Source organism: Pipistrellus hanaki (assembly GCF_964339955.1).
Source record: "Pipistrellus hanaki genome assembly, chromosome: 2".
Lineage (NCBI taxonomy): Eukaryota > Metazoa > Chordata > Mammalia > Chiroptera > Vespertilionidae > Pipistrellus > Pipistrellus hanaki.
Window position 1 is genome coordinate 167,832,026 of NC_140504.1, and position 1,098,850 is coordinate 168,930,875.

The window sequence follows — 1,098,850 nt, forward strand, 5'->3', positions numbered from 1 at the left end:
TAAGAAATGGAAGGGTGTGTGTTTGAGGAAGAATACTTCTTTCTCTGATGGAAGCATTATCTGTGGGGCTTGGCAGTAAATTCCCTCTCACACACAGCACTTCAATTTTATATATATATATATATATATATATATATATATATATATATATATATATATATAATTGATTTTTTTACAGAGAGGAAGAGAGGGATAGAGAAACATCAATGAGAGAGAATCATCGATCAACTGCCTCTTGCACACCCCCTACTGGGGATGTGCCCGCAACCAAGGTACATGCCCTTGACCGGAATCGAACCTGGGACCCTTGAGTCCACAGGCCGACGCCCTATCCACTGAGCCAAACCGATTTTGGCACAGCACTTCAATTTTGAGTGCACACATCACACGCCACTGACTGTTCAGCACAGGAGCCGTCTTCCCCACGCCCCGTGCGCCATATTCAGAGGGAGCCATAGCCCTCCCAGGTCCAGCCTGACGGTCTGCAGAGGACACTGCTGCACCTGCTTTGTGAAGGGCCCATGATCCCATACCAGGACACAGGCCCCCAGGAGATACCTCAACCAGTATGAAGTGCTGCTGCCACTTGACAGTGTGGAGCCAGCCCGTCCTTGTACTTTGCAAATATTGTCAGGCTGTAATGATGTAAAGCACAGATGAAGTTTATTTTTTTCCACTGACTTAATGCCAGAGAGGGCGCTTTGTGCCAGATGGGGTCAATGGAACCAAAAACAAATGTCAAAAGACAAAATACTGAGTCATCAGTTCTAAAACCTCTTCAAGTTCAACACACCACAATTTTTTTTTATCAATACAACCAAGTCCCTTAATCTTACAACTGCTCCAGTGTGTACTAGCCAAAACCACATTGCCTTGACAGTCCCCTGTGCTCCTTTATCTTCTCTCCATCCCGATTTCTTATTCCTTCTGGTCCTCAGGCCATCTCTCACTCCCTCCTGACAGTCACTACTATGGTGATCTGCGCCTAACCCAGCCAGTTCCTCCCCGCTGCTTCCGGTCAATCCAGCCCACACCCTGATCAGGGAGCAGCACTGCCGGCTTAGAAGTTCCATTCCCGATGGTGTGAGAAGGGGAGGGCCTGGAAGGCGGTGCTTATGAAACCTACAGTGGACAGTCACGTCCTAGAATTCACTCCCCACTCGCTCACGGACTCACGCAGAGCAACTTCCAGTCCCACAAGCTCCATTTCAAATAAGATGTATGGGTAGTTTTATTATTACTTAAAGTTTATTGTTCTCATAGTTACAGGTTACAATTTAGAAGTTTGAAACATTAGAGAAAATTCTATTGAGAGAGAAACCTGAACACGTCTGTAAAGATAGTTAACACTTTGGAAGTGGTACCACTTGCTCTCAGGATGCTTATCTGTCCTTTTGAAGCACAGGCTGTGGAGCCAGAGTCAACAGTGTAAAATAGAATCAAAAATGACCCTAAGACATTCATCCTACACGGGTGAGTGTAAAGATAGAGATATATATTTATATTTATATAATATATACATAGTTTAATATAATAATGGTCCACTGAGTATACATATTTTAACAAAAGATAAGAATCTATGTAATCCAGTTAAACATACATAAGATTAGGGTACACTTATTACATTAAAAGGTGGTGTTTATAAGTTACAGATAGTTAATATTTTTCAGAGTGTTTTTTTTAATTAAGAAAAATATTTTTCAAACATCTGTTCATTTTCCCAGTGCAAAAAGAAGGTTGTTCAAGTCAACTTACCTTTTTCCTGAAGTGTAAGGGGAAGAAAAACACCCAAAACTACAACCTATCACAACTCCCACTACTGCCTTCTCGGTCAACTTTCGCATATGTCCTCAGTCACTGGATTAGTTTATCAAAACGAAAGCCTGGTGATCATGATTCAGCCCTTGCTTCATATGTACGTCTTTTATGCTGTTTCAATTTACAAAAGTAGAAAAAAGCAGTGCAAGAAAGTGGTTTAAGTTTGTTTTAAACTCCAGCAGTTCAATTGTGTGTGGAGGGGGGGAAAAAAGCACCATTTCAAGATGAAATGAATTGGGTATTTTAGAATTTATTCATAGGCTAAGCAATGTTACTCTGATTAACACAGACCAATATCACTTGGATTTGGTAACCAGAAAGACTTTAAATTCATTTTTAGATGCATTTTTCTTTACCTTGGTAAATAGGTATTCAATACATTACCTAAGTCAGTAACTGATGTTGAGAAAAAATTACAATTAAGTTGTATGGTCCACTTCACAGTCTATTTCAAATTCACCTTGTATGCTAGGTCAGTTTCACAAGAGACGGGCTTTTCACACATGAAGAACTTTATAATTTGGCAGGTCTCCTCTCTCCCAATTAAAAAAACAGGACTTTTCCTTTCTTTGCTAGCCTACCATTTTCATGGTCAAAAACATGAAAAGAACAAACTGCTTTAAACCACAAAGATGAGCAATATGATTTAATACATGCCACTTTTTTCATTCGTATTCAGTGGAAGTTTTTACATTTCAAGTAACTGAGCCTTCGTTAAAGGAAACAAAAAAATATGTACAAAAAAATTAAAGTACCTTCCAGTTCTAGCTTGCTAACGTTTCTTCTCCAAAAGTACAAAAATAGACCTGCCATGAACTAAAGAGGACAGTGCCACAGCCCTGCAGAGTGACTGCCATGTTACCATTTTTGCTTGCCTTATACTGACGGGTACGTTTTAGATGATAAATTTTCTCCACTGTTTAGCACTTAAAAGTATGGAGAGGTATCCTTCTATCTAAAAATCTTTAAATTCAGAAAAAAAAGTTAATGTTTCACACGAGGCTTTAATGTTTTTATTTAGGAAGAGATTGAGTCTGAAGCTGTTACGGTTCAATCTAAAGCATCCCCTTTTCAATAGTGGAGTCAGTTTATTTTCCCTTGTCTATAGAAAACAAATTAAACAGTCTTCTGGTTCTATGGAAACACTAACATGCATTTTAAACTAGCCAATCTGCACTATCACAGAAGAAATAGGATGTTCTTTCCCTTCCCCTCCCTCACCCATTAAAATCAGAGGAGAATACTGCAAATGTTAAGAACCCCACTGGCTATCATCAGAGTAACTTCAAAACAAGAGTAGCACAGGGGTGACACTATTTCTCTATGTCCTAGCAGGCAGAGGCTTGGGGCTCTAGCTTTACAAGTGAGAGTAGCAGAGGCAGGCAGAAGCGCACAGTAAATGCACACGAGAACGGGGACCAGGGTGAAGCTGTCGGACTGCGTCGCTGCTTTTCTGGGGAGAAGACAAGTCTTAAATGAATTTAAAAAAAAACAAGTACACTTTTGTCACATTTACAGGAATCTCAAACCTATGCTCATAGGTAGTTTTGATATACACTGTAAAGAGCTTCAGTATTTAGGGAGAAGAGTACAATAGGGATGACAAGGGACAGGAGAATTCCTCATGCTTCCGAAATCTCAGATTTGCTCAGGGCGATGGCCAGTTCTAAGTCTTCTTGCTCTTGCTGATTCAGTCGGGCAAGCCTCTGCTCTTCCTCTCGCTCACTTTCCCTCTTGGCCCATTCGATCATATCTTCTTCAGAGGGATACTACCGTGTAAAGGACAAATGAATGAACAAATGAGTAGATAAAACAAAAAGAAAAGAAGGAAAAATAGTTTCTACAAATGATATTCCTAATTGTGACTTTATTTTTAGAAAGTAATGCAGTTTACAGATAGCAAGTCTAAAAAACAAACATTAAAATTATTTTAAAAAGTATATGCTTAAGGCACATGTGTCAAACACAAGGCCCGCGGGCCAAATCCAGCCCGCCAGGCCTTGCAATGTGGCCCGCACCGAACTGTCATCACTGCACTCCGCTGTCAGTTTATGACATTGTCAGTTTATGACTGTTCAGTAAACCATTCGGCCCGAGATTTAGGCTGGATTTTAGATTTTGGCCCCTTCTCTGATTGAGTTCGACACCCCTAGCTTAAGGTGACGTAAGTAGATTTAACAACAGGTGAGGATTAGCCTTTTTATCTACTACATCACCTTCATTGAGCATCCTCACATGATCAATCATTTTCAACTTAATTCCACCGGTGATTCCCTCCCTTAATCTAACCTTCAGGTACAGGAAAACTATAAAGCAAAGAATGTGATGACTCTGCTATACATCAAATAAGAATACTAAACAAGATGTGGACCAAATTTTCTTTCAAATGCATTATAAACATTTTTGGCAGGCACTGAGAACCTTTTGACCGAATCTAAATAAAACCTTAACACCAATAATTAGGCCAGGGAAATAGTTTTATCTACCCAAAAAAGCAATCTTGGCAGATACTAAGTAAAAAAATTCTCCTTGCAACCTCCCAGGATTGCATCTGGAGAGTGGCTAATACTCTGCCAGGAAAAAAAAAAATCTCCTTGCTTTCAAGTTCTGTCACAGAGAGGAATACCACAATAGGCTAAATACCACAATAAGATGAAATGATAGCTTTTTTTCCTTAGGAATTAGAGGGACTTTAAATTTTTTAATACTTAATACATTTTTCGTAATGAAAAAAGAAATTCTTATGAGCTGCTTTATATTATGCTCTATTGAGATTTTGGAGGATGAAATAAGCAAAATGCCTCAGCTATTGTTCAAGAATCATTCCAAACAGGTTTTGTTTTGATGAAATTATATTTATATATTAAATGCCACAAACTGTCAGAAGGTTATTTTATATAATATTAAGAGGATTGTAATCTCCTAAGAAGAGCAATTCTTGATTCTATGCTTGAAACAACTCAAATTTCATCTAACAAAAGTCAGGTCAGTATAATCCTGACATTCCATTTTTCAATAATCAAGATACTGATTCCTATTCTGCTCCTTCACATTCCTAAGAAGCCACTGATGCTTAGAGTACAGATTTAAAATCTAGGTAGCTCGGTTTCATTCATGTGACTTAGTTGTATGCAGACTCCTGTCTACCTCCTTTATAACTAGAAGTGGCTGCTGGGTGAGTGACCCAATGCTACACTGATGGAGACATACAGACTGCGGCCAGGGTCTCAATCTCCTATTTCCAAAATCATCTCAAGGGCTTAAAGTGATAAGTAGAGGAAAATTCCTTTGTTATAGAATCTGGGAAAATGAAACTTTGTTAGCTACTTTAAGAATTTTATTTTTTAAAAGGCCTTGTTTCTTATCAAATAATGGTAGAAAAGATCATTGCTTTATGTTGCTTCAGAGTGACATCTCCATAGCTGGTTTTCTCAGTTCTGGGATGTTACAGGCCCTGACTATGTATGCCGTTATCACCGCTTCCTTCCATTTATTTTTACTGTTCTACCTATTTCAGTCAGTTCTGGGAGCAGGCAGAGCAAATATGGAAGGTTAGTGAATTAGAGTCCTCCAAATAATTAAATATTTGTTTAACTCTTGACGATTGTATTTATTTCATAAAATTGACATTAAAAAACACAACTATATAAAACCAGAGTTTTACTTTCTATTCAGAGAGTCCTTGGCCCTATCCTGTCATATCATAGTTGCTGACTGGTCTCCAGAAATCAACAAAGCTTTATACACAAACACATAGTTACAAATACATGAGCTCATGATTGGCATTATTTACCCAGTGGGCAGAGAGCAGATATCTGTCTAATGGCCCATCATCCATAACAATTTACAAAATAACAACAGTAAGGATTTTATTTACGCTGTTTACCAAAACGAAGAGAAGGGTTTACAACATCTGGTATATATCACAAGAACTAAGACTACTGAAACCACTTGTGCAATGGAGTAATTTTCGAACCATCCTAACAGAAGCAAACAGAGGTTTCGGTTGGGGGAAGAATAATTATCACTTTTAGTCCATTAGTAAATTTAATTGGAAATATACAAATTTGGAAGATTCCAAAATAATCTTTAAAAACCCTTCAAACTATAAATGAAAAGATTCTCCCCCAAACAGCCCATTCACAGTACTTACAGCACTGAAGTTAGCAAAATTGCCTGGGTCAGCCTCTTTATTGGTAGTGGTAGTGGTAGTAAATGGATCGCAAAACATATCAGGATCTTTTTCTTTGGGGCTATCATTGCCTGGGAAAGGCTGAAATGGATCATTCAGTTTAAAGGGGTCGGAAGAATCCAATTTGTTGGTGGGTCTTTTCCCTGGATCAAAATCATTACAATTAACTCAACTAGTAAATACAGCAAACACGAACACACAAGAACATGAACACGGGAAGCATAAAGCCCAAAACACATTCTCAATTTCCTCTTAAATGGCCACACCAACAATCTACCTTCATATTTTTCACACATAACCTCTCAACTATATTGCAGCTGCATGTAGGTAAATTAAAAAACAGCAAAGGGAAATGGGATGGGTCAGGAATCCTATTTCTGCCTGGAGTAAACCCTTTTCTTCCCCAAAATAGCATGTTCCCAGGAAAAGAGAGAAGAAAAGATAACAGCAGAAGGACAAGGAATGTCAACAGCCTCAGCTATTAGCACCTCAGCCTGATTCAGTTCTTCACTTGTGGCAGTAAAGGCAAATGACCTTTGAAAAATGCTGATATTCTTCTGATTTTTCTCTAGATCTAAATATAACATCTGGGAACATGAAATCAAAAATTTACTTTGCCACCTACAATACATCAAACTGAAGAATAAAGAGAATGTTTTGAAGCACAGGGCCTAAATCTTCGTGCTTAAAATCTTTGACCAAACAACAGCATCCTCATTTTCAAGCAAGTTCTCAAATTTTAAAGTTTAAAATTTAACACTTCTTGAAGAAAATTAAGAGCAAGTGTTAAAATATCTTCAAATATATATTTTCTTAAAATGTATATTCAGCCTGCAGACTGAAGATTCCTGGGTTCGATTCCTGCAAGGGCACATATTTCAGTTACAAGCTCCATCCCGGGCATGTGCAGGAGGCACTAATCACTGTGTCTCTCCTCACATCAATGTTTCTCTGGTAATAACAATCGTATCAACAAATTCTTTAATAGCTTCCAAAAGATGTTCATATTTCACATCTCGGTGGAGCCTTCTACCAATCCTGCGAAGGCAGGGGAATTAGAATTGCTGCCACCATCTAACAGCTCAGACAGCTGGGGCTCAGAAATTACACACTCAAGATCGCCGAGCTCGTCAGAGCATATCCAGAATTAGAACTCAAACTTTTGAGCTCTCAGTGAAATACTCTCTCCAACAAACCATCCTTTCCTTGATCTTTCTATAGTGATATGCACTCACTCTGCTGAAGATTTAGTTAAAGCACTAATATGTTATTTTATTTAGAACTTAAAAAATAACTTCACTATTGGCATTATATAGTTCTAAAAATCAAATGAACAAATTGACTCTTATTTGTTTAACATACAGACTGGATAACCTTACCATCTAACAATATATGATATAGGCTACTTTTCCTTAAAAGATAGAAATCACTCGTTTACCTAACTTTTCAACAGATAATTGAGTATTAACAATTGAATATGAAATTTCTTTAAATCAAGGAAGAAATAATCACCCCAAGAAATACCATAGGGAGGTTACTGTGAAAAGACAAGAATCGTAATCGAGCCTGGCTGGTGTTGCTTAGTGGTTGAGCACTGACCCATGAACCAGGAGGTGACGGTTTGATTCCTGGTCAGGGCACATGCCCAGGTTGTGGGCTCGATCCCCAGTAGGAGGCATGCAGGAGGTAGATGATCAATGATTCTCTCTCACCACTGATGTTTCTCTCTCTCTCCATCCCTTCCTCTACCTGAAATCAATAAAAATATTTTAAAAAAAAATAAATAAAAGCCCTTGCCAGTTTGACTCAGTGGATAGAGTGTCAGCCTGCAGACTGAAGATTCCTGGGTTCGATTCCTGTCAAGGGCACGTATTTCAGTTATAAGCTTGATCCAGGGGCATGTGCGGGAGGCAACTAACGCTGTCTCTCTCTCACATAGATGTTTCTCTCTCTGTCCTCCCCCTCCCTTCCACTCTAAAAATCAATGGAAAAATATTCTTGGGTGAGGATTAACAACAACAAAAAAGAATAGTAATCTATAGTTCCTGTGCTCAAAATTTCCCAAGGAATGATATATGATTAAAAGAGCAATATACCAGATGTGTCTTCTCACATAACAACCTAGTAGCACAACTACTCAGGGGATTAGCCTTTTTTTGTTTTATTTTGTTCCTTTTCTTTGTATAGTACTAAAGACTAAAAAAAAAAAAAAAAATTATTCCCAGATCCCCCCAAAAAATTACTTTTATAAAACAAAGGCATCTCTCATTAAGTGAGGTAAAAGACTTTTCTTCAAGAAAAAAAAATAATTAATTTCTTTCAAATCATTATATTGCTAAATTCTGGGTACCAAAAACCATATATTCTCACATTACAGAATTTAAGGAGTACATTTGGCAAGAAAAGAACAGGACTTCAAACTAATCTCTTATAGAAATTAATTAAAACACAAAAGTGCAGGAAACTATTGTTCAAGTAGTAATCAATGGGCTCTGAAAAGCAAGAGACTTCATCGATACTTTCCTTTTTCCATTTACTGCTTCTCTAAAATGATTTTAAAAGAAGTTTGCATGTGCCAGAAAAGTAGTTCATGACAGTTACACATGCTGGGTTCTTAGCATGAACACTTGTCTGTAATCCTGTATTGAGGTCAGAACAGAGAATAGCAGCAGGCTCCTGCCATGCTTTTGTTTTGTTCTGTTTTCTGCCATGTTTTCTTGACTTGCTTTGTTAAAGGCCCTTTAGGTAAGTCTATAAATAAGGCTCGCACAATACGTTAAGAAAAAAAACAAAACAAAATGCATCTTGTTGATTTAGGTACTCTCATACCAGGTGGTGGTGGGCAGGGTCTTGTTGGAGTTCCAATCTTCGGTGGCAGTGCTGGGGGTACATCTTCACTTTTGACTGGTGCTTCCTCCAGCACGTTTTTTGTAAGGACCACATTGTTGGCAGAGTTCAGTGGGGCTGAACTGAAAGGATCTTCATTGTTAGCCTTTGTTAGAAAAGAAATGTTTATGCACGGTTATATACATTACTAGATGCCTGGTGCATGAAATTCGTGCATGGAGGAAGAAGAGGGGGTGTCTCTCAGCCCAGCCTGCACCCTCTCCAATCTGGGACTCCTTGAGAGATGGGATCCAACGGATCAGGCCTAAATGGGCAGTCGGACATCCCTCTCACAATCCAGGACTATTGGCTCCCAACTGCTTGCCTGCTTGCCTTCCTGATTGCCCCTAACTGCTTCTGCCTGCCAGCCTGAACATCTCCTAACCACTCCCATGCCAGCCTGATTGATGTCTAACTGCTCCCCTGCCAGCCTGTTTGCCCCCAACTTCCCATGTCTGCCAGCCTGGTCACCCCTAAGTGCCCTCCCCTGCAGGGTTGATCGCCTCCAACTGCTCTCCCTTGCAGGCCTAGTTCCCCCCAACTGCCCTCCCTTTCTGGCCATCTTGTGGTGGCCAACTTGTGTCCAAATGGGGACAGGATCTTTGACCACATGTGGGCAGCCATATTGTATGTTGGAGTGATAGTCAATCTGCATATCATGTGGGCAGCCATACTGTGTGTTGGAGTGACGGTCAATCTGCATATTACTCTTTTATTAGATAGGATAGAGGCCTGGTGTATGGGTGGGGACCAGCTGGTTTGCCCTGAAGGGTGTCTCGGATCAGGGTGGGGGTTCTCTTGCGGTGTGGGGCAGCCTGAGTGAGGGGCCTGGAGTGGTTTGCAGGCCGGCCACACCCCTGGTGACACAAGCGGAGGCCCTCAAATCTGGAATTTACCTTCTACAATTGAAACTTTGTAGCCTGGAGCAGAACCAAGCATTCTACTTGCTCCGTGGCTGCCACCATTTCTGTTTGGATTTGTTTACCTTCTATAATTGAAACTTTGTAGCCTTGAAGCGGAGACCTAGGTCCACAAGGGCAGGTGGAAAGGTTGGCTTCCTCCGTTGCCTGGGAAACCCAAGCCTCCCTCCTGCTCTCTGTGGCTGTAGCCATCTTGGTTGGGTTTATTTGCATACTTGCTCTGATTGGCTGGTAGGTGTAGCGAAGTGGTGGTTAATTTGCATATTACTCTTTTATTAGGTAGTATACCAATTAAGCTATACACATAGCATTTGGAAGAATAGTCTTCAGTATTATGCAGTTTTATTTATTTTAATTCTTTTTTTTTTTTTTTAATATATTTTATTGATTTTGTACAGAGAGGAAGGGAGAGAGATAGAGAGTTAGAAACATCGATGAGAGAGAGTCATCGATCAGCTACCTCTTGCACACCCCCTACTGGGGATATGCCCGCAACCAAGGTACATGCCCTTGACCGGAATCGAACCGGGTCCCTTCAGTCCCCAAGCCGACGCTCTATCCATTGAGCCAAACCGGTCTCGGCATTATTTATTTTAATTCTGAGCACTGACATTTTAACCTTTGCATTCAGAGTCAAAGGGGGAATATTTTTTAATTGCTCTATATGAGTAGTGATTATAATATCGATATTTATTAAGAGCAAAAGATCATACCAAACAAGCCATCTGGGGATCAAAGGTTTGTCAAGCTTCAGGCAATACGAAACTACCAGAGGCCATTTTAAAGTGACATCTTGTACATTAAAGACAACTTGAAAGTCAGTTTTTTTTTAAAGCAAACTGATCTCATGGAATCATAATTTTAGTCTTAATGTGAGTCTGAAGACCCTGTCCTTCTAGTACATGGAGTAATGAAAGATTCTGTTTTCTATAATGAATCAGATGTTAAGATATTAGCTCTAGTTAGGCCAGTGTTTCTCTACAGTAGCACTACTGACATTTTGGGCTGGCCATAATTCTATGGTGTCGGGGTGTTGGGCAGAACTTGGTAGGATGTTTTAACAGCATTCTTTCTCTCTATCCACTAAATATAAATAGTCCCCCTACCCAACTGTGACAACCAAGAAGTATCTCTAGACATTGACAAATGTTTCCTGGGATAGGCAGAGGGAAAATTATACCCAGTTGAGAACCAATGGCACAGACAATTTCACATATATTCTAATTTTATTCTTTGGCTTCCACCAGTCCTGGAGCCACCTTGAAAAATAGGTAGGAGACATGTAAGTGCTGGACTATGTGTATTAACATAACCCTAGCAGCCTCAGAATAAAAAAAAGTCAATTAACCAATGCAGAGGATGGAATGAATACCCAGATTATACAACTATTGACCCAGACAACCCAGAGGAGAAAAATGCAGTTTAAAACTACATAAGACTCTTAAAAATTAAGGTGTTGAGCAAACCTGTCATAGAAAACTATAATTACTTATGGTATCACCATTGTCTTTATAAATAAAAATATGTACATCTACTTTAATTATATCTTATCTTCCATTTCTATTTGAAACCAACATTTGCTGTGAATTATTGAAATCAAATTGCAAAGACTGTTGAGGGGGTTATATAATTGAAAGGAAGGATTGCTCTTTTGGTAAAAACAATGTATTTTTTTACCTTCCCACTAATCACTTCAGATACCTTTGACAATGTGCTGAAGTCAGCAAATCCATCTTCAAATGATTCATTTCCAAAAACAGAAGCAAAAGGGTCTGTGGCTGAAAAGAATAAAGAACATCAATGCAACAGGACAGAAAGACATCAAATTCCATGTCCTCTTTTGGTTGGTAACATTTAAGATAGGTGAAAAATATCTAATCCCAAATATTAGTTCCTACATTTCTGGCTTAAGTCCAAGAAGACAGTGAGCACATTGATATTCCTACATGATAAATGCATTCCTTTATATAAATCAACTGATAAATAATTTAAGATAAAAAACAGGTAAACTAACTCTAGGTAAAGCATTTAGGATTCTAGAATACATGTCACATAATATAACTCCCATGCACTTAATATATTCATAATAACGATATCAAGAAGTAAAGGAAGCTAGACTACATTAATTCCACATTTCACACCTATTCTCCAAGGCCCATTTGAATGCTACCTCATCCACAAGGCTTGAAATAACCGAGGCATCTCTAATTCCAAGAACAAGAAGTGATTTCTTCCTTTTTGTGGCACTGACTGCATTCTAGTTTGCACTGTAATGATCTATGATTGATATATCACCCTCTACTAGATTTTAAGATCCTTAAAAATAGGAAATAAGGCTTAGCCAATGAAAAATGAATGGTCAAAAAACATGTTGACTAGCACATCTAGGAAAATAAGAAAATAGAGTTCCCACCTCTGGAAAGCTCACAGTCTAGTGAGGTAAACAAACTATAATAAAACCATCTTACATGAGCTATTTGAGATATGAAAAACATGCCGGAGGAGCCACTGTCTGGGAGAATTGGGAAAAGTATAAAGAAAGACTAACATTTGAGCTAGGACTTTTAAATAAGGGATGGAATCTGCCGAATGGATGAAGGTAGGAGAGAGCAAGCTATTCCAGGCAGCAGGCACAGTAATTGCAAAAGCAGTTGTGTAACCACTGCTCCACAGGCATGACACATTATCTGTTCCATCAGGTACATTTCCCACATGGACTAACATTTTTGGCCGGATTGAACTGATCGACTTTGAGATAGGCTTCACCTGTTCAGGCATTGGGCCACCAATAAAGTCAAAGAATGTTTATAGGAATTTCTGCTTGATATCAGAAAGCAGAAAAAAGGCAAAAGAAGGAAAGAAATCTGCAAAAGAGAATGTAAGACAGAGAAAGCAAAGAGGTGCAGAAAAATCTCCTATCCTTCCTCACCTCTTCATCTTTATATCAAATCAGTTTTAGAACACTGTGCCCAACCACTCACTGAAATGTGTAAATGTGCCTTTACTCTAAAAATGAGCATACCATGGGCATAAACAAGATGGCAAGGAACATATACAGGGTTGGGGAAACCCTGTATATGGTTTGAGTACACAAAATATGGAGTTTATTCTTGTATTATTATGTATTATTATATTATTTATTTGTATTACAACTGTAAACCTACTTTTGTCCAGCCCTGTATATTATTTTTGTTTGATTTGTCCCCAAGATACTCATGGGGTGGAGGAAGTATAGAGGAGTAGTGAGAATCATAGACAAAACCAGTCCTTTAGGGATACACCAACAACTCTGAGCCTGAAGAGGATGTTGAAATCCAGAGTTACAGGAAATCCTGGAGCTTTGGCTATGAAACATGCTTTATTATTACTACATATCTGCTGAGTCCACAGCTGGGGCCCAGCCTAGCCATGGCTCGTGTTTCAGGCTTTCCTTTCCTTTTCCTCCTCTTCCTGTTATTCCTGATTCCACAGCAGCTGAGGTACAATCAGGGTGCAGACGCTCTCCTGATTGGTAGACAGGTAATGAGGGAAAAGGAGCTGAGCTCATTTCACTGGAGAGACTGAGAAATCAGCTTCATGCTTTTTCTCTGCCACTGTCCCACAGCTTTTACAAGAAGTCATAGCATTTGGCAATAGTGCTGAGTTAGGTCAAATATGACTGAAACTTTGTGAAGCGACTGAAATTTTGTGGAGTATACTTTGGGAAAGAAATAAATTAAAAAAACATAACATTTATGTATGAAGCATATGCTACTGTAGCCTATTAGAGTTTTTCTACACTTTCTTCATCAGAATAAATGATCTATTCAGCATTGGTCCAAACACTGGGAAATTTACCCTGGATGAACGACGAAGCATTTTTGCTCAAACTAGGGAATTAATACGAGTTTGGCTAGAACTTTCTCAGCTATTGATCACGATTGATAGGAAGCAGAGGCCCACCCAGAAACTGGAAGGAGCCGCTGAGTGTGAACTTGTTTAGCTCATGTGTGAGACACCTGCTGAGGGGTCCCAGGAATAACACGTGGAGAGGAACTCAGCAGGTGGCTTTCTTCCTATTGATGCACACAGGAGCTATGAGCCAGCAAAATCAGGCTTTAAATGCAAATGGGATCCTCTTCTCCCCAAGAATAAAGGTAATGAACACTGTGGAAAAATACATGAAAGCATAATAAAAAATGCCATCTATAATCTCATTTCCAGAAATAACCCATAACAATATTTTACGTTTTTAACAGTTTTTTTTACTGGAAGCTAATTCCAGCATGTCAGCAGGGCTGAATCATCTGGAAATGGTTAAAGGCATTTCCCCAAACCTGAAAAGGATGCATGAATAATTGTTTGCTGCCAGACAGCTGAGAGTATTTCAATCTACATGTTATTGCCTCCTCCTCCTCCTCATCGCCAAATACCTAAGAGCCAGAGGCAGTTCCCCCAATCTGACAATGGATTCTGTATACTAAACCCTGGCTTTTGATATGTGTATCTACCTTACTTTAGGACAATTTGTGTTAATAAAAAGCAAGGGGTCCAGAGAGACAGAGAACTAGGTTTCTTTAGCTAAGTTTTCTCTGGCTCCCCAAAATGCCTTCCAAAATTATGTTTCATCTCTGGACTCTTTTTTTTTTTTTTTTTTTTAAATATATTTTATTGATTTTTCACATAGAGGAAGAGAGAGGGATAGAGAGTTAGAAACATTGATGAGAGAGAATCATCGATCAGCTGCCTCTTGCACACCCCCTACTGGGGATGCGCCCGCAACCAAGGTACATGCCCTTGACCGGAATCGAACCGGGGACCTTTCAGTCCCAAGGCCGACGCTCTATCCACTGAGCCAAACCGGTCCTGGCTCATCTCTGGACTCTTGATTAATTTACACACTGCACCTTCTCCAGATTCCTGAACCCTTCCCTTCTACATGCTGGATTAAGACCATTGCCACTTTTTTTCCTGGTATTTTTTTTCCCATTACATATTTGAGATCAGACTATGTTGATATGCTTTTTTTGTGTGAAGTGTGATTGATAAAGCTACATTTTAGGCATGTCACTTTTTATCCCCTTATGATTTATTTTATAGCATTCATAAGTACCTAACATATTATATATTTGTTTATTGTCTATCTTTCCCATATAAGCTCTATAAATACAGGAAGTTTGTTTTGTTCACCACTGTATCTTCAAGGCCTAGAACAAGGTCTGGCAAATAGGGGATAACTTATATTGTTGAAAATATTGGGGGAGAAAAGAGTACAGAAACTGTCTACTTATTAGGAATCTTCCAAACAGATATCATAACATTTCTTAGCACAAGCAGATGAACAACAAGGAGTAAGTGAAACCAGTTTTAAGACTCACAAATAATTCCCATAAAGCAGCTGTCTACCAGAGAATCCTGGGAGAACGAGGAGGAAATATTTTCTTCCCTGATGACTCGTTTATGACCCACAAGATAATCAAGCTCAAGCCAGTCACAAAAAGATAAGTATTACATGATTCCACTTATATGATGAGGTACCTAAAGTAGTTAAGTTAATAAATGCAGAAAGTAAAGGGTTGTTGCCTGGGCCTGCAGGAGCGGGTAATGGGGAACTTTTGTTTAACAAGTATAGAGTTACAGTTTTGGAAGATGAAAAAAAAATGGATGGATGTGATGATTGCATAGCAATGTGAATATACTGAATACCACAGAACTGTATACTTGAAAGTGTTTACAATGGTAAATTTTATGTTATGTATATTTTACCATAATATTTAACAAAAAACACTTATCAGAACAAAATAAACAATATGCCCCATCCCCAGGATTTTCATCCACTGGGCTCCTATCATATACTCTGTGATTCATCCATTCATTCAGGAATAATATGTGGCCAGGCATGGTTTAAGGTTCTTGAAATACATCAGTGAATACAAAACACCAAGTTCCTATGTAACTTAAAATTTAATGGAAGGAGAAGTCAGATAAGAAAACAAAGCCATTTATCTGCCCTCGCTGGTTTGGCTCAGTGGATAAAGCGTTGGCCTGTGGACTGAAGGCTCTGGGGTTGATCCCCAGTGTGGGGTGTGCAGGAGGGCAGCCAATCAATAATTTCTCTCTCATCATTGATGTTTTATCTTTCTCTCCCCTCCCTTCCTCTCTGAAATCAATAAAAATATTTTTTTTAAAAGAAAAAAAAAGTCACTTATATAGTATGCTGGAAAGTAATCAGCCATAATGGAAGAAAAAAGAGTAGAGAACAGCAAGGTCGGAGTGCTGGGATGGGTGGTGGTGCCTGTAAATGTTAAATAGGGTGGCCAAAGCATGCCTCACTGAGTGACATTTTGGCGAAGATTTGTTAGAGGTAATGGAGATCATCATGTGGACAGATGAATAAGGAACAGTTAAGGGCAGAGCCTAAGGAACACCATCCTGTTGTTAGAGCAATAGCACAAAGGCTATGTGGCTGGAGCAGAGAGTAAGGGGAATGAATGATAAGAGAAATAGTTAGAAAGGTACCCATTGTACCTTTTCCTGGATATAGTTTGAAGACAGAGCCAGTAAGATTTCCTCAAAGACCAGGGATAGAGAGAAAGAAAAACAAGAACTAAGGATGATTCTGAGGTTTCAGGTCTTAGCAATGTTAAAGATAAATTACCATGAATTAAAGCTTTAAGAGAAGCAGGTTTGGGAAGGAAGATTAGGTGTTTGAAGATATTAGACATGTTATGTTAGATTTATCTAGAAGCTAATTAAGTGAAGATGTCAACAGGTAGTTGGGTGTATGAGTCTAGTGTTCGAGAAAAAAGATGTGGCTAGAGATATTAATCAGCATATAAATATGTACATCCATGAAACCAGGTGAAACCCCCAAGGGAGTACAGATAGAGAAGAAACAATGTCCCAGGTCTAGGACAGCACAACGTAAAGAAATTGGGGGAAAGAGGAAGAATCAGCAAAGGAGTCACAAGGAATGATCAAAAAGGTCAGTGGGAAACCAGAGACATCAGATGGGCCCACTGTTTCCATCTATTACTCCATCTTGAACCTTGTGAAATGGCTTCACATGTGAGAATTAAATGAGACCAATTATGGAAAAATGGTTAGCACATAGAATGCTGGAATTATGCAAGTGCTCAATAAGTGGTATCATATTATGATTAACAACAATAAATCTTAGTCCCTGCCAGGCTATTATAGTCATTTATTCTATCACTTTACAGGAAATAAGCTTGAAACTGAATTGAAAGAGAAAACCAACAAAGGCAAAAGAAACCTCCTACAGTAAGACTGCAATCTACCCCTTCAGCCTTAACTATCCATATATATAAAAGCCTAAGCCACAGGCCCTCCAGCCACTAGTTATTATGTGCACTGACCACCAGGGGGCAGACGCTCAACGCAGGAGCTGCTGAGCTGCGGTGACTTGGCAGCTGCAGTTCTCAGGTGACACACCCAGAACCAGAGAGGTGGGAGCCCGATTCTGGGGTGCCATGAACTGCCCTCTCGCAATCCAGGACCCCACAGGGGATGTTGGAGAGCCAGAGGCCAGGCCGAGGGACCCCACTGGTGCACGAATCCATACACCAGGCCTCTAGTTCCTTTATAAATGTGCTTTATCAAAAGGTCTGTTTTTCCTTAAACATGCCCTATCTATCCTACCTCCATTCCTTGTTCATGTTACTCTCTTTGCTTGACATAGTCTCTTTCCATAACTACTTATTAAAAACCCCAGACCATTCTTTAAGTTATACCACAAAAGCCATCTTCTGCTTTTAAATCATTCATGATTTACCCTAAATGGAGGTGGTCTCCCTTTCTTTTAAATTTTTACAGTTCTAATGAACTCTCATGGCACTCACCATTCTTTAGTGTGGGCAACTGAGAGTTAAGTATAAATGTATTAACCTTTCATTTTATTTTCTTAGGGTATCCTAATTATATAATATCCCTAGAAATATATGAATTCATCAGTTCAATAAAGGAAATCTAAAAAAGCATATGTATTTTAAAAAGATATAATTTAAACAATGTTACTATAATAAGCCTTTTAAAAATCATATTTGCTGTCATTTAAAATTTTGGTTTAAATCAATACCCGATACAACATTAAATCTCATTTCCTCCTTCTTCCTACTCATGTTGGAAGCTAATTTTCAACCTGAAAATAAGTAATGCATAGTGCTTTATTCCATTTTGTTACAATTTGTACAATACAAGAAATTCAAATTGTGAAGGCCTTTCTATTATCTTTCTCTATGCCCATAATCCTTAATTTGTCACAATCAACAAATTTTTTGAACTGAACAGCTCACTCTATTTCCATATGAAAAATAAGGCAGTCTATTTTCAGCATGATATTGAAGTACTGACTTGTTTCAGTTCACTTTACTCTAATTTCCTGCTCTCCTACATAATAGCTGGTTTATTTGTAAATGATCAGTGAGAAAGCAGCAGAGTTAGTTGGTTAGGAAAGCTTTTAGACTCTGTCAGACTTAGCTTTTCTTTTTAATATATTTTTTATTGATTTCAGAGAGTAAGGAAGAAGGAGAGAGAGAGATAGAAACATCAATAATGAGAGAAAATCATTGATGGGCTGCCTCCTGCATGCCCCCTACTGAGGATTGAACCTGCAACCTGGGCATGTGCCCTTAACAGGAATTGAACACGCGACCCTTCGATCCACAGGCCAACATTCCATCCACTGAGCCAAACCAGGTAGGGATGTCAGACTTAGCTTTCAATCTCAGCTTTACCTGGCTCAAATCTAGTAAGCAGTATTATCTTAAGTTACTCAGTGTTCTGGGTCCTCAATTTCTTGATCATTAAAATGAGAATATTACTTAAAGGTTATTAAAAGGACAAATGGAAAATTAGGAACCATAAACAAAGCATGTCTTATTACAGGACCTATCCACTATTTGGAAAGTTATTGTAATTACTTATTGGAAGCCACACATTTTTAAATATAGGCCAAGATCCCTAAGAGTCAATGCTGACTTTGAAACTGCCAAACAACACTGCTGTTATAAGAGGGGGGGGGGGGGGGTAAAGTTATTGGTTTTACTGACATTGGCTAGAATACATATTAGAATAAAGATTTTCAACATGAACAATAAATGAGAATAATAAGGAAAGTAGAATGTAATAAACACTTGTCATCATTATTATTATTGGAAGATTACAATTGGATATGATTATGCAATAATTTTAAAGCCATACATAAGGAAATAGGACAAATACATTTGGAGACCAAAGAAAAGAAGCTTAAAGAAAAAGGGTAATGCTTTTACTGTTCAAAGAGGTGGATGTTTTCTTACCTGAATCACTGGCTGCAACAACAACTGTTCCACCGGGAGCAAAAGGATCGTTGTGTTTCAGTGTTTCTACCTAAACAAATCACACAGAACACGACTGAGAGAGGCAACACTTCAAAGCTGAAACCTCATTGCCACACCGAAGAAAATATTCTTTACAGACTCTACATTCATTAAGGAATACGGGCATTAGGGACAAATGATACCCCTTATTAATCTGCAATCTTATGAAATCAAAATGATACATATAATTTTCTAATCCTTTTATTGCAAAATACAATATCTACTCATAAAACTGTATTAATCATATGTACAGTTTAACAAATAAGTATCAAGTGAACACATATGTAATCATCTTCCAAGAAACTGCCAACACCTCAGAAGTCATGTGTTCTTCTCCAATCCCTATGCCAATTACCTGTAGAGGTAATTATTAACTTGACTTTGGTAGTATTAATTCCTTTTTTCTTCATAACTTTGACACATGTATAGATGCACACTATTTTAACTTTTTATTTTGAAGTAATTTTAGATTTCTAGAACAGCTGTAAGGATAATACAAAGCTCCCATAATCCCTTTACCCAGCTTCCTCTAATGGTAATATCTCATATAATCATGGTATAGCTATTAAAACTGAAGAATTAATACTGGTACAAAACTATAAACTATAGATTTTTATTTGGATTTTACCAGTTTTTCCATTAATGTCCTTTTCTTATTTCAGGATGACATACTGCATTTAGGATATATACTATTCTCTTAAATATCCTAGTACTTAATAACAGAAAATCCTAGATTTCCATTTTCTATTTGTCATCTAAAAATAGTTTAGCATTCTTCCCCTTAAAGAAAATATGGACTTGTGTACTGGGCATAGGAAAGGAGTGGGAAAAGAAGAGGAAAAGGGAGAAGGAGAGGGAGAGCGAGAGGGAGAAGGGGAGGGAGAGAGAGAGGGAGAAGGAGAGAGTTATATTCTCTGTTTATAAAAGAGGACCCATTAAAACTACTTAGCAGAGCCGAAACCGGTTTGACTCAGTGGATAGAGCGTCAGCTTGCGGACTGAAGGGTCCCAGGTTCGATTCAGGTCAAGGGCATGTACCTTGGTTGTACCAGTAGGGGGTGTGCAAGAGGCAGCTGATCGATGATTCCCTTTCATCCATGTTTCTAGCTCTCTATCACTCTCCCTTCCTCTCTGTAAAAAGTCAATAAAATATATTAAAAAAAAACAACCACTAGCAGAAATAATTATTACTAATGCAGGTTTGAAATTGAAAATGACAGTACTTATTTTAACTGATGCCAATGATATTATTTATAAAACTAGCACATTAGCTTACATGTTGATTATATCTGCTAAATAATGAATAGCCATCAAAGAAAAAAATTAAGCTAGTCTGTAAAGGAAATATATTTCCATGATTCCTAATATAATTATAAAATATTGGTTTGAGACAGTCACTGGCATGATAACTTAAATCACCAACTATTAGTGCCCTTCTCTTGACTTTGAGGGAGGAAAAAACCAGGCATGTTTTTAATAGTAGCTTGTTAGTTTTGTGTACTATTACAGAGAGAAATGGAAAAAGCATGCCTACATGCATGCCAGGTTTAATTTCTATTCCTTCACCGAACACTGTGCAATCACCCTAAAAGGGCAACAGGCTAGCAAGGGAAACAAGATGGATGTGCAGCCCATCTATCTTATATAATAATCCTACCTAATAAAAGGGTAAAGTGCAAATTGACTGAACGGCAGAACGACTGGTCACTATGACGTACACTGACCACCGGGAACAGATGCTCACAGATGCTCAACACAGGAGCTGCCTCCTGGGGGTCAGTGCGCTCCCACATGGGGAGCGTTGCTCAGCCAAAAGCCAGGCTACAGCTGGTGAGCACAGCGGCGGTGGTGGGAGCCTCTCGGGCCGCTGCAACAGCACTAAGGATGTCTGACTCCCAGCTTAAGCCATCCGCTGGACTACAACAAGGCCCCCGGACTACAACAAGGTGCAGGCTGGGCTGAGCGACTCCCCCCTGCGCCATGAGTGCATGAACATTGTGCACTGGGCCTCTAGAGTGTGTGAGTGTGTGTGTGTGTGTGTGTATAAATATATATATACAAAGTGTATCCTCAGGAGTTTGACTGGGAGACCGGAAGTTCGAATTGTGAAGATTAAATAAGATAACACAAGAAAAGAACTTTGCACCATGCCTGGCATATAGAAAAGATTAGATAACCAGCTATTATTATCAATTTGTGGGTTTTTTTTTGTTTGTTTTTTGTTTTGTTTTGTTTTGTTTTTTTAAATATATTTTATTGATTTTTTACAGAGAGGAAGAGAGAGGGATAGAGAGTTTGAAACATCGATGTGAGAGAATCATCAATCAGCTGCCTCTTGCACACCCCCTACTGGGGATGTGCCCGCAATCAAGGTACATGCCCTTGACCGGAATCGAACCTGGGACTTTTCAGTCCGCAGACCGACGCTCTACCACTGAGCCAAACCGGTTTTGGCTGTTTTGTTTTGTTTTTAATGGAGATATATTAAGCGCAAGTACAAGCTGCTTTAGAAATCTGGGGAGAAAAGAGGAAAAGTAAGAATAAGTGGCAGAAATATTTCCCCAGAATAGAGGAACAGGAGAAATTTGTTTATTTTTAAATTGGTAAAAGCTGCTTTGGTTTTTTTGTTCTTTAAATGATACAAGTGAAGAATGAGAGGGTAGAATAAGGTGAGAGGGAAAGAATTCAGGTTACAGCCAATTTAAGAAGAATCTGGCAAGTGGGTTTACACTGCAAACTATGTGTTACAGAAAAACACAGTATCCAGTAGCCTGTGGAAACCACAAATATTCAGTTACGGAGGCATTTGCTCAGTTTTACATCAATGGAAAATACCAGTTGTTGGCCAAATACTAGTAGTTCCTTACCAAATACAGTAAGGAAGCAATTCAAGAACACCAAAGTCTATTATCTTTAAAACAATCAAGTACTCTTGTAAGAAAGCATTTTCCTTTTTTTAACATTTTTATTGAATTTATTGAGGTGACATTAATTAATAAAATTATATAGGACTCAATTATATAATTCCATAATATATCCTCTGTATATATTATTGTCCTTATCACCCAAAGTCAAGTCTCCTGTCACCATTTACCTTTCCCCACCCTTTTATCCTCTTTTACCTCCCTCCACCCCTTCTTTCCTTTGGTAGTTACCATACTGTAATTAAGAGGTTTTTCTTAGGATGTCTCTTTTTCTTTTTTTAGTCCTCACCTGAGGATATTTTTTCATTGATTTTTTTTAGAGGGAGTGGGAGAGAAAGGAAAGGCAGAGAGAAATACTGATGTGAGAGAAACACATCGATTGTTTGCCTTCTGCAAGAACCCTGACCAAGGCCTGGGCTGGAGAGGAGTCTGCAATCGAGGCATGTATCCTCTCGGTCCACAGGCCAATGCTCTATCCACTGAGCCAAACTGGCTAGGGCTTAAAGAAATATTCTTCATCTAAGAGTACTGAAAGACAAAATTGTTGCTTCAAATGCCTGTCACTCAACTGATCCTTTCTGGGTCTGGTTTACTCATAAACATGAAAATCCTGCCTCAAAAAAAACAGGTCTCCAAATAATTTTTTTTACAACTCCAAAATTACTCATAATTATTGAAATTAAACAATAGCTTCATAAAAGTTTGTTAGAATATTTAATTGCATTATTCTATTTTAAATGTTTAAATATCTATGATATAAAGATTTTGTTTTCAAAGCCTCCAGAAGATAAACCACTTAGTTGTATAACCATGGCTGTGCTAAGTTAATTTTTCTGAGTCCCAGTGTTCTTATTCTTAAAGTAGACACATCAACAACTACTTTGCAAGGTTGATGTGAAGATTAGGAATGTAAAGCACACAGAAATATCTGATCATAGTATGTGGTTATTAAATAATGATTGTTGTACTATATATGTTCTCAAGACTGTCATTTACTGAATTTGTACTTCTTTGTCAGACTAACATTCCAGCTGTGTCTATAAAATAACAATTATTTTATTTTTCTAAAACATCAATGTTGTTCTTTAAATTGATTTTCATTATTTCAATAAGCATATCAAACATTTCTAAAAACCTTTACTTAACACATTGCAGACCAGTAGTTTTATTGCTAGTTTTATCCAGTGGCAAGATAAGTTTCTACTGAATGAGTACAAAAAATGTTTTATATAAATGTTACAGTCACACTTTAAAATTAAATACCCATTGCATTTTGAAGTTATTTATTACATGTTCTTACAAGCTAACATCTTTTTCAAGTATGATACTTTGTAAAACACTGTGTATCATGAAAACACGAGAATTCTTATGATCCATCCACAATGTGTTTTAAGATTGGTATATGGATTTCTAATAATTTATTGTAATATTAGAGGCCCAATTCACAAAATTTGTGTATGGATGGGGTCCCTAGGCCTGGCTGGTGATCAGGGCCAATCAGGTTTCCCGCCTCCTCCTTCCCTTGCTGCCCGAATCTGCCACCACCCAACCCCAGTTCTCCATACCAGCCTGGGCTCAGTCCTGATCGGGTGATCAGGGCCTGCTGCCCAGGGGTAGGGACCAAGAGGATGGCCACTGGCCCCGAGGAGGGAGCCAACCCTCAACCCTCAGCCTGGGAAAGGTACTGTGTCTGCCACCACCCACCCTTAGTTTCCCGTCCCAGCCCGGGGACCCAGCCCCAACTGGGCGACCGGGGCCTGCTAGCCAGGGGGAGGAACTGGGAAGTCGCCCAGCAGGCCCCATCTGTGATCGAGGCCTGTGGGCTAGTGGCAGTTCCTGCATTGAGCATCTGCACCCTGGTGGTCAGTGGGCGTCATAGTGACCGGTCATTCTGTTCATTCCAGGCATCCTGTCATAACAGTTGCTTAGGCTTTTATATATATATATATATATATATATATATATATATATATATATCTCCAATGGGATAATATTTGGTCCTTTGAAGAGCAGACTTGATTTTTGGATGATATAAGTTATCCCAGTTAATTCCAGTGGTTGATCAAGCTCTGAACCAAAAACTAGATGGACTGAATGAAACTAAAAATCCTACATGGCCCATCAGAAATAACCTAAAACAGGATTCTTTCCCCTGTATATTGCAAGAAACTCACAACACTTGTTACCCATTTAATAGTTTTTAATCCTCCCACTTACCGATGTAATACTGCTATTGCTGGCTGCACTGAAAGGGTCAGTACCGGAAGTGACAAAGGGATCAGTAGAAGATTGTTTGAAGAAACTGTCAGATGCAAATGGATCTGAACCTTTGAAAGGATCACCTCCAAATGGATCTAAGAAAATACAGCATTATTATGAGACTAAAAAACTATTACACTGAATTTCCTGTCAAGTGAAGGCATGACAACTGCAGTAATAAGAAGATATTCTGTTATTTTTTTCTATCAGTCAAAATGCTTTTTTTTTAAATTTATCTTTATTGTTGAAAGTATTACAGATGTCCCCTCCTTCCCATCCCCATTTTGAACTCCTACAGAATCTAAGTTAAGTACTTTCTATTATAACTATTGATCTTTAAAAAAAGGTATAGACAGTCCCATCTAGTTAAACAGCTTTAATTAACATTCTTTCCTACTTGTTCACCATTCACCCAAAGCACACCAATAATTCCAACACTTGACATACAAATGTTTCCTGTATGCTAGGTTCTACTAATACCTCTAAGTTGGTTCTAATTGGGGGTGCTTCTAATTGAAGGAGGGGGGACTAGAAATTCCATAATGATTTTGATAAAAGGTAAGTGTCCTTAAAAAAAAAATCCTCACCAGAGGATATGTTTATTGATTTGAGAGAGAGAGAGGAAGAGAGGAGGAAACATTGATATGAGAGAGAAACATCGATCAGTTGCCTCCTGTATATACCCCAACCAGGGACTGAATACAGAACTTTGATATGTGCCCTGACTGGGAATCAAACCAGCAACATTTTGGTGTATGAGACAACTCTTGAACCCAATTGAGCCACCCAACCACAGCAAAAGGTAAGAGACTTTTACATAATAAACTTATTTATTTAAAAAAAATATATTTTATTGATTTTGTACAGAGAGTTAGAAACATCGATGAGAGAGAGTCATCGATCAGCTGCCTCTTGCACACCCCCTACTGGGGATATGCCCGCAACCAAGGTACATGCCCTTGACCGGAATCGATCCCGGGACCTTTCAGTCCCCAAGCCGACGCTCTTCCATTGAGCCAAACCGGTTTCGGCAATAAATTTATTTTTTAGAACTAGCATATAATTTCAAGGGATCCCATTTTAAGACCCTTAACTTATGCTATCATTAACTAAAACAACAACAAAAACTATTAAATGTCTTTCTCTAGCTCAAGGGTAAGAGCCAATATTTGGAACAGGTTCGCAAAGCAAAACTAAATGGTACAAATGATTGGCTTGATTCTAATGCAAAATCCCAGAAAAAGAGTATGTGAAAGCCTGGCTAGTGTGGCTAAGTTGGTTGAGTGTCATCCCATGAACCAAGAGGTTACTGGTTTGATTCTGGCATGGCACATGCCCAGGTTGTGGGCTCAATCCCCAGCAGGGGGCATGCAGAAGGCAGCAGATCAATATTTCTCTCTCCTTGATGTTTCTATCTCTCTCCCTCAAATCAATAAAAACATACTTAAAAAAAAATAATATCTTGCCCTAACTGGTTTTGCTCAGTGGTTAGAGCATCGGCCTGCGGACTGAAGGATCCCAGGTTTGATTCCCGGTCAGGGCACATGCCTGGAATGTTGGCTGAATCCCCAATAGGAGACATGGAGACAGTCAATCCATAATTCTCTTTCATCATGGCTGTTTCTATACTCTCCCTTCCTCTCTGAAATCAATAAAAATATATATTTTCTTAAAAAAAGAATATCTTAAAAAACCTGACATTTAGTAAATCTTTAAGATGTTTCTTTTTGCCTTAGCTGGTTTTGCTCAGTGGTTGGAGCGTCAGCTCTTGGACCAAAGGGTCCTGGGTTCAATTCTGGTCAAGGGCACATATCTTGGTTGTAGTCTCTATCCCAGGTCCCAGTAGGGACTGTGCGGGAGGCAACCAATCAATCTCTCTCTCTCTCTCTCTCTCTCTCTCTCTCTCTCTCTCTCTCTCTCTCTCTCTGTCTCTCTCTCTCTCTCTCTCATCGATTTTCTCTCTCTTGGTCTCTCTCCTTCCCTTCCATTCTTTCTAAAAATCAAAAGAAAAATATCCTCCGGTGAGGATTAACAAAACAAAATAAAACCAAACCAAAGATATTTCCTTTTCCTCCATTCATTGGAGTAGTGTAAAACGAAAGTTCTAAGCCCTGTAGTGTAACTCATTATACTTCCCTAATCCTTGTAATAAGGAGAAATCAATTAAATATTACTAAAAGCATCAAAGTATAAACACTAATGTCATTTTTTTTTAAAGTATAGCTAATAGTTAAGTAAATTCACAAGAATCTACCTCTTTCTCTCTAAAAATACCAGGCACACACATCTTAGTGAGACCTTAGATAAGTTTCAAAACTAAATAAAAAAGGAAGTCCATTTCCTATAACTACCCATTAGGATCCCTCATTCCTAAATACAACATAAATTTATAATATACTGACCAATTTTCCCAAAAGGATCATCCTTGAAAGGATCACCTGTGATAAAATAAATAAGCAGAAATCAAAATGATATTCACTATGTGGCACCATTACTTAAGGATCAGTGCCGGAAATACTTTAAAACTTTAAAACAAAAGCACAAAGCAATATTTGTTTTATTAATTCCACCTCAAAGTAAACAAAACAGTGAATGGCATCCACCTTTAGGAAACATGTAAAATAATAAAGAGTAAAGGTAGAATACCAACACACCTCATAAGAGAGACAAATTTGAATCATAGACAACTATACTTATCTCTTGATCACAAGTTATAGAAGGATGAGAAAAGACAGGCATGACAGCAAGAATTTTACTAAAAAAATCTCTCCTCTTCACAACAGTAGGGAATGAGTATTACCATCACCACTAGACTCATTACTGCATGACTCTAAACCAGTCACGCTTTGAGTCACGGCAGTATGAGATCAGTCTGCCATCTGTAAAACTGATATAAATTGACCTATCAGTTTCACAAGGTGATTTTAGAAATAAAATGCAGAAAGAGCTGTAACACAAGTAGTATTTAAAATAGTTTAGAGTGACATCAGATGTTTAATTTATTAAACTTATGTTTCTTCTATAAGACTGTAGGAACTTTAAGGGCAGGGATCAGTATACTAGTATAGCTTCCATTACTTTAAAAGAATGATATTGGCACTTTTAGTAAATAATTGCTTATTGACTTAAGAGTGCTCATTATCTCTCCTTCTGATCCCTATTATGAAGAAGAAAAAGACTCTTATTCAGAAGTTTCTAAAACATAATCAAAGGCTTAGTCCCAGAATTTAAAGATGTTGCGTAAAGATGACAAATACTAAAATCTGAGCATATAAAACCTTACTCTCCACTCTACCTTTGTTATAACAAATAGGCTCTCAAAATTGAAGCCCTAATTCTTATACAGTTTATATATTTAAAAGCCTTTTTTTTGATAAGTCTATAATATAAAAATAAGAGTACTTACTGCCAACAAAAGGATCAGACTGGAAAAAATCCAAGTTTGTATCCGCAACTGGATCTGTCAGGGAACCCGATTCTACAGTAAATGGGTCTTCCTAAAAATAATTTTAAATAAGAAAAAAAATTTTTAGGAATCAAAGTTTTAAAAGGTAACATTTTAAAATAACATGCTTTGAAAAATCTACTGATGGTAATATAACAAATATTTCTGTAGCATAAAGTTCATTTAACACATTTTTCTCTTTCCTTAACATACAGGAAACCACCAATAAGGAGCATTTACGTATACAATTATTTTTTACCTCTTTCGAATGGCTGTCACTGTTAAATTCAGGACAAACTTTTTCATTAACAGTTGCAGTCACCACTTCGATTTCATCAGTCACACCACAAGGCAGTGTTTCAGGACTACTTCTTACCTACAAAATATTAATGCCACATGAACTAACAATGTATTTTCTATTTGGCAGAGAAAATGACAAAGAAAACCCCAAAATTACTAGAAAATAAAAAGACAAGCAGAAAATATTCACTGAATCACTGAAATATTCACTGAAAGATTATTCTCCATAATCTTTCTTGGGAAAATGGTACCACCAAGCAGATATGTCACTGAGGTCTTCTTTAACCACATCCCTTTGTCATCCCTCAGTTAGATTCTATCTTTTACAGTATCTACCACCTACGTTTTTCTCAGATTCTTCCCTTCTTTTTCATCCTCACTATCACTATCAATCATTTATATAATTTCTTATCCAATTATTATAGTAACTTTCCAATTTATCTTTCCTTATAATAATCAAAGTAATAGATTTAAAACACAAATCTGATCTTAACTCTCCAATGGTTTCCCATTGCTTTCTGGATTTATAATAGTAGATAATAAAGCTTAATGCCCTGGCCAGTTGCTCAGTGGTTAGAGTGTCAGCACATGGACCGAAGGGTCTCGGGTTCAATTCTCAGTCAAGGACACATACCTCAGTTGCAGGTTTAATCCACGTCCCTAGTCAGGTGGGAGGCAACCAATTGATGGGTCTCTGATCTCTTTCCTCTCATTCATATTCTCTCTCTCTCTCTCTCTCTCTCTCTCTCGTCCCTTCCACTCTCTCTAAAAATCAATGGAAAAATGTCTTCACTCCTTGGGTGAGATTAAAAAAATAAGTGTCAAAGGCAATTCTCCATTTAACACCACTTTATATCTTTGAAGAATAACCTAGTAATTTTACCTTTTGTGCTTAAAAGAAAATTCTATAATATGTCTAACACTGTACTGTCTAAACAAAATCAAGTGTTAATTTTATATCTCTTACTGCTTAATTTAGACTAAAGCAACTCTAACATAGACCATTTCCCAACAGTCTTAATATGTGTCCAATCCCACTCTCCAAACCACTTTTCACATTTCCTAAAAGCTAAGTTTAACCCTTAGAATTTTTCTTGCTTAAAATTCTTAAATGTCTACCTACTTTTGTATGATAAATTCTCCAATGCTTCAAAATAAATTCAAATTTCTTCTTTTTAAAAATCCTCATTCAAGGACATTTTCCCATCGATTTTTAGAGTGAGGAAGGGTAGGAGAGAGAGAAACATTGATGTGAAAGAGACACATTGATTGGATGCCTCCCACGTGTGCCCCAAACCAGGGCCAGGGATTGAACCTGGTATGTGCTCTTGACTGGGAATGGAACCCTCACCCTTGGGTGAGTGGGAAGACACTCTAACCACTGACCTGATGCTAATGCTGCTCTCTCTACCAGGAATGTACCACCTCCTTTGCTTACGAACCCCTTTCTCACTTTGAAGGCCACTTGTGAAGTTTTCCTACAACATCTTCTCTGAGCCCCCTCCATGCTGAATATCCCATGCCTCCTTTGTCACAGCCCTTTCACACAGTGTTACATTACTAGACTGTGCTGCTTGAAGGCAGAGTTCCTTTGCCTTTTTTCTCTGTAGCTCTCACACATAACACAGCAGTACTCTATTTTTTTTTAAAATTGATTTCAGAGAGGAAGAGAAAGGAAGAGATAGAAACATCAATGATACGAGAGAATCATTGATTGGCTGCCTCCTGCACGTTGGACCGAGCCAGCAATCCAGGCATGTGTCCTTGACCAGAATTGAACCTGGGACCCTTCAGTCTGCAGGCTGACGTTCTATCTACTTAGCCAAACTGGCTAGGGCACACAACAGTACTCCTGCACACAGTCAGTGCTCTCTAAATAACTGGTAAACAACTGTCCTCAACATTAGGAAATAAAGCATTACTTTCAGCTCTGGGTGAGAATATTTAAAAACGATTTCTAAAAGTTATTACCTACAGAGCTACTGTTTTGAAAACATATATACAAATAGACAAGTTAAATTATGTTTTAAAATTATTAAAACTCTTATAACTGTTGGATTAGTTCCCACTCTGCCTCTCAAAGAAAGAAAATCTCAATTGTCCTCAGATAAGGCAAGGCCACATAGTTGTATCAGGTCTGATATCAACAAAACTTTGATCTGAATCAAATTTTTTTTTCCTGAAGTTGATTTTGAGGGTTAGGGAACTATTAGACTCACCGGAGACTCCTGGTGTATGGGCTCAGACTCTATGTTGCTCGGGCCTTCAGCGTGTTCATTCAGGTTGGCTGTTTCACTGCTACTGGTGCTGAGGCTGCAATAATCTGTAGTGCCATTTACAAGAATGCCGTGTGGGCTACTGCACCAATTTAATTGATTATTATGGTTTTCCAGCTCTTTCATTTCCATCAATTTCATTTGTATCTGTCAACACAAAATAGAAGTACAAACAGAATTTGTTACCAGAAGGACATGCAATGTAAATATGGCTATACACCTAGACTTGGTCAAAGACACATTTGCTTCTTCTATAAGGAGAATAGGCTGGGAATGATGCATGATGTAATTCACTTCTTGAAATTCCAAAACATATGGATTTTGAAAGCTCTAAGAATTTTAACTCAAATATTTGCATACTGGCAGACCTAGGCTATAATTAGAAGGGTCAGGGTAATGGGAAAAAGAGAGCAAAGTGACAGAGCTAGAGAACATTTTGTAGTGAAGCATTAGAAGAGATAAAGGAAGTTGAGGAACAGTACATGAGGTTTTGGACCCATCCATACTCTTGTTGGGAAGGAGAGGAGTGCAGACAAAGGTAGTATGAGCTTTGGAATTTCTTATTAATGGGCTAGAGCTCCAGGAAGTAGTCTCTAAATCGGAGGTGGGGCACAGTTTTTCTGCCAAAGGCCATTTCAATATTTATCATCATTCGTAGGCCATACAAAATGATAAACTTAAAAATTACCCTATTATATTTGGTAAAAATTTTAATTAACTCACTCCTCATGCCTTGGCAGTGGCAGATCAAATGATTTCATGGGCCTTTTATGGCACTCGGGTAGGGTGTTCCCAAACCCTGCAAATCTAAACTAGGTAAATACGCTAAATAAAAGGCACTCGAAGTTTTTTTTATCCCAATATCCAAGTGACTTTATACTCTTGGGACAAAGTGGGACACAATAAATTTTAATACACACACACACAAATGTTGGGGCCTACTGGCAAGAAAAAATGCTTATTTATACTATCATGTTTCCCGAAAATAAGACATCCTCTGAAAATGACCTAGCACATGGAAAGATAAGACATCCCTTGAAAATAAGACCTAGTGCAACTTTGGGAGAAAAATTAATATGACACTGTCTTATTTTTGGGGAAACAGGGTAACATCTTTAAAGAATTTACAAATATCTTTAAAAAAATATATATATATATATTTCATTGATATTTTACAGAGAGGGGGAAGGGAGAGAGATAGAGAAAAACATTGACCAGCTGCCTCTTGCACACCCCCTACCGGAGATGTGCCGCAACCAATGTACATGCCCTTGACCGGAATCGAACCTGGGACCTTTCAGTCCGCAGACCGACGCTCTACCACTGAGCCAAACCGGTTTCAGCAAGAATTTACAAATATCTTAAAGGCAGAATAAAAAAATGTTTCTGAGTGAAAAGGAATATTCTAATTTTTCATAAAGTATATTTATTTTAAATGACATTAAAATTCCCTTTATTTATGCTTTTTGCTTTTAGCAAATATAAAAATATTTTTAATGAAAGAATAGAAAACATCAGAGTGCATTACATTAGTAAGGATAAGTATTCATGAAATTTGTTTCACCACTGTATAAGCATATATGTATATGTGAAGTCATGTATAAACTACATATGATTATATATGTGTCTATATTATATACTAGAGGCCAGGTTGAGAAGGCAGAATAAAAAAATGTTTCTGAGTGAAAAGGAATATTCTAATTTTTCATAAAGTATATTTATTTTAAATGACATTAAATTACCCTGTATTTATACTTTTTGCTTTTAGCAAATATAAAAATGACCCACTGACATTTCATAAATCCAGGCTCTGTTTGTGTGAGCTTCTTTTCCCCATAAGGTTGCTCAATTTGAAATCTGTAATTTACCACAGATCTTTGGGGATCATAACCCTGCGAAAGATGATTTTGGATTGATAGACAGATGTAAACCCAGCTCTGTCAATTTCCAGTTAGGCGATCTTAGTCAGAGTAACCTCTCCAAGTCTGTTCCTTAATCCAGAAGGGAGTAATAATCACTTGTTTATATGAAGCAAAGAACTCTGTGAAATGTAAAGGACTATGTAAATAACGTGTAAAAATGTGTGTAAAAGTTCCTAGCACACTGCATTTCCTACTACTATAGCAGATTTTTCCTGTTCCTATTCCAATAATTCACCCATCTTTTAAAAGTTAAAGACCTCTAGCTCTTTGAGGACAGAGACCACACTTTTTGTTGTTGTTTTGAGACCACAGCTTTTGGTATCAACTTTGTACCTCCAATGATGCACACTGTAAGTGCTTAATATATGTTCACTTAATGAACACTAGTATTGTGCATATAAATTTAAACAGTGGGCATCAGGAAGCATATATATATTTACCAATTTTTATACTACAAATTTGTAACACACAGCATATATGTGCCTTGTACGTTGCTAGTGCTAAACAGCAGTGGCTTATAAATTTTTTTTTTAACTTTAATCCATAGAAAGAAATATATTTTACATTCTAACTCAGTAAATATATATGTATTTATTTGGGTGTCTCTGTGGATATATCTATAATAATAAAAAGTATAATATGCTAATAGACTAGACATCCTTCTGGAAGACCTTCCAGACTAAGCCAGGGCTGCAAGGAAAACCCAAGTCCTGGGTGCATGCTGGCGGCCAGAGGGAAGCCCAGGTCCTGGGTGCTAGAGGGAAGCTGGTGCCAGCAGCCAGGGGAAGGAAGGCCTATTGTGGCACGAATTTTGTGCATCGGACCTCTAGTGTATACATAAATATAAACATATTCTATATATTAAAAGGCTAATATGCAAATTGATCCAACAGTGGAATGACCAGTCACTATGATGTGTACTGACCACCAGGGGAAAGACGCTAAATGTAGGAACTGCCCCCTGGTGGTCAGTGTGCTCCCACAGGAGGTGCACCACTCAGCCAGAAGCTGGGTCCACAGCTGGTGAGTGCAGCAGCAGTGCAGGAGCCTCCCCGGCCTTTGCAGTAGTGCTAACGATGACCAACTTATGGCTTAGATCTGCTCCCTGTGGGAGACATCCCCCAAGGGTTCCTGAACTGCAAGAGGGCACAGGCCAGGCTGAGGGGACCTCCTGCAAGTGCACGAATTTTGTGCACCAGGCCCCTAGTATATAATATAGACACATATATAATCATACATAGTTTATACATGACTTCACATACATATATATGCTTATACAGTGGTGAAACAAATTTCATGAATACTTAACCTTACTACATGTAATGCACTCTGATGTTTTCTATTCTTTCATTAAAAAAATTTGTGTGATGGCAACCTGGCTAATTTGCATATTATCCTGTTAGATTTTTTTATTATGACCATTTAATCAATTTCCATACCTACTGCAACCTTGCCATCAATAATTTAAAACCTTAACACTAAAATAATACCCATCATATAGATGCAGTAGTAAGTAGTAAGTAGCTTATTAACTCTATTTAAGGCAGTTTGTTCCCTATGGTTATATCCAAGACCATAGAATCTTAAACAGAACTAAGCATTCTTGAGTCTGGCTCTCTCATGCACTTGTCACTAAGCCTGTGTTCTTCCTTAGTCTCTTAGTAAACTTAAGGTGATATAAAAAAAATACGTCATGCAACACAAGCTCTTTGTAAATTGTGCAAGGAAAGTGCAATAAACTATTAAAACACCTTTAAAATACTTGTATAAAAGCAGCATACATCATAAAACCACAAGAAATTTAAGGTCAGAGGTTCTTTGTAGGTTCTTTGCTTTTTTCCTGCTGTAAGTACTAGGTAAGAAATAAAGATGAGGACATGAGGTCAATTTGCATATTACCTCTTTATTATATAGGATTAGATGGCCAGCGCATGAAATCATGTGCAGATAGGGTACCTAGGCCTAGCCTGTGATCAGGGCCATCTTCTGCCCATTCGCCAGTCCCCAGTCCCGCCCCACCGTGCCATCCACCCCGGTTCCCCTGTTCGCCATCTGCTGATCCATCGGAGCCTGTAGGCCAAGAGGAGGGACCAAGAGGTCTGCCTTTTGCCCACTCGCCTCTCCCCAGTTCTGCCCCGCCACCAGCCACCTGGTTCCCCGTGGTTCTGTTCGCCATGCTGCAATCTGAGCCTGTGGGCCAGGGGGGGAGGGACTGAGAGGTAGTCAATGCACCTCATAGGGACAGGTTGAGTGGTCGTTCTGGTTGTTATGGTTGCTGGGCTTTTATTATATAGGATAACCCCAAAGTAGGAAGACTCCAAATGTTCATTAACTTGGAAGGAATAAACAAAATACCTATGAACATTCAATGGAATACAGTGTTGATACATGTTACAACATGGATGAATCTCAAAAACATTATGTTAGGTCTGGTCAAATAGTGGAATCGATATCCCCTCCCCTGGGAAACTGACCATTAGATCATTTTATAACCAACATTCCCTTTGGCTTAGACCACATTCCATGTGCTAAGAGCAGTAACTTTACCCTCTGAATTTGCCCAGGATCTGGGCCTGTCCAGAAAATTCCCCACTGAAAAAGCTCACCTAGAGTCCTTTAAAATCTGTGGTTCACTGTCCCTGAATGCTAGCACCATTTTGGAGCTCAGCCAATTTGGTTTCTACTTGACCCAATAAATTTATAAATCTTTACTACTTTCAGCCTCTTGTGTACTTCCTTCGGCGACCCTAACACAATATAGTTACAGTTTGTTCAAATTCAAAATAAAAGGAATAGGCTATGTCCAAATAAATAAATGGAGCCACTTTAAACGGAACCAGAGCTGTCATGCCAGAAGTACTGCTTTGTACATCTTATGACTCAAATTTTTGGAATGTTAAAACAGGGGTGTGGCTCTGTGGTCAGAGTGTCACCATACACCAAAGGATCTCGGGTTTGATTCCTGGGTTGCAGGTTTGATCCCTGGACACCAGTTGGGGGCAAGTGTAGGAGGCAACCAATCGATGTCTCTCTCTAATATTGATGTTTCTCTCTTTCATTCTCTCTCTCTCTCTGCCTCCCTCCCACTCTAAAATCAATGGGAAAAAATATCCTCAGGTGAAGATTAACAAAAAACAAAACAAAACAACAAAAAACAAACAAACAAAGAATGACCAAAAAACATGGCAAAATAACCTTTGGACTGGGTCTAGGGCAACACTGTGTCACAAAAAACTGCAAATGAAAAAACAAACAAACAAACAAACAAACAAACAAAAAACAAAACACACACAAACACAAAAACAGATATTATGACTGTTGGGACTAAAAATTAAAAATGTTTAAGGGGAGGAGGTGGTGGGAACTGGGTGGAATTGGGCAAAGGTGGAGAAAATGGGATTTGTAATAGTGTCAACAATTAAAACAAATAAACAAAAAAAATTTAGAATTAAGCCGAGACCAGTTTGGCTCAGTGGATAGAGCGTCGGCTTGGGGACTAAGGGGTCCCAGGTTCGATTCCGGTCAAGGACATGTACTACCTTGGTTGCGGGTATATCCCCAGTAGGGGGTGTGCAAGAGGCAGCTGATCGATGACTCTCTCATCAATGTTTCTAACTCTCTATCTCTCTCCCTTCCTCTCTGTACAAAATCAATTAAAAAAAAAATTTAGAATTAAGATCACTATGTTGTATTTATCTGAACCAACAGAAATGTCTTCCTTTAATCAATGTAATTGTCCCCCTTCTACTCATAAAAACATGATATGGGTTTCTGCCTAGTGTGTCCAAATAAGCTATACTTATTAATCTCAAATAAATCCTTGTTTGTTTGTTTTTTGCCTCTCATTTCGAAAGACCCTTCCTTTTATTTTTAAGTTAATAGCTACATGATCTCTATGCTCCTATCTAACCATCATACTATCATTCTATAAAATATTCTCCATTTAGAAAGGCCTAGAAATAACAAAGCAAAGGATCTACAATATATGCTGAACTCATCACAACACTGCACATTTATCTATATAAAAACCAGTTTTCTATTTTAAAAATTAAAAGTTGCTACATAAGCAAGACTGACTTCAAAATTAGAATCACAAGATACTGGGTTATCTATTTATATAAAGAGCCGATGGCCCTAATGCCCTAACCACCAAAGACTGACACGGGTGGGCAGGGGTATGGGCACACTCGGGTGGGCAGGGCCTTGCAATTTCGAGCGCTGGGCTTCTAGTTATTTATAAAAACACCCAACACTTAGCATCTATGTATCAAACATTATGATAAAATGTCTCACAGGTTTTGCTTCATTTAATCCTCACAGTAGCCCTGAGAGGCAGAGGTATTATTAATTCTCCAATTTTAAAGATGAGGAACCTGATGCTAAAATGATTCAGATAATAAGTGGCAGAGCCAGCACTTAAAGTACATCTTAACCATGACTCTAATTATTATTATCACATGTACAAAATGAATGATAGTTTACAATTTATGACAGATGACAAGAAACCTGTTTGTATGAAATTATTGAAAAATGAATAATAAACTAGGCAGAGAGAGAAAAGAGCAGAAGTTGAGAAAGTATTTACTATAAGGATAGGTGAGGGCCCATCTGAGCATATTTCTCATATTTCCTGCAGCTACAAAGACTTACTGAACTAATTTCTTGCTGTGAATCTTGCAGTTGCTGCTGAAGAGGTCCCAGCTGGGCCTTCCCTGACTCCACACACTCCTCCAATTCTGTTGTTTCTTGCTGCAGGCGACTCAGCTCTTCCCTAGCTTTGGCCAGCTCTTCTTCATAAGTGGAGATCTGCGATTCTTGACTAGTTAGTTCAGCTTTCAGGGATGAGATCTATAATATGGAGGTGAATGAGAAGAAAGAGGAATAAAAAAAAGAAATGTCATTAAAATGTTTCATAATACAATACAGTTATTTGTTTAGCTTACTATTTTGGTATTTTTAAATGTAAACATTTGATAGAAAAGACAATTAGGGAATAAATAGTTAAAAGGCACAGGTACCGTACTTCCAAATAAAATTTGAAAAATAGTACATTAATTGCCCTATTTTCCCTAAGGAAGGCCTGTAATTTCTGAGTGAACTAAGTTCCATTTCCTTCATGTGCATGATGTTGATTAGAGATTGCCACCTAATGACAGCAACAACAAGAAACAGAGGATGCTTCCATTTTAAGCCAGGGAAAGCAACTAAGGTGTAAATACACAGCAGTAAATGGCCAGTCTTTACCAGCTGGGCCTCCTCAGAGCATTTCTTTCTGACTTCCAGGAGTTGTTCCTCCAGCTGGGCTTTCTGCTCATCCAGCCCATCGAGGAGTTCCTGTACTTGCTGTTTCTGGGCCTGGAGGTTTTGCAGGTTAGTACTCTCCCTTTGAACTTCATCTTGAAGATCCTAAAATATAAGAAAAGGAACATATTTATTTTCTTTGGAGGCAGGGGAAGATTAAGCCAACAATATCTAAGAGCCTATTTAAGGGAAAGAAAATAAAACATTATCGTATTAAGTATATTATATTGATGGATTGGAGGACTCATAGCTTTAAATACAATCTTTACTTGAGGACCTCTTCCCTAGATTCCAGATTTAGACATCCGATTTGCTTACTCAAATCTGCCCTTGGATGTCTGATGACTTTCACAAACATGTCAAAAACTCCTGGCATCCGCCATCCCCAGCCCCCAAATCTGCCTCATTATCAATCTTCCCCCTCCTTTTCAGTTTGCCTGGCCAAAAAATATGTCATCATCTTTGATTTTCTCTTTCTCTAACATCTCAGCTCCAGTCCATCAGTTTATTTTCAGTACCGCAGCCATTGTTAAAAATCTATGTCAGATGATGTCATTCCTCTACTCAAAACTCTACACCGTCTCCCCAACTCCCTCACGGTAAAAACCAAAGTGCTTACAATAGCCTTACATGATCCCTCCTTCTCTCAACTTCATTTCCTACTGCTCTCTTTCTTGCTTGCTCAATTTCAGCCATACAGACCTCACTGTTGTTCCTCAAACATGCCAGAAATGCTCTCTTCTCAAGATCTTTCACTGATTATCACTTTTCCTAGAAAGTTCCTCCCCCAAGAATCTATATGGCTCAGTCTCTCATCTCTTTCACTTTTTTTGCTCAACTACAATATTTCTCAGTGAGGCCTTCCTCAGGCCTACCACTACTACAGTCCTCCCTACCTCTAATTCTCCTTCACATATAGCATATAATTTTATTTACTTCCCGTAACAGTTTTATTGAGATAACTCACATGCCACATAATCCACACATTTAAAGTATACAATTCAATTGTTTTTAGTATATTTACACAATTGTGCAACCATCATCAAAATAATTTTAGAACATTTTCATCACCTCAAAAAAACCCGAAAAAAACAAACACCCCCCCAAATATTAGCAAGTCACTCCCATTTCCCTCTTGGTCAGTCCAAATGAGATCATATAATATGTGATTTTTGTGACTGGCTTCTTTATTGCTTAGTATATTTTCAATACTCATCTGTGTTGGCATAAAATAATTATTTTTTAAAACTTTATTAAGGTATAATTTACAAGCCCTGATCAATGTGGCTCAGTTGGTTGAGCATCATCCCATATGCCAAAAGGTATAATTTGTATACCATAAAATTTGCCTAACTTGTTATTCTTTCTAATTCTTTAAGTTGTAGGATCAAATAATTTATTATTATTATTATTTTTTCTTTCTTTCTTTTTTTCTTTCTTTTATTTTAAGGTAGGCCTGTAGTGCTATGAACTTCCCTCTTCGGACTGCTTTGGCTATGTCCCAGATATTTTGTTTGTGTGTGTTTTCATTTGTTTGCAAGTTTTTTATTTCTTTCTTGACTTCATTGATAACCCATTCCTTGTTTAATAACTTGCTATTTAGCCTCCATGTGTTTGAATGTTTTTGAGTGTTTTTATTGTATTTGATTTCTAATCTCATTCCATTGTGATCTAAAATGATTGATGTTATTTCAGTCTTATTTTGTGTCCTAACATGGGTCATTGAAAATGTATATTCTGCAACTTACTGAGCTGAAATGTTCTATAAATGTCAATTAAATCCAACTGATGCAGTGTGTCATTTAGAGTCACTGTCTCCTTGTTAAATTTTTGCCTGGAAGATCTAGCCAGTGAGGTCAGCAGGGTGTTAAGTTCCCTTCTGTGACTATATTGCTGTCAAATTCTAGAAGTTTTTTTTATGTATTTAGGTGCTCCTATATTGGGTGCGTATATATTTATCAGGTTAAATCCTCTTGTTGGATCAATCCCTTTAGTATTATGTAGTGACCTGTGTGGTCTCTTGTGATGGCATTCATTTTGAAGTCTATTTTGTCAGATGAGTATTGCTCCCCCAGCTTTTTTTTCCATTTCCATGGAAAAATGTTTTATATCCCTTCACTCTCATTTTGTGTGAGTCTTTTGTTCTGAGGTGGGCCTCTTGCAGACAGCATATAATTGGGTTATGTTTTTTCTTCAAACACGTTCTCTATCCCTAGCTCACTTTCTTCTTCTGGCTCACCCATTATGCAAATATTGTTACATTTCATGTTGTCTCACAGTTCCCTTAAGCTGTCCTCCTGTTTTTTGTTTTTAAATATATTTTTTTGATTTTTTTTACAGAGAGGAAGATAGAGGGATAGAGTTAGAAACATCGATGAGAGAGAATCATCGATCAGCTGCCTCTTGCACACCCCCTACTGGGGATGTGTCCACAACCAAGGTACATGCCCTTGACCAGAATCGAAACTGGGACCTTTCAGTCTGCAGGCCGACGATGTATCCACTGAGCCAAACCGGTTTCGGCTGTCCTGTTTTCTTAACTCTTTTTCTTTTTGGTTCTCTGATTTTTTCCTGACCTGTTTTCTAATTCACTGATCTGATCCTTGGCTTTCCCCAATCTGCTGTGTATTCCTTTCAATGTATTATTTATTAGTGCTATGTCATTCTTTATTTTGACTAGTCTTTTTTCATAGTAGTATATCTTTTCTCATGCTGTTGAGCATCTTTGACATCATTATTCTAAACTCTGTACCTAATAAATTTCTTATCCATGTCGTTTACCTCTTCTTCTGGAGAATTCTCTTGTTCTTTCATTTGGGGGTTGTTTCTTTGTCTGCCTATTTGTGTCTATGTATTAGGTAGATCTGCTACAACTCCCAGTCTCTAATGCAGGACAATGTCAGATGCTGTTTCTGACTGGCCCTGGTCCTCTCTTTGGAGCTATCAGCTATCCACAGTTTGTGGCTCCCTCTGCTGGGGCTGGGTGCTTTTGGAAAGGACCAAGATGTACAGCAGGCTCTGCTTTTCCTAGCCCCAACCCCAGAAGGAAATCAGGCAAAGACTCAAAGCCTCCAGAGATCCACCTCGGTCTGAAGTCTGTTATTCTCAGAGATGTAATTTGCCTCAGGCTATAGACCATAGGGTTGTGCAAGAGGGCTTCCATCAAGGTGGGGGCAACTGTCTTCTCCCCAGTCAAAAACCTTCTGGATAGCAAAGGTTCACCGGAGAAAGAAATTCCCTGTAGCATGAGGGAATGACTCAGCAAAGGAAAACTGAGTGACTGTCTTCTGAGCTCAACTCTAGAGCCCCCAACTCTGGGCTCTCCTCACACAGCTCCAGTCCACTCGGCCCTCCCTGTGCTGGAGCCCAAGGTAAGTGGCTGCACTGAAATTTTGTGCATTGGCCTTTTAAGAAGGTGCCTGTATATCCAGGCATCTCTGGCTGGCAGACAGCAACCCTGTTGCTTTTCACAGCCACATGTTCTGTGGGGATCCTTTCTCAGTTCTGGTTCTCTGGATTGGGGTTTAGACTCCAGAGTTTTCAATGTGAACTCCTCATGGCGGAGAAAAACCTCCAGATATTCAGCTGCTGTCTGTGGAATCCTGCCGGCTCTTTTGTGCCTCCACACTTCCTACCATTCTCTATGTGGTCTCCACTTTCCATCCTTGGTTATCAGGGTTCTCTCCAGCTAGTCTTAAGTTTATTTTTCAGGGTGGTTTGTTCAGTATTTTATTTGTATTTCCAGTTTGGTCCTGGGAGAGTGTCAGTGTAGCTTCCACTTACTCCATTGCCATTTTTAATCTCCCGCAAACACTTTCAATAGTGCTTACAATGTGCTAGGTACTCTTCCAGGCTTTTTATGTATAACTAATTTATAACCTATATGACAGATCTACAAAGGTAGGTACAATTATTATTCATTTTACAGATGAGAAAACGGAGGCATACACAAGCAAATAACTTGCTCAAAGTTTGTTAGCAACTGATGGATTCAAACTAGGTCCAGAATCAGCTTTTAACCACTATGCTTTATACTAAACTAAATGTCTCACACATGTGTGCCACTATTTTTCAAATACAGGTATAACTGAAAATATTGCAGGTTTGGTTCAGACAACTGCAATAAAGCAAATATTGCAATAAAACAAGTCACATCATTTATTTACTTATTTATTTAGGTTTCTCAGTGCATATAAAAGTAATGTTACTACTATACTCTATTAAGTGTACAACAGCATTATCTCCTAATAATGTGTATACCTTAATTCAAAAATACTTTATTGCTAAAAAAATTCTAACCATCATCTGAACTTGGAAAAATGGCACCAATAGAATTGCTCAATGCAGGGTTGCTACAAACCTTCAAATTATAAACAAAAAAACTATAAAGCATAATAAAATGAGGTATGACTGTAAATGTAGATGCTTCTGTGATTAAATAAAACACTAAAAATGCTTTTTATAATTGCTTTTCATCTTATATTTTCTCTGCCACCTAACTAAATCTAAATTATAATTATCATTCTGCTCTTTTTAAAATTTTTCTTTGAGCACACAGTCAGGATCCGAGATGAAAACCTTCATGAATGAGGACTGAGGAGTCCACCCACCACAGAATAGTGTGAACCCCTTAGAATCCCACTTTAACCCTGATGTCATTCCTGGGAGACCCTTTGCAGGGCTGTCAGGGTAAGTAACCCTCCCCCCTCATTTCCAAATCTGGGAACCTGGAAGTAACCACCTTAATTAGAGAGAAGCAGAGTCAGATTTGCCAAGGGAGAGGGTTCAGGCAGTTCCGGAAGTCAAAGTGATGATCAGGTGGAACAAATGAACTGACTTCCCACCACAGAACAGAACAAGTCCCATCCTGTTCTGAGCCTGCTTTCAGCCCAAGGAGGCCCTACGCACGATCCTTGAATATAGTGTTCTCGAACTCTGACTTTTGGAGCCTCATAGAGATAACCAGAATCAGATCAACAAGGTGAGGAGTCCCAGACTCTGTCAATCACCAAGGAGTCTGAAGAAGGTGAAGCTTAGTGGCAGCGATGTGACATCAGATCAGCAGAGGAAGGAGTCCCAGGTGCTGCCAAGCATCAAGATCTTAGGAGACAGGCCAACAAAGAAAACAATCCAAGTGACAACCGAGAGCACCTCTAAAGAGGGCATAGCGGACATATGGTCAATTTACATGTTTGTCTATTATTAGGTAAGATTGCTGAAGGACAGAGCCAACCCCTCATCTTTCTTTGAGTTTCCACAATCTAATGCAATGCCTAGCACATTCCAAAGAATAATTAAGAAATGATTGATAACTATCATAAAGATTTTAGTAACTGGGAGGAACTATTAGGAAGTGTGCCTGAGGTTGACAGAAAGAAAGGACTTGATCTTTTAACATACTGTGAAAAGCTGCACTCTCTATTCAACCTATGGCTAAATATTAATACTATCCTCAAACTAATCTAATGACGAAATGCCCTTTGTTAGGTTAAAATACTTAAAATTTCTATTCATGATTTTTATAGCGTGTAGATTAAGATTCATCTGACATTTAAAATTTCCATTATGTGGAAAAAATCTTTACTGCTTTAGCATGTCACTGTGACATATATCTTTCTTGTTTTTAAGTTTATATATTTGTATTATACATTATATTATGGGCTATTCTTACTCTTCAGGAAGGCGGAATAACTGCTTCACTTCAACATAGTAGCTTGAGTAACTACAATAGTTTGAAAAAGTCTTATAATTAAGTATTTTTTTAAAATGCCACTCATTTTGAATGCCTTATTGTTTTATTATACTTATTACAGATATATAGTAAAATACATGTCATATAGTTTGTACATAAAGATATGCTGGCCTAAAAAGCAGTTTTTAAGAATACTGGGAGAGCCCTGACTGGTTTTGGCTCAGTGGATAGAGCCTTGGCCTTCGGACTCAAGTGTCCCAGGTTCGATTCCAGGCAAGGGCGTGTACCTTGATTGCAGGCACATCCCCATTAGGGGATGTGCCGGAGGCAGCTGACCGATGTTTCTATTCTATAAAAAAAAAAAAAAAAAAAAAAAAAAAAAAAAAAAAAAGAATAGTGGGAGAAAAATTTTTTTTTCTTTTCCTTTAATTAAAAATGTTCAATGGCGTGGCTCAGTGGTTGAATGTTGACATATGAACCAGGAAGTCACTGGTTCAATTCCTGGTCAGGGCACATGCAGAGGTTGTGGGTTCAATCCCCAGTCCGGGGCATGCAGGAGGCAGCTGATCAATGATTCTTTCTCATCATTGATGTTTCTCTCTCTCCCTCTCCCTTCCTCTCTGAAATCAATAAAAATATATTTTAAAAAATGTTCAAAGGCAGGAATAGAAAAAATATGTTAACTATTTCCATCCTCAGATATTCTAGTCTAATTTCCCATTCTCTCCTAAACTCCAAAGAAAAACATTGGACTTCTCATATGTAATGATATATAGTATTTATAACTAGATATAACTTGATCTCTACTTTTACTGTAAATCTAATAAAAATAAAATTTAACTTGAAATTTATATAAGAAAATGTCTAGGACATAATGCTAATTCTGAAAAAGCTGAACACAAAGACAACATAAATATAAAGCCATTTATGTATATTCATAGAAAATACAGCAAAAATGTTAATGGTTCTCTCTCGAATGTGAAGTTGTGAAGTTTTTCTTTTTATTGATTTTTCTATATTTTACAAGATTACTCTGAACATTACTTTTTTTCATATTACTTTTATAATCAGGAAATGTCAAAAATTATAATTTCCACAGCAATATCAGTATCCAGATATACTTGGCTATTTTATTTTGGTACAGATTTGCTTATCCTGAGACTAAGTAAAGGCAGCAAATGCATATCTCCCTCCTCCCATGACTAGGACAGTGGCAGGTACTCCTAGCAAACAGTATCTTCCACTAAACTAGGATAATTTTCTCTTTCCCTTATGATAGATAACTGTTCGGGAAAATCTTCTGCTGAATCAGTGCATAATCTCAGCACTATCAAATGTCATCCCGTCAAGTGAGTGACAGAAGACATTTGTCAATACCTTTGTAGTTAGAGTCTATTTTATTCTTTCTCCCCAAAACATTTCTTCATTAATTTTGTTTAAATTAGTTACTTTCTTATTCATCATTCCCTTTCCAGTGTATCTGAGAGTTGTTTCCATATTGTGTTGTACAGCTATAGAAGTTACACATTTTTTACCTTGCATTTTCTTCATGTAACATTTATTTCATTCTATTTTAAAAATTTCTTTATTGATTAAGTTATTACATATTTGTCCTCAACCCCCCATTCCAACCCCCCACCCCCACCCCCCTCATGCCCCCACCCTTGTATTGTCCCTGACCACTGGTCAGGCTCATATGTGTGCACATAAAGTCCTTTGGTTGATCTCTCCCTTTTATCCCCACCCTCCCTTTGAGGTCCAACAGTCTGACCCATGGCTCCTTATCTCTGGGTCTGTTCCTGTTCATCAGTCTGTGTTGTCCACCATTTCCCCTAAATTAGTGAGATCATGTTATTTCATTCGTTTGTACAATAGTTTATATTTTGGTTCCTGTCTTGTGCTATTAATATCAATGAATTCTTTCTTAAAAGAGACCTATGTGTTTCAGGTGAACTTAAAACATGGGGCTTAGAATAGGCTGACACTGATAAGCTGATGGGCTTTGAAGATTTATTTTTCAGATATTACCACAATTCGTAAATATTAAAAGGTGTTTGTAAAACTGGGCTTCATTTTTTAAGTCTCCTGCCCCTTCTGTCTTAGCTGTTTTGCTATTCTGATAATTTAGAAAAGTGAAATGATGTAACTAAACACATTAATGAAATTCATAATGCCTTTACTTTTCCCCCTTTCTCTTCCCCCCTAAACCCCCCCCCCAACCCATTCTAAATGAAATTAAGCTAGATTCATCAGTAAAAACTTGCCTGGGCAAAACTTGCCTCAGCAAAAATAATTTTACAAATTGAATTAAAGGTCATAAAGGAATCCTATATGACCTAAAATGACCACTCACATATTTTTTCTTTTTTTCTATTATACAAATTTTATGTAAATATTCTCCTGCTGTACAAAAAAAATAATTTAACAGTAGAGTTAATTACATGTTCCCTTGATCATTCTTCCTATCCTACCCCCTTTCCTAAAAGTAACACTGGTCAGTAGTTATGCTCTATTTTCCATGACCATGCTCTACAGCAAAAGGAAGGACAATAGAAAGAAAGGACAAAAGGAAGCACTCAGAGAATGGCAAAGATGAAGTGAACAGACTACTAAAATACAGTGCCAAGGTTCGTTTTAGAAAATACCAAAGCTAGCCATAGCCAAGGTTCCTAATCCAGGGATGAAGGGATCCTTGAGCTGGGATCTTGGCTTTATTTAAAAAGAAATATCAAGGAAACTGTCTTGTTTTCTAGAAATTACACAAGTTACTAAACATGATAAACTCATCCCCATTCCTCTATACCCCATGAAGTACTACAGGGGTACAGAAAATAAAATTTTAAAAAATACATAAAAACTCGTATTTATATTGAAGAATAAAATAATTTTTACAACCTAAATCAGTTTATATAACTGAGAAAAGTAACTTAAGTACTAAATCTATGAAATATTATCAACATGAATATGCTTGCATTTGTTCATATAAAATACAGAGTAAAAAATCAAAAAGGACAATAATTTATGGATAATACACTTATTTATATTTAACTGGTTAAAAAACTCTATAGATTAAACCAAAAACTAAAAATAATTAGATACATTCTCAAAACAAAAGTTACAGAACTATTCTTAATATAAAAAATACCAATTGTATAGCAAGGTGTTTAAGTCAAGGAATAGAAATATTCTAGGATGGGTGTTAGAAAATCTCACTAACAGATTGCCTTTATTTCCCAATCATATGCTTCCCAGCATGTTCTAAGAGCGTTATCACTAGAAAAAGAATGTTGAGCTCATATATCTAATTTTATTTCCACCCAAAATAAGTCAATCTCTGAATTAAAATGAAAAAAAAAAGAAAAACCATGGATAGTTACTATGAATTATTGAACTTTTACTGATAAAGTATAAATAATTAAGAGCCTCTTTTGCATGAGGGTTGTATGAACACTGTGAAAAAGTCCGACTTTTCATGACGTACTGTGCTACCAAACCTATCTGTAGATTCTGAGTGGATCTTCACCGGTTTTTAATTTCATGCACAAAATTGAAGTTTATTGATTTCTGTTCCCAATGGCTTCCTTAAAATTACATCCATTTAACAATGTCTTTTTAAAAATTAATTTTAGAGAGAGGAAAGGAGAGAGAGGCAGAGAGATCAATGTGAGAGAGAAACACTGATTGACTGCCCTCCTGACCAGGTAGCTCAGTTGGTTGGAGCATTGTGCCATTCACCAAAAAAAGTTGCAGGTTCGATTCCCAGTAAGGGCACATACCTAGGTTGGGGTTTCAATCCCTGGTCAGGGTGCATACCAGAGGCAACAGGTCAATTTCTGTTTTTCTGTCTCTGTCTCAGTCTCTGTCTCTCCCCCAGCCCCCTTCACTCTCCCTCCTTTCTTCCCCTTCCCTCCGCCCTCCCTCTGTCCCTCTCTCTATCTCCCTTCTCTCTATAATCAATGAACATATGCTCAGGATTAAAAATAATAATATTAAAAATAAAGTTAGTTTAGGAAGAAAGGCAAGAGGGTGGAGTAAGCACTTAAATTTTTACATGTTGGGTGATAAGAGTGGCAGTAGTGAGAAAGAAAAGCACTGGCAGAAATAGGAAAGTTCAAAATTGAAGCTTTCCCCACACCACTACAAGATGAAACTCATTTTAGACATAGTGACCTTGAAAAGATAAACACCAAAATGCCTAAGTCGAGAAATTAGGAAGACTGTATAAATCCAAAACAGACAAAAATAGTCTTTTGGCACATTGGTCACACATTAAAGAGGATTTGAAAGTTTGGTTTAAGATATGAGCTCATATAATAATCATCTGTGACTCTACATATGGAGAAAAGCAAGAATACTCAGGAAAGTCAAGTTTGGATTTTGGATTAGGCAGACACTCACTGACAGGTAAAAATTCCCTTACTTCTCCCCTGAGGCCTTCATGTTGGCATTTCTCATTAGCATCTTCACTAGAAAAGTTGGTAATAAAGAAGCAAAATCCACTTTTTTAATTCTGCTACTGATTAATAAATAGCTCCAGTAAACTGCCTTTTGCCAGAGAAATTAAAAAATAAGAACTAGGAGTTGTAATTACTTACAGATTTTAATTATCCATGTTATCACTAGTCTGTACCTCATTACCAATGGGTAAATTAGAGTTAATTCAATAGATAATGAACTCTACATATTACCACTTCTAATAAGTTGTCTTGTGCTTCAGAAAATTGAAAATGATCACTAAAATGAAAAGTTTTAATTATTTCTAGATGTCAAATATCCATGTCATCTTAGTCTAGTGTCTCATTACCATGGATAATACTTTTATTGGAATAGAATAAGTAATGAATCTACTAATGGAAAGTTGTGTTTTTTAAAATATATTGTTATTGATTTCAGAGAGGAAAGGAGCGGGTGAGAAAGATAAAAATATCAATGATGAGAGAGAATCATTGATCAGCTGTCTCCTGCATGCCCTCTACTGGGGATGGAGCCTGCAACCAAAGCATGTGCCCTGACCAGGAATCGAATCAGCGACCTCTTGGTTCATGGGTAGATGCTTAACCATTGAGCTACATGGGTTAGGCTACTAATGCAAAGTTTTAATCCACCGTTCTTTTTCAGTGAACTTATGTTTGACCATTACAAACAACTTGGTCTGTTCCAACCATGCTCCAAGATGCCTTTTATTTATAGCACCTAATGCAAAAATTCAACAATTAGGCTTTCTATGCTAATCATACATCTGGATTTAACAAAACTTAAGATTTAACATATACCTTACCGTCACCACTAAATAATAAAGGATGAGCAAATCATGAAGAAATTTTGACTAACAACAAAACCACAATGATAAGAAATCAAATATTCAAGGACTAGAGACCCAGCACAGGAATTCATGCACCAGTGGGGTCCCTCAGCCTGGACTGCAGGATCAAGCCAAAACTGGCCTTCTGGCATCCCCTAAGGGTCCCAGATTGCGAGAGGGTGCAGGCCAGGCCAAGGGACCCCATCGGTGCACAATCAGGGCTGGGGAGGTACACAGGAGGTTGGCCAGCTGGGGAGGAACGCGGAAGGGCTCCAGGGCATGCCACGCCCATCTCGCTGAGTTCCACTCAGTCCCATTCGGCCAGACCCCAACAGCAAGCTAACCTACCAGTAAGAGCTTCTGCCCCCTGGTGGTCAGTGCACATCATAGCGAGCAGACCTTTTGACTGGATGACCAGACTACTGGACACTTAGCATATTAGGCTTTTATTATAGAGGATAGTCCATTTAGCCTAAAAGGAACAAAATCTTAGTTCAAATTGGCTATTTAAATTCACATCCTCAAAAGATCTAGTAGGGAAAACAAACATTTAGACAGATACAAATAACAAAAAAATTATCTATCATAAAAAACTTTGTACTTTGAAATATTATCTGGTTAAATTTAGAAACTATCCAAGATTATATCAGAAACTATATCTATTTCTTCAGATTGAGAAAACTTTTGTAGATTGCTTTATCTTCTATCCTTAAACTATTTTTAGCAATAACTGTTGAAGTCTATGACTCTTTTGCATTTCTTAATAAGTTCAAAAACAATGTAATTGAGGTAACCCCACCATTCTCATTACCCCAAAGAGAAAAAACATTAGTGATGATCTCTTGACGTCTGCATCATGTTTGGGAAAATCCCAGTGTATATAATGAATGCCGTCTTCCAATATGAACATCAACTTTTAACAAGAAGTCTCTCTGGGCCCTGGCCAGGTAACTCAGTTGGTTAGAGCATTGTCTTAATAGACCAAGGTTGCAGGTTCGATTCCCAGTCAGGGCACAGATAAGAATCAACCAATGAGTGCATAAATAAATGGAACAACAAAAATCCATGTTTCCCTTTCTATCTCTCTCCTTCTCTCCCACCTCTAAAATAAATAAATAAATAAATAAACAAACAAACAAATAAATAAATCTCTCTCTCTGGCCTCTTCGTTAATCCCTCAATAAATCATTCTCCCCACCTTATCACAGTCCACCCGGTAAAAATCCCTGCTGAATGTCACACATCAGAACAAATCAATGAATCTAACCATTTAGAGCTTTTACCTATTTAAAACTGAGATAAATAGGGAAATCCAACATACAAGTAACATGTTAAGAAATGCCCATCCTTAGCTGTTACTGGCAACTGCTACCAGTGTTTTTACACCCAACCTCCTGTATGTACTGGTGCAGCATTCAGGAAATGATGCCCCAGTAACATGGTCACATGCAAGGCTTACTGTTCTCACTGCAGCACTGCCCAATTTTCTGTATTTTTAATGTTTGAAATACCCCTTTCTGTGTCATTTCCCAATCAGAAACTGAGGTTTGTCTTTTCTATTTTATTTTTAAAATGAAGTTACTTAAAATAGCATTTACTGAAAATGAATTAAATCTCTTTATGACAGTTTAAGATATTGTGACTACTAAGCAACTTATAAAAATATTATTTTAAAATATTCCATGTAATTTACCACCCTACCAGTATTTTGCAAAATGCTCCTTTAAAATACCAGGTCTCCTAGCTAACAAAATCTCACATCTTTGAAAAAGCAATTTGTGTTTTCAAGATGATGACGATGTTGATGACAATTTCACTCATTTAATTTTATTGGTGTAATAATATTTATATCGTAAGTCATTAAAACTTATCTATAATAGTATAATATACAGTGAAATATTATCTTTAAATACTTTCAAAACTAGAAATTTATGTTGAAAAATACTGCTTTCTCATTGCAGTGTGATCTCTGCAGGCCAGAATTCAGAGAAAAACAATCATTTTATAAAGAACAACTATTTATATTACATATATAATAGACATTACTTGATCTATTCACCAACACCACAACCATCACATAGTAAATGACCCTATACATTTAAAATATATTCTCCTAAATCAGAAATGGAATATTGGATTTCATAGCCCACATACCTGAACCTCGCTTGTCCTCTGTTTAAGAGTATCTTCTTTCTCGTTAAGATCCTGTTCCACATTATTCTTTTCCCTAGAAGACCAGCAAACAATGCAAGAATATTTGAGAACATCAGCTACACCCGGTATGGTTATCCAGCCTCCTAATCCTGAATCGCTTTTTAAATACATAGTGAAACATTCAATTTTTAAATGAAGGGCAGACCTTTCTACCCTCTTTTAATTATTTATGGAACAAATAAATACAAGCTCTGTTTGTTAAAAAAAAAAAATCGCTTTCTCACTAAAATGTGGTGAAAGAGAACAGATTAAAAAAGGAAGAGAAAAATAATCAATGAAACACTCAGGTTTCACTGACCTCACTGTTGCTATGGAAATGCTGTCCAATGAAAATTGCTGGTAAAGAAAAGGAGGGGTTGCATCAGCTTTGTAAGCTTAACCCTTGAGCACCACTGTTAAATCAAATGAAAATGGCTAATAGAAACAGCCAACAATATTAAGAAAAGGACATTTACTGAAGTGTTAATGTCCCCTTAAATCACTAGTGTGTACCAATTTTAGAATGAAATATAGAGAAAATGGAAAGAATCGCCAATACATGGGCCATTTGCTCTATAAAATAAATCTGCTAAAAAAAAAAAAAAAAAAAAAAGCTATTTTAGATCACTGATAATTTCCAACTGATCAAATATATAAAACAGTGTATACTAAGTGAAAAAAGAATCACAGTAGCATTTATCTTTCTACTCAGATCGAACAAGCTAGGATCCCCTTTTACTTTGAAACATCATTATCTAAATTCGTACATGATAGAAAAATAAGAAAATAAATTTGTACATGATCCATCAGAGCTGGATTTTTAATGAATGAATCCTAAGCAATCTTAGGTTCAGAATTACAAAATAAAGCTATTTCTTTTGATGTTATCAATTTAACTGCTGTTTATACTGAAATTCTCTCTCTCTCTCTCACACACACACACACACACACACACACACACACACACACACACACACGGCTCCCTTCACTTTCTTTTCTACAGAATGAGAGAAAAAGCTATAGGATTCTGCAGTAATACATCTTTGGGATAGGTAGGGGGAAGATAAAAGAAGGCAACATGAAGAAGGGAGGATGGCATTCAAGAAATCCTCCAGATTAGTGCTGCCAGGTTTCCCCTCAGAGTTTCATGGTGGAATTTCAGTTTCTTCCCAGACATAACCCAAACATAAGTGCAGGCTCCATTAAACTGCAGCATAAAGGAGAAATGAGACAGCTATACCAAAGAAGATGAAGATACGTAAGGGACAACTGCATGTTACATTTATATTTCTCATTGCAGGTGAGATTTTAAATGTAGACAAAACTCAACTGTTCTGGATATGTAGGTACAATGTTTTTAAGATTTGTATGGCAGAAAAAAGGCACTAGAATAAAGCTATTTGTATACTGTCACTTTTAAACACTTGAGATGGGCAAGGAGCTCACTAACCGTTTCTCAGGTGGGTCGCAATGTGGGTCACGATGTCTCGGAGATTTTAAACAGTCCCTTATCATACGAATCATTGTGGCAGTCCGCTTCTCCCTTATCTATTTACTATGCAAAGGCCATACCCCACTACCAATCCTTATAAAATTAGGCAAAGTTGAAAAACAGAAAAACACTGGAAGAAAAATCTAAATATACTCCACAAATTCTGCAAGCTCAATCTTGGAATTTTTCTCTCCTCTGTATATGATGAGCAGAAGAGTGTTTTCAGTCCCGCTGCAGCATGTCAGAGATAAGTCACATGAAAAACTAGCCCCCTCCCCCATTCCATATCCTCAGAGGCATTCTACACAAGCACAATATTAATTCAGCTCCTGCTTTCTCACAGTAGATAGTAAAAATAGAAAACATTACACGGTATCATCGATCAGCATTACACACAGTTTGGAGGGGAGTGCTCTATCCAGGGAAGATGGCACCTGTGTGTGCTTGTACTTAATCCTTTCTGCTCCGCTATTAACTGCTTTATTGGCTGTGTCTGCTCAAGTGTATGTGCATAAAATAGGGCTGCAAGAAGGCAGTAAGTCAACTTAAAGCAGCAAAGACACATGAATGGGAGAGCCAAAGGAAGAAGCTTACTTGGTGAAAAAGAAAAACAGATTACAAAGGACTCTCAGCTCTAACAAGCAAACACAGTCTATGTTTGGGTAAACTAAAGGAAGCTTAGAAAGCACAAATTTCTCTTCATAATTCTGGGTGTGGGAGGGGTGGGGAAAAGGGCAAATAAGATATGGGAATCTTTAGGCATTAATTTCTCTTAGTACTGAAATCAAATTTAATTTTTGGTCTACTGTTATCTAGTAAAATCCTGGTCTCATAATTCCTTTTTATCATAAAAGCCAAGTAGTATAACATACACTATTAAACAAAAAACTTTAAAGATGATGGATGCATAAATAATGCAAAGCATTCTGTTTAGTATGAGTAATTTAAAATTTTAATTATTTTCAAGATTCTGCACAAAAAAATGTTACATGCAGTTTCCTAAGAAGCTCAACATATGTGGATAAGACAGATATAAGATATATTCCAAATACAGGTATGTGAGCATCTTGCTTAGAGCAGCAGTCGCCAACCTTTTGGACCTCATGGACCACTGAGTGGCAACCACTGGCTTAGAGCATTACTCACCCTGGATGGCATGCCAGGAAAGCTATTACCTTCACCTCAGTAAATTCCGGATAAGGGAAATGTAATGATCCTCTAGCTTTGACTCTCTCTCTGGCCATATTCACTCCAAGATACTGGTACAACCCAAGGAATCCAAGAACACCAAAGCCATAAAGAAAGGCCAGGGATAGAGCTCCCTGGTGTTCCTAAGGTTGCCTGTTCTGATTCTGTGGAAACTAGTATCTGAACCAGCAAGGAAAGCAGAGCCCAAGTAAGGCTTTCAAAAGTATAAAATTGATAAACACATAATCCTACTATGAAGCAGTCAAAAGCTATTCACAAAGACAGTCAGGCTCAGGACCTTGACTTTATGCAACTCACTTCCATTCACCCAGTCTCTGTTTATAGAGAGAAGGGAGTGAGCCATCTGCCCTAGTTTTTATATAATACCAACATTTTAAGAAAAACAGTATTAAATCACCTTCAAAGTCCTTTCCAGATAGTTTTGTCTTTTTTCCCTAAACATGAGCATCTATTATTTTCCAACTGTAAAACAATAAAAACTAGAAACCAGTTAAAAACTAGAAAGTTGTGAAAATCATGAAGATATATTTTTCAATCCTAAAACTCATTTATAAAAATCCTTTAGTGCACACTTAACCTTAAATAGCTCAATTATCAATAAATTTCTCTAGTAACTGAACACAGAAAAGCACGCTACTCTCATTATGTAGTTTTCAGTGATGTATGAGGGTTTATGGAAACAAGTAAAATAGGCTAAAACTGAGAGATGGATTCTAATCTGACTCTGCTGTGAAACAGGTTTACTGACTCAATTCAGGTCACATTAACTTTCATTATTTTATTTTTCATTATGCAAACGCTAATATCTCTACCATCTTAAGATTTGCAAGGCAAAATTAACAAGATGGCATGTAATTAGGAAAAAAAGTAGGCTTTGAGCCTATGCTTTGATTGCTTTTTACTTATACTAAAATTATTTCTAATTTTAAATAATGCCAATGGAGTAATTTTTAAATTTGTTAAAAGGAATTATGAGTTACAAAAAAAATGTTTAGAAAATGATCTGTGACACAATTGTAGGACATGTAATCACTGAAATCTCTACTCCATAATCTTGTCTAAATATTCAAAATAATTCAAGGACTCTCTACTATTAGCAACTCATTGAATGGTTTCAAAGCATAACATCTGGCTATGAAAACCAGTGGGTATTCTGTCCACCAGCGAGAATCCGGATTCTGCTAGAAACCCAGGTGCCTTCTTAAAAGGCCAGCACACTCACCCTGGGCTCCGGTGGAGGGGCGGCAGATCAGAGAGGACTGAAGTTAAGTGTGGACTGGGTTGTGCAACTCCAAAAAAAGACCTAAAGGGACAACCACCAGGTACCTGTTCTAAGTCCCTCTCCCACTCCGACAACAGATGCCATCTTCCCTGGATAGAGCACTCCCCTCCAAACTGAATCAGCCTGGAGAAATGCAATAGCCTCACCCTCCCACCCAGCCTTTTATGTGAAACTGAATTAAATTGCTTCCTTATCACCAAATGTACACTACAGCCTCATGCTTCAATTACTCAATCAGTAACACCATTCTTGAGGTAGTCATGATTAAGACCTTCTAGTATCAGTACCACAGATCTTTACAGGGCCAGAAACAGATTAGGTTGAATTATATAAACAAAAGAGCTCCAGATTCAATATTATAAGCAATGTTTTCTCCAGAGATAATAGTTTCTAAGGGTTCTTGAACTGAACTAAACAAACAAACAAACAAAAAAAACATTAAAAAATTTCAAACTGTATGCCTTAAATATATATTTTAAAATCAGCTCTCAAACATAATTCAGATAGAGATCTATAGATAGTGTTTAGGAATATAGATCCTGGATATATAGCTCCTGTCTTTCTTCAGCTAGGGAAAGAGTGTTCATTCAGCTACTCCAACCAATGTTTGCTGAGCACTTATTCAGTAAATGCTGTGTCTAAGTGCTGAGCTGGGTGCTAGGGGTGATGATGATTACTAACATGTATTGAGACTTTACCATGCTCCAAGAACTACTAGGCATTTTACATGGTATTAGTCGTATTTCCATTTTACTTTATACAATTGAAGCACAAATAATTAACTAAGAAACTGAAGCACAAAAAATTAACTAAGTAACTTGTCTAAGTCATACCAGGAATCAAACCAGTTAGGAGACCCATGCTCTGGAATACACTGTATTGCTTTATTACAAACAAGAGGCCCAGTACACAAAATTCGTACACTGGTAGGGTCTCTAGCAGGCTGGTCCCACACCCTAGTCAAACTCCTGGACAACTCCTGATCGAGGGGACAATTTGCATACTTCTCGTTTATTATATAGAATAAGAGACATTCTGTGTTATCACACAGAGCTCAGAGTCTCCTGTGGAAAGAAATAGAACCCAGTATTGTTAAATGTTTTGAGGGGAGGAGATTGAGTGCTCCTAGCTGAGGTGGATATCAGGAGAGGCTTCTTAGAAAAGACTGGCCCATTCCTCACCTGAAACACTGAGACAGAACTACTTACCCTTCAGCAACACTTCAAGGATTCAATAAAAGAATTACTATGCAAAGCAGGCAGAGCAAAATGTCTGTAATAATAATAATTATTATAACCTATCCTGTTTACTGGCCCAAGACCAGGATAACAAAACAGCTTGACAGGATGTAGCTTTTACTTCCTGATGTTTTTGCTAAAAGGACAGAGACAGGAAGGAAGAAGCTGGTTGAAGACAAACCAATATTAACTCCTGCCTCAGCATAATTCACCACCACCACTCTAAGTGACTGAAGCAATTTCTCAGTACGTTTTGCATTTTCACTTCCAAGAACTTCTCTATTTAGCCACTTAACTTTCAGAGCAAGGGTTCTTCTTTTTTTTCTTTTCTTCTTTTTTATAGAAAATATTCCTTTATTAACTTTTGGTCGAGAATATGTTTGTATATTTTCAGAAAACAACTCCGAGACCATGTGGATTCTGGCAACAGAGAGGAATTGATAGGACTACTCCAACCATGAAGACAGAAGAGAAGCAGTCCAGAGATGGAAGACGCTGACATTGCCTTGCCATAATAGCAGTCAGCAGCTGTGTAGAGCAAGCGTTCTTGAAAATGGTTTCATGGATAATTTTCAAGGGTCTGGAAACTCTTGAAATAAGTGCAAAATGATACACTCAGATACACTTTCTCCCCCCCCCCCCCCCCCCCCCGTACTCAGTTTACTAGTCTTCAACAAATTCTCAAAGGCGCTGCTTGAAAACAAAAACAGGTACCGATACTCAAAATATGAAAAATCAGCCCACTAACCTCATGTCCCTGTGAGAATTAAAAATCCTTTTGTCTATAAAATTTTCTACTATAGTCTTCAAAATAAGCTATTTCTGAGAAGCTTTTTGTCTTATTTCATCATTTAACATATGGCCTCTAGTCTTCCATAAACTTTGTGGAAATTAGTATGGGAAATATTTTAATATTTATAGCATACTCTGACTTATTCAACTAACTAACCTAAACTGAGACTCTATGGTTTTAGAAAATGAGTGCATTAATTTTTAAACCTATCCAAATGAATAAGACAGAGTTCTTGACCTGAAGGAGTTTAAATTTGTTTAAAAGGCATATTTTTAAAAGATCACAATAAAATGCAGTGAATAAAAGTTTCTAGAAATAGACAGGAAAGGGCAACCAGCAATCAACATTTCAGGGAAGGTTTGACAAAAAATATGGTATTTAAACTGAAACTTGAAGCATCAGTGAAAGTTTCCAAAGCAAAACGTATCTCAGGCAAAGAGGAACAGCAGGATCAGAGGCAAAGAGAATAAAAGTAGTGGCATGTTGAAGTGAGAAGTAATAAGCTCACCCACCATTTGGCTGGAGAAGACGGATGAAACTGAATAGCAGATTAGTGCACTATGCTGAACACTGAGAGTACAAGAGCAAACATACTGTGACTGCTACCAAAATACTTACAGTGTTATCAGTGTTTACTACCGGGGATGGCTACAGCAGAAGAATGGTCAGTATGCCAAAGGAATACCACGAAGGAAGAGCCTTTATGACATATTCAGAAAAGTGAACTGGATCCAGTGGGAACGAGAAGTCCCTAAGGGATCCGAGTTGTACTTTATAAATCAACTAGAGGCCCAATGCACAAATTCGTGAGGCCCCTTGGCCTGGCCTGCAGATCTGGCCAAAACTGGCGGCTCTCAGACATCCTCCGAGGGGTCCCAAATTGCAAGAGGGCGCAGGCCAGGCTGATGGACCCCACAGGTGCATGATTGGGGGGGGGGGGGGGGGGGGTAGGGACATGGGAGACTGGCCAGCTGGGGAGGGACCACAGCAGGGCTCCAAGGTGTGTCTGGCATGTCCTGCCTATCTTGCTCAGTCCTGATGGACTGAACCCTAGCAGCAAGCTAACCTATCAGTCAGAGCATCTGCCCCCTGGTGCACATTATAGCGACTGGTCGACCAATTGACTGACTGTCCCCTGGTGTCAGTACATGTCATAGCAAGCAGCTGAGGGGCCTTAGGATATCATTAGCATATTAAGCTTTGATTGGTTGAAGAGCTGACCGGTCAACCAGACACTTAGCATATTAGGCTTTTATTATATAGGATTGGAGGTAGGATGGCCAAGCAACCTAAAGCAGAGAGTCTATTAGGAAATTATAAGAGTGGTCCAGATAAGAGATAAAGGCTAAAACTAAGAAACAGAAGAAAATATGGACATATTTCAACAAAATTGAGCCAATTATTTTCTCTTCTATTACATAAGCTAAGCAATACAAGCAAATAGTCCTTATGCTTAAAAAGCAGTCCAGTGAGAAATCTAAACAAAATAGGAAATTATAATAAAGTACAGTAAGTATAAGACCATGTACAATAATAGGCTGTTACATAAGATTTTACAGGTGCAGGTTTGGGACATAAAAGTAGAGAGTGCTTCTTCTTCTGGAGGAAATTATGTCTAAGGTGAGATTTGAAGAATGAGGAAGAGTTAATAAAGCAAAGGAAATGGGAAGGTGGGAATGATTTCAAGAAACATTTCAAGATAGAAGAATAGGAGGAGAGGAAGAAAAATCTCAAGTTTGTATAATAGTTTGAGTGACTAGATGAATAGTGATGTCACTGAGAAAGGGAAATAAAAGAGATAACGGAAGTGGTCAGGGAAAGATTAGAAAGTCATATTTAGAAAGTCATATTCTACTAGATATTCAGATGAAAACACTGGTTGGCAAGGAAAAATATAAATGCTCAGGTGAGAGATCTAGGTATTTGATATGATTATTACATTACTATCTTTGCTTTTCCTTTTTTAAGTTAAAAATATCATACTAATTTAACTTGATTGACATACTTAAATCCCTATGCAGCAAAAGTTGAAGGAATTAGTCACCTAATACAAACAGTTATAAAAGAGAATTTTAACAATCATAATTTTAGCTGGGTAGATAAGTCTCATTATGACTGGAATTGACAGATGATGAAAGTTTATCTACATTGTAGATCTCACCTAAATAAAAACCTAGGGAAAGTATTTTCACAAATGTCAAATCATGTATTCTACATTTATAAAACACTAGAGGCCCGGTGCATGAAAATTCATGCACTGGGAGGGGGGGTCCCTCAGCCCGGCCTGCCTCCTCTCACAGTCTGGGAGCCCTCAGAGGTGGGAGGTGACTCGGCAATCAGGGGAAGGCAACGCCCCATCACATCTCTGCTGCTGCCACTGCCAGCAGCACAAGCCTCGGCCGGCACCTGGTTACCTGAGCCTTGGTGGTCCCTGGGAGGCTGGGCAGCCATCATCCAAGGCTGTCTGTGCCTTGGGCGGGCCATGGGTGGCTGGGGGGCTGAGGAGACTAAGGAACTCCGGAGGTAGGCGCATAGCAAGTCCAGGCCTGAAGGGACTGGGCACCACCATTTTGTGGCTGTGGGCACTGCCATCTTTGAGGGTGTGGCCGTCAATTAGCATATTCCCTCCTTATTGGCTATGGGTGCTGCCATCTTTGAAGGTGGGGTATCAATTAGCATATTCCCTCTTTATTGGCTGTGGGTGCCGCCATCTTTGCAATGGCATGAGGGTCAATTAGCATATTCCCTCTTTATTAAATAGGATGACTACAATTTAAAACCTAAAAAGATTTTGGAGCTATATGATTTCTTAGTAAGACAGTCACAAAATGTTAGATATGTTTTTATGTTAGCTGGGATTCACTAAATAATATTGCCACTAGTACAACTTAACATTAGGGTTACTAAAAGTTAGTGAAAGCTCAGTTGACCAAAATGTAATTAATAATTGCAAATATCTGCACTGGCAAGAACATTTTATGATGCGCTACTTCCTACTAAAACACACAATAGAACATTTCATATGTTAAATAACTACTGTTGAAGTCAAACAAGTTGTAGAATACTGGTGTCCATTTTCATAAGCCTGCGAGGCATAGAAGACAAGTATTTTTAAATCTAGATAACATTTTTTTTAATCTAGATAACATTTAATATATATTACCTAGAAGGCAAAAAAATTTATATTAATGGGCCATTTATGGACCAGTGATCATGAAAAGTCTACACACCATTACAGATTCAGTAATAAAATGTTTACTTCTCCTATTCTGAACCACAGTAAAAACTTTTTAAATCTTAATGAGAGGCAGACTAATAGGAAGAATACAGAAGTGAAACTTATACAACCAGCATGATTGATGATTTGATGTGTGAATTTGGATGTGACTTTTTTTTTCATGAGTAAGAAAAAAAGTGGGACTATATGATATCCAAGGGGGTTTTTCTTTTGCTTTATTTTTTACTTCCAAGATCAGAGGCTTATGTAATAGGCCAATTTATTAGCAGGAAATAAGAATTTGTAGAAGGCAGATGTGCTGAATACAATGACATTTTAAAAGGTACCCAGACTGTTTACAGAATGTCAAGTCATTGTTCAAAGAGGCTGATCACTGAAATTAATAGTGATTTAAAGTTATACTGTCTTCTGCAGACATTTACCTCCCCAGAATGCATTTTTCCATCTTGCAGAATTTTCATGTGGGGATACCATCTCCTCTACTTCATATGGTATCAGTGACAAATTACCACCTACCACTCCCAGGATAGAGTTCATGAAAAATCAAACTCCAGTATATACATCCCTCACCCAATTGTTTCAGGGGTGGGCATGGCACTAAGCCAGTACAATCAGGTTAAATCTTAGAGGACTTTTCCAGGAACTGCCACAAGAGAGACACATCACTAGATTTGAAATTATAAGTACACTAGAGGCCCGGTACACAAAATTTGAGCATGGGGTAAAAGGGTTGGTGGTGGTATCCCTCAGCCCAACCTGCACCCTCTCCAATCTGGGACCCCTCGAGGGATGTCCGACTGCCGGTTTAGGCCCGATCCCATCGGGCAGTCGGATATCCCTCTCACAATCCAGGACTGCTGGCTCTCAACTGCTCGCCTGCCTGCCTTCCTGATTTCCCCTAACCGCTTCTGCCTGCCAGCCTGATCACCCCCTATCCACTACCATGCCAGCCTGATTGATATCTAACTGCTCCCCTGCCAGCCTGTTTGCCCCCAACTTCCCTCGTCTGCTGGCCTGGTCACCCCTTAAGTGCCCTCCCCTGCAGGGTTGATCACCTGCAACTGCCCTTCCTTGCAGGACTGGTCCCTCTCAACTGCCCTCCCCTGCTGGCCATCTTGTGGTGGCCATCTTGTATTCACATGGGGGCAGGATCTTTGACCACATGGTGGCTATCTTGTATTCACACAGGGACAGCTATTGTGTGTTGGAGTGATAGTCAATCTGCATATTACTCCTTTATTAGATAGGATAGAGGCCTGGTGCATGGATGGGGGCCAGCTGGTTTGCCCTAAAAAGTGTCCTGGATCAGGTTGGGGGTTCCCTTGGGGCGTGGGGTGGCCTAGGAGCCTGTGGTGATTTGCAGGCCGGCCACACCCCCTGGCGACCCAAGTGGAGGCCATGGTATCTGGTATTTATTTACCTTCTACAATTGAAACTTTGTAGCCTGGAAGGGAGCCAAGCCTCCTGCTCCCTCCATGGCCAACAGCCATTTCTGTTTGGATTTGTTTACCTTCTATAATTGAAACTTTGTAGCCTTGAATGGAGTCTAGGCTGGCAAGGGCAGGCAGAAAGCTTGGCTTCCTCCATTGCCTGGGAAACCTAAGCCTCCCTCCTGCTCTCTGTGGCTGTAGCTATCTTGGTTGGGTTTATTTGTATACTCGCTCTGATTGGCTGGTGGGCGTGGCTGCTGAGTGCATGGAATGATGATTAATTTGCATATTACTCTTTTATTATGTAGGATGAGACTAAGTACTGTATGCTTTAGCCCCCTTGACAACATAATAGGAAAATCCATCTGAGAATGGATCAAACCCAATGGAAGTGGAAACAAGAAATGAAGAGAGCAATTCTAGCTGGTTTGGCTCAGGGGATAGAGCATCAGCCTGAGGATGAAGGATCCCAGGTTTGATTCCCACCAAGGGCACATACCAGGGTTGTGGGCTCAGTCTCCAGAGCGGGCGTGGGGGGGGTGGGGGGGTGTATTTGTGCAGGAGACAGCCAGTCAGTGATTTTCTCTCATTATTGATGTTTCTATCTCTCCCTCTCTCTTCCACTCTCTGAAATCAATAAAAATATATTTTTTAGAAAAGAAAAAAGAAATGGCCCGGTCAGTGTGGCTCAGTGAAAAGAGTGTCAGTCTGCGGACTGAAGAGTTCCAGGTTCGATTCCAATCAGGGCACATGCCCAGGTTGCAGGCTCGGTCCCCAGTGTGAGCGTGCAGGAGGCAGCCAATCAATGATACTCTCTCATCACTAATGTTTCTATCTCTCTCTCTCTCTCTCCCTTCCTCTCTGAAATCAATAAAAATACATTTTAGAAAAAAGAAATTGGGAGAATAAGAGAACTGATTATATTATTTGAGTCCGAGTATAAAGCTATCACTACCTCTAAGAGGTCTTAATTTCAGAAGTCAACAAATTCACTCTCACTTAAGTTAGACGGGGTTGGTTCTTTCTTGCAACTGGAAAAAAAAAATCACAACCAAGTTTTTCTACAACAATCTCAAAATAGTCTCATGGATAAGGAAAGATCATTGCCAAGTTCTTGACATATAGTCCAGATAAATTATTTAACTACATATGTCTCAACACTATCAATAAAATAAAGTATCAGTCATTATCTGCATCAAAGTGTTTTGAAAGAAAGGAAAAATAGAATTTTTGTAAACACAGTGATATTTAAATACAATGCCTTATACATGGAAAAATTGTCTCACTTAAAAAAAAAAAAAGTAATTTTAGAAGGTCTATTTTTACAATGAATATTGCCATAAACTTTCCAGGGAATACAGAAATTAAGAAAATCAATAATACTTGTTATATTTGTTTTGTTTTGTTTTAAAATATATTTTTATTGATTTCAGAGAGAAAGGGAGAGGGAGAAAGGAGAGAGAGAAAAGGAGAGAGGGAGTGAAAAAGAAAGGAGGAAAAGAGAGAGAGATAATTTATGTAGTCATCTGTAATTTTACTTTACATACCTTTGTAGGTCAACTAGTTCATTGTTAAGGGTATCTAGCTCCTTAATAGCAGAGAAATCTGCAACAGGACTTGATCCTATGTTCTAAAAACAAAAAGTTTACAATTACAGATTATTACTATAAAATTACATATGGCAAGGCATTTAAAATGTTTAAAAGCACTACATGCATATAGGGTATTACATTTTTTATGGTATTATTAACAATTTGAATTCATTTAAGAACACTATATCTAGTGCAATTTTTAAACACAGACTCAATTATATACTAAGACATTTTCCCTTAAATTCTCTAACCTATTGTTCTATATTATGTACCATCACTTCAGATCCCAATGCCTTTGTCATTTGATCCTAGCCTGTCCAATACTTTGCGGTATAATAGATATCAGATTTATATTTTTTAAATCTTTTTAAAAATATATTTTTATTGATTTTAGAAAGGAAGGGAGAGGGAAAGAGAGATAGAAATATCAATGATGAGAAAGAATCATTAATCGGCTGCCTCCTGCACATTCCCTACTGGGGATCGAGCCTGGATCCTGGGCATGTGTCCTTGACCAGAATCAAACCCGGGATCTTTCCGTCTACAGGCTGATACTCCCAAACTGGCTAGGACAGATATCAGATTTATAAATAATTTCCTCCACTGAAGTATATATTTCTTGTGGAGATGAATGCTGATTTATTTGTAATTGTATCATCTGGCACAGTTAGTACACAAACTTTTTAAAATATATATATATTTTATTGATTTTACACAGAGAGGAATTGAGAAGAATAGAGAGTTAGAAACATCGATGAGAGAGAAATATCGACCAGCTGCCTCCTGCATCCCCCGCAACTGGGGGTGTGCCCGCAACCAAGGTACATGCCCTTGACCGGAATCGAACCCAGGACCTTTCAGTCTGCAGGCCAACGCTCTATCCACTGAGCCAAACCGGTTTCAGCAGTACACAAACTTTTATTGAGTATTTGAATTATAATGGTGGTAAGTTTACTCAATTCAACAAATATTTGCTTTTGCTAAATACTTTAGTGACTACTCTAGTTAAAGTAAAACATACTGCTCAGGCATGTTCCATAGTTAATATGAAACTGTCTTCATATAAAACAGCCTTTACATATGGTTCTCTTTCAATAATGAAGGTGTCAAAATTGGTTTCTGAATGGTACTTGCAGTTAGAAAATCTAGCTGGATTTATTTTTGGTTCTGCTATGATCTTCACTGTAAAATAGAGAAATAATTTCTGCCCTGCCCACCTTAAAAATTAAATTTTACATGTGAAGTCATTCTATAAACTTTATATTTTATAAATGTAAGCTATCCTTATAATTAACTTCATCAATAGAAGATGCTCTTAAAAGATGGATGGCCTCCCAATGAGCTGCTTCCACCTTGGCTCAATCTTCTTTGTGAAATAACTTCCACACCTCTTCCATCATCCTAACACAAAAAGAGTGACTCACACCTGACAGTCATCACTGTTAAAAATATCATCAAATAAGAAGAGTGAGAATAACAATTTTAACATCAAACAAGTTAAAAGGTGATACCACAGATGACTACAGAGGAAGATTAGTATATTATAGTTGGTACACAGCTTGTGTCAATCCTCAATTGCTGACACAAAAATTAAACACCCATACTATAGCAATAAAATGACATGCAACCAGGAAGCATAAAGTCCAGCTAAACATTTTATGAAGTATAAGAAGGGCATATAAAGAAAAATGTAGCATGTCCCTTTCTTTCAAAATATTTTCTCTCACCCTGTTTTATAGTACACACAAAAATTCCACTTTGGTGCGTTTAAGTAGATTAGAGAGCTTAGGGAAGGCAAGTAAAATGCACACAAAAACCAAGTGATGACCTGGGACAAAAGCATGCTGTTTAAGTATTTTCTCTGCATCAAGTTTGCTGCAAAAAAACCCTCTAACTTCAAAATGTATCTTGTAAACCAAAAACTGCAATGCTAAGAAGACAAAGTAAAGCTCTAACTTGAGAGTAAAGAAACTGACAGTACAAGAAAGGCAAAAAGTAGAGTGCTGCAGAATGGAGAAAGTAGTCCAAACTCAAAAAAATACAGAAAGGAAAGCAACATTCATAAAAGAATTAATCACAGCTACAAAAAAAAAAAAAAAAAAAAGCAATTCTAAAAAATAATCAGATTATTAAGAGAGACTATTTGAAAAACAAAACAAATGCTAGTTTTAACTTTTAAGGTTAAAAAATTTGGCTAATAGATAAGAAACAGTGACAATATCCCATTTTGATGAACTGTACTGATATCTGACATAAACAAACAAGTGTGTCTATACTCCAGTGAATGGACTTCAAACAAATCTGTTATATTAAAAACTCTGTAGAGTAGATAGAACTTGAAGTGTTTAGTAATGATTAGAGACTTCAATGAACAACATAATCTGCTTTAGCAAATTCTTTCATATCTGTAATTTGTGTTGGGGGAGAGTGGGTATAAAATGATGGCAGCAAGGGGAAAAAACAGTCTATTTAAGGGGAAAAAAGGGTGAAACGATGATTCCAGAACTGAGATAATTATAGCAGAGGGCACCAGTACAGACTCGTAACGTTTTATCTTTATAGGTGGCATCATTTTTAGCCTTCTCCACAACTTAGGGAACCCACATCCTACATCATAAGAAATGTCCAAAAATTCATAAAATATTCCCCCCAAAAAACTCACAAAGCAGATAATCAAATATTTATTTTATTTAAAAATAAGAACAACAATTCTTAGAACCAACTTTTGTACCTGGTGGCTATAAATTTCCATTTAGATGACTTAGAAAGTACCCAATTTGACTTTAATAAGATTTGTTTAAATGAGATTTTTCATCCTATATGACAAAATTAATGCAAAACCAAAATATTCTACTGACATTTTAAAGAATACTTTCCTAATACCACACACTTAACAACTATAACCACAGCAATGGTTACTTTATAGGTCACAAGAAATTTGCAGATTCAGAGTATGTATTTTTAACAGCAAATCCTTTTAAAGCTCTTTTAAGGCCAATATATCGTAAATGCATTATACTTGAAGGGCTTATAGATGAGAGAAAAACCAAGACACAACATGGCTAAACAATGTACTTTTGAAAGCTCCTACTGCTGGCCAGAAAACAAAACGGCAAAACCTGTTCCTAGCTGTACGGGTATGAAACTTGGCTGTCCGCTCAGGAACAAAGGGTCATGTATATGGTTAAAAAACACAGATTTCTCCACAATAAAATGTTTTTTCTAGTTTCTTAAAATTTAAAACTGATTTTGTTTTCAAAATTATATTGTTTTGTAAGAATAAATCATCAAATGAAACCCAATAATTTAATTTCATTCGAATTTTATACCCTATTCATAAAAATTAATCCACAGATCCAGGAGGGGAAGAGTAAGACATTTTTCTAATTTTGAGACTGAAAAATGTGGTTGCCACATGTGTGATGAATGATGGGGTAAATGAGGGACAGCCCAAGGATGTCATACATGCATTCAGCCTATCTATAGTTACAAACTAAACCACAAACAGAATATCCTCTGCTCCTAGCCAGATATATTTCTCCACCATTCTGTCCAAACCGAGTTTGCCATCTGACATAGGTCTTATTCCTTCCTGTTAATGCATTCAGGTTTTCTTGTAAGTTGTCTTACCTTTTGTAAATTGGCCCTGTCTGATGGTGGAATCATCTCAGGAGTAAGAATATGAGGAGGATCAATGCCCTTAACTAATTTCTGATTGATTAAGTGAAAAGCCAAGGCAAACTGATCCTTTGAAAGCTTCCCATAGTTCTTTGTGTCACATAATGCCCTGTATAAATAAACAAAATGAACAGTATGTAAATGCCACAATTACCACTCTAAAAATCTAATGTGACTATGTAGCTATTTAAAAATGATTAGTTAAATTTAAAAAGGTCATACTAATTTATGGCTTGCCCAAAACTCACTCAAGCGTTAGAAGCAAGAGAACAAAATAGATTGAGACAGATAGAATGTTGGTCCTGGTGCTGAGCAAAGGCCTCTGATCTGAGTTTGTTTTGTACGTTTTCTCATCCATTTCCACAACACCTGCGGAATAAGAGTTGTACTGGACCAAAGAATCCTAACATTGTCTATTCCCAATATTTCAACATAAAAAGATATAAAAGAATGAGTCCTAACTCATTCAGTTTGGCTCAGTGGATAGAGCATTGGCCTGAGGACTCAAGGGTACCAGGTTCGATTCTGGTCAAGGGCATGTACCTTGGAGGCAGCTGATTGATGTTTCTCTCTCATCGATGTTTCTAACTCTCTCTCCCTCTCCCTTCCTCTCTGTTAAACATCAATAAAATATATTTTTAAAAGACATTAAAAAAATGAAACGTAAGTTTCAACAAAATTGGTTCATTAGTGGAATTAGAATGATTCTAAAACAAGCAAAAACTTCCATGTCAGCTTGCTTCCTGCAACTCGGAGTAGGAGGATCACCAAGTCAAAGCAGAAACAACAGCTGCAAATGGAGATCACATGTGAAGAAAGTCAGCAATCTGGAAAGCTTTACAAAATCACTTGAGGAGAAACAGCAAATGTTTTATTCTATTCTATTTTTTTTTTTTTTAGCTTAGCTTTCTGAAGTCCTGATCTGTTTGATTCATTGAAAACGAATATGGCCTGACGGAAAGACTACAGGTTATAGGTTACAGTGTCAAAGAAACATTGAATTTCAGCTTTTGTACTTATTTATTCTTTTTATTTTAGCCAAATTTTTAACCTCTCTGAGCCTTAATTTCTTCATCTATAAAGTGGAGATAACATCCATCTCGCAAGATTACTATGAGAATTAAAGACAAAGCACATAAAAAGTGTGGGCATAATGCCACTCCCATGACAGCTGCCATTTTACTGAGCATTGTGCCTAGCTTAGGCACTCAAAAGTGGCAGCTATGCTTAGTTATGCATGTAATTTTTTCCAGTCTTGGGTTCTTGTTCCTTTAAAGGTAGATCTACTGCCCTCCTCTGTTCAACCCTCTGTACATGTGCCAATGCTCTAATCACTTAACACACCAGTCAGGGCAAGGCTTGTCTTTTTTAAGGACCAAGTATGTAATTCCAATGTGAAGGTATAAAAGTATACACATATCCTACAGAATTGTACAAATATGCCTTAAAAACACTTTAAATACAAATTTTGTATTCTCCCTTAAAAATTTAAGATGGCCCCAGCCAGTATGGCTCAGTGGATAGAGCGTCAGCCTGTGGACTGAAAAGTCCAGAGTTCGATTCCAGTCAAGGGCATGTACATTGGTTGCAGGCACATCCCCGGTGGGGGGTGTGCAAGAGGCAGCTGGTCGATGATTCTCTCTCATCGATGTTCTAGCTCTCTATCCCTCTCCCTCTCTGTAAAAAAACAATAAAATATATTTTAAAAAATAAAAATAAACAAACAAATAAATAAATAAATTTCCTATTGATAAATGCCTAAAAATAAGAATGCACAAAACACTGAAACCGTTTTTGGCTCGGTGGATAGAGCCTCAGCCTACGGACTCCAGGGTCCCAGGTTCGATTCCGGTAAAGGGCATGTATCTTGGTTGTGGGCACATCCCCAGAGGGGAGTGTGCAGGAGGAAGCTGATCGATGTTTCTTTCTCATTTCTAGCTCTCTATCTCTCTCCCTTCCTCTCTGTAAAATCAATAAAATATATATTTTTGAAAAAAGAATACTTAAAAAAAAAAGAATGCACAAAACTAGATTTAACACAAACCATATGTTTTTTAAAAATCAATTAAAAATTTTTATTAATTTGAGAGAGATAGGAAGGAAGAGGGAGGGAGAGAAAGAGAGAAACATTGATCTGTTGTTCCACTTATTTATGCATTCATTGGTTGTTTCTTGTATGTGCCCTGACTGGGATCAAATCTATCTTCAACCTTAGTGTATTGAGACAATGCTCTACCCAATAAGTTACCCAGCCAGGGTAAATCAATTTAAACAAAGTCTTACCAAATGTGGGCTAGTAAGGCAGAAGGTAAACCTGTCTTCAGAAAGATTTCACGGGCTTCCAATCCAGAAACAAATCCATCCATATCTTTATCAGTTTTCAGGAAGATTTCATCATATTTAGCTTTTTCTGAAGGTGATACAACCCACTACACAAAAAATAATTATATATATACTTATATATATACACACACACACACACATATATAGTATTTCTGCCAAAATAAAGCAAACTTTGAAGTGACATCTTTCAACACATGACAGTATCTGTCACAAATTCTGAGCAATTTTACTCCAATTGCTAAGAATAGCAACAGTATATATTGGGTCGGCAACTAAGTAATTGCGGGTTTCACACATATATGGCTTCAGTTGAATTTTTAGGTTTGCAGACGTAGTACAAATGTAAAACACATTTTGTATTTGATAGTTGGCTATTCAGCTGTTAATCAGTAAAAAAAGTTTTTTGATCTGTTTTGTAGTTTTTGTTTGGCGTTCGTTGAAAAATGGAAAATCAAAAGGAACATTTTCGTCATATTTTGCTTTTTTATTTCCGCAAAGGGAAAACGCATCGCAAGCTCATAAAAAGTTATGTGCTGTTTATGGTGACGAAGCCTTAAAAGAACGGCAGTGTCAAAATTGGTTTGCCAAATTTCGTTCTGGTAATTTTTCACTCAAAGATGAAAGACGCTCTCGTCGTCCAGTTGAAGTTGATGACGCCCTAATCAAAGCAATAATCAATTCGGACTGTCACAGTACAACACGTGAGATTGCAGAGAAGCTTCATGTATCACATACATGCATTGAAAATCACTTAAAACAACTTGGCTATGTTCAAAAACTCGATACATGGGTTCCTCACGAACTGAAAGAATCACAGTTAACGCAACGCATTAGCAGCTGCGATTTGCTAAAGAAACGTAATGAAAATGATCCATTTTTAAAACGACTGATAACTGGCGATGAAAAATGGGTTGTTTACAACAATATCAAGCGGAAAAGATCGTGGAGCAGGCCAGGTGAACCAACTCAAACAACATCAAAAGCTGATATTCATCAAAAGAAGGTTTTGTTATCAGTTTGGTGGGATTACAAAGGAATTGTCTACTTTGAACTCTTACCACCCAACCGAACGATCAATTCTGATGTCTACATTGAACAACTAACGAAATTAAACAATGCAGTTGAAGAAAAGTGGCCCGAATTGACAAATCGAAAAGGTGTTGTATTCCATCATGACAATGCAAGGCCACACACATCTTTGGTCATTCGGCAAAAATTAATGGAGCTTGGTTGGGATGTTTTGCCACATCCACCATATAGTCCTGACCTTGCACCATCTGATTACTTTTTGTTTTGATCTTTACAAAACTCCTTGAATGGTAAAAATTTCAATAATGATGATGATGTCAAATCGTACCTGATTCAGTTTTTTGCTAATAAAAAACAGAAGTTTTTTGAACGTGGGATTATGATGCTGCCTGAAAGATGGCAAAAGGTCATTGATCAAAATGGGCAATACATTAAAGAATAAAGTTATTTAGTTCCATGAAAAAATTGTCTTTTTCTTTAAAAAATCCGCAATTACTTAGCTGCCGACCCAATAATTTTCATCAGATCCCTGACTAAAATGTTGTGGTCAACAAAAAATTACAGAAGAGCTGAAACCGGTTTGGCTCAGTGGATAGAGCGTCAGCCTGAGGACTGGGTTCTATTCTGGTCAACGGCATGTACCTGGGTTGCAGGCACATTCCCAATAGGGGGTGTGCAAGAGGCAGCTCATCGATGTTTCTAACTCTCTATCCCCCTTCTCTCTTCCTCTCTGTAAAAAATCAATAAAATAAATATTTTTTTAAAAATTACAGAAGAAAAATATAGGTCAGTGGGCCTACAGTTATAGATGCCCATTTTTTTTTTTAAGTAATAAGTAAATTCAAGCATAGTTAACTCTTGACTTATGACCAGATGAATATGGGTAAGTGGAAAGTTTGTATAAACAAAATATTCAGATAATTCTCAATCTCCAATTTTCATAGTTTCATTCAGCATTACTAACCACATATAAATTGGCTGACATTATTTTCCTTTATACAACCTGACAAAAAGCAGGTTGGAGGAGAAAAAGGCCTTGTACAACCCAAATTGGATAATTTGAACCCAAAGAATCAGGAGTTAACTAGAGATTAGACAAATAAACACACCTATTAACTATGTCAGGGCAAGCATTCCAGGTTAGTACAGAATATCTGCTACCTCCAACTTTAATTCTAGGCAGATCAAGTCAAAGCCAATGAACCATCCATATGATGTAAGGAAGGTCAAATGCAGGATTACCTATTTTCTTTGGGGCATCACATTATGCAGATTCAATAAAAGGGAGCTCTAAATCTTGATCCCTTTGATTGCTCCTTCTATCTTCATCAGGCAATCAACTGTTCAATGCCATGCAGCTTGTTTTTCTTAAATAAAAGTTTTTGAACACTGATAAATCTATACCTGTCTTAACGGTCCTTTGGTAGGTAAAATGCCTACACGTGGTAAGGAGTGGTAAGATTCCTTTGCTGCTGAAGTGGGGATCAACCGCATAGAGCCTGATATACTGACCGTTTTCCTCTTTGAAGGTGGCACCAAGGCTGGAGGCAAGGACATTGGCACAGGTTCTTTCTCAAGTGCACAGTACACCAAAAACATGGCCTTCAAAACAAATAAACCAGAGTCATACATATTAAAATAATTTACTATCATCAGCTCACTGAATTGATAACTATTCAATAACAAAGCATTTTCAAACTGTTTGAAATCTTTTTAAAGAAATAGGCTTTTTTTTTTTTTTAATATATTTTTATTGATTTTTTACAGAGAGGAAGAGAGAGGGATAGAGAGTTAGAAACATCGATGAGAGAGAATCATCGATCAGCTGCCTCCTGCACACAACACACTGGGGATGTGTTTGCAACCAAGGTACATGCCCTTGACCGGAATCGAACCTGGGACCTTCCAGTCCGCAGGCCGACGCTCTATCCACTGAGCCAAACCGGTCTTGGCAGAAATAGGCTTTTAAGAAAAGATATCCAAGACACAATGTTAAACATGAAAAAATTATAGTGTTGAACAATATGTATACTGTGTCATATTCTGTATTAAGGGGGTAATAACTATTAATATTTGCATTAAGACCTCTAGAAGGATAAAGAAGAAACTAAGAAAAGTGGTTCATTATGGAGTAGGTATAAATGGAGCAGTTGAGGGCAACAATGGGATGGGATTGAGATATGCTCCCCACTGAATATCTCCTAATATTGTACTGATTTCTGAACCATAAGAATGAACCTATTAAAGTTATTTTTTTATTTTTTATTTTTTATTTTTAAAAAATATATTTTATTGATATTTTACAGAGATGAAGGGAGAGAGATAGAGAGCTAGAAAACGTTGATGAGAGAGAAACATCGACCAGCTGCCTCTTGCACACCCCCTACCGGGGATGTGCCCGCAACAAATGTACACGCCCTTGACTGGAATAGAACTCGGGACCTTTCAGTCCGCAGGCCAATGCTCTATCCACTGAGCCAAACCGGTTTCGGCTAAAGTTATTTTTAATTATTAAATACATAAAGCACTTGCATCAAGTGAAACAACCTACATAGTGACTGTACCAGGATATTCCTTCCACTTTGAATCTAAGGCACCTTCAATACTTTCAAAAGATGAAAATTTTCCGTAACTATCTTTAAGCATATGAAATTACTCAAAGCGACTTGGAACCTCCCGAAGTATTCAAATAGCAACTGGAAGGAAGCTTTAATATTTCTTCTTAATTTTTTTCTTCCATTAAAAATAGCAATTCTCCCCAAAATAGGTTTTTAATTCTAAATTTTGTGGAGCTTTCAAATCAATACTCATTGAGCACTTAATACAACCCATGATTTCTGTGATTACCAATATCATTTTGCAAATGAAGAAACTCAAGCTATGATAGTAACTTGTCGGGTATATTTTTAAGAAGTGATAGAGTAAAGCGCAAACCAGGATCTTCTGGCCACAAAGCTCTTTTTTCCAGGTTTGATCAGCTTTATTAGGAGTACACATAACTTTACAATACTGTGCTCTCTTCTTTGAGTAGTAAAGCTAACCTTTAACCCATTGGTATCCAGATTGTTGCAGGCATCAGAACTGCTTGGACAGCTTGATAAAGCACAGATTTCTGGGCCCCACTCCCAGAATTCTAGAATCAGTAAAGTCTGCAATTGAGCCAGAGAATTTGCATTTCTAGGTTGTTCCCAGGTGATGCTGATGCTGTTTACCCTGAGACCACATTTAACCATTTGATACAAACCAACAATTCTCTTCTCCCCATTCACTAGTCAACTTAAAAAATTCAATTTACTTTTTTTTTTCTTTTTTCTTTTTTTCAATTTCGGTTTTAGAAACTCAAATTTTCAATCTCCAAAAGCTTGGAACTCCAGAAAGAAACAATCTGGCTAGCAGATACTTCCAACCAAATACACAATATGTGTACTATTGTCAGATTGACACCAAACTAAAAGAAGGGACCAACATGCACATTTAAGGGTCAGCATTCCTCTTGCTGCAGATGGGAGTCATTTCCTGGAAAAGAGAATGCTAGAAGCAAAAAAAGCAATGTCAGCCATCTGCTGACAATGGACAACACATTTTTTCTGAAAGTAAAAAAAATACTATATTATTAATTTCATGTTGCCTTGAAAATAGTTTCTTTGACAAAGCTGAAGTCAATTTTTCTACCAAATAAGACAAAAAAAGTGAACAATATAATGCTGGATTGTGACTTTGTTTTCTTATAATACTATACTTTATCCTAAACAAAGTCTGCCATCAAAATTAGTACATCATCAAAATAAATACAGCAACCAAACCAAATACACACACAAAATATCTGGCTGGTAACTAGTTTTTTAAACTAAAACACATTTACACAGCTAGAAATAGACACTTAACTAAGAAGCATTTTACATTAATGATTTAAATGTAAAAATATCAAAAATAAACTTAAGCTTACTCCAGGATAGCAGAGAAAAGGACAAAGAGAAACTGAAACATAGTAAAATCAATGTAGTGGATTTATAGAAGTCTGAAGTATTCTGAACAGAAATGTTAGTATAGGCAGAGAATATATGTAAAAACAGGTCATGAATTTAGCAACAAAAGAAACCTTAACAATATTTTTTTTAAGTAGAGATTTTAAAAACCACATTCTCAAGTCATAATTTAATCAGCTAAAATTATATACAAATGGAAGAAAAACCAAACACACTTAAATACTTTGAAAGTAGAAAACATTCCTAAATAGATGATCAAAAAAACCTAAAAATTATCTAAAAAGTAGTGAAAAGGAAAATACTTTGTACCAATATATAAAATCTAGCTAACTCTGTATTCAGGTAAAAAATGTTCCATAAATGCTTTGAACATTAAAGATAAAAAATAAACAAACTTTGTACTCATCTTCAGGAATTTTTTTTAAAAAGTAAATGAAAAGAAATTAGGAAGATGTAATTAAGATAAAAGTTGAGCCCTAGCTGGCTTGGCTCAGTGGATAGAGACCTTCAGGCCCACGGACTTGATTCCAATCAAGGGCACTTACCTTTGTTGCAGGTTCAATCCCAGCCCTTCTTAGGGCGCCTGAGGGAGGCAGCCAATCCATGTGTCTTTCTCACAACGATGTCTGTCTCTCTCTGTCCCTCCCTCACCCTTCTACTCTCTTTAAAAATCAATAAAAAAGTATCCTCGGCTGAGGATTAACAAAATAAGAGAAAAGTTAAAAAGAATAAAAGTCAAAACATAATAACAGGATAAATAAATCCAAAACATATCTCTATCTAAAGATCAATAAACTAGATAAAATTCAATTAAACAAAAAATGAGAGAAAAGAATACATAAGATTTGGAATGAAAAAGAGATACAATCATAAACCCAGAAGAGATTAAAAGAATAATGCAAATAAATCTGTGGCAACAAGTTTGAAAGTCAAAGAAATGAATAATTCCTTAGCAAAAAGAAAAAGAAAATTTGAACAGACTAATATTCAAATAAGAGATAAAAGGAGAATTAGAGATTCACCATTCATGAGTTCACAGAAGAATTTTATTTAACTTTTAAGAAAGAGATGAATATCTCTATTTTAATTTAATTGTCCAATTACTAAGGATAACATGTCTTCAGAAAAGACATAAAAACTTCCTCAGCTTATACAATGAAGCAACGCTAAAGTGTTATTCATGTCTTCCTTTAATGAAACAAATGTGAAATTCTGGGGGTATATGTGAAATGAAATTATTCCAGAGCAGAAGCAGGTACGGAGATGCTTGGTCAAGTCGGGATACAAAAGATAACATTACTCAGCATCTTTACAGTGCATCATCCAAAGGATATATCTGTATGTACTTTAAAGTCAAATAAAATGAAGATAGCAAACACATATATTTTCTATTATCCATTTGTTTAAAAATATTTATTGATTATCTACAAATTCTAGGTAAAAATATTCATACCAACAATATTAGGGAAATAAGTTTTCCGATAAGGATGAACTAAAGGAAAATATCCATTTCAGAAAACCATTCAGATGTTTAAGATTTTTAAATGATTAGGTTACTTACAACTGCAAACTCATCTCTGTCAAGCATTCCATCATGGTCAATATCACTCAACTCCCAAACCTTAAAAAGAAAATAATTGAGAAAGATAATGTTCTTTCATTTACTGTGCTACATGTAAACACCAAATACAAAAACAGAGGAAAAGTTTTGCCTAAACATTACATTTTTTTCTGAGAAATTTCAATTATGCTGATTATTTTATTATATCGTTATTATTTGCTATATTAACAATTACTGTAAAAGGAAGTAATGATTCACTTAAGTATTTTTAAAACAGAAATTCCCTTACAAAATTTTAAAAACTATTTTCTTCCTTTCAAGTCATAAAACTATTATGCACATAGTATTTTCAGACAATTACAATGTTTTCACAAACATCATCTCAGTTAATTTATGCAACAGCTCCTGTTTTAGACATGAAACTACAGGACTTACCTAGGACCATGCAACTATTATTAAGTAAAGGAATCAATTTTCAATGTGAAGTCTTCCAACTAAGTCCAATATCGTTTTCCCTACACTACAGACTCTAATCAACTAAAAGAAATATGTAATGAATACTGTGTAATGAATCATCAGCCAGCTAATGTGCAGGGCTTACAAAGAAAAATAAAATCTGAAAGACCCTGGTAGATTTGGCCTAAATTTAGAATAAATCACATAGCTTTAGACCAGCTACAAAATTATGTTAAATCCTTGAGAAGAAGATATTTAAACATTCAACAAAATCTCACTTGGGGGCAAGAAGAGAAAGTGAGCTGATGAGAGACAGGAGTGGAGATAAGTAAGTGCCTGGTAACTAAGTGCTTTGAAAGGAGTTTGGACTTCATCCTGAATGCAATGGAAAGCTAAGAGGTGAATTTTATGTTTAAAAAAAAAGAAAAAAAGAAAAAGATAACAGGATTATATTTATAGATTAGAAATCTCACACTGCCGAAACCGGTTTGGCTCAGTGGATAGAGCGTCAGCCTGCGGACTGAAAGGTCCCAGGTTCGATTCCTGTCAAGGGCATGTACCTTGGTTGTGGGCACATCCCCAGTAGGGGTTGTGCAAGAGGCAGCTGATTGATTCTTTCTCATCGATGTTTCTAACTCTCTATCCCTCTCTCCTCCTTTCTGTAAAATATCAATAAAATATATTAAAAAAAAAAAGAAAAGAAAAGAAAGAAAAGAAATCTCACACTGGACCCAACAGTGGAGAAATGATTCATAATAAGCAATAAAAGGCTTTTAAATTAATATATATTGAGCACCTAACCAATGCAACACTGATCCAATAGTAACACTGCTGGTGGTGTGATGGTTTCATTATCATTATCATCATCATAGTAGTTTGAATGCATAGTAGTTAGCATTCAAAGAGTATGTGCTATAAATGAAATCATACTCATTTTAAAGATTAGAAAACTGAGACATGATTTTCTAATGATTCGCCCAATGTCACACAACTAAGAAGTGGTGCAGCCAGGATTTGACCCTACAGAGTAGGATTAAGCAAGGGATTAAAGAAAGGACTGGAACCCGACTGGTGTGGCTGAGTGGTTGAGTGTCAACCTATGAACCAGAAGGTCACGGTTCAATTCCTGGTCAGGGCATAAGCCCTTGTTGCAGGTTTGATCCCCAGTGTGGGGCATGCAGGAAGCAGCCAATAAATGATTCTTTCTCATCATTGATGTTTTACTCTCTCTCCCTTCCTTTTTGAAATCAATAAATGTGTGTGTGTGTGTGTGTGTGCGCCTGTGTATTTTTTTTTTTTAAAGAAAAAAGAAAGGACTGGAGGTTTAATGAGAATATGTAAGTTTTGAAATATAAGAGAGGTGGAGAAAAATCACTATGGAAACAGCACAAGAGTGGCTGGCAATAAGGAAAAACCAGCTAAAGTAGATGATGATGAAATTATGATGATACCTATCTTTATTAGACTTCCTCAGTAGTCCATATGCAACCACAGAGAAGGTAAATAATTAGCTTCACACAAAACTGGATTTTCACCATGCAATCAAGAAGTTAAAAAAAAAAAAAAAACGGTAAAGGGAGCTAAGGATACTGACATGAAACTATGGACCATAAAAATCCAAGATGGATGAGGAAAAAAGGAAATTCAAAAGATGGAGAAAGTAAAGGAGTCGAGATTTAAAGATCTTGATGAAGTTACAGAAGTAGTCTTGCAAGTATCTAGGAAAGTTCTAGAAAGATAAGAAGTTCTAGTTAGAAGGTAGAATTTATGATTTCAGAGATGAAACCGTTCCTTATAACAAGGCCCCATGATATAGCTATGGAATAGGTGGCAGATGAAAATTACTGATGGTCTTTGGAAATTAAGTCAAGGAATTGAGAGATCAGAATGGACAACACAAAGAAAAAAAAAGACCTATTTAAAAGATTTCTATTATACATATAGCTAATTTCAAACACTTAAAATTTAGGAGATAACCAAATAAATTGACAATGATTTCATATATTAAGTCTGAACACAGAAAAATTCTATAACACAACTTCAAAATAAGATCTGTGCATTTTTTAACAATGAGCTATAAGTGCTCCTGGTAGATACAAAATTAAAATACATAAAAATTACATTTATAATTTAATAATATCTTACTCTTCCAAGAATATCCACAGGTAACTTAGAGTTGAGCAACACTGGTTTCACTTTATCACCAGAAAGAAATCCATTAACTGGACTTAAACTATCAAAAATTGCGTCATATTTGGCCTTATCTTCAGACTGTAATATAAAAAAGATTACAAATCAAAACAATAGTGAAAAGGATTGCAATGCAGTTATAAAAATCAAACACTCAAAGAACAGTGTATTTTTTAAACTCATCATTTAAAAAACATTTTCACTTTTATCAAAATATTAGGTCTAGTAATAATTAATGTCGTTTTCTAATACTTTTTTAAATCGAATTTATTTAAACAATACAACAAAATTTAATCAACAATATAGTTGCCGTTGTTTTCTACTACTTGTGCCCAACGCTCAGGAAGCATTTTAATCCCTCTGTTGTAAAATTCTTGTGATTTTGATGCAAAAAATTCGGTCAATGCATTTTTGAGGCATTCTTCATTATTAAATTTTTTTCCAAGAAGAAAGTTTTGCAAAGAACGAAACAAATGGTAATCGGAAGGGGCAATATCAGGAGAATATGCAGATTGAGGGAGAACTTCCCATTCCAACTGGCGCAGTTTTTCAGCAGTGATTCTTGCAGTATGCGGTCGTGGGTTATCGTGAAGAATTACGCCCTTCCGATTAATCAGCGCGGGTTCTTTTTCTCTTAAAGCTTGGGCTAACCTTTCCAATTGGGCACTATACACTGCACTTGTAATGGTTTGGTTAGATGGTAAAATTTCATAATGAAGAATTCCTTTAAAATTCCACCAAACACACAACATCACTTTTTTCGCATGCAAGTCAGGTTTTGGCATGGGCTGCGGAGCCTCATTTTTGTCCAACCATTGAGGCCGCCTTTTCAAATTAACATACAGCACCCATTCTTCATCTCCGGTAACAATTTGCTCTAAAAACGGCAAACGGTTTTGACGAGAGAGGAGCGAACTGCAAATTGTGACTCTTTGATTTCGGTTGTTGTCGGTCAACTCATGAGGAACCCATTTTCCAAACTTTTGGACTTTGCCAAGTGCACGCAATTGATTGGAAATTGTTTTTTGTGAACAATTTAAAGTTGTCGCAAGCTCTTGTTGGGTAATTTGAGGATTTTGCACCAAAAGAGCTTGAAGAGCTTCTTGATCAAAATTGGACACACGGCCTCGAACACTCTTGTCATCTAACGAAAAATTTCCCTCGCGAAATTTCTCAAACCAACACTGGCATTTTCTGGCGCTAATTGCATCTTGACCAAGAGCACTACAGATGTTTTTTGCAGCCTCACTTGCTTTTCTTCCAAATTGGAACTCATAAAGCATGCAGTGCCGAATATGCTCTTCATCCGCCATCTTCTTAGCCCTAGTTTTGCAACGAAAACCAAACCAAACACAAACTTTTTCAAGCAAAACTTGTTAATTGCACTTCACACATTCTGTAGATACCACGTGTTTGAAGGTTATGTCAATACAAGTCAACGCCAAGCAAGATTTTAAACGAATGTTTAACAACGACATTAATTATTACTAGACCCGATATATTAAAGTAAATGATAATTTAAGTTCCTCCACCCCACTCCTTTTGTAGCTGGACCACTATCTTTGCTTTTCTGTTTAGATTAGAGTCACAAGATTTCAGTGATAGAAGAAGGGCTTTGAGAAAAGCACCTAGCCCAATCCTCTTACTTAAACAGATCCACGGTAAGGAAGTAACTTTTATAAAAACACTCAGCTAGTAGTGACATTTCATGACTTTCTAAACATGGTGTTAGTCACATTTCAAACTCAAACACCTTTAAGAAAGAAAATCACTTCCAGAGGAATAAACATCAAGTTTTCCCCCTTTCCCCCAAAGCAAGATAGCTTATCAATAACAAGAATTTTCTAAAATCCTGAAAAGTTACTTTTATATCATAAAAACTATGTTTTTGATTTGTCAAGTCCAAATTCCTACATTTTAAAAAATTAGTTAAGCCAAAACCGGTTTGGCTCAGTGGATAGAGCGTCGGCCTGCGGACTGAAAGGTCCCGGGTTCGATTCCGGTCAAGGGCATGTACCTGGGTTGCGGGCACATCCCCAGTAGGGGGTGTGCAAGAGGCAGCTGATCGATGATTCTTTCTCATCGATGTTTCTAACTCTCTATCCCTCTCCTTTCCTCTCTGTAAAAAATCAATAAAATATATATATTTTTAAAAATTAGTTAAAAGCACACTAGTATACATAAACAGACCAACCAAAGTAGTTTTCTGAAAAAATGGTATATATATATATTAAAATATATATACATACATATATACATATATATATTATCCCTTTTTTACAGAGGGGAAGGGAGAGGGAGAGAGTTAGAAACATCGATGAGAGAGAAACATCGATCAGTTGCCTCCTGCACACCACCCGCTGGGAATGTGCCCGCAACCAAGGTACATGCCCTTGACTGGAATCGAACCTGGGACCCTTCAATCCTCAGGCTGACCCTCTGTCCACTGAGCCAAACCGGTCAGGGCAAAACGTTATATATTTTTATTGAAGGTCATTGATCTGCTATATACTAAAAATATTTTTTAATTATGCTTTTAAAAATCTATAAGGCCCTAGCCTAGGGGTGTCGAACTCAATCAGAGAAGGGGTCAAAATCTAAAATCCAGCCTAATTCGCGGGCCGAATGGTTTACTGAACAGTCATAAACTGACAATGTCATAAACTGACAGTGCAGTGCAGTGATGACAGCGCGGTGCGGGCCACATTGCAAGGCCTGGCGGGCTGGATTTGGCCCGCGGGCCTTGTGTTTGACATATGTGCCCTAGCCAGATAGCTCAGTTGGTTAGAGCATCATCCCAATATGCCAAAATTGTGGGTTCGATCCCTGGTCATGGTACACACAAGTGATCTATCTATTTCTTTCTTTCTTTCTTTCTTTCTTTCTTTCTTTCTTTCTTTCTTTCTTTCTTTCTCTCTCTCTCTCTCTCTCTCTCTCTCTCTCTCTCTCTCTCTCTCTCTCTCTCTTCCCATCTAAAATCAATTAAAAATTATTTAAGTAAATAAACTGTATTTTTAATCTGAAAAGATAGTTATAACTAATGTGATGTTTCCAAATACCTATAAAGCAAAATATCCATTTCAGAAAATAATTTCTTGAAAGAATAAATAATTGTTTTATGCTCTAAAAACAGTACTATTTAACCAGAATTTTCAAGTCAGACATAATATCAGTAGGATAAACTAGACATACCAGTGGGGTAAAATACTCATCAAATATTTTAGTTTGTACAGGGTTACCATTTTTAGTTTACACCATAACAGGAATGAGATAAAACCAATACTAATTGTCACAAAATGATTGCTAGTGCTGTAAGACCCCTCCAAAGATTTCTAGTACCAGTAATTCCTGAACAGTAAAAAATTAAAGTCTAATGAAGATTGCAATATATTATGGAAGTAGAGGAAGAGATGATTTGAAAGAAAAGCAGGAGTGAGAGAGAATAGTTACAAAGTTTACTTACTTTTACAGCCCATGGGAGCTCGGAGGCAGAAGTTCCACTAATTAGCAAGGGACTATTGGTATCATGCTAAAAAAAAAAAATATATAGCACATGAAGGGCTGAAATCCTCACATCAATAAACAATGAAGAAAAAGAGGCCTTTGGACTTAAATACAATCGTATAAAATGTTAGATCTCAATAAACACATATACTCTATTTTACATTAATTCTATTAGACCATCTAAATACAAATGAAACAAAAACTGCATAAATGACTGTGGAGCACTAAACAAAACTTAAGTATTACCTATTGTAAGCTTAAGAAACCTATTATAACTGACATAAAAATAAAGATATCTGAATGTAATAAAAATATTTATTGCCCTGTTAACTGATGATTTTTTTCTCAGCACTCTTTAAGGAAAACTGACAGGGACAAGAACCAAACTTAAGATTTATAAGTTAAAATTACATGAACCTATCAATAGCATGCCCAATTAATTCTACCTATCTGCTTATAGAAACAGATAAATATATTTGAATAAATTTTATGATAATATAGTTAGGCAACAAATCCCTAAATTATCTTTCTGATTCCATGACTCTAAGCCTAAACTCAGAAGAGCAGAAATTTCTCAAAACTAAAGTTAAATTCATAATATTCAGGCCAAATACTTCTAGAACACTGAATTTAAAAGTAAACATGAAGAGCCACAAAACTTCTGAAAACAAGAAGTAGGGTGGTGAGGCTTAGCCCTATCAGATATAAAAATAAATTATCAAATATGATCATTAGAACAATGGGAGATCAGCATATAGATAAACAGACCAATGAACAGAAAAAAAAAGAAGAAGAAAAAAAAAAACACCCAAAATACAGATGAGAATTTACTATGTGATTGAAAAGGCATTTCAAATCAGTTAAGGAAAAGATGATTATCAATAAACTGCATTAGATCTGTAAAGTAGCCATCTTTAAAAAACATAAGTTTTAATCCACACTCATACCTTACATATCTTATATCAGGACTAATATAAAGGTGAAAAAAGAAACCATAAAAAATTTTAATTCTAATAATTAATATACATAAAAACCAATGACACCTTTATAGAAGAAAATAACCATAAACAAAGTCAAAAGACAAGTGACAAACTGGGAAAAAATATTTGCAACTCGTACAGACAAAGAGCTGTTTTCCTAATATATAAAAAGCCTATAGAATTCAATAAGAAAAAGACCAAAAGCCACAAAACATAAGCAAAGACTATAAATAGGCATTTCACATAAAGGCAATGTAAATGGATGATAAACATGAGAAAACTATTCAACCTCATTCCATAAAACCAAAAGGACAAATGAAAACTACACTTACACTCCATTTGTCACCTATCAAAACAACAAGAATCCAAAAGTTTGACAACAGTATGTTAGCAAAAATGCACTTAACCAATTGATGATGGGACTGTGAACTACTGCAACCACTATGAAGATTATTATATGGGAAAATTATAAATGTACAAACTTTTGAAACAGCAATTCCATTTCTGAGAATTTACACATATAAATACATTTCTGCATATGCAAAATAATATATATTCAAGGTTATTATGCACTGCAGCATTTTTTTAAGTAAAAGGTTAGAAACAAACTAAAAATCTATCAAAAGGAAGTTAAATAAATTATGGTGACTAGAAATAAAGAAATAGAATGCAGCTATAAAAAAGAACGAGGAAGCTTTTGTGTAATGATATGTACAATCTCCAAAACATATTAAGTTATTAAAATAAGGTATAAAATTGTGTGTTCAGAATACTACAATAAATATAAAGTGAGAAGATAGATATTATTTCTTTATATACACATATAATAACTCTGGAAGGACATACAAGAAACTAATAAGTATTAACCATTATGAAAGAAAAGTAGCTGGGTAATAGGAGTTGAGGGAAGTTATTTTAATACAGCAATTTAGAAAAGAAAATTTAAATTTAAAAGCATTTCTTACAAATCTTGGTGGAGGAACAGCCAGGTTCAAGTTACTCAGTGAAACATCCAGTCCATTCTGGGCACATGCCACAAGACGCAAAGCAACAAAGAATTCCTGAGAAAGAAAAAGTATGACTTTTAGAGCATTACCTATAACTTGAAAATACAAAACAATTCATAATTACTACAAGGTTTTTATGTAGCAATATATAACAGCACAGTTGCATGAATAACACTTGCTTTAAAATTGAGAAAAGATCTATGTACAAAGATGTTTGCAACATTATAAATAGAAAAAAAAAGTGTTAATAAAATGAGAAAATACTGATACATAAATATAGTGGAAATTAAAAATTAGTAATAATGTTTCAAAGAATATTTAATGGTGTTAAGAAATACTTTTTATCATTTAAATGAGGAAAAGGCATCTGAAAGAAAAGCCCAGAAGAAAATAACTAAATGTTATCAAAAGTTATCTCTGGATTTAAGATTATAATTTTTGAAACTGGGTCAATCATTCGAGTGGCTCAATCATTGCTATTCCAGAAGGAGAATAACTGTGCAGCATCTAAAAACAATTATATAACTGCTTGACTTCAAAATACTTATAAATCTCTCCCAAAGGTCCTTGGATTTTTGGCATTTGAAGTATCAATCCAAAATTTAATAAATAAATGCAAAGATGTTGAAGTAACTGGTGTTCAGCTGTTTTAGTTAAAGTCGGGTCTGGGAATAGCCACAACAAAATATTTGACTCCAGCTATATAACTTACAATTTGTCAATACTCTCTAGTACAGTTACTGGTACAATCAATCCTTCACTATTTTTCTCAAACCTATTCTCACTTATACCCTTTTTATCCAATTCCTAACCTATTCTTGGAAACTGTATCTGTTGTATACAATACCTTGCCTTCAACCATAAATTTCTTTTAAAAAATGCTATTTTAAGATCTCCCTTCTCTTTTTATTCATTCCACAAGCTCCTATGCCATCTGACTTCAACTACAGAAACTACTATGTCACAAATAACATCCTAGCTATCAAATGCTCTTAAAAGAAAAAAAAGAGAGAGAGCCTCCTCCTACTTGTTTTTTTGGTGGTCTGGGAAGCATGATCTTCCCTGAAGCTTTCCTCCCCTCACCAGCATAACTTCATAAAGATCTCTCAGTACTCCTCTGACCTTTCAAGTCTCTTCTGCTGAAGTCAACCTTTAAATCCTCCAACCTTTAAATGCTGGTATTCTAGGTATTCCAACATTAACTCTCTTTTTCTTCTCATCCTATGTGAGATTCAATTACTCTTAGGTAATCTGGTCCACTGCCAAAGTATAGATGGACTCTGAAGTGAAATAGTCCTGCAATAAATACTAGTTTTGCTACTTAAAGTTGTAAGGCCATGGGCAAGTAAAATAAAATTCTTCCATAAAAGGGGAGACTAATAGCTACCCTGTAATTATTATGAAGAACAAAATAAAAACTATATTGCCCTGACTGGTTTGGCTCAGTGGATAGAGCATCGGCCTTCGGACTGAAGAGTCCTAGGTTTGATTCCGGACAAGGGCATGTACCTTGGTTGTGAGCACATCCCCAGTAATGGGTGTGCAAGAGGCAACTGATGGATGTTTCTCTCTCATAGATGTTTCTCTCTTTCCCTCTCCCTTCCTCTCTGTAAAAAAATCAATTAAAAATATTTTTAAAATAAATAAATAAAAACTATACTATAGAAAGGAAACACCTACCGTCGTTTTTGACACATAGAAACTCAGTAAGTATAGGTTTCTTTTTCTTTCATGTTTATTAAGTAAACCATTCTCCCAGTGCAACCATCAAAGTTTAACTGCAGACCCATAAATCCAGCCACCTAGATGTAACAAGACAACTTAAACTCAGCATCCAAAGTCCAGGAATATCAGTGAAGAATTTAATAAATGGTAAACTCATGAAGATAGGAACCACATCTGTATTTCCAAAGCTTGGCTCTAAACAGATACTCAACCAATAGTTGAGTGCAGACTCTGGGTGCCCAAATGAATTTAGTGTTCCTGCATCTCCAATGTACCAAACTGGCCCTTCTGCCCAGGAGCTCCAATGGGGACTACAATCTAGTCCTGGAATCCTATATAATAAAATCCTAATATGCTAAGTATCCAATCATCCAGTCATCCATTCACCAATCAAAGCATAATATGCTAATGATATGCTAAGGCAGCTCAATCACTCACTAGGATGTGTACTGACCACCAGGGAGCAGACAGTCAACCAGTCGCTATAACGTACACTGACCACCAGGAGTCAGATGCTCCGACTAGTAAGTTAGCTTGCTGCTGGGGTCCGGCTGATTGAGACTGAGTGCCCTGGAGCCCTTTCACGGTCCCTCCCTGGCCCCAATCATGCACCAGTTGTGTGTCGGTAGGGTTCCTAAGCCTGGCTTGTGCCCTCTCACAATCCAGGTTTTGGCCTGATCCCAGGCTAGGCCAAAGGACTCCACTGGTGCATGAATTAAATAAGAGACATGGTATTAGGATCTTCTAAAAATGTTTCCATCCCTTTTCTGATCTTGATCCTGCTTCAGCAGTCCCCATGAGGGTTTGGGGGTATTAGCTTTTGCGGGGAGAGGGAGAGAAGGGTATTAACTTTGAGTAGCAGTGCTCAACTAATGTATCAACATGTAGCAAGCTTTGATTCCAATCCTGAAGAACTCTGAAATCCATCTCCAACAATCAGAACTTCAAAGTACACTGATAATGTCCAACACCAATAATTACTTTCACAAATTCCTGGTCTAGGATTTACACATAACCTGTAAACCATTTTATGGTTTATATGCCAGTGGTAAGATCTAGACCAGAATACTCTGGTTTGATCAGCCAGGAATTTCCTTCAAATGTATGAGGCATACCATCTTAACACTTAACTACAATAATAAAATCCATGTTTATGTATAAACTCACTATCTGTAATAAATTCAATTAATTAAGATACAAAGAGCAAAATATCTCTGAATGACTGAAAAAAAAATCCATGCTATTTATCTGATGTGTCCTACAAAAGTCTTATGTTCAATTCCTAACCCCCAAAGATAAAGTTATTAGGAGGTAGGGCCTTTGGAAGGTGCTTAAGCCATTAGGGGGAACCTTATTAATGGGATTAGTGCCTTATAAAAAGGCTCCAGAGAGATCCCCAGCACCTTCTGGCAAGTGCAGATACAACTAGAAGTCTGCAATCAGGAGGAAAGCCCTCACCTGACCATGTTAGCACCCTAATCTCAGAATTCCAGCCTCTAAAACAATGAGCAATAAATTTGTTTATAATTTCTGTGGTATCCTATATAATAATTCTATATAATAAAATGGTAATATGCAAATTGACCCTAAAGGCAGAATGATCAGAATGACTACTGGACCAGTCACTATGAGGTGCACTGACCACCTCTTGGTTCTTTTCCCCCACTGGCAGGTTCTGATTGCCTGATGGTGAACAGGGAACCTGGGATGGTGGATTCTGGCGACACCAGGCCAAGGCCCTCACCCCGCAGGTTGCTCCACACAGAAGGCATCCCATGGCAGGGGCAGGGGTGGTGCGGCGAGAAGTAACAGCTGACCTCTCAGTCCCTTCTCCCAGCCATCAGGCATTGATCACCCTAAGGTGAACAGGGAACAGGGGGTGGGTGGCGGCGGGGGGTGGGGCCAGCTGTGGGCAGCCAGGGAAGATGGCCCTGATCACTGGCAGGCCTAGGGACGGTACCCACACACGAATTTTGTGTGCTGGGCCTCTAGTTTTGTTATAGCAGTCTGAACATACTAAGATACTCAGGTAGAACAATGTTACCAAACTACCATTAACCTTTGGAAATTAGTTACTTTAATGCCTACTTATTAGAAGTATTTTCATTGTCTTATTAGAAATATTTTCATTGTTATTTGCCCTTGCAAAACCTTAATTTTGATAAAAAGCAACTCTTAGTTTAAATATACAAACAAAAAACTGCTGGCTTTTTTTTATTTTGAATCACTGAAATATTTTTTTCATATGAATCTTACTTGTTTGTTCAGGAAACCTTTGCCATCTGTGTCAGCTAAATCCCAAATCTGAAATTCAGAGGAAAAAAAGTATCAATCTATATTTTAAACAACAATCATCTTAAAAATAAATTAAATCCCTGCAATTTACAACCTTGTGCTGTTTGGTAATCAGATTTAAGAATTACAGAATTAAAAGTGGAAAGAAACCTTAAAGACCATTTAGTTCAAATACTAAGGCCATTAAAGTTACTCAAGAACATTTAAGGCATCATGAAAAGAACTGAAACCCAGACTCTTAACTTCCAATCCAATGCCCTTTTCATTAGTCCAAGTTCTAACTCCAAATCTCTTGCTCTTTTTACTCAACACATACTACTTTGATTTTAGATCCTTACTAAGATGATACCTTCCTTATGGGAAAGTGGAGAAGTTGTTTATTTGTGAATAATTAAATTATTAATGATAGTTTTTCAGGGTTTTGAATACATATCATGTATAAGGACTTGCCAGGAGATCAAGCCGGCAGAGGGACTTTCCACCTTTTTGTGCTTTTTCTTAAGCCTCTCATCCCCCACTGTATTCACCACATACAAAGCACAGTTGGAGACAGTTATAATAGAGGAAGTAGAGATAGAGCCAACTCTCTGAGTGGGTGGCGAGGTTCCCAGTCTGCAGCACTGTTTCTCCCCACAATACCCAAATGTACTATTACTTCATTTCATCCCACTGAAATGTAATTTGTTTTCTAAACATCTGAAAAACACCTTACTTTTCAAATTCTCTCCATCGCATTACTATAACTGCCTCTATGACTCAGTTCTAACTTCTAAGTTTCTTAATGGGATCTTTCTGAATTTGTATTCAATTTATCTACACTGCCAACTACTCATTATGATCTACTTATAATATAATAAATAAATACTACCTTTCCAAGTATCAAGTCTGGAAGCCCTGATTTCTTCAGGAAAGCAGCAGCATCAGAAGCTAATACCCTTCCAGTATTGGCTGTATCAACCTGAAAAAATACAAATAGTAAGCTGACAACAAACACACAGACAAAATTATTTGTGTTCCTTACTGAGATTTTGGAACTGGCTTTTTCAAAAAGGGGATGGGAATACATGCATAGCCATCTAGACAGCATTGGCAATTTATAAAGTGTTTTTTATCGTGTCCATTATACAAATGAGAGAACTGAAGCTCAGAGGAAATAGAGCAAATTAGTGGAGTCATAACATTCATACATTATCTCCTGACTCCAAGTCTTCTATAGCGCCTTTTAAATTCCAACAAACTTAAATGGCAATAGAAGGAAAAGAGAAGCATTTCCTAGAGAGGTCTTAGCTGCAAGTGTTACCTGTTTTTTTCAAACACTTTAAAATCATTAATTTCTGCTTTGAAACTTACTGTTAGAAACTACAATACTTTATTAAAAATCAAAGCTGCTCTAAAACCAGCAGTGATTCCACAATAAAATTAAAGAAACATTTTAAAAACTCTTAAGCTCCTAAAGCACATTAAGGCTAACACACCATTTCAACTAAGGGGGACTTTCCTTTAAGACAGAATGAGGTCACCAAGAACAGAAAAACAGCTTTAAAAAAATCACTCTCACTTCTGTAAAGATTTCCTAAAGTAAAGTTCAATTTTTAAAAATAAAAATCAAGTTTTAAAAAGGAATGGGAAAGATAACATGATACTACAATATTTATGAGCTGTTTTTCCAGTTTACTTAAGAGACTAATAAGTATGTTGTAAACACATACAAAGCATTCCAGACAAGCCAATCCCAGCAAAGAAGCAAAAGAGCAATCCTTTCTTTCAAGTGCTCAGCAAAAAAAAAAGAATTACCCAATCCAAATTTGGGGTAACAAGGAAGTACAAGAGCTGGGAAACCGGCCTCTAGAATTTTCCAGAACTCCTTTTCTTTCCCCACTCTCTGACCATGGGGGGGGGGGGGGGCAGGGGCGAAGAGAGAACACTTATCCCAGCATAGTCTAAATATAGAGGCACTCAGGGAAAACATTAATTGATCTCTTATGAAATATTTGTGTACTGTATTCCAATTAAGAATTTCACTATTTTCCATTCTTCTGGTTACTGAAATAAAAGCAGCCGTTTAGTAACAGTCATACATAGGTAGTTTCTGTTGTACTCTGATGCTTGCCTAAAGGCTGTATCAGATACAACTGTCTTCAACAAACTCTCAGAGCCTCATCTAAACAACCATATCTTGTACTCTGAATTGTTAACACTTCAAAATACAGACTTTTGGGTAAAGACTTCTGAGATAATATCCCTTAAACAACTTTCAGACTGTACTGGTGGAAAGTCAGAATTTCCAGGACTCTTTGCAGTCTAGAAATACATAACTATACTAATAAAAGGGTAATATGCAAATTGGTTGGGATGCCCTCATGGTAATGACCAAACAGCAGGATGCGTGGGCAACCAGGCCGGCAGGGGGTATAGTGAGGGACGAACAAACGACTGAACAGCAGGCTGCATGGGGTGACCAGGCCGGCAGGGGGTGGTAAGGGGCGACCAAACAACTGAACAGCAGGCTGCGTGAGGCAACTAGGTCACCGGAGGTGGCAATAAGGGGCCGGCGAGGGGAGGGGAGAGAAAAGCCGTTGGCGACCAGGCCAGTGGGGGGGCAGGTGGGGGTGACTAGGCCAGCAGGGGGGGCCAGTTAGGGGCAATCAGGCCAGCAGGCAAAGGCAGTTAGGAGTGATCAGGCTGGCAGGGTGGACAGTTAGGGGTGATCAGGCTGGCAGGGGGGCAGTTAGGGGAGATCAGGCAGGCAGGCAGGTGAACAGGTAGGAGCCAGAGTTCCTGGATTGTGAAAGGGTTGGGTCCCAGATTAGAAAGGGTGCAGGCTGGGCTTGGAGGATCTCCCTCTCGTACACAAATTTTGTGCACTGGGCCTCTAGTATTTTATAAAAGCAGACCCCTGACCCAAGATGAGGAAGAACAAGAATTATATAGGACTGAATGAATTGGTGAGAAAAATGCAATTATGGTTATTTACTTGAAATACTGTTGGCATTATTTTTAATATTGTATTTTGTAATGGATATATGGGAAAGCGCCTTTCCCCCCCTTCTTACACTATCTCTAACCCTCAATTTAATAGGCTCTGTGTTTGTAAAGGGAATGAAATAATTTTCAATGGTATCTGATTTCACTGACTCTTCAGAATTCAAAAATAAATCCTTTGCCCTGGCCGGTGTGGCTCAGTTGGATGTGTGGCTCAGTTAGGCGTTGTCCAGTGCACTGAAAGGTCACCAGTTGATTCCAAGTCAGGACACAGGTCCAGGTTGTGGGTTGGATCCCCAGTAGGGGGCCTACAGGAGGCAGCCAAGAAGTATTTCTCTCTCACATCGAATTTTCCCTCTCTCCACGCACCTCCTCCCGTCTCCAGTCCTATCTCTCTATCTCAAATCAAGAAAAACATATTCTATATAATAAAAAGCTAATATGCTAAGTGTCAGGTTGTCCAGTTGTCTAGTCATCTGTTCAACCAATCAAAGCATAATATGCTAAGGCCACTCAACCACTCCCTGTGACATGCACTGACTACCAGGGGGCAGAAAGCTGACTGGACGACCAGTTGCTATGATGTGCACTGACCACTGGGGGCAGATGCTTCAACCTGTAGGTTGCTTACAGTTGGGGTCCAGATGATTAAGAATGAGTGAGACAGGCCAGACATACCCTGGAGCCCTCCTGTGGCCCCACCCCAGCTGGCCAACCTCTCGCATCCCTCCCCAGCCCCAATCGTGTACCAGTGGGGATCCCTCAGCCTGGCATGCGCCCTCTAGCAATCTGGGACCCCTTGGTAATGTCAGAGAGCCAACTTCAGCCCAACTGCAGAACGACCAGTCGCTATGATGTGCACTGATCACCAGGGGGCAGACGGTCAATGCAGGAGCTGCTCCCTGGTGGTCAGTGTGCTCCCACATGGGGAGCGCCACTCAGCCAGAAGACGGGCTCACGGCTGGCTAGTGCAGCAGCGGTGGCAGGAGCTCTCCAACCTCCGTGGAAGCGCTAAGGATGTCTGACTGATGGCTTAGGCCTGCTTCCCATGCGGAGCGGGCCTAAGCCATCAATCAGACATCTCCTGAGGGCACCCGGACTGTGAGAGGGTACAGGCGGGGCTGAGGGACTACCCCCCAAGTGTATGAATTTCATGCACCAGGCCTCTAGTATATTTTATAAATCCTTTAAGTGAGTATCCTTACTTTTTATGGCAATAGAGTAATTTTTACATAGTTTAAATAAAAATTTGGTCTCCTTATTATCAGGATATAATTGAGTAATTTGATTGTACAAAACAAGACCATATTTTATTCAGACAGAACAAGCCACTATTAAGGAACAAGAAGTGACCCTAGCCACCTTGGCTCAGTAGATAAAGCATCAACCTTTGGACTGGAGAGTCCTGGGTTCACTTCTGGCCAAGGGCACATGCCTAGGTTGCGGACTCGATCCCCAGGAGGGGGCGTGCAGGAGGCAGCTCATCAATGGTTCTCTCTCATCATTGATGTTTCTATCTCTCCTTCTCCCTTTCTCTCTGAAATTAATAAAGAAATATTTTTTTAAAAAAGGAACAAAAAGTGACTCTATGTGAAGTCAATGTCTACAGAGTCCTCCCAAGTAAAATGGCCTGCAACTTGATTTATAAGGTGCCGGTTTCTTAGAGAATAAAGCAATGTCACCTCACACATAGGAACTTCAGCAGATATGGGAAACCTCAAGATAAGATAAATTCACTCAAACTTGTATGTATTGCTGGTGAAATATGGGGGTAGAATTTCTAAGGTTGGGAGCCTAGCCTCAAAATTGAGGAACAAATAAAGAGGCTTTATAAAGTACAATCTGAGATTCTTTAAAAATTTTAAGGAGAAATTAATCTCTGGCCTTAGTAGTTGTTAAATAGTGAATGTATGGCTCTAGATTTGAAAGTCACACACAAGGAGATCTATAATGGTTCATCAATGTGTTTGTTTGTTTGTTTATAACAAAGGTGGAGATTTATTGAAGAATAAGTACAGACTACCACATGGTAAAGGGGAAAGAATCTCCCAGCACAGACTCCCACGTGGGGAGGGGGAAAGAGTCTCCCATTAATGTTTGCTCTAACTATGTAAATAGCCAGGTCAAATATAGAGACCTACCTTTCCAGTGATTATGATCTAAAGGTGAGAGGATTATTAGGAAAAATTACCCAATATTTGGTAGTGGGCAAATGAGATTGTCTACACCCTCAAGAGATTATCTGATCTATGGTATGTACTCTAGATTGACTTTCCATCAACTAGGCTATTTTACACTCTGTAGGGATACTGGTTTAATTATTATAAAATTGATAGCAATGCAAGTGAACCTTCTCCATACCAATGAAATGAATTTTGTCTGAAGAATATAAATGTCTATAACTCATATTCTCATTTTTACATTTTACTAGTTATCCCAGTAATTGAGTTGAATAAAACTCTTGACACATGTTCATTTTACATTTGTATGAGTCATGGTTTTAACTTTATAAATATTAAAAACCTTAACAAGTCTTAAAAACAACTACGTATAAGTCATTTCCATTTAACTTATATTATTATGGATATTTATATTGGGATGAGTGCATCTAACGTTATATGGATTTTTAAGATACATAAATATTTGACACAATTAAGTGTTTGGCCTTAATTATCTTTCCTTCATTTCTGAGAGCTTTTAAAAAGTATTAAGTACTCAAAACATGAGGCAAAGGCACAAAAAGTTGAAAACAAGACATGTCAAATTTATCCAGCTGACTCATAGTCTGCATGTATATAATTGAGGGTGAAAGTATATTTTATGTTCAATCTAAGAAGACAAAGAAAAATCTTACCTGTCTATAGTATTTTTCATATGTAGGATTCCCACTTGATAACTAAAATAAAAAAATAGAAATTAAATTCTATTCCATTATTATTAATATGTTCGCATTCATTCAATAAATATTTGGAAATGTAAAGATAAACAGGATTAAAATATCCTTAATTTCAAAAAGTTAGTTTTGTTTCTTTTGGTAGGAAAATGGGAGTGAATAAAGACAGCCATATATAGATTACTAAGAATCAGATACAAGAAATAAAACAAGAATTTTTAAATTATTCTTGACATCAAAACTCTTTTCCTCATGCAAAATTTTATCCAAAACCCAACGTATAAATTAGGGGTGAAATGCTTAAAGACAGTTGAATGGCCCAAAGCCTTAAGCAGTCACCCTATACTCAAGTGCCCAAAGTACCTATAAATACAATTCAAAAACCACTTCAATCTTCTACATAATAAAGAGGCAATATGCAAATTGGTCCTAATGTGTCACAGTAACGACCAATTTGCATATTGACAGACCAGCATGAGGCTGTGCGTGCAGCAAGGGGATGCGAGGCTCGCTCCCCTGCCCCCTGCGAGTCCGGAGTCCTCTTTTTCTCCCTGGTGCATGCGCCTGACAAACACCCCCCCCCCCCGCAACACTGCGCCCTGAACGAGAGCACTCTGCCCGGGGTCGCCACCAACCCCCCAAGTGCGGGGGCGCCAAGGGGCTACACCCACACGGCAGAAGGCCGGCTCTTGGGGGCAGTGGGCAGGCTCCAACTGGGGGATGTGCGTGTTGGCGGTGACCCCCGGGAGGGGTCGTGCATGCAAAGCGAAAGGGTGTGGACCCAACACAAAGAAAGGGCCCAGGCACGACGACAGAGTGGACGTCGAGGTACGGCACCGGACCTGGACTGGCCACCAGGTAAACAACATGGGGATCCCACCGCCACGGACACACAGGGCGGCCTGGCGATACCCGGGTCGCCGGTTGAGCCTTCCAAGAGGACAACTTTGAAGCCTCCTCCTGCCGCACAGACCCGCCCCGCCGCCACCTTAAAGACCACAGGCGACCCTCACACCACAGGGAAGCCACCCGGCTTTCTCCAGCCGTCCATCCATTCATCTGCCCACTCCGACCCGGACGGGGGCTTCATCCTGGGCGGAACCCCAGGACAAGCTGGACCATAATGGAAGCAGAGAGCCGCTCTAGGCATGAGGAGGCGGGAGGGGGAGGGAGGAAGAGGGGGGAGAGGGTGGGAAAGGCCTCCGGGTACCCCCACTTAAGCACTCAATGGGAGAGAAGCCTCGTTCCAGCATGGGCCACGGTAGGCAAGACCCAGCAGGCTGCGTCCTTGCTCAGCCCCTCAAAGCTGGTGCGAGAGGGGCCCCAGTGCCCAAACAGAAGCGGCTACGGGTCCCAGAGAGGCAAGAAGTCAGTACTAAGACAGGACAAAAAGCATAGAATTTTTAATTAGCTTGTAAAAAGAGTAAAAGAGTGAGGGAAGAGGGGGGAGGATGAGGAAGAAGGGAAGGAGGGAGGGAAGAACTTCATAAAGGAGTCAGTAGAGAGCAGAATTAAAGAAGGAAAGAGGATGTATGAGTGAACTGTAGCAGCTATAATGAAAATCAAGTATAGTTGTGTACTGGGTACAGATTTTAAAAGTAGAGTCAGAAAAGAAAAAAGATAAATGATAGTGAATAATTAGGCAGATAGATATTAAAGTAAGTAAAGAAGTAAGTAGAGAAGAATGTATGGGAAAGGTCAAATGAGAGAGAAAGAGGGAGGGAAGAAAAGTTTTAAAGGGGAGCTGGTAGAGCTTAAAAGGAGAATGGGAAGAAGGAAGAAATGGGGGAGGGAGCAAAACAGGTCCTAGGGAGGAAGTGAAGAAAAAAATTAATGTAGGAAGGAAGGAAACGGGGAGGGTGGACAGAGGTAAAGATAAAGGAAAGAAGGAATGTGGTCAGGGATGGAGGGTAGGAGAAAGATGGGAAGAATGATAATGGAACAGGTAGGAAATGAGGAGGAAAGAAAAGTTTATAAATGAAGAGTCAGTAGGAAAAAGTGTTAAGGAGAGAGAAAAATTGTGTGAGAGGGAGAAGCCAATAAGGAAGTCAAATACAATTGCGTGTAAAGGGGATAAGATTTTTTTAAAAGTTAATTGGGGTGACCAGGATGACAGGGGAGGGCAATTAGGAGGCTCAGGCCAGCAGGGAAGAACAGTTAGGGGGATCAGGTCAGCAGACAAAGTGGTTAGGGCAGGCAGGCAGGTGAGCAATTAGGAGCCAGAGGTCCTGGATTGTGAGAGGGATGTCCAACCGCCAGTTTAGGCCCCATCCCACCTAAACTGGCGATTGGACATCCCCCAAGGGCTCCCGGATAGGAGAGGGTACAGGTCGGGCTTAGGAACCCCCCACCCCCGGTGCACAAATTTCGTGCCCCGGGCCTCTAGAAGAATAATAAAATGGATGTACAAAAAAATGATACTATCACCAGATCTGAAATGCTTTGTACCACAGTTCAAAGGGTTCCTTGGTCAGCTGATGAACAGACTTATCATCTCATCTGAAAGGCAGTTTAGGAGTATCAGTGTTTGAAAGCTCAGGTTCTCTTATACATGAATGTGTAGGAATGTTCTGGAACCAGGAAGGGAGTCCAGGAAGGCTTCATGAGGGTGATATTGGTGTAGGAATTTGAAGTATGAGTGGGGGAGAGGGTGATTCTATACACAGGTACTAGCATGCAACAAAAGCATGCATGCAACAGAAAGCTCAATTATGTTGAAAAGAATCACAAGGAGTTCTGAATAGTGGAACAAAGTAAAGACAAGGTTGTAAAGTTTTGTTTCAGACAACTTATGAAGGACTTCAGCTGCATGGTAAAAATAAGGAAAAGGAGGGTGGAAAAAAGGGACAAATTCAAGAGTTATTTACTTAGTGTTAGTTCTAGGTGATTAGTTATATGTGAAAAGGAAGAGTACAATGGAATGTAGACTGCTACTTAGGAAATAAATTTAATGGCCCAGGGTAAGACCCAAACACTGGCAATAGCAAAAAAGAAAGATATGCTTTGAAGAAAAGTTTATAAGATGGATTTGTCAGGGCTTATTAAACAGATAAGGGGGCAGGAAAAACTTAGAAATACAAAGATAGAGAAAAATATTTTTAAGCATCAAGATTGGGCCCATAATCTTTTTTTCTTCTTTTTTTTTCAACGTGGCCTATGGTCTTAATGGGTACAAGACTGGATTAAGAAACCAACATTCACTGAGTGCCTACTTTGAGAACATATTATGCAAAGTACTTTATAAATACTTCCACACTTAATCCTTGTGAGCCACATATTAACATCCTAGTTTGCAAATGAGGAAATTTAATTTGAAGGCTAATTATATGTGTCAATTTGGCTAGGCTAAAGTAACCAGTTGTTTGGTCAAACACCAGTCTAGATGTTACTGTAAAGGTATTTTTTTAGATGTGGTTAATATTTAAATCAGTAGACTCTGAGTAAAGCAAATTACTTTCCATAATGTGGGTAGGCAACATCCAATCAGTTGAAAGTCTTAAGAGGAAAGAATGAGGTCCCCTGAGGAAGGCATTCTGTCGTCAGAATGCCTTCAGACTCTCAACATTAATTCTTCCCTGGGTCCCTACTGGATACCCTGAAGATTTAGGACTTACCAGCCTCCACACAAGCCAGTTCCTTCAAACCAATCAGTGTGTGTGTGTGTGTGTATTTGTGTGTGTGCCCCTGTGTGCCTGTGTATTTAGTCCCTGCTGTCTCCGTTGAACCCTAATATAACTAGTCTCAAAGAGGTTACTTGTCCAAGCTTTTAAAAGGCAGAGACTGGACTTAAATGCAGGTCTGTCCCACTCCCAGCTCCATGCTCTTTCACAACAGCATGCTGCTTTCCCATAAGCCATGGTTTGCTCAAGAAAGTCTTGATTTACAATATGCTGTCCCAGTATCCCATCCAGTTTACTATTTGTCTCAGATTTCTTATTTTCTTAAATGAACAATTATTATTAATCACCACATTAAAATAAGCCAAGATGGATTCAGTACACTTCTAAATGTATACATCTACCGTGTTTCCCTGAAAATAAAACATCCTCCGAAAATAAGACCTACTTACAGGTTTCCTTCCGAGTGAAATATAAGGCATCCCCCCGAAAATAAGGCGCCCCCCTAGGCTCTGTCTCAGAATGCTATTGCTAAACATGAGAGATTTGGTCCACTGATTCTGAAAGAAATGACGTCACAAGAAATTCACCAGGAAATTCAGGAATTGGATTGTTATGATGATGTTCCAGAAGATGATGACATGATTGTCATTGAATAAATGAGTCAATTCTTGATACTGTAGGATTCACAGTTTGTCTGGTTTGTGTTGACACCTACTGTACTACCGTACCATATACAGGTAATAAATTTCCTTTATTTTCATTTAACAATAAATGTGTACGGTATTCTTCTTCATGGAAAAATAAAATATCCCCTGAAAATAAGACCTAGCGCATCTTTTGGAGCAAAAATTAATATAAGACACTGTCTTATTTTTGGGGAAACAGGGTAGCTTCTGGCCAAGGTATCAGCTAAGCCTGTGTAAGTGCTTTAATCACTTGAACAAGTGATGAAATCTGAAAGAGAACTAGTGATAATTTCACCTTTCTTTTCCTGAGTCTACAGACATAATGTAACTCTTTCTTTTCAAAGATAGCATGCAGAAAACTCACTGAGTATCCTCAGAGGCAAGCAACCATGGACTGCTAACTGCTTACAGCCTTTCCAGCTAGTGGGAAAAGTGTTTGACACTGGTGCTCCTGCTGGCTATTTGGTGTTCAATGACCTGCAAGAAGCACCAGGCCACCAGCTGGCTGTCAGTGGGTAATTCCAAGTTAGGTGGGAGGAGTCAAGTCTGATAACTCTTGAGGTGGTTTTGTGTTTTTCTTATTTATTGTAAAGCATAAATCTACAATTGCTTATTTATTTTGTTGTTTGTCAATCATTTATTATCTAATATGTCCTTTCAGTAGCAATGAGCTAAAATGAAGAAATTTTATATTTAATACAAAATTAAGTACTAAATTTCTATTTCTGTAGAAAGCAGATAAACAGACAAATTGCATAAAACTCTTGAGGCTATTTCTATTTAAAACAGAGCTCTAGTGACATCATTGTTAATGAGTTAGCTGCAATTATCAAAATTTACAAATGTTTTCATATATCCAAAGTTAAACTTTTAAGGACAAAAAAAATTATCAAATACAAAAAAAAAAAAAATCAACATGGCAATATGTGTGCTCCACTTGTATCATCAGATTTTAAAGACTGGAATCTGAAACACTGACTTTACAAATTAGTATTGAATGTGCTTGAAAACAAGTCCTCTAAAAATTGGTTGCATTTGTTGAAAATCAGCTGGAAATCTTTAATCAAAGATTAAAGTTCAATGAATAATGCTAAAAAAACACACACAAAACACAACAACTTTAACTTTGAAGCTTTTAGAAAATAGCAATTATTATAAACAACATTTGCCAAAACACTGAAATGCATCCTTTAAAATCAAGGAAACCCCTAGCTTATGTGGTTCAGTTGACTGGAGCATCATCCCATACACCAAAAGATGGTAGGTTTGATCTCTAATTGAGGTGTGTACAGGAGGCAATGTATTGATGATTCTCTTTCACGCTGATGTTTCTCTCTCTCCCTTCTTCTCTCTAAAATCAGTGAGATTAAAAAAAAAAAGCAAAGAAAACTGAATACATTAAATGGTGAGAACTCTAATAGTATAAAAGACTGAACTTTTAAATTCTATAATTATACTTTGTAGTAAATTGTAGGAATTCCAGCAAAAGAGTATTTCTATTTTTAATTGAAAAAATTTATACTCTGTACTGAAATGAAATTACAAAAAGCCTACAATTTTGCAGCATCTAAATTTCATAGAATGTGTAAAATAATCATATAGAAACAACTTACATGAAAAGATTTATTTTCTAAAAATATCTATCAAAAAGCGTACTTTTAGTAGAGGCAAAAAGACACTGCCTGTGAAAATATTAGGGCTGATAACTATAGTTTTCAATAAAAAAATTAGAATTAAGAATATTCTCCATTTAGCAAAAATTTTCCTCAACTAACCAGGTACAATGTGTACAGAAAGCATATTAGCAATTAAAAATATTACTGGTCACAAAGAGTCAACTGTAAGGATTAACAATCACAATACATAAAATGTAACTGGAAAATACTTCAGGCAGTTTTATGAAAAAATTAGAACTAGTTAAACTATATTGGAAAATAATTACATTGTTCAGAAAAGTATTAGAGACAGATATGGCTAAGAAACTGATTTAAAATCTGAATATTACCAAGAATAATTATTCTGCTTAGGTTTTTCAATATTCTGATAACCAATGTAAAGACTTTATATTGTTGTAATACAGAACAAATGTTTTAGAAATGTTTATTTTTGAAAACAGACCTTGAATAGAACTGTTTTACTTATCTACCAATGCATTTAAGCCATTTTTATGGCCAAAAGGTATTGTTTTAAATTTACAGATTTGAAAATATAGTGACTCTTTCTTTCTCAAAATTGGCCCAGTTTCAATGAAAAATTACAGATAGGGGTGTAAAAGTTTTATGCTAGAGAAAGTAAATGCAATGTGTTCCCTAAATAATGAGCTAATTTTTATTATTATTATTATTTCAGAGATGAAGGGAGAGGGAAAGAAATATCAATGATGAGAGAGAATAATTGATCATGCTTGCTATTGGGGATCAAGCCTGAAACCCAGGCATGTGCCCTGACCCAGAATGGAACCATGACTTCCTGGTTCATAGGTCAACACTCAACCACTGACACGGGCCAGGCAATACTGAGTTACTTTTTAAATACAATTCAGTTGAATTTTAAGTGCCCCCAAAAAACTCATACATAGTAAGAAATCCTGAGTTCCATACTACCTTATTAATCATCATATTACAAACTCACTGGGTTACTACATAAACACATTTGAGAAGGCCTGAGCTCACTTAAGTGTTCTAAAGTACACCTTGTACTTATACGATACAGCTAAGTGAGAATGGAAAAAGCCATTTAAATTGCCAATTCACTCATCAAGCAAAATGATCAAAGAGTGTTTTTCAAGTGTCTCAGTAAAATTGGCTTTTTAAAAACTAAAATATAACCATTTTAGAGTTTAAAAAATCACAAATACAACAACACACATAATGAATGCACAAAGGAAAAAATGTGAAAGGTATAGCTAAAATGCTAACAGTAATTATGTCTGGATAATGGGGTTACAATTATTTTTATATTCTTTACATTACTCTGTATTCCCTGAAAACTTTTTTTTATAATAAGCATGCCCTACTTTTATACGTAAAATTAAACAATAAAGCTATTTTCAAATTGGAGGAAAATATGAAACTCCAAAAATTTTAAATCAGTATGCAAAATTATATATGACTTTTTGACAAGGAAAACTTTTAAACTAAAGTTGTCAAAATCAAAATCTGACCTCTTAAAATTCTAATATTATTAGAATTTTAAAGTAATTATTTATCATTAACTATATCATAAACTCTGATCAGTTGCCACAAAGTAAAGGGGGAATGGGAGGCTGCTAGTTTCATTAAGAAAAGTCATAGTTTATCATCCTACAGTCTAGTAGGTTGTATTATAATTCTTAATCATTTATTCTCCTTTTATAAGAGTACTAGCAGCCCAGTACATGAAATTTGTGCACAGTAAAAGGGACTTAAATAGAGGAAATATTTTAATATTGCTATTTCCCCTTTCTCTATAATAGAAGTGTCAGAGATGAAAGAAAATTAGTAAAATGTGGGACTGGGTACACTGCGGAACCTAGAGTCAAGTCCCCACCCACCACCCACACACACTTCAAAAATACTGGAGACCCAGACCCAGCCGGCTCCAACCCCGTCAAGCCCTTTCCGGTGTGGGGCATAGTCACACGTCGCCTGGCCAGGCACCAGGCGGGGGATGCAGCCTCAGGTCTCCCATCAAGCCCTGCCTGGCAGGGGTCACCGGCTGAGGTCACCTGGCCCAGCATGGTCTGAGGTCTCCCAGCCAGGCTCCAGCGCAAGGGTGCGCAGCCTGAGGTCTCTGGGCCCAGCACTGGGAGGGGGGCATGACCTAAGGTACCCCACCCAGCATCAGGGCCGGGGCACGGCCTGAGGTCCCTCACCCCGCCAGGCAGCCAGGCGCCATGCAGTTTCAGGTCCCTGCTGTTAAGGTGTCCCAGCTAATTTGCATATTCCTCTATTATAAAGATAGATTATATAGATAGATTAACAACCCTCCCTGTTGCCATGTGACTTGTAATGCCTCTCTGTGGATACCCTATTGTAGGCTTGGCCATGCAACTTACTTTGGCCAATGAAATATGAGAAAGTTCCAGTTCCAAGGAGAAGTTTTAAGAGCTTTGTGTGTTTCCACCAGCTCTTGCTCTTTTCTCTCTGCCAAGAGAACAGTATGTCATAAATAGGGGGTGCTCCTTCATCCTGGATCCTGAAATGAAAAAGAATTGCGGAGTAGAACCATAATAGATTACTAGAGAACCTATAATGTGAGCAATAAATAAATGTTTGTTATTGTAAGCACTGATATTTGGGGTTATTTCTTAGTGCAGCATAATCTAGCAAAAGTTAACACAGAGGTAATCTAACACTGAAGTGTACCAGGTAGTTAAAAAGAAAAAAAAAAAGGGAGGTCCTGGTTATTGGAAATTCATAAGTTGATAAATGAATGTTGAGTTGCTTCATATAAAACTTTTTATTTAATTTTTTGGGGGTTTTCTGAAGGGGGAGATGCTACATTATATGACTTCAAGAGCCTCTGATTCTATAGTGAACAATATAAACTGAAACTTTAGTATTAGGCTTATTGTAAATGGTTATAATATGTTGAAAAAAGGTAAAAATAGAAAGCATTCTCTAAAATATAATGCAATCTTTTTCCATTAATCACAAGGTTAAATTATACAAAGAATAACCAGTGAATAAATAAAATGACAAAGGGAGTTATAAAGGAGTAGCATGGAGGCTCTTTGTGATGAAAACAGTTTATCTTAATTGTGGTTATAGTTACATGAATCCATACATGATAAAATTACATGTGCATAGTATATACATACAAAACCACAAATGACTATTTGAATAAGGTCTGTGAATATGCCAATGTCGATTTCCAGGTATTCATCTTGTACTATAGTTTAGGAGGTGTTATAATTAGGGACAACTGGTGAAGGGTATAAGAGTACAACTTTTCGAAACTTCCCAAGAAAAGGTCATGTTGAAGACCACTGTGAAATAGACAGAAAGTAGTAATCCAGACAGAAATAACACTGTGTATGAAGGCAAATAAATATAGAAGTCTAGGTAGTGAAAAGGAGACAATGGAATAGATTTCATTCTTTCAAATAAACCACTCAAAATCTTTTTAGTTTTGCTCTCTCTAAAAATGTAAGATGATGAGTAACAATTCAGTATTAGTGAAAATAAAAAAATAGTGTTATGATGCACATAATTTTCTGAGTAATTTGCCATAAAATATTTTTGACATATCAACATGTAAAAATTAAGCTTTTTAGAATTCAGCTTTCTAATACTCCATTATCAAGAGAGCTGAGGAACTAGAAGGGAAACTAGTGATTACATGCTTGGAATCTTCCCACAGTTTTAGTTACCAAAGGTCAAACACTGTTCAAAATATTAAAATGGAAAATTCCAGAAGTGAAAAATTCATGTTTTAAATTGTGCACCATTCTGAGTAGTGTAATGAAATCTCGTGCTGTCCTGCTCCAGCCTGCCCAGGATATGAATTATCCCTTTGTCCATAATATCCACACTGTATGTACAATAAAATGTTTTGGGAGAGAGAGAACACATTCACATAACTCTAATTACTGTATGATGTTATAATTGCTCTATTTTATTATTAGGTATTATTGTGCCTAATTTATAAATTAAACTTTATCATAGTTATGTGTGTACAGGAAAAAACATAGTATATATAAGGTTCAGTACAATCCATCACTTCAGGCATCTACCAGGTATACTGGAACAATGTATTCCCTTGTGGATAAAGTGGACTATTACTGTACATCTGTGTGTCAAGATACTGCAAACCTATAAATATAAAAGCCTAAGCAACCATTCAACCGTTCAGCTGGTAGTTATGATGTGCACTGACCACGGTGGAAGACGCTCAGTGCACAGGCATGGAAACATGGAACAGACTGATGAATCTCAGAGGGAAGGGGGAAGGGTGAGGGCGGGAAGAGATTAGTCAAAGATCTTATACGCATAAAGAGGCCGGTACATGGATCCGTGCACTGGTGGGGTCCCTCAGCCTGGCCTGCAGGAATCAGATCAAAACCAGCAGTCCTACATCCTCTGAGGCGTCCCGGATTGTGAGAGGGCACAGGCCAGGCCAAGGGACCCCAGTGATGCTTAAATCTGTGCACCAGGCCTCTAGAAATAAAATAACAAACTATAATCTCTGGCATTTGAGAACTGAGACTAGTGGGAAAAACAGACAATAAAACATTGCTGTTAACTGCAATAAGAGGGAGCAAACACAGATGCTATGGTATCACAGATAACTGAGGGAGACAAGAGGAAAAGTCATGTCGGAATTATATAACAAATTAAGATGGGAAAAACTCAGCAAGTATCTTACAAGTCTTTTTTTTTTTTTTTTTTTGGTGCACAGGAGGGCACTCCAACCAAAAGAGCCACCTGGCCAAGGCCACTAACAAGTCTAAAAGGAAGCAAACAACTGCAAAGTGCACTCCCATCTTAAGGCCCCTGCACTTGTTGTTGTCTCTATCTGGAACATATCCATACACACTCATATGGATCATTTCTTATTTCATTCAAATCCCTGATCAAATGTAATCTAAGAGGGGCCTTTCTAACCACCCCATCTAAAGTTATATCTTATGGCATTCTCTTCCCTTATCCAGCTTTATTGTTCTTCCTAGCTTTTCTCATTATCTGACATTTATACCTGTTTGTTTCTGTTGGTTTCCCTTACTAGAGAACAGTGACTTTGTCTTACTACGTATGTAACAGTACACTGAGTGGCCAGATTATTATGATCTCTGAACACATAATAATCTGGCCACTCAGTGTATATCCTTTATAATAAAAGGCTAATATGCAAATTGTTCCCTCCTCCAGGAGTTCAACCAGCAGGCAGGCTAGCCAACTGCCCTTCCAGAACCTACCCATGCACAAATTCATGCACCAGGCCTCTAATATGTGTGTGTGTGTGTGTGTGTGTATACACACACACACACACACACGCGCGCGCGCGCGCGCGCGCGCGCGCGTATATAGTGGCCAGATTATTATGTGTAGATAGCAGTGCTTTGCAGATAGTGGGTACTCAATATTTGCAAATGAATAAAGCAAAGGAGAGGAAGAGAAATTGAGGCATATCAAAAAATACATATAAATAAAGATATGAGAAATGGGCCATGCTGGTGTTCTTGGTCAATAATAATTGTAATAGCAAATATATTTACTAAGGACTCATTTATGGACCAGGCACTATTCTTAGCACTTTACTTATATTATCTCATCTAATCTTCACAACTCTGTAAAGTAGATACTCTTACTCTCATTTTATACATGAAGAACCTAAAACACAGATTAAATAAATGCCCAAATTCACATAGCTAGTAAATAAATGGCAGAACTAGATTCCAAGCCATGCAGTACAATGCCAGGACTCACTCTTTTCACCACTACCCCAAAGCACTGAAAATTCCCAACTTCTCTAGGTTGTTTCAACATGTTTTTTTTTTTTAAAAAAAGGGGGGGGGGGTGAGAAAAGAAAGAAGGAAAGAGAAAATACCAACTATAATTCATCTTTGTGACTATTACATGCTTCATATACTTAAAACCTTATATATGTTACTTGTTAGTAGTAATGGTTTCTTAAAAATATGAACTACATTTACCAAGCAAATGGCTAAATAAATCCCCCACCCAAAAGTTTCCAATTCTGATTCAGAGTAGGATTGGGGTGAGGTCTAAGAATTTGCATTTCTAGCCGAAACCTGTTTGGCTCAATGGATAGAGCATCGGTCTGCAGACTGAAAGGTCTCAGGTTCGATTCCGGTCAAGGGCATGTACATTGGTTGCGGGCACATCCCCAGTGGGGGGTGTGCAAGAGGCAGCTGGTCGATGTATCTCTCTCATCGATGTTTCTAGCTCTCTATCTCTCTCCTCTCCCTTCCTCTCTGTGAAAAATCAATAAAATATGTTTTTTTTAAAAAAGAATTTGCATTTCTAAGTGCACAATATAAACTGAATTCAGGTGATGCTGATGGTACAGAATCATGTTCAAGAGTCCCTGAGCTACATAACCAAAATGTGAATTAAACCTCTTTCAAATAATACTAGGTTTCTGGAATATCAACGGCTGAACTAGGCATCTTCAAAGTACTGAAAATATATATGCACTAGAGGCCCAGTGAACAAAATTTGTGCACTTGGGGGTTGGAGGGGGCGTGGTCCTTCAGCCCAGCCTTCACCCTCTCACAGTCCTGGAGCCCTTGGGGGATGTCCACTGGGAGCAGGCCTAAGCCAGCAGACAGACATTCTTAGCACTGCCGTGGAGGCGGGAGAAGCTCTTGCCACTGCTGCTGTCCTTGCCAGCTGTGAGCCCGGCTTCTGGCTGAGCTCCCCCTGTGGGAGCATACTGACCACTAGGGGGCAGCTCCTGCATTGAGCATCTGCTCCCTGGTGGTCAGTGCACATCATAGCAACTGGTCATTCCACAGTTCAGTCTATTTGCATACTAGCCTTTTATTATACAGGATGTTTTCCCCTAAAGACTAGGAATAAGTGTCCACTCTAGACACTTCTATTCAACATTGAACTGGAGGTTCTAGCCAAGAAAAGTAAACAATAACAGGAAACAAAAGGCATCCATCCAGATAGGAAAGAAGGACATAAAACTATCTCAGATGACATGGTTTTATATATATATAGGAAATCCTAAGAAATCCACTAAAAAAAGTTATTAGAACTAATAAATGAGTTCAGTAAAGGTGCAGGATATAAGATCAATACAAAAAAATTAATTGTACTGCTATAAACTTGCAATGAATATAAAAATTAAATTAAAATTCCATTAAAATAGCTTAACAATAATTTTTTTAAAACCTTAATTATAAAAGTATAAAACTTAGACTCTAAACATTACAAGACATTGTTGAATAAAATTAAATCCTATATAATAAAAGGTTAATATGCAAATTGACTGAACAGTAGAACAACCGGTCACTATGATGCGTACTGACCACTAGGGGGCAGACACTCAACGCAGGAGCTACCCCCTGGTGGTCAGTGCGCTCCCACAAGGGGAGCGCCCGCCACTCAGCCAGAAGCCAGGCTCATGGCTGGCGAGTGCAGCGGTGGTGGCGGGAGCCTCTTCTACCTCTACAGTGGTGCTAAGGATGTCTGACTTCTGGGGAGTGGGTCTAAGCCATCAGTTGGACATCTCCCAAGGGCTCCTGGACTGTGAGAAGAGGCAGGCCGAGCTGACCCCCCCACCCCCCACCGCCCCCAAGTGCACGACTTTTGTGACTGAGCCTCTAGTCTATAATAATAAAAGGATAATATGCTAATTAGACTGGGAGACCTATCGGAAGTTCTTCTGGACAAAGCCATGGTGGCAGGGCCGAGGCAGAGGCAGTTAGGGGCGAGCAGGCCAGCAGGGAGGGGCAGTTGGGGGTAAGCAGGCTGGCGGGGGTAGGGGCAGTGAGGGGTGAGCAGGCCGGCGGGGGGTGGTGGGCAGTTGGGGGCGAGCAGGCTGGCAGGGGGGCAGTTGGGAACAAGCTGGCTGGCAGGGGGGATAATTGGGGGCGAGCAGACAGGCAAGGGGGTACAGTTGGTGGTGATCAAGCCAGCAGGGGGGCAGGTAGTTGGGGGCAAGCAGGACTGCAGGCAGACCTCTAGTAGATCTTAAAGTTATTTGATGGCTCATATTTCTAAATGCAGGTATAGTTTTAAAAATTATCATTAATTTTGACATATGGAATATTTTTAAATTAGTACTAGGAATTAACTCAATAAATTTAAATTTGCAGAATATACTTTTCCTTTCCTAACCTCAAATACATGTATAAGTATACAAGTCATGTCAATTATATACACTAATTTTTAAAATAGAATGTTTTGCGAAGTTTTCATTATGAGTTTTTTTATGAGGTTATAAGGAAAAGTAAATTTTGTCCACTTAACCTAAGAATACTGGTAAAATTCTTGTATTAAAATAAGGAAGAACTTATTAGTGAAAAATTGTGAAAATATATAAGAAAAATCTGCCAAGCACAGAGACAAATCAAGTCATTTCAAGCAAGTCTGGCTCAAAATACAGTAAATAAAGTTTTTGAACATTCTAAAGAGCCAGATGGTCCAAAATCCACTCCCTAAATCTTACAAGGCTCTGCATAAAAGTATGCCAGAAAAAAAACAAAAACAAACACAGAACAGAATGTAAGAACAGACACAGAATGAAAGCATCCCAGCCAGCAAAGGATAAAACTGTAAGCAAATTAAAATTATCCATCTTTAAGCTCAGAATATTAATGCCAATTTCCTATACTAAGTGAACTTTACAAATTAAAAAAATGGCCTTTGTAGCCAAATTAAATATGCTCATCTTAGTTTCTTCACAATAGTACTTAGATATTATTGCTGCTATCTGAGAATATTATTGCTGTCTGCTTTGCCATTCAAAATATTCAAAATATAAACTAAACAAAAATCATTCAAGTTTAATTTCAAAACTCAAAAGTATCAGAGAAAAACAACTCAATCTTGTAGCACCATTTATTGCTCTACAAAAAAGGAATTCAGCAAACAGTATATCTAAGGTTATTCTCAGGATAGCACTCCTACCAACTCACATATACTGGCCAGGGCGAGAAAACATCATGTTTGAAAGTAAATATTTGTATGATATACACTAACCTAGACAGGCTTAGGTTTTCATGAGTTACAAATCTCTAGAGTTTGCAAAATATAAAACTACCTTCTATCATGTTTACAAAAACCCTTCACTATAACTTGGTACAACAATCACTTTCTAGAGATGTATAATACTATATGCCAGTGGCCGCCAACCTTTTGGACCTCACAAACCATCCACTAGTGGTTCGTGGACCACCGGTTGGCTACCGCTGGTCTGTGCAGTGAGTTGATTTTCACATAATAAGTTGCAGCCTAGAACATATGTTCAGTTATAATCAAGGAATAGTATAATTTGTTCTATCATAACTATTTTTCCCTTAAAAATAAAGACTCGTTCAATTTATGAGCTTTATACACTATCTGAGTTATAATCCTGGCTCTACTATAATACTTAGCAGCAGCTTGACCTTAAACAAATTACTAGTACTTCACCTCTGTGCCTAAGTCTTCTCTCTCTTTTTTTTTTTTTTTTCCACATTCATGTTCAAGTTTTTAATTAGTTTTTTTCTGACCAGATAATACTTTTTTTTTCTTCCATCTTTTTATTAAGGTATTATACGTGTACATATCTTACCACTGCCCCCCTCCACTAAGTCTTCTCTTTTTATAAAACAATATTAAGGATGATCCAGTTAACAAGGATCATAAGGATGATCTAGTAATCAGATTGTAAAGATTACTGAAAGCAGTGTCTGACACATCATAAATGCTCAATGAGTATTGTTGTTATTATCATCCTAATATTGATTTCCTCTCTCTCCCTCACTCCCCACCCCTCTCTCTCTCTCTACACACACACACACACTCACACACACACACACACACACACACACACACACACGCTCTGAATAATCTGTTACTTTAACATAACAACAGAGGAATGTAATATCATGTGGATGTTCATTTTCATTCCAAACTTTGTCTCAAATATTGTCAATGACTATTTACAGGAAGCAGCATTTAAAATGAGCTTGAGAATAGATGTGCCTGAGTTCAAAACTAAAATATACCATTTATAATAATCCTGATTAATAGATTAACTCCTACTTTAGAAAGGCTGTGCAAATTAAGTGAAATAAATATATGTACATCACCTAAAAGTATCTAATGCTTATCAGGAGTTTGGCATCAGCTCATAACAGTGACATAGAATGTTATCCTTCCAGGATCTTTGCATTAATACTTAACCCTCTATATAGAATTGTTCCACAACTAAAATAAGAGCACTAAGAAAGGCAGAAAAATTACACACAAAATTAAGTTCACAATTTCTGGTTGTCTCACCATTTAAGTGTTTTAAGCTCAATGTCTATGCACTGTTAGTCGTTCATGTCTCATGGAAGGTCTAGGAAAAATATAAAGATAATATATTCCCTCTGTCCCTGTCTAAGAAAGCTCATACTTCTGTAACTCATATAAGCCTTAATTAAGTTTAAAAAGTAACCATTTAAACCATTGATTCTCAACTAAGGGCAATTTTGTCTCAGGAAACGTTTGGCAGTGTCTGGGAATACTTCTGATTGTCCCAACTGGGGAGTGCTTCTAGAATCTCATGGATAAGGACGCTGCAAAACATCCCACAATGCACAAGAGAGCCCCCACACCAAATAATTACCTGGCCCAAAATGTCAACAGTGCTGAGGTTGAGAAACCATGATCTAAAAATATCCAGAGAATTATGATATAGAAGTTTTCCCAGAAAACATAAGTTCTTGGCCAAATTCTTATTTTACTGAAAACAATAAACAGTTTGATTATTTCAGATGGAAAACTCTTAGTATCATTAAATTGCCACTACAAAATCCCCAATCTAAAGGTGGAGGATGTGAGGCTAACTTTTCTCTGTATATTTGTACCATAAAAAAACAAGTTTTTAAAAGAGCTTTAACTTTGCCCTAGCCAGTTTGGCTCAGTGAGAGTGTCAGCTTGCAGACTGAAGGGTCCCAGGTTTGATTCTGGTCATGGGCACATGCCTGGGTTGTAGGCTCAATCCCCAGTAGGGAGTATGCAGAAGGCAGCCAATCAATGATTCTCTGTCATCACTGATATTTCTATCTCTCTCTCCCTCTCTGAAATAAAATAATATATATATATGTTTTTTTTAATAAATAAATAAAAGAGCTTCAACCTTTACTTTTTTAACTAGAGGCCTGATGCATGAAACTGATGCAAGAGTAGGCCTTCCTTCCCCTGGCTTCTCTCTGGCACCAGGGACCCGGGCTTCCCTCCGGCCACCAGCAGGTACCCAGGACCCGGGCTTCCTTCGCAGCCTCGGCTTCCTTCGGAAGGACGTCCAGTCTAATCAGCATATTATGCTTTTATTATTATAGAAGATTGCACCTCAATTCATGAAAGCATTATTTATATCATAAAGATATTTCTTTCTTTTTTAAAAAAATATATTTTATTGATTTTGTACAGATAGGAAGTGAGAGAGATAGAGAGCTAGAAACATCGATGAGAGAGAGTCATCGATCAGCCGCCTCCTGCACACCCCCTACTGGGGATATGCCCACAACCAAGGTACATGCCCCTGACCGGAATCGAACCCGGGACCTTTCAGTCCCCAAGCCGACACTCTATCCATTGAGCTAAACCGGTCTCGGCTATATCATAAAGATATTTCTTACATTTCTTTCTTACTCTTGGACAAAATATTAAAAAGTTCACAGTTATGTGATAGGGAAGCACAATAAGAGGCCAACTTTTAACAAATATCATTTTTATAAGGTTGACAATGATCCAAAGTTTGATAATATGCTATGTTGATAAAGCTGTGGAGAAAAGGCACACTCAAACACTGTTGCTGAATACACATTAGTATTATCTACTCAAATTAAAAATATCCTGCCCTGGCAGGTTTGCTCAGTGGTTAGTGTCATCCCTAGGACCAAAGGGTCATGGTTTTGATTCCCTATCCCCGTCTGGACATGTGCTGGAGGCAACCAATAAATGTGTCTCTCTCACATAGATCTCTCTCTCTCTCTCTCTCTCTCTCTCTCTCTCTCTCTTTCTCCCCCCACCCTCCTCTCTCTTTCCCTCCCTTCCACTCTCTCTAAAAAAATCAATGGAGAAAATAGCCTCGGGTGAAGACAAAAACACGTGTGTGTGTGTGTGTGTGTGTGTGTACACATACATATACATATTTATCTCCTTTGGACCAAAATAATACCTACTTAAAACTAATGCACATACTCAGACACATGTAAAAGATGTGAAAAAGAGTATTCATTTCAGCACTGCCAGTAATAACAAGAGAATGGAAACAACATACTGGTAAATGTCCATCATTACATGGCTAAATAAATTATAGCCTATTCATATAAGGGAAAGCCCTAAAGTTTTGAAAATAATGAGAGAAATCTATATGTGTTGGTATAGAGCAATCTAAATCAATTAAGCTTTAAAAATAATAATGATAATGAGCCACACAACAATATGGAGCTTACTAAAAGTAAAAAATACATATATAGCATAAATATGTATGTATTTGCATATACATCACAGACTATTGCTGGAAATACACACAAAAGAAACTGACAAGAATGAATACCTCTAAAAATGGGACTGAGGGCCCAGAACAGGAAGGAGACTTTCACTGGTATTGTTTGAATTTTTTTTAATATGGGTTAATACTGGCTCTTTTATTTACTGACTGTAAAATTTAAACAAATCACAAATTCTGAGCCTCAGCATTCTCCAATTTGAAATTATGTTAATAATAGCCTAGCTCATTGGTTATTACGGATCAAATGAAAGAGCATAAAGTGCTCTGTAAATTATAAAGCAGAACACAAGATTATAAATTTGAACGAATTCCCAAACCAATTACAATAATTATTATTATTATCATTCTTCTGACCAATTTCTGTAAACCAAAAGATGGGAATGTTTAACATGAAACCTGAATGTAGATGCAATCTTAGAACACACATTTTTTTTTTTTTTACTTTACCTATAGCTATTGACTTCAATTTAAAAGAGTACATTTTCAAAAAGTTGTCAGAGAAATGCTAAATCAGCTGATTATAGAAAGAATACGTGCACACTATTGAAAAGGAGGCATATAAAGATTACAACCATGCTATTACAAAATCTTGGGGGTTTTTCTTCCAGACTTTTTTCTATGCATGCTTATCTGACTTAGGTCATTTGTCTAAATAAAATGTTTCCACTTTAATACACCATTCAAATTATAACATTCCTCAGATTATTACAAGCTTCTAATAAACATAATTTTTAATGCAAGGCACAATATCTTATCTTCTTGAGTGTTAAACCACTTTAAAATAAAGTTCCAGGGTGTGGGTTTGCCTAATGAACTCTGCCTGGATTAATTTTTCATTTCTTTCTCCAAGTAGCCAGATTACCTATCTTTCTCTCTGTCCAACCCCAGCTTCCCTCCCCCCAGGCCATTTTCCTGCTTTTGGTTTTCCCAGAGTTCCAATTTTACTAAGTCCAAACCTCACAAAACTCACAAAACAAAATAGTATGTAAAGTGCTTTTATAATTCCTTGAAAAATAAGTACACCACCTTACATTGAGCCCTAAATCAGATTATTAGTGAGAGAAGAGATTAGAACTATGATTTGTTGCTAAATAGATCTGCTCAATCTTTTCCTACCACATATTTGTCTGTTATCATTCTGTCTGTGTCTGCTGAAAACAGAGGAATACTCTTCTGTTATTCCTGGGAGACCTGCTATTGGACAAACCCAACTGTTCCTAATTAATTTCAACTATGACAACTCCTCCCAAATGCTAAACATTCCAAGCCATTTTTGAGAACAGTTAGATATCGCTCAATGAAAGAACAAATTTCCTGAGAATATGAGATTGTCATTTTCACACTCTGCCCTGTATTTACTGTTATAATTGTTAAGCCAGTCTATTATGGTGATATATTTATTAACACAACTATCAATATATAATTTTTTAGTGAAAATTGAAAATAAAATACCAGAAACTAAAGTTATGGGAGATTTCCCCCCCCCTCCAATTTTCAAACTTTTTATAATGCAGTTATATCACTCTTGCAATTAAGAAAAAGAATTAGAAGGAAAAGTATTCTCATAGTATTTATTATTTTAGACCACATACTAAGATTATTTTAAATCCCATTCTAAGGACTTCGTTATTAAAAAAATAATTCTTATTAAGTTAAAACAAGAAAACTTCTTAAATCCTTATTAAATAAAAACAAGAAAACAGCTGAACTGCTGTAAGATTATTTAAAATACTCATATCGGCCAAGCCAGCATGGCTCAGTGATTGAACCAGGAGGTAAAGGCACATGCCCAGGTTGGGAGCTTAATCCCCAGTGCCGGCATGCAGGAAGCAGCCAACCAATGATTCTCTCTCACCATGGATATTTTTCTCTCCCTCTCCCTTCCTCTCTGGAATCAATAAAAACATATTTAAACAAAATAAAATAAAATACTCATGTCATGCCTATTTAAATAAAATAAAACCTTTATCATCAAGAGCACTACTAAACATCCGCATGAAAGTTGACACACGAAAGACACCAGAGATTCAGAGGCACAAGACATGGCTTCCATCCTCAAGTTTTCTACCTAATTAGGACAATAGGACATATATTGAAATAGAGAATAAAAAATACAAGGGAAGATTGAAAATGCCAAGCATCTAGCACACAGAAAAGTATAGTGGAGTCCTACAGAGACCTTGGTTCAAGTCTTAGATCTACCACTTACTAGTTGATGTAAATTACTTCCCTCATTTGTAAAATGTTAGATTAAGTGAAGTAAAATTCTTGGCATATAGTAACACCCAATGAAAAACGTTATTGTTATTATTAGGGATACAGGTTTGAGGAAGAAATGGGCAACTGTAAAATGTTTTAAAGAGAATTATTAATATCTTTTTGTAATGTCACCATCACCAAAAATCACAAGATCTTTCTCAAGTTTTACTTCTTATTGACAAGGAAAAAAGTGAGCACCTGGTGAAAACAACTGAAATTAGAAAACACTAAGGCTATCCAGCACTGAAATGCCCTGGGAAAATCACCACTAAATCTATAAATCATAGAATATGATCTATAAAAAAGAATGTTAGTTGGAAAGGTCCTCAGATCAGCTAATTCAAACTCCCCTACTAAAATGTAAGCTCCAAGTTTTGTCTCCAAGCTCCAAGACTGTTATTTATTTTGTTCACTCGTATATCCTCAATACTTAGAATAATTTCTAGCATATAGGGAATGCTCAACAAATATTCATTGAATAAATATTAAAGTTAAGAAAACTAAGGCCTTGAGACTTAACTCAGTAGCATACATTGTCATACACTGAGTTAAGTTTGGCAGAGCTGGGACTGAAACTAACATTTGATTATTCGAATAGTCTATCCTCTTTAGAATCTGGAGTATGCTCATTTATTTTGGTGGTTGGGGAGTTGGAAGGTTGGTTGGCAGGCAGGGGAAGAGGAAGGAAGAAGTAAATTAAACATTTTTCACATTTCCTCTCAAATGTCAGTTTTGCTTACTTGACAGAGGCAAAAAAAAATTAAAAAATTAAATTAAAAAATACACACACACACACACACACACACACTAATAAAAGGGTAATATGCTAATTAGACCTGGAGACCTTCCAGGAAACCTTCCAGACAAAGCCATGGTGGCTGGGCGAGGCAGAGTGGTTAGGGGCGGTCAGGCCAGGAGGGGAGGGCAGTTGGGAGCAATCAGGTTGGCAGTAGGGGCAGTTGGGGGCAAGCAGGTTGGCAGGGAGGGGCAGTTGGGAGCAAGCAGGCGGGGGAGAGGGGGGAGTTGAGGGCGAGCAGGCCAGCAGTGGGGGCAGTTGGGGGTGATCAGGCCGGCAAGCAGAGTGGTTAGGGACAATCAGGCAGGCAGGCGAGCAGTTAGGAGCCAGAGGTCTCGGATTGTGAGAGGGATATCCAACTGTAGGTTTAGGAGATGGGGCCTAAACCAGCAGTCGGACATTCCCCAAGGGGTCTCATATTGGAGAGGGTACAGGCCAGGCTAAGGGACAACCCCGAGCCACTAATATATTATAAATAAGAGAATCCCAGTACAGTGCCTAGCACTTGATAAGTACTTAAACAAATATTAGTTGAACAAATGAACCTACTCCAAAACCATTATTATCTCATAACCAGAAGTGGAAACTAACTTCAGCATCTGTTTAATCTTTGTAACTGTCAAAGAGCCCTTTAGAATTTTCAGTCATACAGAGGACAAGCTTATTAATCACCTTCTTCCACATGGGCACTGAGGGAGGAGAGATGAATTAAAAGGCAAACCAACCCTGGAGGCTCTCTTTCTCTTGAGTTTACCTATGTCTGTCTGTCTGTCAGCCTCTCTCCCCCTCTCTCTTTCTGTGTGTGTGTGTGTTGGGGAAAAGGGTTGACATAAACATATTAATAATGAATGTGAAACCAAGTTGCATTGTTATCTCAGTTTATTGCCTCAAGCAGTTAAAATATTAAATTAAAAAACACAAGTCAGCAAAGTTTTAGAATAACAAGGAGGCACACTAGAGTATATTAACACTTGGGAAGATTCTTTATCTTGTGCCTTTACAAATATCTTATTGCCTCTTCATGGCTTAAAAAATCAAAATATTCTAAATTGACTTATTTGAATCAATGAATGTATCAGGATAATATCCCTAATTCAGTATTTATGTATGTGCATGCTAATATTTAAATATATAAAAACCACACAAAAACATATTTAAATTATTTAACTGTCTATACCGCTGACAGAGCCTGAAGGAGGTTTTCTCCAGAGACAAGTGCTAATAAATAGAAACTAAAAACACAGTATTACCCAGGGAGAGAATAAAGCAGACAACACGGCTAAGAAGTAAATCTATAGGAGTCTTCAAGGGAACAAAATCTTCAAGAGGGGAAAAAAGTCCTGCCCAAAGTGGCCGAGAGAGCCAGAGGGCAACAGCCTGCCAACCAGATCTTGTTTAATGCAAGTCACTCACAAGCCTCCTAAAAAGTGAACTCCCAGGAGTCAATGCTGCCATTCCTTGAAGGTGGGTTTCAGGGGGACCCTTCCAGAGGGATTCACCACCTCGATGACATTGCCACATCCCAAGGACTCTTCCCCATGCTTGTCCAAATAGGATAAGCAACACTGAACAAATTAGGAAATAAACAGGCTGCATTTGTGAGACTGGTAATTCCTGCAAGCTGAAGCTAGTTATTTCACCGGAGACACATGCTTACGTGTGATTCCTGGGTCCGGGTGAGGACATCTCTCACTCAGTCTATCCTAGAGTTCTAGGAGGAACACCCCACAGCCTCTCCATCCCAATAACTGAAAACTCTCCAGCCCAAATGCATACCCTACACCTCAGTGTTCAAGTCTCATAAGCGCTGACAAATCCAGGCCAAGGAGACGACAAGGTGGCGGGAAGATACTACCAAGCAGACAGGAAGGCTAGCGAGGTGGGCCCCGAGGAGAGTGGGGGAAAGTCCCCGGCCACAGGCTGTGGAGGGAGTCGCTGAGAAGTTGAAACTAGGCTAAGTTTTGGTGTTAGGGAGGAGTGGGGAGGGACTGACAGGTGCAGGTCCCCTCATCACCCTGGGATGACTAGGAGAGCTGGCTTTCTTTGCAGAGGAGGGAGGAGGATCCCAGAGTGAGTGATGGTGAAGAGGTTTTTCTGGGAAGTAACACAGGACGGGATTCTGAAGGAAACAGAAAGAAAGGGGGAAGAGGAAAGACCCTGAGAACCTATCTGCGTGACGATCCCCCCCAGAATGAGTGATCTCTAGTCTAGGGTCAAGTTCCCAGCACCAAGACTGATGGAACCACTCCCACACCGGTGATCCGCTTGGACAGCGATGAACTGGAAGCCCACCGGGGGAGGGGGGGCACGGGAGCCGACTTGAGTAGGAAGAGACTTCTCCTCGGGGGTGGGAGGAAACCTGACAAGAGGGGTAAGAGGCAGGGGCTAGCAGGGCAGGCACCTGGGGAGGATGGGACTTGTCTGGAACAGGGACTGCCTGGAGGGAACTGCTGGGGAACGGTGGGCTTTCGCCGGACTCCGGAGAGAACAGGCCGGTCCGGAGAGGACAGCCGCCGGGCGGCCGGCCGGCCCGGGAAGGTGACTCTCCCCCGGGAAGCGCGCTGCCGGGCCGCCGGCGGACTTGGGGGCGAGGCCGGTCGCAGGAGCTCAACAGGCGCTCACCTGGGACAGGGTGGCCTGGAAGCAGGAAACTTCCTGGGTGGGTGAGAGCGGAGCGGAGCGGAGCGGAGGGAGAGGGGCCGGGCACCGGCTGCGCGGGGCGGGAGTCGGGGTCCGGGGCGCGGAGGGGCGCGGAGCCCCGGGCGCCGCGAGGGGCGGGGCGGGGCCGGGGGCGCCCACCGGCCCGGGCGGGGTCGCGGCGGCCGCGGCGGCGGAGCAGCCGGCTCGCTCGGGATGGCGCCTTCCCTCCCGCACACACGCTCTCCACTCTCCCTCCGCGCCGCCCCGCCCGGCGCCGCCGCCGAGAGAAAACGCCCGGGTCGGTGACCCCTGGACGGCGGAGCGGAGGGTGAGGAAAGGGTCGACCGGGAACACCGGCCGACCGAGCCCAGCGGATGGGCGGGCGGCGTTACCTGTGTCAGGGAGAGCTGGGCCGCCGCAGCCATGGTGTTTCCATCATGCACGAGAGGGGAAGGAAGGACGGGCGGACTGGGGCTCGGGGCGGGGAGGAGGCGGAGGGAGCGACCGGAGGCGAGGCCGGGGCAGGCAGGGCGGGCGGGCGGGCGGGAGTCTCCCCGAACTTCGACAACTTCCCTCCTCGGCCCGCCCCGCCCCTCCTGGCCCCGCCCCGCCCGCCCCGCGCACGCCGCGGCCGCACCCAAATCCTGGCGCCGGAGTTAGCGCCGCGGGACCGGAGTCTGTCCCCCAGGGGCCCCTTGGGGAAAACCCGGCGCGGAGCACGGGCTTTGGAGCCAACTTCCAGATTCTCCTGTGAACTTCACGCAGGTCTTCTTGCTTCTGAAAAAAATAGAGAAATTATATAGCCAAAGTCTAGGTTTCTTGTGAGAACTAAGTGATGCAATGATGTGAAGGAATAACAGTACTTTAGATAGGCCCAAATCGGTGCTTAAATGCTTTGTTTTTGAATGGGAGACCCGGAGCATAAGCTGTACAAATGAAGAAACCGAAACATACATGCCACGCCTAATGTCATTCAGCTAACTAGAGAGCTGGGATAGGACCCAGGTCTGGCTCTAACACCTTTCATTTAACCATATGCTATTAGGATGTGATATTGGAATAGAAGACTTAAGTCACACCTCCAGGAGTCAACATCTAGGAGGGAGAGGAAAGGAATACTTTCCTTGCCCGCTTGCTACCTGCCACACTTAGATTGTTCAATAAAAGAGCACTGGGACCTACTCAGTTGCCTACAGTACTCCTAACTCCTCCCACAGTGCACCTGGCAAACTCTACTTTCTCAAGACTCAAGTATCACCTCCTGTGCAAAGTTTCTTCTGGCCTCCCCAAGTCAGTTACACACTCTCCTTTTTTTTCAATTTTATTTTTTTAATCATCACCTGAGGATATTTTTCCGTTGATTTTTAGAGAGAGTAGGAGAGGGAAAGACAGAAATACCGATGTGAGAGAACCACATTAATTGGTTGCCTCCTACATGTGCCCCAACCAGGGTCCCGGCAGGGGAGGAGCCTGCAACTGAGGTACATACCTTTGACCAGAATCAAACCTGGGACCCTTGGGTCTGCAGGCCAACACTCTATCCACTGAGCCAAACTGGCTAGGGCCATTCTCCTCTTCTTTTCAACATTTTTTTCTACCTTAAAGCCATCATCACCCCAGTAACTGTTTACATCTGTCTACCCCTCTAGAATGAAAGCTCCTGAATGACAAGGACTGTTTCTGATATACCTCTATATCCTCAGACCCTAGCACATAGTATCCACTCAATAAAGGTCTTAGTTCCTGACTGTATTAAAAATAGCACTCCCACCCCACCTCTTAGTTGCTCTGATACGTTCCTTAATATATTCTGCCTGGTTCCTAAGGTAGTTGAAGGCTTTGTGTGACCCCTCTAGACTGTAAAGTCCTTGAGAACAGTGCTGACTCGCGACTATGTCCCCCTCACAGTTTAGTCTAGCACAGAGTAAGCTTCAATAAATGTTCTTATCCAGAATTGGTCTTCCTTTCTCAGTATTGTGTGGTGGCTTCCCACACAATAAACCACAATCCTATCAGGACCATGCCCTGTTATCATTACCATAGCAGTCCCCATTTGACCCATCAGGAGAGCCAAATGAACAAGAAGATCCAGGACTGAGTTAGCCCCACCTAAGTCTTTAGACTCTTGCCACCACAGGCAAAACATCCTAGACAAGCCCCCAAAGACTCCTGACCCAATTAAGACTCCTTTTTACAAGGCCCAGTCATGAAGAGTGAGACATGCAGGTCTGGTGAGCAACTGTTTAATTCAAGAAAGTCTCTCTTGAGCTGCTTTTGCTCTGCTGTTGTTGTTTTTAATACTTTTTATTGATTTTGAGAGAGATAGAAACACTGATGTGAGAGAGAAACATCTATCAGCTGTTTTCTGCACACCCCCTATTGGGGATTGAGCCCAACACTTGGGCTTGTGCCCTGACCAGAAATCGGACCAGTAACCTTTTGGTGCACAAGACAACACTCAACCAACTGAGCCACACCAGCCAGGACTGTTATTCTTTTTTTTTTTTTTAATTGATTTTTTTTTTTTTTCTTACAGAGAGGAAAGGAGAGGGAGAGAGAGTTAGAAACGTTGATGAGAGAGAAACATCAACCAGCTGCCTCTTGCACACCCCCTACCAGGGATGTGCCCACAACCAATGTACATGCCCTTGACCGGAATCGAACCTGGGACCCTTCAGTCTGCAGACTGACGCTCTACCACTGAGCCAAACCGTTTTCGGCCCAGGACTGTTATTCTTAACTCAAGAGAGAAGGAGAGATACTGTTTTTCATCACTCCACCTCGGTACCTCTATCAGCTATGACCACAACTGATGTTTCTACTTGCATTTCCTATTTTACATTATTACATTTGAGCTTCACAACATCTCTGAAAGGTAGTAATCACCACACCCACTTTATAGATGAGGTAGCTGAAGGTCCTAGAAATTAAGTGATTTGCCCAAGGTTATACAATTCGTAACCAAAGCAGTATAGCGTAGTGGAATATATAGGACTTGACATCAGAAACATCCAGGTTCCAATGCTAGCTCTACCATTTTCTAGCTGTACAACCTTAGGGTTGTTGTGAAGATGAATAAAATAACATACATGAAAATATCTAAATATGTAGATATACAAATTTAAATAAGAAATCTGAAAGTCATAGAATAAATTGCTATTGGGAGCACAAATTCCAGAAGACTCTTCTAAATCATATAAGATACAAGATATTAGACTAGAATCCCAGGTTTATAGAGTTTCCTAGAAAATCAATGCAGGGTAGTAAGGAGAATATAGGAGTCATTTAGTATGTGACCTCAGATAAACCATTTAACCTGTTTGAACCTCAGTTTCTCCCATATAAAAGAAAGCAATTCAATGTAAAAAATGATGAAATATAAGAAATTATTTTATAATTATTGTGTGATTGATACTAAGTAAAAAACAACACACATTTGCCTGGCTGATGTGTCTCAGTAGTTGAGTGTTGACCTGTAAACCAGAAGGTCACAGTTCAGTTTTCGGGCAGGGCACATCCCGAGGTTTCAGGCTTGATCCCCAGTGTGGGGTGTGCAAGAGGCAGCTGATCAATGATTCTCTCTCATCATTGATGTTTCTATCTCGCTTCCTTTCCCTTCCTTTCTAAAATCAATAAAAAATATTTTTAAGAAATAAAAATAGGGGAACAGGGTGGAAAGAGATCAACCAATGAATTTGTGTATATATATATATATATATATATATATATATATATATATATATATATATACACATAACCAGTAGACATAGAAAATGGAGTGGTGATGGCCTAGGGGATGAGGAAAGGGATCAGGCTGGAAGAGATCAATGGGGGGGGGGGGGGGGAAGGAGGACCTATGTAATACTTTCAACAACAGATACTTTTAAAAATAAAAATAAAAACTTGACATGTGGTGCGGGATGGCAATGATGGTTCAAACTCCCAAAAATGCCTAGAACTTCTGGGTCTGAATTTTTGTAAATGACACACCAATGACAGTTTGAGAATGCGTGTCCCAGATATCATCAAAGCACTGGGTCATATCCCAAATCTATTTTAGAAAAGTAAAATGTAGCTGATGGAAGATATGTTATGATCTAATTCATTGTGACAAGAATGAGCTTCATGGAACAGACAAAAAGGATTAGGGCCACTTAATGTCTCTCTGTCTCTACACCTCATGCTCCTCATGGGTACATTGGAGATAATAATATCTGCTTGTAAGGATTAGAAATCATGCATAAACGTCCTAACAAAGAGCCTGGCCTGGAATAGATAGGACAGAGGTAGCTATAAGGATTCATTCTTCAACATCACTTCACCATTTAACTCTCTACCCCTCAGATAACCCTCCAATTACTAAGTCAGTTTTGCAATACATCGACTATAAGAAAGGAGTGCCTTGAACACCTGACATACATATCCCTGTCATCAGAAAAGTAGTGTTCTCTGGGTAAACAAAGCTATGTCTGATGGCTTAAATCTGGATATTGATAACCAACAATTGCTGCTTTTACCCTCACAACAACCCTATAGGGATTGTTGATAATTTTATTTTATGGAAGAGGAATTTGTTCAAATTCATGGAGATAAGACTAGGAATTATACACAGGTCTTCTGACTCAAATGTGCTTTTTCACTAGGGTGTGTTGCTGGTGTCCCGTAGATATTGATCACCCCCAAGGAGACTTGATAAAATGGTGCTTGTGACCATCAAAAGCAGAAGATGAAGCTATGGATTTATCATAACCCTTAACCCAAGATGATCCCGAAGAGGAGAATTGAGAGGATGAACAGGTTTTTCACTAGCCTACCATTCCATCTTTCTATCCTACTCTATACTCCCATTCTCCCTTCCTAATTCACCCTAAAGAATAACCACAGCTGGGCTTTTTTTTTTTATTCCTTTATTTTCCAACTTTGGGAGATGACTGTCATATCAGTTCTTCCTAAACACTGCACATCTGTGATGTCACCATTTACAAATGCAGAATGATTGATTGGAACGATGGGGGGAAAACCAACTATGAGGAGCTCTCTGAATATACAAAGAACCAATTTATTTGCATGAGGCCGAGAAAGGCCTTCCATATAAATGGTCTAAGCTATCAAAAAAAAAAAATTATGCTACAATTGTAATGGTAATCTGGAACTCATGCTTTCAAGCTGCTGGTTTCATAAATATAGCCCACTATTGTTCATGTTTGCCCAGGGCAGAAAGATTATGTGAAGCTGCACAATAATAACAATTGTGCTAGACAAATAACTGTACCCGTGCCAAGGACAGAAAAGAACAAGCAAGAGAGATTTCTAAATGCCACATGCGCTCAGAGTGGGATAGGATAGTTCAAAAATTGTCGTGGTTGCTAATTTTTCAGGACATCGGGGTGTCCTGGAAAGAGCCTGAATTAAGGCTTGGAAGGCCCAACTTGATCTAATGTTGACTCTGCAACTTCCTAGTTTTGTAACCTTGGACAAATCAATGAACTATACCAAGCCATGGTTTCCCCCTGTAAGCTGAAGCTAATAATAGCACCTGCCCGATAGTGCTCTTATGATAATTAAATGAGGTTTCGTATAAAAGAAGTTAGCCAGATACCTGGCATACAGCAGACACTATATTAGTGTTAGCTCCTTTTTCTTCCTCCTGGAGAATTTTTAGGGTATAAGAAGCTAGAAACAGCCTAGCCGGGGTGGCTCAGTGGTTTGAGCATCAACCTATGAACCAGCAGGTCATAGTTCAATTCCCGGTCAGGGCACATACCTGGGTTGTGGGCTTGGTCCTCAGAAGGAATTTGCAAGAGACAGCCAATCAATGTTCCTCTCTCATTATTGATGTTTCTGTCTCTCTCTCTCTCTCTGTCCTTTCCTCTTTAAAATCAATAAATATATTTTTTAAAAAAGAAAGAAGCTAGAAACAAAATATAAATCATTTAAAGTGCTTTAGTGGTTTTCCAAAGCCTATCTTAATGATTTTTTGGATAAAACTTATTCATCCATTAGTAATATTTATTGAGTACTATAGATTAATGGAGATTATTACATTTATGGCCCCAAAGTTCCATTGCCTTCTAGTAAACAAGCAAAAGCAATTTTACACTTGCCCTATTTACTTCCTTTTTCTTTTCTTCTCTTTTCTTTTGCTTTTCCTATGAAGGGTTCTGGAAGCTATAAGAAGCCAAAAAAGAAAGAAAAGAAAAAAAAGACAGAAAGAGAGAAATAAAGGAAAGAAACCCACTGTGAGAAAAAAATATTTGCACTCAAGGCTGCAGTTCCTTTCATCTGCAGATTTCAAAGCATTGTCTCCATCACTAATTACTAGCCCTGCTTAACATGTGGGAATGCTGAGACACCATCAAATTAAAGAAGCTTGCCCTAAATCACAAGGCAAGTCGGAGGACGGACTACAGACAGAACAAAGCTGTCCTGTCTGCCAGCCTTGGGCTCCAAAGTAGGGCACCTAAGAGTAAACAGAGTCTCAAAGCAATGAGGAGAAAAAGTTTGGGGAATTCTGATTCTGAAACTTTGAATCATTGTAGTGACAAGAGCATGGGCTTTGGGTCAAGTTTGACTTTAAATCTCAGCACAGTCCTTCTGATTGCATAACCTCGGTCAAATTACAAATTACATCTTCGTTTCCTATTCTGTAAAACAGAGAAATCCTTACTTCTAACAGTTTGAGGGAAGTTAAATAATGCAAGTTTTGTGAGAGAGCCTAGCACAGTGTCCTACAGTTAGCAGGTTCACATAGTTGGAGAAAACTAAGACAATTTACATATAGACGTAATGACAAATAGACAACTCTTTCAGTGAAATATTTTTGAAGCCATAATCACAGTTGTGTCTCAGCTCAAAATGATGACTCTGTCTTGAACATCTCATAATGCAAATAGAGGATGCCTTGTTCAGGCCTTCATTGCTTTTCTTCATGATACTGTGATTTCTTTCACAGCCCAAACCCAACCTACTGGCAAGTTTGTTGGCTCAACCTCCCATATATGTCTGAAATTCCAGTTAGTGCATATACCTATGTTGCAGGTTCAATCACCAGCCCAGGTGCATATAGGAGGCAACCAATTGATGCTTCTCTCTCACGTCAATGTCTCTCTCTCTCTCTCTCTCTCTCTCTCTCTCTCTCTCTCCTCTCTCTCTCTCTCTCTCTCTCTCTCTCTCCTCTCTCTCTCTCCCTCTCTCTCTCTCTCTCTCTCTCTCTCTCTCCTCTCTCTCTCTCTCTCTCCTCTCTCTCTCTCTCTCTCTCTCTCTCTCTCTCTCTCTCTCTCTCTCTCCTTTCTCTCTCTCTCTCTCTCTCTCTCTCTCTCTCTCTCTCTCTTCTCTTCTCTTCTCTCTCTCTTCTCTCCTCTTCTCTCTCTCTCTCTCTCTCTCTCTCTCTCTCTCTCTCTCTCTCTCTCTCTCTCTCTCTCTCTCCTTTTTCTCTCTCTTTCTAAAATCAATGAAAATATATCCTCAGGTGGAAAGTAAAAATACAGGGAAGGAAGAAAAATAGATGAGAGTATAAGAAAAAGGGGAAGGGTTGAGATTTTAAGGGTGGTCAGAAAAGTCCCCATGAATAAGGAAACACTTGAGAAAAGACTTCAAGTAAGAAAGAGAGAGACAAAGAATATATATATATATATATATATATATATATATATATTATACACACACATATACTCTTTGTGGGGAGAAATCAAGGCAAAAGCAACAGCAGGTGTAAGGCAGGGCTGTGCCTAGTAGATTTGAGAAACATCAAGGAAGTAAGAAAGGTTAGAGTATCCCATATCAAGAGGGTTCTTATAGGCCATTTTAAAGACTTTGCCTGTTACTCTGAATGAGATGAAAAGAATTTTGAGCAGTGGAAGAACATGCTATAAGATTGGGTTTAAAAAAGATTATTTGGACTATTGTGGGAAATATAGATAGGTAAACAAGGGCATAAATCAGTAAAACAAATATGAGATTGTAGCAATAATCCATTTATGCCGATGGCTTAGGGTAGGGAGAGGGAGAAGTGGTAAGAAGTGATCAGATATGTATAAACAGTATTTTCAAGGTAGGGCTTACTGGATTTGCTAAAGGATTAACTATGAGGAATGAGAGGAAGAAAAGAGTCAAGGATGATGCTAGGGTTTTATCTGAGCAACTGGAGTTGCTGAAATAAGGAAGATTTTGGAAGGAATTAGCTTGGGGAGAACATCAGGATTTTGGTCTTGGGCTAAGTGTGAGATACCTTTTAGACAGCCATGTAGAAATGTCAAAGAAGCAGTTGAAATAAGAGTCTGGAGTTCAGGGGAGAGGTCTGAGTTGGAGATATAAATTTGGGAGCATTTAAAGCCAGAAGGCTAGGTGAAAGCATCTGTATAGTGAATGTCAATAGGTCCCAGAAGTTAACTCCTGAGCCCTGGGCCATAATATGTTGGAGATGTGGGAAGTGAAGAACTAGCAAAGGAGACTGGGAAGGAGCAACAGTGAGTTTAGAGTAAAACCAAGAGAATATGGTGTCTTTCTGGAAGCCAAATGAAGAACATTGTTTTAGGAAGGAATGTAGAAAGGAGGAGTGAGCAACTATCTATACTAATAATAGAGGAATATGCAAATTAGTCAGGACGCCCTCATGCAACAACTGAACAGCAGTCTGAGAGGAGCTACCAGGCTGGCAAGGGGGGGTGGGGGGGAGGTGAGGGAGAAGCAGTGAGGAGCGAGCAAACGACTGAACAGCAGGCTACATGAGGGGCGATCAGGCTGGCAGGAAGGGCAGTTGGGGTGACCAAACTGGCAGGGGGGCAATGAGGGGTGACCAGACCAGCAGGGGGAGGACAGTTGGGGGCAACCAGGCAGGTGGGGGGTGGCAGTAAGGGGCGACTAGGCCGGTGGCGGAGCAGGGGGCAGTTGGGGGCGAACAGGCCAGAATAGGAGGTATTTAGGGGCAACAAGGCCAGAAGGGGGTCAGTGAAGGGCAACCAGGCTGGCAGGGGGGCTGTTAGGGGCAACCAGGCCAGCAGGGGTGGCAGTTAGGGGTGACCAGGCCAGCAGGCAGAGGTGGTTAGGGATGATCAGGCTGGCAGGAGTGGGAGGGGGCAGTTAGGAGCAATCAGGCAGGCAGGCAGAGGCCATTAGGGGTGATCAAACAAGTAGGCAGGTGAGCTATTAAGAGCCAGTGTCCCGGATTCTGAGAGGGATATCTCAGATTGGAGAGGGTACAGGCTGGGCTGAGGGGACTCCCACCTCCCTGCACGAATTTTGTGCACTGGGCCCCCAGTGTCTAATATGATCATAGAGCTAGTTAGATGAGAACTGACTTCCATATTTATCAATATGGAGATCATTGATAACCTTGGTAAGAACAATTTCAGCCCTAGCTGGTTTTGTTCAGTGGATAGAGCATTGGCCTGCAGACTGAAGGGTCCTGGGTTCGATTCCCATCAAGGGCATATGCCTGGGTTTCAGGCTAGATCCCTAATAGGGGATGTGCAGGAGTCAGCCAATCAATGATTCTCTCTCATCATTGATGTTTCTATTTCTCGCTCCTTCTCCCTTCCTCTCTGAAATCAATAAAAAAACAAAAACAAAAACAAAAACAAAACTTTTTTTTTTTTTAAAGAGCAGTTTCAGTTAAGGAAGGGTTAGCTAAAACCTGATTAAAGAGATTTAAAGGAAATGATTTAGAGTCAAGGAATATAGGTCATTCTTTAGAGGTGTTTAGCTGAAATGAAAAGCAGAGAAATAATGTGGTAGGCAAAGGGAATAAGGAGTCAAAAGAAGTTTATTTTTATTTTTTATATTTTTTTAAGTGAAAGATACCATAGCACTTTTTTAAGCTGATGGCATTTTAAGCTATAGGCCAGAGAGACAATTGCTGAAACATAGGGAAAAGGATTGGCTTTCAGAGTATCAAAGAGAGGGCTAAGTGTGCAGGCATAGATGCAGGAGGGTGGGTGATCTGCTGAGAGAGAAAAGAAAGGGAAAGTTTATGGACTTTTAAAATAAAACAATTAGTAGAGAGCACTAAAGGCCCACTTGAGATTAATGGTGGTGAATTTGAAGAGTACAGTTGACATTCTTGTGGGGGGTGGGCGGGGGGTTTTCATCCACGTTTTCAAAGGAGGAGGACTGGATTGTCCAGAGGAGGGGTTTTGTGAAGCAAAGGAACAAAGCAAGATGAGGCAAGAGAGAAGAGGACATGTCAAAGAGATTATTATAAAATTGAACCTTAGGCCCAGCTGTGCTGCTCAGTGGTTGATGGTTGACCCATGAACCAAGAGGTTACTGGTTCCATTCCCGGTCAGGCCACATGCCCAGGTTGTGGTCTCAATCCCTGGTAGGGTACAATGAGCGATGATGTTTCTCTTTCACCTATGTTTCTATCTATCTCTCCCCCTTCTTCTCTCTCTAGAAATCTATTAAAAACATTTTTTTTAATTGAACCTTAGAATGTAAGTGGGTAAGCAGAGAAGTGAGAATATGAGATGAAGAGGTGTTGGAATCAATGGCTTTTAGGACCCAGAGGGTATCAGAGAACTATTGGAGTTCAGATGTTAGAAGAAGTGAGCTGGAAAGACAGGAGAGGTAGAAGGACAAAACAGATTATTGATAGATTCTTTTTTTTACTTTTTTAAAATATATATTTTATTGATTTTTTACAGAGAGGAAGAGAGAGGGATAGAGAGTTAGAAACATCAATGAGAGAGAAACATCCATCAGCTGCCTCCTGCACACACCCCACTGGGGATGTACCCGCAACCAAGGTACATGCCCCTGACTGGAATCAAACCCGGGACCCCCCAGTCAGCAGGCTGACGCTCTATCCACTGAGCCAAACCGGTTTCGGCTATTGATAGATTCTTAATAAATGGAAACAATCGCTAAAACAATTAGCATTAAGACTCAATTCATGATCTCAAAGTGCTCACTATGTAGTGGGGGAAATAAGGAAGAAATGAATGCTAAAGTCAAGTACAGGCAATGACCAAGGGAGCCAGAAGGGACTCTCAAGTAAATGTGAGGATTAGACGAAGAAAAGCATCCAAAGAACATGGCATTTTAGATAAACCTCAGAATGGAGCATGCGCAAAGCAAAGCTAGATAATAGCAGTTAAACCATTGCAGCAGCAGTGAGAGCATGAAATGAGAGCTACATCAGGACTTGAAACTGGAGAGTGAGATGGGGCCAGGTTAGGAGATCTGAGGCATTAGCCAGGCATCAGCCTGAGCATTTTCCTGTGGGTAACAATGAAGTCAGGGGCCCTTCTATGCAAATTGAGCCCACTTATTAGCACAATACAAAGTCATATTGGCTTCTATATTTTGATCAGTGTAAAGTTATTTTCTTCTCCATTATGTACTTAGGTCATATTTAGAGTTTTTACATTTCAGTAGGATTTTCTGTTTTGTCCTTTTTTTAAGAAAAAAAAGTATGTTTTTATTGACTTAAGAGAGAGAGGAAAGGAAAGGGATAGAGTGATAGAAACATCGATGAGAGAGAAACAATGACCCACTGCCTCCTGCACACCCCTCGCTGGGGATAGAGCCTGCAACCCAGGCATGTGCCCTGACCAGGAATCGAACTGGTGACCTCTTGGTTCACAAGTCGATACTCAACCACTGACCCACACTGGCCGGGCTCTGTTTGCCCTTTTTAAGATCGCCTCCACTCTAGGGCACTAGTACTGTTACCTTTTCCAAACTATGTATTTATATGTGCCCATTCACTTTCTTTCCAATGGCCTTCAAATCCATCCCTCAGTGTTGGCAGCAAAGTCTAATTATGTGACACTTAGGGTCCTGCCAGAAAGTGGTGGGAAATAGGTTGAATGTGATCGTAACTATGCTGTCGAGAGCATTGGGCCCAGTTGAAGTGGATGAGAGTTGAAGGTGAAATAGTTACATTCCTCCAGGGTATGGGAGACTCAAGGGGCACCATCTGACAACTGAGGTGTCACAATTTTTTCTAGAAACTCAGTATTACTAACGACGATGGGGTCAACCTCTTTGCAAGCTATATTTATGATGTTATTTGCAAATATCATAACCTCTGTCTTCACAGACTAACCAGATGAGTGCTGAAACCATCATCTTCTCTACTATGTCATTATGGCTTTAGCAAAGCCCCGTCCCTCCTCTAAACCAAAGGTCTTGTCTATAAAACGAGAGGGCTGGATTCATCCTTCTTTAGGGCTCCTTCCAACCTGACATGCTTTACTTTCTCTGTTACATTTATTCTTTTGTTGTTGTTGTTGTTGTTGTTGTTGTTGTTAATCCTCACCTGAGAATATTTTTCCATTGATTTTTAGAGAGAGTGGAAGAGAGAGGGAAAGACAGAGAGAAATATCAAAGTGAGAAAAACACAGGGCCAGGGAGGAGCCTGCAACTGGAATCCAACCCGGGACCCTCTGGTCCACAGGCTGATGCTCTATCCACTGAGTCAAAACAGCTAGGGCTGTTAGCATTTATTCTTTATTAAGCTTATAACATGTGCCAATATAACATTCCTCCAAGCAGGAGACCCCTCTCTCACCCCTTCTTTCCTTTTCCCAAACTCCTGCTCTGAATTATGTTGGGCTTTTTTTGTTTAAACATTTGGGGAAAAGTGTTAGAAGGTTTATTTCATACAATACATTTGAAAGAAAATCATGTAAAGGGTTTCGTTTTGTTCCAGCAGCTGAAACAATAAAACCACCAGAATGACATGCAGCATTTTGTACTGCCCTCAAGTGGTGGCCTAAATATCTCTTCCTGGCTGCAGTTCAGGAAATAAAATGTTTTCAGATCAGTTCATGGAGTCTAAAAAGTAGGAGAATCTTAGAGGGCCCAAGTCAAGGGGTTGTGATCTAATCTCCCTTCTATAGAGGAGGGGCTGAAGTGTAGCATTGTTAATATCTAGATTACAAAACTTGCTTTAGTTTGAAGAGCTAGCATTTTATAACTCTGGTTCTTTCCAGTCTTATTTCTTTGCTCTCCTTCATAGTCAAATTGCTCCAAAGTTATCTACATGCTGTTTCTGTTCCTCATCTCCAACTTTTTATGTCTTACTTTAAAATAATTTCAAACTTTCAGAAGATTTGCAGGAGTATTACAAAGAATTCCCATAATCTCTTCATCTAGATGTACCAGAAGTTAACATTTTGTCCCAATCTCTTTATTTCTGAATGTAGTGCATTTGTGTGTACACACACACACACACATATATGGTATCACAAAATTTTTAAACATTTTGAATAATTATTAATTCCAATGGGTTAAATCTGAAAAGGAAGGAAGGAAGGAAGGAAGGAAGGAAGGAAGGAAGGAAGGAAGGAAGATCAATTGACCTATCACCAAAAAGTATGTACTATACATTTTGAGGGGACACTCTGTATATAGATATGATGATCAAATTTTGGAGGACACAGGACACCTTGCCCAGTATGATGATCCAACTCAGGATATTTAATACTTCTATAGGATTTATACCTAGTTCACATTCAAAGGTCCCTAATTGGCCTGATAATGTCCTATACAACAGGGTCTGATCCAGTGCCTGATCTCTAATCACGAGCACTAACTTAGTGCTCTGTATATAACATCTGTGTTAGAGCACTAATTAAGTATACAATTTTACCTATATGTTCCCAAAAATTCTAGTTTAGCACTTCTTAGTTGGGATTCAGGAATCTGTGTTTTAACAACTCCACCAGGTGATTCTCATCATGAGAGAAGGTTGGGAAACACTGCTTTAGACCATGTAAATATCCTGGTCCTCTTCAAAAGTTTTACCCAAAGTTTTCAATATTCATTGAAAATTAATTCTTGCCTGAATCAATTACTATGATGGTTGCAAAATGGTGATTTTATAACTGATTTTATATTAGTCCATCTACATTTTCAGTTGGCATTCTACTGTAAAACTTTCCCTTCTTTCTTATTTATTTACTAGAGGCCCAGTGCACGAAATTTTGTGCACTGTGTGGTGGAGGGGGGAGTAGTGGTGGAGGGGGTGGGGGGAGAGCTCTCCAGAGAGCTCCCATTTTAATGGGGAATAGTATTTAGAAACCAGGATCTGGGCACCAGATTGCTCATTGCTATCGGGGTGTAATTGTTTCACAGCCCTTTAAATAAACAGAATTCAGGGGGGAAATGGCAACTTTTATCTAGTTCAACTATTCTTAATCATGAATTCACTACTGACTTCTCTAATTCCAATTCAACACCACAGGGTTCTTTCTCTCGTTCCTTATTTGCATGTCCCTATTCCCAGAGTGAGAACTGTGGCTCTCAACGCCATCGAAGTCTTTTTGCATCTGCTCAATGTTATGATACACACAGAATAATTTCAGAATTCCTACATCCATTCCACTACCAAAAACAATCTACTAAATAGGATTCAAGGTTTGTTTGCAGTTTTGTTTTGTTTTATGTGTTTGTTTGTTTTGTTTTTTGTTTGTGTGTGTGTGTGTGTTTTGACTAATGGTATATATTCAAAGCACTGTGTTCAAATGTGTGTGTGTGTGTTTTTTAAACTTCAGAGTGGTAATATTATTTACTTAGGTTTATTTGTTTCTGCTTATATTTTGTTTTAGATCCCTTTCATTCTTGTTGATTCAATTTTATTTTTAAATATGTAAAAGCTAGTATTGTCACCCTAGCTGGTTTAGCTCAGTGGATAGAGCATCAGCCTGTGGACTGAAGGGTCCCAGATTCAATTCTGGTCAAGGGCACATGCCTGGGTTGCAGACTCACCTCCTAGTATAGGGTGTGCAGGAGGCAGCCAATCAATGATTCTCTCTCATCATTGATGTTTCTATCTCTCTCTCTCCTCCCTTCTTCTCTGAAATCAATAAAAATATATATTTTTAAAAGTAGCATTGTCCAAAAGTCAAGTCCATACCAAAAAAACCCCCAAACAAACAAACAAAAAAACACATATAAAATGCTTCACAAATCTGTGTGTCATCTATGTGTACGAGTCATGCCAAATTTCTCTGCATTGTTCTCTGTATTTCTCTGTATTGTTTACTACAGTGGTCAGCAAACTGTGGCTCGAGAGCCACATGTGACTCTTTGGCCCCTTGAGTGTGACTCTTCCACAAAATACCATGGCCTGGGCGAGTCTATTTTGAAGAAGTAGCATTAGAAGAAGTTTAAGTTTAAAAAATTTGGCTCTTAAAAAAAATTTCAATTGTTGTACTGTTGATATTTGTCTCTGTTGACTAATGAGTTTGCTGACCACTGGTTTAGTATATTGACTGTAAAAGCAAGAACACCTCCAATTCATTCCTCAACCTATCAGATGCTTACTTGGTGCTCTTATTTCACCCAAACTGCTCTTGCCAATATCATTGCTGACCAATATTTTCCTATCCTTATCTTATTTGACCTTTTGACACTCAGCTGACCTCTCCAATTTTCCTGAAACACTCTCTCTTCTGGTTTTACTCTCCCTTCCCAGGCCTCTCCTTGGACTCCTTGTCTATTCCACCGTCATAAAATATGTTGCTCCTCAGAACTCTTCTTGGCTCCTTTCCCTTCTCTCTGCATACTCTCTCCTAGATGATCTCAGCTTCTAGTGTTTCCATTCTCCAAATGCTGATTATGCTAGTAACTTCTAAATTCGTATCTTCATCCCTGACCTCTCATATAACCAACTGCCTAATTGGCATCTACTTGAATAGCTCCCTGACATCTTAAACTTAACATGTCTCAAAGAGAACTAATTTCCCTGTCAAGTCTGCTTCCCGCAGGCTCTTCCCTTCCAGGAAATGCCACTGCTATCTACCTGGCAGCTGTAGCCAGAAACCTAGGGGTCCTTCTAGATTCCTCTATTTTCCTCATCCACAGTGTCCAATCCATCTGCAAAATAGGAAAGTTTTGCCTCCAAAAATATGTCAAATTAGTCCATTTCTCTCTGTTTCCACTACCACTACCTCATTCATCATCTCTCATCCAGACTATTCATCAGCCTCATAACTGGCCTCCCTCTTATCCCACACACATTCATTCTCCATAGAGAAGTCATAATGACCTCTTAAAAAACTAAGTAATAATGTAAACTTACATGTATTGGGTGTTTATTATATGTCAGAACTTCTATAAGCACTTTATATATGTTTACTCTCCACAGCAACCCCATGAGGTAATACCCAATTTCAATTCAATTTTATTGAAAAGAGAGCTGGGGCACAGTGAGATTAAGTAATTTGACCAAGGACACTCAGCCGGCAAATGGTAGAACTTAGGTTTGAACCCAGGCTGATTCTCTATACCTTCAAGCTTACCTACCACATTATACTGGATCATGTTACTATCCAGTCTCAAATACTTTTCGTGGCTTCTCACTACACAAGGACTGCATTCCCTACTCCATGCCAGGCCTGCGGGGGTCCCTTGACTTACCCCTGCTTACCCCTCCTTATTCCTTTCCTGCTGCTTCCCTTCCCTCCAGCCACCTGGTTTGTTTTGTTTTTGTTTTCCAACTTCCTTTCCTGTCATCAGGCATTACACATCCTTAAATATTCTTCTCCCTGGCTCTTTCTCATTCTTTAGGCCTCACTTAATTATCTGTTCTGAGAGAACTTCTCTCACCTTGCTGTTTCATAATTACCTCCCTTCCTGGTATGTTCTATCTCAGGCATGTATTTATTTTTCTTTTTAGCCTTTAAAATAATTTGTAATTATTATTTTTTTTTATTTACCTGTTTTGTCTCTCTCCCCCATTAAGATTAAGAGCTGTGAAGGTAGAGGCTGTCTCTTAGTCACTTTTGTGTTTGTTTGTTTGTTTGTTTATGTATTTATTCATTTATTTAATTAAATCTTTAATGTTGAAAGTATTATATATGTCCCCTATTTGCCCCAATTGAACCCCTTTTTAGTCACTTTTGTATATTCAGAGCCTAACACAGTGCCTAATACATAGAAAGAACTCTAGAAATATTTGTTTAATAAACATATATGATCTTTTCCTGCCTCATAGCTTTTGTTTATTCATAATTTCTGCTTCCTCATCCCTTTGGTTTGCCATAGCCCAGACTCTTCTCTCTCCCCACACATACCCCTACTCAACTTCACAGCTTTTCACTCTATATCCTTTTAGTCATAGTTTTTATTGCTACTAATTGCCTCAATTACCTCATGTTTCCTAACTCAAATTCCTGAGAGAGAAATATTGATTTGTCCAACTCATTTTTTTTTTAATTTTTTTTTAGGAGCCAGGCCACATTTGTGGGTCATTGGCAAGCTCACAGGTTTCTAAGTGTCCTGGGCCAGATTTCCAATCCTGGTCCAAATAGCTGTGTGGAGCAGGGTGTGGGTAGGGATGGTGTGTCTGCACAGTGCTGCCTTTTCACTGGGCTGAGGATTTAGCAGGCACAGTAATTGATATTTGAGAACAAGTTGCTGCTGCAGCAGCAAGTAATCAGGCCTCTCACTAAATGTGGGATCCCCGACATTCACTCTCTAGGAGGCAGGTCTCAGGTTTTCTTGAGTCCTGTTTACTTTCCCTCTGAGGAGAAGAGCAGACACAAACTGAAAACTCTCATATTTACACAGCATTTCTAAAACTGTAAAAAGAGTGCTTGCATCTATCTGCATTTTTATCTCCAGCAACATTGTGAGGCAAAGAATGTAGTCTCTATTTTACAAATAAGGAAACCGAGGCCCAGGAAGGTAAGGTGCATTGCTCAAGGTCCCACACACACTACATAAGAACCAGCACTAAATCCTAGGTCTCCATTCTCCCATGCCTGGGCCCTTTTCGCTGTATTTTACTGCTTCATTTCCTATCTGGGATTGTAGCTCAAGGGATTTGTAAAATAATTTCAATGTCCATTAAGGCATACCTATAAGGCAGCGCTATATTGGTGGGCTCTGGGCTTCCAATACACTTAGCAAGTATTTAAGTCTTTTATGGAGCACTTACCATGTGCCAGGCACTTTATGTATACTCTTTCTTTTTCTTTTTAAAATATATTTTTTTTAAATTGATTTCAGAGAGGAAGGGAAAGAGAGAACCACCAGTGATGACAGGGAATCATTGATCGGCTGCCCCACCCCTCCCAATCAGGAGTGGAGCCCACAACCCAGGCATGTGACCCAACCAGAACCATTAAATCACAACCTCCTGGTTCATAGGTTGACTCCCAACCAGGGAGCCACACTGGCTGGGCTACATATACTCTTTCAGTTCAACCTCACAGCATTCAGGTGAGGTAGATATCATTATAATCTCCATTTTACAGATGTAACTGGGATTGAAGAGATTAGATTACTGGAGCAAAACCTGAGATCTAGTAAACAGCAGGGCTGGGATCCTAATTTAGAGCCGACTCCAAAAAACGCATCCTTGTTGGATTATATCTCCTTTCTCCTTATCAACTGTATCAAATTACTTGATTTAGGTGATCTTCTATTTTCTTATTCTCAAACTGGGCATAGTATTATTCTAATCCATGAGGTTATGATAGGTTTAGGAGAAGTCACGTGGTAGAAGAGCCTATTCCGGCAAGCAAAGTAGGTATACACACTAACTTTTAGGTTAGCCTGACTCTAAAGCATTCATGTGTGAAAAGAACTATAATTATCCACCCCACTTGTTTATGAAGAACAGGATCTCTTGTGAAACTATCCTGCTGGGCAAGTATTCCTGGTCTGAATTCCAAAGAGATAAAGCCTTGAGGGGGACAACAGTTATTCTCCAAGGAAGCAGGGCAACTTAGTGCACTTCAGAGATGAGAGAGAACCTGCACTCAACCTAGCCATAGGTAGCAGGATGGAAATCAGTACCTGACCAATAAAGAGATTTGAGTCTGTGTCTAACAAGTTTAAGACTTTCTCCAAGGTTAGGGTATTTTACGTGTAATCTTATTTAATCCTACCACAGGTTTAAAAGGTAGACCTTCTTGTGACCTCCATTTTGGGGGCTCCAAGAGTTTAAGTGATGTGGCTCAGGTCACATCTAACTTGAGGTAGAGAAGGAACTGGAGCCTGGTTTAGCACCATTGCACCAAGCTTTCAGCTGTGTGTAGTCTGGTGAGTCTACTAGCAAGTTACCCAGCCCTACAACTTTAGGACTCTTTGGATGGAAACTGACTTCCAGGTCAAACATAACCCTGATGTCATGCCCATTCATTACTCTCGGGAAGGAAAATCAATTCTGTGGGCATGAGTACAATTTAGGGAAAATGCTAGCTAGAATGGTAGTTCTCTATGTAGCAGTACTATACAGGTAAATACCAACATCTAAATAAATGATATAATATCATGTGAGAAATGCAAAAAGGAGAATAACTTTGTACAGCCCTTTATGACTCACAAGGGATATTAATATCTAAAGCCCAATTTGCTTTTCACATCAGCCCTTTGCGTAGGCATTATTGACATTTCACAGATGAAGAAACTGAGACACAAAGAAGTTAATTTAATATGAAGAAGTGGACATGTATTACTTGATGGTTTCCCAGCCTCCATTCATCCTTTTTTTGGGTAAAGGTACCATATGTTTCCTTTGGAGATCAAACACCTCCCATCTCAGCAACAGAGATTGGATCAACACGAGCAGATAATACATCAGATCTTTGAGGGTCAGCCTTAGAACTTTTGTTTGGGCTTTTATTCAAATTCTTGGGATGGAGAAACTCTCTTAAACCCTTGGGTATGAGTCTGAAGTTAATGGCTACCACCACAAGAAAAGTATATTATGGGTAAATTTTAAACCCGTAGAAGACAATTCAGCTCAGCATAGCCTAGCCAATGGAAAGCAGAAATAGAGGTTAAAAAAAAAAGAATGTATAGTAAATGGATGGTAAGACTAAATCTTATATAGTCATCACATTAAATGCAAATAAGTTAGTCTCACCAATTGGATTTTTAAAAATTACATCCAACAATAAATTGGCTATAAGAGTTTCTATTAAAACATAAAGATAGAAAGATTAAAAATAAGATGAAAACAACAAAAAATAAGATGAAAAAAGATACACCAAGAAAATATGAAGTAGGTTGTTATCCTAATATCTGCCAAAAAGGAATTTTAGTCTCAAAAGATAACAAGTGAAAAAAGTCATTATAGATCCATAAAAGAAACAAAAGATGAGCGCATAAATTACAACACTAAAACACATAGATGCACCTAATTAAAATATACAGAACTGCATTAAAATATACAGAACTGCAGGGAGAAATAGACAGATACATAATTGTAGCTGGAGCTCTTAGTATCTCCCTTTCATAAACTGATTTATCAAGGTTTGAAGTACAATGACCATATTTCAACAATTCTACACCACATACAAGGTTGAAATATTAAAGACATAATATATGTGAAAAATAAAATAACAAAAGAAAATATATAGCTTATGACTGAGGAAAAGGAAAGGCAAGACTTCAAAAGCGCAAACTATAAGACAATAATATTGATGATTAATAAAGATTTCTATTCAGCAAAAAACACCGTGGACAAAGTAACTATATGAGAAGATATTTAAAACTAGTGGCCTACTGCAAAGATTTGTGCACATTGAAAGGAAATTAATTAGAAGAAATATTTTAATATCACTATTCGCCCTTTCTCTATCATATAAGTGTCAACCAAATTTACGATGGACGATGACAGATCAAAACACACGTGTGTGATTGGTGCCAGCCAAAACTTTATATGTATTGCGCATGCACGAGTCAACTTTGCTTTTTATATATATAGAATAAACTTGCTTAATTAGACCGGCTTTCTGATGTAGCTAAACTTTTTCCAGCCCAGTGAAGCACCCCAACTTCTCTTTCAGGTAATTGTCAGCAACACAGCAGTAAATATCAACATGTAGGGGGTTATTGTAGATCACGCAGGGAAAGCAAAGGATAAAATATTTAACTACAGCAGTGTTTGACTATATTCTGCAAAGTGAGAAAACCTGAAGTCATTTTCAAGGTCCACCATTTCTTACTTCTTTTCAGTTGGATCAAATTCCTATGCTTTCTACATCTCCTTTTTCCGGCTAATGAAAAGAAAATAGGATTCCACCGAGTCTCCTATCTGCCTACTCCAGGACTTCTGTGAGGATCAAATGAGATGAGGCCCAGGAAAATGCTTCACAGACATTTGGTTGAAGTGTTAAATGTTTCCACCTGACTATAATGCAAGTCATATTCCTGGGCTGAAGAAACTTTAAGAAGGCTGGTCGCTAGGGAAAGGAAGCAGGGTGTTGCTATGTGACGTCATTACCTGGGGCCCACAGCCACCATTTCCTGGCTGGGCTGGGCTGGGCTGTGAGCGGCATTTTGCGCCATAGGGTCTCAGCAGCATCAGATGCAATTTGATGGGGTGTCATTCCGGGGTGGTGGTGGGGCCTGCATTCCACTTGCGGGAAGCTGAGTGTTGGTTTATGGGCACCAGGTCCACAGTGCCGTTTCTCTGTGAGCATCACGGCAGCTCTTGCATTGAGTGTCTGTCCCTGGTGGTCAGTGCAAGTCATAGCAACTGGTTGGATAGTTGGACACTTAGCATATTAGCCTTTTATATATATAGATATTTAATACACAAAACTCTTGCAAATAAACAAGAGGGTAGCAGCCCTTAGGGAAAAAAAAAATAAAAAATATGAAAGAGGCAATCCAAAATTCAAAAGGCATATGAAGAGATGTTAAAACATATCAGAGAAATGTTAATTAAAACAGCAATGTGCTATCCCTTCACATCTATTGTATTAAACTATAAAAATTTGATAATGAACAACCTGGTGGGGATGCTGAAACCCTTATGCATGGTGATGGAAATGTGGATTGGTATATGGTAGCCATTGTAGAAAGCAATCTAACATATATTATGTAAATATTCTATCGGTGCTCTGGCTCAGTAGATAGAACACTGGCCTGCACATTGAAGAGTTCAGGGTTTGATTCTAGTCAAGGGCACATGCCTGGGTTGCAGGCTCCATCCCCAGTAGGGGGTGTGCAAGAGGCAGCCAATCAATAATTATCTCTCATCATTGATGTTTCTATATCTCTCTCCCTTTCCCTTCCTCTCTGAAATCCATAAAAATATACTATTTTTAAAAAAGAAGATGGTCTGGGTAAAAACAATCCTTTCTTTGGCTAATAACTCCTCAGACATAGCCTCTCCCTATAAAAATCTTTCATTTAAAAAACAAACAAACAACAAAAAAATATTTTATAAGCCCCCAATTCTACTCCTGGGATATATCACAAAGGAATTCTTAAGCAGGCACATAAAGGGTTATGCATTAAAATACTTCTGTATTATTTATGATGGTGGAGACTTGAAGACAACCTGGCTGGCTATCATTTCACTGAGAGACTTGATTGCTAAAACATGATAAATGTTATATCATGAAATATATGTAGCAATCAGAAGCAAGATTTTATATATATATGGCAATGTGAATGCATTGTACAAACATTGCTCAGTGAAAAATATGAAGAAACAAAATGAGATTTAAACACTATACCATTTTCATAAATTAAAAATATATCCATTCAGGATCCATGAGACAGTCTGACAGATCTCAGAGGGGAGGGAGATGGGGGGGCGGGGTGGGCAGGAAAAGATTAGCCAAAGAACTTAAATACATATAGGCATAGCCCATAGGCACAGACAATAGCATGGTGAAGGCCTGGGGTGTGGCAAGGGTGAAGGAGGACAAGGGGAGGAATGGGGGACATCTGTAATATTGTCAATAATAAAAATACATATTAAAAATCCATGCAAAACTAAAATCCACATTTTTAAGAACATATACTAACCATATATATATATTAGAACTCAGTTGCCTATGTGAAGAAGGGAAAGAGAATAAAAGGGAAAAATCAAATAACAAAATTTTAAAGTGGTAATCACCCACCAAAGATAATAAAGTGCCATTTATTATAGAGGGTGATTAGCTAAAGGCTCTCAACTCAAAATCAAACCAACCAATTAATAAATGAACACAAAACTGGACGGAAAGACGACAAAAATATTGCACAGTTGCCGCTGGATTTGGGGATAATGAGAAATGTTTACTTTCTTCTTAATATGTTAGTAGACTCAAAATTTTTTACATGGAACACCTCTTACTTTTGAAAATTAAACATATAATCAGAATTTAAGGGGGAAAAGCGCACCTGGAGGAGTATGTTTCAGTGGCAGAAAGGTGATGTTCAAAAGACAAATCCTGGAAGAAAACACAAAAATTTCAAAGCACAGAATGAGTGGAACTAGGCATGAATTTTTTCTTGTCAAAGTACCTTAATTTCTGAAGTAAAATTTGTACCATTAATCAAAATAAAGGCAAAAGAAAATTTAACCAGGGTAAAAGCAAGAGCTTAAAAAATTAAAGTGTATCCTTATTCTGCATGAACATTAATACCTTTATCTGGTGATATTTGAAAATATGTAACAATTGGTAGACCATGTATGCCTGACCAATCAGAATAGACATTGGTAGTAAACGATGCTCATGTCAGACTGGCATTCCTAAAGTATAGATCACCCATACACCAGCCCTCCAGCTCCAAGACTATGTGCAAACTCAGCATCTGCTCTTTTTCACAATAGAAGATTTTATCTTATAGAAACAGATATAAAGGTGAAGGGTGCCAAAATACAACACCTCCAAAAAATGCTACTTTGACTTAAGGATTACTTTCAGCTAAAGGTACTTAGAAAATAGCAGATACAAAAGGGACACTCTGATCTCCACTTTACTTCCTGAAAGCTGAAAACTCCCACGTGAGAACTGCCCTCCATATATCAGGAAAGAAACATTCTTATCGCCTAGGACGGAAAGCTGAGATAGAAAATTCTGCACAAACAGACCTTCTTACTAGTAAAATAATTCTTATCTTCCTGTAGCCTCCCTCTGTATTTTATTTCCCACAATTGCCTCTCCTCGTTCAACCTACTAATAAAGCATTTACGTCTTGCCACTTCTTTGAGTCTTTATTTCCTTCTGAGGGCTCCTATGCCACATAAAACTATTATTAAATAAAATTTGTATGCTTTTCTCCTATTCATCTGTTTGGTTTCAGTTAAATTATCAGGCCCAGCCAAAGACCCTAAGAGAGTAAAGTCTTGTCTCTCCTGTCACAACCTTCACAGCTGGGTTTGGGATGACTTGGAGATTGGCTGATGACACAATAAATACACTAGACACACACACACACACACACACACAAATATGAACTTAGAAGGCATTGTGGGAGCCAGGTGGAATCTCTTTCGTAAAGAGAAACACCAAAACTGGTCTGTCTCCTTTTATTAACTTTGAAAACACATTTGCCCTTTAAAAATGCATACAGGCAGATCAAAGGTAAAGTCTGGTATACAAGGTAAAGATTGTCAGGTCAGAAAATCACCTTGAGCCATTGCAATCACAGCAGGTGTTGTGGTGCTGATATTCAGTCCACCTGAATATCAAAGTCCAGTGGCCTTCCAATGTCTCTTTCTGATGTTAACTGCTGTTTGCTTTAGCTTCTGGCTCTCTCCTACAAAGGCAAGTTTCCCAAACCAGAATATCCCAAAGATTATTAGGCCCAGAAACCACACCAGGTGCCAGCCTACTGGAAAGAATGAAGAAAGAGTTCTTGCTTCTCTTCTCTGACCTCACCATCCACCTGCTGTCATCCAGTGGCCTACTCTTTGACTCTGAAATTCAGTCCACATATCCCCTTTGGACACATTCTTACACATTCTACAAGATCTGGCTCAAGAAGTCACTTCCTTTATGACATTTTCTTTTTCTTTTTTTAAAAATATATTTTATTGATTTTGTACAGAGAGGAAGAGAGAGGGGGATAGAGAGTTAGAAACATCGATGAGAGAGAGTCATCGATCGGCTGCCTCTTGCACACCCCCTACTGGGAATATGCCCGCAACCAAGGTACATGCGGTACATGCCCTTGACCGGAATCGAACCCGGGACCCTTCAGTCCCCAAGCCGATGCTCTATCCACTGAGCCAAACCGGTTTCGGCCCTTTATGACATTTTCTCTGATACCATCAGCCAGACTTTGTTTACTATTCTTTTAACTAATATTTATTGAGCATCTATTAACTTCCAGACACACATTTTATTTTTTTAAAAATATATTTTATTGATTTTGTACAGAGAGGAAGGGAGAGAGACAGAGAGTTAGAAACATCGATGAGAGAGAGTCATCGATCAGCTGCCTCCTGCACACCCCCCACCGGAGATATGCCCGCAACCAAGGTACATGCCCTTGACCGGAATCGAACCCGGGACCCTTCAGTCCCCAAGCGGACGCACCAGTCCCGGCCAGACACACATTTTTAGCCCTGTGCTATCAAATGACAGGTGGTGGGGCCTGACTTGGATTAGTCCTTGGTGCACTTCTGGTAAAACAAAGGAAGGAATGAGTCAGCATTTAATCCTCACTGCTGAGTTTGCAGTAGGCCCCTTCATTAACCCAGTTTTACAAATGTGAAAGATGAGGCATGGGAAAGTTAGATGACTTGCCCTGTTACAGAAAACTGGAGAAGAACCAAGCAATGCTATGAGAGATGGAGTTACATTTATTATTATTATTATTATTATTATTATTATTATTACACTCAGGCCCAGAGGAAAATGTCTCTCAAATTCTGGACCCCAACATGGAGGAACTTTTCCTATTTATATGTTTTTACTTTCTTTGTCTCCCAAATATGGAGTGTTTCTGGCCCCCTTTGCAAGTTCTTAAAGAGCCCCTATGTGCTGGAGCCTTGAGACCCCAACCAAAAACCTGGCCTGGTGCAAGCACTGATAACTTCGTCCGGGGAAGGTTTAATGGCTTCTCTGAAGTGGGAGTAGTCTTATTTTCCTTATTATTTAAGCAAGCATTTACATAAGCCAAAATAGCAGGGTTAAAATTTCAAACAGCAATTTTTATATAAGATGGATGCCTCAGCCCAAGATAATACAGGTGGTAAGTAAATAGAGCACGGAACCAACCACTGTGGCCTTGAACAGCTAACAACCACACTAGCTGTATTCACTTCTTAATATGTAAAGGCTGTCACACTTAATCACTTATTTGTAGGTTTGGAGTTTATTTTGTTTTTGAGAAATGTTTTAAAAGAGGGAAATTTCTTTGTGCTTATTTTCTTTGAAAGGGTATTTCTTCCATATGGAACATTGCTTACTATCTGTACTTAATAGTAATTGATATCGACGCACTCTTTTAACAGATTAATGCAATGGAAGGATAAACTTTGGAACTAAGCAAACTTGAGTTCAGATATTGGCCCTGCCCCTTACCAGCTGTTTGACTCTGAGCAAGCGACTTGCCCACTCTGAGCAGTTTCTGCTTCTGTGAGAGGAAGATAATGATGGTGTCCTGTACAATGGCTGCGATGAGGGTTAAAGGAACACATTGCAGAAACTCCTCAAATTTAGATTGCTTTGCAATCTGTAAAAAACTATGTGAATGCATATGATAATGATGTTGTGAGCAGGTGGTATAAAAAAGATAAATGCAAGACCATCAAACCTGCAAAGAAGTAATAATTAAGAATTAGATAGGGCACAAAACAACAAAGAAGCAAAAGGACTTTTTCATAGTGTATCTTAATGTTAAGAATTCTGACTTTGTTTGTTTTTTAAAATATACATTTTATTGATTTTTTTACAGAGAGGAAGGGAGAGGGATAGATAGTTAGAAACATCTATGAGAGAGAAACATCGATCAGCTGCCTCCTGCATACCCCCCACTGGGGGTGTGCCCACAACCAAGGTACATGCCCTTGACCAGAATTGAACCCAGGACCCTTCAGTCCACAGGCCTACTCTCTATCCACTGAGCCAAACTGGTCTCAGCTGACTTTGTTTTTTGTTTGTTTGTCTAGTGTTTTTTTGTTTGTTTATTTGTTTGTTTTTAATATGTCTTTATTGATTTTAGAGAGAGGACGGGAGAGGGGTAGAGAGATAGAAAAATTGATGAGAGAGAAACATGGATTGCCGCTTCCTGCACGCCCCCTTCTGGGCATCAAGCCAGCAACCTGGACATGTGCTCTGACCAGGAATGGAATCAGTGACCTCTAGGTTCATAGGTTGACGCTCAACCACTGAGCCACGCCAGCTGGGCCTGATTTTATTTTTAAGTGCTTGATACATCTGCAAGAAGAAAACATCATAAACCCACAAGTACAGCCATCAGAATTGTAAACTAAGTACTCTAAAATACAGATGTGTAAACAAAATAAAATTTCCAGATGTACTAGATAAGTTGAAAGTGATGGTCAATTTTAAACAGAAGCTTATTTACCAACAATTAATTTCATAAACACTGCCGACAATGATGGTAGTAATAGCTACTATTCCTAGTGTATTTTTACATCAGAAATTTTGCACATGTCATATTTAATCCCTACAGTAGCCTCAAAAAATAGGAATTATCACTCCTTTTCCATTGTCAAAGAAATAGAAGTTGCAGGAGGTGATATGACTTTCCCAAGATAGTATAGACCAAAGGAGGTAGGGTAGAAATGTAAATTCAAAGTTCGTTCAAAAAGGGCAAGTAATTCTGCTTCCCAGATTTTGCCAACCTCATGAACATTTTTCCTTCTGAGAAACATCATTTGCCTCCGAAAGTAACTACCTTATCCAGTTACAATTCATTCTTCTGGTCAGCACCGACTTATTTTTACCCAGAAATGTTCTTACAGCATCAACTTCCTCCATCTGCCTGTCATTTCCTGGTTCCTCAGCAAAATCTTCTTAATTTCCCTCTTCTTCAATTCCCCATATGTCATCGTCCCTTTCCTTCTCCTTTCCTTTTTCTTCTCAGCTTCTTCCTGTTTTCTTTTTTTCCATTTCTTCAAACAGCTCTCTCCATTGCTTCTCTACATCCTGTTTAGACTGTGGAATTTCAAAAATAATTTACAGATGGTATAAACAAAGTTAACCCACTTTAGAAATGTCTGACATCTTCCCATACTCTTAAAGATATCTGGGGTGATGTTTATTTACACAAATTTTCAGTATGTGTGGGGTGGAGAGAAGTGTGTGTGTGTGTGTGTGTGTGTGTGTATTTTAAAAAAAATAAAATTGGTTCAGATTCAACAAACATTTACTATGCTTATAGCATTGCTAAACTCAGTGCAAAACAAGATATACACATTATTTCTATTCTTCACAGCAATGTATGAAGTGTTACTAGTCTCACTTTCTAGAAGAGGAATTTGAGGTCAAGACTCATTAAATAATTTGCCTAAGCTATATAGCTGGTGAGTAGCAGAACTAGAATTAGGAATCAGGTTTGAGTTCTGGCTCTGAGTCTGGCTCCAAGTCTGGCTTCCTTTCTGCTGTTTCACAGTAGCACAATCCTGAAGAAACTCTTTGAATTTGCTTTTGAAGTGTGACCAATAAAACACTGCATTAAGCCCTAGCCGGTTTGGCTCAGTGGATAGAATATCGCCCTATGGACTGAAAGGTCCCGGGTTCAATTCCGGTCAAGGGCACATGCCCAGGTTGCAGGGGGTGTGCAGGAGGTAGCTGATCAATGATTCTCTCTCATCATTGATCTTTCTATCTCCCTCTCCCTCTCCTTTCCTCTCTGAAACCAATAAAAAATATTTAACAAACAAAACCAAAACACTGCATTAAGTCAGAAAAGGGCTCCTTCTGACTTCTCTAATGTGTTCATCCAGGTGCTAGAATTTGATCCCTAGAACAATCTTCATAGATTTTTCTATTCAGAAGGACCTTAAAGAAAGGACACACAGTACAAATTTCTTTAGGGCTTCAATACTCACCTGGATCATCTGGGTCAAGAGGTTTTACCCAGTCTTGGGGGACAAAGCTACATTGAGAACCTGTATGCCCAATAGGCTGGGGCCTGCTACCCTGTTTCCCCGAAAATAAGACAGTGTCTTATATTAATTTTTGCTCCCAAAGATGCGCTAGGTCTTATTTTCAGGGCATGTCTTATTTTTCCATGAAGAAGAATACAGTACACATTTATTGCTAAATGAAAATAAAGGAAATTTATTGCCTGTATACAGTATGGTAGTACGGTAGTTGTCAATGCAAACCAGACAAACTGTGAATCTTACAGTATCAAGAATTTATTCATTTATTCAATGACAATCATGTCATCATCTTCTGGAACATCATCATAACAATGCAATTCCTGAATTTCCTGGTGAATTTCTTGTGACTCCATTTCTTTCAGAATCAGTGGACCAAATCTCTCATGTTTAGCCTAGGGTGGGGGCCTTATTTTCGGGGGGATGCCTTATATTTCACTCAGAAGGAAACCTGTAAGTAGGTCTTATTTTCGGAGGATGTCTTATTTTCGGGGAAACATGGCAGAATCCTGCTGGGAGCAAAAGCTTGGCATCTCGTTGTGTTTCCCAGATTATTAAAGGGCAAATCTCTCTTTCAATCAAGCCTTCATTTTCTTCTGCCTGGAAAGCACTGGTTACTATAAAGCCTCTATTTCTTCACTTCCCTCTCACTAATGGTAACCAACTCCACCAATTCCTCAACTCCACCTGGAGCTACACAATCCACTGCACCTAGCTCCTTTTTTCCCCCCTCCAAACTCTAAGAGAAATTTTTTTTTAGAAAGTCACAGAGGTAGAAGAATGCGCTCAGGGAACAAATTACAGAGGCAAAAGAAGAGCCCTTGGAGTTTAGGAGAGAGAAGGCTAAAGGTAACATACCGGGGTTGGAGGGGCGCGGGTGGGGGGGGGGAGTGGAGGTGGGAGGACGGGAAAGGTACAGGAGTACTTCACAAAGGGAGAGCACCAAAACTATCTCCTTTACATTAGAGCTCAACCAACTCATGTCCTTACTTTTCTCCTTTCTTTGCTTTTGTGCAATTCATCTCTTGCAAGCATCCTCAGCTTCCTTGCTCTTCCCTCCCTTAAGTGGGCAAACCTTGATTCCAGTGAAATCCAGCTCTCCATCTCTACTCCCAAGCAGAGAAAGTGGCCAGAGAAAATAACGCCAAGCTGATTGTTCTCATTTTGAACTGATTATGACTAAACTGAAGTGAGCTCTTCAGTGCTAGTTGGCGGGCCTCCAATATTTCTGTGGTTGGTTTGCTCTCCTCCCTCAACAACTATTTCTCGCCTTTTTCTTCTCCTCAATCGCATGCTAAGTTATTGGCCTTACTTCCTATCTCACAATCACTAGAAACTTTCCACTTACTCAGTGGCAGCCATGGAGGTATGGCCCTTGGATTTTTCTTAAAGAAGAATTTGTCAGTTAGTTGTGAGGAATGGCAGTGAGCTGAGAGCCTGGAGCCACAGGATCTGAGGATCAACTGAAGCATTTGAACCCAAAGCGCCGCCAGCCAGGGACTGAGTATGGCCGCCTGGACATTTCCAACACGGTACTCTCCTGTGGTCAGCCTTCCACTGGAGCCCTGTGAGCAGCTGCATTGCACTTGGCAGCAATTCCTACCCAATCTGCCATCGTTCACAGGTGTCAGACTTCTCTGCCTGTTCCTTTACCCTCTGCCCTTCATCTTTCCCAGGCATTATGCCCAACAAGTCTCCTTATTTCTAACTCCATTGTGGTGTCTGCTTCCTAGAGATGCCAACTGACACATACTCCCACCACCACATATAACCACCTATTTGTATCTATTCTCACATAGTCATTCTTAACTTTTAAAAATTGATTTTAGAGAGGGAGGAAAAGTGACAGAGAAACATCGATGTAGAAGACATACATTTGCCTTCCATAAGGGCCCTGACAGGTGATGTCACCCACAACCTTGGTATGTGCCCTGACTGGAAATCAAATCCACGACCTTCTGGAGCACAGGTTGACATTCCAACCAACTGAGTAACACTGGCCAGGAATAGAGTCATTTTTTACTCCTGTGATTATGAATGAAATGCCTGTATTCCGATGGAAGGCTAACCTATCTTCTTTGGCAATAGATCTCACCTACTCTCATATTCTCAAGAACATTGCTCCAGAAATTCTTCTGTTTCTCTCTGTGTTGTTTCTCTCTTTGTATTTATTTCTTTCAATATATTTTCATTGATTTCAGAGAGGAAGAGAGAGAGATAGAAACATTCATGATGAGAGAGAATCATTGATTGGCTGCCTCCTGCAGGCCCCACATTGGGTATCAAGCCCACCCGCCGGGCATGTGCCCTGACTGGGAATTGAATCTTGGTCTCCTGATTCACAGGTTGATGCTCAACCACTGAGCCACACCAGCCGGACATCGGAACAACTGTTTCTTGAACAAGCAAGTTATGCTCCTACTTCAGTGACTTTGCATTTGCTGATCTCACTACCTAGAAGGCTTTTCTTCTCCAGGGATCTGCATGGCTTGCTCCTTACTTCACGTCTCTTAAATGTTACTCAGTGAAGTCTGCCCTGACCACCTCTATACAAAAGAGCAAAACCCTTGTTATCAGAGTTCATTCTATTGCTTTGTTTTTCTTTATCATTTATCTCACCATCTCACTGGTATGTATTTACTACTTTATATGTTTTTTGTTGGTCTCCCTTAACTGAAGGTAAGCCCCATGAAGGCAGAAACATCTCTGTTTTATTTCACTGATATATCACCAGCAACAACAGAAGTGCTGTGAACAGGCACTCAACAAGTATTTTTCAAGTGAATGTATGGTATAATAATAGTAGGTACCACATGTGGAACACTTACTATATGTCAGGAACCTATAAGATAGTTGCTACCATCATTCCCAATTTAAGATGAGGAAACCAAAGGCCAGAGAGGTTAAATAATTTTCCAATGCCATATAGCTAGCAAGTGATGGAGCCTGGATTTGAACCTAAGCAATCTAGCTCTAAAACTCATTCTCTTAACCAACATGTAATATTGCCTCAATAAAACAGTACCAGATGATAACCCCACAGTAAAAGCAAAACAAAGCCAGACTAAAAAGTGTACAAAAGTCTACTACATTTTCCCATGGTGACTACTTCAATGCTTCTTTGGAAGTATTAAGTATCAAAGTTCTCTCAAAAGTTTTTTTGGTGCCTGTGCTTTCCTGGCACCTTAAGCATGAGCTTAGTCTGCCTATTGCGTAACCCAGCACTGGTCACAGACCTACCTGAGTGGACCTTCCTGCAGAACTAGGAAGTCTAGTTGGAGGGTGTCACCATCATGAAACCACTGTCCCAATACCACTCCACCCCCCAAAAAAATAGCTCTAGGAGAGCAGGGATGCTGATAAATAGCACAAACACCTTCCTTCTTTCTCCAAGTCATCCATCAGAAATGAGTTCAGTGGCTCCCTTCTGGACCACCACACTGTGAGCAGGGGAGTGACACAGGAGAGTGAATGCTAACAAACAAGTTCAAGGCTGTATGTAACCATGGGCAGTTTATAAATGCTCTCTGAATCTCAGTTCCTACCTGTGAAAAATGGGAATAATATCTGTCTCGCTGGGTTGTTTTAAGGGATGAGTGGAGTAACTTTTGGAAAGTACTCGCAGAGTTAAATATAATGTAGATGACCAATGAACGTGGGTTCGTTCCCCCACCTCAGAGGGCCATGTGACCAGCAAATAAGGCAATGACTGTGAGGCTGATTTTTAAAATGCAAATCCTAGTGTACAAACAAGGAGTCAGATATCTGGAATTCAAGATGCGGGATATCTTACTTTTTTTTTTCTTTTTTTTCTTTTTTTAAAGCGTGAGATTTTATTTATTTTTATTTTTTATTTTTAAATATATTTTTATTGACTTTGTACAGAGAGGAAGGGAGAGAGATAGAGAGCCAGAAACATCGATGAGAGAGAGTCATCGATCAGCTGCCTCTTGCACACCCCCTACTGGGGATATGCCTGCAACCAATGTACATGCCCTTGACCGGAATCGAACCCGGGACCTTTCAGTCCCCAAGCCGACGCTGTATCCATTGAGCCAAACCGGTTTCTGCATATCTTACTTTTCTTATTCCCCAGGTCTTATTTCCAACCTCTTCAGCAAAGTCTTTCGCATTTGTAAAAAGGAAATTGTCAAAGATGCTGCCTGATTTCACCTGTTGAAATGAAAACAATGGGGTTATTAGAACTAGGTCATAGGGATTTTAAAAAATCACCTGATGCCTTGCTAAAGGCAGACTCCCACGCCATGGAAGCTTTTACGCGATTCTTTGTGTTTATTTAGTATTTCTTTATTATTTAAAGTATTACATATAGTACTATTGCATATGTCTCCTTTCCCCCCCATTGACCTCTCCCCAGCCACCCTCCCCCACATGCCCTCACCCTCCTAGTGTCTGTGTCCATTGGTTATGTTTATAGGCATGCACACAAATCCTTTGGTAGTCCTTTTACCCCTCCCTCTGGTCTCCTGCCAGGGTTCCCATTGTCCAACCCCTCTGGAGCCCCTCCTGTGCCAGGGACTTTGTCTTTTAATTCTCACAAGTAGGTGTTACTCTATCCACTTTTAGCCGAGAAAACTGGTGCCATACATTATTACAATATTGTTGACTTAAGCACCTTACCCAGGTCAAACAACTAATAAAAGCATTGCTGAGGTTAAAACTCAAGTTTACCTGGAAACAGCCTGAGGCTCTTTCTGCTTTGTGAAAATTTTGGGAACTGTTGCTCAGTGGCTTTGAGCCTAGAGAACTTATCTTGACAAAGATCCAAGAATAGGTTTTGTGTGTGTGTCCAATTTGTTTCTTTTTAATCTTTTTAAATTGACTTTATTAGGGTTACATTGGTTAACAAAATTACATAGGTTTAAGGTGTAAAATTCTATAATACATCATCTGTATATTATATTATGTGACAGGGCTTAACCTAGTTTTTCAATCTCACCTCCCATTTGCTCTCTGACTATCCTAAAACACACACACACACACACACACACACACACACACACACACACTCAGATGTTCCCTAGCCACACTGGTTTCACTGCTTTTCTGCTTGCCTTTGAATTTCATGCCTCTGAGCTTTTTTCACACACTGTTTCCTCTGCCCTCATTACATTTCCTTCATCTCCTTATTAAAATCTAACTCATTCTTCAAAGAACAATTAATGCCTCCTCCCCAAAGCCTCCAGTTGAACTGAGTCATGCCATCTTTTGTGATCTCACAGCACTCACCACCTTTATCAAAGTATGTCTTTCATTCTGCCTTCTAAAAAATTACTCACATGCCCACGTCCCCATCAAACAGAAGGTGAAAGGGTGGAGCAGAGAAAGCACAGGCTTTAAAGCCAGACAGACTGGATTCAAATCCTGGCTTCCCACTGCTCACCTTGGGCAAATCTCTTGCCTCTATTTCAGCCCAAACTTGTTGGGTTGTCTGAACATTGAATAAATAATATTCATATGGAAAGAAAAGAAAATCACATTTAAAAAATGCTTTCCAATTTCCCTACTATAATGACCAGATATATTCCTTGTTAGATGGGTGGATTCTTGTCCTAACCAGTTTGGCTCCGTGGATAGAGTGTTGGCCTGCGGACTCAAGGGTCCCAGGTTCGATTCTAGTCAAGGACATGTACCTTGGTTGTGGGCACATCCCCAGTGAGGGGTGTATAAGAGATAGCCGATTGATGTTTCTCTCTCATTGATGTTTCTAACTCGCTATCCTTCCCTCACCCTTCCTCTCTGTAAAAAATCAATAAAATATTAAAAAAAAAAAAAAAGATGGGTGGATTCTGAAGAAAAGAGAGATGAGCAAAGGCACACATTTTAGACACTCAGTGCTATATTGTTCTATAGATGAAATAGGAAAATAAGAAAGAAGAGAATTGGAAGAAAGGAGATGCAAACAGAATAAAGGTAAAGAGGCTGAAGAGAAGGATTTGGGCAAAAGTTTGAAGGGAGATATCTGAAGCTCCAGGAAAAGAAAAAGAAATGTTTAGAGAGACTTTTAAGGAAATTTTGCTGTATGACACATAGTGTAACCCTTTCTTCCAACTTTGTACAAAAATACTCAGTAAAATCCACATTCTTCATCAGTGCTTGGGGAGTTGGATTAGTTGTTGCTGTTTGTTGGTTTTTCAATAGCAACCACATGAAAACTGGATTCAAGCTTGGAGCTAGGTAAGAGCTGGATTGCCCCCCAAGAAGGCCGAGCAACATATTGAGGTTACAGATGCAACACCCTGGATGCATTCCACGTGTTCGGTAAAGGCGATCCCTGACCTCCGGTGCCTTTTTCTCACTTCAGAACACAAAAGCTTGTTGTAATAGTTACATTTGAAAGTGTCTACGCAGTTTATGACCCCTTTCTCCTTTTCTGAAAACTGGAGCCTTGTTAATATCATGGACTCTCCACCTCTTTGGTCTATTTATATTAACATTTAAGTTTAGAGTTGCTTTTTCCTGTTCTTTGAAAAGTCCTCCAACATAGAGGGGTGGAGCTATCACATTAGACATTTCCTATTTCAGGTCAACCTGAGCCCTTTTGACATCTGCAGCCGCTCTCATTAAGACTTCCCGGGCTGACAGGGACTGCTGCTGTCAGAGGATTTACCAAACATGATGTTCTACTTGGATCCCGAATCTATATCCTTCTGGTTCAGGTTGTAAGCAAAGAGTTTCAAATACCCGCCACTGCAACCGATGCCTTGCTCATGTTTTACTGAAAACTGAACCACCTTAGCTTAAACCTGGTTGAGAGGGCATAATACTTGGCATCTTCACTGGTCTGGAGACCTGGTAGCAGAGAACACAGAATTGTGAGGCTTATATACCCAAGGAGCAGCCGGAGAGACCTAGCACTTGGCCTCACCAACCTCAAACTTTCTTACACACCTACTGTGTGCCAGGTGCTGAGCTGGATAGTTTACATACATTACCTTTTCCAAGCTTCAGAGCAATCCTGCAAATTGGGCATTATCTCCATTTTACAAATCAGGAGTCTGAGTCATGGGGAGGTGAAGTGACCTACTTGGGACCACATGGCTAATAAGGACATGCAGTGGGATTGAGACCATCACTGACTGATTCTTTCTCCTATACCACACCGCCCCTAATTTTTAAGAGGTATTTGAATATGGTTTTGCAGACTCACAAAGCAAGGCCCTGTTTCTTCTGAGGCCCTGTGAGTGGCCAGAATCAGGCTCTGCCATGCCCAACTGCTGTGGCAGAAGGAAGCTAAGCACAAATGATCACAATTGCTAACATTCATTCATCACTTCCTCTTTTTATTCATATGTCCTACTGTTCTTACTCTTCATAATAGTCCATGAGGTGGGCTCTATAATATCTGCTATTTCACTTGCCCAGGATCTCACAACCAATCTATTTAATTCCAGAGCCCCCACACTATGACTTTACCTCTTCCTCCAGAGATCAGAGCTGTAAGGGATCTCAGGGCCTTTCTAATCTAACTACATTACTTTAAAGATGAGGAAACCCAGCCCCACACAGGGAAAGTTACTTAGCCAAGATCTTACAACCACAAGTGACAGACATATAAGCCAAGTCTCTTGACTTCCACACTAGTGGTCTTTCCATTATTCCCCCCTGCTGTCCAGCTAACTGGCTATGACTCTGTCACTTTAATTCTCTGAGCCTCAGTTTCTTCATCAGCAAAAATGTGGATAATTATTTTTACCTCATTGGTTTCCCATGAAAATAAATGGGTAAGTGACGTGAGAAGCACTTTGTGAACTGTCAACATAAAATGCAAGGGGCCATCATCTTCTTGCTCTGTGAGGGTCCTTCCTTCATGAAGCTCTCTGTACTTTCCTGGTCACACTAGGTTACAACCAGGTTTATGCCATCTCCTTGAATAAGTTTTAGGCTCCTGAAGAACAGGGGCATCTTTATATTCCCAGTATCTAAGACAAGGCCAGGCAGAGAAGAAATGCTCAATAAATAATAAATATGTGTTGAATTGCACAGAGGGATCACAAGTCCTGACTCAGATGTCTCCTGAGCATTTATTGCACATCCGACTCTGGCTAAGCACTTTCATGTCTGCATTAGGAGCTCTCTGCATTTTAAAGAATGTGCTTACTTCCCCAAAGACTTCTGATGAGGCTAGAGTAGCTAGAGTCTCTGGAGGAAGGAGTGGGCACAAGGGAAAGAGCACTGAGCACGTAGGCAGAAGACGAAGCCTTGAATCTCTGCTCTACCAAATCTCGCTATGTAGCCCAATGTTCCTACTTCCCCTGAGCCTCATTTGCTCCCAAGAGCCCTTTTAGACAACCAGGGGAACCTAAAGAACCCGAAGGGGTGAGATGTGAGGAGCAACAGCCAAGAAATCAAACTGATGAGTTGGGTGCCTGTGCAGACAGCTTTCAGACCTCCTAAGGAACAGGCGTCTCGTGGGTCTCTTAATCTCCAATTCTCTCTCCTCTGGAAACAATTTTCCAGAGTGGATTTAAATGCTTAAGCTAGTTCGTAATTCTCCCCTTTAATAAACATGAAAATGAGATTCATAACAGTAGCCAGGAGAGAGAAGATGGGAAATCACTCCAGAGGATGATCAATGAATTCTATTTATAGGACAAACGTTTTCTCAGACAAAAAACAAACAAACAAAAACCCTTGCCTACACACCTTGCCCTCAGGGCTCCCCTTTTCCCCTTAATATCATTTGACTCTTACAGCAGCCTGGTCCAATGAGCATGGCAGGTGATGATTACTATATCCATCAAAGCTCGGAGAAGTGAAAAGATTTGTCCAAATGATGCAGCAAATCATGGGAGTTAGCCCTGGGTCTACCCTGCTCCACTCTCAGCTGTACCAAGCTGCTCCAGGGGAAAGCAGCATCTAGAAGTTACACAGTGTTTTTTCCTGTTCCAAGTATAGTTTTATAGAAAAACAATTCTAGGGTTGGGGAAAGCAATATAGTCCAGTGAAAAGGAACATAGTCCTGGGTCAGACCTATTATTAGATCTCAACTCTGCTTCTTGCCAGTTGTATATATATCTTTGGGCAAGTTACCTCACCTCTCTGAGGTATCTCAGCAAAACTGAGACCATAATAGTAACCAACGCATGAAGTTGTTGGAAAGATTCATGGGCATAATGCATCTAAGGGCTTAGTTTTAAATACCTGTGTCAATAAGTGGGCATTGTTGTTTTTGTGGAGTTCATTCTTCATTTACTGCTTTTTTAATTTTAAAAAAGAGAGATGGCCTGGCCAGCATGACTTAGTGATTGAGGGTCAACCTATGAACCAGGTCAGGGTTCGATTCCCAGTCAGATTACATGCCCAGGTTTGGGGCTTGATCCAGTGTGGGGTGTACAGGAGACAGCCAGTCAATGATTCTCTCTCATCATTGATGTTTCTATCTCTCTCTCCCCCTCCCTTCCTTTCTGAAGTCAATAAAAATATTTTTTTTTAAAAAGAGAGAGATGATTTGGTAATCATGGATAAAAACAATTGTATAAAAGTCAGAATTTTTCTAGTCAATTAGTACATTCCTGAATCCAGTATTTACCTTTATTTTTTTTTTCTACATAAAATTTTCCTGCAGTGAGCTGAAATCTACCATAATCTGGCCTATCTTTAGACTCCACCCATCATTTTCCTATCCATCTATAGGGTTAAGAAGAAAACAAAGCAATATACAGAAATTATCTGTGCTTTCTTAGAGGTAACAAGATGAAGTTAAGGCTGAGTTTGATTTATGGGAACAGTAAGGGAATATCAGGGAATATTCCTGAAATAGCCTTCTCTATCTGATGCCTGAATCCCACCCTCTGTGTACTGGCATGTGGTGTACACTCATACACTAATGCTCCACCCTACCCTCCTCTATGAGAGTCAAGTCCTGAAAACCACCATGGGAATGTATAGTTGAAAGTAGATGGAAAAAATGTGGCTAGGGAACTGAGCCCTTATACATATTTATGTTTAGAAAAATAAAATCAGCTCACCAAGTAAAGAGATTAGTAATGCCATTTTATATTTCTTGAGTTAGTAATGCTGATATTGAACAATCAATTTCCATTTGTCTTTTTTTTATTGCTTAAACTTTTTAGACTCTCCCTTGCAGTTACAAGGAGATGCTGATAAATTTGTTTTGCTTTGGCAAAGATGGCATGTAGACAAAGAGGCATTCTTTTTGGGATCTGGCACTCCATCCAAACATTCAGTGCCTTTCTGATTTTATGCCTCAGAATTGCTGACTCCAACTTCCTGGGGCCACCATGGACTCAGAGTTTCAAGGCAATTTGGCAGCTTGAAATGGAAGAGGCCTTGGGGGTAGCCTTTATTTCATCTCCTCCCTACTGAATGGTTATTTTTCCACTACCCAATATCAAGGGCCATTTCCTTAACTTTGTACATGAAAACCCCACATTAACACACATTTACTTAAACCACGCAGCTAGGGTTCTTGTTCCGGCATTAAGAAGGGTTCAGCAATCTGGAGAAAGGCTGTGTGTAACTTAAGTAAGAGTCCAGAGATGCAAGATAATTTTGAAAGGCATTGGGGGTCAAAGGAGCCTAGCTAAAGGAGCGAAGTTCTCCTTGTCTCAGAACCCCTTGCTTTTTATTAACACAAATTGTCCTAAGGCAAGGTGGAGATATACACTTCAAAGGGTAAGGTTTCTATACAGAAGCATTGTCAGATTGGGGATTAGCCTTGGCTATTCAGGTGTTTGGCCAGTAGGAGGCAATAACATGTAGATTAAGATGCCCTGAGCTATCTGGCAGTAAACAATCATCTTAATGCATTCTTTTCAGGTTTGGGGAAATGCCTTCCACCATTCCCAACAGGTGTTAACATATGTGACTCAGCCCTTATTGAGTCCACAAGTTCCATCAACCTTTCGATGAAACTCTTGCAATTATGACCTCCTGGAACTGGCTTCTGGCACTCGCTGAGCTGTCTCTGCCATCTCCTGCTACTCAAGTCTGATGAGTCAACTATCTTCCCCTCATGAGCCCCAGGGGGTGAGCTTAATGTCTATGATCTTCCTGTCCCTCCCAAGATCTGTGTTAGACAGGCCAAGAAATCTCAATGACCACTTCACCTACCACTCCTGAAGGCAGGGTCCCAGGAGGTTCTTTCTGCCTAAAGTTGCTATGGTTTGAATGCACTTTTAATCCCTACACTCCATGGTTTCCCATTTGGTCACATGTGTGAAAAGCCCTTTATAACCAAAAGCGTGTACAGCAAATGTAAGTCATAGTACTTTGCAGTTTGTACTTTATAGTTTGTAAGTTTGTAAGTGATAAAGTTATTTGTGTATAATTTGAGAAATGCCTGTCTTCCTCATCCCACCACTGTGCATGCCCCACTTGGAGGACAGAGCCCACAACCTGGGTATGTGTCCCAACCAGGAATCGAACCAAGACCTCTTGGCACACAGGTCAATGCTCAACCACTGCAGGGTATCAGAACTTATAGCTAATTATTTTGCTGGGTGAATAGTATTGATACAAATCAAACATGACACAATTTAAGATGTCTCAAAATAAGAAGAGCTCTAGCCGGTTTTGCTCAGTAGATAGAGTGTCATCCTGCAGACTGAAGGGTCCCAGGTTCAATTCCAGTCAAGGGCACATACCCAGGTAGTGGGCTTGATCCTCAGTGGGGGACATGCAGGAGGCAGCTGATCAATGATTCTCTCTAATTATTGATGTTTCTTTCTTTTTTTAAAATCTTTATCCAGGGGTATTTTCCCATTGATTTTTAGAGAGGGAAAGACAGAGAGAAATATCAATGTAAGAGAAACACATCAATTGGTTGCCTCCTTCATCAGCCTCGAACAGGACCTGGGCCGGGGAGGAGCCTGCAATGGAGGTACATGTCCTTAACCGGAATTAAGCCTAGGATGCTCTATCCATTGAGCAAAACTGGCTAGGGCTCATCATTGATATTTCTCTGTCTCACTCTCTCTCTCTCTCTCTCTCTCTCTCTCTCTCTCTCCTTTCCTCTCTGAAATCAATAAAAATATATTTTAAAAAATAAATAAACATTGTATATATAGTAGGTTCTCAATAAATGTTTGTTAAAGAATTGATTGGTATGATAACCAAATTAATTAACATAATAAAGTTATTTTTACTGTCACTGAATGGGTGCCTCTACTAGGTGGGGTAGACGCGCCATTCATTTTATAGGTTGTCATATCTAATCAACTATACTCTAGGAGGCAGATAACCAAGTTGTTTAAAACATGGGCATTAATAAAAGCCTCTATGCTAGAAATAGAAGAGAATACAAGTAATTTTCTTAAATATTTACACATCAACTATAGTGTGCCAGTGTGTGTTCTAGACACCAGAGTATTAACAGAACATAATTCTTTGAGCCTTCTAACGAGTGTCTGCAAATAAAGTGTCTGCTTTTCTTATTTTATATTCCTTGATTTTTCAAATGAAAATAATTTATTATAGAAAATATAGAAAGTCCAAAGGAAGCAAATAAGCAAAAAAAAAAAAACATCCATAATCTACCTCCCAAAGATAACCATTGTTAACATTTTGATATATTTCTCTCCAGGCTTTTTTCCGCACCCCCTGTATTTTAACGACGGCCTCTCTCACCTCCACACTCCTGCAGTCTCAGGAGAGATCCCTACCATCTGGAGAGAGTTTGTACTTAAGACCTGGGAAGACCAGCTGGATCAGGCCTCTTTGGTCTGGGCACCTGTCCAGCATGATTTTCCTCCAGGGCCAGCATGTCCAAGGATCTCCAGTCTACAGATGCTCCCAATCACTTATCAGTCTGAGGCCTGAACAGCAGGCTGTTCCTCAGCCCTGCTGGGCTGTCTTCAGTGGGTCTGAGCCAACTGGGCACAGAGGCCCTTTGTCTCAGAATGTCTCTGTGGCCAAGTTTTCATGGTCAAGGCTGAGAGCTGACAGCATTAACATTCACACACAGACCACGTGACTTCTGTATCACTCAGCCCTTCATCTGAATTCCAGGTCTTTTCCTGCCCGATTTTGTATTTTTACCATGGCCACAGCCAATATCATTAGCCCTCCCCCCACATGAATTTGTATCATTAATTCAACGATTCTCCAGTCAATCAACATTCCTGCATAGTTTAATGTCAGTTGTAGATAAACTTATCTTTTCAGGCGCCAACATTTTGTCTACTGTTTTCAATGGAAATTAGTAACCTATGCAAGGCCTGGGAATCCAAGAGTTTGTGTTGTCCCGAGGCCACTTGGCAGCGGGCAGCAGTGGTCAATGTATTGTTTATGGAGATTAGAGAACTGGTTTCAACAAACATGTCTGCCGCGGACTCACTGTGTAACTTTGGAAAAACCACTCTTCCTCTCTTGGTCTGTGTCTCCACCTGTAGAGTGAGAGGATTAGTTTCTAAAGGCTTGACCCATCTCTGGTTACTGAGCTGCTCTGTGGCTAGAGCCGTCTGGGAAAACAGCAGAAAGCAAGGAATCTGAGTAACGCTCTGCCACAAACCCACGTAATGACTCTGCCATGTCAGAGCCTCTCTCTGCCCCGCAGTGTTCTCACCTGTAAATGGGGAGAAGGGGGCCAGTTAGGACTAGATAAGCTCTCAGCACCCTTTCAGCTCTGACATTCAAAGAATCTAAGATTTACTTTCCTTGAGGTTGCTAAGCATTTAAATTTTAAGCCGGGAAGCCTTCAGCTTACTGGACTCATGGGAGGTAGTGGGGTGGGGAGCAGGACTAATGTAAGAAAAATCAGTTCAATCTCATACAATCCTGGGATCAAATTCTGGCTTTGCCATTTCATGCCTGCGTGGCCTCAGACAAATTATTGAACTTCTCCCGATCTTCAGTTATGTCTGTAGACTGAGAAAAACAGTAACTACATTTGAAGAGTTAGGGTAAAGATTAAAGTGTGTAAAGCATCATGCCTAGTGAGTAATACTGTGCTTAAAAAGGTAACTTAAGGCATCAGATACAGCTTAGGTGTAAAAACTAGAGTTCAAACGGAGAAAATTCCGTTCCAAGAAAAAAGAGAAAAACAAAATAGTTCTCTTAATTTTTAATAGTTTTTTTAACTAAAAGAGTAATGCAAGTTAATTGAAGCAAATAAAGTAAAAAAAAAGAAAAGAAAAATTAAAGTCATCTGAAATTCCATATTTACCATTTACATTATGGTATATTTTCTTCTATTCTTTTTTTCTATGCAAAATATATTTTACATAGTGACAACATATGCCTTATATGTAATTTGATACCTTTTATCACCACCAGAGACTATTCCATCTTTGAAATCTCATATTCAAACTGCCTTCCCCATGACTGTGTCCTCCTATCTTCCAATTCTCACATTCCAACAGTAGCATTTGAAATGAACATATTCTTTTATTCTCTCCATTTTCTCAGTCAAGTGGCTCTTTCCTGTCCAATTCTCACAATCCTTCCTTCTTCCCACCCTCCTTTCTTCTTTCCACAAACTTTTAATTGAAAATTTTCTGTCAGGCACTGTATCAAGGGCAAGTTTGTAAAGTTGAAAGAGGTGTGGATCCTTCATCTAGCTCATCTTTTCAAATCTCTTGCCAGTTTGCCTTTCTGCAAAATCCCCACCTGTGTCATCCACTTTCACCTTTACTTTGCATCCCAAATTTCCTACTTGAGCTTTACTCTATTTCCTCTCTCAGTCAAAATTCTCCAAATGTAGCCACACCCATCCTAATCCTTTCCTAAGTCATCATCCACCCTTCAACCTACTGTAGTCAACCTTCTACCCACTCAACTCTATTGAGTCATCAAATTGTCTTCTAACTATAAAATGTAATGAATGCTTCCCAGACTTTGCCTTACTTGGTTTCCAAACCACTTTTGACATTAGCTGTGTAACCTTGGGAAAGTCACTCAACTTAAACTGTTGAAAGATTAAAAAAAAAATGTATAAAGAAAAAATCCATTTGTACACAATAGGCATTCAACAAAGATTACATTGTGACTCGTTGCATTTGGTTTTCTGGGTCTCTGACAACCTTGGCTAGTATGAACCTTCTGATCTCTGGAAAGATCATTTCCATAAAAATTCATTCATTCATTTAATTTAAGAAATATATCTGAGCACCTACCATATTCCTGATCGAAGTACTGTTCTAGGAGCTGCAGATACAGCAATGAACACAACAGAGAAGCACCGTGTTCTCTGAAAGCTAATCTAAGGGTATATTCATTATCTATGAATAAACATATAAACAAGAAATGTATCATACTGTGAAGAGTATTCTAAAAAACGTAAGCATGCAAAGGTTCACAAGGGAACTTTTAGGGGTCATGGAAATGCTTTATATATTAATTGTGGTGGTGGTCAACAGATGCTTAGTTTTTCAACATTCAACAAATGATAGGTACACTTTAAATGGATGCATTTCATTATATATACATAATATTTCAGAAGGTCGATTTTTAAAAAATTAATTCATTTAGGAATAGAGTATCTATCTATATAATAGAGGAATATGCAAATTAGGCAAGATACTGTAATGTCACGACTGAACAGCAGGGATCTGAAGCTGCGTGGCCAGGGCAAGGGACCTTAGGCTGTGCGCTCTCCCCTCCTCCAAGCATGGCTTGACAGGGGACCTCAAACTGAGCGCCCTGTCCTGGCACCAGGCCAGGGGACCTGAGGCTGCATCTGGGCCGCCCCCCGCTCCCCTGACATGGAGGGGCTTGACAGGGGTGGGGCTGGCCGGGTCTGGGTCTCCTGCATTTTCAAAGTGCATGTGGGTAGTGCCCCAGACTCTGACAGGAGGGGGATTTTCATACACATTTTACTAATTTTCTTTCATCTCTGACACTTCTAATACAGAGAAAGGGCAAATAACAATATTAAAATATTTCCTCTAACTAATTCCCTTTTAATGTGCATGAATTTTGTGCACCAGGCCACTAGTAACTATATATAGGGAAATAATTTTTGATAGAACAAACAAGAAAAGCCCTTCCAAGAAGGAAACATTTAAGCAGATATCTGAAAGATGGGAAGGAGTAAATCTCAAGAAAATCTAAGAGAAGAATATTCCAGGCAGAAATCATAACAAGTACAAAGGTGGGGCTGAGCTTAGAGTATCTGAGAAACAGAAATAAGGCCAATGTGGCTGGACTGTAATGAAGACGCAGGAGATAAGATTGGAGAGGCAGGCCCTGGCTGGGCGATTCAGTTGGTTGGAGCATCGTTGCGTACCCCAGAACAGTTTTCGGATTCCGTTCTTGGAATACCTAGATAGAGACAGAATTTTCAAGGTCTCCTAGAGGAGGTGATAACCTACAGAGCAGCCTTTTCTGCACATAAGTTACTGGATTTTGTTCATGATTTTGGCCTCATCAACTGTCTTGGAGCTTGGGACTTGAAGCTCCTCTTTCTTTGATTTCCAGGAGCATTTCAGAAATATTTGTCGATAACACATTGGGCATTTCATTCCTGCCGCATTGGGCAAGAGGAACTCGGTCCTCAGGGAAGTGACTGCAGGTGTGTGCATGGCCTCTGCCTTCTAAGAGAAGGAACTGAGCTGTGAGTACAGCCACCCCAGGCAGGCAGGTGGGTGCAAGAGTTAGCAGTCAGGCTGAAACCGGTGTGGCTCAGTGGATAGAGCATCGGCATGAGCACTGAAAGGTCCCAGGTTTGATTTCGGTCAAGGGCATGTACCTTGGTTGTGGGCACATCCCCAGGTGGGGGTGTGCAGGAGGCAGCTGGTCGATGTTTCTCTCTCATTGATGTTTCTAACTCTCTATCTCTCTCCCTTCCTCTCTGTAAAAAAAAAAATATATATATATATATAATAATAATAATAAAATATATTTTAATAAAATAAATTTTTAAAAAAAGAGTTAGCAGTCAAAAGCTTATCCTCACCAGTGCTCCCTGCGAAGGATGGCTAGGTCAATCAGAAAATGAGGACCATCAACCTACCCTTCTAACAGGTTTGTACCTTGTCAAAAAATTCCCCTACAGCCAGTCAGTGAAGCTGAAGCCTTCCTGTGTCCCACTCTTCAGCCAACTCCTAAATATCTCTCCTGTTTTCCCTCTCCTATGTCAACATATAGAGAGAGACCCTTGCAACCTCCTCCACTCCACCCAGGCTTCTCCACTTTTATTTTCTTTTTTAAAATTGTGAACTTTAAAAATATATTTTTATTGATTTTTGAGAGGAAGGGAAAGGAAAAGAGAGAGAGAGAAGCATCAATGATGAGAATCATTAGTCAGCTGCCTCCTGCATGTGCCCTACTGAGGATCGAGCCTGTAACGCAGGCATGTGCCCTTGACTGGAATGGAGCCTGGGACCCTTCAGTCCGCAGGCCGACACTCTATCCACTGAGCCAAACCAGCAAGGGCTAGGCTCCTCCACTTTTCACCAAGAAGATTATCATAGCTCCCGAGATGGAGGTCTCCAGTCTCAACTTTGGTCAGCTTCACAGCCCATCCTCGACATTTTTGCTGAAGTTTTCTTTCTAATATCCAGGCCAGATCTTGTTTCCCACTTGTTCTCACCTTCACTAGCTGTACCCTGCTTAGGGAAAGGCCAAGCTCTTTAGCTCTTTGATCTACCCCAGGCCAACACCCCCCCCCCCTCACCTTCAGGACCCTCCCTGTCCCTGGAGATGCCACTGCTGGGTGTGTCCCAACTTGGAAGCTTTGTACAGGCTTTTCTGTTTGACTGGGACACCTTTATCTCCATCCAGCCCATCTGATAAACTCTCATTCATCCTTCAAGGTGCTGCTTGGGTTTCACCTCTTCCCGAAGCCTTCCTGCCCAGTCCCCTCCCCTGGGCTTATTCCCCTCATCCTCTGTAACACCTTTGCACCTTGTTCACAGCACAGTGTTACTGTATCACAGATTGGGAAATTGAGTCCCTGAGAGGGGAAAGGCTTATCCAACCTTTCAAGGTGGAATACAGGCTCAAATTCAAAAAATCCTGATTCCACCCTGGCTGGGGGGCTTGGCTATTTGGAGCATTGTCCAATGCATCAAAAGGTTGTGGAATGGATTCCTGGTCAGGGCACATACCTAGGTTGCAGGTCAATACCCCGTTGGGGGTGGGGGGTACAGGAAACAGCCAGCTGATTTATGTTTCTCTCTCTCTCCCTCCCTTCCTTTCTCCCTAAAATCAATAAACATATCCTCAGGTGAGGAATTAAAAAATCCTGATTCCTAGGCAAGTGCTATTCCCCCCCCCTCTCTCTCTCTCTCACACACACACACACACACACACACACACACACACACACACTGTCTCTCTGTCTCTCTCTGTCTCTCTCTGTCTCTCTCTGTCTCTCTCTCTGTCTCTCTCTCTCTCTCTCTCTCTCTCTCTCTCTCTCTCTCTCTTTCTCACACACACACACACACACACACACACACACACAGTATTTGGCGTTCTGAAACAGTACTATTGAACACCTGTCCTTAGGTAAGTAAACTCTGCCACAACTTTCTGAGGCATCCCAAGGAGGGTGCTGGGCAAGGTGACCTCCAGTATTCTCTGAGCTCTAATATTTTATGAAACAAACAAACAAAAAAAATTCACTATCACAATTAGTGCTCACATTTTCCCTCTGGAGTCCACTTGTGCTTTTAGAATGAAGGAAACATTTATTGCACGCCTACTATATTCTAAGAACAATGCTTTACATACCACATCTCATTGAATTCTCAGAACACGTTTGCAAGACCCATGTTATTGTCCTCATTTTATAGAGTAGGAAACGGAAATGCAGAGCAAGGCAAGCCACTCACCCAGGGCCACACAGCTAGGAAGGGATGAGCAGGAACTTGAACTACAGATCACTGAGGCAGGTGATTGACAAGGAGCAGGTAGGACCTGGTCTCTCCCTACCCACCCTTTCACTCCTCACAATCTCCCACCTCCACCCAGGGACTCCCGGCCCCCAGCCTGGCCTCTTACCCCCATCTTCAAATGTCTCCAAGTAGACTCTGTGGGGCTATTCCTGAGTCCCCAGGTTGCCTGTGGCCCATAGCAGCGACAGCAGCAGCAGCCCCTACATCCCGTGGAGCCCAGAGTCCCTAAGCCCAGCCTCAGAGAGCCACTAGCCTGGACACATGCTGCATTGCTTCGACACCCAATGCCTGGACCCTGGGGGAGGGGCTGAGAGCACCTGCACTCCAAACCTGATTGCTCCTCATTTGGTTGGGGACCACACCGTTGAGAGTGCTGGAGGATGGAGGTCAGAGGGCCCCCACTAAGTGTTGAGGGAGCTATAGGGCAGGGTCCCTAGGCAGTAGGGGAGGGCAGGCCAGCTGAGGCTGGCCTCTGGTGTCCCTCTGTCCCTATCCCTCTATCCTTTCTTCCTTCTACCACCCACTGGGCCTATGCAGAACAATAACAGTGTAATGTCTATTTATTTTCACAGAAACACCTAAGGCCTGCTGGGGCCCAGAAGAGGCACTATTTCAGCATGAGATCTCAGGAAAGGCTTCCTGGAGGTGGTGACATGGAGATTAGGCAACAGCAAGTAAGTCGGAGGGTGGTGGGGAGAGGAACAAAAGGAATACTATGGGCAAAGGCCCAGAGGAGAGAAAACTATCACTTCGAAACAACCCAAAACTATCAGTGGGGAAAAAACAACTATTTGTTGATCATTCTACTGTGTGCTAAGCACTGCACCAGGCACTTAGCATGCATTATAACACCTAATCCCCACGGCAATCTTGGGAGTTGTATTATCATGCTCACTTTACAGACGAACAAACTAAGGCTCTCAGAGACAAAGTGACTTGCCAAGGTCATACAGAGATGGAAAAGGGACCGGAGCTCGGGCCTTCTCATTCCAGTGCCTCCACTACACCTTCATTCTACTGTTCATCTAGATATTAACTATGTGCCAGCACTGGACTAGGTGCTGAAGATGCAGTAAGGAACAAGGTTGGCAAGTATCAAAATCATAAAGGAAGCAAATAAAGCTCAGATAATGATATCTCAGAAAAAGTAAAATAAGGTTATGGCTCAGAAAGTCAGAGAAAGATGGGGCAGTCTGGGAGTGGGGTGGGAAGTCCTCCTGAGGTGGCGCTGGTGGAGGTCTGAATGAGCAGCCATGAATTGGTCTGGGGACAATGTTCCAGACAGAGGCAAAGGCTCAGAGAAGGGGGACAGTGAGCAAGGAGGACAATGTCAGGAGGTGAGAAATCAAGACCTCAGACGGGCCTGTAGGCCATGGGAAGGATTTAGTATGACAGGGAGGCCCTGGGAGAGGTGACATCAGATTTATATATATATATATTTTAAATATATTTTATTGATTTTTTACAGAGAGGAAGGGAGAGAGATAGAGAGCCAGAAACGTCGATGAGAGAGAAACATCGACCAGCCGCCTCCTGCACACCCCCCACCGGGAATGTGCCCGCAACCAATGTACATGACCTTGACCGGAATCGAACCTGGGACCTTTCAGTCCACAGACCGACGCTCTACCACTGAGCCAAACCGGTTTCGGCAGATTTATATTTTATAAAGATCACTTTGGTTTCTCTGTGTTCAGTGTGTTCAATATAACCAATTGAGGATATCAAGTAGACAGTTAAAATTTATAAATCTGGAGATCACAGAAGAAATCCTGCCTATAAATATAAATTAGGTCAGGTCTGGTGGGGACCCTGGGGAGGGGGAGGAGGTTAGCTTAGCAAGTTAGAGCATCATCCCAACACACTAAGATCGCAGGTTCAATCCCTGGTCGGGGTACATACAAGAATCAATCATTGAGCCCAGCCGGCATGGCTCCCTAGCTGAGTGCCCCGTATGAACCAGGAGGTCAGGGCATATGCCTGGGTTGTGGGCTTGATTCCCCAGTGTGGGCTGTTCAGGAGGCAGCCGATCTATGATTCTCTCTCATCATTCCATCTCTCCCTCTCCCTTCCTCTCTGAAAGCAATAAAGAGCAACCACAACCAATGAATACATAAATAAGTGGAACAACAGTTCATATTTCTCTCCCTCTCTTTCTCCCTTTCTCTTTCTCTCTAAAATAATTTTAAAAAAAGAATATTTAGTATAGATATAAATTTGGGGACATATGCAGAGTATTTTAGATCACATAGCTAGATGAGATCATTCTAAGAGGGAGGGTAGGTTATTGGCCAAGAATCATGCCAAGTACTTCAGCCCTGGAAATCCAAACTGTGAAAGGTGGGCAGAGAAAGTGGAGGCAGCAAAGGAGACCACAAACAGCTCCATAATAAAGAGCTTCCTTTAGAACTCTAGATTTTAAAAAATATATATATATATATATTTTATTGATTTTACACAGAGAAGAATTGAGAGGGATAGAGAGTTAGAAAGATCGATGAGAGAGAAACATCGATTAGCTACCTCCTGCATACCCCACACTGGGGATGTGCCCGCAACCAAGATACGTGCCCGCAACCAAGATACTTGCCCTTGACCAGAATCGAACCCAGGACCTTTCAGTCTGCAGGCCGACGCTCTATCCACTGAGCCAAACTGGTTTCGGCAGAACTCTAGATTTTTTAATCTATTGGCAGGGTGTCTTCCCTCTCTTCTTTTTTTTTTTTTTTTTTCACAATTTTTTTTCAAGGTGGTCTTCTTCTAAAGGGAGCACTAAAATTTTAATTCAACTAATATTTACTGATCAACTACTGTGGGCAGGATGCTGTGCCAAGTTCTGGGGAGACCAAGGCAGATTGGACTCAATCTTTGCTCTGTAGGAATTCTTGAGGTGGCTGAAGAGATACACCTTGAGGCAACTAATTTAGGACCAAGGAAGCATGAATTTGGTGTCGTAGTAAAGGCAAGGGAATCTAGAGCACAGGAGCGGAGAGATGCGCCAGTGTCCAATGGCTTCCCTTGCATCATCCTGTGCAGTCCTTGAAATAACAATGACCACTATTGTCCCCGTTTTACAGAAGAAGAAACTGAGTCTTAGAGATAGCGGGTAACTTGTCCAAGGACACACAATTAGCAGGTGGTAAGCCTGCATACACAGCCAGGTCTGCCTGACTTCAGAGACCAAGTGCTGAATGGTAAGCACACCTTAAAATGTGTGATAGTCAGACAGGGCTTGGAGCATAAGGTTCCTGGGAAGATGGAGGCTCCAAAGAACAAGGCCCAACAAGGCTTGGGATAAAGCAAAAAGGTGGTCCAGACCTTGAAATGTCAGCAGAAAGATTTGGATTTGGTTCTTCCAGCCAGCATTTTTCAGCCTCAGCACTATTGACATTTTGGGCCAGATAATGGTTTGTTGTGGGCGGCTGTCCTCTGCATTGGAGGATGTTTAGCAGCATCTCTGGCTTTTAATCATTAGATTCCAATAGCACTCCCCCTCCCCAGTAGTGACAACTAAAAATGTCTCCGGACATTGCCAAATGCCTCTCCAGCCAGGGGTTTAAGTGCAAAATTGGTCCCCAGTGGAGAACCGCTGCTCGAGGCACCAGCGGGGTTCTGGGTTTTGGAAGGAGTGTGACATGAGCACTGGGAGTTATCTCTCAGCATGAATAAGCTCCACCGCTGTTATGCTCCTCATATGACAAATTGTATCCTGTTTCACTCTGATAAGCTGGAATCACGCATGCCACGTGGGTAACATTCCCGCAGAGTCTGTTCATTTTTGGTGAAACCAGTAGAGTAAGTTGACCATGTGTTCCTCAAGGGCAGCGGCCACTGTGGCTTCTTTGTTTTGACATTCTCAGTTCCTCGCTGAATGAAAGTTAAGTAAATGGGTGAATTTTTACATTTTCTTTTAAACATAATTATACTTATTTTTATATCATGCTGATAGCAGCGACTTGTTGGAAGTCTGATAGATAGCGTGAGTATATGTCAGTTTTAATCTTTTGATTGAAAAATTCTACAAATTGATAAAACTCATTGACTTCATGTGGAGGTTTATTTTCCAGATGGAAAAGTCACACATGATTTTTGCAGCATCTACAGGGTTTTCTTCAATCTGTAACAATGCCGCACTGTTGATTGTGCACTGTATAAAGCACTTTGGGGTGACTTAATGCAATTAAATTCAGAATTTATTGAGCTGTTCCTATGAACCAGGCACGAGAAGAGGAAAAAAAGGCAGGGTTTCCTCTAGCTGCATCTAATCAAAAGAGATGTCAGGCTTACCAGGGCCTGCCAGACCTTGTTTGTTCTGTCCCTTACCAGCAGTGTAATCTTCTGTCACATAGGGCATAGTGTGACTTTTGTAAGTCCCTAGGCAACTTTTCCTTCCTGGGTCCCTTCCTCCATATAGAAAGTATTTAAAGTTATATTTATGACTGCATTGGCATAAAGACAAATACAATGCAGGCTGTGTTCATTATGATATACACTGAGGGGCCAGATTATTATGACCTCTGAGTGCATAATAATCTGGTCACTCAATGTGTGTGTGTGTGTGTGTGTGTGTGTGTGTGTGTGTGTGTGTAATATATATATTAGAGGAGACCCGTTGCATGAATTTGTGCATGGGTGGGGTCTGGCCAGTCTAGCCAGGGGGAGGGGACATGGGCGGTTAGCCAGCCTGCCTGCTGGTTGAACACCTGGTACAATATATACACATTATTATGAGTTCAGAGATCATAATAATCTGGCCACTCAGTGTATATATTCTTCATTATTATTATTATTACATTAATTTCTCTTCTGATTTTAAAAGAAATTAACATTAAAACACTGTCTTGAGTCCTAAGCCCTGTGCCTACTGTGCCTAATGGATAAGCTGTTTCTTGGGCCAATTATTGACCTCATTTGGTTCTCTTTTGCTTCTCTTTAAAAGTTCAGTTTTGAAGCGGTGCTAACAAGATTATTTGAAATATTTAGAAGCTGGAAGAAGGTAAATCAAGTCTGATTTGTTATCCACTGTGTACTTAGAGCACTTGGCATATGGTAAGCACTCAACAAGATGAATGTGAAATTATCCACCCAGTGCCAGAACACAGCAAACATTTATTAACTATCAGATTTCTTTCACCAAAACTCCTAGGGAACAGTTGAGGACATAAATGTTAGATATCAGAAAACTAAAGTGTTTGGTACAGACCCTGAGCATAACAGGAATGTGGGTCAGGAAGAACTGCATGGGTCAATAAGTTCACATGTTTCTTAATATTTTATTTGTCATCGCATCCATCCCTTGGGTCAACTTACTAGTAATTGTATCATAACACAATCTATCATTAGCTATATAGATAAGAAAATGGAGTATTGAAATGTATCAGCATTGCCGCATGTCTCCAAATCCTCTGCAGATTTAATTACAGGGCTACAAAACGAGTACATAAATTATGCACCAAGTCCATGTTTTGGAAATCACTGTGCAGTCTTGGGAATTAGACAGGAGGTTAGATCTTAGTAATTGATATGCTCCCACTTAAGGATTAAAACCCTGTAGATCTGTGAGAAGTTTTTTCTGCCTAAAGACAGAGTAAACAGATTGTATAATAGCATCTCGGAGGAAGGCAGGGAGTGGGTGAGTGGGTGGGAAGAGATCAACCAAAGCACTCTGAGCATTCAAGCCATTCTCAAATCTTCATGATTTTACTTAATTACAAATAAGTATAAGATAAAGTCCCTACCCTTGGAATCTAACAGTAGAAATGAGAAAACAAGCTATATGCAAATGTAGAAGATAATGAACAAAATAGTATTAGGAATAATATTATTTACCTAATGAAATAAATCTAATGAAATAAGTTGACTGAGGTCAAGGAGGATGAGGACTGAGAAAAGGATTTTTTAGACTTGGAGAGAAAAACCACCTTCGAGCTCCATTTAGGGGACTTGGTAGAGCATTTTTAATACTATATCTTATTTCATCTTCACAAAAAGCCAGTGAGTGATATTGCCTCTATTTCCCAGCAGAGGAACAAAGTCTCTTTGTTTGAGAGGTTAAGTGTTTTGCCCAAGGTCACACAGCTGGCTTATAGCAGAGCCATTCTATATTCCAGCCTCCAAGAGCCCTCTTCTTTTTTTTTCTCTCTTTTTTTTAAATGATAGCTGGAGTATTCTGTGCCAATATTTTAGGGGATAGTAATACTTTATATGTTACTCTTTAGAAGCAATAAAAACATCTCAGCAGGGGTCTTCTGGCTACACATTGCGGTGTAGTAGAACCAGTATGTGTCTTGGTTTGAGTTCGAATGCATCTTATTTAGGATGTGATGACAGGACCCCTGCATGGGAATACAGTAGTGAGACAAGGGAGTAAAGAAAGCCAAAAATGTATACATTATCAAGCTAGTTACCATCGTAGACCACTGGAACTCGGTTACACTAGGGAACTCTGGGAAATAGGGTGGGACACGTTCAGGATATCCCGATGGAGCGGTGAGGACCTGGGAGCTATTCACCAACTTGCCATCCACCACAGAGGTCAGGGCTACTTCTGGTGACACTGAATCTCTGAAACTTCCAGCTTGCTCTGCACAGAGGCCAAATAAGTTCTCTGGCCAGAAAAGAAAAACAAAAACAAACACACAGCCTTCAGGTACAGAACTGTAGGCATTGCCTGGCCAGTGTGGCTCAGTGGCTGAGCTTTGACCTATGAAGTAGGAGGTCCCAGTTTGATTCCTGGTCAGGTTGCATGCCCGGAATGCGGGCTCAATCCCTAGTTGGGGCATACAGGAGGCAGTCAGTCAATGACTCTGTCTTATCATTGATGGTTTTATCTCTCCCTCTCCCTTCTCTATTATCCCTATCTCTATAATAAAAGAGAAAGAAAGAAAGAAAGAAAGAAAGAGAGAGAGAGAGAGAGAGAGAGAGAGAGAGAGAGAGAGAGAGAGAGAGAGGAAGGAAGGAAGGAAGGAAGGAAGGAAGGAAGGAAGGAAGGAAGGAAGGAAGGAAGGAAGGGAGGGACAGTAGGCACTGCCTGTAAGTGAGCTTTAGTGTGTAGAAGAGAATGCCAAGAAACTATTAGCATCTGTCACAGAACGTAATAGGATACAAATCTTGCCTCTACCACTTCATGCTACATTCTAAAGAAATTCTCTAATACACTAGGCATTTATTGTACATTATACATTAGGTATTTATTGTACATTATATAAGGTCAGGCATCGGTAAACTATGGTTCGAAGGTAAATGTGGCCTGCTACATGTTATGTAAATGAATTTTTATTGGAATATAGTCATGTTCATTCATTTACACTTTTGCTCTACAGTGACAGAGTTAAAGAGAGAATCCTGGCCTGCAAAGCCTAAACTATTCACAGTTTACAGAAAATGTTCACTAACGCCTGTACTAATTAGTAGAGATACTGAGATGAATTAGAGTATTCTCTTGTCCTTGGAGAGTTTATAATCTAATGAAAAAGACAGACATGCAATCCAATAAATGCAAGAAAGTGTTACAAATACTACAGTAGCCATTCAATGAGAGAACAGTGATTTCTCATTAGTTGGGGGGTAGGGTGGGTGGGATATGAAGAAAATTTTCGTAAAAGATAGGACAGATACTTCAAAGCAGAACCCTGAAAGATGAGTAGGTATTTTTTAGACAAACACCGAGGAGGCAAGACATTCAACACAAAAGGGGCAAAAATAGCAAAGATGTAACATGTATCAACAATAAAATGAATTTAGGAAAAAGGTGTCGTATTTGGAGGTGGGGAGAGGAGGACACAAAAAGTAAGACTGGAAAGTACGAAGTTACATTTATCTTTTCTTTAGAAATACGAATGGCTCTCACAGTTAGTGTGAAGGCCAGGTGTGAGGGGGCATCATTGGAACTGATAATGCCAAACTACTGTAGCAATCCAAGCACCAAATGGCACAGGCTTGAGCCCAGGTGGTAACATAGGACACTGCGAGGAGAGTCTGTTTCCTGTGCAGAGTGAAACACTCTACCCTGTCACGAGGATGGCTGAGGTGCCTCCTCTGTGCTCCCACAGACCCCTTGCATTCCTCTGGTTTAGCATGAATCACCCTGTGCAGCAACACATTGGTTTTCCTGATAGAGTCTGAGCTGCTTGAGGAGAGGAACCCTGCATGGCTGATCTCTGCCTTCAGCGCTTGGTCTAGGGCACACATGTCAAACACAAGGCCCACGGGCCAAATCCGGACCGCCAGGCCTTGCAATGTGGCCTGCACCCCGCTGTCATCACTGCACTCCGCTGCGTTCCATCACAATGACGCGCGGTGACATAGGAGGCTTGCAATCTCGCCGGCTGCCTCGCCAGCCACCGTACTTGCTACCTATTACGCATGCGCATAGATAACAAGTCACGCGAGATTCAGGAGGCATGACCTATAGTCCGGCATCCGATGTGGTTGTGCGGGTGGCAGAGCAGAGGAGAGAGTGAGTGTGCGGGCATAAAAAATACACAGCAGAAGCTGCCAGTTCCTGGCATAAAGTGCAGGCATAAAAATTGCAACAGAATCTGCTATCTGTACCCAGCCAGGCATTTATTGACTGACTTTTTTTTCTCCACTCCATCTGCCAAATCAAGCTATCCCTGTGCAGTTTTCAACTTTTTCCTTCTAACGCAGATTTCCAATAAACTACATCTTTTACTGCCAATATTGATCCCAAAATGTCCAGGAAAAGAAAAGTTGACGGTGAAGGCAGACAATTTAATGACAAATGGGAAAATGAATACATGTTTGTGCTTAGAGAGGGCAAACCAGTGTGTATATTGTGTTATGAGACAGTGTCGGTGATGAAAGAGTACAATATACGTCGTCATTTTGACACCAAACATAATGTTAAGTATGGCAAATATACTTTGGAAGAAAAGCATAAAATTGTTAAAGAACTAAAAGGCAAACTACAATCACAGCAGCAAATGTTTACAAAGGCTACAGCGAAAAATGATGCTGCAGTGAAAGCAAGCTTTATAGTGGCTGAAGAAATTGCCCGTACTTCAAGGTGTTTTTCAGAGGGTGCCTTTTTGAAGCAATGCATGCTAAAAGTGTGTGAGCAAGTATGCCCAGACCAGATACAGAGTTTTCAAAATGTCAGTTTGTCAAGAAACTCCATTGCAGATAGAGTTCAAGAACTCTCAGGAAATCTATCATCACAGCTGGCCGAACAGGCATGTAGTTATCTCGCTTTTTCACTTGCTATCGATGAAAGCACAGACAACACTGATACAGCGCAGCTGTCCATCTTTATACATGCTATGAAGACCGACCTCTCTGTCACTGAGGAACTTTTGGATGTAGCTGCCATGCATGGGACGACGACTGGTAGAGATATATTTGAGGCTGTGGAGAAATCTATAAATAATTTTAAATTACCTGGGAAAAGTTGGTGGGGCTAACTACCGATGGCGCACCTTCAATGTGCGGAGAAAAGAAAGGCTTGGTTGGACTAATGAAGGAAAGAATGCAAAAAAGTCACTGCCACACACCCTTGATTACTTATCATTGCATTATCCACCAAGAGGCTATGTGTGGAAAAGTTCTGGACATGAATGACATAATGACCACAGTCATTAAAACTATTAACTTTATACGGGCACGTGGCCTGAATCATCGCCAGTTCCAGCAGTTTTTACAGGAGGTGGGTGCAGACTGCAGAGCATGGAGACGTGCCATACCACACAGAAGTAAGATGGCTGAGCAAGAGCGCAGTCCTCAAAAGATTTTTTGAGCTCAGAGAACAAATTGCTCTTTTCATGGAAAGTAAAGGAAAGCCCTTGCCTGAACTGTCGGATCCCGCCTGGCTATGTGATTTTGCTATGATGTGTGACATATGCGAGCATCTCGCCCAACTGAATCTGAAGCTGCAGGGACGCAAACAAGTCATCACGAAGATGTCTGACATGATCACAGCATTCCAGCGTAAACTTCAACTATGGAAGTCCCAACTGGAACAGGACAATCTTGCCCACTTTCCCGTTTGTTTGAGTATCTCAACCACTATTTCTGGTACTTTTCCTTGCAGTCGGCTGGCTACCAAAGTTAGCCATTTACTAAGTGAATTTGAGCGGCGCTTCTCTGACTTTAGAACACAGCACTCAGGCTTTGACATCTTTGCCAATCCTTTTACAGTTGATGTCAACAATGTGCCCCATCACCTTCAGATGGAGATAATCGAGCTTCAGTCTGACAGTGGCCTGAAATCAAGGTTTCAGGATGTTGAAATTGAGGACTTCTACCCTCTACTGCCCCCTGACTCAATGCCAGAGCTCCGACTTCATGCTGCCCGTATTCTATCCATGTTCGGGAGCACCTATCTTTGTGAACAGATGTTTTCAATAATGAATCTGAACAAAAACAAGCACAGATCACGCATTACCGATGACAACCTCCATGCTGTTTTGCGGGTTGCTACAGCCCAAGAAATAAAACCGAACATTGACTCATTGATCCGGGGAAAACGGTGTCAGACATCTAGCCAGAAAACAAAAGAATGAGCCTTTTAGGTACATTCCAATATTACTGTTTTGCTTGATACCAATATTACTGTTTTGCTTGATAGCATGTGAGTTGGTTAACAGCACTGTTAAGGAAAAGATTGTTCCACTCATTTTAAATTCACATTTCTGGTTAACATTGTCAGTTTATGACTGTTCAGTAAACCATTCAGCCGCGATTTAGGCTGGATTTTAGATTTTGGCCCCTTCTCTGATTGAGTTCGACACCCCTAGTCTAGGGCTTGAACACAACTGTGGCTCAGCAAAGGTTACTTACTCCACAAAAAGAGTGAATAAATACACTGCAAATTCATGGTGGGGGTGACTTGTCTGTAAGTTTGCAAAGTCGACCTGCTGCTATGTCAGCTCACATGGAATCTTAAGTACAGAATGAGGAAGAGGGTGTAGGAATTCAGCAGGGCTTCTGACTGGGACAGAAGGATCTGATAGTATATCACTTTTGGTATATTGTCACTTTGTGGGTTTTTTTTTTTTTTTTTTTTTTTTACTATATTTTATAGATTTTTCACAGAGAGGAAGAGAGAGGGATAGAGAGCTAGAAACACCGATGAGAGAGAATCATCGATCAGCTGTCTCCTGCACACCCCACACTGGGGATGTGCCTGCAACCAAGGCACATGCCCCTGACCAGAATCGAACCCGGGACCCTTCAGTCCGCAGGCCGACGCTCTATCCACTGAGCCAAACCAGTTTTGGCGGTATATTGTCACTTTGAATGGTGATGCTTGTTTATTCCAGCTCTGGAAGAAGGTCAGCATATTATTATGATTATACTAGAAGCCCAGCGTGCAAAATCGCGCGTGGTAGCCCGCTGCTGCTTGCAGCCTCGCCCACTCGCCACCCGCCTTGCTGCGAGATCGGAGCCTGTGGACCACAGGGGAGGGACCGAGAGGTGCTCAATGCACCTCATGGTGACCAGTCATTTGGTCATCCTGGTCGTCATGGACACTGGCTTTTTATATATAGAGAGATAAATGGCCTACCTGGCAAATTCAGAGCTGACATAATTATCTGGTGGTATATTTTATTGTAATATTTTTTATTTCTTCTCAAAATGGCATTTATCCCTCACTATAAAAACAGTGCCTATGACTTATAGACAATTTGGAGAATACAAAGAAGTATAAAGAAAAAAGTAAAATCAACCACAATCTCACAAAGTGACTACATGTTTTTCTATACATCTTTATAGTCTTCTGGAAAGGCATGTACACTTTTTATAAAATTAAAATCATACTACATATAATTAAAATCATTTTATACCTATTTCTATACAATAATAATTTTGCATCATAATTATTTCATTTATTCAAATAATTTTCAACATCCATGTAAAGTATCTAGCATGGTGGTCTCACAATTCTTTGACTTCCAGTCTCCTATAATCAATACCTCTCCACACACTTTAGCTCTCCACTCCTCAACTTTCTGTCACCTGAACTATTCTACCTTTGAAATCGAAAACTTTCTCCAGTCTCTGATTATAACCTCTATTAGCCCCGCTAAGTCAACCCAAATAAATACAAACTATAAAAGTAAAAACTGTATTTCCAGCGAACCAGCTTCCCCTCAACTTTTTATCCGGATTGCCTACACTGCTTCCACTGTTCCATACTGTCCATATCAGGCACTGTGCTAAGAATGAGTATGCACATAGGACCAAGTCCTCAATGAGTGGGGGAGCATGAGTGTCTCTGAACCAGTAAATGCAATAGGTGTCCCAGACTCTGTTAGATGTTTGTTCAGAGTTTAGGTGGGGCACAAGGAAAGGACAAGTCCCTTCCATCTGAGGGAGAGATGTTTGTGGAATGCACAAAGCCCAGGGTAGCTGGGATGAGGGTCTCCAAGGGGACATTAGAAGAGGAGGGTAAAAGATAAGTGCCTTCCTCTTTTCTCTCCTTGGAACACCTACAGAGCCTAGAGCTCCTAAAATATTTTTTTCTCCTTTCCCAGCTCTCCTTATGCCTCAAAATCATAGCCAATTTTTCCTAAACCTTCTTGCTATCTGGATAGAGGAAAGGGTATGTGGACAAAATAAGCTATAACTTATTTTACTTTTCCCAAATTTAAGTCTGATTTTCTGCTTCCTCTAACATAGCAAAGGACAGTTAAATGTTTGTAGGTTTCTGTGTTTTCCCTTAGGAAGGCAGTATTTGGTAAATATTATTTTATTTGATGCTCAACAACTGCCAGTTAAGAAACATAACAACAGTAACGACAACAACAAAAAAGCAGTTGGTGGGAAGTTTAGGAAGAGAAGGCAGCAAACTAGTAATAACAGAATGTATTTTGAAGCAATCTGAACCTATGATCTGCGAAAAGGTTGGTAATGATACTTGCTAAAAACTAAAAAAAAAAAAAAAAAAAAAAAAAAATCACATTTATAAACAGCGTGTAAAGGAAACTTCACCCGGAGAAACACAGCCATTTATGTTCTTCCTTTTTTAAAAAAAAAAAACTTGATTACTTAATCATTAAGTTAGACAAGTTATTGGTATTGTCTCTGCCTCTGCTTATTTTCTCCTTATTTAATTCTGTCGTTTAGTAAGTTTTAAAATCTTAACTCTAAAATGCTACTCAATAAATATACAACACAGTATATTTACAGTAAATATACAACACGGTAAATATACAACACAGTAAATATACAACACAGTATATTTCCCACTCTCCATTCCTGCTGTCATTGTCTAAGTTTATACACTTTCTACTACTTGCTTGACTTTTAAAGTCTCTTAGTTTTCTTTTTCCAGTCTTGCCCTCTCTGATTTGTTCTCAATTTTGCTACCAGAATGATCTTTTATGAATTCTGTCAGTGTAACATTTATTGATATTCTAAGTGGCAGGATGAATTAGTCCCAGTTCCTGCCCTTGATGAGCTTATGGTGAACCTCATCTCTTCCTTCTGATTCTGAATCTAATCCCCATTTTCTGCTCTGCTTCAGTTGCTACCTCCTTCCACGAAAAGCCAGTCACTGATGAATGTGGGAATGAGAGCTGATATGTCTTCTCCAGGTTTAATTTTAGCCGATGATCTAAAGCATGTAGTTTGACACGTGGTGTAGAATGTGGACAAAGTGCTGTGCAATTGGACATGGAGTCAAGAACTGCCCTCTCCCAGCTCTCCCTGCTGACCTGTGTTTCGAAATTTAAGCTGAGTAGAACCTGCCTATGCCTGGTGACCCTTATAAAAGTCAAAAACTTATTTAGAAACTTATGATACTGCCTGTGTCGTGTCCAAGACATTTATTTACGCATAGACATCATAAATATAGCTTGCAGTACGGGTGAAATGGATCTGTGGTGAAAAAACCTAGAATCTAATTCTGGTTCTGCTGTTTACTACTTGTGTAACCCTTAGGCAAGCCACTCAATAACTCTGTGTCCCTTTGTCCTCATCTGTAAAATGGGTGTCATGATATAAGTGCTCAAGAATTGTTGTGGGGATTTAGGAGAAAGTAGAGGTGATGATGCTTAGCACAATCCTTGGAACTTAGATACGTTTCAATGGAACACATAATTCAGATCAAACAGTAATTACTGAGCACCTTCTGTGTGCCAGGGCCTGGGATAGTTTCTAAGGTTATAAAGATGAGCAAAACTTGGTTCCTGCTCTTAAGAAGCTAATGGAAGAGTAGTCATTAACCCATGTAAATCTTTTAACTCAATCTGAATCATGATGTTTCAAGATCCAATACTCTGTTTATCCCAAAAGACACCAGCAACAGGAGGCTTTCTGCCGAATAATGTTTCTAGACATAACGTTTCTGTGAGAAGTATGTAGTGTGTTCCGGGGAGGCTATGCAGCATAATGAAAACACAGGCATGTGTTTATATGGACTCATGGTTAATACTATTAGGTACCTGGGCAAATAAATGGAAAGATATCCTGTGTGAATGAATTAGAAGAACTGGTATTGTTAAAAATGACCATACTACCTAAAGCCATCTACAGATTCAATGCAATCCCTATCAAGGGATTTGTTTTTATAGGAAAGAAGAAATAATCCTTAAATTTCTTTGGAACCACAAAAGACCTGGATACACAAAGCATTAATGAAAAATAAGAACAAACACTTCCTGATTCCAAGCTATATTACAAAGCTATAGTAATGAAAACAGTATGGTATTGGCATAGAAACAGAAACATAGACCAATAGGACATAACTGAAAGCCCAGACATAAACCTGTGTGTGTGTGTGTGTGTGTGTGTGTGTGTGTATGTACAGTCAACTAATATTCGATGAAGGAGCCAAAAATACTCACTAGAGAAAAGATAGTCTCTTCAATAAATGGCCCTGGGAATACTGGATCTTCACATGGAAAAAAAATGAAACAACACTACTATCTTTACTCACAAAAATAACTAGAAATGGATTAAATACTTTGAAGCTATAAAACTTTTAGATGAAAACATAAAGAAAAAGCTTCACATTGGTCTTGGCAATGATAAAAGCAAAAATAAAAATGTGTGACTATATCAAACTTAATGGTGGTCAGAAGGTAAAAACTTCTAGTTATAAGATAAAAAAAAAGTTTTGAGGAGGTAATATAGAGGATAGTGACAATAGTTAGCAATTGTAGATTTGAAAGTTGCTAATCAAATAGACCTTAAAACTTCTCATCACAAGAAAAAAATTGTGAGGTGAGGTGATGATATTAACTAAAAACTTTAATGTGGTAATAATTTCATCATTACATTGCACACCATAAATTTATATAATGTGATATGGCAATTATACCTCAATAACTGGGGGAAAAGATATCTAACAGATCAAGCATGAAAAACTTTAATTTACTTTAGATCTTTACCTAATTGATTAGTTAGCAAGTAGGTTCTCTGTTTAGCTCACTCAGTGATATACTTTTCCCTAGCACTTCTATTATCAGCAAAGAGAAGAGATTCACAAAACAGTAATAAACAAAATACTTTTTAAGTTCAAAATAAAATAAAGTAAAATACAAAGAAAACCTCTCCCTTGACCTCACTGCCACTTACAGCTAATGCTCCACTTCCCAGTTTCCTTTTTAGCTCTTTCCTTTGGAATTTGCATTAAATTAAATCTCAATTTAAATGTTGTTTTCTGAGGGGCCCTGCCCTGACCACCCAACATAAAGTAGCCACTCATTGATTTCCTATTACATATATTGAAGTTCTCTGTAAGGCCTTTGTCAGTATCAGATATTTTCCTTGTTTACTGTTTAGTGCACATGTGTCAAACACAAGGCCCGTGGGCCAAATCCAGCCCGCCAGGCCTTGCAATGTGGCCCGCACCGCGCTGTCATCACTGCACTCCGCTGTCAGTTTATGACATTGTCAGTTTATGACTGTTCAGTAAACCATTCGGCCCACAATTTAGGCTGGATTTTAGATTTTGGCCCCTTCTCTGACTGAGTTCGACACCCCTAGTTTAGTGGTTGCTTTCAATCACCAAATTGAAGCTCTTAGAAAGCAAGGAACCTGTCTGACCCCTTCACTGTTTAATTCTCAGAATGCCTAACAGTGCCTGGATATACCCTGTTTCCCCGAAAATAAGACAGTGTCTTATATTAATTTTTTTCTCCCAAAGTTGCGCTAGGTCTTATTTTCAGGGAATGTCTTATCTTTCCATGTGCTAGGTCTTATTTTCGGAGGATGTCTTATTTTCGGGGAAACACGGTAGATATCAACCCTACATGAAGTCTCTACTGAGTCGTCAAAGCATAAACACAGCAAATATTATATAAATGAATGAATTTGCGTAATGAATGCAAAAAAAACCCCAAAAAACCCGAAAGGCCAGATGTGTACTCTTTTGGAAATGTAAGGTATCATGATGGCTAGTAAAATGAATTCTTGTAATCAATCATCTTCATAGCTATACTCATGGTTGCGTTGGTCACATCCCAGGCACCCAGTTCCACACACAATGGGCGACCAAAGAAGGCGAGTGTGAGGATGATAGTCCCTCCCGTGGGGGGCGAGAGTTGGCAAGTCCAGGTGAAGCAGCAGCCGCTAGCTCCGCCCCTTCAAGGCCCCGCCCCGGACACGCCCCCTTTCCACCCGAAGCCCCACCCCCGACCCATGAATGCCTTATAGGCGAGTGACGTCAGGCCGTTTGTTGTCATTGGCGGCTCCCAAGATGGCGTCCATCATGGAGGGGCCGCTGAGCAAATGGACTAACGTGATGAAGGGCTGGCAGTACCGTTGGTTCGTGCTGGACTACAACGCGGGGCTGCTCTCCTACTACACGGTGAGGCCCCGCGGGCCGGGGCTCCGCGCTCCCCGGGCGTCGCCGTCCCGGGGTTGAGGGGGCCCGGGCTTTTTCGGTAGCGGGTTTGAGGTTGCTAGGCTAGGCTAGGGGGTGCCGCCGTACGCGAGGGTTCCCTCGGAGAGGAGGGCTTTCCGTCCGGAGAGCCAATGAGGGTGAAGGAGACGCGGGTGCAGCCAATGAACAGGCAGCGGCTGTCTGATTTAGGGGTTGGGGGCTAGCGGCGTTCGTTTTTTTTGTTTTTTGTTTTTTTTTTTCGTGAGGGGTTAAGCGTTGTGGGGGTCCCCGGGGCGGTGGTTGGGCCGTGAGGGTGCTGGTGGTCATGGCGGGTAGGGCCCGGAGGCGCGGTGTGTGCGGTCTGCCCACGTTGTCAGGGACTGGACCCTGTGCCCCCGGGCCCTTAGGCGGCCGCGCCCCTTAGCTTCCCTCCCGGGAGTGAGGCGCGCCGCTGGGCCAGGTCCATAGTGACCCGCCCTCGGGCAGCACCCCGGGCTCCGAAGTCCCTCCCCGTCGTCGGCCGCTGGGTTTCCGTGGGAGGCGAGAGGAGCCTTTGCCGTAACTTTTGAGAGCAGAGGGTTTCCTACACAGCAGTCTCTTGTTAGCGAAGAGAATGGATGGTACGGCGTCTCCGGAAAGTTGTCTTCCAGGGAGGGCTGGCTGGCTGGCTGGGTTCGCGGCTTGTCTTGTCGTTTAAACACGAATCAGTGGCCGTGGTACAAGTCCATGAATGGCTGTGAATCTTATGTTCTGACTGTCTCCCTCCACCCCCATCGCATTAGAAATAGAAGGTGGGTGGTATTAAATGGTGTCTTGTTAGGAATAGCTGATGATAGGGAGGAAAGCACTTGGGACAGAAAAAGGAATGCCCTGAAGGCTTTAGAAAAATAAGACAAAGGACAAAAAAAAAAATACTTCATTTAAGAAATATTTATTGAGCTCGCTCCCACTATATGTTATTGCTTTAGGTTAGGTATATGTGAGTGGGTGTGCACGCTGGGGTGCTTGTGAGCAAGAATCAATAGAGTTCAAGACATTCGCCATTTCTCTGGACTTCGTATTCTAGTCTAGTGGTTCCCTTACTTCATTTTACTAACAATGACTCTTCAAGGAAGGTATTTATTATCCCCAATTTATTTCCTCATTTTACAGTTTTGGAATCTGAGCATTCAGGCTTTTAAGTTGTTTGCTCAAGACCTAAGAGCTAGCAGGAAGTGGTGTAACCAGGATTCCAAATTCCTAGCTTTCTGACTTTTTCCACTAAACTTCACTTTCACTACAGGAAGGAGAAAAGTGCAAGCTGTGAGTTACTAAGGCACGCCTGTAGGAGTAAACTTTCAACATCCTTCAAATATGAACTTCCTTTCTCTGTATATTTTTTAAAGGGGGAAGAAAGGCCAAACCTGAGTGAGAGTTGAACATATTGTTCAAGGTTATAGATAGTCACATAGGAGAGGTAACTAAACATTATATTCTGAAAACTGGGATTATGAAATCCCATGACTCAGGTAACTGATGAGTAATATTGAGTTTCAGTAGATCTGATAATCAGAAAATCCCATGGAACCTTCCCAGCTTATTCAAGGTAGAGTAATTCCAATGACTGGCACTATGGGATTCAGTTACTCTACAAATGCCAAATCTGTGTGAGTCTGCATGTGGGGCCATCCTAGAGAGGCCTCAAATGGGTTTTGGGGAGCTCCTACCTGTTTTTCTTCCTTTAGTGTAGTCTTTTTCTGCCTCCTTGCCCTTTTTGCTTCTGAATACCTTGACAGATTTCTCTTTGTCTTACTGGCTAATACAGATTTTTCATAGACCCCTCCCCTATTCCCACCCAAACACTTAGCTTCCCTTCTGAAACTAGATTCTATAAAATACTATCCTCACCAGCAGAAGGAGGTATCATATTTCTCACTAATGGCTATTTAGAAGGTTGTTTGTGTGTGTGTGTGTGTGTGTGTGTTAAAACATTTGCTTGCAGAGAAAAAGCAGAGAAATATATAAATTAAAATCATCTTGTGAAAATAAGACAATACCCAACCCCTGATTATAGGAGATCCAATATAAAGATGGGAAAAAGATAGGTATTCACTTAAAGAGAAAGTAGGCGACCCAGTGAATGTTGACAGTGAGTTCTGTACACTTGAACATTGTTTCAGTATATTAGGATCCTGAAAGATTTGAAGGTACATCTTGGTTTGCATGTGACTGATAACTTGGAGCTACATCTTCCAGGAAGAGTATCAGAATTGTTGCACTGCCTTTAAGCAGAGCAGTAAATAGCAAGTCACTCTATTCTTTGTTTCAAAAATTCCTTGGATTTTGGCCTGGCTCTGGTTGTAGATCTGTTCTAGGTTGACTATGAAAACCTTTAAACTAGATTGGTCTTGCCGAAACAGGTTTTCTCAGTGGTAGAGCGTCGGTCTGAGGACTGAAAGGTCCCAGGTTCGATTCCGGTCAAGGGCATGTACATTGGTTGCAGGCACGTCCCCAGTAGGGGGTGTGCAAGAGGCAGCTGGTCGATGTTTCTCTCTCATCAGTGTTTCTAGTTCTCTATCTCTTCCCCTTCCTCTCTGTAAAAAATCAATAAAATATATTAAAAAAATACACACAACTAGATTGGTCTTGCTTTAGAGTTAGCCTTTATGAAAATTGATATTGGGATAATCTCAGGGTTGGGTTAGGACAGTGGTCGGCAAACTGCAGCTCTCGAGCCTCGGTTTGCCGCTCTGTTGACTAATGAGTTTGCCGACCACTGCCTTAGGGAAAATCACTTAAAAAACATTTTAATAACATATTAATGTCTTTAACCTGAAGTCAAAACTTCTGGGTAAGGGTAATGCCTTATGCAGTGGTCGGCAAACTCATTAGTCAACAGAGCAGCAAACCTCGGCTCGAGAGCCGCAGTTTGCTGACCACTGGTTAGGGTCACTAAAACTGCTGTGAACTGAGTAGATTCTCCTAAGCTTACCTTAGCCTGGGCCTTATTCTCTGGGCCTGCACCTTGACCTAAACACAAACATATCCAAAAATTTTGAAAAAGAGCTTAAGATATTATTACTCTGCCCAGTAGAGGAACAGAGAAACCGATTTCCTCCTTTAGGGAAGTAGATTTAGGTACTCTTTTCAGCTCTGGCTCAGTCTCTTAATTAATACAAACAATATGATGTAATCCATTCAGGAAATATTTATTTGGGGCCGACTTTATAATAGGCATTGTACTTTATATGCTGGAGTTGCAAGCATGAAGGAGAGAGAGTCCCTTCTGTCTAGGAATTCACAATCTAGCAGAGCAGACAACTCCACATAATTTCAAAACAGTATGATAAATTCTATAATATAAATAAGACTATATTGCTGTGGGAACTTGTCCATCTTGACGCTTGGGCTGTGGGTAGGCAGTTGTGAGATGAGTCGGCTCATGGCTGGCCAGTGCAGCGTGGTGGTGGGAGCTTTTTCAACCTCTGAGGCAGCACTAAGGATGTCCAACTAATGGCTTAGATGTTAGTCAGACATGCCCTAAGGGCTCCTGGGCTGCCAGCTTAGGCCCAATCCCCTGAGAAGCAGGCCTAAGCTGTCAGTTGGACATCCCCCTAGGGGTCCCAGACTGTGAAAGGGTGCAGGCTGGGCTGAAGACCCCTCCCCCCCGCCAAGTGCATGAATTTTTGTTCACCGGGTCTCTAGTTTATCCTATATAATAAAGAGGTAATATGCAAATTGACTCTCACACCCTCATGTCACAAGATGGCCACTCCATATCATCATAAGATGGCCAAAACAAGATGGCCAACCCCCATGTCATCACAAGATAGCTGCCCCAACATCATCACAAGATGGCCACCACAAGATGGCCACCCCACATTGTCACAAGATGGCTGGCAGGGAAGGGCAGTAGGGGGCAACCAGGATTGCAGGAAAGGGCAGTAAGGGGTGACCAGGCCAGCAGGGTAGCAGATAGATGTCAAGCCAGCAGGGGAGCAGTTAGGGGTGATCAGGCTGGCAGACAGAAGCGGTTAGGGGGCAATCAGTACCTTTATTCCCCAATGGATTATTTTAAAGCAGATCCCAGACACCATATCATTTCATTTGCAATATTTTAGTATTTATTACTAAAAACTAAGGTCTCTTTTAAAAAATGTTGTTACAATGCTACTATTATAACTAAATATTAATAATATTGTCAAATATCCAGTCAATGTCCAATTTTCTTGATTGTCTCAAACATCTCTTCCCTCACCAGTTGGTTTATTTGAGTCAGGTTTTCAAACAAGATCCACATATAAATTGTATCTCTTTTAATATGTGTTCTCCTTCCCTCTTTTTTTCTTTGCCATTTATTTGTTGAAGAAACCACTATTTATTTTGTAGAATTGTCCACATTCCAGATTTTGTTGGTAACATCTTTGTGGTATATTTAAACATGTTCCTTTGTTCTCTATTTCCTAGAGCTAGAAGCTTAATCAAATTCAGTTTGTTTTTTTGGGGGAAAGAATACTTTATATTGTGGAACATAATTATATTAAGTGGCACATTATGGTCTGGTTGTTGTCTCTCTGATTTTAAAATTGGTGTATGGGTTCAGATGAAATTTATATTCTTTGAATACTGTCATTGCAGAGAAATGATCATGAGAGCACTATTTGTAGGCCTTAGTGATTAATTGGATGTGAGTGAAAGGGTAGGAAGAGTGTGATGAAATCCAGATTTTAGGTTTTACCTCAATGAATGCCAATAGGGGAGATAGGAAGGACAGGTTGGGGGAGAAAGGTGTTGGCTTTGAGTGATGTTGAAATTGATGAAAGGATGTCATATGGTCTGGAATTTAGGAAAATATCTGTGTTATAGACAATACTAGCTTTACATACACAGAGTTGAGTGTGAGAATAATAGAGCCTTTAGACAGGATGCTGAGATACATAATTGGATTAGTTATCTGTTGCTTAGGTGGGTCTGCCCCAGGGTCTTTCATGACATTGAAGTCAAAATATATTAGCTATGGTTGCAGTCATCTGAAAGGCTTGATTGGAGCTGGAGGCTCTGCTTCAAAGATGACTCACTTTTAGAGCTGTTCCCAGAAAGCCTCAGTTCATTGCTGGCTGTTGGAAGTTGGCCTTAGTTCCTCACTAGATAGCCTTTCCATTGAGTGTCGTCATGACAAGGCCTTGGCTTCACCCAGAGGGAGCAGAGCAATCCAAGTCAGAGAAAGGAGGAAGTCACAGCACCTTTTATGACCTAGTCTAGAATATCACTTCACCTTATTCTGTTCATTAGAAATGAATCATTAAGTTCAGCTCAGGCTCTTGGGAAGGGGAATTTTAAGCATGGGAGGTGAATTAGGCTCTATTTTGTGAAAGGAGTGTCAAAGAATTTGTGGACAGATTTCAGATCACATTTAAGAGGTTGACAAAGAAAAAAGCCTGCATAGAAGAGTGAAAAGGGACAACCAGAGATAAAAGAAAAAAGAAAAGAAAAAGAAACAAAAAAACAGAAGAATGTAGCAATCAAGTGGGAATAGTGAGTTGCCTTAAATACTGTTAAGAGGATTGACTAGATAAAAGTCTCAAAGATATTCATTGGATTGGTCAGTTTGAACATCATTGATGCCCTTAGTGCAGTGGTTCTCAACCTTTTTAATGCCGTGACCCTTTAATACAGTTCCTCATGTTGTGGTGACCCCCAACCATAGAATTATTTTCGTTGATACTTCATAACTCTAATTTTGCTACTGTTATAAATCGTAATGTAAATATCTGTGTTTTCCGATAGTCTTGGCCTCTATAGCAGTGGTTCTCAACCTGTGGGTTGCCTAAGACTATTGGAAAACACAGATATTTACATTACGATTCATAACAGTAGCAAAATTAGTTATGAAGTAGCAACGAAAATAATTTTATGTTTGGGGGTCACCACAACATGAGGAATTGTATTAAAAGGTCGCGGCATTAAAAAGGTAGAGAGCCACTGTCTTAGTGAGACAGTTTTTATGGAGCAGTAGGTGTGGAAGGCAGATTGGAGTAGTTTGAAGAGTAAATAAGGGGAAATAAGAAGTAGCGAAATTCAAGAGAAGGCATTTGTGCAATAGGCAGAGAGGGATATGGAACTGAGGAAAAGGGCTTCTAACATAGGAATATGCTTAAATGTTGGAGGGAAGGGAAGCAAGGTCTGAGTTAAAAATGAAGGTAGAGTCAGGATTTAAGGAATGTAGTAAAGATTACCATCAGTGGCCTTAGGAACTGGAAACAGGTGTAACTAGAGAAAAGTTAAAGGTTAATCAAGTTGATATGAGGGACTAGTTGAGATTACAAAATATGGTTTGTTTAGGCATTATCCATAAATGTTTAACTCTCTTGATTTTTATTGTTTTTGGAACATTTTTGGAGAGAAAGGTAGAAACAGTGAATTAATAAGTTACCAGGACTACTCCATGTATTCTTCATAAAAGGAATCATTGCAATTACATACTGAAAAACTCATAATGACTTTGTATTTTAGAACCACTAGTAGTCAAAACTCGTGGTGTGTGTTTTTGTTAATCCTCACGCAGGACATTTTTCCATTGATTTTATCTTTTTAGAGAGAGGGGAAGGGAGGGGAAGAGACACAGAGAAACATCGATGTGTGAGAGAGAGAGAGACATTGGTTGGTTGTCTCCTGCATGTGCCCCAACCAGGTCTGGGGATCAAGCCTGCAAATGAGTTGCATGTCCTTGAGTGGAATTGAACCCAGAACCCTTCGGTCCAAGGGCCGATGCTCTATCCTAGTGGTTGACAAACTCATTAGTCAACAGAGTCAAATATCAACAGTACAACGATTGAAATTTCTTTTGAGAGCCAAAAACCAACTTTTGCACATGGGCCACAAAGTTTCAATCGCACTATACATGCATGCTCGCATGTGATATTTTGTGGAAGAGCCACACTCAAGGGCCAAAGAGCCACATGTGGCTTGTGGCAATTTGCCGACTACTGCTCATCCAGTGAGCTAGGGCGCAAAAGACATTTAAGTGTTATTTGGCAGTCCTTAGCAATGTCTACAAGATGACCAAAAATCTGCCATCTAATTTTTGCATTTTAGGTTTTTGAAGAGCTTAAGTATATGTATTTCTCTTGCAAAGATGTCAAAGAGGTAGTCTCTGATTCTCCTAGAAAGATATCAACACCACTTTCATCAAACAATTAAAAGGAAATTTATACTTTTCTAAATAAACTGTTCATGAATATGTCAAATGTGATTCTTATTAAGTTGACTTTATACATATTAACAGTCTAAACATAATAAAGCAACTTTAGAATTATAAAAAGAATAAAAGAAAAATTGTATCTAATCCAAATGCCCCAAAAAGAAAACAAAAACCTCCTAAAATGATAAGTAGTACCAATGGGAAGAAGTATGTTGAAATTTTTTATCTTTTGTTTTCCTTCAATACTCTATTCAAACTTGATTTTTCCCTCTTCTAATATTTTTGAGCTTTGCTTATATAAATCTTTTGAGCATTTAATCATTTTACTTACATCTGTTATAATTAATTAGCCATATCTCTTGTACAATCTTTATCTGTACAGCAAGCTTGTGAACTCTTTGATGGCAGTACTGAGCATTATAATCTTCAAACCCTACAAGAGGCACATTGTTCTCATAGTGAATGGAAGAATGTCCAAGGTCCTTTAAATAAGGCTTAGAGATGAGAGGCAGAAGGCTGTTTTGGAGTTGTTGCTTACACAGCCTTGTAAGTTGTGCAGAATAAATTAGTAGCAAATATGTACATTTTCTGATTCATGTAAAACTTGATTGAGTTTATGTTAGCAATAGTGGCTTTTATTTAAAGCCTGTCGAACATATCGCCAGTATGCGATCATTTGCTTAGTGTGCTAATCAGTCAAGCAGTTCTCTTGTTAGCAGATTTGTTGATGGTAATGATTTGTGGAAGGACAGAAAGTAGAATGGGTCTTAAATATGGTACTCCTATATTTGGCAATTGTCATAGGATTAGATTTTCAAATAGTTACATAATCCCAATCAAAGCTAGTGATTTCGGTTAAGAATTGAATGTCTTTTACCACTTATAGAGAAAAACAAATGACCAGCCCTGTCAATTGTACTTTATTGTAAAGAATTATCTTCTTAGACTAGTTTGAGCTTTCTTAAAAAAATGGTAATTTATTTTCTTTTTTTGGCAGAAGTTAAGTTTGCATGGTACATGGAATCATATAAATGGATTCATATACAAGGAAAGTGTTTTGAGGTATTCATAATTAATTTTTCCCCATTCACATGCCAATGTTAAGATTATTATGAAAGTTGATTTTCTGTTTCCTGGAGTTTTGTTCACATTAAGCCTTCATACTAAGATTTTGTTTCTTGGATTCTATTTTAGCCTTACTGTTATGGCACAGGCAGGTAATTAAAATATTGGGTGAATATTTGCTTTGTCACTCTGGCACCTTTTTTCTACAAACTCTCAACCTTCTTCTTTCCTCCATCACTCATAGAAGATGCCATGCTTCATAGAGATAGTAGAGTCCATTTGGTGGGAGCACCCTTGTTCCCCCACCTATATACCAACTTTCCTGCCTCCTCTTGCCTGCATCCTTCCCCATCATAGTGGAAGAGGTAATCCTTGCATGTTCTGGATTCCATCTGCTCACAAATTTTTTGAGGACTTCAGTGTATAGATTTTCTCCTCTATCTTCTTTCTCCCCTCTTTCTTATGTATCTCTAACATGTTCCTTTTTAAAAAAAGAAATATTTTTATTGATTTCTTACAGAGAGGAAGGGAGAGGGAGAGAGAATTAGAAACATCAATGAGAGAAACATCTATCAGCTGCCTCCTACACACCCCCTACTGGGGATAATGCCCACAACCAAGGTACATGCCCTTGACCAGAATTGAACCTGGGACCCTTCAGTCCATAGGCCAATGCTCTATCCACTGAGCCAAACTGGTTAGGGCTAACTTGTTCTTTTTTATGTATGGGCTTTTGTTGTTTAAGAATATTTATTTTGTAATAGAATAGCTAAACTTAGTTCTAACAATTTCATAAAAAAACTTTTAGTAAATTTTGTGTCGCCTATTGCTTTTTGTTATTTTTTAAACAACAGTTTTATTGAGATAGAATTCACATACCAGCCTTAGCCAGTTTGGCTCAGTGGATAGAGCTTTGACATGGAGACCAAAAGATCTTGGGTTCGATTTTGGTCAAGGGCACAAACCTTTGTTGTAGGCTCCTCCTCCCAGGGCAGGCCCCAATTGGGGCTTGTGCAGGAGACAACAATTCAATGTGTTTCTCTCAGGTCAATGTTTCTGTCTCTTCCTTTCTCTTCCACTCTCCCTAAAAAAAAAATCAATGAAAAAAATATCCTCAGACAAGGTTTAACAACAAAAAAAGAATTCACATACCATCCATTTGAAGTATAAAAATCGATATTTTTTAGTATGCAACCATCTTCACAATCAATTAACAATCACCCTTAACTGTAGGCAACCACTAATGTACTTTCAGTTTCTATAGATTTGTCTATTTAAAAAAATAAATTTTTATTTTTAGAGAGGCAGGAAGGGAGAGGGAGAGAGAAAGGGAAATATCGATGTGAGAGAGAACATCGATTGGTTGCCTTCCCTTGTTGCTTTGATCAGGGATTGAACCTGCAACTTGGGTATGAGCCTTGACCTGGAATTGAACCCACAATCTTTTGTACAGGATGATGTTCCAGCCAGCTGAGCTGTCAGGTCAGATAAGACTCTGGCTTGATTTTTTTTTTTTTCCTTAGAAATCTTTAAAAATTCTTAAAAATTGATTTCAGAGAGGAAGGAAAAGGGAGAGATAGAAACATCAATAATGTGAGAGAATCGGCTTGCCTCCTGCATGCTCCACACTGGGGATCAAGCCCACAATCTGGGCATGTGCCCTGACTGGGAATTGAACTATGCAAGACCTCTTGGTTCATAGGCTGATGCTCAATTTCTGAGCCACACCAGCTGGGCCTAAGTGGAGAGTATTTTGATCTGTTCTTAATTTAACCCTTTGCACTCCGCTGTCTCCTCTCAGGGGACATCGGAATTCTAGCATATCACTCGGATGTCCCCTCTCAGGGGACATTGCAGTTTATTACGGGGAATTGAGTTATTTCAACGCACGTTTCCGCCGCAAAGTAGCGTCGAGTAGCTGGTAGCCAATGTCCAGAACGGTTCGGAGTGCAAAGGGTTAAGTTACTTTGAAATATATGTAGCCTTCCCTTCAGATGACGTGTTTTATGTGGCACTCTGAAGTTCATCTCAAGTAATTGAATATAGCCAATGAGTGTGACAATTAAGAGACCTACTAGAGGACTATTTTAATTCTTTCATGTAAAGCAAGTATGTCAAACTCAAAGGCTAACATGGGCCAAATATGTGGGCTGCAAAAAAACAAACCTTTCATTTTCATAGAAACATAGGTTTATTTCTTTTTTTATTTTTTATTTTTTATTTTTTTTAAATATATTTTATTGATTTTTTACAGAGAGGAAGGGAGAGAGATAGAGAGCTAGAAACGTCAATGAGAGAGAAACATTGACCAGCTGCCTCTTGCACACCCCCTACTGGGGATGTGCCCACAACCAAGTTATATGCCCTTGGGGAATCGAACCTGGGACCCTTCAGTCCACAGGCCGACGCTCTATCCACTGAGCCAAACTGGTTTTGGCAGAAACATAGGTTTATTTTGATAGAGACATGCTGAATACAAAAGGCTGAAGTAAATGAGTAATCGTTAACATAAAATAATAGAACACTTAAATAAAAATTAATATTTTTCTTGAATATTAACTTACCAGACATTGAATAACTGCACAAATTATTCAGAGTAATGCAAATAAACCTATTTTTCTTGTTATCCGAAAGCGAAATATTTCCTGTTGCACACACCAAACAAGTCAGTCCAAGATTAACGAATCATTTCCTGCTTTTCCTTCTGCCTTGAACTTCCCTTGAGATTCTTCACTTGGCTGGCTCCTCTAATTCAAATCTCAGCTCAGATATCAACTCCTCATAGTCCTTTAAAGTCATCTAAGTTAAGGTGGAACCCCTCTCCCCCACAACTTTCTGATCACCACCCTACTTAATTTTTTTTAACACAATCACCAGTTGATATTGTCAATTTGGTTTGCTTAGGAGAAGTATCTATTCAAATCCTGGTCCATTTTTAAATAGGATTATTTGTCTTTATTTCTGAGTTGTAAGAAATTTTTATATATTCTGGATACAATCCCTTACTAGATACATGACTGAAACTAATTTCTTCCTTTCCACAGTTTATCTTTCACTTTCCTGATAGTATCCTTTAAAGCATAAATGTTTTTAAGCGTGATAATGTTTATTTTATTTACAGTTGGCCCTTGAACAACATGGGAGGTTAAGGGTGCCAAGCTCCCTGGGTCAAAATCCCCATATGACTTAAATTGGCCTTTTACATATGCAGATTCCTGAGGATCGAAATACAGTTCACCTTTGAATAGTAGGTTTGGGTGTTTAAGTGGACTCACATTTTAAACTTTTGCTGTTCAAGGGCAACTATATTTTTTTCTTTTGTTTGCTTGTGCTTTTGGCATCATAATTAAGAAACTATTGCCTAATTCAAGATCACAAAGATTTATAACTGTTTTTTTTCTAAGTGTTTAATAGTTTTAGCTTATTAGTAGTTTAATGGATTTATATGATACTAGAGGCCTGGTGCATGAATTTGTGCATGAATGGTGTCCCTCTGTGTGGCCTACAGGGATTGGGCAGAAACCCACAGCCCAGTGACACCTGCAGCTCCTACGTGCCACTCCCACTCATCCTGGCCCCACTGTGCCTGCTGCAGGCTTGCGCCCAATCAGTCCTGATCGAGAGAAGCTCGCACTGCCACAGCAGTGCTCGCCAGCCATGAGCTCTGCATCTGGCGCCCTCCCAAAGGGAGTGGCTTGAGGGATTGGGCTCAAATCTGCTCTCTGACATCCCTTGGGGGGTCCCAGATTGCAGGGACAGGGTACAGGACAGGCTGAGGGACCCCACAAGTGCACTATCAGGCTGAGGAGGAACCATGGGAGAGCTCCAGGGCATGTCTGGTCCATCTCACTCAGCCCTGATTGGCTGATTAGGGCCAGGAAGGGTCTGCAGGAGGGCTACAGGACATATCCAGCCCATCTCGCCCAGTCCCAATTGGCTGGACCCCAGCAGCAAGCTAATCAACTGGTTGGAGCATCTGCACCCTGGTGTTCAGTGCATGTCATAGTGACTGGTCAACCAATTGACTGTTTGCCTCCTGGTGGTCAGGGCATGTCATAGAGGCTGGTCGACCAGTTGACTGTCTGCCCCCTGGTGGTCAGGGCCCATCATAGGGAATGGTTGAACAGCCTTAGCATATCATTAGCATATTATGCTTTGATTGGTTGGTTGGTTGTTCTGCTGTTGGTCTATTTGCATATTACCCTTTTATTATATAGGATAGGGTAGGGGCCCAACTTCATTCTTTTCTTTTTTTTTTTTTTTTTAATATATTTTATTGATTTTTCACAGAGAGGAAGAGAGAGGGATAGAGAGTTAGAAACATCCATGAGAGAGAATCATCGATCAGCTGCCTCTTGCACACCCTCCACCAGGGATTGCCCACAACCAAGGTACATGCCCTTGCCCGGAATCGAACCCGGGACCTTTCAGTCCACAGGCTGACGCTCTATCGACTGAGCCAAACCGGTCCCAGCGCAACTTCATTCTTTTAATATGGGTTTAATCAGTTGTATCAGTATGCTTTGTTGGAAAGACTATTTTAAGGATCTTGGTATTCTTGTTAAAATCAATTGACCAAAAACTCCATGAGTTTATTTCTAGACTTCTAATTCTATTCTATTGATTTAATTTGGCAATTTTTTAACTCTTTTCATCTCATGACACACACAAACTAATAACTAAAATTTTGCAGCACACCAAAAATTATATTTTTTGCTGATCTGACAAAAAATAGATATGCCTCTCATTCACTCACACTGGATGGCTATTGTGTTGGCAATTGCCATTTTTTATTGACAGTCTAAGGGAAAAAGGTCAGCACACCAGTTGAAAATTACTGGTTTATGCCTTGAATGCATATATGCATAACCCATATGCATAACCCATGGACACAAATAATAGGATGCTGAAGGCTTGAGGTGGGGGAGGTGGGATGGGAATGTGAGAGGGTCAATGGAGGGAAGAAGGGGTATATGTAATACTTTCAACAATAAATAATTATTAAAAAAAATCACAGGTCTATGTTCATAGATTATACTATAGTCAATGAGAAGGATAAGACAGACCTTTATACACAGGCCTGCAAATATCCCCCAATAAATATTGTATTATTTTTTCCAGCTTTATTGAGATACTAAAGGCCTGGTGCACAAAATATGTGCATTGGGGTGGGGGTGGGGGGTCCCGGGGGCGTCCCCTCAGCCCAGCCTGCACCTTCTCCAATCTGGGACTCCTCAGGGGATGTCCGACTGCCAGTCTAGACTGGCAGTCAGACATCCCTCTCACAATCTTCGACCTCTGGCTCCTATTCGCTCACCTGTCTGTCTGCCTGCCTGGTCGCCCCTAACTGCTCCCTCTGACAGCCTAATCGCCCCCAACTGACCCCCCTGCTGGCCTGGTCACTCCCAAATGCACCCACCCGTCAGCCTGGTTGCCCCTCACGGCCCCTTTCCCCCCACCCCACCGGCCTGGTTGCCTCACACAGCCTGCTGTTCAGTCGTTTGGTCCTCCCTCACTAACCCCTCTGCTGGCCTGGTTGCCCCACACAGCCTGCTTGTTCATGCTTTTGGTCATCCTTCACTACCCTCCTGCCAGCCTGGTCGCCCCATGCAGCCTGCTATTTAGTCATTTGGCCATCCCTCGGGGTGGCCTTGGACAGCTGAAGGGCTGAAGGGACTGGGGGACTCCGGAGACAGGTGCACAGAGTGGCTGGTCCCTCCTTGGGGAGGGCCTGGCCGTGATGTGTGCCTGCCACCCCAGTGGGGCTGTGGGGACTGGGGGCTGCCATCTTGTGGCTGTGGACACCACCATCTTTGAGGGCGTGACAGTTAATTAGCATATTTCCTCTTTATTAGATAGGATAAGTGACATGTAACATTGTGTAAGTTTAAGGTATCAATGCAATGATTTGATACATACTCGTATATTATAAAATGATTACCACAGCAAGGTTAGTTAACACATCCATTACCTCACATAGTTACCGTGTGTGTGTGTGTGTGTGTGTGTGTGTGTGTGTGTGTGTTAAGAACTTTCAAGATTTACTCCTTTAGCAACATTCCAAGTATAGTATTGTTAACTATAGTCACCATGGCACATTAAACCCATAGAACTTAGTTAACTTATAGCTTGAAGTTTGCCTGTGGCTCAGTACTTTGGATGTAGGCATCTATAGTTTTTGGGAGACATTTCTTTGAAACATTGCTTCGTGATATTGGCTTCTTTTGTTTAAATAGGCGAGTACAGAAAAGTACTGGTTGTTGGGGTATTAAATATTTTAAAACTTTGATTATTTCAGGTTTCATTTTATTTTATTAACACTGCTAGTTGATTTTTAGGACTATTTTCTGCTTGTTACTATAGGACTTATTGTGCAGAACATAGTCTTTGGTTGGCTCAGTCTTAAAAGACAAAGGATAAGCAACTTTTTATCATTAAATATTTTTTGAGAACCTAATGTGTTGCAGACACTGTTCTGAAGCATAAGCCAGATACAATTCCTATCTTTACGGAATGTGCAGTCTTAATGGGTGAGTCAGACAAGTTAACTAGTCATTATTGCACAGGGTGGTACAGGCCACAACAGGGGAATGCAGAAGACTTTGGGAGCCCAGGGATGGAATTCAAACCAGACAGAGCTAAGGCACATTACATGATTAGTGACAGTTAGGAAGGCAGAAAATCAGGGCCAAAGATATTCCAAGCTGAGGAAATTTCAGATGAAGAAAATCTCAGTGGCAAAAAATGACCCATTTATGAAATTGCAGAAAGATAAAGCTAAAGTAATATTTCTCAAAATGTGGTCCTCTATCTGCCTGAGTCAGAATCATCTGAGAGTGATTCTTAAACTCCCAGGTGATTCATAGCTTTGCAGGTGATTCTCAAATTCACTAAAATATGGAAAACATTGGTTAGAGTTAAGAGGCATAATGGAAGAATGAAAATTATAGTGTAATACTAGAGGCCCAGTGCACGAACTTGTGCACAGGTAGTGGTCTGGCTGGTCCACCCCGATTTGAGTGGATTGGGGCTAGGCCTGTTGGGAGGAGGAGATGGCAGGAGGTTGGCCGGCAGCCCACCTCTATCGGGGCTGAATCAGGGCCCAGCTGGCAGAGCGGGAGAGGCTGTGGGCAATTGGCCAGTGGACCCCATCCTCAATTGGGGTGAGGAGGGCAGTTGGGGGCCGGGCCAGCAGTGGGGAAGGGCTGTGGGCAGTAGCAACCAGCCTTGCCTCTGATTAGAGTAGGGGGGGCCTACCAGGGGTGGTGGTGGTTGGGGGAGGTGTAGGCCTATCAGGGTGGTGGGGAATGATTGGGGGTGGGACCGACCATGGGGAGGGGTTGTGGCCCTGCCTGGAATATGGAGGGGGCGATCAGGGGCTAGCAGCCAGGGGGAGGGACTATGGGTGGTTGGCTGGCCAGCCCTGCCCCCCTTTGGTGTGGGAGGAGCTGTGAGCTGATGGGATTTGGGACCAATCAGGCATGGGGCTGGCCAAAGGGAGGGGCCACAGGCAGTTGGCTGGCTGGCCCCACTCATAATTGGGGTGAGGGAGAGGGGGTAGGGGCTGAAGGAGGTTGTCAGCCTTCCCCGCCCCCTATTGGGGTAGGGGGGGTCAGGGGTGGGGCCACTTGGGGGGAGGGGCCGTGGGTGGGTTGGCCATCTGCCCCACCCTTAATTGGAGTGGGAGAGGCCAATTGGGAGTGGGGCCAGCTGGTTCGCTGACCGCAGTGGGCATCATAACAACTGGTTGTTTCAGTCGTTACAGTGTCCTAGTCACTGGCTTTTGATATATATATAGAAGATATGCTACATTAAAGGTATCCATAAAATTCTATAATTAAGTTTATTTGCATAGATTGTAAAACAATTTCATTTTAAACCTGCTAATTTCTATCTCTAAGTGATTTGGGGGGAAGAGGGAAGGGGAAAACAGTGATGTTACTATAAATTTTCCCTAGATGATTCTAAAAACAATGAGTTAAACTTTTATTCATTGAATGTTTTTGTTTTTCTTTTAGTCCAAGGACAAAATGATGAGAGGCTCTCGCCGAGGATGTGTTAGACTCAGAGTGAGTATTTATTCATTTTTATGAAAACCAATTTTGACAGAAAGAAAAATGTTTTGACAGAATCATGGCAGTCTAAATTTAGTTTAGCTTTGTTAGGCAAGCAACTGAGGCTCAGAGAGAAAAAATGATTTCTCCAGAGTAACTGCTAGTCAGTACCAGAACCAGGGCTAAACTCCTTTGGCCTATGATTTATTATTGTATCCATGACTTAATGTAGCTATTGAATTTTTTGTTTTACCTCTGTTTTATAATCAAGGACGGGTTGGAAAATGAGTAATAGTGTTGGTAGTAGAGCAAACAGTAGAAAAAACTTTGAAAAATTCCTACTTTTTGCTTCTTTGTTTTTTTTGTTCAACATTCATGATAGTTATATAGCAGCAACATCCAGGAGAAATATAATGTGAGCCACGTATATACTTTAAAATTTTTACAGTAGCCACATTTAAAAAGTAGAAACAGTAAAATTAATTTTAATAATATATTTTGCTTAGGCCAAATAAATAATTTCCAGAATATTATTTCAACATGTAATCAGTAAAAAAGTTATTAATGAAATACTTCGCATTAATTTTTAAACTAGAGGCCCGGTGCATGAATTCGTGCATGGGTGGTATCCCTTGGTGATCTAGGCGTATCCTGGGGCCAGCTGGCTTGGGGGGAGGGGCTGCGGGAGGTTGGCGGGCTGGGTGTCCTTCCCCCTTGATCAGGGTTTATCTGGAGGAGGGCAAACCAGGGGGAGGGGCCTTGGGATGTTAGCTGTGGGAGTGCACTGACCACCAGGGGGCAGCTCCTACATTGAGCATCTGTCCCCTGGAGGCCAGCGTGTGTCATAGTGACTGGTATTTGGCCTTTCTGGTCGTTCAGTTGCAGCAGTCGCTTAGGCTTTCATATGTATATATACTAAGTCTTCTAAATCCAGGGTGTCTATATTATGGCACAGATCAGTTCAGCCTAGCTGCCCTTCAGGTTCCCAGTAGCCACCTGTGGCTAGTGGCTACTCTATTAGTCAATGTAGATCTATAGCTTCATGCTGCTTTTAATTGCTTATTCATTTTCCAAATAGCTAAAGGCAAGAAAGAATTCAGAGTTGGGGATACAGTTTCTAGAACTCCATTGTATCTAAAGAAGGACCAGCTCTATCATAATTAGGTGAATCAGCTTCTAGTGGTAACCTTTTTTTTTTTTTTTTTTTTTCCAGGCTTCTGTTGCTTCCTTTCTGCCATTTTTTCTTTGGAAGATGTGACTATATTATTGCCTTTATTGGCCATAGTTAATTGGTAGAAATGAGAAATAACTGAGAAAAAAACTAAATCCTAATGGGTAAATTTTGGCACTGAGATAGGAGTATGGTGAAGTTGCAGGATGGGAATGAGGCTTATTTTGAGCAGATGATGGTATATATGTGAGAGTGTAAAGATTTTTAGAAACTGTTTACAGTTTTATTTCTTTGGTTTTTCTTCTGTCTTCTTGATTTAATTGCTTTTCTAAGCACTTGCTATTGACCTCAGTCACCACTCAGTCTGGAATTAAATGCTTTCTTGTCTTGAGATACACTCAATAGTGAGACTTCGGCAAAGCTGTATTGAGACAGCTCTTCAGTTGAATTAAATCTGGACTTGGGCCACTCTCTCATTGTTACATTTAATGCAGTATTTTTTCCTTTTAAATAGAGCTTAATTAATTATTAACCCCCGTGCCTACCACCCAGGAAAAGAAATACAATTTTGCCAGTTACCCTGGAACCCCCTCGCTGTGCCCCATTCAAATTATAGCACCCTCCCTATCTCCTACAGTCACCACTGTTCTATTCTAGAGTTATGCCTTGGATTTGAATTCCTAAATTCTGTATTTTTATCTTGCTCATTGGAAAAAAAAAACAAAACCACCTAGATATCTTTTGTTTGTAATTTATCTATTGAAGAATCCAGACCCTTTGACCTGTAGGAGTTTTTCATAGTTTAGATTTTACTGATTGCAATTCAGCATGTTCCTTTGTCTCTGCTTTTCTTGTAAATTGGCAGCGGGATCCAGAGACTGGATGGGACCCAGGTTTGATCCATTTGGAAGGCTTTAGGTGGTGGTGTATTCTTTTATCAGGAGGCAAATAATGTCTGGTCTTTGCTCTTTGTTAATATTAGCAGCTATTGATATTCAGCACCTAGATTCATTAACTTATTTGGGAGTTACAAAATTTTATTTTAATTTTTCAAGATAGGATAAAAGCTTAATTATTTAATTTTACTTACCCAATTTTCAAGATAATGAATTGAGTTAAAACAACACTCATTTATATATACAGGGTGGGGCAAAAGTAGGTTTACAGTTGTGAATATGAGGAACATAATTCATTGTTTTCTTGTTGTTGTTAACCCTTAACAAGGACATTTTTTCCATTGATTTTTACAGGGAGTGGAAGGGAGGGAGGGAGAGACAGAGGCAGAGACAGAGACAGAGATAGAGACATTGATGTGAGAGAGACACATTGACTGGTTGCCTCCCACATGTACCTCACCAGGGCAAAGAACAAACTTGCAACCCATGTTTTTGCCCTTGATGGGGAATTGAACCTGAGACCCATTGGTGCGAGGGCCAATGTGAAAAACACTGAACAATACCAGCCAGGGAAGTTTATTCTTGTATTATTATTTTTAAAATATTGTATTATTTTCCATATGAACAACTGTAAACCTACTTTGTCCCATTCTGTATATATACAAAAGAAATGAAAGTAGACTCAAATTGGTCTTTCCACACCCATGTTCATAGAAGCATTACTCACAATAACCTAAAGGTGGAAGCACTCACTGTCCATTTAATGAATGAATGGATAAAATGTAGTATATAGGATGTTATTTAATCTCAAAAAGGAAGAAAATTCTGACACATGGATGTACCTTAAGGCCATTATGCTGAGTGAAATAAGCCCATCATTAAAAGACAGATACTATATGATTCTACTTATATGAGGTACTTAGAGTAGTCAGATTTGTGGAGACAGAAGGTAGAATGGTGGTTTCCAGTAGCTGAGGGCAGGGAATCGGGGGAGTTCTTGTTTAATGGGAACAGAAGTTCAGTTTGGGAAGATGAAAAAGTTCTGGGGATGGATGGTCATACACAATGTGAATGTACTTAATGCTACTAAGCAGAACACTTAAACATGTTTAAATAGTAAATCCTATGTTATGTGTAATTTACTACAATTTAAAAAACCTGCATCCATTTATTATTTCACAGTTCTGTAGATCAGGCATCTAGGAAAGGTTCTCTGCTTAAGGTCTCACAAAACTGAAATAAGGTATTGACCAGTTTCGACTCTCATCTGGAGGCTCTGAAGAAGAACCAAAGGGAAAATCTGCTTCCAAAGTCATTCAGGTTGTTCGCAGAACTCAGTTCCTCAAGTCCTTGTTTTTTCGCTGGCTGTCAGCTGAGATCTGCTCTCTCAGTTTCTAGAAGCTGCACGTACGCCTTGTCATGTGGCACCCTCCATTTTCCAATCAGCACGCCACATCGAATCCTTCTAGTGTTTTGAATCTCTCTGACTTCCCATTTTGCTACCCTTTATTTAAAAGACCTCAATGATGTGGAGAAAAGGGAACCCTTGTGCACTGTTGGTGGGAAAGCAGGTTGGTGTAGCCCAGGGGTCTTCAAACTACGGCCCGCGGGCCACATGCGGCCCGCAGAGGAGTCTGATCCGGCCCGCCAGGTTTTTTGGGCAGTGAGCGCAGCCCGAGGTGTTACAGTAGGAATTAGTAGTTCATATAGTCCGGCCTCCAGCTCTCTGAGGGACCGTGATCTGGCCCCCACTTTAAAAAGTTTGAGGATCCCTGGTGTAGCCACTATGCAAAACAGTATGGAGTTTCCTAAAAAAATTAATAATGGAACTGCCTATGATCCAGCATATACATATTTGAAGAAACCCAAAATATTAATTTGAAAGAATATAGGCACCCCCATGTTCACTGCAGCATTATTTACAATAGGCAAGATGTGGAAACAATCCAATTACCCATAAACAGGCTAGTGGATAAAAAAGGGGTGGCACATATATACAATGAATATTACTTCTCCATTTGTGACATATGGATGTACCCAGAGGGTGTTATGCTAAGTGAAATAAGTCAGTCAGAGAAAGACAAATACCATATTATTTCACTTATATGTGGAAACTAAATAACACAATAAATGAACAAACAAAATTGAAACAGACTTATAGATACAGAAAACAGACTGATGGTTGCCAGAGGTTTGGGGGATTGGGGACCTAAGGGAAAAAGGTGAAAGGATTAAGAAGTACAAATTGCTAGTTATTAAATAGCCATGGGAAATATAGAGTATAGCATAGAGAATATAGTCTAGTTATTATACAATGTAATAACTAGGTGCCAGGTGGGTATGGGAAATATTGGGGGAACATTTTGTAAAGTGGTATGATTGTCTCACTACTAAGCTGTACACCTGAAACTAATCAAAATAATATTGAATGTAAACTAGAAGTAAAAAATAAAAGTAGTCTTGGCTGATGTTGCTCAGCTGGTTGGACAAAAGATGGCAAGTTCCTGGGCAGAGCACATACCCAGGTTGCAGGTTTGATCTCTGGTCGGGGTGCATGCGGGAGGCAGCCAATCAATGTTTCTCGCTTACATAGATGTTTCTCTCTCCCTCTCCCTCTCCCTCTCTCTCTCTCTCTCTCTCTCTCTCTCTCTCTCTCTCTCTCTCTCTCTCTCTCTCGTCAATTAAAAATAATATGAATAAAATTAAAATTCCTGATTAAAAATAAGAAAAAGGCATCATGTGATTAGATTAGGTTATGCCCACCAGATAATCTCCCTTTAGCCATACAATCAACCCATTGATAACTCATCCTGTAACATAATCACTGCAGTGAGATCTCATCATTCACAGTTTTTACCCACATGCAAAGGGGCAAAGGTAATGGAGGGAGGGGTAGAATTCTTTCTACCACACAGCAACAGAGAAGAACCAGACAAACCTGTGTGTAATCTTATTTTTGCCCTTTAATTTGTTGACAGGAAGAGGGGAGTTACTGGTAAGCTTTTTGAGCTTGAGTTTTCTCTCTCTCTCTCTTTTTTTTTTTTAAAGCAGGTAGTATAATATCCTTATAGAATTTTTGTAAGGCTTGGGCACCTGGTACATAGATGGAAGCTATTAATTAGTAATTCATATATGTGTGTGTGTTCAGAGGTACAGTTAACTCTTGAGCAGTGCAGAGGTTAAGAGCACCAACTCCCCCTCTTGTGCAGTTGAAAATCTACATATAACATTTTTTTTTTTAATTTAAGAAATCTTTATTGTTCAGATTATTACAACTGTTTCTCCTCTTCAGCTTTTCAGCGTTTGTGCTCCTTTCTCTTTTTCTAGTTGTAAAACATCCACTCAGCCAGCTTTCTCATGGTTCTGGGTGATAGATGTTTTGTCTTTTAGTTGTAATTTTGAAATTGTTATGCAAGGCAGCAATTTAGTTGTTTATCTTTGCTTCCATCTTGGTTTTTGCTCTATATGTAACTTTTGACATCCCCAAAACTTAACTACTGTTGATAAGAAGCCTTACCAATAACACACAGTCCATTAACACATATTTGTATGTTATGTGTATTATATACAGTAAAGCAAGTTAAGAAAATCATAAAGAAGAGAAAATACATTTATATTATTTATTGAAAAGAATTCGTGTATAAGTGGACTCGTACAGTCCACACTCTGGTTATTCAAGGGTCAACTGTATTTTCAAAAAAGCTGGATTTCCATTTCTTCCTATTTAAGAAACATCTGGAGAGTTTGCTTATAATATAGGTTCCCAAGTCCCATTCTCTAGACGTACTGTTCTAGAATAGGGTCTGAAACTTTTATTTTATTTTTATCCTCACTTGATATGTTTTATTGATTTTAGAGAGAAAGGGAGGGAGGGAAAGTGAAACATTAATATGAGAAACATTGATTGGCTGCATGTGCCTTGACTGGGGACTAAACCCACAACCTAGGTTTGTGCCCTAACTGGGAATCAAACCTGAGACCTTTTGATGTACAGATGGCACTCCAATCCAATGTCCACCCAGCCAGGGCTGTTCAACAGACCCGACACATCGTATTGTGCAGCCAAGTTTGGGACCACTAGCATAGTAGAAAGAGTAAGAGAGACTTGGGGCTGAGTCTCATTCAGTTATACTCATTACTAACTGTGTCTATGGGCAAATTTCTTAACCTCTGTGAAGATAATAATATATAACTTTCATGGTGTTGGGAAAATGTCCTGAGAGACTAAAGAAAGAGACCGACAACTCCAGCATTACATCAAGAGTTTATTAAGGGAACTTAGATTAGCGGTGTGTCTTGGGCAGTGGCTAGATAGCATGGATATCCTCTATTCAAGATGGTAGGTGCTAAGGAATCCTATATAATAAACGGCAGAACAAATGAATAAACAGTTGCTATGATGTGCTTTGACCACCAGGGGGCACATGTGGAACATGGTGGGCGTCAGTAGCAGGTGGCAGAGCATGGAACATGGTAGACCACCTGCAGTGGGATGGTGGAGCAGGTGAGCGGGGGCACCAGACCAAGGCACAGCACCGGTCACTGTCATTGGGGTGAGCCTCTGGTGGTTACTGAAAATTCTTTGCTCCCACACGCCGTGGTCCCGCCTGGTGCTTGCACCTGCTGGCAGCACCCGGCACCGGTCCTGATCGCTCTGTACCGTCAGCGGGTGCGAGCAGCAGTGGCAGCGCCAGCCTCATTTGCACTCGCTGACAGCACCAGCCCTGTTCATACCCACTGCTGACGCTGGCACCAATCGCTCCGTGCTGTCAACGGGTGCAAGTGAGGCCAGTGCTGTCAGACAGGGGACCCGAGGGCCACGGTGGGAGGGTCCGGGTGGAGCAAGAGGATTGGCCGAGACTCACCCCTGTGTCCACTGCAGCCTCACGGCCCACAGTTTCTTTCAAGGTGCACGAATTCATGCACTGGGCCCCTAGTTATATAGAACAGGGCAAATGGACAGAGGTACTGGGGTATGAGCCACCCTAGGTAAGGGGGAAATGCATAGATGCAACAGCCTGTTCCAGGAATCAGCATGAGCTAGCACACCGGGCAGTATAGGGGAGGGGCTGCTCAGTGTCTGAGATTTTATGGGAAACAAATCTCTGTTCTGGCCCAAATCTAGCTGGATCTAACTTGAGAGTCCACATCATGGAATAGTCTCTCCTCCACACAGGATTGTTGTGAGGCTTAGCAATTATGTTTGCATAGGATTTAGCACTAGTACACAACTGATATATATAACTGCTATGGATGATGATGTAACAGTGATGGGGATTCATATGCATCTGTCATCTAGAGTCCAAATGAGCTTAATGAGCTAACATTGATCCACACCATAGATCTCTTCCCACCTCTCCATCCATCCCGTCCTATATTCCAACTATACTATACTTTATTTCTCTCATTGTGTTTCTTCATTCCTCATTGATTTTGAGATACATATTTTTAATTTAATTTTTCAATTATGGTTTACATTCAGTATTATTTTATATTATTGTAGTTTCAGGTGTATAATGGTTAGACGATTATATACTTCACCCAATATTTCCAGTTGACATTTTTTGTATGTCAGGAATTTTCTGTGCCCTCCCTGGTGAGCTCATCTTTAAGGGACTTTTTCAAATGTTTGTTCTATTGTGAAGCATTCCTGATTCACATACCCTCTCCTCTGCCTTATCACAACATTTGTCACTTATAGCCATGAAAGTACCTACATTTTAACTTGTCTGATTTCCCCATTTGATAGTGAGTTCCCCATCCACTGTCAAAAGTGCCTGGTACATAGTAAGTTATGTAACAACAAAAATGCTTATTGCTGATTTTGTATATTTATAAAATAATGAATAAATGTTGGAGAATTGACCTTTACTATAGATTACATACAAAGGAGCTGTGGAAGTTATCTTAAACACAACATAAGCCAGTTGTATGATATATTTTCTAAAAAAAAAAAAAAAGCAAAACACCCATGTGGTTTTTATTCTACATGAAAGGAGACTAAGGAAAGGAAGCAGTAGTAATTGAGGAAGCTCTCAGGATTAGGCACTGTGCTGGATGATTTGCACTTGTATTTCCATGATCTCCCTGTTAGGTAAAAGGTGTTGCTTCATTTTACATGTGAGGAGGCTGGGACTCAAGCTCCTTTTAGTAACTTTCCAAAGTTATACAGTAAATGGTGAATCTGGGATTGAACTTGGGTCTGTCTCCAAAACCCTGTTCAGTCCTTAATGTCACCGTGATCCTCTGTTTCTTGACTAGAAGAGTTAACATAAAAATTCTCAACTTGTCGCAAGGTAGTGTAAAACCAGCTGAGGAAAGCAGAAGAGGAGAAACCATTTCCTTCCCATCTATTTCCTTTATTGTATTGGGGGCAGAGTGTGTGCCACTAGATGGTGCCCTTGCCTTGATGGAAAAGTAAAATGTTGGTTTAGTCCTGGTGTCTGATTTTTCCTCCTTCCCAACATACTAGCTACAAGCAAAATATTGACTTTTACAGGCAAAATCTAAAAAGTGGAGATGTAGTAACATTAAAGAGGTAGTATGGAGTAGAGACAAGAACAGGCCATGTATGAAATGGAATTCCAATCTGGATTTTGCTAATTATTAGCTTTGTGACTTCAGGCAACTCATCTATTCAGCTGTACATTTTCTTTATCTCTGGAATAGGAGTCATGTCATTTATTCATGAAATTATTCTACATGAGTAGCAAATTAGTTGATATAAAGTATCCAAACACAGTATCTGGGACTTAGATTCTTAGTCAGTGGTAGTTACTGTCTGTTGTAATTAATAATTACCATTGATAAGATGAATCTCAGATTCTGAGGAATTCTACAGGGTCTTGAGAATCATCCAAATAATATTCAACATAGTTTTAATGCTAAATGTATTGTGACTTTTCAAAAACTATTAGTGCATATGTGATTTAAAGTAACACTTTTTTACCGGGTTCAGTGAAACTGAGTACTCCATTTTCCAATTGTGTTGATCATTAGAGTTGACTAATTATGAGTCAACTGTTCTCTTTTCTTTTAGTTTATCACAAGAGAGGTTAGCAGGTACCTTGACGGATTATTAATAGTTTTGGCACTGACTTTTTCTGCTGGTGCTTTATCTCATTGATTCTACATTATTTTTTCATATGTTAACATCTCTGGCATTGGGATATATCTTATAATCGTTGATATCTTATAATGGATGCAATAAAGCATTATTTTTAGATTAATGTAAAATCTTAAGATTGTCCTTTCCCCTCATCTCCTTAGATTTGCTTTTATCAATTGTCTTCTCATTTCATTATGAAAAATTACTGTATTAATATATGCCCTTTTTGTTAATTCAGTTGCTGTTATGCAAGAGTCATCTCATCCTTGTGAATTTGATACTAAAAATGTCCTGTTTTGGGCAAGATGTAAACATTTATTGAGTCCCTGTGTTTGATACATAGATGTCATTAGGGTTATATTTTCTGAATGTTTATAATATTTCATAATTACAAATTAAAAATTAAATAAAAAGAAAATAATGAAAAACATTTCAGGAAAATGTTAACCAAAAGAAAGCTAGGACACAGTATTACTTTCAGACATAACAGACTTTAAGAAAAAAATTTAAAATTGTTATGGGAAAAAGAACACCAAAAACCCAATATTGCATAGATAACATTCTTTGACAACAGGGGAATAAATTAGAAATCCCTTAACAAAACAATAGCCACCACCACTTCACATGCATACTACTAAATAATTCATTGGTGAAAGTAGAAATCATAATGGAAATTATGAAATATTTAAACCTGAATGATAATGAAGGGACCACATGTTAAAACCGCATCTAAGCCTATGATTTATAATCTTAAATGAATGTTATAAAATAGATTAAAAATTAGTTGAAAAATTAGAAAAAAGAAAAATAATGATAAAATACAAAGAAGAAAGTAACAAAAAGAAATTTTTAGGACAGTCACTTATTAATGTAGATGTCAAAACTTGAACAAAATATAGCATACCATACCCAGTAATGTACAAATAAAAAGTATTATGACCAAATAGAGTTTACTTTGGGAATAGTAGGATGCTAACTTTAAAATTAATTACTTCACCATGTTAACATTAAAAGAGGAAAATTACATGGCCATCTGAATAAACACAGAAGCAGCAGTGAATAAAATGAAACATGCTTGATACCAGATTAAACAAGCTACAAGATATCAAGCTACATTACAAAGCCATGGTTCTCAAAACTGCTTGGTACTGGGACAAGAACAGACATATAGACCAATGGAACAGAACAGATAACCCAGAAATAGACCCAAGCCTTTATGCTCAATATTTGACAAAGGAGGCAAGAGCATACAATGGAGTCAAGACAGTTCTTTAATAAATGGTCTGGGAAAATTGGTCAGATACATGCAAAAAAATGAAACTAGATCACCAATTTATACCATACACAAAAATAAACTCAAAATGGTTAAAGGACTTAAATGTAAAATGGGAAACAATAAAAATCTTAGAAGATTCCATTGGCAGCAAAATATTAGTCCTATGTGGTAGTACTATCTTTACAGATACAGCGTCTAGGGCAATGGAAACTAAGGAGAAAATAAATAAATGGATTACATCAAAATAAAAAGCTCTGCACAGCAAAAGAAACCATAAACAAAAATAAGAAAACCCACTGCATGGGAAAATATATTTGCCAATGTTATCTTAGATAAGGGTTTAATCTCCAAAATTTACAGGGAACTCATACAACTTAATAAAAGGAGGATAAACAATCCAATCAAAAAATGGGCAAAGGACCTAAATAGACACTTTAAAAAAATATATATATTTTATTGATTTTTTTACAGAGAGGAAGAGAGAGGGATAGAGAGTTAGAAACATTGATGAGAAAGAATCTTCGACCAGCTGCCTCTTGCACACCCCCTACTGGGATCTGCCCGCAACCGACATACATGCCCTTGACCAGAATCGAACCCGGGACCTCTCAGTCCACAGGCCAACGCTCTATCCACTGAGTTAACCGATTTCAGCCTAAATGGACACTTTTCAAAAGAGAACATACTGAAGAGACGTGAAAACATGCTCAAAGTAACTAATCATCCGAGATATGCAAATCAAAACATTAATGAGGTACCATCTAATATCTGTCAGAATGGCTATCATCAACAAATCAACAAATGACAAGTGCTGGCGAGGATGTGGAGAAAAAGGAACCTTCGTGAGCTGCTGGTGGGAATGCAGTCTGGTGCAGCCACTGTCAAAAAGTTAAAAATGGAACTACTATTTATCCAGTAATCCCACTTCTAGAAATATATCCCAAGAAACCAGAAACATCAATCAGAAAAGATATATGCACCCCTATGTTCATAGCAGCATAATTTATAATAGCTTAGAGTTGGAAATAGCCTAAGTGCCCATCAGCAGATGAGTGGATTAAAAAACTGTAATACATCTACAGAATGGAATACTACGCTGCTATAAAAAAAGAAACTTTTACTATTTGCAACAGCATGGATGGAACTGGAGAGCATTATGCTAAGTGAAATAAGCCAATTGGAGAAGGATAAATATCACATGATCTTACCCATATGTGGGATATAATGAATAACGTAAACTGATGAACAAAAATAGATCCAGAGACAAGGTAACACTGAACAGACCATCCAACCTTAAAGAGAAGGCAGGGGAGTGGGTGGGGTTAGAGACCAAACAAAGGACTTGTATGCATGCAATTAGCAAAACTAAGGCAGTGGGGGGAGTGGTGGAGGGAAGGGTTAGTCAGGGAAAAAAGGAGACATATATAATACTTTAAACAATAATTTAAAAAATCCTATGAATACATGTAAAAAAAAATGATTAAGCAAGCTAGAGACAGAAGAGACTATTCTTAACCTGATAAGGATATTTGCTAAAAGCTACAGTGTGCTAAATAGTGAGATAGTAGAAGTATTGTCTTTAAAATCAGCAGCGAGGTAATGGTGCCTTTTTTTGCTGCTTCTCCCTCCCCCTTCCTCTCTGAAATCAATAAAAATATTCTTTAAAAAAAAGCAAATGACACATTACAAATCAGTTCTATCACTCAGTAAACGAAACTGGATCAGTTGGCTGCCCATATGGAAAAAAATTAAATTACTCTCTATCTCATGTTGTACACAGAAATAAATTCCAGAGGTATTAAAGGTATAAAATGGAAATTTATACTTAGAAGAACGTATAGAAGAATGCCTTTATGATAATAGGACAGAGAAGGATTTCTTAACGCACAAACCATAATAGAAAAGACTGGTAGATTTAACAACATTCAAATTTTAAAACCTTTGAAATACAAAAGGACACCACAATTAAAGGGAAAAACAACCCTTGACTGGGAGAGGAAATATATACAGTGTAGACAACTGAAAAAGGATTGACATCCAGAATATATAAAAAACTACAAATTAATAAAAACAAAAACAAAACAACCAAAAGAATGTATACAAATCAGTAAAAAAAAAAAAAAAAAAAAAAAGCAAAGCAAATTGTTCGCCACCCTATTACTGCCACCTAGAACAATGCCTGGACCGTTCACTACATACTCGCTGAATCGATGAATGATGCTTAAGCAGGTCCTTCATGCAGCAGCATCTTTGGTGAGCAGGCTGGACCTTGAGCTTTCCTGCTTCCTTCTGTATTGTAGAATCCTCTCTTCTCTCTCAACTATGTGCTCTTCCAGAGTAGAGATATATTACTTTTATTTTTATCCTCTGGCTGTTTTGGAAGCTGTGTCAGCAGTCCATGTCCCAAAGGAGTCATCATTTTTTTTTTTTTTTTTTTAAATCATCTTTAGAGCTGGTTTAGGAGCCCACTTTTCTCTTCGTGAAAAGGGAGATTGGCTCTAAAATAGCCAACAGCCTAAAATAGACTTCTTGTTGTGGTTTTCCCCCCCAAATCATGAGAAAAAAAATAGTTTTTTGAATTTGACACCAGAACGATGATTTATGTCTGTAGTATGTTTCTGTGTACACTAGAAAGGAGAAGAGGGAGTCAGGAAATTCATTTGGTTGTATAAGACTGCCACTTGGGTTACTTTCTGTCTGGAACCTGAATAGTGCTACCCTGTTGGCACAATGGGTCATAACAGTAAGACTGAAAAAAAAATTTTGATATTTTTTTTTTGATGGTTTGGCTTACAAATAACTTTGCTTAACAATAGAATACTATTCTACATTTGGATTAGTGTAGGGGTTTTGCTTTTCAGATGTAAAAAACAAGTTGCATAAATTCAGATAAAAGGAGAGGAAGGCTGTTTGGTACAATTTGGGGCAATTGGTAAATCTCTAGAGGTGAGAAGTAGGCATGGAGCAAATCACTGGGGCCTTTTGTAGGCTAGACTATGGAATAAGAGATGCAAATCTTGTCCCTAAGCCAGAACATATTTAGACTAGAAGGGGGTTCTATTCATTATTATGGCAGGACAATAGCATAATCTGGAACTGTCCCAGGCAAACCAGGTTATATGATCACTTTATTTGAAAATGAACAAGAACCATTGATTTGGTTACATATCCTACAAGGAATGGAAGGTTAAAATAAATTTTGGGTAGGAGGCTTATACAAGTCTGAATAATCTTAACTAGATGGGAATGTGAGAGGTGGGGCAATTGCTAGATGAGGACATATAATTGAAAAGGATCGTTGTGGTGGTGGTGGTGGTGGTGGTTATTGTTGGATAGAGAATAAAAACTTGAGCATGTGCAAATGCAGGTAGGAGGGAGGGAGGGAGGGAGGGAGGGAGGGAGGGAGGGAGAGAAAGAGAGAGAGAGAGAGAGAGAGAGAGAGAGAGAGAGAGAGAGAGAGAGAGAGAGAGAGAAGTTGAAAATTGGTAAAGTAAGAGACACAAGGAAAGGTGATAGGGGATGGAGCTTATTTTCAATTATGACAGGTGGAAAGGAAGCAAGAGTGGGTACAGATGCAGATGAGGCTTTAGGTGAGAGGTTTAGAGTTCCTACCTGATAACGGCACATAATATTGTGGGTTCAAGGAAAGTAGAGAAGGTTTTAAATAGCTACAGTGGACAATGGGAGAAAGACCAATAACAAGACAAGGATGCCCCCTGTCGCCACTTCTATTCAACATTGTGTGTCACTCTAGTGGCCGTCTTAAACCAGGCTGTCCTAGCAAATGAATAAAGCAAGGAAAGTAAATATAAGGTATAATGATTGGAGTAGAAGAAATAAAACTTATTATTCACAGCAACTTAACTGAGCATACAGGAAAATCCAAAAGAATCTGTAGATGGACTATTAGAATGTGTAATGTTAGAAGTAAGGGTAGTGATTATCTTTGTGATGGAAGGCAGGTCGAATAATTAGGAAAGGTTACAAGGAGAGGTTCTCTTCACTGAGCTTGTACAGTTAGGATTTTGTATATCTTGTCTTTCAATATAAATTTGTTTTCAAATAATATAATATATGTAAAATGCTTATCATAGTGCCTGGCTCATTGAAAGTGTTCAGTAACTGCCAGTATCAACTCTTCACTGTAATTCAGTTCTCTGTGTTGCCAAGGTCTAGGACAGTGCTGTTCAGGACAACGTTCTACAATCATTAAAGTGTTTTGTGTCTGCACTGTCTTGTTCCATAGCTCCTGGAACATTTGGAAATATGACTAGTATGACTGAGGAACTTATTTGAAAATTTTACTTATTAATTATAATTAAAAATTAAATATCCACATGTGACTGATGGCTGATGTATTGCATAGTGCAGGTCTAGGGTATTGTGACATGAGGAATGAGTGACTGAAGGAGAGTGGCAGTGAAGTTTAAATGAAGAGGCAGGAATGTAGGATGAATTGTGCATCTGTACATTGAAGAAAGCTCAGGGTAATGGCAAGACCTGATTGGAGCAGGAGATAGCTAGCTCCATTCCAAAGTCTTCAAAGAAGCATTTGGATAGAGGAGGGGGAAAGTGTAACAGACCAGAAAGGATGCCTTCTTCCAACTAGGTTGTCAAAGGTACTTAGGTAGAAATGTTTCTGAAGCACAGCTTAGGTAATTAAGAGCCATGGAAGGAATTTCAAGAAAAAAGTGGTCAGCAGCAGCAATAATACTTCAGAGTGGTGCTATGTGACAAAGCTAGAGTAGTGAAGGGGTAATTGGAGGCCTGTGAGAGCACAGTTTGTTGCCCGAATGGGGAAGGAAACTAGATTGCAATAGTGGATGAAAGGTTAAGGCATGGTCTGTTTTCAAAAAGCTCCTCTTTAAAAACATTGAGAAACTAAATGATAGCTTGGGGTTGTGCTTTTGTTTAACAAATAGTGGAGAAGTGAGCTTGAGGAAGGATATAAGTGAAAAAAACAAAAAACAACCTGTTTTTATTTAGCGTGTGGAAGAAATGCTGAGACTGACTGAGTACATTAGAGTCTCTGTGAGGTGAAGAGGGAAGGGGCTGGGTATGACAGTGGCAAGGTTAGTTGGGCCAACCTTGGACAGTCTAAATGGCATTATGAAGAAATGTTGACTTTATTTAATAGTTCATGGAGAGGCGAGGAAGACTTTAATTTAAAAAAATTTTTTTTGTTAATCCTCACCCAAGGATATTTTTTCCCATTGATTTTTTTTTTTTTTTTTTTTTTTTTTTTTTTTTTTTTTTTTTTTTTTTTTTTTAGAGAGAGTGAAAGGGAAGGGGGGAGACACAGAGAGAGAAACATCAATGTGAGAGAGAGGCACATCTATTGGTTGCCTCCTGCATACACCCTGACCAGGGCTGGGATCGAGCCTGTAACCAAAGTATGTGCCCTTGACTGGCATCGAACCCCGGGACCCTTCAGTCTTCCAGTCAACACTCTCTCCACTGAGCCAGACTGGCTAGGTTGCAAGGAAGGCTTTAAACATCTGGATCTCCTATAAGAGTCTGTGTTTTAGAAATATTACTCTGGTAATAAGGACTGTGGACTAAAATGTGGCCAGACTGAAGGCAGACAGATTGCCTTATCAAGCAAGAAGTGATGAGAGCCTGAATTAGGGCACTAGCAATTCATTGGATGGGGAAGAGTTGGTGAATTTGAAAGTATACTCACAGAGTTGTGTAAACATCACTGCAATCAAATTTAGAGTGTTTCTAAAACCCTATAAAGAAACCCATTCCCATTTTACCGTGCCTCCTCCCATCTCCTCAGCACTAGGTGATTACTAATCTACTCTTGGCTGCTATGAATTTGCCTGATTGATGTCAATGAAATCATACATGTGGTCCCTTGTGACTAGCTTCTTTTTGCTTAGCATGTTTTTAAAGCTCACCTGTGTAGAGATTCCTTTTTGCCTTGTATTGTTGTCACCTCTTTGCATGTTTGATATCCTGCACTGGAATATAAGTGCCCAGGGACTACTGTTATATATTCAAGAGCTGTATCTAGCACATATTTTTGTATTTAGTTATGACACAGCAAATATTTGATACATCATAAATTAGAAGGTTAACTCAATCACAAAATTAAGTTAACCAGAACAAGCTGCTCCCATACATGCCTTCTCACTGAGGTGTGTCTATATTTTCTGTCATGGAATAAGTAAGTCTGGCTCTGCCATTGACTCTTTGTGTGATCTTTGTTAAATCATTTGCTCTCTGGAGACAGTTTCCTTATCTGAAAATGGGGATAAACATCCCTACTCAATCTGAAACGGAGGAATAACTAAGATGATTCAAATTGATGGGATTTGGATAGAATTTGGGTTCATCTAGAAAGCCTCTGAGAAGGCTGAATAAATGTTTGGCTCTGTTACCTAATCCTCCTGGGATAGGTGTAGCCTTTTCCCATGGGATTAGGTTATTTTGGCCATTGCGTCTTTTCAACCCCCATTTTCAAGGTCCTGGTTTTGTCTATGGCACACTGTTCTTTTGTCACCAATCTGGGGCATTTTACCCTGTCCCATGTTCTCTAGATTTTCTCTCTGGAATAGTGAAGACACTATTTCTTTCTTAAAGACACCAACCAAAGCATAGCTTCCTGTCACTTCCCTTAATCCCTGTTTTTTTAATAGGATGCATGTAGTTGAATATAAAAAAATTAAAGTGTAAAACCCATCCTTCCTGAAACAATATATACATGCAATCCCCTCCTCCTCCCTCTTTTGGAGAGTTGTACATATTTTTATTTAGAAATGCTGAGTGTGATTTGTTATGTATCAAAATAAATAAAATAGTTTTTGACTTCTAAGATCTCATAGCAGTTTAGTGAGAGGAGACAGACATCTGATAAACAGATAATCACAGTATAATGTGAAAAGTGGAATAGCAGAACCATATATGAGTAGTTATAGGAGCACCTGGAAGAAGTGATTGGGACAGTGTTTTAAAGCAAATGTCACCTGGCATTTCTGCACTAACAAGTGTAACAGAAGCATCCTGATGAAGAGCCATCTGTGCTATTTGAGCCTTACAAAAACCTGGTGAGGAGGAGGTTTTATACTTCCATTTTAGAGAGTAATCTACTGGTAAAGCTCAGAAAGGTTCAGTGAGTGTCTCTTACACACAGGTCCTTAACTCAGATTCTGTGTTTGATCCCTCTCCCTCCCATCACATCCATGCCCTTAAAGCAAGGATAGAAAGTACCCCCTCTCCTTTAGTTCTTCCTCCTAAAGCAAAACTAGAGCCGCAGATTCCCCTTTTCTGTGTCTGGCTTGCTTCCAGCGTCTTCATCGCTGCATTGAGCATTCCTGGGCTGTAGCAGTAGTGAATATTGCTGATGTCATTGTTTGCCTTATTGGGATTTTGCTCTTTGTTTCACAGGGAGCTGTGATTGGTATAGACGATGAGGACGACAGCACCTTCACAATAACTGTTGATCAGAAAACCTTCCATTTCCAGGGTGAGCTGAAAGAAGAGATTCTTTCTCTTCTAGTCCCAACTGCTTCTTTCATTTTCTTTTGGGTTGTTTGCCGAATGAGGTTTTGCAACTGATCCTGCATGAATGAGCAAACAGGAACGCTCTGGTTGAAGTGGTGCTGCAGGTTAGGGAGGGATTTGTATCTGCAGTGGATACAGATCTATTTGAAACGACTGGATCTGGCTGCAATTGGAGATTAAAATTTTAAAGGATAAAAATCAGTGAAAGGAGAGAGTAATGGGCTGCTGCTGCTGCTGCTGGCTTGTGTTTACACAAGGTTGCTGATTTTCTTTATCGAGGAGTATGGTTCTGCTTCTGCATGAAGAATCTAAAGACTGATTATGAAGGTTGCAGTGTTTGTCCGTGTAAAACTCAAAATGTAGATTAAGTTGAAGCTACTAGCAACCTTTGGTTTAAAGGTTTTGCTTTGCTTCAAGAACTACAAGTTTGCGTTCATTTCACCTGCATTTCTGTATCTTGTCTGCCAGCCGTCATTTCTCTGCTATTATCCTTTTTTTTTTTTTATAGTTAATAACACCAATGCCATCTGCCACTGCTATGTTTCGGCATTGCATGCTATGGCTCACCGGTAGAAAGGGTAAGGTATTGTATGATCATTCTCATTTCATCTTGCTTTGAAAACTCTAAACCAGCAAATAAAAATAGATTGTAATGATCCTGTCATAATATATCTCTTATAGTAACGTTAGCTTCATTATTAATGTTTTTATTATTCATCCAGAATAACCTCTATTTTACCTTTAAAGCAGTCCAAGAAACTTAGAAATGAGAAGATATGGATATGGTTAGCACTTTCTTTGAACTGAAAGTGACAATGCACTGTAATAGATGATATATCAAGATAAAGAAATATTAAATTTACAGCTTAAAATGTTTTGGTTATCAAGGTTCACAGTGATCAGATGCTATCTGATGTTCAGACAGCTTTTGTCCTTTTATGCTAGGGTATTAAACTGCAGTTATTTTTCTTCATTGTCTTGTTTGAGAAATTAACACCTAGAAATGAAAGATGAAACTTATATACAGTAAAGACAAACCAGTGTATTCAAAAGTGATATCTCTAATGCTTTTAAGGAAAGCACCCATAAAAATATTTACTATTTGGTCATATTCTTTATTCAGAGCTGCTTACTAATGATGCTCTCCTGAGATTTTCATAAAATTTTTTAACACATTTAAAATCTTATTATAAAAGCCCAAGGCCTTTATTTTTAGGTTAAATATGTAACACTGCTTACAAACTAAAGTAGATAATGCCCACACACTAGAACTCATTTTTTGAATGAAGTTGAATACTTGAATGCGATTCCAGTCATAGCTGCTGATGCAGGTGAAGGCTGCAGTATGGAATCCTCTCTCTGCAGTTGCTAAGGAGACGCCTTCTCTGGATATCCAGGAACTGTATTGTTTGCTTGCTAAAGGAGAGGAGACTCAGACCTCTAAAGCAAAGGAGCCTCTACCTTCTGATTTACTTTTCAATTATTTATTTTAAACTCATCTCCCCTATACCACTCCTAGATTTATGTGGCCTGCTTGTAAGACAAGCAGTTCTTTTAATGCATTATTTAAATGACAAGGATAAATATTGATATATGTATTTTTATATGGATTCTTATTTCTGAGGCCATCAGACTTATTTGTTTCTTTTCTAGTGAAATAATAATGGAAGTCTCAGGCAATATGAGATTATCTAGCTTTTTAAAGAACTCACTAGCACTCTCTCTATATATTCTCGGCAAAAATGAGTTAATTCACATTCATAAGTTCTTGCTCATAAGAAATTCTTTGAAATTTGATAAAAAGTTCTTATTGTTTGATAAATCTTATATTCTTGATGAGAATTGAAAGCAAGTTTGACTTTAGCATGTTTAAATGTGTTGAATTTTTATTTAATATACTAGAATTCTTATAAGCAAATGAAATATCAGTTGATGCAACTATAAAACAAATTCTGTTTTCATCAACTATTAAAGCGAAAGCTAGAATTTGTTCAGATATATTCATTTATTCAACATCTACTTTAGACCTTCTAAGTTCTGGGGATATTGTAATGAACAAAACAGATGCTTGCTGGAGTCATCCATTCTGGTAGAGGAGAAAGCCAATCAACAAGATAAATTAGTAAAGTATAAGTAAATAAGAGAATGATGAGTCCCAGGGAGAAAAAAAAAATAAAGCAGAAAGGGAGGACATGAACTAGAAGTGCGTGGATGTGTGTGGGGGTAGTTTTGGAATTTTAGAGTGGCTAGGAAATGACTCACTGGGTGGTGCCTCTCAGTGAAAGAGCTGAAGGAAGTGAGGGAGCAAGCTGTCAGGGTTCCCTGGGGTGGGGATAGGGATACATCATTATAAGCAGAGGGAAGAGTAAGTGCCAAAGTCTGTGCCTGCCGTATTTGAAGGAGGCCAACTCTGGTTGAGTGTAAGTAACCATGGGGGAAGGGAGTGGGAGGTGAGATTTGAGACTGTAGGGAGCCTGGTCATGTGAGGCCTCTTCTATGCCACTGAAAGGACATTGAATTTTGTTGAGATGAGATACCATTAGAAGGTTTTGACCAGAGGAGTGACATGATGTGATTTTTTTTTTTTTTTTTTTTAACAGTATCATTCTGGCCACTGTTGAGAATAAAAGGCAGAAGGCAGGGACAGAAGCAGAGAAACTAATTAGGAGGCTTTGTAATCCACAAGAGAGATGAGGATGGCTTCCATGGTAGCCTTGGGAGGAGAGGTAGTGAGAAGATGTCAAATTGTATATGTATGTTTAATCAATAGTATTGAGGTATTAACATAAAATCTATAATAATAATAGCGTAATGTGCTAATTAGACTGGACAGCTGAACAACCTTCTAGACATCCTTCTGGACAAAGCTGGGGCTGCGAGGGCCAAGCCCCTTGCATGAATTTCGTGCATCAGGCCTCTAGTAAAATATAAACATTATACAGTTCAATGAATGTTGGCAAATTTAATCAAGATACAGAACATTTCTATCATCTACAAGATTCCTTTATTCTTTGAGTCAGTCACCATTGCCAGCCCCTGGTCCAAGTCAACCATTGATCTACTTTAAATAGAGATTAGATTTTTCTTTTGGAGAGTTTCACACAAATGGAATCACATAGTATATACTCTTTTTGGTCAGGCTTTATTTTAGCTCAGTATAATGCTTTTAAGATTCATCCATGTTGTATGTATATGGTAGTTTGTTCCTTCTATATTGCTAAGTAATAGTTGCATGTGATATCAATTTTGAAGGTTGAACTGTATATAGAATGTGAGAGAAAGATAGGAGTCTAGGTTGACACCAGAATTTTGACTTGAGCAACAACAATGGAGTTGTCATTAATGGAAGTGGTGAAGATTGCAAGAGGAACTAGTTCAGCGGGGGGGGGGAGGGGGGGGGGGGGGAGTGGGGGGGGGGAGTTGAGAGTTGTCAGGGGATGTGGGCATCAAGATCTTAGCCTTGTATGTGCTGAAAAATAAGTTTTCAATGCCTATCAAACTTCCAGATGGAGATGTTTACAGTTGAGGTGCTGAGTTCAGAGGGAAAGTTCACACTGGAGAAATAAATTTGGGAGTCTTTGGCATATAGATGGTATTTTCAGCATAAAGGTAGAGAGAAAAGAGAAAAGGTCCAAGTAATGAACATTGGAGCACTCCAATATTTATTTAGAGGGCGCAGAGATGAGGCAGAACAGCCAAAGAGATTGAAAAGAAGCAACCAAATGAAGAAGGAAATCCAGGTGAATGTGGCATCCTAGAAGCCAAGAGAAAGTGTTTCTAGGAGGAAAGAGGCAACAAGAACTGTGTCAGATGCTCCTGATAGATCAAGTAAATTGAGGGCTGAAAAATTATTATAGGATTTAACAATTAACAGTCCATTGGTGACCTTGAGAAGAACAGTTTGAAGGTAGGAATACAGACAGTGTTTTCAAGTTCTTCTGTAAAGGGAAAGTGGGAAATACAGCAGCAGCTGGCACAGGGATGAGAACAAGCGAGTTTTTGTTTTTGTAAGGTAAGAGAAATAATAGTATCTTTTTATGCTACCGACAGTGATTCAATAAAGAGAAAAAATTGGTGCAAGAGAGGGGTGAATTGTTGGATCAGTGTCCTTGAGAAGGCAGGAGAGGAGGTGGGGCATTGCCTTTGATTAGGAGCATGGACTGTTCATCCATGGTATTGAGAAAGAAGGTCAAGTGTATGGAAATATATGTAGGTGGGGTGTTACACATCCCCTTCATTTCTATTTTGGTTTAAATCTCTAGCTGCTCTACATAGTCTGTATCCTGAAACATCATTTATTTATAATAAAGAGGATTGGTGCCAGGAAGAAAACAAACTTCTTTGAAATAATGAATAATTATTTCATTACAGTGATTCTGGTAACTTGATATTACAGATTATCTCCAATTATAAAGAGACTAGAGGCCCGGTGCACGAAATTCGTGCATGGGGGCTGAGGGTGTGTCCCTCAGCCCAGCCTGCACCCTCTCCAATCTGGGACCCCTCGAGAGATGTCGGACATTCTTCTCAACCCAGAACTACTGGCTCCCAATTGCTCATCTGCTTGCCTTCCTGATTGCCCCTAACCACTTCTGCCTGCCTGATTGATGTCTAACAGCCTCCCTGCCAGCTTGTTTGCCCCCAACTTCCCTCCTCTGCTGGCCTGGTCACCCCTAACTGCTCTCCCCTGCAGGGTTGATCACCTCCAACTGCCCTCTATTGCAGGCCTGGTCCCTCTCAACTGCCCTCCCTTGCAGGCCTGCTCCCTCCCAACTGTCTTCCCCTGCTGGCCATCTTGTGATGGCCATCTTGTGTTCACATTGGGGCAGGATCTTTGACCACATGGGGGCAGCCATATTGTGTGTTGGAGTGATGGTCAATCTGCATATTACTCTTTTATTAGATAGGATAAAGGCCTGGTGCACACTGGGGGCCAGCTGGTTTGCCCTGAAGGGTGTCCCGGATCAGGGTTGGGTGTGGGGTGGCCTGAACAAGGGGCCTGTGGTGGTTTGCAGGCTGGCCATGCCCCCTGGCAACCCAAGAAGAGGCCCTGAAATCTGGAATTTACTTACTTTCTACATTTAAAACTTTGTAGCCTGGAGTGGAGCCACGCCTCTTGGGTGCTCAGTGGTCGGCAGCCATTTCTGTTGGAATTTGTGTATCTTCTATAATTGAAACTTTGTAGCCTAAGTGGAGGCCTGGGTTGGCCAGGGTGTGCAGAAAGCTTTGCTTCTTCCATTACTAGGGGCAACCCTAGCCTCCCGCTTTTTCCAGTTCCATGGCTGCTGCCATTTCTGTTTGGATTTGTTTACCTTCTATAATTAAAACTTTGTTGCCTTGTATGTAGAGTAGAGGCTTAGGCCGGCAAGGGCAGGCGGAAAGCTTGGCTTCCTCCGTTGCCTGGGAAACCCAAGCCTCCCTCCTGCTCTCTGTGGCTGTAGCCATCTTGGTTGGGTTTATTTGCATACTTGCTCTGATTGGCTTGTGGGTATAGCAGAGTGATGGTTAATTTGCATATTACTCTTTTATTAGGTAGGATGCCTTAAAATTCTTAATTTTAGTTAACTTCAGTTTTGAATAGGCAATAATTGAATTTCAGTTCTAGCATGTTAGAGGTTTTAAAAAGTTTGAAAACTACAACTTTATTCTATACCTTTTAAAGAAATATTAAAAAGAAAGTACTTGCCAAATTATCTTTATGAACTGGCTCTTTTTTTTTTTTTTTTTTTTTTTTTTTTGAGCAAGGGCAAAAATGATCTCTTTTCCTGTCAGCCAAAGTTGTTTGCATTTATAGATTCATTAGGCATTGGGTGGAAAGCAGCTTTGGTATTGTCTGGCTGTTAAATTCAAACATTTATTGTATGTGTACTTTGTGTTCAGAACCTGGCGTATACAGGTAAGACATAGACCATGATGTCAAGGAGCATGTAAGGAAATAATTATAATGTGAAATTGCTGTAGCAGAAGAAATGTGTATAGGGCACTAAATACAACGGAGAGTCAGCCATTCAGTGCTTCACAAAAGAATAGAGTTTTTCTTGTTTCCAAGTAATTTTTTAAAATAATCAAAAGTAAAAATCATAATAGTGCTTAAAATTTCAAGTTGTTCAGAAGTATAGAATGTAAAAATTAAGAGTTTCCTGTCATGAGGTGCTGTCTCCTTTCTCTCCTTCATTACCTTTTCTATCAAATAGAGTTCTGAAGATTGAACCGAAGTTTGTCAAATGGAGGGGTGTTGTAGCATGTGCAGAGTTATGAAAATATGACCCTGCCAGAGTGTTCACAAACTGTGAATGTTTGGTACTATTAGAACATTTGGGGGGGGGGGGGGTGTGAGGCTGTAACGATATGAGAGGTAACTGATATAAAAAGGTTATATTTTTATCCTGAGGTCAGTGAGAAGCCAGTAAAGCAGGATTTTAAGCAGAAAAGAGAGAGAATAAGACAAGGGTTTAGGTAATAAATAGCTGTAATTGTTAATGAGGCTCCGAATGGATGAAAGCAGTGGTAATGGAACAGGAGAAAAGGAAATAGACTTGAGAATTTTAGGAGATAAATCTATAGGGACTAGTGATTGGTTGGAAATTGGAGGTGAGAGAATGAGAGTAGTAAAGATGACCATTTTGTGTTGGCTTACTATTTGGCTGTTGTCAACATCTGAAATAGAAAATCCAGGAACCTCTTATGTTTGAGGTGTCGGTGGGACACACAAATGTACAGTAGATGGTGATGGCAATTGGATCTGAATCTGGGCTGGAGAAGATTTGTGGTTGTCAGGATATTGCTGGTAGGGGAACCAGAAGTTGAACATTTGAATGCCTAAGGGCTAGTAAATAGAAGATTTAAAGTTGAATGAAGATCCTAGCAATTTGGAGAGCCCATGCCCTGTTTGAAAAGGCAGCTGCTACTTAGTTCTAGACAGTTTAGGTTTTCGGTAATGCTTGTCCAATGTTGCCTGATTGTAAAGTTTTTAAAGTGAAGCCAGAAATCCAAATTTTTGGTGTGTGAGTGGAAGTTTGAGTATATATGTGTTAAATCTCCAGATTAAACTCTACAGCAATGAAGTGGTTTTATTTCTAGTTTTAGAATAGAGAAGCAGGTTCAGAGAGGCAAAGCACCCAGGATTAGTGGATTATTGCCCAGATCCATCTAGATCCATAGTCTTTGAAGTGTGGTCCCAAACCAGTAAGATCAGCATCACCTGGGAACTTGTTAGAAAGAATCTCTAACCCAGACTTGCTGACTCAGAAACTTTGGGAATGGGCCCTCTTTAGTATTTCTGATGTATTTAGTAGGACCATTGGTCTACAACATCCAGTGATCTCACACAGATATTATTCCACTTTATTCTCTTAACAACTTACATATTAGATGGAATTACTCCCAATTTATATATGACAGAAGTGAGACACAGAGAGTCAAGTGACCGGGCCTTGATCTGAGATTGTCTCTTATTATGTCCTAACCTGTCTAGAAAGGTTATCTTGCCCTTAAACAAACCTGTTGTAAGAAATCTAAATTTTTTAAAGATGAAAATAAGGATAAGTATGTGATTAGTTCTACATAAAATAAACCTTCACTTTCAGAGGACTTGACTGAAGACATCATTTAAGCAGTGTGTTACCCAAAATGATTTCAAGTATGAAATATATTTGATATACTTATAAATCAATACAAGTTGCATTAAAAATATTAAACAGTTTAAGCATTAAAAAATGTTTAAATTAAAAGAATCTCCAGAAACTGTAGAAGTCTTAGTGGAAGGCATCTCGGGTTGGACTGATAGCTGACCTTTTCAATTCAGTCCATTAGAGCTTGCTCATTTATTAAAATGTAGAATTACTACAAATCAGCCCAGTGTTGAAGGGAAGTATTTAATTCAGAAAGGTTATATTGATCAAGTATATTAGGGCAGCATTGCTCTACTGCATTAACATGAATCAACTCTGCGTGGCACATCTGCATCATTAATCATTTAGAAGAATAGGCAGTACCTAGACTAACCCATAGTTGCCTGCTTGTGTCTTTTGCTTTAAAAACAACCATTTCAGCATTATCATTAGTAAAAAAAATTCCATTATCTTACATTGATTATTGACTTAAAAAATTTTCTTCTGCAATTTCGTATTTTTTATTTTTATGTGATAACTTCTTCTCAAGTAAAAACAAAATAAATAACCATTTAGACTTCATGTAAGGGAAGTATAATTACTACAACTAATTCTCTAAATATCTGTTCTAATTTCAGTAGGTGTTAAGTGGGGAAATGCCACTGAATTTATACTAAAAGCAAAAATAATGATTTCTTAGGAAATCCAACCTATTTATATATTCCAAATATAAAAATGGAACCATATCTAAATAATGAAATCAATGGATCATTATTTCTCATTCATTGAGCACTTGTTTGCCTGGCATGATTCTAGGAGCTTGGGATATACCAATAAATAAAGCAATAAAGATTCCAGTGGCAGCAGACTATATATTTAAAAGTGTGTGTGTGTGTGTGTGTGTGTGTGTGTATGTGTGTATGGGGTAAGTACAGGTGAAAATGAATATGGGGAATATGATGGGTTGGGTGGGTCAGTTTTTAGTATATGCTGGTCAGGAGATTTCTTATCATTTGAAAGATGACAAAAATATTATTTGTCTGGTAATTACAAGTTTCACTTAGTTGCTAAGAATATGCCAAGCTTTAAGAGTTAAGAAGTTAGCCGAAACCGGTTTGGCTCAGTGGGTAGAGCATCGGCCTGCAGATTGAAAGGTCCCCGGTTCTATTCCAGTCAAGGGCATGTACCTTGGTTGTGGGCACATCCCTGGTAGCGGGTGTGCAAGAGGCAGCTGATCGATGAATCTCTTTCATTGATGTTTCTAACTCTCTCTCCCTCTCTCTTCCTCTCTGTAAAAATTCAATAAAATATATTTTTCTAAAAAAAAGAGTTAAGAAATATGCGTCAGATTCCATCCCAGACCTCAGGGAATATGCAGCTGAGCCATGGAAGGGAAAAAAAAAAGTAAAAATAATGAGCATTATAGTGTTATAGATGTGTCGATAGTATAATAAAGTGCATAGATCATTCTCTAATCTGATGTCATTACTTTTCTAATTATGATAAGCAGTCTATTTAAACTATGGCTCTTAAATCTTTTAAACATCAAAACATTGGTTTATATTTATATTATTTTAGATTTAGACTCATATGAATTGGTTTTTTTCTCTCCACACCTCTGCCATGGCTGGAGTGGCTCAGTTGGTTGGAGCATCATCCAGTACACCAAAAGTTTGCAGGTTTGATCCCCTATTGGGACGTATGTGAGAGGCAACTGATCGATGTTTTGCTCTCACATCAATGGTTTTCTGTCTCTAAAATTAATAAAAGTATGTCAGGTGAGGATTAGAAGGAACAAAAACACCCTCTGATCATCCATCCTGTCCAAACTTGTTACAAATTATAATCAGTGGCATTTTCAACCACTTAATTATCTAAATGGAAGGTTTTTATTCAGCATCCTTCTAGCTACCCATCATGTACCCCCTCTCAAATATATAATGACTACCTATAAAACATGCAAGGTGCTTTGCTAAGTTCTAGAGATACAACAACGAATAAGCCAACAAACTTCTGACTTCTAGAAGCTTTCATTCTGGTAGAGGAAATTAATAAGTAATCAAATAAGATGTCACATATAATATATAACAGTGGTTCTCAAACTTTTTAGTCTCAGGACCCCTTTCCAAATTTATTGAGGACTCCAAAGAGCTTTTGTTTAATGAGTTAAACCTGGTATTTATCAGGTTAAAATGAAAACTGAGGGATTAAAAAATTATTTATTTATTGACTTAAACCGGGTGGGAATGTCTGGGACGTATAAGGCCTGTGAAATCATTTGGTCTGGCCCTGCCAAGGCAACCACAGGCAGACTCAAAATTCAATAAATTCAGGAGTTTTTTCATAGCAATATACACTTGTATTAAGTGAATAATATTTTTTGAAATATGTTATAAATATCCAAATGGCCCTTGGCAGAAAAAAAAGTTTCCCCAGTCCTGACTTAATATGTCATTAACAAACTAATTCTACTAATAACATCTTATGAGGGAAGTAGTCATTTTCCCAAATAAGCAAGCAAGCAAACACACACACAAAAAAAACAACCCTCAGAAGAATGACATCTTTTAACATCTTTGTAACTTTTTAAATGTTTGGCTTAATGGAAGATAGCTGGATTCTGCATTCAGACTTTTGTGCTATGTTGTTTTGGTTGAAGTACATAAAGAAATTATAGTTTCATGCAGATATACACTGAAAGGAAGAAAGAAAGGGAGGGAGGGAGGGAGGGAGGGAGGAGAGAAACATCAACATGTCATCAATTGGTTGCCTCCTGCATGTGCTGGCCTGGAATCTAACCCACAGCCCTGGTATGAGCCCTTGACCAGGAACCAAACCCTCAGCCTTCCAGTGCACTGGAGAGGCTCTACTTAGCTGAGCCAGCCGGCCTGCTTTATTCTTAATCTCAAGGTCCCAGTCAAAACATGGAAGTCCTCAAAGTTGGTAGGCCACGTTCTCCAACTTTTGGCCTTATAAGGCTGTTTGTTTTTAGTGTATAGAAAACAGAAATTTCTCACAGTTCTAGAGGATAGGAAGTCCAAGATCAAAGTGCCAGCAGATTTAGTGTTGAGTGAAGATGTGTTTCCTTGTAGATGGGCATCTTCTCATTGAATCCACTCGTGGTAGAGGGGTGAGAAAGCTCTCTGGGGTCTCTTTTATTTATTTTTCCTTTTTATTGAGTTTATTGGGGTGACATTGGTTAACAAAATTATACAGGTTTCAGGTGCACAATTCCATTACACATCATCTGGATACTGAATTGTGTGTTCACACTCCAAGTCAACTCTCTGTCTATCACCATTTGTCCCCTCTATATTTTTATTTTTAAATAGACTTTATTTTTAGAGCAGTTTTAGGTTCAGAGGAAAATTGAATAGAAAGTACATAGGGGTTCTTATATACCGCCTGCCCACACATACTGACAAGGCTTTTGAGTAATTGCTTAGTCACAATTCCTCTCCTGGAATTTACAATTCTGCTAGAAGAATAGTGGCCATAAATACCAGGCTTATCTTCTGGATGTTTGTCTTCTCCTAGATCTTGCCCTGTTAATTCTTTACTACCATTTTTTTCTGATAGGTTCAGCCAGTTGTTTTTAAATAATTATTCCAGCTTTTCTAGTTCTCAGTGGAAAGGTAAGCTTGGCTATTATTGAACATAGTTATTCCCTTTGTTAGAAATTGCAATGAGTAGATTGCATATTTAGAAAGGATAGAAGGGTAATTCTAGTAAGGAAATTTACAACTAATAACCTCTTATTAGCATCATGGTTTAAGATTTTACTTTCAATATTACAGAGCTATATTGTAGAAGTTAATATTTTAATTTTTGTAACTTTTATTCTAGCTCGTGATGCTGATGAGCGAGAGAAGTGGATCCATGCCTTAGAAGAAACCATTCTTCGGCATACTCTTCAGCTTCAAGTAAGAGCTTTCATATGGCTTATGGATAATACATTAGTTTTTGTTTGCTGTTTTCTCAAATAACTGTGATATGATGTAATGAAAACTTTTCATTTCTGAGTCACTTATTCTTGCATTTACAGTGTTATAATATACTAGTGGTCCCGTACATGGATTCATACACATTGAAAGGAAATTAAGTAGAAGAAATATTTTAATATTACTATTTGCCGTTTTTCTATAGTGTCAGAGAGTAAAGAAAATTAGTAAAATGTATATGAAAATAATGTATAAATTGATTAATAAATAAACAATAACAACATAGCAACAATAAAGACATATAAAAAAACATGATAAAAAATCAACAAAAATATGATATAAAAAGATTGATAAAAACAATGTCTGGTAAATTGATTAAACTTATTCTATTATAATATCTTCCTGTATACCACATTAAGAGTGAAAAAACTTTTAGAGTGCTTGACTAATTTTCCTTGTGATGAAGTTTTTACAACTTTAATGTCACACACTCTTTGACCTCGAGAGAAAGCAACATATACCTGATCATGTCCGAAAACGGGTTCAGGTAGGAATATTCCTACTCTGTCTAGAGTTTGTCCTTGTGATTTACTAATAGTAAAAACAAATGTTGGCATCATGGGACACTGTCTTTGAATTAATTTAAATGGGAGGCCAGTGTCAGACAGGGACAAATACTGAGCATGCACGAGTCAATGTTTATTTTTAAATTATCAGTGCATGTCATATGTACCGACTGGTTGGTCGAACGGATGGTCAAACAGATGACTGGTGGGTCACTTAGCCTTTTATGTATAATTCTACTATATAAAAAGCCAAGGGCCATCACAACTGAAACAACTAGACGGATGACTGAACATGGGCTGTGTGAGGCGACCAGGCCGGCAGTGGGGTTAGTGAGGGATGACCAAATGACTGAACAGCAGGCTGCGTGGGGCAACCAGGCCAGCAGGGGGGGCAGTTGGGAGAGACCAGGCCAGTGAGGGGGGCAGTTGGGGACCACCAGGTAGGCAGGGGGGCCAGTAAGGGGCAAACCAGGTTGGCGGGGGTAGGGGGGACAGTTGGGGGCAACAAGGCTAGCAGGGGGGCAGTTAGGAGCCTTCAGGTCAGCAGGCAGAGGCAGTTAAGGGTGATTGATTGCTTTGATCAGGGGGTGCAAGTAGGAGCAATCAGGCAGGCAGGCAGGTGAGCAATTAGGAGCCAGTAGTCCAGGATTTTGAGAGGGATGTCTGACTGTCAGTTTAGACTTGATCCCTGGGATTGGGCCTAAACCAGCAGTCGGCCATCCCCTGAGCGGTCCTGGATTAGAGAGGATGCAAGCTGGGCTGAGGGGACCCCCTGCCGAATTTCGTGCACCAGGCCTCTAGTCTATATAATAAGAGCCTAAATGACCCTTATGGTGGAATGACCAGAGCAACCAATCACTTTGATGCACACTGTCCGCCAGGAGGTAGAAGCTGGATTCATGGCTGGCCAGCAAAGTGGCAGTGGTGGGAGTGGAGAGTGGGCCTAAGCCGGTAGTCAGACATCCCCTGAGGGGTCCTGGAATGTAAGTGGGCTCAGGCCAGGCCCCCATGCAGGAATTTTGTGCATTGGGCCTCTAGTAGATAGTAAAGTTGTAGTCATTTTCTTGTGCTTTCTGTAGGGTAAAAATACTGATTTTTGTTTAGAAACAAGACAGTGTAAGGCAATGTTGAAGGGAAGTGCTATGTTAAAATGTGTCAGATTCCTTTTTTAAATTTAGTACCTATAGTTGGTTATTGATATAACCAAATTACATAAAAAGCATTGACAACAGATATGTGCTGAGAAGTTGACTGATTTTTTGTTAACGGATTTGGCAATTACCATATGTGTTGGATAGTACTCTTTGAGATGAAAGGGAAAGAAAAAACCCAAACTGGCTAAAAAAAAAAAAGCAAATCTCGCTTAAGTATGGTTTGAAGTAGGCACTTAAACAATGTCATGAGTACCCAGACCCCCCTTCTCCATTTCTTGGTTCGTGTTCTGGGTTGGCTTCATTTTTAGTTAGGTTCTCCTTTTCTTTTTCTTTTTCTTTCTTTCTTTTTTTAATATATTTTATTGATTTTTTACAGAGAGGAAGGGAGAGAGATAGAGAGCTAGAAATGTCCATGAGAGAACATCGACCACCTGCCTCTTGCACACCCTCTACTGGGGATGTGCCCGCAACCTACGTACATGCCCTTGACCGGAATCGAATCTGGGACCTTTCAGTCTGCAGACCGACGCCCTACACTGAGCCAAACCGGTTTCAGCTAGGTTCTCCTTTTTTTGGTGTTAAGGTGGTTGCAACAATTTCATCTTACTCTTCTTGGAACTTTCTAGATGTGATAGGATTAATAGGATTTGTGCTGATCATCATCAGTCATTTTCCCAATCCTGACCAACCACAGTTTTGTGGTCATGCAGTATGTTATCTGCTTCTTCAGAACACATTGCTGATGGGGTGGAAGATGGTTGTGGTTTCCCCCACACCCCTGTAAAGTCAGAATAAGGAACAAAAGATGCTGGGTGACAGAAACAACAAATGTCTACTCTGCCGTACTGAAGATAGTTTTCTGTGTTTATTCTCCAATGAAAGAGCTTATATTGTGGCATACATAGGATTTTGTTTTGACTTATAGGATTGAATTATAGAAAACTGATCTTTTATGACCCTTTCTCTCTACTTATCTTTGTCCCATACCAGGAATTGGCTTGAAAAGACAAGGCACAATAGGGCATCCTACAACATGGGGAGCTCCCCATCACTTGAAAGTGTTCAAATAGATGTTTAAAAAACATTATTCCAAGATATGGTTATTAAGAGATTAAGAAATGAATACAAGCTAATTTAGGAGATTACAAATTACTGTATGAGCTATGCTATTTATTTATTTTTTATGATAATGATGAAAAACAATATACAATTTTTTCATTATAGTTCATATTCAGTATTATTCAGAATTAGTTTCAGGTACACAACATAGTGGTTAGACAATCATATACTTTACAGAGTGGTCCCCCTAATATTTCAAGGAACGCCCCTCCCATCCCCCCGGCCCATACACAGCTATTACAATATATATATATTTTTTCCTTCATTAACCTCTTTCTGGTCACTTCCATCCTCCAGCACATGCCCTTACCTCCCTAGACTCTGTGTCCATTGGTAATGCTTATATGCATGCATACAAGTCCTTTTTTCTCTCCTATTTCTATAAAAAATATTTGTCATCTATGTCTGAGATGACATAAGAGGAGGATGTGATTTTAGGTAAACATTAGTGGACTCTGGCTGAAATAATATTTTCGAAAGTAGTACATAATACTTGAATTCTGTATAAAATGTTCTTTGCATCTTTAAAACTATAGGTAAAATTGGCATATTTTTTACTCAATAGACTTCTTGTTATATTATATTAAATACCCCCTCACTCTGAATCTTAGTGTTTATATTTTTCGCAGATTATTTTATGTAAAACAGCCTGCATTTGGTGAGATGCAGTCAAGGGAAATTTAGAATTTTGTGGGGTTTTTTTGTTTTTTTTGTTTGTTTTTTTTTAGTTGTATGTTTTTCTAGTTTTATTGAGAGAAAATTGACATACATTACTATGTAAGTTTAAGGTGGGTGTTCAGTATAATTGGTTTTTTTTTTATACTTGATCACCATAGTCTGTTTTTCATTCTGAACAACAACAATAAGTGCCAGTTTAATTTAATCATTTGATTATGTAGTTCAAAAATAAGGATTGAAGATCCTTTAATAAATGACTAGGTATTCAGTTTTCATATATGGGTTTAAGGCATTGATCACTTAACTTTTTTCTAAAATAACTTGTAGATTTCTTTAAAAACATGGAGTTCCCAAATTTGCTTAGAAGTCCTACAGTTTCTTAGAATAAAATCAGTAAAGTTGACATGTATTGTGCAATTACTCTTCATTATAAATGCTACATCTTTTATGTACATTAACTTTACACAAGGATTAGGAAAATGAGAACTATGTATCTATATCAAATAGTTATCTCTAGTATGAAACTGTGGACTATAGCTGTGACCTCTTTAAATATATACGCAACTGAAGAAAACTCATTAAGAGACTGTCATAAATCATATTCTCAATTGTCATCACTCTTAATCTTAACACTTGAACCTACCAATAAAAAACTGATAATTGTATCTAAATTATCCAATTAAATTTTTACTCAACTATTTACATTAAACTGTCAAAACAACAGTGCATTAGATTTAGAAACTAGTGATCTATGATGGTGGTGATGGAAGATTTGGAGGATACTTCAACAAAAAATAACACTTGGAAAGACACTGTTAAATACAAAGTCCTCGATGACCTACCCCATCTGTCTAGTTGGGGAGATAAGGCCTAAGCACATGAAAGAACTGCTAAGCAAGAGTTATATAAATAAGTACTCTGTCTCTTATATAAGGGTCAAACAATACAATACATAGACAGAATTAGAGATGTAGGCTTTTTTCCCCTGGCCTGGAGAACTGTGTGGTCAGCTAATATTAAGTTCTTTGGCCTGCTCAGGTACAAAATTAGCTTCTAGAAAAGCACATACTAAAGAAAATTTAAAAGGGTGTCATTGTAAGTTGTTGGATATTGAACATGTCCATCTGGCAAATGAATGGTTTTTTTTCTACATTACTGTTTAGAGTTTAATATTTATCACAGAATTACTTATCTTCAAAATCTATTCCCATTTGAGATCCAGGCATTTGGCTAAATAACTGAGGATATTATGTTTAACAAAATCAGATACACAGATCCTCGCCTCATTGAGCTTATAGTCTGGTGGTGAATAAACATTTATCAAAGAATAATGGAAATAAAACAAATAACCTGATTAAAAATGGGCTGTAAATCTGAATAGATATTTTTCCAGAGAAGACATACAGATAGCCACCAGATACATGAAAAGATGCTCAACATTGTTAAAGATCTGGGGAATGCAAATCCAAACCACAGTGAGAGATCAATTCACACTCCTTAGCATGGTTAGAATTCTTTAAAAACAAAAAACAAGAATAACAAATGTTGGTGAGGTTGTGGAGATAAGGGATCTCTTGTGCACTGTTGTGCAACCACTTTGGAAAACAGTATGGTTGTTCCTTAAAAATTAAATATAGAACCTCCATATGATTCAGTAATTTCACTTCTGGGTATTTATCTGAAGAAAGCAAAAACACTAATTTAAAAAATGCACCCCGATGTTCATTGCAGCATTATTTACAATAGCCAAGATATGGAAACAACCTAAATGTCTATTGAAGGATGAATGGATAAAGAAATTGTAATACACACACACACACACACACACACACACACACACACACAATACGGAATATTACCGTGTTTCCCCGAAAATAAGACATCCTCCGAAAATAAGACCTAGCACATGGAAAGATAAGACATCCCCTGAAAATTAAGACCTAACGCAACTTTGGGAGAAAAAAATTAATATAAGACACTGTCTTATTTTTGGGGAAACAGGGTATTTAACCACAAAAAAAAAAAGAATGAAATCTTGTCATCTGAGACAATATGGATGGACCTGGAGGGCATTATGCTAAGTGAAATAAGTCATAGAGATAGACTAAATTAAAAAAAACCAACAAGCTTATAGATATAGAAAATAAATTGGTGGTTGCAAGAGATGGGATTGGGGACAGGTGGGAGAAAGGTGTGAAAATGTTTTCTTTTTTTTAGTTTAAGTAAATTGAACAAAAAATTTTAAAATAATAATGCAAATAGAAAGCAGAACAGTGTTTGGAGGGATTGACTGCTTAAGGAGCACTGGGAAATTTCATGACGATGGGAATGTTCTATGTCTTACTTGATGGTTACATGTGTGCATATACTTATCAAAATATATTGAATTGTACATCTAAAATGGATGCATTTTATTGTATTCAAATTCAATGAAGTTAATTAAAAAGGAATAACTCAAATACAAGTAAAATAGCTATGATAAGTTTCACATAGGAGAGTTGCTTGAGCTGTGAAAACATAATAGGAAGAATTCACATAGACAAGGAGGAGATGATGATGAGTAGAAGTAAATTAAGTGAAGGTTGGGATTGGTGTCAAGGGAAAAAGTATAAAAGACAGAAATAAAAGCATGTGCCAAGGTCTCGAGGTTGGAAGGTCTGTGGCAAATTGTGGAAACTTGAAAAAGGTCATTGTGTTGAAGTACAGAAAATGAGGGAGTGGATCCCTAGTCGGTTTGGCTCAGTAGATATAGCATCAGCCCGGAGACAGAAGGGCCCTGGGTTTGATGCCTATCAAGGGCAGTACCTAAGTTGCAAGTTCCCCGGCCAGGTGCATGCAGGAAGCAACCAATCAATATGCCTCTCTCACATCGATGTTTCTCTCTGTCTCTCCCTCTCCTTTCCATTCTCTCTAAAATCAATGAGGGGAAAAATATCCTTGTGTGAGGATTTACAAAATGAAGGAGTGGAAGGTATACGATGGAGCAAGCAGGCAGGTAGGGCTAAACCTTGTAGGCCATTATTAAAGACTGACCTGTATCCTAAGTACAGTGAAAAGCAGTTGAATTTCTTTAACTGGGGACTTGGGGTGTTGAGAGTGTAATGAAATTGGAGGAGCGAGGGTAGATTCAGGAAGACTTCACTAAGATTATTGCAAGCGGCTGGACCTGTAATTGTGTGGTGTTGATGGAGAAATGTAGACAGAACTGATAAAGTATTTAGGAGGTAAAAATGACAGTACTTGGTGATGGATTGAATGTGAAATGAGGAAGGCAGTAAGGGCTGCTTGGTTTATGGTTAGCATATTAGAGTGGATGGTAGTGGTTTTTGTTTACTGAGATAAGGAACTCTGGAAGAGGACCAGACTTTTGAGGACTGCATGCCGGAAGAAGGGAGTGTTTTTATGTTGTACATTTTGAAAAAACTTACATAAAATAAACTGAAGGTATCTTTAACACGGAGTTCAGCATTTATTGAGCCTTTTGTGCAATTTGTGCTATGCTAGTTGTTGTAGGGGGTACCAGAATTTGAAGTGAAGACCTTTGGATTCCTGAAGCATCTTCACGAGCCACCTACATGCCTTATGGAGCTGTAGCACAGCAGCAGACCCATGCTGTTTCCCTGGAGTTTTGAGTAAAACAGGCACCAATGCTTTTGTTTACGTTACTGTGTCTCCTCCCCCCTCTCTCCTTCCCCCTCTTCAGCCTTCCCCGGCAGGCGAAACAAACAACTTTCCGGAAGTAAGCAAAGGCGCCCCACAGCTGACTAAATATCTGGAGGTGGTAAGCTGGAAGCCGCCTCCACATGTGTGTAAAGCACGTTGACATCTGTGAGCCTGTGACCCGGTTCTCACGCAGTCGCCACGCGATTGGAACCGCCTGGCTGAGCTCTCTCCGGGGGGCGGCGGTCGCCTGTCGCCTGTCGGAGGCGTGGGCGTGGCGGCCCCCCGGCCTTACGTGCCCCGCTGGTGGCCGGCCCTCCCGCCTCTCCCAAAACTGGCCTGGCCAATCGTCAGCCTCCCACCGCCTACAGCAGGTGCCCCATGGCCAATCGCCAGGGGTCTCTTTGCCAGGAGCGACAGGCCCAGCCAATCGGGGCGGCCCCTAGGCCGAGGGGGCGGGACGGGGCAGGGTAGGGGTGAAGGGGTGGCCCAGGGGCCCACTGGACCCGGCCGCACGGACCGCACGGCATCCCTGCGCGGGGGGAGCGGAGGGGTGCGCACCGGAGGGGTGCTTGCAGCGGCCCCGGCTCCCTCCCCTGGAGGCACCGAGGGCGGGGGCCTGGCGAATGGCTTACTTGCTGGCCAGTTGCGGAGTGAGTAGACCACGAGGGGCCGGGAGAGGGGCCGGCCCTCACCCCTGAGCGCCCGGGGTCCCTGCTGCCTGCCCGGGGCCGTGGGCGCCCAAGTCGCTCTCTCCGGCCTCCTGCCCGCGCCCTCCGGGGTGAGTAGGACGACGTGGCCGCCCGGGCCTCTTCCCGGGCAGCGCTCACTTCCTCGCCGCAGGAGTAGGAGGCTGAGGTTGGGGCCTCCTGTCCCACCCAGTCACTCGCCACCAAACCAGATTGGGGAGGATCTTCTCTGTTTCGATTCATTTTTTGGAACTCTTCCTTCGAATGCTGTCTGAAGGTGTTTATTTTAAACACAAAAGTTAAGCTTTCTCTTAATGTGAAAGCCTAATTTGACCAGTAGCCCATTAATGGAATCTCCAGTTGCGGGCCATTTTCTGTTGTTTTATTTTTGGGATTGTGTTCTTACCTGGCCTAGTTTTGGGGTTGTGTAATGATAATGGGTGTTGTGTGTGCATGCGCGCAGGTTTTGTGCTTTTTGGGTAGCTTGTGCAAAAATATTGAAAGCTTTGGAACAGTTGTATGGGGCTAGGTTTAGGTTCTCAGCACAGCTTAGTTATGGAAAGTTAAGAATAATGAATAGACTAGGAAGCATGTTTGGAATCATGTATTTTTTTTTGCAGCGTTCATACTCTGTTTTGCTATGAATCTAAGAGATGTTTTGCTAATTGGAAGTAACATGGTTTTGCTTGTTGATTAAATTGTTTACTTCTAGCTATGTAGGAAATTAAAAATCAAGTAATTATTTTCCAAGTTTCAGTGGAGAAACTAAGAGGAATCTTATAATAGTAGTTGCTGTTTTAAGAGCTTTTGTAGGGAATTTTAACTTGGAAATTCTTATCCACTATCTGTGAATCATTATCTCTCAGAATATTGCCTGTATTGAACTGAGCAGGTGATAAAGCCCTTTAATGAATAATATTAACATCTCATTTGCTTTTACTTAATTTTTCTCCCACTTTTGTGCAGTCCAGCAAGAGACAACTGAAATAAAGATACCATATTACCTTTCCTAGCACAGAGAAGATATAAACCACTAAAAATCAGATTTTTGTTCTGAGAGGCTTAAATGGGAAATAAGAGGTAACAGAGAAGCTGGATCTGTTTTCAGATCGTCTTGAGTTTGGTTTTCACAGAGATGACTTTATCAGGTGCTCCTCAATAAAATAGGCTGCAAAGGTCACATCTATTTTGATATTTCTAAAGTTCTGGATGGTATGTGTTGTTTTTTTAATGTGAAAAAAGATTGTTTTTGGTGTGATAATCTAACCACTTAACTATCCACAATTGAAACGAAGATCAGCAGAGAATTTAGTTCAATGTAAATTTGAAAGAAAAAGCATTGTGATACTAACATTCTGCTGATTGGAAAATCTGGTGGTGGCATGGTTTGCAGTCTATTGCTTGAGAAAGGGGGTATCAGACTTTTATTCTAAAAAGCAAATTCTAGAATGTCCCTGGAGAGATGTCAAGTTCTATCAGTATCTAAACTAACTGATACTTAAGGGCATTCTATAGAAGAAGTTTTTATGATTACTGTAATGTTCTTAGCCTAAAATTATATTTAGGCTGGGACCGGTTTGGCTCAATGGATAGAGCGTCGGCTTGGGGACTGAAGGGTCCCGGGTTCGGTCAAGGGCATGTACCTTGGTTGCGGGCATATCCCCAGTGGGGGGTGTGCAAGAGGCAGCTGATCGATGACTCTCTCATCGATGTTTCTGACTCTCTAACTCTCTCCCTTCCTCTCTGTATAAAATCAATAAAACACATATTTTTTAAAAAATTATATTTAGGAAGATTTTTCAGTAAACATTTAAACAAAGATTACATTTGAAGGAATAGTTCTTAGGCTGAAAATACAACAAAGCCAAGCCTTTCATAGCTCTTTTTTTTTTTTTTTTTTGTCTTTTCACAGCCTTTTCTTTCTACTTAGAATTATAATTACACATAATTGTGTCAAGTGATAAAATTTCCAGTTGTTCCTTTAACACACAGCTTGTGTATTATTTTTTCTTTGTTACTTTTTCCTGTTTTTCATCAGGCATAGCAAGTTAGAATTACTCTTGACCTTTGTGTGCTATAACAGCACTTGTTCGTATCTCCATATTACATCACTAGATTGCACTCTGTTTTTTTTTGTTCACATATCTGATACTTATATTATACTCCAATCTCCTAGAAACCAGAGGTCTTTATTCCTTGTTGTATCCCCATGGCCTTTGTCCTTAGTCCAGTCTTGGCACATAGTGCTCAGTGCTTTTTAAATGGTCAAAATAGGTCACTTCATTTCCTAAGTGTGCAAACCTTTGGCTCAGTTGCACTGGAATTAGGTTTATGCCTGTAAGTTAGAAATGTTTCCTAAGTCACCCTTCCTCTCTGAAATCAATCAAAAAAAAAATTATATATATATTTTAAAGATGTTTCCTAAGTCACCAAGCTCCCTAGTGGCTGCCACACTTGAGAGACAAGATTGGAAAAAATGTTTAAAAACTATGTTATAAATGATGAGCAGATTTGCAGTTATTAATCTATAGTGTCCTTAAAGATATCCTTTGAATGTGATGATAGTACCTGGCACATAACAGATATTCAGTGAATATTTGTATCACAAAGGAATAGTAGTGGTGCTGAGTGTGTGTGTCTGCACATGTGAGAGAGAGGGTGTCAGGGAGAAAGACTGACCCAAACTTGTCCTTTCTACATTGGAGTTCATTTATTTCAGGAGACACAATTACAAACTTTGCTTCTTTTCTCTATTGAATGAGCGACTTAATTTATTTTTTCCAAAATGTGCCATCGAACCAAGTTATTCTGCGTACTCAGTTGTTTGTTTGTATTCTCTGTATTCCAGGGTTTAAAATCTGCTTGCATAAGTCTTTCTCGGTTTCAAGGTTACACTAAATTATAGAGTTTATTATTGTTTTAACATTTTTTTGTCATACCATGGAGGACTTGGCTGCCATTGGAACCTATAAGTTCTTATTGCCTTTACTTAAATAAAATGAACTTTTTTTAAAAAAGTAAGTGGACGCCAGGTTTTTCCAATATGATGAGGTGTTTACTCACCTTGTTTATCTGAAGATATGACTTCATAGAATCCCGAAATTGGAAGGGATCTTGGAATTTTTATTCAACCTCTACCTACTTCTATAGTGGAGGTAATAGACTCAGAGACTTGTGACTTGCCCAAGGTCACACAGTTAGAGAATAGAACAGCTAGGACTAGAGACCTATGATTCTTGCTCTTTTATTCTTTTGTTAGAGAACTAAGGTGCTGCTCTCCGACCATGGCTTACTTAACTCCCCAAACTCCAGTAGTTTTTCCAGGTTAGCTGCTAATTTTGGTTTCAGCATCTAGATCTGAAAAATATCACCTTATACTTCTCCAAGAGAATGTTATTCCTCATTTTGGCATCATCCTGTTTTCCAGTCTCTCTTGGTGCTTGTTCTAACCCTGCGTCTGGGAGATACCTGCCTTTTCTGGTTATTCTCCATTTTTCTGCAGTTCATTCTCTGCCTTTCTTTGCTCTCAGCTTCAGGAGGCTGACCTTTACAGCCTGTGTCACCTGGCATCCTTTATCCTCTGGCTTCTGGTTAGAGTTAACGGAAGATTGAAGAAAGAGAGAAACTTTGCAAATATTTAATCTTGCTCCTTTTCTGATTTGATGCTTTTCTAGCAGTGGCTGTTTCCTACAACTAGAGTGTCCTTTGAGTAGCTCCTTTGATTGGTCCATGGTTAACATTGTTTCCTTCCTTCTTCCTTCAGTTAAGGATGATGAAAGCTACCCAGCCTTTTCCTAATTTCTGAGCACTTCAGCATGTCTTGTTAATTTCTTTAACCCTTCCCTCTTCTCCTAGTCTAGGGGTGTCGAACTCAATCAGAGAAGGGGCCAAAATCTAAAATCCAGCCTAAATTGTGGGCCGAATGGTTTACTGAACAGTCATAAACTGACAATGTCATAAACTAACAGCGGAATGCAGTGATGACAGCGCGGTGCGGGCCACATTGCAAGGCCTGGCGGGCTGGATTTGGCCCGCGGGCCTTGTGTTTGACACATGTGTCCTAGTCACATTAAGTAGAAGTTCAGACACCCATCTCATTATGCTGTTTCCAGTGGGGCCCACTGCTATAATACGTTCCCCCTTCCCATCTCTGTCCAAATCCTGACCTCAAAAAGTTACCTCTGTGAAACCTTACTCATCCCCTTTAACGTTCTCCTTGGTATCTCTTAGTACTTTTCTCATAACACTTATTTTACCATGCTTGGACCAGTTATTTGTAGATAGATGTTTATCTCCTCTAATGGATTGGAAACTTCTTAGGGCAGGGTCTATATCTATTTCATCTTGGTTTTCCCCAAATCGCCCAGAATATACCATAATCATAAGAGATTCCTACTGAATAAATCATTGTAACGCTGAATTCTAAGCCCAGAGTAATATGTGTAAAGCAGTGCTCATGAGATTTGTCACGAGAGAATGAGCTCTTAGAGGGACAGGTTAGTTGTCATTGCCAGGTCTTACGATACCTTGCCTTCTATTCAATTTTTTATTTTTTCTTAAAAACTTTTAATTAGCCTTTAAAAATTCAGTATCCAGACTTATAAAATAAAGCATTTAAATAACTAAGTTTTTTTCATTAATACTTTATTTATGATCTACAAGAACTTCTTATACTTGACTACCTTTTGTTTAAAAGCCAACAAGTAAACACATTCAGAATTCCTTATTTCATTCACTTTTAACATTTTTGTTGAGTATTTGCTGTAAGCCAAGCACTAGTCAGGGGGATACAGTAGAGAACAAAACAGGCCCTGAATCCATGGTTGTATTTTAGACCATTTTGATAGATTTCTAACATCAATTAAAGTAAATCAGGGTAATTTTGTATTACACTTTAAACAGCTTTAGCAATAACTGAAACTGTTTCCTTCCATTTGATATTTACTGGAAGCTAAAATCAGATATACAAAAACTGTTTTGGCGTATATAATTTTTAAAGGATGAATGCCAAACCAGTTATAGAATTTGTTGTTCTTATTTCATGGTTATTGTTTTGGTTGGTTTGTGTGAGATAAAAAAAAACCTTTTAGGACTGAATGACCCTTGGTCTGATTAGTGTATCATTTGGCTCCTTTGGGTATTATTTTTCTATGTGATATTTTTCTATACAGAGATCCAGTTTTGTTAGAGGAATATGTGAGGCTTTATTTTTAAAAACATAATCAGATTTTCAACAAGGATTATGTTATGAATGAGAATTTTGCAGTTATTTCAAAACTTGAACTACTAAGATACACAGTTTAAGGATTTATGTGTTTAATGTGAATTTCTTCTAGTTATTCATAGAACAAATTTTCAGGAATCTTACCTAAAACTTTTTTTGTGTGTGTGGATTCCTATAAATATTGAGACCTTTTGCTTTCCAAAATCCTGTTAAACTGAATGATAGGCAGTAATCTGAGGTTGGAGAAGGGAAGAATGTATTTTTTTCCATCTCATGCTGGTAAGAGTTCATTTAAATCCTGGAATGACTTACGGTACCCTCTGCCTTTTAAGACATTCCTGGTAGCCTGACCAACTAACGTGTGAAAAGAAAAGCTTTGACTGGTTGCCAATATCACATAGTCAGACAGTGCTTTGTTGGGAATTACGTAGGAGGTATTTTTGTTTTTTTATGAATTTGCTTTTTGAATGTTGAGTCATTATTATGTTACTGGCAGGAAGGATGTGAGGGGAAAATTACGTATTCTGCTTTGTTTTCCCAGCATTTATTCTAGTATAGTGGTGATAGTTAAATTTTTAAATGCTTTTTTGCTAGTTTGTACTTTATCTATAAATGATGTTATAAATTCATTATGCTACATTTTATTTTGCTTGGAAAGGTGGATCTGAGAAGCTTGAGCATTGCCAAATTTACTTTCTTAAGACACTTTAGCATTTGTAGATAATATCAGAAGAATAATGCTGATAATTTTGGAAGTTGAAAGTTAGAAAAAAAAATTTTCATATGTTTTTATTGATTTCAGAGAGGAAGGGATAAGGATAGAGCGGTGGAAACGTCAGGGATAAGAGAGAATCACTGATGGGCTATCTTCTGCATGCCCCACACTGGGGGCCAAGCAAACAACCTAGTCATGTGCCCTTGACCAGAATTGAACCTGGGACTTTTCAGACAAGGGACCGATGCTCTATCCACTGAGCCAAACCAGCTAGGGCAAAAATTTTTTAAAAAAATATTTATCATCTGTGCAGTTTCAAAATATTTTTTACTTAAAGATTTTGAATTAAAATAAATGCATACTTATAAAAAAATCAGATGACATGAATATATAAAGAACTGTCTCAAGTTCCCCCGTTCCCTCAACCCCACTCCCCAGGAGTAATATATATGCTTCATGTGTTTTGTTTTCGTGCGTGTCTGTGTGAATAAAATAGTTTTTTAAATGTAACTTCTCTATTACTCATGTAGCAAAAGGTGAGGACTAAGTTAATTGATTTGAGTCCAGATGTGTGTGTGTTTGCTTTGTACATTCATAATCTATAAACTCTTGTTTAATTTTAAGTATTTTGGTACTTTCTGAAACCTCTTAAACAATTTGTATGCTTTCTAGACCTTTATATCTCTAAAATACTAGTTACATCCTTTATATAAAGAGAGACCATATAATTTCTTGGCCAAACTGGGGCACTTTTTAGAGTAAGGAGGTTGCTAATAATTTTGCTGAAACAATAGGCAGAAACAGGGACTATTTCAGACAAACTAAGATATTTGGTCATCTTATTTATAAACTTCCAAGTTTTTGTTTTATATAGTTTTGACAACTTTTATATGGCTTTATTAAATAAATTTGGAAAGGCTTTTGGAAGGACAAGTTATCAGTGATTTAAATAGATGAAGATAGTACCAATTCCAAACCTTTTTTGTGTGGGTGAATCACCAAATCACTTTATGGAATCAATATTAGTGGTTTGTTCCATAAGTCACAGAATGGTGTCAGTGTTAGATGAAGAGATCATAAAGAATAAGCAGTTGTGCAGAAAGTTGTAATTAAAGTGCATGAATTTTGGCAATGGAGTCTGTAACTCCTTTCTCTTTGGCAAAGCAGTTCTTTTTGTCCCAACTATATGAGCAATTCAGATTTGTTTTGTGGTGTGTTTTTTTAAGCAGAAACTTAATGTTATGCATATTAATTAATGCATATAATGCACGAGCTATTTTCTCTGTAAATTTAAATATAAAAGAGATTTTGCTTTTCAACGAACTAAAGTATTTTCAAAAATCAGATTATTTTATGAGAAAAGAAAAGGCTTTCTTAAATATCATTTGCCTCTGTTAACAAGGTAAAAATTCAGTGCTATTTACCTTTTGTGATTCAGGCATAATACCAGTACTTTTCTGAACATCTTGTATGGAATTTTGTATGTGTCCAAGACTGTACTTTATCACTGTTTTGTCTGTTCATACTTTTTGATTACTATTATCTTCTTCAAAGTTAACTTACTGTTCATTTTTTTAAAGGACTATTAAATACAACTTATATTCTTTCTTGATTATAGATCTCTATTAAAGTTGCATGTTTTTGTGTTACTATTTAGTTATTAGTTCATTTTGGGTTCTTTTATCCATTAAATATTCATTTAGTTCTACTTCTGTATGTTAGATACCACTGTAAGGCTTGGGATGCAGTGGTGAGTTTTGGTTATTTACCATTCCAAATTAGGCAGAGGAAGTAAAACACCTACTATTGTGATACTTTTCATTTTATCTTTCCAACAACTTTGAGTGGAGGAAGTGGAGTAGAGAAAGTGGAGGTGGAGAGAAGAACTTCACCAGTATATTCAGATTAATTGGTTGGGATAATCTGAACTCCAAATGAATCAATAGCTGGGTGTTCTTTAGAATTAAAATAGGGAGCAGTTCTTATTCTTTCCTTAGCCGAAGTGAATAAACAAGAGATATTAGGGATTATAAATGTTTCTAACTTTTCAATAATCCAAGGAAATTACAGATTAGTATTCTCCACATAGAATCATGGTTTTATTACTTTTCTGGTTTCTTTAATATGCTTTCCCCCCCTCCCTAATCAATAAGCTAGGTTCTAAATCATTTGGTAAGAAGACAAAATGGTGTCTTTTCTCAAAAAACAAAACAAAACAAAACAAAAAACTACAACACAATTTGTTAGCAAATTTCTAAGGAACAGTTTGGAGTTCTTTTTTTTTTTTTTTTTAACTTGCCGTTTGCTGTTCAAGTATCTACTTTTCCTCTGTATAACTACAGATTTTCCTCTTATTATTCCTTTAATTATTGATGTCAGACTCACAGCATGGTAACTTTCTATTCTCTTTTTTCCTTACCTTTATGGAAGATCAGTACCACACTTGCTTTTTTCCAGTCTTCTGGTATCTCTCCAGTTCTTGAATTTTCAAAAATAATTGTAAGTGATTCAATTGTAAGTATACGCTATACTTCTTTCATTGGATGAAAGTGTACCTGTGATGCATGTCATCTGAAATGGCTAATTGTGAACATTAACTTTCCAAATGCTCATATTTTAATCAAAATGACATTTCTGCATAGTTTTCATTTTAATTTTAGGCTTTGTGGCTTTGCTAATTTTTAACAATCATCTGCTTTTGTCTGGATTCATGCCATTTATTTTTCATTGGGAGACCTGTTTTTTGGGGGGGAGAGGGGAGTGTTTTTCCTTTGTTAAAATTTTAATCTGTTATTTCCTTTTACAGTTCTACTGATAATTTATTCTGTTATTCTGAACTTTTCTATGAGACTGGCATGGAATAGTGTCTCTATTTCTAATTTATTTTTTTCTCTTTTTGCAATGTATTTTTGCTTTGTAACAATTTTGTCTGCATAAGAGAAAGCACTGAATATAGCCAGGGTACTTAGTCCTTAGTTTTGCTGTAAAATAAGATTTTTAAAAAATATATATTTTATTGATTTTTTACAGAGAAGAAAGGAGAGGGATAGAGAGTTAGAAACATTGATGAGAGAGAAACATCAATCAGCTGCCTCTGCACACTTCCCATGGGGTATATGCCTGCAAGCAAGGTACATGCCCTTGACTGGAATCAGAACCTAGGGCCCTTGAGTCTGCAGGCTGATGCTCTATCCACTGAGCCAAACTGTTTAGGGCTGAAATAAGATTTGATATGTGAAAATAATTACTCATTTGTAAATTTCTTTTTATAATGTTGTTATTCATCTATAGCCTTTCTCCTTGTGCTATTTTCCTCAGTTCCTCAAATTACCTGTAAGTTTCTTATTTCCTGATTCTGACCTCAGAAGACCTTAAACCACCTTTTCTCACCTTTCCCTCCACTATTCATTACCCTTTCTCTGTCAGCAGGAATTACATGAACAGTTCTTACTCAATCTTAAAAATTGCTTCCTGTACTATTTTAGATTTAATAAGAGTCTCCCCAAAGTAGCTGCAATTAATGTGTACTCCAGTTTTAAGGACATACCTTGCAATACCCCCCTTGTTTTTAAAATGGGGGTGATGTGTTCAGTTGTGTGTATATATAAAGTATAAATAGTGTTTAATGTCCCAACTCAAGTCATCAATAGGAATTCATTTAATTTTGCTGACATTTGTTAGCTTTGAGAAGTACCTTCTGAGAAAAGTGATACTGCTCAACATAAGTATTAGAAAGGTAGTAGGGAGTACTTTCATACAGTTTTGAGGCAGTATGATATTCTTCTACTATTTTTGAAATTTCCCTTCAGTTGGGCCAAGATGTGTGCCTCTGTGTATATATTTTAGTTATATAGATCCTGATATAAAAACTTAACTTGACTATATATATATATACTTTAGATTTCTTTATTAGCAAAGTATTTTTAAAAACTAAAAACTATTTTGGTTTAGCATTATTTGTCACATAAATAATATTTTTTCTTTGCATAGAGTTCTCATTTAAAGATTAGATTTAGATTTGATTTCTATTGCAGTTTTTCTAATTTAACTTCTTTTACATAACAGGACATTTCATCTTTAATTCTCTATAATGGTTGCATTTAATTTAAACTTTAAATGAATTTAAACAGAAATCAGACAGAACTATGGCTCATCAATATGATAAATTGGGCAGCAGCAGCCTCTTGGGTCCCAAGTGCCAAAAGTGCTACAGAATCACCTCAGTCACTGCTGAAGGACATAGACAAATGAGAAGAAAAGAAAGATATGAAGAGAGAGAGGAAGCTGGAAAAGGGAAGGGGAGCGAGAACAGAAAGGCTAAGGAGAGATGGTCATGAAGAAGATGGGTACCATGGCACTAGTAGTTGCCACATGGCTGTAGTCAGTGCCACAACAGTCATTGACACTGAGCTAGTCCTGGAGGTATACTGTTGAATGACACAGTTCCCACCCTCATGGAGTTAATTTGATAAGTCAATTACTTAAATATTTAACTTAAGATAAAATGTGATAGATGTTCGATAAGGTGAATAGAGTACCAGAAAGTATATCTGCTTGATTCTCAGCCTGCAGATTGAGATTTATTTAAAATATATAGGTTGTTTAATTAATTTGAAGTATGAAGTCACACTGTCTTAAAGGGTCTGCCATGTTCTAAGTTATTTTCAAAGAGACCACTATTAACATAGTAAAGGACTATATTGTATTTTTTATGATAGGTTTTAAAATAAAACTCCACTAAAGAGGATATAAATAAGTGTTGTATCTTCCATTGTAAATGCTGAATGGAAAGAGGAGAATTCTTATGAAAAAGTCTGTTAGGAGGTAATAAGTTCCTTGTATTTAGATACTCAAGCAAAGATATTAGATGACTTTCAAAGATATTATAAAAGTCACTTCTATGAGTGGGAGGTTGAACTAGGTGGCTTTGATTCTATCTATGTACTATAAGTCAATTTATAGTGAAAAGTTGTATTTCTCCTAGTGCATTTTTCTAGATTTGAGAAAATTACTATCTGTTCCTTGTCTGTGTTAACTGATAAATTTGTAAACGCCTTGTCTATGTTATTGATAAATTTGTAAATGTCATTTTATTGATTGCATATGGGCAACTATATATGTAGATTTTCTTTTTAAAGTACACCAAAGATTTATGGATTACTGTGCAGAGGAGTTTAGGCCAGTTCTGGGATTTTAAGCTAATAACTGTTGTAATAAACCTTCTATCATACATTTTATACAGAGAGATGGGTTGCTGAGTAGATCTTCGACTTGGATGTTGTGCCATGTGGAGTTTATTCTGACAGTGTAGGAATGTTGTGGTAGACTAGAGGTAGGACTGAGAAAAGAGCCAAGGTGAAGTTCAAAGGGTTGTTTTTGAAGAATTAATTTATGTGAGTTTAAATCTCAGTAATTTAAATCTAATTTGTTTCTATGTATTAACTAGAGACTTTTAGTGGTAAGGGTTGTTCAAAAGGGTAGGTTAATTAGATTTTACAATGGTAGTTCTAAGTGGATTCAAAAGAGGGAAAGTTCTTAGAAATCACTTTCTAAGATGCTTCACCTTTTATTCATTTTGAATGTGCCGTTAAACAAGAACAATGTATTTAGCTGATTTTAACTGGGTTTTATAATTAAATTATTGATAATATTATATTCTTTGTAAAACAAAACAAAAACCAAGCCAAGCAGTCCTTCTAATTTTTTGGGGTGGGGGTGGGGGTGGTGGTACAGTAACATGGAAATAACTTACTCCTTTCTAAGAATAGTACAACAGTCACTCTGAAATGTGAGATTTATCCTTCCTTTCCACATCTGTTATTATCATACTGCACATAATAAATGTTTCTAATAGGAAGTTTTTTGAGTTACCTTTGAAAATGAAGCTACTTAGCCACACTTTTATAAATATATCTGGATTTTGCATACATAGTTTATGATTTTTTTCCCTTACGTTTTGTTTTTATATATGACATCTCTCATTGGGAAGAGGCTTTCCAATACTAATTTCAAGCAGTTTCTTTACATACATGTAAAAATGTAGGCATGTATGTAAAATATAGGCAATTTATTGCCTTTGAATTTGAAAAAGAGAATGCATTGATTTTCCCTTGGACTAAATAGGTTTTTGTTTTGTTTTGTTTTTATTGTTTTGATTCAGAATTTAAATTTTAGTTTAGAAAGAGCAACAATACTAATAGTAGTAATTGATAGTGTTAGTAACAATATGTTCTTAATAGAGGTAGTAGCTGCCACATTAATATAGTAGGAGAGGCCACCTATATTTGTCAGGTGAGAAAACAGCAGCTTAGAGAGACAATGCCTGTTAGTGACTGAGCTGCAATTAGAAACCAGGTTTGCCAACCCATTGGTGTTTCCATAATGCTATATCATTCAATCTGGTGTTTAAGATAATGGCTGTGGAAGTGCTTCAGTAGTGGTTAAAGTGTTATGCAAAGATGAGGAATTGGTGTAATAAAAAGAGAATTCTGACCTCAGTTTACCAAAATGAAGAATGTGAAAATGATCATTATATGTTGGCCAAAGGTAGGGAAGATATGACAGGTGAGAGTCAAGTATATAGTAGGTTGAACCACTATTTTTCACCCATTTACAGAGTTTTGTGGCTGGGTTGGAATGTGATATTAGTGGTTCCAGACCCTTATTTCCCAGTTTAACTGCAGGACATCTGAGCATGCAAATATGGCAAGCTGATAGTCTTGTTCAAACTTCAACTGTTTTGTCTTTTACACCCACAACTGATGTTTTTCATATAAGAGATAATTTAAGAATTCAAAAGTTTCTTTTGAGTAAGGAGAGTTAAAAAATAGGAATCCCATGCTCTTAGAACTTATAAATTTTGGGGTACAAAAAGTAGGACATGCTAATACCAGACTGTTAAACTGAAAAATAAATGGGTCCTCTAAATAAATAAACATTTACGCCTTGTCCAGAGTGTAGTGTTTATGCCAAGGATGAAAGTGAGTAGGGAACTTGATTAAGACAGAAGTGTTGTCACTTTCACTTACAGTACTCTTCTTAGACAAAGTAAGAATTTTTAGGTTATTTTTTTTTTCTTCTTTTAAATAGGAGAAGGAGGAAAACAGAACTAATGAGGTGGGTTAAGGACCTGGAGAACTAAGTAGTGAGAATATGAAGTTAAGATTAAAGGACTGGAGGGATGGACCGAACAAAAAGTAGAGGGAAAATAGGTTATGTAGGCTGTTTTGTGTATGTTCCTTTAGCTGCATTACTACATTGCTCTGGAGGTGACTGGGAGCCTTTATGGGGCTTTTTGGGAGAAAAGAAAGTGATTCTGAATAGCAAGATGAATCTGAATTTGAGCACCAGCACATGTTAATTGATGACAAGGGAGTAGTGCTAGAAGTTCATGAGGCGATTTGATGTACCATTGTCCTTAGAGAATTTAAGTAATTTCAAAACAAATTTGTGTAAAAGTACTGTATTTACATTTTTTATTTTAAAATTATAATATCATGTGTGATGATAAAGTATCTTTTGTACTATTAAGTGTTGCTTAGGTACTGCTAGATTTATTGTAAATTTTCTTTTTCTCTAGGGTTTGGATTCAGGATTTGTTCCTAGCGTCCAAGACTTTGATAAAAAACTTACAGAGGCTGATGCTTACCTGCAAATCTTGATAGAACAATTAAAGGTATGGCATTCGTTTATATATTGAATTGATCTAAAGTAGCAGATGTTACTGAGCTTGATTTTTGAGTAAAAACGGTTATTGATTTGATATTAATTTCCAATACTATGTGATTCTTCACTAATTTTTAAAGCTGACTTATTAAAAGATATTGGTGACTTAATTTCAAAAATCTTTAAATATAATAATATTGGTAAATGGTATATGTACATAATGTACTTTTTTGGTCATTAAAAAGGTAAATAGACATAATAAGAAGAAAGCAAGACAAGATTAGTTTCACATTCTGTTTAAAAATTCTGTGAAAGCGGCCAAAACCGGTTTGGCTCAGTGGATAGAGCCTCGGTCTGTGGACTGAAAGGTTCCACGTTTGATTCCGGTCAAGGGCATGTACATTGGTTGCGGGTACATCCCCAGCAGGGGGTGTGCAGGAGGCAGCTGGTCATTGTTTCTCTTTCATCGACATTTCTAGCTCTCTATCCCTCTTCCTTCCTCTCTGTGGAAAATCAATAAAATATATATATATATATATATATATATTTTTTTTTTTTTTTTTTTAAATTCTGTGAAAGTGGTAAACTTTAAGTAGCTTTATATCTGAAGTCTTGCTTTTGTTAAAATTTTTAGAGCGAGTAGAAAGGAGGGGGAGAGACAGGGAGAGAGAGAAATATCAATTGGTTGCCTCCTACATGTGCCACAACCAGGGCTGGAGATTGAGCAGGCATGTGCCCTTGATCAGAATGGAACTTGGACCTTTCCGTCCATTGAGCCAAATTGGCGAGGGCAGGCCTTCCCTTTTCAAACTGGGGACGTGGCGATTGGGAGAAGTGATTCTCTACTTTCTTTATTATTGAAATTGTCTTCTTCTGTTTCTACTTTAAAATTAAATATAGCCAAAGGTCCTGGGAAGAAAAAAGAGGTGTTGATAAAGATAAAGAGGTGGACAAAGTAGAAAAAACTTAGGTTTGAATTATTATTTTAAGTTCTTAAAAGTCACATTTTATTTGTGATTTCACCAGTGTAATTAATCCAGTAGATAATTTAAAATAATTCAGTAGAATTTGAATTGGTACAATGCCTTGAAAAAAATACGTTATTTTGAAAATACATATAAATCATCATTGGAAGAAGTGTGCGTAAGAACTAAACTTCGCTTTTCTATGTTTAGTAAATGTGCACAATGTAGTAACATGGCTAAATTCTATAATCATTCTTTTAATCCTGTAGCTTTTTGATGACAAACTTCAAAACTGCAAAGATGATGAACAGAGAAAGGTAACTTCATGATTTTACTCTATAATCATCTTTTTTAATCCTGTAGCTTTTTTATGACAAACTGCAAAGATGATGAACAGAGAGAGGTAACCTCATGATTTTACTTTAATTTTTTTAAATTGAAGAGCATTTTGGAGAAATAACAGAAGAACCTCAGTGTTATTGACTGCTATTGACCTATTATAATACTACTGCCACATAGCCTTCAAGGGGAGTTTTGTGCTGAATTTTTATATGGTTTCATAACTAAACAAAAGGGCAATGCACAAAATTTTAATATGATACCCTTTTTATAAGTACCACCTTCCTAGGAGTAAGTTTTTTTTCTCTTCCGGTATCATGTTGAAGGTAGAAAGTTATTAAATTTACATGGGGTCATTTAAGATATGATGAAACCAACCGGCAAGAATTTTCAGAATAAACAAGAAGCCACACATGAGTAAACAAAATAAGTGTTGCTTTAATTTTAGTCCTGCTACTGGATTTCTAACAGCTACTTTATAGTTTGAATATTATTTTCTTTTTCTAATGTACATTTTTTCTATCTATGACTAATTTTCCTAATGCAACTTTGTTTCCACTTCTGTTGACCATAGTCTTGCAATTGGCTTTTACACTTGGTTATAGCAGTATTTCATGTGTGGCTCGCCTTCCAGTCTTAGTTTTAGAACTTAGTACTATGTCATTTTTAAACAGCTTAGCAAAATTTGAGGTGATTCTAAAATAAGTATTTTAAAATCACAAAGTGGATTTATAGAAAAAACTTATTTTATGTAAGGAATAAAAGTTTTATATTATTTTTACAAGTTATTAATGGAATCACATGATTTTATTTGAGGATCTAATTCATAAAATGTCTGAATTCTTAAACTAAATATTTGATTTAAATTAAAAAAAAAAGAAAGAAAAACACGAGGTCTAACCAAAAATACTCCCTTCCCAGCCTACCTGCACTCAGAGTAATGAGTACATTTTGGTAAAATTCTTTAAATGACTAACCAGTAAAAAAAACAGTCATACCTCTTTGTGCTTCTGATTATTTCTGTTTAAATATTATTTTTCACAGAAAATTGAGACTCTCAAAGAGACAACAAATGTAAGTTATGTGTTTCATAAATTCTGCCTTTGTGTTAAAAAGTACTTTGAAATGTTATTTCTATTTTAAGCTGCTCCTCTTATTAATAAGGGCAATTTAAAATTTAATTTTATGAATTTTTGCAAGGGTATTTTAATAACTATTGTTTTTTAAAGGAATTTAAATGAATAATTCCTCTAATTGAAATTGACTCTGTGTGCCATTTTATCTTTTTCTGGTCTTGTCTATTTGAGATCCTTGGATAAAAGGTGTCATATATCCACAGCGTGTATTCTCTTTTTTAAATTAAAATATATCATAATTCGAGTTTTCTAGTGTCCCAGTTTTCTGACATTATATAATGGTCTACTATTAAGATTTGCATTTAAAAACAGGCAAAATAGTATTCCACGTTCACCAATATTTTGATAGGATCCTTACTCTCCATAATTCCATAAAAGTCTTGAATGGATGTTATAGAAATTTACGGTGGGTTGCCAGCTGTTGATCTAAGAATTTGGAAGTTAATTCAGTTTAAAGTGTTGAAGATCGTTAAGATATTATTCAGTCTAGGTTAACATTTTTTGGCATTCCTTAACAATTTGTAGAATTGCTAATAACAACTTCATTTGACACTATCAGCATATTAAAACCCACTGGATATCCAGAGAGGGTGTTGCTTTTATAGTATAGACCTTAAACCCTGTATATTTTAATTCATTTTTATATATTGAGCTTTAACACCATTTGACCATTTTATCCAGGGCAAGAGCCTAAAATTAGTGTTTTGTTTTTATAGAGCATGGTAGAATCAATTAAACACTGCATTGTGTTGCTGCAGATTGCTAAAGTAAGTAAATTTTACTTTGGATTACTTGGTTTTAATGTCATTTAAAAATTGTAATTATGTTTTTCTTTAAAAGCCAAAATCTCAGTTCTGAAATGTGTACCTTTCTCCAGTAAATTGTATTGTTGGGTTCTTGGTACTATTGAACAGCTGTTGTGTTTGGATGTTACCTATTAGCACGTGCCTGCTTGAAATGGGGACATAGTTTGTAAAACCTTTAACAAAAAAATGTTTCTTTTAACAAGAAAAGTAATTAAATTTCAGTAGATGTCTTTTTCTCATTTATAATGAAGAGTATAATCAAGATATATTTTTTAAAATTGTGTTACAGATTTTTTCTGGTACTAAACTACATTAATGAACCACTATTTAAAATTGCTGTTCAGTATTCATGAAATAAAATATATTTTGAATTATTGTTCATACTATCACTGTATTACCCACAATGGCACTCTATCCTCAGTGCCTAGAACGGTTGTCTGCCACATAGTGGGGGCCTGATAAATAATTGTGAATTTTGAATGAATTTTTCTAATACATAATTTTTCATGGTTACATGGTTTAGTTTTTTCACTGTATGTGTGATTTTTTTAGCCACATTTCTGTTGTGCCTTATAAATTAATCTGTGTAAATCTGACTATTTTAAACTGATTAAGATATGGGGGTTTAAAATAACAATGGGAGGCAGCATTATATTATTTTTAGGTGCATGGGTTTGAATCCTTGCTTCACCACATGAGCAAGTTTATTCATCCTCTCTGTGCTTTGATCTCCTATATAAAATGTGGATAACAATAGTACCTGTACTCTTAATGATGGTTTGAGACTTAAATGAATTAGCAATTTTAATGCTCTTATAGCAGGTATACAACAAGTCCTAAATAAATGTCAGTTAAATTAAATAATTTTAGTATGGCATAAAATTTTAAATGACATTGTCACATGCTGGTAAAAATGGGAGAACTTCAATCTAATACTGATGGAAATATAGATTGATATACTAGCCACTTTGGAGGACTATTCTTCTAGTAGGATAATAAAATATTGGAATCAGCTAGTTTGAAATATTACCTTATAAGACCCCCAAAGGGATATAAGAAGATAGCTGATTTGATACTTTTATTATTCTGGGTCAGTTTAGTATTAGCTACTTAGAGCCAACATGCTATGGGTAGAAGTTTAAGCTCCTACCAGTTTTGGTTCTTTCATCTTAGAAATTCTAAATAATTATTAGAGCATTGGTTCCCAAACTTTTTGCTGCACATTGGAGTCACCCTGGGCATCTTTAACAGTTCTGATACCTGGCTACCCATCTCTCATATTCTGTTACAATTGGTATGGGATATCACCTGGCACTGGGAGTTTAAAATTTCTGGGAGGTTTTACTATGTAGCAAAGCCTGAGCACCACTCGTTCAGTGGGATTTTCAGGTGGGCTGTGTTAGACTTATTTCTTCCTGTGTACCAATAGAGATAGCTAGTGACCACTCATAGGGAACTGCAGAGGAAGTGAGGGGCAGAGGAGAGAAAAAGCAGAGATTATAGGTGTACTGGTTAATAATGCGGATTTTTTCAATAGATGGAGTTACACATATGTAATTATAGGCAGTTTGATATGTATGTTATTTGATATATATGCAATTTGATATGTATGTTATTTTGTTGTATTGACAACAAACTTTAAAACTTCATATGTCAAATTTGCTGAAGGTGTTAACATCATAGATATTTTTACATTTAAAAATGTCAAATTTGCCCTGACCAGTTTGGCTCAGTGGATAGAGCATTGGCTTGTGGACTGAAAGGTCCCAGGTTCAATTCCAGTTAAGGCCATGTACCTTGGTTGCAGCACATCCCCAAGAGGAGATGTGCAGGAGGCAGCTGATCCATGTTTATCTTTCATCGATGTTTCTAACTCTCTATCCTTCTCCCTTCCTCTCTATAAAAAAATCATTAAAATATATATATTTTTTTAAATGTCAAATTTCATGCCCAAAAAAGAGCATTTGCAGGAAGTTTTAATTCATTATTTAATTTTGAAGAAAAGTGCTGCTAAAAGTTATATATTTCAGAAAGCTTATGGTGAACATGCTCCATCTCAAGATACTTGTGAACACTGGTTTAAATGCTTTAAAAGTGATGATTTCAATGTGAAAGATAAAGAACATCCATCCAGGTCAACCGAAAAAGTTTGAAGACCAACAATTACAAGCATTATTGGATGAAGAAGCATGTCAAACTAAAAAACAACTTGCAGAAAGATTAAATGTTGCTCAGCAAACAATTTCCGACCGTTTACAAGCAATGGGAAAGATTTTAAAGTAAGAAAAATGGGTGCCACATCAACTGAACGAAAGACAAATGAAAAACCGAAAAGTCATCAGTAAAATTTTGCTTCAACGACACAAAAGGAAGCCTTTTTGCATCGAATTGTGATTGGCGATGAAAAGTGGATTTTGAGAATCCCAAACACACAAAATCATGGATTGATCCAGGTCAACCATCAACATCGACTGCAAGGCCAAATCGCTTCAGAAAGAAGACAATGCTCTGCGTTTGGTGGGATCAGGAAGGTTTGTATTCTGAGCTTCTAAAAGAGGTGAAATCGTTAATACTGATCACTACCGACAACAAATAATCAGTTTGAACCATGCTTTGATCGTGAAACGACTAAAATGTTCCAGTAGACATAGCAAAGTAGCTTTGCTTCATGGTGACGTACCATCACACACTTTAAAACCAGTTAAAAGATCTTGTCTGGAGGGAAAGTAAGGGAGGATGGGGGAAAGGGGCAGAGATCAACCAAAGGACTTGTGTACATACATATGGGCCTAGTCAGTGGCCATGGACAACGGGGGTTGGAGGGGGGGGCATATCTAGGGAGGGGTTTGGGATGGGAATGGGGGAATAAGGACAATTATGTGAGACCATAATCAATTAAAAAAAAACCATAGGTTTTTTTTTTTAATATTAAAGCTAGTGTCTTTTTGTAACATAAAAAAAAAAAAAAAAAAAGATCTTGCCTGGGAAGTATTAACCTGATGTATTCACCAGACCTTGCTCCTTCAGATTACCACTTGTTCCAATTGATGGCACACACACTTTCTAAGCAGCACTTCAAAACATACGAAGTGGAAAATTGGATCTCTGAATGGTTTGCCTCAAAACAAATTTTTATTGGGACGGTATCCATAAATTACCCGAAAGATGGAGAAATCTGTAGCTAGTGATGGACATTTCTTTGAATAAAGCACTTTTGATGTTTCTCTTGAAATTATTGTGCTTTCTTTGATGACAAAATCCACTATTATTAACCGGTACACCTAATCTGGGAGGATCCTACAGTTGGGGACTTGACCAGCTCTTCATCAAGATTAGGTGAGCCCGGCCTGTATAACTCAGTGGTTGAGCGTCTACCTAAGAACCGTGGAGGTCATGGTACAATTCCGTGGTCAAGGCATATGTTATGGATTCAATCCCCTGTGTGAGGCATGCAGGATGCAGCCAATCAAGGATTCTCTCTCATCATTGATATTTCTCTCTCCCTCCTTCCTTTCTAAAATCAAATAAAAATATATATATATTTTTAAAAAGATTAGTTGATATGAACATATCCTACAACTATATAAACAAAATTAATTTTATTAATGTAGTTTATTTAACCAAGTAGGTCCAAAATATCATTTTAACATGTCATTAATATACACTGAGTGGTCAGATTATTATGATCTCTGAACGCATAATAATCTGGCCACTCAGTGTATATCCTGTATAATAAAAGGCTAATATGCAAACTGTCCCCTCGACCAGGAGTTTGACCTGCAGGCAGGCCAGCCAACTGCAAATGTTCCCTCCCCCTGGCCAGGCTGGCCTGACCCCACCTATGCACAAATTTATTCAGCAGGCCTCTAATACATACACACACACACACACACACACACACACACACACGGAGTGACCATATTATTTTGCGTTCAGAGATCATAATAATCTGACGACTCTGTGAAAATTAATGAGATAGTTCATAATCTTTGTGGGCTTTTTTTTGTGGGATATTTGGTTTTGGTGTTTTGTTTTTTGTACTAAGTCTTTACTAATTCTAGGTTTATTTTACACTGTGAACTAGCCCATACTTTAAGTGCTCAATAGCTACATGTGACTTAGCGACTACCAAACTGGACAGCACAGGTCTATATTGTTTTTTTGTTTTTTAATATATTTTATTGATTTTTTTACAGTGGGGAAAGGAGAGGGATAGAGAGTTAGAAACATCGATGAGAGAGAATCATCGATCAGTTGCCTCTTGCACACCTCCTACTGGGGATGTGCCCGTAACCCAGGTACATGCCCTTGACCAGAATCGAACCCGGGACCTTTCAGTCTGCAGGCAGACGCTCTATCCACTGAGCCAAACCGGTTTCGGCAGCACAGGTCTATATTATCCTTTCAGAAGTAAGTGGTCACTAGATACTTTTAAAATAGACTGTATATTTAAATTGTCTTTAGATCCCAGGTTCTCTCTTTAGAACAATTTTCTGCATAAACTTTATATTTTCATTAATATGTATTCATTAAGGCTTATTGATATATAATTTATATACCATAAGGTTCACTAATTTAAAGAGTATACTTTAACTAGAGGCTCGGTGCACGAATTTTATGCACAGGGATTGCGGGGAGGTCCCTTAGCCTGGCCTGCATCCTCTCACAATCGAGAACCCCTGGGGGATGTCAGATCTTAACCAGCAGTTGGACATCTCTCTCACAATCCAGGACACTGCATGCACCAGTGACTATACTTTTCATACAGGTGAAAGGCATCTTGCTGTTGTATGGGCAGCTACATTTTCTTGCCCTGATTATAAAAAGTATCGATAGTATATAGCATGATCCTTCTGAGGCAGTAGTACCATTTCCCCATCTTCCGGGTGGAAAAACTGAAGCAGAGAGAAGTTAAGTAATTGGCTTTGTCACACAGTTATAAGTGTCAGAATCAGGGCTGATCACAAAATGTGCAAGCCAGAGGCCATGCATGTCATTGCTGCATCATTCTGCTTTTTCAGTGTTAGAAAAAGGTTTTAGAGTAGCCTTGTCAGGTTTTAATTTTTAAATCTAAGAGCCTGTTTCCAATAGGGTAGAGACCCTAGGACTGGCCAGTGATCAGGGCCCTCTGTGGGGTAGCCAGTGGGCAGGGTGATTGGGGGCTCTGCTGGCACCCACCTTGGCTGGTGGCCTGGTGCCACCCTCTGGCTGGCTCCATCCTCTGCCAGCAGATGCTCAATGCAAGAGCTGCCCCCCATCGGAGGCAGTTCCTGTATTGAGTGTCTGCCCCTGGTGGTCAGTGCACATAATAGCAACTGGTCATTCTGTTTAGTTAATTTGCATATTAGGGTTTTATTATATAGGGTGGTTTTTAGTGTAATTACAAAGTTGTGCAACCATCATTGTAACCTAATTTTAGCACATTTTTATCACCTCAAAAGAGATAACATGACTGTTAGGTACTCTTTCGCTATACTTCTCACTACCCTGTGCTGCTTCTAATCTCCGTCAATCACTGATCTGCTTTCTGTCTCTAAATTTGCCTGTTTTGGATATTTCATGTATTTAGTATCATAAATCATGTAGTCCTTTGTGACTGGCTTTTTTCACTTAGCATGTTTTCAAGGTTCATCCATGTATCAGGACTTTAAAAAGAAATTTTGCTGAATATTTCATTGAATGGATACACTACGTTTTGTTTATCCATTCATCAGTTGATGAATAATTGGATTGTTTTCATTTTGGGGGCCATAATGAATACCGCTGTTAAGACCATTTGCCTATAATGTTTTTGTATGGATATATACTTTCATTTCTCTTCAATATATACCTAAGAGTGGTATTTCTGGGTCATATGGTAACTGTATAATTTCTTAAGAAACTGCTAAACATTTCCCAAAGCAGCCATATCATTTTACTTTCCCCCTGGCAATGTATAAGGGTTCCCTTTTTTCCACATTCCCATCAACATTTATTATTGTCTTTTTTATTACAGTCATTGTAGTGATATCTCATTGTGGTTTTCATTTGCATTTCTGTGAAGAATAATGATGTTGAACATCTTTTCATGTTCCTGTTAGCAATCATACATCATCTTTGGAGAAATATCTATTCAAATTCTTTACCCATTTTTTAGTTGAGTTGTTTATTAAGTTGTAAGGATGATTTTTCATATTGTGCATACAAGTCCTTATTTGATATGTGATTTATAGATTTTTCTTTAAGTCTTTGAGTTGTCTTTCACTTTCTTGATACAGCTATCTTTAGAAGCATGCAATTTTTTAATTTTCATGAAGTCCAACTTAACAATCTTCTGCGACTTGTGCATTTGATGGCTTCTTTAGAAATCATTGCCTAATCCAAGGTCACTAGGACTTAGTCCTGTGTTTTTCTCTAAGAGTTTTATAGTTTTAGCTCTTACATTTAGGTCTATGACCCACTTTGAGTTAATCTTTGTGGTATGAGGTACAGGGTCCAAATGTACTTATTTTTTTCATGTGGATATTCAGTTGTCACAGCTGAATTTGTTGAATCTCATCAAACTTGAATTAGAAAATTTATTTTATAGTAAATTCATAAGTACATAATTTAAAAAGTATTCACTAAACTACATTGCTTCATTAGAAAAATGGGGATATATTTCATGTATATTTCTTGGGGGGTATGCATGGTTTTAAAAATAATTAGAGTGCAATTCTGATCAAAAGTCTTCCCAAATTATGTGTTCACTGTCATACTTCTAGAACACAGGCATGCTGGTATGTCCAGAGAAGAGAATAGCTATTGTATTAAGGGTTTAATAAGCACTTAAAACATAATTTAAGTGGGAAGTAGCATTGGACCATTTCTTTGTTTCATTTACATGATTCATATTGAATTCAATTGAATCTTTGGTTCAATAATACTTGAGATTTAGCATTAACTGATCCCAATAAAAGGTAATTTGTGGTTTACTTCCAAAACAACAAATAACAAAAAGAAAGGTGGAAGTCGGGGTGGGTGAATGGGGAGTGTAAGCCTTTTTAAGTAATAGAACAAACTCCCTAAAGTTCATGATGGGAATGGATTGACAGTAAGGCATTTGATAGTCAGTGGGTTTATATAGATTTGATTCCGCCTTAAATGACAAACAATAGTAACAAAAATTATAAAAACCAATTTAAAATTCTCTGTAAATAGCATGCATTACTAATCAAGAACATTTTGGGGGGCAAATGGTCATATATTTAAGTTTTTAAAAAAATTAAATCAGAATTATAAGTGGTGCTTTTCTTAGATAATATAATAGAATATATGAGTGTTCTATTGTTGCATAACAAAGCACCCCCAAACTCAGTGTCTTAAAAAGGCACCATAATTTGTTTTGCTCCCAAATCTTTAATTTGAATAGGCCTCAAGACTTGTTTCTGCTTTATGCAATGTCACTTATGTGGCTTGATTGAGCGGGGGGGAGAGTAATGAAGAGGGAGGTCAGAGAACCCACTTTCAGCATGATGCATACCTAGGAAATTGGCTGGGGGTCTGGGTTCTTCTCCATATAGTCCTCTTCACTGCCACTTGGGCTTTCTCACATGTGGTAGCTGAGTTCTAAGAAAACAAGGTAAACGGTTGTGGCATTTCCATGACCTGTTGCAGAAGTCACCCATAGTCACTTCTGCTATACATATTAGTAGAGACTGTTAAAAAGCCCACCCAATTTCAAGGGTAGGAGACAGGAATTCTTATCATGTTGAGGCCATTTTTGAAAAATTTAATCTACCACAAGTATATAACATTACTAAGAAGTCCTTTGGAAAAATAATTTTTAATATTCAGAAATTAATAGGGGAAAGCTAAAAGTAAATTAAAGTATCACCTGAATAAGAAACTAAATTTCTTTCTATTTAATTCTCAATAGTTTATTTTCAACTGATTCTATTAAAATTTCTGAAACTTTGGATAATCTCAATGTATAGTTAGTTCAGTTGTGCAAATAAAGGAGGAAATCCCAACATGAATTATGTAGGTATCAAAATGCAGTTATTCTCAGATATATACAAAAGATATGCATTGAGTCAAAGGTTCACAAAACCACATAGTTTGGTGATTTACTTGGTGGACTTATAAGACACTGAGTATGCCAAGAGCTATGATGTATTACAGCAAACTCAGCAAAGGTAGAAAGCACATGGGGCAAAATCGGAGGAAACCAGGCACAAGCTTCCAAGAGTCTTCTTCCGGTGGAGTAATTCAGCATGTGCTGAATACTTGCAGCAACAAACTGACAGCACATGTGATTGTTGTTTATCAGGGAAGTTCATCCGAGATTCAAAATGCAAGATGTTATATGTTTGCTTTTTCAACACCCAAGGTTTTTATTGGAGGTTTGTCACATAAGCTCTGTTTTGCATTTACCAAGATTCCAGACTTCCAGAACGAAAGCAGGTGTTCAAAATAAACAGTATTGTTTAGGCAACAGTCAGCTACCCTTATCAGTTAGGGTAGTGGAAACCCTCCTGAAACAGAATTTCCTTGACACCAGCCAAAACAACTAGACAAGCAGGCTTTTCTAAGGATAGCTATTTTAGGCTTGCATTGTTAATTCTTTTCTGTACATACACTTAAAAAATTTATTAAAAAGCATCCTCAAATTTTCAAATTGCTCTTGTTTGACCCTTCCATATGTAGATTTCTGAGTAAGCTCAGTAATTAAAAAAGTAAAAGTTATCAATAAATAAAATAAAACTTGGCCATTATTTTTAAAACCAAGACCAAATATTAGTTTCTGTTAACACTTGAAAACTTCCTGATTATATGAAGTTAAAACTCTCATTAGTTTTATTTAAAGTTTAAATATGCTGTCTGAGTAAAAACAATAATGGGTAGTTAACTTTCCACCACTGTCACCCTCAAATACCTAAGGATTAAGATACTATCTACTGCCCTAGCTGGTTTGGCTAGTGGATAGAGCATCAGCTGTGGACTGAAGGGTCCCAGGTCGATTCTGGTCAAGGGCACATGCCCAGGTTCCAGGTTTGATCCCCAGTAGGGGGCATGCAAGAGGCAGCTGATCCATTATTCTCATCAGTGATATTTCTCTCTCCTTCTCCCCTCCTCTCTGAAATTAATAAAAATATATCTTAAAAAAAAGATAGTACCTACCTTATAGAGTTGATGGAATAAATGAGTTAGCTCCTATATCATTTCCATGAATATAATGATTATGTTTACTGAGAGCAAAATCAGGTAATCTATTTAGAAAAGTTATAATTGTTGGGCCAACAGTCCGAATATGGGAAATAGTGTCTAGTCTAAGTTTTTAAGGGTACACGATTGTCATACCTTTAAAGTACAATAAAAAATTAAAAAAAAAAAAGTACAGTTAGAGTTTGGGGCATTTAGTATTGAACCCAGAAATATTGTCTTCAATCCTAAATTAGCATATCTACATTTAATCATTGGTACCAAGGAGAATATACAGTTCAATAGGATATTTCTACAATCATCTTAATTAAATGCTTAGAAGGAAAAATAATTGCCTTGCTGTTGGTGTTGATTATTGTGTAGCCAGTGATAAAATTATGTTTGGTTAGGAATGTACAAATGGAATTAAAATCTTAGTGGAAGCAAAAAAGTAGTTTTCTAACATTGTTCATTACCTGATAAAATAAGCTTACTTAATAGGGAAGAAAATACACAGGAGTTGCTTAAATGAGAGAATGAAGTTAATATTTTTAACATTTCTCCTTAAGGACCAGTGTAATGCGGAGAAGCACGCAGATGGAATTATAGTAAGTTTAATCTAATCTTTGTTTCCCTTTAATTCTGCAGAGCATTATAACCAGTTATGTCAGGAGAAGCCTGAATTTCTTCTTCTTTTTCAACGCAAATTCTTCTTTTCACCTACTCATTGCTTTTTGTTGTTTACTCTTGCAATTTTCCTTGAGCTCCTAAAGTTGCCCATCTTTCAGCAATCATTTGGAGGGGAAACGTTGATCTTAACATTTTTCTAAATGTCGGTCCAGATTGAATCACTTTGCATGTGTTAACTTGAAGGATTAATCATGGTATGAATATGCATCTTTTATGACTAAATAAGGCATAACTCACAATGCTGCATTTCTAGTCAACTTTGTTCTCAAATGAAAGCAGAGGGGGAAGGGTATATTGAGACACATCTTAATCTATTTAAATATGTTTATAGATTTATTTTCTCATCTTTGTGAGTGTGTGTGTGAACTAGCATTGATACTGTATTATTGCATTTTTGTTGGAACATAAACTTTTTGATTTACAGACATCTTCTTTCCTCCTCCTCGGTTTATTTTTTTACTCTTCCCTTATGTTCAACTTCCTCTCTATAAAGAAAAGAAAATGTTATTGTTCCCAGCTGGAAATAAAAATTAGAGATTAAAGGTTTGTAGTTTGAGCTACCCTAGTTTTATGGTAACTCAGTGACTTCTGTTCAGACTGTGTTTCTGAAGCAGTCTTTTCTTTGTCTTAAGACTTGACAAATGACACTTGTCTGAAATCTGGAATCTTCAAAGCCATCTCATGATTATACAATACTTAAAAAGATGTTTTCTTTATATTTGGGTTAAAATGAAAAAAAAACCAAACACTTAAATATCCATGATGTTTGCATATTTTTAAGAAAGCAAAGATAAAAGAAATATTTTTAAAATTTGAATTAAACACATTAGAATTTTTATTTCTCTTTTCACAATGTGAGTTCAAAGTTTGAATCATGATGATATAATACAATTATGTGGTATAAATGCAATGTAATATAATCTTTCTTCCTGAGATATCAAATAAGTTTGTAATCCTCATGGAAAAAGACTGTATATGTTGTCTAGCATTTCATGGTCCCCAAAGACCCTAAGGAAAATCATGTTGTCAATTGCTTTATCTCTTTTCCCTCTAACCAAAATTAGTTACTTTTATATTAAAAACTAGTTTTAGAAAGCATTCAAAAAATGTTTGATCATTTGCAATTAAAACACCTAGATTCCCTAACTATAGGAAATCTAAACTTGCAGAAAACAAACATTTAAATCATTTTTTTGGGGATGATTGCATTTTTCCTTGAGTTTTTATTTTTTATTTTTTTATTTATTTTTTATTTTTTAAATATATTTTATTGATTTTGTACAGAGAGGAAGGGAGAGAGATAGAGAGTTAGAAACATCGATGAGAGAGAGTCATCGATCAGCTGCCTCTTGCACACCCCCTACTGGGGATGTGCCCGCAACCAAGGTACATGCCCTTGACCGGAATCGAACCCGGGACCTTTCAGTTCCCAAGCCGACGCTCTATCCATTGAGCCAAACCGGTTTCGGCGAGTTTTTATTTTTAAGAAAGAAAGGATTTAGGGCCTTGGACCTAGACTGCTAGGACCTAGCCTTGCCATTCACTAGCTTTGACCTTAGGCAAGTTACTTAACCTTAGAGTTTTAGTTTCCTCTAGGAAGAAAAGTTACTAGTTCTACCTCAGAAGGTTTATAAGGTGCAGACTGAGCTCACAGTACCCCATAGTGTTAGTTATACGTACATTTATGCATATATAATTATATATTGCATGAGTTTGTTAATGTCACAGGAGATTAGGTCTGTAGGTTATCATTTGTTTACATTTCTCACACTCGGCAAATTCATTTGAAAGCAAGTTGTAGAATGTAAGTTGACGTATTTTAGCTTGAAGTTGATTGACCAATTACTTTTATTGTTCCCTTCCTACCCCAGGCCTTCACTGAACTGTTCTCTGTGTCCATGGGCTTAGTGTAGCCTTTTCTAGGTGGTGGATCTAAACCTTACTCTGGCAGAGACCTTTGTTTGAAATCCTCAATTTCTTCATGTAAAAATGCACCAGTAAGCTATGGTTTTTAAAATGTTATCATGCTGCAGAATAATTTCTTGGTTTGGAATCAGAGAAACCTGAACTTTTTCTCTCTCCAAAAATCATAACTATATGTTTATGTTTTTCAAATCCTAAAAAAAAGAAAAATCTTCCCACACACAACTCATTTCAAATAGAAGATACATCTCTTTGCCTTGAGTGATTGTAAAACTATGTGCCTGTGTATGCAGTAGACAGTGATAGGAGGGGGGTGGCAGCAGTATGGAATGGAAAGATAAGATCCTCTGGTGCTGGTACATTAGCTAGTCATAGGTATAATACTTAACACCAAAGCAAGAGAGCATTTCTCTTCAGCAGATAGAGAAACAATGCTTGTGGTGAATTTAAAATTTGAGAAGCACTGAACTGAATTGAATTGAGAGGTTATTGTTTTGGCTTCCTGAAATCTTGCCACACCATTATATAACGCTTACCAAGTTTTTCCATTTAGCTTTACCTTCCTTATAATACAGAAATTCATTCGTTCATTTTTCCTCCTTACTATTGCTTTTAAAATAATAATAATAATAATGAGAAACTTATGCATAGAAAAGCTGTTTCATTTCCTCTTCGTATTTTCATCGGCCTATCTATATAGCTACCTTCAGGACTTTGCTGTCAGAAATATGGGCAATTTCATACATTTGGGAGGGTCAGCGTTGAAAGGGCATTTAATTAAAAATAACTATAATGTGTTTCTTTATCTCAGAGTACTATTAATCCTGTAGATGCAATATATCAACCTAATTCCTTGGAACCTGTGATCAACACAATGCCTTCCCAGTCTGTCTTACCTCCAGGTATAGTATTTGGAAAAATGTTTCACAGACTCGTTGCTGAGAAAAAACATAATTTGTATGACTGTTGTAGTAATCTTTGCGGGCTCTTTCTTTTTCTTTTAATAAATAAAAATAAAAACATACAGCCGAAAATGAACTGGAAAATGATAGTATTTTAAATATTGGGGCTTTTTAAGTACAATGAAAGGGCTTTCGGTTTTCAGAGTGAGATGGAAAATAGACATGGTTACTAAGACCTGGATTAGCTGATGGGACAGAATGCTATGACTCAGGATTTATGGCCACCAAGGGAACTAATATACCTTGATCTGCTTGAAGGCAATCCAGGAATATTCTATTTTGGGATATTCTTTATAGCTTTGAATAATACAAATGGTTTCTTCGTGGTGAGCTTTAAGATAATGAGAAAGGGAAGAATAAAATTTGTTATGTCTACCAATTAAATAGACTTGTGTATTTTTAAGTATAGAGTAATAAGTAGTGTTACCAGCTATACTGATTTCTTTGACTTTTTTGTTACATCCAATATAACTGTTCTTTTTTTTAAAATTCCTCACCTGAGGATATTTTTCCATTGATTTTTTTAGAGAAAGTGGAAGAGAGAGGGAAAGACAGAGAGAAATATTGATGTGAGAATAACAATCGATTGGTTGCCTCCTGCATGAGCCCACCAGACCCCGGGCCAGGGTGGAGCCTGCAACCCAGACATATGCCCTTAACCAGAATTGAACCCGGGACCCTTCCATCCACAGGCTGATGTTCCACGGAGCCAAACCAGCTAGGGCGTAATCGTGTTCTTAATAATGACATGGTTCAGTCAGAGATGGTAGTGGAAAAAAGAAATGACTTTTTAAAAACTACTTATGAGGATGTGAAATCTTTTTCTGAATGTTTATATGTCCTTAGGAGAATGAGATAACATCTCTCATGGACTAAAACAGAGATAACCTGCCCCCAGATATTATATGGTTTGATGCTTGGAAACACTTTATCATCAGAAGTGTTTGATGTTTTTACAGAGCAGTTGTACTGAGATACTGGCCTATCAGGACTGGTCTCTTGATATCCTGCCTAGTGTCTTGAGTTTAAAGGGGATGGGATGTCAGAGAGGAGTAGCATGGAAGTTGACTTAGTAGAATATAGTTTTAGAAATTACTGATCTTTGGGCTTATGAATCCCACACAATTCCAGTTAACAGAGTTATGTTTAGGCTATTTCTCTAATTTATTTCACATGTTCAAATCTCCTAGAATCTGCTCAGTTGTGTAAATCAGAGCAGCGTCCATCTTCCCTACCAGTTGGACCTGTATTAGCTACCTTGGGACATCATCAGACTCCAACACCAAATAGTACAGGTACAGATTTATATAATTCCTTTACTTCTTATAACTCCCCGTTTACATTTAAGATTTATATTTGCTTACTAATGGGGAAAGGCTGAAGAAATGTGTTGTATCTTTCTGTTGGAGATAACATATTTTTGCTATTACAGTTCTGTACATAAAGTACTTTATGATTTAACCAGAAGCTTTAGTAAAATTAAAATTTAAGTAAAGTAGAATATTATAGGATTTTGTTTTTTTGTTTACTGTATGGTTTATTTTGAAGATTGACTCTTGAAAACTACTCAAGTTAGACTGAATACTTTCTCAGTAATCAGAAAATATGAAGCATAGAGAACAAAAGCTGAAAATCTTTACTCTGTCATTTGTGTACGTGTGTATACATATACCTATGCTTTGTATTTTTATTGTTGTTTTTTTTAACCTAAATGAGATCTTGTGTGTCTGTGACTTTCTTTTTTCATTTAACAGAGAACATTTAGAGAGCTTTTCATGTTCATACAGTTCTAACATTCTTTTTACAGCTACCTAAATAGGTATTAGCTCTTTTTCCACTGATGGACATTTAGGTTATTTCCAGTATTTTCTTACTATTAGCAAAATTTAAGTGAAATATCCTTGTACAACAACTTTAAGCATGAGTGGCCAAAAAAGGGGCTACATACCAAATCTGACAATATTAGGGGAGGCTTGCATGGTGGGCTTACAAACTCAGACCAAGAGTAAAACCACAGGATGCTCTGAACATAAAAATTCCTACGTAAAAGTGAGTCATGTCAGGTGATCACATCTTAGGCCTGTAGCTTTCTTGACAAAGGTCAACCTTTACCTTAAAATAAGCCTGTTACTGTCTTTTGGCATCTAAGATAACATACCCTTGGAATGTCAGAGTAACTTTCTATATCTGAACTCCACAGACTACACACCCACCACAGAAATCCTCACCAAAGCATATGTTTCTTAATTTCAGAGAAAGAAGAGAGAGAGAGAGAGAGAGAGAGAGAGAGAAAGAAACATAAATCAGTTGCCCCCTGTGCATGCCCAGGATTAAACCTGAAATTTAGGTATGTGCCCTGATCAGAATCAAACCTGAAACCTTTTGGTGTATACAACAACGCTCTAACCAACTGAGCCACCAACCCAGGGCAACCTCATGCTCATTTTAAAAACTACCTGTGTACTATGTTGTTGATTATGTCAGAATGTTAAAACCACAGCCAAAATTTGCCCTTTTTGGAAATATAAACTAGTTAGAAACTTTGAAAAAATGAGTTCTCTTTCTTATGTACATTTACTTTAAGATAATTAATTATAAGTAGTAATAATTTAGGATAAATTATTTCAGAGGAAGATATTCTAAACATATCTTTGAGTTGGTGAATTTAAAGAAAATTTAAATTTAAATTAGTATCTAATTTATGTCTTTTTTATTTCAGCCTAATTTCTTCATTTTTTTTCCATCTTTCTTTCCTTTACCTCTTTTACTAATACAAAAAAGAAATATGGAACAATTGGGAAAACAAATATTAATCCTTTTCTTTCATAAGGAAAACTCAGTTCTTTCGTTTGCAGTTCCCATTCAAACTCATTTTCTTCTTGGACACATTTTACCTGGAGTAATTACCTTGAGTATTTGCATTTTAATCATTTTAATTCCTGGTCTTTTTTTGTTGTTGGGATAAAGTTTCTCATCTTATTGCTCTCTGTTGGGGAGGCGGGTAGGGAGAGAGAATTAAAAGATTTGCTAAGAGAAACTATCTTTGGCATTTCCACAATAAGCATCACTGCCTTTTTAGTTGGCAAACATTTGTGTTATGGTTTGTTTTGTTTTGTTTTGTTTTGTTTTTTAAATATATTTTATTGATTTTTTACAGAGAGGAAGGGAGAGAGAGATAGTTAGAAACATCGATGAGAGAGAGTCATCGATCAGCTGCCTCTTGCACGCCCCCTACCAGGGACGTGCCCGCAACCCAGGTACATGCCCTTGACCGGAATCGAACCCGGGACCCCTCAGTCCGCAGGCCTACGCTCTATCCACTGAGCCAAACCAGTTTCGGCCATTTGTGTTATGTTTTTAAAGTATCTTTATAAACATGGCAACTGAAGTGGCATGGGGATGTGCTCTAACTATTGGGAACAGACTAAACATGCATGTATGGCTCTGGATTCATTTTTATTGCTGCTGTTCTCAATTTTTTCTAGAACTATGGCCTTGGCTTTTAGATGGCTGTCAGTGACTTAAATTTAATTTCCACCAGGCACCTGTAGCCGTTTGGCATAAATTGCCTGATAGCCTTTATTGACTGATTGGTTGATTTCAGAGAGGAAGGGAGAGGAGAGATAGAAACATCAATGATGAGAGAAAGAATCATTGATTGGCTGCCTCCTGCCCGCCTCCTACTGGGGATCAAGCCCGAAACCCAGGCATGTGCCCTTGACTGGAATCAAACCTTGGGCCCTTCAGTCTGCAGGCCAACACTATATAATGAGCCACACCGGCTAGGGCGCCTAATAGTCTTTAGATGCTCAATAAACCTTTGTTAAGTTTATCTCAGCTCTTCATTGCTCCTATTGATACTTTCATGGCTTATTACTTTATTACCAGACAATGAAGCAGATGATCATCACAAAGACAGATGTCTGTTAATTTCCGTTTTCTTATTTGAACTTTGGAAGAATAAACAGATGCTCCTCCTGGTCTCTTCCTTTTCTGCATTCTTTCCATAGTAGCCCTGTGTTTTTCTCTGCCCCTGAACCCCAGGCACCTTAGACTCAGGTGGAAAAGAGGTGATGAGTTTGGATGGTGAGTGGAGAACTTTGGTGTTTTCACGTGCCCACCAAACATTGACTAGAAAAGAATGTGATATTCTGAACACTTTTCAAAATACTTATGTGGTTTTTAATATTTTTTTTCCATTTTGCATTCTTATTGGCTCAGTGCTGCATTTTTTTAGGTTCTGGATCTACTATCTATAATAATAAAAGCCGGGGCTGTGAGGGCCGAGGCAGCTGCCATGCCACGGCTGCGAGGGCCGAGCCCTGAGCCCCTTGCATGAATTTCATGCATCAGTCCTCTAGGATAAAATAAGAGCCCCTGGCTTCCCTTTGGTGCTGGGTATCTTTGATGGGACTTCCAATATCACAGCTCACACGTTGTAGTTATAATCAGAAGACTCCCTTCCTAATATCACTAGTAAAGATAATTATAGAATGGGGACAGCATTTTTTTTCTTTCATTTATTTAAAAGACTATGTCCCACTGTGACTCCGTGGTTGAGTTGGTCGGAGTGTTGGCCCGAAAGGTTGTGGTTCAGTTCCTGATCAGGGCACATCCCTAGGTTGCAGGTTTGATGGGGGACGAGTATAGGATGCAACTGACTGATGTTTCTTTCTTAAATCGATGAGAATTCTCTCTCTCTTTTCCTCTCTAAAATCAATAAAAATGTATCCTCGGGTGAGGATTTAAAAGAGCCAAAAAAAAACAAAACAAAAACCACCTTATTTTTTAGTGTAATTTGCCTTTTTGTCTAAATATTAATTTTCTTTACAAATAGTATAAGGACTTCTACCAATTTAAGCTCTCTTAATTTTAGAAAGATCTGCATTCATCCCATCTTCCTAATTTCTTCCTCTTTATGACCAACTTTGTCCCCTAATTAAAAACTTTTTAACTTTCTAGGCAGTGGGCACTCACCACCTAGTAGCAGTCTCACTTCTCCAAGCCATGTCAACTTGTCTCCAAATACAGTCCCGGAGTTCTCTTATTCTAGCAGTGAAGATGAATTCTATGATGCTGATGAATTTCATCAAAGTGGCTCATCCCCAAAGCGCTTGATAGAGTAAGTGGATGAACTAAGTATGTGTTTAAACAACTCTCCTGGTTTTTAAAAGTGCAATTTCATTTTGAAACTGGTTTTAATGACAGGCTCCCTTAAAAATTATTTGGAAAAAGTAAGAAAGACAGTTTTGTTTTTTTAATTGACGTATTGAACAAAGCCTGTTCTATGAGAATGCTGATTTTACTCCTAACTTAATTCAAATGGGATAAATTAGCATCAGCTGCAGTAATATGCCAGTATTGTTCATGGAACTCTGGGCCTTATTTCTCTAGCACCAACATTAGGAAAGGGTCAAATGAGAATGAATAAACTAGGAGATATATACAAAACCTCAGTTCTCGAACTTAATTTGTTCCAGAGGCTGTTCTAAAAGAGATTTGCTCAAAAACCGAAACATTTTCTCCCATTAGAAACAACGTAAATTCACTTAATCTGTTCCAGACCCACAAGTGATTCTCTGTTTTAACCTTTTTTATATACAGTCCATGTCCAATGAACTATTTAATTTATAAAAACTTATCGTGTTAGCCTTGAACGTTTTTCATATATGTATCACTGCCTCCGAAATGCTGTCACTGGCTAACTCCTTTTTTATTTTTTCCCCCAAATCCATACCTATTCAACTGCCTATGGTGGTAGTTTTGTGAGCACTTCCACACCCGTAGCAACATTAACACTCTTTTGATGGCCTCTTCGTCTTTTAAAATTGTGCTAATGGGGTATTTCCAGCAACAAAATCATTTCTCCTTTGTCATGCTGAGATATCAGCATGAAAGGGTTGTCAGGTCAAAAACAACCTAGACATTTTTTTCCTGTGAATAACTTGGGCAAGAGATGGGAAACGTTTTGAGAACTGAGGTGTGACAGTACTTGTTTTTGTATTAGTGTGGAGAGCTAGCTATGGTAGGTGGAGGTGGAAAAAAGATCCAGTCTTTGCCCCTGGGAACTCACTGTCTTTTGGGGAAGAAACAGACATTTATAATCTAACTAGAGGCCCTGTGCATGGATTCTTGCACTGGTGGGGTTCCTTTGCGTAGCCTGCAGGAATCCGGCCGAAACCAGCAGTCCAACACTACTTGCTTGCTGCTCCTGCCAAGTCGCTCCTGCTCATTCTGGCCCTCTTGCACCTACCACCCTGACTCAGTAGGCTTGCTGCAGTCTCTAGGTTGTGGTGGCCAGCCATGAGCCCAATCAGTTAGCTGAGTGGTGCTCCTGCTGTGGGAACGCACTGACCACCAGGGGGCAGCTCCTGTGTTAAGTGTCTGCCCCCTGGTGGTCAGGGTGCATCATAGCGACCAATCATTCAGTCCTTTGGTTGCTTAGGCTTTTATATATATAGATGGCATACGTGCTACAATAAGAATAAGCACTGTAAGCCATTGGAGCATTTTGAAGTCCTGAGAAGTCAGAGAAGGATTCACAGAGGAGGGGAGAGGATGTGATCCTAAGGTTCCTGTGGACGAGGAGAGAAAAGGGACATTGCAAGAGAGGAGGGGGAAGTGGAAATGTCCCCATGGAGGTGGAACCCTGTTAAGATAGGTCTGGAGTCTAGGGGAGCTTGCTTGGCTGTAGCGTAAGTTGTGGAGAGTGGTTAAAAAAAGATAACATAAGAGGTTGGCAAGGGCCAGATGCTGAAAGCCCTTTAGCCTTTTACCAGTTTTGAACATTTTCTCACTAGTGATGGAAGTTGCTGGTCAGGTCTACATTTTGGAAAAACAGTATAGAATTGAAATAGTATAGTATTAAATTCAGTGGGGCTGCATAACAGGTAGGGAGACCAGCCAAAACAGAATATTAAGTCGAGAAATCTTGACAGCCTGAGCCAACTTAATAGCAAGGCAGTGGAGAGAAGTGTGTGAATTCCAGAGATAATAAGTAGGCAGACTTTGATAGATACTGATTATGGGTTTCCCCTTATTAGAAAACTAGGTGCACGAAAATTTGTGCAAGAGTAGGTCTTCCTTCCCCTGGCTGCTGGCACTGGCTTCCCTCGGCTCCCGGGATCTGGGACCTGGGCTGCTTCCCTCCTCCAGCCTCCAGCAGGCACCCTGGACCCGGGCTGCTTCCTTCCAGCCTGGCTTCGTCAGGAAGGATGTCTGAAATGACGTCTGGAAGACATCTGGTCTAATTAGCATATTACCCTTTTATTATACTATCTAATAAAGGAGGAATATGCTAGTTGACCATCATATCCTCACAAATATGGCGGCGCCCACAGCCAATAAAGAGGGAATACGCTAATTGACTGCTACACTTTCAAAGATGGCGCCGCCTAGTCCCCTCAGCCCCATTGGGGTGTCAGGCACACTGCATGGCCAGGCCCGCCACCAGGCAGGTCTGGCCATTCTGCACACCTGCCTCTAAAGTCTCCCAGTCCCATCAGCACCCCCAGCCACCCAGGGCCAGTTCTAGGCACAGGCAAGCTTCGGATGGCGGCTGCCAAGGGCCGCCTGAGGCTCAGGTAACCAGGGTCAGCTGAGGCTTGTGCTGCCGGCAGTGGCAGCAACAGAGGTGTGACGGGGGCTTCGCCTTTCCCTGATCACTGGGTCATCTCCTGCCCCTGTGGGCTCCTGGACTATGAGAGGGGGCAGGCTGGGCTGAGGGGACCCCCTCTCCAGTGCTTGAATTTTCATGCACCCAGCCTCTAGTTATAGATATTTGACTTCTTTTATATCATCAAATCAAAGCTAGATAACAAACTATTATACAGAAAAGGCTTTTTTTACATTTAGAGTCATTTACATGATAGCTGATAAGCAAAATACTTAGCCCTACTAATACATTGATGGCTGTAAGACTGGATTCTGGAATCTTAAGAATAGGTTCTATATCTGTTTTGCCTCAAAGGTGTGTGATCTTGGTCACATTATTTATAACCAATGTAATTCTTCCTTATATATATAAAATGAGGACAATAATGGTTTCAACTTCAGGAATTATTGCGGATATTTAAATGAGAATAATCTATCTTGTCTGGCCTGTAACAAGCACTCGATAAATGGTATCTTTTAGAAAGCAAATTATTATAACACTTATTTGCTTTAATATTCCTATGTTTGTTATAGATATAGTTGGCTTCTATTTTTTTTTAATATATTTTATTGATTTTTCACAGAGAGGAAGGGAGAGGGATAGAGAGCTAGAAACATCGATGAGAGAGATACATCGACCAGCTGCCTCCTGTACAACCCCCATTGGGGATGTGTCCGCAACCAATGTACATGCCCTTGACCGGAATCGAACCTGGGACTTTTCAGTCCGCAGACTGATGTGCTATCCACTGAGCCAAACCAGTTTCGGCTGGCTTCTATTTTTTGTTGGGCATTTTTTCCAACACTCCGGCTTTCTCAGTAATTGGAACTACTGTTATACCTTGGGATTTGCTGTGTGAGACATTACACATTTGGAAATGATTGTATGTGAATTTTTAAGTTTATCATCAGCCAGTCCGTAGATCTTGAACTTCGTTATTTGTTTTAATAAGAAATACTGTGAAGGACTCTAGTACTTTTAAGTGTGCACATGAACTGAAAAGTATAATATTCATATATAATTTCATAATAACGGTCCAAAATTTCAAAATTTATAAAGGAAAATGACTATATTGGATCAGAAAATTTTGGATCAAATTCAACTTTTAAATGTGGAAAAAATGAAATATATGTGATCTAGGTGAACACATACTTTTAAGACAGGATACTTCAGTTAAGGAAAAGCATCTACAACTCAAAAAGGCCTGCTTAACAGAAAGGGTTTGATGTAGCATGTCCGTTTCTTAATGTATATAGGGAAATAAACTAAGGAGAAGCCATTATTTACTAGTTGGCTAGTAAGAATTTTAATTTTAAAAAATAATTATGATAGTGGGGTTAAAAGAAGATAAGGATTTGTACAAAAATTCCAAAATAAAGTTTGTTGATTTTTTTTATGTGTTCATTGTTTGTTTAAGCAGAATGAAGGACAGTCTCTCCAACTGAACATTAACTTTTATTCTAAACAATGTACAATTGAATATCAAAATGAATTTGTCCTTTAGAATGGTGATTTTCAACCAGTGTGCTGCAATAATTTTTAAAACATGCAATATTTGACTATTTATTCAGGGGCACTGACATCTTTTCTTTTAGAATGTCAAATTTAAAAATGACAGCAGTCAATACAACAATAGTGGTCCGATATGAATGAATCAAAATTATACCTATTTTTTGTCAAATCAACAAAAAATAGAACTTATGTTTTGGTGTGCTGAAAATTTTTAGTAATTTATGTGTGGCATGAGATGAAAAAGTTTGAAAAGCGCTGCTCTGGAAGCATATGAATAACTAACTATATTCAGTAAAAGCTTCCTTATAATCATCTCTGGTAGCCAATCTTCGATCCCAGTTTCAGGGCCCCAATTTTCCTGAAATTTTTATGAAATAGAAAATTTAAAAATGCTTATTACCTATTGTACTGGTAATAGGCATGAATATATTGTCTTCTAACCTGGCCCTATTCATATAGTATTTTCAATACGCAGAGGACCGACTTAATGCAGATTTTCTCCGGCACAGGTGGTTGGTACCCAAAATCCTCCCCACCCCCAAGTTGTTCAAGGGTCAACTGTATTTATGTTGTTTACCTCTGTAGGCACTGAGCGCCCTCTCTCCCTCCCTTCCTCCTTAGAAGCGTCAATCCTTTCCCTGCTCCGTTTGTAAAGACCTGCAGTAGTGATACCTTCTGTGTGAACTATGTTATTGACGAGTATGGTTTTATACATTTATAAACTAGATGACAGGGCATGCTGGAAAGAACTTGTGCTTTGAAGCCAGACATGCATTTGAAATGGCTCTACTGCGTATCAGCTGTGTGACTTCAGGTGGTCATTCTGAGCATCTGTATTTGATGAGAATAATATCTAACTTGTAAACTTGTTGTGGATTCTCTTGTAATTATAATTAAGTCCAGACCTTTAAATTTTTTGGTTTAGTTTATTATGATTAAATTCTATAAAGTTAGCCCATTGAATGTAAGTATTTTCTCTATGCATATCACTTTGTCAAGGCATTGTTTTTTTTAACTATATTCTATCTTTAGTCTTGAACAAGGTAAATTATGAAATGGGTTTTTCCCATTTTGGCCTTTATTGAGCATTTCACTTGGCACAGGCATGGTTTCTAACCTGAGTAAGGAGGAAAAACACAGCACAAATAGATCTAACCTTTGGAAATGCATCTAAAATAACGTACATATTTTAAAGAATTTGGGGTTTTTAGATCAACTGGTTTAAAAGATTGACTATTTTGATGATCTATCCAAGGGTCACAAAACGTTTTGGAGGTAATTTTCATGCAGATCATTTATTTAAATGATAACTTGATTTTTCTTACCTATGTCTTTACTCATATTTTCCATTAACTCAAACCTAGTGAAGTAGACATTAGTTACAGTACCTTGTGATGAATACTACTAAACTACCAAATAAGCAATATTAAGTTAACTAAGGATTTTTGAAAACTAGATTAAAAGAAGGTAAGTAACCAGGACAAACCATGTTTAAATTAGAATAGATACGTTCTAATATTAGAATGTTCGAATAATAGGCAAAGGACGGATAATTTTGAGGGTGAGAAACTTTACAGTGCTCCAATGTTGAAAATTTGTCATTATACATTGTCAAAATCCATAGAATATACAGTGCCAAGAGTGGACCCTGATGTATACTATAGATTTTGAGTGATGATGAGCGTAATATTGATAGTGGGAGAGGTAGATCATATGGGAATTCTTGTACTTTCTACTTGGTTTTGCTGTGAAATTTAAACTGCTCTAAAAAATATAGTTTATTATTAAAATAAAAAATCAAAAGTAGGTAAATAGAACAAACTTTATTTAAATTAGAATATATACATTTTGTACCTATAATTTTATACTGGTTTTGTGTCTGTATCATTTTATAAGTTACATCTGCAATGTGAGAAGTTTTCTATTTTTTTACTTAATAAATAAATTCTGCCTTCGATTCTATTATTGGTGTACAAATACTAATCCTGGGTAAGTTATGTTCACATAGCTGTTGTATAAATAGAGGAAATGCTTTTACACCCTATTAACCAGTTTGTAATAGCAGTTACCATAAATTTACTTGTAAAAAATAATAATGCTTTTTTATTTTGTAATTTAAAATACAGTGGGGGTTTTTTATGCCTGGGAAAAATGTTAATACCAATGTGGACTTTTATCAAAGGATCTCAAAAAATATAGACAAGACATCTTTCTGAGACTTAAGTAATAGACTTGCCATTTTTGCGGTTCTGGAAATTGTTACCAAGAATTATGACATGCCTACATTTGTGTACAAAGTAACAATATTAGAAAATGAACTTATTTTAAACTTAGACAAAGAAGCAAAACTAATTTTTGATGGCTTCTCAGCATGGTTGAGCATACCCTATGCAAAAAGCATAAGACGAGAGACCCGGCACCACAGTGGGCAGTCTCAGAGTGGGAGCCCCAGGGAGAGTTGAGTTGGAAAGTGTATACCTAATGTATGTACATAACCAGCTAACTCTTAAGAGTCTGACTTGTCAATTGAATATATTAGTTTCAAGTAGCTTTGTAGCTCAACGTCTTACTGTGATTCTTACTTGCTTTTCTAAAAGACTTAAGAAGGTGATCATTATTTTTTTAGTTCCTCTGGATCTGCTTCAGTCTTGACCCACAGTAGCTCAGGAAATAGTCTGAAGCGTCCAGATACCACAGAGTCACTCACTTCTTCCGTGTCCAATGGGACAAGTGATGCTGGTAAGTGACCTCTGAGAATTTAACTTTTTTTTCCTTAAAAGTATTTGTTTGGGAGAAATTCCCAGTACTGGTAGCAGCACAGATTGGCCCTTTTCCACCAGTCTGAGAAGATCTCTTTTGTTTTAGATCTTTTCGATTCCTATGACGACAGAGATGATGAAGGGGAGGCGGGATCGGTGGAAGAGCACAAGAGCGTTATCATGCATCTCTTGTCACAGGTTAGGCTTGGAATGGATCTTACTAAGGTAAGAATCAAATTTGGCATTTGCTGTCTTAATTTGTGGATTTCTTAGTGATTGTGTGGTGAGTGCGCCTGCAAATATAGTATAATGACATAACTTCTATTTATACTTTTATTGTGATTTTATATATATTAGATGAATAAACTGAGCATTTTAATAAATGAATTAAATAAGTAAAGTTGGAATAATTTCCTAGAGATAATATGGATGGATGAAGATTTGGATTTTATTGGGGGCAAACAGGGACTAGTATTGGGCTTGGTTAGTGGTTTGGACAAAAACTAAAGCAGTATAGTGCACACAAAATCAAAATGAGCAGAGTTCTGACCTTGGGGTTATAGGAGCTATGCTAACAACCTACCTCACCTATTATCAAACCGTAATGATCTTTAGGTTCTTTATATGCAAAGTGGACACACTCACTCCAGAGTTGTAAGGATTAGAACAGATAATGAATGGAAAATTGTATGACACACATTCAGCCATACAATTACTGTGGCCTGGATTTACTAGTAAATCTGAATCTAATCTTTGTGCTCTTGAGTGCCGGATTGATTTAGGAGACTAGTGTACAGTTGCCTTTATATATCTCTGCCACTGTGCTAACAGCCTCGTCCTTGCACGTAATTCTCACCACAACACTACAAAGTAGGTGTTATTGTTCATTCATTTTATTGATGAGGTAACTAAAACTCATGGAGGTTAAGTAACTTGGATAAATCCTATTAAGTAGCAGAAGTGAGATTCTGATCTGGTCTGTGATTTCAAAAGCTATAATCTTTCCACGCTGCCTCTTATCTTAAAGAGTTGAACTGTAATAGCTTTCTATTGGTTAAGTTATTCTACCCAACTTTAGAAAGTTAATAACATTCAGGAGTCTTGCTTTTATTATGACCAGGTCAAATTATAGTCTTTGTCAGTGTGAGCTTCATTTTGATTTGGATTTAGAGGGTAATTAAGAAAAAAACTAATCCATAATATTTACTACTTAAGTATCTAAAATAAAACCTTCATAAGGATAGAATTTAACTTGTGGGACCCAACATACTTGCCAGGAATGTTCCAGATAAGAGAATATTTGTAGGAGTTTGCCTCAGTGTTTATTAGATTGCATAATTGCTGGATCAAAAGTTTTACTTCACATTTTAAAGTCATAACCTATTTTTAGGCATTGACATTTCTTTTTTTTCAACATCTTCTACCTTGGTTGGTTTTGGTCTCTAATTATGGAAGACCCACCCAAAGGTAACTTGAAGGATACTAGGTTTATTATCTCACGTATGACAAGTCCAGAAGTAGAGGAGTGAGTTCCGGGGTTGATGCTGTCAGTGGGCCAGCAGTGTGGGAAAGGACCTCCATTCCTCAGTCTCATCCTGCGATGTCAGTTACTTGAGGACACAGATTCATAAGTAGATAAATTTCCCAGTGCATTAATGATGATAGAGAAGCACAAACCACCACCACCACCCCCAAAGTGAGCAAACCCAATTTTGAATTCCCACATGAATAATAGTACAGTGAGAAAATTTCTCACTTTCTTTGAGCTTCATTTTTCTCCCCTGTAAAACAGGGGCAATAATTTCTTCACAATAGGGTGGTTGCACAGTTCAGTAAGATATCGTGTATATAATGCCCAGCAGTCTTAGGCACCCAAAGCTTGTCTAGAGTAGTTTGTTGTTGTCACTCTGAGCCAGCGAGCTAAAGGGAGGTTCACAGCAGAAGTGGCTTTAAAACTTTAGAATCCCTTCTCTGTTTTTCATCTGCTGGGCAGGATACGGGGCATTGCTCAATCAGAGCAGCTTGGGAAGTAGGTATCAGAAGCATGCCAGGGCAGTACTTGGTGGGTGTTACCACGATGAGAATGGGTTTTGGTTTTTTAGCAGTGCGGCAGTCTGTTTCTCTGTAGGGAATATCCTCAAGGCTCAAATGTGTGTGTTTTGCAGGTAGTTCTTCCAACATTTATTCTTGAAAGAAGATCTCTTTTAGAAATGTATGCAGACTTTTTTGCACATCCGGACCTGTTTGTGAGGTATTTGACAATAAACACAGTAGTTTCTTATTGTTGAAGATTTTACCAATAGCTTTATGCCTTTGCAGAATAGATGGGTTCCCGGCCTTTGAAATATTTCTGGATGAAAGGCATTGAATATTTTGTTTATACTAGAGGCCTGCCTTTTTGCTTAGGTTACATGATGGTGGTGGTGTTAGGCAACCAATATGTTAAAAAATCTTAAGAGCCCACTAATAGGTAGCCAGTACTTACAGAGCCACAGCTATAAGCTTATGTGGTCCAGGACTGGTATTCACTGTTAAATTACTTACACATATCCTGATGACGTTCAGTTACCTGAGTTCATCAAACCTCTCTAAAGCACCCATTGTTTCCCAGACACTCTGTGAGCTGGAGAAAGAAAAAGCCAGTGTCTGCCCCTGAGGAGCTTACAGTCTAGTTTCCAGATTACAGACTGATTCATAAACTTTGAATGTAAAAGCTTGTGATAGTAAATATATGTATTATATAAAAGACAGACGTCATCGAAAGGTGGAATTGACTTACACGGAGGTGAGTTGGCATCGCTTTTCAGTGGAAGCAGGAAAATCTTCTTTGTAAGGGGAGTTCTAATCTGTCTTCTCTCATTGCATTTGTTGGTGTTGGGCTGCGGTTTACTAAAGTCAAATACTACAAATCACTGAGAGATCACAGTGGGTGGACTCATTGGCTGACATTGATATGCATGTTTCCATCCTGATGAAGATTTAAGAGAACCATTTTATCAATAGCCGAAAGGAAGAATTTCAATTAATATGACACTGTTTAAATTAATACATAACTTAACAAATAAGATCAAACATTTATTGATAATGTGTAAGTAAAGATGCAAAGTACCAGTTATTCATTAGATACAGGTTCGAGATTTAAGGGTAGTCTTTATGTATGAGAATTTAAACTTTGAGGTCCCTTAGAGGAACCATTTAAAAATATTTAAAAGTACAGCTAAAATTCTAGTAAATAAGATTAAGTGGAATTCTAAAAATACTAAATCCAAAAAAGGAAACAATGGAACATGTAACAAAGGGGACAAATAGAAAACAAATACTGTACTAGGTGGTAGAGTTAAACCCAGCTCTATCAGCATTGACGCTAAATATAAATAACATGCATACTCCATTTAAGAGTGATTCTCAGAATGGATAAAAAAAAAAAAAAAGCAAGATCCAACTGTATGCTATTTGCAAGCAGGAGATTTTAAATATGAAGTAGAAGAATGGACAAAGACATAGGCAAAACACATATAACAAAGCTAGTGTCACTTGTATTAGTATCAGACAAAGAAGAGTTTTTAAGATAAATATTGCCAGAGACATATAGGGATATTTCATATGATTAAGAAAAGGTCAATTTATCAAGAATACATAAGAATCCTAAATGTGTATGTACCTAGTAACACAGCTTCAAAATACATTCAGCAAAAATTGGCTAAACTGAATGGGAAAATAGACAAGTGCACGATTGTGGTTGGAAATTTCTCAGGAACTGATTGAACAGTAGCTCCCTGCATGCACTGCTCCCATCTCACCCCCACGAACATCTGTAAGGCTGTGGAAGAGGCAAACAGCATTACCTGTCAGCTTGGCCTGGTTGACTTTCAGGACACTATCAGTTTGTATAACACAGTCTTTCTGGTACACATGGAACATTCATCAAGAAATATCAGATACTGGGAAGATGTAATAAATTTAAAATCATTGCAACCATACAGAGTATATTCTCTGTCCATGAAAGAGTTAAATTAGAAACCAATAACACAGATACATCTAGAAAATCTCCAACTATTTGGCAACTGAACAGTGCACTCGTATGAAGTTCTGGAACAAGGAAACTAACCTGGGGTACTAGAAACCAGAAACAGTGTTTGCTTCAGGGTGAGGAGGGGATTGCTTAGAAAGGGGGGATAAGGAAACTTGGGGGTAATGGAAATGTCCTGTGTGGTGATTGATTAAACGGATACACACTTCTGTCTCAGTCGCCAAACCACGCGCTTAAGACCAGTGTGTTTAATTATTTCTGTTATGCCTCCATTTTAAAAGGAAACTTTGAGGTAACTCCTGGTGCTGGGTCCTCAGGTGTCTCAGGGTGGGACATGCTGAGGGTTGCTACATCAGCTTGCATCCTGTCAGAAAGCAAAACACAAATTTTGTCTTTCTCCCTTACAGCATTAGTGACCAAAAGGATGCCAGAGACCGAATGGTTCAGGTTGTGAAATGGTACCTCTCAGCCTTCCATGCGGGAAGGAGAGGATCGGTTGCCAAAAAACCATACAACCCCATTTTGGGTGAGATCTTTCAGTGTCACTGGACATTACCAAATGATACTGAGGAGAACACGGTGAGTTCTGCACGGGCATTTTTAATTAGCTTAAATTGTGTACTGATCCACACTCCATTTTGTTTGGAGATAGGAAACAGTGATACAAGTAATGATCAGAAGATGCTCACTACCCATAGAAGAATAGTGTTGTTGAACAGCATATTTTTAATATAAAGAGCAATGGGAAAAGAGGGCATGAGATAAGGATAGAGATTTAGAAATCAGATGATGCAAGACCTTGTGGGCCATAATGATGATGATATGGCTTATCAGGATGTCATTTTTTGTTTTGAAAAGATCTTTTAACGATTTTAGGAAAAAACAAATTAGAAAGGGGCAAAAATAGAGGCGAAGGGGCCTTGGCCATTATTCCAGGAGAGACATGGTTGGTTGAACTGGTAGATGGATTGGGGGGAGGTAAAGGAAAGGGAACAGAGATGAATCCTTGCATGTGGGGCTTCAGCAGTTGATCGGTGCTGTTGGTATTAAGAAGGAAAAGGTTGGATTTGGGGGAGGAAAGATCAGGAACTCATATGTGAAACATCGAGATCGCTCATGATCTCGTAGACATGTGAGTGGAGCTGTCAGTTGGAGCTAGAATTTAAGAGTCTGGAGTTGAAGGGAGGGAGCTAGATTGGAGATGGTGCTTTCGGAGACATTAGGTCGACAACACAGTTAGCGCACAGTGGTAGGTGACTCAGACCTGCGCCCTGGGCTCTCAGCACTTAGAGGTCACTTTGAGGAAAACAACCAGCAAGGAATCCTCAAAGTAAAAGGCCTTGAGGGATTGGGAACAAATCCCCTGGCCCGCAGTGCCTGGCACATAATAGTCTCTCAGTAGACATAACTCTTCATATCTTTCTTTCCCTTTCCAAGTGACACGTTACGTGTAGTCCTTTCTGAAGACAGAGGCAGTCACGCATCTGTTCTTACTCCAGTGTGTGATTCAGCGCCATGTTGAAAGTGTGCCAGGTGCTCTGAGTGTATAGATGGGGGAGCAGTAACCACTGAGGGAAGGAGAGACTCCCCTTATTAGAGTCTCTGCAGTGTCATTTGTGTTTCCAAATCAAAAGAAAATGATGTTATATTTGCTTGCAGGAGCTAGTTTCAGAAGGACCAGTCCCCGGGGTTTCCAAAAACAGTGTAACATTCGTGGCTGAGCAAGTTTCCCATCATCCACCCAGTAAGTCACAGAGCTTAGCTCCTCTGCAACATCCACTTGAAACCATGCTGGCAAAAAAGGGTCATGAAAAGCTCCTAGGCGAGGTCACTACTGTCTTGTTTAATGGCTGCCTGTGTCTTCCCAGTCCTGTGAGGATGGGCGTCTCATATCTGTTCCTTGTATAAGTTCCAAAGACTGTTAGCTTCACTGTTATTTTCCAAATAAACCTTTAATGCTTCTAAAGACATTACACCTAATAGTTGTACTGTAGAGACCTCAGCAACTTTGAGACAATTTACTAGTATATAAATGGGATATAGTTCTGCTCAGTATATTCCTGACATCGGGGAGAGACCGTATCTCCTCAGTGTCTTATTGGCTCAGTGCAGTGGTAATACCGATGGGCCCAGCTTGGGGCTGAGATAGACAAGCTTACCGACCAGAAGAACAGATAGACATTTTGATTTTAAGCCTCCAGGATTGGCCATGGTCTCATGGTTCAGGGAAGTTTTTCCCCAATGTTTTCATTGGGGAAAACGGTAAAGAATTTTCATCCAGGAGTCAGTTCTTTCCCCAGGTTAAGGGAATTGGAGAAGTGGGTATAATTACACAGTACACTAATTGTTTTAAACAATTTCTATAGTTTCAGCCTTTTATGCTGAGTGTTTTAACAAGAAGATACAATTCAATGCTCATATCTGGACCAAATCAAAGTTCCTCGGAATGTCAATTGGGGTGCACAACATAGGGCAGGGTAAGTTTTTTGGACTCCCATGTTAATAGAAAAAAAATTTTTTTAAATACATTTTATTGATTTTACACAGAGAGGAATTGAGAGGGATAGAGAGTTAGAAACGTCGATGAGAGAGAGACATCGACCAGCTGCCTCCTGCACACCCCCCACTGGGGATGTATCTGCAACCAATGTACATGCCCTTGACTGGAATCGAACCCGGGACCCTTCAGTCCCCAGGCCGACGCTCTTCCACTGAGCCAAACCGGCTTCGGCGTTAATAGAAATTTATGCCATTATAATGGGTGCTGGTCAGTTGTCTAAATAAGAGGAAATGGCCCCAGAAAGTCAGCCTGGATGTCACTGTTTGCATGTAAGCACGTTTATTTTGGGTGAAAGCAGTGGCGGGGTGCGAGCTTTCCCCCCCTAAATTGAACGGAGAATCCATCAATCAGACAAGAAGACCTTATGGCCAGGTGACACTAGTCATCAGAGTTCCTCTCCCTTCTCTCCACAGGGTGTGTCTCGTGTCTGGACCACGATGAACATTACACCCTCACATTCCCCAACGGCTATGGAAGGCAAGCAGAGCTGCATCGGTTTCTTCCGATCAGCCAGCGGCGAGCCCTGCTGTTCCCTAAGCTGTGCCCCTCTCTGCTCTGAATTGTTGGCCTTCCCTGAAAACTTTCCATTTTGCAGGTCTATCCTCACAGTGCCCTGGGTGGAACTAGGTGGAGAATGCAGTATTAACTGTTCCAAAACGGGCTATAGTGCGAATATTGTCTTCCACACGAAGCCTTTCTACGGGGGCAAGAAGCACAGGATTACTGCTGAGATTTTGTAGGTATTTTGTTTTTCTGCGTTCGTGCTCTTCTTCTCTGAAATACTGCTCCTTTTGTCTTGAATGATAATGTCTGTTAGGAGGAATTGACCATTTTAATGGTTCTGTCTTTGTAAATGTATTCACATCTGGTGTGTCAATTCTCTTCTTAAAATCCCATTTTCAGAAGGAGTCTTAAAATCAGGTTCAGAACAATCAGGTCACTGGTGTGATTTCCTTCCTACAAACCCAGCTCATGGATTCCTGGCTCACTTGTCCAGATTGGACCGTGAGCTGGCCCATGCAGTGGACTGACTCCCGCCTGAGTGTCTTCGGGTCACATTCTTTTCTGTATGCCTTTCTGGGGGAACAGTAACTTCACATCTGGGCCTGGTTTTGTTTGACACTCTAGGGCCAGGGTGGGGACTATCCAGCCCTGGAGCCATATAAGGTCCTTGAAATCATCAGTAACTCATTAGGGGTGAGTTAATTAAATGTTTGACCAAATAGGCTAAATTTTAAGCTGATAATTTTGTATGGTTCACAAATGATGTTATAAATTTTATAAAATAATAATAATATAAAATATCCAAACGCCCCTGGGCAGAAAAAAAGTTCCCACCCCTGGTTTAATCTTTATGCTGTGCAGGCTTGTAGTCTAAGAGCAATAGGCTATATTTGTGGTCAGCAAACTGCAGCTCGCGAGCCACATGCAGTTCTTTGGCCCCTTGAGTGTGGCTCTTCCACAAAATACCACAGCCTGGGCAAGTCTATTTTGAAGAAGTGGCGTTAGAATAAGTTTAAGTTTTAAAAATGTGGCTCTCAAAACAAATTTCAGTCGTTGTACTGTTGATATTTGGCTCTGTTGACTAATGAGTTTGCCGACCACTGGGCTATACCGTACAGCCAAGGTGTGCCATAGGCTTACACTGAGGCTAGTTTAGGTGAATTCTAATTATGTTTGCACAAGAACGAAATTGCCTAAAGACAAATTTCTCAGAACATATCCCATCTTCAAGTGGTACATGATTGTCCTTAATAGAGGACAACTGGATTCTCCTACTTCCTTGCAGTTGGTTGCTACATAGGAAACTCTCTACACTTGGGGGGAAATTAGAGTGGAAAAGGCAAATAACATCTTAGTGTTACAAAAATAGTTTTGATCTAAGAGGGTCTTGGGTACCCCAAGGGGGTTGCCAGAACCACTGCACAGTGATCTAAACCTGGTGTCCTATATATTTTTTTTTTCATTCGTAGCCCTTCCTCAAAGCCCCTAAATCATAGAGGAAACTTAAGGTTTAGTCCAGTGATAGAAGCTTCATCCCTCTGCCTTGTTTATTTTTCTCTCTGACCTTTCAGCCTCCTTCTGGCCTTTGCCTTGCCCTCCTAACTGTCCTTTGCTCTGATGCTTATCTTTCCAAATTCCATTCCTGCCATATATGTCATTATCCTGTCCAACTAGAGGTCTGTTAGGACCTTTGAGGAAGGGATCCTTGTCAGGAAAAGAGGTCAAACTGTTTTGACCTGAAGAGTCCCGAGTTCGATTCCAGTCAAGGGCATGTACCTTGGTTGCGGGCACATCCCCGGTAGCTGGTTGATGTTTCTCTCTCATTGACGTTTCTAGCTCTCTGTCCCTCTCTCCTCCTCTCTGTAAAAAATCAATAAAATAAAATGAAAAATGAAAGAAAAGAAAAAAAAGAAAATCTGGTCTCTGGCATAAGCAAAACCTTCCCTGACCTTCATCCCAGCAGTTTTGCCCTTAAAATCCAGGGCTCACATAACTCCTCACAGCAGTTACCACCAGAATTTATGGTGGTGTTTCTTCCCACCAGGCTGTGAACAGGCTGAGGGCAGGAATTGTCCCTAGTTTGCTGCTGTCACCAGCTCAGGGCCCATCTGGTTCTTACAGTTGACTGGGAAATCCAGTTCCGTTAAGCTGCTTTACCAAAGACTTCACAGTTGCTCTTCTGTGTTCTGCTCTGTGTAGATAGGTCCCCGACCAGAATCTTCAGTAATTTTCAACTTGAGACTGACACAAATGTTTCTTTTCTATTTAGTTCTCCAAATGACAAGAAGTCCTTTTGTTCAATTGAAGGGGAATGGAATGGTGTCATGTATGCAAAATATGCAACAGGGGTAAGTAACTGTATTTTGCCACTTGTTTCAGGCTACATTGAATTGTAGCCTGTCCTTTACTCTGGCCTCCTTCCGCTGGAAATTGAACCCTCGAGGCCAGCTTTAATGCCATCTCTCCAAGCCTTTTCCTTTCCCCACCTCTTCCTCAGCAATAAAGCGAGTAGAATGATTTGACTCTTCTAAAGATATTCACGAATAAGTATGCTGTACACCTGAAATTAATACAGCACAATTCTGAATGTAAACAAATTGAAAAAATATTTTTTAATAAAAATTTTTAAAAAGAAAAATGTATGTTACAAAAGGCTTGGCACATAGTAAAGCACCCAATAAATGTTACCTATATCATTAGAATGTGTGGTATGTTTATAAAATGCAGGGCTGAACTAACTTGTGTTTATATGCAGTTTTATTTGGTGAAAGAAATGTATTGAATGCCTGGCACCAAGGATACAGAAATGAGTAAGATAGTCCTTGCCCTCAGGGAACTTGCAAAGGGTCCCTGATTAAGATCGGGAAGGTGGTATGGGATTAACAGGAGTCAGTGAACTGGATTTTGGATTTGGAGAATTTGAAATGTAAAAAGCACTTCAGCATACTATCATTAGTATTAGCTGTTTATGGGTCTAGCTCTCCAAGAGATTACATCCTGAGTGTGCGGCATCTGGTCACATTGAAAATGTTCATTAAATTGAGCCTCTACTAAGACAAGACAAACTATTATTTTAAGGCTAAAGATTGCTGATGAACTGTCTTTCTCAATATGTGGGATTTGATTATAACATCTATTAAAATCTTCTGGGAAGAGTTGACTCTTCTTTTTAGGACAGGTTGAACAATAAAATACCTCTTCTGTTTGTTTCCTAGGAAAATGCAGTTTTTATAGATACCAAGAAGTTGCCTATAATCAAGAAGAAAGTGAGAAAGTTGGAAGATCAGAATGAGTATGAATCCCGCTGGTAAGGAGACAGCAAAACTAGAGCTGTTGATTTGACTAGACATAGATGCAGGACTGGGTTATGGAGATAGCAGAGCAGAGTGCAAGAGCACAGACCATGTTTGAATGCATAGATTCATGCAAGCTCCACCACTTAGTTTTGTAACCAAGACTTGTAAGCTTTCCTCTCTGCCTTTTTTCCTAAAAGGAGAACTGCTTCAGAGTTGTTGTGAGGAATAAATGAGATGAGCATGTTTGTAGCATATTATACTTGACGTATAGTAAGTATGTAGAGTGTGATGGCTTACCACCATCTTTGAGGTTTATAAGAGATGGCAGTGAGGTCCCAACTGAGAGATGTGCATAAAAATGCCTTCAGGCCATTTACTTGCAAGAAACTTTTAAAAATTTTTCATCCCTAAGTATTTCAGTGCATATCTCTAAAATGACATATGAAAAAAAAGAAAAACCCACGAAGTATCATTATCTTGCTTTAAGAAAACCAGTTATTCTTTAATGCATTCAAATGCCTATTTGGTGTTCAATATTCCAGCAGATTCAAACATTTTTTTCCTTTCCCAATAAAATCAGGGTCTTTTAGTGGTATGAGGAATTATGTACTAAAGTTCTTTTGTTTATTGTATTTGGGTATTTAGTGTATTAGGGAATTCATAAGTGAAGGAAGGGGGCCTTATACACCATTACTCCTGCTTGCTGTCACTAACTTGTTAATCTGCTTGGCTAGGCTGCCTGCTCAGAGTTACGTAAGTGGAACCATGGAAATATGCTCTGCTACTCACAACAAGGGGATCTTAGGTGTGGACACTTTTCTAGTCCCTAGGAGTCTTCACTTGTAAAGTGACATATTTGGGCCAGACCTGTCCAGTTACCATCTTCCAGGCCTTGAGAGGACGCTTACCCCTTTAAACTTCTGCAGTTGACTCTTACTCTCTATTCACACCATTTCTCCAAGGGAGCTTTTCTGAAATGGAACTTCTCAGCTCCTCTGTTCTAATCCTTTTGTTTTATAGTAAAGGACACTCAAGTCCTTGAGACATCACCAAAGTTGCATAATTAGATGTAGAGTCAGAAATAGACTCCCAGGTCTCAGTTCTCACTGTTCGTTCTCCCCTGTTGTCCCTACCATATGTCCAAATTGCTGCTCATCCTTTACTTCCTCCTTTGATAAACTAGCAGTGGAATCTTCCAAGTCTATTTTCTGATCTTTACCCCAGGGCCCTGGTGCCATTTAAAGGATCTTGAGACTGTGAACAAGGGCACTTAAGGGTTCCTATAGATTTGCATTTCATTCTCAAGATTGCTCATAATTGTGTCCATCTAGTACTTAGCACCTTAACTTCTTCCTTTTTTTTTTTTTTAGCCTTTGGAAGGATGTCACTTTCAACTTAAAAATCAGAGATATTGATGCAGCAACTGAAGCCAAGCATAGACTTGAAGAAAGACAAAGAGCCGAAGCCCGAGAAAGGAAAGAGAAGGAAATTCAATGGGAGACGAGGGTAAGCTTGCTCTGGGAAACCTGCCCCAACCTCCCAACTGCTACTGCTCCTGTCCGCTGAGCTGTAACTCATGCGTTCATTTCAATAAGTGTTGAAGTTCCAAACGCTGTTTTAAGCAAGCATGCTGATAAACAAGATGAGCCCAGTTTCCTGTAGAAACTCATCCTATATAATAAAAGGGCAATATGCAAACTGAACCTAATGGTGGAATGACCAGTCGCTATGATGCACACTGATCACCAGGGGGCAGATGCTCAATGCCGAAGCTGCCCCCTGGTGGTCAGTGCACTCCCACAGAGGGGAGCTGCCTCAGCCACAAGCAGGGCTGACCTCTCCTGCCTCCTTGGCAGTGCTAAGGATGTCTGACTAAGCTGTCAGGTGGACATCCTCAGGGTTCCTGGGCTGCCAGAGGGATGTTTGACTGCCGGCTTAGGCCTTATCCCCAGGGGAGCGGGCCTAAGCCAGCAGATGGACATCTCCCAAGGGGTCCTGGACTGTGAGAGGGTGCAGGCCAGGTTTAGGGCCCCTCCCCCGTGAATTTTTGTGCACCAGGCCTCTAGTTTAGTTATGGGACTAGACATAAAATAAAAAGTATGATACTATAGAAGTACACAAAGTGTAACTGAATTCTCCCCCTTTCTTTTACAGTTATTTCACGAAGATGGAGAATGTTGGGTTTACGATGAACCATTACTGAAACGTCTTGGTGCTGCCAAGCATTAGGTTGGGAAATGCAAAGTTTACACCTGATAACCAGGGCAGTAGGCGTAATCAAGCAACAGTCTTCCTTTGGGAGAACACTCTTACTCCCTTCTTATTGCAGTGGTTCCTATCTCAGGGATACTGGACTTTCCGATGCAGATGAACAATTAAAAGCGAGAAAAGCTTCCCTTTTTCCTCTTTTGTGGCAGTTACAATTTTGACTTCAGTCCTGAGAAAAACTTTGGGTTTTGAAAATACCATGTCTGCTCTTTTTCCAAACCCCAGGCTTTGAAAAGCATTTAAAAATCCCAGTCTCAAACTCTGCACTCTAGTACTGCTGTTGAGATAATACATCATCTGTTTCTTAGTTCATATAATCTTGGGATATATATATATATATACATATATATACATACACGTACATATACATATATACCTGATGCCAGATTTTTCATAAATATTCCATCTGTAAATATTGGTTCCTCTGAGTTCTTTTAGAAATTTAGCGCAATGTATTAAAATCAAGTATTAAGAAATTTCACGGTCTCATCTACAATAACTTTTATTTTGTAATTGTATCTAACTCTGGGTTACAGTTTAATTATACTCAGTGCTTCTTAAGGCTTCATAAAGTACTTTTTCCAACCTTTTTTAAATGTGTTTTTGTTTGTTTATGGTTAAATTTGGAGGCAATTATTTGGCAACTTTCAATATAGGAATTAGCCTTTCACAGGACTCACCTGTAATAATGGAGGGCCATTCTTGCCCTCACCACTCCCTCATACTTGGTGTCCTGTCTCTACCCCTCCCTACCCCCCCCAAGTCCTCATCGAACTCATGTAGCAGACATAGGACTACCAATGTTTTAATTAAAAATATTTTACCGCCTTAAAGCAAGCATGTCAAACTTGCAGCCCACAGGCCACATGCCTCGTTTTGGGTTTGACATGCTTGCCAAAAGGGTTTGGGAAAAATTTATTTCTGTGCCCCACACTGAAAAACAAGAATGCCACAGCAGCAAATGCCTCGTTCTGAAGGGTAATACAGAACTATCTTTATTTAAAAATACATTAAAAACAACATCATCATTTAGGTATTAGTATTAGCACCTAACATTTAGGTACTAATAAGACATGGGTTACACAGGGCTGTCATACAGAACTGGATTCTCAGTCTGAGAGAACCAGGTGCCAGGGCTTCTCAAACTGCTCCTATAAGCTTTTTGGCCACCCTGCTGATTTCTCTGCCAGCTGCTACCATAACCCTTTTTTGTTAGTCACCACAGAAGGGGTGGGGAGTAAATCAAATTTTATGACGCCAGTGCAAAAATTCAATGGAAGCCCTAAGGCCATAGTAGTGTAAATTCATAAAATACACATTTTAAATACACAATGTTTCATTCAGGCCAACGAGACTGCAGTTTATTTGACTATTTTATGGTAGGGGAGAAGGTTAAGTGTTGATGTGAAAGCCCTGATATCAGTAATGGGGATGGTAGAATCTGTCAGCAGAGGAGAGGTTGGCAGGTAGGTTAGCTGCATCGGTTCACTAGAAGAGTTTGAATCCTCACCATGAGGGGCTCCATCCTCTTCCAGCTCATACTTCCCAAATCCAACAACCTGGAAGAAGCCAAAGGCTCTAGGTGAGAAATAGGCTGACCAGATTTAGGCAAAGACCTGTGAGGGTCTCTGCTACCAGCACAAACTCAGAAAATGATGGCTAAATGACAACCATACTCACATGAACACTAAGCATTTTGCTTCCTGGGCCTCTGTGAGCCTTGAACCAATTGACGAGGTCTGATTTTGAGAAGGACTTCAGTGCTTCAATCTTTTAGGGGAAGGAAAGATAGGAAAGAGCTATAAAAGACTAGCAACACATTTTCTTAAAAGGTAGTTCTTAACACCTGGCAGACTTCCATGGTCTGAGCACATCAAGTTGCAGCTTGCCTCAACCTTCCAGAATAGGATAAAAATAAGCTTTGGCTGCATATTTTAAGGTTTCATAAGCAAGAATGGGTAGCAGATACTGTAATTATAGCTGAATAACATACACAGCCAAAACTCTTAGGTACACAGTAACTATACTCAAGTGTGAGAAAAATACAGAAACTATTGAAATAGGTAGAGAACTTTATCTGTTCTGCTTCTCATAGGAAATCTAGTGCCTTAAGAGCCTCTTGTTAAACCCTCTGTCTCAATGTCCTTTTGTAATTCACCACATCTACACTAATAAAAAAAAATGCTAATTGTACCTTTGCTATGCCCACAGCCAGTCAGTGATATGCAAATTAACCCAGCAAAGATGGATAAATTTGCATGTGCAGGAGGCAGAGGTCTTATGGTGGCCGATGGAGTTGGGGACATGGGCAGGTGGCAGGGAGGAGGGAAGGGGGCGCGGGGGACAGCACCTGAAGCCACGGGTGGATCCAAGCTGAGACGGGGACCCTGGCAGGCGGCAATGCCCGGGTCCAAGCCACCACACCACCTACCTGGGTCCAAGCTGCCCTGCGATCACAGGATGAAGAGCCCAGGCCCAAGCCGCCCGTGATCTTAGGGCGAAGAGCCTGGGTCCAAGCATCCCACAATCCCGGGGCTAACAGGCCACCCGAGCTGACCCATGATCCTGGGGAGAACAGAACAGGCCAGGCCGAGCTGACCCGTGATCATGGGGAGAACAGAACAGGCCAGGCCGAGCTGACCCGTGATCATGGAGAGAACAGAACAGGCCAGGCCGAGCTGACCCGCGATCATGGGGAGAACAGAACAGGCCACCCGAGCTGACCCATGATCATGGGGAGAACAGAACAGGCCAGGCCGAGCTGACCCGCGATCATGGGGTGAACAGGCCAGGCAGAGCCTGGCCAAGCTGCCCTGGCGAAGAAGCCGCTCTGCTGACCAACCTGTGCTGTGGACCTCTTCCCCTCTAGCCTGCAATCGGGAAGTCTCCCTCTCCTCTGAATTAGGAGCACCAGCCCAGGTCTACCCAGCGGCCTGGTCCTGACTGCGGGGGTGAGTTCCTGCAGGCTGGGGTATGACCCTTATGCATTAGCAGTAGGAGACCAGTGCCTTTGTTATTGCTGTGTGTCTGGGTTTTAATTGGACAAATGCCTGGTGGTCCCAGTGACCAGCTCAGCAAAATCTTTTAAGAGGAGAATTCTGTCTGGGTTTCCTCAAATTCCCTCAGCCCCTACTCACCCCTCTGTAAAAGTGCAGAACAAGTGAGGCCCTTAAATAAAAATCAGCTGCTTCATAAGTATGGCATCCCTTCCTATTTTAAAGGAAGCTAAATTCCATGTGTACTATGCTATGATATCTGAGGCACAGGACAAGGGAGGCCCTAAGTGTACTATGCCTTGATACTTGAGTCATTCTTTATTGTTCAACATAATTTATTTCTGTACACGTCAGTTTGTAATAGTTAAATTACTAGAATACACCTTGCTATAAAATATTACTAGAAGATCAAATGATCAGGTGACATTTGTTATTTCTTATAAAATAACAAATGGTATGCTAAAGTGATAGGTATTACAGAAATATTCAGATAGAGAAGACCTACAGGCTTGATTACAAGTGAGGCTTACTATCAGCACTCAAATTTATTGCTTGAAAAAAAGCAGGGAGCCATCTAGAAACAACCAAATATAAGCCCTTGAAGGGAAAATGTAAATTGGATAAGCTTTGCTATTACTACAAAAGGAGAAAAAATTCAATTGCAAAAATGAAAACCACATTGCATCTATTCTATGGTATACTATGAAAATACTAAATACTTAATACTTAATGTTGTAGACATTTGTTCAAAGGATTTCCTAGAGTAGGTGATATTTCAGTTAATTTTTTTAAATGTGAAGAGGTTAGCTAGATAAGAAAAAGGTGTAGGGGTTCCAAATTGCAGCTGGGGGAACCCCCCTCCATGCAGACATTTTGTGCGCCGGGCCTCTAGTAGGGTTACATCATCTAAGAGACTGGACTATAGCACACAGAGCTCTTTTTTGTGGGTTTTACTACTTTGTCAAAAGATCTACACCAAGAATCCTGTCTGGAGATGGAACTCTGTTCATAAAGACCAAAGATTTAAATTTTCTTTAAATACCAGAACACTTCCCCCACTCCCACCCCCACTTCACAAATCTTAACATGAACCTCAATATGTTAAACAAATGAATCTGCTCTAATTAAGACTGGTTGGGGGTCAGGGGTAAGGGTTAGCATCCTGCGCATTTGGCCGCCTAAGATGCTAGAGAGGCCAGTCTGGAAACTAATCGAGCAATGAGCAAGTAAGGAACCAGGCCGAGGTGGGAGTGCCCCAGGGGTCTCTTCCACCCAGTGCCAATGTGCTTGGAATTGTGACTCCTGCCAACTCAGAAGCCCCTGTGCGGCAGTCTTATTCAGAGAGCCATGTCATTACCTCATGGACTAGGCGGTCAAAGAGATACTGCTGTGTCACCACTTCGTTCCAGTTCCTGTCCACCTCCTCCCCGAGGTGGGTGTCCTCGCACTCCTTCAGCTTGATCAGGGCTGTGACCTGTCACCAAAAAGAGGTCTTCAGGCTCGGCATCACCCTGGTGCCTCCAGAACATACGAGGCCCGGTCCCCTGTGGTTTGTGACGGACATGCTACAGTCCCTTCACTTGGGACCTGGCAGCATGATGCAGAGGGACGAAGCTAAGGAGACATGCTCAAGTTAAGGTGGGGCTACAATGTCCCAAAACTGGCCAGCAAAGCCAAGGCTGGTGTCCAGCTGTCTTGAGAGTGTGTGTGGGCCAAGAAACAAAAGACCAGGCCAGCTCAGTCACCTGGGTGTTGAATGCATCCTCAGTGAGGTTTTCAATCTTTTCCTCAAAGCTAGAAAGAAACTCTTCTATCTTTTTATCAACAACTTCAGAGCTGAAACAAAATAAAAGTCATTAGAAACCTTGTCTCGGAAAGAGGCTAAAGTGTTTTCTTCCCAGTCCTCAGCACTCCCTTAAATAGAGGGAGGGAAATGACTGGAAAGACCCCCACCCACCCCAACTCTGCCCATCTTCCTGGTATCCTCATACTGAAGCAGTGGCCCATGCTTGGCCTAGGCTTGATTCCAAAGCTGAGCCCCAACAAGGCCTTGTACCTGGATTGTAGCATCAAGGCCAGTACCTTTGTCTTTGTCTTTAGATCTACCTGAAGACATAAACATTGGCAAGCCCTGTACAGTGACCACAGGATTTGAGTCAAACCCTAATAGGAACCATTGATCAGTCCTGGATCAGGTCTTCTATGACCAATCACTCTGCAGCCCCCACCCCCTGCAGCTGTGATTTAGAGTTGTCTGAGGTTTATCTGTAGCCCCTGCTCTTCATGCCAATAATAATAGTTTGCTTACTCACTTGTATTTAGTTGCCTGAGTCCCCACAGTGACAGAGAATCCTAGAATCCCAGATGTGTTCCTACAGGTAGGGTAGACATGGTACCTACAGCCAAAGCAAAAAGTTTTATGAGCATAGCTGGTCACCTGAGCCCTGCCCTCAGAAACACTAGAGATGAGGGAAGGGTTTCTGCACATCTTGACTGAACCTCAAGATCCACAAATACGTATACATCTATTTCATTCTCAGGTTACAGGACCACAGGCTAGCTTCTTCTCTTGCTAATCTTGAAATGTGACCAAACTGAAAACCCGATGATAGTCCAAGATGCAAATTCCAGCAGCTCTGGCCAGTAGGTATGACTCTAAGTAGGCATGGAAGGGCCAAAGAGCTCTGAGAGACTGCTTAGTTCAGGATATCTGAAATTTCAGCCTGCAAAATAAGCCCCAGCCCCTTATTTGAGCTCAGTGCTCGTGCAGCAGACTTACCCAAGGGTCTGCTTGGTTCGAAGGAAGTCAAAACAAGGCTCTTCCATGTGCATCTGTAATTCAACACACTACCCATCAGCCCCACTCCTAACCGAGAAACCTCCATTTCCTCCCCCCAATGTTCCACACTCCCCCAAAGGCCAGCCTCCCTGCTGCCTTCTTCCTAAATTGCCCAGTTCCCTATCCATGATCATACTGGTGAGAATACTAAGTAACCATCTCACCTTCCAACCATAGGTCTCTGACAATGCCAAAGTGTCTACTCCTAGGCCAGTGGTCAGCAAACTCATTAGTCAACAGAGCCAAATATCAACACTACAACAACTGAAATTTCTCTTGAGAGCCAAATTTTTAAAACTGAAACTTCTTCTAACGCCACTTCTTCAAAATAGACTCGCCCAGGCCATGGTATTTTGTGGAAGAGCCACACTCAAGGGGCCAAAGAGCCGCATGTGGCTCACGTACCGCAGTTTGCCGACCACGGCCCTAGGCAGAAAGGCCAGTCCTCTGTGGGTCAGGGGCTCCTTAACTCTTTTATACAACTTACCACAAGCAGCTCCATCAGAGTGTATTCTTTCAAACTCCTGGTACCTGACTGAAAGGAGAAGGTGGTCAGACCAACTGAAAATCCAGTGGCTTGCAGGGCATTTTAATCAGCTATTCTTGGCAACCATTTATTCATGCGTCCATCCCATTCTTCTCATCCCCCAAAGAAGGTTGATCATACCCTCCACTGCCACACTTTCTACAATTCTGTTTACACATCTGTCTTCCTGGCAGAAGGTCTGGGAGGAGAGGACTCATGTGTGCTCATTTGTATCCCCAGCCCTAGGACAGACCTGCAGGGCAGGCATCAGAGGAAAGTCTGATAATCCCTACCTGCCAGCTCCCGCCAAGGACCTAGAGGGCACAATCTAAAATCAAGTACATTTCTGCTAGCAGAAATGTCTGGGTATCAAGAAGGGTAACTGGACCTATTCCTCACGTGGAAAAGATGTGACTAGGAGCTTTGCAGCCATGCCCAGGGACCCAACAACTGATAAAAACGCCTAGCAGATACCACATCCTGGCTGTCCTGGAAACTGGCAAAATAACGTGGTTAGAATAAAAGAGGACAAGAGGCCAACAAGCAATGACTTTGCTAGTGCATCCCCCTGCCAGGCTCTTGTAGCTCCTCTGACAGACTCATTTCTACCCTTCCCCCCTTCACTAGAGAAAACGCTTTATAAAGCGAGTGCTCCCTGCAAGCCCTGTATAGCAAGATTTCCTGTTTGCCTCTAGAAGGACTGCAATAAAACCAGTCAAAACTTTTTATTAATTTCCTGTTCAAAATGCCCTCTGCGAGGAAGGAAGTGGTTCTCCTCTAACACACACACACCCCACCCCCGGCTTCAATGCCCTAAAGGTACTTAGCCATGACGAGAGCTGCGCAAGGGACCAACTGACCTGGTAGTACACAGTGACTTCAGAGTTGGCATCACCCTTGTTCAGAGCTCTCACTTTGCATATGTGGTGGGCACTGGGCAGTTCTACCACCTGGAACTGCACAGACATCTCCTGCTCCAGAGGCCTGAAGTTCAGCTTGCTGCAAAAGAATCAGTGTGGGTCACTGAGGCAGTGCCTTTATCCTCCTACCCCACCCCACAACTGTGGAAGAGGTCATCAGGCCTCCACAATCCCTTCTGAAGTGCTCTGTTTATATAACTAGCTTCAAGAAAACCTACCACAAGAATTATGTCCACTGTGGTTTAGTAACAATTGAGTAGTGGCTCAAGGCTCGCCTGCTGGTAAGAACATACAACTCCCAAAGAGAAAACTCAAACCAATACTCACTCAATAACGTATTTCAGGAAATCCATAGAGTCCTAGGAGGCAGAGAAGAAATAACTGCATTAGGCTCTCTTGACATTAATTTCACCCAGAACACAGCTAATATCCATATTCTAATCTCTTGGGAAGCCCTGGATAACATAGGAAAGCAGATATAGTCTGTCACCCAGAATGCTGGGTAAGTCATTCATTGATTGGGCTCATCATTCACTGACTTAATATTATGTCTGTTGAACACTAAATGGCTCTAAATTGAACAATTCCTCTTCTGCTCACTCTGCTTAGCGTACACTGTGACACTTTCCCCACTGGATCAAACTTACTGTTCAGGTTACCCCGATATTCTGTTCCCTCTATGACAACTGTAACTGTGCTTTGGAAACCAGGAGCCTGGAAGAGTGAGCAATAGCATAATCCTAAGTGAATGTATCTCCTCCTCCTCTCAAAACTTGTTTTCTTACGAACAAAAGGAGGGATTGGTGGAGGGGTAGGCCCATTTTCAAAGCGATTTCTACCTGGGGGAGACATGGTACTAAGTCCTCTGGACCAAAGGCTTTGCCCAATACTACCACTGCTCAGAGAAGCAGGCAACTGTTCCTGCTCTTCTCTGTAAGTTGAGGCTTTTAAACTTCTTTCTGTGAACAGGACAGATACTAGGGCTCGGTAAAGGTGTGGGATATAAAGGCATAGAGGAGCCGAAACCAGTTTGGCTCAGTGGATAGAGCGTCGGTCTGCGAACTGAAAGGTCCCAGGTTTGATTCCGGTCAGGGACATGTACTCTGGTTGCGGGCACATCCCCAGTAGGGGGTGTGCAGGAGGCAGCTGGTCGATGTTTCTCTCTATGGATGTTTCTAGCTCTCTATCCCTCTTCCCTTTCTCTCTGTAGAAAATCAATAAAATATATTTAAAAAAGACATAGAGGAGCGGGGAGGAAGCAGCCAAACGGAAGAGTGGCCATTTATATGTACATTCCATCAGAGGGCCAGTCTGAGGAACTGAGAAGCCAGAGAAGATGGCCAACAGCCAGACAGCCTAGGAAGAGTCCCAATCAAGCACTCTCGGCTGTAAGAGGCCTGTTCGACACAAGGTCCCACACACATCTCCAACTCCAAATCCCACAACAAACTCCTCATATGCCTTCCAACCTACTACTGTTCCTCCTCCCCCACCAACCCATTAGTTCAGCAAGAAATTTGGGCATCATCCTAGATCCTTCCCTTCTCCCTCACTCCCACATCTAATCAGTCACTGAGTTTTGGCCATCCTCTCTACCTTATTATTTCTTAAGTATTTCTGACTCATTTATTTTGCCAAACCTCTAAAGTTGCATCATTTTTCACTTTCACTTTGTGTGCGTGTGGAAAGACACATAACAAAGTTTATCATCTTAACCATTTGTAAATGCACAGTTCTCTAGTGTTAAGTATATTCACAGTATTGTGAAATGGGACTCCAGAACTTGCAAAACTTTAACTCTACACCCACAGAACAATTCCCTCTTTTTACCTCTCCTACACCCTGGTAACCACCATTCTGCTGTTTCTATGACTTTGACGACTCTAGATTCTTCAGATAAGTGAAATCATACTTCATATCAACTTTTCTAACAGCCTCACAACTGGGCTGTCTGGATCTTTCTTAATGACAAAACCTCTCTAAAACCCTTCAATGTAAAATAAAATTAATTAATTAATTAATTTTAAAAATATATAAAACCCTTCAATGGTTCTCTGTTTACTACAGGATAAGCCTAACATACAAGTTCTTCTTACTTATATATGTGCACATCCCTCACCACTCCCCAGGTCCCACTTTAATTTCTAAAACGTTTGTAATTTCTATACATAACTGTCAACAAATATAACCAATATCATATATTTACCAAACCCATTTCATCCAGGTTCCCTTCTAAATGGCCTATGACAACGCTGGCCTGCCAAACCTCAGAGCTTCAGGGAAGAACTAATGCAATTCCAGAGCCCACAAAAGCATTCAGATCTGGCCAACAGCAACAGAACACCTCACACTCACTGTGCTTGTGACGTTTCCTTGTACCAGGCCTTCAACAAAGAGCTGGGATTTGAACTCTTTGACAAAGCTCAGCAGAGACTCAAGGGTCAGGCCATCCATCAAAGCCCGGTACTTGTCAATCATAGACCAACGGGCATATTCCAGGATTAAAAGCCGCACATCTCTGTACAGAGGACAGAAAAAAATGTTTTGTTGTAAGATATGAATCTTAAAGAAATTTTAGAGAGATTTTGTTAAATTTCTACAGATGATCTATTTTAAAGAGAAACTATTTCTACCACTATTTAAGATGGGGAAACAATCACCGAAAAGAATTTAAAATTGCACACAAACTTTTACACAGATTTCCACAATGGTACAACTCACTTTTTATCTGTCACAGTTGCAAAATAAAACATTTCACATAAGTTGCCAGATAAGTTACATACCAATTTAAATTTATTACTATTTTTATTTAAAATCTAACATTTTACTAATTACTAGAAGTCACCTTTATAGATATCTACTACTGAAGTGACAATATAATACAGGTAGTAGCTTTAGGCCAAATTCAGACTGACTGACCCCACACTAAGCTATTTAACTTCAGCAAGTCACCTGTGACTCAATTTCTTCATTTATGAAAGAAAAACAATAATGGTGTTTTGGTGAGAAATATATAAACAAAGTTCTTAAGTCTAACACATAAAATAATGACTCTTCAGTAAAAAGGTATTATTATTTTACAACATTTTGATAAAGTAGCATTCAGGAGTAACTGCACACACAGGGCTGTTTTCTCAACATTTCAACAGTTCCAGGCACTCTCCTTTCCAACTTATATTTGGTTATTAGTTTTAATAATCAGGTTATTAGTTATTACCTGTCTGACTCTTAACTACTTCCCTTACTTTTGAATTTGGTTATATTTGGGCTCATTATTGCTATCAAAAGCAGAACCTCTATATCAGGTTGTGCTGTTTACCATTTGCAGACGCACAGCAAGGAAGTGAAGTGGGGGATTGCAAACCATGTGCACAGAGGGCAGGGCCTGCTCAGAGGGGAATTTTTTTCCTCCCATAAAGGCTCCACAAGCTGACAGGTATTTCTCCTGGTTCACACCAAGGTACCCTATAGGCTACAGGCTCTGATAGAAGGCCGAAGAGGGCTGCTTATTAGCAGAGGGTTTAAGCATTAGTACACAGACTGTCCAGAAGTCTTTTAGCTCTTTTCTGGAACTTTGGCTGAATTCTGGATAGCTGCCATTGCTAGATAGATAAATGATATGCTAAACAATTTATCTCAGCTACTCATCCAGCACCCAACACAAAAATATCACCAGCAGGCAATTAATTCTAAGCTATAACAAAGCCATAACTTCTTTAACTGTTATTTACTTACATACTTTGGAAAAACCACCCTTTTTACCTTCAGCCTCTAATTAAGTATAGTGGGCTACTTTCAGTACTACTAACAGATAGCGACTGTAGCTGGGTTTAGAAATCCTATAATCCCAGGGCCTGGTTTCTTAAACCACAGCACAATTCGAACAAGCTGAAAAGTAGCAGTAAAACTATAGTCTCAGACCCCACAACTGACCCCTAGGAAGGCAAATACTTTCAGGCCTTCAAAATAAAAGCTGATCCCATGTGTACCCACTTGGCCAGAGTCTCAGGCTTGATGAGGATGTTAAAGTAGGTCTTCTTCAACTGCTGTGTTATCATTTCAAAGACAGCTGATGTGGAATCAAACTCCGCTAAGTAATCAATAATGAGCTGAAACAGTAGCTAAAAAGAAAAGAAACAAGCACTTTAAGTGGAGAAGCATGAAATCCAGTTTTTTTTGGATGGTGGGATGATTTCCATTGGTTTTTACCAGGGACCCAAATGGTAATAGGCGTTGTGAGAGACCTAAAAGAAGTACGTACTAATGATTCAAAAAATTTCCAGGGGCTAAAAATCCTCAATAACCATCAAATTTGGAGCAATGATTCTTCTATTCTTATAATTTTCATGGGTATTCTTAAACATTTTTTTTCTTCCATATGAACTTGAAAATAATTTTGTCCATAACCCAAATGCCCTCCCAAATGTGACTTTAATTGAGAGTAATTGCATCCTATATAGTAATATGCAAATTGACCATCACACCATCACAAGATGGTTGCCTATGACCAGGCTGGCAGGGGGGGTTAGTGATGGACAATCAAACGACTGAACAAGTAGGCTGTGTGGGGCGAACAGGCTGGCAGGGGGAGCAGTTGAGGGCAATTAGGCTGGCAGGGGGGTTGGGGGTACAGAGAGGGGGGACTAGGCTGGCAGGAAGGACAGTTGGGGGCAACCAGTTTGGGGCAATCAGGATGGCATGGAGGGACAGTGGGGGCAACCTGGCTGGCAGGGGGGTAGCAGTTAGGGGCGATGAGGCAGGCAAGCTGGTGAGCAATTAGGAGCCAGCAGTCCAGGATTATGAGAGAGGGATGTCTGAGGGGCCCCGGATTGGAGAGGATGCAGGCTGGGCTGAGGGGACATCCCCCATGCACGAATTTCTTGCACTGGGCCTCTAGTATTACATATTAATTTTCAAGTAATGACAACTTTCTATCAGGGTGCCCTATACAGAAACATGCTAATTCTCTCCCTTAAAGTCTTTTTTTTTATATGCTTCAATAAGATCTATAGCCCTAGCTGGTGTGCTCAGTGGTTAGAGTGTTGGCCCAAGGGTTCAATTCCTGTCAAGGGCACAAACCTGGGTTGCTGGTTTGATCCCAAGCCCCAGTAGGGACATGTGCAGGAGGCAACCAATTGATGTCTCTCATATCGATGTTTCTCTCACTCTCTCTCTCCACCCCTCCCTTTCACTCTATCTAAAAATCAATGGGAAAATATCCTTAGGTGGGGACTAAAAAAAGAAAAACAATCAAGAGCCCTGGCTGGTGCTCAGTGGTTAGAGCATCAGCCCACAGACCAATGGGTTGTGGGTTCAATTCCCAGTCAAGGGTATGTTCCTCAGTTGCAGGCTTGATCTTTGGCCAATGGACATAAATGGGAGGCAACTAATCATTGTTTCTCTCTCTTACCTCCTCCTCTCTATCTCTCCCCTTCTGTCCCGTCTTCCCACTCTCTAAAAATCAATGAAAAAAATGTTCTAACTCTCCAGGTGAGGATTAAAAAGAAAAGAAAAAAAAAGAAAAGAAAAAAAAATCAATAGGAAAAATATTCTCAGTTGAGGATTAACAACAACAAAAAAGATTTATAGTTTTATTTGGACTGGTTCTGCATTTTTCTTATTTCTTCCTACGTTATTTGTTGTTGCTTTTTTCATTATAAATATTTCCATACATTTCTAAGTAGTTATTGCTACTAAAGGAAAAAGAGCCATTGATTTGGATATACTGATCTTGTGACAAGCCACATCACAAGTTATTTTTATAATTTTAGTAGCATCTTAGGCTTTCTAAGAATACAACCATATCATATGCAAAGAAAAATATTTTTACTTTTCCAAGTGTTTGTATTTTATTTACTTTTTTTCACTTTAATGTAGTAGCCATTGCAAAACTCGCTTTATTGTGGTGGTCTAGAACCAAACCCACAAAATTCTGGGGTCTCCCTGTCGTGCTTCTCATTCAAACCGTTATTTATTCATCACCTTCCTAATACTGAACAACCAACCTTTTGTGTCCCTAGCACTTGGTCATAGTGACGTATTCTTTTTGTTAATTTTAACATTTTTTAAAGTTTGCATCAACATTTTACAGGTAAAATTGGTCTTGAGTTTTATATATTTATTTCTATCTCAGGTTTTGATATTAAAGCTAGGTAAGCATCCTAAAATGAAGATCCTCAAATACTTTTCTATGGTCTATATTTTGAAAAGCTGTCTTCTATTTAGGATTTAATCTGTTTGGATCTTAAGCTACATTATAGGAAGGCCATTGAAAGTTGACAAAAGTAAAATATTCCATGGTATATCCTCCTAAGACCAATATTTGTCCTCTGAGAAGACTGACAGGGATGAAGGTATAAAGAGAACTACATTATTTACCAGCATTGTTGCTAAGATATGGACACTACCATCTTTTCACACAGATCTAACTTCTGCCAGGTCCTTTCCTCCAGAATTTTTTTGTGTGAGCCAAGTTCCCCAAACCTTAATATATGGTTTTAGATCTTATTTTATATTGATTTCTACCTGAGAAATCAAGATATAAAATTTGTTATTGGGTACATTATATTACTTTCCTAGTATTTAATGATCTAATTCTCTTAGCTAGCACTCCATATTATTTCTTCTGCTTATGAAGTTTTAGACAAAGTGACACTGAAACACATTCCTTACCAAAAGACAAACTACTGATAGGATACAGGATCCTGTTTCTAAAAGGCTCATAAACTTAGAACTAAGAAACAAAATACCCATACTTGAAACAATGAGATAGAGTATAAGAGGAAGAAAGAATACAAACATCTGACTTATACTCTATGTCAGGCATGTGTCATTTGCCTGTCAGTGTTGTTTGCATTGCTACTAATTAATATCTGTTGCTCTTGTGTGTGGCCAAAGTTAAAATAGCTGTCACCAGCCAAGAAATTGTGATAATAAACATTATTTAATATAAACATTTCTTTCTATGTATAGCACTCCACGCAAAGCCTCTATGCTTGGTGCTATGGGGCAACAAATATAAATATGAAATTGTAAAGTTCTCTATGAGGAAAACAGCACTTGCACTTACAGGTAGTTTGTGGTTGAATCCTTTCACTCGAATAATTAAACCATGTTCTCCAGCTACCAGCTTATACTCTAGCTGTGCCACATCTGCTTCATAAGCTGGTTCCGCAAGGTTATGGGTGAGGATATTAACAAAGATATCAAAGAGGACCACACTGAGAATATAAAATGCAAACATCATTGTTAATTGACAAGAAATAGTCATGAAAATATATGCTCTGATTTAGAATAAGAAACTTCACTTTTACAAAGATGTTAACTCACTTCTCCAGAATGTAAAAGTATATACTACTGAGCTCAAGGTAAATACTGCTTATCCAGGACTCAGTTTCACAGGAGCATTATAGAACAACTACTACCTTCAGAGTGCTTCCCAATCTTTTTCATCTCATGCACATATATAAATGGTCATATTAATGCTGCAGAGTGAGGTAAGTGTAAAAGGCATCAAAGGCAACTAGCCTAAAAGCTCTGACTATTCCTGAGGCCTAGCTTTCCTGACTGACAAATTAAAAATCTGAGAAGAAAGAGTGAAGGTAATGTCTTTTTTCTTAAGTGGATATTAATAAATGTTAGTGCTGGTTGTCATTTTAAGGTTAGATTTTTAAGTAAGAAACACAATATAATTTCTGAGCACCTCCTATGTTTTAAAAATTTTTTTAAATATATTTTGATTTTTTACAGAGAGGATGGGAGAGTGATAGAGAGTTAGAAACACTGATGAGAGAGAAACATCAATCAGTTGCATCCTGCACACTCCCTACTGGGTATGTACCTGCAACCAAGGTACTTGCTCATGACTGGAATCGAACCTGGGACCCTTGAGTCTGCAGGCCGATGCTCTATCCACTGAGCCAAACTGGTTAGGGCTGTTTCAGGAATATTTTAAGCTCTCTGACCTCCTGCAATGCAGCTATTTATATAAACCCTATATAATAAAGAGGTGATATGCAAATTGACCATCACTCCAACACACAAGATGGCTGACCCCATGTGGTCAAAGATGGCTAGCAGGGGAGGGCAGTTAGGGACAATTGGGTCAGCAGGGGAGCAGTTAGGCGTCAATCAGGCTTGCAGGGAAGTGGTTAGGGGGTGATCAGGCTGGCAGGCAGAAGTGGGTAGGGGCAATCAGGCAGGTAGGCAGGCAGGCAAGCGGTTAGGAGCCAGCAGTCCTGGATTATGAGAGGGATGTCCTAGATTGAAGAGGGTGCAGGCTGGGCTGAGGGACACCTGAAACCCCCGAGCACAAATTTTGTGCACCAGGCCTCTAGTATATAACTAATTTGCTAGGAACAAAGCATACATAATCAGGTTCTCTGGCAGTCTTTAAATACAGAATCAACAGACCCACGAGTCTTCTGGAAGCTAACCCAAACTAATCTCTAAGGAACTACCTCAATCCACTAAGTCTATGAGTCTACATCATCAGCCTGTTTCACAAATGAGCACTGTAAATGCAGCAGCCACAGTTCCAGTTCAATATTTAGTATTGATACAAATAATTTGTTTTGGGCACAGAAAAAAATACATAATCAGCAGCATAGCTCTGATAGAGAAAATGATAAAATAATTCAGAATGAAACAAAATAATTTTCAATAATAAGTATTTTTTCTAGAAAAGAGGTCATTTGCTTACTTTGCTGCAGATTTCTGAATCAAAGGTGAGATCAGATGGAAACGTATATATGCTGAAAGAAAAAAGAGTATAGGTAAGAAAATAAAGATCAGAGGACTCAAATATTTTATGTATTTGCTATTTATGCCCAAAATCATGCTTTTTAAAAATTCTGAAATAAGCTACTAATCCTTAAATCCTTATTACATTCTTATCCTTAGAGATTCTTTAAAAAATATTTACTATTCCAAATAATGACCAAAAGTCACACTTTAATCTACTGAAGATTAGATATATAGACAGATACCCAGAGAGACCTATGAATACTCATATTTATCAATAGCATTAGTCAGGGAGAATGTTTACAGAAATATACATGTCAATAACATTAAGGGGGAAATCCCAATGTTCACAAAAAGTTACAACAGAGCCTTTCCAAGGAAGCTGAATAAATGTTAAGAACATTTTTTTTAGAAACTCTCATAAGCTATTCAAAAAAACAAGAACACTCGGGTCTTTAATTCCAGGTTGCTTCAGTAATCTCCTATGCTATGCACAGGAACAGAAAAAATAAGCAACACACTTTGGGCTACCATGTTGAAGAAAAGAATTTTAGACTCTGTTTAACTGTATACTATGTCCTCTATTCAGAAAAACAAAACAGTACAGGGAGATAGATATACAGAAAGATATACAGAAAGAGGATATGTTTTTGTTCATTTTAGAGAGAGGAAAGGGGAGAAAGAAACATCAAACAGTTGCCTCCAGTGTGTGCCCCAACTAGGGACTAAACCCACAACTTGGGCACGTGCCCTAACCAGGAATCAAACCCACAACCTTTGGTGTACTGGACAACACTCCAAACAATGTTCAAAAGTACCTATTCCCTAAGATGGCCCAAAAACCTGCTGTGCTTTCATTTTACTGAAAGTAAAATATCTGAAAAACAATTTCATGTTAGGTTTGAATCTTTATTTCCTAGAATCTGTAGTGTCTACAGGATTTTTGTGATAGCACAGGAACACAATCTTGATCTAACAGATATGCCTAGAAAAGGTATTCAAATGGAAGGGGAAGGAAAAAGGGAGGTAGATGATAGACATAAGGAAAAACATTTTCTACAAAGTGAAGAAACATTTGTAACACTTATTTCACTCCTTTAAGGGATGGAAAATTTTACCTTTGGGGATTTTGAATTTGTTGTCTTTCTTATACCACAGGCAGCCTTGTGGTGTGTTCACAATTTTAACAGGGTATTCTGTCTCAGGAGAATCAAAGGCTTTCAACATGAAGTCCGAGGCTAACAAAAGAAAAGAGTAATAACTCATTCAGACATATTAGCAGGGTTACTAGCAATCCATAATTGGTTTCAGAATTCTAAGTAACTTTTCTTTGTGAAATCTGAAACATTCTTAAAATATTTTTTTTTTATGCAATTAAACATTTTTGCTATTTTCCATTCTAATTGATTTTTTAAATGCTTTCAAAATGATTACACTGACATCACAACCCATTACACTGATTTCACAACCCTCTAATGGGTTGCAATCTGTAGTGTGAAAAACACTAAAACAACCACATGAGATAATGGTGATTCCTACATATACTGAATGAAAGGATCAACTATGATAAAGCAAAAACAAATATTTCAGAGATTCCCCAAATCTATGTTAAAGTCCTGTTTCCTCCATCCACCAACTGAATAGTCTTGGACAAGTTGCTTTGCTTTTTTGAGATTCAGTATTCTCATTCAAAGAAAACAGTAATGGCCATCCCAGAGTATTACTGGAAACTCAAATATGAATCTAATGATTCTTTGTAAAACATACTGTTCTATACAGGTGATACTTTATGAGAACATGGATGGATTATGTATAATGATAGCTATTTACTGACCTATGTACTTGTTTTCAGCTGGAAGATGAAGTTCTGGATTTAATTCAAAATTACTCTTCCACAGTTCAGTCCAAGAGTTTTCAACATCTGTAGAAATAGAAAAACAAACTGATCCAATAAACAATGCAATGTTCAGAATTGTCTCAATAACAAACCAATCAACAACTGGCTTTCACAAATCAATTCTCCTTTCTTAGGAAACCAGTGATTGACATATCTAGGCATTCTAGGCTCTTGCTACTCAGTGTGGTCTTTGCTGCACTGGTATTACCTGGGAGTTTGTTAGAATTGCAGAATCTCAGGCCCCACCCCAGAGCTACTAAATCAAAATCTATATTTTAATAAGATCTCCAGGTGGTACATATGCACACTGAAGAAGTTTGAGATGTACTTTTCTAAAACATATTCAAAACTGCCCCCTAATTATTAAGACAACAGAATTTTTTTACTATCTAATAAATATTGATATAATCATAGCAGTAAATAATGTCCTGCATATAAGTATAAGTAATTTTCATTTCAAAGTAATCTAAAAATACATATACTTTTTCCCTACAGGAATTATCAAATTATTATCTTTTTATTTTATTTTTAAAATCCTCACTTGAGGACATGCTCAGAAAGGAAGGAAGGGGGAAAGGGGTGGCAGAGAGAGAGATACCAAGGTGAGAGATCGAGACCATGAATCAGTTGCCTTCCATATGTATCCCGTTTAGGGATTGAACCTGAAACCTAGGAATATGTCCTGAGCAGGAGTCAAACCAGCAACCTTTCAGTGCACAGGATGACACTCCAACCACCTGAACCACTTCAGCCAGGTATCAGTCAAATTATTAAGAAATAAAAATTCCCAAGTTAGTCAGATACACTTTTATTATGTAGGACAATTATTTAAAATATTTTACCTTCTATACTATATTGAGTTCCAAACCACTTCTCCTTGAGGTCACATTTTCCCTCATTAGCACCAGACAGAAGAACGAGATTTGCTTTATGAGGAACTAACTGATTAAGGGCTTCAGCAATGACCTAATAAGAGATGGGAATGGGGAAAGAGACACATTAACAACTGTAACCTATACATCTCTGTTAAAAAAGTAAAACCACATTATGTTATGTTAAACACCCCAAGATTTCGATATAAATGAAAATGTTTATAGTGCAGGAACACCCTAATTTATAAAATTTCATTAAACTATTTATTTTCTTTTTTAAATGTTTCTAGATAATGCTATATAAGCAGTACTCATCTCCAATCATATATAGAAACGGTATTACCAGTAAAAATAAGTTATCACTAAGTTTTTATATGTGTGAGATAATGTTTAACATATGCTATTTCCTTTAATTCTAAAAACAATCCTAAGGTACACCAATTTTATAGAAAATAACATAGCTTCAGAGGTTAAAGATAATTTGCTCAGGATAAAGATTATGTAATCTGTACAGAATGCAATTAGAAGTAACAAAATGTTTGTACATGATCCCAAAGACTATATACTCTTAACTGCCATCTCACATCCAAGAAACAGTAAAACCAATCCCAATGTCGGGCCTACTTCAATAATCTTTAAGCTATGACAAGGACTAAAACAAGATTTTATGGGTTAGTTTTGAAATGCTACCTACCATTTAAATATCATTTCTTTGAGGAAAAAATGACAAATGGTAGTTCAGAAAAAAGCATTTGGACTGTTGGGCACAACCATCATGGGGAGGTGACGAGAAGGTTATGGTTGCTGTTTCTTCCTTTCCCTTTCCCTGCCCTCTTTAAAATCAGTAGTTATGTTTTACCTTACATCGAAGTTTCTCAAGCTTAGCATTATTAACATCTTGGACCAGATATATTTTGTTGTGGGGTGCTGTCTTCAGCACTGTAGAATATTTAGCCATATCTCTGGATTCTATCCACTAGATGCCAAGAGCAACCACAGTATGACAACTGAAATGTTTCTAGATATGGACAAATATCCCCTGGGGGCAAAATCACCCCTGTGAGAACTGTTACTCTATAAGAAACAAAATTACTTGTTTCCCAGGAACAGTGAAGGAATGTTCCTGACCAACTTTATGTGTATGTAGTGTTTTCTATAAATCATATATATTTTGAATTCAGTGACTCCATTTTTCTGGTAAATATTTCCAAAATGATTAAAATTTAATTGTGCAGTGTCTCCAACGGAATTAAAGGGTAAAGCTAAACAACTCTCTAAGTATGCTAAGCAACCAAAGCACATAATTTTTAGGAATCACTTGAACTATTTAAGTAGATGTTTCAATACTTGAAAAATGGTGACAATAGTACCTAAGAAAAGGACTTCGTTTTCTTTTATAAAAGCATAATCATATACAAGTATCATGGAAAATTATCCACAAAACTATTGAAATTTCTTCGATTTAAACAACTAAGACACAACTAAATACAATTAAGTTTTCTCTATTCCTACAGTTCTTAAGCACTTTCTCAACCTTTTTTCTCTAAATGTTAAGTGTTAGAAATGGAAACCTCCTTACTTCTGGCTTGTATTCAAAAAGAAGCTGATCTCCAGTGAGAAAGTCCTGCAGAGGGTACAGCTGCATGTTTTCGCACATGTTTTCCACATACTCAACAGGATCTGTCTGAAAAGAGGTAAAATTATTTCACACCAGAAACTCCCCATCATTATTCTTAATTTGCCACAAATACTTTTTTCTCTTTTTAAAAAAAAGGATGCATCAAAGTTTCTGAATTGATAGGCCCAAACATAACTGCAGCTTAAGAAACTGATGGTCAGAATTCCAAAATGATATATAACCAGAGCTACTACCTTAAGGAGCTTAGCACACCTCCAAACACCTTTCCTGAACCCTCCCACAAACCAGGCCCTAATGATGTCACAGCCTCTTGATGAGAACAATCACAAGACTGAACTGTAAAATCACAATATGGGTTTTTTTATATGTCAAGTGCCCCACAATGCAGTGAGGTCCCTAAAGACAGGATCTTCATCATTTTAATCACTGCAGCACTATCACCTAAAAGATACCTGTAGCCCAACTGGCATGGCTCAGTGGCTGAGAGTTGACCCAGGAACCAGGAGGTTGCTGGTTCGATTCCGGGTCAGGGCACAACCCTGGGTTGTGGGCTCCAACCCCAGTAGGGGGTGTGCAGGAGGCAGCCCATCCATGATTCTCTTTCATCATTGATGTTTCTCTCTCTCTCCCTCTCCCTTTCCCTCTAAAATCAATACAAATATATTTTAAAACAGTAATAAAATAAAAGCTATTTGTAACCATGAGCCAAATTTAATGTCGAAATCAAAATGTGCGATTAGATAAGTCTATATAAAAAGTTGTATTAATCAACATATTATTTCAATTTAATGCACAGAATCTTGAACCAAGTGGAATCAAGTGGTCCATTCCCACATTTTGTAATGAGGACATATATTCAAACTGATTAGATAATTTGCCTGAAGTCACACAGTGAAAAAGTGACAGTTTAGATACTAGAACTCAGACCTCCTAACATAGTAATAAACACTCTCTCCAAAACACCACACCACCCAGTCCTTTACTAGACAATATGGGTTGTTCTCACAGCTAATGGAAGACAAAAAGAAGTGAAGGTTACTGCATCCCTGGAGGAAAAATGAGACTAACATACATCAAATTAGAGACCACAGGAATATCACATAAAAACAGAATAAGGAAAAAATAGAATAAGAAAAAAGAGAAAGATTCATTATTAGCCTCACCCACTCATATACTTCAGGAAACTAAGTAAATTAGTAACTAAAGTGTTATTATTGTTTAAAATGACTCCTCCTCCTCCTCTGTTTTAATTTTTTTTAAATATATTTTATGGACTTTTTTATAGAGAGGAAGGGAGAGGGATAGAAAGCTAGAAATATCGATGAGAGAAAAACATCAACCAGCTGCCTCCTGCACACCCCCTCCCTATCAGGGATGGGCCTGAAACCAATGTACATGACCTTGACTGGAATCAAACCTGGGACCTTTCAGTCTGCAGACTGAGACTCTATCCACTGAGCCAAACCGATTTCGGCTGTTTAAATTTTTTTTAAACATTTTTTTTTTAATATATTTTATTGATTTTTCACAGAGAGGAAGAGAGAGGGATAGAGAGTTAGAAACATCGATGAGAGAGAATCATCGATCAGCTGCCTCTTGCACACCCCCCACTGGGGATGCGCCTGCAACCAAGGTACATGCCCTTGACCGGAATCGAACCCGGGACCTTTCAGTCCGCAGGCTGACGCTCTATCCACTGAGCCAAACCGGTCCCGGCTGTTTAAATTTTTTTTATCAGTTATTTTTACCAGCCATCTATATATATATAAAAGACTAATATGCTGTATCCCTCCTACTGTCCAACTGGTCTCTATGACATGCACTGACCACCAAGGGGCAGACACTCAATGCAGGCGCTATTGTGACACTGGACAGCACCACAGACCTGGCACCAACAAACCAACACTCAGCTTCCAAGTGGGACACAGGCCCCCCCACCACCCCAGTTAGACACCCCACCAAATCGGAGCCAATGCTGCCTAGACCCCATGGTGCAAAATGCAGCCCACAGCCCAGCCCAGAAACGGTTGCTGTGGGTTCCAGCTAATGAGGTCATGTAGCAATGCCTGGCTTCCTTTCCCTAGCAACTAGCCTCCTTGCGGCCCAGGAACACAGGTGGAAATATTTCACACTTTAACCAAATGTCTGTGAAGTGTTTTCCCATGCCTCATCTCATTTGATCATCACAGAAGTCCTGGAGTAGGTAGATAGAAGACTTTCTTTCATTAGCTGGAAAACGGAGATTTAGAAAGCTTAGAAACTTGACCCAACTGAAAAGAAGTAAGAAATGGTGGACCCTGAAAATGATTTTAGGTTTTCTCACTGCACAGAATATAGTTAAACACTGCTGCAGTTACATATTTTACCCTTTGTTCTCCCTGCATGATCTACAATAACAGTCTGCTTCATGTTGATATTTACTGCTGTGTTGCTGACAATTACCTGAAAGAGAAGTTGGGGTACTTCACTGGGCTGGAAAAAGTTTAGCAAAATCAGAAAGCAGGTCTAATTAAGCAACTTTATTCTATATATATAAAAGGCTAAGTTGACTTGTGCTTGCATGATACATATAAAGCTTTTGCTAGTACCATTTGCATGTGTGTGTTTTGATCTATCATTGTCAATCGTGAATTTGGTCGACACTTCTATTATAGAGAAAGGGCGAATAGCAATATTAAAATATTCCTTCTAATTAATTTCCTTTCAATGTGCACAAATTTGTGCACCGGGCCACTAGTTTATAAGTGCTCTAATATGTACGCTAAAAACTGAGTAATTTAAAATATTTCCTATGAGAACACATTAAGGATCCTAGCTAAAAGCAGATGTTTGGTGTCAAGGCAAAGAAGGTACTAGGAGGGTATTAGGAAGAACACTTAAATGCTATCCTTTAATTTTTTTAAAGATATAATTCACATACCATAAAAGTCACTTCTAAAGTATATAATTACATATAAAAAATAAGTGTACAATTCAATGGTTTTTACCATATTCACTAAATTGTGCAGCCATAACCACTATCTAGTTCCAGAGTATTTTCATCACGCCGAAATGAAACTCCCCTACCCATTAAGCAGTTGTTCCCCATTACCTACACCCTCAGCCACTGGCCACCATCAATCTGTTTTCTTTCTGAAATATCTATTCTGAATATTTCATATAAACTGATTCATATAATATGTGACTTGTTCTGTCTGGTTACTTTCATTTAGCATGATGTTTTCAAGGTTCATCCATATTGTAGCATAAAATGAATAATTTATTCCCTTTAAAAAAGTTTTTTTTAATTTATTTTAGAGAGAGAGGAAGGGAAGATAGAGAGATAGAAGCATCACTGAGAACATCTATTGGCTGCCTCCTGCACAATCCCCTACTAGGGACTAAGTCCACAATTCAGGCATATGTCTTGACTGGAAATCGAACTCATGACCTTCTGGTTCATGGGTTGACACTCAACCACTAAGCCACACCGGCTGGGCTCATTCCTATTTAATAGCTGGGTAATATTCCACAGCATGGGTAGTCTACTTTTGTTTAACCATTCATTCACTAATGGGCTTCTGGGCTGCTTCCTCTTGGGGCTACCATAAATAATGCTGCTCTAAACAGCTGTGAACAAGTTTTTGTGTAAACATGTTTTCAACTCTCATAGGTATATATCTATCTAGGTGTGGAATTGCTAGCTTATATGGTAACACTATGTTTAACTTTTTAAGGAACTGCCAAAAAGTTTTCCAAAGTAATATACCATTTTATTACATTCCCACCAACAACGTATGAAATTTCCAATTTCTCTATATCTTCTCCAACATTTATTGTCTACTCTCTAATTTTTTCACCTAATACAAAGTCTCACTGTCTTCCATTATTGTTATATTGTTCCTGTTTTTCTGCCTACAAAAAGCACTTAAATAGCTTTTCTCGAGTTCACATAGTTAATTTATAATATATACTGAGTCATAGTTCCTATGTAAAATTTAAAAAAAATTTAATTTCTTAATTTAAAAAATACTGGTTTGAATAGTTTGAAAAGGGGATACCTATTTACCTTTCTTGATGAAAACTAGTAAAAAGTCTGAAGAGGAGACATTTCAATTTTGTTTAAAAAAGGAAATATATAAATACCAAAATAAGCTGAGCTACTTGAGTTAATTTAGCAGTTCACACAGATATGGACCTTTCTGATTTGTTCTGATTTGCACTGATTAGGTTTTAATTTAGGTGTTTTGGGCTCATGTTTTAAAATCAAAGTATTCATGAATATTGCTAAAGGTGAAAGCAATGAGTTACAAAATGAGGAGATGTCAGTAAAAAATCTTGAAATGCCTTGCTAAGAAGGAACTGAAGGGACAGAAGGAAAATGTCACTCACTCAACCAATGCTAAAAAGCAGGTTCCCCAAGAAAGGAATTTGGGTTATCACTTATAGTTTTAGTCCACAGTTTTTGTTCCCACTCCTTCTCTGCCACAGTACTAGCCCACATGTTGCCACCATAGCTGATAAGGACACTGAATAAAATCATCCTTGGTAAGGTATATAGCAAGATTTCTGGGTTCTATGCATATCAATCTATTTACAGGGAGGAGTGTCTACAGAACCCTAATGGACAAAACAAGTCACAGCAGTCTTTCTGTTTTTACAGAATAAGATTTTTATTTCAATTTCAATTGACTTTAGTATATAGATCAGATTACATAGGAATCAATAGCATAGGTTTTGTTACCTTGTTCTCAAGTACGTAAATTTTCTCTACTTAAGAGTAGATATTCAGGGAATCTTCTTTAGTAATGATCCAAAAAGGTAGGTTTCAAGATGCTCTATGAACACTGGCTGGGTACTCAGTTGGTTGGAGTGTCATCTCAATATACCAAGGTTGTGAGTTTGAACCCCAGTCAGGGCACATACAACCAATGAATGAATAAATAAGTGGGACAACAAATCTCTCTCTCAAATCAGTAATTCTAGGGTCCACTGACACTCCACAAGATATCAGTGTACAAATTCAGGAGGGGATGGTAATAATATAAGAATATGGTTGAAAAGGAATTATATCTTTATTTTCACAAATCTCTAATTAAGGATTTTTATTCAATTATGAATATGGCAACAAACCACAATAGTGTTAGTAGCATCAATGACTATAACCAATAGAAATCGCAGTATAATTGTTGCAGATATTTTAAAATATCACACTCTTTGCTACTTAAAAACTGTAATAATTATTAGACCTACCACTAAACCTTATTCACTGTATTAATAAAAATATGATATTTTTAAAGTACTTTATTTCAATATTTCTTTGGAACTACTGTATTTTACTTTATGCACCTAGAAACACTATTCTATGAACTGTGTAATTAATAGTATTGTTTCTTTATTTTTTAATATATTTTTATTGATTTCAGAGAGGAAGGGAAAGGTAGAGAGATAGAAACATAAATGATGAGAATCACTGATCAGCTGCCTCTGCATGCCGCCAGCGGGGGATCAAGCCTGCAACCCAGGCATGTGCCCTGACCGGGAATCAAGTCATGACCTCCTGTTTCATAGGTCAATGCTCAACCACTAGACCAGTGTTTCCCAACCTTCTCTCATGATGAGAATCACCTGGTGGAGTTGTTAAACCACAGATTCCTGAATCCCAACTAAGAAGTGCTAAACTAGAATTTTTGGGAACATATAGGTAAAATTGTATACTTAACTAGTGCTCTAAGACAGATTTTATATACAGAGCACTAAGTTAGGTATGCAATTTTACCTATATGTTCTCAAAAATTCTAGTTTAGCACTTCTTAGTTGGGATTCAGGAATCTGTGTTTTAACAACTCCACCAGGTGATTCTCATCATGAGAGAAGTTTGGGAAACACTGCACTAGGCCATGCCGGCTGGGCCAATATTGTTACAATGTTAAACTGCCTGAGTGTGACAATTTTGGTCAGATTATGCAAGAGAATACATTTGTTTGTAGTAGATGCATGCTTTAAAATGTAGGGGCAAAGTATAGTAATATCTATAATTAAATCTCAAATGTTTTGAGGAAAAAAAATGCACATACACCCACATATACATATATATAAAGAAAGAGAAAAAAATAAAATATGGCAAAATATTAGCAATTGATGAACCCTTGTAAGGAATATACCAGTGATCACTGGACTGCTTTTTCTGAGAGTTTAAAAAGTTGGAGGGATGAACTTTTATTCTGAGGAAGTATGCATAGGATTGAACATATTTCAAAAGGAACTCAAGGCACAAAAGTGTTGTTGTTTTTTTAATCCTGTTCTAAATTCCTTACCTTTCAGCCTTACATACCTTTCTTTCATATACCCTGTGCCACAGACACGTAGGATCATTCACTTTTTCATATTATCCCAGAGTTCCCCACTGATGTGCTTCCTATTGCTTAGAATGCATCCAAACCTTATCCACATTTTTTTTAAATTTTGATTGATTTTAGAGAGAGAAAGGGAGACAGAGAAAGGGGGAAAGGGATAGAGGGAGAGCAAGAAAGAGAGTAGCATCAATTAGCTTCTCTACCCATTCAAGCATTCATTGGTTGATTCTTTCTTGTATGTGCACTGACTGGGGATGGAACCCACATATTGGACAACGCTCTAACCAACTGAGCTACCCAGCCAGGGCCAAACCTTAAGCATTTTTTAATCCTGAACTTAATTCAAATTTATCATATCCATGAAACCTTCCCTAGCCATATTCCAATCAAGACAAATGCTCTCCTTACCCAGAAATCCTAGAGTGCACGGTTTCTAACATTATATATGGTTATTACTATTTATTATCTTATAGAATCTCTTTATAAATATTTGAATTCCCCAAATATTAAGTACCATACTAAGCTCTCCATGAATGTTTATCGAAGGGATAGACAGATGGATGCCCACACAATATGATTTGTGTCAATCTGCCTAACCCTTCCCTCTTACTCAGTATAAATACTCAAACACATAGAGTTAACTTTCAGATTAACAAGGCCATCTTGAGACTCACATGACAGAGAGAGGCAAAACTAGAATTCCAGTGACACTTTCAAAAAGAGGAACAATATCCACACCAGTTTCAACTTGGTCAGATAAAACTTTCAAAAAGAATTTGACTTCTAGTACCTGTTCTTGGTAATGGAACTCATTGTCCTCAATTTTCTGAATCTCTTCAAAAATTCTATGAAAAAAGAAAATTACAATTATGAAACATATTAAAATTTCTCATTAGAATAGTCAGCAAGAAAAGAGAAGCATAAAAATAAGCATACTGGCCATTAACATGTAGAGAATAAGACTATGAAGCCAATATAGGAAATTAAGTAGGAAATGCCAGAAAAATGATAAAAGTAGGACTAAAGCATGTCTACAGGCAGCCTAAAGGCTAAAACATTCTAGGATTAACTCCTGGTCTGATTGTAATAAGTATATATTACCTTTTTTCTGGGCCTAGCTTCTGCAGCATTTTTAAATACTGGAAAACAGTATGAGCCACCTAAAAACAAAACATCTGATTACATTTTTGCATAAAGTGATATCTATATTTTTAAAACCCTCCATTTTAATTATTTACCTCATAGAAATGTTCATAACCCTCATCAGTCAATGTAATAGAAATGCTGAACACTGAGTAAGTAGAATTTTGCTCAAATCCTGTCTCACCATTTCCACCAAAGAGTGCAAGAGCCCAGCACCTATAGTCAGAAAAAATTAATCCAATCAATATATTGTGACTCATAATCTGCATATACATCAAATTACAAAATAGGTAAGCTTTCTTTGTAAAACTTGGGGAAGTCCAGCCTTTGATGCAAACATGCTTTCCAACAGTAAGTTTAAAAGCACAAATTTTAAAAGCACAAAGCCTTCCAAGGAATTGCAGTACATTTGGGAATCACAACAGGAAATTATAGCCTAATTTATTTGTTTAATAGAAAGAAACACTTATATTACAAAATAGTAAAACATTAACAGTTTTATGAAGCAATAGTAATTTTTGTTGAAAATAGAGCAAAATAATAAGAACCTAAAGCAAGGAGGGAGAAAGCCAGAAGAGAGTGGAAAACTCTAATAATATTAGTAAGGTAGAAAGGTTATGCACATCTCAAAGCATTTTACATTTATTGTGTAAGGCATATATGTACCTAATATCATTATTATTTTATAATAACCCTGCCCTCTCAGCTTTCTTTGAATGTTCTATTACACACTAATGTTTTTAAAGTACTTATTTAAATTGATCATGTACCTTTCCATTCTTGAATTAGTGTATAAAAAAGTTAAACAAGGAATTACTTTAATGTATTTGTCTTGATGCTAAAGCAATTATTTATATTATTTGACTAGACAATTTAAACACATACCTAAATGCATTAGGAAACATTCTGCATACTAGTATACTGTTCACAGTCCCACATAATTTTATGATTTATCTGTCCAATGAAGATCTCATTAGTCTACCTTTTGGGGTGAGAAAGCTTGAAGATCCTCAGCATGCATGCATGCATGCATACATTCATTCATTTTCATGCATTCATTCATTCATTCATTGTTAATCCTCACCCAAGGATATTTTTCCATTGATTTTTAGAGAGAGTCGATAAGAGAAACCTCAATGTGAGAGAAACACATCTATTGGTTGCCTTCTGCATGAGCCCCGACTAGGACCTGGGCTGGAGAGGTGCCTGCAACCAACATTCGTGCTCTTACCAGATTTGAACCTGGGACCTAATCTGTAAGGTGATCCTCAACATTTAAATAACTGACCTCCTTCAAATCTAAATTCTTGGTTAGAGCTAACTTTTGATGTAATTCTATAATCTATTACTTTATGATTTTTTAATTTTTGTGTACAACTACTTCCAACATGACCTCCAAGGAAATACATAAAATATAAAACAGCCAAACAATAATCTAGGTTAACCCTAACAGGTTTGGCTAGGTGGATAGAGTATTGTCCTGTGGACTGACGGGTCCCACGGTTCGATTCCAGTCAAGGGCATGTATCTTAGTTGCAGGCATAGCCCCAATAGGGGGTGTGCAGGAGGCAGCTGATTGATGTTTGTCTCTCATCGATGTTTCTAACTCTCTACAAAGAAAAATCAATAAGATATGTATTTTAAAAAATAATAATAATCTAGGTTAGCCCTGTATAGTGTGGTTCAGTTGGTTGAGCATCGTCAATGAACCTGGAGGTCACTGGTTCAATTCCCAGTCAGGGCACATACCTAGGATGCAGGCTCAGTCCCTAGTTGGAGTGTGTGCAGGAGGCAACTGCTCGATATTACTCTCTCACATCAATGTTTCTCTTTCTCTCTCTCCCTCTCCCTTCCTCTCTCTCTAATAAGTCAATAAAAACACATTTTAACTAAATAAAATTAGTTATTAAAGTGACTTTAAGCATGAGATTTGATTCTAGGCTTTCTGGCTGATGAAGCAAAAAGAGAAAAGAATGGGTTATATTAACACTTATTGTTTATTATTTTTCAGAGTTTGCTATAATTCATTAATTGAATACTTGCTTTTTTCTAAGGTAAGAAAGAATGCTGCCAATGCCTTCATGTCCAACCAGCCAAGAAATATAATGAAGTGGCTTTACCCTTTAAAAAAGAAATATTAAGGTTAGAAATTTTTTTTAAAAAGGTATTAATTAATACACAAGAAAACCATACTCCTGAGACTATGATATTTGAGGATATAAGTATAAACCTATTCTTACATAAATTGTACTACACATGAAAACATAATTAATTTGATAGCAGGATAAAAATAGAAAACATGGTAAAATTGAACTTCACCTGAAATCACTGAATGAGTATAATCATTCCAAAATTTAAGACTACTAACTTTTCTCTTGAACACCAAACTTACTTCTCTTCATAATAAAATCTTTCATTTTTGTTTCACTCAAAGTGAAATACAGATTTTTAAAAATCATTTTAGGACCTAATGCAATATGAATCATTCTGCATCTATAAAAGCTTTCAGTATTCCATCATGCTCTTCAGTAAACTGAAAAGTGTTGCTTTAAGGGTCAGAAAATCTAAGTTATAGTTTTAGTTTTTCCTTTAAGTAAATGCTCTTGAGCAGGAAGCTTAGCCTCTCTATATTTTTCTTTTCTTCTTCATTTATCCAACTACTTTCTCATTTTCATGAAAATGCTTTTATTATATAATTAATAGAGGCCCATTGCACATACCTGCATCAGTGGGGTGCCTAAGCCTGGCCTGCAGGATCAGGCTGAAACTGGCTCTCCCTAGTGATATCAACAATAGTCAAGGCTTAACGACAAGAAGACTGTGCACACAGCCCACAAAGGAGTGCACCAAGAGTGTCCACCTCAGGTAACTGGGATGGCTGAGCCACTGGACCCTATAGGACACCTAGCACACAAAGCCACTCTATCAACTCAGGGAAGCAGCCAAAATACGGAGACAAATAAAGCAAACTATTGGATATAGAGTTCAAAACCACGGTTATAGTGTTTTTCAAGAATTTTCTAGAAAATTCCAATAAATTTAGTGAGACTCTCTAGGATATGAAAAAATAAGCATAAAAATTAAGCATACACTGATTGAAATAAAGAATAATATACAGAGATCTAACAGCAGACTAGAGAAGCGCAAGAATCAAGTCAAAGATTTGAAATAAGAGGACCACACCAAGACACATCATGATTAAAATGCGAAGAGCAAAAGACAAAGAGAGAACATTAAAAGCAGCAACAGAAAAACAGTTAGTTACCTAAAAGGGAGCATCTGATTTCTCAACAGAAACTATGCAGGCCAGATGGGAGTACCAAGAAATATTCAACATGATGAATAGCAAGAACCTACAACCAAGATTACTCTACCTAGCAAAGCTATCATTCAGAATTGAAGGTCAGATAAAGAGCTTCACAGATAAGAAAAAGCTAAAGGAGTTCATAATTTCCAAACCAGTATTATATGAAATGCTAAAAGGTATTCTTTAAGAAGAGGAAGAAGAAGAAAAAGGTAAAGATAAAAATTATGAACAACAAATACATATCTATCAACAAGTGAATCTAAATATCAAGTGAATTAAAAATCTGAGGAATAGAATAATCTGGTGAATATAATAGAATCAGGGATATAGAAAGGGAGTGGACTGACAATCCTTGGGGGGAAAGGGGTGTGGGAGGTACGGGAAGAGACTGGACAAAAATCATACACCTATGGATGAGGACAGTGTGGGAGGGTAAAGGACATGGGGTTGGGTGGGAACTGGGTGGAAGGGAGCTATGGGGGGAAAAAAGAGGAACAACTGTAATAATCTGAACAATAAAATATTTTTTAAAAAATAGTGTGATGAAAGCCTGGGGTAGGAGATGGATGTAAGCTAGAAGGGATTAATGGGGAGGGGAGGGGACATCTATAATACTTTCAACAATAAAGGTTTTAAGAAACAGAAAATAATATGTGTTTTATATTCATTATTTTATAAATAATATAAAGCTATTAATAATGGGCCTATCTTTGATGACAGAGACCAAGAAAAGGAGAAAGCAAAGTTTTATTTTTTATTTACTATCTTTTGTCCTATTTTAACATTTTACAAGCATGCATTATTTTCATAGTAAAAATTCAAAACAAATAAACTTTTAAATATGCATGTAATAATGTTAACACTTTTGGGGTCACTAACGTAAATATACAATCAATGTATATTTTTTGTATATTATCCTTTTGAATGTTCTAATACATACATTTTTTTAAAAAGCAATTTTTACTTTTAAAAAGCAATTTTTACTTTTATTGCACTTAGGTAATGCACATTAGTTTCTTTCCTTCTGCTTATTGGTGTGTCCTCGTAGTTTTGTTTTATTGGTAATAGTTTTAAAAATAGGTTAAATTTTTATCAGTTTATTAGCATTTGTTTCTAATTAGGAAAGTATTTATAGGCATTGGCTGATCTTTATTTTTTGTCTTGGCCCATGCTATATTATTCAAATAAAGTAACTATATAAGTAAGATGAAATGTTTTCCTAATTTACATAAATCTGTTCTAACTCATTCCCATAAATCTGCCCTAACTCATAGGACTAAGTCCTTGATATTTATGCTGTAGTCATATTCTATATAAATTATAGAATTATATGTAATATATAGAATTATATATAATATAATATTATAGAATTATATATATATTATATAATTTATATATATAATATATTTATATATAGAATTATATATAATTTTGAACCTAGAAAATGAAAGCCAAGAGACCAGGACTCCAAACGACCAGAATGACTAAAACAACCAGTCACTAAGATGTACACTGTGGCTGGCCAACCGGCCCAATTGGGGGTTGGCCGGCCAACCTCCCGTGCCTCCTTCCCTCTGCTGGCCTGGCCCAACTGGCCCCCATCAGGGCAAAATGGCCAGACCCCACCTGTAGGCAAATTTGTGCACAGGACCTCTAGTTTAACTATATTTTTGACAAGTTCAAACTAAATGGTCCCAATGGGCAAATACATAAAGCAAATATATTTTGTACTCAAAGTAGCAAAGAAAATAATTACAAAAGTTAGTATTCACACTAAGCTACTTAGTTTCAACGACTCAGGAAAGGCAACCAGTTACAAGATAATTCTAGTATTTATACCCAAGAAATTAAAATATTAGAAGCCCAGCACGTGAAATCGTGCAAAACCCAGAGCCCTGCCCACTGGCACCACCACGTGACCCATCAATGAACCTTCTGGTGAGTCCAGTCATTGGTCATTATGGTGTGACAGCATAGGGCCACAAGCCTTTTATAATATAGATATAGCAAGGCTTGACAAACTTAGTGGTGAGGTCTCAGTTTACCACATTACCAGTGTTTATAAATTCAGAACTCCCAAAGTTAAACCATTTAATATGCTTTAAAATATGACTGTCATTCATTGGTTAATAGGAGTAAATTTGCTCTTGAACTCTTACCTGTAATGTTGTTGTTGAGGGGGAAGTGCCCACGTGATGGTCAGAGCATGAATTTTTCTAATTGGAACAACTAAAAAATATGTGAAGAACAAATATAAGACTTTCTCCATAACTGTGACAATGAAATTTTTTTAATTCAACAAATTTCATCCTCCAATAAACCTGGTAAGGTTAAATACAATACAATTACTATTTCAAGTTGCCAATTTTCCAACTTGAATAATGCAATTTTTGGAACTTTCTTTTCAATTTGGTTTCACAGGTAGAGTAGGCATGGATAAAAGAACTATCAAAACATCAAATGCTCCTAAAGATGGATTCTTTATTGCAAGAAAGGATACAAGACTAGTGAGTCAGGAAACTCATAGTTGAAATCCAGCCCTACCACTATCTTGCTATACATGTTTATGTAAACTTGAGAAAATCATTTGAATTTAAATCTTTTTGGCTCTGTTTTCTTATGGTAGGTGAGGAGTTTAAGCTGCAGTAGCTCTAAGATTTTTTCCAGTGCTATTATTTTATGATTCTATGAAGAGAAAATCTAAAGCCAGAAAGAATAGTACCAAATATAAGTCAGCTTAGATATGGCACCAACAGCAGACAAAGGGTGTGACAAAACAGTCACTTATCAGAGGGAGGGAAGAAGGAAGAGACTGACAATGGGGTGAAAAAGGAGGAAGGAATACTTAGGTAACTAGGAGAAAGAAAAAAATAATAGAAACAGCAAAGAAAGAGAAATGCCATAATAAAAACAGCAAAGAAAGAGAAATGGTGAATTTTAAATGTTTCTGCAATATTTGTTATGGGCAAATTGCTAAGTAAATTATAGTATAAACATGTGATGGCTTATTGGCCAGTTATTACAAATGTAATATTAAATAAAAATCAAGAAATAGAGTGTATATACTTTATAATCTCAACTACATTAAGAAAATATACCTAGAGAAACTCAAAAGGAAATCTGACAAAATGACTTGTCTGTATGTTAAGATTTAGGGGTGGATTTCCCTCCTACTTATAGCTTTACAAATTTTTCTTCGCTTAAAATGTGTTTTTTTTTTATAATAAAGATACAAGAAAATAGTTTCCTAAATGTGTTCCCTTCCTCTATTCTTTCTTTTTAAAAGCAAAAAGAGAGCGGAAAGTAGATAAAATGAAATAGGAAAGAAACAAACAAAAAACAAAGGACAAAAGGGAACAAGGGGAAAAAGGGAGAAAGCATAAAACAGACTCAAGTAGCAGCAGATCAATCAACCTGCTGTTTATAATATTAGTGGCTAACTGGATCTCCACTGTCCATCTAATCCCTTTTCAACCTAGCTGTATTTTCTGTTGTGTTTTCATTTCCAAAGAAAATTGGCAGCCTCAATTAAGTTTTAGAGAATGTGCTAAAGTTATTTCAAACAGTTTTAAACCTTTGGTTCACGAACCTCTATAAAGTTTGTTAAATGCTGGTGTGTCAAATGGATCCGTTAAGTGGCCAAAGTTTGGTTTGGGTAACCCACTGAAAAGAAAACAAATTACATTAAAATGTAATTGGCAAAAGCCTTTATAAGCAGTATCTTTAGGTATGCCTAACCGATAAGTTATTTATAATCCATTCTACATATTACTGGCTGAAAAGATTCTAGGCATTAGTGAATAAATGGCAATAAAGCCACAAATTCCTGAATTACACAACCTATTCTTAACCTCAGTCCAAATGACTACAGTATCTTTAAAACTCACAATAAAACAATAAATTAAAGGGACCTCCCCATCCAATATTTATTGTCTTTCTCAACATATTCAACTTCAGTTGTCCTCCTATACAAAGCCATTTAAAAAAGCTTGTATTCGAGATAATTTTTTAAATTCAATAAACATAAATGATGTGCTTATTATGTATAAAGCACTATATTAGGAACTTTGGTATTTAAAACACTTGACTCCCCTGCTAGAAGCTTCCCATCTGGCTGAAGATATTGTAACTAATACTTCTTCTAAAATAATGGTTAATATGAATAATTTCAAATATCTGGGAAAATTTTTAATCTTTATGATTAAGAAACCAAAATTAGTGAATAATATTTAAGAAAATTTTCAAAATGCTTATCAGGAATTGATAGGACCTAATGAATACCTCTATTCAATTATACCTCTCTCTGACTTTTATTAGTAAAGTTTCACAGTGAAACATGTTTCAAACTGCCACCTAACATTTCCTTAACTCAGTGATTTTCTTATCAAAACAAACAAAGAAAAATAAAACAAAACTTGCAACTTTGGCATGGCTTTCATTATGTCCGTACATAAAAGTACTGCTAATTATTATACCAATGGATACTAACATAAAGCCAAAATAATAAAATAAATAATTATTACAAATTATTCTAACATTTTTAAAGCAAACTTTTCTTTTATAAATTTATAATAAGTGTCTTCAAATGAAGAAATGGAAAAAGTCAGGCTTACTCACCTGATATAAGAAAAGTCTGATGTCATTTATTTTATAGAAATGCAAACCATTAGGAGTGGGAAGGAAGACTTAATTGCTTCAGAATTAAAGTTTTATTTGTATCCTTATAACACAAAAATGTAACAAAAAGTGTCAAATATTTTTTATTATTTGATGAATTTGAGTGCACAAAAAATAGCTTTCTGAACTGGAACCCTACATACAATTTCTAATTGAAAAAACAATTATATGAAACAGACTTTCACATAGTATGGAAAAACCAATCATCTACTAGATTATTTCTTTTATGGGGAAAAGCATTGCAAGTTTCAAACAACTGGCTTAAAAAACAAACCTTCAGACCCTGGCCAGTGGGGCTAAGTAGTCAAGAGTCAGCCTGTGCACTGAAGGGTCACAGGTTCGATTCTGGGTTAAGGGCATGCACATGGGTTGCAGGTTCTATCTCTGGGCCTACTGGGGGCACATGCAGGAATCTCTCTAACATCAATTTCCACCCCCTTCCACTTTCTCTAAAAATCAATAGGAAAAATATCCTCAGATGAGGATAAACAAACAAAACAAAAAAACTTTCAGAAGATAACTTGTTCTGAGGCAGGGGAAACAAATATATAAATATAAATATATATATATATATATATATATATATATATATATATATATATAAAATTAATTTTCATCCTGCTTCTCATACAATACTTGCTTTCATATAACACTTTCCACAATAACAGAAAAGCTCTGAATAAATGTAAAAAGAGACATATATTCTTCAGAATTACTGTTTACCTTAAGTTTATAAGCTTATAAATTATGAACTACAGAAACTGTGGAGCCTTAGGTTTTCATCTTAGTTTCCCCACTCTGACTCAAAAGCTCTGCAATCTTGCTTAAACCACTTTAGTTCCTAATGACCTCTTTAAAAAACAAACCGAAAGAAGAAAAAAAAAAAATCTTTGAAACTCATATCAAATGATATGGCCTCTTTAGCTATAAAGGTATATGATTTATGAGAATAAATGTCTTACTTGTTTGGTATCTCAGAGAAGATTTCAGTAACCCACTTTTCCAAAGTATCCAGTGTTTCTTGGGAGGGAGGATGGGAAGAAGACAGGAAAATGCAATTAGATTTTTCACAGATCTTTAGCTATAAATAAATACTTTAAATTGGGCATTACCTGCCACTTCATAACCAGCAATATCAAGAAAAATAACAATATTTAAGAAAACTTTAAGAAACATATAATTGTGTTAGACTCCTTTATTCCTCCCTAGTAAAGTTAGAAGAAGCACACAGTTTAAAAAAAAATTATTTATCATTAAGCTAGTATGAAAAGCCAAGAGATAAGAATATACCAACCATCCTCTAAGGTTCCTCTCAATTAACCCACATTACACTGACCCTTCTTGGCATCTCATCAGTGCTTTTATACTGCATTTATTTTACATTACTTTATACTTGGTTGGTTTTAATCCACAAGTCTTCTTAAATTTCATATATTTATGGCCAAATCATATATATAATTTCTATTTTCTAATTCTTTATTATTTCATAAGAAATTCCAATAAAACAGGAAAGCTAAATGAAAAAGGAAACCTTTAGCTTTATCCCAGTGACTCATAACCATTACTGGATAGTATTAGTTAGTTCTACCAGACACGTTTCACTAATTCTCAAAAGAGATGCCCCAAGATATAAAACACAAGATAAAAATTACACTAATCAAGTTCTGAATTTATTCTACACTATTTACAGAGATATTTAACTCTTAAATAGTATAATAAATGCTACAACTCCAAAATCAATGAGTTTAAATCATAAAAGGTTCTCATCAAATATCTGGGGGTTATTTTAGAAATTTCCAATAAACATTAATATGCTCTTATATTTATCATCATAACAGAAGAGAATGCAAAAGAAACAATACCTAACTGAAGAAAAATGCATGTTCATGACAGATTAGAAAATAATAATAAACTAAGTGTTATAAATTAATATTACACACCGAATGAAATTGCCTATTTTAACAAACATTGTAAAATGAATCTAAATACCCATCTGCAGTTTGAACAAAAGAATCGACTAGAACATATCCATAACTTTACATTGAAGTCAAGTTTAGTACTAATTTTGATCCTAAATGTACAAATGTGTTACATATAAGTGCCACGTCAGCTCTGATCTGAATTTTGATAATGAAAGAACTTTATAAAAATATTGTATTACGGTGAAAAAATTAGTGTCTTTTTTTTATAAAAAATGTGTAAACTACACTGTATTTCAAAAGGAACAGTTTAGCAACTGATTGACTTTGAAAAATAGCTGAAGCTGGTTGAAAAGTAAACTACTAGAATTTCTTTAATGAGAAAAGGTTAACACAAGCTACTGAAGATAATGATAAAAAAAAAAAAAGGTAAAGAGTATAGGAATTGATCAATATTTTAAATTTAAGATACTACCAGCATTACCATAATGGAATTCAATTAATCATGCCATTTTACTGGACCATACAGAGGGATTAAAAGCAAACACCTTCCCCATAAGAGTTTATCATCAATATGGATTAAATTCAAAATGAGAGATAACAGAGGCAGTAGCTGAATGTGACTTAAAAAAAAATTTATGACCTGTTAGTACATTAGTATAACTCACAGACCAGCTTAGAGATAAGATCTGTCTACAAGAGAAAAAACATTTGCTGATAATCAGATGATTTTGTGCTTCCCTGAGCTTAGCCATTTGCAACATAACCTTTCCAAATTCTGATTTTCTTTAGTTCATAAATAGGATCAGCACTAACATTATTAACAGTGCACTCACTGCAACATTGGTCAAGGCAAACAAATCCAAAAAAAAAACAAAACACTATTTCAGAGTAATTCTAAGGGCCATAGTAGATAATATTACCTTTGGATTGAACCACTAATGTCATGTAATGAGAAGAGTAGTAACGCATCCAGAATTCTCTCAGTCTAGTATATGTATCAATATTATTCCTTTTTGGATCATGTTTGAGAGTCTCAGCATTTCCTGTAAAAAGATGAAAAATATTATAGAAATAAAGTTTACTTTGCTCAAAGTCTATATCAATAATGAATGCTCTGCTACTATACAAAATTAATGAAATAACCCAAGTGATTCAAGAATATTGAACCAGTGTATAATAGTAATATCACTCTAAGACAAAAATTCCCAAGAAACAATTCCAAGATATATTTTAACACATAAGAAATTAATAATCTCCTAGGAGAAATGGCGAACAACATAGACTGAGAACAAGAACAGACCTAGAGATAAGGAGCCATGGACCTCAAAGGGAGGGAGGGGATAAAAGGGAGCCTAACCAGTGGTCAAGGACAATAGGAGGGTGGGGACATTAGTTGGGAGGGATGGGGGATTGGAATGGGGGGTTGAGGACAAATATGTGATACCTTAATCAATAAAGAAATAAAAAAAAGAAATAATCTCTAGTTAGTAAAACCTTAGCAACAATAATTGCTTTAAACTTCCTTTCTTAATAATTAGTCTACTATGCAAATCAGATTTTCTCTCTGAATTACTTTTATTATATTCTGTATAATTCTTATAAATAAACCACATAAAGCATGGATGCCATATAAAATGTTAATAACTGTACAAAATATACAGAGAAGCAAAAAATTCTTTGAATGACATGCCATTTCAATCTACTCACTCCAGATTTGGTCAAGAGGATTAATATGAGGCTATAACTGATATAAAACTAAGAAAATGGCATTATTAAAAACAGATACCATTTAAATAGCTTACCAGTTAAACAAAATTAGGTCACAGCTCATAAAGTATTAGAGAAATCATTGCTGAATCTCTGTTGATAAATGGAAAAGTCAAGTTGGGAAAGAGAACAGATTTTATAATCAGACTAGTGACCCAGTGCACGGATTCCTGCACATTGCAAGGAAATTAATTAGAAGGTGGCTGGTGGGGCGGGTCTGGGTAAGAAAGGCCAGACATGCCCTGGAGCCAACCTCCTGTGGTCCCTCCCCGGCCAGCTGCACCTGGGGTGGCACCACAGCAGAGTGAAGGGGGTCCCTCGGCCTGGCCTGTGGGAATAGGGCTAAAACTGGCTCTACAACATCCCCCGAGGGGCCCCAAAGTGTAAGAGGGCACTCTGCAAAGTTGCTGTCATACAGGGGGTGGAACACAAATGCAAGTGTGCAATAAACCAGATTCAGCCAACAGTGCCCCAGCACCAACAAAACCCATGGCCAAAGGTGGAATCGAACAGCCCCGCATGGAATCTGGCTCCCTCCACTCTGGTTCTGGGTGCATCACCTGAGAACCACCGCTGCCAAGTCACTGCGGCTTGGCAACTCCTGTGTTGTCTTCCCCTAGTGGTCAATGTGCATCATAGCAACTGGTCGGATGATCGGACACTTAGCATATTAGACATATATATATATATATATATATATATATATATATATATATATGACATATATTAGACATATATATATATATATATATATATATATATCTACACACACACATACATACAGAGGTTCAAACCCCATCACTGTGTGATTTAAGCAAATTAAGTGTCCCCTCTTAGTATGTTTCTTTATCTTTAGAAATGACAATGGTAACCAGCTCATAACACTGTTTCAATGATAGAATGAGATAATTTATGTTGTGTCAGCAGAGTATCTAACACCCACAAAGCATTCACAAAATGTTAGGTGCTATTCTTCATATATTCAATGTCAGAGAACCTAAAATAGGCAATACTACTCTGTATTTGAAAATGTAAAAGTTACTTAGCTACCCTACCTTTATAATTTTCCATTCTTTATCAACTTTTCATATCCTCAATCTTCCTTAACTAGAAAATATGAAAGAAGTATTTAGTATCTTACCCCAAAAAAATTTCCCCATAGGATGTCCAGGTCTAGCAAGGCTTCCAAACAACATTTCCTTTCTGTTTGCATCAGAAGGTCTTGCAAGCTGATATTCTGTCAGTTTTAAAGAAACACTTTTAATTAAATGAAATTCTGTAATTACATTATTGTCTGGAAACTCGAGTTTAAAAAACTGGAAGTAAGGACATAACAAAAATTAATCATGTATTATAAAACTGAAGTGGAGAAATCAATGATCTAGGCTAGGCTCTATGACTTAACATATTTATAACGTTAGGTAGTCAGTTCACCTTTCTGGAGGTTTTCACTTATTTTCAAATAAAACTAGGTAATTAATGATGTGAAAGTTTAAGCTCCAGGATGCTATATCCAAGATTTTACTGATAAAAATGTTAATAAAAAAAACCTGGATAGCGTGGCTCAGTGGTTGAGTGCCCCTCCTATGAACCAGGAGATCACAATTTGGTTCCTAGTCAGGGCACATGCCTGGGTTGCAGGCTCAATCCCCTTTGGGGCTGTGCGGCAGGCAGCCAGTTATAATTCCCTCTCATAATTGGTGTTTCTATCTCTCTCTTCCTCTCCTTTCCTCTCTCTGAAATCAATAAAAACATATATTTTTTAAAAGGCTGAAAAAATAAAAATCTACCATCCTTTTATTTCAAATCCATACTGAATTGTACATTTAATGGCTTCAGGAATAAACATGACATCTAGTTCAATTTAGCCCTTATTATATAAGAATAAAATGGAGTAATGATAAATATGCTAAATAAAAAACTGGTTCAATAAAGGAAAAAGTGGTAAGGCATAAAGTGCTTCTCTTACCACTATCAACAGCTTCAACTTCACGGTCAATCGCATCTCTGATCATCAGTGGATGGATGAAGAACTGGGCCCACCTGAAAAACAAAACAAAACTGGCATTTCTGTTTTTGTCCAGCAAAAACATTTCATCAGTCAACATCTCCCTTTTTTATTAAGAAATTTTACTAAGTTGGAGATTTAGTTCATAATCATGTGTGAGAAATCTAAACAATATTCTGCATTTCTTTACTTAAAGTCCACAAACTACTTTTTTTATCATGAAATTTAACACCCATGCAGAAAAGTATATAAAATATAAACATACAGACTAATTCATAGCTATAATGCATAACTCAGGTGAGTTTACCACCCCAGGTCAAGAACTAGACCATTGTCAAAAATCTTGAAGCATCCAACACCAATCCTATCCTTAGAGTTAATATTCCAAATGTTATGGTAATCATTTCTCTGCTTTCCTTTATAGTTTTACCACCTTCATGTATTTTAGACTAATGTTTCTTGACTTTTTGTTTTTTCATTATCAACCCGAGCGAGGCTTTACAGAAAATTTCTCCTAATCACTACATGAAATTTTATTATCACAGATATATGATCTGTCTATATACTGTATGTGTATCTGTGGTTTTATACATAAAAAGTGTATAAAGTGCACTTTTTATTCAATCATGGTTACAAATACTTAAATGAAACTTTTAAGTTAAAAAAAATTTTAAAGGCTATTAGTATTTCACTTAATGTTAAAAATGCAATTGCTATTTAATGTAATTTACTTATATAAATTATGATGTATCAAATTATATATGCATATTAGCATTTATATAATAATAGCAATGAAATCCGTTTTTAAATTAATTTTTCCAACAAAAGTAAAACATAAACAACTTTCCTATAATATTTAGTAAACTTTTAACTTTTGCTTATCTAAAAAGAAACTTTTTTTTTTTCAACTTTATTGAGGTCTACTTCACATACTGTAAAATTTAGTACGCAGCCATCTTGTGAGGGTTAATTTGCATATTACCTCTTTATTATATAAAAGGATATATTTGTAGGAAAGAAACTCCTAGGTAATAGCATACACATACTATATCACTAGATATAGTATGTTCAATATCACTAGATAACACCAAACTTTTAAAAAGTGATTATACTGATTTATACTTGTATCAGCAGTTCCAATTCCTCCATTTCCCCACAATCTCACCCTCATTTGGTATGGTCAGACTTTAAAATTTTTGGTAATATGTAGGATAGTTAAATCTCATGATGGTTTTCATTTATATTTTCCTGATACCTAGTTAGGCTGAACACCATTTCATGTTTATTAATAATTTGAATTTCTTCTTTGGTAAAATGCCTACTTATTGCCTTTTTTTCTATTAGGTGGTACTTTTTCTTATTGACTCTAGAAATATATATAATTATCCATTTACATATGATTAGTATGTTACATATAATTATACATATAATCTAATAATTAAAACCAATGAGTTATTCTAAATGTAATGATTGTAAACATATTCTTCCACTTTCTAGTTGTTTTCATACTCTTCATGGTACCTTTTAATAAACATAATGTACAATCATTTTGCCTTCATGTTATATGCTTCTTGTATTTTATTTGGTAATTCTTACTTAAGCTAAATTCATAATTATCTCTAAAACTTTTAGCTGTACCCTTCACTTTTTTGGTCTATAATCCACTTAAACTTGATTTTTTTGTATATGTTATAAGGTAGGGAGTCAATTTTGTTTCTGCCATCATAAAAGCCCAACTGTTTGGCATCATTTCTTTAAAAAGCCCTTTCACCATTGCTCTATGCTATCCCTATTAATAATCAAGTGTCCACATATAAGTTGGTCTACTTTCCAGGATATCTACTTTATTCCATCATCTCTTTGCTTACACAATGTCCTAATTACAAAATAAATCTTATTATCTAGTAGGTCAATTCCTGATACCTTGTTATCTTTCCAATTCAAAAGTATCTTGGCTATACTTAGCCCCCTACATTACCTTTTCTTTTTCCTTTATTTTATTTTTTAATTAATTATTCCTCCTATAGTCTCTTACACCTCCCCTTATTTTCCTCCCCCTGGCAATCACCACACTTATAAATTTTAGAATTAGCTTGTCTATTTAAAAATAAATAAGTCTCAATGTTTCTCTCTCTCTCCATACCTCTCTAAAGTAAAATCTTAAAATTTAAAAATAAAATTAAATTAAAAAGTAAAATAAAATTTACCCTGGCTGGTGTGTCTCACTTGGTTGAGTGTCATCCCATGTACCAAGAGGCTGCTGGTTCGATTCCCAGTCAGAATACATGCCTAGGTTGTAGGCTCGATCCCCAGTAGGGTACAAATAGGATATAGCCAATCAATGTTTCTCTCTCTTCCCCTTCCTCTCTCTCTAAAATCAATAAAAACATTTTTAAAAATAAAACTAAATAAATCTTGGGAGTTTATGGTTATAATATCAACCATAATCTGTACATTAACTGGGGAAAACTGACATCAAACTCCATCCAACTAGCTCTAGAGTCAGAGCTCCTTTTCATTATAGTGCACTGTCCCCTACTGTCTCCATCTACATCAGTGTTTCCCAAACTTCTCTCATGATGAGAATCACCTGGTGGAGTTGTTAAAACACAGATTCCTGAATCCCAACTAAGAAGTGCTAAACTAGAATTTTTGAGAACATATAGGTAAAATTGCATACCTAACTTAGTGCTCTGTATATAAAATCTGTCTTAGAGCACTTTAAGTATACAATTTTACCTATATGTTCCCAAAAATTCTAGTTTAGCACTTCTTAGTTGGCATTCAGGAATCTGTGTTTTAACAACTCCACCAGGTGATTCTCATCATGAGAGAAGTTTGGGAAAAACTGATCTATATGAAAGCTGAAACAAAAAAGCAGGGTGTTGCCTTGTTCAACTTCAGCTGAGAATGTGTGTGTCAGCAACTCAACTTTTTCACAATTTACAAAAATTTTCACATGTCCATGAATGACTGCAAAATAATCATACTGATTTTGGAGTTACAAATAAATTTTAGAGCATAGGTGAATTCTTCACAAATAATGATAATCATTTGAATAAGATTATGTTACTTGATAATAGTTTTACTTCTTTTCCAATCTGCACACCTTTTATTTCATTTTCTTGTCTAACTTCCCTAGTTCAAATCTCCACTTCAATGTTGACCTGAAGTGGTAATAGCTGACATCTGGATCCTAATCTTTGGGGGAAAGTTTTTAATATTTCACCATTACATATGATTTTAGTTGTGGGTTATTTACAGATATTCTTTATCAGGTGGAGAAAATTTCCTTTTATTCCTAGTTTATAAAGTTTTTTATTGTGAAAGAGTGATGGTTTTGTCAAATTTTTTTCTATTTATAATGAGATTATATCTTGAAATGTTGAGTCCCACCTTATTATGAGGGGGATTCTCCTTTAGATATTGCACTTTGTAGTTGTCCTGGGTTTTGATGTTTCTGGCCCTCACCCTGAAATACTTACAGTTCAAATTTATTGAAATTAGAAAATACCTAAAGAGCAAAAGTTGGTCCATTCTCATTTACTTACTAGCGTAAAAATTCAATCATTTCCTCAACTTTTTAAATTAAATGTCCCAAGAGACTGATAAACAATGTGTGACAGAACTGGGTTTTACTGACCTATTCAAAAATACTGCCACAATCTATATGAGTCATTTGCAAATGATCCAAAGACTTTTTATTCCTTATTAACTGTAGAAGTATACTATTACCATATTTTTTATAGTATATGTAATACTTAATGCTCTATCACTGTCTACCATGTGTCATGATCATGATTTGATATTCTTATTAATTTCTCCTATTACTCCAGTAGCATTCCTTTTAGTTCTAGTAGGTTCTTTTTATTTTAAGTAGAACTTATGGTGTAAATATCTTCTGATTTCCTGAATCAGTTCTTAGATTTTAAAAAAATATAGAGAGAACCTATTGAAGACGAAATGAAACAAGTTCTTTAAATAGACTTTATGCTATTTCATCATCTCTGAGGTGGTCAGAATTTATTCAACATATCTTTTGCCTATTCTTTTTCCCAGTGAGTGGGTTTTTTCCTTCTTTATATTCAGTCCTATTGTTTAAGATTTCAAGTTGAAAGAATTCAATTCGTCTACTGCTTAAGATTTTGTGAACCATGAGAGCTGAGAACTTTAAGCAAACATGTAGTCATTCTCAGAGCATCTCTGATTTTTTAAGTTTATAAAGAAAATAATCCTCAGCATCATTTGCACTGCCTTTCTTGATTTCCTTTGTCTCTATTCTTTTGGGGTTTTTTGGGAATTAAATGTTTAATTACATAAACAGAGTATCAAATAAATGTGCTGTGCACATGTCCTTAAGAATAAGATTAAAAACAGCTCTAAAACATTATCAAAACACAGGTAGACTGCCATAATTATAGATTAGTGAAAAAAAACCACCACATTTGTTAAATATTATCAAAGTAATTGTGTCAATTTTAATGGGATTTTTACATTGTTTTAACAAAACAAAAACAAAACAAGTAAATTTGGGGGTTCAGAAACACATAAATATTTATTCCATTGAGAATAATGGCATATGCTTTCAACTTATAGAAATTTACCCAAAAGATTTTTCAAGGTCATATTAATCTCTTATGGCACAAGAAAATTTCTTTAAGAAAACTGGACCTTTGTCATGTTTTAAGTTTTTCTGGTCATTTGTGTTTTGATTTTATGTTTTTCTACAAATAAATATATTAATTAATTCAACCAATACCTCAGTGTATACAAAATTGTTGATGGTGGAGATATCTCTACAAAAAATAGACCAATATTTCTACCTTTAAGAGACTTAATTAAATTCAAGATTTATTTTTTTATATTTCAATCTTACATTTATCTATAATTTTTTAAAGTGACTTTTATTTTAGTGTAAATTTATGTCTGCAACCTTGTGATACCAAAACTCTACTAATGCACTAATATAAGCTTCCTCAAAAGCAATTTTGCAGTGAATATCAAACATTTTATAAGAAAATGGCTTAAATATACATGCAAATATACTCTGAAATTTCACTTCTTAAAACTTAGTTAAAAGAAATAATCAAGCATGTGCACAAAGATTAGGATATTCCTCACAACATTACAAAACTGGAAAACTGGAAACAACTCAACTGTCAGATAATATATAACTGGTTGAGTAGATTATGGTATTTCTACACAATGTAAATGATACACAATCATTTAAGATTATGTTTTATAAACCATATATTTGTTAAAATGATTTATCTTGTTTAAAAACATAAAAGGACATAGTAATATGATCCAACAGAGAAAAAATATATAGATGCTTATATACTAAACATTAATCATGGTTATCTCAAGATTATAAAATTAGGAGCAATCTTCTCTTTTGTGCTTCTGTTTTCCATATTTTCTACTAAATTAGAAAAACTAATATTGCCCAGCTGGCATGGCTCAGTGGCTGAGTGTCCACCTATAAACCAGGAGGTCACAGTTTGATTCCCAGTCAGGGCACATGCCCAGATTGAGGGCTCGATCCCCAGTGTGGGGAGTGTAGGAGGCAGCCGATCAATGATTTTCTCTCATCAATGATGTTTTTCTCTTTCTCTCTTTCTCTCTCTCTCTCTCTCTCTCTCTCTCTCTCTCTCTCTCTTTCTCTCTCTCTCTCTCCCTCCCTCCCTCCCTCCCTCCCTCCCTCCCTCTCTTCCTCCTCCTCCCATCCTCTTTAAAAATCAATATATATAAGAAAAACAAGTTGTAAGTATAAGTGAGTTTTGTTATCACAAAACTCAAAAGGTATTTAAGGGCTTCAGTTTAATCTTTAATAAAAAGACTAAGTATTACCAAAAATAAGGGAAAAAAGATGTTCTTTCCTCCAAATGAAGTATTGTTGCAATGCTACAGAATTAGAGTACTGCTTAAAAAGAAATACCGTGGAACAATGCCCAATATTTCAATTTGTAAGGTGTGATTATATAATTAAAATAAGAATACATTTTGAGTTAGTTACCTATCCAGGGCTTCCTTGAAGTATTTCCTCTGGACATCAAACTGAAAGACTGTCCGTTCACAATCAGTTGAAGCATTATCACTACCCCCATGTTTCTTCAGAAAAGCATCAAACCCATTCTCATCTGGATATTTCAAACTACCCATGAATACCACTAAGTGAAAAGAACACAAGTCACACAAAAACAAAGATATAGATAATGTTTATATTATCAAGGAAATTTCTCATGTAAGAAAAAATATTGGAAGAAATAATATCAACACATTAACAATAGTTATGTTTGGATAATAGTTTATTCATTATACTTGTTTTTATAATTTTCTATAATGCTCATATATTACTTTTACACTCAGAAACTAAACATTTTATTTTTAAAGAAAAAAATACATGATTTGTGATGTTAAAATTTAAACATAAGCATTTAAGCAAATTGTTACAATAAAAACTCTTGAGGTGAGAAGTTTACCTTCAAATAACTTAGAAAACCAGAATATGAGAAATGAGTAATTCAGGAAAACAAATATAAATTTAAGTATAAGTATAAAGCAATTACTTAAGTTTTAATGAGATTAAACTATTTTCTATTTTGTTTTATAGTAATCATGTATTTTTATTTTCTATATTAATTTTTCTTTTTCTTTTTTAAATTTATTTTCTGTATTTCTGATGCTATGACATTTTGGGGCCTGCCTAACCCAGGAAGAGACTGCCCCTCCCACAGTTCTAGCCTAAATTCCTAGAGACTGGCAACTATCTCCTGATCTTTTGGCTCAAATAATAATAAAACCTACCTTTTTAAAAAAAGTGTATTTATTGATTTCGGAGAGAGGAAGAGAGAAGAGATAAAAAGATCAATGATAAAAGAGAATCACTGATCAACTATCTCCTGCATGCCTCTCTCACCCCCAACTGGGGCTTAAGCACAAAACCCAGACATGTCCCCTAACCAAGAATTAATCCATGACTTCTCACCCACCCCAGCGGAGCTAAAACCTACGTCTTCAAATAGTTTTTCTAAGTTATTTCATTCAAATCCTCAAAACACTAAAGGAGATTAAAATTAAGTCTTCACCTGTGATATTCATAAAGATTTTTTTCTTAGTCTTTTCTCTTGTCAAACATATACTTCTATCAAGCCAGTTAGTTATCATTGAAATCAATTCAGACAAATTTAAAGGGGGGAAATACCAGGAATAATATTTTACAAAGATCTTACTGTGCTCCAAAAAGTGTGCCAGCCCAGGCAGGTCATCCGGATCAGCAAAACTCCCAACTCCAACACAAAGAGCCGCCGCAGACTGGAGTAAGCAGAGCACATACAAATAGTGAGTCAGTACCAAAGGAATAACTTTGTGGTCTCATCTTAAGGATTCACTTGGAGATGGAGTATTCCAATAGAAAGAAACAAAATTCTTTCCCTGATAATCAGGAGGAGCAGCAAAGTGAAACTCTCAGTTTCACCCTGCTGCTCCTCCTCTTGCCACCCTGCCAAATGCTGAACAGTTGCAGACCTAAGGGGGAAAGCAGAAACAGAAAAAAAACAAAGAGGGACTGGCCAGCCCACCAAAATATCATTTTGTGCCAGCATTTCAGAATTCTGAGTAAAGTTTTTTCCCTGATTTACTAAATTTCAGAAATCTACACAATAATATACCTTAGATTACCTCGAAGATCTTTAAGCAATTAAAGGGCTCTGGGGTCAGCAACTTCTCAAAGTTACTCAGAACTTTTTTTTGTATTTATTTTTTTGTTAATCTTCACTCGAGGATATTTTTTCCACTGATTTTTAGAGTGTGAAAGGGCAGGGGGAGCAGAAGAGAGGGAAGGACTGGGGGTAAGGGGGGAGACAAATTGATGTAAGAGAGACATATAGACTGGGGCCAGGGATTGAACTTGCAACCCACGTATGTGCTCTTTCTTTTTTTTTTCTTTTTTTTAAAATATATTTTATTGATTTTTTACAGAGAGGAAGAGAGAGGGATAGAGAGCTAGAAACATCGATGAAAGAGAAACATCGACCAGCTGACTCTTGCACACCCCCTACCGGGGATGTGCCCGCAACCAAGGTACATGCCCTTGACCAGAATAGAACCTGGGACCTTTCAGTCTGCAGACCGACGCTCTATCCACTGAGCCAAACCAGTTTCAGCCGTACGTGCTCTTGACCAGGTACTGAACCCATGACCCTTCAGTGCATGGGCAGTGCTCTAACCACTGAGCAACTGGCCAGGGTAAAAATTTTTCTTTTTATTAAAATAGGGCATAAAGTAACATTAGGAAAACATCTAACAAAGACAAAAAGTAAATGGTTAAAAAAGAAAATCTTTAGCTATTAAAATACTACAGAACTGAATTTTAAAGGATTTTTTTTTTTTAAGTTCACTTTATTTTTTTCCTTTTTTTTTTTTAAGGAGAGAAAAAGGAACAACTTTATTGCATGGCTTACTAGGTGAGTGTCGACCTATGAACCAGGAGGTCAGGATTTGATTCCCTGTCAGGGCCCGGGCCCAGGTTGTGAGCTCCATTCCTAGTGTGGGGCTTGTAGGAGGTAGCAGATTCTCTCTCATCGATGTTTCTATCTCTCCCTCTTCATTCTTTTTTTTTTTTTCTTTTTAAATGGTAAGCAACAGTAAATATATATTTTATTGATTTTTGTACAGAGAGGAAGGGAGAGAGATAGAGAGTTAGAAACATCAATGAGAGAGAGTCATCGATCAGCTGCCTCTTGCACACCCCCTCCTGGGGATATGCCCGCAACCAAGGTACATGCCCTTGACTGGAATTGAATCCGGGGCCCTTCAGTCCCCAAGCCGACGCTCTATCCATTGAGCCAAACCGGTCCCGGCTCTCCCTCTTCATTCTTATCCAAATTTAAATAAGGATCTTAGAGACAGAAGTATGAAGAAAGTGAGACTTTTAAATAGGTTCCTGAGAGTCGGTGTCCATCCAGTTGTACAGGCACCAGTAGTTCACTACTTATTGAAGTTATAGAAAATACATTACATATCTACTGATAGTAGTTTTCCATAGGTTGGGAAAACCAGAGTTTTTAACAAAATAGATGGTCAAGAGGTACACATTTTAAAAATGACTAGGGTACACCATATTCATTGTAAGTTAAAAGACACACACACACACACACACACACACACACACACAAAAAAAAAAAAAGAAAAGAAAAGAAAAGAAAAGAAAAGAAAAGAAAAGAAAAAAAAGGAAAGAAAAATACTCCTTTTTAAATCCTCGATGATCGGAAGTTGAATTTATTAACTTTCCCAAATTTTACAAATGTCAATTTTAAAGAGCTAACACATTTAGTGACTCAAATTGTTTGGAAAATGGTTACCCTCTTAGGAAGAGAACTTTTAAGAAATGGTATGTAGCTGATATAAAATCAAACCACATGCCAGAAAATGAAAAGTACGTTTACAGAAGAACCAAAATGCCTCACTTGATACTGTTTAATATTTTAAAGAGTTAGGCACATAAACTCAGTTAAAACATAGAGAAATAGCCCCTTTTTCAAGCCACAGTTTAATCTGTTCTGTGATGTTTAATAGATGCCTAACCTGCTTTCAGCTCCAACTACCCCATAAAGATTTCTTATCTCGACCAGCAGGGTGAAAGACATTTTTATATAAGGTGGCTTAGACCACAATCAATCTATCAGTCAGTTTTGACCACAGCAAAAACAGACTCTGCAATTGATAGAAAAGAAATTCATACTTGAGAATTAACTTCCTAAGAAATTCATACTTCAGAAATTCATACTTGAGAATTCACTAAAGAAAGCCCTGAACAAACCATAATTCAGTACATAATATACTTAAATTTCAATCTTGTTAACTTTCTCAAACCTTCATCTTAAAAATCAAGAACAACTTCCTTTTGGGAGGAGGAAAATGTAAGGGGACAAAAACACTGACCCAGAAAAGTAGGTCTTTGGTGCTTTCCCATAAAAGGAGAGAAATCACGTTCAATTACCCATATGAGGACTCTTAGAACTATACTATCCCTGCTCTTTTTCTTTTTCCAGTCTCTCCAAGGATAATACTCTTTCTTACGCCTGTATCCAAGGCTAAAAATTATGCAGATCCACTCCATTTTCCATTATTACAATCACGAGATCTTTCCTTTCACTGATGTACCCACTATATCAGAATCAAAACTATTTGATATCTTCTTCAAACTATATTAGGCTCCTCCATTCTTTTCTAATATCACCCAGAAAATTAACTATCAATATTTTATGAAGGAATGAACCATACTGAGTTCTAAGAAAATAAAGGCAATATCTAAACCATTTTTTAAATGATCATTAGAATCTGACCTTGCTGCTTCTAGAAGTTAAACATTTTGAATTTGATTGACAAAAGCAAAATAAGAAGGAATACCGAAAACACTGCATATACATCCTCTTCTGTCAAAGGGATTCACCATTACTGTATAAATCTAAGGCATTTTACTATGTCTTCTTTTTTCCTAAATATATTTTATTGATTTTTTTTTATAAGCCACAGTCGCCTGATGAGAAACATCAATCAGTCGCCTCCTGAACACTCCCCACTGGTGATGTGAGTTTTACTATGTCTTGACAGTAAAATTGACTGGCAGGCAGAAGTGGTTAGGGACAATCAGGCAGGCAGGCAGGCAGGCAGGCAGGCGAGCAGTTGGGAGCCAGCAGTCCTGGATTGTGAGAGGGATGTCCCAGATTGGAGAGAGTGAAGACTGGGCTGAGGGACACACCCTCCCTTGTGCACGAATTTTGTGCATCAGGCCTCTAGTTTATTTATAAAGCCCTTAGTAGAGACTATCAAGTGGCATATATATGCATTTCCCCCCCAGTATTTTGGTTTTCCAAGCTAAACCCATTGGCCTATCATGCCATCCCAAAATAGCCATCACTCATAATATGAATAGCAAGGAGCAAATAAGATTCAATCCCTTCACAACTTAGTGAAAGAACTGACACAATCTTCTTCTTCTTCTTTTTTTAATTTATTTTATTGATTTTTTTTACAGAGAGAAAGGGAGAGGGATAGAGAGTTAGAAACATCGATCAACCGCCTCCTGCACATCCCCCACTGGGGGTGTGCCCGCAACCAAGGTACATGCCCTTGACCAGAATCGAACCTGGGACCTTTCAGTCCGCAGGCTGACACTCTATCCACTGAGCCAAACCGGTTTTGGCACACAATCTTCTTTAAAAAATAACTTTTACAGAAGAATGACTATCAAAGGATTTATTTAAAATCTATCTACTACTTTGTATCTCATGCCTTCACATCTTTTGAGAAATGACCACTTTACAATCTAATGGCATCCAGATTTTAGTCTTAGTAATCTGAACTTTAATTTGTTTGTATGTGGACTATACCATGTTAAAAGTATTATCAATTTAAAAAACTAGATTTAACAAACATTTGACCAATTCCATTTTAATGCATACAAAATATGACCCACTAATAGAGGTACTTCCTACTGCAAAAACGAGGCATTTTTAAAAAGTTATCCAAAGATGGAAATTCTCCCTATTAATTCTCTTTATTTATTCACACTAAGATCGACTCCTCGTTTCTATTTCAATTCTTCCAATTTACTTGTAAGTTATCCAGACTTTTGGTGCTTTCCCATAAAAGGAGAGAAATCATGTTCAATTACCCATATGAGGACTCTTAGAACTATACTATCCCTGTTTTTTTTCTTTTTCCAGTCTCTCCAAAGATAATACTCTTTCCTACTCCTCTATCAAAGGCTAAAAATTATGCAGATCCACTCCTCTCAGCATTTGTTTGAAAATATATAATGTGCATAAGTATACATATATTGAAATATTACCAGTGATTACCTTGCAAGTTATGGTTATTTTTGAAAATATTTTTATTAATTTTTGTTTATTTTTTAGAGAAAGAGGAGGGAGAGAAACATCAGTGAGAGAGAACCATCCATCAGATGCGTCTCACACACCCTGACTGACCAGGGACTGAACCAAAACCTGGGAATGGATCAAACAGCAACCTGGATATGTGCTCTGACTGGAATCAACTGAGCCACACTGGCCAGAGCTATATTTTGTCTGTCTTTACTTTCCATGTTTCTGTAATAAACATTTGTCACTTTTATAATCAGAGCAAAATGTTTATAAATGTAATCTTTATGCAAAATAGACCTTTACTGAGGATCAAAAGATACAGACTTCATTTTTGCCATTAAGAAATAAAACATAAGTTCAGGACTTATCCCAAAGAATTTCCAAATTAGAAAAAGATATAATAGACATGAATCACCTGTTTTTCAGTAGTTTTCTTTCTCGCTTCTGTCCTCTCTTCTAATTCTTCCATTTCATTAACTTCAGCATCAAGGTCATTGTTATCATGCTCATCAACATTATCAAATTCATTTTCATCATCAAAGCCCTCTTCATCATCATCTTCTATTTCAGCTCCAGAATCTTCATCTTCATCATCATCTTCATCGTCATCGTCATCATCTTCTTCATCATCATCTTCATCATCATCTTCCTCTTCGTCTTCATCTTCATCATCTGTTGCATCTCCTGTTTTACCTTCCGTATTACTTAGGTCTGAAATCAAAAGTGCCTGTAAGCCATTTCGTAATTTGATGTATCTAAAACAAAACAAAACAAAAAAACACATCTGAGTCAGAAATTCATTAGAATACACCAATACAAGTGATCAGCTTAGCAAAAATTGTCAAAAATTCAAGTACACATAGGAACACCATTTTAAATTAAACTAATCAAAGTGCTTGTTCTGGGAGGGAACCTCAAAAAAGCTTATCAGTTTCTGAGTAGTTGGAAAGAAAGGATGACAGACACTACATTGTATTTTTATACAGTGGTGGGCAAAAGTAGGTTTATATTATAGTTGTAAGTATGCAAGTTTATTATTGTATTATTATTTATTATTATATATTATTTTCCAAATAAATGACTATAAGCCTACTTTTGCCCACCCCTATATACTGTGTACATTTTATATTACCATTTCTATTTTTAAATTTTAAACTATGAAAATATAGTTATTCAAAAACCAAATCTTAGATGTTAAAATTTTAAAAGTTAAAGCCCCCACTCAGACTACCTTATTATTCTTTCAGTTTGTAAGTATTTAATAAACATTCTACCATACCAGAAGACTTAAGAGAAACATATCCCCCAATGTACGGAGCAGTCATGTAAGCTTAAACATTAGAGCAAAATCTCATATATTTAAACTCTGTTGGTTCCCTTTGATACAATGTATTTGATATTTCATACCAGTCACCAAAGCTGCTTTTATGGACTAAAAATTGAATATAGCTCTAAGAAAACTAAATCCCACAGAGTGATAGCCCTGCAGAGAGATGATTATCTATCCTATTTTAGTAAAACTGCTATGCCAGTTTGATGATGGGTACCTACTACAAACTTCTATTTATACTCATTCTTTCGTGTTATTCAATAAGCATTTACTTAGCAGCTTTTAAAAAATATATTTTTATTGATGTCAGAGAAGAAGGGAGAGGGGGAGAGAGAGAGAAACATCAATGATGAGTGAAAATCATCAATTGGCAGCCTCCTGCATGTCCCTACTGGGAATTGAGCCCCCAACTGCATGTGCCCAAACTGGAAGCCAATCATAACATCCTGGTTAATAGGTTGATGCTCAACCACTGAGCCACATTGGCCAGGCTGCTTAGCAGCTTTTAATGTATTAGATACCATGCTATAGTAAAGGTAAAAAAGAATAAAACCACATTCCTCACCATCAGGTACTCACTGTCCAATACCATGTAATATAATTAAGCCAGTACAATACAATCAGGGAAGGCCTCTGAGACAAGGCACACTTTGAGCCTTGCCAATTAAAAAAAAAGAAAGAAAGAAACTGAAAATACTAAGGTACAAAGAAAAGACTTGATTAAGATAGAAGACTGAATATATGGATTTATCTATCTTCTTTCCATATCAAAAATCGCATTTAAATAACCTCAATACTCCAGCTTACTCCTCACCCTCCTCCCCCACCCAAAACATCTATCCTCAGCAGCCTGAAGCAAGCAGATCAAGTCTGTGATAGGCTACTGTTTCCCCAAATCTTTTATGGAAATCCTAACCTCTACTACCTCAGAATGTGACTGCATTTAAAAATAGGGCCTTTACAGAGATTATTAAATTACAATAAGGCCATTAGAGTGGCCCTAATCTAATCTGTTTTTATAAGAAGAAATTTAGATCCATAGACATAGGACCTGTCCACACACACATGCAAGACCATGTGAGGACACAGCATGAAGGTGGCCATCTCTGTAAGCCACAGAGAGACCTCAGAAGAAAACCTGACACCTTGACCTTAATTTCTAGCCTCCAGAAATGTAAAAAAAACAAAACAATTTCTGTTGTTTAAGTCACCCAGTGTTATTACAGCCCTAAGGCTCCATACAATGTTCCCCTACTACCTATACATCTTTTCCCACCCCTCTTTATTCATTTTTTGTTGTTCTGACCAAATAACTTTATTGTTGTTTCTTTAACATTCCAAAAAGGGCCTTTGTGATTGCTATTCCCTCAGCCCTTGCTCCAGATGAATATTTGCATGGCTGCTCCATCTCTTTCAAATCTTTGCTGAAATGCCACTTTTCAGAAATGCCTTTTCTAATCATAGTATCTAATCATAGTATCCTCTTTTATATTGCTTTAACATTTTCACACCATCTATTATCACTTGACTTTTTCTTGTTCCTGTGTGGGCCTTTAGAATATCAGCTCAAAGGGCAGGGCTTTTCTTTTCTTTCACAAGCACCTAAGACAATGCTTGGTACTTGGGAAACATTTAAGAAACATTTGTTGAATGAACAAAAAATGTTATTGCCTAAAGAGGTCCTTATATATGATAGGTACTTAAAACTAAGTGAAACAAAATATCAGCTAAAATCTAATACCTAGTTTCATAAAGATAAATGTTATGAATGCACGTGTATACATTAAATGTATATAAAGGTATAGCAAATGAAATAAGACACAAACCAAATGTAACAGTAATCCTATATAATAAAAGGCTAATATGTGAAACGACCAGTTGTTATGACGTGCACTAACCACCAATGCAGGAGATGCCCCCTGGTGGTCAGTGCACTTCCACAGGGGGAGCACTGCTCAGCCAGAAGCTAGCTCATGGCTGGCCAGTGCAGCAGCAGCGGCAGGAGCCTCTCACACCTCCGCAGCAGTGCTAACCATTAGTTGACATTTCCCAAGGGCTCCAGGATGCCAGAGAGATGTCTGTCAGCTTAGGCCCAATCCCCACCCCCACACCCACACCCCCCGGGGCCTAAGCCTATAGGTGGCAGACGCTCAATGCAGGAGCTGCCCCCTGGTGGTCAGTAATCTCCCACAGGGGAGCACTGCTCAGCTTCCCCCAGGCTCATGGCAGGCGAGCGAGTACAGCAGCAGTGGCCGGAGCCTCTCCTGCCTCCGCAGCAGTTGGACAACCCCCAAGGGCTTCTGGACTGGGAGAGGGCATAGGCTGAGCTGAGGGACCCTCCCACATGTCCTCCGACCAGGGATGAACCCACAACCTGGGCGTGTGATCTGACTGGGAGTCAAACCTACCACCTTCTAGTGTACGGAATAGAACAACACTCTAATCAACTGAGCTACACCAAGCCAGGGACCAAGAACATTTTGAAAGGGGACAACAATGAGGGGGAACTGCCTTAACAATTATAAAAAGTCTTTTAAAGCAATTGAAATTAAACTGTCTACTGGTACAGGAACACCTCCAGATGAAAAAGAACAGGTTCTAGAAAGGGAGAAATGTTTATAATACTATTTCAACAGTTTATTATAATTTAATAAATGATGCTGAAACAAAAGACAATTCACTTAGGGAGAAAAACTAGCCATCTATCTCTACCTTACACTCAACACATAAATAAATCCCAGGTAGATTATAGAGTTAAAAGGAAAAAGTGTTCTAAAAGTATTTAAGAAACAATAGTAATAATACTGGAATAAGAAAATCTGTGCTAAACAAGACACAAAATCCAGAAGCTAGCTATAAAGGAAAAAAAAAATAGAAAGATTTTGCTACATTCTAATTTAAAACTTCTTTAAAACAAAACATCATAAACAAAATAAAAAATCAAAATGCACACAAAGAAAAGACTAACAGGAAACATTCATAAAAGAGAAATATTATAAATCAACCCAAATGTCCACAGGTAGGAGAATATGCAATAAATTATCCTATAGCCACACTATAGCATAATTCAAGATTTCATTTTCATTACAGAGAGAAAATAGTAACTTGGGTTCTATCCTTAAATTGCTATTTCTAGGTCTAATGCATAGTGCTCAATCATTTTAGGTCAAAAGATAAGGTGACCAGACGTCTCAATTTTTAACAATTTGTCCCGTGTCCTGCGGCATTTTTAAAAAGTCCAAAATATTTAAAAGAATCTGTCCAAAAATCGGGACTTTTTTAAAACGCCACGGGACATGGGACAATTGTTAAAAATCATGACTGTCCCGCCAAAAGCAGGACACCGGTCACCTTACAAAAGAGCATACTTAAGGAGAACAACCAAAGAACTTGTATGCATATATACATAACCCACAGACACAGACAATAGGACGGTGGAAGCCTGGGATGGGTGATGGAAGCGGGCAATGGGGGCTCTATGGGAGAAAAAGGGAGACATATATACTACTTTCAACAATATTATTATTTTTTTAAACAATATTATTTTTTTTTTTAAAGAGCATACCTGAAGGGCTAACTTTGTAATTATACAACTTGTTATTTTTCCCTAAATCACGTGGTCTCAAACATTTATACGTATATATAATAATTTTTGGAAAGGTGAGATTTTTCTAAGATGTCAATCTTTCTCTAAAACAAAAAAAAAGAAGAAAAGAAAGAAACCAAACCTCTTTTCTAACTTATTTAACCTGTCTTCCTTTACTTGGCTTCATTATCCCACTACTCCTGTACTGAAAATGAAAGCTGAAGTCAGTTTTTCTAACCATTTTCAAAACTCAAAATACAGAATTATTTTCTTTATAATAGAGTAGCTATCCACTCATTTTTGTTATTTAATAAACCAACTTTTGCTTTAGAGCTGGTTTGGCTTAGTGGATACAGTGTCAGCCTGCGGACTGACGGGTCCTGGGTTCAATTCCAGTTAAGGGCACATGCCCAGGCTGTGAGTTTGATCCCCAGTAGGGGGCATGCAGAAGGCAGCCAATCAATGATTCTCTCTCATCATTGATGTTTCTATCTCTCTCTCTCTCTCCCTTTCTCTCTGAAATAAAAATATATTTTAAAAAAAGCAAAAGAACAAAACCCCAAAAACCAACTGTTGTGAATCCACTTTCAGTCACTAAAATTACCAGTTAAGAGTTTATGTATTTATCTCCAAGTTCAAGTACCGAGACCACCTTGGGGGTTATTTTAACCAAACTGCTAAAATTATTAACATTATGAAGGTTGAGGCAGGATGAAAGACTCCACCCTTTAAATTTCCAGTCCTGTATCTATCTACATATTTTTTCAGATAACCCTCTAATTGCTACATGGTTACCCCCTAAATGACTCATGTATATATCCACCTGACATCCATTACCCAACCACTGGGATGTGACCAGACCTCCTGGCACCCATCTTCTGGGCCACCAAGCATGCATCATCCTGATTGCCTGACATCTGACTGATAACCATTCTGGACCAATTGTAGGGCTAAGAACTTAGCAGAACTGATAATTCTCAAGACTGTACATTTTACTATAAGAACTTTTAACCTTCCTTTCTTCTTTGGAACACTTCTGGGCTTTTGCCTAGCTGTGTTTGTTTCCCGTTTGCAAATTCCAACACTCTACCATTTATTTCTAGCAACCTCTGAGTTCATTTGGCAAGACTAAGCATTCATCACAATATTCCCAACTCAAAGGATTGCAACAATCAGAAAAATTAGAAAATTTCAAATAAAATCTCAGTAAAATTTAACAAAAGTTAAAAATGAAACTAGAACAAAATTAAGTTTCTAAGTGGCTCATTTGTTAGCCAAGCAAGTGAGTTAACCAACGGGTGAGTTAGATTTGTAGCAGCTGAAGAAATTTATCCACAGAAAATAAACTTGCTTAAGACTATCAGACTCGGGGTGAGAACTATTGCAAAAAAAGTTGACATAGTAGAAATACTGAGTCAATTTAAAACAAAGCATATCATTTCAAGATTTTTGTCTTCATGTTACCAATAATGCTGAGTTGTTTATTTCAGGGATCAGTGTCAAGTTTGAAGCAACTGAGGAATTAGCCTCTATGAATGTTCTTATATGTTGTTCTTGTGGTTAATCCTCACCCAAGGATTTTTTTTTTCCACTGGTTGCCTCCCACACTCGCCCCAGGTCAGCAGATCGAGGTTGCAACCGATGTCCGAAGTCCGTGCCCTTGACTGGAATTGAACCTGCCACCCATCAGTCGACAGGCCGATGCTCTAACCACTGAAAAACACAGGCTAGGGCCTCTATGAATATTCTTCATGGAAGAACTAGAGACAAGATCATTTTCAAAGAGGTTGAGAAAACAAGAATACAATACAATCTAAAATGTTACCACATTTATGTTGATAAAAACATGTATGGAGCAGACAATGATTTAGTTGGACAAATTTATCTTTGATGAGGTGTTTCAAAGCCTATGATTATTTATTGTCTTATTCATCAGCAATACTTTGCGAAAAATATATGAATCTATCATGTCATAGTTAACCAGTGGTGTTCAAAGCCTATGATTACTTATTGTCTTATTCATCAACAGTACTTTGCAAAAAATACATAAATCTATCATGTCATAGTGAACCAGTGGTGCTATTCGCTCTTATAGACTTTACAATCACTAGTTCTGTGAAATTTTATCAGAAATAAACAGAATTTCTTGAATTGCTCTAACTGTGGAGTAGTAGTTTGATAGTTTAGCAATGGGAACATTTTATTGCAATGTTTTGAGCCAAGATTAAAAATTTTCAACCAGTATTATCAAACCTCAAATGGCTTTGGAAATTAGCTCCTGCTGCAGACTTGATATGTTCAACCAACATTACAAAACAGTACTTCTACGCAAACTTATCTTATGGTAAAGTCATTTCAACAACTAATGTTATCTGAATCACAAGTAATGGTAAGCTGCTTTATACACACACTCCTGTTCTGTCAAAAGTTAAAACAAAAAAAATCGTATCTCCATTTGCACACAAATTTGTAGCAATGTTTTCCAAGCAAACTATAGTTCCAATAGTGTTTTTCAGACCTTGGTGGAAGCTCTTTTAACTGTGCTACTGAAGAGCTTCCACCTAATTTTCAATCAGAAGTCATTAATTTACAATGTAATATGACATGCTAAAAGGCAAAAATATCAGGAAAGAATCTAATAGAATTTTATAAATGCTTTTTAAGTGATAAATATGGTCAAGTAAAAGCATATGCTCATGGATTGATATCTGGCAGCACCTGTCAGTGTGAAAGCACATTTTCAAAGATGAAGTATGTAAAATTGTATTACAAATCATTATGAGGCGGATGTTTGCAATCACTTGATGACAGAGAACATTAATTTTGACCCCCCTCAAAAAGCAAACTATATTCCCAATAGAATTTCATTCTTGTCACTAACAGACCTGTATTGCAAAAAGAAAATTACTATTATCATTTAAACTTAGTAAAAAAAAATTTTATTAAAAATTTGCAGAGCCGAAACTGCTTTGGCTCAGTGGATAGAGCGTCAGCCTGAGGACTGAAAGATCCCGGGTTAGATTCCGGTAAAGGGCATGTACGTTGGTTGTGGGCACATCCCCAGTAGGGGGTGTGCAGGAGGCGGCTGATCGATGATTCTCTCTCATCATCGATTGTTTCTAGCTCTCCATCCCTCTCTCCCTTCCTCTCTGTAAAAAGTCAATAAAAAATATTTTTTTAAAAATTTTTTGCAGAATTTTTTTCTTTCTTGTTATATAAGTACCAGTACCTCTAAAATAGCCTCAATTTTTCCTCTTTTTTTTAAATATATATTTTATTGATTTTTTTACAGAGAGGAAGGGAGAGAGATAGAGAGCTAGAAATGTCAATGAGAGAGAAACATCGACCAGCTGCCTCTTGCACAACCCCTACCGGGGATGTGCCCGCAACCAACATACATGCCCTTGACCAGAATCGAACGTGGGGCCTCTCAGTCTGCAGACCGACGCTCTACTGCTGAGCCAAACTGGTTTCGGCCAATTTTTCCTCTTGACAAAGCCCAAAATATTTGTTATCTAGCCCTTTACAGAAAACATTTGATAACCTCTGGGATACATTATTTTTAAAACATGTACTTGGACAACTGGTAGTCCATAAATATATATATGTATATATATTTTTTTATATATATATATATATATATATATTTATATATATATATATTTATATATATATATATATATATATATATATATATATATATTTATATATATATATATTTTTTTTTTTGGTTTATTTTTTTCCATTGATTTTTAGCAAGGGAGAAAGGAAAGTCAATGTGAGACACACACTGATTAGCTGCCTCCCACACTAGTCTTAACGAGGCAGGGGATCAAACCTACAACCCAGCTTATGTGTCCTTGACCAGAAACTGAACCCACGACCCTTTGGTACTCAGGCCAGTGCTCTAACCACTGAGTGGCATTAGCTAGGGCTGGTTATCCATATTTTTAAAAATCAGTAATAAAATTAGATCCTTACTTAAATGTAAAAAGCAAAACTGCAAAACTTTTAAAAGACAATAATATGAAAAAAGCACAAACCATAAATAAAACATATGAGTTAGTCTGATTAAATTTTAAGACTTTCCTTTTTTTTGTCTTGGTTAATCATCACTCACCTGAGGATATTTTTTCCACTGATTTCCAGAGAGAGTGGAAGGAAGTGGGGGAGAGGGGGAAAGAGAAACTTCTATTTGAGAGATACACCAGAAGGTGTGGATGGATCCTACAACCCAGGTACTAGCCCTAAATCAGGAATCAAACTCCAGGCCCTTTGATGTGTGAGCTGACACTCTTAACCACTGAGCAAATGGGCAAGGGCAAATTTTAACTTTCTAAACAAAAGGTAAAGGTAAGCTATTATCTTGGGAAATATATTTGCAATTTGTATAACAAACAATTAGTGTTTAAAATATGTAAAGAATTCTTACAAGTCAATTTAAAAAAGGAAAAGACACAACCCAATAAAAAAAAATGGGCCGTTGATAGAAGGATAAATCCAAATGTTCAGGAAACATAAAATAATGCTAGTAATTAAGGAACTACAAATAAAATATTTTTTAAGAGAAAATATTTCTCACAGATCAGATTCTCAATAATTTTTTTTTTAATCTAACATTAAGAGTCAGGAGGAATGTATAGAAGCAGAAGCTCTCATACTCTATTGGTATAAATGTAAACTAGTATGACTGACTATAAATACTATGGGCTCAGTACACAAATTCATGCACCTTGAAAGGAACTGTGGGCCACTAGGCTGTGGTGACCACAGGGGCAGGTCTCAACCCATCCTCTGTGCCCCAGCCTGGCCCCTCCCACCACAGCCCCCAGTCCTTTCTGCTGGCAGCCTGCTCCCGCTGCTGCTACTCCCATGCACTGATGGCACCAGCCCAGCTTGTACCCGCTGATGGCAGAGCGATTGGGGCTGGCGCCAGCAGGGGGTGCAAGCCGAGGCTGCTGCTGCTCTGATTGCCCCTCAGGAGCAGGGGGAGGTGGAGAAGCCCTCAGGGGCAATCAAGGCCAGCAGCTGCCACTGGCACCTGCTGAGGGTGCTGAGCGATTGGGACTGGTGCCAGACGCCGACAGTGGGTGTGAGACTGACGCCAGCAGTGGGCGCAAACAGGACTGGAACTGGCAGTGGGTGCGAGTGGTGCCATCACCGGCAGCAGGTGTGAGAGGCAGCTGCTGAACCCAATCATTCCCCAGGTACAGGGGGAGGTAGAGAATCTGAGGGACAATCGGGGCTAGTGTTGGGTGTTGGCAGTGGGTGCAAAAGGGGATGGTGCCGGCAGCAGGTGTGAGCACCAGGCAGGACCATGGAGTGCAGGAGCAAAGAATTTTCAGTAACCACCAGAGGCTCACCCTGATGACAGCGACTGGTGCCCCAATCACCTGGTCCATCCTCCTGCTGCGGCTGCCATCCACCATGTTCTGTGCTCTGCTGCCAGCTGCTGAAGCCCGCCATGTTCTGCACACACCCCTGGTGGTCAACTCACATCATAGCAACCATTTGTTCAGTTGTTCCGCCATTCAGTCTATTTGCATATTAGGGTTTTATATATAAGTGGCAATATCTAGGAGGGTTTAAAATATATCATTTCACTTACAGGCATCATTTCACCTACAGGCATACTCAAGGCCTGGTGCGCAAATTCGTGCATGGGTGGGGTCCCCTGGCTAGTGATTGAGGCCTATCGGGGGGGGGGGGGGGGGGGGGGGGGGGGGGGGGCAGCCAGCAGAGGGGAGGGACCGCGGAGGTTGGCGGGCCAGCCCCTCCCATCCCCCAATCAGGGGCCTGGAGGGGGGAGGGAAGAGGCTGGACAGACAGGGGGAGGAGCCACAGAAGATTGGCAGGCCGGGGGAAGGGGCTGTGGGAGGCTGGCTGTGGGAGCGCACTGACCACCAGGGGGCAACTCCTGCATTAAGCATCTGCCTCTTGGTGATCAGGGCGCATCACAGTGACTGATCAACCGGTCATTATGGTTATTCTGTTGGAAAGGTCACTTAGGTTTTTTTATATATATATATATACTGTGAATGAAAAAGGGACCACATACTAAACCAGATAAGCTGAGGGGAGGCCTACATGGTGAATCTTTACAAACTTAGAGACCAAAAGTAACCATATAAGATGGTCTGAACATAAAAATTCCTAACTAAATGTGGGTAGTCACACCCTACGCATGTAGCTTCCTTGACAAAGCTCAATTTTTACCTCAAGAGAGGCTGTATATTGTCTTTCTGCATCTAAGGTAACTTACATTTTAAATGTCAGAATAGCCACCTTTTCCAGTCCCCTCAGGGCATGCCCACCATACGCAGAGCCTACAGAACTCCTTATTGTTATCTTGTACCCCAAAAACTATCTCTATGCTATAAATGTTAACTATCTTGTGTCCACCAATGTAAAAGAAGTGTCTCTCCATTTTACTTTTTATCCAATCTGAGATATTTTCCTGCTTTACTTTCTCCCATCCCCTAATCCAGGGGTCCTCAAACTTTTTAAAGTGGGGGCCAGATCACGGTCCCTCAGAGAGCTGGAGGGCTGGACTATATGAACTACTAATTCCTACTGTAACACCTCGGCTGCGCTCACTGCCCAAAAAACCTGGCGGGCCAGGTCAGACTCCTCTGTGGGCCGCATGTGACCCGCGGGCCGTAGTTTGAAGATCCCTGCCCTAATCTATCAAAAATGGATTTCACATAAACATCTGTCTTATCCTTTTTTTCTGAAGGCGGGGGCGGGGGGGGGGGGGGGGAGGGGAGGAGACAAACAAAAAAAACTGCCACTCTCTAGAGTTTTCTCAATTTGTTGAAATTTTGCTTTCTGATAATTGTCATCAGTTTGGTTCAAATGAATTCATAAAAATTCTCTATAGGTTTAGATATTTCTTATGACAATAATACATCTACATATATAAAACCCTAATATGCAAATAGTCCAAACGCAGAACTGAACAACCTAATAAGCAGTCGTTATGATGTGCACTAACCACCAGGGGGCACACGCAAAACATGGTGGGCATCAGCAGGTGAGCAGGGGTGCCAGACCAAGGCAGGGTGCCAGTTCCTGTCATTGGGCCAGCCTCTGGTGGTTACTTAAAAGTCTTGGCTCCCGCATGCCACAGTCCCACCTGGCGCTTGCACTCGCTGTCAGCACCGATCGCCCCTCAGGGCTTCTCCACCTCTCCCTGCCCCTGAAGGGCGATCAGGACAGCAGCCACTGCTCATACCTGCTAATGGGGCCAGCCCTGCTGGCACCAGCCCCAATCGTCAGTGCTGTCAACGGGTGCAAGTGGGGCTGGCACTTTCAGCACATGAGAGCAGCGAGAGTGGGGCTGCTGGCAGACAGGGGACCGGGAACCACAGCAGGAGAGGCCAGGCAGGGACATGGAGGATGGGCCAAGACCTGCCTTGTGCCCAGTGAAGCCCAATAGCCCACTATTCCTTTCACTGTGCTATAGATATAAACTCTCAAATGTGCACAAGGAATCGTGTATAAAAATGATTGTTGAGGCACTGGAAACAACTTAAATGCCCAACAATGAGAGAAAAGATAAATTGTGGCATAATCATAAAGAAACATATAACAGAAAACTGGGAGCACTAGTGGTTTGGCTCAGTGGATAGAGCATCGGCCCACAATGAAGGGTCTTGGGTTCAATTCCAGTCAAAGGCACATACCTCAATTGAAGGCTTGCTCCCTGACCCTGGTCAGGGCATGCAGAATACAACCAATCAATGTGTCTTTCTCACATCGATATTTCTCTCTCTCTTTCTCTCTCTCTCTCTCTCTCACTCTCTCACTCTTCCCCTCCTTCCGGCCTCTCTAAAAATCAATGGAAAAATATTCTCAGTTGAGGATTAACAAAAAAAACAAACAAAAAAACAAACAAACAAAAACCTGGGAATAACGTAAGTGACCAGTAACGGAAAACAGATAAATTATAATGTATTCATACAACAAGCTACTAAACAACTTTTAACACAAAATAAATAGTGTTACACTTATCAGCATAAACAAATATCAAAAGCTATGTTAAAACAAAAAAACAAGTTACAAGACATTCGATGTGATATAACTTCTATTGGTATAAAGTCTTAAAACAGTAATACTGTATATAGGTAAATATATATTTAATAAAAAAATATATAGAAACTGTATAGATGCCAAATTCAGATAATGGTTAACACTGGAAAATGATGGTAGAGAATGACATGGGAGGAGGCATTATACAAAGAGCTTCAAGTATATCTGTATGGTTTTGTTTCTTTAAAAAAAATTTTATCTAAAATAAAAGCAAGAAATAAAGTTACTTAAAAAAAAAAAAAACACAAAAAAAAACATACACACAAAACAGTCTGGCCAGTGTGGCTCAGTCTGGCCAGTGTGGCTCAGTGGTTGAGTATCACCCTATGAACCAAGAAGTCAAGATTTGATTCCTGGTCAGAGCAAAAGCCTGGATTGAGGGCTTGATCCCCAGTAAGGGATGTACGAGAGGCAGCAAATCAATGCATCAATGATTCTCGCTCGTCATTGATGTTTCTCTCTCTCTCTCCCTCTTCCTTCCTCTCTGAAATCAACAAAAATATATATATTTTAAAATACAAACTGAAAAATATCTATATAATAAAAGCCTAAGCAACCATTATGGCAGAATGACCAGAATGACTGGTTGCTATGATGTGTAATGACCATCAGAGGGCAGAAGCTCAGTGCAGGAGCTGCTCCTGGTGGTCAGTGTGCTCCCACAGGGGGAGCACTGCTCAGCCACAAGCTGAGTTCAGAACTAGCAAGCATAGGGGCAGTGGCGGGAGCCTCTCCCACCTCTGTGGCAGCGCTAAAGAGCAGCAAACCAAACGGGCAGTGAGCAGGTGGGCAGGAAGTGGCCCTAAGCCAGCCATTGGACATCCCCTGAGAAGTCCCAGACTGCAAGAAGACGCAGGCCGGGCTGAGGGACTCCTTCCCCCACTGCACAAATTTCGTGCACTGAGCCTCTAGTAATATAATAATTAGGCCAGAAGAGAAAAGGATGAAGGCATCAGAAATGGAAACAAGACGGCAAGACAGGCACTATTCTAGGCACTGAGGTACTCCAGTGAACAAAATAAAGTCCTGGCTTTCATGAACAAATAAATATATACTGTATCCAATGACAGTAAGTGCTATGAAGAAAAATAAAATAGTAAGAAAGAATATAGGGGTGGGAAACCTGTGTTATGAGGCAACCTAGGGAGCAAAGGAAGCAGGGAAAAGAAGAAGTCTGGGGAATGAGCCATAGGCATTCCAAAATGTAGATGTCAAGAGGATAAGGAGGATCCTGCGAATAAGGCAGAAAGAGAACTAAGTACAGTGGTGACCTGGAAGTCAATTGAAAAAGCATTTCAAGTTGGAAACTCTGTCATATGATACTAAAAGGTCTAGGAAGATAAGAACTTGAGAACCGATCAATTTAAAGGTTATTGGTGGTCTTGAAAATAGCAATTTTGGTACAGCAAGAGTGGCAAAGCCCACTTTGGGTTCAAGAAACAATGGAAGATGATAAACTGCATCCTTTTGTGTGTGTGTTTGTGTGTGTTAATCCTCACCCGAGGATATTTTTCCATTGATCTTATAGAGAGTGGAAGAGAGAAGGAAAGACAAACATCAATGTGAGAGAAACAGATCAACAGATTGCCTCCTGCGTGCACCACGGCCTAGGCCTGGGCCAGGGAGGAGCCAGCAACCAACCAAGAATCAAACCCAGGACTCTTTGGTCGGAAGGCCGATGACACTATCCACTGAACAAAACTGGCCAGGCACAGACAACTCTTTCAATAAGCTTTGCTATAAAGGAAACCAAGAAAATTGAATAGCTGTAAGGGGATAGTTCAAAGGGGATGTGAAGTAAAATGTTTTTCCACAGAAGATAAAAACAATTATAGCATATCTGTATGCTTGTAATAAAAATCCAGTAAGAGAAGGAAACTGATGATGCAACATGGAATGGGATAATTGATGTATGGGGTCAGTAAAGAGGAGATAGGATTTAGTGCACGAGTGGAGAGGTCTTAGTATATAATTGATTTATTAATAACAGAACGCATTCAAAGACTCAAAGAGACAGTACCACCCTATAAAATATTCAGCACAATAGAGGGGAAAGACAAATAGAACTTACAAAAATGAAATATCTTGAAAAAACTTGCTACCGGGGCACACAATGTGTAAATAACTTAGTTACCCAGCCAGGGCTCAGATACTGTTCTAACTGCTCTAGATGTATCTCTCCATTTAATGATCTAATTTTCTGCAAACTTTATTTGACAAATACTTATTTTGTGTGTTTGTTGTTGTTGTTGTTACCTCCTGCACCAGCCCTGAAAAGTTGGTTGGTCCAGTTGCCTGTTGGATTTCCGGTCAGGGCACATACCTAGGTTATGGGTTTGATCCCTGGTCAGGGTGAATATAATGTTTCTCTCTCACCTTCCCACCTTCCTTTTTCTCCAAAAATCCAGAGAGAAACATATGGAGGATAAAAAAAATTTTTTTAAAGCACAGTACCTGACACATAGTGTGTATTCTATAAACATTAACTGTTACTATGTATCTTTATATAGGCAGACAAAAACTAAAGCTGTTACTGAAAGTTTAATTTGAAAGACAAAAACTAAACACCTTTTATCAATGTTTCAACTTGTTCATTTACATATTACTAATACAACCACATCTTTAATGAAAAAAATAAAATTTAGCTCCTCCATAAAAGATCTCTTTAACCTGCAACCTGGAGGAAAAAATAATACAGACATGGAGTGAAAAGACAAAACAGGCCAGTCTTAAACTTGAGGTTAAATCACTTTTTTGCTAGATTTCTGTTTCAATCATCTGTCAAATGGGAATGGGTGTGGAGTGGAAAAAATTATCTCGAAGGTCCTTTCCTGCTCTATAAACAAATTGGGACTAAACTCTTCAGCTTTCGACTCAACAAGAGTAAGAATTCTATAAGAGTCAGTAAATGATGCCCTGGATTTGGTGGCAGGGCTTTAATCAACTGTTATTTAGCTATGTAATTCTGAGCAAGAAGCAAACTCTCTGGGTCTCAATTTCTTCAACGTGTAAAATGAAGTTGTATACAATCTCTCTTTAAAATACATAACATTCTATGAAGTAAGCTACCTGTGAAGGAAATATACAGGTGGGGATTCAGCCACCAGCTAAGAGATGTTTGGAAGATTGCAGTATAAAGCAAAAGTAGAGGATTTCAGAACTAGGAGAAAAAGAAAAAAAAAGGAGAAAAAAAAAGGAGGAAAAAAAAAAAAAAAAACCTTACAAGTCTAAGACTCACACAACTGAGACTGATATATTCTTGGAAGAGGTCAACCCAATCATTCCAGTAATGAGAAACCCATGGAAACAAGCCACTTCATCACGGACCAACTATGATGCCTAAAGTTCTTTTCCTCAAGCCACACCATCCTCTTAGTTAACTTCCACCTATTCGTTTTATTCCTATTTCAACTAAAGACACCTTAGTTGAAATAGGAATAAAACGAATAAACGTGAAATACGAATAAAACGTGTGAGTAGGTAACATACCCCTTAAGTATCCTCTCCAAAATGAAAAACCCCAACTCTTCAACCTTTCTTCATAACACCAAGACACTCTTCGCACCCAGCCTGTTTTCCTTAGAGAAATCTCCATTCTCGCTTCACATCAAAATTACTCGAACCACTATTCCCATTCTGACATTCTGATTCCTTGAGGAACCCATGACACGATTTCCCACCTGTCCGGCTGACACCACACGGAAGCCCCTAATTGCCCCAGCCACCTCCACCCCAAGGAAGCATTCAGGGGTGGGCAGGGCGACCCTCCAGCTCCTTGAGGCGATACAGACACGGGAAGTGACCGCGGCAGCTAGAGAGAGAGGCCAGGGGCCGGCACCCGGCTCTCCTCCCCGTTCCAAACCCCTCCCTCACCGGTATTGCTTGGGGTCGCTAGGAGACTTGACGATCTCAGGGTCTCCGGCATTATTGATAGGCCCCCTCCGTCCCTGCTCCTCAGATTCATCTACTCCTAGACGGGCAACCCGGCCGCTCTCGCCAGAATCCTGGCCGCCGGACTGCAGGTCGGGGCAGCTGCAGGTCGACTTCGCCTTGTTCCTCCCAGGCATGGTTGGCGCGGGAAAGGGTCTGCCCTCCGCCGAGTCTTCGCACCGGCCCCGCGCTACGGTTCTCCACAGCGCCGCGAGCTCCCGCCCGGCCGCACACCACAACTTCCTCCCGGTGGCACTGACTGCGGCGACCGCGACTCTCCTCAGCATTCACCACCGAGCCGGAGCGAAGGGCATCCCATTCCCCGGGGCCCACCTCCCCCTCCTACTCCTCCTCCAGCTGCTTTTTCCTCCTCCGCGTTTCTGAGGCGGTGGCGGCGGCCGGCGCTGGTGCTGCCGCAGCCGCCAAGGAGGCCAGGCCTGCGCCCCTCCCCCAACGCGGTCTCCCGCACGCTGACTACCCCTCCGCGCCCCGCCCGCCCTCCGGTGACGCTGCCGGCCCTACCCAATAAAGAGGCGGGACGGCGGTCACGCGCACGTAAGCAGCCAATGGGAACGGAGGATAAAAGGAACCGAAGAGCCCCAGTCCGGTTCGCTGACCCGGAGAGGGCTCTTCGAAACTCAGGTGGGCGGGGCGAGGGAGAAGAGGCGGAGGGAGCGGCGCGGAGGATGACGGGAGGAAGGGCGTTCGGGCGGCCCCGCCGCGTTTATGACGTATGGGGAAGGTTGGTTTGAGGAGGCCGCCGCTCAAGTGTGACCCGCGACTCAGAAAAATATTCCCCCCGATGAGGAAACCGAGGTGTGCCCCCTGCCCCCGCAGTTCGGGGCGATGCCTTCGGCCGTGATTCAGCACGTGGAGAAGTGGAGCACCGGAAGTACTTTTCTTCGCCGCCGGATGGCAGTTGCTCGAGTGTGGAGCCCCGCAGAGCGGGGCGGAAGGCCCAAGATAGCCCTGGCACTGCTCCACCTTATCGCTGGCCACCTTTTGCTGGTATTCACCCCCAAAGCCCAGAAAGGTGCTTAAGAGACCGGTGAGGATGTGTGCACTCTTCTGTGCGAAAACATATTTTAGCTTCCCCACGGGCTAGAGGCCACAGCGTTAAGGTCAGCCACCACTTATTGAGCAGCTACAGCCGGTGGAGGCTGCTGCCCTGAGGTCCCTTTTTCCAAAGTTATTTTCTTTCTTTTTTTTAATATATTTTATTGATTTTTTTACAGAGAGAAAGGGAGAGGGAGAAACATCGATGAGAGAGACATCGATCAGTCACCTTCTGCACACCCCCCTACTAGGGATGTGCCCGCAACCAAGGTACATGCCCTTGACTGGAATTGAACCTGGGACCCTTGAGTCCGCAAGCTGCCGCTCTATCCACTGAGCCAAACCGGTTCGGCTCCAAAGTTATTTTCTGCTTTTAATGGTCTCCATTGGCCAATTACCTAACATGTGACTGAAACACACTCTTGAAAAATTAAAAACAACGGACATGTTAACAAGATACAATATACTGGCACATAAAAGGAGTGAATATATGAATGGGTGGAGAAACACTTGGAGCAGGGATATGTATTGATGGCTGGTGTCTTTAAGTTTGTTTAGGCTTCCTGAGCTTCACAAACACGGAATAAAATCATGAACAAAACAAAAATCTTTTCCTTCACGGAACTTGCATTCTAATTGGGGAAAGAAAAAAACACAACACAAAACAAAGTATGTATTTCAAAAACAATGACAATAAGAAGTTTGGAAAAAGAAGTGCAATGATTCTGGCAGGAAATAACCTGAACTAGGGCAGCAGGTGAGGTAAATTAATTGAAAAATGTTGCTGAAATATTCCAGTTAACTTTCAGTCATGTTTGTTGTTGAATAAATACCTGAAGTGACCTCTATTTTGAGGTTTTTCTTTTAACTCTCCAAAGCAATGATTCCATAAGTAAAACTTCAAATTCAGCCAGTAATTAGAACTTTCTAACAAAAAAAAAAGCCAAATCCTAAAGTGTGACCTATTAATTTTTCCCTTTAAAAAAGATGTCTCTGAATCTTCAGGTCACCAAACTGCAGAACTAGGATAACACTCCATAGTGAGCCACTCCTTCATTCAACTAACAAACTGAGCTCCTAATATGTGCCAGATGCTTGGAATAGAATAATGAACAAAAAAAATTTTCTATTTTTCTTTGAGCTTACGAGAGAACCAGTGGGCACACAACTTTTTTAATTTGCCGTGACTAGTACTAGAAGGAGAAATACAGGGGGACCTAGTCTGGTCAGAGAGTTTTCATAAGAGAAATTTAAGCTCACATTTGAAAACTATAGGAATTGGTGTAGGAATAGACTTGTTCAAAAGCTCTGAGAAAGCAGGTCAATATGGCTAAATGTAAAAATCTGGGAGCAAAAGAAAGTGAGTTAGTGGCCAAGGGTCATATAGAACCTTCCTAAGAGTAAAAAGAAGTCATTGCCTTGTCTATTTTGTATAGTACTAGATTTCTATCTTCTAAATGAATATTTGGTACTCGGTAAATAATGGTTGAACAAAGGAAACAGGAAGATGTAATCACATGTGGTTTTGCAAGTAGATCACTCTGGTTAATGTGTAAAAAATAGTTTAAATGGGGAAGAAAGTGGGGAGTGAGGGCAAGAAGATGGCCCAAGAACCAAGTTTTGAGGAGCTTATAAAAGAGGAAACATTCACAGAAGAGACTGAGAAGGAACTACCAGAATAGTAAAAGGAAAACCAAAAAAAAATGTAATGTCACAGGAAAAATACCTCTTTGATGTTTGGCCCATTATAATTCTGACCACATAGCAAATGTCCAAAGTGTTAGATTAGATGTATGAAATATGAGAACTGGCAAGGGATCACAGAAGTACTTTAATCTGGCCTTTTCAGACATAAAGAGAAATAACCTATTCAGAGGAGTATAGCTTACAAGTAACCCGAGGCATTGCCAAGACTTTCAAACCAGAAGTACTGTTTCACATAGAAAATAACTTAGAAATTTGCCACCCTCCATTTGAATATTCATAATTATTATAAAGAGTATTCAGAGAAAACAGATAAATTAAGCTATTACTATTTTTTGTGATTTTTTTTTTTAAATCCTCACCCAAGGATATTTTTCCATTGGTTTTTAGAGAGGCTGGGAGAGAGAGAGAAACATCTATTAGTTGCCTCCTGGACCAAGGCCCGGGCTGAGGAGGAACCTGTAACCAAGGTACATGCTCTTGACTGGAATTCAACTCAGGACCCTTCAGTCTAGGATGACGCTCTATCCACTGATCCAAACCAACTAGAGCTAAGCTATTATTATTTATAAGAAGTTGACACATTAGAAAGTTAAAAAAAAAAAAAAAAAAAACTTAAAAAGTTTAAAAAAAAAAACTTAAAAAGAGGAAAACAGTGTAATTTTTATCTTCATTTATTCAGCTCTCTTAAGAGTATGTAAGTGCTTTTTTTCATCTTCAGCCATCCTCTACTTTCCATTTTTATCTCAAGGATTTCACTCCCATCAGGTTTGGTGACCCTTCTCTTCCTATTTTGATGAGAGGTCAGAATTCATGAAAAGTAAAAACATCTCTTTTCTGTGTTTGAGACCTACCTCTGAGAGATATTTTAGCCAATGTAATGGCTGTCTACTTCCCTTAGGAAAAGGTCTGAGCCTTACTCCTAAAAATTCAAAGGTAAATTGTTTTATTAACCTCATTATTAGCCTATTTAGAATCAGGATAAGTCAGAAGTGTGGAATGTTGATTCTAGGTTGAGTAGACTGGGAGTGCTATGCGCTCATTAAAGTCTCAAGCCCAATGAAGTGGTTGGGTGGAGACTGCTAAATGTGGGAGAAGAGATACTGAAAGAGGAGATAGGTAACAAGAGAAATATTATTTACTTTACAATTTTGTCCTAGACCCACGCTCTAAGAAATTATACCTTTGGAGCTCCAGTAATTAAGTGTCCTGCCTATTAATTGCTCTCCATATTTGGTAGCTTTATATTGAGGTCAAGAAATAGACATGTTCTTTTAGAGTCTTCTCTTGGAAGACCAAAGTGTGCACAACATACTAAGGAGTTTGTATGCACCTAAGATAATGTTCTCCTGTACTGTAAACATGCTTCTAGGTAGAATTTGGCATTCAAACTTCAAGGTAAACTGGGAGTGACTATAAAAAATACTTTATGTCAAATAAAAACTTATCACAAATCTAGCTAGGTGCTCTCATCTCTCAAAAAACAGATTTTAAGACTGTCTGGAAAGGAGAATGTGAGACACAAAATAACATTTAAAATATAGAAGTCAGAAATCAGATCATATTGTTCCCCTTTTTAAAGCCTACCAGTGGCTTTTATTTGCACTTAGAATAAAATTTAGTTGCTTGCCATACCCTATGAGGCTCACTTATTATTTCTGTTCTTCCTCTATGTTTATAATCTCATTTACCATTTCTGTCCTTTGCTCTATTCATACTGGTGTGTTGTTTTTTTGGTTTTTTTTTTATTTCATTGATTTCAGAGAGGAAGAGAGAGAGAGAGAGAGAGAGAGAGAGAGAGAGAGAGATCAATGATAAGAGAGAATCACTGATCAGCTGCCTCCTGCACACCCCCCACTGGGGGTTGAGCCTGGCAACCCAGGCGTGTGACCTGACTGGGAACTGAACTGTGACCTCCTGGTTCATAGGTCAATGCTGAACCCCTGAACAACACTGGCCAGCGACACTGGCCAGCGACACTGGCTTTCTTAATATCTTTCAATATACCATTACATCTGCTCATCTGGCCCAGCCTCTATTTTCTTTTTTGAAAAGTGATTTTTGCATCACTGGCTCCTTCTTATAAGTTATGTATCAGCTCAAGAGAAACCTTCTCTTACCATTCTACCTAAATTAATACTCATTAACTGAAATTATTTATTTGTCTATTGGCTGATAGTCTATGTAATCTCTCTATTTTATAAGGTCCTTTGGAGAGTTGATCCTTTGTCTTGTTCCCCATCATTTCCCCAGAATCAAAAATAGTGTCTGGAACATAGTGGGTGTTCACTAAATGTTGAATTAATGAAAGAATGATATAGAAAACAGAGATCGCTGTGGAGGCAAAAGAGAAGGATTAACTTTAGGAAGGAACATCTCTGTCATTGAGTCAGGAAGGAAAGAGGCACTGATTGGAGTAGGAACTGCAAATATTTTGTGTTGTTGGAAGGAAGGGGCAGGATTTAAGAGTTTCTGTCTGACAGCTCCCAGCCTCTCTTCTTTTTGAAATGTGATATAAAGTCAATGCCGGGAATGAGGGGATAGGTAATGATGGGGCCTGCTTTCATGGGAATCAGTAAATAAGATATTTGCTTTTTGTTTGTTTAAATTTCACACATCTTGAAGCCAAACTCAGTTGGTAGTTTCAGTTTCCTGAGTAACTACTAGTATAATACTTTGGGCCAAGTATTTTATGTACATTAACTCATTTAGCCCTCACAACAACCCAAGTCTGTTAGTTATTTACCAGTTAACAGATGAAGAAACTGAAGTTCAAAGAGGTTTAAAAAAAAACAAAAAAACAAAAAACTTGCACAAAATCACACAAGAACGCAGGATAACCAAAAATGCAAATCATGTAAGTTTAATTCCAAAGGCTTTACTCTTTTGCCTCTTACATGTTGCCTGTCCCATAGCTAGAATAAACAGATTTCTAATTGATTAATTTAATCATTGACATTTCCTGTTGTGGTTATCCCCAGTCTAGTTTTTAAATGCAATATGCAAAGTAACAAATGCCATAACTTAAATATCCCAAAGGACAGTTCATAACTATCATTAAGAAAACATCTGGGCTCCAGCTGGTGTGGCTCAGTTGGTTGGGCATTGTGCTGTGCATCAGGATGATTCTAGGTCAAGGGCACATGCCCTGGTTTTGGGCTTGATCCCTGGTGGGAGGCATGCAGAAGGCAGCCGACATGTTTCTTTCTTTCTCCCTTACCTTTTCTCTCTTTCTCCCTTACCTTTCTCTAAAAAAAAATCAATAAACTATTTTTTTTAAAGCGTCTGACTCGCCCTAATCGGTTTGGCTCAGTGGATAGAGCATCAGCCTGCGGACTGAAGGGTTCCAGGTTCAATTCTGGTCAAGGGCATGTAACTTGGTTGTGGGCACATTCCCAGTAGGGGGTGTGCAGGATGCAGCTGATCGATGTTTCTCTCATCGATGTTTCTAACTCTCTATCCCTCTCCCTTCCTTTCTGTAAAGAATCAATAAAATATATTTTAAATAAATAAAAATAAAACAATAAAAAGTATATGACTTTCCATCATACTTCCTTCTTTTCCTCCTTTATGAATAATTACTAGGGACCCAGTGCATGAATTTGTGCATCTTGAAAGGAACTGTGGGCTGCAAGGCTGTGGTGAGCACAGAGGTGGGTCTCAGCCCATCCTTCGTACCTCCGCCTTGCCCCTGCTGCTATGGTACCTCCTCTACCCCTTTACCCCCCCTCCCCAGTCCCCTGTCTGCTGGCAGTCCCAATCCTGCCACTACCATCCCCCATGCTCTGACAGCATGGAGCAATTGGGGCAGGCACAGAAGGTCCCATGGGAGCAAAGAATTTTCAGTAACCACCAGAGTCTTGCCCTGATGACAGCAACTGGTGCCCCGCCTTGGTCTGGTGCCCCCGCTCACCTGCACCACCATCCCACCACAGCTAATACCCGCCATATTCTGCACTCTGTGCTATTCGGATGTGGTTCCACATGAATTAAAGAGCCCAAATCATGCCAGGAAAACATGCCCCAAACCATAACACTGCCCCCACCAGCTTGAAGGGTTGTACTCATGCATGTGGATGCATGCTTTCATGCTGTTTTCATGAAATTCTCACTCTGCCATCTGCATGATGCAACTGGAAATGTGATTCATCGGACCACATGATTTTTTTCCAGTGCTCAACTATCCAATCCTTGTGTTCCTGTGCGAAGTGGAGACGTTTTATCTTGGTAACTGCAGACAGCAAAGGTGTTCAAACAGGCCTCGGCTTCCATATCCCATACAATGCAGTGTACAGCTAATTTGCCTACTAATGTCAGGTGGTCATAATAATCTGGCCATTCAGTGTATATTCTCAAGCTATATTCATTGAGAGAGCCTGGAATCAGTGACACCCCAATAACAATGAGCATACTGAATAGCTCCATCTTGGTTTCTAAATGCTGTTCTCCAAGGAAAGGCCATTTTCTACTAAAAGAAACCAAGGCTTCTTGGAGAAATGGCTGGCCCTAAGGCTAGGGCAGGAAAGGTATAAGATGAACCTGACAGAACTTGTATACCAGAAAGTAATAAGGATGGGCATGTCAAAGACACAGGCCAGCTTGAAGGGACCAAAGTGGGGACAATTTGAGAAAATAAATCACAGTAAGTAGCAGATTATAACACAGTCTATAAAATAGGAATCATCTAAACTGTTATAGAGAAGAAAGCTTTTTGTTAAAGTGGAATGCCAACAGTGAATGTCAAAAGGATGATGGAATTAGAAGAAAGTCACTATTTGGCAGCCATAATAGTAATAATTCACTCAATCAAGAAACATTTATGGCCTGGCTAGTGTGGCTCAGTAGTTGAGCATCGATCTATGAATCAAGGGGTCACCTGTTCAATTCCTGGTCAGGGCACATGCCCAGGTTGCAGGCTTAATCCCTAATAGGGAGCATGAAAGAGGCAGCAGATGGATATTTCTTTGTCATCAATGTTCCCATCTATCTTTATCCTGTCCTCTCTTTCTAAAAATCAATAAAAATACATATATCAGTCTAAAAACTGCATATACTTTTTTAAAAAGTGAAACATCTTTGAATGATAGGTTACTTGGTGAAAATTTGATGAAGAATGGGATATTTACATACTCTCAAAATATCTCTTTACAAAATTGTTATTAATTAACAAGGGGGAAGGAACAACTTTACAGTGGAAAAACTGAGCAAACACCACTATCCTGTGAACACAGTTAACATCAGTAATGGGACAAATAAAAATTGTTACCACCTGTTGATATGCAACTAGAAGAAAAAAAACAGCATCACTTCTGAGCTATTTCTGCTAAAAATGTACTTAATATAACCAAAGGGGAGACATCAAAACTAACCCAAATTAAGGAATGTTTTATAAAATAACTCACCTACAATCTTTAAAAGTAGCAAAGTCATGAAAATCAAGGACTATGAAACTTTTAATTAAAGACTAACAAGATGTGATAATTAAAGGTATCACTGTAAAGAATATTATTGGGCCCAGCCAGTGTGGGTCAGTGGTTGGGTGTTGATTTATGCACAGAGAGGTTGCCAATTCCTGGTCAGGGCATGCCTGGATTATGGGTTGATCCCCAGTGGGAAACCTACAGGAGGTAACCTATTGATGCTGATGTTTCTCTCTCATTGATGTTTTTATCTCTCACTCTCCCTCCCTCTCTCTAAAATCAATAAACTTTTTTTTAAAATAATGTTATTGGGACAATTGTCTAAACTTGGAGTCTATGGATTACATAATAGTAATGCATAAATGTTTATTTCCTGATTTTTATAATTTGTGGGTGCTGAAGCATCCTATGGGCAACCTATTCTCAGAAGTTCGAAGGTTGGGGGAAGCCACTGTACTGTCCTTATAAGTTTTCTGTAAGTTTGAAATTATTTTTTAAATAAAAAGGGAAAAGTACTAGCAAGGGAGTCCAAAAGAATACCATACGAAACATTGGAACTGACTGCCAATGTCTTACATTTAAAATGTGAATCCCACAGAGGTGGGGGCAGGGTGGAGGAGATTAATGGGGGAAAAAGAGGAGACAACTGTAATACTTTCAACAATAAAGATAAGTTAAAAATAAAATAAAATGTGGTTCCTGGAATTATGGTAGATAAACAGTGCTTTGTGGGAGTAATAGCAGCAATTGTTCTCCATCGAACCACACCCTCCAAGATCCTGCTCAAGACCCACCTCCTCCTTGAAGCCTTCTTTGACCCTTCCAGCCCACACTGATCATCCACTTCATACTTGAACTCAGGATACATATTGCATCACTTCCTTGGCCCTTAACCTTAGCCTTGTGACTTCTCTTGTACTATTGTCCTATATAAATTTTGAGTTCTTGTTTAAATCTTTTCATAAATATGTTATCTCCATAATTATGTAGTAATCAATATAGAAGTAGATACCATATATGATCGTTTTTCTTCCCAAAGTACTGGCATATGTTTCGAAATTGTATTTCCATATCCCACGGACTGCCAAGAATAATCCCACTTCACAAATATTTCTTGCATCCCAACTATGTACCAGGCACTGTAAATAATAATTTCTTGCCGGATCCGGTTTGGCTCAATGGATAGAGCATCAGCTTGGGGACTGAAGGGCCCCAGGTTCGATTCCAGTCAAGGGCATGTACCTTGGTTGCGGGCATATCCCCAGTAGGGGGTGTGCAAGAGGCAGCTGATCAATGACTCTCTCTCATTGATGTTTCTAACTCTCTCTCTCCTTTCCTCTCTGTACAAAAATCAATAAAATATATATTTTTTAAAAATAATAATTTCTTATATGTATAGTACACTTTACACTTTATGCAGCGCCCATACATCTATTATCTGATTTGTTCTACATAACTCTATGAGGTAGCTGCTGCCACATGATAAACATGCTCAAAGAAGAAATGTGAATTTACTAGAAGTCACGCTGCTATTGAATAGCAGAATTGGGATGCTAACTGTGGTCTTCAGAGTCCAAATCTAGGGCTTTTCTACACCAGCGTAGGAAACAAATAACAAGTCTGGATAAACTGATACCCATAGTACTGTATTAGTTTTCTATTGCTCCTGTAACAAATTGTCACAAACTTAGTGGCTTATATTACACAAATATTTTATCTTAAAATTCTGTAGAAAAATGACACATGTCTCACTGGGCTAACCTAAAGGTCAGCAGGGGTGCATTCCTTTCTAAAGGCTCTGGAAGTGAATTTGTTTCCTTGCCCTGCTGGGTGCTTCTAAATCAGTGGTTCTCAACCTTTCTAATGCTGCAACCCTTTAATACAGTTCCTTATGTTGTGACCCCCAACCATAAAATTATTTTCATTGCTACTTCATAACTGTAATTTTGCTACTGTTAACGAATCATAATGCAAATATCTGTTTTCCAATGGTCTTAGGCGACCCTGCTAGCAGTTCTCAACCTTAAGAGCGACCTTAGCTGTAGAGCCTAAGACCATCAGAAAACACAGATATTTACATAGATGATGCTGAAGAGAAATTTTATGTTGAATAATTTCTCTGTGCCTTTCTTTAATGATTACATCTTCCTCTGACTCTCTTCCACTTATAAGAACCCTTGTGATTAAATTGGACCTATCCAGATAATCCAAAAAATAATCTCCCTAGGTTCAGTTAATTAGCCACCTTAATATCTTCTACAAATTTAATTCTCCTTTGCTCTAACACAGTGTTTCCCAAAGTGTGGTACGTGTACCCCCAGGGGCACAGAAAGTTTGGTGGGGGGTATGCATTGCACCAGAGTTTGGTGAGGATATGCACTGCACAGTGCTTAGCTGCGCCTAATTCTACGTTCTCATGAGTATGAGGGGTACTCAGCGTTACAAAAATTATAGAAGGGGTACACATATGTCAAAAGTTTGGGAAACACTGCTCTAACATATTCACAGGGATTAAGATAAGGGCATCTTTGGGAGGCTACTATTCAGCCTATCATGTGTATGTTCTTCAAAGTTTCACTTTTCAAAGATCCATTGAGCACTTTAAGATCCTAAGCTGTGATATAAAAATCAGTCATCTGATTCCAACAGGACACTTTGCTTACTGATATGTTATTAACTTTTAGAAATTAGTCTCTATGAAACACAAGCCAGAGTTTGATTTACAAAAATTAGCATTTTCTGAGTCCCTGGTTCTTACTTAATTCAACAAATAGGGAAATTGAGGCCAGTAACATTGAGGCCCAACAAAGCTAGAAAGTGTCATAACAGGAATTCAAACGTAGGTCCTATTGCAAAGCTCACAGCTTTTCCATTGTACCATTTTGCACCAAGAATCTCTCTACCTAGCACCTAATGATTTAATGTCTGAGATTTAAACATTAATTTGTTCCTTTTGGATGATCATCCACTTCTTATGGACTGCCTTGAAAATGCAAATCTTTGATTAAGTATGATAATGGGTGTTGTAAAGGGAATGAAAAATATGTTAGATATGTGCATCTACACTAATAAAAGAGAAAGATGCAAATTGACCATACATTTGCGATGCACACCAGCCAATCAGGAGTGAGTATGCAAATTAACCCAACAAAGATGGTGAGTTAATTTGCATACACAGGCACCGAGTGGCTGGGGTGTTCCGCACCACCCCAGCTGCTCTGGGCCTCTGGGCAGTGTGGGAAGGCAGAAAGGCAGAAAGGCAGCTTTGGCCAGAGCGAAGGTGGTGCCGGTAGCCAGGGGAAGGAAGGCCCATTCTTGCACGAATCTTCATGCATCAGGCCTCTAGTTCGTGTATAAGCAGAAAGTTGTACGTTGAAGCTGATGGGTTGGTTCAAGTCCTAACTCTGCCACTTGCATGATCTTGGACAAATCCTAAACTCTGGTAAAATCTCTTAACCTTGATTTTATCATCTATAAAATACATCCTTCATAGGGTTGTTGTTAGGGTTAAATGCTGTAATTCTTGAAGAGCACTTACAACAAAACCTGGTAGAAGTATGTGTTTTAAGAACTGTTGGTAAGTATAAAGATCCTGATGGTTTCTTTACCTAATTCAACTGTTGATGCTAGAAACGGGTGATTTCTTTATCAACCACAAGGTGGAGCTAGAGTCATAGGAATGTAGTCTTGTTCCTCAGAGGAATTTTGAAATTAAGGGGATAAAAGAAGTACTCTTTCCATCTGGGTCTAAACAGAATAGATCCTATCTTCCTCCAGCACGAGAGCCTTTGGGTTCTTTGTGTTGTTTCTTGTTTTTCAAAAAGAGTCATATAAACAGCCGAAGCCGGTTTGGCTCAGTGGTAGAGCGTAGGTCTGCGGACTGAAGGGTCCCAGGTTCAATTCCAGTCAAGGGCATGTACGTAGGTTGCGTGCACATCCCCGGTAGGGGGTGTGCAGGAGACAGCTGGTCGATGTTTCTCTCTCATCGAAGTTTCTAGCTCCCTATCTCTCTCCCTTCCCCTCTGTAAAAAAATCAATAAAAAAAATATTTTTTAAAAAAAGTCATATAAACAAAGGAGCTTTCTTTTTTGTTAATCCTCATCAGAGGATATTTTTCCATTAACTTTTAGAGAGTAGAAGGGAGAGGGAGAGACAGAAAGAAACATTGATGTGAGAGAGACACATCAATTGTTTGCCTCCTGCATGCACCCCAACCAGGGCTGGGGAAACTGCAACCAACGTATATGCCCTTAACTGGAATTGAACTTGAGACCCCTTAGTCCACAGACTGACACTCTATCCACTGAGCCAAACCTGCTAAGGCAACGAAGGATGTTCTTTAATAATGTGAATTTTACTTCCACTTGGAGAAGATGACTAAACAGTTATGAGAGAAAACCTTTAATACACTTTATTTTCTTCACCTCTTTCTAAGTCTAGAGGCCAGAGGCAGTTATTGTCTACACTCTTTGCTCCAAAGGGCATACTTACCACTTCTCCTAAAAAGCCTATTGGGACGGGCCAAGGTGAGCCTCAACCTATGAACCAGGAGGTCACAGTTTGATTCCTGTCAAGGCACATGCCTGGGTTGAGGGCTCGATCCCCAGTGGAGCATATGCAGGAGGCAGCCAATCAATGATACTCTCTCATCATTGATGTTTCTATCTCTTTCCCTCTCCCTCCCTTCTGAAATATATATTTATTTATTTATTTAAAGCCTACTGGGTCCCCATGCACATTGAACTTGTAGAAGTCTATCTTAGCACCCCAGAGTTCTCAGGTTGTAGATTAAGCTGCAATTGTTCTCAGAGGGTCACTTTAGAAGTACATTTTGATAAACTTATTAAAAACTCAACTCCCATTACTGTCAAGCACTATCTTGTATGCTCTGTACCTGTCATAATTAAAATCCAAAAAAAATAACAAAAGTTCACCTAAAAATGAAAGTATTACGGAATACCAGCCTTAAAGTACCACTACTTTCAGGAATCAAGAAAACATTGCTGCAGAAATGGAGCTTAGATCACCCCAAAGCTAACTGGATAAGAGAAACCCCTTCATTTCTTTGTATTAGGCATGAATGAATAAGCATTAGCCAAGTGAAGGAGAACGAAAGAGGAAAGATCATTCCAGGTTGAGTTCCAGGACAAGAAGTGGGTCAAAGAAAAGAAAGCTGTGTTCTTATGAGTTTGAGGGTAGTTAAATATGGCTCACAGTAAGGGTTAAGAGGGGGATGGCAATAGTTAAAACTGGAGGGTTAAGCTGGTGACAAATCATTAGACCCTGCATTTTGTTGAGTATCTTTATCTGAAGATAATGTCAGCCACCAAAGGACATCAAGTTGGGGCAAGACAAGATTAGATTCATGCTTTAGAAAGATCATTCTGGTTGCAAGATAAGAGATTAGAGGAAGGCAAGACAAGATGAAAGGTGAGTTGGATATTCTCTGTTTGCCTCTTCACATACTCTTGCCACCATATTCCACCTGTTCCATATTCCGGAAGTTTGACCTGTATAGGGTCCCAATAGGTGTCCTTGCCCTCTAGCTTTTGGTTGGGTCTGGCATCAGGAGAGAGCAGCAGGGGATCAGAGGTCAGCAGGAACGAAGAAAGAGACTCAGTAGGGAGGATCCCTTAGTATCCTCCCTACTGAGTCACTTTGTGAGGGTGTGTCCCTCCACCAAAGGCCACAGCTCTGATTAGGTAGCCCCTTCCATACAATCGCCCTCTTTAGATTCTACCTTTAACCTTTTGTGCCTTTGGCTAGTAATAATTCCCATTGTTGTTCTCACCGGGGGAAAATGTATACCCCATGTTCGGCTCCTTAAAACCTGTTATCCTCCCTAAACTCATTTTGCAAATAGTTCCTTTATTAAACATTCCTTAAATTATTTTCAGTGTACCACTTATTTCCTGCCGGATGCTAACTGATATAGAGAAAAGTAATAATAATTATAGCTAACATTTATTATGTTCCAGGCATTCTTCCAAACATACAATAACTCAATGCTCACAGCAACTCTATGATGTATCCCTCCTCTACCGATGTGGAATCTGAGATTTAGAGAAATTAAGTAATTTCCCAAAGTCACAAAGCTAGTGAGAGACTGAACCAAAATTTGAATCCACAGTCTTTTCATAACCACTATGCTCCTTTGTTGATGTAAGAGTTGATCTTGTAAGTTGAAGCAATAGTGTTGTAACACAGAGAAAAGAAAGAATTTAGGGATATTATTGCTAATCCCAGCAATTTTGAGGATCTTATTTTTAGCTGTTCTTTATAGAGTCAGTTTATTGAATCATGCATAGACAACCCAAATACTTATTTTAGACAGTTACCAGCTGATTCGCAGGCATCTGATATGTCCCCTATGAAAAGCAGACAGACCACTAAAGCAGGAGTAGAAATCTCCCTTTCAGTAGGCACAACAGTGATCCAGGCAGCCCTTTCAAAAGCTGGGAGCCTGGAAAAGCAGTGAACTAATGCTGAATTCTGGATACTACACTCAACTGCCTACTTCTTGCCTGGTTTATTTCACACACACAATTTTTATACTATTGCACAATCACTCCCACAGGTAAGCAGAAATTACAATATGGCACGTAAATTCTATGGCAAAGGAAAACAAAGGGGGGTGTGGTTCTCCAGAGAGGGTACCTAACTGAGCTTGGGAGACAGAGGAGTAGAAACACAGCATATGCAGAGGCTCTTGCCTAAAGTGTACCCCTGTCTTCTTCTCAAACCAAGGAGAGGCTGCCATTCAACTGATTGACAGCCCTCATCGATGAATTGCTACAGTTTGAAAATATAGTTGGCTCTCCCTTCTGCAGATTGCACATCCACAGACTCAAGCAACTGTGGATGGAAAATATTCAGGAAAAAAAGTCACACTGTTGCTGACATAAATTATGTAGTTAGGCCTACATGATTATATCTGAAACTGAACATGTACAGACTTTTTTCTTGCCATCATTCCCTACACAATATAGTATAGCAACTATTCACATAGCATTTACATTGTATTAGGTGTTTTAAGTAATCTAGACACGGTAGGGATGGGTGAAGAACTGAATTTACTTTCCTACCTGCTTAGACTTGTTATACTTTTGAGGGGTTGGTGGGTGGAATAGGTTGTGCCTCTTTACCTAGCTGGCCAGTTCATTTATATATATATAACAGATTTTTTTTTTTTTTTTTTTTTTTTTTTTTTTTTTTTTTTTTTTTTTTTTTTTTACAAAGAGGAAGGGAGACAGAGAGTTAGAAACATTGAGCAGCTACTGGGGATGTTCCCCCCAACCAAGGTACATGCCCTTGACCAGAATCTAACCTGGGACCTTTCAGCCCACAGGTTGATGCTCTATCCACTGAGCCAAACCGGTTTCGGCATAGCTGGCCAGTTCAATCTGCACTTTCTCTCCAGTTCAGCAGCCTTGCTCCCACATGCTATACAACAGTGTACCTAACCCTCTGTTGGGGCTAATACTGAGCTAAGCTGCTTGGGGGCACACAATGCTTCATGATTTTTTGCATCTACTATATCACCCAGCAGAGAGCTGGGACTCAGAGAATCTCCAGACCTCTTGCAGCCCCAGTCCTTCCTCTTCCATTCAGCCTTCCCTGTCACACTAATCTCCCCCTTTTCTGAGTCATTCATGAACCACTGCCTTGTATTGTGGCTTTTGTTGCATTGGTGCTGGACCTTTTTTCCAGTTCCTACGATCTCAGGTGACAGGAGTCTCCTCCCAAAATTCTTAGCCCAAACTCAGGGAAGAGTTGCTCCATAAATGATAGTAATCCAGCTTAACTTTAATGCACATACCATCATTGCCACTACGGTAATGATAGGAGCAACATTAAGAAAAGTCAGTTTGTATAAATAAATTATGTCCACATAAACAAGGAGACACCACAGATATTTGCAAATGAGATCTTCCCTTTTGTTACTGTGTATACTCCTCAGTAGCCATATATTTCTTTATATTTGTACAAACTCACAATGCCATGTGACATTTCATATTTAATATGGCACTGAGAAGAGGTGTCAGTGCATGGAACATGGGAAGGATTAAAAAGCATGGAAATATATGCTTAGCTACAATCTGATAGGGAGAGACTTGAGAGTTGTTATTCCTCTGTCTGCTCAGTCCTAGAGAAGGACAACTCCAATTTTTGCTAATTGCTCCTCCTGAGTAATTCTGCTCAGCCTGTTATGGTTCATCTGGTAGGCTGGCATCCCTGGTTGAATAAATTAGAAAGAGCAATTGAGGGGATTGCTGATGGTGCACAATCTGAATAAGGTGACATTTCTCTTTGTGACTCCAGAGACCAACTGCCCTTAGGCTCATGATATGAGGACAGAATCTGCTGTTCGATTCTGCTCCAGGGCTTAATTTTGAGGGGGTGGGGATGGTGAGGAGGGCTGTGTTCCTCTTCTTTCTTCTCTCCCACAAGCAGAGAAGCAGCCAGACATAAACACAACTAATATGTACTTAGGTTTTCTCTTCAGCTGTGACCCCCACCCTACCCCTACCTCTCTGCTCCCTCCCCTATAGAGAGACAGAGCTCAGGATCAGAGATGCCTATTTTGGGGGGCAGACCCTACCTTGTTCTGAGACCAACTAAGCATTTTGCTGCCTTCTTTATGAAATCCTGGGCTGTTTGCTTCACTGATGCAGGCCCCAGTTTTCCTCATCTGAGTACTTGGAATAATAAAACCCACATCGCAGGGTTGTGTCAAAGATCATCGGGGCTTTGATGAGAAAGTGCTTTGGGAACTGTAAATGCTGAACACCTGATTGATGATTTTTATTAACAGTATTCCAATCCTAGTGCAGACAGATCCTTCTGTCTGCCCCTCCTGGGTCCCAATCCTGTCACTGCTCACTGCTCTGTTATCCAATCCCGGCATGCACTGGCTGATTCTCTTTGGCTGTTCTTTGTCTTCGGAAGTTTCTGTGAAGCCAACCAAACCTCTGGGTATAAGGCATGTTGGCCCTGATATTTCCATGTGAGGTTAGGTACCTGGGACCAAAATTTGGAGGGAGGAGAGAGGAGACAGAGTGAAGAAATGAACTTTTGGAAATGCCTTTGAGAGTGGTATACTCTGTTCATTCTGGAATAAACCCTGCTTACCCCAGCCCCTCACAGTGGCTGTAACTTATATGTCCAGAATTCCCACAGTTTCTAAAATGCACTCGTGTTTCATGTTTGACTCTTACAACTACTTTGTAAAGTAAGCAAGATTATTCATCTCATTTTATAAATGAAAATATGTTTGTCAAATGTCACACAGTTAGCAGGTCACAGAGGCGAAACTCAACCCCAGGTCTATGGAACCCTAGTTTTCTGAGTGTGGGAGGGCACGTCTAACATAGGATCTGAACACTCTGTTGTGGCTTATTTCTTACTCCTGGAGATTGGTTGCTGAGAGGAAGTAGGAAGTACATGAAGTATCATTCTGTCAGGTGTCTGGTGGCAGTCAGCCCAACAAGGTCATGCAAGAGAGCTGTTCAAGGCCACCTGGACCCCCTTGTTCCTGATGAGATTCTACCTTGATCTATTTTCCAAGTCCAGACTCTATTTCCAACTTACATCCCCCTTTTATTGCTCTTTTCCTCACGGTGTTTACCCTGGGCTCTCTTTTCTTAGTGCCCTTACAAAGGAACCGACTGGTTTTGCCTCCCTGGCTCTGCCTGACTGAGATGATTGTGTAGTACGATAGTCAGCACCACATGTTTGTCAGGCACTGCACAAAGGGTTTTACACCCATCCTCTCATTTAATCCTCTCAAACTACCTTTTGAGGTACATATTATTTTTCTATTTACATGTGATGTAACTGAAGCTCAGAAAGTAATGTTCTCAGTCACACAACTAGTTAATGATGAAGATCCAAGAATTGAACCCAGATCTGTCAGACCATAAGCCCTATGCTCTTAACCATACTGCCACACAACCTTCTTAGTCCTCATCCTGTGGTCTGATGTTTGGAGGGATTGGAAGAAAGTTCAGCACATGCAAATCTCTCAGCCCTTAAGTTTCCAGTTACATGACAAAGATTGTCCTCAGAAAGATCTTGCCAAGCTGAGCCTGGCACATACCTGGTGCTCTACAAATTAAGTCCTCCTTGACTAGAATGCATTTATGTCTCTTATCAAATGCATGGCAATTAAGAAATATATATTTTCAGAGAGAAATGGAGAGGGAGAGAGAAATAAACACCAATGATGAGAGAGAATCATTGATGAACTGCCTTCTGCATAACCCCTACTGAGGATCAAGCCTGCAACCCAAGCATGTGCCCTTGACCAGAAACCGAACCCAGGATCCTTCAGTCCACAGGCCTACTTTTTATCCACTGAGCCAAACTAGCTAGGGCCTGTGCTCCATTATTTTTTTCTTTCTTTTTTTTTAAATAAATATATTTTATTGATTTTTTACAGAGAAGAAGGGAGAGAGATAGAGTGCTAGAAATGTCGATGAGAGAGAAAAATCGACCAGCTGCCTCTTGCACACCCCCTACTGGGGATGTGCCCACAACCAATGTACATGCCCTTGACCGGAATCGAACCTGGGACCCTTCAGCACGGTTTCGGCCTGTGCTCCATTCTTAACAGGTCTCTTCAGATATTCTTGTTTTTCTTCTTCCTGTTGTTACCCTTAAAAACCTCTGGCATGGGACAGGCAGTCATAGACAATCCAGATGCACTTAATTGCTAAGATGCTTTCTGGCAGCCTCAGAAACCAGGCTCCAAGCCTGACTGAGTGATGTGGAGGTCACTCAGCCTTGGCTGTTTTCATTGTACCCAAGAAGAAAGGAGATTTTCATAATGAAAGAATTTCCACCAAAATCCTGTTGGCCACTTGCAGCTCTTATAGAAAATGGACATGAAATCACAGAGCATTAGTGCCCAGAGGGCCTGCAGAAACCATCTGGTCTAAGCTCCTGAAGCCCAGAGATAAGGACTCACTTAACTAAGGTTGCACACAGCATATTAGATTTAACCCAATCTATTGGTAAGCCCTTCCCCCACCCCAAGAGGTACATTAGATTCTGAAGGGAGCTGGAAATCCTATTCACACCCCTCAAAGTTTTACTATATAATTTACTTTGCCCAACATTAACATTTCTGTAGCATGGTATTAAACCAAGCAAAGGAAACTCTTTTATTCAAGTCTCCCAGTAGTTGCTGTTTGGCCACTTCAAAATGATAGAACAAAGTAAAAGCACATGTCACACAGCTCAGTCGCATCAGTGATGTTGTCTCCATATGGTGGGTGTCAGGGAAACAGAAAGAGATGTGGAGAAATAGCAGCTGTGGTGTTAGATGTTTTTGTCTAGCTTCTGAGTACTTGGGAAGCCAAACTCTGTGGACCAGTGACCTAGTCATCGGAACCTTTGCCTGTGCTGTCATCAGTGTTCTCAGAGAACTGCTCCTCGCCTTGCAAATCCTTCTTCCTCACGTAGTCAGGTACCAGAAGTGAAATGAAGAGTGGGCTTTGTTCCAGATTATATGAAGTCTTAATTAGGAAGTCCATACATGTGGGATTTTCTGAAATACTCAGTGTGTAAAAATGAGAATTACTGAACTTTAGAACAGTAAGAAAACAGAACCAAAGAGTGAAGAAGGTATTTTTGTTTGCAAGTGATAAGAATCTAACTCCATGTCAAAACCATGGCTCAGTGGAAAGAGCATCGGCCTGTGGACTGAAAGGTCCCAGGTTCGATTCCGGTCAAGAGCATGTACCTTGGTTGTAGGCACATCCCCCGGGGGGGGGGGGGGGGGCTGTGTGCAGGGGGTGGCTGATCGATGTTTCTCTCTCATTGATGTTTCTAATTATCTTTCTCTCCCTTCCTCTCTGTAAAAAATCAATAAAACATATATTTTTAAAATTTGATCTTAAAAAAAAAAAAAGAATCTAACTCTAATGAGCAAAAATAAAGGGAGGCTTTATTAGAAAAATATACTGAGGGGCCCTCGATTGGTCAGAGTGTTGTCCCGATATGCCAAGATTATGGGTTTGATCCCCAGTCAGGGCACATGCAAGAATCAACCAATGAATGTGGGACAACAAATGTTTCTTCCTTCCTCTCTCTCTTTCTCTCATAGAAAAACAAACAAATACTGAGTTATATAACATAATCAGAGGCAGAAGTGACCAGCCAAACCTCAAGAAGCCAGAATCAGGGGAAGGAAACTCTATTGTCTCTGCATAAGGCCTTGTTTTCTTTTACTCCAAACCAGCCTTCTATACCTGGGTTGAGGATAGGCTATCACAGTTTCAGAGCTCATATCCTCACATATTTCTCACCCTAAAGAAAAGAAAATAGCTCCAGTTTTCTTTAAAATTGTGGGATAGAATTCTGATAGGCCCTGCTTGATCATCTGTCCCTTTTATGACAGTCTTCTCTAGAATCACCTGGTTTAGATAAGAAAATAGGAGTACTATGAAAGAAGAGGTTGCTACTTCTGAAGAAATGTGAGGAGACATATTAGCTGGCTAGTACATGACTTATCAGAGGTCCTGAAGCAAGTTAGGGGCAGATTCAGAGCTAGAAACCAAATCAGAAAAATACAAGAGAGATAAAAACATTAATGATGAGAGAGAATCATTGATTGGCTGCCTCCTGCAAGCCCCCCACTGGGAATCGAGCTGTTCCCCGGGCATATGTCCTGACTGGGAATCTAAACATGACCTCCTGGTTCATAGGTCTACACTCAATCACTGAGCCACGGCCTCCCAGGCAATATGAATTACTTATAATAATAGAAGTCTCTGGATTCTTTTCATGTGTGCTTCTGAAGTAAACCTCAGTGTTACTGAGATATTCACTCATTTATGTTTTTAAAAGACTGATGTTGTATGGAGGATGGACTGTAGCAAAGTAAGTGCGGAGTAGGGAAATGAGTTAGGAGCTCTGCAATAGCTCTCTAGAGGAGAAACAATAGTGGGTTAGACCAAGGTCAAGACAATAGAAATGGTGAAAAGTGGGCTGCCTTGAGATCTATTTTAGAAGAGAATCATAGGATTTGCTGCTGGATTATATGTAAACACTACAAAAAAAAAAAAGAGAAAAATAAGGCATTAAAGATGATCCTTAGGTTTCTGTGAAGATTAAGGTTGAAATGAATTTGGGGAAGAATCAAAAGTTCCAATGTGGACATATTACGTTTGAGACCTGGAGAGTTCCAGTAGGCACTTGTGTTTCTAAAGCTTCAGGACCTGATGAGCTGTTCAAGGAAGAAATATAGCTACAGCAGAGCCCAACTATTCTCTGAGCAATATTTTGTACAGATACTGACCAAATCCCTCTGCTGGGCTTCCCGCCAGAAACTTCAGGTGGGAATCACAACCATTATGATGGTGAATCCTTTGGAATGAGAAACCAAGCTAATCCCTCAGGGGGTGACTAAGAAGTAACCAAAATGGACTGCTAAACAAAAATCAAAACTTCTATATCCAACATATGTAATACTTTAAACTATAAAGAAATTAAAAAACAAACAAACAAACAAATAAAATCTTCTCTATCCAGCTATGTCTTGATTCCTCCAAAGTAGGCCCTTTGGACAACTACAGAATGATGACAATGCCCTGCTCTTCATCATTTTGACATTTGTCTTTGGGGGATATCTGCAAAGCCAGGTTTTAAAATCCAGGGAAATTTACTAAACTTAGTCCCAGATGACTTAGGGTTGCTTCCTTCGGTAGATAGAAAAAAAAAAAGAAAAAAAGAAAAAAAAGATGACCACAATATTTTACAGGTCCTGCCATCGAGAGATGATATCTATTTCTCCAGCCCTTAAAACTGGGTTTAGTCATGTAACTTGTATTAGTTGGTGGGACATTAGCAAACATGATGCAAACAGAGGCTTGACAAGTGCTTCTTTCTGCTTTGGAGTTTGCCCTCTCTTGCTGCTGGGAAAACTTCCATCACCATGTGAACAAATCTGGGCAGCTTTCTGAAGGATCAGACGATGTGGACAGAAGCCTCAATCACCCCAGTCATCTCATCTGGGCACAAAGACATGTGAATAAGGCCATTCTAGAACATCCAGCCTCAGCAAGAAGTTCCATCCTGCCATCCCACAGAACCGTGAGTAATGATGTTTGTAGTTTTAAGTCACTATGTTTTGGAATTGTTTGTTATGTTCCTCAGAAGACAATTAACTTTGAACCAGGCAATCTAAAGATGCTTCACTGTTCAGATGCTCTCTCCCTTACTCTTTTGGGAGGATTTGTACTTAATCAACCATCGAACTAATAAACGAAAGCTTAATTGAGGATTGTAAAGCAATGGCCGGTGGGTAGTGGAAGTATCTGGGTGCAATGAAATCTTTCTAGTGCCCCTGAAGGCGACTCGGGTGACATAGAATGATGTAGCTTTCCTTCAGAGCACTTTGTCATTACATTGGAGTGGCTACTTTACAAGGTCTAGACGAAACCACAAGCTACTAGACCAGCAATTTTCAACCTTTTTCATGTCATGGCACACTAAATTAATTATTAATTACTAAAATTCTGTGGCATACCAAAAAATATAGTTTTTGCTGATCTGAAAAAAATCCTATCTAATAAAGAGGGAATATGCAAGTTGACTGTCATGCCATCACAAAGATGGTGGCACCTATAGCCACAAGATGGTGGTGCCCAATCCCCTTAGCCCCGCTGGAGTCCCAGTCCTTTTAGCCCTACCAGGGGGTGACAGGCACACAGTGTAGCTGGACCTACCCTCAGCCTCCCAGTCCCCCAGGACTGGCCCAAGGCACAGGCAAGCCTTGGATGTCGGCTGCCCAGCTGCCCAAGGCCACCTGAGGCTTGTGCTGCCAATAGTGGCAGCAGCAAAGGTGTGATGGGGGCATCACCTTCCCCTGACCGCCAGGTTGCCTCCCATCCTTGAGGGCTCCCAGACTGTGAGAGGAGGCAGGCTAGGTTGAGGGGACCTCCCTCCTGCCCCCCCCTCCAGAGCATGAATTTTCATGCACCGGGCCTCTAGTATAAATATAATTTTGATTCATGCAGACCAGATGGCTATTGTTGTGTTGGCTATTGTCATTTTTTAATTTGGCAATCTAAGGGAAAAGACATCAATACCCCTGATTAAGTAGTCAGGTATTGGTTGCATGTGTTAAAAAATTCTTGGGGCACACAGGTTGGAAATCACTGAATTAGACTATCTAACCTTCATGAAGGCAAAGACTGTATCTAATTTGCCACTGAATGTATCCTGGTACATATCAGATACTAATGAATGAATGCATTTGAGTTTTGCCTACTTCACATAAGGAATCCAGGCTTTCAAAAACATCACTTAGCAGTATTTGTAACCCACAGGCCTGTCTCTTGCACATACTCTTCATCGCCAGCTGTGGCAGGAAATCAGGTGAAGGCTTGGGGTGGGGAATCTAAAATCAGTGAGATCCCAGGACACTGGTTGCTGTAACTCCTCCCCCTTCTCCCAAACAGTTGGCAAACATTCTTTAAGACACTCGAGGAAACCTGATACCCAAGGAAAGAGCTTTGGGCCAGGAGCAGGGGATGTGAGTCAGATCTGGAGAACTCATATTCTGTGAATGTTATAAGGCTGCAGTCACAAAGCAATTGTGAAACCAATGTCCCAACTGAGGTTATTTAATCAACTTTAACATTTCCTGGGAGTGTGTCATTACCACCATCCCATATCACCTTCATCTAAGAGACTATCTGAAGAGGAAAGTTGAAAGTGCATGAGTCAGACAGAGGTAGGTTCCAATGGTCCTAGTGGGTGACTTAGGCATATTAACGTTTCCAAGTCTTTATTTCCTTGCCTGCCAAATCCGGATGATAATATCTTAGAAACACCTCCATTAAACTATAATGATCCTTGCAGGCAGGGATCACTTGTTTTCATTTATCTTTACCTAATATTTAATAATGCCAGGCCCTTGATAGATATATAGGGAATAGGTGAATTTTCCCCCAGAGGTGATCTAAGACCTACTCCTGTCTCCATCATAAATGCACTCTCGAGTGACGTTAGGAAATCTCCTCCCTCTCTCTCTCCACCTCAATCTTCCTCTTTGTAAAACAGGGAGCCCGGACAAGATTTTCTCTGAGTTTTTCCTTCCATATCTAATATTCGATAAGTCTGTGACCATTCAGTACCCTCTACCGCCTTGCTTGCTTCTGGAAGTTAATAATGTTACAGACTGAGAAGACAATATGTCACGAATCACTCTGTATTTACAGATACACATGCATTTAAAACAGGTTCTATAAGTAGCTACAATACTGCATTGTACTTTTGGCCTACTTTTGTTTCTTTCAAGGTCAAAATGGTGTGTGTTTTAAATCTTCTTTTATTCGGATTTTTTTAAAACAAGATGAAAACCAGGGCACGTTGCCACTCACACACATTATGTAGCTTGAACCTTGGTGGCTAACTGTGCTATTACTGTGATTGATGAACATTGCGCTGCAATCAGGTGGAAGCTGCTGCCGTCCACTTAGCGGAAATGAGGTCACAGAGCAGGGCTGGGGAACTGCCATCTAATAAGCAGGTCTATCTTTCTGTCACCGGTAGAAGAGTCTGCCTCCATCATATTTAACTCTTGATTCCATCTGTTGTAAAGACGCTTGCTCCCTTGAACCAGCTCCTGAGTTGTAAAGAATTTGACAGTTTTTAAATAAAAATTTCAATCTTCGCCTGGCTACTCAGTAAGAGAGAAAAGATTATTTGATATATGTTCTGAAATATCCAAGGGGGGAGGGGCGCGTGAGGAGCTCAGTCTGAAATCCTAGTACTAAGGTAGATGGATGTTACTGCCCAGAAAAATAGTAATTATCCCTGACGTGTATGGGACTTGACAGTGTGAACAGCACAGCCAGAAAGTCTTCCCTGGGAGGGGACCACATTCTTTCATGGTCAGAAAAGTTAGACAAGTCACTTCCCCAAAATGCCCTATTGCTGGAGCAGGGAGGCTGCTTAAAGCATTGTTTGAGAGCTAGTTAAAATTGCCTGACAGCTCATTTGGTTAGAGTATCGTCCTGATATGCCAAGGTTGTGGGTTCAATCCCCGGTCAGGGCACATACAAAAATCAACCAATGAATGCATAAGTAAGTGGAACAAGAAATCCATGTTTCTTCTCTCTCTCTCTCTCTCTCTCTCTCTCTCTCTCTCTCTCTCTCTCTCCCCTTTCTCTGTAAAATCAATACAAAATAAAAATAAAGAATTGCCTGACAGAGGCAGGTGCAGGGAAAGCCGGTGCTTGAGCCAGAGAAGCAGTAGGCATCTTTTGCTCAGGCATAGGGGATCTGGTTGCTTCAGAGACTGAGTCTGCTTTCCAGAGTGTTAGACATTCATCACCTCAGATTAGTCCAAATCAGTGAGCAGTTTGTTAACAGATTAGAGACATATCTTTTCTCTAGTAGGCATGAAATCTGATGGCCTTGGAATTGAATCCTCATGTAGATCTAACATTTACTAGCTGTGTGACTTTGGCCAAGTCTCTTAACGTCTTTGGATCATAGTTTATAAGAAATGGAACACAGAATGGGGCGAAGAGCACAAACCTTGGAAACTACCACCTGGGTTTGAACCCATTTTTTTTTTTTTTTTATCATTTAGTCATTCCATGACTTTAGGAAAGCTAGATAATCTCTTTATACCTTAATTTCCTCATGTTTAAATGAGGTTAGTTATAGTTTCTCCCTACAAAAATGTTGGGAAGATAAATGAGTTAATACACCTAAAGTGCTTGGAACCATGACATCAGGGTTAGCTACAATGACACTGAGGTGATAATCCTCATTCCTCGGGTTTATTTTGCAAATCAACTGAAATGATGAAGGTGAAAAAGAGTCACAGAGTTATAAGTGCCAGAAGCTATGTAAAGATTATCCAAATAATCCCCCTCACTTTGTAAGTGGGAAATCTAGACTCAGAGAAGAGGAGTATCTGGTCTGGTGTAACACTTGATTTAAGGGCAGAATCCAGGTCTTCTGATTTCAAGACCAAAGTTCTGTCCTCTGCACTGGGTCAGAAAAATCAGCATCTCCATGGGGCCAACTCTGAAAGGTCCTTATACTGGAATGTAGTCCTTGGACCTGTTGCTAGTTAATGCACTTTCCTAGGACAATGAGCTGCATCTGAAATGGAGAGAAAACTTGGAAGAGACGCCCCCCCCCCCCCACACACACACCCCTCATCTATCGATATTTTTAAGCCGGCATGTTAGAGCAGGGAAAAACCCAGCTCAGGCCAGGGTTGGGAGAAAACATTTTCAGAAATCATCACTTAGTTCCATGTCATTGTTTCAGCTAAAAACCAAATAAGTGCAGTCTCTACAAACAAGCTAGTATCATGAATTAACCCATTCAGTTTGTTTCTAGTTGTCAGAGGGTTTGGCATGTTTTTTCTTTTCTTCAGGTATTTAATTAAGCAGCTTCCTCCCGGAGTGGTTTCACATCCAATTTTTGGTAAACACTAAGGTTTCACTCCAGGGAGAATATATGAGGTTTTACTTTCCTTGATTTGTCTCAGGGTCATGCTCCCCCCCCCCCCCCCCCCCCCTTAGATTTACTCTGCTTTGAACCACATTTCCCAGTTGGGACTACCCAGGAGTCACTGAAAGATGGGCTGGAAGAAAGGGCAGGATGGGGAGAAGATCCTATGGACACTGGCAGAAGGAAGTAGAACTATTTGACGTAGAGAAAGGGCAGGTCCCTTTCATGAGGGATCATGACTTCTGTTCTCAAGTCACCTCAGGGTGTCGCGGGGCCGAGGGGTCAGACTCTGTGAGGTCTCTGACAGCAGAGCTAGTACAAACTGAGTGAGAAAAGGAAGAGGAATTTCTAGGAGTCAGATTTCAGCTTAACACAAGGAAAACCTTCTGATTATGAGAGCTGCCCAAAGATGGTGTGAACAATGAGCTCCGGTCCCTACCAGGAACTTGTGCTTTAGGGGAAGAGATCTGGTTGTGAGGCCTGACGGCTCCTTGTCAGAGATACGGATGGGAATTAACTAGTCAGACTAGGTCAAATTTGGGGTCCTACCCACTCTAAATTTTTCATATTCTGGGAGCTTAAGAACCAAGAACCAATTCCATAGAGTTCCCACAGTTTCGAACCAGCTGGAAAGCAGCAACATCGGAAATTCATGACCTGCTTCTGTATCTTGCCCGCGTTTCTCTTTTTTTCTTTCCCGAGCTCCCTGGCTTGCTCTTTCATATAGCAGGAGCGTTTGACATTTTTTTTTTTCAAGGGAATAAGCTTTTTCTTTAAAGTGTGTTTCTGACTCAGCCTTTGCTCCTTCAGCATCATTATGGAGCTCTCTGGAGATTAGCGCTGGCCTGTCACCACAGCAACTGCCCGGGCCCTGTGAGCATCCGTGGTAACAGACTTAGGGATTGGAGAGCTAAGCTTGACTTTGTGGTGTGAGGGAGCGCTACAGAGGGGCCCGGTATGAAACAAGCATGTCATGTATGGGGAGGTTTTCTTTAATAGGATTAGCTGTGCAGGTGGGCCTCACTTGACACAGTTAGCCAGGCCCTGGAAAGTGTGTGTGTGTGTGTGTGTGTTAAGTTTTGGTAAATGGAGGAAATCTTATTCTAAAGGCAGGAAAGAGATTTGCTTCCCAAGTCCTTGTAGTGAATCCCCTTTGTAAAATGGAGTCTTCTTTTGTAAATCTCCGCCCGCATTGCAACTTAGTCTAGCGCTGAGTGTCTGTGAGTGGGGCCATCTGCACAGAACCCCTCGGGCATGCTTCCACCTCCAAGGCAGGCAAAGGACGGCAGCAGTGCAGCTGGCGCGGGGCTGGGGTGGACAGAGTGTAACGGGGGAAGCAGAGTGGGTGTGGGGCCACAATGAGGGGAGGTCGGGAGGATGGGGCCTTGCCTAGCACGAGCAGTTCTGCTGCAGCAGCGGCGGGGTGTCCGAGAGACGGGTGTTCTTGGAGGCACCCAGCACGGAGGGGTCCGTGTCCAGTGAATCAGACATCTTGTCGCAAATGGCATCCACCAGGCGCTCGAAGGCCTGTCTCACACTGATATTCTCCTTGGCGCTGGCTTCAAAGAAATCAAACCCTGCGGAGGAGAGAGACACAGATAAGGATTTTCCTTTTCCCTTTCATGCCCCCTGGTCAGACCACTCGAGATTAATACAGCCAGTAGCAGTGCTCAGGGGAGAAGCAAGGAGGCCTAATCCCATCCAGGGGTCCTCAAACTTTTTAAAGTGGGGGCCAGATCACGGTCCCTCAGAGAGCTGGAGGGCCGGACTATATGAACTACTAATTCCTACTGTAACACCTCGGCTGCGCTCACTGCCCAAAAAACCTGGCGGGCCGGATCAGACTCCTCTGCGGGCCGCATGTGGCCCGCGGGCCGTAGTTTGAAGACCTCTGCCATAGGCGGAGAATTCTGCTTCAAGGAGACAGCACAGAGAGGGATTACCTGCACTGGCTTAGAGCCTGGCTCTACCATTGACCAGCTGTGTAACTCCCGGAAAGTCACCTCTTCTCTTCATGAATCAATGCCCCTGTTTATAAATAGGAATAAGTTTACCTACCTCATAGAATCAGTTCAAGGGACTAAACAAAATAATGAATGTGAAGTGTATAGCCCTGTGCCTGACATAGAGGAGAGTCACTGGGTATATTTTCCAACAGAGAGGCTATTTCAATATGTGTGCATAGTACTCTCCAGTTTCCAAAGCATTTATCACATCCATTATCTCATTTGATCTTGATGTCATATCTGGGGGAAAGAGGGTCCAGGCAGACCCTCTCCATTTCACTAATGTAGACACTGTGGCTTAGAGAAATAAACCGACTTGCCCAAGGTAAGTACTTGCCCAAGATAAGGCACCAGTATGAAAAGCAGGCTTTGGCCTTTCTGACTAGGGCTCTCCCTCCTCTTCCCCCTGCCTCCCTCTCCCCCTAGTCTGGCCAGCACTAGTCTAGGCTCTGGGAGGCATCCCAAGATCCACACTGAATAAGCAAAACTCTATTTGCTCTTATCACCACTCAGTGGGGTCCATTCTTCTTGAATTCACCTGGAATTGATTGCCCTGAATCTCTCCCTCCCCCAATTAGGGCCCCCCCCCCACACACACACACACACACAAAAGGCCCTCAGAAAACTGCACCTAAAGCATGGGACATTCCTGACTGTTCTGTGCCTTGAGATCTTTAATGACACTTTCTGTGACAATGAACGGGACTTGGTTGTCTTAGGAGACACAAGAAAGGCCCTCCTGATTCAGACAAAGTGGCTGCTTATCAGCTGAGGAATCTGGGCCAGGTTGGTGGCAATCCTTGAGTCTAAGCCACTTTCTCCATCACTTCCGTGCCCTAGCCTACTCCTTCCTCTTTTGTCTGTCTACCTCTTTCCCTTCCTTTGGAGTCCATCTTTATTTCTCCTCAAAAGCTTCTTTCTTCCCTTTTTTTTTTTTTTTTTTTTTTTTTCATTTTAGCTCTTCTTTATGTTCTTTGCACTCTTTTCTTGGGGGTCTCTAATATTTATTGAGCACTGGGTATATGCCAGACTCTATGCTAGGAGTTTTACAAATATCCTCTTAATCTTCACAGCAGCCTGTTGGGTAAATAAAATCTTCTCCAATTTTTTAAAATATATTTTACTGATTTTTTACAGAGAGAAAGGGAGAGGGATAGAGTGTTAGAAACATCGATGTGCTTCTCCTGCACACCCCTTACTGAGGATGTTCCTGCAACCAAGGTACATGCCCTTGACAGGAATCGAACCTGGGACCTTTCAATCTGCAGGCCCCGATGCTCTAATCCACTGAGCCAAACCGGTCAGGGCATCTTCTCCAATTTATAAATGAGAAAACAAAGGCTCCAAGAGATTATATAACTCATACAAGGTCACATGGCTGTATTAGTGGAAATTGGGTCTAGATCTGGGTTTGGCTAGCTCCCAAGTCCATACACAGCCCAGCCTCCTATTTCTTCCTATTTCTCCCTTTCGCTTACCTTTTCCCCCCAATCATATCTTTTTCTTCCTTTACAAGTATCTTTGGCCTCCTTTCCTTTTATCTGACTACCACCGTGTCTGAATCTGGGCAAGTCACTTCATCTTTTTGAATTACTTAACCTCTCTGAGTCTCAGACTCCCCATATGTCAAATAGAAATAATAACAATGTCTTCCAGCTGAGAGAGGTCGGGAGGACTGAGTGAGGTGGTGGATAAATTGCTGTACAAAAGTTGCCTGCTATAATGACAGCTTCTTTCTGCTCTTCTTTCATCTGGGTCTCTCCTCTCCCTCTTTTCTATCTCCCACAAAGAAGGATGGTCCCTTTCCTCTTCCCTCCTCTCCCTGTTATCCCGTTGTCTACAAAGAGGCTGAAGCCCCCAGGTACAAACAAGGCTCTTCCCCAAGCCATCCCAGCTTGAAGGCGCTCACAACCCCTGCCAGCCCACCTCAGCTGACAGCTTCTCCTGTGGCCCATTTCCCAACAAGCTGCAGAAGTGCAGGCTAATTTCAGCCTGTGATGAAGAAGGAGGCAGCTGCTGGCTCATTATCCTCGGGCCACAGAAACCTAGTCAGCTTCAGAGACCCTCCAGCATGTGGCTTTTCCTTAGTGAGTACCTGGACTGTGGAAAAATAGACTCTGGCTGTTGACTGGTTTATTACAAGCGACAGTGGCCGGGGAGGTGTTGGGGGTGTTGCCTGCCTAGGAAAGGAGTAAACAGATGAAGAAGTAAATAGGCTTAACCCATCAGTGTAGATCAGGGGTCTTCAAACTACGGCCCGCGGGCCACTTGCGGCCCGCAGAGGAGTCTGATCCGGCCCGCCAGGTTTTTTGGGCAGTGAGCGCAGCCGAGGTGTTACAGTAGGAATTAGTAGTTCATATAGTCCGGCCCTCCAGCTCTCTGAGGGACCGTGATCTGGCCCCCACTTTAAAAAGTTTGAGGACCCCTGGTGTAGATGAATGTGAGGACACAGGTCAAGGCCATGGGCACAGATGGCTTCCGAGGAAGTGGCACTGAGGGGAGGACATGCTGCACTGAGCAGGTGGGCAGTGGGAAGAGGCCCAGGAGTTAGGCAGCCTGGATTTGAACATACCTCAGTCAGCTACCAATTGGGTGACCATAGGCAAGTTGCCTAATCTCTCTAAGCCTGTCTTTTCATCTGCGGAATGGGGTAAATATCACATGCCTCACAAGGCAGTAATGAAAATTAAACGCACAAAAGTATGTCAGTCCCTCACATGTGCATAGTCCTTAACAGTTCACAAATACAAATTTTTAAAAATGTGTTTTTATTGATTTTTTTTTTTTTAGAGAGAGAGAGAAGGGAGAGGGAGAAAGAGACAGAAACATCGATGTGAGAGAGAAACACTGATCAGATGCCTCCTTCACGTACCCAAAACTGGGGCATGCCACCTGATCAGGAATTGAACCAGCAACCCTTCAGTTCACAGGATAATGTTCAACCAACCGAGCCACACCAGCCAGGGCCACAAATACAATTTAGAACAACCTTGTGAGAGGGCTAAGGTGAGACAAGGGTTATCACTTGTAATTTACAGATAGGGAAACTAAGGTTTAGAGATGGGGCATTAGCCAGGGCTCTATCCCTTATACCCTCTTGTCTTGCTCTCTATTGGAACAGTGATAGAACACACTAGAACATTTCTAACCCAGGTAGAGCAAACCAGAGGCTGTGCAGGAATGGAGTGGAGGGAGAGAGTGGAGGGAAGGAAAGGGGGTGGAAGCCTCCATAAGTTAGTGGGGATGGGAGCCTTTAAGGCCAGTACTGAGCAAAACTCTTCACCCAACTAACTTCTCCTTTTTCAGGACCCGGCTTAGACAGGCCTCTTCATTCTCCTTGTGCTTCCTCTGCCATAGCACATGTCACCCTGCATGGAGAAGTCCATTTGACAAGGAGCTCTCAAGCAGGGACCATGTCATTCATCTGAGCATCTGACCAGTTGGAGTAGGTGCTTGCTGAATACTGGTAGAATGATCAGATGAATGAAGGAGGTGGGAATGAGCATGGAGGATGTGCATGAGGAGATGTGGACAGTAGGGGGGTCATATGAACTCAGCTCAATGAGCATGGCAGATCCTGTGCTGGGCACTGGGGACACTGAGGTGAATCAGAAACAGTTCCTACCCTTAAGGAGCTCCTTAGTGTGGGAGAGACATAGTGACAATGTTACAGTGATAAAAGCTGGAATGGTGAGAAGCCAGGCAATTGTCAGGGCACAAAGTTATTTAAATGAGCCTGGGGGCCAGGGAAGGCTTCTTGGAGAAGCTGATTCCTAACAAGGTATCAGATAAATAAAGACACGTGATTGTGAGTGTCTGTGAGAGCACATGCATGTACAGTACACAGGGGAAAAGGTATGAGCACAGACAATGGGGCAAAAAACAGCCTTGGTTTATGCTGGAATGACCATAGTAGTCTGTTATCATTAGAGCAGAAAGCTCCAAGTGGTGAGAGATGAGGTGGTAGGTGGTCAAACATGGAGACCTTGTATGTCATGCCGAGACTTGTCTCCACCATCGTCTCAAAGGTACCGGCGGTATGAGAACTCTGATTCCAGTAACCAGCTCATGGGCCTAGCCAGCTCTTTTGCTAGCAGAACAAGTCCAGATGCACCCCCACCTAATTACTGTCAGTCTCCTGGAAGGTTCTTCATTCGTAAGCCCAGTTGGTAACCTTTTCCTCAGGTTCATTAGTAAGGATTCTCAGGAGCTGAGAATCTAGTGAGGTCATGAAGATGACAACTGATTAATCAGACTAGAGCCCAGTCCTTTCCTCCCTCTAATTGGCTTCAACACAATGGGATTTCTGCTGTCTTTAATAGGTCCCAATTCTTAACTGACTGTGATTCCCTTCACCCCAAAATGACTGTTTCCCCTTCCAGTCCAAAGGCAGCTGTCACAGACCCACAGACCGTGTCCACACTTCCTGCTTCTGAATTTGACTTCAGAATTCTATTCAGAAACTTGCAACCTACTAAACTCATCCCTCCGTCCTGACGCTTCCCCAGAACCTTTATCCTTCACTTTATCCTTTATATTCAAATCCCTTCTCCATCCTTTTCTGATACCTCTTTATCTCCATCATGTGTCAATCTTCAACTTACCGCTCTGATCCCTGATGATTTTGGCAAGGGACTCAACGTCTTCCTTTCCACGCAGGGTTGTTCTCATTCTCAGGAACTTTTGGTTTCATGTGGACAACCCATCCAACACCCTGGCCTCTTAATGTCTTGAACATATCATTTCAGCGACCTTTTTCTTCCACTTCATTTCAACTATGCCCCGTCCGTATAACCTGAGCTATTTTGACTTGACTTTGTGTCACCAGTACTGAGAGAGGCTTAATTAATGCAATAGCCAGTCTATTGGCTAAACACCCATTACCTTGCATGGTTTGTCTCTCTCTAATTCTCCAGCCTTATCTTCCTGGTTCATACCATGTTCCAGAAACATCAACACTTTCTTATTTGGGGCCTCTGCTCAGGCTACTACTCTCTACCTCAGCAGTTCTCAACCTTCCTAATGCCTTGACCCTTTAATACAGTTCTTCATGTTGTGGTGACCCCCAACCATAAAATCATTTTCGTTGCTACTTCATAACTGTAATTTTGCTACTGTTATGAATTGTAATGTAAATATCTGTGTTTTCCGATGGTCTTAGGCAACCCTGCTAGCGGCTCTCAACTGTATTAAAGGGTCGTGGCATTAGAAAGGTTGGGAACCACTGCTCTAGCTCCTACTCCTAATTATCTTTATTACTCACCTGTGAAATCACTGATTCTAGAGAGCCTTTGCTTTCTCTTCCCACCGAACCCCCACCACTCAGAACATGAAGTACCTCTCCCCTCTAATACCATGGCACCTTTCCCAGTTGTTCCAGTTAGATCCCAACAAGAAAATGGGAACTATTTTTAATATTTAACCCAGAGGGAACTGATTATATAGGTGATAGAAAAACTAAAAGGCCAACTAGAATAGTAAGGAAACCTAGAGATTATCGACAGGGAAAGAAAAATACAACAAAACAAGCTCTGGCAGGGTAGCTCAGTTGGTTGGAGCATTGTCCTGATGGACCAAGGTTTCGGGTTTATACCTGGTTAGGGAAAATATAAGAGTCAACCAATGAGTGCATGAATAAGTGGAACAGCAATTCAATGTTTCTCACTCTCCTTCCCTCTCCCTCTTCCTCTCTCTCTAAAATCCTATATAATAAAAGGTTAATATGCAAACTGACTGAACAGTGGAAAAACCAGTCGCTATGACATACACTGACGCTCAATGCAGGGGGCAGACGCTCAATGCAGGAGCTGCCCCCTGATGGTCAGTGTGCTCCCACAGGGGGAGCACCACTCAGCCAGAAGCCGGGCTCATGGCTAGTGAGCTCAGCAGTGGTGGCAGGAGCTTCTCCTGCCCTCGTGGCAGTGCTAAGGATGTCCAACTGACAACTTAGGCTGCCAGTAGGACATCCCCCAAGGGCTCCCAAACTGCAAGAGGGTGCAGACCGGGCTGAGGGACCCCCCACCCCAGTGCACAAATTTTGTGCACCAGGCCTCTAGTCAAGACATAAATTAAAACAAAAACCATTACTAGGGCCAAAGGAAGCTAGAACCATGGAAGCAGGAGTCAGGAAGAAGAGGAATAGCCTCTACTGGAGGACCTAACTGTGTGTGTGTGTGTGTGTGTGTGTGTGTGTGTGTGTGTGTCGGGGGGCAGGGGATGGTCAATGGGCGGGATGCAAGTTTCTCACTTTTCTCATCTCCAATCACCTCAGAGGCCTGGGAAACAAAGCTTGCAAAGATCAACACCCTAAAGACGATTGCAGGAAAGAGACAGAACAGGTGAAGGGTAAAGAATGATAGCAAACAGGCCAAGGACATCTACCCAAAGGTTATTGAAATGATCTCTTTCTTCTTTACTTCCCTGATCAATGAGGATTTTGAGGGCAGGGAATTCATTCACCTCTTGTCCCCAGGGTCCATCATGTGTTCAGTAATAGTAGTAGATTATTCCCTGTCCTCCCTGTAGACACATCCCTACAGATTGCCAAGTGGCTTGCAGTGCCTCCTTGTGGGAGGTATATATCGCCTCACTTAAATATCAGATTTAACTGTGTGACTTGTTTTGGCCACTGGACGTGGCCATTCCAAGTCTCACCAAAAGCTTTAAGAAGAGCCTTTGTGTGGGTCAGCCATCCCAGATGGGATCCCAGAGTAAGAAGTTGGAACAGAGCTGCAGCTGACTATCAGTAGAAACAAACAAACAAACAAACAGCTGTACGGTATTATCTAAGCTTCTGACTTGGGTTATGTATTACCGAAACATAATCTAAAGAAATCTCACTAACATTGTGAATGAGGATGGAAATTGAAAAGAAACTATGGCAGGCTTTTAGGAAAATACCACTGGATGATAAAATGGGAGCCCTAGGATTTTAAGTCCAAATTAAGTCCAGCTTGGGTAGTACTGGGTCTGCCTTCTACTATCTGCATGGCTCAGAAAAGTTACATAATCTTTTTTTTTTTTTTTTTAAATAAAAACAATTCCACACAAGGGGTGAAGTGAAGGGGGTTTATGGGGGGGGGGGGAGGAAGAATGGGACATGTGTAATACTTTCAACAATAAAGAAAAATTAAAAAAAATAATTTGAAAAAGAAAAACAAAACAATTCCACAGCCCTGGCCGGAATGATTTGGTTAGGTGCCATCCCATGCACCAAGAAGTCTCCAATTCAATTTCTGGTCAGGGCACATGCCTAGTTTGCAGGCTTAATCCGGAAGGGGGTGTGTAGGAAGCAGCCAATCAATGTTTTGCTCTCACATAGATGTTTTCCTCTTTCCCTCTCCCTTCCTCTCTCTCTAAAAAATCAATTAAAAATCTTTAAAAATAAAAACAATTCCACAGCATTTATTGTCATAAATAAATAACATAAGGGTAATCAAAGCAATATGAATAAATGTTTAAGAACCATACTCCCAAAAAGGGCACTTAAAAAACACAAATTGTAAGGTTACATAATTTTTAAGTGAAAAGATAAAGACACAGGAGTGTGCATAGGTCTTTGCATGCAAGAAAACACAAGTGGTCTGGACTCAGCTTCTTCATCAGTACAAAGGAGCTGATGATAATACCACCTTCCAGGCTACAAGGGAGAGAGAGGCTCATGAGAGAATTGTTGTGAAAGCACATTGCGAACTTCACCAAAGTTAGTTACTATGATATCATCAATACCAACTAAGTCTTTTTTTTCCTCTGGAACTAGGCTTAGCGATGCAAGGTTTCAGTGATTCACACCAACCTGAAAACATTCAGCAAGCACCTAAAATAAGCAAAGCAGCATACAAGCGTCTATGGAGTCTGATTGGAGAACTGTGTGTATTGCGGTTTCGGGATCAAAGAGGAATAGAGCCAAATAGACCTTTTCCGTCAACTAATCCATATCCCCTATCTTTCAGAGGGGCAAACTGAAACAAAAAGCTTAAGGTCATATAGTAAACCAGTGGCAGAGAAAGGATAAAACATTCAATCTCCTCACTTCTAGTCCGATGCTTTCCCCACTATACTTTGCTGGAGTGAGTGCAGGTGTGTGTTTCGAAACCACATTTTAAATCGGTCTCTTCTTCTCCTGTAGGCAGAAGTACATTTACCTTTTTCACTAGCCTCCCTGGGCTCTGGCCAGACCCATTCCCCATCAGATGCAGGGAAGGGACAAGGAGCCCCTTCTGAAGGGCACAGGGAGGCAGAGGCCCTAAAATTCCATGCTTCCTGGAACAGAAGGCCCTGAAACTCCTCCACCCTCCCCAAGATCCACTTTCCCGGGGGTCTTAACAGCCTCACTCATGTCCCAGGAGCTTCACGGAAGACCTGCTGCTACTCACTCACAGCTTCAATGCATGCTAGCTAGTTGCTGGCCATATCAGTAGTCGTGGCTGAATGAGCTGAGAAAAGCTCAAGAAGAAAAAAAAAAAAAAGAAAGAAAAAAAAAAAGCTGGAAGAAGGCTCCCATAGAGCACAGAATGGAACTCAGCACTGACAAGCCGGCCACTGAAACGTACTTAATGGATGGCATAGCAGAGGGAAAGGACTAGGGTGGTGATAAGGAAGGCTGAGCATCTTCCCTCACTGTTCCCAGATATGACCACTTCCTTGCAAAATTCTTACCATGGCCCACAAGACCCTGTGATCTGGTCTCTGCCTACTTTCTCCACTCCCATCTCACAAGATTCTCCCCTTGATTGTTTAGGCCCTGTGACATGGCTAACTTTTTCTCATCCCTTAGCTCCCAGCGTGTTACTTTCTCAGAAGATCTTGACTCTCCAGTCTAGAATTAGGCCTCTCTTGCCCTAGCTGGTTTGGCTCAATGAATAGTGTCAGCCTGTGAACTGAAGGGTTCCGGGTTCGATTCTGATCAAAGGCACATTCCCGGGTTGCAGACTCAATCCCCAGTGTGGGTCGTGTAGGAGGCAGTCAATCAATGATTCTCTCTCATCATTAATATTTCTGTCTCTCCCTCTTCCTTCCTCTCTGAAGTCAATAAAAGAATGTTTTTTAAAATTAGGTCTTTCTTTTTCACTTTCTTCATAGGCTGGTAACTTATGTTACTTTTATCTGCACACCATACCTTTCTTTAAGGAACCCCTATTTTAAACAGTTGTAGTGGGACCATATGTTATAATACTTGCTCCCCCCACCCTCCCAGCTATTGAAATAACCATGTGATCCACAGGGGACCAATCATATTCTTCCCTGAGACTAATATATGGTAGCTGGGAGAGAGAAGCTCTTTTTGCAGGAGTTGGAACAATATGAATCTGGAGCTGCCATCATCCACCTTACTCCCCATGCAGAGTTTGGCTACAGGAAGAATGCTGGAAAGATAAGTAAAGCTGTGAACTAGAGAGTGCAATTAAGTCCAAGGTCTAGTGGACTTCACAGGTACATGAGCTAAATATATGTATTTTTAAAATTTTTTATTTAAAGCTAGTTTGATCTGGGGTTTTATCACTTGTCATAACAAGAGTTCTAACTTATGCAGAACTTATCACAATTTTAATAGCTTTATTAAGATATAATTCAAGTACCAGGTAATTCACTCATTTATACCATTTGAATTATATATTTTTGTATAATTATTTGTTTAAAATTTATTTCCTCGTTAGTTCCAGGACAATAAAGATTATAGCTGTTTCCTTTACTGTTATATCCCAAGAGCCAAAACAGAACTTGCCTGGTTCAGAGTACATGCTCAAAAAATATTTTTAACTGAATAAATGTATGAATAAATGAAAATCTACCCTAGTCTGGGTGCTTGGGAATAATGAAATAAATTAGACATAGCTTCGGCTGCTCTCGAGGTCTAGCAAGAGATATAGACACATAAGTAATCAAGTTCTGGCTAAGCAATAGAGGAACGCTCAGGAAGTTGAGTAGGACAGAGATTGGTTACCGTGGCCTGTCCAAATCTGACCACTTCATTAAAGCCCTCTTCAAGTGCCTCCCTAAACCCTTTACTAAGAATCTCACTTCCATCTGTGTTTCTACTTAAGTTTATACTGACTCCACTACTTCCTAACTATGTAAGCTTGAGCAAATTACTTAATCTATGAACGTCATTTATCAGAGTATTAGACATGTCCTGTAGTACCTACCTTGAAGGGTTATGTTGAGAATTAAATGAAATAATGTAAAGTACTTCGTGTAATGCTTGGCTCAATATATATCACCCCTTATTACCATATTTGCCCTCCAGTGTGGTTAAGTGGTTAGACTCTGGGGCCAGACTGCTGCTTGCGTTCAAATTCTGACTCTACCTATTACTAACTCTGTGACCTTAAGCAAGTTACTCAACTTCTTTGTGCCTCGGGTTTCTAGGCTGTTAAAAAAAAATAATAATAACTTGGAGATAAGAAAAGTACATGTCTCAGAGGATTTTAGGAGAATTGAATTAAATGAGTAATATCTTAAAACATCTAGAATAGTGCCTGGCCCACGGTAAACACCTAATACTTAACCAGCTTACTTTTAAAAAGTCTTAGTCATAAGGGCTTGGCATGCTGTATATCTTTTTTTCCTAATATAAAACTAATTCACCTTTTTAAAAAATTTCTTTATTGATTAAGGTATTACATATGTGTCCTTATATCCCCTTTAGCCCCCACCTCCCATTCATGCCCCCACCTCCTGCTGTCTGTGTCCATTGATTAGGCTTATATGCATGCATATAAGTCCTTTGGTTGATCTTTCCCCCTCACCCTGTCCCCTACCTTCCTGAGGTTTGACGTTCTGATTGATGTTTCTCTGTCTCTGGATCTATTTTTGTTCATCAGTTTATGTTGTTCATCATATTCCACTAATTCACCTTTTAAAAACTTAGTCTTGTTTAACTCTAAGGGCTTGACATGCTGATAAAATATTTTTTCTAATACACACCAAAATATATACATAAAATCACCTAGCACACTTCCAGTGTCATGGGATTCTCTCTTTGGGAAACACTACTCTAGACATGTGTTCCCATGATTGATGGTTCCCTGAACACAAAGTGCTACTCCTTGCCTTTGCCAGTGTTATTCTCTTTGCTTAGAATGTCTTGCTTCTCTTTCTCCCTTGGCTGCTCCTACTTATCTTCATGCCTCAACTCGGGCATCGTGTTCTCTGACCCCAACTGAATTAGGTGCCTCCTCTGCGCTCCCACAATCCCCGGCATATCCCTCTATCACAACAGTGATCACCGGGGTTATCACCGTTTCTGTCCTTCACGGATCAGGGAATGTATCCTATTTCACTGCACAGTACCTGGCATAGAGCAGGTACTCAGAAGTCTTCATTGGATTGAAGTAAAATCAAGTAGCCAAATACATAACATAATACACATTTAATCAAAACATGGTTGTGCAGTATCTTCTCAGTGCTAGGCCATATACTAGGACTGTGGGTACAAAGATAAATAAGATTAATTTCCTGGCTTTTGGGAGATAGAAAACAAGTACACCCAAGTGCCACGGGCACTGTGACTGCTGCCTGTATGGGGTACATTAAGTGGGGACCCAAAGAAAAGAGCACTGGGCAGCCAGGAAAGGCTTCATAGAAGGTGTGCAGCTTGAGCTGTTTTGAAAACTGTGTGTGTGTGTGGGGGGGGGGGTATACAGAAGAGAGCATCCCAAACAGATGGGGCATAGGGAGAGGGTCCAGGGAGCGTGCTGGGTGTTTCCCTGGGGACAGCAGGTTGAAGACATAAAGAGATAGCCTGAGATCACCTAGGTGTGGGCGGCAGAACATGCTTACTGTTCTGCGAACCACAGATGGGTGGAGGTACTTTCGGAATCCTGAAAAACTCTGTGAAGGTATAAGAACAGTACAACCCAAGATTACTCAATCTTCCTTTTTATTATTTAATTTGTTTATTTTTTTTAATCCTCACCCGAGGATATCTTTTCCATTGATTTTTAGAGAGTGGAAGGGAGAGGGAGAGACCGAGAGAAACACTGATGTGAGAGAGACACACCAATTGGTTGCTTCCCATATGCCCCCACCAGGGCCGGGAGCATGCAGGGAGCCTGCAACAGAGGTACATGCCCTTGACTGGAATTGAACCTAGGACCCTTTAGTCCGCAGGCCAACGGTCTATCCACTGAGCCAAACCAGCTAGGGCCCTTTTTATTATTTACCTACAGTTTGCTAGTTTCTATTTCAGAACACCCTGGGGAATAGGAGAAGGGAGAAAGAAGCATAGGACTCCTCCCACAACACACACATACTCATAATACATGTAATATAAATATGTACAACACACAACACACATAATACAAATATATACAACACACTTGGACATTATACCGTTTACCTACCTACCAGCCCATATATTGGTACTTCAGAAATTGCCAGAGAGTATAACTTTAAAACTCCTGCTTCTGAAAACTTACACCTAAGCTGTGAGAACTTTTTAGACTAGCTAAAAGCTAAGCAATAGAGGAAGATTTCTCTAAGTCGATCTTACACTAAACCCCAATACAGAAAAGAAAAAGTTGCTATTTTGAGCAAGTATTGGCAGAGGTCCTGCTGTGGGGCTCCTGAGACACACCTAAGGCCCCTGGGTCTCAAGGGAACACAAGAATTGAGATGCTTTAACCCTGGAAAAAGCCAGAGCATCACTGAGCTGCATACTTAAAGCCACACGGTTTCCTCTCTTCATACAATAACTTTTGTTGTGAAATGCGTTTTGGTGAGGAAGGATCAGTTTACATTGGGAGAAAGTATAAGACAAGCTGTGATGTTTAGTGCTCTAGTTACCATAGGGTTGTTTGATAGTATTAAGGACATTGTCACAAGCCACACATAGAGTCTGCTCTGCAGGTGCCAATGAAGAGCAGTGCTTCTCTGGAATAATGGGTCTGTTTTTAATTTAAGAACCATCTCTGAACCATGTAACAGATTATGTTTCGCTCTTTGCAATGGTTGCTAGGAAGCTCAAAGCCAATATTTTGGCCCAACTATTGATTATGCCCAAGAACTTACAATATACATACTTATGTCACTGCTGGCTTCCTCTTATTTACCTCCTACGCTTGCTTTTCCTTTGCTCCAATTTTCTCACTTAATTAGGATTTTTAAAAATGTACTATGATGAGTTTTATAAAACACCTTACATCTTTTGTGGAAGGAGCTGGTGAAAAGGTGTTCATAATTTTAAGTTTTACTTATATATTCAATGTAACAAAATATATGCATATAATCATAAATTACCTAACACAAAGCTATATGTTCATCACATAAATATAAAACAACACATAGAGCACATCTATAATAATAAAAGCATAATATGTTAATTAGACCAGACGTCCTTCCAGACAAAAGCCGCTGCGGGCAAGGGCCGTGGCAGAGGCGGCAGAGCCGCGCCCCGCCCCCCCCCCCCCCCCCCCCCGCCATGGCGGTGGGCGGGGCTGCAGCGGCAGTGGCGGGCAGGAGCCGGAGCCAAGGCCCTTGCACGAATTTTGCACATCGGGCCTCCAGTATGTACATATTTCACAATCTCCCCAATGTCACATTTCCACACACACACACACACACACACACACACACACACACACACACACGTGAACACATGTGTTGTGTACATACCCAGCTGCTCTGCGAGGAGCCGGCCCTTTTCAGTGGGAACAACCCTCTCTTCCTCCATGTCACACTTGTTCCCCACCAGGATAACCTGTGCATTGTCCCAGGAGTAGGTCTTGATTTGAGTAGCCCTAAAGAGCAACAGATAGAGGACCATGTTAATGGCACACACACCCCAGGCTGAAAGGGGCTCTGTGAAGCTTGAAGAAACCGATTCCCTTCCATGGGAATAGCAACAACCAAGTTACTATTAATGCAGCTGAGGACAGAGACATCCCTGCCCCAACTAGCTGTCACAGATGCTGATCCTTGAGTGCTGGTTGCAAACTTTATTATTTTTTTTATTAAATATATTTTTATTGATTTTTTTACAGAGAGGAAAAGAGAGGGATAGAGAGTTAGAAGCATCGATGAAAGAGAATCATCGGTCAGCTGCCTCCTGCACACCCCCTACTGGGGAATGTGCCCGCCACCAAGGTACATGCCCTTGACTGGAATTGAACCCGGGACCTTTCAGTCCACAGGCTGACGCTCTATCCACTGAGCCAAACCAGTTTCAGCTGGTTGCAAACTTTACCTAGCTCTTTGGAGCCCTCTTCTAATGGATTTGCCCACCTCTCTTCTCAGCAGGCAGACAGCTCTTTCTAAACATCTATCTGATCATATCCTTTCTTTTTTCTTTTTTAAATATATTTTATTGATTTTTTACAGAGAGGAAGGGAGAGAGGCAGTTAGAAACATGGATCAGCTGCCTCTGCACACTCCCCACTGGGCACGTGCCCGCAACCAAGGTACATACCCTTGAACAGAATCGAACCTGGGACCTTTCAGTCAGCAGGCCAAAGCTCTATCCACTAAGCCAAACCGGTTTCGGTTGACCATATCTTTCTTAAAAGCTTTCTCTCCCCTACTACCCATACAATGAAGTCTAGATCCCTCAGTCAGGCGTTAAAGACCATTTACCTCTTGCCTCTCCAGCCTCATCACCCTTCCTCCCACTTTACAACCTTCTCACCCATTCCCTCCAAATGCTTTTCCATGGCTGTGTCTTTGCCTGTCCTGGGAGTCCCTTCCCCACATTAACTTGTCCTCAAAGGCCCAACGTTCCCTGTTGGGAGCCTTCCCCAGGCCCAGCTAACCTCTCCCTCCTCCTCTGTGATTCATAAACCTTAGACCATGATTATTTGTAGAAACCAAAATGTCAGCAGTGCTTTCTCTTATCTACAATGATTATGAAGCCTTTTAAAAATAGTTTTATGTACTTTTCAAATTTTGAAAGTAAGTATGCTTTACTTCTATAATTAGAAACAACATTTTAAAAGAGGGGATAAAACAGGACCCTTCTATTGTGGAGACATCTTTTAGTGGGGATGGGCCTAACTCTGTATCCAACCACCCCACCAGGTAGAAATGATCACTTCCCCTTTCGTTCCCCTTCACATTCACGTGGCTGCTGTTACATTTGGCTGACTGTATCTGTCCTTCCTTTGAGGGCAGGGACAGGCTTATTCATCTTTGGGGCGCCAGTCCCCTGCAAAGAGCACCGACCAGAGAAGTTGGCAGTGGTTGTCTGATGAATGAATAATGGTTAATCCTGAAGCAGATCTAAAATTATGACCCTACCCTGACACTGACCCTAAATCTGACTCGATTCTAACTACAAACTGGATGCATCACTGACCCTGCTCCCAAAGCTGATCCCAGCACCAACCTTTTCTTTCAGGGTGAGAAGCCCTTCCCTCCAAGGATGGGATTCACTCAACCACCATTTGTTGTGGGCCAACAAAGAGCTGGGTCCCATTCTGGGCACTGTTGGCCACAATGGCTGATGGGGGCTTAGGCTGGGACCAAGTTTCTCAGAGGCAAAACCCAACCGCCACGGCTGGGGAGAGATACATGCTTAGGCTTTAGCCTCCAGTCAGTAAGCAGAGCCAACTCTCCACGTTTCCTCATGGAACTCTTCCTATCATTTTCTTCCCTCCTCCTACCCCATCCACTCTCAGCTCCCAGATTAGCAACTCAGGTTATTCTTGGAGGGATCACCACCAGATGTTAAAGTCACTGTGCTCCTGAGGCAGAATGAACACGGACTGATGGAGAAAGGGAAGGGGTTAAGGCCAACAAGGAATGAGTAGCATGGAGACACTTAAACAAAGAGCTGATCACTCCGTGGGGGGCGGAAAGGAGGATTATAACTGAAGGGGGGAAAGGAGGAGAAAAAACAAGGGGAGTAAAGAGAAAAGAGAAAGAAAAGGAGGAAGAAGGTAGAGGGGAGTTCTTAAAGGGGGAAAAAGGAGGAAGAAGAAGATGACCAAAAGGCTGCGAAGGAGAACGCAGATGGCCATGAATGACAGACATGCAGACACATGCAGGTGGCACCCTGGACTGCTGCTTAGAACAGCTGCTTAGAGCAGGTGGGTGCAGCAGGCAGCCTGCAAGGCCACTCTCAGCTCAAGACCCCAAGACACAAACAGTGCTTCACATAGTCCTGGCAACAGCTCCTTGGGAAATGGGAAGTCCTCAAAGGGCAGCTGTTGGCAAAAGGGAACAGGAGGAAAGCTAGGCACTGGCCAGCACTGCTGCTGTGTGCCCGGCCTGCTCAGCTTCTCTGATTCTGAAGAAGAGCCAGAGCACAGATGTCCCACTTTCCCCCGTCCTCATCCTTCCCGCGGGCAGGGGCATTGGGTCTGGCCCCCCTCCCTCCAACCTGTCTTTACCCCCATGCACCTTCTCCCTGTGAGTGATGCTCCAGGAAGAAAGATGTAAGTGGCTCAGAGGCTGTACCGCTGGGAAGCTTGGCTGATTTCCAGTGTGAGCTGAATCTTTATGAACTTGGATTGCATTGGATGTGCTCTTGGGACTCCTAGCCCAGCTCAGGGACTAACTTGATAGGGAAGCAGTATGTGGATTCACTCACTACTGTGGCCACCATGATCTTTCTTTAAAAAAATTCATCTGAACCTTTGATTCCAAACTTGTTACCCCAGGATGCAAAATCTTTCACGACCTCTGCTCTTTCTGTCCTCAAACTTGCCTTCTGCCTTTGCACATCTGTATTTTTTTCTGGAACATCCTTATCTGTTCATCCTTTTGCCTAACTTCTGTTCATCTTAAACGTGCAGCATATGTCAGCAACTCCAGGACACTTCTCCTAAGTCCCCAAGCTGGGTCAGAGCCCTCCACTGGGTTCCCACAGCCCCCGAGACTCTCTTCAACCTGTCACAGGTTATTTTCATTGCCTGTTTACTGACCTTATCTGTGATTTTCCTGAGGACAGGAGCCAGTCTAATTCATCCAGATTTCTCCCAGGGGTCCTCAAACTTTTTAAAGTGGGGGCCAGATCACGGTCCCTCAGAGAGCTGGAGGGCCGGACTATATGAACTACTAATTCTACTGTAACACCTCGGCTGCACTCACTGCCCAAAAAACCTGGCGGGCAGGATCAGACTCCTCTGCGGGCCACATGTGGCCCGCGGGCCGTAGTTTGAAGACCCCTGCAGGCTAGCCCATAGCACAAGGCCTAAACCACACTTTGGGTTTTCTTGAAAAGGCTGATGAATGAATGAATGATGAATGAATGATCTCATACCAATCTTGCACAGCATTGAAGGACTCCTCATTGGTGATATCATACATCAGAATGAAGCCCATGGCCCCACGGTAATAGGCTGTGGTGATGGTCCGGTACCTCTCCTGCCCCGCTGTGTCCTAGGTGGGAAAAGAAAGAGTCAGCCTCCTAGAAAGTTTGCTTTTGTTCCTAAAAAGTCCCCAGAGCAATTAACTAATACGAGCACCTATTATGTGTATTGTATTATATTTACTGACTAGAAAAAAAATATTTAAACCATCATAGACATTAATAAGAATATAATTAAAATCCCAACAGAAAAATGGGCAAGGGGAATGAACAATTCATAGAAGAAATGTAAATTAATATTTATTGTTCAACAAGGTTGTAACCACCCTGGCTAATGTTGCTAACTGGTTAGAATGTCAGCTTGCACACAGAGGGGTCATGAGTTCGTTTCCTGGTCAAGGGCACATACCTGGGTTGCAGTTTGTTCCCCACCCCCGAGTTGGGGTATATGTGGGGGGCAATTAGTCGATGTGTCCCTTTCACATCAATGTCTGTCTCTCTCTTTCTCCCTCTCTCTCTCTCTCTCTCTCTCTCTCTCTCTCTCTCTCTCTCCTTCCCTCCCTTTCACTCTCTTACCTTCAACTCTCTGAAAGCAATGGAAGAAATATCCTCAGGTGAGGACCTAAAAAGACTTTAGCCATAGGAAGAAAAATACTAGAAATATGTAATAGGAAAACCAATACAGCTCCTAGGACAATGGAGACTAAGGAGAAAATAAACAAATGGGACTACATCAAAATAAAAAGAGACCGTCAACAAAACAACAAGAAAGCCCACTGCACGGGAGAACATATTTGCCAATGTTATCTCCAATAAGGGTTTAATCTCCAAAATTTACAGGGAACTCACACAACTTAACTAAAGGAAGATAAACAATCCAGTAAAAGAATGGGCAAAAGATCTAAATAGACACTTCTCGAAAGAGGACCTACAGGACACCAAGAGACATATGAAAACATGCTCAAAGTCACTAGTCATCTGAGAGATGCTGTCAGAATGGCTATCCTCAACAAATCAACAAATGACAAGTGTGGGCAAGAATGCAGAGAAAAGAACCCTCAGGCACTACTAGTGGGAAGGCAGACTGGTGCAGCCTCTGTGGAAAACAGTATGGAGTTTCCTCAAAAAATTAAAAATGGAACTCCCATTTGACCCAGTGATCCCATTTCTAGGAATATATCCCAAGAACTCAGAGACACCTATCAGAAAGGATATACGCACCCCTATGTTCATTGCAGCACAATTTCCAATACCTAAGATTTGGAAATAGCCTAAATGCCCATCAGCAGATGAGTGGATTAGAAAATTTTGGTACATCTACATAATGGAATACTATGCTGCTGTAAAAAAGAAGGAACTCTTACCATTTGAAACAGCATGAATGGACCTGGATAACATTATGCTAAGCAAAATAGGCCAGTCGGAGAAAGATAAATATCACATGATCTCAATCATTTGTGGAATATAATGAGCAACATAAACTGATGAACAAAAATAGAACAGAAGCATCTAACAGACTGTCCAACCTAAGAAGGAAGGAAGGGTTGTTGGGCGGGTAAGAGATCAACAAAAGGACTTGTATGCATGCATATTAGCATAACCAATGGACACGACAGTAGGGGTGTGAGGGCATGTGCTGGGGGGTGGGAGTGGTCAGGGAAAGGTCAATGGGGGGTGGGGAGAAGAAGATTTAAGTAACACTTTAAACAATAAAGAATTTAAATTTTTAAAAAGTGTTAAAAAACGTTTTTTTAATCTTATTTTTAACTATAATTCCCATTATGATGAGGATATAGTGAGAAGTTGCAACCTCACACCTGCTCATGGGAGTGGTACTTGGTTCAATCTTTTTTGGAAATCAACTTGAAAGTCTCAAGAGCATTAAAAATATCTGTACCCTTTGACCCAGAATTTCTTCTCCTAAAAACTTTTTCTACAAAATTGGAAAATCAAAATACCTAATCACAAAAATGTTTGTTACCACTTTGTTTAGACAGTGAAAAAGTATCATCAAATTATATATCCAACAATAGGAAAATGGTTCAACTGTAAGATTTTTTATATATGTTTATTTTTGTAAGACAACTTAATGACCTGGGACAATGCTTGTATTTGTGATATGATATCAGTTTTTGTAAGTATATCTGCTGAGGAAAAAAACTGAAAAGAAACACATCAAAACTTATTAGTTATCTCTGTACAATAGACAAGAATTACTAGGACTTTAATTTTCTTCATGTAATTCTATTTTCACTACAATAAGCATGTATTACTCTTATATACAGAGAAATAAACATTTTTACTAAAAATAATTACTGCTCTACCCGGTTTGGCTCGGTGCATAGAGCATCGGCCTGCAGACTGAAGGGTCCCAGGATCGATTCCAGTCAAGGGCCACATGCCTGGGTTGCGGGCTCGATCCCTGGCGGGAGGGGGCGGTGTCATATGGGAGGCAGCCAATCAATGATTCTCTCTCATCATTGATGTTTCTCTCTCCCTTTCTCTTCCTTCCTCTCTGAAATCAATAAAAATATATTAAAATTTTTAAAAATAAAAATAATTACTAAGATAACTCTTTATCTCAAACAGCTCACAGTCTAGTTGGAAATGTCACTGGAGCACAACGGGATGCTTCACAAAGGTGCACTCTGTGCAGGTGAGAGGCCAGCCAATCATCTGTTTCAAAACAGTTTTACAGTGTGTGATGCTAGGGCATGAATAAAACATTTCCTCTACATTAGCTTATTTAAATTTCATCAAACCCCTGTGAGGCAGGTGTTATTAGTATTTACATATTATACTTGAGAATATAAAAAGCAAACTGGTGACCAAAGCTATGCCTTAAATCCAGGATTTATGATTCCAAGCCCAATGCACAGTCCACTACCCCTCAATCAATGAAAGATTTACCCACTAATTGAACACCATCTATAATAATAATGGGAACAATAATAATTATAGCTTGCCATTACTTGTATATATGTTACACCTGTTATCTACAAATTTTAGAAAAACCCCGTAGGCCCTATGTGTCAAACACAAGGCCCGCGGGCCAAATCCAGCCCGCCAGGCCTTGCAATGTGGCCCGCACCGCGCTGTCATCACTGCACTCCGCTGTCAGTTTATGACATTGTCAGTTTATGACTGTTCAGTAAACCATTCGGCCCGCGATTTAGGCTGGATTTTAGATTTTGGCCCCTTCTCTGATTGAGTTCGACACCCCTACTGTAGGGTATATATTATTATTCCTTTTTTTTTTCCAGAGTGATTGCCCACTCAATGTCAGAATTGGCATTCAAAACAAATCTGTCTGACTCCTTGTTGGAGTACTCACTCCTTGAATCCTACTCCACTATGCCAACTGTTGGGTCCGAGTCCCTCTGTCAGGGACTGGACCTCCTTGGATGCCTGGCATTAGAAGACAGAAGACATGAGAAATCGTGGGTATATAAGAGAGACTTTATTGCAGTCCAAGTAGCTATTGCTACGAAGGAGCCATTAGACAAAGCAATTTTTGCTATACAGTAGCAAACACAGGAGCCATCCTAGGAAAACAGTCAGCAGCAGCTGGTCTGTAACATGTCTACCCCAAATGCAGTCCTCAGAATAGGAGCTATACGGGAGTCAGCCACACTGGCTAGTTAGTAACATACTTTATACGAACTTAGACAAGAGAGGCTTCTTGCCAAATAGTGACCCAAGTCTTTTGGGTTATAGAAGGGCATGCCTGTGCAGTGTCTGAATTCTTGCTTTTGCACCTGCATATGGTACATTAGTCTTGAACACCTTGATTAGGATTCCCATGCTCAGAGTGGCCTTGAACATCCAGAATACACATAATACAAAGTGTGTGCCTTGGCCATAAACTATACTTTGTGTGACATAAAAAATAGAATAAAAACCCAGCAGGTGTGGCTCAGTGGTTGAGCATTGACCTAGGAACCAGGAGATCACAGTTTGATTCCCAGTCCTGGTTGTGGGCCTGATCCCTAGTAAATGGCATGCAGGAGATAGCTGATCAATGATTCTCTCTCATCACTGATGTTTCTATCTCTCTCTCCCTATCCCTTCCTCTCCGAAATCAATAAAAATATTTTTTAATGGAATAAGCTTCATCCGTGCCCTCAGGAAGCCTCAGTAAAAGTGTAGAGGTTTCAAAAAAAATGTAGAGGTAGCAAAGGCACACCAGATCAAACTGATAATTCGTACCGGGTGGCACTCTGTGATGTAGAGAATGGACTGGAGGGAGAAGACATGGAAGCAGGAAGGCTGGTTAGAAGATCTTTGCAGTGGTTCAGCTGAGACCTGATCAGGATTTGAACTAGAATGGTAGCAATGGGGATGGAGTAGAACCAGATTCAAGAGTTATTTAAGAGAACCTTGGCCAGATAGGTAGCTCAGTTGGTTGTATACCAGATACGTTGTATAAAGAAAATATAGCAGACAAATCCGGTAAGGTGGAATTGAGGTGGTTTTAGGTAGTTTATGGAAGGTTTGTCATCATAGACCTAGCGTATCAGTTAAAGACAGACTGGGTGATTCAGTAAAAGCAAGCACAAACCTCAGCAGCTTAAACGACAAGCTTTTGTTTTTCACCGTTGTGATATATCCACTCAAGGTTTGGCTGGGTGCTCTGCTTTCTGTCATCCTTATTTGAGGATAAAGACTGGCAGAGCAGCTACCAGAGGAAAAGAAAGTGTATGACTCATGTGTTGGCTCTTAAAACTTCCATTTTTCCCATTTCACTGGCCGAAGCAAGTCACGTGCCAGCAGCCAAGAAAGTGCAATCCTATAATATTCCCCGGAGGAGAACTGGAAATGTGATGGCCAGCATGATGGCTCCCACAGGTGAATCTGCTCTGAGCCCAGAAGCATTGCCTGGAGATGTGCTTATCTGTCGATAGAAGGAGGACAACAGGGACTTCTCTGAAGAATTTTTCAAGCAGATAAAAAAAAAATGTTTCAAGCAGAGAAGTGAAGGAAAGATGTATTTTTTTAAAAAAAAAAAATCTTTATTATTGCAAGTATTACATATGTCCCCATTTTTCTCCCATTGACTCCTTCTAGCCTGCCCCCACCCCCAACCCCAGGCCTTCACCCCTCTATTGTCTGTGTCCATGAGTTATACATACATACATACATACATACAAGTTCTTTGGTTGATCTCTTCCCACCCACCCAACTACCCCCACCTTTCCTGAGATTCTACAGTCAGTTTCATACATTTTTAAAAAATAGATTTTATTGATTTTTCTCACAGAGAGGAAGGGAGAGGGACAGAGAGCCAGAAACATCGATGAGAGAGAAACATCCACCAGCTGCCTCTTGCACACCCCCTACCGGGGATGTGCCCACAACCAATGTACATGCCCTTGACCGGAATCGAACCTGGGACCTTTCAGTCCGCAGACTGACGCTCTACCGCTGAGCCAAACCGGTTTCGGCAGTCAGTTTCATACTTTTGGTAAAAGAAAGTTCTTGGCAGTGAGTACTCTAAAAGAACTTAAGGAACAGTGGGAAGTCAAAATGGTAAGTGATGAAGCTAGAAAGAGCTTTCAATGGTGTGCTATGGGGTTTGGACTTCACCTTTTGAGGCATGGGATTTACAGAGTTAAATCTAAATTTTAGAAAGGCCACCCTGACTGTGATGTGGAGAATGGACCGGAGGGAGAAGACCAGTGAAGCAGAAAGGCTGGTTAGAAGATCTTTGCAGTGGTTCAGGTGAGACCTGATCAGGATTTGAACTAGAGTGGTAGCAATGGGATGGAGTAGAACCAGATTCTAGAGGTATTTAAGAGAGCCCTGGCCAGGCAGGTGGCTCAGTTGGTTAGAATGTTGTCCCAATACACCAAGGTTGTGGGTTCAATCCCTGTAAAGGGCACATACAAGAATCAACCAATAAATGCATAAATAAGAGGAAAAACAAATTGATGTCTTTCTCTCTCCTGCCCTCTTTCTTTCTAAAAATCGATAACTTTTTTAAAAGGAGGTACTTAAGAGGTGAACGACAGGGCATGGCAACAGATTGGATATGAAAATTAGATATGAAGCCTAACCAGTGGTCGAGGACAATAGGTGGGTGGGGGCATGAGTGGAGGGGATGGGAGATTGGAATGGGGGGTTGAGGACAAATATGTGATACCTTAATCAATAAAGAAATTTTTTAAAAAGAAAGAAAATTAGACATGAAGAGTTGAGAAATCAAAGATAACAGTGAAGTTTCTGGCAGGGCTCAGAGAAATATTCACTGTCTGTCATCCTGTCTAATAAAGATGGAATATGCAAATTGTCCATCACTTCACAACAAAAGATGGTAGTGCCCACAGCCAATAAGGAGAATATAAAAATTGACGTGACAAAGATGGCCGCAGCCGGGAGGGCCACTTACGTCATCACCATGGCAATGATGCAGGCATTCCACCCCACCCTGGCTGCTCTGGGCCTCTGGGCAGCGCATTCATGCAGGCACAGAATAGCTGGGGCGGGGAAGGATGCCTGCTAGGAGGGCTGGGGATTGAAGGGAGCTACAGGAGGGCCTCAGGGCTGGAGCAAAGGCGGAAGGCAGCAGCCAGAGCAAAGGCCTGAGTCCCGGTGCTGGAGGGAAGCCAGTGCTGGCAGCCAGGGGAAGGAAGGCCTATTCTTGCACAAATCTTCGTCCATCGGGCCTCCAGTATCTACATAAAAGCTGTGAGCGTGGACCTATGGAACAGTGCAGCCGTATTTGATCCACCCCTCCCACGCCCTTGCCATTGCTTCCTGAGGTCCTCGGCGAACCTACAGATGAGACTCCTCCCACAAATTGGCAGGGTCAGACCCTAAATCTGGCCTTCTAGGGTTTAGAATTAAGCCACTCCTCCATCCAGACTGGTGATCTAGTGGGCCAGGCAGGATTTTTGAGAAGCCACACTACCACCAGATCTTAACTCTTCTCACTCCACCTGCATTATTGTTATTCTGTGAGTGTTTCTAGTCCCCCATCTCTGCCTGGAGCTTGGCCCTGTGTCCCAGCTCTTTGACAGAACAGTCCTGTCACCAACTGATGCCCCATTAGTTGAAAATCCTGCCGTACAATAGTACATGAGCTTGGACATGGGATCACTTTCATCTCTGTAGTCCTAGTGCCTGGCACAGAGCTGGGCACATAGTAGGGATTCAACCACCACTGTTAAAACAAAAAGATCATATGGTTTTGATGTTAAGAGAATGGTTTCTGGATGTGAATCCCTGTTTTACCACTTACCAACTGTGATTATGGGAGGCAGTCTCTAAAATGGCTTCCAGCTCAGCTGGCATGGCTCAGTGGTTGAGCATCGACCCATGAACCAGGAGGTCACTGTTTTATTCATGGTCAGGGCACATGCCCAGGTTGCGGGCTCGGTCCCAAATATTGGGTGTGCAAGAGGCAGTCAATCAATGATTCTCTCTCATCATTGATGTTTTTATCTCTCTTTCCCTCTCTCTTCCTTTCAGAAATCAATTAAAAAAAAAACACATATAAAAATGGCTTCCAGCGATGACCATCTCCAGGTATTCATGTTCTTATGTAATCCCCTCCTTGGGAAATTTACCTTTTGGGGCCTTAATTTCTTTTTCTATAAAAATGGGATTAATAGCAATACCTTACTTCATGACGTTATTGTGGAGATTAAGAAAGTTGTTATATCTAAAATGCCTGGGACAGTTCCTAGTACACAGTAAGTACCTGATGGGCATCAGATATTATTGTGGCACTTCTAGAGTCAGCCTCAAGAGCAGGTCCCCAGGGTCTGCCCAGCTGGAGTGGGTGAGACTCATACCATATGCCACTTCCATCTCATTAAAACTGCCGAAAGCTGTTGCCGATAGAGTCTCAATACGAAGTTTCCCTCAAAGAGTAGAAAATGGCCAGAGAGAAAGGGAATGAATGAGTGTGAGAGTTGAGCAGGTCTTGCCTAACTCCCACTCCACCATTCACCACCTATGTGACCTTGGACAGCTAGGTTTTTTTCATCTTTCTAATGCTCAGCTTCCTCACGTGTGGACTGGACATAATAATACCCACACTGTAGAGTGTTTCAATGAAATAAGATGCTTTTTAAGTATGTAGCTCAGAATAGGAATTCAAACATGGGAATTTATCTTTTTCATTATTATTGAATTTTTTCTAAGCCTTTAATTTCCTCATGGGTAAAGCGGTGGTGATAAGACCAACCTTGAAGTGGTTGTGTAAGGAAGAGAGATAACGTACGGGGAGAGCCAGGAACACAGTAGAGTCTCAATAAAGCTCATAGGAGCTGCTGCTATTACTGTTGACATTGTTATTTCACTAGAAGATAAATAAGACGGAAAACAACAATCCTGCTGTCACAGCCCTGTGCTCAAAGAAAAATAGCCCAGAGAATAGCCCCTAAACCACCCTCCCTTTCTTTTATTTTTAAAAATCATTTCTGATGAACATTGATTCCCTTTCTACTGATGAGAGTCAGAAATAGAACCAGAGAGGAGACAGGAAGGAGAAAGTGGCATGACTCACTGGCTACTTGAGGAAAGAGACCATGTCATCAAGAGCAATCAGTTTACTTCTAAGAAACAGACATTCACTGAGCTCTTCATATGGGCAGAGCATAAGCCAGAGAGTGGACACCAGGGTGAGCAAGCCACTGCTCTGGCCTCCTGCAGCCCCATCACTGTGGCAGACGGACACATGAGCAAGAGGGCAGGGAGCTAACATCAACTGAACACCTATTATGTGCCAGGCTCTTTGATAAGTGTTTTACATAGAAGATCTCATTTATTTGTAGTAACAAAATACAACTATAGCTGAAACCCGTTTGGCTCAGTGGATAAAGCGTCGGCCTGCGAACTGAAGGGTCCCAGGTTCGATTCTGGTCAAGGGCATGTACATGTACCTTGGTTGCGGTCACATCCCCAGTAGGGGGTGTGCAGGAGGCAGCTGATCAATGTTTCTCTGTCATTGATGTTTCTAACTCTCTTCCTCTCTGTAAAAAATCAATAAAAAATATATTTAAAAAATATAACTATAAAACTGCTAGTTGAACATTGTTTATATGCCAGGCACTTTTCTTATTTTATTTAACTTTTTAAATCTTCACTCAAGGATATGCTTATTGGAGAAGAGAGAGAGAGAGAGAGAGAGAGAGAGAGAGAGAGAGAGAGAGAGAGAGAGAGAGGTGAGAGAGAAACATCGATTGGTTGCCTTCTGTATGTATCCCAACCAGAGATTGAACACAAAACCTAGGTATGCAACTGAAGGACTTGTATACATGCATATAAGTACAACCAATGGACACAAAACTCTGAGGAGGGAGGGTATATATGGGAGGGGGGCAATGTTAAAATATGTACACAGATAATAATTTAATTTAAAAAAATAACAAAACAAAAAAAACCTAGGTATGTGCCCTGATCAGGAATCAAACCCACAATCTTTTGGTATAAGGACAATGCTCTAACCAACTGAGCCACCCAGCCAGGGTGAGCCCCCATTTTACATATAAATTAATTGAAGGTCACAGATTAAGTAAATTGCCTGGGACCAACAATCCCCCCTCCATTGGATGGTAAGGCTGGAAATCACCCAGAAAGTTTAAATGGAACCACATATGTCTGGCACACAGGTTATATTAGTTATCTTCTCTATCTCCCATCGCATCATCAATCCAAAAAGACCATTCATTTCTTTTTGGAATTTCCTGAAGGTCACCCACACATGCCATACTCATTTCTGCTCCATATTTCTGTTCATGCTACTCTGTCACAAATGCCCTCTCTCAGCTCCTTCACTTGCCCTGGCTATTAGATTGTTGAATTCTAAAGTTAAATGGAAACCTTGAAAGTTATTCAATCCACCCTCTCACTCAAAGTAGGAATTCCTTCCAAGGCATAGTTGTATTGTTACCCTTGAAAGACAGCCACCCCACTGATGGATAGTTCTGATTATTAGAACACTTCTTCCTTCTGGTGAGCTGAAATCTGCATGTGGTCATTTCTATCCATTGACTTAATGTTGTTCTCTGGAGACACAAAGAATAAATCGAATTTTTCACTTCATGTGGCAGCCTTCCAAATGTTTAAATCCTATGTTTGTTTAGGAACATGGTGTTTACAAAGTTTTTTCTTACTATCTCAGTTAACTCCAAGAGAATTCCTGTGAGGGAAGGACCCACATCCTCATTCCACGGAAGAGGCAACGGAGTTCTGAAGGAAGTGAATGATGAAAAGGGGCTTCTGACTCCAAGAAGCCAGTGCTCTTTGCACGGGGCTACGTCTCTGGTGTCTTAAATCACCCGATCTTGACAATGAACAGAATGACCACAGCAGGGACGAGAACTTGAAATGGTAACTGAAGGAAGGAAGGTGTTTCGTTCTCTGGGGAACAGTACCGCCACCTTTAAATACCTGAAGTGCCTAATGGGATTTTCCTTCTTTCAAATCTTCACTGTGTGCAGGTTCTGTGGCAAGGGTTGGCTAAGTCCTAAAGATCACAGGATGACTAGGACACACTGCCTGTTTGAGCCCTTGGGAGGGGATTCTGAAGCCACAAGGCCCATTCCAAGGAGCCTTCATAGTGCCTTTCCTTGAGGCACCACTGGAGCTCAGCTCAGTAAAGAAGCTGTTCTCACCGTCCTGGCAAAGTCAAATGTTCCAATTACATGCTCTCCTGGCACCATGTGCTTCTCCTTTGTAGCACTCACCCCCACTGTAATTTTCTGTTTATTTGTGTAATTATTTGATTAAGGTCTGTCTCCCCTGCCAAACTGCAAGTGCCACAAGAACAGGATGTCTGGTTTTGCTTACTATTGTGTCTGGCACAGCACTGACACATAGGATGGGGGAAGGGGGGGCTTCCAATAAACACTTGTTGGAAGGATGGATTTATGGGGTGTCAGCAACATTTCTGATAGAACACACTAAAATTCCAATCTCATCATCTCCCTGTAAGTCCGAATCCCTTCGCTGGCTTCCCAATGGGGTGCAAGCTTCTCAGGGTTTCTTCCCTCTTACGCTTCCACTGGGCTCCAGCTTTGCCTAACTACTTGTGGGCACCATGATTCTTCACACCCCTGGGCCTTATGCTGATACGTGGAACTTTGACTGGAATCTCCTTCTCTTTTACAATTCACAACCTATTCAAAAGTCACATCCTCTCTGAAGCTTCCTCTGACCTCCTTTTCTGCCACAAAGTAACTTCCTTCTCTGCCCTTTTTATGGTTTGCCATTATATCGCTACACACATCACATTTATTACAGTCACTGGCCTATGAGCATCTTGAAACCCAATCTTATGTTTGGCTAAATCCTCAACTGGTATATAGCACCTTGTATATGGTAGACACTTAATGAGAATGCTGGTGAATGAAACCCAAGGACTGACAATGTACAGAGTAGGGAAAACTCACTTAGAACCTCAGGATTGGTTGGGAAAGTGTCTGTGAGATCATATAAACTCCCTCCTCTTTCTAGTTCCTTTCCATCTTATAGACAATAGGGGGAAGCCCTGTGCAGTGACAGACTTGGGAAGTCACACATCTAATAAGAGGTTATCTCTGGGGCCTCTATCCCTGGATCTTGCTCTGTTATATTCCTGACTAGAGGCCCAGTGCATGACATGTTTGCATTGAGGGGAGTCCCTCAGCCTGGCCTGTGCCCTCTCGCAGTCTAGGATCCCCGAGGGGTCCTTAGCACTGCCATGGAGGCAGGAGAGGCTCCCACCACCACCACTGTGCTGGCCAGCCAAGAGCCCAGCCTCTGGTTGAGTGGCACTCCCCCTGTGGGTGCACACTGACCACCAGGGGGCAGCTCCTGGATTGAGAACCTGCCCCCTGGTGGTCAGTGCACATCATAGTGACCAGTCATTCAGCTATTTGGTCAATTTGCATATTGGGATTTTATTATATAGGTTTCCCCAGCCAGACTCCTCTCTCCCCCCTCTTCAATTCACACCCTCCAGGCCAGATTGGGGGATGGGGATGATGAGCACTAGGGAGGCAGGTAATGAGAGTTTCTAGGCTAGCTCTCCCCACACCCCCATCACAGCTGCCAACCTCCAAGCCCTTTGTATTTTGCAGCAGCTGGGAGAAGAGGCCATTATGTCGCAAGGGAATGGGAGGAAACCAGAGGGAGAGAGCTTTTCAGGGAGATCCAGTGGAGCCAGGGAGAAGCCAAGGACCGAGGAATGGAGAGCATGGTCCCTTAGCGGTGGCTTGGTACTATACCCATCTATCCTCAGTAGTATAGTCCACACTACAGAGCTCCCTACAGTTCACAAGCACTTTCGTTGCATCATCTCATTGGATCCTAACAATGACCCTGTAATGCAGACTTTTTACAACTAGAAGAAACCAGTCATCTTAGAGCTCATGAAGTCTGACAGCTTATTCTGCAGGTAGGAAAACAGACCCAGTGAAGTAAAGTGACTTCTCCAAGGTCAGAGGGCTACTTACTTGCCAGCAGGGCTGAGATTCTAATCCAAATATTCTGACTCCACAGTCAGTGTTCTTCCCAGCATACCATGTATTATTGTCCCCATGGATTTACAGGTGAGAAAACTGGAGTTCAAGGGCACATAGCTAGTAATTGGTAGGTCCTTGAGGGTAGAGGGTAGGACAAAGTTCACTGGAATCCAGGAGTGGGGATTATAAAGTACTCCCTGCCCACTGTAACCATCTCTAACTCTTGAAGGTCAAGTCAAAGGACACCTATTCTGGGAAGTTCTTTAGAATCTAGCATTGAGATTCATCAACTTTCCTTCCAGATTCCACAAAATGTACTTTATTTTAGTGACAATGGAGCACAGAAATTTAGAGCGAGTGCTGAGAACCAATTCCAGCATGTAATAATTACAAGAGTTCCATCAAAAGGTTGATGGGACTTGGGCGGCTCAACAAGGGTGAGCCTCATATGTAGTTTACCTGATGAAAACTGCTAGGGCACTTCCCCCAAACCTGAATAGGATTATTGTTAGCTGCCAGACAGCTCAGGGCATTTTGTTGCCTCCTGTTGACCAAACACCTGAACAGCTGTAGGCTCTTCCCCAAACTGACAATGTTTCTGTATATCCTTTGATACCGTACCCTTTGAAGTGTATATTTCCACCTTGCCTTGGGATAAATCATGTTGAATAAAAGCACAGGTCCTTGGTAAAAGAAGAGTCTTCCAGCTTCTTCAGCTGAAGCTCTTCTGACCCCCAATGCCTTTCAAAGTTATCTTTCGTCTCTAGACTCTTTAATCATCTATGCGAAGCCCCTTTTTCCAGAATGCTGAACCCTTTGTAAGGCTGGGAAAAGAACCCCAGCATTATGGTGCCCTAACGAGGACAACAGCGAGGAGGCCCTTGTGAGAGTAATCAGACATTTCCTAAGCCTATACTATGCCTGTGAAAAAGACCCATGTGACCCCTGCCCTCAGAATTCTTAGTCCATCGGAAAGTTGCCTCACATGTGATGAATCCTCTAATGGGTATATATATGGTCAACTCCCTCATTTTACAGAAGGGAAACCAATGCCCAGAAAGATGAGTACCCTGGATTCTTATTTTTGGCATTGGTCTCATACAAAACCCTCAAAAACTCAAAATTCAAAACCTCTCACAGATATGACAATTGATTTCCACTAAGACATAGGCAATACATTTTACTTCAAGTATATAAACTAAAGGTTGTGGGGCTTCCTTTCATTGCTCCTCAAGGTATCTGGCATATCTTAGATGTTCAATATCTATGTTTTGAGTGAATGATCCATGGCACCTAGATCAGGGATTTGTTTTCACTCTAATCTATGTCTCCTCATTTAGATAGTGGGTTAGGGACTATGACTTTGATTTCTGAACCACCAATGCCTGGCACCTGGCAGGTATTTTAAAAATATTGATTGAACAGAAGAATGAATGAATGAGAGGAGAGATAATGTATGCTCTAAACAACAAAGATGACATCCCCAAACACACACTCCTCTTCTGGAAACCTCTCTTTTCTTCAACTTTTATGAAACCTAACTTCATCAGCTCTTCCCCCTCATCTTCCCCTGCTCCTGCCTTGCCTCTCACACAGGCTCCTATCCCTCCTGTGTCCCTCAATTCCAAGTTTCAGCTGGAAATTTCCAAAGTTCTGCTTGACATCTCCACCGAATCTGCATGCCTCTGACATGTACATAATTAACTATTAATTATAATGTATTTCATTTCTACCTTCTCCAGCTAATAGGCCCTCATCAGTACCCAGCACAGGATCTACCAATTACTAGCTATGTGTCCTTGAGTTGGGCACATAGCTAGTATTTTAAAGATACCTGCAGAGTGAACCATCACTCATAACACTCCATTGCTTTGGCGTGGACAAATTTAGCATCAGAGTTGCCAACCCATTTCCTCTTCACTCTTTTTGCCTCCAATTGAGCATTCCGAGCAGTCTCTTTGGGGAATTCATTTAATTTACCACCTGCTGTATCCTTTATGTGACTCACCCAACTCCCCTTCAACACAGGAAGAGGTGGGGGAAGAAGTAAGGTGGGAGAGGGCCAGGAGGAAAAAGAGAAGTTTGGAACAAGATTATATTTAATACATCCCCGGGTCACAGCAAGTAAAAGGAAATGAGAGTCAGGTCTTATATTAAGAAATTGCTGGTGATACCAATAGGACCCTTATCAGATAGTTTGCAGAAAACAAGGTTAATAAATACATAAATGATTGTTCAATAAATAAAAGAGAAATACAATTTGAAATGATAAGATACCATATTTTACCTACTGAGTTAGATACATTTGAAGCTGGCGAAGGGAGAGTAAAATATAACTTTCACTACTGAAAATCTGTCTAAAGAAAAGAACCTGAAAACTAGGAAATGTTTTTACACACAAGGATGATGATCACTGATCACTGCAACATGAATCACAACAGCCCCAAATTGAGAAATAGTTGAAAGGTCCAACAATGGAGAACAACTAAGCTTCTAGAGGCTAAAGATTGTGCCTCTTTCTTTTGCCTCCGTTTAGAGTGCCCAACATGCTGAAACCATTTTTTGGCTCAGTGGATAGAGCGTCAGCCTGAGGACTGAAAGGTCCCAGGTTCGATTCCGATAAAGGGCATGTACCTTGGTTGTGGGCACATCCCCAGTGAGGGGTGTGCAGGAGGCAGCTGATCAATGTATCTCTCTCATCGATGTTTCTAACTCTCTAGCTCTCTCTCCCTTCCTCTCTGTAAAAAATCAATAAAATATATAAAAAATAGAGTGCCCAACACATGGTAAGTGCAGCAAATATTAATGAATGAGTATGGTGCATCCTCCCTATAAAATACGGTGAAGTCATTTAAAACATATTTATAAGGATTTTCTTACAATGTTAGCTATACTTATAATGTTATGTTAAAAAAGCAGGATATGCCCTAACCAGTTTGGCTCAGTGCAAAAATCGTCGGCCTGCAGGAGAGTCCCAGATTCGGTTCCGGTCAAGGGCATGTACCTTGGTTGCCGACACATCCCCAATAGGGGGTGTGCAGGAGGCAGCTGATTGATGTTTCTCTCTCATTGATGTTTCTAACTCTCTATCCCTCTCCCTTCCTCTCTGTAAAAACTCAATAAAATATATATTTTTAAAAAACATAAAAAACTGAATGTTCAGTATGACCTGAACTATGTTAAAATTTCAGGAAAGTGGAAAGAAACCAATCAAGTCAATAATGTTTTCTTCTTTATGCTTGGCTCTAATTTCAAAGTATTTTTTTAATTGGTCATATATTCATTTTATAATTAAGAAAAACTAAAGCTATAGTAAGAACTGGCAATTGCTTTTATTATTAATAGTGCAGAGAGAAGGGACTATTCAAAAAGCATGGAACACAAGACATAAGATGATAATTGTTGTGGATGGTTGATGGGGTGCATGAACTATTTAGTTTCCCTACTTGAGGCAATGTTGGAAATTTTCCATAATAAACAGCTAAAAAGAAAAAAAATTTAGTAAGGCTCAAAACAGCACAGCACCTGGGAAGAGCACAAGCAGTTCTATTTTTACTGGAGTGTGAAATACAATATGTTATGGATTCTAAGATGTTCAATTTTTATCTTTTAGCGCCTCTGAAATAAGGATGTATGTTATAATTGATAGTGTTTCAGATTTCTGAAACACATTTAGCATCCGAGTTGCCAACCCATTTTCTCTTAAAATACTGGGTGAAGGAGGAAGTTGGTAGGAAGGAAGGCTGGAGCTAGATCATGGGGGTCTTGAATGCCAGACCAGGTGCTTGGACATTTGTCCTACAGAGAACAGAGAGCCGAGGGAGGGGTTGCATGGTGTCCACACAGGGCATATTGCCTGGAGGACATTCAGTAAATGTGCGTTAAATGGTGAGGCCATTGAGGATGGGGCCACTGCTGCTTATGCCAAGGGTTAAGGAAGTCGAACTCTGGGAGAAGTGTCTGAGGCCTTGCTCTCCCCACCTTTCTGTCATCTCATGAGTCCCAGTTCTCTCCAGCTCTGCAGGGCAGAACCACTGGGTTGTCTGATCAAGTTGTCTTCCTCCCTCCAACCCCCCACATACTTCCATCTTCCTGATAGTAAAAAACATTTCCCCCAGACTTGAGCCAACAGCATAGCCGATGTGAATGTCACAGGCCGAGGTCCCGCAGCACCTTCTCACGTAACATTCCAAAGCCCAAAACCTCAGCTTTGAGCCTGGCCCAGGGACCTACTTAGGAACTCGTTTCCAAACAGACACAGGAGTTCACATACACAGGGCAGGTAAGAGGTGAGAAGGAAATTCCCAGGACTTAACTGGAAAGATAGTCTAGGAACTCCATCCCATTTCTTTGGTCTGGCAGCTGCTTTCTTTTGGGAGTTGGCCTGAGTCACCATAGCAAACAAATTCCCTGGGGATCATTTGCATACAGGTGCCATCTGTCTAAAAATAGGATAAACGTTCAGCTCCACAAAGCAAGTGCCTTGAAATTTATTTACAAGGGAGGGGAGACATTCATCTGAGAGGCAGGGGAACCTGTCAGAGGCAGCCTGACAATAGTAAGGGAGCCACGTGACATAGGCTGGATCAGGAGGCCTGGGTATAATTTCATTCTACCACTAGCTTGCTGTGGGGGGAGGACAGGAGGTGCGGGGGAGCCGCGGGGAGAGCCTTATGAATACCCTACCCTCTAGGCCTTGGGTTTTTCGTGTTAAAATAGGATTAAACTAGATGATTTTTACAGCCTCTTGAAGCTCTAAGGAGTCAGGATAAATAGTGATAATAGTAATTGCTAACATGAATTGCGTTACTTCATCAATCCTCACAACCAGCTCTTTGAGGTGTGTAGGACGAAGAAACTGAGGCACAGAGAAGTTAAGTACCTGCTCAAGTTAGCAAATGTTGGAGCTAGGAGTTTGATCCAGTGCTCTACTGCTTTTCGGGATGCTAGTTTTCCTACCTACCAGTTTCCCTGCCTTAAGCTTATTCTTTCTCCCCAAGTGCTTACCACCCTGGGCTATTCGCCAGGTCCCAAGCATCTGTGTTCTGCAAAATCTCTGTGCTTTGCTCATGCTGTTCCCTCTGCCTGGAATAGCCTGACCCCTCTACTGATGAGCCAGTCACTCCTTACCACTCAGAACTGAGCTCAAACGCTTCCTCCTCTGTGGTTCACGTTTTCCCCAATACCCACACACAGGAGTAGTGACTGGCTGGCTCCCCAGTTGTTGAGACATAGAGTGTGGCTAGCACTGTGCTAATTCTTACCACTTCCTGAGAGAGGTTCCCTAACCTTACCCATTTTACAGATGAAGTTACTGAGGTTCAATATTTGCCTAAGGTCATATAGGTGATAAAGATCTGTACTAGACAGTCTGACCTCACAGCCTACCTAACCCTCATTCTACCCCCCTTTCTAATGAAAAACTGGATGAATTGCCAAGATGCTTGTCTCCTCCACCAGCCTATAAACTCTTGTAGTTTTTTTGTTTCTTTTCTAGGATTGACTGAACTGCTGGGGAGTAATTTGGAGCAGCATGCAAGGAGAAAAAAAGTCAGGTTAGAGTTAGAACCACATTAAGGGGGAAAAAGAATTCTCCCTCCTGTTTAATCTTTGCCACTTTCAATCCCTTTGGGAATAAGACAAAAAATTTTTTTTTCCAATTTTCTACCTTAGCATCCACTTCTGCTCCTATTCAAGAGTTAGGGTGACTTCCTCCAAGTAACCTCCTTAATTCCTCATTCCTATCATCCCCCTTCATTTCAGTGTTCCTTCAGCACTTACGTGTCATTTAATTAAGTACCATGCACATTTAATAAGTGGGTACTGCTGAGGGGCAAGCAAATTTAAGTTCAAATTCCAGCTCTGCCACTTCCTGGCATGTGACCCGGCATCTGACTTTCTGAGCTGATTCATTAGCTGCAAAATGGAGTTGATAATAATTTCCTTTTCTGGGTGCTGTTGGGAGGGTACAATGAGATAAGTGTTGTGACAGCGCCCGGACAGCTGTGAAGCTCTGTATAACCATTAGCCACGCTCCCTCGGTTTACAGGTCGCCCTCCCTAGGATAGAATTGTGTGCATTCTGCCCCCGTGCCACACCCAGGACAAGCCTCGGATTCCCGGAGAAGCTGGAGGTGTAGGAAAGTGCAAGGAGGGAGGAGCCCAAGAAAGCAAAGGCTGGGAACTGCTGAGCAAACTTCCTCTGGAAGGAAATTAAAGGGCTAATTATGCCTCAGCTGGTGGTAAATTTCCAGGCCAGCCTTTGGGCTCAATCCGTTGACACAGCAACATGCCAGTGGGGGAGGACCCTATTATGAGAGGGCGTTTTCTCTGCTTACAACGTCCAACCTCAGGATCACCTCTGATTTCCTCTATTCACTCTTTCTCTTCTCTCTTACACTTCCCTTATCTCTTTCTCCAAGTCCTACCTGAGGAAACGGAAGGGGTCAGCTAGTTTATGGTGCTGTGGGTTCAGCCTCCAGCCCTGTTTCAAAGAGTCCCTGCGGAGGAGGCTAGGAGGTAATGGGTTGGCTCTTAATTGTTCAGTGTTAGGTCTCCCGTTTCACATGCAGAAACAGTGTGGTTCAGTGGGAAGAGCCCAGGCTTGAGAGTGAGTCACAAAAACCTGGGTTCAAGTCTCAACTCTGGTATAAACACTTTACCTCTGTGGTCCTCAGTGTTCTCATGTGTATGATGAGGATTACAGGAACTCCCTTCAGGGTCAAATGAGATCATGAATGCATCAGATGACCTGTCTGGACTGGCGTCCACATGGCTGAGAGGAAAGCAGCCTGAGAGGCCAACCCCCAAGGAGCCTCAGACCTCCCAGCGCTGAGGGGCAGAACTGGTCACAGGAGGTTCCTGAGGGAGGCAAAGCTTGATCTGGGCCTGGTGGAGGGAGAGTAACTGGCCTTGACTTTAAGGGGTACAAAGCCGCAGCCTGAGCGCTCCCTTTTAGGCAAGTTCCAGGTACTTGCAACACAGCTGGAAGTGTGGGAAGCAAAGGAGACGGCCGTGAACCCAGGCCGGGGGAGGGGTGGGTCAGCAAAGGTTTCCCAGAGGAGGTTACAGTTGAACTGAGTGTTTCAAGTCCAATGGAAGCGTGCTGGTGGAAAACGGTGAGGCGAGGTGAATCCCTAGGGAGCAGGGAAAGCAAGAAGCCAAAAAGGGCACCCCAACTCTCACAGCCAAGAGGAGCCTAAGGTAAGATGACCAGACGTCCTGCTTTTGGCGGGACAGTCCCAATTTTGGGGGGGAAATCGGGACTTTTTTAAAACGCCGTGGGACACGGGACAAATTGTTAAAAATCGGGACTGTCCCTCCAAAAGTGGGACGTCTGATCACCTTAGCCTAAGGAGCCATGACAATGAAATGTAACATGGTATCCTGGGTGAGATCCTAGGACAGAAAAGGGATATTAGGCTAAAAACTGAGGAAATCTGAATGAACTGGACTTTGGTTTATAATTATGTATCAGCCGAAACAGGTTTGGCTCAATGGATAGAGCGTCGGCTTGGGGACTGAAAGGTCCCGGGTTCGATTCCGGTCAAGGGCATGTACCTTGGTTGAGGGCATATCCCCAGTAGGGGGTGTGCAAGATGCAGCTGATCGATGACTCTCTCTCATCGATGTTTCTAACTCTCTATCTCTCTCCCTTCCTCTCTGTCCAAAATCAATAAAATATATTTAAAAAATAATAATAATTATGTATCAGCCCTAGCGGCTTGGCTCAGTGGATAGAGCGTCAGCCTGCGGACTGAGGAGTCCCAGGTGTGATTCCGGCCAAGGGCACATGCCTGGGTTGTGGGTTCCATCCCCGGTGGGGAGCATGCAGGGGGCAGCTGATCAGTGATTCTCTCTCATCATTGATGTTTCTGTATCTCTCTCTCTCCTTCTCCCTTCCTCTCTGAAATCAATAAAGAAATATATTTTTAAAAATAATTATGTATCAGTGTTGGTTAATTAGAACAAATGTACCACATAAATGTAAGATGATAATAATAGGGAAATCTGGGTATGGTGCAAAAGGGTACTATGTTTGTCATTTTTCTAGAAATCTAAAGATAAAGTTTTATTGTTTGTTTTTAGTGCACCCTGTGTTTAGATTGGGGTTTGGAGAACACGTGGGTGGAGCACGGACTGCTTGAAGGGTAAGTGGCTGAAGATGGGGCTGGGGAGGTAAGGGCGGGCCTAGAGAGCCTGGCAAAGGAATTTATTGGGTATCGAGGATTTTAAGCAACAGAGGAACAGCACCAGACAGCATAAGGAGAGAACAAGACTGGGGGCAGGGACATCCAGTTGGGCTGCTGCTCCAGTCTAAGGGGGAGATAATAGGAATTTGAGGTAGAAAAGGGGCAGAAGAGAGAGCCAGCCAGGCCCTGGACAAATGTTTATGGAACGGAACAGAGGAGGAAATGCATTTAAGAAAAACCTGGGAGATAGAATTGATAGCTCTTATGAACAAGAGCTCAGAGGAATAAAGGAGGACTGTTGGTTTTGAGCTGGAGGTTGTGGTCGGGGTGCTCAGAACGGGGGGGGCCATAGACATTCCCTTGGACTTGACCTCGCATCTGTCTCCCCTTCCCTTCCCCACCTCTGGACCCGAGCGCAGAGCCTCTGCGGCCATTAGCACAAAGCAGACAGACTTCACAGGGGAAGGTGAGAAGCACAGGACTACAGAGAGGATATGAGTTTCCAGCTGTAACCTGGCAACCGAAGGTGTGGGGCAATGGTGTGGGGGGAGGGGGAATTTGCAGAAGGAAGGGATTATAAATCCTCTTTGAATGGCCTCCCCTACTCCCACCCCTGACCTTAACCACACATCAAACAGGATCCAAGAAAGCTGGCAGAATCTCCCCCCTCCGAAGGCGACTGGGCACCTTCAGGAGCAGAGACTGCTGCCCTCTCCACCCACTGAAAATGGGGAGAAAGGGGCCATGAGTCACATCTAATTTCTCTACCTTCTAAACCCCTCAGCTCACAGTCCTAAAAGTGGTCGTAACCAAGAGCAGTCCAACAGTATGGCACAACAGAACACTCATGAACTTATCCAGCACTAACCCCTCACTGTGGAACTTACAGCAAGTTTATTGAGCACCTGACATGTTACAGGAAATGGAGGTTCAAAACTTCATGACCTGTCCCACTGCTGGTGCCATGTGTTCATCCTACTTGTACCACAGCTGAACTAACCAAGCTTCCACCCCTCCTCTCACACGGTGCCGGCATTACAGGTCAGCACGTTAAGGGCCAAGGAACTCAACTATATACCTACATGCTCGTGTCGGGCAGCCTGGGATGCCCGTTAGAATCACTGGGGAAGCTGTAGTGGGGTGGACAGAAGAGGGCTGGTAGGAAGGGAGGGGTGCTGGGAAGCAAGCAGGAGACAGTTTGCAACAGATAATCCGTCCCTTTTCTGGGAGGGTTTGCTTCGAGGCTCCAAATTTCAGCTGTGGTGCGGGCTCTCAGCCACCTGTGAGGTCCCTGGCGTACGTAGGACAGGGCAGTGGGAAGAGTCAGAGAGGCAGCTGGGCATGAAAAGAACACCAGCTCTGTGTTTGGCTCAGTGGATAGAGCGTCAGCCTGCAGACTGAAAGGTCCCGGGTTCGATTCCAGTCAAGGGCATGTACCTTGGTTGCGGGCACATCCCCAGTAGGAGGTGTGCGGGAGGCAGCTGATGGATGATTCTCTCTCATCGATGTTTCTAACTCTCTGTCCCTCTCTCGTCTTCTCTGTAAAAAATCAATAAAATATATTAAAAAAAAGAAAAGAAAAAGAACATCAGCTCTGGAGGCAGACAGCCCTCATGATGAATCCCCGCGGTGCTATTTACTAGTCTTGGTAAGATTGGGCCAAGTTCCTTCAGTTTTCTCATCTTTGCTGGGCAGAATAGTTGTGATGATTACCCCCCCCCCCCCAAAAAAAAACACACACACACACACACATATAGCCAAAACCGGTTTGGCTCAGTGGATAGAGCGTCGGTCTGCGAACTGAAAGGTCCCAGGTTCAATTCCCGCCAAGGGCATGTACATTAGTTGCGGGCACATCCCCGGTAGGGGGTGTGCAAGAGGCAGCTGGTCGATGTTTCTCTCTCATCGACGTTTCTAGCTCTCTATCCCTCTCCCTTCCTCTCTGTGGAAAATCAATAAAAATATATTTTTTTAAAAACAAAACAAAAACACACATATAAAACACCTCCACAACAGAGTTGCTGCCCAGTAAATTATAATTCTCGACATATTTAGTACTTCCTAAACACCCAAGTCCTTACTGTTATAACAAAGAGGGGAGAGGTACAGGGCACAGGGCAAACATGAGTTTTGAAGTCAGATTCATTTCAGTTCAAATCTGCACTCTGCCTCTTGCTATTTGAGTGAACCTGGGGAAGCTACCTAACTTCTCTTGACCTCAATTTACCTATCTGTAAAATGGGAATTATAGTAGCACCTCGCTCACAGGGTTGTTGAAAGGGTGGAATGAGTTGATAAAAGCACTGAGCCCAGTGCTGGCATTAGCCAGTGCCACTGTCAGCTCACACCAGCCCTGTGGGAGGTATTATCAGTCCCATTTTAAGGTCAGGGTATTTTACATAAATGGTAGTTGCCACAATAATTATTGATATGTGAAGGTGAGAGGGACACCAGGCATTCAGAGTAAGAATGGCACCCTCACCAGGCTCTGGGCCCCTAAAAGCAGGGACCAAGAAGACAAAAGGCCCTCACTCACCCCTCTTCCCATGCCCCCTACCAGCCACTCCCTGTCCTAGGGCCATCTGTTGCACCTTTTATCCTTCCATTCATGTCAGTCATGGCAAGAAGCCCAGGTCTCCCAGACCATCTGTGATCCCTGGACTCTGCTTCCCACACAGCTCTAGATATCATTTCTTCTAACCCCATCACCTCCCTCCCCCCTGGAAACTTTCCCTGGGCCTTTTGAAATTCAGTCAGTCGTCAGAAAAATCGCTTTTTCTTCAGCCTCTCTTCTGGATGTTTCCTCACCTCCCTGCTGTGGGTGAAGCCTGGCTCTCCCTGAGGACGCAGATCCCCGAAAGCCCCAAAGCTACCGCTGCTTCCTCTCTCACCACCTTTGAATCACTGGGCCAGGAGGTGGGGCACATGTTGCTTCTCAACCTTGCTTCCAAATCATTCTGCTTCCCTCTTTCAAAAAACAAAACACCTCCAGCTTTGAATTTTCACATTATGAGATTATGCCACCCACATATCCCTCTGCTGACCAGTGAGCAGCACCTGTTCCTCTCTCCATAATTCTTGGTTATTAAAAATCCACACAGACGAGCCCAACCAGCATGGCTCAGTGGTTGAACATCAATCTATGAACCAGGAAGTCATCGGTTCCTGGTCAGGGCACAACCTGGGGTTGCGGGCTCAATCCCCAGTGGGGGGGGTGCAGGAGGCAGCTGATCAGTGATTCTCTCTCATCGTTAATGTTTTTTATCTATCTCTCTCTCTTCCTTCTTCTCTGAAATCAATACAAATATATATATATATATTTTAATCATTTAAAAAATAAAACAAGTCCACACAGATGAGCCTTCCAACATCTTGGACTCTCATTTCCTCGAACTCCTCTCCTCCAGTGACGTGGATCTTTAACCCTAATTCAGCCACTCACCCTCACAATCATATTCCCCACCCCAGTGGGTCGGCAAACTCATCAGTCAACAGAGCAGCAAACCACCGCTCGAGAGCCGCATGTGGCTCTCGAGCTGCAGTTTGCCGACCACTGACTCACCCTTTCTTTTTTTTAATATATTTTATTGATTTTGTACAGAGAGGAAGGGAGAGAGATAGAGAGTCAGTAACATCGATGAGAGAGAGTCATCGATCAATTGCCTCCTGCACACCCCCCACTGGGGATATGCCCGCAACCAAGGCACACACCCCTGACTGGAATCGAACCCGGGTCCCCTCAGTCCCCAAGCCAACGCTCTATCCATTGAGCTAAACCGGTCCCGGCTCACCCTTTCGTTGCCAATAGTCATTTAAAGCCTCCCACTCAGATCGCTGTGCTCTTTCCTGCTCACTCCTAAACTCCCAGCTTCACGGTCTTTGACCCCTGCCATCTTTTCACTGTCCTTCCCCCCTCGCATCCTCACCTCTCTCTCTCTCTGCCCGGCTTGAATTCTGTGGTCAATTATGACAGTGGCTTCCCTGCACACACCCTGACTCCCTTGGCTCTCTTTTGCTTTGTCACACTCACTCAGCAAAACAACACTCTCGAAAGGCAGCTCTCTGCCTAGTCTACGACTATTATCCACAGAGCAAAACACGGTTAGGGAAAAACACACACCCTTGCTTCAGATTCATGAATTCATGAATCTAAATGTATGATCACAGATTTCAAGTGGAGCCTTAATCAGCCATCAGATTACATTTCCCTCCTCTCTTCACCCTCCCACCGTCCCAGGTGACATTCGCCTCTCAATTCCTCCCCCATCCTCGCCCGCGGCTGACGATGACCTTGCTTCCTACTTCATCAGAAAATTGCATCCAACTCCTGCCAGCACTGGAAGCCCTTCGCTGCACCTGTGCCCACCCCACCCCCTGCTCCCTCCCCTGTTGATGTGGAAGCACAGTCTGTGCTCATAGCAAGGAGTCACCCTCTGCTTGTGATCCCACCCCCTCTCCCCACACCTCACGGAGATTGGCCCAGCAATTCTCCGCTTCCTCCCAGAGCCTCAGTTTGGTGTTTTTGTTGCTTTGTCGGCGGCTTGGTTTGTTGACCTCTGCTGGATGGTTCCACCAGCACACAAACATGCTGCTACTCCTCCCGTCTTTAAAAACAAAACAAAACACAAAAACCTCTCCTGACTCCCTTCCCCCCTCACTTTCAGCTACCAGCCATTTGCCTCCTCTTCCCAAGAGCAAAAATGCTTTCGTTTTTATTTATTTATTTTTATTCTTGAAAGTGCCCTGTGTACTTAAGGTCTTTAATTCCCTTCTCCCGTTCCTCTGAGGTTTTCATCCTCATTGCTCCATCCAAACTCGTTACCAATAAACTCCAAGTTGCTAAATTCAATGGTCAATTCTCCGTCTTCATACTCATGACCCAGCCAGTAGCATTTGACGTAGGTGATCTCTCTTTCCTCTGTAAAACTTCATCTCTGTTTGACTGCAAAGACTTTCCCTTTTCAGTTGCACTTTTTCAGACTCTGATGCCGATTCTTCTTCATCTTCCCAACATCTTAGTGTTGGAATGTTGTTGGGCTCGGTCCCAGTTCTATTTCTTCTATCTTCACTCCCTCTCTTGTTGATCCTTTTGACTTCATGGCTTTAAGTGCCACCTATGTGCTGGTGACTCCCTCATTTGTATTGCCAGTCAGGGCCTCTGCCCTGAACCGCAGACTCATTTACCCAACAGCATATACTACTGCTCTACTTGTTTATATCTTTGGCATCTCAAACTTAACATAACCAAAACTCAGTCCCCAATCATCTCCCCAAACCCTGCTCTCCCTACAGTATCTTCACTCCCTCTGTTGGAGGCATTTTCAGCCTCCTAGTCACTCAGTTCAAACCCTCAGCATTATTCTGGACGCCCCTCCCTCTTCCTTTTCTCCCCACATCCAATTAATCAGCAAATCCTGCCAGCAATATTTTCAACATATACACAGAATTGGACCACTTTCACTACCACCACTAGTCCCTCCTTACTTCAAGCCTCCATCATTTCCTGCCTGGATTATTACAAATCCTAACTGATCTTCCTGCTTCTGCCCTTTGCCTGTCTATAATTTATTTCTGAAACAGGCATAAATCCTGCCTCAAGTGATCTTATTAAATATTAAAGTGTAAGTCACTAAAATGTTCTCGAATTAATAGTGATGGTTACACAATTTTGTGAGTTCTAAAAGTCACCGAACTGAATATTTTAAAATGGTGAATGTTATGATATATGAATTATATCTCAACTTTTAAAATATGTTATTAAGTACAGCATAGATTGGGTTCTGGAACTGTAAAAGGACATTTGTTGAAAAACTACTGAAGTCTGGATTAGGTCTATAGCTTAGTTAATAATTATGTACCAATTTTAATTTCTTAGTTTTGACAAATACACCATGGTTATGTAACACTAGAGGCCCGGTGCATGAAATTCATGCACGGTGTGTGTGTGTGTGTGTGTGTGTGTGTGTGTGTGTGTGTGTAGGAGGTTGGGGGGTGTCACTCAGCCCAGCCTGCACCCTCTCCAATCTGGAACCCAGTAGTATTGGGCCTAAACAGGTAGTAGGACATCCCTCTCACAATCCAGGACTTCTGGCTCCCAACCACTCGCCTGCCTGCCTGCCTGCCTGCCTGATTGGCCCTAATGCTTCTGCCTGACAGCCTGATCACCCCCTAACCACTCCCCTGCCAGCCTGATCAATGCCTAACTGCTCCCCTGACGACATGATTGCTCCTAACTGCCCTCCCCTGCCAGCCTGATTATCCCTAAATGCCCTCCCCTGCCAGTCTGGTCACCCCTAACTGTCCTCCCCTGCAGGCCTGGTTCCCCCCAACTGTCCTCCCCTGCAGGCCTGGTTGCCCCCAACTGCCCTCCCTTGCAGGCCTGGTCCCTTCCAACTCCCCTCCCCTACTGGCTTGATTGCCCACAACTGCCCTCCCCTGCTGACCATCTTGTGGTGGCCATATTGTGTCCACATGGGGCAGCCATCTTATGTATTGGAGTGATGGTCAATTTGCATATTACCTCTTTATTACCGTATTTTCCGGCATATAAGATGACTTTTGAAATGAAAAAAAGCCTGCTCAGATTGGCCAGAGTCATAGAGGCGGTCTATTAAAAAAAGAACTGGTGTTGCCTCGGAAGTGGGGGGTAGTCTTATACAGCGAATATAGGCCTAAACCTATGTTTTAACTGTAAAATTAGGGGGGTCGTCTTATATGCCAGAAAATATGGTATATAGGATTATAGAGTATGTTGATATTAGGGAAACTGGGTGAAGGATATATGGGAATTCTGCACTATCACTACAAATTTTAAATAAATCTAAAACTATCTAAAAATAAGGTTTACTTTAAAAATGTAAGTCAGATCATGTAATTACACTGCTCACACCCTCCCATCTCATTCTGAGCAAAACCCAAAGCCTTTAAAAATTTTTTGAGAACCCTCACCAGTGTGGCTCAGTTGGTTTAGCATTGTCCTATGAACCGAAAAGTTGCCAGTTTGATTCCTGGTCAGGGCACATGCCCAGGTTGCAGTTTGGTCCCCAGTCTGGGTGGTGTGGGAGGTAGCCAATTTGTGTTTCTCTCCCTCTTCCTTTTTCTCTCTCAAGAAGTTGATTAAAACGTATTTTTAAAACAATCTTTAAAAGAATTTTTTTTAAAGAAACTCCATATAGTTTTTCATAATGGCTGCACCAACAATGTGCAAGACTCCCAATTTCTCCACATCCTTGCCAATACTTATTATCTTTTGGGCTTTTTTTTTTTTTAATAATAATAACCATTCTAATATGTGTGAGCTGATATCTTGTGGGTTTTATTTGCATTTTCTTTTTTTTCTTTTTTTTTTAAATAAATTTTTATTGTTCATATTATTACAAATGTTCTTCCCCCCCCCCCCCCCCCCCCGCATTGCTCTCCTCCACCAGGTTCCCATCCCACCCTCTGTCCTTTCCCCATCCCCCATTGTCCTCATCCATAGGTGCAGTTTATGTTCAGTCTCTTCCCACATCCCCCTCTCCCCTTTTCCCCAAGAATCATCAGTTCACTCCCCTTCCATACCTCTGATTCTATTATATTCAACAGTTAATATTGTTCATCAGATTTTTTTTTAATTTCCTTGATTTTTAGATTCACTTGTTGATAGTTACGTATTTGTTGTTCATAATTTTTATCTTTATTTACTTTCTCTTCTGAAAGAACCCCCTTCAGCAATTCATATAATTCTGGTTTGGTGTTGATGAACTCCTTTAGCTTTTTTTTTTTATTAGTGAAGCTCTTTATCTGATCTTCGATTCTGAGTGATAGCTTTGCTGGGTAGATTATCTTTGGCTGTAGGTTCTTACTATTCATCACCTTGAATATTTGTTGCTATTCCCATCTGGCCTGCATGATTTCTGTTAAGAAATCAGCTGATAATCGTATAGGTGCTCCTTTATAGGTAACTACCTGCTTTGCTCTTGCTGCTTTTAATATTCTCTCTTTGTCTTTTGCTCTTGGAATTTTAATTATGATTTGTCTTGGTGTGGTCCTTTTTGGATTCCTTTTGTTTGGAGTTCTGTGCGCTTCCTGGACTTGTAGATCTAATTCTTTCACCAGGTGGGGGAAGTTTTCTGTCACTATTTCTTTCAGTATGTTTTTGATATCTTGCTCTCTCTCATTTTCTGGGACCCGCATAATTCTGATGTTGGTTCGCTTGAAGTTGTCCCAGAGGTTTCTTACATTATCTTCAATTTTCTGGATTCTCTTGCCTTCTAGCTTCTGTGGAGGAGTGTCTTCTGGCTCTTTATGTTCCAAATCTTTGACTTGATTCTTGCGATCTTCCATTCTGTTTTTAGGACTCTGTATAATATTTTTTATTTCAGACAATGTATTCTTTATTTCCTGTTGATCCCTTATCATTTCTCGTTGATTCCTTATTAATTCTAGTTGATCCCTTTTCATATCCTCATAGGTCTTATCGACCTTTTCTAGGAAATTCTTGAAAAACCTTATAAGCATAGATTTGAACTCTATATCCAGACGCTTTTTGTCCTCCATTTCTTTCGTTTGTGATCTATTTCGTTGTCTTGGCATTTTCGCAGCTTCCCTGATGGAGCGGGGTTTCAGGGTGGAGCCTACAGCCTTGGCTTCCGTCAGCCCCGCCCTACGCGGTTCCTGAGTCTTAGTAATCCCCAGTGTCCTTCAGTACTAGTTGCAAGCACCTCTGAGAGAAAGGTGCCCTCGAGTTTCGCCTGCTACCAAACAGTCTAGCCTCTCCCCCAATGAGCCCGGAACTGGGGTTCAGTTCAGTTGGAAGTGGGGTTGGAGGTGGCGTTCAGAGCAGTCTGGAGCCCCTGTCTCCTTCCCGCCAGAGCAAACCCGCGGCACAGCCAATCGTCTCTGCGCGCAATGTGCGAGCCTCCGGGGGCTCTGCCTTTCGCCACTCCCCCGGGGTTCCACCTTACAGCCCAGCTCCCTCTGGTTGAGCCTGGGTCCCCAGGGTCTGGCCTAGAACTGGGGTTCAGAGCAGTTGGAACTGGGGCTCAGCACAGTCCGGAGCTTTTATCTCCATCCTGCTAGGGAACGCCAGCCAGACACTCAGCCACCCCTCCTCTCTGGCTCCGTCCTCTCCGCGCGCGCCACGTGTCTCCGTACCTTAGGCTTTTACAGCTCCTCCGCTCTTCCTTCTGGTTTTCTCCTTGCTTCTCGTTGTAGAATTTCCAGTCAGTCGACTTTCCTGTAGTTCTGGGTAATGTCCATTTTATATTTTAGTTGTATTTTATTAAAATTGTTGTGTGCAGCTGCGGCTAGGTGTTTACCTGTGCAGCCATCTTGGATTCTCCCCCTAAAATCTTATTTGCATTTTCTTGATTAGTAGTGCTGAGTATTTTCATATATACAGTAGTCCCCTCTTACCAATAGTTTCACTTTCCACAGTGTGCCAAGCCAGCTCATCCAGGTTCAGTGAGCCTGAGCGGGGGCGGTGAAGGATTGAGAAAAGACAGACCAGAGAATGAAAGCTGGGTCTGGGTGGGACACTGTCCTCTCTGATGAAGAGCTAGCGGTAGCACCACGGCCTAGTAAGTCGTCTCTTTATTTTATAGCCAGATTCCATTAGGCAAAGTAAGGGCGTGGTTACAATGTTCTTGTGGGTTTTGAATCTACTCAATTACATGCATCTGAACTCTATCAAGCCCTCACGTGGAGTCACATGTTTGGAGCATAAGTTCAAGCTTACAACTATAGCTGTTGGCCCTCCAAGCTGGGACTTGACATGTGGCCATGAGAGGACGGTGCTCTCTCATTAGTCTGAGGCTTGTACCTGTCCAAACACTGTAGCCGCTCTCCACGCCACAGTTTCAGTTACCCATGACCAATTGTGGTCTGAAAATATTAAATGGAAACGTCCAGAAATAAACAATTCATAAGTTTTAAATTGCATGCCATTCTGAGTAGTGTGATGAAATCTTGTACTATCCCTCTCCTTCCCATACAGGACATGAATCATCCCTTTGTCCAGCATACACACGCTATATATACCATCCGCCCATTAGTCATTTAGTAGGCCTTTTGGTTATCAGAAAGAGAGAGAGAGAGAACACATGCACAGATTCTTATTATATTATCCTATATAATAAAAGGCCAATGTAATGACCGGAACAACCAATCAACCAGTCACTATGAAGTGCATTGACCACCTCTTGGTTCCTCCCCCCAGCCCTCAGGCTCTGATCACTGGAAGGCCAGTGGAGAACCACAGGGAACCGGGCTGAGTGGTGGCGGGGTGGGACTAGGGACTGGCAAATGGGGCGGAAGGCAGACCTCTTGGTCCCTCTCCCTGGTCTGCAGGCTCCGATCGATCCTCAGTTTCTCCCGAAAGAAACATGGCACCTCCACTGTGCAGCCTCCCAGGATGCGGACTCACCGCTGTGAGAGGCTCCAGAGCAGGGACTTCAACAAGGACTTCAGCGCCTGCAGCAACCCTCAGCCTTCACTGCTGGGAGGCGGACGGAGAACACCAGCTTTAAGCACAAACACCCTCCTCAGGAAGAACCCGCCACCTTCCTTTCCACAGCTGCTTCCAAGACTGCAAGTAACTGTGCATGCTCCTCCCTGTAACATGAGTTTCACTAAAGCCTGAGCTGAGTGGTTCCTCAGTGGGGGAGGGGCTGAGTCTTGCAGCTGGGCCAGTGCAGGGACAGAGGGAGGGAAGAAAGGAGCAAGGAGGCCAGAAGAAAATTCATCCGGCCAATGTGGCTCAGTGGTTGAGCATTGACCCATGGACCAGGAGGTCATGGTTTGATTCCTGGTCAGCCCACAGGTTGTGGGCTCGATCCCCAGTAGGGGGGGGGGGGGGGTAGGAAGTACCCAATTGATGATTCTCTTTCATTATTGATGTCTCTCCCTCCCTCTCCCTTTCTCTCTCCCTAAAGTCAATAAAAACATTTTTTTTAAAAGAAGAAAATTCTACCATTTGCAAAAATATAGGTGAACCTGGAGGGTATTATGCTAACTGAAATGAGACAAAAACAGAAGGGCAATGTTTTTATTCATATGAGATGTCTAAAATAGTCAAACTCATAGAAGCAGAGAATAAAACAGTGGTTATAAGTTCTAGATAGATACCTGCTACACAATATAGTGTCTATAGGTAACAATACTGTATTTATTGTACACTTAAAAATTTGGAAGAGGGCAAATCTCCTAAGTGTTCTTACCATCGTTAGTTGGTTTGGCTCAGTGACTAGAGCGTTAGCCTGCAGTCTGAAGGATCCTGGGTTTGGCTCCAAGGGCACATGTCCAGGTTGCAGGTTCAATCCCCAAAAGGGGGCGTGTAAGAGGCAGCCAATCAATGATTCTCTCTCATCATTGATGTTTCTATCTCTCTCTAGCTCTCCCTTCCTCTCTGATATCAATAAATTATATATATATATATATATATATATATATATATATATATATATATATACCTCCAAAAAAGGAAGGGGAAAGGCACACAAGGAAAATTTTGGAGATGATGAATATATCTATTATCTTGATTGTGACAATATTCACAGGTGTTTGCATATATCCAAACTCATCAAATTGCATACATTAAATATGCACAGTTTTTTTAATTGTACCTTAAAAACAAAAACAAAAAACCCTTCACAAAGGCCTCCACGGCTCTGCACAGTTTGGCACTAACACTCCCACTAATTCTGCCGCCTCGTCTCTGACCGCCCTCCCCAACTATAGCTGCACTAGCTTCCTACACCAGGCAAACCCCTACCCCAGGGCTTCTGCACTTGCTGTTCCTTCTGCCTAGAATACTGTTCCTCCAAATATCCCACACCTCCTTCAGGGCTTACCTGAAAAATCCTCTGTTCAGAGAAGTCTACCTTCCCCACCCTGATTCAATTTGTAAACACCCCCTCATTTCCTGTCCTTCTTTATCCTCCGATATTTTTTTCCAGAGCACTTAGCACCACAGAAGACACTGCATATTTTACTTGTTTATTGCTACTCTAGGGGAATATGGAATAGGGGATTTTTGTCTGTTCCTTTCACTGCTGTATCTACAGCATCTAAAACAATGCTTGGTGCATAAAATGTAAATATGACTGAACAAATGAGTAAATAAACACACAGAAGTTTGGCATAGCCAGGAGGGCTACAGCACATGGTACTAGTATGTGTGACTGGAAGAAATGGGAGGAGTCCAGGCACCTCACAAGAACATCACACAAAGCATACAGCTCCCCCCACCCCCCTTAGGTCATGCCTCCGACCTCAGGTCATGTCACCGCCCTCGCCTGGAATGTTTCTATTCTACCCTCCTCCCCCATCCCATAATGCCTCCGCCTCCCTCCCAGAGGCCTTTCTTACCCACTCTACCCAATACTGAACTCTTTCTTTTAAACTTCCACTGCATTCATTCGGCTCCACACATTTTAGCTCTTTATGGTTTTCTGAATTGTTTTATCTCCCCAGCTAAACGGCCCATGCCATTAGGGCAGGGCTCTGCTTAAGGGGTCAGTCACCAACCTCTGCAGACTCAGCTCAGGCCTCAGAGAAAGAATTCAGGTGGATAGGCATCAGCTACTAAAAAGGATGCAAAGTCTAGCGCAGATCACATCCAAACTCCTGGTTGCCACAAATCAACCATTGAGAGTAACAGAGCCAGTAACAAAAGAGTACCAATTAGTGATCATTGACTATGTACCAGGCACGAGGCTAAGTATTCTCGTATTTCATTCTCTCAAAGGCACCATGTGCTTGTTACTAACATTATCTTTGTTTTATTTTTTATTTTATTTTTTTAAATATATTTTATTGATTTTTGTACAGAGAGGAAGGGAGAGAGATAGAGAGTTAGAAACATCGATGAGAGAGAGTCATCGATCAGCTGCCTCTTGCACACCCCCTGTTGGGGATATGCCCACAACCAAGTACATGCACTTGACCGGAATCGAACCCGGGACTCTTCAGTCCCCAAGCCGACGCTCTATCCACTGAGCCAAACCGGTTTCGGCAACATTATCTTTGTTTTAGAAAGAAGAAAGTGAAGCAAAGAGAGATAACCGGACTTGAACTAGGTGAGTGTCAGAAATGGGTTTAGAGCACAGTTCCGACTCACCCCAAAGGCTGTGATCCTAACCACATGCTGCCCTGCTTCCTAAAAAGAGTAAGTCATTACAGCGGATGTCGTTACCCTGCCACTGCGTCTAAAACAGAGCGAGGCAGAGGAGACCGAAGGCCATGACCCTGAGGATGTCATTATCAGCTAGAGCCAACTCTTTTTTTTTTTTTCCTTTAATATATTTTATTGATTTTTTTACAGAAAGGAAGGGAGAGAGATAGAGAGCTAGAAATATTGATGAGAGAGAAACTGCCTCCTGCACACCCCCCACCGGGGATGTACCCGCAACCAATGTACATGCCCTTGACCGGAATCGAACCTGGGACCTTTCAGTCCACAGACCGACGCTCTACCACTGAGCCAAACTGGTTTCGGCTAGAGCCAGCTCTTACTACCACAGGGCCACTTCCTCCATGGAACCTCCCTGACATGCTCTCATGAGAGGGAGCACTTCCTCCCTGTACTCGCTTAAAACTTTCTGTACCTGTCCAAGGCATCATTCATGCCCATGGTATCATCTGTATTTGTGTACATGTTGCATCTCTCTTGCTACTTTCAGTGCCGCTGAGTCTGGCCAATCCCTGCACAGCCCACCACAGTCGGGCACAAAATGGGTCGCTGAAAGCAATCATGCGTTTTCAAATGCCTTTTTATTCTGCTTGTAAAGATCTTCCCCAACGTTAACCTGAAAAACTTAAGTATTTGCCAAGACCCAGCTCCAGTGTCCCCTCCTTTGTGAAGCCCAAAACCACTTTGCCAGGCGGAGGTAGCATCCCCTTCCGCCGTGTCCCGCGGCACTTTCTTCATCCCTTTATTATGTCGTTCATATTGTGCTGTAGCTGTTTATTTGCCCTCTTATGACAGTGCCTGGCATATAATAGTTACAGGACACATGTTTATTGAATTGAGAGATCTGCAAAAACGGCTTGTAGGTTATTTCCTTTTCTCCCACAATTTTGGGTAGAGGGCAGGGGTTCGTGTGCCCAAAGAGCAGAGGCCCCTGGAATAGCCAATGAGGATTCCTGGTTAATGCATTTGCAAATTACAAAGGCAGACCGTGCCTGCAATTCTCATTTCACTTCCCATCGTCTCCGTTGTGATTTCAGAGATCAGATTAAACCTCCTTCGGCAGCTGGCTCCTACAGACTCTGGAGAGATGAAAGTGTCAACATGTCTCTGCAGCCACACCAGGAAACTTGCTGCCTAGAAAAAAATCAGTTCTGATTATCCCAAGAGCTGAGTGTGGGATGTTGTACTCAGGAACTGCCTCCATATTCCTGGAACCATAGGGACCTGTCAGAGCTTCCGAGTCTCTGTTCAGCCTCCAGCCTCTCCTGTGCTCCCCTCTGGGCCCCTCTGTTGAGAGACCCAGCTTATGTTGAGATGGCGAGATTTCACCTTCCTTGGTTGGCAGGAGAAGCCCTGGAATGTTAGGAGACCTCATGTGGGCCCCCAGGAAAGTCATATCTCTCTCTGGACCCCAGCTGCTATGATGAGCTCTTGTGGTTACCTAACAAGGGGACAGAGTCCCGGCATTCTCAGCAGGTGGTGTGAACCTAAGACACAGACAGTACCTGTTTCAGGCAGTTAGCATCGGGGGCTCTCAGGAGAGGGAACTGGAGTTAGAGCCTTGAAGGATAGGAATAATTTATATTAGATCTTTTTTAAAAAATATATATATTTTATTGATTTTTTACAGAGAGGAAGACAGGGATAGAGAGCTAGAAACATCGATGAGAGAGAATTATCGATCAGATGTCTCCTGCACACCTCCCACTGGGGATGTGCCCACAACCAAGGTACATGCCATTGACCGGAATCGAACCTGGGACCGACCTTTCAGTCCACAGGCCAACGCTCTATCCACTGAGCCAAACCGGTTTCTGCTATATTATATCTTTTCCGTGTTATTAATAGAAGCTGTGGTAGTCAGAATAATGCTCCTTCCCCCCCCCCCCAAAAGATATCCACATCATAATGACCAGAACCTGTGAATATGTTCCCTTGCATGGCAAAAGGGACTTTGCAAGATTATCCTGGATTATTCATGTGAGCTCAAGGTAATCCATCACAAGGGTCCTTATGAAAGAAAGACAAGATGGTCAGAAAGAGAGAGATTGGAAGATGTTATACCTCTGGCTTTGAAGATGGAAGAAGGAGCCCCAAGAGAAGGAATGCAGGAGGCCTCTAATAGCTGGAAAAGCAAGTAATGGACTCTCTCCAAGAGTCTCCAGAAGGAATGCAGGCCTGCCAACACCCTATTTTTAGGCCAGAGAGACTCATTTTGATTTGAACTTCTGATCACCAGACCTGTAAGGTAGTATGTGTTGTTTTAAGTCACTAAGGTTATGGTGATTTGTAAGAGCTGCAATAGGAAACTAATATACTAGATGCCCATGAGACAGCTGCCCAATCCTATATAATAAAAGCCTAATATGCTAAGTGCCTGGTCACCTGTTCAACCAATCAAAGTGTAATATGCTAATGATATGCTAAGGTCACTCAACCCCTGGCTATGACGTGCACTGACCATCAGGGGGGAGATGCTGCAACTGGTAGGTTAGCTTGCTGCTGGGATCTGGCGAATCAGGACTGAGCAAGACAGGTTGGACATGCCCTGGAGCCCTCCTGCAATCCCTCCCTAGCTGGCCAACCTCCCACATTCCTCCCCAATCCCAATCATGCACCTGTGGGTCCCTCAGCCTGGCCTACACCCTCTCACAATCCAGGACCACTTGGGGGATGTCAGAAAGTTGGTTTCAACCAGATCCCACAGGCCAGGCTGAGGGACCCCACTGGTGAATGAATTTGTGCACTGGGCCTCTAGTCTCATATAATAATCATTATTATACACTAGAGGCCCAGTGCACAAATTCATGCACAGGTGGAATTCCTCAGCCTAGCCAACGATTGAGGCCTATTGGGGGGCCAGCGGCTGAGGCCAATTGGGGTCCAGAGGAGGGGCCACGGGAGGTTGGCCAGCTGGCCCCCCATCAGGGCTGATCAGAGGTGCTGGCTAGGTGGGGGGAGAGGGGCCATAGGAGATTACCCAGCTGACTGGCTAGGCAAGTGAAGGGGCCACGGGAGGTTGGCCAGAGGGAGGGGCTGTGGGAGGTTGGCTGTGGGAGCACACTGACCACCATGGGGCAGCTCCTGCATTGAGCATCTGCCCCCTGGTAGACAGCGTGTCATAGCGAATGGTTGACCAATCATTCTGATCATTCTGTCATAATGGTCACTTAGGCTTTTATATATATATAGATTCTTAGTCTAGGGGAAAGTCAATCTCTCTCTTTTTTTTTTTTCTTTTTTCTTTTTTCTTTTTTATTTTATTAATATATATATATTTTTGATTTTTTACAGAGAGGAAGGGAGAGAGACAGAGATAGAAATGTCGATGAGAGAGAAACATCAACCAGCCGCCTCCTACACACCCCCCACCAGGGATGTGCCCACAACCAATGTACATGCCCTTGACCGGAATCGAACCCGGGGCCCCTCAGTCTGCAGACTGACGCTCCACCACTGAGCCAAACCGGCTTCGGCTCAATCTCTCTCAATATCCTAGTTTGATCCTATTAACCAAAATAATAGGACTATGGTACTCATTTTATTTCACTTTTGGAGTTAGAGGTAATTTCAGTCTCATCAGGTCCTGAGCAGAGAATGGGTCATATTCATTTCTCCATCCCCAATATCCAGCATAGTAAATACTTGTTAAATGACTAATCAAGAGCCTCAGTCCCTCTTAATCTAGATTTCTGGTATGATTATGTTTCCCACATTCCTGAATTTCATTACATTTTTAAAAAAATATGTGTGTGTATATATATATATATATATATATATATATATATATATATATATATATTTTTTTTTTTTTTTTTTTTTTTTTTTTTTTTTGAGAGAGAGAGAGAGAAAGAAACATTGATTGGCTGCCTTCCACATGCACCTCAACCAGGGATCGAGCCTGCAACCAAGGCATGTGCCCCAACCAAGAATTGAATTGGCAACCTTTCAGTGCACAGGACCATGCTCAACTAACTGAGCCTCACTGGCCAGGGTTCATTACATTTTATCGTACTCTTCTATCACTGTTTCTAAAGTACAGGTCTTTGACATTCACAACTTTAATATTTGCTAGTTTTAATATTTAAGAGTGACTCCAAAGCCATGTGGTGACCTAAAGTTTAATTGAGGCTGCATGTGGAAATAAGGTACTTGGCTAGTCAGTTACCTAGCTGACTGCCCAACAGCTCCATCTCACCTGATCTGATTCTCAGCTCTTGGTTACATAGGGAGTCACCTCATCACTGTGGATCCCAGGAAATCTTTTAAGACTCCTTCTCGCCGAAGCCGGTTTGGCTCAGTGGTAGAGCGTCGGTCTGCGGACTGAAAGGTCCCAGGTTCGATTCCGGTCAAGGGCATGTACTGTGGTTGCGGGCACATCCCCGGTGGGGGCTGTGCAAGAGGCAGCTGGTCGATGTTTCTCTCTCATCGACGTTTCTAGCTCTCTATCTCTCTCCCTTCCTCTCTGTAAAAAAATCAATAAAATATATTAAAAAAAAAAAAAAAAAAAAAGACTCCTTCTCCTATTTTCTCCAGTGTTCATCATTCTGCTTAACCTCCCTTTGGAGTTCATGCTTACCTGTATCTCTCTCTTTAATTATAAAAAAGGCTATTGGAGGAGAAGCCCTCTTTTCCTCCACTATGAGGAAAGACTGTCCTGGAGATAGAAACTTCCACTGAAGACCTGGGTAGAATGCTTTAGGTCTTAAGAATGAACAAATGAACAATGAATATGTACCCAAGGTCAAAATCAAATGGATTTTGACCTTGGGTACATATTGTCCGAACTAATTGCAGCTAGCGACTCAGGACAGCCTGTGATTGGATTTGTATGTCCATCTGACTCCAATGTGAAGTATTAACAAGATCCACTTCCCAGAAGACTTGAGCCATGTGCGTCATCCTAGCTTTTACCAGTAATAAGACTGTCACATTACTCCCATCTCTCTGCCTCCTGCATTTATCTCTCAATTCAGTTCAACCATAAGTTGGGAAGAAAAGGAGTATCATTTATTGATCTCCCTAGAATCTTAATACAAATTATTTGTTGTGTTTGCTCTGTGCCAGGCACTATGTTGATGCTTTCTACACATTATTTTTTAAATCATCACCAAAACATCAAGACAAATATAATAATGAAGGTAGATATAAGCAACCTACTGCCGAGGGCCTCAGAGCAGGGAGTTGAAGAGAAAGAAAGAAGAAGGAGAACAGTAATGCCAGGCCAGGCTCAAGAGTAGGGACAGCAGAAACCGGTTTGGCTCAGTGGTAGAGCGTCGGTCTGCGGACTAAAAGGTCTCAGGTTTGATTCCGGTCAGGGGCATGTACCTTGGTTGCGGGCACAATCCCGGTAGGGGGTGTGCAAGAGGCAGCTGGTCGATGTTTCTCTCTCATCGACGTTTCTAGCTCTCTATCCCTCTCCCTTCCTCTCTCTAAAAAATCAATAAAATATCTTTTTTTTTAAAAGAAAAAAAGAGTAGGGACAGTGGCCTATAAATCCTTCACAAAAACACAGAGCTCTTGAACCCTAAACAGAAGAATGCTGGACAGGCCTTCGAGTCCATGCCTGTCTTTATAACAGTAATCCTAGACCCGAGACACTACTTGATATGCAAGTCGCCAAATAAGCCTCATTGGTGGGATTCTATCTTTCCACAATGGAGACCCCTGCCACCACTTCCCAGGCCTGGTGTGGAGAAGGTCATCAGCTGAACTGGCCTTTTAAATTATATATATATATATATATATATATATATATATATATATATATATATATATATATATATATATATATATATATGGCTGAGAACACTGAGCCTAAGAACCCCAGCTGCAAGCTGGGGGATGAGACCTAAGTCACAGTTCAGTGATTCCTGAGCTCTGAGTCCCAGTGCCTGGGTTTGAAACAGTCTATTATTTTCCTTCAGGACCCTTTCCACAGGTAAAACTGGGTACTTTTTATTTATGAACTTAGTATTTATCTCCCCCATTAGAGGGCACACTCTGTGAGAGCAGGAAGGGTGCTTCTCCACAGCTAGCAAAACGCCTGGCACAGAGTGAGCACCAGATAAATGCCGACTGAGTGAATGACAGAGTGAAGTCTACTGTCTGGCTCCGAAGAAGTTATTAGACATTTCTAACTCAGTCATTCTTGAAGGAGGTAACTGCCTCCCTGAGTCAGAGGGGAGGTATGAAAGACACAAAGAGTGATTTAAAGCACATACAAGAATTCACACGGCTGACACTATCCTATGTCCTTCCGATCTACTCAAGGCTCCATAGTTCTCCTTGGGCCTTCCATTCTGTTTCTTCACTTGATCTTCCCAACAACCACGAGGGAAGAGAAGAAAGAATTACTTTTTTCCGTTTGATAGTTGGGGGAACAAACCTGTGGGATTGATGGGTCACTCATACATATCACACAGTAAACTGTAGGGCAGAGCCAGGACTCCAAGTCCTAGGTCAGCTCGGTCCTGAATTCTTCCCTTGACCAGCACCAGACACAATAGCCCCTGCAATGGGCCTCACATAGAGGCAGTAGAAGGCCCTCTGCTGCTCTTCTCTTCCCACAGGTCTCCAGGGGTTGCTTGGCAACCAGCACCCAGCAGTAAGTGGCCTCTAGTCAGGTTTGTTGCTGTGGAGCTTCCAAATCTCCCTCCCTTCACACCTGTGCCTGCTCTCGTTTGCTATAAATAAGTTTTCTTCCCTACCTCCACCTCCCCAGTATAATTATCTCCTCTGATCCACCATAATTAAACTCCCAGGATACAGAGGGGGCTCTCGGAAACCTAGATGGGGAGACACCCCAGAGAACAAGGCACTACCCAATGGCTTCATCGCCCAATGTCCCCCAGATAGGATAGGAACACCTTTTGTGAATGGTCCTGCTCAACGACGCTCATGCCTCCTCTTTGTCCCTCTCCACCTTCCACCCTGACAATGGTTTTCTGAAATCCCTTGGGAGAGACCAAATGGGCTGGAGAAATTTAAATGAATGCTTCATGCTGTGCTAGTGAGTCCCTGAATGCTGTTCCAGCACTCCCAGAGTCACATCGGGAAACCTTGGGAGGGGCCCAGCCACCCTTTGCATGTGGATCAAGAGCAGAAAAAGAAAGGAACCTAAATTTTATTGTGTTCCTAATACTGCTACCACATTTAGATTCCCCCAATAAGCCTGTCAGGCTTTTACCGCTGAAGATGATGTTTATTCACAGAGTGAAGCAACTTACCAAAGCTCACACTACTTTAAAAAAAATGATAGAAATTTTGTTTACAAAAGTAAATATATATGAGTAGATATGTATTTCTTCCTCTCCCTATACAATTAATTAATCATCAAATTCCATAAATTCTATTACTAAATCTCTATCCTCACTTCCAACTCTTACGTCATTTTTTATCTTAGTGTTATGTACCAAATGTTTGTATCCTGCCAAAATTCACATATTAAAGCCCCGACCACCAGTGTGGCTATAGTTGGAGATAGGTACTCTAAGGAAGTAATTAAGGTTAACTGAGGTCATAAAGTTAGGGCCCTGACCTAATAGGATTAGTGTCCTTAAAGGAAGAGCTCCCTCCCTCTCTCTCTCCATGTGTACACACCAAGGAAAGACCACGTGAGCACACAGCAAGAAGGCAGCTGTCCTCTTGCCAGACATCAACCCTGCTGGCACCGTGATGTTGGACTTCCAGTCTCCAGAACTGTGAGAAAATAAATTTCTGTTGCTAAGCCATCTACTCTGTCTGTTCTTGTTATGGCAGCCCAAGGAAGCTAACAGACTTAGCTCAAGCCCTTACAACTTATCCAAACCACTAGTTTCTTTGCTTCCCTCCCATCTACCCTCCAAACTGAAACCAGAGATTTTTCTAAAATGCAAATCTAACCTTGTTAAAACCCACCTATGGCTTCCCAATGCCTATGGTAATTGTCTCCAAATTTATACCCCTATTAAGTAAGAAAAACGTAGGCACAGCACCCACAATATTTGTACATTTACTTAAATTACACATATATACTTCTACTGTACACAAAAGATGTTAAAATACATACAATGACATAAATACTATTTAAATGTTTAAATTTAGTGTATTTATGAACAGTTCAGAAAACCTTTTTTCAGAAAAGCACATATGCATACACACACCAAGAAAACACTTTCCTCATTTGTGTGTGTGTGTGTGTGTGTGTGTGTGTGTTTTAGCAAAAGCAATGTGATTGACTATGTCACATCTAATTAGATCATCACTGATTTTACCTCAAAACATGGCTGACAATGAACTTGAGTCAGAGAAATATCACTTCAGCCATTTTCTGTGCTCCTGTGGGCTCACTATAAATTAGTGCAGTCTTCAACCAGAGGCTTCTTTGCAGGACTGTTTTAAAGCCACATATCCATTGTGGGTCCATTTAGTTAAAATTAGCTAGTATAATCAATAAACCCACTTAACCGGGCACAGGAAAACGGCAAAAGCTCACGATGGACTAAAAATGAATGAAGCGTGAGGGAGCCCCCACTGCCAACCCCTTAGAAGGGCAGAATGTCTATTCTTACCTGAAGGTTTTTTGTGTGTAGACTATGTGACTATCTAAAGTGGAGATCAGATGAAGACATCTTTGTCAATCTATAGAGTCAATGTTAGTATCTTTTACTTGCTCTTCATAGATAAAGTAAACTCTAGTGGGTTCTTCAGCTCCCTAAGGAGTCATCAAGCATTTACCCTCTGACCCATGGCAAAAACCTTCTGTTTGTTGTGCCGTCTGATAGCCTCCCCAGAAAATTTAACTCGGCACCCCATCCCTGCTCTTTCAAAGCCTTGCTCTAGTTAAACTGCCTTGCTCACCATGCCCCAAACATCCTGTGTCCTCACACACCCCACCCTGCCGCGTGTTGGCTGCAAAGGAAATGTCAGATAACATAGCGGAAGCACTTGGCATGTAATAGGTACTTAATAAATGCTTATTGATTCTCCCCATGAGGTAAACTAGATCAGTGGTTCTTCAATTTTAGCCTGCCTTAAAAACCACCTGGAAGGCTTGTTATAACACAGACTAGAGTCCTGGTGCATGAAATTCGTGCACTGGAAAGTAGGGGTCCCTCAGCCCAGCCTGTGCCATCTCTCAGTTCGGGACCCCTCAGGGGATGTCTGCCTAAGCCAGCAGTCGGACATCCCTCTCATAGTCCGGGACCCCTCTCTCCTTACCGCCCAGCTCACTGCTCCTTACTGCTTAGCTCCTTGCTCCTTAGCACTGCTGTGGATGTGGAAGAGGCTGCTGCCACCGCCACTACACTTGCTAGCCATGAGCCCCGCTTCTGGCTGAGGGTGCGTCCCCTGTGAGAGCACACTGATGACCAGGGGGCAGCTCCTGCATTGAGCATCTGCCCCCTTGTGGTCAGTGAGCATCATAGCGACCGGTCATTCTGGTCATTTGTCACAATGGTCGCTTAGGCTTTTACTATATAGATTATTGGGCCATACCCCAGAGTTTCAGATACAGTGGACCAGAAGAGGGGCTCGAGAATCTGCACTTCTAACAAATTCCCAGATGATGCTGATGCTGTTGATCTGGAGACCCCAGTTCTTTTTGTTGTTGTTGTTGTTGTTCTTTTTTTAAAAATATATTTCATTGATTTTTTTTTAGAGAGGAAGGGAGAGAGATAGAGAGCCAGAAACATTGATGAGAGAGAAACATCGACCAGCTGCCTCCTGCACGCCCCCCACTTGGGATGTGCCCGTAACCAGTGTACATGCCCTTGACTGGAATCGAACCAGGGACCCTTCAGTCCACAGGCTGATGCTCTATCCACTGAGCCAAACCGGTTTCACTTCTAAAACCAATTAACTAAATGGTCTGTAGAGCTTCTGACATTTCCAATGATTTATGTTTCTTCAATGCTTTTAATAGAGACAAAGTGAATAAAATAAACTTTTATCTCTATATAAATTAATACTTAACTTTATCACACATGGAAATATAGGTTTTATAAGGTCTAATGTGCTTCTCAACAGTGTAGAAGAAAGAGCACAGAATTTAGATTCAGAAGATCTAAGCTGGAATCCCACTGTATGGCTGTGTGGACAACCTAAGCAAGCTAATATTCTCCTGAATATTTCTCCTTCTATAAAATAGGAGTGTATCACAACAATACCTGCCTCTTGAGGTTAATTATAAGGTAACATTAATATATTGAGGTAATTTATAAGAAGAAAAGTACTGAATACAGACTATACCAATAAGATATATGTACTATGTATTAATGTACATTTAACAAGTTGAATAATTAATAATACATGTTTTGAATACTTAAAATCACAGATGTTCAAAATTTCTAATCTCAATGCTAATTCAGTATTGAAAAGTATATTATCTACATGTGGCTATATCATCTCAACTATAGATCGATATAGATATAGATATAGATATAGATATAGATATAGATATAGATATAGATATATATAGATATAGATACCATTAGTATCACCGGTAAGCATCAATAATAGTAGCTGTGATGGCCAGCTAACAAGACAGACCCCCATGATCCTCACCTCCCAGGATTCATACCATTGTATAGCTTCCTTCTACATTGAATCAGTGACCAATAGAATACTTTAAGGCTGAGCAATAAGAGACATTGCCACTTCCTCTTTGATTTCTTGGATCTTTCCAAGAGCTGGGGAAAGCCAGCTGCCACGCCATGAAAAGACTTAAGCAGCTCTGTGGAGAGAGCCAGCAGGGAATGAACTAAGGCCTTCTGCTAACAAGCCAGTACCACACAGGTGAGCGAGCCACCTTTGACAGGAATCCTCCAGCCTTCCGAGGACTGCTATCTAAGCTGACATCTGGCTGCAAGCTCCTAAGAGGCTCTAAGCCAGAAACTCTTAAACGTTCAAGTCACAAACACTGTGCAGTAATGAATTATTATTATTGCTGTTTTAAGCCATCAAGTCTTGAAGTGATTTGTTATGCGGTGGTAGATTATGGATACAATAGCTGTCATTTATTGTGTGTTAACTATGTTCCAAGAACTATATAAGCAACCATAGCCCTACGATGTAGAAACCAGCTCCAAAGCCCAGATTCTGCCACTATTGATACGGGCCAGAATAAAGCCTCTTGGGTAGTTAAGCAGCAGAAACAACGGAGCCCCCAGAGGAGAGCAAATTTGTATAAAACCAGCAGGGGGCACTCCAGGGGCAAGACCAGCAACAGCATTAGTGTCTGATGCTGTAAGACCCAGATGTCCCAAACCGGCCCCATCCCCTAGCCCTGGTATCAGCAGACTAGTCCCCTGTCAGGACAATCCTGCCCAAGACGCCCAGGACTCACCCAGATCTGCAGCTTCACTCGCTTCTCATTGCGGTAGACGGTCTTCACCTTGAAGTCGATGCCCACCGTGCTGACGAAGGCTGGGGTGAAGGTGTCGTCAGCATAGCGGAAGAGAAAGGAGGTTTTGCCAACGCTGCTGTTGCCGATGATGAGCAGTTTAAACATGTAGTCAAAATTCTGGTCAGAGGCATCCTTGACCCCGGCTTTACTGTCGGTCACGGAAGCCATCTGCAGGAGAGACCTGTGGTTACTCAGGAACGCATCTCTAGGGTCACCAACCTTTGAATGGTCACTCCGCCATTCACACACTCATTCCCCACCCCAGCATCACCGAGGAAATACATACTCCTCGGGATCACCCCATCCCTGCACCTGTCCCAGTGTTGTCTCAGGACTGGGTGGAACCCAGCGCCTCCCATCCATTCCTTCAGCAAATATTTACTGAGCACACTGCTCCGGGTCAAACCCTGTGCTGGGCATGGGGAATACAAATATGAGTCAGACGTGGTGTCTGCCCCTCTGAATGGCCACAGATTAGAGTAAAAAAGCACAGCCAAAGCCGGTTTGGCTCAGTGGATAGAGCGTCGGCCTGCGGACTGAAAGGTCCTGGGTTCGATTCCGGTCAAGGGCAGGTACCCTGGTTGTGGGCACATCCCCGGCAGGAGGTGTGTAAAAGGGAGCTGACTGATATTTCTAACTCTCCATCCCTCTCTCTTCCTCTCTTTAAAAAAGCAATAAAGCCGGGACCGGTTTGGCTCAGTGGATAGAGCCTCGGCCTGCGGACTGAAGGGTCCCGGGTTCAATTCCGGTCAAGGGCATGTACCTTGGTTGTGGGCGCATTCCCAGTAGGGGGTGTGCAAGAGGCAGCTGATCGATGATTCTCTCTCATCGATGTTTCTAACTCTCTATCCCTCTCTCTTCCTCTCTGTGAAAAATCAATAAAATATTTTTTTTTAAAAAGCAATAAAATATTTTTTTGTATTTTTATTTATTTATTTATTAATAAATTTTAAAAAAAAAAAAACACAAAACCGTTTATGGCTCCTCACAGCTCTAAAGATCAAGACAAACCTGTTCAACTTGACAAAGAACCAGCGAAGAAACTCTCTAAACTTTATCTTCCCCTAAATCTTCTCCCTACCAACCTGTGCAACTTTACACCAGATTACACACTTTACTCCAAGCACGTCATATGTCTTGCTTTTGTCCCATTAGACATGTATTCTTTCTTTCTGCCTAGACAAGGCTTCTCCTAACACACTCTTGCTCACCCTTGTAGATCCAATGAAGTCTCCCCTACCCGTGCATGCAAAGTACGTGCACTCCTGCCCTACCCTTCCAAAGCGCTCTGACTGCACTTCCTACCATTTCAGAATGGTTTTCTGTATTGTTCTAGCTCCTCCTTTAGACCAAACTTCTGAGACTTAAAGTACTTCATGTCTGCCTCTCTAGCTTCTAGCACAAGTCCTAGTACATGATCAGCACTAAGTAATAACGTGTGCCCAGAGCATGATGTGCCCTGAATTAATAAGAGTCATGTCCTCACTCTGGGGCCTAACCTCATCATCTGAAAAATGGGAGGACAGTTTCTGCCCTGCTTCCCTCACAAAGCTGTTATAGGACTCAAATAAGATGACCATGAGTAAGACCTTAATAAACTGGTAAACTCCACACAGGTGTGAACATAGCTCATTCTTATTCCAAATCCTTCAAAACATAGATTCTTTGTTTTATGACTCATTCGTTCACTCGTTCAGCAAGTATTTATTACATTCCAGGGCTTCCCTGAGAACCCAGCCCTCTCAGACCTTCCACCCATCCTCCCCTTTTCTCCAACACTTGAATCTGAACTTTATAATCCAGCACTTGGTCCCACTGTCTTTGAGTGTTTAATTGCTTTCTCTACATCTTACCAGCTGTAGGTACCCAGCTTCTGCCTATGTAATCTCTTTTTTGGTTCAGTGCTGGGTACTCATGTTGAGTGAATAGTCAGGGGATGGTGGGAAGACAACCCTAATGTGAGGTCATGTTCAGGTGTCACTCTCTTTAGGAATTCCTGTTTCTTCTTCCCGAAAAGGAAAAGAAAGGGAGAGAGACTGGTGGATTTATTTCTATGAGCCTCTCCAGTGAGTTGTAAGGTTAAAGCTCTCCTGAAGGAAGGTCAGACAAATACGTGGGATAATTTATTAGCAGCCCTTTAACAATACTTCATTAAATATGCCACCACTAGCCTGTGGTGGCCTCTGTTCTTTCCTCTTTTCTCCCAGCTCTCAAGCCTTTATCTGAGACCCGCAGCCACATTTCCTGTATCAATCTGCTCCGTGGCAAGGCTCACTAAGCAGGCATAGAACATTCCCTGGACCCCTGGCAACTGGAGGCAGAGCATTGACATGGAAGAAGAAAGTGAGATTGGAGGGAAGGATGCTTAAGCTGTCTCATAGCCCTAACTTTTCAGTGGTTCATTGTCGTTTTCGCTTAGCATTGTCATATTTTACTAGACTTTTAAAAGTCTTCATAAATGTTATTTCAATGGGCTACTACATTATACTACATCATTTACAAGATGCAGAACCTATTTTAAGAATTGGCAAAGGAATTGTGCTTTTTTTTCTATCTAAAACAACGGAAGCAACCACAATGCCCTCACACGATCCTCTGCTCGGCTGCCAGCCATCTTCGTTTACAAGAGAAAATTCCAATTTGGAAAGTGCGGAAATTTAGAAAAGAGATTAAAAGTATAAAGAGAAATTTTTAAAAATATATTTTATTGATTTTTTACAGAGTAGAAGGGAGAGGGATAGAGAGCTAGAAACATCGACCAGCTGGCACCACCACCCTCCCCCATCCTGCACAGGGGATGTATCCCCCACAGGGGATGTGCCTACAACCAAGGCGCATGCCCTTGACCAGAATCAAATCTGGGACCTTTCAGTCGAACCTGGGACCTTTCAGTCGGCAGGTCGACGCTCTATCCACTGAGCCAAACCGGTTTCGGCCAAAGAGAAATTTTTAAATGATCAGACATCCCCTCCATTCAGAAACTGTCATTGTTAACATGTTAAGTATATTTCCTCCCTTATTTCTCATGCAATAAAATGCCATCTATTTTAAGTTATATCTTATTTGTTAATTTAAAAAATAATATGCACATTGAAAATAGTTCAAACAAACTTACTATTTCTAAGTACTACTTTATTACCATCTGCAGTTTCGCATTATTTTCTTAATTTTTAGTGTAAATTAAGTAAATTTAGTTCCATAAGTAATATGGAACCTACAGGTTTACAATGAAAAAAACAAACAACAAGAACACACTCCCACTTTGGGAGGGATAAGGCCACTTCATGTGGCCTCGTGTAGAATCAGCCTTCATCAATAAAGAAAAAAAGAATAAAATAAAATTTAAATTAAAAAAAACAACCTCCCACCCGTGATTCCCAATCTCTGTTTCTTCTTCCCAACAGCAAAGATATTACCAATTTATTAATCCTTCAGAGATAGTCTTTGTAAATATAGGCATAGAGGTCTGTTTATATTTTGATCTGTATATAATGATAACATACTATAAATTCCACTTTATATTTTCTATATACAACTTAAACAGCTAAGATAATATTTTCATTAGTTTTGTACCCTGCTCCTTTTCCCTTAACATTGTCATCATTTACTAGACTTTTAAAACTCTTCATAAATATTATTTCAATTGGCTACTACATTATACTACATCTAAGGATGTGTCATATGACCAGTTTTATAATGTTGTATATTTGTTATTTTTATATTTTTAATTATTACAAACTAGAGGCCCGGTGCATGAATTTGTTAATGGGTGGGGTCCCTCAGCCTGGCCAGTGATCGGACCAATGGGGCAATGGGAGGTTGACTGTGAGAGTGCACTGACTACCAGGGGGTGTCTGCCCCCTGGTGGTCAGTGTGTGTCATAGTGACCGGCATTTGGTCACTTAGGCTTTTATATATAGAGATTAAACCACAATGACTATTTCTTTACATAAATACTTGTTCAATTTCCTGCTTATTTCCTCAGAAACAATCTTAGAAGTGGAACTGCTAGTCAAAGATAATTTTGCTAAACCACAGATATGATCTATACCTCAATTTCATGTCCTTTATTTTAGCCTCTAAATAAACTTAAGAGATAAAATTGAAATGACAAAATTATTATTTCCATTTGATCAAGAAGGAAACTGAGAGCCAGAAATTAGGAGGATTTGCCCAAACCTCATAGCTACCAGCTGAACCCAGACCTAGTTCCATGCAGCAGTGTTATGGGAAAGTTCAAAATCCCAAGCCTACTCCTCAGCAAATCCTGCAGCCTCTCTAAGCCACAGTATTTTTACCTAAAAATAGAGAAAATACCACCTATTTCACAGTCCTGTGGTGCAAATATGTAAATAATCTGGCATAATTTCCTGGCCCATGTAAGGTACTCGATAAATATTATTTCACTGGCACTTTAATTTACTTCTGCAGTCAAAGCGTGTTCAACTGCCCTCTCTCTGATCTTGGCTACATTATTTGAGCTTGTTTTATAATTAACTATCTGCCTTCTCTTCCTGGAATAAGCTGAGTTGTATCCATCCTTACACCTGCTAATATTGGATCTATAGTAAATCCTCTGGGCATATTATTCCTTCCAAAAAAAATTTAGAGAGCATTCGTCATGTGCCAGACTATCAATGTAAGTGTTATATTATTGGTCTTCACTTTTCTGATGCAGCTATTTACACTCTTAGATACCTGGAAATTAGAAGGGATTTCGGAGTGGTGGCTATATCATAACAAAAAGCTTAGCTCCTGGCCCAGCTTTCCCAGTAGCTCAATGTAAATGTATGAACTTGGGTAAGTCACTTAAACACTGAGCTTCAGTGAACGCATCTATGACATGATATTACCTACCTTGCAAGGCTGCTGTGAATTTTAAACAAGAGGATGTATATAAGAGTGCTTCCCTGTGTAGACAAAACTGCATGTGGCCTCAGTAGAATCAGCCTTTATGAGCTACGCCTGCCACAGGTGTGAGAGTGAGGAGCTAGGCAAGAGTAAAAACAGTTTCCATTCCTGCCTGATCCACTCCCCTTCATTTTACAGGTCAAAAATTGAGGCTCCACAAAGAGAAGTGATTTGTCCAACGTCACATAGCAAGTTGTAACCAGAACTTCTGTTATCTAATGACTCCCAGATTGGACTGGACTTAGAGGGAGGGGGGGGAAAAGCTGCAACAATTTTAGAGTGAATAAAGAAGCATCCCCGGCCCGGCTGGTGTTGTTTAGAGCTTGAGCATCAACCTAGGAGCTAGGAGGTCATAGTTCAGTTCTCGGTCAGGGCACATGCCCAGGTTGTGGGCTACGTCCTCTGTATGGGGTGTGCAGGAGACAGCCGATCCATGATTCTCTCTCATCACAGATGTTTCTATCTCTCTCTCCCTTTCCTTTCCTCTCTGAAATCAATAAAAACATATTTTTTAAAAAAAAGAAGAAAAGAAAAGAAGCATTCCCAGCGCCCTGATCATCTCTATCCTAGCACTTGCCACACTGTTTCTGCGCACACAGCGTAGCTTTCCCAGTAGGTAGTGTGAGATCAGGAAGAGGCAGAGGGCAGGGAGGGTCAGTTGGAAGGAACGTTCAGATGTAAGCCCCCGAGGGGGATCTTTTCCAGATGGGGCTACCCAGATACGTGAAGAGAGATAGATAAAAAGCATCCCAGCGAGCCGCTGCCCGAGGCAGATGGAAGCAGACAGGTCACTGCACAGGGGCGCGTGCAGAACCACACTCGTGGGATAAGGATCAAACACATCTTCCCTCTCCTTGGTGACAGTTCCCTGAATGGCAGGGCCTGGCAGCCCGCTGTCTCCGTGACAAGAAACACAGATGAAGGCCCAAGGACCACCAGGGAAGTCATCCCTGGTCCCTGGCTAGGGAATGAAGAAAATGGCTCCTCTAGGAATTGGTGTGAGAAACAAATAACGCGGGACGCGCGGGCGGGCGGGCGGGCGCGCGGATGGCCGGGCGGAGGCGGCGGCGGCGGCTCCCTCCGGCGGAGGCGGCGGTGGCTTCACTCCCCGGGGCTCCGGGGGCGACCACCGAGCTGGGACCCCGAGCTGGGCCGGCCCGGGGCGGCGGCGGCGCGGAGGGATCGAACATGTCCACTGAGGCCCAAAGAGCTGGTGACCGTCCCAGCACTAGTGCAGGGAGTCCCGGTGGAGACCAACGTGGAAGCGTCCGGCAGGAACCAGAAAGGGAACAAGTCCAGCCCAAGAAGAAGGAGGGGAAAGTGTCCAGCAAAACAGCTGCTAAGCTGTCCACGAGTGCTAAAAGAATTCAGAAGGAACTTGCAGAGATGACGTTGGATCCTCCTCCCAACTGTAGCGCCGGGCCCAAAGGAGACAACATTTATGAGTGGAGGTCAACGATATTGGGGCCCCCAGGATCTGCCTACGAAGGAGGGGTGTTCTTCCTTGATATCACCTTTTCACCGGACTATCCGTTTAAACCCCCTAAGGTGACCTTCCGGACAAGAATCTATCACTGTAACATCAACAGCCAAGGCGTGATCTGTCTGGACATCCTAAAGGACAACTGGAGTCCGGCCCTCACCATTCCTAAGGTTCTCCTCTCCATCTGCTCACTTCTTACCGACTGCAACCCTGCTGACCCCCTGGTGGGCAGCATCGCCACGCAGTACATGACCAACAGAGCGGAGCACGACCGGGTGGCCCGGCGGTGGACCAAGCGGTACGCCACCTAGGCCTGCTGCCGCCCGCCGGCCCTGTGCAGGCACATCCACCAAGGGCATCCACAGCCCCCACCCCTCCGGACCTCCGTTCTTCTTTTCTTATTTTATTAAACTCTGAACCGTTATGTGGTGGTATGTCACCCTTCCCCCTTCTCCCTCTTTCCTCTTCCTGCTTTTTCCTTCGCTTTCCCTCCCTCCACCCCCTCCTTATCCTTCCTCCCGGTGGTGTTCCCTTTTTTAATTTCTGTTAACTTGAAAGATTTGGGTTCTCTTTCCCACCTCCTCGTGGATGGGAACTTTATTTTCAGTGCAAACAATGTTGATATCTGTAATAGTAAGAGCTTTCTTACAAAAAGAAAGAAAGAAAGAAAGAAAGAAAGAAAGAAAGAAAGAAAGAAAGAAAGAAAGAAAGAAAGTGTCCAGTCGGAAAGGCCGCAGAAATAAACACCTCAGAAGAAGCCAGCTTCGGCCAAGAAAGGGGGAGGGGAGGGGAGAGGAGAGGGAAAGAGAGCCCTAAAATCCAGCAAGAGGAGATGGATTCAATGCATGCAGTGATCGGATGGATGCTCCTGAGGGAAAAGGCGTACGACGGAGTCAGGAGACCTGTGGTGAGCCTGTGCTCTCTCAGCAGTTGTGTAACCTCAGGCAGGTCACTCCGTGGGCCTCTGTTTCCTCACCTATAAAATGAGTTAATAAGACGACTCCCTGGCAAACTGCTGTAAGCATTAAAACCAGTCTACGGGAGAGTGCTTTATAAAAACCCTTATTTTTTTTAATTTTGTTTATTTTTAATCAGGTCACCCTGGGTAGTGGAAATAGCCTAGGTGCCAAGCCAAACAAACTGGATTCGGTTTCCGTGTCTATCATTTATTATCTGTGAGATCTTGGCAAGAAATTTCACATGACTGAGACACAGTTTCCTCGTTTGTATTTGTAAAAGCATTATTGGGAAGACTGTAGTCTGTGTTGGAGAAAAGCATCTAGATAGGATATGACATAGAAGAGGTGTTCCTATTGGGAACTTTCATCAATGAGGCATAAAGAGGAAATTGGCCATATGTGGACCTCACCCTAGTATATGTAACCTCCTCTCTAAAGCCATAATCTACTCGTTTTTCTAATTCAACCTTTCTTTAGGTCATTCCCCACTGACAACTCGTCACCACCAGCCAGCCTACCTCCTCGTTGTTTCCCCATAGAAACAGCTACCACTTTTCCAGCATCTACTAAATCCCAGGTATTTCCAATACATTCTATCTTGCATTAAAAGAAGCTTGGAAAATGTTCACTTCCTTCTTTCTCCAGGCTGGAGACAGAGAGCCATGGGTGTGGTCACCACAGAATGTAGGCACACTTAGAACATCAGTGGCCTTTCTCTTTTGTATAGTGCTTTATAGTTTATGGAAGTTCTTCCCCTACACACACACACACACACACACACACACACATTTTCATATATGATTTTCACAACAATTCTTGGGGGTAGATAAAGAAATCGAGGCACTAGTACAACCACAGCTCAATGATTCATTCCGTCAACATTCACGGAGCACGTGCTGTGGGCCAGGCCCTGTGCTACACTCTGGGGAGATGAAGAGGAACCGTAAGCAGTTTAAGCTCAGATGGGAAATCTTTTTAAACATCCTATATATAGATTCCTGATGCCTCCCTTCCTATCATAATCCTTAAGAAAACGGAGATTTGTTTCTTGGGCTAGGGATCATTTTTGAATTTTGCCTTCTCTCATACTGTTTCCTCCAACAGGAACATACTTTATTCCACTACTCGCTAAATCCTTCATGACGAGAAAGTCATCCCTGGCCCATCTTCTTCTAACAAAATGTCTCTCCTCTGGCTGACACGGCACCAGGGCTTCTGTTACCACAGACAGGGCTTTTCGGGGGCTTCAATTGTTTTCTACCCTTTTTAGGCACAGAACAGTGGGCATCCACCTGCACACCACACACACACACACACACACACACACACACACACACACACCCAATGTCATTTACTCTCCCCCACCCTTCTCCATCTGGATTCTGAGAAACTGGGGTGGAGGGCCCTGTGTTCCTCCATCTCCCTCCACATTTCTAGTAGCTTCCAGAGGCTGCTGCCATGCTCTCCTTAAAAGTCTCTTCTCACACTTGGACTCCCAAATAGTCAGCCTGTGGATGGATTCTTCTGTCCGTGGTGGTTCTCTTCATCTTCTCTCTGATCACAGGTGGCAGTGTCATGGGGTCCAGTGTCTGGGTCCCCTTCGAGCCTGGGTTCCCATGGACTCCACTCTGGTCCCCCATCATCTTTGCCCTCTCCTACCTCCTCCCCCCCCAGCCTGACCCAGCGCGCCCACCACCCTCCACTCCCCAAGTTCCCTGCCTGTCCCTCTGCTCGGCCACCGGACCCCGGCCCTAGGGCAGTGCTCCTCCAGCCCTCCCCTCTGCCCAGAACTCAGGTGCCCACACCCCAAACCCAGGGCCGCTCCCCTCTCCCTCCAGCAGCTCCCCACCCATTCCTCTGCAGGCCGGGTCCCACCTCCCCATTCCTCCAGCCTTCCCAGCTCCAAGCCCAACCTTCGCCCCGACTCAGGTTACCCTCCTTGCCTGTGTCCAGCTGGGCAGGCTCTGCAGCTCCCAGACCTCCATACTCAAATCTCCGGTCCCTGACCAGCAACCCTGCCCTGCCCAGAGCCCCCTGCCCTCACCACCCCTCTCCTCTCCAGCCCCAAACGACCCCCGCCGGCCAGTCCCCTCCCCTCAGCTGGGCGCCTCCACGCTTCCCCTCGCCCTCGCTCCTCTCGATCCTCCGGCTTCAGGACCCCCTTCGCCGCCCCTCTGCTGCCTGGTACCCTCTGATCACACTGCCCCCCAACCCCCAGCTCTCTCTCCTCCCATCTCCCCGCCCCCACCGCCCTCCGTTTCCCCCTCCCTGCGCTCCAGCGGCCGCTCACCATTTCCCCCAGCCCCTGCACCCCCTTTCTTGCCCCTGCACTCCCGCTGCACCCCCACCCACGCCGCCATCGGGGCTCCCCTTGCGGCCCTCACGGTCGGCGCAGGCAGACCCCCTCTCGGCGCCCCCTCCTCAGGCTACGCGCCCCTTCCCTGCGGCGGTGCCCCTTTCTCAGGGCCTCCCCACCCCCTCCTCCTCGGGGTCCCTTCCTCCTCGGGGTCCCCTCCGGGGCCCGGGGCTGGCTCCTCAGCGCCCCACGCCGCGGAGCGGTCCCTGCTCCTCCCGGGCGGGGCGCCGGGGCCGCGCCCCTTACCTGGGACTCCGGGTGCGGGAGAGCGGTTTGCCCCCCAAAAGCTCTGCGGGACGGCCCAGCCGGCAGCAGGGAGCGGGGGTTGCGGCGGGTTCGCGGAGCAGGCGCTGCAGGTCCGAGCGGGTCTGGTCAGGTCCCCACCACCCGGACTTGGGGCTGAGGCTCCGGCTGCAGCGACGGCCCCGTCCAGGCCCCACCCCTGCCCCGCCCAGGGGCGGGGTTCGTGTTAGCCCCGCCCGTCCCTGTTGCCCACAGGTGTCCATGTATCCTGGGGGCTCTGAGCTCCCTAATATCAGAGTGACTATCGCTATTTATCTTTTGTAATGCTTTTTGATTTATTGATTAGAGAGGGGGAGAGGGAGGATGAGAGAAACACCCCGATTTGTTGTTCCACTTACGGATGCCCTCATTGGTTGCTTCTTGTATGGGCAGGGACCCACACACAACCTTGGCGTGTAGGGAGATGCTCTAACCAGCTGAGACACCAGGCCAGGGCTCGATGTGATTGATTTATCTTAACCCTCACGCCTCGTTCCACCGACTGAACTTCCTAGGTGATCAGAGAGCTTTGGTGATAAAGTAGATGACGATGGGTATCGAGATTTGCCATTTCCAAAGCACTTTTCTGTCCATCACATCACTTCCTCCTCACAAAAGCCTAGGGAGAGACCCAGAATCTGAAGTGCTAACTGCAAGAGGAAACTAAGCTAGATATCTTGGCATTGTCCCCTACTCTATGCTAACTGCAAGAGGAAACTAAGCTAGATATCTTGGCATTGTCCCCTACTCTATACCCTACATCCCATCCATCTGGTAATAATAAGGTATCTACCTATCCCTTCCCTGTCTCTCCTCTCCTCTCCATTGTGCGCTCGTGCTCTCTCTCTCTCTCTCTCTCTCTCTCTCTCTCTCTCTCTCTCTCTCTCTTGTTCAGGCCTCCTAGCTTCTTGCCTGCACTAGTGCAACAGCTTCTTAATGGGTTTCCCTGTTTCCACTCTGCAATCCATCCTCTACACCAGCAGTCTGAATGACCATTCTAAACATCACCATATTGCCATCAACCTTGTTCAACAAAACACAACAACAACAAAAACAAAACGTCCAGGGGCACCCCATTACCAGCAGCAGCCTAGAATGAGAAAGGTGTTCTTGCCTGGTCATCAGGAAGTCCCAACTCCACTAGAGAAGGCGGGTATATGAGGTAATTGGCTCCGTATCCTCCCACCCTGACCTGGGCTTCAAGTCTTCCCTGAAGTCACGGAAGCGAGCTGCCAGCTTTGGTTTAGAATCACTGTCCTTCCCCACCCTCTTCCCCATCTCAAATCTTAGAGGTCTGAGTCAGATAGCAGAACCATTTCCCCCTCGGGTTCCCTTATGACCCTATCTACAATTTGTCTCTCCAATTTGGGGAGCCACCCAATTGAAAGCCCCTCTGATCGACTTCTCTGTCAGACTCATTGTTATACTGTTCTGAGCTTCTCCCCGCGACTTCCACTCACCTTCCCACTGTCCATCTCCTGGCAGCCCTTTCTGCTGTGCCCTCTAGAATCCTGTCCCTTTGTCAACAAATTCTCCTACACCCTCTGCTTCCTCGGAGAGTAGTCAGATTACTTTTTTGCCTTTATTGAAGTTTGACCCTCCTCCAGGACTCCTCTTGTAGCCCTTGGCAAGAAGGCTTCTCACCTTTCCACTCCCCCCCGCCCCCCCTGCACATCATAGCACCAGGGGGCAGGACCAGCACTGCCACTTCCATGCTTGTACAAAAGTTCCTTCTCCTTTGCTCTCCAGCCATACCACCTTCTACCCTTCCTCATCACTGACCCCCCAATGGCTTCTTTAAAAAAAAAAATCTATTATTTTTTATATATATATTTTATTGATTTTTTACAAAGAGGAAGGGAGAGGGATAGAAAGCTAGAAACATCGATGAGAGAGAAACATCGACCAGCTGCCTCCTGCACATCCCCCACCAGGGATGTGCCCGCAACCAACGTACATGCCCTTGACCAGAATCAAACCTGGGACCCTTCAGTCTGCAGACTGACGCTCTATCCACTGAGCCAAACCGGTTTCGGCCACAATGGCTTCTTATGCGTTGACGATTTCAGCCCCTGGCTCCTGGTCATCCTCAGTAGCCCCTGTCCTGCCCATCCTCCTGCTGACTTCAGTAGCCATGTGGCTTCCTGATCCCTCAGTCCTTGGTCTCCTCTTCACATCACCTTGGCCACTGGCTCCCAGGGTCACACTCTGATCTCTGTAATCACCCAGAACTACAGTGTCTCTGTGTTCTTAAAAATCAAATATCTTATGTTGCCTGCTCCCTCACTCCCTTTCTCCCACAGAACCCTAGTTTCCTCATTTCAGAATGGGTGTGATGATAATGATTATTCATTCTTCACAGGCATAATGAGCCAACATATAAAACCATCCTTTTGCAGTTGCAAAACAATATGAGAACAGATGGTGTTGCGTTCGTGTAGCCTCGGGTCTTCTAATTACTTTCTCCTTCTCTTTCCTCTGAAAGGCCATCTAGTGAAATGGAGAGAGCACAGACTTGCAACCAAACAGATTTGGTTCCACCACTTGCTTGCTGTGTGATCTTATGTAAATTGCCTACTTTTTCTGACACAGGAACCTCATTCTCATTTGTAGAAATACGAGTAGCAACAGTAAGAGCTAGCTCCCAGGGCCATTCACAGTGAAGATCAAGTAAGAAAATGAGACAGCGACTGGCAAGCACTTGACAAAGTGCCAGGGACATAGTAAGCACTCAGTAAACTGGAAACACTCTCATTATTATATCAGAAAAAGGTGCTATTTCGAACCACAACTCCCTTCTAAGGATAGACCCTAATGCACAGAAGGTTCTTAGGGCCTTGAGGAATGTGAATTTGTAAGTGTGGGAAGAGAAGGAAGGGACACTAAATTGCTCTGAGGGGGGGGGAGGACAATTTGGAATTCACTCAGCAAAGTGGGAAGGAAAGGTAATAAAGAGAGCCTTCACAATGGGAGATGGGCTGGAGTTTCCAATATACAGGGGTCAGGAAGACCAAAGAGAAGGATGATCCAGTGACTTCAAGAGGTCATGAGCCCTAGCTAGTTTGGCTCAGTAAATAGAGCATTGGCCTGCGGATCAAAGGGTCCTGGATTTGATTCTGGTCAAGGGTATGTACCTTGGTTGCAGGATCTTGGTTGCAGGTTCCTCCTGACCCAGGCCCTGGTCGGGGCTTGTGCAGGAGGCCACCAATCGATGTGTTTCTCTCTGTCTTTCCCTCTCTTTTCCACTCTCCCTAAAAATCAATGGAAAAATATCCTCCAGTGAGGATTAACAACAAAAGAAATCATGAGACCGGAGCTGGGAAATGTAGTGGGGCATTAAAGAATGAAAATGACAAGATTCGGTGACTGATTGGCTCTACATTGGGAGAAAAGAAATTGAGGCAACTAGGAGAGCACTCTGACTGGGGTGGTACCATTCCTTATGAAAAAGGGAAGAGAAGACAGCTCTGGGGGTCCAGGAGGTTACAAGAAGTCTACTTGTCTATTTCGCTTTCTCATAGGGCTAGCTAAGGGAATAAGTCACGCGCACACCCCCACCCCCTAAACCTTTTGCAAAGGTTTAGTCTCATACTCCCCCTTGTGCTCTAAATTGGAACTGCATCCTCTCAGAACTGACCAGTAGCCATAGTGCTGAAATCAGCCAAAGTATAGGGGTTGAAAGAAAGCGAAGTAACATTACACTGTATTTATACAGCACATTGTTTATCCATTCATCCATTACACACACTTGAGTTGCTTCCACCTTGGCTTTTGTGGGGAAAAATGTTTCTATAAACATGGTTGTGCAAATGTCTACTTGAGTTTGTTATTCAATTCTTTAGGATATATATTCAGAAGTAGAATTGGTGGTCATATGGTAATTATTTAATTTCTTGAGGTATCCTGGAAAGTGAAGATCTTGATATCAATTCACTGGGCATCAATTTCTGTGCTCATGTATCTCTTGTAAAGTCTTTGTTCCTCAACTTGAAAACTGTCTTGAGTTACACCTTGAAATATAAAGAAGGTAACAAAGTGTAGTGTGAAAAGCATGAGTTTAGAGTAAAACAGGGATGGTTAGAACCCAGCAGTTAGTCTAGATAATGAGGGCCACTCCTATCACCAAAATTCCCTTTTCCATAAAATGAGGCTAATGTTACCTATCCCACTGGACCACTGATGGAATATAAAGGATGAAAAGAACCTACCACAGAGTGGGACAATTAACTTAAAAGTACCTTGTTTTGGGACTGTGGTGCACAGAACAGTATAGCCCCCTGGTCTAGAGGAGCATGGCTGGCTGGTGACAGCCACAGATGAACAAATAAGTTACTACAGTATATGGTGAGGAGCCAAGATAGATGTATTTGGGGAGGGATATTTTATCCTCAAGAGAAAGGTCAGGAAAGACTCTGGAAGAAGTGGCTCAAAATGTGAAGGATGAATAAAAAGAAGTGTTTTAGCCCAGTCAGCATGGCTCAGTGGTTGAGTGTCAACCTATGAACCAAGAGGTTATGATTCAATTCTGGTCAGGGCACATGCCTGGGTTACAGGCTCGATCCCCCGTGTGGGGTGTGCAGTAGGCAGTCAATCAATGATTCTCTCTCATCATTGATGTTCTATCGCTCTCTTCCCCTCTCCCTTCCTCTCTGAAATCAATAAAAATAGTTGTTGTTTTTTGTTTGTTTGTTTGTTTGTTTGTTTTTAAAGAAAATATGTTTTAGGCAATGGGAGCTAGCCAAGCAAAGACACAGAGCATAAGAGAACACATTGTGAATGGAACTTGAAACAATTTGATGTCACCACAACAAAAAAATGTGAAGTCATGAATGGGAATAAATGAGGTTAAAGAAGTAGACAGCTGCTTAAAGGCCAAGGTGAAGACCTTGTCTTTATCCCGTGTCTTGGTTTGATCATGCTTCAAATCCTTCTGTAAAATGGAGATTATAATGTACCTTTCTCACAGGGCTATTAGGACTAAAGGCAAATGCAGTGGAATAACACAGAGCACTCAGAAGAGGGCCTGGCCCATAATGAGGCCCAAGTGTTTCCTAATGTTAATACTATTGTCTTGAAGGTGAAGGAAAAGGCTCTAAGCAGGGGAGTGACACTGTCACATTTGCATTTTGGAAATCAGGGAGGATGGATTGTAGGAGAGAATATTGGTAGAGGACAAATTAAGAGGCCGTCACAAGAAATAGTCTAAGAAACAGAAAAAGTCTGCAGTGCGCCAAAACAGCAATAATGATAGAGTGAATTCAGCTGTTTAAAAAGTGGAAGTGATGAGCTCTGATGCCCATTTGAATGTAGAAGGTATGAGAGCAGGAGAGTCCTAAATTAGGCCCTCAAGATTAGTTTTCTTTCTGATCTCCATCCCTCCCTCCATTCTCCAGTAACAAAAAAGGCCATCACAACATACTTCTTCTTAAAGTTTTATTAAAGTTTAATAGTACAATTAATATATTTTTTAACCCCAGTACAAAAATACAGTTGACAACTTGACAAAAATGGCTCTGCCTAGGGCTTAAAGGTCTGAGTTTCTCCAACCGTAACAGGGAAAGCATGCTTCCAGCTGGAGCTGAGTCTAAGCACACAGCCATTCCTGCACACGCATGCGTGCAAACAGGGAAACCCAAGCAGGAGAAGAGGAAGGAAGTTGTAGGGATTCAGGAGGAAGGCCAAGATCACTCCCGGGAGGGGAAAAAGAGAAGAATCAGGCTGGTCTTCTCGGTGGGGTCAGAATTACTGATTTACACGTAGGGTTTATTGTTTGAAACGATCAGCAATTTCTGCAATTTTAACGTTGTAGAAAAGATGCTCCTGGTTTCCCTTCACCAGCAAGGTCAGTAGAGTGCAAGGAAATGGAAAAAGATTCCAACACTTAAGTGCATGGAGTAAACCTCCAAATGGCTCAAGTTTTGTGTCAAAAGATAGTATCCTTTACATTCAATGACAGATAGGTCAGAGGGGCAGGAGGAGGAAGCCGGCCACATGCTGCTGGATCCACAAACATGGAGACCAGCTTCCATTAGCAGAACTCTTCCACAGTGAGAGAGCTCCTTCCCACACAGGCAGGAGGAGCAAGGTTTCCTGACTGGTTTCGTTGTTCTGAGTGATTCCTCAATATCCCCGCCCGGCTGCTCTCCTTCCAGAACACATTCATGTTACAACTCATCTTCAAGATGTTTCACTCTGTAGGCATCGCCCGTCAGCCTTTCCTGAGCTTCCTTCATCCCCTGAATAACTGTGAAATAAAGGTTGGGGGTGTGGGGGTGAGAATACGAAGTAGATCTTTAATATAGATTTTTATGTTTTAGGAGAAATATGACAGTAACATGGGATCTGGACACACGTTTTAGTTCTGGACTTTAGCCCTGCGAAGTCATTTTGCGTCTCTGAATTTGTTTCTTCGTCTGTAAAATGTGGTAACGCTACTTACTTTGCATAGGATTATTGCAAAAATTAAATGAGCACGGATAATAAAAGTGCTTTATAAAGCTGAAGTGCCACAAAAATATTAGTAGTTACTTTGGCTTACCCTCCAGGATTAGAGTTATCCTGTCATAGACTGCACATGTTTACTTGACACTAGGAATAGAAAACACCCTCCGACCATCCCCATTATATCTCTTAGATGAACGTCTCATTTATTTCACTTCCTGTCGAGGTTACAAGTGACTACCTCTGTGAGCCTCAGTTCTTCAGTTTCACGTGGGTCAGTTAGCTCCCAACTGGATTGGAAGTAGTTAGGGAAGGAGCTCAGTCTTATCTTTCCCCTATATTCTACACAGGACCTAGCCAAAAGCTAGTCGTGCAGGAGATGCTCAGCTAACATGTTGAACTGAGTTTCCCCTCAGGGACCTCCCATATGGTTCATCCTGGTTAACTCTAGCGGCAAACCTCCCTCCCTTCACCATAACCATACCTTGCTCAGCATTGGTGTAGAAATACTTGTAGCTGGGGTTCCCGTTCTCATTGATAATTTCAGGACGCACCCTGCCACTGGGATCTGTTGTAGACAAAATGGCACAGGGGTTGCAATAATTACAAGACAGGAACTTCAAACATTATATGGTACACTAGGCCTTCTGGGAAATGAGACCTGCCCATCTTTGCAGCCCATGACCTCACCGCCCTAATCCCTGTGTTTTATGTTGCAATCACAATGAACTCTTCCCAGTTTCCTGACTACAACACCTCTCCCCCATTTCTTGGCATGTGCTGTTCCCTCTTCTTGACATGTTCCTTTTCTGTTTGATGATGATGGAATCCTATATTTTTACCTGTTTTCCTCATAGAATCTAACAGAATGCTAAATAAAGATTACCGTAGGTAGTCACTAAATATTTTTTATAAAGTCGTTCGTGGAAAGACATTTGTCTGGTTCCATTTGGCAATGGAACCCCAGCTGTTCTATGGTGTCAAGGGTAAGAACTGTGCCTTATCTGTGTCCCTGTAGTGTCTCACATAGTTCTTGACTTAGAGTTGATACACAAACAATTGCTGACTAAATAGATGATCAATACTCTGTTTTGCTCACAAAAGCAGTCAGTTAATGGAAAAAACTTCAGACTTGAAGTTCTGGCACTCAGAACTCTCCCCACGCTCTCCTGAAACTGCTTTTTGTTTCTTGTTTTTAGCTATCCCAGTATAATTTCACTAGATGGAGTTGAAGTGCCGAGTCAAGTCTCTCTCCTTTCACATCTTGGGTCCCCAGATTAAGATCTTTCACCTTACCCAGGAAAAGAATTCGTGGAATATAACCCCCATCAGGGCTGAAATCTTTATCCTTAGGCTCCTCTTCATCCTATGAATTAAAAACCTTAGGTCAGATCATGTTCCCTCTCTCCTCAAATCCTTTCAGTGGCTTCTTCTCTCACTCAGGGTAAAACCCCAAGTCACTGCACTGGCATAAGAGGCCCTACACGACCTGCCACCTGGGCACTTCTCTTAACTCCATGCCCTATCCCTTTTTAGGCTATTTCAAGCACACTAACCTGTTTGCAGTTGCTGTCATTAAACAAGCCAGGCATGCTCGTAACACAGGCTTTTGTAAAACTTGGTTTTTCCCTATGCCTGGAGACACTTCCTTCATTATCCTTTGGCTCACTCCCTCTTCTGCTTCAAATCTTTGCTCAAATGTCACCTTCTTTGATAACCATGTTTGCAAACTATCCCCTCCACCCTTCAATTTTAGCCATAGCACTTACCACCATCTGATATTTGTCTGTCTCCCTGCATTCAAGCCCCCATAGGTAATTTCAATGAGGGCAAAAAAATTCTGCTTTGTTCTTCGCCGATTTCCCCCTGGACTTGGCACAACAGTAACTGTTACTGTGTTCAGAAAATTTCCAGTACTGTGTTTAAGTAAACATTATTTTATATAATGTACATTCAAGCCTAGACAGACTTGGCTTTCAACTGAATCATATCTTGCAGGAACTCACAGCCTGCATGTATGACTATCCCTTTAAATCAGCTACTATACAAAGATGTAAAAACATGTCATAATCATGGACTAAGAATGAAGGGACCTTAAAATTCAGTCATCTTATCTAATCCTAGCTAGCCTACTTCCTCCCACAAGTGGAGGCTGGACAGTTTTCTACCATGTCTGACACAAGACTTAGTGTTAAAGGTCAAGAGAAGAATGCATACATATAAGCAGCTAGCTCTGCTAAATAAGATTTTATACTATTAATAATGGCAATTCTAAAAGAGTGAAGACTTGAAATTAAAACAGAAAGGAGAAACTCAGGAAGTCTTACCTCAAGATTTACCATAATAAAATTATGGGCAAGTTCTGAAATTTCTGTAGATTCAGCAAATTTGGGCTTTAAAGCTGGGGGAAGGGAAGGAAGATTTTAGAAGAAAACATTGTTATATCCAAACTCTAATTTGCTGAGCTGATTCATATAACCAACCCTTAAATCAGGACACCTGAATTCTGGTTCTGCTTCTGCCACTTACTTGCATAACTACGTGACCGTGAGTGACTGATGTCACTTCTTTAAAGCTTTTACCTCTTTTATAAAATATAGATGTTATACAAATGAAAAAATTATTACTATTTGCTTTTTTACACATTTCAATAACTTCTCCTAGAGAATAGACAGCAGAGTAACAATACCACTAATGTATTTATGTAACACTAATTATTTACACTAATTTTAGACTCCTTTTTCAACTAGAATTTTACATGTATAGCATAAGAAACAAAAGAAAAAAGTCTGACTTGGAAGTGGCAGGGTGGTATAGCAGAAAAAAATACATGCTACCAAATAAAGTAACCTTGGGTTCTAATTTGGTCCTCAAGTCCTCCAGGAAGATTTTCCTAACCTTCTCTCATCTCTCTGTACTTTTCAGCTCCCGCTAACATTTGCTGTCCATATGACTACTGAGGCACTTAATCTCATACTCTACTTATCTTAATTGCCTTACCCTCCAGCCCCCTGCAAATATAATTGCATATTTCTTGGGAGCAGGGAATCTCTGTCATGTATTTCTTTGGTATCCGTTAAAGTAATCAGCAGTCACTGCCCCTATTTTTAAATGCTAATATTTCAGAACGGATCTGAGGTTTGATCATCTGCACTTACCTTTGCAAGCTCCACACCAGGATTTATGGATAATCACCATCAGGGGCAATCCACTTAAAAATAAAACAAAGAAATTATAATTTAGCAATTCCACTTCTTGATATCTATCTTAATAAAAATGACCATTTTATGAAGACAAAGACTAGTGCACATTCATGTAGTATGATTCCAGTTGGGAAAATTTTAAGACAACCTATTTAATAACAGATTACTATAACAAAATTACTGATACATTCTGACATTAGTGTAGTGTAAATCCTGTAAATTTGGAATTTAAAGATGTAGAAAACACCATATTTAAATTGTTAAGGTGATATAACTATTAATAATAATAAAAATTTTCATTGGTATAATTTTAAAGTAAAAACTAGAATATAAAATTATTAGCTGTAGTTTGCTTTTAATTATACAAATATGTACAGAAGAGCAAGCCCAAAGGGAATGTAACAAAACCTAACAGCAGTTATTCCTGAATAATGGGATTATAGATTTTACTATACTTCCTCTATTTTTCCACAATTAAATGTAATTTTTATAATCAAGGAGGAAAAAGGTTTTTTTCTTTTTTGTAAATAACGAGTGACATAATCCACCTTGAACCAGTCTTGGCCAGATGAAGCTCTCCAAGTTCTCAAGGTTTAAATGACAACTTGCAGGAGGGTCCTCGGTAAGCAGTCATCCAACCACCATATCAATACATCCTCATACACTGTAGAACACTGCATTTACTACACTGGTTTATCATATTTCCCCATCTCCCCCACTGTTCTTGGATCCTTAAGGAATTCTTGGCTGTTTCTATATCCCCTACATCTGGCATATAAAATCATATAATAGCCAACACGTATGTAGCATTTACTATGTACTAGGCACTATTCTAAATACACATAAACTAATTAATTTAATAAGTGCTAAATGAATTATCAGCTCCTTATCAGAGGCCTACTACAAATTTGGGATAGATTTCTATAAAGCAAATGAGTAGGGCAAGCTTAGGTGACAAGTGGGGTCCAGGTAACTATAATAGGCAAAATGTAATAAACTTTTATTATGAAACATGGTGCTATGTACTTTATATGCATTATCTCATTTAAATCCTTACAATAATCCTTAGATAAATTATTAAGGAGTGGCGCTCAAATTTGTGCACAGGTGGGGTCCTCAGCCTGGCCGGTGATCAGGGTCAATTGGGGCCATCTCGCCCAGTCCCGATCAAGGCCATGGGGGCCAGCTGGCCAGGGAGAGAAGGTGGGAGAGCTCTAGAGCTGTCTGGCGCATCTCACCCAATCCTGATGTGCAGGACCCCAGAAGCAAGCTAACCTACTGGTGGGAGCGTCTGCCCCCTGGTGGTCAGTGTGCATCATAGTGACTAGTTGAGCAGTCAACTGATTGGTCAGACACTTAGCATATAGGATTTTATATATATAAATGGTTTCAGTATAGTAATAAGAAAACTGAGACTCCAAAGAGATTAAATATTTGGCCACATAAAATCTAGATTCTGCAACTAAGTAATTGATAAATCTGACTCCAAAACTAACGTTCTTGCTGTCTGACTAGTATAGTCTACTTCAATTTAGAATGGCAATCCAGAAGTCATTGGAAAAGGACTTAAAAGATTTCTTAGTTCAAACCTCCATTTGCGGCAGGAATCCTCACTGATATATCAGAAACAAAAGACGGTACAGATTGCCTGATAAGCAAGAAATAAATTACCAACCATGGCAACCTATTTTTTTTTTAAAAACATATCCTTGCACTTACAGAAAAATGTTTTGCTCTCTTTTCTTCCAAGCAAACTGCTGTTCAGCTTTCTAAAGCAGAGGTCAGCAAATTACAATCAGCAGACCTAATCAAGCTACTGCCTACTTCTGTAGAGCTGAGCTACAAATGTTTTTTATATTTTTAAATGGTTGAAACAAGTCTAAAGAATAGTACCTTGGGATATGTTAAAATTAAACATAATTCACATTTCAGTGTACATGGTTTTATTAAAACACATTGACATTCTTTTTTTTCAAGGACTTGATTTTTTTTTTCTTTTTTAGAGCGGGAGAAAGAAAAACATTGATTGGCTGTCTCTCATATATGCCCCAACTGGGGTTGAACCTACAACCCAGGCATATGCCAATTGAGCCACACTGATCAGGGCTCATTTTTAGACTATCACTGCTTTTGTGTTACAATGGCAAAGCTGATAAGCTACAACAGCGAGGCTGTGGTCCACAAAGCCTAAAATATTTATTTGCCGGCCCTTGTTTTAAAGTGACAATTCACATATTAATCCATCTGGAGCCTTTGCAAAACCACCTTCTCTCAACAGCTAGTTAGTTCTTCCCTCCTCTGGACTCCTGAAGCATTCTATGACCACCCTCTAACCACAAGCCCCTTATGACCTGTAATCATGTTTACTTGTCTGTATTTCTCAACAAACTATTAACCTCTCAAGGGCAAATATTACTCAATTCATCTCTGAAAATCAAAAGCACTGGTAAGATAGGTATCGTTTGTTTAATAAATAACCAACGGAAGAATGAAAGAAAAACTTAGTGACATTTGCCTTGAAACAGAGTGAAGCACAAATTACAGAAGTGACAATCCCTCTAGATTAGAACAAAGTATCTCCTCTCTTATTATGCACTATTGAAGTACTATTTCAAAGGCACAGCAGAAATAGATAGGGTTGGCAAAAGGTTTACAGTTGTTTGTATGGAAAATAATACAATTAATAATACAAGAATAAACTTGGAGTGGGGGTATGCGTGGGGAGGGGTTTAGGATGGGAATGGGGGGATAAGGACAAATATGTGATACCTTAATAAAGAAATTTAAAATAAATACACTACTGCAAAAAAAAAAAAATAATAAACTTGCATGTACTCACAACTGTAAACCTACTTTTGCCCACCCCTGTATGTGTATTTAAAATGTTATATTAATTATATGAAGAACATTAAGTTACATTAAGTGAAAGAGATTCCAGCCAACTCTCTTCTTCTAAAAGGTTTTATTAAATAAAATAATCTAGTGGCTATGTCTTTTACTTCCACTAGAACCAAAGCTTCCCAAGGACAGAAACCAGTGGATTTATCTGTGACCCCAGATCCCAGGAGAGACTAGCAAAAAGCTTAGGTACAGTACTAAAAAAACTATTTGTGGTATGAAGCAAGGGCCAGTGCAGATGCAGAACTGTGCCATCTTAAGTTTCTGTTCACAATTGTTTTAGAACAATTCATCCATCCAGTCTGGTTTCCACAGTTCAGCTTGGGATATCACAGAAATCAATGCAGTGTGATATCCCAAGTAGACCCCAATCTAAGCAAGCCCTGTCCATCTGAGCTCTGTCCTCTGGAGAAATTTGCCAAGATCCTTCAAGCTAGTTCCCCAGTTTTTCTAGTCTGAGTATGCTCTAAACTCAGGACCTGGCACAGGGGCATTCTGAAAAGTGTGAGTCAAGCACAACAACCACACATCAGTATGCTCCGCAAACACCTCTGGTTAGAGCAGGCTCTGGTTCAGATACTGCAGAAACATGTTGGCCAGTTGAGGCAGGTTCTCATTATTGGGATGGGTTTTGGTGTAGGAAATAAACTGGCGTCGGAGGCGGCTCAGTTCAGCCATGGACAAAGGCCGGGTATACTGAAGGTGTTCCGTGGTCCCGGGAAGCTTAAGCAAGTCACCGGGGACTGCGCTCTTCTGCGCTTCCATCAGTCCCGCCAGCACCTGGCTGGTGACCTGATCCAGCTGGTGCAGAAAGCTGCCAGAGGCGAGGGGCTGGGACTGGGTAGACTGATGGGGCGGAGGAGCACGGTTCTCAAAGAGGGCGGCCCGGATCTCTGCGAGGGGCAACGGCTCCTCGAAGCCCACCAAGGTGAACAGGGGTCTATCCCAGCGGTTCCGGGAGTCGGGAGCCTCGAAGCGCAGCATTAGGGCCTCCAGAAGTTCGGGAGGGTAAAAGGCACTGGACACAGGGTTTGCAGCTTTCTCGGAATCGGGGATCACGGCAGCTGGGCGATCTGGCGTCCTGGTTTCCTCCGGCTCCAGTTCCTGAGGCAGGTGTGCCTGGGTTCCCCCGTTGACTACCGAGTCCGCTGCTTGCGCTCCCCCAAGGACGCGGGCGCCCGCCGCCAGAGGTCTCCCTCCTCCCTCTTCAGCGCGCGGCCGCCAGCTCACGCTGACGTTCCGGCTCGGCTTCTCCTCCGCAGCCGCCGCCGCCCGAGGTCCCCCGGCCCCGCTCAGGCTGCCCGGCCGGACGCAATAGACCAGGCAGAGCGGGGTGCGCGCCGCCCGCGCCAGGCAGTAGAGCTCGTAGCGGAAGCCCTTAATGTAGTTGATGGAGTCCAGGATGACCACGTCGTGACGGCTCAGGCGCCGCTCCACCGCGGCGCGCAGGGCCCCCCGCAGCGCCTTCTCGCGGGCCGAGTCGCCGTACGCGGCCGGGTCCTCCGCCCCCAGCACCGCCGCGTCATCGACCACGTATACCGCGTGGCCCTCGGCCGCCAGCGCCGCGCGGAGCTCCTCTGCGCGCCGGCTCTTGCCGCAGTACGGCAGCCCGCAAAACACCACCAGCGGCATCCTCTCGGGGCGCCGCCATGTGCAACCGGAGAGTCAACTTCCTGGTTGTCGGCGTCTTTGAGACGCAACCCGGAAATGCAAGCCGGACTTCCGGTGCGCCTTGACTGGGATAGGACCCCTTGTTGCTGTGGCAACGAGAGTCCCGGCCAACTAGACCCAGGTCCTCCTCTCTCAGAGATAAGAGACTAGAATGGCATCACTTATTTATGGCAAATGTGAGAGGCCTCCTGGGAATGTTATCTCCCTGTGGCCAAAGACTCTGCCCATTCATTTCTAATGGGGCCTTTATGAACATTAAATACTGCAAAAAAAACAACCAGGACTGTATTTAGTACATAGAAGACAATTCACAAATGCTAGTTCCCCCCCTTCATTCCTTACACCCAGTGACTCTCAATCACTGTTTATTCAATAGCCATTTCAATCACTCAGCATCTCCGTGTTTGGGGATTCAGAGATAAACACAAAACAGTTCCCCTATAGGAAATCAAAGGTCTGAATGGGAAGCAGAATAATATCTACTACTAGAGGTCTGATGCACAAAATTTGTGCAAGAGTAGGCCTTCCTTCCCTGGCTGCTGGCACCCAGCCCCGGCTTCATCTGGAAGGTCATCCAGAAGGTCATCCGGAAGGATGTCCAGAAGAACATCTGGTCTAATTAGCATATTATGCTTTTATTATTATACATGATGTAGGGTGGATATAGGCTGGGTTGTAATAGTACAAGGGGAAAAAACACAAACTGCCCAGAAAAATCACTGAAGACTTTATCTAAAAATAGTCATTTGATTTAGAACTTGAAAGACTAATAGGAATTTTTCTCCTGGGTCAAGTTGCCATATAAAATACAGGATGCCAAGTTAAATTTGAATTTCAGATAAACAAAAAAAAAAAGTTTGATTTTTTTAAAAAAAAGTCATTGATTTTTAGATAGAGGAAGGGAGAGAGATAAAGAGAGAAAAGTCGATGAGGGAGATCGCCGACTAGGGATTGAGCCTGCAACCCAGGCATGTGCCCTGACCAGAAATTGAACCAAAGCATGATTTCCTGGATCATGAGATGACACTAATACTGAGACACACTGGCAGAGCAAAAAAAAAAAAAAAAAAATTTAATATAAGTATGTCTCAAACATTACATGGGACATATTTTAAAAAATATATATTTTATTGATTTTTTACAGAGAGGAAGGGAGAGAGCTAGAAACGTCGATGAGAAGATGAGAGAGAAACATCGACCAGCTGCCTCTTGCACACCCCCTACCGGGGATGTGCCCACAACCAATGTACATGCCCTTGACCGGAATCGAACCTGGGACCTTTCAGTCCGCAGACCGACGCTCTACCACTGAGCCAAACCGGTTTTGGCAACATGGGACATATTTAAAATTATTGTTTACCCAAAATTAAAATTTGACTGAGCATCCTTTATTTTTATTTGCTAAATCTGGCAACCCTACTCTAATTCAGAAGGTATGAAGCTGTAGGATCTGTTCTAGCAAAAGCAAGCACTATAGTTTGTGAGTGTTTCTGTGCAAATATATGTATATAATGTAGGTGCACATCAGTATATTGGGTCTTAGTATTTCTCCAAAACATTTAAGTCTTGGCTCTGCCACTTACTAGCCATGTAAACTATTGTCAAGTTTACTTAACCATTCTGTATCTCGATTTCCTCTCCTGCATAATAGTTCTTACTTCACAGGCTGAACCAACCTTAGAGGTTGTGAGGATTAAATAAATCAATGCATACAAAGCACTTCCCTTCCCTGCTCCGCCTTTTCTCTCCCTTTGTGTCAGTTGTCTGTGCATAGACTTGGAATTTTGGACTGCTCAACTTGAGAGTAGTAGGCAGTATGGTTTACTGGTTCAGTGCAGGCTCTGAAGCCAGAATGCCTGCATCTGAACCTTGGCTTCACCACTTATTAGCTGTGTGATTTTTGGCAAGTTACTTAATTGCTCTATGTCTTAGTTGTCTTATCTTCAAAATGAAGGTAACATCAGTACCCACCTCAAAAGAGTTATTATGAGAATTAAATAAGCTAATTCACATAATTCAATGTCTGGTGCATAGTAATAGATGTTAGATAGTATTAGTGTTGTTGTTATCATGCAAGTATTCAGTTTTTGCCCTGCTTTGGCATGATCTTCACATACTAAAGTGTCCAAAAAGTGTTTTACCACCCTCAATAATCTAAAATCATATCTTATACCTGGCAGCTGCTTCTTTCTTCCCATCTTCGAGTGTCCTCCAATGAATGTGATCTCCAAAACCTAGAAGAAGAGAGAGTCTTATAAACATTCACACATGAATCAAGAGCAAAGATCCAAGAAAGAAGTGTGGCATGGTCACCCATAAAAAAGGCTTTCCTCTGTCATGAGCATGGTGTTCAAGTCCCAGTTGCACCACTCTCTGGGTTTTTGGACCAAGGACTGCCCCATACCTCAAGCTTCACTTTTCAGACCTGTAAAATGGAGATAACATTGCCTAATCATAGGAAAATAAATGTCTGTAAAATGCTTGGTAACCTAACACAGACTATGCAAATCCTATATAATAAAATGATAATATGCAAATTAACCATTGCTCCGTCACAAATATGGCGGTGCCCATAGCCATCTGTGGCACCCCACTGGAGTCCCCCAGTCCCAGGGGTGGGGGGCCGGCCACTGAGAGCGGGCAGCGTGAATGGCCAGGTGGAATGCTTGCTTCATTGCCGTGGTGATGAGGCAAGTGTCCCAGCCCAGACGTGGAGGGCCTCTGGGCCACAGAGAGCCTCTGGGCAGCGGGCGCAGAGCGGCCAGGCCCCGCAGAGAGCTATTGGTGTGCAGATTCGTGCGCAGAGCCACTAATAATACATTCATAAGAATGAATCTGAATTTTCCACAGAGTAAACATTAAGCAGGTCATATCAAATCATTACTAGTTGAAGACAATTCAGCAATATTGCTTTTGGCCTAAAGAGATGGATGTCGACCCCAATTCCTATGAAATGCGTGAATTTTGTGAATAAAGAAAAAGCTCTTCAAGTCCCAATTTCTTCATCTGTAAAATCAAGATAATATACCTACCTCGAAGTGTGGGTGTAAGGATTAAATGAGGTAATATTTTTAAAGCTTTTTTCTTGTCTTAATTCCCCACACTTCATCCAGAGTGATATTTTAAAATCACATCTCTGGCAGGTAAAACCTTTTCAGAGGCTTTCCAAGTCCTAAAAAGAAAGGCCAAACTCTTGCAGCAGCACTTACAAAGCCTTTCAGAATATGGCACTCGCTCACCTCTCCAGGCTCACTTTCCACACTTTTCCTAAAATCTCACACACAAAGCTTCTTTCCATTCCTTAAATGCAGCATGCACTTTCTCCCTTCCAGCTTTCATAATCACTGCTCTTCTGCCTTTTCCACCTTCACCTCCCTTTTATTCTTCAGGTATAAACCTAGAGGTCGTTTCTTCTAGTAAATCTTCCCTGATTCCCATGACAGCACTTCCCAGGCTGAATTGAAATGTTGGATGGGATCCCCTTTACCCCAGAGTGAATTCCCTATGAGTTGTGAACATAACTGCTTTATTCCCTTCTGTTTCCCTAGCTCTTAGCTCTACACATGGCCAAGGTAAGTGCTCCATAAAGTATTTATTGAGTAAATGAATCTTATTTCAGCCCTAACATAAATTACCCAATGTTAGTGATTATAATGCTAGCTGCTATTTATTGACCACCTTCTATATTCTTGGCATATCACACCTGTTACCTCATTTAAATCTGGCAATAATTTACAATAATCCTCTTTTACTTGAGCTCTCTACTCTTGTTTTCTCATCATTAAAATAGGTATAAGTTAGGGGTGTCGAACTCAATCAGAGAAGGGGCCAAAATCTAAAATCCAGCCTAAATCGCGGGCCGAATGGTTTACTGAACAGTCATAAACTGACAATGTCATAAACTGACAGCAGAGTGCAGTGATGACAGCGCGGTGCGGGCCACACTGCAAGGCCTGGCGGGCTGGATTTGGCCCGCGGGCCTTGTGTTTGACACATGTGGTATAAGTGATCAGTGAATGGCAGCTTTTGTTATTCTTTACAGTTGAGACTTCTGAGGCTCAGACAAGTTACATAACCTGTACCAGGTCACAGAGCTGGTAAAAGGTCAAGTTGGGATTTAAAATTCAACCTTATCATTTTTCAGTTACTATACTATCTCCCACACCTTTCTTTCCTAGAAAATAGATTCAAATTTCCATCAGTGTTAACACAGAGAAAGAAATAGCTCATTCAGATTAGCACATGGGGGCAAAATTCAAACTAGCATTCATCTCTTTTCATTCCCAACAGCATGGGCTGCTGGCCAAGAGAAAATGTGTCACTTGCCCAGGGCCCAAAGTCTAATCCTGAAGAGTGAACAATTAAGTAAGAGTGCAATTGGGGGGATGCTCAGAGGAATTGGAAGGTACTTAATGTGATCCCCATCATTCTACTTGTCAACACCTACACTCAGGCAACTTAATCCTGCTTTGGCAGGATGCCCAACTAGACAACTCTGTCTCCTTTCTCCTCCTCCCTCCCTTTCACTCTCTCTAAAAACCAATGGAAAAAATATCCTAGGGTAAGGATTAAGAAAAGAAAAGAAAAAAGAATTTGTATATGTTCATTTTGATATGCTTTCTAGACAACCGATTAGAGATGCTGAATGAACAGCTGAATATCTGAATCTGAAATTCAAAGGAGTTATGAGCAAATGGATGTAATTTAAAGCCTGAGACTGAATAAGATCCCACGGGAGTGAGTATAGATGGAGAGAAGTCCAAGAGCCCTGGAGCCCTGCCAGGTTAGGGGAGATAAAGAATAACTAGCCAAGGCCTTAAGAAGGAACTGCCAGCAAGATCGGCAGAAAACCAGCAGTGCATGGAGTCGTACAATCTAAGTGTTTCCAAGATGCTTCAAGAAGGAAAGGTGACGCCGAAACCGGTTTGGCTCAGTGGATAGAGCGTCGGCCTGCTGACTGAAGGGTCCCGGGTTCGATTCCGGTCAAGGGCATGTACCTTGGCTGCGGGCACATCCCCAGTAGGGGGTGTTTAAGAGGCAGCTGGTCGATGTTTCTTTCTCATCCCTCTTCCTTCCTCTCTGTAAAAATCAATAAAATATATTTTAAAAAAATAAAAAAGAAGGAAAGGTGATCAACTGACTCCAATATTCCCGTTAAATCAGAAATGACCACTGGATTTAGCGACTGAAGAACAATGCTGACTTTGGCAAGACTAGCTTCAATAGAGGAGTGAAGATGACAGCATAATTAGAGCAAATCAAGATAGCCCAAAGGAAGAATTCTAGAACTAGGACACACAACACTTTCAAATAATTTTGCTGAAGGGGAAAAAGGGCATTGCTAAAGGGAGCTATGGTTGAGAAAGGGTTTTAACTCAATGGAGAGGGAAATATAGGATGCTGAAAGCTGATAGAAATTGTATGATAATGGAAGAAAAGCTGACGATACGAGATAACAAGGGAGAGTAAAAAAACATCGTGAGCCCTAGCCAGTTTGGCTCAATGAATAGAGCGCCGGCATGTGACTCAAGGGTCCGGGTTCGATTCTGGTCAAGGGCACATGCCTAGTTTGCTGGTTCGATCCCCAGTGTGGGGCGTGCAGCAATCAATGATTCTCTCTCATCACTGATGACTCTCTCTCCCTCTTCCTACTCTCTAAAATCAATAAAAATATATATATTTTAAATATCATGAGTAGGTGAAAGGACATTGGATTTATCACTCAAGTAGAGGAATTAGCCTTTGCTAGGAGCACAGTTTATCCAACAAAGACAGGAAAGGAAGAATTTATGAACACCGGTGCTAGAAGGTAGGTAAATGTAGTGGTGACAGTTTTTGAAAGGTCTCTTTTAATTCCTTTGTCTTCTGTTATATAGAAAGCCTGGTCACCAGCTGAGAGCAAGGATTGTGGAAGAAGTCTGGAGGTTTGAAGAGATGAGAAAATATGAAATAGTCCCCTGGGAGAAATGAATCAGAGAAAAATGATAAGTAAAGGGCATGTTTCAGGAAGGAATTCCAGAAGAAAGCTTAGATACAAAGAACAGTGAACAAATAAATTGGTAAACACGTCAATAATTCTAAGTATTATCTGTAGAAAATTTTGTAATGCTCAACTTGTAGAGTTTTTTTAAAAAAGACAGAACTAAAGTGCAAGTCAACAACTACTTATAAAGAGGAAATGACTTGAAGTTAAAATGTTCTTAATAACATCCAAGATATTAATGTTAGATTTTGTTAAGTATGCAAGTAAAATTTCAAGAGTAACCACTAAAAGAAAAGAACTAGAGCGCCAACTTCCAAACTAATAAAGGATATAAAACAAAATAAGAACAAGCAAATACTCAACCTCTAAAGCAAGAGCACAAATGGAGGGAGGAAAAGCACAGGGAAAAAAAAAATAGAAGCAATGGAAACTGGATGAGAGAAATATGACCATCTCTAATCACCACAAACATCATAATCAACACAAACAGAAGCGGACTAAATTTGCCAGTTGGAATTAAAAGACAGTAATGATCAGATTTTTTTTTTTTTTTTTAAGGAACATGAAACTATGATGTTTACAAGAGCACCTAAAAAAAAAAAGGGCTTATAAAAAGTAAAAAATAAAATGATTGAAACATATATACCAGGCAAATGTCAGCCAAAAGAAAGTCAGGGAAGCTAGATTAATATCAGGTAAAATAAAATTTCTCCATAAACGTGGGCTACTCAGGAGCTAGCTGATAAAACTTAAGTCACAGGAGTTATTACTAAGAAAGTCCCCCGGGCAGCATGGTTCAATAGAGTTTTCTGCACTGACGGGAATGTTCTGTATCTGCACTGTTCGATGTAGTAACCACAAGCCACAGGTGGCAGGTGAGTACTTGAAAGGTGGCTAATGCAACTGAGAAGCTAAACTCTTAATTGTATTGAATTTTAATTAATTTAAAATTTAAGCGTGACACGTGGCTAGTTGTACTGTTATTGGACAGCACGAACTTAAGAGATTACTCCAATCCCCTCGTGCTACAAGGGCCCAGAAAAGGGCAGAGCCTACCCAAAACCACAGGAAGCTCAACCAGAATTTAGGTCTCTTGATTCCTAATTAACATTCTTTTCTGGTACCCCAAAAGTTCCTTAGCACCTTATTGCATTATTCCTAAGAGTAAATCTAGAAGTGTAATTTGAAATAGTTCATCACATGTACAATATTTCTTTTAAAAATCATAGTAAAAAGTAACTGGTTTTTTTTTTTTAATAACAGGAATAATCCCCATCATTACTTTTTTATTTACTTATGGCATAATTACCAATAGTCGGCAAACTCATTAGTCAACAGAGCCAAATATCAACAGTACAATGATCGAAATTTTTTTTGAGAGCCAAATTTTTTAAACTTAAACTGCTTCTAACACCACTTCTTCAAAATAGACTGGCCTAGGCCGTGGTATTTTGTGGAGGAGCCCACACTCAAGGGGCCAAAGAGCTGCATGTGGCTCGCGAGCCGCACTTTGCAGACCACTGATAATTACAATAACATAATGATACAATAACAGTATCAATGACTAACCTTCATATGGCATTTATTACATGCCAGGCACAGTTTTGCGTGCTTTTACATGTACTGACATTTAATCCTCACAATAAACTTATGAGGTAGAAACTCTAATATTCCCATTTTACAACTATGGAAGCTGAAATTAAATAGCTTGCCAAAGGTTACACTGTTAGTAAATGGCGGTGCTGGGATTAGAACCTATGTAGGTGGTTGAGTTCCAGAGTCTATAGTTTAACCGCTCACAAGACTTCACTGCCTCCTTAGTAAAAATTCAATGAATAAATGAATGAAGGAGTGTAGCTTCACCAAACCAAAATGTAAACATTGCCTTCAGATCTAGAAAACCTAAGTTTTTTGTTTCCCTTCAAAAATAACTTGAGAGGGTACAGTATTTACCTTGTTACTAAAATCACCTACTCCCCGACACCACCCACCCACACCCATGCCAACGTGGAACATTCGAAGAGAGTCCGGTTTCCTAAAGTGTCACCTGCACTGCCGCTTAATTTATGCCAGTTGTCTGCAAAGTGAGCTGAAAGCTCCCGTATCAGCAAATCCTTCCCTAAAAACATTAATATTAAAAAAAAGGAAGAAAAATGAAGGAAAGTGACCATTCCTAGACACAGTATTTACATCAGACTTCCTAAGCTCTTCATCCTAAAATTGTTTTCACGTGTAATTGAAAGACATCAGAAAAGTATTATTCATCCCTTCCCAGCTGACGAAAGGTCAAGTGTCAGAGCTGGCAGGCAGGCTTCTAAAATAGAGAACATTGTACCTGAGTGGTAGAATAACATAGTGACAAAAAAAAAAAAAAAAAAAGTCTGTCTGCGGTCAAACAGAGCTGGTTTAGAATCCTAGTTTGGCCACTAATGGTTTGCATAATGCAAAATAGGCCTAAGAAAAATATCTGTTCCGTTGTGAATTGTTGTGAATGTGAATAGGAAACAATGTGAAGTGTAAACACTCCCCATGTGTCAGTCCCTAATTTTTATTCCAAAGACTTGACAATCATTTTTCTGTTTCAGGAGGACATAAACTACCCCCACTAACAACGTCCTGGTTGCTCCTTTAAAGTCTTCAGAGGCGTTTCTGCACTCAGAGCAGGAGTGTGTGCGCTTGTGCAGAGCACTGGCTCTGGGATTCGGAGCCCAGCTGGCCCACTTCCTCGCTGTGTGACTCCTGCGCCCACTAGAGGTTCTTTATCTGCGAAATGGGGATGACAATGTCATCCATCTCAGAAGGTTGCTATGAGGATTAAACCAGCCAACATACGAAAAATGCACAGAACAGTGCCGGAATATAGCAACGTACAGTAAATGTTAGTTGTTACACTTCTCCCCATAGGTAATATAGTTCAAATTTTTAGCACATGGAGAATAAGAAAATTATTTTAGAACTCTAGAAGGTTAGGTCTGGAAGAACTCTTAGGAGTCATTTCTAATTCAACTCTCTTATTTAATAAATGGTCTGCAGGGAAGACCACAGCTGGCTATATGGTCTGACCAGGATTAAAACCAGGCCTTACCCGGCTGGAGTGGTTCAATGGTTGAGCATTAACCCAAGAACCAAGAGGACACCAGTTCAATTTCTGGTCAGGGCACATGACTGGGTTATGGGCTCAATCCCCAGTAGGGGTATGCAAGGGGCAGCCAGTCGATGTTTCTCTCTCTCCCTCTACCTTTAAAAATCAATAAAAGCATATTTAAAACAACAACCACACACACACACACACACACACAGAGAAAATCCCAAGTCTCCTGATTCCTATTCAGTGCTCATACCATACCACTGTATTTCCTGAAAACAGTAGAGTCATGCAGTTTCTCCTGTCTGCAAACCACCAGGCCACCCTCTGGAAAGCGCCAGAGCTACTTATACAACGCCCTGTAATTGCTTGCTTACTTGTCTTGATTAGTCTTCTGGCTACTTCCCATTCCACAGGCTCTTCTTACAAGGTGAACTCAACATTCCCCCTTGCAGCAAGAGGGAGGTTGCCGAAACCGGTTTGGCTCAGTAGTAGAGCATCGGTCTGTGGACTGAAAGGTCCCAGGTTCGATTCCGGTCAAGGGCATGTACATTGGTTGCGGGCACATCCCCGGTAGGGGGTGTGCAAGAGGCAGCTGGTCGATGTTTCTCTCTCATGATGTTTCTAGCTCTCTATCCCTCTCTCCTCCTCTCTGTAAAAAATTAATAAAAATATATATTTTTTTAAAAAAGAGTGAGGGAGGTTAATGTCCCTCCCCTGTGAACAGGCCCAGACAGAGTGCAGCGGAAGCTATGCTATGTGACCTGTAGAGCTAGATGACAACAATGCTATGCATTTCCACTTTGTTCTTTTGAGGCGCTCACTCTTCAAATCCAGCTGTCTTCCTGTGAGGAGGCCACGCTAGCCCATGAAGAAACCAGCTCAGCAGAGGCCCCCGACATCACAGAACAGAGAAACACACCTTCCCCACTGCACCTTCTTTGAATTCCTGACCCACAGAATTGTGAACATAATCAAATGGTCTCTTCACACCACTAAATGTTTGAGCGGTTTGTTATTCAGCAATGACAACTAGAATAACCACAAGAGCTCCGTGTCTAACCAGGAATAAAAATACTGAATGCATGACTCCAAGGGATTGCCTACACCGAACTCAGTAACTAGAACAGAGTAAATTACCTGCTGATGTCTCAGGCAGTTATTATTAAGCCCACTTTTGCAGATGAGAAACTAAGCTTTGAGCAACTTGCCCTGGGCTAGATCGTTAGTGGCAGAATAAATTGAAACTCAGATCAAAACCCACACTCCTAACACTACCCTTCTGTCTCTCTTGGTTCTTACAATTTCAAACTAAATATACAGTAATCTGTTTTAAAATGGGGTTGTCAGCATTCAAAACATTCTGGCCCAGTAGAATTCTCCATGCAGTTTCTTCGCTGAGATGGAAACCCACATATCACCTCAGAGAAGCATTCCCTGACCTTCCTCGTTCAGGTAATATCCGTTCCCTCATCCTTTCCAGCCTCTCCATCCCAATTTCATTTTATTTCCAGTACTTATTCCTAGTTGAAACTCTTATTAACAGCAGTGTCCAAGACAGTGCCTGAATATGGTAGGTGATCAAAAATTATTTACTGAATTAAGGAGGGGCTGTATTATTCAGGCACACTGAATGTCCACCCAATCTCATCACACACCGAGAAATGAACAAATAGGGAGGATAAGAGAAAAATCAAATTTCAAACAGCAGAACTGCTGCAGAGTCTTTCCATAGAGTAAGATCAGTACAAAAAAAAAAAAAAAAAAAAAAAAGGAAGGGGAGGGGAGGGGAATCAATGCTACCACTCACCCACTTAGAAGAGCATAAACCCCGAGTTCGAATGAAGATGTAAGAAATGGATGGAGTAGGGAGATCACGTCTTCTATTTCCTATTCATAACCACTGTCTCCTCAGCCCTCACAAACAATTCCGTTTCTTCAGACACACCAACTGAACCACGGGAGGGACACCTGTTGGTGGCCCCTCTGACTTCAGACCTTCTACCCTCTTTTAACCTTTCCTCTTGCACCAGTCACCACTTCCTGGAATGGAGGTGTGGTGTTCCCCCCCCCCCCCCCAAGGGCATGAAGGCAGTAACCTTACTCCTGAGGAAGAGGTAGGTTGGGGCATCTTCAGACCCAGGGCAAGGCTCTCTCTCTGCATATGCATGTCCCCCCAGAAAAGGCCGTTTCTCCTAGCAGTAAAGCTGACCGTTCTGGGGACCTCCCAAGTGCTAAGCACTGTGCTGATGAGCTCTTAAACATGCCTCTTCTCATCTAAGGGCCATTCCTTACTCTTACCAAGCACAACGTCCCATCCCATCATTCCCTCGACCCGCTACTCCCTGCTCCAATAAATCTTCAGACTCCAAGAGCGGTTGGCTGGCTAGGATAAAAAAAGAACCTGGCGAGACTTAAGAGATAGAATGGGAGGGGGGCCGTGTTAAGAGGAGAAGAGGGTTGTGCCGGCCTGGGACCCAGGATAAGTAAAGATTAAGATAAGAATGCGATCTGACCCTTTCCAAGCCCAGTGAGTCCATCGGAAGAGGTGACCAGGAGCAGGAGGAGACTGAAGCCCAGCAAACAGGTGGCCCCGGGACGAGGCCGCAGCTCCATGGTGGTCAGTGCGCGGGGTCCCCGGGCGGAGCAGGCGCAGAGCCGGGAGTCCTAGAGCAGGAGGTCCGCGCCCTACCCCAAAGGCGGCTCGACCCAACCCTTCGAGTTCCTAGATTTTTTTTTTCCCCCTTAACTCTGAAGGAAGTGATGTTAAACGGATGTGGGTGGTGCCTCCGGGGTCCGGATGGTGATCGAGTGGGTTTAAAGGTGCAGATCACGTAGAAGGGTATAGGTGGTGTTGCTCTCAAACGCTAGTTGCTTTCCCCCCATCCCCAGCCCCGATTTGGGCTGTTCAGTCGGAGGACATAGAGAGGGAAAAAAATGGGCTGAGATTAGTGAGGGGTGGGGAGGAGGAGGCTTCGGAGAGCCGTTGCTGGTCGCGTCTGCCAGCAGGTTAGCCCCGCCCCCTAGAACCGCTGCACTTAATATTAACAAAGCAAATTATTGATTGAAATCTGCTGCTCCAAACAGGGGGCCGGTCCCACTTCCCCCTCTGCAAACATAAAAGACTAGACAACTGGGTTTCATTCTTAGGCTCCTGCTTGGTCTCCCCAGGAGACCTAGAAAGCCTGTTCTGTGGTGCATGGTCTCCGTGCCTTGCAAGAACGCCTCCTCTTGCTGGAGAAGCGTTGAACCTTATTTTCCTTGCAACCTCAGTTCTTCCACTCAGGGAATTATGCAACTAACTGATGCATGCTCTGGAAAATACCCGAACTTGGTGTCTGTTATTGCAAAACTGACCTACCTCTTCAGGGAACCAGGACAGAAGTCACTGCAGGCATTTTAAACTGTGAAGCTTCTTCTGGTTAAATCTATTTGCTTTTGTTGTTTTTATTTGCTTTATTTATTTCTATTATTTTTATTTTGTTGTCTTTAAACTTTGTGGGTTGAGTATTTCCTCCAAAAAAATTTTTTTTCTCTGTGTCATCACAGGTCAACACTTCCTTGTCTCGCCTCCTAAGTGGATACTTAATTGAGTGCGACAGTGTATACTTAATGGCAAGTAAAAGACATCTGATAAAGTACACACCCAAACAAAAAATACACACTGCGCTTTTATTAGGCTCCCTACCTATAGTGAGGGCACCGACACAATGGAAAGCTTGGGAGACTGCAAGCCCCAGAATGCAGCGCGGCCACCAGCACCTGTCACCTCGCTATTGGGAGGCGCAGTGCAGGCTGGGCCTTGTAGTTCGGACACGCTCTCCGCGGATAGGTTGCTCCGCGGAGGGCTGGCTCTATCACGTGGGCATCCCCACTCCTGCCGCCGCTGCCGCCGCCGCTGCCGCCGCCGCCTCCGTCGTCTTTCTCTGTCTGGGCGCAGGCAGCCATCTTGCTCTTGCCGCGTGCTGGTGGTGGAGGACTCTCCCTGCTTCAGGTGAGACCCCCGGCGGTCCCGCCACTCCACGGCCGTAGGCCGCTGCGCACGGTCTCCCCCCGCCCTCTTCCTCCGACACCCGCCAGCCTCTCGGGCTGCCACTTCCGCCGTGGCGCGCCAAGTGGGGGCGGAGGCGGCCAGCCCGCCTGGCCTGTCGGTTACCGGCGGCGCAGCCGGGGGTCGGCACCTGAGGGACGGTCCCCCAGCACCACCGCCCTCTGCGGGGGCGAGCGGGCCCGCGCTGCTGCCATCCACCAGATCCAGCCCCAGGAGGCGGGTGATCCCCCGGCCTCTGCCCTGTTCCTCTTCCATCATGCAAACAGTGTCGTGAGCTTTGAGCTCTCCACAGCCAGTCTGTTGCCATCTCATTTGGTTCTCCCCGACAGAGAGGGAAACTGAGGTTTGCAGCCCCCGGGCGGCCCCCTGCAGCCTGCACCGGATTGCGTTGCAGCGCCCTTTGCCTCCTAAATGGCAGCAACTGTGGACCAGGCGGCCTCCGGCTGCCTGGCGGGTCTGGAGAGCCCCCATCGCACTCCGGGAGGCTCAGGAGGCTGTCAGGAAATGGGTGATCGACCGACTGACACACAATGTTCAACATCGCTAGTGAATGGTGGTTTCAACTTCCTTTTCTTCCCACGTTCTTTCACCTTACCCTGGCCGTCCCCTCGGGGTTGGTAACAATAGTTACCAGTGTTTGCGGACCTGCTGTGAGTCATATACCCTGTGCTATCGATAACCTTTACCCATGAAAACACGCTTTGAAGGGAGTGGTGTTAACACCTTTCTCTAGTACAGAAGAGTCAAAGGTTCAGAGAAGGAAAATACGTTTCCGAAACGCTAAGTGGTAGAATTTGATTCTTCTGGTTGCAAAGCTTATTGCTTCTAAACCCAACACGATTTAAAAAAAAAAAAAAAAAAAAAAGGCCGGACTAAAGGCTGGAATTATTACATTTCTGTAAACGTGATGGATGGGAAAATACCTACTCTAATGTTTGGAACTTGGGCACTCAATAAATATGGAGTATATCCTCAATGTGGACACCCTTTCTTGGGTCCTGAAGGAAAAGGCTAAAAGATTCTAGGATCCCCCAAAGAGGAACTCAACGATCCTAAGCCCTTTACGACGTTACTGCTCCCTTTTGGGCCCAGAAAGTGTCTTCTCCCTTCTGGGCCTTCATTTGCAAATCTATTAAGTTGGAAGGGAGGTTGATCTGTTCATAATTTTTACCCAACTGCTGTTTGCAAGTATTTGAGACAGACTTACATATATGAGACAATAAATCACAGGTTGATTGAGGACTAGGGAAGTAAACTAGGTGATCTTTCAGGTTTACTTTCTCACCTTGACGTTTCTCCTAGACAGACCAATCCTCTTTCCTACTTGAATTCCGTACACCCCAACCTGCTAATAGACAAAGGACCGACCGCCCTTCTTCCCCTTATCCCCTTGAGCTTCCAGCCTCCCTAAAATGCTTTTTTTCTGAGATACTCCTTGAGAACAAGTTCTCTGTTGTCCTGATTACCTGAAATGGAATCTGTTCTTTCATTGTACACATTGATATAGTTCATTTGTTGCTTTTGTTTCAGATAAGTCAGGACTCTTTTTTATCTTGATTTCTGTCTCTTCTCTCCCATCTCTTGGGGGTTGTCACTTGAAAATGCAGAGGAGTCCCAAAAGGTTTATTTACCCTATGTCTAGTTCTAATAGCTTCACTTAGCCTTTTTTTTTTTTTTTGTCAAAGTCCTTAGCTCTTTGTTCACTACATCTTCATAGCCAATTCCTTTGAGAAAAGTGAATATTGGTCCTTTTCTGTGGATATTGAGCATAGAGATTGGGATTTACATCTGCAAATTTAAGTATGATTAAGTATGAGACACTGAAGACCTCTGATTTTGTATTGTAATCACACTTCCTCCTATAAGAGATTGTTTTTAGCTGCTTGAACATTGTGATTCCGTGCTGAACAACGATTTAAGGAATCATAAATTCTAAACGTTATTTGATTAGGCTGCACAACTGGGAAAATGAAGACTGTAAATAAATACTGAATTCATGTAAAAAAAATGTTATTTGGAAACTGGACTTTATTTGGCCGTAAAGCAGAGATATATATAGGTTAGTGTCTAAATACAGTGTCAGAATATGGAATGTTTAGGAATAATCTTTGATTCTCTTTCACTTCTCAAATGAAGAAAACAGACTTTTTCATCCGAATGATCATCATAAAGAGGTTAGAGAATTGGCCAAAAAAAGGCTTGTACTTTATGTCATCTCTCACATCTCAGCAATGATCTGTTGATCCACAAAACAAGTAAAACAAGGCTTTAACATTGGCTTTTATTTGTTTATATAGTGTGGAATGTTACAGCTCATTATAAACTTACGTACTTTTTTCTTTAGTATGAATATCACTGACCAGACTAGGATTCATGACTTTATAATGTCCTTAGAATTTTCAAAATTAAGTTTAGCCTTAAAGGGCTTAGTATACTTAAGAGTATCTTCACCTTCTCCCCCACAAAATTTTAGTATTAATGTAGCAGATAAGTTTTTATGTCAAATTGTGAGGCATTATGCCCTGTATGCAAGCATATCTTAACAAGTATGACATATTATATCACTGCAAGGTATTGAATGAACTCTGTGGAAAGTGCTGCAGAAGCACTGAACCTCTAAAAACTGGTTCTCATTGCCTATTATTAACATTCCATCTGACCTTGAATAGAGGACATGACTACCTCATATCTTGACAGCTACACAGCCTATTGTTGAATTTTTTTCTTTGTCCAGCTTTTTTTTTTTGCTTTTTGCTTTTTAAAAAAAAAATAAAAATTATGGCTTACAAGGAATACAGAATGTGATTTGGGAGAAGAAAAGTCTACTTAAAGGTTGTGCTAATAACATTTGGTAACAGCTCTCTGCTGTAAAACTGGCTTGCCTACAGAGATTTTTGTAATTGGTTAGATTTTACTGAATCATGCATTTAAGGAGGAATCTTCAAATAGGTAACTTTGAATCCCATTCTTTGAAACCCATTTGTATATTCGGCTACCTCATTATATTATTTAATTTTTGTTTCTTTAATATCTGGTTTATGAAGCTAGAAAAAGTTATTAATACTTATTAAGAATATAGGCAGTGTTAATGTGATCATGGTGATAATGAATGCTGCAAACTCAGTGGACCAGAAGGTACTGTTGCATAAACAGTTATTTTATTTTGGTAAAACAGTAACTTTAACAAATCTATTTTTCCCCCCCCTAGATTTACCAACAGCATGAATCAAGAAAAGTTAGCCAAACTTCAGGCTCAGGTCCGGATAGGGGGCAAGGTGAGTGTGGCATAAAAAAAATTGGCAGGAGAATGTATTATTATCAAATATTATTATTATTTGGATTTGTGGTTATTGAAAATCTAAAATCTTTTCAATAATCAAGATCAAACCACATTCCAATTTGAAAACAATTTGTCAAGCTCTAAAGTAGTTAACCAGAAGACTTCTCTTTCTGGTGGTGCAATGGAAATAGCCACCTTCGTTTGAATCCTCTTAACATCTGGTAGTTACGAACAGGCAAAAGCTACCCAAACTTGTTAAGCTTCCATTTTTACATCTGCAAAAGAGAAACAGTCCTACATAGGATGCTCAAAAAAATTTTTTTTTAAAAATCAGAGTAATATTTATAAAACACCTAACCTGGTGTCTGGTACAGAGTAGATATTTAATAAATGGTAGCTATTATTACTTTAAAGATTTATTATTGATTTTTAGGGAAGGAGAGAAAGATTGATTGACTGCCTCCTGTACACTCCCAGGTGGGGAGTGAGCCCACCACCTGGGCATGTGTCCTGTTTGGGAATCGAACCAGCAACCTTTTGGTATACAGGACAATGCCCAACCAACTGAGGCACACTGGCCAGGGTTGATAGCTGTAATTATGTTAGATTCACCTTCAGGGCATCCCAAATGTGCTGGATACTCTCTCTGCTGCAGTTTGGTTTACAAGTGGTTTAGCTGAAGATATCCCAGCTGTTGTACATTTTGTTCAGTGCTAGATTTTCCTCCCAAATTTCTGCCTAGGTGAACATGAGCATTCTTATTCCATGTACTCTGAAGCCTAAGGAAGAGCTAGTTCTGAGCACAGAACGTCTTTGATTCCCTTCAGCTCTGTCCTCAGGCTCAAGGAGAACATTCTACCTTTATCTCTGCCCAGTACAATCTTTGCAAAAGGAAAAGCATGAATAGTGTTTACGTCAGACCGGGAAGGATATGTAGGATACTATGTAGCAACTCAACTGTGTCATTTAGTTTGATGATAACCACAGCTCCTGGGAATGGGGACAGGAAAAGGTGAAGGGAAGAAGTGACTAGTAATTTCTCTTCATGGTGATACAATTATATGGCTTTGGAGTCATTAACATTAATGTAAACAAAGTAGGCACATTGTAGCATCAAATATAATGTACCAATGCAAAAACTAGGAACATTCAAGAACCATAGAATATACCTAGAAAAGCTTGATACAGCACATCACTATAATATATATTTTAAACGAGGTGGTTGGCACAATTTTTTTCATTTAACTAGTTTATTGAGCACCTACTGTGTACATAGCACAGAATATAAACCAGTTAAAGTTTCTTTCTCAACTTGAGAGACATGCTCACAATTACATTACAGAGTAATAAATGTTAAGTGAAGTACAGGGCATTCTTGTCCCTGAGAGACAAAGAAGTAATCACTGAGCTGAGATGTGAAGAATAAATAAAATTTATCACTAGGTAAACAGGTGACAGGGTAAGTGAGTAGATTAAAAAGAGATTGTCATTTTCACACATGTAGAGGCACAAAGAATGCTGAGGTAATATGGTGTTTTGATGTGTTTTGCTTTAGTTTGGTACAGCTAGAGTTTAGAGTTTATAATTTGAGGTTGGATTATAGTCTTATATGCCGTACTAGGAGCTGAGGATTTTATCCTAGAGGCAAGGGGCAACTATTGAAGGACCTTAAGAAGGAAATAACAGTCATTTTAGAAAGATAACTGCTGGTAATGTGGAAATTTGAATGAAATAGAAGTTTGTATAGAGGAGAACAGTCAAGATGCTGCTGCTATAATAGGGGAGACACAAATATAAGGATTGAAGTTGACGTGACTGATAGAATATGGGGGATGAAGAGGAGAGAGGAGAGTCTGGGGTAAGCTCCAGGTTTCTGGCTTTAGAGACTGCATATATGGTGGTGCAACCAGCTTCAAAACTTAGGAAATATAAAAATTGTTTGATGGACTAACAAGCTTTTAGATATATTGAATGTGAGGTGTCTGAGGATCATTTGAGTTGAGGTATCTAGCAAGCAATCAAGCTATCCCTAAGTCAGAAATGTTTCACAAATAAATGACCATCTGTGAAAGTTATTCATGGTCCTTCCTCCAGCAGCTGGATTTTATCACAATCTCTGCTGCTACTCAGAGCTCTCTTCCACTCCCACTGGAGCTGCTGAAGCTGCAGCCCCTGAGCACCCTCAGTAAGACTGTGCACTCCTCTAGGAGCTACTCAGATGGACACCGCCATTCCTTTCCCCTGGCTCCTGCCAGGTCTCAGAAAGGGGTAGCCCTCAAGACGTGGGCTGCTTTTTTAGTATTTTGGCTCTGCCTTCAGTTTCATTTTTATAAATTGGCCCAGGAATTTTATCTATTATTGTCTATTGTTTTTCAGTGGAAAAAAATATATTTAGAATTTCTAAGTACCAGTTTAGAAATGAGCTTTTCCTTTCTTAGTACAAATAGTATAATTTTCAGCCTATTTGCTTAGGCCAAACTTCTAAGCTTCATTCTAGATTCCTTTTCTCCTCATATCTGACATCCAATTCATCAGCAAGTCCTGTTGGTTCTTCGGACGGTCTGAGTTCTCCCCATCTCCACTGCCACATTCCTCAGCTCTTATCAGGACTGCTATAGCAGCTTCCTGATTATCTCATCATCGTTCATTTTCTGTAGCAACTGCAGTCATCTTTTAAAATAGTCAATCAGATCAAGTCATTTTTGTGATTAAAACCTTTCAATGACGTTCTATTGCAATTGGAATAAAATCTAAGTCCTTCCTATAGCATTCTAGGCTACTTGGCCTAGTCCTTACCTATCTTTCTGATTTCATTTTCTTCCTCCTTTCCTATTGTTCATTCTGCTCTCACCATACTCACCTGCTTTCTCTCTTTAGACACAACAGATTCACTCTTGTTTCTTTCTGCTTGGATCAATCGTCCCCTGATCTTCCCATGGGTCTAAGCTCAGATGTCACCTTTTCAAGGAGGCTTTCCCTTAGTATTCTAACAAAATAGTGCTTAGCTCCCACACAATACTCTTATCACAGTGTTTTCTTAATACACTTATCCCCTTTGAAATGATCTACAATAACTTGTTTACTACTTGAATAAATAAATATTTACTTCCCTTCCCCTACCATATGATATCCTTGACATAAGAACCTGATGTTTTTCACTCCTAGATGCTAGGAATCTAGAGCACTCACATAGTAGGCATTTGATTATTAATTATGTCATAATCTCCTTAGACTTTATTGTCAGGGTGTGATAGGTACTATAAAAAAGTAATCCTGATAATGTTTGAAAGTTGTTCTAAAGCACACTAAATTGTCTTGAAGTTATAAATTATTTTTATTAAAAAACTTTTGAAACAGTGTGTTGAAATGATAAAGGCTGAATATTGGAAGAACTGGCTAGAACTGACCTTCAAAAATCTGGATTAGGCTGACAAACACAATTCTGAGCATTATTAATCATTACTATTGAGTCAGTAATTTCTTATGTGGGTTTTAGAGTACTGTGGATAGGAAGGCATGATTGTGGTTGCCAGATGCAAGGCATGCTAACCCTTCTGTTTGGTTATTTTTCAGGGTACAGCTCGCAGAAAGAAGAAGGTGGTACATAGAACAGCTACAGCTGATGACAAAAAACTTCAGAGTTCTCTAAAAAAACTGGCTGTCAATAATATAGCTGGTATTGAAGAGGTATGATCACTTTGTAAATTGTTAAATTATGTGGACAAATAGCACATTCACAAATAATTATCCACTTTTCAAATATGAAATATCACCATAGGAGAATCTGATATTGTCACTCAAGATATTTTTGATGGACTGTAGCTGTTGAATTTACTGATTGTATAAAATTGGATGCTTGTCCAAAAAATGATTTTAGTAGACAGTTAATAAATTCATACTTTTCAGACTGAAAGTATTTGCATATATGACAAAATTATGGAACTACTTTTAAATTTTAAAGTAAAATGAGATTTTTTTTTTCTAATAATATAGAAATAAACCCCAAGATTTCTTCAAATATGATGGACTTTTTCCCTCATAAGAACACTATTCTGCTATATAAGTCTCTTTAACTATTACCTTAGCCAAGAAACTCTAGTAATAGCTTTTCATAGATTAGATATTTTACTAAACCTCTTTCAAAAATTATTGGTTGGATGTTTTTAAATCACTATTATATTTTGATGATAATACTTCTCTCAAATATGAAGTCAAAGATTAATGTTTCTTTCAAAAGACACTAAAAAAATTATCGTAACATCAATTACTTCTAATGTAACCGTCTAGATCCACTTCTACCTAATGGTTCCATTTCTGACAATAACCAATGTATAAATTTTTACTGCCATAAGTTAGATTTAATATGTCATTACTATGTGTGGTACCACTTACCAAAGAAAGGGGAAGTACCTGCCTTATATCCTGTATTGTTGGGCACCACCCATGCAGAATTTATTATTTTCACCATCTATATAATAAAATGCTAATATGCAAATCAGCCAAACGGCAGAGTAACCAGTTGCTATGATGCACACTGACCACAGCGGGGCTGCCAGAAGCCGGGCTCATGACTGGCGAGCACAGTGGTGGTGGTGGAAGCCTCTCACGCCTCCGCAGCAGTGCTAAGGACCCCTCAGGGGATGTCCGACTGCCATCATAGGCCCGCTCCCTGAGCCTAGCTGGCAGTCGGTCATCCCCCGAGGGGTTCTGGACAGCAAGAACGCACAGGCTGGGTTGAGTTAACCTTCATCCTCCCCCGCCTCCCCACAGTGCACGAATGTTATGCACCTGGCCTCTAATTATAAATAAAAGAAATCCCCTTGTTTCCGAGGACATTGCTTTTTCTTCTTACTCAGGTCTTAATGCAGGTGTTATTTCCTCTCAGAAGCCTTCCTGGTAGCACATATACTTATTTATGCAAAGAAGGGTTAGATGTCTTTCTTGTAATGTCCTGTTTTGACTTTTATTATAGTATTTATTAAACTGAATTGTTGGTATTGCCAGTACAATTCTAACTTCTTGAAAAGTCATAGCTCCAGAACGTCACATACAAAATTAATGGTACATAATAGGTATGTACATACTCTCACATGCACCATTTGTGTTCACATGCATGCATGCTATCTTCTAACACTCAAACTACAATAGTTACACTTTTACCAAGTAAAGTTCTAACCTTACTTCCTAAGCTGTCAGTATTGGTTATTTTTCTCCCTTACCAAAGCTTAATTTAAGTCCTCTTGAGAAATTTTAAAAACTGAATGACTATTTAGATTAAGACAAGCTTCTCTGGTCTTTTATGCTTGCATTAGCTTGTTGATTTGGTTTAATAATTATAATCATATATAGATTTCTTTTACATATTACCAAAGATGGAGAAACGCTCTATCCACTGAGCCAAACCGGTTTCGGCCAAAGACCAGATTTTCAACCTGAGGCTGAAAAGGACCCCTGGGTCAAAACAGTTTGACCTCTTTTCCTGACAAGGATCCCTTTCTCAAAGGTCCCAACAGACCTCTAGTTGGACATGATAATGACATGTATGGCAGGAATGGAATTTGGAAAGATAAGCATCAGAGCAAAGGACAAGTTAGGAGGGGTAAGGCAAAGGCCAGAAGGAGGTTAAAAGGTCAGAGAGAAAAATAAACAAGGTAGAGGAATGAAGCTTCTATCACTGGACTAAACCTTAAGTTTCCTCTATGATTTCGGGGCTTTGAGGAAGGGCTACGAATGAAAAAAATATATATATAGAACACCAGGTTTAGATCACTGTGCAGTGGTTCTCAAAGTGTGGTCTGGCAACCCCCTTGGGGTACCCAAGATCCTCTTAGATCAAAACTATTTTTGTAACACTGAGATGTTATTTGCCTTTTCCACTCTAATTTCCCCCAAGTGTAGAGTGTTTCCTATGTAGCAACCAACTGCAAGTAAGTAGGAGAATCCAGTTGTCCTCTATTAAGGACAATCATGTACCACTTGACGATAGGATATGTTCTGAGAAATTTTCTTTAGGCAATTTCGTTCTTGTGCAAACATAATTAGAATTCACTTAAACTAGCCTCAGTGGTAAGCCTATGACACACCTTTGGCTGTACGGTATAGCCCAGTGGTCGGCAAACTCATTAGTCAACAGAGCCAAATATCAACAGTACAACGACTGAAATTTCTTTTGAGAGCCACATTTTTAAAACTTAATCCAAAGCTGTCAAAAAGTAAAGGACAGGGAAGCATCAGAGACTGTTTTCATACAAAGCCAGGTTTTAGGAAGGCATTCCTAGGTGAATTCCAAAAGTGTAACCCAGAACTAAATTTCTGGAAGTGTTTTAATAATTTGAAGATATATGGATGTGCTTCTTATTTGGTAATCTAGTTGGATATAGTGACTGTGCTGTCACTTTTCTTCCCTTGATAACATTAATCTATCAACAATAGTAGTTGTTCCATTTCTCAGAAACAATTTATTTTTATCAGAATTGTTTGATGAACAGTGTCACCAAAAATCTGAATTTCTGCTTCGGATGGCCTAGTTGCTTCATAGAGTTTTACTATTATATTCATCTCCTAAACTACGTTATAATTCTGCCTCTATGAACCCTTCCCTATCTTCTAGAAATCAACACTTCCTTTGTACTTCTGCTGCCCTTAGCTTAAATTGCTTTGCTACAATACATTTATTTTTACAACCTCATATTATAGGTTATAATGATTATTTATTAACCAAGTTGCCTATTTTTAAAGTTATTGGTGAACTCTTTCCACAATTTCTTCTTGACCTCCAGCAGGGGTCCTCAAACTTTTTAAAGTGGGGGCCAGATCACGGTCCCTCAGAGAGCTGGAGGGCCGGACTATATGAACTACTAATTCCTACTGTAACACCTCAGCTGCGCTCACTGCCCAAAAAACCTGGCGGGCCGGATCAGACTCCTCTGCGGGCCGCATGTGGCCCTCGGGCCGTAGTTTGAAGACCCCTGAGTTAGAGCCTCAGGTGCCAATGGGTGGACAGCTCTGAATATGGGAGAGTAAAAGGGAAGTACCATGCCCATTCACCTTATCATTCCATAGCACCCATACTTTATCTTTTAATTTCCCACTTTTGCTCTTATCTTATTGTGATATATATGTGTGTACACATACACACACATGCACGGTTGTGAAAATGTAGGTTTATAGTTGTCAAACTCCGAATTTATTCTTATATTATTTATTAATCATTGTATTATTTTCTAGATAAACATCTATAAACCTACTTTTGTGGTAGTGGGAGCCTTTCCCGCAGGCGGACAGTAAGGAGCAAGTTTTCACAACTGCAGTTATCTGGCCTAGTGGGGACTTGGATACAAAAATATCACATAGCAGAAAAATTTAAACCACCTCTCGGAACTGAGCACCATTGTCAGCAAGTGCTATGGAGTCGAGCATAACTTTGTGAGCCTCCGATAGCCATAAAAATGACTGCTGTGTAAAAATAAAACCAGCATGAGATTTGCCAGATAGGAGGCTGCAGGGATTAAAATGTGTGATCTAGTAGGAAGCCAGAAAAGGCAGGGTTTTTTAAGTTTTTATAGTAACAAACTGGCCCTAAATTCTTTAGGGCAGTGGAGCTGATTATGAAAGATCAGAACAATAGAAAAAGACCAAAGATATAGCCCAGAGGATCCTGGGCATCTTCAGTGGGGTTATTAATGGTGCTATTTCTAAACCTTGAGATGACCCCTCATTTACTATTTGGGAGTTGAGGTCTGACAGCATCCATGATTTAGATTAAATTGAATAGGTGGTGGCCATTCAGCAAATTTGAGTGACTGTTATGTGCTGGATACTTGCTAAGTCTAGTAAGGCATGGTCTCTGATATCAAGGAGTCCATCCAATATCATAAAACCCTAATATGCAAATCAAACAGTGGGACGACCGGTTGCTATGCTGTGCACTGTCCACTAGGGAGCAGGCGCTCAGTGCAGGAGCTGCCTCTTGCTGGTCAGTGCATTACCACAGGGGAGTGCTGCTCAGCCAGAAGCTGGGCTCACGCTGGCGAGTGCAGCAGTGGTGGTGGGAGCCCCTCCCACAGGCGGGCAGTAAGGGGCAAGGGGTCCTGGACTGCGAGAGCCCTAGACTGCAAGAGGGATGTCTGACTGTTGGCTTAGGCTCTGTCCACAGGGGGATCGGGCCTCAGCCAGCAGGCGGACATCCCCCAAGTGGCCCTGGACTGCGAGAGGTTCTCAAGCTGGGCTGAGGGACCCCCAGCTCCAGTGCACGAATCTCGTGCACCAGGCCTGTAGTCTCCAATGAGGTAAAAACTTTCAAACACGATTATACTACAACAATTCTATTTAGTTGTAATACCCACGAAGTAAAGAATGTGCATAAATCACCTTCAGTTTAGGAGCATCTGACCCAAGACTTAGCTAAAATGAGAATTTACAAGGTGGAAAGCAGGACAAGGTTTTTCTAAAAAGTGAAAACTGCATATGCAAATGCATTAGGGGTAAAAGGACAAAATATTTTCTGGTAACTACAAGATGTGTCCATATTGTTAAAACCAAAAATAAGAGCAAGGGTGCTTGGACTGGGGTCTCAAAAACTCCTCCTCCGTTGGTCAAGTAGCATCCTTTCAACTACCTGCTAAGTGGGGGAAAATACTTTGATATAAAGGAACGGATTGATTGAGAAAGGGTATATACAATAGTTAGTTTAATAGTTGTTGTTTACTTGTCTGCTCCTTGTTCTTCTACTGCATGAAGATTATATAACTTATTTAGATCAAACATCAGTAAAGTTGCTGGAAAAAGTGAATTGTCCATATACAATACAAGCTGTTTGCTTTGTGCATTTAACAAGTTTCTTAGCTCTTTTTTTTTTTTTTTTTTACTTCTAAAAGGCTGGGGGAGGTATCTTAACTAATCAGCCCAACAATTTCATCCTTTGATAGTTTCTAATAGCTTGTGTCTAGAAGCCTTATATAGCTGTGTCATTTGCTCAGTAGAGAGGAAAGAATGTTAGATAGAAACAAAATATTCTGGCCTATTTAACTTCTAGTATTTTATCCTCTCTTCTAAAATTAGTTAAACTTTCCAGCCCTTTCTGGGCCTTTTTCATGAAACTACATTTTTTTATACAAACTCCATTTTAAAACAACCATGAATAAATTTATTTCCATTTCATAGTCTGAGATGGAATTCATCTTGCTTTTCACTCTAAACTCAAGCAACGTATTTCAGACTACAAAGACCTACATCAGGATGTAAAATATGACTTAATATTTAATCCTTGGAAAAGTAGCTTGAACAGAGGGAAAACTCGTGAATGTTTATTCTTTTTGGTCCTGGGTCAGCCTCTTATTTACAATACTTTGTAAATGAGGAAGATATGCATTATCCACATAGCTATGCTATTTTCCTTTTGCATTCTTCATTGAGCCTATATTCTAAGATAAATATTATAATTCTCTAGCAAGTATTCATAGGATCATAGAATTAAATTTTTATAGGTAAATAAACATTTTAAGAATGTGGAATGACACTATAGGAAGGAAACTAAACAGAAATTAAGAAACTCAACTTCAAGTTCTGGTTTGCTCATAACCAGCTATTTGTCTTTGAGTATGTTGTTTAACCAGGATTTCTTGTCTTCAGTATTTATTTCTTTAACAACAGATTGTAACTAGAATTTCAACACATAGATGGCCTGACTCAGTGGTCGGCAAACTGTGGCTCGCGAGCCGCTGTTTGCCGCTCTGTTGACTGATGAGTTGGACGCCCACTGACCTAGACTCTCGATTCCAATAATTACAGGGTATTATTGTTCCTTGTGATTAAGCCCCTATCCCAGTGGGCTTAACTCATTAGTCAACAGAGCGGCAAACATGGCTTGCGAGCTACATGTGACTTGCAAGCTGCAGTTTGCTGACCACTGGCCTGATATACTTGAGAACAATATTGATTTCAAATCTTCTGTGATTTTAATATCTATAAATTTTAAAAATCACAAATTCCAATGTTTGAGAGGCTTTTAATGCATGGAAGTGTTGTAGAAGTCCTTTATTAAATTATATGGTTTGTTTTTGATTTGGAAAATTTAATTCTACCATATCTTTATTCTTAAATTATGTGATTCTAAAGTAAGTCTAGAACAACATCTTATTTCATATCCATTGTGCCACCTTTTTCTCAAGCCATTTCTCTTCTAGATTTTCAGCCACTTGAACATTAAACTGTTCTAACTAAACTATAATTGTCTTCAGAATTGTATTTTTTCTAAAGTTAATATAACTACAATACTGAGAGAGGGAAGGGTATAGAATTGAACTAGTGATTTCTGTCAGAAAAAAAAAACTGGGGGAAATTATTTGTGGGGTTAAGTTATAGTTTTCCAGGGAATTTGCCTTTATTTTCTCTGTGTTCCAGGTCTTGCCTGAAATTTAGACGCCCCTTTCTTCCCCTACCTTTCTGGTGCTGTCTGTCAGTGGTGGTGATCACCTCTGAGGAAGAAAAGCCCACTTCCACTGACCATGGAGAACACTCAGCATCTCTGCTTGATTGTGACAAGGGCAGTTTTTGGATGGATCATGAAATGCTTCTAAAGTAGCCGAGAGTTAACTCTCCTAACCTTTTTATATAATAAGCATGTTACCACCAAGGTAACTTACCCAATGGAGTCAGCTACATAGCGAAAGCACAGTCTTTACACACTTAACATATGCAAATTCAATTCTACTAAAACAGAAAGTGCACGAGTGAGAGAAAAATAACATTTTAAATAGCACATGCTCAACCTTCCTTTTCAATAAGACCCAGGCTATGGATTAAATCACATCTGAAATAGTCAGTTCATATAGAAAGAATGTAAGGATGGCTTTAAAGGTTTCCCAGTGATTGATAAAGCGTGTTCAGGTAGCCAGGAGAGCTTCTTTCACATTTACAAGGGTTATTAAAGGTTGTTGAGAAGCAACACTTAAGAATTAGAGGAACTGATAAAATTCTCTACAGAGAATGACATGATAAGTTGAAATATTTATAAATTTACTAAGTGTTCAAAAGAGTGAAACACCTGATTGATTAAATTTCTGAGTGTTCTTTATGGATTTTCAGTGGTTATTTTAGCATACACTATTACCCCATTACTACCTGTCCCCAAAATAAATTGCTACCAAACGATATCTCAATTTAGTTTGGGATAGTGTAAACTGAGTAAGATAATGGCTGTTTCATTAAGAAGCCAGTTCTTGGCTTATTATTACTTTTTTTTTTTTTTTTTTAATGTGGGCATGAATTTCTTTCTTCATAGAAGTAGTCTGAATGTTAATATAGATTCTTTGACCATCCTAGTAATTTGTGCTATCTACACCATTTTACTTTGTTTCTAAGGTCTTTTCCACCCATATCACTAAGATAATCACTACCTTTGGAATGCATAACTACCAACTAAAAACAACATAATTGGCTAAATTGTGTGTGTTTTTTAAAGATACTGTTTAGTTGTACCTCCTTTGTGAAGTACATTTTCTTTTGTGTTCATACAGGTAAATATGATTAAAGATGATGGAACAGTTATTCATTTCAACAACCCCAAAGTCCAAGCTTCCCTTTCTGCTAACACCTTTGCAATTACCGGGCATGCAGAAGCCAAACCGATCACAGAAATGCTTCCTGGGATTTTAAGTCAGCTTGGTGCTGACAGCTTAACAAGCCTTAGGAAGTTAGCTGAACAGTTCCCTCGGCAAGGTAGGTATTTCATTTTAGTTCCTCTTTTCCTCCCCACCTTAAAGAACCTAATGATTTTTAAACGTGTCACATTACTGGAAGGATTTGCCTGTATGTATATTTTACTTTTTTATAAACAGTCAATTGCTACTTCTGATTAATGGCAGCAAGAACATAGTGTGTACCAGGCATTGTGTTAGATTTGCTATCCATATTAATAAAAGGGTAATATGCTAATTAGGGCAGACATCTTCCAGCCGTCCATCTGGACAAAGCCACAGCGGCTGCGAGGACAGGCTCGTGCAGCCGTGGGCTCAGGCAGCCTTGAGCCCCAGCGGCTTCAAGGCCCAGAGCTAGCCATAGGCTCACAGTAGCGTGAGCTCAGGGAGCAATGAGCTCAGGCAGCTGTGAGGCCTGTGAGTGCCAACAGCTGTGAGGCCTGGGGCTCATGCAGCCGTGGGCTCAGGCAGCTTCAAGGCCTGGGGTTCAGGCAGCCGCCACAGCCAGCAGTGGCTGGCAGCAGCAACGTGAATGGGGGCAGCGTCTTCCTCTAATCAGCCCGGTCGCCCCCTCAGAGCCATCAGTAAGACATCCCCTGAGGGCTTCCAGACTGTGAAAGGGGGCATTCTGGCTGAGGGACCTCCCTCCCCAGTGCACAAATTTTCATGCACTAGGCCTCTAGTCCTATATAATAAAGCCTAATATGCTAAGTGTCTAGTCATCTAGTGACTGGTCGACTGTTCAACCAATCAAAGCATAATATGCTAATGATATGCTATGGCTACTCAACCGCTCGCTGTGGGTTGGGAGGGAGGATGGGGGAGGGAGGGCAGTCAGTCAACTGGTCGACCAGTTGCTATGACGTGCACTTGATCACCACGGGGCAGACATTTTGACTGGTAGGTTAGCTTGCTCCTGGGGTCCGGCTGATTGGACTGAGCGAGTTGGGCTGGACACACCCTGGACCCCTCCCGCAGTCCCTCCCTGGCCCCGATCGTGCACTGTGGGGTCCCTCAGCCTGGCCTGTACCCTCTCACAATCTGGAACCCCTTGGGGGATGTCAGAGAGTCGGTTTCAGCCCAATCCCGCAAGCCACTCCCCTTGGGAGGGTGCCAGACACAGGGCTTACGGCTGGCGAGCACTGCTGTGGCGGCGTGAGCCTCTCCCAATCGGGACTGATTGGGTGCGAGCCCATGGCAGGCACAGTGGGGCCAGGATGAGCAGGAGCAGCAGGTAGGAGCTGCGGGCGGCGTTAGACTGTGGTTTTTGGCCTGATCCCTACAAGCCATCCCAAAGGACCCCACCCGTTCACAAATTTGTGCACTGGGCCTCTAGTACACACATAAAGACCACAGGGGTGCTCACATTCTAACTGGAGAGAGTAAGAAGATACCCAAGTATGATTTCACTTCATGTGCAGAGATAGAGGTTTCTCCTGGGTGTGTTATAAACAGGACGTCCATGACAACTGTAGCCCATGGCTCTGAGTTTTCCCGTTATTGAAATAGCTCTCTCATGTTAAAACAATTTTTAGTGCAAAATCCTGTACCTGTGACTGTACAGCTCTCTTGCAGCTTCTGAGCTGCTGTGTGCTCTCTCAGCACTAACCTTGCAGGCTCATTCTAGACTAGATGCAAGAGAGTGAAGACTCAGTTGTGGCTGCAGTCAGCCTCCGTTGTTTGGAATGGTGCCAGATCCTCTAGAAATATGGCGTGACCCTGAGGCCTGGTAACTCCTTCTGGCCAGCGTGGGATAGGAGGGGGGGTTTCTGCGCTTCCTAGAAAGGTGCACACACAGTCTGGGAGCAGGTGACTTCTCCGCAGGCTCCTCGTCTAACACCCACTCTTAGATCATACCTTCCTCTATATTATTTTTAGCTGGGGACTTCTGTGGATAGTGCTTTTTACTAATTCCTGATGAATGGAGACTTATTTAAGCAGGCAGGTTTAATAGGAGTTACATTGCAGAAAGAGTTATAACAGATTATATGTTGGACCTGGAAATTTATTAGACAATTATGAAAACTTATGAAACCCATAGTCACAGTTTTCAGAACCCACACACATACAGGTTTTCTTTTTAAATTGTTGTAAAATGTACATAGCATAAAATTTACCATTTTAACCATTTTAAGTGTATAGTTCAGTGATATTAAATACACTGATGTTGTTTTGCATCGTTTGTAGGTTTAAATCTATTGTATTTAAAAAATAGAATCATAGCCGGGACCGGTATGGCTCAGTGGATAGAGCGTCGGCCTGGGGACTGAAAGGTCCCAGGTTCGATTCCAGTCAAGGGCATGTACCTTGGTTGCGGGCGCATCCCCAGTAGGGGGTATGCAAGAGGCAGCTGATCAATGATTCTCTCTCATCGATGTTTCTAACTCTCTATCCCTCTCTCTTCCTCTCTGTGAAAAATCAATAAAATATATTTAAAAAAAAAATAGAATCATAGTGTCTTTTCCCCTCTCAACCTCCCCTTCATTTGACAGAGCACCTGTGTTTAACTGGTGCATTATATTTAGGGCACAAGTCTTGGCTCAAAATCAGCGATGCTGTGTGGTGACAGGAGAGTTACGTTGGGACCTAGATGCCCACAAGTCACTGTATTGTCACAGTTCTGCATTCAAGGAGCTAGAACTCGGGCTAATGTCATTACTATTGCTTATGAAAACCAGACGGATTGTAGACATATTTATTTCTATGGTTGAGAAATGGAGAGTGTAGGTGGTCAAAGAGAAGGGAAAAGAAGTTCTATTAAAGTGTGATCATTAACATAACTTTAAAGGCAACAGTTTCAGAATTTTGCCCCACTGTCATTGGAGTCCCACGTTCTTGAGTTTGCTCTTATCACATTTTATATCCTGGAAAAAATGCAGTTAAGATATATGAATAAAGCCGGGACCGGTTTGGCTCAGTGGATAGGGTGTCGGCCTGCAGACTGAAGGGTCCCAGGTTCAATTCCGGGCAAGGGCATGTACCTTGGCTGCGGGCACATCCCCAGTAGGGGGTATGCAAGAGGCAGCTGATCGATGATTCTCTCTCATCGATGTTTCTAGCTCTCTATCCCTCTCTCTTCCTCTCTGTGAAAAATCAATAAAATATATTAAAAAAAAAAAAAAAGATATATGAATAAAATACTTATCCATACAATTTTAAAAAACATAGTGCTATCACAGAATTATATTTTTGTTTAGTGTTATTTATTGTACTATAAATGTAGCAACCAAACATTCTGAATTTCCAAAATAGTTTTGGTTTCATATGAGTCTTTTTTTTTTTTTTTAATAAAAATGTTTTAATTTTTTTTTTTTATTTCAGAGAGGAAGGGAGAGGGATAGAAACATCAATGATGAAAGAGAATCATTGATTGGCTGCTTCCTACATGTCCCTACTGGGTATCAAGCCCAAAACCCAAGCATGTGCCCTGATCATGAATGGAACCCATGACCTCCAGGTTCATTGGTTGACACTCAACCAATGAGACATGCCATTCGAGTCCCTGTGTGTTTTATAACTCCTAAAAATCAAACAGCCTATTGTTTCAGTGTTCATACTACATAGATAGATACTTTCTTACACCAAAGGAGATGAAAAAAAATATTGAATGTTGATTTTTTAATTTGGAGAATAAGTTAATAATATGTCTTTTTATTCAAACTAATCTGCATTACTCCATTTTTTTAAATATGTTTTACGCCAAAGCCAGTTTGGCTCAGTGGTAGAGCGTTGGTCTGCGGACTGAAAGGTCCCAGGTTCGATTCCGGTCAAGGGCATATACATTGGTTGCGGGCACATACCCGATAGGGGGTGCGCAAGAGGCAGCTGGTTGATGTTTCTCTCTCATCGATGTTTCTAGCTCTCTATCTCTCTCCCTTCCTCTCTGTAAAAAATCAATAAAATATATTTTATATATATATATATGTTTTACATGCAGTTCCCATTGAAATAGCCGGCTGTATTTAGGGTATATCTAATGAAGTTACAGTTTTACTGATTTTAGTATTAAGTAAGAAATATGGCATTACGTTATACAATATTTAGCTTTTTCTAAACCAGTGTTTTTTAACCTTTTTTGGGCAAAGGCACACTTGTTTCATGAAAAAAATCACGAGGCACACCACCATTAGAAAATGTTAAAAAATTTAACTCTGTGCCTATATTGACTATATATAAAGTAATTCTCTTGAATAGGAATCAAATAAACACAAAGAAAGTATTTTATAATTACTTTATTATGAAATATTAAGTAAACAAAATAGTGAAAAATTATAAAATTCTTGTCTTGTCTGCACCTACGGCACACCAGGCAACATCTCCTTGAAAAACGCTGTTCTAAACAACTATATAAGATTTAGACATGAAGAAAATATGAAGTATCTCTGGATGTCTTTGTTCTCAATGACTAATTTTAAAATAAAATTTTTGCAGTGTTGGATAGCAAAGCACCAAAACCAGAAGACATTGATGAGGAAGATGATGATGTTCCAGGTAAGTGACATTTTTTTTAGTTCTAAGATTTTTAACATACTGCTGATCTCATTTAATTCATTGCATAGGGACTTGCAATTTTTTGTTGCTGGTGAGCTTGTGAATTTATAGTCACAGTGATGTGGATATGATCTAATGAAAAAGAATAAAAGCCCTCTCATTTAGAACTTAGAATCAGAAATTGTCACACAAAGCTTTGCTGCCTGCATATGAATTTGGAATCACTGTGATTACAAATTTGGGTAATTATTATTATAGTATTTCTGTGGGAATTATGATTGACATCTGGAAATGCTGTTCACCTTAGTATGTATACACAAAAGACTAAAATTTCTTTTGGAGTTACTGTTTAAGCCAGGGGTCTGCAACCTTTAAGACAGGGGTCCTCAAACTTTTTAAAGTGGGGGCCAGATCACGGTCCCTCAGAGAGCTGGAGGGCCGGACTATATGAACTACTAATTCCTACTGTAACACCTCGGCTGCGCTCACTGCCCAAAAAACCTGGCGGGCCGGATCAGACTCCTCTGCGGGCCGCATGTGGCCCGCGGGCCGTAGTTTGAAGACCCCTGCTTTAAGACATAAAGAGCCACTTGGACCTGTTTTCGAAGGAAAAAAAAAACCTGGGAGCCGCAAAACCATTGCGACATTTAAAACAAATATAACACTGCATATATTGTTTCTTACCTTAATGCTATATACCGGATCGTGCAGTTAGCTGTCAATCTGAAGAAAAAAAGGATTTTTTCACTTAACAAAAAGAGCCGAATGCGACTCCGGAGCCGCAGGTTGCCGACACCTGGTTTAAGCAGATAAATGAGGCATTATTAGTGAAATGCCACCAATTCATTTCTGTTCCTTATCCTATTTTCAGGCTGATTCTAGTAGCAACAACTTTGTTTTATTTGGGTTAGAAGTTAGGAATTTTATTTACCTCTCTTTTTTTTTTTTTTTTTTTTTTTTGTATCTTTAACTCATTTACTTTTTTTTTTTTCCTTCCAGATCTTGTAGAAAATTTTGATGAGGCATCAAAGAATGAAGCTAACTAAAATCTTTTCTGGTTTTTGGAAGTTGGCATGGACTAGATTTAACAAATCAGCTATGTGGTTCCAAAGTTTTACAGACACGGAAAACATCAACTGTTACTAGTTCAGTAATATAAATATTTTGTATATTAATAATGCTGTTTGTTCAGCATTTTCGGTCATTTGATTTTGCATTTTGCACTTCCTCCCAGGATCTATTCTTTTGGTCAAAATCCAAAGTATTGATGCAGTTTGAGGGTGTTTTGATTTTTCTTGTTTTTTTGTTTGTTTGTTTGGGGTATTTTTGGTGTGTGTGTGTGTATTTTTTTGAATGCGTGTGGGTATGTGTGTACACAATGGAGAGCAAATTGGAAAACAGTTCTATTTATCCTCCTCTTTTCCCAGTAGAAATAAAACAAATCTTTACATTTGTTACTTTTTATTTTTTCCAATAATGCACAGAATTAAGGAAAAGTGAGTATCTTGGATTTCAAATCTGAGATTTTCATCCTTGGAGGTTTGGTTTTCATTTGCTCGGTTAACATATTTTTCATGCATTTCTCTGGGTTTAAAATGTCTTGAGATGTTTTTACCGGCTTTTGCTGGTGTAATGGTAGCATGTCTTTGGTTCAGTTGCCTTAGGTTCACTTACCCAGTCAGACCCAGAAGAAGTTGCTTCCTGAATGCCTTTTTTTCTTCTCCTTTTGGTCTCCAAATGGCATTGTCGCCATCGGCAATGCTGTTCCTCATTCCCCTCCTAGCCTCAGAGGATGGTCTCCATATAGAGTTAAGTGAGTGCCTAATCCCTCTTTTTAAAGACTTTGTTCCCTTATCTTGAGGAATAACAGCTCCATCTTCAACTTTTTATTTCCCCCTTGATTTTACAATTTGGTAGATTTCAAACTGGAATAGCTAGCATGTGCTTGCTAAATAATTTTATGCCAGTCTTATCCTGTATCCTAGCTGTTTATAATAGCAGGTACAAAAATGCCTCTTTTTTATTTTTTTTAACAAGGTTGAAATTGGGAATGTCCTTTTGAATCAGATAAAAATAGGCCATAGACTCATCCCCCAGAACAAAAGGGCATTCTATGAAGTGTTACTGGCCCAGGGAGGATTTCTTCAACCATTCTCCTACTCTGGCCTTGAACCTACCTCTAGATTGGATCTTACAGCTGCTCACAACATCCTCCTGCATGCTTATTAGAGTAATGCTTTGGGAAGAACACTGGTAAAACACAGTATTTATTTTTCACCTCCCTTCAGAGGACTTGGAGGTAAGTTGCATTCATTCAAGTTTCCCTCTTGCTGTCTAAGGATAAAAGCTTGTATTTTGTTATATCAGCATTTGTTATGGCCAATATTTAAGGATAAGATCTAGAAAATATATCATTTCCTGGCCCATCATCAAACTAAGTATGGCTTAATCTCGCAGTATATCAACTTTGTTTCAAGCTAGATATCTTTATTGGATATCTAAAGTGAAAGACCAATCACATATCAAGATATCTATAAACATGAAGGCAAAGCTCTTGTGTTTTATCATCCAGACACCTCAATTTATTTTATAAATTTGTTTCATTTTCCTGTTATGTTTTATATAATATATGGTCTTAATTACAAAATAAAATAACAGTAATAAAATAACAAAAGAGGATATTTCCTCTTGTGCTTCTCTTGTTGTTTGCAGAATTTCCTTTTTTTGTATTTCCCCTCTGCTCCTGACCGCTAAATGAATTTTCAGCCCAGTCATTATTTGAAATAATATTTCATCCATTGTTATTCTAAATGCTCTACATACTCCACACTTCTGTTCCTCTCACTGTCCCTAAGGGATGCTTTATGGGGCAGACAGGGTTAGGGTGGGCATCAAGTGGTTAGGAACATGTAAGAGATGAGTAGTATAGTGAAGGAAAAAGGGAACATTCATCTGGAACACAGGAGACTTGGGCCTTTAGCTAGACTCTGGCAATAACTAGTGGCTCTGGGCAGGTTGCCTAATTACTCTGAAATTCATCAGTCAAATAAGATGTTGCTAAATCTTAATGTTTCTTCTACAGTTCTGTGAATCTTATTTTTAATATTTTTTTGTTTGTTTTTTACAGAGAAGAGGGGAGAGGGATAGAGAGTTAGAAACATCGATGAGGGAGAAACATCGATCATCTGCCTCCTGCACACCTCCCACTGGATATGTGCCCACAACCAAAGTATATGCACTTGACCAGAATCGAACCTGGGACCTTTCTGTCCTCAGGCCAACGATCTATCCCCTGAGCCAAAGCAGTTAGGGCTGAATCTTATTTTCGAACATTCTCTAAGTGATTTTTATCATCTTTCAGAGAAATCTGTTTTTAACAGTATCCATAAAGCCTTTCTGTGATACATTCTTTCTCTTTTTCCCTTTTAATCACATAAGGAGCTCTGGTCAGTGTTTTATTTTATCCTGTTAACAACCCCTAATGGCTGGTTTTTCATATGTGCAATAAGCCAGTGTTGTTTTTGTTCTGTTTTTATATTTTTACTAGTGGCCCAGTGCACGAAATTTGTGCACATTAAAAGGGAATTAATTAGGCCGAAACCGGTTTGGCTCAGTGGATGGAGCATCGGCCTGCGGACTGAAAAGTCCCAGGTTCGATTCCGGTCAAGGGCATGTACCTTGGTTGCGGGCACATCCCCAGCGGGAGGTATGCAGGAGGCAGCTGGGTCGGTGATTCTCTCTCACCAGTGTTTCTGACTCTCTGTCCCTCTCTCTTCCTCTCTGTAAAAAATAAAATATTTTTAAAAAGGGGGAATTAATTAGAATAAATATTTTAATATTTCTATTTGCCCTTTCTCTGTAGAAGTGTCAGAGATGAAAGATTAGTAAAATGCATATAAAACCTCCCTCCTGTCAGAGTCTGGGGTGTGCTGTGGGACCTAGAGTTAAGTCCCCACTCGCTACCCTCACACACTTGGAAAATTCAGGAGACCCAGACCTGGCCAGCCCCACCCCGTCAAGCCCCTCCACAGGGGGCGCAGTCTTAGGTTCTCCCGGCAAGCCCCACGGCCAGGGAGTGGGGAGGTGCGGCCTGAGGTACCCTGTCAAGCCCAGCTGGGTGGGGAATGCAGCCTGAGGTCCCCCAGCCTGGGGCAGGGGGTGCAGCATGAGGTCCCCGGCCCAAGGTGGGGTGAACAGCCTGAGGTCTCTGTCAAAGCCCACCAGGCGAGGGGCATGGCCTGAGGTCCTCCTGCCAGGCACCGGGGCAGGGAGGCACGGTCTGAAGTCTCCCATCAAACCCAGTCCCCCTGCAGGATCATGTCAGCGCTGAACAGAGATACAGGCAGGCAGTGTCACGTCCCTAGCCAGGGATGCAAGCAGGCAGCTTCACCTCAGTACTGGGTGAGGACGCACGCAGGCAGCGTGACTTTAGCACTGGGGGCAGAAGTCCCCGCCCACAGGCTGGCCGTGACTGGGACACCTAACGGACAAATAAGTATATTATCTCTTTATGTATATAGATTGGTTTCAGAGAAGAAGGGAGAGGAACAGAGAAATAGAAACATCAATGATGAGAATCATTGATCAGCTGCCTCCTGCACACCCCCTACTGGTGATGGAGCTTGCAACCCGGGCATGGCCCTGACCAGGAATCAAACCCTGATAGATGGATGCTCATCAACAGCCATGTGGGCAGGCAAACAAGTAATTGTTTTTAAAAGTATTTTCATACCTTCAATTTTCTAGACAAAGCATATTGAGATCCTGACTCAACCCAAAGAAATATTCCTTCCTTCAGAGTGAGTAGGCATAGGTGAGAGTATGGATGAAACATTTGTGAGTTGTAGTGTGCTTGGCATAAATAAGAACTACATAGTTTTTAAAAAATAATGTAAAGTAATAAATATGTACTTTTACCAAAGTTATGTATTTATTGCCAAGATAACTATAAAAACATTTTCTGCCAAAACCGGTTTGGCTCAGTGGTAGAGCGTCGGTCTGCGGCCTGAAAGGTCCCAGGTTCGATTCCGGTCAAGGGCATGTACCTTGGTTGCGGGCACATCCCCGGTGGGGGGCATGCAAGAGGCAGCTGGTCGATGTTACTCTCTCATCGACGTTTCTGGCTCTCTATCTCTCTCCCTTCCTCTCTGTAAAAAATCAATAAAATATATTTAAAAAAAAAAAAAAAACATTTTCTGAGGGAAATTCACCTTAAAGTTTTGGGATAATGCAAGAAATGTCTCTGGGGGAAAATTTTAAAAAATATATTTTATTGATTTTGTACAGAGAGGAAGGGAGAGAGATAGAGAGTTAGAAACATCGATGAGAGAGAGTCATCGATCAGCTGCCTCTTGCTCACCCCCTACTGGGGATATGCCCGCAACCAAGGTACATGCCCTTGACTGGAATCGAACCCGGGACCCTTCAGTCCCCAAGCGCTCTATCCATTGAGCCAAACCGGTCTCGGCAAAATTTTATTTTGTAGTCTCTCGTGGTTAGTGTTTTCAGTTTCTGTAAAGCTGCTCATTTATCTATTTTGGGGAAGCCCAAAGTAAATAGTTTGGACCTCATATTTGTTTGCCCTTGTTTTTCCTATTAAGCAATGATTTAAGGATCTTAACAAGCACCTTGACTTGTTAAATAACCTAGTGTTGGTGGGATTCCATTAAATTAATTTTAATAAGCCTACCTGGTTCTTGTGAAAATCCTTATTGTGATGTGTTTGATTTGTTTCATTGTTTTAATTCTATGTTCATCCCCTAAGTATACTCTCTATCCATAAATAAACTTCACAGGCCATAGCACGGTATAGTAGGAAATGCCCAGTGTTTAGATAGGGATCAGCTGCATTATCTACCACCTTTCCCACAGGACCAAGGCAGCGCACAACGCCAGGAGCCACCATTCATACCTGCTGTGTTTCAGGGAGTGCCATGTTCACAGAATAAACGTTAATAGTGCCCCTGAAACAGTACTGCAGCGGCCTTGCTCCCTGAACCTGTTTTCTCCTCTCCTGTTTTCTGCCTGAGTTCAACAGGGTTCCTTCGAACCTGCATTGCTCCACCACACAGCGTCTGCCTGGATTATCGTAGCCCCCTTCCTGGTTTTGCTTATGGCTCCCTCCCTCCAACCCTTCCTCTATCCAGGAGCCAAACTATCTAAATTTCTTCCCTGAGCATGTCATGCCCAGCCAAGGCGATGAGGCAGGCTGCCAACGATGCACACAACTTGCGGTGCATGATCCCTGCAGCACAGACCCAAAGGGGCGGGGTTAACCTGCGCTGACCAATGGAGAGCCTCCCTCTGAGCACAGATCCAGTATGTCCTTCCTCCGGTCACAGCCCAGAGACTTGGGAGGGCCAGGGAGGTGTTTTCAGTGGTTTTGCTGAGCCCCACAAAATATAAACGATATGTGGTAAAAAAAAAAAAAAAAAAAAAAAGATAGTCATTATTTCACTACTAATGACCCTCAAAACTTTTTTTTTTTTTAATCCTCACTTAAGGATATTTTCCATTGATTTTTAGAGAGAGTGGAAGGGAAAGAGAAAGACAGAAACATTGATGTGAGAGAAACACATTGCTTGGTACCTCCTGCACGTGCCCGGACCAGGGCCCAGTCTGGGGCGGTATGTGCCCTTGCCCAGAATTGAACTTGGGACCCTTCGTTCCATAGCCCGTTTCATAGCCCGACACTCCATCCACTGAGTCAAATGGGCCAGGGTCAAATGTTATTTTTTTAAAGAACAGTTTTATTGATTTTTAGAAAGAGAGGGAGAGACAAATGATATAAGAGGGCAACATCAGCTGCCTCCTACACGCCCCTCTACCTGGGCCTGTGCCCTAACCGGGAATCCATCAGCAACCATTCAGTGCCTGGGACAACACCCAACCCGCTGAGCCACACCAGCCAGGGCCTAAAAGCTATTTCAGATTCAAAACCAATGAAGAGCTGTCACACCCAGGAACACAGACATGCCCACAGCTCCCTCGGACCCAGGCACCCTGACGCCCAGTCCCACTTGCCCCTGCCCCGGGGTCTCTGCAGAGTTCTTTTCTGGCTCATCAGTGGTCAGTGCCACACATGAACACAGATGTGCACTCAGTGTTCTGCATCCAGACACACATGCCTCATTCACTTTTGGCATCATTGGGAGGTGGGCTGGAAGCAGCACCTCCCAATACTTGAGGCCAAAGGACCCCTTTTCCCTGAGGCTGAGCCGTCTCTGGGGCTGAGCACCCCCTACACACAGACACACACACACACACACACACACACACACTCACACACCCCAGGCCCTGGCCCATGAGGCCAAGGGCAAGGCCAGGCCTTGAGCCTCCCCGGACCCAGAGCCTCCCCGGACCCAGGTCTAATGTGGGCAGGCCCAGGATCCCAGCCCCGCTTTTCCTTCCCATCCACTTGTCACAGCTCCCATCCCAAGCACCAGCCCTGGCTTCTGTCTGGACTTTTCCCATCCCCCTAGTTTTCATTATTTGTAAGGAAAAATTCCAACAGAAGCCCAAGGCTAGAGCCCCCGGGAGCCCTTGCAGCCCGACCCCTCACAGTGGGCCCCATCAGAACTGAGAATCGCAAACTCCGATTTTAGATTCAGTTGCCCTTTCTCCCGTGTCCTGCTTCGGTGTCTGGCCATGGCCCCATCTGACTGCCCAGCTCTCTCCCCGCCCTCCCCGGTGTTTGTTATTAGACATCTGTGGAGCTTCTGCTGAAAAAAAAAAAAAAAAGTAAAAAGCAACCAAAAAATACAAACAGAGAAAAATAACAAAAAAAGGAAGAAAAAACACACACCGAAGAGATTTTTAAAAAGAAAGAAAAAAAGACATAAACTGGCACCAGTTAACTTTCTTGTACTTTTTTGCCGAATTTAGCTTCTTGTAATTTTGGTTTTTGTGTGTGTGTGTGTGTGTTTTTAAAATATATATATATATATATATATATATATATTTTTGTTTTGTTTTGTTAATATGTATTTTATTGATTTTTTTAGAGAAAGGAAGAGAGAGGGATAGAGAGTTAGAAACATCGATGAGAGAGAATCATCGATCAGTTGCCTCTTGCACACCCCCCACTGAGGATTTGCCCACAACCAAGGTACATGCCCTTGACTAGAATCAAACCCGGGACCTTTCAGTCCACAGGCTGATGCTCTATCCACTGAGCCAAACCGGTTTTGGCAGCTTCTTGTAGTTTTAACTTATTGCTATGTTAACTATTCTTGTTGCCCTGTAAGGACATTTGTGTGCATTTCTGTTCCTTCATCCAGTTTTTAAGTTTAAAGGAACCATGATGTCCTCTTTGTTTCTTTATGTTTTGCTGAGACCTGGTTATGCCTAATTTATCATTAAAGTAATAATTTTTTTTTAAAGAGCTGTCACCAAAAAATAAATAAATAAATAAATAAATAAATAAATAAATAAAGCACCATTCTATTTCAAGCTTCTGTTCCTTTGTACATATTTATACAACCGTACCATATAAAGGTTATTTGATTTTTTTATTACATTTCCCAACTAGATCATGAGTACTTTGATGGCAGATGGTATGTCATACATCTTTTATCCCTAACATCTAGTAAAATGCCCAACATGTAGTCTACTCATGATCATAATAATTAACACTTAATACTGTTGAAGAGTTATTAGTTAAGTTCCATAAATCTATTATAGTGGGGCAGGTATTATAATCCTATCTTTAAAGAGGAACAAAAAATGGTTTAGGAAAGTTGCCAAAGGTCACATAATTAACTATTGGGAGAACCAGGATTCTAATCTAGATCTATCAAATTCCAAAATCTAAGCATCATCACATATCACTAAACAAATATTTATTGAAATGAAAATTATGTGTATGTGGCCTCTCTCTGGACAGATATCCTCATCAAATATCACTCAATATTAGCCTGAAAGTCAAACCTATCTTCAGGATTATTCAGGAAATGAGGTGTGTGTGTGTGTGTGTGTGTGTGTGTGTGTGTGTGTGTGTTTTAAGTATGATTTGTAATTTTGTATATATTCTGGATCTTTATGTATTTGGGTGCTCCCGTATTGGGTGCATATATATTTACCAGGGTTATTTCTTCTTGTTTGATTGCTCCCTTTAGTATTATGAAGTGGCCTTCATTGTCTCTTGTTATGTCCTTCACTCTGAGATCTAATTTGTCAGATATAAGTATTGCTACCCCAGCTTTCTTTTCATTTCCATTTGCCTGGAAAACCTTTTTCCATCCCTTCACCCTCAGTCTGTGTGCATCTCTTTTGCTGAGGTGGGTTTCTTGTAGACAACAGATGTATGGGTCTTGTTTTCTTATCCAGTCTGTTACCCTATGTCTTTTGATTGGAGCATTTAAACCATTTACATTTAAGGTTATTAATGATAGGTACTCATTTGATGCCATTTTATTCTATACCCCTGTGTTCCTTCTTCGCTTCCTATTTCTTTATTTTTACAGTAGACCCTTTAGCATTTCTTGCATTGCTGGTTTGGTGGAGATAAATTCCTTTAGTCTTTTTTTGTCTGTGAAGCTCCTGATTTCCCCTTCAATTTTGATTGATACCCTTGCTGGGTACAGTATTCTTGGATTCAGACCCTTTCTTTGCATGACTTTGTATATTTCATCCCATTCCCTTCTGGCCTGATAAGTTTCTGTTGAGAAATCAGTTGTTAGTCTGATGGGGGTTCCTTTATATGTAACTTTCTGTCTCTCTCTGGCTGCTTTTAAGATTCTAACTTTGTCATTGGTGTTTGCCAATTTAATTATAATATGTCTTGGCGTCGGTCTTCTGGGATCCATTTTGCTTGGGACTCTGCGAGCATCTTGGATTTGTGTGGGTTTTTTCTTCTCTATCTCAGGAAAATTTTCTGTCATTATTTCTTGAAATACGTTTTCCATGTCTACCTCGGTTTTCTTTCCTTCCAGAACCCCTATTATTCGAATATTGTTTTGTTTTGCATTGTCCCAAAGCTCCCGTAGGCTCTCCTCCTGCTTTTTAATTTTTTTTTCTAGAAGCTGCTCTAATTGGGTATTTTTTTCCATCTTGTCTTCTAGCTCACTGATGCGATCCTCTGCTTCTTCTAGTCTGCTCTTGATGCTTTCTATTGAGTTCTTCATAGTAGCGATGTCATTTTTCATTTCATCTTGAGTCATCTTCATTTCCTCTTGGGTTTTTTTCATTTCCCCTTGGGTCTTACTCATATTGTCAAATTTGTCTTCCATTCTTTTTAGCCATCTTAAGATCGTTACTCTGAATTCTTGCTCTGGTAGGTTGCTTGCATCTATATCGTTTACTTCCTTTTCTGGTGAAGCCTGCTTTTCTTTCATATGCGGGCTGTTTTTTGGTCTCCCCATGATCTAGGATGTCTGGTTGTGTAGTTCTCTCTCTCCTGCTTTGATTTAAAGGCACAAAATACAACACAACCAGGTACAACACACAAGGCACTGAATAGAAATGTGTTTGCGATATTAATAACCACCAATAAGGGTGACTAGAACCCAGCTAACAAAAACATACAATCAAACAAAAAGCATAGGCAAATCAATCTTATAAAAGAAAAGCATACAACTTCAGTAAAGTTAACATTCAACATACAACTTCAAAGAGTTAGAGAAAAAGACTGTTTTGTTTTTTTTGTTTTGTTTTGTTTTTAGGACAACTGCGAGGGAGGTGTGAATGGGTTTGGAGCAGGTAGTTGGAAATTAGATATATACAAGTAGGGTGAACTTTTAGGAGGGGGTAGACAGAAGGAATGGGGGAAATCTAGAGCAGGAAAGGGTTAAGATAAACAGGGTATCAAAGGAAAAGATTGGAAAGAGGGTGAAGGCATAAAGGTAGGGTTGAGATAGAATAAAGCGTTGGAGAAAGAAGGATAGATAAAGACTGTAGAACAGTAATCCTCTTTTGCAGTGTCTCCCCAATTCCTATATTCTGGATCTTTGATGGCAGTATTTGGCCAAAAATTCTTAGGTGTTGATCTTCTTGACAATAGCATTTCTTCTCAAAATGTTGCCACCTTTTAGGCACAACTTGTCAAAGAAAAATATTCAATAAACTTGAACAAGGTGGCAATGAATTTATCCTGCAGAACCTGCAGCCACGCTTTTCAGCAACATTGCAGAAAACAAAACCAACACAAAAATCAGTTGCATTTTTCTACACCAACAATAAACAATCCAAAAAGAAAATTAAGAAAAATAATTCCACTTATAATAACATAAAAAAGAATACAATACTTAGAAATAAACTTAACCAAAAAAGGCAAAACACTTGTACAGTGAAAACTAGAAAATATTGCCAAAAGAAATTAAAACATAAATAAATAAAATGACATTTCATGGAATGGATTGGAAGACTTAATATTGTTAAGATATAAATACTACCCAAAATGATCTATGGATTTAATGCAATCCCTACCAAAACCACAAAGTATTTGCAGAAATAGAAAAACCCATCCTAAAATTTATATGGAATTTTGAGGGGCCCCAAATACCCAAAGCAGTTGGAAAAAAAGAACAAAGTTTGAGAACTTGCTTCAAAACCTAGTGCAGCAAGCAAAACAACATGCTGGAATAAAGACAGACATAGACCAATAGAATAGACTAAAGATCTCAGAAATAAACCCTTACATGTATAGTCAAATGATTTTTGCTCATTTTTAAATTAGATTGTTTTTGTTGTTGAGTTGTGGTTATTTATACATTGTGGATATTAATCCTTTATCAGTTATGTAATTTTCAAATATTTTTTCCCATTCAGAAGGTTCCCATTCAATGGGGAAAGAATGGTCTTTTCAATAAATGGTATTGAAAAAATTGGATATCCACATACAAAAGAGTGAAGTTAAGCCTTTTCTTATACCATAAAAAAATTTAACTCAAAATGGATCAAAGTTCTAAATATAAGACTAAAATGCTTAGAAGATAGAAAGAAGCTTTGTGGCGTTAAATTTAGCAATGATTGCTTGGATATGACAACAAAGGCTAGGCAACAGAAGAAAAAAAATAGGACTACCTAAAAAAAAAAAAATAACAACACCAGACTACATCAAAATTAAAGTCTTGCACATCAAAGGACACTATCGAGAGTAAAAGAACAACGCATAGAATATAAGAAAATATTTGCAAATTATATATCTGATAAGGGATTAATATCCACAAACCTATATAATAAAGAGGGGAATATGCTAATTGGCCATCACACCCTCACAAAGTTTGTGGCACCCACAGCCAATAAGGAGGAAATATGCTAATTGATTGTCACACCCTCAAAGATGGTGGCACCCAGTCCCCTCAGCCCCGCTGGAGCAGCAGGCCATGTGTCATGGCCTGGCCCACCCCCAGGCAGGTCCTGCTGCTCCACACGCCTGCCTCCAGAGTCCCCCAGTCCCCTCAGTCCTCCAGCCACCCAGGTCCATCCTGAAGCACAGGCAAACCTCAGATGTTGGCTGCCCAGCCACCCAGGGCCACCCCAGGCTCAGGTAACCAGGACCAGCCGAGGCTTGTGCTGCCTGCAGTGGCAGCAGCAGAGGTGTGATGGGGCATCACTTTCCCCTGATTGTTGGGTTGCCTCCCACCCCTGAGGGTTCCCGGACTGTGAGAGGGGGCAGGGAAGGTTGAGGGAACCCCCCTCTAGTGTATGAATTTTCATGCACTGGGCCTCTAGTATATAAATAATTGCAACTCAAAAAAAAAAAAAAAAAAAAAAAAACACACAAAAAAACTTAATTTAAAAATGAGTAAAAAACTTGAATACACATCTCTCCAAAGAAGATATGCAAATAGCCAATAAGCACATGAAAAGATGTTTAATCTCACTAATCAGGAAAATGCAAATCAAAAGAACAATAAGATACCATTTTATACCTATTAGGATGTTTTGTTTTGTTTTGTTTTAAAGTGTTGCCAAGAATGTGGAGAAATCAAAATCTCTGTACATTGTTTGGGGGAACCAGATTGGTTTCAGAATGGGGGGGAGGGTGGATTTAAAAAAACGTAATAGAACCCTAGCCAGTTTTGCTCAGTGGATAGAGCATTGGCCTGCAGACTGAAGGGTCCCAGGTTCAATTCCTATCAAGGGTATATGCCCAGGTTGTGGGCTTGATCTCCAATAGGGGGCATGCAGGAGGCAGCCAATCAATGATTCTCTCTCATTATTTATGTTTCTATCTCTCTCCCTCTCCCTTCCTCTCTGAAATTAATAAAAATATTTTTAAATAAAATAAATAAAAATGTAATAGAAAACATATATAGCCGAAACCGGTTTGGCTCAGTGGTAGAGCGTCGGTCTGCGGACTGAAAGGTCCCAGGTTCGATTCCGGTCAAAGGCATGTACATTGGTTGCAGGCACATCCCCGGTAGGGGGTGTGCAAGAGGCAGCTGGTCGATGTTTCTCTCTCATCGACGTTTCTAGCTCTCTATCCCTCTCTCCTCTCTGTAAAAAATCAATAAAATATATTTTTTTAAAAAACATATATAACTAACACTCCCATCTGTGTCTGAGATAGTACTCTATAATCCAATTATTTTATATATCTGTAGAATTTGTACCAAATTTATTAAAAATCTATTTTTTCTCCAGATCATTTTGAATTTAGTTGGGGTTTGGACTTGTGGATAAGGAATTGTAAACATGTATTATTATTTGAAGACTAGAGACCCAGTGATCAAAATTCATGCACAGGTAGGGTCTCTAACGGCTGCTGGCTGCCAATCAGGAACTCTCTTCATTCTGCACCGCCCCCTGGTGGTCAGCACACGTCATAGCATGTGATCGAACTTCCAGTGGGTCAAACTCCCGAGAAGACAACTTGCATATTAGGCTTTTTTTTTAATATATAGATAATATGAAGAATATATGTATGCAGGCCTCCATAACTTAAGAAAATGTGTATTTTTTATGAGGGATGCTGTGGTGTCACATCCAAATTCCTTTTACCAGTAGATGTACTCATTCTCCAGCTATTGCCAGTGTTGATTGATAACAGCTCACAATTGTCCACTTCTTAGAAATTTGCCCTCAACCAAAAAGGAGCCTTCTCTCTTTGGGGCAGGGGAAATGGGGAGAAGGCTTGTCAATGACTGTCTGACTTAGTCCCTTATCTCAAGAGAGTAATATATTTCATATTATAGTTTCCCTGTGGAAACAGCTTGAATTCAAAACACTAAAGCTAGGTTTTTGAATCCATGCTCTTCCTTAGTTTCTCTCTCCTGTGCTGCTTCTATCATCTTCTCCTAAGAGTAAATCCCTCAATAAGTCACTTGAACAAGAATCTCTCTCTCTCTCTCTCTCTCTCTCACACACACACACACACACACACACACACGCTCCACTTGTAGGGAACCTAACCCAAGACATTTGGTGCCAAGAGTGGTCCTAGACACAGAGAATGGACTGATGGACTGTCGAATTTCTAGGGGGTGGAGTGGGATGAGGGACTGGGTGAAAGAGGTGAAAGAATGAGAAGGACAAATTGGGCCCTGCTTGGTGTGGCTCAGTTGGATGAGTGTCTTTCCATGCACTAAAAAGTCACTGGTTTAATTCCAGTCAGTGAATGCATAACATGCTCGGGTTATGCATTCGATCCCCAGTAGGGAGTGTGCAGGAGGTGCCTATGGATATTTTTCACCGATGTTTCCCTCTCTCCCTCTAAAATCTATAATAATTTTTAAAAGTACAAATTGGTAGTTAGAAAGCAGTCATGGAGAGTGTGAAAGCAGTAAAGTATAGTATAGGGAACATAGTCAATAATAATTGTAATAACTATGTATGGTGCCAGGTGGGTACTGGAAATATCAGGGGGGACATTGTAAAGAACATGGTTGTTTAACCATTATGCTGTACACCTGAAACTAATACAAAATAATGTTAAATGTAAACTGTAAAAATAATTAAAATAAATAAAAATAGGGTTAATAAAAAAAAACCCTGAAACTATACCTATTAAACAATTCTAAATCCTCCCCTGTCCCCAGTCCCCAGCAACCACTATCCTACTTTCTGTTCTATAATTTTGACTACTTTAATTCCTTATCTTACATAATAAAAAAGAAACATGCAAATTAACCATCACTCTGCTACACCCACAACCAATCAGAGTGAGTATGAAAATTAACTCCACAAAGATGGAGGTTAATTTGCATATGCAGGCGCAGAGCAGTGTGAAGCACACTATGAGGGGAAGGAGGACAGCAGAGGGAGCTCTTGGAGTGGTGCTCCAGATGGAAGTGAGGACTTGCTGGCTCTGGGAGCCTGGGAGCCAGGACATGCCAGCTCCCAGGTGGCCGGGGAGTGGGGACTTGCTGGCTCCTGGGCAGCTGGGAGTGAAGCCAGGGGTCTATTCTTGCACGAATATCATGCAACGGGTCTCTAGTCTACCTAATTAAAGAGTAACGTGCTGCCGAAACCTGTTTGGCTCAGTGAATAGAGCATCTGCCTACGGACTGAGAGGTCCCGGGTTTGATTCTGGTCAAGGGCATGTACCTTGGTTGTGGGCACATCCCCAGTGGGGAGTGTGCAGGAGGCAGCTGATCGATGTTTCTAACTATCTACCCCTCTCTCTCCCTTCCTCTCTGTAAGGAATCAATAAAATATAAAAAAAAAAAAAAAAAAAAAAAAAAAGAGTCATGTGCTAATTAACTGTACCTTTGTGACACCCACCAGCCAATCAGGAGTGAATATGCAAATTAACCCAACAAAGATGGTGGGCTAATTTGCATATGCAGGTACTGAGCAGCCAGGAATGGGGCAGAATTCAGGTGTTCCACACTACACCGGCCACTCGGAGCCTCTTAGCAGGTGGAAAGGCAGAAAGTCCCCTTCAGGCCAGAGTGGAAAGGCTGCTCCAGCCAGAGGGAAGGCAGTGCCAGCAGCCAGGGGAACGAAGGCCCATTCTTGCACAAATCTTCATTCGTGCATCAGGACACTAGTGTAAGTAGAATCACCCAGCATTTGCCTTTTTGTCTGACACTCATTTTTTATTTTTATTGATTTTTACAGAGAGGAAGGGAGAAGGATAGAGAGTTAGAAACATTGATGAGAAAGAATCATCGATCAACTGCCTCTTGCACACCCCCCACTGGGGATGTGCCCACGACCAAGGCACATGCCCTTAACCGGATTCGAACCCGGGACCCTTCAGTCCGCAGGCTGATGCTCTATCCACTGAGCCAAACCGGTTTTGGCCTGACACTCATTCTTGATCTCTTTCAGTTATATATAATGGGCAGTCCATCTACTGGTATATTGGCCCCAAGAACACCATGTTCTTTAAATCATCTTAAAAATCCCTGTCAGCCAGATTCTCCTGGCTCCCATTTTCACAATAAGTTCACCCTTTTTTCTGATGGTTAAATACTGCACTGCTGGCTTACTACCATTGTATTAAATATTTACAATGTCTCTCTGTGACATTGGCTCTCAACTATGTTTTAGAGTTTAATGCTACTTTCCAGAGACGTCTAAGGCTATCCAAAAGTGATTAAATGTGCTTATTTCTCTATTTACAATATTTAATACAATGGTAGTAAGGGCTGTGCTTTAGCTTTAGCTTTACCCCAAAATGACAACTTTCTATTTTCCTTTCTAGCATTTACTTTTTTCATAAACGAATTTGCATGGCATTGAGAAAGGACTGACCTGCCCTAGCTGGTTTCACTCAGTGCATAGACCATTGGCCTAAGGGTCCAGGTTTGATGCCAGTCAAGGGCAAGTACCTTGGTTGCAGGCTCCTCTCAGGCCCGGCCTTGTTTGGGGCTATGCAGGAGGGAGCCAATCAATGTGTTTCTCTCACATTGATGTTTCTCTCTGTCTTTCCCTCTCTCTCTTCCACTCTCTCTAAAAAAAATAAATGGAAAAAATATCCTTGATGAGGATTAAAATAATAATTATAATAATCTTAAGAGAGAGAGAGAGAGAGAGAGAGAGAAAGAGAGAGAGAGAGAGAGAGAGAGAGAGAGAGAGAGAGAGAGAGAGAGAGAGAGAGAGAAAGGACTGATGGCTAAGTAAAAATAAGATGGGTTTGGGAATTAGACATATATTCAAATCTAGCTTTTGCCACTTCATTCAATAAGAGACTAGTCACTCTGAGATATATGGGGAAAGTTGGTCCTTAGATATCAGGCTTCTATTTTGACTCAAAGGCTTCCATTCTGACTAAACACTATATATTGGATTTTAATACATGTCTTCTTAAATTTTTGCAATATATACCAAGTAATAAAAAAAATCAAAATTACTTTCTGTAGATAACAAAAAAATGTTTGTGAGGGTGTGACTTTTTGTTTTTATAAAGTGAGTGTAAGAACACACTCATATCTTGTATATTCTTTGTGGAATGTCTGACCACCAAGGTCAGGTTATCTTGACCATGACGGAATCCAAGAAGCCAGAACTAGCCATTGATAAACTTCCCCAGTACTCATTTTAATTACCCTCCAGTGGTATTAGGGCATTTTGCCCACCCCCAGCTCCTGAAGCAAATGGGGCAGCAACCAGGACAATGAGATGTTCATTGTTGCATGTTTCCTCAGTAAAGCTCTCTGCTACCTGCCAGGGGCACTGACTGCCTGCACCCAGGGCCACCCAGCCCTGACATTCATAAAGGGAACAGGAGAATTCTACCTTTGCCTTTTATCTGCTTTTATTTGGGGAGGCTCTGAAACTCACTTGGCAATTGGTTGTGAGAGTAATTTCCTTAACCTTATTGCCTGGACCTAATAAAATGGAACTACACCCAAAGCACAAGGATGTGTTTTCCACAGCTTTGAGTGTGCTTTATCACCCAATCATGACCTCTAATTTACTAAACTACGTAGCCACTTCTATGTCACTGATGATGACCTTGCTCAACGAATTAGAAGAATTTAATTTGGCTTATTTAAACTCTCGTTTGCATATACTGATCTCCAGGCACTTTAAAAGTCCTGTTTTGGAGACAGAATGGGTTTAATTATGCAAGGGTTTTATTAGGGGAAATATCTCTGTAAGCAGGGAACTGGAATAGGCTGAGGGAGTTGTCAGACTGCCCTGCATGTCTGACACTATATAAATCAGGATGTCACAGTTTGATCCCTGGCCAGGTGGGCGCTCAATCCTCAGTGAAGGGTGTGCAGGAGGCAGTCAATCAATGATGCTCTCATCGTTAATGTTTTTCTCTCTCCATTCCTCTCTGAAATCAATAAAAAAAAAATTTAATTCTTTATTCTTTAAAGTATTACACATAGTATTATGCATCTTTTTTCCCCCCACTGACCTCTCCCCAGCCATCCCCACCCCCCAGCACAAGCCCTCACTCCCTAGTGTCTAGTGTCCATTGGTTATACTTATATGCATGCATATATGTCCTTTGATTGATTTCTTACCAACCCCTGCCTTCCCACTGAAGTTTGGCATCTGTTTGATGCTTCTATATCTCTATATCTATTTTTGTTCATCAGTTTATGTTATTCATTATATTCCACAAGTGAATGAGATCATGTGATATCTCATTCACTTGTGGAATATATCTTTCTCTGACTGGTTTGTTTCTTAACAAACACTCTCCAAAAAAATCTTTTAAAAAATTGTTTTTGGTAAAGTATACATACTTGGGCAGACATCTGCTTTACTTTTTTGTTGTTGTTAATTCTCACCTGAGGATATTTTTTTCCATTGATTTTCAGATCAGGAGAAGGGAAGGGAGAGGGGAAGATAGAGTGAAAGCGTGAGAGAGAGAAACATCAATGCAAGAAAGACACATAGATTGGTTGCCTTCTGCACACCCCCCTGGGTTGGAACCTGTACCCCTTGGCCTTGACTGGGAATCAAACCAGAGACCCTTTGGTGCACAGGCCAAAGCTCTAAACACTGAGCCATGACAACTAGGACTGCTTTACTTTTAAAAAATAATAATCTAATGTGAGATCGGATAGGGCAAGACAAATGCCCAGGTTGTGGGTGTACAGGAGGCAGCCAATTGATGTTTCTCTGTCATCGATGTTTTTATCTCTCCCTCTTCCTTCTCTTTGAAATCGATAAACATATATATTTTAAAAAATACAACACAAGAGATTTGTTTAACTCCAAAGCCAATGTGACAGGTATTGTGTTTGGGCTTGAGTTAGTGAACAAGGTAAAAAATTCAACCCACAGGGACCTTATTTATAGTACCAAAAATTCTCCCAGTAATCATGTCCCTCCTCTGCCCCCCGGCCTCAATAGCCACCATTTATGGATTGCTTCTCTGTGCTAGTTACTATGCTAACTCAGTCCTCAACAGCCTCCCTGCTGAATGGGTATTACTAGCCCTATTTCACAGATGAAGAAACTGACATTGGGAAAAATTACAGCTACTAAGTATAGCTAATATTTATTGAATTCAATGTATAAAGTATAGCTAATATTTACTGAGCTCTCACAATAACCTTATGAAGTAGGTGATCTTTTTATTTCCATTTTTACAAATGAGAAAACTGAAACACAATTGCCTTAATAGCCTTCCCTAGGAAATACACTAAATATGTGGTGCAGTCAAACCTAGGTTCTCTGGTTTCAGAGCTTGTTTGCTTAACCACTATGTCTGACAGCCAGGAGAGCTGGATTTGTATCCCAAGTCTGTCTGACTCTGAATTTAGCCTATCTAGGCCATACATTGCTCTTCCACTCAACTGTTCCCATTCATTTCTCCCTTTTTTGTGTGTAGGCAGGTCACCTACTTCCTCAATAAATACTGAGTGCCTATTAGAGATGCTATACACTAGGGAAACAGGACATACAACCAATGAGGTATTATGTAGCCATAAATAAAAGAAAGGAAGATGTCAATATATTGATATAGCACAGCGTGCACAAGAATTTTTAAAACATGTAATACCTGACTATTAAGTGGGGCACTGACCTCTTTTCCCTTAGATTATCAAATAGTAAAAATGTTAAAAATGGCAACAATCAATATAACAATAGATGCCTGGTGTGAATTAACCAGATTGATTTTTAAAAAATCTATTTTTGGTGTGCTGCAGAATTTTAATAATTAGCTTATATGTGACATCAGATGAAAAAGGTTGAAAATCACGGATACAGTCTAAATATCTGGGATATATTATTAAGTGAAAAAAGCAAGGTGCAGAAGAGTATATATCATATACTTCCTATATGTAAGAAAGAAGGGAACTACAAAACAATTGGTCCTAAACTGTAAAAGATCTGAGATGTTTACCTCATTTGCACAGTTCTACACACACTCACACATTCACACAAGAGTATGAGACCTCTGACATACGTAACCAATGGATACAAGACACTGGGAGGGGGGCAGGTGAAGGAATATACTGGGGGGTAGAGGAGGCTGGGGGGAGGTCAAGAGGAGAAAAAAGGAGACATATGTACTATTATTTGTAATACTTCAAATAATAATAATAATAATAATAATAATAAAAGTGAAAGTCAAGTAAAAAAAAAAAAAAAAAAGAAATGAGACCTCTGGATCTGGTCAAAGACAGACCTGTGTTTACTGACACAGCAATCTTGGCACCAGTTTTCTGTGTCCTGTTTTCCCTTGGGGTGGCAGAAAGAAGGCCTGCTCTCACTTGCACAGACAGTGCAGTTTGCACTACATACGAGAAGTTCCAAAAGTACGAATCCCAGAGTTTATCTGGAATGGCCTTCACAGCTGCCATCCTCCCCTCCAGAGATTAAGAGACTGTTTGTTCTGGAATATAAACAGATCTTATCTGGGGAGAGGTGGGAAAGATGACTTTCACCTTCTTGGAATGTAAACAAACGGCTCCTGGGAGAGAGAAGAATTTTTATCTGTCCTGAAGTCTCATTGTTCAGGTTGCTGTTCAATCACTCTTTAACCCAGGTTGCCAGATTTTTGTTTCCTCTGAAATATTTAACCATCCAGAAGTGTGAACATTTTGTGAAGACTTTGTTTCTTGATCTATGTAAGGAGCATTAGAAAGATAGCAAATGAAATTTCTATATGGACTATATGTTAAATAAAACTACTGAATGAATGTTAAATTTTTTTAAAATTGATTATTGTGAAAGGAATTTTAGGGATAAAATAGGCAGGTTTAGGGGGTCTTGGGAATAAAGAGGGTCCATATATGCTATCATGAATAACCTGAACTCTTACAACAATCCTTCAAGGAAGTTATCATTATCTTCTCTGAATAGATGAAGAGACTAGCTCAAAGAAGCAAAGGGGCTTACTTAGTCACAGAGCGGGTAAGTTTTCAAACCCCAGGTGTGTCTAACACAGAAGTTTTTTGCAATTGTTTTTTCCACGTGACTTCCTGTGCGGCAGAAACTACTTGTGATTTTTTTTTATTTCCCCGGGGCATACATTGTACCTAGGGAATAGTAGGCATTCCATAAACACTTCTTAGCTGAAAAATTGCTAGTGCACACTATGTTAGACCCTACTCCTATGCTTTTCTTTGAGTATTTTCTACCTAAAATGACTTGCCTCCTCTGTGCCTACTTAAACTCTACCTGTTCTTTGAAATGCCTCCTCTGTGGAGCCCATCTGAGTGGTACAGCTGATCTCTTTCTCCACTGTTTGAATAATGCTATTGCACGCCCCCGAAATTACATTCTGCCCTTTATTGGTCTTGCATTGACCTATTCATGGTTGGCTTCTCAGGATAAGGTCAGGGTCTTTTCTTTGGAATGCCTCAGAGTACAGAACTTCTTTCACCTAGAGCCAAAGAGCTTTTAGTAACATTGAGAGATTACAGTTGACTTAAATTCTACACAATTCTGAGAGTAGCAGTTGAAATACTGCTCTCTGATTAAGAACTTGCATTCATCGAACAGGAAATGGTGATTTTTGCTGTGACACAATAAATCCACTATTAACACAGGATGAGGTTGAAAACTGAGATAAAAACAAACTACATCAAGAATACACCATCATGCACAGCTGGTGTGGCCTAAGGGTTGAGCACCAAGAGGTTGTGGGTTTGACCCCCAGCAGGGGACGTGCCTGAGGCATCAGATGGATGTTGGTGTTTCTCATCCATGTTTCTCTCTCCTCATCTCCCTCTCCCTTTTTCTGTCTCTAAAATCAATTAAAAATATATAAAATATAAATAAATAAAATGGGGATAAAAGTCACGTCAACAATATATATAAAAGAGCTTTATGAACGTTGTGCAAATATTATCATGAATAACCTGAACTCTTACAACAATCCTTCAAGGATGTTTTCAAAGGAGCATGTCCCTGGCTGCTTTGTCCATGTTTATTGTGCCACCTATTGGACATGCCTTGAATTACACTGCTCTTTTCTCCTAAGCATCACCCAACAATCACCTCAGATTTTGCCTGGCATACTTGAAGACCCTTTGGAAAGAATACTCCCTTGATCGGTTTCAGTAAATTTTCCATATATTATATTAGTTAGTGAGTTCAACAATTATCTATTGAACATTTACCTAGTGGAAAGGGCCAAGGGGAAAAAGATAGAGGTCTTAACAGCCACTGTTGAGGAGATGTGAGTTATGCCAGCGTGGTAAGAAAGACTTCACAGAGTAAATGATCTTCTACTGGGGTCTCATGAAAATAGTATATTTTTTATAAGAGAATGGCTTTGTTCTTTTTAAAAATATATTTTCAGAGAGGAAGGGAGAGGGAGAGAGAGATAGAAACATCAATGGTGAGAGAGAATCACTAATTGGCTGCCTCCTGCACGACCCACTATTAGGGATCGAGCCCGCAACCCAGGCATGTGCCCTTGGCTGGCATCGAACCCGGGACCCTTCAGTCCGCAGGCCACTGAGCCAAACCGGCTAGGACAAGAGTGTAATTTTGAGAGGGAAATAAGAGCACTTCAGGAAATAAGAGCACTTCAGGTAGACAGAATAAATGAGCAAAGGCACAGAGCTGTAAAAGTACCTTTGGGAATGGTAAATTGCTCTGTGTAATCAGAGCAGTGGATCCAAGGAAGGAGGAGGCAATGACAGTGATTAATAGCCACTGTTCACAGCCTTACTGTGTACACAGTCCTTTCAAACATATGTCCTCAAGGGAGGCTTAATAGCACAATGGTTGACACTATGGACTGTGATGGCAGCTAGACCTTCATCTAAGTCTGTTTTTATTTGATAACAATTTAACCTCTCTCTGTTTCAGTTTTCTCATCCAAAAAAAAAAAGTATTTCATAGGGCTCTTAACAAGATTAAATAGGTTTGTCAAATTCTTATACACTAGCTACCACTTAATAACTGCAATAAGTAGTAGTTACCATAAGATACTATTATTTAATCTATAAGGAAGAAATTAATTTCTAAATACTACAGAGAAGGAGATAGGTTAAGTGGCAGAGGTAAAATTCCAAAATCTTAGACTTTTTAAACTTTATATACTAGAGACTCCAGACTGCAAAAGCAGGTTGGGGCCAGAGTGTTAATAACTCTGAGCAACACTATAAAGTTTGGGCTTTATACTAGGTAGGTCATGGGAAGCCACAGAATACTTTTAAGCAGGAGAGAGTTTTAAATCATATCTACTTTAGAGAGAATTCAGAGCCTTCTGAGTAGAGTCACTGGACTTAGCAGCAATAATTGTAATTATAATGATAGTAAACATGCATTTCACAGTAATTATGATTAGGAATAAACATTGTGCATTGCGTTTCTTTAAAATAAACTGTTATTTTCTCATAGAAAGCAAACAGAGGTATATTCGATTGCCAATGTGATCTTTGTCCTAAGTAAAAGGAGGTTATGCATTTTTCTCTAATCTTCTCAGCACACATGGCCTGGGCATCTGAAGATGGAAGGGCAGCCTGCCCAAGGTCGCAGAGCTTGTAAAATGGCAGGGCCAGCATTTAAACCCAAACCTATTTACTCAAAAGATCTTGCTCTTTCATCAACATCTCACTTCCTCTCTGTGGTTAGAGGAGATATTTTTAGGCAGGAAGATGCTTCCCTCAAATTAAATTCAGAGTGTGAGGACCAAGGGTGGATGCTGGGTCTCCTCCCTCAAATGGATAGAAGAAAATGAATCTGAATCCTAGGAGCTTCTAGTCATCTGAAACTGGGGGGGGGAGCATAACCCCGATGGTCTTGATCTGGCATCTAGAAGCGTTCAGGAAACCTGGAGAAGGGGTTGTGTGTAAATTAATAAAAAGTCCAGAGACGAAACATATATTTTGAAAGGCATATAGGGAGTCAGAGAAGACTTAGTTAAAGGAACCAAGTTCCCCTCGTCTCAGGACCCCTTGCTTTTTATTGACACAAATTGTCCTGAGGCGAGGTGGAGATACACACATTAAACTTTAATGGTGTCGAACTTTAGGGGTGTCGAACTCAATCAGAGAAGGGGCCAAAATCTAAAATCCAGCCTAAATCGCGGGCCGAATGGTTTACTGAACAGTCATAAACTGACAATGTCATAAACTGACAGCGGAGTGCAGTGATGACAGCACGGTGCGGGCCACATTGCAAGGCCTGGCGGGCTGGATTTGGCCCGCGGGCCTTGTGTTTGACACATGTGCATTAAAGGGTAGGGTTAGGTCAGATTGGGGAATTACCTCCAGCTGTTCAGGTGTTTGTCCAGGAGGAGGCAAAAACATGTAGATTAAGATGCCTTGAGCTATCTGGCAGCAAGCAATCAATTTAATGCATCCTTTTCAGGTTTGGAGAAATGCATTTAGCCTTCCTAACAGGCAATAACATATATGACTCAGCCCTTGTTGAGTCCCCAAGTTCCATCAACCTTTCGATGAAACTCTTGCAATTATCCCATGGTGGAACTGGCTTCTGGCAGGAACAGAGGTGGGAATGGATGAGAGGGAGCAGGAAGCAGGGAGGGCACAGTAGTTGATGACATTCTACCTGCTGAGCCTTATCTCACTAGGCAGGCAAGAGTATATTTAAAAAGCTGTGATACACCCTAGCTGTATCAATGGATTGAGTGTCGGCCTGCAGACTGAAGGGTCTCAGGTTCTATTCCAGCCAAGGGCACATGCCTGGGTTGTGGGCTTGATCCCCAGGAGGGGGTGTGCAGAAGGCAGCCAATCAATGATTCTCTTATAGAGAGATAGAAATCTCTCTATCCCTCTCCCTTCCTCTCTGAAATAAATAATATATATATATATATATATATATATATATATATATATATATATATATATTTTAAAAGGATGTGGTACATTTACACAATGGAATACTATGTAGCAGTAAAAAGAAAAGATCTCTTACCCTTTGAGACAGCATGGAGAGACCTGGAGAGTATTATGCTAAGCAAAATAAGCCAGTCAGAGAAAGACAAGTATCACGTGATCTCACTCACATATGGAATCTAATGAACAAAATAAACGGATGAACAAAATAGATCCAGAGACACAGAAACATAGAACAGAATCTCAAAGGGAAGGCGGGGGAGAGTGGACGGTTAGGAAGAGATCAACTAAAGAATTTTCATGCATATATGCATAACCCATGGACACAGACTATAGGGTGTTTAAGGTCTGGGATGGGAGTGGGAGCAGGCTAGAAAGGGTCAATGGGGGAAAACGGGAACATATGTAATACTATAAAGATTTAATTTTTAAAAAGAGTCCTGGCAGATCTACTCTGCGCAGGGACCTGGAATGGTGGGGACTAACAAGTTCTGATCCATAAAATTTCATAACATCATGATCAGAATTAGCAGACCCCTCAGAAATTATGTCTAGTGTCCTCATGGAATAAGGAAACAGGCCCAGAGAGGAGCAGTGATTTGCCCAAGGGCCACACAGCAGTGAGAGGTATAATTTCGGGCCCCAGCCTTATTGAGATGTAGGGATTTATTGGGGTTTACTTCTCTTTAATCCATGCCAAAGTAAAAGTGACTGACAGATCTTTTCCCAAAAGCATGCTTTTAAGAGAAAAGAGAGCACCTAGAGGAAAAAGGGGGTATAGAGGGAGGAACAGGAGCCTAGAATCTCAGGGTCAACTCTGCCCCTCTCCAGTTTTCTCAGGAGCAGGCTATCTCTGGGGATTTAAGAGATTGTTATGTGGGAGCAGAAGTGAGATTTAATCCCCTTCCTTTACGCAAAAGCACGCTTTCCCCCCTAAGGATTTCATATCATACAGAGTATCCCAATGTAAAAAGATCTAATTAGTTTCCTTTCTTCTCTTTCTCCTTTCTTTACTTATTATACTAGCACCAGACACAGGAAATATTCCACAGCTAACAAAAAGATTGTTTCATGTGTCAGGGGCCATTCGTTTTTTATCTTAAAAGGTTACGAGTATGATCTTGGAAAACTGAAATCTGGGTTCAGATCTTTGCTCTGACACCTGCTGTGTGATCCAGGACAGGTTCTTTTAACTTTCTGAACCTCGGGTTCTTCCAAAGTAAATAAAGAAGTTAGCATCAACCTCAAAAGAGAGATATGAAGATTAAATGAGGATGCAGATGAAGCACTGAGTGCAGTGAGATACATTGAGTGCTCATAAATGGTAGCTATTTTTTTTTTATTAATAACTATCTCTAATAATAATTCTCTGAATATTTCCAGGCCTGTGCTATAATACTTTTGTGCCATGGGAGACAACTAAATTTTTTGACATCATACCTGGGTTCCAGTCTTGAAATTGGCTCCATGTACTTGGGCACCCTTGTCTCTTTGAGCCTTATTTCCTCATCTATAAAATAGGTTTACTGCCAAAACCGGTTTGGCTCAGTGGATAGAGCGTTGGCTTGCGGACTGAAAGGTCGCAGGTTCGATTCCAGTCAAGGGCATGTACATTGGTTGCGGGTACATCCCCAGTAGGGGGTGTGCAGGAGGCAGCTGATCAATGATTCTCTCTCATTGATGTTTCTAACTCTATATCCCTCTTCCTTCCTCTCTGTAAAAAAATTAATAAGATATATTTAAAAAAATAACAATGAAGGAATTTATTAAAAAAAAAATAGGTTTACTAACCCCTACTCTACTCATCATATGGGACTATTATGGGACTCAAACAAGATGGTACATTCACAAAGGCCTCGTCTATAGATATCAAAGCCAAGTGACCAGAACGACTGACTGTTTGCTATGATGCACACTGTGGCCGGCCAACCCCCCAGTCGGGGGCAGGGCCAGCCAGCCTACCTCCCTCAGCTCCTCCCTCGATTGGCCCAATCAGAGCCGGACTAGCCAGACTCCACCCATGCACAAATTTGTGCACCGGTCCTCTAGTAAATTATAAAGGGCTATATGTTAAAGTAAATGTCTACTATTATTAACTAGTGGCCTGGTGCACAAAATTCATGCATTTGGGGAAGGGGAGAGGGTCCCCCAGCCTGCCCTGTGCCCTGTCACAGTGTAGGAGCCCCCTTGATCCATTGTCCCAAAGAGCTAGGCCTCGCCCACCCATCCAGGGCTCCTCGATGGATTGCCCCAAAGAGGTAGGATGGAGCTGGGAGAGGCCTGTGGATTCCCAGGCCAGGCTGAGGCAGAAGCTTGTGGACCTCCATGCATCTCAGGATCCCCAGTGCATGTGTGTGGAGGCCCCTATTAGCCCCCGCTCCTGTCCCTGACATTGCAAGTCCACGCCCACCGGCACCTGCTGCACGTACAGCCTGCTGGTCGGTTGTTACTGTGATGGCATCCCAACCAATTTGAATATTACCCTATTATTAGATATCTGTGGCTCATCTCCCAAGGAGACTCTGGGTAAATAAAATAATTTTGAAGTGATGTTTCAAGTAATTGAGGTCAACAAGAGAGGTTTGATCAGTATGCCAAGTTCTAATCTGATCCTCTCCCATCAGGTGAGACCTCTGTTTACTCCTTACTGAAGAGAGAAACCTGAATATCTTCTCAATCTCTTCAGTGCCTCAGGGTGTAAGGAGAGGAGAGAAAAAAAGTCCAAATATAAGACTTGGCTTGTTCGCCTGCTCTATTGCTGTCTGCCCAGATAAGGGAGAGGAATCTGACAGACAGATCTCTTCTTGTGTCCTGATTCTTCTGGCTCCTCCATTCCCCAGGGTAGGTCCGCAGCATTGTTAGAACCCCGGGGAGAAGCGCTTTTTATTAAACTGATGACAACTCTTTTACACTTATTCACTGCCCCTCCTCACTTGAGCATGTCATAGAAACCTCATATTCCTGAATATCCAGAGAAGTGGTGTTAAAAATGTAAAAGAATAGCACGATTCAAATATTGACCATCCATCCATTCACTTGTTTGGCCAAGTATATGGACACGTCAAAAGAATCACTGATATCCTTTCTCACCAGTGGTACGCTGATAAATGTTTTAATTACCAGTTCTCTGAGAATAGGTCTGTCACGAATCTTGGTTAGTATTTTAGTTTATGTTAATGGTTAAAATGAAGAAAAAAAAAAGAAAACAAACAAAAACCCAAAGACATATATTGTAACCTCAATTATTTGTCAATAAGATGAGTGACTTATTTGCTGAATCATATAATAATTTTCAAATGCTGGAAGAATATTTCCTTAATTTTTGCTATGTCTTTCACAATGTAATAGCTCTAGATATAACATAATTTTTAAAAATATTTTTATTGATTTCAGAGAAGAAGGGAAAGAGAGAGAGACAGAAACATCAATGATGAAAGAGAATCACTGATCAACTGCCTCCTACAAAACCCTACACTGGGGTCCAATCTGCAATCCAGGCGTGTGCCTTAACTGGGAATTGGACTGTGACCTTCTGGTTCATAGGCTGATGCTCAACCACTGAGCCATGCTGGCCAGACTAGATACAACATAACTGTAAGTTTAATCTGCATTATTAACATTTGCTCTATCATTTTCTTAAGTCTAAACAATTAACAAAACAAGCCTTGGTATGTAGCATTTGCCAATTTCTGTGATATAAATATTCGCATTATGGCCAATTTCACAAAAGCTTAAGTTTTTGTTTTTGTTTTTAAATATAATTTTATTGATTTTGTACAGTGAGGAAGGGAGAGAGATAGAGAGTTAGAAACATCGATGAGAGAGTCATCAATCAGCTGCCTCTTGCACACCCCCTACTGGGGATATGCCCGCAACCAAGGTACATGCCCTTGACCAGAATCGAACCCGGGACCCTTCAGTCCCCAAGCTGACGCTCTATCCACTGAGCCAAACCTGTTTCGGCTCACAAAAGCTTAAGATTTTTACTGAATCCAAATTTTCTACTTTTTTCCTTATTTGCTTGTACCTTTGGTGTCATATTTAAGAAATTGTCATGTTATCTAAGACACAAAGGTTTACATATATGTTTCCTTCTAAGAGTTTTATAGCTTTTACATATAGGTCTTTGATAATTATAAGTTCACTTTTTATATGTGGTATGAGGTAAGGTTCAACTTCATTCTTTTGCATGTAGGTATCAAGTTGTCCCCGCATTATTTATTTATTTATTTATTTATTTATTTATTTATTTATTTATTTACTAGAGACCTGTGCACAGTGAGGTCCCTTGTCCTGGCTGGCAATCAGTACCAATCGGGGCATTGGGAGGTTGGCCAGGGGGAGGGACCACAGGAGGTTGTTCAGCCTGGCCTGCGGGTTAGGCCAAAACCGGCTCTCAGACATCCCCTGAGATGTCCCAGATTGTGAGAGGGCACAGGCCAGGCTAAGGGACCCCACCAGTGCTTGATCAGGGCCAGGAATAAGGGAGGGCTCCAGGGCATGTCTGGCCTGTCTTGCTCAGTCCCTGATCGGCTGAACCTCAGTAGCAAGCTAACCTACTGGTTGGAGCATCTGCCCACTGGTGGTCAGTGCACATCATAGTGAGCAGTTGAGCAGCCTTAGCATATCATTAGCATACTACTCTTTGATTGGTTGAACAGACGACTAGACACTTAGCATATTAGGCTATTATATAGGAATTATTTTCCCCCCAGTAGTACTTATTGTAAGAGTATTCTTTTCCCATTGAGTGGCATATAGTACACTATAATTTAAAATATTTGAAACGTTGAGAATTAAAATGTTTATGTTTTTGTAAAAAGTTATCAAGAGTAATGTGAACAGCACTTGTTTTATTGTTTAACTTACAATATCAATGACCATATTTTCTATGCTTGGAACATGGTCTTATTTCTTTTAATTTTAAATCAGCTTTCAGCTTTTATTCTTTGCACTTTCAATGTTGTGAAGTATCTCCAGAAGTTTTATCATGAAGTATTCTGCTGAAGTTACTTTCTCTAAGACATTTTCATTATTTTGGTCACAACTACTGTCCCTATTTATACCAATAAGTTTGCCTTTACTAGGTTCCTCTGGCTGCACAATTAGAATCCTTTGAATGGAAGGAGTGTCAATATTCCCATGCTCAAGTATTTCTTCCCTAATTCCATTTAGGTTCAATTAAAGTTTCATTTCCAGCCTTATCACTTTTTTGTTTCTTTGCTCCATTTGAACTTTCTTTTTTGATTACTCATTTCTGTAAAATGTCACGGGGTGTTTTATCACTGGTAGAAAAAGAGGTAACACTATATACTTTATTGTCTGTGCAAGAATTGAATAAAAGACTTGCAGTTATCAATCTCTGACTGACTGTGAAAAAAGTGATCAATCACTGATCATGATGTGCATCTGTTATTCACATAATGATTTGTAGATTGAAGAGATGGCAGCAAAGTTTGTACTTCGTGGAATTACTTATAGTTAATCTACTGTGATTAAACTGGAATTGTGTTGTGGGGGGCTGATGTCATTTAACTAAACCATGGTAACTAAAGCTCTGGCTCAAGTGGCTCAGTTGATTGAGCGTCTTCCTATGCACCAAAAGGTCACTGGCCTGATTCCTGGTAGGGTGTGTAAGAAAGGCAACTGATTGATGTTTCTCTCTCACATCAATGTTCCTATCTCCTTTTCCCGCTTTCTAAAGAAATCAATGAAAACATTAAAAAATAAACTATGGTAACTAAAATTTGTGCATTTCAGAACTGTACAAAGGAATGCCTGTATTTATTAACTATTTTTATGTAATTTATTATATATTATTTATTATCAGTTTTTATATAAATTATAAAAACTTTTTAAAATGGCCGTGTTTAACAATTGGCTCTCATAAATGCTTTCAGATCATAAATTCTTCAAATCATTTTTTTTTGAGAGAGAGAGATAAAGAGGAATCGATTTTATCCCATATTTTTATGATTCATTGGTTCTTTTTTAAAAAAATCTTTTTAAATATATATTTTATTGATTTTGTACAGAGAGGAAGGGAGAGAGATACAGAGTTAGAAACATCGATGAGAGAGAGTCATCGATCAGCTGCCTCTTGCACACCCCCTACTGGGGATATGCCCGTAACCAGGTACATGTCCTTGACCGGAATAGAACCCGGGACCCTTCAGTCCCCAAGCCGACGCTCTATCCATTGAGCCAAACCGGTTTCGGCCATTGGTTGATTCTTGTATGTGCCCTGACTGGGGATTGAACACACAACCTTGGCATATCGGAACAATGCTCTAACCAACTAAGCTACCTGGCCAGGGCTTATGCTTCAATTCCACGAATCCAGTCCTTCCTTTCTTTTCCCTCCCTTAGCTAAAACACAGATACATATACAAATATATTTAAAACTAAGCAAAAATATTCTCTTCTTTTCAACTCTAGTCCTATAGTGTCTGGGTCTTAGAGCTCAGTGTTTGTACAATGAAGATGAATTTACATACACATGAGAATGCACACCTGAGTTCACATCATTCCCTCATACGCATAATCTGGGTGTAGCACGCCCAAATGAAATAAATGCTGTGAGTCATAGGGGTGTAATGGATGCTGACTGCTTGACTGAGCTACTCTGTGCTCCAAAAATATTTTTTGTTTATTTGGTTTTCTGATTATGAAAGAATACCTGTACATTGGAAAGAATAGAAAGGCTATCAAGAAGCTATTGACTCTTTTCTAGAGCCATAGAAATAGAAATAGGAGACAGTGTCTGAGGTGAAAAGCATGAGAAAAGACAAGGGCAGGTAATTAACTTTGAGTGCTTATCATGTATCTGGCACTTTCTTGGGAACTTTTATAATCAGGTACCAGGTAAATGAGAAAAAACAAGACTCAGAGAGAAAACGGCATGGAATTAGTGGAGCTGTGAATTGAACTCAGATCTGCTAACTTCAAAGCACAGGCTCTTTTCACTATACTACTATATGGTCCCTGTACACGGTGGGCAGCATGGAATAGCCCGGTGGGCTCAAGAAGCCCTGACTGAATTGAGCACCCTGAGGTAAGGCCCAGAGATTCAAACGCCTAAATAACAGCTTTCCTCCTCAGTCCAGTCCATGCCTTACATCATTAGAGCCCAGGTGTCCAGTCTCTAACCCAAGGTCATTCCTTTGTGCTACATGCAACATGCTGCCTCATATGTAGTTCTTATGAAAAACACATCATGAAGATTCCCCAATATCAAGGGTATCCTAATACTTTCATTCTGGAACAAGAGGATGGCATAGGAGTGTCATTATGGGCAGAGTGTTAATTATGCTTTTGGAGATACCCTTGTTTTATTATTCAGTCAATTTTGACCTACATGAAGGAATTTCACTCATTTTATAAATGTTCCCAGTGGTGCTCCCCTCCCTGGTGGTTGGTGCACATTCCTGCTCTGTGTGTGGGAGGAGGTGTGGTGGTGCTGAAGCAACAAGGAAATTTGTAGTCAGACAGACTTGGGCTGGAATCTTAGCTCTGTCAGTTACAGTTATCTTGGACAAGTAATTTCACCTCTTTGAACCTCAGTTTACTGATCTGTCACGCCTGCTCCTCCTCCCCTGCCAACTCCTTGCCTAACAGCATGAACTATCAAGTTGCCTACGTCAGAAACCCAAGTGTCACCTCTGACCTCTCCCTCTTTTTCACACACCAATCCAATCATGAATTTGATGATTTTGCCTCCCAAAATCTCTATTCTCCATACTGTACCCTAATTTAAGTCATCATCCTTTTGCCTGGATTATTACAATAGACACTTATAAATGGTTTCCCTGTCTCCAAATCTGTGTCCTTTAATCTATTTTCTACATCATAATTAAGAGTGATCTTTTCTAAAATGACAACTGTTAATGCCACCGACCAATTTAAAAACTCTAATGGCCTTCCAATGCTTATAAGATAAAATTCAAAGTTTTTTATTATAAGGCCTTTCCTGATTAGGCCTCTGCCTTGGCTGTCATTGCTCCCTACCTTGTTCTCTCTGCCCTAGCCAAAATTATTCTCTCTATTCTTCAGGCACATCATATTTTCTCTTGCTTCCAGGTTGTTGCATATCCCATTGCTGCTGCCTGGAACACGTTCTCTCCATACCTATTACTTTCCCATCCCTCCACCTCATTTACCTAGCTATTCTTAACTATTCTTCAGGTCTCTATTTAGGCATCACTTCCTCTAAAAAAAGTCTTGCTCCTGATTTGTGTTCCTATAGCACACTGTGCTTAACCCCTGAAATCATAATTGCCTACTTTCTCACCTACTTCGATCAGTAGAATTTAAACTCGTTAAGGGCAGAGATGGTATCTTGCTTACCACAGAATATAGCCTCTCCTAGGTACATAGTAGTGTTCAATACATATTTGATTAGCTGATTGAATTAATGAACTGTTCTGTGTGCTCATTGTCCAGATCCCTGGCTCTGTACACTAGGTTTCAGAATCTGGCTCTAGCCTTCATTCTGGTTAGGTGACCTGTTTTCTTCTTGCACCCTAGGTAACTCCCAAGATTTTCAAGTCTGTATATTCTCTCTTATTATCAACTCCCGCTGCAGTTCCAATTAGGATAGTCCAAAGAATCCAGGTATTGGTGCTGATCAATCCTGACCACCACTGCTATTTGTGATACCAGAAATAATCTGATAACAACAACAAACCATTTAATGAATACCTACTATGTGGCAAATCCTTGTATATAAAGCAGACATTAGTCTCGTTTTATCGATGAGAAAACACGTTCTATTCATATCTATTAGTTACTCAGGATTTGAACCCAGGTCTGCTAGATTCCAAAGCTTTTCCACTATATGGGTTTGAAAGTGTTACAGTTCTTATTATATTCGGTTTGACAAGAAACATGTGTAGGTCGTAGAGAGAGACAATGGTACAATGAGGCAAACCTGTTGGAAGGGGAGTCTGGTGATATCTAACAAAACTATACATGCATTTATCCTTTGATGCAGAAATCCCACTTCTAATAATTTACCCTTAAGATATATCTCCAACGTTAGAAAAATACACATGCACGAAATTATTCATTACCACATCACTTGTAATGCAGAATACTGGAAACAACTGAAACACCCACACATTGAAGAATGGTTGAATAAACTATAGATGTGGTTCTCAAACATTTTATTCATAGACCTCATTGACAGGCTTATAAATTATTGAGAATCCCAGAGATCTTTTGTTTATATGGATTATATATATTGATATTTATCATCTTAGAAATTAAAACTGAGAAAACATTTTAAGCAATTATTCAAAATAACAATAGTGAACACATTATAAGTTAACATAAATAACTTATTTTAATGAAAAACAACTATATTTTCCAAAACAAAGAACACAGTAAGAAGAGTAGCATTATTTACATTTTTAAAAATCTCTTTGAAGTCAATCTACTAGAAGACAACTGGGTCATATATGTTTAAATATATTTTATTGATTTTTTACAGAGAGGAAGGGAGAGAGATAGAGAGCTAGAAAAGTCGATGAGAGAGAAACATTGACCAGCTGCCTCTTGCACACCCCCCACTGGGGATGTGCCCACAACCAATGCACATGCCCTTGACCAGAATCGAACCTGGGACCTTTCGGTCCGCAGACTGACTCTCTACTGCTGAGCCATACCAGTTTCGGCAACTGGGTCATATTTGCTTCTGCATTCAATCTATTGGGATACACTGTTTTAGTTTATGTATATAAATAAAATCTGTCCTTAACAGATAGATGCCCTAACCGGTTTGGCTCAGTGGATAGAGCATCAACCTGTGGACTGAAGGTTCCCAGGTTCAATTCTGGTCAAGGGCATGTACCTTGGTTGCAGACACATCACCAGTCAGGAGTGTGCAGGAGGCAGTGGATCAATGTTTCTCTCTCATCAATGTTTCTCTCTATATATCTCTCTCCCGTCCTCTCTGTAAAAAAAATGAATAAAATATATTTAAAAAAAACAACAACAACCAGATATGTAGTTAGAAAAGAGAGGAGTATTTTAATAGTCATTTCAGATACTTGTGGATATTTTCTTTGATACTATATCAAAACTTGACAAGTGGTAATTTCTTTTTTTATAAATTTATTGTTACATTTATTTGTGCATTCATTGGTTGGTTCTTGTATGTGCCCTGACTTGGGATTGAACCAGAAACCTTGGCATATTTGGACAAGACTCTAACCAACTGAGTTATCTGGTCAGGGCTACAAGTGGTAATTTCTTAAAGGTTAGTTGGTTGTGGAATCTGAAACCATATCACTAAATTTTTGTGCTCTGTTCCATTAAGATCTTTGATCTATCTTAAAGGTAGATTTTACCCATATATATTTTTGTAACATCATGAATTGGTTATTTGAAAAAATACTAATTCATGGAGTTATGCAGATCTACCAAATGTTGACACATTTCACTATACAACATTAAAATACACACGTTACAATATTTGATAATATCACCACCCATTTTTTTCTGAAAAGTTTAGGAAGTTGTCAAGTTCATGGTGGTGAATACACGTTTTTCAAAATTCTAATATTTACATGAAAGCTTGAATTGCATCATTGGCTACAAATACTCTTAGTTATTTTCCTTGAAGTAACAGGCTCATCTTCATATATCTTCTGGAAAATGTCTAATTCCCAAGTCTGGATGAATAAGCATAGTTATTTTATTGTTCTTTAAAGTAAAAATTATGTTCCAGTAAAAATGGTGTGTGTGTGAGTGTGTGTGTGTGTGTGTGTGTGTGTGTGTGTGTGTGTGTTTTCAAGTTCTACTCACATCGAGAGCCTAGAATCAATGGCACTGTAGTGGCAAAGAGCACACTTAGCACCTACATATTTATTTATTTATTTACCCCCCCGCCCTTTTTTTTTTTTTTGGATATTGGTTTCTAAATACCATTCTCCACTAAATGGAATTAGAGCTTTTAGGGGAAATGGGTGATCCCAGGACTGAGGCTAGGAAAGCACAAGAACAGCCTGGGATGCAGTGCCAGAAAGTACGGGAAATGCTTTTAAAATTATGGAGATTATGAAAGAACACAAACGCTAGCTAAATCTAAAACAATTTGTACATCAAAATAAGTAGTGATGGTAATGACCACATAATTCATAGAATAAAATAGAAATTGATGAGTTCATTCTAATATATAACAACAAAATGATAAATGAATAAATGAGGTAGAAGCAAAAACCTCTCCCATATAGCAGGAAAACAACAACAAAAAAAATGTATAAGGAATGATGACAATGTTATTAGAAAATTATCATTTGGCAAGCACTATAGTAATAATTGCTTCAAGCAAGAATTATCAATGAATGTTAGAACTTGTGGGGAGTCTCAAATAATATCCCCACAATATATTTATTAATTACTAGAGACACGTTGCACGAAGATTCCCCTGGCTGCCAGCACTGGTTTTCCTCTGGCACCCAGGACCCAGGTCTTCACTCTGACCGCCACCTTCTGTCTTTGCTCCAGCCGGAGACTTCAGTCTTTGCTCCAGCTGGAGTGCCGCTCCTGTAGTTCCCTCTGTCTCTTGCCCTTCCCCTCATAGCAGGTGCCCTGCCCCGCCTGGCCACTCTGTACCTGCATGCGTGCTGCCCAGAGTGGCTGGGGGTGGAGCTGCTGCCATATTTGTTGGGTTAATTTGCATACTCTCTCCTGATTGGCTGGTGAGTGTTGTGAAGTGACGGTCAGTCTGCATATTTCTCTTTTATTAGTGTAGATAAAGAGCAAAATACATGGTGGTTACTTTACACTGGATAAACCTGGTAAATACTGCCTTAGTTAATTAACAGAACAAAGTTGCTCTCACCAATGATGGGATATATTGGTATCACATGCTTCCTAATATGATGCATTGAGAGAGAGAGACAACATCAGTTTTGAAGTATTCCTGCTAAAAATGAATAACCTGAATCTAATCATGAAGAAACATCAGAAAAACTCAAATTGAAGAATATTTTACAAAACAAATGCCCTGTAAAAAAAAATTTAAATTGATTTTAGAGAGGAAGGGAGAGGGAGAGAGAGATAGAAACATCAATGTTGAGAGAGAATCATTGATTGGCTGCCATCTGCATGCCCCACACTGGAAATTGAGCCTGTAACCTTGACTGGACTCAAACCTGAGACCTGTCAGTCCACAGAATGATGCTCTATTCACTAAGCCAAAGCAGCAAGGGCCCTGTGTTTTTCAAAAAATGTCAAGGCCATGAAAGACAGAGAGTGAGAAACTGTTCCAGATTTTTTAAAAATTAAAGAGATTTGACAACTAATTATAATGCGTGATTCTGCCTAAATTTTGGGTCAGAAAAAAAACACCTATTTTCTTTTAATATAAAGAATATTAGTGGTTCACTTGGCAAAATTTAAATAAGATCATAAATTAAATCATAATACTATATCAATGTTAAGTTTCTGATTTTGATAATTGTACCTGATATTTGTACCCTTTCTTTTGAAGAAATAGACTGAAAAATATTTAGGGATAAATGGATCAGAAGATAATTAAAACAGTTTCTTTATATATACCTCTCCAGACAGATAGAAGAAGGGGCAAGAATGAGAGCGCATGCATGAACAAGAAAGAGAATAATAAAGCAAATGTGGTTAGATGTGGGTTAAAATTACATGGGATTTTTGGTAGTATTCCTGCAACTTTTCTTTAAATCTGAAATTATTTCAAAATAAAAAAGCCAAGAAATCCCATTAACATACATTTTGTACTATTTCCTTCTAAATATTATATTTATATATATTTTAAAAAATATAAAACATTATTGGGATCATACAATAGTCTTTACTTAACATTATTTTTCTGTTATATTGAATCTTGAGCAGTTTTCAATTTCATTTAAAATTCTTTAAAAAGATAATTGTTAATGGATATATAATATTTTTTTGTGTGGAAGTACTATTATTCATTTAATTTCTTTATGGTCTTCCTTACATTTTTATGTCATAATCCCACAGTAAATATATAAGAAATATTTTTTTTACATATATCTTTATTCACATATTTGATTACTTTCTTATGCTCAACTCCTAAAATGGGAATTGCTTTCTTCTTCTTCTTCTTCTTCTTCTTCTTCTTCTTCTTCTTCTTCTTCTTCTTCTTCTTCTTCTTCTTCTTCTTCTTTTTAATATATTTTATTGATATTTCACAGAGAGGAGGAAGGGAGAGAGATAGAGAGCTAGAAACGTCGATGAGAGAGAAACATTGACCAGCTGCCTCCTGCACACCCTCCACCTGGGATGTGCCCGCGACCAATGTACATGCCCTTGACCGGAATCGAACCCGGGACCCTTCAGTCCGCAGACCTATCATGCAGGGGTCCTCAAACTTTTTAAAGTGGGGGCCAGATCACGGTCCCTCAGAGAGCTGGAGGGCCGGACTATATGAACTACTAATTCCTACTGTAACACCTCGGCTGCGCTCACTGCCCAAAAAACCTGGCGGGCCGGATCAGACTCCTCTGCGGGCCGCATGTGGCCCGCGGGCAGTAGTTTGAAGACCCCTGCGACTGAGCCAAACCGGTTTCGGCTGATTTACTGATTTCTGACCTGCTCCAGAACTTACCTGTTTGGTAATAGGCTGGGAATTCTAGGTTTGACTCCTGGCTGTGGTTGGTGATTGCAGAGGTGTGTGGGAGATCATAGAGGGCAGTTGCAGACTGGGTTCAATCCTGGGCTGCAGACCAATCACCTGTTGAAGGGGAATCTTCCTTTTTGGTGAGACCTAAAAATTAACAGGAAAGACTTGAAAAGTTACTAAGTGCATGAGATGCACCAGCTTGATGCACAAGCCACAGATTTCATTCATCTAAACATTTCCCAAGGTGTACTATGTGCTGAGTTTGGGTGTGGGGACAGAGAGATAGATCAAATACTGAATCTGGCTTACAGGGCTCACATCTGATAGGTTAGATATTTAAGTAAACAGACATTGACAGTGCAATGATGAGCACTTGTAAATTGGGAAGCACAAGGATTATGAGGAGCATGCAAGAAGATTTGTGCCTCCTTTTATATAAACTTTTATACAGTATTTACTCTTATATACAAATATATGCATTCATCCCTACTTTCTCCTCTTCCTTTCTTCTTTTTATCCAGTGCCCCTGTAATTTGTTAACATATACTCTAGCCCAGCAATTTTCAACCAGTGTGCCATAGAATTTTTAAAACATGCAATAGCTGACTATTGATTCATGGGCATTGACCTCTTTTCCCTTAGATTGTCAAATTAAAAAAAAAAAAAATGACAAAATCCAACACAACAATAGCCATTTGGTGTGAATGAATCAGCAAAAATATATATTTATTGGTGTGCCACAGAATTTTAGTAATTAGCTTATGTGTGCCATGAGATGAACAAGATTGAAAATTACTGCCCTAAGATATGTACACACAAAAAAAGGAAGAAAGAAAGGAAGAGAAAAAGAAAATTACTGCCCTATACCGAAATGGGTGGCAGTGAAGTTGGAGAGAAATTCAATAAAAGAAGTAGAATTTATTGGGCTTATTGAGCAACTAGAGGCCCAGTGCACGAAATTGTGCATGGGTGGGGTCCCTAGGCCTGGCCGGCAATCAGGGCTGATCGGGGCCTTCCAGCTGCCAGCAGGGGCCTTCCTTTGCTCAATGCTACCCCCTGGTGGTCAGCACATGTCATAGTGAGTGATCAAACTCCTGGTCTCCCAGTGGAACTCCCAAGGGGACACTTTGCATATTAGCCATATATATACATACATACACACACACACACACACACACACACACACACATACACACACACACACACACACACACACACACACATATAGCTTATATATCTATATAGCATATATATATCTATATATATCTATATCTATATATATATATATATATATATATTTTTTTTTTTTTTTCCAGGACAGAGACACAAGAACTGTGACTCCTGTGCCACTTACCAAGCCAGGAAATTGATATATTTTGGTCTGAATTTTTCCCCTCCTTAGGTTTCTTCAGGTATAATTGGCAAAAGGCCTGAATTTTAAAGAATAAAATTTAAAAAGCAAAGTTTGTTTAGGGTGCTACAGTTGAAACTCACTTGAAGAAACCATTCTTAGAGCACTAGCTTTCTATAGGATGGATGTATATGTGGTATAAAAATGAGGGGGGAGGGAGGGTCTTCCAGGCTGGGAATAAAGATATTTCAGAGTCACTGGATGGATAGTAGTGGAAATCAATGTGAAATTGAGAGTAGGATAACCAAATCAATGGACAGAAGGTCAATGTAGATTAAAATGAAAAATATTTACAGTAAAGAAGAAAAACAGATGAGAGACTTTTGAGATCAGTGAGCAAATTGGGTTCAAAGAACCAAAATATAGGAATAATCAGGAAGGTGGTAATGATGATAAAGGCAGCCTCTTTCAGCAACATAATTTGAATAGAAGAGGAGAAATGTGAAACAAGAAGATACTGGTCCTGGGAACAAATTAATCATCTTTTTAAAAAAAATATATTTTTATTGATTTCAGAGAGGAAGGGAAAGGGAGAGAAACATCAGTTGGCTGCCTCTGGCACGCCCCCTACTGGGGAACAGGCCCTTAACCCGGGAATCCAGCCATAACCTCCTGGTTCATAGGTCTGCGATCAACCATTGAGTCACTCAGGCAGGGCCAAATGAATCATCTTCATGTAGTTGCTACACCCTGGATAGCACTATTAGTCCTAAATGAATGCAGATTTTCTAGGGGTAGTGAACTAGGCTTGGAAAGCACAGTGATAATGTTAGCTTGTCAAACTGATCTAGGTTAAAGGGCCCATTTCTCTAGATTGAAAATTTTTAGCAACAAGTAACTTATTTTTACAGCATTTTCTGAATATTGCAGAAAGGACTGTTTGAGTATCATATGGGAGACTGAAGGAATCTCAGGGTTTACTTTCAGGGTTTTCCTTAGATTGGATGCATTTCACATGTGAGATGGTGGTAGTGTAGTACTTAATTCATAGAGTTGTTGTGAGGAGGGTTCATAGTTTCTTTCGAGCACCAGTTTTTCTGAGTATGAAAAGGGGACAGTGAATTTTTTTGGTAATGTGACTCAGAGGTAGGTGGTGCAGGCACCCTCAGGATTGTACAGGAACAGCTTTCATAGATTGGAAGAAAGCTGCTAGGTTATATTATCTCTAAGGTGGCTGCTCAATTAATATTTGGAAGTTCCTGGAGACCGTATATAATTATCTCATTAAGATTTTTTATTATTAGGACATAACCTCAGGTAAGGTGAGACTGCCTTATAATTTTTTTTTTTTTTTTTTAAAGAAAAATGTACTGGGTCTCTGCTGACATCGGCCATGCAGTAGAATGCCACAGGATCCAGTGCACTAAGTTCTATTATTCCTCAATGGAGGGATATTATATTAGGGAGATTTTACCCAGACCAAGGATGATGAAAAACAGTGCACCCATCTTCTGCACACACACACACACACACACACACACACACACACACACTGAGAGAGAAAGAACAATCTTGATCGAGGGTGTTTTGGAACTAACAAGAATTGAAACCAACATTTGAATACCTTCTACGGGCCAGTTCCTTTACACAAATCATATGCAGTCTTCACAATAACTGGCAAGGTAAGCATGAGAAAACGGAGGGTGGAAAGAATTAACTCGCCTCGGGTCACAAAGTTAAATACAACAGAGGCTGGAATTGGTAGTATGAGGAGGATCCGCGACCCAAATCCCTGCTCCTTTTACCATCCGACTCTTCGTTAAAATAACGTATTTGGGAAAATCGGGGACATGAGGATATGGAGAATTTCTCTTTCTCTACTTCTCCTCTAACAGTCTTTTTGTTTATTTTGTTTCTGGTTCTGATGTTTGCACCCTAGAGTTTGAGTGGGATCGGACATGGGGAATCTAAACAGAACGATCCCACAGGCCCCACCAGGTAAGAATTGCCCCTCTCAGGGCCTCCCCTGAGCTTTGGCAGGGAAGAGAGTGGGAGGGGGGAGAGAAGTGAGACAGGGGAGGGGATTAGTTAGAAAAGATGCACAGTTCTTTTCTCTCAATTGTTTACGAATTTCAGGACAACCGGTTGGCTAGTCTCTTCTCTTGCTCAAAAATACTATTAGTTTTAATTATGGGGGAGGTTTTAGTGGTTAAGGTTTGGTGTCTCCTGAAAATGTCTGTCAATGATCCCGGTAGATTAAAAAAAAAAAAAAAAGTTAAGGTCAAAGACAATTTGTGTGTGTGTGTAAAAAGGTTGGTGCTGGTCACTCTTCTGACACACTGAAGGGTCCCCCTCGAACCACGAACCACCAGAGAGGAAACGCGAGGAGATCCCCTCACACTCCTCCTAGCAGGGAGGGTCTGAGTGAGTGACCGGGAACGTTCTTGTTCCTCCTGCGGTGAAGGAAAAAGTGCAAAGGTGCTTGGGGTCTGAGGACGAGGGCCGGGGTGGGTGGGGGGCACCCCGGGGACCTAGGGGCCTTCGCCTCCCGGAGGCATCGCCGGGGGCTGGCGGGAGGCCGGGGGCCGAGCCGGGAACGCCCCCTCCCGCCCCCCCTCCCCTCCCGCGCTCCCCGCGCTCCCGGCCGCGGGTGCCTGAGGCGCCGCAGTCTGGCGCCGTCCCCGGCGTGGGCGGCAGGGGGCGCTGTGGCCCAGCGGCGCCGGCGGCAGGAGCAGCCGAGGCGACGCTGGAGGCTCCGCGGAGGATCCCCGCCTGCGGCACCGCGGTCGTCCCGCCGCCACAGCCCTGCGCCCCCGACCCCGCTCCGCTGAGCGCCTCCGCCGTCCGCGTGGCCGCGGGCGCCCGGAGCCCGATGCGGCTCGGCGGGAGCTGAGCCTCAGCAGCAGCAGCAGCGGCGGCCGCAGCGCCCTCAGGAGCGGGAAGCCGCGCGGCGGCGGCAGGGCAGCGCCGGTGCCCTCCGGAGGCGGCTGCGGGCGCGGGGACGACCCCCCCCGGGATGTGCTGAGGCGACGGCGGCCGCGGCTCGAGGAGGTGAGTGTGCGCCGCGCGTCCCGGGCTCGCCGGCCTCGGCCTCCGGGGATGGCCGGGCGGCAGCCCTCTAGCCGGGCGGGCGGCGGCGGGGCGTCCGGCCCCTGCGGCAACCTCCCCCCACAACCCCAACCCCAACCTCAACCCGGCGCGGCTGGGGCCTCCGCCTTTCTCCCGGGTCCCCGAGGCGGCTGGAGGCGCGTGAGGGGCGACTAGGCCCCGCGCCGCCGCCGAGAAGCCCGGGCCCGCGGCCGCGGTTCCGGCGCCGCCCGGTGAGGAGTAGGGGTGGCGGGGGCACCGGCGCCCCTCGGGTCGGCCCCGCGCGGGGCGCAGCCTCTCGGCCCGACCCTGCCGGTTCGCCCCCGGGGCTCGCGGGGGACGCCTGTGGGCAAACAGCCCCCCGGCGTCCCCGCGCCCCCACCCCGAGCCCCGCAGAGGCGGGGGGGGGGGGGGGAGAGGGCGGGAGGCCGGGGTGGGTGGGGGGGATTGGGGTGCTGGGCCCCGCCAGCCCCCGGTGCCCCTGGAGTGTCATTTACGGGTCCGATGGGTTGAAAAGAACCTTTTGCGTCTTATTTGAGGTGAAATTTCATCACCCGCCGGCAGCTCATCCCTGCCTCCTTCTGTTACATTTTGTCTCGCAGCGTGGTCTGCCCCGGAGAAAGCTGCATCCCAGCTTTGCCATGTTTCTAGATCAATGCTCACCATTATCTAAAAAATACACATACGTATATATATACATTTTTTATTTTTATTTATTTATTTTTTTTACGAAAGTCGTTTCCCTCTCCTCCCCCTGGGAAGTGTATGTTTAAGGCTTCAGTCCTTGGTACAGAAACGCTCTGCCTAAATAGATCCGTAGAATAGATGACGAGAGGGTTTTTAAAAGTCGTGCTTGCTATCCTGATAACACTGATTCCTGACGGAAATGGGACACATTCTGAATGTCAGAAGTTAAATGGTTTTGTTCCTGGTATTCATGTAATAGAAAAGTTAACGACTAGTGATTACACTTGACTGCCCTTTGCCGGGTTGATAGCTGTGGATGGTTTCTGATAAACGCGATTAAAAGTTGTTCTTGTTTTCTTATTATGTATGTGAAGGTTGTAGGATTGATCAGGGCTTCTGAAACTTTTATAGACGTGAAAAAATAAATATGCTCACTGTTGGAAACTTGGGAAGTACAGAAAGGCACTGTATAGATTCTTCATAAAGATTTAATAATGGGGGAAAGGTCACCTGTAATCTCACAGCACACTTTTATGGTCAAAGTTTAAATGTTGGGCTTATACTGTTGGTGATTTTTAAATTATTCTGCATATTAGGTTCAAAGAGAAAAGACTATTCCATTTTACTGTTTAGCATACAGGCATTTGATTAAGACCTATACAAACGTTTTTTACTAAATTCTGCTGTAATCATAGTTGAGTTCATCAATAAAAACAGAATAACATGGGTAAAAGACCTCTGACTTTTTACCACCTGTGCCGCAGGAGAAGCTCCTGAAGTCTAGGGAGGTTTGGTGTAGTAAATGTTTTTGAGGATCTATCCTGTTACATGCAGTACCCTTATATTGTTTTTGTAAGATTTTGCTCAAATATTTATAATTGTAAAAAATTGGCTTGCTTAAAAACTTTTTTTTTTTTTTTTTGTAGATTACATTGGTTTTAAAAAGTCCAATCCAGTTTTTCTCAGTGTGTCCCTAGAGACTACCAACATTAGAATCAGCTGAGGGTGCTTATTCAAAGATGCAGATTCTGGCCCCTTGAATCAGAATTTCTAGGGCCCTGGCTTGGTAGCTCAGTTTGTTAAAGCATTGTCTAGATATGCCAAGGTTGTAGGGTCTAAACCGCCCCCCCCCCAAACCCCCTAAACAAGATTCAACCAGTGAATGTGTAAGTAAGTGGAATAACAGATCAGTGTCTGTCTCTGCCTCCCTTCTTCTCTCTAAAATCAATATAATAATTAAAAAATTTCTAAGGATGATGATGGCCCAAAGATCTTAAATCTTATCAAGGTCCACTATTCTTACTCCTACCACAGTTTGAGAAATCCCTGATACAATAAAGTTTAAAGTTAACTACCCTTGGCAAGCTGAATGAAAGTGTGGTGTCTGTTTTCTAGTTAAATTACCAATCAGTCTTAAGTGGCAATATAGTCATTTCTCTTAGAAACAGATAGTGGTGTTTTAGTCTTAGAGAAAATATATTTCAAGGGACAGCTGATTCATTCAACAAACATTTGAGAGCCTTTTGTGGTAGCTGTGTTGTTATAAAAGAATACCTGGCCATTTACTTTGGTTCTCATTTCCTTGGACCTGAATGTTATTGTCTGTAAAATGTAGGTAGTTATACTTACTTTGCAAGACTTTTAGGGTAAGTATTTTTGAAAAAATTTGTAATCTGTAAAAGATAGTTATAAAATTTTAGCTTTTTAAAAAAAATTATATTTTTTATTGATTCTAGAGATGAAGGGAGAGGGAGAGAGAAAGAGAGAAGCATCAACGATGAAAGAGAATCATTGATAGATCCTGCAACCCAGACATGTGACCTGACTGGGAATCAAACCGTGACCTCCTAGCTCCGTGGTCGGCAAACTGACTCGTGAGCCACACGCGGCTCTTTGGCCCCTTGAGTGAGGCTCTTCCACAAAATGCCACGGCCTGGGCGAGTCTGTTTTGAAGAAGTGGCATTAGAAGAAGTTTAAGTTTAAAAAATTTGGCTCTCAAAAGAAATTTGATATTTGGCTCTTTTGACTAATGAGTTTGCTGACCACTGTCCTAACTCATAGGTCTATGCTCAACCACTGAACCACACTGGCCTGGCAAATTTTAGCTATTAATTTTAAGTGCGAGGTGCTTTCTTTGGTGTTCTGAGAAACACAATAATGACCAAGGTCTCTGCTAGCAACTAGCTAATTGTAGAAGCAGGACATACTTAGTTAACTGTTATAAAGGCAGGGTCAAACAGGTGTTGTAATTGGGTGGAATATGCTAGATCGCTCGTTAAGGCTATGTTTAATGTAGCTTGGCTGTAAGAATATTAATAATTTTTTTAAAATATATTTTTATTGATTTTTTTACAGAGAGGAAGGGAGAGGGATAGAGAGCTAGAAACATGGATGAGAGAGAACCATCGACCAGCTGCCTCCTGCACACCTCCTACTGGGGATGTGCCCGTAACCAGTGTTCATGCCCTTGACCAGAATCGAACCTGGGACCCTTCAGTCCGCAGGCTGACGCTCTATCCACCAAGCCAAACTGGTTTCGGCAGAATATTAATAATTTTTATATATTATCTTTCCTCTTCCAATTCCTGATTCAGTGTTTTATTCTTTTTTTTTTTTTTTTTAATATATTTTATTGATTTTTTACAGAGAGGAAGAGCGAGAGATAGAGAGCTAGAAACGTCGATGAGAGAGAAACATCGACCAGCTGCCTCTTGCACACCCCCTACTGGGGATGTGCCCACAACCAATGTACATGCCCTTGACCGGAATCGAACCCGGGACCTTTCAGTCCGCAGACCGACGCTCTACCACTGAGCCAAACCGGTTTCGGCTCAGTGTTTTATTCTTTAAGGAGGTAATTATATATATTGCCTGGTAAGTGATAGTTTTATTTATTTTATTTTTTAAAATTGATTTTAGAGAAGAAGGAAGAGAGAGAGAAAAAGGGAGAGAGAGAGAAAGAGAAAGAGAGATAGAAATATCAATGATGAGAGAGATTGATTGGCTGCCTCCTGCACACCCCCAACTGGGGATAGAGCCCGAAACGTCTGCATGTGCCCTTGACTAGAATCAAACACGGGACCTTTCAGTCCACAGGCTGATGCTCTATCCATTGAGCCAATCGGTTAGGGCTAAGTGATAGTTTTATATGCCGTAAACTCCTTAGAAAGACAGAATGAGTGGAGATGATCCCATTTCTTCCTCTGTTGCTAAGTTACCACTATTCATTTCATTCACTAAACTTTTATTTGGTACCTGTTATATGCTTGACAGAGATTAGTTGCAAAGGCACAATTTAAGCCTCAATTTTCTCTTCTACACAATGAAGCTGATAATACCCACTTTATAGGATTATTGTAAGGATTAAATGATATAATGTGTAAATTAGAGCTACGATTTAGTCCCAGCAGTCCCAGTAAGTCATTATTACTCTGGAAGTAGAAGATATGTTTCTTGTTTACTTCTTTTTGAAAGAGCTTGAAAGATCATTATTTATTTATACAGTTTACTACTAAGAAATAAAATCAGTATGACCATTTTAAAGTATTAGAAATTGCTGAATTAAGGAGGAACCAAGGTGTCAGTAGTTAGTATTTTAATTGTGTAGTTAGTAGAAAATCTTATACTTTATGATACTGAATACATTTTATTTAATACAATAATTAAAAATGCTATTTATAAAATAATTCCAATTATGCAAATTAGTACTTACAATTTTTTTATTTTGAATTATTGTAAATAGCCCATTTATAAAACTGAACTATTAGAAAAATTAGAACAATATATAATGTTTTGTACTTATTTAAAAAAATATTTTATTGATTTTTTACAGAGAGGAGGAAGTGGGATAGAGAGTTAGAGACATCTATGAGAAAGAATCATAGATCAGCTGCCTCTTGCACACCCCCTACTGGGGATGTGCCCTCAACCAAGGTACATGCCCTTGACCGGAATTGAACCTGGGACCTTTCAGTCCGAAGGCCGAGGCTCTATCCACTGAGCCAAACCAGTTTCAGCTGTTTTGTACTTATGAAATACTTTTTGAGAGCCTTTAATAAAGTAGAGATGAGGAAATCTCTATGGACATGTTGAAATCAAGAAAAGGCATCAAATTCATATTGCATAAGGGAAAAGGAGAACTTAATGAATGTTAATGGGGATCTTGAGGCATTTAGGATTTTATATTGCAAAACTATTTTTAAAGTTCTCTTAAATTTTTTCTGTTAATTATCTTTTAGTTTAATATTTCTATATTTGATTACTTAAGCTTAAAACATATAATACTTTTCTGGACCTAGGCTATTGGCTATAATAGTTTCTTTAGTTGGAAATTCTATAGTGATTTGTTATCTTTTCTCATTATTTATGATGGCATATCCTTAAGGATACACTTTTTAAATATCTATGATGGTAGTTTTGTTGCATTTAAAAAAAATACAGAAGTAGTAAATCCATGCCCTAGATTTAAAAATATTAATTTTAAATGGAAATATATTACCTTTCAGAGGAAGAAGCCTTAGGAAGTAAGATAAAAGAAAATAGTAAGATGAGTCTAGAATTTTTCATAAGTTAGGGAAAGTTTGGGTATATTTAGCCTTGGATTTTTCTGGCAGTTTGAAATAATATTAACTATAAAGAGGTTATAAAATGTGAAGTGAAGAATTACATATATTTCAGTTAAATTTAGAGTATTAGGAAAAGCTCTATTTTTATTTTTTGTTTAAAGTATTACATAAGGCTCTATTTTTTGTAATATCTTTATTGAGATATAATTCACATACTATACAGTGTACTCATTTTAAGTATACACTTCAGTGGCTGGTTAGTCACAGAATTGTGCAAATATCATCACTATATAATTTTAGACATTTTCATCACTCTAAAAAGAAACCCATTCCCATTAGCAGTCACTTCCCAGATCATTCCCTCAGTCTTCCCTGCCCTTAAGCAACCACCAATGTACTTTCTGCCTCTGTGGATTTCATATCTATTCTGGACATTTTCTATAAATGGGATCACAATATGTTACTGGCTTCTTTAACTTGGCATAATGTTTTCAGGGTTCATCCATGTTACAGCATGTATCAGTACTTAATTTCTTTTATTGTCAAATAATATCCCATTGTATGGATGTAACACATTTTATTTATCTATTCATCACCATAACCATCATTCATAACCAGAACTCAGTGGAACTAGTCAACCATATTGGGTGATGATGGGAATAGTGGTGTGGGGGCTTTAACTATAAAAGGTTGTGTTCTAAGAATATTGTTTAAGAAAAGGCACTTGGAAGCCTTAGTTTTAGTTTTCTACGTGCTCCACTACCCAATCCTTCCAAGATTCCAGGTTTATGAAGTTTTTCTTGATTTTTTTGAGCTTGCATTTCTTGTGTAATAGAAAAGCTTTGTCAACAATGTGCCACCTTCTGCTAGGTGTGTCACATATATTATTTCCATAGTGTTATGCCTATTTTGCAGCTGAAAGAACTGAGCGTCTCAGGAACCCATGTGTCAAATCATATAGCTCTGCCTATAAAATCCACATTCTTTTTCATCTTGTTGAACCTTCCCACGTGTTCTGTATTTGTTGTATTTTAGGATTTTCCATACTGCTTGACAAAATATTCATATTAGGAGAGCACAAATTTAGTTGATTGACTTTGGAGGATATTTGCATGTAGCATTTTGTAAAAGGAAAAGGTGTGTTTGTGTGTGTGTGTGTGTGTGTGTGTGTGTGTGTGTGTGTGTTTGCATACTTGAGAAACTTCAGCTTCATATACTGGTATTAAAATTTTTTAAATTGTGGTAAAATACACCATATATTGGTAGTTTTGAAGTAGATAAAAATACCTGCTTTGCTATTACTAGAAAAATGTAATAACTGACAGCTGGACCTCATTTCTCTGATCTGAAAATGAGTGGTGGACTATATGTTTATATCCTCTTCAACAGTTAATATTCTATTCAGTGTTTCTAAAGAAGAAGTGAATGAAAAGATAAATAACATGCAGACAACTTCAGGCAATGGTGGGTAAATGTCATTAATGAAATAACAGAATGAGGGTGGTGGTCAGGGTGGTAGCAATGGGCTCTGGATAGTGGCTAAGGAAGATAGAAGAACCAAGACCAAGGGATTGTAACTTATATAAGTTTTTCCTGTAATAAAGGAAATATATTTCTGAATAAAAATGTGGAAATTCTGGAAGTTAGCTGGATGAATGAATAGCTTGTTACTGAGGCCTCTTCTTTCTCTATTAGCCCCTTCTGTGGTGTTTTCTGTTTGTTTGTTTTTTGTGATAGTGTGTATATGTGTTTGAGAAAAAAATGCATGTAGAGATGTGTTATATGAAAACTAGAGGTCCGGTGCACGACATTTGTGCACAGGGGATGGTGGTCCCTCAGCCCAGCCTGCGCCCTCATGCAGTCTGGGGCCCCTCGGGGGATGTCCGCCTACAGGCGTAGGCCCGATCCCCCTGGCAATTAGACATCCTTCTTGCAGTCCGGGGCTCTCATAGATGAGCATTTAATTATTTTTGAAGCATTGTATTCTTTTACTATCCTGGGTTCAATCTTCATCTTTTCAGTTCTTTCACTGTAAGTGCTAAAGACCTCTGTGAGCCACTGTGGCCTTCACACTTAGTTTCCATTTGTTTGTTAGCTGCTTCCTCGGAGTCACTGCAACACAACAGCCAGGCTATTCCATTATTCTTGTATGCTTGTTCCCTCACACTTTTCAAGTACTGGAATCATTACACTATTCAGAGTGTTCCTTTCTGGGAACATTCTCCCAAGAAGGTTTTAACACTTTTCCCAAAAAACTTTAGCATTTGAGTCACCAGCTTGTGTCAGGAACTGTCCATGCTGTGTATTCCACCCAGGATGAGATTCTTCTTGCCAATTGTATAGAAAGTGACCTAGTTTCCAAACTCCATCTTAACCTTCTGTTTTATCAGTTCACTTCTGGCACCAGCTGTGCCAATTTAAGTTCTTGGAAGCAGATTTCAAGACAGAAATGCAACAAGTATATGGGAGAGGCTGAGGACTCCTATGAAAGGAAAACATGGGGGAAACAGAATGGGCATGGAGAATCTCAGACCCACTGAAGACTCTGGAGCAAAATTTTTCATTAGACGAGTCCTGCTTTTGATAGCACTGGCCTTTTGTTAGTACTGGCGTTGTGATCAGTCATTGGCTTGGGTTGCCCAGGAAGAGGGTGACCTCAGCTTGATAGTTAGGGTTCCTGAGGGACTGCAGCTGGGAGCTGGGAGCATGCCTCGCAGTTGCATCTCTTTCTTGAAGGGAGATAAAGGGACACGTCCCGATTACTGCCACACATAATAGGTGGTAAGTAAATGTTAGGTATTATTATTATTATCTACAGAATGAATTTTCCTAAGTTGCTTTTATCCTTTGTAAGTAAAAACTTCTAGACATCTTACTTTCTTGGTTATTTTCTGTTAGAAATAAGATGTGAAATGAATTTCGTGCTTGGAATCAGAGCTAAAAACAGTATTTAAAGTGTGGTCTAGCACATAGTAGGTGCTAAGTGAATGCTGATTGAGATGAACTGTGTTACTGATCTATTGTTGCATCTCTTTCTTGAAGGGAGATAAAGGGACACGTCCCGATTACTGCCACACATAATAGGTGGTAAGTAAATGTTAGGTATTATTATAATTATCTACAGAATGAATTTTCCTAAGTTGCTTTTATCCTTTGTAAGTAAAAACTTCTAGACATCTTACTTTCTTGGTTATTTTCTGTTAGAAATAAGATGTGAAATGAATTTCGTGCTTGGAACCAGAGCAAAAAACAGTATTTAAAGTGTGGTCTAGCACATAGTAGGTGCTCAGTGAATGCTGATTGAGATGAACTGTGTTACTGATCTATTCAGCCTGCAGGGTGTAATCTCCACCCCCTCTCCAATTTGGACATTTCTTTTTCTTTTCTTTTTTTAAAAATATATTTTATTGATTTTTTTACAGAGAGGAAGGGAGAGGGATAGATAGCTAGAAACGTCGATGAGAGAGAAACATCGACCAGCTGCCTCTTGCACACCCCCTACCGGGGATGTGCCCGCAACCAATGTATATGCCCTTGACCGGAATCGAACCTGGGACCTTCAGTCCGCAGACTGACGCTCTACCACTGAGCCAAACCAGCTTCGGCCCAATTTGGACATTTCTAATAGTGCAGCCTGAGATTACATTAGCTTGTTTCCTGTGATGGCTTTTTTCCTATAACAGATCATTCAGTAGTTTGGATCTTTTTGAACACAAATGTCAAACTACAGCATCATGTTAGATATAGTTGATTATTCAAATTTGATTCTGTCTTTTGAGTACTGATTCTTTGATTTAGCAGATCCAACTGTCACACTTTTCTTCATTTCATACTACAGATCCCATCATTGTGCCACAAATGTTCACTTTCAAATCATTAATAAAAATGTTGAACAGGCCAAAACCGGTTTGGCTCAGTGGATAGAGCATCGGCCTGCGGACTGAAAGGTCCCAGGTTCGATTCTGGCTAAATATTTATGGTCAACAATATTTAGCCAGTTAATAATAATTCCTTAACCACATTGATATATGACTCAAATTTCTACATTTGTCCATTAAAAGATAGTAAAAGACTTTTTCAAATAAAGAACTTGAAGAAATTCAGCAGATCAATGCTAGTTCCTTAGGCAAAAAAGGAAAAGGAGTCAATTTGACTACAGATGACAACCACTTTTCTTTTTATGTGCTTACATTAAAAAAAATTATTATAGAGAGAAATGAGGGAAGAGGGAGAGAGGGTGGAGAAGAGAGGGGGTGAAGGGATTGAACCCCTAACCTGGGTATTTGCCTTGACCAGGAATTGAACCCGCAACCCTTTGGTGCAGAGGATGTCGCTTCAACCAATTGAGCTACCCAGCCAGGGCAGTGCTTAATTTTTCACTTTTATCTACCAGAAATTAGCCACATGACCTTGGTAAAGTTACTCAGCCTTTCAGGACTTCACATTCCTGAAATAAGGTGATTGGCAAGTTCATAGAGACAGAAAGAATAGTAGATACCAGAGCCTGGGGGGAGGGGTCAGTGAGGAATTAGTGTTTAATGGATATAGATCTCAATTTGAGATGATGAAAAAATTCTGGGGATGGATGGAGATGATGGTTGTACAATGTGAATATATTTAGTGTCACTGAACTATACACTTAAAAAACCATATCAAACTTAATGGAAACACTACATAATTCCTATTAAAGTCAGAAATAAAATGCCCATTGTCACCACTTTTATTTATTTATTTATTAAAATATATTTTTATTGATTTCAGAGAGAGAAAGGGAGAGGGAGAGATAAAAACATCAATGATGAGGTAGAATCATTGATCAGCTGCCTCCTGTATTCTGCCCCCCCCCCACCCCACACCCCCCTACTGGGGATTGAGTCTGAAAGCAGGGCATGTGCTCTGGCCAGGAATCAAACCATGATCTCCTGGTTCGTAGGTGCTGAGCCATACTATTCAGGCATTGTTTTCACTTTTAGAGGAACTAGCAATGTAATTAGACAAAGAAAAGAACAGAACATAATTTGAGGAAAATGGACAAAATCTTGATGGAGGAGCCCCATTGATCTTCTTTGATTCTGTATTAGAGAAATAAAAGTTCCACTGGAAGGATTATGGGAGCCCGGGACAGTCTGCTCAGGAGGGTGTTGTATGTGTGCCTGCATGTAGAGATGTGTGAGACTGTGTGGAGGAAACAAAATAAATCAGTTGAAACCCAGGAAAAAATATAATTGAATTAGATTAGTGGGGTCTACAGAATCACTATTGAGAATAAGTAAAGGGGAGATACAAGACAAATTCATGGGGTATGTGGATCTGCAGTGATGTGGCTACTTCAATCAGAGCACTTTTCTATGTACTGCTGTTGGGGTTCTGCTGCTAAAGAGCTACATTGTTTTAGAACCCTGTGGATTCTTACAATAGAAGAGCTTAATATTTCAGGTTTAGTTCAATAGTTAATAGTCAGCATAGTTCCTAGAACATAGTAGTATGACTGAGATTATAAGAAGAATAATTGAAGAGACAGACATATAAATAACATTAAACTTAGTTGTCTTCTAGGTTATTCTATCAATTATTGGAGGGTTGGAAGTATACATTATTTTTTACCTATCTCCTCTCTTTTGATTTCCCTTTGCTACCTGTGCTCTCTTTTGAACTCCCTCTTTTCTTTGTGAAGTAAATCATGTTCCACGGAAAAAAGTGGCTAGTTGAGTTCACATATCAAAGGATATGCAAGTGCTTTTTTGAGACAGTCATCACACTTTGCTATGCAGCATAGTGCCTTATTCGTACTTCCCATTTTGTCACGGAATATTAAAAAGACATTTACTCAAGAGTTGAGATTTAGCAAAATTAATAAAATTTATTGCTTCATCTGTCAAATGAACCTGGCATTTAAAAAATTTAAACTGAGCCGAAACTGGTTTGGCTCAGTGGATAGAGTGTCGGCCTGCAGACTGAAAGGTCCCAGATTCCGGTCAAGGGCATGTACCTTGGTTGCGGGCACATCCCCAGTAGGGGGTGTGCAGGAGGCAGCTGATCGATGATTCTCTCTCATCGATGTTTCTAACTCTCTATCCCTCTCTCTTCCTCTCTGTAAAAAATCAATAAAATATATTAAAAAAAAAAACAGAGTTCATGCAGTGAAGAATATGATTAGTATAATTTGGTGTTGTTGCTAAGGTACCTTGCAAGCAATTCTACCCAGTGTTGCTTTGCAGTGTGCAAATGTGTTCATCCATGCAAATGTCAACAAAGTGAAAAAGGCATACTAAGATGTTATGTTTTAGTGTTATTATGGAAAATGGTGTTTTGTTTTTGAATTTATTAGGGTGACACTGGTTAATAAGATTATATACGTTTCAGGTGTACAGTTCTATAATACATCATCTGTATATTGTGTTGTGTGTTCACCACCACAAGTCAAGTCCCCTTCCATCACTATTTATCCTCCTATACTTTTTTTCTACCTCCCCCCACTTCTCTTTCCCTCTGGTAATCACCATACTATTGTTTTTGAGGTTTTGATTTTTTTAGTCTGTTTCTGCTTTGTTAGTTTATTTTGTTCATTAAATTCCATATATAAATGAAATCATATGGTACTTGTATTTCTCTGACAGGCTTATGAAAATAGTGTTTTTTAAAAATTTGTGTATAATTGACATATATTATGTTAATTTCAGATATACTATATCATGATTTGATAAAGCTTTGAAAATACTTTTGACCTTACATACTTTCTGAAAGAGTCTTTGGATTATAGATCTCTAGGAGTCTATGGACCACAGTTTGAGAACCATTTGTAGTAAACTAACTCATCTCATTTTGTCCTTGAATGCTTTCAATCAGCCTGGACTTCATCTTATAAGATTACCTAGCTTGTAAAGTTTTTTTTAAATTCAACACTCTGGTTAGATAAATTCCATTGAGTATTTAACTGACTTAATAATTTTAAAAAGTTTTAATAGTATAGTGCTTAATCTGCACCCCTCCTTGTTTTTAGACTGAATACTTTACTGTTTGCTCATACCTATTAACTCTACCCTGATGACTTAAAAAACATCCTAGTTTTAAGATTTTCTTTCCATATTTTCTTATTCTGAACACATTTCTTAAAGTATAGCTGTTGATCTTTTGACATTTAAATCCTCTGAGAGTCATGCAATAAAAATCTTTTTTTTTTCTATCTCTTTTGGGAAAAGGCAAATACATTTAGAATTGGTGGAATATTTTCAGCAGATTCTTAAAATGAAAGCACTTAGAAATATTAGTTGCATTGTAGTCTTATATTATGTATTTTGTCATCACATCTAATACAGTGGTTTCTGTGGAAAATTTGGAGTTGCCTTAGGAGGAGGGTGGTACTGTTAATTTAATCTAGTCCTGATTTACGGAAATTATTATTAAAATCTCTCATACGTGAAAATTGAAAATATAAACAAAGGTTTTGTTACAGATTAGATTCCTTAATAACAAATTCTAGATGGATTATCAAGATTCTTTTAGTATATTGAAATTTTATTGTTTTGATTTTTGTTGGATATAATTGGCAGTTGGCCAGCCTTAATCTTCTCTCCCCATAAACCTCTCATGGTTGTGTACTACTCTTCCTCTCATTTAATCTGTTCTTTGACTTTGCTGTTCCCACTCCTTGAAACTCTCTTCCCTAGATATTCGTAAAGTTGCTTCTTGATATTCAGCCTTGGCATAAATGTCACCTTCTCAGTGAGACCTTCTCTGGTTGCCCTATCTAAAATTGTAATCCCCAATCTTTTTTTTTTTTTTTTTAATTTTTATCCTTTGCATGTTTCATCTAGTGCACCATATATTTTGCATGTTTATGTTGTTTATTATTCATTCCCACCTATTAAAAGGTAAGCTCCATTCCCGGCCAGTGTTGCTCAGTGGTTCAGCATCGACCCATGAACCTGGAGATCATGGTTTGATTCCTGGTCAGGGCACATGTCGTTTGTGGGCTCAATCCCCAGTAGGGGCCATGCAGAAGGCAGCCGATCCATGATTCTCTTTCAACATTGACGTTTCTATCTCTCTCTTCCTCTCCCTTCCTCTCTCTGATATAAAAAAAAAGCATATATATTTTTTTAAAAAGTGTAAGCTTTATGAAGGGCAGGGTTTTGTGTGTGTTTATATGTTATTGGATGTGGTTTGCTAGTATTTTGTTGAGGATTTTTATATGCACATTTATTCCTAAGGTATATATTGGTCTTTAGTTTTCTTAGGATGTCTTTGCCTGATTTGGTATCATAGTAATTTTAGCCTCAGAAAATGAGTTAGAAAGTGTTTTCTACCTTTTTATTGTTTTTCTTTCTTTTTTTGGGGGGGGGGGGGGTGGGGGTTTGTGAAAGATGGGTATTAACCTGCTTTTTAAATATTTGGTAGAAGTCACCATTGACACCACCTGGGCTTGGTATGGAAGTTTAAAATTTTAATTTCTGGAAGTTTTAAAATTAATAATGCAAAAACAACTATGCGGTACCATCTCACACCTGTCAGAATGGCCAACATCAACAAATCAACAAACGATAAGTGTTGGCGAGGTTGCGGAGAAAAAGGAACCCTTGTGCACTGCTGGTGGGAATGCAGACTAATGCAACCACTGTGGAGAACAGTATGGAGTTTCCTCAAAAAACTGAAAATGGAACTCCCATTTGACCCAGTAATCCCACTCCTAGGAATATATCCTAAGAAACTAGAAACACCAATCAGAAAGGATATATGCACCCCTATGTTCATAGCAGCACAATTTACAATAGCTAGGATTTGGAAACAGCCTAGGTGCCCGTCAGCAGATGATTGGATCAAAAAACCATGGTACATCTATACAATGGAATTCTATGATGCCATAAAAAAGAAGGAATTCTCATCATTTGCAGCAACCTGGATGGAATTGGAGATTATTATGCTGAGTGAAATAAGCCAGTCAATGAAAGAGAAACACCACATGACCTCACTCATTTATGGATAATAAAGAACATTATAAATGATGAACCAATAGAGACAGTAAAGCAACAAGCAGACTGTCAAATTACAGCGGGGAGGGTAGGGAGATCTGGGGGAGATAAGAGATCAACCAAAGGACTGTATATCGGGTCTAGTAATAATTAATGTCGTTTTTAAACATTCGTTTAAAATCTTGCTTGGCGTTGACTTGTATTGACATAACCTTCAAACACGTGGTATCTACAGAACGTGTGAAGTGCAATTAACAAGTTTTGCTTGAAAAAGTTTGTGTTTGGTTTGGTTTTTGTTGCAAAACTAGGGCTAAGAAGATGGCGGATGAAGAGCATATTCGGCACTGCATGCTTTACGAGTTCCAATTAGGAAGAAAAGCAAGTGAGGCTGCAAAAAACATCTGTAGTGCTCTTGGTCAAGATGCAGCTAGCGCCAGAAAATGCCAGCGTTGGTTTGAGAAATTTCGCGAGGGAAATTTTTCGTTAGATGACAAGAGTGGTCGAGGCCGTGTGTCCAATTTTGATCAAGAAGCTCTTCAAGCTCTTTTGGTGCAAAATCCTCAAATTACCCAACAAGAGCTTGCGACAACTTTAAATTGTTCACAAAAAAACAATTTCCAATCAATTGCGTGCACTTGGCAAAGTCCAAAAGTTTGGAAAATGGGTTCCTCATGAGTTGACCGACAACAACCGTAATCAAAGAGTCACAATTTGCAGTTCGCTCCTCTCTCGTCAAAACCGTTTGCCGTTTTTAGAGCAAATTGTTACCGGAGATGAAAAATGGGTGCTGCATGTTAATTTGAAAAGGCGGCCTCAATGGTTGGACAAAAATGAGGCTCCGCAGCCCACGCCAAAACCTGACTTGCATGCGAAAAAAGTGATGTTGTGTGTTTGGTGGAATTTTAAAGGAATTCTTCATTATGAACTTTTACCATCTAACCAAACCATTACAAGTGCAGTGTATAGTGCCCAGTTGGAAAGGTTAGCCCAAGCTTTAAGAGAAAAAGAACCCGTGCTGATTAATCGGAAGGGCGTAATTCTTCACCACGATAACGCACGACCGCATACTGCAAGAATCACTGCTGAAAAACTGCGCCAGTTGGAATGGGAAGTTCTCCCTCAACCTGCATATTCTCCTGATATTGCCCCTTCCGATTACCATTTGTTTCGTTCTTTGCAAAACTTTCTTCTTGGAAAAAAATTTAATAATGAAGAATGCCTCAAAAATGCATTGACCGAATTTTTTGCATCAAAATCACAAGAATTTTACAACAGAGGGATTAAAATGCTTCCTGAGTGTTGGGCACAAGTAGTAGAAAACAACGGCAACTATATTGTTGATTAAATTTTGTTGTATTGTTTAAATAAATTAGATTTAAAAAAGTATTAGAAAACGACATTAATTATTACTAGACCTAATACATGCATATAAGTACAACCAATGGACACAAAACTCTGGGGAGGGAGGGGATGTATAGGAAGGGAGGCAATGGTAAGATATGTACACAGATAATTTAATTAAAAAATGGTAAAAAATAAAATAAAATAAAATTAATGCAACCTCTTAACTTGCTTGTAGATCTATTCAGAGTCTCTATTTTTTAAAAAAATATATTTTATTGATTTTGTACAGAGAGGAAGGGAGAGAGATAGAAAACTAGAAACATCAATGAGAGAGAGTCATCGATCAGCTGCCTCTTGCACACCCCCCACTGGGGATATGCCCACAACCAAGGTACATGCCCCTGACCAGAATCGAACCCGGGACCCTTCAGTTCCCCAAGCTAACGCATTGAGCCAAATCGGTTTCGGCAGAGTCTCTATTTTTTAATGTCAATTTTGGTAGTTAGTTTCTAAGATTTTATTAATTTCACCTAGGTTTTCTAATTTGTTAATATATACTTGTTCATACTATTTTTTTATAATTCTTGAAAAATTGTATAATTTCTCTTTCAATAGTAATGGCCCCACTTTAACTTTTTTAAAAAAATGTTTTTTCAGCGAGTTGTTTAATTTCTACTAATTTTTAAAATTTCTAAAATTTCCTTCTGTCAATTGATTTCTAATTTCATTTCATCTTGGTCAGAAAACATACTTTGTATGCTTTCAGTCCTTTTAAATTTATTGAGTTTTGCTTTATGACTTAATTTATAACCCATGTGCACTTGGGAAGAATGTATATCCTGCTGCTGTTGTTAGATAGGGTGTTCTTTAGATGTTTATTAAACCTAGATAGTTTATAAAGTTCATGGTTTCTATTTCCTTGCTAATTTTCTCCCTAGTTATATCCATTATTAAAAGTGGGGTATTGAAGCCTAGAACTGTTGTTGAATTGTCTATTTCTCACTTTAATTCTGTCAGTTTTTACTTCACGTATTTTGGGGTTCTATTGTTAGGTACTCTAACTTTAATTCTGATGCATAATATGTATTGGACTATATATGTTAAAATTTGATAACTAGCCCTAACTGGTTTGGCTCAGTGGATAGAGCATCGGCCTGTGGAGTGAAAGGTCCCAGGTTCGATTCCGGTCAAGGGCATATATGCCTTGGTTGCGGGCACATCCCCAGTAGTAGGTGTGCAGGAAGCAGCTGAATTGGTGTCTCTCTCATGGATGTTTCTAACTCTATCCCTCTCCCTTCTTCTCTGTAAAAAAAAAAAAATCAATAAAATATATTAAAATTTTTAAAAAATAACTAAATAAAGCATTGATCTCATATATACTGTGAACAATAAATATCATTTGTCTTTTTTTCACTTTTTTTGTTTTATTTTTATTTTTGTTAATTCCCACCTGAAGATATTATTCCATTGATTTTTAGGGAGAGTAGAAGAGAGAGGGAAAGACAGAAATATCGCTGTGAGAGAAACACATCTATTGGCTGCCTCCTGCACGAGCCCAGACCAGGCCTGAAAGGAGGAGCCTGCAACCAAGGAATGTGCCCTTGACCAGAATTGAACCTGGCACTCTTTGTTCTGCAGGCCCAACTCTCTATCCACTGAGCCAAACCAGCTAGGGCAATATCATTTGTTCTGATATAGCTTTGATGCTTACATGATTTTGACTAGTAGTTATTATGTATAGATTACATAAAGAAGCACTTGTCTCTAAGAAGTCTCTTAACTTCACTGGGCAGTGGTTCATTATACAGGTTTATGAGCATGTAAGTAAGGTACAGTGAACTGTAGTAGTTTAAACATGCTTGAGATAAAGTATTTAAATAATTACTTTGCCAGTGTATTACTTCTTATTGAGAGTAAAGTGCAGGTGGTAGTATAATAATGTTCCTGGTAGAATTTGAGTCAGTACCAGTTATTATAAAACTGTTAACAGTATCTACCTTTTGTACAAACAAGCCCTAAATCATATCTGGTTTAGGAGGAAGAAGCAAATAGAGAAGTATCCATTATGTTATATTCTATGAATATTTTTCTTTTTAATCTTCATAGCAATCATTTGATATGGGTGGTGTTGCTCTCACAAAGATTCATTAATTTGACTAAGATCACCTGGTGAATGCTTTTTTCATTTTCTATCACTCTTTTAGTCTTTTATTCAACAACTATGCCAGGCTTTGGAGATGCAGCCATGACCTTGTCAGACATGATCCTTTGCCCTCATGAAGTGAATTGTTTGGTGGGGTCCTTTTTCTTAGTCTGAGCCACATTTCATGTAGCTGTGACACATATTTGTACAGTACTTTATAAAATATTTTTGCATTATTACCTATTTTATTATTCTTATTGCAGTTTTGTGACTCTGGTGGGTTAGATATTATTGATATTATTCCCATTTGAAAACTGAAGGAAACTTAGACTTAGGGATATTAAAGTCATGTGGTTAGTAAATGGTGTAGCTAGCACACAGTCCCAAGTCATCTGGCTCCAAGAATCCTGTACTTCTTCCATTACACTGCATTGTCTCGTTGTTTCACATGAAACTATAAGCCTAGATCGCCAAGAGAGATATCCTAGAAAGTAACCAGTCCAGCAGCGCTCACTAGAGCAGATCTCCACCAGGCAAAGTTGTGGAGAGAGAGAAAAAAAAAAAATCAAGAGGCTCAAACAGCTGTGTCTGGTGTGCCGAAATGAACGTTTTCTTAAATAATGCAGTGTGAAGAGACTACAGCATGAGAAATATTGCATAAACATAGTCTCAGCAGCACTGAGATGGGCTTCCATGGGCTTCCCCTTACTCCCTTCCCCAACAAAGACTTGAAACAGTGAATTTAAGAGGAAGAGACCTATGCAACACAGGGCTTTGAACAGAGCTATCTGCAGCTACAAATCAGAGTGTAATCTTTGTATGAGGAAGGGATTGCTTGTTTTACACTTGACTACCTTAGCTACTTTCATGCAGGTACAGAGATAGTGATCTATTCAGTGAAAAGATTTGAGTGCTTCCTCTGTGTAAAAGCTCTGTTAGGCCTTATGGGAATGATAACATAAGCATGACACCATATTTGCCCACAGGAGCCTGTAACCCAGAGTATTTCTTTGCCTCTGAAATTATCAACTTTTTTTTTTTTCCCCCAGTAAGAGAGGTAAAATAGTATTTCATTATTGAATCATCATTTCTCTAATTACTAATAAAATTGATATATATTTTTACCCTTTGAATTTCCTATTTTGTGATCTCTTCTTCAAATCTTTTACCTTTTTTTTTTCTATTGGAGTGTCTGTATTTTTCTTAATGATTTGTTCGAGTTTTTACATATCCTGGGCACTCATCCTTTGTTTGTTAAATATGATATATATATTTTTTCTAACTGACACCTAAACTCTGACCCATAAGCTATCTTGGTTCTATTTGTGTCCAAGTCACAAGAACAGCAGTATTGACTGCTATTTTGGTAAGAGAATTTCAGATCCTGCTCTCTACTTTAAAAGGCTTCTAATTTCAGAGGCAAAGAAATACTCTCCAAGCAATGGGAAGTATAAACTAAAGGCTGAGAGTCAATTTCTATGTTATCTCCACTTTTGTCTCCTAAACACCTGGTAAGGGTCTGACACATAGACTCTGAATGAACAAGTATTGTTTGAATGAATGCAAAATCTCCTTACTAGGTTACAGGCTCCTGTACTATTCTTGTCTCAAATTCCACTTTTAGGGATTTATTGTATATTAAAATGTAAAGATACATGAACAAAGATATTGTATTGTTTATAGGTATACAAATATGGAAATAATGTTCATTAGTAGGAATGAGAGTTAAATTATACATCATGCAATAGGATGCTGTTAAGTTGTTTAAAGACACTGGCAAACCAAGATGTACATGCATGCCTCATTTCACATTCTTTTGTGTAGTGCTGATTGATTATAACACTATGTTAAATAACACGGATGAATATATTAAAACAGAAGGTTGTATATATTTTAAATAATCTATTATACTTTGTAGATGTATATAGACTTAACAAATGTGGTGATCATTTTGTAAGGTATTTAAATGTTGCATTACTATATTGTTCACCTGAAACATAATATTGTACATAAACTCTAATTTAAAAAAAATCCATTATAGTACCCTGTTTTATCTATATCTCTTTCCTTGCTCTGTCTGTGTACTGTTACCTGTAGTGGGAACATTAATAATTTCAGGCATATTATAATCTAATATTTATATGTTATTGAACTAGAGGTTTTTTTTTTCCCTTTTTTTCTTTTTCTTTTATTAGTAAAACAGTGAAAGGGGAATGCTGTTTCCATATACATGAATACTCAGTGGTTGAGAGTCTGGGATATAAAACCAGATTTTCTGGGTTCAGACCCTGGCTCTGCTACTGTGTGCAACTTTGTGAAGGTTAACTTCTTTTGCCTCACTATTTCCTCATTATTTATCCAACAAATATTGGAGTGCTTACTGTATGCCTAACACTATTCTAGATGCCAGCAATGCAACAAGGGGAATTAAGACAAAATCTACTCTCTTGTAGTAGATGTACATTCTGGAGAGTTTAATTCTATACCTACTATTTAGGGTTGCAACGAGGATTAAGAGTTTAATACCAATAAAACACTTGGAATAGTCTATGGTACATAGTAAGTAGATGATAACTAATAATAATAATATTATTATTATTATTATTATTATTATTATTATTTCTCCTTTCCCCACAAAAGACATACAGGGAGTTGATTAATAACTATTTTATACAAGTTTTTGTCAAATACAAGTACATTAAAGGCTATATGAAATAATCTGTTTCAGCATATTCTTACATTTACCCTCATTCTGGGTTCTCTCATGCACTCTGTCATTGAGCTCTAACTCAGCAGCCAATAAGTAAGTGCTCTATTACCTTAATTTGAGTGTGCTAGATGTTGAGGAGCAAAATTTACAGTGGTTCTTTTAAGGAATCTTGATGGAAGTGGTAGAGAAATTAAGAGGGTAAACAAATTATTAAGATTGATGAATTGAAGATCATTGTAAACATCAATAAAGCCTTGAAGGATTGACTAATAATTATATAGCATTTAAAGAGAAAAATGAAATGTTATAGTTTTATATATTGATTTGTAAATTCACAAAATCTCAGTATGTATTTATAAAATAAATATTTATTTACTGCCTGTCAGGTTTGCTGTTTAATGCTGTCCTGCTTTAGTGAATGAGATAGTCATGGAACCTAGTCTCATACATCTGATATTTTACAGTGTTACAAAAATAATTATAGAGTTATAAGAGCTGTGCAGGAAACCTAGTCTGAGAGGGTCAAAGAAGGACTTCTTGAGGAATTGAAATTTATTTATTTATTTTTAAATATATATATATTTTTAATTGATTTTTTACAGAGAGGAAGAGAGAGGGATAGAGAGTTAGAAACATCGATGAGAGAGAATCATCGATCAGCTGCCTCTTTTACACTCCCTACAAGGTATGTGCCCACAACCAAGGTACATGCCCTTGACCAGAATCAAACCTGGAACCTTTCAGACTGCAGGCCGACGCTCTATCCACTGAGCCAAATGTGTTTCGGCAGGAATTGAGATTTAATCTGAGACCTGAGGTTGAGTGAGTTTATATTAGTCAGGAAGAGAGAGAAGAGTGGGAAACAGCAATCCAAGAAGGTGGAACAGCATGGATAAAGGACCATAGGTGGGAAAGAACTTGTACCCTTGAAGACTAGGAAAATGTCAGTGTAGATGGAGAGAAATAAACAGGAAGGAAAATGGTAAAAGAGAAGCTGGAGAGTCTGGGTTAAATTATGCAGGACTTCATAAAGTCATAGTAAGGAGTCTTGATATTTGAAGTGCAACAGAAAACAATTGAAGAGTTTCAACCAGCAGAATAACTTTATTAGATCTTTTTAAAGACTACTATAACTGCTGAGTGGGTTGGGGGAGGAGGTGGCAAAGTAGATATGAGAAGGTCATTGAAAAGATTATTTTGCGGGGATCCAAAGTGGTGACATAAGTAAATGCAGTACTCGCATCCTCCCACAACCACATCAAAATTACAACTAAACCACAGAACAACCATTATTCAGAACTGCCTGATATCTGGCTGAACGGAAGTCCTACAACTAGAGAATTAAAGAAGAAGCCACAGTGAAACTGGTAGGAGGGGGGCAGAGGTGTGGTCTGGGCTAGTGTGACATCCGTGTGTGGCATTTTTTTAAGTCAGGAGGAATATCTCACCGGAGGCGCTCCCTTCCTGTGCCCCCATGAGGAGCCAGGGGTCCCCTCAGCCCAGCCTTCCAGTGCTGGGAAGAGAAGTCCTAGTATCTTCAAGCTGTAAAAACTAGTGGGGATTGGGGCTGAGTGATTCAGAGGCTACTGCAGTCCCAGCAGTTCTGCTTAAAGGCCCATGCACGGACTTAACTGGGACTCACTTCCTCTGAGCTCCAGCTGAAGCGAGTCCTGCTCCATAGAGGTGTTTCCTGCACAGCAGTTCTTCCACTATAGCAGGGGTCCTCAAACTTTTTAAAGTGGGGGCCAGATCACGGTCCCTCAGAGAGCTGGAGGGCCGGACTATATGAACTACTAATTCCTACTGTAACACCTCGGCTGCGCTCACTGCCCAAAAAACCTGGCGGGCAGGATCAGACTCCTCTGCGGGCCGCATGTGGCCTGCGGGCCGTAGTTTGAAGATCCCTGCACTATAGACACAGCTGGTCTTCACAGCTACTTGGCTTGGGAGTCAATTCCTCCTTGTGACACCAACAGCAAGCAGTGCTCAACTACAACAGGAGAGTGCACACAGCCCACACAGGGGAACACCTGCAGTACCCACTCAGGTGACTGGGGAGGCTGAGCCACAGGACCCTATAGGATATCTACTACATAAGGCCATTCTACCAATTTGAGGAGACATAGCAGCTCTACCTATACATGAAACAAACAGGGGAGCAGCCAGGATGTGGAGACAAAGAAAAATGCTGCAAATGAAAGAACAGAAGAAATCTCCAGAAAGAGAATGAGAACGAAATGAAATGGAAGCAAGAGAACTACCAGATCCAGAGTTTAAAACAGTGGTTATAAGGATGCTCAAGGAACTTAGTGAAAATATCAATGACATAAAAAAAGGCCAGTCATAAATGAAGGATATAAAAACTGAATTGAATAATTACAGAGAATGAACATGAGAGTAGAGGATGCCAAGAATCAAATCAGTTATTTGGAATATGAGGGAGCAAAAATCACCCAATCAGAACAGCAGAAAGAAAAAAGAATTAAAAAATATGAAGATAGCCGATACCGGTTTGGCTCAGTGGATATAGCGTCGGCTTGGGGATTGAAGGGTCCTGGGTTCAATTCTGGTCAAGGGCATGTACCTTGGTTGCGGGCATATCCCCAGTAGGGGGTGTGCAAGAGGCAGCTGATCAATGACTCTCTCTCATTGATGTTTCTAACTCTCAATCTCCCTTCCTCTCTGTACAAAATCAATAAAATATATTTTTTTAAAAATATGAAGATGTGTAAGAAGCTTCTGAGACAGCTTTAAGCCTACCAACATTCAGATCATGGGGGTGCCAGAAGGAAAAGAAAGGGAGCAAGAAATTGAAACATTTAAAAAAAAAATAATGACAGCAAACTTTCCTTACCTGGTGAAAGGAATAGACATACAAGTCTAGGTGTAGAGAGTCCCAAACAAAATGAACCCAAAGAGGCCCACATCAAGACACATCATGATTAAAATGCCAAAGGTTAACCCTACCAGACCTGAGGCCCTGAACCTAACTGTCCCCTATACCTGGGTTCCTGAGCACTAAAGAGAAAAAATCAACATGATATAGAAAAATGTTAGTTACATGCAAACAAGTGGTTAGAATAAGTGGAACTTGGAGACATTGTAGAAAATAGGTCTGTCTTTCATCTAGTGCCAATATTCCACTTTTGTGTGCCAATCCACCCAGCAGGATGAGCTTTGTTTCACACAGAGGTACTTCTTGCAAAGTGAGCACCAGATGTTGCTCTTCACCTTTTTTTTTTTTTTTTTTTTTTAATTTATTGAGTTTTTACAGAGAGGAAGAGAGAGGAATAGAGTTAGAAACATCGATGAGAGAGAAACATGGATCAGCTGCCTCCTGCACACCCCCTACTGGGGATGTGCCCGCAACCAAGGTACGTGCCTTTGACTGGAATCGAACCTGGGACCTTTCAGTCCTCAGGCTGACACTCAATCCACTGAGCCAAACCATTTTCGGCTGCTCTTCATCTTCTTGCATGGATTGTCTTTGTAAGACACTCCAGGATTTTGCTTGTACCTGGAGTGCTTTTCCATGCACACACACACATATGATTATACGATGTCCCAGGGGAATCTCTGGAAAATGATTGTCTCGGGTCATCCATTGAGGGCAGGGTTCCTTTTATGGGTGGCGGTGGGCTGATGTCCTGTATCCACCAATAAGTTGCAGGCACAGTTTCTGAATATATCTGGTGAAATAAACTGTTTGTTTTTTTTTGTTTTTTTTTTGAAGCAGCTTGCTTCTTTGAAGCATACAAGATATAAGAATTATAACTGGCCCACATAACAAAATTTATGAACGAGACTGGTGAAGGCGGGTCATCTGGTCATTTTTGTCACAGCCACCCATATATTTATTATAGTCCTTCACCAGTTGTGGCACCTGAATTTTTTGCACACTGCCATCTTTATTTCTTCTATTTATTACTGCATTTTGGGCTGGAATGTGGTAGTTTGAAATAAATGTGATGGGCTGTCTGTCCTGCCAAACTAAACATGTTTCACTTTTTTGACATAGATAACGACTGTCACCCCTAGCAAGTTTTTTTAACACTTTTCAGCGACTTAGTAAACTGCTTCCTGTTTTGCTGCAGGGTTCCCACAATTCCTGTGTATAATTCTGTCAGTGCATAGTTAGTTAGCAAGGGTTACAGAGTTGTAGAACCAGTCCATGACAAGCATATGAGATTTATTTTTCCATTTCACATGAGGTCAGGAGAGGAAGACTGTATTTCCTACTGCACCCAAGTCTTTTATAGGCATTGGTGCAGCACCAGGGTAGATTTCTGCATTCAAACTGTAGCCAGTCTCACCGTCACAGAGAAGGAAAGACTTGATGCCCCACTCTGTGGGCTTATCCTTGATATATTGCTTGATGGCCAAGTGGTTTGGTTTTTTGTCAGGATCATCCCCTCATCTATGCTCAAATGTTGCTTTGACAGATAGAAGTGGAGAAACTTGGGGAGTAGACTTTCCAAAAAGGCCTAACTTTATATATTCTATCTGTCTTATCGATATCTGTGTCTTCCTCATCAATTATGTGTAAAAAACTCCAAAGGGCCAAGAATCTGTCTCGAGTCATAACATTTTGAAATCCGGGAGTAAACCCAACAAAGTCAGAGCCCTCATTTGTCCAATAATCCCGATAGCTGGGCTTCATACATAAGTATTCTATATAGATCCTCAGTCTAAGAAAAGCCTCCATTTCTTCCACTGTGGCATCCTTGAAATTTTTGGCATTGTAGGAGTTTGGCTTTGTTATATGCAGTTGGTGGGCCCGGAGGTTGATTTTCTCTTCCAAATTTTGCCAGAAAGTATCATCCAAAAACAAGGATAAAAAGTCAGTCGGTTCACTCTCCTCTGTGATAGATCCAGGAATGTTCACTGGGCCTTTTCCATTCTCATTGAAATTCAGATCTGTATTTGGTGATACAAAATTCCTTGTCTAACCTTCATTACCACCTAGATCTCCCCCATCAGCTGTTTGAGGGACACGCCCCCTTCTCTTACTATTGATCTAGATCTATAAGGTTCAAGATTCTCATCATTACTCGAGCTCTCACTCTCTGTGTCACTTGAACTGGAAATGTATTCTTGATGAATTTCTGACTCCTCAGAGTCTGAATCAACCAAAGTATCGATCACCTGTTGGACTGTGATAAGCCTAGACCAACTTTGCTTTCCTGTTGAAGTGCTTGGTTCCTCAGCCGCTCGGTTCATTGTGAATTTTCAGAATTTTTTCATGTCAAACCACACAAAGTCAATTCAAACACATGGGGGCAGACATTTGCAATGGCTAACCATGAGGTTTGACCACAATTGGTTGGTTATTTTTAGTTTGTGACGCATTTTTTGCACGTACTAGACAAAATATCGAAAATTAGGTACAGCAGTATAGTGGCAGATTCGGAAATTACTGAAAAATTGGTACAGTGGTCTGATAGGGTTAAAGGCAAAGGATCTTAAAAGCAGCAAGAGAAAAGCAGTTAGTTACCAACAAGGGAGTGCCCCTATAATTATCAGCTGATTTCTCAACAGAAACTGTACCTGCTGGAAGGGAGTGACAAGAAATATTCAAAGTGGTGAAAAGCAAGGCAAGATTACTCTACCCAGCAAAGTTATCATTTAGAATTGAAGGTCAGATAAGGAACTTCCCAGATAAGAAAAAGCTAAAGGAGTTCATCTCCACCAACCAGTATTACATGAAATGTTAAAGGGTCTTCTTTAAGAAGAAAGATAAAAAATATGAACAGTACTATGGCAATAAGTACATATCAACAATTGAATCTAAAAAGAAAAGAACAGGACTGTAATGACAAAATAAACCAATGCTTTACTAGTGGCCCAGTGTGTGAAATCTCAGTGCTAATCAGAGACGTGGAAACATGGAACAGACTGATGAATCTCAGAGGGAAAGAGGGAGAAGGGCTGGAAAGAGATTAACCAAAGAACATATATGCATACATGCATTACCTGTGGACACAGACAATAGGGTGCTGAAGGCATAGGTTGGGATAGAATCCAGGTGGAGGGTGCCAATGGAGGGGGAAAAATGGGGAACATATGTAATAGTCTCAACAATTAAGATTAAAACATATATACTAATAAAAGGGTAATATGCCAATTAGACTGGGAGACCTTCCAGACGTCCTTCCAAACAAAGCCATAGTGGTGAGGCCGAGGCAGAGGCAGTTAGAGGTGATCAGGTCAGGAGGAGAGGGAAGTTGGGGGTGATCAGCCTGACAGGGGAGGAAGTTGGGGGCAAGCAGGTTGGCAGGGGGGCCAGTTGGGGATGACCAGGTTGGTAGTTGGGGTAGTTGGGGGCGAGCCGGCTGGCAGGCAGAGTGGTTAGTATTTCCCTGTCAATCTTCTTAGAATGATATAAATGATAAGACCCTACCCCCAGTGAATTTATCTCTCATGTATTATCTACTTGTAGGTCATAGAATATCAGTGTTAGTGTCTAATCTTTGAGGTATGCAATTAAGGTTAAAACTGTGATTTTGATATTGTTTGTCTCAATTTATATCATGCTATTGGGATATATTTGTTAAGACTTTTGTTACAAGTTAGCAACCAACTGGAGCTTACTTAAGAAAAAAGGGAATTTTTTTTTTAGGATACTAGGATATCTCACAGAATCCAAAATCAGGGATTGCAACTATGTATCTCTTAGTAATAGTGTAGAAGGGTTTGTGAATCATTTATTTTAGATCAGGAGCTCACATCAATTTCATAAATTGGTTAGGTTGGTAGGTTTCCCTGAACATGGCATTTTATCTTGCAATAAAAATTTGTGTGTATGGAGTGAGAGGCGGGCAACTCTAGAATTATGTTGGCAAAGATAATCCAGTAGGTATCTGCTGTCTAGAAATTAGAGATTGATTTGGACTGATACAGTGTTAATTAATAGTTCAGTAATGAACAAGCAATTTATATGTTAGTTTAGGGATGTTGTATATCTGAATAGTTTCTGGCCCTATGCCATCTCTGTATATACACATTTGTCTATATGGTCTTGAATCTTATTACTCCAAATATTAGAATTATACATATTCCTTATTTTTATTGCCAATTTCAAATCAGTTACTGTTCTAGAGATTTGAGAACATATGTATATTTGGTATACCTGTTATCATCATGTTTCCCAATTTTGTTAAACTACTGTGCTTCTGTGCTTTTTGTTGAGTGTATATTAGGGAAACAACCACCTGGCTCTAATTCAGTGTTTGTGAAAGGTGCCACATTGATACCCTGGAAATTGAAGCCCTGTGTGAATGTGGGATAGCAACAATGTCAACGTCCCAGATCCTGGTCTCTTAATGTACTTCGGTCTTGATTTGCAGGAATAAAGCTCTTTTCAAAGATTATCTCATTTATTTTTTTCTGCCACTGTGAGTGTTCATATGTAAAAGCTTTTATTTTAGGATCAAATGTACTTAGTCTCTTCAGAAAGTTAAACAGTTAGGTCACTTTTTTTGTTCCTGTATTTCTTTTCATTGTTAAAACTTGAATTGATCACTTAAGACCAAAGGTCCTGATATTTTAAGGTCCTGATATATAAATCACTCTGCCTTTCTCTTCTACTGCCTTTCTCTTCTAATTCTTTCGGACAAATTGCTTTTGACAATAATAACAGCTACCATTTATTGAGCACTTATGTATCAGATTTAAGTGAAGCACTTTATATAAACACATTCTTCATCATTAAAACTATCCTGAAAAGTATAGTTTTCATATAAAATATAAAGAAACTGAGACTTAGAAAGGGTAAGTAGCTTGCTCAAAGCAGCAATGCTATTAAATGCTAGAGCCAACCTGGGCTTGCCCGAGTCCTGCACTGGTGCTATTTCACCAAACTTCATTGACTACTCATAAGAGGTGTTCATTTGGATTAGACATCACACTGGCAGGTCTGTTACGGTACATGTTGGTCATGGTTGATTTGGAATTCATTTTGCTAGATATTCCATTGTTGTATTCATAGATACTCTTGAATCACACTTTTTACTTTCTTTAAAAGTAAGTCATCAAACTAATAGGAGTTGTCTGAAGAGTTGTGATTATGGATAGAAGGCCTTGACAAAATATGGTTTAAGTTTGAACTGTTCTTCAGTATTTATGTTGGTATTAACAAACTTTAAAATAGTAAATACGTTAAGAGTCTTAGTCTCGGCACAATTCTTGGAACCTTTTTTATGAAAAAATTTCCTAGGTGGAAGTGCTGTGAAAGTAAATCCTTTAGTTATTTTACTTGTGTTACAAGTGGTTATGAGCACTTACTCTTTGCCAAACATTATGCTGTATAATTAGGGATGTAATGGTAAGTAAAATAGAAACAATCTGAAATGTCTCAGTAGCCTGGAAGGGAGAGACAAGCAGTAAAAAATAATCATAATTAAATTGATAAGTGCTATAATAGAGGAAGTAAAAGATAATTAAGAAAGAAGAGCTGAAACCGGTTTAGCTCAGTGGATAGAGGGTCGGCCTGTGGACTGAAAGGTCCCAGGTTTGATTCTGATCAAGGGCATGTATCTTGGTTGCAGGCACATTCCCAGTAGTGGGTGTGCAGAAGGCAGCTGATCAATGTTTCTCTCTCATTTATGTTTCTAACTCTCTATTCCTCTCTCTTCCTCTCTGTAAAAACTCAATATATTTTTTTAAAAAGAAGAAGAAGAAAAAAAAGGGACATCTATTCCAGATCTAGATTAGAAGGGCTTCCTGGAAGATGTGATGTTTAGGGTACATTAAGGAGGATAAGTGAGAATTATTCAAGTAACAGTGTCACGGGCAGAGTATTCCAGAATTAAATAATAATGAGTGAAGGAATGTTTTATTTTACTTTTATAACAGTTTTATTGAGATCATTTACATACTATAAAATTTCACTCTTTTTAAATATACATTCAGTTGTTTGCATTGTATTCACAGAATTGTGTAACCATCACCGCTGTCTAATTACAGAACACATTAACCACAAAAGAAGCCCCATACCCATTTAGCATACTCCCCTTATTCCCTCTTCTCCCTAACACCTGCAACAATGAATCTACTTTCTATTTCCTATTCTGAACACTTCATATAAATAGAACCATACACTATGTGATCTTTTGTGACTGGCTTCTTTCACTTAGCGCCGTGGTTGGCAAACTGCGGCTCACGAGCCACATGCGGCTCTTTGGCCTCTTGAGTATGGCTCTTCCACAAAATACCACGGCCTGGGCGAGTCTATTTAGAAGAAGTGTTGTTAGAAGAGGTTTAAGTTTAAAAAAATGTGGCTCTCAAAAGAAATTTCAGTCGTTGTACTGTTAATATTTGGCTCTGTTGACTAATGAGTTTGCCGACCACTGACTTAGCATAATATTTTCAAAGTTCATTCATATTGTAGCCCATATCAGTATGACAGCCTGTTTTGAGAAATGGGATGAGCAAGACAGAGAATTGAAAGTTCAGTTGATCATGTTTACCATGCATAGAGCAAAAATTAGAGAATAGAGAGGTATCCTACTAGAGAGGTAAGCAGAAACTATATGTAGGTATGGACTTTATTCTAAGGGTAAAAGGATATAATTGAATGGTGTTAAATACAAAATAAAATAATCAGATTTGTTTTGTATTTGTATAGAGACTAGGCTAGATGGCTACAAAATGGATTCGGGACAGGGAGACTAATTAGGATTCTTGCAAAAATTTGGGCAACAGAAAGATGTTGGTGGTGTGGGATATGGCAGTGGGAATGGAGAGAGTGTATGAGTTTGAGAGATTTAAAAGGCAGGATTGACAAGATGTATTATTTGAGTGTAGAAGTGGGGAGAAGTAGAGGTAGTATTTAAAATGGCATTTAAAGTTTTGGGTTGGTGAGTGAGATGGATAATGAGGCATAGACTTATTAAAGATCTGGCTAGCTTAAATGAGTTCCTAGGGTGCCAATCTATAAGGAGTACTAAAATGGTTCTGGAAAGTTAATGTAATGGAGGGAAAAAGGTAAAGAATTCAGTTATCAGAACTTTTTACTCATTAGTAGAGTACTGTATGTCATTTAGAGGAAAACTGTGATAAACTACTGTAGAAGAAGATAACACCCCCTCCCTCACCCCAGCTTCTTGCTTAAATAATGAGATGTTTCCTAAACTGTACTCTAAGTAGCCCGAGGGCTGTTTTATTGAGCCCACTCAATAGATGAGAGGTTGTCATCAGTGTCTCTTTTTGCCTATCCCTTTTATGGTTCTAATCCTTTTCTTTTTCCTTTTCTCACCCTCCCCTCTCCTCCCCCTCTTCCTCTCCTCTCCCTGTTAATCTTCACTTGAGGATATTTTCCCATTAATTTTTAGAGAGAATGAAGGGATGGAGGGAGGGAAGGAGAGGGAGAGAGGGAGAGAGAGAGAGAGATGTGAGAGATGTGAGAGAGGTCGGCAATTGAACCAGGACCCTTCTGTGAGTGGGCTAACACTCCAACCATTGAGCCACACTGGGCAGAGCTCTAACTCTTTTCTTTAGAATATTTACCTACGATTGGGTTGAAGAGTAACAAACCTACTGTTACATATATCTATTGCTATATGATAAACTACACCAAAACATAGTGGCTTCAAACTATTATTATTATATTTTTCCATATATAAGATGCTGTTTTTTTATCCTAAAATTATTAGACTGAAAATTGAGGGGCGTCTTATACATGGAATTCAGCTGGGGAGGGAGCCTCGAGGATGTGTAGCTGCCCATTCCTTGTCAGACAGGTTTCCTCCAATCACGAGCCTTATTGACTGACATCAGCTGATGCTGTAATTGGAGGTGGAGAGTGCTGCAGATGCAACAGGGACCAGAGCATTCTGAGCTCATAAAGATGTCAAAAAATAAAAAGATAAATACTGGTAAGCAGTTGTCTTACTCTGCAAAATTTAAACTGAATGAAAACTATGCAAAAGAGCATGGAAATAGAGCTGCAGAGAGATAATTTGGAGTTCCTCCCACTGAGTGTATGATCAGACAGTGGAGAAAATAGGAAGAACAACTCCTTAACATGCCAAAAAAAAAGGTTTAGAGGAAGACCAGCAAAATGGGCAAACTTGGAGCAGAGGCTTAAGATTTGGATTAAGGAGCATTGCCAGAGTGGCTTATGTGTGTCAACCAAGCTTATTCAATGTCAGACAAGAATGTTTGCAAGCGAAATGAACATTGTTGACTAGAGGCCTGGTGCATGAAATTTGTACTTGGGGGTGAGTATCCCTCAGCCCAGCCTGCACCCTCTCTAATCTGGGACCCATCGAGGGATGTCTGACTGCCTGTTTAGGCCCAATCCCGGGCAGTTGGACATCTCTCTCACAACCCAGGACTGCTGATTCTCAACTGCTTGCCTGTCTGCCGGCCTGATTGCCCCTAACCACTTCTGTCTGCCAACCTGATCACTCCCTAACTGCCCTCCCCTGCCAGCCTGGTCGCCCCTAAACTGCCCTCCCTTACAGGCCTGATTGCCCCCAGTTGTCCTCCCTTGCAGGCCTGGTCCCTCCCAACTGCCCTCCCCTGCAGGCCTGGTCCCCTCTCCCCCAACTACCCTCCCCTGCAGGCCATTTCTTGGTGGCCATCTTGTGTCCACATGGGGGCAGCCATCTTGTATGTTGGAGTGATGGTCAATTTGCATATTATGCTTTTTTAGATAGGATATGATATTCTTAGTTTTCTTGTGATTAGTTTCAACTACTAATCTTGTTCAAGGCTAAATTAAGCTCTTAAGGAATTTCAAATTATCTCTGAGCAGTTATAGAGGCATTTATTGGATCTTGTCATATATTGAGAAGAAGGAAATAACATCTGAGAAAACTTTGGTTTTTGCATACACCTAATAGTATATGTTAAAATTGGGATAATAGATCCATTGCTACTAAGCAGAAGAGTACTGAGATTATAAGAGACTCCATTGGAGGAAAATAGTTGTTTGGCAATAAAAGTCTTCTCAGGAAGCTTTTGAATCTCATTTTAAAAATTCTGTATAGGTAGGAAAAAATTACACTAACAAGGACTTTCTTATGAAGCAGCAGGTTTGTTAGCTTTGGATTCTTGGGAGCCTATTGTAACATAAATCAGTGGTATTATTATGAATTAACATAATTAAAGGCATTGGATAGAAAGGGCCTGCCTTGATGTTTCACTCTGTATTATATATTGAAAATAAGAAGTGTGCAAAAAGTCTTAATTGTTCATTGTAACATTTACCTGTTGGCCTTTTTAGACAATAAAATGTATCTGCTGCTGCATTACATTTCATGCTGGCCAGCCACATCTTTGAATCTGTAGATGTAATTGTAATTTATTGTTTAAGCCCTATAGCTTTTATTTGTCTGGCTATGATAGGTTTATATGAAGAAAATTACAGCTTCTTGCTTTTGCAAATGTAGTGAGCAATGTGTTTTTTCTTTAGGTTCAAACAGAACATACTGAATCAGCAGGACTGGCTGGCAGTGCAGCAAGCATGATGATTAAGCACAGGGAAGTCTGTTTCTTATCACATGTGTAAGGGGGGAAAGGTAAGAAAACCAATGTTCATATTTCTCTTAGAGCTTGAACTTAAGAAAACAACTAGATCTATAGAAAATAATGCTTATGTTTATATGCTGCTTGCTTCATTAATAACATTGCCTCTTATTAAATCAGGAGTGGTTTTAAGAAGAATTTGACTTAAATTCAGAACAAAAGGATATTTTTAAATTACTGTTGAATTATGTAAAAAATTCTACGTTCTCTATCAGTGCTTTTAGACTCAATTTCTACCTTGAGCATACATAGTAATTTCACTATGAAGAAGAACATGGATTTGAGCAATATTGTTAAGAGTAAATAATAGTAATTTACCCAATTAGTGCCATTTATATTTCTTATTCATCATGCAAGAGTTCAACAATTAAAGCTAATTTTGGGGCAGGGAATCAGAAATATAGATTTAATTACATTATTTTGCATTTTTAGACTACTTATGAAGAGCAATACTTTTAAGAAAATTGGAAGCAGTGCCCTGGCTGGGTAGCTCAGTTGGTTAGAGCCATCATCCGAGTTTTCCAAGGTTGTGGGTTCGAGCCCCATCAGGGCACATACAAGAGTCATCCAATGAATGCATAAATAAAGAGAAACAACATCCCTGACTTGTTTTACTCAGTGGTTAGAATGTCAGCCCCATGGCTGAAATCAAGGGCATGTGCCTTGGACCCGGGAAGGGATGCCAGCGTGAGGTGCCCGATTGATGTGTCTCTCACATCGATGTTTCTTTCTCTCTCACACTCCATCCTCTCTTTCCCCCTCCCCTCCACTCTCACTAAAAAAATCAATGGGAAAAAATATCCTTAGGTGAGGATTAAGAAGAAGAAAAAAGTGGAACAACAAATCACAAATTGATGTTTCTCTCTCATACTCTTTCTCTTCTTTCTCTCTCTGTAAATCCAATTAATAATAACTAAATACATCTACGCTTATTTGTAAAAGAAAAGAAAATTGGAAATATTTTAGTAGTTCTTTAGAGCAGGAATCATTGGCTTTTCCTGACTAGAAATCATGTTTGATTATTTAAGGGGTAAAAAATGGTGGTGGGGTAGAGGGTATATAGATGAGATTGGTTTCCAAAACTGATTTCATCATTCACTAATTAGTAATTTCGTATATTCTGGCTGAGTTTCTGATTTTCCATGTAAGCTTTGAGGATAGAGGCAGGGTCTAACCGTGTGTGACAGGAGACTGAGCTCCTTTTCTATTCAGTTGAGTAGAGCAAATACATTTGGCAGTAGTGCCTTCCTCATCAAAACTTCTGGGCCTACAGTTAGCAAGGTATTTCTTGTCCCCTAGCCTTCTCACATGGAGTATGAGAGGGGAGTGCCCCTCTCTGCTTTCATGTGGTGAAATTTTATTCTTCAGGTGCCACTTCTTTAGAAAGTTTTCATCCACTGCAAAGATGGTCAATAATAATAACAAAAAATAAAAATAATCAGCAATAATAAATTATAATATTTATTATTATAGTCTACCTTACCCAAAATTATACACCCTTGCAGTTTGGATTTATATTTTCTTTGGCTCCATAGTACCAGTACATACATGTCAATTAGTATATATAACAATGTTTTTTTAAATATTTTAAATTCATTTATCCATCTCCTCTATGAAACGTTAGGCACTTTTTGGCCAAGGACGTTGTTTTATTTGTCATTGTAACCTAATGACTAAGACAGTGCCTGGTATTTAGTAGATGCTCAGTAATGTTTGATGCATGTATGTAAGCATTTATTGCAATCAGTATATGGTATAAAGAGGAATTACCAGTGAAGGAGCCAGAGAGGCAGTCAGATCAGTGCTGTAAAAGACAGATTCAGGAGACTGTTTAACAGCTCTCTGGTCAACAGAATAAAAAAGGAAAAAAGGGGTCTAGAAGCCCAAAGACAAATGAAGAGATCCTCAGGAAGAAACTACTGAAAATTAAGTTATTACATTTCTTTTTGAGATCTGCATATATAATATTTAGTGACTTGTTTTTAAAAGGAGATGGGTACTTTTATAAAAACACAAGTAAAGAATCCTGACTTAGATTTAAATCCTTTGAGAGGCACAGTTTATGCAGTGAGAAACCTGCCCCTCTCCCAAGTCCTCAGGAGATCACAGTTTTTTCAGAGATCAGGGATGAGGCACCATAGTGAAAACAGGGATTAAAGGAATCCTATATATTGACAAGTGAGACCCTTTCCCTCACTCTTTCCTCTGTTCTTTCAGAAGGTGATTTTCTGGTAATACAGCTCTGCACCCCCTGACAGGAGATTATGAGCTTCTCTGTAGTCCAAAAAAAACAACTTTGTATACTGACATTTTGAGGTCTTTCAGTGAAATAGTTGTGTTCATCACTCATTGGAAGCCTTCTAGTTGAGAAGCCACACATGCAGAACTTTGCAATTGGCTTTTAGTACTTCATTTGTTCAATAGATAGGCATTTGGGGAACGGTCCAGTGTGAAAGACAGAGACCAAAACACAAAAGTACAAAAGAGGAACTTGAAGGAAATATTTTGGAAACAGAAGAAAGTTTGAAAACAAAAACAAAACTGTAGGTAATTATATCAGAGAGGTAAGAGAAGAAATTATATCCATGAAATAAGATCAAGATGTCATAAAAAGAATCAGAAAAAGTAAGTGCTCTGGAAATTAAAAATTATTGATAGACACTTTTAGTGCATGTTAAATAATTTAAAAATGATCTCAGGTTTAAAGAAAAGGCACAAATATATTACAAAAATACTTTTTTTCTCTGAACCATTTGAGTGAGTTGCTAGCTGCATGCTGTGTCACCTTTGAAACTGTTTCCTACAAATAAGGACAGTATCCTACCTACATAATCACAATACAGCCATCAAAAGTCAGGGGATTAACTGATGCATTACCACCATCTAATTCTCAGACCTTATTCAAGTTCCCTAGTTGTACAAATAATGTTCTTTATGTAAAGAGGCTCTAGTTTCAAATCACATGTTGCATTTAGTTGTCATGTCTCTTTAGTCTCCTTCTTTCTGAATAGTTCTATGGTATTTGATTTTCTTGACCTTGACACTTAAAAATTGCAGACCAGTGATTGTGGAATGTCCCTCAATTTTGGTTTGCCTGCTATTTCCTCATGACTAGATTCAGGTAATGCATTTTTGGTGGGAATATCAAAGAAGTGGTGCCATTTTTGTTTTTAATTAATAACCTTTATTTTTTTATTTTTTTATTTTTAAAATATATTTTATTGATTTTTTTACAGAGAGGAAGGGAGAGAGATAGAGAGCCAGAAACATCGATGAGAGAGAAACATCAACCAGCTGCCTCTTGCACACCCCCTACTGGGGATGTGCCCGCAACCAATGTACATGCCCCTGACCGGAATTGAACCTGGGACCTTTCAGTCCGCAGACCGACGCTCTACCACTGAGCCAAACCGGTTTCGGCAATAACCTTTATTTTTTAAGAGCAGTTTTAGGTTTATAGTAAAATTGAGCAGAAAGTACGTACAGGCTGTTCCCCAAATACTCCTAACCTTACTCCTTGTTACCCATGCCCCATCTCACACACATAGCTTCCCCCAGTATCAACAATGCTATGTCCTTTTCATTGTAATTCATTTAAGGAGCACAATTTCTATTATTGATAACTAGAGGCCCAGTGCATAAAATCGTGCTGGTAGGGTCCCTAGGGCCTAGCCTCCTGCAATCAGGGCCATCTTCTGCCCGTTTGCCAGTCCCCAGGCCGAACACCACCTCCGCAGCTGGGCTGCCAGGCTGTTGGGATCATCAGCTCATCCCCGGCTGCTCGGGGGCTCAGGCCTTTGGGAAAGCACTGACACTTTATGCTGGGCCAACCTTATACACTTGGCTCTGATTTACCACACTCCAGCTCTGATTCTCTCTCTTAAACAGATGCCCTCTTCATCCTGCCTCCATGACTATTCAATTTTTTAAAATCCTTTTTCTTTTTAAACATTTTATTTTGAAGTAATTATAGGCTCATAGGAAGTGCAAAATAGTATAGAAAGTTCCTTCATTTACCCATTTTTTTCTCATTGATGACATCTTTACATAAAAAAAGATCAAAACCAGGAAATTGATATTTTATCCATTTATCAGTTGGTAGATATTTAAGTTGTTTTTAACTTTTGGCTGTTATGAACAATGCTGCTGTGAACATACTCATGAGTATATGTAGTTCTCTTCCTTTATTACATGTAGATTTGTCATCATTAAGATCTCTTGTATTACTTCTTTATAGTCATATACACAACTCTTTCCTCACTATCCCATCTTTTAAGATTTAAAAAATTAAAAGCATTATTACAAGTCACAGGAAGAGCTGAGTAAGCATAGATATCATGTTAATGTTCATGATTGGAAAGAATTAATATCATTCCCAATCTTGAATGAGAAGCAGGCTAGGACTTCTACTTTCTGAATGGTAATTTTATTGGCACTCTGTTCCATTCTGCTCCATTGCTGATATAGGGGCCATTTGGGGCATCCCCCGCCCCCCAGATCTTGACTTTGTGCAGAGAGCCCAGTCTGGCTCCCTCTAATGCAGAAACTTCTATAAGTTTGCAGCCAATAGTTCCCATCCTCCCTGCTAGTTTTCAAATTCCAGGCCTGAGGGTTGCTGTCTGGACTGCCACCTTTCAGTTCTCACTACTGTGGCTTGCATTTGTTCTGGTTTATGGCATCTGTATATTTCCTTTTCTATCTTTTGAAGTTGAGTGTATAAACTTAAAAAAAATAATCTATTTTGTCTGTAATCACAGTGGAAAGGAATGCTTTCCACCACTAATTCATTACACTTCTCTCTTTCTCTTATACATATTTTTATTGATTTCAGAGAGGAAGGGAGAAGGAGGGAGACATTAATAATGAGAGAATCATTGATTGGCTGCCTCCTGCATGCCCCGTACTGGAAATCAAGTCCGGAACCTAGGACCTTTCAGTTCGTAGGCAGATGCTCTACCCACTGAACTAAATCAGCTAGGGCTCTGGGGCTCTTTTCTTTTGAAAAATTTCAAACCTATAGAAAAAAATGAATAAATAGTATAACGAAGATTCATTTAGCCTTTATCTAGATTCATCAATTTTTACCATTTTTTCAAATCCTCACCCGAGGATGTGTGTGTGTGTGTCTGTGTGTTAAGAGAGAAAAACATCAGTGTGAGAGAGAAACATCAGTTGGTTTTCTCCTGTACCCACTTGTCTGGGGATTAAACCCACAACCTAGGTATGTGCCCTGGTTGGGAATTGAGCCTGAAACCTTTCGGTGTACAGAATGATGCTATAACCATCTGAGTCACCTGGCCAGGGCAATTTTTGCCATTTTGCCTCTTTATTGAGCATCTCTCTTTCTGACTTCCCTTCTCACCCCCACATTCACACTCTAATACTTTTTTCTCTCTCATTCATTCAAAAGTTTTTTTTTCTTTTTTTTAAATTAAATTATTATCTGTGTACATATTTTAACATTGCCCCCCCCTCCCATACATACCCTCCCCTCCCCAGAGTTTTGTGTCCATTGGTTGTACTTATATGCATGTATACAAGTCCTTCGGTTGATCTCTTATCTCCCCCAGATCTCCCTACTCTCCCCTCTGTCATTCATTCAAAAGTTAATTACAGATAGCACAACATGTCTTTCTTAAGTAGTTTAGCAGGCATTTCCTAAGAGTAAGGGCATTCTCTTACAAAATCAAAATACAGTTATCATATTCAATAAAAAGATTATTAATTCACTATACCGAATGTATAGTTCAAATTCCCTTGCTTATCCCATAAATGTTATGTTTTACAATACTTTGTTTATGAATATCTGCATGTTTTATTGAGGATCTAGTCAGTGATCTCTTTAGTCTCTTTTAATTTAGAATGATCTTGTTTTCTATAACACTGAATTTTTTGAAGAGTTTAGGACAGTTATAAAATAGATTCTAGATTTGTCTGTTTCTTCCCTGTTCAATGCAAGTTAAACATTTTTGGCAAGAATACTTGTAGGTGAGGTTTTAAACTTCTCATTGCATCACATCAGGAGGTGCATAATGTCAACTTGTTAAACTATTGGTGATATTTGATAATTTGGTTAAGGTAGTGATTACCATATCTTTTCATGGTAAACATACATTTTCTCCTGTGTAATGAAAAAGTCATCTGTGGAATGATACTTTGAGACACAGAATAGTTTCTTCCCTAATAACGATTTACCAAAGGTTTTAACATATATTTTTGATGCTTGCCTGAATTAATTATAATTGAAGTTTAATACAACTTACTAGTTAGCTGTGTATACACTGTTCACTTATTCATTTCAGAGGTATATATTGAAAAGATACTACATTAGTCTCTGTGCTAATCATTTGGTGAGCACAGTCAAGAGTTTGTCTTTGTGGTTTCTACATTTTTGGGGGAAAGATTGACATTAATAAAATAGTCACATCAGGGTGTATTTATAGATTGTTATAAATATTATAAAGGAAAAAATGGAGTTCTGTGAGAGAGTATGAAGGGAGATCACCTTTTCTAGGGATTCAGGGAAGACTTCCCTGTGAAAGTAAGTTAACTGAAAGATTTAGAATTATTTGGGTAAGGAGAAATGTGTTGGAGGCAGTTGGGTAAAAAGTCCCAAAGAGGGACCTTTTGTATCAATTGTTTTGTCTATAAATTATATTTTAACGATTGAAAATGTAATACAAATTTGATCTCTCTAGATTTAAACAAGTCTCTTAAGTGGTGTTTTCTCACCGATGGAGAATTATTTTCAAGCAGAAGCTTACAACCTGGACAAGGTTTTAGACGAATTTGAACAAAACGAAGGTGAGAATTTACTTTGGTAAAGGTATTTGAATGTATTTATGATATAGAGAATGTGTGGTTATAAGAGGATGAAGTACTTTTTAAATAAGTAAAAGCAGGTCCAATGACTTAATGTTATGTATTAATAGCCAGGGTGATAACTAACATTTTTAATTACTTTGTCAAGATATTATGCTAAACCATTTACATGGATTTTATGATTTTATCTTTAAAATAATACCATGAAAGCAGAGATGAGAATAGAGGCACAGAGGGGTTAAGCAACTTTCTCAAAGTTATGTTGCTAATAAGTGGCAGGATTAGAATCCAGGCAGCATGACATTAGAGCCTGAATTCTGCTCTACTATAAACAACCATCTATGGTCAAAAAAAGCTTTAAAATGTGTGATTGTATTTCCTGAACTAAGAAAAATTGCTTTTTGAATATCAGTTGACCAATAAAGTCAAGATATATTTCAAACTTAATTTTAAAAGATTAAGCAACTGTCAATATGGTTAATTAAATTATACCTTTTTAAGGCTCAGTCTAAAAATGTCTACTTAAGATTCACTAGGGAGCCCTGCCGGCGTGGCTCAGTGGTTGAACATCCACTATGAACCAGAAGGTCATGGTTCGATTTCCAGTCAGGGCACATGCCTGGTTTGCAGGCTTCATACCCAGTGGGGGTTGTGCAAGAGGCAGCTGATCGATGATTCTCTTTCATTGATGTTTCTATCTCTCTCCTCTCCCTTCCTCTCTGAAACTAAATACATAAATAAATAATATATATAAAAGATTCACTAGGGTAACATTTTCCTTAAATTCCCCTCTCAGGATGACTTGAATGGATAAGCCATAGTTAAATCTGTTTCACCTTACCAACTTCCTTGGAATTTTCTGTTTCTAACAGGAAATGACATGTAACAAATTTACTGAGTGATATATTTTCAGCAAAAGTCCATAATTTTAGTATGGACTCCAAATCTTTACCCATTGATTCAGGTTGTTATTTGATGGCAGCTGGGAAGAAAGATTAATCTTGATTTTGTGGTTTTGGGTCTATGATAGAGGAAGCCTTAAAGAGAATATAGGATCATTGGGGTAAGGAGGGAAAAGGGAGAGAAATGACCTGGAATGGCTTGCTCTTCTCATATTTGGTAATTGATGACCCAAAGCTAACCCACAACCCTAGATTCATTCCTGATTCACGTAAATGTGAAACCTAATCATTTGGGATTTTCTTGGATCTAGATGATCTTTATATATACCAAGGTGGAAGGTGTATTATCCCCTTAGTTTGAATCATTTATACAAGTATTTTCTCAGTCCTTTCTTTGGTTTGGCCCTTTATGTATTACAGTTATTTGTCATGAGATATCTATACAGATGTTATATCTAATCTTGTGAATACAATACTTTTAGAATGCCACTTACTCTAATTAATAAAACATTAGTCCATTACATCACTCTTTTTACCACTTCTTATAGACTCTAGTAGGGTACTTTGTATATAGTTGTTTTCTAATATATTTTTGTTGAGTCAATAAAAATTATTTCTCTTAGTTTAAAAATAGAGTATTTGCATTTAAAAATAACTGCTTTAGAAAAAAAAAAAAAAGAACTTCAGAAGCTACCTTCTTGTTTGTAACTAAATTGTTCATTTGTTTTAAACTATCTTTTTTTTTTCTTTCAAAATCTCAGTGCCAGTTGCATTAAAACTATAGCCTCTAGCTCAGGGGTCTTCAAACTACGGCCTGCGGGCCACATGCGGCCCGCAGAGGAGTCTGATCCGGCCCACCAGGTTTTTTGGGCAGTGAGTGCAGCCGAGGTGTTACAGTAGGAATTAGTAGTTCATATTGTCCAGCCCTCCAGCTCTCTGAGGGACCGTGATCTGGCCCCCACTTTAAAAAGTTTGAGGACCCCTGCAGCTGGTACCTTTCCAAATTTGTTTTAAATGATCTCTCATTTTGTGTTAATTTCCTCCTTTTAATGAAAAATATACCACACACAGACTGAGATAATACTAAATATTAACAATATGCCCAGGTAGGAGGTAGTTGAAAAATGAAATGGGTACCTGATCATTCCTGTTACTAGATAAATATGTTTATAAGAAGCAATATTTCTTTTTAATTTTTTTATTTTATTGATTTTTCACAGAGATGAAGAGAGAGGGATAGAAAGTTAGAAACATCGATGAGAGAGAATCATCGATCAGCTGCTACTTGCACACCCCCCACTGGGGATGTGCCCGCAACCAAGGTACATGCCCTTGCCTGGAATCGAACCCGGGACCTTTCAGTCCGCAGGCCGACGCTCTATCCACTGAGCCAAACCGGTCCCGGCAAGAAGCAATATTTCTTGTTTTCTTTCCTTGAACCAACTTGAAAACATGATTTTTCTTTTTAAAGGAAGGAAGTACATACTACTAAATCTCATGTCTCTACTACCCCAGATTTGATAAACTCAGGATTTAACACTTAGATACTAAGCCATTCTCCAAACAATCTGATGTTTTATGGCCTTTGTAATCTGCCCTTTCTAGATTTTTTTCACTGCTTTCTTACTTGAATTCTTCTTTCAACCCAAACTGATTTGGTTATTGCTCTCAGATAGTTGTGTTGGGTTCTATACTTTTCCTTGTTCCTCTGTTACATAGAATTGTCTTTGAAGCCCAGCCCATTTGCTTCTGTTTCAAATGAATTCAAGCTCGCTTTCTCAGCCTGTAAAATATCTGAATTTGTTTTCTGATACTACATAATAATTTTCAAATACTAATGCTACCCTGTACTGCTAATTAGATATTCATCTGTATTATATCTATTTCTGTATTTCTTGGAGGCCAGAGCTATCATTTAACCTTCATGTTCCTCAAACCCAATGCTTTTACTATGGTAGACACTCACTTAGCATATATTGATTGTGTATTTACTACATACCAGAGACTATGCAAAGTAAGGACTTACATTGGTGGAAAGAAATGGTTTCTGCCTAAAAAAGTCAGGTCAATTAACCATTGCATTATAGTGTAATAAATGCTTTAATGAAGATATGAAGAAGGTGCTAAGGGAGCATTAAAGATTGTTACTACTGAAGGGAAATATATTTGCATATAATTTTAGGATTATGTTGTATCAGATTTAAGCAAGAAGAAAGCAAGAAGGGTAATAAGTGCATTATTTATTATTTTTCTAATTAACCTTACACATTGCACTGTAACTTGGGGAAAATAACCATCATAGTTATGATCTGCTAAAAAGTAAACAGGAACATGAAATTATTCTTATTGATAGAATATATGTAGGTTGACTTAATAAGGTAAGTGAATATTTTCTGCCAAATGTCCTTGATAATGTAAATATGAACCTAATTAATACATTGTGACATGGTTACAAGCAGAATTTCACATACTACAGCAAACTTTTAAAAAACTTATGGACAAATTTCAAATATATACAAAGGAAACAATAGTATAGTAAACTCGAGTGTACCCATTACTCACTTCTGCAGTGACTGACATGCTGCCATTTTGGTTTCATTTATATTTTCAACCACTTCTCACACCCTGCTTCACTGTTTGTTTGTTTTTGACAGTTTTTAAGATAAAATTTACACACATTGAAATGTACAGATAGTAATTGTATATTTTTGACAAATAGATTTATCCCATGTAACCCACATTCTACTCATGATGTAATTATAGAACATTATGTCTTCACAGAAAATTCCTTTTTTGTCCTTTCCACTCAATTACTGTATCTTCATCACTTTCTGATTTTTATTTCACTTTACATTAGTCCTCACCCCATGATGTACTTGGTCAATCCAAGGCCTTCCCTATTGCTGGTGGCCCTATACCCCCCAAGTACAGTTTGTGGGCCACTTGAAATATGCTATTAGATTGAGGTAGAATTCTTTTGTTTGGAATGTTCTAGGATATTACCACTCAGTGACATTTAATAGGGGAACAGTTATAAATACATTTTCTTATTCTTGGCTAAGAATTAGAAACTTTATATTCTAGGAACATTTTATTTTCAGATTATATTTGCAAATATAGTTAATTAATTTAGTCCTAGCTTTTCCAGCATTACTAGCAGACTTACTGTAATTTGTTGTTGTTTGTTTTTTTTTTCTTTCAGATGAAACAGTTTCTCCTATTTTATTGGAAACAAAATGGAATAAGATTCTAGATCCCCCTTCGCACCGACTGCCATTTAACCCTGCATTGGCCAGTGTGAATGAACCTGTAGTTTCTAATGAGTCACAGCCACAATTGAAAGTCTTCTCTCTGGCTTATTCGGCTCCTCTGACCATACAAAGAGAGGACCATTGTGCTAATGGGCAGGACTGTAGTCTGAACCCAGAGGTCAACACAATGTGGATTGATGAAAATGCCATTGCAGAAGATCAGTTAATTAAGAGGAACTGTAATCAAGATGATCAGTGCAGTACTGTTGAAGTGGGAGAGAAGAAATGTGGAAACCTAGCTTGTCTGCCAGATGAGAAGAATGTTCTTGTTGTAGCTGTCATGCATAACTGTGATAAAAGGACATTACAAAGCGATTTGCAGGATTGTAATAATTATAATAGTCAATCCCTCATGGATGCTTTTAGCTGTTCACTGGATAATGAAAACAGACAAACTGATCAAATTAGTTTTAATATAAATGGTTCCACTGAAAAAGATATAAACTCAGAGAAACAAATGGATCTATTTAATAGGCCGAGTGCAGAGGGGGATTCTGTTAAACATCTATGTACTACTTCATCTGATAATCTAGCCAGTAGCTGTTCTCCTTCACAATTAAAGGATGATGAAAACTTAGGTGGAGACCCCTCTATGTCTGTAATTAAAAGTTTAACAGTCGATTCAGTAGTCTCATCCCAGGGAACAGAGGAAGGTCCTGCTGTTAAAAAACAAGAGAACTATATGCCAGATGAGATTCTCGCTGACAAAACCAACTCTCCTAGGACAGATATAGGGAGTTTAAACTCCTTTTCCCGTTTGAGTGAGGGGAATTTGATGAAAAAAGAGGCAGCAGAGGAGATGACAACGGAAAAATCCATCCCATCTGGATTACCTCTGCTTCTCAAACCAGACATGCATAATGGGTCTGGAAAGGATAACTGTGAACAGTTTTCAGATTGCCTTGTGCCCAGGGAAGTTGGAGCTGATGAAAATGAAGGTCGTGAGCATGAAGAAATTCTTGGCTCTACAGACCTTCTTAATACGACAGAACATTTCTCTGACTCTCAGGAGATGGCTGATTGGAAATTGACTAAACTCAATGAGGTGAATGACAGCCACGTAAGTGAAGAAAAGGAGAAGTTTCTGCAGATAAATCAGCCTGAGGACACTTACAATGATAGTGGAGGAGAGTGTGATAGAATGGCAGAAGCAGGTCTAAATTTAAAAGGAACTTTTGTGAATGAAAGTGAAGGATGTGATTTCTCCACTGTTATGGATGCACCAGCAGCAAATACTTCATCTAATTGTTGTGATTCCTATGGAATGCAGAGCCCAGTTGTTTGTTTTGTTCCAAAGACTTTACCCTCCAAAGAAGATTCAGTAACAGAAGAAAAGGAAATAGAAGAGAGCAAGTCAGAATGCTACTCAAATATCTATGAACAGAGAGGAAATGACATCACAGAAGGGAGTGGACTACTTTTAAACAGCACTGGTGACCTAATGAAGAAGAATTATTTACACAATTTCTCTAGCCAAATTCCATCAGTGCTTGGGCAGTCTTCACCCAAGATAGCAAACCGGCAATCTGTCAGTGTTCCTTTTGGTGGTGCAAGACCCAAGCAACCTTCTAATCTTAAACTTCAAATTCCAAAGCCATTATCAGACCATTTACAAAATGACCTTCCTGCAAACAATGGAAATAATATTAAAAACAAAAATGATGTTCTTGGTAAAGCAAAAATAGGGGAAAATTCAGCAACCAATGCATGTAATGCCTCTTTGGGAAACATTTCTATTGCTGATACAAATGGGGAACATTCAGAAAGTTATGAATCTGGGATATCTAGTAGACCCGGTCTTGTATTACCTCCAGATAGCCCAGATAATGATCTCAGAGCTGGTCAGTTTGGAATTTCTGCCAGAAAGCCATTTACCACCCTTGGTGAGGTGGCTCCAGTATGGGTACCAGATTCTCAGGCTCCCAATTGCATGAAATGTGAAGCCAGGTTTACTTTCACCAAAAGGAGGCATCATTGCAGAGCATGTGGGAAGGTAAGTGTATCAGCTCAGAAATCTAGCATGCTAATTTTGAAATCCTCAATTAGAAATTAGTAAAGGGAATAGTATAAGATGAACATACTTCTGATTGAGATGAACATTGTAAATAGCTTTTGAACACCCAGTTCTAGTTCTAAGTAAAAAGTGACCTCACTGATTATTGGTGTTTATATAAGGTTTTTATTGCCAAGACCTAAGCTGAATCAGTTTTCATGAACAGATGAGAATTGAGGAAGTATTAACTTTGTGGTTTCTATATTGTTAGATACTTGGTTAATGGAATTGTTTGAAATAAGGAAGTTATTCTTTCGATTTAAGAAATGTTTGTTATTCATTTTTTAAAAAATATATTTTTATTTCAGAGAGGAAGGGAGGAGCGAGAGAAACATCAGTGATGAGAGAGAATCATTGATCGGCTGTCTCCTGCATGCCCCCTACTGAGAATCAAGCCCCCATCCCTGGCATGTACACTGACCAGGAATCAAACCATGACCTTCTGGTTCATAGGTCAATGCTCAACCACTGAGCCAGACTGGTTGGGCTTAGTTCATTTTTTTTTTTTTTAATTCTAAGAGAAATTGAATATTGCACTTATAATCCATTGCAGTTTTTGCTGTAGGATTTCTGCTACCGTACTAGACATTCTGGAACTTTTTATACACAATACACACAATTTTGTCTTTCTCCCCATGTATATTGGTTGCGGGCATATCCCCGGTAGGGGGTGTGCAGGAGGCAACTGGTCGATGTTTCTCTTTCATCAATGTTTCCAACTCTCTATCCTTCTCCCTTCCTCTCTGTAAAAAATCAATAAAATATATTTAAAAAAAAAAGTTGAACATTACACATTTTTATGGCAGGATTATAAGAATAGTTGATAATTGTCCTCCCTAAATTCTGTTAGCTAGTAACATATCAATTTACTAGTTTTCTTTTTAAAGAACTATAAACGAGGAAGAAAGGAATGTGAGGTTTGGTGTCAAGTCTGGATTTGAACTTTAGCTTTGTTAATATTAATATAACTCTATTAAGCCTTAAGAGTGTGTGTGTGTGTGTGTGTGTGTGTGTGTATATATATATATATACATATACATACATATATATACACACACACACACATAATTGATTTCAGAGAGGAAGAGAGAGAATCATCAATGATGAGAAGGAATCATTGATTGGCTGCCTCCTGCACGTTGGACCGAGCCCACAACCCAGACATGTGACCTTGACCAGAATTGAACCTGGGACCCTTTGGTCTGCAGGCCTATGCTCTATCCCCTGAGCCAAACCGGCTAGGGCCTTAGTTTCTTTTTTGTTTGTTTTGGTTTTATTAATCCTCACATGAGACTATTTTTCCATTGCTTTTCAGAGAGTGGAAGAGAGGGTGGAGTATGTGTGTCGGGGGAGACAAAGTGATAGAGAGACAGAGACAGAGACAGAGACAGAGACACATGAACTGGTTGCCTCCTGCACTTGCCTAGACTGGGAGCAGGGAGCAAACTGGGAATCTAACCTGAGACCCTTCAGTGCATGGGCCGATGCTCTACCCACTTAGCACATTGGCCAGGGAGAGCCTTAGTTTTTTATAAAAACAAAACAAAAAATAATTTTTATAAATTAGGCTTTTGTGAAAATTAAATGGGATTACAGATATAATAGTAAGTGCTTAGTAATTAATCTCTGCTTCCTTTCTCGCCTGATTTATTGGACAATTAATATTAATTAGGACGTTTCAACTTCAAGGAACAGAGTATCTGATCTAGTGACAAACAAAAATAACATTTTGCATAGTAAGAAGCCTCCAGATACTCAGTTGTATCTAGGTGCAGTCAGGTTTACTGAAGTTCTCTTGGTCTTCCCCTCATGGTCTCAAAAATAATGGCACAGCTCCAAGTATCAAGTGTAATGCGACAACTTCTTAAGTGCAAAGAAACTGGTTGGGGGAGCAAAAAAGCCTGTTCTTCTTGATGTCCCCTAATCAGAAAGGAAAGGATCCTCAGCAACTTTTTCAATTTATTGGCCGGTTTTAGACCAACTATTGACAAAGGGAAACAGGATTGCCGGGACTGGCTAAGATAAATTATGATTCATCCCCTGGGGCTGAGCCCATTGTTGCCTGGGATTCTGTTAGTAAGGAAAAGGGAGATAATGGTTCCTGGGTGCCATCAGCAAGGGATGCTATAACATCCTAGCACAAAGCTCCCCAAATGGGGAGCAGGATGAAGTTAAAGCTGTGACCAGGCTGTTAGTCTCAGGTTATTAAATTTGAAGAAAAGAACGTGTCTAATTCCTAAATATTTTTCAGTTTGAAGTAAACCTGTAGTCATTAACAATCGGTTTTCTATTAGAATATGCGAGTCAGTATTTTTATTGTAGTTTTGCTGACTATGTGTAACACTTTCTGAACATTTTGCTTTCTTAAGGAAATAATAAAAACACTTTTGTTCTAGACCAGCATATCTAAATGTAATGAGTAAATAGGAAAATTACTCATTTAGATGGAATTTTACAGAGTGGAATTTGTGAAATTTCTGAATTCATATGGCTTATGGATTCATATTCTATCATTTATTTTTCCTTTTCACCTCCAATAACCTCAGAGGTGTTCTAAAAATTTATGAGATAATATTTGTAAAATTTTCTGAGCTCCTCAGAAGAAAAGGGCTTATAAACATAGGTATTCTTTTTCTAGGTATTAAGTTAATCAGATTATACTGGGGATGTAATTAGAAAAATACCCCAGTAGTTGGAATGTCAGACAGCGTACTGAAGGGTTGCAGGTTCAATTCCTGGTCAAGGGCATATATCTAGGTTTTGTCGTGTGTGTGTGTGTGTGTGTGTGTGTGTGTGTGTCCCGTGTCTTTCTCACATCAATTATTCTTTTTCTCTTTCTTTCCCTCTCTTTCTCCCTCCCTTCTTTCCATTCTATCTGAAAAGCAATGAAAAAAGTATCCCCAGTTGAGGATTAACAAAAAGAAAAAACACCTCAAACAATGTAATTTTATAAAATAATGTTTACTGTTGAAAAAAGAAATTTAGTTTGTTCCATTTTAGTAAAAAGTAAGCATATCCAGTAATTTCTCTTAATATCCATATCTAAATTCTCTTTATTGTATATAAAACAAATATGTATTAAGTATCTAATGTATGTAAGATTCTGGGCTAGCCAAAACCGGCTTGGCTCAGTGGATAGAGCGTCGGCCTGTGGACTGAAGGGTCCCGGGTTTGATTCCGGTCAAGGGCATGTACCTTGGTTGTAGGCACATCCCCAGTGGGGGGTGTGCAAGAGGCAGCTGATTGATGATTCTCTTTCATCGATGTTTCTAACTCTCTATCCCTCTCTCTTCCTCTCTGTAAAAAATCAATAAAATATATTAAAAAAAAAAAAAGATAAAGTATACTTGAATATAGAGGAATTAATATAATAGAAAATTGAGAGAAATTATTTAGCATAGCATAAGGCTTATTTCAGTTCTTGATAATTTGTATTTATCATAATTGTTATAACATTCATTTTGGTATGTTATTAAGTAGAATGTAAAGTAATTATGTTAGAATTTATGGAAGTTGAAATACTGCAGCTTATTTCTATATTACTAAAATGGGGATCACGACACCTGGATTCCATTAATTCATTGTTAATTGGAAAAGTATGCCACACTCTAAAATGCTCTGCAAATGTGAGTTTTATGATTTCATACATTAATTTAGATAATTACTCCATATAGCAGTATAATTTCTACTTGTTCTAGATATGCTAGGCATTAAATAAGAGTACAAAAAACTCCTTACCCAAAAGGTGATGAGTTCAAACTGTTACCATATTATATATCCATATCAATTTCTTTTGTAAATCACTGATTCCAGTAGATTATGATTATTCATCCTCTGTCAAGCTCCATTTATCATAAATATTTTGATTCTTTTTTATTTTTTTATTTGACACTTGACTTAAAGATCTAAGAAAGTTTCTAGTCCACACTTTATCCATTACTGTCATTGATGTGACTGGTGCCAGCTGGTAAATGACTGTTCTGTCTACTATTGGATAGAAGTAGACATAAGAATAACCTTTAAAAGCAAAACTTTTTTTTTTTTTTTTTTTTTTTTAAAGCAAAACTTTTTGAACTGATACTTGTAACATAGTTATTTTGTACTTGTTTGGCATGTTATGAAAGATGAGAATAAAATAATATTTTTGAACACTTTCACTTTATGCTAGACTTATCTACTCTAGCATCACAGTTCTCTGAGATAAACAGGTGAGAAAAATGCACCTCAGAAAGGTTAATAATTACCCTGTTTCCCCGAAAATAAGACATTGTCTTATATTAATTTTTTCTCCCAAAGTTGCGGTAGGTCTTATTTTCAGGGGATGTCTTATCTTTCCATGCGCTAGGTCTTATTTTCAGAGGATGTCTTATTTTTGGGGAAACACGGTATCTTGCCTAATTCTGAGTTTATAAATGAGAATGCATTGATTTTAACACAAATCTGTCCTACTCCAAAGTCCCATGTTCTTTTTACAACACTGGACATAGCAACGAAATTTATCTGTACTTGAGTTGCTTACTAGAAATATGTCATTGTCTTTAGGTAAACATTAGTTTTGGGCAATGGCGAAGGACTGGGAATTTGAGTATTTGAATTTTTAAGGAAGACAAAAATGCTGGATGATTGGTGCTATCAGGTGATTCTTTAAGGCAAAAATGCTGAATGATTGGTGTTATCAGATGATGAGGGAGCCTAGTTAAAAGTCAGCAGGATTTTAGGTTATATTTCACCTATTAAGTCTTAAACAACAAAGTAGGAAAAGAGCAATATGAGCATCAAATCACTGAATAAGGAGGAATTTAGTGACGACAGTATATACCACTCCAACTTACTATTTTTTTCCACTTTGACTTAAAAAGTCAAAATGGATGAATTTTTGTTGCATAATGGCTGGAGTAGACAGGAGAGAGGAGAACTGTAAGAGAGGTAGTATAGAAAAGAGTACTAAAAAGGGTTTGAAAAGCTCTGGGTTTCTGTTTCCTGTCAGTAAAAGGAGGGGATTGCATAGGCCTTATCTCTGATTCCCTGCAGCTCTTGGAAAAGCTAGTGTGAAATTCTGTGTTTTAAAAAGAAAGGAAAGAAAAGGAGACAAAGATTTATGCTAGCACTGAGTTATCACTAAACTTACTGATTAGCTAAGGTCACTTTGTAGGAAGAATATGCCATAAACCATTTGAAACTGTGCTCAAAGTGTGTTTTCTGGAAGTCATCACAGTTAGACTGGAATGCTGTTTATCAAGGTGCCAACTATGTGGGCAACATTGAGGGTTTTATTTTGATATTACTGTTTCCTTTTTTATTTATTCCTAATACTAATTTCTTCAGTATCCCTTTAGACACACATGATCTTCATTACCTGTGATACTAGTACAGAAAAAACCACATTGAGACTGGTAGGAGGGGCAGCAACATGGAATAGGCGGGTCCCATACCTATGTGTGGTGGTTAAAAATCAGGAGGGATATCTCAGCTGTGGAGGCTCCCCCTGAACAGCAAGGAATTTCAGTCCCACACCAGGCCCCCCGCCCAGAGTTCCAGTACAAACTCCCCACAACTCTTGGCTGTGAAAACCAGCGGAGATTATAGCTGAGTGCGACTCCCAGGTGGTCATCTTAAAGGGTCCGTGCATGGCCTACTCAGACTAACTCGCTCTGCGTTCCAGCACTGGGTCAGCAGCTGGGAAGGCTCCAGGGACATAAGGGGGAGAACTGGGTTGTCTGGCTTTGGGGCCAGGGGTGGAGGGGCAGCTTTCTTCCAGACAGAAGTGCTGACAGAGGCCATTTTTCCTTTCCAAACCATACCCCTCTGTTTTGCATACTGACAACTGTAAACCTACTTTTTCCAACCTCTGTACATGACAGTGTTAACTCTATTTGGTTATTTGATATTGAGAAATTGTTCATTTTTAAAGGTGTAATAATGGTATTGTTATGTTAAAGTAATACCTGTGTTTCAGATATATATGAGATATTTAAAGATGAAATGATGTCTGAGGTTTGTTTAAAAACTAGAGGCCCAGTGCATGGATTTGTGATTCGTGCAGTGGTGGGATCCCTTGGCCTGGCCTGTGGGGATTGGGCTGAATCCAGCTCTCTGACATCCCCTGAGGAGTCCCAGATTGTGAGAGGGCTCTGGCCAGGCTGAGGGACCCCACCGGTGCACGATGGGGCTGAGAAGGGATCGCAGGAGGGCTCCAGGGTACGTCCTGCTCGTTTCACCCAGCCCTGATCAGCTGGACCCCAGCAGCAAGCTAACCTACTGGTCAGAGTGTCTGCCCCCTGGTGGTCAGTGCATGTCATAGTGACTGGGAACAAATGATTGGACACTTAGCATTATTGGGCTTTTATTACATAGGACTAGGGTCCTGGTGCATGAAATTTGTGCACTGGGGTGGAGGTGGGGTCCCTCAGCCCAGCCTACCCTCTCTCACATACTGGAAGCCCTCAGGGATGTCCTACTGAGGTGACTGGGAAAGTCACCAGCCCCATCACCCTACTGCTGTAGCCACTGCAGTCACTGCAGCCACCAAGGTGTTTTCATCAACACAGACTCCAGTCCCTTCACCATGAAAAAAATGACAACTTTCTTTAGGCATTTTCAAAATGTGTCTTTCATAGGAAATGACATTTCTTTATTTTTTTTTAATCCTCACCTGAGGTTATGTTTTCATTGATTTTTAGAGAATGTGGAAGAGAGAGGGAAAGACAGAGAGAAACATCAAAGTGAGAGGAACACTTTGATTGGTTGCCTCCTGTATGAGCCCTGACCTGGGCCCCAGCCAGGGAGAAGCCTGCAACCTAGGTACATGCCCTTGATCAAAATCGAACCAGGACCCTGTGGTCTGCAAGCCCAGGCATTATCCACTGAGCCAAACCGGCTAGGGGAGGATATGACATTTCTTAGCCCCCCAGCAGCCGACCTTCCTTTTTTTATCCAGGAGTATGGTGGAAAAACCCTAGATCAATTTTTTGGATTCTTATATCCAATTTACTAAGAATATTATCAGTGGCAAACAGGGAGCTTAGCCAGTGAGCGGTCAGAAAAGGTATTTCCTCTGTAATTCACACTAATTGCCTCTGATCTCCGGCTCCACCCCTGCCAAGGCCTAAAGCCTCCGGGCTTGGGCAGGGGACCCCAAGCTTCCTCGGATCGCCCGGCTCCGCCCCTGCCCAGGCCCCAAGCCTCTGGCTGGAGCTTGGAGCCTGGACAGTGGATCCCCAGCTCCTTCCAGTTGCCCTGCTCCGCCCCTGCCCAGGTCCAAGCCTCTGGCCAAGGTTTGGAGCCTGGACAGGGGACCCCCAGCTCCCTGCCATCGCTCGGCTTCACCCCTGCCCAGGAGCCCCCTGGCTCAGGCCCTTCCCAAGTTGCTCAGGACCCACCGGGGGCCTATGCTAGAGTGACCTGGTTGCTGAGAAAGTTCCCGGGACCCAGGCTGCTGGATGTCTGCGTATGCAAATTAACCTCCATCTTTTTTTGGGGTTAATTTGCATACTCACTCTGATTGGCTGTGGGTGTAGTGGAGGTACAGTAAATTTACATGTTTGTCTATTAGGTATGATGACTAAATGGGGGATAAGTGGGTGAGGATTGGCTTTAATGTTTCATCTGGGTAATGGGCACTTGGGAGTTACGCTGTTCTGTCTACTTTTATATAATTGAAGATTTTTCTAATAAGTTTAAAAAATGAATGGCTGGAATATAAAATAGGACTATGTTTTTTTTAATACATATATTTTATTGATTTTTTACGGAGAGGAAGGGAGAATGATAGAGAGTTAGAAACATTGATGAGAGAGAAACATTGATCAGCTGCCTCCTGCACACTCCCCACTGTGCATGTGCCTGCAACCAAGGTACATGCCCTTGACCGGAATCGAACCTGGGACTCTTGAGTCTGCAGGCCGATGCTCTATCTATTGAGCCAAACTGGTTAGGGCTAAATAGGGATGTATTTTATAATTGCTTGCCTTTTACAAATTAGCACTTTTTAACACATTCAAAACTTACAAGGCAATATAACAGTTATCTACAAGGTAATAACAGAATATATAAAAATTAATTCATAGATTATTAAAGGAAATGAGCCAAATAGCTTCAAACAAGTTTAAAGATTTAGTTTAATGTTGTTTACTTATAATTTTGGTGTTGTATCTTTCTGTTTATATAGCTTAACTTGGAAATAAAGTTGAAAGGTTAAATTAGAAACTCTTTGTTAGCTCTGTCTGTGATACACTTTTAAAGCAATTCTGATAATTATTGTTTTCAGTTAATAACAGTAAAGTTTGGATAGACACAGAGTTGGAATTTGTTTGAATTAAGTTCTTACTATACTGACTTTGGTATTTTTAAAGGTGTGAATAATGGTATTGTTATGTTAAAGCAATGTTAAGGTACTCTGCATTTAAGAATTTTTCCAAGTTGTTATTGTCATTGCTCTTTGTGAATAGCTGGATATTGGTCAGTTACATGCACTTTCCTGTTCTTGCAAGGCAGTTATTTTTGACGTAATTACAGGGCTTTTTGAAGACTTGGGACATCATTTTTTCCACTTTCTAATATGAAAGGAAATTAGTGAGCATTTGATGATTTAAATTTTCAAGAATTGCAAAGAAGTGTTATTCACACTGAAAGGTGGTATAAATAGGCACAAATGGTACTTGAGTATGAAGCTGGTTCATAAATTTGGCAGTAAGATTTGTTATGAGGGAAGCCAATAATGGGAAATTTTAAAAAGAACACCATAATACACTTACATTATGTGCTGTGTTTTACATGTATTATCTCACTTAATATCCATAAAAGCCTTATGAAGAGAATAATTAGTATTTCAATTTTACAGATGAGAAAAACCTGAGGTTCACAGAGTTTAAATTATTCACATATAGTCAGTTGGCTAGTTAGTGATAAAGTTAAGATTGGAATCCGTAAGTGCCACAGCAAAGAAAATTACATGTGGCCTGGTCGTCATGGCTCAGTGGTTGAGCATTGACCTGTGAACCAGGAGGTCACGGTTGGATTCCTTGTCAGGGCATATGCCGGGGTGCAGGCTTGATCCCCAGAAGAGGGCGTGCAAGAAGCAGCCAATCAATTATTCTTTCTCATCATTGATGTTTCTATCGCTCTCTCCCACTCTGAAATCAATAAAAATATTTTTTATTTTATTTTAAAAATATATTTTATTGATTTTTTACAGAGAGGAAAGGTGAGGGATAGAGAGTTAGAAGCATCGATGAGAGAGAAACATTAATCAGCTGCCTCCTGCATACTCCCTACTGGGGATGTGCCTGCAACCAAGGTACATGCCCTTGATCGGAATCAAACCTTGGACCCTTGAGTCCACAGGCCAACGCTCTATCCACTGAGCCAAACCGGTTAGGGCAAAAATATATTTTTAAAAATTACATGCAAATACACAAATGGGACATTTTAACCAACACTTTAACTGGAATATTGTATAGCATATGTACTATAAATCATCATAATCTGTTTTGTTTTGTTTTTACTGTTAGGTTATACAGATCCTGTTATTTAAGGTCATTCATATCCATTTGGCCTATAAAACTTATTAATAAGCTGTTACTTATTAATAAGCTGTTAGGTATGTGCTTGTCTTTGTTCAAGTTGTGAATTTGGGCATGTACAATATAGCCCTTCCCAGATAAGTGCATATATTGTTTGTTTACCCATTCATGTATTCATTTGTACAATAAAGTTTACTAATCAAGGAAATAATAAACATGTGTCTAGAGCAGTGTTTCCCAAACTTCTCTCATGATGAGAATCACCTGGTGGAGTTGTTAAACTACAGATTCCTGAATCCCAACTAAGAGGTGCTAAACTAGAATTTTGGGGAGCATATAGGTAAAAATGTACAGAGCACTAAGTTAAGTATACAATTTTACCTATATGCTCCCAAACATTCTAGTTTAGCACCTCTTAGTTGGGATTCAGGAATCTGTAGTTTAACAACTCCACCAGGTGATTCTCATCATGAGAGGAGTTTGGGAAACACTGGTCTAGAGCACATGTGTCAAACACAAGGCCCGCGGGCCAAATCCAGCCCGCCAGGCCTTGCAATGTGGCCCGCACCGCGCTGTCATCACTGCACTCCGCTGTCAGTTTATGACATTGTCAGTTTATGACTGTTCAGTAAACCATTCGGCCCGCGATTTAGGCTGGATTTTAGATTTTGGCCCCTTCTCTGATTGAGTTCGACACCCCTAGTCTAGAGCCTATTTTATTTCAGTGTGATAGCACTGAAATACTTTAGTCTGTTGCTCCATGGAATTTACATTCTAGTTTGGGGAAATAGAGAATAAGTGCATTAGTTCGCAGTAGATTGTGTTCATTGTAATAATTAAAGTGTGAGGTATGATATTTCAGCAATATAAGTTAAGTTTTTATATATAAATATGTAATTCTTTTTCTAGACCAGTGGTCCCCAACCTTTTTTTGGCCATGCCCCATCTAACTATCTCTAAAATCCTGATGCCCCCCCTGTTACATAAAATTCTTATTCAAAAAGTGAACTTCTGTTCACTTGGAAGAAACCTAAAAGGCCATTAACTTGGTCTAAACAAGCTTCCAGAGAACATGGCATCCATGAAAGAGAAAAATAAAAGAATGAAAGGACAGTTGGAAGTACTGAGGAAGAAATCACTGAGAAATAGTTAAAAAAACAAACAAACATGAAGTGATATGAAAAAATAGCAAATAAAGTTTCAAAACATAATAGAGAACTGGAATGCACAAATATGTCACAATATATATTTATATTCTGTATGTGAGGCTCCTAGAACCATAAGAAATGCAAAAAATTTACTGTTAATAACTCATTCTTGAATTGCTTCCCTTAAAAAGCAAATTGTCCTCTTTTGGGGCATGTGCCCTACGTTGGGAACCACTGTTCTAGACTGATTTTAGTCTTTGACTCTGTGCCTCTAACTCAGAAAACTGGGGAACATACTTAGATGATGTTCGAAATGTTGTGGGATATTTTTTGTTGTCATAGTAACTGGTGTTGCTGCTAGCATTTAGTAATCTGGGACCAGGGCTTCTAACCATCCTGTGGTAATAAATGGGGCAGTGCTGTCCAGTGGAGAATTGGCCCACCCAAAATGCCACGTGCACTTGTTGAGAAACACTGACTAACCTGGTTCACGGGAGGCAAATTCTGGTACTTTGAAATCCAGGATTACTAATCATTGCTTAGTGCTTCAAATCTCTTCTGCTTATTTTTTTCTATTAGATTTAGGTACTAATTTAAATACTTATTCTATTGACCTGAGTATTTTTATTACATCATAGTCTTTGTCTTTTTGAGAATGGGGTCAGTGTTTCCAGGTGTGTTTTTTTTAAAAAAAATCAATTTTGTGTTGTGGTGTATGTGACATTCGGTTTTCACATAGTTCTCTGGCCTAGGTGATTCTACAGAAATGCATCCTCTACCTGTGTCGCATTTCCTCTCCATTCTAGGTAGTTCTTGGCAAGTCGTCTACTTTTCTAACTTCTGTGCCTTTTTCTAATCCCATTGGAAACATAAAGGATCCACCCCACCCTCTTGTTAGGCCCATGGGGTACTGGGAAGGATGGATATTCTTGAGTCTTTCTGTTTAACTGCATTATGCTGCTCCCTACCTTAGTTTTTAAAAAAGATATCTTTGTGGGATTCTTTTTGTATCATTTTCTTTTCTTCATTTTTGCTTGTGGTTATTTTGCCAAAGCACAAGTCCTCTTTTCACTTCTAAAAGTTCCCAACTTTATTAGTTTCCTAAGGCTGCTGTACAGGATACCACTAACTGAGTGTCTAAACAACCGAAATTTATTGTGTTACAATTCCATAGGGTAGAAGTCTGACATTGAGGTAATGACAGAGTTAGTTCCTTCTGAGGGCTGTGAAGGAAGGATCTGTTCCATGTGTTTCTGCTTGACATGTAGATGGCTGTCTTTATATTCATGTTATTCTCTCTGTATATGTGTATTGTGTCCAACTTTTTCCTATTATAAGGTAACCAGTCATATTGGATTAGGAGCCCACCCTAAGACCTCATTTTAATTTGATTACCTCTGTAAAGACCCTGTCTCCAAATGAGGTCACATTCTGAAGAATTGGGGATTAAGACTTCAACATATTTATTTGGTGCAGGCACAATGCAACTTGTAACATCAACTTAATATTATTTTTCTTTCATACTTTTAAATACAGAAGACAATCTCAAAATAAATATCCCAATCTAACATCTAAAAATTACATAAAATATAAAAAGTGAAAGAAAAAGGCCCTATTTCTATCCACTGTCATACTCCAGCTTATTTTTCTTTTCCATGTTAGTCAGTACAAACAGAACTATCTCATTCTTTTTATAGCCTGAGTAGTACAAACAGAATGATCTCATTCTTTTATACAGGCTGAATTCCATTTTATGATTATACTCAGTTTAATTGTTCCAGTATAGTTTGGGTTATTTATAACTTTTGGTTATTACAAGCTGTATGTAGATAATTTTTGTGTACATCTCTTTATACATGTAGAAGTTCTTAGTAGGCCATATCTTTAAAATTGCATATGTTGGGTCAAAAGGAATGAACACTTAAACATTTTAGAGATATTGTTAAATTAACATACCAATTTATACTATCACTAGCAGGATATGAGAGAAAGATATAGTTTATCTTTTCTTTGTACCCTCATCACTACTGGATAATATCAGGTTTTTTTAAAAAAAATCTTTGCTTGTACAGTAGGAAAAAATACGTCATTTAAAAATGTTTATTGTCATGAGTGATACTTAATATGTCTATTATCTGTTGACCATTTAACATATTTTTCTGTGAATTTACTTGTGTGAGTTCTTTGCATCTTTTTCCTTAAAGCTATGTGTATTTTTATTAGTTTATTGAAGCTTTTAATATATAATGAATCTTAGCTCTTTGTTATATATGGCACAAATATATATATTTTTTATATTTTATTGATTTTTTACAGAGAGGAAGGGAGAGATAGAGAGAGCTAGAAACGTCGATGAGAGAGAAACATCGACCAGCTGCCTCTTGCACACCCCCTACTGGGAATGTGCCCGCAACTCAGGTACATGCCCTTGACCGGAATCGAACCTGGGACCTTTCAGTCCGCAGACCAACGCTCTACCACTGAGCCAAACCGGTTTCTGCATGGCACAAATATTTTATCCAGTCTATTTTATTTTTTTGATGCTATTATTAATGGATTTGTTTTCATAATTTCCTTTTCAGCTTGTTCATTATTAGTATATAGAAATGCAACTGATTTTTTTGTTGTTGTTGGACATACGTTTTAATTTCTATTATATTTAGGAATATAAATGCTGGATCATGGAATATGAATATATTCAGATATTATGGATACCGTTCCATAATGGTCATACCAATTTACACTCCTGCCATTAATACATGAGAATTTCAGTTGCTCCATATCCTTATTAATACATACTTGGTTATTTTATTTTATTTTAATCATTATACTGGTGTGTGATAGTTTTAATTTGAATATCCCTAATGACAAATGATTTCAAGCATTTTTTTGTGAATTTATTGGCCATTCAAATATCCTCTTTTGTGATGTATTTGTTCAAGTTTATTTATTTATATTTTTTTCTTTATTGATTAAGGTATTACATATGTGTCCTTCTCTCCCCATTGGACACATTTGCCCCCCCTCCCCCAATCTCCCCACTCATGCCCTCACCCCTCTGGTGTCTGTGTCCATTGGTTAGGCTTATATGCATGCATACAAGTCTTTCCAGACGTTTGACTTCCTTCCGGACAAAGCTATGGTGGTGGGGGCCAAGACAGAGGCAGGAGTGGTCAGGCTGACAGGTGGGGGTGAGATCAGGCCGTCAGAGGAGGGCAGTTGGAGGCGATCAGGCCGGCAGAGGAGGGCAGTTGGAGGCAATCAGGCAGGCAGAGGCAGTTAGGGGCGATCAGGCTGGCAATGGAGAGCAGTTAAGGACATAATCAGGCTGGCAGGGGAGGGCAGTTAGGGTGATCAGGCAGGCAGGTGAGTGGTTAGGAGCCAGTCCCGGATTGTGAGGGGGATGTCCCCCAAGGGGGGGTGCAGATTGGAGAGGGTGCAGGCCAGGCTGAGGACCCCTCCCCCTCCATGCGTGAATTTCATGCACCAGGCCTCTAGTAGATACATATTGGCCATAAAAACTATTAGTAGATTTTACTCTATTGAGAATAGCTTTCTGCTTGTATGAAGCTTTCTGGGATATATAACTAATGAGTTCTGAAGAAAATAAATCTTCACAGTGAGCTAAGGAGATTCTTTTGCCTGGTGTGGAACGGAAAAAGAAGTAAGATTATCAAGAGTCAAGCCTGGAAGGTGAAATAAGTTGCTAGATATGATTATTATTCCTCACATAAGGGTAGTAAAAAACAGAAGTTAAAACCCAGAATTCCTAATCTTCGTTTATTTCACCCTGCTATGTTACCTTTCCAAATAGAAATAGCATATGTAACTATTTATTTTTAGATTTTTATTTTTAAGCCAAAATTCACTTTCCTTATTTCTGGCAGACATGTAATCTCACACTCTTGCTTTTGAATTGGGTCTTGTGCTCAACTGCATTTTCCTTTTATGTTTTTAGTGTTGTAATAAGGTTTCCTATTAGTCAGTGTTGGTCAGTACTGGTTTACTCCCTTTCTACTGTGATTCTAAGTAAATTTATTATGTTTTTTCGTACAGGTTTTCTGTGCTTCCTGCTGTAGCCTGAAATGTAAATTGTTGTACATGGATAGAAAGGAAGCTAGAGTATGTGTAATCTGCCACTCAGTGCTAATGAATGGTAAGTATTAAAACAGGTTTAATTCACAGTTATTGAGAACAAGAGAATTTTTGTTGCCTTTCTCTACATGTTGTTTAGCTTCTGAAATGTCATAACTTTAATTGAAAATATTGAGCTAAATTTCCATGTTTTAAAAATATTTTAGCATTTCAGAATTCCTGTGCCTAATGTAATGAATGAATGCTAAGATCAGGTAAGTTTTGCAGAAAGAATGGAAGTTCTTGTGAAAATCTGGTGCTAAATGGCTATTAATATTCCGTGAAATGATTGGAGTGGGATAGGGGTAGAGGACTCTTGACCACTTAGATGTGAAATACTAAAATTGGACTGAGGTTTTCCTTTCAAGGGAAGCTATCTCTTTCTAGGAAATACCTTAATAACTTATTAACATCTTGTTTCATTCACCTTGTTAAAAATAAACTTTTTAGCTTCTAGGATCAAATAGAAAATTGTATTTCTGTATTATCTCCTTAATACTACTTAGATTTGTTACAAGGATAATGGTTTTGAGTTTAGTTATATGGTAAAATATATATGGACAGGAGAAGATAAATATAGCTCACCCAGTGTTCCTTTGTTGCAGGATTGGAAATGAACCCAAGGCATTTTAGTTAAACAAACAAACAAAAGCCACTGGAGTATTCTCTTAAAGAGATATATAATTGATTAGGCTATAGTATTTTCCTCTTTGAGTGCATCTTTGTACAGTTGTCAAAACAATTACTAATAGACATAAAATGTTGAACTTGGATACCACTGCTGCCTGTGCCAGGGCTGTGTGCCTCCTGGAAGCCAAAACTTACCTGCTCGAGTCCTCTCTTGCTCTGTCTGTCTGTGTTGCTCATAGTGATGTTTCCATGTTGCTGGCTTATTAACGTATTGCATGTCAGTTAATCTGATCTGTTCTAATCTCCTATGAGCTACCCAATTTCCTCCCATTTCTGAATTCTTATAATTTTGATCAAATATGAATTCATTCTCTTTACTCTTAAAGGTCATTTTTTAAATGGTTATTTCACTCTGTTGCTCAATTGGTAATTTTAATTCTTGCTTTCATTTTCGGACATATATCCACAGTTAAGAGCATGCTGCTTAATTACAGTACCCAATACCACTTGTATTTGATGAGGTCTTTCAACTTGATAGCTTTTTTCTTTTTTAATTTGGCAAAGCTAAAGATGAAGGAAATGGCAGAGGATTCATATGGACTACTTACTTTTATTTGGCAAAGATGCCCTTAATGGGATCCTAAAATAAAATAATTCACTTTTCCTGGTTTTTCCGGGATCTTTTTTCTCGCATGGCTTAGCCCAGTCTTTTACGGAATATTTAATTTGATGCTTTTCAGTGTTCCCTGTCCCTTTTTCCTTTTTTCTTCCCTTCTTTCTGCTTTCAAAGGAACATAACTGTTGTTTCCAGCCTTGTCCTGCAGTTCGGAGGCAATAACTATTCAGAATCTTATGGATCATTCTTGGACATTGAATGAGATTTTTAAAAAGATGTTAAAAAAAAATTGGGTGGTGTCTATTCCTGGAAAAGAAAATTGGGTGGTGTCTATTCCTGGGCATGTGATATAACCTGAACCTGGAATATAAAATTTGAAATCTTTCACTTCTGTAGCATCTTTCATCCTACTTACTTTAAAGTCGATATCTCAGTATTTAAATTATAGACTGATAAAATACAGTATTTTAACATACTGTGAGCATTTATATTTATTGATGACACTTATAGGATATTGGCACATTTTCATGTTCAAATGGAAACTATGCTCTTGAGACACACCAAAGATGTGAAATGGTTGTTTTTGCTGGATGCTTTTATTCAGGGTGATCATTGCACAAAAGCAGAATCCACATAAGTGTTGAGATGCATTCACCTGAGCTTTAGGCTTCAGAATTTTTTAAACGAGATTTTACCTTAACTAAGAGAAGAACCTAAAAGTCTAGAGATGACAAAGAAAATATTATACAAATGGAGTCATGTTATTTTAGCCCCTGATTTTTATTTTTGCTAGAACTTTATAAAATGTATTGAACATTAAACCTTCCCACCTTACCTCCAGATGCCTAAGTGCTATCCCCGTTGCAAATCCTTAATAAGTTTGATGTTGTTTCACTCCCTCTTAAGGGAATGTGTGGTCTCCTTTACAGAAGCCAGGGGCCTAGTCATTAACCTCAGACTGACCTAACAGTCTGTATAGAAGTATCATGCAATTCTTATTTCTTGCTTCCAAATAGCTTACTTAACTAAATGATCTCCTTTATTGACTAAGCATACTTATCTCCTTAATACTACTTCACTGGCCAGCTAGAAGAGAGACATACTATGAGTGTTAATGAGGAGGAGCTACATTATTTATCCAATATTTGGAGGTCTTGATGTCCATATTTTGCAATCCATTCACATTGATTGTGTCTGTATTTGCTTTAGCTCAAGCCTGGGAGAACATGATGAGTGCCTCAAGCCAGAGCCCTAACCCTAACAATCCTGCTGAATACTGTTCTACTATCCCTCCCTTGCAGCAAGCTCAGGCCTCAGGAGCCCTGAGCTCTCCACCTCCCACTGTGATGGTACCTGTGGGAGTTTTAAAGCACCCTGGAGCAGAAGGTAGGGGATCATGTGCTGTTCTCTCTTTTTCCTCACCAAGTTCCTCTGAAAAGGTGCTGATATGACTTTACAGCACAAGTCTTTACAGATAAGTCCCTTTGGATGGTTATTAAAATGGAAGAACAAGGTGAGAAATGTGTTGAGACTATTTCCGGGCAAGTAAAGAATAATATTGTGTTGTCTATTTTGGAGGCATCTCTAAAATATGTCAGTGTTCTCTTTAATTTTAGAATGGAGCAATTACATTGCTTATATTTGAAAAGAGATGCAGATTTTGAAGTCTGCCTGTAAAATCCTAACCTCATGCCTACTTTAATGTTCTTTTATAGGAGTTAACTAAGTGATGAAAATGAGAGTTCTTCCTTCTGACCAGCCCATTACTTTTTGACATATACAGAGCCATTTTCTCTTCATTTTTAATCTATTCATACAAAAATATGGAAATATTGTGTTAGGTACATAGATCTTTATAAAATTCAGAACTTTAATTCTGATTATATCATATGGTAGATAGGAAATTATAGGCTAAACTTATTTTAATTATATATTTATGATATTGTCAGTTGAAAGGCACTTTGTAAATTTAGGGGATTGATTATCAGTAGTAAAAGTAAAAATTCCATATTTCCTTAAAATGATTTTATTAGGAAGTTTCCCTTGATAATTAAAATCAATCTTCTTACATTAATTTATTTCTGTCTAGTAGTATTCCCTTCCCCTTGCTATTCCCTTCCCCTTGCTATTGCCCTTCTCCCCTTTTGAAGAACAAAGACTTCTATTGATATTATCATACTCTTCCCCATTTTCCCCTTCAGATCATCCCTTAATGACACTCTGTATTTTTATGAGTTCAGGTTTTCTGTCTTAAAACCTTTATTCTCTTTACTTCATTTGTCATTTTTGTTGTTCTTCTCTTATCTCTCTTTGTTTTTGCTCTTTGAATTGATTTCCAAAACTGGATTTAAAAATATTATTTCATCAGATTCAGTTTTCCAGCTTTCTCTTGTTCTTTTAATAAAATGCCAACTACTTTTTCACTTCCAGATAAGTCCTTTTCTCCTTCAGTTACACTTCGGCCGAAGTTCTAGTCAGTTTGCTTCCCAATGCTTACATGTCTGAGTCAATTCTTCCTTTTTAATTAATAATTCTTCAAGATTCTTCAGGGCATCTTTTGCCCTTTAAAAAAACCATAGCACTTTTCCAGATATTTAATTCCTATGGAACCTCATCTTTTTAGGAGATGTGGATGTCCTCTGCTAGATATTTTCCCCTGCTATTTATTTCCTAGGCACTTAAAACACTTTCTTTAGTTTCTCTTTTAGTGTCATGGGACAGAGTATATGATACAATAATAGGTGTATTTAAGAATTCTTTATATTTTAAACCAAAGTGTTTTAAATCTTTGCATATAAGTTATAGAAGTAAAATATACTTAAATGTTTATTTTATTAATTTATATCCACTTTTACACACAGTTACAGTTCTGATATTTCTAATTATAAGATGCTAAATAAATGATTTTTATTTTATTTTTTTGCATCTGGAATTGGTGACCTTCTCTTCTTTGATGTTATTAACCCTACTGATGTCACATTGATGCCTCCTATTTTTCTGGTTCCTTAAGTGGCTCAGCCCAGAGAGCAGAGGCGAGTTTGGTTTGCTGATGGGATCTTGCCTAATGGAGAAGTTGCTGATGCAGCCAAATTAACAGTGAATGGAACTTCCTCTGCAGGGACCCTGGCTGTGTCACATGACCCAGTCAAGCCAGTGACTACCAGTCCTTTGCCAGCAGAGGTAAGAAAACAAAATGGTAACTAAAAGTGAGTGCTTACTTTCCTTAGCATGTGCTGCCTCTATCTTGCTTTTTTCTCAGTTGAGTGACCTTTCTGTGGATACAGTTTAGTGCATGTGTGTGTATTTTTAGGGGTACAGTATACTAGTACTAGTCATAATTTTGGGACTAATGGAATTCTCTTTCCTTGGCACCTCATTTTCAGAAGGGGACAAATAGTAACTATTTTTTCTGGACTCAGTGAGAAAATAAGAGTCACCTTGGATCAAAATGAGCAATTGTACTTCTATATAGTATTGCTCATTATTTCCTTGAATTTGGTCGTCAAAGCTATAATACAGCTTATGTTAATTTCACCTAAGTATATGTGTCCATTTAAAAAAAAAATAATACAAGAGGATCAAATTTAGATAAAGTTTTTTACTTTTGAAGTTTTCATAGAGTTGTTAGTAACTATTTATATTTATGATCAGTGATTTTTTTCAGGGGTTTACATAATTTATGAATTTTATTTTAGCTGAAATTGTGTGTTATTAATATTAGATTTATTGACATACAGAGCTAAATTTCCTGTTTGGTGAAGGAACATTAAATCATGTCATATCTGTCTTCAAATATTTCTGTCTTTTTCCCCCCCTAAGGCTACAAAGGGTTCCAGCCAGAGCTATCTTATTCTTCCCTGAATTTTTATAATCACTTTAAAAAAGGTTCCTTCTTTTTCCTTCACTTGTTTATTTGGAAAATTTTCAAACTCACAGAAAAGTTGCAAGAATAGTACAGTGAACACCCATATACTCTTCATTTATATTTACTAATTGTTCACATTTTGCCATATTTGCTTTACCCTTACACACACACACACACACACACACACACACAGTTATTTTTTTGATGAACCATTTGAGGATTATTTGTACTTCATTGCTTAAGAACAAGGTATTTTCTTTCATAAGCAGAATATAATTATCATATGAGAAAGAAATTTTACATATAATCCTATTATCTAATATATAGTCCATATTCAGATTTGCTCAGTTGCCCCTCAGCCCAGCCTCTTGGGGGATGTCCGACTGCCAGTTTAGGCTCGATCCCCTAAACCAGCAGTTGGACACCCCTCTTGCAATCCAGGATTGCTAGCTCCCAACTGCTCACCTGCCTGCCAGCCCGATAACCCCCTAACCACTCCCCTGCCAGCCTGATCAATGTTTAACTGTTCCCTTGCCGGCCTGATTGCCCCAAACTGCCTTTCCTTGCTGGCATGATCATCCCCAACTGCCCTCCTCAGTCGGCCTGGTAACCACCAACTGCCCTCGCCTGCTGGCCTGGTCACCCCCAACTGCCCTCCCTTGCCAGCCTGATTTCCCCCAACTGCCCTTGTCTGCTGACCTAGGCACCCCCCCCCCCCCAACTGCCCTCCCCTGCAGGCCTGGTCCCCCACAACTGGCCTCCCCTGCTAGCCTGGTTGCTCCTAATTGCCCCTAACCGCCCTCCCCTGGCCTAATTGCCCACAACTGCCCTCCCTTGCTGTCCATCTTGTGGTGACCATCTTTGACCACATGAGGGCGGGCCATCCTGTGCCAGGGCGTGAAGGTCAATTTGCATATTATCTCTGTATTATCTATACTAACATGCGAATTGACCGTACCTCTGCCATGCCCCACGCACAAGCCAATCAGGAGTGAGTTTGCAAATTAACCCAACCAATATGGCTGCAGCTACAGAGTGAGCAGGAGGCTTGGGTTTCCCTGGCAAATGAGGAAGCCAAGCTTCCTGCCTGCCCTGGCTGGCCCTGGCCTCTGCTCATGGCTACAAAGTTTCAATTATAGAAGATAAATAAATCCCAACAAAAATGGCGGCAGCCACGGATCTGGAGAAAGCCAGGAGGCTTGGGTTGCCCCCAGTGATGGAGGAAGCCAAGCTTCCCGCCTGCCCTGGCCAGCCCTGCCCTCTGCTCAAGGCTACAAAGTTTCAAGTATAGAAGATAAATAGCAGGGCCTCCGCTTGGGTCACCAGGGGGCGTGGCTAGCTTGCAAACCACCACAGGCTCCTTGCCCAGGCTGCTCCACGCCCCAAGGTAATCCCTACCCTGATCTGGAACACACTTTTTAAAAAATATATATATTTTATTGATTTTACACAGAGAGGAATTGAGAGGGCTAGAGAGTTAGAAACTTCGATGATAGAGAAACATCAATCAGCTGCCTCTTTGCGCACCCCCAACTGGGGATGTATCCGCAACCAAGATATGTGCTCTTGACCAGAATTGAGCCCAGGACCCTTCAGTTCTGCAGGCCAACGCTTTATCCACTGAGCCAAACTGGTTTCGGCTGGGACACTTTAGGGAGAACCAGCCGGACCCCACTCGTGCACCATCTAATAAGAGTAATTTGCAAATTGACTGTCACTCCAACATACAAGATGGCTGCCCCCATGTGGACATAAGGTGGCCGCCACAAGATGGCCAGCAGGGAAGAGCATTTGGGAGGGACCAGGCCTGCAAGGGAGGGCAGTTATGAGTGATCAGGCCAGCAGGAGAGGGCAGTTGGGAGGGACCAGGCCTGCAAGTGAGGGCAGTTGGGTATGATCAAGCCTGCAGGAGAAGGCATTTAGCGGTGACCAGGCCAGCAGAGGAGAGAAGTTGGGGGCAACTGGGTCTGCAGGGAAGGGCAGTTGGGAGGGACCCAGACCTGCAGGGGAGAGCAGTTGGGAGGGACCAGGCCTGCAGGGAAGGGCAGTTAGGGGCAATCAGGCTGCCAGGGGAGCAGTTAGGCATCAGTCAGGCTGGCAGGGGAGTGATTAGGGGGAGAACAGGCTGACAGGCAGAAATGGTTAGGGACAATTAGGAAGGCAGGTAGGAGAGCAATTGGGAGCCAGCAGTCCTGGATTGTGAGAGGGATGTCCGACTGCCCATTTAGGCCTGATCCGTTGGATCCCATCTCTCAAGGAGTCCCAGATTGGAGAGGGTGCAGGCTGGGCTGAGGGACACCCCCCATGCACGAATTTCATGCACTGGGCCTCTAGTATAGGATAAAATCTTTAAAAAAATTAGGATCCCATCAAGGATCACAGTTGCATTTAGTTGTCATGTTTCTTTGGTTTTCTTTACTTTAGAACAGTTATGCCACTTTTAAAATTTGCTTTTCATTTTACTGTGTTTAAGTAGACCAATGCAGCACTAACCAGTATTGTTTAATAATCAAGTATATTTTCTTCTTCTTCTTTTTTTAATATATTTTATTGATTTTGTACAGAGAGGAAGGGAGAGAGATAGTTCGAAACATTGATGAGAGAGAGTCATCAATCAGCTGCCTCTTGCATACCCCCTATTGGGGATATGCCCACAACCAAGGTACATGCCCTTGACCGGAATCGAACCCGGGACCCTTCAGTCCCCAAGCCGACGCTCTATCCATTGAGCCAAACCGGTTTCGGCAATCAAGTATATTTTCAATCCATGGTTGGGAATCCATGAATGTGGAGGACTGACTTAAGTTATATGCAGAATTTTTGGCTGTGCAAGTTGTGGACGTCCCTAACCTCTGCATTGTTCAAGGTCAACCTTATTAATATTTTTGGAATATCTAGGCCATGTTTTGCATAAGTACTTAATTTGTATTTGTCTGATTTTTTTTCTCATGATTAATTTTAGATTAAACATTTTTGGCAATACCACTTAAGTGAGGACCATTTCTTAGTGGAACACATAAAGAAATAATCAGTTTGATAGTTGGTTATATTGATATCTCCTGTATTTCTCCGCTGCAAAAGTAGCTATTCTTTGCAGTTAATAAGTAATTCAAGGGTTGATACTTTGAGACTGAATATCCTGTTCCCCCAGCAATCTTGCCACAAGTGATTTCACTATTCTTTGACAATTATTGCCTGACTCAATTATATCTATGATGTTTATGCAATTATGACTTCGTTTTCTATTAAAGTTTTTTACATCTTTTAAATTGTACGATTACTTCTTAAAACATAGGTTTTTTGTGTTGTTATTGCTAATAGTTTTTCGGTGGAAGTTTTATTGTTTTCTCTATATAGAATCATGTCACCTGTAAATAGTGATAGTTTTATTTCTTTCTAATTTGGATGTCTTTTATTTTTATTTTTTTCTTGTCTAATTGTTCTGGTTAACATAAAAAAAAATTGTTTTAAATATATTTTATTGATTTTTCACAGAGAGGAAGGGAGAGGGATAGAGAGCTAGAAATGTCGATGAGAGAGAAACATTGACCAGTTGCCTCTTGCACACCCCCTACTGGGGATGTGCCCACAACCAAGGTACATGCCCTTGACTGGAATCGAACCTGGGACCTTTCAGTCTGCAGACCGACGCTCTATCCACTGAGCCAAACCGGTTTCGCAACATAAAATTTTTTTTTAATGAAAGGAAGCTCTAGTGGATACATGTTGTTGAGAAACAAGGTATATGTCAGTTTAAGAGAAACTAAACCAAGTTAGTTATTTTATTTCTGTGGTCTTACATTGTTCAACACTCTATTGCATTTTTATTATATCTAGCATAATCATATTAATGCAAAGAACAATTAAGTTTTATTTCATGGCATAATAAATGAAAATGAAGACTTATTTTATTTATTTATAAATATATTTTTATTTCAGAGAGGAAGAGAGAGAGCTAGAGAGATAGAAACATCAATGATGAAAGAGAATCATTGATTGGCTGCCTCCTTCATGTACCCTCCTGGGGGTGATTGAGCCTGCAACCCAGGCATGTGCCCCCAGCCAGAATCAAACCTGGGACTCTTCAGTCTGCAGGCCAACGCTCTATCCACTAAGGCAAACCAGCTAGAGCAATGATGACCTATTTTAATCTTTATATGTTATCACAATTAATTTTTTTTTTTTATTGTGGTAAAATCTTACCTAACAATAGACAAACATGTAAATTGACTATACCTCTGCTACGCTCACAGCCAATCAGGAGTAAGTATACACATTAATCTGACAAAGATGGTGGGTTAATTTGCATATGCAGATGTGGAGTGGCCACATGGAGCAGGACACCTGCTATGAGGGGAAGTGGGGGACGGAGGGAGCTACAGGAGCAGTGCTGTGGCTGGGAGCCAGGACTTGCCAGCTCCCGGGCCACCTGGGATCAGCGACTTGGTGGCTCCCAGGCGGCCTGGGAGCGAAGCCAGGAGAAGGAAGCATGAATATTGTGCAATGGGCCTCTAGTGTGTGTGTGTGTGTGTGTGTGTGTGTGTGTGTGTGTGTGTGTAACATAAAATTTACCATTTTAACCAGTTTTAAGTGTACAACCCATGGCATTAAGTACTTTCATATTGTTGTACAACTATCACCACTGTTTTCAGAGTTATTTTCAAAAAGCAGTATTAATGAGACTTTAAGAAACCAAATATAATACATTAAAAGTTCAGAAATTATGAGATAACATTGAATTTTGTGTTTGTTTACACTGCTAATTTTAAATATATATGTTTTTTATGGGAAAGAAACCTGGGTAAAGGGAAGCTTCGCCTCTTCCCTCATTACTATGATTTGATGATGCCGAAAGGAAAGACTGCACAGCTGGGAACAGTTTCATAGTATTAGCCCAGTCTTCTGGGAAACCATAGATTAATGAGTATGAAAAAATTATGAATTCCAAATTTTCACTTCAGTTCTCATTTATATTCTTGATTATATTTTTCTAAGTCTTAAACATCTCTATAATGCTCACTTTGCTCATTTGCTTTTCCTAGACAGATATTTCTCTGTTCTCCGGGAATATAACTCAGGTTGGAAGTCCTGTTGGGAGTGCAATGAACCTTATTCCTGAAGATGGTCTTCCTCCCATTCTCATCTCTACTGGCGTAAAAGGAGGTTTGTGTACTTACATATTGCCTTCTAATTAAGGGAAGGTGATAACCACCCTTCTCTAACAAAAAAATCAACTACTCAATACCGTGAAATTAATTGTTGCTGTTACTGGTTGTTTTAGAGTAGACATCTATGCTTTTAGCCTTGCACACGAATCCGTGCGCCAAATAGCTTGCCAGTAGCTCGCTGCCACCCTCCAGTAGCTCTCTGCCTGCTGCCCCACCCTCCTGTATCTCCCCCGGTCCCTCTCCCTCCACCCCTCCCCAATAGCTTGTTGTCTCTCCCCTCCTGTAGCTCTCTGCTGCCTGCTTGTATCTCACTGCCCCACCCTCCTGCTGATCTGTGATCCGGTCATTATGCCATCGGTCGTTATGCTTCATGGTGAAATGACCATTTGCATCTTTATTATATAGGATGTCATTTCATTTATTGGAAGGATATATTTTTAATTTTAGTGTAAATGTAGTTGATTGGCAGGTTTTAAAAATATTTGTGTATTTTAAATATGTTTTTATTAATTTCAAAGAAAAGAAGGTAGAGGGAAAGAGAGGTGGATACATCATTGATGAGAGAGAATCATTGACAGGCTGCCTCCTGCATGTCCCCTACTGGGGATCAAGCCTGTTACCTGGATATGGTAATAAGCCCTGACTGGGAATCAAACAGGTGATCTCTTACTGGTTCATAAGTCAACATTTTACCACTGAGCCACACCAGCATGCTGAAAATATTTTAAAGTATATAATACTCTAAAATGTTTCTTGTGGTCCTATAGTTGGCCTGATACATCAGTACATTAATTTAACTTTTTTTTTGAAGTGTAATATACATTCAGAATCTATAATAATAAAAGCATAATAATGCTGATTAGACCCGACAGCCAAACAACCTTCTGGACGTAAAAGCGTTGTTTTTAGATTTGCCACAAACCATTTTGTGGAGCAATCTCTACGTAGGATAACCATGTTGTCCTCCAAATTGGACTGGGTCACTTTTGAGAGTAAAAGGGGGCACTGTTAATGATACTGACCTAGCAGGCACAGACTTCTATTCTCTCTACCTGTAAACCAAATACTCTCTCTTTCCTTTGCATAATCAGCCTGTTCTTCCATCAGATTTCTTTCTGTGTTTGTCCTTTTAGCCAGTCTCTTACATTGTTCTTGTTTTTTTCTTCTCCCTTTACAGACTATGCTGTGGAAGAGAAACCATCACAGATTTCAGTGATGCAACAGTTGGAGGATGGTGGCCCTGACCCACTTGTATTTGTTTTAAATGCGAATTTGTTGTCGATGGTTAAAATTGTAAATTGTAAGTTAGAAATTTGTTTTTCAAAATAAAAAATTAGCCGGGACCGGTTTGGCTCAATGGATAGAGCGTCGGCCTGCGGATTGAAGGGTCCCGGGTTCGATTCCGGTCAAGGGCATGTACCTTGGTTGCGGGCACATCCCCAGTAGGGGGTGTGCAGGAGTCAGCTGATCGATGATTCTCTCTCATCGATGGTTCTAACTCTCTATCCCTCTCTCTTCCTCTCTGTGAAAAATCAATAAAATTCAAAAAATAAATAAATAAATAAATAAAAAATTAGATACTTTACTGACTCATAGATAATACATAAAACTTTAGAATTTATTACAAATATTTTTATATAGAGTCACATCTTATTGACCACTGGGTACTGAAAAAGTTGGTTTGTATAAAATAATATATCCCAGAGGACAGTTGTGGGACTAACAGAAACTCTTGCTTTTGGTCATAGGGGTGAGATAGGTGAATTCTCTATGAATGAAAGTGAAAGAAAACTTGAACTGATCTGAGTTAGTTTCTTCCTGAAATTAGTATGTTATGTCACAATTTACCACCAGGATAACCAGTGGTGAGTTTATTATCCAGGAGGGTAAAAAAATTACATGCCAGATTTAAATTTCAGAAATCTTAATAATGGTGCAAAACTTGTTTGGGAGAAGTATTATTTAACTAACACGTAGTGAAGCTTCAGTTCTTCTTATGATTCAGAAGAAACTTCTAAATGCTTGGTTCCTTATTGGGCATCAGAATGAGAGACAAGACAGTAACTTAAAATCCTGATTTTAAGATGATATTGGAAAATGGATAATACATTTCTCTTGCATGAATATTAATAGGCACAGTTTTGGAGAGAGGAAGGAAGCACTTTAGAACAGTCCTCTAGTTCCCACTGTGAGCTTGTTTTAAGTTGATCTTAGAAATGAGAAACATCTATTTCCTTAGAGGTTCTACATTGATAAAATGCAGTTTTCTAGTTTACTTCCTAGACAAACCTTTGCATATTTGACCAGTTATGAAATGCTGGTGATCTTTCCTTCTAGGATCAATTTTAAAATAATTTGCTCATTGGGTGGTGAAGACACAATACAATATACAGTGATATATTATAGAATTGTACCCCTGAAACCTATATAATTTTAATAACCAATTGTCACCCCAATAAATTAAATTTAAAAAATAAAGTAACTTGGTCAAAATTTCAGTTTGTCATATCTAGCTTATAAGTTACACTTAGAAAATAATTAACCTAGACTTGTTTGTTTTGTTTTGTTAATCCTCACCCAAGGATATTTTTCCATTGATTTTTAGAGACAGTGGAAGGGAGGGGGAGAGACATAGAGAAAAATAGATTTGAGGGAGATACATCAATTGGTTGCCTCCTGCACATGCACCCACCTGCTGGGGATTGAGTCTGCCTTGACCGGAATTGAACCTAGGGCTAAACTAGAATTCCTTTAAAAAAATATATATTTTTTATTGATTTCAGAGAGAAAGGGAGAGGGAGAGAAAGATAGAAATATCAATGATGAGAGAGAATCATTGATTGGCTGCCTCCTGTACGCCCTCTACTAAGGATAGAGCCTGCAACCTGGGCATGTGCCCTTGACCGGAATTAAACCCGGGACCCTTCAGTCCCAGGCCCATGTTCTTATTTATTGAACCAAAATAGCTCACCATCTGTTTAGGTATATAAAGTAACAATTGTCAAAGTGAAAGTTAGTTTGATTTACATTGTGATATTTATAATGTTATTAGAATCCTTTTTCAATTCCTTTTGGAATCCCACTATGTTGGAATACAAATGATAAAAGTGCCAAGGAGTGAAATTTTTAACTACATTTTAAAGTATATATGGCTTATGCTATTAAGACTCCACAGAGCCTTAGAGTGAAGAAGTGGAAGTAGTCCGGAAAAGCCATCTTTTTCATTACTTTTTACATCATGAAGCCAAGTAAAGTCATGTTGTTGAGGATCTAGAATTTTCTTGCAGAAAGGACTATAATTAGAATATCTAGAATCTTTTAGTCATAGACTAATGTACACATAAAAGAAATATTTTTTAGGCCACAACCTGAATTCAAAGCTGTAAGATTGGCTTTTACTGTTGTTGTTTTAGGCCTTAAATAAGTAATTCCTATGTGAAGTGTGTGGTGGTGTTTTTTTTTTTAAATAAAGATGGGAAAATAGATTTTTAAAATCATTATAGCTAAGGATGTGTAGATTGATTGTATTTATTTTATTTATAAAGGAATATTGATTCTTTTGATAATTACACTATTTTTATTTTTAAAAAAATATATTTTACTGATTTTTTACAGAGAGGAAGAGAGAGGGATAGAGTTAGAAACATTGGTGAGAGAGAGTCATCGATCAACTGCCTCTTGCACACCCCCTACTGGGGATGTGCCCGCAACCAAGGTACATGCCCTTGACTGGAATCGAACCTGGGACCCTTGAGTCTGCAGGCCGATGCTCTATCCACTGAGCCAAACTAGTTTCGGCTAATTACACTATTTTAATAATAGCAATTAAAAATTTTCAGTGTTTTTTTTCACTATTACTTCTTTTACTCACCTTCAAATTGTTTTTCTAAGGGTTTGCCTAGAGCCAGAGGCATTGGTATATTTTATTTTCTACAGTAGTTCTTTGGCTCAATGCAGTACAAATCGCTGGTTGAATTATACAGACAGTATGATCCATTTTATTCTTTACTGTATTATAACAGATTTTTGTGCATTTCTCAAAGGTTAAGAGTTGAGAGGAATGTCTTTGTTATATTTTTATTCCATCTGTAGATGTGAACAGGAAGTGCTGGTGTTTCACAACCAAGGGAATGCATGCAGTGGGTCAGTCCGAGATCGTCATTCTTCTACAGTGTCTGCCTGATGAAAAGTGTCTGCCGAAAGATATCTTTAATCATTTTGTACAGCTTTATCGCGATGCTCTGGCAGGTGGGAATCCTTATGATTTCATCTGCACCCTTTATAGGTGATAAAACTTTTAGACACAGATGCAAAATAACTGTGTTAAATTTGGAAGCCTGGTGTTGGATGTTGATATTAGTGGCAAGTTAGACCATGTCTTGGTCTGAGGAAATTATAAATTTTAGTACTTTACCTGGTGTGTTTGTTATTTTACACAGGCTAGAATCTTCGAGTAGCTTAGGGATCATTATATTGATACCCAATAGAAGAAAGATAATCATAACTCACTAGTTTCTTCAGTTAACAATATTTAGATAATCATAATGTAAAAGTACTCTACATTTAATTTTCAAGTTTCAAGAGCCAAGCATGGATATCTTTATTATGGTTTCAAAATCCTATATAATAAAGAGGTAATATGCAAATTGACCCTCACACCCTCACAAAGATGGCTGCCTACCTCCAGGCTGGCAGGGGGGTTAGTGAGGGCCTGGCCAGCAAGCTGCGTGAGGCAACCAGGCCAGCAGGGGGCAGGAGGGCAGTTAGGGGCGACCAGGCAGGCAGGCAAGTGAGTGATTAGGAGCCAGTGGTTCAGGATTGTAAGAGGGATATCCAACTGCTGGTTTAGGGATCGGGCCTAAACCAGCAGTCAGACATCCCCGAGGGGTCCCAGATTGAAGAGGGTGCAGGCTGGGCTGAGGGGACACCTCCCCCCCCCCCCCCAATGCATGAATTTCATGCACCAGGCCTCTAGTAAGTTATAAAAATTATTTACTGTAACAATCTAAAAGTAAATGCATAGCTATTATAAACTGGAGAAGTAATCATATAGTAGCCATATTTTTAATTTTTGAGAAAACTCCATACTGTTTTTCATAGTGATTGCACCAATTTACATTTCCATCTGCACAAGGGTTCCCTTTTCTCCACATTTTCACCAATATTTGTTATTTTAAAATTGATTTTTTTTAAGCTGTTGTAGGAATTCAAGAAATTATCAGGGTTTAAGTTTAGTAATGGCAATGGAAATAAAGACTGCTGAAGAGATATAAACGACAGCGATGCTTTAATTGAATAGGATTAGTTAACTAATTAGATGTGAGGGGTGAGAGGGAACAAGTGGAAAGTTGACTTCAGATTCATTAAGTTAGTAAATAGAAGAACAAATATGGCAGCTGAAATCTTTGTTCCTTGTGTTGAATTTGAAATGATGACAACAGATGATGATATATAAGTTGAAATGACCCCAGGAGGTGGATCTGGGAGACCCAGTGTTTATGTGAAACTTTGAACTACAGTTCTGAACAGATAGGCCAGTGTAAAGAGACTAGAGATGTGAATGGAACTCTGAGAAATACCTACAAGGAAAGGCATGAATCATTATATAAGTCATTAAAATATATTTTAGCAAGTATAGTTATTTTTAAAAAGTATCCTTATATCAATAGAGTCCATTATTATATCGAAATACAAAAGGTCTGCAAAAAATTTACTTGTAACTGATAGTAAGATAATGGTGATAGCCTAAGGTCTGCCTACAATACATTTAAGCCATCTTAAATATATGTACATGCCCTCACCCAATATACATGTACATATATACCTAAGTAAATAACATTTCAGCAGCATAAACAAATGAGCTATAACAGTCTCTTCTTGAATAGTAATCATTTCACAGCTCAGAAATTAGGGCCTAGAAAAGTATCTTAGATTATCTAGTACAACTCTAATGAAACCTGGAGGTGTTGATAGCTAAATCACAGGCCTAGTTGGTGGCAGAATTAGGTCTAAAGCTCCCTGACCAGTGTTCTTCAGTTTATGTCAGTATAGCATAAAACTGTACTATTAGTTAGTATAGCAGTTTTTAAAAACAGATGTGCAAAATATCTACGTGATATGCATGTTTTACTATGAATCCTGTTTTTAGATAATGAAGGTAGCAACTTGCTATATTATTATTTCACTATGATTTTTTAATAGGTGGAAACATATTTTAAATGTTCTAACATGACCCCAATTCATTATTTTTCTCCTTTGTGTAGCATAGTAAGAGGAATTGGCAAATTGTATCTTAAATTTCCGCTGAGTATGAAAGCTTTGAATACTCTATTACTCTATTACTTGCTTAGTGGTTCCTCTAACACAAATCACTAAAAAAAAAAAAAAAACCCTTAAAAACCCTTTAATGAACTTTATAATTTAATCTGAAAATTTCATCTAAACTACATGTATTTAATAATACATGTATGCATATATGTTTCTTATTTAGTATACATATATTTGTAGTAGTTGCTTATGCTTTCCACAGGGGGAAAATTATATTTTATGAGAAATGACATTTGAGAGTTTCAGGATGCCTTCTAATTATCATAATGCCATGGGAGATTTTAAATTGTATATAGTAATTTTGAAGCAAGTCACTTTTTTACCTGTGACTGTTTCCTGACTAATGTGTTTCCAGGGAAAGAGGAACCTCACTGGTGTTTTCACCATCATCAGTGATTTTCTTGTATTGTTTTACCAGTTAAAGAATATTATCTAACTAGAGATCTGATGCACAAAATTCGTGCAAGAGTAGGCCTGCCTTCCCCCGGCTGCTGCACCGGCTTCCATCTGGCACCCAGGGCCCGGGCTTCCCTCTGGCCCCGGCTTCATCCGGAATGGCGTCTGGAAGGAAGTCTCGTCTAATTACCATATTACCCTTTTATTATTATAGATGGAACAGGTTTTTATTTTATTTTTCTAGCTAATTTTGAACCTTTTGATAAATTACATTTATTTTATCTTTCTATGAACAGAGGAGCCAAGGTATTGATGCTTTGTAATTTTTCAACTGATGAGAAAATAATATGGAATTATTTATGAAGACATGATTTAAGACTAATCATTAATATTTATTGAACACTTGCTACATGATAGGCAATGTACTTATTGCTTTATGTGCACTATTCCACTTCTATTAACTATGAAGTTTATACTGTTCTTTTTCCAATTTTACATATGAGGAATCTGAAAGGCACTGAGGGCACAGTAACTTGCCCACAATCACACACACAGCTGGTAAGTGGTTGGACCCAGGTTTGAATTCAGCTGTGTCTTCTCTAAATCTCATTTTTTGAACCATAAAAAGCAATAAACTGCCTCTTGAGCTTTTTGAAATTATATGGTAAATCTCACAGATTCTCTAAACTAAGGAAATGATCTTTTATGAAGTACTCATGCTTAACTGTAGTGAATTGTATAACAGAGCACTCCAAGGGACTGAATAAATTCTTTTGATGACTTGAGCTTTTTTAAGTTATATTAATGCCTAAAATATTAGTATTTCTTGAAGTAAGTGAACTATTTGTTTGGAAATTGTTCCATTTGAGTTGATGTAAAGATTGATAAATATGCTTTGAAACAAAGGAAGCTGTTATAGATATTTAAGTTGTATTTAAATTGAATTTAAAGATGGTTATTTGTGAGCACTTTGAAAAACGAAGTTTTAATTCCAAATTTAAGATAGAAAATTGCAAATTATATATATTTTAAAGAAATTGTGGTATATCAAAAGACCAGGAGATTGAAAGATCTGCTTTTTAGATCTTATTTTGTCACTTATTTATCCAATGTCTTTGAGAGTCACTTCACCTCTACCACTAAGCTTCAATTTGTTTATCTGTAAAATAAAACCTTCAAATTCAGAAATGGTACTAGCTCTGTTCAGCTAGTGGCACTGGTCTGATAATTACCTGAATTACTTTGTAAATTACTTAAACTACTGTCAGATCATTTATGCTCAGAAGCAAGAGTTGTTGTCTGTTTTAATTACTATGTAGATTTTTCAGTGGTCTTGGGATATGTAGAATTAGTTCAGTGGATTCATTGTATTGAATGTTTCCATTGAGAAATATTCTGTATAAATTAGTATATAATAGATTTTATGAATTCAAGAGCCTCAGATTAAATCTTCAAATGAAAGCTTTTCTTTATCAAATTCTTATGTCCAGTGTGCTATTTTTGTTGATATCTATTACCCTTTTGATGGCTGTTACCCTTTTTTTTTTTTTTATAATATATTTTATTGATTTTTTACAGAGAGGAAGAGAGAGGGATAGAGAGTTAGAAACATCTATGAGAGCCGGGACTGTTTTGGCTCAGTGGATAGAGCGTCGGCCTGCAGACTGAAAGGTCCCAGGTTCAATTCCGGTTGAGGGCATGTGCCTTGGTTGCAGGCACATCCCCAGTAGGGGGTGTGCAAGAGGCAGCTGATCGATGATTCTCTCTCATTGATGTTTCTAGCTCTCTATCCCTCTCTCTTCCTCTCTGTGAAAAATCAATAAAATATATTAATAAAAAAAAAAAAAGAAACATCGATGAGAGAGAATCATCGATCAGCTGCCTCTTGCACACTCCCTACTGGGGATGTGCCCGCAACTAAGGTACATGTCTTTGACCGGAATCAAACCTGGGACCTTTCATTCTGCAGACCAACTCTCTACCCACTGAGCCAAACCAGTTTCGGCTGTTACCCTTTTTTTGATAAGGTAGTAATTAATGACAGTATAAACTAAATCACTCTTTAAAGTCTACTTAAATTTTTTTTAAAGAAAGTAAATGTTTAAAGCATAAAAGATATTTTTTAATAATGGATGGGGACATACTAAAAAAACTTTCAGTGTGATGGGGCAGAAAGGTAATTAATATCTGTGGAAAAATAACCAATAATAGATTTCAAAGGAATAATTAACAAATGCCTTGCATTTTTCACTAGGCATTCTTATGAAACATAAACATGCTGTCATTAGAGCTTTAGAAGAATGCTATTGTGTTCTCTCCATTGTGGAGGGAGGGAGAAATCTTCCATCTCTTCTCCTATCCCTCCTTCTCCCTACCCTTCCAGATAAAAAGATGAAAATTTATATAAATCTTACTCTAAAACCTTTGATAAAGCAAAGAAAATCGTGTAATGTTTGGCTGATTATTATATGTATATTTGCATTATAACTAATAGTTATGTTTTGAGAACACACTGTGTGCCAGGTACTGATAGACATTTTACTTATATTCTACCATTTATTCTTCCCAGCAGGTCAAAAGTTTAGTATAATTTCTCCCATTTTAGCTTCTGTTGAGGCTCACAGAAGTTGAGTAACTTACCCCCAAATCACACAATTAGGTGATCGAACTAGTATTCAAACTTATATCTCTGAAACTCCCAAATCTGTGGTCTTTTTTCAAAATAACATACTATTTTCTTGATATGGGGAAGGGAGAGGGGGAGAGAGAGAGAAACATAATGATGAGAGAATCATTGATTGGCTGTCTCCTGCATGCCTTCCACAGGGGATTGAGCCTGAGGCCAGGCATGTGCCCTTGATCGGAATTGAACCTGGGACCCTTCAGTCTGTAGACCAATGCTCTGCCCACTGAGCCAAATCAGCTAGGGCTGTATGGGGATAGTTTTTTATAGATCTGGTCCAAGAGTTTAAATGGGCAGCCAGTTTTGGTTAATCCTACGGCAAGAGTACTTAGTAGTACCCTAAATGTAATGATGTCCAGGTGAACATGGCTCTCATCCATAGAGTTTTTCTGAGCTTTGTGTGGGAGGTGTTCCCTTTACTTATAGACGCTACTATCAATATAGCTTCCCTCTTTCATTCTATGACCCATCACTGAACTGTTCTGTGAACAGACTCCAGTTTTCAAAAAAGGAAGCACTAACATTTGTGATGGGGTTTTTGTATTTGGTCTTCTCTCAGAGACATCAAAGGAAGCTTGCACATTCTAATGACTATATCTACTCTTACGCTATTGAACAGCTCTTATTAGAAATTTTGTAATTCTGAACTGAGGAAAATATCATTAATGAAGGGCTGATTTGGTACTGTTTCATTTTTAAAAATTCTTAAATTAGAAGGTGCTTAATAAAGAGCATTTGCAGGTTAAAAAAAAGAAGAAAAAAAAAGAATCCCCACCTAAAATGAATTTAAGTAAGCCCTACGTTGTTTACATTTCATATTTGTCTCCAAAATTAGACACAACCTTCTCTATAAATTTTCTTTTCCCCTCAGTGCCTCATACATAACTTTAGTCTTAATTCATTATGTTCATGAATTAACTTTTTCACCCAGTGAGATTATAAGCTCTGTGAGAGCAGGTACCTAATCTTAACATAGTTTCATGACCTTTGAATCAATAAATGTTATCCTAATTTACATAAGTAAAGTTGCACCATCTAACAAGGGAAACCATCAGTATTTTTGGCTATTTTCTATACCAAGGGTGGGGAATGTTCGGCCCTCAGGCTGCATATGGCCTGCAAAATCATTTGGTCTGGCCCTGCCAAGGCAACCACAGGCAGGACTTAAATTCAATAAACCTAGGAGCTTTTTTCATGGCAACATACATTTATATTAAGTGAATTATATTAAGCAAGTAATGTTTTAAATATCCAATGGCTTTGGCAGAAAAAAGGTTCCCCACTCCTGATCTAGACAAACTTCTAAGTGATAATACAAGATATATATATATACCATGCTCACAGAAGCCCTGATAACATTGGGGGAAATTTTTTTCATTTAATAAATGCCATTTGTTTATTCAAAAACTTTCTAAACATGGCTGTTTCATGGTGAAAAGTTAGAATTAGTGTTCAGTAATGTCTGCCTAGTATTGAGTAATAATGATTACTAAAATATTATTGATTTATTAATAGAAAATAATCAATGATCTTTTTTGTTTTAGGGAATGTTGTGGGCAACTTAGGACATTCCTTCTTCAGTCAGAGTTTCCTTGGCAGTAAAGAACATGGTGGATTCTTATATGTGACATCTACTTACCAGTCACTACAAGACCTTGTACTCCCAACCCCACCTTATTTATTTGGGATTCTCATCCAGAAATGGGAAACTCCTTGGGCTAAAGTGTTTCCTATTCGACTGATGTTGAGACTTGGAGCTGAATATCGACGTAAGTAATAACATACGTTCTTCTAAAACACATGAGCAAGTCATGATGACTAAATAAAGTTCTGAAATATTCAGAGTCCCCTTGCCCCTTGTGATACTGATACAATTTAACAGAAGGAGTATTTTCAAATAGCAAAGCTAAACTTAGCCATTATCTCTACTCATTGGGAAGAACTTAAAAATATCGAATGAGAAAATTGGTGATTATTACCCTCTAAACTTACTAGTTTTATAATTTGATAAATACATAATCATCTTCAGAAAAAAATGAATTTGAACTTAAGAAGTAACTTTATTATTACTTTTTAAACCTGAGGATATGTTTATTTTATTGATTTTGTTTTAGAGAGAGATGAAAGGAGAGAGGGAGAGAGAAACATCGATCTGTTGCCACCCTTAAGTGTCTTGACCAGGCATCAAATCTAAAACCTGGATATGTGCCCTGATGAGGAATCAAACTTGCGATCCTTTGGTACATGGGACAGCACTACAACCAGCTGAGCCACCCTGCCAGAGCTAACGACTTTTTATAGTGTCTATATTTGGTGGGTGTATTTTTTGTCACTTCGTTAGAAAATAGTTATGGCAAATTATATTTTATGTAACCTAACGGATACTGGCAACTAATGGTATAGAGATCACTCTCAGTTGATAAGGTAAGCAACAAAAGACCTTCCTTCCAATGGTTGTAGCAGTGCAACTAAGTTATATATATATATATATATTTTTTAAAGACAACAGGACTAAATGCAAGCTTTATTTTAAACTTTTTATCTTCACCTAATTGAAAACATCCTGGTTTAGACCACTTGAATAGGTTCTTTTTAAAAAATATATATTTTATTGATTTTTTACAGAGAGGAAGAGAGAGGGATAGAGAGTTAGAAACATCGATGAGAATCATCGATCAGCTGCCTCTTGCACACCCCCTACTGGGGATGTGCCCACAACCAAGGTACATGCCCTTGACTGGAATTGAACCTGGGACCCTTCAGTCTGCAGGCCAACGCTCTATCTACTGAGCCAAACCGGTTTCGGCTTGAATAGGTTCTTAACGCTACCTCTTACTAGCTCTGTAACTTTGGTCAAAACACTCAAGTTGTCTGATTGTCAGTTCCTCTTGCAACTGGTGATAATAAGGCCTGCCTTTTATATTATATTAGAGGCTTGGTGCATGGGGGGGTCTCCCCCTAGCTCGGCCTGCACCCTCTCTCAATCCAGGACCCGTTGGGGGATGTCCGACTGCTGATTTAGACCCCATCTCACAGGGATCCTGCAGTGGGATCAGGACTAAACCACAAGTTAGACATCCCTCTTGCAATCTGGGACTGTTGGCTCCTAACCGCTCGCCTGCCTGATTGCCCCTAACCACCTCTTCCTGCCTGCCTGATTATCCCTAACTGCCTCTGCCTGCCTATCTGATCCCCCTAATCACTCACCTGCCTTCCTGATCACCCCTAAATGACTCTGCCTGCCTGCCTGATCACCACCAACCCCTCTGCCTACCTGCCTGATTGCCCCTAACCGCTCGCCTGCCTGCCTGCCTGATGGCTCCTAACCACTTGCCTGCCTGTTTGATCACTCCTGTCTGCCTCTGCCTGCCTGATCACCCTGAACCACTGGCCTGCCTATGGTTCTAACTGCTCACCTGCCTGTCTGATCATCCCTAACCACCTCTGCCCCAGCCACTGCATCAGGGACCCAGGCTTCCCTCCTCGGGCCGGCTGAAGGCCAGCTTTGCTCAGATATGCACCGGGATCCCAGGCCAGCTACACCCGGGCTGGCTGCAGACACCTGGGACCCCGGGCAGCTTCTTCTGGCCCCGGCTTTGTCAGGAAGGATGTCTGGTCTATCCGGTCTAATTAACTTATTACCCTTTTAATAGTATAGATAGTATTTTTAAGAGATGAAAAATTATTTTATAAACCATAAAATATATATGTTCTCAGCAGGTGAACTTCATCACTTCACTTATTTATTCATTAATTCAACAAGAAATTAATAAAGACCTACCATGTGTCATGAGTTCTGGGAATTCAGAAATGGCTAAGGCCTGTTATAGGCCCTTGGAAACCTTTGTAAGAAAGACATACAGAAATCATGAGTATATTGTATTAAAACACATATTCAAGTTAACAGACTTCTATGAGAGCTACAAGATGGGCTCTAACTTCACCAAGATGAAGGAATTAGATAAGAAATATGTCTTGGACCAAAGGCTTCTGGATTGAACTGTGAAGGAAGCATATCCATCAGCCTAATGAAGTAGGAAAAGAAAAGGGATTTTTTGCAGATGAGCCAGCATGTATAATTTCTTGTCTTGAGCAGACAATTCACACCATAAAGTTCAAGGAGTGAGCATCTAATAGGATCACGTGGTTTTGGCTCCCCTAAGGAGGGTCCTGGTTGGGAGATGTCTAAAGGTGAATTCTTTTAGAAGCTTGAGCACAGAGGAATCAGAAGATATATATTTCCTGGATCATATTGTATTAATTCACTTTGAAGAATAGTGCTTCCCTAAGACCTTGTGGTCATTTTTGAAACCACTGCATCAAAAGGCTTATTCAGGTCATCAAAACGATTAAAGTATTTTGTAGAAGTCTCAGGATTTGCCTTTGATGCGACCTGCTAAATACTTTTTTTTATCCTCACTGAGGATATTTTTTCCATTGGCTTTTTTTTTCTTTTTAGAGAAAGTGGAGGGGGGGAAAGGAGGAGAGAGAAAAATATCAATGTGAGAGAGACACATAGATTGGTTGCCTCTTGCACATGTGCAACAGGGGCTGGGATTGAGCCTGAAACCGAGGTATATGCCTTTGACTGGGAATCGAACCTGAGACCCTTCACTTCACAGGCTGATGCTCCAACCCCTGAGCCAAACCAGACAGGGCACTAAATACTTTTGAGCTCTAAATTTCATATGCTCTAATGGGCCATTATATTTTGAAAACTGTATCAACTGTGATATCTCTTTTATTCAAATTTTAAGCTGCCAGACTTAGTCTGACCATTTCTCATTTCCATAGTTTATCCATGCCCACTGTTCAGCGTCAGATTTCGGAAGCCATTGTTTGGAGAGACTGGACATACCATTATGAATCTTCTTTCAGTAAGTTGGTAATTTTTGCTTTCTTTTTCCTTACTGGGATTTGTATAGGTGAAAGAAAAGAAGGGTTTTACTATTTTGTTGATAGCAATGCCTCTGCTGCTTCAGGCAGGTGAAGATTTATATATATATATGTTAGAGGCCCAGTGCACAAAATTCATGCATGGGGGGGGGTGTCCCTCAGCCCAGCCTGCACCCTCTCCAATATGGGACCCCTCAAGGGATGTCCCAACTGTCCGTCCAGTGGGCAGTTGGACATCCCTCTCACAATCCAGTACTGCTGGCTTCCAAGTGCTTGCCTGCCTGCCTTCCTGATTGCCCCTAATCACTTCTGCCTGCCAGCCTGATCACCCCCTAACCACTCCCCTGCCCACCTGATTGATGCCTAACTGCTCCCTTGCCAGCCTGTTTGCCCCTAACTGCCCTCCCCTGCAGTCCTGGTCACCTCTAACTGCCCTCCTCTGCAGGCCTGGTTACCCCCCCCCCCAACTGTTCTCCCCTGCAGGCCTGGGTTTCCCCCAAATGCCCTTCCCTGCAGGCCCCATCGCCCCCAACTTCCCTCATCTGCCGCCCTTGTCACCCCTAACTGCCCTTCCCTGCAGGCTTGATTGCCGCCAACTGCTTTTCCTTGCAGGCCTGGTCCCTCCCAACTGCCCTTCCCTGCTGGCCATTTTATTGGCCATCTAGTGTCCACACAGGGGCAGTCATCTTGTGTGTTGGAGTGATGGTAAATTTGCATATTATTTTATTAGATAGGATAGAGGCCTGGTGCACGGTAGGGGCCAGCTGGTTTGTCCTGAAGGGTGTCCCGGATCAGGGTTGGGGTTCCTTTGGGTGTGGGGTGGCCTGGTGAGGGGCCTGTGGTGATTTACAGGCCTGCCATGCCCCCTGGCGACCCAAGCAGAGGCCCTGGTATCTAGGATTTATTTATCTTCTATAATTGAAACTTTGTAGCCTTGAGCAGAGCCAAGCCTCCTGCTCGCTCCATGGCTGCCGCCATTTTTGTTGGGATTTATTTATCTTCTATAATTGAAACTTTGTAGCCTTAAACAGAGGCCTTAAACAGGCCAGGGCTGCAGAAACTTGGCTTCCTCCATCGCCGGTGGCAACTCCAGCCTCCTGCTCTCTCCAGCTCCGTGGCTGCTGTCATTTTTGTTGGGATTTATTTAACTTTTATAATGAAACTTTGTAGCCTTGAGTGGAGGCCTGACCTGCCAGGGTGTGCAGAAAGCTTGTCTTCCCTCGTTTCCAGGGAAACCCAAGCCTCCTGCTCTCTGTGTGGCTGTAGTCATCTTGATTGGGTTAATTTGCATACTCGCTCCTGATCGGCTGGTGGTTGTGACTTGTGGGTATGGTCAATTTGCATATTACTCTTTTATTACATAGGCTATTCTTTTCCAAGTATAAGGGGCCTTGGAGTGAAATAGTACAGGATTCTAGCTCCTGATTTTACACTTATTATGTAAGTGACCTTGCAGGATTATTTTTTAGGACTAGAGGTAATGAATAATTAAAGCATAGAGACATAGTCAGCAAACTGTGATTCTTTGACCCTTTGAGTGTGGCTCTTCCACAAAATACCACAGCCTGGGTGAGTCTATTTTGAAGAAATGGCATTAGAAGAAGTTTAATTTTAAAAAATTTGGCTCTCAAAAGAAATTTCAGTCATTTTACTGTTGATATTTGGGTCTGTTGACTAATGAGTTTCCTGACTACAGGCATAGAGCATTCTGTCTTATTTTTATTTTAAGCCAAGCATTCTGGAATATATCTAGAATATAGCTAGAATCTGAAAACTTCTCACAACCTTTTGAACTATTTACATCTGGGTTGAAATGATCACTGTCTCTTGCCTTGATTATTTTTAATTGTGTTTATCTGATCTCCTACCACGCATCCCTGGCTAACCATCAAACATTCCAGCATCCCCTATAACAGTGGTTCTCAACCTTTCTAATGCCTCGACCCTTTAATACAGTTCCTTTTGTTGTGGTGACCCCCAACCATAAAATTATTTTTGTTGCTACTTCATAACTGTAATTTTGCTACTGTTAATGAATCGTAATGTAAATATCTGTGTTTTCCGATGGTCTTAGGCTCTACAGCAGCGACCCACAGGTTGAGAACTGCTAGCAGGGTCGTGGCAGAGAAGGGCAGTTAGGGTCAATCGGGCCGGCAGGGGAGCAGTTAGGCGTTGATCAGGCTGGCAGGGTAGTGATTAGGTGGTGATCAAGCTGGCAGGCAGAAGCAGTTAGGGGCAATCAGACAAGCAAGCATGTGAGCAGTTGGGAGCCAGCAGTCCTGGATTGTGAGAGGGGTGTCTGACTGACCTTGAGGGGTCCCAGATTGGAGAGGATACAGGCTGGGCTGGGTGACACCTGCCCCTTTCACCCCTTGTGCATGAATTTCATGCACCGGGCTTCTAGTTGTATATAAGAGGTATATGAAACTTTTAAATTTATAAGCGTTTACAATTTAATGAAGTGCTGGAGTACACATACCAGTATACTATGGGACTCTCATTATTATTATTATTTAGATGAATTGAAGCTTTTCATTTTGACATTTTTTCCACTTTGCTAATTTTGTTACTATAAGTGGAACCCAGTCATTGATCACTTCTTTATTCTACTTCAATCTGCTTTTGCCCAGGACTTCAGGAATTACCAGTATACATTGCCAATAGTTCAAGGTTTGGTGGTTGATATGGAAGTTCGGAAAACCAGCATCAAAATTCCCAGCAACAGATACAATGAGGTAAGATTTATCATGAGGCATATTTTTCACATGCGTGAATGAAGTTGAAAAATATGGGATTATTTATAAAGTTTATTTTTAATTAATAGACAGTGAAATCAGTCCATAATATTGTATGACCTAGATCAATGATGAGAAATTTTACAATTAGCAAGATATTAAATTTGTGATTTATTTAGTCATTGATTGTGTTTTTGACCTTTGCATGCTGTGATAATCAGTGATAGATTTGCATTCTGATCAAGATATAAAATAAACTTTATTATATTCACGGTGGAATCTTTTCATTTTTCCTTTATTGTAAGTACATGTTATTTTTGACTGTCTTTAATATTTTAGCACAGGTCGCTCTAAGTCCCAAAATGACATTTAAGTAAGATTCCAAAAGCAAATGATTGCATCTTAAATTAAGCTGTATCGTGTAAATAAAATGAAATTGTGCATACTATATACATATTAACAGTTGTATAAACTTTTACCTATTTGTCATGTGAAATCTTTCTTGAATTTAAAATGTTCTTAAGATAATTTCTGAAATGTCTAATAGTAAACATTGTGACTTAAAATAAGTGTTATTTTAAAATTTAGCTTGATATTATAATAATTAAAATGTGTTGTTTGTGTAAAGTTGTTGTTTTATTAGGCAAGATGATAACTCCCTGATCACTTCTTTCACTACTTCTTGATATGAAATAATTTCCTCCTTCCCTCTCTTTTTTTCTTCTTTTATTTTTATTCCTTCTTTATTCAGACTTCTGTTTACTTATTCACTTGTACATTCAATAAACATTGTGTACTTGTTATGTACTTAGAATCACACAAATGTTTTATTGGACTTAAAAAGCTCAGGATTCTGCATTGAGAGAATGATCTATGTTAAGAAAGCCTTTACTTATGGCTTTCTCTGTGATGGCTTTTTTCAGGAGAATGGAAAATAGTAGCTAGTGTATGCTTAATTTTTTCTGGGATACGACTAGCAGTTTTTAGCTTTTAGTCCTACCTGGAAATAAATATCAAGCATTAATATACTAGAGTAGGTAGAGGCAAATCTTCAAAGTGAATTATAAAGAGATTATGCTTTGAAAACTTGTTTTCTAATATTTGAAGTTTTATTATTTGATTCACATTGATTAAGCACATTCTGTGTTATGAATTACAAAGATGAGTAAGAATATTTTGCTTGCCTTGTGGAAGCTTACTGTCCAGAAGTAAGATGATCAAATATTATCCCCAAACCGATAACATACATTACTATACTTGGTGTTTGCATGATAGTGCTTTGTGTTGGGAATTGGGTCTGCTTAGTATATCTGCAAAAGCTATGAGGCTTCCCATGGTATTTCAGTACTGACTGATGACATTCATGATAACAGCTGTCATTCATATTATTTGTTTTAATCTGAATTCTGTCTTCTAGGTTTATGATTGTGCAGTTTCAGAAATCTTTGTTCAAAAATCATAACCACATTTCTTGTCATTTATTACATTTCATTTTCAATAAAGTTCACCAATTATCAGTTATTTTTCTTACGTGATTTAGCAGACTGACTTCTAATTCAATTTTTGTTTCAATTCAACATAATTGTATCTCTCACAATCTTGGAAAGTTGAACTGTGTTGTGTCTAATAAGTCTTCATATTTGAAAAAGCATATTTCTTTTAATCAACCACAACATTCTACTTTTCCTCTCATTCATTTTTTCATTTATACCCATAGTCTTTCTTATTACTTCCTAACCTGTGTTCCTTTTTTGCTCTATAGCCCTTGCACAAGCCATATTATCGATGCACACTTCCCCTCTTCACCTACCTAACGCTCACTCATTTTTAAATTTTTTTATTTTTGTTAACTCTCTCACCCGAGGATAAATATCCATTGATTTTTAGAGAGTGTGAAAGTGAGAGGGAGAGACAGAGAGAGAAACATTGATGTGAGAGAGTCACATTGATTGGTTGTCTCCTGCATGCACCCCAACTGGGGCTAGAGATTGAGCCTGCAACCAAAATATGTGCCCTTGGCCAGAATCCAACCCAGGACCCTTCAGTCCACAAGCCAACGCTCTATCCACTGAGCCAAATCTGTCAGGGCTAATTTTTCAGTTGTCAATTTCAAACACATTTTCTTAGAAAGGCTTTAACTGCCAACTGGGATAATCCTCCTTGTTATAAGCATTCCTAGAAATCCACATCTGTGTGCAATACTCACTACAGATGGCCCTAAAATCTGAGGAGTGTTATACATTTCTTTTCTGTTAGGGAGGAGGAATGGATAATCCTCTTGGCTTAAAGAATAGTAGGAGTTGGTGAAATATGCAAAATAGAACATGGAAGTGGTATTCCATTTACTATTGGTTAGCTATTCCTTGCGCTATATATGGAAGACAATGTTTAACCACTGGTATAAATTAAAATAAAAGGATCCCCAAGAAGAAGCCCTAGATGTTGTACCTCCATTGACTGCAACAGGAAATAACTGCTGAACACTGCTTTCTCAGAATAAGATTGTCCCTTCTCCCATGAACAGTGGCTCCAGAACACTGCTGCTAGCCAAATCCCTAACTCCCTGACTCCCAGCACTCACAGCCTTGCTGCCACTTTTGGTCTTAAAACCACCAGCTCTAATCTCAGATGTTCAAGCACTATAAGAAGTCCTGGGCTCCTGAGGCATCTTCCATCCTCACAATTGTAATATCTATCAATGTTCATCTCTCACTCATTTCAGAATATCCCAAACTTAGTCCTTTTAAGTTCATTTGTCTCTGACCATTTCCTTGGTGATCTGTCCAGTCCTCTGGCTTTAAATACTGTCTCTCTGCTGATGTCTTCTAAGTGTTCTCCAGCCTGAATCTCTCTCCTGTTTTGTGGACTTGAGTGTCTTACTGCCCATTTGACAGCTCTGTTTGCGTAGGCATCTCAAGCTTAGCAAGTTCAACTCTGACCTCTTACTCTCCCTCAAAACCTGTACTTCATGTAGCATTCCATAAGTTAATGACAGTGCAGTCCTTCCTGGGAGTCATCTGTCTTTTCTTTCATATCCCATGTTTAATCTGTCAAGAAATTCTGCTGGCTCTACCTTCCAAATATATCTAGAATCCAACCTCCTCTCACTCCTTGGACCTATCTTAATCTCTGCCCTGGGTTTGTTCAGTAGCCTTCCCATTGGGACCTTTCCCCCATCAGTCTAGTCACAGCACAATAGCCATAGTGATCCTGTTTAACCTAAGTCAGATCATACCACTTCTCTGCTAAAAATCCTCCCAAGATCTTTTATCCCAGTCAGAATAAAAGGTGAAGCCCTAAAAAAAAATAAAAAAAAAAATAAAAAAAATGGAGGAGTCCTTAGTCTTTTCTATTATTTGTATTTCTTAACCCATTACTTCTCTAACCTAATTTCATAGACCTCTTCTTTTTCTGTCAGTCAGCTCCAGCCACACTGTCCTTAATGTTCCTTGAAACTACCAGGCATGCTACCACTCCAGGGCCATTGTTCCCACTGTTCTAAGGCCTATAAGCTCTTATTGAGATAATCCCTCTCACTTTTCACTAAGGCCTTTTCTCACTATCCTATTATTTATTTGTTTGTTTGTTTATTTATTTTAAGTTTCAAAGTGAGGAAAGGAGAGGGGGGGATAGAAACATCAATGATGAATCATTGATTGGCTATCTTCTGCATGGCCCTTACTGGGGATCAAGCCTGTGATCTGGACACTTGCCCTGACTGGGAATCGAACCCTGACCTCCTGATTCATGCATTGATGCTGAACCACTGAGCAACACTGGCTGGACTGACTATCCTATTTCAAGTGGCCAGTCCTCCTGGTCCTACTTATTTTTCTATTTAATACTTATTAATTTCTAAAATTTTATGTATCTTTTTTATTGTTTTTGTTTTTTCCCCTTACACAAGAATTTAAATTCTATCTATGAAGGAAGGGATTTATTAAATAAATGAAGTACTAACACAGTGCCTGGTATATATCACATGCTCAATAAGTATTTGCTAAATGAATGAGCCAAGGTTCATAGTTAATATGTAGACACATAGAACTGGAAGGTGGGTGCTAGCTACTGGACACAAGTGAACTCCAGCTAACTATTGAGATAAATATTTGTATTTTTCCTAAATATCTCCAGGAAAGGATATTGCCCCTTTCCCCCTGTTCCTTCAGCAGTCAGCTATGTTCCCTTCTTCATTCTATTTCTGTTTCTTCACCCATGCTTTTCTCTATATCCAAAGTGTTCTTCCTATGTACCTGACTTCAAAGCCACTTCAAATGATCCACTTTAGAGAATTCCCTAGAATTCTCCGTGTCCCATTGTCATTCTTTCTTCCCTGTTTTCCCAGATTTCTGTATACATGTAACATGGATAGCTGATTAGTATGAACCCCCTCCGGCTCTCTGTATCTTTCATTCTTCATTGTGTCCATGGTATGGTGGTTTGCTTTCATAGATTTCCATGCCTCTGTGATGGACCCTCCTCTCTGAAGTTCTTGTGACTTGATAAATACTTATAGAATTAAACATTAAAACTTCTTTTATTGGATACCTGACCTATGTGACACTGCAGTTATAAGTGAACCAAAAAAATTTGTAATTGTGTTAACAGTTACTCTCAGTACAATCCCATGAATAAGACAAACCCTCCAAATCCATCCCTGCTTTTATGGTTTACTAATCAATGTACTGAGCAAATATTTATTGAATACCTTCCATGAGGAAGGCCCTATGCTAATATGCCTTACACATTATGCACAAGTTGTATGGCTGTTCCTCAAGACCCACTTAACTTGTCCTACATAAGCCCTTTCCACTTCAATCAAAAGGCTAAATCAGCTGTCATTTTTAACATGTGATCTCAGAGAGGAAGTTGAAAGATGTGATATATTAATTCAGAGATGGATTAGATATAACAACTCCTCACATATCCCTCCTGCACAATAATTTCTAGAACTGTATTCTTTTTTCTTATTTCTTTATTGATTAAAGTATCACATATTTGTCCTCAACCCCCTCTCCCATTCCAATCCCCCGCCCCTCCCCACTCATGCCCTCATTCCCCCCCCCCCCCCCCCATTGTCCTTGACCACTGGTTAGGCTCATACGTAAGCACACAACTCCTTTGGTTGATCTCTCCCTTTTATCCCCACCCTCCCACTGAGGTCCAACCATCTGACCCATGGCTCCTTATCTCTGGGTCTGTTCCTGTTCATCAGTCTGTGTTGTTCATCATTTCCCCTAGATGAGTAAGATCATGTCCTATTGGAAATATACTTATAAGAACCAAAAATGTGACAAGCAATAATGGTTACGCTGAAAGGCAAATGGATCAGTCTGTAGTGAGTTTCTTTCTGGGCCAACAATTCTTTTGACACCCAATTTCAATGTCAAACAGTTTCTTATGTGTATATGTCAGCAACGATATTTCAGTTCTGGATGGTGGACAAATGGTGGTAATACAGGTCTGACCCTCTCTGGTTTGGTCCTGGGCAACCTGCAGTGACACACAGCTGCTGACTGCTGTTATGGCAAGTGGACGTCAGAGTCTTCCCTCTCTGGACTGCGTCTCTTCTGTCTTCATGGCTGGAGCAGTCCTGTCAGTTCCTCTCCGTTGCCAGAATCCTCATGGTCTCAGAGTTGTTTTCTGAAAATATACAAACATATTCTTGACCAAAAGTTAATAAAGGAATATTTTCTATAAATTTGACTTGGGATCCTTTTTCATTTTTTGCCCAAATGATTTTCCTCTGGCTTGTTTTGACACCATGTGTGTTTTTCATGGGTGTCTTGCTGTTAGCATTACAATTAATTTTCTAAAGTACAAATTTTTTAGGTGTAATTTACTTATAGGATATTTTTCCTTACATGATATTCTTCTACTTTCCCCCTTTTTTGATTTAAATAATAGGAGGCTTTTGAAAATTTTATAATGTAGTCTTGATAGCTTTTAAACTTTAATTTTTTGCACTATAATATGACTGCTTTAGGTTCATTGTCTATTGTGCAATTTTATCATGAGATGAACTACCAATAAAAACTTTAGTTAACATTTTAGGAACAGCTTTTAGTACAATTAATTTTTCTAGAATATTCACTTATTTCAATTAGCCAGTTTAAATTAGCCTGAAAACTTACCTACTATTTTACTGTCAAAGTTACTACTCTAAAACAACCTAATTATTATAATTATTAGTAAATTGTAAATATTAGTGGAAAGGATTATTTGCCTTCTTCAGTAGGCCCTGAGCATTCCTGGTGGTAGGCTGGATTTAGATATCAAAAACCCACTTACCCACATGGGTACAAGACAACTCAAACAAGTCTTGTTGTAGTGAGAGGGAAGCTGCTGTCAATCAAGTCTCTGTTACCCGGGTCCCAGTTTGAGCTGGGCATGGGAAGCTAGGCAGCCATGGGGGCAGGAGACTTCCCTCAGCAGGGGTGAGGGTTCAGGCCCCTGCAAAGTTGGAGGGGGAGTGTAGAACTGTATTCTTTAATTGGCTCTTATGATCTTCATAAATGGGTAGATTGCAGTGGTGGGAAATACAAGAAAATAAGGCGAAAGTATTACTTCACTTGCTATCTTAAAATGGTTCTTCGAAGATAAGACCCGTGTAGAGTTATCTCTGCCTAGCTCGTGATTGGTGCTCTGTAGATGTTTGCTATTTTGCACATACTATTAACACAACAGTTATTTTCCTTCCTGTTATCAGTATGTCATTGTCACCAATTTGCGATCTCTTAGGAATCCCATTTTCTCAGAGGTACTGGGTTGACTTATTAGATGCAGACATTAAGGTTGCTTTACAATTTTATAATGAGGGTGGAGGAAACACACATTTTATTTAACCATCAGTGCTTATTATGTCCTTGGTGCTGCTCTAGCACTTTACAAATACTTATTTAATCTTCATAATTGTATGAAACAGTAACTTTTATTATGTCGTTTGATAGAGGATAAAAGTGGCACATGGAGAAATAAAATAACTTACACAATCAGTAGAAAGCCAGGATTGAAATATAGGCAGTCTGGCTTGAGTCCTTGCTATCAGTCTTAGTCCAAGTCTGGATGTGAATAACGCCATATAAGAAATAGGAAGAATGTGCTATGGCATTTCAAAAAAGGGAGTAGTCACATTGGTGTCTGATAGGAAGTAAAGAAGGCTACATGCAGGAATTAGCGTTTTACTAAGCTTTGGCTTGGGGGGCAGCTTTGTCAGGTGCTTGGGTATGGGAGCAGAAGGGGTAGGCTAAGTAATAGTATATGCTGAAGCTCACAGATGGGAAATAGCAATGCACCAGGAAGTATTCCTGCATATAAGGATACAGTCAAGAGGAAAGCAAGACAGAGCTGGTTTGGGGCCAGAGCAGCACATAGGAAGCTCAGGATTTTGAGTGGAGGAAAAGGTGAAGTAGTGACTTGAGCAGAGCTGCGCTTTGGTAAGTATGTAAATAGTGTGTGGAATGAATCAGAACTGATAGAGATAGGGAGTGAAAAAATAAGCTATATGGTTATTATGTCCAGAAAAGAGATAATTAGGTCTTGAACTATGGTGCAGATAGTGATAGATATGAGATAATTATGCTCTAACCACTGAGAACTATGGTGCAGATAGTGATAGATATGAGATAATTATGCTCTAACCACTGGGCCAGAATTTGAATTGATAAAACAGAAAAGGCACAACTAAAATGGGAAATCAGGTATTTGTATTAATCATCATTTGACAAGTATAAGTTTACTTACGGTCGCAAAGGTCCTTTGAATATCTGGGATACTCTCCTCTTGGTGTAAATGAATGATTTAAGAGGGGGGGAAATCTTTTCCTTTCTAAAGAAATAGGAAGTTTTTTATCTCATTGGACTTGAAGTTGACATTCAGAGAAATGATTTTCTTAGAGCCTAGCTATTTATTCAGAATGTCTGAATTGAAAATATTTCTTAGCCGAGACCGGTTTGGCTCGGTGGATAGAGCGTCGGCCTGTGGACTGAAGGGTCCCAGGTTCGATTCTGGTCAAGGGCAGGTACCCTGGTTGTAGGCATATCCCCAGTGGGGTGTGTGCAAGAGGCAGCTGATCGATGACTCTATCATCAATGTTTCTAGCTCTCTATCTCCCTTCCTCTCTGTACAAAATCAATAAAAATATATTAAAAATATGTATATATTTCTTAAATCTGCTTAGTGTAGACAAATGAGAAACCTCTTCAGCCTAATGGTTTAGAAGAAATTATGGGTATAACATTCTTTTAAATTGTTACATATGATTATGTCAGTTTCTTTCACATTTTACAAATATAAATTACAAGTGAGAGCCTACGTTAGGGTGTTGACTTTTCTTTTTAAATATATATTTTTATTGATTTCATAGAGGAAGGAAGAGGGAGAGAGAGATAGAAACATCAGTGATGAGAGAATCATTGATTGACTGCCTCCCACAAGCCCTCACTGGGGCTTGAGCCCGCAACCCAGGCATGTGCCCCTGATGACTTTTCTAAGTAGGAATCTTCCATCTGACTTTGTCTTGTTTGCCAAAGACTTACTTAAAAGTAATCCTTGCCCTAGCCTGGTGGCTCAGTTAGTGGGTCATCCCATGCACCAAAAGATCGCGGGTTCAATTCCCTGTCAGGGCACATACCCAGGTTGAGGGTAATGGGAGGCAACTGATCACTGTTTGTTTGTTTGTTTGTTTGTTTGTTTGTTTCTTTCTTTCTTTCTTTCTTTCTTTCTTTCTTTCTTTCTTTCTTTCTTCCTTCCTTCCTTCCTTCCTTCCTTCCTTCCTTCCTCCCTCCCTCCCTCCCTCCCTCCCTCCCTCCCTCCCTCCCTCCCTCCCTCCCTCCCTCTCTCTCTCTCTCTCTCTCTCTCTCCTTTTCTCTCTCTCCCTCCCTCCCTCTCTCTCTCAAAAATAAACATATCCTCAGGTGATGATTTAAAAAAAACCTGATAGAAGAGGTTTGGACTGATGAGGTTGATAAATGTCAGTGTGAAGGAAATATTTAATTATGAGAGGCCCGGTCCATGATTCATGCACCGGTGGGGTCCCTCCACATGGCTTGTGGGGATCTGGGGAGGAACCGCTCCCACTCATCCCAGCCCTGCTTATCCCGGTCAGCTGAACGGGCTCCCGCTGTGGGAGCACACTGATCATCAGGGGGCAGCTCCTGTGTTGAGCATCTGCCTCCTGGTGATTAGTATGTGTCATAGCGACTGGTTCAGCAGTCAACTGGTCGACTGGTTGCTTAGGCTTTTATATATATAGATTGTTTGGATGCCTCTGGTGATACAGTAATATATTAAAACATTAACTTTACAAAAATTATAAACATAAAGTGAAGCCATATCATATCTTGTATTTTAACCAAGGAGGCAAAGATTTATACCCTGAAAATGATAAAACATTGCTAAAAGAACTTAAAGAAGAGACCTAAATAAATGGGAAGATATCTTATGTTCTTAGATTGGAAAATTTAATATTAAGATGTCAGTACTACTTAAAGTGATCTACAGGTTAAATGCAAGCCCTATCAAAATTACAATGGCTTTTTAAATTAAAATATATTTTAGCCCTAACTGGTTTTGCTTAGTGGTTAGAGCATCAGACGGAGGACTGAAGAGTCCTGGGTTTGATTTCAGTCAAGGGCACATGCCTGTGTTGTGGGCTTGATCTCTAGTAGAGGGCATGCAGGAGGCAGCCAGTCAGTGATTCTCCCTCATCAGTGATGCTTCTACCTTCTCTCCCTCTCCCTTCCTCTCTGAAATTAATGCAAATATATTTTTAAAAAATAATTGAAAACAGGAACTCATAACAAGTACATGTACACACATGTTCACAGTAGCACTATTCATGGTAGTGAAAAAATGGACATAGCCCAGAGGTCATGGTGGAAGGATACATCAGTTGTGGTGTATATACATCTAACCCTTGAACAACACAGGTTTTAACTATGGGATCCATTTACATGGGCATCCTATTTAATAAATACAAAATATGCAAATTGACCATAACTCCGTAACAAAGCTGGTGGCACCCACAGCCAATAAAGAGGGAGTATGCAAATTGATGTGACAAGGCGAGAGGTGGAAGGTGGCTCTGGGCTGGAGCAAAGGCAGAAAGGTGGCCCCAGGCTGGAGTGAAGGTGGTGCCGGCAGCCAGAGGAAGGAAGGTTTATTCTTGCATGAATCTTTGTGCATCGGGCCCCTAGTTTTTAAATAAATATCGTCATTCCTCTGTATCTCCAAGTTTCGTATCTGAAGATTCAACCAACTGCAGATCTAGACAGTATTTTTGATCCATAATTGGTATCCGTGAATATGGAGGTCCAGCTGTCAGCATTGTTCTACTTGAGCATCCACAGATTTTGTTATTCACAGGGGCCCTGGAATCAATCCCTCATGGATACCAAAGGGACTGGAGTTAAGTTTTGGGGGAGTCAGAAGTTATAGGTGTATTTAAAAAAATATATATTTTATTGATTTTTTACAGAGAGGAAGGGGGAGAGAGAGAGAGCTATAAACGTTGATGAGAGAGAAACATCAACCAGCTGCTTCTTGCACATTCCCTACTGGGGATGTGCCCGCAACCAAGGTATATGCCCTTGACCGGAATCGAACCTGGGACCTTTGAGTCCGCAGACCGACGCTCTGCCACTGAGCCAAACCGGTCTCGGCAATATAGGTGTATTTTTGACTGCACAAGGGGTCAGTAACTCCCCTGTTGTTCAAAGGTCAACTGTATATATAATGAAATATTATTCAGCCATAAAAAGAAATGAAGTACTGATACATGTTACACTATGGAAGAGCTTAAATGTTATTCTAAGTGAAAAAAGCCAGACATAAGGCCACATATTGTAAGGTTCTATTGATAGGAACCATCCAGAATAAATGTGTGGAGACAGAGTGTGGATTGGTATTTGGAGAGGGAGTGAGGAGACACTGGTTCACAAACAAGGGTTTTATTCCGGATGGTGGGACCGATTTGGAACTGGATAAGGGGGTGGTTGCCCAATATTGTGAATGTATTAAATACCACTGAACTTCTCACTTTAAAATGGTTAACTTTATGTCATGTAAATTTCACTTCAGTAAGGTTTTTTTGTTTGTTTTGTTTTTCTAGTGTATTGATATAGGAATATAAAAGGTATCCAGACACTCACGTGGTGTTTTTCACACTGTGGATAATATAGTTTATAACATAAGAAGGATAGGGAAGTAAAACAAAAGACAAATTTTGGACTAGTTTTTCAAAAGATTGAAGCCATTTTAAAGGATTGGATCAGAAATTTGGACAAATGGGATGGCATGAAAGAAAAAATGGGAAATAAAAAATTATTATTAGCCTTTTTCAACCAGAAGCCAGAGTCTCAGCATCAAGATAATATAAGCTCAGATTTGTTTATTAGACACAAAATGGTGTGCTCTGAATTTTTAGGTTAGCTTCAGATGCAAATTAACCTAACAAAGATGGCGGTTAATTTGCATGCATACGTACCTGAGTCCCAGGAACCTCTTTGGCACCCAGGTCACTCCCAGCTGGCCATTGGAGGGGTTGTGGCCGGGGGCCCTTCCCAAGCTGAAAGCCTCAGGTGGAGGCTTTAGACTTGGGCAGGAGCCGAACCTGGGCTCAGAAGGAAGGGGGGAAAATCAATGGAAACATATCCTCAGGTGAGGATAAAAAGAAAAATAAAGAAATGTCATATCCTATGAAAGACACATCTTGAAAATTCCTAAAGAAAGTCATTTTTTCATGGTGAAGGGACTGAAGTCCGTGTTGATGAAATTAGCTTGGTGGCTGCGGTGACTGGCAGTGGCTGCAGCAGCGGGGTGATGGGGCTGGTGCCTGCCCCAGTCAGCCTGGTCGCCTCCTGCAAAGGGAAGCCAGACTGCAGCTTAGGTCCACTCCCATTGGGGAACGGGCTTAAGCCATCTGTAGGACATCCCTGCGGGCTCCCAGTATGTGAGAGGGGGCAGGCTGGGCTGAGGGACCCCTCCCCAGTGTATGAATTTTGTGCACTGGGCCCCTAGTAAATAGTAATATTCTGTGGGGTTTTTTTGAGAAGTAAAGGAGTTATGTCATATCAGACAAAACAAATAAACAAACAAACAAAAAAACACCACCAAAAACAACCATTCTTGGCAGAGAAGAAACAAACCCTCTTTTTTGGTTGCAGGTGATGAAAGCCATGAACAAGTCTAACGAGCATGTCCTGGCAGGAGGTGCCTGCTTCAATGAGAAGGCAGACTCTCATCTCGTGTGTGTACAGAACGATGATGGAAACTATCAGACCCAGGCCATCAGTATCCACAACCAGCCCAGGAAGGGTGAGTAATTGTGCTGATGGAGATGATGAGAATGGAAGATTGTACTGGACTTGGAGATGGGATATCTCAGCCCCGTTACACTTACTTTCTAGAAGGGTGACCACAAACAGCCTGATGAAGTTAACATTTCCAAGCTTATTTTCCAGGTTACATTGGCTCCCCAGTAGCCAGACTCATAATTGCAAATGGCGTCTCTGTTATTGAGGGGAACATTCAAAAGTATTGCCTCAGGATATTGACAGGGCCAGGTTGATATCTGAAGGTAGGAGGCGAGGCCCCATGGTGAAAATATATTTAGATTTGGGGTTTGTTGAATGACCATATTCAAAGAATGTTAATGAGTAGGTAGACAGGAGGGAAGATTTCTAGATTCAGTGGCACTTGGATTGTGATCTCATCACTTAGGAGATTGTTAGAAATGAAGAGTCCACATCCAGATCTGCTAAATCAGAATTTGCATTTTAACACAATCTCTGTGCAATTCAAATACACATTAGAATCTAAGAATCACTGCTTGGTGTGACATTTTCTCGTGTCTTGTCAGGTTGTGTGGTTTTAAAACATCCTAATATATAAAAAGCCAGGGGTCGCCACGACTGAAACAACCAGACGGACGACTGAACACAGGCTGCACGGGGCGACCAGGCCAGCAGAGGGGTTAGTGAGGGATGACCAAGCGACTGGACAGCAGACTGCGTGAGGTGACCATGCTGATGGGGGAGGCAGCTGGGGGCGACCAAATCGGCCATGGGGCCAGTTGGGGGCGGCCTGGCTGGCAGGGGCATCAGTAAGGAGCGACCAGGCCAGCAGAGAGAGGTGGTTAGGGGTGATCAGACTGGCAGGGGAAGGGGGGCAGTTAGGGGCAATTAGGCTGGCAGGTGAGCAGTTAGGAGCCAGCGGTCCCAGATTGTGAGAAGGATTGGAGAGGGTGCAGGCTGGGCTGAGGGCCTCCCCCCTCCAAATGCACGAATTTTTGTGCACCAGGCCTCTAATATTCATATAAATAGATGAAAGTCTTGCTTAATAAAAATTAAACTGAGAAATCCTGAGTTAAACCAGTTTAAGCAGATTTTAAAAGAACTACCATTCTTTTTAGAGGCTTTAACAAGCCGATGTGTATTGTGATTCCAAGAGAAGGGTAGTGTGTAGCCTTTCCTAAATTTATTTTACCGTAAGTCTCTTTCCCCTCAGAATGTCTCCTAAAACTAGCTTTCTTTAGTATGCTTTATGAAGCACTTCTCTAGAAGACATACTATAGGTCACTTTCTTTAATATATATTTAAAATCAGTTATTTAGTTAGTAAAGGTATTTAGCACATATATATTCAAATACCATATCCAAAATAAGGTGGGTGATAAGTCCACAGTGCTCCCTATTAGCCAAATCTTACTCAGAATCCTATGGAATAAAAGCCTGATATGCAAATTGACCGAATGGTGGAACGACTGGTGGAACCACTGGCCACTATGAATCACAGTGACTACCAGGGGGCAGATGCTCAACGCAGGAGCTGCCCCCAGCCCGCAGGCCCCAGGCCAGCCAAGGCGGGTGCCAGTGCGGGCCCTCCCAATCACCCTGCAGAGGGAGGCAACCAGGGTGACAGCGGGGGATGGAGCCAGTGAGCAGGCGGCATCAGTCCGGCCAGGCGAGTGTCAGCGGGGGCCTCTCGATTGCCCCGCAGATTGGCCCTGATTGCTGTCAGGCCTAGGGACCCTACCCATGCACGGATTTTGTGCACCGGGCCTCTCGTATTTAATAAGTTCTGGATATTATTAATGTAATTGATGATGTCCATTGGTAAAACTGGATGATCCTCAGAGGATGATTCAAGGTCTGTGAAAAAATCTGGGAACTAGGTCAAAGGAAGACATCTTTAGTGAAGTATGTTTTACTTGAAAAAGTACAAATAGCTATCTCTATTTTTAAGGTTTTCTATTATGTGTAGATAAGATTCAACTTACTCTGAATAGCTACAAAAGGCCAAAACCAGCACCATTGTGTGAAAGTAACAAGGATCTAGATTTAGCTCAATTTGCGAGCACTCTCTGTAACACGGAGAGTTACCCAGACGTAGAATGGACTGCAGTGCGCTGTTGTGGGCTCCCTGTCAGTAGGAACCTGACAAAGCTGGATGACCTACCGTTAGATGTGCTGGGGCCAGCGGGGAGGGAGCTGGAACAGCTCAGTCCAATTTAAGATGCGGGGAAATGGAGTGTAGAGAAGTTTTCATAAACCTAAATGTATTAAATAGCCTTTTATGAAGAGTCAGTGGTATCAGGTGTTTGTCTTTCAAATAGGTGCTTGTGTTTTTAATAGCTCCACTCTGTAAATAAAATAGTTGGCAACCATATCTCAATATTCAAAATATATTTTACCTAAACGCACACCTAGAAACCAGTGAATTTAGATCAGGGGTCAGAAGACTTTTTCTGTATATTTTAGGCTTTGCAGGCCTGCAGTCTTTGTTGTCAACTACTCAACTCTGTGACATCATATTTCAAAAACTGCCATAGAAATGTGTATACGAATGGACATGGCTGTGTTCCAGTATAATTTTATTTATAAAAACAGGATTCAGTCCAAGCCCAGGACTTGACCGCAAAGATTTCTTTGCCTGTAAAATTCTTTGATTCTCGATTGTAGAGAGAACAAAACAAAATGGGAGTGTGTATATTATCAAATATATATATATATATATATATATATATATATATATATATATATATAATTTATTGATTTCAGAGAGGAAGGGAGAGGGAGAGATAGAAACATCAGTGATGAGAGAATCACTGACTGGCTGTCTCCTGCACGCTCCCACACTGGGGATTGAGCTCATAACCCAGGCATGTGCCCTGATGGGGAATTGAACCAGGACCTCCTGTTTCATAGGTCAGTGCTCAACTACTGAGCCACACTGGCTGGGTGGGAAATCTCATTCCCAGCCTATCATAAGCATCAGAATTATTGGTTACTTGTATAAAGTTGGTGTTTCTTGTCTTCTGGATGATGGTGGTTGGAGTTCCCAATGACTACGTATTTTATTATTGTTCTCTGTCTCTCAATCTCAGGCTCTATCTTTACTAAACGATTTCTTTTGTTGTTTTAGTGACTGGTGCCAGTTTCTTTGTGTTCAGTGGCGCTCTGAAATCCTCTTCAGGCTATCTTGCCAAGTCCAGTATTGTGGAAGGTAAAGAATGAGTTACTTACTGCACATACAGTAGTTCAGTCCCATTTGTACAACCGAAAAGCAAAGGATACTAAAGGAAACTTTGACATTTTTGCCAGAGTTCTGGACTCATTATTTATTCTGTAGCATCTCACTCTTCAGCTACTTAAAGCTGTCATAATAGTGGTTAGTTCTCCAAAGAAGGAAGAAAGTGGTAAAGATTCTGTGGGACAGTGGTCTTAGAACTACATTGCACAGAAGGGGGGGTTAGGAGGGAATACATGTGTATGGAATGGCACTAGTTATTTAAGAGATGGCCTTTCAGAGCTTTGGGATAAGGTACCCAAGGGGATATAGTCTAAGTTTAAATATATCATTGGGTGCAAATCTGTAAACATGTGGATGAGGTTCAGTCCCTGTTACCCACAAGAATGTTGCAATCATTTGGAATAAGGAGAAACTCTGTTGTGTCTGAAGTGAATCCAACAGGCAAGTGTTTTAAACAGAACACATATTGGCACTCGCTCCTCTTAGCACTTTCTTTTTTTTTTAAAATATATATTTTATTGATTTTTGTACAGAGAGGAAGGGAGAGAGATAGAGAGTTAGAAACATCAATGAGAGAGAGTCATCGATCAGCTGCCCCTTGCACACCCCCTACTGGGGATATGCCCACAACCAAGGTACATGCCCTTGACCGGAATCGAATCCGGGGCCCTTCAGTCCCCAAGCCGACACTCTATCCATTGAGCCAAACCGGTCCCGGCCCTCTTAGCACTTTCAGTAAGGAAGAGCTCAGCTCAGAGCACAACACCTGCTGTGTCTGTCCGCTCTAGAGGGCAAAGTTTCACATTTAACTTAGAGGGCTTTGCTAGTTCCAGGTGCGTTTCTCACTGCCCCCTCCCTGGCTTTTCATTGTTTTCACCGGTATTGTCTCGTGCTGATTCTCAGATGGCGTCATGGTCCAGATCACTGCGGAGAACATGGATGTCTTGAGGCAGGCGCTGCGAGAGATGAAGGACTTCACCATCACCTGCGGCAAGGCAGACGCCGAGGACCCCCAGGAGCACATCCACATCCAGTGGGTGGATGACGACAAGAACGTCAACAAGGGGTAAAGGCAGCAAACTCCCCCCGAGGCATGTAGTCCCGGCGGGGCTCTGGGTCTGTCTGGCTGCTGTGCTGCATCTTCCCCGGAGGCCCTGCCTGAGAGACTGCTTTGGCAGGCACCACGCGGAATTTCAAATTCCTGGCTTCCTGGCTTCCTTTCTGAAGGAGCTTCTGTGCATATTTTTGAAGGGAGGAAACTTTGATTGTTTCACAAAACAATTTCTCTCAAGTTATTGAGATAATAGTAATATCTAAGCTTTGTGTGGTTTGCAAAGCGCTTTTATAATATTGTTTAATTTGATAGAACTGGTGTTATTCCAGTATCACAGAGCAGTAAGGAAGCACCAGAAGGCCAACTGCCTCCACGAAGCGAGGGCGTGGCCGGCGAGGACCGCCGCCCGGGGCCGAGGCTCCGTCCCGGACAGGGCGGCTCTTGTTCGGGAGGTTCGGGCCCGGACCTTGGAGTCGCCTGTGTCTCAGGCCCTGTACCTAATCCGACAGTGGGTGCGGTTAGCTTTTCTTCACAGAATACGTCATAGACTCTTACTGCTGCTGCTTCCCACCTCTGCTGCCGTCATCCCAGTTCAGGCCACCATGGTTTGGTCTGCATCGTTGCAGTAGCCTCCTAATTGGTTTCTTTATTTCTAGTCTTGACTTGTTCCCTCTTCCCAGCCTAATCAGTTTCTAATTCTACAGTGTTGCTCCTCTGCTCAAAACCTACCACTGGCTGCCATTATCATTCAGGGTCAAAACCAAAGTCTTTGCGACCTCTGAGGCCTTACACAGTCTGCGTCCCCCTGCCCCACTCTTACTTCTCAGCAGCAGCTCCTGCCTTCCTGCGGGGCCACGGCAGCTAGCCTTCTGTCCTGGCGTTGGCTGTTCTCTCAGCTCATACTTTGCCCCTGGGAAGCCACCTGAGTGGCTCCCTCACTGCCTTCAAAACTTTCTAAAATATAACTTTCTCTGTAAGGCCTTCTGTGGCCAGCCTATCAAATAATAACCCTGTCGTACACATCTCTTTCCTCCCACCCCCCAGTTATATCCCCCTTCTGTGCAGAATAGTTCTAAGAGCACGTATAAGTTTCTAACAGACAAAAATTTTTACTTATTACATTGTCCCTGGGATGTAAGCTCCATGAGGACAGGGACTTTTGTCTGGTTTATTGACTGCCACCAGTATACTGCCAGCACCCAAAGCACTGTCTGGTACCTAGCAGGTACTTTAGAAATTGATTGAATAAATGAATATATTATACCTCATTGTTATTAAGCTTTATCCCATCCACTTTCTATCCATCCACCCATCCATCATTTAGGCTAGGGGTGTCGAACTCAATCAGAGAAGGGGCCAAAATCTAAAATCCAGCCTAAATCGTGGGCCAAATGGTTTACTGAACAGTCATAAACTGACAATGTCATAAACTGACAGCGGAGTGCAGTGATGACAGCGCGGTGTGGGCCACATTGCAAGGCCTGGCCGGCCGGATTTGGCCCGTGGGCCTTGTGTTTGACACATGTGCTTTAGGCAATAATAATTCCACTTGTGGAGATACAAATATGAATTACACGTGGTTCCAGCTGATAAGTGGCTCAGTCTTGTTTTGAAATAGTTATAAGTGCATCGAAGGATGGAAAATGCTCACAGAAAACACTGTAGGATGCAGTGAAGGTTTAAAAAAAAGAAAAGGAAAGCGGAAGCTTGGCAGAGGTCGTGGGGAGCATTCAAGGACGATTCCATAGAGAAATAGCTGCTGCTCCAGCTGAATCTGGTGGGATGAGAGGGTATTTGCCACATGGCTCTGGTAGAGGAGGCCTTCCACCGGCGGGAATAGCAGAGCCAAAGGTAGACAGAGGGCATTTACAACATGGCACAAAACTTACTGAACAGAAAGAAGCAATTTCTAAATCGTTGAGTGCATTTGACTGTTTTACAAATAACCCTTTATCTTCCCATACTTCACTGGCAAATTTAATTTCAAAATCAGTTTAATTCTCCACCACAGTTGGAAATGAACATGATTATTAGGGCCAAAAAATTGATCATCTGAAAATCGGATGCCATAACATATTGGTAACTAAAAACAAGCAGGTGGCTTCTTTCTACAAGTGCCATTGGCAGCGTCTTTGGAAACAGGACAAGAACTAGTCACGGAGACTCTAGAGTTTAGTTTGTAGTTTACAAATGGAACATTTTCCACCTTGTCCCTCTGTCTGGGTACCCTCTCTCAAAAGAGTACTCATCAACTAAGAGTGTTCTTTCTGATGAGTTAGCAATTAAACTTAACATTGTTTAAATAATTATGATCGAGTGAATGAAGTGAATCCCTGATTTTGAAGTTTAAGTTAAATTTCATCTTACATACATAAAGATTGAAAAACATAAGCAGATTTGAAAATTGTTAGGAAGAGTTTGGAATCCTTGTGATTCCATTGTTAAACCTTATCACCAATGAGTGTATATCTCCAGTTATTTATACTTGTTATATTTTGGAGAGGAAATGACTATAAATAGTGGGCCTTTCTATTCAGGAATCTAGGAATGATAATTTAGCATCAAAGGGAATTTGTTGTGATAAATAGATACTTGTTCACCAGTTCACATCAGCACTGTCATAATGAATATACTCGGTTAAATATTTTAATCAACAAACATTTATTAAACTCCTATGTTCCAAGTACTGTGTTCCAACTGAAAATATAGCACACAAAGGTGAATATGTCATATTCCTCCCCTTCAGAAGTTCATTTGTAAGACGGACACACAAAATGTGTGGTGAGTGTGACGTGATGGGTGTCGTTCTGGTCAGGAGCCAAGTGCTGTGACAGAGCGGAGGGGAGAGCAGAATTGAAGGGGGGTGGCTGTGCATTCCCCGAAGGAAGGATGCTGCAAGAAGGGAGCAGGCTTGAGTAGAGTTCTTCGTATTAAAATAACCAGCTCCTGGAATCATGAGTCCTTTGTGTGTGTGTGCTTTGAATTATTTTAGTGAGCCCTTCCCATGAGCACTCTATTCATACATGTTCATGTAGTGGCTTCTTGCTATGGTATGTTGATCAGATGTGTTTGGCAAGGTGCCCGGTGTCACTAATTGCAAAATTTGTTAAGAGAAGTGGCTCTTCTGACTTCCAGAGCTGCTTCCATCTCTTTTCTTTGCTTCTGTTTCAGTGTTGTAAGTCCCATAGACGGGAAGTTAATGGAGTCTGTAACGAGCGTGAAGATATTCCACGGGTCAGAGTACAAAGCAAATGGAAAAGTCATCAGATGGACTGAGGTAAGGAAATAAAACTTGGCATTCTTAACCTGCTCTGAGCACAACTTTTGCTAGGACCAGAGACACATCTGGCCCGATTCTGGAGGATAAGGGGGGAAAAAGTCTGTCTTCTATACTGCAGTTCCCCCTGGTCTGTCTGAGCTCACCGGTAAGAAATGCCCCCAAGTGCAGGCCGCAGCCTGATGTCTGCTCCTGCCTGTGCACAGCTGTCAGGGGTTTGTTTGCATTGGGATTCACAAAGAAGCCATCTCTGAATGGTCCATACCATCTTTGCTGTATGAGTTAGAAAGCTGGGCTAGTTATGCTGCACTCCCAGTTAAACTATCTTCGATAACACGGTCTTTAAGAATTTACTCATTTCATCAATAGAAAACTAGTGTGTCAACTATAATTTTAAAAGAACAAAAGAAAACTAAAGTTTGGAGACTGAGTAGCTTGTCCAAAATTACATGGCAAATAGTAATGTCAGAGTCCTGATTCAAACCCAGATCTGCCAGCTCCTAAGCTCTTCCTGCTGTGTTGTCTCTGAACTCGAAAGCTGTGTTAGAGGCTGATCTGGGGCAAGAGGAGCAGGGCAGAGACCTGTGTGTGTGCATCTCAGACAAATCAGAGCTTATTTGCTAGGTCTCCCAATTTGTTTTGAACCTTATTTATACTTACCTATAAAATATACTATTAAGTTAAAGATCTCTAAGATTCCTTGCAACTTTAGAAGTAATTTTTTTTTAAAGTTCTGTGATTTCTAGCTTTTCTCTTTTACACACAAGGTAACCGAGGCAGGAGCGGCCAAGTGCCTTACCCAAGGTCACAGAGCTGGTTCCTGATAGCAGAGACTAAAGTCTGGTTCTGCAGTTCTTGAGCTGTTGTTGCAAGTGATGTGTCCTTCATACCAAGCCCAGAGTTTTCATACACAGCTCAGAGTCTTACCTGCTTGCTTTAGGACTATTCCTTTGACATATTTTGAGCAGTTCAGACACTGGAACATAAAACTCTTACTGCTTATAAAATAGTTTGACCTCCATTCCCTCCTTTTTGCTCCCTAGTAACCCAGTGAGGCAAGGTGGCGACCATTAATTTGCATAGTGAGAAAGGCTCTGAAAGGCTGTGAGACTGGCCTGCCTGACTCTAGTTACTGAGCAGAGGCCACGGCCTCCTGACTCCCACTCTTCCCCTCTTTCCATGCTGGCATCTCACCTGTGCATCGTCAGAGGGCTTCAGAGCTGACTCCTCTTAGTATTCCTAGTATAAGCTTATTGAGCACTAGGCTCAGGCTGGTATATATAAACCCATTTTGCTAATATATAATTTTTTATAGTAACTAGAGCGGACAGATGCTTTCCATTTTATAAACCCAGATTGGGCATTCAGAAGCCAAAGGACTTGTTCATCACCTTCCTCCAGGTAACTAGGTCTCAGGTCTCTCAGTTCCAAATTTGCTATGTTCTCCCTATGCCCAGTGCGTGCACACTGGCATAGCTCTGGCCTCAGCAAAGGCAAAGCTACACTAGTGTGGTGCAAAAACTCTGTGTAAGAGACAGAAGACCTGGATTCTGGGCTTACGCCTGTCTCTGTCTCTAAATACTTACATGCACTTGGGTGAATCACCTTCCTTCTATATGTAATCTGTAATATGAAGGTTTTGGGCCACAAAAGCTGTTAGGAGCCATTCTCTTAGATTGTAAGATCGGTTCCTAAAAAAATCGTCCACATACAGGTTTTGAGTAGAATGTACCAGGATGACCCTGACTGTGGCTTCCAGGGAAAACGGCAGGTGGCTGCTACCATTTTGTAGATTCAGAGACTGAGATTGTTTCTTGGATGTAAGATGTTAGTGCCCCACTTTTGTCCCAGGGACTTTGAGGTACCCTGTCAGGACTCTGCACACCTCTACAAATCAGGGTGCTCTCGCACAGTGAGCCGGTGCACTGTCTTCCCACATCTCCTGGCACAAGGTGAAGTCTCTTTCGTTTGGGGAACAGGTGTTTTTCCTAGAAAACGACGACCAGCACAGTTGCCTGAGCGATCCAGCAGATCATAGCCGGCTGACCGAGCACATCGCCAAGGCTTTCTGCCTTGCTCTCTGTCCCCACCTGAAGCTCCTGAAGGAAGACGGAATGACTAAACTGGGACTTCGTGTGACACTGGACTCGGATCAGGTAAGGAGATCCTTAGGCAGCCTGGGGAGCTGGCCTGGGGAGCTGGCCTGGGGAGCTGGCCAGCTTGTTTTCTGACATGTGAGCTTCCCTGCATCGGCCAGGGTTTCTTTGGGCCCTGGGTCTGACCAGATGTAGTATCCTGGCCTTCCCTCTATTAAAAATACACCTGGATGTGCTGTTCCATCAGACTGAATCGTTTGAACTTTGGCTTCCTCACCTGAAAATGTCCCAAGGACTTTAGGGTTAGGAGTGTGTGTGATCTGCCACCCCGTGTACATGACATCGATGCTGCCCATTGAGACTCAGTCCCACTCTTCAGGGGTCATTCTGCCCATTAAGAGAGCAGGTTCCAGCTGTCCTTTGTCCTGTTGACCACAGCAGGCCTCTACTGACTGGCCTCTGCAGCTCCCCCTCCAAGTTTTCTGTGAACCTCTCCATGTTTGTTAGTAGATGGGACTTGAGCTATTTTCCCATTAATTTCCCTGTCAGGTCAGGTCTCCTATGGTCAAGTTTCTCTCCCTTTCTTATTCAGATTTTTTGGTATGCTGTTAATAGCAATAATCTATAAAAAATTTTTTTATTGATTTTGGAGGAGATATAGAAACATCAATGATAGAGAATCATTGATTGGCTGCCTCCTGCATGCCCTCCCACTGGGGATTCAGCCCACAACCCAGGCTTGTGCCCTGACTGGGAATCGAACTATGACCTCCTGGTTCATAGGTTGGTACTCAACCACTGAGCCATGCCACCCAGGCAGCAATAATACATTCTTAGCATATGTGTGTGTGTGTGTGTATTCCCCCCCCCCCCCCCCCCCCCCCCCCCGGCTCCCGGAGTCCCTTGTCCCATTGCTTCTCTCCCATGCCCTAGCATCTAATCTCTCTACAAGACATAACTGATACATTGTGGATTCCACTCCAGGCGATAGCAATAAGTGACTATTGCAATAAATGAACTTTGTTTCCCAGTGCATATAGAAGTTACATTTATACTGTACTGTAGTCTGTTAAACAGTGTTCAGTAGTAGTATGTCTAAAATCAATGTGCACACCTTACTAAAAAGTACTTTATTGCCCTCACTGGTTTGGCTCAATGGATAGAGCATCGGACTAAGGACTGAAGGGTCCCAGGTTTGATTCTAGTCAAGGGCTTGATCTCCAGTAGGGTGTGTGCAGGAGGCAGCCAATCAGTGATTCTCATCATTGATGTTTCTCTCTCCTTCCTCTCTGAAATCAATAATATAAAAAATACTTTATTGATAAAAAATTCTTTCAATGAGTCAAAATCTTTTTGCTGGGGGAGGGTCTTGACTCAATGTTGATGGCTGTTGACTGTTCAGGGTGGGGGCTGCTGAAGATGGTGGCTGTGGCAATTTCTTAAGATAACGAAGCTTGATGATTGACTTCCTTTTAGGAATGATTTCTCTGTAATGTGTGATACTGTTTTATAGCATTTTACCCACAAAACTACTTTCAGAATTAAAGTCAGTCCTGTCAGACCCTGTCACTGCTTCATCAACTAAGTTATGAAATACTCTAGATCCTTTGTTGCCTTTCAAGTTTTCACACCAGGGTAGATTAGTTTCTTTAGGTAAGAACCAGCTCCTCATAAAGTTTTATCATGAGATTGCAGCAGTTCAGTCACCACTTCTAATGCTAGGTTTCTTGCTGTTCCTGCCACATCTGCTTATTATTTCCTCCACTAAACTCCTCAGAGTCATGCAACTTTTTCCGAAACTCCTATTAATGTTGATATTTTGACCTGTTTCCTTGAATCACAAATGTTCTTAATGGCACTTAGAATAGTGAATTCTTTCCAGAAGATTTTCAAGTTCCTTTGTCCAGATCCATCAAAGTAGTCTCTTATCTATGGCAGATACAAAATGTATTTCTTAAAAAGTAAGACTTGAAAGTCTTAGTTACTTCTTGACCCATAATGGATGGGTTAGCAGACATTAAAACACTACTCTATTGTATATCACCATCAGAGCTCTCCGGTGACCAGATCCATTGTCAGTGAGCAGTAATATTTTAAAAGGAGTCTGGGTAGTAGGTCTAGACAGTGGGCTTAAAATACTCAGTAAACAGATATATTGTTATCCAGGCTTTGTTGTTCCACAGGCAAAATAGATGAGCATAATTGTTAAGGAGCCTAGGATTTTCGGAAATGGTAAATGAGCATTGGCTTCAACTTAAAAGTCACCAGCTGCACGGCCCTGCCCTTTGAAGCCAGGCATCGACTTCTCTCTAGCTATGGAAGCCCCAGATGGCATGTTCTCCCAATAGAAGGCTGTTTTGTCTCCATTTAATGTAGCCACCTTCACTAATTATCTCAGCTAGATCTTCTGGATAATTTGCAACAGTACTTACTGCTTCACCTTGAACTTTGTTACGGAGATAGCTGCTTTTTCATAAACTCATAAACCAACCTGTTAGCTTCCAACTTTTTTTTTTGCTGCTTCCTCGCCTCTCTCAGCTGCCAAAGAATTGAAGAATTGGGGCCTTGCTCTGGATTAGGCTTTGACTTGAGGGAATGTTGTGGCTGGTTTGATCTTCGATTCAGACCATTAAAACTTTCTCCATATCGGCAATAAGGCTGCTTCACTTTAGCACTGGCGTATTTTTAACTTCCTTCAAGAACTTTTCCTTTGCATTCACAGCGTGACCATGGGTGCAAGAGGCCTAGCTTTGGATGTGCCTTCTTCACTTGTTCATTTCTAGCTTTTGGTTTAAAGTGAAAGATGGGAGACTCTTCCCTTTACTTGAATATGTAGAAGGCATTTTAGGGTTATTAATTGGCCTAATTTGAATATTGTTGTGTCTCTAGGGAGGCTTGAGGAGAGGAAGAGAGATGGGGTAATGGCCAGTCATTGTAGCCGCCAGAACACACATTTATTGGTTAAATTTCGCAGTCTTAGGGGTGTAGTTTGTGACACCCCTAAATAATCACAATAGCAATATCAAAGATCACTGATCGAAGATCACCATAACAAATGTAATAAAGTTTGAAATGCCTCTAGGATTACCAAAATGGGACAGAGACACAAGGTGAGCAAATGCTGTTGGAAAATGGTGATTGATAAGACTTGCTTGATGCAGGGTTGCTACAGTCCTTCGATTTGTAAAAAACTCAGTATCTACGAAGCACAGTGAAGCAAAGCCTGTACATTTCTTCTGGGTTTTGGATCCCTGGGACAGGTCCGTGTTCCTGTCTAGATGCAGTTGTGTTATTAGGGAAAATGTGGGAGATTATATATCTGGCTCCATTTTCTAACTAGTTGTCTATCAAGAATGGATGTGTTTTGTACTTAACGTCTTTCCCCATGCTATACTAAGCATAGCAGAATAATACAAATGAGGTGTCATGTTTTTTTGTCAAATGGTACCAATAATCTGGAGTTACTTCACATAAAACAATTAAAAAAAACAAGAGTTTCTCACTGATGAGTGGGCCTCTTGAGGGCCAGGGCCCTGTTCCATTCACCTTTGAATTACCTGTGTTAGTAGACACTCAAAATATGGTGTGGGGCCAGATGGTTGTCCCCATTTTAATTTTCACAGCCATAGGTTTAGGTTTTATTGTTGACATTCCCTGCCTCTCCACAGCACCTCAGTCCCTTCTTGGGGAACTAAGACTTTACCAGGTTTAGTGTCTTAAGAGCCCATGGTCTCATGGCTACCAAGTGTCAGGGTCAGGATGAAAAAATGACAGCTTAGGGAAGAGAAGGGGAAACTGTGTTAACTGCTGTGTGTCTAGCCCTTGGTCAGGAAGCCCATCTCCTTTCCTGCTCAGCCTCCTTGGCCCTCAGCTCCCTGGTCTTTTCTACCCAGTAACTTGTCATCCTTCTCCCTGTGGTGTAGGTTGGCTACCAAGCAGGGAGCAATGGCCAGCCGCTCCCCTCGCAGTACATGAATGACCTGGACAGCGCTCTGGTGCCAGTGATCCATGGAGGGGCCTGCCAGCTCAGCGAGGGCCCCGTCGTCATGGAGCTCATCTTTTACATTCTGGAGAACATCGCCTAGACAGAGGACTTCGTGGTTTTTCTGTTCAGACCTGCTGCAACAGAAGTCATACTCAAGTCATTTGCACTTTAGAACTGGAGGATTAAGCTTTTGTTAACACTATTAATTGGGGGGAGGGGAGTGGGGTTTTGGGGACGAGGGTGGTTGGGGGGACAGATATTCCATAATTCTAAGTCTTCTATGCATTGTCCACAAGATCCGGGCAGCTTCCATAACTGCACCACCGTTATACTATCCTTGCAGCTAAATCCCCTTCTGTTACTGTTTAAACAAGAATTCTGCTCCTGTTTTAAGACTCATTTATGGTCTTGTGCTCAGAAATGATCAAATGGGTACAACCATCACCAAGGGTGGGGTGGGAGGGCAGAGAGGAAATAAAAAATGAAGCATCAGTCTTGTACTCTTTGTACAGAATTGATACAAAAAGGATCACACACTGATCTTGTTCCATTTGTATCCCAGTAACTTCAAGTAGAAGTCACCCTTACATTTTTGTTTGTTTTTACCAGATTACCCAACGGATTATCCCTCTCCCAGCCGAGGAAGGGCAGTCAGTGTAAGTGAGGTGACCGGATAGCAGAGCCGAGTTGAGGATTGCCCAAGCTCTGCCCCAGTGAATGGCAGGTATTGAATTGGGCCTTTCGGTGAAAGCTGACAATATACCCAAGGCATTTTTAGTTACAATATACACTAGATGTATTTTTTAAAACGTTACTGAAAAATAATTTAAACTTCCAAGAAAATTGCAAATAAAAAAAAGTCCTATGTATACTTTATCTAGATTCGCCTGTTGTTACAATTAACACTTTTGCCCATTTGCGTTATTAGTGTCTCTCCACAAAAAAATGGAGACATTTGAGAGTAAGTTGCATAGCTATTTTGCTTCTTACCCCTAAATACTTTAGTGCTTATTTCCTAAAATTAAAGACATTTTCTTCCATTACAGCAGGACAGTTCGCAACTTTAGTCAATTTACCGTTGATATACCAGCTACCTTAATCTAGCATCTATCTATAGTGTCCCTCGCGGCATTTCCCCTTCCGGTAAAGCTGCTCGCCTGGGATCAGACAAGGCAAATAGCTTTACTGACCCACCTGTATCTTTTATGTCCTCTATACTTTTGATGAGTATAGTTCCCTTACCTAATTTTTTAAATTTGATTGGTATCTTTCCATAATTAGAATCAGTTTATGCATTCTTGGCCAGAATCCTAAGTGATGTGTGCACCTGTTCAGTGTTGTCCAATTTCCCCAGTTCCCTGCCCCCCTTGGAATGAATAACCAATGTGTACAGACACTTTCAGATCATGCAAATACCTTACTCATCAAAATTTCCCTTAAGATTTAGCACCCACGGATGTTTCTTATCTGAACTGATCTTTTACTGTGATGGCTACAGATTTTTCAATTCCAGAACTCCCTCCACCTTTACAAGTTGTACTTGGTCAATATAAGCAAAAGCTCTTCCTTCTTTCCTATTTACATATTCACTTAATTAATTTTCATGGTGGACTTGTGGAAGGTTCTAACCCATTGTTTGGGTCCTCAGCGCAGCTTTGGCCATAGAGCACTCCTCCTGGGTAGCTCATCCATTCTTGTGAAATGCTCCGTTTTTTTGAACACTTTGCTTTCTGGCCTAACAAGATTCTCCATGCTCATCTAGTGCTCACGCTGCCCCAGCCTGGGAATCAGCCATGGTTTCTTTTAGTGATATTAGAAACCAAGGTTTGGTTTATCCATGATATATGTGATGAAGTCAAAGTACTTTCTTTTTCACTAAAAATTTATTCTGGTCACAGACCTAATGGATCTCACAACCCAAAGTTTGAAAAGCACAGCTCTAAGGTGACTCACTCTTATCACTGTTATCTTCTGAAAGCCCAGGCCACGCAGCAGATGGTCCCTCTCTGTAAGCACAGCTGAGAATCTCTGGCAGCTAGTGCAGGCCTCTGGACAGTGAGAGGCCGCCTCCCAGGGGTTAGAGCTGGCTCAGCACCTGGCAATTGAAGGCCGTGGAGCTGTTTGGGCAGCCGTTTTCCAAACAGGCCCACAAGCCTGGCCTTCAGTTTGAAGTATGTCTGCCCATGTTTATCCCTTCTCCGTGGTGGTGGTGGATCCACACTCTGTGCCGTCTCTCCATACGCTTTGCTGGTGGGGGCTGCAGGGAGCTGTGATTGTGACCTTTTTGCACAGGCTGAGGCACCCAGAGCTTCTAAGGGAAGAGGAGACGCCCAAAGGACACCAGCATGTACTGAGCCTTGGGACCACACATCCCTCCAAAACCTGATAGGAATGCTTAATATGGCAGGGATTTGGGGTGTAACCTCCAGCTTGGTCTAAATATACCTTGAAAATTTGGAGCTTCTACAAACGCTGGTCCCATTTTTTCCTACAGAAATTTATCTTTCCTTCTGTTCAGTTAAATATACCTTGCAATGAACGTATTACTTCTGGATCAGTGCAAACTTTAAAATTCTCCCACTGAGGACAGACTCTTGGCCCTGCAGAGTCAGGTCCATTCTCAATTTGCATAAAACACCTTGTGGAACGGGGCATAATAGAGCCAGGGCTAGTTTACCACCCTCCACTTGCTTTGTCTTTGTATTGTACATTGTATATTGTAATAGTTATACAGAGAGCTGAAACATCACATTTATAAATATGTCAAATTTTTCTAGAACACAAACTTAAAGATTGGCATATAGAGATCCTTATAAACTGAAGAGGGATAGGCTTGCCATTATGGTAACATTAAATTTTTAAAAATTATTGCATTCTTACCAAATGCTAACAAGGTGTTTCTCCATTTATTTTTATCAACACTTTCTGAGCATCTACTGGGCTCTAGAAAGATAGGACATTACCTTCTGTATGTTCCGTTCTAGTATCTTCCCTCATCCAGTGGTTCCTGAATGCTGGTGGGCTCACCATTTCCAACTAAACTTACTTCTGTCATAATTAGTCACCAGAGAAAGTTTATGCATTTAATGCATTTCAGACAATAATCAAGCAGTCTGCTGAACACTTTTTATATTGTTCAATTTTAATAGCAATGTTAAAATAATTTAAATAGTAATGGGACTTTTAGGAATCGTACCTGCAGCCTGAAGGCTAAGGGGTGGAGCAGGAATGATAATGCCACTTGGGAGTTTGGGAAGCTGAGGCCCACGGGCTGGACCAGGAACAAGCTCCCTGGCTCCCCCAGCCTCAGTCCCAGTTTCATCTTAAATGGAGCTGCCTATGCAAGGGGCAAGATCTTTGAGAACTACCCACAAAATTCAGAAAACAAGCTTTCAACAACGGTGGTGTAAGAAAGGAAAATAATGTTAAAAGCCACAAAATAGTTTGCCCTTTGTGAGCAAGACTTTCTATGAAAAATTACTTCTGTATTATATTTAGTTCACTAATTCAGAAGAAAGTATGCCTTGCACCAAAGAGAATTTACAATTTAAAAATAATTTGGGTCATGGCAGCTTCTCTGCCCCTGAATCACTAATCTGTTTGGCTTCTGCGTTTGGACAAACCTCAGGATAAGATGAGGCTGGCAGGCTCCTCCCACTCCAGTGACCCTGCAGGCCCTGGCTGCCACAAAGGCCCCTTCAGAGAGAGCCTCAGTCTCCAGTCCAGTGGGCGCTTTGTCTCGCCTCCCTCAGCCTGGAGGTTTTGTTTTTCAAAAAGCAAGGAGCAGTGAAGGAGACTAGAACTGGCCAGGTTGCAACAGGAAATCTGTGAGGCACAGAACACTCCTACCAACTGGAACAGGCGTTTCCAGCAGAGGCCTGAGGTTAGGGGTTCCGATGGTTGGAGCCTCGGGGGGTAACCATAGCTGTCCTTGCCCTCTTAGTAAGCACCGGTTGTGGTACAAACCCTTCTTTGCCCTAGGCCACCTTAGGAAGGCTAACAACCCTTCTTTCATTCTAGATTTCTGCTGCTTTGACACACAGATGTAACTACAGTTAAGTGTTAAATCTCACATCTGTAGAAATTTGGGTAGTTTACTCTAATGGCTAAATAAGTCTGGTCAGAAAGCTCTTGGAAAAAAAGTCTTTTGTCCTTCCTGCTGTTACCCTCTAAAATATTTGCTACAAGGGCAGGGAAGCACGGTCCAGCCCTGTGTCGGAAAAAGACACACAAAAACGTAATCCCTGAGCTGTGCTTACATAGTGCTGTAGTGACCAGTAAGCTGAATGTATCTGCTTCACTTAGAGCCTTTAAAAATGACCTCAAGGAATGCTTTGTCTAACTTAAGCTAATGCTTAAAAATGGGTGTGGGGGAGAGGGAATGGGATGTTAAAGTTTATTTCTAAGAAATGTAGAATACTGCAGTTTTGAATATTAAATTTATTGCAACTATAAATCCCTCCGTCTCCATCCATTCAGAAGAACAAAGCCGAAGGAGAGTTTCTTGGGAGAACGAAGGGATTTCCCTCAGTGATCAGCTGAGGAGGCGAGGCTTCTCTGCCCTCAGAGGAGAAAGCCACAGCAGCAGTTCCTGTCAATTAAATGTTACTGCTACTCAGGCCTTTCAAAAGTGAGGCCGTTTCCCCAAAATAAGACAGTGTCTTATATTAATTTTTTCTCCCAAAGGAAACACGGTAGGACTTTTGATTAGGATTTTGATGGTTACCCTGCATTTAGGGCATAAAACCCCTATAAGTGAATTAGACGTAGTTTATTAAAGGTACATACATTTTTGTATCCCCCCCAGTTAGCAGTTTTTTGTGTTAGGTGCACAGACCGAACCCAAGGCACAGCCTTGCCTACTTCCCACCAAATAGTCCAAAACATAACTTCCTTCCTCCATGAGAGCTGGGAGCAGGCAGCTAGTGCAGCAGCTGCCAGGAAACAAGGCACAGGCAGAGCGGGCGTAAACCGAGCGGTGGCACAGACCACTGACAACCGAGTCACGGAACCTGCACCGCCCCGAGCAGGGGAGTCCCCATCACTCTCGGTTCTCCCGTCCTTTACAGTTACATCTTTTAAAGGCACATTCAGAAGTGTTGCAACTAGGGGCCAGGGTAAGCTGCACACAGTTGCTACACGGGTTCAGGGGCTGCAAGACTCCGTGGCACAGAGCAGTGAGGCTGTCCTTGCTTTTGCCCAGAGGGAAGGGGAAGCAGCTGCTTTGGTGTGGAGGCCCAGGAAGGGGCCAGCAACAGGAGGGACCAGGGCGTGGTCAGTAATGTACGGACGTACGTACAGGTCTTTGGTGTTTGTGTAGCAGCATCTCACTCCCTATGTACAAAGGCTTCTGTAGCCAGCAAAGCTGGGAAAGGATGCTTCTGCACACAGCCGCTGGCCTGACACTCCCAGCGCTGACTGTCTGAAGCTCAGGCACAAAGCACAGGAAGTAAGTCTAAACTGCAATGAATATACAAATAGAGTTCAGAAAGGTTTTCCTGAAAACTGACCTGGGTTTAACTTCCCTCCGAGGATCTACTGAGGATCCTAAGAAACTCAGGCCAAGGCCTACCCAACAGTTGGGCCTTTTGACCCTCCTCACAGATGAGAACCGCTGAGGCTTTCTCCCCCGACGTGAGCTGCGCACTGGAAGTGCCCGGTGGGGCCTGGGCCGAGGTTCTGAGAGTCCACAGAGCTGCCCACCTCACAGGCCCCTCGGCTCCAGGACCAGCCAGTTCTCGGTGACCATCTGTATGTCCTGGCCACTCAGAGGCTCCCGCAGCCTCACCTTCACCTCCAGCTTGCCCCCAGTGGGCTTCCTTCCATCCAGGACCTGAGGATCGCAGAGGGAGATGGTAACTGATGGGGACAGGCTGGAGCAGGCAGCTCTCTATGCTCACTGGCAAAGGATGAGGAGTTAAAACATTTTGTGCTATCAACATAGGAGTCTACTTCATGACAACCCTGGTGGTGGGTCCAGAGAGCTGCCCACCTCACAGGTAAGTCTTACCAAAAAGAATATGTAAATCCAAATAACTCTGGTCACTAAGTTTCCCCGTGGAAGAAATCCTCTGGCTTAAAGGTGCAGTCTGAAAAACCACTAAGCCCAGACCCTCACTTCACAGATGGCCCAGAGAGTGGATGCTCTATACACTGCCAGTGTGGTGAGGCCAGAACTAGAACCAGGCCTGGGGTTCCTTTCTACCCACCATGCTGTCTCCCTCCTGGGCAGGAAGGGGGAGCTGGTGTGCAAAGCAGGGAGTGTTGCAGCCTCGAGAAGTCTAACCGCCAATGTGGCCAATACCACTTAGTAAAAAGCCCCAGGAAAGTGGCGGAGGGAGGTGGGGGCGCCATGGTGGGAAAAGCCCCACTTATGAAGGCGTCACACTGCTGAGGACACACCCTTCTCTCTGGACCTGTTTCCTCATGTCAAAGGCAAGCTCTGAGAGTCCCTGCTGTGAAATCTGATGAGTTTGTGGAAGCTGAAAGAGCTGTCTGGGCCAATTCCTTAACATTCTGGCTTCATTGTGGGGGTCCCAGATTGTGAAATCCTTATGGACTTTATGTCCAGAGCTTGTTTCATTTCATCAAGCTGCCGGACTACCGTCCAACCATGACTCTGTCCTTCCGTATCTAGGAGTGCCAAGTTGATAGCAATGACCGGGCTGTCCTGCGCCACCCCTGGGAACTTGAGTGGCCCAGAGTGTTATAGAAAGAACAGCTACTTTCAGAAAGGGTGATGCTATAAAGTTTTGTCAGTCCCTCTGAATCTCAACCTGTAAAACGGGCATAGCACCTACTGCACAGCACACTTGTGGCTGTTTTTAATGGGCACAAAAATCCTTCAGTGGACTGATGCTCAGCGAACAGTGGCTTTTCACTTGCCAAGCCTCTGGTTTCCCCACCCCACCTCTACAATCTCGGTCCTACCTCCAAAATCTCTCTGATCTCACACTCGTTCTCCAGCCGCTCCAGTTTCAGGTGCGCTGTGCCGACCAGCTTGTCGCTTCTGAAGAAGGATCTGGGGAGCCAAGGGTCAGCAGAGGATTGGACTGGGCAGGGGAAGCAGGAATGAGCTGGCTGAGACCAGCACAAGAAAGCTGAGAAGCAGCAGGGATGGCAGCAACAGGAGCCTTTCTTTCCTCCCAGCCCACCTTGGCAGTATGACTGACGGGGTCTCACCCTTTGTGGAAGATTTCAAACTTGATTCCTTTGCTTTGGATCACCCTTCTGAAGCCCCGGTGGTTTCGGTTGATGTTTAATTTGAAGAGCTGATCAAATTCTGCAAGAGTGGGAGAAGAAGGGGCTTGGCTACCACGGACTTCCTAGGGGCTGATCTCCCCTCTGGATTGCTCTGCCTGTCATTCAGTAAGACTACCACCAGAGGGTGTGGAACCTAGGTCCTGGTCTTGCAAATCCACTCAATTCTTGTGCTCTTAATACAGATTTTGCCGAAACCGGTTTGGCTCAGTGGATAGAGCTTTGGCCTGCGGACTGAAAGGTCCTGGGTTCGATTCTGGTCAAGGGCATGTGCCTCGGTTGCGGGCACATCCCCAGTACGGGGTGTGCAGGAGGAGCTGATCAATGTTTCTCTCTAATTGATGTTTCTACCTCTCTATCCCTCTCTCTTCCTCTCTGTAAAAAATCAATATTTTTTTTTTAAAAAAAAAATCAATAAAGTATATTAAAAAAAAAAGACAGATTTTGCTCAAATGGGAGGGACAGGGAATTTGGAGTAGGGACTGCATTCCCACCACCTTTGTGCTTGGAGGCCATAGGCAAGTCCCTTTTTCTCTCCAAGCCCCAGTTTCCCCAACTACATAAGAGAAGTGGTGATACCTGCCTGTCTCCCAAGGTAAGTACCAAGTAAGATAATAGATCTGGAAACACAAATGCTGCACATGCACACATCAGAGAAAGCAGCCCTCACCTGGAGAGTTTGTGTTCTTCACCACAGCTGTTTTGCTTTTTTGAGCCTGGTCCTAAAGCAGCAAGAAGGAAGAAGTGTGGTCAGCTTGAAAAACGGGTCCTTTGGGTTAAGTCAGTGTAGAGGGTCTTCAAACCCCTCCCTGTGGCCAGACCTCCCAGGGACAGAGAAACTGAACACCAGGTCCCCGAACAGAAGATGGGGTTCGAGCTCTACCTGACCCTCACCGAGTTAGGGTAGTGGAACTCAAACCGCACAAAAGCATCCAAGTCATCAGGGGTCACCCCTATAAAGGAGAAATGGGGGTCAGCACCTTAGATGAAGGGGAGCCAGTGCCTCCCATTGGCTGGGGGCAGAGTATCCAGGCCAGAGCCTCCTGGGGTAGGGGTGGCCCTCGGGCTACCTGGAGGAGCTGGGAGGTTCATTCCCCGGACAACGATCAGATGCATTTCTGTGCTGTTGAGTTCCGAGAAGATCCTACAGCCAGAAACAAGGGGAAGAGCCCAAAGTGAAGCTGTGCTGTGGGGAAGGGTCCCTGCTTCCAGGGACGGCCTGCCTGCCAGGTTGTGCTCAGAAATAGCGGGAGCAGGGAGGCACGTTCGTCTGGGCTGGGAGCAGCAGAGCTGGTACAAAGACCGCAGTCCAGACCTCAGCCACCCACAGCTCTGAGCTCCTGACAGGCAGGCACCACGCCCTACCTCCCACATCCCTAGGCCCAGGGCCACGGCAGGACCAAGCCCGGGAATTCTTACTAAAGGGGCCTACGTCCCCAGTCTTGGCTCCCAGCCTCCTGGCCCATTCCTACATGGAGCCACTGTCTCAGGCCTAGGTACCTCACAGTCTGGAATGTCTTTGACTCAAAGTGGTGGCCAGGAGGGTCACGGCCCTGCGCCTGGGCCAGCTGTAGGATCTCGAGCTGCTGCTTGCGGTCCTGCGCGAGCTTCTCGAACCTGACAGGGACAGGCGCACGTGTGAGCTCATCAGGCCATGTTCTGCTCCCTGCCCCCCCCGCTGCAGCCCTGCAGTTACCGGGTGGTCTCGGCCACGTTGCCCTGGTGCATGAACTGCTTGGAGAACAGCAGACACTTCTGAAAATAGAGGCCCAGAGTGGGTCTAGGTTGGTTTTAGAGGCCTGACTTCTGAAAGCTCCAAACTTGTCCTATAGTCTCCCCGCTCTTCTCCCCCAACACATATCCTCCCCAAGATCGCTTTCCAAGTCCCTAAGCTTTTGCTGTTTTCTTTCCTGTGGCTCTTATCATACCCCAAAATTCAATTAGCAAACTCCTATTTTATCACCCAAATTATTTACTACAGAACATCTTATGTGTTATTCCCGCCCCATAAATCACAATAATATTCGTGCAAAACCTAAGAGAAACATCACTTTAGAAAGCAGACTTGCCGGCAGCAGTTTAGAACGATATGTACAAATATATGTATATTTTCCTATAAACAAATATGTGTATGTGTCTCCTAACACTTCCTCTGATCTTCAAAGTGCTTTGCCCTCCAGTCTGTTGTCTGAACTTCATAACCACCCTGAGATATTAGCCATCCCATTTTAAAGAGGAAAGTGTGGTTCAGAGAGCGGAAGTGCCTTGTGCCAGGTCAAACAGCCAGGAAGTGGAAGAGCCAGAATTTGCAACCAGGCCTCTCTGGTCTGAGCCGCATGCCTTTCCCCAAAGGCAGGGTGTTGGCTCTGAAGGGAAGAGAGGCAAGCAGGCAACTGACCTCGTGTTGCTCCAGAAGCATTTTGTGTAGCTGGGCGTACACGTCCTCGGCCTTCTGGGAGAGCTGCAGGTCTTCGTGGTGAATGAGGATAAAGTCACCCTCCTCGTCCGTCAAGGGTGAGGGCACCTGCCAAGGTCACACCCCCAGGGGCGCCAAGAGTCAGACCATCCCCCTACTGGCCCGACACATGTAGGAATCCACTCTGAATGTTCCCCAGCTTCTACCCCCCGCTGCCTCCCGCCTGTCCCTGGCTGCGAGATATCCTGCCCCCACCGGGCCCTTCCTGGCCTCTCGGGGCCCTGGGGCAGAGGCGCCTAACAAAAGGCTTTTCCAGCACTCACCACATCCTATCCAGTCCCACCTCCCACCATGGCTGATGGCAATGGACATGGCGTCCAGGAGCTGCCAATGGACATGGCGTCCAGGTTCACAGCCTCCTCTGCCGGGAAAGTCCTGCTTACACAGGAGGGGCTCACCTTGGCGAGGTCCACAGGTCTGCCGGCTCGGACCTGGGCGATCTGAGCCTCGAGGCGTTTGGCCAGCCGCAGGTGAGCTTTGGCCTGCTCCAGGTCCTGGCCGCGCTTGGCCTGCAGGGCTGCCCGCTGGTACTGCAGTTTGCGGGCCTCTAGCAGTGCCAGCTGCTCCCGCACTGAGGGCAGAGCGGTGCTGGTTAGAGCCACGCCTGCCCTCGCTGCAGCCTTCCGTCCTCCACCCCTCTTCTCCCCAACTCACCAGAGGGACTCAGGGACTCCTTAGAGCTCGAGGCCTTGGGCTCAGGCTGGGGCCGGGCGGGAGATACCAGAGGCTTCTTAGAAGCTGGGGCCTGGGTTGGAGGCTCGTCCTGCAGGTGCCCAAGAGGGGGTCACAGGGAATCTGTTCCCCACCCGGCTGCAGCAATCTGTTCCCCACCCGGACTCTCTTCTAATGCTGCACTAACTTGTGTGAAATGAGATGAATGCCTCCCCTTGTGGGCCCTGCAGAATCCCCGAAGCTCTGAGCTAATCTTCCCAACAGCAGACAGCAGGGTATTAGGGCTAGAACATCTGGAGTTAGAAAGACATCCATTTGAATCTAGCTCTGGGTGCCCTTGGCCAAGTTTTTTCTCTGCAAAATGGACAACAGGGTCTAGGTTTACCCCTCATCTGCCATCCCCATCCCCCATCCCTGGAGTCTGGGCCCTCCGCCAAACCTCGTCCTCATCCCCATCTTCCTCTGCTGGGGCTGCTTCCTCAGAGGCCAGTTTCTGGGCAGCTGCTAGAGCAGCTGCTACTGCATCCGCCTCGGTGCCTGTGACGGGCTCCAGACCGGGGATGGGGGGGAATCCTGTGGGAGAGAGAGCTGGCTGAGGGCTGGGGTGGCCTCTGTGGCTCAGCTGGCTCTTCGGGGCATGGCTGGGATGGGTGGCTCCCCCAGGTGAAGGCAGCCACCTGAGAATCATTTCCCTCCTCCTCAGAGATTTCAGGGAAGGCCAAGCACCACTTACCTGGAGGAACAGGTAACTCAGCAAAATCAACTTTGCGTCCTGCTCGGTGCGCTCGGATGGCATCTTGATATTGCTGCGAGGGAAGGGAGGGAGGGCTATTGCAGCGGGGTCTGCAGGCTCCACAAAGAGACAAGACCAAAGGCAGCCCCAGGAGGAAAAAGCCCCTGAGGCAGCAAGAGCTTGAAAGGCAGACAGACGGAAGCTCTAGCTGCAAGGGCAGAGCAGCGGCAGAGGGGCTGAGGGCGTCCCGCGCTGCGGCCCACCTTGGCAATGCGCTCGTGCATCCGGGCCTTGCGCTCCTCCCCACCGGCCCGGGCCTGGCTGCCCGCCTCCCGGTACTTGTTCAGCCTCTGCTGCAGGGCGTCCAGCACCGTCTGCGGCTCAGCACGGGCCGCTTGAGAGGAGGAAGGGAGAGCGTCAGCTCTGCCTACCTCTCCCCAGGCCCCGTCCACAGTCCCCCGGTCCCATCCTACCTGGGGCTGCCGGGCTGTCAGGGGCCATCACTGGCTGCACTCGCTCCACTGCTGGGGGTGTGACTGTGGGTGCTGCGAGGGCCTTCAGGTCTGGGGACCCAGAGCAGGAGAATGGGTGGGGGTGCCTGGCTAGTCCGGCCTGAGCAGGTTCCCTCCCCCAGCCCCATACTGACCCTCCGGTGCTGGGGGCATGGCGCTCAGGTCCACAGGCTGCCCCTTCTCCAGGGCCTCCAGGACGGCCCCGAACCTCTGCCCAGCAGGAAGAAAAGCAGGTGCTCATTAGCCAGGGAACCCGGGGCCTGGGCTGAAAACCCCCCTCCCTCAAGCCCAGGCTAGCTGCGCGACCATGAGCAGGCCACTGCCCCAGCTGTGAGAGGAGTGGACGCAGGGCCGTGGCCGCTGTCGTACCTTCCCGATCCTCATGAGCTCTCGGGCCCGGTCCAGGTCACCAGCCCGCTTGGCACTCAGGGCAGCCGCTTTGTAGTCTCTCTGTCGGGCCAGCAACAGGGCCCGTGGGTCTGGGTCCGAAGCAGGTGGGGCAGAGGTGCCAGGGCCGCCCACGCCTGTCTCGGGCTGAGAGGGGTTGTCTATGGAGGAACAAATGGCCCGGAGAGGGGGCATCAGGGTCAAAGAAGAACGTGCACCGGGGTTGCCAGCACCACAGGAAGGTGACGCGGGCCATCGGCAGGCAGATGGGGAGCAGCCGGGGCCCTGACCTTGGGAGGCAGACAGACTGAGAGTCTCCGGTACCTGGCGGCGTGGAGGGGGCAGCGGGAAGGTCGGCCTCAGGGCTCCTGCTGGCTGTTTCCTGAGGGGCCGGGGCTTTCTTGCTCACGGCCACCGGGGGCGGGATCTCCTCCTCATTGATCTTCCTGCCTCTCCTCACAGCGGCCAGCTGGGACTCTAGGGTCTGGGGAAGAGAACCAGAGACCCAGTCGGACCCTCCACCTCCACCGGCCAGCGGGGAGGCCTCCCCCCACTACTGGCCCAGCCTCTTGCTGCCCTCGCCCCCCCCCCGCCCCCAGCCCTGCCCCCTGGCTGGGCGCACCCTACCTTTAGGCCACGCTCACAGCGCCGGGTCTTGGCTGCGTCCCCTGCCTCCGTGGCGCTGGCCGCAGCCTCCCGGTAATTGCGGATCCGATCTTCCAGCAGAGCCTGCAGCCCCTGAGGCCCTCCAGCCTGTAGACACTCCAGGTCAGGGCCCGGCCACTCCAGGGCCAGCTAGGCCCTTGCTGCTCCCTCCCTGCAACAAAGCTGCCCCAGGAAAAGGAGCGCTTGGGCTCAAGGAGAAGGAGTTCCTCAAAGCCTTGAGGAGGAGGCACAGACCTACTGGAGAGGCCAGAGGCCACATCAGAGCAAACACTGAGGCCCAGACAGGCTGTGAAGGACACAGGAGGTCTGGGAGAACAGAGAGACCTCTGAGGCCAGCCCAGCACCAAAGAGTTCCTCATGCTCAGTCACTGCTTACGCAGGGGCACCGCTGGGGCGGCCTAAGAGGGTTACTGCCCTCTTCCTAAGCAAGCTAGGCTACATGCACGTTATACAGGGACATGCAGGGGTGTCAGAGGCCCCTTAAGAACCTACCTGAGGTGCCGGGACTGAGGCTGTTAGGAGAGGTGTCTGCACTGGAGGCTCAATGTTTTCCTGTCCCTTTTCGTCCTCAGAGCTACCCAGGACGGCTGTCTCATCGCCATGCAGGGACCCAGCTTCCCCATCTGCACCCAGGACCTCTTGCAGCTCAGTCTGGGGAGACACAAGTCACAGGAGCGTGGGGGCCTCAGGATCCGAAAACAAAGGGCCCTCTTCCCCGGCAGTCCTTCCCGACATCAGCCCCTGTGCCTGGACGCCCCCTTTACCACAACCCTTCTTTACTCTGACTGAGGACGGTGAGACCACAAGTCTGAGAACCCCCCCGGACAAAGTGCAGCCCAGCCGTCAAAGGAAACCATCTCACACCATACATACAGCAGGAAACGGCCCCAAGCAGGCAGGGCAGGTGCACAACACGAGAGCTCACAGGGACAAAGCCCAGCCTCCCCAGGGCAGGGCAGGTTTGATCAGGCCCGGGACACCGGCCTGGCAGACGCACCAGCAAGTCTGCATCGTCCTCCAGCCCGTCCTCCTCCTCCTCGTCCTCCACATCCCGCATGCAGTCCGCTGCCAGCTTCTCGATGTGGGCCATGGGCAAGGGGGCTGGGGAGACAGAGGGTCGGCCTCAGAAAAGGTCCGTGAGGAGTGGAGAAGAGCCTGCAATGGCTGCACATTTCACACCCGGAGAAGCCCTGCCCTCCTCAGCCAGTCCCACCGGGAGACTCCCGCTCTGCCGTCAGGACCCGGCTCCAAAGGCCTCAGCGGGAAACCTTCCTGGGCCTTCTCAGGGTCAGGTTTGCTCTAGCTTAGGGGTGTCGAACTCAATCAGAGAAGGGGCCAAAATCTAAAATCCAGCCTAAATCACGGGCCGAATGGTTTACTGAACAGTCATAAACTGACAATGTCATAAACTGACAGCGGAGTGCAGTGATGACAGCGCGGTGCGGGCCACATTGCAAGGCCTGGCAGGCTGGATTTGGCCCGCGGGCCTTGTGTTTGACACATGTGCTCTAGCTCTTCAGACACATTCATCCTTTTCTCCTAACTACACCTTTCACACATGTAAAATCTGTTAACACCCATTTGAGCTTCACAATAATTCTGCAAAATAGGCCACATTATCTCCTATAAAAGTAAACTGAGAACTACCAATATTAATTTTGCTATTAATTGCAATCTTATTAAGCAGTAGAGCCATGGCTCAAACCAGGCTCATCTAACCCCAAAGGTTTGGATGAGAACAGATGGAGGGCCACGGTCCTCCCGTTGTCCTCGCTCAGGAGACAGGGCCTGGGGCCTGTGAGAAGAGGAAGATTAGATCCTCTGACCCGCCCAGACTTCAGGTCTCTGTCCTCTTCCAGGCTAGGCAGGAAGATCCCACTTGTTCATCGGATACAACTTCTCTGCACGTATTAGTGCCCAATCCAGTCTGTGCTGAGCCCCTGGCTGGGCTAAGGGCAGAGACTGAGTCAGCCAGAGCAGCACCCAGCTGACTGTCCACACGAAGAGGGGCAGTCCAGGGGAGTGCGCTCCCCACACACAGGGGTGAGCCGGGCAAGGTGAGCCCTCGGTGAGAGGAGGAGGGACACGGTATCAGGAGGACCAGGGGATGTGGCGCATCCTCAGCTGTGAGAGGGCCCTCTCCTCCACCTGCGTGAGCCCATCTGGTCCCAGCACCAAGCCCAGCCCAGCACCGACAACGTACCCTTCCCTCTGGGGGCTGGCTTCCTGCCCGCGGTCCCCGCCTCCCCAGTGAGGGCCAGCAGCTCCGCCTCCAGGTCCCCATCATCTTCAGTCTCCTCCGCCCCCAGCAGCATGTCCTCGGGGCTGAACTCCACAAAGAGCCCCAGCTGAGGGCAGAAAGCATTTCTTAGGAACCACACAATGGGGCCAAGGATGCAGCCCAGCCCCACAGCCAGGCTCCTGGAGATCAGTGGCTCCTTCCCTGAGTGAGGCCCAATGTGCAGAAAGGGTAACCGGGCCTACAGTGTTACCCCTCAGAATGTTCTCCCTCCGGTGACCATAAAGACAGCAGGAGCACAGGCCATTGTTATTACAACAATAACAGCACTGTATTTACCTAGTACTCTATGTGCTTACCTTAGTTAATTCTCTCAATCCTAAGGAATAGGTTCTATTTTTTTTTTTAAATTATAAAACACATAATCTGAAAACTATGATCATAACCGTTTTTAAGTGTACAGCTCAGTGGCATTAAGTACATCTAACTCCTGTGCTACTATCACCAGTATCCATCCACACTTTCATCTTGCGAAACTCAAACTGTGCGCCCATTAAACAATAATTCACCATTTCCCCTTCCCCAGCCCAATAACCACATTCTACTTTGTCTGTATGAGTCTGACTATCCTAAATAAAGGTAGGCCCTTTATCACATTCAGATGATACTGAGCCGACCTTGTTCAGTGGCAGAGCTAGAAGTTAAAATGAGGTCACATGCCTTGAATCTATGCCCTTTATCCTACCACCTCCCTTACCTGCCTCCTTTAAGAAGTCCCAGGACTTGAGCCCAGAACAGAGATTAGGGAACAGACCCACAAGGCTGCAAAGCTCTCCCAGTGGATTAGCCCTCAAGCCCTGGCATCTGGAGCCGGTAAGAAGAGCTGTGACCCTAAATTCAGGGCCTAAATGAACCCATGAGTGCTGAGGCCCCATCAGTACCCCATAAACTGGTGGCTCCTGAATCCTCCAGATCACTCGTAAGCAGGTGGCCATGGCAGGAGGATGCCTGGGCTGAAACACAGGCGGGTTCAGGCCTGTGTATGGCAGAGGCCAGAGTGTCCCCAGGGCTCTGTCAATCCCGGGAGGCCCTGCTCCAGTCTCTGCCTAATGGTGACACCACACAGATGGCCCTGTTCGCCAGGCTGCAGAGGAACCCCCGCCCTGGCTCAGGGCTGAAGGCCACACACATACCTGCTTGGCAACTGCCGCACCCTGACCACTGGCCTGAGGGCCCTTCCGAGGTCTTGGCCCTGGCATCTTGGCAGCCTAGATACCTGTCTGGTGGGGAAGGGAAGAGACTCAGACCGGAGCAGCCTAGAAGCCCCTTCCCCAAAGCGCTGCCTTAGTGAGGTGTGGTCAGTCAACTCAGCTCACAAGGGAAAAGGCAATGCTTACGATCAAAGAGTGAAATACTAACACGGAAAGCATGGCACTGCAGCAAACAACAGGAGAGAGAAGGGGTGAGGACCACTTGCGAAGGGGCTTACAGGGAGCGTGAAACTCTCGGACAAATTTGGATTAAACCCAAGGTTGAGTGGGGAGCAGCCAGGAAGACAGATTCAGCGAAGTAACTCCAGGCAAGGGGTGGGTGTGTATAAGGCTGGGTGGGATTCAGAAAGGCTCTAAAGCTGTGCTGTCAACTACGGGAGCCATGGCTCCTTACATTGAAATCAATTAAGTTAAAAATCCAGTTTCTCAGTTATTGGCCAGCACAAATACTGAACACTTTTTATCACGAAAATTTCTACTGGGCAGTTCTGCTCTAGTCTAGAGAACTGACTCAGCATTCTGATTGAGATCTCACAACCATTCATAGGACCAATATGTGTCAAGAGACCCTGTGCTGGGCACTGGGAGAGCAGAAAAGAATCTGACAGGTCCTCACGCCTCACAGAACATTTACGTGGTGAGAGCCTCATGGATCGGCCATCACCACCGGGGGCTGCTCCAGGGGCCGGGGCTGCCAGGTGCGGACCGGGCCCGGACCCCGGACCCCGGACCCGGTGCAGAGGGAGAAGGTTTCTTGAGGACGAAGCCTGCGCTGAGTCATGTAGAAGCTGGAAAATAGACTCCAAACAGAGGGAACGACTGGCCCATTCTGAGTGAGAGCCAGTCTGGCCTCCACCAGGAACCTCAGGGCCTGGGGTTACTGGGGCATAAACTGTGGAGCATAAACAGGGAACAAGCGAAGCTGCACGTGTGAGCACGGGACGACAGAAAACGCCTCTCAGCCTTAAAGGAGCCCAGGCATTCTCCCGAGGGCGAGGGCCGCTGGGCTCAGGCGGGGACCCTGAGCCGCCGCCGCTGCAGCGGGGCGGGCGGCAGCGGGGCAGGAGACAGCGGGAGCGGAGGCTGCTAACCATCGGGTCCCACAACGGTGCCGGCCGGAGGGGCGCGCCGCGGGGCGCGGGTGGGGAGCAGAGGCCGGAGCCGGAGCGGCGGTGAAACGCCGAGCTCCGGGGTGAGCCGGCTGTGGGCGCCCGGGGCGGGTGGGGGCCTCAGGGTGACTCCGGGAGTCGGATTTCGGCGGCGGGGCTGACGGGCCGGCACTGAGGGTAGAGCGCGCTCAGGGAGACTCAGATGCGGTCCGCCCGGCGCGCCCGGCCTGCAGGTCCGGCCCGGGAGGGGGCGGCGGTGCGGGGCCCCAGCCGGAGCTCGGGAAGAGGAGGGCGGCGGCGGGGAGCGCAGTTCAGGCGGCGCAGGGGGACCTCCCCACCCCTCGCAGCAGGACGCCGCCCCGCCGCGCCCCAGCCGAGGCCGTCTTCCGCGTCCCCCGTCCCGCCCGGGGGCAGGTACGCGGCATACCTCGCGGCGAATCCGGACCCGCCCGGGGCCTGCCCTCGCCCCGCACCGCCCGGGACTCCCGTGGCCCCCGGGCGGCGGCCGCGGCAGCCGTGACCGGAAGTTCCCCCGCGGAGACGCTCGCGCCGGGACACGTGACCTCACGCCCCGGCGACACGCAAGACGCATGCGCGAGGCGGAGCGGGCGTGGCGCCCCGACAGGTGTCTCTGAGGGTGGCGTTCTGAGCGCGCAGGCAACGCCCGGCTGGTTGTGTGGGCCGAAGGGCGGGTCCGGGGAGCCAGCCGGCTTGCACACGTGCGGTAGGTGTGACACCTGCCCTCGCTCAATCACACTCCCCCGCCAAGCTGCCTTCGGGGCTCCGGGGAGGCTCCCGGCCACGCTCACCGCGCGTCCTTGCTCAGCCCTCTCGCGTGAGTCCGGGGCTGGCACGGACCCCACCAAAGGGGCGGGCTTCTCTGCTTGTCACCTTCTTGGTGTCCTTTGAGCTTCTCCAGCAAAATGGGACATATATATAGATATATAGGTATATATGTAGATATATATGATATATATGATATATATATTTAAGTATTTTTATTGATTTCAGAGAGGAAGGCAGTGGGAGAGGCTGCCTCCTGCACACCCCACACTGGGGATGGAGCCCATAACCCTGGCATGTGCCCTGACTGGGAATCCAACCGTGACCTCCTGGTTGGTAGGTTGATGCTCAACCACTGAGCCACGCCAGCCGGGCCATATTTTTAAACATTTACTAACTACCTTTCCAATCAGAAAGTGGGTTAAAAATTTAAGATGTGACCAGCAGTGGGTGTTCACTGCACCTCTTCGTGAAGTTTAGCCGAGTTCTTACTCCCCCTACTTTACAGGGCAATGAAATGGGGGGTGGTAAGAGGCATTAAAGAGCTTCTTCCATCTAAAACAATCTTTGCAACTCACTCCTGCATATCTCAGCTTTTAAGTTACGTTTTGTAGTTAGTGATTGGAAGAATCTTGTATTTTCCTTGGACAGAGAGCTTTTCCATCCATCTCCCATTGCTTTTGGTTGGTTGGTTGCCCAAAGAGACTGACCTTAGCAATGTAAAACTGGTTTTATTCCAATTTTTCTGTCATTAAATATAATAAAACTAGAGGCCACGGATTCATTTACCCGTGGGGTCCCTTGGCCTGGCCTGTGCCTTCTCACAATCTGGGACCCCTCGGGGGATGTCGGATTGCCAGTTTCAGCCTAATCCCCCAAAGGCCAGAGGGACCCCACTGGTGCACAAATTGGTGCACCAGGCTTCTAGTATGCATATAAGATCTTTGGTTACTCTCTTCCCATGCTACCCCCTGAGATTCATCATTCTGTTCCATATTCCTATGCCTGTGCATTGAGCATCTGCCCCCTGTTGGTCAGTGCATGTCATAGCTACCAAATGGTTGAACAGTTGCTTAGGCATATATATAATATATATATATATATATATATATATATATATATATATATATATATATAGAGAGAGAGAGAGAGAGAGAGAGAGAGAGAGAGAGAACGCTTGCGCGCGCTCAAGCACAAGCTGATGCAAGAATGGACCTTCCTTCCCCTGATGGCACCGCCTTTGCTCTGGCCGGAGACTCCTTTCTGCCCTCCCATACTGCCCAGAGGCCCACAGCAGCTGGGGCGACAACACATTCTGCCTGCCCCTGGCCGCTTGGCACCTGCATATGCAAATTAATCCATCACCTTTGTTGGGTTAATTTGCATACTCCTGATTGTCTGGTGGGTTTCTCAAAGGTACAGTCAATTAGCATGTTACTCTTTTATTAGGTAGATATTTAATAGATCATCAAAGGTATATAGTATTTCACATTTGCTATAATGCAAGCTCCACTGTTATTTTTAAAATATATATATATTTTATTGATTTTTTACAGAGAGGAAGGGAGAGTTAGAAACATTGATGAGAGAGAAGCATCGATAAGCTGCGTCCTGCACATCCCCTACTGGAAATGTGCCCGAAACCAAGGTACATGCCCTTGACCGGAATCAAGCATGGGACTTTTTTTTTTTTTTTTTAAATATATTTTATTGATTTTGTAGAGAGGAAGGGAGATAGAGAGTTAGAAACAACGATGAGAGAGAGTCATCGATCAGCTGCCTCTTGCACACCCCCTACTGGGGATATGCCCGCAACCAAGGTACAAAGCATGGGACTTTTTAGTCTGCAGGCCGACGCTCTATCCACTGAGCCAAATCGGTTTCAGCTCCACTGTTCTTTAAATTACCCCCAGTGTCTAAAGCAATGCATTGTACATAGCAGGCATTCAATAAAAATAGTTCCTATTCCTGGTGTGAATTAACGAGTACCAATCACAAGTTTAAGAAAAAAACAGCACAATAATACAGTTGAAACCACCTATACACCTATCATGGTGCAAGACTTTCCTAAAGAGCTACCTACTCCTGACTTATTCTTGAGCGTTTCTGTTTCTACTATGTCTGTATATGTCCTTAAATAATCCATATCTTTTTGCAAGCTTTAACATTATAGCATTGATATCACTGCATTTATTCTTCCACTTCTTTGCTCAACTCTATTTGTAAGCTTCATCCACATCTGACACTTGCAATTTATCTAATTACTTGTCATTTCTGTACGGCATTTCACAGTATGAGAATAATTTCCTCTTCCAATGGCTTGCCATTATAGTACTATGAACATTCTTGTATACAGCTCCCAGGTACACGTGCTTTCCTAAGGTGTATGCCTAGGAGTGGCATTGCTGCCTCATATGATTTCCACATCTCCCAGACTAAGTGGCAAATTATCTGCAAAGTATTTGTTCCCGTTTACACTCCCATCAGTAGGCATTTGGATCCCAGTTGTTCCATATCACCACGAAAGGTCTTCTAATAGATGTGAAAAGGTTTTGACTTGCAGGCCTCTTACTATGTGTCCATTTTGTTGATCATTCCTGTTTCTTAGTCTGTGAGTGACTTATTTACACATTTTTCTTTTTTTTAAAATTTATGAATTGTGTAATTCTTTAAAATATTCTGACTGACCCTCATGTGTGATTTATAAATCTGACTTATGTGTATTATATGTATATACACATGTGTGCTTTTTCTGAAAATTAAAGTTAAAAAGTTAAACTATGATAATTAGTTTGATATTTCATCATGATTCTAATAGATTTTCCTATACTATTTACCACTCACAAAATTTAACCTTTACCTCATACTTATTAACTACTACTGTAGTCCACAATATATGTAATTATTTGCATCTCTTAAATATATAACCCAAATCAAGACTCATAGTACAGTTAGCTCTCATTTCTCTATTTTCCTTTAGTTTAGAATAATTTCTCCACTTTTTGTCTTTTGTGATATTGACATTTTTTAAAAGAAAAAGTTGCTTTGTATTTTCTCAATTTTGATTTAGCTGAAAATTTTCTCAGTAGATTTAGGTAAAACATTTCTGGCATAACTATTATTACATGGTGATGTGTGTTTCCCATGAGGAAGCTTTAGATATCAGTTTGTCCCACTGCTGGTTTCCAAACAAATATTAGAACTTGTAAAGTTATATTAAAAAAACCCTGCCAAGATTTTGATTGGAATTGATTTCTATTTAGAGAGTAATTACATCTCTTTATTAGCTTTATTCCTAGATACCTTATATTTGTTGTGCCATCTAAGACTTTTTCATTTAAAGATTTGTTTTTATGATATATGGTACCTTTTTAAAATGTACATTTTCTAGCTATTCATTGCCAGGGATTCTTTATTACTGATATTACTTCCGGCATTTCTTTTTTGTAAACTAAGTTTGCTTCATTCACATTGCTCAAAAGTTAAAAGATACAAGAAATACAGTGAAAGTCTCTAACTCCTGATCATAGCCATCCATTTCTTTCCCAGGGGCACCCAATATAAGCAATTTCTTACATATTTTCCCCCAGACTATTTTATACCAATTCAAGTAATTGCGTGCAGATGTTGACACACACGGCATGTTACCATTAAATAAATGCTGGGGCTACTAACAGAAATAAAAGTCAGAGGAGGTTTTATTTGGTTTTATAATCTGAGGTTTGTAATGACTATAAATTTCCCAAACACTCTGGAAAAAGCAAATTATTTAAAAGAAAATTCCAAACTACATGGTAGTCATTTCCTTCATTATATTTTGCCACAAAAGGTCCATGTGCTCAGAAAAATAAGACCCGGTTCTTCAATCCGCTCGCAGTCCTTCCGCGGAAGCTCTCACTCCTCCTTCAGGGCGAACAGCACGTCGCCCTGGCTGATGTTGAGCCGCACGCGGAGGAGCAGGTCGTGCCTGCTGGGCTCCACGAGCAGCAGGCGGCAGGCGCCCAGGTGGGAGCACACGGCCATGGCCTCCGACATGGTGGGGTAGGGCAGCCCCTCCATCCGGCACAGCTCCACGTGCTGCCTGTACACCTACAGAGGCAAACCCGAGGTCAGCTGCCAGGAAGGTTACGAGAGGAGGGTCCTGGGTCTGCATCCGATCATTTATTTCTTCTTTTAGGGAAACCAGATACTTCTTGACCAGGATAGTTAGTGCCCCGAAGGCATCAAAGGCTGTCGCAATGGGGGCACAAACGAAGGGCAGAATGCAGTACCACCTTCAGAATCAGATCGCAGGTCTGGTTCTAGCAAATACCTAAATATGACGCCCTGGGCAAGTCATCTCGCTTTCTGAGCTCCAGTTTTATCTATTAAATGTATTATAATATCTCTGGAGTAATGGATATAAAGTGTCTAGTACTGAAATTGTTACACAGTCCCGGTATTCCGGGGCTGAGAATTCCATAATGGAGATTGTCATAATTCAAGTCAAGTTTTGCTAGAAGGTATTTTCCTAGGCAGACACAGTGTACAGGTACCAAGGCATGACCCTTGGAAAAGCACAGAGACAATCTACACTAATAAAAGAGAAACATGCAAATTGACCGTGCCTCTGTGACACCTACCAGCCAATCAGGAGTATGCAAAAGAAGCTAACAAAGATGGTGGTTTAATATGCATATGCAGGTGTGAGTGGCCACTTGTGCGCGCGCTGGCACCACGCAGCCTGTGTCCTGGGGACAGGCATCCTCAGGAGCCAGGCTGCTTTGAGCCTGTAGGCCTGTGCGTAGGCCCAGAGCAACCAGAGTCCTGGAATGACCCCAGCCACTCCAGGCCTTCCTGCGCAGGCGCAGAACAGCCAGGGGCAGGGCAGGAACACCCGCCACGCTGCCATGGCGAGGTGCAGGCAGTCCCTTGCAGGGCCCCCACAGAGAGCAGACACCAAGGCCTGTGGTGGTGCCAAGCAGGCAGGTCCGCAGAGAGCAGAGAACCACAGGGAGTGGGCCTAAGCCATCAGTAGGACATCCCATGAGGACTCCGATTGGAGAGGGTGCAGGTGGGGTTGAGGGACCCCCCCATGCACGAATTTCGTGCACCCGGCTTCTAATATTTAATAAAGAGGCAAGCGGGTAGCTGGAAACATGGATTCCAACCCCAAAGCCCCAAGTGGGTCAGGCAAGTCGGTAGTAGTTTCTGGCAATCTTCTAACTGTAAGTCCATTCCTCACCCCCACCTCCTACCCCCCACCAATACCGGGAGCTTGTCAGAAGCAGGGTATTAACCAATTCAGATTTGGGTTCCTGGTTCACAGCAGTTAATGGCATATTGTAGATGTTCAGGAAATGTTTACATACTAAAAATGAAAGGCACTCTGCAGAAGAGCTGTTTCAGGCTCTAGGAGAGAATAATGGGCAAAATATGACCAGCAACTAAATGTTTAAAAAAAGAATGTAACGAAGTATAGGAAGAAGTAGTCAGAAGGTAAAAGTTTTTCTGTGCGTCTAAAACATGCTTGTACACACAGGTACATACTCCCAGGTACACACACACAAACACCTTTGACAGTTCACCTTCTAAGGGAGCCGTTGCCTGTGGACACTGGTTTTAAATAAACCACTAAGGCATGAGGCCTCAGGCTTCCTTTTATGGATATAATTGAAATGATGCTCCAAGACTATGATTTTAAACATGGCTCTTTGGGCAGTGACTTTTGATTGTTCATCTTTGAACCTCCCATCCTAGAACAGTATCTGGCACATGGTAAACCTTCAATCTAATATGTAGAAACCAGTTGCTAAAGGTCTCCTCCTGCAACTCAATAAAATAGGAGCCGGTTTGATGTTCCTTAGCATTACCAGATTACCACAAAATAGAGACAAAGTACTACACGGTGATCAAAATTCCCACATATCTTAACGGTTTCAGACCAAAATCTATTATAAGTGGATTTCTAAAAAGGAGATTGCCCACCTGTTGAAATGTGGCTTCCTCCAGCCCCGATCGATGGAATTCTGCAAGGATGGCTCTCAGGAAGTTCTGCTCCATAACAGAGGAATTTCTTAAAGAAAATGAAGACGTGAATTCTCAGTTGGCTGCACAAACACCGAGGGGAAAACTGAATAAAGCTTTTCTGCATTTTCAGAGACTGGAAAAAACTGGGGACTGACTCCTTCCTCCGATATTATTTGGTAAGGGGTCCCCCTACCCTCCCCGAGTCTTAAAACGATACAATAAATGCCACTTTGCAAGTAAGGAACCACGGAAACTACGTCTGGAAAGGTACCAGATCCCAACTACGCCCCTTAAGGAAAAGGACAGCGTCTTCAGTAAAATGCAGGAAAACGAGACCATGGTCCTCGCCAGGCGGCCTTTCATAGAGGGTTCAAGGTCAGGAGGCAGAAGCATCTTACTTGATGGCAGTGATGTACGCCGATGAGAACATCTCATCCACCGCCTTCAGCAAGTGGGCCACGGTGACCGGGCCCGGGGAGCCGGGCTCCCGGCTGGATTCACAGATCTCGGTGGCACGCCTGCAGACGTCCAGGCAGCGCCGCGCGTCTCCGGAGAGGGCTGCCACCTAAAGAGGGATCATTTTATTCCCTGAGGTCCCCTTGCCTATCAACCGACAGACTCTGAGTTCAGCTAAAAGAAGGAAGGCGCTGCTGAGAAGGGACGTAAGCCTGAAGCTACGTCCTCGCTGGGAACCCGGAGGAAGCCCAGATAAATGATCACAGGCTCGTGCCTGTGACAATGGGGATCCGCTCTGAGAAACGCCTCATGAGGCGGTTTCACTGCTGTGCAAACACCCGCGTGCACTTACACAAACCTACAGAAAGAATACACCTAAAATAAAGATGAGTAGTACAGTCACAGTGTTTTATTATCATTATCAAGTATTGTGTACTGTACACAACTGTATGGGCGGTGCATTCATACAACTCACAGCGCAGGTTTGTTTACAGCAGTATCAGCACAAACACCTGAGCCATGTGTTATACTAGACATTACGATGTGTTACGCTATGACGTCACAAGGCTATCGTGATTTTTCAGCTCCAGAGGTCCACTATTTACATGCAGTCCTTCACTGGCCAAAATGTCATCATCAGCATGTAACTTAGACTGTGCCTGGGACTCTTCCCTGAGTCCAAACCTTTGTCTTGGTTTTACAAATAACTCCAACGTAGGAAAGGCAGAAATCCATAGTTTTATTTAATACTAGAGGCTTGCTCCACAAAATTCGTGCAGGGGAGGGGGCAGTCCTTCAGCCCATCCTACACCCTTGCAATCCAGGATCACTGGCTCCTTGTTCATCTGCCTGCCTGCCTGATCGCCCCTAACTGCCTCTGCCTGCCTGCCTGCCTGCCTGATCGCCCCTAACTGCCTCTGCCTGCCTGCCTGCCTGATCGCCCCTAACTGCCTCTGCCTCAGAGACGTCCTAGTGGAATCTCGTTCGACATTCTCCCAGTGAGCCTGGAGGACATAAATGAGGCCCGCGGCCCGAGAGCCGTGAGTTTGACATGCTTGAATGCAGTCCAGATTGTATACCCACCATGGGCTGTGCACCTTGCTAGGCACTGACAGGCCAGCAGAGGCATTTGACTCGAGTGGACTAGAAAGTCCTGAACGAGAACATGGTCCCAGCCTCATCTTGTGGAACAGCCACGGGTCATCCTATCCGGCTTCACAGGGGCAGCCGCGCGGAGGGCGGGACAGCAGGCCGACGCTAACAACGGCCACTTACAGCCCACAGCCTCCACGGCCAGCACAGATCCGTCTGAAGGACAACGAACTCCATGCCCAGTCTCCATCCCTTGAGGTTTTTGTGCATAAAATCCAATCCCAGGGACAGCGGAGGCTGAATCCTGAGCTTCCCGGTTGTGGCTCCCCGCCCCGTCCCTCCATCCCCCCAGTCCCTCTATTAAACTCCCCTCTAGCTGGCTGTGTCTATTTCCTTGAGCGACTCCCATCTTACAGGCACCTTATAGGCACGGTTGAATTTCATCCTCACAATGACCTTATGAGGTAGCTAGTATTATTACCATTTTTCAGAGAAGTAAACTGAGGCTCAGGAAGTTTTGAAGTAACTTTCCTACAACCTTCCACATGCCTACTAAGTGTTAGAGTCGGAATTCAAAGCAGGTTTGTCTATTTAACTATTCAGCCCTCTTCATACCTAAGTGGACAACCAGAGTTGTTTGCTTCCTGAATCAATTAATTTTCGTTTTAATTGATTAAGCCCACCATAGTCATAGCCCACTATCAGTTATACAATAAGATTTCAGAAATTTTTCAAAACTTCGTTTCTAACTTTTGTATTTGTTTTTACAAGATTTCCTAAATTTCTCATCATTCCCAGAGCACCCAGCACAGGACCTCACACCAGCAGAAGCTCAGCAAAGAGCTGCGCCTGTTCTGTTAGGTACAGCGAGGAGCTCCCGAGGGTGACTCACCTTCCTGGCAACAAGCTGGATGGCATCGTCCTCGAAGGCCTTCAGGTGCTTGAGGCGGGACATGAGGATCTGCTGCAGCTGCCTGTAGGTGTAGGGCTGGAAGGACATCCTGGTGAAACCCTGGGAGCCAAGGTGACAGAAACAAGCTCACTGACCGCCCTCTCTGACAGCCCTGGCGGAAAGCTACCCACCAGCCCCCAAACGCACGGTGGCATCTTGTAGGGCAGTAGCTCTCAACTACCTTCCATTTAGTTTAAAATACCCTTTTATTCTGCCAGAACCACGGAGAAGTAGACGGAAGTAGAGGCGCTCTGAGGAGTGGACGGAGGACCCTCAGCTCTGTGATGTGCACAGGCTCCGCTCCGGGCTCACGCGCCATGCTGCTTCTAAGCGCCTGTGGTTCAGGCTGAACCAGGGTTCCCAAGGGCACACCCTGCATCCACCTTGCTCACTGCTACGCTCTAGCCACCTCACACTGCCTGGCAAAAGTAAGTGTTTAAAGACATTTTAACACTAATTAAACCTCCAGGGCTCTGCAGCGTAACAGTGCACAGGCAGCAGAGCATCAAGATATGTTTGCAGCCAAAACCGGTTTTGCTCAGTGGGTAGAGCGTCAGCCTGCGGACTGAAAGGTCCCAGGTTCAGTTCCGGTCAAGGGCATGTACCTTGGTTGCGGGCACATCCCCAGTAGGGGGTGTGCAAGAGGCAGCTGATGGATGATTCTCTCTCATCGATGTTTCTAACTCTCTATCCCTCTCTCTTCCTCTCTAAAAAATCAATAAAATATATATATATAATAAAGATATGTTTGCAGCAAATCATGCAATGGTGACAGTTTAATTCCAACTTAAGACGAGAAGAGTTTTAGCCGATTCTCTCTCATCAACGTTTCTAACTCTCTATCTCTCCCTTCCTCTCTGTAAAAAATCAATAAAATATATTTTTAAAAAACACACAAAAAATGGAAGAGTTTTAGAAACCACATTTCGTACTTTTCCCATTTATTGCAGTGTCCTGTGCATTCGTTTTTGCAGGACTCCTCAGCACAGCTTCCGGGTCTGTAGGAACAACCAGAGAACGGCCCCAGGACCTACCAGTCGGCTTGCCACCCGGTTCATCATGATGCGCTCCGGCAGGTCCATGGTGTTGGCGATGGCCAGGACCACCAGCCGGGCCTCCTTGTGAGTGGGCCAGTCAAAGAGGTTGTACATTACGTCTTGTTTCTGAGTCCACAGAAGGTCAAGCTGCCAGGGAAACGGGGAGAGATGCAGGGCCAGCCACCGAGACCGCGCCAGGGCCCAGAGTGAGGACCTGTCACCGCTGTTTCAGCTGCCTGCGCTCCTCAGGCCACACCGGCAGAGCAGCGAGGAGGTCAGGGGACTCGTGCCACTTGCCACGAGACAACAGGCTCAGACGAAGGAAGGAGCCAAACTTCCCTCCTGCCCAGTACTTGCTCCCAAAACATCTGTCACAGCCACGTGGCTTCTTTCCCAGGCCTCCCGTGGGCCCCTCCTCACCTCATCCACAAGCAGCACGGTGGTCTCCTGGGAGGACCCGGGGGTGCGAAATCGCTTGGCCAGCAGCTCGGCTGCATGGCTGGCTGTTGCCTTTTGGCCAGTCAACTTCTGCATTGGGGGGGGAAAAGGTATGGTAAACGCTAAGGACACACTCCCTTGGGCTTAAAGTTCAATCTGCAAACAGAGGAAGCTATTTAGCCTGAGGGTTTCAGGATCCTATACTCTGCCTTCTACTCTACACACAGAAGGCACCAAAACAGAAGCTAAAGAACGTCTGTGTGACTGAAATGCAAACGAACCACAGAGGAGTCCCAGAAGCCCCTCCATAATCATTGCTTCCTGACTCTATAACTGGACTGTTATCTGTTACAAGAGAACAGCCAATGAACCAAGAGTGAGGTGCAAACTCGCACCTGCCTCTAACCCCTTTCTAGTCTGCCACACTGCCTCCTGTGCACACACGGTTCTCACCATGATAGTAAATACCGGTTTCCAACAGCTCATAACGAGCTCCTAGACTTTAAGGTCCCTGTGGGCAGGCATTCTGCCTTTGCTCTTGCTCTCTCTACTCAAAGGGCAATGCCTGGCATGTTGAAAATATGTAATATGCACAAAATTAAGTAAACCTTTTTTCTTTTCCTGTGCCAAGAAACTGCATTTTCCAAAAAGCCCAAACCCGCTTTGCTTACCTGCAAGATTTGCACGTAGACTTGGTGGGGCTCTGTCAGCTTCATGCCGTTGACTTCGATGTACTGGAAGGGAGGGACGTCATTGGTGTGGGCCGCCTGCTGCAGGCAGTGCATCACCTCGTGGACAGTGGCAGTCTTCCCGGTCCCGGGTACCCCGGAGATGTACATGCACCTGGCAGGAAGGGAAGGCGCGAGGGTGAGGTGTGTGCCAGCTGCCTCACCAGGCAGGAGTGAGCAAACGTGTGTGGAAGGAAGGACCGAGAGCCCTGAAATGTGGGGGTGGGGGCAGGGAGGAGCATCCTTGGAGGCTGAGGCCTGTTTCCATACAACCATTCATTCCACAAGCAATGCCAGTGTCACCTTTCTTTGAAAAACAGAATTCCCATTCCTACAGGATAATTTTGACAACAAAAAGCTACTTTAGGAGCGTTAGGCTTTCGCCTGTTGTCCTGACACTGGGGAAAGACCATCTGGTTGACCTCTGACACCGGAGGGGTGTATCAGCCGGCGCCTTCTTCCCGACCATCCCACCTGGCTCAGCGTGACTCACCCTCCGGTGCGATCAAGGAGTTTGCTTTCCACAAAGTTGTAGATGTCTTGGAATTCCTTTTCCCGACAGGGGAGAGAGTCGGGTACAGCAGACACATGCAGACTAAGTAAGGGAAAGGAAGATTTTAGAAGTATTTCACCATCCACTCAATAATGGAAAGACTTATCTATAGTTTCTATATAAAATCTTACTCACAAACTCAAGGAAATGTCTTCATTCTCAAATCGCTTCATGTAGTTGTATAATCCCTTTCACCCCGAAAATCACCAACTCCGTGGTGCTAACCCTTTGGTACCGGTCACCTGGGAAGCTTTCCCAAATCGCACTGCTGAACCTCATCCCGCAAGAGACTCTGATTCGGTTGATTTCTGGAAGGATGTCGGCTTCTCTATTTTTTTAAAAGTCCCAACACAGTTCTAAAGAGTCCGGCCCCTGAGTAGTAGTGTCCTGACTAATCATCTCCCTCCCTGAGAGGAGGATGGCAGTGGACTGGTAGGTTACTCCTAGCACCTGTCTGCATTAGCTGAGCCACACACTACTTGAGAGGTTTCCTCTCTCAGAACACACATGCTCATTTTACTCTGTTATTACCCCTGCTTCGTGTGAATGAAAGCGGAGGCCCGTCTTTCTCTCTGAAAGGAGCCCACGAGCAGAGTTACCTTAGCCGGGCCTCCTCGAGCACGCTGGCAGGCCCCCGGACAGCCAGGTTCCGGCTGCGGATCTGGGGAGTGGCAGAATGTGGCGTTCTAGGCTTGGGCTGTATTCAGAAAAAAGAACATATTTCAGAAAAACACCACCCACACACACACACACACACACACACACACACACACCAACCACAAAGCAAAAACACCATTCAGGACACATTGGCAAATCTGATTCCTGATGACTTGCTACAAAGAAGAAAGGTGGTGAATTCCTTAGTTTTTTTATGTATAAAATACCATGATTCCCCTCTCTCTTCTCACATCACACATACACTTTTTTCATAGACCAAACACAATTTCTTTTTTCCAGTTTACACACAGTATTAGGATTTGAAAACAGTGGCAATCTGGGGAAAGAATAAATGAAGGTATGGATTAAATACTATTTAAAAGTAAAATATTGCTGCCGAAACCGGTTTGGCTCAATGGATAAAGCGTCGGCCTGCAGATTTCAGGTTCCAAGGTTCGATTCCAGTCAAGGGCATGTACCTTGGTTGCGGGCATATCTCCAGTAAGGGGTGTGCAGGAGGCAGCTGGTCGATGTTTCTCATCGATGTTTCTAGCTCTCTATCCCTCTCCCTTCCTCTCTCTCTCTATAAAAATAAAAAAATTTTAAAAAAATCAATAAAATATATTTAAAAATAAAAGTAAAATATTGCTTTAAAGGAAAGATAAGAAATTATGAAGAAATCCTAACTATGCTGCCCAAACATAGGGTTGAGGGCATAAACTGGGTTTGATTCAGAGGATGCTCCTATAAATTGGTTTGAAAACATGGTTAGATCTTGTTTATCGGTTTAACACCTATTAACTTTAGAGAAAACAGAAAAGGGGTAAGAAAAACTTGCTCAGAATGTATCAAAATGACACCCCAATCATTTTAATTAATAAATAAAAAGGTATCAAAAATTTGATACATTTCTGACCTTTTCTATTATGCTAAAGATGCCCTCACACCCGATAGCTCTTCTACTTGGTGGGACCACAGGAGATGCGATCAAACCAGAAGGTAGGTGAGCTATTTGCATAGAAAAGAATCCCAGGTAACATCGCCTCACGTCTAAAAGTCATCTATTGGGTTCTTTCCATAGAGGTGTTCCAGAGAGCAATAAGTTCCACAAAAAAACTGAACTGGCCAGAGACTCCTGCTCTACGGCTCTCTTTGAGGGTCACAATAACATTAACACACATCTGAACACGGGAAAGTTCCAAAGGAAGCAGGAGAGACATCCATTCTTCTCTTCCAGTTACACAATTCATTACCAATACCTGAGCAGCCCTCCCTGTTTCTCAGGTGTATCAAGTGACACTGTTACCGGACAAGTGACGGGACCCTGAGCAGGAAAAATTTCACCACACGAGTCGAGGTGACTATGAGGGTGATTTTTAAAATCCGAGGACAGTAAAACAAGTAGAAGCAACAGAAGAGCTAGGCTGGGCTGCCTTAGCTCTCTGCGAAGTCAGAGAAAAGGGGACCTTAGAGACAGGTCCAGGGGGTTAGGCTGGGAACGCTGCCGCTGCCCACTGCTCCCTGGTTGCAAGTCTCATGGGGCCCCGTAGAGTGTCACAGATGTGGGAGGACAGGGGGAGGTAAATGGCGCAGGGTGCTCCCCAGAGGGAGGCCGTGTGCTGGGTATCTCTCTCTTGCAGGCAGGAATCAGGGGAGGTCTTGGGTAGTCATTAATGTTTCCCAGGAGTGCCCTTTCAAGGCCGCGATCTCTATTGATTGGTAGGTGCCAGGCAAGGATCATTAGTTATTGCAGCTGGCCCTGGCATTGCCTACTTGGTTTTGCTGCTTTTCTGGGCCAGCAGCTGAAATACAACCTAGGCCTAGACATGATCTCTAGGGAGGTGACCTTCTGTATCTGGCTGTGAATTGCTGGGTCAATTTGCTCAGCTGTCTCAACTTCTCTGTTCCACTTGTCCTGGCTTACTGGCCTGTCTCAGAGCAAAGCCAACAACATGGCTCCGCAGCCCTGATTGCATTCCCACTGAGCACTGATTACACACAAAGCACGCTCCTGGGTTTTGTGGGCAATGCAACGATCAGGTACCAGTTCTTGTCCTTCCCTCTGGAAGTCTGGCTCTTGGCCATTTGGTTTTGTATTTTAAAGGGAACTCAAAAATCACCTCCCACTGCATGGGTGGGGAACGTCCAGCTGGTGGGCCATGGCAGGCCCAGGAAATCATTGGACTGGCCCCGCCAAGGCATTAGGGGTGGGTTCACTGGATGTTTGACCAAGTATAGCAGTCTAGTTTTAAGTTCATAATTTTGTATAGCCTTCGATTGATGTTATAAATATCCAAATGGCCCTTGGTAGTAAAAAGGTTCCCCAGCCCCAATACTGGATTCATTTTCAGCCCTAGGGTTCATGAATATTCTAAGTGTATATATAGCATCCAATACAGCAGACCTGTACTCAGAACCCGGCTGTTACTAACAGTAGTGCGATCTCAGCTGCCACATTTTACATGGAGCGACAAAGGTAAAAGAGCCTTACGGTCTTCTTTGGCGTCTTGGAGGGGGTGTGTGAGGATGCCTTCGTGGCAGAGTGTGGGCTCCTGGACACACAGCTGCTCATTCTCCGTGGAAGGGGTGGTGTCGAAGCCTCCTCCTCCTCCTCCTCCTCCTCTTCCTCCTCCTCCTCACTGTCCGAGTCTGTGATCTCTGCTGCGGGCAGAAATTCCTCCTCTTCTTTGTCATTTTTGCCCTCTTCTTCTTGGTCATTTTTGCGATTATCTAAAAACCTGAATGGTGGGACACATTTTCTGATATTCGGTGCTTGAAGTCTAAGCCAGGGCCCCCTAACAGGTTAGTGTAGATGGAGGTGTTGCAGTGTCTGCCGTGGTGAGCAGTGTAAGATGTGCTCCGCTTGCGTGCTACTGAGGTCCTATGCTAAGGATTTATATTATTTTGTGACCTGTATATTATTATTCTTCCCATTTTTGTGACGAAGAAACTGAGACTTAGGAAGGTTATGTAACCTTCCCAAGGTTGCACAGATCGTAAATGACAAAGCTCAGCTTCACATTCAAGAGTATCAGAATCAAAGTGCAAGCTTGTAGGCATCCCTCTAACAGTCTTGCCAGGTGTGGTTATGAGGCCCTGAGAGGCAACTATGCCCAGAACAGCATTTCTTACCCATTTCTAACTGACATTTATGTAAACTAACATAATTCCAGACATACTAGGTAAAAAGGTGAATTTCAATGGAATAGCAAATAACAAATAAGAACTATAAGAGGCTTTAAGAAATAAGATAATAGATACCATGGATGGCAGTGCCCAGGAGCACCCTTACCGAAGCTGCTGCCTAATCCGCTTCAAAGTCAAGAGGGAACTCTTCCTGCGGATACGATGGGGAGTCGAGGCAGCTTCATCCTGAGCTCCTGGCGTCTGCGCCTCCCTGCGAGAGATCACAGCAAGGTGAGGGAAGCGGTTCGGGCCCTGGGGACCAGCAGCAGGCCCCAGGGGAGAGCCAGGTGGCCTGGCTTGCTCCTATTCCTTTTGCAGGAGCTAATCACTTTGCTAAAAAGTTTGTAATTGAAATTTGACTCAAACTCAAGAGAAAAAAAGTTTGCTTAAAGCTTATTATTTAAATAAGACTCACCATCCAACTAGAGACCAGAATATACTAACCTCAGGCACAGTACCTTGTCCTTTTTTCTTTCTGACATATCTGACTTTCCAGTCTACCCAGCTCAAGGCTAGCAGAAATGCAACTATATTATTAAAAACAAAACTGCCCTAACTGGTTTGGCTCAGTGGATAGAGCGTCGGCCTGTGGACTCAAGGGCCCCAGATTCGATACTGGTCAAGGGTATGTACCTTGGTTGAGGGCACATCCCCAGGAGGGGGTGTGCAGGAGGCAGCTGGTCGATGTTTCTCTCTCATCAATGTTTCAAACTACAGTGGTGCCTCACACAACGAACTTAATTCGTTCCAGGAGCAAGCTTGTTATGCGAAAAGTTCGTTATGTGAAACGCGTTTTCCCATAACAATACATGTTAAAAAAAATAATTCGTTCTGTAGCATAAAATATGCTAAGATGACATAAAAAAAGATAAATTTTTTGTTATTTTTATTTAGATACATCTAAAAACATAATTAAAAAAAAAAAACACACATTTTTTTAATTTTAAGACAGACTAAGTAGAGTCTACCGAATCTTGCACATCTTCATCCATTTTCTGCTTTTTGGCCGATGGTTTCATGAAAAACCTGTCCAAAGTCGTTTGTTTTTCTCTTTTCTCCAACATCTGCCGGAAATAACGGACAAGAGTATCGGAGTAAAGATCGTTGATCCTGTTTGCTTCAGCTGAATCCGGATAGTGGGCATTGGTAAACTCCTGAACTGCTTTCCATTTGACCAGGATGTTCTTGATGTCAGCAGTTGGGATTGGTTGATTGATTGTTGCTCCTCGTTATCAGATGACGCTTCCCTTTGAGCATTGTCCTGTTGCTGGACCAGAAGTGCTTGGAGCTCTTCAGTTGTCAGCTCTTCTTCGTGTTCCTCAATAAGCTCCTCTACATCCTCTTCCTCTACCTCTAATTCCAACCTTTGGGCCACTGTGATGATGTCCTTCACCACTTCTGTGTCATCAACTACTGCTTCTTCCTGGGTCCACGAAGGCACAAGCATCTTCCAAGCAGAAATGAGGGTCCTTTGTGACACTTCTTCCCAGGCCTTCTGTATAAGTCGTATTGCCATAAGGACATCAAATTTCTCCTTCCAAAACTTTCGGACAGTCATATTGTCTCCACCAAACTCGCATTCTTCAAACACCTTATTAAAGAGGGCTCTAGTGTAGAGTTTTTTAAAGTTCGCAATAACTTGCTGATCCATTGGCTGAAGAATGGATGTGGTGTTTGGTGGCAAATACTGCACCTTGATAAAAGGATAATTTTCCTGCAATATTTCCTCTAGGTCTTTTGGGTGAGAAGGGGCATTGTCAAGTATCAGAAGGGCTTTGAGCGGCAGTTCTTTTTCCAGCAAGAATTTCTTCACGGCAGGAGCAAAGGTTTCCAGAATCCATTCGTTGAAGATAACTTGGGTCACCCAGGCTTTTTGATTGGACTTCCAATGGACGGGCAGTTTGGACTTAATAACGTTATTTTTCTTGAAAATTCTTGGATTTTCAGAGTGATAAACCAATAGAGGTTTGATCTTGAGGTCTCCGCTGGCATTAGACGAAAACATAAGGGTAAGTCTGTCCTTCATGGCTTTGTGTCCTGGCAACTTCTTCTCCTCTTTTGTAATGAAGGTTCTGCTCGGCATTCTTTTCCAGAAAAGACCCGTTTCATCGGCATTGAACACTTGTTGTGAGCAGTATCCTTCATCCTTAATACATTTTTGAAAGTTAATAGAGAACTTTTCTGCTTCTTTGTCAGCACTGCCAGCCTCACCATGCATAGTAACGCTGTGGATTCCACACCTTTTCTTAAATCTAAAAAACCACCCCCTGCTGGCTTTGAATTCTTCTTCATTATCTTGATTGCTGCTACTTCCAGGGACGTTTTTCTTTAGATCGTCATAAATTCTCTTGGCTTTGTGACAGATAATATCTTGGGTTGTTACGTCACCTTTCACCTGCCTGTCCTTAATCCAAATCGCTAATGGCCTCTCCATTTCCTCGTGGATTGAAGACCTATGTTTTTCATGAAATAGTTTTGATACTCCTTTGGCTACTTTGGCTGATTTGATTGCATCCTTATTTGTCAAAATGGTGAAAATGGTGGTCTTGCTGAGGCCAAACTCTTTGACGAGGTCACACTGTTTTACCCCACATTCACTCCTTCTAATTATTTCCTGTTTCATTTCAACAGAAATCACCTTCCTGCTTTTTTTAGAAGCCATGATATAAAAAAAATATTGAGTTTAACTTAAAAGGACGACTGCCGTGATACGTGCGTGATTTAATTCGTAATGAAGAACGATTGCCGCGATACGTGCTTAAGTTAAGCGCAGTGACTAACGACTGCCTGCAGTGCCTGCGCGGAAGGATGCAATACATCGGCAGCGATCGTGGAAGCTCGGGCGAAGCAGTCGTGGAAGCTCCGGCAAAGCGGTCGTGGAAGCTCGGGCAACTTTGTTGTGTGAAACGAAGTTCGTTGTATGAATCATGAAATGAAGTTCGTTGTGTGCAGCGTTTGCTGTGCGAGGCGTTCTTTATGCGAGGCACCACTGTATCTCCCTTCCTCTTTGTTAGAAAATCAATAAAATGTATTTAAAAAAAATACAAAATATTTATCAAGCCAACCTATAATGAGCTGGATGCTGGAATTTCTGAGCAGGAAACACTGAAATGTGTAATTTCTGGCTCCTCACATTATTTGTGCAGTCCATTATTAACAAACACTGCCTAGTGCCAAACTGTAAACTTTGTTCTAGATGCATTATCCTCTTGTCCTACATGTATTTGAGAATGCTTCCCAGTGCTGTTTTTTATAAACTGAAGAAATGGCTGTTAAAATGTGGCAAGTAACGAAACCCAGGACTGCGAAGCAATTCAGGTTTGGGACATTCTCTTCTGAAGCAGGGATCCCCAAAGGGCATCTGGGTATACCAGAACCATCCAGATCATTTTAAAACTCAGATTCTTAGGCCCAAAAGGCGATTCTGACACATTCAGACTTGCGACCCACTACTCTAACTTTGTGGACTGTGACCAACACAGTTCGCGTCACGTGAACCCTCTGGATTTACTGTGGGAGGAAGGGTAGCGTCCCCCTCACCCCTTTTTTATTTTTATTTTTATTTTATTTTATTTTATTTTTTTTTTACAGAGAGGAAGAGAGAGGAATAGAGTTAGAAACATCGATGAGAGAGAATCATCGATCAGCTGCCTCTTGCACACCCCCTACTGGAGATGTGCCTGCAACCAAGGTACATGCCCTTGACCGGAATCGAACCCGGGACCTTTCAGTGGCAGACTGACGCTCTACCACTGAGCCAAACCGGTTTCGGCCCTCACCTCTTTTTTATCTTTTCTGGCTTCAGAATCACAGAAGGCACCACGGAGCTCCTCTTCCCCCCTCTGATGGGGTCAAGTGTTATTTCCTGGCTAATCTCTGTGGTTTTCAAAGCTGGGACCCGGGCTCGCAGGACCATGCGGCATTCACGTGAAGCCTCGTCTTGCTTGGCACAAGAGCGTCCCATCTCCCCCGTTTCCTCCGGGGCTTTCGGAGCTGGAGATGAGGTCTGGAGTCCATCAGGCTGAGACTTCTTAGAGGGTGAGGTGATCTCAGAGGCCACTTTCCGCTTACTCCTTCTGGGAGAATCCAAAGACACCCGCGAAGTCTCCTGGGAAATCCCAGTGTTAGGTGTCACAGGGAGACCTAGGCCCAAGAGAAATCACCACAGACATGTGTGAATTTTATAACTAGCACTATATACACCCACTATAGCTAAATGCATCCACTGAAGTCATACGAAGACATGAGTTCTCCATATTTTGAATTATTCCATGCTTCCCCCCTCCCAGAGCAGGTAATATTTTCTCTCTCCTAAATTCTGCAGGTGATTTTCCTAGTTAGAACCATAAGTCAATTATTAAGTCAGCTTTTGTAGGTAATGTTTACTTGGATTTCTCTGAAGTAATCTACCAGACAACGGCACATCCTCAGCCTCATTCGATAAACAGCACTTGAAAAACTTATACCAGTGGCTGTGTTGACTAACACCACGGCCTAGATTTTTCTTAGCTCAGATTAATACTAATAGAAGTTGGATCCCTGGGGGCAACCAGTTGGGTTCAGCGAATACACAGAACCACGTGTATTCTTAATTTGCTCCTCTCTCACCATGACTGCAAGCACCACAAACCTGACATTCATTCACAGTTGTCAATTGAGATGTTAAAATGGCAAGGTATGTGCCAGGTGCTCAGAGGGACCAAATACTGAATGAGACAATCCTGGTCCCCAATTATAAGACACTTGAGTCCAACAGGGTAGATGACATACATGGATGTTTATAATAAGAAGTAAAATAGCCGAAGCTGGTTTGGCTCAGCGGTAGAGCGTCGGTCTGCAGACTGAAAGGTCCCAGGTTCGATTCGGGTCAAGGGCATGTACATTGGTTGCGGGCACATCCCCAGTAGGGGGTGTGCAAGAGGCAGCTGGTCGATGTTTCTCTCTCATCGACGTTTCTAGCTCTCTATCTCTCTCCCTTCCTCTCTGTAAAAAATCAATAAAATATATATTTAAAAAAAAAGAAGTAAAATAATTGTTCTTAAGCAGCCACGTGCTAATGAAGATGGCTCATAAAGATAGGGCATGAAAGGAAAGGCCAGATCTTACAGGGCTTTGAACATGAACAGAAATAAAATAACCTAACTCTATTTCACCTATAATATAAACATCAGGAGAAAAAATTTAACAACTTTACTTCCCCAATGGAATACATTCTAAAGGAATAAAGCAATGCAAATAAAATTTTAATTTTCACTTAAGTTTACTGCCAGTAGTAGTATTGCATAGCTATTGAGACTCTCGTGTGTTAGGCTTGCTCCTGGGAGTCAGGGCTCTTCTCCCTAAAGAAGGTGACACGATCGCGTACGGTGGGAAGAAGGGGAAGAGCCCTGTTGTTTATAGACTAGAAATATCAGCATGGTTTCAAGAATTTTAAAGTATATGCGTCTTTTAGCGCTTCTACTGGGGATCTCCTAGTAAAAGGCACTGCCACCTTAGTAGCAGACATCTTGAAGAAATGGCTCATTTATTATTATTTTAAAATCTTTATTGCTGCCAGTGTTACATATCTTCCTCCTTTTTCTCCCATTGACCCCCTCTGGCCCACCCCGCCCCTTACCCCAGAGCTTCCTCACCCTATTGTCTGTGTCCATGGGTTATGCATACAAATCCTTTGGTTGATCTCTTCCTACCTCCCACCTGCCTTCCCTCTGAGATTCTGACTGTTCCATGCTTCTATGTCTCTGAATCTATTTTGTTCATCAGTTTATTGTGAAACTCATTTACAGAGCTCAATATCACGTCATAGAAAAATACAACGACACATCATCTCACACTTATTAGGATGGCTACTATCCAAAACAAAAATAACAAGTGTTAGGAAGGAGGTAGAGAAATTGGAATCCTTGTACACTGTGGGTGAGGATGTAAAATGGTACAGCTGCTATGGAAAACAGTATGGTGATTCCTCAAAATAGAATTACCATACAATCCAGCAATTCCACTTCTGGGTATATACCCAAATGAAAGCAGGGACTTAAGTGGATATTTATATACCTGTACTCATAGCAGCATTAATCACAATAGCCAAAAGGTAGAAGCAACCCAAATATCCATTCACAGATGAATGGATGAATACAATGTGATATGCACATACATAACATGGCATATTATTTCAGCATTAAAAAGACAAGAAATTTTGACACATGATACAACGTGCATATAACCTGAGGACATTATGTTAACCAGTCAGAAAGAGACAAATACTGTGTGATTCACTTATATGAATTATCTTGAGTCGTCATATTCAGAGACAGAAAGTAGAATGGTGGCTGCCAAAGGATGGGGGAATGAAGAGTTTAATGGTTAGAAGGTGGTGGTGATGGTTGTAAAACAATGTGAATATTTAATGCTCTAAACTGTGCAATTAAAATAGATTAAAATGGTAAATTTTATGTTATGTATGTTTCAATATGTGTCCAATCAGTACCTGGCCCACTGCCACACTAACTTACTATTGTAGTATGAATTAATATCTTATTCCTTTAGCCTCAATTGCCCATTGTGATCCATCCCACACTTACTTCCAAGCTCTAGCCTCTTCCTTGCCCTTGGGGTAACGAGATGGGTAGGAATTTGGTGAGATTTGGAGGTGGAGTGCCTCAATTCAATCCGTTCGACACTACGCTTTGCCGTGGTCCGAGAAGGGCTGTTGATGCTGCGATTCTTGGTTTCCATGGACTTCCGGCTTCTAGGACTGCCTTCTTGTAGCTTGTCCAACTCTGCAAACAATTCTGGAGACAGTGGTTTGAAGTTCTTCTCATTCCAAGACAGTTTCACAAAGAACGTCTTCTCATTTTTCAGTTCTGTAGGTAACACTTCATGTGGGGCTAAAGCTATTACCTGCATTTGGAAAGTAAAGGTGAATAGGAAGAAATGAGGACAAAAATAGCCAAAGAATGCCCCATGATGGCTATCCTCAAAAAGCACTGCAGTCTGCATCCCCATCTGGAATGTTACTCTTCCAAACTAAAGAGGCACAGCCACGGCATAGCGTATTTCCGCAGAGTCCTCCTCCCCGATCTCCATACTCTATGTTGGTTTCTTTTCCGGGCCATGCTATTCAGCCATGCCAAATTCCCCACAAACACCTCTCTAAGCAAGCCCCACTGCTCAATGGTCTATAATGACTGCCCACTATAGCAAGATCAGATTACTTACACTGCATTTCTTTCTTTCTTTTCTTTTTTTTTTAAAATATACTTTATTGATTTTTCACAGAGAGGAAGAGGGATAGAGAGTTAGAAACATCGATGAGAGAGAATCATCGATCAGCTGCCTCTTGCACACCCCCTACTGGGGATATGCCCGCAACCAAGGTACATGCCCCTGACCGGAATCGAACCCGGGACCTTTCAGTCTCCAGACCGATGCTCATCCTCTGAGCCAAACTGGTCCCGGCTTACACTGCATTTCAATGCCTTCCAAAATCTGGCTTCATCTTACCTCCTGAGTGCTCAATACTCTTCAAAATGGCCTTCTACCATTAGTCCAGCTTGGCTTGTCACAGTCCTGCTCATTCTCTCCATAGTGCTGAACACACTCCTCCCTCTCTGCCCTTCCAAATTACCTATCCTGCTGTGTCAACTTATACATCTGCCTTTCATTTCTTTTTCTTTTCTTTTTTTAATATATTTTATTGATTTTTTACAGAGAGGAAGAGAGGGATAGCTAGAAACATCAATGAGAGAGAAGCATCAATTAGCTGCCTCCTGCACTCCCCCCCCCCCCCCCCCCGCCCCCACACACACACTGGGAATGTGCCTGCAACCAACGTACATGCCCTTGACCAGAATCGAAACCGGGACCTTTCAGTCTGCAGGCTGCCAAACTGGTTTTGGCTGCCTTTCATTTCTTTCTTTTTTAATAATATATTTTATTGATTTTTTTACAGAGAGGAAGAGAGAAGGATAGAAAGTTAGAAGCATCGATGAGAGAGAATCATCCATCAGCTGCCTCTTGCACACCTCCTACTGGGGATGTGCCTGCAACCAAGGTACATGCCCTTGATTGGAATCGAACCTGGGACCTTTCAGTCCGCAGGCCAACGCTCCATCCACTGAGCCAAACTGGTTTCGGCCGCCTTTCATTTCTTCACACTGACCCCAGACTAGAAAAATCTGATTATGGTCATGCCAGACCGAAGTCTCTCTGCAGCACCGTTACATCAACCACCTAGTCACCATGAGACCTCAATTCACACCATGATCTAATCTCATTCTGGGCTAAAAGTAGCTTGAGGAATAACACATACCTTAGTCTCCAAACTAGTGTCTCAGTTCAGACTACAGCTCACTGGAACCTGATTTATCATAAAGTCCCACAACACTCTTGGTAATGCTTTATTGAAGGTAAAGTCCTCGTTTAAGCAAGTGTATTCGGCCTCGCAATGTTTCAGGCCTACCACAATCACAGCTAAACGTAATTTCCCGCTGTGGTACATTTGCTAATTCCTGCTCGTCCCTTAGTTCACAGCCCAAACGTCACCCTCTCCAGGAGGCTCCTAACACATGGTAAGTGATCTCAATAAATATCTGTTAAGATGAAGTAGACAGACAAGCGGAGAAGATGACAAACAGCAAAAAATTCATTTCCGGGGGTAAATCAGAGTCAGTAATACATTTAAGGTCATGCAGTGTAGGAGTAAGCGTCAAGATAGAGCTCAAAATCAAGGCGTCACCTACCTGCACAGGGCCAGAGATGGTCTCGGCATCAATGTTGCTGTTACAGGTGGGGCAATCATACCAGAATATTTCCTGCACATCGGGCTTCCGGCCCAGCAGATGCTGCTTACTGACAGAAATTTCACAGAATCGGATAAACCACTGTACTCGAGCACGCTTCTTGCAATAAGGTTCAGAATCTAGGAGGGATAGGTAGAAAGGTTAAGAAAATGCAAGAACATTTTATTAAGCACTTTATCTGTGTCAGATACTGTGCTAAGCGCTTGATGACACTTGACTAATATTATTTTTAATCCTCACAATAACCCTACAAGGTAGGGACTATCACTATCTCCCTTACATAGGCAAAGCAATCAAGTTACTGGGACCTTAAATGATTTTCCAATGGCCACAAGACCAACCAGCAGCAATTTGACTCAAGCCTGCACCCCTTTTCTTCTCACTTTGCTCCCCCACTTCCTAATTGTGACTGTGAGTCATCATAAAAAGTTACTAAAGGCATTTGAGAGGAGCAATTCTAATCAAGGGCACTGACCAAACCTTATAAATCAATGCTTATAAAGAAGCCATCAAACAGTAGAAAAGCAAAAATCCTGGCAAGAATCAGAGCATCAGGCACTGAGATGACTTCTGGCAAACACGTGCTTGCAATCTTCAGTGTTATCATTGTACTACACCATTAACATCACTGCATGCCAGCATTAGCTCCAAATAAAAGGACATGCACTCTCCTGCCATCATCACCACCACCTCTTCTCTTTCTTCGCTCTCTTCAGAGAAAGACTGAAGCACCACACAGGGCCCATACTCCAAATACTGAAGTCCATGCCGCTGAGGTGCTCCCCCTAGTGGATACTAGTTTGATGAGGTTTTCCTCCGTACTGTCAAATATCCTTCCTATGTAGGTAATGTGAAAACATCTATATCCACTCACTCTATCAGTCTCTTTATTTAAGGCCTCCAAATTGCCAGCGGACTAACTAACTATAATTCCTTCTGGAAGAGGCAGTTTTGTGTAGTTTCAAATTCTTCTTAATCCTCCTTTTGGAGTTCTGCCCCATTTCCATCTTTCTGTATTTTTCTCTGCGTTGCAGCGGGTTAGAGCGCAGACAATGAGCAGAAGCAGTGCGTGTGGACTTGCAGGCTTGATTGGCACTACTTCCCCCTTTGCTCTTCCAGTTTTAGGGGCAGCAGTGGCTTTCTGCACTTTCTGATCTTGGGGAAACACCATTTTTGGTTTTCTACTCTTTTCAACACTTAAAGTCCCTCTAGGTAAAATACTTACTAAAGTGTTTTTGTCTTACTGACTGAACATTAACTCATACCAATCCAACCTACCTCCTCTCTCATTAAGAATTTGCAAATTTCATTACTAACTTCCTTATGTCTATCAAAAACAAATCACCTATTTTTTTCTTTCTCTTTCTTCCTGAATTCATCCTTTCACTCCATTCCAAAAATCCAGCCTAATGGCCATTCTTACCCACTCCTAAAAATAATATAAAAGCTAAATTCTTGATCTCATTTTACCCAGTACTGCTGCAGAGTAAGGAAGTTCACTTGATGGAAGAGGGTTCAGCTAGCGCTAAAGTGACCCCCCTCAGAATCTATGGTTCACACCCTGTGTGCTGCTGTCCACAGAGGCTTCAGTAACCGCCCTCTTCCCCACCACCTAGCACTTCCCAATTATTCGTGACAAGGAATGGTTTTCATTCCAACCCAAAACTCACCGTCTTCAAACAGCTCAATCAATTTAGCAACATACGGATTTTCATCATCATTCCCTTCCACCAACACAAACTGTCCAACTTGGATGCGAGTCTCAGTCGAACCACCTTTTGATGTCACGCTCATTTCTCTAGGGAGTAACAGGGAAACATGTTAGGCAAGTGCTCTCCAACTGGAAAGTCCCCTAAATAGGTCTCTCTGCTGACCAGTTCTCCTACTGGAAAACCAATTCACCCAGTTCTATGCAAAGAGTACACAAAACAGATTGATGAACTGTTTTAGCATGAATGATTAATCCAGAAGCCTTAAAATGAACCCTGCTCCTCTCAGCATTCTATCAAAGGCTTCCAAAGGCATAAAAGCTGCCCAATAACAGTATCAAATCAATCATGGATCGCTAGGGCTTGGAGGACACCGTCACGTCTAATCCTACCCTGTTATGCAGAATTACACAGAATCTACTTTAACTGACATTACCATACATATCACATTTTATTAACCTGACATCTTTTATCATTAAACTGCTATATTTATGCTACAATCTTCTTGCATCCAACAAAACCTCTCCTTACAATTAATTCATATTTACTGTCCCTTAGTCCTCAATATAGAGCAACTAAAACAGGCTAGATACTAGTTATTAACAGCTTAGTCTGAAGAAGTTGTTTCTCCAGGACAACCAAATCACTCACTTGTATGTTTGGTAGAGTAGTTTTCGGTCCAACAATGGGCTGCCAACCCACGAATAAGTCGGTCTGCTCCTCAGCCGTGTAGTGCAGTGTGCCATGGCCCCTGTGTAAAAGCCACTCACTCTGAGCAAACATGACAACACTCGGATGGATTATAGGGCACAATTCCTGCCTTCAATGAGTTCAATCTTCTTTTCTGCCCTAGCTACACTCTCCCACATTTTAGACTTAGAAAACATTTTTAGGAAAAAGTCAAAGCTCTGTGAAGATCAAGCTTAAGCAATTTAGTATGTCATCTGTGTATGTCTTGCACTATGCTTATCTCTTTCTATCCAGGGAAACAGGAGGGTCAATATGTAAGAAAGGAACTATAAATGTTTAAAAGTACTTACTAGGCACAAAGTACAGTGACAGGCATGAAACATCGAGCAACTTAAAACTAAAACACAGCGATACAGTGGTTGGTTGTGTCTTTATAACACTTATAATCTAGAAAGAGATAAACTATAGATGCACCAAAGGACAAAATAGTGTGAAGAATCAAGAGAAAGAGCCAGAGAGACTACTGTAAGTTAGAGGACCAGGTCTTGTGGCTATTCGGGGAGGAAGGGCTTCCTATATGGGTTTCTTGAACTGAGTATTAAATAATATATTGATAAAATGGAATGAAATGAGGGATTTTAAGAGACAGAGGCAAAAACATTCAAGAGGCATTTGTAATAGCAATGAGTTTTATTAAGTATAGTATTCCACTTACATTAAAGAAAAAAAGTGTCACTTACCTGTATTGCTCTGACAGTTGTAAGGGGTATTTTTTTTGGCAATAGCCAACAGGTCCTAGATGTAAGTATTTTGAAGAGCTGAAAAGAAATGCTTGTATTAAAATATATGGATAAAAGATGTTTTTATTGACAAAAACAAAAATGTGGACAAAAAATCCAAACATATATGCTAATCTTTAAAATTTGGAAACTGCATTAGTCCTAATAATAATGCCAACCATTATCTTACATTTAAATAATTAAGGAAATAAATCTTTTTCTGGGGGAAAACATGACTTTATATATATAACATAGATACATACATAGTGATCACAATTATTATTTCAATAATATATTCAGGTTGAAATGGACTTCTCTATGTACAATAGTATTAATAAATTAAAATAGTGTATGTACATGCTCCAAATAATAATGATGTAAAAATTATTACTTTTTAAAATTCTTTATTGTTTAAAGTATTACATGTCTCCTTTTTTCCCCACTGAAGAAAATAAATCTTACATAAATGTCTAACCACTCTGCTGTGCACCTGAAACTAATATAAAATAATATTGAACATCAACTGTAATCGACAAGTAAAAATAAGTAAATAAGAAAATTAAGCCTTTCCTCTAAATTCAGTACTTTTCTTCTGAAGCTAAAATTTGACAAAACTGGGGTAAAAAAATTTTTTAATGCAGTCTGACAAAATTACTCAAATGACTGACAGCAGGACCAATAACTGCAGTCTATGTTGAAAACAACAGAATTAGAATAGTATATTACCATTGATTGGCTGCCTCCTGCATGTTCCCTACTGGGGCTTGAGCCTGCAACTTGGACCAGGAATCAAACTAGCCACTGCCTGGTGCATGGGACGACCCTCAACCAACTGAGCCACACTGGCCTGGGCTCTCCATCTCTTAAATAATCTAATCATTGGATAAATGGCCTGATCTATCACTTTGACTGTGATATTTGATTACACTGGCACAATGACCTCATGTTTCAAACAAAAAATTGGCATAGAGTAGACCATTTCCATACCAATAAGGTACTTATCATGTCTAATTAAGGCATCAAATCCATACTCTCAACTCTTAAATCCAGACCATATATCAGCCAACTAAAGAAGGTATCCTTCAAAACCAAGTGAAGATAAAATTTAACATTCCCTTTCTAGATCATGAGCTGTGTTCAATGAGACCAAGTACAGTAGTTCCCCTTATCCTCAGAGGATGTTTGAAGATCCCCAGTGGATGCTCAAAACCATGGATACCCAACCTTATACATATATCCTGTTCTTTCCCACATCTATAATACATATGTACGATAAATTAGGCACAGTAAGAAATTAACAACAAAAATAAAACAATTATAATAACATATTGTAATATAACTTATGTGAATGTGGTCTTTCTCTCTTTCAAAATATCTGATAATCAATCTGGTAACTGAGCCAGCGAATAGGTGGGTAGCTCATGCAGTCTGGAGGCGCTGGACAAAGGATGATTCAGTCCTGGGTGAAAAGAGTGCAAGATCTCACTACACTACTGAGTATCTGGTGCAATTCAAAACAAAAATCTGTATTTCTGGAATGTTCCATTTAATGTTTTCAGACCGCAGTTAAAGCAGGTAACTGAAACGGAAACTGAAATTGCAAATAAAGGGTACTATGGTATAGGCATATATGTGCACAAGCGTGGGTGACTCATCCTCAGCTCAGCAGTCAGAGGGGATAGGAAAGAAGACTACCTGGGCCTGGACTACGTAACCTGCCTCTCTCGCTTGGGTCTATCACTGCTCCAGGCCTGCTTTTCCAAACCTCAAACAGACCAAAGCTATGAGTGCTCTCAGACTCTTCCTGAAAATCTTTGTACGGATGGCTCAAGTCTTAGCTCCAGGGAAACTTCCTCCGAGGCCTCCACTAACACACAATGGAAAGTCGCCCACCCTGTCCCTTATACTCCCCTCAGGTTCAAGTTCCACAACACCACCCTATTATCAAAGCAATAACTACAACATTACTTTCTTGTTTAGTGTTTCCCACATTTGAATGTTGTCTTCCAAAAGAGCAGAGATCTTGGGACCTTGTTTATCTTGTTCATAACTGTATCCCCAGGACCCAGCTTAGGACTTGGCACGTAACAGGTGAATATGTGAAAATGATTAGGGCAATTCCAAGTGTGGTAAGGATGTGGAGCAGCCAAATTCATACACTGCTGGAGGGCATGTGAATTGGCAAAACCAATTGGAAAACTGGCAGTATCTACTAAAGCTAAACATATGCATATCCTCTGACCCAACAATTCCAATACAATTTAGCCAACAGAAAAATATACTTATCATCAAAATACATGAGCCAGGCCGGGATCGGTTTGGCTCAATGGATAGAGCGTCAGCCTGAGGACTGAAGGGTCCCGGGTTCGATTCCGGTCAAGGGCATGTACTTTGGTTGCGGGCACATCCCCAGTGGGGGGTGTGCAAGAGGCAGCTGGTCAATGTTTCTCTCTCATTGACGTTTCTAACTCTCTGTCCCTCTCAATTCCTCTCTGTGTAAAATCAATAAAATATATTTAAAAAAAAAATACATGAGCCAGAATGTTCACAGCAGCATTATAAAGCAATGAAATTAAGCCAAGCACAAAGTGGGAAAACCTCACAAAATAACAATGAACTAAAGAAGTCAGACATCAAAAGCATACCATATTTAGTCCATTTATATAGCATTCAAAAACAGGTAAAGTTTTGTTAGAAGTCTGAATAAAAGGTAACCTAGGTAACTGAAACGAAGCATGAAAAGGTTTTTCTGGGATGCTGGTCATGTTGTTTTTTGATTTAGATGTTGATTACATGGGCATGTTCACTAATAAAACTTATTGACATGTTCTTTCTTTTCTTTTTTTAAACTACCTCATGTTTTTTATTTTATTTTCTATATTTTTAATATATTTTATTGATTTTTTACAGAGAGGAAGAAAGAGGGATAGAGAGTTAGAAACATCGATGAGAGAGAATCATCTATCAGCTGCATCTTGCACACCCCCTACTGGGGATGTGCCCTCAACCAAGGTACATGCCCTTGACCAGAATCGAACCGGGGACCTTTCAGTCCGCAGGCCGACGCTCTATCCACTGAGCCAAACCGGTTTCGGCTGACATGTTATTTCTAAAATTTGCTGATTAGGTGAAAGAAATTATGAAATACTTGAGGCTCAGTGCACTAAATTTATGCGGGGGGGGGGGGGGGGGGAGGGGGAGGGAGGGCCCCTTAGCCCAGCCTGCACCCTCTCATCTGGAACCCCTCGGGGGATGGCCTGCACCCTCTCTAATCTGGGACCTCTCAGGGGGATGGCCGACTGCCAGTTTAGGCACCAGCAGTCAGACATCCCTCTTGCAATTCGGAACAGCTGGCTCCTAATCGTTCACCTCCCTGCCTGCCTGATAGCTTCTAACACCCTCTGTCTGCCGGCCCGATTGCCCCTAGCTGCCTCTGCCTCACCCCCACCACCGTGGCTTTGTCCGGAAGAATGTCTTGTCTTATAAGCATATTACCCTTTCATTAGTATAGATATTCAGCCTGCCAGGTATAGCTCAGTGGTTGAGCATCGACCTGGTTTGATTCCTGGTCAGGGCTTCATCCCCAATAGCGGGTGTACAGGAGGCAACCAATTGATTATTCTCTTTCACCATTGATGTTTTCCTCTCTCTCTCTCTCTCTCTCTCTCTCTCTCTCTCTCTCTCTCTCTCTCTCTCCCTCCCTCCCTCCCTCCCTCCCCTCTCCCTCCCTCCCTCTCTCTCTCCTTCTTCCTCTATGAAATCAATAAAAAATAAAAATATTTTAATACATTTTTATTGATTTTTTACAGAGAGGAAGGGAGAGGGAGAGTCAGAAACATCGATGAGAGAGAAACATCAATCAGCTGCCTCCTGCACACCTCCCACTGGGGATGTGCCCGCAACAAAGGCATCAAACCTGGGACCCTTCAGTCCGCAGGCCGACGCTCTATCCACTAAGCCAAACCAGCTTTGGCTAAAAATATTTTTAAAATATATATATTAAAAAATATATATTTATTATTCAATAAAAACTCACTGAGTTGCACACTCATGATTTCTGCATTTTTCCGTATGTATGTTATTTTTCAATGAAAAGTTCAAAAAATTAAGGAGTCCTGAAGAGGTAGCATAAGGACATCATCGATGCCAGGCTTCTGAGCCATTACCTCACTTTCCTATCCTTGACCCAGCATTTCAACTCAACCTGCATCAACAGAGAGGTTCCACAAGAAGTAATAAATGGTAATAAATGGGGTAAATAAAATGAGAGGCCTGCCTTGGCCTAGCAACGGCTTTGGCTTCTAGAAGATAGCCACTACAGACTCCCAACGGTACAGATAGCAGAAATTTGGAACATACACACCGCCCAGTCCAGGGGTCACACCCGAGGAAAACAGATAAGGGAGTTGCAGTAAAAATAATGATAGCAGATATTTACTGAGCTAATATGGCAGAAGGTGGAGCCAAAACTCTTTATATATTTATCTCAATCCTCCCAATAATCCTAGAACAATGTTAGTACATAGTACCAAGTGCACAGAAGGCTCTCGATAATAAATACTTGCTGAACGATAGGTGTTATTATTGCTTCAAAATGGTAACTTGCCCCCAATGCTATACAGGATGGCACAGCCTTAATTCAAACCCTGAGAGTGGGATTCTAAGGACTTCTCTTAACCACTTCATTGCTGTGTGCAAGTGAATAATGTTAAATATATGCCTCAGAGAGCTTACTTCTGATGTGCTTATTACAATAAGTCAGGTTTCCCAGACTCTGACTGAGGGGTCAGATGGGCTTTGGTTTCCTAATCCATAAAATGGAATACGTAGTACCAGAACCTTCCTTTTATTCAACCAATATGTAGTAATTGCCCGCTGTGTGCCAGGCAGTGTTCTAGGATTACTGAGGATTAAATGGGAGAATGCAACATGGTAAATCCACTCGCTCACTTGCTTAACTCCTTGTTCTATTTGTAAGGGACAGTGGTTCTCTTTTGTTGTTTCTCACTAATTTGATGTTATGGAACTCCTATCCAATTCACACAAAACTTTGCACTCAATTTCAGATGATTCATCAGCCTTTGTGGTTAAGAATTGTCGCAGAGGACCTTGGCACCCCACGTCCTCCCATCAGAAACCTCCAACGGCATTCACAAGTACCCATTACCGCAGGGAAGGGGAGACCATTTCTACAGACAACAGCGAACAGAAGACTGACATATTTAGTCATTGCAGTTTCACAGAGAGTAAACCAGGACAAGAATCTCTTTGTCTCATGCCTGTAAGTCCAGTGCTTTTCCAACTGTCAAGACAGAAGGCCCTTCTATTCTAGGGTGAGATTACAGGAAGTAGAAGCCCCGCACAACTGGGGGCAGGGGGAGTGGGGTCAACTTAGACAAGTCTCTCTCTAGGAGCAATCGCTCCATCCGTAAAATGGGATAATAACTTCTGCTGATCCTATTTCCCTCCCAGTGGTGCTTGCTACACCTCGGCTCAAAGGAGGAAAGATGCGCTGCTTCACAAGAGCAATGCAGACCGAAGGGACGGTGGAGATAGTGACTGAGAGCCTCAGGGCCCTGAGGGCAGGAACGCTCACGCTTCTCCGCGGCCGGCTTCCGGCTCTGCCCGGCAAACTCGCAGCCCCCGGCGGAGCCGAAGGTGTCTCAGGCATCGGGATGCGCGAAAGGAACGCTCCTTGTGACGATGCCTGGCACGTCACAATCGCTTAGTAAATATCTGCTGAATTAATCCATGACTGAGTCTACACAGAACAACATCCTCAGTCCCCGCGGCTCAGGTCCCCCTGCAGCCCACAGGGGCCGCCACACGCTCCCCGGGCCGAACCTTCCTGAAGCGAGGAGCAAGCCCTCCGCTTCCCGCCGCCCCCGCTTCAGGAGCTCGTGGGGCTGCAGTAACGCTCACCTGCACCAGCTGGCCTCCTCCAGGAGCCGGGGCGCCGCGCGGCGGGGCGGACGCGGGATCCTCACTAGCAGTGGAATGAAGGCGAAGATAAAATTTCGCGCCAAACGCCGTAGCCCCGCCCCGAGGCTGTCTCCTAGTTGCGTCACCAGCCCGCCCTTTCTTTCCGGGAGTCCCGCCCTCCCTTCCGGTCTAGTCCTCCCCGACTCGGAGTCCCGCCCTCCCTTCGGTCCCGCCTACCTAAGAGAGGACGCATGACGTAGGTACGTACGCCTACGTGCGGCGGCCATCCTTGATTCTATCGCCGATAGCGTTTGCGGAAGGAGGTTTCTACGCTGCAGCACTTCCGATTTCACGCTAGTAACGTGAGCTATTTAAAGGAGACTTCCTCCATCTTTCCTCTTATGTTTTGTGTGTTTGTGTGTTTTTTTTCTAACCCGGATATGACGCACTAAAGGACCCGACGGAAATAGAACTGAAAGCGTTCTAAGATGGCCAACCGCACGGTAAAGGATGCCCATAGTATTCACGGCACCAACCCGCAGTACTTGGTGGAGAAGATCATTCGGACTCGAATCTACGAGTCCAAGTACTGGAAGGAGGAGTGCTTCGGGCTGACGGGTGAGTGGAAGCGCGCCGGCCCCACTTTGCGGCCCGGTTCTCCTGACTGAGCGCCGGTAGGACTGGACCCTGGGGGCGAGGCTGCAAGGGAATCTGTCATTTAGAAAAACCGGAGCGCCTACTGTGTGCCTGGGCTTGTATTGGGCTTTGGGCTCACAGATGACAGGGTCTCATTCCGAAGGGTGTCTCCGTTGGGTTCTTTGATTTTTTAAAAATAAATCTTTATTGTTCATATTATTACAAATGTTCCTCTTTCCCCCCCCCCACCCTCCATTGCTCTTCTCCACCAGGTTCCCACCCCACCCTCTGCCCTTTTCCCCACCCCCCATTGTCCTCATCCATAGGTGCACAGTTTATGTTGAGTCTCTTCCCACATCCCTCTCTCCCCTTTTCCCCAAGAATCGTCAGTTCACTCCCCTTCCATATCTCTGATTCTGTTATATTCAACAGTTAATATTGTTCATCAGATTTTTAAAAATTTCCTTGGTTTTTAGATTCACTTGTTGATAGTTACATATTTGCAGTTGCTTCTGCCTGATGGCTAATTGTTATTCTCAGTCTCTTAATGGGCCTCAGAAACTCCACACTGGTGGGTCAGCTGTCTCCCTCTTGCCCCCCAGGCAAAACTGCCTGGATAGAAAAAGTCTGTTTGAGAAAGATGACCTCTACAGTGTGAGGGATGTAATGAAACTGGGTGGCTGCCTTCTGAACTCTAACCCCAGAGCCCCCAACCCTGTCTTCTGCTCACACAGCTCCAGTCCATTCTGCCCGCCCTCTGCCAGAGCACAAGGCGAGTGGCTGTGCAGGGAATTTTGTGTTGGCCCTTTAAGAGGGTGCCTGCATGTCCGGCCCTCTCTCCCTGGCAGATAGCAACCCTGCTGCTTTTCACAACCAGATGTTACCTGGGCACCTTTCTCAGTTCTGGTGCTCTCTGCTGGGTGGCCCAGCTTGGCGATTAGACCCAAGTTCTCAGTGGCAACCCCCCAAAGCTGAGATATCTCTCCGGAACTTTAACTACTGTCTGTGGGAGCCTGGTCAGCCCTTTTGTGCCTCTGCCCTTCCTTCCAGTCTTTATGTGGTCTCCACTTTCCGTCCTTGGTTATCAGGGTTCTTTCTAGCTAGCCTTCAGTTGATTATTCAGTATGTTTTTTGTGTGTTTTAGTTAAAATTCCAGTTTGTAAGTGTAGCATCCACTTACTCTGCTTTCATTTTTAGTCACCTTTACTATGGTGTTTGTTTTTTTAAATATATATTTTATTGATTTTCCACAGAGAGGGATAGAGAGTTAGAAACATTGATCAATTGCCTCCTGCACATCCCCTACTGGGGATGTGCCCACTACCAGGTACATGCCCTTGACCAGCATCGAATCTGGGACCTTTCAGTCCACAGGCTGACGCTCTATCCACTGAGCCAAACCGGTTTGGGCTGGTTTTTAAAAATATATATATATTTTTTTTTATTGATTTCAGAGAGGAAGGGAGAGGGAGAGACAGAAACATCAATGACAAGAGAGAATCATTGATCAACTGCTTCCTGCACACCCCTACTGGGTATTAAGCCCACAACCTGGGCCTGTGCCCTGACTGGGAATCAAGCAATGATCTGGTTCATAGGTCACCTCTTAATCACTGAGCCACACCAGCTAGGCATTTACTGTTAGTTTTAAAACATTTTAGCGACTAGGCCATATATTAGAAAAAACACTGTAGTAATACCAGTGACATAAATAAATATTACATATCTACAACTGTAGTCTGCATATTTAAACTGAAGATTCACCACTTGTAAGCAATGTTCAGAAAATGATTAGCACATAAATCACACCATATCTTGAGTGGTTATTGGTTGGTTGTTGCCTGTGGTGTGACTTTTTGTAGCAGTTTTAATGCCTGCAGGCTGATGTTCTGAGTGCTAAGCCACAACCCAGTTGTGTGCATTTGTTTGCTCATGGTGAATGATAGATCTTTTCAGTAAAAATTTAAAATTACAGTAATACAATAGAAAATTTTCTTTTTTTGTGTGAAAACTTTTCTATGAAATTAAATTTTTCATTACATAAACATGTCTACATAAGTAACAACAGGTAAACTAATTTGTTGGTTTCTTAACATGCATTTGGACACCCCCTCGCTTGAATTAGTCATTATCTCGAGGGTGATCTGATCATAAAGTCTGAACTGGGCAAGTCATTGTGGGTAGTCAAGCCCCTGTAACTTTTTTAGTAAAAGGCTTAACTTTGCCTTAAGCAAGCCCTGCCCTTTGTTCTTGTGCATCTAGGTTATTAATACACCTTTGAAATGTCAGAGTAATCCTTTTTTGGGAGCAAGTAATTTTGTTAACTTTAATTTTAGTTCTCTTCTTAATTCCAGTGTATAAAAAGAAATGCAAAACTGTCATTCTCTGGAGCATTTGAGATCTTGCTTCCTGGCATATCATCAGTTTGGCTCAGATAAACTCTCATAAACTTATCTATAGGATTGGACATTTTTACATCTCTTTATTAACTCCAAATGTGGTTATTTCCCCCCTAACATGATGGTGACATGCGTGGACTCTGAAGTTAGATGGCTCAGATTTAATTCCAGGCCTTGCTACTTTCTAGCTATGGACCTTGCGCAAGTCAGTTAACCTTTGTTAGATCTCATTTTCCTTAGCTGAAAACAGGGGCAGTGCTAGTACTTGACCTCAGGGTTTGTTGTGAAAATTAAATGAAATGCTTAGCTAATAGTCTGATATATAGTAATTCATCAGTGTATGTTAGCTGCTATCATTATCACCTATTACTACTATTAAATGCACAGTTGTCTTCCTAATATTAACTTTTGATGAGTATTCAAGAGGACCAAACCTTGAACTTCAAATCGGGAAAAGCTAAGCCCTATTTAATATGTCTGAAATGTGTGTATGTGTTTATTTTTTAGCTGAACTTGTAGTTGATAAAGCCATGGAGTTAAGGTTTGTCGGTGGCGTCTATGGTGGCAACATAAAGCCAACTCCCTTTCTGTGTTTGACCTTGAAGATGCTTCAGATTCAACCAGAGAAAGATATCATTGTTGAGTTTATAAAAAATGAAGACTTCAAGTGAGTAAAATGTTGACTAATATAAAAGCTTCAATTTCAATAGTCCAGAAATTGGTTTTGGTTAAGAGGAGTGTTAGCGTATCTCATTTCTGCAGAGTCCCACTTTAGGATTTTTCTTTTGAACTCTTAAATTTGTATTTTGATTGATGTTTACTTTTCCAGCATTGGTAACTTATCCCCCAAAAAAAGGTATTTCATAAAATCACTGATGCTCAGGGGTAAAGAAAACAACATGCTGTAGAAGATAAGATGGAAGACTTTGGTGTTAGATATAGGGAGCATGTGACAAAAGGCTGGGATGTCCAGACTCTGTTACTTATTAACTGTGACCTTAGAAAAGTTTCTTAATTTCTAAGCTTTATTTTCTTTACTTAAAAAATGAAGACAGAAATATCAACTCAGGAGAGATGTGAGGGTTACAGAAGATAGTGCTATAAATTTCACTGTACAGTGTATATTGCATAGTAAACATCCCAAAATGTGAGCTGCTCACATTATCCATTCTCAAGGATCTCACAGATAAGAGACATACATAATAATAGTTCACAGACAGGTAAAAAGAGGCAAAGCTGGTTGCAGATATATATTCTTTGCTACCATATTATTTAAGCGGAGATTTGATGAGTAGTGGGTTATAAAGGAAAGGGAAAAGGAAAGAATCTTACAAAACATTAACAGCCAGGAAATAGCTAATTTTTATTAGGTACTTACTGTGTGCCGTGTGCTATGCTTAGCATTGTATACGTATTTTGTCATGCTAATATATCAAACCAGCAAATTAGGTGTTATCTTCTGCATTTTACAAGAATTGAGAAAGCAAATAACAAAGTAAGTCATTTGAAATTCTTTCTAAATCAGCGTTCTGCTGCCTAGCAACAATTTATATATTTATGTCTATGTGTATTAGTTCTTGTTAGTAAATATATCCTATGCTTTCATTTTTAATCACTCATTAGACTACTTATCGGTGAGGTAAATAGGTTATATCTTTTCAGGTGATTTAATAGATTCTGAAAGTTAAACAAAACATCCCAAATTCCCACAACTAGTAAGTGGTAGAATGGGAACTTGAACCCAGGACTCCATATTTTAGTTCTTCCTACTGCCCCATGCTGCCTCTAAAATTGCAGCTTTCTCATTTGCCAAAGAAAAAGAACTTGTTTATCCAATACTGTCATAAGAAAAGCCAGTTGTAAAACTCAGGAACTTTTAAGGATGAACTTTTAGAATCTTTTAGAACTTTTTAAGAACTGTTGTTTCACTGTCATTGATCTGTCAGGTATGTCCGCATGTTGGGAGCACTTTATATGAGGCTGACAGGCACTGCAATTGATTGCTACAAATACTTGGAGCCTCTGTACAATGACTATAGAAAAATTAAGAGCCAGAACCGAAATGGAGGTAAGTATGGTGCCATATGATTGAACCTTCATTCCTGAGCCAGTTATTTCACCAGTATCTCTGCCCTCATAATCACATAGTGAGTGCTCCCCTTTGTCTCCTCCATTAGACTATTAGGTTGGCCTTCACCAGCCTACCCTATCTGCCCACCTTTCTGACTGCCTATTATTGTATAACATGGAGCGTTGTATCAGTTTGTGTGCCATCCTTGCGCAGGGGCCATGCTAATCTCTGGAGTGTTCCAGTTTTAGTATATGCACTGCTGAAGTGAGCATCTTACTTTAATCCCAGCCTTGTGTCACATGCTCCCTCCACATGCGTTCCATTCCATAATATTTAGCTCTAGAATGACCACCATAAAAGCCTTCCCCAAACCTCCCAAAGTTAGTTTTCCAGGTTACATCTTCACAGTTCTTTCTGCTGGCCTCTTCAGCACTAGACGTCACACTACAGTGTACGTATAGACTAAGTGTACTTACTCATACTGAGGTAGGAGTCCCACTGAAAAACAGTAAGTATGTCCAAAAGGGAGTGATAAAGTGGGTTAGTGCAATCATAACCTTTTCTCACTTAGTGCAATAAAAAATTGGTAACTGTTTTTGCCTTTCCCTTCTACATGTATCATTAAGCAGTAGAAGGTTAGGGTTTTATTATATGGGATTATGTTAACTAAGGTAAGATAGGGTTTCTCAATCTATTGGCAGCTGGGAGCTGGCCTGTGCATTGTAGGACATTTAACAATACCCCTGGCCTCCACCCATTAGCAGCCAATAGCACTCCCCACCTTAGATATGGGGGCAAAATTACCCGTGGCTGTGAACTACTGAACTAAATAATGTTTACTATAGAAATTCCGAAATTTTTCCATTTTCCATATAAGACACACATTCTATATTCGGAAATTGCACTTTAGGTATATGATCTATTTAAGAACATTACCTCTGTGCAATTTCCAACTATTTGTGCTTGCGTTTGTCTCTTCTGCTGATTGGGACAGCTCCATTTATCCTTTCATCCCCAGCTCCTAAATGAGGCCTGGCACATAGATGCTTTCAATAATGTGAGTTGAATGGATGAAGACAGGTGGTGAAGGCTTCAAGGGCTTAGTTTAAGCCCAGCTTTAATAGCACTCCCCCCTTCTGTGTAATTGCCACACCATAATAGCTTCACTAGTGAAAAGGAAGCTGCAGAGAATTCACAACTACCTTTTGGCTATTTTAATTTATTTCTAAATTGTTGAGCTTATGATTTTTCTTTTATTAGAGTTTGAATTGATGCATGTAGATGAGTTCATTGATGAACTACTACACAGCGAGAGAGTCTGTGATATCATCCTGCCCCGGCTACAGGTAAGAGATAAAAGTCTCATATATGAGTCACTCCCCCCCCTAATCCGGCCTTCATATAAATTGCCCTTCATATAAAATTCAGGATATTAAACAAATAAAAGGTTTGTCAGGAGTAGGAGCAGACTTTAATCCCTAAAATAGCACTGTAACCATCTGTTTCCCTTTTCCAAAGGTAAATGATTGTCCATGAAATGCCTTTCAGGAACAGCTTATACAGAGTACGATTTTAAAACTGTTGAAAATGCAAAGGAAAAACAGATACAGTAGGTAGCTAAAGAGAAAGGGAATAGAGATTTCTAAAGAGAATAGAGAGATGACTGAACAGGGAACTAGAAGACTAAGTTTCTGGGTAATTATTACAGCTGACTTGCTGTGGGACCTGGTTTTATTTTCCCTTCTATGAAATAAAAAATTAGATTAACTAGTGGTCTGCCCCATGGGACTATTTTAAGGCTGTTGGAAGGAATAAGAGGAGACAGCCCCACATGTGCCAGCCAGAGCAGCTCCTTTTTCTCTTAGGTAACATATCGGGCTTGAGAGAGATATTTCATTTGAGCATAGGCTTTCTTTTAAATAGCTTTATTAAGATATAATTGACATAGAATAAACTATGTACATTTAAAGTTTACAGTTTGGTAAGTTTTAACATATGTGTATATGCCCTTGAAACTCATCACAATTAAGAATAGTGAAAATGTCCATCACCCCAAAAGTTTCCCTCTGTATAATCCCACCCACTGCCCTATTCAACCATATATATGTGTGTATATATATATATATATATATATATATATATATATATATATATGCTACTTGCCATGATAGATTAGTTGCATTTTGGGATTAGTACAGTACATTCTAATTTTAGTCTGTCTTCTCCCCAACATAATTATTTTTAAATTCATCTATGTTGTTACATGTATTAATAGTTTATTTCCTTTTATTGCTGAATGAGTGTCTCCTGTTCCAACCTGGATACTATAGTCCATGTGGTGAAGAGAATGAGATTTCAAATCTGAAAACTGGCTTTTAGGACCCAATTCTCTTACTAAGCATTGTGGATTACATTTATTATTATTATATTGTCTGCTATTGTTATTTTTAGAAATAAGCAAAAGAACTGAAGTACTTAGAATTGCAATCAGATTTTAGCTAAGGGTTCCAAAGTCTAGTCAGCTTGAAGCAAACCTACTGATATGAGGTGGTTTGCATGGAGACTAGAAGCCTCACTGAGGACAGAGAAACTGAAAATTTTTTTTCAATTTTTGTTACATGTTATGTCAGCAAGAGGTGTGGTCCTCTTATATGTCTTGGATTAAGTGACCCTTAAGAAGTGATGCTCTTGCTCTGATTCTGTTCTTATTAAGCAACCCATAGATCATCAGTTTAGCTTCTGATGTGTCCTGACATATTGGCAAGGAGCTTCTGTGGAATGAATTCTAATTTCATCAAACACAAATACTACGAATTACATATTGATTTTATTCACTGCCAAATCTGGTGAGCATTAAGGATTCTGGATACCCTATCTGATGTGATCCTAGATCCCAAACTGTGGTGATCCTGAGTGGAGAGCAGTTTTCTGAGAGATTGACTTAACTGAGTGGCATCTTTGTCTCATTTCTACCAACTTTTATAGAATATTTTTAGGGATGAATGAGAGTTAAGTAACATACAAATGTTACTATTTATTCTAGGGCTATCCAACATTCTTTATACACTTAGCACTTATAAAGTGGTAAGGGATCTTATGACCCAGCCAGACCATTTGGCAGTTTTGAATTCACCTTTACCCATCAGATCCTTTGTCACTCAGTATAACACTGCTAAGCCACGTCTCAGAAGAAAATGGAACCAAATGAATTTCCTGTGCCTTGTTAAAAAATGCATGACTCTAAATCTTGGGTTTGTAGAGAATTGGTGCTATTCTAAAGCAAGCTCTCTGAATCTTGGGTTTTGTAGAGAATGGTGCTCTTCTAAAGCAAGACCCAATACACTCTTCAGCCCCCAAACTGGACTGAGCCTTAGTGGATCTCTTGGGGCAATTCTGATCTGAGCCACTTCTGGCAGAACTTCCAGCCAACACGGTCCCAGCCATGAATTTATGGCCCTTATATATGAAGTCCACATTTTTTTTTTAATTTGAGGCTATACCTATCTTGATTGATATCCCAGTGACCTTAGAATATAAGATCACAGAGAATAGAACCAACAGGAAATGGAGATGCCCCTTCAGCTTTGTATCTGTTTACAGGGGAATTTAGAGACTATATAGATTTCTGGTATATTAAACACCTTATGAGCATTTTAAACTGTCAAGGATGTCTTTGAAATGAATCTCAGGAGTCCAGTGTTGGGACTTCTGGACAGAGATATCAAGGCCCCTCACACTCACTGTGTTTTCTGTAGAAACGCTATGTGCTAGAGGAAGCGGAGCAGTTGGAGCCTCGGGTTAGTGCTCTCGAAGAGGACATGGATGATGTGGAGTCCAGTGAAGAGGAAGAGGAAGAGGATGAGAAGGTCAGGTACCTGGGAGCTTACGGGGGAAGAAGGGATAATTACAGGGAAGGGGAATGGTGTTTTGTTGTTTTTAACTTTCTTTAACCAAAAAGTGCAGTATTTAGTCAATAAGAATATGGTCTTTAAAATAGACCTTGGTTCATATTCTCAACTCTGCTGTATATAGTAGTATAACCTTTTGCAAATTACATAATCTCAGTTTTCTCTGTATAATGTGGATATGCTTATGGTAAGTTTAAAAAGGACCTAAAACATTTGTGATTAAAATTCAAGTAACAATATACATATGGAAAGAGGTTAGCGGAACATACAAGAAATACTACTAGCTCATGGAGTCTGAGACATTATAAATGGAAGTGTATCTGTGAGCCATCAGGCTCCCTTAAACTTGCGTGCAGAGGGAAGCACAGTCATTCATGAATTCAAAGCCATGTAAAGCTGAGGTGCTTTTCTGTGGTGAGTGAGCCAAAAGTAGGCTTATTTTTTTAAATAGGAAATTTTAATTGCATACCAAACTGGAGAGATTGTACTTCAATTTACCCATCAGCCTAGCTTCAATGTTGATCAACTCATAGCCAGTTTGTTTCCTCTACATCTCTACCCATTTGCCCCCCACCAATTACCTAAAGCATCTTAACATTTCATTTATCAGTTTTAAAATTAGTTGATTCTAGAATAGCTTCCCAAGATGAATGTCCTTGGTAGGATTGTAAACTCATGGATTTAAGCATTTTTTAAATGCTTTGAACCATTATTGTTTCTCTTGATGCTCACAGTGTCCCATCTTTGGCCAGTGGAGTCCCTCAGCTTGACTTTGATATAATCATAGTAGTCTCAGCTCCTTGCTTTCTGATATACGTTCCAGTCATCTTTTACTAGCTTCTGCCCCCAACCTGGAATTAGCCATTTTCCAAGGAGCCTTTGATTCCATTTACTGAGCTCCAATATTTAGATACCATAAGTTGGGTACTTGTACGTGGTTATTGCTCTGGATTTGGTCAGTGTTACTAGCTAGGCCTTTGTAGTTGGCTGAACTTAAAGGAAATTTTTTTTAAGATTAAAGTACACCATGAGTTTGTACTTAACCTTAATGATTTTACATTTACATGTTTTCTTTTCCATTGGAAACTCAACTTCTTAAGGAGATAAACATGATTAGTAATGTCTCACTACTCTCAGTAAGTCCCAGAATAATGGTACCAACACTAGAACAATAATGGAATTATTGGAAAGTTTTTTTAATTGGAGTTTTTTCCTCCAAGTTATCCCTCCATTTTTTCCAAATTACTGTTTTTAAAATCACTTGAAGGTAGCCCAGTTGTTGTGGCTCAGCGGTTGGGTGTCAACCTATGAACCAGGAGGTCACAGTTTGATTCCCAGTTAAAGCACATGCCGAGGTTGTGGGCTTGATTCCCAGTGGAGGGCATACAGGAGGCAGCCGATAGAGGATTCTCTCTCACCATTGATGTTCATCATTGCTGTTTCTGTCTCTCTTCCTCTCCCTCTCTGAAATAAAAGAATCACTTAAAGGTAGAATTTGGGACAGGTAGGGAGGGCAGTGTAGCAGTGTTTCTAAATGGCTCTCTATAAGCCTGTGCTCATCACTGATGCATCTATCTCATTTACCTCATTTACAGTTGGAGAGGGTACCATCGCCTGATCACCGCCGGAGAAGTTACCGAGACCTGGACAAGCCCCGTCGCTCTCCCACCCTGCGCTACAGGAGAAGTAGGAGCAGGTCTCCTAGAAGGTAAGGCCCTAGTCATTTGCCTCTTCCAGCAAAATTTTAAGCACCGGAGACTCGGAGTGTGGACTTCAGGGAAGGAAAGATGCCAGTCATGGAAGATGTTTGCTTGCCCAATGTGTTAATTGCTGGAAAATAACCGCCCACAAAACCTCAGTGGCAGACATTATAATCATTTATTTAAGTTCACAAGTCTGCAGTCAGTGATATAAGCCTGGGCTTGGCTAGGCAGTTTTTTTTAGTATGTTATGTTCACTCACCTGATTACAGTACAAGATGGCCTTAGTTAGCTAGGATGACTGGGGCAATTCATCTCTTCTCTATGTACGTCTCATTCTAGGCTAGGTTAGGCACATTCTCATGGTAATGGCAGAATTCAAGAGCAAACAAGCCCAATCATGCAAGTTTCTCTCCACTATATAGCTGTATTACATCTGTAAATATCCCATTGGCCAAAGCAAGTCACTTGGGTTGGAGGGTGCTATAAGTTACATGACAAAAGAGATGGGTTATAAATTGGGGCAATTTTTTACAATGTACAACATTCAAGGCACCTACCTACTAAGGCTCTTCTTCATCTGTTTTCTTTCCATTCAGGAGGAGTCGGTCTCCAAAAAGAAGGAGGTAGGCCTTTATGGGTTGTTGTAATGAAGGACAGGAATTGGGGCAATGGGGGGTGGAGGGGATACTGTTTTTGAGATAAAATTGTCAGGCAGATATGGGAGCCTGACCAGTGATTTCCACAGCCCTTCCCCTCGCCGAGAGAGGCATCGGAGCAAAAGTCCAAGACGTCACCGCAGCAGGTCCCGAGATAGACGACACAGATCCCGCTCCAAGTCCCCAGGTACAACGTTTGGGCCTTTTGCTATTGGTTGTATTAACAAAGAAATGTAACAGGAACAATTAACCTCTTGCAATACTGGAGAGCTTATGTTACTGCTTAGAAGAAAAGGAAATGGACTTAGAATTTAAAAATTAAGAGTTGACATCCTGACTCTCATTTATAGGCTTTGCTGTTAAGAGGAGGAGCCTCAGTTTTTTCATCATCTGAAATTTTAGGACTGAGACTTAATAGAGTAATGGTACTGAATGTGACGTTTGTGTGATGAGCCATAAAGCCCTGGATGCATATGAAGTGGGTTCATTTTTCTGCCCCACCCTACACACGCCATTTCAGAGAGCTGCTATCAAACAGAGATGTCCCTAGCGTAGACCAATAAAGCAATAAGCCAATGGAAGGTTTGGAGGGAGATGAAAATGACTTCAGAGGAATAGGAGGGTAGAATCTCATTCATTTATTGGCCTTTTCTTTCCCAGGTCATCACCGTAGTCACAGACACAGGAGCCACTCAAAATCTCCTGAAAGGTATGGATTGACCTCTATTTTGACTTGAGAATTTCACTCTTTATTCGGAAATTAAAGCACAATCACAATTAAATTTGGCCTTAAATTTTGCTTTGATGGGGATATTTAGGAATTCTCCTTCATTACAGGAGAAAATTGGCCTGTTGCCCTGAGAATTAACTAGAATTATATATGTTTATGTTGTTTTGTTTTTCTTTGTAGGTAATAGGGTTATGTGCTTTGGATAGTGATAGGGGTATGAGTTTTGGTCTCAGGAGGCCTGCACTTAATCCCAACTTTTAACACTTTTAAGAGTGACAATGGACAAGTCACTTTTATTTGATAAGCTTTCAATAGAAATGTCTATATTGCTATACTGTTACGTTCATTCTTAATCTCTCAGAGGTCATTTTCCTCAGTGGTAAATTTTAGACAGTAATACTAGCTAGACTCATTGTGTTACTCTGAGACATAAAATACCAGGTCATTTAATGAATATTATGTGGCACCGCAGTTCCCATCAGTGTCACCATATCCATTTTCCTCAAAAGTCCTTGCCCAGCTCCTTGAACAGGTGTTAAATTTAATCATGTGTATGTGTTGCCATTTCAGATCTAAGAAGAGCCACAAGAAGAGCCGGAGAGGGAATGAGTAATGGACTCGGTTTAGGTTTAGTCCAAATAGCCTCCTGCAAATATGAAGCCACCTCTCTTTGTGGAAGGACTGAGATCTGCTCCCAAGGCAGCTACAAGAATATTTTAGGGTGTTTTTGTTTTTTTTTTAAGCTGAAAATCTACTTTTTCTTTCTTGGGGGGAGGGAGGGTGTAATAAAAGAGGTGCTTAGTTTTGTATCTCTTTTTGAATCCTAGTCCATATTTGAGGGATAATGCTCCCCAAGGGCTGCTTTTGATCCCTTGTACAACAAACATTGAGGATTTGGGAAGTGGAGGGTATATATGTCAAGGAGGAGATATGGCGGCCTAGTAATCCTTTTGTTATTAAATTTAACATTCCATCTTTCTTTGGTTTCATTTTTAGTTTGCCCCCTAATTAGAACTGTTTTGAGAATCCTAAGATTTGTGCTACTGCTGTTATTAAAAAATCAAGTTGGTAAAACATTAGTACTTTTTTTTAAATATATATTTTTATTGATTTTTTTACAGAGAGGAAGAGAGGGATAGAGTTAGAAACATCGATGAGAGAGTCATCGATCAGCTGTCTCTTGTACACCCCCTACTGGGGATGTGCACGCAACCAAGGTACACGCCCTTGACAGGAATCGAACTCTTCAGTCCGCAGGCCAACGCTCTATCCACTGAGCCAAACCAGTTTCGGCAAAACATTAGTGCTTTTTCCCCCCAGCAGAAGCAAGGGATAATAAACATGAGAATTAACTGATGAATAGCAGTTTTGTAACAAGGATGCGATGCAAGGCTTCTTCTGGATCATCTAATCCAGCTGCACTGAGCAGTTCAACAAACAGTAAAACTTAATACCTTTTACATAGCATTTTTATATATTGTTTCTCCTTCCACAAGGTTAAGATGCCCAGTCTTTATTATACAGGAATTGACATTATCCAAGTCTAGTCAGTAGGAGTAGGGCAATAAGATTGAAAAGGTTTGTTGGAAAGAAAAGTAATGTCACTTGGGGTTTTGACTTGAATTGTTGGACAATAATGCCATTCACAAAGCCAGAAAATATAGCAGGAAGAGACCAGGATTTACAGGGCAGGTAGTGGGAGTTGTGGTGAAAATGATGCAATCAGTATAACTTTAGACAGCGATAGTATGTGTAGGCAAAGCTCAGGAAGTTGGAACTAGGAACTGGAATTGAGCATAGGGATCTAGCCTTGAATTGACAATGTTTGGGTAATTGTGGATGTGCAGAATTAAACAGATTGCCCCAGAAGTATTTGTATATGTAGGAGCAGCCAATAAAAGAATCATAGGCAACAGCACTGGTCAGAGGAAGAAGTGCAGTCATGGGAGCAGAATGACTGAAAAATGTTCCTTTGGTCCCTGGCTGGTGTGTCCCAATGGTTAAAACAAAGGGTTGTGGGTTCAAATCCCAGTCAAGGGCATGTTCTTGAGTTGCAGGTTCCCATCCACCCCAGTTGGATGCATCCGTGAGCCATACAATCCATGTGTCTCTTTAGCATTGATGCTTCCCTCGAAAAAAGCAATGGGGTGGAGGAGGGGGATCATCTGGTGAGGATTAACAACAAACAACAAAAATGTTCATGGGTATTGCTAATCAAGAGAAGAGAATGTTGGGATCTTTGCTAGCAAAGTTCCATTTACCTGTACTTACCTTTCCTCCTTTAAAAATGAAAAAGTGATTGACTCCCTGCAGCTCTGGTCCCAGCAAGAATTGTGAATACCAACTGCCTCACAGGATGGATCCAGTTTCTTGGAAAGCCATACACATCTGGCCATAGGATTCACATTCTATTGCTTGCTATTGAACTGAAGGATTATTGTAGCAATATTAAAGCATTTGGACATCATTTTCATGATTTCAAATTCTTCAGTGATTCTTCTTTTGAAGAAACTTCAGCTAATAAGAGTTGTCCATCAGAGCTATTTTATCATTCAACTATATATGACTGCCTTTAAAAATTAAATATAATCACCTCTGTTTACATCTGTTACAGAGTCCTAGCAGTTTACTTCTTGTGATCTAAGCAGAAAGAAATGTCTTTTGGCTAAATAACTTATGGGCCAACCAAATCATCCAGTACATTAAAATATTTAAATGTTTGTCTTAAAACTCCCCAGCAATTTTTAATAACAAAGAAACCTCCCAAAGCATACTTATTGGGCTTATGGTGAAATCTGGACCAAATTGGAGCAGTATAGCCAACCTATAGCAGGAAGCTGATTGTCCTTATTCTCATTAGTACAAAAGAAATAACAGTAGGACATGATGAGCATCTCTTCGGAAACTGTTTTTGATAAATTACAGAGGAGGTGGAGCCTAAGGATAAATCCTGCTGAAGGGCCATTTCTGTCATGTATGTACTAGCCAGTCTAGTAAATGACGCCTTGGAACTGTAGCTTTATAACTTTTTTGTTGTTTTTACTTTGGCCTGTACAACAAATTTTATTCCTTATGCAAAATGCATTCTGATGTTTCCTAGTTAGTAACAGTTTTTAATGTTGGGTACAAATCACTAAATTGATTTCACTTCCCAATTTGAATTACAGTGCCTTAAAAATTTTGCCATAGGGCACAATGACTTCTTAATACTAAAAAAATAAAGGAGAAATGTGTTCCCTTAAACAAGTTCAAAGAAGACATGAAAGGAAATAGAAATTAGGTTGAAGAGAGTAAATGAAGATGAAAAACTAGAAAAATGAAACCTTAGAAAACAAAATACAAGATAAAGGTATTGAGAGAATAGGTTGGAGGAAAAAATGAAAAAAGCTAACGAGATAATAAAACAGCTCTAGGAATTATGGCTGAGTGGATAGAGCCAACGGGCCTGTAGACTGAAGGGTCCGTGTTTGATTCCGGTCAAGGACACATGCCCAGTTTATAGACTCATCCCTAGTAGGGGGCGAATTAAAGGGTAATTATAAGACTCAAATATTTGAACATTGCCTATATAGAAATAATATAACGAGGAAATAGAGGGACTCTTAAGTGTGCTAGTTTCATTTTTCAAAACAGGAGTCATACTGTCTTTAATTAAAATATACATGACACTAGAAATAAATGATTCCAGCCTCTTGAATGTTTTCTATAATTGTCTTCAATTTTCAAGGGAAACTCAGAATTAGATTCTCATAGAAAATTTTCAATTTTGGCATTTCTTCACTTTCACATTTTTTCATCTTGTTAAACCCAAGTAAAATTTGCTAATTTACTAAATACAGCATATGAGCCCATTTTTGTAAAATTGTATGTACACATATGTCCATAAGAGATGGTTGGAATGAATCAAGTTCACAAGATAACTGTTTCTGGTTGATGGGCTTTTGAATACTTTAATACTTTTTTCTTAATAGACATTTAAATTCTTTACAAGGAAAATGTGAGTTCTTTGGAGAAAGCTTTTTTATAAGCTTACCAACATATTTCATATAGTTTGCCAGAAATGCAAGTTGGTAATCACTTCTCTGGGTGGTAATTTGGCAGTATGTCAGAGGAACCTTAGAATTTTTATCCTTTTTACCTAATCCCATTTATATTTATATTAATAATCCCATTCACCATAATATAGAAACATACACAAAAACATCTTATCCCAGAAATGAAACTAGACCACTTATATCACATACAAAAAATAAAGAATACGTTAAAAGACAAATTGGAAATGTAAAGCCTGAAATCATAAAACTCCTAAAAGAAAACAGGCAATAAATTTTGTACACTGGTCTTAGCAATATTTTTTTGGATAAGTCTCCTAGGGCAAAGATAACAAAAGGAAAAATGAACAGATGGAACTATATCAAACTTAAAAGCTTTTGTACCACAGAGGAAGCTATCAACAAAAAAGCAACCTACTGGAGAACTTATTTGCAACTATTATATGCAATGAGGTTAATATCCGAAATATGTAAAGATTTCATACAGCTTAGCATCAAAGAAACAATTAGATGAAAAATGGACAGCGGACATGAATATAGATATTTCTCCAAAGAGGACATAGAGGTGGTTGACCAACACATGGAAAGATGCACTGATCATTAGGGAAATGCAGATCAAAACCACTAGAGAGATGACCTCACACCAGTCAGAATGACTCATCAATAAATCAGCCATGCAGGTGTGCCTCAGTGGTTGAGCGTCAATCCACAAACCAGGTCATGGTTCAATCCTTTGTCAAAGGCACATGATGGAGCTGCAGACTCAATCCCCAATAGGGGTTTGTGCAGGGGGCAGCTCATCAATGAATCTCTTATCATTGATATTTCTACCTCTCCCCCTTCCTTTCTCTGAAATTAACTCGGCATTAATTTTTTTAAATAGTAAAAATCAAATTTATTTTAAAATAAATATTACTTAAAAATAAACCAACAAATGTTTAAGGATGTGGAGAAAAGGGTACTCTTGTGTACTACGTTGGTGGGATTGTATATTGGTGCACCCATTATGAATACAGTATGAAAGTTCCTCAAAAAATTAAAAATACATCTACCATATGACCCAGTAATTCTTTCACTTGTGGGTATTTGAAGAAATCCAAAATACTAACTAAAAAAGATATATGCACCCCTATATTCATTGCAGTATTATTTATAACTAGAGGCCTGGTGCAGGAAATTTGTGCATGGGTGGGGGGGTTGTCCCTCATCCCAGCCTGCACCTTCTCCAATCGGATATCCGGCTCATAATCCAGGACTTCTGGCTCCCAACCAATCGCTTGCCTGCCTTCCTGATTGCCCCTAACCACGCCCATGTCAGCCTGATTGATGTCTAACGGATCCCCTGCCAGCCTGTTTACCCCCAACTCCCTCCTCTGCCAGCCTGGACACCCCTAACTGCCCTCTACTACAGGGTTGATAGCCTCCAACTGCCCTCCCTTGCAGGCCTGGTGCCTCCCAACTGTCCTCCCCTGCTAGCCATCTTCTGTACACATAGGGACAGGACCTTTGACCACATGGGGGCAGCCATCTTGAGGTTGGATTGATGGTCAATCTGCATATTACTTTTATTAGATAGGATAGAGGCCTGGTGCATGGGTGGGGGCCAGCTGGTTTGCCCTGAAGGGTATCCCGGATCCGGGTAGGGGTTCCCTTGGGGTGTGGGTGGCCTGGGTGAGGGGCCTGTGGTGGTTTGCAGGCTGGCCACACCCCTGGCGACCCAAGCAGAGACCCTGGTATCTGGAATTTATTTACCTTCTACAATTAAAACTTTGTAGCCTGGAGTAGAGCCAAGCCTCCTGCTTGCTCAATGGCGGTAGCCATTTCTTTTTCTCTTCTTTTTTTTTCTTTTCCGATTTTCTTCTGCTTTTTTTTTTTTTTTAAATCAATCTTTATTGTTCATATTATTACAAAGGTTCCTCATTTCTTTCCCCCTCCACCAGGTTCACACCCCACCCTCTGCCCTTTCCCCACCCCCCATTGTCCTCATCCATAGGTGCAGTTTATGTTCAGTCTCTTCCTGCATCCACCACTCCCCTTTTCCCCGAGAATTGTCAGTCCACTCCCCTCCCGTATCTCTGATTCTATTATAATCAACAGTTAATATTGTTCATCAGGTTTTTTAATTTCCTTGGTATTTTTTAATTAATAAACTTTTATATTTTTAAGTGTATGTGTGCTCCTTACATAAGGTTGAATAATTTGCCCTTCTCAATTGCTCTACAATAAATTTGAATAAAAAATTTTTCAGGTTACAACTTCCATTAAATGTTTGCAAACTTACAAATTGTATAAATTATAAAATAAGTGTCTTCTATTTTTCAACTAAAAAAGTTTTTCCAGTTATTGAACACTGGCAATTACTGAAGGAGAGAGAAATGAGATGCTGAAAATTACATATACAACTTTCATATGAAGAAAGGTTACTGTGTTTTACAGACCTTACATATTTTTTGCCAGGCCATGTAGTCAGTTCCTTTAGGAGGGTAGGCTAAGTGGGGGGAAGTCTCTTGTTGCATATTATTTTATTGATGAAAATTTCAAATATATACACAAGTAGAACAAGTTAAACACCTTGTACACCTCATAACCTGTTCTCTAAGACCTGAAAAGGAGGTGAAATACTTGAACACGAAAACATTTTTTTTATTTTAAAAAATATATTTTATTGATTTTTTTTTTTTTTTTACAGAGAGGAAGGGCGAGAGATAGAGAGTTAGAAACATCGATGAGAGAGAAACATCGATCAGCTGCCTCCTGTACATGCCCCACTGGGTATGCGCCCGCAACCAAGGTACATGCCCTTTACCGGAATTGAACCTGGGACCCTTGAGTCTGCAGGCCGATACTGTATCCACTGAGCCAAACCGGTTTGGGCGAACACTAACACTTTAAAGAAAATCTTGAATATTCCAAGTAACATTTTTAACACAAAGCATTTTGCTGGCCAGGTATCTCATTGACAAATGCGTTAAGTCCACCACTCAGTAGGATTCTGAGGGATGCCGAAGCTTTAATATGAAAAAGTAACAGTAAATACACCTGATCTTAACATTTAATAAATACCTTTTCAGGGCTGTAAATATGGCAGGAAAGCCCTCAACCTCCTGCAATAGATTTCAAGCATCTTCCATGTTGGAAAATATGGCAAAAGCCCAGGTAGTCTCTCCTATTTTAAGTAATGCATATCTGAGGAAGCAGAACAAAGATAACACACTCACTGTCCATAAAATACATTTTTTTTTACTTACTCTGTACATTTCCAAAGAAATCTATAGCATCATTTAGCAAATTTGGCAAATTTCTATGCGGGATTTAAACAAAATGACCTTACCTCAATGTATTAGTATCAAAAACAGCTAAAAAAAAAATCTACCACCAATGACACAAGTTTGAATTCCTGCTATAATTACTGACCACAAATATTATTGGGAAGCACCACCCTGGCAGGCGTGCTGGATTTCCAGGCAGTAAGCAGTACAGGACTCAGAACGGGTCGTCTGACTAGTGTTCCTCAGTAAAGAATTACCTTCCTTTCACTCTCATTGCCAGTATCAGTCTCAGTGGTTAAAAATTCTCCTTCAAAAGATGTTTCAATTTTATTTCCAACATGTTTAAATGTGTTACCTTTGAAACTCACTTTATTGTTTTGCACCTAAATTTTCCAAGTGATAAAATAGGAGACAGCATTTGCTTCTATCTACAGCATATAGGTGTGAGGGTCCAATAAAATAAGGACCATGAGAACAAATCCTTGGATTTCTAATGTCTGTGAGTTACAATACTCGATTCTCTGAAAATAAAACAAGTCTCTGAATTCTTACATTATACTTCCATCATCTAAACAACCAGATGAATTAACCAAATTTGACTCCTGTCAAAAAGATTTATTAACTTAAAATAGAATTACTTCAAATACAGACAAAAGCAATTTTCTGTTCAAGTTTGAATATTTTCAATATACTGTACAAGACTGTAAAAAAAAAAAATTCTGAATCTTCATGTTGTAGTTTTTATTTTTATTTTTTTTTTTACCTTTTAAAAAGTTTTTGGCACTACAAGGTTCTGTAAAGAATAGAAGTGACAAATTTAAAACACATGAAAGTCTTTCTAATTCTTAAGAACAATATATATAAAGTCTGAAGCAACCAAAGTATGAATACAGCTAATAGAAAATAAAGAATGTAATTTTTTAAATTCTCTCTTTATACAATTCATCAAGGTTAAACAAAACATAAAATTCCCTTAAAAATAGGGTAATAAAATAGATGAAATTTGTATCACTCAATGTGGTGATACTAGTAAAAACTATAGTTCATATTTATATACAAATAATACAGTTCTTAAAAACAGTTTCAGAATTTAAATAAGCTATCTAAACGTGTTAAAATTTTAAATCAGGACCTGATTTGTTTTGCTTTCCATTAAATGTCACTTTTTCTGCTGAATGTAACTGACATTGAGGTACGGATACCCTTGAGACAGCAGGATTGGCTGGTTGCTGTGCATCGGTAGACCAGCTGAAAGAAAATGGACTCGCATTACTCCGACACGTTTCCTCTTGGTGGGTGGGGACAACGCTCTCTACACCGACGGGTGGCACATCTGTCTGTTGGACACAACACAGACAGGAAACTGAAAGGCTTGTGCCTACTTATCTGATAACCCCCTACAATTAACTGCAGCTATTTTTTTTTTTCTATTTATACAGTGAAGATGTGATTAAGCATGTCAAAATATTTGGTAGGGGGAGGAGGAAGAGGAACAGGAAATGTAGGTATATAAAAGCAAAAAGGAAGGCAAGAGAGATGGAGCGGTGGAATCACGGGGATCAGACCTACCAGGGAAGAACGTCAAACTCGCTTCCTAAAAAGGCTCGCATGACCAATGTAACTTCCCGCAGCCCTAGTTCTTTGCTTGGAAGATAAAAAGCAGTCACCGTCAAGGTTCTGCCAATCTGTAATACTGGGATGCCCCAACAAACATGGATAGTTTAAGAAGCCTGACAGTCATACCAGTGGCTTCCCCTTAAAATTATCACTAAGTCAACATTTCCTGAGTATATTTCTTTAATTTCTTGAACTGCTAAGTCTAACTGAAATAATTCTGATTCTAGTTTTTTTAATTAGGTTAACCAAGAGCTGAACATTCCCTATTAGAACTGAGATACCTCTGAGGCAAGTAGGCTAGATAAAATCATCCAAGTTCCTTGGCATTCTCCTTAGTTTGTAATATTCATTACTTAGATAAAAGCCATTATTGGTACATTAATACCAACAGAATATAGTGAATTCTAATGTCATTCAAATCTTAGTTTTACTAATCAAATCTGACCCTGTCACTACTCAACTCAAAAACTTCTATTAGAGCCCAGCCAGTGTGGCTCAGTGGTTGAGCACTGACCTATGAACCAGAAGGTCATGGTTCAATTCTCAGTCAGGGCATATGCCTGGGTTGCAGGCTCGATCCCCAGTGGGGAGCGTGCAGGAGGCAGTCCATCATTGATTTTCTCTCACCATTGATGTTTCTATCTCTTTCTTGCTCTCCCTTCCTCTCTGAAATCAATAAAAATACATTTTAAAAAACAGGAAACTTCTATTAGATCCTGACTTCATAATAAACTGAGTACAAACTCTCATGAGATTGCCCAGCCTACCTTCTCTAGTCTCTTCACCTATACGTCTTTCCCTCTAACCTCTTCCTACCTGGACTCAGAAATTTTGCATATATTAATTCCCTCAGCTAAAAACACTCCTCTCTAATCTCTAGAAAATATTTTTTGGGAAAAAATCCTGTACTTCTTTTAAGATCCAGTTCAAATGTAAAAATCTTGTGATTTGATCCCTGGTGTCCATATTCTGCTCTCACTGCTAGGACAACATTAACTGATTCTTCTAAGCTCCTAATCTCTTCTATTTTACATGTCTGGCTCTCCTAATAAAACATTCATTAAGTATGAGAGTCTTATTTCATTCTTGCTTGAGCAATAAGCACCTATCATAGTCTGACAAACCGTATGTTTTCTCAATAAATGCTTCCTGAAGGCATGAATTCTCACCCCCAGGCCCCGGTCCTCACAAAGGCCCCCTGTCCCAGAGCCCACCCCGCACACTAACACATTTGTAAGCAATGGTACCTTGAGTATAGAAAGGTTTGTTGGGCTGAAATCTGGCATTTCCCTGATGCATGAAGTTTTGATGCAAACCATAAGGCCACGAAGCTGGGACAAGAGGAAAAGGGGGGCGCGGTGCATGTTCCCAAGGAATTGGAGGGTTTAGTCCTGGAAAGCCTGGCTCTGCATTTAATAAGAAAAGACATTTAAAACATCAGTTTGTTCACTCATATAGTTCTTCATTCCACAAATACCTATGACTGGCAAGAACTGTGCTAAATGCAAAGGATACCAAAACATTAAAAAAAAAAAAAAAAAATCAAACACTATCATTGTGTTCAATTTACTCATACAGGAGACATATAGAAATACATATGCAATATATGTTGTAATTGCTATAACATCAGAAGGTGTTCCAAAGGGGCTAACTAAGTTAAGTTGTTCAAGGATAAAGTTTTCCCTAAGATAACTGACTAAAACTGAGTTTTAAACTACAAGGAACAAGTTATGCAAAATGGAGCAAGGATGCATTTTAGACAAAAGGAACAGCATGTTTAAAAGACAGAATGCAGAAAAGCACAGTAAATTTGGAAGCTTCAAAATAACTGACAAAATAGAAATAGGGGTAAAGGGAGGAAGTGGTAACAGAAAAGGCTGTATAGGGCAGAAACCAGTTTGGCTCAGTGGATAGAGTGTCGTTCTGAGGACTGAAAGGTCCCGGGTTCGATTCCAGTCAAGGGCATGTACATTGGTTGCGGGCACATCCCGGTAGGGGTGTGCAGGAGGCAGCTGGTCCATGTTCTCTCTCATCGACGTTTCTAGCTCGCTATCCCTTCTCTCTCTTCCTCTCTGTAAAAAATCAATAAAACACATATATATTTATATTTTTAAAATACATTTTATTGGTTTTTCATAGAGAGAAAGGGAGAGGGATAGAGAGTTAGAAACATCGATGAGAGAGATACATCGACCAGCTGCCTCCTGCACACCCCCTAACAGGGATGTGCCCGCAACCAATGTACATGCCCTTGACGGGAATCGAACCCGGGACCTTTCAGTCCGCAGACCGACGCTCTATCCACTGAGCTAAACCGGTTTTGGCAATAAAATATATTTTTAAAAAAGAAAGAAAAGGCTATATGGGTAGGTAGGATCTGTATTTCAATAAAATCTAAGGACATTATTGAGAAGTTTACATTTTATCTAAAGACAATACCAACTATCCTAGAATTAATTATATCTTGGCCTGAAAAGAGATTTTATTTATTAGAAGCTGAGGCACTGTTGTATAATACTTGAGAACTAGGGTTTTAGAGCCAAACAGGTCTAATAAGTTCAAATCGTAAAAGGCTCAATTATGAACCTCAGGTTGTTATAAAGATTAAATTAAGATAACAAAAATAAAAGTGGCTTGTACAGTTTCTGGTATATAAGTAGGCACTCAAAAAAATATGACTCCTATACTTTCTCTGGCAAACTACACCCACCAATCTCCTTCCCTTTGAGATGATCTTCAATTGTATTACCCACTCTATCTTCTGGATTATTCTTGGTGGTTTTTCTCATTTAGGGTCACAATGAGGTGAGAAATAATTAAAAGACACTACCTTTATTCATTAAATATCCTATCAGGAACTCAAATGAGAAGATATTAGCTATGCATGAGTAGGGAGCAAGAAAACTAAAACCCATACTAGCTGCATACAATGAATGGGCTTTGTTTGAATCTTGATTTACATAAATAAAAAATAATAATTTTAGAGAAATAGGAGGAAAGGAACCAGGATTAGATAATCCTCGATATGATCTTGATTGTTTTTAAGAGATACAGTTTACAAGCAAATTTGAAACAATGTCTCATATTTGATGAAATAATCAAGCCCCCCCAAATGTTTTAATGGCATGAAAGGGACAGATGAAAGAACAGCAAATGTTGATAACTATTAAAGCTGGCTAACAAGGGGTAGGGAGAGGTCATTGTATTTTACTCTCTCCTTTTGTGTATATTTCAAATTTTCCATAATAGTTTTTAAAATAAAAGTAATTATTAATAAAAAACTGGATACAAAACTAGATTTATGGCATACATGAACTATTTATAAATATGTAAATACTAGAAAATGAATGGTGGCAATAAACCAAAATGTTACTTAGCAATTATGTATAGGAATTAAGATTATGATTTTCTCTTTCAAATGTCCTATAATGAATATCTATTTCTTAAATACCAGAAAAAATATTTTAATGCTACCAATATCTTTTTCTTTCCAAAGAATTGCTTTTTATTGGGAGATAGTAAAAATCTAGGGCAGCCAAAACCAGTTTGGCTCAGTAGATAGAGCATCTGCCTATGGACTGAAGGGTCCCAGGTTCGATACCAGTCCAGGGCATGTAACTTGGTTGTGGGCACATAACCAGTGGGGGGTGTGCAGGAGGCAGCTGATCGATGTTTCTCTCTCATCGATGCTTCTAACTCTATCCTTCTCCCTTCCTCTCTGTATATTTAAAAAAAAGAAAAAAAGAAATTAGGACAAAGAACACGGGTTTTGAAGAAAAATTGAATTAAATCTTGGATCTACTATGATTTATTATGATAGTTAAATTACTGAACCTTTCAATTTCCTCAACTGTAAAATGAGTGCTAATAATACACACAAAGCAATGTTGCAGTCAAAATTTCAAATATTAAAAAACTAACATTTATGTATATTACATTTAGTATTCATAACATTTCTGTGAGTTAGATACTATTAAATCCCTATTTTACAGATGAAATCAATGCACAAAGAAATTAAGCAACTGCACAATGCCATATGATAAACGGTCCCTCCACAAACATTACTTGTCATCCTTTTCTTCACACTTATTTCCCCAAGTCGGACCAGTAATGCTGAGCACCCAGACTTTCCTACAGACAGACACAAAGGGAGAAAGGGCTTACCAGAGTTCCCCACTGCGCCGTTGTTCACCAGGGAGTTTGGAGCCACAGTCCGAGGCCAGTGTCCATCGTGAGAGGCGTTAGGGATTGCCACGGGTCTGGCAGCAGGCTGTGCAAAGATGATGCTGGGATCGTTCAGGCCAATATTGCTGGGGGCACTGCCTGGTGCAGAGTGGATCACTGGGCCGTGGAGAGGCCAGGAGGGGGCAGGGATCTGGAGGGGGTGCATTGGCAACAGCCCCATATTGTGCATGGGAGAATACTGAGTTGGCGGTGACTGGGGAAAGTTGTATATCGGCATCTGGACCTGGTGGGGGGGCTGGGCTCCCTGCTGCGGTGGGCCAAGTTTGGGCTGGGATCCTGGCTGGGGTGAAGCCTGGGTAATGGCAGCTGATGGGGAAGAGTTCTGCGGGAATGGTTGGGGCTGGGGAGAATAAGATGGTGAATCAGACTGCAGAGAAAAAAAAAAGATACATTTTTAAATTCATTTATAAACATCTTATTTTATAATAGCAGAGATTATCAAAATAGAAAAGTATGGAGTTATTTAATTAGAACGTTAAAAACAGAGCTCTATGATGTACATAACAAATAGCAGAATCCCATATTACATGAAGGTAGAATTTTTTTGCAAGGTTCTCAAACCCACCCTCATATAGGTATCACTTCATAAACCTTTTCACAGCCCAAAGGAGAACCCAGAAACCATTATCATGTAGAACCCACATTTCCAATTGTAACTAGAAACTTACATCTAAATATCTCATAGTCACTTTCATTCAGTCCTTCAACAAGTGTTTACTAAGCACTGTTTAGAAATTAAAAATACTACACTCATATGTATGCTCTCATAGAGCTTGAAGTTTGTGGGGGAAAGGAGAAGGAGCAGATCATGATTACATAAGCCAGTGTTTTTCAACCTTTTTTGGGCAAAGGCACACTTGTTTCATGAAAAAAATCACGAGGCACACCACCATTAGAAAATGTTAAAAAATTTAACTCTGTGCCTATATTGACTATATATAAAGTAATTCTCTTGAATAGGAATCAAATAAACACAAAGAAAGTATTTTATAATTACTTTATTATGAAATGTTAAGTAAACAAAATAGTGAAAAATTATAAAATTCTTGTCTTGTCTGCACCTACGGCACACCAGGCAACATCTCGCGGCACACTAGTGAGCCGCGGAACAGCGGTTGAAAAACGCTGACATAAGCAATCACAATAAAGTACAATTATTACTATGAAAAGGAGTGTAACAGTGTACGGTGTATACTGAAATCACAGAGTGAACACCTGAACCAACTTTGGAAGAATAGGGAAGGTAAGATGAAAGAAAGAGGAAGCCAAGGAAAGCTTCCCAGAGAAAATGACCCTTAAGTTGAGACTCAAGGGTAAATAGAAACCCATCTGACTTTAAAAAGGGTAGGAATAAGGAGGAGAGAGTTTTAGGCAGAGGGAACAACATGACTGAAAATCTATAGGCACAAAAACATGTGGCTCTTAAAGTAACTGGAACCTAAAAGAAGTTTATTATTAAGGGAAGAGGAATGGCAGATCTGAGACTGAAAAACTAATAGGGTAAGATAATGAAGGTCCCCATAGGCGCTATTAGACTATCCTGAGGGCACTGGGAAACCACCGAAGGGTTTTAAACACATCAAAAACATGATCAATCTGCATTTTAGAAAACATGTTCTGGCTCAATGGGAATGAAATAGAGACTATTTTAAGTGAAAGACTGTTGGCCCTGTTTAAAAGGCTGCTATCACACAGAGGTCCTGAGATGACGGCAGCCTACGCCAAGGAAATACAACACAGGAACAGAGGGAAGCAAATGGCTATGAGCTAGTTTTTTTTTGTTTGTTTTTTTTAATTCTCAAACGAGGATATTGAATTGATTTTGAGAGGGGGGGGGGGGGGAAAGGAAGAAGGGAAGAAGGAAAGAGGGAGAAAGGGAAAGAGGGGTAAGAGTAGAGGGAGGAAGAGCTAGAAAGAAGGAGGGAAGGAAGGGGAGGGGGAGAGGGAGGGAGGGAGAGAGAGAAAGAGGAAAGAAGGGAGGGAGGAAGGGAGGGAGAGAGAGATAGAGAGAGAGAGAATGTGAGAGAGAATATTGATCAGTTGCTTCCCACATGTGCCCCAACTGAGGATCCAACCCACAACCTAGGCATATGCCCTGACAGGCACTTAAGCCTGCTCTCTTTTGGTGTACACTGCAGTGTTTCCCAAACTTTTGACAGATGTGTACCCCTTCTATAATTTTCATAACGCTGAGTACCCCTCGTACTCATGAGAACGTAGAATTAGGTGCAGCTAAGCACGGAGCAGTGCATATCCCCACCAAACTCCGGTGCAATGTGTACCCCCACCAAACTCTTCCCGTACCCATGGGGATATGCGTACCACACTTTGGGAAACACTGGTGTACAGGATTACGCTCCAACCAACGGAGCCACCTGGCCAGGGAGAGCCGGTTATTTTTTATATGCACAAATACTAGAACTTGGTGGCTGACTGGATGTGAGGGTTCAGTAGCAGAAAGTAGTTCTGGAAACTAATACTGCGATCATGTAGTGAAATGGAGAACGTAAGAGAAAGAGGGGAGCTGGAGAGAACATAAGCTACATTCCAGACATGCTGAGGTTGAAGTGCTTTGTGAGACACCAGAATAGTAACATCCATTAGACTCTTCCCAAATCTTAGCTGACAGAAAGGTAAGTGCTAGAAGCAGAGAATGAAAGTTAGAGACTGTATAGGAAAGTCTTCAGAGTATAGGTTTTGGAGACAGCTTGAGGGTTCAAGTTTTGTTTCCAAGTATCTGTTGACCTCAGGCAAGAAACTCAAACCTCAGTTTCTTCACCTTTAAAATATAAGTAATAATAATCTACCTCATAAGTTTTTGTGAAGATTAAACAATATATGGGAAAAACATAAACACCAAATTCAGGATAGTAGATACATTTTAGTGGGCTCCAAAATATTTTTCCAAGACTCTCTGTTACTAGTTTTCAAATGGTCTGGTTTTTTTTTTTTCTAAAATGCAGATCACATCAGATTTAATATGTTTAAGAGTTAACAGCTTTGAAACTACATATACCTGTGTTTGAATTTTTAATTTCTTGTTCTCAGCTTCCCAATTTGGTAATACTAATTATCTACCATTTCACATGGCCACTAAAATTATTATATTTGATAAGTGTGAAGCACTAAAGCACATTGTCAGGTTTATAATAAGCATTCAATTAATATTGAATTAATATAAGAGCAAGGTGAATACAGATTCAGATAAAGGTTAAGAGTAACTCAAAGTTAATATAAAACCTGTGAATCTGAATTCTAATTCAATACTCTGTCTTTTACAGGGTATATTTCACTAGGTATCCATAACAGCTATAAGAAGACAAACAGAAGTTTCAAGCAAGTGAAATGCCATGTGTGTATTGCCCCAACATACCAAACTCCTAATATAGCTCAATTTTTGTGTCTATTTTTGTTAATGGTACAGTTATCTTTACACTGGGCAAAACATGCAACTTCAAAGTCATTACCTTATTTTAATCTAACCAATAACATTATAAAGTAGTTATCTTATTTTACAAATAAGGAAGTAGGCTCAATGAAGTTAAGGAGCTTGCTCATAGGTATAAACACAGATCTACATTACCCCCAAACAATCCTCTTTTCTACCTCATATGCTTAGCAAGGACATTTCTAAAGAGCACTATGTAATCTGGAAGATTGCATTTACCAGTCTGAAAGATCAACCCTGCTACCCAGCCCAAATAGCACTGTCTTCCGGCCCAGACTGACCCCTCTGCAGGTGGAGCACTTACACATTCTGAGGACTGTCTAGTCCTTACGGACTGATCGCCCTGCTGCTGGGATGAATTAGCCGCTTGTTGGGCGTTTACAAGGTTGCGAACCAGCTGGGCTGCTAAGAGAAAACATTAGAAAGGAAATCAAAAGGAAGAAATGACAATCTATAAGCGTCTCAAGTCTCTCTAAGTCTCTTTTATAAACTTGGACTTTTAAACTATGAAATGTTAGCGAAGGACTTATAACAACTATTTTTTAAAGCCATTTTTCAATCCTGACCATTAGAAAATACACTGGTCCTAGAAACCAAAACAAATGTCACACTGCTTTTCTTAAGAAGACAATATATTTATTTGAGAAATTACCTTCTGTACTAAGAATCTGAATAACTGAAAATCATCAGTTCTAAAATATTTTATTCTTTTCTTTCAATACACTCTCATTTGGGATATATCCCCAGAAGAAAACGTCTCATTAACTTGATGGCAGTGGGGGCTGGAGGGAGTTAACTTGTTAACTTTTTTAAATTCAGAGGGAGGAAGGGAGAGGGAAAGATAGAAACATCAGTGATGAGAGATACCAACTGGCTGCCTCCTGCACGCTCCCTACAAGGGAGCTCCCAGCACAGGCTTTCGCTCTGACCAGGAATCAAACTGTAACCACCAGTTCATGGGTCAACACTCACCACTGAGCCACACTGGCTGGGCTGTTAATTTTTATATTGAGAGAAATAGAGTGTGACTAAAATCTAAAGAATACTTAGAGGGAATTGGCTGAATCCAACAGACTGCTAAGACCTAGAAAGTGAACATATCCAAATACTGTTGAAGATAAAAGCCTGTCTAAACTTTATCTTTTTAAGAAATCACAAGGTCCAAAATCATACAGCTAGGTTTGGAGCAGAGAAGAATGAGTCCTTAGAATGACATCAATATAAATTAGTTCGTTTTCACCAGAAACTATTAATCTTTTCTATTTACCTGCCACACTGCTATTCCTCTGACGTGCCAGCTTGACCTCTGGGCACTCCCTTCGCACGTGTCCCGCATCTCCACATATAAAACATCTGAGGTCTCGTGGTTCTCTGAAGTCTCGAGTTTCAGGGTCAAGGTCTCGAGAGTCTTTCTCTTCTTCATTCCCTTCCTTCTCTTCTTCACTGTCTTTCTTCTTTACTCTAAACAGTAAACTGCTGATACCAATAATGTGGGGCTAGGGACTTGTAAACTGAGGGAGTCACAGAACAACTAAACTATACAAGAGTCTCACAATTAAAAGAACTAACATGCCCATGTTTCATGCATCGTTTTAAAGGGAAAGGAACTCACATTTATAGCACACCTACTCATATGACGAAAACTGGATATTCCAGTACTTTTATAATAAAACATCAAATTAAAAACATGTAAGTTTAATCTTGTAACAATCCTTAGAGATTGGTATTTTCTTCTTTAATAGGGAAAGAAACTGGGGTTAAGTATCTCGCCTAAACTTAGAAAATAAAATAGCAGTGAAAAAACCGAGGGAGCCTGTTCTGCCTGAAAAGTGCCAGGACTTTATAATTAGGAAAGACGTGATAACTAACGTGGTTTTCCTGGCCTGCTAAACAGTGTGTGTGTGTGTGTGTGTGTGTGTGTGTGTGTGTGTGTGTGTATAATGTTAAACATAGTGTGTGTGTGTGTGTGTGTGTGTGTATAATGCAGAAAAGTATTTTTCATAGATATATATTTTAGGTGGTATGTAAAATGCACATTCCTCAAGGTAAATGTTATATATTTCACAGGATATACCTCAAAAATTCAGTTAATTATATTTCAATATTGGTTTGTAAGTTTGAGGTCCTCAGCTAGAATCCCATGACTTGGTTTTTTTTTTCTTGGCTCCCAGCACAGTGCTCAGCATACAGTAGGTGTCAATAAATGCTTCTTTAATTAAAAAAAAACATTTAATAAATGAATGAATATTATGACACCACAGTGCCACAAATAAAGCCCTGAACATTTTTACTTGAAGATATCTGAACACAGTTATAGCTACAATTGACCTTATCTTTAATTTCCCTGTAACATTGACACAAAATCATTTGCCAACCTTCTCCTTTTAGGACAGTCTTTCATGTAGTGGCCTATTTTTCCACAAACACGGCAACATCGATCATTGGGAGCCAGTTCTCCATCTGTTAATACTCTGGAATCAAAGAAGTATTCCTAGGGAGAAAATACAACTTTATTAGAAAAAAAATCACTTAAACACTTTTTAAAACAAATGGAAAGGAGACCAAGATGCAAAAGTGTGTTTTTTTTGTTTTTTTTTAAAAAAAGAAAATAAATACCAAATATTTCACTGCAATTAAAATGATATGAAAATGAGATTCACAGGAAACAAAATGAACAAAACACACACACACAAGAGAGAGAGAGAGAGAGAGAGGGGGGGGGGGTAACAAAACAAAAAAAAAAATGAGATTCTGAATTATCACCATCACTATCTCAAGTTTTAACAGTTCTAAACACTTTACATCCACACTGTTCTCTCATTCATCTGTAGCATCTCTGCATACTATCTCAATATAGTAAAAACTACATTCATCTTTATTTCCTACTTGAGGAAACTTAGCTTCAGAAAAGTCATTTGCCCATAGTAAAAAATCTGGTAAGTAGCAGATAAAGAAAGGATTTAAAGCTAAGTCTATTTGACTCCAAAGCTCATGCTTATTGCTCTAGCAGGCTACTTCTGGAAAGGAATTATTCTGTATAAAAGAGCTCTATGCAAATAAGAACATATTTTGATGTTTTTAGTATGTTCTTTATAAATTGATTTTAGAGAGAGAGGAAGGGACAAAGGAGAGAGAGAAACATCAATGAGAGAAAATATCAACAATCTGCTGCCTCCTGCATGGCCCCTGTTGGGGATCAAGCCCATAACCCAAGCCATGTGCCCCAACCAGGAATCATCGAACTGGTGACCTCTTGGTGCATGGGGTGATGCTCACCAGCTCACTTTTGCTTTATGAAAGCACCTTGTAAGTTTTAGCTCCATTTAGCACTATCACAAAGACTAGTTTGTTCTGACAGTACACATATCTCTGGAAAGCAAAAAAAGATATCTCCTAGTGTTCTTCAAATCTATCTAAAGTCAAGGATAAAAGTAGGAGACACTCATAATTGTAATTATTGGTGAGGATGCAGAAAAACTAACCACACATATATTGATGATGGGAACATAAAATAGCACAGCTGCTTTATAAAACAGTTTGGCAGTTCCTAAGAAAGTTAACAAATTTGTCAAAACAGCTCAGCAATTCCACTGTTAGGTATATTCACAACCCCAAAATGAAAACATCCATCCAAAAATTTGTACAGAAATATTCGCAGCAGCATTACTCATAAGAACCAAAAACTATAAAACACACAAATGGCCAACAAGTGACTGGATGGATAAAATGCGATATATATCCATTCAATCATAAAAAGAAATGAAATTTTGATACATGCTACAACATGAAGGAACCCTAAAGAGATTACACTAAATGAAAGAAGTCAGTTACAAAAGGCTACCGGTATACATTCTATGATTCCATTTACATGAAATATGCACAATAAACAAATTTACAGAAACAAAAAGGAAATTAGTGGTTTGGAGAGTGGGAGAGAGAAGGAATGGGGATTGACTGCTAATGGGAACATGAGTTTCCTTAAGAGAGGATGAAAATGTTCTAAAATTGGATTGTAATGGCAGCTGCACAATCCTGCAAATATACCAAAAAACACTGTATTGGTCACTTTATATGGGTGAATTGTACAGAATGTGAATTATATTTCAATAAAGCAGTTTTTGTGTTTTTTTTTAATTCTTCACATTTACTACTGATGAAAACAATGTAGCTAAATAAAATCATCACAATATTTTTTTCCAGGACAAAATGTAGGCCTTTTTCAACTCATTCAGTTGCCTAAGGCAGAAATCTAGGAGTCATCCTCAACTTCTCCTGCACCATAACCTGTAGTTAATCACCAAACTGCATCCATTCGATTTCTGAATCTCTTTAATCCATTGAGTTAAGGTGACCTAGACCTGGGGGTCAGCAACTTTTTTTATAAAGAGCCAGATTGTAAATATTTTAGGTGTTGTGACAAAATTGAAGATAGTAGGTAGGTTAGGTGCTTATATAACAAGAGAGAAAGCAAATTTCCACAAAAATTTGTATTAAAGAATAGCAAAATATAGAAAACAACTCCGAAACTATGTGGATTCCGGCAACAGAGAGGAATTGACAGGACTACTCCAGCCATGAAGACAGAAGAGAAGCAGTCCAGAGATGGAAGACCTTGACGTCGCCTTCCATATAGCAGTCAGCAGCTGTGTGTCACTGCAGGTTGCCCAGGACCAAACCAGAGAGTCGGACCTGCATTACCACCATTTTTCCACCATCCAGAACTGAAATATCAGTGCTGACATGTACACATAGGGAACTGTTTGACATTGAAATTGGGTGTCAAAAGAACTGGTGGCCCAGAAAGAAACTCACTACAGACTGTTTCATATGCCTTTCAGCATAACCATTATTGCTTGTCTCATTTTTGGTTCTTATAAGTGTATTTCTAGTAGAACATGATCTTACTCATCTGGGGGAAATGATGAACAATATAGACCGATGAACAAGAACAGACCCAGAGATAAGGAGGCATGGATAAGACTGTCGGACCTCTGAGGGAGGATAGGGGAGAGTGGGGATAAAGGGGAGAGATCAACCAAAGGACTTGTGTGCATACATATGAGCCTAACCAGTGGTCAAGGACAAAAGGAGGGTGGGGGTATGCATGGGGAGGGTTTTGGGATGGGAATGGGGGGATGAGGACAAATATGTGATACCTTAATCATTAAAAAATTTAAACAACAAAAAGAATTGCAAAATACACTAATAATTGAATAGAATTTTTTTGTAATACAAGTTTACTAATTAAAAATGTCCCTCAAAAAGAGACATTTCTCTTAGTTGAAGTTTAAAAGTTAGTATTTCCTGTAACTAAAATCAATGGCAAATGTTCATCTATTAAATCAGGGGTGGGGAATGTATGGTCATAGGCCATATAAAGCCGGGGGAATAATTTGGTCAGGCCCTGTTAAGGCATTAGGGGTGAGTTGATTAAATGTTTGACAAAATATAGCAGGATAATTTTCAAGTTGAAAATTTTGTATGGCCCTGGAATCATGTTATAAATATCCAAACGGCCCTTGGCAGCAAAAAGGTTGCCCACCCCCCTGTAAAATGCTAATTTGCAATTATATTTTATGTATTTCATCTCTGAAAATATTTTCACAGATGAAGAGGTTGAAGACTCAAAAGAATAATAAATGGATGTAGAATGCATATGGAAGAACCAGTCTCTGATAAAGGAGAGAGATTTGTAGATGCAGTCAGAATTATAGATCTGGTAGCAGACTATTGAAAGAATTGCTCTCTCATATTTTTTGTCTCTGAGGGAAAATATCTAAGAGTGAGAATGGCAGAGGTGAAAGATGGGACAAAATGCAATGGGTATTGACTTTTGAGTAAAATAAATGAAATATCAAATAGTACTTATTGAATAGGAAATACAGGTAACTAAAGAAATCTAATAAGAATGTCAGATAATGCAAAAAATAAAAATAAAATCTTACCATTTGCGACAGCATGGATGGACCTGGAGGATATTATGCTAAGTGAAATAAGTCAGAGAAAGACACGATTTCACTTATATGTGGAATCTAAAGAACAAAATTAACTAACAAAGCAGAAACAGACTCATAGACACAGAAAACAGAAAGATGGTTGCCAGAGGGAAAGGAGATTGGGAAACTGGGTAAGAATGTGGATGGATTAAGTACAAATTGGCAGTTACAAAATGGTCATGGGATGTAAAAGTACAGCATAGGAATATAGTCAATAATACTGTTGTAACTACAGATGGTGCCAGTTGAGTACTTGAAATACTGGGGGGATCATTTTGTAAAGTATGTGATTGTCTAACCACTATGCTGTACACTTGAAACTAATAATGTACTTAAAATATGAAATAAAATTTAAAAGTCAGATAATATCAGAAGTCCAGGTGAGACTGGTGAACATTAATTTATAATTGTACTATATAAGTTTATATACCTAAGTTCATGACTTTTTCCCACTAGTGCTTAGCAGTCCAAGCAAAGACAGATGGTGGATGGTTAAATTCATGTCAGGTTGAACACATCAGTGTGCAAAAGGACAATGAAACAAAGGAATTTAAAGTACAATATATGACAAAAAATAGACCAGAAATATAAATTAAAAGGGAGGGGGGGAAGGAGGGAAATGAGGACCGAAGGTAACTGACAGAATGAGAGAAGTCAATATATCGGAGGACCTAATGTCATAGAATAGTTGAAGTGGAAATATTTGAGTGAGCAAGAAAGGTGAAAGAAAATATACTTGTCATTTTCACTAGCGTCTAAAGGAATGAGACGCATCTATTTTGTATGCTGTTATAATTCCCATACATAGCAGAAAAACAGTTACAAAGTAGGAATTTAACCAATATCTATTGAAAGATAAACTTTACTATGGAAAATATAAGCCTGAAATACTATTAAACAAGGATATTTGTTATAATATCTGCTATAATACTGATATAATAAAAACAACTTCATGTCCATCAAAGAAAAATACTAAACTGATAGATCCAAGATATTGGATCTATCAGTTTAGTATGTATTGTTCTTTAAAACAGAATAAAGAAGATAAAAAAATGGTTAGCAGTCCAGGCCACTGGGTGTTGCTTAATGGCTAGAGCATCGGCCCCTAGACGAAAGGGTTGTGGGTTCGATTCCCAGTCATAGCACAAACCTGGGTTGCAGTTTCAATCCCCAGCCCCAGTTGGGGTGCAACCAGTCGATGAATCTCTCTCACAAAGATCTTTCTCTTTCTCCCTCCCATTTCTTCCCTCCATTCCACTCTCTAAAAATCAATGGAAAAAATATCCTCGGGTGAGAATTAACAACAACAAAATGGTTAGCAGATCCATAGGCCTCTTTTGATAAGCCCCAAATGATGTCTAGCTCTTACACCAAATGAGAATCTAGACCACAGTTGCTGATATTTATTAGAACTCGTTATATTGAGTTATTAAGAGTTACTGACACTTTGTTATCATAGACTAACATGAGCACATTTCCAGTTTACTAAGGACTTTTATTTATTTATTTATTCTATTAAAAAGTCTGCATGAAATTGCTAGGTTCCCACTAAACATATGCATGTGTTTACACTAATAGTTAGAATTCCCATAATTTTCAGATTTCCCAAATGCTTTATCAGATTTGTTTTAACTATGCTTTTCATTTATTGCTTTTTTAATTTTTTAACAAACTTACTGAATTTCCCTTTTATTAGACATTTTGTTCATGCATGACTTTTGTATTCTTTCAAACTTTACTGTCATTTTTTATCTCTCTCTTGTAATAATTTCCCCCAAGAGGAAACACACATAAAAATGTCTGAGCCCTAGCTTGTTTGGTTCAATGGATGGAGTGTTAGCCTGCAGACTGATGGGTCCCGGGTTCGATTCCAGTCAAGGGCGCATGCCCAGGTTGCAGGCTCAATCCCTAGTGTGGGGTATGCAGGAAACAGCCGATCAATTATTCTCTTCATCATTGATGTTCTTTCTCTCTCTCCCCCTTCCTCTCTGAGAAAACAAAACAAACAAAAAACAAAAAGAAACAAACAAACTTGTCTAAGAACCAGTGCCCTAGGGGAAAAAAAGCTCTAGGCTTCTCTGCTTTTCTCATCCCATATCCCTAAGAAAAAGTCTTAAAAGTGGACTGCACATATCAAGGACAGTCAGTATGAATAGTAGAAACATGGTTTCTCTTGAGATGACTTCTCTTGGAGTTTCTCTCTCTGTGACACTAAGATCTCTCCCATTGGAAAACAAACAAAAACGAGGGCGAGACTGCCCTGGCCAGTGTGGCTCAGTTGGTTGGAACACTTTCCTGTATACCAAAAGGTGGTAGGTTCAATTCCCAGTTAGGGCACATACCCATTTCGATCCCTACTCAGAGCCCTATAGTGGGTAACTGATTGATGTTTCTCACTCACACTGATGTTTCTCTTTCTTTATTTTTCTCCTTCCCACAGCCCCCTTCCCCTTCCTCTTTTTAAAATAATTTTTTTAAAAATGAATTGGGAAGTACTCTGATCGCTCTTAAAAAAAAAAAAAAAAAAAAAAAAAAAAAAAAAAAAAAAAAAAGCCAGAGTGAGCTCAAAAGGAATGGCAGACACTATGCTACCCAGTACAGGCAAAAGAAACCTCTTAACCCATGCTATCTAATTCAGCTTACTAATGCTAATCCAAATTAGAGACGCCTCAGCAGATAAAGTGTTTTTTGGTTTGTCATCTCTGTTCATATTTTCATAAATATTTCAAGAGATAGATGAGGTGCAGTGAGCAGCACCTCAAATTCAAAATTTAAGGATTCTGAGTCTTGACTCTCCTCCCTTAATCATTCAACAAATGCTTATTTGATACATGTTTTTTGTCAGACACTATGATAGGCATTGGAGATATGATGGTAAATTTTATGGATATGGACTGTCCTCATGGAAATATAATCTAGTGGGGAAGATACAATTTAACAAACAAACAAATAGATAAACAAAATTTAGCAAATGGATATCTCATATGGACTATGATAAATGCAATTGTCTCTGTCCCTATTTCTAACACCAACTTAGAAATAAGAGTAGGTTCTTGTAATATAAAAAAACTTATATAAGAAAATAGAAAAGACTCATAATTCAAATTATGTAAACTTACAGCTTCTCTGCCAATGAGTGGATAAAAGGGAGTACCGAAAAGTTTCCTTCCATTGATAAATGCCTTCATGATGAAATTGGTCACTATTAAAGAAAGAAACAACAATAAAGACATAGATCTTAATGTGTAAGAGTTTTAAGAAGAGGAAATTTCTATATTTAAAACTTACTTTTTCTAGAAACTCCAGCACCAAGATTATGATTCAAGTCAAAAGGATCTAGAAAAGAAAAAAAATTTATTTTTTAATTGAGAATTATATTATAACATTAAATATACTTAGTAGTCATGAGTCAACTTAATACTATGTAAATCAAGACCACCCAAGCAGCAAATTATTTTTTAAATTATAAATTAAAGGATGGAAACTGATAAAAATTTTAAAATCTTCCAAAATGTAATGTGTTTCAGTTTTCCCCTCAATTCCCTTGGCCACATGAAATTGGCTTTTCATTTTATTTTATTTCTTAATGAATTTCAGTTAAATGATCACCTTCTATTGCAATGCATTTGGATGTCCACTGCTTCTCAAAAGTTGTTAACAGCTTTTTCTGCCGAATGCTAATTACATATTCCTTGAAATCAAACTCTTCAGTATAGAAGCGAAGCAGTCCCAACCAAAGCTCTCCTAATGTTTCTGTATTCTTTCCAAGTGAAGGTAAACGTTTTTTCTACAGGTGAGAAAAAGAGAGAGAAATACCTCAACTATCCAAAATATAGACTCTAAATCCAAGTAAAATTATTAAATTAAATTATGCCAACCCTAACATTTATCAGTAAGCATTCCATAACATAAAGATTTATTTAAAAATTACCAGTTCTTCTGTTTTATCAAAGAAAAAAGCATTCCATCCATCAACCATTCTCTGTGGAATCTGTTTTCCATCAAAGATCTGCATAAAAAATTAATTTTATTATTAGATTTTAAGTCATCTAACCAAACACCCTAAATACCCTCACCTCGTTTTAAAATTTAGCTATAATAGACATACTGAAATATTTCTTCCAAAATAAGTATGTCAGGATGGTACAATCTGATGTCAAGTTATTAATGAATAAAATGTATCTGAAAGACCAAAACTGGGAAACAATATCTTAAGCGCATCAGACCCTCCAAATGACACATTTGATATTATTTGATGTTACCTATTTGACCTGTCAAAACACATCCAGTCCAAGATTAATAAAACAAAACTAAAGTAAATCAAATGAAAATAGCATTTTCATCCAAGAATCATGGATGAAGAAATACATAATATCTATTGATTGTGCTCCCAAAGGAAATCAATGGAATTACTTATTTTGGAGAAGGGTAAAGTACCTTTCAATTTTACCACATGAGGCTGAAAAGCCCCCTGGACATTGATTTAAAAAAAAACACACCAAAAACACGAAAATTAGGAAGCTATCAACATATCTGACATGTTGATAAAGATTATAAAATCTTCATAATTAATTATAATAATTACTCACTGTCCTAAAAGGGAGGAGGGGTAATGCTACTTCACCAGAAGAAGACTACCCCAGGCGATGACTGTATGGGCACAACCAACCCAACGGCTACAAGCGGTTTTGAGACTCATTCTCTAAAGGCGTTTTAACAGATATAATCAATTAGAAAGTTACAATGAGTTCAGAGTCAGCAGACCTTATTTCTAGTCTTAGTCTTGCCGAGTAGTGATTCTGAGCAATATAATTATGTTCCTAAATCCTCAGTTTTAACCAGTGAACATAGAGATGAGATTAATTAGGTTAGTTGTTTTCAAATTTTATCTTTCTGTTAAGCTGTAAAACTCTCTCCTAAAATGCAACCTTCCTTGAAGTGTAAAACAGATAAAAGCAAAGGTACTCTGATAGAAGCCAGAATGAAAAAAAAAATACCCCGTTTTTCCTTACCACACTCTTCATGCATACACGGATGAGCTCCCAAGAGTTTACTAGGAGGTATACTTTAAAACCACTAGATAAGGGGGTCCCCAGGGCCCCTTTCATCTCAGATGGGACAATGAGATATAAAATTAACTACATGCCTGGTATCTCTAATTCACTCTCAGGTTTAAGTTCTTTCTGGGTATAATTATCTCTGGATAAGTAAAATTCCTACTATTACATCAAAGCCTGCCATATAGAAAATACTTAACATGTTTACTGAATGAATATTTCTACTTTGTAAGCACATTTACATAAAGATAATTTCAAGGGACTTAAGCTAATAAATTGTTTTTTATATTTACATATAACATAAACAAATATAGTTACCAAGCATCATCTAGCATAAATTCAGAGACTTTATAGAAAAAAGTTAGAAATTATAGCTATTAATATCTAAAACAAAATATATGGGATCCTTCCCTCAAAAAAGAAATGCAGGTTTTAAAGAGGCCAAAATATCTGATGCTTTTATATTATAGGGGAATACACAAGACACCTCTTTAGACTTTGACTCCTTTTAAGAAAATTCTTATTTTTTGAGTAACAACTATGATCCAAACCCAACTATGCTGGCCGATAACACAGTAAAGTGGACCTGTAGGCCTTAAGGGTACTTAATGACTGACTTGTCTGTTTTTATAAACTATCTTATTTCACAATGCCTAACTTTCCACTCTGACTCAGCCCTTAGAAGCACTAATGGAATCTTCTCACTCTTCACACACACACTCTCTCTCTTTCTCTCTTACCTTTTAACACCAATTATTCTCCATTCAAGTACTCAGACTTCCCTCTGAAACCTTACCAAACAATTCAATCATATTTGTGTAAAAAGTAACCCTGTACATTTCCATATTTATTTTCTTGTTGTAATAATTTAGTATTTACTGCTATTTTTAAATTATAATTTCTTAGTTGTGGTAAAATACACATAAAATAAAATTAACCATCTTAAACATTTTAAATGTACAGTTCAGTGGCGTTAAATACATTCCCATTGTTGTGCTCACCTATCCACAGAATTATTTTCATCTTGCAAAAATAAAACTCTGAACCTATTAAACAATAATTACCCATTCCTGTCTCCCCACAGCCTCTGGCAACCAGCATTCTATTTTCTGTCTATGAAGATGACTACCCTAAGTACTTCCTATAAGTGAAATGATATGGTATATTTGTCCTTTTGTGACTGGTTTGTTTCATTTAGCACAAGCTCAACCATTCAACAGCAATTTTTAAGCTGATATAAACTATGAAAACATAGCATTCATAATATCATGTTTGAACAACACTCCTCCTGTTTTTAAGTGAAAGTTTACTTTTACTTAAGATGATCTGCTAAAATACAGCAAAATCATTCTACTTAGAAAAGCTCCTTTTGACCTAAAGAATTTTGTATTGACCAGTAAAAACAGTCTTTGCAGGGCCGTATTTATATCCAGTCACTTAAAAGTCTAGGTTCAATCACAAATGGAGTCAAAGATCATCAGCTTCATTAAACATATCCTTACCCTTAAAAGTTGATCGATGCCAATGACCAATACTTAAATGATGCCAGAGCAATGGACAATGGGGTCCCATATGACAAGCAAAAAAGGCCAGAAGCAAAAATCCATATATCATCAGTTCATATGTATCACAAAGCCCCCCACAATCACAGCTCATTATGATGGAAAACATTCCATGGACTGTCTCATTTCATCAATCATTGTCTGTTAAGCAGATAATGGGAGAGTTCTTGAAGTTGGCTATGGCAATCCTACCTACATTTTCCCAATAATAATATTAGTAAAGCTGCTAATGATAACAGTTAAAAATAACAAAAACAACCACTATTTATGAAGACCTATTTTATTAGCACTTACAACATTCAAAAGAATTCATTGTCTCTGTTCCCTATATTAACACCAAAATACCATTATTACATTTTCACTCAAGACTAGTGGTGGTCAGACACCTTTTTGAAGGCCACAATGTCAGAATTAGGAGTCAAACCAGTTATTTCTGGCTCCAAAATCATGCCCTGCTCTTTTCATTGTATCATGCTACCTCAGTGGCTCCTCAACCATGGGTAATGTAATGAGAACACAGATAGACCACCATAATTTGTATTCCACTTTAGTTTAGTATTCTGTCATGGTCATAGCAAATCATAGCAAATAGCTGCACTGGGCAATTATGCAAAATATCCCCAAATATAAGACTTTAATAACAATTATACTAATACAGAAAATGATCTTGACCCGGGCAGGCCTAATAAATTCATGTTAAATTTTAAATATCCTTCAGAGAACAATCTTGTTTAAAAAAAAAAAAACACTCATTACTCAAAACAGATTTAGCAACTTAAAATTTTCTGCTAGAAAATGACATTTAAAATCTTTATTTCTCTCCCACTACTTGTTTAAGAGGGAAGGAAATGCTTCTAAAACCGGGACGTTCATTAGAACTTTTAAAAGCTTACTAAGACCATCTGACACCCACCATATGGCATGCTAATTTGTGATTTTCTTCTTTGACATGACTATCAAAGTTTATGTGAAATCAGAATATGTGATTTACCAGGCAATTCTGAAGCTTCTCTCTTCCCTCAAAATAACGACATTTCTAAGAAATGTTTGCAAATCTACTTTGTGCCCAAAATGAAGAGGAACAGATGGATGACTAAGAACTCCCGGTCAGTGTGGCTCAGTTGAGCATTGTCCCCTGCACCGAGAAGATGCCACTAAATTCCCAATCAGGACACATGCCCAGGGTTGTGGGCTCAGTCCCTAGTAGGGAGTGTGCAGGAGGCAGCTGATCATTGTTTCTCTTTCTCCCTTTCCCTTCCTCTATCTCTAAAATTAATAAAAACATTTCTTTTTAAAAAGAACTCCTTTGTACCTATTTCAGAGAATATAAATTGGCTACAAAAAGGGACTCTGAGTCACCAAGTCTGAGTGAATATGAGTAAAATCTGTTGCTTCTGATGCATATTCTAGTGTTTAATACAATTAACATGACCCTAAAGAGATGAGGAAGAATTTCCTTGGGTTTTCTCTCAAACAAAATTCACAAAGTTGACCAAAACATAAAAAGGAATAAATCAAGCTTCCTTGCCAAGCAAAAGGAGAGAGAATATTCTCAACAGAAAAAACTTATGTATTTGCATCCGAGAGACTAATTTATGAGCTCATAGATGGCTATATAAATTTCATAATGATCTGCAGCATTTTGACTGTAAAATACAAAGATTTTGCAAAAGATATTCAATAGTGCTGTTCATCTATTATTCTTTTGTTACTCTATATTCTCCCATAAAAACTTTTTTAAAAGATTCATTGTTTGATTATACCATTAATAGAAGAAAACTTAGAATGTCATGATGAAAAAAATCCTTCATAATCTCATAAACTGAGCTTCTGTGTGTTTAGATAGTTTTCACAAGAAACCCCTTTACAATTTTCTTAAACACCTACCTCTTGTAGAACTGGGATAACAGGTGGTTTTCTTTGCTGCAGAAAGTACAGCACCATAAGGATATAAGCATATGAAGATAAACTTCCCCTGGAAGCATCTCCAATATCACATCGCTAAAGAAACAACAATAATTGAAAAAACTTCAGGATCTTATTCCATGCAAAATACTGACTAGTTTGAGACACAATTTTTTCTCAACTCATCAAACTGGCAAATATCCAAAAGTTCAATAACAAACTGTCATAAAGGGTGTGGGTAAACAGGTACTTATGTATAAGTTAGCATAAATCCTATGAAGAATAATTTGGCAATATCAAAATTACAAGAGCAATTTCGTTTAACTTAATAGTTCTGTTCTAATAATTTATCCAAATATGCGATAAAATCCCCATGTAAAATGACTAAATAAGAAGTGTTTTCATTGTGACACTGTTTTAATAGTAAAACATCAGAAACAACTTAAGGTATCAGTACAGTACATATTTTAAAAATTAATGGGTATTCACACAATGGAATAATATATAGTCATTAAAAAAGAACAAAGAAACTATTTTATACTCATAAAAAATAATCTCCAATATCTATTGCTCAGTAAAAAAAACCAAAGGGCAAAACACTGTTTTCAATGTCTTTATACCTGTAATAAGAATGAGGTAGGAAATGTCAGTACTGGTATATTTCTGGAAGAACTTTTGATCATGGGTGCTTCCAGCAAGAGGTACTGATAGGCTAGGAGACAGCTGTGGAAGGTAGATTTTCCACCATAAACCCCTTTATTTACTTTTTAAAAATATATTTGTATTGATTTCAGAGAGGAAAGGAGAGGGAGAGATAGAAACAGCAATGATGAGAGAAAACCATTAATTGGCTGCCTCCTGCATGCCCCTTAATGGGGATCGAGCCCGAAACCCAGGCATGTGGGTTGGAATCGAACCTGAACGATTCAGGCTGGAATCGAACCTGAAACCCCAAAGGTCGAAGCTCTATCCACTGAGCCAAACTGGCTAGGGCTCCACCATAAACCCCTTTAGATGTTTTGAATTCTGCACCACATGGTTATTTAAAAAATTAATAAAAACACACAAAATGAGCCCTCAGAGACTTCCCTGGAGTAAAGCTTTAGCTGATACTATTTTAAGGAGAGGAATGATTTCCTTGACATGAATCACTTGGTTTCATTACTAAAACTCCATGGGAGCACTGCACTGTCATGTTGGAGATAGTTTATGAGGTGAACCCAGAAAAGCAGCTCTATCAAATACGATTTGTAGGCATGGGAGTTGGCTTGCCATCCTAGTTAATTAAGAATCCTTGGGTTAGGAAATCTGATGTTGGGGTTGAAAATCATTATCACATTGAGAAATTTTGCCAATGACAAATTTTCTAGTTACATATGGAACTGGAGCACACACAGGAAAAAACTAAGAATCACCCTACTCAAATAAGTATAATTTAAAGCCCTCACCAGTTTAGCTCAGTGGCTAGAAGTGTCGGCCTGCAGACTGAAGTATAATTTAAACCATTTAACATTGAGTGCTTCTTTTTAAAAGTTCAGGTAAACAATGGACACAAAACTCTGGGGAGGGAGGGCATGTATGGGAGTGGGGAGGGGCAATGGTAAGATATGTACACAGATAATAATTTAATAAATAAAATAAAATAAATAAAAGTTCAGGTAAACAAAATTCAGAAAGGATTTTTCACCAGTGTGACATCAGTACGTTTCACTTGAATTATCATGAGTCTTACAACAAAGCAGATCGTTAATTTTTTAATACATACCTTAGCAAACACTTTCATAGTATATCCCAAGTACTGCACTCTAGGATCAATAGCTGCATAAGTAGCTAGCATTCTTGTGTTATGTTGAGCCTGAAAAATAATTACATATTTGAAATCATTTCAAATTTATTAAAAATTAGATAAAACAAGAGAATATACTCCAAATGGAACATATAAATGTAAACTTAAAATACCTATAAGTAAGTCTAAAACTAATTTTCAATCAGAAGAAAATATCAAGATGATTAATTTTTTCCTTAAACCACTCACATTTGAAAGCTTTAAATATAAACATATAGTCAACAATCTATAAACTTTTTTATTGACAAGTGTAAACATACCTGGGTCTATAAAGAAAAACTTACCAATGTGTTATACAAACTGATATCACCTTCTAAACCACTTCGTCTGTGTTCAAATTTTACTATAGGCACTTTGGCAGTAGTTATAGGCAAAATATTTCTTAAACCTGATTAAAAAAATAAAACTTCACTAAGTTAAATAATTTTCACAAAGCTAAAAAATATTTTCTGTTGTTTTAAAGTTATAAGTTAAAATTCATACCTGGATGTTTCTTAAGAATTTTTGCCAAATTTTCTATTATTTCCTTACAATTTAATTTCTACAAAAAAAAAAAAAAAGGAAGAAAATAAAATAAAATGTGTCTGACTCAATTAGGCGTTGTACAAATTCTACTTCAATCTAGGCATTTAATACTAGCATTTAAAATCTCTAATCATAAGCTCTATGTAACCTTCTACTTAAGAATATGGTCCAAAGACCTGCAGGATCAGCATCGTCTAGAAAGAAAAGAAATGCAGAATCTCAGGCCCACCTCAAGCTACTAAATATAATTCACATTTTATCAAGATCCCCAAGTAATTCACGTCCACATTAAAGTTTGAGAAGCACAAAGACAAGAGGATAATGTTTTCAAATATGTGAAGAAACAACTAGAGGTAGGCTTGGTGAAGGCAAGACAATTTAGTGATTAAGAACATAGGCTCTGAACTTAGACAAATTTGAATTCAAATGTTAAATTAAGTTCTGACTAGCCATGTGATTTTGTCCAGATTCTTAACCCCTCTGAGCTTCATGCTACTATTCTATAAAATTGAGATTATTATAATCTCTCATGTAATTAGAGAGATTACATGAGACACGTATGTAAAGCATTCAGCAGCATGCTTGGCACAAAATAAGCACTTTAAGTCTGTAAGCTTTTTATTAGTATGTTGGCAAATAAAAGAAAAATAATCCTACTGTAACCAGCATCTACTTCTTCAAGGAAATTCTTACCTCTGCATATTTAAATGTTAACTTTTTAAAAACTAGACAGCAGCCGAGACCGGTTTGGCTCAGTGGATAGAGCGTCGGCCTGCCGACTGAAAGGTCCCAGGTTCGATTCCGGTCAAGGGCATGTACCTTGGTTGTGGGCACATCCCCAGTAGGGGGTGTGCAAGAGGCAGCTGATAAATGATTGTGCAAGAGGCAGATGATCGATGATTCTCTCTCATTGATGATTCTAACTCTCTATCCCTCTCTCTTCCTCTCTGTGAAAAATCAATATAATAATAAAAAAACTAAAAATAGAAATAACTATGCTAATAAGGGAGTGAGCAACTAGAGGAATCCCCTCCTTTTCTAGTTGCTGCTAGGAAGGCCTGAGATACTTTTCCTTGTCCAATCAGCCCTTTCTTTACTGGAACTTGGACAACCTTGTTCCCACTGTTGAGGCCTGGTACACAGAGAAGAAAGGCCTACCTACCCATTCCCACTGCTGAACGTGCTCTGGGGGAAGGTCTGCTCCGGGCATCTCCTGGTGGAACTCAGAAAACTTTCCATTTCAGAAAGTAGTGGTTAAGGTCTACTGGACCATTAGTACTACATTTCAGCTACATTTTGGGTTAAATGAATGACAGAGAAGCTGTGAGATACAATGAAAAGAACATGAACTCTGGAGTCAGACAGACCTGGGTATGAATCCCGGCTCCATCATTTACTAGCTGTGAACGTGGGCAAGTTAGTTTATCTTTCAAAGCCCCGGTTTCCTCATCTGTAAAATGGGGGAAATTTCCTACCTCAAATGTGGTTGTAAGAGTGAAATGAGATAATGTATGTAAAAGTATATACAAGGGCCTCAGCAAATTCCAACTTTCCTCCTCACTCAAAAATGAGTTTCTAAAAGCTATCCTACAAATTACATGCTATTAGATTGGCTCCAAATCCTGGAGACCCTATGAATGTCCACAATGTTCTGACCTCAATAGCCCTTCTCAGCTCCTGTAGGCTCATGCCTGTGAGTTTCTTCTATAAAGTCAATCCATCCTCTTCTCCTGCTGACTTTTTTTTTGGCTATATTCTTATTATTATTTTTAAATTTCTTCATTGATTAAGGTATCATACATTTGTCTTCAACCCCCCATTCCAATCCCCACCCCTCCCCATTCATGCCCTCACCTCCCTATTGTCCTTGACCACTGGTTAGGTTCCTACGTATGCACACAGGTCCTTTGGTTGATCTCTCTCTTTTATCCCCACCCTCTCTTTGAGGTCCAACAGTCTGACCCATGGCTCCTTTATCTCTGGGTCTGTTCCTGTTCATCAGTCTATGTTGTTCACCAATTCCCCTAGATGAGTAAGATCATGTCCTACTGGAAATATACTTATAAGAATAAAAAATGCGACAAGCAATAATGGTTACGCTGAAAGGCATATGAATCAGTCTGCTACTGACTTTTATTTCTCACAGCATTTTTGACATTTCTTTTTTTTATAATGTATTTTTTATTGATTTTATACAGAGAGGAAGGGAGAGAGAGAGTTAGAAACATCGATGAGAGAGAGTCATCGATCAGCTGCCTCTTGTGCACCCCCTACTGGGGATATGCCTGCAACCAAGGTACATGCCCTTGACCGGAATCGAACCTGGGACCCTTTAGTCCGCAGGCTGATGCTTTATCCACTGAGTCAAACCTGTTTCGGCCATTTTTGACATTTCTAAAGAACCCTGACTTTCTCACGATATGTCCAAAATAGGAAAACTTCAGTTTTATCCTTTTTGCCTCCAGCAGTGTTTTAGGTTTTATTTGTTCTAGGACTCCCTTTTGTCTTTCTGGTGGTCCAAAGATATTCATAGAGCTATCTAACACCACATTTCGAATCCATTTTTTTCCTATCAGCCTTTTTCACTGTAAAGCTGTATCAGTACAAATAACTTATCACATTGCTTCTGTAGAAAAAAAATGTGTTCCAACTACCCAAAAATTGCAATGAACTTGTAAATACAATCAATTTATAAATTATACGAGAGGCCCATTGTAGGAAGATTCCTGCAGGAATAGGGCTCCCAGCCACCACCACCTTTCCCGCCCTGCCTTTCCCTGCAGGCTCTGCCCCCAAACCCCACTCCACACTTTTCCGCGCCCACCAAAGCTGCCCACACTTTCCCTCCTGCAGCTGCCTTGCTTTCCGCTTTCCCCCCCTCTTCCTTCTATGCTGTCTTCAGTCTTCACTCCTCCCTCCCTCAGCATATGCAAATTAACTGACATCTTTCTTGGGTTAATTTGCATACTCGGTCTGATTGGCTGTGGGCATAGCAAAGGTAGGGTCAATTAGCATTTTTCTCTTTTATTAGTGTAGATGTCTCCCTTCCTTTTCTATGTCTAGTAATACAAAAACATGACCTAATGGAAGAGATATGAAAAGATAGTGAAATCAATGTTCACTATCAAATTGAAGCACCAACTTCCCATTGGTTCTAAAGAAAAAAATTCCAAATCTATGGTACATTAACTTTTTCCAACTTATTACGAACACCTGTAACTCAGTGACATGCTTTTTACATTATAAAATTACTCAAACAGTAAATTTACTTATTTAAATGTTTTAATGTCTCTTAAAATAATATGACCTTACATTTCAAAGAATGCTATTGCTAATATATTTACACAAAGAATGACACAATATGTTTTTATCAATACTACAGACAAAATTAAAATTAATCACTAGAAGAAAATACATCTCTTTTCAAAGAAAATACTCATCTTCCACATCTCTTTCCAAACACTAACTCTTACCTCTGCATTTTCGTGGCCTTCCAGGGTCATACAAATATCCAGATCACTATCACGAAATCCAAATCCATTCTTAGAAGAGCCAAATAAGCACAATCTTGCCTTTTCTAAGGGGAAAAAAAAAAAAAGTCAAAAGTTTTATAATTAGCAAGAAAGAGGAGTCTTCTATTACCTACCTATAGCCTAATACAAATGATCTTGTCCATATTTTATGCCCTAAATTACCTATCATTGACAGATATACTGATAATTTCCAAAACCACACTCATCTAAAGTGTAGATCTTTTGCTCAAGTTCCCACACCCATGTATCTAACTGCTTCTTTCATTTTTCCTGACATCATAAATTCAACAAGTCAAAACGAAACTATCACTTCATCTCAAATCTACTATTAATTCTATAATCCTTCTCAGAAAATAGTATCATCGTACACTCAGTTGCCCAAGTTAGAAATATACGATTCTTAACTCCTCCACATCCAAAAAAGCCAAGTCGTTTAGCTTCTTCCAACTTAACTATCTCATAAATTCATCCACTTTTATTGATTATCAGCATCACTACCAATAGTTAAGACAATACTTAGAGATTTATGTCTTGGAAATAAACTAGTTTTTTGTTTTTTTTTAAGGGCACAATTCAAGTAGTCCTATAAATATCACCTTAGTAAATAGAATTAATTCTCCCCCAAAAGTGAGACATTAATCCATTTGATATAAATTATGATAGGACTATCTTCTTATTCTTAGTATCATTCATTATAGATGCAACTTCAAAAAAGCTGTGACTTAACTGGATCAGGTTTTTCTCCCTAGTAATTCTTATAGACTATACATTTAGATAACAAACTCTATTATTTTCAAAACTTAATCCCCCCTTTCAGTTCTGATACTCTAACTTTAAATTTCAGCGATAACTGAGATATAAAAGAAGTTATGTTCATGAGCAAATAAAAATGTGCATCAGTTTAATATAACAGGGATTTTAGAATGAGTCAATATTTTACATAACAGCAAATATAATTCAAATATGGAATTTTATAGCACATAACAGATTATCTTTTAAAAATACTTCATTCTGATTATAAATCAACTCATTCTTTTCTAAAATACTTGGCTACAGAACTCTTGATTCTTCACCCCTATACTCAAAACCTTCTCCTTCTGCTATTTTTATCATCTCAGTTAAATAGCACCACCCAACTATTGAGGTAAACACCTTGAAACCATCCTTGACTCTTTTTCCTTACATCTAACATGCAATGCATCAGCAAATCCTGTTGTTTTTACAGGATTCAAGATATATCTTAAATCTGATCACTTCTCACCTACTCTTTCAAATCACTGTTATATCTCATCTGAATCTATGCAGCAGCCTCAAATATTCTGTTTCCATTCTTATGAATCTGTACTGTGTTCTCTCAGATCATGTCACTTCAGTGTTAAAATCCTCCAGAAGCTTCTCAATAATCAAAATAAAATTCAGTCTTTCTATCAACATCTCTAAGGCCCTAATGAACCAGTCTCTAGGCTGCCTTTCTAACCTCCTCTTTCTAGTACAGTCACTTCATTCACTCCTCTCCAGCCACAATGACTTCCTGCTGACCTTCAAACATAACAAACATAATCCAATCTTGAGGTATTTCTATTTGTTACTCTTTCTTTCTAGAATGTTATCTCCTTAGAGAATCATATTACTTGCTCTTTCATATTATTTATGGCTCTGCTCAAATGTCACTTTATCAGGAAAGAACTACCATAACACCCCATTACTATCCTTTTAACTCCTGAACTTTAATAGCATTTATTTCCTGGTCTTATATTACATACATATTTTTTCACTTGACTATGTCTCCCCCTCTTAATATAAACTTCATGAGAGCAGGTTTCACCTCTTTATTAGCACTGAATCCCCAGCACCTAGAATAGTATCTAAAACATAACATTCAATAAACAATTTTTAAAAAATGAAACTCAGATCAAGTGACTATAGTAACAAAAGCATCAATTTTTAACATATGACATACCATCATATTCTTTTTGAATAAATTTTTCCAAGCCCATTAAAATTTGTTCCCTATTGTGTTGTTCAGAGAAAGGTGGTGACAACTCATCTAAATTGAAAAAAGAAAAAAGAAAAGTAAGAAAAATAAAATCTGAAAATATCTTCTATTTTTTTACCCTAAAAACTTTACTTAAAATTTCTTTATTACTTGTTAACTTCTTTGAATATAAAGATATAAATGTTACTAGGGAAGGAAGGGGCAGAAAACAGCAAAAAGATAATTTTTATAGATCTATGTTCATTTCACGTGATCATTTTCCTTATGAAATATCTATAAAATATATTTACTTATACAAATTATTTAAAATCATTTTCTTCAGACATTCTACTCTTTCCCATACACATCCTTGTTCTTCCCTCGTGGTAAGACTACATTCCTGCCGTTACACTAGGTACCTGACCTTCAAATCTTACAGTTGCCACAAATGCCTGGTTCAAGATTCACATCTTCCCTATAAGTTGCTTTACTCAATGAGTCTTCAAAGACATTCCCTTAACTAAATTTCCTTAGTTCTCCAAACTACTTATCAGTTTAATTTACAACTGTTTTCTAGTTGTTTCATTTATATTCACCTTATTTTTTAAAATAAGACCATATAAAGAATGGGGCAAAAGTAGGTTTATAGTTGTTCGTATGGAAAATAATAATAAAGAATGATATAAGTATAAACTCTGTGTTTCGAGTATTCTCAATTGTAAGCCTACTTTTGCCCCACCTTGAATTCCTTAAGAATAGTTTTTTCTCCTATCTCCTCCTCCAGATGTATCCCCAGGTGTTAATGGCTAATGGGAACAAACAGTAATTAACAATAATGAATTAAACTAATATTCAGCTTTTGTAAAACAAATGTATCAGCACTTGCAACTTGATTAACTGAAATACATGTGATTATTCTTTTCTTAGAGTAGTGAACTATTTTGTAGGATATTCTAATGGTAACACACGATATGATACACTTGTCAAGACCCATAAAACTCTGTAGCACAAAAAGTGAACTTTATAATATGCAAATTTTAAAAACTTATCTAGGAGGTCAGGCAATCTCAGGATGGAATGCAGGCTATAACTAAAAAATCTAACGGTATTATAAATGTACTAGAGGCCCGGTGCATGAATTCATGCGCTAGTGGGGGGCTTGGCGTGTAGGGATCAGCCTGCTGCGGGAGCGCCATTCATCCTGGTCAGCCAAGCGGTGCTCCCGCTGTGGGAGTACACTGACCACCTGGGGGCAGCTCCAGGTGGTCGTTCTGGTCGTTCCGCCATTCGGTCACTGGGCTTTTTTATATACTGAGTGGCCAGATTATTATGATCTCTGAATGCTTAGTAATCTGGCCACTCAGTGTATATCCTATATAATAAAAGGCTAATATGCAAACTGTCCCCTCAACCAGGAGTTTGACCAGCAGGCAGGCTGGCCAACCACCCATGTCCCCTCCCCCTGACCAGGCTGGCCGGACCCCACCCACGCACGAATTCATGCACTGGACCTGTTTTATATACATACACACATACTGAGTGGCCAGATTATTATGCGTTCAGAGATCATAATAATCTGGCCATTCAGTGTAGATAGATAAGACAACTTCACTCAAGGGAGTGGAGGAAAAGGTGCTAACCTAAGTAACTTTAAAAATTAGTGGAGCCGAAACCAGTTTGGCTCAGTGGAAGAGAGTCGGTCTGCGGACTGAAAGGTCCCAGGTTCGATTCCAGTCAAGGGCATGTACATTGATTGCGGGCACATCCCTGGTGGGGGTGTGCAAGAGGCAGCTGGTGGATGTTTCTCTCTCATCGACGTTTCTAGCTCTCTAGCTCTCTCCCTTCCTCTCTGTAAAAAAATCAACAAAATATATATATTTTTTAAATTAGTTGAGTCTATAAGACTAAAAGCAAAAGGAACTGCATATAAGCACAGTACTCTAATTGATAAAGTTGTTTTCCACAGGGGTACAGGATAACAGTTCCAATAATGCAATAGATATGTACTTAAATGGAAAAACTAAATAAATATGTGGCAGATGGTGGGAGCCAGATTTCTCACTTTTAGAGTGGAAATTTACAGATAAGAGTCCATACTGAGATAAGCAACTAAATAAATACAAACAAATGTAATATATTTTGTTACATTATAAAAAATGTGCAATGATTGAACCATTCAACTCTTAGGTATTTACCAAGAGAAAGTAAGGCAAATGTATATACCTAGACTTATACATGAAAGTATATTGCAGATTTTTTTGTAGTAAATTTTAGAAACAAACCAAGTATTCATCAACAGGTGAATGGGTAAACAAATTGTGGTACATCCATATAATGGAACATAACTCAGCAATAAAAAGGAATAAATCATCATTGATATACACAATATGGATGAATCTCAAAATAATGATGCTAAGTTAAAGAAGTCAGACCTTTCCCCCTCCCCGCACACACACCAAAAAAAAAGAGCACATTCTCTGTGATTCTATTTATATAGAACTCTAGAAAACGCAAACTGCTCGGCCACAGTGGCTCAGTGGTTGAGCGTCAACCTACGAACCAGGAAGTCACACTTCCATTCCCAGTCAGGGCACATGCTCTGGTTGCGGGCTAGATCCCCAACTATGCAGGAGGCAGCCAGTCAATCATTCTCTCTCATTATTGATGTTTCTATCTCTCTCTATCCCTCTCCCTCTCTACAATTAGTAAAAATAAATTTTAAAAAATATATAAAACAGAAAATACAAACTAATATATAGTAACAAAAAGCAGGTAAGTAGTTGCCTGGTAGGAAATGAAGACATGGAAGGATAAAATGTTACATCAGAAATTTATCTTACCTGGACACAGCAAATAATTTAGAAATATTTGCTATGTATCCTAATAACTTTAATTTTAAAAAATTAATTTTTAAAAAATGTTTACTGAGTGAAAATTCATCCCAGATATACTATAAATGTGTGTTGAATAAGGTATAGGGGTGGGCAAAAGGTGTACAGTTGTGAACAGGCAAAACGGCATTATTTTTCTTTTATTACATATTTTTCCACACAAAAAACTGTAAACCTTCTTTTGCCCAACCCTATATGTAAGGATTTCCTCAAAATATCTTTATCCTTATCTCCCTCTCTTGCCTTTCTTATATTTTACCAAACCTAAGGTAATTATTCTCTCAGACAAATTAAACACCCTTTGGTTTTATGCATAATCTCCTATATCTCAAGTTCCAACTCAAATGTCACATTATTAATTCCAATTCCTCTGATCTCTCCAGTTAAAATTATGTTTGCATTGCAGTTTCAAACTCATAGCAAGTAATGCATTATGCTTCCAGAGTGCACTTGCATAAACCTAGATGCTATACCCATTACACATGAAGGCTATATGGCATAGCCCAGTAGTTGGCAAACTACTATAGCAAGTAATGCATTATGCTTCCAGCTATGGCAATGTTCATGCGTGTCTTATATATTCATCTAGAGCAGCTCTGTGCAAGAACATTGCAATGATAAAAATGTTCTCTATCTAGCCGTGGCCAGTGTTTCTCAGTGGTTTTAGTGTCAGCCTGCACACCAAAGCGCCTCAGATTTGATCTCAGTCAAGGGCATGTACCTGGGTTGCAGATTTGAACCACAGCCCCAGTTGGGGCGCATGGGTGAAGCAACCAACCGATGTGCCTCTCTCACACTGATGTTTCTTTCTCCCGCACCCCTTGCTCCCTTGCACTCTCTCTAAAAATCAATGGGGGGGAAATCCTCAGGTGAGGGCTAAAAAAGAAGTTCTCTATTTAGACTGTCCAATACAGTAGTTACTAGACACATGTAGGTATTCAGTACTTGAGATGTGGCTGGTATAACTGAGGTACTTAATTGTTCCTTTCAGTTCATTTTAATTAGTTTAAATTTAAATAGCCACATTTAGCCATATGAGACAGCACAGATCCAGAGTCTAAGCTTCTTAAAAGCAACACATAGGGTCTCTGTATTTCCCTTGGCATTTATCACAGTGTCCTGCACACATTAGACCTTTAGTAAATATTTGTAGATGGGTCTCTAAACTATTCAAACCTCTACCAAACAAATGTAAGCAAATGGTTTTTAAATAATAAAACAAATAAATAAATATCAAAATCTGAGAAAGAAATTAGTCTCAGTTCTAATAATAAAAGACTTACCAAAACATCTTTTACACACTAGATCAAGTATTTCCCGAAATCGATTTGTCATTGGTGGTAGAGGTTTTAGGTCAATTTTCCTGAAATCCTCCGGGCAATCATTCTTTGAATGGCCATCCTTTTTGCAGATGCTGCATACTATCGTTGGTGGCTAAACAAAGGCAAAACAAATAAATAAACAAACAAATAAATAAATAAATATAATAATCTAATAAACTATTGAGGAGCTTCATCATTACTTAGAAAGCAGGTCCAAACAGAATATTTTATGTAACTCAGTTCTGATAACCTGTGCTTTCAGAAGACTGGGGCTGAGGGAAAAGCATGAAATGCATTGTTAAATGTAAAGAACATATAATATTTTGAGCCAACCACTTTAACTTTCTTCCCCACTAAAATGGTATTATCAAGGATTAGCTTTACCTGATGATGTAAAATAAAATACCAGGAGATGAAAAAAGACATAGGTTAATTCCAATCGTTTTATCAGTCCCCAAATGAAATACATGCATTACTATTCAACCTAAGATCTTTAAGTAGATTACAGTTGTATATCACTTAACAAAAGGGGATATGTTCTGAGAAATGCATCATCAGGTGATTTTGTAGTTTTGCGAACATCACAGAGTACACTTACATAAACCTAGATGGTACAGCCTACTACCGTGTTTCCCCGAAAATAAGACATCCTCCGAAAATAAGACCTAGCGCATGGAAAGATAAGACATCCCCTGAAAATAAGACCTAGCGCAACTCTGGGAGAAAAAATTAATATAAGACACTGTCTTATTTTCGGGGAAACAGGCTATACATGAAGGCTATATGGTATAATCCAGTAGTTGGCAAACTCATTAGTCAACAGAGCCAAATATCAACAGAACAACAATTGAAATTTCTTTTGAGAGCCAAATTTTTTAAACTTAAACTTCTTCTAATGCCACTTCTTCAAAATAGACTGCCCCAGGCAGTGGTATTTTGTGGAAGAGCCACACTCAAAGGGCCAAAGAACCGCATGTGGCTGGCAAGCCGCAGTTTGCCGACCACTGGTATAGCCTCTTGTTTCTAGGCTACAAGCCTTTATGATACGTTACTATACTGAATACTGCAGGCAACTATAACATTTTGCTAAGTACTTGTATATATAATCAGAGAAAAAATACAGCAAAAATATGGTATAAAAGTGTGCGTGTGCATTTGCAGGGCAAAGTAAGGGCTGTGGATGGGACAACATTGGAGGGCGAGTAGACATCAGGAGGAGGCAGGAAGTAGGGAATAGAGAGAAGGGGGAAAAAAGAGAGAGCAGAGATCAAAAGAGAACAGAGATAAAGACTGATATGAGAAATAATAAAAGGGGGAGGAGGAGGAGGAGAGGGAAAGAGAGAAAGAGAAGGGAGGAAACAGTCTGTGAGGGAAGAGATAAAGAGAAACAGAGGGAAAGGGAAGTGAGTGTGTGCAGGATAGTGTGTGTGTGTGTGTGTGTGTGTGTGTGGGCGCGTGAACATGTGTACACACACGCACACACACGCTCTTGCTCCGTTAACTCCAGACCCAGGAGTGGCTAGGCACATAGCTGGTGAACAGCAAGCTGAGCCTCATCTAGAGCAGTAAGTTCACGCTATAGTCAGGTCCAACCATTTCTTTTCACATCAAAAACAAACTTTTTTGTTTATTACTTATTATAATCTTACTAGAGGCCCGTTGGCCTTCCTTCCCTTGGCTTCCAGCACCGGTTTTCCTCCGGCACCCAGGACCATGGCCTCCGCTCCGGCCAGAGTCTGCAGTCTTGTGTTTGCTGTGGCACTCCACTCCTGCAGATCCCTTGGCACCCTGCCCCCCCTTCCCGCTCTCCCTCTCATAGCCGGCATCCTACCTGGACACTCCGTGCCTGGAGCAGCTGGGCAACTGCCATCTTTTGTTTTTTAATTTGCATACTCACTCTGATTGGCTGTAGGCATAGCCAAGGTACAGTCAATTTACATGTTTGTCTATTATTAGGTAAGATGGGATCACCATTGTAGATGCAGTCCATTGTTGACCAAAAATATCGCTATGCAGGGCATATTACCTAATAATAGACAAACATGTAAAGCGATACCTCCGCTATGCCCACCAGCCAATCAGGAGTGATATGCAAATTAACCAAACATGGTAGGTTAATTTGCATACACAGGTGCCCAGCAACCTGGGGCAGATGGGATGCTTGTGTCATTGCCATGGCAATGATGCAGGCATTCCACCCCAGGCTCTCAGGTCTCCTGGGCAGCATGGGAAGGCAGGGCCGGAGTGGAAAGAGGTGGCTCTGGGGCTGGAGTTGAAAGGCGGTGCTGGCAGCCAGGGAAAGGAAGGCCCATTCTAGCACGAATCTTCGTGCATCAGGCTTCTAGTGATTGTATAAAAAATTTCAAGTGGCACCTTTCATTTTACTCTAAACATTTTCTATCTTCAGAACTAATCAATCCTAGAATTCTTGCTTGTCTAGCTGGTTCAATTTATTACATTAGCAAGGTATTCAAGAAACCAAATTGTAGAACTGAACTCTAAAAATAATCTGCTTCATACAAGGAACAACTCTTATGTTATTGCCACAAATGTAACTTCAAACCCTATGCCACAATTTAAAATTTATTCCAACACACTATCAGGTAGCTAAAACAGTGAAAATTTCCCCAACTATTAAAAAAACAACAACACACCCACATATGGTAAAGGAAAAGCACAACTTTTTTCTTTATAATAATATTAGAGGCCTAGTGCACGAATTCATGCACTGGTGGGGTCCAGCCAGCCCACCCTGATGGGGACCATAGGAGGTGGCTGGCTGGATGAGGGGCTGTGGGTGGTTTGCCAGCTGACCCCGCCCCCAATCGGAGTGGGGTGCCTGCTTGGGTGAGGGGCCAGCTGGGGCGAGGGACCATGGACAATTTGCCAACCTGATTGGGTGCCCTCGGGGGTGGGCCAAGGAGCCACAGGAGTTCCAGTCATTCCACTGTTCGGTCAATTTGCATATTATCCTTTTATTATATAGGATGCCTATATCCTAGAGTTAGCTTCTTCCTCCAGGATTAGCCTGGATATTTACCTAGCTATGAACTCTGATGAAAATTATATACAGAAACCTCTATTTGTAGGAATGCTGTGCTGCGGGGTAATTAACATTAGTACAATAGGAATTTCTATCAGCTTTGCAAAGCTTTCTTTTTTTAACAATTCTTTTTTGTTGAAAGTATTACATATGTCCCTTTTCGCCCCTATTGGCTCTCTTTAGCCCACCCCCGAGCCCTCCTCCCCACAAAGCTTTTTAAACTGAAATATTTATCAGAAAATCCTAGAAATGTTATAATTAGAAAAAATTAAAATTGGAGAAACAGCTACTTTAATATAAGTTTCCAGGTAGAAAAATCTATAAAGTAGAAGAAATATAAACTACAGCTATATTGAGTCTTATTAAAACTCTGCCATTTATTTCATCCTATCAATAGTCCATTTACCCTAAATACTGCAACCTAAACAAAATCAATAGATGTATCCTTACAAAAAATGAAGAAACACAGCTTAGTAATTACATTTAAAAAATTTAAGCTGTGAGTAATTATTGATAAAACAATAAAACTGGATGACATTCCAGTTGTTTTTATAATATTCCATCTGGCTGACACATAATCTATACAATAGCACCTTGGGTGCTAATAATATTTCAATTGTATATAGTGTACTTGAAGCAATATGACTTAGCTAAAACTTTCTTTTATTAACAAAGTAGTTACTGCTTATTTTCTGTCCATTGGGATATTTTATTTTCTGCAATTTATCAAGTTAAAGTTCAGAATAAGCCTCTTTAAAAGTAGGAAAGTTAATGCCCTGGCCGGTGTGGCTCATTGTTCGAGTATTGGCCCAGGCACCAAAGGGTCTCAGGTTGCAGGTTCAATCCCCAGCACCATTTGAGATGAGTGCTGGAGGCAACCAATCAATGTCTCTCTGTCACATTGATGTTTCTGTCTGTCTCTCCCCCACTCTTCAACTCTCTATAAAAATCAATAGAAAAAAATAGCCTCAGGTAAGTATTAATAAAACAAAAAAACCCTTTAAAATAGAATACCATTATAGTTCACAAACCTTGTATTCTCATTTGTGGAATAAAAAATAATCATTGTGTATAAAAAAAATAAGGAAAATCTAAAATATATGCGCTTTTGCCAAACTGATTTTCATAAAATACCTGATAACTGATTTTCATATATAAGTGAAGCAAATCAACTAACAATAGAGTGCTGAAACCTTTTGGGATTTTATATACATTCTTTAAAGGCAACTTATTAGCAAAAATGCAGTAAGTAAAATTAAAATATACACTAAAATATTCCAAAACAACTATTTTAATATTTCTGTATCTAAGAACTATTAGTACACCACCACCACATCTTATAGATTGTTTAAAACTGTATCCTACCTTGCCAGAGGTTAAAATAAACTTATCAAACACATAATGGAATTCCTGGGTGGGGTGGTTATCATCATCAAGGTCAGAAGCATCTTCTGTAGCTTTGCAGTTGCAAGAGGTAGCAGATGTGTCGCTGCACGCACTCTGATGTGAACTCTCTGTTTCTAAATCTGACCTGCAGTCTGTACCAACAGACTCATTTGGGTCAGAGGATTTACTATCAATGCAATTACATTGGCTGAGTTCCTTTTTTGAACAAGTTTCTGAAGGAACTAAATCATCTTGTTTCTTAATTGATTTTGGTTCTACTTCTCTGCCTTCACTGGTAGAAAGAGATGAAGATTCCGGTCCATCTTCAGCCAAAACTAGTTCAGTTACCAACAAATTGTCATCTTCAGTAGTACATTTCTGTGATGTACATTTCATTTCATCATATTTACCAGGTTGACCCCTTTCTGCATTTATTTTTTCTGTGCTTTTCCCAAGTTGAATGCAACAATTAGATGTCTTATTGTCAGTCTTGACTGGTTTCTTGTTGCTTATTTTCCCTTTTTCTTTTTTCATGGAATCCACAGATTTATCTGCATCCTTTCTCTGAGGACAGGCAAAATATCGATAAGCTGCCCTGAATCTCTCCACAACATATTCATAAACAAGCTGGCTGTTTAAGCTCCGTGCAACATTCCTCTTGATTGAAAATGGATCTAATAAAAAAGAAAATGGTCAGTTGCTAAGTATTTACTAACTACGTTTTCAAGATTATACAAACAGTTCTTAACTGCTGGATTGTAAGCAAGAATAGATTTTCCCAAAGCTTTTCTAAAGTCCCAGTGAGAGTCCTTAAAAACTTAGTAGGGGAAATACAATAGAAACTTTGTTTCCTTTGTTTCTATCTTAACATTAAAAAAAAAAAAAACTTTTAGAAAAGAATAATAATAAGGCAATTAATGAGAGAATGGCTAAGGAGCCCAACTCAGTAATTACAAAGTTTCAATGATGAAATTTGCTGAAAACAACTATGTCAATATGCCTCCCAATAGTGTCACTGAATGAAAAATTTCAAGCTCTGGGAGGCATTAATAATTTTCATAGTATTCTTTAGTTACATACTCCTTGCAATTTAAACAAATAAAATATAAACTAAACTCTCAAAGCTTCAAGTTAAAAAAAATACTGACTTTAAGATTTAACTTTAGTGAGATTAGAAAATTAAAGAGAGAAAGAGGAGAAACAGAAAAGTAGGAAGAGACCTAAGTAAAAATTAAAACAAAATTTAAATGTTGATCCAATCTAAAATGGCTATGTTGAAAAGGCTTGCAGCAACTCATACTTCTGAAAACGTTTATAGGTTTTTGGATTTTATAAGCCTTAAATACAAATGTCAAGGAAAAAAGAAAAGTACCACCCCAAAAACACAATACATATTTTCTCCACAATTAAAGATCATTGAGTAAAAAGATTAACAGGGCATGACTGTTATGGTTGAAGCATCTATTACTTTTTTGCTGTTATCTAAATAAAGGGTTTAAAAAGCTTTCCTAACCTCTTTTCCCTTCCAGAAAAAAAAAGGAAGAGAAGTTATGATGGCTGCAGGTTTCAGAGCTCATTTATTTACTGTATGTAAGAGAGTATAAGATGCGAGGACATGCTTGAGGGTATAAGAATATGTGTGGGTTCAAGTCACACTAGAAGGCCAAAAGTGGGTTGAGGGAACAGAAGAATGTTAAACAAACTAAAGGCTAAACAAACTGAAATTTTGCACAGAAACTCAATTTCCTACCTATAAAAAGGAAGTGAAATATTGTGAATTTGAAGTTTGTATTAAGAATTTAGGAGTGAGTGCACTCTCTCTCCAGGGAGCACACCCTCCCCTTGCCCTTCCCTCTCTTCTCCCCCAGAGGCATGCACTTCCTAACTCTAAGGGACTCCCACAAGCAACAGGCCCTGACCTGTCCCAAAGGCCCCCTTTTTTCTGACTTCTTAGTGAGCCAAAGCAGCCTAGCCTAGACTCATTTCACTGTCTGGTCTCTCCTAGTGCTTCTTCTATCCTAAACCCTTCCTAGTTTCACTGTCCCCAGTATTAACAAGCATCCTCTAAAAATCACCTGGACTTGTGTTGTGAAATCCTTCCTGTACAAAGTCAAGAATCCACACACTTCCAGCTGGTCCGAGGCAGGCAGGCTCAGGGCCAAGTCCCCTTTCCAGTAACAAAACTGCTCCCTACCCAATCATGTCCTGCCCCGTGAAACCCTATTCTCCACTTATTTTTTTAAATGATAGAATTAATATTTTCTTGTCATTTACAATCAGATGGCAGTGGAGTATATGGTCTCTATGCTTGATCTTTCTTTTATGTAAATAAAAAAATTACAAGAACTGATAGCTGGTTTTTTTTTCAGAAAACATGATTAAACTAATTCATTGATGGTGGCATCAAGTTTTTCCTTATTAGCTCCAGAAAATTCACCTTTTTGTCTTATTGTAGCCCTAGCTGGTTTGGCTCAGTGGCCTGCAGACTGAAGAGTTTTGGGTTCAATTCTGGTCATGGGCATAAGCCCAGTATGTAGAATCGATCCCTAGTTAGAGGGCATGCAGGAGGCAGCCAATCAATGATTCTCTGTCATCATTGATGTTTCTATCTCTCTCCCACTCCCTGCCTCTCTGAAATCAATAAAAATATATTTTAAAAAAATTTAGAAGCCATTCTATTAATTTCTGTACCTCTAACTATCTTAATGTTCTTAGATTTGATGTGAAACCTGAGCTGTCAATATCAACTGTTTTTTTCTTTGGTGTAGTAACATTTAACAGATGAGATCATTTAGAAAACAATAAAACTTGATTTTAAAATTAATACTTCAACAAGTTTATGACACACTTCATAGAATATAACCATTCTATTTTTCTATATTTTTGAAAATTTTTATAATTAAAAATTAAATAAAGACATGTAAACTACTATCCCTAACCAATCTAATATTTACAGATTAGAAATATTTAAATGAGTATTAATCCTATAAACTATAATGAACTTGACAAAGAATTTATATAAAATATATAAAACCTCGTGGCATAGATAGTGCTATAAAGTCAAGGGGTAAAATTTATAACATTGAATTAGACAGAGATGATGAGTGGCACACAAAAATTATTCTCCAAATTAAATATATCGTACCTTCAATGGCTACTCGCCTTTTAGGCCAGTTTTTGTTTTCTCTTGTTAAAATATCTTTTATCCGTACACATATGACATATTCCTCCAAAGCAAATTCCAGTGTGTAAAATTTTAGCAGCTCTAACCATAACTGTCCCAGGGGTATCTGGTTTGGTGTTTCCAATGTTAAAGGAGACTGGAAAAGAAAACACTTCATTTACACTTCATGAACTAATGAATCATTTACTTTTCACTTTAAAAAATCCTTAAGGATCACTTTTTCAAAAACTAAGCATGAAGGAGCAACGTGCCAAAAAGCAGTTTGTTGCATAGCTGGGAAGAGAGTGCCAAGTTTACTAACTCCTAGGATTTTGTGTTCTTTCCACAGACTAGAAATTCTCAACCTTCATTGCACATTAGAATCACAGTGGAAAACACACTAATACCTGAGTTACAAACCACTCCCACCTCCCATACCCTTCCCAAAATTCCAATTTAACTGACCTGAACTGGGTACTGAAATTTTTAAAGCTCCCTAAGTGATTTCCATGTGCAGTCAAGGTTGCAAACCACTGTATAACAATCACCACAGCTCCTCACTGCAGTGATTACTTTTAAAATCTAAATAAATGTCCTAGGCTTGCAAGAGCTAAATCCTTCATTTGGCAAACATTTATTTAGAACTTACTATGTCCCTGGCATTGTGCTGGGGATATAAAAAAATGAGAGTTCACACTTACACATAATGCTCACCATGCATCATTCATTCTTCTAAATGCTGTGCATATAATTAATAATTCTAACAACTCCATGGAGTAGATATTACTATAGGGCAGTAGTCGGCAAACTCATTAGTCAACAGAGCCAAATATCAACAGTACAATAATTGAAATTTCTTTTGAGAGTCAAATTTTTTAAACTTATACTTCTTCTAACGCCACTTCTTCAAAATAGACTCACCCAGGCCCTGGTATTTTGTGGAAGAGACACATTCAAGGGGCCAAAGAGCTGCATGTGGCTCGCAAGCCGCAGTTTGCCGACCACTGCCATAGGGCAAAAACCTAACTCAGCACCACATCGTTACTGGGTTCATGCTGCTAATCACTATAACATGCTGCCACTCAAATAAGGTATTGGACCACTTCATGGACTTCTAGGAAAGGAAGAAACAATTTAGCAATGTTAAAATGGGCCTCTAATGGGGAGGGGATGTGTAACAGAAGAGGTAATGACTTCTAAGGGAATTAGCTAAAGACTGGCAGCTAAAAGTAACCACTAGGAGCATAAAGACATGAAGCAGTCATTCATTCATTCATTCATTCATTCATTCATTCAATTCTACAACCATTCATTGGTTACCTACTACGTACCAAGCACTTGGAATAGATCCATGGAAAAAAAACAAAACGAAGATCCTTGCCTTAGTGGAACTCACTTTTCAGGGGAAGAACACAGTGAACAACAAACTTAATAAGTAAATTACATAGCAAGTCAGAAAAAGAAAAGTGCTGTGGTGCCCAGCTAGGGTAACTCAGTGGTTGAGTGTCAATCCATGAATCAGGAAGTCATGGTTTGATTCCGTCAGGGCACATACCCAGGTTTCGGGCTCCATCCCCAGTAGGGGCGTGCAGGAGGCAGCCAATTGATGATTCTCTCATCACTGATGTTTCTATCCCTCTCTCCCTCTCCCTTCCTCTCGCTGAAATCAAATTAAATAAAAATAAAAATAAACATTTTAAAAGAAAAGTTCTGTGGAAATTTTAAAAAGTTGAGGAGGTTTAATAAAGGGGATGTGAAAATGGGAGCAGGTTTCAATGGTGAATAGAATAGTCAGGATAAAACTTGTTGAGAAGGTATAATCTGGAGAAAAGGGAAATGTGTTCTAGGGATAGAAAATGGAACAAACACACTAAAGTAGGAGTGTGACTAGCTTTAAAAAGAAAACAAAGAAACCTAGTGTGGTAGAGAGAGGGGAGAAAAAAAAAGAGGAAAACAAAAAGCTACCCAGTGAGAACTCCTTGGCTTTTATCCTAAATCAAGTAAGGAGCAACTAAAGCATTCTGAGTGTGAGAAGGGGAAGAGCATGATGTAACTTAAGTTTTGGAAGAGCCATTCTGACTGAAGTAATAAGCAAGAGGACAGAAAGTGGAAGAGTTGAATGGGACTGGAACATATGTTCAGGGAATAACATGAACATTTCAGTAATGCTCACATTTCTGTAGTCTAGTTCAGGACTGGGAGTCCAGAAAGACTATATCCTTCTAGAGGACACAATCCATGGATATTCAACTTTTGTTTTTTAGCACTTCAGATAATGCTTGGCATGTAGCAGGCCCTCAATAAATTAATGCTGAATGGTTAAATAAGCAAGCCATATCCTAAAAGACTGTAAGGCCTTTATTTCTCCACCACTCTGCCAACACAATTCCCATAAGCTAAAGTTTTGGTTACAGCCCAACTCCTGAAGGAAATTTTCCTTCTCTAAATGAAAATTATACAAAGAATTACTTTGACATGATTCAAACAACAGAAGTCTCTCAAAAGGAGTTGTAAATTCATTAGGGAATCTTGGTACTGAAAAATTAAACCAAATCAACACCTCACATTACAGATGAGGAAAATGAAGCCAAGAGGTTTATTCAAGATTAGTCAGTTAAACTACTATTAAAATAGCTTCAATAGAAGGCATCATAAATACCATGGATAGAAATGTCAAAGAAACAACAACAAAAACTTACTTTGCCGTGTTTTCCCTTGATGGCATTACTTTGGTTGTCTTTTTCTGTCTTCTTGGTATCAGCTTTTGTTTGGTCTGCCTTAGCTCTGTTTTCCTCAGCAGTTGAGTTTTTCTCAGTTGTACTACTTGAGTTATATTCCCACTTCACAAACTTCTCTTCTAGTATGCCCTTCAGCTGAAAGTCATCCATTCTTTTTGAGTCAAAGCCTTCAATCTACATAAAAAGGCATTTGGTAGTATAAAAATTATTTTTTTTTTTTTAAAAAAAAAGATGGACAGACAAATCAGAACTCCAGTTTAAACTGAGCAGAGTACTCTGCAAGAGCAAACTATATATGTACATACATGTGTCACAAACTCATGCTTACCCAACTTCCTAGTAAACAAGGAAGAAGAGGGGGTTTTCTTTGTTGTAGAAAAAACATCACCATTAAAGCAAAACAGTAAGAAGGAATTCCGCCATCAGTTTGGGAATCAATATAGCACAACTGCAAAATGATGGGGGGAAAGTACAACCATTTATTTTAGCTTTCTTTAATTTTCTTTCTTCATTTCACAACAAAAGTAGCTCCCCCCCACCATAATCATTGTAAAAAACATAAAATGTAATTATCTATATATATAAAAGCCTAAGCGACCATTCGATCAATAACTATGATGCACATTGACCACAAGGGGGCAGACACTCAATGCATAGGGATGGAAACATGAAACAGATTGATGAATCTCAGAGGAAAGAGGGGAGGGGGGAAGATGGGAAGAGATTAACCAAGATCTTATATTCATTCTAGAGGCCCGGTGCACGAATTCATGAACCGGTGGGGCCCCTTGGCCTGGCCTGTGGGGACCGGGTGGAAACCAGGAGTCGAGGGGTCCAGATTGTGAAAGTGCACAGGCCAGGCCGAAGGACCCTACTGGTACACGAATCCATGCACCAGGCCTCCAGTATAAATATATATATAAAATATATGATTTGAAATCTCACCCACCTGAAATAACTATTAACAAATTGGTGCTCATCTTTCCATTCATTTTTTATTACATATAAAAATATGTATATTTTAGTTAAATGGAACCATATCATACAATGTGCTTTTATTATAGACACCTTTTAAAAATATTTTATTTTGCTTCCACTTCTGCCTCATGTTAATAATCTTCTAAGTACTCCATGTCTTCTTCTATATTCAAATAACCATACACAAATACACATACATTTCTATTTTCTATAAAAAAATGGAAGATTTTGATTTTTGTCATCTTTTTACCAAAATTTTTATTATCGACATCTCTCCGTATATTACTCTTCTCCCTTAACAATGCACCAAGAAATGTCCCTCTAAGTCATTAGTACAAATCTAACATTCTATCAAATGGTTAAATTATAGTCTATGATCTATTCTAGATGATTATTCAATAATCCCCCCACCCAAGGATATTCACACTTTGTTCTCAGTTTTTGCTATGTTAAACAATATCGTAATATTTATCCTTATACAGATTTCCTAAGTACTAGTGCTTTTTTATGAGCTATATTCCCAGGAACATATTTGCTAGATTAAAAAATGTGATATATTTCAATTCTAACAAATAATTATAGGATTTCAAAAATTGTCAATGGCAAGTATGTCAAACTCAAAGGCTAACACAGGCCAAATAAGTAAGGTTTAAGTTTTTAAAAAAAGCTTCAATGTATTTTCATAAAAACGTTAAGTTTATTTTGATAAGAGACATGCTGAATACAAAGGGCTAAAATAAATGAATAATCATTAACATAGAACATTTTAATAAAAATTAATACTTTTTCTTGAACATTTTACCAGACATTGAATTATTGCAGGAATTAATAAGTGTAACACAAATAAACCTATTTTTCTTGTTCTCTGAAAGCAAAATGTTTCCTGTTGTACACACCAAAAAGACTAATGACGGGCAATCAGCTGTTAAAATATTTGCTACTGCCGAAACCAATTTGGCTCAGTAGATAGAGCATTGGCCTGCGGACTGAAAGGTCCTAGGTTCCATTCCTGTCATGGGCATGTACCTTGGTTGTGGGCACATCCCCAGTAAGGGGTGTGCAAGAGACAGCTGATCGATGATTCTCTCTCATCAATGTTTCTAACTCTATATCCCTCTCTCTTCCTCTCTGTAAAAATCAATAAAATATATATTTTTTAAAATAAAGACGTTTCCTTTAAAAAAAAAAAAAAAAATATTCGCTGCTAGTATTAGTGGAGAGAAATGGTACACCTGCACCATAAGAAGGGAAATGAATGCAACATGATTATAGTAATCAGTCATTAGTGAACGTTGTATTTCATCCTATATAATAAAAGGTTAATATGCAAATCAACCAAACGGTGGAACAATTGATCACTACGACTACACTACACCAGGGAGCAGATGCTCAACACAGGAACTGCCCCCTGGTGGTCAGTGCACTCTCACAGGGGGAGTGCTGCTCAGTCAAAAGCTTGGCTTCATGGCTGGTGAGCACAGCGGTGGTGGTGGGAGCCTCTCCTAAGAGAGGAGCAGCGAGCAGGAGGGAAGTAAGAAGTGAGGAGTCCCAGACTGTTAGAGGGTGCAGGCCAGGTTGAGGGACGTCCGCCCCCAGTGCACAATTTTTTTCTAGTTATTAATAATTATGTATAACAGGATATTGTAAAAATTAAGTTATGAAATTTTATTAAAAAGTTTTTTATATACCATTATATAGGCGAGGCCACAAAAATATTCATTGTGGGCCACAAGTTTGACATGCTTGGTCAATGGAATGGGTGCCATGTCTCATATTTACTAACCACTTGGATTTGTTCTTTTCTAAATAGTCTCTTAAATCTTTTGCCAGTTTTTCTATTTCTACACATTATATATAAATTCGTATGTTTTCTTTTTCATTATAGATAACGACCCTTTATATCTGATTCATGAATTTGAAAAAAATGTCATTTTTTCCAATCTTCTTTTCTTTTGGCATTATTTGATACCTTTTACCATATAAAATGTATTCATGTTTATGTAGCTAAATATGCTTATCTTATACAGCTTTTAGGTTTCCTAGCATGGTCAAAAGTTTCTCCAATAGTGTGTGTGTGTGTGTGTGTGTGTGTGTGTGTGTGTGTAATGGAGGGAATATTCTTGGATGAGGATTAAAATACACACACACACACACACACACACACGTTCTTTTGTTGTTGCTATTTTGTTTGTTTTTTATTAATCCTCACCCAAGGATATTCCCTCCATTCATTTTTAGAGAGTGAAAGGGGGGGAGGGTGGAGAGAGATAAGAGAACCATCGATGTGAGAAAGACACATTGATCAGTTGCCCTCCTGCAGGCACCCCAACTGGGCCAGGGACAAACCTGAAACCCAGGTATGTGCCCCTGACTGGAATCAAGCCCTAATCCTTTGAGGTGTAGATCAATATATATTCTTAAATTTTCTCCTAAAATTTTTATTTTTCATCCAAGTGCAATTTATTTTTGCATTTAGGGTCCAACATTATTTTCTGCAAGAAAGACATAGTTGTTATGGAACTATTTGTTAAATAAACCAGTTTTATCACAAAGATAATGTCTTATTTTTTTATACATTAAAATCTCATTTACACTAGAATCTACTTTCAGGCTTTCTTTTTTGTTCCACATATCTACTTGCCTATTCCAATGATCGGCAAACTCATTCATTAGTCAATAGAGCCAAATATCAACAGTACAATGATTGAAATTTCGAGAGTCAAATTTTTTAAACTCAAACTTCTTCTACGCCACTTCTTCAGAACAGACTCACCCAGGCCATGGTATTTTGTGGAAGAGCCACACTCAAGGGGTCAAAGAGCCACAATTGGCTCACAAACCGCGGTTTGCCGACCACTGGCCTATTCCTATGCCAATGGTATACATTTAACTAAATCAGTTTTGTAGTGGTAAAGTGGGTCCCCTTTGCTAGTCTCTTTCTGAATTCATTTGGCTATTCTCAAAGATTCTTCCATACTAACTTTAAGATCATTTTGTCAACATTTTAAAAACTCCTGGTAATTAGAATGAAAATTACTGAATGTTTTAAAATTAATTTAATGCACTTTTACATTTTAAGTATACCACCTCCTCTATTCAAGAACTTGGTATCTTTGCATTTTCCAAAAATTAAGGAGCTGTCATTAATTACTCACTTCCCCTCAACTCTCATATCAAGTCCTTCCTCCAAAACTTATCCCAAATCTGTTAACTTTGCTTCAAATCCACTCTAAATTTACTATAGTTAGGTATTCATAACTATTTTGTTCCTATGTATTCTGATTTCTGTTACAGATTAGGCACTCCTCTGTTCCACTCACCTTAGCCCAATAACGAAAGGCTAACACCAAGGGAATAAAGACAGGTTCCATTTTGCCAATAGCAGCAAGTAAATCAGTAGTGAGGCATGCCATATCATTTCCTGCACTCACTCTACAAAGTAAGCCACTGTGAATGAGAAAGGAAGAAATTTCACTGCATTAATACTTTCAAAAACATAATATTTCAAATCCTGTAGCTATCCCTTCCAGTCACTGTATTTTAATACTTTAGAAGGCATAATAAAAATAAATGTTTTAATAAACTTAGAGCTTACTGAAAACTATGCATCAGTTCCATCACTAGAGTTCCATATAAATTAAAGTTTTAAATTTGTTTAAATAAGTTTCATTAAGAAAGTTACTCTTTCTTAATTCTATAGATATGACTAGAAAAGCAAGATTAGTCTTCAATGACTCATACAATTTCAGTGAACTAAAAATTAAGAGTCTGATAGACTGTAAGCTCCTTGAGAAGAGAGACTATTTCTTATTTATGTTTGTGTCCCTATAGGAAAGCATTATTTACCATATAGTAAATGTTCAATATTGTTGGGTGAATAAACTTTAGAAAAAAATTAAAAGTTCTGCATGTGAGTATTTTATTTCTACCTGTTCTATATCTTGTTCACATGCTTTTAGTAAATCGGCTAATTTGAATAAGTAGAAACTAGCCTAGTCACATTAACCCAAGGAGAAATAAAAAACAAAGCTTTTCTCTCTTACAGATGTTCACTGCATATTTGAATGTTGTTATTTTTAAAAATACTTTATTTTTTCTTCATTGTTACCAACCTTTTCCGATCTTTGCACACCACAACAGGAACTTTAGCGTGAAAATCAGATTCCACATCTACATATAATACTAATAAGGGGGGGAAAACAAAGCAGGTAAGCCAATGTCAACATCTCTAAAGTGCTTACTCTATGGTAAACATTAAGTAATAGTTTCCTTCTAAATATCACTCTCATTGTTTCTGTGGGATAACCCACTCTTCTCCTTATGAGAATCAAACCCACAGGATCCTTTATCTCTCTTGGTTCTATTTGCTACATATCACAAACCACAGGCATGGTCCCAAATAATGTCTGAAAATTACAATCACCTTAAGAAAAAAAGGTTTTAATAACCCTAAGAGTTTGAATATAACCAAGTAAGTAAATAATCTAATCAAAGTTGTTAAACCTTCACAGATATAGCCAAGAGAAGTCACCACTTACTTTGAGGGCTATTTCCACAGGAATCACAAAATAAGAACCTACAATGCTTTGAAAATTTGGTTCTTTAAAAAATATCTGTGGAAGTAAAAGGCTAACTCTGCTGGCTTCATTTCCCATAAACCTATGAAGTGTCTGTCCAATTAAAGCTCCTAAGGATGGACTACGGATGAAGCACATTTCCACTCTTAAGCCCATCTCTATATCTCCAAGGTAGGCCCCCTGCCATAAATGTCTAATCTAAATAAAAATAGATGCATTAGCCCTAGCTAGTTTGGCTCAGTGAATAGAGCGGCCGCCTGCGAACTGAAGGGTCCAAGGTTCAATTCTGGTCAAGGGCACATGCCCAGGTTGCGGGCTCGATCCCCAGTAGGGGGCGTGCAGGAGGCAGCAGATCAATTTTTCTCTCTTATCACTGATGTTTCTATCTTTTTTCCTCTCCCTCCCTCTCTGAAACCAATAAAGATATATATTTTTTAAATTAGATGCGTTATTTCATTTGCAGTTTAAAGAAAATATCTTAGTAGTACTTTTTGGAATTATTAAGTTATTCAAAAACCATGTGCTAAAATCTCTATGTCAGGAGTTGAATTATATTTGGTGGATATAACAATGAATAAGATATAAAGAGCTCAATCAGGGGTTTGGAAACAAATATTTAAACATAAATCCTGTAGATGACAGGATAGAGGTCTTTAAAGAGAGGAGATAAAAAGAAATCAATTTTACAATCAGACTGCATTCTGTAGACCTATGTTATACGACTCAAGATGATCTATTTGTGTATTTTAGTGGAAAAGACCTATTTAAAATTTTTTTGCTAGGTTAATACTCTCCAGTGAGTCTAAAGAGGTAAAAGCTCTGTGTTTACCTCCTATCTGTAATGTTTTAAAGTTTTTGTGCAAGTAGAGATAAATATTTACTAAGAAAAAAATTATACTTAAATCCCTTTACAACAGCAATTTTCAACATTTTTCATCTCCTGACACACATAAATTACTAAAATTCCACACCACAGAATTTTATATATATATATATATATAATATGTTTTGCCAAACTGACAAAAATAGGTTTAATTTTGATTAAGAAATAGTAATAGTAACAACCTACCCATTTTACAGATGAGAAAACCGAAGCTTGAACATTAAATAATTCATCAAAAAACATACAACCATCAAGTGGCAGAACTAAATTTTGTGCCTAGAAAGTCTGGCAGATCTTGAGCTCGCAAGCATTTATTTCATAACAAGAAAAGCAGTAAAAACAAAAACAAAATAATATTATAGATTGTATTACACGCTACGGCCTGGTTTGAGATAGTTATAATTTTTTATTTTTTTTATTTTAAAAGTGTTTTTACCTATATAAATATCCTTTTTACATCACACACACACACACAAAAATCCAGACATATGAGGCACAAATGAAAAGCTTACTAAGTATAATTTTGCTTAGTGTAATATAAATGATTAAATTAGGCTGACATTGCTTTTAATTGTGGAAAAAACAATTTACCTAATGAATGCACAAAAATTTCCCCCAAGTCTCTCCCTAAGTCTTCCTTCATCAATAACCTTCCAAGGATAGATTTTGTCTTTCTCTTCTTTTACATTAGAAATGCTCATAATATTCAAAGCTAACATTTTTAAATTATTCAAAAGGCAGATTTTACATATCAATTTAAAATATATTTTTGATCTTACAGACATGTAAATTTTCTAGTATACCTATTAAACAAATATAAACAAATATATATATATTGTATTATAATATGCTAGGAATTTTAGTTTACTTTGTTTAGCTATATATAACCTCCACAGTGCATGTATCTTTGAAGAATTTTCTTTAGAAAGACAAATTAAAAAAGAAACTCACCACTTTTTTTTAGAATCCCAAGCACTTGTATCAGAAGATCTGGATGAGTCATCTAAAAAAAGTTTCAAATTAAATCAATATACTAATTTCAAAGTTTAAGTTGTAGAACTTTAGAGGGAATTAAATTTCATTAAACATTAAAATCATGCTCTCTATTATTTTAAAATAATGGAAACAGAAGAGTATTTTACTTTTATGTTAACACATCTTGTTCAAGGAAATAGAATCTAATAAATCATATAGTGCTATGATTCCAGCAATACTCCTTGAATTAATCAGCTCTTAGGTGAGAAAGATTCTGGAATTTCACAGAAAAATAATTGGAAAAAATTACTTTACCAAATAATTGTTAGGGAAGTTGTTGAGATAAATTTAAGATGCACTGGTAACTAGCCACATGGCCAACAAACTTCGATTAAAACGCTGCTTTCAATGACAAGCTTGTTGCCCAGCTGGCGTGGCTCAGTGGTCGAGCATCAGCCTATGGACCAGTTCATGGCTCAATTCCCGTCAGGGCACATGCCTGGGTTGCCAGCTTGATCCCCAGTATGGCAACTTGCAGGAGGCAGCAAATCAATGATTCTCTTTCATCATTGGTATTTCTATCTCTCTTCCTCTCTCCTCTCAAAATCAATAAAAATATACTAAAATAATAATAAATAACAAGCTTGTCAAATGTTTAACTTAATGTGTATTTTACTGCTATTTAAAAGTATTTAGTAGTAATAATAATTATGTAAATGACTATATGCAGATTAGAAATTAAACATCAAATTTTCACCCAAATCAAACCTCCTTGAACATGACTTATTAAAAAAATTTAGAACACATAAAATTTCAATTATTTTAAATGTTTGCTATGTCAATAGATAAGCAACATTAGCAGTGCTAAACAATATCGGTACTTTTGCAAATGATACTAGACACTGCTTATTAAAAGTACCTATAATGTACCAGGCACTATACAAAAATACCTGAAATGTATAATCTTATGCAATATAAAAGTTATTATTCCTGTTTTGGAAATTAGAAAACTGAGGCTCAGACAAGTCAAGTAATTAACTTGCTCAATGCAACTAAGATTTAAACACGGATTTTTGGTTTCTAAGTTCTTTCCACCTCCTATATTACTTCCATAAGCAGTAACAGTTCAACATGCTCAAATACAATCACTTTTCCTTTTTTTATGCATAAAAATTTAATTTATTGAAAGGACTGGTTAGGAAATAATACTAAGCACAATTCCAGAAACTATTTTTATACATATTTTGATATAGTTATGGTACTTCCAATTCAAAATTGAAATTTTGTGGTACTTTTTTTAATTAAAATTTGGAAAATAGAGGTTATGAGTTGCATTCAAATTCAGACAAGTGCTACATAATACATAAAATAAATAAGGAAATGCATTTTAATTCTTTCCATGTAGAGACATTTTAAAATTAGCAATTTTTGATGGCATGATACAAAGATGAAAATATGTCATTTCCAGTCACAATCAATTAAAAAATGGGGAGTGGAACATTAACTTTGAAATCCTGTTAGACTTGTTCTAAGTTGTAAACTGGGTCACTAGATTGGTTAACGGGGTAGAACTCGCAGGGAGGATCAAACAGGCTCTAAGTACAGCAGAAGGGCTTGGATGGACATCTCTGGGGGTAGGTCATCACTCCCTGGGGAAGAAACATGGCTTTGGGCTGAGGAAGGAAGAACAGGGCCCAGTAAGAAAACATGGGAGTCTGAAGCAGCAGCTTGGGGTGCTGGGGCATCAAGGGCTGGAAGAGAGCCAGGAGAAGGTATGGACTTTTGAGATTACTAAAATTTGGGACTTAGTGTTAAAAAAACAGCATCACATTGCACTTAGGAAAGATGGCCTCCTTACTATTGGGGGCTTCCGTTACCTCAGGCTGACGGACAGGCAGCACAGTAACAGACTGAACAGGAGGCAGGATGTTTGTGGAAGGACAGTGTAAGGGACAGGCTCAGAGTAAGGACAGATTAGAGGCTGCGGCTAAACACAGGGGTGAATTTTATCCTGGAATTCATCCTCTTTGCTGCTGTGTCTCACGTTCAAACTGCTCAGGTTTCTTTGCTCATGTGTGTAATAGATTCCTCACTGCGGAAAGGCTTTCTACAGTCTCACTGAATATGCGAGATCTTCCTTCTCCCTCCCAGGAGCAAGGACCACCAGGCAGGCAAGGATGAGAACCTTCAGTTACCAAGTCCAGTTTCAGTGTGGCTTCTTCTGTAAATCCTTGGTTATAAGAGTTCTGTTCAGCTAGTCTTCAGTTGGTTATTCAAGTTGACTGTTCTATATTTTAGTTTTGATTCCAGTTTGGTCCTGGGAGGAGGTGAATGTAACTTTTACCTACTCTACCTACCATCATCTTGGGTCCCCCTTTTTTTTTTAAGAAGAAATAGGTTCAGAAAACAACTTATAGCTAAAGAAGGGCCTCAGTGCTTAGCAGAGAGAGGAAGAGAGAATGCACACCTTGAAGGACCAAAAGGGAGGAGAGGTGTGCTCCAGGAGAGAAAGAGAACACCCTGGAGAAAGAAGCGGGTGGGGAAAGGCAAGGGCTTGCTCCAGAGAGAGAGAAAGAGAGCTGACTTTCCTTTTTTTTTTTTCTTCTTTTTTTTAATGACTGCTTCCTCTTTTTTCTTTGACCTTTACTTTACTTTACTTTTTACTTTACTTTACTTTACTTTACTTTACTTTACTTTACTTTATTTTATTTTATTTTATTTTATTTTATTTTATTTTATTTTATTTTATTTTATTTTATTTTAAAGTCTGACACCTAATAGTAGTTTCCAAATGTTCCATAGGGATGGTAACTTCCATAAGGCAGAATTTTATAGTTCCTTGCACCGCCACTAAAAAGATAATCAAGGTGCCCGGCTAGCTCAGTCGGAAGAGCAGGAGACTCTTAAAAAAAGATAATCAATAAAAAAAACAAGTACTAATTAAGAACCACATAGGAAACATTCTTTTCTAATTACTTACCTTGGGAGGAAATTTTATATCTATATTAACATCACTACTTTTCAGAGCAAACTTAGTCAGAGATGAGCCATACAACCTAAGTGAACACTCTGGAAAAAAACAACAACAAAAAATTAAAGCATGAAATAGAATGTAAATATGGGATCTTAAACAACAGTGGTAGGAAAACTGCATATATCTCACTATGTCTTTCAATTCTAGTACAACAATTATAGAAGAATTATATCCTTTTTAATTGATCTATAAAATAAAGATGTTTCTCAGTTAGAGGGTTCAGGAACAGACAGAAAGAGAAATTGCTCAAAAAAGTTCAATGTTTAGCCCTGGCTGGTGTAGTTCAGTGGATAGAGCATCGGCCTGCGGACTGAAGGGTCCCGGGTTTGATTCCTGTCAAGGGCACATGCCTGGGTTGTGGGCTCAATCCACAGTAGGGGCCAAGCAGGAGGCAGCCAATCAATGATTCTCATCACTGCTGTTTCTCTCTCTCCCTCCCTCTCCCTTCCTCTCTGACATCAATAAAATTTTTTTTAAAAAGTTCAATGTTTAAACAAAATTTTAGTAATAGTTCACTTAGGAATGACTATAATTATGTTTAACACTTAATATGTAACAGTAAAGAATGTACAACCCAGCTATAGCTACTGTCACAAATGGCATTTATTTATATATATTTACATAAGAGATAACACTTTAAATGGGGAAGGAATCGTAGTCAATGACAATGATCTTTAAAAATAGAAAGTGGCCGAAACCGGTTTGGCTCAGTGGATAGAGCGTCGGCCTGCAGACTGAGGGGTCCCGGGTTCGATTCTGGTCAAGAGCATGTACCTTGGTTGCAGGCATGTCCCCAGTAGGGGGCATGCAAGAGGCAGCTGATCGATGACTCTCATCAATGTTTCTATCTCTATCTCTTTCCCTTCCTCTCTGTATTATCACATACATATTAAGAACACAAAAAAAATTCACAATGCTGTACAAATTATTCTATTTAACTTTAAAACTAGGCAAAACAGCCGAAACCAGTTTGGCTCAGCGGTAGAGCGTCGGTCTGCGGACTGAAAGGTCCAGGGTTCAATTCCGGTCAAGGGCATGTACCTTGGTTGCAGGCATGTCCCCAGTAGGGGGCGTGCAAGAAGCAGCTGATCGATGACTCTCATCAATGTTTCTATCTCTATCTCTCTCCCTTCCTCTGTAAAAAAATCAATAAGATATATATTTTTTAAAAATAAAAATACAAAGTGAAGCCATTAATATTCCAAGTCTAAAACAAACAAAAAAATTCTGTGGCTTTCAAGAGTTCATAGAACAAGTTAATAAAAACAATAACATACTACAAGCAACTTTCTCAGACTATCAAATATTTGACTTCAAAAATCATAATAAGGCAAATTTTAAAAGGATCTCATCAGAGATCAAGTTGAAAAAAACATGACTGGAACTTATCAGGCAAGTTTAGTTTCTTAGAAAGAATAAGGTCAGCCTGGCTGGCATGGCTCAGTGGTTGAGCACCGACCTATGAACCAGGAGGTCACGGTTGGATTCCCGGCCAGGGCGCGTGCAGGGGTTGCAGGCTCCATTCCCAGTGGGGTGTGCAGGAGGCAGCCAATCAAAGCATCTCTCTCATTGATATTTCTATCTTTCTCCCCCTCTCCCTTCCTCTCTGAAATCAATAAAAAATATTTTAAAATAATATTTACCCTAATTCAAGAGAAAGAGTTGTGTAATTTTTAGAAATAAGTATATAATATATTTGTACCTGGTAAAAATGCTGTTATAACCTTTGACATTTCCTCCACAACCTCCTGACGAACGCTGAGGTCATCATCTGTTATTCCTTGTTCTTTTGCTAATTCAGTAACTGCAACACTTAAAGCTGCCAAGTGGGCAGGGGAAGGAGGTGGCAGAGAACGAAGTTCACTTTCTTCCTGTTTTTCCTGTTAGTGTAACATGTAACAACAATATATATATAAAATATTATAAGAGTTCTGTTCAGCTAGTCTTCAGAGTAAAAAAATTACTCTTTTAATGAGAAATACTTTTTCAAGAGAAAAATATAAATACATTCAACTTCTATGTGCCAGACTTACACTGAATGGCCAGATTATTATGATCTCTGAAGCTGACCACTCAGTGTATATCCTATATAATAAAAGGCTAATAAATAAATTGTCCCCTCGACTAGTTCAACCAACAGGCAGCCCAGCCAACTGCCTATGTCCTCTCCCCTCCCCCTGGCCAGGCTGGTCAGACCCCACCTATGCACGACGAATTCATACACCGGGCCTATAATACACACACACACACACACACACACACACAAGCACTGAGAGGCCAGATTATTATGTGTTCAGAGATCATAATAATCTGGCCACTCAGTATATATTTAAGAGAAAAAGATAAATATAATCAACTTCTATGTGCCAGGTCTAAGGCTTGTAGGATATGGAAGAGAACAAAAGAGACAGAGATCCCTGCCTTTGTGAAGGAGATTTGGAAGACTAAGAGATACCGTGGGGGAGGTTTCTGTTAAACATTTAAAAATGAAATTTGTTATATTTTATTGTCTGCATAAATTCTGAAATGCTTCATTAAAGCCAGGATGGTTGTTTATAACTTTTTGTTGTTGCTAATCCTCATCTGAGGATATTTTTTCCATTGACTCGGTGCCAGGCCAACGCCCTAACCACTTAGCTACACCAGCCAGGGCATGTAATTTTGATGTGGTTGTGAGAGGATGCAAGTACCACATTTATGTATGCCGCCATCTTGACCTGAATTAGTTTAACTTCTTTTTTAAATTTATCTTTATTGTTCAAAGTATTACAGATGTGTCCTTGTTTTTTCCCACTGACCCTCTCTCCACCCCATACCCGCCCCTCCCAGGCCTTTACCACACTATTGTTATGAATCAGTGGTTATAGTGTCAGCCCATGCATCCAAGGGTCGTGGGTTTGATTCCCAGTCAAGGGCAGCAACGTACCTAGGTTGCAGGTTCAATCCTCAGTGTGGGAGGCAACCAACTGATGTGTCTCTCTCACATCAATGTTTCTCTCTCTCTCTCTCCCCAATCCACGATCCACTCTCTCTAAAAATCAATGGAAAAAATATCCTTAGGTAAAAATTAACAAAAATAATAATAAAATAAAATAATCATAGGCTCATTAAATCTGAATGACTTCTATTACTTCTAAGTTCTTGATTTTCTTCAATGTATCAATTTTTTTTTAAGAAAAATGTATGAGAACCTAGTATGTGTCATATACGGTTTTAAGCAATGCAGAAACAAAAATAAAAAAGAAGGAGCTCCAGTGGCGCAATCGGTTAGCGCGCGGTACTTATACAAAAATAAAAAAGAAAATAACCTTTCAGAATATTAAATACTGAAATCTAGAAAAGGAGAGATGGCAAACATGTGTTAGGTTTTCTGACCAAGCACTGTGGGGGCAGAAAAGAAATATCTGACTTGTTGGGAAGGTCAGGTGAAAGAGTATTTCACAGAGAGGATACACAAGCACAAACTTAGATAAGAAGTTATATATTATTATAACTTTGAACAGAAAAAGATTAAATAGATAAAATACTAATACACTCTAAAAAGAAAAAAACACTCTGTTCATGTCTAAGTCTATGAAATACTATAATAAAAATAACTGTAGAATTAAGAATTCTCCAAGTCTCTCGTTTATAAGGCCCTGCATGGTCTGGACTTCTCCAACTTCATCTCACATCATTTTCCTCCTAGCTTTGTTTGTTCCACTAATACTACAATCTTTCAGTTACTCATATGCCATATCCTTTCCTGACTTATAGAAATCTTTATTCATTCTGCTTTTTTGTATAAAATGCTCTCAGCTTGCCTCTCCACACCACTCACTTTTTGCCTTTTTAAACTATTACTCCGAGGTTCAATTCAAATGTTCACTTTCTCAGAAAAACTGTCCCTGATCTACACTAAGTAAAATATTCTTGTATACTTCTTTAGCACTACATTTCCCCCTTTAATAAAACTCATGATCCTTAAATCCTCATTCATTGGATGCTTCACCAATATCTTAGAAACTGTGAGGGCAGAAACTACAACTACCTTCTTCATCACTCCTAGACATAAGCACATAAAACTCAATAAATATCTGTTGGACTAACTACACGTGACAGTTTTAAACTTAGGAATCAATGTACTTTAAAATGAGCAAACTGGACTCTCAGAAGGTTTCCCTCCTGACTCAGGTAAGGAGGGCAATCACACCTTTCAACAATGTCATTTCAATTACTAATATGACTGAATAATACTGCATTTTTACTTTCAAAAATAAAAAGGATTTCATATAGTTTTACCATTCAAAAATAAACAAAACATTTTGTACTAAGAACTTACCAAAATGTTTTTCTTATGTCGTTTCTCTTTTATATGTTTATGAGCTCCCTGGATATTTTCAATGTGAATTAAGCAAAGTTTGCATAGATACCGGCAATTGGTATATTCTGGTGAGCGCTGAAAAGTTAAAAAATGACATTTTCAAAAAACAGAGAAGTAAATTTTTTATTAAATACGTGAATGGCATAATTATGTAAACATAAGGAAAACATAAGCATTGTAGGAATGTTTTAAATAAACAAATCAGTACTTATAAAACCAAGATAGTTGTCCTTTTCAAAATAGTCATCATAGATCATATACTAATTTCAAGTAATACCATGAAAATACTAAATATGGCCTGGTCAGTATGGCTCAGTGGTTGAGTGTCGACCCAGGAGATCAGGGCACATGCCCAGGTTGTGGGCTCGATCCCCAGTAAGGGGTGTGCAGGAGACAGCCAATCAACGATTCTCTCTCATCATTGATGTTTTTTATCTCTTTCTGAAATCAACAAAAATATATTTTTAAAAGTACTAAATATATTTGGTACATATCTAATATAGACTTTCGAATCCAATGTGAAATGAGAAAGGTAGTCTACCCTCAAATAAGAGATTCAAAAGAATGACTTGCAAATATGGAAAACAATTTCAAAAGCTGAATTCCAAAAACACTCCAATTAATCACAATCTCATGGGAATAAATGGATAATCTCTTAAGGTTATTACTCTGAAGGAAACAACTGACATGTAAAAAGTATCAGTCATAGTACTTTAGTCATACTCCACATATATATTATACCCTTGAAATAATAAAAAACATCGTAATTCCAAAGTACTTGTTATGTGCCAGGTTCCTTGCTAGGTGCTTCACATACAATGTGACATTTTAATTCCCTAACAATCCAATTTTAGACTGGCATTATCTTCATTTTATAGATGTGAAAACAAAAGCTCAAGTAGCTTGCAGCTTTCACAAGAATACATTAAGTGGGAGATGCTGAATTTAAATTCGTGTATTTCTGAATCCAAAGCCAACTCTCTACCCAGAAGATTACACAATAAAAAAATTATAAAAATATTAAATATGTGAATTTTAAAATATTGTTTCCACTCTCTTACACTGAAATTCCAGCAATGCTCAATTTTTATCTGACTGATCTTCAAAAGGCTACAACTCCTGACATAAAAATTCTCACTTCAGAATATTATGTATATGATTTCCTTTAAATGGGAATCCATCCCAAAGATAGCAACAGTCTTGCTACAGACTAAAAAATAAACATTAGCCATCATGTATTCAGTATCTACCAACCTTAAAATAACTCTATGAGGGCTTCCCATTTTACTGACAAAGCAACTATATCTCAAGGATTAAATAATTGCCCAATGCAACAAGCAAGTAAGAAAGTTCAGCTCAACATAATCATTCCAATTCTTTAATAAAAGAAATTCTTTCAAACCTGTCCTTATTGGAGTATGAATTAAGCCTTCACAGAGACTTCTATTTCTTAAATTTCCTATCACAACTAATTCTTAATTCACCAACTATTTTTTTAAATATACTTTTGAGAAAGGGAGAGAGATAAAAACATCAATGATAAGAGAGAATCACTGATTGGCTGCCTCCTGCACACCCCCAATGGGACCAAGTCCACAGCCCAGGCATGTGCCCTGACTGGAACAGAACCCTGACCTGGTTCACAGGTTGATGCTCACCCTCTGAGCAATGCCAGCTGGGCCACCATTTTTCTGAGCTTATACTGTGTCAAACATAGTGTATAAACAAAAGAAACCAAAATTCCTGTCCTTATGAATTTACATCCAAGTGTAGGGAAACATGTATTAAACAAATGTATAAATAAATAGGAATATGGGAAGAAGTGTTAACTGCTTTTTAAAAATAGGGTTGTCACTTAAGACATCATTGATAAACTGGCTTGAAGAAAGTGAAGGATTAGTTGTGTGGATATTTGGAAAGAGACATTCCAACAGAGGAAAATGTGAATGCGAAGGCCCTGAAGTAAGAATATGCCGAATATATTTGAAAAATTAAAAAAAATCTGAAAGATAATGGAGGCTAGATCATAAGCCCCCTGTAAGGACTCTGGCTTTTATTCTAACTGTAAGGGTGAGGCATTGAAGGTTTTTGAGCAAAGAACTGCAAGATCTAATCAATATTTTAAAGGAATCACTGTCTTCTATATTAAGAATAGAAGCAGGAAGAACTTATTGTTGCATTAATAGAGAAGAGAGATGATGTTGCCTTGGCTCAAGGTTTAAGAATGGTGGAAGTGACTGAAAAAGTTAGACTTAGGAGTTGAAAGCATAAACACAGAATATCTAAATGCATGAATATTGATGAGGTCTCTGAAGAAGTCATATAATCACTCATAATATGAATTTTTCAATTGTAAAATGTTAACAGACAAGGATGCATCTGGACTCTTTTAGTAGGAAAAGCTTGAAAGAAACTGAAAGGGGAGTCAGCAGGTTTGGGATGACATTTCAATTAACCTTGGATAATGCTCTAACACTGGAGCCTGCTTCTACATAGATCCTTAAAATGAAATAATAAAAGCTGCCCTATATCGCCGAAACCGGTTTGGCTCAGTGAATAGAGCGTCGGCCTTTGGACTCAAGGGTCCCAGGTTCGATTCCAGTCAAGGGCATGTACCTTGGTTGCGGGCACATCCCCAGTAGGGGGTGTGCAAGAGGCAGCTGATCAATGTTTCTCTCTCATTGATGTTTCTAACTCTCTATCCCTCTCTCTTCTTCTCTGCAAAAAATCAATAAAAATATTTTTTTAAAAACTGCCCTATAGGGCACAATAAATAAATTCCACAGTAGCTAAACTCTGTTCAGTGCTTACCACATACCAGCACTGTGCCAAGAACTTTACTTATATTACCTTATTTAATCCTTATGATAGCCCAATGAGCTAGGTGTCAATATTTTCATCAAATCTATTTTAATGATGATGAAATTGAGGTTTAAAGAGATTAAATAACTTATCCAGTGGTATTAAATCAGTAAGTGACAAAGCTAGATAGAACCAGTGACTCCAAAACCCATACACTTAACCACTAAGCAAACTACCTCTAATTACTGACCAATTATGTACAATGTATTGTATCAGGCACAACAGTAAATAACACAAAAATGTTCTCACCATCAGGAAGCTTCTAGTTTCAGAGACACAAATGAAAATCGTTTAAAAATTCCTTTATTACGGTTATATTTTATTTGATCACTAAACACACACACTAATAACCCTTCTTAAAGTTTCTGCAGACCAACTAAAATAATAATTGCTGGGCATGGAGATTATAAGTATTTCCTAGTCAATATTTAACATTTGCTATAGGGAATTTTACCTTTCTAATCTAATTGTTTGGATTTATTCCTTCTTTGGTACAGGTTAAAAGCCCAGCCAGTATTGCTCAATGGTTAAGTGTCAACCCAGGCACAAAGAGGCCACCAGTTCGATTCCTGGTCAGGGCACATGCCCAAGTTGTGGGCTCCATCCCCAGCAGGGTGTATGCAAGAGGCAGGGATCAATGATGTCTCTCTCTTACTGATGTTTCTATCTCTCGCCCCCTTCCTTTCTAAAAATCAATAAAAACATATTTTTGAAAAATCACATCTTTACCCCTCAATTAGATAATCTATGAGTATGACTGTGAATAAAAGGACCTGATAAAATAAAAAAATAAGTTGGTAAGAATATTCTTAATGAGTGTCTAAAGCTGGTAGAGAAAAATGTTAATTAAGAGTACATTGTATTGCCCTAGCTCAGTGGTCGTCAACCTGGGGCTCGCGAGCCACATGCGGCTCTTTGGCCCCTTGAGTGTGGCTCTCCCACAAAATACCACGGCCTGGGGAGTCTATTTTTAAGAAGTGGCATTAGAAGCAATTTAAAAAATTTGGCTCTCAAAAGAAATTTCAATTGTTGTACTGTTGATATTTGGCTCTGCTGACTAATGAGTTTGCCGACCACTGGGCTAGCTCATCTGGCTCGATGGATAGAATGTCAGCCTGCCGACTCAAGTGTCCCAGATTCTATTCCAGTCACAGGCACCTGCCCCAGTTGCAGGGTTGTTCCCCAGCAGGGGGCGTGGAGGAGGCAGGGGACCTATGATTCTCTCTCATCATTGATGTTTCTCTCTCTCTTTCCCTCTCCCTTCCTCTCTGAAATCAATAAAAAATGTTTTGTTTTGTTTTGTTTTGTTTTGTTTTTTAAGAGTATACTATATTGAAAACAAAAGGCTTTGGAGGGCTTGAGAAACAAAGGTGTCAGAAAGAAAAGGATTACAGACATCACTGCTGGTATTGGCACAATGATTTTCATCACTGCTGTTTAAACTCAACAACAAATAAAACGTTTTCACGCTCTAAAGCTTTTCTTTCACCCCACACCATTCTTTCTTACTACCATCAAATATCCATTCCACCCCAACTTCTTCCTTCTCCCAAGAACTGATTTTCTCTTTTTTTTTTTTTTTAAAAAAAAACATATTTTATTGATTTTTTTACAGAGAGGAAGGGAGAGGGATAGAGAGTCAGAAACACTGATGAGAGAGAGACATCGATCAGCTGCCTCTTGCACACCCCCTACTGGGGATGTGCCCGCAACCAATGTACATGCCCTTGACTGGAATAGAACCTGGGACCTCTCAGTCCACAGGCCGATGCTCTATCCATTGAGCCAAACCGGTTTCGGCAAGAACTGACCTTTTCTGCTTTGTATCCTATGTATCCAGTCCCATTTATTTTTCTTGAAAACACATTTTTCATATTTTCTTTACACATCCCATATAATTTACCTACACCACCCTTCCCCAACCCATCAGGTCAACTCCTAATCACTCCTTCTGACTCAGTCCAAATGTCACCTTCTTATAAAACATTCCTCAATTTTATACCTCTATATCACAACTCAAGTTGGCCACTCCTTTGTCCAAGATCCCGTTTGCAAACAATACTGTTATTATTACTATTATTATGGTTTGCTTATATGTCTTTTTCTAATTAATAAACTCCTAGAAGAGCAGTATCATGTTTTTTAAAATGTCACAGATATCCCATTTCAACTTTTTATCACCGTATCATGGCATATGAAAGGCACTCAATGTTTATCTTGACAATGCAGAGCCAAAATAGCCACCAATTCTAGTCTTTGGAAAGAAAAAGAGGAAAGACAGAGCTAAGTAAAACAGCAAATTGAAGAAAAAAAAAATTCTTCTAGAATCTGGTGAGACTAGCTGCACAGCCTAACTCTCTCCTACATTATGGACCTCTACTCCTTAAATTCTTTTTATTTTCATAGGGTGACTGCTCCGTCATAAGTTTATTAATAAATAACTCAGAATTGCCTTCTTCAATTTAGCTATGACTTAATTTTTCTAAACTATACAAAATCATACCATTTCTTTATTATTTATCAAGGATGGCCTATTTCCTTGTATACATACTCACAATGCCCCAAGTATCAATTTGTGAACAAATTAGTTTACTATTCATTCCTATAATACCTAGCAATATTTTTATTAAGGCTAAGAATGTGTATTTTTAGGTTAAAAGTTAATTAGTACTCAGGAACAAGATACCAATGGCTAGAATAACTCCTGATAGATGGAGGAAGTCTAGAACCTCATGTAGTATTCCCTAATTCCTTTCTGTCATTTCAAATAAAGAATTAACTTTGAATGGACAGAAATGTGCCATTTTCACAAATAAATTCCCAATGCCTAGCTCATTACCTAGAACACAACAAGCACTCAGTATCTATTTATGAGTAAATAAATCAAGGTTCAGCAAACTTCTAACAGAAAGAGACAAAGTAATATTATGGTAATTTTATGCTTTGGCAAAAAGGAGATATTTTGCCCTGGCCAGTGTTGCTCAGGGTCTCAGGTTCGATTCCCAGACAAGGGCCCATAGCTGGTCCTTGCCCTTGAAGCAACCAATCAATGTGTCTCTCTCACATTGATGTTTCTTTCACTCCATCTCTCCCCTTCCTTCTTTCCCTCCTACCCTCCCTCCCTCTCTTTTCTCTCTCTCTCTGAAAAGTAATGAAAAAAATATCCTCAGGTGATGATTTTTTTAAAAATGTAGCTTTTTATGCTTTGCGGGTCATATATTCTTTGCAGCAACTCTCAACTCAACCTGCCATGGTAGCACAAAAGCAGCCATAGACAAATGGGCATGGTGGCATTCCCAAAAAAACAACAAGGGGCTAAATGTATTTTGCCACCATTTAAAAAAAACAAAACACACACACAAAAAAAAAATAAATAAATAAATAAATAAGAGGGTAGGACACAGTTCATCAACCTCTGGGGATGAATAAATGAAGTCCGAATCACAGACATAAAGATTTGCTAAACAGAGGAAGGGAAGAGAGAAAAGAGAGAAGTAGAAAGGAATGAAGAAAGTATGGAAAGATGAATGCTATTTATGCCTTAGGAATATAAGAAAAATAACAAGAGCTATACTTGGCAAAGTAAAGTTATGAAACACACATTTCCTTCAAATAACTAAAACAACAAAGTATACTTTTTCAAGTCGAAAGATGTGATCTCTTTCTAAACGTTCTTCTGCTTGTTTCAAACCTAGCCTCTGCTCAGGCGTCAATGTAGACTCATCTATCACAGCGGCATTTTCTAAATAGTCCATCTCTGAAGAAGTTTCTTTATTAGACTCGTCAGTCTTCATTTTACCTAGAAAAGGAAGCAATCACTTAGTTGTCATCATTAGAACTGGTCAATCAAAAAAACTAATGCAAAACAGACATTCAATTTATACACACAGAGAGAAAATATTCTTTCCTTAGTTGTACAAGTTGGCATGCCTATGTAAAATGTAAGAGGTATAATATATCGCATAGAAATTCACAAAGAAAAATCTACTTCTTGGTCAAATGCCTATCCTATCTTGTTCTTCCAACTACCTATCAAAAGAGACAAATGTGACTGAGACTTAGTATATAAGACTAACATAACAAAACCATTTTGTGGAATCTTTGAAGTAAATGTAATAAAAAGCTCTTTTAAATCCCAAAGATTAGTCACTGAACTAAAGTCACTTCAGCAACTTCAAGCACTATACACTTGCAGCTAAAAGAACATGCATACTCCAGACCACAAACCTACACCAGGCTCCTCTTTCTCTGCTTCCACTAAACCCACAGATATACAGTATATTTCTTATTAGTCTCCTAACTATTGGGTCGGCAACGAAGTAATTGCGGGTTTCACACATATATGGCTTCAGTTGAATTTTTAGGTTTGCAGACGTAGTACAAATGTAAAACACATTTTGTTATTTGATAGTTGGCTATTCAGCTGTTAATCAGTAAAAAAAGTTTTTTGATCTGTTTTGTAGTTTTCGTTTGGCGTTCGTTGAAAAATGGAAAATCAAAAGGAACATTTTCGTCATATTTTGCTTTTTTATTTCTGCAAAGGGAAAAACGCATCGCAAGCTCATAAAAAGTTATGTGCTGTTTATGGTGACGAAGCCTTAAAAGAACGGCAGTGTCAAAATTGGTTTGCCAAATTTCGTTCTGGTGATTTTTCACTCAAAGATGAAAAACGCTCTGGTCGTCCAGTTGAAGTTGATGACGCCCTAATCAAAGCAATAATCAATTCGGACTGTCACAGTACAACACGTGAGATTGCAGAGAAGCTTCATGTATCACATACATGCATTGAAAATCACTTAAAACAACTTGGTTATGTTCAAAAACTCGATACGTGGGTTCCTCACGAACTGAAAGAATCACAGTTAACGCAACGCATTAGCAGCTACGAGTTGCTAAAGAAATGTAATGAAAATGATCCATTTTTAAAACGACTGATAACTGGCGATGAAAAATGGGTTGTTTACAACAATATCAAGTGGAAAAGATCGTGGAGCAGGCCAGGTGAACCAACTCAAACAACATCAAAAGCTGATATTCATCAAAAGAAGGTTTTGTTATCAGTTTGGGGGGATTACAAAGGAATTGTCTACTTTGAACTCTTACCACCCAACCGAACGATCAATTCTGATGTCTACATTGAACAACTAACGAAATTAAACAATGCAGTTGAAGAAAAGCGGCCTGAATTGACAAATCGAAAAGGTGTTGTATTCCATCATGACAATGCAAGGCCACACACATCTTTGGTCACTCGGCAAAAATTAATGGAGCTTGGTTGGGATGTTTTGCCACATCCACCATATAGTCCTGACCTTGCACCATCTGATTACTTTTTGTTTCGATCTTTACAAAACTCCTTGAATGGTAAAAATTTCAATAATGATGATGATGTCAAATCGTACCTGATTCAGTTTTTTGCTAATAAAAACCAGAAGTTTTTTGAACGTGGGATTATGATGCTGCCTGAAAGATGGCAAAAGGTCATTGATCAAAATGGGCAATACATTACAGAATAAAGTTATTTAGTTCCATGAAAAAATTTTTAAAAATCCGCAATTACTTAGTTGCCAACCCAATACAATAGATTGTAATCTCTTTTAGGCATAGGTTATGTGATTTTATCTTTGCACTAGTAGCCCGGTGCACAAAATTCGTGCACATTAAAAGGGGATTAATTAGAGGAAATAATTTAATATTGCTATTTGCCCTTTCTCTATAATAGAAGTGTTAGAGATGAAAGAAAATTAGTAAAATGTATATGAAAACCTTCCTCCTGTCAGAGTCTAGGGCACACAACAGGACCCAGAGTCAAGTCCCTGCCCACCCACATGCACCTCAAAATGGCGTAAGACTCAGATCCTGCCAGCCCCCCTCCCTCATTGGGCTAGATCCATACCTAGCCAGTTTCACCCTTGTCAAGTCTCAGATCCCCTGTTCTGGCACCAGGATGGGGGGCATGGCCTGAGGTCCCCAGCCCAGAACGGGGTGGAGGCTGTGCCTTGAGGTCCTGTCAAGCCCCACCAGGTGGGGGACATGGCCTGAGATCCCGTCAAGCCCAACTGGGTGGGGGGCATGGCCTGAGGTCCCCCATCAAGCCCCGCCAGGAGGGGGGGTGCAGCCTCCGGTCCCCCAGCCGAGTACTGGGAGGGAGGTGCAGTCTCAGGTCCCCTGTCAAGCCCCGCTAGGCAGGGGTGTGGCCTGAGTTCCTCCAACCCAGCACTGGGATTGCACCTTGAGGTCCCCCATCAAGCTCCGCTGGGTGGGGGGCATGGCCTGAGGTCTCCTGTCAAGCCCAGCCAGGCAGGTGGGCGCAGCCTCAGGTCCCCTGATCCGGTGCTGGGGAGGGAGGTGCTGTCTGAGGTCCCCTGTCAAGCCCTGCTGGGTGGGGGCGTGGCCTGAGGCCCCCTGGCAAGCCTCACAGGGGCAGAGGAGGATGAAGCCTCAGGTCCCTGCTGATAGCTCCTTAAGGCTCCTTATGGGAGCTTGGCCTCAGCTGTGGGTGCATCCATCATTGTGATGGAGTATGCAAACTAACCCAACCAAGATGGCTGCAGTCATGGAGCTACCAGGAGGCTTGGGTTTCCCCAGTAATGGTGGAAGCCAAGCTTTCCGCACATCCTGGCCAGGCTAAGCCTCCACTCAAGGCTACAAAGTTTCAATTATAGAAGATAAATAAATCTCAACAAAAATGGCAGCAGCCACAGAGCTGGAGAGAGCAGGAGGCTTGAGTCGTCCCCAGTGATGGAGAAAGCCAAGCTTTCCAGACACCCTGGCTGGCCTAGGCCTCCATTCAAGGATACAAAGTTTCAATTATAGAAGATAAATAAATCCCAGATACCAGGGCCTCCATTTGGGTCGCTGGGAGGCATGGCCAGCCTGCAAACCACCACAGGCCCCTCACTTAGGCCACCCCATGACCCGGAACCCCCACTCTGATCCGGGATACCCTTTAAGGCAAATCAGCTGGTTCCCACCAGTGCACCAGTCCTCTAACCTATCTAATAAAAGAGCAATATGCAAATTGACCATCATTCCAACACACAAGATAGCTGGCCCCATGTGGTCAAAGGTGGCTGCCCCCATGTAGACACAAGACGGCCACCACAAGATGAACAACAGGGGAGGGCAGTTGGGAGGGACCAGGCCTGCAAGGGAGGGCAATTGGGGGTGATCAAGCCTGCAGGGAAGGGCAGTTAGGGGTGACCAGCTGGCAGATGAGGGAAGTTGGGGCGACCGGGACTGCAAGGAAGGGCAGTTGGGGGGGAGGGGGGCGACCCAGGCTTGCAGGGGAGGGCAGTTAGGGTGACAGGAGAGTGGTTAGGGTGTGATCAGGCTGGCAGACAGAAGCGGTTAGGGGCAATCAGGAAGGCAGGCAAGTGAGCAGTTGTGAGGCAGCAGTCCTGGATTATGAGAGGAGTCCCAGGTTTGGAGAGGGTGCAGGCTGGGCTGAGGGACACACACCCCTGTGACGAATTTCGTGCACTGGGTCTCTAGTCCTATTAATAAAAGCCTATGTGGTCGTCACACCCTCACACTGCAAGGGGTGATCACCAGGAGGCTGCGTGCACAGCAGGCGCATGCAGGTGGGCAGGGGCTTGACACTGCATGTACGGCGTTGAGGTGGGCCCACGGCTGTGTGCGAGGTCGGGGGGGGGGGGGTCCCACGTCTCCACGCAGCACGGAGGCAGGACCCCAGGCTCCAGCCTACCTCTTTGGGACAATCCATAGAGGAGGCCTGGATGGGTGGTGGGGCCTACCTCTTTGGTGTGATCAATCTAGGAGCTCCCACACTGTGAAAGGGCACATGCCAGGTTGGGGGACCCCCCCTCACTACGTGCACAATTTCATGCACCGGGCCTCTAGTCACTAAATAAATGAAGATATAAAATGTGATGTATCTATATGATGGAGTATTATTCAGCTGTCTTAGTTTAGGCTGCCAAAACAAAATTCCAGACTGGTGGAATTAAACAACAAAAAATTGTTTTCTCACAGTTCTAGAGGCAAAAAGGTCAAGATCACAGTCAGTGCCGGCAAGATTGGTATTTGATAGAAACTCCCTCCTAGGATTGTAGGCAGCTACCTCACATGGCCTTCCCTTGGTGCATACACTGAAAAAGATCTTCCTTTTCTTATAAGGCATCATGATTCATCAGCTCAGGACCCCACCCTTATTGACCTCATTTAATCTTAACTACCTCATAAAAGCTCTTATCTCCAAATATAATTACATTGGGAGTCAGGTCCTCAACATAGGAATTTTGAGAGGAGGAAAGGCAGTTTATAGCAGCAGCATTAAAAAGCAAAGAAGTACTGCTATATATTACTTGAATTAACTTTAAAACATGATGTTTAATGAATGAAGCCATACACACAAACAACATATATTGTAGGATTCAATTTCTATGAAATACTTAGATAGGTAAATACATAGAAACAAAAAGCCAATTACTGGTCATCTAAGGCTGCAACAAGGGGGAAATGGATTTCCTTTTGGAGTGATGAAAAATTTCTGCAATTAGGTAGTGGTGATAGTTGTAGAACACTGTAAATGTACTTAATTACACAAACCTGTACCTTTAAAATAGTTAAAATTGGCCTTAGCTGGTTTGGCTCAGTGGATAGAGCAACGGCCTACAGACTGAAGGGTCTTGGATTTGATTCCGATCAAGGGCACATGCCCGGGTTGCAGGTTCAATCCCAAGTAGGAGGCAGCCAATTAATGATTCTCTCTCATCACTGATGTTTCTTTGTCTCTCTCCCTCTCCCTTCCTCTCTGAAATTAATAAGAATATATTAAAAAATAAAAGTTAAAATGGTAAATCTTATGTATTATACCATACACAAATAAGTTAAACAGAGTTAATACTGACTCAGTAATTTGGCCTGCCTCTCGGTCCCTCCCCCCCAGCCATCAGGCTCTGATTGCCACATGGCAAATGAGGAACCGAGGTGGGTGGCCATGGGGGCAGAACTGGCAAGCAGCCTAACAGGCAACCTCTTGGTCCCTCCCCCGGCCCGCAGGCTTCGATCACCAAATGGCAAACAAGGAACTGGGGTGGACGGCAGGAAATGCAGGAGGTGCCAGACCAAGGCCCACACCCAGCTGATTGCCCCATAACACACAGGATAACCTGCGGCGGGGGAAGAGCTGGCAAGTGGGCGGGACCAGCTGATCTCTTGGTCCCTCCCCCACCTGGCCATCAGGCTCCCATTGCCCAATGGCAAACTGGGAACCCAGGTTGGGGGGGGGGGGGGGTGTGCCCCTGAGGCTGGCTGTGGGCAGCCAGGGAAAATGGCCCTGATCGCAGGCTAGACCTAGGGACTGTACCTGCACATGATTTCATGCGCTGGGCCTCTAGTTCATTAATAAAGTCCAAACTCTTTATAATGTCCTAAAAGACCCTTTATCTCCAATTCTTGTGTACTTTTCAGATACAACTTTTGCACTTTCCCCTCAATTCACTGTTCTAGTCACACTGAAGTCTCACATTTATATCACGCATTTTTTTCCACCCAAAGTCCAAATCTCTCAATTAAATCACATGCATTCTCAACTCAAGTTTCTGACACAAACAAATTACCACTTTATCTGTATTACGCCAATCTAACTAGAAGCTTTCCTGAGGTCTGGGGTTGTGATGGGGAGAGAGGGAGAGAAGAGTTCTTTTTTGGTTGGTATTTTTGGTTTTACATTGTAAACACATGCTTGTCACATAATAAAAACTCAATACATGCATGTTTTATAAATAAATCAGCAATATATTACCAGGACTATTTAAAGAGTATGAGAGGAGGAGGGAGGGAATAGGGAAAGAGGGGAGGGAGGAAACATACTGACTATATTGACTACAGGAGTCACTAAATGTATATTTGCACAAACTTTTTACCTACTATAATAAATGCAAAGTTATTTTTTTTTTAGCTTAAAGAGCCACATTATTAATGTTCTTCTAAATTTCAAAGTGGTTAAAATAAAAATGGAGTAATTTAAAGAATGTTAATATAGGACCCCCCCCCCCCCAAAAAAAAAGACTTGTGGGATAATCTAATTTGTACTTACTCAAATCATCTGATATGTCTTCAATTCCTGATGTACTATCATCAGAATCACCAGTATTATCTGTAGATGTTTGCTGCTTCTGAGATCGTGGTGAGTTTTCCGGAGCAGATTTTTCTCCCTCTACATCAACATTCACCTTTTCAAGAGAAGTACAAGAGCTTGGAATTTTTTTTCCAATCTGCTGTAATTCTGTTTGCCTTATGTTTTCTTTCAACTGTGAACTGGGTGCCTTCTCTGCTTCTGCTGGTGAACTAGGAACTTTTTCTGATTTCATCTGAGAACTAGGTGCTTTTTCTTTCTTTTGTGAACTAAGTGCCTTTTCTGCTATTGCTGCCTGTGAACTGGCTGTCTTTTCCGTTTTCACTAGTGAATTAGGTGACTTTGTCAATTTTTCTGCTTTTGCCTGTAAACTGGATGCTTTTTCTACTTTTGCCTGAGAAACAGGTACCTTTTCTGTCCTCACAGGTGAATTAGGTGACTTTTTTGCTTTGCAATGACTTTGATCTCGAAGGACTAACCCCAAATCTTTGGGGCCTGGAATACTGGCAACATTTACTTTACATGATTTAATGTCTGTCTTTTCTATACAAATATCATTTTGCTTATTTTTTTTACTACTATTCCTATTTGGGGAGCTGATTCCAATTTCTTTTATGGTCTTATCATTTCTGGTTTTCAAAGTTTGATTGGTGATAACTTTAACTGTTTTGTTTTCTTCAGAAAGAGCCCAAGCATTCTTCTTTGGTTCATGATTTTCATTTTTAGAGGTCTTAGACTCTTCCATTATTTGAAAAGCTGCTTCTTTCCAATTGTGATATTGTAAAATAGCAGATATCCAGCAGTTTGAATTGCTTCAAATCCAGTTTAGACAAGCAACCAATCTGTTGAATTAGAAACAAAAGACCTGTTATTTAAAATGCAAAACTCACTTTGTAATTTTGATGAGACATTAAAAACTTTTAAAATTTGTTCTCAAACTGTAATAATAGTAAAAAAAAATGTTTAAGCTCTGAAAACTATATGAGAAAGAATTAAACCCACTTAGTAAATAACAGCCAAATGCTCATAAAGGAGGTTCTAATGTAATTATGGCAATCAGTCTCAAAACAAGGGAATTTTAGAAATAAAACATTATTACTCAAAAGAATTTCAACTAAAAGGAAAATGATTGTAATGTACCACGGTTAATAGAAAAGAGAATAAACAAAGAAAATACAAGAATCTCAATCTATATACAACATAGGAAATCTATACTAATAAATGGGTAATATGCTAATTAGACCAGATATCTTCCAGACAAAGCCATGGTGGTGGGGCCAAGGTAGAGGCAATTAGGGGAGAGCAGTTCGGGCTATCAGGCCAGTAGGGGAGAGCAGTTAGGGGGATCAGGCAGGCAGGCAGAGGTGGTTAGGGGCAATCAGGCAGGCAGGCAGAGATGGTTAGGGGCAATCAGGTAGGCAGGCAAAGGTGGTTAGGGGAGACCAGGCAGGAAGGTAGAGTTGTTAGGAGCAATCAGGCAGGCAGGCAGATGAGCGGTTAGGAGCCAGCAGTCCCAGATAGCAAGAGGTATGTCCGACTGTCGGTGTAGGCCTGATCCTGCAGGCATGGGGCCTAAACTGGCAGTCGGACATCCCCCAAGGGGTCCCATATTCAAGACAGTGCAAGCCGGACTGAGGGACACACACTCCCATGCACGAATTTCGTGCACTGGGTCTCTAATCAGTTTATAAAGCCTAAGTGGTAAGATCTTGTCCACATGTCTTTTCTATTAAAATGCTACATACTTGACTCTCTAAACATGGGGATAAAATTTCAAGATATTTTCTCCACCTCTGAAGTATAAAGAACTTTAAATTCTTAAAGGTAAAAAAAAAAAAAAAAAAAAAAAAATTAAACCTATATAAACTCAGAGTTAAAAAGTGACAGTAAAATTTTGTATATTATAATGATGGTGTATGTCAGTATACATTTGTCAAAATGCATAGGATATATTCCACTAAGAGTGAGACCCAATATAAACTATGGACTTTGGGTAATAATTATGTGTTACTGTATATTGCTGGCTGTAACAAATGTACTACTCTGTTGCAGGGATGTTGACAGTGGGGAAGCTATACTTTGGAGAGAAAGGGAGTATTAAAGGTATGCTGTACTTTCTGTTCAGTTTTGCTGTGAAAGAAAAAGTGCTCTAAAAAATGTTTTTATAAAAGCATGATAGTAAGAAGACTAATATCAAAGTCCTGTATTTTGTTCTAAAATATAATAGAGACAATTTTGCATTTACCAGAGAATATAAACTTATATACTAATTAAAAGACTGCATTTTGTTAAAATATTCCAATATTGGAACTATCTTGTATACTATATCATATGGAAATCAGGATTTTTGCTGTTCACTTTGCACTTTATGCCTTAAATTCAGACCTATGCCTCTAAACAAAGATTAACAACCTAAGCAAAAATTGAAGTCAGCAATAACAAACTGCATGTATAGCACTTTTGATTTTACTTGGTTAATTTATTAAATTACATATTTGGGCAACAGAATACCTCTAATAATATAAGTATACATGATATAAACACAAAAATATTACCTAAAATAAAAAGCTCAGAACACAGGTCGTTTAGTCCCAATTACCTATATTTATGCCAAAGCATATTTCAAAAATAAATAAATAAATAAATAATATACTTAACTAGTTATCTTCACTGAAACATCTATTTGACTTGGACCCAGTTTTTACAATTCCTACTTGTAATATAGTTCCCTACATTCTCTGTCTTAATCTGTCTAGATTAATCATCCTTTATTTTTTTTTAAAACTTACTAGTTTACCTAAACTATTTTATCAAGTAAAATTTAAGGCAAAACCATACTAGATTTCACCATTAATTTTTTGTTGAACTAACATTATTTTCCTATAAAAAGCTATAGCACTTTTATACAATAAATAACCTGGGTTTTGAACATTTGAATTTATTTAATTAATACATTTTCTTTCATTACTTTTTAAATTTTTATTTATTGATTTTTAAAGAGAAAGGGAAGAAGGGAGAGAGGTTGGGGGAGGGAGTGAAAGAGAGAGAAATGTCAATTTGTTATTCCACCTATTTATGCAATCACTGGTTGATCCTTTTACACTCCCCAAGCAGCGACCGACACTGCAATCTTGATATTAGCAGGAGGAAACTAACCAACTGAGCAACCCTGCCAGGGCTCTTTCATTATTTTTGATAAGCTGTTTTATTGTCTGTCAAACAGTTGTCAAATACATATATATATATATATATATATATATATATATACACACACACACACACACACACACACACACACATATATATGTATATATATATATATATTTTTTTTTAAAGAAGTTGTAATTCTTTTTTTAAAAAATATATTTTTTATTGATTTTTACAGAGAGGAAGGGAGAGGGATAGAAAGTTAGAAACATCGATGAGAGAAAAACATCAATCAGCTGCCTCCTGCACGCTCCCTACTGGGGATGTGCCCGCAACCAACATACATGCCCTTGACCAGAATCGAACCTGGGACCTTTCAGTCCGCAGGCCGATTCTCTATCGGATAGAGAGTATCCACTGAGTCAAACCAGTTTCGGCAATTTTTTTTTAAAATATATTTTATTGATTTTTTACAGAGAGGAAGGGGGAGGGATAGAGAGTTAGAAACATCGATGTAAGAGAAACATTGATTAGCTGCCTCCTGCACAACCCCTACCGGGATGTGCTTGCAACCAAGGTACATGCCTTGACCGGAATCGAACCTGAGACCGACCCTTCAGTTCACAGGCCGACGCTCTGTCCTCTGAGCTATGCCTAAATTCTTATAGAAATTGCTGCAGGTTCCTAATTAAAAAAAAGGTACTATTTCTGAAAGATTAGTTTTACCTAATACAATAAATGAAATTTTAAATTTCTAATACTATTCTATAATAAAGGCTCTTTAATAATTTTATAGCTGTCTTACTGACAAAGACCATAAATAATAAAGATTTACTACAGCAACACTGATCCACAATTCTGTTTAATAAATCTTTATGGACACTACAGCGGGGAGGATAGGGAGATATGGGGGAGATAAAGAGATCAACCGAAGGACTTGTATGCATGCATATAAGCAAAACCAATGGACGAAAAACTCTGGGGAGGGCATGTATGGGGGGGTGAGGCAATGGAAAGATATGTACACATATAATACCTTAATAAAAATAAAAAATCTTTATTGGACACACTATAACTCCACTCAATAAAAAGAAAACTTTACATATCAAGATTACATATATAAATAAAAGCTACAAAGGTTTTAAAAAATTAACATATACTTAATATAAGTAAATGCTAGTAAGGAATACAAGATTCAGAAAATTGCCAGGTTTCATTTTAAGGGAATAATTTGTTTCATGTAACTAAAGTTACATTTACATTTTTAATAGGAAAAATGTGTTATTAAAAAGAAACCAAATTATATATTTATTTTCTAATCTTCCCCACCTTTTCTTATAAGAGTAGCAAATGCCCTATTGCCTCAAAAAGAAGTGTGATAACTTTATAGCAAAAACTTCTATACCCTGGTGAGGTAGCTTAGTTGGTTAGAGCATCATCCAATATACCAAGGTTGTAGGTTTGATGCCCCATCAGGGCACATACAGGAATAAACCAATGAATGCATAAGTATAACAACAAACCTCTCTCTCTCTCTTCTCTCTTTCTCTCCCTCTCCCAAGAAATTTTTAAAGACACTTCTGAATTCTATAATTGTAAGGTAATATGCTAATTAGACCAGGTGGACCAAACATCTTCCAGATGTCCAACTTCCTTCCAGACAAAGCCACTGTGGCAGGGGCTGAGGCAGAGACGGTTAGGGGTGATTAGGCTGGTGGGGGAGCAAGCAGTTAGGGGATGATCAGGCCGGCAGGGGAGGACTGTTAGGGGTGAACAGGCCAGCAGGGGAGGACGGTTGAGGGTTAGATTAAGCTGGTGCAGGGGAGCAAGCAGTTAGGGGGCGATCAGACCAGCAGGGGAGGCAGTGATGATGTCCAATTACTGGGAGTGATGAGCAGCAATCCGACATCCCTTGAGGGGTCCCAGATTGGAAAGTGCAGACTGGGCTGAAGGACACCACCTCTGTGCATGAATTTCATGCACCGGGCCTCTAGTCCTATATAATACAAGGCTATTATGCAAATTGTCCCCTTGAAAGTTTGACCGTCTGGGAGTTTCACTGCTTGCTGGAATGTGTGCTGACCACCAGAGGGCGGTGTGGAATGAAGGAAGGTTCTGACCAGCAGCCGCAGTCGGGGGAAGGAAGGCTCCAATCACCAGCCAGGCCTAGGGATCCTACCCGTGCACGATTTTCGAGCACCAGGCCTCTAGTGTATTTAGAAAACTACCAAGCTTTCAGGAACATACAATAGCACGCATGATGATGAATTTAGCATATGAACTGGGAATGTAAAATGATGTTACATTTGTGTACCAAGTAGAGTTTAGACTTTACGATAGAGAAGCCATACATCCTATGCAATAAAAGCCTAATATGCTAAGTGTCTGGTTGTGTGGTTGACTATTTAATAGAGGAGTAATATTCTAATAATATGCTAAGGCTTGCTATGACATAACTGCTTGCTATGACATGCACTGACCACCAGGGGGCAGATGTTCCACAAGAAAGTTACTTGGTGCTGGGGTCGGGCCAATCGGGACTGAGTGAGATGGGCCAGACACACCCTGGAGCCTTTCCACAGTCCCTTCCAGGCTGGCCAACCTCCCACATCCTTCCCTGGCCCCAATCATGTACTGGTGGGGTCCCTTGGCCTGGCCTGCGCCCACTTGCAATCTGGGACCCCTTGGGACTGTTGGAGAGCCAGTTTTGGCCCAATGGCAGAATGACCAGTTGCTATGACGCACTCTGTCCATGAGGGGACAGACGCTCAATGCAGGAGCTGCCACCTGGTAGTCAGTGTGCTCCCACAGAGGGAGCGCCGCTCAGCCAGAAGCTGGGCTCATGGCTGGCAAGCACAGCAGTGGTGGTGGGAGCCTCTTCTGCCTCCACAGCCGCACTAAGGATGTCAGGCTGCCCGCTTAGGCCCATTCCCCGTGGCACCATCCGCTGGACATCCCCCAAGGACTCCTGGACTGTGAGAGAGCACAGGCTGGGCTGAAGGCCACCCCTCCCCTCTGCCCGAGTGCACGGATTTCATACACTGGGCCTCTAGTTTATTTATAAGCAGAAGAGTGGCATAACTTGTTTTAGGTTAACTTCAGTAAAACAGGAGCACAGAGTGAAGAAAAGGAGATGAGTTAGTAAAGTAAATGACAGTAATTACCAATAATAGTAAAAAGCATTAGGAGGTTATTTAGGGCCTTATCACAAGCAATTTTGATGAAGTTGGGGAGAGGGAGAAGCTGTATTAAAGTAATGGGTTGCTTTCCAGAAGGACCTTTCAGACTCTTCAGTATGCTAATGAGCATGATAAATCTGACAGATATAACTTACAGCATTTGACTAAAGGAGCCTCTTTTGCCAAGACTACCTATTAATACACATCTGAAAGAACTGCAAGGAATATAGGTTTTATAACAATGTACTATGAAACAGAGAAAAGCAGAGGGCAGCACAGGGCTTAAGACAGAGTAAAACAACAGCAAATGAGAGGAGCAGGAAAGAAATCTAAAACACTGCCAAGCTGAGATAAGAACCTAACTAAACATAAAACACAGTTTACTAGGTTATACAATTTGCAGATATTTAAATTCATACTAAGCAGGAAATTGACAATGAATATTTCAACAGGGTAAAGAAACACAACAGTAATGATACTGGTTGGGGGAAGGATGAAGCCAAAGAGAGACGACATATAGAGGATTAAGAATAAATCAGAAAGCTAAAGAAACAAGAAAAATGCTCATATAGATATTTAGGAGATTTTGATCAAAAGTAGAACCATTTTCAAACCATGAGTAGGTATGTCCAGAAAAGTAGACTGGAATAACACTGCAATATAAAAATTAAGAAAAAATAAAGTTAAGGTGCCAGATGAGGTTCAAATGTTATGCTCCCAACTGCCCAACATGATGTCAAGAATTACACCAAAGTATCAGTGAGTCAAGAGGCATGACTTACAGATTCCGAGACTAAACAAACAGCATTAGATATAGACAGCAGGGAATCGGTTTTTAAAAATCGAAGGAATTTCACCTCAGCCAATGCAGTTCAATGGTTGACCCAAGAGGCCAGGGTTTGAGTCCTGGTCATGCCGGCGATGGCCAATCAACGAGTCTCTCTCATTACTGATGTTTCTCTCTCTAAAACCAGTAAATACATGTATTTTAAAAAGGAACTTTACAGAATAGAGGAATAAACAGACAATATGTAGAAAAATAAGGGTCTGGTTTCCTGGCCTTGATGAAACAGGTGTGAGGAAAATAAGGTACATCCCTGAGAAGATTTAGAGTGGTTCTCAACCTTGTTTCTATTCCAATGCCTCTTTATATTTATATGTAAATATAAAGAGGGTTGCCGAGGCCGGTTTGGCTCAGTGGTAGAGGATCGGTCTGCGGACTGAAAGGTCCCAGGTTTGATTCCGGTCAAGGGCATGTACCTTGGTTGCAGGTACATCCCCAGTAGGGGGTGTGCAAGAGGCAGCTGGTCGATGTTTCTCTCTCATCGACGTTTCTAGCTCTCTCTCTCTCCCTTTCTCTCTGTAAGAAATCAATAAAATATATTTTTAAAAATAAATAAAGAGGGTTAACTGTGAGTGGTTTATAACCTCCCCAAAATATAAAGAGGAACACAAGAATGAGGGGAGGGAGGATATCTGGTGAGTGGTTTATCAGGCTTTATGGCGTGAGTATGAAATGCCTCCCTAAGGAAGTACCTACAAAAATCACTGGTTGAAAACTGGCACTGCCACAGAAAGCTTAAGTACAAGTTCCAAATACAAACAAGATACTGTCACATAACAATACAAGCTCCTACATAAGCTCTTATAAATATTTCAGTTTAAAAATTTTTTCTTATGATTCAGCATCAGCTAACATATATCTAATGTTCATTTATTTTATGGATCTGCAAAGCTAACAGTCTTCCATTTTATATACTACTAGTGGCCCAGTGCACAAAATTCGTGGGGGGGGGGGGGGTGTCCCTCAGCCCAGCCTGCATCCTCTCCAATCTGGGACCCCTCAAGGGATGTCTGACTTTTTAGGCCCAATCCTACTGGTATTGGGCCTAAACAGGCAGTCGGACATCCCTCTCACAATCCAGGGCTGCTGGCTCCTAACTGCTCGCCTGCCTGCTTTCCTGATTGCCCCTAACCGCTTCTGCCTGCCAGCCTGATTACCCCTAACTACTCCCCTGCCAGCCTGATTGATGCATAACTGCTCTCCTGCCAGGCTGGTCACCGCTAACTGCCCTCCCCTGCAGGCCTGGGTCTCTTCCCAACTGCCCTTCCCTACAGGCCCAGTTGCCCCAACTTCCCTCCTCTGCCTGCCTGGTTACCCCTAACTGCCCTCTCCTGCAGGCTTGATTGCCCCCAACTGCCCTCCCCTGCAGGCCTGGTCTCTCCCAACTGCCCTACCCTGCTGGTCATCTTGTGGAAGCCATCTTGTGTCCACATGGGGGTAGCCATCTTATGTTGGAGTGATGATCAATTTGTATATTACTCTTTTATTAGATAGGATAGAGGCCTTGTGCATGGGTGGGGGCCGGACGGTTTGCCCCGAAGGGTGACCCGGATCAGGGTGGGGGTTCCCTTGGGGCATGGGGCGGCCTGGGTGAGGGGTCTGTGGTAGCTCGCAGGCCAGCAATGTCCCCAGCAACCCAAGCAGAGGCCCTGGTATCTGGGATTTATTTATCTTCTATAATTGAAACTTTGTAGCCTTAAACAGAGGCCAGGGTAGGGTAGGAAGCTTGGCTTCCTCCATTGTGGGGGGGGAGGGGAAGAGAAATGATCCAAGCCTCCTGCTCTCTCCAGCTCCGTGGCTGCCACCATTTTTATTGGGATTTGTCTTCTATAATGGAAACTTTGTTGCCTTGAGTGGAGGCCAGGGCCAACCAAGGCAGTGGGGGAAGCTTGGCTTCCTCCGTCGCCAGGGACAACCCAAGCCTCCTGCTCTCTGGGTGACCACAGCCATCTTGGTGGGTTAATTTGCATACTCGCTCCTTATTGGATGGTGGGCGTGGCTTGTTGATATAGCAGAGGTACAGTCAATTTGCATGTTTCTCTTTTATTAATGTAGCCTAGAGACCTGGTGCATGAATTCGTGCACCAGTGGGGTCCCTCGGCCTGGCCTGCGGGATCAGGTCAAAACCAGCTCTCCAACATACCCCAAGGGGTCCTGGAATGCGAGAGGGCACAGGCCAGGCCAAGGGACCCCACTGGTGCGCGATTGGGACTGGGGAGGTTGGCCAGCCTGGGAGGGACCACGGGAAGGCTCCAGGGTGTATCCAGCCCATCTTGCTCAGTTCCAATCGGCTGTATCCCAGCAGCAAGTTAACTTACTAGTCAGAATATCTGCCCCCTGGTGGTCAGTGCATGTCATAGTGAGCAGTTGAGCTGCCTTAGCATATCATTAGCATATTACACTTTGGTCGAATGGCAGACCAGATGACTGGTCACTTAGCATATTAGGCTTTTATTATAATAGGATTGAGGTACCTGAGTTTATGACTTACCTAAAATGACACAAATGGGACTGGTTTATGACTAATAAGAAACAAGAGTCCCAATTTTTGGTCCTAGAGCATGTCTCAGCCTAAACCAGTGGTTTTTAAACTTTTTGATCTAAGGATATCTATCCTCTTAAAAATTACCCAGAATCCAAAGAACTTTTGTGTGTGTTATAGTTATTGAGGAGATTTATGTCATTAGATTTTAAAACGGTGAATTTTTCAAACACAAGAATATATTAACTTATTCTGAGTCCAGTATTACCATAATACCAAAACCAGACAAGACATCACAAAAAATTATAGATTAATGTCTCCTATGAATATAAATGTAAAAATCCTCAACAAAATACTAACCAACCAAATCCAGCAACAAAAGGATTATATGCCAGGAATAAGGGATTGGTTAAACATATGAAAATCAATTGATGATGTGCCAAAACCGATTTGGCTCAGTGGATAGAGCCTCGGCCTGCGAACTGAAGGGTCCCAGGTTCAATTCCGGTCAAGGGCATGTACCTTGGTTGCGGGCACATCCCCAGTAGGGGGTGTGCAGGAGGCAACTGATCGATGTTTCTCTCTCATCGATGTTTCCAGCTTTCTATCCCTCTCTCTTCCTCTCTGTGAAAAACCAATAAAATATATTAAAAAAAAAGAAAAAAAGAAAATCAATTGATGTAATACATCATGTTAATAGAATAAAAAACAAAAATCACAGTCATTCCAATAAACCAAAAAAAGCATTTGATAAAAAATACTCAACAAACTAGGAATAGAAAGTAAACCTTCTCAGACTGACAAAGGGTATCTAATAAGAAAAACCCACAAGTTTATTTCACCATTAAGGTGAAAGATTAAATGTTTTCTCTTCTGCCGAAACCGGTTTAGCTCAATGGATAGAGCGTCGGCTTGGGGACTGAAAGGTCCCGGGTTCAATTCCGGTCAAGGGCATGTACCTTGGTTGCGGGCATATCCCCAGTAGGGGGTGTGCAAGAGGCAGCTAATCGATGACTCTCTCTCATCGATGTTTCTAACTCTCTATCTCTCTCCCTTCCTCTCTGTACAAAATCAAAAAATATATATATTTTTAAAAATAATAGTAATTTAAATGTTTTCCCTTCTAAGGGCAGAAACAAGACAGATGTCTACTGTTTTCACTTTTATTCAACACTAGAGACCTGATGCATGAAAGTTCATGCAAGAGTAGGCCTTTCTTCCCCCAGCTGCTGGCAATGGCTTCCCTCTGGCCTCGGGACTCAGGCTTCCTCCCTCCAGCCACTGGCAGGCACATGGGACTCGGCCTGCTTCCCTCCGGCTACCAGCAAGCACCGGGATCAGGGCTGCTTCCCACCAGACCCAGCTTTATTCGGAAGGACATCTGGAATGACTCCCGGAAGGACATCCATTCTAATTAGCATATTATCCTTTTATTATCATAGATTGTACTAACCAGGAAAAAAATTTTTTTTGCAGAAATTGACAAACATCCTAAATGTTTGTTCATATCAAATGGAAAGGTACTCTAAATCAGCAGTTGCCAACTGGTAGTCCGCAGACCACTGGTGGTCCCTGAGGTCCGAAAGGTTGGTGACCACTGCTCTAAATAGCCAGGATAATATTGCAAAAGAACAAAACTGGAGGACTCACACTCGGATTTCAAAAATTACTACAAAGCTACAGTAAACAAGCCTGTCATAAGGCTAGATACAGAGTTCAATGGAAAATCCAGAATCAATTGAGAATCCAGAAATAAAAAGCCATTTATGGTCAAATGATTTTCAACAAAGATGCCAAAACCATTCAACAGGAAAAGAATAGTCTTGTCAATAAATAGTATTGGGTCAACTGGATAGCCTCATGAAAAAAAATAAAGTTGAGCCCTGGTTGGGTGGCTCAGTTGGATGAAGCATCATCCCTTATACCAGTGGTCGGCAAACTGGCTCGCGAGCCACATGCGGCTCTTTGGCCCCTTGAGTGTGGCTCTTCCACAAAATGCCACGGCCTGGGCAAGTCTATTTTGAAGAAGTGGCATTAAAAGAAGTTTAAGTTTAAAAAGTTTGGCTCTCTTGCTGAAGATGATTTGGCTCAGTGGTAGAGCGTCAGTCTGCGGACTGAAAGGTCCCAGGTTCGATTCCAGTCAAGGGCATGTATCTTGGTTGCGGGCACATCCCCGGTAAGGGGTGTGCAAGAGGCAGCTGGCTGATGTCTCTCTCATCGACGTTTCTAGCTCTCTATCTCTCTCCCTTCCTCTCTGTTAAAAATCAATAAAATATATATATTTTTAAAATTGGCTCTCAAAAGAAATTTTTTGTACTGTTGTACTGTTGATATTTGGCTCTGTTAACTAATGAGTTTGCCAACCACTGCCTTATAACGAAAGGTTGTCAGTTCAATTCTTGGGCAAGTACAGAAGGCAACCAATTGATGTTTCCCTCTCTCAAATCAATAAAAACAGATCCTCGGGTGGTTTTTTTTTTAAAAGAATGAAGTTGGGTCTCTACCTTATACCACATACAAAAATCAACTCAAAATGGATAAAAGAACTAGATGTGAAAGCTATAATATAACCCTGGCAATTGTGGTTCAATTGGTTGGGCATTGTTCTGTGCACTGAAAGGTGCACAGTTTGATTCTTGGTCAGGGCACACGCATGGGTTGCTGGCTCGATTCCTAGTAGAGGGCATGCAGGAGACAGCCAATTGATGTTGGGATGAATCTGATGATCAATTTGGGAGTATTGTCATCTTAATATAAAGTTTTTCAACCCATAAATATGAATTACTTTTTCTATTTTTAATTCTTTTAAATAAGACTTCACCTACTTTAACAATGTTTTGTAGTTTTCACTGCAAGTCTTACACTTTTGTTAAATTTATCGCTAAGTTGCTGGAGCTGAGTAGCAGACCCTGAGCAACAGATGAATGGATTACTCCGACACAACTGTTAACTGTGAAAGAGAGGGCTAAGGGGCTGCCTGGCTAAAGGAACCAGAGCCTTGATTGCCTGCCTTGTTAGCCTTTTATTGTACCAGCAGTTTGAGATAAAGTTTATCTTTTAGGTACAATCAGTAGCATAAGTAATCTTGGGAGGACACATGTGTTTGTAGTGTCTTTTAAACAAGTTCCTTGAATACATTATGCTAAATTGAATAAGCCATTCAGAAAAAAGACAAGTATTGTATGATGTTAATTATATATAGAGTAGTCAGATTTATATAGATAGAAAGTAGAATGGTGGTTGCTAGGGGTTGAAAGGAGAAGGAAATGAGGAGTTAATGCCTAATGGGTAGAGTTCTGGGTGGGAAAAATGAAAAAATCCTGAAGATGGATGATGGTGGTGATTGCACAAAAATGTGAATGTACTAGATGCCCTTGAATGTACACTTAAAGATGGTTAACCCTGGCTGGCGTGACTCAGCGATTGAGCATCAGCCTATGAACCAGGAAGTCACAGTCGGGGCACATGCCTGGGCTGCAAGCTCGGTCCCCAGTGTGGGGCAAGCAAGAGGCCGCCCATTAATGATTCTCCTTCATCACGGACGTTTCTATCTCTCTCCCTCTCTGAAATGAATAAAAATATCTTTTAAAAATGAATAAAATGGTAAATTCTATTATATATTTTTACAACTTTTTTTTAAAAAATAAATTTTATTTATTTATTTTTTATATTTCGTTGATTTTTTACAGAGAGGAAGAGAGAGGGACAGATAGTTAGAAACATCGATGAGAGAGAATCATCGATCAGCTGCCTCCCGCACAGCCCCCACTGGAGATGTGCCCACAACCAATGTACATGCCCTTGACCGGAATCGAACCCGGGACCCCCCCTGTCCCCAAGCCGACGCTCTGTCCACTGAGCCAAACCAGTTTCGGCTATTTTTTACAACTTTTTAAATGAAAAAAACCCACATAATGGAAGGACAGTTTTGCAAATCACATACCTAATAAGGATCTAGTAGCATTCAAAATATATAAAAAACTCTTACAACTCAACAATAAAAAGACAACCCAAATTTTTAAATGGGCAAAGGAAGGTGAATAAACATGTCTCTAAGATACACAAATGATGCCATGGCCTGTGTGGCTCAGTTGTTTGGGTGTAGTCCCTTGCACCAAAAGGCTGCAGGTTGGATTCCCAGTCAAGGCATATGCCCAGGGTGATGTTTGCTCTCACTTCAATCTTTCTTTCTCTCTCTCCCTCTCCCTTCTTCTCTTCTCTAAAAAAAATCAATTTTAAAAAATCTTTAAAACTAAAAAGATACACAAATAGGAATATGAAGAGGTATTCAATATCATTAGTCATTAGGAAAAAGCAAATCAAAATCACAATACAATACCCACTTCACCTGCTGGGAGAGCTATAATTTTTGTTAATCCTCACCCAAGGATATTTTTCCAGTGATTTTTTTAGAGTGGAAGTGAGGGAGCAGGGAGAAAAGAGAAACATGGATGTGAGAGATATCAATTGGTTGACTCCAGCACATGCCCCAACTGGGCCAGGGATGGAACTGGCTACCCAGATATGTGCCCTTGACCTGATTGAAAATCAAATCCCCAACCCTGCAGTGCGCGGGCTGTCGCTCTCACTGCTGAAACAGCCAGGGCAGGATGACTAAAATTTAAAAGATGAATAATAACAAGTGTTGGTAAAGATATGGATAAATTAGAACCCTCATACATTACTAGACGGAATAGAAACTGGTTCAGCAGCCCTAACTGATTTGGCGCCTGTGGACTAAAGGGTCCTATTCCGGTCAAGGGCATGTAACGTGGTTGTGGGCACATCCCCAGTAGGGGCTGTGCTGGAGAAAGATGATTGATGTTTCTCTGTCGATGTTTCTAGCTCTCTCTCCCTCTCCCTTCCTCTCCGTAAAAAAAATAAAATAAAATAATAAAATAAAATAAAAATTAATAAAATATATATTTTTAAAAAGTGCAGCAAACTCTTGGAAATAGTTTGACAGGTCGTCATAAGGGAAAACATAAATTTATCAAAACACCCATCAATTCCACTCCTGGGTATATACTCAAGAGAAATGAAAGCATAAATTTACACAATTACTTTTACATGAATATTCATAGCAACAATACTCATAACAGCTAGAGTGGAAACAACTCAAATGTTTATCAAATGGTGAATAGAATAAGCAAAATGTGCTATCTCTAATAGAATACATTCCATAGAATGTAATATTATCTTCTATATATATATGTGTGTGTATATATATAAAAAAAAAGGCTAAACAACAGTCTGTCCATCTGACCAACCAGCCAGTACATATGATGCTCATTGGCAGTACATATGCAGCCACTGAGCCAGGCTAAAAGAGTGAGTTTTATGGTATTATAGATTATATCTCAAAGAAAAAGAGACAGAAAGCATACATTATTACACTTTCCATTAGCAACCAAAGCAATGTTTTTATATATTGTGTAGGCATTACTCTACATTCCAGATGAGAGGTGAGGGGAAAAGGCAAACATTGTCTTATTATTATTACTACAAAAACAGTTGTGACTCAGAGACCACCCTCTAAAAAGTCCCCAAACATAGTTTGAATACCACTGGCCTAAATTAAGCACAAGATTGGAGCTTAAACATGTAATAACTGATCAATTTTAATGATAATTATTTAAATTACAATGTATAGCTTAGACTGATAAAAATGCAGTCAGGTTTCATTATGTACAATTTAATTCTACTTTAAATTCTTAAAAATATTTTTAATCTTTGTTAAAAATTTGAAAAATATTTTTGACAATCCATGTGATTAAAATTGAGGTACAACACAGTATAGTGACTAAGAGCTATGATTCTAGAATCAGAAACCTGGAATTCCAATTCAAACTAGCTTTGAGATCTTGTCCAAGGTCCTAAGCTATTCTACCCCTCCTTTCCTCACTTGTAAATAAAGATAACATTAAAAAGGTTTTGTGAGGACTGAGTTAAAGCTTCTAAGATCTTTAGAAAGAAACTAGAGGCCCAGTGCACAAAATTTGTGCACTTAGGAAAGGGGTGTCCCTCATCCTGGCCTGTGCCCTCTTGTAGTCCAGGAGCCCTCAGGGGACGTCCCGCTGACACCTTAGGCCCACTCCCTGCCATAATCCCAGCTTCTGGCTGAGCAGCACTCCCCCTATGGGAGTGCACTGACTACCAGGGCCAGTTCCTGTATTGAGCATCTGCCCCCCTGGTGGTCAGTGTGCATCATAGCAACTGGTCGTTCTGCTGTTGGGTCGATATGCATTTTAATTTTTTATTATATAGGACTAGAGACCCGGTGCACGAAATGTGTGCAGGGGGAGGGAGGGTAGAGTTGTCCCTCAGCCCAGCCTGCACTCTTTCCAATCTGGGACCCCTCAAGGGCAGTCCGACATCCCTCTCACAATCCAGGACTGCTGGCTCCCAACCGCTCACCTGCCTGCCTGCCTGATTGCCTGTAATTGCTTTGCCTGCCAGCCTGATCACCCCTTAACCACTCCCCTGCCAGCCTGATCGATGCCTAACTGCTCCCCTGCCATCCCAACTGGCCCTAACTGCCCTCCCCTGTCAGCCTTGTCACCCCTAACTGTCCTCCCCTGGTTGCCCCCAACTGTCCTCCCCTGTAGGCCTGGTCACCTCCAACTGTCCTCTTCTGCCAGCCTGGTCAATCCTACTGCTTTCTAGTAACCCAGACCAAGGAGTGAAAAAACTTCCTGAGTAACTATAACAAGCTGATTTCTCCCAAAGGCATTATCATCTCAAAAGAACCTTGTAAGATATTAAACATTCTTAGACAGTAAGATTTGAATTCAGTATTCTCAAAAAAAAAAAAAAAAAAAAGTCTGGAACACAGTAACTAGAGAGAAGAGAGGAGAGTGACATGGAAAAGATGGCATGACTATCCACTGAAAAGAGGTAAAAGCTGTTGATAAGGAAGCCAAAGAGAAAGAAATAGTAAACTTAGGAGTCATAATACATATCTCTGATAACAGCTCAACCATTATCTCACTTAATAATCTAAAAAATAAAAATCTATACACCTTAATTTAACATACACAATAACTTGCACAATCTGACTGCTACTTCTAACCATTTCTCTCAACTGCTCTATCCATAAATCCTCAATTCCTGACACAATGAATTTCTCACTTTTTCCTATACACCAAACCCCATAACAACTTATCTTTGCATATATTATTCCTTACCTCCTAAATGATTGTCAGTCTATCCCCTTCTTCACCAGCAAACTCCTATTCATCCCTCAAATGTCTTCCCTCTGAACTTACATTATCTAGGGCAGTGATCTTCAACCAGTGCAGGCACACTAGTATACTGCAAGAATTTTTAAAACGTGCAATACCTGACTATTTATTTAGTGGCACTGACCTGTTTTCCCTTAGATTAGCAAATAAAAAAAAATGGTAACAGCCAACACAGCCATCCAGTGTGGATGAATCAAAATTATACCTTTTTTTTTGTCAGAACAGAAAAAAATATATTTTTTGATGTGATGCAGAATTTTACTAATTAGTTTATGTGTACTATGAGATTTTTTTAAAAGGCTGAAAATTGCTGATGTAAGGTGTTGTGATTTATCTGTATTTATGTAGATTGAGTTTTCTGAAAGGAGACACTGTCTTTAATAATTCTGTATTTCTACAGCTTAGCAGCATCTAGCATGAAATATAAATGAAATGCAAGTTTGATGAAATGAATAATTAAATGAATGAATGAGCAACCTTAAATAGTTTCTCCTACAAAATTAAGAAAATACTTGATACATATTGAGAAATAACTTATATAATTGTAAGAGCACACAGAGCTGCTTTGAATCTAACACTATGCTCTTCAGCAAATTACTTAACCTCTAAGTCAGACATTCATCATCTACAAAATAGGTTTCAAAGAGTTGTTACAATGAGCAAGTGAAAAAAACCAAAAACCTAAATGTCTAATAGTGCCTGGAACAAAACATGTTAGTTCCCTTTTCTCTCTCCTATTAACTCACAGGATAATTATGGACATTCAATGAGATAATTTGATATGGAAACTGTAACATCATACAAATTAAAGCTCTCCTTTAAGGGGGGGGGGGGGGGATCTAAATTGTTCATCTTTGCATTTATATACCTTTTCTTATTTTTGAATTCTAAGAAACACGTGGAAACATTATGTTGGTTTTTTAACATTTCCCCAAATTACGCAATTATCTAGGATCCTAAAATTAAAACTTAGTTTAGTGTAAACAATCCTAATTTGTCTAAAATTAAGAACAATATCTACACATTCAGCTTTAATCTACAATGTCCTTTTCCCTTGTCTGTTTTAGATCTTTCTAGAACTGTTCTTTTTTTAAGAACATAAATCTACAGTAATGATTCCAACTAAATTCTGTATCATTATTTTATAAATTCAAGCAATTTTCGTTTACTTTAGGAAGTAATACATCTCACTGAATTGTTATAGCAAAGTGATCTGGATTTTTTTTAAGGATAAACAAAATTTAATGGTAAGTCTTGCTTTAATCGTTCCCTGAAACTAGAAATGGTCTGTAGAAAACAAATTCAAAGACTTATCTCTACCCACAGAGATTTTACCTTCTATAAAGAACACAATTTATGGTGCTCATTACACATGTCAAGGTTAACTTTGAGGTCAAAAAAAGTCCTCTACTGTTATTAAAATAAATCTGCTCTGAGAATACAAATTATCTTTAAATAGCTTTTTTATTAAACAGAGATATTTAAAATTACTATTACAAATTTTTATTTTTAAAGGTCTAAAATTATAATGTAGACACTGTATTGTCCTAGCTAACTTATCTAAAAATAAATGTACTTCTAGGTGTGATTTAGAATTTACAAAATTGAACTAAATTTTAGTGCATGTTAACGACTTGTTATCTGTATTACTAACAACTTAACCTAATTCAATGAAAAGACTATTCTATTATTTCAAAGAAACTTTAATTTTTCATTTTCCACACTAGTCAAATGAAAAACTGCAAACAGCAGGAAATTTCATCTAAATGAGAAAAAAATAGCTTTTATTTTAAATATATTTTAAAGCATAAATGACTTAAAATTCCCCAAAGTATATGGGTTTTTTTGTTTGTTTGTTTATTTGTTTATTGGTTTGAGAGAAAGGGAAACACTGATTTGTTATTCCACTTATTTATGCTTTCATTGGTTGCTTCCTGTATGTGTCCTGACTGAGGATAGAACCCGGAAACTAACCAACTCCACTATCTGGCCAGGGCTCCCAAGTATATGGGGTTTTTTTTAAAGCCCTCGTTAAATTTTGTTTACAAAAGCATTACAGCACACTAAACACTAGTGACTTCATTATCTTACATTATGATACATTTCTAAATGAATCAACATTTCACAATTTTACAAGTTGTGACTAATCAATACTAGGATGCAGTGTAGTGCAGCAATTTCTAAGGAGATACACAAGAGTTCTGCGTCTAAAGAAAACTTTGGCACACCACTGACTCACATACAAAATATGCTGACTGATACTAACCCCCCAAAAAAGTCAACTTTAAAAAAAAAAAAAACTCTCACAATTCGCCACCTTCGTTTGGCATCCTATCTAAATTATAATATCCGATTGGGGTCATCCAATTTTATCAGCTAAACAGTTCTCATCACTTTAAAAACAGAAAACAGGATAGGTTCTGTTTCACCCAGGGTTACCCATCTACTACAAGACGTGAAGGGGGGAGGGGGAAGGGGGTGGTCTTTGGAAACAAAAGGGAACGCGATCCACTCCAGCTAATTAATTGCTGGATGCCAACCACACACAACTCTAATTGCACGTCAGGACATTAAGAAGTTTACGAGAAATGAGTGCAAAACGTCAACACATATTCAAATGAAGAAACGTGTTCTATACCGACACTTAAAGATCTCGTGCAAGGTACAACAATTCCTCTGATGAAAGATTTGCTGATTTTTAAAAAAATAAATAAATAAATCGTATGCAAAGAAAGTGTTTCATCCACGTTAACGTAACAGTAAAATTCACCCCATTCAGGGACGACCTGCAATCCCCCGACAATGTGGCTTCTTTCAGATCGAAACAGCTCATTCTTTTGCAACCCCGGTAGGTTAGTTACCAAAGGGACCTGGACCCGCTCGTGGGGGCGTGCAATGCGCTCGCCGAGGGCTGTTTACAAATAAGAATCTCGCCGTTTCCCACGTCAAACGCGTTCATCGCCACCGTTCCACGGGGGGCGGAGGGAGAAAGGAGGGAGAAAGGAGGCGGGCGAGCCAGAAACGAAACCCAGAGACACCTCTGCCTTCTCCTGCCGGGAGCGAGCCCGGAGCAAACATGCATGATGTTATGCGCGCGTGTGTGTGTGTGTGTGTATTTGTTCTAGATGCGCGTCTCCCAGCGGAGGCGAGAGAAAAGGGAATCGTCCTGGGCTCCTCCGGGAAACGCTCACGCCGATTCCGTTAACCCCACACCCGCCTCCCGGTTTGGGCCAGAGGTTTCGGCCCGGGGCGCTCGGTCGGTAGGAATTCGGCCCCCAAGCGCCCCAAGGTCCCCCTCAGGCCGCCCAGGCCGCCAGGCCGCCGCCCCACCTCCCCCGCGCCGGCCTCCCCCCGCCCCCGCCCCCGGGGCGCCCGGAGCCCGTTCGGGCGCAGAAAGGAGCGTCAGGGGCCCGGGGAGCGGCGCGGGGCCGGCCGCCCACACCTGCGGGCGCCGCGGCACCTGAGGGCGAGCGGGGGCGGCCGGCCTGCCCGCCCCGGCGGCCGCGCACACCCCCTCGGCGCCCCGGCTCCGCCGCGGGGCCCGTACCTGCGAGCTACAGGCGCGCGCGGCGCCTCCTCATCGCAGGGCCTCCCGCTCCCGCTCCGCCGCCCGCCGCGGTGCCGCCGCCGCTGCAGCCCTCGCCGCCGCCGCCGCCGCCGCTGGAGGCCGGGACACGACGAGCTCAGGACTCCAGCGCCATGTCCGCCGCGCCGCGAACTGCATTGTGGGGGGGAGGGGAGGGGAGGGAGGGAGGGAAAGAGGAGGACCCGCTGGAGGGGGTGAAGGGAGGGGGCCGCGGAGGGAGAGGCGGGGAGGGGGAGGGGAGAGAGACGGAACCCCAATGGCCTCCTGCCCCGGGGTGGGATAGGAGATCCACGCCGGGTTTTTGTGTTTTTTTGGGGGGCGGGGGGAAGAAGTGGGGGGCCTGCAGATGAGAGGCAGGGGGATGCGTCCCGGGGCGCCCCCTCCCTCGGTGCCGGGGCCCCCCGCGCACCTGTGGGCCCGGGGCGGGCGGGGAGCGCCGGCGGGAGGGCCGCGCTCGGGGCCGGAGCGGCGGCGGGAAACAATGGGAAGGAGGCGGCGCACTCACCTCACGCCGCCGAGGCCGGGCCGGGCTGGGCGCGGGAAGGCGGCTGCCCGGGAGGAGGGGGCCGGGCTCCGCGCCGGGGGAGGGTCGCGGTCACCGGGGGTTCGCGGGGGGGGGGGGGGGGGGAGGCGGGGCCTGGGGGCGGGGGTCCGAGGCCTGGCTCCCGCCGCGGCCGCGCTGGGGGGCGGCGCGAGGGGCGGGGGGCGCGGGCTCAGGTCTGGCTCCCCGGCTGCGGGCGGGCCGCCCTGCCGTGACCCCCAAGCCGCCTCCGCGCCTCGTCCAGAGAGTGTCCCCAACACACACACACACACACACACACACACACACACATCAGAGAGTGTCCCCAACACACACACACACCCCAACACACACACACACATCAGAGAGTGTCCCCAACACACACACACACACACACACACACACACACACACACCCGGGAAGGAAACCGGCCGGGGGCGTGCACTCCCAGCCTGGCTCGCCCACCGCCCCGCCCGCGCCTTCGCGGACCCCGGCGCCCTGCGCGGCCCGCTGAGCCGCAGTGAATGGGGAGCTGGACTGGGAGACCCCGAATTCGCCTTGGCCACCAGCACACCAAAGCTGGAGCTATTGCTTCCTAAAAGACATTCCGAAGTTAAGGAGTTGGGCAGAGACATTCGGGCATCGCCCCGGGGGGAAAGGTTTTCGTTTCACGTGGGTTTGGAATCAACTACCATCCATAGGCCGCCTTTCCTCTCTGCCTTGTTTTTATTTTTATTTTTTTAATACATTTTATTGATTTTTTTTTTTTTTTTTTTTTTTTGAGAGAAAGGGAGCGGGATAGAGAGTTAGAAACATCGATCAGCCGCCTCCTGCACACTCCCCACTAGGGATGTGCCCGCAACCAAGGTACATGCCCTTGACCAGAATCAAACCCGGGACCTTTTCAGTCCTCAGGCCGACGCTCTATCCACTGAGCCAAACCGGTTAAGACTACCTGCCTTATTTTTAATATGTTAGCTCCCTCCACATAGTTATTTAAAGTCAAAATTCAAAAGAACTGTGTTTTGGTAAGTCTCAAGCTCCCACCCCCTCGCCAGCCTTGGAGATTATTCAACCGACCTCCGGCCACAAAGCTGGACAATTCACACAACTAGGATCCTTACATTTGACAAATGCTGGGCAGGAAAATGATATGATAAGGATTCGGGGCTGGGGGAGCGCTGGAGCATGCTAAGCCTTAAGTATTTACAAGATAACGCCAGAGAAGGACATTTACTCTCTGCGTAGTCCATCTACTTCCCACTATACCCCAGAACTGGATACCTTGTGTGTTTGTTTATGCCCATATGAATGGGAAGCTTAGTGAGAAGGGACCAAGAATTGCCCACTAGCCCTAACCGGTTTGGCTCAGTAGATAGAGCATCTGCCTGCAGACTGAAGGGTCCTAGGTTCAATTCCGGTCAAGGGCATGTACCTTGGTTGCAGTAGCGGGTGTGCAAGAGGCAGCTGGTCAATGTTTCTCTCACATCAATGTTTCTAACTCTCTAGCCTTCTTTCCTCTCTGTAAAAAAGTCAATAAAATATATTTTTTTAAAAAGAATTACCCACTAAGTGCTAAGCATTTTAAAAGGTATTTCACGTATTTCATTTAATGCTCATCACAACCCCATGAAGTCAGAACTATTCCTATTTACAAATGAGAAAACTAGAGTTCTAAGCTTAAGTGCATATTACTCCAACCTGTCTGATGCCACAGGGCCCCAGTGTAGTGAGTGCATAGAGTAGTGTATTTCAAGTCAGAAGAGTCCTGCCTGGCAGCAGCACTTATTAGCTGCATGACTTTGTTTAAAGGGAAAAAATCCACAGAAGAACAACAGAACACAAAAGTTAAAACCTATAGAGACATTAAGATAATACCAACATGCCCTTCACCTTAGTGAGTGATATCAGTGTCCTTGGAGCAAGCTCAGTTGAATAAAATTTCCTGATTACTTAAGAACGAAGCATTGAATTAGGTGCCCTCTTTATTAGAAAGGATGTGTGTGTGTGTGTGTGTGTGTGTATGTGTATATATGTAAATATATTTGTATTCCTTATAAAACCTACATGTGGAGCTGAAAATTTTAGCAATTATAATCTTATCACAACAAAGTATGTAGAGAGCAAGTATTAGTTCTATTTAAGAATGAGGAAACTTTGGGCATTAGAGGCTTAATTAGTGGCCAGTAATTCACAGTAAATCACAAGCCAGACTAGAATACTAGTCCTGTGTGACTTGGTTCTTCCCACTAAATCACTGAGAGCTTACTGAGAAATAAAAAGGGAAATGTCTGACTGCTCTGTAAAAATACACTGAGAATTTATATCTGATACTTGCAAGAAAGACCTCATGACTGTGGATAAGTCTCCAAATTTAGCCTTTCACAGAATTTCTGGGAACTCAATTTCACCCAAATTCGGGTGAAAATTACTTACAGTGAAAATCTTATTACATCAGATATAATAGGAAATGTAATTTCCCAGTGGATCAATATTTATATTCTATTCTCTTCCTAGATGTTAGGAAAACCTCGTCCAAATATAATCATATTGGATAAAAAGGGTGATGTGGTGGGTAAATTAAGTAAGAATAAGAAAGGTATCCCGGAGATAAGTGTGCTCAAGCCAAGTAGATCTGCTGGTAGATTATAAAGGAAGTCACTGAACATTTGTAAGCAAGAGAAAGTCATGATCAGATGTGCTGAAGATTTTTTTCTGAGCCTCCTATGCCTAGAGACACTAGCTGATCATGAGCTCAAGTTTAAAAGAATGCATCCCCTCCATGATGCGATCCTGACAATGTTTTTCTTCACCTTTGGATTCCAACATCCACAACAATTCTGACACATAGAAAGTACCTAGAAATTGCTGGCACTCCACATTATCTATAGCGCAGATAATCTGTTCAAAGTTTAAAATTTTTGTGTTTCTTACAAATAGTATACAACACCAAATCTCCTAAGGTATATGCTCACCTCAGGGATAGTGTGAGGGATCTATTTCTTTTTTATATTTTGCATTCTTAAACAAATTAAAATATGCTAAATGCCTATTACCCAGTTTAGATTTCATGTGCCCTTAGACTCACCTTAGCACATGTATGTACTTGCTACCCATTGCTTCTGTTTAATTTGTTCTGAGGATTCTTTGTGTGGAATTTTAAACTACAGCCACATCCTTTAGCTTACTTCCCTGAAATATTAGAAAGTGTCTTTTTTCTTTTTTAAGGTAGCTTTTTTTAATGTGAATAAAATCAGAATAAAAAGGACATTAGAGTTCATATACAGTTGTGTATATCAAGGACATAAATATATGACAGGAGATGATACTATAAAGTTAGACGAGGATTACAGTATAGGAACTTTGTATGCCATTTTTAAAAGCTGGCCTTTATTCTGAAGTGAGTGGGCAGTCACAGAACATTCACAAGTCAGACAGAGCGGTGACCAGACCTGCCTTCCTCAGCACAACTTACAGGTGGTCATCCAACCTCTGTTTGAATAGTTGTAATTATAAAGAGCTCATTCCTTCCCAGATCTATCTAACCTACATGTTAATAGTTCTTTCCTTCTAGGAGCTGAATTCTTCCTTCTATATGTCTATTTTTTATTTAATATTTTTGGGGTAATTCTGACCTCAAAAGTAACACCAGGCCTCTTTTTCTTTATATAAAAATAAAGATGTGAATTAGATGAACTAGGGCAGGAAACAGGTCTAAAGTTCTATAACTCTAACATGAACTACTTTTTAAGTCAGCTATTTTACCTTCCTCTAAATCAAATTATCTCTTCTTTCTCTAGAACAAAAATGACATCTAATTCCATTCTAACAGTTTCTCTATGACCAACTCTAATGTACTGGGACAGTCTGTACTCTGATTTTTCTTTGTATCCTATAAAACGTCGTATACTTTGTCCAGAAATAAACCTTTGTATATATGCTTAAATGATTTTCAACAAAGGTGCTATAAGGGCATTCAATGGGGGAAAAGACAGTCTTTTCAACAAATGGTTCTGGTAAAACTGGATATCCACATGCAAAAGAATAATGTTGGATCCTTATCTAACACCAAATACAAAAATTAACTCAAAATGGGTTCATGACCTAAAGTGTAAAACATAAAACAACAAAATTCTTAGAAGAAAACATAGGGCAAAAACTTCACAACATTGGATTCTTCAATGATTTCTTGGATATCATACCAAAGGCACCAGCAACAAAAGAATATATCAACATATTGAATTTCATGAAAATTACATTTCTATGCATCAAAGAATAGCATCAACAGAGTAAAAAAGGCAATCTAGAATGGAAGAAAATATTTGCAAATAATATATCTGAAAAGGGATTAATATCCAGAATATATAACAATAACAAAACCTGATTCTTTTTTTATTTTTAAGAAAAACAATTTTAAATATAATAATGTTACATATACTAAACATTAATATTTTAAGAAAAATAATTTTAAATATATTACATGCAATAAAAATATTTTGAGAAAAAATATTTTAAATATAATAATATCACCAAAACAAAACCTGATTTAAAAATGGGCAAAAGGCTTGAATATATGTTTCTCCAAAGATATACAAATGGCTAATACATACATCAAGAGATACCCAACATTACCAATCATCAGGGAAACACAAATCAAAACTACAATGAGATATCACCTCACACCCATTTGGATCAAAAATTATATTTTTTTAACCTAGAAAATAACAAGGGTTGGTGAAGATGTGCAAAAATTAGAACGCTTATGCACTGTAGATAGGAATGTAAAATGATTTAGCTACTATGGAAAACAGTACAGTGGTTCCCAAAAAAAATTAAACATAGAATTACGATATGATCCAGGAATTACACTCCTGGGCATATATTCAAAAGGATTCAAATCAGGGTTTCAAAGAGATATTTGTATACATATATTCATGACAGCATCATTCACAATAACTAAAATGTAAAAGCAATTCAAGTTTCCATTGACAGATGGATAAGCAAAATGTGATGTATACAAACAGTGGAATATTTAGCCTCAAAAAGAAAGAAAATTCTGACATAGGCTACAATATGGATGAATCTTGAAGACATTATCCTCAATGAAACAAGCAAGTCACAAAAAGACAAATACTGTATGATTCCAGTTATACAAGGTATTTAGAGTAGTCAAATTCATAGAGAGTAGAATGGTGGTTGTGGAGGGGTTGAGGGGAGGGAAAAATTAAGAGTTATTGTTTAATAAGTGTAGAGTTTTGGTTTTGTAACAAAAAAAATTCCAGAGATGGATGGTGGTGATAATTGCACAACAATATGGGTGTACTTAATACTACTAAACTGTACACTTTAAATGGTAAAGATAGTATTTTTATGTGTATTTTACCACACTTTTTTTATCTACCTATATAATAGAGGAATATGCAAATTAGCCAAGACGCTGTAATGTCACAACTGAATAGCAGGGACCTGAGGCTGCATGGCACCTGGCCAGGGTGAGGGACCTCAGGCCATGCCCCCTACTCCATGAAGCTGGACAGGGGACCTCAGGCCACGCCCCTGCCCCATGGGCTTTGACTGGGATCTCAGACCACGCCCCTCACCTGGTGGGGCTTGATGGGGGACCTCAGCATCAGGCAGTGGGACCTGAGGCTGCATCCCCCCCGCAACAGGGCTTGATGGGAGTGGGGTCGGTTGGGTCTCACCCAATGGATGTGGGGCCAGCTGGGTCTGGATCTCTGCATTTTCGAAGCTCATGTGGGTGGTGGGCAGGGACTTGATTCTATGTCCCGCAGTGCTCCCCATACTCTGACAGGAGGGAGATTTTCACATATATTTTACTAATTTTCTTTCATCTCTGACACTTCTATTATAGAGAAAGGGAAAATAGCAATATTAAAATATTTTCTCTAATTAATTCCCTTTTAATGTGCATGAATTTTGTGCACTGGGTCAGTAGTTAAAAAAATAAATGTCCTGCACTCGGTGAGTTCTGGAACTGCAGAGCTCTTTTGCCTCAAGGAGCTCTCAGAAATGTAAACAGATAATAATAATACAACAATATTATTGCCATAATAAGGATATGTATAAAGTATGGTTCGGACACAAATAAGAATTAATTAATTTTCCCCTGGGAGAGACTAATCATTTGTTAGGAAAAGAATGATCAACAGAAGTTTGGATAATAAATATCCATGATATATCCTTGATGGGTAAATGAGATTTAGATAACTAACAGGAGAAGAGGAAGAGCATTTACGATGTAGAGGAGGAAAAGGACAGGGCAGGCTTCAGGAACCTGCAAGTAGTTAGCACACTGGAGAGCAGAGACTCGACTCTATGTCCCACAGTGTGCCCCAGACTCGGACAGGAGGGAGATTTTCATATACATTTTAATACTTTTCTTTCATCTCCGACACTTCTATTATAGAGAAAGGAGATGATACTGGAGAAATAAATATAGTGTTAAGTACCTGGGCTAACCAGAAAGGGTTTTAAAGACTGGTGTAGTATATTTAGATATTCAAAAAGATTGATCAGCAGTGCGTAGAAAAAAATAGAGAAGTCAAAACTGAAAGCAAGCAAAACAGTAAGGGATTGTGGTGGAAAATCAGATGAGAGATTATAATAGCTTGAAATAAATAGACACAGTGGGAATGGAAAAAGCAACAGATTGGAGAGATGTTACAATGATAGAATCAACAAGACTCAAATGACTTGTTAAATGTGTTGTACATAGTAGAGATGAAGGCTCTCATGTAGAAGAGGTCATTCTTGTCCAGAGAGCTTTCATTAGTGCCAACTCTGAACATTAGTAATGGCTGGTGTGCAGTTTAGAAAAGGAGCCTGTTGGTTGGAGTGCCATCCTGTGTAATGAGGGGTTGCGGGTTTGATTCCTGGTGAGGGTACATATCCAGGTTTTGGGTTTGATCTCCAGTCAAATACTTGTGGGAGGCAGCTGATCGATATTTCTCTCTCTCTCATGTTAGGGAAAAAATGATCAACAGAAGTTTGGATAATAAATATCCATGATATATCCTTAAAGGATGAATGAGATTTAGATAACTAACTGGAGAAGAGGAAGAGCATTTATGATGTAGAGGAGAAAAAGGACAGGGCATGTTTCAGGACTCTCTCTCTCGCTCTCTCTCTCTCTCTCTCTCTCTCTCTCTCTCTCTCTCTCTAGAATCAATCAATGATCCTTGAGTGAGGATTAAAAAATTAATTAATTAATTAAAATAGCTTAAATATAGAAGCAATAAGATAGAATGATCAATTAGCCATTTCTGCCAAGGATGCAGAATGGGAGACCACTAGAACATGACAGATATTTAACATTTCTATTCTCAAGCAGAGGAATCATAAAAATGGACTGTGTGTTTTAAAGAATACATACAGTATGTTTCCTTTTTTTTTTTTTTAATCCTCACCCGAGGATATATTTTTACTGATTTTTCTTCTTTTTTCTTTAGAGATAGAGGAAGTGAGGGGGGGAGGTGGGAGGAAAGAGAGAGAGAGAGAGAGAGAGAGAGAGAGAGAGAGAGAGAGAGAGAGAGAGAGAGAGATATTGGTTACCTCTCCTACATGCCCCAAATGGGAATTTAACCCTCAACCTAGGTATGTGCCCTGACTGGGAATCAAAGCCAAAACCTTTTGGTGTATGGGACAATGCTCCAACTAACTGAGCCACCCAGCCAGAGCAGTGTGTTCCCATTTTTAAAAATTCAAGAACAGGCAAAACTAATCTTTGTTTATAGAAGTCAGAATAGTGGTTATTTCTGGGTGGGAATGTAAATATGGACTGGCAAGGAATAAGAGAAACCTTCTAGAGTTGTAGAAATGTTCTAGATCTTGATACATATGGGAACAACCACTGCATTGTATACTAATGTTTTGTAATTCTTACTATATGAAAATATACATCAATAAAAAGGTGAAAAAAGTAGTATGTGTTAAATAATGGCAAGTAGTTGATGGAACATGAGATAAGGAAGTAAGGTTAGCAGATTACTGGGAGATAAAGTTAAAGAGATAGAATGGCAATAAATTATGAAGGGTCTTGGGAGTCATATTAAAAAGGATCTGGTCCTGCAGGCATTGGGGAACATCTCAAGTTTTGAAGGGGGAGACGAATATGCTCATATTTCTGTTTTGTCTGTGCAGAATCTGCTTGGAGAGTGAAAGATGGAGAACAGTTTCTCTGAGCCAGGTAGGATTACAGACCCAGTATCTTTTTTGACTAAAGGGGTATCAATTGTATAACCATCCTTGCAAATCATGAAAGACAGAATTCAATAGTTACCTATGAAAGCAATTGGCAAATGAACCACATTGCAAATTTCAAACCTAAAGAAAAGTGGCATAAACTACCTATAATTCCACCAAAGGAGTATTAGCATTTTGGTATTCTGGATTTATTACCAGTCTTTCTCTTTATTTTTAAAGTTAGCTATTCAAGAAAAGCAACTGGTTGATAGAAGGATAACAGGAGTCAGACATGAAGAGGAATAGCACAAAGTAATCTCTGAGCATATTTTGGCAGGAGCAAGGCAGAATTTAAAAGAAAACCAAATCAGAAATACATGTCTAAAATGAGGAAGCAAAGGGCAAGAATGCAAAGGATGGGAAGGTTCAAGAATACGTATGGAGTTCATTTTATGGGTATACTAGAGGGAGATGCACGAAGATTCGCTGCCAGCACCATCTTTGCTCTAAATAATCTTTGTCAAAATAATCTTAAACCGGGACCGGTTTGGCTCAATGGATAGAGCGTTGGCTTGGGGACTGAAAGGTCCCGGGTTCGATTCCGGTCAAGGGCATGTACCTTGGCTGCGGGCATATCCCCAGTAGGGGGTGTGCAAGAGGCAGCTGATCGATGACTCTCTCTCATCGATGTTTCTGACTATCTCTCTCCCTTCCTCTCTGTACAAAATCAATAAAATATATTAAAAAAAATAATAATAATCTTAATTATTTTGATCTGTTTTAATTTAACCTTAAAAAAAGCATTTCTCATGTTATATAGTCTTCATAACTACTGTTGTTTGTTTTGTTTTAATATATCTTATTGATTTTCTTACAGAGAGGAAGGGAGAGGGATAGAAAGTTAGAAACATCAATGACAGAGAAACATCGATCAGCTGCCTCCTGCACACTCCCTACTGGGGATGTGCCCACAACCAAGATACAAACCCAGGAGGGACCCTTGAGTTCATAGGCCAAAGCTCTATCCACTGAGCCAAACCAGTCAGAGCCATAACTGTTGTGTTTTAATAAAATTAAAAATAAATATTTTTAAAAGTGTTTTATTTTATTCCTTTAACAATTTTGTTTTAGTTCCCTTAGCATGTTTTTTACAATATCTAAATCTTTAAAATTATTTTTACTAAATTACTTTTATGTTAAATATTTAGTTCCCTGATTTTTCAGACACTTAAAAATAAAAATGTTTTTGATTATAATAGTATTATATGCACTTTGTAGAAAATCATAGAAAATATAGGAAACCATAAAGAATACAATAACAGTAACAATAGACCACAACCTTGCTATTTTAAGATTATCAATAGAAACAACTTTTTGGCATGTTTTTTTTATGCATTTTAAAATTTATCTTTATTGTTGAAAGTATTACAGATGTCCCCTTTTTTCCCCATTGAGCCTTCTAGCCCAAACCCAAATCCCACCCAAGCCTTTTAACACAGTTGTAGTCACACTTTGTGTATACCTTTTTACTTACTGTTTTATACGTATTTGACCACATCATTAAGAATTATCTGTAAATGTAGTTTTAGAAGGTGCAAAATATCATACAGGAGAAGGTGCCAGAGTGTGCTTAACCAGTCCCTTACTGCTAGGCATTTAATTAGATAGGGCGTTTAATTTTTTACTGTAATATATAATGCTTTCTGCATAAATATATAAAGCAATATAAAGTTATTTCCTCACAGAAAATTCTCAGATGTGGGATTTCTACATGAAGCATTACTGTGAAAATCTTAAAGGTTCCTGATACGTACTGCCAAATTGATTTTTAAAAGTTTTGCCCTACATTCCACTTTCCCTATTATGTGGGGACAGAAAACCATCTAAACATGTTCAAGTTTTAAAAATGATAAGCTTCTCAGAATCTCTGAGCAAAGGCTACAGTATCTGCAAATGTATTTTCCTTAACAAAATAAATGCTGGTAGTGTAGATGTGCCAGATTTGGGGAGGAGGGGGGGGATTGCCACATTTTATTTCCTTGGAAATCTCCCAAGAACCTGAGAAACATACCTTTTCAATAGCTAAGTACCCCCACCTTGCAAGCCAACAAATTTTAGAGAATGATTTCCTTAATGTTAGACAACATCAACAAAACATCTTGCCAGGTTTCCAAAGTTCCCCAGCGAATGACCCAGGGTCACTTACGGCTTTGGAGGACAGGCTCTCTGAGGGACCCCTGGAAGGATTACCAATTCTAGCAGATGGTATATGCAGCTCTGATATTTCCATTTTTATTTATTTCTTCCCCCCCCCCCCTTTTTTTGGACATCCTTTGGTCCAGTTCCAGAATTCTTTCCTGGACTTAGAGCTCTCCCAACAGTCCTCCGGGTTCTCCATACTACACAACCTTGAGAGAAACTTGAAGCTTTCCCTTTGTCTCTCTCTTGTCCAAGCATGCTTGTTTGCCCTAGCTTTCTGCACCCCATTCTCACTCTCACTTTTCTTTTCTGCTCTTGTCCTCCCCCAAATGTTTCTCTCACCCTCCTGAGTCTGTCCTGCTTTTGTCTAAATTTATTTTATTTTATTTTATTTTTAAATATATTTTATTGATTTTTTTACAGAGAGGAAGGGAAAGGGATAGAGCTAGAAACATTGATGAGAGAGAAACATCGACCAGCTGCCTCCTGCACACCCCCTACTGAGGATATGCCCACAACCAAGGTACATGCCCTTGACCGGAATCAAACCTGGACCCTTCAGTCCACAGGCCGATGCTCTATTCACTGGGCCAAACCGGTTTTGGCTGTCTAAATTTATTTTAAATGCTATTATCTATCTATATATCTATCTATCTATCTATCTATCTATCTATCTATCTATCCTGACTTTCACTAAGAACAGCCTCCATCTATTTTGTCCCAAAACTTCTTTCCTCTGCACTTTTCTACTCTTTCCAAATGGTACACACAAAATCCTCAACTTTATAAGAGTTTTCCCCAGCCTCTTTCATACAAGAAAGATTTTACCAAAGAATACTCTTTTTTAAAAATATATATTTTATTGATTTTTTACAGAGAGGAAGGGAGAGGAATAGAGAGTTAGAAACATCGATGAGAGAGAAACATCGATGTACTGCCTCCTGCACATTCCCTACTGGGTATGTGCCCACAACCAAGGTACATGCCCTTGACTGGAATTGAACCTGGGACCCTTGAATCCACAAGCCGATGCTCTATCCACCGTGCCAAATTGGTCAGGGCAGGAATACTCTTAGTAGAGCACAGTTATCCCTCTAAACCCAGGTATGACTTCCTTCTGGTATTTATCATAAAGTTCAAGAAAGGATCAATTATATTGTGTCCATATTTCCCTCTTTATTCAACTTAAGATACATGAAACCAGAATCATACTTATAGTCATGACAAGATAGGGTATTTGAAATCTGGGCTGTCCTCACAAATCTGGGACATAATCCTATATAATAAAAGGCTAATATGCAAATCGACCAAATGGCAGAAGGACCAGTCACTATGACGCGCATTGACCAGGAGGGGGCAGACGCTCAACACAGGAGCTGTCCCCTGCTGGTCGGTGTGCTCCTACAGGGGAAGTGGGGCTCAGCCAGAAGCCAGGCTCATGGCTGGCGAGCACAGCAGCAGTGGCAGAGACTCTCTCTCCTCCATGGCAGTGCTAAGGATGTCTGACATGAGGAACAGGCCTAAGCTGTCAGTCAAACATCCCCTGAAGGCTCCCAGACCACGAGAGAGCACTGGCCAGGCTGAGGGATCCCCCGAGTGTACAACTTTTGTGCACTGGGCCTCTAGTGTTGCTATAAATTCTACCTATCCAGAATCCAGCTCTCAAGCAATTTTACAAGCAAGCAGAATTTTGAACATCCTCAGAATTGTCAGGTAATTTGGGTTTTTTATACTACACAGACTAAAAAAGAGGTTTTTGTCCACCAAGGGAGTCAGAATTTTGACTGCACATCAGGTGGGGTCTAGCCATTCAGATTGCTATCTGTTTAATTGGAGACTTTATGAAGTTCACAAAAGGGTTCGCTGAGAAAGACTGAAATGAGAATATACAGTCAACTGCCTGTTCACTTACACATAGCTCTGTATAAAGATCTTCAGAAAGGAGGGACTACTAAGGGACACAAGGAAACTTTTGGAAATTTTTGAGGCATAAACATTTTGAGGCATGAAACCGGCAAGATGTTTTGTTGATGTTGTCTAACATTAAGGAAATCACTCTCTAAAATATTGTTGGCTTGCAAGGTGGGGGTACTTAGCTATTGAAAAGGTAAGTTTCTCAGGTTCTTGGGAGACTTCCAAGTAAATAAAGTGTGGCAAATATGGATATATTCACTATATTGATGTGATAATGTTTTCATATATATGTGTGCATGTGTGAAAATTTATCAAATTACACACCTTATATATGTGCAATTTATTGTATGTCAATTATAACTCAATAAAGCTAGATATGTTTGTTTAAAAAAAAAAGATCTTCAAAAGTGGCTTAGGAGATTCTGATTTTTTTTAAATTAAATTATTATCTGTGTACATATCTTACCATTGCCCCCCCCCCCATACATGCCCTCCCTCCCCAGAGTTTTGTGTCCATTGGTTGTACTTATATGCATGTATACAAGTCCTTTGGTTGATCTCTTATCTCCCCTAGATCTCCCTACAGGAGGTTCTGATTTAAACTTTCAGTTCCTCCTCCCTAAGGAGAAAAAAAAAAAAAAATAGGAAAAGCTTTTAACCAATGTGAATTCCTCAGATCCAATTTCAGCTTTCCTTCTTGTACTGTTCAAGAACTGTTGATTCTCTTCTGTCTGTGGCCCTTTGTATTAATCCCCATGGTTGTATTTGCTCAAGGTTTACTTTCAAGACAGTCTTAATATTATTTCTGAGGAAGTTTGCTTCCTCCAATAAGCCTGCAAAACTCTCCCTTCTTATTCCTCATTGTCCCCTGAAATTATGTTTCTTTTTGGGAATTAATATGGCTCTGCAAGGCTCTACATAATCAACTTTTTTTTGCCCTGTGTCTTGTCTGTGTTGCATTTCCCACCCACTTCTTTCCTTCCCTGCTGCCAAGGAAATATTTTAAACATTTTTTTTGTTTGTTTCCAGAGAAAGCAACTTGCTGGTTGGAGGAACCCAATTTAAAATGGACCCCCAGAGAAACATGAGTGGCCTGAGGCATCCTGTGTAATCCAATAACTATCCTCCCACCCCACCCCCACCTTTCCTGCATACAGCCACTGCAGGAGTCAGACAGGGGAAGGAGCTGTTTTGAAGTCTTTTATGCTTAGTTTTGTGCGGGTAACGCATGCTGCGGAGTTTATGTACTATTCTCCCAGAATGAACTCTCAACTCTTACTTCACATGCAGTTCCAACAAGTTTGGATATCTAGTTTCCATATCAACAGCAGAGCAAAAACAAGAGCTAGTAGGTGGGGGGCATGGTGGTTAAGACCACAGAATCTGGAGTCTAAATGCAGGTTTGAATTTTGGCTCCGCCACTTTCTAGCTGTATGGCTTGGAGGTACTTTACCTTCTGGCCTCAATTTCCCCATCTGTAAAAGAGGAATGAGGATAGTATCTAATTCACACAATAATCACAAGCTTTAAAAGAGTATATATATATATATATATATATATATATATATATATATATATATATATATATATAGTTCCTATAACAGTCGGTGCTGGGCACATTAGTAACAATACTTGTGACAAATAAAAGAAATAACCTATAAAAGTGCCTAGCACAGATCCTGTAAAACTGCTCTAGTGGTACCCGTGGCATTTGCTAAACACACCTTAGGCTTGCAACCTACTAAGCCTTTGCAACATGGCCTGATAAATTCTATTGCCTTTCTTTGCTGGCAAACTGTCCCCCAACTTAAATGCATCCTTCCCTCAATATTCTCTCTTGGCTTCTTTCGAGAGAGTAAGCCACTCTTGCTAGTCCTTACCACTATCACCTCTCTTGATCATAATGTGTTGTAGTAGTTATTTACTTATCAATCTTTCTCCTCAGCAGGTTTTAGGTCCTCCTCCATGGCTTGGAGCCACATCTTATTTTCATAGCATCTAGCACAGTACTTGGCCCTCAATAAATGTTTTGATGAATGGAGAAATAATAAGAGCAAATACACAGTGCTTAGTTCTAGGCTCTGTTCCAATGCTTTACAAAATATTAATGCTTAATCTTGACAGTGATCCTATGAAGTATTATTATAATCTCTAACTTACAGATAAGATAAATCACACACACACACACACACACACACACACACACACACACACACACGATATAATTTGTTTAGGGTCACCTCACCTACTAACTGTCAAAGCCACGATTCAAATCTAAGCAGTTGATGTCAGAGACCAGCCTGTTAACTAACACACTACAATGCCTCCCAGAAAACAAGGGAAGAGTCACACACACACACACACACACACATACACACACACACACGCCTTTCCCAAAGGTCTCATTTCCTCAAGTTTTAGAATGGTTCATTTATTCATCCAACAAATATTTACATAGTGTTTTCTATATTTACATCATAATATTGAACACTTATCTCTAATTGCTCCTCCTTCTCCCCCACACACCTTTATCCACTTTCCCAATCTCTACTACCTGCCCCCAAACTCCAGTTCTCTGTAAACTTCTCTCAGTTTCTGAATGTGTTGTGCTCTCTCAGCTCTGGACTCACAACTGCCCAGCTAACTCATGCTTATCGTTCAGTTCTCAGCTTAAATTACTTCCTTCAGAAAGCTTTCAAAATTCCCCTATAGTAAGTTGGGTGCCCTTGCTCTGAGCTCCCCGTGGTACTTTATATTTTTCTTATCATAGTATTTGTCACATTGTCTTGCCCACTTATTCATCTGCCTCCTGCACTAGACTATAAGTTCTGAGAACAAGGAGGAGTCTTATTAAAGACCCTCATTAAGCCAGCCAGCCTGGCTCAGTGGTTGAGCATCAATCTTTGAACCAAGAGGTCATGGGTTCGATTCCTGGTCAAGGCACATGCCCAGCTGAGGGCTCAATCCCCTGTTGGGAGAATGCAGGAGGCAGTAATCAATAATTCTCATCATTAATGTTTCTCTCTCTCTCCCTTCCTCTCTGGAATCAATTATATAGCCGAAACCGGTTTGGCTCAGTGGTAGAGCATTGGTCTGCGGACTGAAAGGTCCCAGGTTTGATTCCGGTCAAGGCATGTATCTTGGTTGTGGGCACATCCTCGGTGGGGGGTGTGCAAGAGGCAGCTGGTCGATGTTTCTCTCTCATCAACGTTTCTAGCTCTCTATCTCTCTCTCCCTTCCTCTCTGTGAAAAATCAATAAAATATATTTAAAAAAATAAAAATGAAATCAATTTTATATATATATTTAAGACTTCATTAAGTCAATTATATATATATATATATATATATATATATATATATATATATATATATTTAAAGACTCTCATTAAATCAGTAGAACCTAGTCTAATGACCAGCACATAGTAGGTATTTGATAAATATTTGTTGAATAATTGATTGAAAGATGAGCAAGATAAAATCTCTATGCTTAAAGAGTCCAATTTGGGGGAGAAAAGGCCTAGTGGGGATACAGGAAAATAGATAGCTACATTATACTGTGATAGATGTTATAATAGGTCATATGTATACCAGGGTCCTCCAAGAGTTTGAAATCAGTTTGAAATAACATAGAAGGCAATATAATGAAATACTTTTTTATTTCTTAAGTACCTCTCCTGTGAATTTTCAGAAAATCTCTTCTTACTTCTATCATCGCATTTATCATGCTGCACTGTCATTGTCAAAGTGTTTTACCCCACCTGATGAGCTATGTAAGGCCTGGGATTAAAGTACTTTAAAGCCTGATTCAATTCTATGTCTCCCTAGTACCCAGAACAAAGCCAGTCCCAGGGAGAGGATCTGTGAACACTCCAATGTGCCCACAAAATCTTAAATGAGCTGACCTCCAGCAGCCTCCCAGCTCTGTCTCATGTCTCATACTTGGTGCTCCAGCCAATGCATACCGTCCAGTTTCCCGAATAATGCTTGGCTCCTTAAAGCCTCTGGCCCTTCCCACATGCCAACACCACTCACACTGACTCTTCCCACTCATTTCCCTGGCTCTTCATCTAGTCCACTCCTGCTCATCCTTCAGAGTTCACTTTCAACAAAGCCTTTCCCAACCTAAAGACAAGTTTACACCTTCCTATTATATGGCCCTATAATACATTCTATATTTCTCCTCTGTGTTATTTATCACACTTGTAATACTTCATCATTATCTCTTCAGTAGAACATAAGTTTCAGAATTCAACACTTGAAACATAGCCTGCAAGATAATAGATGATTAAAAAAAAAAAAACTATTTGGAATAAATTATTAAATAAGTGAATAAAGTGTTATTCTTGTGTGTGTGTTTTTAAAATATATTTTATTGATTTTTTTTTTTTACAAAGAGGAAGAGAGAGGGATAGAGAGCTAGAAACATCGATGAGAGAGAAACATCAATCAGCTGCCTTCTGCACACCCCCCACTGGGGATGTGCCCGCAACCAAGGTACATGCCCTCAACCGGAATTGAACCCGGGACCCTTGAGTCTGCAGGCCAACACTCTATCCACTGAGCCAAATCATATTACTGGTTTTTAATATAATTTTAGTGTCCCAGCTTGCCAGAAACTCTGTATGGTGCTATGAAAAATTGGGACTAATTAAATCAAATCAGTGAATCACCATTTATACCAGAAGCATTGCCCATGCACCATTAAGAACCAGGGTTGTTGCCCTGCAGAGCAAACAGTTGAAGAACAATGCCTTATCCAAGAAAATTTACATGGACCTCTGTGCACAGCACTGTTTGCCCTCTGCTCTTGAACCATTTCCTAGTGATCCCTTCCATGTTATCAAAATTTCCTCCTTGGATTTACTTTTCTTAGACATACCAGCTTTCAACTCATCTCTTATTCCAGGTCCTCCTTCCTGGTTCTTCAAAGGCTTGCCCTACACAGACAGTCCCAGGATTTACCTTTCTTCAACAGCCTGGCTTACAGCATGAGTGGGTGTTTTTGTTGTTGTTGTTGTTGTTTGTTTGTTAATATATTTTATTGATTTTTTACAGAGAGGAAGAGAGAGGGATAGAGAGTTAGAAACATCAATGAAAAAGAATCACCGATCAGCTGCCTCCTGCACAAGCCCTTCTGGGGATGTGCCCGCAACCGAGGTACATGTCCTTGACCAGAATCGAACCTGGGACCTTTCAGTCCGCAGGCTGACGCTCTGTCCACTGAGCCAAACCGGTTTCGGCAGAGCATGAGTGTTATTGCATTTGGCTCTAGATCATCTTACTCAGGACCTCTGGAGCTCTTCCTTCCACTCACCTTTCTAGGAAGTTCTGGCACAAGGTAAGGGGCTGGGTTGTATGGGAAGAGCTGATGAAAAGACAGTTCCTGCCCTTAACCAACTCCAACTCTATTGAAGAGACAAAAGATAAACACAAATGCCAAATAACCAATAATGGAAATGTGCACAGGGCATTTCTGAGGAAGTTCAGAGGCATCATCCTTGAGTGTGCCTTCTTACTTACACATATCCAACCACTCTCCAAGTCTTATTGCTCCTATTTCCTTCTTAGTTCCTTTTTCTTTGTTAATCATTTTCTTCTCAATATCTCCCCACCACTGCCCTGGTTTAGACCTCATATACTAGTATTCACCTTTGGGCTATTGCAACCATCTCCCAGTTTATCTCTTTGCTTCTATTCTCAACCCCCATTCAATTCCTTCTCTATTGTAGACAGAGCCATATTCTTAAAACACAAATCTGACCACATGCCTCCCTTGCTGAAAATCTTTTAACAGCTTCTCATTATTCTCAGGATAAAGTGCAAACATTCAAGGTCCTTTACAATCTGTCCCCAACTCACCTTTCTGGCCTTAAGTCAAAGGCAGGGTAAGAGGAGGGTGACTCAAATTTTGGCTATTGATTAGTGGCAAATTTGTGCAAGGGAATAAGGTAAGACTTCATCACAAACGTTCATTTAGGCATTCAACTATACATTCTATTTTAATGAAATATTTCAGATACATTTAAAAATTATAGAAAATGATATAATGAATAGTTTTATTCCCATGACTTGGTTAAGAAATAAAACATTATGCCCAGCGGTGTGGTTCAGTTGGTTGAGCATCCTGTTCACAGGAAGGTCAGTACTTCTTGGTGAGGGCACGTAACCAGATATTGGCTTGATGCCCAGTGGGGGTGTTCAGGAGGCAGCTGGTGGATGTTGCTCTTTCATCAATGTTTCTATCTCTCTCCCCCTCTCCTTTCCTCTCTCTGAAATCAATTAAAACATTTTTAAATTTAAAAAATAAAACATTACCAATAAAACTGAAGTTGCTATTACTCCTCCACAGTTGTCTAATCCTGTCTTCCCCTCCCTCAGCATCCAAACATATTTAATAACATGAATTTGGTATTTTTCATTCCTATGTATGCTTCCAGACTTCCAATGCATATTTGTACCCATGAATAATATATAGAGTTGTCTTTCATTTTTAACTCTTTAATTTGAAATAACTAAATTTATAGCAGCGTTGCTAAATAGCACACAGCATTCCATATACCCAACTTGCCTTAATATTAACATATTGCACAGTCATGGTACAAATATCAAAACTAAGGAATTAACTTGAATGCAGTACTATTAAACTAAAATACTTATTCAGATTTCATCAGTTTTTCCATTAAAATATTTTTTTATTGATTTCAGAGAGGAAGGTAGAGAGAATAATTGATCAGCCACCTTCTTCATACCCTATTGGGGATTGAGCCCACAACCATAACTGGTTTCATTATGAGAGGAAATTTAGATAGACAGCCATCGGGCACTCATATATAAAGGAGCAACCATGTGAGGACACAGAAAGAAAGTAACTACCTGTAAGCCAAGCCGAGGTGAAACCAAACCCGAAGGCACCTTGATCTTGGATTTCTAACCTTCAGAGCTATAAGAAAATAAATGTTTGTTATTTAAGACACCCAGACTTAAATATGTTGTTATGGCAGTACTAGCAAACTAATATAAACCTGGCTGCATTTAGTGATTGATCAAATATTTCCTGGTCAGTCACAAAGCAGGCATTGGATCAGGATTACTACATGCAAATGTACAAGACAAGAAGGCAGAATCAAGATGCAAAGCCAAGCAGGATCCTAGGAAAGAATGAAGTAGGAGGTACAAAATAGCAGGTAGGAAGGGAAGCTAGAGGAATTCCCTAAATCCAATGCAAATGTATGGATGGGCCTCAAGACTGAGGGTCTCAGAAGGAACACCAAGTTTCTAAAGAAGAGAAGCTGGACGTTGGAAGGCAGATCTCTAGGTTCAAAATCTCACCCCACCACTTGCTTGATATGTGATTCTGAGCAAATTACTGAAACTTTCTGATCCTTAGCTTTATCATTTTTAGAATAAAAATGAAAAATGATACCTCTCTCATGTCGTTGTTAGGATTAAATTAAGAATGCATATACAAAGCTGCCTAGCATCTAATAAATGTTAATCCCTTTCTTCTCCCTGCCCCCACCCCACCCCACCCCCATTCCTCCTTGGGCTTGGGGGAGAAGACATCTAGTGAGAAGGCTGAAGATCTTCTTGGGCCAATGTATTGTACAATGTTCAGAGAGTGAGAGCTCAGATATGCTCTGGATGGGTGGTACGGGTGGCAAGAAGCTCCAGTGTAGCAGGTGGGCATGGCAGCCAGAGTCTAGGCAGCGAGTGACACTGAAAAGAGTCTGATGGAAGGGACGCTTTGGTTCTGGGTTATCATTCTATTCACAGCTATCTTCCAGCCAGTGACTGAAATAGGGAGCAGGATCTTATCCATCCCCAACTCCCTACCTGGGTTGGGATTAGTAGGATTTATGCAGGCTTGACAACCACAGAACAGGTCTATTAAGAGAATTGCAGCTGCATATCAGTTGTACAAACTGAACCAGGATTCACATCTGGCCTACCCAAAACCAAGCCTAAGTCTCGGTCCCACTTGCTACTAGAGGTGAGGCAGCCTGACCCTACTACATTGGTCAGGATTAGCTCAGAAACTGGGCAAAACTGAGCCTTCAGTTCTAGAGTCGTTATAATTTATTAGTGATTACTATGTGCCAGGAGGTGGGAACTGTTATTTCTTAAAAAAAAAAAAAAAAAAATTCAGAAAAGGAAATTGAGTTCCAGAGAGAGTAGGCAACTTGTCCAAACCTCTACAGTTAATAAGGGATAGGGCCAGGAGGTTGATACATTTAAAAGCTTGCCTGCTGAAGAAAGGAAGAGGTTTTAATTGTTGGCAAAGCAAAGACATTTCTAAGAAGAAATTTGCTAACATTACAACAGATCCCTCAAGCACAATATACCTCCTAGTATCTCAATATGGGGCCCAGCTTCAAATATTTGATACGTCTACCAGGAACCCATATAACAAGAGGGCAGCCCTGTGGGCTATTTCCACAGGAAACATCTGCCCAAATATTTCCCAAACTGCAAAGGGTCCCAAGGGGGGCGGGGAGAGCTGAAGCCAATCACAGGCATGGTGATCAGTCCAGGTACCAGGTGGACTGGAGCAGAGAGAAAACAGGCTTCCTGCTTGCCGCTCCCTCTGGAAGCACGCTCTGGCAAAATAAACTCTTTCCAAGACTCAGGTTCCCAGGTTAGCGATCTGGTTTTCTTCAAATAGGAAGTGAACTGTCTCTCCATCAGGGCGTGGGGGAGGGGGGGTTATTGCCAATTACACTAAATGCACAGGAAGGAAGGTTCAGGCATTTCATGACTTTACAATTAAGAGACCCCTACTTTACTCTTGGAGTCAATCACAGCCCAGCCATAGGACAGACATTCTGTCTTTGAGTGTTTACAGAGAATCAAATTTTTAAAATCCTTTTTTTGTTTTGTTTTGTTTAAAGAAAGTGACATAATAGAAAGGATTGAGTTCCTGCCAAGAAAAGGCTTTCTGAACCTTCTTTGGCTCCGATCAACAGCACTTTAAGGTCTTTTAATAAATCAAGTCACTGGCCCCAAAGAGAAAATTGCTACCAGGAATGAAAAAAAAAAAAATTTAATGGGATGTCTTTGAGTTAAATTAGAGTCTGTAATTACTCTGAATGTATTATTCAGACACATTGTTCTTTATATTTCTACTTTACATGTGATTAATGAGAACCACTCCCCACGTGCCCATTGTAGGAGGCATTGAGAAACCGAGGGTATTAATTCTTCCTGATCCTTCCTCTCCAAGGACTTCCAGTCTGTGGAGGAGATGGACTAATACGCACAAATGGTACAAGGGAGTGAACAAAATGATGGGGAAAGTGGGAAGGTCTAAGGGAGACTGAGCATATGATACTGAGTTTGTGGGTTCTAAATTGCAATGTGGGGTCCCTGAGTAGAAAGGACAGCTCTTCAGTCTTCTCCAATGATTGGGGGAGGGGGCGAGCGGGGGAGGGACCTCTTTCATCTGGGGATAGAAGGGCATTGTCTTTTCCTTGTTTTTCTTCTCCTGCATCCTCTCTTCAGCCACTGCTATACCACCTATTTGCTCACTCATTCAAAAAAGCACTTACTGTATGTCAAGTACTGTGCTGGGCACTTTATATACATTTTTTCATTCAACCTTCACAGAAACCCTGTGAGGATGGGACTACTGCTCCATTCAACCATGGGGAAACTGAAGGCAAGGAAGGTTAAAATTACACAGCTAGTACATGGTTTAACCCTTTGTATCTGAAAGCCTATGCACTCTCCACTATACTCAAAAGCTAAGAGATTTCTTAGAGATGAATAAGATAGGACCCCTGCCTTTGAACAACTCATAATTCAGTGGAGTAGAAAGACAGGTAAACAGTTTAATTCATTCAGTTACTCAACAATATTTATTAAGTGCCACTAATTACTAGTTGCTGTCACAAAGAAAAATAAGACATAGTTCCCTGCCTTCAAGGAACTTATTATGGTCTTTAGGAGAACAGACAAATACTGTACATACATAATATTACACTTCAAAGAAATGACAATATCTACTAATATATATATAAAAGCCAAGCAACCAGAATGATCTAACAACTGGTTGCTATGTTGTGCACTGCAGCCAGCCAGCCAGTCCCATGGACACATGGCCGGCCAACCTCCTGCGGCCCCTCCCCCCAGATGGCCCCGCCCCTGATCGCTTCTAATAATGTAATAAATCCTTTAAGAGAAGACATTGTAGCCAAAACCGGTTTGGCTCAGTGGATAGAGCATCAGCCTGCGGACTGAAAGGTCCCGGGTTTGATTCCGGGCAAGGGCATGTACCTTGGTTGCGGGCACATCTCCAGTTGCGGGTGTGCAAGAGGCAGCTGGTCGATGATTCTCTCTCATCGATGTTTCTAACTCTCTATCCCTCTCTCTTCCTCTCTGTAAAATATCAATTATATATATATATATATATATATATATATATATATATATATGGACATTGTAAAGCTTGAAGGAATAGGAGAGAATGTAATCCCCGAAATAAGGAAAGGGGACATGTTTGAGTGGAAACTTGAAGAACGTGTACAAATTTGCCATAGAAACTTCTTCCGGTTGTCCAAATGCACTCTGCTGTCCTGCCTCTGAGCCTTTCCACTGTAGTTCCTCTACAATTAGGGGTCCTCAAACTTTTTAAAGTGGGGGCCAGATCACGGTCCCTCAGAGAGCTGGAGGGCCGGACTATATGAACTACTAATTCCTACTGTAACACCTCGGCTGCGCTCACTGCCCAAAAAACCTGGCGGGCAGGATCAGACTCCTCTGCGGGCCGCATGTGGCCCGTGGGCCGTAGTTTGAAGATCCCTGCCCCCGCTCCCGTTTCCTGACCTACCGAACATCACACCCCCTCTGGTATCAGTTTGGATGACCCTTCCTCCTGGAAGCATTTCTTCACATGCCCTTTCTCCATCCCACATCTAGACTAAAACTTACTAAACTTATTACCATGGTTTCCCAAAGACCTGTGTACATCTATAAAGGTTGGAGGGAAATAGGGCTTTCATTGATTGTGACAAGAGCAGTGAGAAGTTCAATATGGTTGAAGCATAGGGTACATGGCTTAACTAAGAAATATTTGTGGAATGAATGAATGAATGCTTAAAAGACTGTAATTTCACCTAAGAAAGTAGGCTTCAGCCAGATTATTAAATCTCTCCTAAACTTACACATCTAGACATTTGAACTGCCTCCATCAAACTCCTCTTGTCTCTAATTTATAAAATACAAAATGTTCCTTTGCCTTAAAATCCTTTTCTGACAGCCCTCCTTTGTGTTTCCAGTCTGGGTCCAGTGCTCACCACTCTGTTGTACCTTTCTGGGACCAGTGAGGTCAGGCAGAGAGGCTGCTCTCTGGATCAAAGCCCACAGTGGGAACCCCACATGCCAAATCGGAGGGAACTTTCAGTCACCCCTTCTCCCATAGGGAACTGGCCTCTTCAGTTCTGGTTCCTTGCTGAAGCACCTACTCCATAAACGACTCTGGTGGGGAGAGCAATGTAACCCATAGACACATGGACCTCCCCGCCTGATGACACCTGGGTACCCCAAATTCAATTTGTCCAAAGTCAAAATATTGGAAAGGGCTTGGTTTTTGGAATCAGACTAACTTGGGTTTAGTTCTGCCCTTCACTTGTTACATGGACATTTGGGTAAGTTAGTTAAAATCTCTACACCTTGGTTTCTTCAACGGAGAGCCCAAAGATTTTTGGAACAGGGGAGTGTGGTGGTCTGTGGCCTGTTTTAGAAATATCCCTCCTGCAGCTGTGTGGGGGATGGGCCGGAGGGGAGAAGCCAGAGGCAGTGCGGAGGCTGGCTAGAAGTGTTTCCAATTACCCCAGCCTGGGCGGGCCTCCCTAACACACTCTCCACTGTGACCCTAGAGCCAACCTCATGCTGTTGCCTAGCAACTCACCTGCATCACCAGGGATCTGAAGCTGGGGCCTCACCGAGAACGGGGAAATGACCAGTTTAATTACAAAAATCTCGGGGGAATCATGCAGCAAATCATTTCTCAAATACTCACTGAGCTCCCACCAAGTGCCGGGCCCTGTGCTAAATACTGGGGATTTAGAGATAATTAAAATCCTGCCTCTTTCCTCAAGAAACTCATGATGTGGCAGAACAGACAGATTTCCTCACCCATTCAAGAAATATTTATTGAGCACCCATCAACAGTAGGCTGGATAGATGAGTCATAGCATATTCACAAACGTTAATAGTACGGATACATCATGAGAATGGACAATCTACAACTATACACAAACATTTTGAACATTGTTGAGTGACATATACGATGAGTGAAAAAAGCCAGATAGAAAGCAGTACATTCTATAATACTCCGTTTAGAAAAAGTACAAAAACAGGCAAACGTCATCTATGCTATCAGAAGTTAGGGCTGGAGGTTCAGGAAGCAGTGCCTTGAAGCGGGCATGAGGAGATCCTGGAAATATTCTGTTACAGATCTGGGTGCAGGTTACATGGTGTGTTTAGTTTGCCAAAATTTATCAAGACCGCATGCAGATGACATTTTAATTTTTCTGTATGTATATTTTTCACCAATAACAAGTTTTTAAAGAGAAATATTTCTTGAATGTCCATCACACACAAGGCATGTGTGTTAGGCAAACAGATGAGAAGAGAAATGTACAACACAGGGGTCTGAGGAGCACAGACAAAGGAGTCCCCATCAACTGTACCCCATCTGTGGCAAGGGGGCTGAAGCATGGCCTCCTGAGGGAAGGGATTTTAAATCAAGTGGGAGTCTACCAGGCGGGAGAAGAGAGAGGAGGAAGGGTCTGTCACGCATCAGAAACAAGAAGGAAGAGGCAGGAAATGAGGCTGAAGGGCTACACCGGACTCAAACTGCCAAGGGCCTGGGAATACTAATAATAATAACAGCTAAATGTCTGTGGTGTGACAGGCATTGTTTAAAATACCTCACATGTTTAAATTGATTTAATCTGCCAACCATAAGGTGAGTAGCTGCTATTATTCCTATTCCACAGACGAGGAAATAGAGGCACCATGGTTTAATTAGCTTGCTTAAAATCCCACAGAAAGTGGCAGAACAAGGCTACACACTCAGGCAGCCAAACCCAGTGTGCCTGGCCATTGCCCCATGCTGCCGGGGTCATTGAGTCACAGACTAAGTCCCCAAAGGGCATTTAAACAAAGGAGGACCATGATCAAATATTTGTGTGACAAAGGTTATTCTGGTTGCTCTGTGGAAAATTGCACTGGATTGGATGGGGCAAAGGTGGAGGCAGGGAGAAAGACATTCCAGGAGTCCAGGTGAGAGGAGCTGAGGCCTAAATGAGGAAAGAAGACAAGGAGAGAAGGGGAGAGTCTTACACATCAGTGACAGAACCTCTCTGCTTTGCATGTTACACATACTGTTAGAAATAAATTCACGAGAAAGCAGAGGTTATAGTATTTCTACTTCATGTGCAGAGTTGGGTTAAATGTACTATTCAGTTGACTTTTTTTTTTTTTTGTCTCTTGTTTTGCCATGTCACTTGTTTTGTTACTTATCTATTCCCTTTTATCCTATTTCCTCTCCCCACCCCTACAGGCAACTCCTTAGTGTGCAATTTATTGTGTAATTGTTTACACTGTTCTTGCAAAATGTGTATTTTCATGGTGTGTGCACATATTACACATTTATGTAAATGGTGCCAGATTTTATGTCTCATTCTGTATCTTACTTTTGCACACTATATATGCTGCTCGGTGTATCTTTAGTCTGTTGTCTCTAACTGCTCCCTAGAGTTATAGAATTGGTTTGACCACACAATGCTGTAGAAGGTGCTTTATCATGGAGTGAATAGAGTTGGAGAGACTTCAAGTTAGCAACCTCTGCCTCTCTACCAACTTGTGGGGTGAACTTGGGCAAGTCCTTCCCCTAGTTGTCTTAGCTTCCCTGTTTGTAAGATCAGAGATGCCTTCTACCTCTAACCTTCCATCTAATCTCCCTCACTTTACATACAGGGAACTCCAGTCCAGAAAGTGGGGTGACTTGATCAAGGTCACACAGTAGTTATCAATAGTTCAATTCAATTTAGCCCACACTTATTGAGTGTCATGCTTGGTGCGTAGTGTTAAGTCCCTCCTCCCAGGGTCTTTAAATAGAGCTGTGTTAATTTTCCAAGAGCAGGTGCATACATAGTCTGTGGGAACCGGTCAGATACCATAGAGATATTATTGGACATAGGTTCAGATAGAATCTAAGGCAGCAACTCCATGGCCCACAAGCAGGTCCCCAAACATTCCTGGTGTGAAAGAAAGAAAGAAAGAAAGAAAGAAAGAAAGAAAGAAAGAAAGAAAGAAAGAAAGAAAGAAAGAAAGAAAGAAAGGAAGAAAAAAAGAAAGAAAGAAAAGAAAAAAAGAGAAAAGGAAGGAAGAAAGAAAGGAATGAAGGAAGAAAGAGGTCATAGTATTTACTGACAATAACTGTTCAGATATAGTAAGACAAAAAGCCCTTATCTATCTTAATATTATCTAGCAGTAATTTCAGGATAAATAACATTTTATATTCTTCTTTTAAAAAGTGTTCTGTTTACAGCTAATGTTGATCATTTACTCTGTGCTAGACACCACAGATTATATGAAATATGTGTTATTTCATATAATCTTCATTACAATCCCATGAAGTAGGAGGGACTATTAGAGTATTCCCATTTCAAAGATAAGGAAACAGAAGCAAAGAGTTTTATTACTTATCCTAGGTCAGTGGATTTCAAGCATTTCAGATGCAAGCCACATAGTTTACATTGCAATCTGGATTATTATATCAATAGATACCTATTTCACTATAATACACTAACCCCTTACTATATGGGGCCTTCTCTGATATTTTCCACTCAGTTTTTTTTTTTTTTTTCCCATGCTGGTCTGAACCACAAAATTGATTATATTACCTATTAATAGATTGGTAATACAATGTTACAATGTTGCAATCTAATGGATTGCAACTCATCGTTTGGGAAACAGTGCCTTGGGTGACATTATGTACCACAACCCTAACAAAACTTACATAAAATGTGAAGCCATCATATTCTTTGATTTGAACTTTCATGTCCTGAGTATTTGGTCCCACGCTGCATGTTAAAGACACAGGTTTGAATCAGATATGATCCTAAGCTCGAAGCACTCCCAGACTCCTCAAGGAAACACACAGGTAGAGAGGCAATGACCTAGCAGTGGTTCATACTTCTGGCTGGGCCCTACAATCACCCGGAGGATATTTATTTATTTTGCCTGAAAGATTTTTATTTTTTTTTAAAGCACGAATGTTGAGACCCTGTTCCCAGACTTTTCTGATTCATTTGGTCTGAGATGAGAGCTGGACATCAGTATATATTTTTAAAGTTTCCCAGGGGATCCTAGGTTGCAGCCAGGATTGGGGGTCATTTCAATACAGCTTAAATGCTATGTTCAGGTGTAGGCCTTGAGAAAGAAGATATCTACCAAGATGGGCTTCTGGTGGTTAACGGGGCTCCAGTGTACAAACAGAGCCTAGCAGCCAGTGCTGACTGGAGCCTCTGAGTAAGCCTACCTTCGGGGAGAAGTCCGCCCTAAAATGCCTGCCTTCACCAACGTGCCTGTCTGCACTCACATGCCTGCCTGCACGGTGTTCCTGCCAGCTAAGCCACCTCTCATAAAGGAGTTCCTGGAGTCATATTTCAATCAATAGAACTGAGACTTTCTGCTCAGAGTCACACAGCTCTATCCTCCTTAGCACTTTCACCAGCCAGTCAGAGTGGGGCTCCATTCTGACCAATCTGAACAGTGCTTTTTGGATTCATCAAACTGTGGGGATTTGGGGTCCTTGTGTACAAGAGGACAGACCCATCAGGGACCAGGAATGGGAACTTCTCTCTGTGTGAGTCAGCTCCCCTCTGGCTCCAGGAGCACATTCTCCCTTTCCACAGAAGACTGCCGGCTGTGTTTACCAAGCTGGACTTACCAGGGTGGAGCAGACCAGACTGGACCGGACCGGAGCAGAGCTGACTAGCACAAGAAGGCCACCTCCTCCCAGGGCCACCGCATAGCCATGTTGCTCTGTATCACAAAGTGAGCTGTTTGCACCAAATAAAGTTTTCTCCTTCATGGCACCCCAAATTGGGGATTCCTGCTGGTGTTTAACTGGTTCCAATGACCATCGGTTGACAAAGGGAAGCATGTATTAAGGGGCACCTAACTACCTGAAAGTGTTGAGAAAAGCCTCAGAGAGAAGTTGGCTTTGAGTTGGGTTTGTGTGCTGGACACTTTCTTTTTCTTTTTCCTTTTTAATATATTTTATTGATTTTTTTTTTTTTTTTTTTTTTTTTTTTTTTTTTTTTTTTTTACAGAGAGGAAAGGAGAAGGATAGAGAGTTAGAAACATCGATGAGAGAGAATCATCGATCAGCTGCCTCTTGCACACCCCCTACTGGGGATGTGTCTGCAACCAAGGTACACGCCCTTGACCAGAATTGAACCCAGGACCTTTCAGTCCACAGGTTGACACTTTATCCACTGAGCCAAACTGGTTTGGGCTGGACACTTTCTATTTTGCAACTTAGATCCACTGTCTATCCACCCACAGTCTGCCCAGTACACTGAACCTACAGAATAAGTTAATGGGCTCCTTTCCTCTCTTCCACTTAGGGAGGGGCCAACACCCTAGCAGGAGATCAATGAGAGGGAGGAGGGGTGGGGCTGGGTAATTAATTCCCTGGCTACTTCCCTGCAAAGTTTGCCTTGGTCTGGCCATGAACCTCCTGTGAAGGTTACTGCCCTTTCAAAATCGATTGGTGAACAGGACTCTTTTTCCCAGTTTCTGTCATCTCTCCTCCCTCTTCCCAACCCACTCAGGTCAAGAGAGGTTTCCAACTCAGGTACTTCTTAAACAATTTTTGTCTTCCTTTATATCCCGCCCACATTTGAAATTAGTCCCTTTATACATAAACCTTTGTCTAATTACCCTAATCTGAGTGTGTGATCTGATTTCTATTGAGACTCCCCACTGATAAAGCATGGATGCAAGATGAAGGATAAAGAAAACAAAAACAAAAGACCAAGGCACAGGGAGCAGCAAAGACGCATGGAAAATAGCAAAGACTCATGGAAAATATTGTATTTTCTGTTTAATTCCATTTATTGGTGAAGGGAAGATTGCTAAATCGAATGTTCAGTTCTTAGTCCTAATCTTACTAGATGTATCCGCAGCATTTAACCAGTTAATCAATCGCTCTCCTTCTTGGGGCAAATGTGTCACATGGCCTCTAGAATACTTCACTCTTTTCGTTCTTGTCCTTCCTCTGGCTACTCTTTTTCAGTCTCTTCTTCTGATTCCCTCTCATTTCCCTGATGTCTTCACTTCCTTGTTGCTGAATGTTGGAGTCCCAAGGACTGTCCTTGGTTCTCTCATCTGTCTACATCAATTCTCCATCATCATCCAGGTACCACGGCTTTAAATACTAGGTATGCTGTCCACTCCCAAATTTATATCTCCGGCCTCGACTTCTCCTCCAAGTCCAGACTCATAGAGCCAACCTAAGCAGAGATAGGAAGTAAGTCTAGAGTCAGCTCCTAGAGCTATTATATTTTCATGAATTTTTCTAGCCTCTTGCTAAAAGCAGCCAAAACTAAAGAGTAAATTATGTGAACTTAAAATTAAATAAATTATTGAAAACAGAGGTAATATTAAAAACTCATCACTTTCTAATTATTGTACTATATTTTATTTTCTATGTTCTTAGGGTTATTAGCATCTATTCTAGCTGTAAGAAAGTAATGAAAAAATATTAACAATGCAGATTAGATTTGGAGTATATTGTGTCTGTAGCTATTGCATTGTGAATAAGATTTTTAAAAATTGAGGAGCTCTAGCTGGTTTGGCTCAGTGGATAGAGCGTCAGTCTGTGGACTGAAGGGTCTCAGATTCAATTCCCACACATGCCCAGGTTGCAGGCTTGATCCCCAGTAGGGAGCGTGCAGGAAGCAGCGATCAATGATTCTCTCTCATCATTGATGTTTCTATCTCTCTCTCTCCCTCTCCTTGTCTCTCTGAAATCAACAAAATACATATTAAAAAAAGAAGAGCCGAAACCGGTTTGGCTCAGTGGATAGAGCGTCAGACTGTGGACTGAAAGGTTCCAGGTTTGATTCCAGTCAAGGGCATGTACCTTGGTTGCGGGCACATCCCCAGTAGGGGGTGTGCAAGAGGCAGCTGATCGATGATTCTCTCTCATTGATGTTTCTAACTATCTATCCCTCTCTCTTCCGCTCTGTAAAAAATCAATAAAATATATTTTTTTTAAAAAGGAGAAGAAATGTCATTCTCCTGCTTAACACTCTTCAATGGCTTCCCATCTCACTCAGAGTACAAGAAAATGTCTTTACAATGGCTTATAAGACCCCACATTATCTATTCCCCATCCCATAACTTCTCTGATGCCATCTCTTGCTACTCTTTCCTTCATTCACTCCACTTCAACCTCTTTGCTTTTCTCCAAACACATCATGCATGCTCCTGCCTCAGGGACTTTGTGCTAGCTGTTTCCACTATCTTCTTCCAGTATCCCCCATTGTTTGCTCTCTTTCTTCCCGTCTTTGCTCAAATGACACTCTTTCAGTAAGACTTCCTGATCACTTGAACTAAAGTTGCAATCCCTCCCCACCTCCTCACCACATTCTCTAGCCCTCTCCCCTACTTATCACCTATTGTACTATATGTTTCATACAACAAATATCAGTTATTATCCTCCCCCCCAACTAGAATGTAAATTCAGGAATTTTTGTCAGTCTTATCAACATATTCCTAGACCTTAAAATAATGTCTTGCACTAGTACATAGCAGGTGCTCAACAATCTGTTGAATCAACAAAATATTAATGAGCATTCTAAATGCCCATAAAAAGCTTCTTTGAGCTTATTATGAAAAAGAGAATTATGGAGGATCCAGAAGTGAGCCCCCTCCCCTTCCAGGCGCTCATCTGAGAACTGTGTGCATTTGTCTGTGCCTGTGGAACCCTTACTCGTGTGGATGGACCACCTGGGAATAGCTGCGCTCTTTCAGAAACAACAAAAATTCATAGAGGACTAGAAGTAAAATGGCAAAATAGACACTGTGGGCTAAAATCAACAGCATCTCATGTCAGACGCTAGCATAGACAAGTAATAAAAGTAGAACAGATGATTCAGATATAAACCTGCCTGCCCCCAAGGAGCTCACAGCCTGGTGGCCATGGTAACAGACAACTATACTCATATAATCAGCCCACCAACAGGAACACGTACTAGGCACAAAGGCAACAGAGAGGAGGGAGTGATTAAGGGTAGTAGCAGAGGGGGGTGATATATGAGCTGAGTTTGAAGCGTGAATAAGGGAAGGAGAGAAGGGCCCAGAAGAAAGATTTACAAATGAGAAATATTTCCCTGTTTCTTCCTGCTTAGTAGAAATGCCTACATATCTGGATTTTGACAGGAAATAGCTCAGCCAAGCTTGCGAAACTCCAAGTTGTGTGGAGCAGAATTTGAGAAGCCCAGATTATGGGTTCATGCAGGGAAAGGCTGAGTGAAAGGGGCAGAGCAGGAAGGGAGACCACCAGCTTCACAGGGCAAAGTAGAGAAGAGAGGACCATTTGACACCATTGGACCCACCTAAGGCTCAGGCTCCAACAGAGAAGGGAGGAGAAGGGGTGGAAAGGGCGGGGCCACGTTACCTCTGCCTTGGCCATTGTCTGGAGCAGGCTTTTCCCTGCTTTCCATCTCTCCTGATAATGGTGTCTGCTCCTGAGGAGAGGGGCCTCCTGGAGAGTGCAGAAAGTCCCCATGTTCTGACTCTAAAGGCCTGGGTTCGAGTCTTTTTTTTTTTTTTTAATATATTTTATTGATATTTTACAGAGAGGAGGAAGGGAGAGAGATAAAGAGCTAGAAACGTCGATGAGAGAGAAACATCGACCAGCTGCCTCTTGCACGTCCCCTACTGGGGATGTGCCCGCAACCATGCCCTTGACCGGAATCGAACCTGAGACCTTTCAGTCTGCAGACCGACGCTCTACCACTGAGCCAAACCAGTTTCGGCTAGAGTCTTATTAACTGTATGACCTTATGCCCGATTTTAAAAGCCTTGGTCTCCACAGCCTAGAGCACATGTGTCAAACACAAGGCCCGCGGGCCAAATCCAGCCCGCCAGGCCTTGCAATGTGGCCTGCACCGCGCTGTCATCACTGCACTCCGCTGTCAGTTTATGACATTGTCAGTTTATGACTGTTCAGTAAACCATTCGGCCTGCGATTTAGGCTGGATTTTAGATTTTGGCCCCTTCTCTGATTGAGTTCAACACCCCTAGCCTAGAGAGTAAAATCCAAGTTCTTGGGCGTGGAACTCAAGACCTTTCTCCATCTGGCCCCTGATGTTGCAACTTCCTCTCTCCCCTACCCTCTCTCACCCCAACCAACCAAGCACTTCTCCTGAGCTCCGTGCTTTCACAGACACCGCTCCCTCAGGCTCACATCTCGGCCCCACTCCCCCATTCCCAAACTGGGGAATCCCCAATCCTCTTTTCAGACACAACTCTGATCCGCTCCAGGAGGCTTGTCCTGACTGCTAGGTTAGCAACGCCTCTGGCACCCCCGATCTTCCTCTGCCCGGCATCTGGAGCACATCTGCTCTTGCCCCTTCTTACCTGCTCTCTACTGAACAGTCAGGGGGATCTTTCTATAACACAGGACTGCCTGCTCTTCCCCACTTAAAAAAAGAAAAGGAAAGGAAAGAACAGGAAAGAAAAGAAAAAGAATCTTCATTTCTTACCGTAAAGACCATAACCTCTCCTAGGGCCTACCAGGTTCTCTGTGACCTCACCCCTGTCTGCTCTACACCTTCTCCTCCCACCCTTCGCTCTCTCTGCTCCAGCCGAATCCAGCCTCCTTTGTTTCAAAATGCACCATGTTTCTCTCTCCTCGGGATCTTTACACTTTAACCTGGCTAATTTCTACTCGTTCTTTTTTTTTTTTTTTTTTTTAATATAATATATTTTATTGATTTTTTTTTTACAGAGTTTCTCTCTGTAAAAAAAAAATCAATAAAATATATTATATTTTATTGATTTGAGGGATAGATGATAGAGAAACATTAATCAGCTGCCCCCTGCACACCTCCCACTGGGGATGCGCCCGCAACCAAAGTACATGCCCCTGACTGGAATCGAACCTGGGACCTCTCAGCCCGCAGGCCAAGGCTCCATCCACTAAGCCTGGCTGGTTAGGGCTCTACTCATTCGTTAGAGCTTAGCTCGAATGTCCCTTCTTCTGGGAAGCTCTCCTTGAGCCCTGCCCCACCCCCAACCCCAAGGCTAGTTCAGGTGGTACTTACCACAACAGTAATTTTAGAGCTACTTATGAATTATTTAATACCTGTGACCCCCATGGGCAGCAACCACGCTGTCTTGTTCATCACTGCATCCGAGGCACCTACAGCAGAACCTGGTGTGGAGTAGAGGCTCGGGAAGGGTTTGTTCCATGGCAGGAGGCTTGCTTAGCCCTTACTGCATTACACAAAGTCCCGTTTACCTGGCTCCTCTCCGGGGGGCCCGTGAGCTCCTGGAGATCGAGTAGTATAAGCACCCAGCTCCACACCTGGCACTTAGTAGGGCTCAGGAGGGGTTTCTGAGTGTGGGAGTCACTGTTATATGCTGCCCAGATGCCCAACCCGTGAAGAGCGAGGGCACCAGTGCTGTCAGGAGAAAGCCTGTACCTGTCAGTCCCTTCAGGGGCGGGGCCACTTTGGCTCCCGTCACACCTCTTCCCAGACGGCCCCCTATCCAGTGACGGATGCAGGCAGGGATATAAAAGCCTGGCCAGGGGAGTTTATCTGGGGACCACTCTGACGGGCCACTCCAGCGTGAGTCTCCGTGGAGTCAGCCAAAACTGACCTCCGGCCTTCACGGAGCTCTGGACCTCTGCCCACTTCCTGATCCAGCCTCTCCCTTCCACGGGTGTTGATCTCAGGGTGTTTCCTCATAAACATCCTGCACTGTAATGCCACCCCTGAATCCACTTTCCAGGAACCCAACCTGCAACAGGCCCTCCATCTTCTTTCCCTTCCTCCTTGCCATCCCTTTCCGGAACCATTCATTCATTCATTCATTCATTCATTCATCACTCCATGCTTCAAGGCACCACCCAGCTGACAAAGTGTTTCACATCCATTTTTCTATATCTCCCATGTCTCCTGCCTACCTGCTACAAGAAGGGAGGCTAGCCCCACTGAACAGATGGAGAAACTGAGGCCCAGAAAGGTGGCGGCATCACAAGTCTATGGGCCCATAAGCTGATTAGAAGCTAAGGCTCAGATCCAGATGTTCGCTTCCTTTCCCTACCGAGTCTGCATTCTACAAAAGGGACAGAACCACCTCTGAGAACTGAATTCTGGTCTCAATGGTTTTTGTTTGTTTGTTTGTTTGTTTGTTTGTTTGTGGGGTTTTTTTTAAATATATTTTATTGATTTTTTACAGAGAGGAAGGATGAGGGATAGAGAGCTAGAAACATCGATGAGAGAGAATCATCGATCAGCTGCCTCTTGCACACACCCCCACTGGAGATGTGCCCGCAACCAAGGTACATGCCCCCGACTGGAATCGAACCTGGGACCTTCCAGTCCGCAGACCACCGATGCTCTATCCACTGAGCCAAACCGGTTTCGGCTGGTCTCAATGTTTGAAACCCTGGAATCACGGCTTTGGAGGCTTGCGGGGTCTAATGCTTCCCTAGTAAGCAGAAAAACAGACCCAGAGCCCGTCTCTCCTGAAGGGAAGCAAGAAGGGGGCGCGTCCTGCCTGCCGGGGGAGCGGTGGCCGCGGAGCCGCCTCCTCCCGCCCCCAGGCCGGGTCCCCCCCACCCCCTCCTCCTCCCGCTCCCCCCGGGCTCTGCCACCTCGGACGGAGCCATGGTGGCTGCGCTGGCGGCGGCGTGGCTGCTGCTGGCGGCCGCGGCCTGCGCGCAGCGGGAGCAGGACTTCTATGACTTCAAGGCGGTGAACATCCGGGGCAAGCTGGTGTCGCTGGAGAAGTACCGGGGTTCGGTGAGTGCGCGCCCGGGGCCTGATGGGGGCGCCCGCCGCCCCCCGAGTCCTGCGGGGTGTGGCTCCGGGGCCTGGGGCTGCCCCGCGTCACCGCCCGGCTCCCAGCCCCCACCCCGCTGCTCGGCGGGCGCCCCAGACCCGCTCAGGGTCCGCTACGTGGCAAGGCCCTGGCGCGCCGTGAAACCCGAAACTCTCTTCTCAACCTTCCTAAGGCCGCTACCCTTTGGTACAGTTCCTCCCGGAGCAGGCTCTGCTTTCCCTGACAGCGGGTCCGGACCCCTCCCAGGGGCTGGATGCCCCCTCCCCAGCCTTCCCGCTCAGCCTTTGTCATGCAAGGGTGGAAAAGGGAGCCGTGGCATCCTCCCACGGCCTTTGTCTCCGCCATCCCCGCTCCTGCGTCTGCCACTGGGAGAGCTGATCTGAGTGCAAGGAGGACTTTGTGGAAATGCATGTGCAGGGCGGAGGGCGTGCGCGCGGAACTGAGGCAGATCCTCTCCAGGGAGGACGCGAAGGCCAGAGAGGGAGATAAGTCACACAGCACTAGGAAAACACGCAGAGCCTGGAGGAGAAAGGTCCATTCACCCTTGGTCTACTCTCGGCAGACTTCCTAAGATGGCACAGCTCAGGGTGAAATAGAAGAATCGTCCAAGCTAACCGCTACCTCCTGACCAGGAGGGCATCTTAGCTCTGAGCGGACTTCAGAGAGGAAGCATGTAGTGTGAGTCTGAAACAAGAGTGCGTTTTAGCAAGTTCAAGAAGAGCAACCCAGGCAGAGAACTGTCCTTGTCGAGGCTCCCAAGCAAACAGCAGGAAGCGCGGAGGAGAGGCAGTGGTGCTTAAAGCAGTACTAGTGTAAAGCACGAGGCTGAGCGTGGTGGGAGATGGGGCTGCAGAGGATGGGGAGGCACCGAGAGGGGCCTGAGCACTATAGTCAGAGGCCTAGGTGGCGCACCGTGTGGAATGTAGAGCCCTCCACTTCTCAAGTGAGGCTGTGGGGCGGGAAGGCTGGGAGTGGGTCTCTAATGGACAGGTGGGCCATTGTCCAGATTCGGATAAACTCTACAGAAATGGTTGCCAGCGTTCTTCTCCAGGAAGCAAGGCCATCTTTAGTGAAGAAAGTACTCTCTAAGCCTTTAAGTTTGGCTCAGTGGATAGAATGTCAGCCTGTGGACTGAAGGGTCCTGGGTTCGATTCCAGTCAAGGGCACATGCCCGGGTTGTGGGCTTGATCCCCAGTGGGGGACTTGCAGAAGGCAGCCGATGCATGATTCTCTCTCATCATGGATGTTTCTGTCTCTCCCTCTCCCTTCCTCTCTGAAATCAATAAAAATATATTTTAAAAATAATAATACTAAAAAAATAAAGTGTAGGGCCATTAATCCCAATGTGTTGTCTCAAACGAGATGACAGTGCGGAAGCACTCGGCAGGGAGCTCTGTGCCTGTGTTTGGTGGGCCCCAGAGGGAGCTTCATCCGGAGCTCAAAGAGCCATAGTAAAAGCCAGGCCGGTTCCCACTCAGGCCTCTCCTTCCCTCCAGAGCACCAGGACTCAGAGCCCCAAGGTTAGCCGTGGACCAGCTCTGCTCCTCATTAATTTCTTATTTCTTATTGAGCACCTGCTGTCAACTAAGGACGAGGCTAGCCCTGGGGATACAGGGGTGAACAAAACAGACAAGTTTCCACCTTCATAGAGTTTATAGGAGGTAAAGAGGAGAGAGAATAAAAAAAGGGAACAGGAAAATGGCAACTGCTAGTAGTAATAAGTGCGATGACAAGAATAGAACAAAGTCTATTTGTCTTTAGAAATAATAAGGCATCCAGGATGTGAGGAACAGAAATCCTGGAGAGAGAAAAATGACTCAGAGAAGCAATGTCAGGACTCGGAGTGTTTTAATATTCTATCTAGGTCATTGGTAAATGCATGGGAGCGAGAGGCCGAGAAATCAATCAGAAAGAAATTGGAAGGAAGAAAAAAAAGTCAGCTACTAAGTGATAGAATTAGAATTTGAACCCAGGCAGTCCAGCTCTGGAGTTAGTGCCCTTAAACACCAGATATAGAGGAAATCAGCAACAGTCAGTCCAGGAAAGCTGTGAATGATGCTGAGTTAACTTTAAACTAGGTCTGCCACTTGGGCAATATTGTCATTTATTCGGTTGCAAATAGTTTTTAGCTCATTATGTATATATTTCATCACAATTTTTAATTGAAAAAAAAATTCCTGGCTCCCACTACATGCTTGGAACTGGGTCCAGCCCTGGAGAGAGAGCCATGAGCAAGTCCATGCCCTCAGGCTAACTGGAAAGACAGGCATTTAGACCGGCATTGAGTATGAATGAGTGGGTAACCATTTAGGAAAGTGCTTGCCTGTAGAGTGAAGTTATGTACTTGTAGGCCTGAGTGGTGTGTGTGTGTGTGTGTGTGTGTGTGTGTGTGTGTGAATGGTGTATTTGTTTGCTTGTGTATTTGAATGTGTCTGTCTGTTTGTGCCACTTTAAGGATAAGCATTTTGGTTTCAGGCATGGAACTGGAAGCAGGACTTCCTTCTTCCAAAAGAGCGGATAGACACACATTATGAAGATTTAAAATAAGCACTTTTTAAAAAAAAATCTTTATTTAATCTTTATTGATTAAAGTATTACATATGTCTCATTCCCCCCTCCCCCCCATTGGCCTCTCCCTGGCCACTCCCATGCCCCCTCAGCCCCCCAGCACATGTCCTCACCCCCCTGGTGTCTGTGTCCATTGGTTATGCTCATATGCCCGCATATAAGTCCTTTGGTTGATCTCCACCCTCCCCCCTCCCCTGCCTTCCCTCTGAGGTTTGATGGTCTGTTTGATGCTTCTCTGTCTCTGGATCTATTTTTGTTCATCGGTTTATGTTGTTCATTATATTCCACAAATGAGTGAGATCATGTGATTTTTATCTTTCTCTGATTGGCTTATTTCGCTTAGCATAATGCTCTCCAGATCCATCCGTGCTGTTGCAAATGGTAGGAGTTCCTTCTTTTCTTACAGCAGCATAGTATTCCATTGTGTAGATGTACCACAGTTTTTTAATCTACTCATCTGCTGATGGGCACTTAGGCTGTTTCCAAATCTTCGCTATTGTAAATTGTGTTGCTATGAACATAGGGGTGCAAATATCCTTTCTGATTGGTGTTTCTTGGAATATCTTCCTACAAGTGGAATTATTGGGTCAAATGAAAGTTCCATTTTTAGTTTTTTGAGGAAACTCCATACTATCTTCCACAGTGGCTGTACCAGTCTGCATTCCCACCAGCAGTGCATGAGGGTTCCTTTTTCTCCGCATCCTCGCCAGCACTTGTCATTTGTTGATTTGTTGATGATAGCCATTATGATTGGTGTGAGATTGTACCTCATTGTTGTTTTGATTTGCATCTCTGGGACGATTAGTGACTTTGAGCATGTTTTCATATGTCTTTTGCCTTCATATGTCCTCTTTTAAAAAGTGTCTATTTAGGTCCTTTGCCCATTTTTTTTTTTATTTTTTATTGGATTGTCTATCTTCCATTTGTTAAGTTGTATGAGTTCTCTGTAAATGTTGGAGATTAAACTCTTATCGGAGATAACATTGGTATATATGTTCTCCCATGCAGTGGGCTTTCTTGTTTTGTTAATGGTTTCTTTTGCTGTGCAGAAGCTTTCTTACAATAAGCACTTTTCCCTGCCCAGGGAATCCAGCAGAGAAGAAAGAGGAAGACCCTCACTCGGGAAGGAAGTTCAGGATCCCAGTTTCTCACTACCACAGGCAGACTATGACAAATGCTGATGCAAATGGGGGAGGTTCTAAGAGCCTGGGCCCCAGGGACTGGGTTATTCCTCATCTGACGGAGGCAGGGTGAAGGAGTTACAGCTCAGTGATTCTCAACTGAGGTAATTTTGCTACCGAGGGGACATTTAGCAAAGTGTGGAGACATTTTCAATTGTCAATAGTAGGCTTCTAGCCCGGTTGGCATGATTCAGTGGTTGAGCCTCAACCTACAAACCAGGAGGTCACGGTTTGATTCCCGGTCAGGGCACATGCCCAGGTTACAGGCTCCATCCCATGGGGGGGAGGGGGGGTGCAGGAGGCAGCCAATAAATGATTCTCTCTCATCATTGATGTTTCTATCGCTCTTTCCCTATCCCTTCCTCTCTGAAAAAAGAAAAAGAAAAAGAAAAAAAAAACTAGACATCTACTGGATAAAGGCCAGGGATACTGCTAAACATCCTATAATGAACAGAATTGTACCTTCACAACAAAGAATGCCCAGTCCAAAATGTCTAACCTGAGCAGTTTATGCCTATGCATGTCCAGCGCCCCAGGGAGATGTCCCCCTTTATGGAGCCAGCTGGTATAACTCTGGCTCTTCTAAAAAGGTGGCCAGAGAGATAGGGCTGGGCAGCCCAGACACGAGGTAAGATTTAAAATCGTTCAATAATACATAACCAAAAGCTAAGAACATGGCCTTGGTGCCAGAACTCTAGCTGCAGTATTAAAATCAGGTTCCATCAGCCAGCTTTAGATTTAGCACACAAGGGTGCTAAATAAATGTATAAGCTAATTAATAAATAAATTTATATAAGTAAGTTAATTTGTTATAAAGCGATAATATATTTAAAGGTGAGTCTAGGAGTAAGTGGTGTTTGTTTACTGGAGGGAAAGGGACAAAAAGGGATTGTCCTGGGGATCTTGGTGTCCTTTTATCTAGAAAACCCACTGGAGCCAAAACCGGTTTGGCTCAGTGGATAGAGCGTCGGTCTGCAGACTGAAAGGTCCCAGGTTCGATTCTGGTCAAGGGCATGTACCTTGGTTGCGGCACATCCCCGGTAGGGGGTGTGCAGGAGGCAGCTGGTCGATGTTTCGAGCTCTCTATCCCTCTCCTTCCCTCTCTGTAAAAAATCAATAAAATATATTTAAAAAAAGAAAAAAGAAAACCCACTTGTGCTGGTGATTGTATATGTGTAAACATTTACTTATTCATTCAGCAGGCACTTTCTGAGACTTTCCCATACGTCAGGCCCTGGGGTGAAGTGGACTTAGCTCCTGCGCTCAGTGGATTCACATCCCAAAAGGGAGATGACACCTACTAGGGTACAGGCCACTACAGGGATGCGTGCTGGCTGACCGAGCCAGAGCCTGAACCCAGGCCTCCCTTTCCACTCTCCCACATCACCTCTGGATGTAAGCGCCCCCGTGTGTGTCTCTCTGATAGTGCTGTGTGTTTGTGGGCATGTGTGATGTGTGCTAATGTATCTTTGTATCATGGGGTATGGCATACCCGTTTGTGACTATTGTGTGCTTATTCTCAGGGATGTTCATGTATGTGCATGCACCCATACCTGTAAGCTCTGCGTGTTTGACTTCATTTGTGCCTCGGTGCACGTGCTTGTGAATACGGGAGAACACGGCACTCACATTTACATGTGTATATTGTGTTCCTGTGCACATGAGAGAAAGAGTTAGCTGTAGGGGAGGAGTCACGCAGGCAGGAATGTCGGGAATGTGCAAGTGCACGCCTCTCCATGGGGCTGTGCACGTCTGTGTTGTGTCTCTGCCGCACAGGTGTCCCTGGTGGTGAACGTGGCCAGCGAGTGTGGCTTCACAGAGGAGCACTACCGGGCCCTGCAGCAGCTTCAGCGGGACCTGGGGCCCCACCACTTCAACGTGCTTGCCTTCCCCTGCAACCAGTTCGGCCAGCAGGAGCCCGACAGCAACAAGGAGATCGAGAGTTTTGCCCGCCGCACCTACAGCGTCTCTTTCCCCATGTTTAGCAAGGTCGCAGTGACTGGCACTGGTGCCCATCCCGCCTTCAAGTACCTGACCCGTGAGTCCTGATCCTTCCCCTCGCCTTCCCTCCGTGGGCTGAGGCCGTGGCCCCCTGGGCAGCAGAAGCCACTGACTGCCCGGGTGGCCTGGGGTTCTTTCAAATGGGTTGATGGTCTGTTCCAGCACTGATCTTTGAGGATGAGTTCAGGGGTATTCCTGCCTGAGAATATCTTCACTCTGCTACCTTTCACCATCCTCCCTCCCCCCCCAGCCACTCTTGCAGACATCTCTGGGATCCTGTTTTCATAAGCAGGGCCCTCAGATGTTAGCCAATGTGACTTCGTTGGACTGAGGCTGGAGAAGTGAGGAGCTGACAGGAAGGGATGCCGCCTGCCTGGAGAAGGCTGACAGGCATTTCCTGTCCCGAGTCAGAGTCAAAGTCTATCGGCCACGGGAGAGAAACCTGCGCTGAAGCACCCGATCTCAATATTTAGAACTAGATCCCTTCCCCAGCCCCAGAAGCCTCAAGGTTGCAGAATGGGGTCATGGGCCATGCTGGTCACGATGGTCCTGTTTCCTCCCTGGGGCCCCTCTCCTGGTCTTTGCCTTCTCCCACTCCCTGCTTCCGGATGCCTTCAGTATCCTTCCCCACCCCCGACCCACCCTTTCGCCTGGAGAAGTCAATGAGAAACAACAGGGAAGCACACAAAAGGCCCCTTACTGAGACTGATTGGAATTTTGCTCTGTAGGTCAATCCTAATATTTACCTTTCCTCCCCCTGTGTGTTTTCATTAGTTCCTTCCCAGTTTAGCATAGTTATAGATCAAACCTGGCCCTGCTTTGGAGGCACCTGGGGAGCTCTTAAAAATGCATTAGCCTGAAATCTAATGAAGCAGAGCCCAAGAATCTGTTTGTTTTATGCACCCCTCACCATCACCACCACCGCCGTGATTCAGACGCAACCAGTCCATGAACATTTGGAAACCATTTAGATTTCATTAGAGAATAGGCGGTAGACTGTTCAGTAGTTTGAGATCATTGATAAAAGAAGAACGAATACTGCCTTATCAAACATGTCACAGGATCCTAGAGCAGCAGTTCTCAGCTTTTTTTTTTCTTTTTTAAATATATTTTTATTGATTTTGAACAGAGAGGAAGGGAGAGAGATAGAGAGCTAGAAACATCGATGAGAGAGAGTCATCGATCAGCTGCCTCCTGCACACCCCCTACCGGGGATATGCCCGCAACCAAGGTACATGCCCTTGACCGGAATCGAACCCGGGACCTCTCAATCCCCAAGCCAACGCTCTATCCATTGAGCCAAACCGGTTTCGGCAGTTCTCAGCTTTGACACCACACTAGCATCTCCTGGAGAGCTTTTGGAAAAGGCTGATGCCTGCCTCTCACCCCTAGAGATTCTGATGTAGATGGCTTAGGGGGTGGACCGGGCATCAGGGTGTTTAAAACTCTACAGTTAATTCTAATGAACAGAACCACTGCCTCCAGGGAAGGATGGACCGTGAACGTGGAATTCCAGGGGAGGGTACCCAGGGAAGCACACTCTGCCCTCCTTCTTCCTTTTGTTCTAGAAACTTCTGGAAAGGAGCCCACTTGGAACTTCTGGAAGTACCTCGTGGCCCCAGATGGAAAGGTGGTAGGGGCTTGGGACCCAACCGTGTCGGTGGAGGAGATCAGACCCCAGGTCACGGCACTTGTGAGGAAACTCATCCTGAAGAAGCGAGAAGACCTCTAACCACGTTCCCTCCTCTCCCACTGGCCCTCCCTCCCGCCCCCCTCACCTTCCATGGAAACCAAAGCAAATTCAAACGGTGCTTCAAAGGAAGAGACTATGACTCTTCCATCACTCCTACCCCATCACTCCTGTGGGGGGAGGATTCTAGCATTTCGATCATTGGAATCTTAGATCAACCTCTAGGAACTCCTGGCCCATGACAGCTCTTGGCTAATGAGTCACCAGCCAGTAAGAACTTCCAGTCCATGAAAACATGTGGCAAATGGAAGTATATCGAGCAATTATCTCCTGTCTATTAAGAACTCGATAAAACGGGCCGATTCCTACCTCACAGGGCTGTTGTGAGGATTGATGAATGAGCTATGAATGTGCCTAGAGCAGTGACACCTCAAGAGGAGGCATTTAATAAATGTGGGGTTTTTTTGCATATAAACCAAAATGTAACTTGTGATTAATGAAAACTTGCACCCAATATGAATTTCCAGCCAATGAGAATCCAAGCCAAACATTTATTTGTTGTCGTTTTTTTCCTCTGTATTATTATTATTATTATTATTATTATTATTATTATTTTAAAAATATATTTTATTGATTTTTTTACAGAGAGGAAGGGAGAGGAATAGGGAGTTAGAAACATCGAGAGAGAAACATTGATCAGCTGCCTCCTGCACACCCCCTACACACACACACACACACACACACACACACACACACACACTGAGTAGCAGGATTATTATGCATTCAGAGATCAAAATAATCTGGCCACTCAGAGTATATGTACAATAGGATGTTCATAATAATGAAAATTGAATGTAACCCTTGTGCCCATCACAACTTATTACCAACCCATAAATTATGATACAAATCTAAATGATACAATAATATAGTTATTAAAATTAATGAATTAGATTTCTATATGCTATCATAAAAGTAGTCCAAAAGTGAAAAAAGGGCAAGTTGTAAAACAGAATGAACATATTCACACACAAAGAAATCCATTATAAAGTATAATATTTTTATTACAGAATTGCAATGTTAAGTGAGAGTGAGAGTGAGAGTGAGAGAAACGGGAGGAATAATGGTGATTGCCCATGAAGGGGTAAGTTGGGATAACGGGAGTCATTCACTTTCTTTGTTAAGTATTACTATAATGTTTGAATTTTGTATGTAAAATATATTTTTTACTTTTATAAAACACTAGGGGCCTAGTGCATGAATTCATGCACCTTGAAAGAAACTGTGGGCTGTGAGGCTGTGGTGAGCACAGAGGCAGGTCTCAGCCTTTCCAGCCGTGGCCCCTGGTCCCCTGTCTGCCCAAAGCCCCGCTCCCGCTGACCCCGCTCGCACCTGCTGATGGCGCAGAGTGATTGAGGCAGGCGCCAGCAGCAGGGGCAAGTGAGGCTGGCGCTGTCAGTGGGTGTGAGCGGTAGCTGCTTCCCCAATCGCTCCTCAGAAGCAGGGGGAGATGGAGAAGCCCTCAGGGGCAGTCGGGGCTGGCAGCCACTGCTCGCACTGGTGCTGGGTGCTGGCAGCGGGTGCGAGCAGCAGCTGCGGCACTGACAGCAGGTGTGAGCACCTGGTGGAACCATGGCACAAGGAAGCAAAGAATTTTCAGTAACCACCTGAGGCTCGCCAGTGCCCCAGCTTGGTCTGGTGCCCTGCTCTCCTGCTCCACCATCCCGCCCTGGCTGACACCCACCATGTTCTGCACTCTGCCATGTTCTGTGAGTGTCCCCTGGTGGTCAGCACATGTCATAGCGACTGGTTGCTTGGTTGTTCCACCTATTTGCATCTTAGGGTTTTATATAGAGGGATAAAAAAAGGCAACTAAAATGGAGGTGATGGGCAACATCACTGATTGATAATTCATTGGCCAGTAAGAATTTCATATCTACTTCTCCCAAGGGTCCCTCTTCTAGAAGTAGCAGATTCAGATTCAGGTTCTGGCTATGCCACTGACTCACAGACTGAGCAAATCGTTCCCTGTCTTCTCTCCTCAGTTTTCCCATTGGACAATGAAAGGTTTGAACTGTGCTTATAGTTCTCATAGTCTCCCTTAATAGTCCTCGAAAGCTGCCCTGAGTAAATGAAGGCTCTCTGAATTGACCATAGCCCCTCTACGGTGGCCTCCAGACTTACCCTTATACATCCTGCTCTGCCATCCAGCTTGGCATATACTCATTGTGGGTACGCACACACAGATACAATGAAACCCAGTTATCAGACATTTTGGTGATGGACACCTCGGAACCACATTCTCAATGGACATGTCTCTGACTTTATCCTTCTTGACCTCTCAGCCACATCTGACATTGCAGACTACATCTTTCTCCCTGACACATTCTCTTCCCTTAGTTTTCATGCCATTGTCATCTCTTGGTTTCCTCTCTGAGTGTTCCTTTCTTCTCAGTGTCAGTTGATGTTTCTTCCTCTGCCCTCTGCTTCCCTGTTGTTCTTCGTTGGGGTTCCAGGTCCCTTTTCTCACTTCACATACTCTTCTGCAGCTCTCTCATTTTTTTTCCCCCTCATGATTTTGACCACCAACTATGCCCTGGACTCAAATCTCTCTACCTTGGACTGATATCAACTTGCCTACAGGGCATGTCTACCGACACCTCAGTTCAACTTAACAACCTAGAGCTAACCTCACCAGCTTTTCCTTCTACCCAGCCTTTGCAAATCCTCTAAGCCTTTCCTCTGACACACCACTCAATTCACTCACCACACTCTGTTCTCCTTGTTTAAGCAACTGCCTGTTTTCTCTCTTTAGCACGCTGCCTGGCCCTTAGCAAATTGAATGTGATTAGCTGGCAAACATTTTGAGAAAACAGCTCCTTGCTGTTCCCTGAACTAAATCCTATCTGAAAACCAAAGACAAACAATTTCTCCATAAGTTTAGAGTCCAGCTGAAGATTTTAGTCTCAAGTAGACCTTCATTCCTAGAGGCCTTATCAGCTTTCTGCTGTTTCCAAACCCCCTCCAATGTGCAAGAATCCCCTAGGGAAAATCTCACTTTAAATCCTTTACAACTATTACCTTAGTCACCAGTTAACCAGCATATGCTAACAACTTAGTTTTAAATTAATCCCTCAGTTCTCAGCCAGCATTTGAGTAGTTAATATTTGATTTTCTTCTAACACTTTATCTTCTAACACTTTACTTTTAAGCAAAAATACTTTATTTGTTAGGTTATATATTAGCACTCAGTAATGTGGACGAAAAAGGGCAGGTCATGCTGGGTAGTCATACCCCAGGCCTATAACTCCTTTAGTGAAAGGTTTTTAAGCAAACTGCCGATTGTTCTCGAAGTTCGATTGCATCGAAGTTCACACATCTGTGAAATGCGGAAGTAACACTCCTCAAAGGTGTAACCACCCTTAAGAAAGCAGATAATTTTGTAATCTAATCCCTTCCTCACTTTCTACCTCCTTCGTGTAATCTTAAATTACCTCATTAATTCCAAATGCATTTTTAAAAACTGCAAGCTGTTATATTTGTTTCGTCAGTTTGGCTCAAATAAATACATAAAATTCTCTACAGGTTTGCACTTTTCTTACATCGACAGTAGTTTAGCTATTTGACAAGCCTTCATTATTAATCTATATTTTAGTTGTCCTCTTAAATCTCATTACTTATTCCTTAGCAATTAGCAAGCCAGAGCCCACCGGTTAGGAGTTTGAAAAGGGGGTCATTTCTGGCTGTGGATATGATAAGGGCTTCTGCTTTTGCTGAGCTCTCCTTCCGTGCCCCTCTCCCTTCCCCCAGCCTCTCCTCTCCCCCAGCCTCCCAATGATTCATTCTCTTTCAACATCCCTGAGCCCAGGTCCTCAGAGAAAGGGAGGTGCCATCTTCAACTCTTATTTACTTCTCTAATTTGGGCTAGAGAGTGGAGGGTCGAGAGTGTGACTGTGAGGGAACTTCCTGGAAAAGTATGGTTGGAAGAAACAGCCATTCATCAACAAGTATTTCTTGAGCTCTGCCATGTGTCAGGTTCTGCTCTAGGTTTTAGGGATATATCAGGGGACAAAACACACATTTCCAGCTGTCGTGATTCTTAGAGGATAGTGGGAGAGACAAACATTAATCAAATCATTACACCAATTATTATAGAATTACAAGTACCAGGAAGAAACACAAGGAGCCATGAGCATGTTTAAAAGTGGCACTGGAGCCCTGGTCAGTTTGGTTCAGTGGATAGAGCGTCAGCCTGCGGACTGAGGGGTCCTAGGTTCGATTCCAGTCAAGGGCATGTACCTCGGTTGTGGGCACAACCCCAGTAGGGGTGTGCAAGAGGCAGCTGATCGATATTTCTCTCCCATTGATGTTTCTAACTCTCTCCTTCCTCTCTGTAAAAAAATCAATAAAATATATATTTTTAAAAAGTGGCACAGGAGCCTTAGCTGGTTTTGCTCAGTGGTTAAAGCATTGCCCAAATGACTAAAAGGTCCCAGATTTGATTCCTGGTCAAAGGCACACATCTGGGTTGCACAATTGATCCCTGGCTCAGGAGGCAGACAATTGATGTATCTCTCTCACATCAATGTTTCTCTCTCTCCCTCCTTCCCTTCCTTCTACTCTCTCTAAACATCGATAGGAGAGAAAAAAAAATCCTCTGTTGAGGATTAATAACAACAAAAAGTGGCACTGGACCTATTCTGGAGTTTAAGGATTCCCTGAGGAATGACTTTAAGCTGAAAGCCAAAATTTTAACAAGAGTAAAGAAATGGGAAGGTCCTAAGCAGATGTACCAGTAGTAGATCCTGCAAAGGCCCTAAGGAAGGAAACACTGGATTGGTTGGAGCCAGTGGTACCTGGAGCTAAGGGGTAAAGACAAGGGTGAGAGAGGTAAGCAAGGATCAGGTCACTCAGGACCTTGTGGAATGAAGTAAGAAATGCTGCAATGAACACAGGCTCGGGTGGTGAACACGCAATGCATTACATAGATGATGTATTATAAGAAATGTACACTCAAAACCTATAAAACTTTATTAGCCAATGTCATCTCACTGAACTTAATGAAATTTGTTTTTAAAAAAAGAAATGATAGTGACCTGACCTAGCATGACAGAGCCTGTCTTCAGTCCCAAATCTTGAGGACGGAAATAAACTGGGGCCAGAGGCAGACACGGAATTACTGATAGAAGCAGGCAGCTCTAGGGTCTGCCTAGAGGGTTGGTCACCATGGAGACACCTTTGGAAAGCAGACAGAGCTAAACTCTCCCAGACCTATCAGGGCCAGCCTGAGGGTGGATGGAGGAGATTGCTGAGGCCTGGGTCCCTACAACTCTTCCAGCTGCTTGCATGGCTTCCTGGACCCCACCCAGAATGATGATATTGCAGGGGGTCAAAAGGCCACCTTTCAAAAAAGAAACGCTGCCATGGGGTGCAGCCCCCTTTCGGTGGCACCTTTCCCTTTCTCCTCTTCGCTCCCCTCCTCCCCCTCAGCCGGTACATTCCTTTGCCTTTCCCTCTCCTAAGCTTCAAGAACTCTTCTTTTGCTTCTGGAACTGTTTCCTCAGCCTGTGCAGCCCGGCTGGCTCATTTCTGCTACCTCTGTAACTCTGGGGGCGGGGAAATTGATCTTTTACAGAGAAAGAGAGAGATCAACTTGTTGTTCCACTTATTTATGCATTTATTGGTTGATTCTGGTATGTGCCCTGGCCGCGCACTGAACCTGCAACCCTGGCGTTTCAGGGACAGTGCTCTAACCAACTGAGCAACTTGGCCAGGGCTCTGTAACTCTCTTTTTATAATTTGGGGAAAAAATAAAAATAAAAATAAGAAATGCTGCCTTGAGTATGACAAAACCTCTGCAGCTTCCTCTTCTCCCCACATCTCCTTTCTTAGCCCTCACCTGACTTTTACCACTTTGTGTCAGAATAGAGAAGGGCGACTACCACAGGAGCCCAAAGTAAACACAGTCTCAAATAAAGCGGATACTTCTTCCTATCCCATGTAAAAGTTGAGCCTTTTCTCTGCTCCATGAATTAGGGGCCCAGGCTTCTAGCTCTGGCACCCCTCAGTGTTGAAAACACCTGCATGATCCAAGATGGACTACCTCAGTCCTGTTCCTTTCAGGGGACGACATCACATCGTACAGAGCAGAAGACTTAATCTCACAGCTGTACACAGACATAAGGATCACTGAGAAATAAAGATTTTTTTATGCTGTATGGCCATGTGCCCAGATGAAAACGGGGGGGGTGGGGGGAGAGGGGGGCTTCCATTAACATAGAAGAAGAGGAAAACAGATGTTGGGGAACAGGGACAAATAGCCATCTCTGGCCCACATCTTTTAAAAAAATATATATCTAATTCATTTTTTACAGAGAGGAAGGGAGAGGGCTAGAGAGTTAGAAACATCTATGAGAGAGATTAGCTGCCTCCTGCACACCCCCCACTGGGGATGTGCCCACAACCAAGATACATGCCCCTGTCCAGAATCGAACCTGGGACCCTTCAGTCCACAGGCTGACGCTCTATCCACTGAGCCACACCGGTTAGGGCTCTGACCCACATCCTAACATCTTTCAAAGCTCTCCCCCTTTCCTACTTCTTTTTTTTTTTTTTTAAATATATATATAATATATTTTATTGATTTTTCACAGAGAAGAAGGGAGAGGGATAGAGAGAAACATTGATCAGCTGCTTCATGCACACCCCCTACTGGAGATGTGCCTGCAACCAAGGTACATGCTCTTGACCGGAATCAAACCTGAGACCCTTCAATCTGCAAGCCGATGCTCTATCCACTGAGCGAAATCAGCCAGGGCTTTTCCTACTTCTTGCTACCATTATTCAAACTGATATTTGTGATATATGGGACATATTAGGAAATTATTCCTTGTTTACCCCGAAATTCAAATTTAACTAGCCATCCTGTATCTTTTCTGGCAACCCTAATACCATGCAGGAGCGAGTTGAACTAGGTAGCTTCTAGGATCTTTTCAACTCTAGGAAACAGATTCTAATTCTTCCGATTTGCCTTGTTCCTCTCAATGAAAGCCGACATTCTTCTAAGACTTAAAGTAGAAGAGCTAAGAACAATGGTTAACAGGCTAATCAACGTAACAAATAACAAGACTACCTTATTAGCTGTGTGACTTTGAGACAATCACTTAATCTCCCTGAACCTTCATGGGTCCATCTAGCCAATAAAAGTAAACCCAGATTTCACTCAGTAAGTGCTGGGCACTGTGCTAGACACTGTTTATGTGTTCTCTCACCTGGAATATTCAGACAAACTAAGTTATAAGGGGGCACTTTGTAAGTGCAAATGGGCTATCACAAATATGTAATAGTATTAGCATTAGTGTAATGCCTGTCTGCGGTTGATTTCATGACCCTTTGGGGAAAAGAGCTTCCCTAGCTTGGTCATATTGTGGAGGAAAAACACAGTCTAACTCTAGAGGATAGAGCAGTGGGTCTTAACTAAAGGTGACTTAGCTCACCAGGGGACATTTGGCAATATCTAAAGACATTTTTGGCTGTCACAGTGGGGTGTGGGTACTATTGGCATCTAATGGGTTAAGGCCAGGGAGGCTGATAAATACCCTGCAAAGCATAGGACTGTCCCTTACAATAAATAATTATCTGGCTCAAAATATCAATAGGTTGCAAATAGATTTATATCCCAGTGCTGCCGCTTAGCAGCTGTGTGACTCATGGACAAAGCATTTTACCTCTCTGGGACTCAATGTCCTCTTCTGAGAGGGACATCGAAAATATTAATAATACCTCATAGTCCTATTGTGCTGATTAAATGACAGAACACCCATAAAGCACCACCATGCCTGATATATATAGTAAATATTCATTAAAGAATACCGTGTTTCCCCGAAAATAAGACATCCTCTGAAAATAAGACCTAGCACATGGAAAGATAAGACATCCCCTGAAAATAAGACCTAGCGCAACTTTGGGAGAAAAAATTAATATAAGACACTGTCTTATTTTCGGGGAAACAGGGTAGTAGCTCTTGTGGTTATTTGGGTATTACCATCCCCACTTAAAGGATAGAAAATGGAGGCTCAAGGGAAACAGACTTGCCTAAGGTCAAGAGAAAAAGCAGTTCTAGTCATGGTTTGACAAAATTAATAAAGAGTCTTCTGCAGTACATGGCATGATATTGTATATAAAGAACCCTAAAGATTCCACCAAAAAATTACTAGAACTGATAAATAAATTCAGTAAAGTAGCAGGTTGCAAAATAAATATCCAGAAATCTGTCACATTTTTATACACCAATAATGAGCTATCAAAAAGGGAAACCAAGAAAACAATACTATTTACAATTGCATCCCCCAAAATGAAATGCCTAGGGATAAGTTTAACCAAGAATGTAAAAGACCTGTACTCAGAAAATTGTAAGACACTGAAGAAATTTAAGAAGATACAAATATGTGGCAGGATACACTAAGTTCATAGATAGAAAGAATTAACATCATTAAAATGTCCATACTACCCAAAGAAATCTAGATTCAACATAATTCCTATCAAGATACCAAAAGCATATTTCACAGAACTGGAACAAATTTTCCAAAAATTGATATGGAACCACAAAAGATCCCAAATAGCCACAGTGATCTTAAGAAAAACAGAGTTAGATGAATCATGCTACCTGATATCAAATAATACTACAAGGCCATAGTAATCAAAATAGCATGGTACTGGCATAAAAACAGACATATAGATCAATGGAACAAAACATAGAAAGCCCAGAAATAAACCCACACCTTTATGGTTAATTAATATTTGATGAAGAAGGCAAAAACATACAATGGGGTAAAGATAGTCTATTCAATAAATGGTGTTGGAAAAATTGAACAGACACTTGCAAAAAATTAAACTAGACCATTCTCTTACACCACACACAAGAATAAACTCAAAATGGATGAAAGATTTAAATGTTAGTTTCAAAACCATGAAAATCCTAGAAGAAAACATAGGCAGTAAAATCTTGGGCATTTATTGTAGCAATATTTTTTCTTTTTCTTTTTCTTTTTTAAGCATGGACTTTTTAAAATTGATTTTAGACAGAAAGAGAGAGAGAGAGACAGAGAGAGAGAAACATTGATCAGCTGCCTCCTAAACCTTTCTCCCCCACCTAACAGCCCCTCCCCGCCCACTGGGGATCGAGCCCACAACTGGGGCATGTGTTCTGACTGGGAATCGAACCAATGACCTCTTGGTGCATGGGATGATGCTCAATCCACTGAGCCACACTGGCTGTGCATTTTTTCTGCTATATCTCCTCAGGCAAGGTAAACAAAAGGAAAAATAAACAAATGGGAATACATCAAGCTAAACAGTTTTTTCACAGTAAGGAAACCATCAACAAAATGGAAAGACAACCCACTGAATGGGAGAACATATTTGCCAATGATACATCTGAAAAAAACACACCTTAATATTCAAAATTTATAAAGAATTCATAAAACTCAACACCAAAAACAAACAATTCAATTTAAAAATGGGCAAAAGACCTGAATAGACACTTCTCCAAAGAGAACACACAGATGGCCAATAGACATATGAAAAGATGCTCAACATCACTAAGCATCAGTTACATGCAAATTAAAACCACCTCACAGAAGTCAGAATGGCTATCATCAATAAATCAACAGACAAGTGTTAGTGGGGAAAAGGGAACCCTCATGCACTGTTGGTAGGAATGCAGATTGGTGTAGCCACGGTGGAAAGCAGTATGGAGTTACCTCAAAAAAAAAAATAAATTAAAAATGGAACTGCCTTATAAGGCAGCAATTCTCCTTCGAGGTATATATTCTAAGAATCCCAAAACACTGATTAGAAAGAATATATGCACCCCTATGTTCATTACAGCGTTTTTATTTACAGTACTAAGATATGGAAGCAGCCCAAGTGCCACTTAGCAGCTGAGTGACTCATGGACAAAATATTTTACTTCTCTGGGAGGGACATTGAGAATATTAGTAACACCTCATAGTCCTATTGTGGTACATTTACCCAATGGAATACTACTCAGCCATAAAAGAGAAGGAACTCTTACCTTTTGCAACAGCGTGGATAGACCTGGAGAGTTGTGCTAAGTGAAATAAGTCAGTCAGAGAAATACAGGTACCATATGATTTCACTCATATGTGGGCTCTCATGAAGAAAATGAACTAACAAACAAAATAGAAACACACTCATAGATTCAGAGATCAGACTGACAGCTGTCAGAGGGGAGAGGGGCTCTGAGCCCGGGTGAAAATGGTGAAGGGATTAAGCAAAAGAAAAAAAAAAAATCAAAGATACAGACCGACAATGTGGATGAGGTAGGAGAGGGTAAAGGGGGGATAAATGGCAATGGAAGGAGACTTGGCTCGGGTGGTGAACACACAATACAATACACAGATGATGTATTGTAGCATTGTACACCTGAAACCTATACAGCATAATTTTATTAACCAATACCACCCAAAACATTCAATGAGTCTTCTGTAGACAAAGGCTGTGGTTTTTCTTGTGTGTAGACCTGGCATGAGACATAAATCTTGCTCTTAGCCAAGTGGTTTGAAGAAGAGAAGCAACCCTTACTAAGTGCTCACACACCTCTATCTTATCCCGATGAGACAGGCACTGTGGCTTCTGTTTTACAGGTGAGGCTAAATGTAAAGTCCAAAGTGTACCCGAGCCAGCTGGTTGCCAAATAGTGATTAGAATCCAGGCTAATCCGGTACCCAGATTCTTGCCTTCCTGTCTATCCTCTGCTTTCTGCACTCAGTAACACTACAGCAGGGACAGAGAGGGTTCAGCGTTGGAGGCACTGGTTCTTGGAGAGAACCAGACATTCACTCCAGGGTGCAGCAGTCTTGGAATAAATTCCAGAAATGGATTTAGGCTGTAAAAGAACTGTGAACATGAAAAATGCTTAATAACATGGAAAGTGCTGGACTCTTGCTGAGACCAGAGCAGAAGATAGGCAAAAGCAGGGGGACATTTGTAATACTCTCGACAATAAAGATAAAATAAAATAAAACAGCCCAGACCGGTTTGGCTCAGTGGTAGAGCATCGGTCTGCGGACTGAAAGGTCCCGGGTTCGATTCTGGTCAAGGGCATGTACATTGGTTGCGAGCACATCCCCGGTAGGGGGTGTGTGTGCAAGAGGCAGCTGGTCGATGTTTCTCTCTCGTCGACGTTTCTGGCTCTAAGTTCCTCTCTCCTCCTCTCTGTAAAAAATCAATAAAAAATATAAAATAAATAAATAAATAAACCATCAGTGGTCTTCTAATAACTGATCTTTTTAAAAAATAATAATAATAAAAATAAAATAAAATAAAATAAAACAAAGAAGAAGAAAGAGATGGAGGAGGAGAAGGAGGAGGAGGAGGAGGAGGAGGGGGAGGAGGAGGAGAAAGGCAAAGGCAGAGTTTTTTTGAGCTATGGGGACTGACAGACCAGATCAAATCCTAGTATCTGCCATTCCTGAATGGGTCCTGGGGTGAATAAGTTAACCCAAGTTTCAATAGCATTATATATTAAAATATTCATATTTCAAAATTATTTGTTTATTTATTAGTTTCTTCCTTGAGGGAGCATTGACCTATATGGTCATGTAGGTTTTGAAGGTTTCCAGAAGGGACAGGTGAGAGTTGAAATCTAGTTTGAACTGTAACTACCAAGCCTTATCTTCAGCAGAGAGCTACATCAGGCCAGAGGAAGAGGCATATTTTTTTCTGATTTGCACAAAGGCACACAAAGGAATAGAGGCAGTCCAAAGCAGCAGCCCTGCCTTTGAGAACCAGGCCCTAGGCTGTGAAACCAGGGCTGAAGCAGGTACAACTTCTGACCTGGAGTTTGAAACTGTGATTCCTGTGAGATGATGGAACATGGAAGGTGCTCAGTGACTGGTATATGTACACTCAAGACAGTAGATGCTTTTAGAGAGAGAGTGGAAGGGAGAGAGGGGTCGGGGTAGAAAGAGAGAAAAACATTGATGTGAGAATCACATCATTGTGTCTCTCCCACAAAAGCTTGACTGGGCAGGGATGGAGCCTGCAACAGAGGTACAAGGTATGTGCCCTTAACCGGAAATTGAACCAGCTACCCTTTGGTCTCTGGGCTGACGCTCTAACTATTGAGCAACTGGCCAGGGCTGTCCCTGCATTTTTTTGTTCCACCATGGCAAAACCACTTCTCTTAGGATGAGATGAAAGAGCCTCATTCTGGAAGATTTTTTAAGGAAAGAATCAGAAGGAGCCAGCAGGGAAGGGGTCCAGGTGGGCACAGCTGGGGGCTGGAGGGCAAGAGGAGAGTCCAGGGACCCCTAACGGACCACACATGTGGCCAAGCCCAGGGGGAAGAACTGAGTTCTCAATCACAAGAGGGTTGCACTGGATTCTTATCCCCCATTGATTGGTTCACTGCAGTCACTGGTCACCCAGCTGCAGCTGCAAGCTGTGTGCCCCCCCACAGGGAGCTGGCACCCCCCCCCTTCCCCCTATTGCCCTCCCTCCAAGCCTCTCTGAGAAAACAGGCTCCCGGAGCAAGGCTGCCTTGGTGTAGAGGGCACTATTTGAAAACCACTCAGAGGGGCTTTCCAAGTGCCAGGCTTTGGCTCTTCCTGCTGCCCTGGCACAGAGAGGAAAAGTGACCTGCCTGAGGTCAAACCACAGGTGACTGAATCTTATTACCAGAACATCCTTGGGCAAGTCACTTAACCTCTCTGGGTCCACTTTCCGTATCCGTAAAGCGGGTGTAAAACGGTGTGTGTACATGTGCATCTGGAACCCTCCATACCAAACTATTAAATGATGTTTCTGTGTGGAGAGATTATACCTGATTTTTATTTTGGTTTATTTATATTTTCTAATTTGTGTTTTATAATAAACTAGAGGCCTGATGCATGAAATCTGTGCCAGAGTAGGCTGCCAGCACCAGCTTCCCTCTGGCACCCGGGACCTGGCTTCCCTTGCAGCTCCGGCTTTGTCCGGAAGGACGTCTGGTCTAATTAGCATATTACACTTTTATTATTATAGATATGTATTACTTATTTGTTTTTTAATAGAATCATACTGCATAGGGTTGTCGTGTGGGTTAAAGGAGATAACGAAAAGCACAGCACAATTTCTACTTTGCATGTGTTTTCCATAACTGTGAATTCCCCCTGCTTACCCTCCTCTCATACTTTCCTTCACTTCTGGTGTTAGAGACACTGACCCCCAAACGTCAGTTGGAGAGGAATGAAGAGGTGGTACAAGGCTCTGATTTCAGCTACTGGCTGTGTGGCTTTGGGTAAGTCACGTAACTTCCTCGAGTCTCAGTTATCTTGTCTGCCAAATGGAAAGAATATCACCTACTTCAAAGGAAGTTTTCAAGACTATATGACATACAAGATGTCAAACTGCCTGGCACATAGTAGGTCTGCAACAAGTGTCTGCAGAAAGAAACATTATGCATGTGATGAAGTAACAAACATTGGAGTAGGAGCTAGACCAGAAGAGGCAGAAGTTTTTAGCATAGATTCTACAGAACCCAGGGGATCCATGGGTAGAGTTGAAAAAATTGCATCCTTGTTTTCACTAACCTCCAACTAAAATGTAGCATTTTCTTCTATCACGCATGTAAGCAACAAATCACAACAGCATTAGCAGCACCTGAGACTCTGTCACCAATAGAAATCATAGATATTTCTGAATTGCATTACAGTAGTGATGTCTTGAAATACTGCTTACACTCATTGACTCCCTCGAAATGACAATAGGTAATAGACCAATTTTTTGAGCTTGTTGTTTAATGTTTTCAAAAAGGACTAAACCACAAAAATAAATATTTTGACAATGATTTTATATAATTGGTTTCCTCTGTATTCCAAAGTAATTTATTTTTCATAGTTAAAAATATTCTTCTGAATAGAGGGCCATAGTCTTCATCAAACTGCCAAAGGGGTCCCCCTGGCTAGACAGACGTGGGTACCAGCCCTGCCTGTGTGACACTGGGCTTGTTATGTCTCTCAGAGGCACGATCACCCTAGCTTGGCTCACCCACAGGGTTGCTGGAAGGAACAAATTAATTCTTGGCTGGAGAAGGACTTTGAAAACTGTTGGCAGCTTCCCAATTTTACCAAAAGCCAGAGCAGAGTGCTTTCTACTGCCCAGCTGAACCCCATGTCTCCAGGAGCTCTCTCCTCCTTCTTCAGGATCCCACCCTCCCCTTTACTCTCCATCTATTGTAATAAAGAGGCCAAAATGTACCTCTCTACTGTACTCGTTGATAGAGTACACTATCCAGTTCACAGTTTGCAGAAATCTGCGGCTGGAAAAAGTTTTCTGAGGGATAATAACAATTGCCTCCAGTTTCATATTTGACCTTAGAGTGATTCTTGAGACAATACCCCCTCAAGACTCTTCCCTGGTCCTTCACATGGTGACCTCTCTGTGGCCACGGTCCCTGCATTTCCCCTCTCACCGCCCTGTCCTGTGGTGACTCCCCATTATACTATGTGTTTCTCAAGAGCAGACCCAGTCCCAACCCTTCTCAGGGGCCCCAGGTCAAAGGCATGGCACACATTTGTATCTTAGGAGCTGACCTAGATGAAGAAAAGGAACCGGAAGAACAAGGAGGAAAATTGAGGAAGGGCTTGAGCTAGGGCTTGAGCCCAGATCCCCTGATGCCCAGGATTTATCCCACACACACCCAAGGCAAGGGATGGAAGAACTGGAGAATCCCAAAGTATCCCATTGTTTCCCACTCTGCCCACTGCTGTGAACAATGAGGAGAGCTATGGATGAAGGGGGTACAATGGGAGGTGTCAGATTCAGTGGCTTTTAAATCTTTTGACCTGACTCAGAGTAAGAAATGCATTTTACAAAGCTTTACTACCCGCCATGTACTTCTCCCATTCCATTTAATTATTATTTTTAACGCTAGCTGTGACTCGATAACTGATTACATGGCCCACCAGTCCTTTTCAGCCCCAGTCCCCCGTGACTGGCTGAAAGGGAGTTATTCACATAATGAATGAATGGGACAACCAAAGCTCAGAAGTCCCTAGTCCGGGCTCAGTGTGATCCAGCCAAACTGCGCATCTCTCAGAGCCTCAGTTTCCCCAATGTACCCCGAGAGGACAGACAGGAAATCTCTAAGGGCTTCATACAGCCCCTTCAGATTGTGGTCCTCTGACCCTAGTGACAGCAGTGCCCCTGTGAACTGGAAATGATGCTAGAGAATGGAGAGGTGTACTGGCTTTGCTTGCTGGTGGGTGGGGGTTACCCTCTGGGACATGAATTAGCCCCCTTGTCCTGGGCCAGTGTGGACAGGGTGGGAACAGGGGAGTATGAACATGTCAGTGCCTGAGCTAGCTGCTCAGGGAAGGAAAGAACAGGCAGGGAAGCCAGGGAAGTCCACTGTGAGAGCCAGGCCTGGGGAAGGAGCCGGACCCAGGTTGAAATCTCGCTGGCTAGCCCTAACCGGTTTGGCTCAGTGGATAGAGGATCGGCCTGCGGACTCAAGGGCATGCGCCTTGGTTGCGGCCACATCCCCAGTGGGGAGTGTGCAGGAGGCAGCTGATGGATGTCTCTGTCTCATCGATGTTTCTACCTCTCTATCCCTCTCCCTTCCTCTCTGTAAAAAATCAATAAAATATATTTTAAAAAAATATCGCGGGCTTGAGGGCCAGAGAAAGATGACTTGTCTCTGACCCACCCTTAGCTCATAAAATTGTTCAAGCCCATTTTATAAGCTTATAAAATGGGCTTGAACATCCTTGGTCCTCGGAGTCGCTGTGAAGGTTAAGGGAGGTCACGTGTTCACCATCCTATACTGACCCTACTGTGTGGTGGCCGGCTGGCCGCTCCTTCACATCCCGCTCAGTGCCCGGCACCAGGCGGTGCTCCGTGCAGACGTGGAATCGACGCTTCGATTCCCGCCCAGCCAGCCACCCAGGCCAGGGGCCGCTTCTCTGAGCATCCCGCACCTCGTGCATTCATTCACCGGGGAAGCGCGGGCAGGGACCGGCCTGGGGCCGGGCAGCTCCCGGGGGCAGCTTCCCCCGCCCCGCTCCGCCGGCCGCCCTCCACCCCAGCCCGGGCTCCCGCTCCCGCCTCCCTCCCGCCGCTCTCCACTCCCACCGCCCCTGGGTCCTCCCCCCCAACCCCCTGCTCTCCCTCCTCCACCTCCATCCCACCCCTCCACCCCCTCCGGCCGCGCCCTCCCGCCCGCCTACCTGGCGGCCGCTCTGCGTCCTGGGGGCGCCGGGTCTCTAACCGCTGCGTCCCGGCCTCTCGCCTGGTCCCTCTCCGGTCCCTGCGCGCCTCTCTGCGCCTCTCCACCTCCCGGGTCTCTGTCTCTGAGCTCCGTCCGTCCCGCCGCGCCCTCCGCCGGCCTCCTGCCCGCGGCGCCCGGCCCGGCGATGAGCGGCGCCTGCACGAGCTACGTGAGCGCCGCGCGGGAGGAGGTGCGCGGCTTCAGCTGCCCGCGGCCCGGGGGCGAGGCGGCCGCCGTCTTCTGCTGCGGCTTCCGCGACCACAAGTACTGCTGCGACGACCCGCACAGCTTCTTCCCCTACGAGCACAGCTACATGTGGTGGCTCAGGTACCGGCCCCGGCCCCAACCCCGCCGAGCGAGCACCCCGGTCCAGGCTGGCCCTCCCGTCCCGCCTCAGCCAGGCTGCGTCAGAACCCTCCGTCTCATCCCAGTGCCCACCCCAATGCCCGCACCACGATTCCCCCCCCCCCCCGCCCCTAGGGCCCAATATGAACGTTTGCTCTCACCCATCACCAACCCAACTCCCTCTACAGCCCCTTCTCTGCTCCATTCCCCATCCTGATCCCGATCCGAAACCGTTATCCAAATCAAAGCTGGAGCCTCACCCCAGCTCCCCCCAGGAAAGCCTTCACTTTAAACCCGCTCCAAGCGTCATCCAGCACCACCCTCACCCCAACCCCAAACTACACACCAACCCTCTCCCCAACAGCAAACTCCCTTCTTCCAATGTTCCCAGCAAACACAAACTCTGCCCTCATTCCAGTACCCCCGCCAGGGTCTCCTTCCTAATATCAACATCAACCTCATTCCTGACTTTACTCACTCATCTATCACCAGCTCCGTCTGCCCCTATTTCCCCTTGCAGTCCCACCCTGATCCCAAATATTCTATAGACCTACATCCAACCTCAAGCCTTCATGAAGCTCCAAGCCTTAATCCTCACCTGATGCTACACACTAATTCAACCCCAGCCCCCGCCCAGCCTCAACTCTTTTCTTCCCCCTGCTATTCAGTCATTCTTTTTCTTTCTTTTTTTCTTCTTTTTTTTAAAATATATTTTTATTGATTTCAAAGAAAGTGAGACAGAAACATCCATGATGAGAGAGAATCACTGATTGGCTGCCTCCTGCACAACCCCCACTGGGGAACAAGTCCGCATCTCGAGCATGGGCCCTTGACTAGAATCGAACCTGGGACCCTTCAGTCCTCAGGCCAAGGCTCTATCCACCGAGCCAAACTGGCCAGGGCTCAGTCATTCTTTCAGCCACCTCCCGCTGAGCACAGCTTTTTGTAGGCCCTGTGCTGAGTGCTGGGGATGTACTCCCGTCCTGAGCTAAGACAGAAGACCAAGGGCTCAAAGCTGCCTTCAAGTTCATCATGAGACAACGGCATAATGCTACAGCAGAAAACAGCGCAGGCTGTGCGATAGCAGTGTGATTGGGTGACTATCCACCCACAGGGCCTCGGTTTCCTCACTTGTGCAGGGAAGGGATTAGTTACAGGGGTCTTCAAACTACGGCCCCGAGGGCCACATGCAGCCCCCAGGGGAGTCTGATCCTGCCCGCCAGGTTTTTTGGGCAGTGAGCACAGCCAAGGTGTTACAGTAGGGATTAGTAGTTCATATAGTCCGGCCCTCCAGCTCTCTGAGGGACAGTGATCTGGCCCCCACTTTAAAAAGTTTGAGGACCCCTGAGTTAGACCATTGCTGATATTCCAGGAACTTCAATGTGGGGCTGAGAGCAATTGGTCTCAATCTCTCTCCATCTCCAGAGGCCCCACCCAGAAAGTAAGACTTGACCCCACACTTACTCTGGGAAATAGGCATCAGCAAAAATGGAGTGGGCTAACTCAGCAGACCGTGATTTTCCTGTCCCTGGAGGTATTTCACCAGAGGTTGCATGCTCTCTGAGTGGGAAAGGACAGCCTGCCACTCAACCTTCTCTGAGCCTTTGTCTTTTCACCTTTCAAATGGGAAGGATGATAAATCATTGCCCTGATTTCTTACGCAGCCAAGAACCAATGAAATAAAGAGGTGAAACCAACTTGGCATATGCCACTGGCAATGATAGTTATTATTATTGCTTTTTCCAAATAGCTCAAACCATAATTCGAAAGGATTTTTTTCAGATGGCTAGTTTTTCAGTTCCTGTGCATTCAGCTGCTATCTGTAACCCAGAGAAGTATATTAATTTATTTTCTGTCCATCCATGTTTTCATTCATTTATTATAGCCCTTGCTTTATGCCAGGTGCTATGCTAGGCACTGGGGACACAAAAATCAATTACCCCTGCCCCTGAGGAGCTCACAGTCCATTCAGAGAGAGAAGACATGCACCCAGCAGGTAACAATGGCGTCTTTGTTTAAAACTCACTGTGTACTTAGCACTGAAGTGGGTGCTGAAGTGTAATAGTACTTCCTTCCCTTTGAAGTATAGAGACAATGTGGAGCTTTTGGACTGGTGAGAACCCAGGCCAAACCTTGGCTCTGTCACTTAGTAGTGGTGTGACTTCAGGCAAACTATCTCTGATTCTCTTTTTCATCTTTGGAATGACAACAGTAATGCCTGTTTTATGGAATCATGAGGATTAAGTTATGTACGCCTGTGAAAGTGACTAGGATGTATTGTAGATGCTCAATAAAAGGGAGTTCCCTTTTCCCATGCTCCTCAGTGGGGAAAGGGATGCTTGGAATATGAGAGTGAATTGTTCAAGATTTTCTAGCAAAGTCACAGCAGACGGAGACTTAAAGAATATTACCCAGGACCATCCAAGGCTAGATGCACTCACACATTTGCAACGCTGGCACGTTTTCTCTCCAGTTTACAGATGAGAAAACTTGAAAGCCATGAAGTTACTATCAGGGACTGCCACAAGCCTGTCCGGCTCCAAGCCCAGGCGTGTCCTGCTTCACAACTGTCTAAATCTAGCCTGGCTCTCTTTCAACCTGCTCTACTCAGATCATTGCAAAAATACTCATGACCCTTCTTCACTGTCTTCTGAGCACTCTGCTAGCCCTATGGGAACAGAGAGATGAGTAAGCCTCTCAGCACACAGCCAGAACCCCAACCTTCTACTACCACCTTTTCCCTATGCACCCCTGGGTCCCTCCAGCTACCTTGGGCCCTCAATACAGAACATTAGTGGCTTAGACAACCAGGCAATGGGTTGCATGGGGTAAGTTCTGAGGCCCCATCACATGTTAGTGTGCTCCCATCTTATGACCCCAAGGGCAGCTGAAAGGTTTTAGCTTGCAGGGCTGACTCTTCCTCAGTTTGAATGTGAGGTGGTTTATAAACATCACGGACTGTTGCAAAGTGGAGGAGGAGAACTGAAGGTCCTCAGGACATTCGGGTGACTAGTGTACCCCAAACCCTGAAAACTCTACTGCCATTGCAGTGTGGAGACCCTGTTTTGCTCTGGACTCTATTTGGCCCTTTTCATGATAGTTGGCCCTTAAAAAACATAAATCTTCAGGTAAATACTGTTTTCTTCAATAGATCTCAAGGAGAATTGCTGTCTTTAAAACCATGTCTCAAGAAGTGAAGACTAAAAAAGAAAAGAGAAGAGGGGAGGAGAAAGAGGAGGAGGAGGACAAAGAGGAAAAGAGGAGGAGGAAAGATTCCCTGTGGATAAGCAGCTGGCGTTATAACTATGTGGTCCATTTTCCAATCACCCTGTATTAGTAGTTATTTTTTTATTAGGATGTGAGTCAAAGGCAGTGCCTTGCTAGAGGGCAAAATTAGTGGTCAGGCACTGTCTTATTTAATCTTATGAACACCTGGTGAGATAGGAACCTTTACAGATGAAGAAAAAGAAGATCAAGAGATGAAAGATTTTTCAGCTTATATGTGACAGAACCAAGATTCACGATTGAACTTGCCTGACTCGAAAACCCTAACAAATGTTAGACTGACCCTCCAATGTTTTTCTAGGGGTCACAGTAGGTGATCTATATTTTAGAGTCATAAATCTGTGAAGCCATAGTCATAAATTTGTGAAACTGAGTTGAAGAGCTAGCAGCTGTTCAGTGACTCTGAGATGGAGATTCAAATGTAGAATCTCCATCTTAGAGTCATTCCACCCAAGTGCCAAAAAGCTGAGTATTTACATACCTACCTCTGCCAGTCATTAGTTAGAGATTCAAGGCAGGAATCTCTAACTTCATTGAAAGTTGTTCCCATCCAGGTGTTCTGTGTAAATCTGCCCAATCATAGGGGATTTACCCCTCTCGAAACAATACATGTGACAACTCTGACCACTTAAAGTTCAACTTACATGAGGCACAGAATTCCCTCCTTGGAGCTTCTCCTGCTCTGTCCCAGCTGGGGGCTGGTTCCTTTGTCCCCAGACAGACCATCAGAAACAGTGCCCACTTCCTCACTAACCACTGATCTGGGATATATCTCTCCTCAGCTCTCTCACCCACTTTTTGTTGTTGTTGTTCATCCTTACAGTGATTTTTAGAGAGAGAGGAAGGGAGAGAGAGACAGAGAGAAACATCAATGTGAGAGAAACACATTGATTGGTTGCCTCCTGCACGCACCCTGACCAGGGTCAGGGAACCTGCAACTGGAAGTGCATGCCCTTGACTGGAATCAAATCCAGGACCCTTCAGTCCGGGCCAACGCTCCATCCACTGAGCCAGACCTGCTAGGGCTCACCCACTCTTCAAAGGACCCTACTTTTAGGGGGCCCTTTCCATTCAGGTGGCCATAGATGTCCCTTGTAAAAGGAGGGGCCCCAGATTGTGCACAAGTCTCCAGCTAAGAGCATTATAAACAATAACTATATCTCAAAAGAGGAAACGATGCCCAAAGAGCTAACAAGTACTACATGCTCTATGTGGAAAATGTGGAAAGGACAGGAGAGATAAAAGAGAAAAGAGCCGAAACCGGTTTGGCTCAGTGGTAGAGCATCGGTCTGGGACTGAAAGGTCCCAGGTTCGATTCCGGTCAAGGGCATGTACATTGGTTGCGGGCACATCCCTGGTAGGGGGTGTGCAAGAGGCAGCTGGTCGACGTTTCTCTCTCATCGACGTTTCTAGCTCTCTATTTCTCTCCCTTCCTCTCTGTAAAAAATCAATAAAAAATATATTTAAAAAAAAAAAAGAAAGAAATCATGGGCGATCCAGTATTTTAACTTGGTTTCTCCAAAATGACTTGGAGACAGGGATCTGAGGGCACGTAGTTTACATGAAATCAATTCTGAAAGACAACGGTGGAGGGTGGGGAATTGAGGAGGAGGGAAGGAAAGGAGCTAATGATGGTGCGGAACTTAAACCTGCTGAACTCAGCCAGCCAAATGTAGAACCTCCATCTCAGAGTCATCCCACCCAAGTGCCAAAAAGCTGGGTATTTACGTACCTACTTCTGTCAGTCATTAGTTGTGTGCTGGTGTGAGAAGGCAGGCGTTCGTTTTCCTGCACTTCTGACCTGCTCACTGTGTGGGTACTGTTCTGGGCCCAAGAAAGCCCTCAGGCAAAAAGATACAGAGGCTAGCATTTGAAACTCTGGCCAGAATATTTTACAATTATAAACCTAATGGGACAGAGACAGGACGTTCAGAGCCTGGGCTTCACCCAGAGACAGCCTGTTAGCATTTTGTATTTCTGTCCAACCTTGCATATGTATAATTATGTATATATTTGTGTTAATTTATTCAAGTTGGGGTTATGCTATATATTTAGTAGTGTGTCCTCTTTTCATTTAACATTATCTCATTTACCCTAACCAGTTTGGCTCAGTGGATAGAGCATTGGCCTGTGGACTGAAGGGTCCTAGGTTCGATTCCGGTCAAGGGCATGTACCTTGGTTATGGGCACATGCCCAGTAGGAGGAGTGCAGGAGGCAGTTGATCGATATTTCTAACTCTCTATCCCTCTCCCTCTCTGTAAAAGAACAATAAAATATATATTTAAAAAAAACACATTATCTCATCTGAATTTAGCCTTGATCTTAAATGTTATTTGAAAACATGTTTTTAAGGGCTCTATACTATTCCATTACATGGGTATCCAATCATTTATTATGCCATGGAATACAGATTCTCTGAAGCTCTAGGGTGTTTCTGTTTAGTGGAAATTAGCCATCAGCTAGCAGGGAATGAAATCTGGCAGGAATGGCAAAGGCAGGAAGTAGTCCGTGGCTTGGTTCAGGGAGGAGGGTGGGCAGGAAAGCTGGAGAAGGAGTCTGCGATACTGTGATTTTTAAGGTATTTGGTCTTTATCCACAATTTCCCGGCTCACAGCTCCCCAAACCTTTGGCATTTCCTAAGTGTTGAGAATGATAAAGGTGTCTTTTGGGTTCCACCCAAGGGTGGGGTCTGGTTGTCAGGAAAACCAACCATGTGATTAGAGGTTTGGTTTCAGTCTTCCTGACCTCTTAGAGAAAGACTGGAGGTTGAGTTCAGCTGTCAATGGTCAATGACTTAGTCAATCAGGACCACAGAATGAAGCCTCCATGGAAAGCTTCCATGTTGAGGAACAAGAATGCTTCCATGAGCTACTGGGCCCCAAGCTCCACAGAAGCTCTTTTGTTCATGGCGTCACCCTAATTATCTCTGCATCTGACTGTTGATTTGAGTCCTTTAATATCCTTTTTAATAAATCATCGAGTGAGTAAACGATTTTTCTTTGAGTTGTGTGAGCCATTCTAGCAACGTAATGAAATCCAAGGAGGGGGTCATTGGAGCCTCCACTCTGTAACTGGTTGGTCAGAAGCACAGGTAAGAGCCTGGGCTTGCAGCCGGTGTCTGAAGTGTATGTGTGTGGGAGGCAGAGGGGCGTAGTCTTGTTCCACTGAACCCTTACTCTGTGGGATCTGATTCTATCTTGGGTAGATCATGTCAGAATTGAGTTGAGTTCTCAGACACCCTCCTTGGGCCAGAGAATCACTTGTAGGTGTGGGGAAATCTCCACACACAAGTTGGAATTGGGTCTGGAAACGCTTTTTTAGAGTGGTAGGCAAGAAGGGCACACAAACAGATCCTGGTACCTACCCATCTCCTACCGTTTGGAGAATATCTCACAGAGCCTGGTGCATAGTAGGTATCCAATAATATTCACTGACTGCCTATCATGTGCCAGGGCTTGTACAAAGGGACAACAAAGCCAATTTAACATGGTCTGAGTCTGCCTTCAAAGAACACACAAGAAACGTATTAAACACCTACAATGTGCCAAGACTATGACATACAATATATCATTCGTCCTCACTACCTACCACCTGTGAGGTGCTGTGATTTGATTATTCTCACTTTTAAGATAAGGAAACTTAGGCTCAAAAGGTTAAATAATTTCATCAAGACCTCACAGGTGGTAGCCTGGGTCCTCACCCGGATAGGACTGGTTCCACATCTCTTTGCTCTTTGCCGGACACGGGGCTGCCTGACCCAGTGGGAAGTGCTGACGGTCCCGAGGAAAGCATCCTGGGAGGTTAGCCTGGCGTGCAGGGAGGGGAGAGAAAGATGACCTGGGAAAGCATTATCGAGGAGAAGACTTTCGAGATGGGCCTTTGACGACAGGTAAAATTCCAATTCGTGTGAAAAAGGAGTGATGGTGGCCCCCAAATGAGCTAGGAGTTGTCTAGAGACCAAGCGACCATGGCCTGACTTGGGGCAGACACAATGCGGTTGAACAGTGAGGGACCAGCGGCAGGGGGGTTTCTAGATGTGGAGTCTACACGGATGTGATGACCTACTGGAGGGTGGATCAGAAATTTCCTTGAGACTGGAAGGACAACTGGTTTTTGTTTTTTGTGTTTTTTGTTAGTCCTCACCTGAGGATAATTTTCCCATTAATTTTTTAGAGTGGACGGGAGAAAAGGAAAAGGAGAGGGAGAAGAGGGGGGAGAGAGAGGGAAAGAGAGAGACAGAGAGATGAGAAAGACACATTGCTTGGCTGTCTCACACACACACACACACACCCAACTGGGGGTGGGCAGGATAGAACCTGCAGGGGATAGAACTTGCAACCCAGGTTCCTGCCCTTGACTGGGAATCAAACCTAAGACCATTTGGTGCACAGGCTGACACTCTAACCACTGAGCGACCCTTCAGGGCAGACAACTGGGTTTTAACTAAGGTCAATGTGTGTCTTTATTTATTTATCTATTTATTTATTTATTTATTTATTTTAAGAAATAGCAATGGGCAAAACCGGTTTGGCTCAGTGGTAGAGCGTCGGTCTGCGGACTGAAAGGTCCCAGGTTCGATTCCAGTCAAGGGCATGTACATTGGTTGGGGCCACATCCCGGTAGGGGGAGTGTGGGAGGCAACTGGTCGATGTTTCTCTCTTATCGACGTTTCTAGCTCTCTATCTCTCTCCCTTCCTCTCTGTAAAAAATCAATAAAATATATTTTTTAAAAAAATAGCAATGTAGGAACAGCTCTTTAACCTGTTAACCGGGGAATTCCCTTTTTAATTCCCATCTCCAGCTCCTGGGGTGGGAGCAGAGAGGAAAGTAGGGAGAAAAGGAGAGAAGAAAGGGAACACAGAGTCCCAACTCTGTGGCTGCACCGAGACATGCCACGTACGTGGGGATTACTTGACGTGTAGTTGATACTCCTTCCCATGCTTAGGCACAGAAAGCCTGTTTAAGACAAGTGGAGACAGAACAACACTTCTCCGGTAACACGCTGCCTCCAAAGTCCCTTTCTGGAACTCAGCTCCTCTCTGGTCTTCTCTCCCCAGTATCGGTGCTCTCGTGGGCCTGTCCATAGCAGCCGTGGTCCTCCTGGCCTTCATTGTCACCGTCTGTGTGCTCTGTTACCTGTTCGTCAGCTCAAAGCCTCACACAAAGCTGGACCCTGGTTTAAGCTTGCAGACTACAGGTAAGAAAGAGGTCACGTGCTCTCCTGTACTCAGCAGGCGAGAATTTTTACAAAGGGGACCTATTTAGAAATGGTATTTGGGCCGAAACCGATTTGGCTCAGTGGTAGAGCGTCGGTCTGCGGACTGAAAGGTCCCGGGTTCGATTCCGGTCAGGGGCATGTACATTGGTTGTGGGCACATCCCCGGTAGGGGGTGTGCAAGAGGCAGCTGGTTGATGTTTCTCTCTCATCGATATTTCTAGCTCTCTATCTTTCTCCCTTCCTCTCTGTAAAAATCAATAAAATATATTTTTAAAAAAATGATATTTGGAGCACTTGCCTCATGAGTGTTCCTGGAATATTCAGAAGGAACAGCATAATTCTAAAGAGGTTTATGATCTGAAGATGTCCGTTCTAAGCTTTTCATATGTTCTGCGTTTATCAAAATAATTTGGTATAGTCAGCATTCTGTTGGTTACACCAAGATGAATCCATCTTATGGATTTCCTAAGACAGTGTTTTAATTCTAGCCTTAGAAAATGCAAACTGATTTTAATATTTTACCCCAAACAAAATACAATTAATAAGAAAAAAATTGCTGCTCCCCCAGCTCAATTTATTCAGAAATTAAATACAGGAATTTTTTGGATAATCTGATGTTCTGGCCTACCAGTTTCTTTATTAGTACAGGTGACCCAGAGCTTCCCTCCAGGGTCCCCTTCAAAGTGTTGCTTTTGCACATATTTTTACAACCTCTTCAAGGCACTGTGAAAGAAACAAGTAGCTATTGGCAACAGATCTTTCCGAATAGTTTGGCAGACAATACTCAAAATGGGTAGTAGTATCTCCATTTTACAAATGAGAAAATCAAGGCTGAGAGAGATTAGGTGACTTGGCAAAGTATCACATGCTAATACATGCTAAGAATGAAATCTGGCCCATGTTTTCCTGCCAGAAAGCCATGCTTTTTCTTCAGCCCTCCACTCTGGGTCTGGGTAGGCATACAATTAAGCACAAAATTGTTTAATACCAAACGTAAGGAGGGTTTCAAAAAGGAAAGGAGACGTGAATTGGTGCTGAATTAGTGAAGGAGTTGGTTAGGCAAAATAGATGAGCAAAGGCATTTCAGGATAGGGTAAATAATGGCTAAAGGTGTGAGGGCAGGAGTAAGTGAGACTATGCAGTGACAGGGTCATTCACCCTGTAGGGGGCGTAAGGCCAGGCTGGACAGGGAGGAATTGAAGTTCGGAAGCAAAGATGGCACACTCAGGGAGGGAGAAGGGGCAGGGTGGGTAACAGCTAAGTTTCAGGGAAAAGTAGAGAGAGCTTTTTCATTTGCACAAGATTGTTTTTCCAGTTTCACAACAATCTCATGATAAACAACAGCACATGAATACATCTCAGATCCCGATGCTTATAATAATCCCCCTGTGGCTGAGTGTGGGAGGATTTTTCTGGCTCTCCTTGGAGCCAGGAAGACCTAGGAGGAGAATAGGAAGTAACAGGAAAATAGACCCACCTCAGGTCTATTTTAACTTTTACTTGTTAACTTTTTAAAACTTTATTTTATTTTATTTTATTTTATTTTTAAATATATTTTATTGATTTTGTACAGAGAGGAAGGGAAAGAGATAGAGAGCTGGAAACATCGATGAGAGAGAGTCATCCATCAGCTGCCTCTTGCACACCCCCCACTGGGAATATGCCCGCAACCAAGGTACATGCCCTTGACCGGAATCGAACCCGGGACCCTTCAGTTCGCAGGCCGACGCTCTATCCACTGAGCCAAACCGGTTTCGGCAAAATTTTATTGATTTGAGAGAGATTTGTTGTTCCACTTACTATGCATTCTTGATTCTTTTTTTTTTTTTTTTTAAAAATATGTTTATTGATTTCAGAGAGCAAGAAAGAAGAAGAGAGAGATGATGAGAGAGAATCATTGATCAGCTGCTTTTTTCACACCCCCGACTGGGGATCAAGTCCTCAACCAGGCATGTGCCCTTGACTGGAATCGAACCCGGGACCCTTCAGTCTGCAGATCGATGCTCTATCCAGCTAGAACCATTGGTTGGTTTTTGTTTGTTTTTTTTTACAGAGAGGAATGGAGAGGGATGAGAGAGAAACATCCATCAGCTGCCTCCTGCACACCTACTGAGGATGTGCCCGCAACCAAGGTACATGTCCTTGACTGGAACTGAACCTGGGACCCTTCAGTCCGCAGGCTGACACTCTATCCACTGAGCCAAACCGGTTAGGGCCATTGATTGATTCTTATATGTGCCCTGACCTGGGATCAAACCCTCAACCTTGGCGTAACAGGTTGATGCTCTAACCCAGTGGTCAGCAAACTCATTAGTCAACAGAGCCAAATATAACAGTACAATGATTGAAATTCCTTTTTAAGAACCAAATTTTTTAAACTTAAACTTCTTCTAACGCCACATCTTCAAAATAGACTCGCCCAGGCCATGGTATTTTGTGGAAGAGCCACATTCAAGGGGCCAAAGAGCCGCTTGTGTCTTGTGAGGCGGTTTGCCGACCACGGCTCTAACCAACTGAATTACCCTGCCAGGGCCCAGGCTTAAACTTTTATAGAGAAAAATCATAAAATTTCATGAAAGGCATAAAAGAACCTGCCTATCTGTTGAGATACAGAAAGCATGTGACTAGGAAGACTCAATATCGTGGACAAATCAGTTCTTTCCAAACTAATCTATAAATAAAAATCCCAACAAAAGATTTAATGGAATTTGTCAGATTCATTCTAAAATTAATCTGGAAGGCTAAAGGTGCAAGAGTGAACAAAACAATTTTGAAAAATAAAGAAGAGACTTGCCGTATCAGATACTAGAACATTTTTTAAAGATAAGAATCTGTCGGTTTGAAATTGGCACAGAAATTGACAGGTATAATTGGGCAATGCAGTGTCCTCAACTAGTGCAAATTTGCTACCCAAAGACATTTTGCAATGTGTGAAGACATTTTTGGTTGTCACAAAGGGCGAGGGCTGCTACCGGTATCTTTTGATAGAGGACGGGATCCTATTAAACGTCCCATCACACAGGATAGCGCTCCACCACAGAGAATTATCCAACCCAAAATGTCAGTAGTGCCAACATTGAGAAACCCTAGAATAGAAAATCCAGAAACACACTAATTAAAATATAGGAATTTAAAGAAAATATTTAATTATTATTACTTTTTAAAAATATTTTTAAAATATATTTTTATTGATTTCAGAGAGGAAGGGGGAGTGAGAGAGAGAGAGAAACATCAGTGATGATAGAGAATCACTGATTTCTGCCTCCCGCATGCCCCCCACACCCCACGGTTTGAGCCTGCAACCTTGACTGGAATTGAACCCGGGACCCTTCAGTCCCCAGGCCTATGCTGTATCCACTGAGCCAAACCAGCTAAGGTAAAAACATTTACTTTTTAAAAATAAGGGGGAAATTGGCAAATTTACCTACATAAAATGCAAACAGACATCAAATACAAATAACACAGAAGATAGTATACCTAAAGTTAAAAATCAAGTGATAGACTGCAAAGATATTATAAATAGAAGTAAATACATGCCAGACAATCATTATCTGCAGGTTCAATATTTGTGAAGTTGCCTATTTGCTAAAATTTATATGTAACCTCAAAATCAATATTTGCAGCGTTTTCAAGGTCACTTGCAAATGTGGACATGCCCAGAGCAGCAAAAAATTTGGGTTGCCCATCACACACATTCCTAGCTCTCAGACTGTAAACAAGTGTCCTTTTCATGATATATTGAGTGACATGTTTTTGCATTTTTATGACTTTAATGGTGGTTTCACTGTTGAAAATGCTCCCCACATGTAGTGCTGAAGTGCCGTCTAGTGTTCCTGAGCATGAAAAAGGACTGCCATGTGCCTTGTGGATAAAATATGCTTTGGGTAAACTTTGTTCAGGCAGGAGTTAATGGTGCTTTTGGCCATCAATTAAATCTAAATAAATTAGTAATATATGTTAAATAAGATATCTTCAAACAGAAACACACAAAACAAAGTTACGTATTGACCAGCTGACAAAATTGTTGTGACCAGAGGCTCAAAGGGACCTAACTTTTATCAATGACATTGGTAAGTACAAAAATGGATCGTATTAATACTGAGGAGGTTGGGTGGAGGGAATGGATTCTGTCACATACTGCCGGTAGGAGTATAAATTGGTACCACCAATTTGGCAGTATCTATTTATATTAAAAATGAATACACCCTATCACTCAGTACTTCCACTTCTAATTTTCTTAGAAGAAATAGTTATACTAGAAGAGGATAGTAAAGATGAATGACATGCCATTTGTCATATTGGAAACAAACTACATGTCTACCAGTAGAGGAATAATGAAACATGATTCCACAGTTAGAAGGAATGAACTAGCTCTAAATAGAGCATCTCATTAGTTCTTCACAAATAACCGGGCAGATATAGGTCTTATCACCATCCATTTTACAGATGAGGAAACGGAGGCCTAAGTTACCTAGGGAGTAAGTGACAGAGCCAACTTTACCCCAGTCTCCTTCCTCTCCTTATTCCTGTGCTGCGAAACGCAAGTCCCTACTATGTGCCAGATGCTGTTTAAAACTGTACATGCATTATCTCATCCAATTTTCCCAACTACACGAGTCAGGTGTTATTATCACCCATTTTACAGATGTGAAAACCAGGTCTAAGAAAGGTGAGATGACTTACCCAAGGGGTCACAGTTTGTAAACCGTGGATCTGGAATTCAAATATATGTGTTTTTCTGCCTCCAAAGTCCTACTCTTTTTACCTCACTGCGCCAGGTCTAGGGAGTGCTCCTGCTTGTGTCCTGGTCCCCTCAATACTCCCCACTCTATATCCTCCCCGACACCAAACCTTTCTGAATCAAAGGAAATACACTTTATCTCTTGGCTCTATTGGTAAAAAAAAAAACACACACCCTCCTCCTTTTTACTGCTCAGCCGCCAGCTGGATTATTCAATTGCCAGAGTTTTGAGATAGTTTATGTTCTATTTTTAAGATAGAAAATGCATTTCCTGACCTTTTGCTAAATGATAACTTTAAGCTCTGTCTTTTGCCCAACTGCTGCTCTTAGTTCCTCTCTTTCTTCTTCATTAAGTACTGTCCCTTCCTTCCCATCAGCTGAGTCATTTTATAGGCCCATTATCTTACTAGTACATTCATCAGAGCTTTGCCCTTTATGCAGAGTTTCATTTCTGTTTGCTGTCTCCCTCTCCAGTAGGACATGTAGAGAGATCATTAGCCCATTTTACATCAAGCTCAGCCATGGGAAGTGAACTGGCCAAATTTACACGGTGGTGAGCATGTGTTGCTGGGATGTCAGTCCCGACCTCCCAGACTCGAAAGCCTATGATCATTGCACTGTACCTCAGGGTCCTGAGCGCTGAGTGTGGGGATAGGGGTGGGGAGCGCCCTGAGAAGAACAGAGTGGAAATGGAACCGAGTCTAGAAACAGACTCCTTCTGCTACCCAGGTGCTCGGTACTGTCCCATCACCCCCACCTCCACATTACCCCCCAAACTTAGAATGCAAAAAACAAAACAAAACAAAACAAAAACAAAAACACACACACACATGGTAACTTTCTTACTCTAGAACCTTGTAACTAGCTTGATCAGAAGGGTGACTGAGTTCCTACTGTTGGGCCAGATGCTATGCTAAGGACTTTAACCATATTAGCCCATGTAACCTGCTTAATTACTCTGCCAGGTGGTTATTATCAACCCTATTTTGCAGATGAGGCGAGTGGGATATGTATGGGGTTTATATTCCAACTATGGTACATTTAATGAGACCAAAAAAAAAAATTTACTGGGGTGACATTGAGTAATAAAAAGATATAGGTTTCAGGTATGCAATTCTACAGTACATCATCTGTATATTGTATTGTATATTTACCACCTCAGAACCAACTACTGCCTTTTTTTAAAAAAAAATCTTCTCCTGAGGCTATGTTTTTATTGATTTTTAGAGAGAGAGGAAGGGAGAGAGAGAAACAGATCGGTTGCTTCCTGTACGTGCCCTGCAGGGGATCAAACCCAAAACCTTTTTGGTGTACAGGACGAGGCTCCCACAAACTGAACCACCGGGCCAGGCAAGCCTGCTGCTTTTCAGTTCACCACATTTGGTGCCTGTGACCCAAACAAGCCTCCATGACGAGTCAGTCTTTTTCTTTCTTTCTTTTTTTTTTTTTAATTGACAAGTTGTTCTATTGTGTTTATTTTGGTATTTTTTTTTTTTTTTTGTGACGCAAGTAATACCAACACACACACACACACACACACACACACACACACACACACATATATATATATATATATATATATATATATATATATATAATTTATTGGAAAGTGAGACAATACAAATAGGCAAAAATGAAATAAAGCACAGGCCACACAGAGTGTATTACCTTTTGGTGGGTAATAACTTTTTGCATTATATCAGATATAAATGTGCATTATATATATATATATATATATATTTTTTTTTTTTAATATTTTGCAATGTGTTTTCACTTTACAATTGTATCTGCTCATTCAAATGAATGAAACATCCTGTTAAATGAATGAGATTGGGTCAAAAGATGGGATGTTGGTAACAAGAGTCACCTGTAAATCAAAAGAACACTGAAGGATTAGAGTAAAATAGTAGCAAATAGTTAGCAAGGAAATGCTGGACTGAAAGAACCCATTGATGTTAATAACAGAAGAAGGCTGGATAATGGGCCTGTAAACAGACTCAGATGCAGAAGGAGGGACAAGAGGCTCCTGGGAAGGAGAGGACAGTACTTAATGCGGAAGAAAGAGCTGCGATTGGGCAAAAGATAGAGAGAGCCGAAAGCTGTCATTTAGCAAAAGGTCAGGAAATGCATTTTCTGTCTTATGAGATATGCAATAAATAGTGTAAGGAATGCTAATGGTTAGAATGCAGAGCCCTAAAGCTCTTTCTCAGACCCCTCATCTCTCCCAAAAACCTTTCTATCGCATCTCTCTCGTCGTCCCTTCATTATTATTAACATGCCTATCACCTATGTCCTCTTCAAATTCCTCGAGAGACTGAAGGAGACGTCGTCTAACATTCCCTTCAGTTTGCTGGCATTCACACTCTCCGCAGGAGCGGTTTTCCTCTCTTCCATTTTCCGTGCAGAGTGTTTGCCTGATGTAGCTGTTTCCTGTGACAATTCAGGAGAGTTGCCTCCTCTTTTTTCTTGCCTTAAGATAGATGTCTGTGAACCCAGACCCTCTGAGCACCTACAGACAGAAAGAAGGGGGAGAGGAAGGGCGAGTTCTCTGTTGGGATTTAAGGAATGTACATCCTTTTTCTCTTGGCCACAATCATAATCACCTACCTGCAGCGCAGTAATTTTAATTCATCTGCAAAGGAGGGAGAAAATCTCAGAACTCCTCTCCTGGCTGGTCACCACAGGCTAGTCCCAGATTCAAGACTGAGAGCCCCAGGCAATGGGAGAACTGGCCACAGAGGTCCTTGGAGAATAGTGGGATGGCACGAGCCTGGCCTAGGGCATCAGAGAGACTGGCTCTAATCCTGGCTCTGTCACTCCCATTGTGTGGCCTGAGGTACGTAAGTCACTTCTCTCTGGGCCTCAGTTTACTCTGTAAAATGTATACAGTAATACCTACTAAGAAAGTTGTGAAAACTAGAGCGGAAGCTTACATAGGAGCTAAATTAGTCTCTGACACATGGTAGGCTTTTAACAATTAGAAGCTCTCATTTTTATTTTTATTAGGCACTTAGATTTTACATGTTAGTCTCCCCAGCGTTTTTGATATCTCAAAGATAGGAACAATATCTTAAATGCCTTTGTATCCCAAGTTCATAATTTATACTAAGGCTAAACTTGCTCTGTGGTAAGAGTCCAAGCTTTGGAATCAAACTGAATGGAAAATGAATCTCAGATCCAATACTCAATAGTTGTTTTATTTTTATTTTTTTAATAAATCTTTATTGTTCATATTATTACAAATGTTCCTCTTTTATTCCCCCTCTCCATTGCTCTCCTCCACCAGGTCCCCTCCCCACCCTCTGCCCTTTCCCCACCCCCCATTGTCCTCATCCATAGGTGCACAGTTTATGTTCAGTCTCTTCCCACATCCCCCACACCTTTGAGAGAAAGGTGCCCTCGATTTTCGCCTGCTACCAAACAGTCTAGGCTCTCCCCCAATGAGCCCGGAACTGGGGTTCAGTTCAGTTGGAAGTGGGGTTGGAGATGGCGTTCAGAGCAGTCTGGAGCTTTTGTCTCCTTCCTGCCAGGGCAGTCCCGAGGCACAGCCAACTGTTCCTTCTCTGCGCACAATATGCGCGCCTCCAGGACCTCCTTTCGCCGCTCCCCCTGGGTTCCACCTTACAGCCTAGCTCCCTCTGTGTGAGCCTGGGTCCCCAGGGTCTGGCCTAGAACTGGGGTTCAGAGCAGTCAGAACTGGGGCCCAGCACAGTCCGGAGCCTTTGTCTCCTTCCCGCCAGGGCAATCTAGCAGCAGAGTCAACAGTCTGTCCTCTGTGCACAATGTGCGCACCTCTGGGGGCTCTGCCTTTCGCCGCTCCCCTGGGAATCCGCCTCACAGCTCCGGCTCCCTCTGTTTGAGCCTGGGTCCCCAGGGTCTGGCCTAGAACTGGGGTTCAGCGCTGTCGGGTCTGTGGTTCAGCACAGTCGGAGCTTTTATCTCCTTCCCACTAGGAAATGCCAGCCAGGCACTCAGCCGCCCCTCCTCTCTGGCTTTGTCCTCTCCGTGTGCGCAGCATGTCTCCATACCTTAGGCTTTTACAGCTCCTGCGCTCTTCCTTCTGGTTTTCTCCTTGCTTCTCATTGTAGAATTTCCAGTTAGTCGACTTTCCTATAGTTCTGGGTAATGTCGATTTTATATTTTATATATATTTTTTATTTTATTTTTTTTCATTTTTTTTATTCCTTTTTTTTTAAAAAATAAATTTTTATTGTTCATATTATTACAAATGTTCCTTTCCTCCCCCCACCACCATTGCTCTCCTCCACCAGGTTCCCACCCCACCCTCTGCCCTTTCCCCACTCCCCATTGTCCTCATCCATAGGTGCACAGTTTATGTTCAGTCTCTTCCCACGCCCCCCTCTCCCCTTTTCCCCAAGAATCGTCAGTTCACTCCCCTTCCATACCTCTGATTCTATTATATTCAACAGTTACTATTGTTCATCAGATTTTTTTTTAAATTTCCTTGGTTTTTAGATTCACTTGTTGATAGTTACGTATTTGTTGTTCATAATTTTTATCTTTATTTACTTTCTCTTCTGAAAGAACCCCCTTCAGCAATTCATATAATTCTGGTTTGGTGGTGATGAACTCCTTTAGCTTTTTTTTTTATTAGTGAAGCTCTTTATCTGACCTTCGATTCTGAGTGATAGCTTTGCTGAATAGATTATCTTTGGCTGTAGGTTCTTACTATTCATCACCTTGAATATTTCTTGCCATTCCCGCCTGGCCTGCATGGTTTCTGTTGAGAAATCAGCTGACAATCATATAGGTGCTCCTTTATAGGTAACTACCTGCTTTGCTCTTGCTGCTTTTAATATTCTCTGTTTGTCTTTTGCTCTTGGAATTTTAATTATGATTTGTCTTGGTGTGGTCCTCTTTGGATTCCTTTTGTTTGGAGTTCTGTGCACTTCTTGGACTTGTAAGTCTAATTCTTTCACCAGGTGGGGGAAGTTTTCTGTCACTATTTCTTTCAGTATGTTTTCGATATCTTGCTCTCTCTCATCTTCTGGGACCCCCATAATTCTGATGTTGGTTCGCTTGAAATTGTCCCAGAGGTTTCTTACATTATCTTCAATTTTCTGGATTCTCTGGCCATCTAGCTTCTGCGGAGGAGTGTCCTCTGGCTCTTTATGTTCTAAATCTTTGTCTTGATTCTTGCAATCTTCCAGTCTGTTTTTAGGAGTCTGTATAATATTTTTTATTTCAGACAATGTATTCTTTATTTCTTGTTGATCCCTTATCATTTCTTGTTGATTCCTTATTAATTCTAGTTGATCTCTTTTCATATCCTCATAGGTCTTATCGACCTTTTCTAGGAAATTCTTGAAAAACCTTATAAGCATAGATTTGAACTATATCCAGTCGCTTTTTGTCCTCCATTTCTTTCGTTTGTGGTAGCCATCTTGTGTCCGCATGGGGGCAGAATCTTTGACCACATGGGGGCAGCCATCTTGTGTGTTGGAGTGATAGTCAGTCTGCATATTACTCTTTTATTAGATAGGATAGAGGCCTGGTGCATGGGTGGAGGCCAGCTGGTTTGCCCTGAAGAGTGTCCCAGATCAGGGTGGGGGTTCCCTTGGGGCGTGGGGTGGCCTGAGTGAGGGGCCTGTGGTGGTTTGCAGGCCAACCATGCCCCCTGGCGACCCAACTGGAGGCCCTGGTATCTGTAATTTATTTACCTTCTACAATTGAAATTTTGTAGCCTGGAGTGGAGCCAAGCCTCCTGCTCACTCTGTGGCCGGCAGCCATTTCTATTGGGACTTATGTACCTTCTATAATTGAAACTCTGTAGCCTTGAGTGGAGGCCTAAGCCGGCCAGGTTGTGCGGAAAACCTTGCTTTCTCTGTTGCAGGGGGTAATCCTTGTCTGCTCTCTTCAGCTCTGTGGCTGCCACCATTTTCCTTGGAATTTATCTTCTATAATTGAAACTTTGTAGCCTTGAGTGGAGGCCTAGGCCAGCCAGGGTGTGTGGAAAGCTTGGCTTCCTCTATTGCCAGGGAAACCCAAGCCTCTCAACTGCTCTCTGTGGCTGCAGCCATCTTGATTGTGGTTAATTTGCATACTCTCTCTGATTGGCTGCTGGGTGTGGCTGATGCGTGTGGCTTGCATGCAATGATGGTTAATTTGCATATTGCTCTTATATACTAGAGGCCTGGTTCATGAATTCATGCATGGGTGGGGTCCGGCCAGCCTGGCCAGGGGGAGGGGACATGGGCAGTTGACTGGCCTTCCTGCTGGTTGAACTCCTGGTCAAGGGGAAAATTTGCATATTAGTGTTTTATTATATAGGATATACACTGAGTGGCCAGATTATTATGTGTTCAGAGATCATAATAATTTGGCCATTCAGTGTATAAAAAGCCCTCACACCGTAACAATGGATCACTAGGAGGCTGCATGTTCATCAGGTATGTGCAGGTGGGCAGAGACTTGACTCTGGGTCTCATGGCTCTGGTGGGACTTGACGCTGCATCCCGTACTGACCCAGACTGACAGGAGGGAGGAGGAAGCCAGATACCCACAATATTAAAATATTTCCTCTAATTAATTCCCTCTTAATATGCACGAATTTTGTGCACTGGGCCACTAGTTTTTCTATAACATGGAATAATAATACCTACCTCTGAGTTTGTTAGAAGAATCAGATAAGATTGTCGTACCACTGCATTTCAGCCAAACACGATTCTTATAGTAACTGCTCTGCTGCTCAGAGCCCCACAATTTAAGAGGGACTTTGACCAATTAGAAGGTGATCAGAGGCAGCTTGGTCTAGAAACCAACTAATGTATCAGCTGAAGAGCTGGGACTTTAACCCCTTACTGGGGGGAAATATGCCAACAAAGGACTTTTATCCAGAATATATAAAGAATCCCTAAAACTTAACATTAAGAAAACAAACAATCCCCATTAAGAAACATGCAATGCCAAGAGCAGTTTGGCTCAATGGATAGAGCACCGGCTTGGGGACTGACGGGTCCCGGGTTCGATTCCGGTCAAGGGCATATCCCCAGTAGGGGGTGTGCAAGAGTCAGCTGATCAATGACTCTCTCTCATCGATGTTTCTAACTCTCTATCTCTCTCCCTTCCTCTCTGTACAAAATCAATAAAATATATTTTAAAAAAAGAAAAAGAAAAAAGAAACATGCAAAAGGCTTTAACAGTTACTTCACATATAGCAAATAAGCACATGAAAAAAATGTTTCACCTTCCTGAGCCGGTAAGGAAATGGATATAAAGCTATCAGAATACTAAAGTAAAAACACTGGCAACACCAAGTAAGGAATAAAGCAACTGGTGGTAAAGCCACTTTGGAAGTGGTGTTTTCATAAAGTTAACCATACATCTATTATATTTATTAATTTCATATGGCCAGTGTAACAAATTGCCATAAACTTAGTGGCTTACAGGGATCAGGCTGACACCAGCTATCTGACATCCCCTGAGGGGTCCTGGATTGTGAGAGGGTGCAGGTCAGGCGTCTAGTAGTAGTATATCAGTGCCAGTCCCTGGCTTTGAAATTGTTTTATGGTTCTATAAGATATTATCAATGGGGAAAGCTGGGTGAAAGATATATGGAATTCTGACTATTTTTGTAACTTCTTGTGAATCTTAAATAGTTTAAAAAGAAAAAGTTAAAAAACAAAAACAAAACAAAGAGAAATTTATTCACTCCGTAGGTGATTCGTCCAAAAGTAAGGGTGGGCTTTAGGCATGGTTTGAATAGAAGTTCACAATGTCCTCAGGCTTGTGACTGCATCCTCTGAGATTCTGCCCTCTATTTGTGTTGGCTTTCTCCTCAGACTGACTTTTCTCATGGTACTAAGTTGACCACCAGCATTCCCTTCCATGCACCAGGAGGAAAAAGAGGGAGCTATATTTTCCTTCAGTTGGGGGTAAATATAAAGGCCTGAGCTCTATTCTGTGCCCACCCCTAAACCAATCACTGAGCCCAGGAAAATGCTATGGACTGATTTCCCATCCACATGGCAAAGAAATGGGATCACTTGATCGGCTCAGATCAATCAGGTGCCACTCCTGTCACTGAGATGGAGCCAATGCCACCCTACTATAATTGCTATTACCAGGTAGGGAAGGGGAAAAATGGATTTGGATAGCCAATTCCAATATCTAGTTCATCCTTCTTGAAATTCACTCTTCCCTTGGTTTCAGAGGCACCATTCTCCCCCAGATATCCTCCATCAATGGATCTTATAGTATAAGAGTTTTCTAGACAGAGAAGATATAAAATGTCATTCTAGAAGAAACAGCACAAAGACCCAGAGATGTGAAGGAATGGACCCATTTAGGGAACAATGAAAATTTTGGTGTGGCAAAGCATAGAGTTCATGAGGGGAAAGTGGTTAGCAATAAAGCTGAAGAGAAGAGATGGGACCAGTAGTGAAGAGCTTTGAAGTATCACGGTCGATGGTAAGACATTTGAAGATTTTTGAAAAAGAATAGTCCCTGGGCCAAAACCGGTTTGGCTCAGTGGATAGAGCAGCAGCCTGCGGACTGAAGGGTCCCGGGTTTGATTCCGGTCAAGGGCATGTACTTTGGTTGCGGGCACATCCCCAGAGGGGGGTATGCAGGAGGCAGCTGATTGATGACTCTCTCTCATCAATGTTTCTAACTCTCTATCTCTCTCCCTTCCTCTCTGTAAAAAAAAAAAAAAATCAATAAAATATATTTTTTTTAAAAAGAAAAAAGAAAAGAATAGTCCCTGGACTCACTTGACCTTAGAAAGATCTTTCTGGATAGCCTGGAGGGGCCTGACTAGAGGTTGTTCCAGTGCTCTGGGCAGGAGATGAAAGCCTTCCAGAAGGTGGTGGCTTTGAGGATGGAGAGAAATGGATGAATAGGGCCGACAGGATGTGGTGGAATCAGCAGGACCCGGGGGGCTGCTTGGCTTTGTGAAGGGACTGGAGAAGGTGTAAGAGATGACTCACATTTCTGGCTGAACACTTGATACATTTTTTTTTAAGGCAGGAATGCCCAATTCTGTCAAAATCTGATAAGTCTAGGGAGATAAAGATTTATAAATAACCATGGATTTAGTGACAAATGCTTTAAGGTATGGTGGGGGCAGAACCAAGAATATTGCAACAGAGTAAGTCAGGGAAGTGGAGAATAATAAAGCCAAGTGAGCCTCCTTTCCAATTCAGATATAAGAGGAGGAGAGGATAAAGCAATAATAAATTTTTTAAAAAGTCATGGAATCTTAAAATAATGTATGTTTTAAAATTTTCCAGCACTTATCTGCATACTGGTTGTGTAGTCAGTTTGCATCCTTATCTATTAAATTAGTTTTTTAATAGTACCTACCTCATGGGTTTATGTTGAAGATTAAGTCTTCATATCTAACAGTTGTGTAGTCTGTCTCCCCCACTAAACTTGAAGTTCATTAGGAACATTGATAGCTCCTAGTGCATGGCATGGTATATTGCTAATAAACTAATAAATATTTGTTAAATGAGTGTTAAGATTCTGAGCACAGTCCTACCTGCTCAAGGTAAGCACTCAGGGAGGTTAGCCAGGGTGTGTGAGCCTGAAGGGAGGAATGGGATGCAGGAGGAAACCCTATGCCCTCAGCTTGCTGTTTTCCAGAACCCGAGGAAATGTCCCCTGACTTCCAGGAGGAGACTACAGGCAAGTTGGTGGAGATACCGGGAGTGAATTCTCTAAGGCAGAGTCACCTCCTCCTGAACTCACGGCTGGACTGCCATGAGGAGCAGGCGATGGAGCCCAAACGCCTCTTCCAGCACTGCTTCAGGGCCACAGCGACTACCAGTGACCTTCCTGGCAGCCCCGAGGAGGCCCTCTGCCCAACCTGATCGCCCATGGACCAGACCCATAGACATCCAATAAACTTCTCTACGCCATCCTCTTCCGGAGTCTCTTTTCAGTGAAAGGTGGGGGTAGGGATGATCAAAGGGACTTGCTAAAAATGAGATTAACGAGATACATGAAGGCTTTTTCCCAGCCAATCTACTCAAGGCCTGCTGTGGACCCAGCTATTCTGCCCTGCCTGGCCCACTGTGAGCCAAAGGGAGTTCAGGCATGGTTCGATTCCGGTCAAGGGCATGTACCTTGGTTGCGGGCACATCCCCAGTGGGGGGTGTGCAAGAGGCAGCTGATCGATGACTCTCTCTCATCGATGTTTCTAACTCTCTATCTCTCTCCCTTCCTCTCTGTACAAAATCAATAAAATATATATATATTATAAACAAACAAATAAACAAACAAACAAACAAACAAGAAGCCCCAGGGCCTGTAGAAGCTCAGAAGAGCCCCTCACCTACCTGAAGAGTCAGAATCCTGACTTGTTCTTCCTGCCACAGAGCAGGTGTACTTACTCAGGATACCAGGGAAGAGGACTGGGACCCGGAGGCAAGTGACTCCTGCCTCTCCAGCAGCTCTGCCCCACTCTTAGAGGGAGCCCCTTGCCAAGGAATAGAATGAGAGGGAACGTGGAGGACATAGAGCCCCACCATGTTTGATATCATTCAATACCTTAGGTCAGTGGTCGGCAAACTCATTAGTCAACAGAGCCAAATATCTACAGTACAACGATTGAAATTTCTTTTGAGAGCCAACTTTTTAAAACTTAAACTTCCTCTGACGCCACTTCTTCAACATAGACTCGCCCAGGCCATGGTATTTTGTGGAAGAGCCACACTCAAGGGGCCAAAGAGCTGCATGTGGTGTGAGAGCCGCAGTTTGCCAGCCACAGCCTTAGGTGGATGAAGAGAGTGAATCAACGAGTGAGTGAGAAAACGAATGGTTAGCAGACCAAACACAGGCTCCACAGCGTGGACCCGACCTCTTCCTGACCCTGTGTGTTCTTGGCAAAGTCCCCCCGTCTCCCTAAGCCTCGGTTCCTTCGCTGGGTGAGGGTGAGTGTCCAGAGATGATGGCTATGAACCCCCTTCATAAACATGGCAGTACTACACATACTTTAAAATTAAAAATGGATGTTTTTCAACAGCAAGAGCAGGTCCTCTGGAGCCAGATGCCTGGTTCAAATCTTGTCCCTGCTCATCCACCTGGGTAGGTATAATGGCAGTACCTACCTTCTAGGATTTTGGAGGATTAAATTACTTTGTCCATGCAACGTACTTAGAGCAGAGTTAGAAAATGGACAGCTTTTTGTTGTTGTTGTTGTTTCCTTAAATTAAGCTGATAGCAAAGAAATCTTAGGGCAGGATGCTGACTGCCACCCCTCTCTCTCTCATTTGTTCTCTTTAAATTTATTTCGAAAGTCTACTTGGCTTAATTGAGTGACTCATGAAAAGAGCAGCATCCCATGTAGCAGACCCAGAGGAGCACCCCCCTGTTTGCCTCCTCTTAACTTTAGCAGTGGCTTGGGGCTTTGCCTTGAAGTGCCAGGCAAGTATTGGTGAGACTCAGTCGCCACGAAAAGCAGCTCTTGACATTTCTGACAGTGACCCAGCCTGCCGCTGGATTTGACAAGAGCGAACTGCTCACTTTTGGATATCTGTCCATGGAGCCCGCGCCAGCCAAGGGCACATGATGGGGTGGCAAGGCAGGGTGAGTCACCCACAGACGTACCCTAGGCTGGAAGCCAAGAGGCCTCAGGTCTGGTCTTGCGTTATTCGTTGTCTTTTGTGCGTGTGTGTGTGTGTGTGTGTGTGTGTGTGCGTGTGTGTGTGTGAGAGATCTTATTTTCAGCATTTGAAACCCAGCACTGCTGTCTACCTCTTGTACACTCAGTGGCACCTTCTGTGCCGGGACCTGTGCAGGTTACCAGAAACAAAAGGGAAGCAGCCACAGCAGCTGCCCCCAGGGGGTCATCTGGAGGCGCACGGGAGGCACACAAAATGGCAGTTGGCCCAGTGGCAGCCCTTCGTGCAGCTTGAGAAAGCAATGTGATGTCTGAGCTGAATCATCAAAGATGAGTCAGTCTTTCCAGGTAAGACAAGGTCAGAGACATTAGAGCCGGAGTACAACCTGTTCAAAAACAGCGCGAGAGCCTCGCAGAGCCCGGGAACGGCACGTTGCAGGGAGCGTGGTCTCTGATGTTCTGTGTGATCTTTCTCAGGACAGATCCCGCCTCTCTCCTCAGCATCCCCACCAGGAAAATCTAATTCTTCTCGGAACACTTTTTATACGGGTCCATCTGGGAGGTTGCTAGGAAGAATCCAATGTTGCCCAGGCCTTTAGGTCTGAGAGGGGAAGATAATCTGCAAAATCTAAAAGCTCCAGTTGTCAGTGGCCTAAAACGATGGCTCTCTTGAGAATCAGCCGGAGGGCTTGTGAAAACAGAAATTGCTGGGTCCCCAACCCCCACCCCCCTCAGGCGGCATCTGGAGAAAGTTCTCAGAATTTGCATTTCTAAGTTCCAGGTGATGTCTTGGACCGCCCTTTGAGCAAACCCGGCCAGGAAGAACAAAAAGGACTCAGCTGGAGATTAGGAGGAGACCTCACACTGAGCAGGGCCTAGAAGACCCGGTAGAATTTCCCCGGCAGGAGCCTGTGTGGAGGGGTGGGTTCAGGGGGAAAGAGACTGTGTGTGCTGTCTTTGTTGACCTACACACCTCCCAGGCCCCATCCGTTCCCCAGATTCAGCTCCTCTCGTTTGAATTCAATCAACCCTCCGAGCTGGCTCTCCCTGGGGTCGGCTTGTCTGGATCTTGGGTGGGAAACAAACTGCCCACCCTGTGCAGCAGGAGCCCCCCTCCCCTAGGGCAGCTGGGGAGGAAGGAAGCTGGGTAAGCTGACGCACAGACAGAAAAAGTCTGAGCTCACTGCTGTTCCCAAGCACACATCGATCGGCAATTATTTCTTGTAAATTGCTTTCCCGGTTATGTTCAGAACCTGTGCGTGTGTGTGTGTGTGTGTGTGTGTGTGTGTGTGTGTGTGTCAGAGAACAAACCCTCAGAGAGACCTGGGAGGAGGTGGATAGCTGGGGAGTGGTATCCAGAGGGAGGGGAGCCCATGTCTGAATCTTCACCAAGAACTAGGGAACTGTTGACTCTTAAAACTTGAAATATTAGAACCTTCCATTCACTTTTTTATTTTTTTTATTTTTAATCTTTATTGTTCATATTCTTACAGATGTTCCTCTTCCCCCCTCTCTGTTGCTCTCCTCCACCAGGTTCCCACCCCACCCTCTGCCCTTTCCCCACCCTCCATTGTCCTCATCCATAGGTGCACAGTTTATGTTCAGTCTCTTCCCACATCCCCCTCTCCCCTTTTCTCTGAGAATCATCAGTCCACTCCCCTTCCATACCTCTGATTCTATTATATTCAACAGTTAATATTGTTCATCAGGTTTTTTAATTCCCTTGGCTTTTAGTTTCACTTGTTGATAGTTACGTATTTGTTGATCATAATTTTTATCTTTATCTTCTTCCTCTTCCTAAAGAACCCCTTTTAGCAATTCATATAATTCTGGTTTGGCAGTGATGAACTCCTTTAGCTTTTTTTTATTAGTGAAGCTCTTTATCTGACCTTCGATTCTGAGTGATAGCTTTGCTGGGTAGATTATTTTGGGCTGTAGGTTCTTACTATTCATCACCTTGAATATTTCTTGCCATTCCCATCTGGCCTGCATGGTTTCTGTTGAGAAATCAGCTGCCAATCGTATAGGTGCTCCTTTATAGGTAACTACCTGCTTTGCTCTTGCTGCTTTTAATATTCTCTCTTTGTCTTTTGCTCTTGGAATTTTAATTATGATTTGTCTTGGTGTGGTCCTCTTTGGATTCCTTTTGTTTGGAGTTCTGTGCACTTCTTGGACTTGTAAGTCTAATTCTTTCCCCAGGTGGGGGAAGTTTTCTGTCACTATTTCTTTCAGTATGTTTTCGATATCTTGCTCTCTCTCATCTTCTGGGACCCCCATAATTCTGATGTTGGATCGTTTGAAGTTGTCCCAGAGGTTTCTTACATTATCTTTAACTTTCTGGATTCTCTTGCTTTCTTGCTTCTGCAGAGAAGTGTCGTCTGGCTCTTTATGTTCCAAATCTTTGACTTGATTCTTGCGATCTTCCATTCTGTTTTTAGGACTCTGTAAAATATTTTTTATTTCAGACAATGTATTCTTTATTTTTTGTTGATCCTTTATTAATTCTAGTTGATCCCTTTTCATATCCTCATAGGTCTTGTTTATTTTATCGGCCTTTTCTAGGAGATTCTTAAACAACCTTATAAGTGTGGTTTTGAACTCTATATCCAGTCGCTTTTTGTCTTCCATTTCTTTCATTTGTGATCTATTTTGTTGTCTAGGCATTTTCACAGCTTCCCTTATGGGGCGGAGTTTCAGGGTGGAGCCTACAGCCTTGGCTTCTGTCAGCCCTGCCCTATGCAGCTCCTGAGTCTCAGTGTTCCTCAGGGTCCTTCAGTACTCGCTGCAAGCACTTCTGAGAGAAAGGTGCCCTCAAGTTTCGCTGCTACCGAACAGTCTAGTCTCTCCCTCAAGGGGCCTGGAACTGGGGTTCAGTTCAGTTGGAAGTGGGATTGGAGGTGGTGTTCAGAGCAGTCTGGAGCCCCTGTCTCCTTCCCGCCAGAGCAAACCCGCGGCACAGCCAACTGTCTCTGCGCGCAATGTGCGCGCCTCTGGGGGCTCTGCCTTTCGCCACTCCCCCGGGGTTCCACCTTACAGCCCAGCTCCCTCTGTTTGAGCCTGGGTCCCCAGGGTCTGGCCTAGAACTGGGGTTCAGAGCAGTCAGAACTGGGGGTCAGGACAGTCCGGAGCTTTTATCTCCTTCCCGCTAGGGAACACCAGACAGCCACTCAGCCTCCCTCCTCTCCAGCTCCTTCCTCTCCGCGCGAGCCGTGTGTCTCCGTACCTTAGGCTCTTACAGCTCCTCCACTCTTCCTTCTGGTTTTCTCCGTGCTTCTCGTTGTAGAATTTCCAGTCAATCGACTTTCCTGTAGTTCTGGGTAATGTCCATTTTATATTTTAGTTGTATTTTATTGAAATTGTTGTGTGCGGCTGCGGTTGGATCCTCTTGGATCCTCTCTTCCATTCACTTTTATAACACTCCTGTGAGGGGGTTTTCCGGCTTCTTCTCAAACATTCACATTTTGTTTTGTTTTGTTTTGTTTTGTTCCTTCAACGTTGATCGACAAGGATGCTCTGCCAGGATATGAGCTAAATGAAGTCCCAGTCCCTGCCTTCCAGGAGCTTGTGCCTATGGTGCCAATAGGAGGTTCCCTCACCAAGCCAAGAGCTCAGGGAAGGCTTCTTGGAGTAAATGGTGCCTGAATTAGGTCTTGAAATATCCACAGACCAGTGAAAAGGTGTTTGAGATACAAGACAGGGAATAGCATTCAAGGCAGAAGGAACAGCATGATAAGCAGCTCAGTTTGGTGGACACTATAGACAAGATGGGGGAGAGTGAGAGATGAAGCTTCAGGGGAACAGAGGTTAAGTCCTGAAGTCTTTGCCATATTGCCCAGTGCATGAAATTTGTGTGTGTGTGTGGGGGGGGGGGGGTGTCCCTCAGCCCAGCCCGCACCCTTTCCAATTTGGAACCTCTCAAGGGATGTCCTGGTAGGATTGGGCCTAAACGGGTAGTCGGACATCCCTCTCACAATCCAGGACTGCTGGCTCCCAACTGCTCACCTACCTGCTTTCTGAATGCCTCTAACCGCTTCTGCCTGCCAGCCTGATTACCCCTAACTACTCCCCTGCAGGCCTGGTCCCCCCTCCCCCAACTGCCCTCCCCTTCAGGCCTGGTCCCCCCCAACTGCCCTCCCCTGCAGGCCTGGTCCCCCCCAACTGCTCTCCCCTGCAGGCCTGGGTTTGCCCCAGCTACCCTTTCCTACTGGCCCAGTTGCCCCCAACTTCACTCCTCTGCCAACCTGGTCACCCCCAACTGCCCTCTCCTGCTAGCCATCTTGTGCCCACATGGGGGCAGCTATCTTTGACCACATGGGGGCAGCTATCTTGTGTGTTCGAGTGATGGTCAATTTGCATATTACTCTTTTATTAGATAGGATGGGAAACCAGGATTCAGAGAAACAACATCCTGGTACAGAGAGATTAGGTGACAGAGCGGAGCATTGACTAAAAGCAATACAGCTAGTTTCAAACACCAGCCCTGCCAGTGACTTGTAGGCAGCCCTCACCCTGTCTCTGGGCCTTGTTCTCCAAGTCTGTCACTGGGGGCAGGAGTCACTTCCCCATCCCGCTCAGAGGGCTGTCCTCGGGCAGAGCTCTATCTCCCAGGAGGCCTTTCTCCAGGGGGGGAGGGAGCTTTCTTTGTGAATCCTGCATTTTCAAAACCTCCAGCTCAGGGTTTCCAAACCCCGCCTCCTCTCCTGATTGCCCTGCGTTACCATGGAGACTGTAAGCCCCTCGAAGCTCCCTGCTGTTCCGCGCCCCTCCCCCTCCACCGTCTCTCTTAGTTTCTCCTATGGCTGTAGATTTCCCCCAGGCCTGATACACTCTTGCATCTACAGGCATTATTATCTCCATTTCAAATGGGAGAGAACCAAGACTCAAGGAAGGGTAGGGATGTTGAGCCTGTCCCTGGCAGAATCCTAAACCCACATTTCCTCCACCTGGTGTACCTGGCCTCACCCACAGCCACCCTCCTCTGGTGTTATGCCCTGCTACCCAGGGAGGCTTATGTTTCTCTTTGTTGTTGATTTTCATGTTTGTTTTTTGTGTGTTTTTTGGTCTTTCCCCAGTTTTGGTAGTTTAACTTTTTATTCTTAGAAAATCAGAACATGTCCTGACTTAGAAACCTAGAGTGATGTAAAGTTCACTCTTTACATTAGTGAGTTTAAATCTATTCTTGGGTGTGTTGTTGAAGTCCTCAGTGAACTGAAAACAGTGCTCGATGATAAAACCTGACAAAAAGCGTCGCAGAAGGCACCAGCCCTGACCACGCTGCTGCAACAAAGATCATCACGTTTCAGGGCATCGCAATAAGCCAGAATGCACTAAGGAACACGGTGCGCGGCCATGCTGGACTTACACAACTAACATCTGAGGATTTGGACATACCAAGCAGTTAAAGGTGTTTCCATAACTAGAAGATAACAGTATCAAAACCTTGGCAGATGGAAAATAGAATTTATCCTGGAAAGCTGGGTTCTAGTCTCAACCAGCTTCCTTTTGATCTTCTGCACATTATTTAACCTGAAGACACCACAACGCCCACTCGCATGTAATGGCTGTACAGATAGGAAAGGACTTTGGAGGGTGTAAGATACCCAGCAGGTGATATTTATTGTTATTAGATGGGGGTTGGAAAAGGAGCTCCTAAATTCTTTCCCCTAGGACCTCCTCATTGTAAGATAGATTCTGATATTTTCTATGATTAACCTACTTGATGCTATATGTTTCTAGAATCCTGAGTCTGATGCTCATCCCAGCACCCTGTGAGTCTGACATTCTGATTCTATGCAAGTGTGAGAGCAGGGTCTGAAGGCCAGGGCAGGGTAGAGACCCGGGTGGGCAGGATGGCCCTGGGCCCCAGGGGAGGAGCAGCTGTCCCTGCTGCCCCCCACCTGGACTCACCGTGGAGCCAGAGCCTAATTCCCATCAGGCCTCAGTCTTCTGCTCATCACTCTTCCGCTCATCACTCTTCCGCTTTCCTTGGGGCCTCCTCACCCGTATTACCCATATTCACCACACATTTTCTCTCATTAGTCCAATTAAGCCACTTGGCCAACGATGAAGGAATCAGAACCTCCCTTGATTAGTAGGCCCAGCAGAGGAGGTCTAATTCAGGGTGACTACCTGTCCCCTTCCCATTCTCACCCTGTACCCCATTACAGTCCCCCTATTTCTCCACACCCCGGGTTGGCATAGTGGCCACAGGATCATTCCCTCCTGCAGGTTCTGGTACTTCGCGTTCTCTCCCAGATGGCCGCCTGGCAGCTGCTGACTCACCCCAGGTCACTAACGAACCAGGTGCCCGTGTATTCAGATGGGGCTGCTTTTCTAAATGCAGCATTTTTTTTTTTTTTTTCTAAAGAGAGTATCCTGGCCCTGTGGGTCTCACAGGGTGTTTTGAGACTTTAGAACCAGTGAATCAACAATAAATTGTACAACAATGATGTATTGTAATGTAAAGTGATATATAAAAACAATGTACTACTAAGATGTTTATGGTCAGTTCATATCAGCACCACTGCCTAGCTGTGTGTCCTTAGACTGGTGATTTTACTTCTCTGAATCTTAGTTTCTGTGTGTGTCCGAGTTGTGTGTGTGTGTGTGTGTGTGTGTGTGTGTGTGTATTATGTTGTGTTTTTGTTGTTGTTTTAGTGCTTACTATATTTTGGGCACTATCTGGCATGTTACATTCAGGATTCTTAGTTGCAAATAATTGAAACCATGTCTGGCAAAACTAAGCAAAAGGGGGCTTAATTGGAAGGCTATTGGATCGCTCACTGAAATGACAGGGAGATGGGAGAGCTCGACAGGAATCGAGGCAGCTGGGCCCAGCCAAAGTCCTGCCGCCAGAACTTCGTTTAGGACAGACTCTACCTTGGAACACAGAGCCATTTGCTGCTCAGCACTGCACTGCTGGTCTCTCGTCCCCACTGCAACTGCCTGCAGTCCTCATCTCTCTGCCTAACTCCTACCGGGCCCAAGGCCCAGGTGGGGTACCAACCTGGCCAAGCCCAGGCCCACAGGAATTGGGGGAAGAGTTCTCCTCTTCAACTTCCACATAGCTCCAGATAGGCAAAGTATTTAAGTGTCGAGAGGCCAAAAGCCGTTAATGTCCATTAAAGCCTTCCACAATACTGAGCCAGGTCATATTACATTTGATAGATGAAGGGACTGAGTCTCCTGTAAGGTCTACTAGTATTTACTGATCATCCAGCTAATAGGTAGGTACACCCACTTCTAAGGAATACAGGAAACCAGTGGATGTAGGAAATCAGCAAAAGTAAATTCCCTTTCCAGCCTTAGTCATGTTTGCTTAGCTACTGGGAAGGCTTTCAAAGACTTGTTCACATTTCCTATTGCTCTGGAGCTGGCCCCTAACTTCCTGGTAACACCCACAATTTTAGTTTATTCCAACAGATTGACTAATATGCAGACAGATCATCATCATCACTGCCATCATCACCATTATCATCATTGCTTTTAGCTCCCTGGAGCTTCACAAAGTCCGGTGAGGTAAGTATTATCTCAGTTTATCAAAGGAGAAAACTAGGGCTCTGAGAGGTTTAGTGACTGTCTCAAAACTCACAAGGCAAGTCAGAGCCTGAATCATCTCTAGATTTCCTGTCTCTAGAGTCACATGGCCTCTGTTTTAAAGGAGCAGGCTGAAATCAGAACATCCAGGATTACACATAAACACAGAATGTCCAGGCAAGAAGAAGCTTTAGCAATCTGTGCATGTTCTTCCCTTTTTCACTCACAGGAAATCTGAGGCCCAAAGGGAGGAAGTGCCTTGCCCGACTCCACCCAGTGCCATCTGGGAAACCTCTGAATAAGAGCCAGGGTTTGAAGACAGTTCTCTTGCCTCCCATCTTAGTGAGCATTCTCCACACCATTATGGAGCTCATTTTAAGGTTGATATGATTGAGATGGACAGCAGGAGAGTACACGGCCCTCCTGGCTATTGGGATGAGGATAAGACTAAAATGTGTGCCCAGAAGAACGGATGTGGTAGCAGGATGGCTGGGAGGTGGGAGGCTTTGCACCTCCAGAAGATCCTGTTCTCTCATAATAACAAAATATTTTTCCAATATTAAGAGCCAATTATCTTCTCCTGGTTGGTATTTATTGCCACAGGTGTTTTTGTTTGTTTGTTTTGTTTTTTAGCTTCAATTGCTGATAGATATGTATTTATTGCCATTTTATTGTTCATTTTTTAATCTCTTCTTCTTCTTCTTCTTCTTCTTCTTCTTCTTATTATTATTATTATTATTATTATTATTATAGAAGACCCTTCAGTATTTCATATAATTTTGGTTTGGTGGTGATGAACTCCTTTAGCTTTTTCTTGTCAGGGAAGCTCTTTAGCTTTTCTTCAATTCTAAATGATAGCTTTGCTGGGTAGAGTAATTTTGGTTGTAGGCCCTTGCTTTCATCACTTTGAATATTTCTTGCCAATCCCTTCTGACCTGCAAAGTTGCTATTGAGAAATCAACTGACAATCTTATGGGACCTCTCTTATAGGTAACTAACTGTTTTTCTCTTACTGCTTTTAAGTTTCTCTCTTAGTCTTTAACTTTTGGCATTTTAATTATGTGTCTTGGTGTGGGCTTCCTTGGTTCATTTTGTTTGGGACTCTCTGCACTTCCTAGACTTGTATGTCTATTTTCTTCACCACGTTAGGGAAGTTTTCTGTCATTATTTTTTCAAATAGTTTTTCAATTTCTTGCTCTCTCTTTTCTGCTTCCAGCACTCCCATGATATGAATGTTAATATGCTTGCAGTTGTCCCACAGATTTTTTACACTATCCTCATGTTTTTGGATTCTTTTTGCTTTTTGCTGTTCTGATTGGGTGTTTTTGCTTCTTTATATTCCAAGTCACAGACTTGACTCTTGATTTCATCTACTCTACCATTGATTCTCTGTAGATTATTTCTCATTTCAGTTCATGTATCCTTCATTTCTGACTGGTTGTTTTTTTATGGTTTTCATGTACTTTTTTATGCTATTGAAGTTCTCATTTAGTTCATTGAGCATACTTATAACCAGTATTTTGAACTCTGCATTAGGTAGATTGCTTGTCTCCATTTTATTTGGTTCTTTCTCTCTAATTCTATTCTATTCTTTCATGTGGGACATGTTTCTTTGTTGCCTCGTTTTGGCAGCCTCCCTGTGAATATTTCTATGTATTAAATACATCTGTTAAATCTCCCAGGCTTGGTAGAGTGGCATTATATATAGTAGGGTCCAGTGGCACAGCTTCCCCAATCACTCAAGCTGGGCCCAACCTTGATGCAAAACTAAGCAAGAATGGCCGGATATCTGAAAGGAGGCGTTCTAGGGACCCAGTTACACCAACATTCCAAAACACACTAATATTCTAGCACACTAATGTTTTAGCAAGCCACATTCTGTTACTCTGACATTCCATTATAGGGGGGTACTTACCCCACCAACATTCCTCTCTCTGCCACCCCAATGTTCTGCCCTATCAACATTCCTCCATGCCGAAACCGGTTTGGCTCAATGGATAGAGCGTCGGCTTGGGGACTGAAAGGTCCCAGGTTCGATTCCGGTCAAGGGCATGTACCTTGGTTGCAGGCATATCCCCAGTAGGGGGTGTGCAAGAGGCAGCTGATTGATGACTCTCTCTCATCGATGTTTCTCTCTATCTCTCTCCCTTCCTCTCTGTATAAAATCAATAAAAAATACATTAAAAAAAACAAAAATATTCCTCCATACCATCACTCCAATCTTTTTAAACACCAGCACTACAATTCAAAATTTCAACCTTCCCACTTCCTTCTACTAAAAGCATGTATTTGCTTCTTAGTTCACTTATACCAATGGCTCTTAATATTTTGGAGAATACAGACTCCTTTAAGAAGTTATTAAAATCAATCGCTCCTTCCCTCATCCCCAGGGGGGGCGGGGGGAATGTATATATTCATCAATTTTGCATATCATTTCAGATTTTCAATGACTGTCAGCAGAGTCTGTGGACTCTAAGTTGAAAACAGTTTGGTTTTACCCTGCCTTAATCCAGAATGACATTTAAAGTAAAACAAGATCAGTAAGTTTAAGATAGGACAAGATAATATTGGAAAAAACAAGGCAGGGACAAAGCGGAGCCTGGAATGATGCCAAAAAAAAAATGTGGAACATAGTGATCTACAAAGCTAAATTTGCATTCCACATATTTAGCAATATGACTTCCAGCAGCCAAGGCTAAATGGGAAACCTGTTTACATGCACAACTCACAGTGTTTATGAGATAAAAACAAACCATTTTCTCCTTCGGAGAAATGCAACTATTCTTGGTATGAAGACCAAACAAAGTTTTCCCCTGAGAGTCTCATAAAAAATGATATATTGCCCAGAGGGAAGCTAGGAGAGGGTGGGTGAAAGGCGATCAACCAAAGGACTTTTATGCATGAATATAAGCCTAACCAATGGACATGAACACCAGGTAGGTGAGGACATGAGTGTAGGGGTAGGTGGGTTGGGGGCTTAATGGAGGGATGAGAACACAAATATAATACCTTAATCAATAAAGAAATTTTTTTGCCGAAGCCGGTTTGGCTCAGTGGATAGAGCATCGGTCTGTGGACCGAAAGGTCCCAGGTTCAATTTCAGTCAAGGGCATGTACATTGATTGTGGGCACATCCCCAGTAGGGGGTGTGCAGGAGGCAGCTGGTCGATGATTCTCTCTCATCGATGTTTCTAGCTATCTATCCCTTACCCTTCCTCTCTGTGAAAAATCAATAAAATATATTTTTTTTAAAGAAATTTTTAAAAATGATATAATGAACCAAGACCCAGAGATATTAACCAGCTTATCCCATTTTGCCTGGGACTTTCTCGTTTTTACCACTGAAAGTCTTGCCTCCCAGGTACTACTGTAATCCCAAATTGAGATGGTTGGTCACATTATTTGTGAGTTATAGTTCAGTTGAAGCTTACCTAGGGTAAGGTTCTAAAAAAAAATTATTTGTAATCAAAATTATCTTTGGAGCCTGACCTATGAACCAGGAGGTCAAGGTTTGATTCCCAGTCAGGGCACATGCCCAGGTTGCGGGCTTGATCCCCAGTGGGGAGTGTGCAGGAGACAGCCAATCAATGATTTTCTCTCATCATTGGTGTTTCTATCTCTCTCTCTCCCTCTCCTTTCCTCTCTGAAATCAATTTAAAAAATATATATTTAAAAAATTATCCTTGAAAATCTCTTTAACCCCCCAAAAGTATAGAACAATCTCTCAGTAACATAGCCAATTTTTCCTCTAGCAATAGAACTGATTACTGTTTCTTTGGTAGGATACCTGATAAAGAGATTGGCTTGCTTGGGGCAAGACATATCCTTACACACTAGAATCACACTTGGCGTGGCAAAATGTGCATGCACTGCAGATTTTATGAGGCATGTCGGAACTGATATGAATGGAAGGAACAGCAGCAGATTTACCTCTCCCATGACACAACATCCTAGAGCATATGCTGAATAAGTGAAGTATTTGACATATTATTTGTCTCTCTTCCCTTCTCTCTTTTTAGTCACAGCAAGTAAAATCGAATTTCTGTAAATTGAATAAATATAATACCTATCTCATAGGGTTGCTGTGAGAATTAAAAGAGTTAATATTTAGAAGGCACTTAAAACAGTACCTGACACAGAGTGATTGCTCTTATTGTTGTTAAACACAGATATGGTGGCACCCCACTGCATGTCCTACAGCAATCCTGGATATACTTGGTAGAAGTATATTCTACCAATGGCTATTTGGTAGAAGATATTCTGTGGAGGGATGAGGTCTCGGACCCTAGCACCCTGTAGTTGCAACTTCATGAAGAGACGCTTTCTAAACTTCTAGAGGAGCTGAGGGACTGCCTATCTTCAGACCGTCCTCCCCACACACTGGTTTTGAATATGAGACCTTAAGCATGCGTTGCCAGGAACACTTCCTGGAGAGGGCCTTACCCCTTTCAGTCCACTTCCTGGCTTAGAAAATTCCCAAACACAACCCAGAGAGCAAGAACTCACCGAGCTCCCTGATGTGTCCAGGCTGCACCCTCCTCCTATCCAGAGGCCTGGCATGAGCACTAAGCTGTTTGCCACCCAGACCACCGAACCACTGAGTGTGAAAACACAGTAAAGTGCTGTGCAGATGTGAGAGAACAGGATTAGTGAACAGTGGTGCCGAGCTCATAGTCCAGGGAGAAGAAGAGACTAGAGCTTGGGCAGTGCCCATAGTGATGAAAGGAGGGCACACATAGGCAATTAGTTCAGAAGGCCTACAGTAGACATACTTGATAATTATAAGCCAACTGGAGGCCCGGTGCACAAAATTCATGCATGGGAGCGGGGGTTGTCCCTCAGCCCAGCCTGCACCCTCTCCAATCTGGGACCCCGTGGGGGATGTCTGTCTGCTGGCAGTTGGATATCCCTCTCACAATCCAGGACTGCTGGCTCCTAACCACTCACCTGCCTGCCTGCCTGATTGCCCCTAAATACTCTGCCTGTTAGCCTGATAGCCCCCTAACTGCTCCCCTGCTGGCCCAATTGCCTTCATCTGCCCTCCTGAGCTAGCCCAATCACCCCCAACTACCTTCCCCTGTGGGGCTGAGGGGACTGGGGGACTCTGGCTGGATGAGGTAGCGCTAAGGGGACTGGGGGACTGAGGCTGGATGAGGCTGGATGCTGCAGGGACTGGGTGAGGCAGGGCTGAGGAGACTGGGGACTCTGGCTGGATGAGGTGGGGCTGAGGGGATAGGGCGCTGCCATCTTGTGGCTGTGGGTGCCGCCATCTTGTGAGGGCATGACAGTCAATTAGCATATTCCCTCTTTATTAGATAGGATAATTGGTAAGAAACCCCAAGACAGCCGAGTTCCTTAATCTTCCTTCAGCAAGAGTACACATTTCCCAGAGGCTTAGAATCTCAGATGAAAGAAAAATTAATTAATTAATTAATTAATTAATATTAAACAAAAACTCACCAGATGCCTATTCTAGTCTAAGCACTGAGCATAATGGTCATGAAGTTCATCCTAACTCCTAGGGTGGAATCTCCTCAAGACTTCCTTGACAGCAGGTCAAATCCCAGCTCCACCACTTACCAACTCTGTAATCAGCAAGTCGCTTACCTCTCCTAAGGCTCAGTTTACATGTCTGACAACTGGAAGTGATGCTGAATAATACCTCCACCATAGGATTGTCTGAGGATTCAATAACCAACAGACCTTTTGTATAGCACTTAGTATGCCTCAAACACTAAGTGTTTCCCATATGCAGACTCATTTAATAACCATGACACTTTCCAGTTGATGACGTGGAGGCATAGAGCCCTGGCTGGTGTGGCTCAGCTGACTGAGCACCCTCCCCTGCACCGAAACCTTGCTGGTTCGACTCCTGGTCAGGGCACTGCCCCCGTGGCCAGCTGTATCCCTAGGAGGGGGCGTGCAGGAGGCAGCTCATCCATGTTACACTCTCACATAGATGTTTCTCTCTCTCTACCTCTCCCTTTCTCTCTAAAAATCAGTAACAATTAAAGAGGGGGAAAAACATGGAGACACAGAGAGGTCAGTTAACTTGCCCCAGGTCACACAGCTAATAAATGGAAGAGCCAGGATTGAACCCAGACAGTATGGCTCCAGAACCCGTTTTCTTTACCACTCTGCTATCTTCCATATTTTTAATGAATGCTTAACACAACTCCTTACGTATAGTAAGCACCCAGTTGATGTTAGCTACCAGAATTCTGATTACATTTCTAACCGCTTTATTGAGATAGATTACTTTTTGACTGAGCTGAAACCCGCCTCAGATCATGCTCCTCTTCTGTGAGTTCATAGTCTAGCCCCAGAATCTCCAAAGAACCCGCCTTCTCCCTTACCCAGTTAAGGTCTTTTAGAGATTTGCAGTCACAGGCAGACTTATATTGTGGGGTTTGGTCTGGCTTCCTCCCTGTACATTGTGACTCAGCCATTGACCCACAGGATTGACAAGCCTCTGATAACACCTAGGACCACACAGTCTGGGGCTGCTGCCTCCCACCCGGAGCACAGCACTGACATAAACAAATTACTATACCAGAAAAGATATGAACATGCTGGACAGTACTCAATAAAGGAACATTCCATTGGATACGGAATTCAACATTTCACGTAAGAGACAAGGAAACTGAGACCAGAGAGGGCATGAAATGCCTTTGGTTGCCCAGCAAGGCAATGGAAATTTTCCAGTTCCTACTCTGGTGTTTGTTCCACATCCACTAAACCTCGAGGACTGTCTCTGAACAAAGGGAGCCAAAGAGGGAGGTTGGCGGACTGAATCTTAGAGCTTACTAGAGGGCTGGCGCACGAACCTGTGGGTAGGGTCCCTAGACCTGGCCTGTGATCAGGGCCATCTTCTCCAGCTGCCTGCAGCCGCGCCACCCCCCCACCTCCCCGCCACCCACTCCCCGGTTCCCCATTCGCCATCGGGTGATCAGTGCGGCCAGGGGAAGGGACCAAGGGGTGGTCAGTGCGCCTTAGTTCTCCTGGACCCTCCACATGGCCCAGACTGGGGAGATCCCAGGGCACAGAGTGTGCTGCAGAGACCACATCTTCCTGAAGCTGAGCAAGTGAACTGGGAAACAGGCTCAGGGAGGCAGCGATGTGATCTGTCTAAGGCAGGGATGGGGAACGTCTGGCCCGCAGACCTTATAAGGCCCCCGGAAATCATTTGGTCTGACCCTGCCAAGAAACGAGGGGTGAGTTGATTAAATGTTTTACCAAATATACTCTGGGGAGGGAGGGTATGTACAGGAGGGGGGGGGCACTGGTATATGTACAAAAATAATAATTTAATTAAAAATATATATTATTAAAATAAATAAATAAATAAATAAATAAATAAATAAATAAATGTTTTACCAAACATAGCAGGCTAATTTCAAAGTTGATCATTCTGTATGGCCCTTGAATTATGTTGAATATCCAAATGGCAGAAAAAAAGGTTCCCCACCCCAGGAAGGCCTTACATTTGGGGAACTCCAGAGCCAGGATTCAAAAGCAGATCTGCCTGGCTCCGGTGCTTCCTCGCCTGCCATGCTGCGGGTGTGGTTTCCATTTCACAGCTGGGGAAATAGGTGCAGGTGACGGGGATGCTCTCCAGGATCTCTGCTGGCTCTCAAAACCGTGTGTCTAAGCAGATGGGTCCTACGCTACTGGAGAAACATCACTTTAAAAAAAAAAATTAATTTTGAGAGAGGAAGAATCATCAATTTTTTGTTCCACTTATTTGAGCATTCATTGGTTGCTTCTTGTATGTGCCCTGAGCAGAGATCGAACCTACAACCTTGGCATATCAGAACAACACTCTAACCAACCAAGCTACCCAGCCAGGGCTGGAGTAACATCACTTTGAAAGCAGATACAATTGTCCCTTCTGCCCAGGACTCTTCTGAGGTCTCTAGAGAGTACACTTTTCTCTTCACAGAAGCAGGGTCACTGGCAAAGGCAACCCAGGCTCAAATCCTGCTCTGCTGCATACCCTGACCTTGGGCAAGTTCTCACTATCGCTCAGCCCCAATGTTCTCATCTATAAAATGGGTTCCATACTTCCTAGATCTCCTTTGAAGGATGCCCCTTCCTCGAGGAGGTGCCCTGCACACAACGGGACCTTAATAAATGTAGCTGTTATTACCCCACACCCGAGCAGCTTCAAGGTCAAAGGAGTCTGCCGGGGCCTCCTGGAACCTGATCGGAGGTCATCAGCTGGAGGAGGGTAGGGTCAGCTGCTATTCTTGGATCTCATGGAACTCAGCCCGAGTTTCAAGTTCCCTGAGGGAGCCCTGGCGGGTCATGTTCAGCTGGTCATGTGAGCAGGGAGGTCTAAACTCAGGATGTCCTCCTGGACCCTCCACATGGCCCAGGCGGGGGAGACCCCCTGGGGCACAGAGTGTGCTGCAGAGACCACAGCTTCCTGAAGCTGACCTCAGCCGTTTAACTATATTCATTTGCATCTACTTGGTGCCCAGAAGGGCCCTGGGTGCTGTTTGGGGGTCTCCCTGAGATTGCAAAGAACTCTCAACATCTAGGTGGCAGGCAGCCTTGGGTAGTGGAGAGAGGGGTTATGAGACAGGCGGAACTAAGGTTTAATCCCAGCTGCAGTATTCACTGCCTCTGTGTCTCTTTGCAGTCACTTTGTCTATCTGGGCTTCAGCTTCCTTGAGAAACTGAGAACAAAAGCTTCCTTGGAGGGTTATTGAGAGAATTAGAGCATCTGGCACTTAATAAATGCTCAATAAATGACCACTCTTTAGACTGTGAGCTCACACATGACAGGGAACCTGCCAGATTCAGCTCTGTGTCTTCAATGACCAACGAAGGGCCCAGCTAAGGGGGAACTCTCGGTGTTGGTTAAGTGGATAATGAATTATGGAGGGCACTGAGTAAAAAGGCCTTGCAGGGCTCCCATCTCCCCCCACACCCACTCCCACCTCCACGCCTGCCTCCTGGGCAGCTTCGCTCACGTGGGCATCTACCCTCAGCTTGCCCCCTCCCGGAACAGGAAGTTCCCCTCCCACCAAGGCGGCCTCCTCTGTCAAGTAGGACGTTCTTCCTCTGCACAGGCCTCTATGAACTGAGGTCGGTCTCTTTGGGGTTTCCCAGTTCTGCTTTCTGGAGCTGTACGGAATAAGCCTCGTGCTCTTCCAGAAGACAGGCCTTCGGTGATTTATTACACAATCAACATGTGCCAGACATTGAGTTACGTACCTCTTATTTTTTTCTCATTTGACTCTTTAACCTGGAGGAAGCTCAGGGAAGTAATATAACACATTTTTTTATGTGGCAGAGAAATGATTTAGATCCACATCCTTCCCCAAAACACTACCTTTCCAATCCTCAACGGATCCACTGGAAGATAGGATTTATTCCAAGTCCCTTCCCTTCAATAAGTGTTTTTGAAATATCTTCTCTGTACCAGGTCTAGAGGTAGGCACTAGGAATAGAGATGAGTCAGACATAATCCATGTCCTTCAGGCACTTTTAGCCTCTCCCAAACCATGTGAAAAGAAGTGAGTGAGACTCACAAGAACTGTGGAAGCATTACAGACCTTGGGAGTGTAGGAGGGCTTCAATGAGGAGGTGACATCTGGGTTGAGTTTTGAAGCATTAATAAGAGTAGATCTGGCTTGCGCCAAGGCGGGGGTGGGTAAGAAAGCAGGATGTTTTGGTGGAAGTGCAGTGCAAACAGCTGAAGGTGTGGAGCCCAGACTGCAGAGGGGCAGTGGTATCAAGTTCAGGACTAGGATTATATACCACTTGAGTGGATCATCCACTGTAGCATGCATAACAATCTCCTGGGACTTGTTTATTTAAAATCTGCAATTTTTATACATTACCTGTAAGTGAATCTAAGAATCTCTGCTTTAAGCAGGTGCCCCCAACTGCTGTAGGGAAACAAGAAATCTTTGAAAGATTTCAAAGGCGATTGAATTCTTGGTCCCTGTCTTTGGAGTCTCAGACTAATCAGGGAGATAAATATGGAAACGAGTCATTACAATGAGGAGCAAAGACCATGAATTCTTAGTACTGCAAGACAAATACTCTTAGTCTTCCAAAGGAAAAAAAAAAAAGTGCCATACTTGGGTTTGTAAATTCTTTAGCCGTGAGGATGTTAATACTGGTTTCTTGACTTTAAGTGATTGAGCACGGACTTTAGGGTACCAGGTGGCACTGTTGGGTCCTTTTCCTTCATTATTAAAAAAAAAAAGAAAATTTTTTAAACCCTTTCCTGAATAGGGGCCAGGAAATAGTACTGAACCATCAGGTGCCAGCTCCAGCTGAGGCGGGAGCTTTTCTGGATAAGCAGTTTCAAAAACAGTACAGCCGAAACCAGTTTGGCTCAGTGGATAGAGCGTCGGCCTGTGGACTGAAGGGTTTGGGTTCGATTCTGGTCAAGGGCATGTACCTTGGTTGCGGGCACATCCCCAGTTGGGGATGTGCAAGAGGCAGCTGATCGATGTTTCTCTCTCATTGACATTTCTAACTCTCTATCCCTCTCAATTCCTCTCTGTGTAAAATCAATAAAATATATTTATATATATTGTAGATAGATAGATAGATAGATAGATAGATAGATAGATAGATAGATAGATAAATTTAAAACAAACAAACAAACAGTACAGCCTAAGGGGCTTGCACTGGTTCCTGGACGTGAGTTGCAGCCGGGGCTTGATTTGCCTTGGAGGGGTCCCGAGGCTCCTAACGTGCCACTCCGTACTGTTCATCTCAGCAGGCAACCCCTGACGGCCTAGCATGGGCCCCGCCGCGCTCTGGCCACCGAGCACAGAGCTGAAGCCAACCACGTCCCTGTTTTCCAGGAACCGAGTCTTGTGGGAAGTGGAGAGATCAATACGCAGATGATAACACACTGTGATCCGTGCTGTGATGGACGGGCGGGAGCGGGCGGAGACCGCCTCTGACGGCCTCGAGGGTGAAGGGGATGCTTCAGAGTCTTAAAAGAGGATGGTCATGCTTCGTAAAAGATAGAAGGCATTCCAGACAGAGGTGCCAGCATCACAAAAACATGGCAGCAAGAAATAGCCTGGGTGTTTTTGTGACTGCTTTGGCGGTGCAGCAGAGACCATAAGCAGTCAGTTCCCTGTTATAGAAGCCCAAGCAAGGAACAAGATGGAGCTAAATGTGGAGGCAGGCCCTGGATCATGGGAGTGGGGAGACTTATATGTTGGGCAAAGAATGTCGGCCTTTCCCCTTTAGGCAGTAGAAGGGCTGATTTATAAACTGTAACGCAATCACCACTCCGCAAGCCTGGGGAGGGGCACCAGCTGGAAATAGTTTCCACTCTGGGCCCCCAGCAGGTGCAAGTCTCCTCGGTGACTCTCTCTGGACTAGGGCAGCAGAAAAGGGAGGAGGCAGGAGGCAGGCCCCGCCCCACCTCCTCGCAGGCCTGCCTCCTGCAGCTGTTTAATGCCCCGAATACCCCTAGAGAGCCTCAGCATCAGCTCCCCGGGTTAAAAGAATGCCAGGAAAGGCAGCCAGTTTCAAAAGCTGGACTCCTTCACAAGTCAACACTGCCACTGGGAGAGAAAATAATTACCTAGTGGTAAAAATCCGATCTCACAAAAATCTCTTTAAACAAAAACCATCTATCGTTCTATGATAAGAGCTATTTAATCCTCTTAACAGCCCTAGAAGAAATTGGTAGGCCCGTCTGAGCGGTGACAAAGCCCAGACCGGAAGGTTGGGTAACTTGCCTAAGGTCACACAGCCAATAAAAGGCAAACCTCAGACCCAATCCCAAGTCAGACCTTTAGACCATGAACTTCCAAGAATCTGGGGCCTCTCAGCCCTAATGCGGAATTAAAATTAAAGAGGCATGAATTGCAAAACAAACATTAGGAAACCAAAAAAACTTGCAATACCCTCCCCAAAGTGATTACTTGGGCTGTTAAAAAACATACAATTATTTTTAATTTCTAGTTTCTCAGTTTGCTAGGTGCCCTAAACACTCATGCTTAGCATGCCTTTGACTAATCCAGAAGTGTACACATCTGTAAGATCTGAAATCTCACAAATTTTTCAAGCAATTTCATAAAACTTTGACAAATTAAAATGTATTTTCAAGTTTTAAAAATATTGCCAAACAGCTCAAAAAAGGTTTTTTTTTGTCCTCATCTTTTGTGTGTGTGTGTGTGTGTGTGTGTGTGTGTGTGTTTTAATGTTTTTATTGATTTCATAGAGAGCAAGGGAGAGGGAGAGAGAGAAACACCAATGATGAGAGAGAATCAATGATTGCCTGCCTCCTACACAACCCCTTCTGGGGGGACTGAGCACATCATGTGCCCTGACCAGGAATCGATGAGTGTCCTCTTGGTTCATGGGTCAATGCTTAACCACTGAGCCACACCAGCTGGGCTTTTTTGTCCCCATTTTTACCTTATAGGCTCCAAGTAAATAAGAATGGCTTCCCCTGTCCACCCAGGTGCCCAAGCTAGAAATCTGTTTTGTTTGTTTGTTTGTTTATATATTTTATTTGAACCAAACTGACAACATGTGCCAGGGGTAGGGGGTGGTCAGGAGCAAAATCTCAATGCTTTTGAAATCTGGTTATTTTTTTAATCCCATGCTTGACTCTACCCTCCTCCTACGCCTACATGAATCCTCCAATCCATTTTCCACACGAGGGAGATCTAATTTCCAAATGTGACCATTTCATTCTCCCCCTGCTCAAAACCCTTCAGTGCTGCTGCATGACTCACAAGATTAAACCAAAATTTCTAGACCCTCCGGCTTTCTCACCCACCTCTGGGACTCTTGCTTCCCTTTCTCACAGCACCGAGCATTGCACTGTGAGATCTTAGAGAACACTCGTGAGAACACAAACTACTAGTCATTTACGAAACTTCTTCCCCATTAGGCCACCCAGCTGAAGCCTAGCAGGGAGGGAAAACTTAGGGAATAGCTGGTGATGACTCCCATGCCTGCTGGCCAGAAGGCACAGTGATGATTCTACTTGCTGTGGCCAGAATCTGATAGCCCATTTTCAAATCTTGCTTCAAAGGTTGAACAAAAGTGAGAAACTCAACCATGCTAGCCATTATCAACCCATTCCTCCCTCAGCAGCCTGGATATGAAATGGCCTTAGACCTTTGCAACAGTAAATTCTTCTTCTTTCCAGTTTAATAATTTTTGTGAAATGTAACATTTTGACACTGTTAACAGTTATTTCATTGTTCCCAACCTTATCTCAGTATGTGATTCAAGTCAGGGAGGCACCACAGGCAGGTTCCAGGCAGAATTTGGTCCATAAAAACAGCCCAGCGCTCTCCTTTTCCTTTCCCTCCCCTTCTTTCCAAGATCTGTTCTCTTAGCCTTGCTTTTTCTCCTGAGTTCCAAGGGCACTTCTTTTGCCTCTGTAACTTGTTTCCTGAGCCCATGTCTTTTACCACTCACGTCTACGTCGGTGGCTTTCTAAGTAAACTTTCTCTTATTACAAAATAGCCCTGCACATCTGCTACCAAAAAATCAAGTGAACCAAACAAGATGGCGGCAGAGGTAAACACCTGAACTTGCTGCCTCGCACAACCACCTCAAAACTACAACTAGCCGAAACCGGTTTGGCTCAGTGGATAGAGTGTCGGCCTGCGGACTGAAGGGTCCCGGGTTCAATTCCAGTCAAGGGCATGTGCCTTGGTTGCGGGCACATCCCCAGTGGGGGGTGTGCAAGAGGCAGCTGGTCGATGATTCTCTCTCATCGATGTTTCTAACTCTTTGTCCCTCTCTCTTCCTCTCTGTAAGAAATCAATAAAATATATATATATTTTTTTTAAAACTACAACTAAAAGACAAAAAAAGATATCATCCAGTACCACAGGAAGGCTGGCTGAGTGGAAATTCTACAACAAAAGGAAAAAGAAAAGCACATTGAGACTCAGAGGAGCTGTGGAAGTAAAGTACAGAGGTACGAGAAGGTGTGCATGCTGAAAGGGCCGGCAACTGAGGACGCAGTTGTCTTTTTCAATTGGGAGAGAGACACAAGCTCCCGACTGCTCTGAACTCCAGTTCCGGGTAAGACTCTGGGGACCCAGAGTCATACAGGGAGAAACTGGACTGTCTGGCAGAGAGAAGAACTCGAGGGCGGCTTTCTCTCAGAGGTGCTTGCCATTACCAAGAGACACTGAGACCCGGGGCCCTCTTAGGGCAGGCCTGACTGGGAAGCCATTGCTGCTTGCTCCGCCCTGAACTCTGCCTCATCTAAGCTGTGTGCAGAGGCTTTTGCATATGAATGGCCTGGTCCTTTGAAATCTAAACTTACCTAACAAACTGCAGCTGAATCAGAGAGACCAGAACATCCAAAGCAAGGCCCAAGGTTCCGCAGCAGCTTGCATTGCTTCACAGCTGGACCTCATCTGGGCACCTCCAAAACCCAAACAAAGAGGAATCTGCACAGCTCTCCCTAACTCCTGCTGGGTGGCCTCAGGCAGATGCTAAATTAGCACCTCCTTGGAGATCCAAAAGCCAGTGTACCCAGGAGTCAGAGTAGGATCATCCAGATTACATCTCCTCAGATCTATAAGGGACACACCCAAAGGGCAGACTCTGTGAGCACCAAAGCCCCAATGAAACAAGTCTTGCCTCATAAGGGTGTCTCCAGCACAGAAGTTCTCCCATCATAGACACAGCTGATCCTCACAGCCAAGTGGCCTGAAGGTCAACTCCTCCCAGTAATACCAACAACAATCAAGGTTTAATTACAGCAAGACTTTGCACACAGCCTCCCCAGTTACCTGAGGTGCACCAAGAGTGTCCACTTCAGGTAACTGGGGAGGCTGAGCCATTGGGCCCTGCTAGGACACCTAGCACACAAAGCCACTCTATCAACTCAGCCAAGCAGCCAAAATGCGGAGACAAAGAAACAGGTCACAAATTAAAGAACTGGAGGAAAGCAAACTACAGGATATAGAGTTCAAAACCACAGTTATGTTACTCAAGAATTTTCTAGAAAAGACTGATAAATTTAGTGAGACCCTCGAGGATATGAAAAAGGACCAACTAGAAATTAAGCATACACTGATTGAAATAAAAAATAATATACAAAGATCCAACAGCAGACTAGAGGAATGTAAGAATCAAGTCAAAGATCTGAAATACAAAGAAGCAGAAAACACCCAACTGGAAAAGCAAAAAGCAAAAAGAATCCAAAAATATAAAGATAGTGTAAGGAGCCTCTGGAACAACTTCAAGCATACCAACATCCGAATTATGAGGGTGCCAGAGAAGAGAGAGAGCAAGATACTGAAAACCTATTTAAATAAATAATAACAGAAAACTTCCCCCACCTGGTGAAAGAAATAGACTTACAACTCCAAGAAGCGCAGAGAACCCCAAACAAAAGGAACCCAAAAAGGACCATATCAAGACACATCATAATTAAAATGCCAAGAGCAAAAGACAAAGAGAGAATATTAAAAGCAGCAAGAAGCCAAAACTGATTTGGCTCGGTGTATAGAGCATTGGCCTGCAGACTGAAAGGTCCCAGGTCTGATTCCGGTCAAGGGCATGTCCCTTGGTTGCGGATACATCCCCAGTAGGGGTGTGCAGGAGGCAGCTGATCAATGTTTCTCTCTCATCAATGTTTCTAGTTCTCTATCCCTCTCCCTTCCTCTCTGTAAAAAATCAATAACATATATTTTTTGAAAAAGGCAGCAAGAAAAAACAGATACCTACAAAAGAGCACCCATACGACTATCAGCTGATTTCTCAACAGAAACTATGCAGGCCAGAAGGGAGTGGCAATAAATATTTAAAGTGATGAACAGGAAAACCTACAACCAAGATTACTCTACCCAGCAAACCTATCCTTCAGAATTGAAGGTCAGATAAAGAGCTTCACAGATAAGAAACAGCTAAAGGAGTTCATCACTACCAAACCAGTATTATATGGAATGCTGAAAGGTATTCTTTAAGAAGAGGAAGAAGAAAAAGGTAAAGATAAAAATTATGAACAGCAAATACATGTCTATCAACAAGTGAACCTAAAAATCAAGTGAATTAAAATCTCATGAACAGAATAATTTGGTGAATATAATAGAATTAGGGGCATAGAAAGGAGTGGACTGAAAATCCTCAGGGGAAAGGAGTGTGTGTGTGCGTGGGGGGTGGTACAGGAAGTCTGGACAAAAATCATACACCTATGGATGAGAACAGTATGGGGGTTCAGGGGAGGGAGGGTGGGAACCGAGTGGATGGGGGCTATGGGAGGAAAAAAGAGGAATAACTATAATAATCTGAACAATAAAGATTTAAGAAAAAGAAAAACATCAAATGAACCTCTCTCTTCAAAATTACAAAACTCATCACTTCATTGAAAAGATGTGATTTTTAAAAGATCAAACTGAATTCACTATTTCATTTTTAATGATACATCAAATAAAACCACCAGAGAATAATTACCTTTGAACAGATATTTTAAAAGATCTAAAAGTCATCTGAACAACAGCTTCATGAGGCTTTCCCCTTCCATCTTGTTTTTAGTTTACACTCTAAGCCAATACCACTTGGCTTCATGCTAATGAGCTTTGCTTCCAAGGCTAAAATAAAACAATGAGTAAGAATATTTATTACGTGAAAAGTTACAATTATGTAAGACTTCTCTAGGATAGATCACTCAGCCAAATGATTTGACATGTCCAACATAAATAACTTTGTTTTGCTAATGCTAATTCCAGGACATTTTTTTCCATTGTTCGTTTTGTTTTGTTTTAGAGAGAGTGGAAGGAAGAAAGGGAGGGAGGGAGGGGGAGAAAGAGAGAGAGAGAGAGAGGCTGTCTTCCATATGTGCCCCGACTGGGGCTGGGGATTGAACTTGCAACCTAGGTACATATCCTTGACCAGGAACCAAAATCGCAACCCCTCATTGCATGGACTGTTGCTCTAACCACTGAAGATACCAGCTAGGGCCAACATAAATAACTTTTAAAGCACTTAGGAAGGAGGGGAACTCAGTGTGGCTCTAAAGATATATGTATCCAGTATGTAATGGTAGTTGTAACAAAGTACTTTAATTCAATAAAAATTTACCTGGCAATTAAAAGGAAAATTCCTATTGAAATCTTTGAATTTATACTCTTCTCTCTCTACTCCACAGATGGAAGTCCAATAATAATTTCCAGTGTGCTGCCCTGGCCGGTGTGGCTGTTGGTTGAGCATCACCCTGTGCACCGAAAAGTTGCCAGTTCCATGCCTGGTCCCGGCACACGCCCAGGTTGTGAGTTTGACCGCCCCACAGGGGTGTGCAGGAGACAGCCGACCCATGTTTCATCAATGTTTCTCCTTCCCTCCCTCTCTCCCTCTTTTCCACTCTAAAAATCAATATTAAAAAATATACATTAAGCCAAGACCGGTTTGGCTCAATGGATAGAGCGTCGGCTTGGGGACTGAAGGGACCCAGGTTCGATTCCGGTCAAGGGCATGTACCTTGGTTGCGGGCATATCCCCAGTAGGGGGTGTGCAAGAGGCAACTGTTCTATGACTCTCTCTCATCGATGTTTCTAGCTCTCTATCTCTCTCCCTTCCTCTCTGTACAAAATCAATGAAATATATATTAAAAAAAAAAAATATATATATATATATATATATATATATATATATATATATATACACACACACATTAAAAAATATTTTCAGACAGAGTTTTCCTACCGCCCCACCTCTGGAAGCTTTGTTGGTTCCTTGCCTAAAAGCCCATAGGGGTCTTGGAGAATCCAAGATGGCTGCTCGGGTAGGCAACTAGCCGCAGCCGCACACAACAATTTTAATAAAATACAACTAAAATATAAAATGGACATTACCCAGAACTACAGGAAAGTCGACTGACTGGAAATCCTACAACAAGAAGCAAGGAGAAAACCAGAAGGAAGCACGGAGGAGCTGTAAAAGCCTAAGGTACAGAGACACGCGGCGCGCAGAGAGGACGGAGCCGGAGAGGAGGGAGGCCGAGTGCCTGGCGGGCGTTCCCTAGCGGAAAGGAGATAAAACTCCGACTGTGCTGGGCCCCTGACTGCTCTGAACCCCAGTTCTGGGCCAGACCCCGGGGACTCAGGCTCAGCCATAGGGAGCTGGGCTGTAAGTCGGAACCCCGGGGTAGCGGAGAAAGGAGGTCCCGGAGGCGCGCACACTGCCCCCAGAGAAGGGCCGGCCGCCTGTGCCGCGGGATTGCCCTGACGGGAAGGAGACTGGGGCTCCAGACTGCTGTGAACGCCACCTCCAACTCCACTTCCAACTGAACTGAACCCCAATACCGGGCTCATTGTGGGAGAGCATAGACTGTTTGGCAGCAGGCGAAAATCGAGGGCACCTTTCTCTCAGAGGCGCCGGCAGCGAGCACTGAAGGACCCGCATAGGGCGGGGCTGACGGAAGCCAAAGCTGCAGGCTCCACCCTGAAACCCCGTCCCATCTGTAACTGCGAAATGCGACAACAAAATAGATCACAAACGAAAGAAATGGAGGACAAAAAGCGTCTGGATATAGAGTTCAAATCTACGCTTATAAGGTTTTTCAAGAATTTCCTAGAAAAGATGGATAAGGCCTATGAGGATATGAAAAGAGATCAACTAGAATTAATAAGGAGCCAACAAGAAATGATAAGGGATCAACAAGAAATAAAGAATACATTGTCTGAAATAAAAAATATTCTACAGAGTCCTAAAAACAGAAGGGAAGATCGCAAGAATCAAGTCAAAGATTTGGAACATAAAGAGCCAGAAGACACTCCTCCACAGAAGCTAGAAGGCAAGAGAATCCAGAAAATTGAAGATAATGTAAGAAACCTCTGGGACAACTTCAAGCGAACCAACATCAGAATTATGGGGGTTCCAGAAGATGAGAGAGAGCAAGATATCGAAAACATACTGAAAGAAATAGTGACAGAAAACTTCCCCCACCTGGTGAAAGAATTTGACTTACAAGTCCAGGAAGCGCACAGAACTCCAAACAAAAGGAATCCAAAGAGGACCACACCGAGACACATCATTATTAAAATTCCAAGAGCAAAAGATAAAGAGAGAATATTAAAAGAAGCAAGAGCAAAGAAGGTAGTAACTTATAAAGGAGCACCTATACGATTGTCAGCTGACTTCTCAACAGAAACCATGCAGGCCAGAAGGGAATGGCAAGAAATATTCAAGGTGATGAATAGCAAGAACCTACAGCCAAAAATAAGCTACCCAGCAAAGCTATCACTCAGAATCGAAGGCCAGATAAAGAGCTTCACTAATAAAAAAAAGCTAAAGGAGTTCATCACCACCAAACCAGAATTATATGAATTGCTGAAGGGGGTTCATTCAGAAGAGAAAGTAAACAAAGATAAAAATTATGAACAACAAATACGTAATTATCAACAAGTGAATCTAAAAACCAAGGAAATTAAAAATATCTGATGAACAATATTAACTGTTGAATATAATAGAATCAGAGGTATGGAAGGGGAGTGAACTGACGATTCTTGGGGAAAAGGGGAGAGGGGGGCGTGGGAAGAGACTGAACATAAACTGTGCACCTATGGATGAGGACAATGGGGAGAGGGGAAAGGGCAGAGGGTGGGGTGGGAACCTGGTGGAGGAGAGCAATGGTGGGGGGGGGGGGGAAGGAACATTTGTAATAATATGAAAAATAAAAACTTATTAAAAAAAAATAAATAAAAAAAAAAAAATATTTTCAAATGTGCTGTTAAACTTGCTAAAAGCAAACATTCAGCAAATAAGATGCTCTATTTTGGGCAGATTTGCAAAGTTAACCCTGCCCTTGATAGGAAATGCTAGAGGTAGAGTCACTGTATTTTTTGTTCAACATGTGTAGATTTCTGTTGGCTTTTTCACTCTCTACAAATCATCACTCCCTGATCCTGTACATGTCCTATTTGACAGACTATCTGAATTAAATGTTGTGCTTCCATCTGTCAAATGCCTAATAAGTTAATTATTAAGGGTAGAAATCTATCGTTTCGTTTATTATTTGTTTCCTTCTAAGACAGCTGCAACACTGGAAGCACAAAAACTGGAGGTGGTGACGGAAATAACGGTCCTGTGATCAGCAGGAAAACGACAAGCTCGCCCCCTAGTGACAAATTAGGAAGATAACAGAAAAAGCAAAGAGTCCTTAAAAGAAAAGGCACAACCACTGAAGAACATAATCTCTACCCAGAACGTGGAGAGAACACCAGTAACAAAAATATTAATCAAAATAGTTTATTCACAGGAACAGTTAAAAAGGTTCTGTTCTGAGGGACAAAGTGTGTACAAAACCCTTCCTTACAAATCCCTACCTGAAGCGGCCTGGGGAATGGCCTGCTCCCTCAGTGTGATCGGCAGTACCGAGCAGGGGACTGGGGATGCTAGGCCACTGTGATTGTCTCCGCTGAAGGAGGGCTTGTGACATCCTCTTTAGCAACCCTGAAACACAACGACCTTTAACCTTCCAGATCTCCGTGAACGTACTGAAATCATGTGACTCTAACGGCAGAACTAAAGCCCACACCAAGCATTACATAAGCCAGAGGGTGGCAGTCGTGACTGTTCTTAGCTCCTTAAGCCCTCTATTATGTAAATCAAGATACTTCCTGATCTTCAAGCCTCCCAACTAAAATAACAATGACAACGACGACGACGACGACGACGACGATGACGATGACGACGATATCTCATTCCTTCTGGCCCTGCGGCTGCTAATTTTTCCAATCTCCTGCTCTTTGTCTCTCCAGCCCTCCAAAAACCTCCGTGGCTCTCTAGTTTGCCGTTTTTCAGAGCTGTAAGAGTTGGAGATCTAAAACCCAGTTACATGTGGGTCTCTTTTACAGATCACTCCAGTTAAAGAAATAAATATTTCAGACTACATCCCAGTAGGTGACACTACGGGGCAATGGGTGTATGTAACCGGGGCTACTGACACCGAGTCCCAAGTCTTCCAGGTGGGTCTCCGAGGGCTGCATCGGGAAGAGGAGGGGGGCCACGCTACCCGAACGTCAGCGGCTGGACATTCTTCTGCTGCTCTCTGTGCAGTTCCATGGCCCGGTGTTTCAGTGCCTCGGCCTTGGCCTCGTCCTTAGCGACACCGTCCCCCAGCTTGTACATGCGGCTGGCGTTGGCACAGGCCCAGACGTGGCCCAGGTCACAGGCTTTCATGGTGTATTTGTACGCGAGGCCCATGTCCTTGGGGAGGCCGGGAGCGCCCTGCAGAAACATGGCGCTGAGGTTGAAGCAGCTCGGGGCATAGCTGCCTTCGCAGGCCCTGGTGTAATAGTCTCTGGCCGTCCCCAGGTCGGGCTGGCCGTCGTCATTGACCTGTCCGTCGTGTGCCAGGAGACCAACATTGTGACAGGCCTCCACGGACTTCTTGCCAGGCTTCTCACACGCCATCAGAAAGCAGCTGAAGGCAGCTTTCAGGTCCTGGGTCAGTCCGCCTAGGAGTTAGGAAAGAGAAGAAAAAAGTAAATCCAAGCCAGAATGTCTCAGGCCAAAGTTAGGGAACAATTCCTGAATAAAAAGCACATTCCCCGAGTTAAGGCAGCACCGAAGGAAGGTGGACTGGTACAGTGCACAGACCTACCAGCTTTTTCAGCCATGGAGCCTGGTTAAAAGGAGACCTTACAAGGCAGACCAAAAAAGTAAAGGTAAAGTGGGAATAATATTGATAGCTACGTCATAGGGTTACAGTGAGAATATGGCATCTTATAAGCACTTTATTAACTGTTTGTTAATCTAAATATATACTGAATGTATGCTATTTGCCAACTACTATGCTAGGTTTTGGGGAACAGATCCTGTCCCTGTCTGAGGATCTTATGGTCTAATGAGACAAACATTAAACAACTACAAAAATAAGTGCATGAACATAAGTGTGACAAGTGTAGAGAAAAAGTACAGGGTCCTATGAGAATATGTCAGGGTTCTGACCTGGACTAGGCAGTGAGATCAAGGAAAGCTTCCTCAAAGAAGTGATATTTGAGCTGTGAAATATTGGGTCGGCAGCTAAGTAATTGCGGATTTTTTAAAGAAAATCAAAGACAATTTTTTCATGGAACTAAATAACTTTATTCTGTAATGTATTGCCCATTTTGATCAATGACCTTTTGCCATCTTTCAGGCAGCATCATAATCCCACGTTCAAAAAACTTCTGGTTTTTATTAGCAAAAAACTGAATCAGGTACGATTTGACATCATCATCATTATTGAAATTTTTACCATTCAAGGAGTTTTGTAAAGATCGAAACAAAAAGTAATCAGATGGTGCAAGGTCAGGACTATATGGTGGATGTGGCAAAACATCCCAACCAAGCTCCATTAATTTTTGCCGAGTGACCAAAGATGTGTGTGGCCTTGCATTGTCATGATGGAATACAACACCTTTTCGATTTGTCAATTCGGGCCGCTTTTCTTCAACTGCATTGTTTAATTTCATTAGTTGTTCAATGTAGACATCAGAATTGATCGTTCGGTTGGGTGGTAAGAGTTCAAAGTAGACAATTCCTTTGTAATCCCACCAAACTGATAACAAAACCTTCTTTTGATGAATATCAGCTTTTGATGTTGTTTGAGTTGGTTCACCTGGCCTGCTCCACGATCTTTTCCGCTTGATATTGTTGTAAACAACCCATTTTTCATTGCCAGTTATCAGTCGTTTTAAAAATGGATCATTTTCATTACGTTTCTTTAGCAAATCGCAGCTGCTAATGCGTTGCTTTAACTGTGATTCTTTCAGTTCGTGAGGAACCCATGTATCGAGTTTTTGAACATAGCCAAGTTGTTTTAAGTGATTTTCAATGCATGTATGTGATACATGAAGCTTCTCTGCAATCTCACGTGTTGTACTGTGACAATCCGAATTGATTATTGCTTTGATTAGGGCGTCATCAACTTCAACTGGACGACCAGAGCGTCTTTCATCTTTGAGTGAAAAATCACCAGAACGAAATTTGGCAAACCAATTTTGACACTGCCGTTCTTTTAAGGCTTCGTCACCATAAACAGCACATAACTTTTTATGAGCTTGCGATGCGTTTTTCCCTTTGCGGAAATAAAAAAGCAAAATATGACGAAAATGTTCCTTTTGATTTTCCATTTTTCAACGAACGCCAAACAAAAACTACAAAACAGATCAAAAAACTTTTTTTACTGATTAACAGCTGAATAGCCAACTATCAAATACAAAATGTGTTTTACATTTGTACTACGTCTGCAAACCTAAAAATTCAACTGAAGCCATATGTGTGAAACCCGCAATTACTTAGTTGCCGACCCAATAACTGGTGTTGGGGGGGGGGGGGGGGGGGAGAAAATATGACTTGCTCCAGGCGAAAGGAATAGGATACAAAGAGAAAAAGAGCCCATGTGGCTAGAACCCAGAAATCCTAGGGACAGAGGCTAGAGAGACAGACAGGGGGCAGAACCTACAGGGTACGGTGGGTCGTATTAGGGATCCTGGACTTAGAATCCTAGGAGCAATAATAAATGGGAACCACTAATGGGTCATTTAAAGCAGAGTTCATTACAAGGCTTTTTTCTTTAGTTTTTTTTATTAATGGAAATTTGAAATTCCATGTAACACTGAGGCAAGATAGTAAGAAGCTAGGAAGATTCCTGGGCAAGTGAAATGGGGAAACAAAGTCAAATTTGAACAACTTACAGCCAGCTGATGAATTGAAAGACCTTATCTCCCCTAACCAGGAACACTTGAGAGCAAATGGTTTGTAACTCTCGTCCCTAACCAGAGCATACATATCTTAAATCAGCAGTTGCTAACCTTTTGGACCTCATGGACCACCAGTGGTCTGCGGACCACCGGTTGGCCACCGCTGTCTTAAATCACCCTGGGCAGGGAAAATAGAAAGCAGAGACCCAATCAGTGTCATTTGTCCCAGCTAACCCCAAGGACAGATGAAGTCTGGGAAACAAATAAGAAAAACCCTATTAAAGCCAGAAAGACCTAAGCTAAAAGTAAAATAGTAAAGCAGAACAAAGAACAATCCCAAACTCCCCTATACACTCATTTTGATGTATCTGATTATTAAAAATGCACCTGGAATGCTGATGAATAGTCTGCCGAAACTATCCCCTAAGATTCTCGCCAGCAGAAGAGAAAAAAAGCACCTCAAGACAAAAGATTCGGTGCAGGTTCATTGTAGAGCACACCAATGCCCCTTCTCAGGCATGAACTTTTTACCCTAAACTCGAAGGGTCCCTGCAAGAGTTTCACCAGGAGAGCAGTGGGCGGCGGCAGCTCATCCTGGGCTTACCTCTCCTGGTCCTGTCTCCAGGCCCTCTTTTCTCTGACTTCCCTGTGCGCTGACAGCAGCCTCACCTCGGCTCACTTCTTTCCCATAGCATTTCTGGAATGCCAAAGCAGAGCACCACCTAGACTCTTCGATTGCTTCTTTTTTTTTTAATCCTCACTGGAGGATATTTTTCCACTGATTTTTAGGGAGAGTGGAAGAGAGGGAAAGACAGAGAGAAACACTGATGTGAGGCACAACACATCGACTAGTTGCCTCCTGTATGAGCTCAACTACTTGGCGGGTGTGCAATCCAAAGTAACTTCTGCAGCAACCAATACAAACCAGACCTGTTCAAATTGATAGAATGTTTTACAGTTTAACAAAGCAGTCATATTATTCTCATATGATGCATAGAAAAAAAAAGAAGAAAAAAAACCCTACAAAGAAGGTATGAGCAGCCGAAACTGGTTTGGCCCAGCAGTAAAGCATCGGTCTGCGGACTGAAAGGTCCTGGGTTTGATTCCGGTCCAGGTTATGTATGTTGGTTGCGGGCACATCCCGGATGGGGGGTGTGCAGGAGGCGGCTGGTTGATGTTTCTCTCTCATCGATGTTTCTGGCTCTCTATCTCTCTCCCTTCCTCTCTGTAAAATATCAATAAAATATATTAAAAAAAAGAAGGTACGAGCAGACCTTATTACTTTTAATTTCATCAGTGAGGAATTTGTGGCTCAGGGAAGGAAAATGCTTTGCCTAATGTCACATCAGCTAAAAGTGAGTTCTTTGGCTTTCCACTCTTCCTCCTGCCCAGCTACCCTTGGTAAAGGAGAGCTATTAACTAGTCTGTATCAAGAAAGAACATGGGGCGTGTTTTCAGGAACAGAGGGCAAGACCAAAGATTATAAAATCCTTTATCTCAGAAGTTCGCACGAGTTGCCAACAGTATTGGCTTTTAAACTTGGCAGGACTCAAGGTCTAATAAACAGCAATCCAAAAGGGCTTGGGGAGCAAAGATCTATTAATGGGACCACTTTGACTTACAACACCTACAGAAATTTATTTAAGAATGTTAGTGTAACAGAGGATTAATTCTTGTTCTTTACCACTCTTTTTTAAATAAAAAAATTTTTTTTATTGACTTCAGAGAAGGGAGAGGAAGAGAGAGACAGAAACATCAATAATGAGAATAATTGACTGGCTGCCTCCTACACACCCACACTGGGAATCAAGCCCACAACTTGGGCATGTGCCCTGACGGGGAACTGAACTGTGACCTCCTGAACCATGCCAGCCCGGCCTACTCTTTTTTTTTTAAAGAAATTTATTGTTTTATTATTTTTAAATTGTTTTTTTAAAATACTGTTATTTAATTTTTAGAGCGAGAGAAGAAGGGAGAGGGAGAGAGAAACATTAATGAAATAGCAAAACATCAATCAGCTGCCTCCTGCACCTCCCCCTACTGGGGATCCAGCCCACAACCCAGGAATGTAGCTGAGGAGGAATCAAATCAGCAACTTTTTGGTGCATGGGATGATGCCCAACCAAATGGCCACACTGGCCAGGGCATCTACCATTGCTGTTTTTTTCCACACGTGCTCACCTTCTTTCTGCCTGGGACATAACTCTAGCCCACCTCTGCCAAAAAAAAACACCAGCTTCAATGCCTCCTCCTCTCTGATAGCACCCCTAATGATGACCCTGTCCCAGCATTGAACAGTCTCTCTCTGAAGACGCTTCCCAAGCTCTCCTAGGTATAACAGGTATTAGTGTAAATGTGTCCCCTGCCCCCATACACTGGTCATGTTTAATTCTTGTTTCACTGTAGATAGCAAATACTAAAAGTATGCTCCACAAAGGCTCAGTGCACAATTATTAATCATATAAGTCTGTATAATAAGGAACTCAAAATCTTTGTGGAAAATATAGTAAAATGTGGTATGAAGACAAAAATAATCCAAAACTTTACCAGGACACAAATCCAGAGACATTTTTGGTTTTGCACACTATATTACCGTATATAGCTGAATTTATACCATATATAATTTTGTACTCTGCTTTCTTCACTGAATATTATGTTTTCCCCACATCAACAAAATTTTTTTGAAACTTTTTTTTTTTTCAGAGAGGAAGGGAGGAGAGAGAAAAATAGAAACATCAATGATGAGAGAAAAATAGAAACATCAATGATGAGGAAAAGAGAAACATCAGCTGCCACCTGCATATCCCCCACTGGGGACCGAGCCCACAACCCAGGCATGTGCCTCCAACTGGAGTCAAACCTGGGAGCCTTCGGTCCGCAGGTCAACGCTCTATTCACTGAGCAAAACCAGCCAGTTACTGAAACATTTTTTAATGTGCTAAATAACATTCTATCCAATGGAAGATATTCATTTAAGCTGCTACTGTTGGTAGACAAGTTTTTGGTGTGTTTTTTTTTTTAATTAATATAATGCAGTTATGTACTGCTTATACACTATAAATTAATTATAAATTTGCCAGATGAATAATGCTGGGGTGAATATCTCTGCACATGACCTTTATTTACATTTTTACTTATTTCCTTAGGTTAGGATATTAAGAAAATTACTAAGTTAAAGAAACTCCCCTCTGCATCAGAAGAGAAACTGATATTCTTGATGATGATAAACTTTCACCAAAATAGGGACTACCACAAGCCCAATGTCCCACGGAAAGCAGAAATGATCTACACAGCTCCGGAGAATTGAAAAGACATCTTCCTCATCAAACTTTCGCTGAACAACTCTCCAACCAGGCTTGGGCACAGGGAACAAAGGATAAATGAATCATCTTCAAGAAGCTCATGATCTGGTGAGCAAAAAAAATAGCTGCCTGTCAAAGGTCATATTCCCTATTTTGGCGGTTTTAATATGTCCATAAATTCTTTGATATGCCTGGTTTTGAGAGGTGGACTTTTAAGTTCTCTCCCCTTAACGTAGACTAGACTTACTAACTCACTTTTAATAAATAGAATGTGATGGGAATGAAACGTGTGTGACATCTAAAGGTAGGCCACTGAGGATTCATCAAAAGACACTGAGGATTCCTTCTTGCACTCTCTCTTGGATCACTCACTCCGGAGGAAGGCAGATGCCATGGCATGAGGACACAGAGAGAGATCCATGTCACAAGGAACTGAGGTCATCTGATATCAGCTGGCCAGGAGCAGAAGGAAGTACTTCCATGAGTAAGTCATCTTAAAATGGGAAAATCCAGTTCCAGTCAAGCCTTCAAATAACTGCACCCCTAACTCCCTGGCTAATGTCTAAAACAATCATGAGAGACCCTAAGGCCCACAGCTAAGCTTCTCAAAAATTTCTGACCCACAGAAACTATGTGAAGTAAATTTGCTAGAATAATTTGCTATTTAGAGTCTAAAACTTAAAAACTACTCCAGTAATGACTGCAATGGGGCATGAGGAGAAAATATAGATGAAAGGGAATTAACCATTATTGATCCCCTCCCCTGGGCCAGGCATGTGCTGATGAAGCATACTAATCCCTCTTTTGGAAAAACTGCTATTTGAAACTGCTGTTTAAAATTCTCTGCTATTAGATAGCCCCTTGTTCTGTACGTCAACTCTGTTATTTTTAGACGGTCTCTTATTCTGTAAAATGACTTTGCTTTTTTTAGCTTGAATAATAGAGAAGATAAACTCAACTGTCTGACCCTGCAAGCTAACCATCTAAGCTAAGGGGCTGACACTGATAACACTCCCATGTTCTCATGCCAGGTGTTTATGTTTGCTAGATGTATGCCCAAGGTTACAAGCAGTCTGCAAAAATAACTTACACAGAGCTCTGTGTAAAGTCTGCAAAGAGCTAGAAAGATATAAATAGGAGCAGCTTCCTCCATGCTTTTGCTCAGAAATTTGGGAGACACCTCCCTCTGGCGTTAATAGACTCCTCATGAATTAGCTCACTAAGGCGCCTTCTGTCAAGCCCGCTGATGTACAGTACAACACTTCATCCTTTTTAATCCTACAAAATCCCTATGAAGTAAGTATGTTACAAGTGATGTAAAAGGCACAGAGGTTAAGTGACTGGCTCAAGATCCCACTCGCTACTTGCAAATCACATTCCCCGAGGTCTGCCTCACTTAGAAGGCTGTCCTCTTCCCCTCACCACTCTGCTGAACTCATTTCCAAATCTTCCGGCCACGTGCTCCCCGAATGCCTGTGAGGACCCTTCTGCAAAGAGGGCTCAGTGTGTGGTCAGCACGACCATCACTGACAAGTACCAAGGAAAGAGGCCCTCCATGCCGAAACCGGTTTGGCTCAGTGGATAGAGCGTCGGCCTGTGAACTGGAAGGTTCTAGGTTCGATTCCGGTCAAGGGCATGTACCTTGATTGCAGGCACATCCCCAATAGGAGGTGTGCAGGAGGCAGCTGGTCGATGTTCCTCTCTTATCGATGTTTCCAGCTCTCTGTCCCTCTCTCTTCCTCTCTGTAAAAAATCAATAAAATATATTTTTTTAAAAGAGGCCCTCCTTACCTTTCCCGGTCACATAATAGGCCCCCAGCTTGTAGCAGCTATCACTGTGCTTGTTCTCTTCACAGTTGAATTTCAACACCTTGGCAGCCTCATCAAAATTCTTCTGGATTCCTTCCAAATAGTCCACCAGCCGATAACAGCCTGTGAAAAGAGGACAAGAGCTTTACTTCACGTCTGGGGCCATGGCTTCGCCGTAGGGAGGGTCACGGTGTGACAGGCCAGATGTGCCTTCCATTCAGGACCGGCCTCCGTTCTCCTGAGGCGGGACGAGGAAGGCAGGGAGGAAGGCAGGTGGTGCCCAGCATTCCCACAAAGGCACTGTCTGCCCTTGGGCAGGGACTGAGCGATGTGAAGGACTGGGGAGACCTTGGCCCTGCACGGACTCCTCCTCTCACCAGCCCTTCTGCTCTGCCAGCCAGGCCGGCCCAAAGACACAGTGCCTCCCATAACTAAAACTCTGCGAGCTTTGGGACTTCTTGGGAAATTCAGTCGTCAAACACAGAAAACCAAACGGGTCCAGAGGCTAGTCTTTTTTTTTTTTTTTTTAATATATTTTATTGATTTTTTTTACAGAGAGGAAAAGAGAGTGATAGTTAGAAACATCGATGAGAGAGAGACATCAATCAGTGCCCGCAACCAAGGTACATGCCCTTGACCGGAATCGAACCCCGGACCTTTCAGTCTGCAGGCCGATGCTCTATCCACTGAGCCAAACCGGCCATAGGCTAGGCTTTGTAGCAGCAAGAAAGGGGTGTTTTGATGACTGTACCTAACCCCTCAGCCAGGCTCGAAGGTGAAGTCTGACAACAGAGTAGAAACAGCAGCCACCAAAGGAGCTGGAAATATACTCTCTCTCCTGGGCAGGCTCCAGTCCCAGCAAGCCTCTCCTTAACATCTCTCCCCCGTCCCTTCTTCATCCCCAATAACACCCATCTCTCATTCATTTCAAATCGGACGATATTTGACCATCTATGTTCCTCTATGCACAAAACACTACACTATCCCAGAAGTTGGGAATACAGTCAACTGCCCTCCTAAAAATTACATTCTAGAGGAGTAAACACAATAAATAAGTAAATAGGTGAGCAAGATACAAATAGTAATAAGTGTTACGATTGACATGAAACAGGATTATAAGATAGTTTGCTGTGCATGTTGGGAAATGGTTAACAGGTGATCAGGGAAGACCAATTCCTTCTGACCTACACCAGAAATCTTTCCCAACCATCTGCTCCTCAAGTAACTCTCCTGTGAATTCTCTCTACACTTAGGACATGGAGCAGCTCTCTTTTTAAGACTTATATAATACAGAGCAACTCTGCATAGTTGATTAGCATTTAAAAAATAGCAATATCGCCCTAGTTGGGTTGGCTCAGTGGTTAGAGTGTTCGTGGGCACACTGGGCTTGATTCCCAGTCAAGGGCACGTACCTGGAGGCAACCAATGGATGTATCTGTCTATAACCGATGTCCCCCACCCCCTTCCACTCTCTCCAAAAGTATCAATGGGGCTGAAACCGGTTTGGCTCAGTGGATAGAGCATCGGCTTGGGGACTGAAGGGACCCGGGTTCGATTCCGGTCAAGGGCATGTACCCTGGTTGCAGGCATATCCCCAGTGGGGGGTGTGCAAGAGGCAGCTGATCAATGACTCTCTCTCATCGATGTTTCTAGCTATCTCTCTCCCTTCCTCTCTGTACAAAAACAATAAAATATATTTAAAAAAAAAAAAAAAAAGAGTTATATCATGTTCTGGAACTAGGCTGCAAGCCATTATAAGGTAGGGCCGGTGCCATTTTTTTTCCTCTATAAAAATAAAGTAGGAAGCCCTGGCCAGTGTGGCTCAGTTGGTTGGAGTGTGGACCTGTATACACCAAAAGGTGGAGGGTTCCATTCCCAGTGGGGGCGCTTGCAGGAGGCAGCCAATCAATGTTTCTCTCTCTTCTTCTCTCTAAAATCAACCAGCCAATACATAAGTAAAGTAGGAGGAAGAAAACCACCCAAAGGCACTGGATTCTCTGAGTAGCCCTCTCTGAACACCACCATTCACCCCACACTCAAAAGTCAACTCAGTGTTCCTAGCACCCTCAGGGCACTTTCATGTCCTAGGTCCTTGCCACTCACAGTTCCCTCCGCCTGGCAGCGAGCTCCCTTACCTTTCTCCACGCTTAGTCCAAACGCCATCTTCTCAGTGACTCCCCCTGATGACTCCATTTAAAACGGCCCTCCACAATTCCTGACACCGACCCGTCACTTCTTCCCATTGCACTGACTAGTCTCTAACACACTATTTCACTTATTTCCTTATGTTTATTGTCCAATTCCCGCCCCCCCTCCACTAGAATGCACGCTCCATGAGGGCAGGGAATTTTATCTGTTCCCTGATATGTCCCCACTCCCTCTACTCCAGTGGTCGGCAAACTCATTAGTCAGCAGAGCCAAATATCAACAATACAACGACTGAAATTTCTTTTGAGAGCCACATTTTTAAAAGTTAAACTATATTGATAGATATATTGTTATTAACTTAATTAGGGTACTGCTAAGCTGGCCTTTGCTAAAAACTCAAGGGACCAAAGAGCTGCATGTGGCTCGGGAGCCGCAGTTTGCCGACCAGCGCGTCTACCCCAAGTGCCCTAGCGTTTCTCCTTCCCGGCCGGCCTGCAGGTTGAAGCCGGCGGAGCACCGCCCCACGGAGGGTCCGGAGAATCCGCAGAGTCCTCCTGGAACCCAACACGCGCAAGGTCGCCACTGACCCCATCCCGCCCCGCCCACCCCGGGGGCGTGACCGCTCCCAGATTCCCTTGGCGGTCTCTCTCGTGACCTTCCGACCCCGGCCCCTCCCCCAGGCGCTCCCACGTGTTCCCAGGCCGCGCCGGCAGCGCTTACCATCCGGGTCCTTCTCGCGGTAGCACGAGTAGTTGCATTCCACCTCCATGTTCTCCAGAAACGATTTCACCTGCTCCTCGTCCTGGAAGTCCACCAAGCCAGCCATGGTTCCAGCTCTCCGGATGAGATTAACCTGTCGCTCCAGCCCAGGCCAAGCGGACTCCGGCCCCACGGTCCCGGCTGCCGGCGGAGGGGCGGGGCCTGGGCGGACGCGCCGCCGAGGTCTGCGCGCACGCGCTCAGCTCATTCGCTAAGGCCGGGGCGGGGCCGGGGCGGGGCCGGGGCGGGGCCGGGGCGGGGCCGGGGCGGGGCCGGGCGGGGCCTGGGCGGGCGCGCCACTGCGGAGGTCTGCGCACACCCGCTCAGCTCATTCACTAAGGCCGGTCTTCACACTTTTAGTCTTTGGCGTTCAAATCTTTTCCTCTGGTGCTTCCATTCCTAAAACTGATGGCAGTCTTTCTGCAGCACTTTATCTGTGCCAGCTTTGTGGCCTTAAGTCACTTTCTGCCTGTAGTCTCCCCTACAGTCATTAGTTCTATAATCTCTAAGGGCCTACTGTATGCCTCACCAAGTGCTTCCTTCTAGTAATTCAACAGCTAGGAAAAATGATCCCTGCATTTAAATAGCTTGCAGTTTAGTAGGAAGACATTTATTTATTCAGTCAACAAGCAATTTGAGCACCTTCTAGATATAAGTCTGTACAATTGCAATAAGAAGTCTGGTTCATCTCTATATTCCTCCCAGACCCACCCCCTGCTCCCAACATGAATGACCAAGGCTGTGCTGGGTGATGACTGGAACACAATAGCCGTAGAAGTTGTACAAATAATATTGTTGTGATAGCTAATGTTTAAACAGGGTTGAACTTTGTTCCAAATTCTATTCTAAGAGCATTATTCAAATTCTCATTTAATTCTCACTGTGACACTCCTTGTGACATTATAGGGTAGGTATTATTATATTCCCATTCTGCAAATGAGGAAGCTGAGGTACATACAGGTTAAGTATCTTGTCCAAGGTCACACAAGAAGTGAGAGAGTTGTTGTAAATATTTTGTTGTAAATATTTTTTAAGTAAAAGAATGGATGAGTTACATGAGGAATGTGTCAAGGAGATGGGGAAGAGGAAAGGAACTTTTTTTATTTGTTCTGCTCAGAATCATCAGCTTCATAAAGCCTAGACTGAAAGCTCTCCAAAGATGGTCCCCTATCAGCCTACTCCTACTGGCATCAAAGAGTGTACAACTTCCAAACACTTCCTCATTGGGAAGCAACTTACTGCCACCGGGAAACATCTTTCTTTTCTTTTTCTTTCTTTCTTTCTTCTTTTTTTTTTTTTTTTGAAATGTCTTTCAAATACCAGTTTTATTTTAAAATTCATATTACTTTACATCCAATTCCACAGTACATCTTTTATAAAAAGAAAACAAGATTGCCTTTTCTTCAAGCCTTTGAGTAAAATTGAAATTCCAGGTGATATGCCACATTTACCTGTGGTTTCTCAAACCCTGATCACATTGGGAGATCCCTCAGTACACGTGCCCCGGGTAGGGAAGGCTGACTTTGGGTTTTGAGCCCACCTTCCTTAGCCTGGCCTCTAAGGTCATCTACAATCTGATTCCAGCCTCATCTCCTGCCTCTGTTCCTCCACACCCCACCCAATCTTCTGTTCTCTGAATAGGTCTCAACTTTGTGCCCTGTTTACTGCTGCTGTTGATGTGTGGACCACCCTTCTCTGCCCAAATCAGAGATCGTCTCCTCTGTAAAATAGGCTTGATGTTCCCACTCAGTGTTTCACACCATTCGGTTTATTCCGTTATAATGCACTGGAAAGGACTGGCTTCGGAGGACAGACAGATCTTAGTCAGAATCCATTGTGACCTTGAACCAATTACATTTGTGAACCTGATTCCTTTTCTATAAATGTGGATCCCTTGTGTGGCTGCCAGTAGGACTACAAGTTCATGTATGCAATGTGCTTAGCAGATTGCCTGGCTCAGAGTCATTTCTGTTCCAGAAGTATTTCTTGTCATGCTCATAATAGCTATATAATGCCTTAAAAGTCTGTGTCCCCGCACTGGACTGTGAGCTCTATGTCCCTTGTGCTGGTCACAAGGCCAAGAATAAAGCAAGGTGTGGCGAGGGTGAGATAGGTAACTAAAGTCAGGGGCAGGCCATAAATACCGTAGTACTTTCTCTTATCCTACTTGCTTAGTTGAAATGAGAACACCTGAGCAGTAGAGGGCACGAGAGAGTTGGAGAAAAAAGGTGGAAGAGAGGCTGGGCCAAGTATGAAATCACATATTTTAAAAAGAAATTTAAGGTCATTACAAAGGCAGCCAGCTTCCTTTACTAGTCCTGTTCTTATCTCTGTAGTTTTATTCTCCCTATTCTTATAAGTTTTCACATTTACTGTTTTTGTGGCCAGATGATTTCATTTATTTCTGGAATAAAAAAAAACAAACAAACAACAAAATAAACAAGCAGAACGGAAAAGTAGATACAGAGAACATTTGGCAGTTATTTTTTATTCAAATTATACATTTTTGAATATTTAATTATTATAAATTAATCTTATGCGTTTAGCCCTTTTTGATAAGCATGATGCAATCTGTACACACTGTTCAGACTGTTGGCAGAGAAATGAAGGGTCAAAGAAATTAAGTGACTTACCCAAAACACACAGTGAGAAGACCTAGAGAAACCAGCTCCCTTGGAATCTTAGAGTTCACAGCAGTCATTCCGGATCGTGAAGGGGAAGAAATCAAGAGCATTGGAGCACTCACCTCCTGACTCCAGACATAGATTAAATTGATATTGATGGATCACTAAATAGTACTTTAGTAATTTCAACTTATTATCTCTCTTATTCTGCACAGCATTACTCTTTGTTCATTGAGCAAACACTCCCTGGATGCTTAATAATGATGAGAGATTAAGGGATGCAAAATTGAAAAAATTCAAGGTTTCAACAAAGCACGCTTTTGTTTAGAAGAGGAAAAGTACCAGTAAATAAACATGATGAGATGCTCCCCCTGATGATAAAAGGAAGGCAAATTAGAAACTGTGATACCATTTTTCATTTCTTCGATTAACAAAGATTGGCATCACATGTGTGTGAGGATGCTGCGGAACCAGCATTCCCATACACTGTTGGTGGGAATGTATATCGATGCTTCCTCTTTGGAGAGCAATTTGGTAATATTTATCAACATTTCAAACGTGCTTATATATCTTTGTGGGGGAGGGAGAAAATATTTGCAAATCATCTATCCCACAGTGGGTTTGTATACAGAATATATAGAGAACTCCTACAACTCAAAATAAAAAGATAATATTTTTTAAATGAGCAAAATATTTGAGTAGACATTTTACCAAAGAGACATATGAATAGGCTACAAGCATACAAAAATACACCCAGGGTGCCATGGTCAGTGGGGCTCGGTACATTGGAGAGTCTGTATATGGCAGGTTCAATTCCTGGTCATGGAATATACCCAGGTTTCGGGTTTGACCCCCAGTGCCGGGGAGCAACCTATTGATGTTTCTCTCCCACATTGATATATTATAATCTCTTCTCTTCTCTTCTCTTGTCTTCTCTTCTCTCCTCTCCTCTCCTCTCCTCTCCTCTCCTCTTCTCTCTCCTCTTCTCTCCTCTTCTCTTCTCTCTCTCTCTCTTTCCCTCCCCCTTTTCTCTCTCTCTAAAACAAAAAAAACAACAACAAATAATAAAATTTTAAAAATATGGCCAGCATAGGAAAATGCAAATAAATTTCCACAATGAGATACCCCTACACAACTACTAGAATGAGTGTAATCAACAAGACAAGCAATACCAAGTATTGATGAGGATGAGAAGAAGAAGAAGAAGAAGAAGAAGAAGAAGAAGAAGAAGAAGAGGAGGAGAAAAGGAAAGAAAGAAAGAAAGAAAGAAAGAAAGAAAGAAAGAAAGAAAGAAAGAAAAGAAAAGAAACCTGAAACCCTTATACATTTCTTGTTGGAATGCAAAATGCAGCAGCCACTTTGTATTTTGTTTGTTTGAATTTTATTTTATTTTTGTAAGAACACAATGGATCTGTCCTGTTAGTAGATTTTAAGTGTACAATAAATTATTGTTGAATAAAGATACAATGTACAGTATTATACAGCAGATTTCTTGAGTTTTCTCATCTTGCTCTACTGAAACTTGTGCCCTTGATTAGTAATTCCCCATTTCCTCTTCCCCCTCAGCCCGTGCAACCACCATTTCACTCGTTGAGTCTATGAATTTGACTATTTTTAGATACTTCATATAACTAGAATTATGCAATATTTGTTTTTCTGTGACTGGCTCATTTCACTTAGCATAATGTCCTCAAGGTTCATTCATGTTGTAGCATACTGCAGAATTTCCTTCTTTTTTGAGGCTGAATAGTATTCTAATGTATGCATGTACCATGTTTCCTCTACCCATTCACCTGTCAATGGGCATTTAGGTTGTCCCACATCTCGATTACTGGGAATAATGCTGCAGTGAACATGGGGATGCTAATATCTCTTCACAGTGCTGGTTTCAATTCTTTTGGATAAATGCCTAGAAGTGGGATTGCTGGATCATATTGTAATTCTATTCTAAATTTTTGGAGGAACCTCCATACTGTTTTCCAAAGCAGTGGCACCATTTTGCATTCCTGTCCAAAGTGTGCAAAGATTCCAATTTCTCCATAACCTCAGCCTGTCTTTTTTTTTTTATTATTTAATCCTCACCTGAGGATATGTTTTTATTTTATTTTATTGATTTTTAAGAGGGAGGAAAGAGAGAGAGAAAAAAAGAGAGAAGAAGAAGAAGAAGAAGAAGAAGAAGAAGAAGAAGAAGAGAGAAACACTGATGTGAGAAAGAAACACACATTAGTTGCCTCCCACACATGCCCTGACCAAGATCAAACCCACAACCTAGGTATTTGCCTTGACCAGGAATCGAACCACCCTTTTTTGGTGTACAGGATGATGCTCCAAAATGCTGAGCCATCCAGCCAGGGCTGTCGCTTGATTTTTTTTATAATAGCCATCACTATAGGCATCTCATTGTGATTCTGGTTTGCATTTTCCTGATGATTAGTGACTTTGAGCATCTTTTTAAAAAAAAATTGATTTCAGAGAGGAATGGAGGGAGATAAAAACATCAGTGATAAGAGAGAATCATTGATCTGCTGCCTCTTGCACACCCCTATTGGGGATCGAACCTAAAACCAGGGCATGTGCCTTAACTGAGAATTAAACCTTGACCTCCTGGTTCATATGTTAACACAACCACTGAACCACACCAGCTAGGCAACTTTGAGCATCTTTTCATATATCCACTGGCCGTTTATACATCTTTGGAGAAATGTGCCCTCAAGCCCCTAGCTCATTTTAAACTAGTTTATTAGTTTTTGCTTTTGAGCTGTAGGAACTCCTCATGTACACTGGAGATTAACCCCTTCTCAGATATCTGGTTGCCATATGTTCCATTCCATCCGTTGCCTCTTCACGCTATTGATTGTTTCCTTTACTGTGCAGATGCTTTTTAGTTTGATGTAGTACCATGTTTTGTTGCCTTTGCTTTTGATGTTATTAAAATGTGCTTACATTTTTGGTCCAGAAAGTCAACTTCCAAGAATGTATCCTACAGAAATTCTTACACAAATGTTTGCTGCAGTTTTTTGTTTTCGTTGTTCCTGCTGCTGCTGTTATGATAATAGAAATAACAAATATCCAAGAATAGGGGATTTGATACAAGGTAGACATTAAAAGGAATGAATTAAGTCTATTCATGTCAACATTGAAAGCATTGTCCTGTACACCAAAGGCTTGTCAGTTTCATTCCCAAAGGCAACTGATCCATGTTTCTCACACATCAGTATTTCTTTCTCCCTCCTTCTCTCTAAGCATGTCCTCGGGTGAGGATTTTAATTAATTAACTAATATATTTTATTAGTGTGTTTATTAACTAATTAATTAATTAAAATAAATACACTGATAAAATATATTAACTTATTTTTTAAGATGTTCAAATGTATTGTTAAGTGAAAAAAGTCATAGTATAACTTAATTTTGTTTAAAAAGTAACCTTTTATATAGTCATATAAAAAAAAACGGGGAAAATACACTAAACTGTTAATAATAACTCTGTCTTGGGGAGGAGATAGGGAATAGTGTATAGGGGATTTGCAGTGTCTCTTCCATCTTTATTTTTATAATAATCATATATTACTTTTGTAAGCTGACAAATAATAAAAGTGTTTTTAATTACATAACGTTCAATGTTTTGTGAGTCATTTCAGATACTAATGTCTCCATTTTACAAACGAGGCTCTGAGAAGCAAAGTGATTTCTTCAAGGTCACACAGCCCGGCAAGCCTCCTCTAAGGTTAGGGATCCGTGAGCTGCCAGGACCCGCCCAGTGGGGAAAGACCAGACCAATCACGTTTGCTGTGATGTCATTTCAAAGGCCGGGGATTGGTGCAGCTGCGCGGCGGCGGCGATCGTTAGGCTTTCCCAGGGTTGCGGTGGAGGCACCAGTTCTCTGCCCTCTTCAGGTCCCCTTTGGGTGGGTTAGTCATGGAGGCGCCTTGCCCTGCTGGCTGTGGCCAATCCCCTAGCCCTTCCTCCCTGCACCTTTCCACCGGAAACAGGGAAAGTCACTGACAGGTGCCAGCTCTGCTCAGACTCGCGTTTCAGCAGCGTGATTGCACATTGCCTAGTCCCCACATGACCCGCTTGGCTTTCAGCCAGCGCAAAGCATTGAGAAACAGGATTCAATGTAACCTCTAATCCCCTGCCTGTCTCTGAGGCACCCAGCTTGTTCTGCAAGCTGGAAAGGGCCCTGCTTTTATAGAGAAGAGAACTGGGGTTCAGAGGGAAGAAAGAGGCTTGCCCCAGGAAGTTAATGAGAGAGCCACGGAAGCCACAGACTCTTCTTCCTTCAGCGCAGCAAGTTGGGTGGCAACCTTTCCAACTTTATCTTCAACTCCTCCTGACAAATACCCTCCCTCCTTTTTGTCTCTGGTTTCTTCGTGTCCCTTGCCCATATATCATTAGCTGAGGCAGCAAGGGTTATCAAGAATAATAAAGACTTTGGAATTACACTAGCCTTAGAATCCCATACTTGCTGTGGGAACTTGGACAAATTGTGTTACTTTTCTAATCTTATTTGTCCTCATCTGCCATGAGATATTAATCTCTATTTACTAACACCTTATTGGAATAAATGAGAAATTGGGAGGCAGTTTGGTCTAGAGCAATAGTTTTCAAAGTATGGTCCCTGGACCAGCAGCATCAGAATCATCTGGGAATTTGTTAGAAATGAATATTCCCTGGCCCCACCCCAAACTTACAAATTGAAACTCTGGGACCCAGCAATCTGGGTTTAAATAAACTTCAGGCATTTCAGACACATAACAACGTTTGAGAATCACTGGTGTATGATGGGTAAAGCCATTGGGTTTGGAGTCAGACAATTCTGGGTTCTTCTAAAAGTGTCTTAGTTCTGCCTTTTACTGTTTGGGAAATCTCAAGCAAAGCATCTTGCTGACCTGCTCCTTAGTTTACTCATCTGTGATATGGAGGTAATAGTTGTATCTACATATCAATTATTTATTCACTCATTCAACAATTCTAAGTTCTAGGGATACATCAGTGAACAAAACAGACAAAAACTTTTGCCCCCAATTAGCATTTGTCCTAATGAGATATTTGAGAATTAATTAAGACAATTATGATAATGACATATCAAACTTAGTGCAACACTGGCACATGTTGAGCACTCAGCAAATGGCAGTTATTATTCATGATGGGGAAAGGACTTGTAAACAGTAAATGTCACATTAAATTAAGCTTTGAGCTCTCTGAGAATTGTCTGACTCATGCCTATGTCATCCAAATCTAACAGAGGGCCTGGTGCAGATTAAGGTTCAGTAAATATTTGATGGAAGTATGTACAAAAGTTATAGATAAATACTGGCCGGGTTTCCTTTACAATCCATCTTTAGAGTTGATATCTCAATAGGCTACTCTCTCCAATAAGCCTTCCTCTCGCCTTACATTTGTATATTTCACTCTTTCCAGTTATTGAAAAGTGACTTTCTCTACATTCATATGTTGTGACAGGTCTGAAATGTAGTTGGTGCATGATAAATCTGTGTTGAGTGAAGGCATGGATGCCTGGAGCAGTATAGAAATTTGTTGGACGTAGCAGCGGAATAGGGGTCAGGAAACATCAATCCAAATTCCTGTTCTGCTGCTTCTATAGTCTTAGGCCGTGGCTAAGTCTGTTTTCTTTTCAGAGCCTCGGTCTCCTAATCTGTAAAATCGGACTTATAATCACTAGCCCGCTATGACGCTGGAAGGAGACAGACCAACTTTAATACCAAAGTTTTATCTTACTTCTCAGGAAGAATCGCTAAAAGGAGACCGGGTAGGTAGACTTCTTTGTAAATCTTTAAACACTGTAAAAATTAAGATACTATTTCCAATCAGGTAATCTGCAACTTACAGAATTTACTGGTTAGAAAGGACTCTAAATCCTTGCTACTGAACGTGTGATCTGCAGTGTCAGCACCATTTGAGATCTTGGTAGAAATGCAGGCTCTTAGACCCCACCCAGACCTACTAAACCAGAATCTGCATTTTAACAAGATCCTCGGGGAATTGGGATGCACAATAAGGTCTAAGAAGCGTTGCTTTACATCAGACTCACAGGACACATGTACTAAAAAGGTTCTGAAGATATCGTGAACTCCCTCTGCCGATGAGCTCAGCAATGAGAGGGACTTGTTTTTCAAAAAGGCAGATCCACGTGTGTCACACCCATGTTGTAAACCAGTGGCCCCACATTGCCCACATCCTTCCTAGCTCAGCTCAGCAATGACCCCTGCTTACTGCTTAGCTCATCTGACCCCTATTTATCTCCGCACCTGATACCTCCCCACTTACGAAACAAGCCAATCACTCTGACCCTCTCTCCTCAGAACTCCTCAGGCTGTTTTCTCTCTGCCGGCCGTCCTTCCCACTTTTCCTCAGCCTCCGCTCAGACTACGACACCCTTGATACCAGCTCAGACATGACACCCCCAGTCCTTGTTGGGGACCCCTTTCTAACCGTTACTGGTTGGCAGTGGGCTTAGGTTAGCCAGCTGAGGTCTCCTCTGCCTCTTGAAGCTCTGTGGCCGTTACCTGTTTTACCAGACGGTGAGCTCCTTAAGGGTAAAAACCAGCACTCAGGTCCCCACACGGAGCCAGGCACTTTGGAAGAGCTCAGTTTATCCCATTTGACTGATTTTTTATTTTATGTTATAGATTTTCTACAGAGAGGAAGAGAGAGGGATAGAGAGTTAGAAACATCGATGAGAGAGAAACATCAATCAGCTGCCTCCTGCACACCCCCTACTGGGGATGTGCCTGCAACCAAGGTACATGCCCTTGACTGGAATCGAACCTGGGACCCTTCAGTCCGCAGGCCGACGCTCTATCCACTCAGCCAAGCCGGTTTCGGCTGACTAATGATTTTTAAGGTGTTTTCCAGGTATAACTTTCTGCATTTTGAGACTGTGAGAGAGCAGGGACTTGATGTTCTCTCCCTGTGTCTGATAACAGGAGGCACTCATTCACTACCCAGGCTGACTGTTTTAGATATTGCAACTGTAGCCATTCCCATAATGTGCTCCCTACCGGGTTCACTGCAGTACAACTGACCCTGCGGAGGGAAAGTAAGAAGCAAGGAAAATTCTTGGGCAAGTGGCATAGGGAGACTGAGACAATGAAATTAAACAAGGCTAACTAGTTTGGCCAACGTGCAGCCAGCTTGTGAATCGAAAGACCTTATCTTCCTCAGCCAAGGGCACTTGGAAGCAAATGGTTTACAACTCTCCTCCCTAACCAGAGAATACATAGCTTACATCACCCTGGTCAGGGAAATAGACCCAATTAATGCCATTTGTGCCAGCTAACCCCAAGGACAGATGAAGTCTGGGGAACAAATAAGAAAAAAAAAAAAAACATTAAAGCTGGACAGACCTAAATAAAAATAAAATAGACCAAAGAATAATCCCAAACTCCTCTATACATGAATTTTGATACATCAGCATATTAAAAATGTACCTGGAAAGCTGATAAATATTCTATTGAAACCCTTCCTGCCAAAGCCGGTTTGGCTCAGTGGTAGAGTGTCAGTCTGTGGACTGAAAGGTCCCGGGTTCAATTCCGGTCAAGGGCATGTACATTGGTTGCGGGCACATCCCCGGTGGGGGGTGTGCAAGAGGCAGCTGGTTGATGTTTCTCTCTCATTGACGTTTCTCTCTCCCTTCCTCTCTGTAAAAAATCAATAAAATAAAATAAAAAAATAAATAAAAAGGTTGGGGGGATAAAGAGCCCTCAGGACAAAGACTCAGTGCAAGCTCACTCTCGAGCTGCACACCCATGCCCTTTCCCAGGCATGAACTTTTTATTTCTTCCTGAACTCCAAGGATTCCCACGAGACTTGCAACCAGGGGAGCGGTGGGCAGTGGTAGCTCAATCAGGACTCAATCCTTGATCCTGTCTCCAAGGCCCCCTTTTTCTCTGACTTCACAGTGAGCTGACAGCAGCGCCATTGTGGCTCATTTCTTTCCTAGAACATTTCCAGAGAACAAAAGCAGAGTACCGCCTAAGCTCTCTCCTGTTGTTTCTTCTGCCCTACGTCTCTCCTTTGTTTCACTGTCCCCGGTTTTAATAAACATACTCTCAGAGTCACCTGGATTCAGGTTATGAAATATTTCCTATACAAAGTCAAGAACCCACACACTACAAACTGGTCTAAGGCAGGCCCACTCCAAGCCGGTCCCTTGGAATAGGTTTGGTATCCAACATGTTGCAACATCAAAGGAAAAGAAATCAAATTTCATGGTAAATCATCTCAAGTCGGGGCTGAGATTTAGTGCCTTGTAAAAAAGCTCCCAAGATTTCAAATTGTTATCCTGAGGCTTCCTGTCCCTACATAAGAACTGATACAAGTCGGTGCTCAGTACACGTTGATGAGTGAATCAGTGAAAGGGTAAATTAACCTGGGCTTCTAAATGTAACCCAATGATGACTGTCAGTAAGAAGCGGTGGTGTAGGAAAAGAGTTTTGACCAAATGTCACATAGTTTTCAAGGTGAAGTATAAGCCCCTTACCTTTGCCCTGCTGTAACTTATTGCCCCAGCCTGCCTCTCCAGCTGTCTCTTCCCTTCTATGCATAATCTTTGTGTCTCATCCTGTAAAGGGACGCTTGGGAAGGCACATGGACATTCTTTAAATTGTCAGCTGAGCGCCAGGCACTGGCAGAGTCGTGTCAGGGTTACACCACCCTCCCCTCAAGAAGGCGTGGGGAGGAGAGGTGTCATCAGTTTCTGACTTATCTTTGTCCAGGTGTCAGTAGGGGTGGGTCTAGATATGTAAATCCAGTAATGCTGGGGCCTAGTTAAGAATGCAAATAAGCTCCTTTGATCCTAAGTTTTGGAGTTACTTCCTGGATTTGGGGGATATAAAATAAACATGCTGTGTGGGCTCCTGGTCATCATGCTGCCTCTCCATCAGAGAGGATGGCGGCCCACCCAGCTCCCAGCTTTATAAATCTATTTCAGTGTCTTGCTTTCTTTCTTTCTATTATTTCTCAATCCCTGGCTGCCTACACTTAGAACTGGTTCATTCATCTCTCTTTCCGTGCTGGATGCAGAAAAGGGAGATTCCCGCCATGTCTGCTCCTGCTGCAACAGCCCCCCCCCCTCGCCCCCCCACATCATCCCAAACTATTCATAGAGCCAAAATACATCATCTGGCTTCATGCTCCAGTGACTTAACACCTATTGTTCCCTATACCTAGAATACTCTTTCCTCCCCTCTTAATTTTGATAATTTTTATTTACCTTTCAAAGCTCAAGTCAAGTAGGACCTCTTCTAGGAAATCCTCTCTGACTGCTCCACTGGCCTGGATCCTCCTTTGTGCTCTGGTAGGTGCCTGCTTCCTTTTATAGAAGTGCTGATCATATTGTTTTGCTGTTGTCTATTCATATATATATATATATATATATATATATATATATATATATTATTGATTTTTTTTTTTTTACAGAGAGGAGGAGAGAGGGATAGAGAGCTAGAAACGTCAATGAGAGAGAAACATTGACCAGTTGCCTCTTGCACACCCCCTACCAAGGATGTGCCTGCAACCAATGTACATGCCCCTGACCAGAATCAAACCTGGGACCTTTCAGTCCGCAGACTGACACTCTACCACTGAGCCAAACTGGTTTCGGCTGTCTATCCTTTTCACCCACAAGACTTGAGCACCTTGAGGGCGAAGACTGTGTCTTATTTATTTCTGTATCCTCAGTGTCTAGCATATGGTATAACACAGAGGAGAGGCACATGGTCCAGTGGAAACAATGCATAGTAGAAGAGTTATTATCATTAATCAGAGAATTTGCCACCCATAGAATTCCAGGTTTCAGAAGGGCTTTGTTACATCTGAAACTAATACAAAATAATATTGAATGGAAACTGTAATTTAAAAATTAAAAGAAGGGCTTTGCAAAGCCTCATTTAATATGTGTTGAGGAATAAATTATTTGCATGCATGTGCCTTAGGAAAGGGATAGGACAAGGAATAGTAGATGACAGGCAAGGATGCCTGGAAAAGTGGAATTTACACACACACACACACACACACACACACACACACACACAGCTCATGGTAGATGCATCATTTGTAATACAGGGACGAATGGCCCTCTAAAGAAGGGTATCCTGGAGATAAGGCCCTAATAGTCTGATTGGGGTGACTGTTCCAAACTAGCTTCCACATCTTCCTTTCTCCCATCCCACTCTGGCAGAGAGTAACAGAAGGGTCAAAGGCAAAGGGAAAAAAATGCACACAAAATATAAGATCTGGATCAGTTACCAAACCTGGGAGTCAAGTTAACTTATAACCTGGAACAAGTAACTCTTCTCTCTATACTTCAGTTTCCTCATCTGTAAAATAGGGATAATAATATCTAGCTTGCAGGATAAGTGATAATAGTTAATATTCATATTACATTTATACTCTACTAAGTCCTATTCTAAGAGCTTTAACTATAATAGCAACTTAATCCTCACTAAAACTCTATGAGATAAGCACAATTTTCATAGCAATTTTATAGATAAACAGAGACACAGAAATGTCTTTTCCAAGATCACACAGCTAGTAAGTATGGAGCTGGGAGTGAAACCCAGACAGATTGGCTTGCTCCAGTGTATGCTCTTAACAAGTACTCTAGTATTTCCTTTTAAAATGTCTAATCTTTCAACTATTACATACTCCTGTGATTGGAAGGTGTTCTGTCTGAATAGTCCAGGCTATTTTAAGATGCCCTAAAGGTAAGTTGGCTTTGCCTTCGTCTGAGGAACTGGAACAAGTTCTTAGCACTCCAGCCAGAGGGCATTCAAGGGATATGAGGATCTCATGAAATTAATTCCTCCAGTCAAGCCATGTTCTGGGCCATGAAGACAGAGATGAATTGAATCCAGCCTATGCTCTCAAGGGGCTCACAGCTTAGTTGGGTAGATAAGCAACAGAGACAACTCTAGGATAGTACTGCTATGGAGGGAAGCTCATAAGGGACATCTAACTTAATTATGGAGGAATTGATCAGAAAAGGCCTTTTCCAAAAGAGGAGATACATGAGTCTAGTATCAAAGGCAAGTGGAAGATATATTTGCAAGAAGCGTTTCTTGGCAGAGAGAATGCTATGAACAAATATACAGAGGCTTCAAATAGCACTGTGTATTTCAAGAACTATGAATAGTTTAGTATGACTAGGAGAGATGAAAATGACAGTGCTGTTGCCCAAGGCATAGACAGAGGCCAGCTGGGAAAGTGCCTCAGTTGTCAAATTGAGGGGTTTGGCCATCTCTGTAGAAGATGTAGAACCATTGAAATGTTCCAAACAGGAGTATAATATTAAATAGAAAGATAATTTTGGTAACAAAAGGGGGCTGCGTTCGAGGTTTAAAACTGGAGACAGCTTTCAAGCACATGAAAAATTGTTCAACATCATTAGTCATTATGGAATTGTAAATTAAATCCACAATATGGTACATTTTACACCCATTGGAATACCTATAATAAAAATGGTGAACCAAAACAACTGTTGGCAAAGACGTAGACAATTGGAACCCTCATACTAGTATATTGCCGATAGGAATGTAAAATGGTGCAGCTGCTTTGTAAAAACAGTTTAGCAGTTCGTAAAAAAGTTAAATGTAGCTGAAACCGGTTTGGCTCAGTGGATAGAGCATCACCCTGCGGACTAAAGGGTCCTGGGTTCGGTTCTGGTCAAGGACATATGCCTTGGTTGTGGGCACATCCCCAGTGGGGGGTGTATAGGAGGCGGCTGATCGGTGATTCTCTCTCATCAATGTTTCTGGCTCTCTGTCCCTCTCTCTACCTCTCTGTAAAAGATCAATAAAATGTTTTTGTTTTTGTTTTTTAAGTTAAATATAGCCCTAACGGGTTTGGCTTAGTGAACAGAGTATCATCCTGTGGACTGAAGGGTCCTGGGTTCAATACCTCAGTTGCAGGCTCCTGGCCCTGGTGGGAGCATGTGGGAAGCAACCAATCAATGTGTCTCTCACACATCAATGTTTCTCTCTGTCTCTCCCTCTTCTTTCCACTCTCTCTAAAAATCAATAGAAAAATATGCTCAAGTGAGGATTAAAAAATAAAAAGTTAAATATAGTTACCATATGACCCAACAATTCTACTCCTAGGTATATACCCAAGAGAACAAGCCTCTTACATACATGTTCACAGCAGCATTATTCTAAATAGCCAAAAAGAGGAAACAACCCAAATGTCCATCAGCTGATTAATAGATAAACAAAATTCGCCATATTCATACAGTGGGATATCATTCAGTCATAAAAATGGATGTATACCATAACATAGATGAGACTTTAAAACATTGTGGAAGAATCCAGACACAAAAAGCCATATCATATGATTCCACTCATACAAAATGTTCATAGCACCCAAATCCATAGAGAAAGACTATAGATTAATGGTTGCCAAGGGTTGGGATAGAAAGGAATGGGAAGTGACTCCTATTGGGTACTGGCCTCTGGAAATAGTGGTGATGGTTGCACAATTTTGTGAATATACTAAAAACCGCTGGATTATATACTTTAAAAGGATGAGTTTTATGGCATGTGACTGATATATCTCCTCCCCCTCCCAAAAAAAGACTGGTAGCAGAGTTACCGGGGAGGAGACAGAATGGTCTAAGCAACATGCTTCACACGGGGGAACTCACACTGCTGGAGGATCATGAAGACAAGCATGGATAATCTCCACATCCTGAACTTTTATGTGTTCTTTCCTAAAATTAATCTGCCTTATAATGTGCCTTTTATTTCTCCTCTTTCACAGTAGCATTTCTCTCACCCTAACAGGAAAGATAGATGTCTCCCCTATCTTAAATATTACTATGAGAGTATTTCCCTGAAGATAAAATGTCTGGGGCACCTTTGAAAGGGATAGCTTAAATCTAAAGGGCTTTAAGGGAGAGACCTAGGACAGCAAAGCAAAAACATTCAGTAAGCAATTATTAAAGTGATAATAAAAAGTAGATGTGTGTCAAATTAAAAAATGTGTGAGGAGAACTATAGTTTCTACACATTTTTCTAGAGGGTACCAGAATATAAAGTCTAGAATTACCTTTACCTTAGAATCATCTAGGGTGCTCAAAATGGAAAAACTTCAGTTCCTGTGGTATGTCTAGACAATGGGATATTATTCTGCCCTAGAAAGTCATGCGGTATCAAGACATGAAAAGACATGCAGGAAACTTAAATGCTTGTCATTTCTACCAAGTGAAAGAGGCCAACCTGAAGGCTTGATTCCAACTATATGACAATCTGGAAAAGGCATCTACTCGGTGTGACACTAATATGATGCATACACTGTCCACACCCATTGAATGAATAACCTCAAGAGTGAATCCTAATGTAAACTATGGACTCAAGGTGAATTGATTGTGATGTGCCAGTTTAGGTTCATCAATTGCAATAAATGTAACATTTTAGTACATATGTGTGGGATTTTGATAATGGGGGAGGCTATGCGTGAGTGGAAGCAAGAGGTATTTTGGAAATCTCTATACTTTCCTCTCAATTTTGCTGTGAATCTAAAACTTCCATTAACAGCCGAAAACAGTTTGGCTCAGTGGATAGAGCATTGGTCTGCGGACTGAAAGGTCCTAGGTTCGATTCCGGTTAAGGGCATGTACCTTGGTTGCGGGCACGTCCCCAGTAGGGGATGTGCAAGAGGCAGCTGATGGATGATTCTCTCTCATTGATGTTTCTAACTCTCTATCCCTCTCTCTTTCTCTCTGTAAAAAATTAATAATATATATATATATTTTTTAAAAAGTTCCATTAACAAATTAAAAGTCTTTATAAAAAACACCCCCTGTACTGGCGCCCCAGCCCAGTCTAGTTAAATTAGATTATTCGAGTAGTGAGCTAAGACTGTGTAATTTGTAAAGCTTTCTAGGTGATTCTAATATGAAGTCAGGATTGAGAACCACTTAAAGAAAGGCACCAGTGACAGGGATATCAAGGAAGAGGGAAAAGAATTGAGAAATCACTGTGATGCATGTGTAGGATGTTTTCAGACTTTAAACATGCATGAATTTTGAGTTTGACAAAATTGGGAATTCCTGGTCTAAGGACAGGTTTGCAAGCCTCAATATCTATTGAAGGATAAGTTAATAAGTTACATATGATCTCAAGGAGGTAACAGTAGCAGAACATGGGTAATTTCTTGGTTGTAAGGGGTGAAGGAGAGGAAGATATCAAGGATGATTGCCAGGTCACCCTTAAACACTCATCTATAGTTATCTATTTCTGAGTTAGAGAGCACAAGGAAGGGAAAAAGTTTTGGGGAAAGATAGGGAGTTAATTTTTGGACATGTTGCTCTGAGATACCAGTGGGATATTCAGATAGAATTTGCTTTTGGTATTGGATGTGGAAGTCAGAAGCTTGGGAGGACGATTTGGTAGGAAAATTTTGGACTCACCAGAATATAGGGCTGGCCTCTTCCCGTCTACCTGAAGACATCAGATTTTTCAACATTCAAGGAAAGCACAGACAGTACAAAGGTAAAGAGATTGTGATGCATGTGTAGGGTGTTTTCAGACAATAGACATGAATGAATTTTGAGTTTGACAAAATTGAGACATGGGACTGGATGGCTGAAATGGAAGGGAGAGTCATCAGGATTGAAACGACCAGAGAGCAGAGAGGCCAGAGAGCTGGATGAGTCACTGAGGTAAATATTGAAGTCACCCAAGTTGTTGTAGGATTGCAACAGCTCTCAAACTTTAGTGTGGATCAGGATCAGTTGGAAAATTTCTGGGCCCCGTACCTGAAGTTTCTGATTTTTTTGGTCTTTGTGACCCAAGAATTTGTATTCATAACAAGTTTGCAAGTGATGATGATACTGGGGACTAAACTTTGATAATTATTGCAACAGAGGAAAGCCCGGGTCAGGTGTCTATGAATGTGTTTAGAGGTTGAGAGCAATGAAGAGGGAGAGATACCAACCTTAAACAGCTGATTGAGAATGTGGCCCTGACACTGGGACACTCCATCTAATGGACACATACTCCTCCCTGTCCTCGATACTAGCTCTACTTTATATATATATTTTATTGATTTTTACAGAGAGGAAGGGAGAGAGATAGAGAGCCAGAAATGTTGATATGAGAGAGAAACACCGACCAGCCGCCTCCTGCACATCCCCCACCGGGGATGTGCCCGCAGCCAACGCACATGCCCTTGACCAGAATCGAAACCCGGGACCCTTCAGTCCGCAGGCCGACGCTCTACCACTGAGCCAAACCGGTTTCAGTTATACTAGCTCTACTTTGATTCTTCGTTCTATGGAATACACTTTACCTTGATGTTTGAATCAGAAATAGCTAAAGCCATCTTTAAGCTAAAACGAGTAACTTCAGAGGGAAAAAGAAGATTTAACTGCCTTTACCCCAAGTTTTCACTATGTGCTGAGGAATGAAGAAAGGAAATGGAGCCCCGCCTATGTGACTCAGTGGCTGAGCCAGGAACCAAGAGGTCGCAGTTGGATTCCCAGTCACAGCACATACGCACCAGGGTCGCAGGCTGGTTTCCCAGCAAGGGGGTTTGCAGGAGGTGGCCAATTCATGTTGTTTCTCTCTCATCGATGTTTCTCTCTCTCTATCCCTCTCCCTTCCTTTCACTAAAAAATCACTAGTTAAAATCACCAAACATATATTAAAAATTAAAAAAGAAAGGAAATGGGAAAGAAAACACTGGGGAGGTCATTTATAGATTACGTGAGTAAGGCAGATTTTTCAGATTAGTGCTCTTTCTCACAATAAACATGTTTTGTGACTTTATGCAAATTTCTGAAATACATTTTACAAGCTTTAGGAGTTAACCTTTTCTGTTTACATTAAAAGTCAGGAAAATAAAGAGAAAAAAAACTTGTAACTTATATTAAAAAGCAGAGCATGGTAAAATGTAATCTTACTAGAGAGCTCTCTGCCTTAGCCTGATTAGTCACCTAAGAAGGTTCATTTTGTATCACTGCACTTATAGGTCCAAGGAGTTTGTTGCCTTTCTGTACAAAACCCTCTGTTCGTTGTTCCTTTTTAATTAAAAAAGGATGAGAAGATACCTAATTGATTTTTAAACCACATTTCTCCTCTCTGGAGACATAATTTCTGGTTTCACAGCCAGGAGTTTTCACCAGCTCCCCCGTGTGGTCTTGAAGCCATCGTGTGAAGAGGATTTCCCAAGCACTGTCTGATTTCTCAGAGTTCTTGTGTCTAATTTATAATAATAAAAGCCTAATATGCTAATTAGACTAGACGACCTTCGGGACAAAGCCGGGGCTGCGAGGGAAGCAGATGCTGGCAGCATGCGGGGAAGAAGACCTACGAATTTCATGCATCAGGCCTCTAGCATTAAGTATTAGCTACTTTCTGTCTACTCTGGAGGCATAGGTACCTAGTGAAATAGACTCTAGCTAGAAAAATATAGACCCAGAATATTAGAATTGGTAGAGACCTTGGAGTTTACCCTTCTGACCACTCATCCCCTCAAGACATTTTATGAATAACCAAACCACCCCGGAAATAGGAAAGATTTGCCCAAGGCCTCAAGGGTGTAAGCAGCCTTAATTAAAGGTAACGAATCCCACTTCCCCTGTGTCAGATCCAGGGGCTAGAATTCAACCCTCTGCCTCCTGGTACAGTGCTCCTCAGTCTCGTCCTGAGACCGTACATTGGTTTTGCTGCTCAACGCATCTTCATTAGCCTTCTGGCACTAGGAAGGAAGGAGAGAGTAGGAGAGCAGCACTCCCAGTTCCTTCCTAGATTAACCGCATCAGCATCTTCTGGGAATGTGCTAGTAATGCAAAATCTTGAGTTCCAACCCTGACTTAATAGATAAGAAAGCCTGGGGAGGGACCTAGAAAACTCCTTTAGTAAGTGCTCCAGCTGATTCTGATTGATACTAGAAGTTGATGATGGATTATAGCAGAAAATTCTGTATCAGAAAGACCTTTTGTTTACCTGGTGCTTCCATCCTAGAGAGAAATTCCAAGGCTGTGAGATAGTGGATGAGCTCTGGGGTCAGATTTAGCCCTTCCACAGCTGAGTGGTGATGTCTTTTATCTCTAAGCCTGTGTTCTCATCTATCAAATGGGAAAATAACCCCTTCTACCTGTCCCAGGGGGTTGTGGTGAAGATTAAATGTGAGGCTGGCTAGTAAACTGCTTTCTAAAAAACAGCATGCTGTGATTTTGTGAGGGATTACTAAAAAGTTTGTATCTAAAATAAATAAATAAATAAATAAATAAATAAATAAATAAAAAGTTTGTATCTAGATTGCTACTTTTAGCTCTGAAGAAAAACCTCTCATACTGCCTAGCTCTACATGGAGAGGAACCAGCCCACCAACCAAGGTGAACTCTTAAGAGATGATGCTTGTTGGAAACTTCTGCCCTGAGTCTTGGGTTCTGAGTGGTTGGAATGGAGCTCAGCACCTCCTGCTCAGGAGTAGCCAGCTGAAATTCATCATACTCAGTAAGTTTGCTATCCCCTTATTAAATTGCTAAGGAAGAGCTTGTTTATTTTTAACTGGGAGTCTTTTTCATTATCCCACAAACTACGAAATACAGTAGACCGTTAGAATGGTCCCCTCCCTTAAAGATTCAGGGCACTATAAGTTAAAAGTAACAGGAAATCCTGCCTTGGAAATAAGTGAGATGTATTGAAATTTCTATTCTTTTGCTTTTGCACTTAACTTTCTTGAACCACTGAATTTTAGAATTAGAAGGAATCTGAATAATCATCAATTATATTTTCTTAACTCCTTATAGAACTCTTACCTATGGTATTCCCAACATTTTGTCAATTGCCCCTCTTTTGCATTTTTCTGATAACCAGGAGTTTCCCAATAAGTCCATCCCAAGCAGAATAATTGTTGATCTTTGAATGCTCTTCCTCTGTTGAACTGAAATCTATCTTCCTATAGCTTCCCATCCCCTTTTGCCTCTAGCTTTACATTCCAGGTCAAAATGGAATTGATATAATAATAATAATAATAATAATAATAATATCAGCTATCATTAAAATGATAAATAAATCTTTCAATTTCTGTAAACAATTGAGTTTCTGGAGAAATAAATTATTATAAAGTCCTGAATACCTTAAATTCAGTCTTGATTATAGTTAGAGAACAAATAGCTTTAATAGCAGGACTTTTTAAAGGACACAAGTGTTTTTAAGAGGGTGGAGCACTGAATTAACCATTAACTTTTGTTTATATAGATAAGAGGAAACACTAATATATAAATATATGTAATTTATCATTGAATTTAAGTTAAAGTTATATTTACTCTGAATCTTTCCTCATAAAGTTGAGTTTCTACATTTATCAAAAGAACCAGAATTTCCCAATATTTAAATGTTTATTTTAGTAGTTCCAAAGAATCTCAATTTGTAATCTTGAAAATATGAATTGTTATAGGGTACTACGTTTGTTAGAGTGTTTGTTGTAGAAAACAATGTTCACTTAAAGTTATAAGTTCTGTTTGCCAAAGGAGGTTGTTTTGTGTTTTTTTAAATCCTCACCCAAGGATATTTTTTCCCATTGATTTTTAGAGAGAGTGGAGGGAGAGGGACACCAATCAGTATAGTCAATATGGTTTTGGATTCTTCTCCACTACCACCCCTCCAACCTGACACACGCCCCACTTTGCTGCAGGCTCAGAGTTAGAGTTTTGTCAGGTGAGTACTAGGAAAGGAGAGCAGAACTGGAGAAATGAAGGTTAATATCTGGGAATGCCTGTGATGATGGACAGTAAAATCTAGGCTGTTGAAGACAGGAAGTGAGGGCACAGGGTAGAGTGAGGAGTAGTGAAAAGGTAGTAGGATCCATGGGTTTCGAGTCTTGGTGGAGTTGAAGAATTTTTGGAGTTGGGGTTGGGTATTAGAGGAAGAGAGCGAGAAAGGAAGAAGTTTTCAGTGGGAGAGTTGGATGATTCAAATAGAGATTTCAGAGGGGTTACAAATGCTGGTGATGAAAAGATCTAAGGTATGAGTGTGGAAATGAGAGGCTGAGGCAAGCGTGATCACTAAAGGAGAGGAATGCGAGAGGCCAGAACACTGGAAGAATCATCTAAAAGAATTGAAATCTCTGCCCTGACTGGTTTGGCTCCGTGGATAGAGCTTTGGCCTGCAGACTGAAGGGTCTCAGGTTCGAGTCCTGTCAAGGGCATGTACCTTGGTTGCGGGCATATTCCCAGTAAGCAGCTGGTCCGATGTTTCTCTCTCATCGATGTTTCTAACTTTCTATCCCTCATCTTTCCTCTCTGTAAAACATCAATAAAATATATATTTTTAAAGAAAAATAAATAAAAGAATTGAAATCCCTAAGAATGAGGACAACAGTCATTAATGACAGTGAACCAGAAGCACAGGAGTCTGTGACTGAAACGAATGAGTGCCTGGGGGGGGGTCTCCATAATGACGTAATATGTAAAGATCTTTATTTTTCACGGGAGAATGGGATTGGAGAGGGGGTGGTTGCTTTAAGCCTTAAAGGGGCGTGGCGGGGAGAGAAGTCCGAGGTGTGGGGGATGCCTGGTCCAGACTCCCAGGACGCGTCTGCGCAGTGAGGCTGGAGGCGGGGCCACGCTTGGGCTCGTGCGCGGGGGCGGGGCCTCGCGGGGGCGGAGTCTGCGCCCTGGGTTCGCCGCCGCCGCCGCCGCCACCGCCACCACCACCGCCGCCGCCGCGGTGCAGCACCTCCAGCTTCAGAGCGAAGGAGGCCGCGGCCTGGGCCGAGCCTGGGGCCGCCGCTAGCCGCCGCTAGCCGGAGCCTCCTGGAGCCCCCGCGCCGGCTCCACCTGGGGGCGGGCTCAGGCCCGGCCCGCCGCCGCCGTGCCCCGGACCGAGGCCGCATGCCCGAGGACCAGGCTGGCACAGCCATGGTGAGGGAGCGAGGCCTGCCCGAACCGCAGCCGCCCGCCGCCCGCCGCCGCCGCCCGCCGCGGCTCCCGCAGGCCGGCCCGGCCCTCGGCCCGGCGCCCCGCTCCCGCCCTCCGCGCCCCCGCTTGGCCTCACCTCCTCGTTACCGCCCCCTCGGCGGCCCGCTCCTCCTGCGCGGGGCTCCCGGCCACCTGCCGGCTGGCATCCCCTTTCTCTCTCCTTCCTCCCGGTGACACCGGTGTCTGTGTTTCATCGCCCTCGGTGACAGCCGCTTTCGCGGTCCCCTTTGCCGCCCCCTCCTCGTCCTTTAGCCCGACCTTCCTTTCCCTCTCTTACCCGTAATTATCTCTCTTTGGGGAATCTCCACTACTTACCCCTTTTCCTCCCCGTTTTCCGTTCCTGCTCGTTTTGCTCTCGCTTCTCACCCCCCTTTTCACCATTTTTTATCCCCGCCGCCCCCTCCTTTCCATATCATCTCTCTTCCCCGCGTCCTCTACCATCCACATTTCCTCTCCCCTCTATCCCCTCTCCCCCGCCTCTCGCAGCTGGCCCCGTTTCCTTCTCCGGGTTTCAGGGGGCTGAGCTGGAACAATGTGAAGGCAGTTGCTTCGCCGGAGAGGTAGGGCGGGCAGATGGGGATTTTGCAGAGGGGCAGGGCGATGCTGGAGGTATTGGAGAGGGCCTCAGAGCCTCATTCCCTTAGTGTCATTGCAAACCCGGAGGGACCGTGTGTTTGGAATGATGGTGTGAGGCCAGCGTGCATTCTGCAGGACCTTATGAGATTATGTAGCCTTTTGACAGAAATAACTTTAAAAAAAATGTTTTGGGAATGCAATTTTTATTTCGAGGGCTTTTGATTCATGTGAAGGTACAGTTTGGAAAATTTCCAAACATTTACAGATTTGACTGTTACTCAGAACCAGTGGCTTGTTTTCCCTTGGAGACAGAGACCAGGGCTTCTGCAGACTGGAAACCAGGTTGGTTGGCAGTCAGATTGTGACAGTTCTCCTGAGTGCCTTCCACTGCCTTCGTTCGTTTTGCCTTCTCTGAGTTTAGTTGAGAGACTCTCTGCTATTTGCAGTATTTCTCCTTCCTGTTTCAAAATAGGTTGAGGTTTCAGTTGGTTTTTTCATTGAGTTGGGTCACTCATTGTTTGCAGTACCATGCATTCATGAACAAATATTTCTCCATCCATGCAGTCATCTATATTTTGGCTTTGGGGAGGAATAAGACAACCAGTCAAATCTAAGTCCTGGTAATCATGTTCTCCTAGAAGACTAGTTAATTTCCTTTTCTCCTTCCCCCCCACCCCCCATCTGTTTTTTAGGAAAGTGGTTTATAAATGAAATAATTTAATTGGTGAGCTTTTCTAACTCACTGACTCTGCATTTTTGGGTTGTCACTCTCCTGTGTCTGCCACCACAGCAGCCTTCACATTCACAAGCGATCACACTGTCATTGTGTTAACCTGTTTCTCCCCCTGAGATGTGTGATTGTAGACGGCAATTGTGCTTTACTTCTTTCTGTAATTCCCAGTGCCCACTTAAATATAATAAGGATATGTCCTGAGAAATGCATTGTTAGGTGATTTTGTCGTTTGATCGTCATAGAGTGCACTTATACAAACCTTGTGGTATAGCCTACACACCTAGGCTACATGATATATATGCCATTGTTGTATGTGCAATACATCATTGATCCAAATGTTGTTTGTTATGGAGTGCATGACTGTAGTAGAGATGTCTAAGACAGGGGCCATCAAACCTTACCAGGTATCAAAATTAACTGGAGAGCTTGCGTGCTGCCATCTCCAGAGTTTGATTTATTAAGGGTGGAATAGAGCCTGAGAATGTGCATTCCTAACAAGTAGCCCATGTCGTGCTGATCTTCCTGGTCTGTGAACCATTAGTCCAAGATAGACTCCTAACAAGTAACCCCGCAAATTGCTGTTTTTCTCTCCTCTCTCTTAAAAAATAAAAAATAAAAAAATAAAAATCAAATAAAAGCCTTAAATAAATCAGGGTAAGCTATGAAGTGATGTATGTGTGTATGTGGCAAATATTTTAGTTAGTATGGTTAGGCAGCAACTTTCATAGCTAATATTTATTGAGCATGACTGTATAGGCCCTGTTTTAAGTGACTTACATATTTTATTTCATTTAATCCTCATAGCAACCCAGTGAGATAAGTAGTATGTCTATGAATGTAGAGACCATGTTTATTTGGCCCATCATTGAATCTTTAGCATACACATAGTGCCTCATGCGTAAGTGCTCACTAAATATTTCTTGAATGAATGAATGACCTCAGGCATGATCAGAAAAAGAGGAAGGCTTGGTTGAGAAGGGGGCATTTGAACTTGGGTCTTAATAGGTGGGGCTTTACTGGGTAAGAATTTGGGAAGGAAAGTCATTCCTGGCAAAGGTGCCAGGTTGAATGTCGAAGCTGAGATAGAGTAGGCATGATGTATTCTGGGAAATGTGTGACTCTACATTGAGGGTGTAGTAGGAGATGAGATTAGGTGAGCCAATGGTCAGATCATGGAGGACCTTGAATCATAGATTCAGGAGTTTTGACCTCATTATATTATAAGATCAAGTTACCTTGAAAGTTCTTTTATGTGTGAAGGAATATAATAAGAGATTTGAAGGGATGATCACTATAAATCAATATGAAACATGGTTTGGAGTGGGAAGAGCTATTGTACTCCTCTGGGTGAAAAATAAGTATGTGAGCTTTCTCCCTAGCCTTGTTATGGTGGTGGTGATTTAAATTGGAGGGAGGAGAATATAGGGAAATGAAATAAGATCCGCCACACCACTTTTAGTGAATTTTCCATTGAGACAATACTATGGATTTGTACAGGAAACACAGAATCAGTAACAGTTTTGCAATTCTGCTCACTCAGTTTTCATATGTGTGCAGCCTTTAGGAATTTATGAGAATATTAAAACAAAGTAAATTTACTATACCATAGTCCTTTATATACAAACAGTAGGTCATGTAGAGAGAATCAGTACTCAGTTTTAAAAAATTATTCTTAGAGAGAAAGGAAGAGAGAGGAGAGGAAGAGAAAGAGAGACACATTGATGTGAGAGCAGAACATTGGCTGCCTCCTGCATGTCTCCTACTGGGGATCAAGCCCTCAGGCACGTGCCCTGACCAGGAATTGAACCGGCAGTTCTGTGCCCAGGATGACACCCAATTAACTGAGCCACACCAGCCAGGGGCAAACTTATTTAACTTTAAAAATATTTTTTTGTGTGGTATGAGAAAGGAGTGATTTTAAGTAAAATATATTTTATTTTAAATTACATGTATAATTTATTTAATAATACATTGAGCAAAATACATTAAAACAGATGTCCTCTTCCTATTTAACAAATGACACATTAATATGAGATAAATCATTGTCGTATTTTAAAATGAATATATATTACAATGTAGAATGAACTTAATTATGTTTATGGCATCAAAATAGATAATAACTGACTTTCTAACATTAAATTTGGAATTCTTGTATTTTTGTACTTAACAACAATAGGTTTTTATAATTGTTCTGTTTTGTTTCTAAATGACAGACAAAAGGGAATGTTTCCAGGCTGCAACTTGAAATAAATAAAACATTGGAAGCATGGATAGTTTATATATAATAAATGGAGATTCTAAATGGATATAACTATCACCACATTTTTTTAAATTTTATTTATTTATTTATTTATTTATTTATTAGCCGAAACCGGTTTGGCTCAATGGATAGAGCGTCGGCTTGGGGACTGAAAGGTCCCGGGTTTGATTCCGGTCAAGGGCATGTACCTTGGTTGTGGGCACATCCCCGGTAGGGGGTGTGCAAGAGGCAGCTGATCAATGACTCTCTCTCATCGATGTTTCTAACTCTATTTCTCTCCCTTCCTCTCTGTACAAAATCAATAAAATATATTTTTAAAAAAAGTCTTCTATTATTTATTTATTTATTTTAATATATTTTATTGATTTTGTACAGAGAGGAAGGGAAAGAGATAGAGAGCTAGAAACGTCGATGAGAGAGAAACATCGACCAGCTGCCTCTTGCACACCCACTACCGGGGATGTGCCCGCAACCAATGTACATGCCCTTGACGGGAATCGAACCCGGGACCCCCCAGTCCGCAGACTGGTCCTCTACCAGTGAGCCAAACCAGTTTCGGCCAACACATTTTTTTTAATGCTTAAAAAATACTAAGCTGTCTTGCCCTGGCCAGTGTTGCTCAGTCTGTTGGCCTTTGTCCTGTGGACCAAAAGGTTGCTGGTTCGATTCCTAGTCGGTACATGCCGAGTTTTGGGCTATATCCCTGGAAAGGGGCATGCAGGAGGCAGCTGATTGATGTTCTGTTCTCATATTGATGTTTCTCTCTCTCCCCTCTCCCTTTCTCTTTCTTTAAAAATCAATTAAAAAAAATAAACACTGAGCTATCTTAATGTAGTACCATTTAAGAATCCTGATCAGATAAATGCATTCATTTACTTGTTTCATCATCAGGGAAGCTAATGTTTCTTGTCTTTAACCAATAGTTCATTATAAGAATAAAAATAATTTTAATATAATGTTCAGTGTTCAGATGAAGTTGTAACAGTTGAACCACTATAATATTATGAGCCAGTCTCCTAATTTTTATTAATTCACTTATGTGCAGCAGATAAAATCTTGGATACTCTCAAACTATTCTGTTTTTAAAGGAGAAAAAAATGTAATAATTATTTTATTAAATGGTTAAAATATACATATTGAGATAGACATCAGTATTGAGTTTAATCATGTGAGCCATTGGGAAATGCTGGCTAGACCACTACTTTTTCATTGGTTCTAAAGCTAGCCCTTAAAAACACACTTAACCAATAAGTGGCAGAAATAGTCAGTATTTTTAGTGGAGTAAAAGACATTTCTAATGTGAATAGTAATTAGAATAGAAAAAGAATGTTAAAACAGTGTTCTTGAATACTGGGACATGTATTTAGAGGAGCATGAGCTCATACAGCAGCTTTTATTTAATGAGCACACAATGTGTCAGATGGTATACTAATTAATCTTCACAGTCCCAGAAGGTAGATACTTTTTTTTTCATTGCACATATAAGAATATTGAGGCTTTGCCAGGACCGGTTTGGCTCAGTGGATAGAGCGTCGGCCTGCAGACTGAAGGTTCCCGGGTTCGATTCCGGTCAAGGGCATGTACCTTGGTTGCGGGCACATCCCCAGTGGGGTGTGTGTTTGTGTGTGTGTGTGCAAGAGGCAGCTGGTTGATGTTTCTCTCTCATCGACGTTTCTAACTCTCCGTCCCTCTCAATTCCTCTCTGTGTAAAATCAATAAAATATATTAAAAAAAAAAAAAGAATACTGAGGCTTTGAAAAATCAAATAACTTTCCAAGATCATAAAGCTGTTAATGACAGCAGGATTCTCAGACCCCTGAGCCTATGCTGTTTCAAACACATTCCCTGAGCTCTTATGTGGTTGTAGGAATCTAAACTGAATTCAAGCATTTAAAATATTTGTACCATTGTTTCCACTATAAAAGTAATTCATATTTATTGAAAAGAAAATTGGTCAAAGGGTATGTACAGTTTTATGGTTCTTGATCCATATTGCCAAATTGCCTTCTACAAAGCACTTGAAGCAGAACATCAGATGTTGATGGCATTCTGTCTTTAGCATTTAGATACCTTTTGAACATTGAAAGCTTGTGAGATATGACAGGAATATGCTTTCAGAACACATTAATTTTGGGGGGAAAGCAAAAAGACAGGTAGGGATTCAATATCATTTAAAAATGATGCTGCTCTTAGTTCTAACAGCATCTATTATGCATTAAAAACAGCATATATTTTAAGATTTTATTATATATAGAGAGAGCATACTTGGTATGAATGTGGATTTGTAGATTTTTTTATGGTGCTAAGGAGCCTGTCATTTAGACTCCACTAGTTTACCGTATTCTTATAGAACACTGTAAATCCTTTGTTAATCATTTAAACATTTTGTTCTTGGCCACACAGGCTGTACTGTACAACTCAATTGGCAACCATACATATGGATAACAGTGGGTCTACAGAGATCTGTATCCTGGGTACTTGTCAGTGTCTATAGTAGGGGCTTAGCAAATATTGGGTCGGCAACTAAGTAATTGCGGATTTTAAAAAAATCAAATACAATTTTTTCATGGAACTAAATAACTTTATTCTGTAATGTATTGCCCATTTTGATCAATGACCTTTTGCCATCTTTCAGGCAGCATCATAATCCCACGTTCAAAAAACTTCTGGTTTTTATTAGCAAAAAACTGAATCAGGTACGATTTGACATCATCATCATTATTGAAATTTTTACCATTCAAGGAGTTTTGTAAAGATCGAAACAAAAAGTAGTCAGATGGTGCAAGGTCAGGACTATATGGTGGATGTGGCAAAACATCCCAACCAAGCTCCATTAATTTTTGCCGAGAGACCAAAGATGTGTGTGGCCTTGCATTGTCATGATGGAATACAACACCTTTTCGATTTGTCAATTCGGGCCGCTTTTCTTCAACTGCATTGTTTAATTTCGTTAGTTGTTCAATGTAGACATCAGAATTGATCGTTCGGTTGGGTGGTAAGAGTTCAAAGTAGACAATTCCTTTGTAATCCCACCAAACTGATAACAAAACCTTCTTTTGATGAATATCAGCTTTTGATGTTGTTTGAGTTGGTTCACCTGGCCTGCTCCACGATCTTTTCCGCTTGATATTGTTGTAAACAACCCATTTTTCATCGCCAGTTATCAGTCGTTTTAAAAATGGATCATTTTCATTACGTTTCTTTAGCAAATCGCAGCTGCTAATGCGTTGCGTTAACTGTGATTCTTTCAGTTCGTGAGGAACCCATGTATCGAGTTTTTGAACATAGCCAAGTTGTTTTAAGTGATTTTCAATGCATGTATGTGATACATGAAGCTTCTCTGCAATCTCACGTGTTGTACTGTGACAGTCCGAATTGATTATTGCTTTGATTAGGGCGTCATCAACTTCAACTGGACGACCAGAGCGTTTTTCATCTTTGAGTGAAAAATCACCAGAACGAAATTTGGCAAACCAATTTTGACACTGCCGTTCTTTTAAGGCTTCGTCACCATAAACAGCACATAACTTTTTATGAGCTTGCGATGCGTTTTTCCCTTTGCGGAAATAAAAAAGCAAAATATGACGAAAATGTTCCTTTTGATTTTCCATTTTTCTTTTTTTCTTTTTTTTTTTTTAATTTTCTTTTTTTTTTTTTTAATTTATTTTTGATTTTCCATTTTTCAACGAACGCCAAACGAAAACTACAACACAGATCAAAAAACTTTTTTTACTGATTAACAGCTGAATAGCCAACTATCAAATAACAAAAGGTGTTTTACATTTGTACTACGTCTGCAAACCTAAAAATTCAACTGAAGCCATATATGTGTGAAACCCGCAATTACTTAGCTGCCGACCCAATAGTTGTTGAATGAAAGTGTCTTGAGTATTATACTAGGATCCTTGTAATCTAATCGTTCAATGAATAGTCATTTTATGAAAAAAATTGTCTTAACCCTAGCCGGTTTGGCTCAGTGGCTAGAGTGCTGGCCTGAGTACTGAAGGGTCGCGGGTTCGATTCTGGCCAAGGGCACGTACCTTGGTTGCGGGCTCCTTGGCCCAGGTCAGGGTGCTTGCTAGAGGCAACCAACGTTTCTCTCTGTCTTTCCCTCTCCCTTCCATTCTCTCTAAAAATCACTGGGAAAATATCCTTGGGTGAGGATTAACAACAACAACATAAAAGTATTTTCATTTTATACTCTATAATACTAAGCACACATTATGCTATTTTTTCTGCTTCTGAGTTTTGCTTACACTATTTCTTTTTGCCTAGAATGCTGTCCCTCTTCTTTACTAGTTAATCTTCACCTGTCGCCTTAAACCAGCGATTTTCAACTGGTGTGCTGCGGCAGGCAGGCACAGTGGCGTGCCGCAAGAAATTATAAAACATGCAATACCTTACTATTTAGTTAGTGGCACTGATCTCTTTTCCCTGTCAAAAAAAAAAAAAAAAAAAAAATGACAACAGCCAATGCAGCAATAACCATCCAATGTGAATTAATCAAAATACTAGCATACCTATTTTTTGTCATATTGGCAAAAAATATAGCATATTTTTTATGTGCTGCAGAATTTTAGTAATTAGTTTACGTGTGCCATGAGATGAAAAGATTGAAAACCTCTGCCTTAGACGTTACCTCCTTTGTGAAGCCTTCAGTTACCTTCAGGCGGCCTTGTATACTTTTTTCATATGCCTTTCCTGTACTTTGTATATGTCTCGGTTACAACAGTTATTCTGTGGTGGTAGTATTTTATTTTATTTTTTGAGAGAGAGAAACATTAATTTGTTCCACTTTTTTATGCATTCACTGGTTGCTTCTGTATGTGCCCTGCCTGGAGATCGAACTCACAATCTTGATGTAACGGGAGGACACTCTAAATCACCTGAGCTACCCAGCCAGGGCCAGTATTGTTCGTTAGCAAGTCTTGCTGTCTCTCCAGATTGTGAGCTCTGTGAGGCCAAGGACAGTACAGTGTTTTATCAGTTTCAAGTCTTAAGCACTTTCCATAATGCCCGAGACATACTAAAAAGATAAATGTTTATTCATTGAAAGAATGTATTCGTAGAGAATTGAATAAGGTGATGTTAACTGAAGATGTGAGTTGTAAAAGAGGGCAAAAAAGGTGAACACTCTCCATAGGTACCCTGAGGGAGAAAAGAGGTTTGATGGGTAAGAAATGCTGGATCAGATACTAGCCTAAAAGGCACTTTTGACCTAAGATACATATTTCTGTCCAGAAGAGTTGAGCTGGAGTTAGGAAGGAAGCCAAGTGATTTCAAGAAGAATTGCAAAACAATATCCCTTTGTATAAATACTTGCAAATTACTTGTTTATAATTTGTGGAGGTGTCCTTTCAGAGAATAGAATATTTAAACACACACAGTAAAGACTCAGTTACAAGGTAAATTTAGAGGGGTGGTTAATCATTTAAACATTTTGTTAGCTCTATAAAAAGATCTTTTTTTTTCTTTTTTCTTTTTTCCTTTCTCCAGTTCTGTTTTGTATAAACATTTTTCTTAGCTCTCCAGCATCTTACTGCCTGGTCAATGTCATATTCTCCTTTTCTAAAGGCATTTTTAGAAAAGGAGAATATGAAACATTTAAAAAGTTTGGATGTTCTTGGTTAAGTATTGTCATTTACTTTTCATGGGCCTTGTAACCTTTGGCAATCATTTCACCTCTCTATGCCTCCATTTTTTTATTCTAATGAAACAGTTGTATTAAATCCTCTCTGCGATCCCTTCCACCTCTTAAAAAAATGTAAAACTCTGGCAAGTTAAAGTATTATAGTAGAGTGGGTATGCTCTATTAGTTATAGTACTATGGGATAATGGGAAGCTGCTTTTATAACTTTAAATTTTGTATACAATATTATTTCCATGAATATATTACCCAACTTTCATACCAGAAACTATTTATTCAATTATGTTAATATTTGCATAGTACTTTAGTATTTTTTAAAAATATATTTTATTGAGTTTTTACAGAGAGGAAGGGAAAGGGATAGAGAGCTAGAAACATCAATCAGCTGCCTCCTACACACCCCCCACCAGGGATGTCCCCACAACCAATGTACATGCCCTTGACCGGAATCGAACCTGGGACCCTTCAGTCCGCAGACCGATGCTCTATCCACTGAGCCAAACCGGTTTTGGCAGTACTTTAGTATTTTATTTATTTATTTATTTATTTATTTATTTTAAAATTTATTTTATTGATTTTGTACAGAGAGGAAGGGAGAGAGATAGATAGTTAGAAACATCGATGAGAGAGAGTCATCGATCAGCTGCCTCTTGCACACTCCCTACTGGGGATATGCCTGCAACCAAGGTACATGCCCTTGACCGGAATCGAACCCGGGACCTTTCAGTCCCCAAGCCGACGCGCTATCTATTGAGCCAAACCGGTTTCGGCTACTTTAGTATTTTAAAGGCATTTTCATATACATCCCATTTATTCCTCAGTACCATTTTGTGATTGTCAAGATAGAGGTTTAGCATCAATTTTACAAATAAAGAAAACTGAGAAGTTAATTTATTTTCCTAAGGGCACACAGCTACTAAGTAGCAGAGCCAGGACTGACTACAAGCCCAGTGCTTTTTCCGTTATTAACCTGGCTTCTCTGTTTACTGTATTCTGCTTCAAAACTCATGCTGAAAGTTAAGAGGAAATGATGCTAAAGTATCTCTTTGAGTTAGTGATTCCTAGGATCTACTCAACAGCTCAGTGATTATTGACTTGAATTTGTTTTGTTTTGTTTCTTGAAATAGTTTTGCTACATGTGCTAAGATGGAAGGGAAGGAGATTTATTTACCTTACCAGGCCCTGATCTTTTATAGATGGAACTCCAGCTTCTTGTCCTTTGGCACATAGTCATTTGCCGCACTGGCCAGTCCATAAAATGATACATGCAAGAAGTTTGTCTTACCTGCATTATTTGACATCTAGGGATCTCTGAAAGTAGTTCGTGGTTTTTTTTTTTTTTTTTTAATTGCTTAAAGTATTACAAATAGTAGTACATATATCTCCTTCCCCCTCCCCCCCCCCCCCCAATTGACCTTCCCCCGGCCACTCCTACCCCAGTTGGTTGTTTTTAAAACAGAAAAATAACTTCCGACTGTTAAGGCCAAAATAGTTCATTATATTTATATCCTTGAATACAATGTATATTTTAATCCTCACTTGAGGAGTGAGGACATTTTTTCCATTGATTCTTAGAGAGAATGGTAGGAAGGGGCGGGAGAACAGGGAGGGGGGGGAGAGAGAGAGAGAGAGAGAGAGAGAGAGAGAGAGAGAGAGAGAGAGAAACATTGATGTGAGAAAGATACATCGATTGGATCAATTGGTTGCTTCACACTTGCTGCCTGGGGGTGGGGTTTGGAACCTGGACCTGCAACTCAGGTACATACCATTGACTGGAAAGCAAACCTGCAGTCTTTTGTTGCGTGGGCCGACATTCTAACCACTGAGCAATACCCACCAGGGTGGTACTATATTCTTGACTTTTTCCTCATTTGTGTGGGGAAGGAGAAGGTAAATGGATTATATGTATCTAAGGTTATATTAGTGTTTATCCCTGGAAGTCTGACTTGGTTGAATCAGTAATAGGAAATATAAAAAAACTCCCATAAATGAAGGAGGGATTTCCCATGCAGTACTTCAAAAATGAGGAGTCAGCCGAAACCGGTTTGGCTCAGTGGATAGAGCGTTGGCCTGCGGACTGAAAGGTCCCAGGTTCAATTCCGGACAAGGGCATGTACATTAGTTGCAGGCACGTCCCCAGTAGGGGGTGTGCAAGAGGCAGCTGGTCAATGTTTCTCTCTCATCGACGTTTCTAGCTCTCTATCTCTCTCCCTTTCTCTCTGTAAAAAAAAAACAATAAAATATATATATTTTTAAAAATGAGGCGTCAAAGATTGTACAATATCTGAAATTTCTTTTACCCATTTACTCAAATGACACTTGTTTGCCTTTCAATCCCATTGTTTAATTTCAGGGCTGGACTTGGGGTTTATATTTCTTGTTAGACATACAGTCTCTTTCTCTAGAGAGAAATATGTATTTTAAATACACCTAACAATAAATTTGTACTTGATTGATCATTTCATTCAATAAACATTTAGTGCCCATCATGTGGTAGGCATTACTTTAGGTTCTGGCAATAACAAAACATAGTGTTTGTTTTATGAAATTTATATTCTATAATAATAGCTAACATATCTTGAATAGTTAATATATGCCAATCACTGTTCCATGTGTCTTTCTCTTAGAATTTATTTAATGATGACAACAATCTTATGATATAGTGACTATTAGTGTCTTCATTTTACAGATTTTGAAACTGAGGTGCGGGAGATTAAGAATTTTGCCTAAGGTTACATAGTTTTTTATAAATGGTAGAGCTGACATTTTAATCTATGCAGTCTGACTCCCAACCTCACACTTTTTACCATAGTATTACACAGCCCTGCAGAGATGTCGATACAAATTTTATTTATGTCAACTTCATAATCTTTATAATCACCTGGTTTCTGGCCCAATCTAAAAAAACAGTCATCTAGGGATAAAAAATGGAGCACTATCAGAGCCATTTTCTTCTACTGGAGGATTTATGAGTTTTAGGAACCTTTCAGATGGGAGATGAAATTTTGAACCTGATTCATGAGTTGGAACTGAGATAGCTACATAAAACCAGGATTTTAAATTGCCTATGGCCTTAGTGACAAGGTAGACCAAAAAATGTCTGCTAATAGTGTAGGGATATAAAGAGGCTTGTTTGTCTTGGTATAAACTCTGGATAGGAAAACTCTCTTCTTAAGGATTTACTACCATGAACTTCCTGTCTTATGTATATGAAACTTAAATTTATATTACTTGTATGAGATTGTGTCTAATAAGTGAGAAAAGAACAGTTACTTAGTAATTAATTACTCCATCAGGCATTGTGCTAGGGGGTTTTGAACTTCATTGTAACAATAGCATGAGATAAGTACTAATATCCCCATTCTACAAAGGACAGAACTGAATGTCAGAAAAGCTAGGTGTTTTGCAGTATAACACCACTAGAGATCCAGGTGTAGTATTCTTCCTGCTAACCACAATGCCTCTGCCAAAGTGTCTTCATTTTTGTATCCCAGTTTCCTTATCTATAAAATTAAAGATGTAATAATTTTCCTTTTACTTCATAAGGTTATTGTGAGTATCAGATAAAATAAAGGATATGGGAGAGAATCCAAGATGGCTGCTCGGGTAGGCAACTAGCCGCAGCCGCACACAACAATTTTAATAAAATACAACTAAAATATAAAATGGACATTACCCAGAACTACAGGAAAGTCGACTGACTGGAAATCCTACAACAAGAAGCAAGGAGAAAACCAGAAGGAAGCACGGAGGAGCTGTAAAAGCCTAAGGTACGGAGACACGCGGCGCGAGAGGACGGAGCCCGAGAGGAGGGAGGCCGAGTGCCTGGCGGGCGTTCCCTAGCGGAAAGGAGATAAACACTCCGACTGTGCTGGGCCCCCAACTGCTCTGAACCCCAGTTCTGGGCCAGACCCCGGGGACTTAGGCTCAGCCATAGGGAGCTGGGCTGTAAGTCGGAACCCCGGGGAAGCGGAGAAAGGAGGTCCCGGAGGCGCACACACTGCCCCCAGAGAAGGGACGGTCGGCTGTGCCGCGGGATTGCCCTGACGGGAAGGAGACTGGGGCTCCAGACTGCTGTGAACGCCACCTCCAACTCCACTTCCAACTGAACTGAACCCCAATACCCGGCTCATTGTGGGAGAGCATAGACTGTTTGGCAGCAGGCGAAAATCGAGGGCACCTTTCTCTCATAGGCGCCGGCAGCGAGCACTGAAGGACCCGCATAGGGCGGGGCTGACGGAAGCCAAAGCTGCAGGCTCCACCCTGAAACCCCGCCCCATCTGTAACTGCGAAATGCGACAACAAAATAGATCAGAAACGAAAGAAATGGAGGACAAAAAGCGTCTGGATATAGAGTTCAAATCTACGCTTATAAGGTTTTTCAAGAATTTCCTAGAAAAGATGGATAAGGCCTATGAGGATATGAAAAGAGATCAACTAGAATTAATAAGGAGTCAACAAGAAATGATAAGGGATCAACAAGAAATAAAGAATACATTGTCTGAAATAAAAAATATACTACAGAGTCCTAAAAACAGAAGGGAAGATCGCAAGAATCAAGTCAAAGATTTGGAACATAAAGAGCCAGAAGACACTCCTCCACAGAAGCTAGAAGGCAAGAGAATCCAGAAAATTGAAGATAATGTAAGAAACCTCTGGGACAACTTCAAGCGAACCAACATCAGAATTATGGGGGTTCCAGAAGATGAGAGAGAGCAAGATATCGAAAACATACTGAAAGAAATAGTGACAGAAAACTTCCCCCACCTGGTGAAAGAATTTGACTTACAAGTCCAGGAAGCGCACAGAACTCCAAACAAAAGGAATCCAAAGAGGACCACACCGAGACACATCATTATTAAAATTCCAAGAGCAAAAGATAAAGAGAGAATATTAAAAGAAGCAAGAGCAAAGAAGGTAGTAACTTATAAAGGAGCACCTATACGATTGTCAGCTGACTTCTCAACAGAAACCATGCAGGCCAGAAGGGAATGGCAAGAAATATTCAAGGTGATGAATAGCAAGAACCTACAGCCAAAAATAAGCTACCCAGCAAAGCTATCACTCAGAATCGAAGGCCAGATAAAGAGCTTCACTAATAAAAAAAAGCTAAAGGAGTTCATCACCACCAAACCAGAATTATATGAATTGCTGAAGGGGGTTCTTTCAGAAGAGAAAGTAAACAAAGATAAAAATTATGAACAACAAATACGTAATTATCAACAAGTGAATCTAAAAACCAAGGAAATTAAAAAAATCTGATGAACAATATTAACTGTTGAATATAATAGAATCAGAGGTATGGAAGGGGAGTGAACTGACGATTCTTGGGGAAAAGGGGAGAGGGGGGCGTGGGAAGAGACTGAACATAAACTGTGCACCTATGGATGAGGACAATGGGGAGAGGGGAAAGGGCAGAGGGTGGGGTGGGAACCTGGTGGAGGAGAGCAATGGTGCGGGGGGGGGGGGGGGAAGGAACATTTGTAATAATATGAAAAATAAAAACTTATTAAAAAAAAAATAAATAAAAAGGCTGTTATAAAAAAAAAAAAAAATAAAAAAAAAAAATAAAATAAAATAAAGGATATGGATATGCTTTGTTTACTATAAGACATTGTTACCAGCATCTGTACTAATAAAAGGGTAATATGCTAATAGAGTGGACATCTTCCAGACTTCCTTCCAGACAAAGCTGCAGCGGTTGTGAGGGCCGAGGCTCAGGCAGCCGTGGGCGGCTGCAAAGGGCTGAGGCTCAGGCTGGCAGTGGCAGCAGCGGCGGGGTAATGGGGGCGGTGCCTTCCCCTGATTCCTCTGATCTCACCTCCCGCAGAGGGAGGCCAGACTGCTGGGTGATCAGGCCAGCAGGGGGGCAAGTTAGGGGTGATCAAATCAGCAGGGGGGCAATCTAGGGGCAATCAGACTGTCAGGCAGAGGGGTTAGGGGCAATCAGGCAGGCAGGCGAGCGGTTATGAGCCAGTGGTCCTGGATTGCGAGAGGGATGTCTGGCAGTCAGACATCCCCTGGGGGGGTCCCAGATTGGAGAGGGTGCAGGTGAGGCTGAGGAACCCCTCACCTTTATGTGTGAATTTTGTGCACCGTGCCTCTAGTTATATACAACATGTGTTTTTCCTTATGATTAACCAACAGAGTAATCTCATACTCAGTTATTACAAAGTCCACAAGGTTGGTCTTGAGTTAAAACAATTTTAATACTTTTTATAACAGATGTAATGGTGCCACGAGGAGAAATAAAATGAGTGATGTGCCCTGACCAGGAATGGAACTGGCGACTTCTTAGTGCATAGGGTGACACTCAACCAACTGAGCCACAATTGCTGGAACATCCTTATTCTTGTTAAAGCAGATGTCTATAAAACTTTCCACTGTAACTTGGTAGGCTCTGAGGTTTTTGTCTCACCTAAGTGGGACAGACAAAAGATATTTAAGAACTACTAACTTTCTTTGAACTCATAGTCTGGAGGGGAGATCTAAATGAATAAAAGTTATACAATGGATAACTAAAAGAACTATATATAAAATGTAGTGTGATTATATCTACTTGTATTTTTGTAGCTATGTGAAGGACAGCTTTGTGGAGGAATGGACATATGTACTGTTTCTTTTAGTATGAGTAGGAATTTGATAGATGGACAGGTGTGGAAGGGCATTCTAAGGAGAAGAACAACATATATAAAAGGGAGGCATAGCTACTATTGGTAACATTCCTTCTCTGAACCTGTTTCCTCAACAAAAATAATTTCAATTCTCCTTACCTTACAGAGTCATAAAGATTGTTTTGAAAAGACTTTATAAATTGAAGCACTAGGCAGATGTTTAATGACAAAGATTCTTTTTATTATTATTTGTTTTTCTTCTCCTCTTCCCCAACATTTGAAAGCCTCGGTGTCTCCCCTAGGTACTATTCTGTCCTCCATGACTCTGTTCTGTGACATCTAAAGGCAGGAGCAGAAGAGAAGATTTGTGATATACCTAGCTTTAATAGTAGGATAAATTCTTTAATTGTTAATGTATAACTATTTAAATTGTGACCTAGGCAGTCTACTTTCAGAGCAGTGACATAATCCATGGAACACAATCCTGCAGTCAAAATGTCATTTAGAAATAACTCAAAGTTTTTATTTGCAAAATTTGGAACATTGTGAAGTAGAATAGAGTTCACAGATCTTCTCAAAATTCTCTTTTTATTTTCTATCTATTTCACTTATATATCATAGCTGCTCCCTTGCCTTTCCACTGAAAACTCTCCCAGTCCATCATTATCAGGTGGTAAAACCTCTGGGGCAGTGGTGGGCAAACTCATTAGTCAACAGAGCCAAATATCAACAGTACGTTTGAAATTTCTTTTGAGAGCCAAATTTTTTAAACTTAAACTTCTTCAACGCCACTTCTTCAAAATAGACTCGCCCAGGCTGTGGTATTTTGTGGAAAAGCCACACTCAAGGGGCCAAAGAGCCGCAGTTTGCTGACCATGGCTCTGGGGAATGTAAGACTAGGTAGAGAAAAGGGAATAAGCAGTAGTGAGAATGGTTAATTTAGAGGGAGAAATATGTGTATGTAATGGCCACCACTCAACCACTGAGCCACGTGGATTGGGCCAAAGTTTTTATTTTCATCTTTTTTTAAAAAATAATTTTATGTATTCAGAAGATGATATGAAACATTTATGTAAGCCATGGAACATAGTCGACAAATATTTAAAATCCCAGTATCCAAGTTAAGAAATAGAACAAGACCACTGCCATTTCCCCCCTGTGTACCATATTCCTCTATGTCACTCCCCCCCACAAGGTATCCACTATCCTTTTTTATTTTAAACCTTTTCCTTGATCTTCTCTATAGGTTTACCAACAAATTGTTTTATCCGATTTGTTTATTGTTCCTTTTTATTGTTTATTAGGGTGGTCCTGGGTTAACAAAATTATACAGCTTTCAGTCACACCATTCCACGACAGATCATTTGTATTGTGTGTTCACCATCCCAAGTCATGTTATTTAATTTAGAGATAATTTCAAACCTTCTGAAATAACTTTTCAGGTAATATTTCCTATGCCTAATTGATGTTTAATTGAACTCTTGCTATATATGTAGTTTTTACTTAGCTCAGATTAATATTTTATTCTCAGCATTTTACCATGTTGTTAAAAGTTATTCATAAACTAGTGATCCAGTGTGCGAAATCCCATAAGACCCAGACCCGCAGGAAATGGCCTGAGACCCGGGACCCCTGAGTCTGGACTCCCCCAAGTCCTGCTGGCCTGTGGGACTCCCCTGACTCCCGGCTTGCCGCAGGACCAGAGTCAAGTCCCCACCCACCTTTGCGCGCAGCCCTGCCCACCTGTGTGCACCTTGCCACACATACAGCCTCCTGGTGACCGGTCTTTGGTCATTACGGCATTATGACCACTGGGTTTTTATTATATAGATGTACACATTGCTGTGTAATATTCTATAGAGTTGATATAGCATAATTTGTTTACCATTTTTGTAGTTTTAGACATTTGTATGTAGTTATGGGTTGTTGTTTTTTTTTTAAAAAAATAGATATTTGCTTTATTAAATTAGAAAACATAAATAATAAGGAATATAAAATCATGTAAAATTTTGTCAACAATTTCATTGTTCAGTGTGGAGGTTTTTTTGATTGGAGAAACTGATCTATCTTTTGTTACTACCTTTTAAAAAATTTATTTTTATGTATGAGAGAGAGAGAAAAGACAAGAGAGAGAGAGAGAGAGAGAGAGAGAGAGAGAGAGAGAGAGAGAAATTGACTTGTTGTTTCACTTATTTATGCATTCATTGATTGCTTCTTGAATGTGCCCTGATCGGGAATCAAACCTGCAAACTTAGCATATGGGACGACGTTCAAACTCTTTAGGACCATAATAGATTCCATGGAGCTACCCAGTCAGGGCACTTTTTATCCCCCCCCTCTCTTTCCCCCCCCACAAATGGATGAAGAAGTACTGAATCAAGAGTATGGGTGTTTTAATGATAATTATTAAATCCTTTATATTCAAAAAAAATTGTACCAATTTACACTCTGACCTGCGTTTGGAAGACCAATCTTGGCAAATTTTATTTCAACAATTCACAATGTTGCAATTATATCCTGTTTCAGAAAACACCGCATTAAGTAAAGCAAATTAAAGGGCTATGCTGTTCTTTCAGAGTGGACTTGTTGTTTTTCCTATTTGCATTTGGATATTTTTTTCAGCCAGTGTTCATGTACTCTGTCATTCCTCCTGCTGTACTTTGTGATAATTAGAGGACTTAGTTATCTCTGATCACTCTAAGAGTTTATCGAGCTGTCACCACTAGGGGGGTGAAACTTAAATCTGTATAATCTGCTTAGTTCTTTCACCAAAGCTTTAGTTCCTCTTCTGTACTTGCCAAAGCAGACAAACTTTTTTTTTTTTTTTATAATATATTTTATTGAGTTTTAAAAAAAATATATTTTATTGATTTTGTACAGAGAGGAAGGGAGAGAGATAGAGAGTTAGAAACATCGATGAGAGAGAATCATCGATCAGCTGCCTCTTGCACACCCCCCACTGGGGATATGCCCGCAACCAAGGTACATGCCCTTGACTGGAATCAAACCCGGGTCCCTTCAGTCCCCAAGCCGACGCTCTTATCCATTGAGCCAAACCGGTTTGGGCCAGACAAACTCTTTAGGACCATAATAGATTCCATTGAAGAAGTAATCCCTTGCCTAGTTTTGTTTGTGAAATCATGGGAGTGTTTATCACTATTTTGTTTTCTAACTTTATAAGAAATAATTTTAGACATATAAAAAGTTACAAAAGTGATACAAAGAACTCTCATGTAGCATTCACCCGAGTTCCCCAAATGTTAGCATTTTATTCTGTGTGTTTTATTGCTCTCTCCCTCTCTCTCTCCCTCTCTCTCTCTCTCTCTCTCTCTCTCTCTCTCTGTCTCTGTCTCTGTCTCTGTCTCTGTCTCTGTCTCTGTCTCTGTCTCATATATACACACACAAACATACACACCCACTTTTCCCCCTCTGGTTAACTATTACTTTAAATAAATCTTGGAGTATGTGGTTTGGTTTGGTTTTTTAACTAATTTCTCCTCCAAAGAAGAGAGGTTTTTTTTTAAAAAAAAATTGATTTTAAACATTTTTTTTTAAACATTGATGTAAGAGAGAAACTTCCATTGGTTGCCTCCTGCATGCGCCAGACCATGGATTGAACCCACAACCTCAGTATGTACCCTGACAGGGAAGCGAACCCACCATCTTTTGGTGAATGGGACGACACTCCAACCAACTGAGGCATACACACTAGGGCTTGGAATTTCTTTTTGCATTGATGAGAGAGTGAGAGAGAGAGATCTATTATAAATATTTCTCTCTCTTCCATGTCCAGCGCAGCTAGAGAGTGGTTTGGTTTCTGAGCAGGGGTGATGGGGGATTGAGAAAATGAAAGAGACAGACATAAATACAGTAGGGAAAGCTGGGACTGGGTGAGACCACTGTCCTCTCATGGAGAGACAGAGACCCATAGCCGAAATAGCCCTTTTATTTTACACAGCAAAAAACAGGAAGTTTTACTAAAGCCTAAGACAAAGGAGATTATGTGCATCCCTGAGGCTTTGTAATCATCAATACTGGATGGGCCCAGATACTCATCTTTGTTCCTGGTGCTTGGCTGGATTTAGATAACAAAACCTACCCCCTGGCCTGAGCTCGAGGTCAGGCTGACAATACACCTGTCCCTGGCAAGGTGTGTTTCCAGGATGTGGCTCTGCCAATGCCACTGGATTCAGCTGACAATAATTAAAGAAATGCTCATGTTCCTTCCCAGGTGCTCTCTACAGTATATTTGTTTTTCTACTTATTCATTTGGTTGATTTTTGTATGTACCTTGAACAGGAATTGAACTGGCGACATCCTAGTGCATGAGATGACAGCCAACCAACTGACTCAATCAGCAAGGGCTGACTTTATATTATAGCCATGTTCATAGGTGTGGAATGCTATTTGATTGTGATTTTGATTTGCATTTCCCTGATGATTAATGGAATCGAGCATCTTTCCTCAGATTATTGGTCATTTGTTGTTGTTTTGAGCAATATCTTTTCAGACCTTTGCCTATTTTTAATTGTCTTTTTATTTTTGAGTTGTAAGAGTTCAAAATTTGTGCACTGAGGGAAGTCCCTCAGCCCAGCCTGCACCCTCTAGCAATCCAGGAGCCCTCGGGGGATGTTCGACTACGGGCTTAGGCCCACACCCCATAGGGAGCGGGCCTAAGCTGGCAGTCGAAAATCCTTAGCAGCCACGGAAGCAAGAGAGGCTTCCACCAATGCCACTGCACTTACCAGCCATGAGCCTGGTTTCTGGCTGAGCTGCGCTCCCCCTGTGGAGCACACTTACCACCAGGGGCAGCTCCTGCATTGAGTGTCTGCCCGCTGGTGGTCAGTGCACATCATAGCTACCAGTTGTTCCACCATTGAGCCAAAACCAGCTTTCTGACATCCCCCGAGTGGTCCCGAATTGCAAGAGGGCGCAGGCCAGGCTGAGGGACCACACTGGTGTATGATTGGGGCCCGGGAGGGACATAGGAGGTTGGCCAGCTGGGGAGGGACTGCAGGAGGTCTCCAGGGTGTGTCTGGCCCATCTCTTTCAATCCCGATCAGCCAGACCCCAGCAGTTAACCTACTTACTGGTCCGAGTGTCTGCCCCTGGTGGTCAGTGCACATCATAGTGAGCAATTGAGCAGCCTTAGCATATCATTAGCATATTACACTTTGATTGGTTGAAAGGCTGACTGGGTGACATGACATTTAGCATATTAGGCTTTTATTATATAAGATTCTAGATACAAATCCCTTATAAGATATATGATTTGCAAATATTTTCTCCCATTCTGTAGGTTTTCTTTTCACTTCATTGATGATAACTTTGAAAATTTATGCCTTATCTTCCTGAATTTGACTCTGGTTGGGTGTTTTTTTGTTTTCTCATATTCCAGATCTTTGGTTTGACTCTTGGGGTACGCTGATCTACAGTTGAGTTTCTGTATATTATTTATTTCAGACAGTGTTTGCTTAATTTCTTTAATTAAATAATATTAATTATTAATTAAATAATAGGTAATGCATGTAAAACACTCAATACAGTCACATTTAAGGTACCTAATGGATGGTAGCTACTATAGTCCCATCTAATAAAAGAGTAATATGCTAATTACTTTATAGAACAAAGGCAGTCGGACACCCCTCTCACAATCTAGCTACTATAGTCCCATCTAATAAAAGAGTAATATGCTAATTACTTTATAGAACAAAGGCAGTCGGACACCCCTCTCACAATCTAGGACTCTGGTTCCCAACTGCTCGCCTGCCTGCCTTCCTGATTGCCCCTAACCGCTTCTTCCTGCCAGCCTGATCACCCCCTACCCACTGCCCTGCTGGCTTGATTGATGTCTAACTGCTTTCCTGCCAGCCTGTTTGCCCCCAACTTCCCTCCTCTGCTGGCCTGGTCACCCCTAACTGCCTCCCCCTATAGGGTTGATTACCCCAACTGCCCTCCCTTGCAGGCCTGGTCCCTCTCAACTTCCCTCCCCTGCTGGTCATCTTGTGGTGGTCATCCCCTGCTGGTCATCTTGTGCCCTCCCCTGCTGGTCATCTTGTGACACAACATGGTCACATCTTGTGTCCACATGGGGGCAGGATCTTCAACCACATGGGGGCAGCTATCCTGATCTTGTGTGTTGGAATGATGGTCAGTTTGCATATCACTCTTTTATTAGATAGGATAGAGGCCTGGTGCATGGGTGGGGGCCAGTTGGTTTGCCTTGAAGGGTGTCTTGGATCAGGGTGGGGGTTCCCTTGGGGTGTGAGGCGGCCTGGGCAAGGGGCCTGTAGTAGTTTGCAGGCTGGCCACACCCCACAGCAACCCAAGCGGAGGCCCTGGTATCTGGGATATATTTATTTTCTACAATTGAAACTTTGTAGCCTGGCATGGAGGCCTGGGTATGTGGAAAGCTTGGCTTCCTCCATTGCCTGGGAAACCCAAGCCTCCCTCCTACTCTCCGTGGCGGCAGCCATCTTGGTTGGGATTAATTTTCATACCTGCTCTGATTTGGGCTGCTGGGCGTGGCTGATGGGTGTAGTGGGGGAGATGGTTAATTTGCATATTACCCTTTTATTTGGAGATATATATATATATATATATATATATATATATATAATCAGATTATTATGCATTCAGAGATCATAATAATCTGGCTACTCAGTGTAGATTGGGGTGGGGATTTTGTGGGAAATCAAGTTGGAAATTAAATTGAGGCTAGGTTTTATTTTTTAAATATTAATTATTGTAAGTATTATATATGTCCCCTTTTTGCCCCCATTGACCCCCTCCAGCCCTCTCCTCCCCCCTAGACCCAGGACTTTTACCGCCCTTTTGTCTGTGTCCATGGAAGCTAGGTTTTAGACATCAAGCATCAGTCTAACAATCTCCGGTTATTTTTTTCTTCAGGCCCATGGGAGGCCATTGAAGGTTTGAGCAGAGGAGGGTCCTGGTAATAATTTAGGAAGATTAATCTTCTTTGCTTCTGAGGTCGTTCCTGACCATCCTTGACTTATTGGGGCTCCCTGTTTTGTGCTTACACACTACCCAATATGCCCTCTATTATAGTATTTAATATGCTTTATTTAAATATTTGTTTAAATGTTTCTCTCTCCTACTTTTTGAGAACATGGTCACATGTTGTATTGCCTAACAAAGTATCTAGCATATGGTGCACTTGTTATTGGTGGAGAGAGTTCCCCATCCCCACCGGTTGCTCTTGGGAATGGACTTCTTGCAATATCCAGAGAAAAGGAATTTTCTGAGACTCACATGGGAAGATGGGATATTTCATTTTATTTTTTATAAATCTTTATTGTTCAGATTATTCCTCTCCATCCCCTTAATTCCCCTCCACCTGATTCCCAACCCCACCCCACACCCTTACCCCCACCACTGTCTTCATCTATAGGTGTAAGATTTTTGTCCAATCTCTATGGGAGATTGTAGAAAGTTTTATTTCTGTGGAATCAAACCCCTGAGTTTCTAAGGTCCCATTTCCCTTCTTCCCCCAAGGATGAAGTATAGCCATAGCTTCAGCAAAGCTAGTGTCCAGAATTTTCACTCTATATTGGAACAGTGTCCAGACCAGCATCAAGTTAGCTTAGATTGTGTTCCCTGCTGCTGTCTATTAGTCCTCTGTGTGTGGGTCCACAGGCCACATGGCTATGGAGGAAACATGGGCAGGAGCAAAGCCAAGGGAACCAACCAGAGAGCCAAGAGAGCTCTAACCCAAAAGCTCTGAGAGCCAGGAGAGAGAAATCCCTTTGTTCGGGGCGTTATATATCACCAAATATCACAGGCTTGCGTTGGCCATCCCTTTTGGCCAATGATTTCTGTTCTCAAGTTTGACTGACAGCAAGTACCTTCTTAACTTCACTGTGCATGAGTCCATCCTCCCCTTCGTCCAGTCCCTTCCCCCGGCAATCTGCAGAAATTGGGTGGGTGGTTCCCTGGGGAGTGTGCTTTTGCAGCTTCCCGATGAAGATGCCCAAATGACATGCCTATAATGTCTGGCTTCTTCCTTGGCTTCTTTCCTGTTATTAATAAATAACTAATTACAATAAATAAATAGTTACAACAGTATCACACGGAGTAAAAATACTTGTTGAAGGTAGAAATGAATGTTTTGTTCTCTACTTTTCTGGAAACTAACTTGTTGGCTTTTGTGTTTCCTTTATGTTTCTTCCTGGGCTCCAAGGAGGAGGCATCTCCCTATTCCTTACTCGATATCTGCTTGAATTTCCTGACTACACATCTTGAGAAGTTCTGTTCAGCAAGACAAGATGGAACATTGTGTTTGCAAGAACCTGGAGTATTCCCACAGGAAGTGGCTGATCGACTGCTTCAGACCATGGCCTTTCATGGTAAAAAATAATATAATCAGAGAAAACAAAAATGTGTGCTGTTAAATGGCACTGGGTTTTGAAGTGCTACTGTGGTCATTTAATTATTTTCTTAGAAATATCAGCAAAGGCCAGATGAGCCTGATTCTATAATAGGAAAACAATTTTATTTAATTTTGCTTGCCCTGCCACTTTTCTGAAATTTGAATAAGCATTTTTCTTTTTTAATCTGGGAAAATTGCTTCCTCCTCTCCTCCTCCTCCTCCTCCTCCTCCTCCTCCTCCTCCTCCTCCTCCTCCTCCTCTTTCTCCTCCTCTTTCTCCTCTTCTTCCTTTCTTTTTTTTCTTTGAGAAGCCATACTCAAAGCAAAAATAACTTCTCTAACTTTAAAATATCCATTTAGAAGTCTGCTGATATAAAAAATGTACCTTACATATTTTTTTGGCCGTGGGAGAATCAATAAGAAATATACCTTACATCTTTATATGGCAGTGTAAGGATCAATAAATACTATTATAGAAAAACTTTTTCTGCTTTTAACCTTTGAAATGGGAAATCATAGCCAATGTGAAATCACAGTACTTCTGTCTTAAAAAACAAATTCTAAAAATAAATTGTTAAGTCTCATCTGTGAGATTCTGGTTATGTGTATTTCTTACTTCTGTTTAAGGTTTAAGTTGAAGAGATAGAATACCTTTAGGTCCTGGCCAGGTAGCTCAGTTAGTTTGAGTGTCTTCCTGATAAGCCAAGGTTGTGGATTCAATCCCTGGTCAGAGCACATACAAGAAGCAACTAGTAAATGCATAATAAGTGGAACAGCAAATCAGTTTTGTTTTTCTCTTTCTTTCTCTCTCTGTCTTAAACTCGATAAATACATTTTTTTAAATTTTATTTATTTATTTATTTATTTATTTATTTATTTTTTTAAATCAATCTTTATAGTTCATATTATTACAAAGGTTCCTCATTTCTTCCCCCCTCCACCAGGTTCCCACCCCACCCTCTGCCCCCTCCCCATCCCCCATTGTCCTCATCCATAGGTGCAGTTTATGTTCAGTCTCTTCCTCCCTCCCTTTCCCCGATAGTAAATCCCTTTTCAGATAGTAAATCAGTTACTTAGCATTTTCTCATATCAATAATACCTCCACATGCCCAATGATACACTTCACACAAAAGACATTTCCAAATAGGTCAACCAGCCTCGTCCAGCCCCCACCCAAGGCACTCACAGATCAACACCCCAGCGCTATACTAACTCAACACATCCAGATCTAAGCCTTCATCACTTGATTCAGCAGACCCTCAAGTTCCCGCAAAAGTTTCCAGCCATGTCTGAGAGGCAGCCGTGGGGCAGGGGCAGGCGAGGAGCGAGCTGTTTCGGGCCTGGCTGCTCCGGGCCTGGCCTCTGTTGCTCTGGTTCGTTCCACAACCAGCTGCTCCGGGTCTGGTCACTGCCGCTCCCGACCTAGTTGCTCTGGACTTGGCTGCTGCTGCTCCGGGCCTGGCCGCACCCAACCCGGCTGCTCTGGGCCCGGCTGCTCCAGGCCTGGCCGCTCCGGGCCTCACCGATCCCAGCCTGGCAGCTGCTGCTCCGGGCCTGGCCGCTCCCAGCCTGGCAGCTGCTGCTCCGGGCCTGGCCGCACCAGACCCGGCTGCTCCGGGCCTGGCCGCTCCCAGCCTGGCAGCTGCTGCTCCGGGCCTGGCCGCTCCCAGCCTGGCAGACGCTGTTCCAACATTCTGTCCTTTTTTTTTTTTTTTTTTTTTTAAAACGCATTTATGTTGCAATGTTGGCTGGTGAGTTGAGTTCTAACTTAGTCTTTGATTTTTCAAGATCTTCTTTGTATTCCTTAAGTAATTTTACTATCTTTTGCTCTCACTTGATTTCTTCACATTGAGAACTTCTTTGATTTCTTCCTACTTGTCCTGGGAGCTCAGCAGGTTGGCCTGTGGCACCCCTTTGTTCTCTGCGGGCTCCTGCGCTGCTTCAGCCTGTTGCCGGGGTCGGCGCCGCCCAGGAAGCAGCCCCTGGCCTTGGCTCTGTTGCCCGCGCTCAGAGGTCAAAGGCTCAGGAGCACCCCCACCCCCGGGGGCCCCGTCGCCCGGCTCCTTGCTGGCGCCCGGCTGGCCGGTGTCCGGCAGGGGTCCTGCTTCTCGTCGCGTTCCTCCAGTCTGGAGCTTTTTTTCTCCTTCCCGCTAGGGGAGTCTAGGATCAGAGTCAACAGACTGTCCTCTGCGCGCAGTGTGCGCGACTCCGGGGGCTCCGCTTTTCGCAGCTCCCCCAGGACTCCACCTCACAGCCCCGTCTCCCTCTGCTTGAGCCTGGGTCCTCAGGGATTGGCCTAGAACTGGAGTTCAGGGCAGTCGGGAGTGGGGCTCAGCACCACCGGAGATTTTGTTTCTTCCTGCCAGGGCAATACAGCATCAGAGTCAACATTCTGTCCTCTGCATGCATTGTGCGCATCTGCGCGCAGTGTGCGCGACTCTGGGGGCTCCGCTTTTCGCCGCTCCCCGGGGATTCCGCCTCACAGCCCCGTCTCCCCCTGCTCGAGCCTGGGTCCCCAGGGTCTGGTCCAGGACTGGGGTTCAGAGCAGTCGAAACTGGGGCCCAACACGGCCAGGGCTCCTGTTTCCTTCCCTCCAGGGCAATCCCGCATCAGAGTCAACATTCCTTCCCTTGCAAGCAATGTGCACGACTCCGGGGGTTCGGCCTTTCGCCGCTCTCCCAGGACTCCACCTCATAGCCCCGTCTCCCTCTGCTTGAGCTTGGGTCCCCAGGGATTGGCCTAGAACTGGGGTTCAGAGCAGTCCGGACTGAGGCTCAGCGCCACCGGAGGCCCTGTTCCTTCCGGCTAGGGTAATCCAGCATCAGAGTCAACATTCAGTCCTCTGCGCACAATGTGCGCGCGACTCCAGGGGCCCTGCTTTTCGCTGCTCCCCTGGGATTCCGCCTCACAGCCCCGTCTCCCCCTGCCGGAGCCTGGGTTCCCAGGGTCTGGCCCATAACTGGGGGCTCAGCGCTGCCGGTTCGGGGGTTCAGCCCAGGCTGGGGGTTTTATTTCCTTCCTGCTAGGGAACACCAGGCAGCACCCAGCCCTCCTCCTCTCTGGCTGTGACTTCTCTGCGCGCACGCGCGTGCGTGCGAGCGCGCAACATGTCTCCGTACCTTAGGCTTTTTTTCAGCTCCTCTGATTTTCCTTCTGGTTTTCTCTTTACTTCTTGTTGTAGAATTTTCAGTCAGTCAACTACCTGTAGCTCTGGGCAATGTCCACTCTACATTTTAGTTGTATTCCATTGAAATTGTTGTGTGCTGCTGCGGTTAGATGTCTACCCGAGCAGCCATCTTGGATCCTCCGATAAATACATTTTTTAAAAGAAAGAGGTAAAATACATTTCTATATAGGATTTATAAAATCTTACAGTAGGAAATATAATTTGTCTACAACTATAAAATACTGTAGAATGAAAATAATATCATTTTTTGATTGTTTGCCATATGCCAGTTACTTTATATGTTTTCCTTAAAATTTCTCAAAAAACCATAAAAGAAAGCTACTATTATCTCATTTATATACAAAGTGGAGGCCTGGTGCACGAAATTTGTGCACAGGGAGGGGGGGACAGGGAGGGGCTCAGCCCAGCCTGCACTCTCTCCAATCCGGGACCCCTCAGGGGATGTCCGAGTTAGACATCCCTCTTACAATCCTGGACCACTGGCTCCTAACTGCCTCTGCCTGCCAGCCTGGTCACCCCCAACTGCCCCCTCCTGCTGGCCTGGTCACTCCTCACTGCCCCCCCCCTGCCAGCTTTATTGCCCCCACTTCCCCCCTGCCAGCCTGGTCGCCCCTTACTGTCCCCCCTGCCGACCTGGTTGCCCCCAACTGCCCCTCCCCCTGCCGGCCTGGTCACTTCTAACTGCCCACCGCTAGCCTTGTTGACACTTACTGCCCCCCCCCTTGCTGGCCTGGTAACCCCTCATTGCCTCCCTGCCAGCCTGGTCACCCCCAACAACTCCACTCCCCCTCTCCTCACACCCCTCACCTCCACCGGCCTAGTCACTTCCAACTGTTCCCCTGGTTGCCTCCAACTGCCTCTCCCTTGCCAGCCTGATTGCCCCATGCAGCCTGCTGTTCAGTCATTTGGTCATCCCTCACTACCCCCTCCTGCCAGCCTGGTTGTCCCATGCAGTCTGCTGTTGAGTCATTTGGTTGTCCCGCACTAACCCCCCTGATAGCCTTGTCACCCCATGCAGCCTGTTTTCGGTTATCTGTCTGGTTGTTTTGGTTGTAATGGCCCCCGGATTTTTATATATTAGAATAATGAAACTGAGGTTCAGATAAGTAACTTGTAAAGTAGAATGGAGACTCGGTGGAATCGTATTTTCTTTTCATTAGCTGGAAAAGAGAGATTTAGAAAGCTTAGAAACTTGAAAAGAAGTAAGAAATGGTGGACCTTGAAAATGACTTCAGGTTTTCTTACTGTGCAGAATATAGTCAAACACTGTTGCAGTTAAATATTTTAACTTCTGTTCTCCCTGCATCATCAATAATAATCTGCTTCATGTTGATATTTACTGCTGTGTTGCCCATAATTACCTGAAAGAGAAGTTGGGGTGCTTCACTGGGCTGGAAAAAGTTTAGCAAAATCAGAAAGCCTGTCTAATTAAGCAACTTTATTCTATATCTGTGAAAGGCTAAGTTGACTTGCACATGCACAATACATATAAAACTCTCACTGGTGTCTATCCCACAGGTATTTTTCCATCTGTCATTGTTGATCATGAATTTGGTTGACACTTCTATTATAGAGAAAGGGCAGATAGTGATATTAAAATATTTCTTCTAATTAATTTCCTTTCAATGTGCACAAATTCGTGCACTGAGCCACTAGTTGTATTATAAAGCACTGTGGCAAATGCTTTAAATCAAGCATGTCAAACTCACAGGCGGCATGCAGCCCACAATGAATATTTTTGGGGCCCAGCCAATATAGCAGTATGTAAGAAACATTTTAAAAAAAAATGTCGTACCTTGCCGATACCGGTCTGGCTCAATGGATAGAGTGTCGGCTTGGGGACTGAAGGGTCCCGGGTTCGATTCCGGTCAAGGGCATGTACCTTGGTTGCAGGCACATCCCCAGTAGGGGGTGTGCAAGAGGCAGCTGATCAATGACTCTCTCTCATCGATGTTTCTAACTCTCTATCTCTCTCCCTTCCTCTCTGTACAAAATCAATAAAATATATATTTTTTAAAAAATGTCGTACCTTATTTTTCACAATATCCTGTTACATATAATTATTAATAATGAACTACAACATTCGCTAATGGCTAATTACTATAACAGTGTTGCATTCATTTCCCTTAATCGCTGTACCATTTTTCTCCACTAATACTAGCAGCGAATATTTTAGCAGCCAGTTGCCACATCATTAGTCTTGTACTGACTTGTTTGGTGTGGGCAACAGGAAATATTTCACTTTCGGAGAATAAGAAAAATAGGTTTATTTGCATTATGCTTATTTTATTGTATTTTTTGTTTGTTTGTTTTAATATATATTTTATTGATTTTTTACAGAGAGGAAGAGAGAGGGATAGAGAGTTAGAAACATCGATGAGAGAGAATCATCGATCAGCTGCCTCTTGCATCACCCCCTCTGGGGATGTGCCCGCAACCAAGGTACATGCCCTTGACCGGAATTGAACCCGGGACCTTTCAGTCTGCAGGCCAACGCTCAATCCACTGAGCCAAACCGGTCTTGGCGCATTATGCTTATTAATTTGTGTAGTTATTCAATGTCTGGTAAGTTAATGTTCAAGAAAAAATATTAATGTTCTATTATGTTAATGATTACTCATTTATCTCAGCCCTCTGTATTCAGCATGTCCCTATCAAAATAAAGCTACATTTCTTTGAGAAATGAAGCTTTTGTTTTTTTGAGGCCCACATAAACTTAAACCTTATTTTTTTGGCTCATGTTAGCCTTTGAGTTTGACATGTTTGCTTTAAATAGATAATATAATGGAAGTAGTTTTTAAGTCACTCTAACTAGATGTGTCTTGGAGAGGCTATATGCTTGACCAAAATGTGTTTTCTACTTCCTCAAGCTGCCTTCCCATGAGAAAACTGAGGGTTAGAGAAGCAACCTGCTGCCCCCATTTGTGTTACCCCAATGTGATTACCTGCATTATTCATCAAAAAGTATTCTAGATTATTTAATATCTTTGTAAAAATCATATCCACCTTCAAATAATCAAGAGTGGACACCACTACTAATATGCAAAAGAACACATTGCCAATTCTTGTCATAATTTTAGAAAGTTGTTTCATAAATTTTTCTATGTGTTTAAAATTTTCATAATAAAATGTTTTGGGAAAAATATTCCATGAATGCTTTTAAAATTGGTAATATTAGCCTGGCTGGTGTGATCATGGCTCATTGGTTGAATGTTGACCCATGCACCAAGAGGTTGCCAGTTCGATTCCCTGTCAGAGCATATGCCCAAGTTGTGGGCTAATCCCAATGGGAGGCATGCAGGAGGCAGCCAGTCAATGTTACTATCTCTCCCTCTTCCCTTCCTCTCTAAAAGAATCAATAAAATTGATAATATATTTTTCTAATACATACTGATTTTTTAAAATACTTTACTTACATTAAATTTTTAAAATTATTTACCAAATTCAAAGGATTAATGAGATTGTTAATAGTCTTTATTAAAATAAACCTGATGCTCCCCTGGCCAGTGGTGTTCATTGGTTAGAGCGTCGCCCTGTACATCTAAGAGTTATGGGTTTGATTCCCAGTCAGGGCTCATAAAAGTGCGAGTTTGATCCCCAGTCAGGGTGAGTGTGAGGCAACTGATCGATGTTTCTCTCTCCCATCAATGTTTCTCTCCATCCTCTCTTTTTAGAATCAATGAAAAACATCCTCAGGTGAGGATTTAAAATAATAATAATCCTGAAGCTGAAGTTTTACTTATTGAGATCTATAATTCTCTTACCAAAATTTCTGCTCTTTCTATCTGTGTCTCAGGGCTCAAAATTTTCCAGGAAATGTGCACTTATGAGCTATGAATCAGAATAAGAATTTTGCCATCTAATGTTAAAGTGTCTGTGTTATACTGCCTACTAAACCTAAATTGATACATCTTGACATGTTCAGGTATGGGATTAAATTGAAACCTTTTGAAACATGAATTACATTTTTGAAAGCTAACTAGACTTTCTAAATGATTGAGGATTTATTTATAATCCCAGACCAATACCCCATTTATCTGGAAGTGATATTGCTGGTCACCTCAGCCATCATTAGACTAAAGCAGAAAGAAATAAAAAATGCTTTGGGGCAAATTCCTTGCATTAATGCTTCTGTACTTTATTCATTGAAAGAACGCATAGAGGAACCCTCATTTAGAACATATTGATTCTTTGACCCTGGCAAATTAAGAATTTGCCTTGGGCCCTGACCAGTTTGGCTCAGTGGATAGAGCATCAGCCTGCAGACTGAAGGGTCCCACGTTCAATTCTAGTCAAGGGCATGTACCTTGGTTGCGGGCACATCCCCAGTAGGAAGTGTGCTGGAGGCAGCTGATCAATGTTTCTCTCCCATCGATGTTTCTAACTCTCTCCCTCTCCCTTCCTCCCTGTAAAAAATCAGTATAATTATTATTTTAAAAATTTTGCCCTGGATGGCATGGCTCAGTGTCAGAGTGTCAGCTGCTCACTAAGGGTCTCAGGTTTGATTCCCGGTCAAGGGCATGTACCTGAGTTGCAGGTTCCATTCCTGGCCCAAGTAGGGGAACCCATGGGAGACAACCAGTCGATGTGTCTCTTACATATTAATAGATGTTCCTCTCTCTCCTCTGTCTCTCTTCCACTCTTTCCCTCCTTTCCACTCTCTCTGGAAAGCAATGCTTTATAATAAAAGCCTAATATGCAAATCAACCAAATGGTGGAATGACTGGTTGCTCTGATGCGCACTGACCACCAGGGGGCAGACACTCAATGCAGGAGCTGCCCACAGCCCACAGGCCCCAGGCCAGCTAAGGTGGTTGCCAGTGGGGACCCCTGGTCATCCCACCAATTGTCCCACAGATTGGCTCTGATTGCTGGCCCGCCTAGGGACCCTACCTGTGCACGAATTTCGAGCACTGGGCCTCCAGTAAAAAATAATATCGTATGAGGCTTAACAAAGCAAAACCAAAAAAGAATTGATAATCTGGCCCTGACTGGTTTGGCTCGGTGGATAGAGCATCGGCCTCCAAACTGAAGGGTCCCAGGTTCGATTCCAGTCAAGGGCATGTACTTTGGTTGCAGGCACATCCCCAGTGGTGGGTATGCAGGAGGCAGCTGATGGATGTTTCTCTCTCATCACTGTTTTTAATTCTCTATCTCTCTCCCTTCCTCTCTGTAAAAAATCAATAAAATATGTTTAAAAAATTGATCATCTGAAGGGGCAGGCTGTCAACTACAACCCAAGCGTATTGAATGACAGCAAAGAAAGATTTAGCTCAAATACGTAGTTTCTCTTTTTTCCTTCTTTAAAGTTTATTTGCTCTTTTAATTCCATTACTCTCAATTATAGACTCTTAAACTTAGTAATTAGAAAAATTCATTTAATGTAGACTGAACCAAATAGCCCAGGAGTAACCCATTTCATTAAATGTATGTATACAATAGTAAAAGGCACTGTAATAGTCACTAAAATTAAAATCAGTCTTAATTAACTCAAGAGGCTGAAATTTCTTCTGTAAAACATTTAAAAATATATGAAATTTAATTTGTGGCATAAACAAGGTAAATATTGATCTTAACTAAGTGTCTATTCCCATTTTGCTTTTTTACAAGCATCCTTAATAGAAATCTTTAATGTCTTTTGAAAGGAGTTACTAATGAGTGCAGAAGAGGCTCAATAGAAATAAAATGTATAAGAAGGACGTGCCAGCGGAGAAAATTATTGAACACCTGTTGCATGCCAGGCATTATGTTAGGTGTTGAGTGTACAATATTAAACACAAATGTTGCTCACATGGGGTGTATAGTCCAGTTGGCGACATTCTAGTAATTAAGAAGCAAACAAACATATAGGATTACAACTTGTGATAGATTCTCTAAGGGAAAAAGAACATGGTTTCCAGGAAAAATTTTTTTAAAAAGGAAGGCATCTACTTTAGCTTGGATGATGAATGAAAGCTTCTCCAAGGAGGTGATAATTGGGCTGAGGCCTGAATGATGAGGAGGCTGTTCAGTTATATAAAGCGAAGGCTCCTCAGCACTGCCTGGTAATTCTTGAGTATTTCTCTGATCATTATTAGTGATCCTCATAATTGTTTCAGATGTTTTTTGCTCTTCTCAGACTTTCTGTCACTTATTCTTAGCAAGAAATTTGAAATCATCAGATGGAATTCCCTTAATTCCATGTCAACACTTTTTAATTTTCTGCAGTGATCTCTTTAAAATTGAACTTTGTATTTTTAAGACAATTGCTGAGTCGCATGAAGTTGTAATAAATAATATAGATGATATCCTCCTTCTCCAGTGGTAGTGAAACCATAGTACAGAATCACAACCAGGATATTGACATTGATATGGTCAAAAATTTCCATCTCTACAAGGATCCCTCATGTTACCCTGTTTTGTTTTGTTTTAACGTATATTTTTATTGATTTCAGAGAAGAAGGGAGAGGGAGAGAAATATAGAAACATCAATGATGAGAGAGAATCATTAATTGGCTGCCTCCTGCATGTCCCCTATTGGGAATCTAGCCCGAAACCCTGGCGTGTGCCCTTGACGGAAATCGAACCTGGGACCTCTCAATCTGCAGGCCAGTGCTCTCTCCACTGAGTCAAACCATCAAGGGCCATATTACCCTTTTATAGCCATAATCACTTCTCTCCTTCTCCTTCCCCCTCCATAAACTCTGTTCACCATTTCTGTAACTTTGTCATTTCAAGAATGTTATAGATGTGGCCGAAACCGGTTTGGCTTAGTGGTAGAGCATCGGTCTGCGGACTGAAAGGTCCCGGGTTCGATTCCGGTCAAGGGCATGTACCTTGGTTGCGGGCACATCCCCGGTAGGGGGTGTGCAAGAGGCAGCTGGTTGATGTTTCTCTCTCATTGACGTTTCTAGCTCTCTATCTCTTTCCCTTCCTCTCTGTAAAAAATCAATAAAATATATATTTTTTTTAAAAAGAATGTTATAGATGTGGAATTATTCATTATATAACCTTTTGGGATTTGCTTTTGTTACTCAGCATAATTTATTCTAGAGACTCCTCCAGATTGTTGTGTATATCAATTACTCCTTTTTATTAGGTGTACTGGTTAATAATGGTGGATTTTGTAATCAAAGAAAACACGATAATTTCAAGAGAAACATCAAAAATGCTTTATTCAAAGTAATGTCCATCACTAGCTACACATTTCCCCCATCTTTCAGATAATCTGTGGATACCATCCCAATAGAACTTTCCTTGTTTTGAGCCAAACCATTCAGAGACCCAACTTTCCACTTCGTACGTTTTGAAGGGCTGCTCAGAAAGTGCATGTGCCATTGATCTGAACAAGTGGTAATGTGAAGGAGCAAGGTCTAGTGAATATGGTGGGTGGGTTAATACTTCCCAGGAAAGATCTTTTAACGTGTCTTTAACTGGTTTTGAAGTGTGTGATGGTACGTCATCATGAAGCAAAATTACTTTGCCGTGTTTTCTGGCCTATTCTGGTCATTTTACTATCAAAGCATGGTTCAAATGGATTATTTGTTGTTGGTAGTGATCAGTATTAACAGCTTCACCTGGTTTTAGAAGCTTATAATATACCATACCTTCCTGGTCCCACCAAAACACAGAGCATTGTCTTCTTTCTGAAGTGATTTGGCCTTGAAGTCCATGTTGATGGTTGACCTGGATTAACCCATGATTCTATGCTTTTGGGATTCTCAAAATACAATTTTCTTCAAAATAAAAGCAGAACTTTTCTTCAAAATAATGTAATGAATTAAAACTTCCCCCAAATGCTCTTTTTTTGGACACGAAATTTGACATTTTTAAGCATAAAAATATCTATGATGTTAACACTTCAGAAAATTTGACATGAAGTTTTGAAGCTTGTTGTCAACACAACAAAATAGCATAATATCTGCCGAAGCCGGTTTGGCTCAGTGGTAGAGCATCGGTCTGCGGACTGAAAGGTCGCAGGTTCGATTCCTGTCAAGGGCATATACATTGGTTTCTCTCTCATCAATATTTCTAGCTCTCTAGCTCTCTCCCTTCCTCTCGGTAAAAAAATCAATTAAACACATTTTTCAAAATAGCATAATATCAAATCACATATATTAACATATATATAACACCATCTATTGAAAAATATCTGCTTTATTAACTGGGACACCTAGTATTTCTTTTTTTTTTTTTTTTTTTTTTAATAAATTTTTATTGTTCATATTATTACAAGTGTTCCTTTCCCCCCCCTTCCCACCCCACCCTCTGCCCTTTCCCCACTCCCCATTGTCCTCATCCATAGGTGCACAGTTTATGTTCAGTCTCTTCCCACATTCCCCTCTCCCCTTTTCCCCAAGAATCATCAGTTCACTCCCCTTCCATACCTCTGATTCTATTATATTCAACAGTTAATATTGTTCATCAGATTTTTTTTTAATTTCCTTGGTTTTTAGATTCACTTGTTGATAGTTACGTATTTGTTGTTCATAATTTTTATCTTTATTTACTTTCTCTTCTGAAAGAACCCCCTTCAGCAATTCATATAATTCTGGTTTGGTGGTGATGAACTCCTTTAGCTTTTTTTTATTAGTGAAGCTCTTTATCTGACCTTCGATTCTGAGTGATAGCTTTGCTGGGTAGAGTATTTTTGGCTGTAGGTTCTTGCTATTCATCACCTTGAATATTTCTTGCCATTCCCGTCTGGCCTGCATGGTTTCTGTTGAGAAATCAGCTGACAATCGTATAGGTGCTCCTTTATAGGTAACCACCTGCTTAGCTCTTGCTGCTTTTAATATTCTCTCTTTGTCCTTTGCTCTTGGAATCTTAATTATGATTTGTCTTGGTGTGGTCCTCTTTGGATTCCTCTTATTTGAAGTTCTGTGTGCTTCCTGGACTTGTAAGTCCAATTCTTTCCCCAGGTGGGGGAAGTTTTCTGTCACTATTTCTTTCAGTATGTTTTCGATATCTTGCTCTCTCTCATCTTCTGGGACCCCCATGATTCTGATGTTGGATCGTTTGAAGTTGTCCCAGAGGTTTCTTACATTATCTTCAATTTTCTGGATTCTCTTGCCTTCTAGCTTCTGCAGAGGAGTGTCTTCTGGCTCTTTATGTTCCAAATCTTTGACTTGATTCTTGCGATCTTCTATTCTGTTTTTAGGACTCTGTAGAATATTTTTTATTTCAGACAATGTATTCTTTATTTCTTGTTGATCCCTTAGCATTTCTTGTTGATCCCTTTTCATATCCTCATAGGTCTCATTTATTTTATCGGCCTTTTCTAGGAGTCTCTTGAAAAACCCCATAAGTGTGGTTTTGAACTCTATATCCAGTCGCTTTTTGTCCTCCATTTCTTTCGTTTGTGATCTATTTGGTTTAGGCATTTTCGCAGGCAGCTTTTCTGATGGGGCGGAGTTTCAGGGTGGAGCCTACAGCCTTGGCTTCCGTCAGCCCCGCCCTATGCGACTCCTGAGACTCAGGGTCTTTCAGTACTTGTTGCAAGCGCCTCTGAGAGAAAGGTGCCCTCGATTTTCGCCTGCTACCAAACAGTGTAAGCTCTCCCGCAATGGGCCCGAAACTGGGGTTCAGTTCAGTTGGAAGTGGAGTTGGAGGTGGCGTTCAGAGCAGTCTGGAGCCTGTCTCCTTCCCGCCAGGGCAGTCTTACGGCACAGCCGGCCGGCCCTTCTCTGCGCGCTGTGTGCGCGCCTCTGGGACCTCCTTATGCCGCTTCCCCGAGTACTGCCTTACAGCCCAGCTCCCTCTGGATGAGCCTGGGTCCCCGGGGTCTGGCCTAGAATGGGGGTTCAGAGCAGTTGGGGGCCCAGCACAGTCGGAGTGTTTATCTCCTTCCCGCTAGGGAACGCCCGCCAGGCACTCGGCCTCCCTCCTCTCCGGCTCCGTCCTCTCCGCGCGCGCCGCGTGTCTCCGTACCTTGGGCTTTTACAGCTCCTCCGCGCTTCCTTCTGGTTTTCTCCTTGCTTCTCGTTGTAGAATTTCCAGTCAGTTGACTTTCCTGTAGTTCTGGGTAATGTCCATTTTATATTTTAGTTGTATTTTATTGAAATTGTTGCGTGCGGCTGCGGCTAGGTGCCTACCCGAGCAGCCATCTTGGATTCTCCTCGACACCTAGTATTTCTGAGTAGTAGTCCATGTTATGAAGCACATCTGTTTGTATAACCCTTCATCCACTGGGATAAATACCTAGGAGTGCTCTTGCTGGGTTGTTTGATAGTTGCTGTTTAGGTTTTAAGAAAAATGCCAAACTGTTTTAAGTGTGTTAGTACCATTTTACACCTCTGCCAGCTATATAGGACAGATCCAGTTTCTCCACATACTTGCCAGTCTTTAGTGTTGTTATATTCTATTTGAGCATTCTCATATATCTATAGCTATTATTTCTTTTAGTACTTTTCCAACCCTGCCCTCTTCCTCTTCTGGGACTTCAATGACAAATAGCTCTGATCATTTTTTTTTTTTCAGTGTATTTTTTTTTTCTGTTTAGATTTTAGTGATTTTTATTGTTTTATCTTTTAGTTTACTGATTCTTTCCTTTGTTCCTTCCATTCTAGTTGAACCCAACTATTATTGTATTTTTCAGTTCTAAAATTGTCATTTGGTTTTTCTTAAGGTCTTTTATTTTTTGCTGAGGCTTTCCATTTTTTATTTGTTTCAAGCATGAAATTTGTAATTGCCCACTTAAGCACTTTTTATGGTGGCTCCTTCAAAATATTTGTCAATTTTAACATTTTTGTTATCCCATATTAAATTTATAGAATATATATATATTTTAGTATGAAACCTTACTGGTTCTTGGTATAATGAGTTACTATTATTTATTATTTTTTTATCTCTTAGGGGCTTCAGAAGGTTACTATGTTCACTGTATTTGAGTTCATCTCACAGGGAGGGACTATAATCTTTAGATCCTCTTAATAATATTTTATTTTATTTTATTATTTTTTTTTTTTTTTAAGGAGCAAGTCTTTTAATCTAAGTGGAAAAACCAATAGTTAAACAATTCTTTGGCTCCCTCAGAAATTGACACACATAAAACTTATCACATAAATTGTTAAGGCATGAATGCACAAACTGTCAATCTCAAAAAGCACAAAACGAGTCTGTCATTTATTAAAATGCATATTTATTCCATAGCCCAGTGTTTCCCAAAGTGTGGTACGCGTACCCCCAGGGGTGCGGAAAGAGTTTGGAGGGGGTAGGTGTTGCACAGGAGTTTGGTGGGGATATGCACTGCACCGTGCTTAGCTGCACCTAATTCTATGTTCTCATGAGTACGAGGGGTACTCAGCATTACGAAAATTATAGAAGGGGTACACTTATGTCAAAAGTTTGGGAAACACTGCATAGCCTAATTTATTTGGGCTGTGGTCTATTAAGTATTAAATAATCTTAATTACTCATCTTTAGATTAGTCCTTTTAATTCAGATTCTTCCATGAGTTTGGCTACTGCATCTGTCTTCAGGAACCCAAATTATGCTCATTATAAAATATTCCAGACGATATTTAAAAAAAAAAAACTATAATCATAAAAGAAAACCCCATACTTAAATATGTAGGCAATAGGTTAATTAAGCAAAAGTTTCTAATATACAAAAGAATTGAGGGAAAACCCTACATGGCAAATTATTCTTATTTAAGATTAAAAGTAGATCCTCTTAATATTTTAGACCTTATTAGCTAGTAGTTTCGTAATGAACTATAGACATATGTGTTAACTATACTTGTATGTAGATATGTGTTTAATAATGTGTTATAGAGATTTAAAGGGATAGGCTTTAAAGGCATTACTAATAAATTTACCCCCAGACCTATTAGCATAACACAAAGATTAGACCTCACTCATGGTGCATAAATGCTGCAAATTCATGAAGGGTTCTGCTTCATGGTCACCCTAGGATGTGGGCTGATGGAAGCTCCACTCTCATAAAGGTTAACTGTCTAGAACACATGTGTCAAACACAAGGCCCGCGGGCCAAATCCGGCTGGCCAGGCCTTGCAATGTGGCCCGCACCGCACTGTCATCACTGCACTCCGCTGTCAGTTTATGACATTGTCAGTTTATGACTGTTCAGTAAACCATTCGGCCCGCGATTTAGGCTGGATTTTAGATTTTGGCCCCTTCCCTGATTGAGTTCGACACCCCTAGTCTAGAATGTGAAGGCTCCTCATTTCTCATAGCAGGAAAAGATAGAATGAAAAATTATGCACTGGGTCTCAGGTGCTTCAGGTTACAGCCCATTTGGCAGAACTAGGGAAATAACCCCATCTAACTCCAAGGGTGTTCTGGGAAATGTAATTGTCCATGAGTTTAGGAAGATGAGGAGAACCAGATGTTAATTTCAGTAACGTCTACCACAGTCCTGAGTCTGCCTCTTGCTAGTTCTGAGAAAGTCACTTTTCTAAGCCTCCGTTTACTCATCTATAAATTGTAGATAATATTTTTACCTAGGTTAATTGTTTTATATATTAAATGAAACATTGTCACATGGGAGTGCTTTGGAAATGTAAAGTATGCTGGAAATTTTAGCTTTTCTTTAACCATTTTTTGAAGTTGAAGTGCTGCTTTTTTTTTTCTTCCAGGTCTCCTGAATGACGGAACTGTAGGTATTTTTAGGGGCAACCAGATGCGCTTAAAGAGAGCTTGCATTCGCAAAGCCAAGATCTCTGCTGTTGCTTTTCGCAAAGCCTTCTGCCATCACAAGTTAGTGGAACTTGATGCGACAGGTGTGAATGCTGACATCACGATTACAGACATCATCAGCGGGCTTGGCAGCAATAAATGGATCCAGCAAAATCTCCAGTGCCTGGTGCTGAATTCATTAACTCTGTCCCTTGAAGATCCTTATGAGCGGTGCTTCAACCAGCTTTCTGGCCTTCGAGCATTAAGCATCACCAACGTTCAATTTTACAATGAAGACCTGGCTGAAGTCGCCTCATTGCCAAGATTAGAGAGCCTGGATATTTCTAACACCTCCATCACAGACATCACGTTTCTGCTGGCCTGCAAGGACCGACTCAAGTCTCTAACCATGCATCACCTAAAATGTTTAAAAATGACAACTACTCAGATACTAGATGTTGTTCGAGAACTAAAATACCTGAACCATCTTGATATATCAGATGATAAACAATTTACATCAGACATAGCTCTTCGATTATTAGAACAAAAAGATATCCTACCCAACCTGGTCTCCCTGGACGTTTCTGGGAGAAAGCACGTGACAGATAAAGCTGTTGAAGCCTTTATACAACAACGGCCCAGCATGCAGTTCGTAGGTTTGCTGGCCACCGATGCTGGTTACTCTGAATTCCTCACAGGCGAAGGGCATTTGAAGGTTAGACTTTAAGAATGAATTACTTGTCAGGCTGTCTAATGTCTTAGTTACATAAGACTCCATTAAGATGAATGTCTAATAATATCTGGACCTTGCTTTAGAGTCAGAGTCTTAACAAAAATCCCAGCTTGCTTACTTATGACCGAGAGCAAGTTATGTAATTTTTTGAGTTTACATTTCTTTATTTATAAAATGGATATCATTTCTACCTTGCAGAATTCTTTTGAAGATTAATAATTACATATGTAAAGTGAAAAGTCATGTAGTAGGCCCTAGAAAGCCTAGAGATTTAGAAAAATCTCTAAAAATCTACTGCAGAAATGGTAAAATTTTGCTTTTTTTAGGCTTCTTATACCTAATGTTTTAAATTCAGTTTAGCAAGCATCTATTGAGCTTAGTATAGTTTGGCATTCAAAGATTAAAAAGATATAGGAACTGCTTCCCAGGAGCTAGGTCTGATAGGAATGGTGATGGTATGGTCACAAAAAAAACACGAAGTATAAAGCCAAGGATAGCTGTAGTTGCTATAAGAGAGTAAGAGAAATTTCTTCTAGCTGGAGAATTTGGGGCTTAATGGGGAAAATGGTATCTGAGTCAGACCTTGAAGAAAAGAATGTGACAAATTTAAGGAAAACTAATATTTTTCTGATATACATTGTATCCTCTAGATCAGTGGTTCTCAACCTTTCTAGATGCCATGACCCTTTAATACAGTTCCTCATTTTGTGGTGACCCCCAACCATAAAATTATTTTCGTTGCTACTTCATAACTGTAATTTTGCTACTGTTAATGAATCATAATGTAAATATCTGTGTTTTCTGATGGTCTTAGGCGACCCTGCTAGCAGTTCTCAGCCTGTGGGTCAGAACCGCTGCTGTAGAGCTACAGCAGCCATTGTATGGCTAATGGCAAGGTATCTTTTTTGAGCAAACATAGATTTCAATAAAGGGAAAGGTTAATTAAAAATATCTATAAATATCTCAATTCCTAGGTTATGTATAAATTTAGACTTTAAAAAATAGAATGTAGAAAATGACTTTGAGTTATTCTTTTTTAAATATTATTAAAATATTTATCAAGTGTCTCTGTACACTAGATACTGTGCTGAACATGGGTTTTTGATTGTGATGCCAGACAAATATGCTCTTGCCCTCATTGAGCTTGTAACTTAGTGAGGGAGTCAGACAACCAAATATTATATGCTATGTGGCTGTGTTTGCATATATATATATATATATATATATATATATATACACACACAGTATATATATGCTTTAAACTGTATTGTTTTAAGAATCTAGAAGATACACAATACTATATGTGAGAATATTTAACACAGAGATTTGACTTAGTTTAAGTCTTCTCTGAGGAATTGATAAATGAGTGATGATCTTAAGGGAGAATAGCTTGGGAGAGAACATATTACGGTATCTCTTGGCAGAGAGAATCTATACTAATAATAGCCTAGGGCCATCACGACCTAAATGACCAGACGGACCAATGGTCACCAGGAAGTGTATGGAGCATGTCTTGATCCCTCCCCCGTGCCCACAGGCTTCTATCACAGCAAGGCTGATGGCAGGCGGGCGGGCGGGTGGGTTAGTGGGGGTGGGCGGGGCAAGGCAAGTGTGGCAAGGTCATTAGCCTGTGGCCAGGGGACAGCTGTGGCTGCTGAATATCAGGCCTAGAGAGAGAGAGAGAGAGGCAGGGCCTGGTTAGTAGCCTCCACGGCTGGCAAGGGAGAGAGGGAGGGAGGGAGGGAGAGGGAGAGGGAGAGAGAGAGAGAGAGAGAGGGAGGGAGGGAGGGAGGGAGGGAGGGAGGGGGAGGGAGGGAGGGAGAGGTGGGGTCTGATCAGCAGCCACTGCGGCTTCTGGTGAGGCCTGGAGAGAGAGGCAGGGCCTAATCCGCAGCTGCCATGGAGGCTTCGGATCAGGCCCGTAAATAGGCCTGGAGAGAAAGACAGCTGTCAGTGGGGCCATTCTGGATTTTCCAGAAGAGCCAATGGCTGACTAGAAGGCAGAGCTTTCGACACTGACTAGCATAGAAACTGACCAATCAGAACCAAATCTGGGTGAGCTGTGAGGAGCCATTGGCTGCCTAGGAGGCGGAGCTTTTGACACTGAATGGCATAGAAACCAACCAACCAGAACTAAATCTGGGTGACTTATGAGGAGCCAATGGCTGACTAGGAGGCAGAGCTTTTGATGCTGACTGGCATAGGAACCAACCAATCATAACCTAATCTGGGTGAACTGTGGAGGCAGAACCTAGGTGGGGGCCGAGAAGGGGTTTTAAGAGATATAAGGCATAAGAAAATAGTTCATTTTTTTTCATAACTGGTTTGGCAGTATAGTGTATATTGCTGGTTATAAGTCTAGCTATAGGGATTATGTATTTTTGTCTGCAGAGAGCATCTCCTCCTGCTGAAAAAGGCTCCTGCCCCATTTAAGCATTCCTATTCTATATAGCAGGGGTCCTCAAACTTTTTAAAGTGGGGGCCAGATCACGGTCCCTCAGAGAGCTGGAGGGCCGGACTATATGAACTACTAATTCCTACTGTAACACCTTGGCTGCGCTCACTGCCCAAAAAACCTGGTGGGCAGGATCAGACTCCCCTGGGGGCTGCATGTGGCCCGCGGGCCGTAGTTTGAAGACCCCTGCTATATAGTCTATACTAGTGGTCGGCAAACTCATTAGTCAACAGAGTCAAATATCAATAATATTATTGAAATTTCTTTTGAGAGCCAAATTTTTTAAACTTCTTCTAATGCCACTTCTTTAAAATAGACTCACCTAGGCCTTGGTATTTTGTGGAAGTGCCACACTCAAGGGGGCAAAGAGTTGCATGTGGCTCTCGAGCCACAGTTTGCTGGCCATTGATCTATACTAATAAAGGGTAATATGCTAATTAGACTGGGTCGACCAGCTATCCTCTGGATGTCCAACTTCCTTCTGGACAAAGTCATGGTGGTGGGGGCCGAGACAGAGGCAGTTAAGGATGATCAGGGCGGCAAGGGAGGGCAGTTGGGGGTGAGATAAGGCCATCAGGGGGTGAGAGGCAATCAGGCCAGCAGAGGAGGGCAGTTGGGGGCAATCAGGTTGGCAGGGGAGGGCAGTTAGGGGCAATCAGGTCAGCAGGGGAGAGCAGTTGGGGAGGGGGGGATCAGGCTGGCAGGGGAGAGCAGTTAGGGGTAATCAGGCTGGCAGGGGAGCAGTTAGGGGTGATCAGGCAGGCAGGCAGGCAGAGGGATTAGGGCAATCAGGCAGGCAGGTGAGTGATTAGGAGCCAGTGGTCCCAGATTGTGAGAGGGATGTCCGATTAGAGAGAGTGCAGGCTGGGTTGAGGGAACTCCTTCTCCATGCATGAATTTTGTGCACTGGGCCTCTATTAATATATATAAAAGATGTGTGGCAGGAAGGAGCATAGTATATTCAGGGAAATGAAGGAAGGCTACTTGGATAGAGCTCAACAGTAGAAAGTCACAGTGATGAAATGGAGTTGGAGGGATAGATGCCAGGGCCAGATCTGGCAACATCACACAAGGCCGGTGTAGGACAGTAAGAAGTATGAGGAACTTACTTGGCCTGTTATGAAACAAGCTACAATAGGTTTCTAGTGCATGGCTTGTTGATGAAGGAAGCACAAAAATGTAAGTTACTATTTTAATGTTACTGAAGTACCTAACAAATCAATCAGATAGGAAAGAATTGTAAAAATTAAAGGGCAAGAAAGCCCTGTGTGTTGGGAGTTGATTTCCCAGAGGAGGTGAGCTTGACCTGCATCCTGAAGGATGAAAAGAATGTGTCCCTGGTACATTAAGCCAAATAATCTCAAGATAAAAATCCTGCTGAAATCGGTTTGGCTCAGTGGATAGAGCATGGGTCTGCGACTGAAAGGCCCCAGGTTCAATTCCGGTCAAGGGCATGTACATTGGTTGGCACATCCCCAGTGGGGGGTGTGCAGGAGGCAGCTGGTCTGTGTTTCTCTCTCATGGATGTTTTTAACTCTCTATCTCTCTCCCTTCCTCTCTGTAAAAAATCATTAAAATATATTTTAAAAAAAAGTTTTGATCCACAGCAGTAATTAGCCTCAGTTTTAAAATCAAGGCTAATAGGGCACCTGTATTCCACAATGCCTCTGTGAAATAAGTTTGATTTCACAAATGCAACTGTAATTACTGTGAAATCTTGGCCCTGGCAAACACTGTATTTGTTCTCATTATCTAATTCCACCTGTGTAACTGTTGAAGCAGTAATTCTCAACCTTGACTACAAGAAAAATCACATGGTGTGTAAGTATGTGAGATGATGGTCATGTTAACTAACTTTACCATTGTAATCATTTCATAGTATATACGTGCATCAAATCATGTTGTACACCTTAAACTTATAATATTATATGTCATCTAGAGGCCCAGTGCATGAAATTTGTGCATGGGGGGAGGGTGTCCCTCAGCCTGGCCTGGACCCTCTCACAATCTGGGACTGCTGGCTCCTAACCACTCTGCCTGCATGCCTGATCACTCTTAACCCCTCTGCCTGCCTGGCTGATTGCCCCTAACCACTCTGCCTGCCTGCCTGATTGCCCCTAACCACTCTGCCTGCCTGCCTGATTGCTCCTAACCACTCTGCCTGCCTGCCTGATCACCCCTAACTGCTTCTGCCTGATCACTCCTAACCACCTCAGCCCCTGCTGCTGTGGCTTTGTCCTGAAGGATGTCTGGAATGACATCCAGAAGGTTGTTCGGCTATAATAATAAAAGCATATTACACTTTTATTATTATAGATTACTCTTGATAAAGCTAGAAAAAATTTTAATTGAAAAGAAATAACCTGGGCCCTGGACAGTGTTGCTAGATGGTTAGAGCATTGGCCCACCTTCTAAGGTAGGGGTGTCGAACTCAATCAGAGAAGGGTCCAAAATCTAAAATCCAGCCTAAATCGCGGGCCGAATGGTTTACTGAACAGTCATAAACTGACAATGTCATAAACTGACAGCGGAGTGCAGTGATGACAGCGCGGTGCGGGCCACATTGCAAGGCCTGGCGGGCTGGATTTGGCCCGCGGGCCTTGTGTTTGACACATGTGCTCTAAGGGTTCAATTCTCAGTGAAGGGCACTTTCCTGGGTTGCAGGTTTGATCCCTAGCCCCAGTTGGACTGCCCTGGAGGCAATCAATCGATGTGTCTCTTTCATATGGATATTTTCTCTTTCTCCCTTCTTTCCTTCCTCCCTCTTTTCTACTCTCTCTAAAAATCAGTCAAAAAAAATATCCTCGGGTGAGGGTTAAAAAAAAAAAAAGAAAGAAGTAGCCTGGAAAGCTTGAACAAGTAAATCAGAATCACAGGGAGTGGAACTCAAGCTTCAGTATTTTTTAAAACTGAGTAGGTGATTAATATGCAGCCAAAGTTGAGAATCATTGTTTTAAAATATTTTTTAAGATAAAGATCATTGGATCTTTGCCCTTTATTCAACTAAATACAATTTTCTTTTTACATTATTTGACTACTTATTTGAAAACTGGAAAATAATAGGTCATGTTAAGGAAGGAGAGCTGATGTTGCCATTTCTCGTTTTTTAGAATTGTCTAACTTAGCAAAGTTGATGAAAAACTTGTCTGAAATAATTGTCTTAGTATTGTGATGCTTTAAATTAGGTGAGACTGGTTTTTTGGCTTTACATTCCCTGAGTTTTTTAGGTCAGACTGAAGGATGCAAGAAATAGAGACAGTGTGACTTCCTAGAATTCTTTATAAGGCATTGAATATATGGCACACTGGTTAGTTATAAGAAGAGGTTTGTGGGTTTTTTGTGTGTGTTTTTTTTTTTTTGGGGGGGGGGTATTTTTGCATTTTTATATATACTAGAGGCCCGAAGCATGAAATTCATGCAAGGGGTCAGCCTTCTCAGCCCTGGCTTTGTCTGGAAGGTTGGTTGTCCAGAAGGATATCTGGTCTAATTAGCATATTATGCTTTTATTATTTTATATTATTTTGATCTCTTGATGAGAGGAAATGGAATGGTTTTCTTTTTTTTTTTTTTAAATATATTTTATTGATTTTGTACAGAGAGGAAGGGAGAGAGATAGAGAGTTAGAAACATCGATGAGAGAGAGTCATCGATCAGCTGCCTCTTGCACACCCCCTACTGGGATGTGCCCGCAACCAAGGTACATGCCCTTGACCGGAATCGAACCCGGGACCCTTCAGTCCCCAAGCCGACGCTCTATCCATTGAGCCAAACCGGTCCCGGCTGGAATGGTTTTCTTAAGGCTCACAACTAGATGATATCAGGCCCTGCCCCTGTATCCTTGGACTGTTTGATTCCAAAATATGTACGTATCCTTTCCACTACATGTCATTGTCTCTATTAGAGTACCTTAGTTCTTTCCTCTCACTTTCCAGTCCCAACACAGAGGGCTTTCTTTTTTTTTTTTTTTTTTTTTTTTTAATCAATCTTTATTGTTCATGTTATTACAAAGGTTCCTCATTTCTTCCCCCCTCCACCAGGCTCCCATCCCACCCTCTGCCCTTTCCGCACCCCCATTGTCCTCATCCATAGGTGCACAGTTTGTGTTCAGTCTCTTCCAGAGGGCTTTCTTACCATAGAATTTCCAACTCTGTCATCACCATTTCCCCATTCAATTTGCTCTTTTGTCACAATCCCTTTCTTGAACCTTCTATTTCTCCACAACTAGGATTCTTAGATTTGTGGGTCACCTCATTCCCAGACTCTGGGGTTAACTACCTAGCTGTGGTCCCATGCTTGAGGCTATATTTCATATAAGATATTATAAAGCTGTTTGGAATCAACCAATTGTGGGTAAATGAAGTCTGACTGAGATCATTGTTAAATAATTTCCCCCTTACAATCTTTTTTTTTTTTTTTTTTTTGTGATTCTGATTTACTTGTTCATGCTTTCCAGACTATTTCTTTTCTTTCTTTTTTAAAATCCTCACCCAAGGATTTTCTTTTCTTTTTTTTTTTTTTACTGATTTTTAGAGAGAGCAGAAAAGAGGGAGGGGAGGGAAGAAGAAGGGGGAAAGAGGGAGAGAGAGAAAACATCCATGTGAAAGAGACACATCAGTTGACTGCCTCCAGGGCAGTTCAACTGGGGCCAGGGATCAAATTGGTGTCTTTCCAAATGTAAGAAAAGGTTCAGAGTGATTAAAAAGAGGTGAATACTTGGAAAAATTTATTCTTCAATTACTGCTTATATATGTGAATACATCGTCATGACCAATGTGTATGCATGTATATTATACATAAACTAGAGTCTTGGTGCACAAAATTCCTACACTGGGGGGGTGCAGCCCAGCCTGCACCCTTTCCAATCTGAGACCCCTTGGGGATCAGGCCTAAACCAGCAGTCGGATATCCCACTCACAATCCAGGACTGTTGATTCCCAACCACTCACCTGCCTGCCAGCCTGATAACCCCCTAACCACTCCCCTGCTAGCCTGATTGATGCCTCACTGCTTCCCTGCCAACTTGATTGCCCCCAACTGCCCTCCCCTGCAGGCCTGGTCACCCCGCCCCTAATTGCCTTCCCTGTAGGCCTGGTCTCCCCCAACTGCCCTCCCCTGCAGTCCTGGTCTCCCCCAACTACCCTCCCCTGCTGGCCATCTTTGACCACATGGGAGCGGCCACCTTGTGCAATAGTGTGAGGGTCAATTTGCATATCATCTCTTTATTATATAGGATAGTTTTATAAACATTTTGTAAAGAAATTGCATTTTTATTTCTACAACCTTACAAATGCAAGGTATGTGCTCTTGTGTCACTTGGCACACATCAGTACTATAGTTTGTATTAGAACTTGTAGCATATCATATCAATGGTTGAAATGTCAGTCATGATTTTTTTCCCCCTCAAAGCTGCATTTCCTACCTAAATATTATTTGTTCATATAAAACCTAGTTTCTGAGTAATATATTTTTTAAGTATTTATTTTTGTTTCATCCTGTATAATGTTACTGCCAAAAAATACCTGTCTTCCAATTTAATGAGATTATATCTCTCTGAATGACAGGGTTTTTTACATGTTTTTAAACCTTACCTTATAAAATAAGATGGATACAAAGACTGTAAATAACAAATGTATAGCATAGTGAGTAAGTAAAAATAAAGTGAACACATTTGAGACCATCACTCTGGTTAATAAATAGAACTTTGTAAGCTACCCTGAAGCTCTTCCATATGTCAAATTCTGATTACAACTCCCTCCTCCACAAAAGAACCTCTATTCTGACTTTATAATAATAATCATGTCCTTGCTTTTTTTATATATAGTTTTATGACCCAACTATTTATCTCTAGGGACTTAGTTAATCTTGTCCATTTTTTCAAAATTTTGTCTTTTGAGTATCTTTCAATTTACCTGTTCTCTCTCCATTCCTTTCTTTTCCTTATGATTTATCTATTAAATCTAGCTTTTTTTGACTTGTACAATTTCCCTCAATCTGGATTTTCTTGACTGTAACTCTTGGTGCATATTTCCCTGTGTTTGAATTTTATACAGATTGGTAGTTAGATTGGGAAGCTTAATCACACTCATGTTTGATACCTTTGGCAGGACCATTAAGGGTGTCTTGCTGTTTCGTTAAGGAAGTATATAATGTCTGGTTGTTATCTATTCTGTGATGTTAGCAGTTGTTGAAACTTAATACCCAGTTCCATTAATTCATTGGAAATTATAGTGCTATTCTAATAATTTCTCTTTCACTTATTAGTTGATTACTTTTATAAAGAGCCACTTCTTGTTATATACATTTGGTTACCCAATGTTACATGAACCATAGTTTAAGTGTATTAATCTTTATAAACGGGAAATTCCTAGATGGTCTTAATTTTTAAAAAAATATATTTTATTGAGTTTTTACAGAGCGGAAGAGAGAGGGATAGAGACTTAGAAACATCGATAAGAGAGATACATCGATCAGCTGCCTCTTGCACAACCCCCACTGGAAATGTGCCCACAACCAAGGTACATGCCCTTGACCGGAATCGAACCTGGGACCCTTCAGTCCACAGGCCTACGCTCTATCCGCTGAGCCAAACCGGTTTCGGCTAGATGGTCTTAATTTTGAACAGAACCTCTTGATGCTGAATGAGAGCTTAATAAATCTGGGAAAATTAATTTATACATTTGTGTGATGAATTCTTGAGGGTTTTTTTAGTGTAATTTTTATTTTATAATTTTATTTATTTATTTATTTTAATATATTTTATTAATTTTTTACAGAGAGGAAGGGAGAGAGTAGCATCGACCAGCTGCCTCTTGCACACCCCCTACTAGGGATGTGCCTGCAACCAAGGTACATGCCCCTGACCGGAATCGAACCCAGGACCTTTCAGTCCACAGACCGACGCTCTACCACTGAGCCAAACCGGCTTTGGCTACTTACTGAGTTTTTACTGTGAGGCAAACATAATGGCTGGTTGTTAGGTTACAGTGGTGAATAGGTCAGTCTAGTTGAGGGAGGGATGGTTATGATAATGGCTATGAAGAAGATGTTTCAGAGAGACCTGACTTAGATTGGTGGGTCAGAAAAGGCCTTGCTAAAGAGGTATTGTTTAACGTGAATTGGGAAGGTTGAGTAGAAGAGAGGAAGATTTCAGTGAGAGGATATTATAAACTAGAGGCCTGGTGCATGAAAATTTATGCACTGGGTGAGGGAGGTCCCTCAGCCCAGCCTGCCCCCTCTCACAGTCTGGGAGCCCTCAGGGGTGGGAGGCAACCCTGTTATCAGGGGAAGGGGACACTCCCATCACAGCTCTGCTGCTGCCACTGCTGGCAGCACAAGCCTTGGCTGGCCCTGGTTACTTGAGCCTTGTGTGGTCCTGGGCAACTGCACAGCCACCATCTGAGGCTTGCCTGCACCTCAGGCCTGGCCTGGGCAGCTGGGGGGCTGAAGCGACTGGGGGACTTCAGAGGTAGGCACGCAGAACAGCCAGACCTGCCTGGGGGCAGGCCCAGCCATGCCGCCTGCCTGCCACTCCTGCAGGGCTTAGGGGACTAGCTGCCATCATCTTTCTTGTGGCTGTGGGCGTTGCCATCTTTGAGGACATGGCAGTCAATTAGCATATTCTCTCCTTAGTGGCTGTGGACACTGCTATCTTTGTGAGGGTGTGATGGGCAATTAGCATATTCCCTCTTTATTGGATAGGATAACTAGAGGCCTGATGCACTAAATTCTTATAAGAATAGGCCTTCCTTCCCCCAGCTCCTGGCACCAACTTCCCTCTGGCACCTGGGACCCTGGCTTCCCTCCAGCCACTGGCAGGCACCCCAGGACCCAGGCCTCTCTTGCAGCCCCAGCTTTGTCCAGAAGGTGGTCCACAAGGATATCTGGTTTTATTAACATATTATGCTTTTATTATTATAGGTGATTTTTTTCCTGGGAAAGAGCTTGAGTTTTTGAAAGATCAGGAAAATAGCCCATATGGCTATAACATTGTACATTACAGGGAGAGTTATCTTAAGAGGTAGATAAAAGCCTAATCCCAAGGCAAGACCTTATTGATAGTATTATTAAAATAAATTGAGAATTACTTTAGGTGCAATGCAGAAAATTTTACCCACAGGCTTATAGTAGGGTCTGAGCCTATCCTATATAATAAGAGAGGAATATGCTAATTATCCATCACACCATGAGGTGTAACAGCTGACTGCGTAAGGACCAGATCATGGATCTGCAGATGGTGGTGAAGTGAACTACAAGCGGGTGGCAGAGAGCTACAGGAAGGGGCAGGGCAGCAAGCTATTGGGGGTAGAGGGGAGCTACTGGAGTTCAGGGCAGCGGGCTGAGAGCTACAGGAGGGCAGCAGTGACCTACTGGTGCATGGATTTGTGTGCAGGGCTACTAGTCTAATATATATCTCTATATATCTCTATATATCTGTATCTCTCTTAACATATGTGCACCTGCATAGGATGACTATTCTGATTTGTTTTAAGCCTTACTTAGCTATCCTGGATGCCATCTATACAAATGATGTTTTGATAGAGGGTTGAGAAGAACCTAAAAGCTAATTTTCTGGCTCTGTTCAAAGGTGTCCGGAGAAGCCAACGAAACTCAGATTGCAGAAGCATTGAAGCGGTATAGCGAACGGGCATTCTTTGTCCGGGAAGCTCTATTTCATCTTTTCAGTCTGACTCATGTGATGGAAAAAACAAAGCCAGAAATTTTAAAGGTAAGAATAAGAAACTGGATATGAAAAGTTTGAAATTATCTGCCTGGATAGATGATGGTTTTGTAAAGAAAACTGGTGAAAATATGCATTTAGCCTTTGACTTTTTTTGTAATAGGATTGATGATGTATAACTTGAGTTATTAGCAGTAAATAAGAAAGTAGTTGCACAATGCTTTTAAAGTTATAAAACATTCTCATTAAGCAGAATGAATATTGCTTCCAGATGATATTTAACTACCTAAAACCAGTGACCAGTGTGATATTTTCTCACCAGTTATAGTCGACAATGGAAGTATATAAGGGCACTGCTATAGGTATTGGCCCTGTATTGCTTCGGTATAGGCTCTTTTTAGAATTTCAATGCCATTTATAAACTTCCTGTGCTTCCCATGCCATTTATAAATCTCCTGTGCCATTTATAAACACCCTGTGCTTTCATAACTAAGCCATGTTATTTTAACCAAGACAGTTTTTAAAGGGCAAGTAAGAAAGATTCTTAATTTTGTTGATTGCTTAGGACAGTGTTTGTTAGAATAGTCTTTGTCTACCAGATGTCTGGTATATTGCCTATTTTAAAAAGCAGATTTGTGAACCCTACCCCAAGAAGTTTAGGTTCAATAGGGGAATCTGCAGAGAAAGTGATGGGAAGAGATTAACCAAAGAATTTATATGCATATCCCATCCACACAGAGTAGGAAGGTGAAGTCGTGGGGAAGGGAGGGGAACAGGGAAGAGAAGGTCAAAAGGGAAAAATGAGAACATCTGTAATACTTTCAAAAATAAAAATACATTTTAAAAAAGATAATCCTTATACACATTCATTTTTGAAACCAGTGAGTATAGGAGTATATTTGGTACCTCATTTAGTGGGCACCATAATCCCAATTGATAAATTGTACCTTCTATTTTATTGATTGTATAACTGGGGATCTGTGAGGTTTAATAACAATAAGTTAGTGGCACAACCAGAAATGACTTAACCTTCAGGGATCTTAAATTTTGAGAATGGTGTACATGAAGAGGAACAAGTACATTTCAGACCCTTGGATATTAACCCCAAAACCTATCACCCACTTCATGCATATCAGAGGATGTTGGCACTTGACATATGCCTTATCTATTTTTTTTTTAGCATCAAAGGACTAGATCTCTAGTTCTTCTTCTTCTTCTTTTTTTTTTTTTTAAATAAATCTTTATTGTTCATATTATTACAGATGTTCCTCTTTTTTTTCCCCCCCTCCATTGCTCCCCTCCACCAGGTTCCCACCCCACCCTCTGCCCTTTCCCCACCCCTCATTGTCCTCATCCATAGGTGCACAGTTTATGTTCAGTCTCTTCCCACACCCCCCTCTCCCCTTTTCCCCGAGAATCGTCAGTTCACTCCCCTTCCATATCTCTTGATTCTATTATATTCAACAGTTAATATTGTTCATCAGATTTAAAAAAAATTTTTTTTGGTTTTTAGATTCACTTGTTGATAGTTACGTATTTGTTGTTCATAGTTTTTATCTTTATTTACTTTTTCTTCCAAAAGAACCCCCTTCAGCAATTCATATAATTCTGGTTTAGTGATGATGAACTCCTTTAGCTTTTTTTTATTGGTGAAGCTCTTTATCTGGCCTTCAATTCTGAGTGACAGCTTTGCTGGGTAGAGTATTTTTGGCTGTAGGTTCTTGCTATTCATCACCTTGAATATTTCTTGCCATTCCCATCTGGCCTGCATGGTTTCTGTTGAGAAATCAGTTGACAATCGTATAGGTGCTCCTTTATAGGTAACTACCTGCTTTTCTCTTGCTGCTTTTAATATTCTCTCTTTGTCTTTTGCTCTTGGAATTTTAATTATGATTTGTCTTGGTGTGGTCCTCTTTGGATTCCTTTTGTTTGGAGTTCTGTGCGCTTCCTGGACTTGTAAGTCTAATTCTTTCACCAGGTGGGGGAAGTTTTCTGTCACTGTTTCTTTCAGTATGTTTTCGATATCTTGCTCTCTCTCATCTTCTGGGACCCCCATAATTCTGATGTTGGTTCGCTTGAAGTTGTCCCAGAAGTTTCTTACATTATCTTCAATTTTCTGGATTCTCTTGCCTTCTTGCTTCTGCAAAGGAGTATCTTCTGGCTCTTTATGTTCTAAATCTTTTACTTGATTCTTGCAATTTTCCATTCTGTTTTTAGGACTCTGTATAATATTTTTTGTTTCAGAGAATGTATTTTTTATTTCTTGTTGATCCCTTATTATTTCTTGTTGATCCCTTATTATTTCTAGTTGATCCCTTTTCATATCCTCATAGGTCTCATTTATTTTATCGGCCTTTTCTAGGAGATTTCTTGAACAACCTTATAAGTGTGGTTTTGAACTCTATATCCAGGCGCTTTTTGTCCTCCATTTCTTTCATTTGTGATCTATTTCCTTGTCTCAGCATTTTCGCAGCTTCCCTGAGTTGGTAGCCTTAAAAGTCTCTGTGTTCTGCCTGGATGGGACGGGGTTTCAGGGTGGAGTCTACAGCCTTGGTTTCCGTCAGCCACGCCTTATGCTAGCTTGTTTATATGATGATATGAATGACCTATTATAGAATTTATAAAAATATATATTTTTATTAGTTTTAAAGAGAGAGAAACATCAATGTTAAAGAGAAACATGGATCTGTTGCTTCCCATGTACATCCCGACTGGGGATCAAACCTATAACCTGAGTATGTGCCCTGACCAGTTATCAAACCAGTGACCTTCATGTACAGGGGACAGCACTCAACCAATAGATCCACACTGGCCAGGGCATCTACTGCAGAATTTTAAAATGGTGTAAAAGTGAGAGGGGAAAACAACTGAAGCAATATCCTTGAGTAGACAAGAAAATAAGGATCTAGGACATAATGGAGAGGTTACCTTTAAAAGAAGCCCACAGAAATCATTATGGTAACAAGCATGAAGGCAGCATGTGTATATGCTGGTTAGAGGGTGCATGTGGTAGTGAGAATCTGAAGTTCTTTTCTGATTGCTTCAGTTTTCTTCATGTGGTTGGAAGCAAGGTCTTCAGATGATAATGAATAGGAAGGATTTGTTGGGGATTGATTAGAGAGGGAAAGGTAGGAAATAGTTATCAAGGCCAGAAGAAAGGGAATGGATTTTATTGTGCTCTAACTAGCATTCTCAAGGAACTGAATATTGGAATTTGAAAGTGGCTTGAAGTTTATCTCTGAAAATGATTTGCTATTCTCTTGAACAGCAAAAATCCTACAAAATCAAGGTTCAAATCTTTGTGTTCAAATCTTTGTGTTCCCTTTAAGAATGCTCGTGAAATCAGGTGTATGCAGGCCACCAAGTATCTGAAGGATGTTACTGTACAGAAGCAAATGTGTGCCATTCTATCTTTAGAATGGTGGAGTTGGTCTGTTTGCCCAAGCCATAGAGTAAGGGAGGATGCAGGGTCAGTGGCCAAAAAGAGTGCTGAATTTTTTCTGCACATGCTTAAAAATGCAGAGAGTAATGCTGAACTTCGGGGTTTAGACATAGGTTCTCTAGTCATTGAGCACATCCAGCTGAACAAAGCTTCAGATGTGGCGCAGAATTTACAGAGTTCATGGGCAGATTAACCGATAGATGAGTGCTCCCTCCCACATTTAGATGACCCTTACTAAAAAAGAGAAGATTGTTCTTAAACCAGAAGAGGAAGTTACATGGAAGAAAAAGATATCCAGAAGAAACTGAAGAAACAAAAACTATGGCTAGGGAGTAAATTCAGCAAAAATAAATGCTAATAAAAGTAAAAGTAGGGGGAAAAAAGTAAGTGAAGTTTAGTCTACTGCCATATCACCCTGAGCGTGCCCAATCTCATCTGAAAGTGGTTTACCTCTGCTTTACTCTGTTCAAGTTATTAAGAATTTATTGTGTTAACCGTATAACATACTGTAGTAAGTTTTGGATACACAAAGATAAATTATCTGAATAAAAAAGATTCATTAATCTTTTTTTATTTCTTTATTGATTAAGGTATTACATATGTGTTCTTAAGCCCCCATTAACTCCCCCAAACTCCACTTCATGCCCTTACCCCCACCTCCCATACCTTCCCTTTGAGGTTTGACAGTTTGATCATTGCTTCTCTGTCTCTGGATCTGTTTTTGTTCATCAGTTTGTTGTTCATTATTTCCATAAACGAGTAAGATCATGTGGTATTTATCTCTCTCTGACTGGCTTATTTCAGTTAGCATAAAGCTCTCCAGTTCCATTCATGCTATTGCAAATGGTAAGAATTCCTTCATTTTTACCAAAGCATAGTATTCCATTGTGTAGATAGATGTATCACCATTTTTTAATACACTCATCTGCTAAAGGGCACTTAGGCTGTTTCCAAATCTTAGCTATGGTGAATTGTGCTGCTATGAACATAGGGGTGCATATATCCTTTCTGATTGGTGTTTTTGTCTTCTTGGGATATATTCCTAGAAGTGGGATCGCAGGGTCAAATGGAGTTCCATTTTTAGTTTTTGTGTTGGTTTTTTTTGTTTTTTGTTTTTATATATATATATATATATATATATATATATATATATATATATATTGATTTTTTTTACAGAGAGAAAGAGAGAGGGAGAGTTCGAAACATCGATGAAAGAGAATCATTGATTAGCTGCCTTTTGCATACCCCCTACTGGGGATGTGCATGCAACCCAGGTACATGCCCTTGACCGGAATCGAATCTAGGACCTTTCAGTCCGCAGGCCAACGCTCTATCCATTGAGCCAAACTGGTTTTGGCCATTTTTAGTTTTTTGAGGAAACTCCATACTGTTCTCCACAGTGGCTGCACCAATCTGCATTCCCACCAGAAGTGCAAAAGGGTTCCTTTATCTCTACATCCTTGCTAACACTGCCCTTTGTTGATTTGTTGATGACAGCCATTCTGACAGGTGTGAGATGAATCTGCATTGTCATTTTGATTTACATTTTGTATAATTAGTGACTTTGAGCATGTTTTCATATGTCCCTTCCTTCTGTCTTCTTTTGAAAAGTATTTAGGGCCGAAACCGGTTTGGCTCAGCGGTAGAGCGTCGGTCTGCAGACTGAAAAGTATTTAGGTCTGAAAAGTATTTATTTAGGTCCGTTGCCTATTTTTTTTTTTTAATAAATCTTTATTGTTCATATTATTACAAATGTTCCTCAACTTTTTTCCCCCTCCATTGCTCCCCTCCAACAGGTTCCCACCCCATCCTCTGCCCTTTCCCCACCCCCCATTGTCCTCATCCAAAGGTGCACAGTTTTTGTTCAGGCTCTTCCCACATCCCCCCACTCCCCTTTTCCCCGAGAATCATCAATCCAATCCCCTTCCATACCTCTGATTCTATTATATTCACCAGTTAATATTGTTCATCAGGTTTTTTAATTCCCTTGGCTTTTAGTTTCACTTGTTGATAGTTACGTATTTGTTGATCATAATTTTTTATCTGTATCTTCTTCCTCTTCCTAAAGAACCCCTTTCAGCAATTCATACAATTCTGGTTTGGCAGTGATGAACTTCTTTAGCTTTTTTTTTTATTGGTGAAGCTCTTTATCTGGCCTTGATTCTGAGTGATAGCTTTGCTGGGTAGAGTATTTTTGGCTGTAGGTTCTTGCTATTCATCACCTTGAATATTTCTTGCCATTCCCATCTGGCCTGCATGGTTTCTGTTGAGAAATCAGCTGACAATCGTATAGGTGCTCCTTTATAGGTAACTACCTGCTTTTCTCTTGCTGCTTTTAATATTCTCTCTTTGTCTTTTGCTCTTGGAATTTTAATTATGATTTGTCTTGGTGTGGTCTTCTTTGGATTCCTTCTGTTTGGGGTTCTGTGCGCTTCCTGGACTTGTAAGTCTATTTCTTTCCCCAGGTGGGGGAAGTTTTCTGTCACTATTTCTTCCAGTATGTTTTCGGTATTTTGCTCTCTCTCTTCTTCTGGGACCCCCATAATTCTGATGTTGGTTCGTTTGAAATTGTCCCAGAGGTTTCTTACACTATCTTCAACTTTCTGGATTCTCTTATCTTCTTGCTTCTGTGGAGGAGTGTCCTCTGGCTCTTTGTGTTCCAAATCTTTGACTTGATTCTTGCGATCTTCTATTCTGTTTTTAGGACTCTGTATAATATTTTTTATTTCAGACTTTGTATTCTTTATTTCTAGTTGATCAGCCTTTTCTAGGAATTTCTTGAAAAACCTTATAAGCGTGATTTTGAACTCTATATCCAGTCGCTTCTTTTCCTCCATTTCTTTTGTTTGTGATCTATTTCCTTGTCTTGGCATTTTCACAGCTTCCCTGAGTTGGTAGGGTGGCTTTGTGTGCTAAGGTGTCTTATATGGTTCAGTGGGTCAGCCTCCGAGTTACCTGAGGTAGACAATCTTGGTGTAGCCCTTTGTGGGTTGTGTGTGCAGTCTTGTTGTTAAGCCTTGCTTGTTGTTGGTATCACTGGGAAGCGATGATCTCCAAGCCAATTGGCTATGAGGATCAAAAGTGTCTCAGCTAGGAGGATTTCTGTATTCCACTTGGATGGGGCGGAGGCTGGTGGTGTCACAGCAAGCTTTGGTGAATCCCGGAAGATTGGTTGCAGGCACACGCACCTCTTTGGTATAGGCGCAGAGAAGCTTTGGATTCCTGTCTGTTTCTCCCTAAGAGAGTCCTATTCGCTGCGAACAAGAAAGCTAGCCACTGGAAGGGCTTCCGTGCTCCGCTTGGATGGGGCGGAGTCTCAGGGTGGTGCAGACAAGTTTTATTCAGCCCCTCCCTACAAGGGTCTGGTTTCTAAGTCCCGCAGTAATGGCCGCTGACTTCACACACCTCCGAGAGTTCTCTGCCCACTGCCTGACAGTCTGGCCTCTCCCTATCTGGGGCCGTCTAGCTTTAGGGTGGTTCTGTTTTCCTCCCGAACAAGAAAGCTAGCTACGCATTAGCTGTCCGCCCTCTCCACGCGCAGGGAGTAAGCCAGCAGCGAAGTCTGCGGCCGCCTTTTCGCGCGCACAGTTCTCCGTACCTCCACAGTTCCTGAGGTTCAGCGCGCCTTCTCTCTCCTTCCCAGATGGTAGAGCCTCCTCTCAGCCAGCTGTCCAGCACTTCAGGGCAATGTTTCCCGTTTTCCAGTTCTAAATTCAAATTTGTTGTGGTAGGCTGCATTCAGGTGTCTACCCTATGCCGCCATCTTGGTTTCTCCTTTTGCCCATTTTTTAATTGGATTGTTTATCTTCCTTTTGTTAAGTTGTATGAGTTCCCTGTAAATGTTGGAGATTAAACCCTTATCATTGATAACATTAGCAAATATTTCTCCCATGCTGTGGGCTTTCTTGTTGTTTTGTTGGTGGTTTCCTTTGCTGTGCAAAAGCTTTTTATCTTGATGTAGTCCCAATTGTTTATTTTCTCTTTAGTTTCCATTGTCCTAGAGCAGTATCAGTGAAGAAATTGCTTTGGTGTATGTCTGAGATTTCTCTGCCTGTGGATTCCTCTAGTACAGTGGTCATAAAACTGTGGCTCACAAGCCACATGCGGCTCTTTGGCCCCCTGAGTGTGGCTCTTTCACAAAATACCACAGCCTGGGCAAATATATTTTGAAGAAGATTAAGTTTAAAAAGTTTGGCTCTCAAAAGAAATTTCAATCATTGTATTGTTGATATTTGGCTCTGTTGACTAATGAGTTTGCTGACCACTGCTCTTGTATTTTTATGGTTTCCCGTCTTATGTTTAAGTCCTTTTGAGTTTATTTTTTGTATGATGTAAGTTGGTGATCTAGTTCCATTTTTTTGCATGTATCTGTCCAATTTCCCCAACACCATTTATTGAAGAGAATGTCTTGACTCCATTGTATGCTCTTGCCTCCTTTGTCGAATATTAATTGGGCATAGTGGTTTGGGTCAATTTCTGAGTTCTCTATTTTATTCCATTGATCTATATGTCTGTTCTTGTGACAGTAACAGGCTGTTTTAAGAACAGTGACTTTGTAATACAGCTTGATATCTCGTATTGAGATCCCACCTACTTGTTCTTCTTTTTTAGGATTGCTGCAGCTATTCAGGGTCTCTTTTTATTCCATTTGAATTTTTGGAATGTTCATCCTAGGTTTGTGAAATATGTCTTTGGTATTTCAATGAGGATTGCATTGAATCTATAGATTGCTTTGGGTAGTATGGACATTTTGATGATGTTGATTCTACCAATCCATGAACATGGTATGTTCTTCCATCTGTTTATGTCTTCCTCTATCTCTTTTTTCAGTGTCCTGTAGTTTTTTGCATATAGGTCTTTTATTTCCTCAGTTAAGTTTATTCCTAGGTATCTTAATTTTTTTGGTATGATGGTAAATGAAATTGCTTTTTTAGTTTCTCTTTCTATAAGTTCATTATTGGTGTAAAGAAATGCCATAGGTTTCTTGGCATTCATTTTGTTAATCAGCTTAACAATAACCCACAACCTTCGGACCAACTTCTTGGCATTCATTTTGTATCCTGCTACATTGCTGAAATTATTTATTATTCAATAAATCTAATAATTTTTTGATGGAGTCTTTAGGGTTTTCTCTGTACAGTATCATGTCATCTGCGAATAAGGACAGTTTTACGTCTTCTTTTCCAATTTGGATGCCTCCTATTTCTTCTTCTTGTCTGATTGCAATGGCTAGTACTTCCAGTTCTATGTCAAACACGAGTGGTGAGAGTGGGCATCCTTGTCTTGTTCCTGTTCTTAGGGGAAATGGTTTTAGTGTTTGTCCATTGAGTATGATGTTGGCTGTGGGTTTGTCATATATGGCTTTTATTATGTTGAGGTATGATCCTTCTATTCCTACCTTGCTGAGAGTTTTTATCAAGAAAGGGTGTTGGGCCAAAACCGGTTTGGCTCAGTGGATAGAGCGTCGGCCTGCGGACTGAAGGGTCCCGGGTTCGATTCCAGTCAAGGGCATGTACCTTGGTCGTGGGCACATCCCCAGTGGAGGGTGTGCAAGAGGCAGCTCTCTCATTGATGTTTCGAACTCTCTATCCCTCTCTCCTCCTCTCTGTAAAAAATCAATTAAAAATATATATATTTTAAAAAATCAATAAAATATATTTTAAAAAAAGAAAGAAAGGGTGTTGGATTTTGTCAAATGCTTTTTCTACATCAATTGATAAGACTGTGATTTTTATCTCTCAATTTGTTTATGTGATGTATCACATTTATTGATATACAGATATTGTACCATCCTTGCATCCCTGGGATAAATCCCACTTGGTCATGGTGTATGATCTTTCTGATGTTCTGCTGAATCCGATTTTGGCATCTATGTTTATGAGGAATATTGGCCTATAATTATCTTTCATTGTGTTGTCTTTATCTGGTTTTGGTATTAGGGTAATGCTGGCTTCATAGAAGGAGTTTGGAAGTATTCCTTCCTCTTAAATTTTTTTGAATAATCTGGGAGGATAGGTTTTAGTTCTTCCTTGAATGTTTGGTAAAACTCCCCTGTGAAGCTGTTTGGCCCTGGGCTTTTGCTTGCTGGGAGTTTTTTGATGACTGCTTCAATTTCTTCCATAGTTATCAACCTATTGAGATTTCTAAAATCTTCCTGATTGAGTTTTGGAAGATTATATTTTTCTAGGAATATGTCCATTTCCTCCAGGTTGTCCAGTTTGTTGGAGTAGAGTTAGTTGTTCATAGTATTTTTTAACAATCCTTTGTAATTCTGTGAGGTCTGTTGTTATTTCGCCTCTTTCAGATTCATCAGTCTTACAGAAAAATTTCTGGACGTGAACATGGTTCACAGGAACTAAGTATTAGTGAGTTACTGCTATGTCCTAGGCTCTTCACACATGAGGATTAAAAAAGATCCTTAAGATATTTTAGAAATCACTACATATTAACACAATAAGGGTGGATTAAAAGAACTATTTTTTTATAAGATGGATTTATAAGGTGGATTAAGAGAACTATTTTTTTTTCCAGCTTGTGGTCACTGGGATGAGAAACCACCCTATGAATTTACCAGTGCAACTTGCTGCAAGCGCCTGTGTATTTAATCTAACCAAGCAGGATCTTGCTGTAGGAATGCCTGTCCGACTCCTGGCTGATGTGACCCACTTGCTGCTGAAAGCTATGGAACATTTTCCTAATCACCAGCAGGTAAGCATATGGGAATCGGCATTCAAATAGTCCTTTTAGTGTCTCCTACTCATCTCCTACCTCCATATAGTTCAATTCAATAGACCAAGGGTGAAAATACAAATGCCTTTAGAAACTGTACAGTAATAAATTTGTGGTATGACTGAGTGTAGGACGACAGAGAAGTAGAAAACTAAAGTGTGCATTCCCTGCCTAAATAGTATTTAAATCCAAATGTTTAGGGGAATAGTGTAAGCCATATAAAACTCATTTTCAACCTAGATCTTGAGTCTAGGCATAGAGCATCTATCTGTTCTGTGCCATATACTATCAAGTACTGGGATACAGAAATGAATAAGACAAATATTTTCTATGTATAGCAATATGGCAGACTATATAAGGTAGCCAGATGAAAACTCAAAATATTGCATATATATATATATATATATATATATATATATATATATATATATATACATACATACATACACTTACATACACACACATACACACACACACACATTTTTTAATCCTCACCTGAGGCTATGTTTTATTGATTTTATTTTTTCTTTATATATATAATTATATTTTATTCATTTCAGAAAGGGAGAGGGAGAAAGAGAGAGGAACATCAATGATGAACCCTTGCTGATTTGGCTAGGTGGATAGAGCATTGGCCTGTGGAGTGAAGGGTCTTGGGTTAGATTTTGGTCAAGGGCACATGCCTGGGTTGTGGGCTCAATCCCTTGTAGGGGGTGTGTAGGAGGCAGCCAATCAGTGATGTTTCAATCTTTCTCTCCCTCTCCCTTCCTCTCTGAAATCAATAAAAATATGTATGTATGTATGTATGTATGTTTGTTTGTTAAAAAGAAACATCAATGATGAGAGGGAATCATTGATTGGCTGCTTCCTGTTAGGGATCAAGCCTGCAACCCTGTCATGTGCTCTAAACAAGTATCAAACCATGACCTCCTGGTTCAGCCACTGAGCCACACCAGCTGGGCTGTTTTTATTGGTTTTAGAAAGAGATTAGAGAGAAACATTGATGTGAGAGAATCACTGATCAATTGGTTGCCTCCTATACTCTCCCTGATCAGGAATTAATCCCACAACCTTTTAAGAGTCTCATGCTCTACCGACTGAGCTAGCCGGACACTTCTGATCCCACCACCTTTTAGTGTATGGGATGATGCTCTAATCAACTGAACCACCCAGCCAGGGCTTAAATTATATATATATGGGATTTTTAAAATAAATTTTATTGATTTTTTACAGAGAGGAAGGGAAGAGGGATAGAGAGTTAGAAACATCGATGAGAGAGAGAGACATCAATCAGCTGCCTCCTGCACACCTCCTCCTGGGGATGTGCCCGCAACCAAGGTGCATGCCCTCGACTGGAATCGAACCTGAGATCTTTCAGTCCTCAGGCCGATGCTCTGTCCACTGAGTCAAACTGGTCAGGGCTTAAATTATATTTTTAACTCTAAAAAGTTAGCAGTGAGTTGGCAAGTTAGTAAAAAATATGTCTAAAACCAAATAAAAATGGCAACCCACATTGGTGAGTGGATTATATTTAATATAGCTTAATTAAAGACAGCTTCCCTCAAACTACATAAACTTTGGTCTTTGTTTTTCATGGCCTCTGGAAGCCAAAACAGGACCCATCCAAAGTCTGTCAGAACAGAGGGAAATTAGCTGCAATTATCCTACTTCTTATCCTATTTGTCATCTAAAGGAAAAGAAAAAAAATGTTCTGGTAAACTTATATGTGTCCAGTGGAAGTCATTATTTCAACAGTAGATGGCCAAAATGAAGGTTGTAAAACATAAGTGGGGTTTCATCTGTCTTCCTCTGTTTTTGTTTGTTTGTTTTTGTTTTTAATATAGAGGCTACTCCTGTTTAAAAAATAACAACAAAGCACTATTTTATTTAGGATTTTTTTTCTCCCTTTGGTTCTTTAGTTGCAGAAGAATTGCCTCCTTTCACTTTGCAGTGACCGGATCCTTCAAGATGTTCCATTTAACAGGCAAGTGACAGTCCTAAAACTTAAAATGGGATAAAACAGAATTTTAGAAATCTGTCTTGAGTGATTTCTTTTTTCTTTTTCTTTTTTTAAATATATTTTTATTGGTTTCAGAGAGGAAGGGAGAGGGAGAGAGAGATAGAAACATAAATGATGAGAGAATCATTGATCGGCTGCCTCCTGCACGCCCCACACTGGAGATCGAGCCTGCCGCCCAAGCATATGTATGCCTTGACCAGGAATCAAACCATGACCTTCTACAATAGTTCATAGGTCGATGCTCAACCACTGAGTTACGCCAGCCAAGCCTTAGCTAATTTCGTACCAGTTATATCCCTGGTGTACAATTAATCAAGGGATCATATGATGTCTTATAGAATGCTAAATCTACTTTCTCTAGTTCAGTGTCTTGATATTCATGATAACAGATGAGCCCTGTTTTCATAGCCCCTTGCTTAAGAATTTATATTGATTATAGTTTTAAAAATATCCATACAATAATGAATAATGTGGGCTAAAGAAACTGAGGGATATAGAAATTCAGTGTCTTGCCCATGGTTTTGTGACTAGTAATTATCAGACTAGGAGTCTTCTAGTTCTAGTCCGGTGTTCTTTTCTCTGTATCATACGTCTTATTATCAGTTGTTTGATATTGAGTTATAGAATAAACTTTTTAAGAGGAAACTTTTAAGCAGAGGTTTAAGGAAGACTAAATTCCATTAAGTAAAAAGGATTCTTTTGTTTTCTAAGATGCTATAATTTGGGAGCTAAAAGAGATTTTTTTCTTCTTCTATTTTATAATTTTTAATGATGATATTTTAAAAAATAAATTTATACTGAAATGTATATTTCTCAAGCAGCAATTTTAATGTGATTTACTTTTATTTTGTTAACAGTACACTGTTATCTGGCATGGCTGAGGAATGAGGTGTTCCATTTACTATTTAAAATAAGTAGTTTGGTGAAGCACTGGAATCGCCAGGCACTGTGCTGTGTTTTACATATGCTTACTCGGTCCTTACATCAGTTCTGTGAAATGATTACTCTTGTAATCTTCATTTTACAGATGAGGAAACAGAGGCACACAGAGCTTTAGTAACTTGCTCAAGGTGATAAGATAGTAAGTAGCAGAATTTAGATTTAAATCGAGACTGACTGAGAGCCTGTACTTTTTACGCCATGCTATATGCTTTAAAGATGAAGCTAGTTGAGTAGATTGTTTTATGTTTTGGGAACTGTACAAATAAAGGCATGGAGGAAGTCAATAATAATAGTAGTAAAAAAATAATCTTTATAAAAAGTTTGATGTGTGTCAAATTCTGTACTAAGTCTTAAGCTTGATAAGTGATATCATTTAGTCCTCATGATGGTCCCATAGAATAGGTCTTATTATTTTACTGGAGGCCTAATGCACGAAATCTGTGCCAGAGTAGGCCTTCCTTCCCCCGGCTGCCGGCACCAGCTTCCCTCTGGCACCGGGACCTGGGCTTCCCTCAGCCCTAGATTTGTCTGGAAGGACATCTGGTCTAATTAGCATATTACGATTTTATGATTATAAATAGATGAGAATATTGAAGTTCAGAAAGATTAAGGAACTTACTCAGGGTCCCAAAGTTAATAAGTGGTAGAAGGTGATATTGAGTCCAGGCTGACTCCAGTTTATGATGTTTTTGTTAATCCTCACCCAGGGATATTTTCCCATTTATTGTTTATTTTATTTTTTTATAGAGAGTGGAAAGGAGGGGGAGAGACACAGAGAGAGAAACATTGATGTGAGAGAGACACATTGATTGGTTGCCTTCCACACAAACCTGAACGAGGGCCAGGGATTGAACTGCAACAGAGGCGCATGCCCTTGACAAGAATCAAAACTGGGACTCTTCAGTCTGCAGGCTGATGCTCTGTCCACTGAGCCCAACCACCCAGGGCCCATAATGCTTGTTTTTAATCTTTATTGTCCAGATTATTACATGGCTAGCCCTTACTTCCTCAAAAGGTTCCGTGAGACATCCCCTAGGCACCCTATGTAAAAGTTCAACATTTCATGTCTTCTCTTTCACTGCTTTTTTCTCTGTATAGCATGTCAGTACCTAGTCGTACCATATATTTATTATCTGATTTATGATCTGTTTCCTCCACTAAAATGTAAACCCTGTAAGAGTAGCAATATTTTTATTTTATTCAGTATTCTGTCTCTGATACCAAGAACAATGTTTGGCATAAAGCAGGAGCTCAATAAATGTTTGTGAGTGAATGAATTTACTGTTGTGCTAGCTACTATGAGGAACTCAGAAAATATATGTTACTACATTATAGAAATCACTACAGAATAGAAATGTGTTATAATTTTAGAAGATGAATGCCCTATAGTTTTGACTTATTTCATTACAAAGGTTTTGTCAGAATTAATATTGAGGTATTGTTTCCAGAACACTAAGTATAATTATTATTCTCTGTTAATTAAGAGGAATTATCAGTTTCCAACTGGGACTCTGAAATAGTGCCTGCCCCTCCAGAATTAGTTCATGAACTCATTTGTGTGTTTTCAGGTTTGAAGCAGCTAAGCTTGTCATGCAGTGGCTCTGCAACCATGAGGATCAGAACATGCAAAGGATGGCAGTTGCTATCATTTCCATTCTGGCTGCCAAGGTACCTGAGCTCGTGTTTCCCTTATAGTTATTATTTTCCCAAACTCTGAAAGCCACAAAGGTTAGTAAGCCTCTCTGCAAGCATGATTATTCACGCTTGCAATTCAGTATTACAGAATTCCAGGTTGATCAAAGATTTTGCTCTGACCTTAGTCTGTCATAGTGACTGATGTTACATTCACACCAGTAGGTTCTTGGACATTGATTTTGTTGCTTGCTTGCAGCTTTCCACAGAACAAACTGCACAGCTTGGTGCTGAGCTCTTCATTGTGAGGGTAAGTGTTATCTCTTCTATGCAGACCACTAGGCAGTTTTCATGTTCATTGTTTTCAGGCAGTGTTGTGTATCTTCTGATATTTTATACTTTAAAAATTATTTTTCTTTCTTCTAAATGAGTGTATTCATTTCTTTTTATCAAGGCAGCTTTACTCCTTAACAGAGATTGAAAGAGCCCTGAACTAAGAGTCAGATGACCCATACCTAATCTAATTTGCAAACTCATTTTGTGAATTTAGACAAATTGCCTGAACTATTAGTGTGTACATAAGGCTTAAGATCTTATTGAGTTCTAAAATTCTGTGATTTTGTTGAATTTATGAAAAAAATGTAAAGATGATTATACACACAATCTTAAGTGTAAGATTGTGCTAGCCCTAGCTGGTTTGGCTCAGTGGATAGAGTGCCGGCCTATAAACTGAAGGGTCCAGGGTTGGATTCCAGTCAAGGTCACATGCCTGGGTTTCTGGCTTGATCACCAGTAGGGGCTATGCAGAAGGCAGCTGATCAATAATTCTCTCTCATCATTAATGCTTCTCTCTCTCTCTCCCTCTCCCTTCCTCTCTGAAATTAATAAAATATATTTTAAAAAATTTTAAGACTGTGCTAGATGATTTGCGAAAGAATATAATTTAAATAGTTCATACATTATTTTGCTTGCTTACACAGTTGAGGAAATAATATAATGAACAGTGAAAAGTTAAAAACCTTTAAAGAGAGTAAATACGAATAGTGCCTTAGGGAGAACTGGAGGAAAAAATGTCCTGTTTGGGGCTTCCTGTTATAATCCTGGCATGAGGTGTTTGAATAACCATAGTAGATGGAAAAGTCAAGTGAGAGACTCCTTTTTCTATGACATAAATTATGTATGTAATGACAGTGTAAATCATTCATTTGATAGGTAATTAATTATACAATACTCATCACCTACCACTTAAAATGTTAGGAATTCACACTGAATTATATTTCTTTCTCTTTTTTTCTTTTAAGATGTATTTTTTTATGGATGAGGACAATGGGGGATGGGGAAAGGGCAGAGGGTGGGGTGGGAACTTGGAGGTGGGGAGCAGTGGAGGGGGGGGGAAAGGAAGAACATTTGTAATAATATGAACAATAAAGATTTATTAAAAAAAAAAGATGTATTTTTTTAATTGATTTTTTACAGAGAAGATGGGAGAGGGATAGAGAGTTAGAAACATCAATGAGAGAAACATCGATCAGCCACCTCCTGCACAGCCCCTACCTGGGATGTGCCTGCAACCAAGGTACATGCCCTTGACTGGAATCGAACCCGGGACCTTTCAGTTTGCAGGCCAACGGTTCTATCCACTGAGCCAAACCGGTTTCAGCTATTAATGTTTTCTTGTATCTGTTTTAGCAAAGCTGTCTCTTATTCCCAAAAGTGTAATCTAAAAATGGAATTATGGATGCTTTATGGAGGTCTTAAAATATTTAACTTGCAAACTTTAAATTTTGGAGGTTAAAGCTATGCCAGAGATAATATACAAGTGGAATTTCAAAAATGTTATCTTATTTAAATCCAATATAGACTTAATTTTTTTTCCTGCACCCTTGTTTTATTTTATTTTTAAAAAAATATATTTTATTGATTTTTTATTCAGAGAGAAAGGGAGAGAGAGAGTTAGAAACATCGATGAGAGAGAGTCATCGACCAGCTGCCTCCTGCACACCCCCTACCGGGGATGTGCCTGCAACCAAGGTACATGCCCTTTACCGGAATCGAACCTGGGACCCTTCAGTCCCCAAGCCGACACTCTATCCATTGAGCCAAACCGGTCCCGGCTATTTTCTAAAATGTATCTTTATTGTTGAAAATATTACAGATGGCCCTTTTTTTCCCCCTCCCCATTGTCCCCCCTCCTCCCAGGAAATCCAGTATAGACTTTAATTCTCTTACTATTTAGTTTGTCCTTTCTTTTTTCTTTTTCTTTTTTTTTTTCTTTTTAAAATATATTTTATTGATTTTCCACAGAGAGGAAGGGAGAAGAATAGAGAGCTAGAAACGTCGATGAGAGAGAAACATCGACCAGCTGCCTCCTGCACACCCCCCACTGGGTATGTGCCCGCAACCAAGGTACATGCCCTTGACCGGAATCGAACCTGGGACCTTTCAGTCCGCAGACCAACACTCTATCCACTGAGCCAAACCGGTCTCGGCCTTTCTTTTTTTCTTAAGGAAAACTTGAAGATAGAATTAGTTCTTCCATTTCTTACTTTCTCATGCTAAGTTGACTATGATCAAATTTAATACCTCTCAGACTGAATTTCCTCTCCTGAAAAATGGGGATAGAACTACTACAATTTAAGATATAATTTGCCGATGCTAAATAAATGTTTGCTTCATTCTCCCCTTCACCTTTTATATATCGGGAGCTGAAATGAGTATATGTTGTCATCGATTGGATAAGATAGTGGTCCCAAGCTTTAATCATTTTTCTTTTAATATATTTTATTGATTTTACACAGAGAGGAATTGAGAGGGATAGAGAGTTAGAAATGTCAATGAGAGAGAAACATCGACCAGCTGCCTCTTGCACACTCCCTACTGGGGATGTGCCCACAACCAAGGTACATGCCCTTGACCAGAATCGAACCCGGGACCTTTCAGTCCGCAGGCCGACGCTCTATCCACTGAGCCAAACTGGTTTCGGCTGCTTTTCATTTTATTTAGAGGTGATTAGATTCTAGGTACAAACAGAATAACATAGAAGTATCTGTGAAGTTCTTATACTTTTTTCTTGTTGGAGGAATAGTCTGATCTAGGAGGCTGTTTGTTATACTTATAAAAACCTATGGAAGTGTCTTAAGCCATGAGACTAAACCTTATGGACTTTTAATTATTGCCACTAATAATTATAATAACAAATAATGATAATTAATTCTATTTTCCTTCTTTTAGCAACTTCTTCAAATAGTGAAGCAGAAAACCAATCAAAATTCGGTGGATACCACTTTGAAATTTACTTTGAGTGCACTTTGGAACCTCACAGATGAATCTCCAACCACTTGCAGACACTTTATTGAAAACCAAGGGTTAGAACTCTTCATGAGGGTTCTAGAGGTTAGAATGGGAATTTAGCCTACAGTTTTGACATTTATTGATTGAATTAAGCATTTATTATATTTTATTCTGTACGTAGTTATAGGTTTCTCTTTCTTTTTACAGTCTTTTCCAACCGAGTCATCCATTCAACAGAAAGTTCTAGGACTTTTGGTAAGATATAAGCATTTCCTGCTTACTTCAAAGCTATAATTATTTTCTGTCTGAGGTAATACATTGAAGTTGCTATTGTATTTATAAATACTTAATGACATTAGAAAACATGTATTTTAACTAAGTAAAAAAGCAGTGTACAAACTATATGTACATATTAAGGTTTTCACCACATTAAAAGGAAAAATATGAATTACATACTTTATATTTTTTGTATAGTACAAACTTCGTGAGCATGATTTACTTTCATAATCAGAAGGGAAAAAAAATCTCATTTAAAAATGCCACATACAAAAAAAAAGAAAAAAAATGGTCACTAACCTAAAGTATTTTTAGAGGCTGTGTTTGGTAATTAATAATTACTACCTAAAAGACTGCTTAACAAATCATATATTCAGTAAATATATTGGATTTGGTGAAAGTGAGCCCTCTAGGAATTTGAGACAAAAATCTAAAGATCAAGTGTTTTATGGATCAAAGATAAAGGATCAAATGCTTTAATATCTGCAACAGGCAAAGTGCCCATGTGGTAAAAAAACATTTTAGAGCAGACCTCTGTTCTTAAGAAATTAGATCATAGGAGACATAGATTAGTGAGTAAAGATATGTAGATTTCTGTTTGTTTTCCAGATGCAAGACTTTGAAATACTGAGCAATAAGAGATCGATTTGGAGCACAGCTGGAGGCTGGCATTTAAGAAGGACCTATCTATTCACTATAGCTTTAGTTATATATAAAGTAGAAAATGTAAAATGACCTAACTGCCCAGTAAAAAGGAAATGTTAAATAAATTAACTGGTTAGAACATTTTTCCAATGTGCCAAGGTTGCAAGTTCTTTTCTGGGTCAAAATCAACCAATGAATGCATAAATAAGTAGAACAACAAATCTATGTCTCTCTTGCTCCCTTTCTCTCCCTTCCTCTCTAAAAATGAGTAAATTTTGCCGAGGCCGGTTTGGCTCAATGGATAGAGCGTCGGCTTGGGGACTGAGGGGTCCCAGGTTCGATTCCGGTCAAGGGCATGTACCTTGGTTGTGGGCACGTCCCCGGTGGGGGGTGTGCAAGAGGCAGCTGATCGATGACTCTCTCTCATCGATGTTTCTGACTCTCTCTCTCTCTCCTTTCCTCTCTGTACAAAATCAATAAAAATATATTTAAAAAAAAATAAAAATGAGTAAATTTTAAAAATTAAGAGTTACCCTTAAAAAAAAAAAATGAAAAAAAAGAATGAGGATTAATCTTCAGAGTAGTGTGATAAATGGAAACCCCTCCGTTGTTTCCCGTGTGACCACAGGGCCTCCTCATGTGCTGCCAAGGGAAGCCCTTCCGTCCCAAGTCCAGAAAGAACGCCTGCCTTCTGTCGCCCGGCAGGCAGACTCCGGTGGTGTGCAGTGGGGATGGAAGGCTATGAAATTTTTAAGGCACAGATTGCTCTATTGCTTAAACAAATGGGTGCTTTTGTCTTAATCTTATTTAGGCTCTCCACAGTATTTAGAACTACTAGTTCCTTTACCCTTCTGATATACTCACCCCTCTCTGCTTTCTAGATACCAAACTTTTCTGGTTTTCTTCCTACTCTCCTGCTCTTGTTTCCTAACTTGGGTTTAACCACAGCCGTGCATGAGGATAGGCCCGTGGTTATAAATTATAAGGGAAGACTTTTCCTTTTAGGTCAGAGAGTAGATTACAGTGGGTTTCTTTTTCATGTACCTATGTTAAATCCACTCTTTTATTGAGGTGTAACACTTTTAAAGTCTTTCTTTTGTATATGAAGTCTTAGTTCCAATTTTTACCCCTTACCGTCTGGCCTTGCATGCCCATTAAAACCAGTTCTCTGCCCCTGCAGGTTGGTGATGACCTGTTACTGCTCTAGTTTGGTTCTGTTTGCTACATATTTAAGGGTTGCTAACTGTTATTCACCCAGCACTTCTAGATATTTTATATCAGGACATTTTTCGGTTATCTATTTAACAATTTTACCTGAAAAGGGACTCACTACTGTTTATTATGTTGTTTGGAGAGGAGAGAGAAAAAATCACCCATAATCCCACTGTGCTAATATGGCAACAGACTTCAGCTATGTCCATATACAGGTACATGTTAAAATCATTTCAATCTCTGTTGTTTTTTAAAGTACAAAAGGTCATAGGCATTTACTATATGTTACTTTTAATTTTTCCCCCCAGAACAATATAGCTGAAGTACAAGAATTGCATTCTGAATTAATGTGGAAGGATTTTATAGACCACATCAGCAGTCTCCTGCACAGTGTGGAAGTGGAAGTCAGTTACTTTGCAGCAGGAATTATCGCCCATTTAATATCTAGAGGTGAACAAGCTTGGACGCTGAGCCGTAGCCAGAGGAATTCTCTTCTGGATGATCTGGTAGGGTCATTTGATGTTTTCTGGAAGCATCCACACAATATTCATAGTGCTTAAAATATCAAAGCTTCATAATGCAATAATGCAGTGCTAAATAATTATTGTAATCCTTTTTTGTGTATCTTGTGTCTTGCAGCATTCAGCTATTTTGAAATGGCCAACTCCAGAGTGTGAGATGGTAGCATACAGGTAATTAGCAAGATTATTAATATTAAGACAGTAACCTAGTCATTTTGCTTGCCTAGAGGTCCTACTACTAGTAAATGTGTAATTCCTACTAGGTAATAATCCCCTCTATCCCCCGTCCCCACTGGTTTTAAAAGAAGCAAAGTATTTTTACTTTCTGCTACCTCTCATTCATCATTCCTTCCTTTATTCCACTTTTATTGAAGACAGATGCCAGGGATTTGTTTTTTTGCTCTTGAAATTCAAAGAGGAGTAAGAGATGGGGCTTGCACACAAGAACCTAGTGAGGGAGACCAAATGTGAATCAGATATAATTTACTGTTATTCGAGTGTGCATAGAAGGCTATACAGTTAAAGACAATAGTAGATTATGAGCTGAATTTTGAGAGATAATCAGGTAAGGGCATAAGATTTTAGGAACAGGAAACAGTATATTCATATAAGGAGTTCCAAAACAAGATCGAGAGAACTAGAAGTAGCACCAGATTCGTTTAGGGAAACAATTTATAATAATTTATTAAGATGCATACTAGATGCCTAACTCTGCTTATGACAATTAGTTGACTTGATAGCTAATTTGTTACTTGAAATATTCCAGTTGGCTGCATAATATTATTACCACTTATTATTGTTGTCTACTTCATAAATGCTGATGCTGCCAACATTTATGATTCCCCCAACTTATATTTTATCCGCTTTTGGGCAGAAGACCAGTAGAAATAGGAAGGCTAATTCTAGACCTCCTTCACGGTGTTCTTCCAGTCAGTTACCAACTAACTTTTTCTTTTCTAGGTTTTCCAGCCAAGGACTGTTATTCTTTAAATGTGTATCTTCAAGACCAAAAAAAGTACTTTTGAAAAGAAAAAAAAAATTCTGTGTTAGCACCTTGTTCTAGTCACCTTCCATCTTTTCTACCAAGACTTCTCAGAATATGGTCCTTTTTTCAATGTCTAAGACAAAGAAAAGATATACTGATAGCTTATTTATATTAGTTTAAAAATAGTTGGATAAAATTTATAGAATGAAAAGCTCAGGAATCATTGCTTTAGGAAATGACACTACGTCCTGGCTGGGTGGCTCGGTTGATGGGAGCACCGTCCCGTACACCAAAAATGTTGAGGGTTTGATTTCTGGTCAGGGCATATGCCTTGGTTACAGGTTCATCCCCCAGTCGAGTTGTGAACAGGAGGCAACTGATTGATGTTTCTCTTTTACATCCATGTTTCTCTCTCTCTCTCCCTTTCTTTCTATTATAATAAATAAACTTATCCTCAGGTGAGGAATTTTAAAAAAAATAAGTAGAGGACGTAACTTTTCTTTTCTTTTGTACTCTTAGGTCTTTTAATCCATTTTTCCCATTACTTGGCTGTTTCACAACACCAGGAGTCCAGCTATGGGCAGTTTGGGCCATGCAACATGTCTGCAGCAAGAATCGTATGTACCAAACAGAAACTTGTTTTTCTTCCTCAAGGAAAATTCTCCTTACTTAGAAAAGCCATTTCTGAATTGTGTATTTAAGTGATTTTTAAGGACAAACCTTTAAATACTACATAAGTATTTAAAAGAATTTTAGTTTATAAAGTACATTTATTTTTTTCAGAATGAGCTTGCCAATAGTAGATGCTGAATGATAATGGTGAATGAGACTTACATTGTTCTAACATAGAATATAAAAATTAGGAGCCACTCTAGCCAATTTGGCTCAGCAGTGAAGAGTGTCTGCCTGGGGAATGAAGTTTTGATTCTGGTTTGATTCTGGTCAAGGGCATATGCCTGGGTTGCAGGCTTGATCCCCTGTAGGAGGTATGCAGGAGGCAGCAGATCAATGATTCTCATCAAAGATGTTTCTCTCTTTCTCTCTCCCTTCCTCCCTCCCTCCCTCTTTCTCAAATCAATAAAAAAATACATTTAAAAATAAATAAATAAAAGGGTCAAGAGAACCGAAGTTTTATTCAATAACCCAGACATTTTTTTAAATTTTAAAAAATAAAAATTAGCCTACAGTGGATTCATTTTTTGAGCAAAATGTCTTAAGGAGATCCAATATTTATGGTACATTCCAGTATCCAGTCCTTATCTACACAAAATTTTCCCATTCAAGATGTTGCTCTCTGCACCCATAGTCTGTGGAGAAGCAAAGCATTTAGATCAGGGTGTTTGGTTTTTTTAAAGTTTTTAGAGAGAGAAAGAAGAGAGATATCACTGTGCTGCCTCCTGCATGCACCCGAATGGGGAATCAAGCCCAAAACCTGTACATATGCCCTAACAGGAGTCAAATAGGTGACCTTTCAGTGCATAGGATGATATTCAACCAACTGAGTCGCACCAGCCAAGGCCTAGATCAGGTTTTATATCTCTTTTTTAAAGATTATGAATCAACTCTTAGTTATCCTATCTAATAAAAGAGTAATATACAAATTGACCATCACTCCAACACACAAGATGGCTACCACAAAATGGCCAGCAGGGGAAGGCAGTTGGGAGGGACCAGGCCTGTAAGGGAGGGCAGTTGGGGGTGATCAAGCCTTCAGGAGAGGGAGTTAGGGGTGACCAGGCCAGCAGAAGAGAGAAGTTGAGGGCAACCAGGCCTGCAGGGGAGAGCAGTTGGGGGAGACCAAGTCTGCAGGAGAGGGCAGTTAGGGGAAAACTTGCTGGCAGGGGAGCAGTTAGGCATCAATCAGGCTGGCAGGGGAGTGGTTACGGGATGATCAGGCTGGCAGGCAGAAGCAGTTACGAGCAATCAGGAAGACAAGCAGGTGAGCAGATGGGAGCCAGCAGTCCTGGATTGTGAGAGGGATCTCTGACTGCCCGTTTGGGGATTAGGCCTAAACAGGCAGTCAGACATACCTTGAGGGGGTCCCAGATTGGAGAGGGTGCAGGCTGGGCTGAGGGACACACACCCCATGCACGAATTTCGTGCACCAGGCCTCTAGTTTATTAATATAAGTTTATTCCATAAATTATTTTAAATGTTGCACAAGAAACACATAGAAGCACTGTTTTTTAAATTAAAAATCAGGACCAGCCGGGACCGGTTTGGCTCAATGGATAGAGCGTCGGCTTGGGAACTGAAAGGTCCCGGGTTCGATTGCGGTCAAGGGCATGTACCTTGGTTGCGGGCACATCCCCAGTAGGGGGTCTGCAAGAGGCAGCTGGTCGATGACTCTCTCTCATTGATGTTTCTAACTCTCTATCTCTCTCCCTTCCTCTCTGTACAAAAATCAATAAAATATATTTTTTTTTAAATAAAATAAAATAAAAATCAGGACCAACACCATCAGTCATTAGAGAAATATAAATTAAAGCCACAATGAGGTTCCAGGCCACACATACTGGGAAGGATGCCTGTAATCAAAATGATGGACAAGGACAAGTGTTGGCGAGAATGCGAAACAACTCCTTTACATTCTTCGCTGATAGGATGGAAAAACTATATGACCACTTTAGGAAGCAATTTGGTGATTTCTTCTAAAGTTAAACGTACACTTAGCATTTGTCCAGCATTCCAGGTATTTCATCAAGATCAATGAAATGGAAAGTCTACCAAAAAACTTAAACAAGAATTATACCACAGGTGTATTAGTACATTTGCAAAACTCATCAAAATGTAGAGTAACTTTAATTTGGTCTTATTCTATGTAAATTATACTTTAATAAATGACCAAAACTAATAAGGCTTTAAAAGTCATGTGTACAAAAACATTTTTAAATAAAAATGCAGAAATAAAGAAAATTGCATGTACAATATCAGTGACATTAAATTAAAAAATACAGAAATGCGGGTGGGGGTGGGGGTACTGGTGGAGAAGGTGAAGGGATTGAGACGTACAATTTGACAATTATAAAAATAGTCATAGGAATGAATAGTCATATAGGAAATACAGTCAAGGATATTGTAATAATCATGTATGATGTCAAATAGGTACTGGAAATATTGGGGAAACACTTTGTAAAGTATATGATTTTCTAACCATTATGCTGTACACCTAAAACTAAAAAACAATAATATTGAATATAAACTGTAGTTTTAAAGTAAAATAAAATAAAATAATATATATTAAAAATAGGAAATGCATAAAAATGTAACAAGCACCTATCTTGCTTGTGATTTGGTGTCAAATAAATTTTCTTTTCCAGATTGTCTATGTCTAAAGGTTATGATTAAAATATAAATGTAAATATATATATATATATATATATATATATATATATATATATGGTACATACATTATGTGCAGGAACTGGCAGTGTAGACATAACATCATTACAAAGGTATTTATCAATCTGTAGCATATATTAGCAGTCAGTAACAAAAGAGCTAAGATTTAAGTGTGAAAAGATAATTATTTTGTGTGTGTGTGGAATAATATTTTAAGTGTTTTAAGAAAAGCTCTTTCTCTTGTTTTCTGCCAGCCTCAAGGTACTGCAGCATGTTGATTGAAGAAGGAGGATTGCAGCATTTATACAACATCAAAGAACATGAACAGACTGACCCCCACGTCCAGCAGATTGCCGTGGCCATCCTGGACACTTTAGAAAAACACATCGTCCGCCATGGGAGGCCGCCTCCCTGTAAAAAACAAGCCCAGGCCAGACTGAATTGATAGCCACAGGCAACTGAATAATTGGGTCACAGGAATGCTTTTTGTGATAGGCTTATTAGGAGTATCTTCTGTGATGTTTTGGGGTTTCTCTAACAAGAGTATTAGATCAGTTTGGGATTGATGATGTACAGTACTGCCCATGTGAACAGTCTCTAATTTGTTTTGTGATTTTTAACTTATGAGGTAAGAAGGGTCTCTTCCTTCATCATTGCTTTTTTAGAAAAATTTCCACATCTCTCAGTGTTTGAGCTTACCTGTGCTTGAAATTCTACAGTTTTATGATAAAAGTTTGCACGAACCCTTAGGCCAGACTTTCTGACCTTAAAGACCCTTCTCATCAGTTTGCAGTTTCAGATAAGCTGTTAACCTGATGTCTGAAACTGCTTCAGTTGTAAATTTTATAATGCTTGTATAAAATGCCTTTATTCTCTGTCTGTGTACCTTTTATTAGATGCCCTCCTTAGTGTGAAAGAATGGAAATCCGAACCCTCTCCTCGGGAAAGCAACTCACTGGCTGGGGCTTGGATAGCTGGGAGAAAAACATATTGAAAAGAGAAGCTATTCGGGGTAACAGAGTTTAGGAACTGGGAAGAGGTCTGGTCTTACGGGATGGCTGTTAAGCTGGAGCAGGCTGTCCTTCTGGAGTCCACATCTCCTGGGCAATGAGCTGCAGCTTCTTCCTGTTTATTCCTGGAAGCATGTGCTTCTGCTTCCTACACATGTTCTCTAGAAAACATCTCCCCAGGCAGCACAGTGTAAAATGTTAACGGCGTTCTGTGCTAATTAACTCTCTGGATCGATAGGTCACATCATTGTGAAAATGGGAATTTTTTAAATGTCTTGTTAAAAATGACCATTTTTGTCCCTCTATTTCAAAGTAATTTTGTCCAATGGAATAGAGAGACTGCACACGATGTTACCTGCTCAGTTAAATTACACTTGACAACAGTACATTTTGCCACAAGAAGTTAAGTTTCTTTTGTTTCAAAATAACATGTATCTTAATGTTTTTAATCTTGGAGAAGAATGTCCACATCATACTGCCAAAATGAACAAGAAGAATTAGACTGTTGTTAAATGTAGTGATTCTAGCTGTAGTGCATAAAAGAAAATACTTTTTTTTAAAAAAAATATATTTTATTGATTTTCCACAGAGAAGAAGGGAGAGGGATAGAGAGCTAGAAACGTCGATGAGAGAGAAACATTGACCAGCACATCCTACTGGGGATGTGCCCGCAACCAATGTATATGCCCTTGACCGGAATCGAACCTGGGACCTTTCAGTCCGCAGACCGACGCTCTATCCACTGAGCCAAACCAGTTTCGGCAAGAAAATACGTTTTGATGGATTTTTTTTTTTTTTTTTTATACAATTGCCTTTCCTTTAAGATACCTGTTATGGTATAGTAAAGAATTAGTAATCGTTATATCAATAACAGCAGTTGGGAGGCAACAAGTCACCAAAAAACTTAATTCCCAATTAAAATTTTACTTTGTGATTGAAGTTAATCACAATCTCAGATGAATGCATTTTTTTTATAGATGACCAAATGTTTTCAGTAGAGATTTTAAATGGTATATTTAAATTATAGTGATTATTCAGAAGCATTTTTATTTTGAAAGGAGCTGGTTTACTAGTATGCTGATAATATTTTCAACATTGACATTTTGTACCAGTATTACAATAATCATACTTGAATTATTTGGTACTCCTCCATGGGGATGAAAATTTAAACTAACGTAGGTCTTTAAGAACCATTAAAAATCCAATAAAATTGTGTGTTAATTCTGACTTAATTGGTTTAAAATATGTTATAGATACAGGATAAATTTTTACAGAATAAAACTATTTCAAATGAAATAGAAAATTATTTTAAGATCCCCCCCCTTTTTTTTTAATTCTATTGTCTAAGGCAAAATATAGAAAATAGGGCAGCCTACAGTAGCTTGGAAGTTGCTACTACCGTGTTTCCCCGGAAATAAGACATCCTCCGAAAATAAGACCTAGTGCAACTTTGGGAGAAAAAATTAATATAAGACACTGTCTTATTTTTGGGGAAGCAGGGTAGCTATGTTGACCACTTCCAAGTCTCCTGGCTTGTGTAGTAAAAGGAAAGCCTGTTTGAAAGTTTGGCTTTAAGTTCCTGTTATATTCTGTTCAAAACAAAGTGCATGTTCCTTATAGGCTACTCCTAGATTTTTCCCAACAAGTTATTTTCAGGAATGGCTAAAGATGTACAAAAAAGAATAAATCTCTTACACAGAATAACTGGTTGATAGATGAAGACTCAGATATTTTCATTTACTGCTTTGAGCACTGGTGATGGCCAAACACCTCTGAGTCTTTTTTTTTTAATATATTTTATTGATTTTTTACAGAGAGGAAGGGAGAAGGATAGAGTTAGAAATATTGATGAGAGAGACATTGATCAGCTGCTTCCTGCACAACCCCCACTGGGTATGTGCTTGCAACCAAGGTACATGCCCTTGACCGGAATCGAACCTGGGACCTTCCAGTCCGCAGGCCAACGCTCTGTCCACTGAGCCAAACCGGTTTGGCACCTCTGAGTCTTAAAAGCAAAATAATTGATCACTTCCAAAATATGTAAAAATTGTAGTGCCTTTATTGTTGGGATGGTTCTTAAAATTGTATATCTAATTAAGGCACATAATTGTTTCTAAGGTCTTGAATCTGGCTAAAATATCGAAATTATAAGGCATAACTGGCCTCTCTCTAGAGTGAGAACCTGTTAGGCCTTCCTTTTGCATTTGTTTAGCAGAATTTAGCAGCACTTGGTGCCTTCAAAGGTTACTTCTTCAGTGGCTATAAGGTACTATTTCAAGCACAATTAAGACGAGAGTTGAGCCACTCATTGCTCAAATCAAGGTGCGCTCAGATATTGTAAAAGAACACTACAGCAGTCCACAAGCAACAGCAAGAGATGAACAGGAAATGGAATTAGACGTTAAAGTATAATAATGCATGTTGGTGGTATTGTTAAGTAAAACAAGAGCAGCCTGAAATTAAAGCAAAAATTAAGCCTTCTCTTTGTTTCCATCAAGTAAGTTTGACTTTGGCCTTTGAACTCTAAAAAAATTTTTTTTTTTTTTCTTTTTGCAGTTGGAAAAAAAAAATCAAGTAGTAATAAAGGGTTAGTTTACCTTCTGGCCAAGGCCTCCGTGGCTACTGACCTTAGTTGAGGATTTAAAAAATCATATCAGATCCACAATTCCAGGAATTGACTTACATATTATGACTACTCACTCTGGAACAGGAATGCTGTTTAGTGGCATCAGTCAACTTATGTGAATTAGCCATGATTGCAATGAATTGCCCTAAAGCTGCCACGGGAATTTAATTTTATCTTTGGATTATAAACAGCCCAGGAATTACATTCATGTGTAAAAACATTAATCCTATGTATTCAGCCTGCGAAGTTGCTTTGCTAATGGAACCTTTTGAGTTGGCCCTTTTTCTCCCCATTCACTTGCATTTGGCTGTGTTTATTGTTGTTATTATACCATGTGTAAGATGGCATTGGGCCATCTTCTAGCCCTTTGGACCACAGTTAAAATAGATATATTTTTATTGATTTCAGAGAGGAGGGGAGAGTGAGGGAGAAATAGAAACATCAGTGATGAGAGAGAATCATTGATCGACTGCCTCCTGCACATCCCCCCTTATTGGAGATCGAGCCTGCAACCCAGGCATATGCCTTTGACGTGAATTGAACCCAGGACCCTTCAGTCCATAGGCCGACGCTCTATCCACGGAGCCAAACCAGCTGGGGCTGGAACACGTTTTAATGAAAACATTTTATGTATTAAATTAGGGAAGATCAGATTAAGGAATCATGGTTTTGGCCTACTGTTTCAAAATGCATGGGTAACACTCACCCACCATGCCTTCCTGCCATAGAACAATGTACTCAAGTTTGAAAAGATGTCATTAGTAGCTGGGCAAGTTTTTTATTTGTTGAAAACCTATCCCTCTGCTGCCCTCTAATGGTATTTTTACCAGTACGTTCTTTGATTATTGTGCAACTTTCCTTGGGATAAACAGTATTACTAAAACTAAAGATATAAGTTATTGTCAGCTGATGTAGGCAGTTTTATCTGTATAATATTTATTTGGGACTTTGTGGTTAGAGCTTCAGGGTAGTATTCTAAGACAGTTTATAGAAAGATTTGCAAACTTACGGTTTCCCTCTCAAATCCATTATAGCAGTTTCAAATGACTGTGGGTATTGGATATTTAATCTTTATCATTTTCTTTGTGTTGGCACATTTTTAATTTTTATTGTTAACTCATGGACTGATTATTTTAAGAATAATGCAAATCCAACCTTTATCCAGTGATGAGAATAGCAGTATAATGGGGACATTTGCTGAATATGCTTTAAATGAGTAATTACCTTTTTTTAGTATTTCATAATCTTTGCATGACATGGTACACTCCTAATTATACATTCTTTGGTTTCCAGATCTTTTTAAAAAAAAATTTTGTTTTCTTTTATTCATTTTAGAGAGAGAAAGAGGAAAGGGGAAAGAGAGAAATATCAGTTTGTCGTTTCACTTATTTATGCATTCATTGGTTGATTCCTGACCGGTTATCAAATCAGCAACTTTGGCATATCGGGATGATGCTCTCTCAACAACTGAGCTACCCAGCCAGGGCCAGTTTCCAAATCTTAACCTAAGAGACACGTTCTCCACTGATTGGTAGCCTAAGAGAGAGCTTTCTCTGCCTATTTCTTTCCTCCCCAGTTTTTTGGGGTAAACTATGAGCAAAATCAATGCTATTCCTCCTTTCTCGGGATGAAGCAGAACTCTTTGACAGCACAACCTAATTTTATAGCTAGACGGAATGTCTACAAAGACTATTTAGAAAATCTAATCTTATCAAAATTATTTAATGGGAAATTATCGATCTACTTCATAGTGTGTGCTCACTTTGGGACTCACTTTTGGGAAAACTGTTCAGATTGGATTCTTTTAAGCTTATTTTAATCAACCTCGAAGCAAGAAGCTACTTAGCTAGTGGAAGCTGAACACACTTTCATAAAAGCAAGAAATTCTTGAGTGTTTTTTCCCTTAAATGGGAGGATGTTATATCAAGATTTATACTTTCAGATAATCTGCAAGAATAAAAATTTTTAATCCCTGACTTTTGTGTAATTCCCACTATTAAATTCTGACTTGTGAGTGTGAAAAAAGAAAAGCTATCTTTTGCTTGAATTCTAGTGGAAGAGTTTAACTCCTTGCAAAGGATATCATTGGAAAGTATAATGTGTACACATTTCAGAGTCTCAGTTTCCTGGACTGAAGGCGCTGTTCTCACTGTGGCCAGATAAATGGCAGTGTTCTGTACACGAATCATGCTATATTTTAAACCAGGACATCACTTAGATATTAATGTTGTGTGTAAAGATTTTTGTTTTTGGAATTTCTTTTTTTTGCCTAAATAAATGTTATAAATTTTATGTTAAGTGTGTCTTGTCTACTTTGATTCTAGACATTTGTTTTAAAATTTAATACTAATGCAAGATTCAGATTCCTTAATTTATCCTTCTTGAAAAATTGCTTTTCGAAAAGACCAATGGTTTTGTTACCGGCACTGTTAATTCTTGATGCGTTAGTTTGGTAAAGAAATGTGAGAATATGCCGGAACCGGTTTGGCTCAATGGATAGAGCGTCGGCCTGTGGACTGGAAGGTCCTGGGTTCAATTCTGGTCAAGAGCATGTACCCTGGTTGTGGGCACATCCCTGGTGGAGGCTGTGCAGGAGGCAGCTGGTCGATGTTTCTAGCTCTCTATCCCTCTCCATTCCTCTCTGTAAAAAAATCAATAAAATATATATATTTTTAAAAAGAAATGTGAGAATAAACAAATCATCTTTTCTATCAAAGAACAGTTTAGACAGCTGCCTTTTTGAATTACATGACTTGGCAGCCACCATGTTGGTCAGCAGACTTGAGGCTTTGTTCCTAAGATTTGTTTATGCTAATCAGAACCTCACTGTCCTGAGTGCTTAATGCTGAAAGGGGTGGTCATGCAGAGGGGAAGGAGGCAGGTGAGTCGGCGTGTGGATGAGGCCAGTTTGAACCCACCACCTGTCTCCCCACTTCACTTGCTGAGGAATTTTCCTAGCTTCTTACTAACCTACCTCAATTTTGCTGCAAAAGTTTTCTAGTGTTAGAACTCCATTTATTCATTTTATTAAATACCTCTGCTAGGTACTGTTTAAGTATTGGAATTATGTCATCTATAAATCCCTCAGGAGACTGCATTGACCAACTATAGATTAGTGGAGAAGAAGAAATATTAAGAAAGATAACTTTTTTAACACTAGGGACCCAGTGCACAAATTTGTGCACCTTGAAAGGAACTGTGGGCCATGAGGCTGCCATGAGCACAGAGGTGGGTCTCAGCCCATCCTCCACGCCCTCGCCCAGCCCCTCCTGCCACTGCCCCCAGTCCCGTCTGCCAGCAGTCCTGCTCCAGCTGCACTGCTGCCACTCCCACCCGCTGATGGCGCCAGCCCTGCTTGCACCTGCTGACAATGCAGAGTGATTGGGGCCAGTGCCAGCAGTGGGTACTAGTGGGGCTGGTGCTGTCGGTGGGTGTGAGCAGTGGCTGTTGCCCCGATTGCCCCTCAGGAGCAGGGGGAGGTGGAGAAGGCTTCAGGGGTGATCGAGGCCAGCAGCTGCTGCTACTCGCACCTGAGCTATCGGGGCCGGTGCTGGACACTGGCAGCAGACGCAACCGGTGGCTCTGGCACCAGCAGTGGGTGTGAGCGGGGCCAGCATTGGCAGCAGGTGTGAGCACCCAGCTGGACCATTGTGCGCAGGAGCAAAGAATTTTCAGTAACCACCAGAGGCTCGCCCTGATAATAGCGACCAGCACCCAGCCTTGGTCTGGCACCCCTGCTCACCTGCTCCACCATCCCACCGTGGCCCATGCCCACAGTGTTCTGTGCTCTGCCATCTGCTGCCACTGCCCGCCACATTTCATGCACGCCCCCTGGTGGTCAGTGCACATCATAGCAGCCAGTTGTTCAGTTCAGTTGTTTGGCCATTCAGTCCATTTGCATTTTAGGGTTTTATATAGAGAGATTAGAGGCCCGTTGCACGAAATTTGTGCAAGGGGCTCTACCCTCGCAGCCATGGCGGCTTGCCTCAACCCTCACAGCACCGACTTTGGAAGGTCATCCAGAAGGATATCTGGTCTAATTAGCATACTACACTTTTATCATTATAGATTGTTTTACAGACCAATCCACAGTGCTTGTTATAGAAGCATAGAGACCACACATAAACCAAACAGGATGACTGTTAGACAGCTCAAAAGGACTTCCTAGAGAACATAACATCCAGGATGATGTTCATTCACACAACTATTGCAATAATTAACTGATATACATTTTTAAGTGGATTTGGTCAGAGAGATTACCAAAAACAACAACAAAGTATAATGTAAGAACTCTAATAACCTGGAAGAATCCTTAGTGATTTTAGTTTCAGAAACCTCATTTTATAGTTGAAGAAAATAAATCTTAAGTAAAACGAGTTTGCCCAAGTCACACAGCAAGTCAGTCACAAACTCTATCACAATTCTTTACTTCCCAGCTTCCAATCCAATGGCTCCCAAACACCCTCAAACACAATATTGTTGCATAATGGCACGAGATTTCTTAGATTTAAACAGTATAGCTGACCCTCCATAATGGAAGATTCCATATCCATGGACTCAACCAACTGTATGTGGAAAATATCCGGGGGGAGGGGGGGGTGTTACTTATTAGTGATGTATACTATGTATAGTTAGGCCTATGATGATTATATCTGTACTGAACATATACAGACTTTTTTTTTTTTTTGTCGCTATTCCCTAAACAATATAGTATAACAATTATTTCCATAGTATTTGTACAGAAAAGAATGTGCAACAAATGGTCAGAGTAGAGATTATCTTTGAGAATGGTATTATTGGGCAGTATTAGTGTTTAGAATCTATACAATTATTAATGAATGGTCACTACAAACACTACTATTTCACAACACAGACATGAGATTAGTGTTAGACACACATGAGCAGAGCAAGGGCAATGGGTAGATATAGAAATTCACCAGGGCAGAAATCCCCAGATGCCTAGCAAGGGGCAAAATTGGGAAAACAAGAATCTTACCCCCAGAGCAACCTGTCCTCCCCTTGCATACCATTGTGAGGGGAAATATAAGACAATTGGGGTGAGGAGGTTAGCAATCTGAATCTCTGCCAGTAACCAATATTCTGACCCACAGTCTTGCTAATATAATTAAGCCCCATTCTTATCTGTGAAGCTTGTCCAGCCTTGCAGAACCTGATTTCTGGAATACTCCCATTTTACAGAGGCCATAAACCATGAACCATACACTACCCCCAGAGGGGGTTGGCAGTGGTGGCGCCAGCCAGACCAGGCCTTTGGGTGTAATGTCACTTCCCTCATCACATCACAAACTGGCTAGGGCGTTATCACCATCATCATCATCATCATCATAGGGCATTATCATTATCATCCTCATCCTTATCCTCATCCTCATCATCATAAATCTACTAGAGGCCCAGTACACGAAATTCATGCCCGGGGTGGGGTGTGTGTCCCTCAGCCCAGCCTGCATCCTTTCCAATCTGGGACCCCTTGAGGGATGTCCTACCGCCTGTTTAGGCCCGATCCTACCGGAATCAGACCTACTGGTATCGGGCTAAATGGGCAGTCGGACATCCCTCTCACAATCCAGGAGTGCTGACTCCCAACTTCTCACCTGCCTCTCCCTGATTGCCCCTAACCACTTCTGCCTGCCAGCCTGATCACCCCCTAACCATTCCACTGACAGTCTAATTGGTGCCTAACTGCTCCCCGGCCAGCCTGATTGCCTCTAACTGCCCTCCCCTGCCTGGTCATCCCTAACTGCCCTCCCCTGCCAGTCTGTTCCCTTCCCGCAACTGCCCTCCCCTGCAGGTCTGCTCCCCCCAACTGCCCTCTCCTGCAGGCCTGGTCCCCCCAACTGCCCTCTCTAGCTGTCCTGGTCTCCCCCAACTGCCCTCTTCTGCCGGCCTGTTCACCCCTAAGTGCCAACAACTCCTTCCCCTGCCAGCTATCTTTGACCATAGGAGGTGGCATCTTCTGTTTTGGAGTGACAGTCAATTTGCATATTACTTTTATTAGATAGGATTCCAGATGAGAAAATAAGGTACAAAGAAGTTAAGTAACAGGGGTGTGTGTGTGGTGGGGGGGAGAATAAGAGGTCAACCAAAGGACTTTTATGCATGCATATTAGCATAACCAATGGTCATGGACACTGGAGCAGTGGGGGCTTGTCCTGGGGGCAGGAGTGGCAGGGAAAGGGGGTCAACCAGGAAAAAAGAGACATATGTATGTAAAATGTTAAACAATAATTTAAAAAAAGAAGTAACTTGCCCAAAGTTAAAACAACAAGCAACAGGCAGAACAAGGGTTGATCTGATTATCTGACTCAAGATCGCCACTATTAAGCAGGTTGCTTTGTATTTTCTTCACTGTGTGCATATAATCATTAATGGAACTGGTTTCCTTTAGATGGACATTGTTTCCAGTATTTTCATCTTTTCTATTGCAAACACTGGTTCAATGGACATATGTATGTGTGTATATATGAATAATAACACATGTATGTATATGGCCAGATTATTATGATTTCTGAACACATAATAATCTGGCCACTCAGTATGTGTGTGTGTAGGCCCAGTGCATGAATTCGTGTATGGGTGGGGTCTGGCCAGCCAGGGGACATGGGCAGTTGGCTGGCCTGCCTGCTGGTTGAACTCTTTGAGGGGACAATTTGCATATTAGCCTTTTATTATATAGGATATACACTGAGTGGCCAGATTATTATGCGTTCAGAGATCATAATAATCTGGCCACTCAGTGTATATACATATAGTCAAACTAGGGGAAAATGCACGTGTGGTAAAAGTATTTTAAAAATTGCTTGGCTCGCTGAAACTGGTTTGGCTCAGTGGATAGAGCATCAGCCTGCGGACTGAAAGGTCCCAGGTTCGATTCCAGTCAAGGGCATATACCTTGGTTGCAGGCACATCCCCAGTAGGGGGTGTGCAGGAGGCAGCTAATCGATGTTTCTCTCTCATCGATGTTTCTAACTCTCTATCCCTCTCTCTTCCTCTCTGTAAAAAACCAGTAAAATATATATATTTTTAAAAATTGCTTGGCTCATAGCCACCTAGATTCCAATGTAAAGTTATTTCATTGTCTTATTCCTTGTCTTATCTAGCCCTTTGTGGGATCAGGTTTATGAACTGATTTTGTTTCTTTTCTTTTTTAAAAAATATTTTATTGATTTTTTTACAGAGAGGAAAGGAGAGGGATAGAGAGCCAGAGACATCGATGAGAGAGAAACATCGACCAGCTGCCTCCTGCACACCCCCCACCGGGGATGTGCCCGCAACCAACGTACATGCCCTTGACCAGAATCAAACCCGGGACCCCTGAGTCCGCAGATCGACGCTCTATCCACTGAGCCAAACCGGCTCGGCTGAACTGATTTTGTTTCTAACTTCCTAAAGTAGAATCTAAGTTTCTACATTGCTGAAACTGACAGTCCCTTCCTGCTCCCAAACAGCTGCAGGTTAGGTTATGTACTTCAGGCGTTTTCTTCTCTGTACATCTGGCTTCTGGACATCATCTTTACTTTGCAGTTAAATATTTCTGTTATATTTTATCCAGCATCTGTTGATTTCAGCTTATCTAATTCACCATATTGCCTAAACCTGAAATGTGTATTAATCTTGTAATAAAAGATGTTCTTTTTTTTTTTTTTCTTGTTCTTATTTTTTTATTTTATTTATTTTTAATAAATTTTTATTGTTCATATTATTACAAGTGTTCCTTCCCCCCCCCCTTCCCACCCCACCCTCTGCCCTTTCCCCATTCCCCATTGTCCTCATCCATAGGTGCACAGTTTATGTTCAGTCTCTTCCCACATTCCCCTCTTCCCTTTTCCCCAAGAATCATCAGTTCACTCCCCTTCCATACCTCTGATTCTATTATATTCAACAGTTAATATTGTTCATCAGATTTTTCTTTTTAATTTCCTTGGTTTTTAGATTCACTTGTTGATAGTTATGTATTTGTTGTTCATAATTTTTATCTTTATTTACATTCTCTTCTGAAAGAACCCCCTTCAGCAATTCATATAATTCTGGTTTGGTGGTGATGAACTCTTTTAGCTTTTTTTTATTAGTGAAGCTCTTTATCTGACCTTCGATTCTGAGTGATAGCTTTGCTGGGTAGAGTATTTTTGGCTGTAGGTTCTTGCTATTCATCACCTTGAATATTTCTTGCCATTCCCGTCTGGCCTGCATGGTTTCTGTTGAGAAATCAGCTGACAATCGTATAGGTGCTCCTTTATAGGTAACCACCTGCTTAGCTCTTGCTGCTTTTAATATTCTCTCTTTGTCCTTTGCTCTTGGAATCTTAATTATTATTTGTCTTGGTGTGGTCCTCTTTGGATTCCTCTTATTTGGAGTTCTGTGTGCTTCCTGGACTTGTAAGTCCAATTCTTTCACCAGGTGGGGGAAGTTTTCTGTCACTATTTCTTTCAGTATGTTTTCGATATCTTGCTCTCTCTCATCTTCTGGGACCCCCATAATTCTGATGTTGGATCGTTTGAAGTTGTCCCAGAGGTTTCTTACATTATCTTCAATTTTCTGGATTCTCTTGCCTTCTAGCTTCTGCAGAGGAGTGTCTTCTGGCTCTTTATGTTCCAAATCTTTGACTTGATTCTTGCGATCTTCTATTCTGTTTTTAGGACTCTGTAGAATATTTTTTATTTCAGACAATGTATTCTTTATTTCTAGTTGATCCCTTAGCATTTCTTGTTGATCCCTTTTCATATCCTCATAGGTCTCATTTATTTTATCGGCCTTTTCTAGGAGTCTCTTGAAAAACCCTATAAGTGTGGTTTTGAACTCTATATCCAGTCGCTTTTTGTCCTCCATTTCTTTCGTTTGTGATCTATTTGGTTTAGGCATTTTCGCAGGCAGCTTTCCTGATGGGGGCGGAGTTTCAGGGTGGAGCCTACAGCCTTGGCTTCCGTCAGCCCCGCCCTATGCGACTCCTGAGACTCAGGGTCCTTCAGTACTTGTTGCAAGCGCCTCTGAGAGAAAGGTGCCCTCGATTTTCGCCTGCTACCAAACAGTGTAAGCTCTCCCGCAATGGGCCCGAAACTGGGGTTCAGTTCAGTTGGAAGTGGAGTTGGAGGTGGCGTTCAGAGCAGTCTGGAGCCTGTCTCCTTCCCGCCAGGGCAGTCCTACGGCACAGCCGGCCGGCCCTTCTCTGCGCGCTGTGTGCGCGCCTCTGGGACCTCCTTTCGCTGCTTCCCCGGGTACCGCCTTACAGCCCAGCTCCCTCTGGATGAGCCTGGGTCCCCAGGGTCTGGCCTAGAACGGGGGTTCAGAGCAGTTGGGGGCCCAGCACAGTCCGAGTGTTTATCTCCTTCCCGCTAGGGAACGCCAGCCAGGCACTCGGCCTCCCTCCTCTCTGGCTCTGTACTCTCCGCGCGCGCCGCGTGTCTCCGTACCTTGGGCTTTTACAGCTCCTCCGCGCTTCCTTCTGGTTTTCTCCTTGCTTCTCGTTGTAGAATTTCCAGTCAGTTGACTTTCCTGTAGTTCTGGGTAATGTCCATTTTATATTTTAGTTGTATTTTATTGAAATTGTTGCGTGCGGCTGCGGCTAGGTGCCTACCCGAGCAGCCATCTTGGATTCTTCCAAAGATGTTCTTATTCTTAGCTGTTTTTGCTAAGGTTAGAGCTATGTGAAGCATGAAGTTGTCTAGAAGAAAACATATTAACCCTTTGCACACAGCTGTCCCCTCTCAGGGGACATCGGAATTCTAGCATATCACTCGGATGTCCCCTCTCAGGGGGGACATTGCAGTTTATTAGTGATTACGGGGAATTGAGTTAATTCAACGCACGTTTCCGCCGCAAAGTAGCGTCGAGTAGCTGGTAGCCAATGTCCAGAATGGTTCGGAGTGCAAAGGGTTAAAATAATCATCTAGCCGAAGCCGATTTGGCTCTGTGGATAGAGCATCGGTCTGCGGACTGGGGGTCCCGGGTTCGATTCCGGTCTGGGGCGTGTGCATTGGTTGCGGGCACATCCCTAGTAGGGGGTGTGCAGGGGGCAGCTGGTCGATGTTTTTCTCTCATTGATGTTTCTGGCTCTCTATCCCTCTCTCCCTTCCTCTCTATGAAAAAATCAATAAAATATATTTAAAAAAAATAATAATCATCTATTAGGTCACTACACAAGCCAAGCTTAATTTGAGTTTGAATTGAGTATTTCTTTTGAATTGACTTATTTTAGATTACTCTGTCAGAGGGCTTAAAACTTTGTACCCTTCTTTCAAAAAGGTGAATGTGGTGACTTGGGCATATTTAAAATACCAAATTGTCCATCACGTTTTTTGCTTGATTTTTCCCCAGCCGGCAAGTACTGCACAATGTTAGCTGAAGAAGGAGGACCGCAGCTTTTGTGTGACGTCCAGGCGCACAGTGAGGCGGACCCCCCAGCACGGTGGACTGCAGCCTCCTTTCTTGAGGACTTCAGGATGCACTTCATGGATCAGCAGAGACGCCCTTTGTGTTAAAGGCCCCTTTTAACCGCAGGGCCTGGAGGTGCTCTGTTCCTCAGGGGCAGGCAGAGCTTCTGCCAGCAGCCACTGAATGTGGAAACCTGTTGTTGGAGTCTATGAGTTGGCCATTTTTCATTTATTTATTTTTAACTTTTTGTATATTTTGATTATGTGTCTTTTCTTAATTTTAATTTTTTGTTGTTAATCTTGACTTGATATTTTTTCCATTGATTTTTTTTTAGAGAGAGTGGAAGAGAGGGAAATAGAGAGAAAAACATCGATGTGAGAGAAACATCGATTAGCTGTTTCCCGCAACCTCCCTCCCCCCCAACCTGGGCCAGGAATCAAACTTGCAACCCAGGTATGCGCCCTTGACTGGAAATTGAACCCACGGCCCTTTGGTGCGAGGGCCAACACTCTGACCACGGAGCATACCAGCCAGGGGGGCCATCTTTTATTAATAGTGTTTGTAAGTTACCAAAGATTGCATTTTATGATGGCCATAGCCCTAATGGAAATAATTCTGAGAACATTCCCTCAGCAATTTTGAAAAATCAAGCTCTGGGCTCTGGGAAGACCTGTGAGCTTGTATTGGAACTGTGCAGACACCAAAGTACATTCCACTGTGGGATGGAGGAAAAAGAAATATATTTTTTGCAGTTGTTGATATTCTTCTTGTGGCCCCTTCTCCTCAACTCTACGTGTTAGACTGAGTGGTATAACATTCTCGGTATGTGGGTGTGCTGCAGGGGCATGGTGAGACTAAAGATTGAGAATAGTGTGCAGATGTAAGATTGTATGGGGACTGTAAATCTCAGCCCCTTAGAGTTTTAGTTGGAGAAGAACTGACCAGAACTGAGAGGAAGAGAAGGAGCCACAAAAAGTCTTTGCCAGAGATTTCAAGAGGTGCTCTTACCCAGCTGGGGGACAAGAAGAATACGGGCTTTTGTGAAAACCAGCTTCTATCACAATATAAATTGTTCGTGTCCTTGCAAACCCCCTCTGTAGAATAGAGTATGGACTCCTTTCTCACCTTATTGTTGACAACTAACAAACCATATTTTGTCATTCATGTGTTTTTACTTTTTCAAAGAATAAAAATAAATTCCTTTTTTATTAGCATATTTTAGGACTAGAATTTAATTCTCTTTTTTGACCACTCTTAACTGGAATGATATGTGCCATCTTTTGGAATGAAATGAGATTTATTTTAAACCATATTCCAAACTATTTCCCACCAGTGTCCCACTGGGTAAGGGAAATTTGTAGCCCCCTATAGTCCTGAAACCACTGTATTTCCTCTCATTCACTCCTGTGCATGACTTCAAAAACCCGTCCTAATCTCCTGACCTGGGTTCTAGTACTCTGGAACATTCTTTCACCAGATACTAGCTTTTGCTAATGTGAGGATGTGGTGGGACATTGTGCCTGTTGAGGTCCAGTTCTACACCAGGCACCTCTCCCCATGATTCACACAGTCAGCTGGGGTGTTAGTCTCCCCATTTAACAGGTGAGAAAAAAAAAGCTCAGTAAGGGTGTTACTTTTCTGATAAGTTGGGGCTGATTCTAAGGCCTGGGCTGTTCTGTGACACTCTCCCTTTCAGGAAATGAGCACAGCCGTGGAGTGCATTTATATTTAGCAGCAAATGAACAGCCTTATTGGTACAGTGGTGCCTCGCATAAAGAATGCCTCGCACAGCGAACTTTGGACAGGTTTTTCATGAAACCATCGGCCAAAAAGCAGAAAATGGATGAAGATGTGCAAGATTCGGTAGACTCTACTTAGTCTGTCTTAAAATTAAAAAAATGTGTTTTTTTTAAAAAAAATTATGTTTTTAGATGTATATAAATAAAAATAATAACAAAAAATTATCTTTTTTTATGTCATCTTAGCATATTTTATGCTACAGAACGAATTATTTTTTTTAACATGTATTGTTATGGGAACACGTGTTTCACATAACGAACTTTTCGCATAACAAACTCCCTCCTGGAACGAATTAAGTTCGTTGTGTGAGGCACCACTGTATGTGTCCATGCCCTTGGCTTAGAGACTCTAGGCCTAGACTCAGGAAGTTCAGGTAAAGCTTAGCTCTGGTAAAGAATGACCGGAAGGACCTGGTGTGAGGGCAGCCTTCATTCCCCTGCCTCAGTGCAGCAAGAGGGCTCCTGAGACCAGGGTGCCTATGTGCCTATCAGCCCCCTGTGTCTCTCCGTGTGTCCTCTTGTTCACCTCTGCTCATGCTGTTCCCCTCAACCTTCCTCCTCTTTGCATCAAATGTCTAATTCTTCCGGCTTCAACTCTAGTGTTACCTACCCACCTATTTCCTGACCCTCCATTCTCTCTGTCAGCTAATCGCTTCCTTCTCGATGCCCCTGAAGCCTATTTCATTCAAATACAGAGCGGCCGGCCGCCCTGCAGTTTACGAAAGGTTTTCACAACAATCGTTTTCATTGGTTCTCGCAACACTGCGCATTAACAACTCACATTTATTGAACACGAGGCATTTTATCTAAGTCCTCACAACAACTCCCTTTGGCAGACGAGGAAGCTGAGGCGCACAGTGAGGCACTCACTGGTGGAGAGCTGGAGGCTGCGGTCTGACCCTGGCACCTACTCCCCCACCTGGGCTTCCTTCCGATTTCCATTGTTCAGTCGGCAACTGGGGTCTTACTGCTTCTGGCCATCTCAGGTGAGTACACCTGCTCCCTGAGAGGCAGAGGTCAGGCCTGAGGGTCAACAATTATTAATACAAAGGCCAGAGGGGACCTGTTTTAATCCTTCGTTTATCATTCGAGTGGGGAAAGAGGCGTTCTCCAAAGCCAATGGGCCCCGGGGGTGATACACACAGGGTGGGCAAGAAGGATGGTAGCAGCAGGCGGCCAGGTCAGCACCTTCGTACCAGGCACCATATGAGCCATTTCATGTGCATTATTGTCCTCTGTGTGAGAAGACTGAAGCCCGGAGATGAGAAATGAGGGCAGTCGACGCCGCCCATGCCCCTTCCGGACCCTGCCCTGCCAGGCGTGCCTCCCGGGCTTGAGCTGAATGGAGTTACTCGCCCACAAATCGAGGGGGGCGCCTCTCCCTGAAGGCAGCCATGCCCTCTCGCCGGTCCCGGGTGGGGATGTTCTGAAACGACACGGAACGTTAGTTTGCTGGGGCGCAGGGCTAGAGGCCAGCAAGGGCTTGCTCAAGTTCGTCCAGCCCATGACAAAGAATGACCGGAAGTCCCCGGTGTGAGGGCAGCCTTCATTCCCCTGCCTCAGGGCAGCAAGAGGGCTCCTGAGACCAGGGTGCCTATGTGCCTATCAGCCCCCTGTGTCTCTCCGTGTATCCTCTTGCTCCCCTCTGCTCATGCTGTTCCCCTCAACTTTCCTCCTCTTTAGGGTCCAAGTCTCCCTTTTGTTGCTGGGCTCTGGTATTGGGCCGTGCAAAGGTATGGGCCTCGTGGCCCCTGAGTTTCCTGAAGAAGGCAGTCTGCGCCTTTAGCACCTGGCCTGCCACTGGCCTCTGCTTGTCATGCTTACATGCCTCCACACAGCTGTCTGATACGAGGCTTCACTGTGAGAAACTGGCTCTGAATCCTGGGGGGTAGCTTTCACACCAGGCCCTGCAAGTTCCAGGACCCCCTGGTTAGGAGTTTTTGATATCTGTTGACCTTGAGGTTAGTACTTGTTGACTCACCCAGGAGCTGGGTCAAAATAGGTCAGCCCCAGAGTTACCACCACACTGTCAGACACACACAGCCTGCAGGCTGGAATAAGCAAGGCCTTACATCCCAACTCTAACCTGACCTCTACCGTGGCCACTGGTACAGAGACAGGAAGCCATTCTTCCTCTCAGGTATCTGTTCTGTGCTTCTCTCGGTGGGGACAGAATGTACCACCACCGGGTAGCTGAGGAAGCAGTCCCAGAGAGCAGTGTGGTTCCTCTGGGATCAGCCCAGGCTGACTGTGAGGAGCAACTGTCATTGGGAGAGACCCTTTGGGCTGGGAGGAGCCTATTAAGTTGGTCATGTATTGCACATGAGGTCCCCCTGGCCCAGCATCTGCTTACAAGCATGCATGGACTGGGCAGCAACCACATACCTGGGCATAGCACATCCCTTCAATGGCCATCCCCGTTGCGATGTCCACCTGCGAGAAAGAATCCTGAATAAGCCTGACCTTGCCCACCTCCATCCACACTGGGCTCGCCCGCCTTACTGCCTGAACTGTTCTGTTGGTTCATGGCTTACTCCGGCAGAGAATTACCGAGTCTGACTGTGTGCCAGTCACGCACAGAGATGATTATGATAAAGGACTCCTGGAGAGCAAACACCTTAATTGACATAACAGTGCTGGGACCAATAGGGGCGGTGAGCACAATGGGGAGGGTTGCACAAGCCGGTAGCGCCGAGGAGGTCGTGTCTTTGCAGACAGTGTTCTCATGGGCTGCCTCACCCCCAATGCCTCCTGTCACCCCCATTGGTGAACTTATTGCCCTGGGGAATAAGGTTCTAGGCTTTCACAGTCTGGCCCTGGTGCTCAGAGCTCACTATTGCTGCTGCTGAGCAAGCACTGTTCTAAGAGAAGTATGGCATGTATAATCCTAACAACAAAGGTTATCACCCCTACTGTGCAACTGACAAGTCTGACGAATAGAAAGGTGAAGGAATTTCTCCAGAATCACAGCAGTATGGGAAAAGCAGGTCTTTGAACCCAGAGAGCTCAGCACCAGAACCCAGGCCCCTAACTCCCATGATTTCTCACTCACCCCTTTGAATTGCTTGTTTACACATCCCTGTGCTTTTGCTCATATTTTTTGCCTTTCCTGGAATACTAGTCCTTTCCAAGGCCCAGCTCTAGAAAATTTCCTCTAACTCGGCACTACCCAGTGAGACAGTGCTGCTTTAATCTCCACTGGCTCTCTGCTTGGTACTTTTAACCTTTTATCAGTGACCTGAGACTGTACCTACCCCCCGCCCACCTTTGGGCAGTGACTATATTTGACTCTCTGCCCCAGTCTTCGGCTCAGCTCAGACTCAGTGTGTGATGGACGATTAGGGAAGCTGATGTGGAGGGATGGATCAGCTGCACCCCGGGCCCTCTCCGTAGGCCACACAGATCTGGATCTTATTACTGGTTCTGTGACCCGGATGAGCCATTTACCCTCTCTGAACCCCAGTTTCCTTCTCTCCAAGGGAAAAGGATGAGGATAAAATGAATCTGGGATGTCTCCTGGTCACACTTTACAAGTTGGCACACAAGGAACTCCGGGACTGGATGTTCCAAGAATCCGGTCCCCGCGTTCTTTCCAGCCGAGCCGTCAGAGTGCCATGAGGGCACTGCCTCCCGGCCACCCCACCCCACCGGCCACCCCACCCCACCCCACCGACTGCCGTCCTGACCGCAGCCCTCACCTCCATTCCTCGATCAATGGCCACTTTGCCCAGCCGCACAGCAATGGGCGCCTAGAGAAAAGAAAAAGCTTGTTGAGGAGGGGATCAATGCTGACTGGGGAGCAGAAATAAAGACACACAGCTCCACGGAGGGGGAAGAGTTGTGGGCGGGGAGGCGGAGTTCTAGCTTTCTGCGCAGCGTTATTTCCGCCAGTGTGAGCACCTGCTGGCTTTCAGTCCCCGCTCCTTTTCTATCATAAAGAAAACCTGACTGATCCCTGCCCTGCCCAATCCTGACCCTCTGGGGTTCTTGTCATTTAATTCATTCCTATGAATTAAATTCCTTACAAAGTGCTTTCCCGCCCAGAGACTTGTCTAATGGTGTAGATTATAGTTGCAGGATGGTGCCATCTTTAATTGAGGCTCGGGGAGGTGAGTTGTCCAGTGCGTCAGGCGGAGTTTGGGTATGGTTCCCAGTCACTGTTCCCACTGCTGCTCCCTCCCTCCACCCGCCTTCTCAGCTCAGCAAATGCAAACCTCCACTGCAAGCGAGTTTCCCCTCGGTGGAGGTAAAGCCTGGTCAGGATTAGGAATGTGGGCTTTGAGGTCTGGCCAGCCTGGGTTGAAATCGCAAGGGGGCATTTTGCACAGCCATTGGGAAGCAAGAGCATCAAAGCTGCCATCTTCGCTTGTCTGGTCTTGCTCCCAATTGTGCCAACAACAGGCCTGGCACTGCACTCCCAGCCCCACTTCCAGGCAGAGGGTGCGCTTTCTGCCTGTAGTAGTCGTATTATTTGAAGTTTTTATACATAAGAGTTTATCAGAAAAAGAAAGGCTGTTTTAAAGTCTGATCGCATAGAAGTCATAATTGAAAAAGCTAGTTACAGCTGAAACCGGTTTGGCTCAGTGGATAGAGCGTCGGCCTGCAGACTAAAAGGTCCCAGGTTCGATTCCAGTCAAGGGCATGTACCTTTGTTGCGGGCACATCCCCAGTAGGGGGTGTGCAGAAGGCAGCTGATCGATGATTCTCTCTCCTCGATGTTTCTAGCTCTCTATCCCTCTCCCTTCCTCTCTGTAAAAAAGCAATAAAATATATTTTTTTAAAAAAGAAAGAAAAGAAAAAGCTAGTTACATAGAAATGAAGTTGAGAAAAACACCACAAATCAAAGGCAACAGTAAAAAACTGGGGAAATGTATTTGTGATACTTATGACAGATGAATTTTCTTGATTTATAAAAAGCTAGTATTTTTCGCCGAAACCGGTTTGGCTCAGTGGATAGAGCGTTGGCCTGCGGACTGAAGGGTCCTGGGTTCGATTCCGGTTAAGGGCATGTACCTTGATTGCGGGCACATCCCCAGTAGGGGGTATGCAAGAGGCAGCTAGTCGATGTCTCTCTCTCATCAATGTTTCTAACTCTCTATCTCTCTCTCTTCCTCTGTAAAAAATAAATAAAATATATTTAAGCTGAAACCGGTTTGACTCAGTGGTAGAGCGTCAGTCTGCGGACTGAAAGGTCCCAGGTTCGATTCCAGTCAAGGGCATGTACCTTGCACATGCCCAGTAGGGGTCATACAAGAGGCAGCCGATCAATGATTCTCTCTCATTGATGTTTCTAACTCTCTATCCCTCTCTCTTCCTTTCTGTAAAAAAATCAATAAAATATATTAAAATATATATATATATTTAAAAAAAAAAAAAGCTAGTACTTTTCCAACAAATATTCATAAATATATGAAAAGGTAGTTCACAGAAAAATATAAACTCAAGGGGTTCCCAGATTTATTCCTAGTTAAGAAAATGAGAATCAGGGAGGTGCCCCTTTAACCTCAGACCAGGTAAGTAGTAAAAATGTTGGTATTGCCCACTATTGCTAGGGTTAGGAAGCACGTATTTGCATACATTATTGATAGAGTAAATTGGTACAATGCTTTGGGGAAGGCAATTTGGCAAGAATTGGCAAATGTTAGATGCACATGCTTTAAAAAAAAAAACAACACAAAAAACATAAGGGAGAGAAACATCAATGATCAATTGATCAGCTGCCTCCTGCATACCTCCTTCTGGGGATTGAGCCCGCAACCCAGGCATGTGTCCTGACTGGGAATCGACCATGACCTCCTGGTTCATAGGTCAATGCTCAACCACTGAGACACACCAGATGGGCGATGAGCATACTCTTTGATGTTGCAACTCCTTGTAGGAATCTATCCTGCAGATGCACAACTACAAGTACACTAAGATGCACAGTTATTCACTCCAGCTATTTTGCAGTAGCAAAAAGGTGTAAGCCACATAAATGTTCATTAGGGTACTGGTTAAATAATAGCACATCTAGACCATGAATGAAAAAGTGCAGTTGCTTAAAAGAAGGAGATCAATAAATATACAGAAGCGGGCAAAAGTAGGTTAGTAATAATAATAAATAATACAACCATTAAAAAATAATACAGTGCCTGGCTGGCATGGCTCAGTGGTTGGGGATTGACCTATGAACCAGGAAGTCATGGTTTGATTTCCAGTCAGGGCATATGCTGTGTTGCAGGCTTGATCCCCAGTGTGGGATGTGCAGGAGGCAGCTGATCAATGAATAAAAATACATTTAAAAATAATACAAGAATAAACTTTTGCATACTCACAACTGTAACCTACTTTGGCCACCTCTGTATATACTCATATCCTATATAATAAAAGACTAATATGCTAAGTGTCCAGTTGTCCACTCAACCAATCAAACCGTAATATGCTATTGATATGCTAAGGCCGCTCAACCACTTGCTCTGATGTGCACTGACCACCAGGGGATAAGCAGTTGACTGGTCGACCAGTCGCTATGACATGCACTGACCACCAGGGGGCTGATGCTCTGACCAGTAGGTTAGCTTGCTGCTGGGGTCTGGCCGATTGGGAATGAGCAAGATGGGCCAAATACGCCCTGGAGCCCTCCCACAGCCCCTCCCTGGCCCTGATTGTGCACCAGGCCTCTAGTACATAAATAACTAAATTCTTTTTAGAATGGTCTAAGGGACAAGGAATATACCTTTAGAGGGTAATCCAATTCTAAGAGACATTTTTAAAACATGGATTAAAATGTGATAGTAAATAATTCAAACAATTCAAAAAACAAAAAGTGAAGTTCCTTTCTCCTGACCCTTTCCTACAAGGCATGTCGTACCAACACCTTTTACACAAATGGGATAATAATAAACATACTAGTAGGGACCTAGTTTTTTTTTAAACTAATATCCTGGAGGTTCCCATTTCAGTATATGTCTGTGTATGTGTTAGCAGACACATTTATTTCTAAGTATATAGACATACTTAAATGTGAGGATTATTAAAAATCTAATAATTTGGTTGTTTTTTGGAAATGAGGACAGTGAATCACACTGGTACCGTATGTTCAAGTAGAAAACAGCCAAATTCATAATTTAAAGCAAAATGTGTATTTTCAATTTAGGGGGGAAATATGAATATTAAGTTATAGCCCTTGCATTCATTAGAAGTCGTTTTTGGACCCTACTCTCTGGAACCATTTGACTCCCTAGTCTTAGTGGTTTGTCCACCAGAGGGTAGCCATGTACCACACCTGGCAGTCACCCTATCCAGGAACTGGCTGGAAGCTGAAGGTTTACTTTTTTAGGTTGCATCAGATATTCCAGCATTGGGATTAATGATTATAGTACTAGTTGTTGGTATGCTGGTGTTTTGGAATGCAAAGCTACTTTCAAGTACTGAAATACTGGTACTTACATTAGTATAATACCATTATTTTAGAATACTAAAAATCAGAATCATCTTGAGATGGAGCTCAAAGACCCAGTTACACAGTTTATGCAAAAAGACAACCTTCAGTCTACCAGTCTTGCTAGGTAGGCCCCCTCTGAAGGTGCAGCCAGCCGAGACCTTGAGTCCTGTAGAGTTTTGTTTAGATCAGATACTTCCTGATCAAGTATAATAGGAATCTGATATCATTAAAATTGGCCGAGTAGCACCATCAGATGCTCCATTTATATGTGACGAAACTAAAAAAAGAAATGAAGACAAAACATGCTTTCTTTTAAATCAAAGTCACTATTAGTTTTTAAAGTTATAATCCCTGTCCTCAGGGAAGGCTCAAAGTTATAAAAAGAAAGTAAGATTATTTAAATAGGTAGGATTATTTAGATAGAGAAAGATTTTTCCAAAATAAATACTAGCCCAGCCAGCATAGTTCAGTGTTTGAGCATTTACCTATGAACTAGAAGGTCCTGGGTTCAATCCCCGTTCAGGGCACATGCTCAGACTGTGGGCTCGATCCCCAATATGGGATTTGCAGGAGCCAGTCAATCAATTATTCTCTTTCATCATTGATGTTTCTCTCCCTCTCTGAAACAATTTCTCTGAAATCAGTAAAAAAATATTTTTAAAAAACCAAAATAAATATTTAATGTTCATAATTATTCAAATAGTTTCATCTGTTAATACTAAAATGATGAATGGAAAATATTTTTATAGACTTACATTTTTTGTTTTGTAACATGTTTTTGAACATTTTTTATATTTGAAATGCATTAGTTTTATAGTTCTAGAAATTTTTGTACATATTGTGTACTCTTTAGAATAAAATGTTAGTTTTTACATTGTATGTAGTTTTTACATTGTGTGTAGTTTTTACATTGTGTGTAGTTTTTACATTGTGTGTAAAATAATTACCAAAATACCTGTGTTGTCTCTCTGCTATGGCATTGCAGTCACTTTTTGTGACCTTGATGAGCAAGTCACTTAACTTTCCTGGGTCTGTTACATTACAGATAAAATGAGGATAATCAGCCCAGCTGGATTGTTCCAACGAAAGTACCTAAGATAGTGTCTAATAGGAGATGCTCCACGTGGGCTTAGTCAAGCCTCCTATATAATAAAAGCCTAATATGCTAAGTGTCCGTTCGTCCATTCATACATTCAACCAATCAGAGCATAATATGCTAATGATATGCTAAGGCCACTCAACCACTCACTCATCTCAGAAAGTTCTCTTGGACAGTGCCGTTCTGAAGACTTTCAAGCCCATCTGAGTCCCTCAGAATTCAATTTTCATTTTAACATTTGACTTAATTTTGTTTACTGGGTGGCTAAATGGATGCAAGATTCGAAGAGGGCTAATTGTATGAGTCTGGGTAAGTGGGTCTTCTGTGGCCTCCCCACACGTGTCCCCCAGGGCGCAGGTCCTCCCGCCCCGCTGGGCTGGGCTGCCGCACACCTGGGGCAAGATCTCCCGGGCCAGCTCCCGGGCCCGGTGGTAGGCAGCTCTGCCCTCCTCGTCCTGGGCCACGGCGTGATTCACCAGCCCCAGGGCCTGGGCCTGGGTCCCGCTCAGCCGGCGGCCGGTGAAGATGAGCTCCTTCGCCAGGGCCACGCCCAGGCACCGGGGCAGCCTCTGGGTCCCTCCTGCCGGGAGGGAGTGGGATGGTCAGTCAGCATGGGACGTGGGAGCCCAGAGAAGGCCAGGCTGGGCATCAGCCAGGACTTCTTCTCAGAAGCAGATTCTGAGTCAGGCTAGCAGGGCAGAGCCTAGGCAACGGGGGGAAAGAGGAGAGCGGGGAAGAACTCTGGCCAGAGGACGTGGGCAGGCAGAGGGGGACGGGTGCTGTGGCTGACGTTACCTGCTCCTGGGAGGAGCCCGCGGGTGGTCTCGATCAGCCCCAGGACAGCTGAGGAAGCTGCATAAACAGAGGGAAGCCCCCACCCTCTCAAGGGGCCAATCCTTGGGGAGACGTGACACCTACCTCTGGGCTCTCTGCGCACCCCTTCAGCCAACCTCTTCCATCAGGTTCTGGCCTGGCGGTCAGGAGGCCCAGGTCCTCATCCTACCATCCCCACTGGGGGCGAGGGTGGGGCTGTGCGTTCCCAGGCAAGTCTCTCTCCCTCTCTGAGCCTCAGGTGGAAAGAGATGATGACCACTCTTCTGCCTGCTTCAAAGAGCTGCTAAGGGCCCAGTGAGGTAACGGTGCTTGGAACAAGGAAGGGGTCCCTGGAAGGTGCCCACGGCCTCTCTGAGGGTTAAGGGGTTCTCTGTCCCGGGCACCCTTAGCCATGGTCTGGCCCGGAGTGTGAAGGACTCCGCTCCCACCCGTTACTCCTCCGGGCGCTCCATCAGCCTGACATTTTCCCGTGCTCAGTCCACATCCCTCTCCTGAGTTCTGCTTCCTCTGAGAAGCCCTCTGAATGTTCCACCACAGGCTTCCCTCCTGAATTCCCTCTGGCCATCTGAGCCAGGCAGGAGGGAACAGCCATCTCTTCTGCCTGTGAGGGGTTTTACACTCCCTCCTATTTTCCAAACCCTGCAGGTTAGTTGGCCTTAAACACCGGACAAGGTGAGAAGCAGAGTTGGGGCTATGGCCTGACCAGGCATTTTGACGCCTTTTCGTTGGCATGCATTGTGTAGCTATAAGCTACTTCTATGGCTCGAGTTGCACATTTTAAAAAATATTTTTTATTGATTTTTTTTTTTTTTAATCTTACAGAGAGGAAGGAAGAGGGATAGAGAGTTAGAAACATCGATTAGAAACATCCATCAGCTGCCTCCTGCACATCCCCCACTGGGGATGTTCCTGCAACCAAGGTACATGCCCTTGACCAGAATTGAACCTGGGACCCTTCAGTCCGCAGGCCGACGCTCTATCCACTGAGCCAAACAGGTCAGGGCTCGAGTTGCATATTTTTAAATGTTCCGGGGCGGCAGGGGAAGGCATAGAGGGAAGACAGAGCGCCATGACGGCGCAGACTCTTCTGTCTCCAAGAAGGGAGCACCTCACCACCGAGTCAGAAAGGTTAAAATGTAACCGGTGTCCTCCTCTCCTCTCCACTCTGCAAGCCCTGACCAATGAACCAGAGGGCAAGGTTCCTGCCGGGCATGTTTGTGTTCAGCTGGGCAGGCGACAGGTTGCCCCTGCCTCACCTTTGTTCACAACGTGCTAAGTAGCCCTAACCGGTTTGGCTCAGTGGATAGAGCGTCGGCCTGTGGACTGAAGGGTCCCAGGTTCGATTCCGGTCAAGGGCATGTACTTTGGTTGCGGGCACATCCCCAGTAGGGGGTCTGCAGGAGGCAGCGGATCGATGTTTCTAACTCTCTCTCTCTCTGTAAAAAATCAATAAAATATATTTTAAAAACCCACACATGCTAAGTAAAGCTTCTTGGACAGACCTGGAGGGTCAGACACCTAGTCTTGTCCTGCTCTGCCCTCCCTCTCTGTGCTCTCGCCCCTGTCCCGTCAGCAGTGGCTCTCGATGGGCAGGAGCACGCTGGTGCTGAGGGAGGCTGGTGCAGGGGGGGGGCTGGTTCTACAGCCGTCAGGGGCTGGGCCAGGAGGGAACCAGCTTCCCCTGTGCCTCCCACCTTGCCTTCCGTCTGCGGTGGGTAGGAAAGCCAAGAGCAGTGGCTGACTTCACAGGATCCCCAGACTTACCCTGTTTCACTCACCCTATCCTCCCCACCTTACTCCGCCTCTCCCCCTGCCCAGTACCTGCCACTCGAAGGTCACAGGCCAGGGCAAGCTCCAGGCCTCCACCCAAGGCGTACCCATCCATGGCGGCAATGGTGGGTGCGGGGAAGGCCGCTGTGGAGACGAAGAAGGGCTCCGGTGAGAGGCGTTGGCAGGACCAGGACAGGGAGGGACTCACGGTTAGAGAGGGCCCCAGCGGTGTCAGATTTGGGGGCCTCAGCCGGGTTATTTTAGAAGCTGGATTTTCCAACAGGGGAGTGTGTGGGACCAGCTTAGGAGCCAGGGTGGGGAGATGATGGGCTGGATGATCCCTGCTCGGGCCCCCTCCCCTGCCAGCCACCCGGGGACTGGCCATTCTGCTTTCCCTTCTTGCTCTGTGTGGCAAGCCCCGTGCTGGGTGCCGGGAACACAGAATGGAATGAGGCCTGGGAAGACAGACCCAGGCGGTCTGTACTCTGTTACAGGAAGCTTGGAGGAGGGGTCAGGGAAGCCCTCCTGGGGGAGGAGGTACGGGTGGTATTAAAGGATGAGTAAGGCCGAAACCGGTGTGGCTCAGTGGATAGAGCGTCGGCCTGCGGACTGAGAGGTCGCAGGTTCGATTCCCGTCAAGGGCATGTGCCTTGGTTGCAGGCACAACCCGGTGGGGGGTATGCAAGAGGCAGCTGATCGATGTCTCTCTCTCATGGATGTTTCTAACTCTCTATCCCTCTCTCTTCCTCTCTGTAAAGAATCAATAAAATTAAAAAATATATAATATTAAAAATAAAAAAAAGGGGGGGGGGGATGAGTAAGAAGTTCAGGTGGCTGAGGAGGGATATCCCAGCCAAAGGACCCTCAATGTCCAAGCCCGGAAGCCTGTTTGGTGGAACGTGGCTCCTCTGGAACAGCGAGGCCTGAAGCCTGACGTCACGGGGCGGGTGGCAGGGGACACAAAGGCTGAGCCCCGTGCGAAGGAGACGCCCTCTGCACCCTCTGGTCGCCTCCTCCTTGTGCAATGCCTGTGCCCGTCCTCCCTGGGAGAGCCATCTGTCTTTCCACGGAGCTTATGGTAGAAGCTGTCCTCTCCTTAGAATAGAGGGGGGGGGGGGGTATGGCAGGGGTCAGCAGGGCCCTCCTCCACCCCACGTCTGGACCCTCACCGATCTCATTCATCAGGCCTCGGAGCCGCTGGACAAAGACCCCCACCTCGGCCTCACTCATCTGCTCCCGCTCCTTCAGGTCTGCACCTGCAAATAAGGGGCTGGCGACGGTCCTTGGGAAATAACCCCTTACGGAGTCCTCGGCTGTTAGATCCAGCGAAGGAGACTGAGGAGAAGCAGCCAGCGGGGAAGGAGAAACGCCAGGAAGATCCAGGGAGGGAAGGGAGTGGGTCATACAGGAGAGGTGCCACGACAGAAAGAAAAATTGTATTTCAAAATTAAAACTTTTCTGCCAAAAGACACTGCGAAGGAGTGAAAAGACAGCCCACAGAATGGAAGAAAATATTGGCAATTCTCATATCTAATAGGAGATTAATGTCTAGGACACACAAAAACCTCCTATTACTCAACAACAAAAAAACCCACAAAGGACAAAGATTTCAATAGTCTTTTCTCCAAAGAAGATACACAGGTGGCCAACAAACACATGAAAAGATCCTTAAATGCCCTAACCGGTTTGGCTCAGTGGATAGAGCATCGGCCTGCGGACCGAAAGGTCCCAGGTTTGATTCCGGTCAAGGGCATGTACCTTGATCGGGGTACATTCCCAGAAGGGGGTGTTGCAGGAGGCAGCTGACCGATGTTTCTAACTCTCTATCCCTCTCCTTTGTAAAAAAAAAAAAAATAAAAATAAAAAATAATAATAAAATATACATATTTTTAAAAAGATGCTTAATATCATTAGGTAAATTTGCAAAAGCAGACGGAACATGAGTGCTGTCAAGCCTCTGTAAAAAAAAAAATCAATGAAATATATATATATTTTAAAAAAAGATGCTTAATATCATTAGTTATTAGGGAAATGCAAACCCAAACCACAATGAGTTCACATCCCATTAGGATGGCTATTATAAACAGCAACGTGGAGAACCCTGGTGCATGGCTGGTGGGATTATAACATGTTGCAGCTGCTGTGAAAACATTTTGGTGGTCTCTCAAAAAAGTTAAACGTAAAATTACTGTGATCCAGTAATTCCACTTCTAAGGATATACTCCAAATAATGGAAAGCAAGGACTCAGACAGACCCTTGCATAGCAGTGTTCAAAACAGCATTATCTACGCTAGCCAAAAGGTGTACACAACCCAGGGTCCCCCAAAGGATGGATCAATAAAATGGGGAAGATGCAATGGAAGAGTCAGCCATAAAAAGGAATGATGCTCGGATTCATGGATGAACCTTTGCTGGTCTTTGGCTCAGTTTCCTCTTTTCCTCAGGGAAGGGTCGGAACGCAGCATGGGATGGCCACGAGAATAAGGATTCGGGGGACAGAAAGGCCAAGTTCAAACCGGATTCTCTTCTACCTCTTGGTAGCTATGTAACCCTAGGCAGGGAGTTTTACCTCTGAGGCTTGAGTTCACGTCTGTCAAATGGGAAGGATGAGTCCTCGGCCAGAGATGACATAAGCCCCCACCAACCCCTGCGGGGGGGCGGGGGAGAGCCCCGCGGAGCCCCGGGGCGGGGGGGGGGGGGGGGGGATGGGGACACCCACCTGCGCAGAACACACCCTTCACTGCACTCCGGAAGAGCAGGACGCGCACTTGCCGGTCCTCCCGCAGCCGGGCCAGGGCTTCCAGCAGCTGCAGAGCAGACCGGTCAGACACCTCCCGGCCCGGCCCAGCCCGGCCCAGCCCAGCCCAGCCCAGCCCACCCGATGCGTGCCGTGCCTCACCTCGCTAACAAAGACGTATCCCAGGGCATTCCGGGCCTGCGGTCTGTTCATCAGGATCTCGGTGATTCCTGCAGGGACGGGCGACCTTGGGTGAGGCCCTGGCCGCTCACTCCTGGCTGGGCCTGGGCAGCCCTTACCTTTGAGCAGCAGCGTGACGGGAAGTCACACAAGCCCAGGCTTTGGTTCTCCTGACTTTAAAACAGAGTAACACTGTCCCTCCTGCTTCACAAAAGAAGCAGAGGGGATTGTGGACTGTGGAGAACATGGGGAGAGGGACAATGACCACTGCAGTGGTTCCTGCCTGCTTCTGCCATTGTCAGACACACACACACACACACACACACACACACGCACGCACGCACACACATTCTCTCTCTCCCTCTCTCTCTCTCTCTCTCTCTCTCTCTCTCTCTCTCAGAACCTGCAGTGTGACAGAGAAGACAGAGATTCAGTGATGTAATTACTGTTTGTGATGAGAACACAATAAAAAGGACAAGGAGGAAGGAGGAATGGAGTGGGCTAAGGGGAACCCTAGTGTAGAAGGTCAATGTGACCTGGTGGAGGAACTGACCTTTTAGCTGAGAGCTGAGGGATGACTAGGAGAGCAAGGCAGGCAGAAGTGTGTGTGTGTGTGTGTGTGTGTGTGTGTGTGTCATTGGGAGAAAAGCCCATTCCCGGCAGAGGGAGCTGCACAGACGAGGCCCCTGGGTGTGGGAGGTCCTACAAAATCTGTAGAGCTGGGCCGCGTAGGTTCTTTCTGGCTGGGCCCGACCATTAAACTGACATAAACCAGATTAACAGGAGAAAAGCATATACTACCGTGTTTCCCTGAAAATAAGATCCTCCAAAAATAAGACCTACTTATAGGTTTCCTTCTGAGTGAAATATAGGCATCCCCCCCAAACATAAGGCCCCTCCCTAGGCTAAACATGAGAGATTTGGTCCACTGATTCTGAAAGAAATGGAGTCACAAGAAATTCACCAGGAAATTTAGGAATTGGATTGTTAGATGATGTTCCAGAAGGTGGTGACATGATTGTCATTGAATAAATGAGTAAATTCTTGATTCTGTAGGATTCACAGTTTGTCTGGTTTGTGTTGACAACTACCGTTCTACCGTACCGTATACAGGCAATAAATTTCCTTTATTTTCATTTAACAATAAATGTGTACCTCAGCTTCGTCTGTAGAACAAGCAGTATTTATTACGATGCCATTCTCAGTGTGAGTTGATCTGAGACATAGAGAAGGGCCCAAGAAAGTTTCAGAGCTCTCAAGGGACAGGGTGTCCAGCATGAAGTTAGAAAGCGGTGGTCTAGGGCAGAGAACGGTGACACTCAGGCTAGGTGAACTTCCTTCGCCTCCTCAGAAACTTTCAAAGAGCTCACTGAGCCCAGCAAGGTCTGGAGGTCCCACAGAGGGAGTCAGATATCCCCACAGTTCCCTCCAGCTCTGGTGCTTCAGAAGAGAAACTGGTGGAAACAGAGGAATCCTATCAGAGGGGTTGAGGAAAAACAGTCTAGGTCCAAGGTCACTGTGACCGACAGACCCTCCAGTGCCCCTCCATGCCCAGTCCCTTCACTTGAGTGTGGGCAGGACCTGTGAATTGCTTCTAACCAACAGAATACAGCTAAGGCTACCAAATGTTACTCTCGAGAGTAGAGTCAATTACATGGCAAAGCTGATGAGATGTTACTTTCATGGCTAGGTTACACTGTTTATAAGACTGTTTTGAGAGGAGGAACCAAGATGGCAGCATAGGTAAATACCTGAACTTGCTGACTCGCACAACCACTTCAAAACTACAACTAAAAGACAAAAAGGACATCATCCAGAACCACAGGAAGGCTGGCTGAGTGGGATTTATACAGCTAGAAGGAAAGAGAAAAGCACACTGAGACTGGGAGAGGGTGGGGAGGTGCGGAAGTGAAGTTCAGAGGTATGGAGGTATGTGCAGAAAAGGGTTGACAACTGCATACGCTGTTGTCTTTTTCCATCGGGAGGGAGATACAAGCTCCCAACTGCTCTGAACTCCAGTTCCGGGCAAGATTCTGGGACCCAGATTCATACAGGGAGAAACTGGACTATCTGGCATTCTCTCAGAGGTGCTTGCAGCAATCATTGTTTCGGCACGGTGCTGCGGGACACAGAGACCCGGGATCCTCTTTGGGGCAGGGCTGATGGTCAGCCTTTGCTGTTTGCTCCGCTCTGGTGATTCCCTGAGACCCCGTCCCACCCAATTTACAAACCCACCCAAGCTGTGTGCAGAGGCTTTTGCATATGAATGGCCTGGCCTTTTGCAACCTAAAACCTAACAAACTGCAGCTGGGTCAGAGAGTCCCAGAGCCTCCAAAAGAAGGCCCAAGGCTGGAAAGCAGCTTGCATTGCTTCACAACTGGGCTTCATCTGGGCACCTCCAAACCTCAAACAAAGAGGAGGAATCTGCAGATCTCTCTGTAGCTCCTGCTGGGTGGCCGCAGGCAGAGGCTGACTTTGCACTTCCTTGGAGATCCAAGAGCCAGTGTACCCAATGGTCAGAGTGAGATCATCCAGATTACAACTCCTCAGATCCATAAGAGCTAAAGCCCCAATGAAGCAAGTCTTGCTCCATAAGAGTTTCTCCAGCATAGAAATTCTACCATTGTAGACCCAACTGATCCTCACAGCCAAATGGCTTGGAAGTCAATTCCTCCCAGTGATACCAACAGCAATCAAGACTTAACTACAACAAGGCTGTACACACAGTCCACAAAGGGGTGCACCAAGAGTGCACCTCAGGTAACTGGGGAGGCTGAGCCACTGGGCCCTATAGGACACCTAGCACACAAAGCCACTCTATCAACTCAGGGAAGCAGCCAAAATGCGGAGACAAAGAAACAGGGCATAAATGAAAGAAATAGAAGAAAGCAAACTACTGGATATAGAGTTCAAAACCATGGTTACAAGATTACTCAAGAATCTTCTAGATACCTCTGAGAAATTTATTGAGACCCTTGAGCATATGAAAAAGGACCAACTAGAAATTAAGCATACACTGACTGAAATAAAGAATAACATAAAGAGATCCAACAGCAGACTAGAGGATCCCAAGAACCAAGTCAAAGATTTGAAATACGAAGAAGCAAAAAATACTCAACCAGAAAAGAAAAAAGAATCCAAAAATATGAAGATAGTGTAAGGAGCCTCTGGGACAACTTCAAACATACCAACATTTGAATTATAAGGATGCCAGAAGAAGAGTGACAGCAAGATATTAAAAACCTATTTGAATAAATAATGATAGAAAATTTCCCCTACCTGGTGAAAGAAATAGACTTACAAGTCCAGGAAGCACAGAGAACCCCAAACAAAAGGAATCCAAAGAGGGCCACACCAAGACACATCATAATTAAAATGCCAAGGGAAAAGACAAAGAGAGAATCTTAAAAGCAGCAAGAGAAAAACAGTTAGTTACCTACATGGGAGTACCCAAACAATTGTCAGCTGATTTCTCAACAGAAACTATGGGAATGTGACAAGAAATATTCAAAGTGATGAATAGCAAGAACCTAATACCAAGATTACTCTACCTAGCAAAGCTATCATTTAGAACTGAAGGTCATTTAAAGAGCTTCACAGATAAGAAAAAACTAAAGGAGTTCATCACCACCAAACCAGAATTATATGAAATGCTAAAGGGTATTATTTAAGAAGAGGAAGAAGAAGAAAAAGGTAAAGATAAAAATTATGAACAACATAGTGACAATAAATACCTATCTATCAACAAGTGAATCAAGTGAATAAAAAATCTGATGAACAGAATAAACTGGTGAATATAATAGAATCAGGGGCATAGAGAGTGGACTGACAATTCTCGGGAGGGAAAGGGGTGTGGGGGGGTGAGAAGAGTATAGACAAAAATTGTACATCTATGGATGAGGACAATGGGTGGGGGGTAAGGACAGAGGGTGGGGTGGGAACCGACTGGAAGGGAGCTGTGGGGGGAAGAAAGAGGAACAACTGTAATAATCTGAACAATAAAGATGTATTTATTTATTTATTTAAATATACTTTATTGATTTTTCACAGAGAGGAGGGAGAGAGAGAGCGAGCCAGAAACGTCGATGAGAGAGAAACATCAACCAGCTGCCTCCTGCACACCCCCCACCGGGGATGTGCCCGCAACCAACGCACATGCCCCTGACCGGAATCGAACCTGGGGCCCCCCAGTCCGCAGACCGACGCTCCACCACTGAGCCAAACCGGCTTTGGCAAGATTTTTTTTTTTTTTTTTTTTTTTTAAAGACTGTTTTGTTAGTGCATTCTAGAGAAATAGAGGAACTATGGAGAGGGTCATATATCAAGGAAGTGTGGGAAGCCTCTAAGAGCTGAGATGGGCCCCCTGGCCAACAGTCAGCAGGAAAACAGGACTTACCGTAAGTCCTATAAACATAGCAAGTGAGCTCTGTCAACAAGGCGAGGAGCTTGAAAGCGGATCTCTCCCCAGTCAAGCTTATGATGAGAACATAACCCTGTCCAAGAAGACCCAAGGCAAGAGAACCCAGCTAATGTGTGCCTGGACTTCTGACCTACAGAAATTATGAGACAATAAATGTGTTACTATAAGCAACAATGCTTGGTGGCAATAGAAAACGAATACAGTAAGGATGTCCTGGGGTTGACAGAAATTTTCTCTCCTTTCGCTTTCCTGTTCTGTCGTTCCTCTCTCTCTGGCTGACTCTCTCCCATCTTTCATCTTTTTCTCCTCTTTTCATCTTTATATTCCTCTCTCAAAACACTAGCTGCCAAATCTTATTGTGCTTCGCTCAAGCCATCGCTCAGCCATATACCAGTTCCATGGCCCTGGGCATGTTACGTTATCCACCTGGCCTTTAATTTCCTTATCTGTAAATAGAAATAATAATTTTAAAACAAGGTTGCTTTGAGGATTAAAAGAAATAATGCGCAGAAAGCGGTTTGGCTCAGTGGATAGAGCGTCGGTCTGGGGACTGAAGGGTCCCCAGGTTCGATTCCGGTCAAGGCATGTACATTGGTGGCGGGCACATTCCCAGTAGGGGGTGTGCAGGAGGCAGCTGGTCCATGTTTCTCTCTCATCGATGTTTCTAGCTCTCTATCCCTCTCCCTTCCTCTCTGTGGAAAATCAATAAAATATATTTTTTAAATAAAAAGAAAAAGAAATAATGCACATAGGCACATAAATGGTGAGCCAGAGTTTGTGGGTACAGTGAGCAGGAAAAGGACACAGGTGCTGGGGAAAGTCTAGGGCCCAAAACAAGGTATGACCTCCAAGCTGGTGGCCCTGAAGAGCCAGGCAGGGTGTCTTTGGCTTTCATTCTTTCATCTGACAACATCCAATTTGCATACCGCATGAAGAAACCAAGAGGACTCTGCCACGGCCCCTGCCCTCTGTGTGAGCCCGGGTTCTAGGAACAGGGCTGTTTCTGGGCACCAGCAGTAGAGATGGGTCTGCCCTGCACTCTCCTCACGCACCCAACCCACCCTGCCACTGGCTGCTGGTGTCCTTGGCCGTTGATGTAGGATCACTTTTGCCTGGAGGGTTTGGATCACAGGCTTGGCGACATGCGGAGGAGTCAACAGAAACTACTGGAGGGAGGTAGTATACAGAGCAACTGGTTTAACAACGCCTTATTACACAGAAGGGGAACGGAAGCCCGGGAAGAAGAGAATTTGCCTAAGTTAACAGCTGGACCCAGCTAGCAGTCCTCCGTTCAGCGAGCTAACAACCTACGAGGGACACAAGTCCAGATACATGGAAAATAAAGGGATATTGAAAGGTGATAATTCCAGCCCTGGCTGGTTTGGCTCAGTGGATAGAGCATCGGCCTGCAGACTCAGAGGTCCCAGGTTCGATTCCGGTCAAAGGCATGTACCTTGCTTGCGGACACATCCCAAGTGAGGGGTGTGCAGGAGGCAGCTGGTCGATGTTTCTCTCATGGATGTTTCTAACTCTCTATCCCTCTCCCTTCCTCTCTGTAAAATATCAATAAAATAGATTTTTTTAAAAGAAAAAGAAAAGAAAGGTGATAATTCCAGAAGTATTTACATAGGCAGAGAGGAAAGGAGAGGGACCCAAGTCAGGGGCATGGCTAGGATAAAACACAGAGGTGGGACAGCTTAAAATAAACCCATGGTAAGGAGTTGGAATAGAGCCATAAGGAAGGGTGAAGAGTGGTTAACAAGCCAATGCTGTTTTCAAGGACAACAGGTGTGACAATACTCTTATGCCATCGGTCCAAGATGAAGGCAGAGCCTGTGGCTTCTAACATAAACACCGAATGGCCCCAAGGCATTCTGGGGGGATGGGGGAGAGGTGGCGTTTCTCCTGCGTGGAGTCTTTTCCTCATGCTTCCTCCACTGCTTCTCCTAATGCCTGTCCCTCAGTGACCTTCTAAATGGCAGGGGCAGCCGGCCAGCATGGCTCAGTGGTTGAGCATTGACCTATGAACCAGAAGGTCGCGGTTCGATTCCTGTCAGGGTATAAGCCAGGGCTGTTGGCTTGTTCCCCCAGTATGGGGCATGCAGGAGGCAGATGATCAATGATTCTTTCTCATTATTGATATTTCTATATCTCTCTCTCACTCCTTGTCTCTGAAATAAATAAAAAATATCTATCTCTCTAAATAAAAGGGTAATATGCAAATTGGTCACAATGCCCTCACAGTAACAACTGACCAGCAGGCTGCGTGGGGTGACCAGGTCAGTGCGGGGGGGGGGGGGGGGGGGGAGGGTAGTTGGGGGCAATCAAGGGGTCCTGGATTGGAGGGGATGCAGGCTGGGCTGAGGGGACCCCCTTCCCCCATGCATGAATTTCATGCACTGGGCCTCTAGTATTTAAATAAAAAAATAAATGGTGGGCAGAGGCTTACTATGCTGATCTTTGTTATCCATGGATAACAATTCTGCTACCTGCAAGGTCTATGACCCCTGATAATACTTTTTACTGATGTACTAGTCTGTGTTTTGTACAGAAGAGGCAGTGATGACCTAATAGTTGAGAACACAAGTTTTGAAATCACACCTGATTCAAATTGCTTAATTTCCCTGTGCGGCTGTTTTTTATTTATTTTTAATTTAAAATTTTATTTATTTTTAAATATATTTGTATTGATCTCAGAGACGAAGGGAGAGGGTGAGAGGCATAGAAACATCAATGATGAGAAACATCAATGATGAGAGAATCATTGATTGGCTGCCTCCTGCACGCCTCCTACTAGGAATCTAGCCTGGACCGACCCCCCCCCCCCTCCACCCTGCATGTGCCCTTGACCGGAACTGAACCTAGGACCTCTCAGTCCACAGGCCAATCCTCTACCCACTGAGCCACGTTGGCCAAGCAGTTTATTGGTTTTGAGAGAGAGACATTTATTTCCACTTATGCATTCATTGGTTGTTTCTTGTATGTACCCTGATGGGGTGGATGGGGTGGGGTGGGGCGGGGAAGGATGGAACTGCAACCTTGAGGTATAGGGATGACACTTTAACCAGCTGAGCTGCGGGGCCAGGGTGTGCCTCTGTTGTTGTTTTGTTGTTGTTGTTTTTGTTTTTAAATTTCTTTATTGATTAAGGCATCACATATTTGTCCTCAATCCCCCATTCCAATCCCCCCCCACACACACACTCATGCCCTCACCCCCCTATTGTCCTTGACCACTCGTTAGGCTCATATGTATGCACACAGGTCCTTTGGTTGATCTCTCTCTTTCATCCCCACCCTCCCTCTGAGGTCCAACAGTCTGACCCATGGCTCCTTATCTCTGGGTCTGTTCCTGTTCATCCGTCGACTCTATGTCGTTCACCATTTCCCCCAGATGAGTGAGATCATGTCCTACTGGAAATATACTTACAAGAATAAAAAAACGAAACAAGCTATAATAGTTATGCTGAAAGGCATATGCATCAGTCTGCGTGCCTCTGTTTCTTCATGGCAAAGAAAAACATCAAGGCAAGCACTGTGGCCAGCTGGGCACGAAGAACGCATGCGAGTAACGGGCATTCTCTCAGACTCAGCGACCCCTACATGCCCATCAAAAGCGGGGAGTGCACAGGAGGGAGCAGGGTGCCACAGCAGGGAGCAAGGAACTAGGTTAATACAGCGAAGCAGCTCTCCAAATGTCAGTTAGGAGTGGGGGAGGAAACAAGAGGTGCAGTCTCCGATGCAGATCGTGCAAACTAAAAACTCTTGACACAAACAGGACTGGGGAGAAGGCCAAGAGAACGGCATAGGCCTGAGGGCAAGACTGAGGGGTATGGATAACAATACCAACAAAGCACACAATGCGCAATCCAGGTGTTTTCTGTCGGTGACCAGCGGATGAACTTTCGCGGCCCGGTGCAGGGAGGAGGAGGGAGCCGCTCCCTCCGCCCTCCCCCGCGGCCTCGCGCGATTGGCCCCGCGGCAGCGGCCCCCTTGGGACCCGGCCAAGGGCCTAGGCCCAGGGGCGCGCTCAGGCTTCTAAAGCGGCGGAGGCGGGTGCTGGTGCCGGGTCCTACCCCCGAGTATCCATTCCTCTCCCCCTCCTCGCAGCCAGGCTCACCGGGGACCGAGAGGACCGGTCCGGACCTAGAGTCCCCATCCCAAGGAGTGCCGGGAGGCCAGTCAGGGGGTCCCCCCTTCTCGGGCAACCTAGACGAGGACGCAGGGGGTCGGGGTACACATCCTGAAATATATTCGACGACCCTCCGGTCTCAGTCTTTCCGTGGGCACCGCCTGGGCCGGGCCGCAGCGCCCGGCGCCCCCTCCTGAGCTCGGCCCCGGCCCGCCCAGGCCGCCCGCCCCCGGGGTGCTCCCGGGAGCGCGGAGAGCGCACTCACCGGTGTCGGGACCCTCCAGGGCGCGCACTTGGATCTCGGGGTCCCGGGCCGCGGCGGCCGAGGCGCAGCGGCGGGCCGGAAGGGGCCCCCGGGGGCGCGCTAGGCGCGAGGCGCGGGCTAGGGCGCGCAGCATGTGGGCGCGGGGCTGGGACGGCGCGGCCGGCGGCGCCCCACCTGCGCTCCCGCTCCCCGCCCGCCCGCAGGTCGGCAGGAGGCTGCGCACTGCTCCCCCTGGCGGCCGCGGGCCGCGCTGCCCGCCGCGGGGTTCGGGGCAAGGCTGCCAGCGTCTCTTCGTGGAAGCGGCAGTGTTTAATCTGTAAAGCGGGGACAAGGATAGTGACCACTGGAGAGGAGAAAGGCAGCGCCGGTTATAGTCCTGACCACAGGTTTAAAACCTGTTGCAAAAGGGAAAAGTCCAGCCGAAACCGGTTTGGCTCAGCGGATAGAGCATCGGCCTGCGGACTGGAAGGTCCCAGGTTCGATTCCGGTCATATCCCCAGTGGGGGGTGTGCAGGAGGCAGATGATTCTCTCTCATCGATGTTTCTAACTCTCTATCCCTCCCCTTTCCTCTCTGTAAAAAATGAATAAAAAAATATTTTAAAAAAGAAGGAGGGTGGTCTTGAGCCGGATTTGAGACTGAGAGCACAAACAAAAGCCTGAGGCAGATGCTCGGATTGTTGGAACTGCTCTGCATCCTGTTAATGGCAGTACCTACGGTAATTTGGAAGAATCCAAGCATGTGTTGCAACTCATGGGACCTGACACCAATAAAGGGTATGGGTGAGGGTGGGGGTGGGGGGAGAATTTCAAGTGTTGTGGGGTCAAACCCTGGGTTCAAAATAAGACCATCAGAGGCTGATGATTGATTAAAAAAAGCAGGCAAGGATTTATTGAAAAACTGGCCAGGATGGCCACGAGAGCACCACACGCAGATGGGCAGATGGAGTCCACACGACCTGTGGTTCCAGGTGTAGGCAGTTTTTTTTTAAAGGTCCAAACCACAGGAATTTTCCTTTGTTCCAAATTCTAAAGGCTGGGAACATTGGAATGTGACCCTATTTTGCAATAGCCAATAATACAGAAGCAGAGCTCAGCGGTTAATCTCAGTTTCTACCCCTGCAGCTACTGTAGTTCTCGTCCCAGGCACAGGAAAAATTGCCTTAGCCTCCAGGTCTCCACCTGGAAGCTGAGGTAACTACCCTATTGTTTAAGCAAGTAAGCAAATGAATAGCAGGGTTAAAATTCAAACAGCAGTTTTTACCCAAGTATGGTTGCTACCATATTTCACAAAGTTCAGTGACTAACTTTGTGACCTTTTCAATCTCTCCGAAGCTCATTCACATGAGTTTTTTTTTTTTTTTAATAGTTTTTTAAAATACATTTTATTGATTTTTTTACAGAGAGGAAGAGAGAGGGATAGAGAGTTAGAAATGTCGATGAGAGAGAAACATCGACCAGCTGCCTCCTGCACACCCCCCACTGGGGATGTACCTGCAACCAATGTACATGCCCTTGACCGGAATTGAACCTGGGACCCTTCAGTCCACAGACCGACGCTCTATCCACCGAGCCAAACCGGTTTCAGCTCATGAGTTGTTTTGTTAGAGTTACAGGAGGTGACAAACAAAGGCTTTAGCCCTTAAATATATTTTACTTATTTTATCCTTTTTATTTGCGGATTCTGAATTGCAAATTTGTCTACTCACAAAAATTGTAACCCCAAAGTCAATACTCCAAGAGTTCTTGAGGTGGCAAAAATTTTGAGTGGTGCTTTGTGCATAAAAATTCCTAATTAAAAGCACGTCAGCTGAGGTCAAACAAGACCAGGCAGTACTTGTTTTAGCTTTCATGCTGTGAACAAGTGTCCCTATCATGATCTATTTTATGTCACTTTTGTTTTGTTTTGTTTTATTTTTGCATTTTGGTCCTTTTTGTTTGTGATTTCACTGTTTAAAAATGGTCCCTAAGCCTGAAGTGCTGTCTGGTAGACATAAGTGCAAGAGGGTGTGATGTGCCTTATGAATAAAATAATCTTGGATAAACTTATTTCAGACATGAGTTACAGTGCTATTGGCCTTGAGTCCAATGTTAATGAATCAACTATATATGTATACAATATTGTTTCACATTGTTTAAACCATCAACAAGAAGGAAGGGCAACTGAATGTGTTGTAGTGTAACCCCCATCTTACAAAGGACACCTCAAAAGGTGGAATTATGGAGTCATTTATTAAAAACTGGCAACATACGAGGGAGCAAAAGTGCTCCAGACCTCACGGCCCCAAACAACTTGCCACGCCTGGCTTCTATTGGCAGAAAATCACAGAGTATGGATCACATCTTTGGGTCTGGAATGAGGAAACTGTTTCTTGGAAAAAAAGCATTTTCACAGAAGCAGAATCTGAGCAAGTTAGTTATCTAAAGTATCTACGAATCACTGAATCATCAGAAACACATAATCTGAGACCACCTGGACAATTTAGAATAATTGTGCTGTCCAGATTCTGGGATCACTGAGTCCACAGGAATGCACTATCTTAGCTACTGAGACAATTTAGGATAACTGATCTGTCTTTGGCCCCAGGAATGTGCTTCGATAACCAGTGAGATCACAATCAATGGGATATTCAAACTATCATCAGTGGAGTATTGGGATAGCAAACATAAGTTCAGAAAAATCAAAATAACTTTTAAATAAGTACAGATCCCAAAAAAGCAAGGTTAAAATATTAAACAACAATTTTTACCCAAGTATAGTTGCTACCATACTTCAAATGAAAGAAGATATTTGCAAATTACACACACACACACACACACACACACACAATCAAGGGTTAATATCCAAAATACAGAGTGGGGTTTATAGTTGTTTGTATGGAAAGTAATATAATAATTAACAAATAATAATACAAGAATAAACAGTTTCACATACTCATAGCTGAAGACCCACTTTTGCCACATCCTATATTTAATGAACTTATACAATTCAACATCCAAAAACCCACAACCCAATTAAAAAACAGACAGAGGATATGAATAGACATTTCTTCAAAGAGGATATACAGATGGCCAACACACTCATGAAAAGATGCTTGACATCACCAGTCATTGGGAAATGCAAATCAAAAGCACAATGAAATATCACCTCACACTTGTCAGATGGGCTATTATAAAAAAGACAACAAATGGCAATTGTTGGCAAGGATGTGGAGAAAGGGAGTCCTCGTGCACTGTTGGTGGGATTGTAAGTTGGTGCACCACCATGGAAAACATCATGGGGCTTCCCAAAAAATTAAAAATGGCTCAGCTGCCAAACCTAAACTAAATCTATCCACTGGTTTGACTCAGTGGATGGTGTGTCTGCCTGCAGACTGAAAGGTCCCAGGTTCGATTCTGGTCAAGGGCATGTACCTTGGTTGTGGGCACATCCCTGGTAGGGGGTGTGCAGGAGGCAGTTGGTCGATGTTTTCCTCTCATCGATGTTTCTAGCTCTCTATCCCTATCCCTTCCTCTCTGTAAAAAAAAAAAAAAATCAATTTTATTATATATATATATATATATATATATATATATAATTCAAAAAGATATATAGTATATTCCTATGTTCATTGCAGCATTGTTTACAATAGCCAAGAAATAGCAAGCTAGGTGTCCATCCATAGATGAGTGGATAAAGATGTGGTAAATTCATACAATGAAATATTACTCAGCTATAAAAAAATCTTGCCATTTGTGATAACGTGGATGGGTTTAGAATCTGGTATTGTGCTAAGTGAAATAGGTTGGACAGAAAGACAGTATCATATGATTTCACTTACATGTAGAATCTAAAAAAAGAAACAAACAAACAAAATCAAACAGAGACTCATAGATGCAGAGAACAAACTGATGGCTATGAGAGGGAAGGTAGGAAGGGGAGTGGGTGGGAAAAGGCCTGTATCTTCCTTGACAAAAGTCAGTCTTTACCTTAATTGAGCCACTCAGTCTATTGACTCGCTTTTAGTTAGGAAATTTTATGTTCAGACCATTTGATGTGGTTATTTTAGGTCTCTTGAGTTTGTAAGGCCCACCATGCAAGCCTCCCCTGAGCTTGTTAGTTTTGGGGGGGTTTTTTGCTTTTTTTAAAATATATTTTATTGATTTTTCACAGAGAGGATGAGAGAGGGATAGAGAGTTAGAAACATCGATGAGAAAGAAACATCCATCAGCTGCTTCCTGCACATCCCCCATTGGAGATATGCCCTCAACCAAAGATATAAGCCCTTGACCAGAATTGAACCTGGGACCCTTCAGTCCGCAGGCCGACTCTCTATCCACTGAGCCAAACCGGTTTCGGCAAGCTTGTCAGTTTTAGTATGTGGCCTCCACTAGGGATTTCATCCACACTAGGGATTCACACTTGCCCCGACCCTCGGGGCAACAACGGGGGTACGCAGGAACCACCTAAGAGAATGAAGTAAACAAGGAACTCGAAGAACAGAGGCAAGACAAGGTTCTGATCAAGCCTCAAACTTTATTTTTTGAAATGGCAGTATATATACAGCAGGAACAAAGTGGGGCAGGGTTGCCTACACAGAGGGGTCTTTGGCAGTGTATAATTGGTTTAGGCACTGAGTGACAAGGTGGTAAGGTATCTGGCAACACAGGATTGGCTAACTGCCAGGGCGGCGTAACATTCCAATGTGTAATATTCCAAGGCTGGGCTAGCTATGGGGGAGGATCAGGAAGGGGAAGTTGCAGAGATGCTAAGTGGCAGGTTAATCTTTAGCTTCTGGCCAAACCCTCAGGGCACCGCATAACTTCTGCTAGAAGGAACTTAATTCTATTTCCTTAAGACGGAGTTGCTTGTCTCAACTCTGATGGCTCCCAACACACACTCACAAATATACGGTATATATTTTTAATTTTTAACATTAACTTTAGAGAGAGAGAGGAAGGGAGCAAGCAAGAAACATTAATCTGTTATTCCACTTACTTATGCATTCATCCATTGTTTCTTGTATGTGCCTTGACCAGGAATCTAACCTACAACCTTGGCATGTCAGGCTGATGCTCTAACAAATTGATCTACCCCGCCAGGACACAAACATTTTTGCAACACAATTACTGAGTATAAAATTGAGATGAGTTGTGTATATGGGAGGAGAGGCAGTGAAGTTCATGTATGTAGACAATGCCAGGATGAAATGAAATGCCATTTTAAAAATGAGATTTAAACATTGAGCATATCTGTGTACAAAGAGCTATATAGCAGCTCTCTCCCTCCCAAGGCATGCTCAAGCCTTTCTTCCCTCCCTCTCCGGCTGCATCTCCTAAACTCTAAGGGTTCCCATGAAACTTGCAATCACGGGAACAATTGCCAGCGGCAGCTGGACCTGGGCTCACCCCTGAACCTGTCTCCAAGGCCCCCTTTTCTCTGACTCCAGTAGCCAAAGCAGCCCCACCGAGGTTCTCTCCTGCTACTTACTCTAAGCCCTTCCTTGTTTCATTGTCCCTACCTGTATTTTTAAAATTTATCTTTATTGTTGAAATTATTACAGATGCCTCCCTTTCCCCCCCAATTGACGCACCCCCCCGCCCCTTACCTGGCTTTCACCACACTATCATCTGTGTCCATGGGTTATGCATATATGCATATAAATTCTTTGATTAATCTCCCCCCGTTCCCAGACCCCAGACCCCTCACCCGAGGACCTTTCCTCTGAAATGCATCAGTCTGTTCTATGCTTCTCTGTCTCTAGATCTATTTTTTTTTTAAAGGGACCCGCCCTCTCTGGATGAAGAACAGGGCTGGTTTTCTTTTCTTTTTCTTTTAATGTATTTTATTGATTTTTCACAGAGAGGAAGAGAGAGGAATAGAGAGTTAGAAACATCGATGAGAGAGAGTCATCTATCAGTTGCCTCTTGCACCCAC

At 40.8% G+C, this 1,098,850-nt stretch overlaps 18 protein-coding genes, 2 long non-coding RNA genes and 1 pseudogene across 55 annotated transcripts; 10 read left to right on the forward strand and 11 right to left on the reverse strand.

The window, feature by feature from the left end:
* Positions 1-1,229: 1,229 nt before the first annotated feature.
* EPS15 (epidermal growth factor receptor pathway substrate 15) lies at positions 1,230-118,447 on the reverse strand. 3 transcript variants are annotated; one of them, XM_084872892.1, is made up of 26 exons: positions 118,251-118,390; positions 102,034-102,173; positions 93,653-93,694; positions 88,685-88,774; positions 87,778-87,825; positions 83,755-83,850; positions 81,769-81,834; positions 78,261-78,386; positions 75,660-75,719; positions 71,625-71,714; positions 69,024-69,169; positions 66,693-66,849; positions 63,018-63,100; positions 50,750-50,822; positions 37,545-37,706; positions 36,951-37,148; positions 30,322-30,525; positions 28,062-28,178; positions 27,764-27,854; positions 26,760-26,795; positions 24,316-24,452; positions 19,116-19,185; positions 11,518-11,594; positions 8,840-9,002; positions 5,972-6,153; positions 1,230-3,587 (listed from the first exon to the last, which is right to left on the reverse strand). In XM_084872892.1, exons 9-26 carry the CDS (start codon positions 75,684-75,686, stop codon positions 3,441-3,443), a joined length of 2,160 nt encoding a protein of 719 aa, XP_084729018.1. In that variant the 5' UTR covers positions 75,687-75,719; positions 78,261-78,386; positions 81,769-81,834; positions 83,755-83,850; positions 87,778-87,825; positions 88,685-88,774; positions 93,653-93,694; positions 102,034-102,173; positions 118,251-118,390; the 3' UTR covers positions 1,230-3,440. The 3 variants fall into 3 exon arrangements, with proteins under 3 accessions (XP_084729018.1, XP_084729017.1, XP_084729016.1); XM_084872891.1 differs by lacking the exon at positions 102,034-102,173 and having other exon boundaries at positions 118,251-118,437; XM_084872890.1 differs by lacking the exons at positions 5,972-6,153; positions 102,034-102,173 and having other exon boundaries at positions 118,251-118,447.
* Positions 118,448-145,239: 26,792 nt separating this feature from the next.
* LOC311615835 lies at positions 145,240-173,810 on the reverse strand (annotated as a pseudogene). The gene is made up of 7 exons: positions 173,807-173,810; positions 171,852-172,051; positions 156,177-156,255; positions 153,272-153,436; positions 152,924-152,942; positions 150,704-150,796; positions 145,240-145,664 (listed from the first exon to the last, which is right to left on the reverse strand). The product of its transcript is annotated as an uncharacterized misc_RNA (transcript).
* A 7,698-nt stretch (positions 173,811-181,508) lies between these two features.
* On the reverse strand, positions 181,509-683,571 carry CC2D1B (coiled-coil and C2 domain containing 1B). 3 transcript variants are annotated; one of them, XR_014794015.1, is made up of 25 exons: positions 683,435-683,571; positions 681,821-681,907; positions 680,592-680,736; positions 679,386-679,489; positions 678,881-679,039; positions 678,350-678,475; positions 678,047-678,206; positions 677,705-677,883; positions 677,470-677,545; positions 677,297-677,386; positions 677,087-677,217; positions 676,824-676,896; positions 676,530-676,663; positions 676,073-676,181; positions 675,817-675,989; positions 675,341-675,466; positions 674,639-674,697; positions 674,443-674,559; positions 674,013-674,086; positions 673,837-673,895; positions 673,613-673,664; positions 672,865-672,964; positions 672,613-672,703; positions 670,376-671,515; positions 181,509-181,624 (listed from the first exon to the last, which is right to left on the reverse strand). XR_014794015.1 is itself a non-coding variant. In XM_084872889.1 (24 exons), exons 2-24 carry the CDS (start codon positions 681,884-681,886, stop codon positions 671,387-671,389), a joined length of 2,532 nt encoding a protein of 843 aa, XP_084729015.1. In that variant the 5' UTR covers positions 681,887-681,907; positions 683,435-683,571; the 3' UTR covers positions 670,108-671,386. The 3 variants fall into 3 exon arrangements, 1 of the variants encoding a protein (XP_084729015.1); XR_014794016.1 differs by lacking the exon at positions 181,509-181,624 and adding an exon at positions 601,890-601,986; XM_084872889.1 differs by lacking the exon at positions 181,509-181,624 and having other exon boundaries at positions 670,108-671,515.
* Positions 182,054-290,669, forward strand: OSBPL9 (oxysterol binding protein like 9; the record flags this gene model as incomplete). Of its 10 annotated transcripts, XM_084872895.1 has the most annotated exons (25): positions 182,092-182,218; positions 198,497-198,547; positions 216,376-216,454; positions 227,949-228,025; positions 244,279-244,347; positions 249,428-249,523; positions 250,748-250,795; positions 251,862-251,891; positions 252,670-252,720; positions 262,491-262,529; positions 265,346-265,436; positions 266,687-266,791; positions 270,459-270,618; positions 277,289-277,401; positions 277,528-277,646; positions 279,587-279,672; positions 281,859-282,030; positions 283,111-283,195; positions 283,818-283,928; positions 284,425-284,488; positions 284,607-284,747; positions 286,785-286,863; positions 287,731-287,822; positions 289,182-289,317; positions 289,966-290,669. In XM_084872895.1, 25 exons carry the CDS (start codon positions 182,108-182,110, stop codon positions 290,038-290,040), a joined length of 2,280 nt encoding a protein of 759 aa, XP_084729021.1. In that variant the 3' UTR covers positions 290,041-290,669. The 10 variants fall into 10 exon arrangements, with proteins under 10 accessions (XP_084729023.1, XP_084729025.1, XP_084729022.1 ...); XM_084872897.1 differs by lacking the exon at positions 244,279-244,347 and having other exon boundaries at positions 182,054-182,218; XM_084872898.1 differs by lacking the exon at positions 262,491-262,529.
* NRDC (nardilysin convertase) lies at positions 291,046-361,000 on the reverse strand. The gene is made up of 31 exons (XM_084872871.1): positions 360,438-361,000; positions 343,973-344,312; positions 338,902-338,983; positions 337,686-337,839; positions 331,631-331,704; positions 330,803-330,898; positions 328,815-328,937; positions 326,935-326,992; positions 324,885-324,958; positions 323,455-323,524; positions 320,032-320,109; positions 318,084-318,204; positions 317,947-318,005; positions 317,636-317,690; positions 310,451-310,555; positions 308,842-308,965; positions 307,937-308,023; positions 307,221-307,340; positions 306,062-306,113; positions 304,430-304,580; positions 301,354-301,481; positions 299,716-299,878; positions 297,688-297,719; positions 297,301-297,439; positions 296,402-296,449; positions 295,855-295,907; positions 295,388-295,471; positions 294,821-294,911; positions 294,433-294,549; positions 291,760-291,849; positions 291,046-291,638 (listed from the first exon to the last, which is right to left on the reverse strand). The coding sequence occupies exons 1-31, from the start codon at positions 360,779-360,781 to the stop codon at positions 291,441-291,443; spliced, it is 3,510 nt and encodes a 1,169-aa protein (XP_084728997.1). The 5' UTR covers positions 360,782-361,000; the 3' UTR covers positions 291,046-291,440.
* Positions 384,878-461,753, reverse strand: RAB3B (RAB3B, member RAS oncogene family). Of its 2 annotated transcripts, XM_084872946.1 has the most exons (6): positions 461,567-461,753; positions 451,552-451,779; positions 406,364-406,482; positions 402,781-402,905; positions 388,550-388,737; positions 384,878-385,310 (listed from the first exon to the last, which is right to left on the reverse strand). In XM_084872946.1, exons 2-5 carry the CDS (start codon positions 451,777-451,779, stop codon positions 388,550-388,552), a joined length of 660 nt encoding a protein of 219 aa, XP_084729072.1. In that variant the 5' UTR covers positions 461,567-461,753; the 3' UTR covers positions 384,878-385,310. The 2 variants fall into 2 exon arrangements, with proteins under 2 accessions (XP_084729072.1, XP_084729071.1); XM_084872945.1 differs by lacking the exon at positions 384,878-385,310 and having other exon boundaries at positions 386,871-388,737; positions 461,567-461,752.
* Positions 457,711-458,420, forward strand: LOC311616242 (ubiquitin-conjugating enzyme E2 E2-like; the record flags this gene model as incomplete). Its single annotated transcript, XM_084871346.1, has 1 exon — positions 457,711-458,420. One exon carries the CDS (start codon positions 457,711-457,713, stop codon positions 458,314-458,316), a length of 606 nt encoding a protein of 201 aa, XP_084727472.1. The 3' UTR covers positions 458,317-458,420.
* On the reverse strand, positions 467,022-487,645 carry TXNDC12 (thioredoxin domain containing 12). Its single transcript, XM_084872952.1, has 7 exons — positions 487,400-487,645; positions 477,989-478,049; positions 471,202-471,254; positions 470,371-470,444; positions 469,340-469,409; positions 468,528-468,611; positions 467,022-467,846 (listed from the first exon to the last, which is right to left on the reverse strand). The coding sequence occupies exons 1-7, from the start codon at positions 487,497-487,499 to the stop codon at positions 467,767-467,769; spliced, it is 522 nt and encodes a 173-aa protein (XP_084729078.1). The 5' UTR covers positions 487,500-487,645; the 3' UTR covers positions 467,022-467,766.
* LOC311616960 lies at positions 471,263-521,868 on the forward strand. Its single transcript, XR_014794025.1, has 2 exons — positions 471,263-473,951; positions 521,661-521,868. It is a non-coding gene; the product is annotated as an uncharacterized lncRNA (long non-coding RNA).
* On the reverse strand, positions 474,194-476,609 carry KTI12 (KTI12 chromatin associated homolog). Its single transcript, XM_084872937.1, has one exon. The coding sequence runs from the start codon at positions 475,774-475,776 to the stop codon at positions 474,700-474,702; it is 1,077 nt and encodes a 358-aa protein (XP_084729063.1). The 5' UTR covers positions 475,777-476,609; the 3' UTR covers positions 474,194-474,699.
* On the forward strand, positions 488,688-511,075 carry BTF3L4 (basic transcription factor 3 like 4). Of its 2 annotated transcripts, XM_084872943.1 has the most exons (6): positions 488,693-488,877; positions 492,143-492,209; positions 495,788-495,901; positions 503,731-503,932; positions 508,342-508,401; positions 509,401-511,075. In XM_084872943.1, the coding sequence occupies exons 2-6, from the start codon at positions 492,156-492,158 to the stop codon at positions 509,445-509,447; spliced, it is 477 nt and encodes a 158-aa protein (XP_084729069.1). In that variant the 5' UTR covers positions 488,693-488,877; positions 492,143-492,155; the 3' UTR covers positions 509,448-511,075. The 2 variants fall into 2 exon arrangements, with proteins under 2 accessions (XP_084729070.1, XP_084729069.1); XM_084872944.1 differs by lacking the exon at positions 492,143-492,209 and having other exon boundaries at positions 488,688-488,877.
* On the forward strand, positions 551,201-670,138 carry ZFYVE9 (zinc finger FYVE-type containing 9). Of its 2 annotated transcripts, XM_084872869.1 has the most exons (19): positions 551,202-551,548; positions 584,421-584,526; positions 591,232-591,337; positions 595,460-597,561; positions 612,347-612,446; positions 614,880-615,056; positions 616,681-616,850; positions 622,578-622,698; positions 623,881-624,003; positions 626,796-626,951; positions 633,654-633,878; positions 636,904-636,986; positions 639,636-639,740; positions 651,905-652,055; positions 655,163-655,243; positions 656,174-656,336; positions 659,496-659,601; positions 661,581-661,757; positions 665,621-670,138. In XM_084872869.1, the coding sequence occupies exons 3-19, from the start codon at positions 591,268-591,270 to the stop codon at positions 665,780-665,782; spliced, it is 4,272 nt and encodes a 1,423-aa protein (XP_084728995.1). In that variant the 5' UTR covers positions 551,202-551,548; positions 584,421-584,526; positions 591,232-591,267; the 3' UTR covers positions 665,783-670,138. The 2 variants fall into 2 exon arrangements, with proteins under 2 accessions (XP_084728996.1, XP_084728995.1); XM_084872870.1 differs by lacking the exon at positions 614,880-615,056 and having other exon boundaries at positions 551,201-551,548.
* Positions 683,572-683,616: 45 nt separating the features above from the next.
* LOC311616954 lies at positions 683,617-693,382 on the forward strand. The gene is made up of 4 exons (XR_014794019.1): positions 683,617-683,731; positions 692,146-692,323; positions 692,518-692,727; positions 693,274-693,382. It is a non-coding gene; the product is annotated as an uncharacterized lncRNA (long non-coding RNA).
* ORC1 (origin recognition complex subunit 1) lies at positions 687,155-716,914 on the reverse strand. 2 transcript variants are annotated; one of them, XM_084872887.1, is made up of 18 exons: positions 716,800-716,914; positions 710,839-710,916; positions 710,060-710,159; positions 709,370-709,497; positions 707,640-707,818; positions 705,480-705,798; positions 702,678-703,041; positions 699,005-699,109; positions 698,204-698,450; positions 695,655-695,752; positions 694,996-695,097; positions 694,446-694,617; positions 693,757-693,864; positions 693,334-693,483; positions 692,240-692,359; positions 690,198-690,364; positions 689,758-689,845; positions 687,155-687,879 (listed from the first exon to the last, which is right to left on the reverse strand). In XM_084872887.1, the coding sequence occupies exons 3-18, from the start codon at positions 710,152-710,154 to the stop codon at positions 687,685-687,687; spliced, it is 2,637 nt and encodes an 878-aa protein (XP_084729013.1). In that variant the 5' UTR covers positions 710,155-710,159; positions 710,839-710,916; positions 716,800-716,914; the 3' UTR covers positions 687,155-687,684. The 2 variants fall into 2 exon arrangements, with proteins under 2 accessions (XP_084729013.1, XP_084729014.1); XM_084872888.1 differs by lacking the exon at positions 716,800-716,914 and adding an exon at positions 716,474-716,592.
* Positions 716,915-717,065: 151 nt separating this feature from the next.
* PRPF38A (pre-mRNA processing factor 38A) lies at positions 717,066-729,875 on the forward strand. 2 transcript variants are annotated; one of them, XM_084872939.1, is made up of 11 exons: positions 717,072-717,161; positions 717,254-717,417; positions 720,342-720,501; positions 721,781-721,902; positions 723,166-723,251; positions 725,661-725,771; positions 727,409-727,521; positions 728,113-728,139; positions 728,262-728,359; positions 728,833-728,881; positions 729,473-729,875. In XM_084872939.1, exons 2-11 carry the CDS (start codon positions 717,288-717,290, stop codon positions 729,513-729,515), a joined length of 939 nt encoding a protein of 312 aa, XP_084729065.1. In that variant the 5' UTR covers positions 717,072-717,161; positions 717,254-717,287; the 3' UTR covers positions 729,516-729,875. The 2 variants fall into 2 exon arrangements, with proteins under 2 accessions (XP_084729064.1, XP_084729065.1); XM_084872938.1 differs by having other exon boundaries at positions 717,066-717,417.
* Positions 729,876-735,591: 5,716 nt separating this feature from the next.
* TUT4 (terminal uridylyl transferase 4) lies at positions 735,592-830,876 on the reverse strand. Of its 14 annotated transcripts, XR_014794014.1 has the most exons (31): positions 830,693-830,876; positions 810,211-811,091; positions 803,783-803,946; positions 797,244-797,360; positions 794,625-794,802; positions 792,869-792,957; positions 789,865-789,916; positions 787,566-787,635; positions 786,774-786,900; positions 782,804-782,923; positions 782,437-782,649; positions 779,720-779,894; positions 776,554-777,248; positions 772,107-772,257; positions 767,918-768,004; positions 765,898-766,001; positions 762,383-762,440; positions 762,184-762,287; positions 761,819-761,908; positions 760,036-760,149; positions 755,461-755,538; positions 755,139-755,316; positions 754,818-754,865; positions 754,649-754,731; positions 747,909-748,024; positions 746,801-747,009; positions 745,838-745,938; positions 742,005-742,452; positions 739,088-739,246; positions 736,987-737,471; positions 735,592-736,140 (listed from the first exon to the last, which is right to left on the reverse strand). XR_014794014.1 is itself a non-coding variant. In XM_084872857.1 (30 exons), exons 2-30 carry the CDS (start codon positions 810,992-810,994, stop codon positions 737,383-737,385), a joined length of 4,983 nt encoding a protein of 1,660 aa, XP_084728983.1. In that variant the 5' UTR covers positions 810,995-811,091; positions 830,693-830,876; the 3' UTR covers positions 735,592-737,382. The 14 variants fall into 14 exon arrangements, 13 of the variants coding, with proteins under 13 accessions (XP_084728983.1, XP_084728987.1, XP_084728994.1 ...); XM_084872857.1 differs by having other exon boundaries at positions 735,592-737,471; positions 745,838-745,935; positions 746,801-746,994; XM_084872861.1 differs by having other exon boundaries at positions 735,592-737,560; positions 745,838-745,935; positions 746,801-746,994.
* A 35,420-nt stretch (positions 830,877-866,296) lies between these two features.
* GPX7 (glutathione peroxidase 7) lies at positions 866,297-874,585 on the forward strand. Its single transcript, XM_084872951.1, has 3 exons — positions 866,297-866,624; positions 872,190-872,451; positions 873,983-874,585. The coding sequence occupies exons 1-3, from the start codon at positions 866,490-866,492 to the stop codon at positions 874,144-874,146; spliced, it is 561 nt and encodes a 186-aa protein (XP_084729077.1). The 5' UTR covers positions 866,297-866,489; the 3' UTR covers positions 874,147-874,585.
* Positions 874,586-890,156: 15,571 nt separating this feature from the next.
* On the forward strand, positions 890,157-914,139 carry SHISAL2A (shisa like 2A). 2 transcript variants are annotated; one of them, XM_084872949.1, is made up of 3 exons: positions 890,157-890,701; positions 899,063-899,202; positions 913,556-914,139. In XM_084872949.1, the coding sequence occupies exons 1-3, from the start codon at positions 890,520-890,522 to the stop codon at positions 913,795-913,797; spliced, it is 564 nt and encodes a 187-aa protein (XP_084729075.1). In that variant the 5' UTR covers positions 890,157-890,519; the 3' UTR covers positions 913,798-914,139. The 2 variants fall into 2 exon arrangements, with proteins under 2 accessions (XP_084729075.1, XP_084729076.1); XM_084872950.1 differs by having other exon boundaries at positions 913,571-914,139.
* A 29,148-nt stretch (positions 914,140-943,287) lies between these two features.
* COA7 (cytochrome c oxidase assembly factor 7) lies at positions 943,288-954,979 on the reverse strand. The gene is made up of 3 exons (XM_084876143.1): positions 954,721-954,979; positions 951,835-951,975; positions 943,288-944,512 (listed from the first exon to the last, which is right to left on the reverse strand). The coding sequence occupies exons 1-3, from the start codon at positions 954,824-954,826 to the stop codon at positions 944,064-944,066; spliced, it is 696 nt and encodes a 231-aa protein (XP_084732269.1). The 5' UTR covers positions 954,827-954,979; the 3' UTR covers positions 943,288-944,063.
* A 22,045-nt stretch (positions 954,980-977,024) lies between these two features.
* ZYG11B (zyg-11 family member B, cell cycle regulator) lies at positions 977,025-1,060,184 on the forward strand. The gene is made up of 14 exons (XM_084872905.1): positions 977,025-977,274; positions 1,001,362-1,001,527; positions 1,017,315-1,018,069; positions 1,029,127-1,029,267; positions 1,039,193-1,039,369; positions 1,041,310-1,041,374; positions 1,043,921-1,044,020; positions 1,044,244-1,044,294; positions 1,047,216-1,047,377; positions 1,047,483-1,047,530; positions 1,049,717-1,049,914; positions 1,050,048-1,050,100; positions 1,051,434-1,051,531; positions 1,054,511-1,060,184. Exons 1-14 carry the CDS (start codon positions 977,245-977,247, stop codon positions 1,054,699-1,054,701), a joined length of 2,235 nt encoding a protein of 744 aa, XP_084729031.1. The 5' UTR covers positions 977,025-977,244; the 3' UTR covers positions 1,054,702-1,060,184.
* A 10,659-nt stretch (positions 1,060,185-1,070,843) lies between these two features.
* On the reverse strand, positions 1,070,844-1,093,139 carry ECHDC2 (enoyl-CoA hydratase domain containing 2). 3 transcript variants are annotated; one of them, XM_084872940.1, is made up of 10 exons: positions 1,092,936-1,093,139; positions 1,084,104-1,084,171; positions 1,083,924-1,084,011; positions 1,082,373-1,082,459; positions 1,081,255-1,081,347; positions 1,079,395-1,079,451; positions 1,078,992-1,079,179; positions 1,073,776-1,073,826; positions 1,072,463-1,072,510; positions 1,070,844-1,071,503 (listed from the first exon to the last, which is right to left on the reverse strand). In XM_084872940.1, the coding sequence occupies exons 1-10, from the start codon at positions 1,093,066-1,093,068 to the stop codon at positions 1,071,426-1,071,428; spliced, it is 891 nt and encodes a 296-aa protein (XP_084729066.1). In that variant the 5' UTR covers positions 1,093,069-1,093,139; the 3' UTR covers positions 1,070,844-1,071,425. The 3 variants fall into 3 exon arrangements, with proteins under 3 accessions (XP_084729066.1, XP_084729068.1, XP_084729067.1); XM_084872942.1 differs by having other exon boundaries at positions 1,082,373-1,082,538; positions 1,092,936-1,093,119; XM_084872941.1 differs by lacking the exon at positions 1,092,936-1,093,139 and adding an exon at positions 1,092,659-1,092,870.
* Positions 1,093,140-1,098,850: the final 5,711 nt, after the last annotated feature.

Bases quoted from the DNA above. Each gene is read 5' to 3' on its own strand.
- ZYG11B (XM_084872905.1), top strand. From the start codon at position 977,245: ATGCCCGAGGACCAGGCTGGCACAGCCATG. The intron at 1,029,268-1,039,192 runs GTAAGAATAAGA...TTTTTTTTCCAG, and splicing joins CAAAGCCAGAAATTTTAAAG to CTTGTGGTCACTGGGATGAG. The intron at 1,041,375-1,043,920 runs GCAAGTGACAGT...GTGTGTTTTCAG, and splicing joins CAAGATGTTCCATTTAACAG to GTTTGAAGCAGCTAAGCTTG.
- SHISAL2A (XM_084872949.1), top strand. From the start codon at position 890,520: ATGAGCGGCGCCTGCACGAGCTACGTGAGCGCCGCGCGGGAGGAGGTG. The intron at 890,702-899,062 runs GTACCGGCCCCG...TTCTCTCCCCAG, and splicing joins AGCTACATGTGGTGGCTCAG to TATCGGTGCTCTCGTGGGCC. The intron at 899,203-913,555 runs GTAAGAAAGAGG...CTATGCCCTCAG, and splicing joins TTTAAGCTTGCAGACTACAG to CTTGCTGTTTTCCAGAACCC.
- EPS15 (XM_084872891.1), bottom strand. From the start codon at position 118,283: ATGGCTGCGGCGGCCCAGCTCTCCCTGACACAG. The intron at 69,170-71,624 runs GTCAGTATATCA...TTTTTTGTGTAG, and splicing joins CACCTTCAAAGAGGAAAACG to TGGGTTGTATCACCTTCAGA. The intron at 66,850-69,023 runs GTAAGACTTTGT...TTATTTATACAG, and splicing joins GCCTTACTAGCCCACATTTG to GGCATTATGTGACACAAAGA.
- GPX7 (XM_084872951.1), top strand. From the start codon at position 866,490: ATGGTGGCTGCGCTGGCGGCGGCGTGGCTGCTGCTGGCGGCCGCGGCC. The intron at 866,625-872,189 runs GTGAGTGCGCGC...TCTGCCGCACAG, and splicing joins TGGAGAAGTACCGGGGTTCG to GTGTCCCTGGTGGTGAACGT. The intron at 872,452-873,982 runs GTGAGTCCTGAT...CTTTTGTTCTAG, and splicing joins CGCCTTCAAGTACCTGACCC to AAACTTCTGGAAAGGAGCCC.
- CC2D1B (XM_084872889.1), bottom strand. From the start codon at position 681,886: ATGCCAGGGCCAAGACCTCGGAAGGGCCCTCAGGCCAGTGGTCAGGGT. The intron at 679,490-680,591 runs GTACGTTGTCGG...CTGTCTCCCCAG, and splicing joins GCCAGCCCCCAGAGGGAAGG to CCCCCTTGCCCATGGCCCAC. The intron at 674,560-674,638 runs GTAACTGCAGGG...TGTCCCTGTCAG, and splicing joins AACGTGGCCGAGACCACCCG to GTTCGAGAAGCTCGCGCAGG.
- COA7 (XM_084876143.1), bottom strand. From the start codon at position 954,826: ATGGCTGGCTTGGTGGACTTCCAGGACGAGGAGCAGGTGAAATCGTTT. The intron at 951,976-954,720 runs GTAAGCGCTGCC...CTCTTTTCACAG, and splicing joins CCGCGAGAAGGACCCGGATG to GCTGTTATCGGCTGGTGGAC. The intron at 944,513-951,834 runs GTAAGGAGGGCC...CCTAACTCCTAG, and splicing joins CTATTATGTGACCGGGAAAG to GCGGACTGACCCAGGACCTG.
- TXNDC12 (XM_084872952.1), bottom strand. From the start codon at position 487,499: ATGGAGCTGCGGCCTCGTCCCGGGGCCACCTGTTTGCTGGGCTTCAGT. The intron at 478,050-487,399 runs GTCAGATCGCAT...CTCTTCTTCTAG, and splicing joins ACTCACTGGGCTTGGAAAGG to GTTTTGGAGATCACATTCAT. The intron at 470,445-471,201 runs GTAAGTGCAGAT...CCCTTCCCCCAG, and splicing joins CTGGTGTGGAGCTTGCAAAG to CTTTAAAGCCCAAATTTGCT.
- KTI12 (XM_084872937.1), bottom strand. From the start codon at position 475,776: ATGCCGCTGGTGGTGTTTTGCGGGCTGCCGTACTGCGGCAAGAGCCGG.
- BTF3L4 (XM_084872943.1), top strand. From the start codon at position 492,156: ATGAATCAAGAAAAGTTAGCCAAACTTCAGGCTCAGGTCCGGATAGGG. The intron at 492,210-495,787 runs GTGAGTGTGGCA...GTTATTTTTCAG, and splicing joins AGGTCCGGATAGGGGGCAAG to GGTACAGCTCGCAGAAAGAA. The intron at 508,402-509,400 runs GTAAGTGACATT...TTTTCCTTCCAG, and splicing joins GGAAGATGATGATGTTCCAG to ATCTTGTAGAAAATTTTGAT.
- ORC1 (XM_084872887.1), bottom strand. From the start codon at position 710,154: ATGGCACACTGCACTACACGGCTGAGGAGCAGACCGACTTATTCGTGG. The intron at 695,753-698,203 runs GTAAGGCTCTTT...TTCTGAATACAG, and splicing joins CCAAGACGCCAAAGAAGACC to CCCAAGCCTAGAACGCCACA. The intron at 690,365-692,239 runs GTGAGTCACCCT...ATCCCTCTTTAG, and splicing joins TCCAGCTTGTTGCCAGGAAG to GTGGCAGCCCTCTCCGGAGA.
- TUT4 (XM_084872856.1), bottom strand. From the start codon at position 810,994: ATGGAAGAGTCTAAGACCTCTAAAAATGAAAATCATGAACCAAAGAAG. The intron at 762,441-765,897 runs GTAAGAGTTAGT...TTTTTTTTGTAG, and splicing joins AAGGCCACGAAAATGCAGAG to AAATTAAATTGTAAGGAAAT. The intron at 762,288-762,382 runs GTATGAATTTTA...TTTTTTAATCAG, and splicing joins AATTCTTAAGAAACATCCAG to GTTTAAGAAATATTTTGCCT.
- PRPF38A (XM_084872938.1), top strand. From the start codon at position 717,288: ATGGCCAACCGCACGGTAAAGGATGCCCATAGTATTCACGGCACCAAC. The intron at 720,502-721,780 runs GTGAGTAAAATG...TTGATCTGTCAG, and splicing joins ATAAAAAATGAAGACTTCAA to GTATGTCCGCATGTTGGGAG. The intron at 727,522-728,112 runs GTAAGGCCCTAG...CTTTCCATTCAG, and splicing joins AGGAGCAGGTCTCCTAGAAG to GAGGAGTCGGTCTCCAAAAA.
- ECHDC2 (XM_084872940.1), bottom strand. From the start codon at position 1,093,068: ATGCTGCGCGCCCTAGCCCGCGCCTCGCGCCTAGCGCGCCCCCGGGGG. The intron at 1,084,172-1,092,935 runs GTGAGTGCGCTC...CCGTCCCTGCAG, and splicing joins CCTGGAGGGTCCCGACACCG to GAATCACCGAGATCCTGATG. The intron at 1,073,827-1,078,991 runs GTGTGCGGCAGC...TCTTTTCTCTAG, and splicing joins CCCGGGAGATCTTGCCCCAG to GCGCCCATTGCTGTGCGGCT.
- NRDC (XM_084872871.1), bottom strand. From the start codon at position 360,781: ATGCTGAGGAGAGTCGCGGTCGCCGCAGTCAGTGCCACCGGGAGGAAG. The intron at 323,525-324,884 runs GTTCGTGAACCA...CATATTTTTTAG, and splicing joins ATTTAACAAACTTTATAGAG to TTGTTCCAATTAGAAAAATT. The intron at 308,024-308,841 runs GTAAAATATTTT...CTATTTCTACAG, and splicing joins AACTCAATATAGTATAGAAG to ATGTTGAAAACTCTTGGACT.
- RAB3B (XM_084872946.1), bottom strand. From the start codon at position 451,779: ATGGCTTCCGTGACCGACAGTAAAGCCGGGGTCAAGGATGCCTCTGAC. The intron at 402,906-406,363 runs GTATGAGATCAT...GTTGCTCTTTAG, and splicing joins TTCAATGCTGTGCAAGATTG to GGCTACTCAAATCAAGACCT. The intron at 388,738-402,780 runs GTATGTACACAA...TCTCCTCCGCAG, and splicing joins GCTCCTCGCAGAGCAGCTGG to GGTTTGATTTCTTTGAAGCC.
- ZFYVE9 (XM_084872869.1), top strand. From the start codon at position 591,268: ATGGAGAATTATTTTCAAGCAGAAGCTTACAACCTGGACAAGGTTTTA. The intron at 659,602-661,580 runs GTAAGGAAATAA...TTTGGGGAACAG, and splicing joins AAGTCATCAGATGGACTGAG to GTGTTTTTCCTAGAAAACGA. The intron at 661,758-665,620 runs GTAAGGAGATCC...CCTGTGGTGTAG, and splicing joins TGACACTGGACTCGGATCAG to GTTGGCTACCAAGCAGGGAG.